Source organism: Panthera pardus, unplaced genomic scaffold, assembly GCF_024362965.1.
Source record: "Panthera pardus isolate Hobbes unplaced genomic scaffold, ASM2436296v1 HiC_scaffold_21, whole genome shotgun sequence".
Classification (NCBI taxonomy): domain Eukaryota; kingdom Metazoa; phylum Chordata; class Mammalia; order Carnivora; family Felidae; genus Panthera; species Panthera pardus.
In genome coordinates, this window is record NW_026526777.1 from 31,847,370 (window position 1) to 32,924,261 (window position 1,076,892).

The 1,076,892-nt window shown below is 37.2% G+C and overlaps 6 protein-coding genes and 2 long non-coding RNA genes across 19 annotated transcripts; 4 read left to right on the top strand and 4 right to left on the bottom strand.

Annotated features, from left to right (window-relative positions):
• Positions 1 to 2,180: 2,180 nt before the first annotated feature.
• On the bottom strand, positions 2,181 to 160,829 carry NEK7 (NIMA related kinase 7). 3 transcript variants are annotated; one of them, XM_019430626.2, is made up of 10 exons: positions 160,530 to 160,829; positions 100,517 to 100,601; positions 75,776 to 75,916; positions 61,525 to 61,587; positions 59,706 to 59,816; positions 42,840 to 42,948; positions 41,433 to 41,540; positions 27,316 to 27,410; positions 23,033 to 23,146; positions 2,181 to 5,236 (listed from the first exon to the last, which is right to left on the bottom strand). In XM_019430626.2, exons 2-10 carry the CDS (start codon positions 100,571 to 100,573, stop codon positions 5,126 to 5,128), a joined length of 909 nt encoding a protein of 302 aa, XP_019286171.1. In that variant the 5' UTR covers positions 100,574 to 100,601; positions 160,530 to 160,829; the 3' UTR covers positions 2,181 to 5,125. The 3 variants fall into 3 exon arrangements, with proteins under 3 accessions (XP_019286171.1, XP_019286161.1, XP_019286180.1); XM_019430616.2 differs by lacking the exon at positions 160,530 to 160,829 and adding an exon at positions 127,881 to 127,899; XM_019430635.2 differs by lacking the exons at positions 100,517 to 100,601; positions 160,530 to 160,829 and adding an exon at positions 80,112 to 80,162.
• A 26,713-nt stretch (positions 160,830 to 187,542) lies between these two features.
• Positions 187,543 to 193,686, top strand: LOC128778899 (uncharacterized). 2 transcript variants are annotated; one of them, XR_008424760.1, is made up of 3 exons: positions 187,543 to 187,651; positions 193,168 to 193,278; positions 193,555 to 193,686. It is a non-coding gene; the product is annotated as an uncharacterized LOC128778899 (long non-coding RNA). The 2 variants fall into 2 exon arrangements; XR_008424761.1 differs by lacking the exon at positions 187,543 to 187,651 and adding an exon at positions 192,132 to 192,197.
• Positions 193,687 to 335,306: 141,620 nt separating this feature from the next.
• Positions 335,307 to 357,633, bottom strand: LHX9 (LIM homeobox 9). 4 transcript variants are annotated; one of them, XM_019430579.2, is made up of 8 exons: positions 357,554 to 357,633; positions 356,679 to 356,788; positions 356,363 to 356,428; positions 350,956 to 351,074; positions 348,796 to 348,998; positions 347,221 to 347,576; positions 341,022 to 341,224; positions 337,192 to 339,703 (listed from the first exon to the last, which is right to left on the bottom strand). In XM_019430579.2, the coding sequence occupies exons 3-8, from the start codon at positions 356,388 to 356,390 to the stop codon at positions 339,446 to 339,448; spliced, it is 1,167 nt and encodes a 388-aa protein (XP_019286124.1). In that variant the 5' UTR covers positions 356,391 to 356,428; positions 356,679 to 356,788; positions 357,554 to 357,633; the 3' UTR covers positions 337,192 to 339,445. The 4 variants fall into 4 exon arrangements, with proteins under 4 accessions (XP_019286141.1, XP_019286124.1, XP_019286134.1 ...); XM_019430589.2 differs by lacking the exons at positions 356,363 to 356,428; positions 356,679 to 356,788; positions 357,554 to 357,633 and adding an exon at positions 351,397 to 351,653; XM_019430596.2 differs by lacking the exons at positions 337,192 to 339,703; positions 356,363 to 356,428; positions 356,679 to 356,788; positions 357,554 to 357,633 and adding an exon at positions 335,307 to 336,735 and having other exon boundaries at positions 350,956 to 351,650.
• Positions 357,634 to 361,717: 4,084 nt separating this feature from the next.
• Positions 361,718 to 469,439, bottom strand: CUNH1orf53 (chromosome unknown C1orf53 homolog). Of its 4 annotated transcripts, XM_019430557.2 has the most exons (5): positions 467,943 to 468,904; positions 466,184 to 466,311; positions 366,454 to 366,866; positions 363,465 to 363,566; positions 361,718 to 361,959 (listed from the first exon to the last, which is right to left on the bottom strand). In XM_019430557.2, the coding sequence occupies exons 3-5, from the start codon at positions 366,715 to 366,717 to the stop codon at positions 361,888 to 361,890; spliced, it is 438 nt and encodes a 145-aa protein (XP_019286102.1). In that variant the 5' UTR covers positions 366,718 to 366,866; positions 466,184 to 466,311; positions 467,943 to 468,904; the 3' UTR covers positions 361,718 to 361,887. The 4 variants fall into 4 exon arrangements, 1 of the variants encoding a protein (XP_019286102.1); XR_008424602.1 differs by lacking the exon at positions 366,454 to 366,866 and having other exon boundaries at positions 361,949 to 361,959; positions 467,943 to 469,439; XR_008424604.1 differs by lacking the exons at positions 361,718 to 361,959; positions 363,465 to 363,566 and having other exon boundaries at positions 366,790 to 366,866; positions 467,943 to 469,439.
• On the top strand, positions 469,347 to 729,571 carry DENND1B (DENN domain containing 1B). The gene is made up of 23 exons (XM_053909094.1): positions 469,347 to 469,454; positions 471,571 to 471,635; positions 538,935 to 538,978; positions 569,605 to 569,654; positions 571,626 to 571,745; positions 589,053 to 589,122; positions 598,391 to 598,471; positions 601,560 to 601,619; positions 602,870 to 602,923; positions 605,108 to 605,218; positions 622,796 to 622,896; positions 630,060 to 630,105; positions 634,995 to 635,096; positions 646,866 to 646,991; positions 659,056 to 659,157; positions 682,004 to 682,094; positions 689,393 to 689,433; positions 690,376 to 690,444; positions 694,970 to 695,026; positions 695,850 to 695,957; positions 720,889 to 720,962; positions 721,931 to 722,147; positions 723,190 to 729,571. Exons 1-23 carry the CDS (start codon positions 469,438 to 469,440, stop codon positions 723,724 to 723,726), a joined length of 2,343 nt encoding a protein of 780 aa, XP_053765069.1. The 5' UTR covers positions 469,347 to 469,437; the 3' UTR covers positions 723,727 to 729,571.
• A 9,630-nt stretch (positions 729,572 to 739,201) lies between these two features.
• Positions 739,202 to 948,013, bottom strand: CRB1 (crumbs cell polarity complex component 1). Of its 3 annotated transcripts, none has more exons than XM_019430494.2 (12): positions 947,784 to 948,013; positions 882,943 to 883,524; positions 862,669 to 862,864; positions 859,434 to 859,573; positions 852,266 to 852,448; positions 792,976 to 793,932; positions 788,570 to 789,117; positions 786,977 to 787,142; positions 781,019 to 781,925; positions 778,290 to 778,418; positions 773,833 to 773,959; positions 739,202 to 739,994 (listed from the first exon to the last, which is right to left on the bottom strand). In XM_019430494.2, exons 1-12 carry the CDS (start codon positions 947,851 to 947,853, stop codon positions 739,779 to 739,781), a joined length of 4,221 nt encoding a protein of 1,406 aa, XP_019286039.2. In that variant the 5' UTR covers positions 947,854 to 948,013; the 3' UTR covers positions 739,202 to 739,778. The 3 variants fall into 3 exon arrangements, with proteins under 3 accessions (XP_019286039.2, XP_019286045.2, XP_019286052.2); XM_019430500.2 differs by having other exon boundaries at positions 773,839 to 773,959; positions 947,784 to 948,012; XM_019430507.2 differs by lacking the exon at positions 773,833 to 773,959 and having other exon boundaries at positions 739,825 to 739,994.
• LOC109255729 (uncharacterized) lies at positions 873,320 to 890,902 on the top strand. The gene is made up of 3 exons (XR_002075333.2): positions 873,320 to 873,549; positions 875,521 to 875,611; positions 890,612 to 890,902. It is a non-coding gene; the product is annotated as an uncharacterized LOC109255729 (long non-coding RNA).
• Positions 948,014 to 1,025,927: 77,914 nt separating the features above from the next.
• Positions 1,025,928 to 1,073,152, top strand: ZBTB41 (zinc finger and BTB domain containing 41). Its single transcript, XM_019430492.2, has 11 exons — positions 1,025,928 to 1,026,038; positions 1,026,678 to 1,027,929; positions 1,036,175 to 1,036,382; positions 1,037,105 to 1,037,174; positions 1,039,250 to 1,039,397; positions 1,042,871 to 1,043,000; positions 1,047,178 to 1,047,273; positions 1,048,930 to 1,049,036; positions 1,050,716 to 1,050,821; positions 1,056,535 to 1,056,623; positions 1,068,544 to 1,073,152. Exons 2-11 carry the CDS (start codon positions 1,026,807 to 1,026,809, stop codon positions 1,069,197 to 1,069,199), a joined length of 2,733 nt encoding a protein of 910 aa, XP_019286037.1. The 5' UTR covers positions 1,025,928 to 1,026,038; positions 1,026,678 to 1,026,806; the 3' UTR covers positions 1,069,200 to 1,073,152.
• Positions 1,073,153 to 1,076,892: the final 3,740 nt, after the last annotated feature.

The window sequence follows — 1,076,892 nt, forward strand, 5'->3', positions numbered from 1 at the left end:
AAATCCTTTCCGTGGACCTCCTCCTTCTCTCTTACCACCTTCTGTACCTCCCTCCAATATCTTGTTTCTTCTCCATGTGCTACTTCTCTTAACCTTCAAACCATTTAAGTTCACTTTATCTTAAAAATTATGCTAGGACTACTTCTGGCGACCATCTAGTTTTCCTTCATGTATCATCATCATTTTTATTTTTACCCGAATTTGTTTTGCACTCCAGTCTCCTATTGAACATGGGATATTACCATGACTTCCTCATTAAGTCCAAGAGCCTCATCTCAGTCCTTATGATCTTCAACTTCTTGGTAATTTATGGCAACTTAGAACTTAACATTTTTCTTCTAGAGTTGCTTGTTTTTGCTTTTCTTACCCCCTTACTTGCCTGTGCCTCTCCTGATTTTGGTTGTTTTTGCATCTATGCACAGTCCCTTGAAGTGCTCAGCTCCACTTACAACGTGACAATCTTCATTTATTAATTCAACAAAAATAAGTTGAGTGACTACCAACAGGGCATTGTGTTAAGTGTTACACATCACACTGAGCAACACAGGAACTACTTGTCCATCTAGTGTTTATGGTCTAGCAGGGAGACTGAAAGGAAACAAAGAATCACATAAGTAATCATTTGGCTACAGTTGAGGTAGGCACCAGAAGGAAAAGTACAGGATGCAGTCTGGGTGGCTCTTGAAAAAGTGTATTTAATGTCAGCCATGAAAGATTGGTAGGATTTTTTTTTTTTTTTAATATATACATAACCAAAAGGGAAGAGCTATTTGAGTTGTACTGGTCCAAAGGCGAGAAAGAGCTTGGGGCCTTTAAGAAAACAGTGCAGTGGGACTAGAACGGATAGAACAAAGCAAAAATAGATGAAGCTATAGCCCAAGAAGTACGTGTATTCTATTCTACACTGACTGCAACACTACGCTATAATAGCTATGTTGAGCAAGCACCTGCTTGGTACCAGGCATCACATTTGGTCCTTTATAAAAGGTATTCTAACTTAATTCTCTTGTAGAGTTAGGAATTTATACTCCTACCTTACACTTGAAAAAGTAAGGACTGGAGAAATTAAATAATTTATTTATAGGATTACGTTTCTAGAAAGGAGTGGAAAAGATGATCGTTATGCATTCTACCACTCACGGTGAAAATAATTTACTTAAAAACCCCTGGTCACAAAGCCTACTTTTAAAACTTCCTTTTACTTTATTTTAAAAATTAGATTTAGAGACCCAAGTGAACAAGCAAGAAGACCAGAAACTCCTTCAAATAAACCTCTCTCAGTCAAAAGATAAAACACACATCACCAACTTTCGCGTCTTTCTCAGATAATTAATCTGACGAGTCTGTTTTAGTTCATCATTAATTGTACTAGAGACTCACATGTAAGTAAAAATAGATAACGGAACAACTCCGTGCAAGTTTTTTGATAAGGGTTTCATTGCAGATGTCATCCTTTTGCACCAATTTGGTGGTAAATATAGCTGCACCAATTAATAACACATTAAACATATATGCCCAGTACTGACTTTTCTAATTAACAAACACCCTCTTGAAATAAAATTTGTAACTAGTCAAACACTTTCTTGTGGCTAAAATCTATTACTATGCAATTACGTGCGTGTGCGCATGCACACACACACTTAATGAGACGACAGGTTCTGTAATACAAATTGCAGATTACAAAGTTAGCTGTTCTTTGCCACAGACTATTTGGAATGTGATCCTGATGTGAAAGGTAACCCATCACTGCACCGTCCGCCTGCGGATTTTACCCCGTAAAGATCTGGCCTCAACGTTTCCAGGTGTAGAAAGTAATCTTTACTTTTTATGTGAAAAGAATGTTCAAATTATCTCTAATATGGCTAGCAGCTTATTACAGTGACAGGAATGGAAACTGTGGCCTAAATTTTGGACTCGTAGTTTTATAATTTTAGAACACCTTTCCTATTCAAAGACAGAAAATGATGTACCACAGAGAGTAGGAACACGTGAAGGTGTGCCTCACTTTAATCCACTCGTACAAGAACTTCATTATTACCCTCGACTGTTTTAATTGTTAGGCTTCTCCCCAAAGGATAAAGTCTTAGAAATGATTAAGAACTGTTTTTTCTGTAGGTTAAGTGTTAAGCGACGTAAACAATAGTAGGTTTTAGGGGGAAAACATCACAGATACATAAAAATTTTATTGTACTCATTTTTTAATTTTGTATTTTTATTTATTTTAGGATATTATACAATTTTCAAAGCTAACAACAGAATCTTTTTTAGTATGTGTATTTGAAGCATAACAAAATAAAAGTATTTCACAAAAGGAGTCTGTATTACAGTACTATTGAAATATGAGACATAGGATAATTATGCTTTTGTGGGTTATGAACATAATACATTCATTTTAAAGAAAAAAACATTTAATATGAATAACATTTTGGTTAAAATAAATATGATGTCATGTAAATGTTAACAGCAACACCTGAAGTATATTGATACAAAAAAAGGTGTTTTGTAATAGGTACTACGTAGAACGGTGAAGCATTCATGAAATGGCTGTAATATCTTATTAAATTTACAATCACTGCACATTGCTGAGCACTTTATTTATATGGGGATATCCTTCTTCCACCATTCCTAAACCTCAGCATACAAAACAAAGTTACCCCACATTTTCCTCTGGGAAACTGGTACCAATGTCTAAATAAGGTTTAGAATCAGATGTACCTTTCATTTTACTCCTTCCCAATTCAACTGTTTTACTTAATCAGTACAAAATTTACCTATAAACAGAAATATAAAGAGGATATTTTATAGATGATTATAAAAATTAAAACTCCTAATCATCTTCATAATTCTTTGAAATGATCTCATTCAAAATTAAAATTTGTTTTTTACACAGTGGTTTCTTCAGGAAAAAGTATGAACACTTAGATGAAAAAAAAAAAAAAAAAAAAGATACAATACCCAAAACAAAAAGTTTCCACATGTAGAAAATAATAATGGACTTCCCTGATCATTAAATTCTTCCCAGCTACTTCCTTCTAGCAGAGAGATTCACTGAAAAGAAAAGCTTAAGTCCTTCCTTAAAAGTCACTATGAGGGGTTAAGCTAATGAATTTTAGATTCATGTATTTTTAAAGAATGCAAGAAAAAGGAGAGTGTTCCAATTACAGAAAAATTTTCTCTCAATCAATTATATTACAAGAAAATGAATAGGACACGAATGGTCAACAAAAATAATTCTACTCGTACTTCTGGAGACAAATCTGTGGATGCTCAGTGTAGAAGTTCTAAGTAGCTGGAATCTGGGAAAAACAATGTCTCCAGCCCTCATTGAAAGGACCACCCGTGTGTCCTTTGTCTCTCCCAAGGTAAAATTATCCTTCAGGAACAAGAACCGATTAGATTCTGGGGAGAAAAAAAAGTTTATGCTTTTGCCCTTTATAAACCACTTTTAAAGTTTACAAATGACCGGAAAGTATTCAAATGATTGTACAAAAACTACTTATATGAGCAAACAAAACCAGCAGTTGCATCGGCTAAAAGTAGGTGTTCTCTGAACATGAGGTTTTCACGTTGGCAGGATTATCCATCCCAGGGTTAGAAGGTGGCATGGGGTCCTTGAACAGTGACTGCCACTCGGCCTCTGGGCTTTCACAATTCTGTGAAGAACTGGTCGCCACTAACATGAAGGCATTCAGGGAAAACCGATCTCCACAACAGCATTTACTAAGCTCTGCCCCTTTCCTTCAACTAAATGAAGCGTTACCGTCTCTGTCACCTTCATGCATGAATACAGTACTTTGCTTAAAAGCTTCTTAACAGAAATGTTAATATCATAAAAATTCTGGCTGTGGTAATGGCCACTTTTCATTGCTTTAAACATATTCTAAAATTACAACCTTGTCGAATGAATCAGAACGGTGTCAACATTCACAGGTACAGTACAACATACATCCTTTCTTCTTCTCTAACAAGACAAAATTACACACATACAGGGTGGCCCAAATCTTAAAAAGTTAAAAAAAAAAAAAATAATGTTTTTCATCCAGGAAAAGTGATGGTATACCAAATATTTTTTTAAAAGGGTATTATGTTCTCAGAAAACCTGACACATAATGGATAAAATGCACATACAATATAAATAAGTAACTTGAAGAATACAAAAAAAATTTCTGAAGGGGACCAATCCGAACTTCAATAAAATCTCTGAATAAAAACATATGCTTACACCTATAGTGTACAATTATGAAGAGAGAACTTAAATTTATAAAGAACTTGAAATATAGTACTGCAAGATTATTCAAAGAAGATTTTTCAAATGTACAAACAATAATAAAAACACAAAAAGAGCCTCGGGCAATGTGCAACTTTCAAAATTACTATCACACCAGCCAAACAAATCCTTAACCACTTTTTAAATGGATTCATTTATACCACTTTAACGCAAAGAGAATATCAAAGATATTAAAACAAAACAAAATAAAGCAAAGAACTCTTCAGTGTCTGACTCACATTTTGTCCCCCAATTTTTTTCACATTTAATAGTTGCATTTTGAAAGTTATTATAAGCTAAGAATTTGAAGTGTTTCTCAGTTTATGTCTACATTTATCTTAAGAATGGTATTTGAAAACTACAACGCTAAGAACTAAAACACATACTTCAAACTTTTAAAAGTAAAATAATCACAAAAGTTCACAATCGTGTTAATCTCAGATGTTCATAAATGACACAAAAAGCAAACGAGTCACGTGTTCAGATACTTTTCCTCAGGTTACAAGTCTATCTTGATGGGTGCCGAGCCTCACCTTCAAAATTTGGCACTGTGGATCTATCTGAACACAATTTATCCGCAAAAAAACTCTAAATATTTCTAAAGACCCTTAGTCATTAAAACCCATTAAATTTCCTTTACTCTCCTAACATGCAATTCGACTCTCCAAAGTCACGTGGGGTTTGCAAGAAGGTGACTTAAACGGGTACGAAATGAAGCTTATATGAAAACTGGTTAAGGATTCAAAGCACATTAGCTCTGAAATATTAATCTTAACACCCAGACAAAAACGGGGAGGTATGGTTTGCACAAAAATACTTTAAATTATTTGGGCGATGTTCTTCATGATCTTCATGTATTCAGCTGCTTGCGGTGTACTCATGCATCCTCTTTGCTACGTCATATACGTAGACGATGTCTGGTCGCTTCTCTGGATCTGGGTTGATGCACATATTCACTAACTGTCGTAGCTACAGAGAAAGAAAATACAAGATGCTTTAGAAAACCATTGCCGTAAGTTATTAAAAATATTCTGACTAGATACAGATTGATAAGGAAAGTACATTTTCTGACTGAATATTCGTATGTGGAATTTAAAAACACAAAACAAATGAGCAAAGGAAAACAAAAAGAGACAGACAAAACAAGAAACGGACTCTTAACTATACAGAACAAACTGACGGTTACCAGAGGGGAGGTGGGTGGGAGGATGGGGGAAATAGGTGTGGAGATCAGAGTGCACTTATGATGAGCACTGAGTAAGGTAGAGAAGTGTCGAATCACTGTATTGTACACCCGAAACTAATATATTACTGTATGTTAACTATACTGGCATGGAAATTAAAAATTAAAAAAAAATAAGATATATGACTGCTGTCAATGATTTTACAATTAGTTGAAAACTCTGAGAAGTATGTATAGTCATTGGTATTAATGTCAAGCAAAATGTATTGTCTACAATCATAGGCTTTAAAATAATTTTATTATTTTTCAAAGAAGCTTAATTAGAAGATCGTAGTCATGAAGGATAACAGGTTTTTAACTCTAAGGCTCCAAATTAACTGAAGACATATACGCATTTATTTGATGTAGGATGTACTACATTAGCTGCAACTGTAAGTTTATATTTTCGCAATTATATAGTATATATCTATAGATCTAAATTTTTATGAGGCACAGAGTAGATCAGCTATCATATGCACTTATCACACACTCTTTTATATAAATATAAAATGTTTTTATTAGTTTCATATTAAAGAAAAACACTCTTCTGAACTAAGAGTAATAAATTACAAGCAAGGTGAATTATGAATAGTATACTAATCCTCATCTCCATGAAGCAGGGTTAGCATCTTCACTTTATAGATAAGAGAGCTGAAGTTTACTTATTTACATTGCTTATTTACATTACAGAAAATATGCACATTCAATAAATTTAAAAAATGTATACCCTCCTCCCATCTGGTCCTAGAGCCGCTGAGTAGAAGAATATGGGATTTCTTTCTCAATTCCAACTGCCATCAGTTTATGAGACTATGTGTCTTCATAACACTGTATAAGGTCTTTCACAGATGATAAGCCAAATCAAGAGGAAGGGCCAGTTTCATTTGCTTTGTAAGTATGTCTTGAGAAATAATTTAGGTATTTTGAAAACTTGCATTAACTCTTTCTGGCCAGTTATTACCATGTAGTAAATGGTAATGGTAATGTTACTCCCACTGAGAGAGGGTCTGAGGATTTAAATTTCTATTCCTTGCAGTGCAGCAGACAACAGAATTCAAAATCCGTAAGGGGTACAGCAATAGCAAGGCATTTTATTATGGTGATCTAAGAGAAATTTAAATCAGAATGAGGTTGGCATTTTACCCATTAAAATAAAAACAAATACATCCCATTATACACAATACAGAAAACAGTAGGAAAAGCATTTATAAGGATACATATATTTAAAAGATAATGTGTTCTAACAGGTCACCTAGTTGTCAGATATTTTGTTTAGAGATAAAAATGACAAAAAAAAAAAAAAAAAAAAAAAAGGCAGAAAAGATGACAACAAAAAAAATGTAATTGTGATACAAAAATTCATTCTATTGAACCAAAATGCAAGTAGATGTAATAGCAATTTTTGACGGAATAAAACTGGCACATCCTTCAAACCAGTCCAGAAGCCTTATATTTTCAGCTTAATACTTCAGAATTGGGTGACATTTCCAACCTACTGTAGCAAATGGTCACGTTCTCCTGTCCAGAGGAGAAGGTGCCCAAGATTAAAGATAGATGGATGTAAGTTTAGCTGAAGAGGACAGTGATTCTCTGGCTCTCCAAAGTAGAAAGATGAGAACCAGGAATAATAAAGGAGGAGAGAAGTAAAGTATAAGGTAAATGGAGAGGTAGTGGGGTTAGCAGCTGAGCAATTGCTTTTTAACCTCCCCTCCCCACTTAAGGATAGCCTTTATAAGGACAGGAGAATCAGAAACTCTGCAGTAGACAGATTGAAAGCAATACAATGTTTGCTTTTTCTTTTTCTTATGTATGTGGTTCAATCTCCATCTGAAATGTAGTTCATTTTGTCATAAAGATTTATCTTTTCCAGAGAAATGTCTAACAAGTCACATAGCATAAAATCAGATATAAAATATGCATACCTCAAATTTTTTCCTAAACTTTATCATAAATTAATAAAATATGAAAAGAAGATCCTATAACATGAAAATATGCTTTAGTAGTGATTCTCACTCGTCGGCCACCCCAATGTCTCTAGAGGCCCTACTTCGCAAGAGACAGACAATGCTGGCATTGGAGGACACTCCTGGTTAATCAGGTAAAGAACCAGTCCAGAAAGGAAGGCTTATTGTCCAGGATGGGAAATGAGAAAATGACTCATTTTTCTTCCTGACAATCTGACTCCTTTCCTTTCTGCCTCTCCCTTCATTCATTCATTCATTCATTCATTCAATAAAATCTTATTGAGCATTTATTATGTGCCAGACAGTTTATTAGGTAGTAAGGATAAAGCAATAAATGAAATATACGTGGTACCTGCTGGGGACGGCTTACAATCAATCTAGTGCAGAAAGAAAGAATGACAAAGAAATAAATGTAAGACTGAGGAAATCATATAAATACTTCTCTTATAAACTATAAAGGGATAGGTATCTCAAGAGATATATGTGAGACAGTTAGAGGCAAAAAGACTGTAAATAGCCACCCAGAAAAAACAATCATCACTTTCCTCTTTTTCTTTCCATCTATTTAATGAATTGTTCCAACCTGACTCATTGAGGACATCCAGAGGACAGTATTCTTCATCCCAAGCACTACAACGGCATCTGTGGTCACTGTCATGTCCATTTGGACCCTCTATTCAGAACACACTTCTTGTGGCACCTAGATGGCTCAGTCAGTTAAGCGTCCAACTTCAGCTTAGGTCATGTCATGGCTCATGAGTTCGAGCCCCACACTGGGCTCTGTACTGACAGCTCAGAGCCTGGAGCCTGCTTCAGATTCTGTGTCTCCCTCTCTCTGCCCCTCCCCCACTTGCATTCTGTCTCTCTCAAAAATAAATAAACATTAAACACACACACACACTCTCTCTCTCTCTCTCTTCTTGATTACCTGGCATTACTCTTCATTTTCACTCCATTTTAGTCTCTGCCTCCCAGGGGCAGAGCCTATGCCTTACAATGTCCCGTGTCACATAGAAATGTGGGTATAAGCTCCTATCCTCCCGGACCTCTCACATCTGTCCCCTGCTATGAATGCGCTTTGATTTGATTGAGACCATGTCCAGTATCTTTCCTCCTAGTTAACCTTCTGCTTCTGGACTTACGTCACTCATTTCCAGGCCAGACCTCATAGCACAATCCTTTAACCACTTACTTGGCAACACCATGAATACGTAATCCTTTGTCTTTTTGCTATACCAACCCTGGCAATTGTTATCTTCGCTTCTCTCCCAGGACGTGAAAGACTGCTGGAGAAAAATCACAGACACCATACAGTCTGGAGTCACCAGATTCATGGTCCTAGCTGCAGCTGGACCTTACAAGCTGTTCTACAATCCAAATGTTTTGACTCATAAACTCCATTTCCCCCAGTGGCTAATCTCAGTCTTCACTAATCTGTAGGCACAGCCCTCAATTCCTTCTCACCCATGACCTTGCCTCCTACCTCATAAAGAAAAAATACTGTTAGGCTTAAGTTTTCCTCAGTATCTTATCTCAACCTATCAAACATATATACATCTGATCCATATCTCTGTTCTAGTCTCAGAAGAATTCTTTTTTCTACTGTTCTCAACCCTACCACTCAATCTCTTCTAGGATCTGCACCATTAGACATCAGTATCTGGAATATAGTTGGCTATGAATGAGTATTTAATGAATGAATATTTAATGACTGTTATTCTTCTATATCTTTAGCCTCTCCTCATGTGCCGATTCCTTCATCATAGTCTATAAGTATAGTCAAGTTTCTCTTCCTAACCACTGCCTGATCTAATGTATTTGCTCTACAGCTAAATTTCTTGGGGGTGGGGAAAAAAAAAACAACAACACTATCTTACTATATCAACTTTCTTAACCTACTTATTTAAAGCCAACTACAATCACTTTTTCATCTCCTCCACCCCTAACAGTACTTCACTGAAATCGCTCTGGGGAAGGTGAACAGTTTGCTAAACCTAACAAACTCTTTTCTGTCTGCCTCTTACGACCTTTCTCCCTGTCTGCTGCTGATCGCAGCCTTGCTGGGTGTTGTGTCCTCCTCCGGCCCCATGCACCATACTGGTTCTCCTCTGACTTTTCCTTCCTTTGTAGGTTTATCTTCCTCTGGCAGTCCCTCTATTGTCAGTGTGTCCCAAGGGTCAGTTCTTCCCTTATCTCTTTTCCTTTCTCCACCATCTTAACCTACACACCTTCATTTACTCTCATGGCTTCAATAACCATCACAATATGCTAAGGAGCACACAAACATACCTATCCTCACACCAGACCTCTTTACAGGCTCTGTTAACGTATTTCCAAGCTGGCTTCTGAGCATATCTATCTACAAATACTAAATCTATCTACATATACTAAATCATATATGTTAATCATATTAATTATATTAACGTTAATCGTATTAAACATGCTCAGAACTGAGCATATTAATCATATGTTAATCATATTAAACATGCTCAGAACTGAGATTTTATTTTCTCCCCAAACCAGTTCTATCTTGGCAATGCCTCCAATTTCTCAAGCCAGAAATCTGAAATTCCTACAAGACACTTCATCACACTTCCTCCCCCTTGCCTAAGAATCATCAACAAAGTCCTACTGTTTCCTATTTTTTCTTGCCGCAGACCCCACTGTTTACACTCAAGCAATAATCTTCCAACTGACAGCTTTACCTCCAGTTTCTTCCAATCTCCTTAGCACTGCCCAAACACGAAGCTGACCACACTTCAACGTTAAGCATTTCGATGGCTCCCATTGCCCTTTAGAAAGTCTAACCATTAGCATGGTATATTATAGGCTACTAACATTTGGCTCTTGCCTACCTTTCCAGCTTTATATTTAGCCCCAAACCCCTCCTCCCTCCAGCCCCACACTACACTCTAACCATAACAAAGCACTCACAGTTCTGTGTTCATCAAACTGTTTTATGCCCTGAATCTCTGTATGTTGCTTTGCTGCTTATTATAAAGCCTCCCTCAAAATCCCCCTACTTGCTTGCCTACCACCTACTCATTCTCTGAAGCCTCCCCTAAACATACTTATTGGCATGCAGAACTTAATATTCTCTTTGTCCTCCATCATACCCTCCAAATATTTTTTCTGAGGTATAGTTGACATTAACATTACATTAGTTTCAGGTGCTCATGTGCTTTTATTAAAGCCTTTACAATCCTTTATTGTACTTCATTTAGTATCTGTGTCCTCCTATTAAACTGAAAAGACCTGGAGAATGGATATTAGATGAACAGTAAGTGCTGACATGTAAATGACAGAATGAATGGGGAACTTCTGAGTGAAGGAAAATGAAAAGGTTTTGTGGTCATGGCAACTGAGTTAAGGTGTGAAGGGTGAATGTAATTTTGATATACAAAAGGGCAGGGAAGAGTCTAAGCAGAGGGAACAGAATAAACAAAGGTGCTGAGCTAAAGAAACTGTAAGGTATATGAAAGCAATAGCAAGTACTTCTGAATGATCGGGGAGCAAGCAACAGGGATGAAATGATAAACGGAGGCTAAATAAAGGAAAGGCTTAAGGAGTTTAGAATCTATTGATATAGGCAACAGGAAGTCAGTACTTAAGCCAGGAGGGAGAGATCAATAAAGCTGTGCTTCGGTTCGTATTTTCTTGGCATAGTCAAAGAACAAAAAGAGAGCAATGCCAGCAGAATGTTCAATCGAGTTTCTCTAAGATTTCAGGCAAGAAATATTGTTCATCAGAAGTTCTCACCAGGGTATGTGAAAGGAGAGTGTCTTCACTAACGGAAGTAGGTAACAGAGAAGGAAGAGTGGCTTCGAGGGGGCAACAGGGACAGTAAATTTTGAAGGTATTACTTCTGAGATACCGACATATTGAGATTTGGGTAGAACTGTGAATTTCTGAATTCGGGGCTTAATTCTGTATCTATACCTAGATAACTGAATTATGTATACACACACACACACACACACACACACACACACACATATATAAAATATATATAAAACAATTTTATATATATATAAAATAAATATAAGTATATAAAAATATATAAAAATATAAATAAATATAATATATATAAATTTATATATAAATATATATATATATAAAACAATTTTTATGACTCTACCCATATCAGGATTATGAAGATGAAGGAGATAGCTTTAGTGAGAGGTATTAACCTATACTGAGCATAATTTTGCACTGTGTGGTTCTCTTAAATACTCATGTGTTACTTTAGCTTTATTTAAGGGCAGGTATCTTTCTGAATTTTAAAAAATCCTTTATTTATATAGGATTTACTATTTTACAAAATCTTCCATATCCTTTTAAAGTATTGTAATCTCTCATAACAATCTCAATTTACAGAGGGAAGAAACTAAGAACCAGTTAAAAAAATTAATGGTGAAACCTGAACTGGAGCCCGAGTCACGTGATTTTTAATGCAGGCCTTTGTCGCCATTGTTGAGAACTTGCTTACTTTTATCTAAGTTGGCCTTTTGGTTTGAATTCTTCATGATGCCTAATATAGCTTTGCATGCATAATGATTTCTCAGTAACACTTACCAACTGGTTAAATTTCAAATCATTAGCACTACAGAGGGATATCACTTGGTTTGAGATATTATCTGAGTTCCAATCAAGAGAGGTTAGTTACCAGGTACTGATAGGAAATACCAGTTCTATGGTGGCCACCAGTGAGCAGAGAAGGTAGAATCTCAGGTACTTTATTCAGATTCTCAGGGGTTGGTCTGACTTCCATCCAATGAACACAGTGGTGAGACACCTCAGCTATAATTGAGGGGGTCAGAGCTGACTGGCTTTTTGTTTTCCCTTAAGCAAATCAGCAGACTAGAATCCATCACTCTAGGTTCTTGGCAAAGAATATTAACGTGTATCGAATATTGAAAAACTTGAACGTTCAAAGAGTCCTGAAAGGTGTGCTACACAGCTCCTATCAGACACTTGTTAAGAAAGTGAAAATTTAGGGAAGGCCTTGAAAGGGACAAAGTCACCTTTATAACTTTGGATAAACCAAACTCTATTCCTTAATCAAATTGAGCCACCAGGAGGCTGCATCAGGAAACTCACTGGTTTATCCCAACGCCAAATCACCTTTCCAAAACCATGCTTTAATGCTTGCTTTTGGCTTTTATCAAACATCACACAGGTATTATCTGTATAATTACTACTAAAGACGCTGCCTGGTGCATTACTCATAGATCCTTATAGGAGATTCTTCTATTATAATCTAGTGGAAGAGAACATTGGTTTCTCTGGGTAACTGGTAACTTGAAAACAGAAATAATTTGCGGTTTCCCTTTGAGCCCTGACAGAAGGGAAGCAATAACTAGATGGGCAGCTCAAGCACACAACTATTGTTGGCCATTACGTTAGGTGTGTTTACATTCCCTTCCATCCTTGGTTCTGAATTTATACTTCCATTTCTATTTTAATAACTTGGTAAGTTATGTCTTTTATTGTAAGTTATCAGAAATTCTTTTTGAAAAAAAAAAGATGGTTTGTAACACAAAATGGGAGATTTACATAGGTCTGAATTCTTAACTGGGTGCAAGTTTTCCTGGATATATGTGAGATAACTACCGGTTGTTCTAAAGGCACTGGTTGTTCTGAATAGACTTGTTAACGCAGTGGAGGAAAAATCAGTGACAACAGTCTTTTGGCAATGTAATGGGAAAAAAATCCCAATGTAAAACTTACTTTCATGTGACAAATAGCCATAGACTAAGTTTTATACCTTTAATAATTTGGTTTAAAAATACAAATTTATATGGATCTATGGATTGTCTTGTCATACCAGATAACAATTCAAGTTAGATAAATAAGGACACATCTCATCCTGTCTTCTTTCAAATGTATACAAGAGTACAGTATCACTCTTAACATGGTAGAGTTATTTGTGCCTCTGCTATAATAATGGCTAGGAGGATAAAACTGTCACCTACATGTTAGAAACCAGGAAGGAATAACATTAGGAGACAACAGAAAGAGGTTAAAAGTCATTCAGTAGAGGAAGAGGAAAAACTCTTACCTTTGCCAGATAGTTTCTAATTTTAAGTTGTTCAATAACTACTCAGATCAGGTTCATTTGGTTACTCGTTGCTTCACTTTCTGCAGCCAGTCAACACATCTAGAGGTCATGTTACTGAGATAATAGATGCTCCACACAACTAGTAGTTATTTTTTCTAGGTTTTCAGTGAAAAACTGGAATATAGTTCCCTTGAACATTTTCAGATCAAAAGATCTCTATATGCCCTCCCTGGGGTTTCAACTATGTGCTATTTAGTATCAGAGTGGAGAGAAAACCATTTCCTAAAATCTGATATATATTGAGTTCCTCTCATGAATCAGGCACTATCCTATACATTTTTACAAAGCTTAACAATTCAGTCTTCATAACAACTCTATTCTCATGAATCAGGCACTATCCTATACATTTTTACAAAGCTTAACAATTCAGTCCCCATAACAACTCTGTTCTCATGAATCAGGCACTATCCTATACATTTTTACACGGCTCAACGATTCAGTCTTCCTAACAACTCCATGGGGTGGGCGCTACTATGACATTTTACAGAGGAAGGTCACAAAGGCAGTAAGGAGCACAGCCTGGATTTGAACTGAAGTAGTCTAGCTTCAGAACCCAGGCTTTTAAAGTTACTGTGTTATATATACTGCTTGAGAAAAATCTTAATGTGCAGGTTCCCTCACGGCCACCTTTGCACAAAGGCGGGAGACCTACCAGATAGACAAAGATGGTTTTAGACTATTTGATTCTCAAAAAGATGCTAGCTCTAAAACTGGCTCATTTAGTTTCTAAATCAACAGATATGTCCTCATATTTCATAGGCCAACTCTAATCAAAAAGCAACCCCCCCAATTTTTTCTAGGGCTCTAAAAACTTGCAATGAGATACAGGCCTACTTTATCCATGAGAGATACATTTAAATGATGACAAAAAGTGTTAGGATTAGTATTATGATTAGTGTGACAATTTTAATGTTCTTTTTTTTTTTTATTTTCTAGAGAGAGAGAGAGAGAGTGTGAGTGGGGGAGAGAGGCAAAGGGAGAGAAAGAGAGAATCTTAAGCAGACTCTATGCTGGGAGTGGAGCCCTATGTGGGGCTCAATCCCACGACCCTGGGATCATGACCTGAGCCAAAATCAAGAGTTGGAATGCTCAACCGAGCCACCCGGGTGCCCCTTAATGTTATTTCTAATCCTACTCATGCATTAAAGTGACAATAACTCCTTCCAAACAAACAAACAAACAAAAAAATGTACTTGAATTTTAACATGGGATTTTTTATGCCAGATTATAAATTTACATAGTAACTGATGAATTATAAAAAATCTCTCTAACAAGTTTTCTCTCAGAAAGTCAGACATTAAATAATCAAAATGAAATAATTATCTTAGAGGTTTCCCTCAATGTTAGTCTTTACACTTTTTAAAAAAGTTCCTATAAACCTCTGGAAGAAAAGAAGGTAAAAATCTTTAACATTTATCTAATATTTTGCAAAAGTCCTAAGTACAATACCATTAACCATGTTCAAGGAAACATACATTCCTACAGTAACTTTAAGAATTTTGTATATATTCTTGTGTGTCAGGCTTCAATTTCTAATAACATCATTAGGCAACTTGCTCAAAAAATTTTTGTGTTTCATCTGAGGGAGTTAGCTTTCCATTTATTCCTTTATAGAAATAATGCCAAAATCAGCAGATGTTACAACTTTGATAAAAATAAATAGGGGTAAGTAAAGAAACTTTTTGTGGTTTAGGTTATGTCAAAAATTTCTTTAGTTTGTATTAACACGTTTGTAAAAAATTGTACTTTTTAAAAAATTGTTTTATATAACACGTTAAAAATAAGGCACAAGAGAGGTCTGATTACACAAAAAGCCTTACAAAATCAGAAGGAAAACTGTTTAATTCAGATGCTTAAGGGAAATTTAAAAAGCAATACAGAAATATTTAAATGAGTAAAAGCATATAGAGCAAAAATTAAATCAATTCTCTATGACATTTCTAAAGGATTATGAAATCACAGAGTTATATGGAAATTAATGAATATTTGTTTTCAATGAAGTGGAGAAAATACCAATATATATTGATTTATATATTTCCAAAGAAATATCAAAGCATATGGGTTAGTACCAGAAATATTTAAAAGAAGAGAGTGCTAACAGTCATTGTTAGCAGGGCGATAACCCAATTACATATCAAGTTCAGTCACGTACAGGTAATAACAATAGGGCTCTTTGTGCATTATAGCTTTAGGTCACTAACACAATTCTCAATAGAATAATAAAGACTGGTGCTATTGGTACTGTTTCTTTTTCACCCCCATCTTAATCCCTCTGAGACCAATTATGTTATATCAGCCTCCCAGATATACCCAATTTCCATCTACCCAAGGACACATTTTAGCACCCCAAAGTGGGTCTAATACATTAAAGTACACTATATTTCGGAGCTTTAGATATTTATACAAAATGATTAGGCGTACCCAACTTGTACACCAAAGCGTCACCAGTGATTGACTTGGGGGTAGAGGGAGAAAGGAAAAGAAAGCAATCTTACACAGATATAAGGTAATGTAATGTCTATATTTCACAACTGAAGATCATTCAGTGTGTCTTTTGAAAACTGTGAAAGTCTTACAGAAAGTTACACGGTTTTATAGGATCCCACAGGAGATGTGAAATATAGGGCACCGTTTTGGATTCATGTCTTTAAGGAGCAAGTCCCCCGTGTCACTTCTGAAGCATAAGTGAACAAAGGGCCTACTTAAATATATTTTTTAAACAAAAATGGAACATTCAAAGCTTAAAGATCTAATCTTATATGGCAACTCTAACTAAGGTGGTCAACTGATATTATAAATGATGAGAACAGCTAACTCACTGAACCCATTTTTTAAGAAGGAAAATCAAACATTATTAACAGTGTTTGAGATAACACTGAATGTTAAGTTAATCTTAATAAATAATGGCACAGTTATATATTTATTATTATAAATAGTCTCATCTCACTTAGCATTGGATGACATGATTATAAGGAGTACAGAGATATCCGTGAAAGCAGATTTAGCTCCAAACATTTATTGTGCCATTTAATTGAATGTCTCTCATGTAAATATTCCTGGGATCGTGTATTAGGAAGTTTCCTCCAGCACAAATTTAAATAACATGGGTTAATTTTGACTAACAACTCCAGGGAATATATATAGTTCTATTAAAAGTTGTGAATCTGGCAACTATAAAATAAAACTATGTAGACTGCTCCAATGAATAAAAAAGTTTTATAAACTTAGTTTAACTTCAAAGTATGTGAAAATAATCTGTCCCTGAGACTCTCATCTTTTTTTGCCTTATATACACAAAGCAGCAGCTCTTTTATGACTAAAACAAAGGTCATGTTTTTGTTATGGACTCAAACTTCAAAATGAGCTTCTTTAAGCATATTCTGAATTTAAATATGATACAAACAGAAGTTATTTATAAATGTTAGGTGAAAAACTTCAGTTATAATTTTTAAGGCGTTCATTTAACACTCACCCTTAAAGGGTAACTCTTTGGAAAATAAACTTTCTCTTATTAGTAAAATTGTGACAAACTGTAACACTTCTTGGTTGGTAGATTATGGACTCGTATATCTGGTATCTTACATGTGTAGTTTCCACATACTCTAATATGTAAAAAGAATGCTATCCTTCCGCAAATAGCTTCCTCCTTCGTTCATTATTACATGACGCCCTGCCCCTCCCCCCACCTGGTTACCACAAGGCAGAGGAAAGGAGATTCCAGATTAATATGGTGGGTGAAAATAGAGAAAAGAAAGATGGAAAAATGGAAGGAAAACATGAAGCGCTCGCTCACACAACACCCGAGAGTTTACTTCAGGCTGCGTGACCTTGTAGCACGCGCAGTGGGATGCCATGAGGCAGAGGCACAACAGCGCCTGGTCGGGTAGTGGCTCTGGCACTACCTGGCTCTCTATTTGCTCATATGTGAAATGGGAAGAATGTCACTGCCTTTATTTCTTTAGCAGGAAAGTTCTTACATGGCTTAAAAAAAAATGGTGATTTCTCAGTTGAAAAAAAAATCACTATTCCAATTTTGTTTAAAGCCATGTAAATATATTTATACTCTGCAAGAACCTATAAATATCTGAAATCAGTTCAGTTCAACTAAATATTTTATTATTGTTATGTATACATAATCACACATAGAAAAAGCACTGTACTTTTTAATCTTTATATTTTAAATGCCCGGGAAAAATCAATGCTTGTCTCAAGAATAACAAAAATGGTGCTGGAAATTCTTCACGCATTTAAGTAAAGCGGGGTAAACTATTCCTGGGAACGCAGAAAGGCAGAGGAATACCCCCTCCTCCTACCCTGCATTTCTCTTTAAAAAAAAAAAAAAAAAAAAAAAAAGGAGGGGCACTGGAATGGAGGTTAAAGTAAAAAAGAAAGTTTGTTATTTATGAGGTAAAAGTCTATGAGCATTCATTCATTCTCCATTAATTCTCTGATTGGATGTGATCTTTTAGGTTGGTATTTTAGAAGATAATTGCATACTTGAGAAGTAGAGTCCCATTCACTGATTTTAAATAAGAACAGACACCTTTCTATCTGTGAGCTGGAGACATAAAGTGGCAAAACAAACACGTTTAATAAACAAGAGAAGCATTCAATGATCTGAAAACTGATTACAGGTTCAATAATTGCATTTCCAAAATTATATTTTGGTTTCTCCGTGTATAAAAAGAAGAGGCCCCGGGCGCCTGGGTTGCTCAGTCGGTTGAGCTTCCGACGTCAGCTCAGGTCACGGTCTTACAGTTCATGAGTTCGAGCCCCGCGTTGGGCTCTGTGCTACCACACAGCTCAGAGCCTGGAGCCTGCTTCAGACTCTGTATATCTCTCTCTCTCTCTCTGTCCCCCTCCCCTGCTCATGCTCTGCCTCTGTCTCTCAAAAATAAATAAATACTAAAAAAATAAAAATGAAAAAAAAGGAGCCCTACTGAGTTAGCAAGTTTTCAAAAATATAATTAGAAGATAACCACAGATACTGACAGATACTGTGTTCTACAAAAGTAGAACATTTTTATTTACAATGACCTTGAAATGACCAGGAAGCTGGTAAATATCTGCTCTGGCAGTCAGCACAGATGGACAAGTGCTGCTACAATACAGCTGATTTCATTCAGGAAGTTTCAACCCTCTCACCCATGCTCTATATAGGTGTTTAAATTTGTTTTTGCACAAAGCATTGTTTTTTCAAATCCTGAGTTTAATTTCTACTTTCTCAAACCAAGGTCACCTTTATTCTCCCTATTTATTTCCATTTTTCACTTTTGTCTGCAAACCCTTGACTCAACTTCCCAGAACTTCCTTCCAAACTTATCTGTTCAAACCTAAAATGATGACAAGCTTCCCAAAAGCAACTGCCAAGGTACAATTCTGTTCAGTCTTTGCCATGTCTTCTCTACTTAATTAAGAATTTTTTACAATAAAAAAAAGTATGGAAAGAGACAGAATTTCCATTCTGCATGATATTAATGCTACAGATGTTCAAAAAATGTATTGGCTAAAAAGAACTCAGCACAGACTCACATTTTACCCTTTGTAAATAACTGTCAATATAACTATTTGCTGTTGTTTTTCAACTTAAGAGTCATGAGATAACTGAGAGAACAGTGAAAATGCTTACTTTTGATGACCACTCCTGTGACTCTCAAAGAAATTAAATACTGAAATGGAAGGAAAAAAAAATCTGTTTGTCTTATTTTCCAATAAATGGACACTGGGCATTTCCAGAAATGATGCTGTTTGTTGATAAGAATGAAAAAATCATACGGTGGGTGATATCAATAAAATAAAATAATCATAGATTCTGGCCTGTCTTTTGAGTAATTGTCTGCCTCACTGGATGGAAAGAAAGTTCTTTGGAGAAGTTTTTTCATTCATCCAATTGTCAAATAATTGGTGCATTTACTTATTTTTTCATTTATTCCTTTAATCTCATTCTTTCACTTCCTCATTCCATCAATCAATGGCTGAACCTTTTTAATATGCCAAGCCCTAGAGATACAGATAAAAAGCAGTTACTGCTACTCAGGAACAGGAGCTAGACAGTCTGGGGGTGGGAGGTGGGGGCTGTGTGCAAAGAAAGGACTGCCATGCAGTGTATTGCCAAGGGAGGAGGGTATGGGGAGAGAAGAAAGGGGAGCAGGAAAACTTAGTGCGGGAGAGGATGCCCAAGCTTTGCTTCAAAGAGGTAAGTTAGCCTGGTAAAGAACAGGGGAAGGGGGATTTCAGAAAGAGGAAACGGCATCCATAAAATCATGGAAATTCATGGACCTTTGAGGATAACCTGCACTGGGACAGTTAGGGAAAGAAGAGAGTATCCTGTGATCAGTAGGTCTGGATAGATAAGCCAGGATCAGATTACAAGGGCGCTTTTGAGTCATAATTCCTTGTATATAGTAAATGTTCAATACATTTTAACTTCACGGATGTTAATTGCACAACACCAACAATCCCAAGTTTAATTAAACCTAAGAGATATCTAAGGAAAAATATCTATCTTTTCAACTCAAGATTTTTATGGTTTTAAATACAGTAGTTCCCCAGTGATACACGAATGAGACCATTACTAGAAAAAGAAAGAGCACTGAACACCAAAAGCTACTGTTTGCTATAAACAAAAATGTTTTACTAAGCTATAAAATATACACCTCCCAATATCATTCATGTACAGCTGACATATTTCAATCTATAGTCCTAATCATTTGTACATAATGATAACAGTATCATTCAAAAGGAAAGATTTGGCACCCGGGCTTATTTTTCCAAAGGACACTATTTCTCATTTTTGGTTTGTAATGCTTGAATATAAGAAATAAAAAACACCCCAAGCTTTTAAATGCTGAGTTCTTCTAACTGGAATGACTACACCTAGAAACAAATCTTATAGAGTTCCTTATTCCTATTGATCAAGGCTGGTGGTGGGCACAGCTACTATTTTCATGAAATTCTCCCTTCAAAACCTCTTTGGGCTGCAGCCTTAATAATGTAGCAGGAGCTAAAATCAATTTGATAAGCTTCCTAATAGGCATTTAGTGGGAAATTAATTTCCTTAATTTTTTTTATTTTTCAGACAGTTACAGAGCCTGCTACCGATTTAGCTGTAGAATGGACACTTAGCGAACTGGTCCTTTAATTAAGAGTTGGTCATTTAGAAACTTTATGCTTTACTTTTCGTTGTTCATGCTAAAAAATGAAATGGCAATTTGAACTTTTAAGAGATCTAAAAAGCCTACTATATAAGGAAATATTTGAGATCCCACTAAAGTATCACAGCATCAAAGCTGCTCAGGTTTTTTGCTACCATAAATCCTGAGTAATTATGTTACAAACAGAGTTCCTACTTAAGGAGAGAAAATATTTATTAGCACATCTGCATTTCAAAGCTCTTGTTCTGAGAACTTTTCCACATAACTGAAAAGATTCGATTAACATTATTAGTCTGTATTTTTCGTACCTCATTTCTTTAGTAAGAATTCGTTTCCGTGTTTACCTAGTTTAATAGCCTTCTATTTCACCACAGCATCACGACAGATTTTACCAACATAAGAAACTGTACTGTCTTCTTTGGAAAGTACCCCATACAACATGTTTCGCTTTATATCTCTTTTCGAAACTGGTGACTATATAGGGTGAGCTAAAAAGTGGAATCTGTTTTCCCTTCCCAACTCTGAGACCTTCTATCTGGGCCAGACTTTGATATCTGCCCCTTGGCTGAGAATCCGCATATCCAACTTCACACTTAGCTGCGGTGAGGTAGCCCTGCAGGCAGGCCGACTTCAACGAACCACTAGTGGTATCATCATTAAAATCCTGCTGAAGGTCACCATGGTAACCGCCTGCTGAGGCTTCACTGCTGCACTCCGCATCTCCTAATCAGCTACCATGTGAAATGCAAATTCAGACAGTCTGAAAATTAGTCAAGAAGAATAGGGGATGAGGATGCAGATATGTGAAATATTCATGCGCTTCATGGAAAAAAGAAGACAGCATGAATGACACAACAAAGAACGGCCCCTGACATTCTTGCCATCATTTTGCATTATTGTTCACACCCTACTGTATTTCCAGGCCTATCATTCTGAAGTTGGTTTTGTGAAATGCCATATTTATATTCCATACCCAAAATAGTAATTAAAAATGGCTAACATAATAGCATTAACATCAAATAAAGGTAATACTTCTAAATCATCATCCTTGCCTTATCAGAGTTTATTTTTAATTACCGCAATACAAAGGCTATGAAACAAACAAACAACAACAACAACAACAACACCAGGCATCAAGTGATTATTAGTATCAAAACCACAGGGAAAAAAGGTACTTACAGCATTCTAGGCCCTCAAATGCTTTCCACATGCTAAAAATTCTTTAGAGAGATTTATTATTCAAGTTACACTGACTCAATTTTCCTTCTATAAAACTAAAACCGATTGCTATTCATTTCAAGATAGAGTGACAAGACTACCTAATAAGTGAATGTTATAATTGTTTTATATTTTCCTTTGCTCCTTGCCATTTCCCTTGGGCAAAAAATCTGTTGCTCATGAGAGGGTGAGATGTCCTAACTCAAGACAGTGTTTTCTCTGGGTATGTTCCCCAGTAAGCTTTCCAAAAAGAGTTATGTGAACACATTTAGTTTACCCAAGATATTGCTGTTCTGCCTATCTCCTCCTTAAATACTGGCAAAATGTACTGGGCTAAAATAGGAGAGGTTTTGTTCAATAAAAAAAAAAACTATATGTTGGGTAGAGCCAAAGCAACGTACTTCGATGAACCACCAAAGCAAGACAAGGATTCAGACTCAGATTTTAATACAGTAAAGTTTCCTAAAATTTTCAATCCCACCCAATATACATTTTAACATGTCTACTAATGACAACCTCAAAACATTTCCCACAGGGATTTGATAGCGACAGTGAGGCAATGACAAGTTAGATATGGTCGAAGGAGGGAGGGTAACTCTGAAAGAACAAGGTAGAGACACGTAAAGCTAAAAGACGTATGCTTCAAATTGTGGAAAACATGGATGAGAGGAAGTTCTGCCAAAATGGAAAGTTGTAACTGTTGGTCTGAGACTGTGAGAGTGACCAATTGCCTTATGAAGAAGGCACCAGCCATGCTGGTCAACGAGAGCCGGGGTTTGAGCACAGATTCTGCCCTTTGCCGTGTTCAGTATGCTGCAAAGTCAGCTACCCTTCTCATCACACCTAAGAACTGACCAATTTCACACCACATGCTGTGCTGTGTTCTACTCCACTTTAGGAACTGCAGAGTCAACCCTTTAAACAGTAAGTCTCCAAGAGAAGGAATACAGAATGAAAAGTGCAATTTCTGCCACCATACTTGTCATTTGTGTTTCTGGATTAAAAAAAAAAATTTTTTTTCTTAATAAAATGCGAACGTTAGCGAAATGAACAACAGACAAACACATAGACCGACAAATGACTTACTTCCTCTGAATAGTGATCTGAAGGAAGAGGTGGGTAGTCACACTGTTCTATCTTCTTACACAGCGAGTACAAATTCATTTTGTCACCATAGAAAGGACTCTGTAACGCAGCCATCTGTAAAATGCTCCCAATGAAACTGATATAGTTATATGGTAACTTTTAAATGAGATTTCATCGAGTATATTACACAGGGGTAGAAACAGCTACAAATACTTTCAATAAAGTTATTTGGGGCATTTAGATTTTATGAATATTCCTTTCTGAGAATTATCGAGTAAGTTCTATAAATCTTATTACAATTTTTGGTTATTTTTGTCAACATTTAAAATCCCTTAAGGGAGAAATGGTTAGTGTATGTGTGTGTGTGGTGTGTGTGTGTGTGTACTTATACACACACACACACACCACACTCATACATACATATATGACATACCCCAGTATTAAGAAAAAAGAACATAAAGAAACTTAAAACGCTTTGTAAATATAATGCCATAAAAAACAACCAATCCATCTCATGACTAAACAGACCTCAGTGGTATATAACAACCATGCAATGGTCAAAATATCACAAAAATGAAACTGAAATTGAAAATGAATTATAATCTAAGCAATGGTTTGGGGAGTAGAATGTACAGCATTTCATCCTGCATGACAGTTTCTGTAGGGAAGGATTATTCTGAGAAGAAAAACAATGCCTTCCAATCTGAATGTTATAACTGATTCTCAAGTAGTTTACAATGAACTAGAACTTCTTTTCTTTCGATATTGTCTCAAAAATACTAAATATGTTCAAAACCTCTCTGAGTCATAGCGGTTCCTTCAAGGCATCCAAATGAGATTTCTATCCAGAAAAAAAAAAAAAAAGACTCAAAGAATGATCAACTTTGAAAAAGACATTATTGGATTTAAATTTATTTTCAGACAAGGTTCTAAGTTGACATTTAAAGTGCAAGCAAGTACTGTGGTAAGCAGGGCTACAAACTAAAAAATTCAATTTAAAATGTTCGCATCCTGTTCAAAACCTTCTAAATCTTTGAACCGCAGCAGCAAGAATACAACACGGAGTGCGAGGCTGCCCCAAAGTCAGTCACCCTTTTCTACATGTGCTAATAAGTTTGATTTTGGAAGGACAATGTGTACATTCCCCAGACAGGCAGAGTGTGTGTGAAACACGCTAGTCCATGCTGTGCTACTCAGTGAGCGTCAGTGGGGACAGGACAAGCTGAAAATGGCTCTCATCTGTCTTCTGGTGCTCCAGACAGAGCTTTAACTCCTTCGCAGCCTTAAACGAGGAGGGGACGGCACTGGAAATCAAACCTGCAAAGTAGCTTGACACAGTTTTACCCAGCCCGCATTTTATATAAAACTTACATAAACCCATATGAAACCACCTCAGGAAAGGTTGTTCCACATGAGGAGAAAAAAGTAAAAACAATACGAATGGCCCTAAACATATAAAACCCTCCATCTGAGAGGAAATTTCTCGAAGAGGCGCTATCAAGAATGATCACGTTTTCTGGTTTGGTTTAAAATGCAAGGACACTTTATAATAGAGAATTATAAATGCCACCTTAGAAAAAAATACACCGTATATATAAACTATAGTCTTTCCACGTTTGCAAAAACCCTACGTAAATGTACATATATTCATTATCCTCTGTTAGGAGTTCATTACAGCACTTTTGTCTCAATACTGCAGAGTTAAAAAAAAAAAAAAAATCTGAATGTCCCCTAAGGAGTTAAAACAGGAATAGTATATTTTCATGCATCTCCTGCTTTGACAGATGAAAAATGTCAACTGTCCTGTTTTTATTTTCAAGCTTTTGCACTATTCATCTGGTTCATTAGTGCATCTCGATGCTGCCCCTGACAGCTGCTCGCCCTCTCCTCCCAGCAGCTGAATTTTTCAGGCTAATTTGATCCTCCACACTGAGACGATCGCTAGAATGATTGACTTGCTCCCTGACCTCCAGGGTCTGACTTTCCTGATTAGTATTCTGGGGGTGTCGGAGGGACGAAAGCCCACTGTCTGTCTTCGGGGCTGGTGGCAGCTCTCTTTTTTTTTGAACTGTAAGCCACCAACCTACAACCCTAGAAGGATGCAATTGCTGCACTGAACAATAAAGGAAATGTGTAAAACCTACTTTTCCATGTAAAGGTCCATGTAGCAAAAGCACAGCATCTTGATTTTAATTAGTAAAGTCTACTTTGTTGCATATCAATTAAAACTGTACTGCTAGTTTTTTTTTTTTTTTTTGAGGTTTCAGGAATATTTGAAAGTCTAATTTTCTGAGTTTAAAATACATTTTCAAAAAAGCTTCCTGCTCCTTCATTGTTAAGAGTAAAGTCTTAGTGGGATATAATATAAAATGTCTGAGAGAGGTTGTGGCCAATTTTTGAAAGATTAATTGCTGGGTATTTCTATTAACATTATATGGAAACATAACTGGAAGGAGACAGAACATAAAGGTAAATTAAATCTTTAGAAAAATTTTAGTCCTTTCCACATGAGTTGCACAGAGGAACTGAGAAAATTTACTGAGATGAGAACTATCATTACCATGATAAATACTTTTAACTCAAAATCGTCCACAACACATAAAACTCATGGATGTAGGAGTGTCCAAAGAAATAATTTCTGTTTTGGTGATCATTTTAAAAATACATAAAAATGAGACACTGCCTCTCAAAGCAAATCCAGAATGTGAAGAATTATTTCAGTTCTGATATGTCTAGTGACCCTAAAAGAATCAGACGAACTTCTCAAAAAACCTTCATTACCTTAATTGAACTTTTTCTCTTTCATTGCTAAATTTCATCTTGTTAGTGCAAACCAATTTGTTGTTTACCTTTAGATGTTTAAAAGGAAAATGCTGCCTTGATAATATAAGATTATGACATAAAGAAATCTAACGTTACCTAAACAAATATGAAATATTTAAAAATGTACAAAGTGGTATTTAAACATTGTAGCAACTTAATATAATCAAAATCAATTCTTTTCAGCGTTGTATCAAATTAGTGAGCATAATCTCTTTTAATCTCTAGTGCATACATAAGAACATATTTTGTCATATCACTGATTCATAATTTTTCATAATAAAAATTATCCTAGGAATGTTACCTAAGAATATTTAAAAATCCATTCTTTAAAGTGGTCATTAGTCACTTTAGTTGGAAGAAAAAAATAAATAATCTCAGGTTCCTTAAATTAAGGAAATTTGAAAGTATAAACCATAATATATAATTAAAGATCATGATACACATTAAAAAAATAAACCTTCTGCTGCTTTACTTCCAAGTAATAGGTGGGCAATTAAAATACATGATCTCATCATATATTTCATTTAAATCAGGAGGACAGGAACACAAAATATAGAGTAAGAAATACAGTGGCTTCTGTCTATACACTTTAGATTTCTTTTACGTACGTTAAAACATGAAAGTGATTCCATGTATTATTTTCCTTCATTTTATTTTATTAAAATAGTTACTTAGATGTAGACTAACCTTTAATTAACAGCTCTGACTTAAAGCCTGTGTCACTAGGAAAATTATACCATTCGATTAAAACATAAATTTACAGAAGTCACTAGTCTTGAGTGCTTTTTCATACCATTACTCTATAATGTGGATGTAAAATGTGCTCATAGTATGCTTTTTTTCTATCCATCCAAATCACTGCATGGCAATATTTGCTAGAGGATCTACCTAGATGATTTCCATTTTCCTTTCATAAATTATCACCAGTAGAACAGGAGAGAATTTCACTAAGCTTTACCAATACAACTGTTTACTCATGGAAACAAAATTAAGTGATGACCTAGAAAAATTATCTATTTACCTACTATCCTTAAAGCTGAATTCCTCTCCGTAAGAGTGAAAGAGTACTGAAAAAGATATTCACCATACTTTCGTGTTTTAAATCCATTCCATTATACTTGCCCTGCTATGCATGGATAAGCAAGTTATTTTACAGATGTTCAGGTGTACATTTTCATACATAAGATATGCAGAAAAACATTACATTAACATTACAAATATTTTTCAAAATAAAATTCTCACCAGAAGGAAACAATTTAAAAATATTTAGAGGAAATAAATGTGCAAGAATGTATAATTACCGTTACAAAAACAATTACTAAGTCAATGAATTAACCTTTCGTAACCAAAAAGCTAATTCTTAAACATCATTCAGAAATAAAATAAGTGTATAAGAATGGAGGAAATATATTATAGTAACTAAAATACGTCAATATACGGAATTTATCAACATTACCTACCTCATAGAGTAGACAGCCAAGAGACCAGATGTCAGATTTGAAGTTGTATCCATTTTCATGGATTCTCTCTGGAGACATGTAATAAGGTGTACCCACTGCAAAAAGCAAACCAAACAAAACAAGGAGTCTAAAAATGAAGATGCAGCTGTGGTAAGAAATTTTAGACACAAAATTCTAGATTAGAAAATATCACCAAAATAATTCTTTAGAATCAGAAAATGGTTTTTGCGAATACTTAAAACTTTTTAACTTCCTCTACTCCCTGACCCTTATACAGCACAGCAACATCTATCCTATATTAAAAAGGGTGTGGTGAGTTGAACTTTATTTCCTTTGGATCAATTCAGGGAGGTTCTCGGGAGCATAACTAAAGTAAAACCAAGGAATTCTAACAAGAAAATCTACTCAAGTGATTCACATTGGCTTCATTTCTTTATTAAAAAAAAAAATACAGCTTGCATATCTCAAATAATCAAGCATGATGGTATAATCATGTACTTAATATAAACATTAATATATAACAATTTAGTAGAGTGTATATAAATAAATCATGCTCATTAACTTTAATAAACATTCCTTATAACACAGTTGTAGCTCTTAAAATTATGAATGATATAATCATTACCCTTCAGTACCCTACCTACTACCACTTTTGAAACATTAGAACAGACTTTTGTGCATCAAAGGTTACACAATAACATATGTGAAAGGTCACGGACATCCCTAGAAAAATATCTGAGTTATTACTACTGAGACTTTTTTAAAGACAAGATACTGTAGATAATTTTTATTTTTGTTTCTTTTGATGTGCTTATACATGTTTCCCCTTTTTATGGCCATTTTACAAAATGCTAACATTATAAATCATAATGTAATAAATTAATATTTATTAAACATTTAAAAGTAAGCAAAGGCATGTAAGTTATTTTTTGAAAGGTAAAAACAGTTAAGTGACGTTCAAAGCGACTATCTTCAATTTCAGATATAGATGGCTACTTCACAATCATTAGCCTAAGGGTTTTTTTTTTTTGCCAAATAGAGACCCAAAGTTTGAGAACGAGATTTTAGAATTTTACTCGCTTGAGGAAAACCTACCAAAAAAGATGCTGCTACTCACAGAGAGAAGGACATTTCCCTTTTTCTATTAATTTTCAAGAACTCCCCAGACAGTTAGTGTAAATCTTAATGAGACTGTAACTCACAGTCCTGAGCAGGGGTATTTAGTCAGAGACAACTGGAAGAGCCACAGCAACAAAGTGTCATTCTCAAAGGCAGGAGTCGGTTTTCCAAAAGAATAAGGTTGCAAACTAATAGTTGTGTGTGGAAACTATACTGCACTGAAGGTGAAAACGTCAGGAACTACGTATCCACAAGGAATCCTATCTGTACTGGAATCCATTTTTACTAAGAATGGAGGGTCCTAGTCACAATGGACAAAAGGGTAGTTTCTATGAAAGCGAAGAAATGAAAAAAGAACAGGACCATAGGAGGATAAAATAAATTTAAATAAAATATGAACTAGTCAAATATGAAATTAGTTAAGACAAACCTTAAGAAATAACCTACTTAATTGTAGTACTTATTTCGAGGCAAGGAAGTTTGCCAATGTCTGTCAGGGTCAGAAAAGCTAAGAAACTTTCAGAAACAGCAAGGATTAAACAATCTGAATTGTTATCGGGTAAAATAAACATGAGCTCTCCAGCTTTGGGAGCTTCAACCACCTTCACTTGTAGCTTGCATCAGCGACACTGATTATTGGAGGTATTTACACCCTCCCTCGACCTAAGGACGGGTGGTGGGTACACTTGGAATAATAAGAGGGCTCTGCACAGGCTCCTGGTTTCAGGACATAAAGCAAGTGAGTGGCAGTGAGGAATGTGCAGAGAGAGGCTTCACGGAATCCACAGGGGGCAACTGAAAACACTGAGGCTTGAAGGTTCAGAGTTTACCAAAAGCAAAGGTAATTTTAACCAGTAGCTCTGGGAAACCTGCTGATACATTAGGGGTTTGATAGGAGTGTGAAAGATTGATGATAGGGAAAAAGAACAAATGCTAGCGTTTTACAGAGATTAGCCCCAGCACAACACCTTAACTGCAACACAACTGAACTCACGGACGACCCACAAGTGAAGGAAGCAGAGAAAAAGAATGATGAGGGTATTTGACTGAGCTAAACTTATAATGTAAAACAGTTTAATGGGAAGAAAGGTCTTTTCGAGTGAGCTGCTAGCGGTCATTACAAAAAGTGACGTATTGGGTTAACACTGACACTGCACACTTAGATGCTGATTCCTCTTCATATTATAAACAACAAACTTCTTTAGGCTAAACAGGTGTATTTCGTTTTAATATTTCAGGTATACAGATCTTGAATATATTAAAATGTAAATCTAAGGATGCTACTCACCTTTTGATTGACACATTTCCAAGAGTCATTATGTAGGAAGAGGAGAAAGTGTGTATCCTGCACTACAATTATTAATTGGATAAGATCATAATTAACTGCGGAACACGGCAGAAGAGGTAATTTCCACTCGCTCCCTCTTACATGCTCCCTAAAGTGCACCTCCATCCTGGACAAGGCTCTTCTACTGACTGACACTGAGCAGAGAGGTTGCACCCCATCACATAAACAGATTCATCCTTCCTCTCTACCTAGCAGAGAGGTCAAAACATTTAAGTGCTCAGGAAAATATGAAATACATTTTCATGCAGTGATAGGTCTTCCACATTTCAAATTTAATGGATATATAATTATTTCCTAAAAGCCTTTTACAAAATCCACAACAGCTGTGTCTATTATTACTACTGCCTCAAGAATGTTGTGACTTAACAACTGTACAAGAAAAGGGAGAGTTATAGAATGATATGATTAGATACTAAAACGATCATGCAAATTACTGTGTGTTGAGGCGCATGGAGACAGCAAGTTGTGTAATTTTACTAATCTTTTGAGAATTTATGGCTGTAGATAAAATGGGAATATATCTTACCATAGCAGATATTTATTTGGACCTCCTGACATACGTGAAAGTAAGAAATGGATGATAACGTCATAAAAAAAAAGAAAAAACAGTAACAGAGAAAGGCTGATATTAGGGGAAAATTGCTAACAACTAAAAACGCTATTGGATCTTTGAAATATACTAAGATAATCATTCAAATACAAATAAGATGGGAAAAGCTTCACACTGTGTATACTCTATTAACAATAAATACGTTCTAAAATTTATCCTCAACAAAAGAAGTTCTACATTATGCTTAAGAGTCAAAAAATTCTGCTAACATTTTATTATGGAATACATGACTAAATTAATTAATAACTTCCATATTATCAGAACAAGTTAGATGCAGAATTTTTTCAACATTTAGTACTACAATTTCTGCAAAGACTTGAATTGAGAAAAAATAGAACTACTGAGGCATCTGTTTATAGGTTAGATTGGGTTGCTATTTTTTTTTCTTTTCCATTTCGTTTTGTTTGTTTGAAACAAACAAAACCATTCAAAGGGCAAAACCATTCAAAGATCAGGAAACGTATTTCACATCTTACCTCACTAGCTAGGAACACTTAGAACTAACTTCTCTTTTTATTCACTTCCCTCACCTCTAAGATGCAGTGATGAGAAAGAAGAGATGATTTGTGAGACCATTTTGCTCTGAATTCTGCAGCACTCATAAAAAAACAAAACAAAACAAAACAAAAACCTACAAAAATCCAGATGGGAAGTAAAATGGAAAAAAGTAATATAGTCCTTTTTTTCTTTAAGCTATTACATAGGAAAGTGGAGTGGAGTGTTTTAAGTCAGAGAGTACAAACAAACAAATTCAGTTTAGAAATGTTCTCTTAGAATTAAAGCAAACTGCAGAAATGAAAGCTTTGAACCTTTCTTGTTGGGAACATTAAAAGGACCCTAATCATCTTATATCTCAGTTTGATTTCAAAAAAACACACAGATAGACACAACTTCAGGGAATAAGAATTAATTTTCATTCTTTCCTTCATAATCTTAAATCAGCCCAGAAACTATGTTGGCAGACTTAACAGAGAGAGGCCAAATGTATTTAATTGTAAGTATTATCTATGGTTAATACAGAATGGCTGGGTGGTAGAGTAGTATTTCTTCTGCAAAAGAAAATTCTAAAATAAAATTTGTCATCTTTTAAGTGCAACTGATGACATTTAAGAGCTTTAATAATGCTGAGGGAGAAAAACTCAGAAAATGTTACTGTTTTTTCTTTAATTTTTTAATGTTCATTTTATTTTTGAGAGCGCGAGAGAGAGAGCGCGTGAGCAGGGGAGGGAAGAGGGAGACACAGAATCAGAAGCAGGCTCCAGGTTCTGAGCTGTCAGTGTAGAGCTGGAGGCGGGGCTCAAACTCACGAACCACAAGATGATGACCTGAGCCTAAGTCATACTCTCAACAGACTGAGCCACCCCGGGGCCCTGAAAACGTTATTGTTATTGTTACCCTGCTCTAGGGACTGTGTAAATGCATTATGTGAATTATCTGGCTGAACTTTTACCAAATGTTTAGTGGGTCCCTACTATAAGGCACACACTGTTCTAAGTGCTGGGGAGATAGAACTAAACAGACTAAATCCTGCCCTCATGGGGCTCATGCGCTGGTGACATGGGGATCATTATGAAGTGGTCTCAGGAGATATTACTACTGTTACCTCGTTTTAGAGAGGAGGCATTGGGAGGTCACATAATTTGCCAAAGATCACAAAATAGGTAAGGTGTGGATTTGGAATTCAAACCAGGTATTTCAAACTTGCTTTTAAATAAACAGTTATTCCATTAAAACTGACCACTGTGAAATATAACTTAAAAAATAAAAACAAAACAAAACAACAACAGAAAACTGTATATTTTCAAATAAAGGAGTAGAGAAGCCTTCTAAAAGTCAGTATGTACATATGAGAAGCCAGGAATCAGGGTCTGGGTTCAATGGGCTACATGTGGAAATTCCACTACTCTAACAGCTGCTCTGATTATTTCAAATACATCCTTGTTACGGTGACTGAGAGGTGAAACATGCAGTTTAAAATCAGATAGTAGCTTCTTCTTAGAGCCATTATTTAAGTCAAGAAAGGACAGAATGTTAAAAATAAATCCGTGAAAGTAGCCTATAGCACTGACTGAACATATGCTGCCTTTATGGCCCCAAACCACGTCAAACTATGAAGGGGGATAAGCCAAAGAAAATCCACAGAGAGGTGCTAGGGAAAGGTGTGGGAAAAACCAGTATGTGACCACAGGTGGCACTTGGCACCAACAATGAAACTGTTTTAATGCCTGATTCAAGAACACTAATTTTCCAAGCTGAAATCAGAAGCTATATCACACTTGGAAATAGTGTGGGGAACATGAATTGTGCACTCAAGAGACTCCAGTGTGAAAATTCTGATATCTGGCTTGAGTGATGGATGGCCATGCATTTACTCTTCTGGCAACATCACGAAATCTGAGAACTATTTATCTCCTTGTGGAAGGTAAAGAGGAATTCAAACAATCCTAACAACAACAACAACAACAAAATTCCCCCGCAATGGGTTTCAAATATTATATAGCACAAGGATCAGTATCAGAGAGTTCTAGTTACCTTTTTTTTTTTTTTTAATCTATGCCATTTTCAGGATATACAACAAACACATGTAATAGCTAAATTCACACATGTACATGCAAAAAGAAAATTCTCCATCTTTTCTCTTCTGGGGGTCATTAGTAAAGCAAGTAAAAAAGTGCCATATTGCAACATTATTAATCTAATTATTCTCATTTTTCTCCTTTGCAGCAGACAGGAAACACTTCACTGTGAATAATAAAAGCAACTCCGAAGCAAATAGATTTGCTTAAATGGTAGCTAACTAATCTTATTTACTTATACATACCTTTGGAGCAGATTGGCCTTTCTAACTAAGTTTTGTTAAAATTACTTTTTATCTCCTATATTCTAGTCTATGATGGAGTAAGCCACTCAAGAAGCAGGGCTGGTATTAAGGAGAGAAGTCCCTTGAGAATTAAATAAAATTTTGCTAAAAAACAAACAAAACAAAATTGCCAATGCACTAATAGTAATGACAGAGAGAACTTGTCTGCAAAATTTGTATTATGTCAAGTATGGTACGTTCTTCCCTAAAAGTAAAAGTACATCACAGTGCACTAAAACACCCATAACGGTCTATAATGAAAATGTGAAATTTTGATGTCAAAATATCTGCCAAAAAAGAAAGTGCTTAATTTCAACAATGCAAACTTCCATTAAACCTCTGACTTTTAAACAGCTTCATTCTATCCGTCAGTCTTTAGAGGAAGATCCAAAAGATTCTCCATGAAGTCTACTAAAATAGCGTGTGGTAAGCAGAATTCCGGCCCCCATAATCTTTGCCCTCTGGCGTCACACCTGTATATCAGATGTTACATAGCAAAAGCGACTCTGCAAACGTAAGGCTATAGATTTTAAAACAGACCGATTATCCTAAATCATCAGTAAGATATGCAAGGGAAGGGGCAGGAGAGATTCAAAGTGTGAGAGGAATTCTACCTGCCATTGTTGGCTGTAAGGATGGAGAAAGAGTGTAAACCACTAAATTTGTGGTAATTTGTTAGGGCAGAAATAGAAAACAAATACAAATGTGTTAATGATCCATGCATTGCATGGGAGACTGGAACATTCAATGTGCTGAGAACCGACTACACACCAAGAACTACACTAGGTACTGGGGGGCTAAGGAGCAAAGTATATGGTTTGAAAATTGTTCGACCCCTTAAAACTCACTGGGTTATTTTGGGATGGTATGAGGTATGTTTTCTAAGTTTTTTTAGGGAAGGCAGGGGAAGTAGGAAAAGCCAATACATTTACCTTAAGAAGACTAAAAGAATAAAATATGGTCTTTCGTAATTTAAATGAAATCTGGTTTGTTCACTAATTGATATGACTGTAATTTAGGTAATCACAACTACCTTAATGTTGAATTAGAGTAATACAAAAGAAATTAGTTCATGTGCTACATGGCACTTAATCCAAGTTGGTATCTGAAGCTTGGCAAGTAATAGTTTTTATTATAATTTTTTTAATTTGACCAAAATAAGGTCTCTATCACAAACACATCCATCAGGGATAACTATAGATTAACTGATCAAGAGAAAAGTCATGAGGGGTCAATCCTACGGTGAGCTTCATGAATTATTCCGAATTTAAAAATAATTTTTCTGAAAAAAAATCATAATCATTATAGTAATCTCTCTGCTCTTAGAGTGACGAAAATTCCCTATATATGGCTACTTCTCTATTCACCATTCCCATTGAGAGTCAATTATGCTTTAGTTGCAGTAGCAACAAATACATCACACACACCACACACACACACAAACAAGTAGAGAAAGGCTACAAAACAAACCACAGACAAAATAAACCAGGTAATTTTTGCTTTATCTCATGGCCGTGGACAATGCTCACATTCATTATGTATTATTTCTGGTTCTCCTCTTCCTGACCACACGGGAGAATTATGCTACCCGATTCCCTTGAGATAGGTAAGGCCACGAGACTTGTTTTGGGCAATAAAACAAGATTGGTTGTAATTTGTGTTACAATGAAGCAGAAGAATTTAATTAAGAGCCAGTACGTGATTGTCCATGTTCCCTTACCCTCACAAGCTGACAAAAAGCTATGTTGATAGGAAGATAACATGAGATTGAAGCTGCCTGAAATGACAAGTCACTACATGGAGGAGGGCAGCTGCCCGAGAGGGCCACACAAGGCCCACAGTGGGTGATGAGACATCATATGCTTTAGCGCCAAGCCAGCTGAGATTTTGGTATTACTCCTTACTGCAACATAATCTAACCCACATGTACTGATACATTCAATTAAATTCATCCTTTGATGTGCAGCCAGTCTCTAAGCCCATTCATCATTTAATCAATATTTAATATCTATTATGTGCAATGCCGTATTCTAGGTGTTTGGAATACATCAGGAAACCAAAAACACACAGAATGCTTTCTTAATAAAGATTAAATTTTAGCGGTAGGACAGAGACAAAAAGGACGAAGCATAACAAATAAGTTATATATCACATTAGATCGGGTGGCTGGGTGGCTCAGTTGGTTAAGCATCTGACTCATGGTTTCAGCTTAGGTCATGATCTCAAGGTTCTTGAGTTTGAGCCCCACATTGGGCTCTGCACTGGCAGCATGGAGCCTGCTTGGGATTCTCTCTCCCCCCCTCTCTCTCTGCACCTCCCCTGCTTGCTTGCTCTCTCTCAAATAAATAAACATTTAAAAAATTTTATAGGGGCTCCTGGATGGCTCAGTTGGTCAAGCATCCGACTTCGGCTCAGGTCATGATCTCATAGTTGGTGGGTTCGAGCCCTGCATCAGTCTCTGTGCTGACAGCTCAGAGCCTGGAGCCTGCTTCGGATTCTGTGTCTCCCTCTTTCTCTGCCCCTCCCCCTTCCCTGCTCACACTCTGTCTCTTTCTCTTTCTCTCTCAAAAATAAGTTAAAACGTTAATGTTTTTAAATTTATATAAAAAAATTACATAGCATATTACAAGATAATAAGTCCTAATGAGAAAAGACAAATTATATAAAGTAAGGATCAGGAATTCTAGGGTGGTATAGGAGTAGAAGTCAGGTTCAGTATTAGAGGACCTCAATTTCTTAATTTATAACAGCCATTCTACCTACTTCTAGAATATTGAGGAAAAGAGGAGAAAATGTGCTTTAAAACTGCTTGCAAATCATCAGTGCTATACACATATTCGTTGTTACTGTTGTTGCTATTTAATAACAGGAGAGGATTCCTCTGGGTCATTATTATAGGAAATAAGGGTAGTATGGTATGATTTTACTAAAAATCATATATTTGGAATACATAAAAATTATTCTGTGTATTCTGCTATGTTTTTCAATATTTAAAGGTAAAGATACTTGATCCCTTAGCAGAACATTTGCTGAAAAGAGGCTTTAGAGTAAGTTAAGAAGTTAAGTGTACCAAAAGTATATTCTGTGTTTTGTGACGTGAGAAAAACTACAACTTGACTGCCATGTTCCTATTTCACAGATTTTGGCACAACTGTAGTTTTCAGTTTAGAAGAGCCACTTCCTTAGAAATACGAGCCAAAGTTGCTGGTAGACAGAATGGTTATGAACACAGACTTCAATATCCTAGAGCTCTATTTCCTGTTTATTTCTGAATCTTGGAGCATCAAGAGCAGTGACATCCAGGAGAGAGAGCAAACTCTGCTTTCATATGTGGGTTCCTATGCAATGTACAGAGGAGACTAAGGCAATTGCAGATGGAAATAAACAACAACAAATAAGAAAACACTAATAGAGTCGGAGAAAATGCCACCAGGTACCGATACGGTGAAAAAAATAAACTGTTGGGAGAGTAAGCCCACAGTTAGGAAGCCGTAGGCCACTCACTATCTTCTAGCTATACAGTCCACTTATCTCTCTGTGCTTCCATTTCTTTGATTCTGGAATGGGAATAATCCATATCTATAGCTCACATATATGTGTAAGGATCTTAGGGAATGGAATGATTTGCAAATTGCACAGAGATACCATGCATGTTATCACCCACCTCCAGAAACACAGCGAACACTGTAAATGACTAATTCAGGAGAATATCTAAGAGTAGGTAGAAAAATTGGAATCTGTCTTTAAGTAAATGGAACACAGACCAGTGTTTTCCAAATTGCAGGTCATTACTAAGTAATAAGTTGTAAAACCAATTTAGTAGGTTGCAGCTAGCATTATTTTCAATAAAATAAAATAGGACAATATCAGAATGCATTATAGTTGTAATATAAAACACTGTCACATGAAACTTTTGCTTCAATTATATATGGTAATGTTCCTATGGGGTCACAATGTTGCTGGGGTCATTGTAAAGAAATTCTAAAGCCATTTATCTAGACTGTCAAGAAGCTTGATTCAAGGGAGAGAGATTTGTCCTCATTTAAATTTTAAGATGTAGACATATATATATAACAGATTTTCTAACACCTGTAACATTTATAAGGTCGATAATATGAAAAAAAAAAACCCGTCAAGATTCACAGGGATATATATAATCCTACAATTAGTCTCCCTAGCAACACCCTCTGTCCAAATCAATACAGAAGCACTAAATGAAGATCTGACTTCCCATAAATTCATGTACAAAACAAAAGGAGGAAGGGGACAAAAACAAAAGAATTGTCTAGATCACAGATTATAGGCAGTGACACACTTCCTGTTCTATGGGCTGATGAGCTCATGTGTATCTCATGGTATCTCTGCTCAGTTTTGGGCAGCACATCCTAAGAGGCACTCAGAGACAAAGGAAGGCAACCACCAGGACAAAGAAGAACCTGAAAACAGCAGACAATACTGGGCAAGATTATCCTGAAGACAACGAAACAAGTTCATGGTTACAGTCTTCAGGGCCCCTCATGTTACTCTCCTACTACAAAATTCCAAAAGCTTGCCACTGCACCAGGAATGAGATGTGAACTCTTCTCACATCTGGCCAAGACCCTTCCTTCACCCTCCGCCAGCAAACTTCTCCAGATTGAGCTTAGAGCGTATCCTGCCTTTGTCCCTTTGTGTAAACTGTTCTTCAGTCAGCCTGAGACCTTCTTCCCCAGGTCCCAGGTAGCTGGTTCTTCTGCATTGTGATCTCTATTCAAACACTGCCCTCGCTGAGGCTTTGTCTGACCACGTCCCTTCTAAAATAATTCCCCTCCTAGTCATGCCCTGTCACATGGCTAACAAAAAAACAAAGACATAAAATGATTATCTATTCCCTCTCACCACAAGATATGATCTATGAAGATGACTTTGTCTTGTTTAGGCTTGTTCCTGGCCCCTAGAATAGAACATGCATAAAGAAGGTACTAAAACTGTCTTTTAAATGAATCAATTCAGGTATTTTAACAGAATAATAAACTGTGCGTGAATTCCTTCTCTCTCCCTCTTCTTTCTCTACATCTTCATCACCACCACCACTGTGTTAACATAAGCAACTTAATGGCACATTACAGTGAATGAAAACACCTTTATGTTCATTGCATTATTAGGTTAGGGATTGGGTAGAGATTAGGGCACAGCATAGAATAGTTATTACCCACATTTCCAGTTTTATAAATTTGGAAACTGAGCCTTAGAAAGTTAATAGAAGGTTTGATCAAGGTCCTGCAGAACAATGGACATGTCAGTTCAGATGTCCTCTATTCTTTCCAAAACACCATGCTATTTCTTACATTCAGAACAAAGCAAGAGGAAAAACAAGGCTGGCATATAATGAGGTAGGGATGTGTAGTCAATGATAAGAATGGAAAGTTACAGAGGACACCAAACACTAAAGGACCCTGACTACTAAGCTAAGGACTTTGCATGATATTCTTTAGGCAACTGGGAACCATCAAGGATTTGGGGGACAGTGACAAAATCAGATAATCTCTTTTAGGAAGATAACTCTGCCGAGAATACACAGAGTTGTTTTTCGTTTTTTAATATTAGAAATAAGGAAGAATATTTTCCTAGTTTAAACATGAAGTCACTATGGATTAAAGAAGAGGGAATAGAAAAGAGATATTTGATTCAATGTATGTGGTGGGAGCAGTGAGGGAGTAGAAGAAAAAGTGAAAGTTTCTGAGAATTGTTTTCAATTTTGAGGATTTGAATATGGTTTGAACATCCAGCAACATGGTATTTTGTACTTGTAATTTTTAAGCCTGATCCAAGAAATTATCTATGTATATTATCCAATATTCTATGTTGACATACTTTTGATTAAAAAAAAAAAGAGTACTGAATACTGATTCAAAATGTGACTACCTATATAACTTTATCTGCCACAGAAAATGTGAGAGGGGAGCCTGGGTGGTAAAGTGACTTGGGCTCAGGTCATGATCTAGCAGTTCGTGGGTTCGAGCCCCACATCGGGCTCACTGCTGTCAGCACAGAGCTTGTTTGAGATCCTCTGTCCCTCTCTCTCTCTGCCCCTCCCCTGCTCATTCTCTTTCTCTCTCTCTCTCACAAAAATAAACATTAAAAAAATATTTTTTAAAAAAGTATTTTTTTCTCAACATGAGAAAAAATGCTTGTGAAAGAAATTCTTTTTCTTCTAATTCATTCATCAAAGAAATGATCTCATTGTTACTTCCTCACTGGCTGTACTACAGGCTGTGTCTTAGAATGTTATGTAATTATGTGCATCCCCATGTATTTTACGCATACACACATATATACCTGCATTTTTACATAAAACTACACGACCTTAAGTAAACTGATTTAGATAAAACCTGGTAATACTTTCTTAATGAATTTACTCTCCATATCACATAATCTGGACTAGCACATCGCCTACGCTTGAAGATGCATTTTGTAAGCCCTGTTTAGAACTTTTGTATGAGGCAGTGGCAGGCAAGCTAAAGACCATCTCCAAAACTGATAAGATTGGAGTTTCATATACTGGCTCCGAAGGGTCAGGTGACTACAGCATGCTCAGAGTGACAGTCTGCAAAGCAGCATTTGAAAAAGAAATGCATGTGCACGAGCATGGGTACGTACAGGTGTGTGTGTGTGTGTGTGTGTGTGTGTGTGCACGTAGCATTTCTAAGTAAACAAATGACAGAATGCTCTTAAGACATTTGTTATTCAGGTGAGTAACAAAGTGAAAACATGTTTGTTATTTTTACTAGTGAGAAAGGACATTGACATGGAATGATGTTTTCTTCACAGAAATCTATTATTTGCATTGTAAGAGTTGTAACTTCCAAATAAAACTTTATCAAAGTCCTACTCAGATTTATGCATTTCTTATAGAATTTCATATCAAATTTTCTTATCAGGAAAACCTGTAATCCTCTATAAAAATAAAAGTAAAGTGAAAGGGAACAAAACAGTATTAATATCAGTTGAAACTTTATTTTCTTAAAGTACTTGACAAAACTAAAACTCTGGGAAAAGGATAAAGTATTATCTTTCTACCACTCTTTATAGCTTAGAATCCAACATTTTGTCATTCAGCAAATAGTGACTGGGTGCCTACTTATGTGCCAGGTACTGGTCTAGACATAAAAATGTAAATAATAAGTTCAAGTTCACACAGAATCTTGCTAACAAAGCCAGAAAAACTTTAAAAGTTCTAGTCAACTAATTCAGATGCTTGTTTCAATACTGTGCTTAGTGTAACTCACTTATTCTTCATCAGGCCATTTTAAAGTTTTTATTTCATATTTACACACAATTTTATACAAAAATTTAATGGTTTTCGTTGAAATTATGACACCAAAGATGGGGTACAATTAAATTAAAGTCATCTTATTTTTATCTTAATTCTTATTTTAGTCTGGTTGTTACTATGTTATCTAAGTCTTATATTAACAAGGACAAAATGTAATTTGAAGAGTTTTAAGAGAAGCTCTGTCACTCTTTTTAGGTTATTTGGTTTAAGAATTATTTCTTAGAAATGATTTCTTCCTAGTAATTTCTATTGTTTCTAAAGTAGACAACTGTCTTTCCATTGCTACTACAATGTTGTAATAGCTACATTCATTCTATTTTAGATATAAAGGACACTGCCATATTATTAACTCTAGAATGAATAAACAGCAGATATCTTTTACTACATTATTTAGGGGAATATTTTCCTTGTTAGTAATAGACCATGTTTAGGTTTCCTCTCTGCAGTAATCACAACTATGTGTGTTATTTTAATAACTAAACATTTACAAATTATGGTATTTTTACAGTCAGGTGAAGTCCTCTTCCAAGATATGGTTAAATCATATTATTTCAATATTGTTAAATGGAGAATAAAACAAATGCTCTACGGCAATTGTTAAAACCAGGTTTGTTTATTAGCATTTTCTTTTACCAAGTGTCTACCTGGAGTCAAATCAATAGAAGTACCCAACTGTCATGTGAATGAGCACATTATACTGATAGAGAGCTGTAGGGATCTACTGAGGATCCGATGATTTTAAAAATAGTTTTATTTAGAACGTAAGAGCTGGCATATAAAAAGTATGTCCCTTATGTTGTTTTTAACCACACACACACACACACACACACACGATAACTGAATGAAATTACACTGTGTGTCTTACCTAAAGAATGTGCAGCTGTGGTTTTAGAGCTGAAAAACCGACCAAGCCCAAGATCTCCAAGTTTGACCACTCCAGTGGCTGTAATGAACACATTAGCTGGTTTTATATCTGTGAAGAGATGAAGGAATCAGGTGAAAGATGATATAAGCTTAGGTATTTTCAAGAGATTAAAATAGAATAGAATTTAGAATATAGAAATTAGATATATAGAATATGTATACATTAGATATATAGAATATAATGATATTTAGATATTTAGATAATTAGATATATAGAATATATATATATATATTAGATATATAGAATATAGAAATATAGAAAATAGAATTTAAAATCTACCTTAAAAATGAAAGTCAGTTTGAATTTTGATCCAATTACTTTATTTTCAATAATTTTGATATATCCTAATATTTCTGATATATCCTATTATTTCTGAGTTCTCTGATAGAGAAATAATCATCAATGCAGCACCATGAAGATAGCTAGTAATTTTCATTTAAAATGCATTTTTTGGGGACGCCTGGTTGGCTCAGTCGGTTAAGCGGCCGACTTTGGCTCGGGTCATGATCTCATGGTCCGTGAGTTCAAGTTCTGCGTCAGGCTCTCTGCTGACAGCTCTAAGCCTGGAGCCTGCTTCAGATGCTGTGTCTCTCCCTCTCTGCCCCTCCCCAGCTTGCACTCTGTCTCTGTTTCTCTCAAAAATAAATAAATGTTAAAGAAAAATTAAATTAAAAAATAATAAAATGCATTTTGTGTTCCATTTTCAAATCAACTTTTGTGAAATTCAAAGCACAAAATAAATTTATTTCCATTTTATATCAATGTTAAATATCTTACTAAACATTACTTTGTTAATACATTTACATACAATATAAAATTATAACTCTAATCTGAACATAACTAGATGACCTTAGAAGTCATAATTGCTTAAATAAACTACACTGAAATTTCTCATACCCCAAATCAGAGATACAATCCCTAAGTGTTGTAATCTTTACATGTTCTGTCCAACTATTAGACTGACAATCAAGAATACATTAAGAGCTAATGCTGAAAATTAAAAAATGAAGTTGGCCATAATATACATTGTTCATCTGAAAAGGGAATCTTCCTTATGCATATTCTGCTTTCCTACATCTTTTTTTTTTTTTTTTTTTTTTTTTAATTTACCAACATCATCAGTAAGATGCTCAGAAGAGGCAGGCAGAAAAATAACTAATTCTCATTCTTATTTAAAACCAAGATAGGGCTTTAGAGGTTTTTCATTCTAGTAAATAATAATTTGGAAAAAAAATTAGCCAAGAAAGCATGATGCTATGCCCATGATTGGAAGGCATTTATTCTTAAATTGCCTAATAACCTGCATCGTTTAAACAACATTAGAAGCCATTCGTGATTTTACCCTACCTCTATGCATGACGCGTCGAGAATGCATATGTTCCAATGCACTGCAGAGTTGAACAAAGTACTTCCAAACAGTCCTTTCAGGAATTAGCCTCTTTTGTTTCTTAAAATGCTTTTTAAAAAATTAAAAATAAGAATTAGAGGAATTAAAATATCTTAAGACCAGATCCTGACACACCAAATGCCTTGTCAGAAAAACACCTACTTTTATCTACCTATTACCAACTAAAAAGCATATGACTTCCCACAGTGAGATGGTTCTGAGAATTTTACCTGACATATTAGCTTAAATTTCTCACTATTATACCTAAAGTTAGCACAGGCCATATAATGCTACATCTTTATGATGTCCAATATTTCAAAAAATTAACATCTATATAAAATAATTTCCTAGCCTAAGAGGACGATGTCAAATTTCATTTTAAGAAAACCCATAACAAAACAGTCTAGAAACCTGAAGGTAATTATGTTCATTAATAGACAATTCTTCTCCTGACATTAAGTTTGACTATAGAATTCCTTTTAAATATTGAACCACCTTGGTGATTTGAAATATCAGTTAATTTATTAAAAATTAAATAAAAGAGATTTATATAAAAAGTTTTCATGAATATTTCATGACTATTGCACATTACAAGTCAAACCTGTACTTTGAATGAATGAAACTAAACTTCATGGAAGAAAAACATCATAGGAAGGTCAGGGCAAAAATGGAGCACCAACAGACTAGTTGGGAAAGAGTGGGCCATCATGCATAAGAGGGCAATAGCCAAAATAACTGCAAAATCAGAGGTAGATATTTATGCCCATTTTTTTATATTACACTTGCTAGAAGAATGTACTAATAACATACTCATTTAAAAACAAAGTTCTTCATTTCCTAAGATTCACCAAGATTCATTACATAAAAATTATATTTCTAAAACAAAAATGCAACTGGCTTCCTACTTAACAATATTTATAAATGACCAACATGAATACTACATTTAAACAAGTCTTCATGGAATTTTCTGATAATTTTAATATAGGTATTAACAGATATCAGTATTTAAATGTGTACTGTAGTGCATTTTATCTGAAAACATTTTTGGAAGTTCAACTGATTTGTTATTGAATATATCATTCAGATTAACTCTAAAACAAGTATCTTTGTCAATTTTTACCCTTGTGACCAGTTGAGGGCAGGCTGGAAGGAAAAACAATACAGGGAGATCTGCTCATATTCCTACTTCATACTTAGCAAAAGATTATTATCTACTGTCTCACATGCACTCAATATGTCAAAGGATAAATCTTTAAGGAAAAGCTAATAACTTTAGGTTAATGTTTATTATAACACATGCTAAGGAAATGAACTTAGTAATTTCAATGGCTATTAACATCAGTAGCAAAAAGCCAATAACAATTAGATGACCAGGTAATTGAAAAGCAAATCGGGGTATTACTAAAATGTTGAAAACCTCCCATATCATGTCTCAATATTAAGTATTTTTAATTGCAGGCTGTGTCAACATCACTTTTCATTCTAAGGGGGCAATGCTGCAAAATCAGTTCAATACATATAATTTTCTTTCAGATTTGGAATGAGTCCAAATAAAGCTTGTCTATGTGCTCTCCCTGATGCTGGATTAGCATATCAGAAGACTGTTTGATGTCAACAGGAAGATGGGGACCAGGTTTCTTTTCAGTCAAAAATAAATATACTGCATCATGTAAGTATCAGACCATGCAAGAAAAAATTTATGCTTTAAGATAGATTCTGAAATCATCATAACTATTAACTTGGCAGCTTACTTTTAAAGTCTCATTATTTAAAAAATGAATCAAATATATAGGAAAATCAGAATGAAAAAACTGCCCTCAAAATGTACACCAGGTAAAATGTTATCAGACCAAGATGGTCTGATCATTTTCATGTTTTTATATTGAGACTGTCTCTTTGAACAACAAATTAAAGATGAAAACAATAAATTGACATCAACATAATGCTGCCTAGACCAAATGGTCTAGCAAAACATAAGTATCCAAAGTAGAAACAGGTTTCTGAAGAATAATTTTATGAATTTGACTTGATCATAAAATAAATCAAAGGCAGTTTCATTATGTCATTGGGATTTCACAATATGTTTTATGTGCCTGTTTAACCATATGCAGTTTTCCACCATTCCTTAAGTGTAGGGGTTTTTGGTGTTTTCTTTCTTTTTTTTTTTTTTTGAGAAAACCAATACTTATGATAAGAAAAACCTGTCTGTTCTGATGGTGGCACTGTTGGCTATCTCTTATAAAAAAGGTGAACAGAAAAAATGCAATGAAAATTTGAATTTTTTTACTACTGGTAAAATGTATATTAGCCCTACAGAGCAGAAACTTACATAATGCCAAAGTATTAAAAAAAAAAAAAAACAAGAGAACAATCTCCTCTTGAAACTTACTCTAATATATACGTATCTTTTAAAAGTTAATTATTTAGTCAAATAGCATTACTGTTCAAAAATCCTCCTTTTCTTTAAAAAAGACAGCCCTATATAAATATTTAGCTCTAGATTAGAAAAAGAATCTAATGCCAACATATAGAAATTAAAAATGCACGTCAATTTGCCACATGGTAAGTTTTTAATAAAGCAAGAAATAATGCAACCAATAATGCAACGTTACTTACCAATAAACATTTATGTGAAAAGGCAGACTATACAATATGGCACTCTACTACATTTATATTATGAAATGGAATTGCAACATTTTTTAATCTGAAAATAACATATCTAAAAATTTATGAAGAGGCAGAAACTGGCACTCAGGTATACCTGATCACTTGGAATTAATTTTTATTTAGTCTTTTTTTTTTTTTTAAGTAAGCTAGTCTTTTCACTATGTAATGCTTCAAATACTTGTGATTTTAAAAATCTGTCTACTATCTCCATCAACATCATTCAAGTAAACACTGAACATCATTCAAATTAAGGAAACGTGTACCAAAATAGCCAATGTACATATAAAACATCAGATTATATTCTCACTTATGTGTAAAAAGATTACCAGCATTTCTCTTAGGTGAAATTCAGCATTCCCGGTAAAATATATTCACACTGCCACTTAAATGATATATATATATATAAAAGAGGACAGCTAAGACAAGCTGCTTCTATTCAAAGATGTTGACAAAACAGTCACACTTTTTTTTTTTTTAATTATCCAAAATCCTCCTACAAATTAAATGCCCCAAACCAAATCCAATTATATAGTGGACACTGAATATTTAAGGACCATTTTTTTGGACTCAATAGGATCACTTGGTTCCTGTACTCTAGACACTATCACTCCAAATGGAACATATACTTTACTTATTTCTAAATTTTGCAATCCTAGCATTCCTCCTCTAGAAATCTTGGGAAAAGCTTCAATGATAAGAACAACAATAAATTCAAGCATAAAGAAAAAAAACCCAGAAAATTATGTTCTTGTTTTTTTAAAAAAAAATCAATATCCATGGCATATCATATATAAGTCCACAGTTTGGTATGTTATTCATTAAAGAAGAAAGTTTCAGACAATACATCTAGAACCACCGGGCTGACTTCAGACATGGGCGACCTGTGCAGTCATGCAGGGCAGTGTATTTAGTTTAATGCTCTGTTGCTGCCATCTTGAAATTCTTAATTTTGTTATAAGGGACCCACAATCACATAGCTGGTCCTGGGAACCTTACACCCAGCATCCTTTACCAATGTATGCTGTAGTTAAAAACAAAAAGCAGCAAATGTGATCCTGGCATGCAAGGCATTCTTGCAGAACACCAGGAGAAATGATAATTAAATAATGAGAAAGAATGAATAAGAGAACTAGGTTTGACTAGCACCAGCTCCATCTCTTCCAAGTATCGAACAAGAGGAAGTAAATAATTTATGTTAAATATAAGGACAGACGTACCTCCTCCTTAGGAGTGTTGTCAGATGTTTAATGTACCACTAACATAATCCATTATGTTACCACCTTTTATATAGACCTGATTCTGAGCCTTGACGGCGACTGGCTGCATTATCTTGAGCAAACCATTTAACACTGCTAGGCCTCAGTTCCCAGAGAGTGTGGAGATGAGCTATATAGTCCCCACCACCTCTAAAAAATATATAATCTAGGGTTCCACAATCTCAGGTACAAATAAAACTTAAACAAATAAAGGCCTGCTTGGCACATTTTCACACTTAAAAATAACACATTACTGGTATGTCCTATCCTATAAGTCTCCAATTAATAAAAACGAAGCAAATAATAATAATAATAGTAATACCTCAGAGAGCCCCATAGGTCCAGTTAATACTATAAATGATCTTCACAGGAGATGACAGGTAGTTAGATAAACTTGAAATAGGTCAAACATTTACCATCAGAAGGGATGTTATGTTCCCAAACATATCTCTGTAATTATAATGCATTTTTATAAGACTACATTTTTTGGTGGTTGTTTCAAAGAAATTCAATGCACAGAGACTAGGTGTTAGAAAAGACAGGGTGCTTCTGAAAGCGTAACTGATGCCTCTAAGTGTGATTTGTATTATATATTAATGTTTCTGCAGAACATCTATCTTCTGAAGGCATAAGGAGGTCTCAACAGACTAACCCGCACAAATACTCGCTACCCACACTTTTGGGAATTATATAAATGTGTGGAATAGTTACGTCTCAGTTAGAATGTGGTATGTAATACCAGTTTGTAACACGTGAATATTTTCACTCTTGGCATTCTGAATAAAACTCAACAATCTGAAGTCACTATAGAAAGTGTGGAGTGGAATGGGCCTGGCAGCCACGAAACCACTGAAAACACTTATCACCGGCATCTCAGTTTACCTACTTTGATAAAATATTTCCCATGCAAGCTCCACTTGTCTTTTTCCTTTCGTGTAGTGTTGGAAAATCTGCTAAGAGTATTTAGTTGTTGCTAGATTATAATTTAGTAGAATATCAACATAATCTATTCATTCCTCCAGATCAAAACTGTATGGGTTATTAAGGAAGCTGAAATACATTTAATCTTAGGGTAGAAAATGTGAAACACGTAAAGATTTCTTCTGAGCCTTGGGAAAAGAAAAACCTTAAATTATTTAGCAAACAAAGAAAAAATAAAATAAAAATAAACTCTATAAAGTCATAATGTTCTTCTCCCAAAGAGGCTGCCTTCTGAACATTAGCACATTGATATCAGAGAAATTTAGGACAATAAAAAAATTAAAAAAGAACATATGAATGCATCAGAATTACAACAAGGAATGATCCCTACATTGCTGACACATGGAAAATCGTTAAGAGAAGCTCCCATGTTACTAAAACTAATAGAGAAGATATCTGGAAATACTTAAGATGTTTTGTCTACTATAGATAGAAAGAGTGAGACAAAAAAGCAGAAAATTAATCTTTTGGAAGACACAAGGTCACAAAGATAAATGGAAACATTCACCTCTTGAATAAATTCTTTCTGGTTCTGTTTCACCAAGCAATGGTAAGATAGTTGAAAAGATATCTCGATATTCTTAATGGACAAGGGAAGCAGCAGAACAATGAGACAGTAAAAGTCTCTTGGTAGAAATCTCTACTTAATTGTCTATAGCTACCAATACGACTGCTTGTGATGTTACAGGATTCTTAAAAGGCAGCTTTAGATCGATATTACCTTAAAATGTAAAGAGCAAGGCGTTCTTTGAAAATTTTCTTCTCATTCTCCCAAGTAAATGCAATTCAAAAGTTATATATCTAACCTTTTAGTTATGCTCACAGAATTATATAATGGTCATTAGGATACACAATTTTCAGTTTACTAAAGTCCTTAAGTTCTCTTCTACTTCACTATCTAACTACTTAAGTATCAAAGAAAATCCAGGTGACATTTTGTCAGTAACATTGCTTCTATACAAATAATTCTGGGGGCACCTGGGTGGCAAGGCTGATTAAGCATCCAACTTCAACTCAGGTCATGATCTCAAGGTTCAAGGATTCAAGCTCCGCGTCCAGCTCTGTGCTGACAGCTCGGAGCCTGGAGCCTGCTTTGGATTCTGTGTCTCCCTCTGTCTCTGCCCCTCCCCCGCTCATGCTGTCTCTGTCTCAAAAATAAATAAAACATTAAAAAAACTTAACAGAAACCCATGGGAGAGGGGAAGGAAAAAAAAAAAAGAGGTTAGAGTGGGAGAGAGCCAAAGCATAAGAGACTCTTAAAAACTGAGAACAAACTGAGGGTTGATGGGGGGTGGGAGGGAGGGGAGGGTGGGGGATGGGTATTGAGGAGGGCACCTTTTGGGATGAGCACTGGGTGTTGTATGGAAACCAATTTGACAATAAACTTCATATATTGAAAAAAAAATTTTTTTAATAAATAATTCTGTATAACACACCTATACATACATATCATATATAAACATAAATCTATATAGATATACACATAGTTTACATGCATTATGTGTAGGTAATTATGTGTATATATATATACATATATACACACACACACTTATACGTATATAATATTTAATTCTGCATGGATTTTTTTCAGATAGTATCACTGATTTTTAACCTTAAACTTCCAAATAACTGTAAGGTGATAAAGCAGAGATGACAATCTTATGCAATAGACTTAGAGGGAAACTGACTGTATTTGGAATCACTGGCACTTTTCATAGTTGTCTGGCCTGGGCTATACATTTTATGCCAGATGCTGAAATGGAAACTGTAGGTGTCCTGGTAAACTATAAATCTGAGTGATTAAAGATAGATGGTACTACTGGGAAGACTTTATTGCTTTAGGGACTCAAAGGTCAAAAGTGTAAGAGACATTTCAAAGTGATTTTATTTCCAGTATAGCCTCTAAATTTGGATAAGTACAAATAAAAATGTGTCTACAAATGTAAAAAAAAACAACCACACCAAGAAGGTAAATAAGATTTATAAGTTCTAAGATTTGGAGATAATAATTATTTCTAAAACACTGTTAATATTTTAGCGAATTTATCAAAGCCTGTAATATGCAGAATTCTAAGACATACTTCACCCCCCAAAATTCCCAAGTCCTGGTATGTAATTCCCTCCCTTGAATGCAGATTGGGTTGTGAATATGATGAACTGTCTTTCCTATATCATGTTATCTTATATGGCAGGAAAGATTTTGCTGATGTAATTAAGGTTCTAAATCAGCTGCTTTTGAGGTAATCAAAAAGGAGATTATCCCGGTGGATGGGCCAGCCTACTGGGTAAGCCCTTCAAAAAAGTCAGAGATTCAAAGCCAGAGAGACTCTACTGCTGGTCTGAGGGAACAAACTGACAAGCTATGGAAAGGGCCAAGTGACAAGGCACAGCAGGACACCTCTAGGACCCAAGGATGGCCCCCAGTTGATAACCACAAAGACAGTAATGACTTTAGTCATATAACTGCAAGGAACTGAATTCTTCCAACAACCAGTGAATAAGGAAGAGAACCCTGAACCTCAAATGAGATCATAGCCCCAGCTGGTACCTTGATTTCAGTCTTCTAAGATGTTGAGCAGAGAACTCACTAACTGGTGTGTGATCCACAGAAACTGTGAGGTTATAAGGTTGTGTTGTTTTAAGTTGCTAACTTTGTGATAATTAGCAATAAAAGAATAATATAAAGCAAGTTTCTAAACAGTTAAAATCAACATATAAAATTAACTTTATGTCTGTATTAAGGAAAAGAGTCTTAAGGCTTCTACCAAATTTAAAGGGAATGCCATATAAGTAGTATCAATGCAAAAGACACAAAGTTGCATAACCAAGAAGACAGCATTTATGTAAATAAATTAGGAATAAGAAAAGATAGCCTAGATTAGGAATGAGACAAAGATGCCCACTCTCACCATTCCTATTCAACATCATAGAAGTCCTTGCCAAACAATCACGCAAGAAAAAATAAATAAATAAATAAATAAATAAATAAATAAATAAATAAATGGTATAATAATTGGAAAGGAAGAAGTAAAACTGTTATCTCTTTGTAGATGACATGATTTTAGATACAGAAAATCCTAAACACTCAACCCAAAAAAACAGTTAGTTCTAATCAAAGAATTCAGTACAGTTACAGGTAACAAAATTAATGTACAAAAATCAGTGGTGTTTCCATATATTAAACTTACCTGAAAAAGAAATAAAGGAAGTGATACTATTTACAAATGCATCAAAACCAATAAAAGAGTTAGGAATAAACTCAACCAAGGAGGTGAAACTTAACCAAGGAATCTTCTAATCTGAAAACTATAAGACATTGATGAAAGAAATCAAAATCAAAAAAGACTCAAATCAATGGAAAAGTATCCTGTGTTCACGGCTGGAAGAATTTTAAATTGTTAAAATGTCAATACTACCAAAAGCCATCCAGAGATCAAGGCAATTCCTATTAGGATTCCAATGGCATTTTTTTACAATGTACAAAAACAAACAAACAAAAAACAGTTCTAAAACTTATACAGAACCACAAAAGACCCCAAAAAGCCAAAGCCAAAGCAATCCTAAGAAAGAAGAACAAAGTGTTAGGCATAACACTTCTTGATTTCAAGCTATACTATAAAGCTACAGTAATCAAAACAGTATGGTACTGGCATCAAAACAGATCAATGAAACCGAATCAAGAGCTCAGAAATAAACCCAAGCATGTATAGTCAAAACATTTGACAAGGGAGCTGAGAATACTCAGTGGAGAAAAAACAGTCTCTTCAATAACTCGTGCTGGGAAGACTGGATATTCACATGTAAAAGAATGAAACTAGACCCCTAGCTTACACCACTCACAAAAATTACCTTGAGGTGAACTAAAGACTTAAATATACAACCTGAAACCATGAAACTCCTAGAAGCAAACAGGAAAAAATCCCCTTGACATGGATCTTGGCAGTAATTTTTCAGAAAGGACACCTAAAGCATAAGCAACAACAACAACAAAATGAACAAATGTGACCAGGTGAAACTAAAATTGTCAGAAGAAACAACTGAGAAACTGAGAAGGCAACCTATGGAATGGGAAAAAAATATTTGCAAACCATATATCTGATAAGGGACTAATATCCAAAATATAGAAAGAATCAATATATCTCAGCAACAAACAGCAATCATAATCATTCAATTAAAAAATGGGCAAAGATCAAAATAGACATTTTTCCAAAGAAGATACACGAATGGCCAACAGGTACATGAAAAGATGCTCAACAACACTAGTCATTAGAGAAATGCAAATCAAAATCACAATGAGATATCACCTCATACCTGTTTGAATGGCCATCATCAAAAGACGAAAGATAGCATGCTGCCCTAGAGCCCTTGTACGGTGTTGGTGGGGCTGTAAACTGGTACAAACACTACAGAAAACAGCAGTATGGAGGATCCTTAAAAAATTACAAATGGAACTGCCATATGATCCAGCAATTCCACTTCTGGGAATGTATCCATGGGAAATGAAGACACTAACTCAAAAATATGTCTGCAGCGCTATGTTCACAGCAGCATTATTTACAATAATACCCAAGACATGGAAACCAAATAAGTGACCATCGATGGATGAACGAGAAAGAGATACATACACACACACTCACACTATACACACACACACACACACACACACACACACACACACACACACACACAATGGAATATTACTCAGCTAGAAAAAAACAAGAAAATCCTGCCATTTGCAACAACAGGATGAATGAACCCTGAGGGCATTATGCTAAGTAAAATAAGCAAGACAGAGAAAGGGAAATGCTGTATGATCTCACTTATATGTGGAATCTAAAACACACACACACACACTCACTCTCTCTGTCTCTCTCTGTCTCTTCTCTCTTCTCTCTCTCTCTCTCTCTCTCTCTCTCTCTCTCTCTCTCTCTTTCATAAAGAAAGAGCTTTGTGGTTTCCAGAGACAGAGAGTGGGCACAGGGGAAACTGAAGGAAGGAGGTCAAAGGTACAAACTTCCAGTTACGACACAAGTAAGTACCAGGATGGAATGCACAACATGATGACTACAGATAATACTGCTGACTGATATACAGAAAAGTTGTTGTGAGAGTAAATCTTAAGAATTCTCATTGTAAAGGAAAATTTTTTTTTTCTTTCTATTGTATCTACTCGAGATGACAGATCTTAACTAAACTTAGTGTGGTAATCATTACATAGTATATGTAAATCAAACCATAATGCTGTGTACCTTACACTTACACAGTGATGTATGTTAATCATATCTCAATAAAACTGGGGGAAAAAAGAAGATATAGACTTCACTAATTATTTGGAATTGTATCAAACTCTTGGCACAAAATAGATCTCCATTTAAATTAGTCATCCATATTTCGCTAAAAAATAATTCCCAAGTAAATACTGACTTTTCTTTTTTAATCTTGACTTACTTCTTAGCCAGTGTGGCATGGTATGAAAATCTCCTGGCAGATAACAGAGTTCTAAGTCCCCCCCCCCCGCCCCCCCCACCAAGAGATTTATTACATTGGGTTATATTGTGTTTTATTGATATTTTAGCAAAATAAAGGTTTTTACAAATATAATGTTAAAGATATGCACTTATATTTTCTTCTACCTCAAACTGACTTTCTAAGAGGTAATTCTAAATATAAGAAATTATAAATAGTTCAATGAATAAACTATATGTTGCAAAAATGGGCTATAAAAACTTAAGCATTTTAACAATATTTCTAGTGACAAGCTGCAATAAACACAGCTCTTGTTTATATCTTTGAGATTAGTCTCTCATCTTCTCTACACTAAGTCTCCATCACCAAATATGTCTCTTGACATTCAAAGAGTGAAATAAACAGTATTAATAAGGCATAGTACAAAATGGAGCATCTACTGGTCTGATAAAGAAAATATGCAGCATATAAATCACAACTCGATAAACTGAAATCTGAGAGCCTATTTTCCTTTAAAATTCTGATTACTGATGATAAAGAAATATATGATGAAAAAAATCCTAGATTTCCTTTTATCCTAAAACTCATCTGGGAAGTATTTCATCTGACCACAGCCTCAGGTATTCCTTTGTCACTAATTAGAGAAATACTGAATATTTCAACTATAAATTGCTTAATTATATTTGTCAGCTTGCTCTAAACCAATTAATTATTTACTTGTAAAATTCTTTGATGCAATGCTATCCAGAGGTTCATTTCTGGAATACAGACCAGGAGCTATATTTCCTCTTCTACCCCAATTAAGCTGAAGACTTGAGACAGTGAAATATATTGTTGTGATGTCCTGATTTACCGTATTACTCACTAGAAAGAAATGAATCATTTTCTTAAAATTCCAGTATCTACTGCTGTCCTTTGTAAAGCTTTAAGTCCTAGTCATGTTCTTTCGTAAAAGAAGTTCCTTATGATTTTTTTCCTAACGAAGTCTCTTCTATAAAGACAGCTTATAGCACAATTAAGTGTTTAGAAAAGAATTTCTGAATTTCTTCGGGGAAAAAAAAACAAACAAAACCAAAACCCTTCCTGTATCACATCAGGACACCGTCTTCTCTCATGACAGCATACCACTCAATAGCTTAGCAAGTCCCCTTGAGACCGGAGTGCGAAGCAGCAAGAAACGGCTGTGATTGTTGTACAACCACCCAGGTTCACCTACTGGTCCCTGGAGCAGAGAAGTGTAACACAGGTAAGAGAATCAGGAGGAAGGAAAGAGAAAGAAAATAACCACCTTTTATGTATTCATTCATTCAACATATTTATTGAGTTGCTACTATCAGCCAGGCACCTCCCCGGAAACTGAAGGTGTCTACACCTTCTACAGCAGATACTTGCTGAGCACCTACTCTGTGCAGGAAGCTGTCCTAGACACTAGGGATATGTGAGGGCACAAAACAAAGATTCCTCCCTCTCAGAGCTTGTACTCTGGATCACCCAGGTCTAGTAAATCTTGACAAGCATTTTCACCCTCAATGGGAAACACAAGAAGGATTTAAAAACAGAGGTTTTTCTTTTCTTTCTTCCCTTCTCGCTTGTCTTACAGACCGATGGAGAAACAGATTAGAGAAATGGTGCCGGAAGCTGGAAGATTAGTTAAAAAGTTGCTGCCCTACAGGTGACAGATGAAGCTACTTTATACTACAGGGAGACAAATGGAAGTAGAGCAGGGTGGAAAATTTGAAAGACGTTTAAAAGAAAAAACTGAACTTGGTGAGGGACAGAAGTGTCAAAGAAGGAAAAAAAAAAAAAAAAAAAGAAGTGTCAAAGAAGAGTCCTGGGCTCTAGCATGCACAACTGGGCAGACTGGAACCGAGTATCAAGTTAGCATTGGAGGAGGAGGGTAGTCTGTGAGGATGATCGTGAACTTCTTTACAGACGTGTTGAGTTAACGTGAGTTCAGAACTGAAAGACAGCTCCAGACTAAAGACAAAAAGTTAGAAATCAACGGTGTACAGAAAGTAACTGAATCCACAGGCACGAATGACATCAACTATGAGGAAAGTATAAAGCAGAAAGGAAAAAAAAGTCAGGACTGAAACTTTTAAAACTCCGTCATTAAAGGCCAAGAGATGAGAATGTGTCAGTTAAGAAGAATCAGAGTCTCCAGAGAGGCAGGAAGGAAACCAAGGCACTATGGGACTCAACAAGCCAGTGGGGGAGTCTTTTAAGAAGAAGCATAGGAACAACAGAGCCACGTGCAGCTGAGACATCAAGCAGAATGAGCACTGGTTGAAGTCCACTGGATTTAATGACAGAGGTCACTCAAGAGCCATTTCTTGTGGTGTTGGAAACAGGGTCAGGAGTGTCTCTCTGCAAAGGGAAAAAACAGAACCAGGGCAGTATGGAGGGAAAGGCAGGTGGAGGTGGGGGTGTAAGACTTAAGTCAGTAGTGTTTTCTTTCATCGTCTTACTTAAAATAGCAGCACCTCTCGCCTCTTTATTGTCCTTCTTTATCATAAAAAACATACATAAATGTAACCAGATATAAAAATATTCTACTCATGTGAAACTCCTTGGTCAAACTTTCTGTTATGGACATTGGAATACCATTCTAGTGTGGCCATTATGCTGAGACTATTCTAAAGATCTATAGGTTTGACAATATAACTTTCAACCTTTAGAAGGTCTCCAAGATGATCTGGGAAATCTGACCCAGAATCCTTCTACCTTGGTGAGACAGACTAATGGTACCTACAGTAAAGGATAGGGTCATTAAAGGCTTATATAATGTCTATTAGACAGGAAGGAAGAATGATATCCCAATTCTCTAGAAAACTACCTCGGTTTGGGGGCACCTGGGTGGCTCAGTCGGTTAAGCGTCCGACTTCGGCTCAGGTCACGATCTCGCGGTCCGTGAGTTCGAGCCCTGCGTCGGGTTCTGGGCTGATGGCTCAGAGCCTGGAGCCTGCTTCCGATTCTGTGTCTCCCTCTCTCTCTGCCCCTCCCCCATTCATGCTCTGTCTCTCTCTGTCTCTCTCTGTCTCAAAAATAAATAAACGTTAAAAAAAAAAAATTAAAAAAAAAAAAAAAAGAAAAAGAAAACTACCTCGGTTCTATTGAAGTACAATAAATTGCTCTATAAACTTATAACTTACTAGCAATCAGTTGGTATCTTTTATTTTTAAAAAAAGTTTCCTAAGTACTATTTTACATGATAGATACGTTCAAATTTTAGTCAGAGGCCCCAAGGATACTTCAAGAGGATAGTTATCGATTCTATAACTGTATGTTACTATTCATTACCAAACACAGAATCGATCTTACTACATTCCACTGGGTCAGCTGATAAAACAACTCTCTGAAAAAGTCAACTGAAGGCAAGATCCATTTAAGTAAGAGAACTGAGTTCATCATCACAATAAATATAAAAACACACCGGCAAATTTTTCCTCCCTCAGTGGCCTAAGAAATCTGAATCTGCTAAAGACACAGGTAACAGGGCTTCTTCTATAAGGTACTCTGATTGTGCACTAGTTTTCTCAAGTGGTGAAAGGACAGGAGAATTCTTCCAAGGTAAATGTTATGGCTCAGGCATGCCTTGGCAATGGGTCAGGGACAGCGACCTGTATGTGTGGAGTAGCAGTAGCAAAGAAAAAAAACTAAACTGAAAAAGGGCAAAAAAAATCTCTAGAGCACAATCAAAACCCCAAATCATCGATCTCTCAGCAGGGGCAAAACCTGACAACTGAAAACTGTACGTTTTTTTATCTGCCTTTGGTTGGTATTTGCCCAATAAAGATTTGCCCTCTTTGCTTCCCACTATAAATACTTAAATAACTCTTGCACTTAGAGTTTAAGCCAAGAATTTTATATTAATTGTCTCTCTTATAAGGACTATTTACATTTGCTTTTATGGGTCTCATCTTGATAGCTGTTTTGCAGATTTGGCATTTGTGTGTTTGTATTTCTTTTTAAAATTAAAACCACAATTTTTTTTAATTGTTCATTAATTTGCAAAGACAGTTTGTGCTAGTGGTGGGAAGTCCCTAAAAGAGAAAATCAGATAACCGATTAGAAGTGAGTCACTCAAACCATGGGACTTGAAACAGAGTCAGTTTGATAGCATTCTGTGATAATAAAAAATATTACCTCCCTGTTATGCAGTATTTTTATAATTTAGAAAGCAACCTCAAAACTGCCTCCATCTTATGAATGAGGAAACTAATCCTAAGAGAAGTTAAGCAAGAGGAGAGTGTAAGTGGCTGACACTGACCTTCCACTGGAGACGAGGGAGCCTAACTACTGCTAGAGAACTGGTGAGTGCCTTGATCAGAAAATCTGTGCAGGCTTTGTGATGGAATGCAGATTTTGTGTGCATTAACATCTTCTGGGGAGAAGGTCAAGGGTTTTCATCTGATTTTTCAAAGGAGTTCTGTGATACAAAAATCTCTAAGGGCCATTAAGGGAAAACACATGTAATTTTGTATCAGAAGACAAACTTAATTTCACACACTAGTCCTTCTATTTACTAGTGATGATGACTGTCTTCTCTAAGTGTCAAATTTACCTGCCAGAGTCCTTGTGAAGAGTAAATATGGTAATGCATATAAAGCAACATTGTTTTTAAGAACTCCATGTGGCAGAGATTACTAGCTGCGCTCCAATATCTGTTGACCAAATATACAGTCAATGGCCAGATCATATAAAAATAGAACTTTGAACCACAACCTTCAGCAACCTGACCAGGAAACCTTTTATCCATAACAAACAACCCAGGACGCCAGCCTTCTATGTCAGACATGCAGGAAGCCAGACTGCTGTCTCTAGTGACAATCCAGGAAGCCGAACAGTAACTCTGTAACAATCAGCCCCAAATGCCCAGGACTTGATTAATAACTGACAGCTTCCCTAATTTTTGTTCCTGCTTCCAACTTAGGACAAACCAGAGAAAGCCAGATGATATGCCTCACTTCTGAGTAGCTCACCTATAGCTCCTTCAGGCCAGCAGCCTCCAATCAGGTCATACCTAAAGGCTTATTTTTCCCATTATAAAGATTTTCTAATTCCTCTGCCTGCTTATGAATCTCTAGTAAAATGTCAGTGACAATGGTTGACTCCCTTGCGTGCTATAGCAAGCTCAGAATAAAGAGCCTTGCTTTTCTCATTTAGTTGGTCTTCATTGATTTCCACTCTGTTCAACATGTCTTCCTGAGTAGAAGTTTAGCTGGCACATGACCAGCCAAATGACGACTATATATTCCAGCCTCCCTTGACGCTACACATGTTCATAAGACCAAATTTTGGCCACTGGGATGAAGCTAAAAATGTTGTGTGGCAGTATCCAGCAATGTGCCTCAAGATACAGCTAGCAAGGGGCGCCTGGGTGGCTCAGTCGGTTAAGTGTCCGACTTTGGCTCAGGTCATGATCTTGCGGTCCGTGGGTTCGAGCCCCGCGTCGGGCTCTGTGCTGACAGCTCAGAGCCTAGAGCCTGTTTCAGATTCTGTGTCTCCCTCTTTCTCTGACCCTCCCCTGTTCATGGTCTCTCTCTGTCTCAAAAATAAATGTTTAAAAAAATTAAAAAAAAAAAAAAGATACAGCTAGCAAATATCCTATATCCCTACATGCCAGCAAAAGGGGACTTTATCAGCTATAAATAGGCTTGGTTTCTGAGAATTTGATAGATCAGAGCTGCCCTATTAGCCCCAGAATTTTATGTAACAGAAAAATATAATTAACAACAATAATAATACAGCACTAGCTCCCATTTGCATAGCCTTACTATGTGTGAGACACAGTTCTTATCTCTGAATAAATATCAATTAATCATTAACAACAATCCTATGAAGTAGGTTCTATTATTATTTTGTTTTTGAGAAACTGTGGTACACGAAAGTAACTTGCCTAAGGACAAGCAGTGTTTAGGACACTGTAATTTGAGGGTTTCTATAACTTGTAACTGAACTTAAACCAATTTATATACTCTTAGAAAAGAAAGTTAAATAAACTTTTAAGTGGTTGAATCAGGGTTTCATGTGCAAGGTCTGAATGCAAAGCCCATTTTATTCTTTGACGAATCCCTCCTAGGAACAGGTCCAGATTCTCTAGAATCCCTTTCTGTTACCCTTTGCCTGATATCTACAGATACAGGATCAAGGGTGGTCTGTTCAGAGAAATCAAGCTGCAAAATTTTAACTTCAGCTTACAGAAGACAAATCTGTTGGTCTATTTCCAAGTTGGTTTCAGAGTGTTCACACACCTCAGTTGAAGTGTAAACGTCACCAGATAAACCAGCTTCAAAATCATAATCATCACTACGATCTGTCATTCACTACATATCTATCATATGTTAAAGTATGACAATGAGGTCTTTAAAGTATCTGATATACCTGTATGTTTAACAGACAATTTTTATCAGAAAAATAAATATTTAGTTTACAAAAAACAAAACAAACCCTTACCTTTATCATTCTGGATAGATCACCAGCATCAGCTAATTCCAAAACTATGTTAAGTTCATTATCTTCAATGAATGATGCATAATATTTAATTACATTTGGATGGTTGAGTTGCTGATGGAAAAACATACAAACAAAAACAAACAAACAAACAGGCACCAGAAAAGTTTTTCAATTGTAAATTATCAAGAATCACTTATAGTTTCCTAACTGAAGAATAAACTTAGTTATTGCATTTCATTTTTAAGCTAGAAATCTTAACATGACATCATGTATATTTTTCTTTAAGCCAGTGAATTTTGAAACATGTATTGTAATTATTAAAAGTAAAAGTAGATACCAGTTTATTTTGATATTCTTTATTAGACATAATAGAAAGTTTGAAAACTTTTAGAAAGTTTGAAAGTACATATTACTATGTTCAATAAATATATAAATATAAATGAAGGGGAGGGTGGGTGATGGGTATTGAGGAGGGCACCTTTTGGGATGAGCACTGGGTGTTGTATGGAAACCAATTTGATAATAAATTTCATATATTGAAAAAAATATATAAATGAATGACATCATTAAAGCACCAATTGCTAAAAATTATATCTTCAAAATGGGAACTGTCATTACGGGTGCTCAGTGGTAAATAAAGTATCCCTACTCCGGTTTTGAAGTTGGCCTGATCCTTATGTAACTATAACCAGTGGTTTAAAACAAAACAAAATAAAAGGACATCGACTGTATCTAAATATAATTTTTACATCAAATGATATAAGTTTACCTATGGGGTTGAGTCATTAAATGATCCTAAGAAAAATTTGACGTTGCAAAAATATACACATCAGTCTATACACACGGACAATCCTTTTGTACAATCTTTTTGTTCAATCTTTAAACAAGATAACATAAGACAAATAGTTTCTCAAAGAAAATTATTCAAGAATTCTCCCAGATGGTATATACATGATTTTCTTCTCTTCTTTCTACTTACACGGTTTTCCTCCACATCTTCTATAATACTTCTCTATAACAATTTATATTTATTTTTAAAGCAGTTGCTTCATGGCCCAGGAAATAACTACAACTAACAGAACAGATGGAAAGTATGGTTCATTTTGATCTTACTCTTATCTTTTTTGATAAATCTGATTCATGTTAGGCACAAACAAAAACGTACGGCATAAAAACATCCAAGTCTTATCTAGTAGCTGAAAACAGAACACAAGCTACATCATTCCTCAAGGAAATTTCACTAGAATAAAAGCAGTTTAGAGATAACTGAAATTTCAGTTGCATTCTTTGAGTGGATAAGAAACTGAAAAGCTAATTATGACATACTCTTTATTTACATCACCCTCTCTAAATCTGGGAAAATGTTACAGAAATATTATAAAAATCATGTACCCAGTTGGATCAGTCCACATTCTCAATATATTACATCTTGAGATATACATCTGTATTATATCTTGAACTTTGGATAATACCAATACACATTTATGTTACTTAACCTTTAGAATACGTCTAATTGGGATGGTCAAGAAAAAATTTCTTCAATGTTTTATGCTCATTTTATTTCCTAGTTTGAAAAGCAGGGGGGTGGGGAGTGGGGGGAGCTAATTTTACCAAATGTCCCAATTAAATTATTTTATGATGAATCCAAAAGGTAACTACATTCTTCCATATAGTGAGATACAAATTTACATCATGTTGCTTAGAACCAATGCGGCCTAAGTCTTAAAAATCTTTTTCCTTATAAGTGCAGTATTTTTATAAATCACTTTTATCAACAGGCTCAGCTATGTTAAAAATAGTCAATAGTTCATTTATTTACCTTAAGGAGATCAATTTCTTTGATACAATCAGCACGTGCTTTGGAATCCATTAAATCAAATATCTAAAAATAGAATCCAGAATTATTTAATAAACTAATAATCTATGGTTCAAGAATAAACTAATAATCTATGGTTCAAGACACCACATAAATTCATTATAATACTTTACATATAGTTTATACACCTACTAAGAAATTTTCTTCCCGATTAGCATTTTAGGAGCTTTGAAAAACTGTAGGTATTTTATCTCATGTTACCTCCAGAGTTTACATTTTCCCTCCACAGGCAGTGAGCATTAAAACTGAGAAAAGAAGGGTGACTAGGTGGCTCAGTCAATTGAGCATCTGACTCTTGATATTGGCTCAAGTCATGATCTCATGATTCATGGAATCGAGCCCCACATTGGGCTCTGTGCTAACAGTGTGGAGTCTGCTTGGGATTCTCTCTCTCCCTCTCTCTCTGCCCACCCCCCCACCCCTGCTCAAAATAAATAACGTTTCAAACAAATTTAAAAAATAACAATGAGAAAAGAGAACCACTAGACATTTCAAGCCTTAGGTTCAAATGAAACAGAATGGATGTTGTGATCATAATAAAGTAAGAGCTAACATGTATTGAACAATTAATATGTGTTAAACATATTACATTAACTACATTAACTACCTCATTTAATTTTCGTTTAATCCTTAAGAAGACAATATTTCCATCTTATAGATGAGGGAAAGTAGGTTTAGAAAGCGTAAGAAACTGACAAAAGTTCACACAGCTAATTAACGGAGCAGCCAGAATTTACTCTCAGAGTTTTCCAACTATGTAACACCGGCTCTGAATGATTAATCTACACAATCAAATCATGTCTAAAAAGTCAAATGCACACCGTGACAGGGAAGCTATCACTCCAAACTGTTTCTTTGGAAAGAGCAGTGACAAAATCTTGCCCTTTTTAACAGTATGTCACAGATATACATACAACACGTAAACAGATCTACTCTTATCTGTGGAATTAAAATTTCCTAAGGGAGAGGAGCAATTAGGAAAAACTATCTAAAAAGGCTCCTGGGGGTAATAATGAGTAAAAGGTTGAGAAATATGGGTCTAATGTGAAAAGTATAAAAATATATAATATAATAAAATGGATATTAGGATGTGTCTGAAAACAAAGAACGCTATCAGTGCTCTAAGTGTGTGGAAAATAAATAAATAAATAAACAAATAAACAAATAAGCAATATGCTAAATATTGGAGAATATATCTGGATAAGTCATGACTACAAGCTGGTTAAAACCCTAATCATAGGGGTGCCTGGGTGGCTAAATTGGTTGAGCATCCAACTCTTGCTTTCAGCTCAGGGTCATGATATCAAGCCCCACATCCAGCTTCATGCTGAGCATGGAGCCTGCTTGAGGTTCTCTGTCTGTCTGTCTCTCTCTCTCTCTCTCTCTCTCTCTCTCTCCCCACCCCCCCTTCTCCTGCCCATCTCCCCCATTGCATGCTCTCTCTCTCTCTCTCTCTAAAGGAAAAAAAAAAAAAAAAAACCCTAGTCATATAACAAAACAACTTTAATGACATTTATAGTCATCAACTTGACCAAGTCCTCCTGATTCAGACTGCCAATATGTTCCAGGAAAAGTAGGTATATAACCTGAAAGGAGTGGCAGTCATGATCCAAGTCTTTTTGACTCCAGCAGAAATTATTGAACACCTACTAGAGGGTGTAGCCTCTTATATATGCTGCTACAATCTTTACCATGTTCCTATAAGGTAGGTAGTACTGGCTTCAATTTAGAAAAAGGACTGAGACTCAGAGAGGTTAAATATATGCTTATGGTTGTAAAATTAGTAAGTGACAGAACAAGCACTTGAATCCAGATCGTTCCAGCTCTGGAGTCTGTTTTCGTGAATAGCCTAGACTCTTGCGAAGTCCAATACATATACAACTAACTAATAAGTACTAAAATACATGTGTGTGCAAAGTGCAGTATGAGAAATCTAAAGAAAGAATCTCCAGGGCACCTGGGTGGCTCAGTTGGTTGAGCGTCCGACTTCAGCTCAGGTCATGATCTCACACTAAGTGAGTTTGAGCCCCATGTCGGGCTCTGTGCTGACAGCTCGGAGCCTGGAGCCTGCTTCAGATTCTGTGTCTCCCTCTCTCTCTGCCCCTCCCCTGCTCATGCTCTGTCTCTCTCTGTCTCAAAAATAAATAAAAACATTAAAAAAAAAATCTAAAGAAGGAATCCCCATGTGAGGAGTGGGTAACATTAAAGCTGAACTTTGAAAAAATTGTTAAGATTCTGCTAGCCAGAAATAACAGATATCTAAGGCATAAAAGAAAATACAGAATATGGGGGAATAAATACAACTTATAAGAGGAAATGTTTGCTTACTATCATTTTTAACATCCAAACATGCATGTAGTTCTAATTTTCCCTTAATTAAAAAAAATTAAGGAAAATATAAATAAAATTTTTAAACAAAAAATTGGCAAAATCACTTTCTTAAAGAATTTTAGCTTGTGCTCACTCTTCCATTTCTTGTACAAATGTATGTGTGTTTTAGATAGTGAAAACAGAGGCAGTATGCATTATATATGCTTTTTCACCTGACTTATAGCAAAATACTTCTCATATTTCTACATAGTCTTCAACTTTATTTATTTTTATTTATTTATTTTCTAATGAAAAGTTTTAATATCAAATTTATGTTTTTCAAGTTTTAATGTGAAATAGCTAAGAACTGCACTACACATAAAGACAATTAACATAAATAAATTGGCTCATTCTTGCTTTCTTTCATTCACAAAACTGTGTTGTCAACTTACTAGATTTTACCGTGGATACAAACAAGAAAACAAGTTTGCAGTCCTAAAGATGCACACTGCCAGATGCAGAATGCAACCTGGAACAAAGGAAATGAACACACAATCTACTCAGCACTACTTGTACAAAGTGATGTGAGACCCTCAAGGGGATGGAGTATGTCTGGCAGGGATTATATGTGCAGGAAAGCAGAATACTTCAGAAAGGTTTCTTATAGACAGACTTCAAGCTGTATTACAAAGCTGTAATCATCAAGACAGTATGGTACTGGCACAAGAATAGACACTCAGATCAATGGAACAGAATAGAGAACCTAGAAATGGACCCACAAACGTATGGCTAACTAATCTTTGACAAAGCAAGAAAGAATATCCAATGGAATAAAGACAGTCTCTTCAGCAAGTGGTGCTGGGAAAACTGGACAGCGACATGCAGAAAAATGAACCTGGACCACTTTCTTATACCATACACAAAAATAAACTCAAAATGGATGAAAGGCCTAAATATAAGACAGGAAGCCACCAAAATCCTCGAGGAGAAAGCAGACAAAAACCTCTTTGACCCTGGCTGCAGCAACTTCTTATTCAACACATCACCAGAAGGAAGGGAAACAAAAGCAAAAATAAACCACTGGGACCTTATCAAAATAAAAAGCTTCTGCACCACGAAGGGAACAATCAGCAAAACTAAAAGGCAACCAACGGAATGGGAGAAGATATCTGCAAACCACATATCAGATAAAGGGTTAGTATCCAAAATCTATAGAGAACTTATCAAACTCGACACCCAAAAAACAAATAATCCAGTGAAGAAATGGGCAAAAGACATGAATAGACACTTCTCCGAAGAAGACATCCAGATGGCCAACCAACACATGAAAACCAACACATATGACTTCACCATATGAGGACTTTAAGATACAAAACAGATGAACATAAGGGAAGGGAAGCAAAAATAATATAAAAACAGGGAGGGAGAGAAAATATAAGAGACTCTTAAACATGGAGAACAAACAGAGGGTTACTGGAAGGGTTGTGGCAAGGAGGGGATGGGGTAAATGGGTAAGGGGCATTAAGGAATCTACTCCTGAAATCATTGTTGCACTATATGATAACTTACTTGAATGTAAATTGAAAAAAAAAATAAATTAAATTAAAAAATAATAAAATATATTTTTTTAAAAAAAGAAAGATTTCTTATAGAAATAAGTAAAATCAAAAGTTCATTACTTTTGCTTCATTAAATTGCTTCATACTTAGCAATTTCTTCTTTTTAATTAATTTATTTTTGAGCGAGACAGAGAGAGGGAGAGCAAGCTAGTGGGGGAGGGGCAAAGAGGAAGGGAGAGAAAGAATCCTAAGCAGGCTCCAAGCTGTCAGCACAGAGCCCTACATGGGGCTCGATCCCACAAACCATGAGATCACGACCTGAGCTGAAATCAAGGGTTGGACACTTAACCAAATGAGCCACCCAAGCATCTCTACACTCAGCAATTTCATATAAAAAGGCACACATTCCTCAAATTGCCAAATGATGGCAGAAAAATTGATATTACTTATGTAGCAAGTTAAATAATAAATATTAATGTAAACAAAATTTTGAACTTGATATTAGTATAGTTATGAAATATACACAGAGAGACCATTTATGGTTAAAAATCAAAATGGCAAGAGAAATAACTGATTCTCACCAAATCATGAATGCTAATGCCATTCTTAGGACCTCCTAGTCACAATGGACTTGATATAATTGAAAGAAATGCAGGGAAATACAAAATGTTAAATGTCTTAGATTTTAAAGGAATTCCTGAAAACTTTTTTTTTTAATGAAAAAGAGAAAGGTTCATTCTGGTACTAGTAATTAAAATGAAGAAAATCATAAACTTGGAGACATGTATAAATCTAACCTCCCAATAATCAATGTATCTATGATGGGAAAAATACTTAAAAGGCAAAGCTAGTGAATGAGATGAGAAAAAGATGTGTCCAAGTGCTTTAGGAAACTCCAAATAGACACAACATAGCAAGATGGAAGTGTGCTCCACAGAAATCATGAATTTCTAATTCAAATTATAACTAATTTAGTACTACAAATTAACTTTTATTTTTAACTGAATTTTCAATAATATCAAAGTCTTTCCTTATTCACTGAGAGATAAGCATGGCTGGCACATTTGAGGCAAAACTAAAATCTGAACCAAATACATTTATAAATACATTTAATCAGAAATTCATTAGTATCTTATCTTTCTTTTTCTCTCAGCCAGCAAGTCAAGACAAAAATAAAAACTGGAGATTTAGATCAAATCATTCCCAGACATAGATTCAAGACTGTCTGATTTCATGAGCAAGAAAAGACAACACACAAGGAAAAACAAAATCTAGAGTTTGTAAAAATAGCTTTCATAGGATATTTACAAGCTTTGCTCCAGAAGCCATCTTTTTGAGCTCTACTCAAGTTTCTTTGGGTTTTTAGTACACTTGGTAAGAGCAAAGTTACTAACAGTGTTTAGGCAAGTACTGGCTAATAAATTCTCAGTACTTTCTGAATCATTTTTAAAAGTTTTCTTTTGTCATCTTCAAATTTTGCCAAAAATTACTCATGACTGATGAAACTGAAAAGGATAACACCGGATATCTTTAAGAGGAAAAAGAGGACCTTCAAGTAACTTAACAGAAATGTCCTTGAAAAGGCATATGTCAATTTGTTAGGAAAAAAAAAAAAAAAAAAAAAAAAAACAACACTTAAAATGTAGCAATGAAAGTACTTAAAAATTATATACTAAGGAAACTTGAAAAACCTGGTATATCTCACTTTAAATAGATATTACATAAATAAAAATCTTACCCAAATATTCCCTAGGCCTCCCCAGCTTTATAGAGCATGACTAAATGAACTGAACTGTCCCTAAATTGAGTCACTGTACTCCATATGACAAAACCTCAGTCACCCCTGGATTATGCCTTTCTTCATCCAGTGTTCTTGCCTTCTTTACCTGGTGCCATAGTGATGCTTCCATCCCTTATTCCAACTGACCAGTGGCTGTACAGACCATTCCCTAACCATTGTTGGAGTGAGGGGAGAGGAGCTTTAAGGAATATTTTTATTATCAGCCTGTACATTTCTGGTTCTCTTACTTGTTGACTGGTAGGCAGACTTTCCCTTCCAGAGCCGGTCTCTCTTATTTGAAGGTGTACAAAGGTACATTGGAAGCTGTGAATGAGAATGTGGCTACAGGAGAACCGAAGGATCCAAAATTATAACTGTGGAAAGTGCCCCATAAAGGGTTAGGAAAAGAAAAGCCATTGAAAGGGACAGAAAAGGGATACCTGGAGAGGGAGGAGAATCAAGATTGTGTAATCGCAGGGTGCTTGGGTAGCTCAGACTTTCCCTTCCAGAGCCTGTCTCTCTTATTTGAAGGGGTAGAGGATGAGTGGGGGGTGGGGGTGGGAGAGTAAAACAATCCACAGCACGAGGGCTGTGAACCCTCTAGATATAAACCACAATCACTGAACAAGTTAACATCCAAATAATTAAGGTCTCTACCACCAGCACTTCCCTGACTAAATACAGAGGGACTTAAAGGGTGGAGAGATTGGGATGGAGGAGGAGGGGCAAAGCATTAAGCAAGGTGAGTGCAGGAAGAGTTCTACACTGATGCCAGAAACTTGCTCTCTTTATAACACCAAGGCCTAGGATCTAGCTTCTGTCATCCTTTCTCTCTTAATGCATCAACATGTTTGAACTGCAAATTATAAGACAGGCCTCAATTTCTTTCTTGTGGATTCCTTAAGGTCCTGGCAAATGGTGGTATAGAACTAGATACCTGTGAGTGTCACTAATTACTCTTTGACTATTGAAAACTTTTGTTTCCAAAGAAATGCCTTTTAACTCAACAGGCTAGCAGTGATCCAACCTCGAGGAGTCCATCAGGAAGCCCTGTTTGATAGGTTTCCTCAAAATTAAAAACAAAAACAAAACAAAACAAAACTCTAAAAATTATCACAGGAAATTCACTTTTATTCTAATATTATTCTAAATTATTCTAAATTTATTCTGAGACTAAAGCTCAGCAAAACTTAGTCAGGGCCTGTATAGATTAAGAAGCTACCCTACGAAGGTATGTTGGAAGCTGTGAATGAGAATGTGGCTATAGAAGAACCAAAGGATCCAAAATTATAACTGTGCCCCATAAAGAGTTAGGAAAAGAAAAGCCATTGAAGGGGACAGAAAAGGGATACCCAGAGAGGGAGAAGAATCAAGAGTGTGTAATCCCAGGGGTGCCTGGGTGGCTCAGTTAAGCATCCAACTTCGGCTCAGGTCATGATCTCATGTCCATTGCTTGGTACCATGTTGACTCTTTTGAGACCATGCCTCACTCCATGGCACTCAGTCAGCCCTCTCGGTCCATCGCTTACCCTGCACTTACCTTACTCCTTCTGTAGTTAAATTCCCACTTCTCTTCCATCCCCTGTTTCCAACAAAAGTTGTTCTTTGACCTCATCTTGATTACCATGCATTCATCATTTCATTTTCTTCAGACCTCTTATTCAAGGTCTGATCTCAGTTGTTAACTCTCTTGGACCTTTGTCAGCTATTTGAGCAATACAGATGCCTCCACTTTAGAATCTCTCTCTGTCTTGCTAATTCCCAGTCATGGTTAATTTCCACTGTGTATGACTTCATTTCTCTATTCACATGTTATCATTGTTCCATGTCCCATGGCATGGAAGGGTTCAGGGTATTTCTTGGAGTTTTGCTTGGAGTTCCCCTTACTCTTGGACATGTTGTACTCTCTTACACTTCCCATTTGAATGCATTTTTTTTTTTAATTTTTTTTTTTTCCAACGTTTTTTTTTTTATTTATTTTTGGGACAGAGAGAGACAGAGCATGAACGGGGGAGGGGCAGAGAGAGAGGGAGACACAGAATCGGAAACAGGCTCCAGGCTCCGAGCCATCAGCCCAGAGCCCGACGCGGGGCTCGAACTCACGGACCGCGAGATAGTGACCTGGCTGAAGTCGGAGGCTTAACCGACTGCGCCACCCAGGTGCCCCCCCATTTGAATGCATTTTAAGCACCGTATAGGAAGAACCACAGATCAGCAGATACGCGATTACAATGCCCACAGTGGAAGTTAAAAATGACTACTCGGAAGCTGCTGCCTCTTGGTGTATGCACTTGGTGTATTTTCCACCATGCTCGATGGAAAATGCCATCTCCTGTTTGACACAAAGTCTTTGCTGTCTGCTTTGCTTTCACAAACTGCATAGCTGTTCTAATTCATCTGGTCTTAACTCTACCTGTGCGCTGGATGGATTTTTCATCTCTGCTTCCTTTGAGGCTTTTTTTTACCAGTTGCCCCATTTCTCCCCAAACAGCCTTCCTTCTCTGCCTGTAATAGCATCCTTTGACTTTCATACTGACACCTGTGTAGAATAATCTGTTGCTTCAACACCTGCAGCTTCTTAAAACTCACCTCTTGTGTTTTCTGGGAGTACACACTCTTTTATATATATATATATATATATATATATATATATATATATATATATATATATATATATTTTTTTTTTTTTTTAATGTTTGCTTATTTTTGAGAAAAACAGAGACAGAGTGCAAGTGGGGGAGGGGCAGAGAGATGGAGATACAGAATCGGAAGCAGGCTCCAGTCTCTGAGCTGTCAGCACAGAGCCTGATGCGTCATTTCCTTCTTACCTATAATTATTTGCCTTACTGTCTATCCACCCCCTCTCAACAAAAATGTTGAACTCAGCTGTATCCCACTGTCAAATCCAGTGCCTGCCATATAGTAGTCCTTGATAAATATTAAATGAGCATATCAAAAGTCTTCAACAGCATAAATAAAAAGTTACTTCAACTATATATATTCACTAGGCTTGGCCAGTAGAAGAGTTTATCATTTAAAAATTTTAAGATAAACCCATACAATCAAAACTTGGGTTAGCACAATAACAACCCTGAGACACCATAAGATGCTAAAGAAAAAACACTGTGAAACATCAAAAAAGGACAAAGAACTAAATTATTTCATCGATGTCCATTATCTCATTTAAATATTTCAATGTTGATAATCTATTTATGCCACGTATGGTAATTCATTATAACTCCAAAATGTTGTTAACTAGAATGCCTTATTCTCTAAACTTTCAAGAAAACTAAAAATCTGCTCTTTTTCTTATATGCCTTTTTCTCACTTGCAAGTACAAATAAATAAAAATAAGAAGCTTTCATTTTTAAGATAAAAGCTTGTGTCTCCTTAACAAGTAAACACATCAATTATTAAATTATTCTTCAATTTAAAAAAATATAATATATAGATTATTCTTACAAATACTTTCCAATTTTCATTTGTTCAAATAACTATTGGAAGGTTCACAGGAAATCCAAAGAGATTAAATAACGAAGCTGATAAAAGCTGCAGGAAATTCAGTAATCACAGTGAATACTGAAAGAGACTGAATATATAGTTGTAGAGATTATGAATGCATTATAATCAGTATGCATTATGGAAGAAGTTATCATTGTTCACAAATTTCTAAATGCAAGTAATCCCAACTTCTAATTACGTGAAAACATACAGAACCTAGAAACTAAAATTGACATATGTTAAAAAAAAAAAGTTATGTTCATCAATATACTTTAAAAAGTGATATTCTTGATGAATGCTTTATAATAATAATCAAATATAAATACAGCAGTAAATATCAAAGAGTATTTGTCCCTTCAAGAAGTTGTTTTGAGATCACTTGGATCAAAAGGGTAAATTTGAACAAAACATATTATCACCTTATCTTTGTAAGTACCATACAAAAGTACTTTCCATTCATTCTAATGAATGTCAATGACAATGGATGTCCCACAGAAAAACAGCGTTATCTGGACATAAAACTTAAGAGTAAGCAAAGAGAACTTAAGCACTAACAAACCAAGGATCAAAATGTTTCACCTACTATTAGAAAATTAGGGTAACAAAAAAATCAAAGGACTGAGACACAGTAAGACCCAAAATTCATACTACAGTACTATCGTAAGACTAGTAAAATAAAAATCAATTCCAATTACATAGCTCTAATCAATGAACTAAGAAGCATGATATAGAGATTTCATGTACCAGATCAAAACAATTCTTTTGATAGTCTCCCAACACAAAGAACTGAGGTTCTGAGACCCAGCTCACAGCCTCTATGAAGACTTTTCCCAACCTCCTCTCACCCATGTTCTTGGAGGCTGCTCCCATGCCGGTGCCTATCCTGTGACTTCAGATTGGTCTCTGTTGCACTTCTATTCGAATCCCATGACTCCCGTTATTTATCTTAAATTCCCAAGGCCTTCCCCCCTGTCCACCGAACACTAGGTGATCAATATATCAACAGTAGGTGGACTGAGTGAATGAGCAATAGTGAGGGAAGCGGCAAAGAAAGGAAACAGCAAGAGACGGAAGCCATCTCGGCAGATGGAATTGCAAAAAAGTCACATCAGTTAAGGCACCATCTTAATTTTGGCCAATGAATCATGATGGGATATGAGTACATTTTCAAAAAGATTGGTAAATGTTGTCATATACTGTTGGCTCTCAGATCTCTGATTTCAAAGTCACATGCATTCAGTATACTCTTCTTTCCACACACAGACAACAGGCAAACCTGTAGGAAAGTCACCAGAGGTTAGGACATTGCTTTATTTATTTTTTTTTTTTAAGGATTTTGAAAAAGTAAAACTTGGTTATGTGGGACAAAGTAAAGAAATGCTTTGAAAATGAAGGTGAGGAAGCCTGGATGGTAACTCTAACGTGTCTCCCTAACGATTTATAAGCAGAAAAGTGAATTATAAAAGCGAGCACAGTATTCAGGAAGGGTTCTAGCAGAGCTGGGAACAGTAATACAGCTCTTCAGCCAAGTAACCTCACCTCAAAATAACAAGATGCATGAGGAAAGTCAGTATTTGACTATGAAGTTTTTAAGGAGGGCCTAAGAGTCTTCAGAAAGGAAGGCAGTCTGGTTAACAATATTTTAAACATTTTCATTTCAAGCTACAGAGAATTTTTTAAGGAGGGAGCATGGGATTTACTGTTCAGCACAAGTGTAATACATCACCAAAATCAATAACATATCTGAAATGCAAATACATTTCTCCTCACAGAGGCTAAGACACTATTCCCTAATTAAGTAAGCGAGGAATATCTTCACGACATCACCTCTGTTCTATAAAGAAGTTACGTTTAAACTAGAAGATGCCACAATATCAACACTTGATAAAGCAGAGACAAACAACATAACCCAAAGGGACAAATGCTAACTCCTCACGGCAGGAGACTGTTGACTGAGGTTTATCACGGTGCAAAATGGGAACAGGTGGAGGGGGCATCTGATACTGAATGGAAATATGATTGCCCATATTAACTCACATCGTCCTTTCAAATTCCTAATCAAAAGAAAAATACAGACAAGAAACAACTCAGATGGCACTGTGAGAGAACTAGAAGAGCTTTTGTTCTTTCCTCCTCTCTCCCTCTTTTCCTCCTTTCTTCCCTCCTTGTCTAAGTATTTTTTATGACGAAATCCTGTGATTTAAAACGCAATCGTTAGAGGTGGAATGGAGCCTTGTCTGTTTTTCTACACTCAGAATCAGTGGGAAGGTGGAGAAGGAGGCCTCCAGGGACCTCCAAATGATTTCTCACTCCATCTATCCTCCGGCCTTCATGGCCTGCGGCATGTCAGCAGCTGTCTTCTTTCCAGTCCATTCTGTGTGTTAAGGTTGTAATTTTATTTTGAAAAGAATGAATTTTGAAGATTGTCCCTCGATTTGAGAATCTGTAGTGAATCCTTACTTTCCTAGTCTTCAAATTCCTGTTCAGTGCTCTCCACAATCTGCTCTCACACTGATAGCCTGGCCCAGGTTCTGATTCTACCCACCGCTCAAACGGACACCTCCATTCTGCAGACTCCTATTTAAATCAGGAATTCATGCCACAGGGTTCACATGTAATTGTTCCACAAAGACTCTTTTTCCTCTGGAGTGCAGGAATAATATGACTACCTTCTCTTTTATTTCTCTCAGTGTCTAGAGTTGCATAGTAGAAATTCAATAAATACATTTTTAAAATGGGTCAGAGTTCTTTTGTAAGGGAATAGTCCTTCCAAAGACATCTGCTTTGTGAACATTAATATCTGCATTCTATATTCTATTTTTCTTAAGCTGTAAGTGGTATATAAAAAGAAAGAACACTCTCATAAGCTACTCTCATAAGCTGCTGGTGAAAGTCAACCCATCCCACTATGGCAAATAACCCGGTATCAACTTAGAGAACCAACCACATGCATTCCCTGTGGCTCGTCATTTCCATTCCCAGGCATACACAAAAGAGAAAGACTGGCATGCGTGTACCAGGAAAGGCTCTTAAGAAAACCACAAAGTATTGTTTATAATAGTAAACAACTTATAAACAACCCAAACAGCAAGCAGCATGTAACAAGAGCAATGGAACATGACATAACAGTCACATGCATGAACAGGTGACAATAGTTATTTAAAGTTCAAAAAATGCAAAGCAAACAATAAATTTATTTAGATATTTATACAGACGTGGGGAAAACTATAAAGAAAAGCAAAGGAATGTTAAAACACAAAATTCCAGATATGGTTACCTCTGAGGGAAGGGAGTAGCAAATCTAGATCAAAAATTTTTTCTAATGTTGTATTTCTTAAGCCAGGTGATGTATACAAGGGCATTTCTATTATTTTTTTATATCTAATATGCGCCACATAACGTCTTCTATAAACATTTAACATTTCCTTAAAAATGTAAGTGAAAACTGCTCATCTCTATAATAGCTGTTGCCAAGTATACTGATCCTTTAAGAAGTTGCAAAAAAGAGGTGCCTGGGTGGCTCAGTCAGCTAAGTGTCCAACTTCAGCTCAGGTCATGATTTCACGGTTCGTGGGTTCGAGCCCCACATCAGGCTCTGTGCTGACAGCTCAGAGCCTGGAGCCTGCTTCAGATTCTGTGTCTCCCTCTCTCTCTGCCCCTCCCCCGCTCATGCTTTCTTTCTCTCTCTCTCTCTCTCTCTCTTTCTTTTTTTTTTTTTAATTTAATTTTTTTTTTTTCAACGGTTTTTTTTTTATTTATTTTTGGGACAGAGAGAGACAGAGCATGAACGGGGGAGGGGCAGAGAGAGAGGGAGACACAGAATCGGAAACAGGCTCCAGGCTCCGAGCCATCAGCCCAGAGCCTGACGCGGGGCTCGAACTCACAGACCGCGAGATCGTGACCTGGCTGAAGTCGGACGCTTAACCGACTGCGCCACCCAGGCGCCCCTCTCTCTCTCTCTTTCAAAATAAATATTTATATATACATACATATATATATATATATATATATATATATGTATGTATATACACACACACACACATATATATGTATGTATATGTAAAGAAGTTACAAAGTTACAAAAAAATAATAAGAGGAAACTTTGGTCTCACAGGTCACTACACAGAAAAGATATATCAGGGTTGTGGAATCAAATGGGAAGTCCATGGGCAAGTGTGAACAATAACTACCTTATGTGAAAAATGTGAAGCAAAGCTGAATGATGTCAAACATACTCTAAGGCAGAAAGACAAGTACTGTCTAGACCAGAGGGCAAGTGAAGTTACACTTTCTAGACTCGTTAGGACAAGTGAAACTTCTAGGGCTCTGGCAAGTACATTTCAGTGGAACTAGGACGCTAGACTTAGGGTAGGACTTGTAAGGGGTGCTGGAGCAAGAAAAACGAATCTGAGGGAAACAAGACAAAAAGTCAGGACTGAAGAGCAAAACTGCTTCCAGAATGATACAAACACAAGATGGAAAATTTCAAACAGGTTATCAATCCTCTGTTTGCATCTACTTCATTCTTTTTGTAATTTTCCAGTAAATCAAGCTCACTTCGTTTTTCTTTCATTTACTGCGACTGTGGTTCTCCACATTAATTTAACACCCCACCCTAATCCTGAATGCCACTTACTAACTTCAGGCAATACATTTTGTAAAGTCTACTTTCCTATCGTGAGGCCTATAGCCACAGCCAAGGATGTGACATCTAGTTACATGTCCGGTTAGGAGCAGGTGGTGATAACTCAAATCTGCCTCTTAAAATCTAGAGTTGTAAAAGCTTTTCTAGGATCATTCCAGTCATTACTGAACCTAGGTGAACAAAACCAGCTCAATTTTTAAAGCCTAGAAGTAATATTAAAATTAAAAATTAATTTCTACTGTGTACTACACTCAATTCAAGCTTTTAAAGTATAATTTTTATTCCTTTCTAGCATTCTCAAGACTGTCATTATCCAATCATTTAGGACATACTTTCCTGTATTTATTATTCACATAGTATAATTTTACATTGATTTACATAGAATTAAAATCATCTTACCTGCACTTTTTTTAAAGCTACTGGTACTCCATCCAAGAGACAGGCTGCTCTATAAACTTCACTAAATTGCCCGCGACCAATTTTCTTTTCTATTCGAAAGTTGGCTAATGTATTATAGCCCATATCCGGTCTTAAGGCCTTCTGTAATTAAAAAAATCGGAAAAGTTTTCAATCACACAATAGTCACACAATTATTGATTGTTTTCACATAAGTAGGTAACACCTACGGTAAGCTCGCAGACATCCATTCATTCAACCAGTATTTATTGAGCCCTTCATGCTAGGCACTGTTCTGTGTACTAGAGATACAGTAGCAGACCCAACAGATGATAATCTCTACACTCAAAGAAAAGTTCTGGCAGGGAAGAAAAGTAATAAACAGGGTAAACATAAAAAAATATATATATACAGTATGTGAGATAGGAAGGGCAAACAAAAAAAAATAAACCAAGGAAAAAGGATATGAAGTGTCAGGGAATGAAGATTTTGAAATTTTCGATAGGAACTCTATAAAATTATCTTCAGTTCATAGAATACAAACTTGTCCCACTCAATCTAGTACTCCTTTGACATTTGTTTTCTTTTTCAAAGTATCTTTAACTTGAAACAGAATGTGTACACACACACACACACACACTTATTTTGTCCAACCTGCCAACTAAATGCATGAAAATCTGCTGAGCTTCCTGAGAGTTACTGAACTTGTACAAAGAACACTTCCAGTGGCAGGGAATTTACTACCATATCATTTCTTTTTTTAAAAACTTTCATTTTTTTTTTAGAGTAGTGTTAGGTTCACAGCAATATTATAAGAAAGTTACAGAGATTTCCTCTAGAGCCCCCCTGTGCTCCCACATATGCATAGCTTTCCCTAACCCCCACCAGAGTGGTACTTTTGTTACAATTCATGAACCTACACTGACACATCGTTATCACCAAAAGTTCATTAGGGTTCACCCTTGGTGTTGTACATTCTACAGTTTTGGACAAATGTATAATGACATGTATCAAACATTACAGTATCATACAGTATATTTTATGGCCCTAAACATCCTCTCTGTTCCTCCCATTCATCCCTCCCTCCCCATTAACCCCTGGCAGCCACCGATCTTTTTATAGTCTCCACCGCTTTGCTTTTTCCAGAATGTCATACAGGTGAAGTCATTCAGACTGTAACCTTTTCAGACTAGTTTCTTTCACTTGGTACATAATTACATGTTGAAAAAAGATTTTGCTGTTGTTCATGAAAAAGGGTTCTTTTTTTTTTAACTAATGTACTAGCTGCTAGGAAAACAGAGATGAACCAGAAATGCTTTCTGCTCTGAAAGGGCTTAGCCAAATGTATGGAAGAGGCTCTGGACTGCTATGAGAGGAATAATTACAGGGTGTTGGGAGGGGAGCAAAACTGTCATCCTATTTTGAGACAAAACCCAACTCCTTATAAATTTTATCCAATGATCTAGTGCTTTTGTTCACTTGTTTATTCATGGACTCTTTCACTCATTAAATCAGTCATGGGGTAAACAGTAATTGAGCATCGATTACAGTCAGACACTGTCTGTTGCTGACGTTGTAACAGGCACCCGAGGAATACAGCCTTTTAGGCTCCTCATGACACTCGTAATCTATTTTAGCATCTCTACCTATATAACAAAATGAAGAAAATAGTCTAGTTTAACTATCAAATGCCCTATCTCTTCTCTACTTTAGCTAAATACGCATAGGCTTTTCAAGGTTCGGGGATTATTTATTTAAGTACATTCTTCAAGCCTCTACCATTCTGTTCACACTCCTCTGGAACTCCTCTACTCTCTGAGCCAACTTGGAGTACACATGACATTCTTGTGGCATAGGACTAGCGCACCATCTAACGAGACTGAACATTAAATACCTATTAAAGCAGTCAACAGCACTGGTCATAAACACACTCAACTGAACTTGAACTCCTAGTCAAGTAAAATAAACCTCTGTTCAGGTTGATGACCCCATGACGGATGCAGAAGGCTACTTTGACATATAGGCAGTGCTTTACATTAACCCCAATGCTTTTAATGTTGTAGGCTTTACTACATCTAGCGTGCTAGCAAAAACTCTAACGTTCTGCTAAAGTTTCACTGTAGTTCAAATACAATGTTTCTCAAAAACAGAAGCAATAACTCCTGTCACTGTACGCTGATTTTCTTTCTTCAGGAAGTCTAAATTATTGTCAAGAAAAATACCATTATTCCTTTAAGACATGCAAGATAACCAGAATATAAGAAATTTCACAAATTCATTTCAGAAATATAATACCATAAGTAACTTGTAATAGAATAAGAGTACTGGCTACCATAATAATAGAGGTTTCATTTTGGTACCTACAACTTAATGGGTCCTATATATTAGGACTTTATATGTCACCTAATTCAATTCTCATGACAATCCTATATATAGATGTTATCAAACCAAACCAATGTCTAGTTGATTCCCAAGTATAGCCTTTGCTATGCTACCACAGTTACTAAACAAAATCACCTCTAACAGGACCCAATATTATGGGACTCTACATGATGATTCACAAATATTTCCAATTTAAAATCTTTTGATAAAGAAAACAGGAATAGAAACACATGTCAGAAATGAAAACAAAAACATGTACCATAATAAGAAAAATAAAAGAAAAATTATCAAATAAAGGGAGACAACCAGCCATGCTGCTCATTTTTAAGATTTCTTTTTTAGTCATTGAGATTAGTCTGTAGTAAGTGTCACTGTGACAAAATGGTACCTATTTAAGAAACGAAACTAACAAAGTACCAATTGTTAGCTACAGTCCATGGATAATAACAACTTTTCTTAGTTTTTTAACTTAAATAAAAGTTTCATTTAAAGAGGAGAGGCTTTTTTAATATCCTATGCTTTTCTAAGAAATCTTTTTCTAAAAAAACTATTGACACAGTAGGACAGTCTGCAACATCAGAGAAATAGAATTCCTTCTTCCGCTATGTATGTACATACCATTTTTTTCTCCTGATGAAAACTTGTCACTCTCAACAGTAAAATACAACTCCATCATTAGGAACACTATCGCACAGTCCATATACTTTAAATTTGACTGGGAATTACATCTTCTGTCTGCACAATAACTGACAAACATTCGCGTGAACTGCTAAGACAGTGTGACAACCGCATGCTGAGAGCAAAGTCTCACTAATGTGTTTTGGCATGCAGGCTTGTAATCACACATTTACATATGCAATGACCTACATTTGCATGTCAGATCACACACTGTCTTGGTTTACTAAGACTGGGCACCTCCCTGTGCTTGGCGGCCAGAGTGGCGAGCGAGGGCCAGAGGGCGGTGTTTTTTGGCAGTTGAGGGATGAACTGCCACCAAGGATTAGGTTGATATGGCCTGAGCATTAGACACTTCATTAGACGTAATCTGTTTAACAGTGGGCAGTGTATGTAAACTTCACAGCCCATTTGCGGCACCTTTTTCCCCCTATGGCCTTTCTTCAAAGGGCAGTGTGGGTGAGTGACAGCTTGTCTCATCTGCTCCCATGTCCTGTCACCCAGTGTAGACATGGAGAGCTGACATGAGAAGGAGCATAGCTGCACATCTCCAGCTACCCCTGGGTCTCTTAGCCACACTGCAATTTGTATAAAAATAAGCTTGTGTAGTAGGAGATCTCCTTTAGGAGATCATCAGACAGGTAATACATATACTTCAGTAATGATTCTATTATACTGGATTCAAGGCCAGACTTCATTTTGATGAGTTATATCCTATTGTAGGTAGTACTGTACTAGGTACTTTAAATACAAAGATTCTATCATCAAATGAGTGCTCACTCAAGTGAAGAACTATTTTTAGAAAAGAGCTATATTTATATTCTCTTTTTGTGAACGATGTCCAATTCTCCATACACACACATATATATTTTAGTTCAGCACTTGAGTTATACTGGGAATAAATAACTCAGCAAAACAATGAGATTCAAATCAGTATGAAATACGGACCAAATAAAATCACTTAAATTGCCTTTTCCCTGTTCTCAATTTGCTGTAGAAACCGCATCCGTCTCCTGTAGTCCCTTAATGACCAGGGTATTTTTCTGAGCTGCACTAAATGGCTTTTGGATTTGACATGAGTCACTTAAAGGATCTTCAACTTCTATAAAAGTAAGAACCTACTCTATTTCTTCCACTGTGAAATGAAGATAATAATGCCTTAGCTATGACACAGGGCCGAGTCTCTTTTATACCTAGCCATGGCCCTCACCTTCTGGCCCCACCACTTGCTCCCCAAGTGCACCACGAGCTTTGGCCTCTCCACGCAAAGCCATGTGCTTACTCCCATGCCTTCTAAGTAACTTCGCTCTTCACACATGGCAAACCACAACTCATCTTTGAGATTCCATTGCCAGCCTTCTAAAGAATCATCTTCCGTTTGTGGGCAGCTTTACTGGCTTCTGACTCTGTGCTTCCACAGCAACTGACAGCAGTCACTGAACTCTGAAAACAGTTGTACAAACTCAGGCACTGAGCCAGGTTCTGGATCTCACTGGATTTAAGCGTTTGTTTACACAGACATATTTCTCCTTCCAAGTTTCTCAAACCAAGTTTTCTCTCTGTGCCTAGATTCCGTGAAGGTGGTCTGACATGGAGTATATAATAACTATTTACTAAATAAGTCAATGTAACTGAGAAAACTTAATGTAAAAGGCTTTAAACACATATAGCATGATTACAACAACTGAGAGTCATGTACAGGAGCAGTACAGTACATCGGAAAATACTTCGGCCCTACAAGGCAAGGCAACTAACTCTCTGCCTCCTACAGCTTTCCAACAGGTGAAACAGAGAATTCCCTTTAATCCTACTATTAAAGGAAACTTCAGTAATGATCCATGGTCTGGGTTAGAGTGATATGGGAAGCATTAAACACTGTGCTTCAAATCAATCTTGCTCTGAAGCCTGATCTAGGCAATGGCATTATAAAAGAATCCACTGAGTTCCAATATGGCCCATTAGAAAAGGCAGAGGCAGGTACAGGGCGCTTGGGAGGCTCAGTCGGTTAAGCATCGGACTTCAGCTCAGGTCATGATCTCTCTGTTAAGTGAGTTAGAGCCCCGCATCAGGCTCTGTGCTGACAGCTCAGAGCCTGGAGCCTATTTCAGATTCTAGGTCTCCTTCTCTCTCTCTGCCCCTCCACCACTTGTGCCGTGTGTGTGTGTGTGTGTGTGTGTGTGTGTGTGTGTGTGTGTGTGTGTGTGTGTTTCTCTCTCTCAAAAATAGACATTTAAAAAAGAAAAAGAAAAGAAAAGAAAAGAAAAGAAAAGAAAAGAAAAGAAAAGAAAAGAAAAGGCAGAGTTTCTGGAGTTAATCAGCAAGGCCTGGGCTCAAATCCCAGCTCTGATGCTTGGTATCTTTCTGAGCTGGGGAAGCTACCCAAACCTTTTTTCCTACTTCTGTAAAAGAGGGGTAAGACTACCTAAAGAATTGTGTCTGAGTGAGATAATGATTATAAACTACTTAGGACAGATCCAAACACAGGACAAGTAGTCAATATCAGTGAAGACTTTCCCTTCCCCAAGAGTGCCAGAAGGACAACTTTCCACCAATTCTCATAACAGGGCTTTATCTGTTGCTAGACTTCCCAATGTCAAGGGCACAATCCCTGGAAGTTCTTAGTATCACCCAGCCCTGGGCTCTGCCTTCCAACTGGGATACCTCGTTTATCATGAGGATTATCCTCCTGATTCACAAATGAAGATTGCCCAACCCCTTGGGTATAAGGCTACTTAGGTGACAGTACAGTGTATCTAACTATATAGTGTATTCTGCCCAATGTCCTTTCAATAATTATTGGGGGGAGGGCATTTAATACATAGAATCATGTTTGCAATTTGGTTATCTGGTTAGAACATGCTTAAAGTTTAAGATCGCAGGCACACTAAAGAGGAGAATAACTGGTTCAAAGCCCATAAATCCCAGGAGTTTAAAACTGCTTGGCTTCATGACAAAAGAAAACTCAGAAAGGGCATGGCTAATTCAGCACAAAGGATCTGCTGCAATTACTGAAATAAAGCCTGCATACCCTGAGTCGAAGTATTTTCAAACAGATTAATTGTTGGGAAGAAGTCCTAAAACATAGCTAATTAACACGGACAACATAACTATAAGCCTATATGTGTTATTTCTCAATACTATTTTCTCTCTTAATTACTAACTAAAAGACACCCATAACTCTTAAGGCATATTTAAAACTGTTCTTGGAAGCATTTATATTACACTTTTGGGGTAAATTATTGTTTAGCCTCATAACATTTCTGAATCTACATACTAACATGATATGTTATATAAAAAGTGTCCAGAAATCTCAGAAACAAAAAATAAATACTCAAAATTACAGACAACAATTAAGAGATCAAATCTGAGAATGAATGAAGCTTTATAGAACACCTTAAATGTTCTGGTTTCTTATTAATGCATCTCTTGTTGATTTGAATGCACTCTAATCACGTAACACCAGATCTTGCTAACTAATTGGGATTAACTTCTACATGTCAGTCTGTGTTTACTGCTTCCTTCACATAAAACTTTTAAAATAAAATTCATTCTGCTGTGCCAGTGGTTCTTATTCTCACAGCAGCAGACTCTTTAAACAAAGATTTCCTAAGACTAAATTGATTTAATTTGCTTTAAATTTGAAGGCAAGGACACCTTTTTAATGTTTATTTATATTTTGAGAGAGAAAGAGAGAGAGAGAGAGAGAGAGAGAGAGAGAGAGAGAGAGAGAGAGAACCAGCAGGGGACAGGCAGAGAGAGAGAGGGAGACACAGAATCTGAGGCAGGCTCCAGGGTCCAAGCTGTCAGCACAGAGTCCAACAACGGGGCTTGAACTCACAAAATGTGAGATCATGACGTGATCTGAAGTCAGATGCTTAACTGACTGAGCCATCCAGGTGCCCCTGAAGGCAAGGACATTTAATGAGCAATACGATAATTCAGGATAACATTAGAATGACAATTCTCTCTAGGGAAATTAGAAGAGTCACAGCATGAACTCAGTAAACTCCTCAGAGAGCAAATTATATCCTGATAATTCCTAATGGTATTGTTATCAATGGGCTAATATACAAGCCAGTATTAACTATATTTAACACCATTAATAAGGTTTTCATTATTATTGAAAATTTATCTCTTACTGGTGGTTTTCATATTACCAATTATTCAAATTAATAAATTACTTTATATTTTATATGAATATTACTGGATTTCTCTAAAATTTAAGAGTAACAAAACTTCAAAACCCCCTTCAATTTTATTTAGCAATAAAGTTCATGCTAGGATCTTGAAGATGATGTTACTCATCACCAAATTACTCAAACTGGAATAGCCTATTAATGATACTTAATATCATTCTTTCAAATACTATTTTCTACAAACTTTCTACAAACCTCATTGAAAACAAAAACAAAAAACAGAAAAACAACACACACAAAAATAGCACATGTGCTGGCAAAATCTAATGATTCAAAAATTATCGCCTGAAGATTTCTTGAACTATTTCAAGGGTAACCTATTCCTAAAGATACTAAGTGTTGGAGAGTTGTACCAGTTTGAACAATACACCATTAATCATTACAGCTGGCTTTTTATCAAAGGAGGAAATTCACTATAACAAAAGAAAAATGAGTGACCAAATATAACTAATTATCTAGTTAAACATTTAAAAGACCCTGGTATTTATATCATTTAATCATCATTTGTTATACTACCTAGAATAATAATTACTGTATCTAAATTATGTAACCAAAAATACTATCTTCCCCACCTTATCATGAGCAGAATAGTTAATTAATGACAAAGAGGCTCCCATCTCCCCACTCCTCCCATGAGCACCACCAGCCATACCTGGTAAAATAAAATATGGCAAGGAAAAGTCTCTCACTGAGAGAAACAGACAGAAATTGAGATAGGGATAACAGGGGAGACAAATACATAATACAAAATAATACAAATACATAATACAAAACAATAAAAAGTAAACAAATACATGATAGTATCTAATATTTATTCTGCGTACTTAAGTACTATGCAGAGAAATACAATACAGTGATAAAATGGAAAATGAGTGGATGGTTATCTTAGATTGGGTAATTTAGGGATGATCTGACTGATGAAGTGACATTTACATTGAAATTAAAAGACCAGAAGGAAAGAGCAGAAAAAACAGCTGGAGAAAATGTCTTAAGAATGATCTTGGTGTGAAAAGGGAAAAAGCCAGTGTAGCTGGAATACAGAGAACAAGGGGCACAACGGTAAGGAAAGAGGTAAGCACTGACAAAATCACATAGTGCTCTGACAGCAGGGGTGAGGTGCTTGGGGTTTACGTGGGAAGCACTGTGCTCTGATTCACTATACATTTTACAGAAATAACTCATAGTGCTGCATGGAGAAGGAACCAGAGAGGAAGGGAAGAAGTAAAGCTAGAGAGGAAGTAGGGAAAGTGGACATAGGTAATGGACTGGACCTGGGAGTTATAGTGAGATACAGACAGCAGATGGAATCAGGATATGATCTTGACGTACAAAGGAATTGCTGGTGAACTGAATATGAGAAGTGAGGGACAGAAGGAAATCAAGAATAAAGCATACATTTTTGGCATGAGTGTGTAGATGGATCTTGATGCCATTTACTGGGATAAACAAGGTGAAAGGACAGGCAATTTGGGCAGAAGGTAGGCAATAAAAATGTAATTAAGGATATAATGTGATATACAAACAAGCAATGAGTAAAGGAATGTGCGGGCCGAATAATTATTGGCAGAAATTGCCACTGTCATAGTCATGGTCATCGTCGTCACCGTCATCATCATCATAGTGCCACGTGCTAAGCACCATACTGAAAGAAAGCTCCAAATCAACTTTATGAAGTAAAATACATTATTCTTCTCATTTATTGATAAAAAGAGTAAGGTTTATAGATGTTAAATAACTTGCTCTCCATCACATAGCTAGAAAGTAGGAGATCCAAGAATTCATTTCAGGTAACTGTCTTCAGAGCTCACGCTCTCAACCACCACACTAAAGAGCCAGTCATTCTATTTCCTTCTGGCAATTCCACAGATAAATGCTGGTATTCCACAGGGTTCATTCTTGGTCCTCACTTCTCCCTTCATACATTCACTCTGGGCAATCGAATTCACTGTTCAGTCTCTCCCATTTTTGATTCTGGAAGTTCGTGTTGAAGTGATTTCGGGTATCCCCCACACCCTCCATTGGACACCCTATCATAACTCTCTGAGAAACTCCTCCTCCATCCCCTTGTTCTCCCTTGATCTACATCCCCTTGATCTATACTTAATGAGATCCAGTCAAGAAAGAAAAAAAAAAAATGATGCATAATTAAATTTATTCTATATAAATGTGGCTGATAAAAGAGGTACTTATCAAAATTTCTAAATATAATATTTGCTTTATGAATACTTACTGAGAAAGCTGTTTGAAACATAACCAGTCATATAAAAAAGTCAAAATATTCACATAATAATGATACAAAGGAAGACAAAATATAAAGATATCCTAAATGTAAATACTATGACTGAATTTTAATTCCAGTGTACTTAACAATGTTATATTCCTTTCAGATGCACAATACAGTGGTTCAACAATTTCATATATTACTCGCTTATCAAGTTCAGTGTACTCTTAATCCCTTTCACCTATTCTACCCATCCCCCACCTGCCCTCCTCTCTGATAACTATCTGTTCTCCATAGTTAAGAGTCTGCTTTTTGGTTTGTCTCTTTTTTTCCCCTTTGTTCATTTGTTTTGTTTCTTAAAAACCACATATGAGTGAAATCATTTTTTTGTTGGTTGTTTCTGTTGCTTGCAGGTTTTTATTTTGATACAGTCCCAATAGTTTATTTTTGCTTTTGTTTCCCTAGTCTCAGGAAACATATCTAGAAAAATGTTGCTACACAACTTACTGCCTATGGCCTCTTCTAGGATTTTAATAGCTTCAGGTCTCACATTTAGGCCCTTAATCCATTTTGAGTTTATTTTTATGTATGGTGTAAGAAAATTGAACAGTTTCATTCTTCTGTATGATGCTGTCAGTTTTCTCAGCACCATTTGTTGAAGACACTGTCTATTTTCAATTGCATGTTCTTGCCTCCATTGTTGAAGATCAACTGACCGTATACTTGGAGAGTTATTTCTGGGTTTTCTATTCTTTTCCATTGATCCATGTGTCTATTTTTGTGCCCATACCATACTGTTTTGATTACTACATACTTGTAATATGATTGGAAGTCTGGAACAGGAATGCTGCCAGTTTTGTTTTTCTTTTTCAAGATTTCTTTGGGTATTCAAGGTCTTTTGTGGTTCATACAAATTTTAGGATTGTTTGTGAAAACTTCTGTGAAAAACGCTATTGGTATTTTTATAGAGATTACATTAAGTCTGTAGATGTAGTATAAATATTTAAAAAAATTTTTGTTCTTCCAATCCATGAACATGGAATGCTTTTCCATTTCTTGGTGTCATCTTCAATTTCTTTCATCTATGTTTAATACTTTCACAGTACAGGTCATTCACCTCTTTGGTTAAGATTATCCATAGGTATTTTATCATTTTTAGTGCAACTGTAAATGGGATTGTTTTCTTAATTTCTTTTCTGCTGCCTCATTATAAGTGTACAGAAATGCAATGGATTTCTGCACATAGTTTTGTACCCTGAGAGCTTACTGAATTCATTTATCAGTTCTAAGAGTTTTTTGGTGGAATCTTTAGAGTTTACTATATATAATATCATGCCATCTGTATATGGTAAGCTTTACTTCTTACCAATTTGGGTGGCCTTCATTCTTTTCTCTTGCTTGACTGCTGAGCTATGACTTCCAGGACTCTGTTGAATAAAAGTGGTGGGAGTGTTGTCTTGTTCCCAACCTATGGGAAAAAGCTCTCTTTTTCACCAACGAGCATGATGTTCACTGTGGGTTTTTCATATAAGGCCTTTATTAAAGGTCTATCTGGTTTCCCTATAAATCTGCTTTGTTGAGGTTTTTTATCATGAATGGATGTTGCACCTTGTCAAATGCTTTGTCTACATCTATTGAAATCATTAGTTTTTAAACTTTCTCTTATTGATGTGATGTATCACATTGATTGATTTGCAAATGCTGAACCACCCTTGCATCCTAGGTATACATCCACTTGATGGTGGTGAATTATTTTTTTAATGTATTGTTGGATTTCGGTTTCTAATATATTGTTAAAGAATTATGCATTTATGTTTATCAGAATATTGACCTATAGTTCTGTTTTTTGTTGTGTCCTTATGTGGTTTTAGAATCAGGGTAATGCTGGCCTCATAGAATAAATTTGGAAGTTTTCCTTTACCTTCTGCTTTTTTGGAATAGTTTGAGAAGAATAGGTATTAACTCTTCTTTAAATGTTTGGTAGAATTCACCAGTGAAGCTGTTTGGTCCTGGACTTTGTTTGTTGGGAGTTTTCAATTATTGATTCAATTTCTTTGCTAGCAATCGATCTGCTTAAATTTTCTATTTCTTCCTGTTTCCTGTTTTGGTAGGTTATAAGTTCTAGGAATTTATCGATTTCTTCTAGATTGTGCGGTTTGTTGGCATAGAATTTTTCATAATATTCTCTTACAATCCTTTGTATTTGTGTGTTGTCAGTTGTTATTTCTCCCTTCCGTTTCTCATTTTGTTTGAGTCCTCTCTTGATGTTTTTTTATTTTTTGAGGAGTCTGGCTTGAGGTTTATCAATTTTGTTGATCATTTCAAGACCGGCTCTGATGGTTTCATTGATCTGTTCTACTGTTTTTTGTTTGTTTGTTTTAGTTTCTATATCATTTATAACTGCTTTATCTTTATTACTTCCTTCCTTTTACTGGATTTGGGTTTTGCTTATTCTTCTTTTTCTAGATCCTTTAGGTGTAAGGTTATTTATTTGAAATTTTTCTTGCCTTCTGAAGTAACCCTGTAATGGTATAAACTTGCCTCTGTTAACAACCACTTTTGCTGCATCCCAAACTTTTTGGACTGTTGTGTTTTCATTTTCACTTGTCTCCACGTATTTTTTTATTTCCTCCTGGATTTCTCGGTTGACCCATTCAGTTGTTAGTAGCATGTTATTTAACCTCCATGTATTTCTGCTCTTTCCAGATTTTTTCTTCTGATTGATTTCTAGTTTCATTGAACTGTGGTCAGAAAAGATGAATGGTATGGGGTGCCTGGGTGGCTCAGTCAGTTAAGTGTTCAACTTCAGCTCTTGTCATGATCTTATGGGTTCATGAGCTCGAGCCCCACATCGGGTTCTGTACTGACAGCTCAGAGCCTGAAGCGTGCTTCAGATTCTGTGTCTCCGTCTCTCTTTACCCTTCCCCTGCTCGTGCTCTCTCTCTCTCTCTCTCTCTCTCAAAACTAAACATTAAAATTTTTTTTAAAAAAAGATACATGGTATAACTTCAATCTTTTTTGAAATTGTTGAGACTTCTTTTGTGACCTAATATGTGATCTATTCTTAAGAACGTTCCAAATAGATTTGAAAAGAATGTGTATTCAGCTCTTTTAGGAGAATGTTCTGAATATATCTATTAAATATATCTGGTCCAGTGTGTCAAAGCCACTCTTTCCTTATTGATTTTCTATTTAGATGATCTGTCCATTTATGTAAGTGGTGTGTAAAAGTCCCCTACTATTATTGTATTACTAGCAATTAGTTCCTTTATATTTGTTATTAACTATTTTATCTATTTGGGTGTTCTCTTGTTGGGGGCATAAATGTTTACAATTGTTACATCTTTTTGTGATTGTCCTCTTAATGATTATATGACTGTCCTTCTTCATCTCTTGTTATAGTCTTTGTTTTAAAGTCAATTTATCTAATGTATTTCTACCCCAGCTTTCCTTTCACATCAATGTGCACGATAAATGTTTCTCCATCCCCTCATTTTCAATTTGCATGTGTCTTTAAGTCTGAAGTGAATCTCTTGTAAGGAGCATATAAATGGGTCTTATGTTGTTTTTTTGTTTGTTTGGTTTTTTATCCATTCCATCACCCTGTGTCTTTTGATTAAAGCACTTAGTCCATTTACATTCAAAGTAATTATTGACAGGTAGATATTTGTTGTCATTTTGTTCTTTGTTTTTTGTTTGTGTGTGTGTGTGTGTGCGCGCGCGCATGTATCTTCTCTGTTCCTTTCTTCCCTTCCTCTCTTCTAGTGCGGTTAAGATGGCTTTCTTTAGTGATATACTTGGATTCCTTTCTCTATTTTTTCCATATCTACTACTGGTTTTTGATCTGCGGTTACCATTCAGTTATGTATATAACATCTTGTGCATAAGAAGCCTATCTTAAGATGACAGTCACTTAAGTTTGAACCCATTCTTTATGTCTCTCCTCCCCATGTTTTAGGTATATGGGGTCATACTTTACTTTTATTTTGTGAGTCCCTTGACTAACTTTTACAGATAAACTTATTTCTACTGGTTTTGTGCTTCCTATTTTTCTTACTCTTACTTAAGGTCTTTCCTTTCCACTCAGACTCCCCTTTAATATTTCTGGTAGGGCTGGATTGGTGGTCATGAACTCCTCTAACTTTTGTTTGCCTGGGAACTCTGTATCTCTCCTTCTATTCTAAATGACAGCCTTGCTGAATAGAGAGTATTTTTGGCTGCAGATTATTGTCCTTTCAGCACTTTCAATGTGTCATGCCACTCCCTCCTGGCCTAAAAAGTTTCAGTTGAAAAATCCAATGATAGCCTTATGCAGTTTTCCTTATAAGTAACTGTTTTCTTTTTCTACTTTTAAAAATCTTTCTTTATTAGTGCTTTTTGCCATTTTAATTACTACGTGTCTTGAAGTGGACCTCTTTGGGTTGATTTCATTGGGGGATCTCTGTGCCTCCTGGATCTGAATTTCTGTTTCCTTCTCCTAATTTGGGAAGTTTTCCGCTATTATTTCTTCAAATACATTTTCTGCCCCCTTTTCTCTCTCTTCTTTTTTCTGGGATCCCTATAATATGAATGTTACCATGCTTGAAGTAGTCACTGAGTTCCCCAAGTCTATTCTCATTTTGCGTAATAATTATTCTCTCACTTGCTAGCTTGATTACTTTCCATTACTCTTTCCTCCAGGTGGCTGAATCATTCTTCTGATTCTTCTAGCCTGTTATTTACTCCATCTAGTATATTTTTAATTTCAATTATTGTGTTCTTCATCTCTGACTGGTTCTTTTTTATATCTGTGTTAAAGATCTCACTGATGTTTTCCACTCTTTTCTCAAGTCAGTGAGTAGCTTTATGATCATTATGTTAAATTCTCTATCAGGCACATTACTTATCTCCATTTTACTTAGGTCTTTTGCTGTGATTTTGTCCTGTTCTTTCATTTGGGACATATTCCTCTGTCACTTGATTTTGCCTAAACTTTTGTGTCCATTTCTGTGTTTTAGGAAGGTCAGCTGTGTCTCTTACACTTGAAAGTAGTGGGTGGGACGTGCACTTTTAAAAAGGTGGTGCTGGCCCTGGTCTTCCTCCACAGGGGAGGAGTAGCCATCAGAGACCTGGGCCACAGGGCCCTTCCACAAAGTATATGTGGGTGGGAGATGCAGTTTTAACACAGTGCCTGTGTTCCCTGTAGGAGGTCACAAGCCCCCGCTGCCGGCAATGGGACTGAGGCCCCACAAAGCTCGCAGTTGGGAGATCCAGTGTTGGCAAGGTTTGCACAGGTCATCTAGGGGAGGGAATCCCCTGCACCTTGACTGAGGCAGGTCTAGCTGAGGGGGTGGGGGAAGGTGTAAGCAAGTTAGGTTGTGAATGCTGGTGCTGCGTGCTTCCCGCAGGTAGCTGTGTGTTTATGCTGGAGGGCAGGGGAGGGACAAGGTGCCTGCCAGATCCTTTGTTCCTGGAGAAGTCCCTCAGGGAACTCTGAGTTTAGTAAATAACTCTCCCTCCCATATAAGCCAGGCATTTTTCAAACTGCTGCTTCTAGGCTGTATCTCCAAGGGCCATCTGTGGTTCAGTCTCTCTAAGGGTGGGGACTCAGCTCCCTATGCCCGCTGGGCTCTCTCAGAGCTGAGCGGGCTGATTTTTAAAGTTCTAGGCTTTAAGTTCTGCTGGTTGAAAGAGCTCACCAAATTTGGCACTCTAACTTTCAATGCCAAATGCTATGGGGATTCATCTTCGCCTTGCAGGCTCCCCAGTGTGATAGTCTGTTTCTCACCCCCTCCACCCCTGTGCTCCCTCCCTTTCCCGGCCAGACCCACTGCATCTCTGCCCTTCCTGACCTATTGGATGTGGCCTCTTCTCTACATTTAGTTGTAGAGTTTGTTCTGCCAGTCTTTGGGTTGTTTTCTGGGTATTTACACTGACCTGAGTGTTATCTAGCGGTACCAGGGGACAAGGTAGGTTTAAGGTCCTCCTACTCTGCCTCTGCCCTGGAAGTAATATGACCAAATTCTAACAAACATAATAGAATCCATACATTCAATGTTGCCCTTCAAAACAGGTGCCATGATCACATACAGACTTACTCCAGGAAGGCTTCCAATACTTTACTAGGTTTGAAATTCCTCCTTTAGAATAGTAATCAGTTTGTGAATCATATGAAAATTATTGGTCTCATTTTAGAAGATAAGATATCTCATTTTGGTCAAAAGAAGAATACCAAGACTATTTACTTTTTTCACCAAGTAAATATAAATACTTGGCTCCAAGCAATTTTGCGGTATTTCCAAATATCAAATACACCCTCAAAAATAGAATGGTTCTCATCACTATAATTATTAATCTATATTTCAGGCACTGAATGCAGTTCCAAATACATTGGGAAACTATTTTAATTAATGTTGGCTTCATCTTTGCCCACATCACTCTGAACAGACTGTTCAAACAGAAATTTCCAAGATAGCAGATGAAAGAATCTTTACTGTATTCACATTTTTTTTAAATCATCTAACTTTCCCAAGGTATTTCCTTTAAAATTTGAGGAACACTTACCTCTAAGTATGTATATGTGAACAATCGAAATTCCAAACCCAACGAAACTTTAAATATTTTGAAATGACACTTCTCATTTGACAGCTTTCTTATTATTCTCTATTACAATGTAGGTTTTTCCTAAAAGAACTCTAAAGTAACTAAAATCTATATGATATAATATTAACATAATATAGCTCGATTAATATTTAGCTCGGGGGTGCTGTTAAGGTGGTTAAGCGTCTGACTCTTGATTTCAGCTCAGGTCATGATCTCACAGTTCTTGACATGGAGCCCCGCGTTGGGCTCTGAACTGGCAGCACAGAGAATGCTTGCCTAGGATTCTCTCTCCCTCTTTCTCTGTCCCTTGCCTGCTCGTGTTTTCTCTCTCTCTCTCGCTCTCTCAAAATAAATAAACATTAAAAAAATATTTAGCTGGGGCGCCTGGGTGGCTCAGTCGGTTGAGTGTCCGACTTCGGCTCAGGTCATGATCTCACGGTCTGTGAGTTTGAGCCCCGCGTCGGGCTCTGTGCTGACGGCTCAGAGCCTGGAGCCTGCTTCGGATTCTGTGTCTCCCTCTCTTTCTCCCCCTCCCCTGCTAATGCTCCGTCTCTCTCTGTCTCAAAAATAAATAAAAACATTAAAAAAATATATATATATATTTAGCTGAAGAGGTATAAATTAAATTAACTTTCATTTAGAGATTAATTCATTTATCCAACAAACATTATTGAGTAGAAATTATCCTACTATCACTAACATAAAATATGACCCACAAATGTGAACACTGGGATGCTGAGATAATATATTCTTTTTTTTAACTGAAGTATTAACTGATATACAATGTTATATTAGTTTCAGGTTTATAAGCCATTGATTCAACAATTCTATATATTACTCAATGCTCATCACAGTAAGTATAGTCACCATCTGTCACCATACGTTATTACAATATTATTGGCTATTTTCCATATTCTGTACTTTCACCTCTGTGACTTACTTATTTTATACCTAGAAGTTAGTACTTAATCTCCTTCAACTATTTTGTCCCCCCGCCCCATCCACCTCCCCTCTGCAACCACCAGTTTGTTCTTCATATTTAAGAGTCTCTTTTTTTATTTGTCCATTTGTTTTGTTTTTTAGATTCCACATATAAGTGAAACCATACGGTATTTGTCTTCCTCTAACTTATTTCATTTAGCGTAATACCCTATAATACCCATCCACGTTGTTTTAAATGGCAAGATGATACCTTATCTTCTTTATCCATTCACCTATCAGTGAACACTTGGGTTGTTTTCATATCTTGGCTACTGTAAACAATGCTGCAATAAACACAGGGGTGCATATGTCTTTTCAAAGTATGATCTTATTTGTTGGAAGCATATTAGTGTAAGGAATTACACAATCATCATTATTTTTCTGAGAGTTATCTTTTTGTTGTCTTCCAAATTATACACTTCCTCTACTATAACACTATCTGCATTATCTCTATCATGAAATGTAGTTTATACAACATTATAATGAGCCTTTATGCTCATCATGTTCCATTAGTGACTAAATATCCTTGAATACCATTGCCTTACTATCTTATCTTAGATTTAGAGATGAAAGATAGCATAGTATAAGCAAGATATGACTGAATCTGAGTCCAAAATAAGTAAAGACACAAAATTCAGTGAGAGAAGTAAGAGACCATGTGATGCAAGACCTTCTAAGTCATATAAGGAAATGCAAAAATTCATCTAACAGCAATAAAAAAGCAGCCTTTTAAGGAGTGTGATATAAGGAAATGTACACTTTAAAAGGATAACTCATGCTGCAATGTACAGAATGAACTAGAAATGATAAAATGAAAGGTAAAGAGCTCAGTTACAAAGTTTTGGAAATAATCCAGGAAAAAGGTAAACTAGAGTAGTACAGTCAGGATGCAGAGAGTTAGCAGATCAGATAGCTTTTTAGGAAATAAAACCAAGAGAACATGGTAATTGCCTAGACATAATGTATGAGATTCCCTTGTTTGTAATTTGGGCAACTAGATGGATGGTGGTAATAATCACAACCAAAAGTGCAACCTTGGGCAGAATATAACAAAGTTCATCTTGAAGACTAGGTACTTGAGGTACCTAGAAAAATATCAAGAGTCATGGTGATTAGGATCCAACTGGCCAGGAAATGCACGAGGAGCTTTCTCCGTGAAAGCTAAAGAATCATTGGCTTGGAGTCAGACAACCCCGGGTCAAATCCTGACTCCACCACTTATTAGCTATGTTACCACGGGCAAATTAGTTCATTAGTCTGAGCCTCAGTCCCTTACTTGTAGTGTGTGAAAAACAACGTTTTGTATGTTATCTGTCAGAAATAAATGAAGCAGTGTATTCAAAAGACTTAGCACACAGTAGGTGCATTTTAAGAACTCACTAATCGGTAGATACCAACAGTAGCAGCCATACCAGCACCCCGGACAAAAGTGGGATGAAGGTGGTAAGACAGCAAGCTGGATGGTCAGGTTTTCAATCATGTGAGAGGTAATGTCCTCATCACCTGCTCTCCTGAGCAAAAGATAAGAGCTATCAGAAAGGTGACAATCCTTTAGATGGGGAGCAGAAGCCTCAGTACAGCAGGCTTCACCCTTTCCTACCCCCGAGAAAAAGGAGTAGTGATCAGAAAGAGGTACTGTGGATGGAGAAGGCTGCTGTTGCTACCTCCTAATCATTATGGTATGGTTATTAGAGAACAAGTAGCCTCCACGTGAGAGGGTGACAGGGGAAGCAGTGTCCATGGGGGAAAGAGATAACGCTCCAGTTAAAATAAGGAGGTGAAAAAAAAAGTGTTCAGTAAGAAATGAGGGGTGTAGGCGGTTACTTGTACAATGAAAGAGAAATTCTGTAGATATTTGTATATTTTAATATTCATATTCAAAAAGGTGGTGCTTAAAAAGAGAACTGATTGATTTGACACCAAGTTTATATTCTTTCAACAAACATTTACTTAATGTCGACTATGCACTCTGGGTACCATTCTGGAGACTAGGGATAAAGCTTATACTCTAAGAAAACAACGGGAACAAACAAATTAAAAAGCAGTAAGGTTATAAATTCTACGGAGAAAAATATGGCAGTGAAGGCATACTGGGTTGGCGTGAAATTTCAATTTTCATTGAATGATCAAAGAAGGTGATATTCAAATATGTACTTGAAGAAGATGAATGAACGAGCTGATGAGAAACTACTAGAAGGTTTTAAACGGACATGATTTGACTACAATGTTATATTTTATATTTAAATTCTGTATACTTTTGTAATGGCTTCTGTGTTGAGAGTACAGTGAAAGGAGGCAAGGGCAGAAGCAGAGACCAACTGGGAAGCCATTCACAATAAGGTCTGTGAAAAATTAACTTTGACCAGAGTGGTGACATAGGGTAAGAAGTATTCCGATTCTAAATATATTTAAAGCTAGAGCTTATGGGATTAGATAGAAGACAAGGCATTGGAGGGAGTCAGGAATGTCCCTAAAAGCTTTAGCCTAGCAACTGAAAGGATCGACTTGCCACTAATTGTGACAGAGAAGACTGTAGAGAACAGTTTTAGGAGGAATATTTGGAGTTCAGATTCAGACATGAATTCAGACATGCAAATTTGATGTCAAGTATGCAAGTGGATACAAAAGTTTGGAATTCAGGACAGAGGTCTGGGTTGAGATGTAAATCTGAGAGTCAACAGCATATAGATCATAGTTAGAGTCCTGATTTGTTAAGAGGTTCAGGAGGGGAGGAGAAATCAGCAAAGGAGAGACCACTAAGGCATGAGAAAAACAAAGTTCTTGGAAGCTAAGCAATGAACAGGCTTCAAAGAAGAAAGTATGGCCAACTCTATCAAATGCAGCTGGTAAGTGAGGAAGATGAGGCCGAAGAACCCACAGCTGGATCGAGCAACATGGGAAGTGCGATCCTGGCAAGGCAGTGTAGGTGGCATGGTCAGGGAGAAAGCTTAATTGGAGTACACTTCAGAGAGTGAAAGGAGAGACAAAACTACAAATAAATCTTTCTAGGAATTTTGCAATAAAAGGCAGCAGAGAAATAGGTCAACAGCTGGAGAGAGGGAGGACTTCAAATGCTGTTTTTTGAGTTTGTTTGGTTTGGTTTGTTGTTTGATGGAAAGAATAACAGCGCCTTAGTATGTAATAGAAAGGACTCAGTAGAGGAAGCTGAAATAAGCAGGGGATGGAGATGGGATCTGGTGCTCATGGGAGCACTGGCCTTTGAGAACAGTGTGGCTTCTGCATCTGAAAAGGAAAAGGCAGATCACAGGAGTACAAATTCCGGGAGGAGGATATCCATGGTAGGGGTCTGTGAGCGTTCTCTTCTGATTGTTTCCGTTTGTTTGTTTTTTTTGTTTTTTTTTTTGTTTTTTTCTAAATGAAGTAGGAAGCAAGGGCATTAGCTGAGACTGAGGATGGAGGGAAAAGTGTTGGGGGCTGAGGAAGAAAAACTAGGAAGTAGTCACTGAGGAGACTGGGAAGAAAAGGCATTAAAAGGATATGGCTGCTGATACAGAATTAAGAGTTACTTGAGGTTCATGCTCATGAACTTAAACTATGTATAGCAAGAGTCTTCTTTCCTCAAAACAGCAGCTGCTCATTCTCCTGTACCTTTATTAATAAAGTTATGCAATGAACTAAACTTGTTAAAAGAAGACCATTACATCTAAACTTGTATAAAGACTCCCCAAAATAAAAGCTCTGCTCAATGCTGTATGACAAGTACCTTGGCAAAATCGATTTATCAAAAGAAGCAAGCTAAACGATGACCCTTATTTCATAAAGAAAGTAATTCTGTAAAAATAAGTTAAAGAGAAGAGAAGAGGGGTGCCTGGGTGACTCAGTCAGTTAAGCATCCGACTCTTGAGCTCAGCTTAGGTTGTGATCTCACAGTTTATGAGTTCAGGACCCACGTGGGGCTCTGTGCAGGCTCTGTGCAGAGACTGCTTGGAATTCTCTCTCCCTCTCCCTCCACCCCTACTCTATTCATGCTCTCTGTCCTAAAATAAATGAACTTAAAAAAATTATAAAGAGAGAGAGAGAGAGAAGGGAAGGTAATACAGTTATCATGTCCAAAAATCCTATCCACGCAATAGAGTTCACTGGGGGCCGCTTCGCTCTGGCCCACAACACACCTGGGTTACTAGCCTGACATGCTACAAGGCAAACCTCACCTCTTCACACTCCTTTCACGGAGATGCGAAAGCACAAGTGGACTCCGGATTCGGCTGCAATGAAGCTTAAAGGAATGGTCAGTCTACCTTTCTGCTTGGATTGGAAAACAGCAAGGCAAGATTCTCATACCTTCCAAGCTAAATAAGGACAGTCTATTTTTCTACCTGCAGGTGTGGGATACTTTCCCTCTTTCACAAGTAGCGAAAGCGTTAACACTAGATATCTACAAATTTACAAATAATAATTATAAACTAAGCCCTGAAGATCATTACAATTAAAATGAATCTTCCTTCTGGGGTGCCTGAGTGGCTCAGTCAGTTAAGCATCCAACTTTTGGTTTCGGCTCAGGTCATGATCTCACAGTTCATGAGTTTGAGCCCCATGCTGGGGGGCATGCTGACAGTGGGGAGCCTGCTTGCGATTCTCTCCCTCTCTGCCCCTCCTCCACTAGCGTGCATGTGCAAGTGCACTGTCTCTATATCTCAAAATAAATACATTAATTAAAAAAATTAATTCTCCTTCTAATCACTACCAGAAATCGTTAGTATTACACTGATTATAATTGTTTTGTATTTAAATTTATGATAAGAATGTGAATGTACCATAGCCCTCTTCAAATAATGACGATAAATCAAAATACTCACAAAATGTTAGTTGTAAACTTCCATTGTTTAAAATTAGTCTCATAGTAGAAAATAAACATTTTATCATTTATCTGTCACCATCTTATACACAGTCTGTATTTCTTTTAATTAAGCTAAATCCATCGTTCCACAAACAACAGTTCTAAAGCAATGAGAATATATAAATTAGAATCTAGTTAAAATATCCTTGCAGTATCTTCTAGGCTTTAGTGGAAGGAATCAAAGAAGGAAAGAAGGAAGGAAATGAAGGGAAGGGAAAAAATGAAAGCTGACAGAAAAAATTTTTCTCTAAGTTCAAGAGAATCATAGTAGTGCAAAAGCACATTTTAAAAGATACATAAATCTCATAATCTAAAACTTCAACAACAACAACAAAAACTCCTATACTAAAAATGAGACCATATATTCATATTGTGGGGTTAGAGTATTCATCTCAGAACAAGGAAAGGAAAGATATGCCAGGAATATACATCACTCATCATTATAACAGGGCATAATTGGTATTTGACACTTAGAAAGCTGACTTCCCCAGATTTCTGTTTATGTCCAGACTGATATTAGCATTACAAAAGTGAAAGAAGTCACTTGGCTAACCATATGTTGCCATATCACCCCCCTTATTCAGTCCAATGGTGTGGAACAAAACAAAAGAAGGTTGTCAACCCCTAGCAGACACTGTCCTTTCCCAGCGCTTTAAAATAATGATACCAAGAGTGGGAACATTTTTCAAAGATTTAATAAGCAATAACACCTATAAGCTCTTGTCAGGTAATCTTTCTTTCATGATCTCACACCATCGGTCTGAAGGGGGGGAGGGGAGGAATCCTTCTCCCTTCCCCCACTTGCCACAAGCAGCTAGAACCTGGGATGACACTTGCCTGTTTCCAACAGGGAGAGAGGTCCACCCTCACAGGAGCAGCAGCAGGAGGCATAAGCGAAAGGAACAGTGTGAAAAGAGATGCAGAACCACATATATAATCTTGAAATTTATGCTGTGTGGCAGCTTCGTGTCTCAGAGGAAAATAATTACTTTCATTTTTGCCTCCTACTGCCACTCCGACCTTTCCCGGTCGGTGAGTCAGTGGGAGGCAAAAATGAAAGTGCTTTTTTTCTCCCCCCTTTGAAACTTAGAGCTGTTCCAAACTGTGGATTTCAGAACCGTAACAAGAACTGCCTAATTTTTAGAGGGCTCCTTTTATCATCTCCACTAGAAACAACAAGACTATGAAATAATAGTGTTCGCCTATGTGTGTAAAATCGGCGCTAACGTGTGTATGCCTGATAGTTAGAAGGTGCTAATTACAAACTTGATAATTTACCACCATAACAGAAAATACAGACGGATTTTAAAAAACAACCATCTTGAAATTAAAATACTGGACACTGTATATTAACTAGTTGGAATTTACATAAAAACTTAAAAATAAAGAAATAAAAATAGCGGCCTGACTCTAAGGTAAAGGGTCTCTTTTTTGAATACCGAGAATTCAGGTAAGTATAACAAAGAAAAGCAATGTAAACTTCTGTTAGGTAAAGGGCTGATTTAAACATCTTCATCTGAAGGAGCCCCTGATTGGCTTCAAAGACATCTTCTTATTGAGGCCCTGCTCCATATGAAGAAGTACAATACCACAGCATATCCAAAGTGAGTAAGGCATAGTTCTCTTCGAGTGTAGCCCCAGAGAGATAAGAAAATGTCCACATAAAACAATACAACGGTGTCAGAAATACCAGAAGACATACAAAGAAGGTATCATCGGGTTTTCAAGAGAAGATATTACAATCAGAAAAAGCTTCATGATAGAAATGGCATTTTAGATGGTACTTAAAAAACAGGCATGATTTGAAAAATTGGCGAGAAAAATGAGGGTGCAAAGGGAACAAAATCACAGAGGCAGAAAAGGCAGGGCTGGCAAAATTTTCTGAACTGTGTTTCACAGAAACTGGTTTCACAGACACCGATTCTGGGAGAAGTCAATAGATGCACTTAAAAATATATAATAAAAAAGTCCCATAGTTAAATAAGTGTGAAAAACACTTACACCCATGTCCTCCTCTGGGAAATTTAAAGTGCACAGCGGAATAAGAAAGGCTCTGAGGAAGGATTGTCATCAAGTAACTGTTTAACCCAAGTCCCACCAACCTATATGACTACAGAAATTTGAAAGAATATCCATCGACTCTTCCAACAATTTCAGAATGACTATCTAAGCAAAACTGAGATAAGATTAGCAGAGTAAATTTGAGACTAGACTCTAGAATCTAGAATGCCTCAAACACAAAACTGAGAAATGTAGCTTTTATGAATGACAGCAAAAGTGAGATTTGGGCCCTACAAAGAGGGGTGTATTCTTTCAAGCATATCATTACATATTGGGCTTAATGGCAAGCTTTGTATGAAACATTCTTTCACTTCATTTTATGTTACGAAAACATAAGCAACCACCTAAAAGGAGAAACGCACCACTTATCAGAGAACATGAGAAAAGGAGCAATAATGGAAGGCAGCTGTGGATAATGCAGGATCAGCCACCAAAGCAAAGACAGGCACCACATATACGGGCACCCCCACTAGCTGGGCACAGCCTCACTTGTGTTCTTTTCTCTCTAAGCTTAATAATATTAACTCACAAAGCCTACCGGTCCTTCAATTAAAGTTAAAATCTATAGTTGGGTTTTTTGTTTGTTTATTTGTTTGTCTTTTTACATGTTGGTGCATTAGAACTAAGTATTCTAAAACACTATTTAAAATATAAACAATTCTGACTAAACTTGTAAATGCATAATTAGCATTTTTGGGGCTGTTTTATTTCCTAAAGGAACTGTAATTCTGTACACACACACACACACACACACACACACACACACAGCCTTCATTAGAACAAATTACCTGTGGCTGGAACTGGGGAACAGGTGGCCCTTGCATTCCTTGTGATTGCTCATCCATTGTCTGAAGCAATAAGAACTTTAGAACTCTGCAAAAATATAAAGTTGAAATTTAAATAATGCAATCATTACCAACTCATTTTGCTTATCATATTCCTGATGCTTGCATTCAAATATTAGACTTACCTAACATTTCAGAAAGTATCCAAGAACATACCCCATACTCTTCTACCCGCCATTTGCCAAATTCAAGCTCTGTTTAGCTAACACAAGTGGCAGATTTACTGTCCCAACTAAGTCCATTTCTCCAAAGTAGTATTATGTGCTTAGAAAATTCTATATTGTGAGATGAAATGTTCTCTTCTCCATTATAGCATGTAGACCAAACAGACTTCCCCTTACCCTTGCCAATATGCAAAGATAATTACCATAATAAGCTTCCATAAATGTGGTAAATGTTATACATTCTAAAATGCACCTCATCTTCATATTCTAAAATGTTAGTGTTTTTGTTCTGTATGTCCAACTACAATTCTTACTGTAATTTTAGGTTTAAACTTAAAAGGCTAGTCCTCATGAGGTTGTTTACTCTTTTACGCATACTTTGCTTATAATTATTAAACATTCATCCATTAACTCCATAAACATAAGACTAATTCTATGTCACCTACTGCACAAGGCTCAAGTATTGAACTACAAATGAGACATGGCTGTTGGCCCATCCAACAACACTGATTCTACACACTGTCAACTATTTCTAGGTTCCTTGTGTTATTTTATATGAAAATATAACTTATATGTTAAAAAACTAGGATCCATTTAAGTGGGATTAACAGAGAAACTAAAACACATACTCACTTCATTATACTCTTTAAAAAACAATTAAAAAAATGACATGGGTCATTTGTATTGCAAATGTTTCCTTCCATTCTATAATTTGTCTTTTCTAAAACCTTTTCAATGTCATCTTTTCCTTTATAATTAATACCTTTGTATACTATTTAAGAATTATTTCTCTACTCCAGGTTTTCATACATTAGCTTCTAATGTAAGCTTTATTGTTTTATCTTTCATGTTTAGATACATAATCGACCTGTAATTAAATTTTTGTATCACATAATGTAAAGACAATATTTAGTTTTTTTTCATATGGATATCCAATTGATTCCAAATCATATACTGAAATGATTATCCTTCACCCTATTCCCCTTTACACTACAACTCTGTCATCCTTGCCATTTATTAAATGAAAGCATAATACACACACACACACACACACACACACACTGCCAACTTACTGAACTCACTTATTAGTTCAAGTAGATTTTTGGTTATTCTTGTCTCATTGCAATGGCTAAAACCTCTAGTACGATGAACCTAAGAGTAGACATCCTTTTCCTGTTCCTATCATGAGAAAGTGTTGAGAAGGAAAAACTTGCCTTAACCATTCAAGGTTCTTCTAGCTTTTCTAAGAATCAAATTGAAATGAGACAGAATAACAGGAGAAAAAATTAGTAACATGTATACCTTCTATATACATAGGAGCAACTCAGGAAAACCAAGCAACTCCCTGAAGTGGTCAAACCCACCAACTTAAATACTGTCTTTAGGCAAAGACAAAAGATGTTGGGAGTCAGTTATGAGAGGTAACCAGGAAAAGCACAGTAGACAAGGTAAGATTGTTATGCAGAATTAACTCATTACCTTCTCTATTAGTAAGTTTCCAGGAACTGGGTCAACCCTTCTTCCTGGTACAGCAAGAGAGACACCCTTACAAATGGAGATTTATATATATATATATATATATATATATATATATATATATATATATAGACAAATACCTATACAAAGGTGTAACTTCTACTTGGTTTTTGGAGCTTCTCGTGTATTTGCAGTATCTTAAAAATAACCAGCTTAAAACAATCAATAGGCCAAAGTGGCATATTTAGAAAAATATGTTCCCTTGCAAAAACATTTCGCCATTAATGTGAGATGTATATTTTTCTTAGATGTCTTAATTTATCAGGTTGAGACAGTGTCCTTCTATTCTTACTTTGCCAGAAGATTTTATATAGGGATGCCTGGGTGGCTCAGGCAGTTAAGCGTCTGACTCTTGGTTTCGGCTCAGGTCATGATCTCATGATTTTGTGAATTCAAGCCCCACATCAAGCTCTGTGCTGACAGTGAAGAGCCTGCTTGGGATTCTCTCTCTCCCCCTCTTTCTGACTCTCCCCCACTCATGCTCTCTCTCTCTCTCTCTCTCTCAAAATAAATAAATAAACTTAAAAAAACATTTTATATATATATATATATATATATATATATATATATATATATATATATTGTTCATTAAAATGTTGAAATATGGTGACTCATTTCTGAATGTTAAGCCAGTATTAACTTCTGGGATGAATCTCAGTCATGGTATATAATCATATTTATCTATTTCTGGATTGGTTTTTATTTAGTGTTGGATCCAAGGAGGGGAGGAGACTGAAGAAGAAAGAGAACCCTAGTAATGAATTAGAATATCTTTTACTGTGAAATACAAATCATTAAAATCAGCATTTCACATAGTATCCCACAGATAGTTTCACAAAACACTCCATGACAAAAAGGGTTTCCAGGTCAAAGAACTCTGTGAAATACTACTCATTATATAAATCACTCATAGAGAGTCATAATAAATACTGACATATGAAAGGATCCAAACAGGTCTGTAGTTAATAAAAAACTTAAATTCATTTAAAACTTCATTCTGTTTAACTTAGTCAAAAAATGCTTTCTTTGTGTAACATTTTCTAATATCCCACACAGCTTGACTAATGCTAAGAACACACTTGAGAAGTTTGTACTAGATTATAATAAAATGGGTTTCCTCATACCTACTAATGAGTGACAATGTCTAAATAAATAAAATTATGAAGAAAAGAAGCTAAAGGAAAACGAAATTTAAAAAAAAAAAACCAACATAAAACTCAAAGAAATCATATAAGTGATTTAACCTAACAATCTGCATAACAGGAAAATCACTTCTACAATATCCCTTGACAGAGGTCAAAAAGCCTCTGCTTGGAAAATTAACATCTGTATGAAATTCTCATATTTCATGTAAGCTTAATAAGTACAATGAATAAAGAGCAACAAAATTTTCTCTGCATAAAATCTAACGTAGTTCCATGTGTCACTAGATTCTTAATGCTATTACAGAATAAGAATATTTGGGGCGCCTGGGTGGCTCAGTCTGTTAAGCGACCGACTTTGGCTCAGGTCATGATCTCGCGGTCCGTGAGTTCGAGCCCCGTGTCGGGCTCTGTGCTCACAGCTCAGAGCCTGGAGCCTGCTTCCGATTCTGTGTCTCCCTCTCTCTCTGACCCTCTCCCATTCATGCTCTGTCTCTCTCTGTCTCAAAAATAAATAAACGTTAAAAAAAAAAAAAATTAAAAATAGACCTACCCTATGACCCAGCAGTAGCACTGCTAGGAATTTACCCAAGGGATACAGGAGTACTGATGCATAGGGGCACTTATACCCCAATGTTTATAGCAGCACTCTCAACAATAGCCAAATTGTGGAAAGAGCCTAAATGTCCATCAACTGATGAATGGATAAAGAAATTGTGGTTTATATACACAATGGAGTGCTACATGGCCATGAGAAAGAATGAAATATGGCCCTTTGTAGCAACGTGGATGGAACTGGAGAGTGTGATGCTAAGTGAAATAAGCCATACAGAGAAAGACAGATACCATAGATCCTGAGGAACTTAACAGAAACCCATGGGGGAGGGGAAGAAAAAAAAAAAAAAAAGAGGTTAGAGTGGGAGAGAGCCGGTTGATGGGGGGTGGGAGGGAGGGGAGGGGAGGTGATGGGTATTGAAGAGGGCATCTTTTGGGATGAGCACTAGGTGTTGTATGGAAACCAATCTGACAATAAATTTCATATATTAAAAAATAAATTAAATTAAATTAAATTAAAATATGTTAAATATATATTCAACCTTCTAGATTATAAATTCCATGTTGCAGGGACCTATATATGTGTCAGCCACAGTTGTATCCCCAGTGCTCAAGTCAATGCTCGGCACAAAACAGGTGCTGAATATTTAATTAATGAATGCATGTATGTCTGTCATAAAAACATCAAATAATTACTGTTACAGTTTAATAAATCTAAAGTCAATGATGAGAATAATCATTACCAAATTCAACAAATTTGGCCACCAATCTTCAATCAAAAAAAGCTGCCCAAAGAAGGTGCTATCTAAATTGGGTTTTAAATAATGAAGAGGAAAAGTTAACAAGGTTTAGATGACCAAGGAAGAGAGGAATTCTGGGAAAAGGAAAAAAAAGATATCGAAACACCCAAAAGCAGAACACAACATCTTACAAAGTAGCTTCAAATTAAAGTTGACAGGTAGTAGGAGATAGGTGGTGGAGAGTTAGTAGCAGGTTACATTAACAACACAGGTGTCAGTTCATGAAAAAACTGTTAGGGTATTTACTCTATCCAGTTGGTATCAGAGAGCTAATGTTGAGTTTCAAGCGGCTAAGAGAAAGAATTTCACTATTTTTGAAAGACAGTCTTTCTTGCCATGTGACTGAGTAGAGGGGTTCCCAACCGTAAGCAACACCAGTTAAGAAGCTACTGCAACAGTCAAGAAATGATAAGGCTGCTTGCCACATCCTCTTTCTTGACCTTGCCCAGCTTTCAACAAAATTGACCATCTCACTTTCGTAAAATGTTCTGTGATCCCATATTCTTCTGACTTTTCTCCTACACTACAGCTATTCTTTCTAAGTTCCTGTCTAACATTTATGTTGAAGTGCTCTAATATTTAAATCTTCTTTTGGAGGGGGAGGGGCACCTGGCTCAGTCAGTTGAGAGTCCCTACTCTTGATTTTGGCTCAGGTCATGATCCCAGGGTTGTGGGACAGAGTCCTGTGTCGGGCTCCACAATGGGCACAGAGCCTGATTAATAAGACTCTCTCTCTCCCTCTGCCCCTCTCCCCTGTTGGATCTCTCAAAAATAATAATAATTATTATTATTATTATAATTCTTTTTTAAAAATCTACTGTCTCTGCTGAAGTCATCCTACCCAGTACCGTGACTTTGAATACCATCTCTATATGATTACTCTGAAATCTGTATCTCTACCATAGGTGTATGTTCTGAGCTCTGAGCTACAAACACCAATATCCAATCTCCCACGTTAAATAGAGGATTCCATCTCCCATCTCCCATCTCCCAAGATATGCTTCACAATCTACTCAGTTGGTCCAGCCCCCAAATTCTCAAGCTTCTGGGTCTCTAGACCTCTATATATGAGGATCCCAAAGACCTTTGGTTCACGTTGGTCATGACTATCAATATTTCCCATTATCAAAGTTAAAACTGAAAAATGCTTAAAACACATACTAATCCATTTACAAACAACAGCAATAACACTGTTACAGGTTTCTATAAAACATATTTTCATGAAAAATAGATACATTTTAAAAAACTAGAAGAGGGGTACCTAGGTCGCTCAGTCAGTTAAGCGTCCAACATCAGTTCAGGTTATGATCTCATAGTTTGTGGGTTCCAGCCCCACATCAGGCTCTGTGCTGATAGCTCAGAGCCCGGAGCCTACTTTAGATTCTGCGTCTCCCACTTTCTCTCTCTCTCCCTCTTTCTCTCAAAAGTAAACATTAAAAAAAAAAATTAATAATACATGAGTAAATAATTAGAAGAGAGGCACTGTCTTACATTTTGCAAGTTTCTTTAATGTCTGCAGAGCAGCAGTTTCAATCTGTTCAAATATGTTGTTTTGGCAGAAGCATATTTTTAAAAATCTGGTCTTCCACAAATGTATAGTTGGAAAATAGAGGAACATTTTAATATCCAATGTGGATATCACTGTGGATATTCTCCTTTGATAATACACCAAACTTGACAGGTGGCAAATTCTTTTTTTTTAAGTATTTTATTATTTTTATTTTGAAAGAGAGTGAGTGTGTATGGGGAGCCCAAGCAGGCTCCCCACTGTTAGTGCAGAGCCAGATGCAGGGCTCAAACCCACAAACCATGAGATCATGACCTGAGCTAAAATCAAAAGTGGGACGCTTAACCAGCTGAGCCACCCAGGCACCCCAACAGGTGGCAAATTCTTACAGGTTAACTGCAATGTGGACTCTCAAATCAATATACTTCTATACTCTGTTAAAATCCAGTGGTCTCTCTTGCTCTTTGAAAAGACCTTTTACTCATGGTTGATTTTGTAATACCATGCATTGGTCATCTGGAAAATTTTACTTTACTGGGTTACTCAGATCATCGAAATGTTGACCATTTTCATTATACGAATCAAAAAAAAAAATCCATTCATTAATGACACAACTAATCTCCTTTAAATACCAGGAAGATGTCAAGGTCATAGTGATGAACATAACTTCCCCAAAATTCCAATTTTCAGTTTGAAAGTTTGATACTTATCATTAGTAACAAATAATGTCAGTTGTTTTCCTTTAAATGAATGGCACTTAATTTTCAAGAAAATGTCTACAAAACACCCATGCCTGAATAACCAAAGTTTGTCTTTCAGTCATTCTTTCAAGCAAAACTGGTGTTCCATGAAAATAGCAGCTACTCAGCTTGCTCTTCAAATAACTGCACAAATGCTTTTCCTTGATACAACTTTGATTTACTGCAGTAGTACTTTAAGTATACTTCCTGTTTCATCACACATATTAAAAGGCATGTATTCTGTGGTTAAGAAATAATAAAAAATAACACTCTAATAATAACAATCATCAGTAACATTTAAAAATGAAAGTCACATTTCTTATTATAATTACAGAAGATTCTTTCCATGTAAAGAATACAAAGACTAGTACAGTCTAGTCTGTGCACTGATTCAAGCTAAGACATCAGGGGTTTTAAAGATAATGACTTAGTATTACAAAAACTGCCCGATCTTGCAGACCACATGAGACAGCCTCTAGGACCCCACCCAACCTTTTGCCCCCGCCATCCCCAGAAGTCTATAGATCATACTTTCAGAAGAGGAGGTCTAATCAAAAACCTAAAATTCATTCTTTATTCTTTTTTTTTCCCCTCACCTCCCTGTTCCTCATATCCAACACATCAGTAGGTGCCATTTGTTCTATTTCCAAAATACATCTCAGATTTGTCCATGGTACCCTATCACCACAAATAAGACCCTACAAGGTATCGTTAGGTCTCCAACAGGGACTACTATGATAGCCTACTAATTGGTCCTCTTTTCCATCATTCTGTTCAACAGTGATATTTTGAAAACATAAATCAACAAAACATACCCGCTGCATGTAAGACTAAAATCCCAACTCCTTGCCAAATACTGCAAAAGCCTGTAAATAATCTCCTGACTACCTCTTCTATACTTGCTCATCCCAACCTCTCACTGTCTACCTTCCAGCAATGCTGAACCCCCTTCTCTTCTTTAAACCTGCTAAGGCCTCCTTCCCAGCATCAGAGCCTTGTACTTGCTGTTCTCTAGGCCTAGAATCCTTGATCTGCTGGCTCAAAATCAGGCCTACCCTAACAGCCCTCTCCAGAGTAGTACCCTCCTCTCCATTATCTTTCACATCATCACTCTTGTTTCTACTGAGCAATTACAATAATCTGTAACTATCTTGTTCATTTTTTTTTACTTGTTTATTATCTATCTCCTCTGCCATAACGCAAGTAAACACACAGGCAGGAACTTATTTTATTTCCTGCTACATTCCCCAGCAAGTACCTGGCAAAAATATGGGCACTTAATAAACATCTGCTGAATGAATGAAAAATGAATGTAAATGAGGAATACAGTATATATTTTAAAGCTGCTTATGTTTAGACTTTTAGGACTTATGACTGATCAATTGTACTTGATAATAGAAAAGGAAGTGAAAGATGACACCAAAAGTCATCTTTGTGGGGGACGGGAGGACATAGTGATAGCACCATCCAAACTAGACAGCAGAGGACAAATCAAAATAGGGTGGGTGTTAGGATGGGCAAGACGCAGGATAAGGACAATACAGGAAAAACTAATTGTGAATTATTAGGAGACAGACTATAAAGTTTGTAACAGCTAAATTTTGCCAAGTATAATCTTTGGGGAAGGGGAGTTCAATACATTGTCTTGTAATTCTCATACAGTTAGTTGTTTATTAGCTAAGGCTTTTCAATGTGTTTGAAAACAGTTCTTCTCTTAAGCATATTACATACAGGTCCCCCAAATCTTCCAAATACCACAAACATTTTTACAGATAGCCACAAACTCAGTGCACACTAAAGTCTTCCCAATTCTTGTGTATAGTTACGTATTCTGCAGGAAATAAAACTACAAAATTAGGCACCTGAATTTGAGATGTAAAAGCTAACTCAATGACAAAACTACTTAGTTTCAAAAAATTGTATGTCAGTGGGCTAAACTTCATAATTCATATAACTCGTAATAAAATTATTAAGCAAAATATAATATACTTACATATTAAAAATAATAAATAAAATAGTCTTCAGTGGCACTCAGATATAGTGAGATTATATATATCTTAATCTGCTAAAATATAATTACAGCACCATTTCCTAAATAAAAATACCTTTCCTAGTTCCCATTTTAATACACATATAATATATAAATCCCTGAGATAATTATAAGCAAATTAAACATGCTAAGTGTATACTTTTTTCCTATAATCAAGCAAGTGACATTTACATGAGACAACACAAAGAAAATTAAGTAGAAGTACCTAACATCATACATTTCTGTGTTATCATCAGTAAGTTTTTAAGAGCTACTAAGATACTATCAGATCTTTGAAGAGAACAATGAGCATTACAATCTCAACATTTATAATGAAAAACATTAAAGTAACCAAGCACTCAGTCTTGGCTTCTAAATGTCACTCTTCACTTGGAGGAGTCAGCTTTTTGGAGAAATGGTTGATTCCAGTACCGAGGCTAGGAAAGAACAAGCCAAGTCTAAACATCATGTTGTGCCACAAAATACAGTAATATGTAACGAACAATGTGGATATGTCAAAAGGACATAGAAACTAGCTTGATGATTCCTACTGGCTACACGTGGAACAATTTGAGAATAATAGATGATAATGCACTAAATAAAATAAGAATTTGTGAGCCTATAAAGATATAAATAAAGAGTGAAAAGGGGAAAGCTATTCCTTGCAAGACAATGTTACCTCATAAAGAATGATAGAATTAAAAAATCACGCTTTACCAGTCATCAGGGATACAACTGATCCAGGCAAGAGTCATCAATAGATACTATGCTAGAGGAACAAGTTATTTTCAGTGTCTGAAAGTATCTAACCCCCCACACAAACACACAATTACAAATAATAATAATAATAATAATTACAAAAGGACAGGATAATTTTATAGTAGAGAACCTTAGTTAAATGATCAAAGCTAAATCCAGTAATGGAATATAAAAAGATCACGTGCCTCTAAATATAATACACTTAGAAGAAACGTAATTTGTGTTATTTCTGCCAGAAATGCAAACTTTAAACTTAAACACAAGGAAATACCAAGTAAACCTAAATTAGGGACACCTATAAAGTAACTGGCCTCTACTCCCCAAAACTGTCAATGTCTTAAAAGGCAAAGAAGTACTGAAGAACTGTTCGAGACTCAGAGGCCAAAGAGACACAAGGAGTGCAAGCAAGGTACAATCCAGGATTTTCAATTTCTATAAAGGACACTATAGGGACAATCTGAAGGTCTCTATGTTAGTAACAATACTAAAGCAATATCAATGTCCTGACTTTTATAATTGTACAGTGGATATGTCAGCAAATGTCTTTCTTTTTAGAAAATGCACAATGAGGTACTTTGGGGTAAGAAGGGCATCAACTAATCTCAAATGTTTCATTTTTATATACATTTATACTGTTGTACATATACACAGTAAGACAAATGTGATAAAATCTTTAATTTTTTTAACGTTTATTTATATTTTGAGAAAGAGAGACAGAGCGTGAGTGGAGAGGGACAAAGAAAGAGAGGGAGACACAGAAATCCGAAGCAGGCTCCAGGCTCTGAGTTGTCAGCACAGAGCCTGATGCAGAGCTTGAACTCACAAACCATGAGACCACAAACTGAGCCGAGGTCAGACGCTCAACCACATAAGCCACCCAGATGCCCCTCAACGCGATAAAATCTTAACACTGCAGAAATCAAGATGAAGATTTTTTTTTATGTTTATTTATTTTTTACAGAGAGAGAGAGACAGAGCATGAGCGGGGGAGGGGCAGAGAGAGAGGGAGACACAGAATCCGAAGCAGGCTCCAGCCTCTGAGCTGTCAGCACAGAGCCCGACACGGGGCTCGAACTCACAGACTGTGGGATCATGACCTGAGCCGAAGTCGGATGCTCAACCGACTGAACCACCCAGGCACCCCAAGATGAAGATTATACGGAAATTCTTTGTTCGTTTTTATAATTTTTCTGTAAATCTGAAATCTATCACAATTAAAAGTTTAAAAACTAAGTTTAAAGATACAACATAAAAAAGAACATTAGGGGTTAAGTTTGAGCCCCACATTGGGCTGTATGCTGATAGCTCAGAACCTGGAGCCGGCTTTGATTTCTGTGTCTCCCTCGCTCTCTGCCCCTCCCCCACTCACACTCTGTTTCTCTCTCTCTCTCAAAAATGAATAAACATTCAAAAAAAAAATTTTAAGCACATTAAATTATCCTATATTCAGTGTCAACAAAGAAACAGATGCATACCCTTATCACAAAACTTTGCATGTCTTTTAATTAGAACTAACTACTGTGTCCCTTTACAGTCAAATCCGACCACATTTCCTGTCAAAAATTGATCTGTACTCTATCGCTATAGTTTTTCGTTTTCTAGGACAGCGTATAAATGGGAGCCAATACTGACTTTTGAGTATGGCTTCTTTCACTGAGCACAACATGTCTGAGACCCGTCTAGGTTGCTCCATGCAGCCTGTTCATTCTTACTGCTGAGTAGTACTCCACTGCATGGATGTACCACAGTTTATTTATCCACTTGCCAATTGAGATACATCACCTGCATTGTTTCCAGTTCTGGACAATTACAAACACAGCCACTATCAACATTTGCATACAGGTTCACATTAGTTTCACATTAGTTTCCATTTCACCTGGGTAAATATCTAGGAATACGATTGCTGGATACTACTAGATTTTAGTAAGTTAAGTGTGCATGCAAAATAGGTCTATTTGGTAGGCTAAGAAATAGAAAAATGAAAGTACCTCAGATCATCTTGCAACTCATGTACCTTCCTTGTGGTTTCAGTGACCTTCTCCTTACTCATTCTTTTATTGTTTACTATTCTAATAAGATTATCACAAAATACTGGATAGCATATTTGCCTACTGGACTCGTATTTTTGTCAAGTTATCAAGTGAAGAGCAAGGAAATATGACAGAGGATTTCTAATAAAAATTAAAGTAGACCAAGAAATAAGTATTAAATCTTTCAATTTTGTGAAAAAAACAGACATTACTTCCCCCGACTATTCAATGAATTAGAATAGGTCTAAAATAAATAGCTAATTGTATGCTGAAAGAATAAAAATACCATATTTTCACTGAAAAATTAAGGCCATTATGAGAACAGTTTGTTTATGAATTCCTACTCCTATTTCTGTAAAATACATATGGTTAACTGGTCAGTATGAAATTGAAATATTGAAATTGAAAATGAAATATTGAAGTTAAGTAGAATGCAGATAACGAGAGAAATACATAAACAGTTAAATACAAACTTTTTTTGATTTGGGATAATTTGTGTGAAATGTTTTTCAAGACACTAAAATGAGGAAAAGTTCATAGCACTTGGCAAACATCTTTTTCATTGAACTAAATCTTTTTAGAGCTGTTGCTATGCTTTAGACGTATTCCCCAAAACAGCTGAAAGAAGGATTCTACATTAAAGTGCATAGAAGACGTCCAATGAAATATCATTTGGAAGCTGATTTACATTGAAGCATCCCTAAAGTAACAAAGGTTGAGATAAGCAGGACTATGTTTTTATTATGGCGCTTACTGACACCTGCTGGTTCAATTTTATCTACCTCCTCAATATACATTGATATGTTAAAAGTCTCAGATGTGAAGGTTTGTATCACATGAAACAGAATCCTTAACCAATGGACCACCAATTCAAAAACTAAATGAACCAACTAATCACTTCCCATACCCACTGACTTACTGAAATCAGTGTTATGGCTTTACTGTAACTCACTTCCTAATGAACTTACTTACTTAAACTACCACCTAATATTTTGATTCTGCCTTTACTTCTGAGACTTAATTGAGATTAAAGTTAGATTTTTTTTAACTCAAACAGCAAAAGGCAGCAGATCATATTAGAAGTCAACAATGCCAAAAAGTGGATGTCTTTAAAAATATACATGATTTAATTTTTTGGTTTTTGCTAAAGCAAACTAAAAATCCTATAGTTGTAAAATAAGATAATAATACATGGCACTTACTTACTAATACCTCAAAATTTTACTCTCTCCCCACCCTCTTTCTTTCCCCTAAACTCATTATAAAATCATATGGATTTTATAAGGCACTTTCCTCTTCCCAGAAACTCATTCCTAACATTAAAAAAAAAAAAAAAAAAGGTCTCTTTAAGAAAAAGATGCTATACAATAGTAAGCCACCATGTCACTTATCTTTGTACTTGTTTTTACTCTTTCTCCAGCTTAGCAAACCTAATAAGAAATAGACTCCATATAGCAGGGAAAAGGATTAACTCAAATTCAAGAATGTACCTAAAGATATACAGATAGAGCCCAAAACAAAGTGTGCAGGGTAGGCTGAGTGAATACTTTTCCTTTATTTCTTAACTATGCATTAATATATTTCTCCCATAGCAAACAGTTATTCAAACCTAAATAAGTTATTTTCTAATATATGATTGTGAATAAAATTAATCTTGAATGCATACTCTAAATCAGTCAACCCTGGCTGGCCATCAGGATCACCAATAGAGGTTTACGGCTTTTTCATTTGGCTGCTTGGGCCACCCACATTCCCATCCTCTGATTCTAACTGGACAGGTCTTGAGTGGAACAGTATTTGAATTCAACATGTAGCAGGTTCAGGCTATTTTCAGTTTAGGTCTTTGTGTCCAGGAGCATCACTACTGCTGAAAACAATGCGATGCACGGTCAGGCTGCCGAAACTGCCACCTGTTGGCCCCACTAAGAAAGCTGTCTTGGACTCAGGCAAAGAACATGAAAGAGGCAGCTCATGCCCAACCTGTGAGTCTACACTGGATCCAAACAGAAATAAGCAACAGTGTTTTCATTCAAGGATGCTGACTGATGACTCAGTCGGGGGAGGAGGAGGAGGGGAAGCTGGAGCCAGCAACGGGGGCTCTGGGCAATCCCAATGGATTCTTGCTGTTGGCAAAACCGTCATTCTTACGGGCTATTAGCGTTTTCAAAACTAGGAAAACTGAGGAGGAACACAAACATCTCTTAGGCACATACAGAAGTCTCTTCTGAAATGTCTCCTCCTCCTTTTTTAAAACCCATCTGAAGTCCTCCGTTAGTTTCAAGGTCATATATAAACTGATTTACTCTCCAAATTACAATATTTAGAGCAGTTATTTCAGGCAATATCTGCAAATGAAATATGAGTTTATTTTTAAATTTTTTTTTCTTTTTTTCAACGTTTTTTATTTATTTTTGGGACAGAGAGAGACAGAGCATGAACGGGGGAGGGGCAGAGAGAGAGGGAGACACAGAATCGGAAACAGGCTCCAGGCTCCGAGCCATCAGCCCAGAGCCTGACGCGGGGCTCGAACTCACGAACCGCGAGATCGTGACCTGGTTGAAGTCGGATGCTTAACCGACTGCGCCACCCAGGCGCCCCATGAGTTTATTTTTAAAAACATAAATATGCAGGTCTTAGCTTCTGAACTTAAAAAAATTAAGCACCTTAGTATCTGCCAGTTCAAAGACGTGCCAAATTATGTGATAGCACAGCAAAAAATAGATGTTAGGAAATGCTCTCATCTGTAGAGTTCTGTATTGTATCATCAAAATACAAAGAATACTACTCTCTTGAAAAGGATCTATGAAAAACAATTTATAAAGAAAACAGGAAGGAAGGAAAGGAGGGAAGAAAACCAAAGTAAGCCCTTTGAATTCAACCTCTGTCACTTTGTAACCCAGTATTAAACTAACACCTCTTTTTCTGAGCTCTAGTTATTAGCAGCCCCTCCTTTAGGCATGGGAGTGGGGTTGATTCTTCTATTATTTCTGCCACTATACTACCCCTGTCATAGTATTTTACTAATCAGGAAGTGTTTTCATATACATAATGTTACTTCTTTACTCCTCTCAATTTCTACTCTAAAAACAAGAGTTCTGCCCTCAAAATCCAATAAAAGTGACCAACAACAGGATCATTTTCCCTTCTTGGGGAGAATTAGCTATGTCCCACTGACAGAAATTCTTGCTTCTCTTGGGTGCTTAAAGAAACAGAGCTCTTAAGTGTTTATCTAAAACACTGCTTCTAAAACTCTTCCGTGAGTTCTTGCTCCTGGAACTTGCGAGTGTGACGAGAAGTCCGTGTAAATGAGAAATCTCTTCAGTCTACTTTCTTTTTTTAAAAGATGAGAAAAAGTTTTCATTCTCCTCTTGATTATATAAAACACTTCCCCCGCCCCCACCCCAAAATCTGCAAGTGTAAATGATGCTCCAAGAAGATGGTTTCAAGCACCAGGCTCGCGAGGTGTTGCCCCAAGTGAAGGTGACCTGCAATAATCACTCAGTCCCAAATCTCAGCACTGCAGAATCTAAAGGGATGTGATACATCATCTATTTCAACCCCCTCCAGTTTTATAATAATTCTAATCATAAAGATTAACAGACTTCAGAAATTACTGGCAAGAGGGAGAAACGGTTATATGCCATGTGAGAGTTCATGAACGTTTCATATTAAGTATTTTATTCTAAAAGCACTTGTAATTCCAACATGCCCATTCTAGCTTTAAAAGGGGGGAGGGGGCGCTGGGTGGCTCAGTAGGTTAAGCCTGGGACTCTTGATTTCGGCTTAGGTCATGACCTCATGGGATCGAGCCCCGGCATCAGGCTCTGCACTGACAGCACGAAGCTTGCTTGGGATTCTCTCTCTCTCTTTCTCTGCCCCTCTCCCGCTCGCTCTCATGCTAAGGAAACAAATAAACTTAAAACAAAGGAAGCGGCAGGGACGGGTTTTTCCCAACAAATTTTTGTTTCTATTTTTTTGTTGAGCCTTCTCATCCCTGACTCTAGAGTCATTCTGGGTAAGGGGGAGATCAGAGGGCACAGCACCAGCTCTGCCGCTGCAGTGACTTCTGGTAAGACTGTGTGGTGGAAATGAAAGGAAGAAGATGGAAGCTGAACACCACCTGCCTGTGAGGCTATGCACGCAGCACCACAGAGGTGCTACAGTCATCTGCCTCCAACCCAAAAATAACACCTTCCAGAGTAATGAGTTTCCACACTGAGGGCTGGGCCGAGTTACTCAATGATTGACAGGGGGCTGCTAAAGAGAGGAGAGTGCCAGACCAGCCCTCTCTGGTCATCCCTGCGAACAAAGACTGGGTCACATTTTTTTCATATTCCTGACAACACCTACAGCAGCACTAAAACTCTAATAGGATGATTGATGCCTGCGAGCATTTAAATCCTCGGCCAGTGTAACTAATGTGGAACTCTAGTGCTGTTGAGGCCACGTCTGAGTTATTTCTGGTTTGGAAACAGGCTAAAGTACCTCTGACTTTTTAGGTAGAGCCAAAAAGAGTCAGCAGACTGGATGCCCGAAGATGAATGATTGTAATAAACCGTCCTCAGACATGAAATTTTAGCTTCGTGCTAAATCCAAACTACAGTGTTCTCTGTGACTGCCGCAGTTTATAAAAAGCCTTTGCTGAACAAAGGGCTCCCCAATTCTGACGGCTTTGAACCAGAGTCTGTATCTCAAAACAGTTGCAGTATATGCCATACTTTGAAATAAAGCTTAAATGTGACCTTCAAGTGTTTCTTGTTAATGGTCACTGTGTGGGAAGACACACCTCCCACCCCTTACTGCCCCCTTGACACTTACACATTTCTGGTGCAGAAACCCCTAAAGTCTTTCAATGTCACCTGTATTCTCTCAATAGACAGACCATCAACAGAGTGAGGTTCCAGAGCGAGAAGAAATGGGAGCAAAAAAGCAATCTTAAAAATCAAGTAGGGGTTGGGGGGGGCGGGGGCGGAGCACCTGGGTGGCTCAACAAGTTGAATATCTGACTCTTGGTTTCAGTTCAGGTCATGATCTCGTGTGTCGTGGGATCAAGCCTGTGTCAGATTCTGCACTGAGTGTGGAGCCAGCTTAAGATATTCTTTCTCTTTCTCTCTCTCTCTCTCTCTCTCCCTCCCTCCCTCCCTCCCCTTTTCCTTCCCCCATTCGCACTCCCTCCCTCTCTCAAAAGAAAAAAAAAAAAAGAAAAATTGTTTTAAATCAAATGAGGACAAAGAGAGGAGAGAAAATGCACTTTTAAGCTATAGCCAATTCCTTAGATTCTATAGAAAGAATTGAATCTTTAAGTTTGATCATCTGAAACAGAGATCAACCAATTTGTTCTATATAAGGCCAGATGGTAAACATCTTAAGCTTCACAGGCCATACAATCTCTGTTGCAATCACTCAACTCTAATGGCAAAGCAGCCATAGAGAATACATACAGGAAGAGGAGGGGCTGTGCTCCAATAAAACTCTATTTACAAAAATAGATAGTGCCACATTTGGCCCACAGGCCATAGTTTGCCAACCTTGGATCTGAAGTAATGTATGTTACATTTTGGCCCAGTGAAAATCTGGGACCTCAGAAATAATGTATTGGCCCTGGTTATCTGAAACTCTCTGTACTGAACTTTGAGTTTGCCCATTTCCACCACAAACTGCTGGTTTCTCAAATTGAATTAATAAAATGAGTCCATGAGATAAAACAAAAAAATGGATCTATTAAATTCATATTAAAATAGGACTAAAATATTTTTGTGGTTACCCTAAATCATAAATTTAGATATGCCCTATGGAATAATTTCTGGTGGGACTCATTAAGTTACACTTCTGTCATTCCCTCCTTACCACAATGCACACAAATACAACTATCTTCCACTAAAGTCTACAAATTAATAAAATTACACACAGATCATACTCTGTGCATCACATACCACAACCATCACTATCAAAAATTCTATGGATCTCAGTAACTCAATATGAACAAGTACAAAATCGAGGGAAGGCACCCAGTAAACCTATTATCACAAAAAAATCCAAGCAAGCAAAGTGAAAGCAGTTAGCAGGATGAAAAGCAAAGCAGAGATTCTGGCAAACCCATGGTGCTGGGGAGACAGAAGTAGAGTACAGAAGGCATGAAGGAGCAGAGGTCTGGGCAAACACTGTAGGCACTGAGTCAAGACCCTTAAGGTAGACCGGCCCCACTTTGATCAAGGTGAAAGGTGGTATGTATGTCCACCAGGAAAAAAACTGAATCCTCTTTGGAGATGGTGACATCACTCAGAGTTTCTACAAGTTTTCATATGCATCTGATAGGCAATAAAAAATCACGATGCTGGCCAAGAAATCATATAACCTAAAAAATGGGTGCGGTGGGGCGCAGACAACAGAAACAGTCCACAAAGTGAACCAGATTTGAGAACCATCAGAAACAAACTTTTAAATAATAATGACTAGTGTGTTCTACAAATTAGGTGAAAATAAGGAGAATTTCATCAGAAAAAATGAAATTTATAAAAAGACACAACTGGACTGTCCACGAAAGAAACAAGTAAAAGCCCTAATTTAACTTTGGCTCAAACAAATCAAAGATGCACTGCAATCTCTATGGTGTTCACTATTAGAACAGTGAAAAGAATATGTAACTAGCAAGGTAATGGAGCAGGGGGTAGAATAACAAGGACAAAAATGGAATGGTTAAAAAAGGACGGCAAAAAGGGAGGCAAAATAGGAACAAAGAACAACTGGAACAACAGAAAACAAATAATAAGATGACAGGCTTAAATTCAAATCTATCAAGTAATGGCATTAAATGTAAATGAAGTATATAAGCTCCAACAATTATAAGACAAAAATGATCAGACCAGATTTTTTAAAATTCTAAATGCTTATAAGATATGCCTCACATAGTTGAACACAGGAAGATATTTTAAAAGAATGAAAAAGAGATACTATGGGAACACTGGCCAAAAGAAAGCTAGGGTAACTATATATTAGACAAAGTAGATTTTAAGACAAAAGGCATATTAAAAATAAGGAGAAATATTTCATAAAAATAAAAGGTACAATGCAATAAGACACAACAATCCTACATTTGCATAACACTGCCTGAAACTATAAAGCAAACACTGATAGATCTAAAAGGAAAAAAAGACAAGTCTACAACCAAGAGTGCACGTTCTAAAATATCACTTTCTGTAACAAACAGAACCAGTAGACAGAAAAACTAAATAGCATATGTTGGAAAGAGTTAAACTGCACAATAACTAATTAATAGCATTAAGTACATGCAGTGGAAAAGAACAAAGTCTGAAAATCAATATCCAGCATCAGCAGTGGATGCTGCGGTGCACCCTCCAGATAGCTTTTCAGCACGGAAGCGCTCGTTCTCCAAGCTGCAGGAAGAATGACTGCCGAGGGCTCACAGCTGAGTCCCTCTCAAGGCAGCTGCATCCACTGAGTGGTCACTGGGAGGGTACAAAGGTCCAGACCCCTTGCATCAATCTGAGACTATCCTGAAGCTCTAGTCTAGCTCCTGAATGGCCCCACAGCATTGGCTGAAGACTTTGTTGCAACCACAGTGCAATTCAGCTCCTCCTGCCCAATCCTGCTTCCCTCCAAGGTGTTGTTCCCCAAAATACTAAACAAAAAAAATAGGCGGCGAATGCAGAGCTCTACCTCTGAGTCTGTTTCCTAGAGAATTCTGTCAATGCTGGTTGCAATAGGAGACATCCAGAAAGCAGACTCAAAGATGAGATTTTGCAGCCGGATCAGCTGGTAGGTGAAGAAGTGCAGATAGCCCTTCACATGAGTAGTAATGCAACTGCTAAAACTTTCACCAGTGGTGAAATGGGAAAGGATGCCGGCTGAAGGAAATTTACTGGCAGGTGAAATAATCTCAGGATTTTAAGAGGTTGACAGGAAGTAATAATTATAAGGTCTATGGAATCAGCTGTTGCTAGGACAGCAACAAATTGGGGAGGAAATGAAAACCTAAGAATGATCTGAGGTGACATGTGAAAAGAAGCCTTCTTTCATCTTCTGCAGCCAGAGAACAGAAAGGGCTGAGGACTGGGCCTAGGAGCTAAATATCAGGACAGCAGATCATCAAAGAAAACTGGAATACTCAATCCAGCCAAGACGCTATTCTGAGGTCAGGATCCTGCATGGGAAGAACTGAGACTCGAAGACAAGGTAGGGACAATTGTGTCAATACCTAAAAAGCCTGAAACACCAGATCACCTTAAACCTTCTGGGCCTGCAAAAGTGGCCCACCCACCCCCCACCCCTCCCCTTCATGTAACAATACTGAAGCTTCTACCTTGTAGGACACACAAGCCCTCTTCAGGATCTACTCCCACCTCCCCTCATGACCATAAGAAGGGTCAAGGGAAGGTGGCAGTGACCAGAAGGGGGCACAAGGAAGGCTTTTACAGTGCTGGTAGTGTTCAGTATCTTCACCTGGGCATTGGTCACATGAGTGTGTTCACTTTGTAAAAATTTATTGAGCTATATGCTTAAATATACTCTGTTTTTATCTGTTGCATTTCAATAAAGTTTTTTTAAAGCAATTTTAATTTACATTTTTAAAGAAAGTGATTTAAGACATTTCCACAAATAACATTTATAGTAACAATATCCTGTCATGTTAGCATTCATACATCTCTATATAGTAAGGCAGATACCATATTAATTAAGACTATTCTTTTAGAAATGTTACTCGTCAAGAAAACAATGAGCCTTCAATTACACATTAAGTGATAAAATATAACAAGATAATCAAATTGTAAAAATTTCTATTTATGCTTGTATAATAAATACACTCCATCACTGCATACACTGGAAACAAAAGTCGATCTCATTTATAGGGTACTAAATGCCAAGCACTGGACAAAGTGCCCTAAATGCATTGTTCATGTAATTCTTGTAATAATCTTCTTTTATTATTTCTGAGCAAATACATCTATAAGACATCATTCTAGATGTGAAAGATTTTAATAGTACACTAAAAGTCCAAGTCTCACATGGTGGTGTTCCTACTATTCCCAAGAGGAAACTGAGGCTTATTCAGCTTCGGTATAGCACCCATGGTCACAAGGCAGACATCGCAGACTGACCAACACCCCCATCCATTCCCAACTTCTCCCTTGTATATTTCTTCCACAGATGCTATAAAGCCACTTACTCATCTCCCGGGCTACCTTTCAGCTAAGATTGATCATGGGACCTACTTTTCCAAATATAAGCAAAAAAATCTCTTGCCCCCCCCCCCCCCAAAATATCAAAGTCACTTGTCCCAGTGAAAGTTGTTTCTGTCCTTCCCCCTTTCTCCTTGCCTGCAATGCGGATGTGATGCCTCAAGCTGAAGCAGCCGTGTTGTTTCAGGAGAAAAAGACAAAGAATCAGAGATCATCACTGAACATTACACCAAAGCCAGCAGCTGTTTCCAGATTTCTCTTCACATGAGAAAAATAAACCCCTTTTTTGTTTGTGCCGCTGCTGTTACTTGAAGCTAAATGGCATTCCTAACAGATACCACACAGCTAGTAAATAAGAAATGGAGATTCAAAACTAGGTCCATCTCCAAAGCATCAGACGGGATAATTTCTCTAGGAAAGCTTACTCCAAGCATTTTCCACATATAAATGCTATTCCAAAGCCAAACAGCTATAATTTGTAAAAAATCAAGACGATAAATCGTCCAAGAATTCTGTTCTCTTGTCATTTTTTTACTTGATCGCTACATTGAATCAGCTTGTATGACTCTTTCCTGACCTTTAAGGATAGCTTTTTACATACTACTCTGTGAACAATAATGCCCTTTTAGCTGTTCAGAAGCATTAAGCTTTAGAATAATAACATTAAACTTTTTCAAATTTTCCTAGAATATAGGGGTGCATAGGAGTCTGGATATTTTTTAATTGGCAAGTTATTAACTTTTAATCTTCACATTAATCTTCAGATTAAGACCTAAATGCCTTCTGGAAACAGAAGCAGTGACAGAAGATACATATACAGCTACCTTTTCATTAAAAGAAGTATCTCTGATAATTGAAAGGCAATTACTTGTCTTCCTTAAATCGGAAGGTTAACAAATTTCTTCAAACAAAAAATACTAGTTCAGGGCGCCTGGGTGGCTTAGTCAGTTAAGGGTCCGACTCTTGGTTTCGGCCCAGGTCATGATCTCATGGTTTGGAAGATCGAACCCCACATCAGGACTCCAGGGTGACAGCAAAGAGCCTGCTTGGAATTCTCTGTCTCCTTTTCTCTCTCTGCTCCTCCCTCTCTCTCTCTCTCTTCTCTCTCAAAATAAATAAACTTAAAAAAAAAAAAAAAAAAAACTCATATTCATGTTAAATTTAAAAATCAAGGGGCACCTGGGTGGCTCAGTCAGTTAAGTGTCCGACTTCAGCTCAGGTCATCATCTCACGGTTTGTGGGTTCAAGCCCCGCATCAGGCTCTGTGCTGACAGCTGAGTCTGGAGTCTGCTTCAGATTCTATATCTTACCTTCATCTCTGCCCCTCCCTCACTTGCACTCTGTGTGTGTCTCTCTCTCTCTAAAATAAATAAACGTTAAAAAAAATTTTAATCAAATTAAAATTTGATTTAAAAAAGTCAATCCTTGCCCTCTCTGTACATTAAGGGGGAAAAAATTCAGTTCACGGCAATGGGAGAGATATTTTTATGGGTTAAAATCGGTAATTTTCTTGAATCCTCTAGAATGAGAATCCATAATACGTTCCTATTAAATCATGTATACACAACCACACTCAAGGAGAGTCAATAGGGTTGATTCCATGCACATGTATCCAATGCTTTGACTGCTGTAGGCGGGAAGACAAGGTAAGATTCCCCATCTTGTCAGGCTAGTGAAAGATACAAACATGTCAATTACTGCAAACTATGCACAAATACTCTTGGAAGTACAGAGGCCTTTAAAAGGAAATAGGAATAGTGGCAGTATTACTGGAACCAAGAAGGCTTCCCACCGACCTACAATCACTGTGTCTTTCCTTCCTCCTACTTCTCTCCACTATCTTTATCAAATAGCAAATCATTATCTCAGCCCCAGCCTCTCCCACAAACAGCTCCACCGGGATTTCCTATAGAAATTTCCCACTCAATTTCTAAGTTATAACAATAAGGAGAAGAGTAGAAATAAGATAGAAAATAAAGACCATAAGACTCCACAAAACCAAAAGTTGGTTCTTAGGGAAAAAAAATTAAGAAAGGCAGGCAAACCTAAGGCAAGATTGATCAAGAAAAGGGAAGAACACAAAGATAAATAAAAAGAATTTCAGGGGGCATAACTACAAATCCAATAGAATAAGGAATGTTGGGGGGGGGTGAAGGAGAGAAGAATACAAATGATAATAATAATTTGTCAGTAAATCTCAAAACCTTAGATGACATGCACAACTTCCTGAAAACAATATATGTGTGTTTGTATGTCTACAAAACTAATTTTAAAAGACGAAAGAAGGGGCACCTGGGTGGCTCAGTCAGTTAAGCGTATGACTTTGGCTCAGATCATGATCTCATGGTTTTCGAGTTCAAGCCCCACATCAGGCTCTGTACTGACAGCTCAGAGCCTGGAACCTCCTTCATATTCTGTGTCTCCCTCTCTCTCTGCCCCTCCTCCACTTGTACTCGGTCTCTCTCTCTCTGTCTCATAAATAAATTAACTTTAAAAAAAAAAACGAAAGAAAATATGAAAGACAAAGAAGTCAAAAATAGCCAAGAAATTCTTGAAAAAACACCACCAAGGTAAAGGGCCTTATTCAAAGTACAACTGAAGCAGGAAAAAACAAGACCAACGGAACAGAAAAAGAGCCCAGAAACAGAACTGCTCACATATGAAAACTTTATACCTGATAGAACAGGCATTATGGATAAGAAAGTACAGACTGTTCAGAAGTGCTTCAGAGGCAAATGCTTATCAATGATTTTAAATAAAAAAATACACTTACATGCATATGTACATAAGGAATTACCACCTGGCACTATAGACAGTGGAATAAAGACCTAAATGTGAAAAGTAAAACTTTAAAAATTTTTGAAGAAAATAGACAAGTATCTTCATAGCATCAAAATAGAAAGAAATATACTTCAGGATAAAAGTTATAACTATAAGATACTGACAATCCAGTCTATTCATCAAGACAGCTGAAAACAGTGCAAAAGGAAGTCATAGACCAGAAAAAAAAATACTCATAATACATACAACCAACTTAGAATTAGCATCTAGGATTTGTGAAGAACTCAGTAAACAAAAGAACCCAATTTTTTTAAAGACTGGCAATATGAATTTTCAAAAGAGCATTTGAAAAAATCCTCAGTCTCACTACAAATCAAGAATATGCAAATTAAAATAACAACAGAATACCATGTCAGACTCATTATCAGGTTTTTAAAAACTTTAATTCTCGCAAAATAAAACCAAGCTATGGACCAACTGGAACTCTCATATTCTGTAGGCAGAGGGCAATGTCCCTGTGACCTCCCAATTCCTCTCCAAGGTAATATATTCCAGAGAAATTTACGTGCGCACAAAAGACATACACAAGAATGTTTAGAACAACAATGTTTATAATAGCAACATGTTGGAAAGAGCATTAGCTTTTGCCAGCCCCTGCCCCACAACTCCCAGAGGGGATTAACAGCCTAGGACTCCTTCATGAGTTAGTTCCCCAGTTTGAGGGTTCCTAATCCACTAAGTTAAAATAAAAGTGACTTGCAGACTTAAAAATTGATCTGTTACTGTTTCAGAACACTTTAAAATATAAAAGTGATACTGTGAGATGCATCAAAGAAAATAACAGCTAATGTACCAAAGAAAATACTACATAAAATCTATGACTACCCCTTTACTATTTATCTAATAGAAAATATAGCAAAATCCTTCTGCTGAGTTAGAAAAGTCAATACTCTGATAGATTCCACTGGTTGGAAATAAAATAAAAATTACCATCCTTCTCTTTTTAGGTCAACCTCCTAATATATGGTGGAATTAAAGAACAAAAGAAAATATTTCCAGGGGAAAAAAAAATACTAAATTTCTAAATTCGAATTCCAATGATTATTCATTTAGAATTTTTTTTTTAATTCTAACATTTCATAAAGCAGTATATTCAGTAAGTATTAGTTTTGTTAAATCATAAGCTATCTAAAAGCATTAAAGAAAAATGGCATAAAATTTCCACCTGACAGTTTGACTTCGTTTCCTTGTTTTGGGAGAAAATATCAGGGTATAGATTCTGGATCTTGGAGGCATGCTGAAATTTCAAGGAGTCTCTTAAGAGTCTACTCTTTTGTTGCAACTGACTGAAAATTGGCAAGATGTTCCCATACGACTACTCTAAAATGAACTAAATTACAGGTTTGCACAGTGGATTTTTATTACAATTGTGATCATATTAGGGATTTGGGATATTTTTTACACATTTTCAGGGAAAGGAAATAACGCTCAAGGAATATTTTCATCAGAACATTTTCATCAGAAACATTTGTTTAAAGTATAACACAAGTGCTTTCGGAAATAATATGACTAAGAGTACAGGAAAAACTTATTCATGGTATTTGGAATGGTTAATTTCATGTGTCAAGTTGACTGGGTCATGAGGTGCCCAGATACCGGTTAAGCATTATTTCCATGTGTGTCGGTGAGCATATTTCTGGAGGAGATTAGCATTTGAATTGTAGACTAGGATCAAATAGATTGTCCTTCCCAATGTGGGTGGGCCTCATCCAATCCATTGAGGACCTGAAAAAAACAAAACAGCTGAGCAAGGAAGAATTCATTCCTTCTGACTGACTGTGGAGCTGGCACACTGGTTTTCTCCCGCCCTTGGACTGGGACTTCCGCCACAGGCTCTCCTAGATCTCAAGTCTTCCAACGTACACCAGAAGTGATACCACTGGCACTCTTGGTTCTCAGGACTTCACACTTACACTAGATCTTACACCACCAGCACTCCTGTTCCTCAGTCAGACCCTCATACTTGTGCCAGCACATACAAAATGGGTTCTCCAGGTTCTCAGGCTGTTAGGACTCCAACCAGAACTACACAAGCTTCCCGGGCCTCCAGCTTAGAGATTTCAGGGCTCTCCAGCCTCCATAACCATGTGAGCCAATTCCTTATAATAAATCTGTGTGCGTGTGTGCGTGTGTGTGTGTAGAGCTAGATACATAGCTAGTTGCGTGGGTTAAGGAACCACATACAGAGAGGTGTGTGTGTGTGTGTGTGTGTGTGTGTGTGTGTGTGTGTGTGTGTGTGTGTTTCCTACTGGTTCTGTGTTTCTGGAGAGCCCCAATACAATATTGTATTCTTGAATTCACATTTGTTTACAGAGAAATACAAATCAAATAATTAAGTGAACACAAAATGATGATCCCCCACTTTTTTTAAATCATTGAAATGTAAAGTTGAGTTTTAACTTTTACAGCAGTTAGTATATAATTCTCTATTCATTCTAACAACTTCTTAAAAATCAATTAAATGCTGTTTAATCAAGTTCTTACATTTTAGAATTTTTAAAAGCTTATCAGAGCTTAGTAACTATTTTGAGTACAATTCTAAAAATATAATGCAGCCTCACAAGGAATGAATAAAATATTTTTAAGTTGTTGATTCCAAAAGAATAAATATTTTGAAATATTTTGAAACATAAAATTAGCTTTCATCATAAAAGCTCTTAACATTAATCTGAATGTTTAAAGAGGCTTGTAAGTGGGTCATGAGATATTTGCTCCCAGGCTGAAAATCTGTATACAAGTTGTTCCCTGGAAAGAATTTTCAACCAAAAGTTATAAAAACCAAAAGAAGGATTAATAATGGAAAGTCTGACCTAACATCAGCCTGACTGCTCTGATATTCTACTCAGTAGTATCTTGCCACTGTTCATTCTACTCAGAATGATCCTTAGTTCTTTTAGCTTGAGAGATGCCGGTATCTACTTTTTCTCTCAACTGTACTTTATGTATAACTAATCAAATTATAAGATGTTGGTTCATAGAATCAGGGATTTATAAGATCATAATTAACCAAAAAATAACAAAACTTTTAAGTCTATATCAAATGACATTCTTTTTCATTCTCTTTTCCAATGTGACACTAGAAACAGTAAAACCTTAATTCAGACTTATATTTAAAATATGTAATAACCACATATAAACTAAATTTTAACAGTAATGTATTTCCTAAACAAATTGTTAATTTAGGCCTTTGAAAACATACTCAACAGTAATAATTTTACTGAAATATCCACTGGCATACGAATATTATTTATAATCAACAAAAGATTATTTTCTACTCATTCAAGTAAACTTGGTTCGGGGTAGTAAAAAGAAAACATGAGAGTCAACTGACATGGATCCAAGATCTGGCTCCACTACTCACACATATAACCTGCCATGTGTCACTGAACCTCTCTCTGTAAGCATCAGTTTTCTTCTTTTTGCAAAATGGAGATGAGGACACTTCCGTGACCTACTTCACAGATGACTCGATGACATATACCGTGAATGTATTTTATCAACTCTGAAAGCAGAACTCCAAGGTAATATATTACTATGCTATTACATGTATATTATTTGAAAAATACCTATTCTTAGAATATTTTAGGTATTTACGTGAATGATGATGATGTCGGGAAAGCCAATCCGTCGTGGGTCTCAAGTGTGGTCTCACTGACGCCAAACTGCACTTGACCTGGAGCCCTTTCTATAGCTAGTGATTAAGGTAACCACAGTGTAATTGCAGGACAACTGCTCATTTCCTAGGTGAGGGTGACAGGTTTGGTTGCTACGTGCTATGAAAGATGCTGAGTCCTGGCTTCCTCGGCTGCCAACCAACTCACTGCAAGCACAGCCACCACCCGGGTGCATCACATCGCACCATGGTACTAGTGAGCAGGAGAACCAGCACTACTGCACTGGGGCTCTTGCTGTTTGTGTGTTTTAAAAACCCTTGCTCTGATCACTAAGTCTCAGTGTCTACTTTCACACCTACGATGAAGCTGTGGCAAACGAACCAGGTTGCTTACTTAGTCATTTCCTTTGGGATCTAGTTATGTCTTGCATTCTCTCTGAGGTTTGGGTTCTTCCCTAAATAACTTGGTGCACGTAGTATGCTGACATATGAGAGACAATGACTTTCTGGAATGTCTCCAAGAGGGCCCAGCTGCAAGACAACATGGATATGATTGTTAAAACAAGAGTTCCCTGAAAAGAGATGGATGGAATCAGCACCAAAGAAATTGGGTTCAGAAACTCAACTATGGGAGCCCTGAAGCAAGCAACTGGTTGAAACCAAAGTGCTTCTATAGATCCAGATTCCTCCATGGAAATCAATCCCCCACTACTGAAGGAACTACAGAGCTAAGTGGCAACTTCAGAACACATTACTCCTTCAGTACCTCTACTTCCTAACCCTGTGCCCTTGCACCCTGATTTGCCAGCCTTTAAAGAAAAGGGGGACCAGAGATGAAACCAAGATCTCTCCATCCCCAAGGGAGAGCTTCAGGGCAAGAAAGGGCAGGGTGGGGGATATAAGCTTTTATGGCTTTTTTGGACACTGATCCTCAAGTGGCTATCTCATCAGCTTCCCTTGAAGGGCAGAAGCCACACATTCAATTGCCTGTGTTTAGAAACAGAATAAAAGGAATAGAAGTTACCAGAACAATCCATGTGGGGCCATTTGGATCCCTGTTGTGCCCTGTTGCTGCTATTCCTCTCTCATCCCTGATTGTACACTTGCTATTGATGTTTGACATACTGCATGTGTACTGTGAATGCTCACTGAATCCAAGGGCCATTTTCTCAATTTGGAAGACCCGCTTGTTGCTGGTGACAGTAGGACAAATGCCAAACAGACCATCTCTTTAGGCAGTTCCCTCCTAAGTTACACAAAAACAATTCACAATTCCAGGAGAAGAAAAAGACATCACAATTTTGATTGAAGACCTAAAGGCAGCAAGAATATTGAGACATGTGATATTTCAATAGAATCGCCCAGTGTGGCCTTGTAAAAAAGGCTAAAAGGGAGCTGGCAGCCTATAGTGGATTCTTGCCAACTGAATTCAGTTGTTGCCCCTGTGGCTCTGGCTCTTCCAGACACTGAGACTGTGACTGAATCTACTGCATAAACTGATAACACAGGGCATGGCTTCTTGGCCTAGGCTAATGCCTTTCTCTCTGCCTTTCTCTCTCTCTCTCTCTCTCTCTCTCTCTCTCTCTCTCTCTCTCTCTCTCGCCTCTTTCCCAATCCCCTTGCTACCATAAGATCAAGATCAGTTTACCTTCACCTGATTACAGGTTCCAAGACTGGTTCACTAAATAGCCTTGGGGGTACTTGAATTCTCTTGTTGCGTCCACCAATGTAATGTGGAACATGCCCTTTCCCTTTAGGAATGACTTGGTTCCACTACATTAATGATATCATACTGATTGATAGGCTCAAATAAAGAGCAGGTGTCAAGGGCTCTGGAACAGAAGCTGACTCACATGAAAGCCCAGGGGTGGTTCAGGATTAATGAATTCAAGGGACTGGCAAATAATTCTTGGGAGCGATGTGGGCTACCCAGAGTCAGTAAAGGAAAAATGACTCACCCTGTAGCCCCACCTACCAAAAAGGAGGCCTGGCACTAAGTTGTACTGTTTGGATACTGGAGACAACATGTGCCCCAACCCTACCAGAGTTACAGAGACTTCAGGTTCCATAAAGCAGGGCAAGTACTATTCCCTGGCAGTAGAGTTCATGCCCTAGAGGATATATGGTCAGGAAGCTATCCTTAATTTTAGCCAATGAGACTATGCAAGTTCTAGAAGATCAATAGGTCAGTTTAAACTCTCTTGCACAAGCCATAGTGGATAATATTCCAGCCTTAAACTACATCCTGCCTGAGCAGAATATGTATGAATTAATACCACCAGACAGGTGAAACAATGCATATATCCCATAAGAACGGAAACTAAATGATTACTTGAAATAAGACCTATCAGTACTCTCTGGGGCTTAATTCAACTGGCTGAATCCAGAATCTTGGGATACCCAACTGAGATGAAAACTTTACATTGGCTTCATCCTATTGATAATCATCCTTATTAAGTGTTGCATGAGATCATCTGAATGGATTTGGCTCAGCACATCTAATCTGAATTGCTGAAGGTGTAGGATACTTATGTGAACATTTGAGTTCAGCCAATGTTTAGGGCCAACGGGTGGACTATTAGAAAAGATGATCTATTATTATGGACCCCAAGGGTCCCCCATACCTCCTCCTTACCAAATGCACCAAACTACAAGTACAGCAACCCAATCCTCTGTCCTTCAGCCATTTCTGTAACTAGCCATGTAACCACAAATGTGACTCATCCCCAGTGAGGGGGACAGGCTTCCTTACTTAAAATTTGCTTCAAAACGTTTTGAGCCCTTAGCCCTAGTCTCCTGAGCTTCAGCTGAATTCAAGGAAGGCATAACAACCATGCAGGCCAATCTTACTTCTCCATGGGACTTGCGGAAAAGGGAACCGTTGCTATTGTACTGAGGCTCCTGTTTGCTGTGCTATCGCGAATTGTTTTGCTCTAATCTCTGGTCTGGCTGTCTACTTTCAGATCTATGGCGCTGATGGCAAGCCATCCTGCTCATTTGCTTTGTCATTTACTTTAGAGTCTCAGCGCTCCTGGCTAGCCTGCATGATAGCTGGCAAATGAAGATAAAAAACAACAACCACCGTAACAACCTGTTCTGTACACAGTATCCTGGCATTTCAAACTTTTAAAAGGAATTGTAAAGGTAAGAGAAAGTTCAACAAATCAGAATATTTGCTTTGATGGATTTAATTTTTTATTCCACCAAACATCGCAATCGATATGCCTTAATGTCACCTGAATGCATTATTAAACAGAAAATTAAGTAAGCAGATAGTATTTCAGTTGCAATGGAAATAATTTCAATTATATCCTTTCACAAGTAAAAATAATTTCCATTAATCATTTTACCGTTCTAAATATATTTAGCAATAAGTTTAAATAAAATGACCACTGGAAAGGTGATCTGGTAACATAAATCTTCTAGCTGGTTAAAAAAAAATTGCAGCATAAAATGATCTCTTTCCTGCATTACACAGCTCCTTGGAGATAAGGTCATCTTCTAGGGCCAAGATACTATGTATGTGTTTTAACAAAGAAAATGATTTATAGATTTTCATTTTCACTTTCAGTATTTCAGAATGTGCCCAGTGGTACAGCCTCAGGAAACTGAAATAGAAATAATTTATTTGCAAGACGACCAGCAACCAATCACCAAACTGAGTAAGTCCTTCTTTTAACAAAACCCAGCTTAAATATTTGCATATAATTTTTTTATGCAAACTCTGCTGAAACAAGTAACAATGCTACCTTTCTCCTCCCTCTGGTCCCTTTCATCCATTGTTATTCCCTCACCAATTTGTAGTTAAGACTTCAACATCTATCACACAACGTGCAGAAAAACAACTGCAGTTCAGACTGTATGGCGAAGGTATCTGTTTTCTTACCAAATTCAACAATTTTCAGCTTTCTAAGGCTGTTTCTCCAGGTGACACTTCAGTTAGCGTGAATGTGTTGGTTTCAGTTTTTAAGAACACAAGAAAAAATATACACATAAATTAACCTATACCTCACTGTGTTTTGCTCACAGGTATGTTTTGTACTCAGTATAACGCTCTCATTAGTGTGAGAAAAATTTCGGAATAATAGTCTTTAATGTTTAAATCAGTTCGGGCACAATTAAGAAAAAGAAAAGGCACATTTAAAAACAAAAGAAAAAAATCTCTTCGAGGTATGCTCCCGTTATATCTATAGTATCAAACTTATTCCCACCGCTCAGGAGGCATCAAAAGGTCACTATACAAAGCAGTAAACAACAACAAAAATAGCTTCTAAATCCATCACACCCTGGGGGAAGGGACAGATCAATGTTTTCCAAGAAAGGAAACCTAAAAATCAGCCACAACGTTAAAGTTCTGAAGATATCCTAATCAGTAAGGCAAAGCAAAATTACACATGCTAAAAAGCCAAAAATAGTTGTTAGGAACACAATTTAGCTGTCACCTTAGCACATTTAATGCACAGATAGCCACAAACTTAGGATAAAGATAAAACAATCTCAGCTGATTTGGAGGAAGGCCCTGGTAAATTTATTTTAGGTTAAAATGCACAATGGGAAGCAAGTCAGTATGATTATAGATCAAATCTCCTAATGCAGGACGTCTTCTTTCAATTTTTGGCAATTCACTTATCACACCACCTTTTTCTTCTATTGTCTTCAGACTGACTCAATTTGTGCTTCACTCAATTTCATTGACACTGATATCATCAATGACACAGATTAAATTAAAAACTTTTAACTTAATCCATTTGAGTATTTTTATGTTTACGTCCTTACCACATTATTTTAAGGGCCTATGATATGCCAGGGACTATACTGGGTACTGGGCATACAACCTGCACAAAACTGACAGGGACTCTGTCCCCAAGGAGCTTGCAATCCAGTTAGATAGATTGACTTTGATGGGTAGTGTGATAAGTTTGACAAGTGAAAAATGCAAGGTGATAAGGGAGCATATAATACAGTTTGGAGTAAAGCCGGTGGGGGATGTCAAGGAACTCTTCCCACTTCAGAAGTAATTTTGAGCTGAGGCCTTGTGGATAGGTAGGATTTCATTCAGTAAGGGCATAAGGGAACCAGGAGAAATGGAGCAGAGAAGGCATTCCAGGCAGCACTGTCGACAGATAGGAGTTATTCTATCCTCATACTCATTATATACATAAAGGTTATATTTCATGGATGGTCAGAGGTGGCTGTTAACTTTCAATATGTCAAAACTTGATATTTCTGAAATTTCTAATGTTTTATATTAGATCACTATAACTCAAGATATGAAAGTCTTAGTTCAAGTCGGAACACCATAGATCCATCAAGAGAGCTTTACTGAGGCACATCTTGAACTGGGAGAATTCCTTCCTTCCTTCCTGGAGAAGTATAAAGTGAAAAAAAATGTATGCCTAGTTTCACAAATCTGGATCACATAAAAAAGGAGGCAATCATTGATATCTGCCAGAAAACCTGGCTTATCTTAACTAATGGACACAACTCCCATTTGGGACAGAGCAAAGTTCAAACATAGATTCACAAAGCAAAACAAAAAACAAAACAACAACAACAAAAAAAAACTTCTCTTTTGAGAAAAGAAAAAATACAGAAAATGGACAGTAACTGCTAAGTAAAAGGAAAACTTCAGGGAGGTTTATTCTTAATACAAATTTTCCTAGTACCTTTCAAAAGTGTCTTGTCCCCAGGCTTTCCTAGAACCATCACTAATATTCTATTTCGGCTTGGAATGTTTTGTCACTGCATTAATGAAGATAACGATAATCTTATTGTTATCACTGTTGCCATCATTACTGTGTTGTATATATACATGTTTTAAAGTTAGTAAAGCTACCTTTTTAATTTTAGACAGAGAGAGAGCACATGAGTGGGGGAAAGAGAGGGAGGGGCAGAGGGAGAGAAGGACAGAGGGAGAGAGGGAGGGAGGGAGGAAGAGAGAAGGAGAGGGAGAGGGAGAGGGAGAGGGAGAGGGAGAGGGAGAGGGAGAAGGAGAGGGAGAGGGGGAGGGAGAGGGGGAGGGAGAGGGGGAGGGAGAGGGGGAGGGAGAGGGGGAGGGAGAGGGGGAGGGAGAGGGGGAGGGGGAGGGAGAGGGAGGGGGGAGGGAGAGGGAGAGGGAGAGGGGGAGGGAGAGAGAGGGAGAGAGGGAGAGAGGGAGAGAGAGGGAGAGAGAGGGAGAGAGAGGGAGAGAGAGGGAGAGGGGGGGGGAGAGAGAGAGAGAGAGAGAGAGAGAGAGAGAGAGAGAGAGAGAGAGAGAGAGAATCTTAAGCAGGCTCCACACTCGGCGTGGAGCCCAACATGGGGCTTGATCCCATGACACTAGGTTCATGACCAGAGCCAAAATTAAGAGATGCTCAAACGAATGAGCCACCCAGGTGCCCCCCCACCATCACTTTTTTTTTGGTAAAGTTACTTTAAACATAAACCAAATTTAAGAATCCTTAAGTCTACCATTAGTCACAAATCTTCCATATTTTGGAATGATCTACAAAAATTAAAAAACAGCTCTATAGATATACAAGCAGTTTGACTATTTAAAATGGAAAATAAAAAAATAAATAAAAAATAAAATGGAAAATATATTCTGAATTTTCCAACAAAAGCCATGTAAAATTGGTCTCTCAGTCAAATAGGCTGACAGGAAGGAAGGAAGTCAAGCCTATCAACTGATGAAATAAAGCTCAGAACTACAGTGCTTTTTAACCACTCATTCAAAAAACACCATTTAGTTATACGGTCATAAACTAATTACTAAAGAATTCTGATGCCTAAGTAAGTGAAATACTATGCCCATTGATTTAAAATGGATCTGCCATTTGTGAAAACTGCCCAATGAGTAAAGCCAAAGCCTTGCATACTACTAGAGTACCTACTATGTTGTGGACAATCAATGAATATTAAGCAACATTTATTTTTTAAAAACTAAATTCTGGGGGCGCCTGGGTGGCTTGGTCGGTTAAGCGTCCGACTTCGGCTCAGGTCATGATCTTACGGTCCGTGAGTTCGAGCCCCGCGTCGGGCTCTGTGCTGACAGCTCAGAGCCCGGAGCCTGTTTCAGATTCTGTGTCTCCCTCTCTCTGACCCTCCCCCGTTCGTGCTCTGTCTCTCTCTGTCTCAAAAATAAATAAATGTTAAAAAAAAAAATTTAAAAAAAAAAAAAAAACTAAATTCTGGCATGTACGTATCTCACTAAAAAATCATTTAAAAAAAAAGCTGTTGTTAATTAAGCATCAAACTATTAAGTGGAACAGGTACCACCAATATACACAATGTCCAAAGTCCAGGAGAAGCCTCTAAACTCCTATATTTCTATTTGTGATGTCCTTTAGGAAAAAAAAAAACAGAACACAAGAAAGAAAAAAAACTTTTTTTTCCATTTTCTTCATATGATTTTTGAACTACTAGAGAGTTCTCGATGACACTAGACTATTTAAAAGGCCTCCTGAAGTCGTATGCTATATGAATCTCGTTAACACTGTGTCCCCAATGCTTAGAACCTGGTAGATAACACAGCAGGCACTCAAATAGTTGCTGAATGAATGAAAACCATAAGGCCTACCTAATCCTGCTTTGTCTTAGTGAACTTAAAAAACAATGATTAAAAACTGACTCTTAATGCTAATTTAGAGTAAAGAAAAAAAAATGCATCAGTAATTATAAATCTTGTTCCACGAATTGACTGCTACACATACTTAGGACATCATTAACTATAAATGCTTATTTGCTGTAAGTAAGAGGTACTTCGGAATATATTGTTTAGAAGGCTAGCATACAAAATAATCAATTCACTGCAATTAATTACCTTAGAGTATCTTTCGCTATATCTTTCACTATATCATTCTTTGGTTTAAAAATTTCTAATTGTTCTCACTATGTTTAGAATAAAGTCCAAATTCCTTAACCTGGATTGTAGGCCCCTATTTATTCGACAGGAACATGCTGACTTCCTTCTTTGAAGCTGGCAAGTATTAAGAATAAAAAGATGAACAAATGGGCCTTTCCATTAGAGAGTTTGTAACCTAGTGAAGAAGTATTCAGAAGCATCTGCCAGATATAGCCAGTAAAAATCAAGAAAAGTCTCAAGTTTCAGGCTATTAGGTACAATCTCTTAAGACTGGTTCTCATATGGGGAGTTATAGAGCTGGTTTTTCATTTTACAAATACCACCTTGGCAGCTATAAGGGGAATGAATCAGAGCCTCATGTCCCACTATTTTTGCCAAACTGGCCCATTTTGGAGCTTTAGAAATCCTAATTTCACCTACCGCAATGGCTTCCCCTCAAACCCAGTACAAATCCCCAACCTCTCAAGGGACCTTCAAGGAGTCCATTCAAATCAAAAGAGAACTCCCCTTTCTTTGATGTCCCAGTAGCAGCCTACACTAGGGCATACTTCTGAGCCTCTAAGGATCTTCCTTTATATTGTTAATGACACTATTTACTGAAACATTAGAGTGTGAAACTCTGGAAGTAGATAGTAAGCAATGAACAAAGAACAGAGTTTCAAAGTAACAGTTTCTAAAATCTGAAAACTGAAGTACTATTTCCAAAAAAATAACCCTGAAATCCCTGCATTGTTCTTTTCCAGATGGCTTACTTACTTGTAATACATATAGCAAAAGCCACAGGTCTGGTAGCAAGAATACCAACCAGAAAACCAACCTCAACTCTTAATTCATAATTATAATCTTGGGCTGTAATAAGAAAGCAGGTATACACAACTAACATTCCCTCCCTCCTTCTCTTTCTCTCTCTCTCTCTCTCTCTCCCTCTCTCACATACATTTAACACACTTACTCACACCCATTTCCTTTCTTTCATTTCAAAGCCTGAGATTAAAACAGCCATGGCCACTTAGAAATAGAGGCCAAACTGATCTACTTATTATTTAATATATGATTAAACAAAAGAGAAATATCTAGAATGGTGAAACCATTAATGTATATCCAACAACACCTCCCAAAATAAATTAGTTACCACCCAAGAGCTGAGCCTCCTAGCAATGCATGATTAATTCCTAAGAGATCCCTTAATTAAAATCTTCATAGAAGAGAGCACTATTGGAAACAGTCCATGAATGATCAATTGATTTGAAACATAAAATACCAAGAAGGAAAAAGGGTTGATTTGCTTTGAATGACATATCAAGTATATAGCTGACCACACACACACACACACACACACACCCTAAGTTAATGCTCCTGGGTTTGTTGTTTTCTGAACTATTTAAAGATGATATGATACTCTAAGATTCCAATTTATTTATCTCATCAAAGTAACATGGAAACTATCATATTTTCAAAGTTAATGGAAAACTCGGGGCACCTGGATGGCTCAGTAGGTTAAGCGACAGCCGCTCAGGTGTGATCTCGCGGTTAGTGAGTTCAAGCCCCCCATCGGGCTCTGTTCTGACAGCTCTGAGCCTGGAGCCTGCTTCGGATTCTGTGTCTCCTTCGCTCTCTGCCCCTCCCCCACTCTGTGTGTGTGTGTTTCTCTCTCTCTCAAAAATAAAAAACATTTAAAAAATTAAATAAATAAAGTTAATGGAAAACTATATAAAATAGGTGACATTCTCAGTTTCATAACTTATCCTTTTAACTTTCCCCATACAGATATTTCTCTGATATTAAAAGTCAATTATTTTATGAATGTATGTTTAAAGCATCATTACATAAAGTATTTTATACAGTTTTCCCTATCATAAATCAACATTGAAAAAGTGTGAGCTTTAAGCCCATTATTAATTCACACTTTTAGTAAACAAACTATATGAACATAAATTATTTAGTAAGCCTGAGAATTTGTTTTCTAAAAACGAAAATTATGTCCTCTTATTGTAGGTTCTCACTGTGATTCTTTAATTCGATATGCAAAAGTCACACATCATTTGACTCTCTTCCTAAAAGATTATGATAATTACCAAAAATTACTACAAGGTCATAATTATCAGCAAGAAAATGCTGTACCCAAAGGGGAAAAATGTGTTAGGTAACAACAAAAATTATGAATTCTAGCCCTGACTCTATCATCACCCAGTAAATGCAAGCTTAGGAAATCCATTTGCCTTCTCAAGGCCCTTCCTTTACCATCTGTCAAGTGAGGAAAAGCCTGCCCATTCCTCAAGCAAACTGTTACCAAAAAGAAAACTCATTCAAACCTCTTTTGTCGTATTTTCATCTAGCTGCAGAGTTAAAACAACACGTTTCAGTGTATATCCTGAATAAATTACACTTGACAATAAGTAACAAAATGTTAGCAATGTAAATACTGACTCTGAATTATTACCCAACTATAGTGTAGATTAATTTTCTCTCTGTAATGCAAAGGCTTTTAAATGTTAGTTAAAATTGCATTCTTAATTTGTAACTGAAAACCCAAAAGGAAAAAGAGGAAAAAAAAGATTTTCATGTTTCCCTATTGCCATGATTTTTAGTCTCCAACTTCTGTGTTTGCATGACTCTTCCAGCAAAATGAGTACCCATACGTTTTACTGACAGCTTAAACTTAATAGCTTTTGTACATTTAAAAAAGTTTTCACAGATATCCTCTCAGAACTTCACAATGGAGTGAATGGGAAAGAATTTCCAGATTCCGGATAAGAAAACTCAAAAGAGAAAAAAATTATATGACTTATCCAAGATTAGAAAAGAAGAAATACTAGAACTCAGATTTCCTGACTCCTATAAATCCGTATCACATTCAGGCTATTTTGTGCGTTCACACACAGACTCAGGCAGACGTGCACTCCAAGCCCAGCGTTAACTGCAGCTTCTTCCTGGAAATTGAAAGAATGCAGAAATCTGCATATGAATGAAATTTTCTCAAGCCCTGTAAAGCCAAATTCAAGGCTAGGGTTTCATGGGCTGAAAGGCACTCCTAAGACCATAGAAAAATTGTGGTTAGCTAAAAACCCAACCACATCCTGGAAAATTCTGAACCAGCCTCAGGTCCCAAATCCCTTGATTTTCCTACATGAACAAACAGTTCTGCCACTATGAGAGTCCTCCTTACACATCCTGCTTCACCAAGGATAATACTTCTGGCCAGGATAAGCCTTGGTTTTGTTTTTTGTTTTTTTGTTTTTTTCCAGTTTTATTGAGCAATAATTGACACACGTCACTGTGTAAGTTTAAGGTGCACAGTATGGCAGATTTACATATATTGTGAAATGATTCCCACAATAGTTTCAGCTAGCATCAATGATCTCATTTAGATACAATAAAAAGCAAGAAGAAGAAGAAGAAGAAGAAGAAGAAGAGAAGAAAAAATTCTCCTTGTGATGAGAATTCTAAGGATTTACTCTTTTAATATTAAATGTTCCTATATAGTGCTAACTATAGTCAAGTTGCACATTACATGCCTAACATTTATCTTGAACTGGAAGGTGGTAATAACTTCTGACCACTTTCCTCCAATTCCTCCTCCTCTGCCTCGGGTCACCACAAGTCTAATCCCTTTTTCTATGTATTTGGTTGCTTTTTGTTTTGTTTTTGTTTGTTTGTAGAGTCCACACATAACTGAGACCATACCGTATTTGTCCTTCTCTGATTTATTTCACTTAGCATAGTGCCTTCAAGGTCCATCCAAGTCGTTGCAAATGGAAATTAAAACCACAATGAGATATATCACCTCATATCTGTTAGAATGGCCATCATCAAAAAGACAAGAGCTAACAAATGCCGGCTTAGGTGTGGAGAAGCAGGATCTCTTGTGCAATGAAGTGGGGCTGTAAATTGGTACAGCCACTTTGTAAAATCCTCAAAAATTAAAATGGAGGATGGAGGAACCTCAAAAAATCAAAAACAAAACTACCATGTGATCCAGCAAATCCACTTCTGGGAATATATCCAAAGGAAACGAACCTTAACTTGAAAAGATATCTATACTCCGATGTTCATAGCACCATTTTAATTTATATAACTGGTATAATTATTACATACATATAACTATATAACGTATACAATGGAATATTATTCAGCCATAAAAAAACAGAATCCTTTTTTAAAATAGTATTTATAATACCCCTTTAATGTTCAATAATCTTTATAAATTTCCTGTTACCTGTTAACCAAATTTAAAGCCATTTGAGAATTCAAAGCTTGTTGGATAAATAAATAAAGCAAACATTAAGGCCCATACTGAAGAGTATCTATTTCAGTTTTGAAAACTCATGTTTTATGCTTAAAAACGTGTATGGCTTATACTTTCAAAAATATTTTACATTGGGGTGCCTGGGTGGCTCAGTTGGTTGAGCATCCAACTTCAGCTCAGGTCATGATCTCACAGTTCGTGGGTTCGAGACCCATGTAGGGCTCTATGCCAACAGCTCAGAGCCTGGAGCCTGCTTTGGATTCTGTGTCTGTATGTCTGTCTGTCTGTCTGTCTGTCTGTCTCTCTCTCTCTCTCTCCGCCCCTCCCCCACTCACACTCTGTCTCTCTCAAAAATAAATAAACATTAAAAAAAAGGTTTAAAACAGGAAGAAAAATATTTTTTAAACTCATTTTAATCTAAAAATTACATAAGGATATGCTTCCAAATGTTCTCAAGAAACAGTTACAGAACGCTTATAATCCAAGGTTCTGTATCAGAATGGGTGACAAAAAATATACAAAAATCAACTTATTTCCTACCCTCAAAGAACTTAAAATATAGCAAACAAGAAGTAATAAGGACAAACTTCTATGAAATTGCAGTAAACTATGATATTGACTATATTCCATACCAAATGATATTCACAATTTTCTAAGAGGCTTTTTTATATTAAAGGGGGGGGGTCAGGTATCAAATGATATCAAATGATTTTCTGCTCTACTAAGCTTTTCATACAAGTTTTCTTACTGAACCAAATGAGGTAATGAGTCATATAACTAGATCTTTTCCATTAAACCATCTTCAAATGCTCAGATAAAAATTCCTTAGTCATGATTAATGACTCTTTAACTGTTCCATTAGTCTTAATTTTATTACAGACTTGTCAGCAATACTCAAGCGTTTTCCAAACTCTGTTCCTTAAAACACCAGGATCCCATAAAGTGTTCACTGATATTCCACGACCGAAAAACAAAGAAAAAAAAATAGGAACCTGTAAAATACTGAGCTAAACTTCTCAGGGATCCTAATGTGTGTGCTACAGTGCACTATGAATCTCCAAAACAGTACCTTATGCAGATTTTTCCAAACTTGTCTAGCCACAATATTCTTCCACAGAATTTCTATTAATATCTAGGACAACTCTAGTAATCTGTTGAATAAAGTTCGGTCAATAGTTGATCTAAAGGTTCTCCTTCAGTCCGATTTTTGGTATTAAGACTATACTCAAAAGCATGAATAGGAAGATTCTCCCTGTTCATTTAATTTTAAAAAGTAAAAATGTAAAAAAAAACAGGCCTAGAAGTCTGTTATGAAGACAACTCCTAGAACTTTAATTCTCCCATAGTTATTGGTCTTTTAAGTTATTACATCTTCAGTCAATTTAAAAAACTGTTCTTGGGATGCCTGGATGGCTCAGTGGGTTAAGTATCTGACTTTGGTTCAGGTCACGATTTTGCAGTTTAAGGGTTCGAGCCCCACGTCAGGCTTTGCACTGACAGGTCAGAGCCTAGAGCCTGCTTCAGATTCTCTGCTTCAGACTCTTTGTCTCCCTCTCTCTGCCCCTCCCCCACCTGTGCTTTCTCTCAAAAATAAATAAACATTTTTTTAAAAAACCTGTTCTTTATATTATTTAAACTAAATAAAATTATTTAAATTTAAATTTATCTTCATTAAATTCTACTTTGGAATTCATACTGTTACTCGTCCGATTTTTCTGTGGTGTTTTCCCTATTAATCTTGACCTACCTTTTTTATTTTAACCCTTCCAGGTTTATTTGTTCCAAGTATACCTTTTGAAAGGGCACATAGTTGAAGACTGTCCTTTAGTCTGAGTCAGTCTTTTAAAAGAGAAATTTAATACACTATATGTAAATTGTTTTACTGACACTTGTCTTTTAAAACCTTGTTTTTTGTTTCCTTGATTTTTTTTTCATCTCTTGCCATAATCCCTAATCTTTTTTTTTTTTTTTAATTTTTTTTCAACGTTTTTTATTTATTTTTGGGACAGAGAGAGACAGAGCATGAACGGGGGAGGGGCAGAGAGAGAGGGAGACACAGAATCGGAAACAGGCTCCAGGCTCCGAGCCATCAGCCCAGAGCCTGACGCGGGGCTCGAACTCACGGACCGCGAGATCGTGACCTGGCTGAAGTCGGACGCTTAACCGACTGCGCCACCCAGGCGCCCCATAATCCCTAATCTTGTCTAGCCATTTAGAAAACAAACACAAATCCTCTCCTATTTTAAATTCTACTAACGGTGACTTCCCAGATTTTTTTTATTGCCCATCTTTAACCAGTTTTGGCCAGTTATCAAAGGAAAAAGGAAATTCATCTTAATGATACACAATCGATCCTGGTTGGCCCAGGACTGAGCATGCCGGTACACTTTCTCCTAAAGCTCCATCCCCAAGTTCTTAGATTAGAAGTCTCATAACCACAACCTACCTTTGTAAGTTATTTCTGGTACTCTGCACTATTTCCAATCTTGCAGAACAACTGTTTAGTCTTGCTTCTACATTTAATTTGTTTCCGTGCTTATTCCCAGTGCTTTTGGACAAAGATGTCCTTTTCTCAAACTCTTAATTTTGACTTTTCTCATTTGTCTTTTTCTCATTAAAAGAAATTTTTTCAAGGGCACATATGCAATACATTTTCTCTAATCCTTGAAAACCTGAAAGTACCCTTCCATTTTCATCGCACATGAACCATAATTTGGCTGCGTATACAATTTTTTGGCCACAACCCTTTGTGTTTTTTGTTCTCTGCTCCATTACTCCTTGCATTTTGTATTACTGTGTCCAAAGTGCTCAAAGAGAATACTTTGATCCTTTCCAATTTCTTGGGTAAAAATACTAGTTCCAGTGACTTTTGTCAATTGCTGGTGAAGAAGTGTGTATGTTCAATTGCTGGTGAAGAAGTGTGTATGTATTTGCTACTAATCTAGTACCACCTTGAAATAAATCAAGTTAGCAATGTGAATCACCACTATAAAGGGCACGATACGATATTCTTTCATCTGCTTTTGTCATTTCTACACAAAATGCATCTTTTGTTCTATGATCAATAAGTAATTCAGCTTATTCTCGTGCTCAGGTTTCCTTTAATGATCAGTCCCTTGATTACTTAAATCAATAGTCATGCATTTTAGCTGGCACATAACCTGCCTCCTACATACTGATGATTTATGAACCAGTAGCTCCAAAATCTCATTTCCAGCTCTACTGGATCTTTCTGCCTGATTGCCAAAACAGAAATGTCTAAGATCTTGAGCACCTCAAACCCATTCTATACTGTATTCCCTTTCTTAGTGAATGTCATTGCCATCCAGTCATCCCATATAGTTCTTACATCATGTCAGAACCTCTTACTCCCTCACTCACCTCCCTATGTCCCTTATTAATTTTACCTCCCAAATATCTCTCTGCATATCCCAGACCTTCATGATTCTTGCTACTATTATAACCTATTAACTATTTTGCCTGACTTCGGCAAAATTCCTACTCTATACACTCACCGTAATGGTCTATCTAAAATGAAAGTCTAATTATGGCATATTCCTGCTTAAAATTCTTTAATGAATGAAACACACTTTTCTTAACCATGTTTCTTATTTGCTGGTGCTTTCCTTCTTATAAATACAGTAGTCTGGTCTTAATAGCCATGTGTACTTTCTCCAAATTCTAGGCTATTTCATACCTATGTGCCTCTGACAAAGGACAGGTCATTTTACTGAAACACCATTCCCAGCTAGTCTGCCTGGCCAACCTTGCTTTGTAATCAAGTGGCCCTTTGTAAAGTACCTTAAGTATTTGTCTTAACGTATTCTAGTGAATAACTTATCTGTCCAACAGAGGTCCTAATCACTAACTCCACTAGCAACTACTACTTAAAAGCAGAATCTATTTCTTCCTCCTTTTTTTTCGACCTCCAGTACCTTCTACTATATTAAGGCCTAATAAATACTTGTTGAACGATCAAATTTAGAAAATAAGAAGCTATAAACAATACAAGTCTAACAATCAGGATGTAATTAATTCAAATTTATATGAGCATCTACTTCTGAATAATTAAAAACTAGTTATCCTCCCTAGGTCTCAGTTTACTTCCCTCTAAAGTTCATAATAAGCACACAGCATGTGATGACAGAGCAAGGTCTCAAATCCTTATCCTAGAGTAACAAATACAGGGAACTTTCTATGGTAAACAAATAGCTGGAAGAATAAAATATTAATGCTTCTCAAAAGTGTTAAGTGGTACACAAATGCAAGACAGTATTATTTTTTTCTGCTTAGCTTTAACAGAAGAATTTCCCTAAAAGGATGTAAAAGACAAGTGATCCCTACTCAGCCATTCAAAGAACTTTGCCCAAAAAACTTTTGATAGACTTTCTATTTGTTTAGTTTAACTGTAGACTAGGATGCCATTACAAATACAATTAATTTTCCCTTATATTTCTGCCACGTCATTCAGTTACTCACATAACAACAACTAAAGCCTGGCAAAAGCACATGATTACTAAGCTAACTATCCAACTACACCAGAAAAATCATGGCAACTGCACTCTACCACCCATGGCAAAACACTGACGTACATAAAGAGCTAAGAGAAATGGTTGGACCCATCTTCTCAACCTGGTTATAAAAAACATTCTGCTGAATTCCTTGTGCTAAATAATTCATACTGATGAATTCTAGCATAACAAAGCTGTTAAGGCCCTATGGAATACAGGCTAGTAGTTGGAAATGCTTCATTTGTATGAATTATTTATTGTAAGGTCATTTGTTTTAATAGACTTTGGTCTGTAACAAGGACTCACTAACCAAAAACTCATCACAAAAAAATTAAAAACACTTCTCATTGAAATAAAGGGAAATTTTAATAGAGTTTTCTGAATTAACGCACGATTTTACAATTTACCCATATTTTATAAAGCTTATTAACTGCTGTTTATTCATTTTGTTCACATACCTACTCTATTACCACTGTTCTATACACTGGTTATTCCTGAACTTCCAAAATCCTTTTTCTTTATATACTACAGTTTACAGTAACCATAAAATAGTTCTAAAAGATTTCCTATCTTTTTTTTTTTTTTTTTTTTTTGGATGCTCCTAAACACTAAACAAGTAAATTGAGGCCTAGAACTAAGTGGTAAGGTAATGACCCCTTCTCAGGTCCTCTGGTGTCATCTCCAGTGAACTTTTTCATTTAACCCTTACTTAGGGCCCCACGACATTCTTGAGATCTGAATCAGTCATAACAACAGAGTCTGTTTAATGGATAACTAGGTTTAGTGGGACATAATCAATGTCTAACAAAACAAAGCTAGCATGTTACTTTACTTCTAGGGAAATTCCCGCCTTTTCCTCCTCCTGCCCACCCTCTTCTTCCCTCAAAAAAAAAAAAAAAAAAAGAGAGAGAGAGAGAGAAAGAAGAATAACAACTGTATCTCTGGATTTGCCTGATCTCTTTTTTACTGTGCAGACTTCCAATGCAAACCAAATTAAGAGAAAATTAAGAAACGTGGAGAAAAAGCAAGCATGTAAAAGCCATTCACTCACAGGTTACACAAAACTGTCCCAACTTTTAATAAAAAGATTCTTCAGTGTACTTACTATAAGTAAGTACAAGGTTATATTTTTGTCCTTTAAAATTTACCTTCTAAGAAACTGAACTCAGTTGCTGCTATATTATTCTTGATATCACAGAACCGAACTAGTCTTTGAATGAATTATACAAAGTTAACACAGGCAGCTGCTAAGCAAACTTTCTCACCAAACTCTGCCAAGTTATTCCAATCCTGACCTGCACCATCTTGTAATCGCTCTCTTGCTCTTTTCCACAAACCACAACATCATGCCAAACTGTGTGCGTATGTCTTTTAATGTACACAAACATATACTGGAAATAAATGCACTTTTTCTGACACACTTATTAAGTGAAACTGTGATCTTTCCGGAGATATCCTCCAAAGAATAAAGACTGTTACTTTAAATTAATAGTAGGAATCACAAACATAATGGTGTTTGTTTATCAGAAGCTATCTAGAAGTTTATATGACAGACTTTAAATATAAATAACTCCCCCAAAAATTGAAAATTGAGTTAATAGTGATTATAGACTTACAAACACTAAAACAGAATTACATAATTGAGGACATCTACCTAATTTTATTTTTGGAAACCTTCTGATTCTGTGAAAATCCATTCTTCTAACTAAAGAATGATAAAATCTTAGAAAGACAGCATAGAAACAGCATTATTTGGGTTTTCACAAGAAAATACCTTACATATTATACTTAGAACTAAAGTCAGACAGCAACACGAATTGACTTTTAGTTTCTCCCAGTATTCATTGAGAATTTATTTACCTTCTAATGAAATTGCCCATTTAAGTGAACAAGGATGAACAGGACCCCCAACACACTTTCCCTAGACAGACTCACCTGCTACCACGCATAATCCACTGCCCCCTCTCTAGTGATGACGCCAAAGCTCTACCCCAGGCCAGACTTCTCTGCTGAGCTCAAGCCCCATATAACCAACTGCCTAGATATAGGGTCACCTGTATATCGCATAAACAGCCCAAACTCAACATGAGAGGCCTCCTCCTCCCACCACACTCAGTTAGCTTTGATGAATGTAGATTCAATGAGAACAGAACAAGTTATTCTCTACTCTCTGCTTCAATAACAGGACTCTGAATTCTAAGTTGATCTGGTTAAGATTTCTACTTTGTTCTTCATCAGCAGTAGGCACTATGACATCTTTATAACGAAAGCAAAACTTGTATTCCCTTATGTCTTAGAGAATTTCAACTCTCACTTTCCCTAGTCAACAAACAGGAATTTATATGATTTTGATAGCCATTTGATTTGTAGGTACTCTGCATGGAAGGACCTATATGATTATCTTAACACCAAAACGACATGTAAAGGCCAGCTGCAAGCACATTTTGTGTAATATAGGCGGGAGTTTCCCTAGAAGTAAAGTAATATATGAGAAGGCTTCTAAAACCATACTGGGACAAAGTCTGTCCTGCCTAACACTCATGATCATGTTCCAACTGCTTATTAAAGACTACAAAGACAGTCAAAATTGCAAGAGAATGAGAAAATATTCCAATAAGAAAGAAAGACTACTTCTTCATGCTCAGTGATAGCCATCTATATATACCCCCACCCTTCCTCAATGAGGCAGCAAATACCATGACATAAATAAAATGTCCTAAGAATCTTCAAGAAACTTAAGTCTCTAATTTCTTTATTTCATCTCAATAAAGTGCCACGGCTACTCAAAAGTGGGGGTGAGAGGGGTAGGGAGAAAAAGGTGCTAGAACTGACAATAAATGGCACCACCATCTACTCAGAGCCCCTGCCAAAACTGGGGACTATCCTAGACTCCTCCTCTCTCTTATCTTCTCCAACTCATGCGTTGGGTCAGCTTTTCAGCCAACTGAGGTGTCTACCAAAGCTGCTGGGAAGACAAACAGATCCCGGCAATTCAGATCCCTCAAGTTATTCCCAGGGGAGACAGAGGGAGGGAGGGAGGGAGGGAGGGAGAGAGTGAGAGAGAGAGAGAGAGAGAGAGAGAGAGAGAGAGAGAGAGAAACAGACTTTTACAGCACAAGGAGGCAAGTACTCTGACAGACACCATCCCAGGTGGCAAGAAAGATGCCAAAACAGGCTGTCAGGTCAGCAAGACGTTGAGGAGGAGACTCTGGAAGCAAGTTCTAAACAATGCATGGGAGCCAACCAGGCAACAAAGAGGGAGGACACTCCTGACTAAAGCAGGGAGTGATGAGGGAACTACAAGTAGTGAGGTAAGACAGGAGCATCAGAGGCAAGAGCCAAGGCCCAAGTCATGCTTTTAAGAGACTAGAGGATTGGAAATTATTCCAAAGATAGTAATTTTAAGCAAGAAAAAAAACCCACCTCGAAGTGGGTAGGAGGTGTTGAGGGTGGATCATAAAAAAAAAAAAAAAAAAAAAAGCATAGATTGAACAAAGATGTAAATACGTAAATAAATTTAACTCAATCCTAAATTTTAAAAGGGGAAAAAAAAAAGTATATACTACAGTAAGTTCTTTTTATAAAAAAACAAAGTAACACTTTTTCTTGGTAAATTTTTTAATTTTTTTTTTAACGTTTATTTATTTTTGAGACAGAGAGAGACAGAGCATGAACAGGGGAGGGGCAGAGAGAGAGGGAGACACAGAATCTGAAATAGGCTCCAGGCTCTGAGCTGTCAGCACAGGGCCCGATGCAGGGCTCAAATTCACGGAACGTGAGATCATGACCTGAGCCGAAGTCGGACGCTTAACCGACCAAGCCACCCAGGCGCCCCTTTCTTGGTAAATTTAAAGTATACACATACTATCACCAAAGTCTAGATTTTCAAGTCCAAACTTATTTTTTTCATACATCCCTTAATATATTTTTCTTAACACATTTTTTTAACAAATCTACCTGAAGTTGCCTTTATGGTAATCCTGAGTCAATTCTGACATTCGTTCCTGATGGATTTATGACCAACTAAGAACCAAGTAAAAAGATATCAAAGCACTATAGCTTTTATCGCTATTAAAATCAAACTCTGAAAACATAAAGGTACAAGTAACTCTTTACAATCACATTACGGGAGAGTAGAAGGCCAATCTTCTTAGTAAGTATGCAAGGCCTTTCATAATGCAGTATCTGGGTATCATTCCAGGCTCATTTTTTATGTGCTTCTTCATCAATTCATGAATACACAGTACATCTTTGGTACTCTTGGCATAGGCCTTTTTGTAAGTCCTTTATATGCTTTTAAAAATAATTATTGACATTGTGATTGTTGGGTTTTTTTTTTTAACTTTCAGCAATGAAAGCTATGAAAAGCTACTAAATAAAATGTATCTATTTTGAAGTGGAACAATTTTTCTCTATGGCAGCATCTGATGGCCTCATATCAAACAATAACCCTCATCAATTCCCACTTAGTAATTATTCTTAAGAGAGGACTAATTTCCAGTATTAAGCTAGTTATTTCTTATTTAACTCCATTCAATATTTTCTTCATGAGAGGATGGTTAGAACATCAAAACAGGATTCATCTGACAAATATGCAGTCAGCACTTTTTATGGGCAGAGAGAAGTTGCTCCCCCTTTACAAAAAGCCACACCCACTTAACTTGAACTAGGAATGGCCTTGCCCCTAAGGAAGGGAAATATAAGGATACCTAGTAAACATTTAGTAAATCAGCCTCAGATCAATTTAATCCGACTGCTGGCCCATTTTAACTTCAAGTCCTAATTCCAGGAACTCAGACCCTTCTTCCTTGTTGCCTGAGCCTCTAACTTGTGCCTAATTGCCAAACTTCCCTCTGTCTCTACTCCTTAATTCCTCCTCACTTCCATCAACCTCACGTCTGGCATACCCCTGTTTTTCCTAGTCCTGGTTCCCATGTCATCCTATTCTGAGATCTTTCAGAATGCAGAATCCAAACCCAGACTCGTGCACTAGATCACTGAACACCTCAACATTTACCACTTACAGATCAGACCTTTAATTTATATCACATAGTAAGACCTTCCTCACACTATGCCCTACAGGCCTTACAGGGACATGTGCCTGGCATCCAGCACAGACTTCCCTGAAACCAATTACTCAATTGTTCTGGACATTCTTTCATTCTAGGATCTGCCCAGACTTTCTGTCCCATATCATCACTGGGATGCAGGCATCTGCCATTCCCTGAATGGCCAGTTGTGACAAAAATGGTCCTAAGTCCTGCAGGAAACACAAATATGTACAGGACATGATTCACACCTTCCAGATACTTACATTCCAGGAAGGAAGCTAAGATAAGTAACTACAGGGAGAGTCAATAGGTACTAAAAGCTTAAAGAAGCAAAAGAAAGATTTCTTTATATCCTCTGTATAATATCAGAGCAAAGCCTTAAAGGATGAAGATTATTTTAATATACTGAGATTGAATAGCTGGAATGTAGAAAATAGACACTAAAAGAAGTGAGAAAAGCGTATTAAAGCAATAAAGCCACACAGGTACAAAATGTATCCAAAAAAAAAGGTAAATGGTCAGATGTGACCAAACTATAAAAGAGTATAAAGAAGTGAATCTAGACAGATAGGTCAGGGTCAGTCTGAAAGCGGTTCCAATGTAGAGCCATTAAAAATAGTTGAGCCAGGCAATATGATACAGTATTTGGTCACTGCCTGCTCCCATATTCTGTAATTAATAAAAACTGAAATATTTTTAAAAGCATAAAGCTAGATCTTGCTTATTTTTTTACTCACCCCCAGCTACCTACCAACAACCTCCGAATTTCTCGTTCTTCAATCAGTGAATTGGTGGGACCCAGTAGGAAAATGGGGAGAATAATAAAGGAACAAATAGAAAAAGAACCATTAAGTGAACAGAAGCATAGACTCTTTCATCTTACAAATGCTGGAGAACCCCAGAGATCAAATGGTCTGTCCCTCTGCTTTCTGACAAGTATGCCTTCCAAGTTCAGAGAAACCTCACCTCACTGTGAAACTAAGTTTAACACCAAATCCTATCCAATCAACTGGATTGTCTTCTGAACAGCATATGCAAATACCCTACAAAATTCACACAAAAAAAAAAAAGAAAAGAAAAGAAAAGAAAAGAAAAATGGGCATTCAGGTCTTACTGTAGAAACACTGGCATTCAAAAGATGACAACTCAACACATGAACAAAAATGGCCTAGGAAAGGGAGCACTGCCTGTTCAGGGACCACACACCGCGAGACATGAGTCCCAACGTATCCTAACTCAACATCGTCAGTGCCTCGTTAGAGCCCAGGCTCCATTTATATTATCTGAACCATTCAGCACACTACCAATGCTCTCTCCTAAACCAGACATTCAACTCTTAAACTGAGTTCTTTGAGTATTAATTCAGCTCACACAAAGAATCAGACTCTGTGCTTGGCATTTGAAAAGATATAAAAATGAACCTGAACTTAATCCAGGACTTCAATACCTTCTTTGTCAAGCTGCCTCTTCTTACTATATGAAAAAAGAAGGGGGCAGAAATGGTCATAAACAAAAAGGGCCTGGATTGATTGATAAACTACAAATCAAGAAAAAGGTGTTAAAGAAAAACACTGATAGAAAGTAGTTTTTAAATGACCAAGCAGGTTTTGTTGAATAAAGAACACAACTTGCATGCAAAGATCGGTATCTAATGACAAGAAGGGAAGTTAGAAGCGACTCAAGCATCAGACACTTGTTATCAATGGAAATAAGACAGTCATGGAAAAAGGAACAGGTTACTCATCATGATGTTCTTGAACACTTTCCAGCGTGGCTGGATAGGCAAGGCAGGAGAGCTCAGTGCAGCCAAGCCCAGGAACAGGACTGAAAACCACAGGAAGGACTGAGGTAGTGGTCACTGGAGGCAAAATCTCTGAGCGCAGGCAAAGGGTTTTTGCCCTGAAGCAGAAAGCAAACCATCTCAGAGGTAAGGGAAGTGGTAAGCTTTCACACCTAGCTGAGAGAAATACTGTAGAAATGCCAAAAATGGTGAGAACAGCCTACGCTATAAGCAGTACATTAACAAGGGACCATTTGTCGGGATAGAAGAACACTAGACCTGCTATGTTCTTTCACTTGCTTAAAGTGAAGTTTTCTCTCCTGCAACTAGTATACTAGTAAACTATATATTTATTTATAAATATATACTATTTATTTACAAAATATTTAGACTTTATCTAGTTGATTCTAATTGCTTTGTAAGCATCATTTTAGTAACACCCATCCACCATTTGAGCTGAGACATGGGCACCCATGCTAGAACAGCCTAATCATTAGATACAATCTGTGCCAAGCGGCTGCACACCCCAAGCCAGAAATGCTAGCGGTGGGAATGGGCTCTCATTATAAACAAAAGTTTTCTCCATTAAAAAAATATTTTTTACAAAGACCACGTGGCATTTCTCAGTGTGGCCTGAGGAACACCTGCCTTACTTATTGTAAATGTAGGTTCCCATCACAGTCTTTTTAAAGTAATCTCTACACCCAACATGGGGCTCAAACTCACAACCCCGAGAGCAAGAGTCCCATGCCCTACTGAGTGAGCCAGCCAGGTGCCCCTCAACTTGTTTTTAAATGTCAGTGCTTGTACTTATCAAATCAGAATCTCCAGACACAGACATTCTGAGGACTACAGTTTGAAAAACATAGTCATAGGACAAATGCTTTGAGAATATAACTTGTCTTGGTAGTAGCAAAAAAGTCACCCATATATTCGTAAACAACTCTAAATATTTTGTAAATTACCTTCAATATACAAATAGATGTAACTATTTCAAGAAATCATGAAATAAATCCTTTAGGATTCATTTGATTAATCTCTAATCATTCTGCTTTGTAAAGCAGAACTTTCACTGAAATAGGAAACACATATAATAAACAAATTGAGAACCAACTTCTAAGAGACAGACATGACTACAGAAATAAAGGAAACAGAACCAATCATGTTCTCTGAACCACAGCAAGAGAAGAAACTAGAGGGAGACACTGCCAGTGGCACTGCCCAACATTTTGGGCTTATATACAAGAAGCAATAGGGGCATCCAAGTTATCTTCAATATACCAAGATGACAAACAACATGAAGGCTGGCTTTTATGAATCAAGGTGTCTAATATAATGAAATACGTGTTTACGAAATATTGATCAAACAACTACTCATGAACTTTCTGGCCTTTACTCTCCTATCTACTGCCTCTAAGCGCTCCTTCCTAGGAGTAGCCTCCACATCTCTTCAGGGAGACAGCAATCCTGTTGTTCCTCACTTTAGATGCAAAAGAAATACTTCACCCCTGCACCATCAGGCAGGGGTGATTCACTCAAATATTCGCTGACTTAAATCATGGCCCTGATAGGGGCAATCAGAGGTACAATGTCATCACCCCATCAGCAAGTCTTTATTGAGCACGTACCATGAACAGAGCAATATTTTGTTAAATCAGGAGGAGTGAAAAAAAAAAAAAAAAAGAAGAAATCATGCGCCTACTATTGAAAACATTACAAAGGTAACACAAGGCAATATTGACTGTTATGGAATCAAGCACAGCATGGATTAGCAAGTTTACATCCTTAGGTTTTAGTTTATTTTCACAATAAATGAAAAGGTCAGCTTACACAATTTATAAGTTTCCTTCCAGTTCTGAGAACATCTGATGTAGTGAATCATGCACTTAAGGTCTCCTAAGGGGAAGCACAGGATGATAATGGTGAATGGAAAACCTGATTTTAGAAGAGCTGTTTAATGGCAGCACTAGGATACTAACTACAGATTACATATGTACACGATAATGTGGGTGTCTTTATCTCTTAGGTACAATTTCTTTTTTTTTTATTTATTTATTTTGAGAGAGAGAAACAGAGCACATGAGCAGGGGAGGGGCAGGGAGAGAGGGAGAGAGAGAATCCCTAGCAGGCTCTGTTCTGTTAGTACAGAGCCCAATGTGGGGCTCAAACTCACAAACTGTGATATCATGACCTAAGCTGAAGTCAAAGAGAGGATGCTCAACCAACTGGGCCACCCAGGCGCCCCAACTCTTAGGTACAATTTCTGCACAAACTTAAAATATTCTCTTCAAAACAGAAAGGTCAGAAATCTAAAAACCTGTACAGTAATGAATCTAAAAGAAAAAGTATAGATCTTGCTTATTAAACCTTAAGTGTAAGAGTAACTGGTGTCCTTAAAAGAGTACCAGAGACTCATACAGAGACACCCAGTAAGAACACCATGTGACAGAGGCAGAGATTTCAGTGATATCTGTCTAAAGCCAAGGAACTTCAAGGGATGCCGCCAACACCCAAAGCTAAGAAAAGGCATGGACCGTCTTCTCCCTAGAGCCTTCACAGACAGCATGGCCCTATGCACACCTTGATTCCTAATATCCGACCTTCAGAACTATGAAAGAATAAAATTCTGTTGTACTAAGCCACTCAGTTTGTGGTAATTTGTTGGGGCCGCCCTAGGAAACTAATATAGGTGTTAAGAGCCAGGGTCCAGAGCATACAGTTCCTGGACCACGGCAGTCACAGTATGGTTCTGGGGGCCCCCAAAACAGCAGTATCTTCCTTATTGTGGCTGTGTCTTCGTTAGGATGGCGACGGTGCGCTGTCCCACTGGCAGCCTTACGATCAGGGATGAGGCAGCAACTCCCTTGGTGGCCTGGTAATGGGAAACCTTGCTGGAAGCTCAAACTCCACCCCTAGCCCCTGCCCTGCAACCATCAAATACTATTAAATACAATGTCATGAATTCCTTCCTACTTATAAAAACAGAGAATGATTACAGGAGTGATAGGAGAACTGCCTGATAAAATACAACTCTTCATCAACAGCTGGTATTTTAAACACTCAAGGTCATAAAATGATAAAGCCATGTTGAAAACAACATGACATTTAACAATGAAAATATTTATCAAATGTAGAAACTTTATTAAAACTTTAAATGTATGTTGAAAGTTGTTAAAAATGCCAGTTTTTACTGAGTACGTTCCCTGCCATACTATTCTTAATGTGTTCTAACACCAGACTGTAAAGAAAACAAAAGTGAATTTGTACGTTGCCATAAGAAACTGAGAATAAAATATCAATTGTCTCCCATAAATTAAACCATCAATAAGCATCCTTTCTGTATATCTTTCAACTAACTTGTATTTGTTAAATAAAAAACCATGCCTATAAAGTGTTTGCAATAAGGGCATGTCATTTTCCTAAAACAAATTACCTATTGTCCAGTTCTGGTGTCCTTACAACAGTATGCAAACAGATCACATTACTTTACTGTATGGTCCACCAGTTAGATATAAAAAGCAATGGAAAGTTTGCAATCCCTTTCATTTTAGAAGTACAACAACTTTTCATAAACATATCTGTTCAATTTTCCCAATCCTAATGTAGTAGAGGATATGTGGCTTTGTTATGGTTACAACCACAACAAAAATTACAGTAATCTGCCAGGTAAATATGAGAATATGAGGAAAATATTCTCACGATAACAAAAAGCAAAACTGTAAGACTACCAGAAAGAATATTTTTAATTTTGCCATTTCCAATTAGTATTTAAGGATCGTTTTGCAACTCCCATTTTTCATTATCCAAAATATAACCCCCCCCCCCAAGCCTCTTGTGTTTTTTCCTGCCTGAGGAACCAAGGATTAATGCCTTCTCCCCATACTCCAAAAAACATAAAAACATTCTCAAACACGGGAACCAGTAAATTATGAATATGGAAATCACAGAGCAGAGAGGAAGAAGAATTCAAGCAGAGAACACAGAACAGACAGCAGACCTAAGGCACAGTGGGCAACAGGGCCTGTCATCAGAAGAAACTGAGAACAGCAGATGCGTTTCCTACCACTGAAGGTCCTAAAAACAGAAATAGGTGAAATGAAACTAACACTTAGAGCCTACTATCATACCTTTACAAAGATGTTTTCATTTATTCCTCAAAGCAATCTTACCTGAGCTGAGAAAACTGGAGTCCCAACCAATCAAGTAATTCAACCAAGGTCATAGAGTAAGAGGCAAACCCAGGCTTAGTCTTTTTCACATGACGGTAAACACAGAAAATGATCAGTATTTGTGTAGCAGGGTTGGATAAAGGGAAGAGGCTCCTTGTAGCTGGTGGCAACCAGCCTGGAAGTTCCGAATGCCCCAGGCCCTACCTGGCTACCCGGAGAGACAAATACTCTGGCACACCCAGAACTCACTCCTGGCTAGGGCTAGGAAACTCCACTGAGTGATGTCAAAGCCATTGCATTTTCCATTCCATTCTCTGGCTTCTCAGCAGCTGCACCCAGGTCAGCCTACAGCCAATTCTTAAAACAAAGGGAGGAGGTATCCCACACACAACCCAAGCCACATACACCCTGACTTCAGGCCCTCTCCAGTAATTTTTTTAAACTGGGAGAAAGTCTTTTATAAAAGACTACATCAATTTTTTCTAAACAACAACAACAACAAAAAGACGAAGAAGAAGAAATCTGCCCACTGTCTTGCTCATGCCAGAAATTCCCCCTAAAAGTAACAGAAGCAGTCATTCCAATCAGCCTAAAATAAAAACTATGAGTTAAAGAAACACACCAAAATACATTTATATTAAAGTGTTATCTGTCAATCAAGCAAAGATTAAATATATGACATCAGATTCCATCTTGGTTTAGTAAGAGAGAAGCTAGAGAGGAGCACATTCATTCAGTGTCACAGGATAGGTGTGGGGACCCCAAGAGGCAAAGAATGATAGAAAACTTTGAAAAAGCAGATAAATGTTAAAAGAGGTTCTAAGACTTATGAAGTCTGAGATGAAACACAAAATTGGGGTATGAATAACTGGGCATTATTCTGAGGAGACTGGGAAAGATCAAGAGATTGTCGCAAGCATTCAAGAACCAAAAAAGGCTATGAAATACTCCTGTGGAAAATACACATCAAGCCAAACATCAAAGGTCTAGAATCTTATTTAAATCTTTGGTATTATCTTCTAGAGCTGGGGTGGGCCTCCAGCCTATTTGTGCAAATAAAACTTTACTGGAACACAGCCAATGACAGAGACCATACAGCTCACAAAGTCAAAAACATTTACTCTCTTGTCCTTTAGAAAGTTTACAAACCCCTGTTCTATACAAAAGCAGCCTGGAATGAGAAAGTTACCCTTAACTACTCACTTACACTGATTATCAACAGAAGACCCATAGCAAGATTTACAGAAAGGTCTATCTCCATTAAGTAACAGTATTTCTAAATTTTTACAGACCAATTAAATAAGTTCCATTCACTTATACCCTGTTCTGATTAACACCGTGGATAGCTATTACAAAACAGTTCATTGTGTAAGCTCATTATATAAATAATACGGCAGAGCTGTTACTTTGACAAATGTTACAGTTTTCCTGCTCAAGAAAAATAAGAAATGTTTCTCCCCTGGGCAGCTCAGTCAGTTAAGCATTTAACTTTTGATTTCGGCTCAGGCCACGATCTCATGGTTCATGAGTTCCAGACCTTGAGTCAGGCTCTGTGCTGGCAGTGCAGAGCCTGCTTGGATTCTCTCTCTCCGTCTCTCTGCCCTTCCCATGCTCTCTCTCGTGCTTTCTCTCTCTCTCTTGCTTTCTCTCTCTCTCTCTCTCAAAATAATAAACTAAAAAAAAGAAAAAAGAAAGAAATGTTTCATGATCATCTATCTGCCATCCTTATTCTCACTGCTCACTAAAAACCATGAAACACATTCTCTGTTTTCATCAGAATGAAAAAATATTTTATGAAGATATGTAACATGCGGTGGTAATCAAATTATTACTCATCAAAAGAAGAACCAGTAGTTTGGAAGTTTTCTAAGAGTGAATTGTTATACATTAGTTTTACACACGTGAAAAAATTCTCAACTGCCATTTTATCCTGCAAATAAACATATTTCATTACAATTATATAACCAAATGTTATCGGGGAGCCTGAGTAGCTCAGTCGGTTAAGCGTTTGACTACGGCTCAGTTCATGACCTCATGGTCTGTGAGTTCGAGCCCTACATCGGGCTCTGTGTTGACAGCTCACAGCCTGGAGCCTGCTCTGATTCCGTGTCTCCCTCTCTTTCTCTGCTCTTTCCCTGCTCGCGCTCTGTCTCTCTCAAAAATGAAATAAAAACATAAACAAAAAAAATTATAACCAAATGTAATTTGCCTATATTCCCTACAAAAATGAGGGGAGGAGGAATTAAACTGAAACACTCAAAAATATGAAGAAACACTTCTTAAAGCATCTAGCAATATATTTATGAAAATGTCAATAAAGTAATTGCGGATAAAGCAGTTCAGAGAAACAATAATCACATACGTCATTTCCAAGACATCCTCAAGCATTACACTAAGTATATTACCATGTTTTATATATAATGTACTAACTAAAATTCCACCCACAAAACTCTAGAGCAAATACCTGAAAGGACAAATATTTTAATTGAAGGAAACCAGGAATGTAGACAAGAGGGCTGCTTTGTGTAACTGCAGCTACAGTGCAAATTTTTTAAATACCAAAACCTATTAAAAAAAAAAAAAAATCAAAGGAAACAAACCTGAAAGGAGTTTTGCAACTTATTATCTAATTAAACAACTTCTTTTCCAAAACTGCATTTAATCACCATTCTCTCTTTTCAGATACCCTGAATGGTGGCTACCTTAGTAACACTACAGAGATACATTTTAAAACATGAGACAGTTTGGTTCTAGAAACTCTGTAGACGTCTCTAATGATATCTCAGACCACATCTTTATGGAGGGGAAAAAAAGGAAATCTACATTTCAGTAAGGGCACACTAGTTGAGAAGAAAAGAGCACCTGAATGTTTGCAATAAATCAGAGCTCAAAACTTTCTATTGTAACCAGCAGGAAGATGAAGGGGAGGGAAGCGTGAGATTAAATACTTACATACACAAACTATAACCGCGTTTTCAGTCATTTAAAACGACAATTCTGATTTTTACAATTTGGGTACGTTATTAAGTTGGCCTTAAATCTCCCCTCCTCCACCAGTATGTTGCCATCATACCAGACGTGCTTTCCTCATTCTTGGAGTAAGTGCTGTTTTATTGCACTGGAAAAGAGCTCTTGAAATTGTCCAGCCAGGAAAATGCCTAAGTGGGAAAAGGAATGGAGGGTGCTACAGGTATGATCTTCATAAACGAGCCTGAATAGTAGTCCCGAGTATAGAATAAAACTGCACTGAAGTTACGCTCTTTCCTTTTTAAATTGATACAGATTTTTAACCGTGGAAAGATTCCAAAGTAATTGTGGAAAAGTTTAACAGTTTAGATTCTGACATTCCCTGGTTTTCGTTTACAGGTAATTTCAGAGTAAAACTCCGTGAGTCTACCTGGACATTTAGTTTGATCACCTTCGTTTCTTATCAACTATAAAGCTTCAATCGCGGTGGTGAGTCCAAGATGCAGCTCAATTATGAAACGAGACGTACACGACGGGTCAGAGAAAATTGGAACTTCCTCTCCTTTATTCTTACGTATCTATTTCTCATCCCACAGACTGGGAACCCTCCACCAGCAGACATCCTTCCAGGAGGAACTTTCTCTCCCTCCTCCGAGCCCAGGGCTGGGGTAGGAAGTACCCGCCCTCCCGAGCGGGGAACCGCGGTGTCCTCGCCGCTTATTGGCTGTGGAAGCCGTCAGTGCCGCAGAGGGCGGGGCCTCCCGGCAGAGAGCAGAATCTCAGGCCCGCACCTCTCCGAGGGTCCGTGGGCTTCCCAGCCCAGAGAAAGCAGCCAGCCTCCACTAGGGGTTCCTTCCCCTTTTTTATTTTGCGAGCCCTCCTCTCTCAACGTCCCCATACAGTTTCTGCCCGTTTGACTCCTCCACGAGGCAATTTTCTCTAAGCTCCAACATCTCTTCCCCACCCCAACAAGCTCCCAGTCTAGGACCAAACAGAAGATGCTGTGGTTTGGGGAGTTAAGCAAGCTGTGGACTGCATCTCCCGAGGATAGCAGAGAATTCCTTCCTCTGTAAATGATAACTGTTTAAGTTTTATGTTAACTGTTTTAAGTGCATTGGCCTTCGGCAAGCATTAAAGCCAAGAAAACTCGGCACCTCTTGAGTAAGAGTTGCCACTTTCAAAGTATTACAGGGTTCATTGTATCTCCTGTTTAACTATCCACCGTTTTCAGTGTTTTGTCCGGTTGTCCCTAATACTAGGTCATACCTGCAACAGCTCAAGCTCCTGTACAAAATAAGTTTATCATACATACATTCTGTACTTTATCCTATAGAGCAACCTGGCGAGAGACACAGCTATCGCCTGCAAGGAGTGTGCATACTTCTTGAAACTACAAACTCTTTGGAGGAAGAATTAGACACAGTGGTTCTGTTATGATGGATACATGATGTTCTACAAACTACACGCATTTGATTTTTTTCAACAGCATCTTTATGATCAGCAGAGGAGGAAAATCATTTCATTTTTGTAATGTGTTTCAGACTTTCAGTTCCATCACCAGAACTGCCTCATGATGGGAGCCTATCTTATTGTAAAATAAATACAGTTTTAGTATTTATCCCTAACAAGGACTACAGCTACGAGAGAACACGATTTATCTATTTGATACATCATTTCCCAAGGCCTACAGCATACAGGAAAGAGACAAGAAGGTTCTTCAGATCTCACTGCAGCATCTGCTAGGTTGTGTTGCTTCCTGACACCGTCCTTGGGTAATGTGGCCAACTCATTTTTCTTTTGGGGGGTGCCCTTCGCCTCTCTAGCCTTGGCCTCAATTCTCTATTTCTTTTCCATTACCACGATTACCAGCAAAGTTCTCTATTGCCTTGCAATCTCTCTCACATTTGCTAATCCTGACAGGGTCCCACTAAAGCCCGTTCTCCAACAGGTCCGCCGTCCTCTCTCTACTTCTCAAGCCACTTCAGCTTCTCGCTTAGCTGCACGGCTCCCACCACCCACTGCCTCCAGTGAACTTCACTCCTCTAAATCTGGCTGCTGCCGAATCCTGACAGCTGGACTTAACCAATCGGCGAGGGATAAATAACCGCCGCCGCCAATGAGCGGCAGCCGGGGGATGGGAGGCGGGACTTCGCCTAAGTTCCTCGGGTCCTGAAACCAAAGACCTGTTGCCGCCGCCGCCGTGGCCGCGGAGTTTCTTAGTTACCGCGGCGCCCACGGCGGCCGAGGCCGCCAGAGCCCCCGCCGGGCACAAAGCTCCTGCCGCCCGCTCCCGCCACTGCCAACGAACTGGACTGAAACCCCCACCCAGCCCGAACGCGGCGCGCCCCGCCCCACCTCCCCCGGCGGGGGGATCCCGGAGGCCGCCCCGCGCCCTCCCGACCTCCCCCCCACCCCTCCCGGCTCCGCAGGCGGTCCCACCCGGCCGGGGCCGCCCGAGACCCCGGCAGCCACTCACCAGGAAGTTGGGAGTTTTCCGTTCTCCTGCCCGCGAGGGACCCGGGGCGTGCGGGCGGGCGGCTCGGCCAGGCGGCGCCGCGGAAAGGCCCGCTGGGCCGGGGGCTGTAGCTGCGAGGCCGGGAGCCGATCGCCACCTCCCGCCGCGCCGCCCCCGCGGACGCTGCAGGCGCGGGCCCCCACCCTGCGCAAGGAGAGGCGCGTCCCGAGTGCGAGCCTAGCGGCGGCCCATCCTCCCGAGACTCCCGCTCCTCCTCCCGCGGCCGCCGCTGTCAGGAGTGTAAACATCCCGGCATCCCCGAGGAGAGGGGCGGGGCGGGCGCCGGCCCCTCCCCGCGCCCCGAGTCCCGCGCCGCAGGTCCCGCCGGCTGCGCGCCCCGGCCTCCCGCTCTCCTCCTCTAGGCGCCGTGCACCCCGCCGCTTCCCCGCTGGAGCCGAAGCCGTCGGAGGGGGCCCCTCTGGCGTGTGGCTCCCTGTTGTCAGGCCTGGCGGGATGGGCGGGGGGTGTCCATCTGCCCCCTCCCCCCCCCCCCCCCCCCCCCGCCCCGAGCCCCCTTCCCTTACTTGGAGCCAACTTCCCTCTGGGCCGGGTCGGCTGCTTTTTGAGAACTTGTCTTTTATCCATTTATGTTCAAATTATCCCACTTGCAAGCAGTAAGCCGAACCGGTGACGTCCCCTTTCTTCTGGATCACAGCGTTTTGATCCCATCCTCTTTCACTAGGTGGTTTAAACTGACTTTGCGCTAAGCACACCTTACATTAAAGAGGCCTAGCTTAGAGAACAATGGCTTTTAGGACATGTCTGAAAGGTGAACGAGGTGGTTTTGTATTGGGAATCTTTGGCGGGGGGCGGGGGGGGGGGGGGAAGAGTGGGGGGGGAGGATATACCAGAACCCTAGTACAGGAACTGCAAAAGGCTTTACTACTTCGATAACTGGACACGTATTACTGGGAGACGACAGCTAGGAGGCAGTATGGAGTCAACCACACTTTGATTCTAATCTCAGTTCAGGGATTATTAACTTTGTGACCTGGCCTCAAGTTATTTTACCTCTCCCGGGTATCAGTCTCTTTGTATAACGAGAATAGTAATAATACTCATCTCTAGGATTACGGTTAGAAATGAGATAAGCAAAGTGCTTAAATACAAGAGCCTAACATGTAAGTACTCATTAAGTAGTTGTTACTGCCCTTAGGTCTTTCACTAGTTGGACTTACCTACCAAAGGGTAGAGAGCCAAGAATGAGTAGATTATAGCTCAAATACTTCAAAAGTTAACGCTATGTAGTTAATATTTGGAAAGTTTATTTTTAGCAAAAAATAATAATAAAGATCTCAAGAAAAGATGTTGATTCGATTGGCTCAAGAAGTAATAATAAATATACTAGGCACTGTTCTAAGTAATGAAGATACAATACTTACCAAGATACAAAGTCCCTGCTATCATGGAGCTTATATTGTAGCAGAAAGGCAATAATAATAATCAAAAGCCAGTAAATACATACTATGTCAGATGGTGATTCACACAAAAATGAAGCAGGATAAAGACACGGACAGGGAGCATGCTGTTTGAAATATACTTATGTGGGAAGGCCTCTGACATTAGAGCAGAGACCTGATGGAAGTGAGAAAATGAGCCATGAACAGCAAATGCAAAGATCCTGGGTAGAAGTGGGCTTGGCATGTTTGAGGAATAACCCAGAGGTAAGCATAGCTAGAATCCAGTGAACCAAGGGAAAATACTAGCAGATGAGATCAGAAGAGGGGGTAGGTACAGGAAGGGGCAAAATATAGAACCTTGTGAAGTTTTAGAATTTATTCTGAATGAAGTGGAGAGCCATTGGAGGGGTGACCAAATCAGACTCAGTTTAGGAGAGAATAGCTGCACTTTGGGAATAGACTGCAGAGTCAGAACAACTAGAAGAGGAGACTATTCCAATGGCCAGGTAAAAGATATTGATGACTTAGACCATTGTAGTAATAACAATGGTCAGATTCCAGATATATTTCTAAGATGCACCGGTTATATTTATAAGATGCAGCCAACAAGACTGGCCAGTGGGTTGGATGGGGGGTAAAAAAGGAGGCAAAGATGAAGCCAATGAAGTTGGTATTTGAACCAGATCATTCTGCCACATCACACCAAATTAAAATCAGTCAAATAAGAACAGTGTCACTTGAGTCATACATAGGCAGGAAATAGTCAAACTTTTGCAGGAAAAATAATCAGATATTGCCCAGGTAAAGACACTTCAACCTTCCTACAGGAAGTAGGATTAAAGCTTGGGGGGAGGGGAGCTTTTTGTGTGTGTTTTACTATCTTTTGCACTATCTTTTAAAAAGTGTAGATAGATTGTTAGATAATAAAACATCCCACTTGAAATAAATTTCAGATTCATCTACAGACCAGATATTTCATTGGTGTGAAGAAAATGCATACACCTTATGAACACGGATAAGCAAATAAAATGAGCTCAGGAAGCCCTTGTAGTCACAAAGACTTTGTCTAGGAAATATCCTATTAGTGGCTACAAGGTGTCCAAAGTATTGAGATCATCTGTGTGTGTCCTATTCCTTCACTTGAAAAGACAATAAAGTTACAGCTATGTAGTAGTAACAACCTTTCAAAGGTTGTTAAGACTGTCAGACCTGAATCCACTGCACTTTCTCCTTGTGACTTTTTATCACCTTATGTGGAGGTATGGGAGGGCTGCCCACGCCACCCGCCCCTGGCGTGGAGCAAATGCTAATGGAAAAAAACGAGAGATCTGGCCAAGGGGGCTCCTCTAGCCCCACAGAGCAGAGTTCTGCTTCTATTCATCTCCCACGCAACCTTAATCCAAAAATTCTGTTTGGATCCACGAAACACCCTGATTGTAATCCTTTACCTAATTACCTAATGAACTATGTTTATACCTAATTACCATGTAATACATGCCATTAACTATCAGGTTAACTTTGCTGTGAATGATATTTGATTATTATACCTAAAGCCTGTCAGTTTATGCCGAGTCTTCATATTTTATTATTCGTATAGCTTTGCTGGCCCCCCATAATTAAACATAAAAATTAAAAGTAGCATTGATTACCAAAACCATTTTTATCCATAGGCTAAACCAGACCAGACGTTACATATACCAGGTTCATCGTAAATTCACCTCCTCTGTAAGGAGAGAAGCTTGTTAGAAAAAAAATGTTTTTTCTAGTGAAGGATGATGAAGTAATATTAAAAATAAGTCTCCTTTGAAAAAGATCCTAGCCACTGGGGTAGACCAGAAATGTCTAGTCTTCTGGACTCACAAACATAGGGCTGGCAACAGGTGTACTTAAAAAGCTACTAGTGATATTGGCAGCCACTGAATTTGGCAGCTAAATGGTGATGAGGCTTAGTCAAGCTGTTGAAATGTCTGGACTAAACTGGGCCAAGAGGAGGAAGTCAAAGTGCAGACTGCAGACAACCCAGGGGAGATCACTTTTCTCTAGTCCTGGCTGTGGTCACTGTACAGTGTCAGAAAATAAATCTTTATCTTTCTTTGAAAACACTCATGAAAAATATTAGAAAGCTGTTTTTTCACTTTAACAGCCCCTTGCAATTAATTTTCAATGGATCATGTAAATGAGCTTCCTATGCAAACAATAAAACCAGCTTTAATTTTATTCTCACATCAAATCCCTAGAATTCAAAATCAGAAGGGCGACTCTGCTATGTCCCCATGATCTAGTTATGGTATTCTGAGAGTACAGTTCATAGTTAAAAGTTGTGGTATGTGTGGGGCGCCTGGGTGGCTTAGTCGGTTAAGCGCCTTATTCTTGATTTTGGCTTAAGTCATGATCTCACGTTTCGTGAGATCGAGCCCTACGTTGGGCTATGCCCCGACAACGGGGAGCCTGCTTGGAATTTTCTCTATCCCTCTCTCTCTCTTTCTTTCTCTCTCTCTCAAAATAAATAAACATTTTTAAAAATTGTGGCATACTGACAGTGGCTTTTGCCTGGCTATTTTTGCAGTAGTTACAAAACTGGGGAAACATTTTAATGCACCATATACATATTTTTATAATATATACCCTTAATGTAGGGAAATGTAATATTTTATATTGGTTGCAAAACAGGAAACAATACAACTAGCAGTCATGTTCGTATTATGATTTTCTGTGGTTAACAATCCAGTTGAATTTATGCTTTTTTGTCTCCTTAATGTAAAAGCCAGAAGGCCAATATGCAATGGGCCAAAAGTCAAAGCAATGAAGGAAATACATTTAAAAACGACTTCCCTTTTCACACTTGTACACTCTATCCTTGATTTGGAGCCAGACTGTGAGGCCATTTCACAGGACACACTCTCTTCAAACAATGGTGGCCTTCTCACAGAGTGTTCACGAGCACTCCTCAATTATCTGTGTTCACAGAGATTTGTGGCGATTTGCTCATCAATCCCAAAGATAATTTTTAAAAGTACAGGTTTCTCTAGAATATTTTGTGTGCATGCATCCACCCTGAGAAAGGGATGTGACAAACATCCTGTGATTTCACAAAGCAGAATGGAAAGGTGTCCAAGAGGTCTACCTAATCTGTGCCTTTCCTCTACATCTTCTGACTCATCAAGCTCTTTTTTGTGCTTTTCTCCTAACCCTGGGATGCACCGTATCCATTCAAATCTGAACAAATGGAGCAATTTTCATTTTTCCAAATGGGAAAAAAAATGACAAATAATAAGTGTTTCTCTTTACTTTTAGTATTTCCGCATGGTTAAACTGAGAGACTACTCTCAGGCTACAGATCTGAAAGTACGTCCTAACAAAGTCAACGCAAGAGGTGAAAAGTTGCATTCACTATTGTTTTTATCTTTCTAACCCTCTTTGCTGATACTTAAGGCTTATTGCTTAAAACATACATCTCACCAATCTTTTCCTCAACTGTTCTACTTAATGCCTGAAGTGTACTTTAAAACGCTTCAGTAATTATTTCTTAAGAAGTTCAATTGTACTGTTAATGTTCAATCTATTTGGAAATACAGGATGTGAGTAAAGCCAGATTTGGAATCATGCCACGTCAAACTCAGACATTCTTAAAGCCGGCTCTTATTGTCTTTCTGACAATAAGCCTAGTTAATCATAAGCAGTCTCAATATCCTCCACAATTTTGTCACTGAATTCATTGTTGGGTAAAATTCAAATTATGGAGACATTTTATTTCTTGTTTATTATCTCTATCATATCAGCTTTTTCATCTAAAAGTTAGTATTATGTAGAGGAAGGAATACCTAAGACAACACTCTGCAGAATAAAACAGTATCATTTCCAGAGCTTGAGAATTTGGGGGCAAAAATCAGAAACGTGCTTAAAAACTTGATGAAGTGCAGGTTCTCAAAGTCAGGGCAAGAACCTTTAAATTCATAAACCATTCAAGTACTGAAGAAGGCAAGCCAATATTTACCTATAGGCTTATGGGATAATCCGTTCTTTGAAAGAGTAGGAGCAAACAGTAGACTGTCAGCATGGAAACTGCAAACAGTCCTAATTGGACAATATTGTTACATTTGCTCATCAGTGTTATTTATCACTGTATCACTAATGGATTCATTTAATCTGTGGAACTTTTAAATCATTTCCCAAAGTAATTTATATATAAATATATGATTATTATTTTTGTATATAGGCTATTTTTAAATGTTATTATAAAAGCTTATTTTGAAGTTGTATTTTAAATATACACGTAAAATTTATTTAAAGGTTTTATATATGTAAACAGCTTCAAATAATAATTTCGGGGGCCCCTGGGTGGCTCAGTCAGTTGAGCGTCTGACTCTTGGTTTCGGCTCAGGTCATGATCTCGCAGTTTGTGAGTTCAAGCCCCATGTCAGGCTCCATACTGACAGTGCAGAGCCTGCTTGGGATTCTCTCTCCCCCTCTCTCTCTGCCCCTCCCCTGTTCATGCTCTCTTTCTCTCTCTCAAAATAAATAAATAAAAATAATAATAATTTTAAAGTATATAAATACACACACACACACATACACACATACAATGCATAGTTTGGGCAACCCAAGTATGCAACTATTTAAAACTCCATTTTTTTTCTTTGTTCTTTCCTTGCTCAAATTGAGAGATAAAAATAATCACCTTTTTCTGAAGACAAATAAATAATAAAATATTACTTCTTTGTGTTCTAAATTAAGTGAAATTAAATACTTTATCAGGTCTATATCTTTAACTCTTAAATAGACAGATATGTTTTACTCTTTACAATAGGAAGTTTGTAGAAATAGCATAATGTAAATTAGAGATAACTGGGGGGAAAAACATGAAAATGAATTCTGTCATGTTTTGGTTTCATGAAACATGAATTAGTTTCAATTTCCTGTATGAATTTTTTAAAAATATATTTCTATTGTCACTACATAGCCAAGCCTTTATTTCTAATACCTAACTAACAATATTTTAGTCCACTTCCTGTCTTGAAATCTAAATATGTATAGCGATTATATTAAGTCAGAACAATCACACCATCTGAATCTTTGCGGCTGATTGTTTAGCCTCTAAAAGCTAGACATCTACTTTTATCACTTTCAGAACCTAATATTTTAATTCCCTTTGTGGATATTCTATGTATTTCCCTATTTCACAATTCTTTGAAGTTACGTGTACCTAAATGCTACAAAAATCAAAAGCAATACCCACATCTGTTTCTTAACACATGTGGAGATAATCAGCTGCTACATTAAGAGATTTTCGCACCAATAAGGTGGCAGCAGCTCATGAGCCAGTTCTGGGGCCAGTACAACTTTGGGATAGAATTCCATCAGTAGTTCACCTGTGGGGTTCTCCCTACGATGGCAGAGTATGATGTGATGCAAAGGAAAAGATGGTGGGACCAAGGTGTGGAATGTAGGTACCAACTCTAACAAAATGCGTGGAGGGTTTCCTGTTATCACCGCCCAAGATAGCAAAGGGAAAATGAAACTCCTGTATTAATAGACTTGCTCTTCTCCTTCACCAGTGAAGACAGAGTAGTAAAGTGTCCTCAGGTGAAACACGAAAAACTTCCAGAAGACGCAGCCAAGAATTAACTGCAAGAAGGAATCCCTAACTTTGCAGAACAGGCTCTCAAATACCCTTCTCTGATGAAATTTGAAATTGAATTTAGCTCATCTCTGGCCTGGTTTAAATATAACCTGTCCCAAAACAAGATGGGCTAGAATCACATAAGCTTACCTATTAGTTTATGTAAATCACAATAAGCTTACATAGTAGCTAGGTAGCAGTCCGGCTCCAGGAAAACATGCAAATAAGTCCAGTTTGTCCTTGTTTCACTTTTATTCCCCTCAGTACAGAGCTTTGTTCTTATTTGCCATCGTGGATTAACTGTACGTGTTTACTTCTGTAGTTTGAAGAGTACTAAGTGTTAGTGCGTATCACTGTGTTTATTTTTCTGGCTGAACCTTGTGATTAGTATGCAGGCTTCCGTTCCTTTGGTTCCTAAATGTTTTTTGATCTTTGATATCCTTGTCAAAGTGTATATGCTTTTGGGGGAAAGCCACAGCACCTTTGAGGAGGAGCAGACAGTCTGAAGAGAACAAAGAATGAGATGCTCTACAAAGGAATAACGAGAAGGGACCCACTTTAGATTGGACAGTCCAGGAATGCTGCACTGAGGAAATGACACTTAAAGTAGCAGCTAAAGGGTATGAAGGAGGCAGCAAGGAGAAGCAGCTGCCCTGATATGCAAAGGCAGCCACATCTGTCTTTCCTCCCTTCCACACGGAAGAAATGCAAGCAGGAGCTTACAGCCTCAGTTACAAAGATGTTAACTCAGTGGCTTCATTTTTATTAACTGAGAAATGGATTACTACTGATGTAATAAATAAAGTTTCCATCTGTGAAAAGGAAAACTGGAAAATTTTTCTACCAAGAACACCTCAGAATTATGCCAATGCTTTGGGAAGGGTATATAATTATTCTTTGCTGCTTTTTCTCTTGCTTTTCTACCTCTCTCCCTTCTCACCCCTTCCCTCCACCATCTTCTTCCCTTCTTCCTCACATACTTCTTCCTTCCTTTCTTCCTTCCTTCCCCAGACTTATTTATTAAATGTTTCCCATGAATTAAGATTCTAGTAGATTCTGCAAATACAGCATTTCATTACTTCTTTTTTTTTGTAACATTGAACCTCTGTGAGTTGGAATGCATCCCATAATTAATGATATCTTAGAATCAATGAACTTTGATACAATGGTACACAGAATGAATCTCTGTTAAAAAAAAAAGAATATTCTGATTGAAATCTGAGTCTGAAATACAAATTATAACTAAATTATTATGCAAGGATTAGTGAAGAAGGCACTAAATCAAATTTTTCCTATTTCTTTTTAAGTTCTATTTAGATTTAGTTTACAATTCAATGTTTGCTGGTTTCATTGTTTTAATAATTTTAGAAATCTGAAAATAATGGGAAAATAATTTTGAGTATATCTCGAAAAGCACATCCAGTAATTGGCCACTATGAATAAAGCATTTATCACCACCAAGTGGCTGAATAACTTAATTGCAGGAAAGAGTATAGAAGGAAGGAAGGAAGGAAGGAAGGAAGGAAGGAAGGAAGGAGAGAGGGAAGTGAGGAGGGAAAGAAAGAAAAAGAAAGAAAGAAAAGAAAAGAAAGAAAGAAAGAAAGAAAGAAAGAAAGAAAGAAAGAAAAAGGAAAGGGGAAGGGAAAGGGGGAAGGGGAATGGAAGGCAGAGAAAGGAAAGGAAAGGAGAGGAGAGGAGAGGAGAGGAGAGGAAGGAAGAGGAAGGAAGGAAGGAAGGAAGGAAGGAAGGAAGGAAGGAAGGAAGGAAAGAAAGAAAGAAGTTGCCAAGCAAACTCTTAAATGTTAAAAAAAACTCTCCTAGGTGATAGCAAGTAGAGTGTATTGAGACTGGTTATAATCTCTACATTTCCAGTAGAAAAATTGAAAAAGAATAATAAGTGCCCAGAAAAGGTGGGAGTAACAAATACTTGTGAAGAAAAAGAGAAAAAGTACTCCTTTATATATATTTGTGATTGTATTATCTTGGAAAAGAGTTCCATAAAAATGTGTGTGTGCGCACACATGCACACGTATATGCACACACGCATACACACACACATACACATAAGCCCAATCAGACGGATGTGAAATGCATGCATTTGCTAAAGTAGAGGTCCAAGGAAAGATACAGCTCAGGGGTTCTCAACCCCAGCTATACCAGACCTCATCTGCAGATATTCTGCTTCAATTAGTTTGAGGAGTCTTTGATAATTAATACTTTTAAGAAGCTCTCTAAGGGATCTTAATGGTCAGCTTAGGTTAAGAACCATGAGTAATTGCTATTTATTGAGTTCCTACTATGGCTAAAACTCCATAGTAAGTACCCTTGGGGGATATAAAGGGTTAAGGAATATAAAGTTAAATACTCTGAGGGGTGTAAAGAATAAGTTCTATAAAGAACACACAATAATATGATCCCCAACCACCATAAACTCTACCACTCTCATTGCTAAGTATTTGTGAGACTGGTATTAGATTAGTAGTGTCATCTGTTGGTATTGGCAGGATGCATGTGAACCTTCCATGTGCATACACACACACACACACACACACACACACACACACACACACACACACACACATCCCAAATAGCACATTAATAAGACACACATAAAACATCGGAAGTCTCATGATTTGTTTCATTGTGCTACACAAGCAGTACCCTCCACCAGTGTTTCTCAAAATGTGGTCTGCGTTAGAATCGTATGGAGAGCTTTTTAAAAAAATCATTGCCCTACCCCAGGACTATAGAATTTCAGAGAGTAGGCCTAGGGATTCTAGAAATCTGCATTTTTAAATAAGCTCCCCGATGATTCTAATTCACAAAAAATTTCCAAGCTACTGCTATAAACCAGTATTTTTTTCCCTCCTGGGGATAGTGTTTGCCTATGTGAATGTGATCTTGGGACTTGGGGGTAGAGAGTGATATTATATCTAGGTAGTGAAATAAGTTTTGCCTGTGGTCAAAAACATTGCCTTAAGTCTTAATTACCAAATGTGTTAATGATGTATCAGTAATGGTCATTGTCAGGTGCAGGGAAATAGATTAAGTGGGTTGTTGGCTATGTACAGTCCCTACATCCTAGCTGTTATATTCATTGCTTCCCTCTACAGAAGAAAAGTCAACAAGTAAGTCATATTATTATAAAGATAATCTTGGAGACACTCCTGTTTTTAAGAAAATGCTTGATATACCTGGTATTCTAACTATTATTGGTAACACATTATTTGCTCAAACTGTGTTCACCACAGTGAACTCATATAGGAATATTTAGGGATATTTTAAAAATTCAAGGGAATCACAACAATATCTGGCATTTGTCAGACATCTTATGAACTACTAACTCAAGGTATTTCACTGGACATTAAATAGAATTATATTCCTTTTAATGACATCATATCTTTGTCTGCAACTGAGTTCTGAGAGATCGCTGAGATTAAAAAGGAAGTATCACGAGGTAATCAATGTGGAACCAAAAATGATATGGAGATGTCCAATCTGATGCTGAGGTTTGAGAAGCTGTGCAGTGCCCAACAGACATTCACATCTTACTAGTAAGCAATTTGATTGTTCAAGAATGAAATAAAAATAGCATTTGCTGGACCACTTGGGTGGCTCAGTCAGTTGAGCATCTTGATTTCAGCTCACGTCACGGTCCCAGGGTTGTGGGATCAAGCCCCAAGTCTAGCCCTGCATCAGGCTCCATGCTAAGTGTGGAGCCTACTTGGGATTCTCTTTCTCTCCCTCTGCCCCTCTCCTCTGCTTGCTCTCTCTCTAAAAATTAAAAAAAAAAAAAAGCCTTTGTTCTTTCTAATTGTATGTATTTTTTTTTTCAAATGGCTACTAAGTTGTTAGAACATGAGTTCTAAGTTGTTTAGATTTAACTACTTGGTGAACTAAACTGCTAGGTTCTGTATGTTTGTTTCTTTGTTTTGCCAAGGATCTCTGTAAAAAAAAAAAATTACTGATACACTTCAGGGCACCATGAACTGAGAAAGTCTGGGAATCTCCGCAATCTCTGCAATCTGATTGTAGCATACCAGTGAATTGCAGCATTAGAGCTGAGAATTAGTGCTCTTGACAATCTGAATTTTAATATACCCGAATTTGGTTTGTCTCCATATAAACTCATCTATTCTACCAATATTGACTGAAAATTCGCTGTAAAGTACAAAGTACTCAGGGGCACATACTGATGAATGATACAAGACTTCCCTTCTAAGTACCCTTTATAACTTTCCTACACAACTATACTTTCTACAAAATGAACTATTTAGTTATAAGATCTTTCTTCTGTACAACACATGTAAAAATGCCCTATACCTGAAGAGAGAATTAGAGCAACCATTAATTCCATCACGTTACCATTTTCAACTTCCCCAAATTATGCAGATTTATCAATAATTCAAGAACACTTCATGTGCCATATACTTGACAATTTGAAGCTGTCAGAGCAATAGCTTTAGACAGAGTAGCAAGATGACATTTGTGGCTAAGGAACAGGCAGGCAGACTCAGCATTCACTAACATGATCATTACCCTTCAAGGGTGAAAGATTAGTCACTTCACCTTTAGAGATTCCACTGGATGTGTTGGGCAACAAGGAAGGAAAATTTTAACTTTAGAACAATCTTATCCCACAGGATAAACACTCTTGGGAAAGTTCTACTAGTCATTTTTTTTTTCCTTTTTAAACTGACTAACCCTACTAGCATTTTAAATAGGGAGACTCCCGATACCAGAGTAAAGTGATAAAAATTTAGTACTTGAAAATTTTTAAGTGCTGATCTAAAGAATTGTTTTATATTTTACCTCATAGCCAGAACGACTGTGCCATTGCCAATGCGTGCCAAGGGGGCACTGAACCAATTCAGGCCCTCAAATATTTTAAAGTTCTGCCTGACTCCCCAAATTATTATCATGTCTTTTAGTGCGACAGATTTGGACTTAGAGAAAAGCATCAGGAAAAACTTAAACTTTTAAAACATTCCTCCTGTTTCTTCAACGATTCCCTAATTAGACTTTGAATTATTGAATTATCAAGAAAATGACAAAAGAAGGAGGCGGGGAAGATGAAGGAGAAAGAGGTGGAGAAGCAGTGGAGGGGAAGAAGAGGAGGAGGAGGAGAAATACGTAAATATAACTACAAGAGACCTGGAATAAGTAAAATTTACAATAGTTCATCAAGGTGAAAACTGAACCTGGCATTACAAAACTTGCCCTTGTGCCAAAGGACTTCCACCAGTAAAAATAGCCATCCTTCTCTAGCTTAGAAGGAAACAACCTCATTTTACACAAGTCTTCTTTGTTGAAGAGATTTTTGTTGAAAACACTCACTACATCAAATGGAAGACCACCACCTATTGAAGCCACCAATACTTAAGGGTGGAAATAATAAGCAGTTTTCATCATATGTCTCCTTTGCTCCCCGTGTGTGGCCCAAATATGTTATCTCAACATTTCCACGTTTCTTTGTTCTTTCCCCGATTCGTCCATCAGGTGGAAAAGTGGTTCTTCTTTCACTAACCTTATGTGCTGGTGGATTATCTATTTTGTAGATCTGAATATAAATTAAATATGTTCATTTGCATAGGAAATTATAACTGCTAATCACTAGGATTTTTTTCTTAATTTTTTAAATGTTTATTTATTTTTGAGAGAGACAGAGCATGAGTGGGGGAGGAGCAGAGAGAGAGGGAGACACAGAATCTGAAGCAGGCTCCAGGCTCTGAGCACAGAGCCTGACAGAGGGCTCGAACCCATGAACCTTGAGATCATGACCTGAGCCTAAGTCAGATGCTTAGGAGCATCTGGGTGGAGCCACCCAGGGCCCCACCATTTAGGACTTTTATAAATGTTTTACCTATACAACCTCCGAAGGTCAATTGGTACTCTTTTCAATCTGAGTGACGTAAGTAGGTAGCGGGTAGATATTTTGGGGGGAGAGGAGCGGACATTGAGAAGGTTATTTACAAAGCTATTACTTAAATTCTGAAATACTGAGCTGGCTTGGCATTTGTTACAGGCTGAGTTGTGACCTTCCCAAAATTCATACTGTTGAAGCTCTAACCTCTAGTACCTCTGAATGTAACTGTATTTGGAAATGGGACCTTCACAGGGATGATTAAGTTACTGAGAAGATGTGAGGGTGGGCCTTAATCCAATCTAACTGGTGTCCTTAAAGGAAGAGGAAATTTGTACACACAAAGGAGACTAAGGATATGTGTGCACAGAGAAAAGATAGTGTGAAGAGGCAGCAAGAGGGCAGTCACCTATTAAGTCAGGGAGAGAGACCTCACAGGAAACCATCCCTGCTGACATCTTGATCTTGAACCTCCAGCCTCCAGAACTGTGAGGAAATACATTTCTGTTGTTCAATCCACCTAATCTGTGGTATTTTATTATGACAGTCCTAGCAAACTAATGTGGCATCTTAGGTGAATAACTAAAGTGTATTTGAAATCTTACCATGTTATTCAACCATGTTTTTGTCTGTTATACAAGCCTCCAAAAACCAGAGGAGATTGTTTTCTTAATTGAAGAACCCAAATGGAGGATGATGTTTAAATAATTGTTATAAAAATCTTCAATATTCTCCATCAGTAAGAATGCTGGTTAGAATTTTGGAAAAGAAATAAAAATGGTTCTGAGTTTACTTCTCTTTTAAAACTCCATGAGAGAAACAGTGCTCTGAAAATCCCAGTGGCACGTGATTTTCTCAACTCATTTAACAAGTATAATGTTTTTGAGATATGCCCAATTTACAGTGAAGGGTAGTTATTGCATTTGAGCTTAGCTGGCCTTTTACCTATGTCTCGTTAAATTTTTTAGTACGTTCTGATAGTTCTTTTCAATTTCATAGCTTTCTCTGAATTCCTATTTGCACAACACGTGCAAGTTCATTTAAATCTGATCGGTTTTGGTGGTTTGTTCCCATGAAAATGAGATCCATTCATTAAAACATTTCTAGAGCTCTTTGTCTGTAGAGTCTTTATATCTACCTCCACAAAAGTAATTAAGCTAATAAAGCTTGTATTTTGTAACCAACAAAAATGTAATTAAGAGGGGCACCTGGGTGGCTTGGTTGGTTAAGCATCCGACTTCGGCTCAGGTCATGATCTCACGGCCGTGAGTTCGAGCCCCGCGTGGGCTCTGTGCTGACAGCTCAGAGCCTGGAGCCTGTTTCGGATTCTGTGTCTCCCTCTCTCTCTGCCCCTCCGCTGTTCATTCTCTGTCTCTCTCTGTCTCAAAAATAAATAAATGTTAAAAAAAATGTAATTAAGAGAAGATCTTAAAAATGTTAAGGTGATATGATGATGGTTATGAAGCATTAAGGATCCATAAGAAGAAAATAAATACTTATATCTCTCTACTAAATATCGGTTCTTAATGTGAGTTTAGTAAAATTTTGAGTCAAAAACTGTAATTCCCAAGGGGTTTATGTTAATATTCTTCTGCTGAGAATTCGCTAGAGAATCTATAGGACTACTGTGCTTAGTAACTACTTTCTCTGTTCCTATAAATTCTACAATTGACAGGTAGCTTAAAACCGAGGTTGCCTCCCTGAATCATTCATTAGGAAGGACAGTAAACAAGGAGAAAGAGCTAAGTTGGTAAGGTTTTTTCTGTTAAGATTTTGAGGGTTACAGAGGTCAAAATGGTTAAGGGTGCTAATACTAATTTGTTTTCTTATTAAAATAGGTTATGCTCTTTTTCTTTTTTAACTAAACTAGGTTTCTTTCTCTAAAACATCTCTCTCAGTCATTCATCATCATGACAGCATTACCAGAACTGGGAGAATTGATCACACAGTCTCTCCTGAGGCAGGTGGTAATACAGCTCATTAATTTGGTGAGTAGGACAGATTTAAGAGTGATGTGACTTCCTTGTTCTCCAAGCCAGTCAGCTGATGCCCACTGTCCTCACTGAGTGGTAGATTATAACCAGGTAGAAGAAATGTTTTAAAAGGCCATTAAAAGAGCAATTAAAAACAATATGATATACTGGGGATAGCGTTATTATACATTTCTTACCAAAATGGCAGTATACATAACAGATTAGAGATAGAGTTGCAAATTTCAATGGAAACAACTGAGATTAACACCTATTATTATTCAGAGGATGAGTTTGGCACCCAACAATTAGATTTCTAGAGTCATAAATTTGAGTTTCAGTTATGCCCAAGAATGTATAATATCTTTATAGGGTAATTTTCAGATCCTGTTCTCCCGGTTACACACATGTCATATATTCCATACATATTTTTGCCTTTAGGATTTGACTGGTACTATTTATTAAACAAAATATTTAGAAATGTAATTCTGAACTATATTTTGTCTAGTGAAATGCAGCAGCATTATTCTACTTATAATTTATGAAATTCCTTCCAGATAACACATGTGCTATTACCTTTACTATTAAAAAAGGTGTAGAGTCATCTATCAATACTTTAGTTGCGAACCCCATACTTAGTTCATGAACTATCTATACCCATATTTGGACTCACGTCAGGCAAGTGAAAGAATAGGAACCTAAAAATAAGGGTAATGTTAGGATTTGACAAAGCTAAGAGGTGGGTGTATTCATTCTTTGCTTAAAATCTGCCTTCATAAAAATTTAAAAAAAAAAACTAGCACGATATTTTGTCCCAAAGAAAATTGTTGAAATTACTTCATTATTTTTATTATATTTATTATGGTTTTTACTTATGTTTTAGTCAGTTTAGGGTTGCTATACCAAAGTACCATAGACGATGTACCTTACAGGCAACAGAAATTTATTTCTCACAGTTCTGGAAGCTGAAAGTCTGAGAACAAGGCACCAGCATGGTCAGGGTCTGGTGAAAGCTCTCTTCCAGGTTACAGACTGCAAACTTCTTATATCCTCACATGGCTGGCAAGAGGGGACTCTGGGTTCTTCATGCCTTTTAAGGGTACCAATCCCATCATGAACTCTCTACCCTTACGACATCATCCAAATCTAATTTACTGCCCTCAAAACCCCTCCTCTAAATATCATCACATTGGGTATTGGGCTCCAATATGTGAATTTGAGGGGAGAGGAAGACACAAACATTCAGCCTGTATCAACTTCTCCTTGTAAATTCCACCTTCTACTAATAAGGAGAATGTAATGACTTTTTATTATGTACTTAGAATTTTTCTATGCCATTATAGTTCCTTTTTATTGATTATATTCAAACAGAAGTTTTTTGTCGAAATGTACATCCATGTGACTTTTAAAAATCAAAGAGTTCAGAAAGATTGCATATGAAAAGTCACAGTGCTCTGCCCTACTTCCTTCTCACCTAGTCCTGTTCTGCAAACACAACCACTTTTACATGTTTTTGCTTTTAGCAATTCTGGTAGTTACCACCATAATTCTAAATACTATATGCTTGATCCATCAGTCTTAGGATCTATCTATTGGCTTTCTGCTCTGATAAACCAGGTTTTAGGTAAAAACTCCTCCAACTCTTCCCTGGAAAGTTTTATATCAATTATTCATTCATCCGTCCATTCCTTCACTCAGCAATTGCTTATTATTTTCCTATTCTAGGGAGATTTCTAAGTGCCTGGATACATCAGCTAATAAAAGAGATAAAATTACTGCCTTTCCTGAGACAGAAGCTGCATAATCATAATTATGTAAATTATATATAATATATAGGAGGTAATTAGAGCTATAGAAAAAAGGGTAAAATGGTAAAGCAGAAAGGGTAAGTGGAGGTGAAATGGTAAAGCAGAAAGGGTAAGTGAGACTTGTCATACTTAGGGCAGGTGGGTCTCCAAGATCTAAGAGAATGGGCCATGCACATACCTGGAGAAGAGTGCTCTGGGTAGAGGAACCAACCAGTGCTAACGGCCAAAGCAGGTGCTTAGGAGCTTGTCACTCATATTTGATGAAGGAGAAGAGACCACATCGGCAAGAATAGTGAGCAAGGGCAGGAGTGCCACATGAGGTCACAGTGGGACCACAGAGGGAGAGCCACAGATCATGGAGGACCCAGCAGGCTCTTAGAAGTCCTTACGCTTTTACTCAGTCATCTGTGAATTCTTTGCATGGTTGTGAGCAGAGGCATAACAGGATCTTTCTCATATCTTGAAAGGATCTCTCTGGCTGCTGAGTTCGAATATACTGTAAAGGGACAAAGAACGAAGCAGAGGGACCAGCTGGGAAGCTATTTTAGTAATTTAGGGCAAAGACTGCAGGAGCTGGGATGAAGATATAAGCAGTAGAGGAATTAGGAGAGGTCATTTTCTTTATTTTAAAAGTAGAACTAACAGGATTTCCTAAGATTTGGGTTCAGGTTTTAGGAAAAAGAGATAAACAGATGATACTGCAGTAATTTTAGTCTCTCTTCAAATTATCTTTGTAACTTTAAACATAATATACTTAATGCTTTTATGTATGGTTTCATCAGGGTGGTAGACATCTGCCGTTACCTCCAGCCACGTTTCAAAGTCCCGTTTCTCTTGCATCTATAGCAGAATCACGGGACCCGGTTTCTCCCAACCAGATGCGTCCATTTCATGTGAACAACATGTGGGAAGAGAAACAGGCTCCTCTGGAATTTCCATTTGTGTGGGTGTGTGGATGGCAGTGTGTGGCAGATGGTGGCAGTGATAGTGGTAGTGGTTTGCCAGGGACGCATCATGGAGTTCCTGGAACAAAGTCCAACTGGTGGAGCAGCAGGAGCAGGTTCCTCTCAGTGGACAGCACCAAGGGTTACAGACCTGTTCTGCGACATACTTTTAGATACTATTCTCAGAGACAGCCTTAAGCCTGTTTTTGTTTGGTTCTGTTTTTAATTCCGCCAAAACTGAACTCTTATTGTTAGTTTTCCAATATAATTTTAATGATCTCCTTTCCGCTTAGTATAAAGTCAACGTCACCCGCCCTTGCTCGCATCTCAGTAACACCGTTGATGAATGCCAGCAACCAGAGATCTTGTCTTTTCACTCCCTGTTTTGTAAGAGGAGGGTGCTGATGGCCCTATCTTTCCCATCAGCTTACTCTCTACTTCCAAGGGCAATAATCTAAACTTGAACTTTTAGGGAATCAAGGTTGATAACATTTACATTTCGTTTTGTCGCCATACCGAAATCTTCTATGCTTTGTCTATAAGTTAATTCCAGAAGTTAAGAAACAATGAAACTTCAACTTTATGTAAATCTTGTTTGTTTCACATCCAATTAGTAGACCAACTATCCTATGTACCTTTTTTGTTTATCCTGCAGTGTCTTATTGTCTTTGGGCACTTCCTGTACTGACAACATTTATTTCATTCTTCAGACCATCCAGCTCCTTAAATCTAGGAATCTGATCAAATTTCTGGATCCTGTATTTTGTCCTAGGAACTTGTAATGTCCTCTATCCTCTGGTTCCAATCAGGACTAATTGTCATCTCAGCCATCTCTACAGCTATTTTCAGACCTTCTTTCTCTCTTCACTTTTCTTTGTTATCGTCACTAATTCTTGCATTCCCTGTCTCCACCCTACCCCCCCTTTTTTAATTCCCTCATTTTTAGTAGTACATACTCAAATAATTTCCTGAGGAAGGTAATGTGGGAGATAATTTTCTAAATCCATGCATGTCAGAAAAAAATGTTTTTACTTTGCTCTTCTAATTGGCTGGTCTTTTTTTAATTTTCTGGATACAGGAATATGGATTATGAATAATTTCCCTTCGAGATTTGAAAGGTATTATTCCATTACCTTTTTAGCATCGATGGTCCGATGTCTTGTAATTCTCATTCTTTTGAATGTGACCTTTTGCTCTAACAAGAATTCTATAAGGCAAGTATTTTTCTTGTTCCTATTTTACTGGAGAGCCAATATGAAATGAGAAAACTCAAGTAGAGCAAAGAATCTCCCTATGATTGCACAAATAGAAAAGCCAGAGCCAGACTTCAAATCCAGGTAGGCTTGCTCTCAAGTCTGTACTCTGAACCACCGTGTTATATGGCTTCTACAGTCTAGCAATTAGTACTAGTTCAGACCTGTGCGAGGACCTCGAGAGGAGAGAGAGCATTGCATGTTCCAGAACTGCAACTGAAAAGAGTCCAGTGTGGCTGCAGAGACAGGTGTCAGGAAACAAGACCCTGGCTGGAATGCGGAGTGATGGAAAAAACATGATGAGTATTTTGAACTGCATCATAAGGCCAAACATTTTAAGCAGAAGGCTCACAAGTTATGATTGGCAAATAATGGTAATAATACCTCATATCAGGATTCTCTGATGACTCTGTTGCCAGATCCATTGGGTACTCCTCTGTCCTCACTTTACTCATCCTTTGAGCAGCACTTCCCCTTTCTTAAAACACTGTCATTTTCAGCTTCTACAATACCTCCTTCTCCTGGTTTTTCTCCTATCTCTCTGACAGTTCCTTCTTGGCCTCCATTGGTGGCCACTTTACTCAAAGTGAAATTTTTTATTTCTCCCTGAAACTAATACCTTTCCCTATCTTCCATAATTTTCAATTACTCTCTTTCCTTTACTTCCCACATCCAATCTGTCAGCAAGTCTTGTCAATTAAACCTACAAAATATTTCAAGAATTCTTCCACCTCTCATCACTGCTTTTACCTCAGCCCAACCTCCCTCAACGCCCACTGCTAAAGCCTCCTCATTACTGTAGTCTCTTTGATTCCACTAGTGCTCCCTACAATCCATTTTTCCATACAGCAGTCAAAGAAACCTTGAAAAGGGTGAGTCATTGCATGTGACTTCCCCACCCCCAAAACTCTTTAATGGCTTTCCTTTTCATTTGGAATAAAATTCAAACTTCTTCTCATGGACCACCGGGTCCTTCAGATCACACAGTTAATATTTGGAAGAGCTAAATTTAGTATTTTTTAAAAAGATGATGTTGGTTAATTAGGGAAAAAAAGGTTGAAAGTGGCCAAGAGTGGATACAAGAAGACAAGTAAAGGAAATTTTTGCAAAAATCCAGGCTACCTATTATGATGGCCTGACTGAGGCATTAACAGTGAAAATGGATAGCAAAAATGGACAGATTGAGATAAATTTACTTTTTTAATGATATAAATGTACCATAATGAAAAACACGCACAATTGCAGATGAAAGAAAATTGCAGAACAATATATATGGCCTAATCCCATTATTGTATTGAGTTGGAGGTAACTGAGTTATCTAAGTGGTTATCAAGTAGCCAGTTGATTGATTACACAGGTCTGAATATATAGGTAATAACTATTTTTGAAACGTAAATGTAAAGATGGCAAATGAAGCCAGGAAGGTGGATACCATTGCTAAGGGGGAAAAGAAGCAGGATTAGGACAATGCGAGTGAATAATGCCAACGTTTCAGAGCAAGGTGTGCTTTTCTGATTCACTTTAATATATTCCACATACATGGAGTATCCTAATTGTTTTAATCTTTGCCAGTGTGGAAGAGGGGTGGGGGAAGAGGTCCTCTCATTGTTGTAATTCACAGTTCTTTGATTATCTATGCAATTATATTTTTTTTTCCATTTTTACCAATAACTGATACACATTTTCACCATAGAATCATTGGTTCCTGTCCTGGTTCTTAAATTGTTGTGTATGATTTTTATGAGTTAAGAGGGAAATATATACATGAGTGCAGTAACCCCAGTAAAGATCAATTCAATCTTAGATAGGTGAATATCTTTTATTTAGACTTACCAATCTCAAAGGTGACACATTCCACTGACAAGATTAATATGAAATGGTAAGCATGATGAATGTGAAGTGTGAAATTACACATTTGTAAAGGACAGTGGGACTATTTCTGAGACTTTCTGACCATATCTCTTAATTGAAAGATAATTAAGTGCTTTTTGGAAATGAGGAAATTTGACTAAATAAGCAATCTGAATCCTTGTAACTCAGAAATTCTGTGACCCGTTCACAATATTATGTGATCACATCACCACACAGATTCATATAATTTATAGTAAGAAAGAAACTTAGAGACCCCTGAATTCATTCATTACATTTCAAGTGCATGTTTTGTACTATAGTTTGTTCTTTATAGGTTAGGAATTCTGGTATTTGATGTTGTGTGTAATAAAGTACTTCCTATTGCCTGATGCATAATAGTCATTTGATAAAATATTAAATAAACTCTCCCCCAACATGTTCTGTTTTGTAAACATGCAAGAAAACCAAGAACCAATAAGTTCAAGCATTTTCAAAAACTCACTCAAATAACAGCCCATTGGTTGTTGGTAAATATGACCACCGGTTCAATCTGAAAAGACAGAAGTAGTTTTGGACAAAACATTCAGCCAAAAGTGACATTCTAAGAGTAGCTACCCAATACTGTTAAACTACCACAGTAAATTTTTTTCTTTTTCTTTTCTTTTTTTTTTGCCCTTTGTTGTATTGTGACTTGTCCCCCTCCCCAACTCCACCAGACAACCTCTGCCTCAAAGTAGATTAAAGGTAAAAACAAACACACACTCAATATTCAGCTTTTCAGTTCCAAAAATAGGTCTTTGAAGTCTGACAGAAACAACAGATGGGAAAGCCAGGTTATGCAATTCAAAAACAATATGATTAAACCATACAGTGAGGAAAATCTTGATGAGCGAGTGATTTATTGCCTGACAAAGGGTGGGGGGAAGACGGTTATTCCAGAGTGGGATCCTAGAGATAAAGGGAAAGGGGGGAATGGGTTGGAGGTAGAGTGTATCTAGAGATCAGAGATTCTGAAATGCCTTTTGGCCTGTGGCTGAGAATGTCGAAAGTGTATGTAATTAGAGACCACTAGATAGACTTCCTGTCCTGAGCACAGGGGTTTATTCCTACTTCCTGCCTAGAGCTCTGGGAAGAGATAACCTCAAAGTCCCACACTAATATGGAACAGACCGAGTGAAATATAGACAGTGGTATGGCAGGTCTGGGGAGAGAGAAGACGCTGAGATTGTGTTGGGGCCAAGGGCAGATTGCCCCAAGATGGATCACTTTGGCATAAAGATTATTTTGCATTAAAAGCAATCAAGACCCAGCCAATTTGGGAAAAGTCCTTTACCTCCCCTGACAACTGCCTAAAAAGAATTTAGATAAAGGACCTGCTTCAGGGAGAGAGCTCTTACCATTATACTCATCATACTCCATTATGATCTGAAGTAGGGAGAATAGTCAGGGAGGAACCTAGGGAGGCCTGTTTGATCAAAGTCCTCTTTGTCCCATTGAGGGGCTAAGTTATCTAGCAAACATTTGTTTACAGAACATTTACTCATTTTCATCTCCCTGAGGATTGTTTTCCTTCCCCTTGAAGTCCCAGACCCCCACCCACTTCTCCTTAGTTCAGGATGACATATATACCTATTTTTCGTGAGTATCTTTGGAACTTTCATGTCCATGGGATTCCCCATACATACACTATTAAATTTTATTTTCTCCTGTTAATCTGTCTCATGTCAATTTGATTCTTTGTCTGCCAAGATGGACCTTTCAGGGAAAAATTCTTGTTCCTTAGCAACTGCTACACCACGTAGGATACCACACACACCTGCCGCAAGCCACTCCACCTGAACTCCAACAGTTGGGAGACTGGAAAGTGTTGAAAGACCAGTGAGGGAAAGAGATCAGAGTCTGCATAGGGAGGCAGAGTTGCCAGAAAAAACACAGCATGCCCGATTACATTTGAATTTCAGATAAACAACACATAATATTTTAGCATAAGTATGTTATATATAATACTAAAAAAAAAAAGCTCTTCAACTGAAATTCAAATGTAATTGGGCATCCGTAATTTTATTTACTAAATCTGGCAACTCTAGTTCAAAACTAGGTGCCAGGTTGATATACTGTTATTATTCTTAAAGTCAGAAGTGACCTGAAGGTTGGTGGCTGGAAAAATTACTGTGTCTATACTGGATTGGACAAAGGATCATGTTTTGAATTAAAATTCCTGTTCACCAGCAAATTTATTATTTACCTTTCTTATGTTTTCAAATATTTAAATTTTGCAGTTATATTTTCCTGCCCCGATGACAGTAAGAGCCCATGTTTTGTATATGACAAGTGATATTAAGTGAAATGTAAGTTTATATTTACCATTAGAAAAAAAGAACGGAGAACTTTCTAACTTCACTGGTTGACCCTTTTAAATTATAAAAACATGAAATCATCTTAACAATATTTTATGAGATTTGGACTCCTAACCCTGCTAGTTACTAATTACTAGAAAATACTTGACCTGGGGGTCATTGTTATTATTGAAAGTGGCTTAAAATTCATAACATAAATATTACATAATCAATATTTTATGTGTTGAAATGTGAGAAGCTGAACGGTCACTTGCCAACAGATTCTGTTCTTCTTGTACTTCTCGTCATTTTTTAAAAAGTCATTTAAAGAGTAGCAGAGTAACCAATTGGAAAGCAAGTTTTAACTCTCAACATTCCATTAGGTTTATAATATACAATAAACCTCAAGGCTACCACTTTTCACTGGCCCTGCAAATTAGCCTGTCTACATCTAGGGTGGAAACGAAGCCAAGAATTGAGTGTTAAAAGAAGTTAACACGGTCTCTATTTAATCCATAATTCCTGCAATCCAGGCCTCACCACTGTTATGAGTAAAAAATGAGGAAGGTTTTAGCACTGACCAGTTCTAGGAGGAATTTACACTGTAAGGAATTTGACAGTGATGAGTGAGCTCTGATATCTCAGAGACTGATTTCTTTGGTAGAGTGCCAGTGTTCAAAGTCCCTGGTATTTAAAGCTCATCCTAATTGAGCCTTCTGTATTTTGTATTCTCAGTGAAGATTCGTGAAAAATTTTCACTCAGAGCTGCTTGGGGAGAGGGCGGGATTTATTATTGGAGAGTTCAGATTATTCTTAACAGAATAAAGTTGATGGAAACATTCAACTTTCTACATTTTAATTCTACTCCATCACCCATTGTAAGACACTCTGGATTTTAAGACAGCTTTTGGGCACCGAACAAGAAAGCAATATTAATTGCACATGTGATGTAATGTATATAATGTATAATTAATGACCAAAACCAAATATATATGAATTATAAGTGTTTTCTAAATTCTAAATTTAAATTTCTATATAAATCATTACTAAATTTCCACCCAAATATTACATTTCTAAATCTTTTAATTTAAACTTAAATTTATTAAATTTACTCTCTTATTCAGCTAGTATTTATTGAGTTCCTACTTTTGCCAAGTGCTGTAATAACAAGACAGGCAAGGAGCTCACATCCTACTAAATAAAAAAGAATTATCTGAGAATTGGAGACATACAGTACTTTAAGTGAATTATTTAGAATCAGTAGCCTCAGTCAGGAATTAGTGGAAATAAAGATAATTGAATTTGACTATTACATTTCTGAGAAGCGTGGCAACCTGACAGTCATCATTTTTTTTTTAACATTTTAGCAAAATTGCAACATGGAGGGGTTTTGTTTGTTTGCCAAAGTCACTGATTCTCTTGTTTTAAAAAATCTAGACTGAGCCACATGAATATAGTTTGGGATGGCAACCTTCCATTAGAAACTGCAGAGAGAATTATAGATGACACCTTAGTCCCTAGTTTAAAATTACTAAATACCGTCATCGGTTGTGTTGGCATGATCTCAGGTAGCTTCATAGAGAAAGGGAGGTATATGAGAACAGTTTGTGTATTTTGATGCAGTCCCTTAAATCTTGTTATCACCTTTTCTATTAGCTTCTCTTTGCTTGCCAGTTTCCTCATTTGAAAGGGCTTTCAAGTTGCTGATTTTGTATAAAAGGAAGAATAGTCATTGCCAGCACTATCCTTTTTTCTACAATTAGTATTTCTAATCACATTAGACATGTTTTCAGTATCTAGAGAGGATGCCTGCTCCCTACAGCTATCATGAACCATTAACTTTAATTAAAATTTACAAGTCTAATGTTGTTACATCTGCTAAATGCATTAACTTCCATGTTAATTACCAAAATGTTAATGTTGCATTAAAATAATGTTCCCTTTTGACAGTTCATCTATAGTTTAATTATTTATTTTGTTAGGGAATATGTTCTAAACATTGAAAAGAGAGTAGACTATGAAGACAAATCAGAAAAATGAGATAGAATAGAAAAACTTCCAAGGAGTGAACCTTACGGTTCAGGCAGATGTGACTGAGGAATACCTGTAGTCTTTACTCTGGATTGCAAGGCATTATGTCCTCTTGTCTTACATCTGAAATATTTTTTAAAGTAATGTTTCCTCTTGTTTTGCAGCTAGCTTATAGTGATAGCACTAATATTCATGTCTGATTCTTCAACTCCCAAGAGTTTACAAGGCTACACATTCCTTTATCCATATAAATCATTTAAAAAGAAAACTTCAGCTAAAAAAAAAAAAAAACCCAAAAGACTCTATATTTTCTATTTCAGCATTTATCTTTTCAAACAGATTTATTTCAAGAAGCTATCCAGTATACATTTGAGCAAATAAAAGTAACCAAAGGGAATTCTCAGTGATCTACATGGATCACTGCAGTGAACTAATCAGTATGAATCAGCATCTCACACTTCATTGACAGGGATTATTCTATAATAATATTAATGTTTAACAATAGCGTTTTCTTGCCATGGGTGTACTTACTGGATAAATCCTTGACATATATAAGTTTATGCGCATGAGTTACTTTTCAAAAGGGATGCATCCTTCCAAAACAGGATTACGTTTGAGGTTGAGCAAAATCTTAATCCAGTTTATAGGTTGCAGAGACCTTGCCTGTGTTTTTCATCACTGTGTGCCCCGTGCTTAGAACCCTGCCTAGTGTATGGTAGGCACTCAATAAATATTTAATAGTTGGTTGAATGCCTCTGTCATTTTTTTCCATTTTATAAAACATTATTGTATACTTTTTTTCTCTTGTGAGCTTTTCTGCGTGACCATATAATTTGTTTAAGTAAACATGCAAGCCTGCAGTAGTCTCTTTAAAAATTCTTAGTGGGCATATTATTTCTAAATACTTATCGTATACAGATCAAATTAAGCTGGTTATTTGGAAAAAATATCCATAGCATAAAGTTCTTTGTATATGAGAGCAATGAATTAGCTTCAAAAATAACACTCTATCAAAAAGAATGAGGAATCCCAATATTTCTTGAATTGCTGAGCAATGAACCCTTAATTCAAGTAGGTGCTGCCTTCAAAAGTTGCCAAAAGTCCAGATGGGGGAATTACAGGGCTCTATCTCGTTCTCCAAATTGGTAGTTCCATATCTTAGACACACAGCTGGACTGTAAGGCAGTTGTTGAAAGACTAAAGCTCTTGTATTTATCTCCTTATGTTTGTACATTTACAGTTATAGTTTAGAAAATGTTTCATATACATTATCTCTGTGTCAAATCTTGCTCTAAAATGGATTTGAAGCAACTCACTGAAAATATGTGCTAAAAAACATTTGAGCCAACAGGGGAAAAAATGGAATGGATAGCTAAGGCCCAAGAGAAAAGAACACAAAGAGATAAGCCACAAGTTCCTCATTGAGTTGGAATTTGGCCCTAAGCTTCCAGGATGACAAAGCAAAAGTTTACTGTAATAAATTATGTAGTCCTCAATGTCTGGAGGATAAAGCAAATAGATTCTAGAGTCAACAAAGCTATTCTGAACCACGGGCTCTAACCTCAGAAGAAACAGATCACGGGTGGCTATTCATAAACGGACCTAGAGAAATGAGGTACAGTGGTTTCTCCAATAATTTTGTTAAGAAAATATTTTTAATTAATTTTTTTTGAATAAAATCCACAATCCAATATGTAAAACATATTGGACACAATCCAATATGTAAAAGAGGTAAAGTCCAGCTCTCTCATTGTTCTGTGGCCCCAGGCAGAACTCATCAGCTAAGCTTCCCCATCACTTGGCCCAGAGACTCCAAGGAGGGTGGGGCCACAGTACCACCCACCAGTTAGGAGCTCCGACACTGGGTCTGACTAGCTCTTGCACCGCTGACTGTATTTGTAATCTGGTAAGCTTCTTAACTTCTCCGTTAGTTTTCACATTGTAAAATAGGAACAGGCATAGAACCTATCTCTTGCTTGAAACAGTATTGCACAAGTCTGTCGCTTGGTAAGTATTCTATAAATATTTGTTAAATATGTGAGCCAATGAAAGAAGCACGGGCGCTAATGGAGATGTGTTTGTAGATCTGATGGTGAGCTTAGATTGTATTGTTCTGAGAGTTCACATTTCACATGAAGTAGAAGTCCAAGTTCTCTGCAGAAAGGGAGGGAGGGGTTGAACGGGATTGCCAAGTGTAAGAGAGCATACCAACTCCAGAAATGGAGTGATTAGCACCCATTAGGGCAGGTGACCCTGAACTCATACTGTACCAATCCCTCCTGCTGTGCTCAGTGGCGAGAGTACAAGCACTGAAGGGTGGATCCTGGGTTGGGTATTGCTAGGCAGAAGCACAGAAGGAATAAAAGGGCAAGAAAACTGAAAATTTGGGCAAGAAAAAAAATGAGGATTAAAATGAGTGCTTACCTCATTAAGTTATTGTAAGCGTTAAAGAATTAATATAGTAAAGGACTTAGAACAGTGTCTGCCACATAGCAAATAGGAAAAATTGTTTTATTTTTACTACTTTAAAAATCTAAGCTAAAGAGAGAGGGAAGTGAAATGAAAGGGGAGCGCAGGAAGAAAAAGAATGCAAAGGGAGCGGCTGATTTGTATCGAGAGCAATTGTAATGGGAACAATGGAGAAAATGATCTAGAAGGATAGGAGATTCTGGTTACAGAATGTGATTTTGAGGCAGTTTCTGATGAAAACCAAGTTTAGCACAGTAGTTCTCAAAGTCACTTTGCCTAAGAATCACCTGGGAGGATTGTTACAATGCCAGGACCCTTTCTCAAAAACTGTGATTCAACAGGAGTGGGCAATTGGCCTTGGAATCTGTATCTTATCAAGCTTCCTAGACAATCCCGGCGCAGCCAGCCACAGGACCACACTTGGAGAAGTCTGGGCTAAGCTGTGACCCTGGCTGGTTGACGTGGAGTAGAAAGGCAGGTAATTGGAGATGAGGAGACCAACGAATAGGGAGGCCTGGGTGTGTGATGACTCAGTCCAACGGTTGCTGAGGTCACTCAGGATGGAGACCAGACAGGGTGGAGAAAAGGACTGTGAGCCAGAGGGCAAAGTCATCAATGAACAGGGGAAGGTACACTGAGGGGTAAAGAACAAAAGGCTCTTCATGACAGAGGAGCTGGGGGGCAGGGTAAGGGATATAACTTCACAGCAAGAGTCTTATAGGAGCACGAGTCTTTCCAACAGACTAGAAAGTAAAGGTCAGTATTAGCTTTGAAAAGCAAGTTAGTAAAAGAATATGTAAGGAGATACTTATGAGAGAATAATAAGAAGCTTCCATTTAAGAAGGCTATTGGAAAAGCCATGTACACAGGGGAAAACTTGGTTTTGGTTAAAGAGTAGCATACATGCTATTAAGAAACTCAGGATATGGGAGAGTCATTAAATCACGGACAAAGTTCCAGAGAGTACAATGAACAGAAATTAAGGAGTGTAAACCGAGATTACAGAACAGGAGGCACAAAGTATTAGAGGAGACTAAGAATTTGAAAAAATAAAATTGGCCAGAGAGGGTTGACATTTATGGGAGAGATAGAGGAAATAGGATGTGTAGCACACGGACTAACATACTCACAAACTCAAGCAAACAAGGAAACTGCTCTTCACTGGGTGCCATGGTGGCTGGGGAAGAGGTTTTAGAAAGGAAAGGTGGCCAAGAGTTTTTAAAATATCTTTTGTTGGGGCACCTGGGTGGCTCAGTTGATGAAGTGTCCAATGCTTGATTTTGGCTCAGGTCATGATCTCACAGTTCTGTGAGTTAAAGCTCCTCATCGGGGTTTGTGCTGACAGCATGGAGCCTGCTTGGGATTCTCTCTCCCTCTCTCTCTGCCCCTCCTCTCTCTCTCTCTCTCAAAATAAGTAAAAATAAACTTAAAAAAATAAAATATCTTTTGTTAAATTTCTGTCTCATATGTTATGTGCAAGGTTCCCAAACTTTCTCAGCTTAATGTGTCCTTAGCAACTCAGTAATTTTTTCATGGCAGTCATAGGACAAATGAAATACTTAACAGTTCTGTTTATTAAGTAATTGGTCCAAACCATTTAAGTAATCGTGTCCTAAAAACTTAACTCTTGGAAAATAAAATACATGTAAATTGAACAAAAAGTAAGCTTTTATATTATTCTTTAATAATCTAACAGATTGCACACCACCACCCTTATTTCCTATCCCACTCTTTTTTTTTTTTCTTAAGTTTACTTATTTTGAGAGGAGGGGGCAGAGAGAGAGGGAGAGAGAGAATCTCAAGCAGATGTGGGGCTCGAACTCTCAAACTGTGAGATCATGACCTGAGCCTAGATCAAGAGCTGGATGCTTAACCAAATGAGCCACCCAGGCCACCCTGGATATTATCTATATCATGAGGAGCCACCAAAGAGATTTTAACAGGAGGTAACATAGTCTTAGAAATATCAGTGTGGGGAAGAGATGGGAGGAGAGTGAGAATAGAGGCAAGGAGACAAGAGCTGCTGACCACAGTTCAGGAAATAAACTAAAAGCTAAAGCAAAGTACTGGTGGTGACTATGGAGAGAAGAAGGGTGGTGGTGTGGAAGGAAAGAGCTATGGTGGTTTCATAACTTGGCCCCTCAACCCTTTGACAATCTGCCCTTCAGAAATTGTTGTGACCCCTCTACTTGAATCTGGGTCCTGTGATTTGAATAACAGAATATGGTAGAAGCGACAGTGTGCCAGCTTCTGGGCTCAGGTCTTAAGCTACTAACAGTTTCCACTTCTTGTTTGTGGGGTGCTTGTTTTCGGAACCCACCTCTTGTCTCCTGGGGGTTCATTCCTTATACTGTGAGGAAAACTAATGGGCAGAGAGACACACATGGAGAAGAACCTAGGTGCTGGGCCAGAGCCCCAGGTGAGCTCAGCCACAGCCAGCACCAACTTGCCAACCATTTGAGTGAGCCATCTTGAAGAAGACCTTCCAGTCTGACTCCAGCCACCTCAGCAGATGCTGCACAGGGCAGTGATGAGCTGTCCTCTCCAAGCCCTAACTAATTTACAGCTTCATGAGCAAGTACATTCATGAGTTGCTTGTTTTAAGCTACGAAATTATGGGGTAGCTTGTTAAATACATCAGTCGATAACTGATACAAAAGCTAATATTTACTTAAGGCATTATATGCACCAGACACAGTTCACAGTACCTTACGTGAATGTTGCATTTAGTCTTCTAAACAAATATTACTGATATCTCTGTTTTAGTTATGAGAACACTGAAGTCTAGAGCATTTCCCCAAGGTCATGCAGCTAGTTGGGGATGAATGAGGGGTAGGAAAGAGGAGGACCGAAGGTGGAAGGGCCAAGGATGGTGACCAACTTGTAAGTTCAAGATGTTGTTGCTAGACATGATGAATATACAAACATAAGCAAATACAGGAAACATAAGAAAAGGGTAAATCAGGTTGGAGGGGGGATATGGTACTTGTGATTTGGGACATTTAGGTAAGGATGCATCCTTGACAGCATTTGGGGGTCTGAATCTAGACTTCAAAAGAGGACTTATTACACCTAGAGAGAGAAACTTGGAAACTACTAGATATAATGATCATTAAAACCTTGACGTTTGGCGAAATCATCCAGGGAAGGAATGCAGATTTCGAGAATAAGAAGAGCCTGATACTCTGATTGTGATAAGATTTACGACTTGAGGAAAGGAGAAAACAAAATGCAGAGGCACAGGAGGAAAACCAATCAAAAGTGAAATGAAGAAATTCAAGGCATAAGGTCACTTAAACCAAGGAGAGGTTGGCCAATATTTTCAAATCCTACAGAAAGGATGAGCTACATAACACCTGGCCAAGAAGAGATTAACTTAGTGACAGAACTTTTAGTGGTGTGGTGAAACTAGAAAACAGTACAGTGGGCTGAAAAATGAACAAGGGCTGCCTGGGTGACTCAGTCGGTTAAGCCTCCCAGTCTTGATTTCCACCCAGGTCATGATCTCGTGAGTTTGAGCCCCGCATCACTCTCTGTACTGACAGTGTAAAGCCTGCTTGGGATTCTCTGTCTCCCTCCCTCTCTCTCTGCCCCTCTCCCGCTTGCGTTCTTTCCCTAAGTAAATAAACTTAAAAAATATGAACGAGAAACTGGAAACAGTGAGGAGCATCACATAAGACTCTTTTTTTGCTTGAAAATGTCAAGGAAAACACAAACGAAACGACTTAGGCAAAAAAGCTATCTATTGGCTCATATAACTAAAATATCCAAGACTATTTTTGGCTTTAGTCACTGCTGCACTCAGCAGCACCGATGACGTCACCAGAATCCAGTTTCTCTCCTTTTCTCAGCTAGTCTTCCACGTCTGCTCCATTCTAGGCTGGGCTCTCTCCTCGAGTGGGCAGACAGTCTGTTGCAGCTCCAGCACTGTGTATTTCCAGGTGCTGAGTCCTCCGTAAAGAAGACGTACTTTCTCCAGGACTTGAACAAAATTACTGAACTTGAGTCTAATTGGCCTGACTTGGGTCACACGTCCATCTCCGACTCAATCAGTGTTGCTCATGCCAATCAAGACATTGTTTCGGTCAGGTTCCCATCCCTAGGGGGCAGGAGGGACGGGTTCCTCTGAAGGAAATCAGATGAAGGAAGAAGGGATGCCAGCAACAAAAATAAGTCGTCGTAGTGATTATGTTCTTTCATTTTAGGGAGTTTGGCTGCAGAGGCAAGAAGAAAGGGAGAAGTATAGATACAGTGGGGGTGAAGGAGAATTGTAACAGCTGAAACAGAGGCTTGCGGTGTCAGGAGAGGGACTTGGATGAAACCACGGAGGAGGGTAGGGGTTGATTGCATCAACAGAACAGCTGGCCAAATTAACTTTGAGCTTGGAGGAGGGTTACCACTTCCTCTGAGACCAGACAGAAGGTGGAGGAACACCACGTTGAGGCACTTATGCCTCATGACCTCCATTTGATCTGTGATTTAGCAAGAGAGGACATGGGCGGAAATTGGGAAGGGAGAGTTAGCTGGGGAAGGAACACGATGGTCTCTGTGGCAAACGGGAGAGTTTGGACATGCAGACAGGTTGCTGGGGCATAACATGAAGTTTTAAAAGAACATTAACCCCAATTTAATTTGTTTGACATTAATGCCATTAGGAATCTCAGTGAATTAAACAGAACATAGACATCAGCTCATACAGTGGAAACCTGAGATAAAATTATGCTAAACTATGAAGATACTTTTACTCACTTATTGGCTAGCATGGGGATATTTTAGTGAGAAATCTGTTGGGAAATTAATACAGTCACTTGGGGATTCTGAGACCTCTGGTGTCTTCCGTGAGGGTGGAGCTGATCTACTGAAGACAAGGACAGCAGTATTTTCTCTGTTTCTTAAGGAGAGGAAGAAAATGAGAGAGGGAAAAAAGAGCACACAGAAGACAGCACACTAAGACTGTGTTGTCTGTTCTGTGATCTTCAGATCCTTAGTGAAATTTTTGAACTTTTCAAATGGTTGCTAAAAGTAACTTTTTGTTTTGTCTTACTGTATATTAGTGGAGCTGTGTTTCTAACCTGGTCGAGGCAAGCACAATCAAGGCAATGCTGTGGACGCGGAAACATGGAAGCTGGTGGTATCTGGGACTGGCATCTCCAGGAGCGATACAGGTCTCTGGAATTGCTCTTCGGGTCATTTAAGTTTTCTTGGAGGGCATATTCACCAGCGACCATACATATTTTTCTGGTCATCCTCATACATTTATTAAAATGGTAACAGAAATGAGAAGGCATATGGGTAAAATTAAATGTAAAACAGATTTTATGTACCATGACATATCACCACTCAATTCATATAAATTATTATTGGGACTCTATTGGCAAATGTCTTTATAATGTTCAGATTTTTGTTTTCTTCCTTCAAATCTACTTGGCTTTTTCTTTCAGGGATTGGACGTATTCTACGCAACACGAGAATAATGGCTGCAATTATTACTGTATCGGGCACCCTTTCGGATGTACATTGCTTTTGTACGTTGCTTTACAAACTCCAAAGTAGTAAATTCTCTGGTGCGAGATCGATTACAATGATTCCGTAAGCAATTTGGTGCATTTGAGAAAAAAATAATGTATTCCACACATTCCAGCTTTGGATTTTGGAAGGTATCAGGTATTACCATCCAGATTTACTACCGTGTTACTTCACCCTCACAATAAACTGTGGGGAAGCAGGGAAGGGTGTTAGCCTTATTCTGATAGCTCCTGTGATCTGATCAGGGCCACATATCCAATAATCCACTCAGGGCTTCAACCCAGGTGTTCTGTAGTTAGGAGCATGATGAGATATACTGATCCCCACAGCCTTCAAGCAACAGGAAATGCTCACTAGACTGCCACCCCCCACTACACACACACACACACACACACACACACACACACACACACACACACACAGAGCAGTTTCCACTTTGTACCACAATTACCGTTTTGAACTGTGCTGTGACATAAAATTGTGATAGAAGAGCTGTGAGTCTGACTCCGAAGGTGGAATCAGTTCTCCTTCACCCCACTGCGTCTTGAGGAACACCGTGGAATTATTTTCTTGGAAATTCATTTATCATGAAACGAGTAAGGTTTTACTCATATGTGTTTTCCTAATTCAATGCATTCAATATCTATTTAGCTATTCAGCTCTACAATGGGCCAGCCACTTCCTAGGCCAGGTTGATACTTCATCACATCTAGACAGTCACAAAGAATCAGTGGGTACTGGTAGAAAATACCAATGGATCTGTTTCTCAGTCTGTTATCATCTGTCTCGTCAAAAAAGATGTCCACTCATCATGCCTGATCTGAGTACCAAATCTTACAACTCACCTGTGGTAGATCGTTGCTGCACACTAAATGTTTATGTTCCCTCCAAAATTCGTATGTTGCAAACCTAATGCCGAATGTGGTGGTAGGAGGTGGGGCCTTGGGAGATGATTAGGCTGTGAGAGCAGCACCGTCCTGAATGGGATCAGTGTCCTGATCAGAGAGGTCTGAGGAAGGTCCCTTTCTGCTTCCTCTAGATGAGGTTACAGCAAAAAGATGGCTGCCTAGGAAGCAGGTCCTCAACATACACCAGATCTGCCAGTGCCTTGATCTTGGACTTCCCAGACTCTAGAGCTGTGAAAGATACATTTCCCTTCCTAAGCTCCCCACGCTGGTATTTTGTTATAGCACCATGAATTAGTGAACACAAATTCCCCTCATCCCAGTATACACACTCCACTGCCATGTGACTTTGTCACTTCTCTTATCCAGAGGTGGAATCTCTTTCTCCACCCTCTTGGATCCAGGCTCTATTCGTGACTTGCTATGACCAAGAGAACGTGGCAAAAGGGATGCTGCCAGATTCTGGAGCCTAGACCTCTGAAAGGCTTTACAGTTTCCACCTTGAGCCTCTTGGAGTGCTCCCCTAGGCTGCCATGGCATAGAGAGTTCCAGGATGTGAGACTACTTGGAAAAAGAGGCCTGGGCACCTGGGTGGCTCAGTCGGGTTAAGCCTCTGACTTCAGCTCAGGTCATGATCTCACGGTTCATGAGTTCGAGCTCCGTGTGGGGCTCTGTGCTGACAGCTCGGAGCCTGGAGCCTGCATCAGATTCTGTGTCTCCCTCATCTCTGGCCCTCCCCCGCTCACGCTCTGTGTCTGTCTCTCAAAAATAAGTAAACGTTAAAAAAACTAAAAAACAAAAGAAAGAAAGAAAAAGAAGACCAACTGTCCCACTTTAGAACAGAAAATGGACGGAGTACAATGAGTGAACCCAGGAAAAATCAGCTAACCCACAGAATTGTGAGAAACCATTGTTACTCTTTTAAATCACTGTATTTGGAAGTGTTTATGTAGCACTAGATAACTGATAAAGAACTCTGGGGAGATGTCGGGATGTCTGTAGAGCTTCCATTCATTTTCTATGTCTAACGGAATATTTCAGATACTTGATAGACCATAAATAAGCAATGACATTTTTAGATTCTTTCTACATATCACTGGGTCCATAGATTTATTGGCCTTTCTGAAAGCCACTTTCAAAGGTGCAATCAAATATTTTTGCATTTGGAAACATTTCAATTATGTACTTTTTTTTTCCAAATGGAAAAAATGTGTATGACTTAGGATTGTGCTTTTTGGCAATGAAAAGGCTTTTGGGAAATGCACATAATTTCTGAAGGGCCAAGGAATGAATTCAGCCAATCACTACATATTCCATTTTTGTGTTACCTTCTTCCTCCTTCCAGAGGAAAGGATGCAAATCATCATAGATTCATTTCCTTTTACATAAATTTGAGCTCACTTAAGAATCATTTTACTTTATCTTTAATGCAGAACAATATTTAGAGAATCATTTTCAAGAATAGAATAAGAGAAAGGCAGTTTTTAGGGAAATCTTTTTTTCTAATAGTGCAGCAGAAGGCAGCCTTGCTCCTGGGCTTTGTTAAGTTACATAGATTTAATTGCCTGGAGCAGGTCTTCTAAAGTCAAGTTTACTAAAATGTGGGCCTTTGGGACCATACTTTCTGGAAACAAATGCTTTTCAAACATCTCATTTTATAATATAGTTATATCCGGACTCTGCAGAATGTGAATATTTTAAGAATTAGGCTGTTGATTTGAAAAGAAATCAATATCAAATATACAATTCCTGAAAGTCACTCAAATTAAGGTAATTTTTTGCACATTTAAATGTTACTACCATTCCTAACTCACCCCACCCCCACCTCCTGAGCCTTTTAGCTCTTAAAACTGTCTGGAAACCAAACCGTACTTTAAAAATTATTTTTATGGGGGAAAAATGAAAACACATTTCACTTTTCTTTATGTGCGATGGTGCACCTTCCCATGACTCCTGTGTTTTGCCAGGGACCAGGAATGGACTTCATGACTTCTTACATACAGAAAGAGACAACAGTCAGAAAGCCTTCATTTGCTAATCCCAGGGTTTTTCTTCAAGATTATCAAAATGCCTGCTCTAATGGCAACTCCAACATAACTTTGCTTTAGTCAATGGCCCCTGCTGCTCCTTTTTTTTTTTTTAACCCCACATGAGCTTAAGTATCTTTATTTAACTCTTTCACAGCACGGCTAGACCTGTTTCTCTCATCAAGAATGGGGTGGGAGCAGGGGTGGCGGGTACTTGTCAGAATAAATTACAATTTTTGGCAAGCATCTGTGTCTCTTACCCACTTAGGAACTAGAATATTGCCTTGTAAAACAGTGCAGCCCTTCTATTATTACTTAATTATAAGGCCAAAATAAGGACACTGTTTTATAGGCTCTTTTAAGGTCTATACATAGGATTTTCATCTTGGAACATATCAAAAGAGATTAGATTTTTCCTAGTCACCAGTGGTCTGGTTGTGAGGACACCAGCTTCTCAGATTGGTCAAGAACGCCAACCTCATGGCCCAAGGGGAAGTTATGCTACACACTGTCTTTGTCTACTTTCTCCTTCCCATAAATGAAAGGTTAACCACCTCAAACCTCAAACCACCTCAAACTGTTCCCATTCTTAACAACACAAGTCCCTCTGAGTCCCAAGAGAGGGGTTCACAACGATTACTCCATGATGTTGGAGGAACAAGTCTCCCCAGTTCCATGAGGCACTTCAGGTTGACGGCAAAGTGCTCGTCTCTCCTCCAAACCTTACTCAACATGACACACACGGGGAGCTCTGTCTCAGCTGGCACCAGAGTCATCTGGAATCCCTAACCTCTACCCTGCCTTCTTAACCAAACTGTGCAATATTATGCTGCAAGAAGGAGCAGATTTATAATGAAGAAGTATCATTTAGGAAAGAGCATGAGATGGTTTGATACATTTCTGTAGGTCAAGATTTGATTCTCTACTCCACTCCATCTCCAATCTTTTCCCTTTTTTTAACGTGTATTTATTTATTTTGAGAAAGAAAGAGAAAGCATGCATACACATGTGAGCTGGGGAGGAGCAGAGAGAGAGGGAGAAAGAGAATCGCAAGCAGGCTCTGCACCGCCAGCTCAGAACCCTACCCAGGGCTTGATCCCACAAACTGTGAGATCACAACTTCAGCTGAAATCAAGAGACGGATGTTTAACTGACTGAGCCACGCAGGTACCCCCATCTTCAATCTTTATAATTAATTTTCTTCAAGGATCACGAAACCCCTGGGAGAACTGGCTTTTACCACCAAAACTTAGGGTGAGACATGTAAATTGGAAAATATATTTGATATCTAAAAATAATAAATATTAATTGGCATGCTAATAGGTGTTGAGTACATTATTTTTTTACTTAAGGGTATTTATTGAGAAGACACACATTTCAGTGGCTTGGTATGAAAGTGGGGTTCCTAAACCAGGGATCAATCCATGGAATAAACCTGCCCAGGTTTTTGTCTAAGCTGCCTTAACCAGTTTTAGGATTATACCAAGAACTAATTTATTTAATATACTAAGTACGAAAAGATGTACATATACTACAGATGACAATTTTTTTTCACTTATATTTGCACTGGATCTCAAGCTTTTTGAATTTTATGGGGTATTTCATGGTCTATATGCTGGAGTAACATAGTTAGTGGTTCTTGAATGTAAAGGGAACCATATGCCTGATTTTCCATGCCCAGATTTTCCATCCAGGTCTTTAGTTAAATTAGTGTATCCGTTGTATCAGTTGAGAGGTAATGAACCAGATATTGATGAGAATAATAACAAATAATATTTATGTAAATGTTACTTTGTGCCAGGGACAGTGCTGAGCACTTTTCTGGCATTATCTTTCTACCATCATAAGTATCCTATCCAATGAAGTTTTACTGTCCATTTTACAGTTGAAAGAACAGGGGCTCCAAGAGGAACAGTCATTTGTGCAAGGTCACAGATAGAGGGGGCTGGTCTTTGCAGGTGGATGGGTATCTATACATGTAGTCTGGCTGACTAAGATCCTCAGGGTTTGAATCATAGGTTCTATTTGGTGGGCTTCTGAGGATCAACTTTTGTGACATGGGCATGGAAAGAACAACTGTAACACAGCAGAAGAGATTTACTGTGACCTAGACTCACCAAGAGACACAGTCATTTCAATAATGCTAGCAAAAGATTCAGTGATGTGGCTCGTTCACTGGGGGGGTTAAACATAAATGGCAGAAATGAAAGGACATGCAGGATGTATTAGTTTTCTTATTACCATAAATGTGGAGGCTGAAACCAATATACATTTATCTTATAGTTCTGGAGATCAACAATCAGAAAAGGATCTCACTGAACTAAAACAAGAAGTGTGCATTCCTTCTGGAAAGAATTTGTTTCCTAGCCTTCTCCAACTTCTAGAGGCTGCCCACATTTCTTAGCTCATGACCACTTTCCTCCCTCTTCAAAACCAACAATAGCCAATCCAGTCTTTCTCATTCTGCATTACTCTGATGCTAACATTTCTGCTTTCTTCTTCCACATTTAAGGGTTCTTGTGATTATACAGTTAACCTGAACAACATAGCGGTTAAGGGCATTGACACACACACACACACTCACACACACACATACACATACACACACACACACACACACACACACACACACACACAGCGGAAAATTTGAGTATAACTGTTGACTCCCCAAAACTTAACTACCGACAGTCTTCCTTTGACTGGAAGCCTTACCAATAATGTAAACAGTCAATCAACACTTATTTTGTGTGTTATATGTATTATATAGTGTATTCTTACAATAAAGTAAACTAGAGAAAATTGTTAAGACAATCATTAGGAAGAGAAAATTCATTTACAGAACTGACATGTATTTATAGAAAAAAATCCACATATAAGTGGACTTGTGCAGTTCAAACTCATAATGTCCAAGGAGCAACTGTATTGGGCTCATGTAAATAATCCAGAATAATCTTCCTAATTTAAGGTCAGTGATTGGCAACTTTAATTCCATCTGCAACCTTAATTCTACTTTGTCATGTAACTTAACATCACCGAGGGATCATTGTTCTACACAGGAATACTATAGCAACAAGTGGTCCAATGGTAGAGAACAAAAAGGTATTTTTCAAGAGGACAAAGGGCTTCAGACTCCACTGGAATTTTATGGGCAGAGAATGAAAAACTGACAAACAGAAAGCAGGGCTTCAGGTTTAGAGACAAGCTTTGAAGAAAGGGTCTTAGGTTCCAAAACATTTGACCCTGGAGCCACACCAACAGCAAGGCTGATGATGCTGAACTACCTAAGTGTTCAATACGAATGATGTACAAATCTTCTAAAGACATTTTTGTTCCAGGACCTGAAGTAAAAGTGAACTCACAAGTGCAGATCAAGTATTGGGTGTTTTGTTTACTCATTTGGGAATCATCAGCTATATGACAGAGGCACCATAACAGGAAGTAGAAGGTTTCAGAAGCCGACAGAAATAATTGGACGGTGGGTAAATTTCTTAATATATATATACATATATATATATATATATATATGTATATATATATAACCTTGGTCTCTCTCTCCTTTCTTAATTTCTTCCTATGGCATTCAAATTGTATTTTGTATTGTCAGTTTGTTTTAAAATTGTAACGGGCTCCAAGGATTTAAAAAAAAAAAGCGTGGCTTGTTGAAACTAAAAACAGAGGAGTATTCTAATGGAAATGAACACCAAGCCTGTTTCAGATGGACTTGTGGGAAGCAGATTGATTGCTGCTGGGGTCTTTTGTGCTTGTGTGTGTCACAGTCGCAGACTTGGAATGCCAAGCCAACCGGGTGACTGAACAAAAAGAGCTCTCAGAAGCCTCCACCCAATCACAGCCAATGATGATGATGGTCCCAGAATATCCAAGGAGAGACAAAGTCAAAAGAGCTACAATCTAAAAATAATTCCACTGCATTCCCATCTCTAATATCATCTCTATCTTTGAAAAGGAAGGACAGGAGAAAAGACAAAGGAGCTGAGAGTTCGAGGAGAGAAGAGAGGCAAAAAAATGCTGTGAGAAATGGGCACTTGGTGCGTTATTTTCTTAGATTTATTTTCACTTGTTTTGATATTTTACAAAGAGGTAAAAAAAAAAATCATAGTAAAGACTGTTTACTTACATAATAAACATGACTTTTGATACTATATAGACCAGCTGGTAGTTTTCCAAGTCATTAGTGGGACAGCTGCTTAAAATGAATGCATATCCTACATGGGCCTCTATCCTCACCCAAAGATAATAACACAAATAACAAACATTTGTGTGGTATTACACAGCCTACAGAGATCTATGCCCTTTCTTTAAAAAAAAAAAATCTTGGGGCGCCTGGGTGGCACAGTCGGTTAAGCGTCCGACTTCAGCCAGGTCACGATCTCACGGTCCCTGAGTTCGAGCCCCGCGTCAGGCTCTGGGCTGATGGCTCTGAGCCTGGAGCCTGCTTCCGATTCTGTGTCTCCCTCTCTCTCTGCCCCTCCCCCGTTCATGCTCTGTCTCTCTCTGTCCCAAAAATAAATAAAAAACGTTGAAAAAAAAAATCTTTCTACACTGAGATAAAACCACAGTTTAATGGTTTAGTTTCTGATTTGGTGATCTTTCTTTTTTTCATATTTCTCAACCATAAAATGGGAAGAATTCTAACACTGTATCTTTACATATGTGAAGACTACCATAAAAATATGTTGCCATGCTCTCTTTTGAGATTGCAACATAAAATACTTTTTTTTACATATCAAATGTAAAATGATATTTTCAATCTTTTCAAGGTTGTTTGTCTTTAATATTTCTACCTCTAAAGTTTTGGCTTTTTTCTTCTCATTATACAAAATGATAATAATTCCCCTGATCTTAATGAATAATTTTCAAATTCTAACAGAAAAACAAAAGAGTTATCATCACTATTATCCTTCAAACTTCTAAAGTCCAATTCATTTGCACACAATAATAAGAATATGAAAGATCTTATAGTAGTTTTCATTGGAAGTACCCAATATTCCACACAATGCGGTATGCTAGAGTAGAAGGCAGTATGATAGAGTGGAAAGAGACTTGATTTTGGAAATCAAACAGAAATGGTTTGAATTCGGCATTTTACTGCTGTGTTTTAATTTCTGCATCAGCACAATAGATAAAATGATCCTTAACTCCCAGAATTCTGGGGAAACTTAAGTAAGTTTATATATTTTGAATACCTGGAAAATTAATCGTTCTATAAGTGTTAGATCTCCTGCTACTGTCCCTTTAAGTAGGCTCCACTGCTTGGGGTTGTCATAAGTGGGGATGTTTCCATAAGAATTTTACAGGATAAGATAGAGCACAATAATCAAAGTCTCTTGGAACCTCATGGCCAGAAACAAAGGCCAGATTATGTTAAAGAGCCCCGCCTATTCCTGATTTGAAACTCACTCAGAATGCATGAGACACTGGTTTTTTATGGTAGTTTAGCAAGATTGTATTTGATCCTCTACACCTTAACACCAGGCTTGAACTGTCACTGATTAGGAGGTGCCCACTGTTAGGTTCCTCAGTATCATGGCATCTGACTTAATTTGTCCAGGCTGCTTGAGTAGTAGCCTTGCGAGAAATGGCAGAGGCAAGACTCCAATGTAGGTCCTCTAACTTTAAGCTCTACGTTGCCTCTTCATTAGTTGCGTTTTTGTTAGAGTTTTTTTTTATATTTGCCCAGCATTTAAACCGTTCTTAGAAAACCAAGGTTAAGATTGCCTTCTGTCTTCTGAAAAATGTAATCCCAATTGTCCCAGAAATTTTCCATATTCACCTCTCATTATTTACAGACTTATGGTACTTTGGCAATAAATGGCATACCTAGAGGCTGTGCCTCCATATAGTTGATATAGCATAAGAATTAAAAAATGGCTCCAGGCTATAGCTAGAAAAGCAAGATTGTATCTAGTTTTGCTTCTGTCACCATCTCTCTGATTCTGGGCTGGCTGTTTGGATCTCTGTTTTGTAATCCTTGCACCGTGCAGGTGACTATCATCCAAAGATACAACTTACAGCTTACAAACCAACGCCAAACAAAGACTTTTGTTCGACAACTGTCATTGCATCAAAATACATAAACCAAAAACTCTTTGACTCTAGGGAAAATGGACAAAAAATGTAATTTTAATAGAAAAGCCACCCCTCATTGAGTGGGAGACGTCCAACGGAGGGGGTTGGCTTTAGGAGATCTCCAAGGTTCCTCTCCACCGAGGAGCCTTTATTCTAGTTATGAGGTCAGCGTTGATACAGTCGCCTTGCTGTGTCACCACATTGCAACCTCAGCCTCACTCTGCATGTCCAGTGGCACAGAATGTGTAAGGCAGAACTTCCAGGTCCAGTTTTGTTCAAGCTCTCCTTGTAGACAAAGCTACATCTTCAACTGAAGATTTTGGAACTATCTCACGGATTTGATTGCTGATGAGCAGAACTCACGCTTATGAAGCACTGAACCTATTTTTTTATCTTTCCAGGGGAAATGTTTGTGTGTTTGATTTAGGTGAAATGCAGCATAGGCGTTTTTTTTTTGTTATCTTTCTTTTAATATCTATTTCTTTGCTACATTTAATGTTTTCAACTGCCCTCCTACTTCCTGGCTTAGGAGGAGATTCAAAGGTAGAGGAAAGTTAAAGAGTTTGAAAGTGTGGTTAAGAGTGTGCTGTGACTGCTTTCAGCTGAAGTGTTAAAACTGCCAGTAAATCAGAAAGAAAAGAGAAGACAGAGCATTTGCCCAAAGCCCAAAGCAGAATTTCACCAACATCAATAATTTTCAGGGCTTAGGAGGCTGTTAAACATTTTCTCTACACATAGTTTTAAGCTCCTTTGAGATCTCTCACTGCATTCACAGATGTTTATAATATCTTGATGAGTCAAGCAATGTTCAACCTTAGAATCAAATTGTAAGTCCCCTCCAGCTCAAAAAATCTTTAATTTTATTATCTTTACTAACAAGTCTGGCATGCAGCTTTAAGACCATAATATGAAACTGGATCAGATGGTTGGTTGAACTAGTGGCTTATGACTTAAGTCTCAAAAATTTAGGAAAGTGCTACATCTAATTACACAAATAATACATTCACCACTTTTCATTTACGTTTTATTTCAACAAACAAAAACTGAGTCACTGTTCTCCACCAGTGCCTGAGCTAGGAGAGATTACAAATATGTCATCCCTGTACTCATGGGAGATCTTAAATAGGCCCCATGTATACACTATTAGTTTACTTTATAGTTTTCATATCATAAAATTCCTTATTTCATCTTGCATGGCATCGTGCCAACTGTTCTTAAACTCTACAATCTTAGGTACAACCACCATACAATTCCTTTGGTATTACTTCAACGTAGTAACAAAACCCAAGGCTTTTCTGTGGTTCTTCCAAAGATGAATGAGGACCAATCTCTCCCCAAACACATCCAGGTGTACAAAGACCCCTAGATCCCTTTGTAATGCTGTGGGAACCACTAAATTTGAATGAGTCTAACATACTTGAAAAAGAAAAGAGAAGATCGTCACTTGCCTTGTGAAATTCTAGCCACGTGGGTAATTATCTCAGGAAAGATGCCATAAGAGGATCCTTGGGTGGCTCAGTCGGTTGAGTGTCTGACTCTTGATCTCAGCTTGGGACTTGATCTCAGGGTCTTGGTTCAAGCCCTGTATTGGGCTCCACACTGAGCAGGAAGCCTACTTTAAAAACAAAACAAAACAAAACAAAACAAAACAAAAAAACACAAAGTTTCTGTCAGTGTTTTACAACCAGAAAAGATATGATATAGAAAATAGAGACATGTCTTATAGTAACAAAATATCCTTGGTTACACTGACATGAGCTAGAATTAGTAAGTAAAGTGATTTCCAAATGGGTGCTTTCAGGACCCTTTGGATTCTTGAAGTTTTGCAGGGACCATTGGAGCAGTAGTTATACCTAGAACTCATTTGATTATTTTTTTAAACTATGTTTTGTTTTACTTTGTGTAAGCTCTTTGCAGAGCTTAAAAAAAGAAGTGGGGCAGGAGAGTATGAAAAAATAATATAACAGGAAGCTGGCAAGTGGTCTTGAAATGATGGCATTATATATTTATTTGAACTATGCTTAAGTTCCTTGGTATTCATGGATGAGCAGATTGGGAAAATACGGTGCAAATAACCTTGGCTGGAAGGTGATCTGAAGTTCAATCAAATGCTGTGGGAAACCGACAAAAAAAAAAAAAAAAAGCAAGCTTTTTATCAGATTCTGAACCCATTTCAACAGCCCTGGCTACATTTCTGAGATTACTCTTCATGCTATAGATATAGAGAAAATATGCCAGAATCTTCTAGCGTAATTACAACCAAATCTCCAGCCTCCATTGGTCCCTACCACACTGCCACAGGGTTAAAGCTAAACACTTCCTGTCATAAAGAGTCACTGTCAATTTTGTAGTCAGAAAACAGAGAAAGGTATGAAAACACTACAATCCATTCCTTCCTTTAACATTTTATGAACTAAATACAGGTCCATATAGCTTGTGTCCAAAATAATCAGGGCAGAAATAGTCAATGAGTCCAATTAGAATGGCTCTGCAGAGTTAATATACAGTTTAAACATATTCTACATGTGTTTCCATTTTATTTTCCTGGTTCTATTAATTTGTTCAAATAAATCAGTGAAAAAAATCCTTGAGTATTTGTTTTTCTGAAGGGAGAAAACAGGTAAATTTGGGGAAGACCTACAAATGCACTGAATTTCTGTGGAGAAAAACGCAGAATTTATGACATGAATAAAAAGGAGGTTCACTTACTATTGCATGTCAAATTTATTTGACCCACTAATAAACACGCTACTCAGCATATCTAAATTATCTACGTAATAGAAAATATCAAAGCTACTTTTTACCTTAAATGTTTGAAATGGAAACACTACCGATATACACTAACCTGGACTAAACCAGCTGTCTTTATTTCTGTTCCCAATTCTTTTTTTTTTTTTTTTTTAACATTTTTTTTTATTTTATTTTTGAGACAGAGAGAGACAGAGCATGAACGGGGGAGGGGCAGAGACAGAGGGAGACACAGAATCGGAAGCAGGCTCCAGGCTCTGAGCCATCAGCCCAGAGCCCGACGCGGGGCTCGAACTCACGGACCGCGAGATCCTGACCTGAGCTGAAGTCGGACGCTCAACCGACTGAGCCACCCAGGCGCCCCTCTGTTCCCAATTCTAAGCGGCTGGGGGTTACTGGATCTATTCCCATGATCTAGATGATCATGTCTCCATAATGGATAATCTTACTAAAGTGCACAGGACACTTTGATGAACCCTCAATCTGTCTCCTCTATAAGTCACCAGGCCAACTATTTCAATTTCCCTTGTTAAGCCCACAGGCTCACTCTTTTAAGATACTACTTTGTAAACTAATTCATTAATGAAATGATAAACTTCTTTCCTCGAATTTCTCCTTTTCCTTTGGTCTTGGAGGATGAAATGTCCCTCTTGTCAAGGCAAAGTTTCCACCTGTGCTTTTGAACCAATTTATTATAATCCCATCAGGGGATTGAGCAATACTTATCTACAAATTTGTGCTTAGGTCTTAAATCTTAGGTACAGTTTTAGCCACATCTCTCTCATCTAAAGATACCCTCCATCTCTTTAAACTATTCTGACCAGGTATTTATACCTCCCACTCATTACGACTGACCGGTACAATGATAAACTCAAGAGTTTGTTTTCAGCACGCATCATACTTGACCTGTCAGCAGTATTTCACACAATCACCCTGTCTTAGTATGTTCAGGATGCTGTAACAAAATACTATAGACTGGGTGGCTTAGAAACAACAGAAATGTATTCTTCATGGTTCTGGAAGATGAGAACTCCAAGATCAAGTCACCAACATGGTTGGATTTGGTGAGAACATACTTCTTGGTTCACAGATGGTCCTTGTTGCTGTGTCATCAAATGACAGAGAAAAGGAAGACGGGAGAAAGCTCTCCGGGGTCTCTTTCATAAGGACACTAATCTCATTCATGTGGGCCCCACTCCTATGATTTAATCATTTGCCAGTGGTCTCACTTCCAAATACTATCACAGTAAGGATCCGATTTCAACATATGAATTTCATGGAGACACACAACATTTAGTTTACAGCCATACTCCTTCTTCAATCATTTTCTCACTTAGATTTCAGACCACATTCTTCTGGCTTTCTTCCTTCCTTACTGAACACTCTTTCTCTGGGTTCAGTTCCACTTCTTGATCTTATGTGGTGCATGACCCAGAATTTGGTCCTAGAAGCCCTTCATTACCTCTCCCCTACTCCTCATGGGACCTCATCCAATCATTTGCTTTTAAGAACAACGTATATATTGAGGACCTAAAACATATGCGTGCGTGTGTGTGTGTGTGTGTGTGTGTGTGTGTGTATTTCTAAACTCTCTTCAAGCTTTAGATTTATTATATCTAACTGCTATTTAACATCTCCACTTAAGTGTATCATAGATATTTGAAGCAATATGTCTAAAATTGAATTATTGATTTCCTACCTAAAACCTAGTCCTCCACAAAAGCTACTTATCACTGATTCTTTCCCTTTTGTCCATTAGCTCTTCCACCTCCCCACATGTCATGTCCTATTCATGCACTGTCTTTTGGCACCAAAATTGAAACTGTGTCCAGTCAGAACCCAAACTCACTCATTACTTCTATCATTATTGCTCAGGTCTACGCCACTATTAATTCCTGCCAGGACTACAAAAGCCTTCTAACTGGTCCCATTGCTTTTTCTTTTTTTTTGACACTTATTCATTTTTGAGAGACAGAGAGAGACAGTGTGAGTGGGAGAAGGTCAGAGAGTGAGGGAGACACAGAATCTGAAGCAGCATCCAGGCTCTCACTGTCAGCACAGAGCCCAACATGGGGCTCAAATTCACAAGCCGTGTGATCATGACCTGAGCTGAAGTCAGATGCTTAACCAACTGAGCCATCTAGGTGCTCCCACATTGTTTTTATCTTACCCCCTAGGGTCCAGTCTTCACAAAGGAGCCCAAGGTCCAATTACAACAATATATATACATAATAATAAATATTTTAAGTTAATATGTAGGATAAAATCCACAGTGTTCTCTATGGCCAAGACCCTACATGATCTGGTGCCCAGCCTACCTCTCCAAACATCTCCTACCATTTTCCCATTTGCTCACTGAATTCCAGACCCACAGACTTTCTTCCTTCTCCTCAAATACTCTAAACTTGTTTCTAGCTTGTCTCTTTCCCATCACATTTACTTTGTTGAAATATTCCTCTTGTAGATCATCAATGACCCAAGAGGCCAAATTCAATTAACCTATTGCCAGATCTCAAACTATTGACTTTTCCATTGTGTTTGAAACCATTAATGAATCTGTTCATTACTGAAATTCTATCCTCCTCTGGATTTCTTGATATTGAATTCTCTTGATTTATCCATTAATTCTCCAAATATTTTATTTGCATTCTCTTGGTGGAATCCCTTTCCTCTGTCCAAACTTCAAATGTAGACTTCCAAACAAATAAACAAAAAACTATATGTAGAAAAACAGCTTGAAATAAATCACCAAAATATTTCCTCAGGGTGTTGAGTTATCTATTTTCATTTTACTACTGTATATGTTCTATTTTTCTTTAATGAGAATAATTAACTTCTGTTTGTCAAATAGTGCATTCCCATGCTTAACATTAGATAGAAATATTTATAATGAAAAGTGGTGTTTATCTTCTATCCAACCACCACCCCACACTCAATTCTACTTTTCAGAAAACAACTTGTAATCATTTCTTCTTTCTTCCTTTCTTTCCTTCTTTCTTTCTGTCTTTTATTTTTAAAGAGAGAAAAAGAGAGAGAGAGAGAGACTGAGGGAGTGGGGCAGAGAGAAAGAGAGAATTTTAAGCATGTTCCACGCTCAGAACCAAAATCAAGAACCAGATGTTCAACCAACTGAGCCACCCAGGCGCGCCTAACTTTTATCATTTCTATCTTGAGTCTTACATGCCTTTATGTCCCTAAACATTTATTTGCAGGAGTAGGATAGAGGCTGTTCTAATGTGGAAGTGAAAAATACAGTGATATAAACTCTGGCCTCCTGGTGGAGGATGTGGCTCTTTTCCACAGACTTCATTGACTTTCTGCTTTAGCTGCACTCTAGCCCAGGGAAGGTGAAGAGAAAGAAGAAGGCAAGGCATGCTTTATTTTAAGGACATGATCTAAAGATTGCACAATACTGCATCTCAGCCTACTGTTGGCTATACCTAGCTGCAAGGAAAATGTCATTTTTGGCTGGGTGGCCATGTACTCCAATTTATTTTTATTGTATAGAAAGGGAGGATGAACATTAAAGGATCAATTAGAGGCCACGTGTATACACCTCTTTTTGAATAACCAGCTTTGGATGTTATCTGTTGACTTCTGCAATGTGACATGAAGATCTAGTTCATCCATACCCCCCTTCCCTTCTTCCCCCCCTTTCTCAGTAGAGCTCTATCACTAATATCGGTCCCACTATTGGTTATCTTTATTCCCTGTTGGTAAATGGCCATGCGGCCACCTGCATCCTTCCCTCCATTTCTCCATGTGGCAACTAAATTTCACTTTTGTGTTGTCAAGGTTGATACCATTTACATTCTTTTATGGGCCCAAAAAAGTCTTTGGTGTTTGCCTGTAGGTTGATTCTATAAGCTGGAAAACCAGATACAACACTTGGTGGCATAAACATTGATCACTCTTGTGCCCAGTGGTGTGCTTCAACACATTCTCTTCTCCAAAGAGAAGAGTTCATGAACACTCTCAAAAGATGATCTTCCTGGAATCAAGTTTAAGTTGAAGCTTTCTTATATCTTTGCCATTTATTCAAAATCATGTGACATTTTAGTTTTCTCTACTTTTGAATGGTGAATTTACTACGGTGAGTTTATTACAAATGAGACCTACTGAGTAGAACCCTTAAGCCTCAACCTTTCAATTCAAATAATATAATTCCCATGGTCAGTAAAGAATCATTCATCTATTAATTCAAATACAAAAATGAGTTAGCATATTACCTACTCTTCTAATTATGCATTCTTCCAGAACTACCAGTAATTTTGATTTACTGACAGAGAGCATATGTTTTGTTTTCATGACATTTAGTAGGAACATGCCATTAATCAGCCTTTTATTTTTCCTAAATCTGAAAATTCATTCCAAAAGAGTTTCATAGAAACTCTTAATTACTGAAAGTCATAGTTCTGCTACTAAATAATGTTCTGAATAATAAATACTATACTTATGGGGATTCATTATTAAATCCAGCTAGGAAACATAGCTAGGAATCACCTTTCCTAAGGCAAATAATAATAATAATTGCATATAATAATGTCTAATTTCTATGATGGGTACTGAAAATGAGAGTGCATTAATGCTAATTCTGTATATCATAGTAAAATAATTCTAAGAACTTCTCCAAAAGTAACTATTGGTCAAGCTGATAAGCATGAAATATCTACTACCAGAAATCTGTATGTCCTTCCTGATTGATCTTTTAGGACACTGCGTCTCTTCCAATACTACCCACAGGGGGGATAAGGCCAGAACAGGACAAGGTAATATAGATAATAATATTGACTTTGTGCTGAGATGATGTTGACATTAAATTCTGGCTCCAAGTTCAACCACTCACTAGCTTTGTGATCTTGGGCCAGTTATTTACTCTCTGTGGACATTACGAAGGCAATTAGAAGCCTCACAGGAGGTAATCTTTTTTTCAGAGTCCTGAGTGATATAAAGGATTGGCATTTCTAAGAAGTACACAAAACCTCAAACTCATAAAGGAAAAAAATTTATATTTTTTTCATACAATCTGAAAAACCCAATTTGCAAGGAAAACAAGAGACCTAGAGATGGTTACCACAACTAATAAAGAGCTCACATAAATCAATAAGAGAACAACCACATAAATTTAAAATGTGTCATAGGGCACCTGGGTGGCTCAGTCAGTTAGGCATCCAACTTCTGCTCAGGTCATGATCTCACAGTTGGTGAGTTCAAGCCCTGCATTGGGCTGACAGCTCAGAGGCTGGAGCCTGCTTTGGATTTTGTGTCCCCCTCTCTCTGTGCCCTTCCCCCACTCATGTTTTGTCTCTCTCTCTCTCAAAAATAAATAAACATTAAAATAATTAAAATAAAATCAAATGTGGTAAAAAAAGAATTTTAGAAAAAAAATACCTACAGTCATTGAGTATACGAAAAAATGTCTAACTTCTTTCATAATATCGAATATTATTGATCTAAAAACTAGGAGATAGGATTTTTCATGTAGCAGAAATTTTAAAAACTAACAAAAAACTGATGCCACCCAATTTTTGAGAAGATGTAGAGGAAAGGGCACTCTCGTTCAGGTTGTTACAACCTCATCAACACTAAAAACGACCGATTGTTTGATCCAGTAATTCCGTTTCTGGCAATTTGGCCTGTGGATTTACTGTCACCATTTTTCCAACATGTGCAAGGATATTTATCGCAAAAAATGATTGGTGATAGCAAAACAAGGAACAAAGAAAGCAAAAATCAAAGGTATTATCAATAGGAATCTGAGGAAAGTGTCGTAGGGCGCAGATGGTTTGACTTAAAAAACTTGTTATAACATTACGGGGGTGCGAAAGTATTCTACTGTATTCAGCAGAATCTGTATGCTGAATTTTGAATGTTGATCTTTTCCTGGGCTAGTGATATGTGTGTGATACGCTCTCATGATGCTGGGCAGTGACAGTGACCCACAGCGCCCTGTCAGCCTCCTGATCACGTGCGTGAACCACCGGCACACTTACAACCATTCTGTACTTACACAACGCTTCGTTTTTCACTTATGGCAGAGTATTCAATAATTACATGAAATATTCGACACTTTCTTATAAAACAGATTTTGTGTTAGATGATTTTGCCTAACTGCAGGCTAATGTAAGCGGTCTAAGCACATCTAAGGCATGCGAGGCTAAGCTGTGATAGTGGGCAAGTTAGGTGTACTAAATGCATTTTTAAACTTAGAAGGTTTTCAGTTTGCGATGGATTTATTGGGCTGTAACCCCACTGCAAGTCAAGGAAGATCGACATATACATATGATATCATAATATACAGGAATTAAAAAGAATAATATAGATATTCTTTAAGTCATGTAAATACTTAAAATGGAGACTCCCTTGAATATATAATTTATTTAGGGGAATCTGATATTTTTACAAAATAGAATCTTCCTATTCAAAGCAAGGTGCTATTCTCTATTCACTTGAAATTTCTTTTATGTCCTTCTTCTCTACTGTCGTGCATATTTTTTTTAATGTTTGTTTATTTTTGAGACAGACAGAGATTATGAGGGGCGGAGGGGGAGGGGCGCAGAGAGAGAGGGAGACACAGAATCTAGAACAGGCCGCAGGCTCCAAGCCATCAGCACAGAGCCCAACCCAGGGCTTGAACTCGTGAACTGCAAGCCAAATCTGGACGCTTAACTGACTGAGCCACCCAGGGGCCCCTCAATGACTTTTCTTCATATATAGTAGAGGTCAGCAGGCTACCAACATGAACTGAATCTGGTCTACTGCCTCTTTTTTGAATAAAATTTTATTGAAACGCAGCCATGCCCTTGTGTTTTCACCTTGTCCGTAGCTTCTTTTACACTGCAACAGCAGTGTTGAGTGATTGTGATAGACTATATGACCACACGCCTAAAATATTTACTCTGTCCCTTTACAGAACAAATATGCCAGGAAAGCTACTAAATTTTATGTATTAATTTATAAGCAACTTCCCTACTGAATTTTCTTACTGTCTGAATCATTTTTATTTCTCTTGGGTTTTCTAGATTTAAAAAATCATATCATGTGCAAGTAATGATGATACTGCTTCTTCTTGGGGTGCCTGGGTGGCTTAGTTGGTTGAGCGTCCGACTTCAGCTCAGGTCATGATCTCACACTCCGTGGATTCGAGCCCGGTGTCGGGCTCCATGCTGACACCTCGGAGCCTGGAACCTGCTTCCGATTCTGTGTCTCCCCCTCTCTCTGCTAGTGCTCTGTCTCCCTCTGTCTCAAAAATAAATAAAAACATTAAAAAAAAAATTTTTTAAATACTGCTTCTTCTTCCCTTTTTTGAAAACGTTGACTCTGTCCTTGGTCTTACTGCATTGATGGAATTTCCAGAGAACTAGCACATAATTCTGGCTTCCTACCTTTAACAGAAATTGTTCCTAATATTTAATTGTAAATTGTGACACTGGATTTTAGCTTGAAATGTGTGTTTTTATCATGCTAAGAAAACATCAATCAATTCTAATTTTACTAGAGTTTTATATTAATCAGACTGGACCTTCTAACCTTTACCAAAGAAACGTTCACTATTTATGATCGGTTTTTAAACAATATGAATCCAATACTATAGTGCATTGATAAATTTCCCAACATGGTATACCCAGAGATGCACCATCCATACCTCCCTTATAGGCAGGATTTGCTTCCCAGTTGTAGGAAGTGTGGGGATAACATAGGTGCCCACTGTCAGGGTCCTCCAGGGTCTGCCTCAGCTGCAAGGAGTATTCTCCCCCATAGTCACACCCTTTATGGGCCATCATGCAGATCTGGTGACTGAACAGTGACAAGGCAGAAGCTCCTTGATGGACTGAGATTTAGTCCATCTGCCTCAATCCTTTCTCCTTCTTCCTTTCAGAGATGTTGATCCCTAATAAATATCTAATACCCCCAAACTCCATCTCAATACACACTGCCAGGGAACCCTACGTGCTGTGCCTAGGGAGTTACCAAAGGGCTGAATCTGAAGTCCTTGCTGTGGGAAACGTCTAAAACCTATATTCAATTCCTGTGATAAAAAATTTTCTAACATCCTAAGACATTTTCATATGTCACAGTAATTCTTATACTTTTGGTAGTTCTACTATTTGTGGTTTATAACTTTTATTTTAAAAGGTAATTATCTAATTGTAGCTAAAGATAGCTTTTGCTATCAATGCAAAAGATCCTTATTAAATACAGTGAAATATGGTTAAAATTTTATGAAGAGATACATTAGTTCCAGGATTATTTATTGACATAACTAAATATCGAACAAGAAGGAATTTGTAGAGTAAGTTGGGATATGTCCATGTGATGAAATATCTTGTAACCATTAAAATTATATTTACAAAGACTTTTTTTTTTTAATTTTTTTTTTCAACGTTTTTTTTTATTTATTTTTGGGACAGAGAGAGACAGAGCATGAACGGGGGAGGGGCAGAGAGAGAGGGAGACGCAGAATCGGAAACAGGCTCCAGGCTCCGAGCCATCAGCCCAGAGCCTGACGCGGGGCTCGAACTCACGGACCGTGAGAACGTGACCTGGCTGAAGTCGGACGCTTAACCAACTGCGCCACCCAGGCGCCCCTACAAAGACTTTTAATGATAAGAGAAAGGGATGCATAACTATGGAGTTTAAAAAATTTTGTGCTTAAAAGGAGAGTATGAAATGTGCTCCATTTGTAGAAAGCAATGAGTATGGAAACACCAAAGCATGTTCTCTGGGGGAAAGATATGATCAGAATGTAAAATTGTACATACAGAACGATTTCAACTTTTTAAAAAAACCTTTTCATGGAAGAAGGGCTAGAAGAAAATAATTCCACATGTCTACAGTGGTTAATTACCACTTGGTGAAGAAATTACAGATGATTTAAAATTTCTTCATCATGTTCATTTTTATAATCAGAAAAAATACTCTTAAAGTATTTCCATTAGTTTTCTGGAAACATCCAATTCAGCCATACATAGTATAATATGACTCTTTTGAACTTTATATTAATGGAATTCACAAGGACTTAAGAAAGGATGCTTAGCAAGGCAATAGCCAAGTTGTTAAATATAAGTTGGCACTTGGGTAAGAAGTTTAGAATTTGATATTTGTAAACTGTACAGTTAGAAGCATTTATTGTCTACAGTATACTTGAAGTTATTTTTTAAAACAGCTTCATGACCAATGATATTTCATGCTTATATTAATTCTTAATTCTCTTAAATAAAAGTCTACTGTTTTATTCCAAGTGTCCTCTATAAAATAAAAAATATATATTACTAGATTAGGACTAAGAAGCTAAATAGGTTTGCATTAACTACATTCTAAGCTTAAAATTTTGTTTGATAAGAAGTAAAATAAGGCCACCTGGGTGGTACCGTCATGATCCCAGCATTGTGGGATTGAGCCCCACATCAGGTTCCACACTGAGAATGAAGCCTGCTTGGGATTCTCTCTCTCTCTCTCTCTCTCTCTCTCTGTCTCTCTCTCTCTCTCTCTCTCTTTCTCTCTCTCTCTCTTTCTCTCTCTTTCTTTCTCTCTCCCTCTGCCCCTCTCCCCCACTCGTGCATGTTCTCTCTAAAATTAAAAAAAAAAAAAGGAAGTATAATTAAATATAATTCTAATCTCTATGGTTAGTTCCTCAGGTAATTAAATAGTTTATGGAATATTATCTTTGAGAAGCATTTCTCTCCCTAGCACTCCTTGGTTCTCTCCTTCTCTAGAATGGTCAAGATAGGCCACCCTCACTTCTTCAGAAGTGCTTATGATTCAAGATTACATAGGAAAATGTAATTAATGGAAAAATACATAATAGAAAAAAGTATATATATAGAGAGAGAGACTGTCTATGGTCACTGAAAATTCCAGTGAGAAAACTTGGTGTTCATTAAATGTCCCTACTCTCTCAGATGGCTGCCATGAGAAGACACTCAATTCCCCTTTGGCTTGCCCCCTCTGAAGTCTTGGCCCCTTGTGATGCTTCCAGGACTTGATATAACACTGCCAGAAACTCAAACAAGGGACCTGAGTTCAAACCATTTGTTTAGTCACCTAGGCTGGCTTGGTGTCTGTATCACCTAAGGTTTATTCTTCACCCCACAGAACACACTTAGTCAAAAGCCACTAAAAGAAAAGAAAGAAAAAGAAAGAAAGAAAACTGCTCCAGTCCTGTTGAGACTACCAAGTTTTCTCAATGTCTTTTCCTACATTGTCATTTCTCCTGAGATGCCAAGGAAAGAACAAAATTTTTGTCTGTGAAAATTGGGGCAAGTTTCAAAACCTGGCTAGGTCTCCCCCTAGTGACAAAGTCAATTCATTTCTTCTAAGATACATTAGTTTTGCTTTTGTATTTATTTCACAAAATGTAAAAGGTACACTTTTTCTGAATATAAAACCTAGATGAAATTCTATTTACTTATTTACTTATTTATTTATTATTTAAAAAATTTAAATCCAAGTGAATTAACATATAATGTAATAATAATTTCAGGAATACAATTTAGTGATTCATCAGTTACATATAATACCCAGTGCCCATCCCAACAAGTGCCCATCCCAACAAATGTCCCTCACCCCTCCAGCATTTCCCTCCCACCCAACACTCCACCAGCAACCCTCAGTTTGTTCTCAGTATTTAAGAGTCTCTTACGGTTTGATTCCCTCTCTGTTTTTATATTATTTTTGCTTCCTTTCCCTTATGTTCATCTGTTTTGTATCTTAAATTCCCCATGAGTGAAATCAAGTGATATTTGTCTTTCTCTGACTGACTTATTTTGCTTAGCATGATACACTCTAGTTGCAAATGGCAAGATTTCATTCTTTTTGGTCACCAAGTAATATTCCATTGTGTGTATATGTATCTTCTTTATCCATTCATCAGTTGGTTGACATTTAGGCTCTTTCCATACTTTGGCTATTGTTGATAGTGCCTCTATAAACATTGGGGTGTATGTGCGCTTTCAAATCAGCACTCCTGTATCCTTTGGATAAATACCTAGTAGTATAATGGCTGGGTCTCGGGGTAGGTCTAGTTTTAATTTTTTGAGTAACCTCAATACTGGTTTCCAGAGTGGCTGCACAAGTTTGCATTATAAAAATGCTATGGAATGCATATGAACAGTATTAATGTATTAATGAGAATCCTGATTACATGGTAAATAAACATCGCAATTTGAACATTCAGGCATAATTCATAATAAACTCCAAAAACAACTCAAAGGCACTCTGAATTGTTATCGGTTAGCTAGTTATTGTGGATGAAGTCATAAATTCAATAATAGCAGAATTCCAAGATTAGTTTTCCCAATGCTAGGTAGATGTTAGTATCCATTACCTATTTTACTATGTAGTATTTATTCATGATTGTTAAAGAAACTGAGGCTCAAATAAGGTTGATGTATTGAAGATAATGTAGCTAGTAAAAGTTGAACCTGTGGTTTCAAGTTTTCCTGTCTGCTTTCCCAGTCTTTGAGCTCTGTCCTGCACTGTGCTAACACCCTGTGCCTCCCTATCATATGGCCTCACATTGTAACTGTACTGAGTCCGACTTGAAAATTTAGTACAACTTCATGCTTTTGTGCATTGCTCTGTTCTAACAATTCCTGTTTATCCTTTAAGCTCATCTCAGTCTTTGCTTCTTTGGGGAAGCTTCCTTTAGTCCCTAGGCTCCCATTTATACAGCATCATGTACTGTCCAGTACCTATCATAATTCTAATCAAATAAAAATGTTGTCTGCCTCCACCCCCACCTCCTATACCCCTCAATTTGAGTCCCATAAAGGGATGGGCCTTGCACAGTCTTATAGATGTTTGCTGAATGAATGAGTGAGTGAGTGAGTGAGTAAATAAATGAATGAGCAAACCTCACTCAAAAAATCTATGTGTCTAATGTCATTTTTTCTGGCACCTCTGTGTAGTTAAAATTCTGATTACCGTGTTTCTGACACTGATCTGATTATTTCATTGTGATTTCAATTTCTGGCTACATCCTTGCTCCAGGGTTCACACTTTTTGACTGGGTTGAATCTCAAGTATCATACATGTAGCTTTTTCACCTTAACTGGAAGAAAATAAGCCCTTTCCCATGTTATGGTCAGTGTCGTTAAACTAATGGGGGAAAAAAAAAGGAACAGAGGATGCCCTCTAGATACAACTCTCCTCAAAGAAAGTATAAGAAAATATATTTACTTTATAACCCACCACTTTTTGAGAAATTCATCTTTCTGCCGATTAAGAGAAATGCAGTGAGAAGGAAGATACTTCACCTAAAATCTTCAAAGTGTAGCTCTCTTAATAGGTTAATATCTAGTAGGTTCATTGACCTTAGTGACAGACACAAAACCAGGTGTCTAAATTTTCTATTTAGAGTCAATATGCTACCAACTTCACTGTGTGGAGAAAAAGGGCACATGGTGAATCCCATCTTCTCACCAATTTATTTTAAAACTATTTTATAAATATGTAAAAGCTATAAAAACAATATTATTTATTAAACACAATACAGAATGGTTACTTTTGATCCTGTTAGCACATGCATTATTTTAAAACAAAAGATTTTCAGTATTTGCACCTGACCGAAAATACCTTGCAGATCTGTGCTTACCTTATGCATTTTACTACCTTGTAACCATAGGGTGTGATTTGCAACAATCCTTAGAATAAGCTGTTTTATTAGTTCAGTGACCCAGTAAGAGTATATATGTACAAAGCATATACATCAGAATATTTGTGATGCTGATTAATTACAGAGCACGGCACCTTAGAAGCATGTAAATGAAAAAGTGAATAACATATTCCATTATTAACATTCCTTTGTGAAGTGAGATGTTCAGAGAAAATGGAACAATGGCGTGCAGAGAAGTTGGGTCAGACAAGTGATAAATCAGTTGTGGAGAAATAGGGAAGGAATTATCATAAGCATTAAGCTATCATTCTAACACAACGAATGCAGAATGATAATACTAATATGGTAGTATTTGTAATTATAATTATGTTCCTTATAAATTATAGATCAGTTCAGAAAATAGCACTTTGATATTTTTAAGTAAACGTAGACAATATATCCACAACAATAATGAAAGGGTGCTTAGTAAGCCGCCATGATATATTAAATCTGAAAATACAGTTCTCTATATTAACTCAAAGTAGGAATTTTTAGTTATTCCTATCTCCTCCATAAGACAAAGAGCATTCAATGTCCTCAATCTGCATTAAATATTTCACTTGCTCTTCATCTCTGAATGAATGCCAGCTAGGAAGCCCTTCCAATGACACCACACACAGATTAAAACAACCAAGACTTAGGAGAAGCACCATCAGTTTCTTGTGAATGGAACAGGTAGTGTGATGATGTTTCCCATAGACTTACCATTTTCAGGTTATCCTTTATCTCCCCTACCAAATTCTAACCTCCTTAAAAGCTGGATCTTGAATGAGATTTTGCCGTTTTGCAACATGGACAGACCTGGAGGGTATTATGCTAAATGAAGTAAGTCAGAGAAAGACAAATACCATAGGATTTTACTCATACGTGGAATTTAAGAAACAAAACAAAGAACAAAATAAAAAAGAGACAAACCAAAAAACAGACTCGTCACTATAGAGAACAAACTGATGGTTACCAGAGGGGAGGTGGGTGAGGGGATGGGTAAAATAGGTGAAGGCGATCAAGAGTACACTTACCATGACGAGCACTGAGTAACATATGGAACTGTTTAATCACTATATTGTATACACCTGAAACAAATACAGTAGTGGATGTTAACTATACTGGAACTAAAAATTTTAACAATTTTTAATTTAAAAAAAATAATAAGAAATTACAAAAACCCCAACAAATAAACCAGAAACAGACCATCAATACAAAGAACACACTGGCGGTTGCCAGAATATTGGGTGACAGGATGGTGAGTAAAATGGGCAAAGGGGAGTGGACAGGGTTCCAGTCATGAAATGAATAAGTCGCAAGGATAAAAATACAGCATAGGGAACGTAATCGATGGCATTATACCAGCATTGTGTGGTGCCAAGATGGTAGCTACACCTGTGAACATAGCAAAATGTACAGGGTTGTCAAATCATTATGTTGTACACCTGAAACTAATGTAACAAAGCACGCGAACTGTATTTCAATTAAAAAAACATTGGATCTTATTTGCATTTCCAATAATGCTGTTGACGATGCCATGTACATGGTAGATATCTGGTCATTTTTTTTAAATGACCACTTTTAGAGACAAGCCTGTTCTGTAATCTAGAACAAAGGAGAGTGGGAAGAAATCAGAGTGGAAAAAGGAAAGGAAAATCCAGTAGCATGGATGGATATCAGAATACTTCTATAGTTTTAAAAATATACAGATTCCTGGACACAACATCAGACCTACTGATCTCACATCTCTGGAGTAAGGCCTAGGAATCCTTACCTTTAATGTGGACCCAAGGCGATTTCCATGTTTAGCTGAGAACAAGAACCACTGGTTAGGTACCTAACCTTTCTTTTCCTAGCTGGTGTGCTATAAATTAGTGAAAAAAAATAACACCTTCTAGCTTTACATTTCTCAAAGTGCATACATATTATTTATATGTATATGAACACATATATTCACATATACATATTTTTTATGTATCATCTAATTTGAGCAATGTTTATTCAACAAATGATTACGTTGGTAGAAAAGTGACCTGGGCAGATTCCTGCACAGTCAATCAGTTTGTGACTAAGTGGGTCCCTCCCCCAACACGGGTCCTCTTGTGTATCGTTTTGTGAGCTCACACAAGTGAAAGACATCTAATAGTCACATGCATAGGGACCAGTGTTTGAACTTTGGTCTCTGTGACACAATGAAGCAAAGAGCAGACTTTTCCTCTACTCAAAGTCTCTCTAATCTGTTCACAAAAGGAAAACAAGAAAGAGCGTCCCTCAACACAGACAAAAAATTTCAAACTTTTTCAGGCTAGGATGATTAAAATAAAACTGACCAGGTTATAGATTGTATATTCCCTAGTATTGCATAGACACAACTTCTAGTGCATAATACTGGCAAGAACTATATCTTTTTCAGTCATACAAAAACAAGCTACAATGAAGAGAGGATTGACAGATCAGAGGAGAGGTGAATTTCACTTCTGCTTCCATGTCAACTAAAACTTATTAAAAAACAATGTAAAACAAAACAAAATTTAAAAACTAAAAATTTCATTAAACGAAATGTATTTTCTGCCAACCCAGTTCCATAGACATAAAATTTGAACATTATTTAATACTAACATTTTGTTGACAATTATCTACCTCAAGTAAGAAATTTTAACTTTAAAAACTACATTACAAGTAGGAAGTTTGGGGGAACCTATTACACACAAAAACCATCCAAGTGGTCACAAGTAATCCCATATCCTACTTGATCATCTGTCTAAAAAGGTTTTGCATTTCATTTGTTAAAAAAACACTTTGGGGTTACAAAAAATGATAATTTGAAGAATAAGAAGGGTGAGATGGTGGGTGGGCAGCATTTATTAAAGATTTTAGTATATAGAAAGAAATGGAAAGGCATATCCATACCAATAGTGCTAAGTATTCAAAAGTGGTATCTGATTTGAAAAATGTTATTAATAATGCTGCAGAAAGAGACGATGTAAAATGAGGGAAAGTATATATTGTCATTGAACTCACACACAATTCCATTTTTGGCGAGATAATCATGGTGTTCACAGAATCATCCAAGAGATTTTATGAACCTAGTAATGGGAATTTCTTTTTCATTTGGCAGAAACCACAGCAATGACTAGTAATAATATAGCATAATAATGTATATATCATATTTATCATATATAATATACATGCTATTTAGGGAATGAAATACAAAACCAAATTGTTAAGATTATAACAGATGCAATGAATAAAATTATTTTGGATGATACAAAGCAATGTTAAATATTTCTCAATTATTATAGATCAAATTTTCATGTAAGCCATGCAGCATTTTTTAAAAAGTTATTATTGGGGGCACCTGGGTGGCTCAGTTGGTTGAGGGTCAGACTCTTGATTTGGGCTCAGGTCATGATCCCGGAGTCCTGAAACTGAGCCTCACATCAGGCTCTGCACTGAGTGTGGAGCCTGCTTGGGATTCTCTCTCTCTCCTGCCCCTCTTCCTCACTCATGCTCTCTCTCTTTCTCTCAAATGAAAATAAATAAACAAGTAAAGTGATTATCAGATTTGTCAGATTTCCAAAATGCAAATATTTAGCCCAATAGCACAAATGGCTCCAAAAGAATTACATACACGTTAGTGAACTGTTTAAACCACATCTAGATGAAGCTAATTTGAGAGACTAAGCATACAACAGTATCACAAGCGTGTATGGACTTCCAGCACCTAATGCTTGCAAGAATGTGGAGAAACTGGATCACTTATTTACTGCTGTAAAACAATTTGGCCATTTCTAATAAAACTAAACATGTAACTAGCATTTGCATTCAGCAATCACACTCTGGGTCATCTATTCTAGGGAAATCAAAACTGATGTTCCTACACAAACGTGTACACAAATGTTCATAGTAGCCTTAGTCATAATAGCCCCCAAATGGCAATAACCTAGACGTTTGCTCTTCCATAGGTGAACAGCTAAACTGTGATACACTGACAACTATGAATACTACTTAGCAATAAAAAGAACGAACTAATCAATGTATACAACTTGGATGAATCTTGAGGGAATTGTACTGATTGAAAAAAGCCAATACCAAAATGTTGTTCACTGTATTATTCCATCTATGTAACATTCCAGAAATGAAAAGATTATAGAAGTGGCAAATGTTATTGGTTTGGGGATTAGGGATTGGGGAGAGGTGAAGCAAGCACGTTATGAAAAGGCATCGTTAGGCACTGTTGGAAGGGAAGAACACAGAAGAATAAAGTATAAATATAATGGTTATAGGGTAATTTAAGGGGGGGAATATTACTTAAATAAAGGGATAATCTTTTAAGTTGGAAGAGGAAAAACCAACAAGTATGTATGGAAAACAGAATCGATTGCAAAAAAAATCCTCGGAAAAAGATTTAGGCATTGTATATTACGCATAGTGTCCATTATGTAAATCTGATCGTGAAAAATTCAGGTAAGTTCTTTCTTGATACCACTATATTTTAAATTATCCAAGATCAATACAACTATTTTTCAGTTACAATGAAATTTTGGAGTGTAGACACAACTTGAGATTTTTATTGACTAAGCTATGAAAAGTTTTTGCTACACTGATAAAGTCCTAAGAAACTTCTCACTCTTTTAAGGAGATACACCTGAATTTAGTAGATCCCACCAGCAATCACAGCTGGAGTATGGTGTGTGGACAGGGAATTGATGTCCTTACAGAACAGTTCCTAAATGTCTAATTTTTTCTGGGTGTGTCTTATTCCTCAGTGAAAGCCATTTAATATTCCGTTGTTGTTTGGTCCCCTGGTTCCTTGTTCAGTAGCTCTGTGGAAGTTGTAACCTTGAACATGCACTATTGAATCTAGATTTTCAATTGTGTGAAAGGTACAAAATTGAGTAGGAAAGGGAAGTGATTCAAGTGTCCAGATCCAGTTTTGCCACCAATTTATGATATCTTATTTATGTCTCTTCCTTCCCTGTGCCTTTGGGTTTTGCTCATATTTAAAAAAGAATAATAATATGACTTAGCAAATATGTGTTAAGTGCTTCCTGTGTGCCCCATATAAAATGTGCAGCATACAAAACGTGCTTTCTCTGCTAGTCACTGGTGCTACAACCTCAGGTACATCATTTTCCTTCTTTGGGTCTCAGTGTGACCATATAATATGGATTTAGGGTAGACAATCTCTAGGATTCTCTGATCATACCACAGTGTGTTATTGTAGGAGTCAAAAGAAACAGACAAGGGTTGTGAAGTTGTTTGAAAAGCATAAAGTCTTTCATAGCCCTGCTTCAGTGATGATACCAGAGGACTGGAGCAAAAGCAGAGGGCTGGCTTTTTCTTTTAAAAAGCATATTTTATTAAAAGCCCACTGATATCTAGACCTCATGGGCACTCTCTAGTTGGAAGTGAAACAAAGATGGAGTCACTTATAGTGGTCATGCTGAAATTGGATGTTCTAGGCAGGGATTGTGCCTCCCCCACCCTCACCTTTGAACTGCCTTATTACCATTTTCAAATTTGGTTCTTTAAAGAGTGGGTCTTCCATACGTCTGCTCTCTTTTTTTGTCTGTAAATCAATCTGAATTAGTTCAAACTAGCGGTTTATAATCAGGCCAATTTTTTTTCTCCTTTTCAAATTTAGAAGTTGGCTTGAAAACACTTTGAAAGGAAGAAAAAGGGTTATGGACACTGAAAATAAGATAACATAAAAAATAATTTTTACACATGTATGCATCCACAGAACCATGAAGGGAAATTATCATTCATTGAAAGCATCTTCTTGCTGACAGGTAATAATGATGGCTAATGAGACTGACATTTACACTGTTCAACAAAAAAAAAATATTTTTCTAAACATGATGTATAATTAACACAACTTGCACACAAATCATACACACGAAAAGCATCAAATTATCAAGACTTATGGGTGAATAATGTCCTCCAAAGGATTCCATTCGATCTTTTTGTGTTTTATGAGTAATTTTAAGACTGCTTTAGAATTTCTTCTTCTCCCATTCTTTGAAGGGAAGGTAAACCAGTTTACACTGATGAAAACTATCAATACTTTCATCTTGGAAGGAAGAACAAAAGGAATGCAGGGAAAGGAAAAAAGGAAGAGGGAAAAAAGAAAGGGTAACACTAGATTTTGAAGAAATGCCACTAAAAAAATGTATGTTACCTTCTATAGAGTATACATAATGTCTCATTATGTTTGGATCCTTTTTGTTTTTCTTCATAAGTTGGATTTTCTGACATTAGAAATAGTGTTCCCTCTCGGGGTGCCTGGGTGACTCAGTCGGTAAAGAGTCTGACTTCGGTGCAGGTCAGGATCTCCTGGTTTGTGAGTTCGAGCCCCGCGTCGGGTTCTGTGCTGACAGCTCAGAGCCTGAAGCCTGCTTTGGATTCTGTGTCTCCCTCTCTCTCTGCCCCTGCCCTGCTAATGCTCTGTCTCTGTCTCTGTCTCTCTCTCTCAAAAACAAATAAACATTTAAAAAAGTTAAAAAAAGAAAAGAAAAAGAAATAGTGTTCCCTTTATTTCTATTAACAATTATTTATTTTTCAAATATGATATGCTTGGATATGCATATTTTTCAAATATGATATGATATGCTTTTTACATTAGCAGCTGAGAGAAATAACGCTAGAGTAATCACAGACTTTTATATATGATGGATAAGCCTCTTACCAGTCTACGTGGAATTATAAACACCAAGTGTGACTATATAGGTAAATATAGTAAAACTGTTAAGTTAGGGGGTTTATTTTGAGAATATTGAACTTGATTATAACTTTAGAAAAGACTTTCAAACTGACGGATGCAGGGGAATAATAACATGCTGAGAAAATAAATACGAATCACGCTTTACATCAGTGAACAGGGCCAGGGAAGCTTCTAGTCATAACTGTGGCAGAGTTCTGTACGCTTTAATTCCGCCTCATGAATTTCCCAGAAGTCTCCACTGCTTCGGTTCTCACCCGAGTCAGGAGTCAACTTTTCCATCAGCACTGCCTTTCCTGCAGCTTATCAACCCCAGTTCATCAAAGTCTTTCTGCCGCTCATTTCCTCAGAACTCTACATTCCGATAAACAAACAGCATTTCAACTTAGCATACATCTGTTAGAATATAGCTTACGATGGGCATTAACACTTCTTTTTCTCCAAAATTTCTCCCCGTAGGTCTTTCTTGAACCTGACCAAATTTCAAACTAAAAATATCCCCTAAAAATTTCCTATAAGTGCTATTTCTGTTCAAAAACCTAACATCATTCAGATCAAGGGCTTCGTCAAGTGATTTTTTTTCTTTCTCAGGTCAGTGTCTCTTGGATAGTGATCTGTTGAATTCTGTCTAGTCAGGTCAGGCTTTTCAACTGTTCCTCACGTATGCTGTTCATGGCCGCACTTGTGTTTATGTAATTCTTCTGTCCTGAAATGTCTTCCTGCCCAGTCACATCAATCTTTGTTTAACATGTAGTCAGCTACAGGGCACCTGGGTGGCTCAGCCCTGTTGGGCATCTGACTTCCGCTCAGGTCATGATCTCACAGCTCGTGAGTTCAAGCCCCACGTCAGGCTTTGTGCTGACAGCTCAGAGCCTGGAGCCTGCTTTGGATGCTGTGTCTCTCTCTTTCTCTGCCCTTCTGCTCATGCTCCGACTCTCTCTCTCAAAAATAAATAAACATTAAAAAAATTAAAGAAAATATAGTCAGCTAAACATCTGCATATAACTGCATGTATTTGCTAGAATATAACTCGATTTCCATCTCCCTAATGAAGTCTCATTTCCATAGTGATCCAATTCTTATGTAATCTGCTTCACTGACTTACAATGGTACCTGTTCTTTTTATTTTTTAATCATACCTTGGTATTATTAAAACATTTCACATGAACTTGCAACTGTTTGTGCCCTTAGCAACTTAGAAAGCTTAAAACAATCTGACCCTTAGGGGTGCCTGGGTGGCTCAGTCAGTTAAGTATCTGACTCTCGGTTTTGGCTCAGCTCATGATCTCCCAGTTTCACGAGTTCAAGCCCCATGATGGGCTCTGCGCTAATAGTGTGGACCCTGCTTAGGATTCTCTCTCTCCCTCTCTGTCTGTCCCTCCCCACTTGCACTGTCTCTGTTTCTCCCAAAATAAATAAATAAACTTAATAAAAAGTAAAATAAAATAAAATAATAAAATAAAGTAAAATAAAATAAAGTAAAATAAAATAAAATAAAATAAAATAAAATAAAATAAAATAAAATAAATAAAACAATCTCATCTTGATTGAGAAGTCTATAAGGAAGCATTCAAAATTTTTGAACTATGACAGGAGCTGCAATTTTTGAAGACTCCATCTTCTCTGTATAGGATGGATAAGAATTGGAATACTGTACCATTCCCAATGTTTAAAATCCTTTGGTAGTGTCCTATAATTTTCAGTTAAATAATGGTCTAGCACTGACCTGCCTTTAGAATTTTTTCTACTACAGATTTGTGCTGGCCTTTCCCTTTGCTCTATGCCTTTCACTTCTGCAACATAGAACTGTGTCTAAATTTATGAACTCATCATGCTTCCAGGATAAAGAATAGATGAGCGGCAGAAAAGGAGAAGCCCAGAGTAGACAATTACTTCAGAACAAGACAAAATGCTTAGTCATAATCTGTATGTAAGTCATTTGCTCTAAAAGATGAGAAATAATTGTTCCTGAACCTGAAAACAATCAATAAGTCATTGATGGAATGAGCAATAAAAAGGACTTAGATGCATTTAATAGTTTAAGGAAGCAGGACTGGGTTAGATAAGAAAATCATGAAGAAATGTCCAACTAATCGGATCAACTAAACATTTGGAAAATCTCCCACATGTATCAGCAACTGTATGTAGAGCATCATGATGTTTGCAAGTTTGTATTTCAGATGAAACTTAAAATACTGTTGTATTACTACTCATCATATTCCTTTATTTAAATCTTTGTACATCTCTAAACTTCTCACATTTTTATCCTGGAAAGCTGAAACTTCTGTCACTTCTGAGCTACCTGAAAGACACACTTGGACTCATTCTGGTGAAAGTGACCAGTGTACAGACAACACATTATAAAAAAACAAAATGGCCTCCTTAGGAAATCGTCTGATATCTCCTGCGTAAGTGTGATCAGTGACTAAAGGGAAAAAATGGCCTGTGACACTTGCAACTATGCCCAATCCCCATCTCAATAAAACCAGAAGATTGAAGAACATCTAAAATGATCCTTTACTCCCTGGAAAAAGACCCCCAAAATGGCCAAGAGATAGCTGAGAGAGGCCCCTCTCCACTTGCAGCCAGTCTAATCTTTTCTGAAGACAAATCTTGTATCTTTCTTTTGTGAAAACATTTCCATGGCTTCCTACTGCTCTCAGGATAGGAAAAAATTTGTGACATGAACCAGAAGACCCTGTATCATCTAGCCATGAGATGTCCAATACAGTTACCACTAGTCATATGTGGGTATTATTTATAAATAGATTAAAATTAAATACAATTTTAAACTGTGTTCTTCAATTGTATTAGCCACATTTTAAGTGATCAATAGCCACACATGTTTGGGACCCTGGCAGGATTCCGTTTCTTGATCTAATCACATAAATGTGTTCACTTCATACAAATTCATTGAGCTGAACATTTATATTTTTACACTGTCATATTTATATGCCCTACTTAAATTATTATAAAAACTTAAAAATGAATTTACTTCTTTATCTTATTTAAATGTTTGCTTCTAAAATATTGGTAAGGGCTTTCATCTAGCTCAAGATGGCAGACTGAATATGTGCACTTACCTCTATCCTTTATGGAGGTCTTACTGAAAAGACTCAAAGAGTATTTTTAAAGGAATGGAACCATAAGAGGGCAGGTAAACTGGAAGGAGGACTACCAAAGGACCAGAAAATTTCTGATTGATGGAGAAAACAAGTCAGGAAAATTTTATCCCAAAATACCAGAAGGAAGAATTGCCCTTTCCAAAAAAAGGCTCAGACTCAGTCACCACAAAGAGAAAGAATGAACTGTGAGGACAATTAAATAGATAGTTGCCTTGGGTACAACTGAATCTTTAGGAAGTTTTCCTCCTTTCCAGCCTCTTCATATACAAAGTATATAAAGCAGAGATTTTATCCCTCAAGAATAAGACTCAAATTTGTTCCCCTATATGGGAAAGAAGTCCATATATTGTTGGAGCCTCCAAGAGAAGCAGAGCAAAACCATTAATGCTGAACCATCACATTGGTCACTAAGGAAATTAATAGAAAGAGAAGGCAGCTCCATCCAGTGGTGAAACATACTAAAACACTGCACCTTGGAGTAAAGCTCTCTTTACTTTATTAATGATAAAGGTTCCTACAGGCCTCAGAATTTGGAGAGTCTAAAAGTAACCTTCCCATTTAAGAATGTGGCATGTCAGAAAAACAAACCATACAACTATACAACTTCAGAAGAAACACACACCAAATTCCTACAATAATCAACTAAATATTTATTCAAAAATATGAACAAAAAACAAGGATTCCAGTCACATAAGTAAAACTAATAACAAAGAGGAAAAAAATGCCATCAGAGAAAACAGAGACAATTTAAGAAAAAAATAATAAATTTTAAAATACATACATAATTAGAATTTCTATTGGCAAATTGGTAGGCAGTGCAAATAAGGAGGTAAAATAACTAACAATGGTATAAATAAAAGAAGAACAAAAGAAATTAATACAAATTTGAACGTGGAGGCAAATTCCTAAGAAACAAAAACAAGACAATAAACAAAATGCTGTGGATCTAGGGGATTATCACATAAAGAAGTAAATTCAAACAACAAGGCACTTGGATGCTAATATCCATGCTGGAATAGAAGAAGAGATCTTTGGTGTATAAATGTGTAGTAATTGAAATTCAGAGGTTTATATAAAACCAGTCTGAAGAGAGACTAGAGAAATACTGTTCAACAGTTTATGTATGTGACAAGGAAATTTATCCTTGCCCAAAGCTTAGGATTAGCAAGAAAACAAAACAGTATCAGAACCATATGGGAATTCAGAGTCAGAATTTAATCTATTTGAGGAAAGTATCTCCATGCCAAAAAATAATGTAAAATTGTCCCCAGTTTGGGGTGCCTGGGTGGCTCAGTCGGTTGGGCGGCCAACTACAGCTCAGGTCATGATGTCGCGGTCTGTGAATTCGAGCCCCGCATCGGACTCTGTGCTGACAGCTCAGAGCCTGGAGTCTGCTTATGATTCTGTGTCTCCCTCTCTCTCTGCCCCTTCCCTGCTTGTTCTCTGTCTCTCTCTCAAAAATAATAAACATTAAAAAAAAAATTGTCCCCAGTCTGGTTTCACTACATCTGATATCTGGCAGAAGCAAATCTAAAACTCTTATGTGTCAACCCTCCCACGAACAGGACCCAACAACTGTCACAGAGAAACCATAATCCATTGAAGATAAACTCATGATTAAAAATTACAGAACACATGCAAAAATGATTGAGCATGAGTAAGAGTCAGAAAATACAACAAACAAAATGATTTGCATGTCAAGCACTTAAGAAAGTATGATGCTCATAAATAGATCACGAAATAATTATGTTTAAAATAATTTAAATGACAAAAGGAAGCAGAAACTACAACAGCTACAGAAAACACTACAAAAGGAATAAACATATTTGAAAATGAACCAGATATAGCAGGTAGAAATGGAAAATATAGTCACTAAATTATAAAACTAAATGGATGGACTAAACAACACACTAGATACTGTTGAAGAGATAATTAGCAAACTGGAAGATAGATTTGAGGAAAATATCCAATTATAGCACAAAGATATAAAGGGATTGAGAAGAGTAAAGAGAAGTTATAAGACATGGAAGGTAAAATATGAAGATCTAGTGCAAATCTAAGAGGAGTTTCAAGAAGAGAATTCAAATAAAAAGAGGAGAGGCAGTGTTCAAAGAGGTCATGGCTAAGGATTTTTCAAAATTGATTAAGACATGAATCCTAAAATCAGAGAAAGTCTTCAAGAAAAATAGATAAAGGTAAACTCTCATCTTGTCCTATTGTTGATAAACTCAGAACATTAAAGGCAAAGAAAATCTTAAAATCAACCAAAAAGAAAAGACAAATTACCTCCAAAAATAAATGAACAGTAAGGAGAGACATTAATTGATTTCTTCAAAATGCTAAACTATTTTTCAAGAGAAAGAGAAAAATACACATTTTTAGAACTTCAAAGACTGAATTTAGCCAAATATTCTCAGTGAAAGAACTTCTCAACAACATAGTTTGAGAAGAAGGAAATTGGACTCAAAGATACAAGTGTTTGTAAGAAGCAACAGGAAGCAAAGAAATTAGTAAGCATGTGAGTAATTAAAAAATTAATGGAAATAAAGTCAGATGAAAATAGGATTTAAGTTTAAAGTGGTTATTCAGAGTTTAATTGTTCTAAGGTTCTGATTCTCTTTGAACAAAAGATATAGTCACTGATTAACTTTAGGCTTTTATGTCAAATATGGATGTTAAAATTCCATGTTAATAATTAAGAGACTTGATATGGAATCTGTCACTTCACACCAATAGTGGGAAAAGAGGGGAATAAGATAACTCAATCTAATAAAAGTCAGGAAAAGAAAAAAAGAAGCAGTGTAATATATTTTGAAATTATTACAATTAGTAATTTTTAAGGTAAATTATAGTCATCTAAACCAGAAATCACAATAAATTTAAACTAATTAAATATATCTATGCATATGTATGTGATCCACAGAGATTAAAGATCTCATAATGTTAAAAAAAAAGGAAGGTGCTACAAAAAAATAGCAATCTGAGAAACACTTGGGAATTTAAAAAGGTGATTGTTGAAATAAAAATTCAATGAATAATGTGATTAGAAAGAAAAGCTCTCAAGTCCAAACTAGTAACTATAACATGAAATCAAAAAATTTCCCATAATGCAGAATTATTTGTAAACCTACTATAGTTCACAGAATACATATTTAACTCCTACTATAAGGCACTATTCTAAGGATGTGACATTACCAAATAATCTAATATGATATTATCACCCTCATTTTGTGGATGGGAAAACTGAAGAACAGAAAAATTAAATAATTTTCCAAAAAGACAAAGAAAATAGCAAAGTCCAGAAACACAGAGGATAGATCCCAAAGTTCAAATATATAGAAATAAGAGTTCCAGAAGCAAAAATCAGACAACAGAAGGTAGAAAATAAATAATAGACATTATTATTTTAACCAAAAAATTTCTGAGTTAAAAAAAATAGTTGCGTATTTTAATTAAAAGAGCCTACCACATACAAGCATATTAAATGGATAAAATGTCTATGCCTATAAATGGTCTAGATTTTGAAAACAAAAAGAGAAATCAAGAAAGTTTCCAGAGTGGAAAACCTGGTATCTTACAACAAAATGAAAATCACATTTCTCTTTAGCCTCAGTGCGTGCTAGAACACTGTGAAATAATTTCCTCTCACATTTTTGAAGAATATTAATAGAAACTATCAGTTATAAAGGAAGACATAAAGAGACAAAGATATAAAGATAGTTTGGGATATACAAAGCAAACGAAAAGAAAATTACCATCCATGCACTCATGTGAAAAAGTGTAAGTAGATTCCTTTCATGTTTTAAGTTTAAAGTGGTTATTCAGAGTTTAATTGTTGTAAGGTTCTGATTCTCTTTGGACAAGAAACATAAAAGGAATACCCACAAAGGATAACCGGGATACAAGAAAGAATGGTGGCAAGAAAAAGTGATCAAAAAAAAAAAAAAAAAAAAAGAATTCCATTGGACTGTGAGATTAAATTACTCATCTTAAATATTAGAGGATTGGTTATATAAAATTGCTTTCTTTTTTTATGTGTCCATTTACATCAATTATTTCTCCAGTGTATAATATTTATATCATAATTTAATGCACTTCAAGTACATTTACAGTACTGGGGAAAAAAATCCACATATAAGTGGACCTGTGTATATCAAACTCATGTTCAAGGATCAACCATACATATGAGAATATAACCACAGACAATATTCCTCATTAGCATAGATGCACAATGTCTAAACAGAATTTTACAAATCTTATTCAACAATTTATAAAGTGGATATAATACATCATGACCAGGTCTGATTTACCTCAGGAACACAATATCTATATTTCAGAAGAAGAAATAAATTTGCAAATAAATGGCAAAGTGAAATGAGCAGTGCTTTTAAAGGTTTTACATTTTCCTTTTTTAAAAAAAAAAAGTTTATGCACATAGTTGGAATTGAGTTCTTTGCACAATCCTGCAAATCCCTGAGCACTTTTGAAATAGAGGGAGAGAAATATCATAAGCATTAAAAGGTGTCACTGTGGCTAATGTAACATGAGTCTCGGCTCTGGAAGAGTTCACCTTGGGTTATTCTAGCTGAGGCAGTTAAGCACCTGGCAGTACGTACTGAGGGGACCAGGGCTCTCAACAAGCCACCCTGATGCTTCAGAGACACCTCCCATGCCACCATGAGTTCTGCATGCTGGGGACCAGAGGAAGGAATATACACCATGATTAGAAAAAACAAAGATGAGGCAGGTATTAATTGGAAAATTGAAAAGAGCTTTAACAGAAGTGCCAAAAATAATGTTTTTAATGCTTAATATACTTTTATTTTCGTAATTGTCCCTAGAACTGTAAATCATTCTCCTTTATATTTCATTCAAAAGATTTCTTAAAACTATCTTTGTGACACTCCTAGGTTAATTGACCCCCCCCATTTTACCTTGTATCGTGTTATATATTAAAGAAAATGTCATCTATTTTTTACAGTTAATGGATATTAATTAATTCTAATTCTAGAATAAAATCATAAATGGTAAGTTAGTGTCTAAAGTAAAATCATACATTGTTTTTAAAATTTATTTCCACAAACAGCTTAAAATTCAAACTAAAATTATATTATACCTTTTGGTGAAAACTAGATGGTAGGATTAATTTTTATACAACTAAAAATTCAAATAATCCATATAATCAAAAATCACTCTTTTTTCTTTTAAAAAAATCTTTTAAAACTCAATTTCATAATCACCTTGAGCCTACTGCTCTCTCTGAAGGTCTTGCATAGCCAATAGGCAAATGCAAGAAAATTCTGAAGGGTGGAACAAAAGGAACCTTTCCTGCCAAAGTCTAGAGGAAAAGAACAGTGGGTCCAAGCAACCCACTTTCCAGACAAATGTTATTGGTCTTTATATTGTAGTTCCTTTGTGCGAGCTTTTCAATTAGTTGCTTAGAGCACAGTATTAATAACGATGAAGTCATAGTGTGAGCCCTTATTGAGCAGGACAGAGGTGTAAAGAGAAAAGATCCATGACTATAAATTGCACCCAAACTCTATTCAGCTATCTTACAAACCAATATTGCCGATTATAAAGAGAACCACGCAGGAAGATAAAAATGGCTCAGGGCAAACTATCTTCATGATCAGAAAAAGAATTCAGAGAACCAATCCTACTGACTGCAAGCTTGCAGCATTGCTACATTAGAAAGAATAGTCCCCTTATGATAAGCGGTATTATCCCCTTAATAGCTCATAATACCCTGTTGTACGCATTCCCCTTATGTTTTAATGCCAACACATCATCATAACAATTATTATTTTATTTTAAAAATATACCTGAAAAAAATCTATCTGCGCTCTCTCTCTACTCTTTGGTCTCAGGGGAGAAAAAATGTTTTTCAAATACTCGTTGGCCTTGTTAATTTTTGGTCCTTCAAAAATATTATTTTATTTTAATTCCCTCTGCTGATCCTGACATTCAGTGTGCACTTGTAATGAGAAGCACAAGACATCTAATCGGTAGGTAACATTTGGTGCATTTTTCCGTCATGTTGAGACCACAGGCAAGACTTAGGATCATGCACTTTATATGTTCAAATATAGATTTAACACTAAGGCTAGAATTTTATTTATTCTATTTATTTTAGTAAAAAGAAATTATATTTGGTTATACTTTGGTTATGGTTAATTCAGATTTTTCTACATTAAAGTCCTAGGCTGGATCCTCTGAGAAGCAAGATAAAGACGAGATTAACAGTGTAAGAGTTCTATCAGATAAAATGTCTGGTGAGAGAAAATGGAAGGAGCTAAAAGAACTGTCAGACCACGATGCAAATCGGACCCCAGGGGAGAAAATGCAGAAGAAAAAAGAAGGAGGAAAAGGTTGAATGAACAGAAACATTCCAGAATACCATGCAATCTAATAAAAGTTCAGTAATAAAGTTTGCAAGTCTTGAGCCAAAGGAGGCCATCAGAGACGACCCCATGTTTTCAGTAACAGGCCTGCCTTAATATCCCTGTCACATTCAGTCACTGGCTGGAAGAGTGATGGTGATGGATCTCAGAGGGCAGCACCTGGGACCCTTGGCCTATCACAATCCCCGTAGTTGGAGATCAACAAGGCTCATTCTCAAGGCTGTCAAAACTGTCTGCCATCAAACTTTTGGAAAGTATTTTTCCAAAGTTATGAGATAACTTAATCCAGACAAAATAGTACTACAACAGCCTTTCAAAGTGACATTTTTTGGTTAGAAAAAAAACATGTGGTTCCAGGTTTTTAAAAATCTCACAAAGATTCTAATAGAGACCATTGTTGTTAATCTATAAGTGTTACAGGAATCAATTATGATATCAAATACTACAATAACAACATATTTTACTTCAAATATTTTTCATGGTGATTTTAAAGAAAACTCTTGATTTAAAACAAAATGGTGGCGATATATGAATTTAAAATAGTTTTGAAGATGGTTTTATAAAAGTAGATAAAAAGATAAATGATACAATGGGATCAAAGTTATATATCCTTGTCTTTAAAATATAGTATTTTAGGGATACCTGGGTGGCTCAGTTGGTTGAGTGCTGGACTCTTGATTTCGGCTCAGGTCATGATCCCAGGGTCATGGAATCAAGCCCCTGTCAGGCTCTATGCTAAGGGTGGAGTCTGCTTAAGATTCTCTGTCTCTCTCTCCCCTGCTCTCTCTAAAATTAAAAAAATAAATAAATGAAATAAAACAATCCTCATTAAAAAAATAAAGTAAAATACAGCATTTTAATCAGTTACCTTTCTTATTTCACTTGCTTTTCCAGAAAGCCCATGAATCTTGGTATATCTAAAAGCAAGATATGAAAACTTTAGAAAGCTTATGAAAGAAACTGAAGAAGACACCAAAAAAAAAAAAAAAAAATGGAAAAATGTTCCATGCTCCTGGATAGGAAGAACAAATATTGTTAAATGTCAATACTACCCAAAGAATCTACATATTCAATGCAATCTCTATCAAAATAACACCAGCATTATTCACAGAGCTAGAACAAAAAAATCCTAACATTTGTATAGAACCAGAAAAGACTCCAAATAGCCAAAACAATCTTGAAAAAGAAAACCAAAGCAGGAGACATCACAATCCCAAACTTCAAGCTGTATTACAAAGCTGTAATTATCAAGATAGCATGGAACTGGCATAAAAACAGACACATAGATTGATGGAGCAGAATAGAGAACCCAGAAATGGACCCACAAACGTATGGCCAACTAATTTTTGACAAAGCAGGAAAGAATATCCAATGGAATAAGACAGTCTCTTCAGCAAGTGGTGCTGGGAAAACTGCACAGCGACATGCAGAAAAATGAACCTGGACCACTTTCTTATACCATACAAAAAAATAAACTCAAAATGGATGAAAGACCTAAACATAAGACAGGAAGCCATCAAAATCCTCAAGGAGAAAGCAAGCAAAAACCTCTTTAATCTTGGCTACAGCAACTTCATACTCAACATGTCTCCAGAGGCAAGGGAAACAAAAACAAAAATGAACTATTGGGACCTCATTAAAATAAAAAGCTTCTGCACAGTGAAGGAAACAATCAGCAACACTAAAAGGCAACTGGCGGAATGGAAGAAGATATTTGCCAATGACATATTAGATAAAGGGTTAGTATACAAAATCTATAAAGAACTTATCAAATTCAACACCCAGAACCAAATAGTCCAGTGAAGAAATGGGCAAAAGACGTGAATAGACACTTCTCCAAAGAAGACATCCAGATGGCCAACTGACACATGAAAAAATGCTCCACATCACTCATCATTAGGGAAATGCAAATCAAAACCACAATGAGATGCCACCTCGCACCTGTCAGAATGGGTAACGTTAACAACTCAGGCAACAACAGGTGTTGGTGAGGATGCAGAGAAAGAGGATCTCTTTTATACTGCTGGTGGGAATGCAAACTGGTGCAGCCACTCTGGAAAACAGTACGGAGGTTCCTCAAAAAATTAAAAATAGAGCTACCCTATGACCCAGCAATCACACTAGTAGGTATTTATCCAAGGATACAGGTGTGTTGTTTCAAAGGGGCACATGCATCCCAATGTTTATAGCAGCACTATCAACAATAGCCACAGTATGGAAAGAGCCTAAATGTCAATCAACTGATGAATGGATAAAGAAGATATATATACACACAATGGAATATTGGCAACCAAAAAGAATGAAATCTTGCCATTTGCAACAACATGGATGCAACTAGAGTGTATTATGCTAAGCAAAATAAGTCAGAGAAAGACAAATATCATAAGACTTCACTCATATGAGGACCTTAAGACACAGAACAGATGAACACAAGGGAAGGGAAGCAAAAATCATATAAAAACAGGGACGGGGACAAAACATAAGAGATTTAAATATGGAGAACAAACAGAGGGTTACTGGAGGGGTTTTGGGAGGGGGGATGGGCTAAATGGGTAAGGGACATTAAGGAATCTACTCCTGAAATCATTGTTGCCCTATATGCTAACTTGGATGTAAATTAAAAAATTAAATTAAATTAAATATATATATATATGTGTATATATATATATATATATATATATATATATATATATATAAACATAAATGAATAAAAAATAAAAGCAAGACAAACTTCCTTAAATGACACAGAAATTTGTGACATCTCTAGAAAATTTCATTAAGAGGAAGGAAAGAACAGTATTAAAACATCTCACACAATCTCTTAAATGACTAACCTATGTTGAGAGTTTCCCAGTTTTAAGCAGCTAGAGAATAATAAAAAGACTTCCACATGTCTTCTATGTGTAACTAAAGTATGTGCCATACTTTCCCCCTGCATTTAATAATACACACGTATCGATTTGTGTTCACCAATTTATTGTAACCATTATTGTTTTAGGTATTTTGCCTCCAAATATGTCCTTGGATTTATCAAAATTATAAATATCAAGAGATTTGTTGTATTCTTTAAAAACATATTGAACCAGAACAGTGAAGGGAGAAGGCCAGGCCAGAAAGGGGAGCTCCAGCGCCTTCCAGAGTGTGAGACCCAGTACCCCTCTCCCTCCCCGGGAAGGAGTTGGTCCCCTCTACCACGGAGCTAATCCAGAAGAAGCTACAGGGAGACGTGGAGAAAGAGGTTGAGCTACAGCAGGATTTGAGTAAATCCATGTTAGGGAGGCAGAAGCTTGAGGCGCAACTGACAGAAAATGATACCGTGGCCCTGCTGGATGGGCCCAACGTGGTCTTTACACTTCTGGTTTCCTGCTGGTCAGGCAGGAGCTGGGAGAGGCTCCAGCCACAGTGGGGAAGAGGCTGGACTACATCACTGCGGATATTGAGCGCGGCGACCTCAGAAGGCAGTCGAGCAACAGAGGGACAGGCTGGTTCACGTGCAGCAGCCCCGGGCAGCCCTGGGCAGGGGCTTCTGGGAAGGTCTGGCTCCTTGTGGGGGGAAGGGCAGGGGACCAAATGGGGCAGCTCTGGGGTCTCTACTGTAGCTAATAAAATGTGAAAACACCTGCCTGTGTTCTGACCAGCCAAAACAAAACAAAGTAGGGAGCCAAAGTTATTCAGTACACATACACAGGGTATTTTAGGAGTCTGTTAACATTTTTTCTCAATTTGCTGTTGTAAAATATTTAATAGCACTTTAATTCTTACATATTTTAATGCATTTGCCCCAGATTTAACAATTCAAATGTCACTCAAAGGACTCTCGTGTGCTATTTTTGTTTTGAAATATTTTATGAAAACACGTAAAACATACAAACATTCACAAATTTTGTGCTTTAGTCTTACTTCTACGTGTGCAATCCTAAGGAAATAATCCGAAATGTTAGAAAATAATGAGCTCTCAGATGTTCTTCACAGAACGTGTATAATATTGATATATTAAGGGAAATTACAATATTAGGGGAAATGTACAATTATATCTACTCAATAGAATATGAGGCAAACATTTAAAATTTTGTTTAAAAATTATAAAGAAATGTGGGGGTACCTGGGTGGGTCAGTCTGTTAAGTGTCTGACTCTTGATTTTGGCTCAGGTCATGATATCACAGCTCTTGAGATCAAGCCCTGCCTCGGGCTCTGTGCTGTCACAATCTCTCTCTTTCTCTCTCTCTTTCTGGGATTCTCAATGTCTCTCTCTCTTTCAAAATGAATAAATAAACTTTCAAAAAAAATTATAAGGAAATGTGAATTCGGATTATGACATCGTATATTTAAAAATATGTTATATGTTACACATAAGTAGTTCTGTTTTTTTAAAATCTTAAAAATACCATCTGAAACAAACAACATTAGGATTGTATTTATATTGTTGTGTTTTACTTACTTAAAATCTACTTTCCCATACTTTGTAACATTACATTGCTTTTCAGAATTGAAAAATAATTTATATCTTCCAGAAAATGAAGGATGCAATACTTTCCAACTCATTCTATGAGGCCATCATTATTGTGATACCAAAACTTAACAAAGACATCACAAGAGAAAATTACTACAGACCAATATCCCTCATGAACATAGACGTAAAATGTTTAAAAAGAATCTTACAAGTATAGTTCAACAATTTATAACATGAACAATACATCATGACCAAGTGTGATTTATCCCAGGGATGCAAGGTTGGTTTAATATTAAATATCAACCAATGTAATTCAGTATAACAACAAGCTCTTAAAAAATGGAATGTGACTATCTTGGTAGACATAGCAAAAACACTTGAAAAAAAAGCCACATCCATTCTTTATAAAAACTCTTACCAATCTAGGATTAGGAAAGAATTTCCTAAATCTGATACTAGGCCTCTACAAAACACCTACAACTAATATCATATTTAATGGTGAAAGGCTGAATGCTTTGGCCCCCAGAGTGAGGAAAAACAAAACAAAACAAAAGGGATGCCCACATAAGAGATCAGCTTCTTGAATTCTTCTCTTCCCATGCTCTTGCATTCCACTCTATCCTAGTCACTAAAGCCCACGGTCATACCTTAGGCCTAGTAACTACCAATGACTGCAACCCCTCCATCAGCTCGATTTCCAAGGATATACTTTCTAATGCCTACCATATATCTTCCTAGCCCTTCCTTTTAATCAGTTAGCTACTGTTTTATAACAAACAATGCAACCTCAGAATTTGGTGGCTTGAGATAACAGCTTTTTTTCAAGTTTATTTATTTTGAGAGAGAGATAGCGGGGGCGGGGGGGGTGGGAGAGGGGCAGAGAGAGTGGAGAAGAGAGAATTCCAAGCAGGTTCCATCCTGTCAGCACAGAGCCTGAGGTGGGGCTCACACTCATGAACTGTGAGATCATGACCTGAGCTAAAATCAAGAGTCAGATGCTTACCCGACTGAGCCGCTCAGTCGGCGCTCTGAGATAACAGGCTTTTATTATTATGAGTCTATGTGTTGATTGGACGGTTCTGCTGGCCCGGGCTGGGCTGATCTCAGGGAGTCTTGCTCGTTTGTGGTCAGCTGGCCAGTAGGCTGTGTGCTAGCTAGATTCGCTTCATTTGGGGTGACTCAACTCTGCTTCACGTGATCTCCCATGTCCCAGGCTGATTCTCATGACAGAGGCAGAGATCTAAGAAAATGAGCAGATATGCTTAAGGCCTTACACCCTAAGATGACATTGGGTCGCTTGAACCACATCCTATTAAGTGAAGGAAAGTCACAAAGCCAGCCTACATTCAAGAGGAGAGGCCTGGATGCATAGGGGATTGCATATCAGGGCCATTTTCTGCAATTAGTCTGTCACATCCCCCCACAACTCTGACTTGACATCTTTCCACAGAACTACCTACAATCCATCAAAATCACCCTTCTGGTGTCACCTCATCCGCTTGTGTCCTCACTTCCCTCCTATCTGGTTTAAACTCAATCGCTGATCATTGTCATCATTTCCTTGCATTCACTTCAACTCCATGGCATTCTCTGAAGTGAGATACAGGCTGGGTGAAATCACGGCTCTTGTCAGTGCACCTTTCCGTCAGCTTCAGTCCCGCATTCCTGTTGCCCCAGCTGGCTGCAGAATAAATGCACAACGCTGACTTGTCTGACTTTAAATTCAAGACCATGAACTTCATGAACGTCTGTAATACTGCTGCCACTTCCCCGGTGCTTTCACTGTGCATCTCCCAGGGAATCGTTTCATACCCCCTCTCTCCTCCAACCTCCAACACTAGCTTCTTCTACGCTCACTGTCGGCTGGAAATATGACACAGTGGGTGTCTCTGGACTTTTCATACTTCATCTGCCACCGATCAGCATCTCTGTTTCCTTGTACTACTGGAGATGTAGAGATGTTCTACGAAAGATACATACTCCCACCTGCCTGGGGAAGCCAACCCATCTATATTAGATTCCATTCCCACTTTTTCCTTTCCACCATCATCCATTTTTCCCTCCTATACTAGGTCACTCCCACCGTCAATAAAGATCTTTAGGGAAAAAAATTAAAAACATCAAAGAATCCTACTTCCCTCTCCAGAGACCTCACAGTCTCCTCTTCTCTTTATAGCAAATTCTCACAAGTTTTATCTGGTCTTTCCAAGTCTCCAATTCTGCCCTGCCATTCTCTTTTACAATCACTCTCTTCGGGTTCCCATCTTACTTCACCTTCAAGAAACATTTGGCACAGTCATTACTTCTTTCTTGAAAGCTTCTGTTCACTTGTCTGTCTGTATACCGCTCTCTTTTTTAAAAAATACACTCATCTCCAGACCTTTGTGCTTGTTGTTCCCTCTGCCTAAAATTCCCTTCCATCAAATATCAGTATTTCTAGCCCTTCCCCCACCACCTCCTTCAAATCTTTGCTCAAATATAATCTCAGGGAGTCATTTCCTAACCTTATTTAAAACCCGTATCACATACTCACACACATTCTGGTGCTCACCATTTTCTCTTAACTAAATCATATTATTTCCATTCACTCTATGTATTTATTTTCTTCTGTCTATCTCTATAAGATGTCAGGCCTCTGAGAACAAGGATATTTTTCTATTGTATTCACTCTGGGTAACCAGCACATAGAAGAGTGCCTGATACAGAGTAAGTGCTCAGCAAATATTCATTGAACGAACTTGATGAATTTCAATTATTTCACAACTGAGGACAAGAACAAGTGTTTCACGGTGGTTATCATCATGTTCTTAATTTGAAACCTCAATTGTCATCATTCTGACAACACATGCAAATCTTAAGTCACAAATATCTTGGTTTAAAAATACCATAAAGAAGTTCAGATAAAAATATAAGACCTAGTCAACATGGTACACTCCAGAGAGTGGTTCCCACACTAGAACCCCGGGCTTCTCTTTACACTTGCTCGATCACAACCTTCAGGGGCGGTGCCAGAGAGTCAGAATTTTTATAGAAGAGTCCTAAGAAATGTTGATGACTAGCTGAATTTGGGAACTACTACCGTTTTTTTTTTCTTTGCCCATATATTTTAAAACTTGGGGAAACATGTTATTATATTTTTACAGTCAAATGAAAATATTTTCATCATTGTTTATGATACATTAATTATTTTTCCATTACCTAACACAATCACAGCTGTTGTTTTGCCATACATGTCGCTGAATAAGATCACTTTTTGTGCTGTCAGACCCTATGCTATCTGTCGAAATGTGTTGACATTTGACATCACCAAAGGAGAAGGTTGTATCTTACTGCATAGAAAACATGACACATGGGTGTATTATATTTAGGGCAAGATCTATTTTCTTTCGTGAGGGTAGTTTGCTCTAAATAGCGGTTGAGTTTTGTGATGTGTTTTCAACATTTTTAGAAGAGGAAAATAAACTCAAAATGAGCTAGGCTGTGTAAACTAATTGCCGGCACAACTCTTTTGCTTTAACCTCACCCTTCTAATCAATGGGGAGAGTTTAGCTCTGGGTCTTTCTTACGGTTTCCAAGTAGAGAATGGATGAAACCAACCCTGGGTGGAATGAAGAAAACTGGCTTTAGACTTGGGAAGGTGTGTTCACCTTGCCATGTGACCATGATGAACAGTCAGGCATCCAATCCCAGGGCCGAGATACAGACATATGCACACACATGTTCTTTAGATCTCAAAAGTAGAGCTGCATTCTCTTTAGAATTCAGCACTTATTAAAGGCAGAATCACCAACAAATTGACACACAGTGACTTTACCTTCATCTCCTTCCTTTTGGAACGTTTTTATCAGTGAAGCTCCTAGGAAATAATGGTCTCAGGGACAAAATCGATTTTAAAATACAATATAGAAATAACAAAAACAACTGGCGTTTATTGAGAGCTTACTATGTACTAAGCACAATAGTTAACGCTTTAAATACATTATCTCATTGAATCCTATGAGGTAGGTGCTATTTCATTATTGTCGGTGTCTCCATTTTCCTGTGCCAGATTAAATCGCTTGCCTGAGCTCATACAACCCATAAGCGACTGATCCAAGACTCTGCTTCAGACCCGTTTGGCTGCAAGGCTATCAATCACTTGGCTAAATTTCTTTGCTGTGCTGTAAATTTAATCAAAGACTTTGTAGGTTTCAAAATATTTCTCTTAAAGAGATATTATCCTGAAAATTGAGAAGATGAGTAATTCTTCTTTACTCAGTTTGGGTCCACTTCAAGAGAAATGCCAAGTGTCTGGGACCACAGAGAGGAAAGGGGGCTTTAAAGAAAAAACAGACCACGGCTATAAAGAGTCAGATGGCCAACATCTGGACAGCTTGTGGTCGAGCTGAATTTGCTGCTGTGTGAATTACAAAGGTATGACAAATCTTATACTCTGTTCTAATTTGGCTCAGCCTGCTTGCCTTCAGTTTTTTTGGCACAGCTTCCCACATTTGAACTAAAATGCCCTTTCATGGAGCAGTGTATTGCTGAGGATTATCATGCAGACTTTCTGTTTTGTTTTCCACCTCACTTTGTTTATGTGCTGCAGGGGAGGGATCTCATAATGTTTGATGGCTCTTTCCATCATATTCTCTACCCTGTGCATAGAATGCCCCTTTGCATAAACCTTTGCAGTTATGTGGGGATTTGTTCTTTGACTCTGGTTCTCCGGGACACCTACAGGAGTCCCCTTTTGCTTACCTCTTTGGATATCATGGACTGAGGGGCTCTCTGTGAGATTTTTTATACACATTGCTTCTTCAGCAGTAGCACCCCTTACATTCAAATGAATCGGGACAGATTTCTGTTGGCAACTTGGGGTTTCAAAGCAGATTTTAAATCTTGATCAAGGCTTTCTATTATTATTATTACTATTATTATTATTGATTTTAATCCCTACACAGGAAATAACTCATATTGTGATGTGGCAGAAACATAGCTGCTAAAACAATAATATTGAATCGCATTGGAAGGGCCAGACAATGAAGTGAGCATTTTATATGGATTACAACATGCTGTTCGCGCAACTATGAGTCAGTCCTAGAGATAAGGTAGCTCTTACCCTCTGTATCTTCCTGACATGGAAAGTGAGGTATAGAGAGCCAAATTAGTTCAGGGCACATAACTCTGGAGTGGCACAGACACAATTAAAACTCAAGTATGTCGGGGTGCCTGGGTGGCTCAGTCGGTTATGCGTCTGACTTCAGCTCAGGTCACGATTTCACAGTCCGTGAGTTCGAGCCCCGCGTGGGGCTCTGGGCTGATGGCTCAGAGCCTGGAGCCTGCTTCCGATTCTGTGTCTCCCTTTCTCTCTGCCCCTCCCCCGTTCATGCCCTGTCTCTCTCTGTCTCAAAAATAAATAAACATTAAAAACAAATTTAAAAAAAAAACTCAAGTATGTCTTATTTTAAAGTCATTATTTTTAGCTATTTATATTACATAGTCACTAGAAGAGATCAATTTGCCCTATGCTGGATCAGCGCTGGGTTAACCCTTTGGGAATTTGAAGATATGTAATAAGGAAACACAGGGAATGAAGTCATAAATGGCCCATTTCTTCCTCTATGTATGAAAAATAACACTGAAGAAAGCAACATGCTTACAGGTTCTAACCCCAACACTATCGGACAAAGCTTCAACACATGTGAATCAGGGAAATTGTTTCACTTCTCACAGGCCTGGGTCTCCTCAATCAATGGGTTTTAGTTATCCTCTCAATCTAAGATTATAACTGACTATTTAATTACTGTGATAGTATTCTGTTTATAGACATGTGACCCAAAATTCTTTTTATCCAAATGTTAAACGCTTCTCCGATATCCTCTTAAGATTCCTAACTTCCTAAAGTTATTTATAACATCATTTCCATGTTTGTACTGGAACTCTGTTCTGAATGGCACACTCTGAGTCACCATCACTGTTCCATTTTATGCTGGAAATTTTGTCTTATATGTACTTTGCTTTCAGAGCTAGTTTGCAACTTCTTTCCCAAGAGGATACTGCTTTTCCTCTCAGTGAAAGAAACTTTGGAGGAGAAAGAAAGGGCATATATGGTTTGGTCGTCTCTCACCATCTAAGTACCTTCTGCAACCGCATGTGATTATTCACCGATCGCCAGCCCTGAGTCAACCCGCTCAGGTTTGTAATGACCAGCCTGGGTTGCAGAGGTGGGCGGGTGAGCGTTTGGCAGCAGTCTTAACCTTGCTGTGGAATTCTAGAAGCCTCTCCAGGGACCTCCAAAATCCTCCTATTCCTAAATTATTTTTCAGCAAAGTACAAGAGCATTGGGGAAGCCAGCAGGGGGAGAGAGAATGAAAAAGCAAGCTGGAGGCTGATCAAGAAATCATCAGAAAGGACAGCGATTTCCCCACGCTGAGAAGAAGTAAAAGATAAACCGCTTGAGGTGTTCAACTATTGAGGTATGGAGTTATGATAAAAGCAATGAAATCCTTCCTTACAGATAATAAAAAAAAGTTTAAAGAAGGTGAAGAATCAAGTAGAGGAACAAGAAAATTACAGGCCGTTCTCATTTCCAAAGCCTTTTTAACATCCTGGCACAAAAATGGATGTGATTGTGCAAGCAATGTGGGGGGAAAAGCCCATCTCCGATATTTCAGGAGACTTCAATAAAAAAAAAAAAAAAAACTGCAGTGAGAAAAATGTGTAAGTAAAATCAACTTATATGAGGATTTTTATTAAAAACAACAAACAACCCTAAGTCTCTAATGCCCGTTAAATCTTTCTAAAATCTAAATTTTGAATCTTTCTTGAATCTTTTTGAATCTTTCTTGAATCTTATGTTCTTAATGCAAACGTTCATCTTCATTCTGCCTGCACTAAAAAACTTCAAGTGCTCAGTAAATATTATGTTTGTAATTATTTATGTCACAAAATGGACATCTGGACTTTGGTTAAAAATTTAATTCCCTATAATAACACAAAAAATTCAGGTCTGACCTCCATTATTTAGATTTAGATGCCAGTATCTAAAACCATGGTCCATTGTAACTCAAAAAAAGTGTCTATCAATAATTCCAAATAAAGGGGTGCCTGCCTGGCTGAGTCAGAAGAGTGTACAACTCTTGATCTTGGGGTTGTGAGTTCGAGCCCCACGTCAGGTATAGAGAGTATTAAACAACCACAACAAAAACCAAGAATAATAATAATAATTCAAGATGCATATGTATCAACTTTTAAAGTTGAAAATATTTTTAATATATGCATAAGTACACAAAAAATATTGTACAAGTATATTTCTATCATTCCATCTATATATACATCAAGCTATTGTAGGTTTTGTTCCTTTACGATGGTGGAATTCTTAGAAATTTATTTTCAGGGTGCCTGGGTGGCTCAGTCGGTTAAGCGTCCGACTTCAGCTCAGGTCATGATCTCACGGCTCGGGAGTTCGGCCGTGTCAGGCTCTGTGCTGACAGCTCACAGCCTGGAGCCTGCTTCAGATTCTGTGTCTCCCTTTCTCTCTGACCCTCCCGCATTCATGCTCTGTCTCTCTCGGTCTCAAAAATAAATAAACGTTAAAAAATTTTTTTAAATTTATTTTCTTCTCTCTGCTTTTGTACATTACACTAACTTTCCAAAATAGACAAATATTATTTTTGTAATGAGAAAATGGTTATTTTTGAAATATTTTAAAATTATGTTTCATTTTTCATCTTACTAAGCTCTCTTGATATTTGTTACCTAAATTATATTTTACTTATTGAAATACTATGTAAACTGGTGAAGGTGAATACATTTGCTGTCAGAATATCTAAATATCAGATACAGTTACTAAACAGAGAAAATAAAGATTAATAATATGAAACAATGCAAAGGAAGTGACATTTTTGTCATAGCTCTCTCTTGTTTTTTTACGTTTATTTAGAGAGAGAGAGAGAGAGAGAGAGCGAGCAGAGGAGAGACAGAGAGAGAAAGGTGAGAGAGAATCCCAAGTAGGCTCCACGCTCCATACTGAGCCTGACCTGGGGCTCCAACTCATTACCATCTCACTACCGTGAGATCATGATCTAAGCCCAAATTAAGAGTGAGAGGCTTAGCTGACTGAGCCACCCAGGCACCCTTGTCCTAGCTCTCTTGATGGGGATTTACTATTAATAGCTAGGCTGACAAAGATATCTGTAAACAGTGAGGCTTAAGATAATAAATGGCAAAAAAAGGTGTGCTAGAATTTTAAAATTATTCTTCCTGTAAAAATAGGGCTCAGATGACCTTTAAAGTCTTTTTCAACTTTAGTATTCTCAGTTTATGTGACCCTTGAACAATGTAGGTTTCAACTGCACGGGTCCACTTATAAGTGGATTTTTTCCAATAGATACAGTATAATACTGTAAATGTATTTTCTCTTCCCCATGATTTTCTTAATAACATTCTTTTCTCTTTTCTACTTTAAGAACACAATGGATAATACATATAACAAACAAAATATATTCATCAACTATTTCTGTTATCAGAAGGCCTCGGGTTATCAGCAGTCTATTAGTAGTTACATTTTGGGGGAATCAAAAGTTATATGCAGATTCTCGACTATATTGGTGGGGAGGGTTGGTTTTTCTAAGCCTGCACACAGTCTAAGGGTCAACTGTACACGATTTTAGATTCAAATTCAGTTTATTTTGTGGGCTGAATAGCCTAATAAGGAAGCAAGTTCTGAAAATATGCAATTGAATGCCATTAATTCATTTTTGCTGTTTACACTTCAACTTGTAAAATAAATGCAATTAGTGTTTTTAGTACTTAAGAAATCATCTGTCAAATAAAGATTTGTTAAAATGCATTTTGGGGGCAAAATAATTTTCTCTCTACTTTTCTACATTTTTTAAAAGTTTATTTATTTATTTTGAGAGAGAGAGAGAGAGAGCATGAGAGTGCGAGTGGAGAAGGGACAGAGAGAGGGAGAAAGAGAATCCCAAGCTAGCTCAGTGCTGTCAGCTAGAGCGCAACATGGGGCTCAATCCCATGAACCGTGAGATCATGACCTGAGCCAAAATCAAGAGTTGGATGCTTAACCAACTGAGCCATCCAGGTGTCCCTCTACTCGTCTAGGTTCCTGGCTGAGACACCCTTGTAATAAAAAAGCAGATTCACAGGAAAACAAACAAACAAACAGGTTTAAAACAGGTATACCTCCTGTACAGACCCAGGAAAAATTCATTAATGCTCTGAAACAGCCAAGACCATTACCTTAAATACCACCCTCAGCTAAAGACAAAATAAAAGTGTTAGGGAGACCACTTATGGGAGGTCACCAGGAAAGAATGGTGAACAAGGCTGTACAGATATGTAATGCCTTCTCCATTGGCAAATTTCTAGAGATTTGGTCATTCCCCTCTTCCTGGTACACAGAGGGAGACACCCTTACAAATGCAGATTTCCCTTATAAATGCAAGTGTCTCTTAACAAAAGACTAACTTCTGCTCAGTGTTCAGAATTTCACCTGCGTCTGTTGCTTCTTAAAAATAATTAGCCTAAAATAATCCTTTTGCCAGAGGCACATTTTGGGGCATAAATTCTGTTCTCCTTTATGCTGAGAAGCCAAAATGAAGATATCACATTCTATAACTTCATTAAAAAAAAAAAAAAAAAGGCATTGTGAGGGGCACCCTGCTGGCTCAGTCAGAGGAGCATGTGACTCAATCTCGGGCCGTAAGTTTGAGCCCCATGTTGGATGTAGAGAGTACTAAAAAAAAAATAAATAAACTTAAAAAAAATCATTATGGCAATAGTCCAGGAAAGTAACTAAAACGACCCAGTGGAGTCAGTGGCTTCCTGTGAAGATTGGTTAAAAAGGCTGTGGTCCCTCATGCTGAGATAATTAACGCTGAAGCTCAAGACTGAATAAAGAAAAATAACAAATACTTGAAATTTGAACAATATATCAAGAGACGTAAAATAAGAGAAAATTCTATTTATCTGACAGAATAAAAATGCAGTTTGTTATTCAACAGACTGTATAAGTTGAAAATTTGAATATAGTTATGCCATGTTTACAAAAGCAATGTACATAAAAAAAATATTATAAATTAAATTTTGGTAAATGGCATCATGTTAAAAGTAGTACAGGGAGCTCACTATTTAAAGTTAAATTTGCCTTACTTTTCCAAAGACTCACTCTTTTTCAAAATTTCTAATTTTTCAACTGTTAAGCTTCTGTGTATTAGTGTCTCACAGTGAGGCATTATTATAGATTTAGATTTCATGTCATAATTGGTCCTTAATAGGTTATAAAGAATAGTTACGGATAATTTTTTTAACTTTTGAATTTAGCTTTCTTAAGAGACTTTTGTGCTCTCCCAGAATATCCCCTGAGTTCTACATTATAAAAGAAACCACTGTCCTGCACCAGGATGGCATTTACAATTCTTACCGTCTAGTTTAATTCTCAGCTCTATTATTTCCATGAAAAGGAAGAAGAAGAAAAAAAAAAAAAAAACAGCCAATGGAGATGCTTACAATAAGCAGATTATCTTCTCCTCAGTTAATTTTGTAACGTAGGATGTTTTCGCATCACCACAAATATAGAAATGAAAGAACAGGTGCTCGACCCCTTGCCGTGCCAGTCCACGTGAAAGAGATTCGGCCAATTCACATCACTTCAAATGGAGGATTATTTTAGATACATACATTTATTACCTTTTCTAAAATGGCAGAACTGTAAATATCTCCAGAGATACCCTGTTCCAGACACCATGCAGTTTTTGCCACTTCAAACTTCCTAAAAGCCCCCAGGAGATAAGTCGGTATTCCTTTCCCCGGATAGAAAACCAAGACTTAGGTCCACACTGCTGAAACATGACTGAAGCGGGTTTATCGGTCTTCCGAAGTCATGCTATTTTTTTAAAATGTCGTCTTTAAACCTTCTGGATAAAAACCTCCTGATTCGCCTTAAATATTTAAAATGCAGATTCCTGCTCTCCCCTCCCTCGCCCCTACACCCTAAATTCTTAGTCTGCCTGTCTTGAGGCTCAGGAATCTACAGTTTTATACTGCACTTTCTCCTTTGATCTCTTCATAAACTCGTGTATTTGGAACGCCCCTCTTTTCTTGCATCCTCTCCCCATTCTGCTCACATTGGCTTGTGTAAGTATATCTCCCTGCCTCCCAAACAGGCAGTGCAGGTGGGGGCACTCCTGTTTTTGAGCAGACGTGAACATTGCTCCAGAGAAAAGTATGGCCACCCATCATCCTGGTATAAGCACCACCCTGGAATAGGTGACATTGACCCGGTTCCAGTATCTCAGTGAGAAAAAAATGAATTCATGTTTTGTAAGAATATGGAAAAGAAACTGCTTTTAATCCTTCTTTTGTTTTCCCATGGGCATCAAGCTTCCCTGCATTTGGCAGATTGCAGTGAGCATGACTCACACAAAGGTGAAAATCTCTTCAGCTGCTCTGTTGATCTCAGAGTGCTAAGACTGATTTTTCTTGCTTTTGTTTTTACCTCCTGGCTCTTGGTGCACTTAAAAGACTTTCTTATCCGGGAGTAGAAAATAGATAGAAGTGACACAACAACAACCAAATGTGAACCGATAATGTAGCAAATTGTCACTCTGATGCTGAGGAAGGCAAAGTAAGAAAAATCTTGGAGGCAGTAAGGTGAGCCTTGGATTGATGAATATGGCAGGCTTCTGCAGGTGGAAAGATGGCAGGGCCGTCTGAACAGGGGAAACCAGCATAAGCAAAGCCATGGGGTGGAAAGGGAGGTATGTGGTGTAGAGAGTGGATGTAAGGAAGTGAACTTGGCTGTAGAATAGCGATGTATGAGGTCAGATACATCAGCACACTTATGGAAGCGTCCATCTAGATAGCTGCTCGGAACAAGCTGTAGCTTGACCTCTTACGTGGAAAAGCTATTTGTCAAATCCTTCGGCATCTGAGATCACTGTAGGAATCCATCAAAAAGATGCTGGAAGAGTGTGGTGGAAGAGGCTACCATTCCAGAAACATTCTTTTCTCAGGCATGATTCCTCATAAATCAAAGGACCGGAGCCTGGGGAATGTGGATCCAATCGTTTTAAGGGCCTTTCAGTTGACCATGAATCATGATTTACTGGTTGATGACCACTCACTGAATGCTTATTCCTTAACAGTGTTACAGAGTGTGTCCTGATCTAAAAAACGAATGCCTTTCTAGTACTGTCAATTTCCGGTACTATTGAAACGTCTAGTAGAAGCTCGTTAGTCAGTTTTTTCATCTATGCTTAATGAAATGTTGAAAGGTCTCTCTACTGTAAAATCCATATGATTCGCTTTGTATCTTTTCTCAGAGATGTTATCACCAACAAAGAATTTGATGCATCCGTGGTAAAATAGGGTAAACTTAACTTTTTAAAACCTATTTCCAGCCTTTATAAAAAATAAAAAAGTTACATCCAACTACTAACATACTATTTTTTTTAAGTTTATTTATTTATTTTGAGAGAGCGAGAAAGAGAGCACAAGCAGGGGGAAGGGCAGGGACCCTGTCAGCACAGAGCCCAACGTGGGGCTCGAACTTATAAATGGTGCGATCAGGATCTGAGCTGAAATCAAGAATCAGACACTTAAACCAACTGAGCCACGTTATGTCCTATTCTTTCTATGGAAATCCAATATTATTATTAGTCAATGGTTAGCTATATTGCTCAGCTAACGATGACCTTCTGCAGAACCCATTTAATTCAAGCCAATGTAGCATGGTCCCAAATCACTCATCATTCTTTTTACAGAGATGATAAATTCTTACCTCCCAGTTGTCCGAAGATTTAATTAGTACCGTGCTGATTATTGATGGTATAATTTATATACCCTTTGCTCGGGTCACAACCTTTGTCTTTCAGTGAAATAACTTATTCAGTACACAAATTTGTAAGTATCCTTTTCTCAATGCTAGTGAAAGTGCCTATGGATATGTTGGAAGCCATGGAACAGGGTCCTGGGAAGGACTGCAAGGTGAGAAGGGGTTTGGGCATTGAAGTACATGACCATCATGGGATACATTAAAACAAGAATTAGCAAGCTTCCAAAACTGATTCTGTCTTATGCAAGCCAATTCTGTTGATTCTTGAAATCGTAGTGATACTGTCCTATTAGATAGAGTAGGATGAGCAGGTAAGGGTATGTATGATGGACTAGAGTGCTGGTGACCGTTTCCCCTGGGTTTCTTACATTTCTGCATGTCTTGCAAGCACAGGAACCAACTGCTTTTGTTTGAGACTACCATTTCAAGGATGTTTCATAGCAAACACCTTTGGAAGTTCTTTGGAAGGTAAAGATAATGCTTCCCTCCAGAGCAAGGGAAGACATATTTACTCCTCGTTATAAAAGATATGGGTTCCATAAGCTTAGGGCTCCTACTCCAACCCAATGAATGTGCAGGTGTCATCTGACCCTTTTCACATCTCCCTGTGGGAATGAGTGTTCGGGAGGTTCAGGGAAGGTGGAGCCAGAAAATGCTGATACTCTGGCTACTTCTAATGCTATGAGGAATAAAGTCCTTTGTCTCTGACCTACAAGTCTTGTGTTTTCTACCAGCATCCATGTAAGTGGCAGGCTAACTTATTACCATGCAAGTAGGATAATATCTTGGGGCCTTCCCAATTCTTAACGTAAAGTAGTCCTTTAACTCTCATGAGCAAAAGAAGCCCTTTGATGTGATTGTCATTTGCAAGAAAGAAAGGAGGTGTTTTGGTAGGTCGCTCAAGTGAAGACTAAATTCTGATATTTAGCAAGGGCTTTCTGTGTTTAATACCTACATGAGACTTAAAATTTAAGACCAATTCTATCTTTGATAAATAAGCCTCAGGGTGCCAAGTCTGTAACAAGAAGATCAGTTTTCATTCTAAGGCAGAATCTGGTTTCTGGCTGTTGTAGCAAGATATTGCAAACCCTTCTACTTTGCCACCTTCTCAATGGAGGATGAATACTAATTTCCTTGCTTTTCTCAAAACCAGGAGAAGTTCTGGCCAATAAGACAAAACTGTAAGTCTGCTGGAGACTTTAGAAAGTCATTTGCTTTTTTTATTCTTATTAACAGAAGCAAATATAACAATGGCTGCACTCTTTTCCTCCCTTGAACATAGACATCATGTCGGAAGCTGCTGGGGAAGCCATCTCTCGACATGGAGGAAAATCCGTGAGAATCTAAGAGATCAACAACTGACCCCTCAGCCAATAAGCCAACAGCAACATTGTAAGAACAACAGATTCTCATTTATTTAGGTCATCATAAGTTGGTTTTCTGGTACTTGCAGATGAGGGATTTCTAACTATTATTCTCGTCTCGTTCTTCTCACCTGTAAAAGAGATAAAGGACCTGCTTGCCATGCTCTGTGAGGTTTATGCTTTGTTTGGAAATCCAAAAGCTGATTCAGCAGGCATGTGCTGCAAATGAATTTCGTTTGTTCCAACATTTGTTAATAAAAGCCAGAAAAAGACCAACGAGATAAAATTTATATTTCACTGCCACTAAAATATCCCATATGATGGATAAATATTCTTAATACTTAGAAGTAGAAAGAGTTGGTAAGAGATTTAAGAAAACAAAACAAATTTGAAAAAGGACCCGCAAATATTTACAATAAGAATTCTAAGTAAAGAGGAGGGAAATCAACAAAAGCAGGAAAAGAGATAGAAAGAGAGCAAATCTCAGTAGCTTTGAGAAGTATGGTAGGCCAAAAAATACCACCGCCACTCCCCAAAGATATTCATATTAAATCCCTGGAATCTATGAAAATTACCTTCTATTATAAATGCTAGTAGGTTAAGGATCATGAGGAATGTCCTTATAAAATAGAGGCAGGAGATTGGACACGGACCCACAGAGGAGAAGTGATGTGAAGACAGAGGCAGAGATTGGAGTGATGTGGCCACAAGTCAAGGAGCACGAGGAGTGTTGGGCAGCCACTAGAAGCTACAAGAGGCAAGGGATAGACTCCTTCTAGAACCTGCAAGAGAGCGCAGCCCTGCCAATACCTCAGTCACAGACTTTTGGCCTCCAGAACTGGGAGAGAATGAATGTTTGTTGTTTCAAGCTACCAAGTTTGTGGTAATGTATCATGGCAGCTCTGAGAACTAATACAATGAATTAACTGAAGCACCAGTGTATGATAAAGGAATCTCCTGACAACACATAGAATAAATACATGATTCCATTTGTTTTAGCAAATGTTTATTGAGAAATGACTATGTGATGCCCCAGGTTAGAGGTTTTAAGGTGAATAAAAAATTCTTGCCTTTGGGAGATCTCAATATAGTGAAAGAAGACAACATTTACATAGAGAATTGTAATATGAGGCAGATATGATAAATCCTTTATTAGTAGTACAAATGAAGTCTTCTAGGGATGTGAAACAGTTTCTGTCTTTTGGCGATCCAGGAAGACTTAGTGACCATATTAGAAGATACTAGGGTTTGGAATGGACTTTGAAGAATACACACTGAAGAAGGACCCAAGGGCAAAAGACATATCTTGAGTGAAAAAAGAAAGAAAGAAAGAAAGAAAGAAAGAAAGAAAGAAAGAAAGAAAGAAAGAAAGAAAGAAAGAAAGAAAGAAAGAAAGAGAAAGAAAGAAAGAAAGAAAGAAAGAAAGAAAGAAAGAAAGAAAGAAAGAAAGAAAGAAGCCTGAAGAGAAGAGCTGTACAACTCCTCTGGCTAGAACATAAAATTGTGGGGATCTCTGAACATCATGCAAGGAATTCAGACTTTCCTCTGTGTGCAGTAGGGAATCACGGCAAGTTTTTGAGCAGGAGCACAGTATGACCACTCAGTCCTCTGTTTACAGTGACAATCCTGGTGGCAGTGTATGGGACAGACTGGGCAGAGGATATGGAGAAATAGTAGGTAGGACAGTTGAGAAGCAGGGAGATCAGTTAAGAGACTATTGTAATTCTCTGGAAAAAGGGCCAAAATTCCTGAACAAAACAGTGACACTGGTAATAGAAAGGAGAAGATAAATTCAAGGAGCATAGCAGAAGTAGAGTTCTCGGAATAATTCAGAGTGAACATGGATGGGAAGAAAGGGGAGAGTGAAACAATTTCAACCCTGAGCAGCTGGTATTCTATTGTCTGTTACTACATAACAAACCATCCCAAACCTCAATGGCTTAAGGCAAGAACCAACTAATTATGCTGTTTTGCAAAGACATTGCTACATAACAAGACATCCCAAATTCAATGTCACAAAACAATAACTATTATATTGTACTGATAGATTATGCGTACTACTAGATTATGTACTACTAGATAACTTTTCTTCATTTTTGCTCAGGGCTGTATTGAACCAAGGCCTGAACGGATAACTCATTAGAGCCTCCAAGCACAGCCCTCCACACATCCTGAGATTGGGAATCCAGGCGTGGCTCTGTCCTTGGCTTTGCTGTTTCCGTGACATTTTGTCTTGAAAATTTCCAAGCCTTAGAGTGTAAAGGTTTTGTCTGTACAGACAGGCACACATATATTCCTGCCATAGGCTGTCATGCTCACTGAAATGCTTCCACTCAGCAGTTTGTGTGTGCAGGGCATTAGGCATCCACGGCTATCCATCCATCTATCATCCATCCATTTGTCCATCTACCCATCCACAACAAGATGGCAGGATTTTAGACGGGGCACAGTGGGGATGGCTTGTCTCTGTTCTATGATGTCTGTAATGTAATGGGAAGTATCTAATGTCTAGGGGTGACTTGGACATCTAGACCCAGAGCTATTTGGAGGCTTATTTATTTATATGTCTGCCACCTGGGCTAGGATGACTCAAAGCTGGACTTAGCTGGAACGGTTGTCCATAGCACCTACATGTAGCCTCTCCATGTGGCCTGAGCTCCTCTAGCATGATGGCTGGACATTGAGAGGAAGAATCCCTGAAGGGAGCATCCAGAGAGCACAAGACCAAGGCAGAAGCCACATGGTGTTTTATAACCTAGTTTCAGAAGTCACAGAGCAGCATTTCTTCTGTACCCAGTTGATAAAGCACTTGAAAGCCTGTGCAGATTCAAGGGTAGGGGACTTATATCCCACCACTCTATAGGGGGAATGCCAGTGCAATAGAGCATCTAGAATGGGGAGTTTTGTTATAGTCATGTTTGGAAGACACAATCTGCCACACTCATGATCTGTGGGTCAAGAATTCAAACAGGGTATGGCAGGGATTACCTATCCTTACTCCACAATGTCTGGAGCTTCAGCCAAAAAGAGTTAAATGACAGGGATTGACTTGAAGCCTGGGAGCTAGAATTGTCTGGAAGTTTCTTTACTCTCAGGTCTGGCACCTAGTCTAGTGTGACTAATGGCTTGAGCTTATGGTGCCTCTCTCTGTCTCTGGCTTTCCTTGGAGACTATCCATGTGGCCTCTCCATGGTTGTCTCAGGAAAGTCAGACTTCTTACATTGCGCCTCAGGGCTCTAAGAGCAAGCGTTTCAATATAATAAGGAAGAAGTTCATGGCCTGCTATGAGCCTTGGAAGTCACATTCTGTCACTTTCACTGTACTCTATTGGTCAATGGAGATTAAGGCTATGCACGTTTACAGTGTAGGCACATAAACCCACCCCTCAATGGGAGGAGCATCACAGAATTTGAGTGTCTATTTTAAAATGGCCACACTGGAAAAATGGTGCTATCAAAGTCAAAGATATATAAGCTTAAGAGTTTAGATGATGAGATTTATTAATATAAATGTGTGATATCTAGTAGAATCTTGGCAATATGAATCTGAAGTTCAAGAGTCACTCCCAGAGAAATAATAAACTCATGAGTTAATTAAAACAATGAGAAAATTAACAGTGAGTAAATTCAAAATAAGTAAATTAAAATTCAGTGAGAAGGGGCCGAAGAACCCAGGTATAGTGGATTCTGTTGGTTATTCATCCAGTGTTCATCCCCCACTCTTTTCTTCTGACAGAATCTCCAATTTGCTCATGGGCCCCACCCTGGATCTAGGGTTATAGCCTAGCTTGTCTAAGCCAGCCCTGGGAGTCCTGTTCTCATTGTCATTGATTGGGTTTGTGACATCATTCTTGTCAGGAGACATGACATAAAGTGTGTTGGGGGTTTCTAGGAAGGACTTCCTCATCCTCTATAAAGAAGCAGGGAGAGACTGTCCTTTTTTTTTCCCCTTTGCATCTAATCATGTCTGAGGATCTGAGAGTAGGCAAAGAAAAAGCATGGCCAAGAAGATTCTGAATGATCATTTCAAAACTCCAGACTGCATGTTTTGTGGTCTTGTTATTTAAGTCAGATTGAGTTGAGGTTTTCTGATACTTTGAACTAAAATAATCCAACCTAAATATAATCCCTGCTAATATCCCCAAACTACAAAATTTCCAGGATACACCTCAACTTTGTCTCTAAAATTGAGGAATTAATGGGTCACCTGGGTGGCTCAATTGACTAAGCATCCGACTGCAGCTCAGGTCATAATCTCACGGTCTGTGGGTTCGAGCCCCACATCCAGCTCTGTGCTGATAGCTTAGAGCCTGGAGCCTGCTTCGGATTCTGTGTCTCCCTCTCTCTCTATACCTCCCTCACTCTCATTCTGTCTCTCTCTCAAAAATAAATAAACATTAAAAAAATGACAATAAAATAAAATAAAATTGAGGAGTCAAGATAATCCAGTTAAAAAGAATTTTGAAAACATTTAGCATTATTTACTTAGTATTATTTAATTACAGATATTATACCAATACCCTCTATTATATAGTATTTGACACACATTTTAACACATAATTATGTCATTTGCTCCTTACATCTTTTGGAAATGGGCAATGTGGGCATCATTTCTTTCATTTCCAAATGAGGTAAATGAACATTCTGCCTAAATATCTGTGAAAATTAGAAATGATTTAAATAATAAATCTTATTCTACTTGTCACATTTCACTTTGCTTTGTAGATAGTACCTGTTCACTGCATATTTGCATATCTTAAATTTATAGCAGCTGCTAAGATAATTTTGAAGGCAAAAAATAATGATTATCTTTAAACACTGGCCAATATAAAATACTCTGGCAAGGTTTTACCCATAGACAGGCAAAGAATTGCAAGGTTTGTTTATATTAAATGCTCAGTCAGCTTGAAAAATGGTGGCAGATTTGTTTGGTGCTTAGTAACCCTTATGCTTTATGGGAAGAGGTCAAAGAAAGAGGAGGAAGTTCAAGACATTATTCTTTGAGTCTAGCATAGTACCAGGAGCACCGGTGAGCCTATCTTATTATTTCACTGACGATAAATTTAAGTGCTGGGCTATGTCCCATGAAATGAGCATTGAGGAGCATGCTATCCATTTTAAATCATCTGTTTATGATGGCTCTTTCCTTCGCTGTTACAGATATTAATTGTAAAGGTAAACATTAGTTTTAATGGCTAGCTCTTCCTTTACCATTTTTCTTAGTCAAACTCCATCAAATTTGACAAGCAAACTTTGACAAAAACATATTGTTTTATCACGTCTGCTAAATTAGCTTGTTGCTGTGTATTAACTTAAAAGATTACTTTAACTGTTACGCCAACAGTCAGAAACAGATGGGATTGCTGCAAGACGGTGCAGAGAGAGAAGCTCTTGGGACGTAGACTGGTTTTGTTGTCTTAATGAGACCTATTTGGGAATAGTTCTGTTTTCACATCCTCGCCACAAAGGAGAACGATTTTTTTCCTGTTTACAAAAAAAGTGGAAATTCTTAAACCAAAACAATATTCTCTAGTGGAAAGGTGTTATACAAAACCTTAAAAAAAATTAATTATTTAAAGTGCGTGTTCATACTACCAGAAGTCTATGTGGATCTTGAAAGGAAAGTTGTTCTCCTTAAGCAATCCTTTTGCAAGCATTTGCAAATATTTCTTGTGTGGAAAAAAAAAAGGAATAAGAAGTTTGAGAGGCAGTAAAGATTGCAAATGAGAGAAAAAACTGGAAAGAACAGGATACAAAAAGTATCAAGTTTCCTCCCAATGCTCGATGACTTTGGGTGTTCTGTGTCTTCATACTTTTAATAACTCGGTGTTAAGGCAATGCAGAGTTTGAGACTAGGCTCCTGACTCTGGAAATCATTTATTCATTCCTCAAATATTTATGAAGCACCAACTATACGCCAGGCATTGTAGTAGGTGAGCGCAAATGAACACTGCCCCAATCTCATTGAGCTCGTATTCAAGAAACTAAACAGGCAAAATGGCATGAGTCTGCTGCGTCACATTTTGCTATAAAATTCCATGAAACTTTTGTTTTGGTTTTGGTTTTTCCTCTTTGAGCTATAATATCTACCATCTGGATTGTTTTTATAGATGTCCATTCTTTTCATTTTCCCCATTGCCCCTCATTTCTTATTTTCTACCCATAGTCAAATCTCGTAAATATATTGTTAGTATTTGTCTCATCAGGATATTCATTTTCTGCCTAGGTATCCATCTGAGAGTTATTCCTCACTTGATCTTCCAACCAGTAGACATTAGGGTAAAGATCATTCCCAAATAAAGCAGCTGAAAAACACCAGGGAATATTTCAACTTGGGATTCTGTGCCTTCCTGTTTTACAACTTTATCCCGCCCTTCATTTTATTTTAAATGTTTGAGAATAAAGGAGCAGCTATGGGTACCATCTGCTTAAATCCCTCTACCTTGTCCAGATCATTAATGAAGACAATAAAAACTAGTTCTCATGAGAAAATAAACCATTATTAAGAGGAAATCAGGATATATACACCATTTTCTACTTCCCATGAGCAACATATTTTGGATGTAATAAATATCTTATTTTCACTTAAAAATTGATATTTCATGCACACTAGACATTAAAGACTATATGTGGTGTTTCATAATAGATTCTGCTTTCAAGGACCATGGCTTTTAGTGTGGAAGTTAAGACATACACAAAACTATAACAACATGATGGAAAATGATGTGTGCATGGAGGGAAAGAGTTTTATATATTCATTTATGTGGTGCTTGTTGTGTGCCAGGCACTCTGCTAGGCACTTGGTATACAAAAGTGGATCAGACATGGTCTGTCAGAGGTCTGGGATGGCGGAAGTCTATGGGAGTTGAGTCACCTAAAGCTTATAGATGGCATTTGTCAATGCAACCCTAAATTTTTTTCTTTAATTATTTTAAATGGATCTTATTCAGTTATTTTGTTTAAGCATCAAGTATTTTTTTAATTTTTTTAAAATTTATTTTGAGAGAGAGAGAGAGTGAGTGACAAGCAGGGGAAGGGCTTAGGAGGGGGAGACAGAGAATCCCAAGCAGGCTCCATGCCACCAGTGCAGGGCCCAACAAGCGGCTCGATCGCATGAATCGTGAGATCATGACCTGAGCTGAAATCAAGAGTCAGACACTGAAACCAACTGAGCCACTGAGGTGACCCTAAGCATGAAGCATTTTAAGTAGGAGATCCCATGTAATTTCCTGTGTGGTGTGTTCAAGCCTAGGAGGCTTTACTGGATGGTACCTATACCTCTCACTTATACCTCATTCAGAGGCAAACTTGTGGGGAGAAGAGGAGGGCAGACATATTACAGATTGGGGGGGGAGGGGAAATCTATTTTAATTCATTGTTTAAAAAGGTTTACTTTAGTGTTGATGGGAAATGTTAATTGCAATATGATAGCACAAGCCCCTAGTATTTTCTCAATTTTAACAACTAGAAGTGCTTAACAAGTACCTGAACTCTAGCACATTCCACATCAAAAAGCCGGCTTTTCTGTTCACTTGCTAACCAGATGAAAGATGACAACTCTACAAACCTAACTAGCACTTCACACAAAACTGATGTTTTGTTAATGGGGGAGCTAATTACTATGCCACTTTCTTGGCTTCAATGTCTTGAATTCTTCTACTTGCTTATGCCTGGGGCACAAAGAATAACAAAACCCAACACAAGGTTTTCTGTGAGTTACATTAATGAAATAACCCAGCCATGTTTTAATGGAATAGTTTGTCATGAAATATACATGAAGGACCCGGTGCCCTACCTGACTAGACATGACAATTGAACTTGGTGTTTCCCATTGTGGCAACATGACCATAAACATATTAACAAGTCCCATAGTGTGATCAACAACAGATGTAGAATTAAAAGTGTTGACAAGTTTCATCAGGTATTTGGGCTTTATGTATTTTCCACCACGTTGAAATCCCATCGCTCCTAAAAACTGCCTAAGCAACTGTTCTCTCTGAAAAGCTGTTTGCCGTGAAAACATTCCCTTTTGTTTCATGCTTCGACTGGATAAGCAGGCATAGATTCCCTTGAACCGGCTCTGGGGGGGAAAAAATCTACTTTACAATGCCAGCTTCTTATCACAGAATGGATCCTAAACAATTCTCCAAAATTTGAAATAGGCACCCCTCAACGCATTTTTTTTTACCATACACAGTTACTGAAATACTTTTTTTTTTTTCTTTTTCCCCCACCTTGGGAAGCAGCAGTATGAAATACTTTTTAAAACAAGCCTAATGAAATAAAATCAGCGATTTGATGAATATCCATGAAAGCAAAAAAAAAAAATCGTTTAAATAATATCAAGGGTGGGTTTTTAGCGAACATCTGATGCTTTGTGTCTTCTGACATCTTTCCCTTTTGGGAATTTTCCACCAACCGCTAGTGGGGTTGTCTGTACTCTGGCCTCAGGACCTCAGAAACAAGGTTGAGCACATCCCCCCGGGTGGTTAATCAGAACCCTTCCCTCTCCAGGCCCAGAGATCCCATCCCATCAATGAGCTATAGTTCCAAGGCAGAGCCATCAGAATTTTCCTCTGGGCTTTTGCCAAAGTTCTTGGGAAATATATGCTGTCCGGGTTCACTAACCATAAGAACAATATAAGTCTAGAGCTGCTAGTGGTATATTTGCTACCACTTGGGAAGAGCATTCCTGCCAACAAAACTAACCTAGAAAAAAAGCAGAACTGAGGGATGGCAGGAAAGGAAAAGCGTGTAAGAGCAAGATTGAGAATAAGGATGACACAGAGAGAAAAATCTTGGGGACCTCGTTAGAGGTCCCAAGTCCTAGCCAGGCCTGAAAACATCCACCTCTGCAATTTTCGGTGATGTTAGCCATTTACTCCCCCCAACCCCACCTTTTTTTTTTTCTTATGCTAATTTAGATGGTCTAGTACTGGGGTTGGCAAACTTTTTCTCAAAAGGGAGTAAATAGGTTTTACTTAAGTTCTGGATACCATATGATGTCTATTGCAACTACTCTGGCTGTAGCATGAAGGCAGCTGTAGACAACATATAAACAAATGAACATAAGTGGGTTCCAATGAAACTTTTATTGTGGACACCAAAATTTAAATTTTGTACAACTTTCTTGTGTCACAAAATGTAATTTTTTTAATTTTTTAAAAACCATTCAAAAACATAAAAACCAGGGTGCCTGGTTAAGCACCGACTCAGTCGGTTAAGCGTTCGACTTTGACTTCAGTTTAGGTCACAATCTCACGGTTCATGATTTCCAGACCCACATGGGCTCTGCTTGGGATTCTCTCTCTCCCTCTCTTTCTCTCTCTCCTGCCTCTCCCAACTCGTGCTTTTGTGTGCACTCTCTCTGTCTCTAAATAAATAAATAAACTTTAAAAAAAATCTTAAAAAAAAAAAAAAAGACCTGTAAAAACCATTCTTAGCCCCCAAGGTATACTAAATAGTCAGTAGGTGACCTTTGGCCCACAGGCTATAGTCTGCCCTGTCTTGGTCTAGTGTGGATTCTTCCCCCCTACCCCCGCCCCTGCCCTTTCCACCAAGACACTTAGATTTTTCTTTAGAGATATAACTCTTTCCCCATTCTATGCTATTCAGTTAGAGTAGGATTAACGATACGTTTAGCTCTAGGAATGGGTTTGATTGGTATAAGCCAATAAGAGAACACCATCTCCCTGGCCATAGGGTTAATTCAGGAGTGGATCAAGATGGAATTTAATCCAATGAGACCTGAGGAAACAGTTGCTAGGGCTCTGAAAAATAAGTATCCTCTCTTCTCCCCCTACCCTCTCCATATTCCAAGCCATCTCTCAGAGATGTGCTTTCTTTTTTTAGTTGGTAATGCAAGGAAAGAGTATTTGAGAATCAAATTGCTACAGCCATTAAAAAACAAACAAATGGGGGCACCTGGGTGGCTCAATCAGTTGCATGTCCAACTTTGGCTCAGGTCATGATCACACGGTTCATGAGTTCGAGCCCCACATCGGGCTTGCTGCTGTCAGTGCGGAGCCTGCTTTGGATCCTCTGTCTCCCTCTCTCTTTGCCCCTCCCCTGCTTCTGCCCTTTCTCTCAAAAGTAGATAAACATTAAACAAACAAACAAACAAACAAACAAAAACAAGCTGGGTTCTAGGAAGCAACCCCATGAAGCCTGGGGGTAGAGCTGACGCAGAGCTGAGAGATCACGTGAGTTGGTCTGAGCTAGATCATTTCTGAAGCCAAGCTACCCATGGGCTCTTCCTTTATAGAAGTTGATAAATCTCTTTCTTTGCTTAGCCTTTAGGGGAAAAAATTGGCACAAATATTCTGATAGGTTTCTATGTCTTAAGATAAAAATAATCCTGATGAATCCAAAGAAAAAATCGAAAAGCAACAACCTGCCTGATCCATGAAGGGGTCACCTGGCTGAGTTTAGGATCAGGCCTTCAGACTCAAGCACTTTATTTGTGTGTGTGTATCAAAAGTTGTCTGGACTCTGTAGGAATTAATTCACATCAGACAAATACACAAAAGGCAGTATACCTATTTATAAACAGAAATTCCTGCCCACTGCACACTTAGGAAAAACTCCAAACTCCTTACCTCTGCTACAAGGCCCTGAAAGGCTTCCCTCCTCTGCCTCCTCTCTAACCTCACCTCCTACCACTGTCCTCCCTGCTCACTCCACCCCCACCAGAATGGCATCCTTACCCTTTCTCAAACATGGTAAGTGAGAAGGATATTATAATTGCTTTTCCCTTCACCTGAAGTCCGGCTGATTCAGATCTTAATATGGCTCACACTCATTTTATTTCAGTGTCTGATGGAAAATCACTCCCACAGAGGCCTTTTCCTGATGACTTTGTCTAAACTAACATGGTCTTCCTCCCCTACTTACATACCTCCAGCCCTTCTATGCCCTGATTCTACTTTAGTGTATTCATAGAAATTTCACCCAACTGAAATTATATTCCCATTGTTTTTAATAATCTGTTTTCCCCCACTAGAATACAAGTTCCATAAGGACAAGAACCTTGTCAACCCTATTCACCACTGTATTCCCAGTGTAATGTCCCAAATACTCATAAATGGTTGCTGAATGAAACAAGATAGAAAGAGAGAGACAGAGATGGGTTGGGGGGTGGGGGGTGGAGAGGGAAAGAGAGAGGGAGAGCAAGAGGGAGAGAGAAGGGAGGGAAGGAAGAAGGCAGGAAGGCAGGAAAGGAGGGAGGAAGGAAGGAAATCAGTCCATGCAGTCTTATTCCTCTAAGAAAATCCACAGAAGCAAACAACTGACTTGCAGAAAATATCTGGAAAATATAAGTCATACTGAAATTTTCTCACCTAAAGATCACAGATGGATAATTTAAAAACAGACCATTATCATGAATGTAAGTGTAAACCATCTCTAGGGTAAGATACTTGCCAAATAACATAATTTAACTGATTTACATGTATATAAGAATTTATAGCTTGCAAAGCATTTTCACCTAGATTTGCATTTAACTCTTATAAGACCTTCCTCAAGAAGATGTTGTTATATCTCTTGTATCAATGAAACTGAAGCCCAAAATTTAAATAAGGAATAGCTTATAGTTAGCAGATAATAAATGGAAAAACAAAAACAGAACTTGAACTCTAAAACCTCCGGCTTTGTTCTACTCTAATATGCTACCTCCTTTTAGCAATGACAAATCCTACCTATAATGCGTTGATTTACTTGCTTCAATTTCCAAGGGTGACCTAAACTCGTCTCCATTTTCTCAGGATCTGTGCACAAAAACTCTAGTGGAATAGGCCCCAGGAGGGCCTGAGAGTCTGTGTTAAGTTCCTTAGCTCTATCCAAGATCTATTGTGCTCTAGTGTTTCTCAGACTCGACTGTGCATATAAGTCACCCTGGGAGTCTTGTTAAAATGCAGATTCTGATTCAGCTGTTCTTGAGTGTGGCCTGAGTTACCCAATTTCTAACAAGCTTCCAAGCTATCCATCCACAGGATTATACTTAAAGGAGCATGTCTAGAGGATATTTATATGGATTTTCAAATTGCAATGTAAGTATCACAAACTGCGTATTTGTGTCCCTCCAAAATCCACATGTTGAAATCTCAGCCCCAGTGTGATAGTATTTGGAAATGGGGCCTTTAGAGGTAATTAGTACCTTTATAAAAAGAGGCCAGGGAGCTAGCGCACTCTCTTTCTACCATGTAAGGACACAAGAAGTTAGCTGTCTGCAACCTGGAAGAGGGTCTTCACCAGAATCCCCCCTTGCTGGCCCCCTGATTGCAGACTTCTGGCCTCCAGAACAGAGAAATAAACATGTTGCATATGCCACCCAGTATATAGTAATTTGTTATAGCAGCCTGAATTAAGACAAGTAATTAGCATTGCAAATAAGATCAAATATTTATTTTAATGTAATGGATGTTTGCCACAACTTTCTCCCCTCCAACTACCACCACATCTCAGTTTCCCTGATTTTTTTGGTCCTATTCTCTTCGGGCAAGATACCTGGATGACTCGAACTCATCATTTGTCACTCTGCCTCTACTGCTCCTGGTCTTCTACTTGTTCTAAGGCAAAATGTATGGGCCAAAGTAGAGCCTAAGTGATGCCAGGAACTATATTGAAAGTTACCATGTACCATTTACCAAGATCATGAGTTGCTACCCAGCTTACAGGTAGCAGCTAGCAGGCTACTGTGTACAAATTCAAAACCAGTCATTGAAGGCCACCCAGTGACCTGTTGTAGCCAAAGTATACCTATTTGATTGCCAAATAGTGTTGCAATATGTTGTTACCAAGAATATTTTTCTGCCATGTAATGAAATCCTCAGTGTAGCAATCATTAGGTGGCTCAAAAGTAGAGTGTATCTTACTCATGAGATAACCTCCAAATGTTTACCATCTGTCCTCTAGCTCTCTTTCACATTCGATTTCTGTAAAGGTGTAATTACAGAAGCTGGTTTCCCCAGAAGGTTGCTGAGTATTTTTCAGTGGAGATAAGAACCTCCTTTTTCTAGGTGCAACATAAGAGGGAGTTTGGGGTTTCTGGTTATTTAACCTGTGTGGTAGTTTCCATCTAAAGAGTCATCCAGTGGTTGAATTCATTTACCCAGGACGCCGACTGATTACTGCAAGGAACTAGAGCCAAGGGAAACTAGGTGGCCTCCTATACTAGGTAGAACAGTGCCTCCCCCCACAAATTCTAGCCCATCGGGAACGTGTATGCGTGAATTTATTTTGTAATAAGGCCTTTGAAGATGTAATCAAGTTAAGATGAAGTTATACTACACTAGAGTGGCCCCTAATCCAATGACTGGTGTCCTTACAAGGAGAAGGAGATTTGGACATGGGAAAATGCCATGTGGTGATAAAAGCAGTAATTGTTGGGATACAGCTTTGAGCCCATGGTCGCCACTAGGACAGAGAGAGAGGCAAGGGAAAAATTCTCCCTCACAGTCTTCAGAAGGAGCAGGCCAGCTGACACCTTGATATTGGACTTAGAGCCTCCAGAACTATGATACAAAAAAAAAAATGCTGTTGTTTTAAGCTGCCTGGTCTGTGGTCATGTGTTATGGCAGCCCTTGGAAACTAACACACCCCTAAATAAAAATGTGCACAAACCCAGCTGTCAGTTCACTAATGAAGCATGATACTGGGCTCTTATCAATGAGTGATTGAGGATGCAAGAAGCAGCATTAAGAATAGTGGCTTTATTCTTAATAAATCTTTATCTAATTCTTAGATAAAGGTAGCCCTAAACCAGCAAAAGAGGAAAACGGGTAGCTGGTTTACACCTAATTTACACCCACATTTATCCCAGTACCTATTTTCTGAGAAGCTGGATACAAGCATTCTATGATAGCCTCTTTCAACTTTTCCAGAGATTTAGTTAGGCTCTTAGGAAAGTCTATCTGCCTGGCTTCATGATCAATCAAGGCATTTCATTTTATTTTTTTTAGTCTCCAGGCTAGCTATAAGCACCTACTTTTGTAATAGCATGTATTTTTGTTCAAGCACTTACTTTTGTAATAGACGTCTTAGGAAGTTTTATAAGGCTCTAAAGTTCTTTAGGTTGCTGAGCATTTTTAATTGGGATTCTTAATAAGATCAGGATCCCTTTTTGTTCCAAAGCATTCCAAAACTATGTACCACCCCCAAAAGGATATCTTATCTGTATATTTATTAATCTCTAGCTAATAACACACTCTGATGTGCACAATGAGCACTGCCATCTGGTCAGGTTTTACCACTGGCAAGAAGTCATATTCTAGAAGATCTGTTACAGCATATTCTACCTGATATTTTTCTGTTTCAGACGAAAGATATGACCCACGATAGAGAAGATTAAGTTTGTTTTCTCCTCAAGTATTTCTAACAAATATATTTTGACTATATCTAGCTCATAACTAAAAGTTTGGTGTTCATGAATCTCCTCCTCTTTAAGTTATAGAAGAAGAATATAAGAATTCAAACTATTACAATGATAAATGGAAATATGTGCACAGGAAAATAATAGGATTTCATAGGTCGTCAGGCTACTTGTTAGTAAATGTGTGTGTTTCAGCAACAAAGGCTCTGCATCACAAAAGACCATCAAATTTAAAGGAAAGTCTCAGATTAAATTGGTAGAAGCCTCCACTAGTTTAGCTGCTTAGACAAGGTGAGTAGACTTTGCCACTGGATGATCAAGAAAGAGATCATTGATCTCTGATAGTTACTATGAAATTGAATCAGAAGTCCAAAGGCTTATCCATATCTCTCATATACGAACAGAAGGTCTAAAGATAGTCAAGGTCAAACCAGAGCAGGTGGTGATAGAAGGGCTAATTTTAAATCTGTTCATGTTTAGAATTCCAGAAATTACCAAGGATTTAGTTAAATCATTTGGGGGCATAACAATTTCAGAAAAGTTGCAGAATCATTGCCTAGAGTAGACAATGAGACTCAAGACATCCACTTGATTGTTTCTTAGTTACTAGCTAGGAAGAGTGTGAACAAGCCAAGGGTCTGTCGGAAATAAGGGATTCACCACCTTGGGATACCACTCTTTGGGAACCTTATGTCCTTTCTGAGCTAAAACAATAAATACCTAGAGGGACCCAGAGTTGACCTTATCTTGAGAACACAACAAACGGTCATTCACATATTAGATAAAATAAATCACAATGAAATGTATGTCCTTGAAGTCTAGATTGATTATGTAAAGTAGAATAGTGCCTCAGCAAATTCTTAGAGCAAACAGCCCAAGTATATTGTTGACTTTCCCAGGAGAAGGGAAAAAAAAACTATTGACTGTTTTGATTTAAGCTTCAGAATCTAAAGGAACATTAAAGAAATTTTCACAGAACAATAATCTACAACTGTAAAATATGTCACCTCAAGAGGCACCAGAGATGAAAAAATGTTTGGGTTTAGCCCAATAGGGAGGTAGAGAATTATTATTCTAATAATGTCCTGAGGTTGCATAGAAAGCTTTTAACCTCACCTATTGGGAATTTTAATGGGGACGATCAGAGTGTTACAAGGGCTGTGGAAGGTATGATGAATCCTTTAATTATTATTCTTTCAGCTATTAGTTTTGGTCTTTCTTTAGCTTCTAGTTTAAGAAGGTATGGTGCAAGTTGGGGTAGAGGTTTAAACGAATCAATCTGAACCTTGATATGTGCAGCCCCAATAATCCTGCCTGTATCTGTGGGACTTTGTGTCCCCCTAAAAGGCTGCATCTCCTTGAGATCTTTAGTCTGGGCTTGATTTAGACATAAAGGTGTTGATAAATCAATATCCAAATTAGATCTGATTGCATTATGAATAGGGTGGTCTTCAGGGGCATTGAGGAAAACATCATCAGAAGTATATTTAATCTGGCAATAATATTTGAACAGTAAATTCTTCCCTGTCAAGTTAGCCGGTATGGTATCACAGAGGAGGAAAGAATATTTCTCGGTAAAGGTTCAAGGGTAACAGTTAATGGCTGGGACATGGAAAATGTCTGAAGCTTCTTAGATATATCCATGATCTGAGAAGCTCGTTGACTTCAAGGGTGATGTGTAACAGTGGTAGGATTAAGATTGATAAATCTATCAGTATCAATAAAAAAATTTGCAAGTTTGTTTATATTTAGACAATTTTTTTTTCTCTTTGTGAGTTCAAGGGCAAAATGAGAAATTAAGTGCTTGATTCTCCTTCCTTCAGAGCAGGGTCCAAGGTGCCTCAGATCAGTGTGCTGATTCTCAGGTGAGGGTCCTAGACTGCAGAGGTTAGTCTCTGATGGATCCCAGGGGCCCTACGATACTGTTGAATGCCTAATGTCCAAATATCACCAAACTTCGCACCCTCAGAATTCTGCTTGTTCCACTCTCTAAAACTGTTGGAGTTCTCTCCTCAGGATGATGCTTACCGTGAGTTGTTTTTCCATGTAAAATAACATCACGGCAATATCTTTAGACAGTGACTGATGGAAACATAATCTGGTTTTAGAGGGAGAGGGCCAGGATCTGAGTAACCTGATAATCACTTTCCAAATGAGTGAACGTCAATGGGCAATGTCATATCTCTGATTTTTTTTCTCACCTGTGAAATGAAAATGCTAAAGTATAAGCTTACAGCATAACAGAAGAAACTAAACAAAGTTGCACTAAACAAATTTGTTAACTATAGATTAATAAGAAAAATAATTAATGCAAAATTATTAAAAATGATAACTAGTGAAGTTAGTGGTAGAAATTTTAGCTTCTCTAAAACTGTAATGAGAAATAGTATTTTTGTCAATAGACTGCACCACTATCTAACATCTAACACTTTATATTAATTTTTTATTAGCAGTACACAGATATTTTCAATTTCCAGTGAAGGCATAGGACCCGCCTGGTTCTAAAGTTGTCATTGGCTAATATTTTTGCATTCTTTGTACCATTTCCAGGGTTGTCATTGTTGTTTTCTCCTCTGATATGTGACGCCTTGGAAATTTAGCTATATTAGTCACCATCTTCATTAAAATGAAACTTTATAAATTATAATACTAGTCATTAATAGATATGAGATATTGACAAGTTCAGAGGAAGTATAGAAAAGAATTAAGTATTTCCTTTTAAAACGGAATAATCTCAAAATAGCTACCTAGTATCATTGGGTAGTTTTTCCTTTCCCTTACCCAAAATCCTCTGTCCCTGCCTCCTGGGTCCATCCTTCCCTCTCTTGGCCTGTAAGGCATTAGAGACTGCTTTGAAGGCAACCTCTTGGGAAGCCATGGCCCTGATTTTCCTCCGGTGAATTAAGTATTCAGGTTACCTGAGTGCCCAGTTCCTGCTCATAGTTGCTGCTGCTTTCATTTTCACCTCTGCTCGGCACTTGAAGGCTCCTAAGTGCCTTCTAACAAGCATCTTCATTCACATCCTCACTTGCTACGTGACAGTCTATTTTCCACATCGCAGCCAGCTTATCTTTAAAACACAAATCTGACCGTATCCCTCCTTGCTTAAAGCTCTTCAGTGACTTCCTGATGCAATAAGGCAGTAAAGCCAAGTATCTCTTCCCAGATTACTAATTCTGACATGATCTGGATCCTGCCTGCTTCAGATCTCAACTCCCTATTACCTGTCTCCCTGCTCAGTCTGCTCTATCACGCCCCCTTTTGCTGACTCAAACACAGCAGGTGCAGTCCAATCTGTTTTACGTTTGCTTGCCTTCTCCTGAAATGTTCCCCCAGACAAGGGGGTCTTTATTAGAATTCAAATCTCTGTTCAAGCATCACCTCTTTAAAGGAGACTCCCTGCTACCTAATTGCTATCACACTAACTACCCTGTTTGCTGCCATCTTATTACTTCCCACTCTGGCTTTTTTAAGTTTACTGATTGGTTCATATGTTTACTTTCTATCTCCTCACAAGAATATAATCCCACCTTTCTGCTTAAATCTGCCACCATTAAATCCTCAGCACCTAGAACAGTGCCTGGAACAGAGTAAGTGCTCGATAAATATTTATTAAGAGAATAAATACAACCCATATAGATAAAATTCTCAAATATTCTTGAGAGTCATAAATGCAAACTTGACTCTCTAGAGAGAGATACCATGTTTCCTCTCTAGAGGGCTTGATATTATAAAGATGTTGATTCTCCCCAAATTTAGCTTTTAAATTAACACACTCATAGTTCCAATTCTAATCAATGAAAAGATTCTAAATTTTATCGGAAAATAATTGTTAGTGAAAAATAAATTTGCTAAGTAGTCAAAATATTTTTTAAAGCAAAGCAAAATATAAAACAAAGAAACAGCAGGAAGGGGAACTTGCCCACCAGACAATAAAATATATAGATGCTTATCCTGAAAAAGAAAAACAAAACTGGAGGCATCATGAGTCCAGCTTTCAAGCTATATTACAAAGCTGTGGTCGTCAAAACAGTATGGTACTGACACAAAAACAGACAAATAGATCAATGGAACAGAGCAGAAAACCCAGAAATGGACCCACAACTATATGGTCAGCTCATCTTGGATGAAGCAGGAAAGAATATCCAATGGAAAAAAAGACAGTCTTTTCAACAATGGTGTTTGGAATACAGAAAAATGTAACTGGGCCACTTTCTTACACCATACACAAAAATAAATCCAAAATGGATGAAAGATCTAAGTGTTAGATAGGAGAGTGATGAACCACTGAATTCTACTTCTGAAACCAATATTGCACTATATATTAATTAACTAAAATTTAAATTAAAAAAAATAAAATAAAAGCCAAAACAAAACAAAACAAAACCCAAAAGTATATATATAGAGATGCTTAAAGTACTAGGGATAGAAAAAAACCAGAAATTCCAGACAGAGGCGTAAGAAATAACTATTGCCTCTATCCTGTTGAAAAAAAATCAGTAAAATTTCCCTCTTGTAGCTAATAACTTTTATATAACAACAACAACAACCCATAGAGTCAAAGTATGAAGTAGGATAACATTCACAAAATGCATCATACTTAAAAGATCACCTCCTTAATATGTCAAAAGCTTTTCAAATTATTAAGAAAAAAGATGAATGCTTTAGCAGAAAACAAGTCTAAAAATTCAAAGCAGCAACTCACTGGAGGAAAAATATAAATGTCGAAAAAATTATTCTCTCTAGCGATTTAACAAATGCACATAAGAACAAGATGAAATTTTTATTATCAGATTGACAAAGATTAAAAACAAACTACCTAGAGTTAGCGAGCATGTAGGGAAATCAGAATCCCTCATCCACAAGAAAGCATAGAAGAATGTTTTGGTATAGCTCTTAATGGAAGCCATTTTTTCCACTGTGATTCATAAACCTTTAAAATTGGCAACTTTGGACAATTCTCCTTTTAGCAACTTATTGAAAAATTTAACTGGACAAATCATAGATATGAGAACGTTTCTTGTTTAGTTGTTTAGAAGGTCAAAAAATAAAAGACAGTATAGGGACCCCTGGCTGGCCCAGTTGGTAGAACGTGCAGTTCTTGATCTCGGGATTATGAATTTGAGCCCCAGGTTGAGATTACTTAAAACTAAAATGTTTAAGAAAATTAGAGACGGTGTAAACGTGTATATCATGTGAGTCTAACTGTGGACTATTATATAGCAATAAAGAATGATTGAATAGCAGTGTGTTAACATGAAAAGATATTCATAACATATTAAGCAAAAAAAGCACATTTGCAGTTTATAGAGTTTGCATTGTAAAATGAATATATTTATGTTATATTATAAATTATACTATATTATTAGAAAAAAGTCTAAGCACTTACAGAAGGTTAACTATTGTTATCTCTAGTGATTTTTTTTTCTTTGTGCCTACCTGTATTTTCTAATTGTTATGTAATGAATGTTATTTACATAGTAGAGAAAGCTTGGGAGCTTTTGTGGAGGAGTTAATAACTGATATCTACTTGGCTGCAGATATTGTTTCCAAGCCTATATTTCATGAGCAAAATCTAGATTAAAAATCCAAGTATCTTTTGAGTTAGAAAAAGAAAAGTATGTGGCGACTGGGTGGCTCAGTTGGTTGAGCATCTGACTTCAGGTCAGGTCAAGATCAGGTCATGATCTGGCAGTTCGTGAGTTCAAGCCTCACACTGGGCTTGCTGTTCTCAGAGCATAGCCTGCTTCAGATCTTCTGTCCTCTCTCTCTCCGTCCCTCCCCTGCTTGTGTGCTCTCTCTCTCTCTCAAAAATAAATAAAACATTAAAACATTTAAAAAAAGAAAAAAAAAGGTATTACCCAACACATAATTTCAGTACTCCACCCACATAAGAAACTAGGTTTACAATTATAGCAACCCCTTTGTGTTTTCCATTACTACCAAGTAATGTAGCCAATAAAGAAGCTTTGAAAAGCAAAAATTAAGCAATAAAGTGTGACAGATAATGCGATTATTGTATGGTAATGAACTCCAGAGGCATCAAAAGTTTGATATATTGCTGAGTACAACTATTTCCCTCGGGTATAATTAAAATCTGAAAAGCTTGCACCAGAATCACTGATATAAATAGTCCTTCTTGTAGATAAATATGTTTCCAACTGTTGTATGGGTGCTTTAGTTGTATTCAATTATGCTGCACGATAAAAACATAACTAAAACTGATTCTGAACTAAGGTTTGGGAACAATCAAAGCAGCCCAAATGATTAAACCTAATTCTAATAGCATAACTACACCAGATCAGTAAAAACACCACCACAACAATTACTAACACAGCATAGCTCAGAGATACTTCGGGTTTGGGTCCAGACCACCACCATAAAGAGAATATCACAATAAAGTCAAATGAAATTTTCGGTTTTCTAGTGCACATAAAAGTTATATTTACGCTACGCTGTAGTTTGTTGAATGTGACATAACGTTGAGTCTAAAAAAAAAAAGTACATGCCTTAATTTAGAAATACTTTATTGTTAAAAATTGCTAACCATCATGTGAGCTTTCAGTGAGTCATAACCTCCGTGCTGGGATAGGGTCTTCCTTCCATGCTGATGGCTACTGATGATCAAGGTGACTGTGGCAATTTCTTAAACTAAGACAACAGTGATGTTTGCTCATTGAGCGACTCTTCCTTTCATAAACGATTTCTGTGTACAACGTGATGCTGTTTGATAACATTTTACCTGCAATAGAACTTCTTTCAAAATCAGAGTCGTCCCTCTAAATCCCTACTGCTGCTTTATCAACAAAATTTATTCTAACTATTCTACGTCTTTGGCTATTATTTCAGCCACCTTCACGGCATTTTTTTTTTTTTAAATACTTTATGTACTAAAAGTGTTTATTTTTGAGAGAGAGCAAGCAAGCAAGGGAGAGGCAGAGAGAGAGGGAGACAGAGTATCTGAAGCAGGCTCTGCGCTGACAGCAGCAAGCCTGGTGCGGGGCTCCAACTCATGAACGATGAGATCATGACCTGAGCCAAAGCTGGACGCTTAGCCAAGGGGAGCCACCAGGCACCCCTTCACAGCATCTCCACCAGGAGGAGACGCCAAGAAACCGCTTTCTTTGCTCATCCATAAGAGGCAACTGCTCATCTATTAAAGTTTTATTATGAAATTGTAGCAAGTCAGTCCCATCTTTATCAGGCTCCTCCTCTAATTCTAGTTCTCTTACTATTTCCACCACATGTGCAGTTACTTCCTCCCCTGAAGTCCTGTACCCTTCAAAGTCATCCATGAAGATTGCAATCGACTTCTTCCAAACTCCAGTTCATGTTATTTGACCTCTTCCCATGAATCACGAATGTTCTTAATGGCATCTGGAATGGCGAATTCTTTCCGAGGTTTTCACTTTACTACTTTGCCCAGATCTTTCAGAGGAACCACCATCTATGACGGCTATAGCCTTACAAAATGTATTTTGTAAATAATAAGACTTCGAAGTCTCACGAGCTGCAGAATGGATGTTGTATTAGCGGGCATGAAAACAACATTAATCTGATCGTACATCCCCATCAGAGCTCTTGGGTGACTAGGTTCATTGTCAGTGAGCAGTAATATTTTGAAAGGAATCTTTTTTTCTGAGCAGTAGGTCTCAACACTCAGCTTAAAATATGCAGTAAACCATGTTATAAACAGATGTGCTATCATCCAGGCTTTGTTGTTTCATTGAGAGAGCACAGGCAGAGCAGGTTTAGTGAAATTCTTAAGGGCCCAAGGTCTTCAGAATGGCAAATGAGCATTGGCTTCAACTTGAAGTCACCAGCTGCGTTAGCCCTGAACAGGAGAGTCAGCCTATTCTTGGAAGCTTTAAAACAGGCACTGCCTTCTCTCTAGCTGGGAAAGTCCTAGATGGCATCTTCTTCCAGTAGAAGGCTGCTTTTGTCTGCATGGAAAATGTGTTGTTTAATTATCTTAGGTGGTCGGGGTGCCTGGGTGGCCCAGTCGGTTAAGCATCCGACTTCAGCTCAGGTCATGATCTCGCAGTTCGTGAGTTTGAGCCCCGCGTCGGGCTCTGTGCTGACAGCTCAGAGCCTGGAGCCTGTTTCAGATTCTGTGTCTCCCTCTCTCTCTGCCCCTCCCCTGTTCATGCTCTGTCTCTCTCTGTATCAAAAATAAATAAACGTTAAAAAAAAATTAAAAAAACATTATCTTACGTAGACCTTCTGGATCGCTTGCTGCAACTTCTACATCAGCACTGGCTGCTTCACCTTACCCTTTTATGCTATGGAGACGGCTTCTTTCCTTAAACTTCAGAATTCAACCTCTGCTGGCTTCTGACTTTTCTTGTACAGCTTCCTCACCTCTCTCAGCCTGCATAGAATTGAAGAGAGGTAGTGCTTTGCTCCGGATTAGACTTTGGCTTAAGGGAATCTGTGGCTGGTTTGATCTTCTCTTCAGACCACTCAAACGTTCTCCATATCAGCAATAAACCTGTTTTACTTTCTTAGCATTTATGTATTCACAACTTGGCTGTTTCGTACAAAAGGCCTAGCTCTCAGCCTATCTTGGGTTTTGACATACCTTCCTCACTAAGGTTAATCATTTCCAGCTTTTGATGTAACACGAGAGATGTGTGTCTCTTCCTTTTTCTTGAACACCTGGCGGCCACTGTAGGGTTATTCATTGGCCTAATTTCAATATTGTTATGTCTCAGGGAGTAGGGAGGCCCAAGGAGAGGGAGAGAGATGGGGGAGTGGCTGGTCAGTAACGCAGTCAGAAGACGCACAACATTTATCAACTAAGTTTGCCATCTGACATCGTTTGTAGTGCCCCCAAACAATCACACTACTGACATCAAAGATCACAGCTCACCATAACAAACATAATAATAATGAAAAAGTTTGAAATATTGTGAGAATTATCAAAATGTGACACAGAGACATGCACTGAGTAAATACTGTTGGAAAAATGGTGCTAGTAGACAGACTTGATCGACAGAGTTGCCACAAACCTTCAATTTATAAACAACATAATTTTTGAGAAGCACAATAAGATGAGGTATGTCTATACAATTACAAATATCACAGTATCGATAACAGCAAAAGACTTCTAAATATCTGTCGGGACAGATAATCGCCTATGTCCTATAGACCTAGAAAATAAGCCCATTAGATATTGAACATTTCATTATTTCAAACAGAATGGATTCACCAAGCAGAAATTAAATCTGAAATTTCGAGCCTATTCAACCTTATGTGGATCCTAATTGGAATGCTCTGTTAAAAAACATCAAGACAGAATCAAGGAAAAGTAAAAACCAGGCGTTTGATATTAGCTGATTTTTAACTTTTAAAGTTGGTAAGGGAACCATGGTTGCACTTTTTCGAGTCCTTATCCTTAAGAGATATATTTTAGGGGCACCTGGGTGGCTCAGTCGGTTGAGCGTCTGACTTCAGCTCAGGTCATGATCTCACAGTTCGTGAGTTCGAGCTCCGAGTAGGGCTCTGTGCTGACAGCTCGGAGCCTGGAGCCTGCTTCGGATTCTGTGTCTCCTCCCTCTCGTCCCTCCCCCTACTCATGCTCTGACTCTCTCTCTCTCTCAAAATTAAATAAACATTAAAAAAATTAAAACAAAAACATGTTTAAGAGATACATTCTGAAACATTCAGGATAAATGATATGTCGACTGGGATTTGCTTCAAAATAATCCAGTCGGGGTGGGAGGTGACAGATGCAACAAGACTGTTGAAGCAGGTGTCAAACTCAAAAATAAAATAGTCAGTTATTTTACTTGGAAATAACAGAAATTGCAATTCGAGACAAGCAAACTATGACAAACCATAGGCAAGTCCAAAGAGACAAAAGGAAGGTCAGCTTTTTTTAGGTTAAGAAGAAATTAGGGAGGGTTGTTTTCAACAAAAGCTCATTGGAGAAGAACTACGGCTTGAGGCTGTGGCAGGTTCTCACTGGCTGCAAGGGGCAGCTGGTGCATTATTGCCAGGCAGGGAGGGACCTTCCTTCTTTTTCTTAAGAGCAGAAAGTAAATTCCTATATGAAAAATGGAGGTCCTTGGGTGGCTCAGTCAGTTAAGTATCCGACTCTTGATCTTGGCTCGGGGCATGATCTCACAGTTCGTGGGTTCAAGCCCCACATCTGTGCTGTTAGCACAGAGCCTGCTTGGGATTCTGTCTCTCCCTCTCTCTGCCCTTCCTCCACAGTCTCTCTCTGTCTCTCTCTCTCTCAAAATCAATAAACTTTTTTAAAAACTCCTATATGAAAACTGTCCTCTCTTATTAAGATAATTTGTAGCTTCCTCCTTCCTCCTGATTATCCAGAATGCAGTGAGTGGTATACGGGTGAGAGGTCCCCCTTCAGGGCATCCCAACTCCAGGTTAAATGAGTTTTTTAAATTTATTTTCACAAGTGTGATGATCACATGTGGGTTCATTATACTATTCTTTTCATCTTTTGAATGTCTGAAATTTTTCATCAGAATTGTTTTTAAAAACATATTTGCTTCAAAAAGAGTTCCTATACACTAACCATTCTGCTTTACTGTATATTGTGTACCATTTGATGAAAGAAGTCACTAGAAGGTAAAGTCATTTTTAAAAAATTAGCTTAGTTGGTGATGCATAAAATCTCATTTGGTTCAATAAGAGTTGTACATTTTTGAAAAGGGGGCAATAATGATCATCAAAATATAAAATCAAATGAGTGTAAACCATTGAGATGAAAGCAAATTAAAGTATAGAACTTTGAGTGTGAGTCAGATTTTAATATTCTGGAGTTGCGATCATCACCAAAATGGTGGATGGACAGTTGGGAAAAGCATCCTATTTGAACGGAATTGAGATAATTGCTGAAAGTAGCGATTTGTAAAAAATCAAATTTCTTGGGAAGGGCAAGTATTATGAAATAAAAGGAGTCTAGGGGCGCCTGGGTGGCGCAGTCGGTTAAGCGTCCGACTTCAGCCAGGTCACGATCTCGCGGTCTGTGAGTTCGAGCCCCGCGTCAGGCTCTGGGCTGATGGCTCGGAGCCTGGAGCCTGTTTCCGATTCTGTGTCTCCCTCTCTCTCTGCCCCTCCCCCGTTCATGCTCTGTCTTTCTCTGTCCCAAAAATAAATAAAAAACGTTGAAAAAAAAAATTAAAAAAAAAAAAAAGAAATAAAAGGAGTCTTAGCAGCTGTTTATCAATGAAGTGGAAATAATTCTATTGACCATATAAAATAAATAAAAGGGAAAGATGGAGAAATAAACAAATCAATTTGCTTTCAGATACAATTTGAAAGATTGCCAAACATCACACTTTCTCTCTTTAACTGGTAATTAGATTTTCTCAACATTCTGTTTCTCTTCTGATTTTCAGATGTCTTCTTAAGACCCCTAAATGAGTACAAACAAAATCAGTTTGTTCAATTGTCCACAGTAGGTCTATGTGTAGAGAAGGCCAAATGGAGGGTCACCTGATGACTGTTCAGCTGCAGATATTCCACCTTCATCTATGTATTCTTGCCTTTATTCTCTTAACTATTTATTGCGTTTCCTCTATGTGTATGAGCCTGTGCAAGTCACTAGGAATCTAATTGGGCAGAAAATACTGACATTTGGCAATAATATCGGAGCCTCAGGTTCCACATAAAGTCACCAAAAGCCAGTTGACTAAAGTAATCGTGCATGACCTTATTCATCAAATCTGGCAATTCACTGGTTTACTACACTTTAAAATATATATATTGTAAAGTTCACGGAAATTCACATTGGATGGCTTGGCACCCTCTTCCCTGCGCTAAAATCTCCTCTTCTCTCTAATTGTTCTTTATTCTCCACTGTCTTCTCTCTTTCACCTCCTTCTTTCTCTAAACATCTCCTCCTCTCTCTGACCTTCAGTCTCCTCTTCTCTCAGACACCCAGTTTCCCTGAATCTGCTCCTCAGTTCCTCTAGTCCCCAAGCAGGCAGCTCAGAGAGTTGTTTCTCAGCTCTTTGTCCACATTCTCCAACCTAAAGTCCCCACTGTGTCCCCAATCCTCCACATGGAGCAGTAGAAGCTGAGCAAGAGACAGATCAAATATTTAAATGTAGTTATGAAAACCTATCAACTAGAACAGTTTTTAAGTTTATTTATTTATTTCGAGAGAGAGAGAGAGAGAGAGAGCACAAGCAGGGGAGGGTCAGAGAGGGAGAGACAGAATCCCAAGCAGGCTCAGCACCATCAGCTCAGAGAGTCCCATGCGGGGCTCAAATTCACAAACTGCGAGATTGTGACCTAAGTCGACATCAAGAGTTGGTCACCTAAGTAACTGTGCCACCCAGGTGGCCCTATCAACCAGAACATTTTAAAAAATTCTCAAAAGAAACTATGTGAAAGCAATTTTATTCTACAGAAATATCTCTAAAGTTTATGAATATGTTTCTTAAAGTACAAGAAACAAGTGTTTTGAAATCAGTAAATTTAGAAAATTGGTCCTAGGGTAAAATGATTCTTTGATGAATTGGCATTTGCAAATTTGGCTTTCGTTCAAATGTCATCAGGCAAATCACATTGCCTCCAAGTTTGAGAGAGACACTCAAGAGAGCCATGCAGGTGACATAAAATACATGTCCAGAACGAGAGTCACTTGACTTTCTCCAAGGGCTCCAGGCCCACCTTAGGCTCTAGGACAAGGGTAAAATGAACCTGCTCATTCAGAGCTAAACTGACTGGCAAACCCTATGTGTGGATATAATAACCGGGTTCCTGCATGGAACCTTCTTCCTTTTCTTTTTATTGAGGTAAAGTTGACATATAACATCACATTAATTTCAGGTATATAACATAACAATTCGGTATTTGTATTTATTGAGAAATAATCACCACAATAAGTCTAGTTAACACCTATCACCATACATAGCTACGCATTTTTTATGGGTATGTTGAGAATTTTTAAGATTTATTCTCTCACCAACTTTCAAATACTGCAATATGGTATTATGAACTACAGTCTGTACATTACACACCCATGATTTATTTATTTTATAACTAGAAGTTTGTACGAATTTGTTTATAGTAAAAGCAAGGCTCGTCTCTGGAGACTGAAAAGCTTTAATCAATCAATATAGAGCAACATTTCTCAAAACATGTTCTGCTAAATATTGTCTCTATTAGATGTTCTGCCAAAAAATCAGTTTAATCTTAAATAAGTTGGGGGGAATGTCAAACACAGTGTCCTTTATTGATGATGCATAATGCACATTAGTATATTAAATTCTTACAATACACTATGAAAAAAAATGAAATCCTGTCTTATTGTGATTTTTGTTGTTGTAGTGGTTATTTGATTCCTCTCTCTTTGATTTATTTAAATAACTCATTACTTTTTAGAGGTCATTTAGGACATGCCCTGCCATTTTGACACTGTGGGGGTTAGTTTCATGCTGTTTTTTATTCTGAAGTTTCTTCAAGGAGGGCCTTTGCTTGGCAGGGTGTGGGGAAGGGAGGCATGGAGGGAATTAGCCACACAAAGCTGTGGTGAATGAGTATATCATCGAAAATAATCAGAGCTGTACTACAAACTAACAAGTGAAATCCCCCAAGTGATGTGATCAAAAATGCTGAAATTAACAAATTATAATTGATGCTGTGATAGCTGTAGGCAGCTCAGGGTAAACCATCAGCATAATAAGGTGCTAATCCCGTATGAGGCCTGAAAACCCCGATATTGAGACTTGCATTGAATAAGTTAAGCAGAATTAAGGCCAAGAAGTCATAATAAAAAAATAATGTAAGTGAGATTGTCACTTTCTCCAGGGGCCGATGAAGACCCGGAGTAAAAATAAGTTAGGTTTGATCTCCTTGCCCTGCTGTTTATACAACTCAACCCAGACAGAAATCCTGCTGACAGATTCAGGGCACACCTTCCAGCAGTTATAAGTGGCAAGTGCTCCACTAGCATTGTTCCCCGATTCATTCCAAATACTTATGACTTCCATGACCTCGCTCTGTCTACACCTTCCCAAAGAATTCCAAGACACCTATAGCAGAAAGGCAGTCCCAATCGCAGTTATTACTTCCCACTGCCTCCTGTATCTAATCAAAAGTATTCTGGATTTTCACCAAGTTTCCTTTATTACTTCCTGATTTTTTTTTTCTACCTCTACCCACTTTTTTCTGCCCTTCGGTTCTGAAAGATTTAATTCCTGTGTGGTAGTAGGTTTTACCCAAATGACTCAGAGCGATGAATAAGTAAATATATAAACACAAATAAATAAAGGAATAACTAAATAACTAAATAACATTAAACATAATGTTTAACTCTTGGCACTTCTACTGAGTATACGTTTGTCACTTTTGACTTAGTAGTCCAATTTCTCGATCCCCTATTGTGTCCATTGTTTTCAACCGTAAAACCTGAAATGAGGAAATAAAAAAGAAGCAAATGCCTTACTCTCACAACAATTCTTTCTATTGCTTTCTTAAATTCAGGCTCAAATCATATCAACATAGAGTATATCAACATTGAGCTCCACGGCATTTTATTCCCGTATTCTTTATGTTTGGGGGTTCCCAATAACCTCATATAATACATAATCACCTTATTGTTTTGCATCATGAAAATGTTTTTTACGGGTATGAAATCCTCTTATTTATGAACTCAAAAAGGAAACCTAGAAGCTATAGATGTTCAATTGTGAGAGATGCAGTCCGAGTATGTCGAAATACCCAAAGAAATCTTTAAGTGGCTCATAAATAATTGAATAAACCAACCAGCTAGCTCAATTATACCAAAAAATGATTGCTTAGTACCCTATGTTATATCATTTGTGGTAAGAAGCATTTGAAGTTAAATATAAATTTAAACTCCCTTACCACTGCTTATGGTTTCCAAAAAGGCCTGTCTGGTAAGGTGAAACTTTCCATGCTTGGTCTCAGCCCAAAGGGGAAACACTGATGGGGAGTTGAAGAAAATGCTCGACAAAGACTAATGATTTATGAAAGGTAAAAAATGTTTTTTTTTTTAATTTTACCGCAAAGAAATTATTTTGAGAATACATAGTTAATCTAAAATATGTGTGTTAAAACCTCTACACGAATTTGTTACCTGGTAAGGAAAGTTATCAAATAATTTGAGGAAATTTATTTCACTCTAAGATAAAAAATTTACATTGGTGTATACTCAGAATAAGGATATCAACTACATTTAGAAATGTATACATTTACACACCTGACAAATTCTCAAAAGCTTATACATACACAAAACTTTGCTATCAAACAGTAAAATGTATTTTTGGTTTTGCCTAAATTTGCTTGGGTTTTATTTAGCAATCTCCACCTTAGGTAGGTGGTAAGAAAGCACAACTACTTTGAGAGTGACTCTTGACATCTTATTTGTGACCCAGAGTTTGTTGTGACAATGTACCTTCAGATCTTCTAATTCCTAAGTATATCTCACCTCCTTCATGAAGTCTTCCCAGATTAACTTCACCTGAGAATGCATGCCATTCATCCTTAAATATTCTTTCATGAAGTCACCCTTAGCAATATGTTGTGTCCCTCCTTTCAGCTTTAGAACTCAAAAGCCCAGGATTTAGATCTATTATTAATTTTGTCTTCCCCAGACTCCTAGTCCAGGAGAGTGATCTTGACAGATACATGCTAAGTACATCCACTCCATCTTTCTCCTCACCGAGTTTAGAAAAAACTGCCATCCGACCACAGACAACAACCCCACATTCTACCAGCAATACTATAACTGAACTAGGAAAATGAAACAGAAAGGGAAACAAGATTTAATGATTCTATTTAGAGTGTGATAGTAGTTATCTTCAAATACATGAAATCTACTTACAAAAAGATTCAAAATTATTTAGCGTGTTCCAAAAAGTTGCATTATTTCACCTTAAAGAAGAATTTCTGAATGACTTGAGAAGTCAAGAAAAATGGAATGAGTTGCATTAAGAAAGAGTAAATTCTCTCGATACTGGAAGACTTCAAACTGAAACTGGATTCCCAATCAAGATATTGTGGAAGGAACCCAAGCCTTAGATAGAGAGTTGGACCACGTGTGTCACCTCTAGGGCAATAGACACTTCAGACACTAGGGCAACTTCAGACACTGAGGTTCTCGGCGGGTTCACTAATTTTCTAGACATCTTTGCTAATTTATTTCAGGCTTCTGGTACTGAGGCAATTGCCAACACATAAAATTCTTTTGAAGACAAAGCTAAATCGTCAACAGACCATTCTTATCTCTTCTTTAAAATGCTCTTTAAAAATGTTTTAAAAACCTTCATTGTAACGAGCCACTGAAAACCTTTTGGTGAAGAGCTTTTACTGGAAAGATAAGTACTCAGAAAGAAGATAATTGCACCAGGAAATCAGAATTTTTCCTCAGTAAGGTAACATTTTTTTAAAAATCAATCTAACATGGCCAATTAATGTGTCAGAGAATAATATGCCTTCAGAGAGATAAATACTTGAGCCTCCTTCCCCTTGAAATAAATGACATCCTAATGCTCACAGAAGATCCTTGGGAAATTTTTCTCTGACACTAAAACAAATATATGCAATTCATCATCAGAGAATTAGGAATGAGCACTCAGCTACTTGGTTTACTTCCACTGTGATGCAGCAGATTTTGGTACCCCCCGGTGGCAAGATTCTAAAACATGGAGGCTGTTCCTCTCCAGAGCCACACCCTCTATATACTCGGTTGGGAAAAGGGGAAAAGGTTCTTTCCTCTGCTCTCAGCCCCACCATCTTTTCTTCCCATCTCTCTCTTCTTTGGCTTTCTCAACTCAAAATAAATTAGTAGAATCAGCTAAGAGAATGTGATGGTACAAGAGGGGTATTTAGAAAAGGAATACCAGTTTGAAACAAGCCATTCAGCCATCAAGTTTCACCTGCATTCTCGAGATCTTCAATGCAGTAAAATGTGTGCTCCTTTTAGACCACAGCTCATGACATTTTTTTTTTTACCCGAAAACTATCCCTGATAAAGGTCACTTAATCTCCAACCTGCTAGCACTATTTTTAATACCTTTCCTTATTACTCCTCAGTGCATTCAAATAATCACATAAACATTCCATTTATCTGTGCCAGAGCTGGCTCACTTAACAGTTACAGACTAGATCTGCCAAATCTGATGCTGGTCTGGGGGCAGTGCTTTGTTAAGATATTTTTTGTGTTATTATTATTTCAATGTCTTCATTTTCACCAAACGTCCCACCAATCCCAGATGTCTTACATATGCTAACCTTCACACCTTTAGATTACCTGTCTGGCCCCTGTAGGCATTTGAATTTGCATCTCTGAATTTTATGCAAAAGTACTTCCCTAATGACCTTTAGGTTTGTATGTCTATCATACGGCAAATTGAAGGTAGGATGTGTCTCATATCTACTGCACCTTTCCTAACATCTAAAACAGTGTAGGCATTGAGTATTGTACAGATTTGGCAAACACTTAATATTTGAGAAAAAAATGATTATCAGAAAGTCTGTTTCTTAGAATTTCTTATGCGTGTGTGCAGGACGGAGTCAAAATATGACTTTATTCTGCCTCCATACTAAATAAAACTCCTGTTCCTTATTATGGCCTAATAGGTGGAAACATTTTTTTATAAACAGGTTTAAAATTTTTATTTTATTTTTTACAGAGGGCAAGGATTGGTGGAAGAAAGAATATGACTTTGTTAAGCCTAAAAAAAGCCTTTTTTTTTTTTTTTTTTTTTTTTTTTTCATCTAACTGGGTCCTGGGCTTGATTATAAACTCCCTGGAGGAGAATGCTGTGGCCATTTGACATTCTGGGCACACACAGGAAGAGATATTTTAATGAGGAGAGCTACTTTTTTTCTTTTCTCAGTGTCCAGAGAAATCTCATGGAAATAGAGTGTCTATTTAAATAAATATGATTTCAAATCTGTCATATGAATTTGGATATGCTACTCCCTGAGCAAGATCTAGCTTGAATTGAACCGTTTTTAAGTAAAATTTTGAAAATGGAAGGCTGAAGATTTAGAATAGGCCCAAGAGTCAAAACAGGGACAACATAGAAACACAAAGAGGTCTGCCAAGTATATGAGGGTGGATTTCAGACAACAAAAAAATATAATTGGAAATTTTCTTCACAAGTATAATTCCCTATTTTTGGCACATTTCCCCACTTCCTTTTTCTTCCTTTCCAGGTTTCCTGTCCCTGTTCTTTTCTATAGGCTCCTCCAACACCTCCTCACCATCCTATTGTGTCTGTGGCTCGCCTGGATGCTCCATTTTTCTAAATGACTCCACCATTCACGTCCCTGTTCTCACAAACACCCACACTGCTACCCTGCTGTCATGACTGCTTCCAGTTACAATGCACACATATCAGATACCAGTCCACAGAAACGATTTCAGGTACAGCATTCAGCCAGCACATTAAAAAAACAACAGAAACAAGCACATGGTTGGGAACTTTTATTGAAGGGTAAAACATTTGTGCAACTACGTCCCATAGAAATGAGTGGGTTTTAGAAGGCCATTTCTTCTCTCACAGAAACTCAGATGTTCTTAATTCTTTTCCTCTCAGCACATTGGATAGCATGCCTCTTTCATTTATGTACTCAACTCCCAGGCAAGAGGCTAAATCAGACTTTCAGGGCCAGGCTGTCTCCAAACTTGCTTTTCTTTTCTTTAGTCTTATCTTCCATTGGCACATGGGCATTTTTTTAGTGTTTCCGGTAACACTGCTTTTATTTAGTTGCCATGTATTTTGTAAGGTTACACACAATTCCTCTTGATAACTTCTGCAGTTTTCATTGTGAAAACTTAGCATCCACAGTCAATGACTAACTTTTTAGAGAAATGTATGGCCCATCTGTCATCACACAAAAGTGGAGTTGACCACATGTCCTTTGAGAGTTTTCAAACAACTCCCAGAGCAAGTGCCATGACCCTTTCTCTGCCTGATTGAATTCTATCAATAGCCTTTCTTGCGGCCAAGGAATGATATGGAACCTGATTAGAAATTATGAAAACAGTGTGTTTAACAATTCTTAAAACACCCTCAAAAGAGAAGCACTGTTTAATCCATTGTGTAGATAGCTGGAGACACAAAAAATCTAGTTACTCAAGTGACTGTCTTTCTTGACTTATGGTTTCCTACCATCTCATCAGTCAAATGTCTGAAGAGAGCTGATGTCATATTTTTAAGTGGCCTGAAATACCAAAATGATCATTTTTCAAAGGGCTGTTTCTTCATTTAGATACAATGTCCAGGAGTCTTTTCACGAAGGGCTCTCTCATTACTACCAGAGAGCACTCCTTTCCAAACCACTGTTAAGGAAAAGATTATTCATGAGAAACTTCTCATACTTTATTTAAAGTTTTCATGGGATTATGAATAACTTTATTTTTCTTTTTTAAAAATAGTCCCAGTATCTCTTATCATACTGCAGATTGAAGGTAGGAGGGACAGAGAAAGAGAATCCCAAGCAGGCTCCATGCTCCTTGCAGAGCCTGACACGTAGTGGAACTCACGAACCGTAAGATCATGACCTGAGCTGAAATCAAGGGTCGGTCACTTAACCAACTGAGCCACCCAGGCGCCCTGAGTTATGAATAACTTTAAAACAAGAATACTTCAAAAGAACACATTCCTGTTTAACTCTAATGAACTAGGAAGAAACTGTACTGAAATATTTCTTGCTATTTCATCCATTTTGATGTGATGAAATTTGCTGACAAGTTTATGGGTTTAGGAGTTCAAACTCAGAATCCAGCTATCTACCATGCAATCTGGGACAATTTACTTAACTTCTACAGCCTGCTTTTCTTTGTCTGTAGGCTGGAGATAATAAAACCAACTTTATAGATTGGCTAAGAAGATTAAATAAGATAATCCATGCAAAGCAGCAATCACAGTGCCTGATAGAGCATGCATTAACAGGTGGAATTAACATGACCGATTTAAATCAAAACATTGCTTAGTTATAATGATTTAGGTTGGACTTTCAAAACTGTGAGATACTTATGAGAGAATAATTTTAAGGACTCTAGATTAGGTCTATCAGTTTATTCATAGACTTCTTTATATCAATTTATTCATAGACTTCTATATATCACCATTATTATGACGTTCATGTAAAAAATGTGTAAAATAAAAACAAAACTACTTATGTAAACCTTAAATCAAATAGTTTGGTATTAGAAGGGACCATGCAGAAAAAATATATATTCAGTTATTCGACTTAAATGTCATTGTCAATCAGGTGCACCAGTAGCAGTCCCTGCCCTGAGATGAAGAATATGCAAGGGATTTATTAGGGAAGCACTCTCAGAAGGAACCAGTAACAGACAGGGGAGGCTGGATAGGAAGGAAAAGAAGTGAAGCAAGGAACCACCTCAGGCCAAATCCCAGTCTTCCTGAATCTTAGGAGAGTTCTCGAGTACAAATTGTGTACAGGGTTGGGTTTATCCTTGCTCAAGGCAAGAGAGCTGGGCTTGGCACCCTTTAGTCTTTGGCAATGGGCTGCAGACTGTGGGTTGGAAGAGTGGAGAATCTAAACTCCAAACACTTCAGACTCTGGGGCAAGTAGACCAAGCAGCTCCCGTAGGCCAAGGGCAGTGCTCCAGAGAGAGTGATAGGTGGGCTGTAAAAACCCCAACCACACAGAAGTGAGAGGGGAGTGGGGGGCTGGGGAAGGTAGGAGGAGGGAGCACACAGGAACAGTACAAGGGATAAAGGGATCTAAGAGAATCCGAGCGGAGCACTGACAGTGTCCCCTACTGTTACACATCTTACAATGCACGAATAAACCCAACTTCGTAAGAGAACCTATTTGCAAATTCATGTGATTGTTTAGAAATCAAATAACAAAATAAACTAGCATATGTTTCCTAGCTGCCTGCTTAGCAGTCTTTCAGGAGTGTCCTCACATAAAGAAAAGCCTGAGGGGCACCCGGGTGGCTCCGTCGGTTAAGCATCCAGCTCTTGATTTCAGCTCTCGTCCTGATCTCAAGATTCCTGAGTTAGAGTTCCGTATCAGGCTCTATGCTGACAGTGCAGAGCCTGTTTGGGATTCTCTCTCTCTCCCTCTCTCTGCCCCTCCCCCATATTCTCTCTCTCTCAAAATAAATAAAACTTAAAAAAAACAAAAAACAACAAAAAAAAAGGCTGATCCGTTCCTCTGGATTCCACGTTCTCACTATCTTATTCCTTTATCCCCTTCTTCCCAGCCACAGTGATATTTGTTAGAGCAGCAAAATGCAACTCTGATCATTTTGTTTCTACACTTAAAATATTAGAATTTTCAGTCACTCCCATCGTCTAATGTCCAGACACACACTGTTCTGTAAGGCCCTCATGGTTGAGCTTCTGTCTACACCTCCAGCTTCATCAGCACGGCTCCCTGTGTCCCATTTCCAGCTGTATACTACAGAAATTCCCCAAGCATACCTCTTCTCACACTGCTCCTTCTTCTGATCATACTCTCTGCCTTCCCTCATTGACCTGAATTTTTGATTTTATGACTTACTTTAAGGTAATGTCCTTAATGTATTTCTGTTATAAAGTGAATAGCAACTTTACACTTATTTCGTTTACATATCTGTGTCCTCTTTCCTCTCATCTCTCTAGTCTGTACTTTCTTCCAAGTTGGGGAATTAGTCATTTGCATTCCACATGTCTAGCACAGTGTTGACATTTCATAGATGCTCAATAAGTTTTTATTGAATTAATGAATTAGAACCAACTTAGAATGCTAGATCTGTTACACAAACCATTTGATCAACATGTGACAGATGTTACCTCCATAGACCTAGCAACCTCTAGATTCCATCCTCTTAGTTTAGAAATATCCCTGTCCTTGCCAACAGACACATTAAAAGATGCTCAGTATCATGCATCATCAGGGAAATGCAAATCAAAACTATAATGAGGTATCACTTCACACTTGTCAGAATGGCTACAATTAAAAACACAAGAAACAACAAGTGTCGGTGAGGATGTGGAGAAAAAGGAACCCTGTTGCGCTGTTGGGTGGGAATGCAAAGTGGTGCAGCCATAGTGGAAAACAATATGGATGTTCTTTAAAAATTGAAAATAGAACTACTCTTACGATCCAGTAATCACACTACTGGGAATTTACAAATAAAACCTACGAAAACACTAATTCAAAGGGATACATGCACTCATATGTTTATCGCAGTGTTGTTTACAACAGCCAGACTATGGAAGCAGCCCAAGTGTCCATCCATAGATGAATGGATAAAGATAAGGTGGTGTATGTACAATGGAATATTATTCAGGCATAGAAAACAATGAAATCTTACCATTTGTAGCAACATGGATGGAGCTGGAAAGTATAATGCTAAGTGAAATAAGTCAGAAAAACACAAATACCATAGGATCTCTCTCACTCATATGTGGAATCTAAGAAACTAAATGAACAAACGAGAGAAAGGAAAAAGAGACAAACCAAGAAACAGACTCTTAACTATAGAGAACAATCTAGTGATTACCAGAGGGGAGTTGGGTGGGGGATGGGGAAATAGGGAATGGGGATTAAAGAGTACATTTATGGATGATGAAAAAATTAATCAATTAAATGATAAAAAAACAAATAGCCATCTTTTTTTTTTTTTTTTTTTTTTTTTTTTTGAGACGGAAAGAGAGGAATGCACACAGGGAAGGGGCAGAAAGAGGGGGAGAGAGAGAGATAATCCTCAAACTCAAGAACGTCACGAACCATGAGCTCATGTCCTGAGCTGAGGTTGGATGATTAACCAACTGAGCCACCCAGGCACCCCAATATCTCTGTCCTTTTAAGGGAGGATTTCCACGCAGAGTACTATGCTAAACATTTAATATAAATTTAGCTTTCATCTCTCAATGAATGAATTCTTTCTCCAAAAGTTTCCTCAGGGGTTTTAGACGACAATTCCTGATGAGAGAACTAAGCGATTTTTGATAAACATTTCTATAGCGTGAGGTAAACAGCTCTACATAATCAATCCTTTTTTAAAAATTTTTTTAAATTATTTATTTTTGAGAGAGAGAGAGAGCGTGCGCGTGAGCTGGGAAGGGGCAAAGAGAGAGGGGGACAGAGGATCCGAAATGGGCTCTGTGCTAACAATGGCAAGCCCGATGTGGGGCTCAAACCCACAAGCCATGAAATAATGACCCAAGCTGAAGTTGGATGCTCAACTCACTGAGCCACCCAGGAGCCCCTCTCATAATTAATTCTAAGCCACAGTTTCTTCTCAGCAAACAACAAATGCTAGAACTGCCACTTTAAAAAGAATGACATGGTTCTACATTCTTTTTCTGTTATGGACATTAGTAGCCTGATTCCTCAGACACTAAATACTTATTGTGATAAAATTTATGAAAGTAGATTTCTTTTTTAAAAATCCATATAATCCATCCACCTAGTTAAACACTAAGATGTGTCTACATGTGACTTAAAGTAACTCTCATTAAAGAGTTGGGTTCCCAGATGGTTAGATCTCTGTCTTGGCCATGTGTGTCCCTGGTGCCCGGCACTGGGCTTTGACCCCAAATGCCCATTGGTTGAGTGGACAGATAAATTAATGAGAGCCATAAGAGAAAAGTCAAAAATACCAATCATAACATGTTTCTTCAATAATTTTCTTTGTTGAGAAATTAGAACAGATAGTATCTCTGTAATTCCTTTTAGTTAAGTGGTCCTAATTTTGCTGAAAATACTTTCATATTAGCAGCAGAACTCTAATGTAGTTGGGATAGAGTGGGGGGAATGAGAATCAATCTCACTCACATTATGATCCAGATCCAGGCCTGGTAATATGCTCATTTTCAAGGAAAGGAATTACTTTGTTTTAACTAAGTTTCCATTAGACCTTAACTCTTTTTTATTTCCCCCATGTTTTATTTTGAAAAGTTTCAAACCTACAAAGATGTTGAAATAGTATAATGAACACTCATATATGGTCCACCTAGAGTTACCAATTTTCAGCATATTGGTAGTTTTGCTTTATTTCTCTCTCAAATATCTGTGCAACGTATATATACATACACACACACACACACATATCTTATATATTTCAATTTTTTCTCAACCATTTGAAAACAAGTTACAAACATGATAATCCACCTTAAATACCTCAGTAATTTCCTCTCCTAAGAGCAAGGATATTCTCCTTCACAACCACAATATGATTATCACACTAAATAAATGCAAGACTACAAAATAATTTTATTTTTTTTTAACATCTTTATTTATTTTTAAGAGAGAGAGAGAGAGAGAGACAGCATGAGTGGGGGAGGGGCAGAGAGAGAGAGGAAGACACAGAATCTGAAGCCGACTCCAGTCTCTGGAGCTGTCAGCACAGAGCCAGATGCGGGACTCGAACTCATGAACCGTGGCATCATGACCTGAGCTGAAGTCAGACAACCAACTGAGCCACCCAGGCACCCCCACAATAATTCTAAAATACAAGTCCACATTCAAATTTCCCCAATTGTCATCAAAATCTTTATAGCTGTGCTGTGTGTATGTATGTACAGGCGTGTGTCAGTGGTATCCACAATCCAACCAAGGAATACACCTTACTTTTGGCTGCCAGGTCTCTTTATAGAGACTTCTTTAACCTAGGATACACCCCCCCCCCCCCGCCCCCCGCCTCGTCTAGTATGATCTTTCATGACATTGATATTTTTGAAGAATTCAACTGTCTTGCAGATGTTGAGCATTTTACAACCTGGATTTTTCTGATTCTTACCTCATGATTGTATTCAAGTCGCACATTTCTTGAAAAAGTACTACATGGGTGATGGTATCTACTTTCCATGGCATCACAGGAGACACATAAAGTGAGTTTGTCCCATCATTGGTGACTGTACATTTGATCTCTTCTTTAACATGATATCTGCCAGATTTATCCATGGTAAAGGTAACTTTTTCCTGTTTATATTTAATACATAATCTGTAGGTAATAACTCAAGACTACGTAACTACCTTGTTTGCTCACAAATGCTTACCTAACAAGTTTCATATCCATTGATAATCCTCGCCCGAGTTGGTTATACAGGGGGCTGTAGTCATTTCTTTTCAATTCTATTATTCCTTTTGCATTTATAAACCACTGCTGTTCTGTACAGAACTTTAAAAAATATCCTTATGTATTCACACATTCGTTGTTTTGTTTTGTTTTGTTTTTTATTTTTTTTTTTGTTTTGTTTTGTTTTTTGTTTTTTAATATTTGTTTATTTTTGAGACCTAGATAGACTGAGCGCGAGTGGGGGAAAGGCAGTGAGAGAGGGAGACACAGAATCCGAAAGCAGGCTCCAGGCTCCAATCTGTCAGCACAGAGCCCAATACAGGGCTTGAACTCCTGAACCTTGAGATCATGACCCAAGGCAAAGTCAGATGCCCAACCAACTGAGCCGCTCAGGCACCCCTCACACATGGGTTTTTTTATTTAGGTTTATCGTACATTTCTCCCTTTTTTTTTTTTTTTTTTTTTGGATGAGATTGCCCAGTTTGGTTTGTAGGATGTTTCTATGCAGCTCCTGTGTCCCTTTGACATACACCCATTATTCTTTGTGTATACTCTTGCTTTCTGAAACAACAGAATGTTTCAGGCTTACATTGTACTTTTCCTTGCCCCAGGCATGGAATCAGCATGGAATCTCAATGGAGCCTAATTCCTTTAAGGGTAGAATGGAATTTGGAAACCACCAAAGATTTGTTGGTGTGCTTTACTGCTACAATTTAAACTTCTTAAAAAAAAAAGGTTTCTGGTTTATCTTGTGTCACCAGTGCCTAAGCTCACGATCCCACTCAGTGTCGGTGCTCAATAAACACGTGTCGAATGTTGACATTCTATGAAATGCATACACTTATAAAAATTATTATGTGTTTTTTAAGGGTATTAGAATTTGGAATATCTTTCATCCGCAGGGTCTCCAATCACATTTTATTATGTCACATTGGCAATCACAGACTTGGACTTGGAGTGGAATCTTAAATGAACTCTTTCCCTTTACGAACGTTGATCGAGTCATAAGTGTGTTCTCATTTTTTAGAGTCCTTTTGATAATGATAACTATGTGTCTGGATATATATATATATATATGTATGCATATATATATACACATATATATATGTGTACATATATATGTATATACACATATATATATATATATATATATATATATATATATATCCATATCCATACAGAGGACCAGATACGTATGCAGCAAAAATCACATAAAAGAAATTTGGGATTCAGTGTTAAAGATTTTTTCCCAAAATTTACAAATTGTACCATTTTGAGTATCCCCATTCCTTAGTTGTTTGCTGATTTTCAGTGTATCCAGATTCAAGTGGAAGAATGGTATCCATATTCTGTCACTCTAAGAGGAGTTCTTTAAAATTATTCTATTTAAATGGCTACTGTGGATGCTGTGACTTCGACTCTATTTCTACCAAATGTTGAAAGAGTTTTGAACTAGGAATTAGGCATCTTTTTTGCTCACCCTACTTATTTTTTCCTTAACTTACATTAGTTCCAAGGGGGTGAATTAAATGGCTTACTGGGTTTTTTTTTCTTCTTTCAAAAGCTACAATTTTCCGAAATGGCAGGCTGCCATTGAAAGCAGAGTGGTAAGGCGCCTCTCTTGTGGATTTAAGCTGTGGCTGCTGGCTAAAAGCTGAAAGGGCCATTTTTCAAGCAGCACTTAGGTTTTAGGAGCCAAGAGAGTCCTAAAATCTAAAGTGTCTCTGCTTTTACTGGGGAAAAAAAAGTTAATTTTTTTTTGAAACCAGGAGAGAGTCGGTGTTTTCACTAGTTTTTCTCCTTCACAGTCATCATAATTAAGAAAACCGTTTACCCAAGAGCCTTGACTAGCATATAATTGGCATACAATATATTTTCCTGAAAGTGTCACTAGTCGAGAAGCCACCTTCAAGATTCCTATCTTAAACCTGGATAGGGATACTTCAAACGTGCATCTTTTATGATCTTGTTTATGTAAATAATATTTTATATCAATCTTCAATAAATAAATATAATGCATATTTAGTTACATGCTTAGAAGGGCCTTCATTTGTAAACCAACAAAATAGACATTGTTCATGTTATAAAAGCATTTTGTTTACATAAGGAAAGGGGCGGCACATTATGCTAAAGCAACATATTTTAAATAATGTTTTTGCTATAATTTATCACCCAAAAGACTGAAGGTGACCCCTTAGGACTTCAGCACCTAATGAAAGGAGAAAAGGAGCTTCAACTTTTTCTAAAGAAAACACAGAGAGGACTATAATTCTAGGTCAAATACCCTGATGCCATGCTATATTGGCTGAATGATTTGAAGGAATCCTTGAACAAATATGTGATTTATAAATAACAAACTTCAATAAGTCTTCCTTGACAACTTAGCTCTTCCTGGCTCTGATTCCAGGCATTGCCTTGTCGGAGATGGTTCTTGGTTAGAAATCCCTCATTCTTTTAGTTGAGGAACTTCTCTCTGGGTTCAGCTTTCTGTTATCAGAAATGGCCCCTTCTAATAGAATAATAGGACTGCTTTTTCTTGACCTCCACTCTTCACATATGCTTAAAATAATTCTAACAGCTAGTAGTCAGTACGAATTTATCACTTGCCATCAGGGTGCATATGCCCACACCAGGACACCAGGTTGCTTGTTACCTTGATGTCTTTTTTTTTTTTTTTTTTTTTTTTTTTTTTACTGCTGCCAGTGAAACTGGCCTCTGTCTTTGCTTCAGCCAAAGGCACTTTGCAACTGCTAGAGGTCACCCACCACTCGCTCATTTGCCTAAGGAAAGTTTAGTTTGTGACTTCATTATAATCTACAGCAGCATTTGACTAAAGGTGGACTTTTTCATCATGATTTGCTAAAAGTGAGATAATGTTTATTAATTATATTCAGTCCGTTTAGACCCCTAAAAACAATCTAACACATGGCATGTTTAGATGATTTGAAGAAAATTATTTAATAAAAACATGGGTGGCTTATTTTCTATGAGGCATAGAAATGATAAGAAACAAATATTCTAGGGACTAAACAGGAACACCTAGGGATCACACCAACCAAACTGCTATCATTAATGCCCAAAGATATTTGATCAGTTATTCATTTGACATTCTTTGTGAGAAAAGAGAATTGTTAATAATTAATATGTCCATCCATTGATGGTCAGTTGCTAATTGATAAATCTATTGATAAGAGATTGATTAATAGTAATGCACTACCGTGCAGCCATGTAAAAGTTGCCCTCTATAAACTGACTCAAGAGATATTCTCAAGTGAAAAATGCAATTTGTTGAATAGTATGTATCACATGATCTCACTTCTGTTATTATCTATATGCATATACATATTTTAAATATGAAATCTAATCTACCATCAGCACACATATGTATGCATACTTCACGTACATAACACATATATGCACATATAATAAGTATGTATCATTTTTACATTCAGAGGGAAAAAAAAGCAATTAGGATTTTTTTTTTTTTTTTTTAATTTTAGAGAGAGGGAGAGCATCAGCCAGGGAGAGAGGCAGAGGGAGGGAAGCAAGGAGGGAGGCAGAGGGAGGGAGAGAGGGAGAGGAAGAGAAAGGAAGAGGGAGAGGGAGAGGAAGAGAGAGAGAATGAATCTTAAGGGAGAGTGAATGCTCAGTGCTCCAAGCCCAATGTGGGGCTCAATCCTACGACCCTGGGATCATGACCTGAGCCAAAATCAAGAGTCAAACGTTCAACCGACTAAGCCACCCAGGCTCTCCCAGCAATTAAGATTTCTTAAATAAAGAGGATTTGTTAATGATATGATAAAATACTGACAATATACACAACTTAGAGGAAAAAAGTCACAAAGCAGCTGTATGGTGTGATGCCAATATTTTAAAGAAGTGTGTGTGCAGACACATGCATTCAAGTAACCACATGCAGCTGCATAGGAAAAAAAAAACTGAAATAGTCACAAAAATGTGCAAAGTGCCTATTTCTTGAAGGTAGGCTTTGTTTTCTTTTTCCTTGCTTGTCATTTTCCTCATTATCCTTTTCTTAATATTCCATGCTCTAGTAAACCTCAACTATTTTGCAAATAGCTTTTAAAGAAAAAGACTGTACATAAGAGAATTTATTGAAGCATTGTTTATAATAGTCAAAATATAGAAAGATATACATCAGATAATTAACATTGCTCACCCTGAAAATGGGTGGGGATGGGGACGGAAGGATAGGAATGGAGAAAGGTAGAGAGATTATATAATGTGTGTGTATGTAGTGTGTATTTGTGTATGTGTGTGTATATAATGTATACCTATACTATATATATGTACACATACATACACACACACACACAGATACATACATATACATAACACACGATTCAGCCAACAGTCAGATATGGTAGGATGAATATGCTTCATCCCTTTTGCCCTGCAGCCCTGACTCTTCCCCTTCCCCAGCTCAGGAGGGGGATCATGCGAGGTGAACCATCTGTCTGATTCTGGACCATCAGTCCATGAAAAGTTTTTCTGATTTTATTCATGGTGTCAACATCTCCAAGAAGCTTCCTTAACAACTCACTCCAGCCCATGTGCTATTTTTATTTCCATTTTCAGTGCTCCCACAATAACCTTTATCACTGCACTGGGAAAACTATATTTTAGGTACCAGCCTGTATTACCTTATTCTTCTTTGTACTTTGTACCTCTACTATCTACACAGTGCAGCACCTAGTAGGTGCTCATTGAAGATAGGTGTGTATTTGTTGTGTATGAGTGAATGATCAGATTCATTCATGGAGATGTCTGCCAAAAGGTTGGACCCTGCCAGTCACTCAGGAGCTGCCCTATGGCAAATTCAAATGCCAAAGTCAATCTCTGATATATTTCTAAGTCAAGACACCAATTCAGATGTTATACATGAAGACCTGAAATACTGTGTCCCCAAATGGGGAAATAATATCCCATGGGGACAAAAATCTATTCTTGGGTGTGTGTGAGAAAAATATCTAGATATTACAGTGGTTTCCAGTCTCCTAAAACTTAATTGCACCAGATAACATCTTATTCCATAATATTTAATTTCTCCCAATAGAAAGAAATTAAATTTATTTATTTTTAACTTCTTTAAGGAAATTTAATTAATTAATTTAAAATAGATTCCCATTAAGAATCACTGATTTCAAATCACTGGCACTCTGCCTGGATGAGGACCAAAACTCTACGGTAAGAGATAAAAAGTAAATTGCCTAATTAATGAGCTCCCATGTATCTTATTTTAATTAGAAGGAATCCAAGGTATATATTTGGGTCTATAAAATACTCTTGTACTTTTTGCTAATGTCCTTATCACACCTGACATAATACGTTAGCAGGATAAAGACACTGACATGGAAGAGAGAGGAGACTTGATAATGTGGAATCAGGACAAGAACACTGGCATGAGTCCATGAGAAAAGGAATAGAGCATGGGAAGAAGGAGGGTTGAGCTGTGTCTTTCCATTGAGAGATTTGTGAGCTGACAAAGTAACAGAAGACAGGTATGGCCTGCAGCCAGCCCCAGGCATTGTCTTAGATTATGCTCCAAAATATAATATTAGGAACCATGTTGTTGCCATTCTCTTGCTTCAAGGATCAACTCTGCCAGTTGTATTTCTATACCAATTACCTAGCTTGATCAATTCTCTTGGCCTTAATTCCTGCTGGTCTGGCTTCTTCCTTTTCTTCTTCTTCCTGTCACTGAGGTCTCAACAGTTCAAATCTTGGCACCAAGGGCCTTTCCAATTATGTTTATTAAGTGACAGTTTCATACCACATGGACTCTACCATCTTATAAATTATTGTGTGTTACCTATCCCACATATTTTTTTAAACAAATAAGGATTACGTTAGTCTCTAATTCATCATTTTCCAAACTGTGTTCTACAGAATGCTAGTGTACTAAGATGTGAAAGTTGTTTCTTTAATATGAATGATGAATATGTCTACTATTTACTTAACAGATAGTTGATATTTCTTCTCACACAGGAATGGAGGAAAGAGACCTGTTCTGGGATCCAACCCTAGCTTTATTATAATTTTCCAGATGGTCATTGGCAGGTCCTTCTCTCTCCTCGGCCTCAGATTGTTCACTACAAAATAACAAGAGCCTCTCTGAGGTCACATCTAACTAGGAATCCACAAACATTCAAGTAATGCCCAGGATGAGAGTCTTTAAGTTATTTTCAGATGAAGAAGCTTTTTCAAAAAGCTAGTTCTCACAAAGATACCGCAAAGTGCACTAACCATCAAATAAGAACATCTGATATTTAAAGTCCTGGCAGCTAAGTAACCAAAAGAAATCTGAAAAAGGAGTAATCAAGGCAAAATTTTGTTTTCCTTGAGATATTTAAATTATTCTATGAACTTAGACATAATACATAATAGCTGCTTGATCAAACTCTTGAATTTTCTGAGAATTATGAAGTTTTAAGATAATATTTCTTTCTTAAGCTCACATATTAATACTATCTCCAATTCTGTATCCTAAAGACCAATTTAAAAATATCTATCCAGGGGCACCTGGGTGGCTCAGTTAATTGAGCATCCCACTTTGGTTCAGGTCATGATCTCACGATCTCATGGTTGGCGAGTTTGAGCCCCACATTGGGCTCTGTGCTGATGGGGCAGAGCCTGCTTGGATCCTCTGTCTCCCTCTCTCCCTGCCCCTCCCCTGCTCTCTCTCTCTCTCTCTCTCTCTCAAAAATAAATAAATATTAAAAAAAAAAGGTCTATCCAGATCTATTCACTCATTAATTTGTTTGTGATTTAGAAATGTGAAGGCATCAGAACTGAGTCTGAATGACAAGTTCTTATACTTGGGAAACCCCATTAAATCCTCTCCACTTTAATTTCTTTATTGGAAGGGCAACAATGTCAATATCTGGCACAAAGTAGCTGAGCAGTAATTGGCACTTAAAAAAAAAAAGATGTTTCTTTAAAGAAATATGAAGAGATTCAAGGTGTACATAATTATGTAAAAGTCCCTATGAACTCTCAGAGGGCAGAATTTGTTGACCCAGCGATTTTCAAACTTATTAGTAATTACTTTTCTTTAGTGCACCACTTATTAATATCTTAAGGGACACAAATATTTATTGGATAGTCTAAATATTCCTTGAAATAAAACACCGTTATAATTTTATCACATAACTCTAATTTAATCCCTTTCAATGAGATTTTAGTCTCTTATTTTTTTTAGAGCCAATGTAGTACTGAGAATATAATAGATATTCAACAAATGCTTGTTAAATTAATCTTCAAAGAACTTGTAAGGAACATGGGCAGAGTAAGGTCTTAGCAGACAAGGTTCTCAATGTGCTGGTGGCTAAACTGGCCTAAGAATATTTCCAAAGAACCGAGAAAACGTTTCTGGGGCTGCCCAAAGCTGCCAAGGGACCCAAATTGATTGAAACTTCCTGTGTTTGCTTTTTGGTCATTAGGACATGCTGCAGGACATGGTGACTTCCCACTCAGCAGGACCAACTACCTAATTTGTGGGGCCCAGAGCAAAATGAAAATGCAGATCCTTTGCTCAAAAATTAAGAATTTCAAGACAGTAACAGCAAGGCCCTTCTTAGCATGAAGTGCAGTGTGTCTGTACAGATTACATGCCCCTGAATGCTCAAATCTGAGAGGGAAGTCAAAAGCAACAGTGGAAACTGGAAAACCGTTAAGTGAGGAAATGATAGTGTATTCATTAGGAAGAATTTGGAGAGTCCTCTGTGTAGGAACATTTTCCTTCTGAATCCTTCCTTTGGACTATGAGGCAGAAATACATGAAGACCTCATGGAAAAGGGGGAAGAGAAGCTTGGTTCCATGATTGAAAGTAGCATCCTACACTCTCCACTGACTCAAAGTGTTGCCGGATCTTTTACCTCAGTTCCCCGGGGTTTGTTATCTTGCGGCTTCGAAGAAGGAAGAGGTGGGCACAAAATAAAATGAGCAGCAGGCAAAAGTTTATCAGAGAATAAGATTAGAAAGTAAGAATAGTAGGAAAGCTCTCCTTACAGAGAGGGGGCATTCAAAAGTGATTCGAAAGTGAATGCCTGAGGACTATAGGCAGGGTTTTTGTTTTCTAAAGTTCTGGTCAGCCCCCGCTTCCCTTTCCCCTTATTCCTTCTCAGGTCCTACCCTTATGGGCTGGGTAACTCTAGGTTGTCCATTCCTGATTGTCCTACCCTTATCGGCTGGGTTGTCCATTCCTGATTGGCTCGTTTCCATCGTATGAGGGGTGGTCTATGGCCAAATCTTTCCTTGTGGGTCATAGGTTTTATGGTCTACTTATTTTTAGTCAGGTCTTTTGTAAAAATTCCTGAGGGAAACTTGAGGGGGAGTAGGTGGTGTCTATTACATTCTTAAGAGGGACCTTATGCCTGAAGGGGTTTGTAGTCAGACATTCCCAGCATTGTTACAAAATATGTGTCTTTCACTCATATGTGAATCTTGAGAAACAGAAGACCATGGGGGATGGGAAGGGGAAAAAAATAGTTACAAACAGAGAGGGAGGGAGGCAAATCCCAAGAGACTCTTAAATACAGAGACAAACTGAGGGTGGATGGGAGGGTGGGGGAGAGGGGAAAATGGGTGATGGGAATCGAGGAGGGCACTTGTTGGGATGAGCACTGGGTGTTGTATGTAAGCTAATTTGATAATAAATTATATTCATAAAAATGAATAAATAAATATGTGTCTTCTCCCCCCCTCCCCCCACCCCGCTGTCCCCAAGACTTCAGGTCCTAATCCTTTCCTTCTCTGCCTATTTTATCCTATTTTTCCCTATCATAAAAGTAGCACAGGAAGGCTAATTGACCTCATGGGTGACTGCTGCTAGCATAGGGAAGGGTAGTCAGTATAAAGAGGAAGGGAAGTGGTTTGAGATCCAAAAGGAAATTTTATATGTAGTAGCAACATACTGTGCTGTTATAGTGAAGCAGTTTCTTTTTATTATATATGGGAGCTTATAAACATATAAATGAAAGAAAAATGTTATTTTTTAAACAACACTATTATTGGAGAGGTAAGCTAACAAATGAAGATACAGTATTATTTCTAAATAACCCAAAGGAATTGTGTTTTCACTTATTCTACAATAATGACAACTGTCTAGAAATGAGTTCCACTTTTAGCATGACAATCTCAGGACTTCCAAGGACCCACTCCCAGTAAAACTAGTTAAAATTACTTAAAAAAAATTTTTTTTTAATCTTTATTGTTGAGAGAGAGAGACAGAGTGCGAGTGGAGGAGGAACAGAGAGAGGGAGACACAGAATCCCAAGCAGGCTTCAGGCTCCGAGCTGTCAGCACAGAGCCCGATTCAGGGCTCGAACTCACAAACCATGAGATCATAACGTGAGCTGAAGTCAGACGCTTAACCGACTGAGGCACCCAGTGCCCCGAAAAAAAATTTTTTTTTTTTAATTTTTAACGTTTATTTATTTTTGAGACAGAGAGAGACAGAGCATGAACGGGGGAGGGTCAGAGAGAGAGGGAGACACAGAATCTGAAACAGGCTCCAGTCTCTGAGCTGTCAGCACAGAGCCCGACGCGGGGCTCGAACTCACGGACCGCGAGATCGTGACCTGAGCCGAAGTCGGCCGCTTAACCGACTGAGCCACCCAGGCGCCCCGCGAAAATTATTTTTTAAAAAACCAAACATTTAAAGTCCCCAGAAATAGTCTTAAGGGCATACAGCAAATGAAGAAATATTTATACAAGAAAACCTACAAAAGCTCAGTAAGAAAAATGAGAAGTGAGTGGTATTTGACCAAGACTTACTTCTTTCTTCCAGCTCAGTGACTGAAACTTTACTCCAGATTGATGCAGCCAAGAACAGAGTTTGCTCTCTCCTCAGTTCCTAGTCAAAGGCCTATCCTCTTAGGAAGGGGATGGGGCAGGGGAGAAGCAGGATATCAACATTTCTCATCCTGCCCCCAGCTACCAGTTGTTGAATCTAATTTCCTGACAAGTACAACCAAAAGATAGAGGCTCCCTTCTTCCACCTGTACCCCACTCATAAGGTGGAAACTCTGTCTTGGGTTTGGCACCACTAAGAATTCTGGAGCATTAATCACTCTTGCCCAGGATTGTAAAATGGAGGTTCTGCACAGAGCACTCAGTTCCTAAAGTGAAGATGTAATTAAAAGAAAAGCATGCCATTGTCCCAACCCCCAGCTTCAGGGTCTTGGCTCAGAGATTGGGCGGGGCTATGGAAGGGAGGGAAAGCAAGTTGTAAGACAGAGAACTCCATATCTCTTTCCACAATAGGGAAGAGACTGGTAGATTCTTTGGAGATAGAGGCTACCCCGTAAAGTTTCTAGTTTCCTGAAGACATCTGGGGAATAAGACTGCGGGGTGGAGCCCTCCTGAGGTGAGAACAACTCTCAAACTCTGCTGGCAAGGATTATTCTGTCAAAGGAGCCTGCCTTTGATTGGATCCATCTGTGGAACAATTCGTGCCTGGGGGCATTGTTGAAAACAATGGAGAAGCAGCCTGCGGTGGAGTTCAACAGCTGGTGTGGTCAGGAAAAGAGTCAGAAAGAAGCTTGCCAAAACCACCATCATCCAAAGGTGACCGTGGGCATACCTAAGGCTGTACCCCTGAGGAGAAACCTCAGAAGCTTCACAATGTGGATGGAAACAGACTTCACTAAAATAATTCAGCCAGTCACTACAAATAAAAAAGTCAGTAACAAGCCCCTAGGTGAGGGGAAACCAGTACCCAGAGTTGCTATAATATATTAGCTAAAATCTCTAGTTTCCAACAAAAAAAAGATTTATTAGATGTACAAAGAATCAGGAAAGTATGACCAATACATGGTGGGGGGGGGGGGGGGGGAAGGTGGGCAGGAAGCAGGCAACAGATACTTATCAGAGTGATCAGATACCAGATTTAACAGATCAAGATCTCAAAGTAATCATTATAAATATGTTCAGTGAGGTAAATGAAACCACAATTAAAGAATTGAAGGAAAATGTAATGATACTATCACACCAAATAGAAAATATCAATAAAGAGAAATTACACAAAAGAACCAAATGGAAATTCTGGAGTTGTGTCTATGGCAACGGATTTTCTCCAAAGGTGCCAAGACCATTCAATAGAGAAAGAATCATTTTTTCTCAAAAATGGTGCTGGAACAACTGGATAGGCACATGAAGAATGGGCACTTTGTACAAAAATGAACTCAAAATGGATGAGAGACCTATAAATAAGAGCTAAAGCTATAAAACTCTGAGAAGAATACCAGGAGTAAATCTTCAAGATCTTGGATTTGGCAATTGATTCCTCGATAGGACACCCAATGTATGATCCACCAAAAAAAAAAAGATATGTTGGAATGCATCCAAATTAAAAACCTGTTGTGCTTCAAATGACATTATTAAAGAAGTGAAAAGATAATTCAGGAAAGGGAGAAAATACCTGCAAATCACATATTTGATAAGGAACTGGTATAGATCTTTACAACTCAATAATAAAAAGACATATATAACCCAACTTAAAAATAGGCAAGGACAGGGGTGCCTGGGGTGGCTCAGTCGGTTGGGCATCTGACTTCGGCTCAGGTCATGATCTCGTGGTCCATGAGTTCAAGCCCCACGTCGGGCTCTGTGCTGACAGCTCAGAGCCTGGAACCTGCTTCCGATTCTGTGTCTCCCTCTCTCTGACCTTCCCCCGCTCACACTCTGTCTCATTCTCTCTCTCACAAATAAATAAACATTAAAAAATTTTTTTTAAAAATTAAAATAGGCAAGGACATTTCTTCAAATGGATATATCAAATTGGATATACCAATATCCAATAAGTACATGAAACTATGCTTGATATCATTAGTCAACAGAAGAATGCAAACCAAAAACACAATAAAATAGCACTTCAAACCCACTAGATATTCAAAAAGTCAGATAAAAACAAGTGTTGGTGATGATGTGGGCATACTCCTATTTATAAGGATTCATCAAAGTAAGGATCCCCAAGTTCCTGGGAAGAGGAAAGTGGGTTGGCCATACAGCCTTCCCCTGGCCTGTCTCTGATCTTGCCAGGCTACCTGAATTTATGGCATATGTTAGCAGCCACCCAGCACAAGTCAAAAGCCTCTGTTCTAGCTTTCTGCTATTCATGGAATATGAAAGGACCCTTTCTAATATGTAAGCAATAGTCATCCAAATATAGTCTTTCCACCCTCAAATCCTGTGCCTGGGATCACAGGAAAGCACTATGATATCTTTTCAACAAGATGTCTTTATTCACTAAATGCTGCTTTGTTTGACTTCTGAATCAATACAGTCTGGTACAACTTTTGGGGAAAAAAAAATTACCTTAGATCGGTGTATCTGGAAATAGTTCAAAAGTCAGAAAAGAGAAGAATAAAGGAAATGCCTTTTTCTCGCTACAGAATTTTCCCTCTAGGTTCCCAAAGTCCAGTTTTTGCTATAGGTTGATCCTAGTTTGAAGAACCAGGATTAACCAAATGACCATGTGAAAAATAAATTTCTGTAGGCAAATTCTTATGTAAGATTGAAAAGAAAACCCTCTGGATAAGAAAATGATTAGTCTGAAAAAGGAGGAGTTAGTCATCTTCAAGTAGTTGGCAAGTTGTTATGATAGATGTCAGAGTCGTGTAGTCCAAAGAACATAGGAGGGACTTTGTACTTCAGGGAGTGGGATTTGAGTAGGTACTGGAGTATTCCTTCATGAACACAAGCTGACCAGAGAACCACTGAGGCTCCTGAACTGTGAACTCAGGAGCTCTACTGGGCAGCACGAAGGAGCTTCTCCTCCTCCTGCTTCCCTATCCTCTCTTTGAATTCTTCTAGCTCTCAGCGCTGGTCCCCCTTCTCAGGCGGCCACAGCTCCCTCTTGTGCCGTATGACCTAGTCATCAAACCACATGGCCTGCCTTTGTATCACCTTGAGATCCAACAGCTGTTGTAGGTCAAGTATCTACCATGTATCTTGCACACAGTACATACTCAATAAAAATCTGATTAATGAATTACCTATCATCTTCTAGAAATATTATGAGCAAAAATGAAAGATTATGTTGGAGGAAAAAAAACCCCAAAAACTAAGTCCATACAAACTAAAATTTATGCTAACAACTTAGGAATTTTCAAGAGACAATGGATGATGAAAATGATTATGTCAAAAAACAAACAAAGTAACGACAAAAACACCATTGCCAAAATGCTTCTCATCTTAAGTGGTCAATATTGGTTACGAAAATCACCATTCATTTTCTTGTCCAGGCTGGAAATCCCAACGCTATCCTCGGCTCCTTGGCTCCAGGGCTCCATCTAACCAACCACCTGTTCCAGTAGATTCTACTTTAGTGATCTCCATGTCCATCATTGCTTTTCTAGGCTTGACACTCATCCTTTATTCTTCCAAATTATTGTAAAGCTGCTCTTATAAACCATAATATTTCTTCCACTCCACCTCCCATTTTCCACACACATCTAATCATGTCACACAATGCTTAACCCCCACCCCCAACCCCCGCCATGATATCCCAACTCCATGCATAAAAGGCTCTTCAAAATCCGGTCCCATTCTGACTTCCAGTCTTGTTTCCCTGTCACCCGCCAGAAGCACCCTCTTCTGGCTTGCTCCAGCAGCTTACCTCCATTTACTCTTCTATAACAAGCCCTGTGTTTTCCTGCCTCCAGGCCTCTTCCGCTGCCTAATATGGTATTTCTCTTTCTCAGTCCTTCTCCCCTGCCTGAGTCCTACTTCGACTTTAGGACTCACCTGACTCATCACTTCTCATTTCCTACCTACAGTGCCCTCTCATCCCCCTCCCTCAGGCTGAATTAATTTCCTCCTCATCTATATTCTCATGGCCTCATATACTTCCTTACTTATCACCTTGTATTATGGTTATGTCACTTACGTGTCAATAAAATTTTTAAAGGAAAGGACTTAGTGGTATATTTTGGCACCAGGCCTGGTATAGAGTAGATACAGAGTCTGTTGAATGAAACTTCCAGTAAAAACAATTCAGGCATTATGATCTTTGGACCTGAAGTTCTAAAATTTCTATTGACCAAAGAGGCAGGGCAGTAATAGGTAAGAGGTCAAACCTGCTTAGACAGCATAGATTCAAGTCATGACTTGGGTCACCCTGAGGACTTATTTAACTTCTCTGTGACCCAGTCTCCTCAACTACACATTGTTGATGATAGTACTATCAACTTCAAAGAACTGTCGCTTGGAATAAATAAAATTACCCATGTCAAGCAGGTTCAATAATATCTAGTACATATTAACTGCTAAATGAATGTTAGCTATATAAAACTTCTGTCATATTGACAAGAAGACTCTGCATTATATATTTTATTTTCAAAATATAAAACTTCTACTATAATCAGGACTTAAGGGCATTTAAAGTTAAGATTAGGGTTATTACAAAACTTAGATATTAGTTAACGCTTGATAGTAAAAGTAGGAAGAATCAATGTTAGAGGGAATAAGTTTTGAGTCAGCCAGAACTGCTTTCACATCCCAACTCAGTCAAAGTCAAGCTATGCAACCCTTAGCAAGTCAATTAACCTGTTCTGGCTTCAGTCTCCTGACCTCTAAAATGGATGTTATAATACATAGCCTGTAACCCACAAGAGATAACATGAGCCTGGTGGTATGTAATAGGCTCAAAAAAATAATAAAATAAGAAAGACAGTGATTATTACCATGAGATCAGCCATCTGTGAAAGAAGTCCACCTTGAAATATGGTCTAAAATTAGATTGTTGAAGGAGTATCTGAGTGGCTCAGTCCACTGAGCGCCCAACTTCAGCTTAGGTCACGATCTCACATTTCATGGATCCGAGCCCCACATCAGGCTCACTGCTGTCAGCAGAGACCCCGCTTCAGATCCTCTGTCCCCCATTCTCTCTGCCCCTCCCCCACTCGTGCTTACTTGCTCTCTCTCAAAACATAGGACATAAAAAAATAAATAAAATTAGACTGTTGAGAAACATTTAGAACCCGCAGGTCAGTCAACCTTACTGGGCACTTAGCTACAGGAAAATATGATTAACTGGGAAAAAAAAAAAAAAACCAGAATGACTTATTAAAAGAATGTGTTAACAGAAGGGCTGCAATCTGCATAGAATGTAAATGCATGGAAACACAAGAGCCAAGATTTTGACAGTGTTTATCCAACTCTGAGTCAGAAAAGAGAAAAAGAGACACTGAGCATAGAAGATGAGTCACAACAGAAGTATATGCTGTGGAGCAGAGAACATTCACTAAAATTTACCATGGCATCATTAAAATATCATTCAAAGTAATTCAACTCATGGGATGCCTGGGTGGCTCGGTCAGGGGACCAGCTCTTAATTTTGGCTCAGGTTATGATCTCACGGTTCATGGGATCAAGCCCCTCATCAGGCTCTGAGCTGACAGTGTGCCAGAACCTACTTAGGATTTTCTCTCTCTCTCTCTCTCTCTCTCTCTCTCTCTCCCCGCTCTGCCCCTCCCATGCTCGCTCTTTCTCTCTTAAAATAAATTAATAAGCTTAAAATTTTAAAAAGTTATCAAACTCCTTTTGCTTTGATTCCACAGATACCAAGTGATATTCCATCTATTTATATGTCCTGCCTTGTGACTTAATTCTAGGAACTGCCATTCCTGAGGGGCAGAAACAAACACCTGGATATTAGAAGGATATGTTTTCTGGAAGTTAATAAATTTTTGCTTTTAATAAAATTAAATGTTCATTGCTGTTTTTGTTCAGACGGTTAACATGAGCCAGACTGGAAGAGGCTGGTGAAGTCTGAAGACACGGGGAAAATTTAGGATGCTTTGCTTTCAAACCAGAGGAAAAGTTCCCTGGGTCAGAAAACCCCACCACATGACTGTTTCCCTGAGAAAACCTGTCTAGCTGGCTGGCTCACTTACCTCCACGACATCCCGACTCTGACAGTATGTCTTTAACACCAACCACTGATGTGTAGTATGAATTACTCAGTTTGATGATTTTCAGCCCTGAAAAGAACATCCATTAGATACTCTTGTCTTTCTCACACATAGAACAAGAAGAATCTTGAAATTATATTAGGTATCTTGCTAAAGTCCATACATCATGTGTTAACAGAGCAGGGATAAAAATCCTTAGTCCCATCCTAGACTCTGATATTATCTCAAACCTACTTTCATACTGATGGTCATTTTCTCTTACAAAATATTATTTACTGTTGCTAACAGGCCAAGAGTAGGAAAGATTATATTAATAATGCCTATAAAGGTATATTAATCTTGGCATACTACAATAATCTTCATACGTCATAAGGTAATTTACATACTCATCAAACTTGGTTTCCAGTCTGGTCCTCACTAAGATGTTTGTAACAACTCACCCACAAAAGATGTTTTAAGGTTTAAATGAAAATGGAATCTAGAATTCTATTTTCAAAATATAGTCATATCAACACCACCAAACACAAGCTAAATGTTTTCCAAGTATGTTAAATCTAAGGATTACAGAGCATTTCACAGTTTACTTCTTGGTTAAGGGTGGCATCTCAAAATATGGACCATTGGTTTTTAAAAGCTGCTCAGCAAGACATATATGTGAATCAAAAGGCGTGCAAAACTGGGAAAAGAAAAATGAGCCCTGATTTTTATTTCCAAAATCTATTACATGAAAACATATATCCTCTTAAGAAAAGAGAGAGACACTCCCCTCCCCATTTTACTCTTAAAACGAAGGATGTGTGAAGTATTACAGCCCCCAGAGAGGAGTATTTGACTCACAACAGACTACGTGGTTTCACACCTTTGTTACTATACTAATCCAAACAGATGTAGAAATACACAGCCACTCATTCCATAAAGAGTTTCTAGGTTACTTATAAAACTTAGAAATCTTCCTTAAAGATGCAAATTTTCCTTCTGTTTATCATGTTCCTACCATGGGAATATGCTACTAAATGGGCCTGTGGTCAAATTTATTGAAAATCCTTTGAGCTGCATTTTCATCAAATATTTTTAAATGTAACAAAATAGATATATTTAATATTTACTAAATCGGTGTTAATGTGTTCAGAGATAAAAGAAAAAATGAGCTTCACCTTAGTGCCATCCATGGGTTCCAAGTCATTGCACTAAAGAGAGAGAAGGATCCAAAAGGCACCTAAACCCTTATTTAGTGGTGAATTCTACACATTGATACCATGTCACCTAAAAGGCTTGTGAATATGGCAGAACAGTGATGCACTGGAAAGGAGAGCCAGACTGAGCCATAGCAATTAACTATGATATATGATATTCCCCAAATCTACTCCAGTCTCAGGGGAGAAATTGCTCAACCTGTCAACAGGAACACAGTTGTACAAAAACCGGAACCACTATGCAAACTATGTATCTATGCAAAGTCCCATTTAAATCAACCTAGTGATATACAGTCTTTTATATTCATCACTCCTGAGGTGTTGCCCCAGACCACAGCCTTGTCAGAGAACTTCCATGGCCCACCCACGTCCAGGGAAAAATGTGGCCTTCTGGTTTGTACCATATGACCCCACCTCTCTGGCATGGCCCTGACTACATGGGACCTATCAGAATCTCTCTCCAGGAGTTTAGAATTATGAGAGGGGAAAATCAGTAGCCACTCTGATCTTTGATCTCAACATGTGCACACAGGAGCTGTGGTACAGCCATGTTTGATCCCATGTTGAGTAGCAGAGCGGCAAATGCCCAACCAGAGAGAGGGGAGGAGGAGGAGAAAGAGAAGGCAGAGGAGGAAGAAGAGGAGGAGGAAGAGGAGGAGGAAGAGGAGGAGGAGGAGGAGGAGGAGGATGGGGCCGATGCGTGTCTGAGTCAGTTGAGTGTGGACTCTTGATTTCGGCTCAGGTCATGATCTGACGGTTCATGGGTTCACACCCTGGGAGGGGCTCTGTGCCAACAGCTCGGAGTCTACTTGGGATTCTCTGTCTTCCTCTCTCTCTATGCCCCTCCCCTGCTCACGTTCGTTCTCTCTCTCTCTCTCTCTCTCTCTCTCCCTCAAAATCAATAAACTTAAAAAAAGGAGGAGGATGGGTGCCTGGGTGGCTCAGTCGGTTGAGCGTCCAACTTCAGCTCAGGTCATGATCTCACAGTTCGTGGGTTTGAGCCCCGCGTCGGGCTCTGTGCTGACAGCTGAGAGCCTGGATCCTGCTTTGGATTGTGTCTCCCTCTCTCTCTGCCCCTCCCCCACTCACGTTCTGTCTCCCTTTCTCTCAAAAATAAATAAACATCAAAAAATTTTTTGTAAAAAGAGGAGAAGGTGATAGAGGAGGAGGAGCAAAAACAGTAGAGACAAAAAACCATGTGGAGATGTGGGGCGGAAGAGGGGAGGGCAGGGAAAAAGAGACACAACCTGATTCCCAGTATCATTCCACCTCCTATTTCCAGTCCCTCAAATTTGGCTGCGTTTCTTTCCTCCAGTTCAATTTTCCCGGAGGCTGGATGGAGTGAGTTCTGCAACTTAGTCTATTATGGCTCTTCTTACCTTCCTCTTTGAGATGTCTAATCATGTCCCACCTTGAAACAGCATATTTCTTCTTCCCAACTGCTTCCTCCTCGTAATTTTCAGGCAGAATTCTCTGAAAAATATTTCTCTAGGCGTCTATTGCTGCAGCCAACGAGGCAAGTTTGAAATAATCGATCCTTGTTCTCACGTCTCTCTTGAATTTGGGACTTTTAGGCCCCTTTTTCTTAACGAGTATTCCCTTTTAAAAGCTACTTACGTTTAATCAGAACCAGAAACATACAAGCAACGGCCACCGCAACAATGCCTTTAAGAAGCAGCTGTTTTGCCTTCACTTTGATTTCCGGTTAGTCTGTCTGCCGGGCTTGTTTCCAGGCTTTACAAAGAAAGAAAAAAAGGAAGAGAAGACCTTCTATCTGGCTTTCCATATTTTTTAATGATTTAGCACACTGACCTGCCAAAAAGCCCAAGGCTCAGAAACCCTAATAAGGCCTTATAATAATAGAGTTTCTCCTCAGAGCAAACTTCTCCTCAAGAGCAACTGAGTCAGCTGGTTCACTGTGTAACAAGTCCCCTAACGAGCTGTGTGTCTACAGATCCCCGCAGAACCAGATAGGAGGACCGAGTTCCCGGGCAGCCAAGCGGGGGGATTCGGAGTCGGATTCGGGCGGATGCAAAGCCTCGGCGAAGACACGGCTCCAACCTCTGACACGATGTGGATTCTGGTCTTAAAACTGTGGGGCTCACGGTTTTTCTGGATGAGATGTCACGCTATTCTTGAGAGTTCAGATGCCGGTCGAGAAGGTCTTGTTTTGTTTTAACATGGGGGGGCGTGGGACAGTGTCATGTCAGGGCACTGTCATGAATTTGCTTACGGGCCTTTCGCCACCTCTGCCTCCCTGCCGGGTGAAAACCTTCTGCCTGGTGACACTGGGTAAACACCAAAGTCTAAGTGGAAGTTGCCTGCCTGTGTTTTAAGGGTTAATAAGCAGATGATCTGCACCTGTCCCCCCCCCCCCCCCCCCCCGCCCCTGCTAAAGGGGAAAGAAGTTGAAGTCCACAGGCTTTCAATTCAGGACAAGCATGTCACAAAACTGTGCCCTGACAAAGAGTTCTAGGGCAGATAGATGACTGACTGATTCAGTCAGCGGTGGCCATTCTCCAACGTGTGTCGAACCGGTGGGAGAAGGTGAGGTAATCTGAGCTAGGGCCTCTTGAAGTTGCTCCCAGCCATACGGTTTTATTCTTCATAACTCCCAGGAATACACTGACGCTTTTATTTGCCTGCCCCCTGTTTGTGGAAATAGTCACAAACCGAAGTCACGGCCGCGGGGCACGCGCCACCTTTATTTAACACTCACATTAATTAATGAATTTTACCTGTTAGTCAAAGGCCTTTCTGTAAATTGAATTTTGAGGACTCGGGCTCTAAGACGCAATCCCCATTTCCAGGCTCTCCACGTCTGGCCGCCTCCTCCTGTCAGGCCCGCTCATTTCCTCCGGTACCGTGACTCCAACAATGCTTGGCGGGTCCAGGGAACCTCAGTCTGTTGCTCCTGCCACCTTTGCAAGGTCCTCGGCCCCCCTCGTGTCATCGCTCGTCTCCTGGAGCGGCTCCGCTTTCCTTGTCCATCATGATAATTGCTCCCTCCGTTAGGCCTTCACTCCCAAGACCCTCTCTCACTTTGTCTTCCTTCCTTGGCAAAGCTCCAGGTCCTGCCTAATCCGCGCCTGCACCTGCTCAGCCGATTGGGGCTGCAGACAGGCTGGGCTCTGTTTAAATTCACCACCAGAACCTTAAAGGGGCCCTTCCGGCTGGCAGGCCACTCGGCCATCCGTTCCCAGTCCATTGTTTCGCATCCACTTTTCAGCAAACCTCCAGCGCCTCCTCACCTATTTTCTCGCTCAGCTGGTCACCTCGCTTCCTCTTCCACTGAGAAAATGGAAGTAATCAGTAAGGAACTCTAACCACCCCCCCCCCCCCACCCCCCCCCCCCCCCCCGCCCTGTTTTCACCATCACATTTACCCACTCCTTGCATCTGTGCTACGAACTCTTTTTTCTCCTTATTTCAAATAAACTGCCTTGCCCCTTGGGGGCACTCAATCCCTCATTCACCTCCTCCAGAAAATTCACCCTGCAGACCTCCGCCTCTATCGACACTATCAGTTTCCTATCTCGGCCACATCTTTCCCGCCAGCAAACACACATCACGTCATTTATTCCATTTTACCCAAATAATGTCAGTTAATTCCATAGTAACTGCTTATGGAGCATCTCCACTTGAATATCTAATTAGTACCTCAAACTTAACTTTTCTAAATCCAACCTCCTGATGTCCCCACCCCAGGCCTTTCCCCCTATAGCTTTCCCACCTCAGCCAATGGCATCTCCATTCTTCTGGTTGTTGAGTTGGAAGTTTTTTGAGTAGTTCTTAATTCCTTCTTTTCATGGCCCATATCCAAGCTGTCATTTTAATCTTAAAAATATATCCAAATCTGGGAGGCCTGGTGGCGCGGTTGGTTGAGCGACAGACTTTTGATTTCTGCTCAGGTCACCATCTCATGGTCGTGAGATAGAGCGCCCCCTTGGGGCTCCTCGTGGGTGTGGAGCCTGCTTAAGATTCTCTCTCTCCCCCTCCCTCCTCTACCCTGCTCCCGAGTGCATGTGCACTCTTTGTTTCTAAAAAAAAAAAAAGAAAAGAAAGAAAGAAAGAAAAAATGGGTCATCTGGATGGCTCAGTTGGTTAAGCAGCTAAGCATCCGACTTCAGCTCAGGTCACGGTCTCACAGTTCGTGAGTTCGAGCCCCGTGTTGGGTTCTGTGCTGATAGCTCAGAGCCTGGAGCCTGCTTCAGATTCTGTGCCCCGCTCTGTCTCTGCCCCTCCCCTGCTCATACTCTCTCTCTCTCTCTCTCTCTCTCTCTCAAAACAAATAGACATTAAAAAAAAAAAAAAAAAGTCCAAATCTGATTGTTTCTTGCTACCCCCATTTCCTTATCCTGCTTAAACCCGCCGTTTCTCAAAAGGTCTATCACAGTGGTCTCCTAACAAGCCTCTTAGCTCCCTTCAGGTTCTTTTCAACATAACAGCCCAAGTGATCTTCTTTAAACATTAGACATTTAGACATAGTGCATCACACCTCAGCTGCTAACCCTCCAGTGGCTTTTCCCACCTCACAGAGAATTCAAAGTAGAGTCCAGTGAACACCTGGCAAGACTCTAAAGATCCACATTGTCCCCCCCGCAGTAAGGCTCTGAGCTTATCTCCTTTGGCTTTCCCACTCCTGCCACACTGGCCTCCTTTCTGTTCTTCCAGAACATTCAGGCCACTCGGGCCAGGAATTGCCTTTCCCCAGTTAGCCGCATGGCTCCCTCCTTCCTTTTTCCTGGTCTTTATTCAACCTCAGCTGGCTCCTCATTTGAAATTCTGACCCCAGCAAGCACTCCCCTACTCTCCTGCTTTGCTCTATTCTCCATAGCAATCCATTAGCATCCAACACCATTTCCATAGGGAACCATTTGTGGTTCTGCTCTCTTTCACCACCACGGACAATGAACTGAGAATGCAGCCTTCATGAAGGCAGGGGTTTTGTCTGCCTGCTGCTTTATTCCCAGCACCTGGGGCAGTGCCTGCCACATGTATGCCCTCAAAAACTGTTTCATGAATTAAGAATTTTGTAGTGACACGACCCTAGTTTGTAGTGCACCAGTGTTTGAGGTCGTGCCCTTGTATTACCTGCAAAGCAAAAATGGTGAAAAGTCACTCTTGCCGTCTTACCTCTGGGCTGGCAAGGGGGGAGGGTTGGGGGGGACTGTTTGTTGATACAAATTAGGAGCAAAGAGAGGAAAGCTACTGGGCAGCCATAACAAAATACCATACACTGAGTAGCTTAGCCAACAAAAATTTATCTTCTCAGTTCTGGTCATAATCAGGGTTCTGGCTGATTTTGTTTCATCGTTTCAGATGGCTGCCTTCTCTCTAGGTCCTCACAGGGCCTTTTCTCAGTAGGTATGCAGGGAGCTCTCTGGTATCTCTTCTTACGACACCAAACTTAGGGCATCAGGGCCCAACCCTTACAACCTCATTTAACCTTAATTTCTTCCTTAGAAGTCCCATCTCCAATGACTGCCACTCTGGGGGTTACAGTTTCAACATATGACTTTGGAGAGGACACAAATATTCAGTCTATAACCCGGTCCCATTGAATCATCTTGCCTCAGGCCTAGCACAAACTATCTTCTATTTTTCTTTTTTAAGTTAATTTATTTTTTGAGAGAGAGAGAGAGAGTGAGAGAGCATGAGTGGGAGAGGGGCAGAGAGAGAGGGAGAGAGAGAGAGAGAATCCCAGACAGGCTCCGATGTGGGCTCGAACCCACAAACCAGGAGATCATGATCGGAGCTGAGATCCAGAGCGGTGGCTTAACCCTCTGAGCCACCCAGGTGCCCCCCCGCCTTGCTTTTCCTAATGAGTGATGGCATATATGGAATTCAATTCTTAGGATATTTTTTTGTTTGTCCTCACACACAATATCCTTTTGATGGCGATAACTATGCTTTTCCTTCCTGATATGATTATTATGGCTCTACTCACTGCTCAACTGTATTACGTCTCATTCACAAACACAAAATAAAAACACTACCTAGTATTGGAGTTTCAAGGTTCTACTCATGATCTGATTCCTTAGTAGTACACAAAGGGTCCAAGATTTGCAAGTGGTTTTTCTTACTCCAGTCATACAGCTACTAACATTTGCTATGCTCAGGCACAAAGATACAGGCCACAAAGACCACAGAAGAAACATGTAACACTGTCCCTGGGTTTAAGAAGCTTGTGCTCTTAGAGAGGAGAAAAGATTTACGCAGAGCACAGCAGTACAATTAATACAAGACATGATAGAGTGAAGCGGCAAATAACGTGTCACAGACAGTATGTGCTGTAGAATGACAGAAGCTTTCTGTGCAATTTGAACCCAATGAAGCCTCTTGATGGCATTTCTATGTATGAAAGTACTGTTGTGGTATTGTTTTTATATAAATTTTTTTTCAAGTTTATTTATTATTGAGAGGCAGAGAGACACAGAGTATGAGCAGGGGAGGGGGCAGAGAGAGGGGGAGACACAGAATCTCAAACAGGCTCCAGGCTCCGAGCTGTCAGCACAGAGCCTGATGCAGGGCTCGAACTCACAAACTGCGAGATCATGACCTGAGCCAAAGTCGGTCGCCTAACCAACTGAGCCACCCAGGTGCCCCTATTGTGGTATTTCTTAACGTTTATTTATTTTTGAGAGAGAGAGAGAGACAGAAAGAGCGTGCACATGCATGAGTCGGGAAGGGGGCAGTGGGACAGGGACAGAGGATCCCAAGGGGGCTCTGTTCTAATAGTGAGCCCACGCGGGGCTCAAACTCAGGAACCATGAGATCTCGGCCCGAGCCGAAGTTGGATGCTCAACCAGCTGAGCCACTAGTGTTGGTTTTTTTAATCTCAGTCAACTTTGATCTAATATGCTATGTGAGGATGCAGAGAAAGGGGAACCCTCTTACACTGTTGGTGAGAATGTGACTGGAGCAGCCACTTTGGAGGCTCCTCAGAAAGTTAAAAATAGAATTACCCTATAATCCAGCAATTGCACTATTAGGTATTTACCCAAAGGATACAGAAATATTGATTTGAAGCCACACATGCACCCCGATATTTACAGCAGCATTATCAACAATAGCCACGTAATGGAAAGAGCCCAGATGTCCAACAACTGACGGGTTGATAAAAAAAGATGTGGTATGCATGTACAATGGAACATTACTCAGCCATCAAAAAGAATAAAATCTCGCCATTTGCAACAACATGGATAGAGCCAGAGTGGATTATGCTAGGCTCAATAAGTCAGTCACAGAAAGACAAATATCGTATGATTTCACTTATATGTGGAATTTAAGAAACAAAACAGATGAACACAGGGGAAAGAAAAAAAAAAAGAAAGGCAAACCATAAAACAGACTCTTAACTATAGAGAACAAACCGAGGGTTGCTGGGAAGGAGGTGGGCAGGCAGATGTGCTAAATAGGTGATAGACATTAAGGAGGGCACTTGTTGTGATGAGCACTGGGTATTATATGTAACTGATGAATCACTCAATTCTACTCCTGAAACTAATACTACACGACTTGTTGACTAACTAGAATTTAAATAAAAACTTCAAAACAAAACAAAACAAAACAAAAATAATATGCCACATGAATTTCAAAAACACACCAGTAGAAAACGATCCTGATCAGGAGAGCGGAAACATGCCACAACACGACTTCCTGGTCACCAGTAGGAACAGGTAACTCCTCTTTGGACACCGTAAGTCTTTAAGGAAGGGAAGATGGCTGGGTACTGGTCAGAATGATTCCCTTTGGTTGTATACTCACTGTTTTCTACATCAGGACAAAATTGTCAGTCACCAGAGGCAATTGACACATGAGGCAAACTGTTACCTTGTAAAGTAAATGTGTGAGAGGGCAGAATGTTTCTTAAATATTGCTTTCACACTTGTGAAACGGATAGTAGAATTTTTGAGTTCTTTCGGGGAAAAAATTTTTTTCCTCCCTAATTTCTTAGAATGGATATGAATATAAAACATTTGGCAAATTTCGTAGCATAATGTTTACTGTGTAACCTGTATGAATATATGAAATGAAATGCTGAAATTTTCTGACCATGTAAAAAGAACCCGAGTCTTACTTAACTCGATTCCTTATCTATGGAGTGTTCATTGCATAAAGGAAAGAATCCAAAATTTTTGATATTTCATTATCCTGAAAAAATACCATGTGTATAAAGTGATGTATTCTGTATTCTAAAGCCAAGAGCTTCCCCTGCATATAAATCCAACAGCTGCGTTTCTAAAGATATTAATGACAACTAGCCTGTGTCAAGTTTGACACACTGTCACCTAATTGTGATTATGAGTGGAAGGCTGCCACTTTTCAAGGCACATGACTTCCTTATGACTTAAGTCCTTGTGTCCTGAGCAGGGCACATTCTACAGTAGCCCTGGGTGTTTTGCAATTTATCTCTGAAAATGGTTGGATACAACAATAGCTGTAAAATCTACTCAGACCATACTGATGTTTTTAGTACCCTTCATAAAAAAGTAGAATCTTAATGGGTTATGATAACTTCTACTAGGACGTGCTTTTATCACCTAAAAACCAAGCGTTGCAAAAATTTGGACGCTTTGGTTCCTACAATGTGTCTCTATCAACATCATACTAGAGATTGTAGTGATAGAATGGAGCACATAGTAGTTCACGGTCTCCCCACCCCCCAGCTTATAGAAGAAGCCTTTGGTTTCCCCGGGACCATTGTTCCTTTATCAATGAGGCAGGTAGTGAATGGAGAATGAGAAATCAATATAAATACAATTTGGCCCCCTACACACAAATGTTATAGTCTCCCTTTTCTTCTATTAGGCTGTTCTCACTGCTCATAAGGCTTCTTCCCTTCTTTCCACTTCCTGCCTAATTTTACAGTCTTCCTTTACGGGGATCCTAGGGCCCAGGTAAATTAGCTGCTTCTCTACACCTCCACATGCAGTATTTGCCTCCTTTTCTTGGTACTATTGTTGTAACCACTCTTCGTTCATATATTTTTTCATCCTATTCCACCCTGAGAATTCACCTCCTCAACCCTTCTTAAATTCCTGTAAAGCTGATTGTAAATCCCAAGAACTATTTCTATAATCATTTCAGTCTGAACTGATTTTTCTTTTTCATAAACACCCATAGCAATTATTGGCCACAATAACTCTGGCTCCCACCAATTTTTAAATGTTGTCGTTTTTGACTCAAATTTCTCTTATCTACTCTTTGCACCTGGGCAGAATTGTAAATCTCTTGAAGGCAGTAACCGTGTCACCATCATGTATTTAATTCCCTAAAGCAATGGTCCTCAAATTGTGGTCCCTGGGCCGGCAACATGAGCATTACCTTGGAACTTGTTAGAAATGTAAATTCTTATATGACACCCAAGACCTACTGAATCAGAAATTCTGGAGTTGAGGCCCAGCCATCTGTGCTTTAACAAGCCTTCAGGTTATTCTGATGCTAAAGTTTAAGAACAGGTGCCCTAGAGCATCTAAAACAGTGCCCTGAACATACTATTATATATTCAATCCACATTCACTCGATAAATATTTATGGAGTGCCTACTACATGCCAGGCATTTTGCTAGGGATATAGTGGAAAAGCCGAAATGTCCCTGCCCTCATGAGTTTATAGGCTACTTAGGAAGGCAGACATAATTAAGTAATCTCACAAATAAATATAAAATGGCAGCTGTCATAAGTTGTATAAAGGAAAGGCACATGAGGCTATGAAACCTTATAGTGGAGAACTGATCTTGTCTAAGCTGTGCTTCTGAAAAAGTGTCACTCAAGCTAGAAATGAAGGATGAATATGTGTCTAACAGGTGCAGAGGGACTAATGCACATTCCAGACTGAGGGAACAGCATGTGCAAAGGCCTGGGTGGAGGGGGAATGTGGCCCGTGTGGCTGGAGCATAGAAAGTCAGGAGGACCATGATGAAAGATGGGCCTTCCATCCCAAGTTAAAAACTGGTCTTTTTTTTTTTTTAAATGATGGGATGCAATTTAAGAAAGTATAAAAGCAGGAAGATGGGTGGGATTAGTGTGGTGATTAGACATGTCTCGAACAGATCGCATAGTACGGGACAGGGATTAAGGGCAGCAGGAGTGGCTGTGGCAGCAGGGATTAAAGGCAGCAGGAGGAACCAGTTAAAAGCTTTTATTTTCATCCAAAAAAGGAAAGGCACAAGGTTCGACCACAGAGGTGGCAAAGGTGGAGGCAGATTTCAAAAACATTTTGGAGTAAAAATTGACAGAAATTGATGATGGGTTGGATATTAGAGATGAAGAAAGTTAGGTGTCACAGATTGGTCCAAGGTTTCTGGCTTACATAATGGATAAATGATGGTGTCATTCCCTAAAATAAAAAAATAAATAAAATAAAAAAAACAATCAGATCGGTTGACAAACAGGACAGAGTGGAAGGAATTTCTGTGTATGGCTCCTGAAAACACTGGAGAATATGGCCACACGGGGGAAGAACTGTATATAGGAGATGTAAACCTCCTGTACTGTGACAAGGGAGAAGAGATCTGGCATCCTGATGTGGCCAGGTTGGTATGTGTTAGCAAGCATTGATACAGTCCTGTCTGATAGATGATATTTTCTGAGTCATCTGCATACGAACAGTGAGATGGTGTGGTGTCATGGAGGGATGATGTCAGAGGCTTGACAAGAGTGGAGCAGATCTGAATTGTTGCAGAGGGTGAGAGATTCGTTTATCAGAGGAATACTTGGACCACCAGGAAATCTTGAGGTAAACATTGGAAATTTATCACAAAATCCCTGTGACCTATTGTGCAAATCTCTCCAGCCATGCTCAGCTGTTTCACTGCGGTCATGGGAAAAAATGGTCAGGCTCATCCAAATCTGGATGTTTGTCAGTCAAATGTGGTGAAAGATGGAGTGAGAGAGACTAGAGTATTAGCAAAAGTGTACAGGTGAGTGAATGAATGAATGAACGAATGAGTGAGTGATGAAAGAACTCTATTCCATAAATATTTTAAATTTAGTTCCTTGAACATGATGAAAATAATCACAGCCAGACCATAGTACATGCGATTGTCTATCATATAACCTTACACTACTTCTTCTAACCTTGCTTGAAGGCAGCCCACATCTAACTATTCCAACATTTGCTTAGGATTTTGGCTGTCACCTCCCCTCTTCATATGTTCCATCTGATGAGCCAAAATTGCAGTGAGCTTGACTTTAACATCTGGGGCTGACCCTGGGGAACGGTTCCAGGATCTCATTACTGGTGACCTGATTGGGAATGAAAGGGCCGGAGTTATGCCTGTGGCATTGATAAAAGCCACCATGTCCCTTCTCATGCTGCCTGCATTCCAGCAGGGGTTGAAACCAGCCTCTATCTGCCTCGCCTATGTGATATGTATCTTCTCTGAGACAAAACAAGAATATGGCCCTGGAAAAGTTAGAAAGAAAAAAAGAACAACGGGAAGGAAGGAAGGAAGGAAGGAAGGAAGGAAGGAAGGAAGGAAGGAAAAGGAAGGAAGGAAGGAAGGAAGGAAGGAAGGAAGGAAGGAAGGGAGGGAGGGAGAGGGGAAAGGGAAGAAGGGAGGGAGGAAAGAAGGAAAGAAGGAAGGAAAGTGGGAAGGGGAGAGATCAGGAACTTAACAGGTCAGAAATCATATGAAAATTCATTAAGAATTTACATGAAAATACAAAAACTCAAGTTCTTTGTATACTCAGTTCTTCTAGGCTTTTCCTTTTTTTTTTTTTTTTTTTGATTTCTGCATTGTGAATATCCAAGCAGAAGACTATTTTTAAGAGAGAGGGAGAGAAGAATAGCCCAAGTAATGAGGCATTTCCAAGTACATGCAGAGATTTGGAAGCATCCAGCACTTACCTTACGGCTTCCAGACTCTGCAACGGTCATGACAAACTGGGCCCTAATTTCACGACCATTGGGCACTGCTAATACATATCATGCAATGACCTGGGCACATCTTGGCTCCTTCTCGGGAGTAGAAACACCATAAAGTAGGGTTATCCAGACAAAAGTGTCATTCTCCTTTTCTGTGAGCACATCTCTGCCACAGTGACCATGACACCTGCTCTCCCTACATCCTCATTTGCGGAATACAAAAGGGTGGTGGGTATTAATTCCCTTCTCCAATCTTGGATCTCTGGTATTGTTTATCAGTCTCCAGTATTCTTCTTCATCCCTACTTTTCAGTTTTATTCCCTGGAGATCTAGTAACGATCCTAACACTTTGTTGTCAGGCAGATTTCCCAAAGAATGCCCGTAATTGAAACAAAATCCAGGCAAAAATTTCCATGAGAAAGAATCATGCCAGAGCTTCAACAATCAACACATAAGAACTGAAAGAGAACTAGAGGTATTACAGGATGATTACTTTTCAAATTCCTGGTGGACCCTAATGAAACCAAATAAGGACAGAAGAGCAGGAAGTTCAAGAGAGAAACAGCAGCACGCGACCGACTTGAGAATTAAATTTTGCTATTTTGATAACCTTTTAGAACATCTGTTCTCAAACTTTTGGCCTCACTCTTAGACTCTTGATATTCGTGGAGGACCCCAAACATCTCTTGCAGGTTATTTATATCAATATTTGCTGTATTAGAAATTAAAACAGATTCTCAGAGCTGCTTCTGCTTTCAATCTGTTACAATGTGTTGTTTTGGTTACAGTGTATAAAGAAAATTTGGCCTCATTAGAATAGGTAATTGGAAAAGAGAGGACTATTTTAATTGCCTTTCAGATAATTGTGAATAGTCTGATGGCACCCAACCTTGGCAATGGTAGTTTCTTAAAGGTTAGCAGCAATATGGGATCTGGAAATATGACCATGAACTTCTCATACTCTCTGCACTCATGAGAGAATAAGAGTGAAAATGGCAAATAACATCTTCGTGTTATTAGGCAAATAATGTTGACCCTGTGGAAGCCCTGAGACCCCCCCCCCCTTGGGACTCCCAGTGGCCCTGGTACCATACTTTTGAGACAAGTTGTTTTAGAATCCCCACAAGGAGACTACATGACTCTGACACGGAGTGGATAGATTCAACTGTAGTGTAAAATACTGTGTATTATCACCTCTGTCTCTAAAAGACATGTTTTTCACTAACTAGAAACTATGATAGGATTGTGAAGCATTAAAGTTGAAAGAAACGTTGAGAGATCATCCCATTCAGTTCACTTGTTTTTAAGGTGAGGAAACTGTTAAAGAAGGCCAGGGCTAAGTTACGTGGTAAAACTGGAGCCACTCTGCTAATTTGGGAGACACAGACACATAATCTATCCCCTTTGTGGATTGTGGAAAGAATACTGGGAACCTTAACTGTGTAGAGTATTTTTACTGCCTCAGTTACTCTTCCCACACACCCCGATGAGGAAAACAACACACCCTGGTGTTACTATAATTCTTTAAATCCTAGAGGAGCAAAAATCCCTTTGTTTAAAAAAAATTTGTTTCATTTTCCAGCCATACCCATTGGTGTACATCTGATCTTAAAAGAAGCCATCTTAGAGTTCTGAATGGCAGTTAATCTAAAGGAAAACTGAGAAAAAGTTACGCCGAACACCTTTTTGTTATATAGTCTGTGAAAATACCATCCTTGAACTTGCACAGTCCACAGCCTGCGCAGCCATATGTGGCATCCCTCTGCAAACTTCCAACAATGTTAAAATGTTTATGAAAAAGCAAGACGCAAAATCAAACCTTACAGATGATCCCAATGGTGTGAAAAACATAATGCTCCTGTATGGTTTGTCCGGTAGAGATTCATTCCCAGTCTTACCACTTTGAGTCTGTTCACGCACCATGCTCGAGGGATCAACAACCTCACACCCCTGGCTCATAGTGAGTTCACCTCGAACTAAAACTGATTAAGTTTCTTTCACATTCCATGTTCAGTCCTCCTATCCCTTTCTCCCCCCGCTTTCCCCACCACCCCAGAGTCCAAGAGTTTTCAAGCTATCTCTTGCCAAAACACAGAGGCCTTAAAGAAAGGTGGGGAGGAATTGGAAGGGGGTCCCAAGTCTTCCACTCCCATCTCAACCGGAACAGGTTTTATCTTAGATATGAGAATTTGGGTAAGGCTTTATCTGATGGAAGTATTATATGGTAAAATAAATCTAAATCTCATCACCATAGCTTAAAACGGCAGGTTGATTTTAGGGCCTCCATGTAGCTTTACATTCTCTTTCTACTAAACTATCTCTTGGGTTCAAACCAGCGTTCCAACTTCTTGGTATCTTTTCAATTCTGATTTTTCCATCCGCCGTATTTTCTGTCCCTCCCAGCTTTGTGCCATATGCAAGAGTGATCAGCTTCACAGCTCTGTCCTCACACTAATCCAGTTAATATAAATGTTGAAAAGTACAGAGTCCTTGAAGAAGCCCCTAGATGCCCCCCTCAGGGTATATTAATTCATTAATTGGCACTCTCTGGGACTGGATTTGTGAAATCAGTTATCAATCTATGCAGCTAGACGTAGCGGCTCTCCCGCCTTGGGCCCAAATTGAGACTAAAACCTGTTGAATCGCGTCTGGCAAAAGGGGCAGGCCTAAGAATAGATTTGAAGGAGGTAGTTGGCTGAGGACTTTTGTCTGGGGCTGAAGAAGGAAGGGGGGTTGTGTACAGATGCCTGGGAGTGAAGTGGGGGTGATTTTAAGATGGTATTTCTCTGGGGTCTCTGGCCGGCTCAGTGGGTCAAGCATCTGACTCTTGATTTTGGCTCAGATCGTGATCTCATGGTTTGTGAGTTCGAGTTCTGCGTCAGGCTCTGCACTGACAGTGCAGGGTCTGTTTGGAATTTCCTCTCTCCCTCTCTCTCTCTGCCCCTCTCCCCCATGCTCTCCCTGTCTCTCAAAATGAATAAATAAACATTAAAAAAATAATAAGATAAAATGGTGTTTCTCCCACACATAGTCCTGTGGACTGGTATCAAGGTCTGGGGATAAAAGAGGCCATAGGCAGAAACGGAGGGAAGGAGTGTGACAAGGGGGTTCCCGCAGCACTACTCAGGTTCCAAGTGATGAAGTGCACCAGTGAGTGGGGGAGAAGGCATGTTTCTTCTTTGGGAACATTGAGGAAATAGCACCTTCGGCACAAATGTTGCATTCTCAGGGTTGGCATGGTCACATGGCTTTACAAGCAGACGACACCCAGGGAAACCAGAACAGAAGGGGGGGGCATGAGGGCTCCTATTATGTACCCAACGGACGGATACATTGGTAACTCTAAAACACCCCACGGGGATTTGCAGACGTTTCCAGAAGGGGGTGTTAAGAGAATGGTGGAGGGGTCCCTGGGTGACTCAGTCAGTTTTAAGCATCCGACTTCAGCTCAAGTCGTGATCTCACAGTTCGTGGGTGCAAGCCCCGCATCAGGCTCTGTGCTGACAGTTCAGAACCTGGAGCCTGCTTCGGATTCTGTGTCTCCCTCTCTCTCTGCCCCTCCCCCCTCTCAAAAATAAATAAAACATTAAAAAAAAAAAAGAATGGTAGGGATGTGTAAGTCCTTTAGAAGCAGAAGATGGGTAAAAATTGAGATTTGGATGTTTGAGGTTAATGTGATACCTCCATAGTCCAGCTTGATGAGGTCTGGAGAGATGCTAAACTAGGCATTTATTTACTCAGTACACATTTCACCCCAAAGGACATTTATAGCTTATTGAACCCCAAATGCAGTCTTCCAATGTATACCCTAGTTTTTGCTACTTTCTAAAAGATGCCTGACAGCTGTTTGGGTGAGTTTTCTAAGAGGAAAACACCTTTTATATAATTGCCATTCCTTCCTCATGTTGAAGTTCCTGCCTTTCAGACTTTCTATACCCTTCCCAATCTGAAGAAATGTCCCCATCACAGAAGTTATGGAGGAAATAGAGGAACTGAGTGGAATCCCAACAACGGTTGGTGATGAATGTTATTGAAGAAAATATCTAAACTTTTGTTTTCTTCCCAAACTTACCTGATCGCTTGAGAATAATTGTGATATAACAGAGTTTAGTCCTCTTGCATGGAGTAAGGGTAAGTAAGGCAAGACCCCCCGCCCCAACTTTTTTTAGCACCTAAGGTCCAGGTAAACCTTAGGATCAGGTAAATGTTAGAAAGAGGGTAACCTCTCTTTTTTACAGATGTTGAAACTCACACCAGCTCTGTTCAAGTGATTCATTCAAGGTCATACCTTCACTTTCCATCTCCCTCCCTCTGGCTGCCACAGACAATCACTTTTGTTCCTCTCTGCACTTTTGTCAAAATCTGTAACAGGTCTCAGGACTAGATGCAAAATTGTGGTTTTCAAAGCGAACACCTAAAATCCCCCCGGGCCCCAAGATGAGGCCCGGGGTTGCTGTGTTCGAAGAGGTTGGAGACAGAAAGGTGGAGCCACAATTTTCCACACACCTTTTTCTCTCCAGCAGAACAAGCCTGATTCTTACCTGTTTTTTATATTCGCTTTTGTGAAAACAGTTTGGCAAGCGAGCTTTTGTTGCTGAAAAGAATTTGAGAGAAGCTGATCTAAAATATTCCCGTCTGCAAACTTGATCATGCTTAAAGTTCACCTATCTCGAAAAAAAAAGAGCCTCTTATTTCAATGTTCATTAATCCTTGTTGCTAATAACACCTACATATATCTATCTAAAGGTCATACTTACTTTATTAATGGGAAGATGGCCATAGTATACTGATTACCATTTATCTCAAAAAGTTCATGCTTAATAAGGACTATTAACATAGATTTGGTGGAGGAAATTAATATGTTTTCTATTGTGAAGAATACCAAAACCAACAACCATCCTCGGAAAATAATAGGATCTATAAACACCAATGAGCTGTGGCCTCTTGGGAAGAAAACAGCATGCTGCCTTCTCTTAACATGGGCATTCTCGACTGAATGAGGCAGCCTGTGGAAGCGAGGCTGTGAATACCGCAAAGGTTTCATACCAAACTTTGATCTATGTGTAAAATTTGCTTTCGCTCTGCATTTATACCCTGATACGATAATGTTGTTGGTTAGGTGTTAGACACACTTGGTGCCAGCAAGAGGAGAAAATGGAGCTTAACACTAACCTGGCACCAAGAAAAAATATTTATGCTTATCGAAATGCGAAGTCTGCTTGGTGAATATACAAGTAGTCTGGTCAGGGCAATACACAATCTCACGCAAATCAAGACTCAGAACAGAAAGACAAGTGATGGGGGCAAGAAATAAATGCCTTTGTCTTCCTGTAAGACGTTATGATTCAGTAGTATGATTGTGTTTTTATCATTAGTGATGCTGCTCTTTGAGTTTTTAAATTCTTTTCAAGTGCACCTTCAAAAACTAAGAGTGGTAAGTTCTCTTAACAAAATGGATCTCTTACTATTTTGGAAACAAAATAGTAACATAACCAAAAGGCTTAGGGCAAGGAGATCCTGTGCTTCCCCGTCGAGGCACCAGGACTAGTCCCTGGAATGCTCTCCATATCAGAAATGGATAATGGTGATGGGTGTTATATGCTACATTATATGCCATGTTATATGCTTATCATTCTGGAGAGATTAACCCCAAGAAACATTTGTTGGTCTTAAAGATGGAAAGTAAGACTTGAACAAGTCCCGCTGGACCCATATCTGTAAACTTTCCCCTGACTTACATCATGAAGAATTATACGGGCCAGTAGAAATTCATAATGAAAGCTGCTCTTGAGTTCAAGTCAAACTGTCTTCTTCAGTCTATCCTATCCACTAATCTATGAAAAAGTTACTGCTTCACAATTCAATTTTTAAAAATGCTTACCAAGCAATTGTTGTTTTCCTAGCACTTTTAGAGAGACATTAGAAGTATAAGATATCATCCCTTTTCTCAAAACAGGTATAATATTTGAGGGAGACATAAGAAATAATTAGACTTGCAATGTATATATAATAAAGACCTAACATTACTCACATCAAGTGTATGGGACATACAGTGAGTTATGCCGGGGTCAGGAAGGAAGACATTGATCATCACAAATGTTGGTGGGAATGCAGACTGGTACAGTCACTGTGAAAACCAGTATAGAACTTCCTCAACAAGTTAAAAATAGAATTACCCTACAATCCAGTAAAGCCACACTACTGGGTATTTACCCCCAAAATACAAAAACACTAATTTGTAGGGATATATGCACCCCTATGTTTATGACAACATTATTTACAATAACCAAATTATGGGAGCAGCCCAAGTATCCACTGAGAGATGAATGGATAAAGATGTGATAAAGATGAATGGATAAAGATGTGATACACACACACACACAAATACACACACACACACACACACACACATATATATGAGATATATGCACACAATGGAATATTATTCAACCATAAAAACTAATGAAATCTTGTCATTTGCAATGTCATGGATGGAGCTAACAACAAGTGAAGTAAGTCAATCAGAGAAAGACAAATACTGTATAACTTCACTCGTTTGTGGAATTTAAGAAACAAAACAAATGAGCAAAGGAAAAAAAGAAAGAGACAAACCAAGAAACAGACTCTTAACTGTAGAGAATGAATGGATGGTTACCAGAGGGGAGGTGGGCAGGGCACAGGTTAAGTAGGTGATGGGGATTAAGGAAGACACTTGTGATGAACACTGGGTGCTGTATATAATTGTTGAATCACTATATTGCACATCTAAAACTAATATAACACTGTATGTTAACTATACTGGAATTAAATGTTTTTAATAAATTAAAAAAACAAGTGCTAGTGAAGACAATTTTCATAAAGATACAATCAGAATAATTTTAAGAAATGATAGTTTTGAGATTCAAATCAACTACCATTTATTATTTCTCGTGTCCCAGGTACCACTCTATGAGCTTTATCAAAATTATTGTAATTTCTTTTTTTTTTTAACATTTATTTATTTTTGAGACAGAGAGAGACAGAGCATGAACAGGGGAGGGGCAGAGAGAGAGGGAGACACAGAGTCTGAAACAGGCTCCAGGCTCTGAGCTGTCAGCACAGAGCCGGACGCGGGGCTCGAACTCACCGACCGCGAGATCGTGACCTGAGCTGAAGTCGGACGCTCAACCGACCAAGCCACCCAGGCGCCCCTGTAATTTCTTAAAAAAATACCAGAACTGGAAAAGAGCATGGAAAAAAACTACATAGAGGCTATATGACAGGTCGAAGATATTAGGTGATTTTATTTCTTCTGAAATGTTGATATATTAGTATTATGCAAGAAATAAGTAATAAAGAAAAAAAATCTACGATTTAGGCAGATAAGAAGCAATGAAAAAAATGTTATGAATAGAGAAGATGTGGTGTGCAAAATGGTGACAGTGAGAATAGCCTGTGATACTGACAAGGAAGGATTAGTGCCGGGAAGGAGTGAAAAATAAACTGAAAAGGTAAAACAGTCATACTATGAAGAACCTTAGCTTTCTCGGATAGTTTCTATTTAATCATACATACAGTGGGAATCCATTACAATTCCTGAAGAAGAAGGTGTAGCTGAAAGTCAGTATTTTGAAAGATTACCCTTGCTGCATACAGGAAGGCTTCTGAGTGGAGAGAAATGAGACATAAAGGGACCCACAAAGTTGTAGTTGCAGTATAAGGAATGCGGGCAAATCGGGGCTTCGACTAGAATCTCAGGGGAAGAGGTAGACTATGAACTCAGGTCTGTCTGTCCAAAGCCTATGATTCTTCTTCTTCGGACACCTGTCACATGGCTGGAGCCAGGAAGAGTCTTGGAGACTTCCTATACTCCAGTACTTCTCAAACTCCTCCACCTGGGTATTCCTAAGGAACTGGGGTCCACCTACATACCAAATTGTTCTTTGAACTAGAAGATTTTATGTTCCCAGTTTGAGCAACACTTACTTTCTCCGATTGTGTGTCCCATTTGTTTCAATACACAATCAATTATTTTAAAATTTTATCAAGTAAAATTAATGATAAGTATATTCTATTCCAGTTATACACGGACGGTGAAAGCTCTCCTCCACCTCCTCCAAATAAAAGGTAACAAGGCTCTTTTTAAATCTCCACCATCTTTTAGGTCACATGATTCTACATTAGTAAGAAAGCTATGTCATATAATTCGTTTAAATATAATCCAAAATACATCTGAAATACCTTATGACCTCCTACACAGAATATCTTCCCACAAGCTAGGAAAACCTAGTTCCAGTGAGTATAGTGGTAGCGGGTATGGCAAAAAGAGATCAAGAGGATTGACCAAAGATATACAAAAAAAAAAAAAAAAAAAAAAAAAAAAGATGATGGCCCCTGAGTGGCTCAGTCAGTTAAGCTTCCAGTCCCCGATTTCGGCACAGGTCATGATCTCACAGTTGGATCCCCGCATCAGGCTCCGTGGTGGTGGTGCAGAGCCTGCTTGTCATTCTCTCTCTTTCTTCCTGTCTCTTTCTGCCCTTCAGCACTCTCTCTCTCCAAAAATAAATCAATAGGGGCGCCTGGGTGGCGTAGTCGGTTAAGCGTCCGACTTCAGCCAGGTCACGATCTCGCGGTCCGTGAGTTCGAGCCCCGCATCAGGCTCTGGGCTGATGGCTCGGAGCCTGGAGCCTGTTTCCGATTCTGTGTCTCCCTCTCTCTCTGCCCCTCCCCTGTTCATGCTCTGTCTCTCTCTGTCCCAAAAATAAATAAAAAACGTTGAAAAAAAAATTAAAAAAAAAAACAAAAATAAATCAATAAACTTAAAAAAACAAAAAAAAAAAGGATAAGTAGGATTTGGTAGCAAAATGGTACAAAATAATTTTTAAAAGAAAAGGCAATGGGAAAATTGGTAACTCGATGACTCCCAGCCTGCGTGACCAGGAGAAGAGTAATCTCATTAGCAGAAATGGAAAAGTCTGGAAGGACAGTTGGCTGAAGAGAAAAAAAAAAAAATGTGTTCAATTTCATTTATGCTGCCCTTCAACTAACAGAACAGGTAGGTGGGAATATCCCAAGAAATATATCTGGGGTCATCACTAAAAAGTTGAGCCTTTAAGAAAGAATGCAGTTTGGAGAGAAGCGAGCAGAGGGGAGAGGAGACGTGGTGCTGGACTGTGATGTGCTCGCTCTGAGTCAGCAGAGCCGGGGAGGAGAAGCAGCAGGTGCACTGCCCGTGGCAAATGCCAGTCAGGGAGATCGTTTTAAAGACAGGCAAGTAATAAGGGGTGTAAAATCTGGCAGGAAAGCAAATGTGAATAAAGACAGGGAAAACGCCATGATTTTGGTAAGAAAAAGATCATTGCTAACTTAAGGGAAAATGTTTCAATAGTGCAATGGGAATAGAACTGAGATGAAAGAGAATTTTAGAGGAATGGGGGAGAGCAGCTGATGAGCTAAATAGAAACTGTGAACATTTATAGAAAATTCCATGAAGTAAAAGTCATCAACGTTTTGTAATAATTGTAAGGTTTCTTTTTTTTTTCTTTAAGTTTATTTTACTTATGTTAAGAGAGAAAGAGAGAGAGATTCCCAAGCAGGCTCCATGCTGTCAGCGTAGAGCCCAAGGCAGGGCTCAATCCCACAAACCGTGAGATCATGACGTGAGCCGAAATCAAAAGTTGGATGCTTGGGGCGCCTGGGTGGCTCAGTCGGTTAAGTGTCCAACTTTAGCTCAGGTAATGATCTTGCAGTTCATGGGTTCACGCCTTGCATCGGGCTCTGTGCTGACAGCTCAGAACCTAGAGCCTCCTTGGGATTCTGTGTCCCCCTCTCTCTGCCCCTCCCCCACTTATACTCTGTCTCTGTCTCTCTCTCTCTCTCTCAAAAATAAACATTAAAAAAATTTTTTTAAAAAAAGAGTTGGATGCTCAGCTGACTGAGCCACCCAGATGCCCCAGTTGTGATGTTTCTAAATGAAATATAAGTTGCACTAACAATTCAGTAGCTATAGATAGGAGGTATTAGTATATTGCTGCAATGATACTGCTTCAGCAATGGTTTGCTTTTTTTAAAAAAACAGATCCTCAGAGATTTAAACTGAAACTCTTGATATCCATACTTTTGTGAAGTTCACAAATGTCTGAACTAAGAACAATACATGTCTGTCTCAGTGCTTTGTTTCAACTGCAAATAATAATAATCAACAAGAATTTGAACCAGACATTCTAATAAGGCTCTTTCTAGCACCAAGAGTGATTCCATGGGTTTATCTATATCTGAGTCAAAATTCAAACAAAAACAAAACCCATAGTGGTCATTTATATTGGTAATACATTCCAGTACAAGGTACTCTAGAAAAATAGAATACCAGAATTGATACCATATGCTTCATAATCCAACACTTAAAAGTTAGGTGTTCAGGCTATTAAAGGTGCATATATGGTGAAATGTCTCTTGGGAAGCCTCAGATTCTAGCTTGGTCTATTATATAACATGCATATTTAGCATACCATAATATTTGCTTTTGTGTACATATATATGGGTGGATGAACTGATTTATACTTCTTGTTCATTAATGAACTCATTGAGGTCCGGCCACCTTAACAGACTAATAATGCTCAATCTAAACCAAAATATATCCTCTCTGAATTGTGAAAGAAACCTAGTGTGCCTCTTTTAATAGATGAAATAAATTAAACTATTCATTCCAATGAAATTCGTCCTCCTCTTTTTGTTGTTGTTATGGTTGTTTATGTTGATATATAAACATTAACCAAAACTTTGTTGAACAGAAAGTTCAAAAAAGCAACATAATTGTAGTAAAAAAACAAAGTTGTGGCCAAGCTCTCTGAAGACAGTAACCTACATAGAACCTAGAAAGATTCCTGATTTAGCAGGGACACTTCTGGAAACGTAGCTCCATGTTAGGTTAACAAAGAGTAGGTCTATTACAATATCTCCAACTAAAGGAAAATTGCCACTATTTTTCTTTTTTGTTTTGCTTTTAGTTAAAAATTGGTTTACAAAGATGAGCCTTCTTTCTTTAAAAATATATATCTTTTCATGAGTGTTAGAAAGAAAGTCTACAACACACACACAGATACACACACACACACACACACACACACACGCTGCCTGGTGATGCTTCAGAAGGAAACTGAATAAAGAACTATATTAGAACCCTTGGAAATATAAAGATGTCATTTAAAAAGGCAGAAGGAGACCGCATATCTCTGCTGAAATAATAAAGTAACTATGTAAGTGTATTTATAAAATAAGCCGTCTCAATTTACATCATAGAAAAATACCATCATTTAATTATTTACATCATAACATTTTGGAGGTTTTTATAGCTCTTTAAAATTCCTGTGGAGCATCTAGGTCAATCTGGTAGGACGCTACAAATATTATATTTAAAATAATTCTCCACTCTATTTTTCTTCTGAAAAACCACTCTTGAATTCAAACAGCTCCAGCTGCTTGAAATGGTGAAATACCTTTGTGCTTTTCAAAAATCACATCTCATAAAGGGCATTTATTCTATAGAATTAAAGTTTACTGAATAATAAATATAACTTTAAATGATGCAAGCTGTCAAAACCCTTGAATGTCAAAGTTAAAGCCGATAGCCCTGCGTGAGTTTTGCTACTTTGGAAAAGGAAAAGAAGCGGAATATGTAAAGGCAACTTCACCTTTGAATTTCTTCATCTTTGTATATTTGTCACAAATAACAATTTAAATATCCTTTGAGGTTAATATTTTCTGGTTGAGTGGGAAAGTACAGAAAAAAAATAATATATTCATGCATAATATGAGACAACAGAGACTGAAGCGTCTTATTTGTAGCAAATTTTATTTTCAAATAACCATAAAAGGTATTCAGTTACTCTTCAGATTAATTTATAAGATCATGCAAGATGTAAACAAGAAGTTCCAAAGGAAAAAATTGTTCCTGACAATTCTAATATGTGAAGAAAAAGTACACAGAAATGCACACCAGGAACTTTTGACATATGGCTAATACCTGGATCTTTATTCTCGCCCGCTTTTTGTCATTTCAGCACAAGATAAATGTAGTGCAAAGAAGCAAAAATTAGTAATCCAAGGAAAGAAAAACTTGCTAATGTGATGCATGATAAGGGAGCATTTACTATATTAATATTCACAAAGAAATGTTGGAAGTGGGAAGTGATGTTAGATTAAAAAAATACCTATTTTGCAGCACAGATGAAAAACAATTTTGTTATGGTGATTATATTGCTGCTCACATCATATTCATAGACTTTTCCTTGAATCCCATGCACAGTTCTGATTTTTTTTTTTTTTTTTTTTTTGGTTTGGAAACAGGTAAAATAAAATGAAAATCTTCCCAGAGGGCATTAAAAATAAGACATTAACTTAGAATTTATGTTGCAAGTAAGGTAAATGGTAATTTTATTCTGCTAAAATGTTGGAAGGGCAGAGTAAGTATTATAAAAATATTTCAGAATCAATGGCATATCACAAAGAAAATAACTTCCTGTTTTCACTTTGGCTGTAAAGCAAAGGACTGTGGCTTTACATTAGACGGTTTTTACTTATTTGAGTATTCAGAGTTGGTTCTCAATTGCTAAGAGTATGAAATACTTGAAAGGCCAATCCAGAGTTTATCTATGTATGGTTTCAAAGAAAGTACAATGTCATTTCACTAATTTGGACTGAGTGATAGTATCCTTATTTAATCCTTGTGTCTAGAGACCATAAAACATAAAAAGTATTGAATCACCTCGAGAGTACACAAACTCTCTACAAGTAAAGATAGCTTTGTTTAACACACAGTTGAAAATTAAAACTCCATACCAAGTTAGGGGTTTATATTTATCTTTGACAACAATGGTATCATCTTTAGTATTCTCCTGAAGAGCCTAGAATGACACGACTCCACATTTCCATTCCAGAACTTCCCACTTCCAACGCTTTTCTCCATGATGCCCTTTGCAAGCGTTCGAGCAACACAAAATGAGATGCTATGTAAATGTGGTTTATAAAATGCTTTGACTTCAAAGAAAGGTTACTGGAAAAGAGTGTGCTGTGGGTTCTACAGGGGTTTTGTTAAATAAAGCGATCTGTTTTTTAGGTGATGAAAAATCACCTTAAAAGTCTTAAAAGTGTTTGCTTTGGGTCCTTTATTATGGAGTTTTATCCTTATTTGAGGTATGAAAAACCTACTCGCTCTCTAAGTCAGCATTAAGATGGCTACTCACCCAAGGGGACAGATGCTAACTCTCTGTAAAGCTTTTTTTGCCCGAGATCAATTTGCCAGAAGTTAGACTAACCCAGGCATCCGGGAGGTAGAAACTATGAAAATTTAGTACCTTGCTCCCTTCTGAGAAGTCTACATCCCTCTCTTCCATGCCCAAGAATGAGTGTGTGGTTTGCCCAGACTCAAAAACTGCCATACATCATGGGAAAGCATGGCAGACCTTCCAACTCTACATCACATGCTTTTTTTTTTTTTTCCCTCTTCCCACTCACATAATTAGTGCTCCTTTCTTTTACTTTTTCAAAATGTGCCTGTTTCAAATTTGTATTATTTTTTTCAGATGTCTAATTGCAGTTACGTTCTTTCCCTCTTTGGTCTCCTCCCGCATTTCACATACCAGACAAATATTTAAAGGTCTGTAAAACCAGGCGAGGCTCCAAGATATTTCTAACCGAAACTGCCATAGGTGACAGCACAGGGAAAGAAAGCAAAGTTGTAGGACAAGGATTTGAATAAACGGGGTGCAAACGTATTGGAAAATCTATTTAAGTTGCTATAGCCATGGATGAGGTTTCAATGAGGCATAAACATTCAAGTTCCTGACAAAACCAACATGTTTCATGATCAGTCAAAATAGTCTACTTGTCATGATGCATTGCATTTTTTTTTATTTTTTTAAAGAGTAAGTTGCTCTCTCTTTTAATTTTTTTTTCCTTTTTTAGTATTCAGGAAGTGAAAGCATTTAAGAAAACATTCAAAGTTCTGAGAATACATGTAAGTGAAATATTTAATGTCTGTCATTCATAAAAGTTACATCATTTACATAGGGTTCATTTGTATATAATAAAAATTTCATCATAATGAAAACTTTTCTGGAAAGTTATATGTTAATTTGTTTAACATATGCTTTGGATATACAGCTAAATAGGAATCGTTAAAAAATTCTTTCTTCAAATATTCCCTTTAACAATTAAAAAAACCTCATTCCTAAATATTTGTTTTTCTTTCCACTTGCTCCTTTGTTTGTAATATCATATGTAATTTGAACTATGCAAAGATTGGATCTTTCCATAGTTCAGAATATATTTGTATACTTCAATAAATTTGCTCATTGCATAGCAAACATGTAAACTTACACAGGATCTATAAATTTTACCCTAATAATCTAAAAACGTTGCTGAAATTTTACATGATAGTTTAGTCTAAGGTTTATTTTTTGTTGTAATTTGTGTTTTCTCTGTGGGTTTTTTTTTTTTTTTTTTTGGTAATTTTTAATACATGGGCCAATTGAATACAACAAATAAAAAGTCATGAAAAGTTAAAAACCAAGTAAGTCATTTTATCCTAGACTACCAGAATTTAACCTCATTATATTGTTTGGATTTTTTTTTTTTTTTTTTTTTTACTAAGTATAACAAGTTGGAAATGTATTGTGCTGCCTCTTAAGACAGTGTTCAAAAGTAATTTCAACAGTGTGTATTTAACATAAAGTTAACTATGTTCGCGTCAAATAAAATGTTTATTAATGAAAGCTATTTATCATACAAGAAACAGCAAAGATAAGTCATCATACAGAGATGTACACTAGGAGTGACAGATGTAAAAGTGCATGCAGAGATTTCTGTTTAAAAAGGAAATAATAAACAATAATACTAAAATTACTGGGTTTTGATTCCTATACTCTCAAGTGAGTGATAGCTTTTCTTTGAATTTACAATTGGAAAATGCCATCAACAGATAGGACTAATACACATTAGCAAGCAGGTGAAATGAATGTTTTTGGACTTTATTTTACAACTACTGTGCTTGACAAATGTGTGGGATTTTTTAGCAATAATAATTTTCTTCAAATATGGGGTGGGCATATTACTGCCAGGTTGCTCTGGTTTATACACGGCTTAACTAATTTTGTTTTAAACCACATAACTTTAAGCCTCCATTTGTGTTAGACACCATAAAGAACAGAATTTTTGTTAACATTCAGTAAATGACATTTAAGTCTCTCTCTGTCTCTCTCTCTCTCTTTTTTTTTTTTTTTTTGGCTCAATAGATTTTAAAATGTATGATTATCATAACCTAATATTGTCTTTGTCTTCACTGCAGTGGATTTCCGATCAAACTTTTCCCCTTCTTTTAATACTTTAGGGAATTTTCAAACGTCGGGATGTTTGGCTGTAATGCCCCAAGATTTGTTCTCCCTGAAAAAAATCATAGTGACAATTTATTAACTACAGAGCAACTTGGCTTTTAGGGGTCTGCAATTTCTATTTTGATTTACAAATATCCATTTGTGCTCAATAGACCTAACATTAAATCTTAATCATAGTTAAGTTTCTTTTCATGCAATTACTTTGTCTGCTAATTATCTTTTTTTTTTAATTCTAAAAATTGGGCGGAGTCAAATCGGTGGGGCATTACTTTTATTATAAGAAAATATATTAAAAGGTAATTCGAGGTTGAATTACATTGCATATGCAACGGTGTGTACATTTAAAATGAATCAGAAGTTTGGAAATCTGAAAACTATTTGTATGTTTGAATATTTAAAAATTGTTTGTATTCCCACTTTAATAGCTTTTACATATAGATATTGGAAACACACTAGTACAGTTAAACCTTAAATTGATGGGAAATAAAACTCCTTAGATTCAAAATGGTTTATTCACACAAATTTAATAGGATATATCACAATTGTTTGGTCCATAAATATTTAGGGGAAATAGTTTCTATACAATGCATTTATCAATAAACAAAGAAACATGGACAATTTTGCTAGACCACTTACTGTACTATAAACACGAAGCTCAATATATAAGATTATTGAATTTATCAACTATATTTGAAAGAGTGCACAACTGCTTTCTATGACATGTCTGTCCCCTCTAACAGGATACACCATAAAAAGAGTTTCGGAAATAAGAGGTAAAACAGTACAAAACTAGTGAGGTGTCAAAAGGGCTTAAAACAGTTAATTTAACAAACAACACATATATCCTGATTTTTCACAAACTTACTTCCAAGTTATATCATAAGGCACGTAGGAGAACTGAGTTATAATTAGTCTACTTAATAAAGTAGATCTATAGTACCATACATTGTTCTGTCAAAGAACAAAATTTATAAGTATCAATATTTTACCTGTAAAAGTGTATTAATAAGATCTCAGCCTTACCAAGGTTGTTTGGTCTGGTTAGTGGTAAATGCCCAAAATGTAATAGAAATATGAAAAGTCAAGATTTAAGCTCCATATAAGATGATAACCACACTTGCTAAATATATAATGGCAATCACACCTTTCTTCTGTTACAGTGTTAACTTATCTTCCATCATCTTTTTTTTAAAAAATAAGCTACTTTCTGTGCTAATTTTCTAAAGACCCTGAGCAAAAGTTACAATAATGCACTTTAATGTGGGCAGTGAACTGTCAATATGTAACCACACATTTATACAGCCAGAAGGACACCTTTAAAATCTATTAAATAGCCACTTCGACCACCAAAGGAGATTTAAGGGGTCCAAAAAGTGGAGAATATGTGCAAAGTTATTCTTAACAATCCACTAAAGCAAGACATATATCTTGACTTCTTTTTTATTTTTTTTAGGAAATCCACAATCTAATTGGTATTTAACTACAACAGAAGCGTATAGATGAACATTCACCACTGCCCAGACCATTAAGATTTTAGCTTAAATTAAAAGAAAAATAATGCTACTGTAAACTAGGAAATATATTCAGATCAGCATCCACGAGGCTTCTGAGTTTATCTACTTTAAGACTAATAACTTTAAATCTGTAATGCCAGAAAAGTTTTTTTTTTTTCTGACAAATATATCAACCTATGCCAAAGTAAAATAAAGCAAAACAAACCAAAGAATTCTCATTGTCGATATTAGTCTACTAAGGTTTTCTTTTTTAACATAATTCATATAGAATGCCAGATACAATATCATGGTACAGCTGAAGCCAATTAATAGAGCTATTAATTAAATTATACTGATTTTTTTTAACTTCTTAAAAAATTATATTTTGCTTATTTCCATTTTCCCTAGGAAAAAAAATTAATTTAGAAAGAATGGTTTTAGAACTATCATTTTTAGCTTTAGGTTAACAGTATAGAATTTCAAGCTCTATATGGAATTTTCATAGATACACAGGGAGTTTAAATATTTTTCAAATGTTGAAAAGCAAATAACTAACAAGTGTTCCTGGGATGTACACCCCTAAAGAGAAGGAAAAGTCACATTGCTAGAACAGATTTCTCACCTAATTAATCTTTAATATTTAGAGCTGCTATAGTTAATGCTTTTTGTTTAATCATATTCCTCATTTGTAAGATGAAAGAATAATCAAAACATTTTTTCACTTTTAAAATTAAAAAAAAACAATGTGAAGTTTTCAAAATTCCATAAGTATACATACAATCGCAAGATTTAAAAAATAACGTTAATTATCTGATTCTTTATTAACCTAATCATTTAATTGGGAATATGATTATTTGCCCATTATCATACCACTTTTTTTTTTCTTCGAGATTCTGGAAATAAGTAACATACAATTTTAAGAGGCACTTATTAGAATAATTCAAAAACTCTCCTTACCAACTGAAAGCTCTAATTAATTTTTTAAAAAAAATCCAAATACACATTGTAGACAAAAACAAAAAAAAAAAAAACAAAACAAAACCAAAACAACAACAAAAAAAAAACACTTTGTAAAGGAGACAATTCTGTAAACTCATTTGCCAAGTGGCTGCAGATGCTACACACCAAGCTGTTGCTTTTATTTCCCAAATATCTTGTGGGTTAGAAAAAAAAAAAAATCTTGTAAATAATAAAATAATAATAATTAGAATAATAATAAAAAGAAGAGGAAGAATGAAAAAACAAAAACAAAAACAAAAACCAATGTTAGAAAAGGTTCGTTAAGGTAGTTTGTGAGGGGCTTCCGGATTCGTGGCTGTCCATGTTAGAGGTCACGGATGTCACTACAGTGATAGTGGGATTGGTCAGGTCTGTTAAAGTGGTCGCTGTGCCGGGTGGAGTGAGAGCGCCGCTGTCTGCTGAGGGCGGGGCCGGAAGCGACGTGCCATCAGCTTTATCAACACCCCCATTCTCCTGCCGCAAAAGGTTCCTTCTGAATTTGGCTCGTGCGTTTTGGAACCAAACCTGCAAACCAATCCCAATTGATTTCTTTACCGATGTTTATTTTAGACTTCTTTTGTTTCTCTCTCTCTTTTTCTTTCCTTTTTTTTCTTTTTTTTTTTCTTGCTTCCTTTTTTTCTTTTTTCTTTTTCTTTTTTTGAGAGTATGTTTTCTTTTTAAATATAATTGTTTTTATTTTTCTTGGGAGAGAAGGGCTGGGGTTTGTTTTGTTTTTGTTTTTGTTGTTTTTGGTTTTTGGCTTTTTTTTTTTTTTTTTTTAAACAGAGTATTTCAAGTAATACTATGGGTACTCCCTCTCAACTGCATATATCCCCCCAGCACTAACAAGTGCCACTTGGGACAACTGATGCTTAAATGGAGATACCATAGACATGAAAGCACAGAGATACAAGGGGGAAACTATATCCTGATTCCTTAAGCGATTGTTATCTTTTGAGAATGAGGAAAGGCAGGGTCATTGAAAGTTTCACAAAGTAAGAAGGACTCCTATGAAATGAACATCACTGAAACAGATTTCAGGCTGTTCTTGAGTCTGACACGTGATAACTATTCTCCACATAGGAAAAACCCAGGGCCACAGACCCCAAGCAGCCAGAAACTGGTCGGTGGAATTTTAAATGCCTGCTCTTTGTCACTGAGAAGTAGAAGAAGATCACAGGTGACCCACAGCAACCCACTATAATTTCATGAGTTGTATACTCTTACCCTTACAAGTCTAGAAAAACAATTGGACAGCAGGTCTAACTCTCAGTATTTAGTTTTGCTCTACAGTTTGTTAAAATGGGAAAATTCTTGCTACACTTGGTTGCTGAGACACATTAACCATGGCTGTGGCTTTTCCGGAGTTGAAAAAATGAAAAAAAAAAAAAGAAAAAGAAAAGGGTCGATCTGAATTTGGAAGGTCATGGCATGTGAGTGAGGCTGCCAAGAGTTTGCTGAAGTAAAACAGCACCAGCGGGTCCCCCTCAAGTCTGTGCACTGAGCCTAACGTGAATGGAAATCTCTAAAGCCACAAGTTGTACAAATAACATCACCCACATTAGCAGAGCAGTGAGGTGAGCTGTGCTGGCTTGGGTGGCCCCATCTCTCCATCGATAGGAAGGAAGAATGTGGCTGCATTTCAGAAGATCCTGGGTCTCTCTTTGGGCACCCTCCCGGAAGCCCCTGCAAAATTTCCGCACACCCTCTGGGGAGATAACTAAGGTAAACTAATGAGAAGCAGTACAGGAAATATCTGTATTGCTCTAAACAGGGAAGAGAACTGTTTTTACTGGCAAGGGTAAGGGAGATTTATACACAGCCAATGATGGAGGTTTCTTACCTGCAAAACTCTTTTGGTGAGGCCTGTTTTCTGAGCAAGCTGCTTGAGGTCCTTGGCATCCGGGTTGTGGTTGATGGCAAAGTAGGATTTCATGGTCCGGAGCTGGTGGTGCTTGAAGGAGGTGCGCATGCGCTTGGTCTTCTGTGAGGGTGGGTAAGGCTGCTGATCCCGGTCCAAGTGGTCTGCCTCGTTCTCGTTACAACCTGTTGCGGGATCAGTGAACAAACAAACAACTGCTCAGTGGGAAGTCCCGCACTTGCTGCAACGGTAGCGGTAGCGGGCTGTGCGATGCTAGGATAATAAAGCAACGGTGGGAAAGGCTGTCGACCCAATTATAAGCTGTATCGAGACAAGACAGAGGTCAATTACCAAAGTCAGCCAAAGCAGCCTCTTCACGTGGCCACAACCAAAGTTTCTGTAATGGAAAAATGTTAGACAAATCCTCTCTTTTGTATAATGGTTGCTGGAAAGCTCGAGAAGATGAAGAAGTCGCAAGTGTGAAAGAAACATCCCAGGGGTAAAAAGGATCGACTCTAATACGTTTATGCACAACCGCACCCTGCCCTACAGCGCACACAACAGTTTTTAGAGACTCCACACTTTGTCTGTGTTTGTGAAATGAGACATACTCCCTGAAGGCACTGCTCTTTGTCATGAGGGATATGCAAACCATTTCATCTCTCTCCAATCTGAGAGTTTCTGAGAACCCACCAACTAAGGAAGACTCTAAGTCAGTTCCAATTTTTAGCTTGTTCTGATATTCCTCGAGTCTTCTCAATCAGGAAAAAGGTGGAAAGTAGCTGGAGAAGGGGGAGAGTTTTACAAAATTAGAATTTGTAGATTTCTTATGTAATCCCAAGAATATTATTTTTGAGTGTTTTTAGCTATAGCTGCTTAATATAGGGCAATGCCAGGAAGAAAACAGTTTTCCCTTGGAGTTATTTTAATAAATATTTCTGAAAGAGAATGAGCCCAGACTTCTCTTCACTCAGTTCATGCCTGAAGCACTCCCCACAGCTCACAGTTCAGAGACACTGCTGGTGCCTATTTCTCAGCTCAGATCTTGGCCCTCTTTGCTGTGGATGTTTGTGAGTGGGATTTGAGCTGTGCCCCTGGCTGGTCTGGCAGAAAGAGGGTGACATCTCTCTCCCTGCAGAGCTCTGCTCAGCATTGAGGGTAAAACGACCCAGACTTTGAAACCAGCCTAAGAGTCATTATCCCCAGGATGTAAAGCTGCACATTTAAAAGGTCATTTCCAATAACCTCCTGGCTCTGTGTAGGAAATATGACTACAAAATGAAAAATGTTTTTTGCTAAATATTTACTGATTCAACCAACTTCTCAAAGGGCATGGCATTTTTTTTTTCTTTAAACCTTTACTTCAGGTATTTATACATGTATTTTCAGATCTAATCATCCTACATTTTAGCACATTATAATAGAATATCTAAAATATTTACTGATTCAACCAACTTCTCAACTTAAAGGGCATGGCAATTTTTTTTCTTTAAACCCTTACTTCAGGTATTTATACAATGTATTTTCAGATCTGATCATCCTACATTTTAGCACATTATACTAGAATATCTAAAATTAACCTGATCATGTTACTTGGTGGCATACTACTTTACTGAAGAAAGTAAAACATTTCTTAATATTAGCTCTTCTGCTTGGTAAAATATTATTTGCCTGCTATGCTCTGGTTAGAATTATGTTCTGAAACTTTCTGGTAAACCAGCATAATCAGCAGAAACAGTAGTTTGGGCCATCAACCAAGAGGTCAGGCACATCACAAAACCCATTTAACAAGAAATTTGCTCTATTGTAAGAAGACATTACATTAGGCATGAATTAATGTTTCCTTTGTTTAAATTTCCATAAGATACACAAGGAGGAGGGCACATCTGGCAAAAGAGCAGATGAGTTCATTGAGAGAAAGATTATATACTATTCACCTTTGGGTCCCCTGCGTCAAGCACAGGGCCAGGACTCAAAAGCATTCCACCAAGATTTTGAATCTTTGTTCATCAATAAAATCAAGTGACTATTAATGCAAAGCCAAGTCAACTTGAATGGATCCAAGTTGGCCATATACATACAAATGTTGAACATATCCTTCTTTTAAACTGCCCAGAAAAGTAACATACCCTCAGAGATAAGAGAAAGAATATACGCTACATTTTATCCTATTTTAGCCCAGTGGGGGATATGTTGGGTTCAAATATTCTACAGAATTGCACTTTCATATCCTCAAATGGATGAAACAGCCTCTTAAGACCTACTATAAAACTATATTTATCTCTAGTAAACTGAGCTATATTTCACAACCAGATTATAAATGTACCCACCACAAAATGGTCAAAGAGGCACACCTGGCTTTGGGGCTTCTTCAAATAAGATTTCATTCTTACCGTATGTGAGTAACATTTAACTTTTCCTGAACAGCACATCAGATTGAATATTACACTTAGAGGACTTAACTAAGTGCTTAACTAATGCCCTTAGCCACTGCCCCAACTCAAGGTATTATTTCTTAGAGATGAATGTGATTCCTAACCTCACTATGTACTCATTAGTTTTTAAAATGAAGTTTATGAAAAATAATCATAGAACAGTGTGATTAAACTGCTTTTCTAAATATGCATTCTACATTCATTATTGCTGATTAAAAATTCAGCAGATAACGTTAGTTCATTAAACACAATTATGGGACTTGTTTCCACACAGTATATGGTTCAGTGTGTAAGAAGATTGTTAGCTCTTTATTAAACAGATATTACTGTATGCTTTTCCTGTGACGGTGTTATCATATTACTCAACTTAAAAGAGCAATCTACTTCTTCCACATGGTAACTCAGTGCATTATCCTAAATTGTTTGTGTTTAACTACAGATGCATTGTATAAACTTGCAAGTGATTGTGTTTCCCCAGGGTCTACTTCAGAAGTATACTTGTTTCCCCCCACCCTCTGAATTATGAGATGGAATGACAACTCTCTTAAAACTACTTTAAATGTCCACCTATAAGTACACATCTGACACACCATAAAGTCAGTGAGAAGATCTAAATATTTTCTTTTCCAGTCACTGATGAAATAATGGTCACCTGTACTAAAGCCAGTTTCTGTTCCGAAGGTATGTAACCTTCTGAGAACTAACTGATCCCTGGGAGACCACTAGGGGTCAGTGCCAGGCTAATTTCACAACTATCAGGCGCTTTCGACTCCAAGAAAACCCAAGGAAAGCAGATTTTAAAAACTGGCAAAAATTTAGTCTCGCCACTATCTCTAAGTTACCCAAATAGGAGCTGCCTATCCTACACTAAATCTTCACTCCTGGAGGGCTGCCTTTCAATCTAGGATTCCAAATAAACTATGTCTCTTTCTAAAATATCTGCCTGGGATCTGCACCGGGAGGATTAACTAAATTGGTAATATTCTCACTAAAAGGCATTTGCCAGATGTCAAACACTAACTGATCTTTGCCACCTTTCACATCTTCTCTGGACGTCTTTGAATCATAAACATATTTTATGTATATGATTTTTTTAAATATATCAATTCATAGATTGCATTTTAGTGTCAATGCTACTGTTTCTGAAACTAGTTTACAATTAAGCAGAGATGGCAATATAAGACCCAAAGAAAGCAAAAATAATGAGTTAAAACTGTGGGTCCATCTCATTTTCTACCTTTTAACATGTTTTCAATTTGCTGAAGCTTTTCTTTTGCTAGTTTTGTAACAAACTGGCATAGATGGTTAGATGCATAACCTTTTTTTTTTTTTTTAACAGTGGGATTGATTTCTGGTCATGTATCTTTGATCCAGTTTCTCTAGATTATTTATTTCCATCTGATTTTAAAGAAGTATGTACTATTCGTTTGTATCTCTAGGAAAAGTCCAGAAAGGATGGGGTGGATACTAATTAAAAGACATCCAGTCTGAGGTCCTGTGATGTTCAAATTCCGGATAGTGAGGCCTCAGCAACCGTCTCCTCCTGCAGGAGCTAAACAGCATCACCTTTCTCGAGAAATCTTGCGGCATTAATATACAAACTAAAGGCCTAAGTGGAAGGAGATTTTCATTCTTTTTTTTTTTTTTTTGAAGATATAAATTTGTATTCTCTAGCTACCACTAAATTCTATTGTCCTTAAAGCTCCCAGCTCTTCCCACTAAAGGAAGATCCAAGGCGAAATCAAATTGAGCTAGTTAGATTAAATAAACAAGCGCAAAAAATAGGATTGCTTCCCTGTGGCTAGAAATGTCCACCTTTTTGCACACTTTCTCGGGCGGAGGGATTCCCTCTCTCCCAAGGACTCTCCGGTTATGTGGGTCCCGGCCTCTCGGTCTCTGTCTCTGTGTCTCTCTAATTAGGGCATTAGGGCCTTGGTGAGTGGCTCGAGATTCCGATGTCATCTTCTATTAATAAAGAACAATTAGTGCCCTGCCTGTCCTGCTCCGGGGACCTCGCATCAAAGGAGATGAAATGAGCGCGCTGGGCAAAGTGGCCCCGAACCAAACCCCGGCGGAAGTGCAGCAGGGACGAGCGCCAGGCCGCGACCCGCAGCCGGGGGTTGGCAAAACCCGGGGCTGCGCCCGCTGCCCCGCCACAAACCGATCCTGGTGGGGTCTGGAGCGAGCCGGCTGGCCTTTTCCCTTGCTCTAGCGACCCTGGCCTGAACCCCCTAGGGACAAACGTCGCTGCGCTGAGCTCCCTGGTCGCTAATCTCCCTGGGACGCCGCGCGCCGCGCTGGCCGGGTCGGGATTCCTTCTCCTCAGTTACATCAGCCGAGAACCCCAGGAGGCAGCCCAGCAGAAGGCTGGGGGGAGCCGCCCTTCCTGAGAGGCTTCCCCAGGAAACTCTGGGCTCCGAGCAGGCCTATTAGTTCCAAATGGTTCACGCTGGCTGTGTGACCGTGGGTAAATCACTTATCCTACTGGATAACTTTGAGCCACAATGGCTCAGACACCATACCAGGCACTGGGGACCGGAAGGCAAAAACCAGCAAGATCTGTGCTCTGGGACGTCCATGCTTTGGCTGGTACCTGGGTGCTCATGGTAACAGAGTAGGGTTGCCACAATGAGGGTCCCTCGGGTCCCTTCCGGTAGAATGGACTCCCTAGCCTGAGTCTACTGTCGGCTGAGATTCCCAGGTTTCCCAAGCATTAGCCTGGGGGCTTTCCAGACACCCCTTTTTTCCCCAGTGTCTGGAACTCCTACGAAGAGCTTCCTTCCTGCTTGGAGTTCGACGTGCTCGACAAGGTCTATCCCTATCCTCACCTGGGGGATGCAGAGCAGGGGCAAGCTACCAACCATGGGAAACGGATGATTGAGAGATATTGATAAGTGATACATGTCTTCCCAAAGCAAGGGAGAAAGTGTGCTATCAGGCCTGTTGCCTGCATTTCGTTTTTAATTAAGACAGAAGGCTGGTGGAGGATAAAAGGGTGGCCTGTCACACCACCGCGCTGCCTCAGTGGTCCTGACCTGGAGTGTCTTTCAGTTTTCCAGGGGCTCTGGAGGTCCTGGTGGCTTATCATACAGGGAATGAGCTGGCTGGACGACTGCCCTGACCTATGCAAGGGGCAGGCCAGCTCAGCTGTGGAGGGTGATTCCTACCCTTACAGCTGCTTTTTCACCAAGACCAGGGATTTGGTTTTCGACACTCTTGCCAACTGTGTTCCTGATTAACTCTGGGCTGGTGACCACAGCCTCTGCTCCCTCTAGACAGACTGGAGTTGGGCTCTGAAGATTTTTTTTTTTTCAGTATATAGGAAAACCTCCTCCAGGATCTATAATTTGGCTTCCACACAGGAATTGCCCTGGGGCTGTTTTGCTCCAACTGGGAGCCAGAAACTAATGGGCTCATTAACTAATGGGCAACAAGGATTTGGCTCTGCCTGTTTGGGGGAAGTCATTGCAGCCTCATGGTTATGGATGTGTTTTTTGCCACAACCTAAATAAAGGTCCCTCTCTCTCTCTCTCTTCCCTCTCCCCCTCTCCTTCTGTCTCTCCTCTGTTTCTCTCCTTCTTTCTCCTCCTTCTGAGCGAAAGGGTGGTGTGCTGACGAAAGGGGAGTGTTAAGCAAAACACTCTTGCCACCAGATCTCCGACGGGAAAGGAGTTCTGCGGAATCCTCCGCTGGGCAGCCAGAGGCCAGGGCTGCTGGAGGGGTGAGGGGAAAGTAGCAGGGCTCACCTGAGTTGTAATTGACGATGTCCACTCCCAGCGCTGGGCTCTTCCGCTTCCGGGGCCGCCCTTTCTGCACGGTGCCAGTGCCGTTGAAGTAAGGCAGGGCCAAGCCGCCGCTCTTGGCCGCCAGCTCGGTGTAGCTCAGCTGCGGTGTGTACTCCCCTTGCAAGAGGGTCTCGAAGTGGGCGCGGCAGTACACCAGGCTGTCCTTCATGCCAAAATGGTCGCCCGTGGTCAGGGTCTTGTTGCAAGTGGAGCAGGTGAAACAGCTCAGGTGGTAGACTGAGTCTCGGGCGCGCATGACCATCTCGGAGGCGGAGATGCCAAGGTGGCAGCGGGCACATCTCTGCACAGAGAACCTTCTGGAAAAACAAACCCGTCAAGTCAGGGCACTGCCCAGGGTTGAGGCAAAGACGGGGCCATCTCCCACCCGTGACACCTGGGGTTTGGTCAGCGGTGGCCCAAGACGGGCACGTAGGAGGGTTCCGGGAGAAGAGGACACGGGTCCGTTTGCATTTGGTCATTAATTTTGTTTACTTTTTGACCTGTTCTGGTGAACCAGGACAAAAAAAAAAAAAAAAAAAAAAAAAAAAAAAAAAAAAAAACACCTTACATTAAAATAAGAAGAATTGGGTAACATCCTCAGTTTCCTTTTCTGTAAAGATTAAAAGGAAAAAAAACACAGCAAACAAAAAGCCAAACAAAACAAAACAAAACCAAAAACCCGCACTTAGCTAACTCGAACGCTATGGAAAGAATCTTAAATTTCAACGCCGAGGGAAAGCGTTTCATCCGTTACAAAATATCCTATGAAGGGTGGTATTATTATTATTGTTATTTATGGATGTGTGAGTGCACGTGAAAGCATTCAGACAGACGCGTTCGCAGAGGAAAGCTTATTCTTTTTTAATCACCTCTCTCCTCTGATTGAGAGCAGAGCGAGGTCACTTGCACATAACTGTTCTCTTTCCCACCCCAGAAAAATAACTGGGAAGCATCACAAAAAAACATCCCCCGAGTTTACTCTCCAGGCTGACCAGCACGGTTCTAACTCGCCGTGAATGGAACTCAGAACTGAGTGGCTTAGGTTTGTTTCACCAACGGCGATTATTCCTTTTCATGGTCATTTACGCGGTTTCCCGCCACCCTTGTGAAAACATAACACCCGGATACGGCCGCCTGGGCCACCAGTTCATTTCCAAGGTGCGGATCTCGCCCCGTTCGTAGTAAACGGAAAGAGAGAGAGAGAGAGAACACCCCGCTTCGGTGTTGGTCGACAGACACGCGTGCATTCAAGATTCGGAGCTTTCCCCAGATCCCCTCTACCGAGCTGTGCGGTGTCGGGAATGGGTGTTATTCACTGGCAGCTCCAGACCTTGGGGGTTCCTCCCACCCATCCTCACTGCCCTTGGTGGGGGTGGCTCAGCTCGAACCCGTCTGCAGTGGACTTCTCTGGTCTCGGGATTGGTAACAGTACCCCGAAGGGGCGAAAGGGGGCGAACCGAGGGGAGGCTCCCCGGCTCGGGCAGGTGGCCGCGCCAGGTGTACCAGGGCGTAAGAGATCGATAGGGGCGGGAATACCTGTAGTAATCCTCCTTGCAGTAAATGCTACCGTCCTTGGCGAAGCAGGTGAGCTCCGACTCGAGGGCCAGCTTACATTCACAGCACTTCAGGCACCTCAGGTGCCACTGTTTGTCCACAGCCAGCAGGTAGTACCTGTCCGAGATCTTGCCCCCGCAGCCGGCGCAGAGAGCGGGCTTCTCGGGGCTCAGCGGGGGCATGCCCTGCAAGGCAAGCACAACGCACCGCTGAGGAGGACGTGCGGTGGGGACGCACAGCTTCGAGACCCCTCTCCGAAGCTCAAGTCGTTTGGGGAGCACCTCCAGGGGCAGGGGCCACAGTGCAAAGGCAAACGTCGGGGAAAAGTTCCCCGCCGCGACTCACTCCATTTCTGTAGTGTCTGCCTGGACCCGGCGTGCGCATCCTCCTGGGACTATTAACCTAAAGACGCGTCGGCCACCTAGAGCCTCTTTAAAATGCTAGGACCGCACTGAGCAGAGGTTGGGCGGGTGCTCCCCAATTCGCATGTACAAGCTAAAAATTGTGGCTTTCAACGCACACAAAACTAAACAACGGAAATTTTTACTGGGGAGTGGAGAGGAGATTTGGAAGAACACAGACTTTTTTAAGACATTGTATTTCTCTAAATTCCTATGGGCAGAGTTAAGTTAAAAGGAAGGAAGCGATTATTATACCCGTGCTCACAGTTTGGTCTACATTGTTTTGATCTGGATAGATTTGGCTGTTCTCTGTTTTTCAGGGATATGGGTCCCCTCCCCAGTAAGGGTATAAAGTGCCTGTTCCCAGGAAGAGTCTATTGTCTGGTCCCCTCTGCACAGTCCCTCTTTCCCCGGCATTAACATACCCAGGAGATCTGTGTCCTGAAAATCTGTTTAGTGGCCAGGTTAAGCTTCCCGCCCGCTGACCCACCGACAGGGCCGAGGATGAGGAAACCTCACCTTGACCAGCCCAGCCCCGCCACGCAATTAGAGTTTGGGTTGCTGCTTTTTGTTTTTAGACAAGATAGTCACAGCAAGGAAAAAGAAAAAGAAGGAGGTAACCGCTGGACATCTCCCTCAAGACTAGCAGGAATGGGTTGGACTTCCCCACAAAACTTTGGCGGGCCTGGAAAAGTAAAGTCCCGTCCTTTACTCAGACCAGCCCCCACCTCCTCCCCGGTACAGAATTCAGGTTGCAAATGTGGAAACACCCACGAGCTCGGCTACTTGGTGGAACCCCAAACACCACTGACCCGCTCGGGGCAGAGTACCGGGTTAGTTTGCGCTACAATCCCCGGTGTGTTGCCAAAGGATGTGCACAGCTCTGTTTGGCTGAAATCATTTCCGGAGACTTCTGCAGTTTTCCCCTCCCGGCTCGTAAGTGGGAAAGGGAAGCACATAGACTATTAATTGGTTTTCTTTATTAATCGGACATGACTTTCATTAATATGAATAGCGGTAACAGTGGTCGTTGATTACACCGCTCAAGGGCTCCGAAGCTCTCGCGCTGGGGCTAGGTGCCCGGCTCCTCCGGATTTTTATTAGGTTTCCCCCTGCACGTTCCACCCGCCCGGCCCGGAAGTTGAACGCCGTCCCGCTTCGCTAGAGGGGCCGAGCCGGGCTGCCCGAGACCCCGAAAATCGCCGGCTTAGGCAGTGCGGAGCTCCGAGCGTCCCGAGAACTGAAGGTGGCCCAGTTGAGTCCGAGTCCTCTCCAAAGGTCCGGTCACCACACCCAGAGACTAGAGCCACCTGGGCTCCTGCTTGGCCCGGACGCCCCGGCTGCGCGCGCCGTCCGCGCGTTGCCCGCGCCCAGCTCGCCCTCCCGGCCGCCACCCTCGCCGGGGAGGCGCCCGCAGTCTGGGGGGAGCGGAGACCAGAGGTTGGGGACTGCAGAAGAGGACATCCCCATCCTCTCACTCCCGGCCCTCCCTGCTCTGCCGGGAACAGCTGCGGCAGAGAGTTGCGAGCTCACGGTCTCGGTCGCGGAGACATTTCAAGCCAGAAAGGCGGCCGTTTCTTAGCCCGGCAGGCAGTGGGCGCGGAGAGAACCCACCCGACAGCCGGGAACGGACGTTCCCTGGGACCCTCCATCCTCAACTCGGCCGGCCAGCGAAGGAGACCCGGCTTCGCCGAGCGCGCAGGGGCGCCTGCCTCCCGCCGCCGAGGGGGCCCTTCCTTACCGCGTCGCGGCCGTTGAGCTGAGCGCCTTTGGCCAGGCGGGCCTCGGTCTTAGATCTGCGCTCCATCTCCTCCATGATACCTTGGATGTGGCCTCCGGAGATCCCGTGGAAGAGCATGGCTGGGGGACGGAAAGGACACGAGTTGTCTTCTGCTCGGCACCCCACTATTTCCATATACACACGCCCGCGGCTCTCAGCTCATCCGAGTGAAGGAGCAGAAGGGACCGCAGAGAGCTGCGTGTTGGAGGAGCGCAGAGGCGCTCCGGGACAGAGGGCAAGAGGGAGAGAGGGAAGAAGAAAGAGGCAGACGGAGTGGAAATTGGTCTGCTCGGAAAAGAAAAAAAGAAGGGGGGGGGAACCCCAGCGTCTCCCTGAAGGAGATGTGCAGAAAACAAACAAACAGGGGCGGAGGGGAAAGGAGACGAAGAAGGCGAATCTTACTGCTCTGAGAGATCGAATTACTAATGGGAAACAACACTGCAGCGGGGGGAGGAAAACAAAATCTGGCGAAGAAAGAAAATAGTTTCGAACACAAAGAAAGAAAAAGAAGTGCTATTTTCAGCGGTCCCTGGCTGCTTGCAAGTTCCCAGTGCCTGTAGGTTGGGTTGGGGACTGCTCCTGCCGTAGCTGTGTCCAATTTGTTAAGAGACTAAAGCCAGCCCATTTTTGATAATTTAGTAGGAGGAGTTCTCTCCCTGGAGCTGCCACGGATTTTTATTCAGACAACAAAGACCTGTCACACTCCTCTCAACCCCCTGGTGATGGGCAAGCAGGGACAAACATTACAAAGGGGAGGGGGCTGGAGGGGGGAAGTAGGAGGGGGCATTTACTTCCCCCCCAACACACACACACACACACACACACACACACACACACACACACATCCTTCCAAGAGTTCCCAGTAATCATGTTTTAAAGGGGAAAAGGAGCCCATATTGTCCCCGCCCTTGTGCAGGAGGCAGAAAGCCCATCTATTTGGTCCAAGTTCAAGATCAGACCCCAGCTCAAGGCACACAGAATGTCAGCTCCAAACTTTGGGTTTCCTCTTTGTGGACTTTCACGGTCTCTAGGTTGCAGGGGCTCCCAAATAAGTAAATGTTAAACAGAGATTCCTCTCTTCCCGTCTTCTTCAACTCACTTTTTAAAAGCAGGTCTCCTCACCTTTCCTAGAGGCCCTCCACCCTACCAGAGCCTGGAGCACCACCACCCCCCCAAAGTGAAAAACAGGCTAGGAGAACCTAAGATTCTGGCTATTGGTGGCAAAAAAGCTTTTCTTTGAAAAATGAATGTAGAGGACGAGGCATGGACTTGTAGTGGGGAGTACTCAACTGAACCATGATGTGGGGTGAGGTGTTCTCTTACCCAATTCAGGTTTGCAGGTAATCTGCTGGGGATCCCAGGGTCCCCCTTGAAACCTGTCGATGCGGGCAGCAAGTGGAGGACCCTGAAGGACTAGGTGCCTGCCCTGTTGCGTGCTGTTCCCACTGCCCTTGTCGGACGGGGACTTGTAAAACTGGATGTGCCGCAATTTTAGGAGGATGTGAAAGGGGCTCCTCGAGGTGGAGGAGGGGAAGGTGAGAGCTGACAAGCAGAATGGCAGACCTGCGCCTCACAAGAGGCGGGATTGTTCTGTCTCCCTCTGTTCCCGTTAGCGGTGGCCCCTCCTTGGCCCTATTAAAAAGTGTCCACAATACTCCGATATTGTCGATTCATGCAAGCCACCAGAAGCCCCCTAGGGGCCCGAAGTGCACAGCAGCGGCAGGAACCAGCCCAGCTTTAACCAGGGAAAGTAGGAAGCTGGGGCTGCTCTCTGCTTCTTTCCTTCCTAGTGCCTGCCTGTTTCCCACCACCCCCATTGGCTTTCCCAGGAATGGCTCACGTCCCGACACATCCTGGATACCTCAGAGGGGTATGCTGGTGGCAGACTTGCTTCCCTCTAGGGAAACTGACTTGGAACAGCGGCCCAATTTGGAAAGATGAAGGGAGACAGGGAGGGAGAGAAAGAGGAGGGAAAGATGAAAGAAAGAAAGAAAGAAAGAAAGAAAGAAAGAAAGAAAGAAAGAAAGAAGAAAGAAAGAAAGAAAGAAAGAAAGAAAGAAAGAAAGAAAGAAAGAAAGAAAGAAAGAGATGGGAAGAAATGAGAGAATGAAAATGAGAGGGAGAGGAAGGAAGGAAAGAAAGAAGGAAGGAAGGAAAAAAAGGCAGGCAGGCAGGCAGGCAGACAAGAATGGAGGGAGGAAGGGAGCTACTCTCTGCAGCAGTCTGACTTCCTGTCCCAAAGCTTCGCCTTCTGAAGCTGCTGGAGTCACCTCTTCCATGAAACCCAAGACTCCACTGCTTCCCCTTGCTCTTTTCTCAGGGTCAAAAATAATGTTATTTGCAGACTGGACGCTGTTACAGTCCTCCGGGTGCCAGAATACAGCTCATAAAACACAATTTCACACAAAAATGAAGCCAATCAAGTGAACTAAGCTGGAGACCTCCCCCCCCCCCTACTTTGGCAGCCCTACTGGACAGCAGGGCTGCTATTTACTGTAAGTAATGTAATTAGCCCCTTTGGATGGAAATCAATGAGCTTTTCAAACCCACGTGCACAAATGAAGGGCCCCAAGGAGGGGCTGGGACCAGCAACCCTTTCAGAGACAGCAGGTCCTCTCACAAAGGGGCAGATTGCCTTCCCACAAGTCAACAGCTAAATGGACTCAGACCCCAAGGAGGAGGAGGAGAAGAAGAAAGAGGAGGGGTTTCTGAGAAGAAAGTTGGTTAGTTAACCCAAGGAAGCTCCAAGGAAAAAGTAAATTTGGGACCTCAATCCAGGGACTGACTTTGTCTAGTTTCTGGATTAAACTGCCGCTCTCCCCCCCCCCCCATCACCACCTACCAAATGGGGGTGTTTGGAATTTGGCTTGGCTGTTATTCGATTTTGGTCCGGGTCAGCAAAAACGAAGAACCCAAGAATACCACCCTATTCTTGCAAGAGATGAAACTTTAGAGACTCTTTGAAGGGAAAGTTTAACCAACAACTGCAAGAAAAAGCCAGAGTTCGGTGAAGTCTCCAAGGAAGCCAATCACAGAAATGATGTAAACCATCCACACATCCATCCACCCATCCATTCATTCTTCTTTTCCACAAGTATTTGTTAATCATCTATCAGGTACTGGCAGGGCAGACTCCCTTCTACAATAGTCTTTGGGGCTGGATCCCAGCTATGCCTGCTTTTTCTTATAAACTCAGGTTATAAGTTCCTACACCCGGTGGGAGTTGCTACTTCCCATAAAGAAGCCAACTGCCAGGAGTCTTCCTTCGCAGCCAATGTAGGAAGTTTTTAGAAAGCTAGGGGTGGGGCAGGGGGTGCTGCTGGAGTTTGGGAGGTCCTTTTTAATCCTGCAGAAATTACTCCCCATCCACCCAGCTCTGCCTCCTCTCACATTTCCTTGAAGAAGAAGCCCACGGTGGGGGGGGGGGGGGAGGGGGGAGGAAATGCTCCAAGAACTGGGTGTATCCTTTTTGTCTTGGAGCCCTTGAAAGATACCTAAGAGGGCCCCCCTTACTACCCCTTATTCACAAAGGACAGCAAGCACTTTAAGGAGAGCATCTTTGTAGCTCAGACTTCTTTCACCTATGGTGAGGAGGGACTGGAGCCAGTCGTCCCTCAGAATAGCCCGAGAGTGCTCTATAAAAGTCGGAGTGTTCCCTGGTTCATTTCCTGGGGCTCTGCCTATCTAAATGGGACAGGTGCAGTGGGCTCCCCCCACCTGGGGCCCATAATAGGATGTCAACTCTCCTCTCTGAACTCAAAGCTGTATTTGGAGCAGTGGGGCAGAACCCTGGCCAGGTGCAGCCCTCCTCACAATTGGGCACACGCAGTTCACTCTTTTCAGTGCTCCAGGATCCATCCATCTGGCTACTGTTGCAGCTTTCAGAAGAGCGGGCGTTTGGTCTCTAGCAGGGCAGAGGAGTAGGGACGAAGGGTTCAGGGTCCTGGAATCTCCACGAAAGTGGCAACTTTGTCCCAGACACCTGCCTAGAAAAACTCCTCAGAGAACAAGAGACAGGAAATAAAGGGAATGCATTGCTCTGCCCTGGGAGCAACCAGAGAGGGAAAACCCCAGCAGACCCATCTCTTGATAAGATAGGCAACTCAAGTTGTCTTTATATCTGAATCTTGGAGGCCAAGATCCTGTGCCCCGGGTTTGCCCTTAAAAAGGCAGAGGTCACCTTTCCTCCTGACCCAGTTGAACTGTTTGAGGAGCCCCCTTGGTCTGAAAGGTGCAGCTCTGGAAGCAGTGTCTGGCTTTTGGCACTGTTGAGAGCGTCCCAGGGCCCGGGGAAATCAACGTCATCTGGGGTTAGGCACCGCTTACTCAGTGCTATCACCCTGGCTGCGCTGGGCGGAGGGTCAGCGGATGTCCCCGAGCCACCGGGCCTTTTCTAGTCGGTGCGCATAGGGAATCTCTACGTTCAAACAGGTCCAGACGGGCGCTGCAGCACGGGAGCATCTCTGACTCAGCCCTGCTAGGAGGGCCTCCCTCCAGACAGATGGGAGTGGGCTGAGCGGAGCTGGGCCGGGGGGAGTCCTCCTGCGCCGAGGGGAGACCCAGGGCCGCGCCCCAGCTACGCGCCATTAGAGCCCCACAGCCCTGCCCCTCTGCGCTCTCTGAACCACGCACCTCGTCGGCACCCTCAAAGCCACCTGCCCATCGTTCGCTCAGTTCAAATCTCCTTCCTCCGTGGCCCCTGGCTTCTTTTCCGGGGGGGGGGGGGGTGGACGGATGCCACGTCCGAAATCTGAAGCCCTTTTACCTGACATTTGCCGCGCCGCTGGCCCTCAGCCGCCCGAGGAATAAAGGAAGATGTCCCGCACCACGGCCTCTGAGGTCGCGCGCCGGAACCGGTGCGCGGGTTTGCATTGAACAAAAAATGTCCGGGAAGCCAGTTTCCAGTTAAGCTTTACACAGGTGAGCAGCGGTGTCAGCCCTGCCCCCCCATCCTTTCCGGTGGGGAGACGCCCCCAGCAGCATCGGGGAGGGTCGAGGGCGCATCCCTCTCGCCGCCACGGATAACTCGCGGCTCAGCACCACCGTGACCTCCACGTCCCCCTCTCCATCCTCAAAAAAGTCAAAGACATTCAAAAAAAAAAAAAAAAGGCAAAAGGAGGGAAACGCAGCTTTCAGGAATCTTGGCAGGAGACTGAACGAGACTACGTTTTAGAGTCTTCTAAACGTGGTTTAATTTCTAACACACACACACACACACACACACACACACACACACACACCTCTTTCTTCCACCCAGTGAAGGCGCTCACACGCGTGTGCGCGCACACAACACACACACTCACCGATGTGCACAGCAGCCCAAGAGAAAGGGCAGAGGACACGAGAAGGAAACTGGTGTATAACTCACCTGCCTCTAGAGTGGTGCCGTTCAGCATTCTTAGAGCCAAAGGAGTTGATCACGCTGTAATGGTGGCTGCATTGGCAGAGAAAAGCCGCGCGTCAGCCGGGCGGTGCGGCCCGGGGCCCCGGGCGCAGTCTACCACCCCGCTGGGATGGTGCGTGGGAACCGCTCCTCCCGCCGCGACCTCGGGCGTCGGGCGGCTACGAGTGAAGCCCGGCCTGCCTCCGCTAGTGCTCGGGACGCTCCTGGGGCGCCCGGCCGTCCGGGCGCACACCCAGGCCGGAGAACTGCTCCTAGGAGACAACCCCCGTGGGGATCTTACCTTGAGGTCCAGACGTTTCCCCCCAAGAACCTGATCCTCGGCGAGGGAGGGCGGTAGGCTGCGGCCAGAGGTGCGGGCTGGTCCCCAGGTCTTGGCAGAGGGTTCCTCTGCTAATCCAAATAAATAACCCGTTGGGTGGAAATCAAGCTCGCTCGCGCTCTCTGTCTGTCTGTCTCTCTCGGAATTGACCCGAATCCCTCACCTCTGACCCGCAGCTCCTTCCACCTGTCTTTTATTTTCAGTTTATGCTTCCAAATCGGGAGGAGGAGGAAGGGGTGGGCAGAGGGCAAAGACGCGGGCTGGTGCGCGGAGACGCGCTCTGAGGCTGCGTTCAGCCCTTCCAGCCTCTCAATAATCAGGGGAGGTGTTAATGGAGGACTCGGCTGTAACTGAGCCTCATAAAGCCCAGAGCATCTTGAGGCTTGGGCGCAGCGGGGGTGCTGGGGTCCCGCGGCGCGCCCTGGGCTCCCGGCCCCCCAGCAGGCCTTTGCCTTCCTGGAGCTCGTACCTAAAAGATGCTGCCGCCAGCTGGTGCCTGCATAGACCGTGAATGGGCGGTAGCTCCTGCGGGAAGCCGGGCTAAGCCATTGATTGCTCCCCCGCCGCATCCCCGCCTTCCCCTCCCGGTCCTTCTTCACTCTCGGCGCTCCCGGGCTGGGCGCCGGGGACCCAGCACTTTGAGGTGCACTCGGCGCACCACAGCGGCATTCCCAGTCGGGTCAGCGCGGGGGCTGGAGGTGTCTCTCCCACCGGCCCCGGCTAGGAGGTGCGGATGGCGATTAACCGGGAGAAAACCGACTCAAACCTTGGGGGATGAGCATTCTCGGGGTCACAGACAGACTCCCAGACCCGGGACGGGGCGGGGGCCAGGTTACCTGGTGTCAGGTTCCCGAGGGGGCTGCGTCGCCCCAGCGGCCCCGGGCGCAGTCGGGCCTCGGGGAAGCAGAGCGAGAACCGGGAAGCCGGGCCTCTGGCCAATTATTTACTCACTCCCCCACCCAGTGCGCTCCTCGCAGTCGGCGACGGGGGGGCGGGGGGCTGCTGGGAGGCTCCTGCGCGGGTGCGGGAAGGGCGTGCGAGCAGCGAGATTGGCGGCTCGGGGCTGCGGGGTCCGGGAGCCCGAGCGGCCCTCCCTCCTCCGCCCCTCCCCGCGGTGCCACCGGCGCGGATCCTGCGCGGTGCGTGGGCTGAGGGCGCCGAGGGCCGGGGCGCCCGCGCTCGCATCAGCCGCCTGAGAAACTAGTGTGGGATGGGGGCGCCTGAGGCTGTGCGGGGCGGGAGGGGGGACCACCTCTTCACCAGACCCGCAAGCTCCGCCACACGGCTTAGGGGTGGTAAGGGATCCAGCCGGAGGCACGAATCCAAGCCCGCTGGCTTTCCCTTTCCGTCCCAAATCCCGGAATGTGGCGCAGAGCACCCAGGACAGAGACCCTGGTTCCACTCGAACACTTGGCTTCGGGGGCCAGTCCCACCGGCGACTAGTTCCACTACTTTACCTTTAAGTTCCCCTCGCCCGCGACGTTTCCCTTCCCATCTTGGTCCCCTTGGCTCTCTCTCTCTCTTTCTCTCCTCCAGACCCCCACCCCCCACCCCCCGCCTTATTTCGGTCCGTTTTCTCAGCCAGGGAGGAGACGAGCCTCTCAAGTTTAGCTTCTATGCTCCCGGCGAGGCCAGCGAATGGATGGATGGTTGGCGATACCGACCAGAAACGCTTAGGTGCTTTCATTCATTCCTGTTCAAAGCAGAGGATTTTTATCCTCTTTGGGGTCACGAACCGTTTTAGATATTTGGGGGGGGGGGGAAGCATTCACTCTACACACACACACACACACACACACACACACACACACACACACATCACTAGGTGCGCGCTCACTGAAGCGCACACCGGAGCTCACGCTTTGGTACAAATTTTGAGTGGCAAGATGTGGGTCATCATGAATCTCCCAATCCCTCGAGAGCCCATGTTTCCCAGGTTTACACTGTTTTACACCTTTAGTCTCAAAAAAGGGGGGTCGTGTGTCTGGAGATTTTGCGACATGAACCCAATCTTGAAACCGTTTGTAGGGAGGAGGGTCAGTTCAGCGCTGGGGTGCCCACACACAGCAGGGCCCCCGGGGTCCCGGGTAGGCTGGGCGTCCAGGAACGACTTAACCCCTAAGTAGAGACAGCTGAGGGCTGCTCTCCAACCTTTTCTCAGAAACCAAGTTCTCCACAAAGGTGTGCAAGAGGGTGTTGACAATCCCCTCCCCACTACACGCACGCGCACACACACTTAAACATCTCACTTTTTTTTTTTTTTTTTGAGGGCAGAGGAGAGTTTTGGCACCCGGAAGTACCTTTTAATTGTTGCAGGGTAGTGAAAAATAGCACCGACTTTTAAATCTTCCCCCGCAGAGCAGACGTCCAGAAACTCAAGCCTTTGGTGGAAGATACAGAGGATGAAATGGCAGGTGTTGGTATGGAGTGGAGAGGGAGGTTCCTTCTGGGCTGGCCACAGATTGTGAGGTCTCTAAGTGCTCAGAGGAAGGCAGCACACTAAATGCCATTCGCCTGGTAGTGAGCCGGCTTCCCTAGCTTTGTCTGGAGATTAATTTAAACCCGGCTGCTTTCTGGCAGTGGAAAAGCGCATGCAGGAACAGACTTTGCAAATGCCTTGGATAAAGGGCATTGCGGTGGAACAAAGATCGGCCCAGGGCCCAGCAGCATCTATCTCCCCTTCTGGTGGACCCTTCTTTTCCAAACACACCAGGTGTGGGAACCCCAAGTTTCATTTGAAAAAAAAGGGGGGGGGGGCATTCTCTTCCTTGCCCTGCAAAATCAAATGGGCTAGCCAGACTTCTGAAGAGAGCGAAGTATGCATTGCAATTCACCTGCAGTGAAAACTACCAGGACAGGGCCCTAGAGAAAGGAGGTCCCCCTGCTTCAGGGAATTTATGCCCATCCTCCACCAAGGTAAACCCCACAAGAAGATTCCCCAGTTCCCCGGGTTCCAGCGGGTCTTTCTATGTTGGAAACAATCTAGAAATTAATTCCCCTTGACTTATAGTGACTTATGATAGGAGTCTCCAGAAACCATGAAAGTGGAGCAGTGCCAGGGTTGACTTAAACTGGGAAGTTTCTATTTCTCGGCATCCACATGTGTTTGTATACACACACCCAATAAGAAACCTGAATTTTTACTTTACAATGTGTGAATACAATATAGCTTGGAGCTCTTGCAGTGAGGCCCATTTATGTGGCCATATTGTGTTTAATGTGGGAGCAGCGCCCGCCGCCACCCCTGACGTGTGGTTCACAAGCATCTCCTCAGAACCACAGCAGAGAACTTCAGACCTTGGCTACCCGGCCCCAGATGCTGGAGAGAGTAAGAGCGCCCCCCATCCCCCAACGGCTACTCCTTCCTGGTTGCCCACAAGCTTGAAGTTCTGCCAGAAAGAGTCCCCCATGACAATCATCCCTGAGGGACATCGGAGTCCTTTTTCTTGGGCCAGTTTCCTACGGTAGGAAGAACACGGGGAGGAGGAAAGAGCTGCCTCTAGGAAGGAGACATCCCATAAGTTATTTCCGTCTGTCAAGGGGCTTTCTCAAAACACTGCCTTACACGGTGCTTTTCAAAATGAACTTCCTTTCCTCTTTCTCTTGTTTCTTCAGAAAGATGACCTTTTCAGGCTCCATTTCTTTCTCTTCTCCCTCTGGGGACTGCTGAAGAAAGCACCATCCAGCTCCCACCCAGAAGGTGGACTTGGTAATCTTCAAATCTAGTGGAAAACATTGAGCTATCCGGTTGCTTCTTGACCTGAGAATAGAAAGGAAATTGGCTCCCAGGAGTCCATAAACCTGTCCGGAAAGCCTGACTGCCTCCACAATCGTAATGCTTACCTCCTTCTCCTATTCCCCTCCTCAAAATGATTTCTATAGAGAGGACAACACCAGGCCACAGAGACTGACTTTTTACATCCCAAGAGGCTGCCAACACCTCACAAGGCCCACGGGCAGGGTTACTTAGGGCACCACAGTGGGGGCAATAGCAAAACTGGGGCACTAAAATGCCAACGTTTTGGGAAAACAGCTTAATATTTGACGTAAAAATAACAGCATAAATCACAATCAAGGGGGGAAACCAGAACTTTACTGGGCTTCCTTTTCACTTATTTTACAGTTTGGAATGTCTTTTACTTTGACTCGAAGATGTGAGAAGGCACCAGAATCTCTTGGTTGCTCCAGATCTCTAAAACTCGTATTCAGGCCATAGGCAGAGCCTAAGAAAGACCCCTGAGATGCCCGAGAGCCTTTTGGATTCTGTTGGGAGAAGAGGCTGAGGGCCAGCTCTGGGCAGAACCAGTCTTCCAATGCACAGCAGCCTCATTTTACTGAACAGCTTCCACTGGCAAGGAAAGGGCTTTCTGGGACCATTGTCCTCAGAGGGAAGCAGGGAAGAGAGTGTAGAAACAATAGTTCCTGCAAGCTCCTAACCCAGGTTGGGTCCTGATACCCCAAGCTGTCACTGCAGTGAATGGAATGGGCATAGAGCTAATACAATGTCCTAAGACAGATTTGCCTGGGAAGTGCCATGAGACATGGAGGAGGGAACTGTGGGGGGAGAGAAGAAAGAATGGTCTAATCAGAGGCATCTTAAGCAGCCCTGACCCTCAAGTCAGAATGATTTAGAGTTTTTATTGAGAGAACAGATGGAAGATGAGAGCATTTCCTGATGCAGAATGGTACTTCTTGGGCACTCATATGCTGCACAATATAGCATTATATCAATCTTCTTATAGCTCGAGATATAAATAAAATGAAGACGGTATTCAAACCCTTCTATTTGCCAGCAACCTCCCTTGGGTTGCTAACACTGAGGAGAAAACAGTAGGAGAACGGAGGCTATAAGAAAAATCGAGAGCTACTAAGGTGACCCGATTGCTACTATTTATTTAATGGAACAGTCATTATTTTCTTTCTTCAACATATGTGTCTGATAATGAAGCAAAAAGAAAGGAAAATAACTATCAATGTGCCACTTCAGAAACACACAAACATTTGCTAGCTTTTTCATTTTATTGATGTTCTTTTAATATATGTATTTATGATTAAACTAGTGCTCAAAGACTAACAGCACAGATAGCAATTCCGGATTAGAGTTGTTGTTTTTTTTTTTTTTTTTCTAAATACAGGCTCAATAAGATGGAGAACAGAGAAGAAATTGTTGTCAAACATAAAAATATGAATTGAATTTCTTCCTTTTCAATGGATCCTTAACATTGACTTGACCATATGGACACTGCAGAAGAAATAAAACAAACTATTACTGAATTATTTAACAAGCTTCTTGAAAAAGTGTAACACTTCTCATAGTGAAAAAAAGAGGCTGCTAATAATGTTATATAGATCATTTGATCTATTGGGTCCTGCCGACTAAGAGGAGAATAATGGCAACCTCTGGCAAATGGTCCTAATTAGGGTCCAAGAATCACTTCCTAAAGGCATCCTTCCAACTTTAAGAATTTTACTGTCAAAAACTCACTCTTAGAAAATTCTCAGGTCCTCAATTTATGCAAGGCTCTTATGCATTTGATTAGAAACAGCTAATGGCACAGGTAGAAACACACATAAATGGGAAGACTTAATTTTTCATTACTGGCTATAGTTAATACATGCATTTAATGTTTATTCCTTCATTGTAAAGTTGGTCAGTTAAAGGAAATAATACCTCCTTACCCCAAAACATACAGTCAAAATGGTCTGTAAATAGAGGTTGTTACCTGTTTATAATCTTAATGCTATAACAATTTACCTTACTAATGTGCTTTTTAAAAATTTTTAAAAATATTTCTTTGAAAGAGAGAGAGAGACAGAGACAGAGAGAGTGACAGTGGGGGAGCAGGCAGAGAGAAAGGGAGACAGAATCCGAAGCAGACTCCAGGCTCTGAGCTGTCCGCACAGTGCCCCAAGCGGGGCTCGAACTCACAAACTGAGATCATGGGCTCGAACTCACAAACTGTGAGATCATGACCTGAGCAGAAGTTGGACGCTTAACTGACTGAGCCACCCAGGTGCCCCAATTACTAATATGCTTTTTAAAAGTTATGGTGACACACACAATCCCATTTATTTTTTTGCTCAACATAAGGAAGGATTAGTTAGTTCACCTTAATCAGTGAGCACAGAGATATATTCACTGAAATATACGTCTTAGGAGATACACAACACTAAGTTTGGGAGAGCTATCTTCATGGTTATGAAAATAGAGTAGAAAACAGCCACGGAAAGAATGGGAGAGGGAGAGAAGGAAATGAAGAAGAATAAAAGAAAGAAAGGGAAGGAGGGAAGGAAGAAAGGAAACCACCCTCATTGAAAGGAAACCCACTTCACAATGCTGATCAGATTTCTATTTATTCAGCTAATAATGAAGACAAAAATGTTGTCTGGGATCTAGTTTGTAATATTCTGGATTTCTTTTCCTGCCCTCCTTGCCCTTGCCTAGTGAATATGACTTATTTGAAACCTCATGAAAAGTTTCCTTGTAATAACGAACTCCCATGAATCTCAAATCACAGCATCTCAAGGAACTGATGCTCACAATGAAAAGTTACAAAATTCCATTAACTTTAAAGGTCCTATGTCGGTCCTAAGGATTTCCTTGTCCTTGGCTAAAGCTGCTTGTGAAAAGTGCCCTCCAGGTCTATTAGGCTTTTTTCACTTGACTTGTTTTTCAAATACTAGGTATTTACGAAGTTACAGAAGCACCGAAAACCTGCTGGTGTAATGCGAGAATTTGCTACTCACGTGTCTGCAGGCAGACCCGCAGCATTTGCCTCTCTGCAAGTGGGCAAGCCGTGTAAGCACCAGATAGCCAGTGGCTGGATCCGTGTAGTTTAGCTGGCCAGCCTGAAGAATAATGCAATGAAACAATTCATTAATCTCAATATTCACCATATCTCCTCACCATAATTTCTACTCATAAAATACTGCAAGATTTTCTTTAAACAATATTAAACTTCTTCCCAGCAATTCTGGTGGCACTTGCAATTAAAGACTGAATGCATTCCAACATTACATACAATCCAACTTTATGTGACATAAGGAGAAAATATACAGTTTGAGAAAAATGAGAAGTTGATGGAAAAACAAGAACTCCTCTATACCCAATAACTATGTAGCCACTGCTCAGGTATTTTTCATTCAGTTTCTAGGTAACAAGTTTAATAACAGGTGATTTAGATGACTTTAAGAGCTTAAGAGGCTGAAAATGAACTTTCACTCAGAAGTTGCAGTTACAATTTTAGTACTTAAAATATGTGGATAATGATTTAAACTTACAGAAGAGGTGCTAATCAAAACCAACAGTCCTTACAGAAAAGTATTACCTTGCTATTATTGGACACTTTTCTTTACCTTCATGATGTGTTACTCCATTGCACATTTTATACTATTTTCTGTTTTTGGAGTGTTGTTAGTTCTGTTTTTAAGTGAAAAAGGTATTGTTTTAACATATTAACACGCACTGCTTTCACAAGGTTGATCAAAAGCAACTTTTACTACACCACTTCAGACGTCAAGGAAGCATACTCTACTGACATTTGAACTCAGTTTTTAAAAAGTGTCCCAAGTACATGGTATGAAGGCAAAGGACATAATGTGGCCTATCCTGTGAATTTGGGCCATGGAGATGATATTATTTATCCTTGAGATTTTGTAGAGGAACCTTCTCTTGGGCTGTTTATAATAACCCATTTAACCACAAAGTAACACTGCATCATTCATGTATAGAACCTTTTCATTAAACTATGTATGACACCTGAATGTCTTCTAACATACTTTTGTATGTGCCACAAGTTACTTCTTCTGAGTGTCTTCCTTAATGACTAGTTAATCTGGCTGAGAATTTAACCAACTGTGCTTCAAAGACAAGGCATAGAGCAAGAAGACTTAGGGTTCAAGTCTAAGTCTACTCTAAGGCATTCCAGCAAAGCCAGACCAGGACCAAAGAAACCAGCAAGCAAGTCTCAAGGCCAGTCTACAGGGCCTCTCAGATCTCTTGGGACCACAGAGGCAGATTACACGAAACCAGGAGCAGTAAACTACTTTAGAACGATCAATTGTCAAGACCTCACTTCTTTATGAAACCTGGGTTTGAAGACTTGGAAGAAAAGCCAAAAAACACCAGGAACTCTGTCAGCAGCCTTCTTTCCACTTCTCATAGTTTCTGGGAGTCTTCTGAGGGCAATCACCTAGCAACCCAGAAGCCTACCAGATTGCTCCTGCATTTGCGCCCACTCTCCTGATTTCCCTATTGATTGAGGAACTGTGAGCTTATTGGCTGCCCCCACAAACTTGATCTGTCCTCAGTAGATAAGCCTCAGGTAATGGTGGCAACAAGGATATGACAAGAATGCTGACAGTTTACAAGATGTTCCGTGATACAGATCAGCACAGGGAGAAAGAGACCCATCCGCCTTGAGGTGTGGGAAAAGGACCATGGGGGGGGGGGGGGGGGGGGTAGGGCTCTGATTTGTTGAAAAAGAAAAACAAACCTGTTATTGCATTTACTTCTGGTCTCCTTGACATTCACTTCACTTGTGTTCCTGACACTGATGAAACAAATGTGGATTTCCTAATTTTTCCTTTCCCAGGCTGACTGAACCTGTCTTTACATGCCACTGCTGTTTGCTCTAAAAAAGATGAAACTTTTGCTTATATTTACCATATTTATATGGTGATGTATGGCAACAAATTACATATGTTATTTTCAATACAGTGTAAACAAGAACACTCAAAAGCTGTCTGTCATTTCCTGATGAATCTTTATGCAGAAGTTTCAACACCTGAATGAGCCAAACAGTGGATTCCCAGGGCCTACTGTCAGCGGGGGGAGAAAAGTCAATTTTAGAAAATCTCCAAGGTTTTCTTCTCTACTTCTTTGGTACAAGCAACACCAGATATTAAGGACTGGTCACACACAGTGTGTGTGACCTACTTAATAGGTTACTTTTACATCGCGTTTGTATCTTCATGATAGAGTGCACGTGCTCTCTGAAGATAATAAAAACATAAATATGTTCCCTTTACACTTATGTGGTCTGAGGTGTTAGATACCGTGGGCGGAAATGGTAAATTGTGATATTGGTACTAATAAGGGATTGTCAAACCCCCAAACAGAGAAAAACATAGCTCAAGATTGTCTAGGAAGAATGTAAACGCCTGATTATAGTTTCTCTTACAATTGTGCTGTTAGGGTGCAGAGAAAAGACGAAAGGAGAGCAAAAATTAAATTAAAAATAAGTTTGGTTCACTTATGCATTACTAATATCATTGGATAGCGAAGTGTTTAACTGATGATGCAGATAAACACACAACTTATTTTTTCCTCTGACTTCTCAGCTCCTCTACCTCTTGCATCAATTCCTAACAACCCGCCCCCAACACACACACACACACACACACGCACACACACGCACACGCACGCGCGCGCACAAAAGCATGGTGGGTTCCAAAATGCGACCAGAGTTTAGCTCGGACGCTGGTCAGAAAGGACCCACACTTAGCACAGATATACATTAACTCGGTTCGGAATAGCAAACTGCACAGTTTTCAAGCGAAAAGGTCGGAGCAGGAAGCGCGCGTACTCGTCAGACGCCAGAGGCTGGACTGCGCGGGCTTCCAGGAACCTCTCCCGCTGCTCGGGGCGCGCAGGCGCACCGATCCCGGGCTCCCGCGGGGCCTGGGTGCGGCGGGGCGGGGTGCGGCGGGGTGGGGCGGGCAGGAGGGGCCTCACCGCGCACGCGGCGGCGTGCAGGTCTGCGATCCGCCTCTCGGCCGCCGTTAACTCTTCACTCTCCCGACTGCTCGCCGCTCCCTCTAGTCCGCCTTGCGAGCAGCGCCCGGAGCGTCCGCGGTCTTCTTTAGAAGCGGAGCAGAGGGTTAAGCAGAGGTGCCGTCGGAACCCTCCCCCGACCCAGAGAAGTTTCGGAGGCAGAGCTGCTTGCGGTTGCGTCCTGAGCGCGGCGCGTGCCCACGCCGGGATCTGTCTGGCCGCCATGGCCGCCGTCGGCCCGGAAAGGCGGGGCGCCCCGCGCTGGGGCCCGGCGGGACGGCCACGCGGGTCCGGGCTGCGCGCTGGGAGGCCGGCCTCGGGCCTCGGGCCCGCGCCGCGAGGACCCAGCTTTCGGCCTCCGCTGCTGGGTCCTGCTGCGGAAATAAAAATGGAGTTTTTAGGCGGCCGATGAAGTTCCAGCACGATGCGGGGACGGGGAAGAATGGGCCATTTCTAATCTTGGGGCCTAAATTCTAAGCGGACATTTTTTTCTCATGTCACATTAGACTTGAGATCATTCAGCATAATCGCCACACCTGTTAAGATGCAAGAAAGGGATCAAAATACCCTAGGTTTGTTTATGATCAGCTAGGGTCTGTTCAGAAAAGGCTGGGCATTTACAGGTAACATGCACTATGAATAAAGCTGGCCTCGCCTAAAAAGAGGACCAAAAGTGAAATCGCACACTGAATAAGAAAAGGCAGTATTTTCATGTTGTTAAATACTTGCAAAATCCAGACAAAATTCTATCCTTTCTGAAACGTAAAAGTTATCGAGATACCCCCACAAAATTGAATTTTGAGAACATTAGCACAAGCCCAGGAGGCAATTTCAGGTGTTAGAATTAAATTAACACCACTCCTACCCCTCTCCCTCCACCCCACCCCCTCAGCCTGCGTTTCTGCAAAGGAGGGTTGAAGAGTAGCCATTTTGTAAGTGTTCTTCAGTTTTCAAGAATTGAGGGCAGGAATCCATCCCCGAGGGCAAGATTGGATCGTTGAGTTGCACAGAAGTTTGACCAAGCCACCATAGGCCATCACTACTTTTTTTTTTTTTTTTTTTTGGTATCTGCATTTACCATGTCTGGAATTTACTTAGTAGGTGCTGATTGAACCGACCGTATTGGCCCATTAAAAATTTCATAGCGAATTAGTATTTTTGGCAACTCTGTTTCCTTTGTGTTGGAATCATCAATTAGTTATTAGTTTAAAACCAGGAAGGCTAAAGAGGGACCTAAAGAAAAAAGCAGTGCAAAGGTGGGACGAAACTTGAGAAGGGACTCCATCCACCACAAGTCAGGTGTGTTTGTGTGCTTTTTCCCTAACCAAATTCTGGAATAAGTAAATAAGTCTAGAAGTTCAGATTGATTGCGTTGTTTTTTTAAAATTGAGGATAAGGACCTATTAATAATTGGTCATGGCATTAATTCAAAGGGTGGGAACAACATTTTGCAGAGATGAAATAGTCTAGACCATGTTCAAATAGAAAATACATACTCTTACAACGGGGTTAAGTATTTTTACATGAAGCTTTTGTTCTGGTGGGTGGGGGGGGGGCGGGAAATCTTTGTGTTAATAAAATAGTTCTGTATTCTGATCATGATGGTCACACAAGTCTACACATGTGATAAGATATAGAACTCTATACACCTTGTTCCCATATAACATTCTTCGTTTTGGTATTGTACTATAAGTATGTAAGATGTAACCATTGGGGAAACCTGGGTAAAGGGAATCTATCTTTGCAACTTCTTGTGAAACCGTAATTATTTCCAAATCTAAGAACAATAGTTTTTTAAAAAAAGATGTAAAAATGGTTTCCAAATTACTTGTTAAGGTAGATCACTGAATTAGCCAGAACCTTTCTACATCTTCTCCATTCCCAGGTTTAAAAATCAGCCTTTTTGGTTAAGGCCCTTTGGGCGTTTAGGCTGAGAAAGCTGTTTTGTACTATTAACATGTTACTTGGGTGTGCATTCTTACAGATATTTATTTTTTAAATATAATAAGAGCTAGAAATCTGTGTGATTAAGAGTTTAATAAAGTAGATTATTACAAATAATTTCTAAACATTTGATAATTATCATTTAGACACTGAATAGATTATCTGCCTCCTTCAATTTTCATTTGATTTTCATACTTTAGAGTCAGTGTCATTTCACATCCAGTAAATTTCATTCATTATGTCTCTTGTTTCAAAAAGCCTCCTCAGGGCTTGACCCTTACCTTTTTTTAGCGTGTCTTCATTTCTTTTTCAATTCTCCACACTCACAGTGGACAAAACCGTATGAACGTGGGGGCACAGCGTCCTACCTTAGAATGGTAAAGTAAGTCCTCACTTTATTTGCAAAGCATTTACATCCAGATATGCTTTAGGAAGAGTTATTTTGTGTCACATATCTGCATGTAACATGAGATTGGATATATTTTATACTTCTTCCCATCATTTGAGATGCTTATGTTGATAATGAACATGATTGTTATTTTGGAGAGGAGGAGGAGAGGAGTTCAAAGAAATGCATTCCCCTAGGTTTCATCTATATTAATTTTTAAATAGATATGGTAGGCGTCTCTAGGTTTCAAGATACAGATCACACAACTTAATCTGGTTACAATAAAAGGAATTTGCTCATTTAACTATAAAGCATGACCTGATTCAGGGCTCAACAATATTATCAGGGCTCACTCTTTCCATCTTCAGCTATGCCTCTTCACTGTTAATTCCCTTTTGAGTCGGGTTCTTTTCTCATTGGTGAAAGATGGCTGCAAATGGCTCCCAGGGCTTCATCCTTTCTCACCCTTGTCCATTTAAAATGAGAATCTTGTTATGAAGCTTCTAGACAAGAAGAAGCCTTTTTGCCCCCCAAAGTCCTAACAGTATCTCTCTTCACCGCGTGTCCATTCCTGGACCAATCTTTACAAGTACATGTTATCCATCAGCCAACCAGGCCCTACCTCTGCAACCACCTATGTGCAACCCCATCTAAAGCCCTGGCTGCGAAGGGCCTGTGTTGATGCTGGGGGCACAGTTAACAAGTGTCCACTATAGTGTGATTTGCAAAGGCAAAACAAATTCTACCAGCCCACCCAGTTCTTCTAGGATTTCGTCTTTAATTGTGATTTAAAACATTCTGTCACGGTTCCTCTGGTTCTCCTCTAGATGTCCTTCTTTTGATCTCCCACAATTATCTACCTCATTTGAGCTTTCTATAGGATTCTTTTTTGCATTGTTTTCCCAACAGATCATAAGCAAGACAGTAATGTGTCATGTACATCTTCGTTTCTCCACAGCCCATCTTACAGTCCTGTGACACTTAGTGAATAATAAATAATGAATTTTTGGATGGATAAATGAGTCAGTGGTTCTTCATTCTCAAATACATATTCCTAACTACTGGGCAAAATTTCCATATGAAATTTTAAAATTAACATTCTATACACTATTTGGAAATATTTACATTATTGGTTGTAAATAAATACTTTAAAAACTAGATGGTAAAGATCCTAACTGAAATCTTATTAAATTGTATTTATTAAAGAAGATAGGGTCACTTTACTGACAAACAGGACACATGCATACATTATCAAATCATCTAAGCCCCTGAAATGCTGTCTCTAAATGATTTTACATGCTATCTTTTAATAAACTGCCCTATTAGTGTTTAATAAATTGCCCTATTAATAAATTGCCCTATATGTATGCCCTGTTAGTGGACGAATTAGTGCTGGAGTCACAGAGCTACCCACAGATTTCTTGTCCATATACTGCCTGTTTTGCACAGTTCTTTTTGGACACTGATTTATGTATTTGATGTTTTTCAAACAGCTGAATGGTGTGTTATGACATGTCATGTTCCACGTATAGTGCATTTTCACTATCAATTCTTATGATTGAGAGCAAATGTTACATGCCCCTAAGGTTGCCTATAGGGAATCTTTGTTTCATTTAATGGGACATCCAATAGCACACTTTGTTTCACAGAGCTGGTCTTAGAAAATTCTTTGGGGAATTATAAACACTTTTGTTTGCAAGCCCAGCGAATCTCTGCTGACTCCACCACGGATGCTGCCCCACCAATGCTGCATGCCCAGAGCACTACTGCACTTGGCTCTTACGTTCCTATTTTGTTTTTGTTTTCTTCGATGAGCTGTAGAAGGGCTATACAACATGAAGTAATCTAGCCATTTACCTCTTCTTTCATCCTCTCTGTCATTCTTTAATGAATAGTAGTCTACCCCAATTGCCAACTTAGTGTCAAGGATAACTTGATGGTTAAATCCAGTGTACGTAGACAGTACTTACCTGACTAAAACTGCATGCTGCTTTCACAGCAGTCCATCATCTCCCCTTCTTCAGTAGTCTTCAGCCCTTCTCACTACGAAATAACTTCCTGAGGGGGGCACCTGGGTGGCTCAGTTGGTGGAGCATCCGACTCTTGGTTTTGGCTCAGATCATCGTGATCTCACGATTCATGAGACTGAGCCCCATGTCGGTCTCCGTGTTGACAGCATGGAGCCTGCTTGGGATTCTCTCTCTCCCTCTCCCTGACCCTCCCCCACTCATTTCACACACACTGTCTCAAAATAAATAAATAAGCATTAAAAAAAAAAACCACTTCCCTGAGTTTATCCATGCTTATGTTTTTAATCTATTACATATTTGCTAATAGTCCAATCTCTGCTTCAGAATCAATGCTTATGAGAGCGACACCCCTATCTATCCATCCACCTGCTGGACACCAGCACTTAGAAAATACCCCAAACTCATCATATTCGAGATGAACTTAATCATCATTCCCTTTGAAATCATCCCTGTTTATTGTCTTTTTTTCCCCAAATGTTTATTTATTTTGAGAGAGAGAGAGAGAGAGAGCGAGCGCACGTGAGTGGGGGAAGGGCAGAGAGGAGAATCCCAAGCAGGCCCAGCGCTATCAATGCAGAGCCCAACATGGGGCTAGATCTCAGGAACCATGAGATCATGATGTGAGCCAAAATCAAAAGTTGGATGCTTAACTGACTGAGCCACCCAGGCACCCCTGTTGTCTATTTTAAAGGCACAGCCATCCAACAATTCGTCTAATTTAGAGATCTTGGAGTGATCCTTAACTCTTTCCACATCTTCCCATCCAATCACCCACAACCTACCTGTTTCAGGTTTGCTTATCTGCGTCTCAAACCGGTCCTCCTTTGCCTCAATCATTGTTCTAGTTCAGGTCATTATCATTTCTTTCCCCATGACTACAGCTAGAGCAGAATGGTTCATTGATGTAAATAATAAATAATGAGGGCATATTCTGTATCAGGGCCTTCTGCTGAATGCTGGAGACTTATTGTTCATATGTTGTGTGTGCTATTTATTCTGATAAAAAAAATGACCCTTATCTTTTTGGAGTGGTGAAGTTACACCTGTCCTTAAAGCCTCAGCCCATATGTTGTCCCCTCCAGCAAACTTTCCCTGACCATTCACTTTTCTGTTACCCCAGCTCCTCTGCAGGCTGGGCTGGGCACACCACCTCAATGCTCCCAGTGTATCCAAACCCTACACTGTACTTTCTTGTTGTGTAGTTTTATGTTTATGAGGGCTTTTTAATTGGCAGATTGTGAGACCTTTAAGGGTAAAGACTGTCTTATCTTTGTAATTATCTAGTAGCACAAGTACATAGGAAAGGCTAAAAAAGAAATGCTTGTTGAAATGTGTGGATGAATGAACAATGGGAGCAAAACCCCACATCTGAGTCACACAGCAAAGAAATGATACAAATGCCTTCCTGCTCATATTCACGGTTAAGAATCAGTATTGGGTTTTATCAACATATCAGTTGTTCTCAGGATATTGTTCTGAGACACAGTATACCAAGATAACAAGGTAACTATGATTTTATTTGGCAATCTACTTATTAAGTTCCCCCCAAACGGTCATTGAATTAATGGTAAGTGCAGTGTATGGGCTGCATTTCAAATGAAGTTAAGTTTATGTTGACAGTGAAGTCCAGCCTTGTTAACCCTGAACAATCATTCCAATTATAAACTACATGCACACAATCACTGTCACATAAAATATCAAGACTAATTACTTCTAGCCCTTTTGTTATGCAAGTATTAAAAATGAAACCTACTCTTAGGTATATTCAATATTAACAACGCAATCCCCACCAAGAATATTACTTTAAAAATCCAGCAAGAATTTAGTTCCATTTTTTACCTTATCACACACAAAAAATGGGTTAGTATCCTGCTTTTAAAATGATATGAGCAGCCACTGTTGTATAGGATTTCCCACATACCAACACAGTTGTAAAGAGATCTTGGTTAAGGCCATAAATACAACATACAAATCAGAGCATTGTTCTCTGCACTCTTGTTGCTGCCTGAGGGAGCAAAGCATGTCCACTGTTCCATGACTGGAATGAAAGGCACACTGAGTTTCAGGTCAAATATCCATGACATTGACGTGTATGACTAGTCTACTGAGTATGATGCATGTTAATATCTTCCCAGTGGTGGTGTGAGTGATATGCCTCAGTGATCAACACAGCACGCACGACCCCTTTAGTCTCTCTACAGGTGTAAAATTGATGCATCTTTGAAATCGTGTGGAATGTGAATCTTTCACGTGCAGTTAAACTGTAATATTGCTGTGTGAATTGTCATATTTGTGTAATTCTGTAAGGATGGCATCAACACCAGTTGCTCTATCTGATGATATTTTTTGATGGCACATTCCGGATGGCATTGTTGTGAGCTAAACCTGTTTGTACCACATCATGGGACCAGTAATAAAACAAAAATCAAAGCATCATGGCTGACTGAGCACAGTGACAGTGCTCTGGCCATACTGTGATTTTTTTTTGAAATGGTGGTACATTTGGAACACAACTGGGTAATTCATCCACCAGTCTAAATTCCATGATAGTAGTAACATATATATTCTGCCTGCCATTTTATTCTGCTAAGAACAACAGAATAAAACCTACTCTTATGTCTAATTCTGACCCATAATTCTGCGGATGAATAATCCTTGAATGGTAGCATGTGGAAATAGTGTTGTCTTTGAAGTCCTTGAGTTGAATCTTTATCTGTCTGCTTCCTAGTCCGGTGACATTGAGATTATTTGACTTCTCCAAGCCTGGGTTTCCTCCTCTGTAGAATGTGAAAATTATCTCAGAGCTGAATTACCGTAAACACTAAACGAGATAGTGTATATAGAACATCTGACATGGTGTCAGGCTCACGAGTTCACTATTGCTACCATTGAACAGGAAACTACTGTGTTTTCAGTCTTTCTGTATGTTAGCTCCTAGGTGCTCAGTAGTTCCGTTGCTATTTTACTATCCATCCTTTATGGCATGAGATTTAGCTTCCTTGAACAATTAATTACTTTTTACTTATAAATGATAAAAACTTGCTAGATGTTTGCATAACTAAACAGTTTTCAATTACTTAAAAGAAAAATCTACACCACACTAAAAATCTTCTGTACAGAAAAGGAAACAACAAAATGAAAAGGCAATCTACCGAATGGGAGAAAATATTTGCAAACCATATATTGATAAGGCATTAGTATCCAAAATATGTAAGAAACTCATATGACTCAATAGTAAAAAACCCAAAGACCCCATTATGAGATGGCAAAGGACCTAAATAGACATTTTTACAAATAAGACATAAAAATGGCCAACGGGTATATGAAAAGGTGCTCAACATCGCTAATCATCACAGAAATCACAATGAGATATTACCTCACACCTTTTAGGATGAATATTACCCAAAAACACAAAACAAAAAAGTAACAAGTGTTGGCGAGGGTGTGGAGGAAAGGGAACACTTGTACACTGTTAGTGGGAATGTAAATTGACACAGCCATTATAGAAAACAGTACTGAGGTTCCTCAAGTTCAATTAAAAATGGAACTAACATATGATCCACCAATCCCACTTCTTGGTATATATCCAAAGGAAATGAAATCACTATCGCGAAGATATGTCTGTGCTCCAATTTTCATTGCATGTTTATTTACCAAAGCCAACATATGGAAATAACCGCTATCAGTTATGTATGTGTTAGTCTGGTTGCCTCTTTTTAAAAACAACAGCTTTACAGAGATATTGAGGTATAACTGGTATACAATAAACTACACATATTTAATGGGCACAGTTTGATAAGATATACCCATTAAATCATCACAACAATCAAGATCATGAACATATTTATCATCTCATATTTTTCTTATGCCCTTTCATAATCCCTCCCTCCCAACCCTCCTTTTACCATATACTTGAAGAGCATGTGTATTCTGCTGTTAGGTGAAATGGTCTATAAATATCAATTAGGCCAAGCTATTAGTCAAGTCTTCTATGTCCTTGATAATTTTCTGCTTATTTATCAATTCTTAAGAGCATTTAAATATCTGACATTAAGTTTGGATTTGTCTATTCCTGCAATTTTGTCAGCTTTTGCTTTATGTGTCTTGAAGCTCTGTTATTAGATGCATAAATGTACAGGATTATTTCCTCTTGATGAATTGAGTCCATTATCATTATATTATGCCCTTCTTCATTTATGCTATTTTTCTTTGTTCTGAAATCTGTTTTGTCTGATACTAATATAACCATTCCAGCTTTCTTTTGATAAGTGTTGGTATGGTGCATCTTTTCTTATCCTTTTACTTTTAACTTACTTTTTTTTTTTTTTAAACTTAAAGTGTGTTTCTTATAGGCATCATATACTTGGGTCTTTTTTAAAATTCAATTTCACAGTCCCTGCCTTTTAATTGATATTTAGACCAGTAGTGGCCAATGGTGGCTCTCCAAAATATATGTCCATGTTCCAATCCCTGGAATCTCTAAATGTTACCTTTTTTGAGAGACAAAGAAGGTATTTTTCAAATGTAATTAAGCCAAGGATTTTAAGATGAGGAGATCATCCTGGATTATCAGGGGTTTGGGGTTTGAGAAGAGTCTAAATCGAATGATAAATGTCTTTATAACAGACATTCAGAAGAAAAGACTACGTCAAGGTGGAGGCAGAGATTGTGGTGATGCAGGGATTGACGTGATGCAGCCATAAACTCAGGAACAGTGGGACAGCCATGAGAGGATGGAAGAGGCAAGGACTGTATTTTCCCTTAGAGCCCCCAGAGGGAGTTCAGTCCTCCCGGATTTTGAACTTCTAGTCTTCCAAACTGAGAGAGAGCAAATTGTTGTTTTAAGCCTGATAAAATATTTTTGTGTCATTCAAGATCCAATAGTCCCATTTCTCCCTTCAAAAGTTTTGCATATATATACACAATGTGATCTCTCAATCTTTGTGACGCCTTGTTTGTAAAATTGATCTCAATAATTCTCCTCATCCACATATTCATATTCCCTCACGTGATTTTTGCATCTCCTCCCACTAAGGGGTGGGTTAATCTTTCCCACTTGAATTGGAACTTGGTTATACTACTGGCCAGTGTGACTTCAGCAAATGTGACACAAGCAGCTGCTTGAAAAGCACTTGTGCACTGAAGCTCCCCCTCTTTTAGTTGGAAGCATGAGATCATGATGCAAAAAAGCCCATGCTAGGCTTTTGCAGAGGTCTTGAGAAGAAAAATCGGAGCACCCTTGCTGACATCCAGCATCAATTGGCAGACATGTGAGTAAGGCCATCTTAGACAATCCAGCCCCAGGCAATCTGTCACATGAAGAGGGCCTCATGAGTGATTTCTAGAGAGGAGAGAAGGACTGCTCATCTGGACCTGCCCAAATTGCTGCCCGCAGAGTCATGACCAATTTAAATGGCTCTTGGTTTCAGACACTAAGTATTGAGGTAATTTGTATTACATCAATGGTTAACTGCAACACTCTCTTAAACTCCTTGTTCTAGTCAAAGGAGGCTAATTGCAATAACAGACAATACCAAGATCTAAGTGGATTTTACACAGTGAAAGTTTATTTCTTACATAAAACCCACTGAGGATGTTTCTGGTCAGTCAGCTCTCCTCATCAGCCCTCCTTCAAGCAGCGATCCAGGAATTATGTCTTCCTTAATCACTTGGTGTGCTATTATCTAACATATCATCTCTCAGTTCACTGAAAGGACCATCTCAGCCTGGAAGTGACTTCATTCACTAGCCATATTGCCTTACCAAGATGTAAAGATGTAAAGTAGATAGGAAACGTATCCTGACTCTGTATTTGCCATCTCTGATTTATCCACATAGCCCTTTGTTATTCATACTTTCTTAGGACATGAACAAGTGTGTGTCCCCTCTTCCCACACGGAACTGTAACCTTAAAAATAGAGTCCTATCTACTAGTTTTTCTTGCAGTACCCAATCTAAATCCTTGTATATGGTAGAGATGCCCTAGTAAAGATTTATAGTCTTATATAATTTTCAATGTACATTAAGAAACTCTATTTTATTTAATTCTCAGCAAAATTTAAGATAGTAAATATATAATTATCTCCATTTTTACAAATAACAGAGCTGATGATCAAGATTTGTAAGTAATTTGTCCAAAGTTACTACCTAGGAAATGGCAGAGCTGGAACTGAAATCGAATAACCTGAACTCTAAGTCTTTATCACACTACCAGACACATTTATTTAAGTAAACTAAATCTTTGCCTTTTTTCCCCTAATTCATCCTATACCCAATTCAGTCACTGAATTCTGTTCATTCTTCTCTCATAACATATTTCCTTTCCTTTGAATTCTTATTGCAATTTTACCTGGTTTAGGTCATTGTCACTGTATGCCTAAGTTACTGCAAAAGCCTCCTAAATTGTACCTACTGCCTCTAGTCTCCTCCTTCTCTAATTAATTCTTAATGCTGTTGTCAAAATAACAGTACTCAACACACCATTTCAATAGTCATTTTCTGGTTCAAAAAGCCTCAATGTCACAACTCTACATGTAGGAAAAAATATGGACTCATTAGCTAGGCATTTATGGTACTCCCATACTTTGACCCCTGAAATACCTTTCTAGTCTTATGTCTTGTTACACTGTAGGTCACTCTGTCCTAGTCAGACTAATCTACCCAATCTCCCCTAAATTATCCATGTTGTAGGCATGTTATTTTGTCTCCACATCAGTTATTTCTTCCCTATGCCCCCAATTTTTTTTCACTGTCCATTCCTCCCCCATGGGTCCCTGAGAATAATTCTGACTAGTCTAAGTCAATCTTGGAAATCCCATTCTTCCTGCAGTTATTGATTTATGCAAATTCCTGGCCAATGAGACATGGGGGAATTTCCGCAGAGAGGCTTCTGGGAATGGTTTTCTTACTCTTATAAGACAAAAAGCACTTTGGTTTCCAGGTATATGGCATGGAAGATATGCTTAAAAACACCCCTACAAAAAGTTTAATTGCAAACATTTTTAAAATGTATTTTTATATTTAAATGTACAATGTATTGTACATATGTATAATTGTACATATTGTACAATGTAACATGTATTTTGTATTTAAAATGTATTTCTGTATTTAAATACAGTTAAACCTGAAAAAGTAGGGGAAAAGTCCAGGCAGCAAAACCCCAAAACTGAACTTAACATTAAAGTGGTAATTAATCTCTAACACTATTGTTGCCCTGGAGAACTTTGTTAGTCTTGGTAACTATGATGCTTGAGTTTTAGTGGATGAGTGAAGTCAGGAGATATGGCCTTGGCCTGCGCCAAATGAGTAGTTTCAGCCAAGATCCTGTTATACAGCTTAGGTATTCGAAAAGCTACACTCTTAGTCAGGGCCAGGACTGGGGTGAAGTCAGTAAGGCACTTAATTCACCCTATTCACAGCCCTGCCCTTAGTGAATGGGTAGACTGTAAAACAAATCTACCTCCCAGGAGTTAGAGTAGGAAGGGAACTTGTCTGTCTCTGCCTGGACGCCCCTAAAAATTTGTAAAGAGAGGTCTACCCACCCATGAGTTAGAGACGAAAAGTTTCATTTCCTACTGTATTAACCTGCTAGAGTTGCAATAACAAAATTCCCCAGATTAGATTGCTTAACCAGCAGAAATTTATTTTCTCACAGTCTGGAAGCTAGAAATCCAAGACTAAGATATCTTTAGGTGTGGTTTTTTCTGAGGCCTCTCTCCTTGGTTTGCAAATCACTGTTTTTTCCCTTTGTCTTCACATGGTCTTCCTTTGTGCATATGCATCCCTGGTGTCTTTTCCTTTTCTTATAAGGACACTAGTTCTATTGGATTAGGGCCCCACCATTACGACCTCACTTAAACCTAATACTTCTTTAAAGGCCCTAACTACAAATAAATCATATTGGGGGTTAGGATTCGACATATGAATTTGGGAGAAGTACACAATTCAGTTCATTATACCTACTTGGTCCATTAAAATCCAGGTCAAGATAAGAACAAGAATTTGTCCTGGGGTGCCTGGGTGGCTCAGTCAGTTAAGCAGCAACTTTATTTTGGCTCAGCTCATGATCTCATAGTTCATGAGTTCGAGCCCCTATTTGGGCTCTGTGTTGACAGCATGGAGCCTGCTTGGGATTCTCTCTCTCCCTCTCTCTCTGCTTGCGCTCACACATTCTCTCTCTCTCAAAATAAATAAATAAACTTAAAAAAAAAAAAAAGAATTTGTCCTAAGTTAGTAGAACCCCTGGCTGCCTGATAAAGCAAAATGAGAGAATAAATTCTCTCTACAGAGATAAAACTTCAATCCTGGCCCCATAAGATTTCTACAGAGAAAGTCCTGCTGATAGGATTCCACAACACACAATTACAAAGGACATGAGGAATCAAGGTATCATGAACCAACAGCAAACACAAATAACAAACAGTATACTTTAACAACCAAAACAAATAATTAAATTATCAGTTATAGAATATGAAATAATGGTCTAAAATGTTTAAAGAAATAAACATTGGAATTGCAAACATGAGACAGAAACAACATAAAAGATTTTAAAAGCCAGATATATTGTAATGACAACGAATTGGAAATTCACAAATGAAAAACAGAATAATTAACGTTAAAAACTCAGTAGGGGGGAAGGTGCGAGATGGTAGCATAGGAAGATCCTAAACTCATGTCCTCCCATGGACACACCAAATCTACAACTACAGAGGCACCTGGCTGACTTGTTGGTAGAGCATACAACTTGTGATCATGGTGTTGTGAGTTCAAGCCCCACTTTAGGGGTAGAGATTACTTAAAAATAAAACCTTTAAAAATTAAAATAAAATCTTAACAAAAAAATCTACAGCTACATATTGATGATATCCCTCTGGGGAAAAAAATCTGAAAACAGAATGAACTGTTTTTCATAACAAAAGATAAAAGGACTACACTGACATGGGTAGGAGAGACAGAGACATTGTCTCACACAAAACCACCCACGTGCACCAACACACAATTGAGAAACCTTATCAGACCGGTGCTCCTCCTGCAGGAGCAAGGGGTTGTGCCCTACATTAGGCATCCTGGCCCCTGGGATCTACACCAGAATGATGAATTCCCAGAATGTCTGGCTTAGAGAACCAATGGTGCTGACATGGGGGGGGGGGGGGCCCAAAGTGATGTAAAAAAACTGAGATTCTCTTCTGGGATAGCTTTAGTATAGTCTCACCAGCTCTCAGACCCAGAGGAAAAATAGCAATTTGAAAAGTACTATGTGAGGGAGATTCATTTGCTGATCTGGGGGCATCGGTGGGAGGGGTGTGGTACAGTAGAGATGTTCCCAGGAGACAGAGGAACTGGAAGATGCTATTGTACTTTCCCCATAATCTGCTAGCCCAGACAGACAAACTCGGGGGAAGCACCATCCCATTACCTTGCTGGGATGAGTGGGGAGTAGGGAGAAGTCTTGGTACCTGCTGAGACCACAGAGCACAAGAGATTGCAATGGTCTCCAGCTACCTGGCTATGTTGGAGAAGCATAAGCATTGGAAGCATTTTCCTGCTTCCTAGCTAAAATCTGTGAGTATAGGCAGTTGAGACACTCTCCTGCCCCATGGCTGGGGCTGGTGAGCAGGAGTGGTAGCAACATTCTCCCTCTCACAGCCTAAAGCTGGTGTGCATGCTCTAGCAAGGCACTATCCCACTGACTTGCTAAAGCCAGTGGATGTAGGCAGTCAAGCCATTTTCCCACTGTTTATCTGAAGCCATTAAGTGTCCCCTGCTTCCTACACACTCCAGCTGCCTTGCTGAAGACAGTGGGCACATGTAATCCACATAGGGGATACCCCTTGATCACTTGGCCCTGGTGGCCAAAAGGGCTGGCATTCCAGAGCTTCATGGGGCTCCAAACACCAGAAAGAGCTTTTGCAGGCTGCCACTCCCAGGGCACAACAAATACAGCAGACTGAAACACAACCCTAGTCTTTCTGTGGACAGAGCCTATTCACTTAGCCTGAAGCTTCAGCCTGAGGGACAGGCTTCAGTTTCCTACACATTAGGAGACTAATGAGGTGCTCCCAGGGAATGTAAGCAGGGAGACATCGTCCTTGTGTTCCCCCTTGACATTGCTACAGCTTGACAAGACTTCCCAGAAAGGAGCTTATACACTTGTCTGGAGCCCAAATTTTTGCAACTATCATCCAGGGGACACCTGCATATCTCCTGGTCTGGAGGCCAGTAGCAAATACAATTGCAGCTTGATAGTCCATATATATTTGCATACTTTAAAAGCTGTTGCCTGAGTGTCTGGCTTCTAATCAGCCTGAAGTCGAATGCTAAATGAGACCCCTGCATCACTTACAGGTCTTGGTACAACCTCAACAATGGGGACATATCAATAATAAATCAGGCAGTTTAAACAATCACAAGGATTCCAGAGACAACCAGAGCTAGGGCAAGGTTAAATCAGAAGGGTCATCACCTACACAATACCACTCTTTCAAGACAGAGAGATAGCTGGTTTGCTTAATACATAGAAACAAATACAGAGAATCAAGCAAAATGAGGAAACAGAGAAAAATGTTCCAAATGAAAGAACAAGATAAAACTTTAGAAAAAAAAACTTTGATGATATGGAGATAAATAACCTATATGATAAAAAATTCAAAGTAGTGGTCATAAAGATGCTCACTGAACTCAAAAAAAAAAAAAAGAATGGATGAATTCAGTGAAAAATTTAAAAAAGAGAAATAAAACATAAGAAAGTACCAAACACAAGCAATAGAGCTAAAGAACACAATAACTGAACTAAAAAGTACACTAGAGGGGTTCAATAGCAGACTGGATGAAACAGAAGAATGGGTCAATGAACTGGAACATAAATCAATAAAACTCACCCAGACACAGCAGCAAAAAGAAAAAAGAATTAAAAATAATAAAGATAACTTAAGGGACCTCTAGGACAGTATCAAGCATTACATTTGCATTACAGGGCTCCAAGAAGAGAAAAGAGAGAGAAGCAGAAATTATTTGAAGAAATAATGTCTAAAACATTTCCTAGTCTACCAAAGAAAACAGTTATTGAGGTTCAGGAATCCCGAAGACTTCCATATAAGATGAACCCAAAGAGAATCACACCAAGACACATAATAGTTAAACTGTCAAAAGTTAAAAAGTAAAGAGAGAATCTTAAAAGCAGCAGGAGAAAAACAAATCGTTACATGCAAGGGAAATACCATAAGGCTTTCAGCAGATTTCTCAGCAGAAACTTTATAACACAGAAGAAAGTGGCATGACATACTCAAAGTAATGAAAGGAAAAAAAAAAAAAAAAACACCTTCCAATCAAGGATCCTGTAGCTGACAAGATTATCATTCAGTTTTAAAGCAGAGATAAAGAGTTTTCCAGACAAGCAAAGGCTAAAGGAGTTTATCACTACTACACTAACTTACAGTAAGAAATATTAGTGACTTCTTTAAGCAAAAATACCTAGCACTAATTAAAAACAAGAAAACATGAAAAGAAAATTCTCAACTGGAAAAGGTAAATATATAGTGAAGGTAGTGGATTAAGTTACTAAAAAGGTTGAAAGACAAAAGGAATACTATTACCTATAACTACAATAATTAGTTAAGGGATACATAACATTTTAAAAAAAGTGACATCAAAACATGAAACATGATGTGAGGAGTGAAAATATAGGTTTTTAGAATGTATCCAAATTTAAGTTGGTGTCAAATAAAAATAGACTATTATACACACAGGTTGAGATATTTGAACTTCATGGTAACCATGAGCAAAATTTTAAAGTAAGCACACAAGAAGAAAATGAGAAAGGAATCTAAACATAACACACACACACACACACACACACACACACACACATCATCATCATCATCATCATCATCATCAACATCATCAACATCAAACCATAGGGGAAGAGAGAAAGAGAAGAAAAGGAACAGACAGAAACTATAAAAATAGCCAGAAAACTTTTAACAGAATGTCAACAACACATATCTATCAATAATTACTTAAAGTGCAAATGGACTGAATTCTTCAACCAAAAGACTGTGGCTGAATGAATAAAAAAAGAAAGACATATATATACTGCCTATAAAAAACTCCCTTCAGAAGGACCCACACAGACTGAAAGTGAAGGGATGGAAACAGATATTCCATGCAGATGGAAACAAAAAGAAACCTGGTGTAGCTGTATTTATATCAGAGAAAAAAAAATAAACTTTAAAACAAAGACTCATATTAGACAAAGAGGGGCACTACATAATGATAAAGGGGTCAATTCAGCAAGAAGATATAACATTTACTAATATATATGCACCCAACATAGGACGACAAAATACATAAAGCAAAAATTAGTAGACCCAAAGGAAGAAATTGATAGCAATAGATAACAGTAGGGAACTTTAACACCCCATATACATAACCCAGACAGAAAATCAATAAGGAAACATCATCCTTTAATTACAAATTAGGCCAAATAGACTTAATAGATACATGTAGAACATTCCATCCAAAAGTAGTAGAATACACATTCTTCTAAAAGGCACATGGGGGCGCCTGGGTGGCTCAGTCGGTTAAGCGTCCGACTTCGGCTCAGGTCATGATCTCGCGGTTCGTGAGTTCAAGCCCCGCGTCGGGCTCTGTGCTGACAGCTCAGAGCCTGGAGCCTGTTTCAGATTCTGTGTCTCCCTCTCTCTCTCTGACCCTCCCCCGTTCATGCTCTGTCTCTCTCTGTCTCAAAAATAAATAAATGTTAAAAAAATTAAAAAAATATATCTTAAAAAAAAAAAGGCACATGGAATATTCTCCAGGATAAATCACATGCTAGGTCACCAAAAAAAAAAAAAAAAGTCTCAACAGATTTAAGAAGATTGAAATTATATCAGGCATCTTTTATAAATACAATGGTATGAAACTAGGAATCAATTACAAGAAAAAAACTGGAAAAACTACAAATACGTGATAAACAAAAATGCTACTGAACAACTATTGAGTCATAGAAGAAATCAAAGGGTAAATAAATAAACAAATATCTAGGGACACATGAAAACAGAAATACAACATACAAAAATCTGTGGTATGCAGCAAAAGTGGCTCTAAGTGGGAAGTTCATCGCAATACAGGCCTATCTCAAAGAAACAAGAGAAATATCAAATAAACAATTTAACATTACCCCTAAAGGAACTAGAAAAAGAAGCCCAAAGTTAGCAGAAGGAAGAAAATAATGAATATTAGAGCAGAAATAAATGAAGCAGTGGAAAAGATCAATGAAACTAAGAGAAACAAACTGACAAGCCTTTAGCTGGACTCACAGGGGAAAAAAACCGGGGGTTCAAATTAAAAAATCAGAAATCAAAGAGAAGCTACAACTGATACCACATAAATACAAAAGATCATAAGAGACTACTATGAACAATCATACACCAACAAACTGAGCAAAAGAAATGGATAAATTCCTAGAAATTTACAATCTTCCAAGACTGAATTATGTAGAAATAGAAAACCTGAAAAGATCTATTCCTGGTAAGAAGACTGAATCAGTATAAAAAATCTCCCCAAAAACAAAAGATGGATTCACAGGTGAATTCTGTTGAACATTCAAAGTAGATTTTATACTTATCCTTCTCAACTCTTCCAAAAAACCGGTAAGAGGGAAGGCTTCCCAACTTATTTTTACAAGGCCAGCACTATCCTGGTACCAAAACCAGACAAGGTCTCCACACAGGCAAATATCTGTGATGAACATGGAAACAAAAAATCCTCAAAAATATTAGCAAACCAAATTCAGCACTATATTCAAAGTTTGATACACCATGTTCAAGTGGGATTTACTCCTGTGATACAAAGATGGTTCAACATCTGCCAATCAATCAACATGATAGACCACATTAGCAAAATGAAAGGTAAAACTCATATTATCATCTCAATAAAGGTAGAAAAAGCATTTGACAAAATTCAACATCCATTTATGATAAAAAGTTTCAACAAAGTGGGTACAGAGGAAATGTACTTTAACATAATAAAAGCCCTATATGACAAACCCACAACTAATATTATATCCAACAGTGGAAAGCTGAAAGCTTTTCTTCCAAGATCAGGAACAATCGAGGATACCCAATATCCCCAGTTTTATTCAACATAGTATCGGAAGTTGTGGCCACGGTATTAGGCAAGAAAAAGAAACAAAAGGCATACAAATTGGAAAAGAAGAGGTAAAATGTCTTATATTCAGATGACATGATTTCTATATAAAGAAATCCCTGAAGATTCCACCAAAAAGTTGTTACAACTGATAAATGAATTCAATAAAGTTGCAGGATGCAAAGTTAATATACAAAAATCTGTGAGTTTCTATACTAATAGCAAACTATCAGAAAGGGAAATCAAGAAAACAGTTCCATTTACAATTGCATGAAAAAGAATACAATGCCTAGGAATAAGTTTTACTAAGGAGGTGAAATACAGGTACACTAAAAACTATAAGACACTGATGAAAGAAATTGAAGAAGTTACAAATAAATGGAAAAATATTCCATGTTCATAGATTGGAAGAATTAATATTGTTAAAATATCCATACTAACCAAAGCAATTTCTAGATTCAATGCCATTCCTATCAAAATTCCAATGAAATTTTTCACAAAACTGAAATAAATTCTAAAATTTGGATAGAACCATAGAAGGCCTCCAATACCCAGACCAATCTTGAGAAAGAAGAACAAAGGCAGAAGTACCATGCTCCCTGATTTCAAACTATGCTATAAAGCTATAATAATCAAAACACTATGGTAGTGGCATATAAAACAGGCATGTAGATCAATGGAACAGATTAGAGAGCTCAGAAATAAACCCACAAGTATATGGTCAACTAATCCATGACAAAATAGGCAAGAATAGACAATGAAGAAAGGACAGTCTCTTCAATAAATGGTGCTAGGAAAACTAGATAGCTATATGCAAAAGAATGACACTGGACCACTGTCTTACACCACATACAAATATTAACTCAAAATGATTGTAGGGGCACCTGGGTGGCTCAGTCGGTTAAGCGTCCAACTTCGGCTCAGGTCACGATCTCACAGTATGTGAGTTCAAGCCCCGCGTCGGGCTCTGTGCTGACTGCTCAGAGCCTGGAGCCTGTTTCAGATTCTGTGTCTCCCTCTCTCTCTGACCCTCCCCCGTTCATGCTCTGTCTCTCTCTGTCTCAAAAATAAGTAAACGTTAAAAAAAAATTTTTAAAAGACATGATTGTAATACCTGTAACCATAAAACTCCTAGAAGAAAACATACACAATAAACTCCTTGACATTGGAGGCAAGGAAAATAAAACAAAAATAAAACAAATGTGACTACATCAAACTAAAAAGCTGCTGCACAGTGAAGGAGATCACCAACAAACAGAAATGCAACATACTGAATAGGAGAAGATATTTGAAAATCATGTATCTAATAAGGGGTTAATATCCAAAACATACAAAGTACTTCTACAACTCAGTAACAAAAAAAACCCAAAGGATCCGAACAGACATTTTTCCAGAGAAGGCATACAAATCCAACAGGTACGTGAAAATCTGCTTAACCTCACTAATCATCAGGGACATGCAAAAAACCACAATGAGATATCGCTTCATACTTGCCAGAATGGCTATTATCAAGAAATAACGAGTGTTAGTGAGTATGTAAAGAAAGGGAACCTTCTTACACTGTTAGTAGGAATGTAAATTGGTGCATCCACCATGGAAAACAGTTTAGAGGTTACCCAAAAAATTAAAAATAGAACTACAGCAATTCCGCTATTGGGTATCTATATAACGAAAATGAAAACACTCATTCTAAAGGTTGGTACACCCCTATGTTCATAGCAACATTATTTATAATTGCCAAGATATGGTAACAACTTAAGTGTCCTTCAACAGATAAATGGATAATAAAGATATGACATATGATACTACTGAGTCATGAAAGAATAATAAAATCTTGCCATTTATGACAACATGTATAAACCTTGAGGGTATTATGTTAAGTGAAATAAGTCAGATAGAAAAAGACAAAAACCACATGATTTTACTTACATGTGGAATCTAAAAATTAACAAACAAAACAAAACAAAGCCCAGACTCTCAGATACAGAGAACAGATTGGTGATTGCCAGAGGGGTGAGACTGGAGGGGAGAGGTAGTGAGATGTGTGAGGGGAATTAAGAAGTACAAACTTCCAATTATAAAATAAATAAATCATGACGATGTGATATACAGCATAGGGAATAATCAATAATATTGAATTAACTTTGTACAGTGACAAATGGTAACTAGATATATTGTGGTGACCATTATACTATGTACATAAATGGCAAATTACTATATCGTACATCTGAAACTAATATAATATTATATGTCAATTATAATTCAATTAAAAAAAGAAATAACGTAAGCAAAATTCCTTAAAAAAATAAATACTGAGTGAATGAATTAAAGAGCCGATATAAGCACAACTGAGGTGAGACTTAGTTAATTGTCTAAATTGAAGTACAGAAAGACCAAGAGACAGGAGATTTGTAATAAGGGTAAAAAGACATAGAAGATAGAAGGAAGATAGAATTAGAACATCTAACATGTGCCTAACTGGAGTTCCAGAAGTCGATAATAGAGACAATGAAAAAGATTCTATAACTGATTGAAGATACAATCTGATTCTCAGATTCAGAAAGTACAATGAATACCAAGAGAATAAGTAAAAAAGCACTAACAAATATCATGGTTAATGTGCAGAACACTAAAACAAAGAAAATATTTTAAAAATAGCCAAAGAGAAAAAGGCAAGAATGTCTACTCGGGAATTACAATTAGACTTGAAGTCAGCAACGACGCAAACCAGCAGCCAGTAGCATAACAGCTTTAAAATGCTATGATAAAATCCCTGTCAACCTCGAATTGTATATCAAAGCAAGCTACTCTGTGAGAATAAGGGGAAAACAAATATGTTTTTAAACAAATATTTAAAATATTTACCATCAGTAGAAACCTAGTAAAGGAATTTCTTGATAATGTTCTGCAGAAAGAACAGACGTGAGAAGGTAAGATAAGCAATAAAAATGATAAAATGTGAGAAAAGCGAAACAAAGACTGATTATTTTAAATTACACTAATGTCTTGGTAACAAGATTTAAACAACACTATTAAATAAAGCTAAACTAATGGTGAAAAGTAAGTTGTAAGCCAAGAGAGGAATAAACAGAATGAAGGAATACAATAATCTTGTATTGTTTGGGAGGAAGAAAAAACTACAGAATAAACCTTAGGTCTAGTTAAATGTGCTTACTAAATTTCAAAGACAACCACAAAGAGTAAAAAATAGAATACATAATTTTGAAAACAAAAAAAAAGTGGCATAAGGAAAAAAATCAAACCCAAATATGGCAGTAAGAGAGAGAAAAATAAAAAAAGGGGGATGAGTAAGAATAAAATTATAAAAACAAACTCAACTATATCAGTCATCATAAATAATGAACTCACTTCCTTATTAAAAAATGAAAATTAATAGAAAGCATTTTATTTTATTTTATTTTATTTTTTTCCCCAATATATGAAATTTATTGTCAAATTGGTTTCCATACAACACCCAGTGCTCATCCCAAAAGGTGCCCTCCTCAATACCCATCACCTCCCCTCCCACTAACATGTGCCTAACTGGAGTTCCAGAAGTCGATAATAGAGACAATGAAAAAGATTCTATAACTGATTGAAGATACAATCTGATTCTCAGATTCAGAAAGTACAATGAATACCAAGAGAATAAGTAAAAAAGCACTAACAAATATCATGGTTAATGTGCAGAACACTAAAACAAAGAAAATATTTTAAAAATAGCCAAAGAGAAAAAGGCAAGAATGTCTACTCGGGAATTACAATTAGACTTGAAGTCAGCAACACCTCCCACCCCCCATCAACCCTCAGTTTGTTCTCAGTTTTTAACAGTCTCTTATGCTTTGGCTCTCTCCCACTCTAACCTCTTTTTTTTTTTTTTTTCCCTTCCCCTCCTCCATGGGTTTCTGTTAAGTTTCTCAGGATCCACATAAGAGTGAAACCATATGGTATCTGTCTTTCTCTGTATGGCTTATTTCACTTAGCATCACACTCTCCAGTTCCATCCACGTTGCTACAAAAGGCCATATTTCATTCTTTCTCATTGCCACGTAGTATTCCATTGTGTATATAAACCACAATTTCTTTATCCATTCATCAGTTGATGGACATTTAGGCTCTTTCCATAATTTGGCTATTGTTGAGAGTGCTGCTATAAACATTGGGGTACAAGTGCCCCTATGCATCAGTACTCCTGTATCCCTTGGGTAAATTCCTAGCAGTGCTATTGCTGGGTCATAGGGTAGGTCTATTTTTAATTTTCTGAGGAACCTCCACACTGCTTTCCAGAGCGGCTGCACCAATTTGCATTCCCACCAACAGTGCAAGAGGGTTCCCGTTTCTCCACATCCTCTCCAGCATCTATAGTCTCCTGATTTGTTCATTTTGGCCACTCTGACTGGTGTGAGGTGATATCTGAGTGTGGTTTTGATTTAATAGAAAGCATTTTAAAATATATATGCTGTTTAAAAGAAACACACCTACAATACGAGTACAAAAAAGTTGAAAAAGAAAAGGTGAAAAGGTATCTTGGCAAATTCTAACCAAGATGAAGCTGCTACAGTCACATTAATATCAGACAAAATAAACCCTAAGGAAAAAAAATATATAATGCAAAGCCACACTACGTAATGATAAAAAGTGTCTAAGGTAATATGCACTTGAGATTATAAAATAACTTCCTAAATGTGTTTACGTGTGGCTGTAGAAATCTACAGCAAGCATCCTAAATGATGAAACTTTCAAAGAATTTCCTTTAGAACATGACATAAGACGAAGATAACTATTATCACTTCTGTTCAACAACGTGCTGAAAGCCTTCCTGAGCATGAAGACAAGATGGAAAAGTAAAAATTGTAAACCTTAGAAAGACAAAAATAAAACATTAAAAAATTGTCACAGAGAAGCACAAAAAAGTTTAGTTATATTATTAGAACTAATAAGAGAACTTAACAGGGTTACTCTTTAAAAGGAGATCAGAATCAATGTTGAAAGATCAACTTGACCGTATGCATGTTACAAATCATTAGAAGATACAGTTTTAAGAGACAGACTTACAATGCATGAAAAAGATAAAGCTATTAACAAGAACTGTGCTAAGCCATACTGGAGAAAGTTTTAAAACATCATGGGAAGATATAAAAGATGACAAAGGCATTGAAGAAATACCAGGAATAGAGACTCCATATGATAGCAATATTGATACTTCAATTGATCCCTATAGTCAATGCATTTCCCATCATAAAAACCAACAGCGGTTTTCAATGAACATGAAAAGCAGATCTTAAGATGGAATCATTTTTTAAAAAGGAAGTATTTTTAGTGGAATTATTTTATATGGAAAAGAAACAGACTACGCAGGAAATTTTAAAAAGGAATAACAAGAGATCGGAGAGTGACTGTCATATCATTTCCAGATCGTAAAAGTAATGCAATTAGAACAGTGTGGAGTTGGAAAAGTGATTGACTATAGTCATTGGGAGAGAGCAGACATAACATAAATGGATTTGCACATATAAAGAAACGATACAGTGCAGAGATAGCATGGAAGAGCAGTGGGGAATATGTGAAGGATTCAATAAATAGTCCTAGGACATTTAGGTAAGCACGGGATTTCTATCTCACACTATATGCAAAAGTCAGTTTCTGATAAATAAAATCCTTCAAAGTAAAAAGCAAAACTTTACAGTTTTCTAAATTTTTTAAATGTTCATTTATTATTTTTTGAGAGACAGAGTGAGAGGGGGAGTGGCAGAGAGAGAGGGGGACACAGAATCTGAAGCAGGCTCCAGGCTCTGAGCTGTCAGCACAAAGCCCGACATGGGGCTCAAACCCACAAACTGGGAGATCATGACGACCCGACACTCAACCAACTGAGCCACCCAGGTGCCCCAAAACTTTACAGTTTTCTAAGGCAATATGAGGGATTACTTGATGAACTTTGAATTAGGATAATTTCTTTTTTCTTTTTTTAAAGCAAGCTCTATGGAATTTATCCAAAGGATACAGGAGTGCTGATTCATAGGGGCACATGTACCCCAATATTTATAACAGCACTTTCAACAATAGCCAAATTATGGAAAGAGCCTAAATGCCCATCAACTGATGAACGGATAAAGAAGATGTGGTTGATATATACAATGGAATACTACTTGGCAATGAGAAAGAATGAAATCCTGCCATTTGCAGCAATGTGGATGGAACCGAAGGGTATTATGCTAAGTGAAACAAGTCAGTCAGAGAAAGACAGGTATCGTATGTTTTCACTCATATGTGGAACTTGAGAAACTTAACAGAAGACCATGGGGAAAGGGAAGGGGAAAAAATAGTTACAAACAGAGAGGGAGGGAAGCAAACCATAAAAGACTCTTAAATACAGAGAACAATATGAGGGTTGATGGGGGAGGGGTGGAGGAGAGGGGGAAATGGGTCATGGGCATCGAGGAGAGAGCACTTGTTGGGATGAGCACTGGGTGTTGTATGTAAGCTCCGAATCCCGGGAATCTACCCCCAGACCAAGACCACACTGTATATATACACTGTATTTTAGCCAACTTGACAATAAATTATATTTAAAAAGTAATAATAAACAAAATCATTGTCCATATGAAAAAGAATAATTAATTAAGCTGTATGCTCAAAATGGAGCTTCAATTCATCACCGTGAGATCAAGAGTCACATGCTCTACAGACTGAGCCTGCCAGGTGTCGTCTAGGAATATTTTCTTAAACAATATATAAAAAGCACAAAATATAAAGAAATTGATGGATAAATTTGGCTACATTAAAACTAAACCTCTGTCCTTCAAAATCTACTACTGAAAGGAAAAAGACAAGTCAGAAACTGGAAGAAAATACCTGTGATATGGACAACTGACGAAAGGTTATTGTTCAGAAAATATAATAAACTTGTACGAATCAATAAAAAACAACAGAAAATAATAAAAATTTCAAAACACATGAATAGTTATTTCAAGAAGAGGAAGCAAATCGCTAAGGGAAAAAATAAAAGACGTTCAACCTAAATTCCTCAGAAGAATCCAAATTAATACCACAATTTACAATTTGGTACTATTTTATAACGAAACAGATTGTAATAAAAATGTTTAAATATGACAACATGAAGTATGTCTAGGAACTGGAACAAAGGAAATAGTTACATTCTGTGGGTGGGACTGTAAGTTGATACAACTGCTTTCAAAAACAATTTAGCACTCTGATAAACTTGGAGATATGCATGTCTCACAGCCAATAATTTCACTTTTGGCAGCATATCTGATATGTTTTTCTGTAGCCTTGCAAAAGAATGTTCCTAACGTCAGTTTGCAATAGCAAAAACCTGGAAACTATGCAAATATCTGTTGTCAAGAGAAAAAAAATATATCGATATGGTCTAGCAACGGGATACTGCACAGCAGTTAGAACAAATGAACTGCAGCTATACAAAGCAACAGGGAAGGTTCTCACAAATGTAACATTGATGAAAAACAGTTGAATATATAGAGGTAAAGCTATTTTTTTAAATGTTTTATTTATTTTTGAGACAGAGAGAGACAGAGCACAAGGGGGGAGGGGCAGAGAGAGAGCGAGACACAGAATCTGAAGCAGGCTCCAGGCCCTGAGCTCTGCCCCTAGAGGTAAAGCTATTTAAATAAAGTTTAAAAACATGCAACATCAACAATATATTATATGCAAACAGCAACAACATATATTTCAAAAACTATAAAGAAAAACATACATTTATGGTATGAGAATGTTCAGCTAAAATTCAGCAAACCCCGGGGCACCTGGGTGGCTCAGTTGGTTAAGTGGCCGACTTCAGCCTAGGTCATGATCTCATGGTTCATGAGTTCGAGCCTCGTGTCAGGCTCTGTGCTGTCAGATCAGAGCCTGGAGCCTGCTTCAGATTCTGTGTCTCCCTCTCTCTCTCTGCCCCTCCCCCACTCATGCTCTGTGTCTCTTGAAAATAAACAAATGTTTTAAAAAAATTCAGTATACCCCATTACTGGTGTTTAAAGAACTGGTAAGATGGGGCCCCTGGGTGGCTCAGTCGGTTATGCGTCTGACTTCGGCTCAGGTCATGATCTCTTGATTTATGAGGTCGAGCCCCGACTGTGCTGACACCTCTGAGCCCAGAGCCTGCTTCAGATTCTGTGTCTCCCTCTCTCTGTGCCCCTCCGCTGCTCATGCTCTGTCTCTCTCTATCTCTCAAAAATAAATAAATGTTAAAAAATATTTTTTTAGAGAACTGGTAAGATGCAACATGGAATGATTCTACAACTGTTCTTCATTTAAGCATTTCTAAAGCCAGTGTCTCTAATTTTTAGGGTTTTTATTTTATTTATTTATTTAAAAAAATTTTTTATGTATATTCGTTTTTGAAAGACAGAGACAGAGCACAAGCAGGGGTGGGGCAGAGAGAGAGGGGGACACAGAATCTGAAGCAGGCTCGAGGCTCTGAGCTGTCAGCACAGAGCCTGACGCGAGGCTTGAACTCACGAACCAAGAGATCATGACCTGAGCCGAAGTCGGTTGCTCAACCGACTGAGCCACCCAGGTGCCCCAAGATTTTTATATTTTAAAACTTCTCTGGCTTATTTTGACCAATTGTTCCAGCTTGCTGATTCTATTATGAAAATTAAGACAGAACCTAAGTTTATGACAACAGAGAATAAGATGGAATACCCTAACTGTCCAACAATTTCTGGATTACGGACATTTTGGCAGGTTTTAAAATGGTATATGTAGCCTGGCCCCATTTTTAAATAAAATAACACACACATGCGTATACACACATAAACATAAATACATAGAAAAAGATCTGAAGAGGTGCTTGGTGGCTCAGTGGGTTAAGCGTCCGACTTTGGCTCAGGTCATGATCCCACGGTCCGTGGGTTCAAGCTCCATGTCGGGCTCTGTGCTGACAGCTTGGAGCCTGGAGCCTGCTTCAGATTCTGTGCCTCCCTCTCTCTCTGCCCCTCCCCTGCTCACGTTCTCTCTCTCTCTCTCAAAAAATAAATAAACATTAAAAAAAGAATGAAAAAGATCTGAAGGTATTAAGTTTTTTCAGGGTGGATGGATTATATGAATTCATTATGTTGTTCTTCTGATAAACTTTTCTGATAATGCCTTTGTAATAATAAAAATGGTCAAAGAAATTAGAAGAGAAGATCATTGCTGAGCATTAAGTTGTTCCAGCTAAATAAGTATGCATTGCTAGCCCATAGCATTTAGCCATTGTATTCCATTACTTAACTATTGATGAAAGGATTTTTCCAACCAATCCTTCTTTGGATATGTGAATTTATTTTCCTTTTCTGTTAGGGATACTTTGGTGGAATAATTTGAAAAGCACTGCCTTCTGACGTGCTTTAGATAGTTACATATTAGTACACATATTGCTAAATCTCATTTCTAGCTATGTTCACCCGCACTTGCATAAGTAAAAGATCTGATCAGTTCACTGTCATTGATTTTTAAATTTTAACAGATGAAAACTCTTTTAAGTAATCTCATTAATTCTAGATTTTTTAAATTTCAAGCCTTTAATAAGATACACTTGACATATATGTCTTCAGAATATTTGGTCAGCAAATACTTAGCTCTCTCACTTAAACTGATGGTTAGAGATATACTCAAGTTCAGTTGCTTCAGATGGTTTGTATCTTCCTATCCAATCTCAATCTTGTTCCCCAAAGAAAAAGGGGATAATTAAGAGCAGTTCTTAGTTGGATAGACATTCATTAGTACTGTTTTTTACCTTTAAATTTTTCCAGTGCATCTTTTTTCCCCAAAATGTTTATTCATTTATTTTGAGAGAGAGAGAGAAAGAGTACATGCACGCAAGCAGGGGAAGGGCAGAGAGAGGGGGAGACAGAGAATCCCAAGCAGGCTCCCTGCTGTCAGCACAGAGCCGGATGTGGAGCTTGATCTCACGGTTCATGAGATCATGACCTGATCTGAAATCAAGAGTGGGACGCTTAACAGACTTAGCCATCCGGGCACCCCTCAAGTGCATCTTTAAGTGAAGTGTTATTTTTGAGTCTCTGAAAACTCTTATGCATTAGATATAATAGATGTTAAATAATTCTCATTTGATAGATCAGAGAACTGAATTATTATAGAGAACCTAAATCAAAGTGGTAATTTTTGTTATCAATATATTCTATTATATTTCTGTATATTTCTGTATATATCATATAACTCTCCCTGATTAATTAATGTAGGGGCCATAAAAATCTGCTGTTCAAATCTCCAGGGAGCACGAGTGACTGACAGACAGCTCCTGCCACTGCTCCTTCTTGATCCATATGGAAACCAAGGCAATGATTGAGCACCACAGGAATAGGTCCATTTTGGCAAGATGTAGAACTCTTATTGGTCCTGCCTAAACTCTTCTTAGAACTGCACTGTATGAAATTTTTCCTACCCAATCTTTTCCCCTTTCCTCTCTCCTTCCATAGGTATCAGAGCTGCAGTGGTCTTAAAGCTGTCCCTGCTTTCTCCTGCTGTCTCTTCCAATAAATATCTTCCCCATCTAATCCTGTCATGGCATTTACTTCTCAGAAGATCCAAACTAAATAGTGGTACTAACAGTGATCTGAGAAAACATATGATAAGGTGGGGATGTGTGACTGACTTGCTCACTCACTACCACAGAGCAAAGAGGTAGGTAGGTGGGTGGTGCACAGGTAGTCCTTGGCACAAGATGGTAGCCTAATTGCTAAATATTTCACCAGTAGTGACCCAGGAAAACATCCCGGCGAAGGAGAATGCCCTTGTAGGTGTAATGATTCAGGTACTTGAAAGATATTGGGGGAAATGCTTACAGACAGCAGAATCGGTTGGTTACAACTAAGCTGAGTTGGTGCTCTGCAGAGGGAAAATGAGCAACTGAGAGCCATTAATAGTCAGTTAAAGAAGTGCAGACATAGGTGAGCAACAGATTGTAGGTCTAACGGGATCCATTTGTATGCTCAGCCTATACAAGTCTGGTATATTAATGTCATTACTCTGGCTGGGAAAATCTGGAACTTTGAAACATGGGGTGGAGATATCTAAATGGGTGCCCCTGGTATTCTCTGCAGAGTGACTTGAAGCCTCAGACTCTCTAGTAAGAGCTGGCAATTCTCTTGTGCTGAAAGATGCCTTAGAAGCTTCTCTTCTACAAGGCCTTCCTCACAGCTGCCTGTGCTTCCTTTCTTGGCTGGCAGGTTAATATCTAGAGTTAAATTTTAGCATAACCCAGCTAAGGACAGCCTGATAAGTAAGGAAATAGACTATCCATCAAGGAGGTATAAGAATTGTTAATAATATGTGCCTGGAGGAGACAGTGAGCATCTCTGGGATTGCATTTTCATGGCCAAAAAGTAAGACAAGATAAATAAGAACATTTGACTTGAAGGATCACTCTTGGAACTTAACATCCTCTCAATGATCCGAGGATGTGGCCAATTCATTGCTGGGGTGGTTTTTAGAAGCCTGGAAAAAAAGTTAAGAGCAATGAATGAAGTAGAAATGCTCAATATGGCCTAGGAGAAGGAAGAAGGAATAAAAATGCTAAGGGAAGTGAATATGTTGGGAATGGACATATTTTGTGAGAAACTCTACAAGAAGAATATGTTCAGTGGGATGACCCCACAGAGATACTATTCACTGAGCCGACTGAGAATGCACTGGTGAGAGAGTTTACAAATAATCATTGATGTGTCTCCTCTATAAGCCAGGGAGATGGAAAGAATCATGGTACTGGGTTTGCCGAAACCCATGGACATGATGGAGCTTTGATGTAACAGAGAACAGGTGTGATGATATGTAAGTACCAGAAGCCAGAATTCAGAACTATCATAATGTCTGGCTAGGTTGGAGGAACAGCCAAGAGAATCTGAACTGCAGGAAGTTATGGAGATAGCATCCCGAGGAACAGGGAGCCAACAAAACTGCTTCTTAACATGTACAAACAACAAAAAATGGTAAGAGTGGAAAAACAATGCTCAGGATGGTCACCCCAATAAAATGTCCAATCAATTGCTCAGCTCCTGGATCTGATGTAATTTTGGGATCCAGAACCCATTAATGAAGAGGTTGCCAGGTTCCTAGGAAGAAGAACCACGCAACACCATGACAAGTGCATAGTGTAATAAGTCCCTTGGTTCTTCCCTAATGGGACCATTTCCCTGAGTGAGAGTACACTGGATAGAGGTGAATATTTAGACATTTTGAGGGTCTATTGGATGCAGAGTCTGAGCTGACTTTAAAACTTGAATTGAAGCACTATAGTAGCTGTCACTGGAGAGAATAACTGGCTGATGGACCCAGCTGCTGAGCCCTAAAATCTATCACCATATTTATGCTGAGGCCATGCTTTCCCTGGGTTCTTCCAGCCAATGACTAGGCATGGCAGAAATACTAAGGCAGGACCATCCCTAGGAGATGCAGGACTCCCCTGACAGGCAACTTTTGCATTGAGGATCCCCAGACAGCCTTGTAATCTTTGCTTAGAACTGCAATGTTGATACTTCACCCAACCTTCCTACCCTCTCTCCTTCACTTGGGGTCAGAACTACATCTTGATCTGTTGGTTCCTCCAGCCTGTTTTGGCTCCCTTTCCATTTTTTCTCACTAGTTCTCCCCCTAAGTACGTTTCTAGCTTACAGTGAGTCTGACCCACTGTGGACACAATGGATCTGTAGATCCATCCAGTAGTCATTTCCCCAAGCCCTGAATGTGTTATCAATACTGATCTACTTGGCAATCGGAGTAACCCCAACATAGAGTCCTAAGCCTATGGGGTAAAAGCTATCACAGTGATGAAGACCAAGTGGAAAACTGTGCAATAACCCCCCACCCACCAAAATAGTTAACCAAAACCATTATTGATCCCAGAGTTCATTGTAGAGGTTAATGCCACCATTAAAGGCCTAATGAATGCAGGGGTGACTTTCCATGTCATGTCATGTCATGTCATGTCATATTATGTCATGTCATGTCATATTATGTCATGTCATGTCGTGCCATATCAGCAGTCTGGATCCTATAGAAATGGAAGAATAACTACAGAATACTGTAAACTTAACAGGCCTCAACTATGCCGCTACACCAGATGTGGTACCAAGGCTAGAATAGATTAATAAATCACAGGTAAATGATATGTGGCAATTGAAGTAGTGCACGCACTCTTTCCTATTCTGATTAGAAAAAAAGGAGGCTGTGCATCAAATCTGGTCAGCTCTCTGCTTTATAAATAAAGTTTTACTGGAAAATAGTCATGTTTACTCATTTATCTATTGTTTGACATTGTAACTGCAGAGTTGAGTAGTTATAGCAGAGGCCAAATGGCCTGCAAAGCCTAAAATATTTACTATCTCTCTTTGTAGAAAATTTTGCTGACCCCTGGAAAAGAAGACCAGAATCAATTTAAATTGACATGGGATGAACAATAATTATAATTTGCAGTTTTGCATCAAGGCTATTTAGCCCCTTCACTTCCCATTATAATATAGTCCACAGAGATTTAGACTCCCTGAACATCCTAGATATCATTCTAATCCATTACAGGGATTATTTCATGCTGGTTGAACAAAACAAACAGGAGGCAGTTGAGAAATCTGGAGGCCTTGGTAAGGCACATATACTCCAAGAAGTGGGACAGAAATCCTAAGCAAATTCAGAGACTTGCCACTTCAGTGATGTTGCTAGAAGTCCAGTAATCAGGAAAATGTTGGGATACCCCCTCCGAAATAAATCAAATACAAATTGCCACGTTTTGCATCCCCTACCACAGAGCAGGGAGCACGACAGCTGATCGATCTCTTGGGTTTCTGGAGGCAATATATTCCACATCTAAGGACAGTTATCCAGGGATATGTTAGGTGACCTGGAAGACTACTTGATTTGAATGGGGCTCAGAGCATGAGTGTTCCATAGCAGATCCAGGCTACAGTGCAAGCAGCAGTTCTACCACTTGGGCCAGCAAAACTTATGGTATTACAGGTGTCAGTAGTGGGAAAAAGCCATGTCGTGCTAATGACAAGCCCCAGGGGAGAATCGCAACATAGGTGTCTGGGATTCTGGAACAAGGCAACATCTGCAGCAGAGCATGATATGCTTTCAAAAAATAGCTTCGTACATATTACTGGACTCTGATAGAGAAGTAATATTTGAACACAGGGCACTAAGTAGACTTGTCTACTAAGTAGACAAAATGATTTACCCAGTTAATGGAGTTGATATGATGGACAGATAAATGACATGTTGGCAGAGTCTCTCAGGGAGGCTATATACATAGGCCTAACAGGATAGACTCCTACTTACAAGACTAATCTAGCTATTGCTGCTTCTGAATGTCCATTCAGAAGAGACCAGTATGGAGTTCCTGATGTGGTGCTACACCTCAAAGAGACCAACCAGCCACTTGGTGGCCAGTCAACTCCACTAGGACCTTTCCATGCTGGAAGGTTCAGTGGTTTATCTTCACAGGGACACACACACACACACACACACACACACACACACACACACACACCTATTGTAGGTAGAAGCTTGCCTTCCTTCCCTCAGAGCCTGGGCCAGGAGGCCCAGGGGTTTATAGAATGCCAGATCCATAGGCATGAAATCCCATACAATATAGCATCCAATCTAGGGATCCACTTCACAGTGAAGGAAGTATGGGAGTAGGACCATGACCAGAAGACCTACTAGAATGCACAGTACAAAGTGAACTGTGGGCCACCAGCTGTGGCCGATAGACCAACCAACTACAACAGTGGCAGGTATAATTTGTCCCCCCTACCCTTCCTTAACTGAGTTTGCCCTCAGGAAAAGAAGCCTCCAGAAATGCTAGAATAGCTAGCTGTTTCCTAAACTTGCCTGGAGTGGTAGATGTTTGAAGCACAAAGCTGAATTGTTGCAGTCATGGAAATATGCTCCTGGGATCTCCCGCTACAAGGAGAAAAACTTGACTGATGGCCCAAGCTGATGTTCCACTGGGTCCAACCCTGTGTTTTCGTAGATGCTACATTGTCCCACAAGCCTCTCCTAACCAATGGCTAAGCACAATGAGGATACTAAAGCAGGTCCATTCCAGTGAGATAAGGAGCTCTTCCAACAGGTGACTTCAGGCAAAGACACTGCATCTGTCTGGCTGCACTTTTCCTGGAACTGAGCTGTATGTAGTCTGAGACTCTTCCCACCCATTCCCCCTTCTTTCTCTCTCCTTCCACTCAGGTCAAACCAGCATCTGCCCCTTCCCCCAATAGATCTCTTGCATGTCTAATCCTGTCTTGGCAGCTGCTTCTAGGAGCAACCTGAACTATTATGCTTGCATGCTTACAAAATACATTAAAGTTTATGTTATCACAATGTAGATGCAGATGAAGACCTGAGTTTTAAACAGATTAGATGACTTGACTGGTATCAGTCAAGCCCCAATGTACCTCGGACCTCTTTCCAACATTCTTAGTTGACATTTAAAAGAGAGGCTGTGTTGTAATATGATGAAAATACTTCTTCCTTGGGTTGTTTCTAAAAAATGGGATTCTTCCACCCCGAATATGTCAGTAATTGGAAGCCTTTTGAAATGAGAACCATGGACTTGTTCCCTTCTGTGTCTTCCAGTTCCAAGAGCTTATGATTTTTCCCTGTAGATGAAGATTATCTATCTATCTATCTATCTATCTATCTATCTATTTATTTAATTTATTTAGCTATTTAGCTATTTGAAGAAATGGGTCTCAGTGCTACAGACTAAAACCCCAGAATGATCCAGAAAAAGGAAGGTTACATTTGCAATACGTTTACATGATCTGGGGATCTGAAACTTGCCAAGCTTTCCTATCCTTTTTCTTCTTTGCTTCTTTTTGGCTACACAAATTAGTTTTCTTGCTCTTCTGACTCAAGAGGCCCTTATTTTCCAAAGTGGTTATACAAATTTATACTCCCTCTCTCAATTTATTAGAGTACAAGGGGGAAAATAACTCATGAAAATGTCTAAGGCAAATATGAACTTTGTGTGTGTGGGGGTGTGTGAGGAAGACAAGAGAAGAGGGGTGAGTGAAGGAGACAGTGGTAGTAATAGTGATAAGAGAGCTGGGCAGGCAGGATGGAGATCCTGAAGGGCTTTGTAGATCTGGGTAAGAGGATTGGGGTTCAATACTGAGATGGGAAGGCATTGAGGGGTTTTATATAAGAACATAATCTTCTTCACATTTTAAAATGAATGGAAAGTAGAAACAATCCAATTCAAAAATGGGTATAAGAGGATGATTCTGGGAAGATGGTGGAGTAGGGAACACCAGAAATCTCTTCCCTACACAGACAAGAATTTGCACTGGCAGAATCTGTCTGATAGAACTATTTTGGAACTCTATAGTCTACTGAAGCTTGAAACTTCCAGAGGGGAGTCTTGAAGACTAAACTGCAGTTAATTTTCCTCCACTTCAGATCTTAGCACAGTAGCAGCTACCCATCTCCAGCTACCCATCTCCCACTCCTCAGCACTGTGGCAGGCAGCTGTGCATGTGTTTTGGGTGCTGATTGCAGGAGCCAGGGTGGGTGAAAGAACCTTGTCTTCCAAATATTGGGGATCTGTGCTCTGCTTTCTGATGGCTGCTTCTGATCACAGAAAGGCAGGCAAAGAAGCAATGGTCATTGTGGCACCTTCCCCACTTGCTGTGAGCCCCTCCCACTTTGGCTGAAGTGGTTTCCAGGGCATTTAAAGGGCTGATGTCCTTCTCCCTTACCTCTTTCATTTTTATTTTTCTCCTTTTGGGAGCTAGACGTTGAAGACTATATTATTCAAAAGCAACTGTGTACACAGGGGAATTTAGAAAGTAACCATGCATGCCCAGGGGAAGGTGTAGTCTCACATACATCCTTGGCATGATAAAACCAAAACCAAAAATGAAAACAAAACCCAGTAAACACTGGGGAAGGAAGAGAATCTAATATCTAGTTACCATATTGTGAGATTCAAATGTCCAGTTTCCAACAACAACAACAAAATCACAAGAGATACAAAGGAAATAAGAAAGCATGCCTCATTCAAGGAAAAACAAAATAAGTCAACAGAAGTTGTCCTTGAAAGACTTGATGGTAGATGTACTAGATGATGACTTTAAGATAACTTCCTTAAAGATGCTCAAAGAACTAAAGGAAAACATAGAGGAAGTTAAGACAAAGATGTATGAACAAACTAGAAATAGCAATAAAGACATAGAAAACCTACCAGGAAACAACAAAGAAATTTTGGAGCTGAAAAGTTCAATAATTGAAATGAAAAAGTCACTAGAGGGATTCAAAGATTTGAACAGGCAGAAAAAAAGAATTCTCAAACTTAAAGATAGGATAATGGAAATTATTGAATACGAAGAACAGAAAGAAAAAAAGATTGAAGAAAAATATCTTAGGGAGATATGTGGGATACCATCAAACAGAACAACATATGCATTGTCTCAGATGGAGACAAAAGAATATTTAAAGAAATAATGGCAGAAAACTTTCCAGATGTGAAAAAAGACAGGACTATAAATGTCTGAGAAACTCAGTGAAATCCTAGTAGGATGAATTCAAAGACACCCATACTAAGACACATTATAATCAAACGTCAAAAGGGAAAGACAAAGAATTTTGAAAGCTGCAAGAGAGAAACAATTTATCACATACAAGGGGTCCTCGATAATTGTCAGAAGATTTGTCATCAGAAATTTTAGAGATCAGAAGGCCAATATACTCAAAGTACTAAAAGAACAAAATGTCAACCCCAATTCCTGTATCTGTAAAAACTATCCCTCAGAAGTGAGGGAGAAATTAAGACATTCCCAGATAAACCAAAGCTGAGGGTTGGCATTACCACTTGACTTGCCCTGCAAGATAGCAACTCGAAGCTATATGAAGAAATAAAGATTTCACGGAAGGTAAATACATGAATAATTATAAAGTTAATATTATTGTAACAATGGTGTTTACCTCCACTTTTTGTTTACTACATGATTTAAAAGACTAATACATTTTTTTAATAAAAAATTTTTTTAAGTTTATTTATTTATTTTGAGAGAGAGAGACACAGAGAGAACGAGACGGGGAAGGGCAGAGAGGGAAGAAGAGAGAGAATCCCAAGCAGGGGCTTGAACCCATGGACTGTGTATTCATGATCTGAGTTGAAACCAAGAGCCAGACGCTGAACCGACTGAGCCACTCAGGCACCCCCAAGACTAATACATTTAAAAAAAACTATTGATCTAAAAGCTAATATTACTGTAATTTTGGTTTGTAACTGCCATTTTGTTGCTTGTTTGTTCTTACATAATTTAAGAGACTTATGCATTATAAATTATTAGTTTATGTTTTGGGACACACAGTGTATGAAGATGTAATTTGTGACATCAACAACTGAAAGAGGTGAGGACAGAAGTGTTCAAGGAGCATAGTTTTTGTACATTATTGAAGTTGAGCTAATATAAATTCAAAGTGCTACAATTTTAAGATGTTAAATTTTGTCCTCAGGTAACCACAAAAAAATAGCTAAAGAATACACACAAAAGAAAATGATAAAGGAATTCAAACAGTTCACTATGATGAATTTAAATACAAAAGAAGAAAGGAAATGAGGGACAAAAAAGCTATAAAACATATGAAAACTAAGTAGGAAAATTACAGAGGTCTCTTCTTACCAGTAATTACTTTAAATGTAAATGAATTAATCTCCAATCAAAATACAGGATGGCAGGATGGATAAAAAAATGATCCAACTGTATATTGTCTATAAGAGACTCATTTTATTTTTTTAATATTTATTTATTTATTTTGAGAGAGAGAGAGAGAGAGAGAGAGAGAGAGAGAGCACATGCACATGCGAGCAGGGGAGGGGCACAGAAGGAGGAAGAGCGAGAATCCCAGGCAGGTTCCACACTGTCGATGCAGAGCCCGACACAGGGCTTGAACCCATGAACCATGAGATCATTACCCTAGCCAAAATCAACAGTTGGATGCTTAACTGACTGAGCCACCCTAGCACCCCAAGAGACTCATTTTAGATCCAAAGATACAAACAGGTTGAAAGTTAAAGTGTGGAAAAGGATATATTATGAAAATAGTAACCAAAGGAGAACAAGGATGGCTGTAGTAATATCAGACAAAACAGATTTTAATTCAAAAAAGCTTATAAGGGACAAAGAAGGACATTATATGTTAATGATATATTAAGTATATAACAATAAAGTTTCAATACAGCAATAAGATATGGCAGTTATAAATATTTATGCACCTAATAACATTATAAAATATATGAAACCAAAATTGACAGAATTAAAGGAAGCAATAGAACTAATAATAGTTGGAGACCTAGTACTTCACGCTCAATAATGGGCAGAACAACTAGATGAAAGATAAGTCAGGAAATCGAGGACTTAACACCATAAACCATTAGAACTAACATGTACAAAACACTCTATACTCAACAATAATAGAATATACATTTTCTTATGTGTATATGGGGAATTTTCCGAGACTAGACTAAATATGTTAGGCCACAAATTAAGTTTCACAACATATTAAAAGACAGATACCACATAAAGTCTCTTCTCTGGCCACAACGGGATGAAGTTAGAAATCAATACAGAGAGAAAACTGGAGAATTCACAAATTTGTGAAAAATTACCAATATAGGGCAAAATATGATCCCATAATTCCACTTCTGGGTATTTATTTGAAGGACATGAAATCACTGTCTTGAAAAGATACCTGCATCCGCATGTTCATTGCAACACTATTTACAATAGTCAAGACATAAAAACAACCTTCAGTGTCCAGTGATGGATGAATGAATAAAAAAAATGTGTTGTGCATGTAGTATACATTTGTGTGTGTATATATATATATATATATGTGTGTGTGTGTGTGTGTGTGTGTGTGTGTATACACATATATATATGTAACAGAATATCATTATAAAAATGAAGGAAATCCTGCCATTTGTGACAACATGGGAGGACCTTGAGGGCACTATGCTAGAGGAATATGTCAGGCAGAGAAAGACAAATACTATATGACTTCACTCAAATGTGGAACCTAAAACAAACAGGCAAACACCAAATTCATAGCAACAGAAAATAGATTGATGGTTGCCTCAGGTGGGGGTTGGGGGATTGGTAAAATGGGTGAAGGTAGTCAAAAGGTACGAACTTACAGTCATAAGATAAATACGTGCTGGAATGTAGTACACAGCATGGTGTAATTAGTAACACTGTATTGTATATTTTAAAAAAAGTGTTTTTAAGTTTATTTATTTACTTTGAAAGAGAGAGTGTGCATGCATGTGTGTACGACATGAGCGGGAGAGGGACAGAGAGAGAGAGAGAGAGAGAGAGAGAGAGAGAGAGAGAGAGAATCACAAGTAGGCTCTGCCCTGTCAGCGTAGAGCCTGAGGTGGGCTTGATCTCACAAACCATGAGCTCATGACCTGAGCTGAAATCAAGAGGCAGATACTCAACCAACTGAGCCACTCAGGCACCCCTCCTGTATTATATATTTGAAAGTAGCTAAGACAGTTGATCTTAAAAGTTCTCATCACAAGAAACAATTTGTACCGATATCTGGTGATGGATGTTAACTAAACTTATTGTGGTAATCATTTTGCAAAAATACATATATCAAATCATTATGTTGTATACATAGAACTAATACAATGTTAGATGTCAATTATATATCAATTAAAGAAGTGTCCAAAGCTAGCCAAATCCCCTGTATATATTCTAGAGGAATATTTGATAGAAAAAATCAAATAACTAGGTGCCCTAAGGATTATATATTTATCTATAGCACGGTGGTTCAAAAGTTTAAAATTTGTTAACTAATTTTCATTAAAGTAAAATCCACATTTTATTTATTATTATTATTATTTTAATTCCAGTATAGTCAGCATACAATGTTATGTTAGTTTCAGGTGTATGATGTAGTGGTTCAACAATTCTATACATTATTCAGTGCTTGTCAAGATAAGTGTATTCTCAATCTCCTTCACCTATTTCACCCATCCCCCACTCCCCTCCCCTCTGGTAACCATCAGTTTGTTCTTGAAGTCCACAATTTTATTTTATTTTTTTATTTTATTTTTTTTTTAAAGTCAACAATTTTAAAAAGCCCATCCTCCTCACTTAAATTTCGAAAACTGAATATTAAGTCTCCAAAGTATTAATAACTGGGGGAATTATCTTCAATCATTCAATTAATAATTAATGATCTAGTTCAAGGCTAACCAACAACAGGGATATTCAGATTGATTTAATAATAATCTTAACAGTTCATTACTTTAAAAAGTGTAGAAAATACTTATATAAGATTCCTTACAATTTGCAAATAAGAAATGGAATAAGCAAAAACCCCATAAGCACCCAATGAAGCTACATTTTCTTTATTAAGTTTTATTTTTACTGTTTGGGTGGAGTGTTTAGTGTTGGGTTCTCCATTATTTCAATGCAAGATGACACTACAGAGGTTGGTATCTTGAGTTTAAAGAAGTGGTGATGAATGCAGTGGGAAATAATCAGGGAGACAATGTCGGGGAGTCATCAGCGATAAAGGTCCATGAGCTCTTGACCTCACACGTGTGTGAATGACTTAGCAAAACAGAAGAGCTATAATGCTAATATGGCCTGGATTTCAAGAAAACAACTAATTCTATTGCCCTTTTGAAAGTGCAAAGGATAGAGAAAAAATGAGAAAAGATAATCTTCTGATACAAGAGATTATAAATGGAAATTACAAAGTAATTTACAAAGAATCATAGGTTTTCTAATCAATAAAAGGAATATAATTGAGGACCTTATATTAATACAACCTTGTTTAACCTTTGATTGACATACCAGATATTCATCATGGGCATATTTTACTTTTGTGGTACCATCTGATTTTGTTTTCCATTTGAATTTTCTTAGTTTTTAGTTAACATATTTTAAACTATTTCCTAGAAAGAATTACAGTTGGCTTGATGTGAGGTCAGTCAAATGCCATGGACACTACCATTTTCTCACTGCTGCCACTGGGTAAGTGCTGTGAGCTGATCTTAAGCTTCCATTAAATACACTCTGGTTTCTAGAACTAAAGATGAATAGAAAAAAGGGCCTCATGGCTACTTTCAGTTATCTGTAGTATTTTCATATGCAAAAGATTTTAGGAGGATTCAAGGAAATAAGAGGAGTAGAAGTAGGAGCTGTGAAACAAAAGTGCAAGAAGAAATCTTTAGGTCTGTAAAGGAAAAGGGTTGGCATTCACAGTTTTACAAGCCTGCCTCTGGGAGGCAGTAGGGTGCAGAGGTTGACTTCAAATCAACTACAATCGTTTCCTAGCTGTGTGATCTTGCCTTGGTTTAGTCTGTGAAATAGGTGTAATAGTAACGCCTCCCCATAGGGTTTTTGTAAGAATTAAATGAGATGCTTCCCGCCGAGCACTTTCAATTGTGTCCAGTACAGAGTAAGCGTTCAGTAAAAGTTAGCTTTCTTATTATGGAATAGGCTGTCTGCTTTTGTAGATTCCCTATCAGAGGAATTTAAGCGGAGATGGAATAATAAATTGGTAGGGGTCTTATAGATTAAGATTTAAGCATTGGGTGGCCCCTTCAACCCCTGAGATTTTCTGTTTCTATCATTTTGTTTCCAGTGAATACCAAGGTATCTTTCATATATGACAAAGGTAGGATTAACCTGTATGTCATGCTTTTTTCCTGGTAGTACAATTTGAATCGTACAATCTCCTGTAGGTAATCTATGACCACAGAGGAGGGAAAAGAACGTCATCACTTCAGTCTGGTCTACATGCTGACTTCATGGAGCAAACCAACTATAGATGCCAGAAACCCAAGCAAATCTACTGAATTCAATTCAGGGAAAACATTAAGAAATGGCTCTTTGGATAATTTAGAATCTTGCTTATTTGATGGGAAAATTAAAAGGGGTCATGACATTTGTTGTTGATAAGACATAAATGGGAAAATGGACACAGTATATATTGTTAGTTGCCACTAACAATAGAAACATAATCATCATTTTTCAAGGTCACATCAAACATTGTAGCATTGGTTGTGATGCCAAAAAAAATGAATACATTCTTATTGTCTATCAACAGGGCAATAACTAAATATAGTACATTTTTACTATGGAATATTATAGAATTATTTCTATATCTATTGACTTGATATGTCCATGATATATAGTTAAGTGAGTAAAGTGAGTTCTAGCACAGTATGTACAGCATTATCTAATATTTGGAACAGCAAACAAACAAGTAAAAAACTTCCAAATGCCTTTTGAATGTTTTTGTATATAAGGGGAGAGGTAAGGATGGTCACATGCCAGACAGATGACATTGGTTACCTTGGGACTAGGACTAGGGGGAATCAGATGTTTTCTATATATGTTAATGCATTGTTACATAATACATATTGCTTTTGGAATAAAAAACACTTTTTAAAAAGTGTTCTAATTAAAGAAGAACTTCAGGGCGCCTGGGTGGCTCAGTTGGTTAAGCATCTAACTCTTGATTTTGGCTCAGGTCATGATTTCACAGTTTCTTGAGTTCAAGCTCCACATCAGGCTCTGTGCTGATAGCACAGAGCCTACTTGAGATTCTCCCTCTCTCTCTCTGACCCTTCCCTGCTCACAATCTTTCTGTCTTCCTCAAAAATAAATAATAAACAAAAAACTTAAAAAAATAAAAATAATTAAAAAAGAACTTAATAATTACAAAAATGTACCCACAACGCAAATTTCTGAGGAAAAATACTCCTACTCTCCCTTCCTATCCTTATTTTTTGTTCATTTTTTTTCTTCTTTCCCCTGACCCCCCCCTTTCTTTCTCATCCCTTTTCATCCTCCACTTCCACTCAAAAAACAAAGATATTTTTGTGGAAATGGAAATATATTATAAGTCAAGTGTTTTACCAGACTGGAAGTATATATAAAGAGGCAGTTCATTTTTCCCCCTTTTCCTCTCAAGCACAAAGTATATATCACAAAACTTTTTAAGCAGAATAGACTCTCCCTTGCCCCCTTCCCCCTATAAATGGAGTTCTGCCATCTACAGTGAAATGGAATTTCCTGAGATTATGCTGTGCAGAGAGAACACAAAAACAACATGCCTAAAAATATACATATTTCAAATATATATAAAAAGATGTATATCATAAACATATAATACATACAACGTGTAATATATATATGAAGTGAAGCTTGTAGCATTTCCTCTTACGGTAAGAAATAGTGGCCAGTGCTCTAAAAGAAAAGTCAAATCTTTTGACCCTGACTTTATGCGAACAAGGGCAAAAAAGAATAAAATACATGAATTAGTCAAAATAAAGGGACAAATAAAGCTAAGATTTCAAGGTCTTTCAAGGTCTACAATGTCTGGACCCGTATATTTTATGCCCACCTGAATAATAGGATGTCACTGGGTACGCCTAACACGGTGACCAGGAAGTCGAGTAACTCTCAGTTTATAACAATAATGGCAACATGTCACCTGATATTCCAAAGCCGGACTTCCATTCTCCGTCAGGGATAGATCAAATCAAGAGCAATTCCTCAAAGAAGATTGTTATTGCTAAAAATATGTGGTTTGCTCCAAGACCTTAGAAGCCAACCTTTGAATTTTTTCCCCTGTATTTGACAAAAGTATCATAACTGATCATAGGCTCTGGAGTACAATAAAAGCTTCTAAATAGTAAGGACCCTTGCATTACATTTTTGTTAAGTTTTCATTTGCTCTGTGACCTATTAAAAGTATTAAGTCTTTTGGTAAATCTGCTAAATGGATGGGAACAGTATGCTTAAATGTGATGTATGATCCTTCCAAAATCAAAAGATGTTTATTTAGTACTGTGTCTCCTTCTTTATGGTAGACAGTGAAAAAGTATAGGAACTTCCTTTTCCCTTTGGAGAGGGTATATAGACGTGCTCAGTTTCACTGGCTCCCCAGAAATTTTACTGAAGCAGCAAATCTCTGCATTTTACTGGAACTAATATCCTATCCCTTGGCATACATATATTTTATCAGGACATCTTGCACAATAGCCACTATATGCTCTCTAGACCCTACCAGCATGTTGTCATCAATGGAGGGGACCATATGAACTCCTGTGGGATGATGAGACAATAAATATCTCTGTGGACTCAATGGTGGCCCAGAATGAGTAACTTGTCACCACTGTGGAGGAAGACAGTAAAGTGTCCTGCTGTCCTGCCAGGTGAATGTAAACTACTTCTATGCTTTCTGATTGTCAGCACAGAGCAAAAATATTTACCAGCTCAATAGCTTTGGCGTACCATGTGTTGGTGTTATCAATTTGTTCCAGGAAAAAGACACATCTCTAGCAGCTGCTATAATTGAAGGCACAAATGAATGAAAACAATGCTTTGTGTATTATATAAAACATTTCCATGTGATAGGAATTTTAGACAATTGGATACTTACATTTTTATTTCTTGACTAGTTTTTTTTTCTCTGATGCATGTGTTAATTAATTTGAAAGTTTTAAGAGTAAATCACATTTGATACAAATTAATAGCAACGGACTTTAACATACAGAAGATAAATACAATCTAGGGCACTTTTATGTCCTCTGGTTCATATTCCTGTGTGACCCTACAAGGCCATTATGAATGCCTTTTTTCGATACCCATTTTGATACGATAACAATGTGTGTAAAGAAATGGGACAGCATATAAATTAAATGGTTGTTTTTTGCTTTTAGTTATTTTCTGATTTATTTTTTAAACATGAAATTCTAAACATGAAATTAAAATGTTTTAGTTATATCAAGGAGATAACAAACTTTATCAATTTTAAGAAATTAGGATAGGGGCGCCTGGGTGGCTCAGTCGGTTGAGCGTCCGACTTCGGCTCAGGTCATGATCTCACGGTCCGTGAGCTTGAGCCGTCGTCGGGCTCTGTGCTGACCGCTCAGAGCCTGGAGCCTGTTTCAGATTCTGTGTCTCCTTCTCTCTCTGACCCTCCCCCATTCATGCTCTGTCTCTCTCTGTCTCAAAAATGAATAAAACGTTAAAAAAAAATAATAAAAAAAAGAAATTAGGATAGAGGTCATTTGTTTGTGTTGAATGATAAAAAAATCTGGTTGTTCTTTCTCTCGACATTTAACATAAAGCAATTCCATACAGATTTCTCCCCATGAAAGGTGAATGCAGTCATTTACTTGTGCAGTTTTTTTATGAAAATATACTTTAATCTGGTAACATTTTGTTATCTGATGTTATGAATGCTTCTAGTTTATTAAGAGGGCTTCTAACTAGACACAGTTGGATTACTAAATAATAATAATCATCTCACATTTTCTCTGTTTCCAGTTCCCTTGTTTTCAATTACAACCTCAGGTCATAAAAATGCAAATTTAATATACAAATTATATTCACTTAAAAATATATTCACAGCAGCTTTAGGTGAAAACACAACTGCCTTTCACATAATTCAAAAATTAAAATCATGACATTTTCCTAAAACGAATATCTATAATGTTTTTTTAGAAGAAGTATATATTCACAAATGAGTAACTCTTTGCCTGGAGATTCTGATATCTGTGAACAAAAAGGGTTCTGGGTTGAAAATTTAGATGAATCACACTATAAAACTCGTGGCTTCAGTGCATCTTTGTACAGAAATGGTATTGAGCTATGCAAGGATTAAGCAATGGCTGAACAACATTATAAAATACCTAGAACACAAAACTCTTACAAAAATGCCAAATATGTAGGCTCTGAAGCATGTCAAAAATGTCAATCATGGCTATACTAATTTTTTTTATGGCTATGCTAATTTAACAAATATTTGTTGAATGCCTACTAGGTGCTGAGCTATGTTAGATACTGGGGATTCAAGGATGAAAAAGTCAAACAGCTTACTTATCTACTTAGCAAAGCATATAACAAACAGTTTGATTCCAACATGTGGCAATAGAGTGTTTAAATATTTATGGCCTTTAGAAAAGATAGACAGATTTGCATGAAGAAGTTGGAAAGGCTCCATAGAGGATGTGGAGTTTGAGCATTAAGAGATATAAAAATACAGTAAATATACCACATGTTAGTATTCAGAAAGTTGTTTATTCAAGGTATTAGAGATGTACACATGAAGTGTACGCATTACCTATTGCTCTGTAACAAATTACCTAAAAGTCAGTGGCTTAAAACAAAAGTCATTTGTTATTATAGCTAATGTATCCATAAAGACTGGCTGAATTTCCACAGAAAGGCAATTACTTTATTTTCTATTCCATGTGAAAGCCTTACACCAGGGGCACCTGGGTGGCTCAGTCGGCTGAGTGTCCGACTTCGGCTCAGGTCATGATCTCACGGTCTGTGAGTTCGAGCCCCACATTGGGCTCTGTGCCGACAGCTCAGAGCCTGGAGCCTGCTTCGGATTCTGTGTCTCCCTCTCTTGCTGCCCCTTCCCCGCTTATGCTCTATCTCTCTCTCTCTGTCAAAAATAAATAAACATTAAACAAATTTTTTTTAAAAGAAAGCCTTACACCAGAGTTAGTTGTTTTTGTTTCTTTAGACAAGAGCTCAGCAAACTGGTCCACAGGACAAATTTGGTCAGCTGCCTGTTTTTGTAAATAAAGGTTTATTAGAACACTACCATGTCCATTTGGTTACTCATTGTCTACGGATGCTTTTACATGACAAGGGCAGAGACTGTATGATACAAAGCTGAAAACCCCTACTGGAGACTAGATGATGGGAATGTGGCTATGGTGAACTTGAAATGTAGTGCTGTTACTGAGCAGCTGCATTTTAAATTTTCTTTAATTTTAATTAATTTAAATTTAAGTAGCTACATGTACCTAGTGGCTACAATTGGGACACCCCATTTTAAGTTAAGTTCCCTGAGGCCAGTGACAATTTTTGTTTACCTTTTTTACCCCAATATGTCCTATCATTCTTAGAATACTGCTCTATACTTAGCAGACTCAATAAATGTCTCAACAAATATTTATTGAAGTAAATATGTCATGGCTGTTTTCCCTTATTTTAGGCAAACTTTAAGCAAGACAAAAAGCTCAAATATTTTTCCCAGGATAATTATTGTTGAGCTCCCCTCAAACGCACAAAAGCTTCTCTAAAATATCTCCAAATGTTCTAGTCTACTGGAATTTTTCTTTTTGAAAGAGCAGCTATTTTTGAGGGTCTGGTCCTCAGCATGAAGAATCCAACCAAAACTCTGGCCACTATCTTAGATGCTGGGGCAAGGCCCTTTGTCTCCAGGTCATTCCTTCTTGGAGGTGTTGGATGCAAATTGTTCTTTTTTTTAATATATCGAAGGGAAGGACAGCTTTACCAAACCAAAGATTCTGTTATACTTTCCTCAAGGCAGGGGCCTTTTTACAGTACATTTGCATAACTAAATCACTCAAAAGACATAAGGGTAAAGTTAGTTCAAGGCAACTTTTTTTTTTTTTTTTGGCCTATATATTATAGATGCTTTAAGGAGTGAAACTTAACTGCTTTTTATACTCAAGAAAAGGGATAGACTGATAGAAAGGAGTAAAAAAAGAAGGAAAGAAAGAAGAAAGGAAAGGAAAAAAGAAAAAAAAATTACAAATGCTTTGCTAGGTATGTTTATATATTTTTCCCACTTTGTGGATGTACTCAATTGGTTTACTCAATTCTTAATTGATGGCCCTTGACTTTGGCCCCAAACCCCATTTTCACGACTACAAATAACTATAATTCTACATATATCTTTGTGTACTTGATAGGGTTTTTCTGTAGGATACTGTTGAAACGAAAATCACAGGTCCAAAATGGCATTACTTGGGCCAGTCCAAGTTACCAAACCAGGGCTTAATACCTAACCTAACTGCAGTTTCAACCTCCTCCAGAAATATGTCTCAACCTGTCAATCAGGAATTTTTTGATAAGCACCACTGAAGTAATCTGTTGTATGGGCCCTCTCCAACCGCCAAGGGAAGGTGAGGTAATCTGCCCAATAAGACTGCCCACCTCCTGTCCTTCCCCCTAACATACATAAGGTGATCCTGCTTGCAACAATCCTTTCTTTTCCTCTGTTTACAACTTTCTTGCCCCACCCTCCTATAAAAAACCTACCATTTTGTACAACATCTCAGAGCACCCATCTACTTGTTAGATGGGATGCTGCCTGATTTTGTGAATCATTTAATAAAGCCAATCAGACTTCAAATTTACTTGATTGCAATTTTTTGTTTTGTTTTTTGTTTTGTTTTGTTTTGAGAGAGAAAGAGAAAGAGAGAGTCCCAAGCAGGCTCCACGATGTCAGTGCAGAGCCCAACACATGGCTCTATCTCATGGTTTGTGAGATCATGACCTGAGCTGAAATCAAGAGTTGGATGCTTAACCAAGTGAGCCACTCAGGTGCCCCTGAATTTTGTTTTTTAACAATACATTAAGAGTATAAATATTTTATAATGTGATAGAGTGCCAAATTGCCTTCCTATCGCCACATGAAAAAAAAAATCTATATTTTGGTTTTCTCCTGGAAAATTGGAAGTCTGGACATTCTGGGCCTATGTTCTGACCACAGTTCAATGAACTGCAATTGGACAAAAGCTTCAGGCTTTAGACTGGAGTCTCTGTGGTCCAGTTCACCATAGTCCCCATGTCCCCACTGCCTGTTTCTTTAATTTGAGATACCAACACAGCTTTTGAGACTGTGTTGAGATACCAACACAGCAGTTGGAGACTGCTGCCTTAGCACATAGGTAGGAAGTAAAGAGTTTAAAATAAATAACTATATTCAGGATAAATAGAGAAAAAGGGGGGGGGGAGATATTCTACTCCTTTCCTGCCTATACTGTAGTTTTAGAAGCTTGGAGAAATGTATAGAAGATTTTAAAAGTACATCTTGATTTTGATTTTTTTTTTATGTTTATTTATTTTTGAGAGAGAGACAGAGTATGAGCAGGGGAGGGGCAGAAAGAGAGGGAGACACAGAATCCAAAGCAGGCTCTAGGCTCTGAGCTGTCAGCACAGAGCCTGATGCAGGGCTTAAACCCATGAATTGTGAGATCATGACCTGAGCCAAAGTCAGATGCTTAACCGAGTTACCCAGAACCCTGAAAAATACATGTTGATTTTGAAAGCCAGACTATTAATCTGTAGTAGGTTACGGGGACTATGATTTGGGCATTTTGAGATGATCTACTCTGCTACCAATTTACCACTGTGTAAATAGTGAAGTGAGGATCTTTTCTCTGATATGGTCTGAGGAATGGAGGGAACAGAGTAGGACTGACTCATTTGCTTTATGAAATAAAACACTTTAGTAATTAGTTCAAAGTTAGAGCTCTCCTTTTGTAAAAAAAATTTTTTTGAGTACAGTTGACACACAATGTTATTAGTTTCAGGTGCACAACATGGTGACTCAACATCTCTATATGTTACGCGATGCTCACCACGAGTATAGCTGCTATCTGTCACCGTAAACACTATTACAATACCACTAACTATATTCCTGATGCTGTACCTTTTATCGCCTTGACTTATTCTTTCTCTAACTGGTCAGCTGGATCTCCCACCCACCTTCACCCATTCTGCCCATTTCCCACCTCCCTCCCCTCTGGCAACCTTCAGTTTGTTCTCTGTATTTACAGGTCTGATGCTGCTTTCTGTTCGTTTATTCATTTGCTTTGTTTTTTAGATTCCACATATGAGAGAAATACATGGTATTTGTCCTTCTCAGCCTATTAGTTCAAAGTTGGAGCTCTTCTTTAAAAACTGGAAAGCTAATTCAATTTATGTGGAAATGTAATTATTTTGGCGATGATGCCAACAAATACATGTGAAAAAGAAATGAGATAGTGTGGGAAATAGAAAGTATTTTTCCTCCCTACTTTGCCAGCGTGCTGGTATAAAATTGTCACATGTTAGTAGCTTGGACTACATCTTTACCAAAAGAACAATGTTAGACCATCTAACAAAATACTTTTAACCCCTAAGTAGTTCATTGTGGTACTGCTTCTGATTCTTAAGAGCCTATCTGGCTTCAATTCTTCTCAACATGTTTAGGACTGAGAGAGCATGGGAATGGGAGGGGCTGGGAGAGTCCCATCGTGGGATCTCTCTAGCAGACAGATGGCAATATTTGCAGAAGGCTGAGAGGAGTGAAAACATTGAGGTGGGTCTGGAAAGGGGATGCAAGAAAGGGAGAGGTGTGGGATCAACACTGCAGTAGTGTGGGTAGGAGAACTGTTAAGTTTTTTGTATGAGCAGTGGTCATGCTCTGCTCATACCTGTCTTTGAGAAAACAGGCAATTCAGATAAAGGGAGTGCTGTTAACTGTCAGCCTCCAGTTATAGAGTCTTCAGGATATACCTCAGTGGTTGGGCTGGGGCCATGCTCTTCCTGGGGAGCATCTAGTTAGTAGCTGAGCACTAAGTGGGTGTAAGGCCTTCCCATGTCTACCCAACACGGGGCTCCTCTAACAAGCAAATATTTTCTCCAAGCTCCCCATTGGGCTGGCCAAGACTTTGTCACATCTGCCTGCTGTTTTGAGGTTCTCCTTGCCAAATTTTCATTCCTTTCCCCCCAACCATTCACAGGTATCAGATCAGCATCATATTCTGAAAGCTGTCCTTGCTCAATTCTGTGTCCTTCTCCTTTTATTTTTCACTAGTATTATTCCCCAGTAAACTCCTTGCTTTTTATCTCCATATCAGCATCTGCTTCCCAGAGGACCCAAGAGACATAGTAATTATCAGTTGTTTGTAAAATCAGTATTGCTAAGAAAATCAGTATTGTTAAGATATATATATATATATATATATATATATATATATATATATATATATATATCTATGAGCATTCACTAAGTAAATCTGATGCAAATGCTATGAGGTGTAAGAGAGTAAATTAACTGTATGCAAATGCTATGAGAATTTCTTTCAGAATTAATCATATACTTCTAATCTACATAATATTGCTTAATTTCTTTTAATGGAAGAAAAAATAAGTATGTATTTTCCAGCCTTTTTATTGTCATTTCAGAATAACCATTTACATAATGTTTTCTTCATATTATTTCTTAACAGAATACTCTATATGTTGATGATGATCTCAAATTGTGCAGGACATTTACATGCACCTGATCTTGCTTGAGATTCTAATATTTACTAAGATGAAGGTTGTATAGATTTTAGATTCATATTCTGCTATCCTTTAACATTCATAAACCCAACATCTCCATCCTTATCACTGGATTTGAATTCTTAGGGCACTTGTTTAAAATTGTTTCCCCTCTTGTTATTATGAATTTTCTAGTTATTATTGAAAATCTTAGACATAGTCTATCACTGGCTCATTGATACACACACACCTAAATAATTGATTTGATGAAACCACAATAAGATATCACCTCACATCTGTTAAAATGGCTTTAATCGAAAAGGTAACAAATATTGGTGACGAGGTGGAGTAAAAGGAACTTTTGTTCACTGCTGGTGGGAATGTAAATTGGTGTAGTCACTATGAAAAACAGTATGGAAATTCCTCAAAAAAATTAAAAACAGAACTACCATATGATCTAGCAATTCTACTTCCGGATATTTATCTGAAGAAAATGAAATCACTGTTTCAAAAAGACATCTGTACCCCCATATTCATTGGAGCGTTGTTTACAATAGCCAAGGCATGGAAACAACCTAACAACCTAAATGACATTGATGGATAAGGAAAATGTATACATGAAATGGTGCATGGTATATCATGGAATATTGGGAATACATGGAATGGTATAATGGTATATAAGGGAATATAATTCAGACATAGACAGACCTTGAGGCATTATACTAAATGAAATGTCAGACAAATACAAATACTGCACGATCTCACTTACATGTGGAGTCTAAAAACAAAACAAAACAAAAAACTTATATAGACAACAGATTGGTGTTTGCCAGAGGTAGGGGTTGAGGGCAGGTGGGTAAAATGGATGAAGCTAGTCAAAAGGTACAAATTCCCAGTTATAAGATAATGTATGTAATATATACATTACACGGGGAGGTATAATGTACAGCATGGTGATTATAGTTAACAATAGTGTATTATATATTTGAAAGTTGCTAAGAGAGTAGATCTCAGAAGTGTTCATCAGAAGATAAAAAAATTATGATTATTTGTGCTGATGGATGCTAGCTAAACTTATTGCAGTACTCATTTTGCAATATATACATGTATCAAACCCTTATGTTGTACACGTAAAACTGATAACAGTATTATTGGTCAATTATATCTCAATAAAAATAATTTTTTAAGGGGCACCTGGGTGGCTCAGGGGGTTGAGCATCTGACTCTTGATTTTGGCTCAGGTCATGATCCCAGGTTTGTGGGATTGAACCCTGTGTCAGGCTCCATGCTGAGCGTGGAACCCAAGATTCTCTCTCCCTACCTCTGCCCCTCTCCCCCACTCACACGTTCTCTCTCTAAAATGAAAAATAAAAAAATTTAAAAAAAATAATAAAATAATTATCTTGGGGGAGACTGGGTGGCTCAGTTGGTTAAGCGTCCAACTCTTGATTTAGGCTCTGGTCATGATCTCACAATCATGAAATCAAGCCCCAGGATGGGCTCAGCGGGAGCGTGGAGGCTGTGAGGAGCACAGAGCCTGCTTGGGATTCTGTATCTCCCTCCTCCTCCCCTCCGCTGCTCATGCTTTCTCTCTCTCTCTCTCTCTCTCTCTCTCAAAATAAATAAGTAAACTTACAAAAATACTGTTTTTTAAAAAAGAATTATTTTGGGGTCCCTGGGTGGCTCAGTCGGTTAAGCGTTGACTTTCCCATTATCTCACGTTTCGTGGGTTCGAGCCCTGCATTGGGCTCTGTGCTGACAGTTCGGAACCTGGAGCCTGCTTTAGATTCAGTGTCTCCCTCTCTCTGCCCCTCCCCCACTTGACTCTCTCTATCTCTCTCTCAAAAATAAACATTAAAAAAAATTAAAAAGAATTATTTTGATGCAAAACAGTGTACATATAAAAGCAAGACTGAAAGCAAATCTCAGAAATAGATATTTTGTTTACTACATTTGTTTTCCACATTTATGCTCACTGCAATAGCCATATGCATATGTAAGTGAGGTATTAAGAAAACAAATGATTTATGTATTTATATTTAAAGAAGCTCTGGGTATAGCTTAGGTTCAGTGGGTACAGGAAGCAAATTATGGATCTAATGGGTCTATGATGCCTCTAAAGGACACATAGTATATCTTATTTTTTTTCTTTTTGCCCCAAGGCAACAAAATGTCAACAATCTAGCAAATGATTGATTAAATGATTTAAGATAATGCTCAATACATAATTTGATACAATCTTCCCTCTTAGGGTCCAAGTTATTCTTTCAATGTTTATTTATTTATGTTTTCATAATTTTTTAAAGTAAAGGTATGTAAAGCTTATGTTTTAAAAGGCATCCTTTACACAAGTTGTAAATATATATATGTATATATATATTACATATATTTTGTGTATGTAATATATATAATATATGTTTTACATATATTATATATATGTATGTGTGTGTGTGTGTATGTATATATATACACATATATATATATATACATACACATATATACATATATACATACATATATATATATATATACATACACACACACACACACACACTATGGAATCTTATTCAGCCATAAAAATTGAGGAAATCCTGCCATTTGCAACAACATGGATAAGCCTTGCAGGTATTATGCTAAGTGAAATAAACCAGACCGAAAAATACAAATACTGTATATCTCACATGTGAAATCTAAAGACAAAACAAAAAATTCAAACTCATAAAGAAAGAGACCAGTTTGTGGTTACCAGAGGTGGTGGAAGGGGGGGACTTAAAGGGACGTGGTCTAAAGGTATAAACCTCCAGTTATCAGGTAAATAAATACTAAGATGTAATGTACAACATGATGACTATAGCCAACACTGCTGTATGACATACAGGAAAGTTAGGAGAGTAAATCCTAAGAGTTCTTATTACTAGAGACATTATTTTTTCTTTCTTTGCTTTCTCTTTTCATTGTATCTATATGAGGTGATGGATCCTACGTAAACTTATTGTGGTCATCACTTCACAATACACATGAGTGAAACAATCATGTTGTACACCTTACACTTACAGAGTGATGTGTGCTAGTGATACCTCAAGAAAATGGGGAAAAAAGACACCCCCAAGTAGTTGAATACTTTCTTTCAGCAGGTTTTTTGGTCTCTAAAAAAAGTGTTGTGCCTCTGATTCCTCTCAGCATGTTTTACTTACTTGGTAAGTGGTGCGTGTTTAATACGTTAAATGCCAAATCATACTTTCTGTCATCTCTTTGCTCTTCCTGCACAATTTTATATTGGTGTGTGCATTTGTGCGTTTTAAACTATTTTGACTTCACTTCAAATGGAAACGGCTATAAACAATGTGCTAAAGAAGCATACTGTCTGCACAGAAATGATTCTGTTAAAATCATTGATCACTTATGGATGTGGTCATTGAATGAACCCAAATGTGTATATTTGTTTCCTATGGAGGCTCAAACAAGGTGCCACAGACTGGATGGCTTAAAACCACAGAAACATATCTGTTCACAGTTCTGGAGGTTAGAAGTACAAAACCCAGATGTCAGCCAGGTTGGTTCCTTTTGAAGGTTCTGAGGGAGAGTCTGCTCCATGCTTATAGCCTGTTTTTGTGAAAACCTTGGCATTCCCTGGCTTATAGATGCATCACTCCAGTTTCAGCCTGTTGTCACAGGGCGTTTTCCTCTGTGTCCATCTCTGTGACTCTTCTCTTTTTATAAGGACATTAGTCATATTGGACTTAGGATTCACCCTAATTCAGTTCAATGTCATTTAAAATTGATTACATAGGCAAAAATCCTATTTCCAAATAAGATCACATTCACAGGTATCCAGGGTGAGGACTTCTTTTTGGAAGATACGATTCAACCCCATAGCAATATGTAAAACTACATTTTTGTTATTCCTTTCAGTTTATAGATGGATTTAGCAGGTATTTTCTCATTTGATTTCAAGTTTGTTACCTCCTTCACAATGCATCTTCCTTCTCATGACTTGAAAGTAATTATTATGACTCATAACTGTTTCATGTTTAAGCCTGGAACCAGTAATACTTATTGTCAGCATATGAGATACCACTGCTTAACTCATTAAAACAATACAACATGAACTAGTTTACTATCCTGAGCATTTACATCAAGATGTTAATCATCTGATACTCTGATCTAACCTTCCAAACTTCTCCAGTATCTGACTGAAATCTCTCAATATGGGAATCTGCAAATTATATCTTACCATTTTTCAATTTCCTTACTCTGAAATATCCCTAAGTTACAAAGGTTTTAGGTTAAATTTCATGTCCTACTATAAACACGGCTTTCTTATCAACACAGGAGGTTGGTATGTCTCAGCAGCACACGAAAGACGGGGCGTGTGGTGCAAAGAACACAGGCTTTGGACAAAATCCGATTGACCCCCTGTTCTGCTGCTATGAACTTTCTAAGGTTGAACACGTCATTTAACCTCATCTGCAAAATGGTGTTAATCGTTTGGAGGATTAAATGACAATGGCTAAATGACGAGTGTTAATAGCTCCAGGAGCACTTATTATAGGCCAAGCATGTTCTAGGTGCTTTACAGATATTAACTTATGTACGTTTTACACGACATACATATGAGGTAAGTACTATTATTACCCCTATTTTAAAGAAGGGAAACTGAGACACAAGAAGGTTTAGTAGCTTTCCCAAGGTCAAGTAGCTAGTAATGATACAGCTAGAATTTGAACACAAGCAATCTGGCTTTGAAGTCCACACTTTTTTTTTTTAATTTTTTTTTTAACGTTTATTCATTTTAGAGACACAGAGAGACAGATCATGAATGGGGGAAGGTCAGAGAGGGAGGGAGACACAGAATCTGAAACAGGCTCCAGGCTCGGAGCTGTCAGCACAGAGCCCGATGCGGGGCTCGAACTCACGGACCGCGAGATCATGACCTGAGCCGAAGTCGGATGCTCAACCGACTGAGCCACCCAGGCGCCCCTTGAAGTCCACACTCTTAATAACACCATATTGCCTTTCTAGTAAGACATTTATTGGAGAGCCTGATCCAATGCTCTGTGCCTTTTGGCATTCATGTGGAAATGCATTCAGATATCTTTTTGTATCTGTGGATTGATGGAAATTCTGTTTTACTGAAAACTAGAACTAAGAAGGCACTGAAGATTCTGAGGTCAGAAAAAAGATTTACATGTAGAAAATATATCAAGCATGTCTTTGAAAGAATGTGGGAACTGTTCTCTCCCTCTGACAGTATTGTTTTATTTTTTAATTAATTTAATTTTGAAGATGCCCAACTTCTCCCGTGTTTGTGAGTCGCCACCAGGAGACTACCTTTACAGGCTTTAACTTCATGAATGTGTGTATGTGTGTGTGCGCGCATACGTGTGCATGCACGTGTGAGCAGTGGGGAGAACATACAATTTGTATGGACAGTATTTATACCATTCTCAAGATTTTGAAACTGTTCAGCAACACTTAAGTATCCTGATAACATTATAAACAAAACAGGTCATGAAAGTAGCCTCCTGACCTACATAAGAAAAAGGCATGTTGAACTCTATAAATCAAACACTGTCTTTGATGAACTAATCTTGTAACTTCAACATTCACCAAGGAACAAAGTGTAAATAATTGGAAAGGAAATTTACCTAGATGTGACAGTCTAGACGCATACAGTGTGCAACAGTAGAACTCAGGCTTGTTTGCTTGAGTGGACATGAAGAGTTAATTTCTGGCTCATGGCACTAGATAGTGGTGGTCCACTATCTGAAGAGGGGCCGAGGGAATCTGGTAGGAGGGTAAATCAAAAGTGTCTGGCACGTAAGAGCAGCAGGCTGTGGGAAGCCCCAGTCTCACTGCTGATAACTTATCTCTCTCCTTCCATTGAAGCTGGATCGTGGTATTTAAAATACAGTCAGAGTATATTTTATGTTTGTGGTACTAAGGAGGTATTTATACGAATTGAAACCTTTTAAAAATTTAAACCATGTCATATTTTAAACCTACCAAAATATACACAAAACAAAATGACACCCAGCTGAATGTTAAGCCACCCACTTAATAGGGTTTTTTTTTTTTCGTTTGCTTCCGTTTTTTCCTTCCTTTTCCCCCTCTCTACTTATATAAAATTTCAAACACATAACAGCAATCTTGTTTGTTATACCTCTGCCCACTTCCTCCAGCTCCCTAGATTATTTAGAAGCACATCCTAGCCATCACATTACTTCATCCACACTTCTTCTTAGCATTAATATCTAAAACATACAGATTATTTAGATATATTCACAATAGGATTGTCTCACCTAAATAATAGTAATTCCTTATTACCCTCGAGTATTCATTTAGTATTCAATTTTTTTGTTTTTTCCATACTTTTTAATAGTTTATATGTTCTAAGCAGAGCCAAAGCAAGCCTATACACATTGCAGTTGATGGATAGATCTCTTAACTCTCTTTTAGTCTGTAGATTCCTCACATCTCTATTTTCTTCCTTGCAATTCATTTGTTGAAGAGACATACACTCCAGATTTTGTTGATTTCAGACCACTGGCTTGACTTAATATTTTTCTTTGCTCCTCGTTTTTCCACAAATTGGAAATTGGGTGTAGAAGTTTAAGCTGATATAAGTCCTCTTTTTTAGCAAGAATGTTTCATAGGTATATTGTGTATGTCTATCAGGGGCATATAATGTTGGAATGTCTCTCCTATGATTATTGCTCAGATTATCGTTTTCTCTTTAAAGAAATAGAGTGTTAGAGATACACTTAAAGTTCCACCCCACACTCCTTTCCTTCCCCAGACGTAACTACAATCCTAAACTTTGTGTGTTTCATTTTCATAAATATTTTTATGCCTTAATTATATAGGCATATTTTTATAAACTAGATTTACAATGTGTTTGTATGCTTTAAAGTTTTACATAATTAGTATCACACTGCATGAAGGTACTCGCAGCTTTTTTGGGGAATTGATCTATGTTGATACATGAGAATCTAATTCATTTTATTTAGTACTACATTTAGAATTGCATCATACTAGGGGCATTGGGGTGGCTCAGTTGGTTAAAGGTCTGGCTCTTGACTTCGACTCAGATCATGATCTCACGGTTCATGAGTTTGAGCCCTGCATCAGTCTCTCTTCAGATCCTCTGTCCCTCTCTCTCTGCCCCTCCCCTGCTTGCACTCTCTCTCTCAAAAATAAATTTAAAATGTTTTTTAAAAATTATAAAAAAACATTGCATCATAGCAAATCCCAGTTTATTATCAATTTATCTACTTATGGACAGGTATGTCATTTTAATTTTTCCCTATCACAAACACAAGTGCAATAAATATTCTTATACCTACATCACTGAGCATATATACTCAAATTTCTCCAGGGAAGGAACCCAAAAGGGAAATTTCTAGTTTATATTGGTAAAATGGAGCTGGTTTGTGCCAGCTCACGAGAGCCTGTTAGATTTCCAAAAGTTCTGTGAACTGGTTTTTAAACACAGACATTATTAAAAATTAAATGATATAAACTTACAATTAAGCACATTATATCAAAACCAAAAGCAATAAATCCACCAAGTTCATCACTTACTAATTATTTTACCATAATTTACTACACTTTTATACATACTGCAATGATCTATGCTCTTGAGGGTATTTATACCTATTTTATGTGTATGGAGGAAACACTACCTAATAGTGTGACACTGGTTACCTCTTTCCAACTCTGCTCTGAGTGGCACCACATTGGTAGCGTGAAATCAGCCATGGTGGGAGTAGTCCCACCATAGAAATTGGACATGACTACAAATCAGGGCGTCATTTATTATTTTGTTGACGGTCTACTTAAGAAAGGAGATGGAAAAAGTTAACAAGGCAGATTAATCTTAATACACTGTGTAGACACAGTCCTTATGTTGTACATAGCCCAAAGAATGGGGAAACACTCTGAAATATTTAAAAAATTATCCAGTAACACATCCAACGTCACATTAAATGGTAACATTAAAATTCTTAGAGAAGTGATGGACTATTCAGTGAATGATTAGAGCAATTTAGAGACCCAACTCACACTGTACTTGAAAATAAATTCCTCATAAATCGAAGATCTCTTTTTTTTTCAATATATGAAATTTATTGTCAAATTGGTCTCAAAACACAGCATCTTTCTTTTGAAAGAAAACATAAGAGAATCTCTTTGTGGCCAACAAGAAAAAGCACCACCCAGATCCATTTTCAAGAAAGGTCTCATTGACTAGCTACAAGCATGTGGATAAGTGTCAGCCTTTGGCTGTCAGCTTTGTCTGCATCTACCTCAGCTTTCAGGCCAAATTCATACTGTTGTTGAGGCGGCTGCTAGCAAATGACTGAGCAAGGTGGTTATTCAAGGTTCAAGCCATTTCCACCCAATGAAGAACTGCTTGGATGGGCAATCTTAGCTCTGGGGCTCCCATTGGGCTGGTGAAGACTGTCCAATATGCAATGTGGTTTGACAGTCCCTTGCCCAATCCTGCTTTCTCTCTTTTTTCTTTTTTTCTTTTTTATGTGTTGCCCCTAATAAGACTTTCACATGCTTGACTTCATCTTGGGGTCTGCTTCTTTTTAGGGAAGCCACCTGCAACACTCTTTATGACTTTGAATTAGAAAAGGATTTTTTCCTTTAATACCTGAAGTGTTCTACAATGTGAGTCCAACATATTAGTGTTTGGAATTACTGACTGTATTATGGTAAGGCTTGGATACAATTCCATGGAGTTTGGAATTCTTACACTGAATTCAGACTGGGTGCTGAAATGTTAAGAGTACTCTTTGTCTTCTGGGATTAAACAAACATTTATTGAGAAAAATACAAGTTGCCAGGCATTGTTATGAAACAGTAGAAGAGTCAAATACAAGTAAGGTTGTCCTTGTTCCCAAGGATCATAGAAACAAGAACAAGGCAGGAGACACTTTGTAGGGATGTTCTGGCCAATGGATCATACACGATCTTAATTTGTTCTGGTCAAATTAACTTTGAGAAACTTTGGATGTTTCAGTTTCAGGTGGTAGCATCATTACATCTAGAAAACCACCCTAGATTTACTTAAAGGAAGAAATCATTCTTTTTTGGTGACAGAGTCTTTCTTATCTTATATCAAAAGGGCACTAGGATGTAACTATTGTGTAAGTGGAAAAATTTCTTACACTACTTAGCTAGTTAGCTGGCACCACCAAATGTACATCAGCCATGTCTCCATCAGATGGGGGAAGCTTATAAATGTTGTAACTATAAACAGAAAGGCTGTACAAACATGCAAGGAGTGTTCTCCTTCTACCACATATGGTCCTGTTCTGAGATCTCCGTCTTGATCTCTGATGGGTTGGCCCTTTCCTCCCAACAGTGGCCAGAAGATGAGCGCCATATGCTTAGAAATAGGAGTAGGAATGAACCCTGCAGCATCACTTGGCAATAAAATAATACACAATTTTTAAAAAGTTATTTAGACTGATATCGAGTGAAAAATGTGTACGGATGATAAGGAAACAGTTGTGTTCTAAGACTTTGAAAGAAGCAGGCCAACAATCCCTCATGACAGAGAGAAATATGTGTCTGATGAGGCCAGTGGCACTAGACTAAACTGAGTGATAGTGATGATTTAGAATCTGGCATTGCAAAGTTTTTCATTCTGTGTGTAAATTGTAACACCCCCACATCCACTGGACCTGAAATAGAAAAGATACTCTAACTCATCTCACTCAACCTTCAAAGCAAAGCTAATCAGAAGAGGAGCTGGGGGAGAGGAGAGAGGGTGAGTTTTATGTGTAACCTGTCAGGGAAGTAGTCTCTGAATTTAGTCTTTCCAAACAGAAGAGATTGCTTATTGTTTTCCTTGTAGACCTATCACACATTTGGCAATGTCCCAAAAACTCAATTTATTCTCTAGGGTCTTAGAACCAGAAAAAAAGACAAAGGAGAGATTTTTCTCATGGTCACTCAGAGGAAATGGAATGAAAATCTTGAGCAGCTGTAGTTAAAATGGAAAAGCCTTGAAGACCAAGAAAACTTCTATGCAAGTTCTGTGTTTGGGCTATTTTTAAAGTTAGAGTGAAGAGGCCTGAGAAAAGGCCATCATAAAAATATTTCATAGGCAATCTAGTTTAAGTGTAGCTGAATTTTGTTGAAATACTTATGGCTAGATATTTGAGGAAGATGGAGGAAAATAGGCAAAGTCACGAGTCACTAGTAGTCTTCTTTAGTGCTTATGGAAATTGAAATGATCTACTCTCACACACCCAGGCTTGAAGTCTAAGAATTCAACCCCTGAAGCCCCCAGCAAGCCAATGGGGCTGCCTTTATATACTTCTTCACCCTGTCTCTGCCTCCCAGACCAGGGAGCCTCCATGGGAGATGAGCTATTTTGTGATCCCTCACTCAGCAAAACTAGTATTTTTCACCTATTTAATACACATTTTTCCCCACGTCTTTATTTGAAAATCAAATATGTTGTATCTTGATAGCCCATTATTATGTAATTGGCAGTATTTCTTTACTTCTTGGTGGTAAATAAAATAATGGCATGTTTTATTCTTTTAATTTTGTTTAATATGAAATTTATTGTCAAATTGGTTTCCATACAACACCAGTGCTCATCCCAGCATGTGCCCTCCTCAATGCCCATCACCCAATTCCCCTTCCCTCCCACCAGCCAATCAACCCTCAGTTTATTCTCAGTTTTTAAGAGTCTCTTATGGTTTGCCTCCCTCCCTCTCTAACTTGTTTTTTCCCCTTCCCCTCCCCCATGGTCTACTGTTAAGTTTCTCAGGATCCACATAAGAGTGAAAACATATGGTATCTGTCTTTCTCTGTATGGCTTATTTCATTTAGCATAACATTCTCCAGTTCCATCCACATTGCTACAAAAGGCCATATTTCATTCTTTCTCATTGCCAAGTAGTATTCCATTGTATATATAAACCACATCTTCTTTATCCATTCATCAGTTGATGGACATTTAGGCTCTTTCCACAATTTGGCTATTGTTGAGAGTGCTGCTATAAACATTGGGGTACAAGTGCCCCTATGCATCAGCACTCCTGTACCCCTTGGGTGAATTCCTAGCAGTGCTATTGCTGGGTCATAGGGTAGGTCTATTTTTAATTTTCTGAGGAACCTCCACACTGTTTTCCAGAGCAGCTGCACTAGTTTGCATTCCCACCAACAGTGCAAGAGGGTTCCCGTTTCTCCACATCCTCGCCACCATCTATAGTCTCCTGATTTGTTCATTTTAGCCACTCTGACTGGCGTCAGGTGATATCTCAAGTGTGGAAGTGTGGTTTTGATTTGTATTTCCCTGATGAGGAGTGACATTGAGCATCTTTTCATGTGAATGATGGCCTGTTTTAAAATACATTAAGTGAGGGGCGCCTGGGTGGCGCAGTCGGTTAAGCGTCCGACTTCAGCCAGGTCACGATCTCGCGGTCTGTGAGTTCGAGCCCCGCGTCAGGCTCTGGGCTGATGGCTCGGAGCCTGGAGCCTGTTTCCGATTCTGTGTCTCCCTCTTTCTCTGCCCCTCCCCCGTTCGTGCTCTGTCTCTCTCTGTCCCAAAAATAAAAAAATAAAAAAACGTTGAAAAAAAAAAATAAAAAAAAATAATACATTAAGTGAAATGTAATAACGGTAATATCAGCTCCATTTTTTAAAGACCTTCTTTGTATTAGTCCCAGTGCTAAGTGAACTACAATTAGTATTTTATTTACTATAACCCTCACAAAAATGTAAGAGGATCAGTTTCATCTTATGTATTAAAAAACAGACTGGGAAATCTTACCTTGAAAGAAGGAAGACCGTCCAGAATGCAGGTCTATCTGAATCCAAACTCTATGCTCTTTCCACTATGCTACATTGCCTCTCAAGATAGCAACAGCTGCCTATTCTTACCCAGCTCTATGAATAACAACAGCATAATGGGGGAGCTTGGTTGACACAGTTGGCTGAGCATCCAACTCTTGATTTTGGCTCAGGTCATGATCCCAGGGTCGTGGGATCGAGACTTGTGTCAGGCTCCACACTGACAGTGTGGATCCTGCTTGGGATTCTCTCTCTGCTCCTTCCCCTTTTCTCTCTCTCAAAATGAATAAAATTTAAAAAAATTTTTAAAAATTAGTTATAAGCAAAATATTTAATTAAAAAAAAACACGCCAGCATAATGATACTAGCAGCAAACACTTATATGGCATTTATACACTGTGTGTGTGTATATATTCATTTAATACAACATAGCTATAAAGTAGGCACCATTTACCATTATTATCATCCTTATTTCATGGAATAGGAAACCGAACCACAGAGGCACTGCCCAAGGGCACACAACTAGTCTGTGGCAGAGCCAGTGTTGATCCAGGCAGTGTGTCTCCAGAGACTTAACTAACCCACCTTGCTCCCACACTAGGATTAGCAATCAACATTAGGGAGCTCTCCTCTCAGTGAGAGCTCACAGCTGAGTGTCCACAGGATTTGAACACAATTCATTCATCTGTTTTCACGGAGTACAGCCATTTATATTCTAGGTTCTTGTGTTTTTCCTTCAGGTCCTATATGCCTCGATAGAGAACAGGATTTTGTAAGTTGCAAAAGAAATGTATATTCCTTCAGGGGATTTTATTGAATTATAAGGGCTTAGCCACATGAACACATTGAAGTAAATTATAGGGCAAGAGAGAACGGAATGAACATATTTTATACTTAATATGAACTAAGTATTTTGCTTATGTGACACATATTATTCTCGTAACAATCTATTATTGTTCTCCTGTACAGATGAAGATGCTGAGTAAAGGTGAGACATGTGAGATAATGTGAACAAAGTCACATCAATAGTGAAGGGGGAATAGAACAGGGGGAACCTGGGTGGCTCAGTTGGTTAAGCTTCCAACTTTGGCTCAGGTCATGATCTCACAGTTCATGAGTTCAAGCCCTGTATTGTGCTCTCTGCTGTCAGCACAGAGCCCACTTTGGATCCTCTGCTTCCCTCCCTCCCGGCCCCTCCCCTGCTCTCTCTCTCTCTCTCTCTCTCTCTCTCAAAAAAAAAAAAATAGTGACAGAACAGGTCTGTCTGTAGCCAAAATCAATACACAATTACTGGTCAAAATACAAGAAGTCCATAAAGAGAAGGACAGGAAGAGAGAAAAACATGATTTGGAACAAAATATGGGCCCTAGTGGTGGCATTTCCTTTGGTCTAGAGGGCAGAGAGGGCATTCTAGAAAGCTGTAGAAATTCCATGAGAAAAGCATGAGAGTAGGAGTAACCTGCCATGTTGAGGACAGTGGCCCTGAAAGGAGTGAAGATAATTTGCAAGAGAGGGAGGAAAGCTTAGCTAACATTTTACTTCATAATACTCAGCTTTAAAAGACCATATGGAAAGTCTGAACCTGATCAGGAGCCAATGGGAGGCCATTATAAGTCCCCAAGAAATGTCCAAAGGACAATATCATAATTAATTAAATGAAATGATTATTTAGTGAACATGAGAGAGCACATCCATTAAATTACAGCTGAGATTAATGGAAATTCTAAATTAAAATTAAAAATCTGGCAAATGATATAGAAAATTCAGCCAAGCTTTTACCACAAATCTGCTGCTATAAAAAAAAATAGCCCAAGATCTTCAAAATAATGCCCAGGCAATTGAAAAAGCCAGCATGTGATTTATAATATGCCACTGATTTTGAAGAGCATTGGAAGGAGGTTTACTTAAACCTCATGAAGACAATGATTTAGAGCATGGAATGGAGCCACTAGTGTGGGCAGAAGTGAAAAAGGTTATTGCAAAAACAGCCTGTCTTCTCTTGTGTAGAAAAAAACCAGAAGTGGGGAGGATCTGTAGTCAATCAGCATGTCTAACGACAATATCACCCTAAAAAATGCAGGTCAACACCAGGCTTTTCAAAATTAAGGTGGATTTCACCTCCCCCCATCCTCCCTCCTCCACCCCCTCAATACCCCGCATCACCATCTTTTGTAATCACTACAGGATACAATCAGCAATGAGCTGGAACTGAGATTTGGAACAGAGCTCTGTCAAATCAATACACCAGCTGGAGCAGAAAGTCCAAGAAACATAAATTTCTTGGAAAATGACCCTGCATTTTGGCAATTATAACTGTGAATGAGAAAACTTCAGAATCTCAACCCTGAACAAAGTAGCAGGATCTTTTCCTTCCAACTCCTCTACAGTATGTTTTACTCATGTGTTTATTCCTGAGTCACAATTGTAGGAAAGCTTTCATAACGTTTATTCCTGAATGACTGAAGGATTCTGTGCTATAAAACAACACCAGATTTTATTGTACACTGTCTATTGAAATTGCCTACTAAAAGTTTTTGTCTCACCATGACGATTTTTCTTTCAGAGAAAGAATACTGAAAACGTATTTCTGTGGAATGCTTTAAAAATGAGAAATACAATAAACTTAGAATCTACTAATGTTTACAGTTTAAACCTTTCCATTTTTAAGTATAGAATCAGTATGCCAAGTCAGCCTGACTTGGAAGCTCCTGTAATCAGAATCCCACAGAGTGGAAAAGAGAGACAAATGATAAGTAAAATTCTTTTGAAATTTTGCTGAGTTTTTCCTTTAGGCAGTATACAGTAGGGAACCTGAATAATTTCACCTTATTCTATAGTAAATAGATTATGCAAGCGCTAGGGTGTTTCTCCTGCAGAAATTAGTGTTCCTCAGTAAAACTCTAGAAACGATTTGATTGTGATCTGGAGTTTACGCAATCAGACAGAATCAAAGACCCATTTCACATTTTTTCAATGTAGGGATTTCATTTTTTGCCTCCGTGTATTCTCGTATTCTTTCATTTGAGCTCTGAAAAGAAATGGTGTATACAGGTCCAAACTTGAAAACAGAAACTCCTCTCGGAATTAGGACCTGACTTATTTAACAGTCTGGTCCTGGACAACCTTGACCTCTGAGCCTCAGGTGTTTGTTTTTTGTTAACTCACTTATTCAAGCTATATTTACTGTGTATCTGCTGTTGTGCTAGGCCCTGGGTTAGACACTGGGGTTACGCAAATGAACACTGTATTCGCAAACTCTGTCCTCATGAAGCTTACAGCTCATGGAAAGAAACAGATATTAAACAAGACAAAACAAAAATACACATTAATAATTAGTTGATTTTTACCACAAATCTGCTGTTGTTAAAAAAAATAGCCCAAGATCTTCAAAATAATGCCCAGGCAATTGAAAAAGCCTGTTAAAAAAAAGAAAAACACAGGACCAAAATGGCATCACTTAGGTTAAAGCCCCAAATCTTACTTATACCAAGACTTACTACCTAACCCGACTGCAGCTGAGATAGGGAAACTGAAGGGCTCCATAAAAATCTGCTTTTTGCTCCTTTTTTTTTTCCATTCTTGCTAGGACCTACACCCCCACCCCACTTTACACAGACCTCATAATGTAAATACTGTAAGTCCTTGTAGGACATGGAGTTAATGATTTCTTTAGAATAGAGGACATCTAAGAAGGACCAGGTGAGAAGGACTGGAGGAAGCAGAGCATATTCCAGACCACAGGAACTAGACACCAAGGACCTGGAGCTTCAAGGAATAGTGCTTGGGGGTCTTTGCCTTGGTTCTGACTGGTCCCTGGCTGCCTGAGAAGACACATACACCCGACTACCAACCTCAGTAAAAACCCCCAGACCCCAAACATAGATGGGGGTCCTTTCTGAGTCTCTCTGAGCTCTGTACCTGCACTCTCTCTAAACCTTCAATAAATCTTGCTTTCATCTCCTCTGGCTCATGTTTGATTTCTATCCTGAGTGCATCCAGGGACCCTCTTGGCTGGTCCTACAGGATCCCCTTAGGGTCCCTGGACCTGGACTGCCTGCTGGCATCCCAGTTTCAACCCCACAGAAATGTAAGCTTTAACCAGCAACATGGGAACTTCCTGCTCAGCACTAGGAAATTGACTGATAGACCCCTCCATTCCCCTTAGGAGGGTGACCTTGACTACAACAATGGATCCTTTGCTAATTATTTTCCACTCCTTTTGTACGTTTAAAAACCTTTCTTTTTCTGTAGCCCTTTGGATATCCCCTCTACTTGCTGGACAGGACGCTGTCTAATATATGAATAAAGCCAAGTAGATCATTAAAACGCACTCAGTTGCATTTTGGTTATTTAACAGATTTCCTAAGTGTTAAGAAAGTACAGTAAGTATAGATTGACACCTCATAACGGAGATTCCTAATCTTACTTTTGTGGATCCTAAATAATAAATTGTCACTGACACATGAAAAGCTCAATAAATGGTAGCTGAATCTGAAAACATGTGCCGTTTGGCTAATGTAGACACTGGGGGAAAAGTAGGATCAAAGTTCTCTGATTCCTATTTTAGTTATGTTGCCTATCAGAAAACTGATAGCAGGGGCGCCTGGGTGGCTCAGTCGATTGAGCATTTGGACTTTTGGTTTCGGCTTAGGTCATGATCTCGCAGTTCATGAGTTCTAGCCCCACATCGGGCTCTGTGCTGATAGCGTGGAACCTGCTTGGGATTCTCTCTCTCTCTCTCTCTCTCTCTCTCTCTCTCTCTCTCTCTGTCTCTCCCCTGCTTGCACTATCTCTCTTTCTCAAAAAATAAACATTAAAAAAAAAAAAAAAGAAAAGAAAACTGATAGCAATCTTCTTACCGGGAGTCTGGCAGAGGGAAAAGAGAGAATTTCATGCAACAAATGCCTTAACTTGAGGAGAGAGAAAACATTTTAAGGAGTCAAATCTAGTATGTCTAAAGAGACATACCTTAAAGAACTCATTCATCTTTTTTCTTTTCCTTTTCTTTCTTCTTTTTTTTCATACTGCTTTGGTTTCTTTCTCAAAACTTAAATCCTTTAACAAGAGTTTTTGTTTGTTTGTTTGTTTTTAAGAAAAAAGCTTAGAACATGAAACAACAGTTCAAGTGCCGGTGGGTAAGGGATTTAACTGAAATGAATCTAATTCAATTTTGTGCAATTCACCACATTTTGATGCAGAAAAAAATAAAAGGAATCTGCCTTGCTAACTGAGTGGAGGCTTGTTCTGACCCCATTCATCACATTCAAGGACTATTCTGCTCCAAGCCAAAATAAAAATGTAATATTACACATCCCAGAGGCAGCTTAGGAAGCTTTGCAATGGCTTACCTGCCCAACTCAATGTATGAGGAAAAATATTGTTTTGTGTGTGATGATTCTGTTTTGCGTGTCATTACTTGAGATATTTAGGATATCTAGTGTTTCCTGTGGCCATCTTTAAGATCAAGAAACCAAGGCGAAGGAGGAAGTTACTTCCTCAGGGAAATGGTATTAGTCATGAGTAAAGCCAGAAATACTGTTGTCTGACTCACTCTGGTTGGATTTAGCTTCAGGGGACGGTGGTACAATGAAGGAAACTGGTAAAATGAACAGAGGGGGGAAGGGAAGAAAAAAAGATATAAAAGGGGGGGGGAATTGAAAGAGAAGTTAAAGAAAAATTTTTTTTAATGTTTATTCAGTTTTGAGAGACAGAGACAGCGTACAAGCAGGGGAGGGACAGAGGGAGAGGCAGACACAGAATCTGAAACAGGCTCCAGGCTCCGAGCTGTCAGCACGGAGCTGGACGTGGGGCTTGAACCCATGACGGGAGCCAAAGTCGGCAGCATTAATTAACCGACTAAGTCACCCAGGCGCCCCGAAAGAAAAGTTTTAAAAGGAGTGATTCTTCCATGTTAACTTAGAGTGGCTGACAATACCTCTGTAGAAATGTCAATGAAAAAAAGAAGTCCATGCAACGTCTTAGGTTACAGGTTTAAATTTGGTTCCTCTGTCACTTTGTTCTCTTAAAATTACACTATATTCTAATTGCTCATTTACTTTGTTGTTGTGGCTCAGCCTACAAATTTAGTTCAATTCAACTAATGTTAAGTTAGCCCCTATCATTCACAAAGATCTGCCCAAAGACATTCAAGAGGAAAATGTGAATAAGACATATTTTCAGCTTTTAAGTGGCTTACATACATGAAGTGATCAATTATCCCACTTTGTGGTTGTTGGGTTTTTTTTTTTAATTTTTATTTTAGTATGTTTTGGACTTATGGAAAAATTACAAAGATAGGACAAAGAGTTCCCAGGCACTTTATACCTAGTTTCCCCATCCCCATTATGAACATTTTAAACTAAGTGTGGTACATTTGTCACAACTGATGAGCCACTATTGGTACGTTATTAACTTAAACGCATACTCTTCTCAAGCTTCCTAGACCTTTGCTGTTCTAGGATTCAATCGGGGATACCACATTATATTCAGTATTCATCTCTCCTTGGGTCCTTCTTGTCTGCAACAGTTTCTCAGAGTTTCTTTGTATTTGACGACTTTGAGAGTTATAAAGAGTGCAGGTCAGGGGCGCCTGGGTGGCTCAGTCTGTTAAGCATCTGACTTCAGCACAGGTCATGATCTCATGGCTCATGAGTTCGAGCCCCAAGTGGGGCTCTGTGCTGACAGCTCAGAGCCTGGAGCCTGCTTTGGATTCTGTGTCTCCTTCTCTCTCTGCCCCTCCCTGCTCGCTCATGTGAAGATACTATCAATATGACTTACTACTATTCATACGGACTTTGATCACCTGGCTGAGGTAGTGTTTGTCAGGTCTCTCCACTATAGCTACTTTCCCCCTCCCCTTTCCATATTATTCTCTTTGGAAGGAAGTCACCACACACAAGCCACACTTAAGGAGCAGGGAGTTAAACTACACAAATTATTTGGAATTGAGTATTTTTACAAATTATTTGGAATTGAGTACACACATTATTTGAAATTCTTTTTTTAAAAAAAATATTTTATTTTTCAGTAATTTCTACACCCAACGTAGGGCTCAAACTTAAAACACTGAGATCAAGAGTCACATGCTCCACTGAATGAGCCAGCCAGGCACTCTTGAAATTCTATTGCAGGGAAATTTACCTATTCTTCCTCATTAATTTATTCAGTCATTTATTACATTGATTTGACTCATGAATATTTATTTTATTTTATTCTTCGGGTTGCAACTCAATACTACTTCATTTTGTTGCTTAAATTGCTCCAGCTATGGCCACTGGGAGCTCTTTCAGCTGGCTTTTGAATCCCTTTGACATAGCCCCATCCTGTGAGTGTGTGTGTGTGTGTGTGTGTGTGTGTGTGTGTGTGTGTGTTTTAAGGTATTTCCTTACTTTCTGATACTAATATGCTCCAGGCTTATCTTGTATATTTTCTGATCCACTTCTAGAATCTGCCATTTCTCCGAAGAGTCCTGGTTCCTTTGGTTGAAGAATGGTATGAGAAACTAAGATGTGAGCGTAGGTGTTCTTGTTACTACTAGGGAGTTGTTGCTTCTGGCCCTTCTCAGCTGGTAGAGCAAGGAAATACATGTGTGCGTGTGAACCTGTGTATATACTCAGTGACTATAAATATATCTATATGTAACCATCTGAATTTTAGGTTGAAGTTGAGTTCATGCTGTTATCTCCAACTCTACTCCGCTACCACATAGCTCATTCCAACCTTCATCTCTTCCTTATTTGTAAACTCCCACTTCGACAGTCAGGAACCTGGGTCCCGCGCACTTACTGAAGACTTCAATTGCAGTACACGTTTGTATAGTGGTTTCAGAGTTGTTAGCTTGTGTCCCTGTGGGAAACAGTGTCATCAACTAGAATACAGCTAATACTTCCTCTTGATTTTAATCCTGCAGACTCTACTCATTCACAGCCCTTTTAGTGAAGTTGTTTTATACATTTATTTTGCAGTTAGTTTTTTTCAGTCACCTGTGCATTCCCTCCTGGTTCTCCTGAACGCCTAAATGTTGTTTTTGTTGTTGTTTTGTTTCTGTTTTTTAGAGAGAGAGAGGACAAGCTGGGGGGGGGGGGGAGGGAGAGAAAGAGAGAGAGAGAGAGAGAGAGAGAGAGAGAGAGAGAGAGAGAATATCCCAAGCAAGCTCCACGCCCAGTACAGAGCCCAACATGGGGCTCAATCCCACGACCCTGGGATCATGACCTGAGCCAAAACCATGAGTCAGACGTTCAACCAAGTCATCCAGGTGACTCTTTTAAAAAAAACTTTAAATGCATTAAAGTTTGTTCTTTGTGCTGTAAAATTCTATCATTTTTGACAAATGCATAGAATCACGTATTCTACTACAGTATCATACATAATATTTTACCACCCTAAAAAAAATTCTCTTGTGTTTCACCTACTAAACTCCCTCCCACGACCCCCAACAACCACTGATCTATTTATTGTTGTGTCTTTTCCAGAATGTCATGTAAATAGAATCAAACAGTATACAGCATTTTCAGCTGGCTTCTTTCACTTAGACATATGCATTTAAGATTTAGGCCCATTATTTGGTGACTTGACAGAACTTGTCATCACTTCCTGGTTATCACTTGTGCATTTACTTGGTGGGCTTACCCATGATACTATAACTTTTATGAGGATAAAGACTCATCTTTCTTGTTCTTCATTTTATCACCAGTGCCCAGCACAGTGCCTAGTAAATAAAAAAGATCAATAGCTATTTGCTGAATAAGTAAATCCAATCAAGTCCTTTTAGATATTGTTGTGTAAAAGCTCTTTGCTCTGTTCTATTGCACAAATATTAATATTATAATAGTTCTTTGTTTTGTTTTTTAAATATTTTTTAAAAGTTTATTTCATTTTGAGAGAGAGAGAGAGAGAAAGAGAGAGAGAGGATGTGCACAAGCGGAGGAGAGGCAGAGAGAGAGAGGAGGACACAGAATCCAAAGCAGGCTCTGGGCTCTGAGTTATCAGTGCAGATCCTGGTGTGGGGCTTGAACCCATGAACCGTGAGATCATGACCTGAGCCGAAGTCAGACACTTAACTGACTGAGCCACCCAGGAGCCCCTATAATTAATTGTTAATATCTGGATTAGAACAAGAGAATTTGCTGTCCAATTTTATTTGCTAATTACTAAAAAATTTTTAGAATTCCTACAAATTTCATTTTAACATAGTATTTCAGCTGTAACCTTATCTGTGACAAATATGAAACTGCAATAGATAACTGGTTTATTTCTCTTAGGATAACGCATATAAGTTGAACATATAAAATTAGCACTGAAAAGATCCCAAATACTAACTGTTGGCATTAATTTTTACAACCTGAGAGAAGTCTCTATTTTTACTTACTTATATTTTAACAAAAAAAGAGAGTATAACTTTTTAAATTATATAAACTCTTAAATCAAAATAGAAAGTACATACAGAATAACGCATACATCAAAACGGTAGAGCGCAGTGGATTTTCCAGAGTGAACATATTCAGGTAATCTTCACCCAGATCAAGAAATAGGATGTTGCCAGAACCTCAAAAGTTCCTGTCATGTCCCCTTTTAGTCACTACCTCCTATTTAAGTTACTCACTCTTCTGACTAATTTTGTCTGTTTTTGAACTTTATATAACTGAGTCATACATTACATATTTTTTTTTAATGTTTGGCTTCTTTTGTTCAACATTGTGCTTATGAGATTTATCCATTTTTTTTTTTGTAGATTTAGATTTTTTTCATTGCTAGATAATCTTCCTTGTATGAATACACCACTACTTATTCATTCAATTTTTGGTGGGAATCTAGGTATTTTCTAGTTTGGGGTTATTATGAATAACGCTATTATAAACATTTAAGTATATGGTTTTGGTAAACATAACATGAATGTGTTGACTATATACGTAAAGGCGGAATGGTTGGATCATAGAGTATGTGTAATATTATGATATAGCCGATCTTTAAAACTATGTCAGGATTTTACTGATTGTCCTAGAAAGCTAAAGTTGAATGGTTTTAAGTTCATAGTATTTAATAAAATCATAGCGTATTGTATTTCATTTGAGAATATGACTATAAATGTAGTGGGCAAAATCATGAGCCCCCTGCCCCATTCCCAAAGATTCAAATTCTAATCCCTGGATCTGTTTAATACGTTACCTTACATAGCAGAAGGAATTTTGAAGATATGGTTAAGTTAAAGATCTTGTGATGGGGAGATTAGCCTGGATTATCCAGGTGGGGCTAATATAATCACAAGGGTCTTTGAGAGAGGAAGTAGGAAGGTCTGAGTCAGGAAGGAGGTATGTTGGCAGGAAAGAAGAGATCAGAGACAGAGAGATTTAAATATGATGCACTACTGGCTTTGAATGTGGAGGAAAAGGACCATGAGCCAAGGAATGCGGAGGACCTCTAGACAGGGAAAGGAAAGGGGACACATCCTCCACAGAAGAGTCATCAGCAAAGGAATGGGTTCTCCCTTTGAGCCTCCAGAAAGAACACAAACTTGTCAACAGTGATGTTAACTTAGATGACCCATTTCAGACTTCTGACCTGTAGAACTGTAATAGATTTGTTTTCCTTTAAGCCACTGAGTTTCTAATTTGTTACAGCAGCAGTAGGAGTAATGTAATACTGAATGTGGTCTTTTATTTCTTTCTTTCTTAAAACAATTAAAACCTTTTCTGCAGGCTCTTGAGAAATATGAAAATTGGATTATATTTCTAACACCAAGAAAAATGATTTAAAATTCTTTTTTTTTTTACTACCTGGGAATTTTATTATTTTTTCCTAAGCCTTTCATTTTAATTCCAGTACAGTTAATATACAGTGTTATATTATTTTCAAGTGTACAATACAGTGATTCAACCATTCTATACATTACTCAGTGCTCATCATGGTAAGTGTACTATTAATCCCCTTCATCTATTTCACCCATCCCCCCACCTACCTCCCCTATAGTAATGATTAATTTGTTCTCTCTAGGTAAGAGTCTGTTTCTTCGTTTGTCTCTCTGTCCTTTTTTCCTTTGGTCATTTGTTTTGTTTCTTGAATTCCACATATGGGTAAAATTATATGGTATTTGTCTTTCTTTGACTGACTTATTTTGTTTAGCATTATATATTATACTTTCTAGCTCCATCCTTTTTGTTGCCAGTGGCAACATTTCATTCTTTTTTATGGTTGAGTAATATTCCACTGTATATATATACCACATCTTCTTTATTCATTCATCTATCAACGGACACTTGGGTTGCTTCCATAATTTAGGTATTGTAAATAATGTTGCAATAAACATAGGGGTGCATGTATCCCTTTGAATTAGTGTTTTTGTGATTTTTTTGGGGGTAAAATACCTAGTAGTGCATTTATTGGATCATAGGATAGTTCCATTTTCAACTTTTTAAAGAAACTCATGCTGTTTTCCACAGTGGCTGCATAAGTTTGCATTCCCTTGAATGTAGTCTTTTAAAAATGAGCTATTTTAAGTTCTACTTACATTTTTTAAATCAAATATCTCATTCTATTTTAGTACATAGTTTAATTTTAACAATAAAGATGACTCATATTTTGTATGTTAAAATCTACTGCATAAGAATTAATAAATGTAGGTTAATTTCAACTAAGTACTTATACAGGCTGCTTTTTAAAATACTGTATTTATTTTAGTGATACCATATTTATCGTTTAGCTTGTCTTTCTTCCACAGTTTTATTTTTCCATTGGTTCCTTTTTATTTATTTTGTTTGGCCCCCATCATTTCTTAAGTTCTCTATAGAATTTCAGAGGGTAAAAATTGCTATTTCATTAGCTTCCTTGATCTTTATTTTAATTAAACCTGTTTTTGATCGAAATTTGGATAAGATTCATATAACCAACTGAATAGATGGAGGAAAAGTACAAGAATAAACAAGTGCAAGACCTATTAATGTTCTCTGGACTCCATCTTTCCCTGATTTCCCCAAATGTTCTGCGACCTTCCTTTTTCACTAGAACATAGCCCCTCTTTAACTCAGAAAAGAAACATTTACCACATGGATAAGGAACAGAAATAAAGAAAAACATGAGAATTAAATGAAAGTCCAGGAAAATTTTGATTGCCAACATATATTTCCCTAAATTAGACTATGGCCACAACCCTTGGCTAAATCCCAAACCCCAAAGCAGCAGCAGAGTAGCATCTGGGTGGGGATTATCTGATTTATCCAGGGGAAATCAAATCCACTTCAGGGACTCTGAGGCCATGTAGAAATTGTAACAAAGACTTAAATAGCAAAATTTTTAAAAATTGTAAATACGGCATTATTTTTGTACAGATTAGACAGGAAATATTTAAACTGTCTTAAAGTAGTAAGTGTACTAATACTTTGACCACTACAGTATTCCTAGTTCTAGATATACTGTGCCAGTTATACAGATGAGCCTGAAGTTGGGAAACACTACATACAAAAATTTTGTAAAGGAGTAAATTTGGGAATAATTATTTGTATGTATACGTGTGTGTGTGTGTGTGTGTCTTTCATATATCTTTGTTTTGCAGAAGGATTAATAGAAAGTGACTGATACATTTAAATTGTTATTCTTGTCTAATTGGTGAACAGTATTTATAAATCCTCTTTGTTTTTCCCCCTCCTGGGTTTGCAGTCTTGTCTCTCATTACAGGCCGGTCAGGGGTGACTATGCAATCCTCTGTTGCAGGCTAGCTTGAAGGTCTAGCCCTGGGATCTAAGCCGCTGCAAATTTCTTTCGTTCAACTGGTAGTCTTGGTCAGAAGGAGAAGTAACAGGAGAGGACAGTGTATTGGGATTAATTACTAGAAAGAGAATGTGTGATTTCAAAGGAATATAAATAGGTTACCAAGTTGGGGGAGAAACAGATAAAATCAGGAGGAGAAACTCTAGTATGTTTACTTTCTTTGAAGCACAGAGATAAGGTGAGCCAAATATCCAGGTAGGTCAAGTTTTCAGTGAAGGATGAATTGAAAATCCTCCATGCCCACTTGCCCTGACAGAGGCCCTTTCCCCATGTTAATGACATTAAAATGGCAAAAGACACAACTGCAGCATTATTCAGAATAGCCAACATAGCGGGAACAATCTAAGTGTCTGTCAACAGATAAATGGATAAAGGCATGATATGTGTATCTAGATAGATAGATAGACAGACAGACAATACAAAGATATTCTTCAGTCATGAATAGGAAGGAAATCTTGTCATATGCCATAACATGGATGAACCTTGAAGGCATTAAGCTAAGTGAGATAAGTCAGAGAAAGACAAATACTGTATGATCTCATATGTGAAATCTAAAAAATCCAAACTTATAGAAATAAAGTAAAAATGTTGGCAAAGAAGGGCTGGGAATTGGTGGAAATGGGAGATGTTGGTCAAAGGGTGCAAACTTCCAGTTATAATACGAAAATGTTCTGGGGATGTAATGTATGGCATGGTGAGTGTATATAGTTCATAATGCTGTATCATGTACTTGAGAGTTGCTAAGAGTAGATCTTAAATGTTCTTCCTACAAAAAAAGAAATGTTAATTATGTAACATGATGAAGGTGTTAGCTAAGGCTATGGTGGTAATCATTTTGCAATATATAAGGGTATCAAATCAACACACTGTACACCTTAATCTTATGCAATGTAAGATGGCAATTCTTTCTCAATAAAACTGGAAAAAAACAACAAGATACAAGAAAATGAGGGAAATAGTAATTAGAAGCAGAGCAATGCATAGTTTAGTTAGCTACATGTTGGGAGAAAGTCTTGGTAGAGGAGTCAGTCTGTGAGAGGGTGGTATTGCAGACAAAAGATGAAATCATGAAGGAAAGAATTCAAGTTATGGATCAAAAGTAAAAGGAAGCCACATACTCAAGTGCCTCTGGGATATCGGAGACTTTGGCTAAGTGGTGTTGACAATAAATCTTTGGGTTCAGTATGCATACATCTTGCCTGGTCTGGTTATCTGTATTGTTGCTTGGAAGTAACCTTGGTCTGGAAAGTTATAGAAGCTCATTTTCTTGGAAACCTCAGCAACTTGGCTAAGGACTTCAGAAATAGTCTCAGCCTGGCTAGATTTGTTCTATCAGGCCGATGTGATTGCTGTAAGAATTGTAACAACCCAGCATGGGAATAGGAGGGGAGTCAATGCTCTTCACCATTCACTGCCCTCTCCTCCACAGGCTGGAGTGAGTTTAATCCTTAAGGTAAACAATTTCAAAAAAGATACCTCTTTGAACCCTAACTGACTGCTCTGGAAATACTCTCTCATTGTCCCCCTACCTCCTACTTCATCCTTCTGTTTTGTATGAATTAAAGCTAGGCTTACAAATGGAAAACAAATTGTGTGTGTACTATGATTCAGCTTCTTATGAATGAAATCATACAGAATATATTCTTTTGTGTCTGCCTTCTTTTGCTTAACGTTGTATCTATAAAAGTGATCCATGTTGCATGTAACAATGATTTATTCTTTATATTGCTGAGTAGTACTCTGTTATATGAATATACCAAAACTGATTTATATACAGTCATATTGATTGACATTTGGATTGTTACCAGGTTTTGGCTCTAATGGATAAAGTTGCTATGAACATTCTTATACATGTCTTTTCGTGGACATGTAAACTAATTTTTCCTAGGTATATACCTAAAAGTGGAATTTCTATGTCATGGGGTTATTTTGCATGTTATACTTTAGTAGGTACTTCCAAAGAGTTTTCCAAAGTGGTTTTAGCAAGTTACATTCCCATTAACAATGTATGAGAGGTTTCGTTGTTCCAAATCCTTTCCAACACTTGGTATTATCAATCTTTTTATAATTTTAGCCTTATGATAGTTATATTGCAAAATCTTTGTGGTACTAATTTTCATTTCCTTGAAAACTAATAGCATTGAATACCTTTTCATGTGCTTATTATCTGTTTGGATACCTTCTTTTAGTGAAGTGACTATTTAAGCCTTTTGTCCATTTTTTTTTTGGATTGTTTGCTTTTAAAAAAATGATTAATGGGTGATTTTAAAACATTTTCAGTATGTTTCAATTCTCAGATACAGATATACATATATATGTCAGATATTGATTATACAACTGTCAGATATTGATGGTACATATGTCAGATATAAATGTATATATCCCTTAGGTTGGCCTGTAAGGCAATGCACCAGAATGAGCTTGAAAGGACACACTATAATCATTTTGCTTCATTTCTACAGTGTGTATAAGTTTTCTTAACACAGAAAACATTACTGCTTTGTTTAATAAAATTAACATCACTATCATAGCTCTTCAGAAGGTACCTTTCTTTCCACCTAATGGCACATCTTAAGGATAATATTAAGAATAGCACCCCCCCCCCCAATTGCTTTCATTCAAATACAGGAAATGTCAAAATTATAGAACAAAAATGTCACCACTCCCACCACTCACTCTTTCATATATTTCAATTCATAATAACACAACATGGTCCCAAATACTCTGTCTTCACATTAACAGAAATAAGTGGAGGAAAGGAAAACATACATCCAGAACTGTATGAGGCCTTTGTCATAATGGAAAGTAAAACACTCTTTTAAGATTTTGGATAGATGAGGTGCAGCTCTTTTCTTTGAAAAGCGAGAGGCTCATTCTCAAGCTGAAAGCTGAAAGCTTGAGAAATGGGTACAATTTCAGTAGAAATTGGAAACCTAGAATTGATGGTCTTATGATCATGGCTCCCTGTATACCCCTTGGAAAGCATTCACATTTGGAGACACATACCTCAGTTAGAGAAACTCTGTATTAAGACTTGTGTTAATCATTCACAATTGAAGCTGTTTAATAAGTTCTGTTACCAGAATTCTGAATTGCATTAGGGTGTACTGGATGCCTTCTGTTGGCCCCTTCATATCTCTCATCACCTTTCATCACCCTACTCTCTACTCTGGACAGCTTGGCTTTCATGGATTAACTCAAAAGTACCTCTTCCTTCTGGCTTCCAGTGGGGTTTGGACAATGGGAATTCCTGACAGGAGACTGGAGAATGAGACAGGGTGTTGTTAACCTTGACTCTTCCTCTGTGAAATTGCCTTGAGCCTACCGCATTCCTCTTCTGAAGGTCATTACTCTTTTGAGTCTCTCTCCCAGTTTCCATAACCCTTTGTCTTCATTCTTTTGGCCCTAGAGATGGAAGAGTTCTGCTGCTGGGAGCATGGTTTCCTGCACCACGCTCTGTAGCTTCCCAACATTGCCACGCCTCTGCAGTTAGTCCCTTTGTAAATAAACCCTTCTTAAACTTTATCCTAATTTGGAAGTGCCATCTGCTTCCTGTTCAGACCTTAACTGATACTCAATTTAGAGATTACTGGCTTTGCCCGAGTTCCCTTGGGAGAATAGCTCCAACTATGTTTGGAGCCAAAGGAGCTCAAGTTGGATATGGATAGGATATTCTGAGGTCTGAGAGGTGCAGACGCACAGAGCCATTCTATTGGTTTTTCTATTACATTGTTCCCTGCTATACCAGAATGAAGCAAGCATAAGAATGATCTAAACCTGGAAGACTTGGCTATTTTGGAGGCCTTGCTGGGTGGGTAGGCAGCAAAGTACCTCTGAAGGTCACAGCAGACTCTGCAGTGATGATAGAGATCCCAGAGGAATCCATCAACCTACAAAAAGCCTCCTAACAATAAAATGGACATTTACTGAAGATTAGGGAAAATAAGAGTTATAATAGCATAGGAAGGAAAAAACTTTAAAACTATTCCTTAGAAATAACTGCTTCCATGTTCAAGGGACCAAATATTCAAACACCATTTCCCATGTTCAAATACCACGTTGATCAGCTTATCTAGAGTTTCCTTGAGGATGCTCAGAATTCCTAACTTAAGTGTTTTATGTCCCTGTCCCCTGCCATTTTATTTATTTTAAATTCCTATAAAACCTCCACCTACCTTGTGAGAACCCCTAATCTTATACTTATCAGAGTTTATTATCCCAGGATCCAGAATCTTTTGTCTTGTAGTTAATATCCCTAAACCTGGGTATTCAGTTTTAGAATAACCTCAGCAGGCCAGTCCAGGGTAGGCCCTCCAAATCTCACCAAAAAGCCGGAGTGGAGAGGAGCACTCACAATAGTGTCTAGCCTTCACCTGAATGAGTATGGAAGGGTGCCCCACAAAGGGAAACCATTAAAGCAAGGCAAATGTTGACTCTGAAAGAGGATAGCCTCCTAAGGCTTTCTCCTTAAGGAGAAAGGGAATTACTTTCCAAACTGTCTCTTCCTTTGCAAAGCTATCTGTGTTAGTCTTCCGCATCATTGTGCAGAATGCTTTAAATAACTCATTTTCCTCCTTTCCCAAACTCTACCCTTTCCACATTGTTACCTCTAGCCCTAATAGTATTAAGAACCATAGTGTTTACAGAGTGAAAAACATCTTAATGTATACTTCCTTAGCCACACACACATACACGCACACACACAAAGACCTTAAAAAGTTTTCACTTCTGGCACCTGGGTGGCTCAGTCAGTTAAGCGTCCAACTCTTGATTTCTGCTCAGGTCATGAGCTCGTGAGCTGTTCATGGGACAGAGTCGTGAGTGGGGTTCTTCGCTGACAGTGCAGAGCCTGCCTGGGATTCTCTCTTTTCCTCTCTCTCTGCCCTCCCCCATGCTCTCTCTCTCTAAATATAAATAAACATTAAAAAAAAAAAAAGCTTTTCATTTCAGTGTCCTGTAGTACTTCTAGCCTTATAATGAAAAATAGCAGCACCTGCCCAGGACTCCCCACTCCTTGCTCCCATCCTTTTAAGCGCCTCTTTTTTTTTATCTTGTATATTTACCTATATCTAAAAATTATGCTTATTTGGAAATTCTGGGTTTTTCTTTTCTGATATTGCTGACTGTAAATACCGTGATGAGCTGTTCCTTTAGGAAGGAAGCAGCTGTGACGGATACTGCTGGCACACAACCCTCAGCTGTCAGCTCTCTTCAGGGGTCCCTTCTGTGCCAACATGAGGGAAGCCCACATTGTGTGAGTCATATACACAGCATATAAATTGCCAGCCCCCTCAGGGTGCCTGGGGGGCTCAGTGGTTAAGTGTCCAACTCTTGGTTTTTCCCCGGGTCACGATCTCACGTTTTTGTGAGTTCAAGCCCTGCATCAGGCTCTGCGCGGGCAGCCAGGAGCCTGCTTAAGATTCTCTCTCTCCCTCTCTCTCTCTCTGCCCCTCCCTCACTCATACTCCCTCTCTCTCTCTCAAAATAAATAAAATAAAACTTAAAAAAAATGTTTAAGAAAAATCACCAGCCCCCTCATCCTGACTTGGGTCAAACTTTGAAGAGCTATGTAGTGTCAGAGCTTCCTGGAGGGTTGGCTGAGGCCTTCCTTGAGACTCCATTATAGCCCAGCCTCTGCTCACTCTTCCTTCTTTTCCTTCCCTTTTGAAGAATGTTCCCTAGTAAACTTCCAGCTGTTGAGCCTCCTCCCTCTCAGAGGAGGCTTCCGGGGAATCGCCTGGGGTATTACCACAGTGACCGCCTGCTACAGGACATGAGGCCTTTTCTATCCTGGACAGCACTCCACTACCCTTTGCCTTGTCACAGTTTCCTTTCATTTCACTTTCTTTGTTGTTGCATTATCGTTTTTAGGTAAATTGAAACAGACATGCTAACAAACACTTGGCTTTTCTCCCCTAAGGAAACTCTGGTTAACCTGATTGATTTAATGAGTCTGTTTTGCAGAAGTTGACCAACTACTGATAAGACCAGCCGAGACTGGAGCAAACTGGAAATTGTTGCTGGTGTGAAGAAGGAACCAACAGTGAATGAGAGTAACCTCTGTAACAACACACACCCCTGGATCTGCCCCCCACTTGTCATGTTTATGCTGCCATTTGTAATGAACACCTGTCCCACGAAGACATGTGATTCTGGAATACACATGCTCAGAAAGGAGGGCATCTCCCTTTTCCCTATACCCAAACAGCATTTTCCATCCAACCTGCATACCTGGTGACATCCTGGCCCCTTGTCCTTAAATACACCCAACCCCAATCCTCCAGGGAGGAGGCAGATTTGAGGCTCCCTCTCCTGTCTCCTCGTTTGGTTGCCTTTCTAACAAACCCTTTGTCTGCTGCATCCCAGATGTCTCAGTGGTTGGCTTTGCTGTGCATCTGGCATATGAACTTGGAATCAGTTACAAAGTCAGAATGTAGTATAATGGCAAGATAGGTATTATTCACAGCTGGGTCACATCCTTTATTCTGACTATATTTTATTTCATGGACTTTTTCTTTCTCTCTTGGCTCATATTTTTACTTCCTCAGTTTTTGTACCAATTATCTCCTCATTCCATTTTTAAAACAAATTCTCCTTGGAAGATAGTCACAAATATTAGCTATTCAATGAGTCTTATATTATTCTTAGAGACCTTGCTCTTGGAGGCCTCTATTCTGTTCTAATCTGGTTGTTCTCTATGCCTGATGAAGACTGTTGTCTTGGTATTTTTGTTCACCATCATTCTGCGAATCCCTTCCACTTATCTCCCGGTTGAATTCCTTGTTCCCTGGATCCCATTTCTTCCTCTTTCTTGGTTTCCTGCCTCATTGCACTCAGGGCACATTCTCTAGTAGTTTTCTGGAAAGAGGTTTATGGCAGGTAAACTTTTAAGATCTTGCATTTCTGAAATTGCAATTCTGAAATCTTTATTTTCTCCTCACACTTAGCCAATAGTTTCACGGAGTATAAAATTTTAGATTAGGAAGCATTTTCTCAGAATCGTGAAGTCTTTGTCTTCTAACTTCCTCAGATGCTTGTGGGAGGATCCTGCCCTTTCTTTGTGATTTTTGTTTGCTGATTCCTGAAAGCTTTGACATCTTCACAGAAACCCTGGTGTTCTGAATCTTTATGACACTATGACATATGTCTCTTTGTAGTCAATGATCTGGGAGTGAGCCCTTTCAGTTTTGAACCTCATGGTCTTTAGTTCTAGGAAAATCTCTTTCACTATTCCTTTGATAATATCTTCTCCCTATTTTTTGGTTCTCTCTTTCAGGTGTTGGACCTCCTGGCTTGATAGTCTAGTTTTCTCTCTCTCTCTCTCTTTTTTTTTTTTTTGCTTTCTCTTTCCATTTGACTTTTTATGCTAATTAGGGAAAGTTTCTTAACTTTTTCTTCCAATCCTTCTGATGATTACCTTTCTACTTTATTTTTGCTAGTTTACTCCCAAAAGCAGGAGCTTTGTCCCTCCTCCTCCTCCTCCTCCCCTTCCTCCTCCTCCTTCTTCATTGGTATCTGCTTTTTACTTCAGAGACTCAATAACTTGTCTGATTATAGTAATTATAGGTTTTTTAAAAAGATTTCCCCCTCATTTCTTTCCTCCTTTCTTTTATTTATATTTTCTCTGCCTTTTATATTAGAGGTTTTTGCAGATGACAGTGACACTCTGCTATCAAATTATTATTTTCATTTTAAGTGTCAGACACTAAAAAGCTGATTAGAAGCTCTGTGTGCTCCGATGGAGCTTGTCTTCTGGTGGACTTTACCATTAGGTCATTGTGTGGGGCTCAAAAGAGTCAGTATCTGCAGTTCTTTTCTCTATTAAGCCTGAAGTCTCTCCTTCTATTCTCTTCCCCACCTCATCAGCTATGCCGATGTACTTGAGGCTTAGAGCCCTTCCGGTTCAACTGCTATAGACAGTAAATGCATCTTCTGTTTGAGAAGGCGTATTTGCTTTGTTGCATGGGTAGGGGAGACCAGGGTTAAAATCCTACTTTTTAAAAGATTTTTAAATAGGTCTCTTCAGCCTCACCCACAACCCTGTTTCCCAAGATACTTATGGCCTCTGATCCCTTCATCTTTCCACAAATCTGTCAGGAGAGTTGATTCACATCTTTTGGACTTAGATGCTTAGATTTTAGCTTTCTCTAAACTGCTAAGTCAGTTCTCTTTTCTGTCTCCAAGATTTCTTCTTTTGTATGAGGGCATATATTTTTCTAGTTGTGTGTGTGTGTGTGTGTGTGTGAGAGAGAGAGAGAGAGAGAGAGAGAGAGAGAGAGAGAGAGATTTTTCTCTTTGTGAACATTGCTGTGGGGTTTTGGAAGGGAGTGGAAATATGTTTTTATTTTTTTCTTGTATGATTAAGGCAATCTCCCGTATGTCTCCCCTTTTGTTCCATGTTTAAATGACAGTCTGAGGGAGAGTGAGAGTCTTACTCTTTCAGCTACATTCACAAGAACATTATAGAGTATCATTTCATTGAAAAGATATGAGCACAGAGTTAGTGACCAGCCTGGTACATAGTATACAATGCTGCTAATTGTTACCTAAGAAGGCCCAGAGGTGAGAAAATATAAGACAGATTGGAGGACAGCATGACATTTGACATTCTTTGGGTGATTCAAATTAAGTATGTGGGACATGAAGATACAGAAATAGGAAAGGCAAGTCTCACACTCACCGGTCTGAGGACTTGAAGAAACACAATATGAATGAGCATGTCAAGAAGACTTTTTACTTTTTATTTATTTTTTCCCTGAACATCAACCTTTATGCTGGGTGAAAAAGAAGATAAAGTTAAGTAAGACAATGTGTTGCTCCTACTTTGGTATACTTCAATGTAGAATTTAGGACTTACGACTTGTCTACTTCAAAAGGATAAGAGATGGTTTAATGTATCTATAAATACAGAATGGACTATGGGTTGAATATCTTCTGTCTGCCCTTCCAGATCACGTCTCCACCCGTCACTCTGCTATATGTCTTGGGAGGCTGACTTGGACAGGTTACATCAACTCAGCTCTTGTGTCATCTGCCTTTTTGTTGGATCCCACCAGAGGGAAGCTGCAACAGGAGATCTAGGGAAGGAAGGAGAATGAACTAAGGGTATTTCTTTCCCTGACACCTTCCTTGTATTATCTTTCTTCTCCAGCTTCCTCACCAAAGGTGACTACTCTAGTCAAGGCACCACCTCTATATGACTCTCTCCCTACTGTCTCCTCTTTTCTCATCATGCAGCTGATAACCCCTCTTACTCTGTAATTTTGGTGGGAAGTTCTGGTATAAGTATACTTGAGCTTCCAAATGATGCAAAATGTTGAACCTGAATACTTTTAAACAACTTGAGCTAAGTGCTCAACAGGGTGGTAAGGGGAGTGGGTTTCCCCCCTCGCCCACCCTCAGGCTTTTTGTTGCCTGAGGTACATGGGTACGTGACTGAAGGGTCTAAGTTGCCAATAAGTGAATTTGGCGAATATATTTTAATGACTTTTCTTTTATACCCTCATACTTACCAACTAAGCTAAATGGATATGCTTCTAGTTTGCTGGCTAAGTACTTACTATTTTGCAGAGTATTATAACTGATTGATGTGGCAGGACTAAAAGAAGAAAAACAGGTGTTTATTCTGAAAGATGTGTCATAGTCCAATAAGGAAATCTTTCCACCTATTTCTGTATTCGCCACTTTCTTAGAGGCTTAGAAGGGAGGTTGAATCAACATTGATCCACATGAACTATGTTGTACAGCCTGAGATTTTCACATGATGACAGCAAAACAAATACATCTGTGAAGTGGTCTTCAGACAAAGGCTTGGTGTAAATGTGATATTAGAACAGAGGGTCATGGAAAGGTAAGGTACAAGGTAGCTTGAAATAGATCAAAGTTAAGATTTTTATGGACTCATAAATTATTTAAATCAATTTCCAAAGTTAGCCTGTGCCTTAAATACTACTTCATGTTCTCTTTCATCTAGAAAGACTATTGAATATCATAGCTGTTTTTAAAAAATGTTTAACATTTATCAATTTTTGAGAAACAGAGCGTGAGTGGGGGAGGGACAGAGAGAGAGGGAGACACAGAATCGAAAGCAGGCTCCAGGCTCTTAGCTCCCAGCTTTCAGCACAGAGCACACTGCTGGGCTTGAACTCACGAACCACAAGATCATGACCTGAGCTGAGGTCAGCTGCTTTACCAACTAAGTCACCCAGATGCCCCATCATAGCTGGTTTTTAAAGAGTATTAATTTGTAAAAAATTTCCATGAAAATGTTTGATAATTATTAAATTCTAACAACAAACATCATTCAGGGGGAAAAAGAGTCTTAAAACTGGCAATTTTCAGGGGCTCCTGGCTGGCTCAGTCAGTAGAGTACGTATGACTCTTAATCTCAGGGTTATGAGTTCAAGCCCCACGGTGGGCATGGGAGCCTATAACAAAGAAAAAACTGATAATTCATTCTAAAAACATTGAATTTAAGCACTGATAGAAATATTGCCTTTTTAGGGGTGATGGTTAAAAGAAACACTGAAAGGAATATACCAGGAGCCCGTTGTATTGTTTTGCAAGATTAACTTATATGGTAATAAGAGATTGTATTCATCTTGTCGATACGTGAATATAAAACTCCACGGACCAGTTACATAGAAGCTGTCCAAGGGTTTTGAATTTAGATACCAAGCACCATAGGTAACAGGTGTGTTGGAAATGTGTTAATCGACGGACCTGCTTGTGTAAATGCATGGTGAGAGATCATGATTACTGTACCCTTCATGTGCTGCAAAGGGAATAACAGCTTAAAAGCACCTGCAAAGGGAGGGAAAGATCTTCTGTAGTAAAATGCTGGAGAAAGTAATCTTTTGGTCCACTAGTTAGCAAGAAAAGGATAGGCTTTTTTCTTCCTAAAGAACAGAGCGCTATCTATATCTATCTAAGTGGTTGGTCATAGTGGCCAAACTTCTGTTGAGGAATGTATCATTCACCTGAAGTCTTTTTTTTTTTTTTTTTTTTTAATGTTTATTATTTTTGAGAGACAGAGACAGAGACAGAGAAACAGAGACCAAGCAGGGAAGGGGCAGAGAGAGAGAGAGGCACAGAATCAGAGGCAGGCTCCAGGCTCTGAGCTGTCAGCACAGAGCCCGATGCGGGGCTCGAACTCACAGACCGCGAGATCATGACCTGAGCTGTAGACGGCTGCTTAACCGACTGAGCCACCCAGGTGCCCCATCACCTGAAGTCTTAAATGTCAGAGCTTAGCTCGTCTCTCCATAAACTCATGATTATCTGTGAGAAACCGTAAGGGAGAAGACGCTGCAGGTTCAGAAGACCATGTGACGGGAGACTAAATTTCATTAACAACACCCTGAGAGGAGCCAGTCAGCCGAAGGGAACAGCAGGGGGAATCCCCACCTCTTAACCCAGAAAATGCTCCTACCAGCTCCACCTCTACTTTTGCGACACCTGCTGCACAACAATTCATCAGGCGGAAACCTGTAGGTGTGACTGAGGGGCAGTACCAAGGATGATCCACAATCGTGAGGGGCTTCCAATTTGTTCACTGATTTATGGAAATGCAGAAAACACGTTTTTCAAACTACATGCAATTGTTCTCAAAAACAGACGCTAAGTCTTGTCAATATTGTCTTTCAACGCCTGCAAGCTAGAAAAAGAAGTACTCAAAATATTGTTGAATAGATGAATGAATAAAATAGTAACTAGGTTTAGTAAAATGTGAGGGAGAGGAGAAGCAGGAGAGTCTGGGAGGTACCGAGTCTTGTATTAGATAAGGTTAGATTAAATCTGATACCTCTGAGGGAAAATCTATTACTTGCTGAGGGGAGCTCCTCTTTTTTCCTTCCCTCCTTCATATTATTAGAGTAAGAAAAGTATCAAGCACTTATAATCAAAGTCATTTAAACCTTTTACAGAAAGGGGCACCTGGGTGGCTCAGGCAGTTAAGTGTCCGACTTCAGCTCAGGTCATGATCTCAAGGTTCCTGAGTTTGAGCCCCACATAGGCTCACTGCTGTCAGTGAAGAGCTTCAAATCCTCTGTCCCCCTCTCTCTGCCCCTCCCCTCATGCGCGCGCGCGCACACACACACACACACACACACACACACACACTCTCTCTCTCAAAAATGAATGAACATTAAAAAAAAAGAATCAACTTTTTACAGAAGATTCTTATTCAGTTAATATTAATGTTAGATATAGTTTTTCATTTCCTCTTTTATCTTTTTTATTCTTTTAAGCATAATTTTATATATTGAACCAATTGTCTTTTTGCACTCAAAATCTTAGGGAAACAATAAAGTTTTAGAGATGGATGCATCCTGAAAGTAGTAAAATCCAAAGTCTTAAGACTTCCAGAATAACAATAATATGCTATACAATATGCTATATATTATAACAATAATATTCTTTTCTTCTTTACATGGTGGTCACTCCATCATTGCATTAATCAATCAGTAAATACTTATTAAATACCACATGGCCCCCAAATAATGTGGGATAGTACAGAGGGGATGCACACATACACACACACACACACAAACACACACAGCAGAAATCATAGTTTCTGCTTTAAAGTATTTATAATTGGAAGAACTTAAATTATGTATGTGTTTAAAGCAAAGAGCAGTCAAACATCAAACAGCTGGAAATTATCGAAAAGTGCCTTGGAAACACAAAGGGGAAATGTTATTATGAACCAAAACCAGCAAAAGGAGTTTTTATGAAGGAGGCAGGACCTGGACTAGACCTTGAGGGACAGTTAGCAGGGAGACAAAGTGTCTCCCAGATGGGATGGATACACTGGCATAAAAGCTGGAAGGAAAAGGAGGCTGACACTTCTTACACCCCACGTTAGAAGCCAAAGTAAGGTGTGACTCTCACAGCAAGTGACAGGCTGTAAGTACCAGGCTGATATTACGGGAGGAGAAATGTTGCTTTGGGACAGTGACAGATGGCACTATTGTTTGGGAATTAATTTGAGTCTCAATGTTTTGTGCCTGCAACAGGTGTGCTGTGGATACTTTTAAAGAAGCTAATGGGGAATAGCTGAGCTGCTGGGTGTTCTGTTTAAAACATGGTTATGAAATGTAGAGTGGTGATTAGTTGGTTTTTAATTTTCATTTGAGCATAACTGACACACAATGTTACATTGGTTTCAGGTGTACAACATAGTGATTCAACCTCTCTATACCATATGCTACGCTCACCACAAGTATAGCTACCATCTGTCACCATACATCACTATTACAATATCTTTGACTATGTTGTTTGTGCCTTTTATTCCTACAACTTATTCATTCTGTTGCTGGAAGCCTGTATCTCCCACTTCCCTTCACCCATTTTGCCTGTCCCTGCACAGCCCCCCTCCTCCGTCAACCATCAGTTTCTTCTCTGTATTTATAAGTCTGATACTGCTTTTTGTTTATTGATTTCCACATATGATATTTGTCTTTCTCAGCCTGCCATATTTCACTTAGCATCATACCCTCTGGTTCCATCCATGTTGTTGAAAATGGCAAGATCTCATCCTTTTCATGGCTGAGTAATACTCTATTGTGTGTGTATGTGCGTGCGTGTGTGCATGTGTGTGTGTGTACACATCTTCTTTATTCATTCATCTGTTGATGGACATTTGGATTGCTTCCATATCTTGGCAATTATAAATGTTGTAATAAACATAGGGGTGCATATATCTTTTTGAATTAGTGTTTTCATTTTCTTTAGGTAAATATCCAGGAGTGGAATTACTGGATCATATAGTATTTCTATTTTTAACGTTACGAAGAACCTCTATACTGGTTTTCATAGTGTTTTTACCAATTTACATTCCCACTAACAGTGTATGAAGGCTCCTGTTTCTCCATATCCTCGCCAACACTTGTTATTTCTTGTCTTTTTGATTTTAGCTATTCTGACAGGTGTAGGGTAATATTTCATTGTGGTTTTGATTTGCATTTCCCTGATGATTAGTGATGGTGAGCACCTTTTCATGTGTCTGTGGGCCATCTGTAAATCTTCTTTGGAAAAATGTCTATTCAAGTCCTCTGCCCATTACTTAATCAGATTTTTTTTTTTTTTTAGTGTTGAGTTGTATAAGATTTTTATACATTTTGGATACTAACCCCTAATCAAATGTATCATTTGTAACAATTTTCTCTCAATTAATAGGTTGCCTTTTCGTTTTGTTGATGTTTTCCTTTGCTGTGCAAAAGCTTCTTATTTTGTTGTAGTCTCCATAGTTTATTTTTGCTTTTATTTCTCTTGCCTCAGAAGACCTATCTAGAAAATGTTTTCTAGACTTAGAAAATGTTTCTATGTCTGGTGTTAGAGAAATTGCTGCCTGTGTTCTTTGCTAGAATTTTTATGGGTTCGGGTCTCACATTTAAGTCTCTTATCCATTGTGAGTTTATTTTTGAGTTATGGTGTTAGACAGTGGTCCAGTTTCATTCTTTTGCATGTAGCTCTCCAGTTTTCCCAGCAGAATTTATTGAAGAAACTGTCATTTCTCCATTGTAAATTCTTGCTTCCTTTGTTGTAGATTAATTGACCGTATAAGTATGGGTTTATTTCTGGACTTTTTATTCTGTTCTATTGATCTATGTGTCTATTTTTGTGGCCGTACCATGCTGTTTTGATTACTACAGCTTTGTGGTATATCTTTGCTTTTTGTATATATATCATAGATTTTGGGTTTGTGGTTACCATGACAGGAGGTTCATATATAATACATATATATAGCAGTCTATGTTAATTTGACAGTCATTTAAGTTGAAACATATTCTTTTAAAAAAAAATCTTTCTTTTTTGTATTCCCTCTCCCACATTTCATGAATATTCTGTCATATTTTACATCTTTTTATTCATAATTTTCTTATGTCTAATTATGACTATTTCTATTCCACTTAAAGAAGTCCCATTAACATTTTTTGTAAGGTTGGTTTAGTGATGATAAACTGCTTTAATTTCTGATTGTCTGGGAAACTCTTTATCTCTCCTTTTTTAAAAAAAAAATTTTTTTTAAATATTTATTTCTTTTTGAGAGAGATAGTGTGAGCAGGGGAGGGGCAGAGATAGAGAGGGACAGAGGATCCCAAGTGAGCTCTGTGCTGACAGCAGAGTCTGGTGAGAGGCTTGAACTCAGGAACCATGAGATCATGACCTCAGCCAAAGTCATCTATTCAACCAACTGAGCCACCCAGGTGCCCCTCCTTATCTCTCCTTTAAATCTGAATGATAATCTTGCTGGGTAGAGAATACTTGGTTGTAGGGTTTTTCCTTTCAGAACTTTGAATATATCATACCACTGCCTCTGGCCTGAAAAGTTTCTGCTGAAAAATGAGCTGACAGCCTTATAGGGTTTCCCTTGTAGGTAACTTTTTGCTTCTCTCTTCCTGCTTTTAAAATTCTGTCTTTATCTTTAGCCTTTGACATTTTAATTATGTGTCATGGTGTAGACCTCCTTGGGTTTATCTTGTATGAAACTCTATGCTTCCTGAACCTGGATGTATATTTCCTTCCCTAAGTTAGGAAAGTTTTCAGCTATCATTTTTTCACAAAAGTTGTCTGCCCCTTTCTGTCTTTCTTCCTCTCCCTCTCCTTGTTGTTGTCATCTTCCTCTTCTCCTCCTCTCCTCTTCTTCTTGCCCTATAACATCAATGTTTGTTCACTTGATGTTGTCCAAGAGAGCCCTTAACCTATCCTCATTTAAAAAATTCTTTTCGTTTTGTTGTTCAGCTTGAGTGCTTTCCATTACCCTGTCTTCCAGATCACTGATCCATTCCTCTGCATTTGCTAATCTGTTGATTCCTTCTAGTGTATTTTTTATTTCAATTATTGTATTCTTCAATTCTGATTGGTTATTTTTTTCTACCTCTTTATCGAAGGTCTTACTGAGTTCTCCCACTTTTCTTTCTAGCCACGTGAGCATTACGGTCATTACTTTAAATTCTTTCTCAGCCATATTGGTTATCTTCATTTCCTTTAGTTCTTTTTCTGAACTTTTGTCTTTTCTTTCTTTTGGAACATATTCCTTTGTCTCCCCATTTTGCTTGACTTTCTGTGTTTGTTTCTATGAATTATGTGGAACAACTACTTCTAAACTTGAAGACATGGTCTTGCATATGATCATCTCTTATGTAGACTATATATAACTGGTGACTTTTGCTGGCTGTTTGGAGTTGTGGCTGTGTGGGCTAGGGGTCCTATGGCTCTCTACATAGTAGGCATCCTGGCAGGACAGCTTATAGAGAGCTGGTTAGTTTTGAGGAATGTAAGTAATTTGCTTCTTAATTTTTACTACGATCCGACTTGCTTATTTAGTCTAACTATGCTTCACCTAGTAACATCCTGTGCTTTGATGGCTGAAGATCCAGGAGACTTGGGTTTGAAGCCTACTTATATAACTTTGGGAGAGTTATCTTTCTAAGTCTAATCTGTAAGAGAGGGAGAAACACTTGGCCTCCCTCAGTGATTGTGAGGATGAATTGAAAAATGTATTCAAATATGTAATAAATCTCTTGACACATATTTTCCTCTTTCCTTTTTTTTTTTCTTTCTCAGTTCTCAAACAATAGGCAACTATACTCAAGAAGACCACAAAACTTATCATATCATATAAAACTTGTGACAGTTTTTGGACTAAAAAGGAGCACTGCTGAAAATTATACTAGGGCACAGTAGTAAATTAAAACTGACCCTTACTATATTTCTTTATGAAAAGAGAAGAAAAAATAAATGAGAAAAAAAATTAAACCCCTATAAACCGTTGAATAAAACACTTGTGTAACAAGAGATGTTCTTGTGTTTCTCTACAAGGATCTCAAAATCAAAATCAAAATCTTTTTGCAATGTGTTTGGCAGTTCTCACTAAAAGTAGCAATGAGCACAATATTAACTGTAAACTGCCACTCTTGTTCCCTCATGGCATCATATTCTTTCATATTCTTTCTTCTCAAACTTTCTGGCTGATACATTCTGGCTGGTCTGGGAAATCAGGGACACCAGTAATTGGGGCCTAAAAAGACCTGATTTATATATATTTAGATTCCAGCATGATTAAGTTTGGGAGAGAAAATTGAATTTATATCATGGCCTTTCCTGAGAGAGATTTCAAGGAGGCACTGCAGCATAATGTGGAGGTGAGGTGTGTGGGAATAGTTTAACTTGTTATTAGAGACTTTTTGACATTTCACCATTTTATTTTTATGCTTTGAATTCCCTCACTAAAAGGTGGGAACAGAGATATTGACGTTGCCATTGAAATATTGCTGCCTTCTTTCATAGGTGACTTGAGTCTTATGTAACGTGCCTTAATATTTGGTAGCAATTAATACTGTGCATATAAACTTACCATTTAAACTTGATTCTATGCTTGCCAAGCAAACTAAATAGAGAATCGTAGTCTAAGAAGCTTCAGTCCTAATACATTAATTAGCACATGTGTGAGTCTAGGACATTATGAGTAAGTCAACGGAAACTGAGCTCTAATCTACTCTGGGTTTCTTGCAGGAATTGTTTGTAACCAGGTGCATCCATTACAGTGAGGGGACTTTTAACCATATGTTCACAGGACTTCAGGTTTGATTTCAGGACATGTTGGGGTGCTCTTAAAAGTCACTTCAGTGAATCTGTGGATCCTGTTCTGGCCTCATTAGGCTGCCAGGATCCTCCTTTGGGCCCCTGAATCAGTGTCACAGATTGTGAGGTAACCAGAGAGCATCTTAATACCTTCTTGGTGACAGCAAGCATCTGGCTCTCTTCTTTTCTTGGATGAATTTTTGCATGCTTTTTCTTACTACGTGTTTTAGACTTGTTGGTACATATTACCAAAATAATAGGACTCTATAAAAATGAGAGGAAAAACCTTTGCTTAGGGACTTCTGGGGCAATGCAGCATTAAAGCAAGCCCAGAGAAGACAATGCAGCTGATAACCTGAGTCAGAAAAGTTTAACCTATCACTGGGCTCCCAGCATGCCAGTAATCTCTATTTATAGGTGGGATGAAAACATACCCCCAGAAGTGGAGTGTCTTCCTGAATATTATGATGGTAATGGTGAAGGTTCACAGGATAGGAGTTTTTGGGCAAAGAAATGGAACCTCTCCAAAGAGTAGTAAGTACTAGTTTTTATAAATAGCTAGAGGATATGTATCAGGTACTCCAACTAAGTCAGTTTGGGAGTCAAGACACAGTTTTCTGGAAATGTGGGAAAAGTATAAGCTTGAAGCAAAAGAAAAGCATCTTTGGAGGCCTTGTGCATTGAAAGGAAGAGGGCTAAATCCGGACAGGGCAATGGCAACTATACAGCAGAAGACAGCATCTCCTAGAGCCAGAGGAGGCACACAAAAGATGATAAGATTTAAACACTGGTTCAAGGGCAAGTGATTGAACCCATCATAAGGTAATTGCTAATTCAGATCTACCCAGGCAGCTGTTTCTAGCATCCATTTCTTATAACATTCAGCTTGATGATGTAGACAGTTTATGTTCATTGGTCTCTTTTTTTTTTTCTAGGCCCCCATTTGCATAGAAAATTCCTACCACATATTTTTTCCCTAATATGTAATTTTAATGTAACAGGTTAAAAATTCTAAGTCGAATGGAGATTAACTTCACAAATATGTGGCATAAGATAACAAGAATCATAAAATATCTATCTTTATGAATATTCATAGAGAATTATACTTTAGTTTGGCTTTTTCATCTTTGAGAACCAGAAAATCCGATTTCCAGACTGTCTTTCCCCAAAGATAGTTTGTCTATGGACTAATTATGTTAAAGTTTTTTTCAACTTTAGCTTTCATTATTTGTAAAATGAAGAACAATATTTTTCTAGTTTCTTTTAGTTTTATATAACAAACTGTTTTAGTTTGTTACATAAATGCTTTTATATATCCTACAACTTGTACAAAGGACTTTTCAAAAAAGATATGACTTCTAAAGCATTTAATACTGCTTGTAACTTGGGTAAAGGGTATCAATGAGGGAGATGCCACATGATAATACGTTTTAATTGAAATATAAACCTAGTTTTATTTTGCAAGTGAGTGAGAGAGAGCGAGAGAGAAAAGAGATAGACATGTGCTTTATGAAGAAAATGGCTTTTAAAAATGGCTCAGTAGTATTTTGCAGGCCAACTTTATTTCCTGGTGCCTCTGGCAAACAGGGGAAAGTGCATTCTTCCACACAGGCGTTCTTGGAATAAAATGTCTCTAGGGAGTTCACTTCCTGCTTCATCATGCATCATACCTGTTTTACCTACTAATCTATACCTCACAGGACTATTGAGAGCCCTAGCTAATAAAAAGCGATCATAAAGCACTTGGCAAAACCACAACAACTATAAAAGGATACATGCAAATGTGGTAAGGCTTGCCTTTCTGGTATGTACATGAAGTCCTTGCGTATGAAATAGTGCAGTGACTCAAATGTTAAGACATTTTTTTCTCTTTCACAAACTGGAAGTAGTTTTGCCAGCTGGCTTGCTGGAGTGAATTGTTTTGAACTCAATAGTAGGCCACTTGATTGAAAACCTTCCTCCTGATTCTAATATTAGACCTCTCCTCATGAATTTGTGCATGTATTACTTAAGAATTCATACCTGCTTATTTAAAGGGGAAGAGCAACATGTTTGTGTTAGAAAAACGTACAGAAATAAATGGGTTGCATGGTAATCAATGGTCCCGTGTCATCACTGGATAGGAATTAGTAGCACTTACTTGGTAGTCTTCTAAAGCAACCACTGTGAGAACACATTGTAATTACCATACACAGTGCACACACTAATGTTGTATGTTCCTGATCCACAATTCAACCTGGCAGGAAGTAAAGAGAAGACCCAGGGAGTGGCCGTATAGTAGATAGAAAGAGTGGTCAGTCCATCCTGATGTGAGGATTCCATTCAGTCGCAAACAGACTCTCAGGCTGAGTCATGAGTCCAGATGCCGCCATCCCACTCCAGCCAAGTGCAGCTATCCTGACTGCCAGGAGAAGACTCCTGGAATTACACATAGTGAATGAAGAATGGCAGGTGAGACTGAGTCCTTGTTACAAAGGAAGCAAATCCCCAACAAACTAAGAAGACCTTTATCAGTTTCATTCTGCTGCTCCTTCTCTCTCAGAAAAGATTACAAGCAGAGGTCTTCTTCAGAAATACTTGCCTATGTCTTGGGTGTGACATCAGAGACAATAGCAGAGAGAAAAGATGACATCCATACTTTTGAAGCCCAGGAGACTTCTCAGTCCCTGTTTATTTTTATTCTGGCTTTGCTTGAAACAATAAAAAAGGGGAGGTGGTCAAATATTTTGAAGTTTTGAATCTCTGTTTACCACTCTAAGGATCTTCTGCTGTGGAACCGTATGATTTTACCTGGTATTTGAGTTCAATGCTGGCATGTAGTGTTTTTCTTTTTCCCCCTAGAAGTGACCAGATTTAAGTGCATGTAATATTTACTTTGTTATTTTCTTATATTTTATGAAAGTGGAACTTGGCATATAGGAATTTTTTTATTACAGGAATTTATGTTGGTCATTTCTCTATTTATATCAGAATTAGAGTTGCTTATAGGGGTTATTAATTTTGTTGGACTATTAATGTCATATTAGATGCCCCTATATGTTTCTTTCCATGAAATTCTAATGCCGTGGCTCATTGGTGTGATTATGCGTTCTCCTGAGAGTATTAAATGGGTGTGAGTGGAATAGCCATATGATAAAGATGTTTTTATTTATGTGGAGTGTCTGGTAGGTGGAGTTAGGAGATTCTTTCCCAGGCATTGCCACAGCGTTACACAAACATTGCTCTGTTTCTTGTAACCCAAATGAGGCTCCTCAAAGAGTCCATGAAAAAAATCTGTCTTCTCTGATTACAGTCTGGTGGTGATACTCTGCTTCAAATATTCCTTTTTCTTAACTCCAAAGACTGTTTTAAGTTTTCCAATGTCTGGCAGATGCCAAGATAAAGATAAGGATGAACTAGCAAGAGCTGGTCAGAGGTAAGAAAATTTGATTCTATAATTTTGGGCAAATCACCTGAAGTATGGAGGAAAGAGAGTATCTTTGCTGTGTTATTTTTGAGAATTTTATTATCTTTTTCACTAATAGTTTAGCAGCAAAAGAAACAAATATCATTCCCCACTTGCATTTTATAAATATTCGGATATATTCAGATTTGGTAATAAAGATGTTAAGAATAATCTGAGCCTTTTTGTCTCCAAAACTGGAAAACAACATTTTTTTTTCTTAGAGTTGGCTTTCAAATGAACACTGAACACTAACTTTACAGGCCATGAGTTGTGAAAGCAACAGGGGAAGCATACTTTCTGGAAATCTCAAATCTTCTCTTCTACTGTCTCTCTGTTTTAAAAGTAGTATATGTCATTTTGAAAGAGAACTTCACTTTCAGATTCAAATTCATGATGTTGCTAACTATAAAAAGAGTAATATACTTGGAGAATGTTCTTCTTAACATTATCTCAGTTGATATAAAAAAGCAGTTTCTGCTAAAATATTTTCAAGATGATTTTCTAAGGACTTCAAGACATTTGACTTTGTAAATATTTTATATAAAGGACTTGTATCCCATAATAAATGAAGATGGTGATACTATTAACAAATTTCACCTAAGAACAATAATAGGAGGCAACACAGAGTTAGAGTGTAGGGAGTGTCTGACTTGGATACATGCTTATTATAACTCATGAGAGGATTGTGTCTAAAAGTTCATTTCTAAGTTAATTGTTTGGAACTCAAAACCTTGATATAAATTGGTAAAGCTCACAGTCTGCATAAGTCTAGTTAAGTTATACTGAAGTTGAAGTTCTTTAACAGTATTGTATCAAAAATACCATTCTAGAGTTTACAATATTGTTTCTCTTTCCATACTCCAAAAGGTAAGGAGCTGTCAGGGTAGAATGCAATGATCAAATGCATTCAAGAATAGTCAAGGAAGTAAGGAATACTTGGTAGTGGTGGTGGGGGGTGCAGGTTGGTAATATGTAAAAGTAGCCACCAGAGCCACTGTTCATCTTGAAGGTATTTGTTAAGCTAGATGAGCTTTGAGCACTTGTTATAGCCTCATGGAGCTTGAGCACCTTCCTAACGTGGGGAGTCCAATAGGATACCCCTCATAAACTGGCATTCCAAAGGAATTCAAGGGAAACTGATTGTCTCAAACACCGGAGCAGATGTGGAGGTAGGGTGGGGCAGAAATCCTCCTTAAAGATTCATAAATATAAGCCAGATCTCCCATGGTGGTCTGAAAAATTTCAAGTTAAGAATTTAGTATGAAAGGGTCCTGAATGGATAGTAACCCCCCAGACATATACCCAAAGATAAACAAATATTCTTTCCAGAGAACTCTTCTTTTCAGATCTCACTACATTTCCACATATAAAACTCCAAGGATCAGGTAGCATAAAAATAAATCATCACACATAGAAAAAAAAAGACACCATAAGTAACGGCTAGAAGAAAATCAGATAGTAGAATCAGACTCACAAGTGCTTCAGCAATTGGAATTATCAGAAATAGAATCTAAAATATGTATGCTAAATATATTTTAAGAAATTAAGCAAAGGCTTAAAATATGAATGAAGAGAAAGCAGAGTTAAAATAATCAAGCAGAACTTTAGAAATGAAAATAAGATACACTAAAAACTAAATAGCTTTAACAGAAGATGAGACAAAGCCAGAGAAAGAATTAATGAACAGTAGGATATTTGCAAAATTATCCAGAATTCGGCTTAGAAAGATAAGAAAAAAGAAACTATGAAAGAAATGTTAAGAGATATGGAGAGCAAATGAGAATGTGTATACAGAGTCCCAGAAGGAAAGGGGAGAAAGAATGGAGTTCAGAATTTTCCAGAACTGATGAAAGGCAGTTTTAAGGATCTTTTAAAGGTCCTTGTAGTATCTGGCAGAAGGTGGATGGATATAAACTCAGAATTTAATGAGTTAAAATTTACCTGTTAAAATTAGGATAACCACTAAGTGAACAGGAATAGAGTACATAACTTCCAAACTAGAATCTAGGAAGAGAAATAGAAGCATAAACAAAACCAAAAAACAATCAATAATCCCAAAGAAGGCAATGGTGAAAAAAAAATATAGATCAGAAAAAAATAAATGGGGAGTACATTAGATGGCAAAAGTAAATTTCAATATATCAGCAATTATAAAGCATGGAATGGTTTAAATGCTTGGTCTAAGATTCAATCATTATTAGAGTAGACTAAAAGTCAAAATTAACACGAATTAGATAAATCTGAAACATAATGGCTTAGAAAGTTTTAATATAATGGGATGAAAAGAGTTATAATAATACTAGGCAAATACTAATCAGAAGAAAGCAATTTAGGGGTATCTGGGTGGCTCAGTCAGTTCAGCATCGGACTCTTGGTTTCGGCTCAGGTTGTGATTTCACGGTTTGTAGGATCAAGCCCCGTGTCGGGTTCTGTACTGACAGCATGGAATCTGCCTGGGATTCTCTCTCTCCATCTCTCTCTCTCTGCCCTTCCCCTGCTCATGCATGTATGTGCACACTCACTCCCTCAATATAAAAACTAAAAAATAAATTTAAAAAAAAAAAAAGAAAGCCATTTAAATGCTAAGGCAAAAAGCATTACTAAAATTAAAGAAGGTCACAACGTAATGGTAAATTTACCAGGCAAATAAAATAATTATAAACCGGTTTGCATATTATAACACCCCCCCAACTATATAAAGCAAAAATTGACAGAATTATAAGCTGAGACAGACAAACCTAACAACATACTAGGAAATTTTAACTCATCTCTTCCATGAATGAATTATCGAGCAGATGCAAATATAGTAATAGAAGATACCAACAACACAATCATGGTAATAGAAGAGATCAATAATATGACCATAATACTTGATCGAGGCCTTTTGTTTGTTGGTTGGTTGGTGCTTTTTTGTTTTATTTTTTAGGAGCTGCAGCCTTCTAATTTAATTTTGAGAGAAACAAATAAGTTTGGGGAGATTGAAAATTCCCCACAATGGCTACTGAAGTTCCAAATTTCTTTCGGTTAAGTTGATCCATTTAGTCTAGAAATGCATATGAGGAAGGATCATAGTTTTTAAACATAAAACCACCAGAGTCCTAGTAGTGGGGGGAACCGCTACTGTCAAAGCATTTTGAGGACAGCGATCCCATTTCTTAGAGGTTTTTTTTTCCCTAGAGCTAAGAGAAAAATTCCTAAACAGCACAGTTTCAACAGGAACGTCCTGGTTCCAGAAGGAATCAGACCAAAGGCCAGAACAGTTCCACTACCAACAGTCTGGTTCTGAAAAGGAATTGGATTGAAAGCCAACACGCTTCCAACAGGCACAGTTCCACTAGAAACAACCTGCTTCTAAGAAGGAGTCAGACCAAAGAACAGACAAGTACTCCCAGGAAGGATAGGCCTTCAAAACAGAACCCGAGTAAAGTCGGGAGAGCACAAAGAGAGCAGAGCTCTAAATCCAGGAAAAAAAACTTACCCTCAAACTCCAGGGTTGGCAACTAAGCGGCGAACTCCATTGGCTCTGTAGCATCTGTTTGCTCACCCGCCTGAGAGTTGCTGTGGGTCTTCTCCGGATCCCACTTCTGATCACAAAGTAATATTCACCTTAAAAATAAAACTGTCAGATTTTTACCAGCAAAAATAAGTTTATTTGGGAATAACAGATATTGCAATTTGGGATAGGCAAGCTATGGCAAAACCATAGGCGAGATCTGATCAAGGAGGCACATTTTTGAAATACCCTGCCCAAGAACTGCTGAATATATACTTCTTATAAACACAGGCAAACAATTTAAAATAAGCTTAAAATAGGGGCGCCTGGGTGGCTCAGTCGGTTGGGCGGCCGACTTCGGCTCAGGTCATGATCTCTCGGTCAGTGAGTTCAAGCCCTGTGCTGACCGCTCAGAGCCTGGAGCCTGTTTCGGATTCTGTGTCTCCCTCTCTCTCTGACCCTCCCCCGTTCATGCTCTGTCTCTCTCTGTCTCAAAAATAAATAAACGTTAAAAAAAATTTTTTTTTAAATAAGCTTAAAATATTAAAAAAGACTAATAGTTTATAGACTGTGTTCTCTGGCACCAATATAGACAATGTTCTTTGACAACTGTGGTCCTGAAAAATGTTAATATCAGTTGCTAAGTAGGAAATATTATCGCTGAAATATGATCTTGTGAGGATATATCACCTTGACTCTGTCATATCAGAAGTTCCATATGAAATGAGTATTACTAAAATTATACGGCTGGCTTCAATAAACATATCACCAAAATAAGTGTATAAAACTTTTCCTTTTACTATAATTTTTAACAAATTGTGCAAATTGTGTCCATCTGTGTTTCTATCCTTTTACCTCAGTAATATCAGAATAGATAAATCGCCTCATCATGGTCAGCCTAAAAGCTGGTTTAAAAAGATTTGCTTTGTGTGTGCATATGCAGTGCCTTCCCTTCATAAACACTTAAGATAAATTGAAAAAAGATAGTAATTTTATATTATGCAGGGTTACGACTGTCACTTAAATCCCAATAAATGGATAGGGAAAACAATTGTATTAATATTTCCTTACCACTAATTAAAAACTCCTGATGTAGGCATTCCAGGTAGGGTTTGTTTGTTTGTTTGTTTGTTTTTTTGGGAAAAGAATGAATTATAATGAAAGAAGAAGTTTGAGAAATTTGGTAACATTTGGAGCAGAAGTGGTTTTCAGTTTACAGAATTTTTTTTCAAGGCTTTGGACTATGGTAACTTTTTTAGGTAGAAAAAAGCTTCATTTGGGAAAAAAATATGTGGTATAGATAGATTGTCTAATTTTGAAACTGAAATCCACAGAATAATTTCTTAAAAGATCACACAAATGTGTAATGCTTTTTAACTTGAATATCACGTTGTTCATGTGATATACAAGTAATAATTCCCATTTTACAAATGTAGGAACCGAGAAACTGAAGTGTCTCACCCCAAGTCAAGCTATGATGGTACCTCATGTTTAAATCTATTTTTTTTTGTTTCCCTTTTATGTCCTGACCTTATTTTTGACTATTAGGTCTGTAGCTATGAAATATATTTCACTTTGTTGACCAAGTAACACATATTTTGGCAAGAACATTTAAGATCTGAATAACTGTGCTTAATGTTAGGTTTTTGCTTCTGAATTAATTCCCAAAACTCATTGTATGACTTTTATGTCTCATGACTCACACCCTATTCATACCACACTTGATTTCCTCTCATCATCTTACCTTTTGCATGAATAAAGTCTGAAACAACCCCCATTTGGAAGAAAAACACTGTGGCCACGTGTAAGGTGGTAACGTTAATGGAAGAAGCCTTCTCCAGAAGATCTGTGTAGCAGTGCAATCCTGTACACTCTTTTAAGTGTGCATTAGAAAACTTTTTCTAGATCGCTTCCCAGTTGATTCTAGATATAAGGCAGAAGAACACGGAGAGCCAGTACATGGTAGCAGTAAATATCAGCATCAAGTAGACCTGTTCTGAAATCCAGCTTTGCCATTGCCCACTGGATTAGCTTGGCCTGTTTATCAACCTGCAAAATGCTGATGCAAGTTATCTATCACACAGAGTTCTGGCAAGTACTGTGGCGATGCATATAACCTGCTTAACAGGTACTTCGGTGCCCTGTAAATCTTAGTTTTTTATGTATCAGCCCCTCTCACCCTCAGTTGGGCCCTCTCTGAGCTTCCTAGACTGCAGTTCTGTGAGGCCTGCCGCTTGGAGAATGTGTCCAAAGTCAATCCTTGGTATGCTGCAGTCCTGTGGCATAAGAACGTCTGGCTTCCATATGTGCAGGCGAGTGGAGCACTACCATTTTGCTACTCGACAAGGCTATTTAGCAGGTGCACATGTCTGAACATTCCTGAATCAGGAGGGGGGCGGCTCTGGATTTCAGAGAGCAGTAACGGGACACAGCTGGAGTGAGGCAGGAGCCAGGAGCATCAACTCGAGCTCCGAACGTGCAGCCTGAAACGAAATGAAACGGCCTAAACCGACGAAGGTTCTAACAAACAATACCTATTAATTAGTGATCCAATTCCGTGTGCATGCGGTGTGGAAAATACTGCAAAATCGAGGTACTTTTTCGGTTACTTTGCTTTTGAGGTGGGTTGTAGCCCTGAAGCCTGGACTGGACCCAGAAAGGAAGTCGGCTGCTCCGGGGCTGAGGACACAAGGGACACCTTGCGTTTCTGGCTCGGTTACAGAGCGGTACGTGGGTCATCCCGGCAGACACTTGCGCTCCCCTCGACCCTCCGGCCCCTCAGGGCGCGGGGGGACCCCGCCCCGTGTCTTCCTGAGGCTCCGGCCCGCGGGCCGCGCGGCCCAGGTGAGGCCGCCCCCGCGCGCGCCCCTTCCCCCTCCCGGCGACTTCCTGGTTTGCAGAAGGTGCTGGAGCCGCTGCGGGCGGCCCCGGTCGCAGGAACTGTGAGGCCCCAGCCTCGGAGGCGGCGGGGGCGGCGGCCGGCGGAGACGGGGGCGGCGGCCGCGCCACCGCTGCCGCTGCTGCTGTCACAAAAAGGCTCCGGGGGGTGGGGTGGGAGGCGGGGAAGCGCCGGGGGCGCCGCCGACATGGGCCCGCCGCCGCCGCCGCCGCTGTGAGTTGCCTGCTTCCCCGCGGGGCGGCCGGCGTGGGCGGGGGCGGCGCGACCCTCCGAGCGCGGGGCAGGGGGCTTCCAGGCCGGCGCGGGGGCGGGACGGACAGCCCCACACCGACATGTAACCATGGACTGCAGGACCAAGTGAGTGGGGGTCGCGGGCGGGCGGGGGGCGCCCCGCGGCGGCCGGCCCCCCAGACGGCGACGTCGGCCCGGCCCCCGCGCGCGCGCGCGCGCGGCCGGCCGGCGGGACAGCGCTAGGCCGCAAAGCCTGTCCGGCCCCGCGCCCCCGGCCCGGCGGGGTCGGCGGGGCTCCTCCGTGAGCGGCCCGCAGCGCCGGGGCGACGCCCGCGTCTCTAGGTGCTGGAGGAGGCCTGGCGGCCCCTGCCGCCACCCGCTGTGGGTTTCTTGTTCCTCCCGGAGTGTGGCAGACGTGACTGTCGGTTGTCTGGTGTCCGGGAGGGCGTCAGCCTTGAGGTTAAGCGATTCATAGTCAAAGCATTTTCCTAAGGCGAAGATAACCGTTTCATTTTTAAGTGCAGTTGTCAGTTGATCTGAGAGGTTTTCCTCCGGTTTTTCTTATTCAGTTGGCCTCTGATATTTGTTTACGTAGGCACTAGGTGTATGCACGATACTTGCAAAATGGTATCCAATTAGATAGTATTTTTATGTGCATGCTAAAGTATACATCAGTGGATGTTTTTCATCTGGACACTGATTATGTAAAAAGCAATTTGAGTAAGTGTGGTGATTTGTTTTGGGTCTTAGAGGTATGAGTTTTAGGTTTTTTGTTTTTTGTTTTTCCTCCTAAAGTTACTTTGCAAAGATTTTCTTCCTCCTTTACTCCCTGTTCACACGCCTCCCCCCAATTTAAAATAATGAGTACTGTTTATATTTGTATTAGTGTGGAAGGCTTGTAAAATTTCACAGTATAATTGAATCAATATTTACTTTTTTGCACCTAAGAGCGATTGTAAAAAATATTAAGAAAAGGGGAAAATTATGTGATTTAAAGTTATTTTCTTCAGTGTTTGATATGGGTGGGGGCAGCATAAGTGATTTAAAAGGTATACTTTCTGACATCAATTGGATTATGAGGGAGGAGGTCACCTAAGTCTGTATTATTTCCATTGAAACAAGTTAATAGTGGGAGGGCTGAGGATATGTATATTTCCAAATTAATTTATATAGCTTGTCACTTCCTGTGATTTTAGATTCTTGTAATAAGTTTAGAAAAGTTCATGTTTATTTAGAAGCCAAAACTGGCATCACTTTATTGAATGAAGTGCATATTAAAAACAGCCAATGTGCAAAGACACGAAGGTCTCCTTAGCAGGAATAACAGATAGATTAACACTTCGGTCACGTGGACATTGTGGTCTCAGATTTTTGCCTAATCTTTTATCTTCTAGCAGAAAGACATTAAAACAGAACTATGTTAGAAAATGTGTCTCAGTAGATGTAAACTTGCTTTTTGAAATTAAACTAATGAATAGGTTGAGTGTATGAAAAGTTAGTAAAGAAGTGGATAACTTCAGAATGAAGCAACCTTTTGTTCCTGGTGGGAGAATCTAATATTGAGGCAGATGTGTGATTTCTCCAAAGATAGTCGACATAAAGCAAGGTTTTTGTTGTTAGCCTTGCAGTTTACGTATGGTTTGCTACTTTAAACATGGTTGGCAGTAATTACATCTCAAGAGGAGCATATGCAAAGTGTCACATTTAAGGAGCATTATGACTGTCTTGTGGTGGTCTAGAATGTGGCAGGTGGAACCAGGTATTCGTCCTTTACATTTATATTGAAAGTCTTTTTTAAAAAGCCTGAGAACCTGCTGGCCAGCTTTGTTGACAGGAAAAGGTGGAGAGATACTTAGGAGCATACTGGCTTTCCAGTTTTGATTCAATGAGATAAAGTCAGTGCTTTACATTTATACAGCACTGAATACTTTATAAAGTACTTCCATATATATAAGTTGATATATAATCCTCACAATTATTCTTCGAAGTGAACAAGGCACTTTATAGGTGAGAAAACAGGCTGAGGTTAAATGTTTGCTGCAGGTCTCAGAACTCCTAAGCCTCTAACATTACTGAAGTGGGAAAAAACTTCGGTATTTTCTACATCGCGCTCATATAGTTTAATGGAACATATTGCAACAAGACCAAGATTAGTTTTTTGAGTTAAGAAAATATAAACTCTGCAGAGATGCTTAGTTATTTGTCATAGGAAATAAATACCACAAATTTCTTCTTCTTTTAGGGAAAATCCAGAGAGAACCTTTGACTTGGTATTGAAAGTGAAATGTCATGCCTCTGAAAATGAAGGTATGTGTGTTTCGTTAATTCTTAAAATAGTTGAGTCTATCAAAACAAGTGTTAGTGTGGTAGCCTACCAGAACGGAATAGTATCAGGATAATGGTGGCACTAACTGTATGTTCTGAATGTAGCATCTCAAACTGCTGTTAATAAAATAGATGGCTAGGTCTTTGCCATGAGATTGTAGGAATCGTGAATGTTATCTGTACAGCTTAATTTTCAGGTGTACCTTAAGCCCATAGAACTCAGCTTTACCATTTGTTGGTAGAATGATGGTTAGTTTTGGCGGGAAGGCACGCTTGTCGTTTTCTTTCATTTGTCTTTTAAAAGTTAGCCCCTATTGTAAACATTAGTGGAAATTCTCCTACCAGAGCAATGGGAGCCTTGCTCCCATTTCCCTTCTAATGTTTCCAGAATGCAGAGTGCAGACTGAGTGGCCCCTTCTGTGGGATTTACCCCAGGAGCAAAGCACTTTCCAAGGGAGGTAAATAATAGTGTGACATTACTTGGAATGGTTTCAGCTGTCACTTCTAAATAATTTTGTCAGTTTTTTTCCCCAATTTGTCATATGTAATATGGGTGCATCAGGGGGAGGTGTGGTACAAAAGAGGAAGGGCTCTCTCTTCCTTTTTGACGTGCCCTTGTGTGATGCGTTTTCATGGATATCTCCAGTGTGTGATTTCACTTACAGTGTACTTAGATTGTAGATACATCATGATGATTAAGTGTGGGATCCTGTGGACTGCTTGCCCACTCTAAAGACTTGGTGGCAGGTCTGCTGACACTCTTAGCTCCAGAATCTGGCCAGCAATTATATGCTCTTAAGCAATTTGGAGCTGCACACCTTAAAATAGAGGAGCCCAACCCAGCTTGTGGTGAAATGGACCTGGCTAATTTTAGGTATGAAGTCACACATGTTCCTGACTCCACCAGCCCTGCCTGCTGTACTTCTGGCCTGTTTGAACTATAGCTGTGATCAGCTTTGTCCCCAGGCAAGGAGTGAGCCTACGTAGGTTGTAGGAAGCTTTTTCAAATAAAAAAGGTTATCTTTTGCTTTCCTACATGTATTAAAGTTGGTCTGTTTACGTTCTTTCTGGGCACAGCTAAATTCCCTTTGAAGACTGAAATGGATGCATTATTTTTTCAGCTCCAATTTAAATCTATTCTTTAGTGTATTTATGGTATGAATAAGTCTTCAGAATACCTATACCATAACATTAGCTAAGGTGGGTGATGCTCACCTGATGTGTTTGTAAAACAGGCTGAATTCCTTTGTAAAACATGAGTACTCTATAATTTTAGATGCATGCTAAAGTGATTTTGTTACAAGGATCAATCTGCCTTATATAACATCCGATCTGTATCATGTGTCGGAGACATTGTGACCTTTCCATAAGGACTTCTGAGTGTCTTCTCCTTCCTTCCTCCCTTTGCCCTTTGCCATTTTTTAGGAACTAGTTATTCCAGTTTTTCTCTTCTACTTCTGCCCTTCTTTTATTCCTTTCTTGCCTTTTTACTGTTGTTATTGTTTAAATCACTACTCATTAGAAACCTCTTCATTTGTATTTTAATAGTTTCTCCAGCCCAGTGAGTTTGGGGATATAACAAATAGCTAAAATGAACACTTTAGCCTCTCTGTAGGTTGCGATTAATCCATTCTACCCGTGTATGCCATTAAGATGACTCACGGGCAGCAAATTCTAAAGATTCTAAGAAATTTTTTTTTAACACTTTAAAAACGTTATTTAAGTACTATTTAAAAACAGAGAGAGCATGAGTGGGGAGGGGTAGAGAGAGAGAGAGAGAGAAAGAGAGGAGACACAGAATCTGAAGCAGGCTCCAGGCTCTGAGCTGTCAGCACAGAGCCCTACACGGGGCTCCACCTCATGAACCGTGAGATCATGACCTGAGTTGAAGTCGGTATGCTTAACTGACTGAGCCACCCAGGTGCCCCTCTACAGATTTTTAATAAAGCTGAAGCCAACTATATTAAAGGTATAAGTAACTGTCTTTATTTTAATTGTGGCTTAAATAGTATGAATATGACTAATATTTTTGGTTCTAACAAGTTACACTTTTTGTGCTTTAAAAAGTAATGCTACTATATAACTAAAATTTTATGTCAGACTGATGTTTCTAAATGTTTTGATTAACTTTCTACTTTATTGGTAAATAGTAAAGGGAAAATGCCCAGAAATTATTAGAGAGAGTTATTGGAATATTCCTATGTAACTGTCAATAAAATCTATTTATTTTAATGAATCTGATAGGTGCATCAGTTTGTTTAAAATAGGGTAGTTTTTGTTGTTGTTTTGTTTTTTTGCTAGTCTTCTGGTGAACATGGATGACATTCTTACACAGTAAAAAGCCTGAAAAACAAAATGTGTAAATTAGGATGTTGTGGGGCACAAATATAAAACCAATTTAAGCAATGAGTGAACTTGATAGTTCATTTAAGAGGAAGTCTGGAAGTAGGTCATCAACGATCCAGGTTCTTTCTCCATCTCAGCTCTGCCTCTCATAGTAACTGGTATCATTGGAAGATTTAAATTCCTGGTTGTAGGGTGGCTGTCAAGAGAAGTTGGAATCCTCCTTTCTCTTTTATGACCTTGGGGGGTGACAGACACTGGCTTTTCATGGCACTCTGTTTAGAGCCAGAACATTTCTTTCCCAGAAACTTCCAAAACATTGGATCCCAGTGGCCTAAGTTGGCATGGGCCCAACCATTCAGAAAATAATCATTGGTGGGGGTAGCGGTAGAGGGGTGAGTGGCAAGATTATCATGATTGATTATTACTAAACAACTGGCAAGGAGTAAATGTTGGGAAATCCATTAAAATGCTCTCTGCACTTCTCAGAATATTAGTTTATTTTTTGAAGATTATCTGTTGATCCAATAGAAAATACTATGCTCAGGGTAAACTTGTTTTATGCTAAGATTGGTAATATTACATATAGATAGTTGGCATGTTTCTCTTGTTCACTTTCTAATAGAGAGGTTTTAAATTCTCTCTTTTATTTACTTCACAAATATCTTCAGAGACAAATTACTATTTAAGTTTTAGTTGGTTACTCGAAATGGTACTAGTTGTTGGAATATAACTTAATATAGCTAGTTCTGATAAAAGGGTGATCTTCATCTGATCTATTGCTATTTGGACTTGTTTCAAAGACATGACATTGATTTTTTGACAACAACACGTTTAAAACACTGGGAAATAGTGTCATACGGAGGCCCCACCAATTAAAAAATTGTCACGAGTAGTTGGCGGTGTTTCTCTGTTGTGTTCCCTTGTGTTAGTAGAATTGGTTCTGATGGTATCTTGTGGACTGGTTGGCCCATATTTTCATGGATGTTTCCCTGGCGGGACAACTTCCCTAGTAACTTCTGTGGCAACTATCCAAGAGTGAAATGACAAAATTTAGATCTTAATACTCTTCCTGGTAGATTTCCTAGGGAATTGCTATTGTCACCCCTCTCTTTGCTGTCTTTCATGTTTCCCAGCAGCCAGCAAAGTACAGCCAGCAGTGATGGCCTCTCCTTAATTCTAATAGCAGAATTTGTTGTTACCACACTGCCCCTGAATTCCCCAAAGTGATTCAGGACTTCAGGGAACCGAAGAGTAACCCTTCCTCAATACAGAGTTGAAGATGCCTCCTCTTAGGGTTTTTCTTCCAGGCAATGGCCTTGGTACTCTAGCTTTCTCTTTTACATTTTGTTGAGAGCTCCACCTCCAGTGGTAGCAGCAACAGCAGCAGCAAGACTGCTAACACTTACATAGCACTCTGTGCTGGGCTCAATTCTGACTGTTCTGCATGTGCTAACTGTTTAAATCTCATGAACATCCTATGGGAGGGAAATGCTTATCTTCATTTTGCACATGGGGAAACCGAAGCACAGAGAAATGAAGAAACTTGCCCAAAGTAGTCTGGCTCCAGAGTGTGTGTTTTAATCTGCTTTTTAATAGATTTAAGCTAATTTAAAAAATCTGCTCTATTGCCTCTCAAATCAGGTCGGGAGAGGCTTCATTGTTACTATTCAAAGAAATCTTAGGGTATAATCTATATATGGTGCAGATATATATATATATATTTGAAACAGGAATACAGTGTCCTCCCTGAAATTAATGAATCCAGGGTAATTCCACGTAAAAAAAAATACCGAGGTCTTCCTTTGTGGTTATTGATGCTGGCTCAGGATATCCCCCTCCCCTAGAGATTTATGTCTCTGTGTTTAGTGAATTTTTTTTTAACGTTTATTTTACTTTTGAGAAACAGAAAGAGACAGAGCATGAGTGGGGGAGGGGCAGAGAGCCAGGGAGATTCAGAATCCAAAAGAGGCTCCAGGGTCTGAGCTATCAGCATAGAGCCAGACGTAGGGCTCGAAACCTCGAACTGTGAGATCATGGCCTGAGCCAAAGTGGGATGCTTAACCGACTGAGCCACCCAGCCGCCCCAGTGAATCTTTGATGTAACAGCTGTAATTATTTATTAGTAGTTTTCACACATTTCTTTAGCAAATCTTGTTTTCTTTATTTCTTTCTCCTTTGCTACAGTAATTTCTGTTAGGAACAAATCTCTCTTTGCTACTGACTTTCTATTTATAGACCCATACAACCCAGTATCAAGTTATCCACCTTTCTGATCTCTAGCTGTGTTAACAGCTTAACTGCCTCCTACTCTGTTCTTAAATGAGAACCTTAGGCCAGAGAATCCTAACTTACTAACCCCCATGCCCTGCACAAGAAAGGGTATTTCTAAGCTTGCTTTTGCATTTGATAAATTTTGTCTGTAGGGATGCTGTTTCCACAGAATCCATAGCATTTTGCTTCTGCCTGTATTTTAGCACTTACTGTTCTTAAGATATGTCTGATATAGTAGTATATAGACATACAGCTGGGTCTGAGTGTCTGTTTGCTCTGCTTAAAATAAGTTGTTTAAGAACCGGGCCATCACTTATTAATTTGTATCCTTAGAGAAAAGCCTAGCACAGTATCTGGCATGTTAAGTGAATATTTGCAGAATGAATAGAAGAAATTGGACCTAGCATGGTACCTGGCCATTGGTCAAATAAATGTGGATCAGATTAATTCACCGAGAGCTGCTTGTTGTAGAAGTGATCTTAAGCGTGTGCTGGTATGACAGAAGCAGGGACAATAGGAACATATGACCATGTATATCTTGGACCAGTGGGCTTATTTTGGGATACTCTGCTTAAGCTCTTTCCATTCAGGACCCACATCTGCTTGCTCTCTTCTCCCATCACAAGATTTATTGGGACAGTTGCTATATATGTGTGCTTTGGAGTCTACCTTAAAGCCCATTTATTCCCCATCCCACCTACCAGTGGGGATCCCCACACCTAGCATGGGGATCATTTAGAGTCATCGTGACTCGAAGTATTATTACCTTTACGTCGTAGATTGTTGAAGAAAAACTATTTTCTCATAGTTACTAACCAGGGACAAAATTTAATGTGGTTCTTTAGAACTATATCTTTGAGGTATGCCATTTTTGTTTTATTATAGAAAATTTAAGAATAGCTGTACTTTTATACTTGGCTTTGGAGCGTTGCGTGCTTCCTGGCATAGTCGCCTGCAAGTGTAAATAGCACATCAGCTTTCTGCGTTCAGTATTTGTTGCTTGATACCTTGATGGGGTGCTGCAGAGTTTGATTTTAATGGTTTGATTGTGACATATCTCATTAGGTACTTTGATATGTTCACATATTCTTTAGTTTGGCTGCTTCAATCCAAGGTCACTTCTTGGTTTTTAATGTTGACTTCCCACTGTTCTCTGTGGAGGATGGTGGCCCTCTCCTTCACAGGGGTGTGCCGTGGGACTGTTGCTTGGGCACTGCTCTGTTGCCACAGCCCCACAGGTTTGTGCAGGGTTTTTTCCTTGGAACAGTCTTGTTTCCTTGACCTGATATGTTCCTCATATTCTCTTGATACTCTCTCATTTGGAGGGTTTTCTTATGCTCAAATAATATCCCCTTTTCTTTGCCACCAAATCTTTATGTTTGATTTGCAAGGTATTGCAAGGCAATAATTTACCTTTTAAAATATACGTTTAGCAGTAGGCATTTTTGGGGTACTTTAAGCAGACAGCCAGAGTATTATTTTAAATAACAATGAAAATCAAAGGCGTTGAGTGTAAAGTATGTTCTCAATCAGTTCCAAAAGAATGTTTCTTCCTTGGAAATACTTCTTAATATTTAACATTCAGAATTTTTTCCCCCCATTTTAAAGCTCTCAGGGTTATGCTCAAGTAACATTAGAGAAACTAGGAGAGATTCTTTTTAAAGATATTTTTACTTGAGCCAGAAAGCATTAAAGATAGCTTTGAGAAACCGCTGAAACACTCTGGTGTTCCTATATTGTTAAGTTGAATGGTTTTCTTTTTGTATTTATTTTGGGTGTAGTTAGACTCTTAGTTTATATAAATCAAGGATAAGTTGATTTATTCCAGGTAGTGATTTAATTTTATCTGTAGAAAAGGGTGTCTTGTTTCATGGTTCTGTGGTGGTTCAGTCATTTTTGCTTTGTGGGAATTTGCCACAGGTGCTTGTCAATTGATTTTTGTTTTGTTTTTTTAGAAGTATTTAGGAAGTTGGTGCTACTTGGGGTCTTAGGGCATATTGCAGAAGAGAACAGTGGAATACTAACACTGGAAGTTTCCTTAAAGAGCACCTCATACCACCTAGTAGAGGAGAGTTGGCTTTGATGGTCCTTAAAATTCCTCTGCTGTCGTCTTGCGGGTGCCATTGTCATCATGCTGTCCGGTGACTGCATAAAGATGCTCGCTGTGAGCATTAAACAGGCCTACTCCATGCCAAGCACACTAGTTTTAAAGCTACCCCTCTTCTCACTACTCTTCAAATAACAATTTCTTTAAGTAGCTGGTGTTACTTTATGTATTTATCTGATTAAAGTAATTCACACTGAGGTGTGAACAACTGATAGCCCTCAAGGGAGCATTTTAATTTTAAAGAAAGCCTTATAAAGTCGAATTAATTAAAAAGATGCAGTTTGCTTATGGTGGAAAGATCTCTGAACTAAAGATCGAATGTACTTCTGTCGGTTTCTAGTTAGGTTTTAACGTCTCTTCCCCCGTCTATGTTGACACTCCATTTGTAATTTGTGATTAACAGTTTTGATAAGTGTGTAAGTAGATTTACGTCTTTGTTCAGTGAATTCCATTAAGATATTTTTTTGTTTATAAATTTTCAGGTAATAAAATAAAGCTGTATGTAGCATATGATTATAAAGCCTTATTTATTGATTTATTTTTTCTGATTAGGCTTCCATTTAAATGTTTCATAGAAATAGTAATAAAAATTACAATTTAGTGTTTATGTCAGTAAATGTGCTTAGAGCCTACATTTCTAGCTTATCTTCATGGTGACCATATGAAGTAGGGACTGTAAACCTTTTCATAAAGATGAGGAAATGGAAGGTGAGATAGCTTGCCAAGGTCACACAGCTCTAAGAGGTGGGGTTAGTATTTGAACCTGGTTTTTTTTTTATTCTAGAACAATGATATTGCGCTGCCTTTCAAATACAATAGCCATCTTTTTAAAATAGCGTCGAAATTTTCCTCAGCAATTTTGAAAAGCCACCCTTTTAGGAAATCCCCAACTAATTCTGGCTTGACCAGAGTTGTTGAGATATTAATTTTTAATAGACATCAAAAGATGACGATGAGAAGAAGAGCATAAACACCATATTAGTATTAGACATTCAGCCCTCTTTTGTTCATTCATTGAATGTTTCTGAGCGTCCAGCACAGATGAAGAGCAGTTAAAAAGATGACATTCGCGAAGTTTCAAATCAGTGATTGTAATAGCGTAGGAAGGCCTGTTTGAGAGGTTGCACGGTGTAGAGGAGTGAGCCTGAAGAGGGCACCCAACTCAGCTCTGTGTGGGGTGTGTGGGGGGACAGTGGGATAGAGGAGACAGGGGTGAGTCAAGGATAGTCCTGAGGTGATGGAGGGAGAGACAGTTAGAATCTATCGTCAGCTCTCAGTTGGGTACCAGACTTTTTCTGAAGTTGGTTGTAGTTTTACTTCGTATGTGAAATCTGAAGTGCATAACTAAGAGTAAGGAATATATTGCTTTTGGTATAAACATTTATATCTAATGAACATGACCAAGAAGCACTCTCTGTTAAGCGTAATCTGCCTTGGCAGGGGGTCGTTCGGGTTTAGTTTTGTTAACTCAGCCTAAAACAGCTCTGACCCAAGGCGTGCGTTCCGCGAATATTTGTTGAATTGTTGAAGCACTGTTTTCAAGGTACTGAAATGGCTTTTAAAGAAAAGGAATGGAAATTGTAAAAGGTATGGGGAATTTAATAATTATTGTTAAATTCATTTCTTCTCTAAAAGTATAACAACTTTGAACTGACGAAATGTGTAAAAGTGAAGCTTCAGAAGTAAAAGATATAAAAAGAAGTTGCTGAGTAATAATCCCTTTGATACCGGTCTTGTGGCAGTTATATTGTCTTGAACTTGATCTTTATCACCCTGCCTTATGCCAACCACTGGATTTTAGGTTTTTGAACATAAAGACCTCTTTGGATCTCTTGTGAATTTGCAGAAAAAGTGTCTTCTGCGTGGATGATATCCAATAATTGTGAAGTTATACTCTGCTGTTAACATGAAATTAGTAAATGGTGGTGCTGTATTTTCAATACCTATTTTAGATTTCTTAAACCTTAAAAAAAACTTTAACGTAAAAGAACTTTGAAAGACTGTAGATTTTTACATCACAAGCCATATATGCTGTATTTAAAAGTTGGGGGTTTTTTTTGATAGAACTGTGTTGATAAACCACAAACTCTGTAACTTAGTAGGCAGAACTGGTGAACATCAGATAGAGCCTTTTCCTCTTTCAGTTCCTTCTTATTTATCATTTGAATCTGAAAATAAAATGTAGAGCTATCAGTTTAGTGCATCTGATGGTCTTCTGCAAATGTGTAAGTGTCCATAAATTAGTCATTCCAAAAATAACATGTGTTGGTTTGGTAGCAGAAATGCACCAAGCATAAGGCTGTGTGTAGTATCCAAATTTATCATTCATTAAAATTAAGCTGTCCTTCAAAATTTTGTCAGCTGGGAGATTGTAAAATCTAGCCTTCTTACTAATTTGATCCGAGATTATTTGAAATCATTTAGGAATGTGTGTAGGAAACATTGGTTGAAGTGAAATCCAAATGAGTCCAGGTGTGTTTGAATACACTGGCACACGGTATGTCCTCAGGGTCTGTGCGGTCAAAGTACAGTTGCTATGAGATAAACTTGTGTGGAAGCCGTTCAGAAAGGATTCTGAAATGGCTTTTTGTTTTGAGATTCCAGTGTATTTTGGATATGATGTTTTGGAAGAGGAAGTTGTACATGTGGGTTTTTTTTTTTTTTTTTTTTTTTGAAGAGGAAGTTGTTTAATATTTGGGGAATTTTTTTTCAAGGTCTTGGTCACTGTTACTCTTTTATAGAAATTAAAATAGTATTTTCTGTTTAATACTTATAAGTGATTAATGAGGTTAATTATTTGATTTTCAGAGAATAATGTGTTACCTCTTTTTATTTTGTTTCTTATTACTACAGGGAATGTGAGAACTCAATTTTGAAATGGTAGTTTTGCTACAAAAAGTGTGATTTTCGTAATGAGTATCTACAGAATAATTATTGACGATAAGGGCATTATAGTTGCATCAAGATTATGTGTTGTGTTCACTGTGTATAGGTTTAAATGTGTTATTGAAGCAATAGTAAGCTGAGAATTTTTACGTACAAAAATACTAGTTTCCAAGTTCTTAGTGGTTACTATTGTGTTTGTGACAGTGTTTAGTCTAAAAAGTGGAAATATTAAAATTGAACACTAGTTGAAACTCAGAATCGTAATTTGTAAATATTTACTTCATTTTTAGCTTAATAGTTGAAAACAAATGAATCTTCAATACTTTACATGTGTTATGGTCCTAAATTTGGCCTTTGAGGCTGATGTACCTATCCAAAATTTTTCTTTTTTTTTTAAACTGTTTATTTATTTATTTTTTGTGTGTGGGGGGGTGAAGGGGCAGAGAGAGAGAGAATCCCAACCAAGCTCTGCACTGCCAGTCCTAAATTCTTTATAAAGCTGTTATGAAATCCATTTACTTATAGTTTACTTGATTTGGGAATTTATAAAATCTTTTGGCAATTTTTTTGACTCATTTCCCTCAGGTATTATCTAGGCAACAGTCTTTTTTTTTTTAATAGATAGATATGGAAAGAAGAGGGATGGTCCTCATATCAAATTTTCTACTTTAAAGTTATATACTACTACTTTCTTACTTGTAAAATGGTGTTCAAAGTATTGAAAATGAAATTATTGAACACTTCTGAATTGCCTTCTAAATCGTTACAGTAAGACTAAATTCTATTTAGCATGATTTATAGTTTATATTTTTATGGTATTTTCATTCTTTGAAAATATATGATTTCTATTATGTTTAATATGTATGGCAGATTTAACATACACAATTTATATTTACTTTAAAACATAATTTGGGGCGCCTGGGTGGCTCAGTCGATTAAGCGTTCGACTTCAGCTCAGGTCATGATCTCACAGTCTGTGAGTTTAAGCCCCGCGTTGGGCTCTGTGCTGACAGCTCAGAGCCTGGAGCCTGCTTCGGATTCTGTGTCTCCCTCTCTCTCTCTGCCCCTCCCCTGCTCATGCTCTGTCTGTCTCTGTCTCAAAAATAAATAAAAACATTAAAAAAACCCCATACTTTTAAATATGACTAGAATTTACCTTTTTAGATATGGCTGAATTTCATTTTATCAGAACACAAAAAATATTTATATATTGTTAATAAGGGACTTGATAATACTTATTCTGAGTTAAAACTCTACATTTAAAAGCTAGGGGTGAAGAGAATAGATGATGGGTGGCTTTTGCTTGATTTATAGGTTGGAAGGGATGACTAAACAAGAGCTCAGTGCTCTTTAAGAGGTACCTTCCTCCCACACAGATATTTTTAACCCAGAAGGACAAGAGTGTTTCATCTTCTGCAACTAAGGGAATGACTGAAGACTCCATTTTCTACTTCTGGCATCTGTAATCAACAAATTGGGGGAATGGAGGCCTGCTGTCTGTATGCAACACCTCATGCCGTCTGCATGGAGGTGTTAAATTTTGGAATTTGTATTTTTTGCCTGTTTCACTTTTACTTTTTGGTGTATTTGGTGTTTACTCTTCTTTCATTAGACGTTTAATGTTTTTATATTTTTGTAACTGTTTTAGCTTATTCTTTTACTTTTAACCATACTTTGCTTTTTTTCTTATTATTTTTACATTATTTTGTTTGGTTTTAAAAAATCTTTATTGTTTAAAAATGTTTAAGGAAATATTTCTTTGGAAAAAGTTATTATTCTGATATAGAGTGTCCTTTGAACTTTTTTTCATGTTCTTCCAAGATTTCATTTAAATTCAAGTTAGTTAACATACAGTGTAGTATTGGTTTCAGGAGTAGAATTTAGTAATTCATCACTTACATACAACACCCAGTGCTCATCACAACAAATGCCCTCCTTAATGCCCATCACCCATTTAGCCCATCCTCCCATCCACCTCCCCGGAACCTTTTTTGTTTTTCTAATGAAGAGGGAAGGCAAGCTAGAAGAGGAGGGTGAATACAGGCATACCTCAGAGATAATGTGGGTTCTGGTTACACCACCATAAAAAAGCAGCTATCACAATAAAGTAAGTCAGATGAAATTTTTGGCTTCCCAGTGGATGCAAAAGTTATGTTTACCCTGGGCTGTATTCTGATATGTGTGAAATAGCATTATGTCTAAAACACCAATGTATATGGCTTAAGTAAAAAATGTTGTTAAAACTTGCTAACCACCATTTGAGGTTGGTTTCAGGAGTCATGCTCTTTTTGCTGGTGGACAGTCTTGCTTAGATGGCTGCTGACTGATCAGAGTGGTGGTTGCTGAAGGTTGGGGTGGCTGTGGCAGTTTCTTAAAATAAAGTGACTGACATTTGCTGCACTGATTGACTCTTCCTTTCACCAGCAATTTCTCCGTAGCACGTGATGCTGTTTGATAGCACTTTACCTACAGTAGAACTTCTTTCAAAACTGGAGTGAATCCTCTTGTCACTGCTTTATCAACTAAGTTACATAATATCCTTTGTTGTCCTGATAACCTAATGTCCTAATATCCTAAATCCTTTGTTGTGATTTCCACAATCTTCACAGCATCTTTACCAGGAGTAGTTTCTACATCTCAAGAAGTCACTTTCTTTGCCTATCCGTAACAAGCAGCTCCTCGCCCATTAAAGTTTGATCATGAGATCGCAGCAGTTCAGTCCCATCTTTAATTCCAGTTCTCTTGCCGTTTCCACCACATCTGCAGTTACTTCCTCCACTGAAGTCTTGAACTCCTCAGTGTCATCCATGAGAGTTAGAATCACCTTCTTCCAGACTCCGGCTAACGTTGATATTTTGATCTCTTTTCGTGAATCATGCATGTCCTTAATGGCAACTGGAATGGTGAATCTGTTCCAGAAGATTTCCACTTTGCCCAGGTCAGAGGAATCCCTGTATGTGACATCTATAAGCCTTGTGAAATATATTTCTTAAATAATAAAACTTGAAAGTCAAAATTACTTTTTTGATTCATGGGCTGCAGAATGGATGGTGTGTTTGCAGGCATGAAAACAACACTAATCTTGTTGTACATCTTTGTCAGAGCTCTTGGGTGGCCAGGTGCATTGTCAGAGAACAGTAGTATTTTGGAAGGAATTTTTTTTTTTTTTTTCCAAGCAGTGGGGCTCAACAGTGGCTTAAAGTATTCAGCAGGCTGTGTTATAAACAGATGTGCTGTCATCCAGGCTTTGTTGTTCCATTTCTAGAGCACAGGCAGAGTAGATTTAGAATTGTTAGAATTGTTCCTAAGGGCCATAGGATTTTTGGAATGGTGAATTCTGTTGGCTTCAACTTAAAGTCACCAGCTGTATTAGCCCCTAATAAGAGAGTCAGTCTGTCTTGTGAAGTTTTGAAGGTAGACATTGATGTCTCTTCTCCAGCTATTCAAGGCATCTTTTTTCAGTAGATGGTGGTTTTGTCCACATAGAAAATCTGTTGTTTAATGTAGCCACCCTCATTAATTACCTTAGCTAGATCTTCTGGATCACTTGCTGCAGCTTCTATATCAGCACTGGCTGCTTCGCCTTGCACTCTTATGTTGTGGAGATGGCTTCTTTCCTTAAGCCTTATGAACCAGCCTCTGCTAGCTTCAGACTTTTCTTCTATAGCTTCTCACCTCTCTCAGCCTTCATAGAATTAAAGCAAGTTAGGGCCTTGCTCTGGATTAGGCTTTTGCTTCTGGGAATGTTATGGCCGGTTTGATCTAAAATTTTCTCTCTGTCAGCAATAAGGCTGTATTGCTTTATCATTTGTGTGTTCACTGGAGTAGCATCTTTAATTTCCTTTAAGAACTTCTCTTTTGCAAAAAAAAAACAAAAAAAACAAAAAAAACCCCTTCTCTTTTGCATTCACTACTTGCTGTTTGTCTCAAGAGGCCTAGCTTTCAGCCTCTCTTGGCTTTAGACATGCCTCTTCACTCAGTTTAATCATTTCTAGCTTTTGATTTAAAGTGAGAGACGTGTGACCCTCCCTTTCATTAAAAAAAAACACTTAGAGGCCACTCTGGGGTTATTGATTGACCTGATTTCAATATTGTGTCTTAGGGAATTGGGAGGCCTAAGGATAAGGAGAGAAATGGGGGAATAGCTGGTTGGCAGATCAGTCAGAACATACTCAGCATTTCTCGGTTGAGTTTGCTGTCTTATATGGCTGAGGTTTGTGGAGCCCCAACATGACGACTATGGTAACATCAAAGATCACTGATCACAGATTGCCATAACAAATATAACAGGAATGGAAAAGTTTGAAATACTATGAGAATTTCCAAAATGTGACACAAAGATATAAAGTTGTTGGAAAAAGGGCACAAATACACTTGTTTGGCACAGGGTTGCCACAGACCTTCAGTTTGTAAAAACTCAGTATCTGTGAGTGCAGTAAAGCGAAACACGATAAAACAAGGTATGCCTGTTATTACGAAAGGTAATTGTGGGGACTCTCAAAACAGACAAATGCTTACTGTTTGATTGAATGTGAATAGGTAACTCTCTCTTTCCAAGTGAACAGAAATAAATGGGTTTGATGACATGATTTTCTCAAAGCCTAAACTCTGGAATCGCCTTATGGATAAAACAGTATCTACCTTCTAAACCTCCTGGTGGAATGGAAAGATACCGGACTAAGAATTGAAACATGGCTTTCAGTCCTGGCTTTGCTGCTTATTACTTGTGTTAACTTGGTCAAGTCATTTAACTTCTATTAATTTTACTTTTCACAGTTGTAAAAAGTTTGCAATGCATAGCTCAAGAATTGTTATTAGAGTCAGATACAAAATGACACGAAATGTTTTATAAATTTTACCATAAAACACTATATAGATATAAACTTCTATTTGGTTTCTATATGGTGGTGGCGTTTAAAAAACACCCAATCACTTCAACAGAAATTCAGTGTTAGTAATGAAATTTCCTTCTGTTCTACTGTATGTGATCAATCTGGAAGAAGTGAATGCTAAAGGAAGGATACATAGTAACTTCCAAGCCCCCCATTCAATGTTGCAGAAGAAACAAGGAGAAACAAGGAGGATGGAAGAGGCCAATGCATTTTGGGCTGATGAGTTAAGTTAGTTTCACTTTGAAAAGGATGTGTAGCAGAGAATAAGAATTTGTAGCACTAAATCTGATGGTACTCAGTTAAAGGTTTGGTGGCATCTGGAGGGATTAAGCAGGATTTGCAAATTGCAATGGGACTTTTCTTTGCACTGATTTCTTCCAAATTGTTCACACGCAAAAACTTCAGCTGGGAAGTAGGAATTCCATATATGTGTGAAATTTTAAACTTTTAAGAGTTCATATTGACAAGCTAGAAGGTAATTAGAATGGAAATAAACTAAGGGTTCACATGTCTGGCAGGGTGTTGGTGAGATGAGATTAAGGGTAATGTTACGTAAGTGAAGGGTTCTCAATGGAAATGTTACCAGTTGTGAAGTATGTTGCAATTGGTTATGAGTTCTGTATAAACTAATAGTAAGTATTGTAATGTGTGAATGATTAAACATTATAACAATTTAAGGCCATCTCGTAGTGACATCACTCTTACTCGTTTGTATTCCTGTCTCTCTTAAGTGAGTGCTAAGGGAATAGTGTAGCTGTAGCTAGCACTAGAAATTGTATGCAGACCTTGGGCTATCTTTCACTGCTACAGAACAGAATAAGCCACTGATAGGATAAATAACTGATGATTAAAAGTTACTCCAGTGTTAATTACTTGAAAAATTTATTTAGGTTTTGACAAACTCTGGATTAAGTGCATTGTAAATATGAATGCTATCTTTTATATGACTGGTAATTGATAAAACTTGAGAACCACTGCACCATACTCTGAATTGCAATCAGTGGTTAACCTTGAAGCAAGATTCTGCTATATCATCGATGTAACCTTTTTTTAGTAGATAATTTTATAGTTTATGAACTTCATGTTTTCTTTAAGTTTATTTGTTTTGAGAGAGAGAGAGAGAGAGAGAGAGAGAGAGAATATGTGCGCACCATGAGCAGAGGAGCGGCAGAAAGAGAGGGAGAGAGAGAAAATATTCTCAAGCAGGAGGCTGATGCGGGGTCCCATCTCACAAACCACAAGATCATGATCTGAGCCAAAATCAAGAGTCAGACGCTTAACTGACTGAGCCACCCAGGTACCCCTGAAGTTTACATTAAAAAAATTATTTAAGACCATCCTATGTATTCCTGAGTTCTCAGTGGCAGTATTTCTCAACTTTATTTGTGTCATAACACAGAGAAATTGACAGTGTATGGACATCTGGGCAAATGGACTTCATGCAATGATAAGCGGGTAACTGGCCTGGGGGCTCCTAGGCTTGAGGGGATTCTTATATTCTCACCCTTCTTAACTATTAAAGGGACACAGACTAGGTTGTTCTCTTTATGATTTCTTTGGTAAGAAGAAAATTGCTTTTTTATTCACTGTTTTTCTTCACTGCTGTTTGATGCTAAGTAGGATGGCAGAACTCTAATGTTAGGCTGAATTTAGAAGAGTTTGGTTGGAGTTCTAGCTTTATGTTTTTGTGTTTTTTAAATTTTTTAATGTTTATTTTTGACGGGGGTGGAGGGGCAGAGAGAGAGGGAAACACAGAATCTGAAGCAGGCTCCAGGCTCTAAGCTGTCAGCACAGAGCCTGACGTAGGGCTCAAACTCATGAAACGCGAGATCGTAACCTGAACTGAAGCTGGATGCTTAACTGACTGAGCCACCTAGGAGCCCCAATGTTTTGTTTTGTTTTTTTAAAGTTTATTTATTTATTTTGAGGGAGGCAGAGATAGTGCTAGTGGGAGAGGGGCAGAGAGAGGGAGAGAGAGCTAGCTTTATGTTTTGAGTCTAACCTCTTTGAGCCTCAGTTTGTCTTTAAAATGAGAACATTAGCAACCTTTCTCTTTCTACCATAAAACTGTGATGATCTATAGAGAGAATAAAATATATGCATATGCTTTTAAACAATGTTTGTTATAATTTAAGCAAACTGTAAGTACCTCCCTTTCACAACTCACAGAGGAAGTAATTGGATGCTTTTGATACGTATGTAGTGTGTGTGTGTGTGTAGGCATATATATATATATATATATATATATATATATATATATATAACCTATAATGATATAGAGTTTGTCAGTGAGGGCTTTTGACTCCAAAGCTAGGAGAATAAATTGCAGGATTTAATGCTTCTAATAATTGTGTATTAATGAGGGATATATTACATTTATCTAAGTACTTCTTTGCATTTGAGGCTAATGCCTAGCCTGTTCTTTTCATAATTAGTTCTAATTGTGGGTTCTGATAAATATTATGAAAAACTGTCATATTCTTCTATTCTAATGATTTTTTTTTAAATAAGAAAGATAATAAGATTCAGTATTAGTAATTCACACTTACTGAAAGTCTAGATATTCATAACATTTTTTTCCTGAATCATAGTCACCACTAAATTTCTAATGGCAGCATATTCTAATTGCTGGGAAAACACATAGGAATAAATAGCTTCTGGTGTTGCAGACTAAAACCACAAGAATAGTGGATGAGTAAGTTAATTCTGTGCATCACAAATGACTAAGCAAAATATTATTCTCAATCTTGTTAGACTCTATGATTAGGATCATTCTGGGCACATTTTTTTTTAAAGTTTATGTAACTTCTTTCTTTTTACATTTTTTAGAAGTTTATTCATTTTGAGAGAGAGAGAGAGAGAGCATGAGCAGGGGAGATGCAGAGAGAGGGAGAGAGAGAATCCCAAGCAGGCTCCACACTGTCAGTGCAAAGCCCGATGTGAGGCTCGAACTCACTAACAGTGAGATCGTGACCTGAGCAAAAACCAAGAGTCAGACATTAACTGACTGAGCCACTCAGGCACCCCCATTTTTGGCACTTTTATTGAAGAACTAGGCTGATACCATGGATGAAAATGAGGTTTTCGGTTTTTACCATACGTCTGTAATGTCCTTTATGGAACCTTAACAGAGCCTCACAGTATTGCTAGAGTGGGGCTGGCCATTCTGATCGTGTGACCAGTGTATGTGGCAGTCTGTGCCTTGCCAAGGAGCTTTCAATCTGTTGTTAACTGCAGTTTTTCTCAAACTGGGGCCTCTGAAACACATTCTTATGTTTGAGAGACTCTGATCTCCGGAATAAGGTCTACATTTCGGTCTAACTCTTTAGGCCATCCATGGCCTGGGCTCACGTGACCGTTTGAGACTTGATTTTATTGGTCCACGTCACTCATGCTCAAACAAATCTTACGTGATCTTATATTGTTTGCTTTATGTCTAGAGTGCCATTACCTTACATTTCTATGTGGTCTGCCTGTACTCAGAGTTAAAGCTCGGCTTACACATGAATCTACCTTCATGATCATTATATCAGTCACCTCTAAATGCATGTCGGTGTATTAAACCTACTATAACCAGGTTATACATTTGTTATAATCCAAGTTCTTTAAAATTTGTGTTTGTCTTAATGGCAGTTATTTAAAACACCTTTCGGTAACAGTCTTTTAAATCAGAAAATAATAAACACAAATGATAAAATTTCTACTATCATTATGCAAAGGGGAATACAAAAAAAGTAAGTCTGCCCCCATGTCAAATTCAAAGTCTCTTAGCACCCCTTCCTATAGAGTACATCGTTAACCATTTCTTCTACATCTTTTTCGGAAAATGTCAGTGCATTTGCCAGCATATTTATATAAATGTTCCCTTGGATGCATTCCATGCAAACTGTTTTCTCTTTTGCTTTATTTAATTTAGTTTGCAGATTCTTCTAATTGAGCACACAGAGCCTTAGCTAACTGCAGTATCATATGTTCTCTTGGTGACTATACTGTGGGCTGGTTTAGCTTTCTAATTTCTTTCCTGAGGTTTTCTGTATATTGCTTTTCCAACTTTAAGTTAATTTAGATATAAGTCATCTTGAAGCCTTTTATTTTTACTTTTTCTCATTTGTTATTAATGCTTTCAGTTCTATAAAGTGGAAATAATTAGCTTGCTTTGAGAAATAGAAAATTTCACTTGCCTATCTGTTGTATAAAGGATATCTTTTCACCTTGGAATATGTACATGCCGTAAAGACCTTTTTCCCCTAAAATTACAATTTGAAAATATTCTTTCATTGATGGGTTTAGTTTATTATAACATTTGGAAAATCTGGTATTAAAATCCATTTGTATTGTCTACTGTATATGATTTTGGGCAAATAGCTTATCTTGTTTTATGTCTCTCTTTTCTCATCTGTAATATGGTTTAATAAAAATCCATTTCATATTATGGGAGAATGTATATGTGAAAAAATGATAAATTGCAAAATGCTATACAAATTTTATAAGAAATTAAAATCAATTTACAGCTATATAAGCTTTTTCTCAACCTCTAACTGAAACAAGTAAAAAATATTTATCATCAAATTTTTTCTTTTTCTTTTCAAATTGTGTACAATTAATTATTTTTTACCTTCATGGCTAACATAGCTCTTAATGTTTCTCTCTCTTTTGCGATGTGTCTTAGAATTCAGTTGATAAGGTTGTTTGTACTATACTGTGTTTAACCTTTTAATGTCAGTTCTCTTTTGCATTTGTGAACACAACATTCTATTTTTATTGAGAGAACCATTATTAAATCCCTAAAGTAAGATTTTTAAAAAAGCTTGTCTTCTGCCCTGAAGAGGCACAAGACCACCAATTCTGTTTAGGTTTCTCAGTATTGCTCTATTTGCTTTTAATGTCTCTTGTTTTCTCTTTGTCTGTTTCCTCCATTAATTTGCTTTTCTTTTGTTAGCTTTTCCACCTGGCCTTTGTATTATTTCCCAGTGCTCTTTTTCTTCCTGCTTTTTTGCTGCAGAGGCTATGTTGTAGTGCTCCCCGCTTCCTTGTCCCTTCTAGTCACCTTCACATTCTGTGTCATTTCTACATTCTCAGTCTGTCTTTAATAACCAGTTAGTTTCACAAACATTCGAAGTATTCTGCTCAAGCTTTAATCTCTGTGGCACACATCTTTTGTTCCATGGCTTCTTTGTCCACCTGTCCATTTATCCATCCAAATGTATAGAAAGTCAGTCTTGATGCTTAAAGGAATGTAGAGTTGATACTAGTCCCAGCCATTAAGGAATTCATGAGCTGGTAAGAGAAAGATATATTTAGGATTGATTAAATTTGTTAAATTTTGGGCTCTTTCCAAGCCCCATCTGTAACTGCTACTCTCAGTAAAACACTGAGTGCTTGAGAGTCCACTAATTATAGCCAGATCTAATAAAGTTTTACTTTGGTCTTTGGTTTTACTAAGCTTTTTTTCATTTTTTATTATTGATTGATTGATTGATTGATTGGATTGACTGACTGACTTCCTATTTTGGGAAAGCTTTCCAGGTCATTAAAAGATTACTCCTCCTCCTCCTTCTTCTTCTTCTTCTTCTTCTTCTTCTTCTTCTTCTTCTTCTTCTTCTTCTTCTTCTTCTTCTTCTTCTTCTTTTTAATAAATTAATGCATGGGTGAACTCAGTGTCACGCTGATAGAGACAGCCATTATTTCCTGCTGGTTTCCTCTTCCTGTCCGCTTTGGCAGCATTTCAGTAGGAATCCAGCTTTGACCAGGTGGTGTGCTGAATGACAACTTATTTCATGTTTAATGTATTATTACCAGTGAAGTAATGCCTGTAAGTAATTCCAGTTGCCTGGCCCAATCATGCCCAGAACAGGAGGGACTCCGCTCCATTGCTGTGTCGCATCAAGTTGTTCTTGCTGCTGATGCAGCTTAGATACAGGTGTGGTCACTCAGCATCTCTTTTATTCCTGGGTTGTAATTCCATTCTTCTACCCTTTGGCCTGTGTGTCCCAGTTCTTATAATTGAGTTTATGTTTGTGTTGGTACTGCAGATCCTTCCTCAAATAAATGGTAAGTTTTTCAGAAGCAAGGAATAATATCGCATATACCTTTGAATTTCATATGCCTAGCATAGTGCTCTGTGGTTAGTAGGCATTTAAATGAATGTATACTAATAAATGATGATAATGTTTGCTTATATTTTATAAAGTAGCAGTAAGTTCCTTTGATGGCCGGGGCCAAGTAGTCATTAAAAGTGTAAAAGATATGTTTTTAGGGGCACCTGGGTGGCTCAGTCTGTTGAGTGTCCGACTTTGGCTCAGGTCATGATCTCGTGGTCTGTGCGTTCGAGCCCTGCGTCAGGCTCTGTGCTGACTGCTAGGAGCCTGGAGCCTGCTTGGGATTCTGTGTCTGTCTCTCTCTGCCCCTCCCCAACTCACCCTCTGTCTCTCTCTCTCTCTGTCAAAAATAAATAAACATTAAAAAAAATTTTTTTTTAAAAAGATACGTTTTTAGGGAACTTATGTTTCAAATACTTTAGGTATCAACATGTGAATTATGATCAAAGTTTTTCTATATTTGGCCAAGTTATTATTTTTTACACTTATTATTATTTTTGCTTACTATTTTTCTTTGAGGCAGTCTAGTCAATGCTAGACTAGTCTAGTCATTTTTCAAAAATAGAAATTCTTATTAGTTTAAGCTCATTTTATTTCTTCAGTATCTATATTTATTTATATATTTCCCTTTTACTAATTTTCTTGCCATTTTTAAAGCTCTGATTTTTTTTCTCTCTTTTGATTGTTTTGCTGCCCTGTACCATTATATGTATTTTTGTTTTACAATATACTACAGCTGCCAATATTCATTATTTGTTAAGTATTTTAGAATACTTGAGTTATCTGTTTGACCCTCTTACCAATCCAGTGTCCAGTCATTGGGTGGATACTAATATTGTCATTGTACCTTTGAGGAAACCAAAGCACAGAAAAGTGAAGTGGCCAGGTTCAGATAATTGGTAGACTTGAACCAAGATTTCAACTCTAAAACCCACTCTGTCCAGTACAGTTTGATTTTGTATCAGGTAAGTAGAGTAAATTGAGGAACTTGCCCCAAATCACAGAATCAAGTGAATTGTTTCTTTAGGTAGAATGAACTTTGTCCTTGCTAGAAGAAATTGGAAGTTACCAATACTACAGAGTAGCCAAATACTGTCAGTGTGTTGTGTCTATGTATGTTTGTGAGTATAAATAAATACCTTTAGGTTTTAGGAAAAGAGATCCAGACCTGTTGTGAAAAGCTCAAGTAAAAGAAGAAAATCATACAAAGAGACTAAAAAACTTGAAATCTCATCACCCAGAGAATATCACGATCAATTTTGTGTTGAACAGCCTATTATATATCTCTGTCTGAATACATGTGTGTTAATATTCAGTACATATTCCTAAACTGGCTCATCTGTCCATAATATCCTATAATCTGACCTTTACCAATTGACAGTTTTTCATGAACATCTTGTGTGTAAAAATAGCAGTCTACTTCATTGGATTTAATAGCTTACCTAGAATTCCACTGTATGGGCCTATTGTGCATACATCTCATTACACTTCTATTTTTATCTACTTTGGATAAATTCTTAGAGTGTCATTGTTGGACTTTTGATATGTATTGGCATATTGTCATACCAAAAGGTATGTATTCTAATCACTAACCATTTGTGGACCACAGTTTTCAGCAAAACCAGGTATTCTCTTTTTAAAACATACTAACAATATATTGTATTTAACTCCACACATCCCAAACGTCATCATTACAGTATGGAGTCACTATTAGAACATTATTAAAATAATTCCCATTTTTTCCAAGTTAGTTAGTCTTTGAGTCTTATATGTATTTTTTTAAAAATAGACTGCTTTTTAGAGCAGTTTTAGGTTCATAGCAAAATCGAGTGGAAACTACAGAGTTCCCATATCCCCCCTACTTCCACTTTCAGCCTCGCTCACTGTCACATTACTCCCAGTGTGGTACATTAGAATCGATGAGCTTATATTGACATATCACTGCCATCCAGAGTCTATGGTTTACATTAGGGTTCTCTTCTAGGTTTGAAAATTCCATGGGTTTTGACAAATGTACAATGACATATATCTACTATTATAGTATTGTAAAGAATGCTTTCAAAATCCTAAAAATCCTTCGTGCTTGTTCATTCCATCTTCCCTCCAACTGATCTTTTTATTGTTTCTACAGTTTTGCTTTTTCCAGAGATATCTCTTCTCCTAAATTTTTGAGAACGTTTTTGCTTATCATTCTTAAATTTATATTTCTTTTGATTGATTAGGAAAATTGGCCATTATTTCATGTTGGTATTATTATTTCTTTCAGGCAGTTCCTATTTTTGTCTTTTGTACATTTGATAAAGACTTTCATTTTGTCCATATCAACCAATTATTAAAATCTTGACATTTTTCAATTTAACATTTACTTTTTAATTTGTTTATGCTGTTCTTCATTCATAACTTTAACATTTTTCCTAGTCAGATTAGTCTTTTTTTAATGGTTCTGTTTTGGGTATTTTTGCCAAAGATCTGAATCCAAGAAAGAAATTAGGAGGTAGTGTCTTAACATATTTCTGGTATAGGTCAGCTTTATTACAATTACATTCTTACTAGTATACAGAGAAAATCAAGTTAATTGAATTACACTGATATTATTCTCTTAAATGTTTGATAAGAATTCACTGGTGAAGTCACTTGGGCCTGGAATTTTCTTTTTTTTTTTTTTTAATTTTTTTTAACCTTTATTTATTTTTGAGACAGAGAGAGACAGAGCATGAACGGGGGAGGGTCAGAGAAAGGGAGACACAGAACCTGAAACAGGCTCCAGGCTCCGAGCTGTCAGCACAGAGCCCGACACGGGGCTCGAACTCACGGACCGTGAGATCATGACCTGAGCCGAAGTCAGCCACTTAACTGACTGAGCCACCCAGGCGCCCCGGGCCTGGAATTTTCTATGTGGGAAAAATTTTAATTGTGAATTCAATTTCTTTAACAGGTAAATGGCTAGTGAAGGTTTTTTGTTTTGTTTTTCTGGTGTTAGTCTTGGTAATTTTCATCTCTAAGGAATTTTCCTGTTCCATCTAATTGTAAAATATATTTGCACAAAACTGTTCATGATATTTTTCATCATCTTTTAAATTTCTATAAGATCTGTGGTAATAAGCCCCTGTTTCATCTAGTGTTGGTAATTTGTCTATTCTCTCTTGTTTTTCTGCATTATTCTAGTTAGGGGGTTACTAGTTTTATTGACATTTTCAGAGAACCAATTTGAGATTTTGTTGGTTTCTCCATTATTTGTTCATTATCTTGTATCATTATACTGATTTCTGCTATTTGTTATTTTCTTCCTTCTGCTTATGTTGGATTTAATTTTTTCTAGCTTCTTAATGTGGAAAGTTAGAACACTGATTTTTACACCTTTCTTTTCTTCCTAATCATAGATGTATAAATTTACCTTTAAGCATTGTTTTAGTTGTGTCTCACAAATTTTGACATATCATGTTTTCATTATTAGGTAGTGGACAATATTTTCTAATTTTCTTCTGATGTCTTTCTTGGTCCACAGTTTATTTTATATTTTTGTTTTCTAAATTTTTTTTTTTAAATTTATTTTTGAGACAGAGAGAGAGAGAGTGAGAGTGGGGGAGGGGCAGAGAGAGAGAGAGGGAGACACAGAATCCAAAGCAGGCTCCAGGCTGTGAGCTGTCAGCACAGAGCCGAACGTGGGACTTGAACCCATGAACCACGAGATCATGACCTGAGCCGAAGTCGGATGCTTAACCAACTGAGCCACCCAGGCGCCCAGGTCCACAGTTTATTTAGAGATGTGGTGCTTAATTTCTATATATTTGAGATTCTTTCTGATACATTGTTATTGATTTTTTTAAAGTAGCACCTTTAATGATCATTGTTTTTGTTCTCAGTTATATTGAGAATTCATTTAGAGCAGGGACTTTAAACTTCGTTTTGCCATTCCTCTTTGTGTTAGTTTTGAATGATTTTAAACTAAATCCTAGTCCCATCCTTGGCTAACACTCCGAAACAACCTTGTTCACTTCTAATTCTGTGCCTCTCAAATACCTTATAATGCAGCTGTGTTGTAGCCAGTGGCCCTTGGACTTGGGACTCAGAAATTTTGACATCTAGACTGAATTCTGTAACTTCAGTCTGGACTCTTATAAAATGAGAAAAATCCTATCATTCTCTCAAGTTTGTGGTGAAGCCAAATGAGATACCAGTAAAAGAACGTATCACAATCCCTGGCACATTGTGCACTCTCAGTAAAGGCCAGTTATGTTGAGTTCAAACAGCACTTGAACATGAAGTATGAGCAGGGGATTCCTTCCTCTAGGACTAGTATTATTTGTGGTTATAATCAGTTTTAGACCCAACAGATGCTACCCAGCTCACTTCCCTTCTAGTGTTGCTTCCAGTTCTGAATGCAGTTACACAGCTGCTGCCTTGTTGAAGCCTAGATGCTGACTGAGCACTGTATTGCACCCAGCTCCTAAAAGTGCAAACTCTACCGATTTTTAATTTATTTTAATTTAGGTCAGAGAACATAGTCTGTATGACTTTGGTATTTGAAAATACAAGGGTATTTAAAAAATTTTTTTAAGTTTCTTGATTTATTTGGGGGGGAGAGAGAGAGAGAGAGAGAGAGAGAACAGCAGGGAAGAGGCAGAGAGAGAGGGAGAGAGAGAATCCCAAGTAGGCTCACACTGTCAGTGCAGAGCCAGACGTGGGGCTCAATCTCCTGAACTGTGAGATCATGACCTGAGCCGAAATCAAGAGTCGGATGCTTGAGATCTGACTGAGTCCAATTGAGCCACCCAGGTGCCCCATAGGTTTTTTTTTTTAATGGCCCATAATATGGTCTATATTTGGTGAATATTCAGTGTGTGCTTGAACAGAGTATATATTCTGCACTTATTGGATCTATTGTATAAATGCCAGTTAGATAAAGTTGATTGATAATGCTTTTCACATCTTTCTTATCCTTATTGAATTTTTGAGTCTATTTCTTTTAGTTCCTAGGGGAAGAATTTTAACATCTCCAACTATAATTATGGATTTGTTGATTTCCCCCTTTAGTTTGGCTAGTTTTAGCTTTATGTATTTTGAAGCTCTGTTGTGAGATGCATGCATGTTTTTGATTATGTCTTCTTTATTAACTAACCTAACGTATAGAATTTCTTTCTTTGTCTCTGGTAATGCCGTATAAGGTTACTTTGTCTAAGGCATAGAACTGCTGTAATTTTCCTATGATTAGTGTTTGCATGAAATTTTTTTTCATTCTTTTTTCTAAACTATCTAATATATATATATATATATATATATATATATATATATATATATATATATTTGGATATTCCTTTTCTATCCAGTCTGACAGTTGCTGTCTTTCTTAGAGTGTTTAGTACCTTTACATTGAATGTAATTATTGGTATGTTTCAGTTTAAATCTGTCATCTTGCTATTTGTTTTCTAGTTGTAAGGATTTAAATTTTTTTCTTTTTCTTTTCTATATTTTTCTGTATTAATGAGTTTCTAAAAAGTATTTTTATACCTTCCTCTTCTATTGGCTTTGTTTTTAGTGGCTCTACATTAGACATTCAATGATTGGTCTACCATAAATTGAAAGTATACCATGTAAGAACCTTCCAACAGTAAATTATATTTACTCCCTCCCATCTTTTGTGCTATTACTGTCATACATTTGATTTCTACATAGGTTATAATCCCCACAATAAATTGTTATTATTGTTGTTTAAACAATCAATTACTTTTTAAAGAAATTAGAAAATATAAAAAGTAGCCTTTTGTATTTACTTACATATTGATTATCTCTGGCACTCTTCCTTTGTATAGATCTGAATGTGTATCTCATACTTCTTTTAGTCTGAAAAACTTATTTGAATAATCATCATTGGTCAGGCCTGCTAGTGAAATGTTTTCTGAGCTTTTGTTTATCTCAAAATGTCATTATTATTTTGAAGGATACTTTTTTTTGGAAATACACTTCCAGTTTGATAATTTTTTTTTTAGCATTTAAAAAATGTTGTTCTGTTGTCTTCTGGCTTGCAAAGTTTTTGCTGTAATCTCAGCAGAATTTTTAATCATTATCCCTCTGTATGGTAATGCATTTTTTTTCCCCTCTAGCTTCTTTTGAGATTTTTTTTCTTTTTCTTTTGGTTTTCAGAAAAATAATTATTATGTGCTTAGATTTAGTTTTCTTTACATTTACCCTCCTCGGGGCTTTGTTGAGCTCCTTGGATGTGTGTGTGTGTGTGTGTGTGTGTGTGCGCGCGCGCGTGCGTGCATGTGTATTCAGATTCAGAAATTATTGTCCATTATGTTTTTCAAACTTTTTCTGATCACCCTCCCCTCCACTCTTTTCCCCTTAGTATTACAATTTATGTATGTTAGATTGCTTCACTAATCACAGAAACTTGCTTTTAGTTTCTCAGTGTATTCTCTCTCTGTGTTTAGTTTATATAAGTTTAATTATTCTGTAATAGCCAATCTGTTAAGCCCATATAGTGAAATTTTTGTTTCAAATAATATATTTTTTGGTTCTAGATTGTCTATTTGGTTCTTTTTTAGTAGTTTGTATTTTTCCACTGAGATTTTTCCTTCTGGTCACTCATTCTGTTTTTTCCTTTGAGTCTTTATGCCTATTTTTAATAACTTGTAATAGTTTCTTTTTGCTGCTGTATCAAATTAACCACAAACATAGTGGCTTGAAACCTCACAAATTTATTCTCTTACAGTTTCTGAAATTCAGAAGTCTGAAATGGGTCTCACTGAGCTACAATCAAGATCTCAGCAGGGCTGTTTCCCTCTGGAGGCCCTAGCAGATAATGTTTTCTTGCTTTTTTTGTAGAGGCTACCTGCATTCCTTGGCTCATGGCCCCCTTTCATCTTCAATGCTGGCAATGACCAGTGAGTCTTTCTCACATTTATCTCTCTGAGGCTGACACTTAGGCTTCTCTCTTTCGCATTTAAAAATCCTTGTGATTACACTGGAACAACCTGGATAATCCAGGATCCTCTCCCTATGTTAAGGTCAACTGATTAGCACACTGAATTCCATCTGCACCATTATTTCCCCTTTGCCATATTACCTAGCAGATTGACAAATTCTGGGGATTAGGACATGAATATCTCTGAAGAGTCATCTGCCTCCTGTATAACTCTTTTAAAATTATTATCTTCTAATTCTAACACCTGGTTCATTTTGGCATTTATTTCTACACACTACCTTCTCCCCACATGATTATGGGCTACATTTTATTGCATCTGCGCATATCTCATAGCTTTTGATTATATGGTAAATATTGTGGATATCATATCATTGGCAGTTTGAAATTTATTACTTTTAGTAAATGTTTTTTGTTTATCTGGGCAGCTCTTTTTTAGTGGACCAGCTTGATCCTTTTAAGATTTGTTTTTAATCTTTGGGTGGTTTAGGATCTCTTATTTCCAAGGTATATGTTCAGAACTGTACAGGATCTGAGATTTTACCACATTTAAGTAATAATTAGTTAACTTATTAGTTTCATGGATGCTGTCAGATGACATGAGTTTCCTGGAACAGAAAGAATTTTATTGTGCGTGGCACATCCAGCAACATGAATGTCAGCTGACTTGCCTCAATTTTCCTTGCCCCTAAATTACATGGAGGTGGTGTGGATGGGCCTAGATGGATACCTGCAAATGCAGTTGGTCACATTATAGGAGAGGAACTCTGAGCTTAGGACATCCAAATAGTATGTAGTGTGCATCCAAATAGTATGCAATAGTAAGCATGTATGCACTTTGCTCCTGGAGGGGGATCCTCTATCTTCCAAGGCTGTAAATTAATGTGCACTTTGCTCTAGTTGGAGACAGCCTCTGTCTTCCAAGGCTTTTGCGTCAGTCACTTTATTTCATGTTAATAGTTTAAAACTTTTAAATTAAAACAAATTCTTTTTTTTTTTTTTTAACATTTATTCACTTTTTGAGAGACAGAGACAGAGTATGAGCAGGGGAGGGGCAGAGAGAGAAGGAGACACAGAATCCAAAGCATGCTCCAGGCTCTGAGCTGTTGGCACAGAGGCCGGATGTGGGGCTCAAACTCACAAACCATGAGATGATGATCTGAGCCGGTCGGCCACTTAACTGATTGAGCCACTCAGGTGCCCCCCCCCCCCCAATTTTTTTAATGTTTATTTATTTTTGAAGGATAGAGAGACAGAGCATGAATGGGGGAGGGACAGAGAAAGAAGGAAACACAGAATCCAAAGCAGGCTGACAGCTCAGAGCCCGATGCAGGGCTTGAATCCATGAGCCATGAGATCATGACCTGAGGCGAAGTCGGCCACCTAACCAGTTGAGTCACTCAGGTGCCCCAGTAGTTTAAAGCTTTTAATGATTATATGCCTTATTAATCAAACATCCTGGAAAAGAGTCTAGTACAAAACCTGTTCAATGCCTCTGCTCTCAAAAAGTTGAGGGACCCATAGCATTATCTCCCATAAGTGTGAGCTTTTTGGGGTAGTCTCAATTGAATTTCCTGGGTGTTCAGTGTGGTTTTATCTATGTGCTATGTCTCTCAGTATTACATGACCTCCAGAATCTCCATTCTGCTATTCATGGCCAGGTTTTGTAGATTGTCCCTCTGGGCACATACAACCTAGTGCTTGGCAAGAGACTTAATATGACCCTCATGTATATTTCTGAAGCTTTTTGCATTTGGTATTCTATCCCCCAAATTCTACCGCATCCCCCAACTTTATTCTTTCTTCTCTGCTGAGCAAAACTGCTGTACTTTGCTTGGGTGCTATAGTCTTGAAAATGCCTCCAGACAGAAAGACAGGGAGAAGTTCATGTAGTGTTCATTTCATACAGTTTTTTCCTTAGGGATCATAATCCTGTTTTGCCTGTTGCCCAACATCTAAAACCATTTGTTTCAAATATTTTTTATAGTTTTATCGTTTTACATCGTTTATGGTGGGCTTGCTAGTTTTTTCCTGTTACTGCCTCATGGCCAAAAGTGGAAGTCTCCATATCACTTTAACTGAAATATTCATGTGTGTGTGTGTGTGTGTGTGTGTGTGTGTGTGTGTATGTATGTGTGTATATATATATATATATATATATATACACATATATACATATATATGTGTGTGTGTGTGTGTATATATATATGTATATATGTATATATATAATTATGGTATCCAGACTGGTAAGTCATGGATCTTCTTTTTTCTTTTTTTTATTCTTCAGACTGTTTTATAAGTAGGTACTCAATATGTCGTGTTCCACAGAACATATAGTAGAAATATGAGACTGAAGTACAAAGTTTATTCTGAAGCACAAAAATGCTCTCCCTTGATGTTGTTATGATAATGATGAGAATGAGGATGTTACATGACAGACTGGTTTATAGCTGTGTACCTCTGTGTAAGCATATGCCTAACGTTGGTAACATTAAACTTTTTATGAACTGTTGCTGAGTTTTTTGAAAGGAAAAGAAATCACTAGGGAAATTAGTAAAAATTAGACTGCTGTGTTTGTACTTCTTTTTATTGAGACTTGAAATAGTGCCATTGTATTATATTTAATATTTCTCTATATAATTTTAATTTTTTTTAAAGTTTATTTCTGAGAGAGGGAGAGAGACAGAGTGTGAGCAGGGGAGGGGCAGACAGAGAGGGAGACAAAGAATTCAAAGCAGGCTGACAGCACAGACCCTGACCTGGGGCTCGAACTCACAAACTGTGAGTTCATGACCTGAGCCAAAGTCAGACACTTAAACTGACTGAGCCACCCAGGTGCTTCTCTATGTAATATAAATTTATATAGTAATTTACAGGTCAAAAAGAAATTTTACACACATTACTTTAGTTACTTTTGAATTTCTCACCAACTGTCTATGTTAGGTTCAATAGCTGTCTGCATTTTACTGATGAGGAAGTGAAAGCTCATTGAAATGTTCATACTAAAGGTTCCAAAGCTGTGAAGTCACAGACCTGGCACTGAAAATTGGGTGTCTGAATAAAGCTTAGTGCTCTTTCTGCACGCCATATCTGTGGGTCTCTAATTTCAATTTATTTCTTTATTTTGTGAGTGTGTGCAGTTTATGTGCATTTGATGTACTTTGATTTATTTCTACATGAGATCATGGAACTGAAAATTTAAATTCTTAATCTGGTGAGATTGTGTCAGCACTAAAGTTGTAAACTTTTTCTGTGTAACGGCTAAGTATTCGAAACTACTCTGAGAGGTTTTTGTTAATAGTAAGCTCTTTAGTAAAGGCATAAAGAGTATTTTTTAGTGTGTGTATTATTTCAGTCCATAGTTATTTATTTTAAATTGCCAATTTGATAATTAGGTTTAAGCTATTGTGTAAAAATTTGTCAAGGATTGTATACTGATACATTCTCATATTGGACTTGTTCTACTGTAGATATTAGTATTCTAACATTAGAATCTACTTTAAGGGGCGCCTGGGTGGCTCAGTCGGTTAAGCGTCCGACTTCGGCTCAGGTCATGATCTCGCAGTTGGTGAGTTCAAGCCCCGTGTCGGACTCTGTGCTGATGGCTCAGAGCCTGGAGCCTGTTTCGGATTCTGTGTCTCCCTCTCTCTCTGACCCTCCCCCATTCATGCTCTGTCTCTCTCTGTCTCAAAAATAAATAAAGGTTAAAAAAATTAAAAAAAAAAAAAAGAATCTACTTTATTTTTTTTTTTTTTTTTTTTTTTTTAAATTTTTTTTTCAACGTTTTTTATTTATTTTTGGGACAGAGAGAGACAGAGCATGAACGGGGGAGGGGCAGAGAGAGAGGGAGACACAGAATCAGAAACAGGCTCCAGGCTCCGAGCCATCAGCCCAGAGCCTGACGCGGGGCTCGAACTCACGGACCGCGAGATCATGACCTGGCTGAAGTCGGACGCTTAACCGACTGCGCCACCCAGGCGCCCCAAGAATCTACTTTAAATCATGTTAACAGTGTAAAGCTTCTTTAGTGATTATTTACTTTATTAATACCTATAAATAAGGATGGCACCATTGTAATCAACTTACATACTTACTTGGATAATATGTTCTTAGTTGTAATGCATTGGAAATGTTGACTATTTGGAATATATTCTTGAGTTACATTGGTTACTCTATCTCAGAGTATTTCAGAAGTACTACTACTTTAGTGAGAGGGCTTTTTGGCACAACATGTTATTTTCCACCAGCCAGTGAAATTTGTACTTGATTTGAGAAGAGGCTGGCTCTATCAACACATAGGATAATGATTTACTCGCCTTATTCTTTTTCTTTGTAGCCTTGAGAAATTCCAGGAAACAAAGTCTCTTTGTTAGAGGGAAAATACAGTCTTTATATGAAAAGCTTTGAATGCTTTTTTTTTTTTTTTTTTTGATCAGAATACAGAAAGCTCTTTATCTTTTGATCCGTTGGATTTACTTATCAACATAGGTATCAGCTTTGCTCTTCACTCCTTCCCTCAGTATTGTAGGGCAAATCTTTCGGGCAGGCTGAGGAGCTGGTTTCTTTGGAAATTGTAACAGCAAGTGGATGTGACAAATGTTTATCTGGTTTACAAAAGTGCTTTAGAAGTGTAGTCTTCAGCTCATCCTTCATACCATTGCTTTGCTTGACTTCGAGTCTGAGGGAACTTACTTTTAGTTCTACTTGAACCAATGACAATACAACCTTGCATAAATCATTTCCACTTTCTTGGCTCAAATTCCTTTGGTTAAACAAAAGCTATAGACTATCCTAAAGCTCCTTGCAATTTAAACATTCTATTATTTTAAGTGTATTTGTAGTAATCTAGATTATCAACTCACCAAAGACAAGGATTTTATCTTACTTTTGGGAGTTTTCACAATATATAGCATGACACATCATTTGTAGTAATAGAAATTTGCTCACAGCCTCAATTTCTAAACCTCAGCTTTTCAAGAATCAGTTTTCCCTTTGCGGTGTCCTGCTTATTGTTCTCTTTTCTCCATCCCTGACTTTTCAAATCATTCAAATAAAAATGAAAAACTTTCCAGGGATCTACCATAGCCCTATCTAATCTGGTTCAAATCCCCTCTTTTTATGTTTGTAACATCCTCTACCATTCATTGCTCTTGCTCCCTCAACTATAGCCACACTGGCCTTTTCTGTACCAGGAACACATCAAAAATGCTCTTTAAGCCTTTGCACTTTTTGTTTACTCTGCCTCTACTGCTCTTCCCTAAGATACCTGCCTGACTAATTACTTCCTTTAACTTTTTGCTCATTCTCGGTGAGACTCACCTTGGCCAACTTCATGAAAATTACACGCTTTTTTCTCCGGCACTCATGATTAAGTTATGTCCCCAGCCCTGAACCAAACACAAATTCAATTGAATGGAACTATCTACCAATACCTTAGCACTTTACACATTGTAATTTAGAAGTAAAAGTCTGATTTCCTAGAAATTGGTAGAAGCATTTGTAGACACATTTATGTTCTATTGGAATGGGAATTCCATTCCTGGAATTGAGAGTGATGTTAATTTCCTTGGGACCACATAGTTCTCCAATGGAGATCAGAATCTTTGGAAAAAATACAGAGTCTGATGAAAGGACTGTATATGTCCTCATATATCCACATATATATGATGGTTAAGGTATGCTCTTTCAGTTATGAAGTTGGATTAAATTTGAGATGCTGTTTACCTGATAATGCTATGTGTGTGTGTGTGTGTGTGTGTGTGTGTGTGTGTGTGTCCATGTACGTACATGTATACTTATATAAATATTCCTTGAGTTGTTCATGTAAAATGAAATTCGATAGTACAGATTCCTTCGGGTAATTTAATGGAATTATTAACATTATCATAGCACATTACACATTCTCATTTTCAGATAAAAGTATGATATCTTAGAAATTAGTGGAAGCATTTTGGAGACTCAGTTATGTTCTATTAGAATAAATTTATGTGCTTCTTCTCCATCTGTTTATCTTCTTTGGTGAAAGTTCTTTTCAGATCTTGTGCTTATGGAGTTTTTTTTATATAACATGCACACACACACAGGATATGGCTACTTTGTTGGATTTGCAAGTTTTTTTTTTTCCCAATTGTGTCTTGTCTTTTCCGTTTCTGAATTTAGTAGTTTCTTTTTACAGAGAAGGGTTCTTTGTTTTTTCCCATTTTTTTGTAGTTTCAGGTTTTTATTTAAATTCCAGTTAGTTAACCTATAGTGTAATATTAGTTTCAGGAGTAGAATTCAGTGATTCATCACTTACATATAACACCCAGTGCTCATCAAAGCAAGTATGCTTCTTAATACCCACCACCCACTGAGTTCTTAGTTTTGATCAAGTTCAGTTTATCAGTTTTCATATTTATTTAGTTCAATTTGTATCTAGCTTGCCTTTTGATTTCTTCTTTGACCCATCAGTTATTTAGAAAAGTAGTATTTCAGTTCCAGATATTTGGGGGATTTTCTAGGGATCTTTCTATTATATTTGATAATATAACTCCAGAGATTATACAGTGTATGATTTGGATCCTTTAAAATCTATTGAGACTTGCCTTATGACCCAGAATATGGCCACTCCTCTTAAATATTATGAATGCATTTTTATGTCCTGCTTCTTTTGGGTGATCCTTTCTCCAGCCTCATGTAGTTTCCTTATATGTATCTACCGATCCACAGTCCGCTGAAGACTTGGGCAGGATAGAGAGGTTGGAGAGCGGGTGGCCTGCTGCAGATGTCTAGAGCTCTGTTCTGTGCAGTTTTCTCTTCTCCAGTACTCTTTTCTGTGCATTCTAGCTACCTTGGCCTCTCAGTTTCCAAAATTCATCTCCTCATCTCAGGGAGATCACTAGGTTCTGACTGGGTTTTCTCTTCTTGTGCTGCATGCTGGAAACTGTCCCAGACAGTAAGCTGGGAGCAATTGCAAGGCTTACTTACTTGTTTTCTCTCTGTCAGGGATCACTGTCCTGCCCCGACTGATGTCTGAGAATTGTTTCATACTTTTTTTTCCCAGATTCTCATTTATTAAAGATGGAGAGTCAATACAGCCCTTGTTACTTTCTCTTGGCTAGAAGCAGATGTCCTGTTTATAGATTGTAAAAGTACTGTGTTAAATATTCCATAGCTTTGGTTAGAGGAAAAGACATGGTGACTTACATATGTGGGACAAATAATTTTTGGAAATATATTTAGCACAGTAGTTCTGAAGATCTTGTGCCCTCTCTCTGCCAAAAAAGGGATTCTGCATCAGCATTTCCCATTTTGTGTGCTTTGTGACTTCTCGCACTAAATTCATCTATGAAAGAGAGCCTGGCCCAGATTAGGTCATGTGTTGGCTCATTCAGTTCTGGCCTGGGGTCACATCTACCATGTATGGATGTGACTACTGGGTCCTCACTCTGGGTATGGGTTGCTGCTGCCAGTAAAGAGGGAACTGTTGTGACCTGGGTTGTCACTCCCTTTGTAGATTCAATGTTGTTGTTTTCAGTTTTGAAAGGAAAAGGTTTATTATTAAGTCCAAATGAGAAAAACGCACCTTAAACTCAGAATTCAACATTGTTTCAAAATAATTTGTCATGAAATCTCCTTCTCCAATTGTAACTATATGAGATACTCCTCTTTTTCCTGTCACAAAACAGTGGGTACTCATGCTTGCTAATTCATACTAGATCAGAGAAAAGAGAAATGTAATAAACAGGCATCAGAGAAGTTAGTATAAGAGCAGTTGAAGGGCAATGTAGAGAAAATAAATTATAGGGAAATCATCAGATCCTGCTGGAAGAGAGTGGGCTGGATTTCTTTCCCTTCTAATGGTATTTCAGCAGAATACTGGGACTTTTGCCATTAGAGCTAAGTAATGCTTTATTTCTTCAAAGACTAGGTAATTGGAAAACTCAACTGTACCTAGACTAAAGGGAGATGTGTAACAGAAGGAAGCAAGACCTTTTTTTAAAGCTGAGTTTTAAATCCTTATTTTGAAATTTACTAATTTTTATATAATTGGAATCTTGAGGCTTTGCAACCTTTAGTAAACTAGATTCTTACTACCTCTGTGAATGTCTTTGTTGTCTAGCTAAGGAAAGGTCTCCAAACCCATAAGGATCATGGCTGTACTCTCATTGTAGTAACTAAGTAGAATATCCTATAATACTTGATAGTAGGTAGAGGCAAACATATCTAACAGTAGAATGCAAACATCTCCATTTTGAGGAGATTCTGGAGTTTTGTCATGCTTCCCAGGTGGAATGTTGCTACATGGAAATCCACAAAAGTTTTAAAGTTTATTTACTTATTTTGAGAGAGACAGAGACACTGTGAGTGAGGGAGGGGCAGAGAGAATCCCCATCAGACTCCGCACAGCCCATGCAGAGCCTGTCCTGGGGCTGAACTCACGAAACCACGAGACCATGACCCAAGCTGAAACTAAGAGTCAGATACTTAACTGACTGAGCCACCCAGGAGCCCCAAGTCCACAAATTTTTAAGAGCTGCTATTCCATGTTTTTTGGAGCTACTGAATGGTTGATTGAGAAATCAGGTTCCTGGAGCACACTTTAGATAATTTTCATGGGAAGAGGGAGGTATTAGTGGAATCTCCAGTTTTCAAAAAAAAAAAAAAAAAAAAAAGCTTCCCAAGTTATTGTTATGTACCTGAAAGTATGAAGTAATTGTCATAAGGAGTAGGGCTACGGTGGTGCAGAGATCCAGCTACTTGAACATGGGGAAGTTGACTGAATCTGAATCCCACTATTTTATGGGAGAGGTTGTGGATATATTCATATGCTGCCTGATAGATGTTTGCAGGAGAGTGGTAGTGTCTCTTATTAGGCCCCTATTGCAACAACTGGAACATGATTGGGTTGGGCAAAGGCTGAGAGTATGTAATGGTATCATACAACAAAAAAGACTAAGGATGATTTGGACTGATAATAGGCCTTTCAATGTGTAAATAGACAGTCTTGGTTGGTTATCAAGAGAGGTGGCAACAGATTTTTGATGTCTCGCATGAATGCTAGTATTGACAAATCTCATTTATGAAATAAATATCAAAGAGACAGTGAAAGGAATAGGGGCTTGGGTGTATACTGAATGGTTACAAAAAAAGAGGAAGCTGTTTTCAGAATGAGTGGTACAACAAAAATATGGAAAACAGTCAGAAAAGTGTACAAAATCAGTAGAGTGTTGAAGCTAATGAATAGCCATCCCAGTGCGACAGGCATGGAGTCTGGGCTTTTGTAGAGAAGGCTTACACTATCAAATTTGTCATCAGTCATCTTAGGGATAATTTCTATGACATATATAGAATTTATCACTTCAGCTTAAAATACAAGAATTGGGCAAGCCATTTAATCTCCTTGAGTCTTAAAATGAGTGGATTAGATTACATAATACCTTTGGTTCCCTCTAACTCAAAATTTTCACTGTTTACATTCAATAAAAGTACTAATCTGTAGCTATGAACTCTAGAAGAGGGTTGTTTTACAGTTATTCCAATCTATATTTTCTAATCATATTTTTGGTAATCAAAGTCTAAATACTCATTGTACATTGATAATGAGAATAAATACACTTCTTTTGTTAAACTTGTTGGTCATGACTTCTTGAAATTATCAGGCTAATAATCATCCTCATAGGTTTCAAAAAACTCACATTTGTATTTCTCCTAAAATTTGGGAAATCAGTTGATATTGCTGTATGGGCTATTTAACAAAAATGATTTATTCCTTAGTTTTTTTATACGGTGTTTACACACCTGTCTCACATTAGTTGCTATCCATTAGTATTCTGCAGTTTCTTCTGTTTTTTAAATTATTAATGTAGTGTGTTATGGGAAATTTTGAAAAAAATAAAAAGATTACTTTTTCATACCATTAACATAAAAACATCTATTTTTGTGCATTCCCTTTTCAGATTTCAATATGAGCTTATTTAATGGGGTTTTAATCATATATAATATAGTCTGAATAATTTTCAATATTGGTTGCTGTCATGGATGTGAATTATAAGATTATGTATATTTTAAAAACTGCAATCCTCTCCACAGCCATCGTAAATATTCATGAACTCACCCATAACTTAATGTGCTTGAGAGAATTTTTCTTTTATTGCTATATGATAAAATATAAATTTGTCTGATGTACTTTATATTTACAGGTTTAAAAATATCCACAAATAGTTTTTATAAATATGGTCTGGTTCATGTACCATTGTACTTCCATTTTTAAGTTTTAATCAAATACATACTTTGTGTTTTACTTTGTCCTTTCAACATTTAAAAGTTGCACAATAGATAAATATTATGAAACATGAAAAAATATGTTTCTTTCAACTTCTGCATTTTGATCAGTTCCTTCAGTGATAAATACAGTAGTAAAATTTCTAATGAGAACTAGTGAGCATAAAAATAATAAAATAAAAACAATAAAAAGATAAAAAATAATCTATTGTAATATTTTGAATGTATCTTTTAGTTAGGCAGATTTTTAAATGCAGAAGATTAGAATGTCATAAATAAGCCTGTGTATTATTTTAAGAGAGCGTATAGAGGAAGGGGTTGTATGTTAGTAAATACATTTACTGACCCATGTGTGAATTAGTGACCAAGATTGTTAAGGCATTGAGTTCCAAAAGTTTTTCTCTTATCTTTATGTTAAACAATGGAAAGTTTTACCGTATGGTCAAATAACATCTTCATCAGGTTCTCAACAGGATACCTTAGTGAATTTTCAGCTGAGTGCCTGACAGGATTTTCTCTTCAGCTAGCTGGTTGGATGAGAGTCTAGACGCTGAGAGGCCAGGCTTTCGTGGGCCTCACAATATTGTTATTGTGCATGGGGAGTAGGAGCAGCTTCCTCTGATGTAGGGGCTCCGTGCCCACACCACGAAGACAAAGACATAGCTTTTGTTCCGGAGGAGAGGGGCTAATCCGACTGCTGCACACGGTGAAAAACCTTTTATGAGAGAGGGAAAAAAAACTTTCCTGGAAGGTGAAGGGTTAGCAGTTTAACCTCTGACCATAAAATAAAAAGCCAGTAAGGAGGAGAAAGTGTTGGGAGGGGGATAAGGTAGAAGAAAAAGAGAAGAAACAATCATCGAGGTCTGTATGTAGTGTTTATAAAAACAGGTTAAGCAGAGGTCTGTCAGAGATGGATGCTTGAGTTCTAGTAGTACGTGCCTGTTTCCAAATACATCTTTGATCTTATATTCCTAAACATAGGTGTTTAACTTTATTCGAAGTTTGAATCATGCAGACCACAGTATAAATCAGGAAACAATAGAAGTGTAATATTTTTCTTTTGCTTTTCCTCCCTAAATCAAGAAGCTCCATTACAAACTTCTGCCCGGTTCAGAATATTCATTTTCTTTCTATATGAGTGTAAGAGGCTGTTCATTCTTTTTTCTTGTTTTCCCCTAGTTTCCTTATTTAATATGAGCGTCTGTCTTTACAGACAATAGAGAAGGATAGTGCACATCTCTGGTAAATAGTAAGACTCCCTTTCATTTGAGCTGTGGCATTTTGGCACCTATTGTGCTAATACACAGGTCTTTGGGGGTCAGTGTTATTATACACCTCCAGGGAGGAGCTAGTTGCAATCCTGATGTAAAAAGAATCTGGAGACTTCTGTCTCCCAGTATTATCAATATGGGGAATTTAGTTATAATCCAATTAGAATTGATGGAAGTTAACTTGTTAATCATTGAGTCATCTGCCCTCTTAGATCAACCAGTCTGGCTATTTGCTTCCTCTTCTCTTACAATCCAGTATCAGTCTTCGGTAATAATTAAGGTCTTAAGCATCTGGGCTCACTGCTTGGCTGTACTAATGTATGTAACTTATTGAAAGTAACCATGTGTAAATGTGGGTAAACAGTAGCTTAGATTCTGTTATGTGACACGTAATCTAAAGCTGAGTCTGTCATGGTGTCATCTTTTAACTAACTTAGTATGGCTTCTGTTATTTGGATTTTCTTTGGTAACAAAAGATATGTCTTCATAGAATTACCCAGTTTCACTTTTACCCTGACAGAAAAAGAGAAAAGAGCTAGGGTGAGAAAAAGGGGAGGGGAAGAGAGTGTGTGTTGGCTAGACAGTGATGATGAGGCAAGGGAGAAGAGAGAGGGATAGAAAGTAGAAGTTGAGAGTTGAGGGAAGGGGGATGGAGGTGAAACATAGAAAATGGATAAGTTAGGTAGGAATAGGTGTTAAACTATAGTACAGTGCTATGAGTTTTCAACAAATACACAGTCGAAGCTCATAAATATGGAAATTTGATAGGAATTACCCTTTAAGACTAAAGTATGGAAGGAGGTAGGTAACATTATAAAACAAGTAACCAGACTTGGAAAGGTCCTGAATGAGGAGAGGTAGATTTATATGAAAGGAAAGAAATAGCTAAAAATAACATGTGGTTTGGGCTAATGCATCATCTGCATTCTCCAAAGCTACATTTCTACATCCCATATGTCCATGTTTGTCCCTCTTGACTTAAAATAATGAGTACTAATGATACCTGGTATTGATCTAAGGCCTCCATTGTGTTAAACACTGTTGAAAGCAGCGTGCGTATGTATGCATGCATGCATATAATCCCCACTTACTGTAACAGCATGCCACAAGGTGCGTACTATTATTGCCACTGCTTTCCAAGGAGACTGAGGTGCATTGTGTTAAGTATCTTGAGAAAGGTCACTCGTAACTAGTGAGTGGCAGTGCATGGCATGTCTGTGTGCAGTCTAACTCCAGAGCTTAAACACCTAGCCTCTTTTTTTTTTAATGTTTATTTATTTATTTTTGAGAGAGAGCATAAGCGGGGGAGGGAGGGAGAGAGAGAGAGAGAGAGAGAGAGAGAGAGAGAGACAGAATCTGAAGCAGCTCCAGGCTCTGAGCTGTCAGTGTAGAGCCCAATGCAGGGATTGAACCCATGAGCCATGAGATCATGACCTGACCTGAAGTCAGATGCTTAGCTGACTGAACCACCTGGGTGCCCCAAACACCTAGGCTCTTAACTACTATGCTGTGCTTCTCTAAAAATTCACTGAAGGTATAATTATATACTACCTAAAGTTTTAATATTTGGACAACGGTCCCCCAACTCTTTTATTGTTTTACTTTCTTAGTACTTCTTGTACAATAACCTAAACAGGAATCAATTGCTTACTTTCTGAGAGGAGAACGTGGTGTTAAAGTACACAAATATAAGGATATTTTTTATCTGTATCTCATGGATTTCAGGCTCATTTATTTTTTTCTTCTTGTCTTTCCTTCCTAATACAGTTTCTTATTTTTCTAAGTGTAATTCTGTTTGTTCTTCCAGTGACATACTTCTTCTCTTTCTGATTCCTCTATTAGTCTTTTTCATCCATTGGCTGTCCGCTTTTGTCATTAGTTCTTCCAAGTTATGACATGAATACTCTCGAGAAGTTACCAGGATAAAGTAGCATCTGCTATTCTTCAAAACTCTGCAATGGCTCACATCCGTTGAGATTTCGACTGTCCTTTACGTTGCATTATGGGGTTGTCATGTGATAGTCTCAACATTTGTGAGCTTTAGTGAGCTACTTTTTAGAGTGGTAGACTCTATTCTGAGACTGTGTTTTCTTTGATAGTATGCTATAAAATACAGACATCCCGAAAATGTTGAAATTTCTATAATGTATGTTTATACCAATTATGATTAAACAACCTATATCTGGCTTGTTTAAAAAAAGAAAAAAGTGTGGTTCTTAAGTTCAAGGCAACTGGTTTGTTAATACTATCCATTTTCGTTTATTTTAAAAAGTTACCTTAGATTCATCAGAATTAGAAGGGGATTCTGCTGCATTTAAGTGACACACTTAATGAACTTAGCTAAACAAGAACATCTTGATCCTAAAAGCCACCAGAACAGATAACAAAATTTCCACGAAATTGTTACTTTAAACATATGATCAATGTTCAAGAACTTTTTCCTTTTCTAATTTGTACTTCCTATAATAATACAGAGGTTAAAAAGTAATGGCTCCCTGACATACATTTGGCTCATATGGTATTTATGAAATGTTCAATTATTTATCCCAATTTAAAAATGAGGTAATTTTTCAGGCACCTGAGTGGCTCAGTCGTTTAAGTGTCTGACTTTGGCTCAGGTCATGATCTGACAGTTCATGAGTTCGAGCCCCACATCAGGCTCTGTACTGACAGCTGAGAGCCTGCAGCCCTCCTTTGGATTCTGTGTCTCCCTCTCTCTCTGCCCCTGCCCTGCTCTCTCTCTTTCTCTCTCTCACTCAAAAATAATAAAATAATTTTAAAGATTAATTTTTTTCATGGAAAATCTGACTTTTCTTGACAAAAATAAGAATATCTGTCAACCCCGAGTCTACATTCCACATGGCTGGAGCTAAATGACAGCTGCCTTCTGGAGAAGGAACATGGGGTCTGTCTTTTAGTACACACCCCTCCATTTTCTAAATCTCCTGTAGGCTCACTCCACTCATTTGCTTTACCTGCATATCTCTTGGAGGCATTTAACCTTGAAATACCATTTTTCTCTCTGTAAAGAGCGAATATATTTGTGTAATGAATACATAACCGTACTTTGACTTTCTTCATATTTTAAGGAAAATTTTAGGTTTTTTTGGCTTTATGCTACATTGTTTGGCACAGATATTTGATTCATTCTATTATTACCTTTTGGTGGAATTAATCAGACTTATGTTGTATTTTGGCTCTCGTCAAAATAAGCAAATTCATGAAATTTACTCTAGGAATTGATATGAGAGCCAATAATCATATGTGCGTTATATGTGTTCATTGAATGGAGAGAATGAAAAATTCAGTAAAAAGCTGAAAAAGCTACTTTTATACACTACACATTAAGAATAGAACATATGATTTTTGCCTTCAGGAGCTTTATTTAAAGGAAGAGATGCCTGAGAACAAACAGGGTTGATGGGGAGTGGGAGGGAGGGGAGGGTGGATGATGGATATTGAGGAGGGCAGCTGTTGGGATGAGCACTGGGTGTTGTATGGAAACCAATTTGACAATAAATTTCATATTTAAAAAAAATTTAAAAAATGAAGAGACGCAAATAAGATAGTTAAGTAGTAGTATAAAGCAGTGTATTTCAGAATAACTGGTTCAAATGAGATGTGTTGCGTGGAAGATGGGATGTCTGTGTGGTTGCAGTGTTTTGGGAAGGCCTCAGAGCCTGGGTCCAGGCTAATACATAGAATTTGGAAAGATGGAGAAAAGAGAACATAGGATTTCAAGAAACGGATATAGTGTAAATGAGTAAATGTTTGGATTTGGAAATTAAGTTTATATGAAAGACAGGAGGTCCAGAATGAGTAGAAAATTTGTACTTGAGTATGGTGCAAAATTCCCTAGGTTAGGTAGGATGTAATTGGGTATGAAGTGCGGAATTTTGCTACAGTGACTAGTCTTAATATATGGATTTATTTATTGTGTTAAAGTTGGGATATTTTACTTGGGGACTAAAATACATAGTGTAAAGTCTTGAGTTTTAGTGTAAGCAGTGGGGAGTCACTGAACATTTTTCTGTGAAGAGAGACATAATAAAGCACTCTTTTAAGAAGATGAATTTAGTGGCCACATGTTGAGAAGGGCGGAATGGCAGGAAGACTGATTAGGTGTTAAGAGTGGATATGGAAGAAGAGGATGGGGGAAAGCTACATTTGAAAGCAAGAACTAACATGATAGGAAGTTGATTAGCTAAAGAGAACGAAGAAGGCACATTAGGCTGGTTCTGAGATTTTGAAAAAGCTTCAGTGCCTGGATTCTGTTAATAGAACAAGAGGGATAGCATGCAGTTTCAGGAGTTCGTGTAATTAAGTCATTGGAAAAATTGGGCATGAGATACAGAATTTTACTTTATTGATGCTTCTGAGCACCTATGTTTTATATATGGCATTATACAAATATGTTCTAAGTCCAGTGTTTGAAACAGTATTTGAAACTTGAAAAAGTCTGAAAGTTTTTAAGAAGTTTTGGGAAAAAAATAATTTCTTGACAGAAAGCTTGGGGCAGTGATTCTCAGCCCCTGCCGTACATTAGAATCACCTGAGGAATTTTAAAAACTTGCAGACATCCAGGATAGTCTGGGATGTGGCCAAAGGGGTCATTTTTTTTAAGGGGGAGTTGATATCCCTTAGGTATTGAGCAGAAAGGATTAAGAATCACTCTATATTTATATAGAGGAAATAATTTGTGAGGAATGGAAAATACAGTTTCAGTAACAATTTTTGAAGTTTTGTTTTCAATTATGAATGGGAATGATCAACTTTCCCCCCAACTTTTCAACAAGAGAGAAAAGATTTAAGTTCTCTTATGAGAGATTTAGTTGGATATTAGGAAGAACTTTCAAACATTAGGTTTATTGGACCCTTCGGGAGGGGAACTAGGAGATTTGGAGTAGTTCCTGTGTATGTGCAGAATATATATAGATAGATAACTGTTTTAGTGAACGTAGAGGGGCCTGACATTCAGAGACAGGAGTCGGGGCCTCTTGAGACCACGGTAGCCTACTCTATAATATGTGGTATTTTTCATCTGTCATAAATAGCTGCATCTTCTGTATACATTTATCTGTAATCTCACGTGACAATTACCCTTGTGAAATTGCTTGCTCCTATAGTCCATTTAGAAACCAACTCGGGGTGCCTGGGTGGCTCAGTTGGTTGGGTGACCGACTTCAGCTCCGGTCATGATCTTGCAGTTTGTGGTTTCGAGCCCCACGTCGGGGTCTGTGCTGACGGCTCAGAGCCTGCAGCCTGCTTCGGATTCTACCTCTCTCTACCCCTCCCCTGCTCACGCTCTGTGTCTCTCTGTCTCTCAATAATAAATAAACATAAAAAAAAAAAAAAAAAAAAAGAAACCAACCCAATAGGCTCCCAAACTAGATTACTGTTTTCTATTCAAAATACATAACAAAATCTTTTTAATTGTATGTTTTAAGAAAAATGGGTGAAAATTACTCTAGGACTTAATTATTTGCAAGCAAGTTCTGGCTAATAGCTTTCTTCCCCTTCCAGGAAGTGTCTCTTGTTGCCAGTGTCAGTGTTACATTTACCGATCATAATACTGACTTCAGAGGTTAATGATATATACCCATTATTAAGGAAATTCAAGAAAATTCTGGATGCCATCAGAGAAGACTTTAGAAATAAAATACCATCATTCAGTTACAAACAGGAAGAAATGTCTATTCACATCTCTACTTTCATTTGTTCTTTTATGTATAGCAATATAGACCTAAAATTTATCTCTTGTAATTGAGAACTGAAATGCAGTATCTAGGTTATGTCCATTTTGTTCATCATTATGGTTTTTGTTAACAATTTTGTTAATTTTTACTGTGGGCATTTTATTTTTATTAAAAAATTTTTTTAATGTTTATTCATTTTTGAAAGACAGAGAGAGAGCACAAGCAGGGGTGGGGTGGAGAGAGAGGGGGAAACAGAATCTGAAGCACGCTCCAGGCTTTGAGCTGTCAACACAGAGCCTGATGCGGGGCTCAAACTCACAGACCGCGAGACCATGACCTGAGCCGAAGTTGGACACTCAACCGACTGAGCCACCCAGGCACCGTTTACTGTGGACATTTTAAAGGTGTTACCTGGAAGTTCTTAGATCCTTAGGCTTCTTTAGCTTCAGGGTACAGATGGCATCACATTAATATTTAGACTCAAATGTTGACTGCTTGATAACCCTTAACTAGAGTACCTTCTAGATCTCTGTCCCATTTTAATATTTCTGTAGATCCCCCAGAATTGTGTCATAGGTATTGAGGAATTGCTTGCCTCCCTCACATGCTATGCTTCATGCCTTTGCTCTTAATGCCCCACTGTAGTGATGCAGGAATTTCTCTAGACCTTCTTTTAGTGCTCCACCTGGGATGATGCACGTGACATTGATGGATGCTGACTGTCTCAGCCTGGCCTGCACATTTCATTATTGCTGCTTTTGGCCTCAGGACTGCCATTCATGATGATGCAGCCAGTCATAGCTCTTTAGACTTTAAATGTCACTTGATTCATCACAGTGTGGATTGCAGGTCTGCAAGGTGGTTAAGGAGGTGGCTCCTCATCATCTATGTTAAAGGAAATCTGCAAAACTAGAGCACATTCAGTTTTTACAAAATACTGTTTTTTCCTTCCCAGAATGCCCACATGACATCAAGGTCACTGAATCATGTCAGTTGGGATCTCTTGGGAGACTTTCCCTTTGACTCTTAGGCCCTATTACCAGGAATGGGGGATCATTTTGTAAGTTTAATTTTATCTGCTTCCTTCCCTTCTATTTTCAAATTGTCCATGTATGTCTGAATCCAATCCCAATATTATGTATGATCTCTAAGTTCTTTTACCAGGAGGTTCATTTTATATTTTATCTGTGTTCTTGCAATAGCCTTATAACTAGCTTCATTACTTTGTCATCTTTCAGTTTATACTCAGCTCAGCAGCCAGGTGATCCTGATAAAATACATCAGGGCATTTTATTTCTTCAGTCAAACTCTTGTGTGGTTGGTTCTCTTTCCTAGAATAAAAGCCAAGTTCCTTTTTATGACTTACAGAGGCCTTGTGTTCTGCCAGCTACCCCTGTCTTTCTGACCTCTTCTTGTGTACTTGTTTTTATTTAGCACCGTGTTTCAGAGATTAAAAAAAAAATTTTAACGTTTATTCATTTTTGAGAGAGCAAGAAAGAGAGAGCGTGTGCGTGCGAGTGGGGGAGGAACAGAGAGAGAGGGGGACACAGAATCTGAAGCAGCCTCCAGGCTCTGAGCTGTCAGCACAGAGCCCAGTGCAGGGCATGAACCCATGAACCGCAAGATCATGACCTGAGCCGAAGTTGGACACTTAACCCACTGAACCACCTAGGTGACCCGAGATTTTCTTTTTCCTCCTTCTTTTTTTTTTTTTTTGTATGAACAAATAACAGTTTTTTCTCAAGGCTTTATTAGTGTTTTTCAAGGCTGTATAGTATTTCATAGAATAATTATGATATAACCATTTCCATACTAATGAGCATATATGTTATTTCCAAGAATTTGTTAGTTGCACAAAGTGCTTCAGTAAATATTGTTGTATGTATAGATATGTCAGGGTACATGAAACATCATATCTTGCATTGTATATATATATTTTTTGAGAATAATCCTTTCTTCCCAATACTATAGTCTTTAGATGTTCCTTTAGCAAGACTATGTTTGATAAATCTGTTTTGTATTTCTAAAAATATCTTTATTTTCACAATTCCTATGTATACAGTTCTTAGAAGACTACTTTTTCAAAAGTTTCAAATATATTATTCCACTGTCTTCTGGATTCCATTGCTGCTAATGAGAAGTCTGCTGTCAGTATAATTTTTGATAGATAGATTGATTTTTGGAGTTATCTCTTTTTCTCTAGGATTCTTTTATAGATATTTATATCATTTTGTATTCTGTAACTTCATTATAATGCCTCTAGATGTTTCTTTCTTGAGATCTTAAGTTTGTTGCAGTTTCTAATTCTGAAGATTTATGTCTTTCACTGCTTTAGGAAAATTTAGTGATTATTTTTTCTGATACTGTGTCCATCCTTGCCTTGTTTTGTACACCTCTGTTTCTTAGGTCTGGTTTTTTAGAACTCTGAGTAGACTTCTCATTCTAGTCTTCAATTTTCTGTATCTCTTTTAGATTTCTCATTTTGGTCTCTCTGTGCCTCATTCTGTTTAATGTCTTTTGTGTTCGATTAAGTTCACTATATCTCTTTTCATTTGTATATAATCTGTTTATTCTATCTATTGAGCTTTTATTTAAATCGATTACTTATTTTATTTCTTAAAGTTCTAGTTGTTTTCAAAATTTGCCTTTTTAAAAAAGTTTTTTATTTATTTTGAGAGATAGATAGAGAGTAAGTGGGGAAGGGGCAGAGAGAGAGGGAGACAGAATCCCAAGCAGGCTCTACAGAGCCCAAGCAGAGCCCGATGTGGGGCTCAGACTCACAAACTGCGAGACCATGACCTGAGCTGAAATCAAGAGTCAAATGCTTAACCGACTGAGCCACCCAGCCACCCCAAAATTTGCATTTTTTTGAAAAAAAAAAGATGTTTCATTGCTTGCTTACGTATTAAATATTTATTCTATAATCCTTTTAAACATTCTTATTATATATGCTGTTTCAGATAATTTTAATATCTTAAGTCTTTGAGGGAGACAGGGGACTTAATTCTGTTGTTTGCTCCTGATGGTTTATAGATTTTCTATAGTACTGAATTGCAAACTCATCTTTGGCAAGACCTGGGTTCACTTTCTCTTCTTGAGGGAAGATCTGCTTGCCTGAGTATCTCTCTGGTATCATAGAATTCATTTTTAGGCTCTGGAGATACAAAGATAAACATGATAAGGAGTTATAGTAAACCCCATAGTGAATTTATTTGTTTGAGTCTTAAACTTCTTCTCTAGTTTGATCCTAACTTGAAAATTATTTTGTAAAAACAGTAGATGACATGGTTTAACGTGGTTCTTTGATATTCTGTTTTGTAAATTTTATTTTTCATTTTCAAATTATTTTAAAAATGTTTTTAGTAGTTATTCTTAATATAGCTCACACCGATTTTCATTTTAGCAAGTTTTGAGTCATTTTATAGCTAGTGTAGTCATTATCTTTGGCTTTTTTCCAAAGGATTCAAATTGTGTCTGTTATATCCATGAGTGCCAGGAATCGACTATCTATCAAACAAGAGAAGCTTTGACCCGGTTTGCACTTCCGTTTATAATTATTTTTTGGTGTAATATACAAATTATTTTAAATGTGATAAATACAGTGAAACTGCTTTATGAAGGTCAATTAATTTTACACTTCTGAGGTTTCATGTAAATGCTATATTTCTTGAAAATCTATTTTAGTTTGAAGAGTTAAATACGAGTACTGGAAACAGTCTTAAATGCTCGTCTGAGAGCTAACAAAATATGGTCTCTTGTCTGCTTTCCTCTTTAAGGGAATCATAATGAAAGCTATTGCTTTGGGATATGATTAACATCTCAGCTGTCTATAAGGTATTTGAGATTTTGTATGAAAGATTATCTTTCTATAATCAACCTATTAACTCTCCTCCTACCCCATGTTCTTATAAAAACTTTCGTGTTGGCTTTAAATGATCGGTATCTGAAAAACGTCAAAACATTGATTCTCAGTTTTAAGTTCCTTGTCATAGATTAATCAAGATTGAACATCTGTGGTACAGCATTTCTTTCCCTTTTTGTTGTTGATTTTTTTTTTTTTAACTCTCATGAAGGGCCCTTGGGACAGATGGCCCCTCACTGTTGATGGTTCGATTACTATGATCACCCACAGCTTCAGAGGAGTGCGAAGAAAAGAAATTGCTTTCTTTGTCAAGGTGTTTTCAATTCAATTCTCACCCATTAGCCCTGTTTGGTTAAGTTTGGAATTACTCTATCAGGTGATTGATGAGGGTTTTCATTTTATTATAATAGATCTTATTTAAAAGAAATGGAAGTAGCAAAATGATATATCTAACCTGCCACGGATTATATTTTCTTAAGGTTCTTTAAAGCTTCATTTTCATTATTTTAGCTAGAATTTGCTTATGTATGTATAATTAGAGCTTCATTGTTTGCAGTTGTGATGCTGATTTTAGATCATTCTGGGAAGAAACATTTGGAAAGGCTATAATTGTCAATTAAATGGCTTCTATGAGTTTCAAAAGCACCGAAATAATTTTACAGGAGGAATTGCTTGATTATCCAGATAATTCTTCAGAGTGATGATAAACACAGTGGGATCATTAGATTAGATGTTTTTTTGCACCACTGCTTATATAAATTTTTAAGAGGGTGCACATACAAATTTCCTAAACTGGGTACTTTTAAATGTGTACATTATGTAAGGCCACAGAAAGAAGTGTGATCTATGCTATTTTTATAACTGGTTATAAAATAAAACATATTCAAATAATTTCACTTCCTTGGTTTTTTTATATATGTAAATCAAACTCAAATGATTTCAGTGAAGAATGATTTTAGTTCTAGAATGGGAGTGTATTGATTTGGATCTATTAGTAATGTCCTTTTCTAAGTTTCTTCACACACATTTCTAAGTATTGTTCAGAGGAAATCAGTAAGGTTTAGGACATTACTTTACAAAAAAAATATTTAGTTTGCTGATAATATCTTCCTATAGATAGTAAGGAAATTTTCTTTCTTTTTAAAAAATTTTTAATGTTTATTTTTGAGAGAGAGCAAGCATGCATGAAAGGGGGAGGGGTAGAAAGAGAGGGAGATACAGAATCCAAAGCAGGCTCCAGGCTCTGAGCAGTTAGTATGGATCCCGACGTGGGGCTGGAACCCAAGAACCCACGAACCATGAGATCACAACCTGAGCTGAAGTCAGATGCTTAACCGACTGAGCCACCCAGGTGCCCCAGTAAGGACATTTTCTAAACTTGTGAATATGCCTTAAACTGATGTCCATTCAATGAACAATCAAATTAAAGATCAACAAAGTAGAAAAAATTCGGCTTATTTATAGTGTGCTTTTATATGCAGCAGCATATTTTAGAAAGGATGTCATATTAGAAACAAGGATATCTGGATTCTAGTCTTGGCTTCAATATACTAGTTTCAGACATGGGATACAATAGAACTTCCTGAGTATAGAGTGATAAAAAAGAATCTTTAGGGTCCTCTCCCATTCAGAAAACTCTATCATTCTATTCATACACAATGAACCTTTTTTTTTTTTTTGGAAACTCCAAAAGGGGAGGAAAAAGCAAAACAGAGACCTTAAATTAGTTTTTGCATTCACAGATACTGGCATTCATTCTTTCTGTTATTCAAGTTGGAACTAATTGCTTAAATTCTATGAAGGAAAGTATTGTAAGAAAGCACAACAAAAAGTGTTTTCTCACAGATATCTTAGATAATAAGGTACAAAAAGACATATATCTTATTTAGATATGGACTACCAGTGTTTACGTGTATGGCATGTAGTGATAAAAGGAATAATGGACAATACATCTTCATGTGAATATAACCATAGCTCCCCATCATTGTTCTGTAAATCATATGGTTCCAATGTCATAAAGCACTTAACTTTGAAATGAAATGATTTTCATTGTTCTATAGAAGTAGAATTATAGTATTAGTAATTATCAGCACAGGAATGGTTTTTTAGAGAAAATTGTTTTTTAAGATTTAGTAACACTTTTCTTGCAAATATTACCTCTTGCTATAACTGTTATGGTTAATATTTCTTCCTAGCCCTCTGAAGATATACCTTTTGCCAAACAAAATATATATGTAATAAAGGAAATTCTGAATTATTCATTGCCATATTTTAAAGAATATTTCCAATCAAGAAATATTAAATTCTTTTTAAAAAAATTTTTAATGCATATTTATTTTTAGAGAGGTAGGGTACACTCATATGAGTGGGGGCAGGACAGAGAGAGAGGGAGAGAGGGAATCCCAAGCAGGCTCCATGCTGTCAGCACAGAGCCCAATGTGGGGCTTGCTCTCATGAACCATGAGATCCTGACCTGAGCCAATATCAGGAGTCACTGATGTCAAAAGTCAAGAGTTGGATGCTTAACCAGCTGAGCCAACAGGCATCACTCCCTATATTCTTTAACATATGATACATAATGCTATACATGGTCTATGCTATTAGTTCTTTTTTTTCAATTTATGAAATTTATTGTCAAATTGGTTTCCATACAACACCCAGTGCTCATCCCAAAAGGTGCCCTCCTCAATACCCATCACCCACCCTCCCTCCCTCACACCCCCCATCAACCCTGTTTGTTCTCAGTTTTTAAGAATCTCTTATGCTTTTGGCTCTCTCCCACTCTAACCTCTTTTTTCTTTTCCTTCCCCTCCCCCCATGGGTTTCTGTTAAGTTCCTCAGGATCCACATAAGAGTGAACACATATGGTATCTGTCTTTCTCTGTATGGCTTATTTCACTTAGCATCACACTCTCCAGTTCCATCCATGTTGCTACAAAGGGCCATATTTCATTCTTTCTCATTGCCACGTAGTACTCCATTGTGTATATAAACCACAATTTCTTTATCCATTCAACAGTTGATGAACATTTAGGCTCTTTCCATAATTTGGCTATTGTTGAGAGTGCTGCTATAAACATTGGGGTACAAGTGCCCCTATGCATCAGTACTCCTGTAACCCTTGGGATTTCCTAGCAGTGCTATTGCTGGGTCATAGGGTAGATCTATTTTTAATTTTTTGAGGAACCTCCACACTGTTTTCCAGAGTGGCTGCACCAATTTTATGCTATTAGTTCTTAAGGTCAGTAGCATTGGTATCACTAGGGAACTTGTGAGAAATGCATTTTCTCAGACACAACTTTGACTATTGACTGAGCAGTTCTGGAAATGGGACCCAGAGAGCTATGTCTTAACAAGCTGTCTACACATTTTGTGTTGCATGCTAACATTTGAGAACTACTGAAGTAGACCTTTAAGAAGTTGCTAAAATTCTGTTAATCATCTGTATGTTAACTTTAAAATAATTTGTAAAAATACCTTACTATGTATATTTCATTAAGATTAAATGTAGCCTGAATTTGGCATTTTTCAGCAATGAATTTGTTTTTACATTTTTTTAAAAATTTTTTTAACATTTATTTATTTTTGAGACAGAGACAGAGCATGAATGGGGGAGGGTCAGAGAGAGAGGGAGACACAGAATCAGAAACAGGCCCCAGGCTCTGAGCTGTCAGCACAGAGCCTGACGTGGGGCTTGAACTCACGGACCGCGAGATCATGACCTGAGCCAAAGTTGGACGCTTAACCGACTGAGCCACCCAGGCGCCCCTGTTTTTACTTTTACTGTTGCTAGTAGTCTTAAAGTTTATAAAGTTATGCAATCTATGATTACTGTTTTTTTTTTTTTTTTGTGGTCGATCAGTAGAGGTGATAAGATATCTAAGAAAGTGAGATCTTTACACTGGAGTGTGTGCCAAGGAAAAATGGCAGGATATTGGTTTGGATCTATGGCTTTACCAAGGTCATCCGTGGCCCTCAATGAGACAATGAGTTGCTTTTTAAAATACTTTTATTATGGTCAGACTAGATATAACATTACAGTAATTGAATTTGCAAACTATTTTGGTAGAGGTAGTGAAAATTAAATTTTTAGGGGTGCGACATCAGCACAAGATGGCACAATCAGGGATCCCAGCCTCCATTCCCCAATAATGATTAACAATTAGATAGCTGTCACAAAACAAAAACAGTTCTCTGAGAGACCTGGAGTCCACTTAAGAAATTAACAACACAGTGTAACAGAAAACTTGAGAATAGCTACACTGGAGACAGAAAAACAGCTTTATTATGCCTGCATCACCTCATTCCCAAGCTGACATTGCTCAGTGCCAAGAGGGAACTTTCCATCTAGAAAGAGTTTCCATTCCAAGGAGGGGATAGTGGGTGAATTTCCCCACTTTTGGGGCACCACATTAAGGTCCTGGTTCAGTTTTACTCCATGCAAAGACTAGCAAAGCTGGTATATATAGTGATGGCTAGGAATGAGAAAGAAAAGCATGCTATCAATAGTAGTCACACGGTGGGAATAACCGTGTTTCCCAGTTGACCTGCTCTGTGAATTTTATTGGTTTTCACCCCACAGATATTTGTGTTCACTGATGCTAGCTGCCTGAGTTCTTTCTGCTCCTCCCACCCACCCAGCCTGTTTTGAGCCTAGGAACTACACTGGCAGCAGCCCAGGCCTCTACAGTTATATGGATGCAAGACACCATCCTAGACACCTCCATGGGTGACCCCCACAACTGTGCAAACACTCAGGGTTAGGTTTTCCAGCTGTGTACTTGCATAGTACCAGTCTGACACCTATCACCAGTCTCCACTGCTATGTGCATGCCTGGGGGAGGACTGTGTGGCCACAGGAGAGCCAGGGCCCCACAGATGCTTGTAGGCTTGGATTATGTCACTGGCCTGCACCATTGTGCTCAACTGGAGCTAGCCCTTCCAGCTCTGCCCCTGGCTGGATCCCCATCGTTAGCCTCCACTGCCATGCACTCATGGTGAGACACATGAGCAGCCACTAGTGGTTCAAGATAATACATGCTGAGAGCACATCTCTAGCACTGGCTATTACTGCTGTTTGTTCTAGTCCCTAGCCAGTGGGCCTGGAGGCACTGTTGAGGACCCTCACGGTCCTTCTAGTCTCAGTGGATGCCCTGCAGCATTTGCCAGGGATTGTATGGTTGGAAATGCTGTGGACCTCAATGGCCTGAGCCGAATGGGCCACCACATACCCCCAGACTTGATGCCACTACACATCTCTGCACTTGGTGCCTGACACCACTAGCTATGGAGTCACAGCACACTCCATTATGCCCCAACTTGCAGGTGAAAGTCAAATGTGTAGACACCTATGTAAGGCTACAGGGATCATGAAGAATCAGTGAAATATGACTCCATCAAAGGAGTACAGTGAATCTTCAGTAACTAGCCTCAAAGAAATGGAAATCTGGGTATTTCTTGATAAAGAATTGATAATAATTGTTTTAATGATGCTTAAGTGCTATAAGAGAGCACAGATAAACAATTTAAATATATCAGGAAAACAGTGTAAGAACAAATGTGAAGTGCAACAAATATATAAAATCTTAAAAAAATTTTAATGTTTATTTTTGAGAGAGAGAGAGAGAGTATGAGCAGGGGAGGGGCAGAGAGAGAGGGAGACACAAAATCTGAAGCAGGCTCGAGGCTCTGAGCTGTCAGCACAGAGCCTGACGCGGGGCTCGAACCCACAAACTGTGAGATAATGACCTGAGCTGAAGTCGGATGCCTAACCGACTGAGCCACCCAGCCTCCCTGAAAACCTTAAAAAGAGCCAAATAGAAATTTTGGAACTGAAGAATGTAGTGACTGCATCAAGGAACTCAATGGAGAGCTTCAGCTGCAAGCTAGACCAAGCAGAAGAAAGAATCCATGAGCTTGAAGACAATATGAAATTAACCACTCAGAGGAGCAAAAAATAAAAAAGAAAAAGAATGAAAGCCTTATAAGACACAATTAAGACAAACAGTCTACATACAATTGGAGTTTCAGAAGGAGAAGAGAGGCAGAAATGAGTAGAAAATTTATTTAAAGAAATACCAGCTGAGAGCTTTTCAAACCTGAGGATAGATTTGGACATCCAGTATGAAGTTGATAAGTCATTCCCAAATTTCAATCAAAATGGTCTTCTCTAATAATACATTTTAGAATACAACTGTCCATAGTGAAAGATAAAGAGAGAATTTTAAGAAGCAGCAAGAGAAAAATATTTCTCATGAAGGGTAGGAGCAGATTTTTCAACAGAGACCTTGCAGGCCAGGAGAGAGTAGAATGGTCTATTCAGAATGCTGAAAGAAAAAGACTGCCCACCAATAATACTTTATCCAGCAAAGTTGTCCTTCAGAAGTGAAGGTTGGAATAAAGACTTTTTGAAAGAAATACAAGCTGAGGTAGTTCATCAACACTATAGCTGCCTTACAAAAAATGTTGAAAGAACTTATTCAAGTTGAAATGAAAGGACATGAACCATGAAAACATATGAAAAAAAAATGACCCACTGGTAAAGGCAATTATGTTGCCAACTTCAGAATGCTTTAATACTATAATAGGTGGTATGTTAACCAGTTTACTCCAGTATCAAGGTTGGAGGACAGGGGCACCTGGGTGGCTCTGTTGGTTAAATGTCCAACTTTGGCTCAGTCCACGCATGATCTCACGGTTCGTAAATTCAAGCCCTGCATTGGGCTCTCTGCTGCCCGTTCTGGATCCTCTGTCTCCCTCTTTCCACCCCTCCCCCACTCACATGCATGTACATACGCTCTCTCTCTTTCAAAAGTAACAGTTTAAAAAAAAGGTTGAAGGACATAAGTATTACAAATAGCTATAGCCATGATAATTTGTTAATGGATGTGCAATATGAAAAAGATGTCAAGTGTGACATCAAAAACATCAAATGTGTTTATGTCGGGAACTACAGGGAAGAGTTTTTGTGTGTGATTGTAAAATTTTCCAAGTAGGCCTCAGTGAGCAGAAAACAAAATCTATAGTAGATACAAGATAAAGAGAGGAAAGGTACCACTATGGAAAATCACAAAGACAGAAGAAAGGAAGAAAGGAACTACCAAACAGCCAGAAAACAATTAACAAGATGATAATAGTATGTCCTTACCTATAAATAATTTCTTTAAATATAAGTGGACTAAATTGTTCAATCAAAGGCATACAGTGGCTGAGGAGTAAGAAAACAACACCCAGCTATATGCTTTAAGAGACTAACTTAAGGCTCAAAGAGAAGTGATGGAAAAAAGTGAGCAGAGATAACTATTTGCATTACACAAAATAGACTTAAGTCAAAAGTTGTAACAAGAGACAAAGTGCTGATATGATGATAAAGGGGTCAGTTTGTGAAGATTGTACAATTGTAAATACATATGCATCCTACATCAGAAAAGCTAAAGATATCAAGGAAATACCAAGAGATCTGAAGGGAGTAATAGATATCAGTGTGATAGTAGAGGACTTTAATACCCTGCTTTCAACAATGGATAAATCATCCAGGCAGAAAATCAATAAGGAAACATTGACTTGAACCATACTTTAGATCAAATGGCTTTAGCAGACCTATACAGAAGGCTCTGTCCAATAACAGGAGAACACACATTCTTCTCAAGAACACAGGGAAACTGTCTCTAGGATAGACTATATATTAGTTCACAAAATAAGTCTCAGTGAATTTATTTATTCAATATATGAAATTTATTGTCAAATTGGTTTCCACACAACACCCAGTGCTCATCCCAAAAGGTGCCCTCCTCAATGCCCATCACCCACCCTCCCCTCCCTCCCACTCCCCATCAACCCTCAGTTTGTTCTCAGTTTTTAAGAATCTCTTATGCTTTGGCTCTCTCCCACTCTAACCTCTTTTTTCTTTTCCTTCCCCTCCCCCCATGGGTTTCTGTTAAGTTTCTCAGGATCCACATAAGAGTGAACACATATGGTATCTGTCTTTCTCTGTATGACTTACTTCACTTAGCATAACACTCTCCAGTTCCATCCACGTTGCTACAAAGGGCCAGATTTCATTCTTTCTCATTGCCACGTAGTACTCCATTGTGTATATAAACCACAATTTCTTTATCCATTCATCAGTTGATGGACATTTAGGCACTTTCCATAATTTGGCTATTGTTGAGAGTGCTGCTGTAAACATTGGGGTACAAGTGCCCCTATGCATCAGTACTCCTGTATCCCTTGGGTAAATTCCTAGCAGTGCTACTGCTGGGTCATAGGGTAGGTCTATTTTTAATTTTTTGAGGAACCTCCACACTGCTTTCCAGAACAGCTGCACCAGTTTGCATTCCCACCAAAAGTGCAAGGGGGTTCCCGTTTTTCCACAACCTTGCCAGCATCTATAGTTTCCTGATTTGTTCATTTTAGCCACTCTGACTGGCTAAAATGAGGTGGTATCTGAGTGTGGTTTTGATGTATATTTCCTTGATGAGGAGCGATGTTGAGCCTCTTTTCATGTGCCTGTTGGCCATCTGGATGTCTTCTTTAGAGAAGTTTCTATTCATGTTTCCTGCCCATTTCTTCACTGGATTATTTGTTTTTCGGGTGTGGAGTTTGGTGAGCTCTTCATAGATTTTGGATACTAGCCTTTTGTTCGATATGTCATTTGCAAATATCTTTTCCCATTCCGTTGGTTGCCTTTTAGTTTTGTTGTTTCCTTTGCTGTGCAAGTCTCAGTGAATTTAAAAGGATTGAATTATTTTTTTCCAAACATAATGGTATCAAACTAGAAATAAATAACAAGAGGAAAAGTGGAAAATTAAAAAAATATGTGGAAAGTATTCACATACTGCTGAGCAATTGATGCATTAAAGATTACATCAAAAGAGATGTAAAAATATACTAAAATAAAAATGGAAGCATAACATAACAAAACTCATGGCATGGAGTAAGAGCAGTACAAAGGGGAAGTTTATAGCAATAAATGCCTACATTAGAGAAAAAGAAATAAACAACTTTACACCTCAAAGAACTAGAAAAAGAACAAATGAAGCTAAAAATTAGCAGAAGGTAGGAGACAAAGATTAGAGCAGATATAAATGGAGAATAGAGAAGTAATAGAAAAGATCTTCAAAACTAAGAGTTGTATTTTTTTAATAACCTTTTTAAATATTTATTTTTGACAGAGAGAGAGCAAGGGAGGGGCAGAGACAGAGAGGGAGACACAGAATCTGAAACGGGCTCTAGGCTCTGAGTTGTTAGCATAGAGCCTGATGCAGGACTCTAACTCACAAACCCTGAGATCATGACTGAGCCACCCAGGCATCTCTAAGAATTGTTTTTTTTAAAGTTAAATAAAATTCACAAAACTTTAGTTGGATTTACCAAGTAAAAAAGGAAGGACTCAAATAAATAAAATTATAAATGAAAAAGGAGATATTACAAGTGATACCATAGAAATACAAAGTATCATAAAAATAAAAGACTGCCATGAACAACTGTATGTCAACAATTAGACAACCTAGAAAAATGGATACATTCAGCCATTGAAACACATGACCTACCATGTCTGAATCAGGAAGAAATAGAAAATCTGAACAGACCAATGATAAATAAGGAGATTTAATCATTAGTTAAAAACTTCCCATTAAAGAAAAGCCTAAGACCAGATGGCTTTGTGGGTGAATTTGCCAAACATTTAAGAAGAATAAATGCCAGTTCTTATTATTCTCTTCCAAAAAATTGAAAAGGAGAGAACATTCCCAAACTCATTTTATAAGGCCAGTATTACGCTGACACCAAAAGCAAGATAAGGATAATAAAAGAAAAGAAAATTATAGGCCAATATTCCTGATGAATATAGATGCAAAAACTTTCAATGAAATGGTAGCAAACCCAAATCAGTGGCACATTAAAAGGATCATTTACCAGGGACTTCCCCTCTACTTGCTAGATGGTGTGCTGCCTAATTTATGAATCACTTAATAAAGCCAGTTAGATCTTGAAACAAACAAACAAAAAGATAAAAAACCACGAGCAAATGAGATTTATTTCTGGGATTCAAAGATGGTTCAACATGTGAAAATCCATAAATGTGATAAACCACATTAATAGAAGGAAAGATAAAAGTCGTATCATCTCAACAGATCAGGAAAAGTGTTTGATAAGTTTGATCTTTCATGATTAAAACTCTCAACAAATTAGGGGCACCTGGGTGGCTCAGTCGGTTGAACATCTGACTTTTGGTTTCGGCTCGGGTCATGATCTCACGGTTTGTGGGTTTGAATCCCACATCGGGCTCCATGCTGACACTATGGGGCCTGCTTGGGATTCTCTCTCTCCCTCTTTCTCTGCCCCTCCCCCACTTACTCTCTCTGTCTCTCTCAAAAATAAACTTAAAAAATTTTTTAAAAATTAAAAAAGCAAACCTCTCAACAAATTAGATATAGAAAGAACATACCTCAACATAATAAAGTACACTGGTGACAGCCCTACAGCTAATATTATACTTAGTGGTAAAAGGTGGAAACTTACCCTCTGAGATCACGAACAAGACAAGGAGGCCCACTCTTACCACTCTTACTTAACATAGTACTAGAAGTCTTAGCTAGAGCAGTTAGACAAGAAAAGAAATACAAGGCATCCAAATGGGAAAGAAAGAAGCAAATTTTTTGCTGATGACATGATCTTGATATAGGAAATCCTAAAGACTCCACCAAAAAATTTTTAGAACTCATAAACAAATTTAGAAACATTTCAGGATGCAGAATCAGCATACAAAAATAAGTTGCATTCCTCTACACTAACAGTGAACTATCTGAAAAAGAAATAACACAGTCCATTTATACGAGTATCAAAGACAGTAAAATGCTTAGAAATGAGTGTAATCAAGTGAAAGATAAAAACACTGAAAACTATATGACACTGAAGAAGGAAACTGAAGACACAAATAAATGGAAAGATATTTCATGATCATAGATTGTAAGAATTAATATTGTTAGCATTTTGTTCATATTAACCAAATCCATCTATAGAGTCATAGATGATTTTTATTTTGTATGTAGATACAATATTTATCAGAATCCTGATGGAATTTTTTTCATAGAACTTGAAGAACAATCCTATAAATTTATAGGGAACCACAAAAGACCCCAAATATCAAAAAACCAAAAACAAAAACAAAAAAAATATTGAGAAAGAACAAAACTAGAGGCATCACACTTCCAAATTTCAAATTGTGTTACAAACTATAATAATAAGAACAGTATGGTACTGGCATAAAAACAGACATGTGGACCAATGGAACAGAATACAGAGCCCTGAAATAAATCCACATGTACATGGTCAACAAATACTTCACAAGGGAGCCAAGAGTACTCAATGTGGAAAGGATAGTCTCTTTAAATAAATGGTGTTGGGAAAACTGGATATCCACATGCAAATGGATGAAGTTGGATCTCTGTTTTACATCAGTCACAAAAACTTGAATGGATTTTGAGGACTTAAACATGAGATCTGAACCCATTAATCTCCTAGAAGAGGGGTGCCTAAGTGGCTCAGTTCATTAAGCATCTACCTCTTGGTTTCAGCTCAGGTCATGAACTTAGTTTCATGAGGTTGAGCCCCACATTGGGCTCTGCACTGACAGTACAGAGACTGCTTGGGATTCTCTCTGTCTCTTTCTCTGCCCCTTCCCTGTTTGCATGTGCTGTTTCTCAAAATAAATAAACATTAAAAAAAACTCCTAGGAGAAAATATAGATGATAAGTTCATTGACATCAATCTTATCAATGATATTTTGGATATGACACCAGAAGCACAAGTAACAAAAGCAGAAATCATTAAATGAGACTACATCAAACTAAAAAGCTTCTGTATATCAAAAGAAACAATCAAGAAAATGAAAAGGCAACCTACAGAATGGGAGAAAATTATTTGCCAACTATGTATATATGTGTGTTTAGATTCCACATATGAGTGAGATCATACAGTTTTTGGCTTATATATCTGGTAAGGGGTTAATATCCAAAATATAAATGGAACTCAGAACTCGTACAATAACAAAACCCAAACAATTTCATTTAAAAAATAGGCAGAGGAGGGGCACCTGGGTGGCTCAGTCGGTTGAGTGTCTGACTCTTGATTTCAGCTCAGGTCATGATCTCCCAGTTGTGGGATCAAGCCCTGCTTAAGATTCTCTCTCCTCTCTCTCTCTCTCTCTTCCTCTGCTCCTCTTCTCAGCTCATGTTCTCTCTCTCTCTCAAAAAAATTTATATGTACACACACATATACATACATACATACATACATACACACACACACACCCCACTTCTGGGTATATATCTGAAGAAGATGAAATCACTATCTTGAAGAGATACTTGTACTCCCATGTTCATTGCAACATTATTCCCAACAGTCAAGATATGAAAACAACCTAAATGTCCATCAATGGATGGATGGTTAAAGGAAATGTGTTGTATATGTGTGTGTATGTGTGAGGTGAAATATTATATATATCTGCATGTATATAATGAAATATATTCAGCCCTAAATAAAAAGAACATCTTGCCATTTGCAGCAACATAGATTGATCTTGAGGGTGTTATTCTAAGTGAAATAAGTCAGAGAAAGACATATACTCTATGATCTCACTCATATGGGACTCTAAAAACATGGAACTCAAAGAAAGAGAGAGTAGAATGGTGGTTGCCAGGAGCTGAGGGAGAGATGTTGGTCAAAGGGTACAAACTTACAATAACTTACAATAACATGAATAAGTTCCAGGGATCTAATGTATAGCCTAAGGACTATAGTTAACAATACCATATTGTATTATTGAAAATTGCTCTGAGGGTAGAACTTTAATGTTCTCACTATAACAACAACAAAAACAATAAATTAGTAATTATTCAAGCATGTGTGTTATGTTAATTAGCCTTATAAAACATTTCACATAAGTGTTTATTGAATCAAATTGCACACCTTAATGTTATATGTCAATTATCAATAAAGCTGGAGAAAGTAGTTTTCACTGTCTTTACCTAATTCCATGCCTTTCAGTTTTTTTTTTACCCAATAGCATATGTAGAAAATGATACTTACATGATAAACTTGGGAGGGAAGGAGTAGGAGATAGGGAGGAGAGGAGGGAAATTGATTTTCTCTTTTTCAATACCTGCCTCTGATCAGAGACCGAAAGCATTTTTATTCATTAGTGTAAGACCAGAAGTTCAGCCACCTGATTTCATAATTACAAATGCCCCACGTATTGATTTTACCTTATTTTTCAGTCCAATTTTCTTCAGATATATGTAGCAGATTTTTTTTTTTTTACTGAAAGTATACTGTTTTAAAATGCATTAGCATGACTTGGTATAACATTTAGTAATAATGGACTTTACAGAAAAAAGAAAACCTCACTTCCCTTTTTATTGGCTTTAAATCAGCAATTCATATCTATAACTACTCTTCTGTTTAAATTTTCTTTCCATCACTCATGACTGACAGAAACCTCAACCCTGACTGAATCTACCAATTATCTCCTCTGCCTAAACTGTTGGATGATGATGGGGAAATAGCACATTGTTGCCATTAAACACTAGGTTGGATGCCTACCAAATTGAGTGCTCAACTATGCCTGAAACAGTTATTTCACACTTCCTCCTTAAACCGCCAACAACTTCTCTCTTAAGCAGAGAGCTTTGCTCCTACTTTACAGAAAATAATTGGCAATTTTTACACAAAACTTTTGCTTTTGCACCACAGATTCTAAAATCTTGTGTTCATATCTTCTCTTTTCTTATAATAATGGAAAACATTTCCAGCTTCCCTCCAAGACTCATCTCACTATCATGATCAGGATCCCGTTCTTCCTGCCTTCTCAGAGATATCATCTCTTTTCTTTTTGGCTCTCTGCTGGCTCATTAATTCCTATTATCATTTAAACATGTTCAAGTCTGCACCATACGAAAAGAAAACAACGAGACAAATCTATCTAGCTTCATCTCGCTCTCTCTCCTCCTACTTACTTTCATCTTCCTTGTACAGTCTTTGTTAAATAAGTTGTCTCCATACACTGTCTTCCTTATTCATACTCACTGCATAATCTTCCTGAATCTGCTTTCTCCTTCCTATCCTTCCATTGAATCTCATTTTATTATGGCTTTATGCTTTACATATAGTTACCATTTTTTAGTTGTCACCTTGCTTACTGTTTTGCCACATTTGTTTGAGAATTTCTTAGATACAACTTCTTCCCTTGATTTTCATAACAGCATACACTCTTGCTGTATTCTTTATTTATGTCTAGTTGCTACTTCTGATTTTGGTTTATGTCATCATCTGCTTTAATGGCTTTCCACAATACCCAGCATACATTGTAAACTCTGTAGTCTGGCCCTAACCTCTCCAGCTTCATCCCTTGACATTCTCTTCCTTCCACTCTGCATTCTAGATAGTTTACTTGTTTTTTGTTCCAGTTTCTAGAGTGCATTGTTCTTTCTCTTAACTTCCAAGACTTCCTGCATATTGTTTCTCCAGTCTGAAATGTTGTCCCCTGCCCACTTTAGAACCCAAATCATCCTTTGCTTGCTTGACATTGATTTACATGTACTTTCCTTCCTAAGTAGCTTAGTGACTCTAAATTAGATTAGATTTCCATATGTTGTCCTGTAGTATCCTGTCCTTTTAGTATAATACTCATTAAATTTTATTGCATTGTATATATTAGATGCTTTATTTTCTATAAGTTGTAGAGACCTGATTTTGTTTAGTTCACCATTATATCTTTATCAGTGGAAGAATAAAATTACATATTTTCTTTAATGAGTCTTGCTCATTTACATTCAAAAGACATCACCATTTCTTCATTAAGAATTTTTTTTTCAATTATTAAGCCAGTGAATTTTCAAGTTCAGTCCAAATGTTTCTACAGGATACCTTGTTTAAAACAATAGTTTGCACAAAAACTGGAGAGTTCCAGGTGTGCTATAGGACTTTGGAGGGCAGGGACTTTTCCTCTTTCTTTAGCACTGCATAGATTTTTGAATGGAATAAATTGAACTTAAACGGGACAGAGAAATGTGTTGATTCTAGAAATTACTTAAAATCGCTGCTCTTTACATCTCAACTAAGAAGGTTCTAGTCTCTCACATTGATTAGCCTTATAACTAAGACTCCTTGTTTTGGCCTCAGTTTCCTCATTCATAAAATTCTGATTCTGCAAGGTAGGTTAGTCAAACACTGAAAGCTATACTCCATCAAGTTACTTACTAATATTATATATTCTACCTTTCAAAAGTATTTGGTCTCTGAACTGTGATTTTATAAATACATATTTTTAAAGATACTCATCTATGAATGCCACAAAATTATGTAAATGCTATTCGTTTATGCAAATTAAAATGTTTTCTTTGCATGTTTTAATTTCATAGTTTTATTACCCTGGTATTTTAAATTATTTTAGTTATTGTTTTCAGTTAGGGGCCAGAAAATGTGAAAGACCTGATTAAAAAGGAAAAAAAAATTTGCTGAATTTATCTCACCCTTACATTAAAAAACCAAAATTGTTTGTAGTGTTTATTTAGTTTTGAAGAGAGACAGAGTGTAAACAGGGGAGGGGCAGAGAGAGAGAGAGAAAGACAGAATCCGAAGCAGGCTCCAAGCTCTGAGCTGTTGGTACAGAGTCCAACACAGGGCTCGAACCTACGAACTGTAAGATCATGACTTGAGTCAAAGTCAGATGCTTAATCGACTGAGCCACCCAGGTGCCCCTTACCCTACATTAAAAAAAAAGCCTTAGTCATGAATTTGGAATATTTGTGATGGTTTTGCACAAATAATATTTTAAATACTCTTATTCCAAATTTACTTATTTCATACAATTTTTATATTTTCCTTACTACAGTGTAAAATCTCTTATTAAAATAAAATGTTGGGGCACCTGGGTGGTTCAGTTGGTTAAGTGTCTGACTCTTGATTTTGGCTCAGGTCGTGATCTCATGGTCCATGAGTTCAATCCCCATGTCCGGCTTTGGGCATGAGCAGAGTCTGCTTGGTGTTCTCTTTCCTCCCTTTCTCTTTGCCCTTCCCCTGCTCACACACACACACACACACACACACACACACTCTCAAAAATCAATCAATCAATCAATCAATCAATAAATAAAAGATTAACTACATTTATGTACAAATCAAGTATTCTTCCTTTCATATTTATTTGTTTTCTAGATTGTAGGTAGCAAAGGTTGTTTTCACGTTAAGACACAGAGTCTCCCTTGAATTGCTGGCAGACGTGGGTAAGGAGAACAGCACAGTGTATATCGGTTCTCACCAGCAGTGGTGATTTCTGCCAGCAGTTCTCATCCTTTCACCCATAAAATAAGCATAAAATTGACCTAACATTGCCAGATCGGATCTGGTATCTGGAAAGTAATCCTTAGGGAATAGAAAATTTCAGTCTTTGTGCATAAATTTAAGATAGGTTATAATAGTTTTTATCAGAGCCATTTTTTTTCTTCCTTTGCAGTACTCGTGAAAAGTTGTTATAGAGATGTGTCAGATACGGCATAAATCTAACAACACAGGCAGTATCTAAGTTAATCCATTTCAAAATATGGATTTATGTTACAATAAATTTTTGAGTGCTGATGTGTAAATTTCATTTAGTGAAAAGAGGATATTTTCCAATAAATAATTAAACAAGTAGATGCTGTTTTCATGAATTCACTTCTTCATTCTCTCTGTGAAAGAACAGATGATACAGAAAGAAAGCAGTATAATGGGGGATGAGAAAAAGGGAGTTAGTAAAATATACTTGGGTAAATGCTGTGAACACGGGCAAACCATTATCTGTACAAGATAAATGTTCTAGTTTTAAGACATAAATGTAAAAAATTTATCAAACACATTTTCATAAATGACAGCTATAAAATTGAGATTGTTCAAAGGGATATTGTAAATACTCACATTGAAACTCTTTAACTCTGTTAATTATAAGAAAGAACTATTTTACATTTCTGTATAATTGATTTGCTTATATGACCATTAGTGTATTACATTTATCAAAGTAATAACTTAATATTTCATGAAGATTCCATCATATAACTTTCATTTTATGAGATTCAAATCCTAATAACTACCATTTTGGTAAAACTAACTCACACGTGTATATTTTCCAACATAACACTCACACATAAGTATTTTCCAACATAATCTTCCATGTCTTGAGTATTTGTAGGTGTCCTATAACGCATGTCACGTTCATTTTAGAAATGTATACACTTTGTTTTACATGAAGGCATGATCATTTAATATTACCTTTGTGAATTTATAATGCATTATTTTTATATAAGATGATTAAATCTTATGTAAGTTTTAATGATGTTAAATGATTTCTTATTTATTGACTTATGTGGAAACCTTTTATTCTTTAGTAAGTAAAAGGTTAATTATAGAAAGTATGCTTTCTTTTTAATTTAAAACAATGGAAAAAAATTCTTTTGAACTTAGTAAGTAATACAGCAAGAGGAGGTAGCTCATGCTAAAAATATTGCTAGGTAATTATTGAGTTTTAGAATTAAAACCTTGAAATTATATATTCTATAATATATAGAAATATAATATATAGAAATTCTATATAATAATATAGAAATTTGGACTATATTTTTATAAAAGCAACATGAAATAGTGGAAAAATGGAATAGAACTATAATTTTTTACTTTGAGAGCATAAAGTGATATCTTTGGTCTACTGAGTCTTTTTGCTTGGAGTGAAGTTCAAATCCTGTTGTGTCAGTGGTACTTGTTATTTACATTGTCTTGAGCTTTCAAAGGCTTTTTCAGAAGTAATATTATCCATTGTACACTATCCTTGGAAAGTACATCTATAGGTATTCAGAAGGTTTTTTTTTGACAGAATTAAAAAGCACATGACCAAAATGTTTATTAGTGCTAATTAAAAGGGCTTATTTTTAATATACTAAGTAGAAAAGAAACATTGAGAGAAACAATGGAAATGAAAAGCCAGTGGGAATATTTATCAGATAACATTGGTTTTTATATATGAATAAGTATATAAAATATATTGGAAAAACTTCTCTAAAAGCCCTGCGGATATCAATTATATTTTAAGTAAGCTTGATGCTTTATACCTACCAATTTATATTATTTTAAAAAAGACTTTATAGAGTTGCAAATATGGAATCTTAAAAGTGAATTTTGATATAAAGCATGCATTAATAGGTGTTCTTAAATATTTAGGATTTTAAATGGAAATTTAAGGTGATATATCTTGGTCTAATTTCTAAGAACTATAATATATTTGATTACATATTTAACACATTTATTTTTCTTTTCAAATTAAAGGTAATGTGTTCAGTGTAGTTAAATCTGAAAATTCATATTTCAGAATCTTAAAACTAAAGTATATAAATAAAAAAGTGAGTTATGGAAATGGTTTTTAATAATCTAACTAAGTTACCAATTTTATTTGTTCCTGTTCCTAAAGGTCATTTAAAGATCAAAATACTTTATTTTTAACCTAATCAACTGTAATATTTAAAGAAAAATTAAAAAATTCATTTTAAAAGTAGCTTTGACAACTTTAAGATAGTTTTATAAGAATGTTGGTGTAAATGTGTTCTCTGGCCTCTGTTTAATGATGTGTGTCAATTATTTACAGATCCGGTGGTATTGTGGAAATTCCCAGAGGACTTTGGCGACCAGGTTGGAACCACATAATTGTTTAAAACCGTTTAAAATTGGAGTACTATGATTATTACTACTGTTAATGCAACAACTACTCTAGCATATGAATTACTATACGTATTTTCTCTTGACCAACTGTAAGAAAAAGAAGCCATGTGTTCAGAATGTATATGGAAAATCTTCTTTTTTTTTTTAATGAAATTTATTGTCAAATTGGTTTGGGAAATCTTTTAAAGTTACCAAGTAGATGGGTGATGAAGAAGCCCTTGTATTAAAACTAATAAGAACTGAATGTTTATAATTTCAACATATTTTTACACTCTTTTGATTTCTCTATGGAATATATTTGGAAACATTTAAAATTTTTTTCTGTTAAAAAAACCTGACAATACCATACTTTGTTGAATACCCTTCTATTATTTCTGTCTACTTGAATTAAGTAGTAACGGCTATAAATCTGTGATTTAGTTCTCTGCTTGTTACAGTAATGTCTGAATCATTTACGTATATAAGTTAAATTCTTATTTTTTACTTTTACATAATTTTTATCTTTCTTAATAAAAATGACTCTTAAAAGAAAATAAGAGAATTCAGAATGAATTTAATTCATTTGTACTTAAAAATTTTTTTTAATGTTTATTTTTGAGAGAGAGAGAGAGAGAAAGAGAGAGCGAGTGAGCATGAGTCGGGGGAGGGACAGAGAGAGAAGAAAACACAGAATCTGAAGCAGGCTCCAGGCTCTGAGCTGTCCACACAGAGCCTGACATGGGGCTGGAACTCACGAACTGTGAGATCATGACTTGAGCTGAAGTTGGACACTTAACCAACTGAGCCACTCAGGTGCCCCTATTCCATTTTTATTTTAAATTACAGTCTTTTATAGTTCCTTAAGTATTTAGTCTGACCAAAATTATGCATTATTTTGACATGATCTATGTAAATAGAAATTTTTTAAAATTTATATTATAGATTTATCATTTTGAAATGAATTATATAATACATGGTTAAATACCAATTTTTTTTTTAATTTTTTTTAACGTTTATTTATTTTTGAGACAGAGAGAGACAGAGCATGAACAGGGGAGGGTCAGAGAGAGAGGGAGACACAGAATCCGAAACAGGCTCCAGGCTCTGAGCTGTCAGCACAGAGCCCGATGCGGGGTTCGAACTCACAGACCGCGAGATCATGACCTGAGCCGAAGTCGGACGCTTAACCGACTGAGCCACCCAGGCACCTCCCAATTTTAATTTTTATAGAAATCGGCACTTTCCTGGAACTCTGCTAAGCAGATTCATTTATTTATTTTTTTTGTCTGCAGAACAGTGGGATAAAACAATCTCATCACTGTTAAAATTATAAAATGATATTAGTATGAGCTAACTCCTAAGTTCACAGATATGATTCTTACAGTTCTCATAATTTATAAAAATGAAAGCTGATAAAAATATTGTTTAAAGCAATTCATCCAGAAATAAGTATACAGAAAAATATTTGTTTAGAGAAGTTTATTCAGAAATAAGTATATAGAAAGGTGATTTTGATATGTGGAAGGATAGCTTTCTGCATGTGAAATCTTTGGGTAAGACTAGGAAATTACACTGAAAAAAAATCAGTAAATGGTCATGTTAATATTAATTCAATAATGCAGCTCTTGACTATTTTCCACATAAAAAGAGGGGTATGCTCTCTTAATTTGATTTAGCTCTTTAGAGAAAGAATAGATTTATAAATATCTTAAGTATGCAGAAGTCCCAATAGTGAAGACATGATCTGGACATATGACATATAATTGGGTTTGTTCCCAAGTAATGTATAGTTAGATTAGAGCCTTCCTGACTCAGTTTAGCATTTTGAAATACTGTTCTTTTGGTCTTCTCGATTCTTTCTTGTCCACTGACCCAAGAACAGACCTCCTGTTCAGGTCACGTCTTGTTTTGTTTTTTATTTTCCCCCTCTTAAACTGCCCCTGAGAATTCCTAGGAGACCTGAAGACTCCTCACCTTGGGTTCACTTGAAGGTAGTCATGTATTTGTCGAGTTCAGCTGCAGTAAGTTGTTCAGTGAGAGCAACTGTTGCTGTCCTTCTTTGTGACTGGCTGGTGGTTAGGAATTTTTTACTTGGGGTTGAAATGTTGCTTTGTTCCCCAAGTTTGTGAGGTTAGTGGAACATTAGTAAGCCCTTGCACACTTCAAAAGCAGTTCACCAGGTAATGGTGATGAACGTGCAGAATTCCAATTCACAGCAGTTACACACTTTTTTGAAGGTTAGAGCTGAAAGGAGCTTTCGATACCATTTTGTTTAACCACTTTATATCCAAAGGAACCAAACTTTACGTAGGAATCTAGCCAAGGACCTTGAAGATTGGTTTTGTTACATGTTTTTTGGTGAATATTCTGAATACTACAGATGGTTGAGGTACTCTGTATATTTCTCATTCTTACTGCTTACTATTGTCATATACTGTCTGCTTCTTGCTAAATAGCCTTTTCACTGGATCTGAGATATGCTTCAGTAGTAATAATAATTAAAAAGCTCTTTATTTAGCTCTTAATATGTATTGGGCAGTATACAGTGTGCCTTAGGTACATAATTCATTTTATCTTCAAATTCACCTAGTACTGCTAGGAGATAGTAATCATCCTCCAAATTGAGGCTTAAGAAACTTGCTTGAGATCACACTGTTTATCAGAGGCAGAGCTAAGATTTGAAGGCAAGTTTGTCTGATTCAAAATCATGTGCTGTTAGCAATTAAACTATATTCTTTCTGTTTGGAATGCTGACCCAAATCCTACCCACCTATTTTATTTTAACTCTTTTGAAAATACTTGCGGCACAGTCGGTTAAGCCTCCGACTCTTAATCTCGGCTCAGGTCATGATCTCATGGTTCACGAGTTAAAACCCCACATCTGGCTCTGCACTGATGGTGCGGAGCCTGCTTGGGATTCTGATTCTGCTTCTCTCTGCTCCTACCCGACTTGTGCTCTCTCTCTCTTTCTCTCTCTCTCTCTCTCAAAATAAACTTAAAAAATAATTTATCATGACAGTTTCCCCCCCTCAGTATCATTATAATTTGAAATCAGGGTGTGATTGAATCTAAAGAAATAATATCAATTCATTATCCTTTGGTTCTTCTACATAGAGTTGTTGGTTCGTCAATAAACCAAAGTTGGTTTATTGCCTGCTCCTCGGGTGTATTTTCCTTCTTTAGTTGGTGGAGGAGCCAGTGGGACCTCAAAATTACATTTCAGGAGTTTTGATTTTTTTGTGGGGAGGTACAGTGCAGAATTTTGTAGAGGGAAGTAGGAGATGAAACTGTAAATGTGAATGGGGCTGGGTTTTGGTAACATCAATGGCCTTGTTAAAGAGTTGGTCCTTGAAAGGAACTTGAGGAAAGTGTAACATAACAAAATAAGTAGGTTAGGAAGATTAGTCTGGAAGAGGTTTCTGAATGGATTGGTTGTGGGAGAAACCAGAAACAGGGAAATTAGTTTAGCTATTGTAGTAGTTCAGCTGAGGGCATCTGAGGGATCTGAAAGAGTTGGTTACATTAGGCGTGGACATGAAGATGAGTGTAAGGGGGGAGAGGGAGGCTTCAGGCAGGGGTGTTCTGGGGGGCATGGGGTAGAGAGGAACAGTGACGAGAGGACGAAACTTGACTTTTGACACTCCAGGAAATGTTGAATTACCTCTAGTCTGAGTGATGGAAGGGGACTTTGGGGATTGGAGAAGAATGGAGAAGTGTTTACAGCCAGGGGCAGTACGAAGCTGTCACCAATTTGAGGATTGCTAAACGGATTGAACTGATGTCCACTTTGTGTTTTGCAAATACATTGAGGGCTCTGGCTGAGAAGATTAATGCAGGAGACGCCCATCCATGCCACTGGTACTTGCAGTGTCTCTTCATACATCTGGGAGAGGTTCAGGCTGCTGTATAAAAGGAGTAATTTTGTTTCTTTTTGCTGCTATCGAGATACTCTCTCCTTTGCCCTTAGTTCTCTGTTGTTCATTTTTATGCTTAATGGCTTGAGGCTGTTTTGCAGAATACTTAATCCCCCCTGCTCTCTGCTTGTCATTTTCAGGGTTCACATTTCTATAGCTCATACCATGCCCTCTTTGGACCATTGTTAGTCTATGTTTCTTGTAGGAGAGGAGTCAGTCTTTGTGAGAAAAATATACTTTTAGGGGAGAGTCAGAAATAAAATCTTATAAATGCTGAAATCAAACAGGTTTGTGTTTAAATAGTGGCTCTATAGATTGTGAGAAATGTTGCTTTGGGCAGGGACTTAATCTCTCTTAATTGCTCATTTGCCAGATGGGACTGATTTTACTGATCTGACAGAATTATGATAAGAATGAAATGATCTGAAGTCTGTAAAGGACTCAGCATCATGCCTGGCATGTAGAAAACATTCCGTAAGTGTGAACTAATAGTTTGTTAAAATACTGCAAAGCCACAAATGTTTATTAATTTATGATGAGGCATAGATAAACCTGCTTTATGTAGACTGTCACTTAAATTTTTTTTAACATTTATTTATTTTTAAGAGACAGAGACAGAGCACGAGCCGGGGAGGGGCAGAGAGAGAGAGGGAGACACAGAATCTAAAGCAGGCTCCAGGCTCTGCGCTGTCGGCACAGAGTTGTAAGTGGGGCTTGAACTCCCGAGCTGTGAGATCATGACCTGAGCTGAAGCGGAATGCTTAACTGACTGAGCCATCCAGGCGCTCCTGTAGACTGTGATTTTTATACGTGAATAACAAGTTTGAAAATTTCCCTGCTTTATAGACCTTTGGGAAGATTTATAGTTTAATAGCATAAAAGATACTAATATTTAAAAATTCTTCTCTGATGTGTGCTTTCTGACTTTCTGAAATTTCTGTGCCATTAGTTGATGACCACAGTGGGTATTTGCTGTTTAACTGGCAAAAGTCTGTTACCCTTTAGTTAGCTATTTTTATGAAAATCTTAAACTGTGTTTAAGATTTCCTTTTTTTTTCAGGGTGGCTATCAGCAGAAGTCATGGGACCACGGAGCCATGATCTTTTAGTAATGGCCAAGGCATCAGAAATCATTAAGACCTTTTGCTCAGTTTTTAGATAGGAAAGAAGATTAGGAAGGGTTGACCCTAGGGTCATACTTCTTACTTACCTTCAGTCTTTGCAGTACTTTTCCTATTTTCACACAAACTGCAGGTCATTATGCTCCCGGGCCCTTTCACATGCCTCAGATGACCTTTCCCTGTTTCTCTGATGTACCTTCTCCATAATGCAACTGCAGTGTATTATCTTCTGTGATATTTTGTGGCATTCCTCTTTTTGTGTTCTCGACTCAGTTTTGTATTACTGTGCCTGCTGTGTTACCTGTAATGTGAGTTACCTGGAGTACTTGTTTTTGTAGGTCTTATTTCAGTGAATGCTCTCACTTAAGCTGCTTTCCCAGGCCAGAGACTTTATGTATTTATTTTTTACTTCTCTTTCCCTCACCCAACTGCTGTTGCCAATCTGTCATCAAACCCTATTGTTTGTGGCTTGTTTATGTCTCCTAAATCTCTCCACTTCTCTTTATTTCTGGAGTCCTGTCCGTAATTCACATATTCCCAACTCTTCTTTCTGTTTTTGTCCCTATTTAATTTATTCTCCACAGTGAAGCTAGAATGATCTAAAAGACAGTGGAATGATCTCTCTAAAAAACAAATACTCTACTCCTATCGCTAACTGTCATTGGTTTCTTACAATGTGCCAGGCAGTTTCTAGGTACTTGGCCTGTATTTGCTCATTTAATCCGAATAATGTCCCTGTGAAGTGAAGGGACTACTATAATTCCCATTTTACAGATGAAGAAACAGAACTACAAAATACTTAATTTACCCAGTGAAAGCCACACAACTCTTAAGTAGTAGAGCCATTATTTCAAGCCAGACACTGATGCCAGAGCCGACTCCCCTTTGACATCTTCAAGATAAGGTTCAGCTTCTTAACACCCTCAAGTTTTCTTGTTTCGAGTCCTTTGTTTACATCTTTAGCCTCCTATATTTCTGTCTCCCTTTCCATTATCTATTTAAAAAGTGGTCTGTATTTTATATTGGACATTAGTTTCCCTTCTGTACCATTTATTTGTATTCTTTGAACATGTGAGTCTTTCTGTCTGAAATGCTAATCTCCTGCTTGTACTCTCTTTTGCCCGTCTTTCTGGTCTTGGCTTAGAGGTCGTTTCCTTCAAAGGCTTTTCTTTATGTTACAGGTCTGGATTGAATGTACCTCCTGGGACTTCCCTTGGCATTTTATGCTTTCCATATTATAGCACTTATTATATCTGTCATCTTCCTTACTTTCTACTTACCCATTAGACTAAATGTATTTGAGACTACTATTAAAGAGTAATTTTTAAAAGAAAATATAATCATGACTCTAATACAGATTTAACATTTTATTTTGAAGTTTTTTAAAACTCATTAATTGATTGAAGGTATGAACAAAATGCTGTATATTATTCAGTAGGATATAGACAAATTAGGAATGCTGTAATAAATGTACAAATAGACATAAAAGTGGCTTTATCCACATGGGGAAAGGTGAGGGAGAAGGGAAATCAGTTGTCCTTCTGTGAGACATGTCTGTGGATAAATATTTTTCTATGATACATGTCTGTGGATAAATATTATTTGTATTGCTATCATTTATTTACAATTTAGGGTTGTAAAATAGCTTCAAGACGATGAAAGGCCCAGAGCCCCTAGAAGAGTGTGTCAGGCAATGGCTTGTTTCCCATTGAAAGCAACCAGTAATCTTTTGGTCCATTTCAGTTTTTCACAAATTTTTCCTATAGTCTTCCTCTTCCTCTTGCAAGCATAATAATTTCAAAGAAAGATTATTCTAGATAACAAAATAAATCATGTCCCTAAAGGTTTGGCCTGATTATTTGCATGGGTGCAGCAAGAGTGTTAATTTAGGCTACAGGCCTCCGTGAACTTACATACTTCAAACTGTGCAGTGTAGAACAATTGCTGAGTCTACAAAGTTAACCTTTTTCCTAAAGTTTTCATACAAGATTTCAGATCAGACTTTTAAAAGCCCCTGTTACTTGCTATCCCAAAGCTAGGGAAACTAAGTCCAAGCAAATATCTTTCCCAGATTTTACATGTACTCCCTAAAAATTTGGTAAATTCTTCTCTTCTCAAGATTCGCAAAATTTGTTAAGGTTCCTGGTGTATGAGGAAGGGACTTTCTTTAACACCTGTCAATTTGGATCCGGTAGCCAGGCATTAGGACACTTTTTCTGGGAGGACTTGGTAGGCTCCATAAGTACAGGTAATCTTTGTTCCTTCAGAGTGCCTTTGCATGGCTGATTAAACAAGCATCTTTCTCAAAAATGACACTTTTAAGGTCTTGGTAGTGCAATCAATGTTCCAGTAATATACTGGTAGAAAGAAAGATTTGTTGAATTTATGAAAGAAAACAACATTGCTGTGGAAAAATGAAGGAACTTAGTAAGAAATTCTGAACTCGGGGAGGGAGAGAATCAGTGAGAATAAGATGTAACTTAAACATAATTCAGTTTGTAGTAGCAGAGTTTACTAAATTTTTGTAGGTTATAGACGGTAGGAAGAGGAGGAAGGGCTTCCTTAAGTGTCCAGAAAATAGATCATTAAACGGCATTCTTAATATTTTAAACAATAAAATTGCCCTCGTTATTATTCAGTACAATTCAATTAATTATTGTTTTGCTGGATTTTGCCTAAACGGTCTCATGGAAGTTTCTGCTTCTTGACCAAAGCAAGTCTTGGAAGTCCTGCTCCAGTCCACTGGAATAGCCTGAAAGTTACCTAATGATGTCAGCTCAAAGACCTGTATATCAGAGACTATTCTTTGAAGTGTCAGTAGTTTGAAATACCTGATACAACCTTTTTCCAAGGCTCTGAGACTGACCTATTTGTTAAAAACACAAACTCTGGCCTGTAGCTTATAGCAGAGCCTTAAGGCAAGCATCAGAAATAAAACTAAACTATCTGTAAATGATAGAGGGTTAATCATAATGTATTACTGATAATTTTCAAATGTAAAAGGTTGGGGGTGATGGGCATAAGATAGACAAGATAAAAAGTACAGCATAGGGAATATAGTTCATGATATTGTCATAACGTTGTATGGTGACACCTGCTAATTGCACTGATCATGGTGAGCAGTGCATAATATATCGAACTGTTAATTCACTGTGTTGTATACCTGAAACTAATATAACATTGTATGTCAACTCTACTTTGATTTAAGAAAAAAAAACCCAAAACAAATGTGAAAGGTCTGGTGAGATTTCATAATAAAAATAAAATATGGAAAAGAAAATTTGGTTGTTTCTATTATATGAAAATTGAAGATAATAAAGCCAATCAAAAAGGTTTTAGAGACAATGAAAGAAGAAATTAGCCTGTTTTCAAAGGAGTTAAAGTTATATCTGATGTATAAAGGTAGCTGAACAAAATTTGTGTAGAGAAAAAATCTTGAGATACAGCATACAATAATCCTGAGACATAATATAGCAAGAATGTACCAGGAATATCAAGTAAAGAGATTTAGGATGTCTGAAGTAGGGCCTAGAAAAATGTATTTTTGTAAAACTTCATGGGTAAGTCTGATGTGCATACCTAGTTGAGGACTACTGGCCTAGAAGATGCCAGTATATAGAATAAAGAAGTAAAAGTTACGGCCAAGTAAGTGTTTAAAATAATAACTGAACTTATAACTGGCAATATTATATTATTGTCTAATATAATTGAGCAAAGTATTGCCAGAACTCTAATAAGTATAGGAAAGCCTAACAGAGCTATTTCATAAGAGATTTGATTGTTTTTCTGGAGAGCAAAACACATTATGGATAGCAAGGACATTGGTGTATCTCTAGGGACTTCCCATAAAGCATATGATTTCTCAGTTACTCATATTCATAAAATTTACATATGCAAGTTCAACATAGTGCAGGCTAAGCATCTCTTCTGATTTTCCAGTGTTTTTTTGTGCAACCCTTATTGTAACCAAATTATTTCTAGCATCTCATTTTATAATATAAAAGAAAAGATCTCTGTGGTTTTCAAAGAACCTCTAGGAAGTCTCCAAATAGTTTTAGTTATAAAAACATATCCTGGAAATTTTAAAATTTTTTTCATATTCAGAGTCTGAGTTTGGGAAGGCAAAATTTAAAAAGCTGTTAGAAGATTCGAATGTTTGAATAAGATGGGATCCAAGAAGCTACACTTGGTTATTTGTTAAATCAAAGTGACAGTAAAATATTTAAAATAAATATGGTCAGGAATACTATTGAATAGCTATTTCATAAATGAACTTTTGTACTTTTTCTCCCCTTAACTAATAAAAGACATAGTAAACTCAGTATTAAGTGCAGAAAGTATTCTGTTACAACACAGAATTTTGGCTATCTTGGAGGCACAAAGAGGTGAGAATAACCTTTTACATTGTAGGCAAAGACATTAGTAATCCAAGGAAGCAAACCCATCAAGGTTGAGTGGATTTTAATAATTATCATAACTTCTTTTCAGAGTCAGGTGTTATCAAACAAGACAGACAAAAGTCACATTTTGAGTTTGATGTAATTGTGGCCTCTCATGTTTCAGAACAACTGACACTTTAAGACATATCTCAGAGATCTGCAAGGCCAAACTAATTTCATCATCATCATGACCATTACTTTTATGTTGTTTTAACATGTAGCACATCTCAGATTGCTGTCCTCAGATCAATTCCTATATCTGTTAAAAATTTATCCGCTTTAGTTTCTAATGTGGTTTCAGTATTCAATATTCAGTAATATATTATTATATAATAATATATAATAAATATTATATAGAGTAGCTCTTTACCATCCTCAATAAGTTCCAAGAATATAGGAGGTAAAAAAGCCCAAGAAGTGCTGTTTCAGGACAAAACTATTTTTGAAAACAAAAGCATATACACAGTTGTATTTATCGGACACTGTTGTTCCTAGTGTAGTCTCTTTTTTTGTTGTTAATGTTTATTTTTGAGAGAGAGAGAGAGACAGACAGAACATGAGTGGGGGAGGGGCAGAGAGAGAGAGGGAGACACAGAATCCAAAGCAGACTCCAGGCTCTGAGCTGTCAGCATAGAACCTGACCTGGGGCTCGAACCCACGAACAGCGAGGTCCTGACATGAGCTGAAATGGGACACTCAACTGACTGAGCCACCCAGGCACTCCTCTCGTGTAATCTTAAATACTCATTAATGATAACTTTTAACCTAAGTAATTTCTATTTCATAGAAAAAGAAAAACTCTGAGGGGTGGATAACTGAGAACTTTATGGCATACACAAACATGTTAGCAGACTACCAGACCTCATGAATACCCATAATACAACTTTCTGAAACCACACGCATTCCATGTACATCTTTGTAAAGTGGGGAAAATGAGCACATTTGTTAACATGGCCCAAAGCATAACTATTTTATAGCATACAAAAATGAGAAAATTACAGACTTAAATTATGCTTAGTAATCCAATATTTTTATACTCTTTCTTAGGAATTATCTGGGCATCCAATAATTATACATTAATTAACTCAATAGCAGTTTAATATTTTGGTAACCTAAAGATTTTGGAAATTCTGTTTAAGCAGATATATAACAAAATGTAATTACTGTTGAAATAAGTTTACCAAAATAATGATTCAATGTAGTTGAATAGAAATTTGCATTTTTTATAATAGAAATTTGCATGTCTATAACCTTAAACATTATATCATGTTAGCTTATTTGTTCAGTACACCTGCATGAGTTTAGGGAAGAAAAGCCCAGGGAGAATAAATGTATGCTTGTATTATATTTAACATTGATAAATAAAAGACAGCTATATGTATTAAACCAAATGATAAACCTAGATAAGTGTGCTAAAGATTGACCTTACTCATGTGAATTTGAATTCTTTAAGAATTTTTTTTGACAGCTAGCCCACTTGAAGTTTTAGAAGTTCAGTTTTCTTATTTTATAGGACTTTTGGGGATATTCACTTTATGTACATATCTCTATAAACCATTCAGAACAGAGATCCTTTATTAAAAACTTTTTAAAAAGACTTTATTTTTGAGAGGACATTATGATTCACAACAAAATTGAGAGGAAGATACAGCAATTTCCCATATGCCTCCTGCTCCCCCACATGTATAGCCTCTTCCATTATCAGCATCACTCACCAGATTGATGCCTTCTATGCCATACCAAGGATGGACATACATAGAATTATCATAATGACCCAAAGTCTGTAGTTTTCCTTAGGGTCCACTCTTGGTGTTGTACATTCTGTGGGTTTGAACAAATGTCTACTGACATGTATTCATCATTATAATATCATACAGCTATTGTCACTACCCTAAAAATTCTCTGTGCTCTGACTGTTCATCTCTTCCTGCCATCCCCACCCCTAGCAACCACTCATCTTTTTATTTTTTCCATAGTTTTGCATTTCCCAGAATGTTATATAGTTGGAATCATAAAATATGTAACCTTTTCAGATTGGCTTCTTTCACTTAGTAATTTGCATTTAAACTTCCTCCATGTCTTTTTATTGCTTGATAGCTCATTTCTTTCAAGTGTTGAATAATTTTCCATTGTCTGTATGTACCACAGTTTTCCATTCACCTACTGCAGGACATCTTGGTTGTTTCCAAGTTTTGACAATGATGAATAAAACTGCAACAAACATCTGTGCAGGAGTTTCTTTAATTTATGAGACTTTGTAATCTAGTTTATTGAAACTCCCTAGAGATAAGGATATGATTCAGTAACTTAATAAGAGGAAAAGCCTTTCTGAATTATAGGCATAATAGATTCACAAACACCAAAAATTTGGGTTTTTTTTTTTTTTAGGTATACTATATATAGTGAACAGATAATAGAGATATGTAGGAAGTTGAAGGTGAAAGTAATGCTATATTTTGCAAGGCCTTTTTAGTTGTTTTTGGGTCTACTCTTAAAAGAAATGAAAAATTTTGCCAAATACTGAATAAATGAACGTAACCTAGGTGATTAACACGTAGCAAAAGCTGTCTTGAAGTTATCTATGTAATACATTTTTGTTTGTTTTGCAAGGTACTGGTCTGGCAGCATAAGGTTGTAAACAAAAGATGTATAGTCCTTACCTTCCAGGAAGCTTTCCTTCCAGGGAAAGGAAGATCAGGCTAAGAGTCAAAAGTGAACTATCATTCTGTCTTCTACTAGACAGTAGAAGACTGACTTGAATGTGTGACTTGAAGGAAATAATTCTTTCTCTCTGAATTTCAGTTTTTCCCTGCATACATGGGGATGCAGGAGCAAATCGTTGTTTGTTGTTTTTACAGTATTCACTTCTACATATAATTGAAACAGAAGGCTAGGTGTAATAAATGCCCTGAAAATTACTAACAATGTAATGTAGAAAGTCTGTGAAGGAAGACGTTGCACACTTAAAGAAGCCAAGAGTTTAGTGGTTAGTAAGGAAGAGGAGATAGTAAGTTTAGACTAATTCTCCCAGTGGTGGCAATATGTAGTATACTTTTTGTAGCTTTTGATTAAAAGGCTTGAGGAGGGAAGACCATGTTTACATAAAATAGCAAGAAGCCATTTTAAAAGGAAAGATTAAAGATAGAAGCTAGGAGTTGATTGTTTTTATAGCAAGAATTAGCAGAGATGGCAAGATGACAGATACTACTTGCGTATACACTATGCGTTATTTTTTTCTAATACTAGACGAATAAGGATAACTATAAGAAGTTCCCAGCTCCGAAAGACCTCACAGTCCAGTAGGGGAGACAAAATTAAATTGATCATGAAACATACTGTATGTGCTAGGATACTAATACACAGGCTGTAAGTATGAGAATGCATCACAACTCCAAGTGGAAAGTTTAGCTTTGGGCAGTGGTGATAAAGTGTGCTTTCCTCTTTAAAAAAGGTGGAAAAAATGAAGGACAGATGGCAGGGGCTGGTTTGGAAGAATACAGTATTCTAGGAATACTCAGTGTCAGGAATGTTGAAAGCACCTTTGTTTCTTATATCTTCTTTACTGTTGTTCCTACCCTGACATGACTTGAGGAAAAGGGAGTAATGGGATGCGAGAAAGGGAAGTTTATCCTGTATATTTTGCATAGGTCCTGTCTACAATATTGCCTTTTGCTTTACCAAGATTTATTGTTAGCTGGAACATATAGAATAGTGACAGTTAAACTGGTATGCTGGAAGAGTGTGAATTTTCATTGATTATTTTTGGGATTGAAGGTTGTCAGAGACCAGCTTTTAGGGTACCACTGAAGAGAAGGCAGTTTACAGGTCTCTAAGCTGGCAGTAGAAGGATGTTTAGGAAGAGAATATAGTTGTGGCATCAGTTTCATGTTCTGATTGTATTCTGAGATTCCTTTCGAGATGCTGATAGTTAGGAGGAGTGCATGGTGGGTGATCTTTAAGCCTTATTCCTTGACCACTGAGTATTTTCCTTAATGTGGTCATCTTTTAAAGAATGACTGGAAGACACTGCTATATACATATATATGTGTGTGTGTATGTGTGTGTATGTGTGTGTGTGTGTGTGTATACATGTGTGTGTGTATGTATATATGTATAGTTAGGGTAACTGAGTATGGCACCATAGTATATTGGAAGACACAATAATGAATGTCATGATTTGATATTGGAGTAGAGTGATAGCATGAGACTTTAGAATTTTATTTCTTGCATTAAATTAGAAGACTTGTATATACATTTTATGGTATAGATTGGAGTTTGAATTTTGCCAGTTCTATGCCTTGTTCCATGAAACAAGTATCCTCTGCAATGAATGACATGATAGTTACTTCACAGGATTCAGTGCAGGGTTTAAGGTCTGTATGAAGCCCTTGGGTGGGCATTCAGCAAATGAGAGGACATGATCAAATTTTCTTCATACCATGTCCCTGGCTTTTCCCAGGTCCCATTTCTTATTTTTGCGTGTGGCAGTTCTGTTTTTACTGCCCATTTCCATTCTTTTTTTTCTTTCATTGTGTCCAATTTTACTTACTCTTAAATCTTAGCTTGAAAATTAATTCTTCTTTGAAGGCTCTCCTGACCTCCAAAGCAGCCTGTCCGCACATCCATAGCTTCTTGGGTATACCTCTATATTCTACAGTTATATTTCCTTTTTGAACGTGTCTATCTCCGTGTTTGTGTGTGTGCATGTGCGTGTGTGTGTGTGTGTGTGTGTGTGTATTTTAAGTTTCAAGGGGCAGAATCTTCTCATTTTTCAATTCTAACATCTAGCACAGTGGCTGGTACATAATATGAATGAATGGCTTTTGAATGACTAGATAAATGAGTGATAGACCAAGGGAAGTTGAATAATCTCATGATAGGTTATCTTAACCTTAGAAAAATAGGAACAAGATAATCTAAGAGAAATGGATTTAAGAATAGTATAGAATATTAAATTTAGACAGATTTCACACTGATGTTATATAACAGAGATTCATCAAAATATGAATGAAAAGATGTTGCTTAGCAGAGGGGTTAGTCATGAAAATTTAGCAGCTCCATGACTATTTGTTCATGATAAATACCTGACTTGTGTGCTCCTTCTCTCTTTTTTAACCTTTCTAGAGAAGGTTAAAAAAAATTAAAATTCAAAAAAAAATTTGAAATTCAGCATATGTTGACAACATAGTATGTGCTCCCATGCTAGGTGATAAAAATGCATTTAGAAATGCTTTGAGAAAAGTGCACATATTACATGATAATTCTAAATTACAACAGTAATAAAAATTCCATAAAGCAAATCTTGGGAGGAATTGTCTGGAAACAGTTTGAATGACAGTTCTAAGAGTGAAGAGTAGTGAGAAACTATATATTATACAATAACAGAAAAACATATTAAATTATAACCCTTCAGCTGTATTTTCATAGGTCTTTTACAACTGCAGGTAGCCAGCCAGTTAGCAGGTCCCAAAACAAATATACTCAGCACCATATACAATTTTCTTTTCATGTTCAGTGATGTCTCATTTTTAGTCTGCATGGTTTAGGAAGAATGCCTGTTCTTTATTAAAAAATTTTTTTACACATCTACCAAAGAAGAAACACAGCTGACCCTTGAACAACATGGGTTTGAACTGCACAGGTCCATTTATATGCAGATTATTTTCAGTAAGGTTCAGCACTGTAAATGTATTTTCTCTTTCTTCTGTTTTTTATAACATTTTCTTTTCTCTAGCTTATGTTATTGTAATATACAGTATGTACATCATAAGTAATATATAGTAATGTACATCATACACTATAAGTATAGTATATACACGTATATATTACAAGTAATATAAAGTATATAATGCATGTGACATGCAAAATATGTGTTAACTGACTGTTTATGTTGTCAGTAAGTCTTCCAGTCAATAATAGGTTATTAGTAGTTAAGTTTTGGGGGAGTAAAAAGTTATATGTGGATTTTCTACTACATGGGAGTTCAGTGCCCCTAACCGCTGCATTGTTCAAGGGTCAACTGTATTTCTTCTTTTAATGATTTTAAAAGGATTTGGTCAGAACAAATAAAGTCTTTTATGATTTGAAATTGAAGTAGATTGGTAGCTGGACATTCTATAATTTTGTTTCTTGCATCAGTTATAAAGATGTAAATTATTTGAAAATAATCTATTAGATCTGACTATATTCACAATAAATGTTTAAATGCAGATATTTAAAAATTAGAAATTGTTTTTTGCTTGTTTGGACTTGATTATGTCATTTTTAACTATTCAGTTGATCCCATCAGACACACAAGAAATAATTGCATTCTATACCAACTATTGTTTTTCTAACTGGGAAGGATGAAATGTCTTATACCAATTTTTGATGTGTGATGGCTAATTTTTAACTGCCCTTATAAGCGTATGTATTATATATGGACACATATTTCTAAGGTAAATTGATTCCTTAATTTTTAATTAAGTAAAATTTTGGAAAGAGATATGATTGATATAAGAGAATTATATAATGCTTGCATACTTTGTTTCATAGTTCAGTATTTTATCAGTGATCTAACTAACCCTGAAGTATCAATTACTTCTTATTTAATTTGTGTTTTAGATACAGCATTAGCTTTTTTGTACATTCTTTTGTCTAAAGAAGAAGCAGAATAAAACATTATAAATAACTGGCAAGCATGGAGGAAGTATCTAAAATTAAATTTAAGAAAATCACCATAATTATGTCTTTCTCTCTATCCATCTTTCTTTATATACACATGATTGTTTCTTTTGTAGATGCAGTGTTAGAATGCTTGAGGCCAAATGAGATCACATTCTTACTTTACCTGAATGTTATCTTCTATTTTCCACTGTTAAAGTTTTAAAATTTTATTGCAAACAGAGAAACTAATTTGGAAAAATGCAAGCGATATTTTAGAAATTTGCTTAATAGCTGAAGTATTTATTAGCAAGCGGCAAGCTAGCAAGCTTGCAAAGCTAGCAAACTTCTATTGAAAAGAGTATTTCTGCATACATTTTAGATAATAACATTTGAGCCCCTGAAAAAATGACTTTATTTTTCTGCTTAAAGGTGCATAAGTTTTATTTTAATGAGCTCTTTAGAGGTGAGTTTTTAGATTTATTTTTATGGCAGTGTTAATTATTATATTCTAATTATGCAAATGATTCAGACCCATTTTGGCACATCAGGCATTACTGGGCAGGCTACAGAAATGAAAAAATAATAGATGATGCAGATTGAAAAGGTAAATGTGGTTTCACAGAAAATTACTTTTTATTGTGGCAAAAGTAAATCTGGAATTAGTTCTATAAGGGGTCTTGAATCTTTGAGAGAACAGTTGAGAAATAATTTTTTCAAAGTGACATAACATAGGCTGAGGAATCAGAAGTAATTCTTCCAAAGTCAGGAGAGGAAAACAATATTTAAATATCAGATAATATTTAAATATAAAATAATTTTATTTATTATAGAAATAAATATTATAAAATAAATCATATAGAAATATAATAATATTTAAATATAAGATATAAGAAACATGAAAGTCTGCCAGTTCAAAATGTTACATTTCAAATTTTCTTAATTTTTAATTGAAAAAGAAGTTAAGATTAGTTAACTGTGAAACAAAAATGGCAACAAAAGTAACATAGTTTCAGATGTTACTTGAGGGAAAAATTAAAATTTTTCAAAATTGACATAAAGTCAATATTAATTCACATGGAATATGTTACTTTGAAATAATCTTGCTTTTTATAACTGTATACTGCTTTCAAAAATAGCTTTGGGGAAATTTCTTTTTTAGGAATTGGCGTAAGTTGAGTGAGGCTTGTAGGTTACAAGAATCTGTAACAAACCATAAGTTGCCACCTTACCTTTTTGTTCGGTTATTTCCATTTTCCCTCCCCATTTCAGTACATTATTAACAGATGATAAGCTCTTTTAAAGTAGTATTCCCAGGTTGTTTACTAATGTTTAAAATTTAAGCCTAAAATACGATTATAAGTAGATATAAAAAGCATTTTACTACTAAAATTTTGAAGTTTAAGACATTCTCTACTAGCTGAAAGTGTTGAACTTGATCAACATATGGTACTGGCTAGCCTCATCCCCACCCGTTCTTTTGTTATCTTGTTATTGTTGTAAGGCTTAATGACAGTTGTAAGCCATAGTTGTGGATGTGGGGGTTAGTCCACCCTGGGGAGAAGAGGAGGAAACAGCAGTGTGGATTATGGAAATATGGATTGATCTAAAAAGAGACCTCTTGTAAAAGAATGGGCTCAAAGAAAAGCTAGGAAAAACTGATGAAAAGATGATGGAATATGATGTGAAAATGATCATTTGAAATCTTTCCTTTCATTCCCAGCTGCTATGTTTGGGAGAAAAGGAATGCATTTGTATGTTAAGGGAGAGCTAAAAGAGGCCAGATGAATAGTATTATTTATTAGATATATTTTCATTTTGGGTAAGATAAATTATGTGCATTTTAATAGACTTTGCATATGTTAGGCTTTTTAAATCTTAAAGACATAATGTTAGGTATAATATTTCATAGAAATGTTTCAAGTAGTACACAACACTTGGTTAATGTTTGGTTTTTTAAATAGATCTAATTTCAGAAATTAACTTGATGGTTGTTAAAAATTGAATATTTTAACCAGTTGTGATATCCTATTTATATATTCTATTTAAAATATTAACTATTTTTTACTATTATAAATTATTCAAATATATAGTTACATGTTAATTCATGTACACTTTGTCTAGATAAGTGATAACATTGCAACTTATCTTATAGTAAGCTAGTACTAAGTGATAACACATATTGTTACCCTTAGCCTATTTGACCAGAAAAGACAACAATGCAGTCTAGTGGTCATTTTGGTGAATGCAGACACGAGGTCCGTGTGGTTTTAACTAGTTTCTGATGTGCTTGTGTATAGTGAATGAAAACTTGTTGCCTGATTCTAAAGTTTGGAAAAAGTTAGATTGAGAAAAAGCCTGAAAGCATAGAAATAAGGCATTAGGAGGAGGAGGAGCATATTTTGAAGGAAGGATGGGGTTTTCAATTTTGGATATGTCCCGTATTCTGGTAGCGATGTCTTCTAAGTAGTAGGAAACCTCTGACTGGAGTTTAGGAAAGGATGATGACATGGTTCTACATAGCTGTTAAGTAGATGACCTGGGTTTTGAACCTCTCATTCTGGCTAGAGAGCCCAGACTTTCATCCACTGTGTTTAGCAGTAAGGTTAGATTCCCTATCGAGACGTGAAGCCTAAAGACAGAAGAACTCTGGAGACCACTGATGGAGAAGGCTTATGGAGAAGGAGTCATGAAGCAGCTCTAAAAGAAATGGTACTCATGGGAGGAGATCTAGATAAAGTGGAAAAAAGACATCTCAGGAAGAGACTTGTAAGCAAGAGTGGTTGTGGAGAAACCTGGGCTTCCTTAGGTCAAGGGGGAGATCACTTTCATTTTATAATCCCAAGTGTTTTTTTGCTTGGTAGATACTGAGTAAATGCATGTTACATGAATAAATGAAATGTGACACACTGCAGAAAAGTCAAGTTTGATAAATACTGGGAAAAAGGTTATTAGATGAAGAAATTAGAGATCGCTGGTGGCAGCAGCTGAGAAGAATCAGCGATAAGAAGTGATGGAGGGGCGCCTGGGTGGCTCAGTCGGTTAAGCGTCTGACTTCAGCTCCGGTCATGATCTCACAGTTCGTGGGTTTGAGCCCCGCGTGGGGCTCTCTGCTGGCAGCTCAGAGCCTGGAGCCTGCTTTGGATTCTGTGTCTCCCTCCCTCTCTGCCCCTCCCCTGCTCATGCTCTATATCTGTCTCTTAAAAAATGAATAAGTGTAAAATAATTTTTAAAATGATTAAAAAAGTGATGGAGACTTGCTGAAAAGACATCACACTTTTAAGAAAATTTTCAGGGAAAGAGAGAATTATTCTAGGAGTACTTTTGAGCTGACCAAAGGTTGAATCTAACTTCACGGAATTTATTTTAGTCTAGCTTACAAATAAGCCACTCCTGTTTTTATAATTACTCTTGGTTTCCATATATTCCAATACAATAACACGTTGTAAGGAATATATAGAAGGTATGAGATAATTTATTCAAGAGAATTATTTCTTCTTAACTGAGAAAGTTTATCAAATGACTATATGTAGTGTCTGGTTTATTGAGGCAAATCCTTTACAAGAGATTCAGGAAATTGTGTTTTCTCTTTAAGGTCATTTATGCCAAAGTGGGCTAGACTAAGAGTGATCAAAACTCATTGCTATTTGGTGAGGCCTGTTTGGTGGCTTTCTGTGTGTGAAAAGAACCAGTGTTCACAGTTCAATTTCTCATAGAAAGAATTTTCTGCATTACAAGAACTAAAACCAAAATTGGCACCTTTACTTATAATCTCAGCAAGAGGCCAAAGATTACGTCAGCAGAGAGTGTGAACTACATTTTTATTCCAAGAGGTGGATGTTCTGTAATGGGTGGGGTGGAATAAGTTTGCAGAATAATAATAGCTCATAATATTTTTGTTTAGAATTTCAAGAAATATTCATTCAAAAAAAACTCCACCATGACTTCAAGTTTAATTGTAGTTTGACATATTAAAGATTATGGGCATGTACATTTTTTATAAAAGAAAAATCTTGGGTAATTTAAGATAACCTAAAATATATGGTCAGAGCTCCAGGGGTCTTGATTTATAGTCCTGCCTATTGACTATATCTGAATAAAGTTTTATTTTAATTATTAAGTACTTAGTTCTTGCTTTAGATTGAAACGGATAAAAATGTCTAGCAAACTTTATTGAACAGAATTCTTAAAGATACAACCGAGTCCAGGGTGTTTACTCTCTGAGCTACAGGTTTCCTTGTCCATCTGACCATATACAGACAGCTTTGACCTATCCACCCATTTTCATACTTGAGCCCAAGATAAATACTGTCTCAACACTGACTCCCTCTGTTACAATTAACTTTGTTTAACTTCATGCTGCTCTTGTTACTCTAGTATTATTTATTTATTCTGGTATGACCCTTGTTCTGATATTTGACAGTGATTTTGTTTCAGATTTTAAATAATAGGATTCAAATTTAATTACTTTGTATTTTACTCCTCTGGAAGGAAAAAAAAAATCAACTTAAGCCCTTATTTATAAGTCTTTTATTTGAAAGGAGTTAGATGTATGCTTTTACTGTAAATCTGGTATTCTCAGTAGTAATAAACAAGCGTAGGTAGAAACAGCATTTTCTTTTCTCTCTTTTTTTTCTTTTTTTCTCTTTTATTCTCTTTTTTGCCTCAGAACTTAATTTCAAGGGACTAGAACAAGGTAGGGCAGGAAAGACTCACATTTGTAATTACATATCATCTCATTTTCATTTCTCCCCATGATTCCTTCATGTCCTGGCCTGGCCCCCTTTATTTTTCCATACACCAGGTTGAACTTTGTTTCTGAAATATTAAGTATATAATCTTAATTCTTTATAAATATGGGAAATATCCACCATACAGAGACCAAGTGGGCATCAAATTTAGACATCTGCAGATTATATGTTGGAACCTCCATGAAAACAAAGTGGAAAAAAAATACATATGATGGAGAATACTGGTTAGAAGCTTTAGCCTGTGAGATCAAGTCCTGACTCTAGCATTCGCTAGCCATGTGAGTTTGGACAAGTTACTCCGTCTCTTGGACTTCTTTTTTTGTTTGTTTGTTTTTCCCCCACATATAAAAGGAAACAAAACAGAAGTTGTTGTAGGGATGAAATGAGGTAATATACGTAAAGTGCTTAGGTCAGAACCTGGCACAGAGTAAGCAATTATTTTATTATATTTTAATTTAGAAAAAGAATCAAATAAGAAAACACGCAGACTCTTAACTCACATTTCCTTGAACTGTCTGCCAAGGCAAATTTATTCTGATGATGCTAAAACAGTGTTACTTAACAGGAGTTCAACAAGTTTTTTTTTTTCAGATCATGAGTGGTGTGCCAGGCTCTGATTAGGCATGAGAGGAGCTCCAAGGTTGAATAAGCCCCCAAAGATTTTATAGATTCTTTTATTTCCATTGATCATGGTAATTGTAACTACTAGAACTTTCTCGTTTGCTACTGTCTTCATTTATCTCTGGTTACTGATGAGTGACATATCGTGATTATAATATTAGAAGTGGTTAAACACTCTATAACCTATATCTTGAAATAAATCTTTAGGAAAATAAAGACATGATGTGTTTTCATCATTGTATGAGAAAATTTACCTAGTTGATGGCCTGGGGATATTATATTAGAGTATTTGTTGAGAGGAGCATAAAAATATGAAGAATCATGTTGATCCTTCATAATGTTGGAAAAGAGAACAGTCACTCCTGTCTCTTATCCATATGTTTTAACCAGCGCCATTTCCTTTCTTGGTCTTTATGTAGGCTAGATGCTATTTCTAAAGCACCAGACAGTTTATCCAGTCCCCTCTTGATGTCTCCATCTTTACTCCCGTATGTATCTTAATTTTGTGCCCTTGTCTGCATTGCTGCTATAACTGTCTTATTTCGGGCTGCCACCACTCACCTTGATTATTGCAGAAGTCTTCTGATTTCCTAGTCTTCAGTTTTATCCTTTTAAAATTTATTCTACACAGTGTAGCCAGTGATCTCTCTAAAATTCAAGCCCAGTTGTGTCTCTCCCTTATTTTAAACCCTTCAAAGCTTCCCTATTTTTCTTAGGGAGAGTGAACCATGATTTACTGTCCAAACTGAGATACTTATTTATTAGGTGTTTTTGACCAATGATTTTTATATGGCATGATGCAGATCTTAAGTTTACAATGAAATGAGTTTTGGCAGATGCATACACCTGTGTAACCCACATTCCTTTAAATATATAGACTTCTTAGCACTCTAGGAAGTTCCTTGCCACTTTCTGGTTACTCATTGTATCCCCTACCCCACCCTACCCCATAGCTCCAGGCTACCACTTTTCTGATTTCTATTAAAATAAATTATAACTTGGATACCTTTGAGAGTAAAAGGGGAACCTATTGCTAATTTTCTGAGAAGATATATGTGAAGTTGTTCTGGGCAAACCAGGAGGAATGGTTTCCCTACTCTTTGCCTTAAGTCCATACTTCTTAGTTTGCCTAAAAGCATTATAAATTCAGTCCCCTGCTTATTTCTCAAGCTACATTCTCTTACTATTTGTCTAAACTTTGTCCTTGCTGTTTCTAATTTTTATTTTATTTTATTTATTTATTTTTTTTTAACGTTTATTTATTTTTGAGACAGAGAGAGACAGAGCATGAACGGGGGAGGGTCAGAAAGAAGGAGACACAGAATCTGAAACAGGCTCCAGGCTCTGAGCTGTCAGCACGGAGCCCGACGCGGGGCTCGAACTCACGGACCGTGAAATCATGACCTGAGCCGAAGTCGGATGTTTAACCGACTGAGCCACCCAGGTGCCCCATTATTTTTAGACTTTTGTTTTGTACATATTCTTTCCTATGAGGGAAGACCATTTTTACCTCTTTTCTGCCTCCCTCTTCTCATTCTATAGCCTGGCCAGTTTCTCCTTCTCCCTTCGTTTCTCTACTTAGATAGGATTTTTTCCCTTGGGACTTTAACCACACTTCTCCAGAAGCACCACTCTCAGTTTGGTTTATATGTCTGTCTTCTAGACTTCCTGGTATTTTTCACTTTTCCTGCCAATGCTCTTATTACATTATAATGTGATTGTCTGTGATTCCCATTCACACATTAAGTATTTGGTAAATGAACATATATAAACATATTGGTAATTCATATAAATAAATTCACATGGAGTTTGCCAGTATGTGAGTACTGCTTAGACTATACCCTTTTAAGTAAATGGTCTTCATAGAACAGTTTATATTTTATAATTGTGTAACGATAATTTAATTCTTCCAAACAAAGCCTCCAAATAGCTAAAGAGACAATTATGATTTTTCCATATTTTTAAAATATACCATGATTCACATTTCTGCTAGGTGATTTTACAGACTCTATGGGCTTTCAAGGGAAAAAGAAATAATAAATATACCATTGCTCCCAGGATATAATGCCCATCTAGAGGTATATTTTTCAAACATCTCAAAGTGTACAGTCCCTGATATAGGCTTTAAACTAAAGATTCTATTCTTTCTTAAAGAATCAGACAAATGACAAGATTCCCATCTGGTGTGTCACAAGATTCGCTGTCTAGGGAAAATTAGCAGTTCAGGCATAATTCTGAACTAGGTTTAAGGCAGGACCAGGAAAAAAAGATAATTAAAATTTACTGCTCTGGAATATATCCTTTTTCTGGTTGTCCTCTGTAATATAAAAATCAGTTCTCTAATGTGTGACCCTCACAGTGAATAGAGAAGATGTCATGAACATCATGACAGGAGGATTATCTGCACACGGCCTAGGTATGAAGAACCACAGAAATAATCTGAATCAAGAGTCTTGCCGGACTGAAGAAAAATATACAACCAAGATTAACGAAGAACAAAGAGAGATAGCACTATTAAAGGGCGGTGACGGAAAGAGAGGATATATTTTCTGAGGGTACCCTTAACAAAATCTTTGCCAGAAACAAACAAACAAAAACACAACACGGTGTCTTTGCCAGGGAAAGGCCTAATCTGAGGTTGTAGAAGAAAGCCGGAGCTAGTTTTATTCCTCAAGTTGGTCAGTTCCTTACCTAGAATTGTTAATTAATCTTTATTATGTGGATTGATAAATAAGTACATGAAACAGGAATTTTATTAGTAAATCCTCCTTAAATGAAAAATGTCTGTTGGCATGATTCTCTGAAGATAGTTTTAATTCAAAACAAGTACCAATGTGGCAGCCCAAAGTAGGCTCTTGTAACATGTTAAAATCATCAGATGTGCACATGGTATGACTTTGCAGGGTTAACAGAGTCTGCTTTTATTGTGGCTGGTTGTATAGAAATAGTAGAATATATTCAAATCTATATCTACATATATATACCTATCCACATGAACCTATGTTAAATACATTAAAATTTTTCAAAGGAGGCAGATCAATTATTCAGTATAATATTTGTCATCATTTTAGGTCTCAGTATGCTAATGTTTTGGCACAGGTCATTGAACACAGGACCTTAATGTTGCAGTTACTCAGTAAATATTTGTTGGAATTCATATGATGTATAAGAGTTCTTAAAACAAGTAACTAATTAATAAAAGAGCTAAGAGTTGTTAGGAGGTTTTTATATGTCTGTCATTGTCTAATCATTTATGTGGATTTCTGTTTAATCCTCACAGAATTCTCCTATAAGTCCCCAAATAAATCCTCAGTCCTACAAGATAGATAACTTCTGCCCATTTTCCAGATGAGGTAAATGGAGCACATAGCCAATATCTTGTGGAGCCAGACTTTGAATATTAACTGCTGGACTCTACAGGATGGCGCCCTTGACTGTGATTTTCCATCTAACGTGCGTGCCTGCGTGCCTATGTGTGCCTGTTTTGTAATGATCTAATCTTAAGTCTCCCTAGTTCTGAAATTCAGGAATCCTATTTCCTTTCCCTACACAACATCTAGCTGTGGATTGAAGTCATGGTAGCTTATAGGTTGACTGACATAAAACTTGTTTCTTCCTAAAGATTGAAGTCCTTTCCTACTCCTCTTAATTCTACTTATCTTGATTTAAATGACTGCTTGATATTCACTTTTAAAGGCTTTAGTATCTGTAAATGCAGATAAATATTATAGGCAATGTTCTATTTTATGTATTTCCTTTGGTCTAGAAAATGTTACTAGTTAAAATAGGGGTGAATGAACAAAGAGGTATTTATCGGAAAGGGGTGAGACATTATATGGTTATTAGAAAAGAAAGGGAGTCTTCCTAAATGTTTTATTCTTAGCGGTGTATAATTGTTATTCAAGTCCTTGATTAAAAGGTAGAGTTAATCTAGGGATAAAAATTTGAAGGCGATTTTTAGTAGTATTTTTGACAAAGAAACTTTGGAAACCCATTTTCGTATATCTAAATGTATGGTTTTCTTTCACAGCTTTTAAATGCTTCTCTTAAATTAATGAGGGAAATATATTATACTTTTTATTTGCCAGGAAAACTACCTTTCTCATTGTAAATATACATATTTTTATAACATCTCTCTGTCCTGCTTCGAATCTCGGCTTTTTCATTGGCATTGGGTTAAAACTAACATGATTGCAGACTACAGAGGTCTCTTCATCCTTCAACACTGATTGTGTTTCCATGGCACAGTTATGTTTATAGCAAAATGTATTTCCTCCTTGGCAGTTACTTAAATCTTCCAACAATAAAAATTCATTTTTAATTTTTGAAAGTGAAAAATAACTTGACCTGAGTTCCCAGCCTACGTAATTTTAGTGTCAGAATTCACAGACATACTGTGCTTTCCCTAATTTAAGGAGGAATGATGAAAGAGAAATTTATTTCTGATTGAAATACTACATAAAAGTAAATACCAAGAGAAAAATTCCACAGTGGGTTCATTTATTCTGATGGTTATTCCTTGGCTTAAAGTTTAAAATACATTCTCTAAATTTAAACAAACTTCTTTAAAAACATGAGAAGATGGTGTCTAAAGAGGCTATATGTATAACTTAACCATGTTAATATAATTTTACCTTGTAATAAAACACAATCTGGCTTGACCACCTTGTTAGTATAGCTGTATTTCCCTTGAAAATGTAAGGCATCTTGTGGTGCCCCCATGAGTTTGTGGTGGGGCCCTGAGACATCTCTGCGCACAGTGTGGGAATCTCTGTTCTGCTCTATGCAGCCTGCTTGTGACTGAACAGCTTAGTGCATGCTTCTTTTGAGAAAAAAAGCTGATTTCCCCCCATGTAAAGCACAGATTGAATTCATAGTATTAATTAATTTTCACTTATTTGGGGAAATAATATTCAAAATTAAGTAATCACCTTTTTAGAATTCTATGGCCTTGGTGAAAAATTAGAATTGACAAATAGCCCCCTTGTTGCTACAGAATGATTTTGAAAGTGTTACTGAAATGAATAAAATTATGGATATTTGAAAACTGTTCTTATATAATATTGTGTTATATTTTTCCTGAGAGCTTTGTTATAAATTTAATTACTTGATTAAAATTTTTGTAAGGAGTCTTAAGAAAGAAAATATGATACTCCAGCTTCTTTATATTAAATGACATGCCTCGTGGTTAGCAGAAAATGAGTAAGTCTGAATTTTGATTTTTTCTAACTACTCCAAGGCTAAGCTAAGCATAGACCACCATTTCCCTTGCCAGTGATTAGTTTAGGAGCGGCTCTGACCTTCTGGCTAATTAAATATAATGGGAAAGTCAGCCTGTGGGGCTTCTGGGAAAGGTTTCCTCTGATAAGAAGAGAAAACAGAAAGAAATGCTTCTTTCCCTGGACACTGCTGTGTCTTCATGTGGTGTGTTGAACTCTGGCAGCTTATTTCGTGACCATGAGTAGAGGTAGCTGAGGACAAAACCAACAAACTCAGGACAACAAAGCAGGACAGCAGATTCCTGGGTCCTCAAAGAGGATGTTGAATTAACCTGTCCTGAACAAATCGACCTTGTCATTTTTGCAGTGAAAGAATAACTATTCCTTATATATTAAGCACCCTACATTGATACAGTTAGTCTTATTTCTTAATTATGGATGGTATTCAAACTAAGTTAAAGAGTCAAGACCCTTATGGCCCTAGAGTGTGGGTGATCAAATGTATTTTGAAGGACCTTCCCGTTTGATTCTTAACACCTTATCTTCTAATTCTTACTGCCCTCCCATTGAGGACCTCTGGAAGAAGATAGTTATGAAATTCAATTAAGAGGACTTGAAGAATGACTGATTTTATTTGGGAATCGGGAAAGGGAAGGGGTCTAGACAACCACCATGTTTTGGTTTGGGTAACTGGGTAGGTGTTGCTGCTCTTCTAGGTGATAAGGACTACAACTAAAAGAATTACTTCAGTTTTGCATATTCTGAATTTGAGGTGTCAGAAATTGGTACTGCAGAGTAGTTAAATATATAATCCCTGAGTCAGAAATATCTAAACTGCAAGACGATGAGATTTGGTAGTTGTACTGGAACCTTGGGTGAAAACGAAATTGCCTTGGCAGATACACCTTATTGGTGTGGAAGAGAGGAGGTGTAGAACCTTGGAGGCAGGGGAAGAAGTAGTGGAGAAGGAAGAAAAACAATTAGTGATGTCAACAACGACATGACTCATTTCATCTTAGATTCTTCTCTGAGAAATTCCAAGACATTTGTAATTATTGAACTTTCATCAGGAGGTAGACTCTACATATTTTAGTTTTTTCAAAAAGTAGATTCTTAAATGCTTTTCCCCCTTTTATTTGATTAATTTGTAATGTTGAACAGTAGTGTTGTGGGATAAAGAGTTAATAAACCCCTCTAACACTAGCAGTTTACTCTCTTCTCCTTTATTTGACTGTACAGCTTATTAATACAAATGTGGGATACAGTACCAAAAACACCCACCCCAATGTATAAATTTTCATCAGTCCTTATTTCCAGTCATTTATAGGACAGCAGATGTGTTGTTTTTAGGGCATATGCATATATATGTGTTGTGCCCTTTGTATTTTGCTATTCATAATTGTATATTCTACTTTATTCTTTTTGTTATTACTATTTTTAACACTTAACATTTTAGTCAATGTGTTCTTTTTATATAAAAATAAAATATATTTGAGAGATTTAAGATGATCCGGAAAACTCAAATAATTTTTCTTGGCCAAGGAAATCAGGTATTGCCTGAAAACAAAGCCTGTAGAGAACAGAGAAACAAAACTTTTGAAGAGTATGATCTTAAATCTTTTACATAATCTATGGATCCCAATTCAGAACTGTGCGTGTGTGTTTGATATCAAAATCACCTTGTGATGGAAATATCAGACTTTATGAACACTTCCAATGCATATAAAAGTATAATTTCCAATTAACATTATTGCTGAAAGGATCCCCCCCAAAAAAACCCATTTGCGTGTATCTTATTCCTCCCTTCAACTCTCTCTCACTCTCTCTGTCTCTCTGTCTTTTCTTTTTTAACTTCAGTTTGAATAGCACCTGTAATTAAGGAAGAAAACCGAGCCCTGGGAGCTAGGTAGGACTTTCAGCTATTGATCTGTGTAAACCCAGCTTATACTGTCAGGGGAGAAACAGTCAACTGCTGAGTTGCTTTGTCACTGACATAAGCTGAGAGAGGATTTTTTTGTCTATACTGTTTATACACTAGTCTATAGACCTGCTGGCTGGTTGAATTTTAAAGAGTGCGGAGGTTTAAAGACTTGTCCCCTGAGGGATGCTTCTGCCAGTTGGGAAGCGAGCTGAGGCTGTTTTGCAGAAGTGTGTGCCTGTGTGTTGCGTGTAGAAGGAGGGAGGGGGAGGGTGTGAAAGATTGAGCAACTAACCGGGAAACATTCTTCTTAATTTGAGTCTTAAAAAATTGATGGGAAATATATTACTACTTTGGGTGTATTTAGAAGTAGACAGTGAGTTTGAAATATCTATATTGTTACAGAAATTATATGAACTTTGTAGGGGGGATATCAAAATAGTGTTCATAGGCGTAGTGAATACGATAAATGGCTTCACTTTTTGTAGCAAGACAAGGATTAGCAATGGTCAAGTGAACTGTTTTCAGTTTTAGTAATTTAAATTATTTAAAGTTTAGCAGCTCTTTTAATTACATGTAACAGAATGCTTTCAATAGTCAAACAGCTTTTTCTAAATATGGGGTCTGTGCTCATATTTTTAAAGGTATGTATGTGTTCATAAGCAAACCAGGGTACCCTTCCCTAAAGGTAGAAGGTTGCTTTTTTACATGATGCTTTTCTTTCTGCTTTAGCGTCGTAAGGCTCTTGAAGCTTTCATAGGTATTGCCATTGGAATTTTGCAATGTGATGTTATTAATTAATACCTCATTATAGTCTACAGGTTAAAAGAACTTAATAGATTCTACTTTAAAACACTCAGTATTATGTTTCTGCAGAGGATTTAAATATTCAGATATTAATATTTTCTCTGGACGCAAATTTTATTGGTAAAGAGGTGGTAGTTTTGATGGGGGTGACTACTGCCTGAAGATATTTGCTCTTTTTTTCTTTTTGATAGGAAACATTCTCCTCAATCTCTGCTTTGTCTTGTAAAGTTACCTGGCTTTGAACTTATATGATGTGATCTTCAATTCTAAAGTTTAAGTTTAGAATCAGAGTTAATTTTTAGTTGTTTTTCATATATGACAAAATAGATCTTTCTCAGTTTTTTGCCAAGCGTCCATTATTTGTATTTTATTATGATTGTTAACGAGTATGACTTCCAAAAGCTTTTAAAATTATTTTATAATGACTATAAAATCACTGCCGGTTTCAAAATCAATAGGTTATTTTCTGTGCTCAGTTAAAACATTGATTTTCATATGAGACAATTCATAAACAAAAATACATAGAATAGAAGGTATGTTGTTTTAAATGTAAAGGCTTATTTTTAGGTACGCATTTTTTTAAAGAATGTTATTTGAGATAAACTTGATGTTACTCTTGTTGAATTTACTGAGAGAAACATATACATGTGTTTCTTTAGCCATAGAATGTCTTTTTTTTTTTTTTTTAACCATTTTACTATGGGACATGTAGCGTTGTTTTACCTCTCAGTAATTCATTCTGCTGCCAACTTCATTCCCTTTTCTCTGCCTGCATTTTAATTGAAACAACATTTATATTTTTGAGCCAGGATCTGTCAGAAGTCCCTGTGGCTAGTCTGTGGTACAAGTAGCAGCAGACGTAGCTTACCCATATGGTGTGGTGCTTCTTGTAAAATCCATATGGCCTTGTTGAAGGGAATCCCAGCGGGGATGTGAAGGGTGTTAATACCCTTCAGGCCAGGCCTTTCCCTCCTGGGGCTTCCGTGGCATTGTCAGTGCAATCTGCCAAAGCACCAACTTAATTCCTTTTTAATAATCAATTATTTTAGTCTAGGAACCTGTGCTATTTTTCCTAAGGAAAAAAAAAAACAAACTTTTTTCCTCCCTAGAAAATGTCTCAAGAAAAGTTTTAACTGCATCTTTTAAAATATTCTAAAGCTTTTTTTTTTTTAATTTGCATTTGCAGGAAGTACTACAGAGTGTGCCCAAGTTCTGTTTCCCCTTTGACATTGAAAGGTACGGTATAAGGGTATATAAGCCATCATTCAAAGTAACTTCAACTCATCTTAGTGAGCACTTTAAAATGATGACATGTGTTTTTTAGTAAAAAGAAATGTCTTTCTCTTCACCGCTTCTAACAACAACACAAAAATTAAATAATATTTGGAGAGAAGTAGCCTTTTTACATCACTATATCTTTTGTTTTCTCCACTGTGGCCAGTTAGGAGTCTTAAGGATCCATTTCTTCCTTTTGTTCTTCAGGTACATATTGTAAGCACCTGCAGAAAAAAAATATCACTATGTCCTTAATCAGAGCCTTAGAATTGTGTCTTTTAAAATGAGATGTATATATCCTGGTTTCTATCTCACTTCACCCTAATTGAAAAGACCATCTGTGTGATATTGTAAAACCCATGACTAGTTGTCTCCCAAGAATAGCTGTATAGAAATAGTGCAATATTATGGAAGGCTGCAGGGAAACCCTCCCAGCAGTTTTGAAAATCTCATTATGTTTGTATTTTACTGAACAAATACTGAATGAATAGAGTATTACCTGTGTGTAGTTGGAATTTCACAGAGTATATGGGCCTTTGAGTGTAAAAACGGGTCACTTGTTTCTCACGTGATTTTCACACCCTATTATCAGTTTTTTTAACAGTATGATATGGGGGGTTTTAAAGGAAAATTTATTTTCAGAAAATATTTTGCTGAAGTAAAGATGAGTAAAAATCTGAAATTTACAATATTTAAGATCATGCGTTGTGAATGATGGGCTAATTGATACTAATAAGTATCGATACCCCTTGTTTTACCTCCTTTCTGGAGAGTAAATTGTGCTTGTTAAACTTGCAATTTTCAAACTAATAGCAAAGATAAAATAAACGAAGAAAAGCTCTCGAAAGTATATTGTGAACATTGAGCACTAGAGGGCACAGCAGGCACTAGAGGTTGTTTTTGAAGTTTGTGAAATTGTTTTCAAAACCGTCCACTTCAAAGTGTGTTTGGTAAATGTGCAGCACTTGAAATACAGGATTTCCTGACAATTGAAGGCAATTTGTAGTATTGGCAGGCTATAGTAGTAAAGTAACTTACTTCTTTTTACCTAATTCCTGTGGCTGTTTCAAAACCCAAATTTTCGGTGCGATGGATATCTTACCTGGGGACAAGGAAGCAGATGTTCAGTTATGGTTGTCTAAGGGCAAGATTATAGTCAGTAACAGGAAATGTATTTCTATAGTTCAAATGCTGATAAAGATTCAGTGTAATAATTTACATTGCACCTTACACTGCAGTGTGACACAGAGTATGTGTGATAGCCTGATACTCAGGTCACAGTTCACTTAAATTCTTCATAGTAAGCTTTTTCTGTAGAAATTGCACTCTTGTTTTGCGCTTGGAAATCTACTCAGTGTATGGATAGCTCTAGAAGAGAATGCTAAAAAAAATGCCAATAGTAATTTTTATGGTACTTTACTGGGTGAGAATGTCAGCAGAAGAAGCAATGAAACAGAGTTGGTAGGGGCTGCCATTGGATTCTAAAGCAACCTGATTTGCTGTCTAAGCAATTTTAAAATAAAATCATGAAAATAGAGGCAGGAGTTGAGCAGAATCAGTCATCGTGTCTTGGTTCTCACTTCCATGGTCTCAGTAAGAGTATTTTCAGATTTTTGAAATATTTTGTAAGTACTTTCAGGCATGTGCCAGCTTACGGTGAAATACCTTATGATTCCCTACTAAGGGGTGAGTCTGTATATGTTTAATTGCTCAGCCTGTAAGATGTTACAACTTACTGTGATATTCAGCTCATGATTTCGTTTACACATTTCACACTCATTTTGGTTTTAGAACCTAGTTCTAGATTTGAGAACCAACTGATTGGGAAGGTGAAACCAGTGCCTCATGTAAATATATTCTTGTTTTGTTTTTCTTTAAGAAAATTCTCACGCAAAAGACACATTAAAGTTTTATAATATTGCTGTGTTTTAGAGTATCCCAGAATCAAGTTGGACAGCACTTTACCTTTGTACTGACAGACATTGAAAGTAAACAGAGATTTGGATTCTGCAGACTCACATCAGGAGGCAAAATTTGCTTGTGCATTCTTAGGTGAGTATTTGTAGTAAAACCAAAACAAACCAAAACTGGATGTATTAATCATTAACGGTGCCTTTCTTTGGTACTTTGTTGTGCTTAGGATGCTTAAAAATAATGTGTATAATATTTTTTTGCTTATATGTTTTCTCTAGATCTAAGTAAGTTGAAAAATAATTTTATTTTCTATATATAGTATCAGTTAGGCTTAAAGATTTACCAGTAACAGTAAAATTTTTTTGGAAGAATTCACTCTTTTGCGATTAGTTTTTGTGGGTTTGTGTTTTGGAAAATTAAATATTTAGATGTGAGTTCAAATAATATATATGTCATCTGTGAAATAAGATGCAAAGAAAGGCAATGACAGTAATGCATGCTCTTTTCTACCACTGATCCAGAACTTGTATTTTTGAAAGTTAAGTTACTGCTTTAGGGCAACGGTTATAAACTGGTGATTCTGGGTCAGAAATGTTCAGAGATGTTTTATTGGTCCTGTGATGTTTTAAACATTTTGAAGATGTTTCTAACTTTATACATTGTAGTAAAATTTTGCCGAAAATTCAAGTTTCTGATTTCTTTTGCCAAATGGGAATGACTGCTAATTCTGGTCTTGCACTTCCCAGCAGCAGCAATAAGCTGGAACTAAGCAGCAGGTTTGTAGTTGTGCCATGAGTTTGCTAGTTTGTCACCAGTCCTGCCTGTCCTGCTTCAGTTGCTTACATCATCTGCTTGCCTCAATATGTAGTTAAGAATGTGTCTCCTTTTGGTAGACCTGGGGTTTTGAGATGCTGGCTGTTGACAAGGAAGGGACCTAAAAATTAGCTTCCCTTTAGTATGTCTTGATGAATCTGAAATCCAGATGTATTCCACAAAAATAAGATTCTATACTGTGGTTATAATATGGATTTTGGTCAAGCTAGATTCTATAGAAATGCTTGTAGGAAAAGAAATAACATTTAATAGTAAAATATTGCAAAGAAAGCTCTGGTGTAAATTTGATGTTCGTTTGCTGTTTAGCTACATTCATAGCATTCTTTGTGCTTTAGGTTCTAAATTCACTCAGAACATTTGTTAGAGTTGGAGAATTTTCTTCAATCTTTATTTGAAAGTAAATGCTTAACTGTTTTACAAGTAATTATGTTTTATCTGGACGAGTATTATGCTTCAAACTAGAGGTTGCGATTCTTACAATTTAAAGCTGGTTGGTTGTGCATTGAGAGTGGGGGTGACAGTGTGGAAAATGGGTTGGGAAAGCTCCTTTTATCATTGTGTTTCATGCTGAAGTTTCAAAAGGGGGGTATAACCTTATCTACTCTGTCCAAGACAGGTTTGTCCTGTCAGAGAAAGACCAAAAGCTGTATGTCCTTCTAATTTTTCTCTGTCAATCTTAAGATTTTTCGTTAAAATGTCAAATTTACAAAAGAGTTTCAAGAATACTACAGTGAACTCTTGTATATACATCAACCAGATTCACAATTGTTAACATGCTTCTCTCTCTCCTTCCTCTACGTCCCTGTCAGTACACATACACCCACAAGCAAATTCTTTTTCTCTCTCTTTCTCTTAGGGTTGTTTTTGCTGACCCACTTGAGAGTAAATTACAGACATCATTTTTCTGTAATATTTGAACCTGCATTTTTACAACTTACCGCATTGCCTCTGAAATGAGTTCCTGATATGGATAATTAAAGATTATGAACCTTTGTCTTCGTGTTGAACTGTTAAAATATTTTGAATACACTGAACCTATTCATAATTAGCAAACCGTTCTTAGATATTCAGAATAGTCCCTACAAATGTGCTTATAGAATAAACATTCTTGGAAATATCTGCTTAAGTTTAGGAAAGCCAATATCACTTCAGAATATTTACACAAAAAAGCACTATAGCTATTTGTTAAATTCGTGAATGACTGGTATAGTGTTCATGTCTCCAAACCAGGGGTCATTAATTTGGAGAAAGAAGATTCTAAAAAAGTTACAGTAATCGAGTTATTGTTGTCAAACTTGTATATGTAGAAAAACATCTGAGTGTTGTAGTACTTTTTGGATTAGGAATAGTTTGACCCGCAGAAAATAAAGTTATATTACATACATTTAATGAAAGAGTAAAATCATACATGCCAATAAAGAAAACCTTTCACAATCTGCATTACTGGGTTATTTTATGTTTAAAAAATATTCCTTTTTCATCTGTATCTGTTCATTTATTTTTGTCATGTGACAGTGCTTTCTGGTAGATAAGAAATAGGTATCAAGGCTTTATGAAAAAAAAAAATAGGGGAGAGTCTTTAATTGACAAGTTTCTATTCTCCAGCTTAGTTTTTCCTAGGCAATTTAAAAAAGACTGCCATCTCAAGATTTTAATGGCATAACAGAATCTTTGTCCTAAAAGGCAATGTGCTCTGTTGAGAATAGCCAGATTAGAGAATAGCCAGTAAATTAGAGAGCTATTTACTTTTAATAGTGAAAAAGAATTAAAACTTAGTGGAATTCAGCAGTGTATTCAGAAAGTTGTTGGGGCGCCTGGGTGGCTCAGTTGGTTGAGTGTCCAACTTTAGCTCAGGTCATGATCTCATGGCTCGTGGGTTCCAGCCCTGCGTCGGGCTCTGTGCTGACAGCTCAGAGCCTGGAGCTACTTCAGATTCTCTGTCTCCTTCTCTCTTGACCCCTTCCCCACTTGTGCTCTGTCTCTGTCTCTCTTTCTCTCTCAAAAATAAATAAACATTAAAAATTATTATAGGTAAATACCTATTTTAAGCTATTAAAATAGCTTAATAGTAATTAATGTATGTCTTTGAAAATAATTTTAACAAATCTCTTAAATGCTATAGTAAGGAGAATAATGGTGTTCTGGGTCCTGGTTTGCCTATGAATTAGACCAGGTCTCCCCCCAGTTTAGATTTAACTTTATAATTATTGAAAGGAAGGATAAAACTTTAAATGTACTAGAAGAAAATATTGTTGGTTTTTAAAAATTACTGTAGTTATGAGTGCTTTTATATCCATCCCTACTATTGAATCTTGAGGCCAAAAAGATTGGCATCTTTGTATGATGATGGAAGCTTTTGTTAGATGACAACAATAATAAGGGAATTAAAAATACCAATAATGAGTGGCACCTGGGTGGCTCAGTTGTTTAAGCATCTGACTCTTGATCTCAGCTCAGGTCTTGATTTCAGGGTCATGAGTTCAAGCCCTGCTTTGGGCTCTGCACTGAGCGTGAAGCCTACTTAAAAAAAAAAAACCCAAACCAAAAAAACAATAATGAAGTGATAAGAATATGTTTACAATCACTGTAACAGAGTTAATAGCCATGATACATAATAAATACCTACAAGTTAATGACACAGAGCCCAATAGAAGAATAAGTAAATCCTCAAAAAACTAGAAATAGAACTACCCTACGACCCAGCAATTGCCACTACTAGGCATTTATCCAAGGAATACAGATGTGCTGTTCGAAGGGACACGTGCACTCTCATGTTTATAGCAGCACTATCAACAAGAGCCAAAGTATGGAAAGAGCCCAAATGTTCATTGATGGATGAATGGATAAAGATGTGGTATATATGTATATGTGTATATAATACATACAATGGAGTATTACTTGGCGATCAAAAAGAATGAAATCTTGTCGTTTGCAACTACATGGATGGAACTGGAGGGCATTATGCTAAGTGAAATTAGTCAGTCAGAGAAAGACAAAAATCATATGACTTCACTCATATGAGGACTTTAAGAGACAAAACATATGAACATAAGGGAAGGGAAACAAAAATAATATAAAAACAGGGAGGGGGACAAGACAGAAGAGACTCATAAATATGGAGAACAAACTGAGGGTTGCTTGAGGGGTTGTGGGAGGGGGGATGGGCTAAATGGGTAAGGGGCCCTAAGGAATCTACTCCTGAAATCATTGTTTCACTACATGCTAACTAGGGATGTAAATTTTAAAAAAATTTAAAAAAAATTAAAGAAAAACCTTATATGACTTTACCACCCCCCCCCCAAAAAAAAGAATAAGTAAAGTATCTGAATAACATATTCACACAGGAAATTTAAATAGCATATACACCTATGAATGATGCTCGGCCTTGCTGAAGGTGAAAGAACTGAGCACATTAAGATTGACAGAAGTGGAATAAAAAAAACAACATGAGGGGAAACAGACATGTCATGTACTGTTTATGGGACTATAAAATGACATAACCTCAATTTAATAATACCTATCAGATTTGTAAAATCTCATGCTCCTTAACTTAATTATAGGTCCACAATTTTAAATCTCAGGAATATTGCCCGTAGTCATCAGTAAAGTGTGAGCAAAGTTACTACAGCATGGTTTATAAGCAAAAAAATGGGACATAAATGTCCCTCAGTAGGAGTCGATTAAGTATGTTATGGTACATTCCCCAGTCTCCCCTGGTGACCAACCCCCCCTTACCTGCTAGAATGTTCTCTGTGTTTTTCACTGATGTGTTACTCTCCCAGTGCCTACAATAGTGCCTGGCACATAGTGAATTCTTAATAGTTATTTGTTGAATAATTAAATTAATGTATAAATGACAGGATGGAATATTATTTATCTATTAGGGAAAATTATATATACATACAGATTCTGACTCAGAGAAATGTTTATGATATATTGTGAAATGAAAAGTTTCTTTCATGGTACGTTCTTATATTATTAAAGAACAATTTATATGTGTATATAAATTCATGTATTTTAAGAAGTAGTTAACAATGAGAAAGAGCATATATTAACATATCATTGTATATATTTATAAAAAAGACTTAGAAGGATAGATCTCTAATTTTGTTTTACTTTCCACATTTCAGCATTTATCCATTTTTTTGTGTGATGAATGAGGCATTTTAACCAGCTTTTCCTTGTTCTAAAATCTAGATATTAGAACTATAAATAGCATATGAAAATCAGTAGGAATTTAACCAGATCATCTTTTGTCAGTTAAAATATGTAGTCTCTTTGCAAGATAAGAGATTATTTTACTAGTGTGTTTTATTAAAGGCCCTTCAAAGGGAGTCACTTGATCATTGTGGTATAGCACAATTAAGAATGGAAAGGGTCGTTTCATTCTGTGCCCTTGCTTTTGAAATTTGGAGTCACAGTGTGTGAAAGAATGACCTTTGGAAGAGAAAAAAATATGGCTTGTGAAATGACTTTCCCATCCCCATCACGGAACCTGAGATTAGTGTTTTTCTATAATTTCAATTACGAGGTGGTTGGAGAAATGCTGCTATGTCTATAATTTATTTCCTATTTGTTTCCCTTCCAACACTGCTCATTTAATTTCGTTGTATCCTTAAGATGTAGAAGAACGTTTGTTTGTTTCAATATGAAACCAAGACTTAGAATTTAGTAATTTTCTGAGGTGAGTGGGGAAGGAAGGTAGAATTATCTAATAAACTATTCACAGGATTAGTTAGGGCGATCAGGCCTATTCATCTGAAGACCAGGTTTTTTTGTATGTGTGGGGGTTTTTTTTTTGTTGTTGTTGTTTTTGTTTTGTTTTAAATTATGGAACGTGGTGCTTTCAGGGTTGTATGAGAGAATCACCTATGCTGGTATTCTGAGTTTTAACTTGGGAGTAATGTTTGATTCTGTTTTGTGGTAGTGTCCTAGTTTTCTTAGAATCCCACCTTAGTTCTAAGGCTTCTTAGAGTTTAGCCTTTAACAGGGCTAAAATTTTAGAAATATGACAAAATACTTGCATAAGCAAGAGACAGACATATATGTCTTTAACCATGTTTTTCTGATAACAAAAATAATATATTTTACTAGGGAAAATGAGGAAGATCCAGAGAAGTGTAAAAAAAGAAAATAAAGGCACTTGTATGTGCAACACTTACTTAAATTTTTGTATTTCATTCTTGCCTCATTTCTGTAAGACTTGTTAAAATACATTTACAAATCTTCCTGTCAGATAGCAAACTAAATAATGAACTTAGTCTTCAGTCAAAATTTTTAAAATGAATGCATGCAAGTACAGCAGTTTATAAATTGGGAAAGTTGCAGTGGCTTTCACAGTATCCCCTGTAAGTGCTAAGAGGTTTGCACATGGTCAATCGACAGTTTTTTCTTTCCTTAAAAGTTGAGATTTAACACAAAGATGATTTCCTTTCTGATTATAGTTCTCTAAATTTTTAGTTACATGTATCTTTACCTGGAATATATTATGACTTTCAAATATGAAAACTTTTCATACCTTGTCCGTGAACCTGTTGTGCAAAATCAGCCATTTATATTGAAACATACACCATTCTTAGGTGTTCCTCTGTGAGATAATACTGGTTTTATTATTTAGGGGTTATTCTCAATATTAAATGATTTAATATCCTTAGATAGAAATTAATATTTTTCCTGTTGTCTTTGTAATATTCTGCTAAACACTTTAAATTTTCTCTATTGTGATTAAATATATATTCACAAAAAAATCTTTTCATTTGTATTGCCTTCTAGTGGTTGTATTTTAACGATCTAAATTTTAAAAGAAAAATATAAATGTCTCTTGAGTTTGTTGATATTTAACAGTTTAAAATATTTTAGGTCCTTAAAGATAGTCATAATGAGGATGAAATACATTTAAAGGTGGTTAAGATTTTTAATATGAAGTAAAATCAAGTATAAAAGTTGATGTTTACTTTTGAATTTTCAGCCATGGTTGTATACTTTAGCTCTTTCTATGGCATATCTATCCTAGCTTAACAAGATTTCCAAAATGTTCTGAGATATTACTAATTTAAATCTTGCTGTTGTTTGTATTTAGAATTGCTTTCACATGCTAACAAAAATGCAAGAAATAACTTTTTCTCCCCCTAATTTGATTAACATAATTTTAGAACGATAAAAGTGTTGCCAAGGGTTCAAAATGAAATGCCCTAATAAGGAAGACAGATTGATGTTTAGTGTTTAGGGCCTTTGTAGTCCCCTCCTGTGCCTCCCCCTGCACTTTAACTCATACCAAACTTGAAGCTTTCACACTCTTCCTCTGGGCAAATCCCTGAGAAGCAGAATGTTTCAATTTTACACATTTTGTGTCAATTTTCCAGACAGAAAAACAGCCTCTAGACATGAGACGTTTTTCTACGGAAAGGCAGTTTCCTTAGTTTTATTTGATTACTCTAAGTTAGGTTCCTGCTGATCACTTAGACTGTTAGTGGTTACCTGACTATTTGACAAAAAACATTTCCTTTCCTTTATTTAACCTTTGACTTTTGGATGTAAAAGTTTTATCAGCTCTATAGTGGAAGCACAAGTGTGGGGGAAGTCTTCTTACTGCCACAAAATGGATTCATGACTTTATACTTACTGTGTTTTGCCTTATGTCTTCACAAAAAATAAATAAATAAGAAAATCTCATGACTAAACTTGAAGAATCTCTTGCCTTTTAAGCAAATAATTGGTCTAAATGTATTTATTTTACATTTATATATGTTTGCAAGACTATGAGAGTCACAGTTATTCTTTGTTAGAGAAATTACATTTTTGGTTTTATAAGACTCAAGTAAAATATTGTCTTTATAGTGTGTTGAGTACATTTTTTTAGCTTTCTAGGATTTTTGTGGTTGGTTGTAAGAAAGCAGATTTTGACTGTCTTTGGGACTATAACATTTAGTGAAAAAATATTTTAACTTACAATTCATCAGTTTAAGGGCTTGTATATTAGTTAGAAATGGCTTTCAACATGTATTGTTTGAAAATTATCTTAAAAGCCACAAAAGTAAAAAACATGAGAATAACATTTCTTACCCAGCATCTTAAGCTTATATAATTTACAATGTTTTATAAGTTTGTAACTTTTATAATATATGTGTTATTTTTACTGTACACATTTTGTCTGTAAAGTTTGCAATGGAATCCTGTTAAAATATTTGAATTACTGATGACTTTGTGTACTCCAGAGCATTTTCTTTGTCATATGAAAGAATGAGCAGGACTTCCTGTTGAGTAGTTGCTTCATAACAAGGATTGTGAATTCAGTTACCTACCGGGACCAGGAACGGGATTCAGATGAGATACACAGGTTAAGTGTCTGACAATTAGAAGTCGGGATTAGTGTGGTGATCCAAATAGCACACACCACATCCAAAGACTGGAGTCATTACACAGCTCTAGGTACTTGTTACAGAGTGAAAAATGCGTGCCTGGTATTGCCAGTTCTTTTGATTTCTAAGAGGAGCAAGAAGTCCAGATTTTTAAGTGAATTATCTCAGGTTTAGAAGGTGGCAACTTATTTAAACAACAAGGGTGGGTTGATCACACAAAATATGCCCATTGGGCTGGAGATGGTTAGTCTGCAGGTCGCCAGTCTGTATCCTCTACTCTAGATGCTATTGTTTATTAGCAACAGAAAATGCCCAAGCTTCCCTGATGTTTCTAGGAGCATGACTGGTTGTAGAATAGCTCCACTTTGATGTGTGATGTTTTTATTAAAATGTGAATGATATTTAGTCTTTAAAAAGGAGCTATAATTATCACCAAGAATCAGTACAGTTCACAAGTGCATGTTATGTGTAACTAATCACCGTGCTTTAGATGGCGACAACTGGTGTATCAGGAAGTGCTGTAGAAATTCAAGTCTGTTTCTCTATCTCCTGTGAACAAATTATATACAGAAAAAGATATTGACTACACAATAGAGATTGAAGTTATAAGTCCTCCTATTGGTTAAAACATCGTACTTAGATTGTTGGTAAGTAGACTTACATTACTTTGAGAGGGATGTTGTTCCATGTTGTAGGCCATGTCCTTTCAAAATTTTCAAAATTTTTAAAATTTATAATTGGAAGGAATTGCCAATATGCTAGATGAAAGAATTAAACAGATCTTTATCTGCTGAGATATTTGTCTATATGAACAAAATGTAATTTAAAAGGCTCTGGGCAGTAGTTAGATAAACAAATTTTGGAAGATAGAATTTGCTTAAGCAGATAGAAATTATTAATAGACTGATTTAGGTTTAAACTGAAATATATTTTGTCATGGTTTATTTAGCTACCTGAAAATGTCTGCTCATTGGACTTGTTTATTCAAAGGTTGGATATATTATCAAACTCCATGCCTGCACTGGGTGATGGGCTATCTACCGTGGACCCCTGAGCAAGTATTGCTGTCAGATTGATCAGTGTTCTAATCCTGGTCTTGCCATTTGGTAACTTTGTGACCCTGGATAATTTGCTTTAATTTAGTTTCGTCAATTATACACTATGGCATTATTTTGATAATTAAAGGAGATAACACATACAAAGTATGTAGCATGTTTACATACATATAGTTAGTGCTTAAGAAGTTTTATTCCCTGTTCTTCCAATTATTTTGACATAGAGAGTCTCATTCTTAGACTCTGCTCTGTATTCTCTAGATGGGCATAGAACTAATAAGTCATGTTACCCAAACAGAAATAACAGAGCATGATGGACCCTTACACATGACTATGAGAATATCCCAAATGTAAACTTTGTTGCAGTGTTTTTTTAAAAAATAGCGTTAGCCTGATTTACAGATGAAATCATATTAGAGGTAGTTATAAAACATCACTGTGTCTAGCAGTGCTGTAAACATAATTAAGTTGAGTGTTGAATTTGATAATTAAGACACTGAACGTGAGAACAAAATCCAGCATGTCATGTATCAAGAACAAACATAGCTTGGTACCAGGATGAAATTCAGTAAGAGTTAGTATTCTTGGAGATCATAAAAAATAGCAGTAATTATATAGATACCAAAATACCTAACACAAATCTGATAAATCTTGAGAAGTAACCTAAATGTTAATCAGTTATTTAATTCAATTTGTTTTATTTTCAAAAACAGTCAAATAATCTTACAGATAAATTATATAAATTAGCTTCTAATGAAAAGTAGGGTTTTAGTTCATCTCCACAATTTGAAAGAAAATTGAAAGAGGAAGATAGCCAATGAAAACTAATAATGTAAAGATGAAAAATCCAGAACACTGAAAAGCATATTTGCACTGTTGGTGGGAAAACAGTATGGGGATTCCTCAAAAAGTTAAAAATAAAACTACCTTATGATCCAGCAATTGCACTACTGGGTATTTACCCAAAGAATGCAAGAACACTACTAATTCAAAGGGATAGATGAACCCCTGTGTTTATAGCAGCATTACTTACAATAGCCAAGATATGGAAGCAGTTCAAGTGTCCATTAATTGACTAACAAATAAAGAAGATGTCATATAAATATTACATAATAATAAATTACATATTTAAATATAAATATGTGTATAATGGAATGTTATTCAGCCATAAAGAGGGATGAAATCTTGCCATTTACAATGACATGGAAGGAGCTAGAGAGTATATAATGCTAAGTGAAATGAGTCAGTCAGAGAAAGACTAATACCACATGATTTCACTTATATGTGGAATTTAAGAAACCAAACAAGGGAAAAACAGAGACAGAGACAAAGCAAATTATGGAGAACAATCTGATATTATGAGAGGGGAGGGTGGGGTGGTGATGGGTTGAATAAGTGATGGGGATTAAGGAGTGCACTTGTGATGAGCACAGGGTGATGTATGGAACTGGTGACTTAACTATATCGTATACCTGAAACTAATAGAATGCTCTATGTTAACTAACTGGAATTAAAATAAAAACTTAAAAAAAAAGAAAAGCATGCAAGATGAAAAGAGCGTTAATGTATTTTGTCTAGAAAAAGATTATCTTATTTTGTAATAACTTATGATACATTTATTATAATTTTTATTTTTATAATGGACCAAGAAAGAAGAATTCGGGTTAAAATGGTTTCACATTATTTAAGTAAGGTGGAAATGACAATATAAAGATTAACAGGTAGGCATGCAACCATCTAAAATCAATAAATTTTGCTTTATCTAAAAATTCTTGAAAGCAAGATAGAAACAGAACAGCATGCTCCTTGAATAGATTAGGTCTCATCTTATGTGAACATACAGATCTGAACTACATGACATATTGAAATTTTCCTGAGGTGACACTTTCTTCAGGCCATTAAAAGTTGAAATATGAATATGAAATGCTTGCAAATGAAAGAAATGGCACTTGTATCCAAGGAGCTGTGGAAGGACATTCTCCATGAAAATTATTTCATTTGAGTTATAAAGAGTGTAGAAAACATGATGTGGTAATTTGCATGGTATTGAGTTGATAATTTAAAAATAGTGTTAGTAATCTTTTTCTTTCTTTCTTCTTTTGTGAGAGATACAGTAGAATAGCCATCTGAGCACTAGAGTTAAAGAGTTGAATAATTTAAATAAGAAAGTTGAGAATACCTATACTAACTTCTGATTTTCAGGTTTCCCAAAGGCTGTAGACCGGTTGTTCTTTAGGCCTTTGTAGTTTATTCTTCTATTTAACTGTTCTTAGTGGGATTAGATTTTTTGTGTCCTATATCCTGGTGTTCCTCCTTTTTGCTTCACTGTCTCAGTTTGTTAAAGCCATCCTTTGGTAGTCTCCCAAAAATAGTGCAAAGGAGGTAAATTTCTGAGTCTGAGCATGACTGAAAATGTTATCAGTCTAGCCCCACCTGTGATTGGTAGTTTCTCTGGGCAGAGAACTATAGTCAGGGAGATAGACACGCGCCCCCCCCCCCCCCCCCCCCCAGGTGGCACAGACCCTGGGCCTTGCCACCTGCTCCCTCCTCATTGGCTCTCTGACCTGCGTCAAACTAAATTCCAGATCCTAGGAGAGAAAGTCCCTGGGAGTGCAAACACATGGGGTGGGATGGGGAGGACTCCATGATGTCCCCTCCATTTCTGAAGAAAGCTGCCTTGCATTTTGAAGGCATTATCTTCTTACTTTCTGGAATTGCCTGTTTGAGAGGCTCAGTGGCATTTTGAATTTAATTCCTTTGTATGTTACGTGTTTTGTCTTTTTGGAAATTCTTAGGTGCTTTCTGTCCCCTGTTGTGGAATTTTTCACTGTGATATTCTAGTTTGGCTCATTGATTTTACAGTTCACTCAGTGGCTCTCTCATTCTGAACCCTCATATCTAGGAGTTTTTCCAGTTAACTTTTAAAAAAGAAATTTTTATTGCTGTTTTCCCTCTTTTCTTTCTTTTTGGAACTACTGTTAGTCAACTACATGATTGAGTCAGGTACATGATTGGTGCCCTGGTATTTTAATGTTTACTCTCCTATTATCTCTTCATTCTAGTTGCTAAGAGATATTTTTCATTTACTTTCTAACCTTTCTATTGATTTTAAGTATTTCAGATTTCATATTTTGAACATCTAAGAGTTTTTTCTGTTTTTTAAAAAATTTTCTTCACTTCTTTTTTAGATTTCATTCTAAGAGCATTCTGTTCTTTATTCAGCTCCTAAGAATATTAGTGATAACTTTTTAGAGTTCTCATCTGTTGTTTGTATTGTCTGTGTTTACTTGGAATTCCTTTTATGTTTGTATTGATGTCTGTATTTCCTCAAATGTCTGGTGGTCGGACTGCTAATTTATATTTAAGATAGAGGCACTAAACTGCATTAGAAAACTTTGTCCATGCAGTGGTGGGTTTCATTCCAAGAAAATAGGACCTCTGAGGGTTTTTTTTGTTTTTGTTTTTGTTCTTTTCTTTGAAAGATTCCTGGATCAGTGTTTCAGGATCCTGGGATGGGGGGAAGTGTGCAAATATACTAGCTACTGGTCATTTTCCCTTCTGTTGGCACCTAGATTTTGGTGTTCTTTCTTTTGCTAAGTCAGTTATCGTTCTTCATTTCCTTTTTGTCTTCACAAAACCATTCACCTGTGTTGCTGTTACTTTTTTCTCCATTTCTCTTGTCCTCATTAATTTATACCCTTTTTACTCATTTACTCATCATTTTAGTGCCATTTCCAAAGGGCACAGAGATAAATGTATGTATTCAATGTGCTACATTTAACTATAAGTTGGTAGATATTTTAAAATATAGGCATATTTTATATTATTAGTTAGTATTTACAATCATTATTTTAAAGAACTCTATAACAATTCTGCTGAATAAAGATACTATTTTAACTGTTATTCTGTTATGACTTTAGGTTACTCTTGAATGAAAAAGCATCTTTCATAGCCATTAATGAATCAGACATTATATGAAAAATACAGATAGAAAGTTGTTTTTCTAAGCCTTGTTCATTGATTTTTAAATTTTAAATTTGTTTTATATATATATATATATAGTGTGTGTGTGTGTGTGTGTGTGTGTGTGTGTGTGTGTGAATGTATACACACACACACACACACACACAACTCTTGTCAGGATACAATTATGTAGTAAGAGCATCACACTGTTTCTCTTAGAAAGTAGTCTATTGTAGTAATTCTTTGAAAAAAAAGAATATTTGTTAATTGATACTTAACTGTACTGGTGTTTTGTGGTTTACTGTTCTTCTATGTGAAAAGCATACATTTTAATAAATAGAGCTTTGAATAGATTTTATATCTACTAGTGTCTTAATTTGTTAATAAGTGCAGATTTTTTGTGCACAACTGAATTTTGGACTTAGTATATTTTGCTTTCATAAAAGTTAATTATAGTTGTATCTAGTAAAATGAATTAAAATGAATTTTCGATTATATGTGTTTTTGGTATCTAAAAGCTTTTTTTTAAGTTAAATTTTGTTTTTTATTTTTTTATTTATTTTAATATATGAAATTTATTGTCAAATTGGTTTCCATACAACACCCAGTGCTCATCCCAAAAGATGACCTCTTCAATACCCATCACCTCCCCTCCCCTCCCTCCCACCCCCCATCAACCCTCAGTTTGTTCTCAGTTTTTAAGAGTCTCTTCTGAAAAAAAAAAAAAAAAAAATTTAAGGGGCTCCTGGGTGGCGCAGTCGGTTAAGCGTCCGACTTCAGCCACGTCACGATCTCGTGGTCCGTGAGTTCGAGCCCCGCGTCAGGCTCTGGGCTGATGGCTCGGAGCCTGGAGCCTGTTTCCGATTCTGTGTCTCCCTCTCTCTCTGCCCCTCCCCCGTTCATGCTCTGTCTCTCTCTGTCCCAAAAATAAAAATAAAAAACGTTGGAAAAAAAAAAAAAAAAGAGTCTCTTCTGCTTTGGCTCTCTCCCACTCTAACCTCTTTTTTTTTTTTTCCTTCCCCTCCCCCATGGGTTTCTGTTAAGTTTCTCAGGATCCACATAAGAGTGAAAACATATGGTATCTGTCTTTCTCTGTATGGCTTATTTCACTTAGCATCACACTCTCCAGTTCCATCCACGTTGCTACAAAAGGCCAGATTTCATTCTTTCTCATTGCCACGTAGTACTCCATTGTGTATATAAACCACAATTTCTTTATTCATTCATCAGTTGATGGACATTTAGGCTCTTTCCATAATTTGGCTATTGTTGAGAGTGCTGCTATAAACATTGGGGTACAAGTGCCCCTATGCATCAGTACTCCTGTATCCCTTGGGTAAATGCCTATCAGTGCTACTGCTGGGTCTTAGGGTAGGTCTATTTTTAATTTTCTGAGGAACCTCCACACTGTTTTCCAGAGTGGCTGCACCAGTTTGCATTCCCACCAACAGTGCAAGAGGGTTCCCGTTCCTCCACATCCTCTCCAGCATCTATAGTCTCCTGATTTGTTCCTTTTGGCCACTCTGACTGGCGTGAGGTGATATCTGAGCATGGTTTTGATTTGTATTTCCCTGATGAGGAGCGATGTTGAGCACATCTTTTCATGGGCCTGTTGGCCATCTGGATGTCTTCTTTAGAGAAGTGTCTATTCATGTTTTCTGCCCATTTCTTCACTGGATTATTTGTTTTTTGGGTATGGAGTTTGGTGAGCTCTTTATACATTTTGGATACTAGCCCTTTGTTCGATATGTCATTTGCAAATATCTTTTCCCATTCCGTTGGTTGCCTTTTAGTTTTGTTGATTGTTTCCTTTGCTGTGAGGAAGTTTTTATCTTCATGAGATCCCAATAGTTCATTTTTGCTTTTAATTCCCTTGCCTTTGGGGATGTGTCAAGTAAGAAATTGCTGCGGTTTAGGTCAGAGAGGTCTTTTCCTGCTTTCTCCTCTAGTGTTTTGATGGTTTCCTGTGTCAGATTCAGGTCCTTTATCCATTTTGAGTTTATTTTTGTGAATGGTGTAAGAAAGTGGTCTAGTTTCAACCTTCTGCATGTTGCTGTCCAGTTCTCCCAGCACCATTTGTTAAAGAGACTGTCTTTTTTCCATTGGATATTCTTTCCTGCTTTGTCAAAGATTAGTTGGCCATACTTTTGTGGGTCTAGTTGTGGGGTTTCTATTCTATTCCATTGGTCTGTGTGTCTGTTTTTGTGCCAATACCATGCTGTCTTGATGATTACAGCTTTGTAGTGGAGGTTAAAGTCTGGGATTGTGATGCCTCCTGCTTTGGTCTTCTTCTTCAAAAGTACTTTGGCTATTAGGGGCCTTTTGTGGTTCCATATGAATTTTAGGATTGCTTGTTCTAGCTTCGAGAAGAATGCTGGTGCAATTTTGATTGGGATTGCATTGAATGTGTAGATAGCTTTGGGTAGTATTGACCTTTTAACAATATTTATTCTTCCAATCCATGAGCAGGGAATGTCTTTCCATTTCTTTATATCTTCTTCAATTACCTTCATAAGCTTTCTATAGTTTTCAGCATACAGATCTTGCACATCTTTGGTTAGATTTATTCCTAGGTATTTTATGGTTCTTGGTGCAGTCGTGAATGGGATCAGTTTCTTTATTTGTCTTTCTGTTGCTTCATTATTAGTGTTTAAGAATGCAACTGATTTCTGTACATTGATTTTGTATCCTGCGACTTTGATGAATTCATGTATCAGTTCTAGCAGACTTTTGGTGGAGTCTGTCAGATTTCCATGTATAATATCATGTCATCTGCAAAAAGTGAAAGCTTGACTTCATCTTTGCCAGTTTTGATGCCTTTGATTTCCTTTTGTTGTCTGATTGCTGATGCTAGCACTTCAACACTATGTTAAACAACAGCGGTGAGAGTGGACATCCCTGTCGTGTTCCTGATCTCAGGGGGAAAGCTCTCAGTTTTTCCCCATTGAGGATGATATTAGCTGTGGGCTTTTCATAAATGGCTTTTATGAAGTTTAAGTATGTTCCTTCTATCCCGACTTTCTCGAGGGTTTTTATTAAGAAAGGATGCTGAATTTTGTCAAATGCTTTTTCTGCATCGATTGACAGGATCATATGGTTCTTATCTTTTCTTTTATTAATGTGATGTATCATGTTGATTGATTTGCGAATGTTGAACCAGCCCTGCATCCCAGGAATGAATCCCACTTGATCATGGTGAATAATTCTTTTTATAAGCTGTTGAATTTGATTTGCTAGTATCTTATTGAGAATTTTTGCATCCATATACATCAGGGATATTGGCCTGTAGTTTTGTTTTTTTCTGGGTCTCTGTCTGGTTTAGGAATCAAAGTAATACTGGCTTCATAGAATGAGTCTGGAAATTTTCCTTCCCTTTCTATTTTTTGGAATAGCTTGAGAAGGATAGGTATTATCTCTGCTTTAAATGTCTGGTAGAATTCCCCAGGGAAGCCATCTGGTCCTGGGTTTTTATTTGTTGGGAGATTTTTGATAACTGATTCAATTTCTTCGCTGGTTATGGGTCTGTTCAAGCTTTCTATTTCCTCCTGTTTGAGTTTTGGAAGTGTGTGGGTGTTTAGGAATTTGTCCATTTCTTCCAGGCTGTCCAGTTTGTTGGCATATAATTTTTCATAGTATTCCCTGATAATTGCTTCCATTCTGAGGGATTGGTTGAAATAACTAAAAGCTTTTTTACAATTTTTAAAATAGGCTCCCTGTTATTTGTATTGCTGTTATTTTGAAATTTACCATCCTAATTGAACGTCAGTTTCAAAGTAATTGATTAATTAAGTGCATAATCCTGTTGTATTATGTATTCACTTCAGTAATCATTAAGAGATGACTGTATGTTTTGAAGGCTTTTGAAAATTAGTTTATTTTGCATTATGTTTTATTACAGTGGTTAAGTTTCATCCTATGAGTACTTTTGACACACTCACACCATGCATACCATGCTATAGGATTAAATAATTTTACTGCAGAGTTAAAATCGAAGTGTGGAATGAATAACTTTTATAATAGTACTTTGGGTTATTATTATTTTATACAGACTAGTAGTAGATAACAGGTAGAATTTTACTGCTACCAGTAAGGAGAACATACGTATAGTTTTTTTTCTGCCCACCAGGACTAAGCTGTTTGAAATAATGCAGATTTAATGTTTGTCATCTCTCTTTTCTTGATTCTAGATGATACATCCATATACATTTTTAAAGTTTTTTTTTTTTTTATTACAGTTACCTGCCATGGTTTGAAGTATATTACAAGCTTCTAAATACTCTGGCAGATTACTTGGCTAAGGAACTGGTAAGCTATGTTTTTTCCTTACTTTTTTTTAATGTGGTTAAATATACATAACATAAAGTTTACTATTTTAGCCATCTTTAAGTGTACAGTTCTGTGTCATTAAGCACATTCACATTATTCTGTGCAGCCATCAGCATCATCATCTCTAGAACTTTTCTGTCTTCCCAAACTGAAACTCTGCCCCATTGAACAATAACTTCCCTTTCTCTGCCCCTGAGTCCCTGGCAGCAATCATTGTATTTTCTGTCTGCATGAATTTGACTGTGTACCTCCTGCAAGTAGAATCCTACAGTATTTTTTCTTCTGTGACTGGCTTACTGGACTCAGCATGTTTTCTAGGTTCATCCATATTGTAGCGTGTGTCAGAATTTCTTGCCTTTTTGTGGCTGAATAATATTTCATTATATGTACACACCACATTTTGTTGATCTGTTCATCTGGAGATGAACACTTGGGTTGCTTCCACCTTCTGGCTCTTGTGAACAGTGCTCTTAGGAACATGAGTATACAAATATCTGTGTGAGTTGCTGTATTCAGTTCTTTTGAATATATACCCAGAATTAGAATGGCTGAAAAATATGGTTATCCTATGTTTAATTTTTGAAGGACCGTCAAAACACTTTTCACATAGTGTTACCATTTTACATTCCCACCAGCAATGCACAAGGTTCTAATTTTCCTACATTCTCCCAACACTTGCTATTTTCTGTTTTGTTTTTGTTTTATTGGAATATCATTTACACACAACCTTTTATTTCAGGTGTACATAATGAGTTTACGTTTATGTACATTGTGAAATAGCATCACAATAACTCTAAGTACCATCTGTTACTATACCGAGTTACAGATGCGTGTGTGTGTGTGTGTGTGTGTGTGTGTGTGTGTGTGTGTGTGTGTGATGGGAACTTTAAGATTTACTTTATTAGCATCTTTCAGATTTGCAGTACAATATTATTGATTATGATTACCATGCTATACATTATATGCCCTTGACTTATTTATTTTGTAAGTGAGAGTTTGTATCTGTTATTCTCTTCACCCATTTCACCCATCCCACCAACACTTTCCCCTCTAGCAACCATCAATTGAATTTGTTCTCTGTATCTATGAGTTTTATTTTTTTGTCTCTTTGCTTTGTTTCTTAGATTCTGAATATGTCAAATCATATGGTATCTGTCTTTCACTGTCAGATTAATTTCACTTAGCATAAATGCCCTCAAGGTCCATTTATGTTGTCACAAATGGAGAGATTTTGTTCTTTTTTATGGCTGAATAGTATTCCATTGTGTGAGAGTGTGTGTGTGAGTGTGTGTGTGTGTGTGTGTGTGTGTGTGTGTGCATGTGTGCCTCTTTATCCATTTATCAACTGATGGACACTTAAGCTGTTTCCATATCTCGGCTATTGTAAATAATACTGCAATGAACATAGGAGTGCATATATCTTTTCAAATTAGTGTTCTTGTGTTCTTCAGATAAATACCCAGAGATGGAGTTGCTGGATCACAGTTCTATTTTTAATTTTTTGAGGAACCTCCAAACTATTTTCCATAGTGGTTGCACCAGTTTACATTTCTATCAGTAGTGCACGAGGGTTCCCTTTTCTCCACATCCTTACCTATGCTTGTTATTTCTTGTCCTTTTTGCAATAACTGTTATGACAGGTGTGAGGTGATAACTCATTGTGCTTTTTATTTGCATTTACCTGATGATTAGTGATGTTGAGCATCTTTTCATGTATCTGTTGGCCATGTGTATGTATTCTTTGGAAAAATGTCTATTCAGATCTTCTGCCCATTTTTAAAATCATTGCTTATTTTTTTGTTATTGAGTTGTATGAGTTCTTTATATATTCTGGATATAAATCTTTATTGGATACATGATTTGCAAATATCTTCTATTCAGTATATTGCCTTTTTATTTTGTTGACGGTTTCCTTCACTGTGCTTCTAAGTTTGTTGTAGTCTCATTTATTTTCTTCCTTCCTTCCTTCCTTCCTTCCTTCCTTCCTTCCTTCCTTCTTTCATTGCCACTGACTTTGGAGTCAGATCTGAAAAAATATCGTCAAAACCAATGTCAAAGAGCTTACTGTGTTTGTTTTCTTCTAGGAGTTTTATAGTTTCTGCTCTTACATTCAAGTCTTTAACCAATTGTGAATTAATTTTTGTATGTGGTATAAGATAGTGGTCTAGTTTCATTCTTTTGCATATGACTGTCCACTTTTGCCAACACCATCTATTGAAGAGATTGTCCTTTACCATATTCTTGCCTTCTTTGTCATAAATTAGTTGACTATGTATGTGTGGGCTCTCTGTTGTGTTCCCCTGATTTTTGTGTCTAGTTTTTGGCCAGTAGCATACTGTTTTGATTACTATATCTTGGTAATATAGTTTGAAATCTGGGGGCATGATGCCTTTAGCTGTGTTGTTTTTTCTCAAGATTCCTTTGGCTATTTGGGATCTTTGTGTTCCATACAAATTTTAGGATTGTTTGTCTAATTCTGTGAAAAATGCCATTAGAATTTTGATAGAGATTATATTGACTCTTCAGATTCCTTGGGGGTAAAATGGACATTTTAATAGTGTTCTTTCAGTCCACAAGACCAGACTATTCATTTGTGTCCTTTTCAGTTTCTTTCATCAGTGCCTTACAGTTTTTAATGTATAGATCTTACACCTCCTTTATTAAATTTATTCCTAGGTATTTTATTCTTTTGATGCAATTGTATATGGGATTGTTTCCTGATTTCTCTTTCTGATAGTTAATTGTTAGTATAGAAACACAACAGATTTTTGGATATTGATTTTGTATCCTGCAACTTTACTGAACTTGTTTATCACTTCTAAGAGCTTTTGTGGTGGCATCTTTAGTGTTTTTTATGTATGTATGTATATATCAAATCATGTCACCTATAAGTAGTGACAGTTTTACTTTTTCCAGATTAGATGTCTTTTATTTCTTTTTTCTGCCTTGTTGCTCTAGCTAGGACTTTGAATACTTAGTTGAATAAAACTGGTGAAAGTGGGCATTCCTGTTTGTTCCTGATCTTGAAGGAAAAGCTTTCAGCTTTTCACTGTTGAGTATGATGTTACTTGTGGGTTTGTCATATATGGCCTCCATTATATTGAGGTACATTGTGTCTGTACCCCTTTTGTTGAAAGTTTTTGTCACAAATGGGTGTTGAATTTTGTCAAATGGCTTTTGTCTATCTGTTGAGATGATCACATGATTTTTATCCTTCATTTTGTTAATGTGGTCTATCACATTGCTTGATTTGCAGATGTTAAATCATCCTTGCATCCATATAATAAATCCCACTTGATTATGGTGGATAGTCCCTTTAATGTACTGTTGAATTTTACTTGCTTATGTTTCGTTGAAGATTTTTGCATCTCTGTTTATCAAGGATGTTGCCTTGTAATTTTCTTTTTTGTGTTGTTTTTGACTGGTTTTAGCATCAGGGTAATGTTGATCTCATAAAACGAGTTTGGGAGCATTCCCTCCTTTTCAGTTACTTGGAAGAGTTTGAGGAGGATTGATATTAAATCCTCTTTGAATGTTTGGTGGAATTCACAAGTGCAACCATCTGGTCTTGGACTTATGTTCGTTGAGAATTTTTTGATTACTGATTCAGTCTCCTTACTAGTAATCAGTCTATTTAGATTTTCCATTTCTTCATGATTCAGTCTTGGAAGATTGTAACTTTCTAGGAATTTATCCATCTCTTCTAAGTTGTAAAATTTGTTGGCGTGTAATTATTTATAGTAGTCTCTTGTAATCATTTGTATATTTCTTTGTTATCAGTTTTATCTTCTTTGATATCTGATTTTATTTATTTGAGAACTCTCTTTTTTTTCCTTGTGAGTCTAGCTAAAGGTTTGTCAAATTTGTTTCTATTTTTAAAGAATCAATTCTTTGATCTTTTCCTTTGCCATTTTAGCGCCTATTTCATTTATTTGCTCTGATCTTTATTATTTCCTTCCTTTTACTAAACTGGGTCTTCATTTGTTCTAGTTTTTTTTTTTTTAAGTTTTTTTTTTTTTTTTTTAGATTTTGTACTTGATGTTTTTCATGTTTCTTGAGGTAGGCCTACATCACTATAAATTTTAGAACTATTTTGCTGTATCCTATAAATTTTGGTGTGTTGTATTTTCATTTGTCTTAAGGTATTTTTTTATTCTGTTTTTGATATCTTTGTTGAGCCATTGGTTGTTCAGTAGCATGTTGTTCAATCTCCACATATTTGTGATTTTTCCAGTTTTCTTCTTATAATTGATATCTAGCTTCTTACAATTGTGGTTGGAAAATATGTTCGATACGATTTCCATTTTCTTGAATTTATTGAGACTTGTTTTATAGCTTAACACACGATGTATCCTGGAGATTGTTTCATGTACATTTGAAAAGAATGTATATTCTTCTGTGTTGGGATGGAATGTTCTTCATATATACATATATAGTCCATCTTCCTGCTTGGATGATCTATTCTTTGATGTAACTGGAGTATTAACATCTCCTGCTATTATTGTATTGCTATCAATTTCTCCCTTTACAAATGTTATATCTTCTTGCTGGATTGACCCCTTTGTCACTGCATAATGCCCATCTTTATCTTTTATTAGATTCTTTGTTTAAGAGTCTATTTTGTTTGACATAAGTATAACTACCACACTTTCTCTTGGTTTCCTTTTGCATGACATATCTTTTTCTATTCCTTCACTTCTAGTCCAGTCTGTGTATGTTTTTACATATGATCTGAGTCTCTTGTAGGCATCACATAGATGGACTAGTTTGTTTTTTAAATTATTTAGCCACTTTATATCTCTTGAGTGGATAATTTAGTCCATTTACATTTAATTATATATACTTATGAACTTGTTGCCATTTTATTTAATTATTTTATGGCTTTCTTATGGTTCTTTTCTTTTTCTATCTTCTCTTGCTTTCTTCCTTTTTGGTTTGATGGATTTATATAGCTGCATGCTTTGATTCCTTTCTCATTTTCTTTTTTGAATCTACTATAGGGTTTTGTTTTGCAGTTACCATGAGGCTTACATATAACAGCTTATATACATAATAGTCTAAGTTGACAGCAACTTAAGTTTGAATGCATTTTTACCCTCTCCCCATAAAAATATGTTTTATATTTTTCATATCAGGTTTAAATCTTTTTATTTTGTATATCCCATAACTAATTATTGCAGTTATAGTTATTTCTACTACTTTTGCCTTTTAACCTTCATACTAGCTTTAGAAGTATTTTGGGGCGCCTGGGTGGCGCAGTCGGTTAAGCGTCCGACTTCAGCCAGGTCACGATCTCGCGGTCCGTGAGTTCGAGCCCCGCGTCAGGCTCTGGGCTGATGGCTCGGAGCCTGGAGCTTGCTTCCGATTCTGTGTCTCCCTCTCTCTCTGCCCCTCCCCCGTTCATGCTCTGTCTCTCTCTGTCCCAAAAATAAATAAAAAACGTTGAAAAAAAAAATTAAAAAAAAAAAAAAAAAAAAAAAAGAAGTATTTAACTACTACTTTTACTGTGTATTTAATTGACCAATCAGATTTTTATTCATATTTTTTCTTATTAATTATTACCCTTTCTATTCAACTTAAATCTCTTCAACATTTCTTATAGGGCCGTTGAGTGCTGATGAATTCCTTTAGCTTTTGTTTGTGTGGAAAGCTCTTTATCTCTCCTTCAATTTTGAATGATAAACTTGCAAGGTAAAGTATTTTTGGTTGCAAGTTTTTGTTTTTGCTTTTCCCCAGCACTTTGAATGTATCATGCCATCCCCTTTGGCCTGCAGAGTTTCTGCTGAGAAATCTGCTAATAGCGTTGTGGGGGTTCCTTTGCAACAAGTTGTTTTTCTCTTGCTGCTTTTAAGAATCTCTAACTGTTGATGTTTTAATTATGTTCGTATCTCTTTAGGTTCATCTTGTTTGGAAGTCTCTGGGCTTCCTGGATCTGGATATCTGTTTTCTTTTGCAGGTTAGGGACATTTTCAGCTATATTTTTTCAAATAAGTTTTCTGCCCCCTTTTGTCTTTCTGGAACTCCTATAATGTGGATGTTATTCTGCTTGATATTGTCCACAGGTCTTGTAAGTCCTGGTCTTGTAGTGCACAGCTATCTTTACTTTTTAAAATTAGTTTTCTTTTTGCTGATTTGTTTAGGTGAGTTCTACTGCCCTGTCTTCCAGATCACTGATTTCATCTGCTGTTGAACCCCACCAGGGCATTTTTCAGTTCAGTTATTGTATCTGTGATTTCTATTTGGCACTTTCCTGTTTCCGTCTTGTTAAAGTTCTTGCTGTGTTCATCCATTCTTCTCCCAATTTCAGTGAGCGTCATATGACGCTTTATGACTAAAGACTTTGAAGTCTTTATCAGGTAAATTACTCATTGCCATTTCTTGTCAGCTTCTTTCTGATGTTTTATCTTGTTCTTTCATTTGGAGTATATTCTTTTCTCCTCATTTTGTTCAGCTTTCTATGTTAGTTTCTATCATATAGCATTAGGTTTAACAGCTATCTCTCTCATGCTAGAAAGAGTGACCTTGTGTAGATGAACCTTATCATTTAACCTTGCCCTAGCTCTTGGTTGTCTCTAGAACCTTTGTGATTGTCTAAGCAGCCTGATGTAGTATTGCTAGGTCCTGGTTGTTGAGATAGTGCCACATTCTCTGAATATTCAAGAGGGAGAGATCTAATAGCTCCTAGTTTCAGGCTGATTGGAAGCTAGACCCTCAGGCCGCAGCTTTAAAGGTATGTAAATATATAATTTTGAGGGACAACAGTCAGAAAGCCTGCTTGTCTCCAGGGCCGTCAATCTGGTGGTGTACCCTTGGCGACAAGTGGCAAAAAGTGTTTCACACAAGTGTGTAGACTCCTTTCTGTGCAGTATCAGTGAGTTGCAGCAAGTCCAAGGGAGATTGCAAAGTTGATGTCCCCTGGTCTATGTTCACGTCTACATCCCATAGCCTGTAGATGTGTGGTAATCCTGAAGTGTGCCCTCAGTTGAAGCGCCGGGATAAGTAGATTGGGAGTGTGTTTCCTTCTGCTGTCTATACAGTGCCCTGGGGGTGGTAGCCTGCCAAGAACCATCTCTTCTATGGTTTCAGACCTGTGGTACCCAGAAACACAATTCTTCCTGGCCAGGTGCTCAAGGGGCATCCTCTATGTAGGCTGTGCTTTCCCACTGACTCTGGTGGGGCTGCAAGGATGGGGAAGGGCAGGAGGTGCCCACCAGCACGAGAAAGATAGAGGGAGAATGCAAAAATGACACCCACCAACACCTCCATCCCAGCAGAGAGTTTGAATATGCTCCTCCCCCTCTGGCAGATGCTTTAAGATTAGCAGATGCTTAAAGATTAGCTCTTTATACTGCTACTTTTATGCTTGGTCCTGAGGCAGATGAATCTGTGTACAAGTTCTTTAAGAGTAGAATCTCCATGGGCACCTGGGTGGCTCAAGTCTCTGACTCTTGATTTCAGTTCAGGTCATGATCTCACCTTCAGTGAGTTTGAGCCCCTTATAGGGACTCGGAGTCTCTTGGGATTCTCAATCCCAACCCCTTCCCCCCCCCCCCCCCCACACACACACACTCACTCACTCACTCTTTCTCAAAATAAATAAACATAAAAAGAGAGTAGAATCTCCATTCTCTACAACTTTTTTTTAGTATCATTTATTCAAGTTGGCCAACATACAGTGTACATGATTTGCTCTTGGTTTTGGGGGTAGATTCCCATGATTCATTGCTCCTACAACTTTTTTTTTTTTTAACATTTATTTATTTTTGAGAGAGAGAGAAAGTGTGAATGGGGAGGGGCAGAGAGAGAGGGAGACACAGAATCCAAAGCAGGCTCCAGGCTCCGAGCTGTCAGCACAGAGCCCGATGTGGGGCTCGAACCCCAAAACTGTGACATCATGACCTGAGCCAAAGTCGGACGCTTAACCAACTGAATAATTTACTTTTAGAAACTCTTACTGTTAAATTGATACTTATGTACCTATAATATGTCCTTCTTTATGAGACCGTTGGTAATACTGAAATATATAAAAGAAAATATTGTGAGCAAATTCATATAATTTTAGTGTTCTGAGAAGAGGGAAAAAGAGAGACTGTATCTGTATTCCTTAATAGAGGAAAATACATTGTAGGTTCACAGAAGTAAAGCAGAAGTAAATCTATAACTGTTATATTTTTTCTTTTTCTTTTTAACCCAATGCCACAGGCTTTGTAGGTTGATATTTAGCTTTTATAATTGAAGTTACCCTTACCTGATCAACATCAGGCAAGTTTAAAGTATTTTTGAAAGCTAGACTTTAAAAAAACTTCATTAGCCATAGGAATTTTGTTTAGACAGGGATTAATATTATCCAGAATATTTTGTGGATATATTTCATTGTTTAAATGGTCAAGAGATAAATTCTATAGTCTCTTCTCTTAAAGTCATTCTAAAGACTCTAATAGGCAGTTTTGTATGCACACTTTACAAACACAGAAATCCAAATTCCTTAAAATTAATTATTACCTATTTTGAATAATTGGCATTTCCTTTGGTATATTGCCCCCACGTACACATTTTAAGAGAGAATAAAAAACATGTATATAAAAACTACCTTCATATATGTATTCCTGGGTTTATATGTATAATGCAGAAAAAGCGAATGTGCATATCAAAGTGCATTGTTATTGTATACATCCTATAGGGTGGATGTGTCATATATATATATTTTTAATCCCATTTATTGTGAGTCAAGTAGTGACTGACTGATTGCTGTTTAGGAAAGACCTATTTAGAGTAACCTGTACATTGTATCTTAGTACAGTGATCATGCTAAATTGTATCTATTCCTTAAAAATTAGGTGTAAGATTTTAAAATTAAAATGGAAAATGGAAGCATTCAGTAATCTGATAAAAAGTTATATTGCTATTTTTATTCAATCCCATTTTGCTTGGATTTAATGATTTAAATGATTTCCTCTATAGATAGCATCAGTATATTTTATAATAATGAAGTTTTGCCAAATACAGATTTATACTAATTAGAGATATTGCTAGTATTCTTTATGGATAAATATATTTGGTTATCTTTTCCATATTTATTAAATTTAAATATTTAAATTTCAGGTATTTGAAACATTCTTGTGGAAAGCAGTTGTGTAAAACATGTCTAATGTGAGAAGGCACAGTGCATGATTTTTTCCAGTAGTTTTAATTATATTTGCTTAGTATGTATTTCACTTATAAATTGTACTTTTTAATTTTACTCTAGGAGAATGATTTGAATGAAACTCTCAAATCACTCTATAACCACCCAGTACCAAAGGCAAACACTCCTGTCAATTTGAGTGTGGTAAGTATTCAGCTATTAATTGATTTTTTTGAGTCCTAGCAGGTTCATTTAGGAAGACATGTGCCTTTAAGAAACTCTGCTACCTGAGAACTTTAATTGTAGTAATGACATTACTATGGTGATATTGGGACTTTTCGATATGTTCCAGCTATCATAACATATGTTGGATGTGTATTTTTGTAGTTGTTAAATCACAGATTTTTAAAAATTATACACTAAAAGTAATCTGTGAGGAACATTGATTTTTGGGTGAAATCTATCCATAATAGGAAATACACACACACACACACACACACACACACACACACATATTCACAATACCCCGCATAAAATGAAAACGGTATATAAATGAGTATTGCCACTATGCTCTATAACTAACCCTATGATAAAAATACTGGGTGAAGAGTTTCTTCTTATTTCCCTGCACTGCAACCCATCTTCTAGTATAATCAGCAAACACTGAAAATGTGATTGAAGTTTGTCAAACAGGAAGCCAGTGGTGGTATAGAGTATTTACTACTGAAACTTTTAATGATCACACTAGTATTTGGGGAGATTTTGTAAATGGTCAAAGTTAATTATCACAAATGTGGATATTTTCATTAATATTTGGGATCCAAATAAAGTGTTAAAATTAACTTATATTCCTTTTAGTTCTTCCAATATGATAAACAGTGTGATTTTTAAGGAAGAAAAAAATACATAATGATGCAAGAAAAATTGAAACAAAAAGTAAATTGAAGTATGTATAAACAAATTCATAGGTCATGTGCTTTTTTGCACAATAAAGAAACTGCTATTTTCATTATATTCCTTGCTTGGTAATAACTTTCTTCTTGACTAAATTTTTCCTGTAATTTTGTTTAATAGTAGTATTCTCTGACATTATTCTGTTCTATTTTTACTGTCACCACTATAGTTCAGATGCTTAGTACTTTAAATACTTCTTAGTCTAGAGTCTCTCTTTCTAGTCCTTTGTACAAAAGTCTGTCAGATTAAACTTCCTTCAGCTATATAAAGTTTCCTGCTGAAAACCTAAAAGCTTCCCATTTTCTATAGAATTTGTCCAAACTTCCGCCAGGTTGTCAGGACCACCCACTTCTTGGCCTCAGTCTACCTTTTCATTTTTGTCTTACTTTTTGTTTTTTTTGTTTTTTGTTTTTTTTTCTAAATCGATTTTCTACTCTGGTCACATTGTTCTGTTCGTCTTCTCAAATGAACCTCGTGATTTCTCACTTGTACACCTTCCTTTTTTACTAAAGCCTCTTTGTAGATTATCCATCTTTAGTCTAGAACTAGCCACTTCCCACCTTTGTGAAACTTTCCTTTGCTGTTAACAGCTGAAAGTATTCTTTTTCCCCTGTGATCTCCACACCTTTATGTCTGCACCCTCTTTCCTCGCTCACCGCCAAAGTGGAATTGTTTAGTAGTCATTTGGAGATTGGGGGCTGGAAAGCTAAGGATAACCTGGAATTTTTAACCCAGATATGAGAGTCAAGTGCAGAGATAGTTGTAGAAATGCTTGGGCTATTCAAAGGATGGACTATAGAGAGAATAGAGCACAGGCTAAGGCCTAATTGCCCAAATAGACTGTATGGAAGAAGAAAGCAGATTGAGTGAAAGAACGAGAGAAAGCTAAGGAGAAACTCAGATTTGTAGGTCACTGAAGCCAAAGGAATACAAGATGTATGGCTAGTGGGAATGAAGTAGAAAGGCCAAAGAAAAATACCAAGAAAAAAGAAAAGCTCCAAATTATCAAAAATAAGTGTCATTATTTGAAGGAGTTATATTTATAAAATGATTCTAACACTTTGTTAAGGGGTTAAGGAAATGTAGGTTCTAAGATAATAGAGGCAGCTATTTTAGAGCATTAATGAGAGATTTTAAAAATGAACTCTTTAAATTTGAGTATCATTTGTTTAGGAGTAAATATCTTATGAAAATACATTTCAAAAATACTGGATATCGAAACACTTCACCTTTATTGGTAAGAATCGTAAATCCAAAAACTACTAGGCCTCTGAAACCTAAGAATAGAAGATACTGGTTTAAGTCCTGGTTACTAAATGTATGATGTTAAGCAAAAAAGTTGAAACTTTTTGAGGATTCTTTTTCTTCATTTGAGAAATCAAATGAGTCCATTTTTGAGAAAGTTGTTTGGGGATTTACATGAAATGACATATCTAGATACCATGAAAAGCTATACAAATATTAGTTATTAGTGAATTGAAGTTGTATTTCATATGGAGAAGATATTTTGTATTGTAGCTGAAATGATCTTTTTAGGGAACTTGAGTGTGTCCTATCCTATGTATGACAGTTATTTCTGTAATTTAAGCCTTCTTGTAAGCTTTTGAATCAGTAGTCTAGGGTAGCTTTAAAATCTTGTATACCTTTTCTCAATACAATATCTAAAGAACTGCAAAATCAGCTGGTTGATAGAATATTGCCTCAAATTCGGGTAAAGTCCATTTAGTAATTTCATTTGATTTCAACAACAGATTACTGAAGTACCAGGTCCAGTGAGTGCTATGCTCTTAATCAGTGGCAAAATCGGGGTTAAAAACACTGGTCTTCAGCTACTAGTAGAGGTTTTTGTTTTATGATGCCCGATTAAAATTGATCATCCTGAGAATTTTTGTTCCTCCACAAAGTAGAAAGAAAACTTTGTTTGTTTGTACAAATTCTGATAGAAAAATGTGAAAAGTCTTGGGAAACTGCTATACTTTCTTATAATTTCATGTTTCGTGAATGCTCCAGCACATGAATTTTTCAAGGCTTGACACTGTAGCCCCTAGAAAATCACTGAGATTGAATGAAAACTTAATACTTAATGTAAATTTTTATTTTTATGTTTCAAAATAACTAAATATCTAAAGGATTTTCTACTCTCAGTTGAGAATGAAAATACTTCTTTAAGATTTTTCTAGCATAAAATGAGCAAAGCAGCATTTAAAATAACATTTATAATTAGTGTTACTTTCAGTGGATAGTGTGGCTACATGGGTTTGTCTCAAATACACAGCAAATTGTGTAAACTTCCCCCCATGAAAGTAAAATATTCATTTTTTCTCTCATATATTATAAGAACCAAGAGATATTTATTGCCAGTGAGCAAGTTCTGAAAGATCAGCCCTTCCTAGTACCGGTGAGTTAAAAGGACAATGGGTTCTAAAAATCACTATTAAATTGAGACAATAATGACTTCTTTCACTGTGTTTTTAAGATGCACTCCAGTCCTTTGAGAAATGGTTAATTTGACTCATTTAAGAAAATTAATCATTTGGAGCATATTTTCTGTTTATACTGTCTTTTAAAGCATAGTTTTATGAAATGCAGAATTATTAACAAGCCCTCTAAATAAAAGTAGTTTATAATAAAGACCAAATGTATGCATATTCTCCATTGTCAGTAGTAGTAATGTTACAGTGCATTCACAGCATGAGATTTCTGTCACATTTTTGTCACAAGGTCTCAGGAGACCTTGTGATTTATCTCATATTGTTCTTCTACCCTGGAAAATTATACATTATGACTATGCTAACTAGCCTGTTCTGACTAGTTCAACTGTGCCCAGTATTGGCCAGAATGTTTCTTTTCCAATCTTTAATTATAAAATGGCATTAAATATGTCCTTATATGATTAAGATAGTAAAACAGTTTTGGAGATTAATATGAACAGAAAATAAAACAACTTTGGTGATTCAGTTGTGCTGATTTTGGGTGGTAAAATTTGGGAACATTCTGGGGAACATGAAGAAATATACAATATGTTTTTCATATAAGTCGATCTATGAACTGTTGTATTGCTTTATTACAGAAGCTAATTACTGTTTGTTTAGTAGGTGTATGAGGCTCATATTTTGAGATAATCACATTAAAATTTTTTAATGTTTAAAAATTATGTTCTATTACTGCTTTCTAAATAAGATAGTATTTCTAAATAATATAGTAGCTGTAACATAGTAGCTGATATGTACGAGAGAAATTTGTTGTGATTTATCATAGAAACTCAGCAATCTTAATAGATTTTGATTTATTCTTGTGTAAGCAAACCTCATTATTTTCCAGTCTCTCTAAATGTGTGTGTGTGTGTGTGTGTGTGTGTGTGTGTGTGTGTGTATACATTTTTGTCCTGATAAATTTTTTCCAGGATTATTTCAATTTTGAAATTAAATAATTTTAATGAACACTTAATTCTTTGTATGAGAAAGTTACTGCTCAGTCTCATAGACCTGCTGTCTTATTTAAGAATCTCTCAAATTCAGAAAATCCTGAATGTTAATCCTCGATGTTTATTAATTTAGTTGATATTTTTTGTTATTTTTTCTTAAATTATATGTAATGCTACCGAATTTTAATTCTGCTTTTCTTATGTGATTTATTTCTGTTTATTAGCATTCCTACTTCATTGCCCCAGATGTAACTGGACTCCCAACAATTCCTGAGAGTGTAAGTTTTCTGTTTTCTATGTTTTTTATGCTACTCATATTATGAATTTTATTTTGGCCCCGCCGTTTAAGAATTTCTGTATAGAGAAAATAATATGTTGTAACTCTCCATTTTTTATTAGAAATAATGAAGGAATAAGGAATAATGGTATTATCTCTGTTTTGTCTTTATTGTGTCTGCTACTTTACTTCCTAAATATTTGGTTGTAGGTAAGGAAATTTTTATCAGAAAAACTGTTTATACCATTGAGATAGTTTGGTAGGATCATATGTAATCAGTGAGGTCCTGAGACCCCCCCCCCCCCCCGCCCCGATCATGTAGAAGAAATATGTCAGATGACCTTACTTGGGTGGAGGGGGATGAATACTGGCAATGGGAAATATTTTCACACACATGGTTTCTTTAGTGACCTGACTGTAGCATTTTAGATTACTTGTATGATTCTATGAAAATCTTATTGTCCTGGGCTTGGTTTCTTGATTTTAATTTAAGTGATACATATTTTGTAGGTCTTGAGGGGTACTACAAGAAATTATTGCTAAATTTTACATTTTAATTAGAGCCCTAATTGTAGCCATGTTAGAAATACTTCCAGTGTTTTAGTAGTTATTACAAATTAATATTCTGTAGAAAGATTTACATGGCAGGTAGAAGTGACAAAGAGGCTTTTGGTTGCTGTGTGAAAAGGAAATTTTCTCTTATGTAATTTTTTTCAACTTCCCTTGGAAAGATACAGTGAATCAGTGGAAATAATTCTATGAACAGTAAAAGATACATCAAAAACAGGAAAAAAACATTCCAGAAATACTATTTTTTTTAGAACTCTATTGTTCTTCCCAAAATGTTTTCAGACCTACTAAGTGTTTGGTTTCCAAAAGTACGTGGGTTATGAGTGAGTGGAATCTAGGAAGACAGTTGTGAATTTTCCAGTATCAAACCAAGACTGTCAGTGGTATTTTTAGTACAGATGCGTCCAGATAAGTCCTGTGAAAAGATTAGATGAAGCTGTTTGGAATGTGGGCCTGAAATAGATTATCAACACAGCATTCTGTGTTGAGAAATATTTTTCCATCTAGAAATTACATTCTTTGATATTATAGGAAAAATACTAATGTTAAATGCCATAAAAGTAATTTTGTATATGAAGAGTTGAATTGGAAGGTAAGGTAGTTTTCAAATACACAACACAAGAAATGAATTTCTCCCCACTAAATTCAGCATCACTCACTGATATTATAGTTTTTGTTAGGTACCCTGCCATTACTAGTTGGTCCTGGTAGAATTTCTGCCTTTTGGAAATTGAAGAAAATTAGATTTCTTGTTTCCTTGCCCAACTAAAAAATTTTAGGCCTTCTAAGTCATTGTCTACCTGGTACTATGGTTTCAGTTGATTATCATATCTTCTTCAGTCTTCTTCATTACTTTATAACTTTCTGATATGCTTAAGTTTGAGTACAGAAAGTTAAAAATCAGAAAGAGTGGATCTGAATGTCAAAGTTAATGTAGATTAGCCCAATTTTGTTTGTATGTGGGGGAAATAATATGAAGTGTTATATCAAGGAATCAAATTAGGCTAACCCCCAAATTAATTTGGTTATGGTGGAATAGAGCAGGTCTGACATGGGATATAAAGGGATTTTCCTTAATAAAGGACCAAAGATCTGCTTTATGAATCCATCTCATCCTCTGGGTTCCTTGTACGTAGTACATAGTATCAGGCAATGATGCTGTCTGCTGAGTGATTGGGAAACATAAAAAGACTCAAATGTATTTTCTGGAACAGCAGTTCTCAAAGTTCAGCGTATATAAGAATTATCAGGAATACCTTTTTAAAAAACAGATTCTTGGAGCCATACTCTGAAGATTAGAATTCAGCAGGTTTACAACTGGAGCCCAGGAAATGGGCTTCTTTTATAAGTACTTGGGGAGGGAGAGTGGAAATGTGTGATCCTCTGATTGCCCTCTGAGAAACATTTTCCTGGGGTAGGATTATGTTTCAAATAATAATAGAATGTTACGTGCTTCGTGTGGCAGCAGGATAGTATCACATTTAATTATTTTAATGAATACCATTTTTAATAACAACCTCCTTTGAACCTTAAGACTTGTTGGTAAATGTATAAAATATTTTCCTTCATAATCACCATGAGCTATAACTTACACGATCACTCTTCACTTGTACAGAGAAATCTTACAGAATATTTTGTTGCCGTGGATGTGAATAATATGCTGCAACTCTACGCCAGCATGTTACATGAGAGGCGCGTCATTATTACCTCTAGCAAATTAAGCACTGTAAGTACTTCACACTTCTCCTTTTAAGTGGAACGTGTTGAGCATTTCACAAAAAGACCTACGAACCTCTGCAGACTTAGAAATGTTCTATGTGTATTAACAAGACAATATCTACATACTTTTTTGATATATGGTTTTAATCTGGCTCTTGAAGTACAAAAGTCTGATTTATAGAAGGCCTTCTCAGATGCATTAAGTCAGGTTAATTATTTTTTCTTATCAGGAGATGAGAGTTTTTTTTTTCTTTTTAACTCTCCAGAGTTCATTTTAGTGCCTTCTACCATATAAAGAATTCTTAAGAGCTATTATGAGATCTTTATTATTCACTTGTGGCTTTTTCCATTGGAACTACTTGAAAGAAATCAAGGGGCCATGATAATAGCTGCTATCCTAACCTGGTAATAGGTAGATTCATCTTTGTTGCCAAGTAGTGGTTTGGGAGTAGATTCTATAATAGTTCTGATTTGGAGGAGCTCTTCAGGCTGATAATAACTTAAAAGTCAGAGTACCATTCTGTTTTTTTTTTTAATCACAGGTTTTATGCTACTCACTGAAATGTTCTTTTGGAAGGTCTTCACTACTGTGGTAAAGGCAGTGAGAATAAGAGTTTTCTTGGGTCAGAGAAGAATATTCAAAAGTATTTTGCTAGGTGTCCTAACTTTTTTCTACAAAGTATTAAAATTGTAATATTTTTACTAAAAATTTTTAATGTAAATACAATTTTGAGTAATGAACAAGATATTTATTAAAAACATTTAGTGTTGCATGACTTTGCTTCCTTACAAATTTGGTTAATTGATAAGAATAAGATAATGTTTTTATGTTTTGCTCTCCCAGAGTAAAAATAAAAAAAACTTCATGCTGTAAAGTTTTGGTACGTTGGAAGCAGTTTTAGGAGTTCTCTAGGATATCTATGTAGTATTCAACAATGAAAAGATGTATGTTTAGAGAGACTAAATGGTCATCTGAAGGCCAAATAGCTAATTAGAGACACGTAAAGTGAAGCTGAGTGTCCTGGTCTGGTTTATTTCCATTACTCTTTATTTGAAAAAATACAATTTTGAGATTTTGAATTACAATATTGATATACCCACTTTTCCAAAAAAATTGAAAATACATTATTTTACATATTGAAAAACACATTGTGTACATTTAAAGGAGTAAGTATGGAGACATGATGTAGTACAGTCAGAGAACAAGCACAAGTCCTGACAGGTCATTTGCATTTTCTTAAAATGATATTGAGAAATGTAATCTGAATCATTTGGGACTTTTTATATATTTGCTTTTCTATTTTTAATTTACCATTGAGGTAAAACCATTCTTCCTTCTCCCTGTTCTCTTCCTCCTTATTTTTTAAACATGATTGTTTCAAGGTTATAAATAATATTTCTATATGGATATTGTCCTGAAGATTACAAAGATTGTACAAACTGTCTCAGAGGCCTAGGAACTAATTCTTATCATGAAACCTGCTATATGGTAGGCACTTTGTAGGCACTAAGGATTCAGTAGTAAGCAAAGTCCAAACACTCTTGGAACGTATATTGAACAGATGAAACAGAATTGAATGAAAATAGCTGTTGTATCTTATTATGGTGAATACCAAGGGATAAATGATAAGGAGAGTGTGTGTACAGGTTGAAAGGTGAGGGGCAGGCCTCAGTTTTATATAGGAAAGCTTCTTAAATGAGGTAATATTGAGCAGAGATCTAAATGAAGTGCAGGAGTGAGCTATGCGAATGAACATATACGCTTCCCTATTTACAAAAACATTTGAAATAAATCTGAGTATATGATTACTATAAAATAGTGGTGTTATTCTTTATTGCAATTTATAAACACATCTTAATAACTGGATAACTTATCTGTGACTCTATTTCTTCACATGTAAACTGGGAGAATGGTAGTAATAGTTATAATCTCATAGGGTTGTTGTAAAGATTGAGATATTTCTATCTCTGTATAGCTATATAAACACATATGTATATATACACACGTGTGTGTATATATGTATATATATGTATATACATGTATGTATATATATGTATATACACGTGTGTATATATACATATATGTGTAATGCTGAGAATTGTATTTGCATAACATTCAATGTTGATTCAATGATTATTAGCTATAATTTTATAACGGACTAGTTCTGCAGTTTAGAGTAAAAATTAACATGCCTACCCTTTCACTTTATTTGAATTAAATAATAAAATTATTTTAATAAAGACTTGGTATTATTCAGGGAGTTGTTTCTTATGTCTGAGGTAAACTTTTACCAATTGTTTATGACAATTCATGAAAACTCGATGGTGATGTCACTTCTAAGTTACCAGCTTCGTTTTAATTCATTCTCTGGGGCAGTAGTACTGATAAAAGAAACATAATTCATGCTTGGTTTCATGACCCCCTTACCCTTCTTGTGTGGGGGAAGCTGTTTTACTTAAATCTATCTTGAAAAATTCATGTATCTATTTCTATATCTTCTGTAAATTCCATGCATAGTAACATTTAAGGTCAAAGACTGGTACTATAACATAAATTAGAAATAAACTATATTTTAGGAAGAATTTAGTGAAATCTCTGAAACACCCAAGGAAGGAATAGTTAAGTATCAATGAATTGACTGACTCTTAAGCTTTTTACATTCTCATTCTATATGCCTTGAAGACTACACTGTATTTAGTATTAATGCAACAAATTATGTTTTACTCATTTTTCATTTTTTAAGTCTACAGCCAAAATTTTAACTATTGGAAGAGCACAAGTAACTTAAGACGTCTTTGGATCTATAATTTTATGTATAGTTTTAGGAATTTTGTTTGTTTGGGTTTACTCTTTAATAAAACTTCTATTTTATTAGAACCATATTTGTCAACCTTATAGTTGCTGGGTGTTTTAGTGAAGATACACTGGGAGAGAATCAATCAGCTTACTTAAAGGTCTTTTCTTAGGTGCTGTTTGTAGTTAAAATTATAATTTGTAATTTATAGACATTAACTTTAAAATAAAAAAATAAAATAACTTTGAAATATGTTAGCAAAAGTATCAAGAGTCATATGTTTTCACACTTTTAATGAATCCCTCTCCCCCATTAAAGTGTTGTATTTTTTGTTTGTTTTGTTTTTTCAAGTTTTTATTTAAATTCCACTTAGTTAACGTACTGTGTAATATTAACTTCAGGTGTAGACTTTAATGATTCACCACTGAAATACAACGCCCAGTGCTCATCACAAGTGCCCTCCTTAATCCCCATCATCCATGGATCCCATCTCCCTGCCCACTAAAGTGTGGTACTTTGTCAGGACCCATTATTACATTTTTCTGTGTTGAAGTTTTATGAATTGGGACATAAACAATTTAGTCTTTATTCCATTGGTATATACATTATCAACTATACACAGAAGTGTTCCTGGTAATCCTGAACAAGAACATTGATTTTATACATGCTGTAGGCAGGCCCTAGATGTTTAAGCCCCAAGAGAATCTCGAGTAGACTAGCAGAACATCATACCAAAGTCTCATGTATTCAAAGCAAAGGAATAAATCATGATATTACAAGAGTATATCAGTTGACTTATTGCTGTTTTGTGACCAGAGGTAGAGAATATTGCTGTTTAAAGTCATGTCATTGGTTCTCAAATCAGTCAGGCATGAAGTCTTGTCATATGCCTCTATAATTGTACCTCACCAGACTTTCTTTAACTAGTCAGCTGGGGCTGTGTATTTTGTCTCAAACACCCGGCTGGCCGGCGTCTGACAGGAGCTTTCTCATCATCCTGTCAGTAATATGTTAACTAGAGTGTATCTTTGTGGCCTGTAGAAGCAGGTGGAAGAAATGCTTCTCTTTAAAGCAGATGTCTAAATGTTAGCTACTATTTTGACCAATATTTAGCTGGTAAATATCACCCTCTTAAAGGCTATAAGCACATTAGTTACAGAGATTGGATTGTATAATGCATGTTCTTTCTGGAATATTGAGAGCAAGCAATATGCTGTGAGTATTGGAATTGTGTTAATAAACTGTAATATCTTCCTTTGTTCTATCTAGTTGCCCCCAGGCATTTAAGCATATGCTTTTCTCTCTTTCTCTCATTAATTCCATCAAGGGCATATGCAAAAATAAATCTTGTGGTCTCTGGAAAATCAACTATTAAAATAGATTTTAAAATTGTAGATTTTATAGGGTTAGACTGAAGGGGAATCCGGGGGATTTTAACCTCTCCATCTAGAGTTTACATATTGATTTGGCTCTTAATGGTACCACCTGTATCAGCATTTAATCTGAAATCTGAAGTTCAGAGAATCTTTCTGGAGATTAAGAATTGAACAGTTGATGGGAGAACAAAGATCATCCAGGTCTAGTTCCTAGTTAAGACTGTTGAAGTGTATTTTTTCACCCCCTGTGTTTTTAAAGCTGCAGCAGAATGGTGCTTTGTTATCAAGACCTTTCAGGGAGAGATATTCTAGGAACAATTTTTAGATTTTTAATTCTTCCCAAAGCCCTTAGCAACCAATTATGTCAGCTGAAACCGTAGGTTAAGAATTCTACTTACCAGTGTATTGTTTGATGTGTATACCGCTCCTCTGAACATCGTATTTTCACTCAGTGCTAAGTAAATGTGACCTGAGTATGGAAATAGGACCATTGTGGTAGCCCTGTAACACTCTGTTGGAAGATATGTGTGGAGGTAAGTCAGAGGAAACTTCTAAGACAGGAAAACTGGAGGTATTTGTATTGTGCAACTCTTGTGGCGATAGTTCTGTTCTTCACTGAAATGCACACATATTTCTGTTTTCTGGTTTAGTCAGTTTGTTCCCTTTAAAAGTTAACAATTGACTTTTAATGTAAAAATCAATTGTTTTAAATAACAGTTGTGTCACTAGCTAAGGGGCATATTGTCAATCACTCGGTTCTGTCAGTTTTGTTCCTACCACTACTCCCATCTCCCCACAAGCAACCTCAGAAGATTTCAGTTTACTGTAGTATTTTCAATCTGGAATGACTGAATTTTGTGCTGTTCATGATTCTCAATCTTAAATATAAGAAAAATTATATATGTATTGTTCGTTTCCTTAGTAAAACTGCTATCGAGATCAATTGGGTTATTTTTAAATGTACCTTTTATATTTATATAAATATAAGTGTAACTCACTGTGGCTACCTCACTCAGCATTTCCTGGATGGACTGCATCCCATAATCTTCTTATCCTGCTAAGGGGCTGAGGGAGGGCATCCGCCCCCCTGTCTCATCTTCCTCCCCCACCTAAGTTCTGTAGATCCTTCCTCCTCAATCCTTTCTTCTGGGACCCCTGTGCTCCATTCCAACTGCCCATTGTCTTAATTCAGGCAGTTGTCATTTCCCACAAACATTGTTTTCAGATGTCTATACTGCATGTTAGCATTCTCTGCATTTACATAAAATGATGGTGATGATTAGAGGAGTAGTTCTAGCCAGGAATTACATATGCACACTGTGAACTGCTTGCTCTTTAACTTCATCGTCACTTCCTATAAACTCGAGGCAGGACCTTCCTCCATCCAGGCACTACAGTAACTACCAGTCACTACCTACCTCTTAGGGCAGTGCTGATACATAGTAGGTTTCTAGCAATAATTTTTTGAGTCAGTGCTTTAAACTGCACTTTTATGGGTCTTCTTCAAATGTGTTTTGAATGCTTCTGTCTTCATCCCTCTGAATGTTTTCCAAAATCTGGTTTGCTCTTCAGAGGCAGAGTTTCTGTCAGTAACCGCCATTATATTCTTTCAATCTGAACTACCGTAGTACTTACCGTACACTTTCTCTCAAGTTAGAATTACTAGTGAGTTTGTGGAAGTCTTGTATTAGATATTTATCTCTTTGCAGGTTAGAACCATGGTGTGTGTGTGTATGTGTGTGCGTGTATTTAAAACTAATTTTTTAAATTGTGGATATCAGAGAAAAGTTTTTAAAATAAAATTTTTATTAATTGTATTATGAATTAGGGAGTGTCCATTTGATACTGAAAATGCCAGAGTAGAAATCTGTCTTTTTGACAAGTAAAAATGTGTCTGTTTGATTGTCCCTTTGACACTTGCGTCTTTAAATAATAGTAGTAGTAATAATAATAACAGTACAGATTTCACAACTTCTGAAGTTTATAAGTTTATAAAGAATTTAAAGCTAAGACAAGGGACTGGAGTAACAAGGGATGGGCTAGCAAGCAGTGAAGAGAATGCTAAAGAATATAGGCATAGCATATATGAAGCAGCTACTAACCTTAGAATTAGGACTGAGATAGACTACCCAAGGAAGGAGCCCCACCTGGGTCTGAGATCTAGACCCTGTTGAAGAGGCCAGAGCCGTGGCTCATTAGATGGCTTATTAGAAGTTGTTGTGGTGCGACACTGGCAGAATTTGTTGGAAACCTGCCCTTGGGATGACAGACATCATCCTTTCAAACTTGCTAGAAAAAGCCACCTTAGGAGTGCTGAGGAATCTCTTCGCAGAGAGATACCTCACTGGCAACACACTACTGTGAGCCCACCTGAAGGGAAGCTATTTATCAGGGTTGTCTCACTGGAGACACTCGCCCGAAATAGCATTGGAGTGGAGGTTGTTGCCAAGAGAAGCTGCTGGCTGCTCAGTACTGCTGACAATTGCACCCTGCAGTAACCATATGCAGAAGCTTCCTGCATTATAGCAGCTAAGATCTGGAAAGGCTGCAAGCGTTGCAGGAGCCAGAGGCACTACTGCTACAAAACTGCCCACGGTGGGGAGTGCTGGGAGAAACCTCTGGCCACTATCATTTATAGGGGTCAGGTGCTACAGGAGCTGCCTATTACATGGGGGCCTGGTAGCCACCTGAGCTACAGGACCTGGGCCCTGAGGAAGCCAGGCCCTTGACAAGCCGTAAGCTCTGCGGGAGCCTGCTGAATGAGTATCCTGGAACCAGGAAACAAAACCCTTTCTTCCTGAAATGTCTCTTCAGTGACCTTTCCTGACAAAGCTTAATATCATGCCAGCAGTTAAAAGGAATAAATGCCAAGGGGCACAGATCCATTTTCATAGATCAGACAGTAAGGAGGTAAATTAGGCAGTAAATTGATAACAGGTACAGTCCACCCCTTTAGATACTCATCTTCCATTTACACCCTTTTGTACACATTTGTCCTTCCTATGCAACAACAAATCAAATCTATATATCTTCCTTTAAGATATAGCTATCCTTTTTACCAATGTAGACATTTCCCTAAATCAGGAAAGGCACAGTCCTAAGAGCCGTTGTAATTATTCAGTTGCGATCACATTTAAATTTCTGTTAATCACCAACAACCTATATGTAAAATGAAAATGACAAGTAGAAGAAAAAAATGGTAAGCAGATAAAAATGAACACGTGCATGTGAAAGGCACATAAAAAACATGTGAAGTGACTATATCCCTTATTTGTGTAACTGATCATGAGACAGTATTGATATTTATGGCCTCCTTATTTCATTACCCATTCTGTATTTCCCTCACCCTTAGCCAGAACCTCAGATGGTTGGGTTCTTTAGCTGGTGTAGTGATATGAACTTTCACTCCCAAAAGGTCTGAATCCACAACTGTTCTGCTTTTTTTTAATGTTTATTTAAAATAATTTTTTTAACATTTGTTTATTTTTGAGAGACAGAGAGAGGCAGAGCATGAGCAGGGGAGGGGGAGAGAGAGAGAGATAGAGAATCTGAAGCAGGCTCCAGGCTCTGAGCTGTTTGTTAGCACAGAGCCCAATGCGGGGCTTGAACTCACGAATTGCAAAACCATGACCTGTAGTCAGACGCTCAACTGACTGAGCTGTAGTCAGACGCTCAACTGACTGAGCCACCCAGGCACCCCAATGTTTATTTACTTTTGAGGGAGAAAGCATGAGTGGGGGAGGGGCAGACAGAGGGGGACAGAGGATCCATGGTGCACTCTGCGCTGACAGCAGCAAGCCTGATGTGGGACTCAAACTCATGAACCAAACTGTGAGATCATGACCTGACCTGAAGCCAGACGCTCAACTGACTGAGCCACCCAGGGGTCCCCCTGCATTTTTTTTTGTGATTGCTGTAGTTTTCCATTAACCTTTATTATTAGGCATAGAAATACTAAGAGGTACTCCAGAGAATCTCCTGGTTCCACACATGGTCTTTTTTGCCTCTTTTGTGCAGAAACAAGTCAATTTCCCTTTGGTTATTGAAATCAATCACTCCAGCTGGTAGGTTAACCCCGATTTTTAGCCTGTTGGTTCCGTGATATCAGGGGCCCCAAATGGTGAGGTGGCAATCTCATCTTCCAATGCACAGGGAAGCCTTTATCTATTGGGAGGTAAGATCTCCAGACCAGAAGAGCTCTTTATAAACTGCTAGGACCGGAGCTAGAACTTACACACATGGGTTATTAAGCGTAATGATGAGACAGTCATTCTCACTTCAACCCTTTGATTCCTACTCCCATGTATTCTGGCTATTGGAGAAACAGCACCATAAAATGCTTTCTCATTTAAAGCATATCCTGCATCATGTCAAATAGAATCCTACACTTTCAGGATATCATTTCCCAACTGGCATCATGACTGAATCTTCAGGAAGCCATTCTACTATTCAATTAGGCCAGTTGGTTCTAGGTTATAAGTATTGGTAAGACTGGTTAACTTAATAGGCATGCGCCCATAGCTTTACTTTGCTATTAAATGAATACCTTGATGAGACTCAGTGCTGTGCAGAATGCCATGCTGATGGACATGTTATTCTATGCATCTAATGATTTTGGTTACTGGCAGAGACATTATAGTCAGAGAAGACCTTATCCAGATTATTTATTCCAATGAGGATGGACTTCTGCCTCTTCCATGATGGAAGAGTTTCAATGTAATTAACCTGCCACCAGATAACTAGCTGGTTGCCATGGGGAGATATCTCACCAGAAGCATTCTGCTACAAAACCTTCTGAAGAAGCTACCAGGTATTACTGGTGGGCATTACTGACTACGGTGTACTGCCAGGGCCAAGCCCTGGAGAAGCACTGGCCATGTAGGATCCTGCCTGGAGAGCACACTGGAACAGGAAGCAAAAATACTTTCCTCCTACAGTGTATCTCCAGTGCCCTGTACTGACAAAGTTCTACTTCATCTTCTACTGACTTTAGGCTATCTGGAAAAGAAGAAGTCATCAAGGGCACAGATCCATTACCACGCAGGTAAAAAAGAGTGAATTTGGAGTTAATGGGCAATATTTTAAAGGCACAGCTTCCATGAATCAGATATTTTTTGTGATTTCCTACAATGATAAAAATAGTGTTATGAAAAGAGTAAATAATAGTTAACGATCTGAGAAGAAAAGAAAGACCTTTATTTTGAAGGAAATATTTAACATTGGTAAAGTTTTCCAAAGATCAATTAAAACAGTATTGATTTATTCATTTGTACATTGATGCATATTTTTATTTGCCAGGTATTACATACTGGAAATTTTAAAGTTATTAATTAGAATCATAAATGTAAATAAATACAAATTAAAAAATAATCCTATGGTGTCAAGTGAACCAAGGCCAGCCAACGTGATAAGAACTCTAATATGCGAAATGTAAAAGGGAGAGTAGTATATTAAAGAGTGGACGTCAGTATGACACTGGTTCTTGAAAGGAATTTATGTCTTCTTGTGTAGGAAATATTTTTGTTAGTGTGTGTGTGTGTGTGTGTGTGTGTGTGTGTGTGTGTAGAGAGAGAGAGAGAGAGAGAAAGAGAGAGAGAGAGAGAGAAATGTCACGCTATATAATGTAGTTGGAGAGATAAACAGTAGCCAGATTGTGAAGAAACATGTTTGCTAAATTAAGGGGCTTAGATTTTATCCCACAGATTGTAGGGAGGCAGATGAGGTATATAGTATGATCAGTTTTATTTGGGGGAAGAGGACACTGGTGGCATTATAGAAGAAAAAAAAAATGGGGTAGAGAAATTCCTACTAACAGGAGTCTAGTTTTAAAAAAGCAAGGAATGACTAGCTCCTGAACTAGAACAGTGACCATAGAGGAAGATGAAATTGAGTTCATCTCATGAGTTTTAGGAACACTGTTAAGAAGGGGCTCCTGGGTGGCTCAGGTCATGATCTTGCAGTTCATGGGTTCAAGCCCCATGTCGGGCGGGCTCTGTGCTGACAGCTCAGAGCCTGGAGCCTGCTATAGATTCTGTGTCTCCTCTCTTCCTACCCCTCCCCTGCTCGCACTCTATCTCTCTCCCTCTCAAAAATAAGTAAACATTAAAAACTTTTAAAAAAAGAAACACTTTTAAGGAAACGTTTGTTACATATAGAGGCCTGTTTGAAAGTAGGTAAGGAAGAGGAAGTATAGAATGACCCACAAAGGACAAATCTCTTTACCAGGTATTTATTTATTTACTTGCTATATAATGGCCGTGGGCTTAATGTCATTTAGTTACCAGTACATTGTAACTTAATAAGTGTGTGTGTGCCTATAAATATTCACATGCCTGTAGATGTTTATACATTAGTTCATATATAGATACATATATTTGCATATATTTGATTTGCATGCTAAATATACATATATGTATGTTAAGTATATATGGGAATATTATATACATTTTTAATGTTAGAATATACAATATATGTATAATTATTCATCCTCATTTAATTGTATATGATTTACAAGTTAAGAGTTATTAATCTGACTTACAAAGATTTAGAACTTCATGATTGCTTTGCAATGGCAATTTTCTCTTTAATAATTGTTGATGGCTTGCAACCAGTTTTATTTTGTTCCTGGTAACATATCTTGAATTATGATTTTCAAAGATGCCTAATAGTTAAAAAAATAGCATCAACCAGTTGGATTTATTTATTAGTTATTTAAAACATTATCCCCAGATACGGTTGCTATGCAGTTATATTAGTGACATCTTCTAAATTAGAGATTTGTGCATTAGCCCTGACTACTTAAACAAAAAATTAGATTACTTTATATAAGCCATTTAACTTTTATCCTGAAGTTTCTTGTCTAAAAGCTGAGAGAATTGAACAAGAACAATCTCTAAGGTTCTTTCCAACTGTTAAATGCAGTGATTCTTTAATTGTACTGTTTATTTCCTAAATAATTGCCTAAATTATGTAGTTTTATATAATTCACATGAACATCTTAACCCATAGTCCTTTAGAATCCAGTGTCTACAAGTTTTTGAGGAGAGAAGATAGATAGATTTGAGCCATGTTGTGGTATTAGACTTAAATTTTGGTGGGAAGGTAGATGGGCCTTCTCCAGGAAAAGCAAAACTGCTGTTGAATTGACTCTGAGAGTGAGAAGTAGAAAGCAGGAAATTTGGGAATAGGAAAAGATCATGTAGGGAAGGAAATTTGTTTGAAGCCACTGACATTAATGTTTATGTGACAGTTACAGAGAATGAGAGTTGAGGAGAGGTTAGTATGACAGTAATGGTGATTTACACAGGGTAACTACAAGGCAGCCTCCTTAAAGGCAGGAATTTTTTTGTCTCTTTTGTTCATTACTATAACCCCAGTGCCAAAAATAATGCCTGGCACATGTTTGGTGTCCCACTTAGTAGTTGTGTGATCTTGAGCAATTGGTTTAACTTTGCTTCAGTTTCCCTATCTGTAAAATCATTAAAAGAATGCATACATAAAAGAACCAAGGAAGCAAGAAGAATTTAGAATTGTTTGGCTAGGAAAAGCTAATAAACCAGTGATCATTGATGAGATGATTAGAACTTTCCAAAGGACTTGGGTGTGATGGAAAGAAATTAGTCTAGATTGATTTTCTTAGTAATTAAGTAGCAGAATTTGCCATCCTAATAGGATGAAGAAAGGGAATGAAATATGAAATAATATTTTAGTATAAAAAAGCGTGAAAAGTGTATAAATACTCTTTTTTATTATAAAAATTGCTATTTTTCCAAATGTTTTCTTAAAACTATCACTTGATCTGAATTTTAGAATTTTGCTTAAGTAAGAATATTTTATAGTTGGGATAACTTCATAGTTTTCAGATACCTGCTGCTACTCTTTTTGGTCTAAACTCTTAAATGGGAATGTAAATTAAACGTGTTTAAACAGATGGTTTCTTTATGCTTTCCACTGTTTTGTTTTTTTTCATTCCGTGAGGAATTTATCACGTTCCCATCTGCAGCAATTTATTCTGTATACCTATAGTTATTTATAGTGCATAAATTTCTGAATTAAATATTGATTCAGTTAAAAATCAAATGAAGTCTCTAATCTATATTTCTTGGTTTTTGTGCATAAATACATTCTTAGGGGATATAAATCTGCCCCTCAATAATTCATATAGAACTTCAGCTGAAGCGAATAGGACTTATCCATAAGGATGAGGCACAATCTAAGAGATGTGTGAGTGGTGTTGTGTCCATATGAGATCTTTATTTACAAAGTGTGTTGAATTAAAATTATGCTGTTTTCATTGTGGTCACACACTAGATGACTTGTTTACCTGTGGTCTCCTTGCAAATCTGATAATGTGGCTTTCTCCTTAAAATATGTGTCTATTTAATTGCTTCACACATGGCTTAGTTTCAAAAGGGAAAGAACTTTAGTTTGGCTGCCAACTAAATGTTCTTGCAGATGCAAAATGAGATGATAACTGGTAGAATTTTTATCAATTGTCTTTTTAACATCTGAGAGAATCTGTTGCATTGGTTTCCTGCTGAAGTTGCCCACTGTGATGCCTAAGGAAAGTTTTGTAAATTGGGTCTCTGTCACAGACCCCAAGTTTTTCTTATAAAGGTTAGCTGTTCTTGATTGTTTAGTGCAGAGACTCATTCTCCACTGTGTAATTAAGATAGAATATTTTCAACCAGTAGATGTTATTCAAAGCCCCATAGTGTTGGGAATCCTAAATGCTTGTATGTCAAAAGGTAGTTTAAAATAATGGCTGTTGCCCTCAGGAGCCTACTTGGGTTGGTATTGTGGCTTTTATACATTCTAGGTATGTGATCTTGGGCAGTTGGCATAACTTTGCTGCAGTGTCCTGACCAGTAAAATGGGGATAATGAAGACAGAACCTATTTCATAAGGTTGTTTTGAGGATTAAATCTGAGTACGTCAAGTACTCAGAACAGTGCGTGGCACATGGTAAGCATTATGTTAACACCTGCTATTATTATTATCAATGACAGTATCTACATTAGACCTGGTAGCCTGGGGCTCAAGTTCCAAGTGCCTTTATTCTCTAAGTTCACTATTATCCACTTTTATTGTCAAGTTTCTCCCCTTGATTGTATAGGCCTTATCAGTTCTTTTCTGTTCATATGGTTTCCATGTATGCTTATTTTATAATTGTAGTGTATGGGAGATACATGTTCCTAATGATTTTATTGTGCATCAGTCAGTACTGTGGGACTGTATCCAGTCAATATATTGAGTATGCTTTGTGAAATGATATGTGCATTTAAATATTCATATTCCACTTAACAAAGATTATAAGGATTTTTAAAAAATTTTTTTAATGTTTTTATTTATTTTTGAGACAGGGAGAGACAGAGCATAAGCAGGGGAGGGGCAGAGAGAGAGGGAGACAGAATCCAAAGCAGGCTCCAGGCTCTGAGCTGTCAGCACAGAGCCCGACGTGGAGCTCGAACTCACAGACCGTGAGATCATGACCTGGGCGAAGTTGGACGCTTAACCGACTGAGCCACCCAGGTGCCCCAAGGAATTTTTTCTTAAATCTTTATTTGGCAAATTTGTTTTTCTTTGAAAGTTATAGCCTAATATATATTATTCCTTATCTATTATTTCTTTAGTTTCTAGAGCATAATGGCTGGGATATGTTCTAACTCAAACAACTGAAACTTCTTTTCCCACCCTCTTTGCTTTCATGAAGAACAACTGGGGTATTAAAGAAACAGCTGACAGAATATTAGAAAAGCAGTGTCAAGTTCTAGTTCTATCACGAACCAGATGTAGATAGGGTCTTAGGTAATTCTAGTCCAAGGAACTATGATTGTCATTTTCCTGTGTGCTTAAAGAATCAATATATTTATGATAATTAATAACTTAACAAGTAAAAAGATTCTTTTTAGTTGGCTTATAAATTGATCTCATTTCTTTATAGTACTTTATTCTGCAAACCAGATTTCTGAAATACATAGTTTATTTTCCTTAATTTGCATGGGTGTCAGAATGTTCTAGGTAAATAACTGGTTGTGACAGTTCACTCTCTCTTCAGAGGTATGGTCCCAGAAGGCCGTCCAGTTCTGACCCTGCTTGCCTCTCTGACCTCGCCTCCTGCCGTTCTCCCACTTAGTTCAATCTAATCATGTGGACCTCCCTACTCCTCTGCGAAGATGCCTAGTCTGTTCCCACCTCAGGACTTTTGAATGCATTGTTTCATCTGCCTGGAATGTGCTTCTCCCCTGAGCTGTAACAGTTGGCTCCCTTGTATCAGTCAGGTCTCAGTTCAGATGTCACCACATGAGAGTATGTCCCTAACCCTCCTGTCTAAAACAGCCCCTCTGTCACTCTCAACCCTCTTACCCTGCTGTAGGTTTCCTCATAGAACTTACCTCTGACATAATATATACTTCGTTTTATTGTTTGCTTTCCCTACTAATATGTTAAGTTCCATATTCAGTACTGTTCAGTACTGTGTCCCTACGGCCTGATAGAGATTTATGATAGCACATAGCAGGCACTCAAAAAGTTTTTTGAATTAAGCAAGTAACTTATTATGGTATTTCCAATTGCTCAGTTACTTCATGTACTTCAAAGGTTGTAGAGATGATCTTTGGATGTATTTTGAAGGTGGGTCTGATGTATAGTCTGGTTGTATTAACCACCTATATGGAAAAAATTGTTAATTATTACAAAGAATATGTCATGTTAGAATTGATCTGATCTAAGTATAAATACATCTCTCAGAGATAATGTTTACAGATCACCTAGCATATACTTCTTATTTTAAAGATTAGGGAACAGCTCTGCTTATAAATTGCAGATATGCCAGATGTTGCACAAACTTCTTAGTGGCAGAACCCTAATTTTGTCTATGATATACTTCATTCTTATTGTTTTGTACAGCTTACATATATATATAATCTGTGTTTCATTTCCTAGTAAATTTATTTCTTCTTCGTTGTGTTTTTTCACCTACTACTTTATTATCTCTTCCACAAAGTATGTGTTGCAATCGTGTTTTCTCACATAGCTATTACATGCTGCTAGGGGAGTATGGGGGGTCTTTGGCATGCCTCTGCCTCCTTTGGAAATCTCCACTTGGATATCTCACAGTTAATAGAATCAATATTTGCAAAAACAAATGCCTTATAGTTCCACCTGAACCTAACACTTTTGCTGTATTACTTGAAATAATTCATCCTAGTTGCTTAGGATAGAAACCGTGGTTATGGAGAGGTAGTATTTTTACCTCTCCCTGTCACCTATCCCCTATATCCAAAAAGTTGCCAAACCCTGTAGAACTTCCTTCTTTCCTGGAGGACCTTGGTTAGCAGAGATGACCCTTTGCCACATGCTGGCCATTGCAGGTGTTTGGCAACTCTGTTGTCACATAAAGGAATCACCCTGTATGAGGCCAAATTCATCAGATGATATTGTTGTGCCTTACTAACGAATAGTTCATAACTTCATTTAAGATGAGCATTAAGGACATAGGGAAAGTGTCTGGATAGCATTGAATAGAGTGCTTTGGACTCTGGGTGTACTCAGTAAAATAAGTTACCCTTAGTCCTCATTTTGAGAATGTACTTTTCTTCTTGTTACACTGTTATTTTCTTAACAATAAAAAAGGAAGGTTTTCCTTTTAACTTTTAAATGAGCTGTTTTAAAAGTCATCTGTGTACAAATGGAGAAATTGAGTAAAGTAGCCACCTTTCAAAGCTATGTAAGTGCTTTTGGCCCATTGGATTACACTGAAGGGATGGAAAGAGTTGGTACAGCCTTAAAGATGCCTAATTTACAAGGAGGGAGTACCTGAGAGAATTTGACTAAGTTATAAGTTACATCAACCCCATTTCATCTCCCTCTATGAGGGTTCAAATAAGACAAACCCATGGTCTGTCATTGTTAAGTGAAAGTATTTGAATGCCTCCTAGTGGCATATTCTGTGTTCTAATTAAGGAATTTTTAAAAATAATAGTTATTGAAGGAATACTGTAGATAAAGTATTAAAACTTGTAGGTGCAAAGTACTAATACAATCTTTTAATGATAGCATAGTAAATAAAAACAAAAAAATCGTTTGCCATATAAAATTAATTAAAAATCTAACTGGAAAAATACATATGATGAAGAGGGATATATTTTAATCAAAATTTTTATGTTTTTGGTTCAGATTAGATTTCTTTAATTTTTTTTTAAGTGGGACAATTTTGCACTTAAATATAGACACATGTCTCTGTTAAGATTGAATTGTTTTAATACATTTATCCTTCTAAATTAATTTGATTACTGCATATAAACTTTAATTTATTTGTATAATAAAACAGGAATAATGGTTAGAGAAAGTCTTTGGTTCATTTTCAGACGGTAGTATTTTTAAATTCCGATTTTCAAGTTGAACCAAATGATTTAATTAGTAAGCTTGAAATGCTGACTTGAGCAAAACTTTAAAATGAAGAATGCTGACTTAATTATTGCTTTAAACATTAAAAAAGGATCAGCACTTACAGAAATGTAATTTAAAATGGAAAACAAAAAGTCCCATGGAAAGAATTCTGATGAGGGTCAGTAGGAGGGAGGGAAGATAAAGTGATATCCTTTTGTTAGGCATTTAAAAATATTTAATTAACTGCTTGCCCAAACAAAACAATTAGAATGGCAATTACCTTTAAAATAGCATCGATGTATTTGCAGCTGTTGTGATATAAGGCTAGGAAACAAAATGTTAATCTGAAATGAACAGTTTAAATATGGAATTATGATATACTTGGCTTCCTGTAGCACAGCTGTCAAGCTCGGGCAGCTCGCTGGTCAATAGTGACATTCTGTGTGTCAGTGAACAGCGTCTCTTGATACCATAACCCGCAGTTCACACATTACTGAAGCTCCAACTGTCGAGCATTCAGGTCCCCTGGTATTAGCGCAGCTTCCAGACTCTCCTGACTGGCTCATGTTTCATTCTTTGGCAATTTGCCCTAATGATATCCCTCAGGAGCTTTCAGCCTCCCTTCCTTTCCATATTTAATCGTGGTATATTAATCCGAGCGAGGCGCGAAGAGTGCTGCACACGTTGTAATTTCCTACAATTTCTCCTAAGCTGCTCACCCAGTTTTTCAGTCTTACTTTTATTTATGTTCTAAGCTTTGACCCCAAATGCTATCTTTTCAGGTAGTTATCACTGTCTCCGTAAGATGCCCAGGAAGCTGCTTTTGCTGAAAGTATTCTTCAGAGGGGCTTTGGCAACATCAGATCGGTTTTTGTTCTGGCAGATTTGGTACAGACAATGCGATTTAGGTCACTAAATAAATTGTTTTATGTTTGTCATTCATCTTGGATGACTTGAGCATGTCTTTTTGTTTGGAGGATCGGCGTCTACTTACCGTTGTTATTATCCTTTTGCAAATTTTAGTTAACTGCCTGTCTCCATGGATCAGTTGCCCTGCTATACCCAATGTACTGGCAGCACATATACATCCCAGTGCTTCCGCCGCACCTGCTGGACTACTGCTGGTAAGATGACTTTTGCCAGACTCCTTTAAATCCAGGCTGTATGATTAGAAAAAAATCCGTTTATTTGTAGATTAGCGAAGGTTGGTGTATGTATAGACAAACGAAATCCCTGAAACTTGGGCTCGAGATTAGTAACCAATATTAAAAGCTGCTTTTATGAGGGCAGAGTAGTTCTGTTCAAAGCTGGCCAAAAAAAAAAAAAAATGTGTGTTTGGCAAACATAAAGTTCTTTAGATTTTGTGAGTTACTTCCGCAGTCGTGTAGATAATTGACTGCATAAAAAGAAGCGAATACAGCCTTAGTTGTGGTTAAGAAAACCTTACAGAAGTTATAGTATCAGTCCAAGAACTCCATATCCCAGGTGTCAGAATTTGTCTGCAGAGCCTGTCAGAAACCACATTGCCTCTGTCGGGGCACACTTTCATTACCTTTACCTTAGGACACACTTTGCTTCACCCCTCTTCCCTCAGTAGCACACTGAATACCAAATACCAGCAAAGGGGTTGCCTCTAATTCAGGGATTCCCTGAGTTTCTGGTTTAAATCAAAGTCTCGGCCCTAAGCCACCATGGAAAAAAGCAATGTTGAAAAGTGTTGGGACTAATTTTGAAATGCTTCCTGGCATTAGAAATAACTCCCGATGATCTCACCCAATGTGAATTCAACAACACCCCTGGAACTCTTCTGTTCTCTTCCTCTGGAAGAGTGTGTATATTCTCAGGCTGGACAAGTGTTAGACTCTGAAACAGCAGCCTTGGGATCTTCTTCTGGACCGTAGGATAGAATGTTCTCTTCGTGCATAATCATCTTCTGCAGGCATAGCTTACTTCTAAAGAATTCAGTTTTGTTTCCTCTAAACCATGCATGTGCACATACACACATAGAAGGAAATAATTTTGACTATAATAAATTTGTTTATATTATTAAAAACAAAGCTCTTTCAGAAGCAAAGTATTTAACTTTTTTGTTTCATGGAAAGCAGTTCACCTAAAGTATTTAAGGATTAGAGAGAGCCATTTAAATTCATACCTAGAGGTTTTCTGTTCAATTTTTATGACTAGCTCTCTTCAGATCAAGTGATTGTAATGATACCACATATATTTGGCCCCATATTGATGATACTAACATATTGTGTGTTTCCACAGCATGGTAATAGTATTGATAATGCTTTGAAGTAAGTTCCCAATGATCTACCACGCCATTCAGTCCTTTGAGTACTGGAAAGGAGAAAGTTTGGTTGGAGACTGTAGCTTAATTATATTGTGGAGTGTCACACACACAAGTCTGAGAGTTAAACTAGATCTATAAATAGGTTTTTAGGTATTCATTTTAGAGTGTTTTTCTGTGATCAACATAACTAGTATATATTAGCAGCCTTGAAGGCAGAAATGGCACTTGATTCACATTGACAATGCCATAGGTCTTGGCACATGGTGTTCAGTAATTGAAATTTATTCGTTTCATATAATTTTTACAAAAGTATTGGGAAACGTATTGATTTTTATTTATTATTATTGTTATTGTTATTATTATTTTAAAGTTTATTTATCTTGAGGGAAGGTGAGAGAACACGCGTGTGTACCCGTGAGCAGGGGGAAGAGCAGAGAGAGAGAGGGAGGCAGTGAATCCCAAGCAGACTCAGTGCTGTCAGCACACAGCCCACGTGGGGCTCTATCTCATGAACTGTGAGATCGTGACCTGAGCCAAAACCAAGAGTTGGACACTTAGCCAACTGAGCCACCCAAATGCCCCAATACATGATTTTTAAAAATACATGTCAAGTTAGTGGTTCAAGAACTAGCATTTCTAACGATGAAGCTTAGAATTATATTTTATCATATATAATGTTAAGCTATTTGCATTTTTCTATTAAAGTGTTCTGACCTCTGGGGTGCCTGATGGCTCAGCTGGTTGAGTGTCTGACTTTGGCTCAGGTCATGATCTCATGGTTTCTGTGTTTGTGCCCCATGTTGAGCTGTGTGCTGACAGCTCAGAGCCTGGAGCCTGCTTTGGATTCTGTGTTTCCCTCTTTCTCTGTCCCTTCCCTGCTCGCACTCTGTCTCTCTCTCTCTCTCAAAAACAAAAATTTTTTAAAAATTTAAAAAAATGTTCTGACCTCTTAGGAGGTAACTTCCCTTTAAGTTCAGTTGTCTGTAATGACTATACATTTAAGACTTTCTAAAATACAGCTATTTAGAAGCTATTCTGTGGTGTAGTTAGTTCTGTGCTATTCTTCCCAGAGATGTCTTCCCGATACTTTCTAACCCTGCATGAAGGTCTTCTGCTGCTTCCACTATGATGAAGGAAGCTTGGTCCCTGGAATTTTCTTACTAGTTTCTAACCTTGAAATAGCTTTAGGATAAGTTCTAACAGCCTCCATGCCACACAGTTCCCTGTTCCAGAGAGTACAGCAGTGATTGATAATCAAGGAGTTATCTGAAACTTCCTAAACGTTAAGGTCACAATGATAGGCTCAGCTTCCATCATAGAAACTGGGTGTTGTGATTTCTTTTTCTTCTCTTTTATTTTGTCTTTTCTTTTCTTTTCTTTTCTTTTCTTTTCTTTTCTTTTCTTTCTTTCTTTCTTTCTTTCTTTCTTTCTTTCTTTCTTTCTTTCAAATAGCTGCCTAAGACTCTAGCTCTCTTCTGTCAAAACATTTTATGGACTAAACTATTTCTTGGGGAATATGGTTTTCTTCCCCTTGCATCTTTGCAAATGATCTAGAATCATGCTGATTTGTATGCAAAAAGGGAGAAAAATATTAGAGATTACCCCTCCAATCTCATGGTTTTTGAATAAAGACTTTTTTATATTTCACTTCAAAAATAGCACCAGGAAGATTTGATGGAATAGATGTATATTTGCCACTTCTTTAAGGTGATTGGAACTTTCTGAATCCTGAGATAACCCTTTCTCCTGGAAGTCTTTTTGTTTTCCCACCTGGTATCTCTGGTGTTGACAGACTGTGGAGAGCCATAATGCCATCTTGTGACCATGCAGGTTTATAGCATGTTGGCCAACTGATGGAGCCTTGCTAACCTGTTTGTTCATTCCTTCATTTATCCATCCATTTGTACATCAAATATATAGAGAACACCTGTTTGCCTAGCAGTGCGTATAGTAAGGTAATGAGTAAAACTTCATTTCTGCCCTTGCAGTATCCACACATAGGAAAAACTTCACCCAGATGTGCATGGAGCACATACACACATGCACATGCACACACAAGAGGAACACAGAGTAATACTGTAGTACTGTAAGGCTTACATCAGAGGCATGTAAAAGAAACAGGGTTGGGGGCACCTGAGTAACTCGGTTAAGCATCCGACTCTTGATTTCAACTCAGGTCATGATCTCACAATTTGTGGGTTTGAGCCTCGCATTGGGCTCTGTGCTGGTAGTGCAGAGCCTACTTGGGATTTTCTCTCTCTTCCTCTCTCTCTGCTCCTCCCCCGCTTGCACACACTCTCTCTTTCTCTCAAAGTAAATAAATAAAATGAAAAAAGAAGCATAGATGAGGAGACACCTAGGAAGAAATGGCCCACACTGCTTGGTGGGGTAGGGAAGGAGACTGGGAGGAAATGACACCATCTACGTTTTTTCTGTTAATCTGTCAGTATAAGGGGAAAATGGGAGTTTCTATTGAACAGGTATAAGATTTCACTTATACAAGATGGTTAAGTTGTAGAGATCTGCTGCACGACATTGTGCTTAGAGTTAACAATGCTGTATTACAGAATTAAAAATTTCTTAAGGGTGCAGATCTTGTGGTACGTATTCTTACTATGTGAGATAGAGACAGAACTTTAATGTGGCAAGTTCATGATGTTGCCACACACTCTTAACCGTTCTGAGTCCTTAAACACCTAGGAGGTAGTATGACCCTAGTATCAGTAAAATTATAATCATTCATTATTTGTTCAAGAGTGGCTGAGTCACCTTTTTATTTTGGGAACCTATCTGACTCTTCTTTCCATGAAAGAGAATTGTTTCTTAAAAAATAAATGGAAAATCATGGTGTTTGGACTACCTAAGTTAATAGGCGGCTATTACAGTCTACCCATGGGTGGTCTCTGTAAGAAAACCAAAAAAGAAACAAAAAACGGTTAGAGGGTGATTACTTTTGACTAAAGATTAATTGCTACCCAACAGAAGAAGCATTCCTAATAGAGCCTTCTGTATGCTATCTTTGCAAAATGACTTCGTTGACAGAAAGATGTAGGACAGTTTTGCATGTGGATGATAAAACATCAGTGTCGCCAAGGATCTCTTCCTGAGTTATTAACACCCAAATCTAATTAGGAGATTTCAGCTAAGGGTTGCAGAATTACTTTTCATGAGATTTGGCTGATTAAATCTTAGGATGCACACAATCCAGTTTTCGTGAGAAAGAAACTATTCAGTAGAATGTGTATTTTATAAAACATAAAATCTGTCTATAAAATATGTTCTATAAAATCTATATGTAAAACATCATAATCATTTTAATAAATTATGCTCTAGATTAATAATTTTTACAGTTTTGACATCTCTGTGTTTTTTATTTTGTTAGGTATTAGTGAGATAAAAACACCTAGAGGTACCCAGTAATCTCACAGAAAAAGCTAGAAGTTACTTTATTACTAAGTTCTACATAGGAACCCTTTATTGAATTTTTATTCCAGCTTAATAATTGCTAAACATTTATTTTTTATATTTTAAGAAATAACTAACTTTCAAGAAATTTAAAAAATGTTACCTTAGATGTATTTCATAGGACTTCAATAGGTTAGCTGCTACTTTGGGCTCTGATTTTTTTTCTTGTTTATTTATTTATTTATTTTTGAGACAGAGAGAGACAGAGCATGAACAGGGGAGGGGCAGAGAGAGAGGGAGACACAGAATCTGAAACAGGCTCCAGGCTCTGAGCTGTCAGCACAGTGGGCTCTGATTTTTTGAAATCTGATCCACTCAAGTGTTCCCCTAACAACTAAAATGGAAATAATAATTGTTAATTTTAGGAGGCTTACATATTTTTTGATTAACACTCATTATATTATTATTATTTTTCCCCCCAAGAGAGAGCATGTGCTCATGTGTGTGCATAAGAGGGAGGGGCAGAGGGAGTGGAAGAGAGAGAATCCCAAGCAGGCTCCAAGCCCAACATGGAGCCCGACTCGTCCTTGGTCTCAGGACCGTGAGATCATGACTTGAGCTGAAATCAAGAGTCAGATGCTTAACTGACTGAGCCACCCAGGTGCCCCAACACTCATTATATTAAAATGTACTTAGAAATTTGAGATACCACAGACTTACTATGTTGTAAATTTTGTGGGTAGGATAACCTAACCTGGGGTAAATTGGAAGTTTGCACAGTAACTTGAATAATTTTCTACTATTTTGGATGTGGGGACAGCTTGACATATTTAAGATCTTGGGATTTGCCTATCCTGTTTTGTGAAAATGTTCTGAACCCAGTGTGGGAGCCCAGAACAGTTAGTGACATATATTTTATGTCTTCTGTGGAGTCCCAGAAGGGATTCCAGAGATGAGAACTTGAGCTAGGGAAGTAATCAGCCTTCCTTTATTTAAGCAAAAGTGGAACAGTCCACATTTTTCCTCCTGTTTCCTTTTGAAGGCAGAAAATCTGTTAGGTCTTAAGGATATCAAGGCCTGTAAATAGTTCTTAACTTTCAGTCAAATGATCCAAAATATCAGATCAATTCCAGATGGTCTGTTATATTTAATATGTATATATATATATATATATATATATATATATATATATATATATATGAAGGAACAAAGCTACAAAAGAAAATTAGAATCTAGTACAATAAGAAGTAATGAACAGGATAATGAGGAGTCAAATAAAAACTTTAACCATCCTTATTTTTTTGTGAGTTCTGGATATATGTTAGTGGTTAGCCAGCTTCAAATAAATCTGGAGCTGTTTGAGGTTCGTTTGAAAAACTGGGTCTGTCAAGGTGCCTGTTAGCTTTATCTATTACTGGTCCTCAGTAGCAAAGTGGATACACAGGAGTTTGGACTGATAGTGAAAGTGATGTTTGGAAAATTATGAAAATTCTTTTAAAAAGGCTGTTTTCATTAACATAGAAAATGTTTGCCTTAAATATAACACAAAGATGTCTATAAAAAGAAATGTCAAAGATTGTTTTAGCTATTTATTTGCATATCTTCTATCACCTTTGTAGATATCTGTCCATTCTCACGTTTTCTTGTTAAATAATATTTTGATTTTGAAATGTCAAGTTGGATAATTCCCTTCATGTATTTCATGAGAAATGTTTTTGAAGTTACTAAGTAAGCCCGATTTTATGTCACAAAGATTATTTAATGTCTGTATGCTCTGCTGGAGTATAAGATCTGCAAAGGAATCTATTCTATTTATATCACTTATTATTGTACCTAGACCCTAGCCCAGGTCCTACTGCCTGGTATGCTCCAGATTTTATCTGTAGAATTAATTAATTCAGTATCATGCTTAAACATATTTGAATATTTTTTAATTCATTAAAATTACTTTATTAATAAAAGCAAAAGTGAGATAAATAGGAATGTACAACATTTAAATGAAAGACAAGGTACATGAGCAGAAAGATAGTATGGAAAGAGAATGATAACAGTAGAGGAAGAACTTCTAGTTTCCAAACAGTGCTTGGCACATAGTAGGTCTTAATAAATATTTGGTAACTGATTCAAAAAATTTTGGTGGTGTAGTAGGTATGAAGCAATGATGATTTTTTAAGAGAATTGTAGAAATAAGAATCTAATTGAATATAAAAGGTATATAAAAGAAATGTGAAAAAATTTGCTAATTATTTAGGATATGTTTTATATGAAATATATGGAAGATTTAACTCAGGACTATGACTTAGGCTCTAATATTCTTCCTAACTAAAAAAGCTTTTTTAGGTGTTACTACTCTTTATTTAATTGTAAATGCTTTTGTGAGTTTTATGCCAAGCAACCTTAATTTGAATATATTAATGACCTCTCAGATTAAATTTGACTTTTATATATTGAATAATTTTAATTATCTGTAGTGGGCTCTATTAGAACCGCACATTTAATTAATTTAATTTTTTAAACCTTCTGAATTACTTATATTGTTTCTGTGTTAATGAACTTCATGAATATATACATTATATATTTCCAATTTAGTGCTCCGATGCCATACCTGATTGGAATACACTCCAGCCTCATAGAGGTAAGTATCTTTCAGACATGAGATACATGTGTGATAAATTAATGAATATAAATAATAGTTAAAACAGTTGTATTTTGAAAGAGAATCAATTGAATAGTACAAAGTAATGATAAGTTTCATATTTAGGGTATACTTACATGATCATTTTCAGAAATACTGTATTGGAATAATTTCATTTTAGTTAGTATACTGAATGACCATTTTCAATGGCATGAAACCCATGAAAATATGGTAAATTTGGTCAAGATCATATGGTAAATTTTAAGTACTAAAAACTTAGTCTTTGATGAACAACTTTCTATATGGCACTTGGGATCTTTTATATGTTTCTTTTTCAGACCTTATTTTGAAGGTCAGAATTTATGTAGTTATGATTCATAAAGGGAAAATGTTTTTATTTTTCACACTCCATTTTGATACATTTTGTCAGTGTGCTTTTTCAAAATGTGGTTGGAATACACTAATCATGAAGTTTTAAATTAAAATATAGACTTAAAATATTTTTTAGTTTTCAGTCCTGTTGGGGATTTAGAACGCAGTAAGTTTTTTGCAATGTTATCACTTCATTCCAAAATGACTTTTGTGACTTATCATCACTACAGTGAAAAATGTTGAACTTTAAAGACCTTGAACTTGGAATCAGTGAGATTTCAAGAGAAGACTTCTTAGAAAATTAGAAAAAAATAAAAGATTTGGATCTGAACAAAAGACTTGGGTCAATTGCATGGCATTATTATGCTATCTGATTTTCAGTTTTTTATATATATATATACACATATATATATACACACACATATATATACATATATACGTATATATATGTGTGTGTATATATATATGTGTGTATATATATATATATATATATATATATATATATAGTGTGTGTGTGTGTGTGTGTGTTTGTGCATATTGTACTTTAAGCCAGTTTCTAATCAACAATCTAAGTTAGATTTGGTTTTCTTATTAGTTGTTGTCACTGTATACACCATCAATCCTCACTCTGCTGATCAAGGAAGATCCTGCCGATTATATTATTATTATATAGGAGTGGTGAGGATCATGTCTAGAGAAATCATGTTCGGATAGTAGTCATGAATTATAGAATTCTGCATGTACTCTCGTTCTGGTCACTTTCTCCTTTTGCAAAATGCAAGGGTAACATTTTTATTTGTTAAATCATTAATAATATTGGATATATTTTAATGAACTTCTTTAGTAGACTTGTTTTAAGTTTGAAGTCTAAGTTGAATAACATGAGCCTTTATGTTTGTTAATTTTTAGACAACTTGTTTTACATGCCAAGGTACTTTCAGTGAAAGGTCACATTGTGTATGAATAAGTATTTAATCTGTTATCTGATTGTAGAATATATAACTGGTATTTTCTTCATCAGTATTTTGACTGTACAAAATCTAACCGCAGTTGGTTGGTATGGTTTCAAAGAAGTCATCATATCTGATTTTGATATTAATGCACATGTCTCTTCTTATTTAATGTATCTAATAGAATACATAATTTTTATAGTATGTTTACTTGTACAGATGAAAACTATTTAAAGTTGTTTATTGTACCTGGTGATGTTCTGTATTTTTTTACATAATGGTTCTATACCAACTTTTAAAACTAATGATTCAGCTTTTCCAAAATATTATAGAAATGGGTACATGTTTTAAAAATTCAGTCATATTTAATTGCGTATTTATTAGACACGTATAGAGAAAATCATTATTTTTTTAAAGGAGCAAATTTAAGAATTTTTTACTTCTTACAGTATTGTCTTGGAGAAACAGTCCATTCTAATTTTAAATTGAGTCAGCACTAAATGAGAAGGTTTACAGCCATGATTAGATTGGTTAACATCTCTGTATCTTTTATACTCTGGACTTACTGAACTGTCTTTTTAGTCAATTGTATTTAGTTTATTGGGTTTAATAGTCAATGAGAAGGGGTAATAGGAACTTCAAGAATGTCTTTAAACCAGTTGGGTACCATTTAGTAACTTTCTCCTTAATCTATTACAAGATACACATCCTGCCATTCCATTCTTATTATGTCATTATCAGGCAGATATTTTTAAGCAAAATTTGATCTTTCTTATTTTATATTAATGGCATTATAGTTCAAATGTGGATATATCTATTTACAAATTTTATGTGAGACTGAACTGAGTAATTTTTTACATTTTGTTTGGTTGCAATTACAATGAATTTTTTTTTTTTTAGGAAGAATCAACATATTCCCTATTCTCTCTCTTTGTCAAGACAGTTTTGACATACGTTTTAGAAAGACTTCTAAACATAATTGTTCAAAGATGTGAAACTAATATCCTTTAAATCTTTCTTTTAATTATTTTTATGTAGTCATGACTGTAAGATGGCTGGAAATCTCTTTTTTAAAATGTAAATTTGCTTCCAAAATAAAGGATAAGGACATTTTGTTCTCCCTGAAAATTCGACTTCAGGGTTGAACTCAAAGGTCTGTAAATGATGGAGGAGCAAGTCAGTAGAGGCTCCAAGTGTGAGCATTGCATTACGTGTTTTAATATACACAAAAGATTCTAAATAAAATGTTGGCTCCATTTTGCAGGAACATGTGATTGCTGACCCCGGGTCATTTCCTTGCATTATCGTACATGATACGATAGTCACATTTGTAGTCACATTGCATGGAAGGCTTATATAGAGAGGATGTGAGAGAAAGACTTAACCAACCTTAGTACCGTACTCTTGTCCTTAATAACACTTTCAGTCTCTGTCCTAATATTATTTTCTTATTTTTGAAGAAAAAGTCAAATTTTCCTTTTTCTCTTTCCTGAGCCAAGCAAGCTTACGAACATTATGAGATATAATAATCTGAGACAGAGAAAATGTTATCATTTTATATGCTGTATGAATTTTTATTCCTATTTAGAAAATAGTTAAAGCCTGACTTGGAAGGAAACAAAGATAAAAAAGTGACATTAATCCAAATAAAAAAATTTTAATTACATACTATTTTTCCCTCTTTGCTAATGTAGAATTGTTCTCATTTTAGTGCATCTCAGTGTATTGATTTATTGAAATTAATACATTTTCCATTCTTATTGAATGGTCCCTTGGACAGAATTTAATATTCAGCTATTATCAGACATTTTTAAATGAAGGGCAAGTTGGAAAAAAGTATACATTTCATGTTAATACTAATTTTCTTTATTCAGAATTTAGCATTAGTGTCATAGCAAAACACTTAGGTGCCACATAACCATTATTCCAGGCTATTTAGAGAAACTCATTTCATCCTTTAACAAATGCACTAGGTTTCTGGATTAACTTTATAGTTTCTGTTAAAGGAAACAACTTAGAATTGAAGGTGAAAATCAAAATTATGACATACTTTTTCCACTCGAACACCATTGATATAAATGTATTGTTGCTTATAAAATAGGCTATTTTTGTAGTTATGCTGTAGTTAATTTATAAATAACTACATATTTATGTATATGAGCCTTTTTTACATTTATGTATACATATGGAAAGGAAAAGAAATGAGTTTATTTATAAATGTTTTGGTGAGAGTGTCACTATTGTAGGTGGTTCTCTGTTAATTTCCAAGAAACAGCCATCCTCTGACTCTTATTTTGGAATAATTACAATGTCTTTTACAAGATAGATTTTTGCTATCATATATCCCCCTGAGAATCCATATTCTACACAGACATTATTGCTTTCTTAACACATACAAATTCCCTACTCTAGACTACCATTTCCCTAGCAAATTTAACATTCTGCCTACTATGCACAGGTTTGAAGTTCTAAATGGATCAGAGAAATTTCATTCTTGAATAACTTAAAACAAAAAAAAATTGGGTTGGCCAATTTAAAATGTAAGGTATTTAATAATTCTCAAAAATAGCTCTTATTCTATAATGTCATTTAAAAAATACTACACTGAAATTAATTGACTTATCTTTAGTTGACCTATACAATTATGGAATTCTGAGGTGATATATTTCATTAATGAACACCTAATTTTTTTGCATCAAAAAATAATGCTATATTTGCTATCATTTAAATAAGGCGAATAGAATTATATGATTTGTTTAGGTATACATAGTAGTCTAAATAGGGAAAATAAACCTTTGTATTTCCTTTCTTTAAGGATAAAAAATTTGATGAAATTCTAATTTACTGTCATTAGTCCACATATTGAGATAATTTGACCATTTAACTAAGCTGTCAAACAGATAAGACAAGTCAAATAATCTGATAGGCTATTAAATTTCATCTTTTATATTAAATTCATGTATAAATAATGCAACAATTCCTTATTACCGCTCTCTTTATCATTTTTCTTATTCAACTTACAGTCCTCATAAACAGCTTATACTGAATTGGTATGGAAGTACGGAGAAAATGTTTATTAGTTTAAAATTTAGTTTATAGTAGTCATGATTTTTGGCTTATGTTAGCCCTATAATGTGATTTTTGCTAAAAATAGGTGTAGAACTGGCCACAAGTTCCTGTATCATTGGACAGAAATTCAGTTGATAAGTTTTTAAAGGATGTAAGTTTTTCTGGTTTAACATAGCCATTCCGATTTTGTGAGTTTTTGTTACAATATCTCTTTGGTAGTTAAATTACATTTAATATCTCCAAACTAAATCAATGTGTTTAGATGACCAAACATTCTGTTCTAAGGATTTTTTTATCCAATCTTTTTGAACGGTTGTAGACAAACTTTCTTTCTTATAAGGCAAAGTTTTTTATATGTTCTTATAATATAGGATTTTTCTTTTTTATCCCCCAAGGCTAATTGTCATCGAGATAATTTTCTCTACATTTCTAAGTTCATTATAGTTTTGGAAGGAAAATATACTAAGATGTTTATTTGTACTTGTGTTTTTTAAACAGAGAGTGAAAAATAAATCATTGGAGGATGTGGTTATGTTAAATGTTGACACAAACACTTTAGAATCACCATTTAATGACTTGAACAACCTACCAAGTGATGTGGTAAGTCTGAGGTTATTTTGTGGTGAACACATTATCTGTCTATCTATCTATCTATCTATCTATCTATCTATCTATCTATCTATCTACTTTCTCCAGGACCCTTGAATTACAAAGAGTTATTTTTCCCAGGTTTTTTTTTTTTATCTGAAATAAAAGGACTGAGTATGTGCATGGGTGTGAGAGGAATCAGTGTAGATTCTATATTTAATATTTTTACCTTTTGGCAGTTGAGGAGATGTTGAATGGAACATCATATTCCTATTGTAAAAGTAGGATCATAATTAAAAAGCTAGATGCATTCATTAGGCAGAGTTTCTTTAAACGTAAGTCTCTTCATCTCATCTTAATCATTATATTACAAAGTAGGCATTTCTGTCTGCCTAGTGGCATGTCTTGCAAAAGAATGAGAGAGTTTTTGAAGGCAAGAAGAAGAAGGGGGCCAATTATCGGCTTTTGCTTCCCTGCCACCTGCCAGTGCTTTTCCTTTTAATTAATGATCTGATGGCACTGGTCAATATAATAAGAAATGCTTGTACAGTTGGGGTCAGAAAATTCTGGCTTTGATCTCCCTCAACTTTCTGAAACATTTATTTGTTTTCTCTAAATTATTTCAGTTTTATTTTAATCTTTTCTATCCTGCTGAGGGCCGCAAGAATGAAAACCTACACTGTTTGTCATTTGCTTTGGCAGAGCAAAGACTGCTTACTTAGAATTCTATTTGTAAATTAAACTGCAAACCCAGTTTGTCATAAAAGACATCTGATCCTTTTGAAATGACGAAAACTGTCTTTTGTCTGTAAAGGCTGATAAATTAAGTGCCAGTTCTCTTCTGCTCTTTGATCTTGCAGAGGGTTTGTGTGTGTGTGCATGTGTGTGTCTGCAGCTTATAATAGGATATACTCTGTATTTCATGTTAAATAGTCTCCAAAAGTGCATTTTTGGCCTGCATATTCCTTAGAACAGGGCAAAATGCAGGCTAGTGCTGTTTCTGTATATATTTTAATGGCTATTTAAAAATATCTTTATAACATAGTTCTAAGTTAAAAATAACTCTCCTTTTTAAAAAAATCCAGTTTTTTCAGGAATATTAAAATCCATAAATAAAAAAACCTTCATCATATATTTTTTCTGCAGTATTGCAAGTACTTTGAAATCCTTATTAGGGAGTTTGAAAAAGTGAATTTAAAAATTTCAAACTCAAAAAATACAGTAATGCTAGCTTTGATTGTTTTTATGGCTAGTGATAGGAAAAATGTGATTTTAAAGTTAAAATCAGATTATCTATGCCCATAAATAACCTAAAATACTTGCTGACCTTGAAGCAAATTAAATTGAACTACTTTATCTTACTGTAGTAAAATTTATGCTATGTATGAACAAATCCAAACCCAGGCCAGTAAAGAATTATATTATCTTTTTAGCTCATTATAACTAGATTGCCTCATTATAAAAATTTTGCAGAAGCTGCTAGAAATGATTAGAGTTATTCATTTAGAAATCCATCAAAGAATTCTTCATTGGATAGAAAACTAATTATGATATAAAGCCCCAACTTTTATAAATATTTTCTTTATGTGCAATGCATTTCCACTGTTAATGCCCTAAGTAGAAAGGATTGTTTATAAAAAAAAAAAAAGAAGAAAAAGAAAAATGAGAAAGAAATCAGCTTTTTTTGTGTCATAAAAATTTTTATAGTCAGTTTCAGTGGTAGCTAATTTCATCTCTTTGAGAAAAGCAATTTTTAATAGTAATTTTTTTTGGTGGGTGGTTCTTTTTTAATTGAGAAGTACTACTTTCCCAGTAGAATTAGTTTGATACCAAGACATTTATTTTAAAATATGACGAAGTTTAACAGTTCCACAAAATATAAAAGCCTAAATATGTGAAATGACAGGAGGGACCATCTCATTGCTCGTTTATAAGGAACAGTTAACTGTACGTAACTGAAGTAAAAAGAATCTTAAAAAGGAACTCTGCAAAGTGATGTAGATATAACTATACGTATACTTGAGATTAAGGGCCCGAGACTTACAGACAGATTTGAACAACGAATAAGTGGATGCAGCTCTGGGGTGGAACCAGGGCCATCTACTGAAAGTATGAGTTATTTTAAAGTTATAGTCATTTTCTACAAATACTTTAGGTGGTTGTTTGTTTAACCCCTCTCTAATAAATTTAGCTCTTTCCATCCATTTTCCAAAAGCTGTCTCTTGTAGTTTTACAGGAAATATGATAAAGTATCACATCATACTTTCTATAATTGTCAGTGTTTTAAATGAGATGTGTTAGAGTCACAAATGATCTTACTGAATTTTTTGTGTTGTGATCTGAATTAAGAGAAAATATTCTTGAATCCTGAAAAATACCCTGAAAAAATCCTGGTACTGTTTGATTATTTAATAAATTAACTCATATTTAAAAGGGGACCTTTTAAAATCATTCACCAAAGCATTTAAATTATACTTACAGGCTAGAGGACTTTCTATGCATGTGCACTCTATTACTGTGTCAGCCTGACCAGTGGTCTTGGCTGTTCAAAGGTCAGTGGTCACAGTTGTCCTGAATTACTAGTTCTTTTTTCCTGTGGACCCTCTGCTGTGTTGCATGCTGTAATCTTCTTAATGGCTTCATTCCAATATTCACACATAATATTTTAGATTTATTGACTGTTAGAAATACTACCATGCCAGTAGCAGTTCCGCTACTCTTAAGGTATTTAAAATTGGAAAAATAAATCAGGGCAAAGCTTTCAGGAATCCTTTGTTTTCCTTAAGGGAAGGGAAAAAACTCTCTTCCTGTCTTCTGACAAGAACACTTGTTTTTCGATTTCATCATTTCACTATAGATTTGGATCATTAAAAGAAAAAAAAACACAAACTTTATTGAGAGTGATTTTAACGATATTGATTATTACATGGAATATCTTAAAAGCAGTAGACCCATTAAAATATACTTTTGTAGTTTTCTGTCTGAATACATTGTGATTTTACTTTTAGTGGCTATGTCAACTGTAGATACCTTCAAACGTGTAGGTTGAGTGTCTTGAAATAAAAAATAAATTTGAGGGCTGTGTAATAATATCAATTGAATTTAGTGTTATCATGCTATGTTTTTTACTGTGGGGAAAATGAAACAGTTGAATTAAATACAACATTTGAAATTTCAAGTGATGAATTCTTTTTAATTTTAGAAAATTTACCATTGAGACTCCTTCATTCCAAATATATACACAAATTTTGTTTCAATCACGTAATAGTTTGAAATGCTGTATTCTAAGGTATTAGTGCTCATTTTAATTTTTATCATCATTAATATTTTTAAAAGTAATTTGGGGAATTCTTAACTATTTCAAAAATAAATAGGACAACTCACTTCTTAGAAAATTAAGCTAATTAGAATTATAATGAGATTTAGGAGATCTCTTTGTGAAAAAATTAAATTAAAACAATTACAAACTCTTACAGATGAAAGCAGGTTAGAACTGACATCTGAAAAAGTTACATGCACTAAAATACCCATTACTAGGAAGTGAATTTTTATCTTTGTTGCTTTATTGTCTTTAAATAATTTTAACTGATTAGGTTTTAAATACTATACTCTCAGGTCAATATACTTATCCCTATTTTAGATAAGAAAATGAAGACACAGAAAGTATACTGTTAACAGTATTTCTACAGCATTAGTTCATATTATAGGTTCATCCTTTCACACTTAGACCATGGTCCCTTTCATATAAACATTCATCCTCTCAAATACTAGACCGTGGTCCTTTCGTATAAACATGATATACAACGTAATCAGTAACTGTTCTGGAATTTACTGTAGAATCTTATTCTCTGTTCTAATCTTGCTTATGAAGTATCAGTGTGACCTATTTGATTTAAATTAGGGTTGTTAACACTTTAAAAAACTTATTTTCATCTTATATGGAACACTACTGGAAAATTATTTTTTTATTTTCTATTATGAGAGTATATAGGAAATATACACTTCAGCATTATTGTACAATTCACCATAGACCCTGGTATGTTACAGGATAGCTACATTTAGTATAAAGCGTATTTAATTACTAAAATTTTAAAAATACTTTATTATAAAATGGAGTCATCTAAAATACTGTGCATCTTATAGTGATGCTTTCAAGAATCATGTGAAGGAATAGGTTAATGGTTTTATTGTGCAATGAAAAGACACAAATTGCTCTGAATCGCCAAAAATCATTAAAAGCCTAAACTTAAGGAAATACCCCAAAACTCTAACTTTAAGAAAACATTTAAGATATCTACATTTAAGTGAGTTAATTTAGGAAAAATTTGGAAAAGAATTGGCTATTTCAGAGAATTTTTAAAATCAGCCTTTTTTTAAAAAAATGAAAGTATAGAAACCAATTTAACTCTTGTAACTGTGTGAATAGCTAATAGATATGTTTAATTTGTTGGATCTTTCCTCTAACCTAACATGAAGGTTTAATATGTTAAATTGTCATAATATATGTTAAAAAGAAAAGACCCCAGAGAATATTATATTAGTTCCAGGTTTGCCACAGCTCTGCTGTAATTCTTATCATGTTTAACAGTAAATAAATTCCCCAGCAAAATTCTAGAGTGGCAAGGTTAGAAAGATAACCCGATTTCATTCAGGTTCTAGAGTAACTTAGACACCGTTTTTGTTATTGTTGTTGTTGTTGTTTTGTTTTGTTTTTGGTTTTGTTTCTTTTTTTTAGTTTACTAGAGTAGACTTCCAGAGACAAATACTGCTTTCAGTTTCCCCCTGGAGAAATGCAGTCATACTCCCCTCAGTCTTCAGCTGTTAGAATCCAGGCACCTAGATATGCCTTGCTCCCACCACACAGCCCAGTGCAGAGCTTTGTAAATAGTAGGCATTCAGTAAATGATGGGTGAAGGGAACCATAATTGCATTTCTTTATCTTTTGTTATAAAAGTTGCTTTTAAAATCCCTGTTTAGAGTTACGCAGAACATTTTACAAGGATATTTTCATCTGACTTCCATAGTAATGAGAAGAAACGTGGGTGTATGTTTAATATACACTTTTGTGGCTATGAGCGTGAGTCAGTTTGGCTCCCGGGAAGGGGGGACCGTGTGGTGATGGCGGTCACTGTACCTGACTTTGGGTGTCGGTGGAAACTTACTATTCCTTTAAATAATTATTTTCAGAGACGTGATTTTTTTATACCAAGTTTTTTGTTGCTGTTGTTTGTAAGTAAACTACAGATTTTGCGATTTTTCCTACTGTTTTCTTGGTGTATATTTTTTTAAATCTAAAATGTAAATATGAAAGCAAAACAAAATGAAAAATAAAACTCAAAGCCTTAATTAACCACGCTTCTAAACTTGTAAAAGGCCTTTGTTATTTTCTCCCAGCTGAGTAAGAGCATCTGTCCCTCCCACTGCAGTGATCCAGGCTTTAGCAGCTCCCTCCTTATGTCTCTGTACTTTTGCCATTTTAAAGTTGATTTATAGTTTGTTACTCTTAGTGATTTTAAGTGCTCATGAAGTTCCTTGGCTTTCTCATGGGTTTTCATTTCCATCTAAATTACCTAGCTTTTCTCCAAATGTCTTTTTTTTTTCCTGTATCATCTTAATAGCATGCTTCTCTCTTTCTACTGCTAATGCGTAAATACATACATCATACATATACATATATCATATATATGTATATACACATATGTATGTATTTAAATGTAAAGGCCTTGATTTTGGCTTTAAAAATAATTTCCAATTTGTTTCTAGTTCTTTAAGTTCTTGACTTTTCCGTATACAAGACTTTTCATGTATATGACATTGTGAGTACTGTTACAAAAGCGATTCCGAAATCTTGCTGATATCATAATGACTTGGTGAACTTTTAAATGAATCATGTTCCTGGAGCCCATCACAGATCTTCTGATCCTGTTAACTAGAGATACTAATGTATAAGTGTGACAGGTGGCTAATGTATTTATTCATTCATTCAGTTAGTCATTTATTCAGATATTTATTGAGCACCTACCGTATGCCTGTATTATGCTAGGAGCTGAGTGAACAGGAAGACATAATACACGGCTCTCATGGAACTTGCATTCCATTCATCAGAACCCAACCATGTGGCCACACAAAGTCAGGAGGGATGTTGGAAAGTAGCTGGGTCAACGTAGCTAGGTTGAGCTAGCTAGCACCAGTCGAAATTTAGGATTTCTCTTACCAAAGAAAGAGACAGTGGCTGTTGGTGGACTGACCATCATCTCCACCATAAGTACACTGAACAAACTGATTTTAGCCTGAGACTTCATTCTTACCAGTCTAAACACTCAGATCAGCTGTTTGTGGTGCAGTCAAGCTCAACATGCCAAAACATCAGTTTCCAGAATTGGCCTCAGTGAGGAGTATGAGTAAGCCATGCAAAGTAGGAGGAGGAAGAATAGCATGTACAAAGGCTCTGCTGTGAGGACGAGGTTGGCAAACCCAAGAAATGGAAAGAAGTCTTGTGTAGCTGTAATGAGATGAGCAAAAAAGAGAATGAGGCAAGGTGAGGTTGTGGAGATAGGAAGTGTGATCCTAAAAGATCTGTAGTTCTTGTTAAGGACACTTGGACATTATTAGAAATTCATTGGAGATCTTTAGCAGAGGAATAGTGTGATCTGCTTCGACTTCTGAAGATATCATCTTGGGTTCTGGGGTCCTGAAGATTAATGAAACAGGAAGATCAGTTGAGGGGCCTTTTGCAGTAGTCTAGGTAGAGATGCTAGTTTCTTGAACTTGACAGTGGCAGGGACTTAGAGAAAAGTGGACGGATTTGAAGTCTCCATCAGTGGCCTAACAGGGCTTGGTGATGCATTGCATGTGGGAGATGAGAAAGGGTGAAGTGTTGAGGACGTGCAAGATTCCTTTTTGGGTAACTAGATGAGTGGAAATGGCGTTGATATTAGAGACACTGGCGTGACATTGGGCTTGATGGGGGGATAAGAGCATTTTGTCTTACTATTGTCTTACTATTGTCTTACGATTGTCTTACTTACTTACATTGTCTTACTATTATAATGGCCTCTGAAAGGAAAATAGTTCTAGCTGCCCCTTTATTAACTAAGTTTTGAGAGGTAATTTCAGCATACACAGAGACAATGTAATGATACACTCTGCAAGTGTATCCTATGCTTTTCATTTGATCAATGTTAAAAGTGACCATTTTAATCCTCGAGTAGAAGCTTGCTAGAAAATTATATTAAGAAGGTAGGTTTCCTTTTGTTTCTAAAAAAAAAAAAAACCTGCACATTAGAAAGATGAAGGAAGTGTGGGGATTTAATACCTGCTTCATATGATAACCGTAACATGTTTTAAGGGAGAATAAAACATTTTATCTTTGTAGCTTTTTTCTAAAGCAGGTAACTACTGGAAGCTCTAACTTTTCTAAATGTGTGTGGATTCTCGAGTGCAGTGTAGTTACATAAAAGGAGGTATTTAAAAACATCAGAGGCACATTTCAGAGCTGTGGAGGTTATCTAAATATTATTTCCAGACATTTGTATTTACCTTCTGTTGTTCTTTACCCTGATGTTTATCTTTGTGATCCTAAAAAGCAAAATTAAAATTTCTAGGTGTAGGGGTTAATTTCTGTTTCCTGAAAGGACACATCTAAAAGTCAAGAGAAAAATCTGTCACTTCTCTGAAAACTCAGCTCCTTTAATATGCTCTCCCTTCCTAACTCCCGGTTGGCATAATTACTTCATTACTCAGACTGTGTGCACGTGTCCTGCACTCTTTTAATTTATACCTGTTTGTTATGTTTACTCATGTAATTCCTTCCTTTTATTCACAGTCACTTTAGTGTTAAGAGGGTAAAAGTAGAGAATTGGTGGTAATATTATTCATGTGGCAGTGAACTCCCACTGTGCCAAACCCAGGTTATAATTCCTCCCGTGGATGGCTGCTTAGAAGTCTGAATTCTCACTGTATGAAAGGAATCTAAACATTTGATAAGAGCAATGAGATGCTGTTTATTCCTGAAGCTCTTTTCACTGCTTAACTTTTTTTTTTTTTTTGGTCTAATATAATACCTAATTAGACTTACAAAGATAATTTATTTACAGATTGAAGAATGTCATAAGAAAATCAGATGTCAGTTTTGAAGTAGTCTTTAGCCTTTGGAGGCTTGCTTACTCTCTTAAGAATATAAAGGGAAAATAATTGATACTTTTTCCATGTCACATAATGGGATTGTGTGATACTAGCCATGTGACTAAAGTTCTAAATGCTCTCCTGAGGTCAGAGTTCTATATGAGTATAAACTTTAGGATTTTAGGGGGAAAATGTACCTTTATTTCCCAACTAAACTTAGAAGCTTGGAAGTTAAAGCAGAAAACGTTGTTTCCCAGACCAAATATTGAAAAAGTACAGAAGAGACATCACCGTTTTTATAGATAAAAACCGCTAAAAGCTACTTAGCACTGCAGAGGGCACTGGTAACTGGTGATAATTTACTCCAGTGATCTAAAGGACAGAGAAACAGCAAGGTTGGCACAGTCATCTCATATTAGAGTCATATCTTTCTGTCTAAAACTGATTTGAAAAAGTATTTCATTTTTACAGGCTATTTTTGAGCATTTATTTGTGCATCCAGAAACCCTTAACTCACCTGCCCTCTTGGTCTCTGAAAAACAGGAACAACCTCAGATCTACTTACTGATAGACCCCTCTGAGAGCAGGTCAAGAAAAACCTCCTTATGCAGTTTGTAAAGGTTGAAATAGTGTAGAAATAGGCAAAGGAACAATGTAGTCATATTTCTGGCCAGGTAACTAGTCTCATGTGTCTATGAAATTAGATAGTATGCCCATGTAGAATAGCAATTTTCAGTAGAAATGTGAGCCACATGCACAATTTTAACTTTTCTGGTAGGCATGTTAAAAAGTAAAAAAAAAAAAAAAAAAAAAAAGAAAAATGAAATTAATTTTAATATATTTTATTTAGCCAAATATTCAAAATATTGTTTCATTCTGTAGTCAATATGAAAATTATTAATGGGGTATTTTACATTTGGGGGGATAATAAATCTTCAAAGTTAAGTTTATATTTTACACTCATAGCAAATCCCAATTTGGACTAGTCACATTTCAAGTGCTTATGTGTCTAAAAGGCTGCTATATTGGACAGAGCATTTCTAGAACAAGTGTTTCTTTTTTGTTTCCTATTTTCTACAGAGCTCCTGAGGGGGCTGAGAAAGTACACTGACTGATTTTGGAGGTGAAGACCGCATAATTATGGTTTGGTTAGGAAGGGCTTGTGGCAATGTGACAGATATTCTAACCAGCTTAAGCAGTACTGAAACAGTCAAGGACTTGGGGTCATGAAGGCTAAGTTATGGTTTGACTTGCCTCCATTCTCTGTAAGCATACATTATGATTGTCCTAAGAATACTGAATTTGTGGAGAACTGAAATGTCAATTTCATGTTTTGTAGAAAAATACACTCTGAGGAATTTTTTTGCAAAGATATAAGTAAGGCATGACATGTTAAAATGTTTTTTTTTTTATTTTTGAAAGCAGAATTTTATTTTTTTAAGTATTTATTTATTTATTTATTTATTTTGCGAGAGAGAAAGAGGGTATGCACAGGGGAGGGGCAGAGAGAGAAAGAGAGAGAATCCCAAGCAGGCTCCATGCTGTCAGTGTGGAGCCCAGTGCGTGGCTCAGACCCATGAACAATGAGATCATGACCTGAGATGAAATCAAGAGTTGGACACTTAACCAACTGAGCCACCCAGGCGCCCCTTGAAAGCAAAATTTAAAAACAACCCAACCATTTACTTTTTATAAAACATGGAAAGACATATTCCTTCCATCATAAGCCTTTGGGGGGGGGCAATTATTAAATACACGTATTTGCTAGTCATTCTCATTGGTTTTCTTTAAGGCATTTGAAGCTTAAAAAACTTACTACACACTTTAGACAAAAGACATTAAGTCATAAGATTTGTTTTTGCATTGTTTAGCTGTATTTATTGTTTGACTATGTGGGTTACCTAAAAGTGTGCATTTACTGAGTTTGGATTTTAATAATAAAAACTTCCTGATTTATGCACTTTGTGGGCTAAATGAATTAGGCTCCAAACTTTTATCTGAATCTATGGAGCTTGGATATAAATTGAGAAGATCACAGCTATGGGGAGAAGACCTATCCAGTAAAGGCCTTTCTGCATAGATTATGAACATCATAACTCAATAATTTTTTCAAAACTGTGGTTATAATTGGACCCAATGGGGGTCTCTTTCTTTGATCAGATCACAGTAACTGTGACTTTACACTGGAAAATGTCACTACTGTGAAGGTTTATCACCTGTAGAGCTGGTCTTTCCTCTGATGCTGTGTTCATTTCTCATTAGCATTATTCAAAGTTTAGTTGTTAATTAGGTTGACACTTCAATTACAGTCATCATCTACAGGAGTAGTCAGGGCTGCTTGCATAAAGAAAGAAAAAATACCCTTCCTTGCATGTGTATGTAAAGGGGAAATGACATTATTTTGTTGTCTGTTAGTTTCATAAGGGTAAGAATATGCTCTGTTAAGGGAACAATCCAACCACAATGTGTCCCATCAGTTGTTTTCTTAAGAAAACAAGAGTTTTCACATGATTTCATGTTCCCATGTAAGGCATCGATGAGGAATATATGGGCACCAATATTGTTTATGTGTAGAGAGTATAGTTTTCTAGGATGTGTGAAAGGAATTGGTTGAGTCAGATGCACAGGAACATCAAATCACTTCCCCTTAAAAAAATAAGAGTGTACATGAGGATTATGATTACACTTCTAAAATATTCATCTAAGTAAGGGCCGTTCGTAAATAGTATGTATTCTGTAAAATACACAGAACCTGAAATTAAAAGATGCAAATGTATGAACAATCATAACAAATTTAAGTGCCTTGAAAACTTAGCAAACTCCCACGTAATAAATTTTCCTTTGACTTAAAAACATTATTTTAATCCAATTACTGGTTCATAAGGCAATGACATTGGACTCAAACCCAGCATGTTGTGGTGGGAAAAACTGGACAGAACTGGGTTGAAGGCTCAGTTTTGCCATGTATTAGCCACGTATTAACTGTCTAGTGAGGGCAAACTGATTCCCATCTCTGAGTCCCTGTTTCTACTATTCACAAATGATAGTACATGTGCCTTTCTTAGAATACTGGGAGGATTAGATGAGATGGCAAATAACATTTGCAGAACCTAATTCTCTACTCATGGAGGTTCTCAATAACTTCAATTTCTCTCCCCTCTTTTTGTCTAATAATGGTGGAAACTATTCAACAAATGAGTAGGAAATTACATATGAAAATGAGGCTTCCAAAAATAAAATTAAATGGTAGGTGATCCTGGAGGACCTGTAACAAATAACCTTACATGGCAGAAATGAACGATACCCAACCGGCTTCATCTCAAAACAAGTAGACACATGTTGTAATTGCTAAAAATCTGCAGAAAAGTGGCTCACGAGCAGTTTACTGTAAAATAATTAAAGCTTATTTATGTCAAGAGGCCTTGGGAAAAAAAGAGAGCATAAACCAATTTGCATTAGCACGTTACTATCGGCCCCTGCTTTCGTTTCAATTAACAGACCAGCAGGTGCTCTCTGCAGTTAAAAAGATAAGCTATCAGGGAGGAGGATGAGTTTTTGGCTGACCTGCAGACACTGTGGTTTGCCTGCTGATTGGGTTCGTACCTCGCTGTACCAATTTCTGAGGTGTTAATTTAACTGTTCCTCTCTGTCATGCAGGTCTCGGCCCTGAAAAATAAACTGAAGAAGCAGTCTACAGCTACAGGGGATGGAGTAGCTAGGGCCTTTCTTAGGGCACAGGCTGCTTTGTTTGGATCCTACAGAGATGCACTGAGATACAAACCTGTAAGCGTTTTATTTCATCACTATTTTCATTTGCTTTTTTTATGTTTCTTTGGAGTGGGGCAGGAAAAAGAAACATTTTAATATCACACATGAAAAACGCATCATAAAGGTCTTTTAAAATCCAGAATGATGTGCTTTAAGACATTATGTTCTGTCTCCAATTCCTTGACTTTTTGGTTTTAGTTCTTTTAGTAACCTTTAGTTACTATTTCCCACGTTTTGCATATTATCTTATGTATTGTTTTAAAATTGGAATACTTAGCCTCTTAATGAGTTGTGTTAATGCGTTTTAATGGAACTACCTGATGTGAGGATTAAGAAATTAACCAGGCAGTTGGGTTTTATAGATCAATGCATGTAGAGGTGACAGTACAACGTGCAAGTTTAAAAATATTAGAACTTGCAAATTTTGCACTATTCGGAAATTTATTGTCTTCCTATTCCATAACACTTTTCTAAGTGGGCTTATCTGTTTAGCATGTGCTAGCTCATTCTGCCATTTCTTTTCTCCTTTTAATACCCTAAAAATGATTACTATGTAGAATTGTAGCCAGCCAAGGTTTCAGATGGTCCAAAAGGTATAAATCAAAATATATTTGTTTCTCTTTCTGAATTACTGGTTAAATATGTGAGTCTGATTTTATGAAAATAATTACACTGCCCTTCCACGACCAGATAAATAAGTTGTAATGGATAAAAAACGTTGAGTTAGTAATAAGTAGTGGACTTGCTATCTAATAGGAATTCGACCGTTAATTAAGTTGTGTAACCTTGACCCATTTCCTTGGTCTCTATAGACTTTGATCTTGTTATTTGGAGAATGAGAATTCTTGTACTCTCCCTGCCTACTTTTCAGAATTGGTGTGCAAACCCTGTTGTAAACTGTGAAACTAAACACATGTGAATGAGTTATATCCCTTCTAAACTGACTTCCCTATTCCCACCCAATGGCTCTTATATCTCCAAGGAGTTATTGGGTTATTAGGAGTCCTTAAATGGATAGGCAGGTCAATGGCTGTCTCTAGAGAAGTACATATATCTAATTTGCATGCTAATATTTTGGAAATATGTGTATAGTTTTTAAAGCATTGTAGAAGTCCTAGCACTGAATATGGTATACATGTGGGGGAATCACATGAGGGAGACTTTAAAAATTATTGACAGTTACATGGTCTCATTCTTTAAAAGATTGTACACCAATCATCTGTACTAATAAAAGTTTAAAATAATCTGGTTGTCAAATTTTTTAAAACAGGTTGATTTCGAGTTTACAGTACCAACAGGGATATTTAAGTATTACTTTGCTTAAATTTTGCCACATTTAAATAATTATTAATCTTTGTATGTTACATTTTTCTTTTCCTTTTTGAGTTTGTGAAGGACTTCAGATTTGAGGAAAGCAAATTGAAGAGAAAATTTTCTTAAATGATTTAAATTATCAATTGAGCAGACAGGGGTACAAGATTTCAATAATGACTTTTCTTTTTTAAATCTTTAAAGCCAGATTCCCAGTATCTGTGGGAAAATATATAATTTCATCATAGAACATCTTTCCTGTTTATTGGTCACATCTAATTATAAATTTGTTAAATTATCTACCTTTTTCCTTTTTATATTTGATGTTTTCTTTCTTTTTTAGTGCTAATTCTTTCTGGGAGTCAAAGGACAGTATTTTCCTTCTGTGTGTTTTTACATTTCTTTTGACTCCATCTTGAATGAAAGCATAATTTTTAAAGTATACTGAATATATTTAGACAGTTTTTTTAATTTTCAATAGAAATAGTTATTAAGGAAAATGACTTCTTTGTTGTGTATAAAATATTTTTGTTGCTGTTTAGGCATTGTCTTTACAAATGCCCTATATTCTAATTTATTAAACGTACATTTACTTTTTATTTTGTGAACTCTTTTGGACATTTATATAATAGGTGTATGTCTTTTATATATTTTCTGATATATGTAAAAAAAAAAAGGGGCCAAGTTCAGAAGTTACAATTATTTCATGGTTTTGTCTCTATTCAGAAGTATAGTTCAGTACTACCCTCTAGCTAGTAGAGCACAACTGGAAAAATTTACTAAGTAACCTTAAATGGATATGAATTCTTTAACCAGGTACTACTTTTTAAAATGTCATGATTTTTTATACACATATAAAAGCAAACCATTATTATTGTTATTCCCCTTACGTTGACAAAATTAAACCTATAGATTAGACCTAGGAGTGTCATTCAGGGCCTTCACAATGGGCAAGTAGTCTGTGTCTGTCTTTACTTTTTTCCTAAACTTTGACCTCAATTCAGAGAATTCTGCCTGTGGCTCCAAATGTCCCAAGCTTCTCTGGCTTCCAAACTGTTATTTATAATGTTCTTTTTTCCTGGTAGTGCTTTTATCTTTCTTGCTTTTAATGGCCATCTAGTTCCTTCCTGATCCCTTGAAGCTATAGTTTCTACTGCCCTTTTTTCTGTGAATTGATTACACTTATTTTCTTTAATACATTTCTTCTCCCTCTTTTATATGTTACTTATTATAATTCTTTTGTTATTTTTACTGAGATTCATAATTTATTAGTTGGTATTAAAATGATAATTGACCTTTAAGTACCCGTTGGGTACCAGGCATTAATAGACCTTTTAGATAGGCTATTTATTTAATCTTGATAAGCCTTCAAATATTACCCTTTTCATTTAAAAATTTTTTTAACATTCACTTCTGAGAGAGACAGAGTGTGAGTCAGGGAGGGGCAGAGAGAGAAGGAGACACAGAATCTGAAGCAGGCTCCAGGCTCTGAGCTGTCAGCACAGAACCCAATGGAGGGCTCCAACCCATGAACCATGAGATTGTGACCTAAGCTAAAGTTGGCGGCTTAACCAACTGAGCCACCCAGGCGCCCCGTAACCTTTTCATTTTAAAGATGAGGAAAATGATATTCATGGAGTGTAAATAACCTCACTAAGGCTCTCCAGCTAGTAAATAGTGGGGCCTACATTTGAATCTATTCTTTTCACAGTCCTGCTCTTGCTTCAGTGTGACAGGTTTCTGCTCTCTGGCCTCCATTCTTGTATCATACTCTCCTTGAGATCAATTTCCTGAACTTAACATTTCTTCTAAATGCAAGTACATGGAAGGCATTCAGTACATACTTAAAGAGAGACAGAACAAACGGTACAGTCTTAGGACTTTCCTGAAAAGGAGCACATGCCCATAGGCATACCATGGTGTGTATATAAATTGGGGGAATAATTTGTTATTTGTGCTACATATTCCCATTTGTGATTTTATCAACCTAGAGTAACTGCCCCTTCCTCCTCCCTCCAGTCTTCTGCAGCCTGGCTGGGGAACCAGTTAGGGGAAGTCCCCAGGATGATTTAAATGTCCATTTTCAAATGCAAATACCTGAATACATTCGCTAAATGCCGCCAAAGAGGAGCTCATATTTATAAATTACACTTAGAATGTCTGAGTGACAGTTCTAAATATGTTGTTACTTTTCTCATAGTTCCTTCTTATTTATACCTTCTAAATGACACCCTAGCACAATTGACAAATAAATTGTGCCGGCTCTTATTACAGAGAGAAATATGCAACTCTGTAAAGTTGTTGGAAAGTGATTTAAATAAACAATGGCTATTTTGCTTTCTTTGGATTTTAACCAGCAAGTTAGCTACTTTTTAAGATTTAGAAAACATGAGATCAAAGTAATGTGCTAAATAAGTTGAAGAAAAGTGATAACACAGACTCCAGAACCAGGCTACCTGGGTTCAGAACCTCCTTCTGGGAGTTACCAGTTGTATGAGTTTGGGCAAAGTAACTTCTTAGCGCTTTAGTTTCCTCATGTGTTTTTTTTAAAAAAAAAAAAAAAAACAAAACAAACAAAAAAAAACACAACTAATAATTCTTCTTGGGTAGTTTAGAGGATAAAATGAGTTCCTAAATGTAGGTTACCTAGAACAGTGTCTAACATAAAATCAGTGCTATTATTACTAAAAATGACATTTTAGAAGTAGTAAATTTGGGGAGGAAAATCCCTTTAACAAAACTAAAATAAAGTACCCTCCTCTGATTCCCCAAAAGAAAAACACTGTTATAAACATCAGAATGCTTTTAAGAGATTGAATTAAATAACTAATAAAGGGTCATCAGTTGTACCTGTTTTATTTGTGTCACAGGCTATTAAAAATAAAAGGTTAAGTTTTGACCAACAGCTAATGCTAAGGAAATGTTTGCCTGAGTTAAAATATTGCTTATACGTTCAAAGGCATATACTTGATTATCCTGTCCAAGAGCATAGAAGTAACACTCAGATCTAGTCCTTTGAATAGTTAGGGTGCTGTCCTTTGTTCCAATCACTCAAGCTTTTCTGGGCGGCTGTGAACCTTGCTAATGGATAAAAAGTAAATTCCTTTTAAAATAAAGATTGGTTAGTAATCTGGCCCTCTGGCAAGTTGAAAGATTTGTCCTTCAGACATTTTTTGGATTATATTCCTTTAAACGTTATCAGCAAATAATGTTATATTTTGTGATTAAACTTTAACAATTTAAGCACAGGATTGGCATCCATAATTTAAGTGGCCATTCACTAAATCTTTGCCTTCCAGTTTCCATTTAACACATTTGTAACTGTCAACTTGTTAGAGATTTAAAAATCTGAGTTGAAAAGTACACTTGCTCACCCCCCTTGGTTTTATGGTTACTAAAACATTTTAGACCTCCATTTGTCTCATTACCCAAGTTTGAGCCTGGACCTTTGGCTTTAAAGATGGTTGCAACCAAATAAATATTTGTTGTATATTTGGCTTTCTGATAGAATATGGTTGCTTTTATGATACTTTCTGTTCTATTATTATTATTATTATTATTGTTATTGTTATTAACAGAGAAGGTGTTTTGCTTATCTGCTTTAGCAAAACTATAAAAATTCTGTACCACCACTATGGGATAGGTAGAGCTAGGGACTCTGATAGTAAGCGTTCATTTTTATATCCCTGATAATGTGTTTCATGAGAATAGAGAGTGTTTTTCTTTAAATAGTGGGAAAGAAAATATATATTGTTCATAGCATGTATAAAATTAATACGTAGCTCTATTAATCTTTTTTAGTGTTCAAATTTAACTAGAGTGCTAGAAACAACTGTATCTGATTTAGAAAAATGAATTTCTTTTCCCATCTTAACTTGCTGAATCAAAGGCAAATGGAACATTGATAGCTATTTTTATTCTAGACAGATCTAATAACTTTAGGGCAAGCTCATATGTACTCATATGTACAGAAAGAAGCTTTAGCTGTAAATAATGATTAAAGTTTATGATTTAAATATAAGGATTTTTTTTCATCAATAATTTTCAGTAATAGAAAAATTATTGTTTTCCTGGTTAAAAAACTCTGAGAGTAGACTGTGGTCCCTTACATAATAACAACAACATTGGGACACTTGGAAGAAGAATGTTGTATCACCTGAAAAATCTTTTAAAATTATTTTCTGTCAGAACCTGAATATATTTGACTATTACCTTGGAAAACTGGTAACAGAGTGTTTAAGAGATTTAAAATTTTAAATAAACTATCGTTATGCAGACATTTTTGCTTGTTTATATTTGTTATATAACAGTGACTTTACATATTAAGCCCAAGTGTATTAGGGAACTGAATAAGCATTATGTGGATGCTTTGATTATATTTCATATCTTTACACAGTATCATTCTTTCTGACACCTTTATTCCTTTCAATATGAATTGTTACTAAGTTTTATATATATATATATATATATATATCCGCAAAACATAAACAGAGATCTAGTCTATGTTTTAAGTATTTTCTTGTTCTTGCCAAGTTTCCTACTCCAGAAGACAACATAGAACTGGAAAGATGCCCATCCTAAAAAACACACTAAGCAAAAATATTGTATTAATTCAGTGATGATAATCACTTTGAAACTGAACATACAGTAGGGTAGGAAAAACAGCCCCATCTCTTCCATATCTTATCTGTGCCTTAATTATCCTGTAAAAATACTTCAAATATTAGCTAGTGGATATTTACTGAACACTCAAAGTGCAAAGTACTATGTTGAGTATTATAATAGGGAATGTAGAAATGTATAAGGATATAGTCCCAGACCTCAAAAATACACAAATAAAATGTATAAAAATAACCTTTAATTCAACTTAGAAAATCAGTGCTAAAAGAAAGATACATATTTTTAAGGCTCTGGGTTTCAGAGGAGGGAGAATTTACTTCTTTATGTTGAAGATGGAATCTAAGACTTGGCAAGGTAAATCGTGTGTTCCATAAGGGCCAGATTTATGGCACTGGAGGGCATTTCTTCCGCCATTTCTTAATCCATTCTTCTGCCACAACTAATTGATGGGTCTTATTTAAATACCATCAGGTACAAACAACATGTAGTTTCTAGCACACTGGTTTTAATGGTACCTCTTCCCTTCCCATTATACAAGGGACTGAATGTGACGTTTGTTATTTTGTGGACAATTTGAACTTGAATCTGCTCTGATTTATATGTTTTAACAGGTAAATCAAGTATGAACTTTGGTATTTTTACTATTTATTAATAACAAACTATCTAGCAAACCTCATCATAGAATGCTGAGTATGTTGTTGATTCATTCTTAGTCTATATTTGTTGACTGACATAATACTTTAATGGTAAGTAATGTTGGTGGTTCCTTTCTGGAAAGTCTGGTTCTCCTCTCTGTAATAAGAACTTCACTGCCAGCCTAGTATTGAATGGTAGTTTTTCTTTACCTCTTTTCATGCTCCTTTGTGTGACATTTTATCGAAATGATTTCAGTTTTGGTTCCTTTCTGTTGCCTCATCACTGTTCCATGAAGCAAAAGATTCAATTGCTTTACCATCACATCAGATTTTTACCATGGATAGTTTTTCATTTCCCCATTTATATGTTTCTACACAATTAATTCTGTGTCTCCACAGAGCTATATACTTCCTTACTTGGTTTTTCTGTCAACGAACAATATAACGTTTAAAAAATAAATTGGATTATAGGTAGGTATTTTTCAGTTACATCAATCTTTTTCCGTAAGTAGAGTGATCAGCTTAATTTCAGTGCTTAGTTCTGTGCAGATAATTCCTAAATATACATTAAACAACAAGTTTTCCAAACCTGAGTCTCTAACTATGTGCTACGTCCATGCATCTTCAGAAACCTTACTTACCTTTACCATGCCTTTGGTAAAGGACTTTACTGGTGCCCTGACCAGATCCCCTCTACTGGCTGGCACCCTTTTCAGAGAAAAATTGCCCATGGCTAAGTAGGAAGTGCCTCCCTAGGCACCTCCACTCTCCCCCCCGCCCCTGCAGGGAAGGCCTCATTGGCCTGACTGGCTGATAAAGGGTTTATACTGCCCTTGCTTCAAGATGGGAATAACTCTGCCAGTACATTTAGTGTTTTCCATAGGTTTAGGCTGAGGCTGATTTTCAACTGAAAACACATTGTTGCTTGGCTTTTTTCTTCTGCCCTATTTTGTTTCCCATATTTCCTAGTTCCTGAGAGTTCTCCATCAACAAATCATTTAAACAAGAATCCTTGTCTCAGGCTCAGCTTGGAATCTGACCAAAAACATGTGCAAGAATTGATTTTATCACCTTCTTAAATCTGGTTGTTTTTTTTTTTCTGTATTTCTCTTCTTTAGTAAATGGTATCCTCTTTTGATCCTCAAGCTTGAAATCTGGAAGTCATCTTTGACCCCTCCTTGTCCTGTTTCTGTATATTAGTGGTTCTTAAACCCTTTGTTGCTGAATGTCTTCATACTCTAAAATAATTATCAAGAGCTTTAAAGAACTTTTGTTTCTGTGGGGTATATCTTTTACTATTTATCATATTAGAAATTAAAACTGAAAATATTTTAAATATTATTTAAAAATAATACAATACTATACATAAACATAAACCATATTTTTATGAGAAATAATTGTTTCTAAACAAAAAAGCCAATAGAAGAATGCCTTGTTGTACAGTTTTTCGAAAGTATGGGGCTTAAGGGAAGTTAGCTGGATTCTCATATTTGGTTCTGCTTTTGCTCTGTTGCAATATCACCAGTCGTGTAACCTCTGATCAACTCCATTGGATCCCATGAGAAAATAAAAGTGGAAGGGGCAAATAATGTTTCAGCATTGTTACAAAAATAGTTTTGATGTTGCAGACCCTGTGAAAAGGTCTGAATCCCTGGACCATTCTTTGAGAACCACTGCTGTATATCAGTTGATATACAGCCCAGTTGATTTTACGATGAAATTGTACTTTTACAGATTGCATGATATGGAATAAATAAAACATTCCACATAGTCTTGAATGCCCATAACTGGGATAATTTGAAAGCATAGACTGAGTCTGAATCCAGCTCCTACCACTTACATGCTGTGTGATCTTGAGCAAGTTGCTTAACCGTTCCCCATATTTTAGTTTACTCATATATGAAGTAAGACAATAGTCAATTTGAGGCTTATGTAAGTTAATATGTATGAAGTGCTTACAACAGTACCTGGCCCATAATAAGCATTACGTAAACATTAGCTATTATTATTACTCTCGGTAATAGTAAATAAGTCTCCTATAAGTGTTAGCTAATGGTTGTCATCACTTTTCCTTTCTGCTGCCTCGTTCGTCTTTTCTTGGCTGATTTATATCACACTGTTAATTGGTCTGCCTGTTTCCATTATTTCCTCTTGCCTATTAATTTATTTTTTAAAAAATACAGTCTTGTCACTTTATTGAGTAGATATATTTGTGAGCTTCTTGATGTCTTTAAGAAAATAACTTCCGAATATATCGTAGACCTTTTTCAGTATGGCTTAATCTACCTTTTGTTTCTGTCTGGTACTTTGTGTAGTTCATATCCATTAGCCACTATGCCTCAACCAGTCATTTATTATCATCATCTGGTACTGTCTCTAATTCACACCCATCCCAAACACACTACCCACTTTTTGTCTGCCTCTCTCAAGACTATATTTTGCATCTTTGTTTCATAAAGCGTCCATTAGTTTTCCAAACCAGCTCAGATTTCCTCTGGGAAGCCACAGGAACTTCTAAATTAAATCTCTTATACTTCAGTAAACTGGGAATTAACTGGGAAAATCCAGACATAGTCACTCTACTTAGAACAAGAAAGGTTTTAAAACACTCAATCCTAATCCTGATTTTTAATCAGATAAAAAATAAATCAGAAGATCCTAAGCAGAGTTCCTTATCATGCCACCACTCAACCTGACCTGGATTTAAAAGAACTCCTACTGGGGAGTTATTTATAATCTGTTTGATAGCATACATCCCAGTAGGACAATAATTGAGACTCCTGTGTATTAATATTGCAAAAATTTAGAGCATTGTTAATCAAGACTTATTTTTCTTTCTCCTGAGAGAAAATTCTAATATGCATCAGGGCTTTTCTTCTTTGTTGTTATCAGAGATTCTTAGTGAACAGGCTGTGTTCATCATTTGAAGGTTAAGTTCAAAGCTTTTACCATGATTGGTGTTATCAAAAATGGATGGACAGCACATCTGAACTTTCTCTTGAAAGATGGAAAGCAGTTGCTAGAAGATTAATAAGGACAGGGTTCTTCCCGAATAATTCACATTGGCTAAAGACCATGTTATGCCCAATTCTTGAGAAAGCTCAGGTAGACTTTGCTCACATCCATTTTCCCTTACCTTGAGATTCTCCATCCCCCTGCCCTCCATTCTTTCCAATCAAAAGAAATGCTTGATTGTAACATCAGAAGTCTAAACTGTTCAGTTAGAGATAGAATTTTATTTTTAAATTGACAAGTATTTCAATTGAAGATAGACCTTTGTATTTGAATTGAAGGCTGTTCTGCAGTGTTAATGACAACTTTTGGACACATTGTAGATACTAATAAAATATAGCTCACATGTTTGGGGGGAAATCTGTGCAATAAAAACTAACGTTATCAATAGTACTGATCACTTTGTAATGATAGTGTTGTAGTTGGCATTGCCATTAAGAAATGATTTGATTTTTTGTAATTTGTATTTACTTTTGAAAAGAAAATAAGTCCTATGAAGCAAAGTTTAGCTCACTTGCTATTTTGTTTATTGACTTATAGAAACATTTGTCTCCCAGTATAACTAGATATGATGCTGATACCAGGGAAGCAAAAACAATAGACCTTTATCTTTAACAGGATTGCCTGTTTGTTGTTTTCCCCCCCTCTGTTAGATTCTAAGTGGTGAGTTCTGTGATAGTGGCAAATACAGTGATTTTTGATTATCCAAAGTATATTTATATAAGTTAACCAAGTTTTTAAAGTATATCATTTAAAATCTTCCCATAGCACTTAAGGCTGGCAGTAGTCAGTATCAAAATGCATAATTGCAGTTTTATTATGAGGTGTTGGCTGGCAGCTGATGGTGGATGACAACAATTAATAGATTATTAAATTGTCTTCTTTAATAATTTGTTTGAATTTTATATATTGTCTTCTGTAGCAGTGCTGTGTCAGAAGACTTGTTGTGATCGGTGTTCTGTATTTGTGCTACCTAAGAGGATCCACAGAACACTCATGACAGTTGAACATTTCAGATGTGGCCAGTGTGATTGAGGAACTGAATTTTTAGTTTTGTTTAATTTTAGTAATTTAAATTTAAATAGCTACATGTGACTAGTGGCTAGTGTATTGAACAGTGCCAATCTATAGTGTCATTAGTTTCCATCAGACAGTGGTAACAGTTGAATTACTGTTAGATTATTAGTTTCATTATTTTGTTCATACAGGAGCCAATTTTCAGAATTTTACTTACAGATACCTATAATCAAGGCATTGAGTTGTCCTTAAAGTTAAATTATAATTAATCTTTTTTCTAAGGTCTGTTAGAAGGTGAACAGGCTCACTTTTTTTTTTTTTTTTTTATTGCAACATAGAGATTGCTACAGGACTCATTATAATGAGTGGATCATTGTATTAACATTGATAATGGATTATCTCTGTTTTCATTTGGGTCATATAATTTAGCCACTTATCTTCACACGTATTGAACTGGCAAGAAGACCATTCAGGCTACTGAGGAAGTAGCAGGTGGTAGGGATCAGCCAGTAAGTGACAGTTTTCGAGGTCATGCATGGGAATAGATGGAATGAGTGGAATCTGTATTGAGAATTTAAGTTCTTGATAATTTGGAGGAGGAGCAGCTAATGGAGCATAAGCTACCACAAGACACTTGCAAAGTTACAATTACTTTAAAAAATATGGTAAATTGAGGCAGGTACAAAGTGAGACTTATTCTAGAAAGTATTCAATCAGAATTGTGTTTGCAATCACTAAGAGAATGTTACTGTAAGAACTTGTAATTAATTTAAAAAGAAATTAATGATCAAATATAAATGGCAAAAATCATGCAGTAATTTTTATAGCAAGAGTGTTTTCTTTTTCTCTTTTTCTCCATGTTTATTTATTTTAGAGACAGAGAGAGAGAGAGAGAGAGAGAGAGAGAGAGAGAGAGAGACCATGAGTTGGGGAGGGGCAGAGAGAGAGAGGGAAACACAGAATCTGAAACAGACTCCAGGCTCTGAGCTGTCAGCACACAGCCTCATGCGGGGCTCAAACTCAAGAACTGTGAGATCATGACCTGAGCCAAAATTGGACGCTTAACTGACTGAACCACCCAGGCCCCCCGAAGGTGTTTTCTAATAAGGATAAAATTGCAATTGCATACTCTTTTCAGCTATGCATGCTATTTTTAATACTCATAATTCAATCTAATAATATTAAACCTTTGTTTTTAGGTGATTCATTCTTACTCTGAGGAAGTGAAACTGAGCAATTTTAAGACCCCAGGGATCCTTGATTAGGAAGCTCTCGTAGAAGCTTATCAGTAGAGGAATATTTTTATGAGGCTGAAATTCAGCTATTATGTCTAAGGGTCTGTTTGACTCCCTTTAGACTTTCAGCACCTTGAGGTTGATTCTGTGTCTTACATTTCCTCTGTGACTCTCCATCTACCTCTTTAGAGAGACTGGTTCTCTCTGCTGACTTTCTTTTGACACCAAAAAATCTTTATTTCTTTGTAGGGGGAGCCCATCACTTTCTGTGAGGAGAGTTTTGTAAAGCATCGTTCAAGTCTGATGAAACAGTTCTTGGAAACTGCAGTTAACCTCCAACTTTTCAAGCAGGTAAGAGTGGGCCTCCATATTTCCTTCTGTAACAGAAGATTACAGAAATGTAACAAATGCGTGGCACGTTTTTATCACTTTTATCAAAAGTTTGTCAAAACTCTGAATAATACTGTTCTAGAATTACAAGAAATTTTTCTTTCTTTTGTTAACTCTACAGTTACCTATGGCATGGCACTCTAGAAAGTTAAGTAATAGTAACTTTGTTATTAAAAAAAAATCTCCTCTAAAGTACTAATCTGATGGTCTGTGAAAGAGATTCATTCACAGTTATAAAACCAGCACGACTAGTTTCATGTGAGCATCTAGGAGTTGGTTTGGTATGGTAGATTGATGATGGTAAGCAAACTATTTTTTGTAGGACAGTCCGAATGTAACTCAGCTTAGAAAAACAGACTTCATAATTATAAATTCAAAAATTCAGAAAAAAAAGGTCATCATCATACTGTGTATCCCGATTTTTGGCTCAGAAAATGTAGTCACAATTTTCAAAAAGCAGTAGCTTAACATCAGAATTGAGAACGTTTAGATGTACTCATTCTTTCATTCCTGTGTGTGATCATAGCAAGTCTCTCAGTTGAGGCTCCTCTCAATTTCTGTTTACATAATTTAAATTAGGTTCTAAACACTTTATTTTCTTATTCCACATGATAATTTAAATGTCAAGTTACCTGTGTGAATTCATCGTTTAATGAAGACCAATAAAGTGCCATAAACTGCTCAGGACCAGGATACAAGCATGAGTAAAAATTCAATAGCTGAAACTGAAAATCTAATAGAATCCTTTGGACTGTTAAGAGAAAAGATCCCATGTAATTTGAGATAAGATTCAAATTAAGTAAGTGATTTAATTTGATGGTGACAAAACCAATACTATTATCCACATTCTGAGGAAGTTTTAAACAATAATTAGAAAATACTCTGGAGAGGGGGGTGGGGGCTATAACTATCTTCTCATATGTGAAGGTTTACCTTAAAGAAAGGGTTACGTTTACCCAATACCTAAAAGAGGCAGAAGCAGCTTTGATAGCTTTTAGGATCAAAGACGTCTTACGAATTTCTGAAGATGGAGTGGGTTACTTTTGGTGCTCTGTCACTAGAGGGCTCCAATATAGATTGAATTACTTCCCAAGGTTGTAGAAGGATCAAGTGATGGTCTTTCTAAATGCTGAAGCGTACAGCACAATGCTGTCCTAAACCAGTCATCCAGTGCGTGTTTGTGGAGTTAAATAGTGATACCCTTTTTGTAGTTTCATCTGTCAAGGAGAGATAGTACTACTTCCCATTGTCAACTCTGAATTGTGAAGATCAATTCATATGGGGGTCAAGAATTGAACGGGTAGATAGAATATCTAACTTATGATGTAACCTTTGGCCATAAGACTGTAACCAAAATCTTTTCATTAGTTATAATTCACATAGAGTAATTTTTGTATACTTACAATAAGCTCATATTTTTAGGAATCAGGTAGAGTTGGGTTAAATCTTGGCTTTCTCATGTAATAGCTGTTTGCGCATAAGTATCTGTCTCTTTTTCTTTAAAATAGAAATACCCCGTATCTCACAGGGTTGTGGTAAAGTTTATGTGAACTGATACATGTATACTCCCAGCAAAGTGCACAACACTTTGTAGAAGCTTATTAAATCTTAGTGTCTGCCTCATTTTAGAGCCATTACATTAATAAAGTATAAATCTATGCAGGATTATTTTTAAATATAACTTGGTCAAAAAGGCTAAATGTAGAATACTAAAGTGGTCAATTAAAATAGAACCCATTATATAGACAACTTAGATAGTTTACATGCACCAATTGACCATGTTCTCAAACTTGATACCCTTTTATGACCCTTGAGAAAATGATACTTGAAGTTTGGGGATTTAAAAGATGGCTATTGACAGTTTCACAAACTTCTAAAGATGAATAAGTTCCAGAGATTCACTGTACAACATAGTGCCTAATTCTAGTCTATTAAAAGTCTATCTCATGGTAGTGTTCTTACACACACACACACACACACACACACACCCAAAGGAACGCAAGGAAACTTTCGGAACTGTTGGATATTTTTATTACCTTGATTGTGGTGATTGTAGCAAAGTGTATACATATGTCCAAACTTAACACATTGTCTCCATTAGTTATGTTCAGTTTTTTGATTACCAATTACACTTTACTAAAACTTGGGGGGAAAGAAAAGAAACAAAAATAGGAATCAATTGGTAAAAAATTACCAACATAGATGAAGCCACAAAGAGACTATTGCTCTTTTTGAAAGAATATAAAAATATTCATTAGGTATAAATGATTGCTATTCATTATTATGAATTTGTGATCCATCATATGTCAAGGACTCCTCCGGCTCTCTATTTAGCAATGCTTATGCATCAAAATTGAGAGAACATGGGTCCAGGAGAGCAGCATATAATTTTAAGTTAAGGGTTAAAGTAGACTATTATTTCAGATAATACGGCCGGGAAGGATTCGGAGGTAACTTACGTACTGAAACAATTTTAAATGCAGTATTTAAAAAACTTTTGTGGTGTGGAACAGGAGACAAAGCCTAGTGCTTACTTCCCAAGTTGAAAAGTGTAATAGGAGACCCTACTCCCACAAATCTGGGATGACTGAGTGTAAAAGTAAACAAGAAATCAAACTGCTCCTTCCCTTTATTCATTTCCTGGTGATTGTACCTCCAAAGCACTGGTACTGAGTGGAGGGGAGGAAAAGGTGCTGCTGAAAAGTAAACACACCAGCCTGTACAGAAATTTGAAGTCTGAATTAATAATTTCTGATTTGGTCTGATACAACTCAAGCCAAGTTTACAGTGATCCTAAATTGTTAGCACTGTCAGGCCCTAGGCAGAAGCAAACACACATCTTCTCTTGAGGAACCCAGGTATCAAAGAATTCTCCCAGCTAAAATTCCAAAGATAAATTTCACCGTTAGAAATTATAAACATACAAGGAAAAAAAATCATGAGCAAGAACTAGCAGAAACAGAGGACCAAAATTGACTTACAAAGATTTTAAATATTGGAATTATCAAAATTAGAATGTAAAATAACTATGCTTAAAATGTTCAAAGGAATTAGGGGTGCCTTGGTGGGTCAGTTGGTTAAGTGTCTGATTTTGGCTCAGGTCATGATCTTGTGGTACATGAGTTTGAGCCCCACATTGGGCTCTGTGCTGACAGCTCAGAGCCTGGAGTCTGCTTTGGATTCTCTGTCCCTCCCCCACTCATGCTCTTTCTCTCAAAATAAATAAATAAATAAATAAATAAATAAATAAATAAATAAATAAATAAATAAACAAACAAACATTAAAAAGTAAAAAAAAAAAAAAGATGTTCAGAGGAATAGAAGACAAGCTTAGAAATGTTCAGTATATAGGGGCTCCTGGGTGATTCAATTAAGCGACCAACTTTGGCTTAGGTCATGATCTCATGGTTCATGAGTTCAAGCCCCATGTCAGGCTCTATGCTGACAGCTCAGAGCCTCGAGCCTGCTTTGGATTCTGTGTTTCTGTTTCTCTCTGCCCCTCCAGCACTCATGCTCTGTCTCTCTCTCTCTCTCAAAAATAAACAAACACTAAAAAAATGTTCAGGATATAAAAATATTAATGTGAAGCCAGTTTTTAAGACTGTAGCTTATAGGGGAGCCTGGGTGGCTCAGTTGGTTAAGCATCCGACTTCAGCTCAGGTCAGTATCTCACAATCTGTGAGTTTGAGCTCTGCATTGGGCTCTGTGCTGACAGCTCAGATCCTGGAGCCTGCTTTGTATTCTGTATCTCCCTCTCTCTGTGCCCCTCCCCTGCTCATGCTCTGTCTCTCTCTGTCCCTCAAAAATAAAATAAAAACATGAAAAAGACTGTAGCTAATAAAATTCTGGTAGGAAGTATGTAACTGAAATTGATGGAAATTGATGGGTTGAACAGCAGATCAGATCTAACTGAAGAGAGATTTACTAACCTGGAAGATATATCTGAAAAAGAAATTATCCAGAAGATAATGCAGAAGAATGAAGAAATAGAAAATATGAGAGGTTAATAGGCATGAAGGGTAGAATGAAAGTGTCTAAAAGCCATTGGAATAAACTATAAAAGGAGAGGACAGAAAATGGAGGAGAGCGAGTAGTTCAAAGGACAATGTCCATACCAATAAAATATACCGTTGTATAAATTTAAGAAGTCCAGCATATCCAAACTGAATAAATAAAAATAAATCTATAACTACACCATATATTCAGCTCTAAAACATTAAGTAAAAATGGAAAATTTTTAAAATAACAAGATGGGCAAGATAGATTACCTTCAGGGAGCAACATAGTGACAGCTGAGTTCACATTAGTAATCCAGAAGATACTACCGTATCTTCAGCATGTGGAGAAAAAATACCTAGAATCCTATGCTGACTAAAATACATCTTGGGGCACCTGGGTGGCTCAGTCGGTTAAGTGTCCGACTTCGGCCCAGGTCAGATCTCACGATTCATGGGTTTGAGCCCGGCATCAGGCTCTGTGCTGATAGCTCAGAGCCTGGAGCCTGCTTCTGATTCTGTGTCTCCCTGTCTCTCTCTTCCCGTCCCCTGCTCACACTGTCTCTCTCTCTCTCTCTCAAAAATAAATAAATGTAAAAAAAATTAAAAAAAATATATCTTAATTATAAGAGTGATATAAAAACATTCCCCACCCCACCTGACCCTGACCCTCCCCCCCAAAAACCTGAGTTTGTTCCTTGTGTTGACTTTATTGATGTGTCTTCTTTGTTCCGCTAAAATCCCCACTTACTTAATCAAGTGCAAATGCCAATCTTGGTGTTGCCGTGAAGGTGTATATATATATATATATGTATATATATATACACATATATATATATATATACACACACACACACACATATATATACATATATGTATATATATATATATACACACACGTATATAAATATGTATATATATGTATATAATTAAAACTCCTTATCATTTGACTTTAAATAAGGAAGATTATTCTAGATAATTTAGGTAGGTCTGTCTGAATCAATTGGAAGACCTTAAACTCAGAACTGAGGTTTCCCTGGGACAGAGAAGAAATCCTATCCGTGGATGAGAGCTTTGGCTTCTATGGGTTTAGCCTGCTCATGATTTTTCCTTCCTGATGCTTGTCTTATGAATTTCAGACTTGCTTAGCTAGCCCCTATTATCATGTAAACCAATTCCCGGTAATAAATCTCACCTGTGTATGTGTATTTGTGTTTGTCTATTTATCATTATATCTCCTGTATATCTCCTACTGGTTCTGCTTCTCTGATTGAACTCTGACTGCTATACCAGACAGCAGAAAGAAATCTTTAAGGGAATACTTTAAGAAAGTACTTCAGGGAGAAAGAAAGTTTTCTCAGATCCAAGATGGAAGGTCTGAGATGCAAGAAGAAAGGAAGAACAAAATAAATGGTAAATAATGTGGATTAAATTAAAACGATGTTAAGTGTATAACACAGGCAAATTCTTCCACATGTTCAAGAATCAAATGGTTTCAATTCAGATTCCAAAAATTTCCCATTTTGATTATGGAAAAAGGGAGATTCTCTTCAATTTATTTTGTGTGGCTAAGATCATCCTGATTCCAGATCCTAAAACAGCATGAGAAAAGAACCTTATAGGTGAGCCTCACTCACAATCACAAATGGAAACATTTAAGCAAAATATTTGCAGCCAATTCTAGCAATGTATTAAAAGGATACTACTTTATGAGCAGCTTTCATTTATTCCAGAAATTAAACGGCCATTGCATATTAGGAAATCTATGAATGTAATTTCCTACATTAGCCTATTATTAGAAAAATCATTAGATCATCTCAACAGATGCAGAAATTTTTCATAAAATTCCTGATAAAAACTAAAAAAGAGTCATGATTGAAAGCAATTTCAACAAACTTCATACTTAATATTAAATACTACCTCTGAAAAAGGTGTTAGCTATTACCTTTGGAATCCCTAGCATATATAATTTAGCCAAAAAAAAAAAAAGACTTAGAAGACACTAAACTGACATTACTTTTATTTCTTTGAAGAGAGAGACAGGTTTCTTAAGACATGAAGGAATAGCTTAATAAGTTTGACTTTATCAAAATGAAAAACTTTGATTACCAAAAGACACCATATTTGTAATAAATACAAACCACACAAGGACATAGAATCTAGAATTCAAGACAAAACAAAATAAGCAGGAACAGACATATTCATCCAATAGAGTTGTACAGAAGACTTGAGTTAGCACATGCATATGGAGACACCTGAATGGCCGGTAAAAGTGTGCAAGGTATCCAGCCTCATTTGGGGTCAGAGAACATCACATAAGAAAACACAATGAAATTTCACCATATACTCACCAGATTGGCCAAATTTAACAAAAACAAAAAACAAAAACAGAATCACAAAATTGGGCAAAGGCACAGAGCAAGGGACCAAGTTTTAACTGTTCATGGGGGTATAAATTTGCGCAAATAATTTAGAAAACACTGTGGCACTACCATTTAAAGTTAAACGTGCAAATTTCTTAGAAATTTCACTCTAAGTCGTGCACCAGAAATCATTTACTGACATTGCTTGTAAAAAGCAAAACACTGGCAGTAATCTCAGATGTTCATCAGTGTTAAAATGAACAAATCGTACAAACATTGTACAGTAGGAAAATTAAGCTGCAGCAAAACTGAAAATGAGTTAAATGAAAAAATCACTAAAGAATTACTATGATGAGTCTTTTTATGTAATATTTAACAGGAAGAAAAATTACATAGTATATTATTTAGGGAGACATTTGTGTGGTAAAACTATAAAGGCAGACAAGGAGAGGACAACCTGAAGCAATTGTGGTCTTTTCTGTGGAGAGAGAGGGGCACTCAAGGAAGGACCTTCTAAGGAAGGGAATGTTCTGGTGGTTTGCTTTATTATTTAAACTTAATTATTTAAGGCACTATTATTTGAATTATCTAAGTACTGTATAAAAACATTTATATATATATACATACACATATATATGTGTATGTATATATATATATATACGTGTGTATATATATATACGTATATATGTGTATATATACATATATATGCGTGTGTGTGTGTATATATATATATATATATATATATATATATATACATATATATATTTGTTTCCAGATCAGCTTGTTTCTGTTGGGCTGTTTTCATTGACAGTTGACTTCTTAACCTTTTGAGACCTCAGTTTCTGCATCTGTAAGATGAGTTAGAGTAAAAGGTCACTAAGTTTGAGATACCTTTCGACTCTAACATTCCTTGATATTATGAAATAAACATAGCTTAGACGGATGATAGTAGGTTCCATTTGGATAAATTCCTCTTTAGATAATGGATTTGGAAGGAATCCCAGAAACAGCTTCTTAAATCCACCATTCTGACATCACCATGTTTCTGTAGCTAACAGCTTTTACCGAGATTTAAGCCATTATTTTTAGGACTCTTACCTTTATCTCATATTATACTAACACAGTAAAGGAAATTATTTTCTTGTGTATATTGTTCGTTATAAAGGTCACTGGAACTAAAGTTTTTTCTGCTCATTTTATTATACACTTTTCCTGGCTAAAGACCATGACTGAATTTGGTGTGTTGACCCAAGAGCCTAGTATACAGCCACAGACTTATGGGATCTCCATGATATAGGCCCTTTTTTAGATGGCAACCTATATTTCTGTTAAGAAATGTATACAATAAGTAAGGAGCTCAAGCATAGATATATTTTTTTTCCTAAAATAATCTTGCTTGCTTATATTCTACCTTTATCAGAGAGGAAAATGAGAGGAAAGATTCAAATTGGAAAAGGCTCTTTTGGTGTTCTTCCAAAACCCTTTCCTGCCTTTCATAGGACAATACAAATGTGTCTTTTTTAAACTTTTCCATCCAACAAAGTGCCCCTTGTGGTAGAAGAGAACACATGTTTTTGAAAAGAATAGGAATGTGACTATCAGAGACCATTGAAAAAGCACATTTAATAAAGCCATTTTGTATTTTTCAGAGACGTTTATATACATTGTGCATTCTATACCACAGTATAGCTGTGTTTATTTTAAAGTGAAAATGTTTTAAATAAATTACTGCTTAAAGTACCCTTCTCCTCCCTTCATCTTCAATTAAACTCAAGTTTTCAGGTAAATACATTGCATTCATTCTTTGGCTCTGAGTTCCTGGTCTCACCACCATGTGTAATGACATGCCTACCCCATTGTTAATAGCATTGGCTCTGGAATGCTCTGGAATGCAGTAGATCTGGGTTTGTACCCTGGTGTGCCACTTTCTCAGAGTATCACACATGGTAAGGTGCTTGGTCTCTCTCTAAGCTTTAAATCCTTCCCCAGTTTCTTATACTAATGGACTATCCAAATACCTTGAATATCCCTTCAAATACACCTTTCACGAAGTAAGGTTTTGTATATGCTGTACCATACAGCCAGTATTAATCCATTGTCATTCTTCCATAGTCTTCTCAAACATCAGCCCTTATCCAAATCAACATTTACCCTTACATCCGTTCTGTTCCCTTAGAGCTTTTGTTCATACCAGAGTTACAGCATTTAGTCTATGTTACTGTAATTTCCCTCTTACTGTGTTTTCCTTCACCTCTTTAAAGCTTTCCCTGATTTTCCTCCAGCTCACTAGGTCTGCACTCCTTTCTCTGTGCCTGTATTACTTTGAAAACATTTTGTTTGTTTATTCACTTTAACAGTTAAGTACTGAGCATCTTTTGTTGTTGTTGTTGTTCTTGTTGTTGGGTCCTGCTCCTCCAAGCACTTGAGATTCAGAGCTGTGTAACCCGCTTTCATGGAGTTGTGATTTCTAGTGAAGGGAATGGGTTAACATACAACAAATAAAAAGGAAAAATGTCAGCAAGTGGTAAGTTTAGAGGGTATGAGATATTGATTGGGTGCCTAATTTTAGACCAGAGGTTCAGGAAAGGCTTTACTGAAAAGGCGATACTTAAGAGAAATCTGAAGAAGGGAATTAGTTTTGAGAATATCAAAAGAGGAACATCATTTCGGGTAGAGGAAATTGCTATTGCAAAGACCCCAAGGAGGGAAAAGAACTCGGCATTTCCTAGGATCATAATTAAATCAACTGTGGGCAAGAAAGAAAGTTGCATCAGCTTAGGTTAGAAGAGCAGAAAGGGGACACAGATCTTGTAGGACTTTAAAGGCATGAGTTACATTATATTCTTTTTAAAAAACATTTTTAAATGTTTATTCTTTTTTGAGAGAGACATAGTCTGAGTGGGGGAGGAGCAGAGAGAGAGAGAGAGAGAGAGAGAGAGAGAGAGAGAGAGACAGAATCCGAAGCAGGATCCAGGCTCTGAGCTGTCAGCACAGAGCCTGACAGGGGGTTCAAACCCACAAATGGTGAGATCATAACCTGAGCTGAAGTCAGAACATCCAACTGACTAAGCCACCTAGGCATCCCTTGTTACATTATATTCTAAACAAAGCAATATGCTGTTGGAAAGCTTTAGCTGGGGTGTGACTGGATCTGATTTGTATTTTATAAAGATTGCCCAGATTGTGCTGTAATGGATTAGAGGAGAGAGAGGTGGGTCTCTACATGGGTCTGTTGCAATTGTTCAGGAGAGAAGTGATGGTGGATTGGATGAGGAAGGTAGTAGAAAAGACAAAGCAAAACAGAGCAGGGTTTGGTTGTGTTTGGGAGGTGGAATTGCCAGTTCTTGCTGATGGGCTGACAAGAGTAGAGGGAAATGCAAAATCAAAGATAATACTTGTATGTATATTTTTATATTGGTATTTCTAATAATTCTCTTTTTAGTTTACATATCAATTTTCTGTATAGCTTGTGAGGTACTCCAGTACTAGGACCATATGGGACTCAATTCTGTATGTGTAGTTGCTTGCATAGGATCTTGTTAATGCTGGTGCTAAATAAATATTAATAAAATTTCTCTGTACAGTGTTTCAAAGTTACTACTTATAAAAAGTGATTTTGAAGACTAAGATATTTACATACTACAGTGATTAACAGCCATACATTATATTATAAGGACTCTAAGATTAGGGAGATGGATTTCTGCTTCATGAAAGTAAACTTTTCCTTATGACCGAAGAATACAATAACAAGTGTATATTTAATATATAAATAATAACATTAGTGTAAAAATCCTCAAGATCAATCCATTTCTGATGAGATCACTATTTCATGTCATTTGTAACCTATTTCATGTTATTGGTAAACATGTCAACCAATTCCATCAAATTTTCCTTATATAAGGAACATACTTTTGTGGGTATAAGTAGAAAATTCTCATACCAGTTCATTAAGAGAATACTTATCAGAAAATTAAATTAAAAATCATTTAAAAAGTTTTTGATGGACCTTGAACAACTGTAGGGTCTAACACATCTATTGTTGTGAGGGAAAACCTGAAAATTTATGATTTGATAAAATATATCCTTTGTAGTTGGGATGGGGGAGGGGGTTCGTGCTCAACTAATCTTGAGAAGTACTGTGAAGATGTACTACCATGATACATAAGGAAAATTCAGTACCTATTATATAGCTTGATATTTATTTTTCTAAAAGCATTTGACAAAGTGCTACTTCAAAGATTGATAAGTAGATTACAGTGTTGGAATATGAGGTAAAATAAGATGATGTTTAAAGAGCTGATTTGGGCCCATAAAAATAACTTTCTGTATACTCAGTACTTAATTTCAGATACTAATTTATAACACGTATTTCAAAATTCATTGTGTAATAATTCTAAAAATTTAAATTAGAAATTTATCATGTAATGGCAAAACACTAGATGGTTATGTAGTTATTTATTTATTCAACCAACATTTATTTGGTAAGTACTATTTGAAAGTCCACTTGCCATGTGATGGTTAGTTTTTTCATATTTGTTATAGATTTTAAAACAATTGACACATTTCCCTAAGGTATTATTGTACACAGAAAAATTGTAACTTTATGGTGGAGAAGCCCAGCAGACCCCACCTTAACCAGATGATCAAGGTTAATGTCACCAGCAGTAGTAACATAAATTGACATTATGAACTCCCTGATGAGAGTCACTGTGGATACAATCACCCCTATGGTATTCTTGCCAAAATATATAACCTCCATCTAATAATAAGTGTACATCAGATAAGCCCACATTGAGGAGCATTCTACAGTATGATTGGGCAGTACTCTCCAAAAGTGTCTAGATCCAAAGAAAGACTGATGAACCACAACTGGAAAAGACTGGATTAGATCCTGGAATAAAAAGAAGACCGTTGTAGAAAAACCACTGTAACCTAAGTATAGTCTGTAGATTATTTAGTAGTATTATAACTACTGTAACTATGTCAATTTCTTGCTTTTGATAAATGTGCCATGGTAATATAAGATGTTATCATTAGGGGAAGTTGAGTGAAGTTTATGTGGGAACTCTCCATTCTGTTTTTGCATTCCTGTAAACCTAAAACTATTTCAAAATAAAAATTTTAAACAGATTCTTAAAAAAAAATGCCAATAGGACACTCACATTAAGGTATCTTAATATTTTCTTAACAGAGTCTCTTTCATGTCACTTTTATTATCCTTTGTGTTACGGTTTCTCCTGAAAGGATAGCTTTTGTTACAGGTATAATGAAAAGAATCCTTGCTCTATTCCTCTTTAATGTACCTTTCTTGTATACGTATTTTTGTATTTGTGATATACTTTCTATTTTTTCCCTCCTTTTTTTCTAGGCTATTTCTTCAGTGTCCTTTAGAGTCACAGTTATCTCCCACCTCTCCCCTAATGTTATAGTCCCCTCTTTATCCTTAGACATCTCAGATATCTCCCTGGGGGTTCTTATGTAAGACCACACTGATTAATTACCTTTATGTGATAAGTCCCCAGCACATCTTTATCACAGAGTCACTGTGTGTAGTCACATAAATGTAAATACATGTGTGTGTTTGCCTAGTATATATCTTCATGATTATGTGTATATACATATACATACTCACACCCATACATACACATACCTCACCCATATACATACTTACATCTGTACATGTACACACATACATGTCCCTCCTGCATCCTTTCTTCTGGGAACTAGTGCTACCGTGTTGCCTAAACCAGATAATGAGGAGTGTTCTTTTCCCATGTGTTCACTGCTGACCTTTCTTGCATCCAGTTTCCAGTTGTTTACTATGTTCCATTGATTGATCTTTCTAAATATTGCTTAGATTGTTTTATTCTCTCATTTCAATGTCAATGACTTATGTTGGATAACTGATAACTGTTTTTAGCCACCGTAAGCTATCCTCCATTCTATATTAACAATTGTTCTTTCTGAAAAGCAAATCTTGTCTTTTTCCTATTATATTTAGGATAAAGTTCAAACCCCTAGCCTGGCACACAAAATCCTTCTTCCCCTTTTGTCTGGAATACCTGTCCAGATGCCTTTGCTACAGCCATTCTAAGTGATTTACTATTAGGTCTCTGAAAACGATTTCATGTCTTCATGAACAGCCCACATTGAGGGGCATTCTACAATACGATTGAGCACTACTCTCCAGAAGTGTATAGATCACCAGCGGCAAGGAAAGACTGATGAGTTACAAATGGAAAAGATAAGATTAGAGCCTGGGAATAAAACAAGACATTAGTAGAAAAACCAGTGTAACCTGAATACAGTCTGCGGATTATTTAATAGCACTATATCTATGTTAATTTCTTACTTCTGAAAAAAAAATAACTTGGATTGTAATAGATGCTTAACAAAGAGCGGGAGAGTAAAGGACAGTAATTATGAAGAAATGAAAATAACATTTGTTGAACCTGATCTATGAACTTAGATTGTAATCCAGGTTAATTTGTTTGGCTTTCTCGAGTTGTAAGCTCTGTAAAGACAAGGATCATTGTTTTTATCCTAATATTTAATACATGATAGACATTAATATTGTCAAATAAATAAAAACTGTTGAGTGACTCCTTGTTATAAGGGATATGAAAATGTCTTGACAGTTTTGATGGAAGAGCTTATAAAATTGATTGTAATGACGCTAATTTAGGGATAATACAAAACTTGTAGGAGTCAAGTGTTACTGTCAAATAACTGTCAAGTTACTGTCAAGTGTTACCGAATGGTGTCTGTAACTTAAACGTGGAGTCACATAACGGTGTAGGGTGTAGAAATGAAAATTCAGTGACATCCAGTGTACTCTGTATACTTTGTGTTATGGCCCACTTTCTCTGACTTACAAGATGTTGAATAAAAGGAGTGAGTCAAAGGGTGCCTGGGTGCTCAGTGGGTTAAGCGTCTGACTTTGGCTCAGGTCATGATCTCATGGTTTGTGAGTTCAAGCCCCACGTCGGGCTCTGTGCTGACAGCTCAGAGCCTGGAGCCTGCTTCAGATTGTGTGTCTCCCTCTCTCTCTCTGCCTCTCCCCCACTCACGTTCTGTCTCTCACTCTCTCAAAAATAAATAAACATTAAAAAATTTTTAAAAAGGAGTGAGTCAAAAGCCATGTCTTCCTTTTATGTCACCTAGCGATTTTGGAAGATTTTAGAAAGCTTTTAATGTAAGTAATAGAATCCTATGAATTTCTACATCCTTAAAGGAAGCATGAAGGTACTTATGTATGGTATGTAATCTATAGCTAAGATCAACATATGCATTACTACTAAAGATTCAATAGGTTTGGAGTATTTGGAAACATTTGATATGTGAATTGTTGGGAGATGGTAATTGTATGATGCACTTATTTCATAACATGAAAAAATAATAAAACAATGTGGCATAGGAAAGATATGGAGACTTACTATCGGGAGGAAGAAATACACAAGGGGAGATAGCTTATCAGGACAAGGTATATATATATACCTTTTTTTTTTTAGCATCCTTTGCTAACTTATTTCAATTAGTATTTTAAAAAGTGTTTCTCTAAATGGGGTCTCAAATGATCAGCATCAGTTTACCAATACAAATGGATATTCTTGAGTCTCATCTTCAAAATGTCTGGTTCAAGATGCCTGGATTAAAACCCAGGAATCTACATTATTAATGAGGTGCCATAACAATATATACACTAAAGTTTTGGAAACAGTCATCTAATTATTCTGTATTCTCTCAAGTCAGCAGTATAACTTGAGTGTCTACTATATTTGAGGTAGTGTTCTGGGTGTTAAGATATATTGGAGAACAAGGAAAAATAGAATTATCTGACTTTGTGAATCTTTTATTTTTAGTAGGTAGAGGACAAACAATAGATAAATTATGTGGAGTGTTCAAAGATGATTAAGTACTATGGAAAAGTAAATAGAACAGGAAGGGGGGTCCTATTGGGGGTTAGGGTGGAATTTAAAATAGTGTAGATTTTCATGGAATATGTGGCATTTGAACAACTACCTGAAAGGTGGTCAAAGATAGAAGCCGAGAGGAAGATTTGGAAAGCTGTTGCTGTAATCTTGGTGAGAAGTGATGGCATTTAAGAACTGGCTCAGGAAAGAGGATAACAGCTGAAGTCAGATTATGGATCCACTTTGAAGATAAAGTCAGTGGATATTCTGAAAGATTTAATATGAAATGCGAGAAAGAAGACTCCCAGGTGTTTCCATGATTTCTTGTCTAAGAAACTGGTAGAATAGCTGTCATTCTACTGAAATGGGGAAGATTATGGGCAGGAAATATTTTGGTTAGAAGAATGAGTTGAGTTTGGGCCATATTAAGCTTGAGATGTCTATTAGACATCCAACTAGGATATTGGTTAGCAAATGGATAAGTAAGGCAGAGGAGAAAATTATACTAGAGATAGAAATTTGGGCGTCATCAGCATGGAGAGAACTTAAAGTCATTAGACTGGAGACCAAGTGAAATTATCAAAAGAGTGGCTATAAAGAGAAATGGCAAGAGGCCCATGGACTGGAAAATAGCAGAAGGCAATGGTGAAGGAGGCCAAGGGAGAGTGAGTGATCAGTGATGTAGGAGAGAATTCAGAGCAGTAGAGAAAGAATACCAAAGAAGAAGGGATCAACATTGTCAAAGTCTTGTGACAAGTGAATAAAAATAAGGATCTGGAATTGACCAGTGAATTCAGTAATGTGGAGACCGGATGACCTCAGCAAGCGCAAGTTTGTTGAAATGGTGAGGCAGAAATTGTGGCTGAAGTATGGGAGAAGAAGTGAAGATAAAAATACTCACAGCTCTTTTGAGATTTACTGTAAAGCACAATGCAGAAATGGGCATGGCTAGAGAAGTAAATGGGGTCAAGAGGAGAAATAACGTGTGTGGAGCCTGGTGGGATGATCTGGTAGATACAGAAAGCTATATTCGGGAAAACGGAAAAATTGTTGGTGGAGTTGGTCGTTGTGAGGAGCAGTTACTTCATGCACAGCAGGACAGAAGGCACAGACAGGGAGAGGACGAGACGAAGGGGCTGGGCACATGTGCTGCTTGGAGCTTGCAGAATTTCTCTCTTAATGGCTTCAGTTTGTTTGTTTGTTTTTCTTACAGGTAATTAGGAAGCACGATCAGCTGAGAGGGAATGGGAGAAGTGGTTGGGTATTTAAGGAGGGAGAAAATACGAAGTCAGAGAGTGAATGGACTCGAGAAAAAACATAATTGTCTGGCATCATTCAGAGCACGTTGGAAATGGCAGGTTGTGACTTTAAAATGAGAGTGGTCATCATGGTTGTCTGGATTTTCTCTTAATACCCAGAGCTTCCTACAGACCTACTGATTACATGCGTGCTCCTGCACCAGGCGTTATTTATGCCGGTGGCTCCCTTTTCCTGGGATCGTCTTCTCCCATAAACTATGTGGCCTACTTCCTCACTGCTTTCAAGTCTTGACTCAGATGTCACCTTCATCATAATATCTGCCCTGACCACACTGTTTAAAATTGGAAGTTCCTTGCCCCAAACTCCCCAACCTTCCTTATGCAATTCTATCTTACTGTCCGACATTCATCACCTTCTAACACGCTACGTAATGTATTACCTTTTTTTATTTCATGCTTTCACTCCCCTTCTCCCCCACTAAATATTTAAGCATCACAAAAGATTTTTTTGTTATTGAATTATAATTGACATACAATATTAGTTGCAGATGTGCAAGATAGAGATTCAGTATTTTTATATATTATGAAATGATAATGATAGGTCTAGTCCCCATCTGTCCCCATACAGAGTCATTACAATACTATTGACTATATTCTCTATGCTGTTCTTTACATCCTTGTGACTTATTTGATTACTGGAAGTTTGTACTGAATCCCTTTACCTGTCTCACCCATGCTCCCACCCCCTTTTCCTCTGGCAGCAAGCAGTTTGTTCTCTGTATCTGTGAGTCTGTGTCTGTTTTGCTTTGTTTTGTTCATCTGTTTTGCTTTTTTAGATTCCGCATATAAGTGAAATCATACAGCACTTGTCTTTCTCTTATTTCACCTAGCACAATACCCTCTAGGTCTATCCGTGTTGCAACAAATAGCCATATTTCATACATTTTATGGCTGAGTAATATTCTGTTGTATATATACACACTACATCTTCTTTATCCATTCATCTATCAATGGACACCTAGGTCGCTTTCATATCTTGGCTGTTGTCATAATGAATATAGGGGTACATACATCTTTTTGAATTAGTGTTTTCATTTTCTTTGAATAAATACCCAAAAATATTTCTTTCAGTAAATATCCAGAATTGCTGGACAGTGTGGTAGTTCTGTTGTTAATTTTTTTAAGGAACCTCCATACTGTTAGCGGCTGTACCAATTTGTATTCCCACCCACAGAGCACAAGGGTTTCCTTTCATCCACATCCTCACCGACACTTCTTGTTTCTTGGGTTTTTTTTTTTTTTTTTTGATAATAGACATTTTGACAGTTTTGAAATATCTTGTTTTGATGTTCATTTCCCTGATGATTCATAATACTGAGCATCTTTTCAAATACCTATTGTCCGTCTGCATTTCTTCTTTGTAAAAATGTCTATTCCGGTCCTCTGCCCATTTTATTTTATTTTATTTTTTTAAATTTTTTTTTTCAACGTTTATTTATTTTTGAGACAGAGAGAGACAGAGCATGAACAGGGGAGGGGCAGACAGAGAGGGAGACACAGAATCTGAAACAGGCTGCAGGCTCTGAGCGGTCAGCACAGAGCCCGACGCGGGGCTCGAACTCACGGGCCGTGAGATCATGACCTGAGCCGAAGTCGGACGCTCAACCGACCAAGCCACCCAGGTGCCCCTCCTCTGCCCATTTTAAAAAACATTTTTTTTTTGTTATTGAGTTGTATGAGATCTTTATATAATTTGGGTATCAGTCTTTTATCTGTTAATATCATATGCTAATATCTTCTTCCATTCCATAGGTTGTCTTTCAATTTGTTGATGGTTTCCTTCACTGTGCAAAAGATTCTTGGTTTGACATAGTCCTGTTTGTTGATTTTTGCTTTTATTGCCCTTGCCTGAGGAGACATACAGGCCTATCTCAAGAAACCAGAAAGTCTCAAATTAAACAATCTAAGTTTAAAGGAACTAGAAAAAAGAACAAAATCCAAAGTTAGTAGAGGGAAGGAAATAATAAAGATCAGAGAGGAAATAAATGAAAATAAAGACTTTAAAAAAAACATTAGAAAAGATCAATGAAACTAAGACCTGGTTCTTTGAAAGGATAAATGAAATACTAACCTTCAGTAGGCTCATCAAGAAAAAAAGAGAGCTCACGAGGGCTTGAATTTTTGTCTTTTTTTTTTTCATTTCTGTATTTCAGGCATCTAGAAAAGTACCTGGCCTGTAGTAAACATTGAATTATATTGAATTAATGATTGAATTAATTAATGGTATTGAATGATATTGAATTAATTATATTGAATTGAATGATTAAATTAATTAATTCTATGGTCTGGTGGTCATGAAGTTTAACTGACTTCATTTTGTTGCAAATTATTTAAAGCCTATCCGTTGATATATCCTGGAGGATACTGTTGTTCCATCAATGTTGTTTTAAATTATCAGTTCTAATAATAAATTGCACTGAATGGGTTTTTTATACTCTTCAAAGTGTTTTCCTGTTCATTATACCATGGTAGTGTAATTTAGTATTTTTACAGTTTTATTTACCTAATATTTGAAATGGAATAAAAATAACAGTTTATTTCTATTTCCTCATGTGCTTAATTCTCTAGGTTTAGCTCTAAACTGACCCACCTTATTCCCATTTGTTGTCGCAGTTTGTGTTTATATATAGCTACTAACCGAATGCCTTGCATCTAGCAGGTGTCTATAGATATCTGTTGACTTAATTTATTGTAACACTTTAGTGTAGTTTTCACTAACCTGTCAAGGTTTACTGAGCATTTATAAGAAGAAATATTTAAATTAGACTACTTATTCTTTTTTAGCCCTAAAGCATTATATAGAAGAGAGATTTTAAAGATCCGCTAGAAATGAATGTATTTGAAGCATAATGTTTTACTGTATGTAAATGTTTTCTCTAAATTGCTAAAGATTTCTGACTCATTAAAAATGTATTTTTCTCTAGCTCTCAAGCCTTTATTATGCTGGTTATCTTACATTTGTGCCCAAGAAGAGTTTCTAATATGAGATAAATTTTGAAATATGTTAATTTTTCCTCCAGGCTGAAAAAGGAATTGGGGAGTATAGATTTGTTTACTGGGATGCTCCAGTGCCTCTGCTGCTTTGCTTCAGTAACAAGACTGTCACGTTAGCACAAAAAACAGCACTTCATTCCCACTTCCCCAGCTTGGTAAAGAATTGCACCACCGACCCTCTCTCCCCAGAACAGTGGTTTTTTTGAGCTCCTTTAAAGTCAAAATCTTTAAAAATCATATAAGAATATTAAAATTTAATTATTGTCATCCTCAGAGTGTTGATGGATTGATGGCAATTAAATATTTATGTAACATATGTCTAGACCACTAAAGGCATTTAGAACACTGACCGATTAATAGCATAACTTGTTTTGGATTTTTAGATTAAATGCCAGAAATGCACGGACTGGTGAAGAATTAAAGACCTGTGAAAAGCATACAATTTGTCTCATAGAGGAAAGATACATTGTCTACTGGCCATATATTTAAGTTTACTCTGTGAATCTGATCAGAACATATTCTTTATATATACATCAGATTCACAGACTATATATATAGTTATATATATTTGTATATACAAACATAAATATATATATATATATATATATATATATATATATATATATATATATATTTGTAAAGAAGCTTACCACTAAGTCTACTCTTTATATTTTGTTGCATTTTTTTAACGTTTATTTATTTTTGAGACAGAGACAGAGCATGAACGGGGGAGGGCAGAGAGAGAGGGAGACACAGAATCGGAAGCAGGCTCCAGGCTCTGAGCCATCAGCTCAGAGCCTGACGCGGGGCTCGAACTCATGGACCACGAGATCGTGACCTGAACTGAAGTCGGCCGCTTAACCGACTGACCACCCAGGCGCCCCTATTTTGTTGCATTTTTAAAACCTTTATTTTATATTGAATTGTATTTTAAAAATCAATGTGGTGAATGTCCATTTTCATTTAACAATATTATTCACTGAAGCCCACTTAAGACAATAGATAATTTCTTTAAATGGACTTGATTTCATATTAAGATGGTTATTTGAAGGTCAGAACACTTTGAAAAAGCTTAGCAATTACAGTATCACAAAGAGTATCAGGAAGTAGTTTTGCTACTTAAAACATTTATCTTATAACCTGTCACACTACTTTAAGATTGGGTCGTAAGGGGACACCCGGGTGGTTCAGTTAAGTGTCGGACTCTTGATTCGGCTCAGGTCATGATCTGAGTTGAGCTCAGATCATTGGGCTCTCTGCTGTCAGCATGGAACCTGCTTCGGATCCTTTCTGTCTCTCACTCTGCCCTTTCCCTGATCTCTCTCTCTCTCTCCCTCTCTCTCTCTCTCTCAAAAATAAACATTAAAAAAAAAAGATTGTGTCCTAAGGACTAATAAAATTCTTGCAATTATTGATGATTTGGAGGGAATATTATTACTGATCTTGATAATTATGTATATCCTTATTTTAATAAATTTTATCTACTTATAATTTATAAGAAAATTGTGGAATCTGTGCTATGGAATTATGTCTATGATTTTTTTGAGATTTCCAATTATGTTATTTATGATTTGGTGTGATTATTTAGCATGTTTAGTTTCAGGTTTTAATTTTCACTTCTGGAATGAAAAGCAAAATATTAAGATTTATGTAAAAAGCATCATCTTAATGCAAACTCTTAAATTCCTTTAAAAATCTACTTGCAACCTAATGTTATGTTTTATCTGTGGCACTTTCATTGTTATTAACAGTGTTACTTGTCATTACTTGCAATTCCAAACCAATTCTTCCAAAACTAACAATTACAAAGATACGTGTTTACTATTATATGGGTAACTACTAGCCAAGCGACAGTTTACAGCACATTATAGAGTCATAACTTTCCAACAGATAATATTTTTTAGTTCAAAATTACTTCTCTGCAAAGTAGCTAAAAATGCTCTTATCATTTTTTACTTACTATGAAATCCTCCAGAGTTACTAGAACGGAGTGACCATGGACCCACTCCACTTGAGAAAAAAGAAAAAAGGTGTTATTGGTTATTGAATTAAAAATAGAAAAAGGAATTTAGAGAACTGTTGCCTTCAGCATTTTTCTCCATTAATACCACTTCTCAGCTTACTCCTCGGTGTCTGCATTTGGGTGTACATATATAGAATATATACTACAAAATCCATCTATTTTAAAAACAAACATTTTCATGAAAGATAAGTGTCTGTCACTGACAGGATTGTTTGCAGAGTCAGTGATAACACGTGGCATTTTACCAAGTGATTAATTTTTATTGGCTCGATTCACGAGTTCAGTAACACGAAGTAGTTACTCATGCTCGAAAATGCATAATCAGTAAATAGTTTGGGGATTTATCTCTTTTTAGACGATGAACTGTTCCACTCAAACTGAAATGGATGGATTATTTCTAGTAAACATAAAAATGAAAACCTTTTAAAAAGTCTTGTAGTCTTAATCTTTTAAAGCAAATTAAGTCCCTTAAAAGGATGTCTTACTTTGTGCCATTCGTCAGTAATGTATTACTTAAAATTTATCATTTTGCTTCACCTTATTTTTTTCACAACGATACTTAGTCCATCAAATTAGACCACTATAGTTTGATTTATAATGTTATGTTGAAAATCTGTGAAAGTCAAATTTTGCAAGCATTTTAAACCACTTTATTTTCAAATTAACCATTTATTATATGTAGCCGTACATTGTTACCACCTTTTATCTCAAGATAGAATGAAATGCATGATTCTATATGTTGTAATTAGTTACCTTTAAAATCGTGTAAATATAGGACTGTTCACAATGTTTCGGTATACTTCAGTCTTTCAGCAGACATTCATTTCAAGCTATATGTTAAGCATTTGGCAGATATTAAAGATACACACATGAGACAGACAGTGATCCTGTACTCAGGAAACTCAGAAATTAATAGTGATTGAAAGGTGATGGTGGTCGTGGGAAACATGGATTTTAGTATTTAACATTTATTCTGTGCCTGCAGTCTGGGTACTTCGTATCGTTTCATTTAACCCTTACAAAACACTAGAAGATATTTATTATTATTCCCATTTTATAGAGGGGAAACAGAGACTCAGAGACAAGTTTCCCAAGATCATAAAGCTAGTAAGTGGCAGAGATGTGATGTAAGCTTTTCATTCTCCAAACTCCATGTTCATATTTGTTTATACTATCGGAAATTTTTTGAACGCCAAGCATAACGAGACTAAAAATGGGTAATCTGTGGTACCTAGCTCTCAAAATTTTCCAATTTTTATGAAAGCAATTTATACTAAAAAAAAAAAAAGCTATGACTATATATCCTTTTAGGCTATGTCTATTTAAACCCATCTTGCCACCTCTTGGGTCAAAATTAATCTGTAATAATATAAAAGTAGTTAAACCACATTTTGAACTGGAAACTGTTGATTCATTTGTGTCTTAATTTTGGTCTGTAAGAGATTTCTGTTCCAAAGTCTTTTAACTGGTGTAACTTACTGCTATTAAATAGTTAAACCATTAAATGTTAAATTGCTGCCTGAGGAAAACTGTATTGCTCTATAGAACTCCATTAGTTTTGTTCATTTAAATAGAAAACTGTATTTTTTTTTAAACTAGAACAGAGTGTGAGAATTTTTTAAACGTCAAGGTACTTTATTTTAATTTGACTAAATTTGAAATTTTCAGGATAAAAAAAAATTGTAGCCAGGATTAATTCCAGCATGAAAACGAACATTTTATATCAGTCTCCAAATCTTCAAGTCTACGCTTCAGACATCATTTAAATCTTTCTTATGGTTACCCTTTGTGTCTTATGCAAGGGAGGCTTAAAGATACTTTACCTTCATTATGAATGGAGAAACCTCAAAACATTTGTAATATTTTTTTATAATCCAAGAAAGAGAAATTTCAGATGCCATAGATCAACAAAATAGAAAGTAACCAAATGCCAGTAAATAGTACATTCTTTTTCTTATTAATGAAGTAAGAGTCTGTACTGTACATTTTTTATTTAATAAATTAGCTGTTATTTATTAAGTGCCTGCTATTTCAATGTTTGAGAGTTTTCTTGTCACGTACATGTAGATGTGTGTATACATGTACATATATGTGCATATTTTATATTTATGAGTGTCTGATATGAATCTTTTGATATAAGTGAAAATTTAATCCTATGAAGAAAGTGAAAATTAACATATTTGACACTTTTTAATTTCAGTTTATTGATGGTCGACTGGCAAAATTAAATGCAGGACGGGGTTTCTCTGATGTATTTGAAGAGGAAATCACTTCAGGTGGCTTTTGTGGAGGTAAAGACTAGTTTCAGTATGATTATCCATTTTCTGAGTAGCGATTGCCTTGACTTTTGCTCCTGTATCTGATACAATCTACTTCCTAAACAGTTGTATTTTCTTAAACATATAATGTTTTAGATACATTTTTTTCATCTTATAAGAGCTGTGGTATTAACTTATTTCATTATTCAAGGTGTTAAGATGGTCTCATGAATTGGTAGTTGTTTTCTTGGATAATCTCTTAATAGTAGTAGAACGAAATGTCACTGAAATGCAATTAGTTTATATCTTCCTTTAGTATTCTCCGCTAAAAAACCCACAGTGCTGGCTAATACTAAGTAAGAATTAAAGACCTGAGATCATAGTTGAAATATTAGATTGTAATATAATAGAAAACAAAAGATTTGAATACCACAGCTGCTTTTACATTTTAAGTGAGTGTGTTGTTATAGAAGCCTTTACCTTTTTTTTGCTTTGCAGAACACTGCAGCATGAGGAAAAGACTTTTCAGTTTACCATCCCATGTGCTTACACTTGTCACTGTAAAAAGTGCTCACTAACAAATGGAAGGCGTCGTATTATTTTGTATGTGTGAAACATAAGTTAGGTGATATTGCATTTTTATTTAATATAATGAAACTTAATATAATTAGTTACACTATTTGATATGTAAGTATTCAAACAACGTTGTAATTTCTAGGCAGTTAATGACTTACGAACTGGTACTTTGTACGTGATTGCTCCGGTATATAGTCCTGACTCTGGCAGAGAATTTTGCTGGAGTCCTTGAAATGTCGTATGCATTCATTCAGCCAGTATTTGTGCTAAGTATTTACTATGTGCTAGGCACTGTTCTAGATAACAGGGTGAACCAAACAAACAACGATCTCTGGTGTGTTCATTTTCAGCTGGCATAATAGTAATTTTTTCTATTTATTTGTACAAGGTTTAATTTGGGAAAAAAATGTCTTTATGTGTGAATAAATAGTTGCTAGAATTGAGAAATAAAACATGAAAAGACATAGTAATAAGTACTCATCTACACATTTGCCAAAATGTGATTTTATTCTCAAATAAGATTTATTTTTGCTCCATAAAAATACACAAAACATTGAGATAACTTGTTCGTGAAGAGAGGTCCAAATGAACTAAGCATATGGATCCTCCTCTGGTGTAAGTACAGCATTTCATTGAAAGCATTTAGCTTTGGGAAAAACTTAGTTTACTTGACTCAGCAAGTCAACCAAGTGTGGAATCATTCAGCTCCTTGCTTTCCTCAGCTCATGGGTAAAAATTTAGCTTCAATGGAACTTTTGTGTTAAAATAAGGCTTTTTTACTTTTCAACTCAGACAAGCAAAATATTGTCAGCTCATGGACAAATTGCTTGAGGCATCTATTCAGTATTTATATAACTGCTGTCTCATTATTTTTATGACCCGTGGGGCTAGTATCTTCTATGGAATTGAAGATGACATCTTGTGACAGTAATGGGTAGAACTATGATCGTTTTGTATAGTTAAATTCTGTAGTCTTAACCATTGGTCCAGATTCCTCTGTAATAGAATAGAATAGAAGGTAGATGGGTTTTCTGGTGTGAGAGGGGTTACTAACATTGTTCAATAAAGGGCTTATGGTTTAAAAAGAATGGAACATTGATCGCCAGCTGGCATCTGACTTAGAGACTGCTATATTTTCAGTACAATTTCATGCCAACCACTTTATTGTCCCTCCTTAAAATTAAAAAGGTTTTGAACACTTACTTTAGTTTGGTGGGAGGGTGGGCAATACTGATTCAAAAGGAAAGCGTAGTTCAACAAATATTAATTTCAATGTGTACAGCAAGAAAGTATATTAAAAATTGTGCCTAGCTATTAAGTATTATTTTTAATTATTATATTTTAGGTTATTATTTTAGAGATACAGAGAGCTTATTTTTAGTATAAAATAAAGCACAATTTATTAGGACTTGAAATAAAAATGTGAATAATCTAATAAAAATTAGTAATGTTCTTATAAACGATGATATATATATGAAAGAACATTAGACATTTGTCATGTAGACTGCATTTGTAAGAAATAAGATGTCTTTATCATGATATTGAACTATTTTTCAAAGAAGTAAATGGTTATAACTGCCGCTTCTCTCATAGTAATAATTATAATTGTTCCTACTTACTGAATATTAATATGTGACAGAATCTCTTACAAGAGCTCTACAAACTTGATCTCATTTAATCCTCACAGCACCTACGAAATAGTTTGATTACCTATCCCTGTTTTTATGAGGGCACTTATCTCAGTAATTTGCTCAAGGTCACACAGCTAGTAGTGCTAGGATCTGAACTCAACATGTATCTGTCTGGCTTCCAAGCTCTTGCTTTAATAACTATAATATATTGCTTTCTTATGATAGGAGATCTTCTTAATTAGAAGACACTCAGTAAACAAGAGTAGTAGTCAAGACTTCTCTACTGTGATTGGATAAAAGTAAAATTCCTGTCTCTTGATTATCTGTTGAAGATTTTTGAAACATAAAGCCCTAAGAAAGATCACCGTAAGAGAAATCGACATTCATTAAAGCTGAAGAAAAAATTATGTTCCTTTAAGCAAAAATAGTTAGGGAATTTCAGAGAAGCATCTAATTTCTCCCCTTTCTGTGTCATTGCAACGGCTAGTTGCATGCTAGCATATGTGGTTGTGATAAAGTTAATATGAGCGTGGTGGAACCGTGTAATTATTGAATTACACATTCAATCTAGATTCACATTGAATCTAGAACTGTGGTTAAAGACTGAAATGCACACAGATTTCCAAAATCTGTTTGCTATCCTGTGAGTCCCTGTGGTCAGGACTGTGAAGAAATCCCCGTTACTCCCAATTGTTTTTCATGAGACCTTTGTAGAACACTCAACCTTAAGAGGAAAGTAATGTAAATATCAGGAAGTATGTAAAGGGAAGAGTATCCATGGAGGCTAAAAGGTAATAAAAGGGGACATAAGTAGAGCAGAGGATGCAGTAAACACAGATATTGGTCTATGAAAGAGTAGCTAAGGAATACTGAGTAGTTAAGAACATGGAGGTGGTTTTTTGTTTTTTTTTTTTTCATTTAAAATAAGGCTAGTTTTGGGGCGCCTGAGTGGCTCAGTCGGTTGAGCGTCCGACTTCGGCTCAGGTCACGATCTCGCGGTCCGTGAGTTCGAGCCCCGCGTCGGGCTCTGGGCTGATGGCTCAGAGCCTGGAGCCTGCTTCAGATTCTGTGTCTCCCTCTCTCTCTGCCCCTCCCCCGTTCATGCTCTGTCTCTGTCTGTCCCAAAAATAAATAAAAGTTAAAAAAAAAAATTTTTTTTAAATAAATAAATAAAATAAGGCTAGTTTTTAAATCCCCTTCCAAATATTTAAACTTAAAAAAATAGAAATATTTTCAGATTGATTTTATATAGAAGCATGTAGTTATTCTTCATTAGTAGCATTTGTCTCTTAATTACTTTCTGATATATTTCTGATCAGTCTTTTATTTGTATAGTAGTATTTCTTTTTCTTTTCTTTTCTTTTTTTTTTTTTTTTTTTACTGACTAAGGCATCAGAGGAATTTGAAGAGATGGTAGGTGATCTTCAGTTTTAGTGACATTTTCCAGGCTTCACTGAACAATTTAGGTCAATTTATATACTTTTTGAACAGTAACTACAAATTACTAGAATTCAAACAAATACATTTGAAGATGAAGTCTTTGCACAAGGGGGAAACAAAGATATTTTGTCCTTGAGTGTGAGAAAATCACTTGTATGATGAATGAGAACAATGTTAAGAATTTCCTCAATAACACTTATTATTTCCATAATCCATTTACTTTAATGGAAAGACTCAGAGAGTTTTCTGGCATTCACATTAATTTTTTTGAGAAGAAAAACAGCCTCAAAAACATTTTTAAAGAATAATGTGTCTGTCTCATAAATTTTGTAGAAATAGAAGCTTTCAATCTGAAAGGCACTAAATTTAAAGAAACAAATATCATAATTTTTTTTAATGTTTTATTTATTTATTTTTGGGAGAGAGGGCAACAGACACGCAAGAAGGGGAGGAGTAGAGAGAGAATCCAAAGCAGCCTCCAGGTTCTGAGAAGAGCCCAACATCAGGCTTGAACTCATAAACCATGAGATCGTGACGTGAGCCGAAGTCAGACACTTAAGTGACTGAGCCACCCAGGCGCCCCTCTTTTTAAAAATTTTAAATAGGAGTACCTAAATTGTACCACATGTTTCCCTACCATTTTAAGTAGTTTATTTGGGGACTTACTGTTTTCCCCATGCATATAATTCTGGATTATTATTGGTGATTCTGTCAACTGTTTCTTTTCAAAGTATCAGCTTTGAGCAGCCCCTTTTCCTTTCTAGTGTAATTACTTTGAACTGATACAGAAGAAATCTCATATATCTTAAGTTTTATCATATTTTATTTAGCAGTCTAAGAGGTAGAATTTCTGGGCTGAAGGACTATTTAACCAGGAATTCAAATACCCGGATTCTTATTATTCCTCAGTTGCTATCTTTGTGACCTAGGGCCACCTCAGAACCTTCAGTTTCCTCATTTGGCGAGTTATTGCAATAAAACTTGTATGTATGGTGTGTCTGTGATATGCTAGGTACTATACTAAGTAACATTGTAGCAACCAGGTTAAGGACTGGTCCCAAATAGCATAGTTTACAAAGATACAGTGGACTTGAGCCCCCTGATCTATTGGACTCCTCATTGAACTGTGCTTGGAATGTGCTGCTTAAGACACTACCTGCTTTGCCTATTTTAGAGTACAAAAACACAGCTCAAATAAGGTAATGTACGTAAAAACATTTAGTGGCCTGTGAAGAGCTGAATATGAGCTATTTTTATTCCTCACAACTCTAAATAAGATACTCTTCTCTAACTGCGCTGAAGTTTTCTGCTAGCTATTTTCTTTGTAGTTTGGAGCCTTTAAAAAATTGTTTTCTGGATGACAAGTATTCCAAAATGCTAAATAGTTATCACATAGAAGTTAGTGTTTTCTTTCCACTTTCTTAAATTCATTTTGGGAAGAGAATGAAAATAAAACTCTTCCCAGAATACTATAAGTGATAACCAGCCCTTAAATGTGTGATTTCTACCCAACCATTTATAGTAGAGAAGTTAAAAATATATGAACTGATGAGAACTTTGAATAGGTAAGCGTATATGAACAATCTGGATATAGTTATATTGTTTACTTTTTTTGTTAATAAAATCTCCTTAGAAATAAATACAATACAAATACAATAACTTGAATTTTTGTCATTTTGCAAGTGAAATATGATTTCAGAAAAATTGTTCAGGCCAAATACCACCTGGAACTCATAGGTTTTGAACAGTGCACATTTCACTTACACAGGCTATTTTAAGTAGACACTTTTTGCTATAATCATTTCACAAAATTAGAAAAAAAATATTTTGCCATATGTTTTCTTCCAGTTAAGTGCTGTGCTGAGTCGTAAGCGATGTTTTTAGCAATGGGGGTTGTTTCTTGATTTTTTTTTTTAAAGTAGAGAAAGATTTTTAATTACAGGAGTAATTTTAGAGCTGAACACATTTTGCCTGATGTTGGTTAGGAATGCAAAGAGAACAGCTGGAAATAAATTCTTGGGCTGGAATCATTCTGCCTCTGTTTTATGACAGCAAGGTAATGAATTTTTTGAAAGGACACAACTATACACAAGTGGAGAACATGTATGGTGACAGATTTAACTAGATTGATTGTGGTGATCATTTCCCAATGTATCGAATCATTATGCTCTATATCTGAAGCTGATATAATGTTATATCTAAATTATACCTCCATTAAAAAAAAGAAGAGACCTTAATCTGTTTTAGGGATTCTTTGTACCAGATAGTCTTTGAATAGCCATGTTTTTTAAGCATTTAAATGAAGAAGGTACATGAAATCTAAGCCTTGATATATATAAACATTACTTGAGATTGTGTTCTTTTTTTTGCCTTCTAATACCATTTTATTGATTAAATTACTGTACTTGGAACCAAATATATGATTACTAGGTTTTTAGAACTGGTTTTAAGGAGTCCACCTGTGATGAGCACCAAGTGTTGTACAGAAGTGTTGAATCACTATATTGTACACCTGAAACTACTATTACACTGTATGTTAACTAACTGGAATTTGAATAAAAATTTTTGAAAAAAGAATTGGTCAGCATTTGAACTTTCTAATAACCACAATGCCCTGTAGACTAAAACCTTCGTTTGTTTTATATTTCCTTGGATACTATATTTTCAACCTTGGATTTACAACTAGAGAGTATCTACAGAACTATGACTGTAGTTTAATTGCATTAAAGTAAAATTTGCTATCAATTAATGTTGATATTTAAAAACTATAGAATATTTTGTCTTCAAGGTTCTTTGCATTTTTAAAAACAATGTTTATTTATTTATTCTGAGAGACAAAGAGAGGGAGAAAGATTAAGAATCCCAAGCAGGCTCTGTGCTGTCAGCACAGAACTCAACGTGGGGCTTGAACTCCTGAACCATGAGATCATGACATGAGCTGAAACCAAGAGTTGGATGCTCAACCAACTGAGCCACCCAGTCACCCCTGGTTTTTTGCATTTTTTTTTTTAATTTTTTTTTTTAACGTTTATTTATTTTTGAGACAGAGAGAGACAGAGTATGAACAGGGGAGGGGCAGAGAGAGAGGGAGACACAGAATCTGAAACAGGCTCCAGGCTCTGAGCTGTCGGCACAGGGCCCGACACGGGGCTCGAACTCACGGACCGTGAGATCATGACCTGAGCCGAAGTCGGAGGCTTAACCGACCAAGCCACCCAGGCGCCCCGTTTTTTGCATTTTTTAATTCCTTTTTAGTTTTTTCTTTCTCTGTGCACTTGCAATATTATTTTTAAGTGAACCTAATTGCATAAAAGAGGCAAACTTTTTAAAGACAACATAGACATAACACACAAAATATGGTATAAAAGACATAGGAACCTTGGATTTTAAAAGAGACAGCATATTTTTCCTCTCTGAATGCAGCATTAAAACGAAAGAAGATAGAGTGTTTTGACATATTACCTTCATATGTGACTAAAGAAAACTGGGTCTATTCTTGGAAATGCTAATTACCGTGTTTCTAAGAATTAGAGCAGTTTATTCTACAATACTATTGCCTTTTTCACAACATTGCAGATAAACAAAATTTGTTAAAATCCTGGACGTATTAGTTCTTGATGAATTTTAGTTGATGGATATATTTTAGATCAAATAGTCCTGACATCTTATTTTTATATATTCCAGGGAACCCGAGGTCATATCAACAGTGGGTGCATACAGTCAAGGTAATGATAACCCTCCACCACTACTTCTTCCTTCACTCAAAATATATGGAGAAATGTTCACTAAAAGGATGCTGCTTATACTTATGCTATTTATTAGCAATACTTAAAATGTTTGTGTATTTTGTCACATTTTAAATATTTTTATTTTACGCTATTATAGTTTGATATTCATAATTTTAAAATGGAAAGCTTTTGTTCAGAGATAAATGGCTTGATTTGAAAATCAAGATGTTTTTGTCACTTTATATTATATCCTAGAACAAAGGAATTAGAAGGAGAAATAGGATTTGAGAGGAGTTTTATCATTTCTGGTAATGTGTTTTGTTAATACGATTTTATTAAATGTAAAACTCACCTCCAGAGATTTAGACTGTATTGCCCAACCTTAAAACAGTTGATAAACTGTTTGAGTGTATTTCTTTTTTTTTTTAATGTTTATTTATTCTTGATGGAGAGAGACAGATAGACAGACAGACAGAATTTGAATCGGGCTCCAGGCTCTGAGCTGTCAGCACAGAGCCTGATGCGCTCGAACTCATGAACCGCGAGATCATGACCTGAACCAAAGTCGGATGCTTAACAGACTGAGCCACCCTGGTGCCCAGATTATATTTCTTTCTTATCAAGTTTTAACTACATACCTATGATGGGTCCTATTGCTCTAGTCTGCCTAAACTGCAAAGATGAAATGATTTTTAAATCATGTATTATACCAACTAAAGGAATGGAGTAGAGGGTTTACATTTTATCTGAAATGACCATATATGGTATATGAAAGCTTGAAAAGACTAAATCTGAAGTAACTTCTATAGGTCTGTGTTTAATTTGTAAGTAAACCTCTTTTTCTGTGCTATTAATAATGCTTTGTTTTCAGGTTAATCTGGTTTTAAAAATTTTGGAAATACGTCTTTTTGTTTTGTTTGTTTGTTTGTTTGTTTGCAGAGAGGAGGTGCACTGTTTAACACAGCAATGACCAAAGCAACTCCAGCTGTACGGACAGCATATAAATTTGTAAGTTTTCTTATTGATAAAATTTTACATTTTCCTAGCTAACAGACACGTAAATCTAGAATACCTCCCATTTTTTTTCTTTCTTTAAAAAAAATGTTTTTTTAGTGTTTATTTGATTTTGAGAGAGAGAGAGAGAGAGACAGAGCATGAGTGGGGGCGGGGGGGAGGGCAGAGATATTGGGAGACACAGAATCCGAAGCAGGTTCCAGGCTCTGAGCAGTCAGACCAGAGCCTGACGCGGGGCTCAAACCCACAAACTGTGAAATCGTGACCTGAGCCGAAGTCAGACACTTAACCAACTGAGCCACTGAGGGACCCCCCCATTTTTTCTCTAAAAAAAACTTTTTAAAAAATTTGTGGAGTTAATATTGATCAAAGTGAATTCAGTTATTGAAATTATTGTGTAGAAAGGATATTCCCTTCATGTAATTTAAAACCAATTCTTCATTTTATTTCAAAGCAATCAGGAAAATTGTGCACTCAAATTGCAACAGTCCCTAATGAAGTGCCATTTTTAGAGATTTGACTTTTTAATTTATTGACATATTTTAAATTCTCATTGTATACTGAGGTTCAAATAGAAAAAAAAAACAGAAAATTAGGGTAAGTTCTTTTCCCTCAAAGATGCTTGACTCTCCATAATTAAAATTCTTCAGTGATTCTCCATGGCTTATAATAAAATAAAAACAGCTGTATCAATAGCAATAACAATAAACAATTAATAAAATTAAAATCTCTTTAATGTGTTAACTAAGACCCTCAAGACCTAACCCCTTTTGTGTCCTGTTTCAATTCACCCCAATTCCCCGAGCTTACCCTCTCTCTCCAGATCCTGAGTGCTCCTCGTTTCATGAATGCAAGATTTTCTCTTCTGCCTCTGTTCTTACACAATCCATTTCCACTACTTGGGACATTTATTTCTGGGTTTTGTCCACCGAGGAAACACTAATTCATCCTATAAGACTTAGTTTAGGCATTAGTTGTTTCCCTGAGAAAACATTTTCCAACCCCACATTCACAGGGTTTATATACCTCCCAGGTCCTCATAAGACCTTCAGACATACCTCTGTTTCAGCACAGGTTTTCCTGTGGGCATCTTCATCTCTAATATTAGACTAGAGCTACTTGAGGTAGGAGCTAGTAGATTCGTATTCAATGAAGTAATTTTTTAAATGCCACAGGTCATGTATATTTCATATTTCTAAAAAATATTCAGGGCAGTAGTTTTGATTTTATAAGAATTTATCTTCAAATGCTTTCTCAGTAAAGGAAATGATATGATTGAATTAGTAATGGAATAATGTATTTTAATAAGCGTAGAACTTATATTCTTGCTGTGATGTACAATTATGACAAATATGTGTAGCCACCATTATTGTTGAAAAAAAGTCAATTTCAAAGATTACATTTTATAGTAGCACAGCTAATCTACAGAGTTGATTCAAAAATATGGTGCCAAGATTCTGAACTCTTTGAAGCCTTATCATAAAAATAAAAGTAGGAAGGTTTCATCATTTTACCTTGGAAACATCAGCCTCTGCCTTTTGGTTGATTGTTTCATGGCTTTTCTGGAAAACCTCTCTGTGTATATCACTCTATTTCACTATAATACTGGTGGTTTGATTTATATACAGTTTTGAAGAGATTTTAATTTTTTACAATGAAGTAACACTTGGCTGCCATGTGAAACATCAGACTAGCCTTGTTTTTCACATTCATTTAAGATTCTAAAAAAGGTTTCCCAGTCAAGTGCCCTTCATTTAATTCCTTGAGCAAACACTTGAAGTTTTTCCTCAGGCTCAGAGAAAATGTATTGTATTATTTTGCTAAGTATGTGTTTCTTTCCTTAATTTCACTCATATTTTCCCACAAAAACCCAGAAATAAAGCAAACATATTTAAAACTTCATTCATTATTCATATTTCTATCTTTCTAATCAGTATTTTATTTTTTTGCTGAGAACGCTCTTCTGCAGAAGAGTCAAATGTTTCCAGATTAAAAATTGTGCTCTCTGAAAGATTATTCCCTAAATTGATTTCAGGCAATTTAAGGTCTTTAGAATATACCTAATCACTTTCCTTTATTTATCTTATGATCTTGTGATCATGTTGTACATGAATCAAGAAGTCAAAGAGATTTGGGACAAGAAAGCCAATTTGTGACTTTCATAGTTGTATCTAAAACTCATCTTTCCAGGCTGCTCATATTCTGAAATATGAACTCTTGAAATTCCTCTTTTGACCAGAAATTACTATGAACAAAACTCCCAATCTCTGTTGTATGGGTTTAACATAATTTATTTTCTTGTGTTTCTATAGATAGTAAAGTTTTAAAAAAGGAACCGTGTTTTAAACTTTCATTCATTCAGTAAATTGTTTGAGTACCTCCCATGAAGAAGGCCTTATGCTGGTTATTTGAGTTAGAGCAGTGAGTGTGGCAGGTACTGGGAGGGGGAGAGGTACTGTTCCTGCTAATTTCATGTTTGTATCACTGTTACTTTGCTCTGTACTTTGCATGTACTACAAAGGAGCTGAATATATTTTGTTGAAGGAGATAATGACTTTGTCCTATACTTAGAACAGTTTTTCTGTACTTGAAACATTTTTTTCTATGTGTTTTATACTTTTATTTTTCTGTGCTTAGAGGGGCCATAAAGAAAGCTAGAATTAACAGATACACTTTCTTAGAAATCTAAAAAATAACAGTAAAGTGAATACATAATTGATTTGGCTAAAAGCGTTTCTGAGTCAACTTTCTTGTTAGGTTTTTGTATCTTAAATTATTAGCCAAAGCCATTTGCTGGGTGCTTCTCTGTAAAGAATACTTGTTTATTGGTAAATTTCAACTTGGTAGATTGAAAAGGATAGAGCCTGTACCCCATCTTCCAGATCATCTGAAAGAGGTCAGTGGAGGAGGGTAGGACAAGAGATGCGTAAGGGAATCAGTCCATGAATTACAGAACCATGACTGACACTAGATTCAACTCTGTATACTGAAGAGCTTCTGAAAAGATTAGTGTGAATCAAGTGGATTTTGAAAGGTTAGAGAATATTTAGGTAAATTAGAATATGACAAAATGTGAGCAAATATGGATAAAAATTCTAGAAGATAGAGACAGGCACATTTTCTTGGTAATTTTTCATTTTTACCTAATGAGAATGTAGGGATTAATACAGGACCCTTTAAATAGATTCAGAGGCTTTAACAATAAAACAATGTGAAAATGCTTTATTAATTCCAAAGAACCATGGGAATATAATTTAGTGTTATTGGCGTTTTAGGTTATCTTTTGCTATGTGTAGCATGTTTTGATTTTGCCTCATATACAATGAAGAAATAATTGTTTAGTTGAGTTCAAGACATTTCTTGAGCAGTTACTATATGCCAAATATTATATTAGGTACTACAGATATTATCCGGAAAGAAATGAGAGCCTTCCCCTAAATGAACTTGGGAAGACATGTATTCACTCTTCCTAGAAGTAATTCAGGAAGCAGGACGGTTTGGTAGGAGCAAGAATATTGGAATTGGAAAGTCTTCAGTCTGTATGACCTCAGTTTCCATGTCTGTAGAATGAGACTTGTAATGCCTTTTCTTGCGTGAGGCTTAGATTCAGTAGATACATTTTAAAAACTTTAGTTCTTCCTTCTCCTCTCTGATGGGGAGAAGTTGGACTCAGGAATTAAATAGACCCAGATCTGGAATGAGGCTATGCAGACCGATCTCCTCTGAGTCACTTTCCTTATCTGTAAAAATGTCATAATAATTGTCCTAACTTCATAGATTTGTAATGATTAAATGAGCTGATACATGTTAGGTACCCAGCACGTGATCAAATACTGAGGAAACACAGCATAAATGTGAATTTCCTTTCTTTTCGTCCGTGGCCACTCTGAGTGGGAATTTCCAATGGAACAAAGGCCAAGGCCAGTTGTCTTTAGTTAAGTTATATCCCACAGGAATCACATCAGGACCTGAGACGCTCAAATACTGGAGCCAGATTCCCTATGGAACATGAAGATAGCATCTTTTGTTAAGTGGCTTTTAATTTATGCCGGAAAAACTGCACATGAAATAGCCATAACTTTAAAATATCTCTGCTAATAAAAACGTGTGTCTGCCTGTAAAAGCACTTCAGTAAAGCTTTGTAAAGTTGCCCGTTTCTTTAAAGTCCAAACATTTGCCCAAATAACCTGCTGCTGTGCTTTCTCCTTTCACCACCAGTTAATCACAATTGCAAATTAAGACTGGGCTGTGTTTTCTATAGCTTAGGAGGCAAAATAGGCTAAATGTTAGCCTTTGTATGGTACTAGTATGCAAATAGAGACTAATCGCGTTTTCACTAATTTAGATATAATAGTAAGTGGTGTGGTTTCCCTGAAGAATTAAGAGTTTTAGATTATAATTTGTTCTTTTTCTAAATAATATGAAGTTAGCAAGTTTCATGGAGTGTGATCTCATCTACTAACTCTTTAAGTGGTAATAGAACCATGCTGAGCCAGACACTTGCGTTACCTTTTTCTAGGCAAAAAATCATGCAAAGCAGGGAATAAAGGAAGTGAAGAGTAAGCTAAAACATAAGGTACGTCATATTCTTTTCATTCTTCCTTGATTCTTGCATTAGTTTGAAGCTCATACTTTACAAATCACATGAGATTTATGTTTTTAATGATGTTTGAAATATGCTTAGCCCTTTGTTCAAGAATGTATTTTTCATAACAAGCCCTCTGGCAACTATCTGCCATTCTGTATGCATCCACTGAATAATCTCTTTATTGTTTGCATATTTTATCACAGAACAACGGAGATCTTCAAAGATGCTTTAACAGGATGTATGTTTTCATAAAGTTGATTGCCTTGATATCACAATTGAAATTCTTGCTTCAAGCTGAGAATTTCTTTAAAAAGATGATCTTTGGTGCAGAATCAAGCCAGGAATGCCATCATTTGGCTTTATAGGAACTTTCTAACTGTAGCTACTTTAATTTGAAGCATGTTCTTAATTTATAAAAGATTGTGTTTGAAGATATGTATTTGAATCTATGAATATTGCATGTATATGAATATTTATGTGTATGTATATGTGTTTTCAATTTGATTACATATTATATCTTTACAGATTTTGTCAGTTGTTTTGAATATCTACCTTTGAAGAACAAATACTACTTGAAACTTCCATTTTTGTGATGGAGAGTAAATAATAGCTTTTATTCATGTTATTCAAAAGAGATTAATTTAGAAATCATTAATGCATAATATATAAAAGTGCATTTTCTTCTGAAATAGAGTTTTTAAACTTACATTTGAAGCATTATTTTGGTATTTGCATCTGTATCGGATAGTTTGTCTAAAAGTAATAAAAGGAGTATTTTAAAATAATTCCTTGTATATTTCTTCATGTGTAGGAAAATGAAGAAGATTATGGGACCTGTTCTGGTTCTGTACAATATACACCAGTTTACACATTACACAATGAAAAGGGAGGAAATCTAGAAAAGCGTAAGCTTGCCCAGGTAAGGTTATTTACCCTTATGTCTCCAAATTCTAAAAGTATGTAATTCTGATTAATTCTTTAAGAACGATTTTGGACCCATTATTTTTTTTTTTATCATGTGATATGAAAACCTGCATTTACAGTCAAAATGAGTAGGTGGCATCTGGGCAGGCTGCAAGAGTATTAGGAATCAGTTGTTCCAGATACCAGTCTCTACCTACTTTATTATGTTCTCATAGAGCTCTCCAGTAAGGGGACAGAGGCAAGCATGTGATTGTCTTAGAGTGTGAACAGTTTGATGAGGAGGAGGAAAGCACAGATTTCTACTATAGAAGTAAAATGAAACTCATACATGGGGATTTTACCATTAAAATAATCTATATAAATTAGAATGTAAAGTAATGTGTCTGGTTTTTCTAAAGTCAGATAATTTGTTTGCTATAAATATTTAAAGCTTCTGCTTATATGCTGATATTATGTAAAGTACCATCCTGAAGAGGGAAAGTGTTCAGAATTAAAGCTATGCATGTCTCTGATTTTGCCTCATAAGTGTGTTTCTGAAGGTTTAAATGATACAAAATTTGTATACACCAAATCATATTTTAAGTGGCCTTAGAAAACTAGCTTTTAAAAAGAATCCTCAACTGGATTATAGTTCATTTATTCCGGTCACTGACGTTTACAGACAAGAGAGCTGATAGCCAGAATGGTCACGTCACTTACCCTAAGACTCATAACAAGTTAGTGGCAGAGTGCGATGAGAACCCATCTCCAGTAGTCACTTAGCTTTCCTGGATCTGCGGACGCTGTAGGAGTAGAGATGGCCTTCAAGTGCTTCTACGTGTCATTAGGGATGGAGAAACAGTCAGTGAAACTGTGTGGAAACTTTTGCCTTTGTAAAGAAAACCTATCCGTGTGATCATTCAGCACCTACTGTGTACCAGTCACTATTCTAGGTGTTCTAGGAGAAACAAAACACATCTCTGCCTTTGTGGGTCCTTTTTTATACCATTCTAAGTGCCTTCTCTATGCTGTATCCATTTATAAGCTTATATTTTTATATATCAGTATTGCTTAATTGCAGCGTATTGATAGTAAATGCTGATCGTATGACTTAAAATAAGCCCTTCAATGAAGTAATAATTCCACAAGCATGGAGACCTTCTCTGGATACTACTGTTAACTGGAAAACATGTATTGACCTGTAAACTAATGATAGATTTGCAATCAGTAGCTCTATTTTTCTTCCATCACTAGTATGTTCAATCCCTATTGGTTCTCAAGCTTCAGCATCTTAAAAACTTCTGCAAAATGTTTATATTGCCTTAACATTGGAGCATTTAGGTTATATTTACTATGGTGGATAGATTTTTGTGTGAAAACCAGTGGGATCTTTGTTACTTATAGGATGCTTTACGATAGAAAGAAAACACTTGAATTAGAGAAACGTCTGTCCTAAATGTTAGTTTTAAGTTAGGAAAACTATCTGTAGCTCCTCATTAAAAATTTTAAATCTTCCTTTCTTTAACATGGCAGCATATTTCTATGATAATTAAATTATAAAATATAATACATATGTGTGGTTTTCTGTTTTTTCTGTTAATTCCTAGACAGACAATTTCTGATAGAGAAAACTGTATTAAGGAAGCCTTACAGGATAATAGGTTACATTCATCGCATACTTATCCTGAATTGTCATGGCCATCATTTATTATAAAATCATTAACTCAACTGTCTGTATTCATCAATAAGCATTTTGTGGTTTTCAGGTGAATATGCTAAATGATGACTCTAACAGGAATTAAGAGAAGTAGGGCTTATTGTTTTAAGAATTATAATATACTTTTCTTACTTGGTTAACAGAAATTTGTTAAACCAAAATGTTTAGATGGATTATGCAGGTGCTGCTAATGTCTGAATAACAATCTTTACTTTTCAAGTGGTCTGAGTTTTAGTCAGTGTGTATTCTCCATATATATACGTGTGTTCCATTATGTAAATAGGTGTATATATCCGTGTATATATATTTTAGCAGCCGAATTTATTAAGAGTCCATACTCCCAATCATTTGTACCCAGTAATACTTATCATAATTTAATGTTTTGTCTTTGCTTGTATCCAGGTATAGGAATGTATGTAGCCCTCTGGTAGGACTGGAGCTAGAAAATGGAAAAATCAAGGAAGAATATCAGCCCTCCCTACCCTTTACCTCCTAACCTGCTTCTCTCTATCTCTCCCTGGCTTGTTCTTCTCTCTGCATAGCTGTTCTTTGTGCATTCTGTAGATTGTCTTTCTCAGCTCCTCCATGAGCCTGACATTGAGCTTGCAAGGCCCTTGGTTCAAACAGCTGCTAGGAATGGGCCACAATTCCCACAGCCAATTCCTTTTGGAAGACTGTCAACAGCCCTCTTGGATCCAGCATTAATCCTTGGTTCAGTAACCTTTCGTCAGAAAAGCAAGGAGAATACCATGTTACCAAGGACAGTGGCGAGTAGTAGGGGCAAACAGGAAAAGCAGTTCTCAGAGAAGGGTTTTAAGGACTGTGACAAAATCTCAGAAGAGTTTTGCTATCTCTAGTTGCCGTGTCATCATTTGCCCAAGAGTCCTCTTTGCAAAAAAAGAAATAAAATCTATACTTTTAAGTACCTAGAGGCTGGATCTTTGTATCATAAACCTGCAGCTTAGTAAGTTTAAGGTCAGCCTATGCTAGTGGGTTGCTGTTGCCTCAGCTCTCACATGAGAGTCGAGCCACTTACACAAATGAAAAGACTACAGAGAAAATGAGCTTAGAATACATTGTTTGCATTTGGGGCAAGGAAGTCAGTAGGGACCAGGCATAGTCTACCGCCTTTTCTTTGCGGTCTGATACCACAGAAGGTTCCTTGGTTTACTTTTCAGTAGTAATCCAGTCTCATTGATTTAATAGAAGATATGATCTAGTATATTGTGCAAGAGATAGAAGCTGATACTACAACCATGAAGATACTGTTTTATGATGATTTCCAAATCAGTAAGTAGTCTTAACTCCTGTCTCTCCAAGCACAATAATATTAGGATCTGAGCACATTGAGATTTTCAATTAAATACGTAAGCATTTCTAAGAATAGGCAAATATGGTTAAAGGCAGAATCTAGGTATCAATCAATACGTCAGAGACATTATGTTTATTTATGTATGTTCTACTTATTTCCAAAAATAAATGGATATTTTACCAAGAATCCTAGAACAAAAGATTAAAATTGTTTAATTTATTTTAAATTTTTTAAAATGTTTATTTATTTTTGAGAGAGAGACTGATTGAGAGTGGGGAAGGGACAGAGAGAGAGAGGGAGACACAGAATCTGAAGCAGGCTCCAGGCTCCCAGCTGTCAGCACAAAGCCCAATGTGGGGCTCGAACTCACAGACCAGACCATGAGATCATGACCTGAGCCAAAGTCGGATGCTGGACCGACTGAGCCACCAGGTGCCCCTAAAATATATTTAATTTAGGTAAGACTTGAGGCAGAGAGAAAGTTAGTGCAGTAAGAAGCTAAGTCCCATTCCCTTGCTTAGCAGCCAAAATGAAGAGACAAACACACCTACCATGATTCATAATGTACAAGGATTAAAAAAAATTGTTCAGGAGGTATGCAGCCGTTCCAGGAAATGGGACTAGATACTGCAGGTCCACAGATGAAGTCAGTGTCCCGAGAGCTCGCCTCCAGTGGACGTACCCAGGAGAGGTATGTAGGGACAGAAATCTAGTTTTCTTTCTTTGTTCTCTTCTGTGCAGTGTCTATCATTTGGAATACTCAGGCTTAGTAATACCTCTCTCAAAGACAGCTTGGTTTCCTAAGAAAATATTTTTAAAAATAAAGGCTACGAGTAGAAATAAACTTAGAATGCACTTTTTTTTTTCTTTCTCTCAGGCTCACTGAGCTAGAAGAGTAGCGTCCCTTTCTCATGTTGGAAATGGCCTCTCACTGAGGAACCGGTGTCTCTGGGCCCCATCTTACCTTTGATTATTCAAATCACCATCCTCTCTTAAAAGACTTGCCATGTGGTGAATTCAGTTACCTACAGAAATGTGATTCAGTGGGACTTCTGGGGTTTGGTGATCTAGATAGCTCTGAGGTCCTTCCTACTGTTTTCCAAACTTTGGTTTTTAGAGTTGAGTAACACCAAAGCACACTAGACTAGACTTGGAAAACATGAGGAAGAGACAGATCCTTGATGAACAGTGAGGCCATCTGCATGTTTGTGTGAATGATGTGATTACTTTAAAACTCCCAACAATCCAAGCACACTGGGAACCGTTAACCCCATTTTTCAGATTTAGTAACAGCAAAGGGATGAAGACATGTGGCCAAAGTTCTACCAGGTAATAAAGAGCAGAGTAGGGATTGAAAAGCAGACAGACTGATTCTGGAATTTAAGTACCTAACCACTACAGGCCTGCCTTTGTGTTGGGTGGAATGTTTGTGGAGGAGGGGCCCTTAGAGACAAAGGTATGGTGTTGAGAGCCAGAGAGACTTGACTTTGAAACAACTACTAGCATTTAGCTTTGAGCAAAACACAGTGTCCCTAAGCCTTACTTTCTACATTTGTGCAATAGTAATAACGATACGTGTCATTTTGCTAGAATGCTATAGGCATTATTATAGATAATATATATAAAATACCTGCCACATGACAAGCACTTAATAATTGGCCTCTACCCATTCATGCATATACATATATCTTGAACATCAGGTCTCTTATCGCAATGGCACTGACTTTCTTCTCTCTTGGTAGTAACTGTCCAAAGTCACTAACAATCCTCTAGTTCACTAACTAGACTAGTGGGGACCCTAAATTTGTCCGTCTTCATTCTAAGTAGGGATAACTTCAGATCCTGGTTTATGATTTGAGAAGAAATATATAGCTTATTTTATTGAGAAATCTCTTGATTTCTAAGTTTATAAGACCTCCAGTATCTCATTTTCTTGTCAGTAAAATTATCAAAATAAAGAATGTGAGCTTTATTTATCCTATTCCTTATCTTTTTGAGAAGTTGATCTCAGCTATGTAAAGAACTTTACATTTCCAGTTTCCAGCTGGACATGTATAAATGACACACTTTATTTTCATCTGTTTTTCAAAAGATGAAAATGGGATTATGGTCATTTAAATTCAAGAATGTATTTAAATAAGTGAAAAAATAACGTTTCATAATTTGGGTACTATAGAAAAGAACAAAATCAAAATGTATGTTGTTTTAAGCCTATATGCCATTACTTAGCTTATGTTGGGAATAGATTATGAATCTGCATCTACACCCCAACAAATAGTAATTTGTGTGCTGGTCTGCTAATTAGTACGGTTACTTCCTGTTTTGTTGATGAGGCTTAAATAAATGTCAAGGGTACAGCCATGAAGATCTCCCAATTAGGCTTCACATTTGTAAAACCCAACCCTTTTCCCTTTTGTGTGAACATGACAGTTCCAACAGCAGCCCCAGCCTAACAGGACTCCAGGGAAAGGATCCTCCTCGGGTTTTATTGAAAACAGGGCCAGTTGGGTCCATGGAGAATACTGCCACCGGTCATGGTGCAGAACAGTTTTCATCTTGACTGCACACTTACCTTCTTTCATCAATTCTATTTTAGAACAAATACTGTACTCTTAGTGAACAACATTTAGACTAATTCTGTCACTGAAAATTATGTTTTAAAACACTTATTTGTAAAAATGTACTGGAATTTTCTAAGAAGGAGAAATTCCTTTAATGTGCAAAATTTATATGAATCTAAGATACTGCTCCATTTTAAATAATATTAGCCATTCTTAACTTACTCTGACAATTGTAATGTGTACGTATCTGAGTGTCTGTATAGGACACACACATGCGCGCCCGTGCGTGCACACACACACACACACACACACACACCCCAACTAGACTAGTGTACTGCAAGCAGGAGCTTAGCTATATTACAAGTCAACATTAACAGATGGATGGCCCTAAGCAAGCAAAACCACGGCAACAAAATCTAGTGAAAGTGGAGGATTGAAGCTTTTTGTTGTTAAGCCCTATTAAAACCCTGGCACACATACCACTCTTAACTATTTCAAGTCTGAGACAAATAGCAATGCACTCAGATTTATTTTCAACCTGTCCAGTTAACTGTGTAAAAGCAGCGTGAGGAATATGAATGGAAAATTATTTTTTTCAGTTGTAATATAATGTAAAGTAGTGTGCCTGTTGGTAAATACAACGTGGAACATAGTCAACACTTGAACCTAAATATAGTGATTAGAAATAGAGTTATGTTTAATAGTCATAATTTCTACTAATAAACCAAGTACTATTAAACTAGTGATCATTTATTCTGTTTTTAAAATATATTCACATACAGACCAATAGTTTATGGTATGAAGAGCTACCTTCAGAATGCATAAATAAGGAAGATATTTACACCGTAAAATGTGCTCTATGTGATTTTCCATTTTACCCATTATAGAAGGTGATAATGCACACTTCAAAAGAAACTATGCGATCATTTTGAGTCCTTAGGTATTTAATGGTTTATCAATCATCCTAATGGATTTATGGAACATAGCATGACTGCCATGAGTTCATTTTATAATTACAAGTAATACACATTTATATTTAAGGAATGTACATAGAAGTTGTATATACCTTTTTGGCATGTGGAGACTTGCAGGTAAGATATTTCAAAACCACATTTTGGTTGAATGGGGACTTAAAAGAAATTCTAGTATATAAGCATGTTTTAAAATACGAGCGATCAGGTGGTTTACACTTTACAGATAATTCCATATTTTGAAATGTTGCAGATGAAATTACAGTTGCTGTGAAATTTATAAGATTAAAAACTCAGATTCTCTAAATTTAGTTCCTAAGCATAATCAATGATGGGATCATCATACCTAGTGGGATGTGGTGTATAGTATTGTGTTTCTGACACTCTTTTCTTCATTGGAATTCAGTGGACTCTGGGAATAAAATGAATGTAATTAAAGATAGCATTTGTTGCTCAGGTGACATAATAGATTGCAGAAAATGGCACACTTGTTGGGATCTTTGGAAGAATACAGTCCATTCAGTAGCTTTGCTTTATTGGTCAAGAAAGAAATGGCATAGTCATTGTTTGCAGAGGAAAGACACCACTTGCTTCTTCTGACCAAGAAAAAGGTAATTGCAAATCACAGTGAGAAAGATAATTGTGACCTGGGGGGACAGGGAAGAAATGGGTATATGAAGGAGGAGGCCCAGATAATTGGAAAGAATATTTAATGTAAATTTAAAAAAATAATAAAAGTAAGCTTAACCAAATTGTGGTAAACAGAAACCCCTTATTTATTTTTTTTTTTTAACATTTTCTGTGATTTAGCTCAGGATTGAGCATATTATGATGATCAAACTAAATTGTTGAATTAAAGTGATTAGGGAAATCTATTAGAAAGTTCCAAATGACAAAAATATTTTGAAATAAGTAAATGTGTTTCTATTAAAATATGCCCACCAAAAATACTGCCTAAATGAAAACACATTCTCGTAGTCTGTCCCAAAGTCACTCCGACATAGCATGTATTTAGTCTAAGCTATACTAATATCACTAATTTATAAAATTAATCTGTTAAGTCAAGTTGGAAAAATAAGGGTACTATATCTTTAATTTTAAATTAAGTTATTTTTTCCTCTGTTGTTTTCTGTTGAAATAATGTTAATTTCCAACATATCCAATTTGATTATAGTTTAAAATCTGTACCCCACCTCCACCCCCCCCCCCATTCAGTTATGGATTACAAGAATGCCCTCTAGTGGGCATTATATAATACTTTGATATGTATAATGATAGTTATAGACAAAAAATTTATAAAATTTGCCTTTCAGAATACTCTCTTTTAGAAACACAATAGAATACACATTGAAACATTTGTATTGTCATAAAATTGTTAGGGAACATCATTTTTTCAAAGAAATAATCCAAAGCCAGTTCCTTTCAGTAACTGGCTAGGACTTCATTTTTTAAACATTTAGCACTGCTGAATAATATCAAGTATATTAAAAAGAAGTAGTGGAAGATAATTTCACTTATGTGAATATGTTCAGTATGTATTATGAGGTAATCCTAGATTGAAATGTACCTTTTTAATATTATAATTTTACTCTTCAAATTTATTGCCACAATTGACTATGTCATTTATTAGAAAGTCTTGAAATAAAAACAAAGCTACTTGGTTTTCCCTTTAGCAAATATAATGAATATTACCATTTTAGACTTTACATCAACAATCATGTCACTAATATTTTTCCTCCCTATTTTCTGTTCTATTTAACTTACAGTCCCCTCCCCCCATTACTTCTTTAATTGTTTTATGGGCTTTTGGTAAAAATAACAATAGCTCTCTCAAAAGTACCCCATTTTTAATGGACTAATTCTTATGTTCTCCCAGACACCCTGGGATAAAGAAATGATGATGTTCTTCCTGTTTTATATCTAGAACTGCTTTTAAGGTTGGTCAGAGATCAATGTTAGTGTTGATGAAAAGGGAAGCCAGTCTTTTCTTTGTAGGGGTTACTGCTGCTGCCTATTAATGTCCCTCAAGAGAGAAAAATTTCCGGGAATGTCAGTAGATTATAACTACCAGAGTATAATAGACTCTTATTATAATTTGAACTGGATTTGTGTCTACTACACATTATTATATTTCCTGATACAGAACACAAAATATTAGAGCAATACATAAATATCTTAACAAGTTAGCCTGTGCCCTCATGCCAGTTTCAAAATAAGACTACTGTGTTGGACCCTTCTCTGGAAGTTCTTTATGGTGTTTCTAATGTTTGAGAATAAGACTGCCATTTCACAGAAGCCTGTTCCCTCTTTGTGTTTATTGATGTCTTTGATATTTGTAAGATAATGCTTTTGAAACCGAAATACATATAGAGTAATTACAATTTCTGTTAAGATTCTTGCTTCTTGCTGGATTCACACAGAAATGTTTCTGTGTTAAGCCTCTCTCCATAGATTTGCATATTTATGCTTATGACATAGTGATATGATAATCTGAAAAATAAAATCAGCTGTAATTATTTTACAATAAAATATTTTAATCTTGGTTATGTACTTTTTACAAACATAGTTTATTGAAGTGGTTGGAAATAATATTATTTTGTTAGTCATTACTGACTTTTTAATTGTTTATGCCAGCTAGAAAAATCATCTGCACATCATTTAGTGAAAATAACCACATTCTGTTTTACCGAAAATACAGTGGACTTGTCGTGCATTAAGAAACCTTTTTAAATGTTGAAATATTGAAACCCTGTCAGCAAAAGTGAAATTACAAATAGTTTGCCATATATCAAAAATGTATTTATCTGTTTTGCTTTGGGAATAATTTTTAATAGCTGTATACAACTTGTATTTATGCCGATCAACAGTTTCTCAGTACTGAAAAGTTACTGCAAGAGCTTTGTTAAATTTTGCATTTGCAAATATTAAAGAACAGGAAAAATAATAAAACAACATTTTAAATATTTACAGTTAACATAATTACTTTGCATATGTACTGTCCTAAAAAATTGGCTTAAAAGTATTAACAATTCACAATCGTATTGCTTGTAACCACAGATGAGTAATGAGTACTGGTCTTCTCTCCTTCTTTCCATTCATTAACATACTTCAATGAGAGAGAGAGTCCTTTAGAATAGCTGGTACAATGCTGCCATTGGGTAGGTTGTATATAATCTCTAACAATTGAGAAATGATTTCTAAAGTACTGTGTTTCTAGGAAGATTTTGATCCAGCATTTTGCCAAACTAAACTAAAGGGAGTCAAAACTTCCTGAAACTCCCTAACATCAGTAACACGAGTCTGTAAAGGATCAGTTCTGATTTCAAATATTCTATCTCTAAAATCTAATATGGAGATTTCTAGTTGAATTCTAGAATAGTCCCCAACTTAATATTAATTCAAATAAGCTTCCACTAATGTAATTAATGGTGCAATATGAACCCAATGGACAGTACCATAATGGAGAGACAATCTACCTCAATTCAACAAAAACTACCTAAATATCTGCTGTGTGCTAGTTTACAGTTTTCAAGGTCATGTACCTCCTCTGAACATTACTAGGTGCAAGGACTACTTTCAAGATCATTTACTTTGTCTTACTGAATTTACAAACTCAGACTTTCCTTCCTTGACCTTTGTATCTATTCTTCCTTTTCACTTCTTAACATCACATTCATGACTAGGTAGAAAGACCCCATGTGGAAGGAAAGATCTTGGGCTTTGGAGTTTAACAAACCTGGACCAGAATACCAGCTTTGCTACTTGCTTGGTATTGGAACTTGAGCAACTTGCCTAACCTCTCTAATCCTCTTAAGCTTTAAATCTATAAAAGGATGATAACTATGTCCACTCCCATAGAGTTACTGTGGAGATTGGAGTTAGTGATAGAATTTGTTTTTCCAACACTCACTAGAAGTTTAATAAATATTAGGTAATATTGTTTCTATTCTGTCTACAACAAGAACTTTCACAAAAATTTAATGAACACCTACTATGTGTTGGGAACAGAAAGAATTAGACCCATGGATAGTATTCCTTAGCTCTTGGATGCCCTATTCTGGTTTTTCTTGTGGTTGTTGTTGCTGCCGCCACTGTTGTTTTTCTTGTTCTCTTTTCTCTTTGTGTTTCAGTTTGGATACTTATTTTAAGTTTGGTAAATGTATAGTGAAATATTTAGCACAGTAAAATTAGTTAACATTTTTCATCTTACAGAATTACCACTTACTTGTTTTTCTCTAGCAACTTTCAACTATTCACTACAATGTTGGTAACTATAGTCACCATGCTGTTCATCACATTCCCAGAAATTATTCATCTCAAAACTGGCAGTTTGTACCTTTTTGACCAACATCTCATTTCCCCCACTTCCAACCCTTGGCAACTACCCCATCCACTTTCTGTTTCTATGAGCTTGGCTTTTTGAGGTTACACAGGTAAGTGGCAGAGTATTTACCTTTCTTCGTCTGACTTATTTCACTTAGCTTAATGTTCTCAAGGTTTATCAGTGTCACAAATAGCAGGTTTTCCTTTTTACTTATGACTCAATAATATCCTATTGTACACATACCACATTTTCTTTATGCATTTATCCATCGATAGACATTTAGGTTGTTTCCATGTCTTGGCTATTGTGATTAATGCTTCAGTGACCATTGAGGCCAGATATCTGAATGAGACAGTGATTTCATTTCCTCCTGATAAATCACCAGAAATGGGATTGCTAAACATGGTAGTTTTATTTTTAATTTCTTGAGGGATCTTCATACGGTTTTCCATAGTGATTACGTCGATTTACAGTCTCACCAACAGTGCACAACATTCTCCACATCCTTGCCAACATTTATTATCTCTTGTCTTTTTCATAATAGCCATTCTAACAGGTGTGAGGTGGTATTTCATTGTGGTTTTGATTTCTATTTCCCTGATGATTAGTGATATTGAGCACATGTTCATGTACTTGATGGCTATCTTTATGTCTTCTTTGTAAAAATGTCTATTCAAGTTTCTGCTCATTTTAATTGGATTATTTGTGGTGTTTCTTTGACTACTGTAGGAATTGCATGAGTTCCTTATGTATTATGCATATTAACCCCTTGTCAGATATATGATTTGCAAATGTTTTCTCACATTCCATGAGAATGGAAGAAATTTTCATTTTGTTGATTGTTCTCATTTTGTTGATTGTTTCTTTTGCTGTGCAGAAGCTTTTTAGTTTGATGTAGCTCCACTCGATTTTTGTTTTTGTTGCACATTTTCTGTGCTTTTGATGTCATATCTAAAAAGTCATTACCAAGACTAATGTTACGGAGCTTTTTCTTGTAGGAGTTTTATGATTTCAGGTCTTATATTTAAGTCCTTAATTCATTTTGAGTTAATTTTTGTTTAAGATGAAATTTTTGCCGTTTTGTTATTTTGCCTGTGAATATCCGATTTTCCCAGCACCCGTTATTGAAGAGACCATCCTTCCACCATTCAGTGTTCTTACCATCCTTATCAAAAATAGTTGACTATATATGTATGGGTTTATTTCTGGACTCTTGATTCTGTTTCATTAGCCTTTATGTCTGCTTTTATACCAGTGCCATACTGGGTTTTTTTAGAGAGTTCACTGTTAGCATATAGAAATGCCAGATTGGTCAATAGAATTGACCTGTTTTAAAGTTCATTCATTTTATTTTCTTCAGTCTGCTGATGAGCTGATCAAAAGAATTTCTCTCTTATGGTTTTTTTTTTTCTGTCATTTCAATTTGACTCTTTTATATGGATTTCATCTTGCTACTGTCATCTCATCCATTTATGCATCCATCTTTTTCTCCCCTTACCTTTTATGTCTGGTAGTTCTTGAGTACTGGGCCCCATGTGTGCATCACAAATTGAACTGCCTTGGATTTTGTTGTTGATATCATTACCTGCAGTTGGCTGCTATTATCTTGCGCTTAGAGTGGACTACTACCAGTGAAGTTTCTGGCAGGTTTTTCTTGGTGTTTCTCCATCACCCTTAGCTACATTAGAGCCACATAGGGGATCTCTCTCAATGTTTTTGCCCCTCCTCCAGCAATTAACTTCTGTTGCTGGTTACTTAGTCCTAGCCTTATGGGTTTTATGTGCTCTGGTCCAGCTTCAGCCTTAGCAGGTCTTGTGCCACTGTGCCTCAGATTTGGGGCTTTCTCAACATCCCTCCACTTCCTTTCATGGCAGATAAACTTTCTTATTTCTGCGACTGGTCATGGGCAGTTTGAGGGCTGCCTGCCCCTCCCCACTGGTGATAGATTTCCACTTGTTAACAGAGTAGAGTCCTGTGCCTCTGAGTGTTTCTTGCTCTTCCCTAAAGGAGTTTCTGTTTTTTTCCTTCCCCCAGAATTTTGGGATTGAGTTTGCTGACTGTATGCCATGACTGTATGACTTTTCTTATACATAAATGAATGTTCTTATAAAGTAAGTAGGGCTTCATACATGCCTCCCTGCAGCAGCTTATCACCTCCTGCTTGCCTGTACCCCCAAGGGGAGCTCTTTTCAGTCTCCTGTCTTGCCCCTAGCCTTTCCCTGTAGCACCAGGTAATAGGGTTGCCTGATTTAGCAAACACACGATTTTATCTGTGGAAGAGGGCTTGCGAGTACAATCTCCCCTTGCCTTTGAGACTCCTAACTATTCCAAACTGACATCTTAGCTCATACTTGGTCTTTAAGGCTATTATCTTAGCAGATTTCTTCTCCCCTGCTTATATGCCAGCTACCTCTCTCCTCGTGCTTTGCCTGGAGGAAATAGGTCTTGTGTCTCATCTCTCCTCAGAAGGGCTTGTAACCCTTTGGAATTTGGTTTGCTTGGTTGCCTTACAATTCAGCTCTCTGATAGGTCCAAGAAGAATTAGGATTTGTGGGACTTTTTTTTTTAAATAACCCAGCTTTTTGTCATTGTTAAGATGGGAGTTGACATTCTTTTGCTATTCTTTACATTCTAAATGGAAGTGGAATTAGAGGCAAAATGAATTAAAGGGTATGATTCTTGGTTTCAAGGACTTAGTAAGACAGGAATGTACTTAAAATGAAATATTACTTTTATAAGAGATCATCTGTCAGGTGATACCTGAATCATAGAGAATTAAGTGAATAAAGCTAACCAAAAAGACCAGATCGTGGCGAACTGGAAGAACTGGTAAAGGGCTCTTGGATGTGTCTGGACCACTTTAAAAAAATTTTTTTTAGTGTTTCTATTTGTTTTTGAGAGAGAGAGAGAGAGAGAGAGAGAGACTGAGCACAAGCAGGGGAGGGACAGAGAGAGAGAGGGAGACACAGAACCCGAAGCAGGCTCCAGGCTCTGAGCTGTCAGCACAGAGCCCGATGCGGGGCTGGAACTCATAAACCACAAGGTCATGACCTGAGCCGAAGTTGGATGCTTAACCAACTGAGCCACCCAGGGGCCCCATGGACCACTTCAAAGTCATCCTCCTCAACTAGTCTCACATAGCACTCAACTGCTCAGAAGTGTAATTTTAATGCTTCTATAAAATCTTATTTCCTTAGTCTAATAACAGCCCTCATCAGCTGAATTCATCAGACTTCACCAAATACATATCTTGTTAATCCTTCCAATGTACTCTTTTGCCCTGACAGGAATATGTCTTCAGTGTCTTTGGAAAAGTGTATTAATCTTTTGTCTCTTCACTGTGCCATTTCACCTACCAAGAATATTAAGACTCATGGTCATTCTGTAACTGTCCGCTTTAAAAATGAGGTTAAAACTTGCCATTTTAAGAAAGTCTTTCTCGGGTTAATTCTCAGACAGTTATTTCTTCTGAGTCTCTGAGAACTTATGTGTCTAATGTAATTTTAACAAAAGGAGTTCTGTTCAGGGAACTGGAACACCTGGGTTGGAATCTTAGGTTTGTCACTAGTCTAATCTTCCCCAAGACACTTCACTTTGTTAAGCTTTTGGTTCCCTAATTTGTAAAAAAAGAAAAAAAAATAGGGAAAATGTTGACCAAAATTTGTGATAAATTAGGTATTTAATGAAAAACAGTCCAGTATGTAAAATATCAAACACGCTGAAGCAAATCAGTCATAGATAAGTCAATTCACTCTGCTTTAGCCACTACCAATAAATTGCAACATGTGTTTTAAAACCCTTCAGTAAAATGCCATGAATTCTTAAGGTATTGCCATTATAATTACATATGGTAGAGTTTCATTTTTTTCATATTATTTCATGCATGTATACTTAATTTTTATTTATTTTGTCTTAAGCTTGGGGGTTTGCTATGGACTTTGGGTAAGCAAGGTAACACTTCTGGACCTCAGTTACTTCAACCCTAAAATGGGGACAGTAGCACAGAGAGTACCAATTTTTAAAAAATTCATATATTAAAAGCATCTTAATTTTATGAAGTCTAAAAAAGTGTGTTTTCCCATTCATTTACATATATCCCTTACTTTTCCCCCTTCTCCCAACCCCCCGTCAATTTAGACTTACTCAACATTTTGCCTTATTAGGATCTGTCTGCCATCTAGTGACAAAAATGGTAACTGCAAGATCACCTGGTCATTGTGCACCAGGGGAATGTTTCTCACCATTCAAACTGTCAGAAGTGCTATCCGGAAACCATTGTGGTGAAAAGAAAGGAAACATTGATCTTGCTTATTGTAGCTGAACCAAACTTATTTCTTGAAGTCTCTTTCAAAGTTAAGTTTGATGGTTTCATGACTTGGACCCTCTGCCCCTGTCACTTTCTGCGTACATTTGCTTGTGGTTTTTCCTTCATAAGAAATGCTTTTCCTCCTTGTTTTTACCAGTCCATTTTTTTTTGTTTTGTTTTATTCAATGTCTAGCTAGATTCTCTAGTAAGATATCTTCTTGAATAAATTTTATACCATGCTGAAAACTTTCCTTTTGCTTTAGTGTAGTATTTTCTCACATGCTTAATAAGCATCCCTTGCTATACAAGTGTTTACTTCCAAAATTTTATGAATCTTTATGCTAGATGTGAATTTTACACTTCACATCTCCATGTGAGCAAATTTTTCTTTTCCAATTGTATGTGGGTAGAACCTAGCCGGAGTCTGATGGAGGACCTATGATATCCAGTGCCCCATCTTATTTTTAATTCCTCGTACTAGAATGATGTCAAATTCTCCAAAACTCTATTTTGTTTCTTCTGATGTCTTTTTGCATTCAAAAGATGTACCTTCTTCTCATGTAGTACTGGCTCCCACAAAAGCTGCAAATGCTAAGTTACTTGCTAATTTGTACAGCCTGTGAGTGCAGTTGTGAAACAGTGAAATGACCATTGCATTGTGAAATGACCATACAGCAACTTTGAAACCTCTTTATTTGATCCCAGAATTTGCCATTATTTATAGTATGTAATTACAGTCCTATATTGTTACTGTTGTTAGTATGTTGACTGAACCTACTTATTGTAAATATTATAATTTGACATCAATCATGACTGGTATTAATGGTCATTTAAATAAGTTTTCATCTATGATCAAAAAGTTTGAGTTCAGTTATATTCCTACAATGAAGGATAGTTCGTATTTATAACTACTGTATTATATTCAATAATTTTGCATTTTTACCACATATTTATTGAAAATCTTGAAAGGAGGGATATCTTTTTATTTTGTATGCCTCACAGCATGGAAGACAGTAGTGTGGGTAACAGGTGTTTAATGGATCTTTGTGGAAGGAAGAAATGCTAAGAATTTTTGAAAACTGAGATGTGGTTACTACCTTATTTTAAGGAATGCACAATAGCAGCTTTCAGTAGGTTCTCAAATATTTGTTGAAAGAAAATAAAACAATAACTGGCTTTCTGTTACTCTCCATTATCAGATCTTGCAAGTTTGGGGTGTGTCGTTTGCCTGTGCCCCCACCCCAACCAATTTTTCATCTCCCACTTTTTCTTGCTAGATTTTCTGATCTCCCCCACTTCCTTAAAACCCTCCATAAATTTAAATTTAGTCAGCTTTTTGCCACCTTAGTATATCTCTGCCATCTAGTGATCAAAAAGCTAATTGCAAAATAATGCACCCTTAAACAACCCTGTGCACAGGCACAGGTTATAGCCCCCTCTGATAGCGGTCTTTCATTCCATTATATATTCTATGATCATCCCACCACAGGACCTTTGCACATTTTGTTCTGTCTTGTCATCATCTACTTAATACCTACTGACCTTTCAAGGCTCGATCCAAACCTCATTTATATTTTATATTTATTTTATGATTATTCAACTTATGTCCAACTTATTAGAATTTAATTTACATGAGGGCAGGGAGCCTTGTTCTCAGTCATCATTGTACCCTAACCTAGCCCATTGAAGGCATTTCTGTGATCTTTGTTGAGTGAACAAATGAATATAGTGCTTTTCTGTACCTCCTGGACACTGAAAATACTTATGTCACATAAGCAATTAAGATAGCATTTACTTCTTTATGTCACATAGTTTATCAGTTTTTTAATTCACTTAAATACTCAACAGAAACGACCTATTGTGTATGGAGGTATTCATTTATTCAGGAAACATTAAATGCCTACTTTAAGGAATAATTTTATACAACTCCATTGTTTTATTTTTTTCATTAACTAATGAGGGAAATAGTAAAATGTTACAGTAACAGTAAAATGTTACTGATACAACAGATAATCCAACAAACAAATACTTAAGACAGGAATACTGAAGCATATATGTTAACAGATACCAAAACCACCAAAATCCACACCATAATAATTACATCTATGCTGGACACAATTCATCTCTACGAACACAAAACTTTCGTATTGCCACCAGACCTCCATAGGTTAACTTCTGTCCCTGTAGGGTTACAAATAGTCAGAGACTATGAATGGTACGGATCTCTATAGTATCAGATAATCCTGGAAAGAAATGCTAGACAATTCCCAACAGTCCTTTGACAGGACACAAGTAGTTGTTTGCCCATTTCAAAATCTTTTATTACAGTTTTTCCTGTAATAATAATCTCAAGGGTTATTTGTGATCAAAAAAAAAAGAAGAAGAAGAAGGCTATTCTCATTAGGTTTGTCCTGATTATTTATATTGGAACAGCAAGAATGATAATTAACTAACCATATAAGTCTTCTTGACTTTTCTTGATAAATCTTGAGCCATGCAGTATTGACCAGCACAAGGCCACAGAATTTACTTCTTTCTGAAAGTTTTCATAAGAAATCTTGGTTTGGGCTTATAAAAGTCTGTTCTTTCCTATCTTGAGGCTAGGAAACTAAGCCAAGACATCTTCTAAGTTCTGTCTAAAATACCTATAAACTAGGGTGAATTTGTGTTGAAAAGTTCTCCCAATTTGCTGGTCCCTGTCCTGATGGAAGGGTACCTGTAAGGTTAGACTCTGTCAAGCAGGCACCAGGCAGGTTTTCCTGGGAAGGCATTGTTGCCATTGGCTCCACAAATATCGCCAGCCTTTGTTCCATAATAACTACTACTTGGTTGTTGGATTTGTGTCCAGTTGTGTCCTTGCAAGGCAGATAAAGGCAATGAAAGATGCAGAGTACGGTGGAATCAGATAACCCCACAAAGGCTTCTAAACACCATCCAGAATTCCACTGATAGGACATTCCATACTCTTGTTCCTTTCAAAGTTTTTTACAGTTTTTCTGACATGAATATGTATCACACAGGTGCTTGGTTCTGAGGGTATGAGAGGTAAATTAGCAAGATACCTGCCATCAAGAATCTACCACTGTACAGTGGGAGAGAGAGAATTTAACCATGACCACAGTACAGCGGGATGGACAAGTCCCATGAGAAACACGTGTACAGGTATTCTAGGAACACACAAGATGACTGAGAAAGTATTTCCTGAAAGGGGAACTCGTGAGCCAGGGCACGAAGGATAATTAGAAAAAGAGGGGAAACACCACGGAGAGGGACGTTCTGGTACACACATCAACACATGTGTCGGACAGAGGCAGAAAACACGGGAAACCTACAAGCAAGGAAGAGGGTGTGGTGGTAATGGAGCAGACATCTGTATGGCAAGTGAAGGCTTCAGAGGCTAATTGAGCCAGATCCCTCTAGGCAAAGGTAAGAGGTACAATATTTATTCTGAAAACTGTAAGGAACCACTGGAGGATTTACTTAAAGAGGAGTGTAGCATTGTTAAGTTTAAAAAGATCTCTCTGTTAGCAGGTTAGAGGCCGTAGCATTCTACAGGGCGGAGACTTAGATTTTCAAATGAGAATCGATGGGTACAGACAGAGATAGTGGGGATGGGAAGGGGAATAAATGTAAGAGAAGAGCTGTTCAGGGAGAGGCATCAGCGGATGCAAAGGTCCTGTAGTGGAATAAGTCAAGGCAACCATAAGGGACTGAAAGAAGGCCGTGGTGATGCCTTGTGGGTTAGAACAAAGTGACCAAAGTGGGCAGGGCAGGCAGAGCCTGGTCTTGCAAGACCTGACAGATGAAGAGCAACACAAAGGCATTTATCTTTTCTGTTTGTTTCCTTCAACAAATATTTACTGAAAACCACCTAAAAGCTGCTTCTCTGCACTCCTTAAAAATAAGGCAGCAGCTGCATTTCATTTTCCTCTGACTTGTTGGCATCTCTTTATCCCGCTGACATCCAGGAAGCACCTATTATATACGTACTAGTGTTTTCCGTGCTGAGAAGGCATACAAAAGAGCTCAGAGGTCACAAAGAACATGAGGTGGATCACACTTCTCGAGAGCTCAGAGTACAGCCACGCAGGCGGCCACACAAACAAGTAACGCAGTGCAATTGATACATTGGCCAGACGTTTGGCCAATACGTGGCTACACAGAGGGCAGGTGAAGAGAAGGCTTTGTAGCATAAGTAGGAGTTTTTCCAGTAAAGAAGAAGAGAGGGTTTTTTTTTTCTTTCCTTCATTTTTTTTTTTGTACCATGTCATCTCTTAATCACTTTATAATCATTCTTAAAAAAAAAAATCTGTTCCCAGCTATAGGCCATATTATGAGTGTCTTGGTGCTTATTTCAGGAACTTGTAGATAATAATTTATAATGAAAGTGTTTATTGACCCTTGGAAACTTTCCTGTTATGCACTTCTTACTGTGAGATTTCTATCCAGGTCGGAAATAGATTTTTTTCTCTGAATCCATATAATACACAAAATTCATTCCACCAGCATTTGCATCTCCTTATTATCATTCTAGTTAGAAAAATAAACATGCATACCTCTTCCCAAAAGTCAGTTGTATTAAGAAAAAGAGCATATATTTTACATTATAAATATATTTAGATTTTATTTTTATTTTGTGTATTGAGATTATTTTTCTCTTTCTTAGCCATTTATATTTCAGTTTCTGTCTAGTTTCATAGGCCGGTTTTCAATAATGATATATCTGTGATTTATGAATCCAGGTAAAGATGTGCTGTTATTGGCTATGTATTAGATCCTAAAGAATACGTAATATATTTTCTGCAGTCTAAGCTTATTTGCTACCTATTATCCATAAAAGCTTTCTATTTACAAAATTGTGACCGGGTCTTTTTGCCCAGTGTTGTATGTTCTGGGCATAGTGGAAAAAATCCTTTATTTCCCCCGAAAGTACAATCCCTGAGTCCCAGTCTACCAGAAACAGTAATATAGGGATAAACTGGGTTCATAAAAGCTCAGAAACTGATAATGCTTTTGCTAAATAAGCTGCCATTTTTCTCTATCTTGCATATGAATCAAACTGGAGCTTTTTTCTCCTTTTGTTTTTCTTTTGTGGGTGTGTGACCTTAACAAATTACATAATTTGATGTCATCAAGCAGTTGACATATTCACTATGTGTCTCTGGACGTTGTCATTTCATATGCAGAGGCTGCAGTCCCTACTGCTTGATACATAGTCAGCAACTGCTAATTAGAAGCTTATTTAAGACAGACAAACTGGCGCCTGGGTGGCTCAGTCGGTTGAGCGTCCGACTTCGGCTCAGGTCATGATCTCACAGTTCGTGGGTTTGAGCCCCGCGTCGGGCTCTGTGCTGACAGCTCAGAACCTGGAGCCTGTTTCAGATTCTGTGTCTCCCTCTCTCTCTGCCCCTCCCCTGTTCACACTCTGTCTCTGTCTCAAGAATAAACATTAGAAAAAAAATTAAAAGAAAAAAAGACAAACAATTTGTAAGAAAGTGTACTCAGAATATGCGCAGTACAAAGCTTAACGCTCACAGGAAAGAAAACATTAATCAGTTGTAATTCTAATTTTAACTAACTCTGTTGTGAAAATTCATCACAAGATACACCATTTAACGGCATCCCTATGTAGAAATTGATAGAACTGTCACCTAGCTAGGACATATAAAACCAAATTCAAACGTATGAGTTTCACAAATAGGTGAAGTAGCTTCATAAAAAAAAAAAAGTTGTCATTAACAAAACAAACAAAAACCGAGAATCTAGGCAGACGTAGATAGAATATAAAAGTAACTTGTGGGAGAAAATGAACAAGGGATTGGCAACACAGGAGAGAAAGACCTATCCTGTTCTCGATAAGTGGTATGAGCTTGGGCAAATTATGGAGCTTCTGTGGCGTACTTCTGAATTTATCATGGGTTTTATTAGACTCTGAGCTACTCAATGACAGAGACTCAGCCTAACTCAGCTCTGTATTCCCAGAACCTAGCCCCACTGTGTGTGTATATGAGAGTGCTTGGCAATGTACTCTACGAACGTAAATATTAAGCTATGTATTTATTATCTTATTTTGTATTAGTTCTTTCTCTTAGTTTTTTTTTTTTTTAGTTTACTTTTTGAGAGAGCGAGAGTGAGCAGAGGAGAGGCAGAGAGGGCGGGGAGGCGGGGGGAGAGAATCCCAAACAGGCTCCACACTGTCAATGCAGAGTCCGAAGCGGGGCTCAGACTCACAAACTGTGAGATCATGACCTCAGCCAAAATCAAGAATTGGACACTTAACCACCTGAGCCACCCAGGTGCCCCATTTTGTATTAGTTCTTAAATAGTCAATATTTTTTTATTTTTTAAATAGCAGCATGAAGTCTCAGCTCCCTCATAGTTTTGTTTGGTTTTAGTTCTGATTTGTTTTGTTTTTCAGAAAGAATTGAATGCAAGGCCCCTAGCTGGCATAATGTTAAGCCTATACGGAGGTCAGTGTTATAATGATGACTGATTTTTAGAAACAAAGAATTGTATTATATTTTGTGAGTTTTGGATGGAGGGGAAAGAAATGTATTTTTCCTACAGAAATAATATTGTAAGTGGTAGTTGTGTTCCTAGGCCATTCCTCAAATTACTTTTCCTCATATACTTTAAACTTGTAGTCATAAAATGATATTATAGTTACAGGCCCCAAATACATAGCTAGTAACCAAACTTGTGGAGAAGCTCACTACACATTCTGAGCAGGGGCTACAAGATCATATTTCTCTATACATTCTTTCCTTTCTTCTACTCTCAGCACTGGCATAGAGGAGGGAGATGAGTAGGGATCCACTCCTGAATTATGAATTCCAGAAATTTGCTTACTCTTTATGTCTGCAACAGAAGAAAACAGCTATCATGGGTGCCTGGGTGGCTTAGTCAGTTGAGCATCTGACTCTTGATTTTGGCTCAGTTTGTGATCCTAGGGTTATGGGATCGAGCCCCACATCCCACTCTGCGCTGAGCATGGAGCCACTTGAGATTTTCTCTCTCTCTTGCTCTCCCTCTGCCTCTCTCCCCTGCTTGTGCTGTCTCTGTCTCTCTCTCTCAAAATTAAAAAGAAGAAGGAGGAGGAGGAGGAGGAAGAGGAGAAGGAAAAGAAGAAAACAATTATCTAGATTGGGAGATCAGAATTAGAAGACAGAAACTTCTCTGGTGATGTCATGGTTAAAGTCTACGAATTTCAGTTTTGCTGCCATCCATTCAAAAGGATGCTTTGCAGCCATGGACACCTATAGCACTCAGACTCTGGCCATTTCCTGGGGTGCCTGCATGGCTCAGTCAGTTTAGCGTCCAACTTTGGCTCAGGTCATGATTTCATGGTTCATGAGTTCGAGCTCCACGTCGGGCTCTGCTGACAGCTCAGAGCCTGGAGCCTGCTTCAGATTCTCTGTCTCCCTCTCTCTCTGCTTCTCCCCTACTTATTCTCTCTCTCCCTCTCTCAAAATTAAACATTAAAAAAAACTTCTTTAAAAAAAATTAAATAAAGATGTGCCATTTCCTACTTACAGAAACCAAAACTCTTACAGGAAGTGACTGATTCCAGGTCTGATGCAGAAAATGTATAAGTTGAAATGAGACATTATGTTGGGCCAAAAGCAAGAAGCTTACTAAAGAACCTCTGAGGTCACTTGTGTTTAAAGGACACAAGAGCCAACCTGAGTGGACTAACACTGGATCAAAGATAGGACCATTTAAAAAAAACTTAAATTATTTCATTGTGGAAAGAACACTTAACATAATTGAAACATGTTAAAGTAAAGAAAAGCTTATAAGAATTCTTGGATACCTTTCATACAGCTTCAACAATTATCAACGTGTGGTCAATCTTATTTCAGTGCCAGCTCCACCCATGATCCCTCTCCACCACTGGATTATTGTGAAGTAAATACCCAATAGCACATCACACATCATTTAACCTGCAAGTATTCAAGCTATATCTCTAAACGTTAAGAGCCATTTTTAAAATGTAATCATGGTATAGTTTAATAATGGGACATCAAACATCAAGAAGAATCTACTGTGACAGGCTGAGCCATATGAGATATGTACAAATGATGATGCCTTTTTAAAAACCCTCACAGCTCACTTTTAGAGATCATTAGGTATAAACTCATTACTCTGGAAATTGTTAAGCAAAAGAAAGAATCAAGGATTTATCCTACCTCTCCTGTACACATTGAATTTCAAAATAGTTAATAGGACAAAATTCTTGGTAGAATGCCAACAAGTAAAGATAGAAGAAATGCTTTTGAAAAGCATAATTTTGAAGCCCCTAATGCATAATTAACTTACCCAAGGATTATCACGGGATGCTAAAACCATCAAGTGAACAAAAATTCATAGTGGATGGTATCAGCCAACCTGAATCCTGGAGCCATTAATCAATCTTAGTGCCACCGAAAGTGAGACAACTTAACATTATGTGCCTCCTGGTCTGAATGATCTGGTGCAGTAAAAAACACATCAACACCTATAACATGTTCTTGCCAAAAACAGAAAAACAAAAACCCAGCAACTGAGTCTATCCAAGCTTCCAGATGTAACTGCCAGTTTACAGGAAGAGGATCAAACCACATGTCTAGGGACACAAATGGCATAAAGGGTGGAGAAAGTGGAACTGATAGTCTCTGAAGGAGACTTGACAGACACATCAACCAAATACAGTGTTAACCTTGTTGAGATTCTGGTCCAGATAAACAAACTAAAATATTTTGGGGGTAATAAGGGAATATGAAAACGGCCTGAGAATAGAGGATGTTAAAGAATAATTGTTAATTTGTATGGTATGATAATGATATTTTGGTTGTGTCTAAAGAGCACTTATCTGTTAAAGATACACAATGAAGTGTTTCCAGGTGAAATGATGGGTTGTCCAGCTTTGGTTCAAAGCCTTGCTATTCAGCAAATAACGTGCAGATCAGGCAGCACTAACTTCATCGGAGAGCCTATTAGAAATGCAGAAACTCCGGCCTCATCCTTAGAACCACTGTAGAGTCAGAATCTACGTTTTCACCATGATCTCCAAGAGATTTGTATGCATACTCAGTTTGGAGGAGCACGGCTTTAAAATAATTGGAGAGATGGGATAAAAGAAAGAAGATTGGCAAATATTGAAGCTTATTGAAACTGGGGGATAAGTACATGGGGATATGATTGATTATAAGTCAAGTAGTTTTAAACCAGGGACTGACAGACCGGATCTGTGTGTGTGTGTGTGTGTGTGTGTGTGTGTGTGTGTGTGTCCAATCCAGTGATTTGTTCTTGTTTACTAGTTTGAGCTGTAAATGTTGACATAAATATTGCCTGATTCCCTCCCCTTATAACTGAACAGCTAGTCAAGTTGTTGGGTAATATTCAAAAACCTTTAATGCATATTTCTTTTGAAAGTGTTCTTGTCATGGGGCACCTGGATGCCTCAGTTAAGCGGCGGACTTCGGCTCAGGTCATGATCTTACATCTCATGGGTTTGAGCCCCGCACCAGGCTCTGTGTTGACAGCTCAGAGCCAGGAGCTTGCTTTGGATTCTGTGTCTCCCTCTCTCTGTGCCTCCCCCGCTCGCACTCTCTCTCTTTCTCTCTCAAAAAAATAAATACACATTAAAAATAAAATTTAAAAAAAGGAGTCATACAATAAAAGTGTTCCTTGCCAAATAAAATTCTTCCTTTAAAATTTATGAAAAAGACTTATTTAAACTACTAATGCCACTTTATTGTCAATTCCCCTCTCTAGGGACGCTTGAAAAGACCTCTTAAGAGCCTTGATAGTGCTCTGTATGATGACGACCATGACGAGAGAGCAAGCAAGTAAGTCGTGATGGATTTTAGAATCCTACTAAGTGTTGTGGCCGAAAGGCAGGAGTTCTAGGATTTCAAAAGATAGTTGAAAGAATGTACAGTCCTAGAGATCAGATTTTGCTGCCTTACGGTGTTCTTCAGCAAAAAGAGCCAGTGCTCAGTGGAGTCTCATGGGGGATGAATCTTGAGATAGGAAGAAAGATAGACTTGAAATATCTTATTCTTGGAAAACGATGATGCCTACAGAAATATCTGGAATAGTGTTAAAGGAGAGATAGAAGCCCACCCAAGTTAGGCTCCTACCCACCTAGTAAAGAGGGGCAGGTTAAATGGCAGGAACAGTGATAATAGTCAATTAAAATAAATTGAGTCACGGGGATAGGAGGGGTTTAAGTCCATGGTGATATCAGAAGGTGAAATTCTAATACAAAATGTTAAAAATAATTTTACTATAAATAAGGAAAATAATAATAGTAGGTGTTTAATTTTTTTAAACAAGTTTGACATAGGGAATGACTCTTTTTTCTCTGTTAAGTGTATCTTTGTCTATATAAAGGAATATGCATTCTTCTCTAAAATAAATGAATAAATAAAGAGAAAACCACATACCAATATTGAGAGTTAACTTGGCTATAGCGAATCCTCCAAATGTTCCGTCTACTATTTCTAAGGCTAATGTCCCAAATCCCACAGAATTAGACTGTGTGAAAAGCCCTGCTTCTGCTTCCAGATTAAGGACCCATAGCTATTTGTTTGTTTTTTCTTTGTGCATGTACCCAAAATTTCCCATATTTGAATTGGTATATACACATCTCTATGAAGAATTTGACCATGAACCAGTTAGCCATTTCGCTGTTGTTCCACTGAAAAGCACTTTGGTCTTAAGACTCTCTCACTGCTTGAATGTAGCCGGGGGAAGGTTCTCGTATGCCTTGTGCGTGACTGTAACTACTAGGATGTGCTTCATTTTCCTCCAGGTTATCCTCTGAAGATGGAGAAGAAGCTTCTGCTGATTTTTATGAAAGCGATGACTCCGTTGAAGCAAGAGTAAAGACTCCTTACTCAGGTGAAATGGACCTACTAGGAGAGATCTTAGATACACTGAGCACACACAGCTCTGACCAAGGAAAGCTGGCAGCAGCGAAGAGCTTGGATTTCTTCAGATCAATGGATGATATTGATTACAAACCTACGGTTAGTTGATTTTTCAGCCTTAAAATTAAATGAAAACATACTTACCGTTTGCTATGAATTGCTTCATGTTATATATAGTCCTAGTTGGTCAAAGCGTTTAACCTCAAACAGGTAAGTAGTCAAATCTTCAAAAATATAAAATTTAACCACGAAAAATTCCAGTATTTTCCAATTTTGTGTCCGATTCTAGTGGTTATTGTCATTAATTGAAAAAAAAATTATTTTGGGGTTCCTGGTGGCTTAGTAGGTTAAGTGTCAAACTTTGGCTCAGGTCATGATCTCACAGTTTGTGAGTTCAAGCCCCACATCAGGCTGTGTGCTGACAGCTCAGAGCTTGGAGCCTGCTTCGGATTCTGTGTCTCCCTCTCTCTCTGCCCCTCCTCTGCTCACACTCTGTCTGTCTGTCTCTTTCTCTCTCAAAAATAAATAAACATCAAAGAATTTAAAAAGAAAAATCAAAAAAAGAAAAAATGTTCTTTTATCAAGCATAATAGTCTCTTACGATCTGATTTTATAGTTGTCTTTTTTGGGCACTTTTTTAGATCTGAAATGTTTCTACTTTTTTTTCTATATTTCCTGGATCTTCAAAAAAGTGTTTAATAAATGTATCAATTCAAGTAATTTTTTTATTATATTACTTTAAAAATGAGCAGTGTTTTAAACAAATTGAACTGAATGTTTGAAAAAACAAGAGATGGAAGTATGAGTGATGGCAACCATGTTGTGACTGTAAGTAATTCCAGAACTTGGCATTGACTATACGAGGTAGCTGGTCTGTTTGGGTTCTTGGGGGGTAGGGGACTTGGCAAGTTCTTTTTATTTAATTTTTCATCTTTATTGACATATATTTATATGTTTTCTTGTTAATAGAGCCATTTGCAGGTGTTCAGAATTCACTATTGATGCTATATTTCTTCTACGAGGAACTTCAAGTTCCCAGCCATGAAAGATACTAATATTTATTTCAAACTGGAAAATAATTTGCTGAAGTAATACTACAGACTCATTAAAATTTTTCTGAATTTGTGGTTTCTGCTTTCAGAATAAATCCAATGCACCTAGTGAGAATAATCTGACCCTACTTTGCAGTGGTTCTGGTGACCAAGTAGAGTGGCATCTCGGGCAAGATGATAGTGCCCTTCATGGCAAACACCTTCCTCCATCTCCCCGGAAGCGAGTTCCCTCTAGTGGTTGGACAGATTCTCTGTTTATCCTGAAAGAGGAAAACAATGAAAAACACCTCAGTGTTGACAATGTGAGGGGGCCCGCGGTCACAGAAAAGGCAGCTTCTGCTTCAGAACTGGATTTCCAGTTAGCTTCGCCTGAAGTTTCCGAAGATGAAAAGTGTAAAACAGAAAGGAAGGAAACACTAAGCCAGATTTCAGATGATCTGCTTATACCCAGCCTTGGGCGACATTCATCTACTTTTGTCCCTTGGGAGAAAGAAGGGAAAGAAGCCAAAGAGACTTCAGAAGATAGTGGACTGCTTCATGAAGTGGTGTCGTTATGTCACATAACATCTGCCTTCCAGCAAGACTTAAACATTTCAGAGGAAAACACAAGTGGAAACCAAACTTAAATCAACAGTTAAGAGTCACTCACGTGCATCTAAGCTTCTATGGAGACATTTTAGGATTCCATGTAATCTCTATGGTAAACAGAATTATATGTAGGAATGACAGTTGTTGGACTGTCTAAAAAATTATTGTTCATTTGGAGCATACATTTTTCCCACTCATTCATCTCGTGAGTGTGATTATATATTGATTGATTTTTTTAAATGTAAAGCTAATTCTCCTACTGTGCTCTTAAATCAGGTACTAGTTTGTATGTATGTTGGAAGTATATGTTGAACATATGATTTCCCAGTATTTGGTGCTTAATGCCATTCATTTGTTTAAACTAAGTATGCATATATAACCCTTGCACATAACCAGTAGCTACTATTCTAATCTGGTTGAGCATGAACTGATCAGGATATCAAAACTTCTCAAAACTAGCCTGAAACTACTGAAACTGTTGACCCACTAACTGCCTTAATCTTAAGCCTATATTTAGCATACTTTAATAATTTATGGAATTACCTGTAAATTTTGAAGGATAAGTTATAAGTGTTCTGCAGAGCAATAATGCCTTTTTCTATTCATTGAATCAAGGACAAAATTAATTTTTCAAAGTTAAAAAGCTCTCTTCTGGACACTGCAGCCATGTTTTCCAAAACGTATAAAGGTACACATTTACCTTTCACTCAGTGAAATACATGAAGTGCTGAATTACAATGTGAAATTGATGACTTCTGTTTACAAATGAGACACTTTAAATTTTTTTCCCAGTCTCTCTGTATGCCTTTGCTATCTAGGAATCCAGTCCCAGAAAGCCAAACATAACATGAACTATCCTGATAAAGAAATATTCCTATCTTTTTTTTTCTTAACTAATAATTCTACATTAAATATTTTTATCATCTCAAATTTACTTTTTAAAATAATTGACTTTATAGCTTAGAAGTTTTTGATTTATAGACAAATTATGAAGAAAGTACAGAGAGTTCCCATATAACCCTATACACAATTTCCCCTATTATTAATATCTTACATCGGTATGGTACATTTGCCACAATCAGTGAACCAGTATCGATAGTCCATGCTTTATTCAGATTTCCTTAGTTTTTCCCTAATGTCTTTTTTGTGTTCTAGAATCCCATCCAAGATACCACATTACATTTGGTTGTCATGTGTCTTTAGATGCCTCTTGGCTGTGACATTTTCTCCGACTTTCCTTGTTGCTGATGACCTTGACAGTTTTGAAGAGTACTGATCTGGTCCGATAAATTGTAAAATGTCCCTCTAATAGAATTTGTCTGCTATTTTCCTCATGACTACACTGTGATTATGGGTTTGGGGGGAGGAAGATTCCAGAAGTGAAGTGTCACTTTCATTACATCATATCCAAGGTACATAATGTCAGCATGATTTATCGTGAATGTTCATGTTGACGTTGATAGCCTAGCTTAGGTGGTGTGTGTTAGATTTCTCCACTACACTTTCTCCCCTCCCTTCCTATACGGTAGTGTTTGTTTGGAAGGAAGTCACTGTGTACAGCCCACTCTTAAGGAGTAGAGCTTATGCTTCCTCTCCCAGAGGGTGGAGTAGCTACATAAATTATTTGGAATTCTTCTGCATAGGAGATTCGTCTCTTCTCCCTCAAATTCACTGTTAAATGTTGAAATTCATCTCACAAGGAATCATGCATTGACTGCTTCATGATAAGCTAGTTTGTCAGGAAAAAAAATCAGGAAACAAAAGCAGTGATGTTACGGTTAATTTGGTATTTGTGTATTCAGTATACACTCTGTACATCCCCAATCATGATTAGTTTTATAAAATTGTCACTTTAGAAAAGATGTTTGAGAAACCATTCAAGAACCTCATCAGGACTGTACCCTAGAACATTTGCTGAAAGAATTTACTTGCGAGTTAAAAAAGGAATCTTGGAAGGGGTGTTGTTAAAAACATTGCTTAAAAATATTTATTCAGGTCAGTCTTTAAATAATTTAAAGAAATGACAAAGTTTTTTTCTTTTTACAACCACATCCCAAAATCTTAAGTGGATATGTTTTACTGAGGACAATTATTCATTCATGTTTATAAAGGAAGACAAGTCTTATTTTCCTTATAAGGATGGACTCAGTATACATTAAGGAAAAAAGTGTTTAATCCTTATTAAGACAAAAGTTAAGACTCAAGGTTCTTGTCAAATTTTGCCTTTATATACTCATTACAAAATTCCGTTTTACTTTGTTGAAGCGTACAGTAAAAGAAGTCAACTTATCAGAAGAGCTATTTTAAATGAGAAGGAAAAAAAGGTCATTCTGGTTGTGAATCTGCTTGGCAAATATTTCTTCATAATTTTTGAAAAGAAAAGCCTTTTTTAACACGACTGTTCGAATGAGGCATGGGAATGGGAATATTGTGAGTGTAGCATAGGTAAAGCTGGGGTTTTAGTCCATTTGCTTAATAGACATCATGGCTTCAGAAATGTAAGTTCTTCTGTCGTCCAGTCCCCTCATGAGATGTTTGACTACAAAACTGTGTTGTGAGGGTATTTAGCCACTCACAAGCAAGTTTGCATGAAGGTATTTTAAACTGGATTTGTGCCTTATTTTAACATGCAAAGTCAGCTTTTATATTCTGTGTTAAAAAAAAACAACAACAGCAAAAACAAAATCTGTACATGTTGTTCTTGGAAAGAATCCAAAAGACTAGTATCCAAGAGACTACTAATCTGAAAGTATTAGTATTTCAAATCACTAATATTTTGAGTATTCAAAGTCTTCTCTTAAACTAGACTTCCCAGTGCTGCGGTGGATGTAGGGAGAGTGAAGTGAAGTGAAGATGAATTCTGAAATAAACAAAAGTATTATCTTATTTTCTGCTATGCTTATATTTTCTATTATAACTAAATGAAATATTTGTGAACTCCCCTGCTATTTGAATTTTTTTTTCCAAGAAGCTACATCTGTTCCACAACAGAGTTGTATAAATGAATAGGACGTTTGGCTTTGGTAAATAGTCTTTCATATGGCCTCTAAACCATCATAATTCTCCCTGAATCCCACCATGGCTTTTATCCTCTTTGCCCTTAAATATTGTATTTGTGGTGTTTCAGGAGGGGATGGAAGAGTAGTGTGTGAATTTAGAAGCTGTCGTTTTGTTAAGTCAGTATGTTGTTAAGTCGCAGATTTTGATGGTTACCCACTTTAGCATATTTTAGAAAGGCACCAAAATATAGCAGGATTATTTTCCTGATTAAAAATGGATAACTCATCACTTAGGAAGTATTTATTGACTTTTATCAGTCGTATGCAAGGTACAGTATCTGAGGATTTTAGGAAATAAAATAATTAACCTAGTCTCTGCTCTGAAGGAACCAATTAAAACATTTGAATTTAAAAGGAAAAGAAATTATAAATCTCATTAATAATAATAATAATAATAATAATATATTTTGCTTAGAAGTTATTAGCCCAAGATTCTAACATCAAAAAAAGTCTTTTAAGGCTGCTTAATCAGAAAACGCTCTAAGTACAGAACCACAGTACTATTTCCAATTTCATTAACTTTATTATTATAATGAAGTATAATAATGCTGCTATTTTAAGATATCTATTTCTAAAGGACAGACTTAGAGGCTCTTAGAAACTAAATGTCCTTGTTTATCTGATTGTCTGTCACCACTATGCTCAATCCTTTCACCAGGCAGCACAGGGCTCTATAATGGAATGATGCTTCTTTGTAATACTGAGGGCCACTTTACTTACCTTAGGGCTAACTGAGGGTGTGGGTGCATGTTGATGGAAACTAATTTTTACTGTCTTTATCTTGATAATAGCATTCTCTAGAAACGGTCTCTGCTGTCCCTGCCTCTTAAATTAAAACTGTGTCAGTGCTGTTGTTAGGATTCTGTGCTAAGATCCTGATGGTAGAATTCAGGTATGTTCATGAACTAGTTGTTTCTTAAATAGCATGAAGTAGACTCATGATCGAGAGGAGAAAACTGTGAATGTTCTCATAATCAGCACTAGATCTCCCTTCTCATGCAGAAAATCTGGATTTTCAGGAAAAGATTATTTTCATGAATAAATTTTCTGATGCAAATTCCATTTTGTTTAGCGGAACAGACCCTGATTCTGGGTAGATATTTGTAAATGAGAATGTAAGTTTCAGAAAGTAAAACGAATACCCAAATCTCATCCCCCAAAGCACTTCTTATAAGGAAATAGCTTTCACAGAGTCTCTGTCAGTACTCACATCTTTCCTGTGTCGCGCCCAGTACTTTGCTCATGTCTGTTTCTTAAAGCTTACTTAAGAGGCAGAATTGTTTTTGAGCAAACCGCTTCGCATTTTCATTTGGTCATGATAGGGAATTATGTGTATTTAGAAAGATGCACATTTTATTTTGAAAATAATAGGATTTTGTGCAATATTTTTCCTGCATAATTTAGTTCATATAAATATGCACATCTGCTTTTCTAGCAGATGCCTTAAGGTCATGTTTTTCAGTATTTGTGTAAAATTGTATGTAGCAATGTTCTATGTGATTTTAGAAAAAAAAAATCCTTTATATTGTTGGCAGGAGAAATGTTTTTGTTTATTTAAAGTAATTATGGATATTGCATTATTGTATCATAACTAACTGCCTCAGCAACAATAAATATGCAATAAGGAAATCCTGAACCTTAGGTTAGTATTGACAATACTATTACTTTAAAAGAAATGTATACAGTGCAAAATGCTGATTTTACATGTGTACATGTAACAGATATTCAGTTCCACCACATAAATCTAAATGGCATTTGTATGGTGATGACCACATATGTAGATTGTAATATCCTTTGTGATGAATCTTTGGTAAGATTTATAAAGGGCATTGCCAATACTCCTTGACTGTCTATAAATTAAGTTAATTTTTGTATGGTGTACAGTTTGTTTAACCTTAGAGCTTCTATAGATTTCTACTTTTATTATACTTGAACGAGGCAGAAAAGCACTGTGGAATATCTGTAGCTCTGGATGCGATCTGCAAACATACCAAAAAATTAAACAAGGTACTGAACAGCAATATTAGCTGGATGCTTTCTATCCAGAAAGCTGTGTTTTCCTTCAAACCATCCTTTAATTAAGTAATTTAAAACATGCAATCTTTTATCTTAAAAGATTGCAAAGTCACAAATGATTACCTCTTTGATACGATAAATGTCCAGGTCTCTTTTGTCTCTGTGTTATTTCACTTCTCAGATGAGAGCCTTAATGAGGTACCTTAACAAATCCACCCTCTGGTTGGTTATGTGATGTTTAGGAAAGGACAGAATTAGAACCCTGTGCATGCTAAATGCACCACAGGCATCAAGTATAACTTCCATGTGGTAATTTTGAGAACCATCTAATGATCATATACCAAAAACAAGACTTCTTGACTCTGTTACGATTTAGTACTTACAGCAATGCCTAAAACAGCAAGCAAGTATGAACTGCATGAAGTCCACAACTTAATATGCATAAAGGTTTTTTTTTTCTATAAAAGGTACATGAGGGGTTCAAAATGGAACTTTTCCAAAGGTTATTTCTTTTGCTTTAAATGACTAACTGTTTAAAAGTACTGAACATCTTGAGCTTTTTTGCTAGACATGGTGACAGATATCTGTAAACACCTACCCAGCATTGAGATTTGTTTCAGTGTTCTTGCATCCTTGAGGCTACAGTATAAATCATCTCTAAAGTTGACTACTATTGGGAGGACATTGTGCATAAAAGTGTTGTTTGGGGATTTTTAAAAAAATATGCAAACGCAAATATTGGATGAACTACATACTACCATAAAGTGCCCAACAATGCAGTTATGAAATAAAATTGGTCATAATTAAACTTTTGCATGGTGGTGACTCTTCTTTTATAACTAGCCAGTTATTCCCTCGGTGTTCTAGGTGACCTGCTGTCGGACCCAACTGTCTTCATCCCTGAGCTTTGTGACTGTTGCAGTGTAACTTCAAGCCTGAATCTTTCTGACAGGTCTGTTCGAGAGGTATCCATTCCTTCATGTATGGTCAACTAATTATATTCGGTTCTAAAATCATAGAATAGGTAAGTAGAATGTCACCAAATGTACCAGAGCAGGACCATCCAAGCCAAACGACTGTATTTATTGACTTTCGTTTACAAGTCGAGGACAGAGGTGAAATACAGTAAAGTATATGAACAATGCTCTAGAGACTGGAAGGGTGAATGTCTCATCCAAGAGCTATGATAGTTGCACCTAGGGCAAAAGTCAAATTCCTACTGAAATGAACATGAAATTTCCCTTCAGTTGCAGAATTTTGGGGGGTAATATGCTGAGATTGTCTTGTTTCCATAGAAGCAGCTATGGTCTGACAACAAGAAAAGAGAGATTATCCTTGTACACGTAAAGTTTAGCTAACTTTTATTGATTTAAAAAAAGTTAACTTTTTTTAAATCAAAGTATAGTCGACATGCAATGTTATATTAGTTTCAGGTATATATTGATTTGAATTTTTTACATTTTGCCTACCACGTTCACAAGGGTTAGTTTCAATACCTCTCAGTGTCTGTGTATGAGAGGTGGTCATATCTTTATTTTATTAATGCAGAAACAAAAAACACAATTGGATTTCCTTATGTATAAGTGAAAGAAAATATCCTCTTTGGAGTATTATTATGTAGTGAGTCTGAGAATTTTCTTGCCTAGAAGTAACAGAATGAGTTACAGCACACATAAAAAATTTGCACATACATGAAAAATATAGTATGAATAGCATAAAAATAAAATAGTGTACTGTGGATGTTTCCAGGTGAATTAAAACCTTCCCCCAAGTTCTGCCATTGATTTGAGTCTGTTACTTAATTTCCCTGAAGCTTTCCATCTCTTTATTTAAAATAGAAGTTATCTGTTCTTAGAATGAATTATTACTGAGAAACTGTTGTGTAGATGTTTGAACTCATGGTATTTTGGAGTATGAAACTGTAACATAAAGCTATATGAATCTTATATTTATCTAATCCGGTAGCTCTCAAACCTAGCTCTTTATTAGAACTAGCTGCACAACTTTAAAAAGAAGAAAAAAAGAAAGCACCTAGACCGTGCCCTTAAGAGTTGCTGGCGTAGATACTGTAATTACTCCCATGTAGACCTGAAGAAACTGAGGAATAAAATAGATTGGTAATATACTTAATGCCCCATACCAACAAATGACCAAGCTGGGGTATGAACCTGACAGTTTGGTTTCAGCCTCCATTCTGTTAGGCAGAAATGCAGGACAGAAATTAAATGGCATGCCCAACGTGGATTCCCCGTATGATTTTCTTTTCTATCGACTTTCCCCTTTATTGGACAAGACTTTTTTTTTTTTTTTTTCACAAAATGTACTATGCAAGATTTTAATTTTTTGAGTACAGAATTTCCTGGTAACATTTGGTAAGATCGTGTTAATGTACAGATTCTTCATTTCTCTGTTTTTTTCCCCCATACTCTCCAGCTCAGTTAATTCAATCCCACCTAACCTTTGTATTATATATACATGTTCTCTGTAGTATCTCTTCCCTTTCTTTCATCCCTTTTAATTTTAGGTGCAGTTGTTGGATAGCAGGTCAGGGAGCCCCATTTTGACTATGCATGGTAACTGTAAGAGAATGCTTGGTGAGACCAATTTTGAGAAAAAGGAAAGGTATAACTTAAGAATTTTTTAATGTGGAGCCACTGTTACACAAAGCTGTTCAGAGCATCTGAACACCCTTTCAACATCTTCACAGATGTTATCTACAACGTTTTTATTTTTCCCTGTTCAAGAAGCAGCATTGGTGACAAACGTCTTACTCTTCAGTTTGGTTTTGTTACTTTAGAATCACACTTATTCTTTTTTAATGTTTATTACTTTTGAGAGAGAGAGACAGCAGGAGTGGGGGATGGGCAGAGAGAGAGGGAGACACAGAATTCGAAGCAGGCTCCTGGCTCTGAGCTGATAGCCCCCAACACGAGGCTCGAACCCATGAACTGCAAGATCATGACCTGAGCTGAAGTTGGACACTTAACCTACTGAGCCACCCAAATGTCCCTGAATCAAACTTACTTCAAATATGGAGACTGTTTCTTGTTGATGGTGTTTTCTAGTAACTGGCTTTAATTTTAAAGAATGTATTGAAAATGCACAAATTCCTTTTTAGAACTCCAGTTTCTAATTTGAGGTCTCACTTTGAGATACCGAAATAAACTGATGGTATTCGTTTAGAATTTAACTCAATTTTCTCCCAAATGTAAACTTAAAAAGGCATATTGAAGCAATAGCTAAGTTTTCAGAGATTTGATAAATGTCCGAATTAGATACAACCCATTAGGCAAAACTCCCAACTTGTGAGACAGACGTGAGGAGGAAATGCTCTGTTTTATACTATTGGCTCCTTATATATGGGACATGCTTATTGACAGACTGTTAGAAAACCTCTTGAGTTTCTAAACAAATGACAGTTGAGAGGCACTTGAAATTAGTCTTTTCAAAACTTCCTGCTAGAAAAATGTAAGCAGTGATTTCTCATCAAAATTATATTTACAAACCGGGTGATCACATTATAGCAAAATAACATTCTGTACAACTACCAAGGAATACTATTGGGGGGGATTGTTGCAGAGTTTTTGTACTGATATGTATTTGATATTGATATATTGATATGTATTGATATTGACATTGATATGTATTGATACAACCTGCCGTTGTAAGGTGAACTAAAAGTCTCTGGAGATTTTGATTTCAAGATTTTAAAAGGATTTTCAAGTGGCTTTGCTAACACTATTTTATTACAAGGTGTAGGTTAGTCTGGGCTAACGGTGTTAACAGTAGAGACCATTATGTATTTTTTAACGTTTAAAGTGAATAATGTATACAACAAGCAACTGACATTCAGTTTGTTCCAGTGATTTCTCTACACGTTTGTTTAATGATTTTGAAAATGTTAACATAGCAGGGAAGAATTTAGAGGTCATTTAAGACTTATTTGTATTTAAATTATTTGATAGAATCTGCATCACATTCGACCCTTGGCACATTGTAAGGCAGGTCATGATCTCCTTTTGACATCACGGGTATTTTGAATGACATACTCAGCAATGTGGAAATTTCAGCCTAATTAGCTGCCTCGTATTCTGTGATTTGTCTTGGGTATCCTTGCTTATGGGTTGAACTTTTTTTTTTTAACCTTTCTCATCCTATTACATTTTAAATGTCACCAGACCAGTGTTTATATAGTTGGCTTCTCCCTTCCCTCTCTTTTCTATCCTTTACTACCTCTTCTGCATAGGAGCATTTCTTTCCGAGCTCTGCTACTTTTTCTGCCCTGGGCAGCAAAACAACCTCCTTTCAGGATAATTGACTCCTTTCAGAAATTTCTTGGCCGTTTTGTGCAATCTTTTCTACCACCACTGTTTCTCATCCCAGGTAAGATTTCAGAAAGGTATGTTTGATTTCAATTAATTATGTTGTACTTGGCACCAAATGCAAGACATTTGGTGATTTTTTTTTCATGATGTGAATGAACTGGATCATTTCTCTATCAAATGTGAGAGAAGTATTAATACATGTACTGGTTTTAAAATCAGATTTGTATGTTCCAGATATGTTTGAATAATTCAAAACATGCATTCTGATAACCTCACGTGGGCTGGGAAGTTCTGGAAGCCCTAGAGGTCTGGGCATCTGTGAAACTGTCAGCAAAAGAATGAGTTGGGGAGTTGAGGCAGGAGGAGGGGACCCTCAGATCCCTGGGCTCTGAGAGAGCTCAGATCCCTGGATTTAATTAACTTCAGTGTTCGGACACCCAGAAGGTGAGAGTTGCAGAAATGTAGGGAGATGCCTAGGAGTCACCAGCTAGCTCAGTTTGCTCCCTTGTCTTAGATGGAAGAGGTAGCAGAAATTGATTAAGGGGTAGACTTTAAATCAGAATAGAATAATCTGTGCTGAAAAGTAAATAGTATTGAACAAAGTTAGATTTCCTTCCATGGGTCATAAAGGGCGATTATGCGGATACACAAGAAAGTTTAGTGGGTCACAACACTGATGGGGGAAAAATAGCTAAATCTATTTTACACTCACATGGCAGTTTGTTGCTATAATTATTAGATTGTCCTCACTTCTCTTCAGTTTGAGACACTTAAGTCTTATTACTACAGATTCAATATTTGAACTACATTAGTACTTGGCCAGAGAGGGAAGTTGGATTGAAATCCACGTACTATTCCGATCATCAGTCAAGAGGACCTCCTGGCTTCCCTTCTGTCTGTCAGAAAATGAAATACCAATGCGTTAGAGAAGTAACAAAGACTTTTAGGAGAATTTGATCCTGGGTTCCTGTGAAGATGTCTGTATTCTGGACCTCAGGGACCTAGTAATTTTAAGATCTCCATAACAGAAAAACCTTAAGAGTAAGGCTTAACCGAATTTTCTGTACAACAAAATGTTATCAAATTAAACCTACTCTTGGTGGTTAGTGTTTAGTTGTTTATCCTTTTGCAAAATTAAGCATTCCCAAATTGTTCAAATGGAGAGCAATGAGCTGGTAAAGTAAGTTTTCTGAATTACCTCTGTTATGGGGAAGCTAACCCAGAAGTTACCTTGTGGATAACTGCCCCAAGCAGAAAAAGGTTTTTGGATGCTGAGCAGGCTACTGAACGAATTGACCTATGAACTGACATATTCAAACCCATGACAGAAAGGGCTGAGTCACAAAAGGGTTCTCGAGCACCTATACTCTGGGGACTTTTAACAACATACACTTGTTTCCATTCAGGGTTTGCTTTGTTTCAGCCCCGAATGAGCTCTGATTTTGAGGCCTCAGCCTGCAAACCATGAGTACCTCCAAGAGGTGCTCCACTTAGAGCTGGACGATGGATTTGGGAGCAGTTTTCAAGGGGATGTTGTCACCTTGTCACCCACCGTATCAGGAGGCTCTGGGACTGGTTCTTAAAGCAGCTTTCCTTAGGCCAGTGCTGCCAAATATATTTGATGGATGTCGTTCCCAGGTTTCTGGAACCATGTAAAGTGAAGCCTGGGGACCAAATCACAGAAGAATGGGCCTAAATTGGAAACATGAATTTTTTCAGCGCTATTCGATGCAATGCACAATAGTAAAGTTGCACTTTTGCTGGAAGCAGATTGAAATGTGAAAGGTCATATTCACTCCAGAATTAAGGAAAGTTTCAAGGTTTGAATCATAACCCCATAGAGCATAAAGCCAGGTGAAGCTGGCTAGCTAATCATCATTAAAAGGATGATTTACATCAAAATACATGGGTCAATCTTTCTTGCTCTTGATGTTCTAGATGATTGTGATTTCTTAACAAAAGAGGCTTAAGAAGTAATCCCTCAAAGCCTGGGGGGAAAAATCATGTCTGTTAAAGCAAAACTTTTTTTAAAAAATTATTCTTATCGTCAGTTGTTTGGGGGACTGAGAAACCTGAGACCTTTTGATTTATTTTCTGACATTTTATTGAGAGCCTATAAGTAGTATGTACAATTCATGTCAGTCTTAACAGACGAAGTGATTTCTTTGGGAGAGCCATCACGGGGCAATTGTGACTTATGGGAATGATGTGAAAAAATAATCTCTCTCTGCACAAAACCTGCTTATTTTACAAATACATCACAGGGTGATGTTAAGGAGGGGAAGAAGAGTGGTTACTCGTATGGTTTGCTTAGCAGACAGAGTGGAAGGTGGAAGAAACTGTTACCTGTGCTAGCCACTAGCCCTCCTGACATCTTATCTGAATGCTAATAATGAATGCTACACATTGTGTGCTTACAGCTAAGTGTTCGACACTAATAAGCATTATAATATGCCTAGGAGAGACAGAAGTGTTTTGTTCCCATTTTCCGGGCAGGTCGCATCACTTGGATGGGGCAGGTCAGAAACTCAAACCTTAGTCTCTAGAGGCTCTTAAAAGGAGGACGAAAGTTTCTCTTTCAAAGAGCTGTCGTAAGGTTTTCAATGAGACACGCTGCGTGTAGTGCAGCAAGGGAAATACAGCCTGGGCCCTTAGCTGGAGCTCCCTCTAGGATCCCTCATTATCATTCTAATAATCAAAATTATCATTACAATGATGTCTTCTAGTTCTACCTCTACAATTACTGCCACTAATACTAATGGGTAATGGTAATAATCATGGCTACCCGGGGCGAGAGGACCTGTGAGGCGGTGATTATTTTAGGAAGTAGAATAGGGGCAGGTTTGACAGCTGATTTAAGTTACAATCATTTGTCGCTTCCTGCTTCTCTTTGCACTCACTGTGACTACACGAGCCCTGTGAGAGGCCGCTTGAAGGAGCCTTCCCATCACTCCTCGTAAACACACACCAGATGTGCTTTATCCATCGGCTGCCTTCCGCCAGCGTTCACCCAGGGCAGGAAGTAGGACGACTGTGTCCACTTTCCACCCCTGTCCCAAGCCTGTGAGCAGCTGCCCTGGAAGGACCGTGACCCTTAGCGCCACCCAGAGCTGTGCTTGCATTTAATGGATCCTCACCTAACTTTCCACTCTGAGAGAAATCAGGCATACATTTGTCATATTTTATTAGTAATGTACTAATTATTATTATGCAGATGGATATTGCATAGTCTACTCGTTCGTTCCTAGGGCAACAGTTTTGGAACGAAAGAAATGAGAATCAGAGAAGTACAGCCTATTGCCATATTCCTTAGTTGACCTCCTTGGTGTGAATAATTGTATCTCTGGAACCAGTTGCTGTATAACAAACCGCCCTAAACCCTTGTGGCTTCAAACGATGACTTATTATTTCTCCTTGTGGATTGATTGGGGTTTTGTGTTTGTGTTTGTTTGTTTTTTTTTTTTCTGGTCTCACGTGGGTCACTATGTGGCTGCATCCAGCAGGCACGGTGGCTGCAAGCGGGCTCTGCCGGGAAGGCTGGCACAGCTGGGCCTCTCTCTCCACGTGGTTTTTTCATTCTATCCAGGAGTGGAGGAAAAAAAGCTGCAAGCCTTTTGCACCTGGCACCATTTCCATGACATTCTCTTGGTCATTCCAGCCCTGACGCAGGCGGAGGTCAAACAGACTCCACCTCCTGATGGGAGGGCTGGCAATGTCGCAGTGCGAATGAGCCTGAGTGCTAGAGAAATGGTTTGGGCCATCTTTGAAAACAAGTTAACACAAACTGCAAAAATATGTATCAAGCGAAAGTTGCACCAACCCTGGTGATGCTGGATTTTTCTACTAAAGGTGAGGTTTATCTTGTTAAAGATACTTCAGAATAAATACTCCTTGGGGCTAATTTTGAAGCATTCCTGCATAAGCTTGTTCAAAGATGTAGAGATTTGGCTTGCAGGGCCAGCCTGTAAATTACCTCCTGTGTTTGGAGCATCCACAAGGAACAATTCACTTATTCATGCCTGCATGCATTCATTCATGCATATATTTGAATGTGTTTTCCTGCCCAAATCCCTAAACTGGACACGGTAAGAGGGTGAATAGCCAGATTAACTAGACGTCTTTTTTAAACTTAAAATATTACCATTGACTGTGATCTTTTTCTTCTTACCTGTGTTAATCCCAATAGGACCAACTTCTACTCTGATTTTTTTTTTTTTTTAGTTGGTAGTTTTTTAAACTCAACTACTTTTTTTTCCTTTAAGCAAGAACTCTTTTTATCCTTCCCATGTAAACCTCTATTAAGAAGTTGTTCAATTGTCTTTAATGTTTATTTATTTTCGAGAGAGACAGAGACAGAATGTGAGTGGGTTAGGGACAGAGAGAGAGGGAGACACAGAATCCGAAGCAGATTCCAGGCTCTGAGCTGTCACAGCCCGACGCGGGCTTGAACTCATGAGCTGTGAGATCATGACCTGAGCCAAAGTCAGATGCTCAACCGACTGAGCCACTCTGGGATTTTCTGGTACCAGGTACAAATTTGTACACCAGTCATTCATTATTTGTTCATTTATGCAGAAAATATTTATGGTGTTCTAGGCCTGTTCTAGGTAGAGTATGCTGCAGTGAAATTAAAAAAAAAAACAAAAAACAAAACTTTTTGTCATCATGTAATTTAAATTCTAGTCAGGGGAAATAGCAAAAAAATATGTGATTTGTTGTGATAAAGCAGAGGTCAGGGAGATGAGGGGAAATGATCAAAAGAGACAGGGGTGCCTGGGGGCTCTGTCGGTTAAGTGCCTGACTCTTGGTTTTAGCTCAGATCATGATCTCACGGTCATAAGATCGAGTCCTGAATCAAGCCCCATATCAGGCTCTGCACTGGATGTCAAGCCTGCCTAAGATTCTCTCTCTCCCTCTCCCTCTTCCCCTTCCCTGCTTGAGAGCAGGCACATGCTCTCTCGAAAGAAAGAAAGAAAGAAAGAGAAAAAAGAGAAAAGCTGGACAGTGAGGTAAGAGGCAAATCAAGAAGAAATGGTGTCTTGTTGGGTGGAAAGTACTTGAAGACAATGACAATTGTTTCAAAGGTTGCTGAGAGCTCAGGTGAGCGAGGACTAAGGAGGGGCCACCGTATTTGGCAATGTGGCCGTCATCAGTGGCCCCCCTGACGTGAACTATTTCATGGAGGGGGGTGCAGGCAAAAGCCAAATTAGTCTGAGTTCAAGAGAGAATGAGGCGAAAGGAAGGAGAGGCAGAGAGTATAGAAAACTCTTTTGGGGATATTTTGCTAAAAGAAATGGGGAGGAATAGGATGGTAACTGAAGTGGGCTGCAGGAGAGAATTTTATATAATAGGAAATATGACAGCATGTTTGGTGCTACAGGAATGATCCAGCTCAGTGGAAAAACATGACGTGGAAGAGAGAGGGGCAATTTCTGGAATGATGCCCTTCAGTGGTTGAGAAGGATGGATTGCTCTAGAGCAGATTTTAAAGTATTCATGTTATTAAATTTTTTGAGCATATACCATACCCCAGATAAATATATATATATGGAAATAAACATGTTTACTATAACTTTTATTTATATGCTATTTTACTACATACAAACTGTTATCTATATGCTACTTTAATGTTTTAATTTCAAAACATACATAAAATTCTAACCAAATCGTCGGGGAAAAATATATAGAGAAATAAAAGGCCTGGTATTTTCCCTCCATACCCCACAGATAGTCTTACACACGTACCCCTTAAAGTGCATACACCTCACTTTGGGGTTCTTTCTTATCTGTAGACAATGTCACTATTTGACGCTGACTCTGACTTATCAAAGAACAGTTGGAAGGAAAAAGCTTGATCTTTTAGGTTTGAGAATTCGTGTTTTCCTCTTGTTTTCTGTCTAGGGAAGTGTGTTGACCTTCAGCTATCCCTTATAGAGAGCCATGACTTCAAAAGTAATGCTTGATATGATCTAGTTAAAAGATCTAATTCACAAGAGGATTCTTCAAATGCACCTTGAGGCTACTTTGTGTCACATGTATGTCACAAAATGCAAAAAAAAAAAAAAAAAAAAAAACCAACAACAACCCAAAAAACAAACAAACAACTCAGAAAGGAGATTAGCCACATTTCCATTTTTATTAGCTGATGTTGGGTCACTTTTTAAACATAGGTTATTCCCATGGCTTTCTTGAACCCATGATTAAAGGGGAAAAGTATACATCTCATCGTAGGTATACATACAACTAAAATCTTTCACCATAGGATAGGAAGATTGACAAATGTATTTTGTAGTTTTCGTGTTAAAAAAAATGCGGTTTCCAGCTAATGAGCAAACTAAGGAAGGTGTCCCCAGGATGTAAGGGGTAAAAAGTTTAAGTGATAGGCACTTAACTATCCAGACACTGACTGGAGCTTTTCCCAGAAGACACTGCTCTGGAAGAAACTTTTGCTAATTATGAGGCTGAGATCACTGGCACGAAAACATTGCTCTGTCACTGGCTAATATAATAAAACAATGATGTCAGGTTGAGCCACCATGAAAGGCTTTAAGGAGGCCAGAGGAATCTTCCCCACTGTTTCAATGAGACCCCAGTTGTAAATTGATATGTTCAGGTATGTCGGAAAGACACTCAGATACAGTCATCACGTTCACGAGTGTGTAGGTCTCTTTCTCGAGAAGACAGATGCTCCTAAATCAGCCTCTCCACTGCAGGGGGTGGCATCATGCTCCACATTTCCACTCGAGAGCCTTCCTTTTCCTGACGGCTGGGGCTGTAGGTTCCCTGAGTTGCCCTTTTGTTGGAGGCAATAACGGAAGCGACCACCGCCAGAAAGAGGATCAACAACAAGGCTGACGTCACTGAGCCGACAGCGGTGAAAATGTCCGAGACCAGGTCATCTGCCAACTGGAAGGATTGAAATAATTGTGATGTGAATGATAGAGAAGAGGTAAGTGTTCAGAGTGATGGAACCACCCTGGAATGAAAACCAACCAGAATGCTGGTGCCACTCAGTTCTGTAAAAAGACCAAGGTACTAAAGGGAAGTCAGATTTTCTTATTCCCAGGTCCTGTGAAAATGACTATATATGTAACACCTAAGGTCTAGAGTCAGAAAGTGTGGCATGAAATACCTCCTCTATTTATTCTGCTTCTTAATGTCTGTGACTGAGATCATTCGTAGGACATCAAAGGCAAAAGATACCCACACGTATATTTGTAGTCATTCTATAGCTATACAAACATTCATAGTATCTTCCCTCCCTTGCCAGAAGCTCTGGTTTTGGATCGAAGGAATAGTTGTTTCACAGCCTTTTTGGGGAAAAGAAGCAAATTAAATCAGTTGGGTCTCATGGGAAAGACCCGAGACAGAGGAGGAACTGCGATGTGCTAGTCTTGCAGGCAGTTACCAGTCGTCACTTTGATTTGGATTCGATGTGACAATTGAATGGTTGTAAAAACACATGAGCTCGATGTGGAACCAAACACCTAGAAACAGAAAACTGCGCGTAGAGCCCTGTCAGGAGGAGCTGGGTCCGGGGCTCTCGGGGGTGTTACTTGTACACAGGGGTGTGTTTAATGTTCATTCCACTGTGTTTGCCAAACACTTTTTAGCAGTCGGTAACCCGAGGCTGTGATTTAGTTACAGAGCAATATGACGGGTAGGAAGCAGTCACTAGATGAATTTTTTAACTGATTTTCAAAGAAATATGCCTGTCAGTAAAAGCAGCGTTACACAAGTTTAGCTTTTCATTTAGCTTTCTCTGTGACCCACTGCCCCCCACCCCCCACCCCGTTACCAGACCAAGCTACTGTTATATATGGAGCCTTTGTTTATTTGAACCTCCTGGGGAATTTTAAATATCTTCAGTCTTCTTAGCCTTTTTTGGTTCACTGTGCCTGAGTTTCAACTATCATACAACTAATATAATATTGTACATCTTCACAGTGTTGTCTTAGCTGTACTGAATGTCATTCCTGCTCAAATGGGGTTCACTAGCCCGTTTGTTCATTCAACAATATTTATGGACCATCTACTGTGAACCTTTTATTGAGCTAGGAAATAAAAATACAAAGAGAATTCGAAGTTTGGGATCTGGAGCTCAGGTTCTGGTGATGGGAGAAGGCAAGGGGACACACACACACACACACACATATGCACAAATGCTCAACAAATGCTCATAATACAATATAAATACAGATTATGATAGTGTCATAAATGAACTCTATTGGGGTGTAGTTGGAGGAATATTGGAATGAAGCATGTGATTATGCTTTGAAAGGTGAGAAGGCATTCAAATATTTGAAGCAGGAAATTCTGCTTGGACAAAACAATTTGAAATAAGAAGGGCAAAGGGACATAAAAGTCCTTAGAGTTTGGGGCAAGGGTAAGAAATCCCATGTGACCAAAGATATTGTCCAAGAATGTGTGTTTGAATTGGGAAAAGATTTTAAAGTTGGTAAGAGATAGAACTATAAGGTAGGTTAATCTTACAAGAAACTTAAGTTTCTTGTCAGTGGGGGGTGGGGGGCCACCGAAGGAGTTTAAGCAGTAGAATGATGTGATCCGATCCGTGTTTTATTAATCTGGTTCTGGTTACAGGGTGATGGATGGTCACGGTGACGGTGGGGGAGAAGATGGAGATAGACAAAATAGGAGTGTATCTTATAAGTCATGACAAGCCATGACCTAGGTCTAAATTTACCAACGGAATGAGAATTGAAGGAGAAGAATGGTTGAGGGAGACTTTCGAGGTAGAGTGGCTCCCTCTTAGATTGTGCAAGGCCAGGCAGCAGCAGAGGAGTGATAAGGATGGCTGAGGATTCCACATTGGATGGTTGCGTGGATGGGAGATCCTCAACTGTGACGGGGTACACAGGAGGAGAGAACAGTTTTGTGCAGGAAGACTATGAGTTCAGTTTGAAAAAGCTAGTTTTGGTGCCTGGCAAACATTCAGGCATGTGGTGCTAACAGATACAAACAATCCCTCTCCTCTTTCCACTTTTCACATTGCTCCAGAAAAAACTCTGGGTTATAAGAGCTTAGGAGTAAAGTCTAAAGAGAATTCAAAACCACAGACGTCTAGTTTTGTTATGGTTGTTTTTAAATTCTTTTTTTAACATTTATTTATTTTTGAGAGACAGAGTGTGAGCGGGGGAGGGGCAGAAAGAGAGGGAGACACAGAATCCGAAGCAGGCTCCAGGCTCCAGGCTCCCAGTTGTCAGCACAGAGCCCGCATGGGGCATAGAACCCACAAACTGGGAGACCTGAGCCGATGTGACGCTTAACACCGGAGCCACCCAAGCACCCCCAGAAGCCTAGTTTTTGAGCAAAATAGTTTACCTCCACTACAGGGCAAGTTCTCCTGCCATACTGTGTGGCCATCCTTTTGTGAGTCCTTACAGCTTGTGTCTGCAAAGATAACCATGTGCTGGGAAACATGACTAGAGCCATAGACTTGGCCTTGAAAGGTCAAAAGTCTGAGAAAGACAGAACCCAACCAGCAAAAACCCTTGGTATTATGTAGGGAACTTGAGATAATGTCCACTCTTGTTCCTAGATGTTGGCTTAATCTTAATCTGTCCGGTAAATTGTGTCATCTTCAGGAGGAAATGACTGCGCTCCTGCACAAGTGAGTTGGGAGTGTCTACACCCAAGCAGAGAAGAGACAAGGCTTTTGGTTTGCTTCTCTTGTATGAACTTTTCTGGGCCCTTCTCATTCACCCCAAGTCTGATTACACTGGGGAAGCGAAAGCAACCGAGATCCTCTCATCTGCTGCCTTGCAGGGAAAGAGGGGGAGGGAATTATGGGGCGTAGCCTGAGGCCTTGTGAGAACCACAGTTCTAGCTGAACCAGAGGGCTGATCTACCTCACATACCTTGTGACCCACAAGGAAGCAAAGACCCTTGTCCACAGTGGCTTCACTGTTCTCAGAAATGTAAGAACGCAAGCACAAATTCAAGGCTTGAGATGCCTGTCACCACCTGCTACGGGACGCATGGTTAAGGCTCCAGCTTAGAGAGGCATGTCCCGCGCTTAAGGCTCAGTGTGTGTGAACACTCGCCAGTCACTTCGCCTCTCAGAGACTCATCTGCACCACCTATAAAATTGGAGATTATATGTCAAAGGGTGGGAATAAGGAAAGAAACTGAATGCGAAAGACACAAAGCATGGCCTATGGTAAGTTCTCAACACATAAAAATAAGAGTGGCCTTTCCTATGTCATTTATCAACCTCGCCGGTTCTATGTACTTGTCAAAGGTAAACCAGCACTCCGCAGTACCTTGCAGTACGGCCAAGGGAGCCAACCTACAAACCTAATATTGCAATTCCAAGCTCCGGATAAAGGTTTTGATGAAACAGTTCGCCTAACTATATCAAATAGAGCATGTCATTAAGCTTTGGAATAAAGCTGAATGAGTAGGGTTTTGAAATTGCCTCTTGAGGGCCCTTTGCTTTTGAATTCCCATGGTTGAAAGGCCCTTTTTTGCCCAGCTATTCTTCAACTGTGCTTAAAATATACAGCCCTGCAATGGATCTTTTGATAACTGAGGCTGCTGTGACTGACACACGAGCTGACGGGGGCCTCCAGGTGCCGGCCTGTCCTGAAAAGCAGCACGGATGTCAGGCCAGACCTGCCCCGGTGGGCTGTGCTCTCACACCGCACCTGTGAAAAACCTTGTTCTGAAAAGACCTGCCCCTAATTAATTACACATTTCATGGAAGGTTCTTTGGTTAATGACATGATGCAATCTGTATTCAGTGATCATGTTAATATCCTTTTTAAATGTATATTTGTGATAATTTAAACTGGAATTACTTTATATTCTGTATTTGCAGAATCAAATAAAGAAGTGTTCTTTTTTTTTCTTTTTCTTCCCCCAAAGAGGATTCATTCTGAAACACTGACTGGTTGTGGCCTACATATGACCCAAGGCAAGGTGACACTCTGGAATTCTAAGGTGAAACTGCCAAACCTTATTTTGATTCTTCCCACTGGAGAGTATGCTGGAATATGCTGGAACCATACGTTTTTGGCTTTTGTGTGTGTGTTTTTTTTAATTCTTGAAAAGGAATTTAATACTGTGTTTCTTCTGAAGACCAGACGCAACAGGAAATTGCTAACAAACCAAAATGGGTTTAAATGCAGTGTGGCCACTGGTGTGGCATACACCTATATGCTAAGTGTCCCCACCTGTAGAGTGGGGACAGGAATTACCAGGTCTCCGAATTGTTTTGTACTGTAGCATTCAGGCACGCAGAGAGCTGCTCACAGGGCGTGGATGCAGAAGGAGAACTCATTCTTTGTGGGGAATCTTGTTTATTTATTACCCAGACTGACCCTTCCCAGGCTGGTTTTCCTGGTCCTGCTCGGGTTTCAGGACTTCTCCCGTCCACAAACCGTTGTGAAATGTCGGCACCCAGGCCGAGCTCCGGGGTGCTGATGGGGAGCCGGCAGAAGGCTGTGCGATCTGGCCCATCGGGATCCACTGGGCCCTCACTGATTGCTGAACAGCTCACCTAATTTTGAAAACACAAAATGAGCTGGCCTGCCTGGAAAGAGTAAGAAATGAGACCATTTCTGTCCTCAGCCTCAGGATCTGCCTGTCACAATATTTAGGGCTGGTGAGAGCATTTGGAAGAATGTGAGAACAATACACACATTGGAAGGAGCCTGGGAAAAAGATGAAGCATTCTAGAATTTCCCAGAGAAACTCAACCTCACATTTCCAAGCGAAAACATTAAAGCTTTGACTTCAAGTGAGGACAGTCAAGGACCTATGTGACAGTTACCACCTGTTCGAACTTCTTTCTCTCAGGCCTGGGTTTCATAAAAATCAGCAAAAGTAGGTTTGTGGTTAAACAGTGGTGATGCTTGCGGCTTAAAACTGGCTCCTGGAAAACACTATAGGGGTGCGAACTGCTTCAAATCCTTCCTGGAACTCGATTATATAGATTATGTAAACATACATGGAGACAATTTAAGATAGGAAATTAAAATGTTTGAACGTGCCTGTTGGATCATGGGTTACATTCCAGCTTCGATATGTGAGTTTTTGAAACTGGTTTGTGGTGTGTGTTACATGAGTAGCCAAGTAAGACCATTATGTAGTATTATGAGAATCTGTGATTAATGTAAAAATTACTTTAATGATGTGTTTTTTTTTAAAGCCAGTTATAATAGTTATCTCCTATCTATATAGCCAAAGCAAAGTGAGGACATGTCTTTAACTCTCATCCCACAAATTCACACACACACAAAAGAGAGAGAGAGAGAGAGAGAGAAGAACATTCCATATGTAAGACTGAGGAGAGCAGTTCCTATTAAATATTATTGCAACAAGTAGGTCTTCAATTTGGTGGATGTGAGAAACCTCCCACACAGACTTGAGTCCTTGAACTTTATCACTTATCAGGGAAATGCTAGAAACAGTCATTTCCATAGTAATATTGAATATATGCCAGAACTCTGTTTTTAAAATTAAACTCGCTACAGCAGCCAATTTTCAACCATAAATACACGCACTGTCCACTTTACAGTTGTAAGGGGGGAAATAGGGTCCTGGAAAAGCCAAAAGAGGACTTAGAAAGTGTCCTGGAACAATGAGGGGGTGATTCAGTCAGACGCTCCTTTCCCTGAATAAAAGGCTTAGTGATTGAAGAAAGTGTAGACATCACAGAGTGACTGACCTTTCCCTCAAAGTGGCAAGCAGGCAGGTGGCAGGGCACCGAGGAGGGGCAGAGTGTCCAAACTGCAAGCCGAGTAGCATTTTTCCCCTTGGCATTGCCCTGTCTGCTCTGCTGCTCCCAGAAACACTCATGTTCTCCCTGGGATTGCTGGGGACAGAACAATGGTGAGCCCCAGCTCCCTCCGAGGACTGTGGAAGATTGCACTTGGCGTGGGAAGCCCCTCACTAGAGAAAGGAATCCTGTATAAGGTCTTTCTCATTAATTCTCAGCAAGTAATCACACTCCTTTTGGACCATACTGATTGGAGGTGTCACCAGAGTCTGGGGATGGAAAAACCAGGCTGAGAGGAGAGTTCAGCCAACCACAGCACTGGAAGGTGCTATCCTGGGAACCTTCCCAAGTGATTTCCATACCCAGTCCGTTGAAAAGTCTGGAGTAGCTACTGTGGAAATTCGGTGTGGATACAGGGGAGATAAATGAGAAACCGGAACTGGATCCAGCATAAGGCTGCACGTTCGATGTTCTAGCTCTACCTGAAACCATCAACGTCTTTTATGCCTTAGCCCAAGCACGGCACGGGTCCTCCTGTGGACGTTTAGAGAAAGAGCTCAATTTTTCTGAGCTGTGAAATGCGCTGTGACATTGATCACAAAAGGACATATTTGTTCCTGCATTCAACAAATAATTATCAAGCACGTACTCTGTACAAACACAATGCCAGTGAGAAATACACAGGTGGATGAAACTCTGGCCTTGCTGGTTGAGGCACGGGGTCTCTAATTCTTGCTCTGATGTCTCAAACCTCTTTCTTGCTTAAGATGTCAGATTTTAGGCAGGGGCAGAGAGGCAGTTGTAAGTTTGGAGACATTGCTTTCATATTTTTCTCTCCTTAGGCGGGTGGCATAAGTAATAGAATTGTTTTTCTAGGAACACAGGCTTTAAGAATAACACTTCTCTCTCCCTCCCTCTCTCTCTCTCTCTCTCTCTCTCTCTCTGTCTCATACAAGAACTAAATCCCAACAGCCCAAAGTCAAGGTTTTATTGTGTTTTTTTGTAAGTTTATTGTTTACAGATAACAGCTACCATTTCTGCCGGCCCTGGGTCAGGGGTTTCCCAGATGTGCACACAGAAACCATTTTAATTCTCTTAACAGCCCAACTTGTGTGTGTGTGGGTGGGGGGAGGTGATCATTTCCCGTCACTTTCTCAGGGAGGCCTTCCCCATCACCCTCTATTTGCAATCGGCTTTATTTCTCTCCATCACATAATGCCTTGTGACATCTAGGTAGTTCATGCGTGTCTCCCTCACTAGAGTGGAAGCTCCATCAAGGTGCACGTGCTTGTCTTCTTTGCTCCCATCTGTCTCCCTAGTGCCTGGAACAGAGTGTGTCCCACAGAGACACTGCAATGAGTGCCATTTGACAGAAGGGAGTTAAAAGCTGAAGAGCTTGTCCAGCTGCACGCAGTGAGCTGGATATTTCGTCTGCACAGAACTTCTCCCTCTTGGGGTTCTTACCAAATGCAAACCTTAGCATGTGTCTGACTGAGGAACTGAAGGGGCCCGCTCTCACACTCCCGCTAGAGGGTAGGTACCATCCCTGGGGTGCTAGTGGCCAACACTGGTGGGGCAGATAAGGAGTGACAGAACCCAGGAGCCAGGTGGGCATGAAGCCAGATATTGGACACCATTCCTTTTTGTGAAATTAGCCACAAATAATGTTTTTACCTTTTCCTGCCTCTTAGAGCCAGGATGAAATTATCATCCGGGGGCACAAGCAGGGGCCGTTACAGAGGATTTAAAATAAAAATCCAACCAGCAGCCAGTTATCCTTTTGGACACATGAAACGTTCTTTTTGTCTCTGTCACGTGAACCACTGGACTTTATCCTGGCCTATTTTTGGTCTCAGTCAAACTGAGTGGACAGTCACATTCGCCTTCCCTTTTTCTTCTGTTTCTTTCTTCATTCCAGAAAGCAGTGGCTGTTAACTACGGACTCAGCATGTAAATCACACAGTGTCATGAGCTGCTAACATTTACAGTTTTTCAGTCCCGATGCACTTGAGTGCTGCGTCAGTCCACACCCAGACCTGCTCAGAACCAAGTCCCCTACTGCTCTATTTCTCTTTTCTGCATCCCCAGTCACAGCTTGGTTAATACCCTAATTTTCTTTTACCTGGGCAATTAAACTGTCCTCTAGCCATGGCGTTCCCCCCCCCCCCCCACCTACAATCTACATCATCCAGCCAGCCCTATAAACAATAAATAATCAATCAATCAATCAATCAATCACCTTGCTTAGCTGCCTTGGAAACCGATGGAAGTTTACTGCAGCAAACCTAGCCAGTGTCAAACCTAAGTGGCTAAGTTTTAAGTCAAAGTCCTTTATTAACTTCCCCTGTCTCCTCGTGAAGGACATCATCAGTTACAGCCTAGCTAGCACCCTGCATTCTGCCCAGCAACGCTCTCTACCCCTTCGCAACTAGGAATCGTCTGCTCCTGCCAATGCCACATCTTCATGTTGAGACGTGCCATCTATCCAATCCCACTTCTCCTCTTTTTATTTTATTCACTTATTTTCAAAGTTTACTTATTTATTTTGAGAAAGAGAGAGTGAGAGAGAGAGCAGGTGCACGAGCGGGGGAGGGGCAGAGAGAGGGGGAGAATTCCAAACGGGCTCCATGCTGTCAGCGAGGAGCCCGAGGCTGGTCTCGGTCTCAAGAACCACACAGTGAGATCATGACCTGAGCCACAATCAAGAGTCGGATGCTCAACTGACTGAGCCACCCCGGTGCCCCCCACTTCTCTTTTTAGAACACCACTGGAACTTTCTCTGCGAGTTGCAAAGCCTCCCCAGGAAGCCCATGTGTCTCTACTCCCAGAGGCTCTTACATAGCAACACCCAGGCTCACCATACATGTGAGGAGAGCTGTACCTGGGCCCACACGGCATGTAGCATGCACTTGAATGTGCTATCGCTCGTGGTGGGTTAGGCCACATTCCACACCTCCCCTTAGGACTGTAAGGAATGAGTATCTATTTCCTCAGCAACTTTTCAATAATACAAAGTACAATGCTTTGCACAAAGGGGCTGATCAATTGTTACTGACTCCCACACTTGTAAGCTTATTGCTCTGTTTAACGCATTATTAAATTCTTTTCAGTCATAGGAAGAGTTCTATATAACAGCCCAGAAAGTTTACTGGTAGTGAAATTCATTCCCTCATTTTTTCATGCATTCATTCACTCACTCAAATAAGTTTTACTGAATGCTTTCAAAGTTTCAGGACCTTAGGTCCTGGACATAAGGGATTCAAAGGCGTAGTTATTGTCTTTAAAAACCCACTATTTAGTGGTAGTGCCTGGGGCTTGGGGTAGCTATATAAGCAACCACAGTTCCATAAGAGAGGTGTTATGTTACGGGTGAGTACAGGGAAAAGAAAACGGGGAAGGAAGTAGACTCCATGATGTCCCTCAAGTTTCTCAAAGGAAGTCAACGGGAGAATAAGGTAAAGAAAGTGTTTAAGGCAGAAGGAAACGCCATGATCCAGTGGTAGGGAGAACAAGAAGCATGGCTGGGGAGCTAGGACATTTCCTGCTTCCCTGGGGAGATTTAGGGAGGGCTAAGTGCTTATGCAGAGCCACACATGGGAGCAAAATAGAATGAGGAGTAGCAGCTCATTTGTCAGGAAAGTCTTTACCCAACCTGGGCATGGAACCCCCCCTACACACCATTCCACGAAACTGTATTTCCTCTCCCTCTGTGGAGTTAGGAGCCAGAATCACATTAGCAGTGTCATGTATTTTCTCTGCTGGTTCTTCCCTAGCACATATGACTTGTACCCCCTTATTAAAAATGTATCAGCTTCAGGGCACCTGGGTGGCTCAGTCGGTTAAGTGACCAACTTCGGGTCAAGGCATGATCTCACGGTTGGTGAGTTCGAAACCCACAATCAGGCTCGCTGCTGTCTGCCTGTCAGTGCAAAGCCCACTTCCGATCCTCTGTCCCCCTCTCTCTGCCCCTCCCCCACTTGCGCTCTCCCAAAAATACATACATATTTTTAAAAACTATCAGCTTCAAATGTCTAATTCTCTATTTTTATGCCAAGAGACCTTTACCAACCTGGGGTTTGTAAGGCAGAAAAATATTTCAGTTTCTTTATACCCCATCTCTGCCATCGTGCAGTTTTTATTTATTTATTTTTAATTTTTTAACATTTATTTATTATTGAGAGACAGAGAGAGACAGAGCAGATCGTGCATAGTTTTTAGAAGGTGATCGATAAATATGCTAATTAATTTTATACGTCATTTCAAAAGCAAGAGAATAGCAAATGAGTTAAATGGCAGATGGACTTTTGAGGCTCCAAGATACTAAAAAGACATGACAACTAGCAACTAAAGGCAATTGTTTGCGTCCTGAATTTAAAAAAAAAAAAAAAAAGTCTATAGAAGACTTTATTGAGACAATTGGAGAAACCTGAACATGGGATGATAACTTTCTTGGATGTGATACCAGGATTGTGGTTGTAGAAGGAAGTCTTTTTCTTTGGAGATAGTTGCCGAAATATTTAGTGATAGTGTATTACAACCTATCTTTCTAAAGTCTGCAACCTACTTTCTAAATAGACAGAAAAAAAAAATGTGTGTGTATACGCAGAGAGGTAAACAAAGATAGCCAAATGTCAAAAAAAAAAAAAAAACAACTGGTGAAGCTGGGTGAAGGGTATACATGTGCTCATTATACTATTTTTTTTCTGATTTTCTCCTACCCCCTCCCTCCCAAAAAAAAACCCCTCTCGGAACAAGAATATTTTAAAGTCATTCCTCCAAACCCCAAATTTGTAGATCTTGCTTCTTCCACTGTCCCTTCCTCTCCTGTTCCAGATCTTGATCTCTCTCTTCTCTATGCATTTATTACCCAGTAAATCTTGCTCCCAGTGATGGTCTTATCTCCCCTACTAGACACTAAGATATTCATGGATTACATCAAATGTTAGTTTCCTCATACATCTGGCCCTAGCCCTGCTTCCAGTACCTCGCACAGTGCCAGGCACACGGTGGGTGTTCATGGACCTCCCCACGATCCCCTGGCGTCCTCCTTCCTGACCTAAAAGCTGTATTTTGGCTCTTTTCTCTATCAGAGTTCTTCCTTCTTTCCAACTGTCTTCAGTTGGTCAGAAAGCTGCTATTAACTCACTCACATTCACATTATGCAGGAAAAAGAGTGCCGAATCCCTGACATCCTTCTGGCTTATCACATCCCCTGTTGGCAAAGGTAATCGAGTCCGTGTCATCGTATTTATAGCCCCCAAATCAAAACCAGTTGCCAAAGTAATGAAGGCCTATTGGTTTGTGTTGACTTAATCCATGTCATAGGAGCTGTAGGAGCATATAAGGATAATTTGACCAGCAAAAGGAAAGCCATAAAAATGATCAAAAAGCCAACAGATATGCTGAGAACACCAAGCTTATTTTACTGAGGATTTATGGCCAACTTATCAGAAAATTATTTGGCCCAAGTCTACATTCAAGTAAGTCCCTCAGTAATTCAGCAAAGATTCCAGCCTCAGGAAAAAAAAATCGCCTCCTATAATGAGATGCCCCAGTCACCCCTAACTGGCAGCACATGTAGTTTAATTTTCAACAGTTGTGAGACTGCAGTAAATCCAGCTTTGGAATACCTAGTTCCACTTACGCCTCGGACCTGCACCGAATTAGCAGAGCAGGAAGGCCCGGCTGCACCATCCCTCCTGACATACCTGCACGAGTGTTTATTAGTCAAATAGAACCGAAATGTCCGACATCCCCCAGATGGGCAGCCGGGCCAGCTCCTGCTGTGTCCCGGCAGAAGTGGATGCCAAATCACCAGGCTCTGCCACACTGTCAGCTGTGTCCCAGGCCCGACTCTGGAGGTTGTATTTTATTGACCAAACTAAAATTGGCTTCCCCTCGTGTAGGTGATAAAGTGTGGCTTGAAGTCACCCATGGAAAATATATTACTTTAACTTGGACAGCTTGTCATTGAGGTCCTTGTTTATATAATCTATTGTGCCATTTACTCTATTCTTATTTTAAAAAGCAAACGCAGAAATAAAAACCCTTTCTTCCAGTGTTTCATTGATGGATGTCTACACCCTGCACCTTCTCTTAAATAATCTCAGAAGTAGCAATTTCGATTGTCATTGTCTGTTTACATCAAATTATTGGACTTTCAGTTTCAAAGTCTGTCTTGTGTAAGATGAAAAACACAGAGCATGCTTTAATGGGAGTCCTTTCACTGCACGGCCTTCTCTGTCCAAAATAGTTTGAGACTTGGTATGTCTAAATAGAGACAGATCCTGCAAAACCAAGATTGGTCAGATCCCAAGTGAACATTACTAAAATTTATGAGCTGGTGGCAACTTAAAACACCAAGGTATCTTACAACCAGCAAAGATAGGAATCTTCAAAGTGTGAGGATGTATGTTAAAACAGTTATTTAGTTTCAGAAATAAAGAATCCTTTCAGGAGTCAGGCTTTCAAATTCCAAATAAGCCATTTGGTAAAAGTCTATAGGTTTTTAAATTGGCAAGATTAAAACACACACACACACACACACACACACACACACACAGAGAAAAACCTTATGTTTCACTTTGTTAACAGTTCACCTAAATGTCCAAGAACACAACACAACTGGGGAAAAGGATATGTTTACATTAGTATGAGGAATATAAAGCAATCTTTTTTGGAGGGACAGAAATAAGGTCTAACGCCATTTTCCTATTAGTTTAAAAATATCGCCAAACTAAAATTACCCTATCTCCAGGTGTAAATTTAGCACAGAATTTAACAGCTTATTATAAAATTAGATCAGACAATGTAGCTGAGATGGTTATATTATGTCTTTGGATCTCTAAGTATATACATAATTATAATATTAATAATGTCTGCATTATCTTTTGAAATAATAGTTTAGGAGATCCTTGCCGAGAAAAGACAGGACTTAGAAGTATTCTGTTCCTTTCCTACAAAAGGTTCAAACAACAAATCACATGAAGATTCTTCTCCTTTTGCCACTGACTGATTTTTAGTGATTTTTTTTAGTATTTTAGTAAAAAAAGATCAGATTTTCTGTGTCCTACCCAGTTCATAGGCCTCTTTAAGAAGAAATGACATAACCATAACCCAGTTAAAGCGTTTGATTATATTTTACTTCCATAATTTGCTATTAATATTCTAAAACTGTAAAGGTTTTTTTTTCCAGGATAATCTTTGCAGATTACTGCATTTTTCTCATATTCTGTGACATATGGACACTGGAATTACATACATTTTTTTCCCTGGGTTTTGAAGTAATTGCTAAAAGAATATTCCTCTTATTAACTCAAATAATCTGAATCAAAGGGAAATTTTGTTTTCTAAACTCCCAAAGAGACTTAGAACTGAGAATTCAAACTATAAATGAAGCTTCTTCAACCTTGTGATGCAGTGCATCTCTTTCTTCTTTTTCCCATACCCCAGAATAGCACTTCTCTCCCCCTTTACAAAAAAAAAAAAAATATTTCCCTTGGGTCTGTAACTTTTCTATTCAATCTACCATTTAGATTAGTTGTCCTCAGGGATGTGACTGTGTGAAGAGCCTCAGGAAGAAAACCGTGATTAGTCACTAGGCTTGAAGAACCCTCCCCAATTCTGTTTACAAGAACGGATGCCAATTCTCCAAACGTGCTCAGTACTCATGTTCTTTTCTGGGTCATTCTGCTTGCACAGCACAGATTAAACACACAGCCTCGGTATTTTCAGTGTTGTAAGGAGACGCATTTACATTCCACTGACAGCGCCCGGTGTAAAAGGAAGCCATCTGCTGCGATTTTTAACAACACGAGGAGGAGCAGCCACAAGTTGGGGAAGAGAAAAGGAGTCACAACATAGCTCCACTCAGCAAGCACTCCTCCTCGTGTGGGAGACCCGAAGACAAGCCACCTCCATGTTAGAAGGTGTCTTTATTCTTAAGTGGGTCATAGAAGTCGGTCCTCTATCAAATGGTTTCATTGTATCTTTTACTGACATTTGTTTGCTACTATTTTTTAGGGCTCTTTTCCTAGTTCCAGGAACCTAGAATAAATACATAATTCTACCGCGTGGATAGCAACCAGGTCTTGGATTATTTGTGCGTTCCACCCGAGCAATCGATCTTCTCGATACCTAGTTCATTTTCCACAATGGGATTACCTATAAAATACTTGGGATCTAGAATGTGGTACATGGAGGGGGGGGGGAGGGTGAGGGGGAAGGAAAAGTAATTAAAATCAGAGGATTTAATATGTTCCTGGCATTTTACATGCATCTCATCTTAAATCTTCACAGAAATCTAACAATGCCGAGATGATTTCCCTTATTTAAATTTTTTAATGTTTATTTCTGAGAGAGAGAGACAACGCATGAGCAGGGGAGGGGCAGAGAGAGAGGGAGACGCAGAATCTGAAGCAGGCTCCAGGCTCTGAGCTGTCAGCACAGAGCCCGACGTGGGGCTCAAACTCACGAACCATGGGATCATGACCTGAACCGAAGCCGGACACTCAACCGACTGAGCCACCCAGGTGCCCCGATGATTTCCCTCATTCAAAAGATGATTTAAGCAATTTGTCCAAAGTCACACAGCTAGCAAGCAGTGGATCTGGCATCCAAACTGTCAGACCTTGTTCAGGGATGCACAGATGCATCCTAGGTCGAGTGCTGTACAGATGCAACCTCCAATCTACCCTCAATTTCCACTGTGGTACCTTTAGTTGGCATATTTACACACAGAGAGTAGAATAATAATGGTTATTTTATCTTCCAGGTCTCTTACTATGTATAATGCATATATAAGCAGCCATGCGCCCCTGCTTTTCAAAGTTTAATTTTGCTTTTCTTTGAAGACTTTGCATGTGAAAATAAGCCTCAACAGGTGGAGGACTTTGTTTGTGAGCTCTAGGAAGGGGCCTAGCACACAGTAGGTGTCTGGGAGGTAAGCTGTATCTATAAACAGTGCCTGCACAGACCCTGAAAAAATCAGCAGGAGAACAAAGAAAAGGACCCATAATTCACAACTCTCAGTCCTATGCTTTTAACACCCCAGCATGTCCATGAAGAAGTAAACTAACGAAACAATACAGAAAATCTCCCAGGGTTGCGGCTTGTATAAAGCAGCCATGTGCTACCCTCCAGTTCCAACACAATGTTATCAGGCGATGATTGAGAAGGTAGCTGTTTCAGTGCTTCACAGGGTCAGGAATCAAGGTATCAAGCCAACAACTCCCTTTTAGGGGCAGCACTTAGATTGCAGCCATGTATTGCTTCCAACTGTAAATATTAACGGTTGGGAAAAGAAAAAGATCTTCATTGGCTCTGGGCTGCCTGAGCTCAGCATATTACACGGCATTATCTGCTGAGATGTAGATAATTGTACTTCTTGTTAACAAGTTTCCATGTATTTTCAACTCCATCAGCAGGTTCTTGAATCAATGCCTAGATTAGGTTTGACTAACATCAGCACAATTTGACTTTGATAGAAAGTTTGAAATTTATGCATAATTAAAAATTATACATCCATTTGCTAACTTCCAAGTAAAAGCAGCTAATCCTTCTGGATGCCACAACATTTATACTTGGTTCTCAAAACACGTTGGTCCCCTTGCCTCTGACTGAATGAAGGAGTCCATAATGTTTTTAAGACACTGCGGAACATTCAGCAGCAGAGTAAGGGAACCTTTCACATTTCACCCATTGCCTAAGGATTTAAGGTTCCCACAAGCATGGGAGAACTGGAGAGTTGTTTTTACACTGCTTCTGAGACACTAAGTTTCAAAACTATTTTATGGGAGTTCTTATTTTTTGTAGATATAAAAATGGCCTCAACATTATTTATATGAAAACATGCCCACATATTTCACTATATATAAAGCATTATTTATAGTCCCTGAATTCAATAAATGCCAGTCGATGAAGATGGTGAAACACTAGTCCCTGAAATGCACTTAAGCTGTCTCATTGCAATGGCAACATTACCACCCATATAAAAAGTCTGATGCAAAAAGGTTATCCAACACCATCACTAGAAAATCAAGGAAGGCAGAGTTGTATATGTATAAAATGTTACAAAATCTAACTACTTTTATTTGTAAGAACACACTTTTATTTTGGATAGAAAGATTCTAATTGGCATATTCTCTGCCATGGATGTCTACAATTCATGGCATACTATACTTCTGCTTTAATGTATAATTTCAAGATCAATACCGTTCTATATTTGGAAAAGTATATGCAAACAGAATATATTGTCTTTCTCTCCTCTGTCAACTTCAAGGGTCATGACATATCATATGTGCTCAAATTTTTTTGAGCCAACCCGATAAATTAAATGGTATAAAATAAATAAATGTGACACGAATGCAAAACAAATGCAAAAACAGACCCCTCAACACAAACGATGAGCGGCTCGTGATCTATCCAGGTGATAATCGGTATATTCGCCAGGCAGAGAGGAGAGCTCTATCTAGATCCATGCATTAAGCCCAATCTGGCTCACGCTTGGAACTAAAATGGTAGTAGCAACTTGTGATTCTGATTCCAATCTGTGTTCCCGGGAATGAATAAATCAGTGAACAAATCCTTAAAAGAGAATTGAACCAAGGCTGGTGTCCTTGGGATGTCCTGCTCTGGTCAACTGCGTTCTGTAAGTCAGTATGCAACACACAGCCTACGCTTCTCTCACAGAGTATTTTCTCCTAACAGGTAGCCACTCAGACGTTTTGCCCTCATGTATATGCACCTTCATGGTTCTCATAATGCATCCGGGTTCTTCACATGGCAGAATGCCTCTTTACAAAGGTGCACATTTTCTCGCTCCAAGGAGCAGTGGCCTGTAGTCCCCAGCCATGGCAGGGATTCTGTGAAATACACCACCATTTCTGTCTCAAGGCAGAGGACAAATTAGACACAGTTCTACAGAACCTGTACCTCTTCAGCTCACCCCACCAGGTTGAATGTGAAGCTCTCTGCTATTACTTAAAGTTTGCAAATAAATATTTAATTCAAGGTGCTTATGTTGGTTTCTGTAATTCAAGAGCATTTATAATGGTGATTAAGTGGCAATGGAGCTATATCGGCCCAAATGCACACAACCTTTCACCTCAAGAAGCAGCAAATTAGTATAATTTACATACTGCCAGCTGTTAATATCTTTAGCATCCACAGGACTTAATGGCAAAAATAAATAGATACCGGATCCTACTGGGGGCACAGAGCAGATTTATAGTCTCTTTCCTCATTTGCTCCCCAAGAACTATTCTTCAAAAGATTCCACAGAGTTCCCTGGGTATAACTGGTTTCATGAAAAACTTGTGTGTTTGTAAATCATTTGTAGTGGTCCTTATTTTAACACTCATTTTATGATTAAGAAATATTAACATTTCTAAAATTTTCAGGTAGGGCAGTCTGCTCGAAAAAGGTCTCTTAAGTGTTTAGATTTTATAGATTAGGAAAGGAAATAAGATTGTGTATTAGAGAGAAAGATGAGGCTTTGGGTTTAGGAAACTGCATGACTCCTCTTTAGTTAATGATTCATTAATTTGTTTAGGCCTTAGTTTTTGTATCTGTGAATTGGAAATTACACCACTACCAGTGGTTAGGATTCAATGAGGCATCGCGCGCTGGGTACTTTTGGTCACTCTGAGAGAAGGCACAACAGGTAGCAGAAGAATCCTGGTCACCTGAGGCCTGAGCAGGGGGTTTCCCGTGCACTCGGCTGCTGACTCCCCGTGGGCAGTGAATGGGTCACTTTCAGTCTTCCGGCTTCCTTACCTTTAAAAATGGATTGCCTTAGTCGCAAAAATGTTCAGTCCACCTACTGCTAGGTATAGCGTGCATCTTCTGTGGATCTGCTCAGTGAGGCAGTGCTTTAGGTGAGTAAATGTATTTCTTGATTTTATATACTTAAAGACAATGAAAAAAATAACAGCATCAATATATTGCCCCAAAGACTCCTTTTCAGTGCTGTTGGACTAGGGAATCGGCTCCATTTTCAGTGAAGGGAGACTTAATCTGATTATACTTGAACCTCCTCAGACCAAAACATCACAGGCCTGAAAATCCTCAATTAATAAATAAGAACTTTAGAAAGATTCAAATGAAGTTGGGAGGAAAAAAAGGCGCTTTAAAGCAAGACTTAGGAAAAAAACTATGCCTACAGAAAACTTTTAATAAGCAGAAACACAAAATTGGGCTAAAGCATATCTGTCTTTTTATAAACTAGTTTGAAAAAACAACCTCCACCACTGCCCCCCAAAATCTGCTCAAGGAAAACTCCCTGTCTGTACAGCATTATAAAGAAAAAAGAATTTCTAGAACAAGGAATAATTCGTATCCAATAGGGAAGAGTAAGTCTAAGAGAGCTTTCTTAGGGGAAAGCTTTCATTAATTAAGTAAAACCATCACTGAAGAAAGCTGCTTTTTTTTATGGTGCAAGGTCCCTTCTGGTGAGAAGGTGAGTGCCGACTCACATGCAATCCCAAATGATAGGAAATAGCTCAGAGGAAACCATGGTGCAGGCCGAACTCACAGGATTATGGGATGACTCTTCCTTTTCTGGCTGGATTTTAGCAGACACCTGGGTGATTTAATCTACAATCTAGCCCTACCCTTCATTCATCCAGTTTTATATCCCATTATTTCCCAGCACTGTCTCCCTGTTCTAGGCAGGCCTCTCTACTCTCTGTACTTCATGTAATCCAAGCTTTTTCCCACTAGCACATCTTTACTCATGACCTTTGTCTCTCTTGAATGCTCTCCCATTTTCTGTCCTCCAAATAATCTGTCCCATATTTCATGGGCTCTCTTCATTCCCATATGTTCCAGGAAAACTTCCCCTCTTATAACAGCTCATAGTCACCAAAATTATGTGAATTCCTACTGTGCTTTTCACTCAGGAACGACATTAGGGATTAATGGTCTCCACTATGTCTTATTTTTCCCTCTGAAACTAGATTGTAGTTTCCTTGAAATGATTACAGTTGGGATTATATATTACATTGACCTGATTCCCTGCTCTGGCCCTCTCTCCCTGTGCCCTACCCATTGTCAGACACGTTGTTGAAACAAATGTGTGGGCGGAGTGGTTACTTTGGGAAGATATTCTCCTTCTTACAGTTGCAGGGGATGGGTGGAAGGCGTTGACTCAGGCAGCTCTAGGCACCACCATGGGACTTGTGAAGACCGAACACTGCATTTCCTGTGGAGAGGCCCAGAATGTGGGCTCATCCCACAGGACAGTTAGTGCAGGGAAGGTGGCTTAGCAGGAGGGTGAATTGGCAAGGAGGAGGTGGGAGTGGACAGCACAAATCCTTCAGGCTCGATTGAATTTCGAAAAGGGAGAACATTTGGAGATGTCTTTGTAAGGCTTTTCTTTTTTTTTTTTTAATTTTTTTTTTAACGTTTATTTATTTTTGAGACAGAGAGAGAGACAGAGCTTGAGCGGGGGAGGGTCAGAGAGAGAGGGAGACACAGAATCTGAAACAGGTTCCAGGCTCTGAGCAGTCAGCACAGAGCCCGACGCGGGGCTCGAACTCACGGACCTCGAGATCGTGACCTGAGCCAAAGTCGGCTGCTCAACCGACTGAGCCACCCAGGAGCCCCTGTAAGGCTTTTCTGACAAGTGGTTTTATAAAAAAAAAAAAAAAAAAAAAAAAAAAAGGTACGTTTTGGTCTCATTGATGGTGCTCTTGGGGTAAATACCATTTAATTCTGTCTACCTCCCTATGCTCCTGTGGCTGCCGCAGGGCTCTTTCTACTTATAAATTCTTCTAGCTCTTTCCTGGATCCTCCTTTTTCTCCTGGCACCACCTATTTTTCCTAAGCATATTTTCGTCTCTCATTGCTTAGGGCCTCTTCAACAATCTGGGTGATGTTGATTATCTTTTTGAGGCCAGTGCCATCAATTTCCTCCCATCTCTCCTATCTCCAAGCCTTGCTCACTGGTCCCTATGGAAGTGTATGTCCTGACAGTGATTTTCCAGGTTTCCTTTTCAAATATAAAAACTCAGTTGTGTAAAGAACGAATAATCAACCAAAGCAGTGGACAATTATATACGTACTGTGATATTTATAGTAGGAATAAGAACCTGGGCATTCAGAGCTCTCTTTGCTAACAGGCACACAACTTTATCTGTGACTTAATTTCTTCAGTGAAAATCAATATAATTAACAATTTGGTAACAAACAATCAATACAAAACACAACAAAAACACATCAAGGGAAAATGTGTGTTTGTTTTGCCAAGAAAATTGCTGCTTATTCTTTAAGACTTGGATCATGTATACTTTTTTAATGTTTATTTATTTATTTTGGGGGGGGAACGAACAGGAAAGGGGCAGAGAGAGAGAGAGAGAGGGAGAGAGAGAATCCCAAGCAAGCTCCACGCTGAGCCTGGCTCAGGGCTGGATCTCACGAGAGCAAGATCACATCTTGTGACGATATCAAGAGTTGGAGGCTTAACTGACTGAGCTACCCAGGAGCCCCTGAGGATCATATATCTTCTGTGTGAAACTTCTTTTCTCCCCACCTCTGGCAACACCAGAGTTTCTCTGTTTGTGCACACTACATACCGTTCATCCATCCATTTACTCCTTCAGTAAATACTGAAGCATCTGCTCTATCAGGCACTGAAATTACAAAGTTAAACGAGACATTCTGTCCACCTTTCTGTAGCTCCCAGGATGGAGGACAAGGTGACAAGTAAATAAAGACTTTTGCCATATTGCTTACTGGTAAGACGTACACATACCCCACTAATGTGAATTCGTGTCCTTCAACTTCTGAACTGGATATTCTTGGGAAACGTGCTTGACTGCTCCCTGACTCTGTGCTCTCATCAGTAACATGGAAAATACGATTTCCTGTCTTGGGACTTTTGTGAATGATAAAGAAGACAATGTGTGTAATGACTTTAGCATAATGCCTGGCTCAGAGTGAGCCCTCCACAAGTATGAAGCGTTATGATAGAGGTGTACTTAGCATGGTGTAGAAACATGAAGACACTCCCAGCACTGACTGGGTAGGGGAGAGAAGCAAGGAATGCTTCCCTGGCGAGTTTTCAGAACATATACATTTGACCAGGCAAAGAGGAATGAAATAAGGATTTAAGGCTCCAAAAGAAATGAGCAACATATCCTTTAAAATGTCTTTTTTTCGGGGCTTCTGAACGGCTCAGTCGGTGAAGCATGTGACTCTGGATTTCAGCTCAGGTCACGATCTCATGGGTATGTGAGTTTCAGCCCCGCATCAGGCTTCATGTTGACAGTGCTGAGCTGCTTACTTAGGATTCTCTCTCTCTTCCTCTCTCCTTGCGTCCCCCTCCTCTTCTTCTCTCTCTTAATAAACTTAAGGAAAATAAATAAAATGTCATTTTTTCAAAATTCCAACAGTGGTGGGCTCTTACTTGCTTTAGAGAAGATGAATTAACAGGACATGATTTTAATAATTCAACTGCATCTATCTTTGAAGCGAAATGATGCTTCTCTTCTCAGTCGCTTAGATCTTGAGGTGCTCTGTCCATCTGATAGAATGTAATGCTTTTCTAAATGCAAAAAGGAAGTCAAATTAAATATATCCCTGCGGGCTGCTCTGAGAGCGTCCTTGGGTGTCCAGATGATTATGTTACAGGTGTGAGCCCGTGTCTTTATGGATCTAAACTTCCTCGGGGCGCCTGGGTGGCTCAGTCGGTTGAGCGGCCGACTTCAGCTCAGGTCATGATCTCGCGGTCTGTGAGTTCGAGTCCCATGTCGGGCTCTGTGCTGGCAGCTCAGCACACTGTTTCGGATTCTGTGTCTCCCTCTCTCTGACCCTCCCCCATACGTGCTCTGTCTCTCTCTGTCTCAAAAACAAATAAACGTTAAAAAAAAATTAAAAAAAAAAACTTCCTCTGGGATCGGCTCAGGATAGGGGCGATCTGTATCAAATTCCACTTCAGCATAAATAATAGGGCTTCTGCGCATTTGATTCTTGGATGGAAATGTTCCCCTAATGGAGAGTGTGGCTCACTTATCCTTAAGACAATCTCATTACCAAAGTTCTTACTAATGACCAAGACTTGCCTTTTTCATTTTGCAAAATTGGTTGGAAAAAATGGGCCAACTTTCTGTATGTACCATGTACTATCACTTTCATTAATTTCAATAACTATGGGAGAGGTTGAATATATACCCACACACACAATTCTCTAAGTGAGAAATTGCCACTTTGAACTTACCTCAAAAGCACTTTGCTCATTATATCGGTAAGTTAGTGAATATTTATTTAGTATCTATTATATATATAACATGGTGCTGGCTGTTAAAAAATTCAAAGAAACATTTTAGTTTTAAAACATAACTTTTGGGGCACTTGGGTGGCTCAGTTGGTTAAGCATCTGACTTTGGCTCAGGTCATGATTTCCCAGTTCATGGGTTCGGGCCCCACATCGGGGTCTGTGCTGACAGCTCAGAGCCTAGAGCCTTCTTTGAGTTCTGTGTCTCCCTCTCTCTCTGTCCCTCCCTCGTTCACACTCTGTCTCTCTCTCTCTCTCTCAAAATAAACATTAAAAATTTTTTTAATTAAAAAAATGTAATTTTTCCTGTTAGATATCAACTAGTGATTTCAGTCATTTATCAGGCATTAAGATGTATTTTGCAACTTTGAATAACAAATATACTGGTACCTCGGTTTTCTTTTACAACATAATCTTGCTATCTGCATAGGATTATCAAAGAAATATTACAGGAAATGGGTATAAGGAATATATATTCAGAGCCACATGTGGAACTAAATTACACTCAGGGAGACAATGAGACAATCATGAATGTGCTTTCCAAATGATCAAATATACTTTACTGTAAATAGCCTATTTGTTTTTGGATGAGTTGTATTTAATATATTGCTTCTTTTCTGTATGTGATTAGTTTCTGATAGATTTCTACAGTTTACATGAAACACTCTGTGATTCAGAAATTATCACTGTGAGTAAAAGATAACTTTATGCCCTTTAGAAATAAAGAATTCTTCTTGTCTTCATGAAAGTTAAGAAAATAATCTGCATATATCCATAAATATATATTATGAGTCATGAAAGTTTTAAGTAGAAATAATATATTAAAAAATTACTAATTTTAACTCAGTTATCTTGATATTTAAATTTCTTCATATATTAAATTCCCCAGAGTGTACCTAGTTTTCTACAAGTCATTCCATTTAGTCTTACAAAAAAGATCAGCAATGGATTCAATGAGCCGAAGTCTCATTTCCTAATGACAATATAAGTCATTCAAGAAGAAAAGCCATATTATATAAGAATATACACGCCCCATTAATGAAAATGAAAAAATAGGAAAAATTAAATTTGTGCCACGTTCAACTAGACAACAGCATGGTATTCAATTGCATACCAGAAATTTTCAGTTTGGTTGATCACTACTCTTTTTTTTTTTTTTTTAACTTTTTTTAATGTTTATTTTTGAGACAGAGCGTGAGCTGGGAGGGGCAGAGAGAGGGAGACACAGAATCCGTTGCAGGTTCTGAGCTGTCAGCACAGAGCCCGACGCAGGGCTCAAACTTACAAACCACGAGATCATGACCTGAGCCAAGGACGCTCAACTGACTGAGCCACCCAGGCGCCCCACTCTTTTCTTAATATATCGAGCCAATGCCAGAGTTCTTCTTGAGTATAGAACAATGGAGAATATTCAAGAAAATGATAACTAACAAGATGCAATTGACTTCATTGTTTGCTTTGAGTCACTTGGCCAACTAATTGGTTGTATCATGTACACGTAATTTCTGAAATTACCTATCATAAATTTCAACTACATTTTGAAGAGAATGGAAATGTATCCAGTGAAACATAATGCATTCCCCATTGGGCAATAACTAGGATATAACTCAGTTTGCACAGAACAATATCAGTTTAGGTTGTTGTCCCAGCATGATTATTAATAGTTCTTGCTTTCACTCTCATAATACTCCAGTCAAATAATAAATAATGCAGTCACCCTTGTCATAACCAACATACATCATTAAAGGAACATGTCAAGTATCTTCATGATCTACAAAATTATAAAACTCTATGGGCGGGGCTACACACGGAAGTCAGTTCTCCTGCCTAAGCTCTTGGAGAGCAAGAACACAACTTTTGTGTACATTTTGGTTGCTCCCCATGCTCGGCTCAGAGCCTTGCCTAGAGCAGATTCTTGATAAATAGTGGACAAATGGATAAATAAATATTTTAAACACCAGTTTCCACAAAGTCCAGTATTATAGCAATGCAGTGATCCCATCAGGGAGATTTAAAAGATGATGAGATTAATTTGACAGGTACCTAAAAAAGCTGTTTGATTTGGTTAGCTAGTCAATTCGGTGACAAACTTCAGCCTGGTTGTTTCTCGCAGTTGTCTGTGGCTTAACACCAACCAATCCAGTTGTACCTCTCATCCCGGAGCCCCACTCTCCATCACCTGTTTCTGTTTTATTTTGGACACATGAAGAAATGTGCACTGAAGGTGAAAGTCTATGTTACATGAATTCTGTGAAGCTAGTGGTGATGACCTCACATTAAGAAATGAAGAGCATTAATTATACTTGGTGAAGCAGAAGTCTTAATAATGTGTGAAAAGATGAAAGGAAAACAGATGAGTGAACTGAATCAGACCTGATTTCAGTGATTGAAATACATCAAAATAACATTCCAGAACCGTTTTTTATGTTAATGCTATATTTACTCCTTCCTGAATGCTAATTAGTGGAAACTCAGCGATAAGTGACAGTGCTTTTTAAAATAATAATTTGTAGAGAATGTCATTCTGGGTACCTCTTTCCTGAAGGCCAAATTGAGAGCACAAAGAAACTGCCAGAGAGAGGAAGCCTCCCGTGCCACTGGCCAGTGCTCTGTTCTTACAGAAGCCTGAGGATGTGGGCCAGTTGGCATCATCCTTGACATCAGCCTTTATGATCAAGCACGGCTCTCACCCTCTCAGAAACCATCTGTGACTCTGTCATTCACAAATGACTCCAAATCCCTACTGAGTTTATTTTTACTTTCTGCTTTCCTCTCTTAGTTTAATGAGTTCTATAAATTTTGTAGTGTGAAGGGGAATTTCCTATTACTTGCTAGACTTACAAGGTCTCAATGAATACTTCCCACCCCGGAATTCTGGGACTTTTTGAACAGGTTCCTTCAGTCAGGCCCTCCATCAGTTTGCACGTATGTTCAGACCCTTCACTTAGCCGAGATAAAGATTAACTTTAACGATTAGACATGTCTGCTCGCTCCTCAAATCTTCTCTCTCCGGGTATTCTAGTTATTCTCGCTATTGTCTCTATTTGTGACAGTTCCTTCGAGAGATGTGGCAACAAGCTATAGGCACCACAAATTTAGGGTTGTATTGGAAAGGAGTTGTTACTTGGTTTTCCAAACCATTCTTGATGACGGCTAACATATTTTTTTTGACCAGTTTGGACCACAATAACAGGGAAATTCCTGCTAATTGCCTCAACATCCCTTTCTTGGCTCCTCACTCAGAGACCTCAAGCCTTTCTTTAGCATTAGACTTGGAAACAAATGGTGTGGATACACCCTAGTTCTGATGCTTCTCGGATACTTGGTCCAGACAAATTCAGGTGACCACTTTAAATCTCTATTCATTTATCTTTAAAGTAAAGATAATAATGCCTCTCAGAGTTATCATGAGGGGGAGAAACTGGACTTACAAATATGAGAGCCTCTAAAATTGAAAGCTGTGCAAGTGCGTCTCATTATTAACAATTTCAACAGTATCATCTATTCCTTTTCTACCTTTCACAACAATTATTGGGGTGGTAGAAATGTGGTAACTTAACCTCCCAACAAAGAAAGCCCAGGACCAGATGGCCTCCCTGGTAAATTCTACCAAACATTTTTTTTAATATGAAATTTATTGTCAAATTGGTTTCCATACAACACCCAGTGCGCATCCCAATAGGCGCCCTCCTCAATGCCTATCACCCACTTTCCTCTCCCTCTCACCCCCCATCAACCCTTAGTTTATTCTCAGTTTTTAAGAGTCTCTTATGGTTTGGCTCCCTCCCTCTCTAACTTTTTTTTTCCTTCCCCTCTCCCATGGTCTTCTGTTAGGTTTCTCAGGATCCACATAAGAGTGAAAACATATGTATTCTAACAAACGTTTAAAGAAAAATTAACTGCAATCCTTCTCAAACATTTCAAAAAAAATTGAAGTGGAGACAAATATCCAAACTCGTTTTATAAGGTCAACATTACCCTGACACAAAAGCCAAAGACATCCCAAGAAAAGAGAACCATAGGCCAATATCCTTGATGAACATAGATGCAAAAATCTTAGAAAAATACTAGAAAAGAAAATTAATAGCATACTGAGAGGATTATATACCACGATCCAGTGGGACTTACCCTTGGGATGCAAAGACAGTTCAACATATAAAAATTAATCAATGTAGGATGTATGGACGCCTGGGTGGCTCAGTCATTTTAAGTGTCCAACTCTTGATTTCGGCTTAGATCATGATTTCATGATTGGTGAGATCAAGCATGAACTGGGCTCTCTAAATGGATAACCGGTGTAATACATCACATTAGCAGACTGAAAGATAAAGGCACTCAATTGATTGTTTCTTTTGCTGTGCAGAAAATATGAAGTTTGAGGTAGTTCTAGATATCTATTCTTGCTTTTGTTATCTGTACTTTTGGTGCCATACCCATGAAATCATTGCCAAGACCAATATTATAAAACTCTTTCCTTATGTTTACTTCTAGGGGTTTACAACATACAAAAAGCAGCTGTGCTTCTATACACCAATAACAAACTATCCAAAATTAATAAATAATCCTATTTACAATAATATCAAAAGTAATAAAACACTTAGGGATAAATTTAACCAAGGAGGTAAAAGACCTGTACACTAAACACTATGAAATATGAATGAAAAAAAGTGAAGAAGATACAAATAATGGGAAGATATTCTGTGCTCATGAATTGGGAGAATTTATTTTGTTCAAATGTCAAGCCTAAAGCAATCTACAGATTCAATGCAATCCCTATCAAAATTTCAATGGCATTTTTCGTAGAAATAGAACAAACAATCCTAAAGTTTATATGGAACCACAAAAGACCCTGAACAGCCAAAGCAATCTTGAGAAGAGAGAACAAAGCTGGAGGAGGCATGCTTCCTGATGTCAAACACGATGGGCTTGGCATAAAAACAGACACATAGACACATGAAAAAGAATCCAGGGCCCAGAAATAAATCCACCCTTCTATGGCCAATTAATTTCTGACAAAGAAGCCAAAAATAAGGATTATTTTTTCAATAAATGGTGTCGGGAAAACTGGATAGCCACACACCAAAGTATAAAACTGGATTCCTTTCACACACCATATAGAAAAATCAACTCGAAATGGATCAAGACTTGAGTGTAAGACCTGACACTGTGAAATTCCTTGACAAAAACTTATGGTGTAAGTTCCTTGATATTGGTTTTGGCAATGATTTTTTTGGATTTGATATCAAAAGTAAAGGCAATAAAAGCAAAAGTATTCAAGTAGGACTACATGAAGCTAAAAAGCTTCCACACAGCACAAGAAACCGCCCATGAAATGAAAGTCAACCTATGGAATGGAAGAGAATAGTTGCAAATCATATCTGATTGGGGGTTAATATCCAAAATGTATAAAGAACTCATACAACTCAATGGCAAAATACCCCTGATCTGAGTTAAAAATGGGCAGAGAAACAGAATGGACATTTTCCCAAAGAAGACACATTGATGGCTAACAGGCACATGAAAAGGTGTTCAACATCACTAATCATCATGGAAATATAAATCAAAACTATAGTGACAATGTCACCCGTCACAATGGCTGTCATCAAAAAGACAAGACATAACAAGTGTTGGGGAGGAGGTAGAGAAAGGGTGACCCTGATGCATGCTGGTGGGAATGTACATTGGTGCAGACACTATGGAAACTAGTATGGAGATTCTTTAAAAAATTAAAAATAGAACTACCGTATGATTCAGCTATTCCATTTCTGGGTATATATATCCAAAGGAAATGAAACCCTTATCTCAAAGACATAGCTGCACTCCCATGTTTATTGCAGAATTATTTGCAATAGCCAAGGTATGAAAACAACCTATATGTTTACTAACAGATGAATGAATAAAGAAGATCTGGTATGTAAGTGTAATAGAACACTATTCCACACAAGAAATAATTAAATCCTGCCATTTGGATCTTGAGGGTATTGGGCTAAGTGAAATAAGTCAGACAAAAAATAAAAAGTGCTGTATGATCCCACTAGTATGTACAATCTAAAAACACCGAACAAAACATAGAAGCAGAGAGTAGAATGGTGGCTAGGTGCTGAGGGTGAGGAATGGGGAGATGCTGGTCAAAGGGTACAAACTTTCAGTTATACGATGAGTGACTTCTGGGAATCTAATATTCAGCATGGCATCTAATAGTGCATAATACTACTGTACTGCATACTTAAAAGTTGCTAAGAGGGGCATCTGGGTGGCTCTGTCAGTTAAGTGTCCGACTCTTGATTTTGGCTCAGGTCATAGTCTCATGGTTTGCGGGATCCAGCCCCTCATGGGGCTCTGTGCTGACAGCGCAGAGCCTGTTTGGGACTCTCTCTCTCTCTCTCTCTCTCTCTCTCTCTCCCTTTCTCTCTGTCCCTTCCCTGCTCACACATAAGCTCTCTCTCTCAAAATACATAAATAAACTTTAAAAAGTTGCTAATAGATGGTAAATGTTCTCACCACACACACACACACACACACAAACACACAAAAGAAAGAAATGGTAATTATGTGATGAGATGGAGGTGTTAGCAAAGGCTATGGTGGTAGTCATTTTGCAACATGTAAGTGTGTCAAATTGGCAACTTGCACATTCTAAACTTACACATGTTCTATGTCATTTATATCTCAGTAAAACTGGAAAAAATACTAAGAAAAAAATGCAAGTGCATTATAGATATGGAGAATGGAATACAAAAGGTCAACAGATCTATAATATGACTCCCAAATCTATACACCCAACTCAGCTATATCTCTTGAACTCCAGACTGGAATATTCACACTGATTAATAACTGTACTTGGATATCCCACTGAACCTTATACATATTCATTTATTAAATTAACAAATATTTTTACTTTTTTATTTTTTTAAAAAGTGTATTTATTTTTGAGACAGAAAGAGAGACAGAGTGTAAGTGGGGGAGGGGCAGAGAGGGAAGGACACAGAATCCGAAGCAGGCTCCAGGCTCTGCGCTGTCAGCACAGAGCCCGATGCGGGGCTCGAATCCACGAACCATGAGATCATAACTTGGGCCAAAGACAGACACTTAACTGACTGAGCCACCCAGGGGTCCCTTAAGTCAACAAATATTTTTAAATAATATTCACAAAATTTAACTGGAGTATCCCCTCAGAACTACACCTTCTCCGAACAATCATGAGGTAGGTCTTATAGATTCAAATTTTGTTAATTTACCCCTCTTCTACATTGCCTTTGTGTTTACTGTAACAGCCTCCTAAATGTGTCTTTTTGGGCCCAGTCTTGCATTTCTTTTAACTCATCTACACAGAAGCCCGGCTGATGTTTCTAAAGTGAAAGTATGATCATGCTACTTTTCTGATCGAACCCCATTAAGGACTCCCCATTAATTTTAGAGAAATGCCACGGTGAGTGATTTGACTTCCAAGGACTCACTTCTTCTACAGCCTCGGTTTTACTGTGTTCCCACTGCACTTCAGGCTCCAGCCACCCTACGCCCTCTGCAGCCCCCTCTGCCAGAAACAAGTCTCTACTGTTCCATCCCTCCTGCCACACCTTGACACTTGTTTACCTTTGAATCCCAGCTTAGGTTTTAGGCTTTCTTTGACCTTCCACATCCACCTTTAAGACTGGGCAAAAAAGCCCCTCCTAAGTGCTCCTTTACAGCTGGTGCTTAGTTTCAGCCCAACGCTGATGCAGGAACTCTCCTTCACTGTTTGTCCACAAGCTCAACCAGACCTTCAATTCGTTGTGAGCAAGCACTGTGTCTAATTTACACGTGTATTCTCAGTACCTAATCCAGAGCATTACACATGGGAGGTATTTGTTAAGTTATTGTTGCATCGATTAAAAAAATAGAGAAGTGAAATAGTCCATATTAGTAGTAATTTTGGTAGTTGAACAACACAGATTTGTTTTCTTCACTGGTTTCCCATCTACATCACTAAACTCAAGTGTTATGTCTCACCATTTCCAAAAAAGACTCCATTTTCGTTCTGCAAAATTAAGCTGAATAACTTCGATTTTAAAACTCAGAAATGGCAAAAGGATCTTTAAACACGATTTGGTGAAGATTTTGGAAGGTGGGAGATTTTGATTGTCCTCAGTGTTACCTGAATTTAATTATTTCTTCATGTTGCCAAAATGCTAATTTCTGCAAACGTTCCTATTTTCCCTACTTCCCTACACCCTAAAAAGGAGGGTAATAAAAACCATTCTTCAGGCACACACACACACAAAGAAGGAAGAGGCACGGCCAAAAACAGAGACAGAGCCTTGTTTAGTTCCGATATCAAATCTTAAAAATAAGCAAAAAGAAATTATCTGGTATTCAACTAAATACAGGTTCTGTTTCAGAAACTTGTTGTAGAGGAGTTTGTGTGAATTTCTATCATTTAGGTGAGATAGCCCCTCCTGGGACCCAGGTTGAACCAAGTCTACTATGGGGGCAAAGTAAACCAATAGTAAAAATAAGTAGGGATATGATCAATTCTAGAATGTCAACTAGAGGAATACTAACCAGACAGGGAAAGTACACGGGACCTTGATTTTGATGGCTGAAGGTATTTACTTGCAGGGACACGTGTGGGGGAGGAGACCTCAATTCTGTGTTCATTATGTGATGTGTGTGTGTGTGTGTGCGCGCGTGTGTGTGCGCATGTGCGTGTGTGTGCGTGCACACACATATGCGCATGCCTGGCTTGTGGACATCTTTGCATGCAAGACACAGTCAAGGAAAATGAAGACAGTTGTCAGAGGATGAGAAGTAGAGATACAGGAACCAGTTTTATTTTTCTGTGTAAATATGTAAAAGCCATAATCACACACAATGCAATTAAAAACACAAAAGAATGACAAGAAAAAGGAAGGTATTTTTGTTTTAAGTCAGAAATCTCATGACAAGACATTTGGAAAACAGAAAAGCAATTGACAGTTACAGTGACAACAGAGATCAGAATTTTACAGAGAAAGAGTTTGTGAATGACTCAAATATACTTGGAAGGTAACAAATCACATTGTAATGGCCTGTAAATACATCCTTACAGGAATGTCCAAAAGGAGTCAATGTGAAAACTGTATGTATGAGTTTTGGCCATAATCTACTTTATGTTTACTTCAAATATTTGGGAATGCAAATATTGATGAAGGTTTTCCCCAAGTCTCTTGTCACAAAGTCTAACTTTGGAACAGACCCATCTGAGACAGCAGTCTGCATGCTGCCTGAATGTGAGGGAAAGGCATAGGGATTAAGGAAAGACTTCAAAATCAATTGCTTCTAGTTTGAAATGACTGCCAGTATTCTACAGGATAGGAATTTTCTGCATAAAACGTTTTATTGCTATTGAAAAATAAAATTGAACACATCTCATTTGCTTTTAGAGTATACCATTTTGTCTTTTTGTTTTGATTTGTTTTGAGTAGTATATTTAGGTTTTCCTTGGTCATTTCCACAGAAAAACAAGTTTTTAAAAAAAAAAAAACAACAATTGGGAATAAATGAGTATTGGCTATCACCTGATGGCTAAATCACCCTCATGTTTTCAAACCAGGGCAGCTCCTAAAGACATAGACACATTTACACAATTATATTTGTCTGGTCACTGTTACTGTAGTCGCTTTCTAAATTAATTCATAGGGTCAAACCACTTTCCCTTTAAATGAACACAATGTCTCCTTTGAAAGGGGGCATCCATACAAAGATATTTAGCAGAAATGCTAACATGCCAGTGGAAGCAATTAAAAATATCAAATAAAGCATTTTCTAAATTACTATTTTATTTACTCTATGAAAGCTAATAAATAAATAATTTTTGCATATCTCATTAGTTAATATACTAACTTAGTAGACTTAGTAGATCCATCATTTCAGGTATATATTTACAAAACATAATGCCAAATATATTCTAATTATGGAAGGTACTTTCCGCACCTTCCATATGCTTTTATTATTTTTTCAGAAAGATACTCAAAGATGACGCATTTACTTGTAAATTTTAGAAAAACATGCCTCCAAGAAATCAAGTTTTATAATATATATTTTTGGTGTATGGATATACGATAGTACTTTTTAAAATTAAATATGCCTTGAAAAACAATTCGAGTCAGTCCATTTGATAGAAATGTCAGCAAGCTCATAGATTTATAAGCAATTAGCAGAAAGTTACTCTATTTGAATAGAAAGTATTGTAGGAAAAAGAAATGGAAATAGTGCTTATGCGTCATTCTATTGGAGGAGAGGTTTTGGGGAATCAGAAATCATACTGGTGAGCTATCACTTGAGTTTTGATACCAATTATACCAGAAAATTTTATTTCTATATTTTAGGGATTTCGTGTGATTTCCTTCTTTCTCTTTATATATATGTATATGTATATATATATATACGTACATATATATACATACATATATATATATACATATACATGTGTATATATATATGTATGTATATATATGTATATATATATATACATATACAAATATATATATATACATATATATATTTTTTTTTTAAATTTTTTTCAACGTTTTTTATTTATTTTTGGGACAGAGAGAGACAGAGCATGAAAAGGGGAGGGGCAGAGAGAGAGGGAGACACAGAATCGGAAACAGGCTCCAGGCTCCGAGCCATCAGCCCAGAGCCTGATGCGGGGCTCGAACTCACGGACCGCGAGATCGTGACCTGGCTGAAGTCGGACGCTTAACCGACTGCGCCACCCAGGCGCCCCAATACATATATATATTTTTTTAACTTACCAGAGGGTTGGCAACATTTCATTAAAAAAATTTTTTTTTCATGTTTATTTTTCAGAGGGAGAGAGGCAGGGAGTGAGTGGGGGAGGGGGCAGAGAGAGAGAGAGGGAGACACAGCATCCGAAGCAGTATTTGAATAACAACATATTAAAACATAGACGGGTATGAAAAACAGTTTAATCGGTAATTTTAAAACTGTCAGGTCATGAATAATAGATGGGAATGAAAGAATATAAATGACTTAGGATCAGGGTGAATGAGGCAACTAACATTACAGAAGTCCACACAGCAGTGGAATGGGGGAGAAAATGTGATCTTAGCATAGTGGTCATTCACATATGGAAGCACTCAGAATGATAACGTATCTTACTGAGTACACTCAATGATGAGATGTTTCTGGTTATGTTAAGAACAATATTTTTGGGGCGCCTGGGTGGCCCAGTCAGTTAAGAGCCCAACTCTTGGTTTTGGCTCAGGTCATGATCTCACAATTTATGGGTTCAAGCCCTGAGTTAGGCTCTACACTGACAGCGCAGAGCCTGCTTGGGATTCTCTCTCTCCCTTTCTCTCTGCCCCTCCCTTCCCAACACTCTCTCTCTCTCTCAAAATGAATAAAATAAACTTTAAAAAAAGAAAAATTTTTACATGTATAGCTGAAATAGGTAAATACTTGCTATTCTCATATTATGCTCGTGATCGCTTAATTAGCCCTTGAATTTATTTTGATTTTCAAGGTAGTTAGTTTTTTATTTTCTTTTTCAGAATCTAAAACAAGTCAAGGCATTTCTTGAAATTCAACGGCTTTTAAGTTTGGGAATGTCCAAATGAATGTTAATAATCTTCCGGTTCACCCCACTCAATAACTGCCTCATCATTCATGCGCAGAATGAGGTAAGAAAGAAGCTGAAAGAGATTCTGCCAGAGTAAGAGAGAGACGTAAAAGGAGAGTCCGCTCACATCTACCTCACAGCGTTCACCAGCAAAGGCGACATCACAGAGGCACTGGAACTTGTTGACCCGGTCCTGGCACAGACCTCCATTGAAGCAGGGATCAGAGGCACACTCATCGATGTCCTTTTCACACCTTGAAAATAAACAGAACCAGCAGAAGCCTTGGTCTTTGTTGAGCAAACTGGCTGTGAAATGGGGAAAGGAAAAAACTCACCTCACCTACTTGGAACAGTGCAGTCTCATTTACCAGTTGCCACGCAACTTACATATTCCTAATAACGGGGGAGAGATTCCTTAAAATTCCCGTAACAAATTTTGTTTTTAAGGGAAACGATTTGTAGACACACACACACACACACACACACACACACACACACACAATTAGAATGAGAAAACAGGTGCAAATAGTGAGAAACCAAGAAAAACCTGAAGAAACCAGTTTGTTCCTGAAGAGCATTAGGGTCTTTGCCACTTGTGGGTCAGTTTATTGGGGGCACATAGGAACCATGGGTGAGGCTGAATTTGCCAACCTGAAGGATACAGAGCAGGCCCAGGCTCCGGCTGCGAGGCTGCTAATGAATCCAGGCCTTCAGGCTGTGGGGGGAAAGAAAGTCCTTCAAAACTAGGGGGGGGAATTGGTTTATTCTGGGAGATTTGGGATTATTTTCCTTTGGAATCCCATTGTTTTTTTTAACAAAAAGCAAAAGTAGATATTTAGAAAATTTCAGTTGCTAATAAATATGTTTCATAGCTAAGTGTCATTTTTAAATAGTCAGAACGACTTTCAAAAGCCAAGTTTTCCCAAACAAGTGATATAGCAACTCTAAAAAGTGTATTGAAATTTTCCTCTTCCCTGGGATGCTGTCATCTTTCACCTACTCTTGTTATTTATGGAACAACTTGTTCTTCCGTATATTCACCGATTAATTCGCCAGCCACTCATGCAGTCATTCAGTAGATATGTATTTAGCATTTGCCATTCGCCAAACACGCTGTTAGGTCTCAGGATAGAGCAGTAACTAAGGCATCTCTTTTACTTTGGGAAATTCATATCAAATGTTAGCTTCAAGAATCCCTAAAGAGAAGCTTACAATGTCGAAGCGTAACGTCAACAATTTTTCATTCCCCACCTCCCAAAAGGTACCACTTGCATGCATGAATCATCAGCTAATCACTAGGCTTAAAATGAAGAGAAATGAAGGGGTGAGTGGGGAGGCCCAACCCAAGGTATAAAGGAAAAAAGAAAAAGATTTCTTCCCAGAAAAACAGCTCCTTATCCCCTTGGATACCAAGCATAGCTGAGACATTCTGTTTTCCCTTTTTGGCTCCGGCTTCTGGCCTGGAAGGAGACTTCTCCGATTAGATCTGAACAAAAGCTGACAACTTGCGAGAGCCTGCCAAGCACTCCGTCCTGGGTGGACCAGAGTGTCCACACCATTCATCATTTACAACCTGCCAGGATGACACTATAAAGTTGGGGGGTTAGCCAGGCAGAAGAGGAGGCAATTTGCAGGAAGACAGCTTTTCAATATCTTTTGGCGTTATGGAAGTCACATTCCCCTAGGCCTTCAGAGATTATCTAGTATTTTCCAGGCCTCTTCCAGCTACTCTTTCTCCATTTCTTATCTATTTCTCTTTGGAACTAAATGGTGTGTCACACATGCATATTCCTTATAAACATTATTGGAGCTTTCATTAGAGGTTAATTAATACATGGAAAATCAAAATAAATAAATCCATTAACATGCAACGAATTAACTAACGATGCCTAAGGACTTTGAAAAGTACAGAAGCTATTGAGCACGTGTTCACTCTTTTAGAAATCCATTTGCCACAGAGAAGTTTATCCAGATGAAAGAGTCTTGGGAGAGGAAAGAAAACTTGGGAGCTTCCTTTTCTTACCACATTTTAAACAAATACTTTGCATTTATTTATTTATTTACTTACTTACTTACTTACAGAGACAGTGTGCACGTGTGTGTGTGAGCAGGAGAGGGGTAGAGGGAGAGGGAGAGAGAGAGTCTTGGATAGCCCAACACAAGAGTTTGATCTCATGACCATGAGACATGACGAGAGCCGAAATCAAGAATTGGATGCTGAACCGACTGAGCCACCCAGGCACCCCAATAATTTGCATTTAAATGCAATATTTTTTTTTAATTTTCTAACGTTTATTTTTAAGAGAGAGAGACAGAGCATGAGCAGGGGAGGGGGAGGGGAAGAGAGAGAAGGAGACAGAATCTGAAGCAGGCTCCAGGCTCTGAGCTGTCAGCACAGAGCCTGATGTGGGGTTCAAACCCACAATTTGTGAGACCATGACCTGAGCCGAAGTCAGATGCTTAACCGACTGAGTCACCCAGGTGCCCCATTATTATTTTTTAATGTTTATTTATTTATTTTGAGAGAAAGAGAGCATGAGTAGGGGAGGGGCAGAGACAGAGGAGAGAGAGAATCCCAAGCAGGCTCCATGCTGGCAGTGCAGAGTTCAATGTGGGGCTCGATCCCACGGCCCTGGGATCATGACCTGAGTCAAAATCAACACTTGGATACTTAGCTGACTGAGCCACTCAGGTGTTCTCTCCCCACCCCATTTTTAAAGATTATTTTTTTAAACAAATGTGGGAGGAAAAGGAAATGTTTGTTGTAAATAGGCATAATGTATGAATAGCAGAGGAAAATCATCCAAGGCTTTGGATGAGTCTATGCATTGTGCCATTGAACATTAATGTGACATTAAGTTGTGACACTGAGGCAGGGAATAACCAGCACTTAAATATAGTGAAAGAATTCTTCAAAATTTAGGATAAGGAAATATTTGCACTATTTCAGAGGTGTATGGAATTGGAGGCCAATTGAATGGTCTCTGTGTTAGCAATATGTGGCATGGTAAAAATTGGTACCATAAAAAGTAGAATATGATCCAAGGTTATGTCTTTCGATGCACATATATGCTTGGACTGCCCGTGCCATCTAGAGCCAACCACTGGAAGCAGACTGTAAAGGCAGGAACTCGATTTGTCATTGAACGTTGAAAGGGCAAAATGTAAGTATATCCTAGACTGCCTGCTGTTTTGTAAAAAGGCAAAAGAGCTGAATCTGTGTAGTGCCCAAAGAGCCAGCTGGAAAAAAGAAAATTCAAAACTGTAATTGTCACGGAGCACAAATATATCTATTATTTTATTAACTACTCTTTTGAGAAAAATTAATCAGTCAAAATCTCATTGTCAAGTGCTTTGTATTCTAATTTATGCAATCTGTTCAATGCAGGAATTCTGGTCAGAAATTACTATCTTATCCTGAATGGCATATGAGATGAAGGAGCACTTTTTCCATTTTCTGTTAATTGTTGCAAACATAGATTTATTCATTTAGGTGAGCACATTCAAAAGATGAGCACAGGCTTTGAAGGCAGCTCAACCCTTCTGCAGCATATACCTGGATACATCTGACCTGTAACTTAATCCCTCAGCCTCAGTTTATGTAAAGGAAAAGTGGAAATAATAACACCTAGAGATAGAAGTGCTTAGGTGGCTCAGTCAGTTGAGCATCTGACTCTTGATTTTGGCTAAGGTGATGATCCCAGGGTTGTGGGATTGAGTCCTGCATTGGGCTCTGTGCTGTGCATGGAGGCTGCTTAAGATTCTCTCTCTCTCTCTCTCTCTGCCCCTCTACCCCACTCACGTGCTCTCTCTTTCTCTAAAATAAAAATAAATAAATAACAAGTAGGGATAACACTTATAAGATGCACGACTTAGTGCTCAACAAATGGTTAATTATTATCTGCTTCTATAGAGGTCTGCATCTATATCCTATAGAGCCCTGGTTTATAATCATTTTGGGGACACTGATCCTTTTGAGAATCTGATAAAAGCTGTGAAGTATGTCCCTTTTTCTTATCTTTGACCTCATCTTCAGCTAGTCAAACACATATCTAAATTTGCCTACATTTTCAGCCAGCCACAGACTGTCTAAAGCCATTGTCCAACTCCGTATCACCAATCCTTGTATTATGTGAAGAACTGTTGAAGGGTTTCTCTGGGAAAGACAGACTCTTATGGGTAAGGTATATATACTTGTAGGGTTCTAGGTAATTCTATGAGGCAATCTTTCAGGTATATTTTTACTTTACTTCAACAACAACTATATTTGCATCATGTATGAGAGGTAGTGGGAAAGAAACATGAATCCAGAAGTACTTATCAGAAAGAAAAATACCACATTTTTTCAAAGACATATTTTCCTATTTGAAGTCGTGGCTAATAAAGTGTTCTTTACTTTGACCTAAACTGTAATTTTTCTTTTTTTTTTTTTTTAATTATTTGACTCTGGTTGGAGTCAAATTTCATATTTCAGCATGGATTTTCCTATGGGAACTGAGATGAAAAATTAGAGAAATCAACTTTGAATAATCCCCCTGTTCTTCAGCCCAGAATTTTCTTCTATGAAGTTCTAATGTGACTCACCATTCCCCAGTAAAACCTGGCGGGCACAGACATTTTAATTCGCCCTGGAACTCTGAGCAGTTGCCTCCGCTGTAGCAAGTGAGATTTGTCTTCTCATTCCCACAGACTGTTGAGGGTAATCTGGTGTGTCTAGAGAGATAAAAGTAACAGCCACAGCTGTTCATCTTGTTCATTTCATTCAAGAAAACTTTTTGGAAAAGTTCATATATGGAGTCAATGCCAAACTAATTAAGTACTCAGGCTGGCTGAGCTACAGATGCTTAATGGTGCTACATTATACCCAAATCTCTTTCTTTTAGTAAACAGCTCCTGCTGGAGGGTGCTAGAACAAGCATAGCTATATATCTTCCATTTCTACACAGTTTTCATTGGTGAGATAAGATCTGTGCTGTGGGGTGGCAATAAATTTAGGGGTGGGAAGAAACTTGCTCTAGCTTGTTTTGCTGCTGCTTTGCTAATAAATCAACACAGGCCAAAGGAAAACTGCATCTCTGTAAAGGCCAGGAAAGCCAGGACAGCGGTCTGGTACCCACGCACTCATGCGATTTCTCTGTAGGCTTTCAGAGCTGAACTCCTGTTGCCCTGCCAACACTTGCTGTTCCCTATATCATGATTCATAGCTTAGTGGAACGCAAGCCAAATCCATCTGGGAGGATTGTGTATGGCACTCAGTGGCAACTACATGCGAATGCAGAGTGTGGCTCTTTTGTATAACCACAAAGCTGTACCTGTTAAGGAATCCTTATGAAAGGCAGAACAAATTGTTAGAAGCTAAGCAGAACTTGACTGCAAGGCACAAGATCCACGGGTGTGAAGGGATTGATTAAAAAGATTTTAAGGGTATTGTGCTGGTCCTTTGACCCACTGTGCATGGTATCTGATACATAATTAATGTTCAGGAGATATAAGATGAATTTAATTTTGTCGTGTTGTGTGTGCGGCAGCTAATATGGAGAAATTAGCCTGTATGACGGTAAGTGTGTCTCTTCCCATAAGAGCTAATCAATTCGACTTTAAAAAGAAAATATCATAAGGACTTTTCAAAAGAACCAAAAATGTCAACCAGCTTTGAAAGAGGTCAATTAGCAATGCAAATGTGAAGCTTTGTATACATCTTACGTTTAATAAACAAGGTTTGAATCTCATTAGAAGGTACTTTTGAGAACTTTAATCTTTGAGAACTTGACTTCGATAAATTAGGCAGGAAAAATGTACTGGAGAACTAGTTACTGGGGCATATATGTTTACTTTACTTATCCGAAGTCACTGTGGCAATACTATTAATTTTGATCCTGAATGTCTTTTGCTTTTAAGCAGGCAGTTTGCCTGTTGGCAAATGAGTCCTTGTTAACTCATGGGAAGTGACACATAACTGGAATGTCAACACTTAACACCTAATACGGTACCTTGCCTTCACAGGTTCTGAACAACAATAAATGTTGTGGAGATAAATACATTTTCTTACAGGTACGGCTACGTGTTCTGTCTGCTAGGAGATTCATCCCATTAGGGTACCACCTCTGAGTTAGTGTAATGCCTACAGGCTGCCAACCCACTCCAGGTGTTCTTGCCAAAGTCTGGGAATGTATTACTTGTTATTAACAACCTTCTCACCTCCCCATAATGACTCAATTGTTTAGTGAATTTAAAAGCAGTATGAGTTAGAAAAACAATAATGAAGTCTACTTACGTGGAAATATTGAAGCAATGTGACTTAGCTGGAAAATATTGATTCTTATTTCTATTTATGTAACATGAAATGGAGGTAGTTACTAGAATTAAAACACCGCTTTTGTAGTTTTAGAAAAAATTGTGAAATACATCGAAATGGGCAAAAGATATTACTGAGTATTCTTTCAGTGGAGTGTTGGGTGTTATAGAAAGGACCCTCTTTCTTTGATTTTATAGTCTATATGTCTTAGATTTTCTTTACTAAACTATTTTACAGCTCTGTAAGCTGCAGAAAATGACATTAGTACAAATGGATCTTGGTCATTGAAATGCAAATGAATTTGTCTGTAGTGCTACAATTGTCCAATATAGAAAAGATAGTTTCAAATATTAATTGTATTGCCCTATAGGAGATTAAATAGTTTTGCATTTATTAGTAACTTCATTTCCTCCTCTCTATTTATATACATATTTATGTTTATGTGGATTATAATAATATATATAATTATTATATATGTAAATAATTAGGTTGTCATTTGACCCAGTTTTTATATCTTACTGGTTCTCCTTATTAATTAATGACTTAAAAACACGAAGACATGTTCATTTACATTTGAGAGTCATGATTTCACCTTCTCGAAATGATAATTTAGCATAGTCTTTTCAAGATCATACAAGGTTTTCCTGCCTGAAACAGCCAAGGGCATTGTTTCAGGGGTAGGAGTCCTGCTTCCTCAAATAATACTAAAACTGAACTTTTGGATTTATTGTAAAAAATATTTGCTCCTTGAGGCCTTAAGGCAGCCAAACTCTGAGGCTGCAGTTCATGAAACATATTCTAACAAAGAGGTCTGGTCAAAACACTACCATGCTTCCTCGTAGAACATCCCAGCGTGTGAGATCCTGTCTACATGACCAAATTGTGATGGAAAGGACTCATGTCACTCCTGCTCAGCACAGCCTACATATGCACAGCTGAGGAGAGAGCTTTCCAATTTGACGAGGAAAATGTAGAGCATAGCTCCGAAGGCCAAGCCTTATGTGAACTTCATGCTCACCTGCAAAATTTTCCTGTGAAGTTTCCAAAACAACGGCAAGAATAGCCATTGGTGTCGCTGATGCAGGTGGCCCCATTTGCACACTGGTGACTCTGGCAATTGTCTATATCCATTTCACAGTTCACACCGGTGAATCCAGGCTCACACCTGCAGTGATAGGCTGCCACTCTGTCGGAGCAGTTGCCATGGATACAGGGGTTTGAAAAGCATTCATCGATGTTGAGTTCACAGCGTGTCCCTGACCATCCCAAGGGACATAAGCAGTGATAAGAGCTGTAGATGTCTTCACAACTTCCTCCATGCAAACAGGGGTTGGAGTTGCAGGCATTTAACTGCAAACAGCCAGTAACCACTGAATTTATAGAGATTTTGAGAAACTGCTCTTCTTGGGGTTTATTAGTGAAACCATGAACATTTTCAAAGTAAGAGAGATAAATGCCACTGATTTCTATTGTACTGAGACACCCTTTCGGGCCCTGTGTATTGCCAACAGCTCGGTCACCCACATAAATGTCTGTATCATCCTTCAGGAAGTTGAGGCTTCCAGTAGCAACTGCACTGATCACAAAAGGTGCTTGGTTATCCACTTCCATTTGCCACCTGGAGGCCTGGGCCAGTGGGTCTGTCATGGAAAGAGTCACTTGGTGCCATATGCCATCATTCACGGACTGCACACTTGTAAGACTCAACATATAAAAACTGTTGTCACTTTGCAATTGAAATAACAATCTGGAATCTTGAATGCTAATATTAAGAAATCCAGGCTCCTTCTCTGCGTGCAATATGACCACATTTGCATCCCTTGTTCTGAAACCAAATGTGATATTGGTGAGTTCTCTGGTAATATTCCCATTGCTCCTGAATAATATTTCACTGCTTTGTGCATTAAAAACAGCATTTGCAATACCTAAAGAGAGAAGGCAACACCAATCAGCAACTTTATAAAATCTGTCATGTTGGCTTCATTACCTTTATTAATATTAATGATCATCCTGTTACTACCATCATGTATTGATTGCTTGATATGTGCTAGGCACTGTGCTGGTTCTTTTTATATTATTTCTAATACAGAATTCTGGAGCAAAAGTTTATTATTATTATCATCATCATCATCACCCTCATTTTATAAAAGGAGATATTGAGACTCATAGAAGTTAAATAATCTTCTCATAGTCATGTGGCTAATAAATAATAAGACCAGAACGCCAGAACTGGATGGTTTGATACCAAAACCCAAAACTACATTTCTTTTCCATCGAAAAGAGGCTACATGTTGAAACAATGTCTAAGAAAGGTGACAATGAGTGGGACCCAATGCACAACGAGAAGTGGACCTTGGATGGGGTGTTGGAAAAACCTACCCTTGTTCACTTGAGTAGAGAAAACCCAGTTCTCCACCTCCTGGGTGGTCTCCTTTCCTCTCACATGACCTCCACATTCACAGCACTTCTGACATCAGATGTGTGGGGCTTTCCCCCCACCAAGCAATTCTGTGCCTCATCATTTTCCCTCCCTTTTGGTTGTTTCCCATCAGCATGGAAATATACTGTAACTGCTCCAATCTTACAAAATAAAAAATTATGCAAGACCCAAAAGCACTACTCACCTCCCCCTCACCCCACTGTTTCTTTAATTCCCTATCCTTTTCCCAGCACATCTTCTCCAGATAGTTCTATACTCTCATTGTCTCCATTTTCTCATCTCCTGTTTTCTTTTTAGTTACATGCCACTTGGCTTTTGGTGCCAGTCACTTCACTGAAGCCACTCTTGTCAAAGTCACAATGACCTCTGGGTTACTCAATGTAGTGGTCAATTCTTGATTCTCACTTTCTGGCACTCTTTGGTAAAGATTGACCTTAAAATGCTATCTTTGCCTCAATTGTGGGGCACCACAGGCAACTGCCAACTTTTTTGATATAGACTATTCCGTTTGTTTGTTTGTTTGTTTGTTTGTTTGTTTATTGAGACAGAGAGAGAGGGAGAGAGAGAAACCTTGAGCGAAAAATGGGCCTCGATCTTGATCTCACAAACTGTGAGATTACGACCTGAAACGAAGTCTAGAGTTGGATGCTTAATCGACTGAGCCATCCAGGAACCCCAGATTTAGGCTATTCGAATTACTTCTCTGTGTGTCTGCTTCTATCATTCTGCAGATCAATAGAGCAATCACTCCTTAGCTCAAGACCTCCTTTGGTTACCATCGCATCTAGAAAGACATCCTAAATCCTAAACGTGGCCTGCAAGAGTGTCTGCGATCTGACTCTTGATTAACTATTCAATTCCATTTGCTAGCACCCTCTTCCTTATTCACATGCTACAGCCACAAAAACTTCTTGCCATTCTTTGAAGACATCAAACTTGTTCCCAAATCAGGCTTTTTACTTGCTGTTACATATACTTGGAGTATTCCTTCCCCAGATCTTCCCACACGTGGCTTTTCCTCAACATATGTGTTCAAATTTCACCTCCTCTGGGAAGCTTTCCCTGACTGTCCACCTTAAAATAGTTCCTTCCCTGTAGTCACTCTGTTCCATTAACTCCTACTTTATTTTCTTCACAGCATTTATAACTATTTGAAATTATGTTGTTCATTTGCCTACTTGTTCTTTGACTGTCTTTCTTTCGGAACTAGAATATGAGCTTTATGAGATCAGGGACTTTCTCTGTTTAGATTATCACTAAATCTCAATGCCTAGAACATCGCCAGATATGTAGTAGGTAAATTTTACCAAATAAATAATCTGTAAAAATAACTCCTTCATCCTCCATTCTATAAAGTGAGATAATGATTAGAAATGACTGCAGGAGAAAATTCAAGTGTTACCATTCGAGTGTACAATTCAAATGTATTATTTGGATTAAAATTTCACTTGGTTTTATAACTTTTGACTGTTGTGTTTTTCCCACCAACCAAGTTTGGGGTTGGGATTAGGGAGTAAAGGAGCAACAAGCGTCTTATTCCATGTTTTTAAATAAATATTAAACTAACAAATCTCATTAGCTCTCCAACTCCTACAGGACGAATACTGTCTACAATGCTAAAGAAATTCATTTTACTAACACTGTGGAGCACACTGAAATCACTCCTCAGCTGGGTGAAATCACAATACACATAACAATATTTGTATTTCACGTTTTCTTTTTGGGAACTTTATCATAAGAACACACACCTGTATATAAGATGGGTTGTAAATTTTTGAGTCTTGGTTTTCTGATAGGATGCCCTACAGGCAAACTCAGGGTGATGCAGGAGCTATGCACTCCAGAGTATGTTATTCTATTAGGCCTAATCTTCTCAATATACCTTACTTGAAAGAAAATACAATAGGGTCATAAGATCACATAAAATTAAAATTACATAAAGTAGCAGAAGCATGTTCTAGGGTTCACACCTGTCAATTAGTAAAAACTCACCCCTCCTATTGATTTACATTTTCTTCCTTCATTAAGATAAGTCATGCTTTTAAAACATGTTGAGACTTTTTGGGAGATCAGAGGCAAACTTTCTACTCTTTCTGTAGTGGGCATGCAGTAGCAATGAAGATTCACTTCACTCCTTTCTGATGCAGCGTGTCCAAATCCTAAACTGCTTTACATCAAAATGAAGACAATATACACCAGGGGTATGGTTCTTGGTCTGCACTATTTTTAGCAATCCTATTCTTTTTTCCCTGTGAAAATACTCCAAATGATTCAAACCCTTTTGTAGAACATAACTGGGTCCAAGACCTTTAATATTTCTATCAAACGATTAACAATAAAATTCATAATACATTATTTTAAATAAGCAGTTCAGAGATAGAACAATGGAAAGGTTGCATTTAAACTTTGGTGTCATGGGGCACCTGGGTGGCTCAGTCGGTTGAGCGTCCGACTTCGGCTCAGGTCATGATCTCACAGTTTGTGGGTTTGAGCCCCGCGTCGGGCTCCGTGCCAATAGCCTGGAGCCTGCTTCGGATTCTGTGTCTCCCTGTCTTTCTGCCCCTCCCCTGCTCATGCTCTGTCTCTGTCTCAAAAATAAATAAAACATTAAAAAAAATTAAAAAGAAATAAATAAACTTTGGTGTCATATTAGAAACCAAATAGCATTCTTTATGCCAACTCATCATACTTTATATAGCATATATATCTGCCTTACTATACCATAATTCAGTTATGTATATTTAAAATATGAAACATGTAACTATATTTATTCTAGAAAACTTTCCCAAGTATATACATATAGTATAACACATTTCATATATTCTTTAAATATGTCTTGACAATACAGAAACAGGGGTGCCTGGGTGGCTCAGTTGGCTGAGCGTTGGGCTCTTGACTTTGGCTCAGGTCGTGATCCCATGGTTGTGGGATAAACCCCGTGTTGGGACTAAAGGTTCTCTCTCTCCCTCTGCTCCTCTCCCCTGCTCATGCTCTCTCTCTCTAAAATAAAAAATGATAAAAAAAGAAAGAAAGAAAATACAGAAACAGAAAAGTAAACATATTCTCTTTTCCTCAGTCGCTGCAGCTCAGTCTAAACAGACTGTTGTTGAAATAAATTTGAGGTCAAACTATTCTCTGGTTCCAGTCCATTATTTTAGTGCAATGTTTTCCAAGGTGATATATATCACTTAAAGTCTGGAGCATTTAAGTGAAATACTGAGTCCCTTGAAGAAAAATAATGTCCTTTTATTCATTTAGCAAATGCTTATTGACAACATCCTATATGTTTGGCACTCTTCTAAGTGCTGAGAATAATGTGAGAAGCCAGATAGGAAATTTCCTTCCCTTTTGAAATGTATATTCCAGTGAGGAAAGGGATGATGAACAAGTAAACAAGTACATATACAACAGAACATGAAAGAATCATAAGAGATATGAAGAAAAATAAAGCCAGATAGGAGGACATTTGGGTTGGAACCTGACTAAAATGATGAAGACCACCTGCCCAAGCTGAGTTGAGCAAGTTCAAGACACAGGTAGGGTGTGATGGCCCCTGATGGAATGGGGTAGAAGAATAAACGGGGTAAGACATCAGAGGCAGATTGAGGACAACTCTTTCAAGAGTTTATCATGTTATAAAAGGAAGCAAAAAATGGGATGGTAGCTGGTGGTGATGGAGGGTGGCCAAGGGAAATTTGTTGTAATGAGGAAATTTGGCAGTGTGTTTATACGCTGACAGAGATGTTAATGGTGCTGAAGAGCAAGGGAAAAATTCCAGAAGCAAAATCTTCAGATAAAGGGAAGAGACTAGAATTCAGTGCAAACACGAAGATTTGCTGTTATTGATTAGACCACATTATTTGAAGTAGGAAAGGAGAGAAAATATAAATAATAGTGTGGTGAGTATGTAGAAATGTCAAAATCGTGAATATAGTATTCAAATTCGCTAACATTTGGAAAACCATGGTCTTTAGTACTGAAGATGGTCAAGAAAACATTTCAGATTGAGGAAAATACTCAGAAAACAACAGAATGCCTAATGTGTTTCATTGTTTACACTTCAGGTTAAAAATCATCACATACACACACACACACACAAATTTTTAGATGTTTTATCCCCATTTTACAGAGAAAGCTTTAGATTATGGAGATCGGGTCAACTGCCTGAGGCCTCATAGTTAACAAAAGTCCATGAGCTTGCACTAGGACTTTATTCTGTATTCCCAATAAGGAAAGGAGAGCCAAATATTACTTGGTTAATTTCTTCAGAAATTAGCTTTAAATCATCAAGTACCTAGGTTTGGTGTTGCTCTGACCTCCATTTACTCCCCACCCCTCCCCTCCGTGCCCTCAGGGGCAGGATGGGGCATGAAGCCAATCTGGATATTATTATTATATTAGGTTTATTGTACTACTCAAGTCAGGGAGAAAGAGCCACAGGTTTCCTTGAGAAGCAGGTTCTGTATTCTTTTCCTGGGTTGCCTCGTGGAAGTGAAATACCCAATTGGATGGATGATAACTTTAAGCTCTACCTACATTCAAATCCTCGAGGCACCAACTGGCACTGGGCTTTGGGAGGACACGGGCTGAGCTGACACCACTGAACTTCCTCGCAGGCTTTCCCAGCTGTGTTCGCAGGGCAGGAACATGAGAAGTCATCCCACAGGGAATAGCAAACACCTCCATTGTGACAGGGGTTGGACTGAGGAGACAAGAAATCAAAGGTATAAAAAGCTCTGGCAACTAAATATGGAAACGGTAAAGGCAAGACCCCATAGCTGTTATTTTTACATCTTTACATCGTGAATTTTTTATATTCATTGGGTTATCAAATGGAATAAAACTTACTGCTACCCTTGCCAACTCTTTTCTGAAAGAGAAACGGGGAGAGAAACAAACAGAAGGAGATGAAATGAGAACTAGAAACGACATGGCACTGGTTTTCTACAACACAAAGAGGATTTTAAAAGGTATAATAACATTCTATGGAATTTCCAAATTACCAGGCATTTTCAATCACACCAATTACCATTTGAGGTAGAGGTTATTACTTCTCTTTTTAATAATGAGGAAAACACCTTCTTGTTACTCAAGATTTTAGTAAGAAGTGAAACTTGGTACCTAGATCCTCTGGGTCCAGATACAGTGACCTCTTCAGTTGCCCTGCCTCTCAATCAAAAACATACTATTATTATTCGAGTTCTTAAACGATTTCTCATAAAATACTCAAAGTTGAAGAATTTAAGAGAGAATTTCTAAGAGCTGAGACTATATTTATCCCATTCCCACTATTAAGATGTGATTTCGGCTAGTTACATAGCCTATCTAAACTTCAGTTTCCTTATCTGTAAATAACATAAATGGGGCTAACACAGCAGTCCTTCCACAGAATTGAATGGGTTCATCTATGTAAAATAGTACCTGGCATTTTGGAAGTGCTCGTCTAGTAATGTTAAGATGATTCATTTTTTTACATTTAGAAGTAAGCCCAGTGCATGGCAATAGTCAAGCTCAATAAATGTTCAACAGATATAAATGTGTTTCCTTCTTTTTCTTTGAAAGGTCATGTAGACCTGACAAGTTCATATATTTAAATAGCTTTTGGAAGAGCATACAAAATACAAAGGAAGTAAAACATAGGTTCTGGGAAAATGGATTTCAGAGAATTTCAAATCCAACTACCAGAAGGAAACTACCTACCACTCAGGGTTTTTGTTGTTGTTGCTGTTGACTTAATAGTAGTTCCAAACAATGGTTGTTGGGCATTTAATATAAAGTTAATGATCTCTTCCACAATGAGTTATTCCAGTTAAACTTCTGGGATGCCATTAAGAGTTTGGGAATTAAAATACTGTTATCCTTAGGTAGTTTGGTTGTTGTGGTAGTAGAAGCACGTGTCTAGAGTTATCTTGGATGATTAAATAGACCATGATGCCAACAAGGTCAAGGTGATTTTTTTAATGGCTCAACATAAATCCCCCAGTCTTGCTGAAAAAATATTTATGAAGTTTTATTCTGTGGGTGGTGAGTCAGTAACATTATCTTCACATGCAAAGAATGGTTATAATAAATTATTTAATGAAACAATTTAGCACACAATATAGACATAGTTGGTTTGAATAATCCTACCTTGCACATGTTGTCTCCAGGACAGCCTTGGGTCACATTGACAAGAACTGGATTGTGGGATGCATTGTTTGTTGAATTTGGGAAGAATTCAAGATTTTGGTTGTTTAATCTTATATCTTGGATACAGCCTTTGAAGAAACCACCTTTAGCTTCAGTCTCTTGTATGTCAGGCAGGCCACCAATGTAGATGACATCTCCTTTTTGGATTTTCCATGTAGGGGCAGAAATAAATCCTAGGTTTTGTGAAGACTGGTATAGTTCAATTTTATTTGGCTTGATTTTCAAAGATATCAAGTGGGCATTTCCATCACTAAGAACAAATTTTACTACTAATTTGGAAGAACCTGGATGTAGCATTGCTAGTCTGCCATGCTCTAGCCAAACACGGATGTATTGATAAGTCCTGTTTTCCAAAGCTAGAAGTAAGCCTGATGGTCGATGTGTTCGAACAAACATGGAGATGGTGAAGTTGTCTCCATAACTCTTGTCAAGATTAAAAACAGCATATCCAGTGGAATCATCCTGGCCAAATCTGCCTGCTACATACTCTTCAGTGTCAAAATAGAGGAGGAGAAACAAAGAAGAAACATTTTAAGACTCACAAGAAGGCCCAGAAGATGAAAATACACACACACAAACACATACATATTTTTTACAATTTGACCCCTTTTCTGGAAACTTCCAAGTTTACTGAAATTTACTCAGTTTACTGAGTTTTCTAAAAACAACTACATTTTGGTTTGGAGTTTATAGCCAAGGCCCATTGATTACAGAAGAGAAAGATCTCTGTGCCAATAAACTTAAGAACCTCTCCTTTACTGCCTTAAAATGCTGGGGCTTAATGGTAGAATTTCAGATACTACTATCTCCCAACTTGGTGGAAGAAATTCGGAGAAAATGAGCTCTTCCTGTAACATCTCTAAGCAGACTGTTCAGGAGGCTATCATTGCTATTTGAGGACATACTGAAGCAAATGTCATTAAATCGAATCAATCTTTCTAAAGAAAGAAATCAAGAATTAGATTCACAAATCCTCTTTGGGGATCATACTCCAAATAATAATAAAAGGCAAAGGAGTTGAACACAGAAGTCTTCCTTCTATGGTCCTGGTTGGGAGAGGCATGGGAGATAGAAAAGTAGGGGGCAAAGCTGAGCACTGAACTCACCAAGAATTTCATGTGGTCAAAGAAGTTAGTAATGCACGAATGTGTCAATATTATTGGTGTACATCAAATGAAGCAAACTCTTGAGATGTATAAAAATGAACGCTTACCTTCCAAAATATTGATATTTAGGCACTAAAGTCCCTGTCTTCTTAAAGCATAGTTGGCAGTTGCAGACCAGACACAGATAAAGAAACAAACTATATGGTATGTCAGGTAAATAAATAAATATAAATCAGGTAAGGACAGGGAATAGGGAGTGCTGGGGGTAGGAGCAGAATTGGAATTTTTTAATAGAGTAGTCAGAGAAGTACTCTTTTAGAAGATAACATTTGAACAAAACCTCCAAGAATGTAGAGATATTTTTGCAGAAATTCAAGAGAGAATTAATGGTGGCTTGGGTCAGTGGTAATGGTGAAGGTGATGAGAAGTAGTCGGATTTTGGAAATATTTTGAAGGTAGAATCAACCTGATTTTCTAAGGTAAGTTCATCTCCAAGGTTTTTTTGCCTAACCAACTAGAAGCATTAAATTTCCATTCGCGCAATGAAAAGAAAACAGGAGGAGGGCACCTGTATGGCTTAGTTGAGTGGCCAACTCTTGATTTCGGCTCAGGTCATGATCCCAGGGTCGTGGGACTGAGCCCTGCATCAGACTCTGCGTGGAGCATGGAGCCTGCTTAAGTTTCTCTCTGTCTTTCTCTCTCCCTCTGCCCCTCTCCCCAGCTCATGCTCTCTCTTTCTCAAATAAATTTTTTTTTTTAAAAAAAGGAAAAAAGAAAACAGGAGGAACATATTTGGGAGGAGAGTGGGAGTCTATATTAAATTTGAGATGTCCTATTGATATCCAGGTGAAAATGTCTACTAAGCAGTTAGATATAGAGGTGCAAGGGAGACATTCTGGGGTAACTATAATAATTTTTGGATTTGTCAGTGTAATTAATGCTATTTTAAGCCACAGGACTAGATGAGATCACCAAGAAACAGTAAGAAACAACTTGGGGCAGTTTCTGGCAAGATGGAGTAAATGAGTTCTTCATTCCTAAACATGTGTAAGCAGGAGTTAGACCACTACCCTTGGCAGACACAAAAATTTAAAATACAGTCACTGAATAAAGTCCCTTCTATATCTAAGAAATTGTAATTCTAACAGGAGAAGATATTCAAAGTCCAGATGTATGGCTGAAGACACAACATATGTACATTGCCTCTACAAATCAAATATTCTGTAGAAGGCAAGAGGCCTTCGTTCCGAACAATATCTTGGAAGCTCCATGTTCTTATACACAGCCAGCACAAGATATATGCTGAGGCAACCTTCTAGACAGTTCTGAGAACTAAGCTTTGAGAAACCTTTTCCAGAACTTCCCTTAGTGAGACATTTAATTATTTTTAAAAGATCAATATGAAAATATTGGAAATCTCCATGTCATTCATGTTTAGTCAGCCGATTAAATCTATCCATTTCTGCTTGTTCATTGCAATGTGTACCATGATCGGGAAACATGGAAACAAGATCACGAACTGAATGAAGTTTGCCTTTGTAATTTTTAGTACCTCTCCTCCCTCTTGTACATATATACACGATGATAGAAAGACTCCATGTTCTCATTACAGCTTGTAAGCCTCTTTTGTAACAAGAATAAGCTCCCCAGCAAATATCACAGATAACAGCAAATACAGAATATTTTAGTTTTATGACTGAGGTGATATGAAAAATATAACTTTTCTTAAAACTTATACCAAGAATCTTCAGAAAGAGAAGATTTTACAGAATTCCCTCCTTACGAAGACAATTTTTGAAGCCAAGCATTTTCATGAGGGTTAAACAGTTTCAAATAATGTAGGGGAATCAGGAAGCTGGGAGAGGTGGGGCAGGTAACCAATTCAGAAATTTGGTTTAAAAACATCATAACTTTCCAAGTTGGAAAAAATAAACTAAAGAAAACCAGAACCCACTGGCTTGGCATCCCTTGAAACTATTTACCAGGACAGTTAGCATCACCATGGTCAGTAGTAACCTCATGGGTCGCTGCATTTGGAAGCCAGTCAAAACGAGTCAGCATCTGTTTGTTATTTTGTATATGTAGTAAAAATATTGCCTTGGGTCAATTAATTTTTTCTTCAAAAAGTGAACATTGCCTCAGCATAATATCTCCTTTTCTCCTTAAAAAAAATCACAAAACAACTTGCCATTCTACTTAAAATATTACATCGAGCTAGTAGATGCCATACCTCATTGTCAAACAGGTCCATGATTTGTAATGAATATTGTGGTTAGGGGGGAGACCCATGAATAGTTTCTAATAACTCTTAGCCATTCATACATGGAATAGGGTAGAGGCTAAGACTGGTTTTAATTTTACTTCATATAAAGCAGAGAAGACTATTTACCAGATGTTGTCCTATTTCAAGCTGCTCTACAATCTTAGGGTAAATTACAGCTAAACTTCAAAGCAGTCTGTTGCAATTACCTCTCAGACATTTTCAAGGCATGATAATAATAATAAAAAGAAACAGGTATGTATTGATCACTATCAACAGCAGTCTTTGGAACGATGTTGGAAGTTAAGGAGTTTGAAATAATTTCAAGGTGTGATTTGGTAGAAAATTTAGATCAATTAGTGTATGGTCTCTCTAAAATTTCACTGTTGTTACCATCCACATCCACATTTTTTTCCCCTTAGGATGCCTAGGCAGAATATCAGTTTTCTCCAATGCAGCCCTGGAAAATACGCCTCTGAAAAAAACTGGTGGTCTATAAAAATGCTAAGTGGTAGCATTATTTTGGAGCAAGTGTGAATCAAACAGAAAGGATAGTAAGGGAGTAAATATTTCCTAAGAGTCTACTATGCACAAGACATTGACTAGTTCCATGTCTAATGGTTTTTTTCCCCAAAAAAGATTATTTCTCTTTCAAATAGGTTTATAATAAATTTCTGACATGTAGCAAATGGTAAAATTGTAATAGCACTTTGTAAACTCATCAAGATGAAAACTCATTTAGATAGGAGCTCTCAGCTTATTTTTTTTTACTTCTCTGCATGAGTGCCCTGGCATCTAAAGAATTCACTCAACATTAATTAATGCACATTACTAGCCTCTTCTTTTTTTTCATCAGTAGGCAACCAGAAGCAGAAGGACTGAGGGGTCATTATGTTTCCTAACAGGAGAAGCAGGCTGGGTATTTTTGTTACTGCTCTGCTCTCAGGCATAGCATTCCTGGGTGCCCAGCCATCTCTCACCTCTCAGGCAATTCAGGCCTTTGTAGGGCCGGTAGCAATCACATTGGTAATTAAGCCACAAGTTGATGCAGCGTCCTCTATTTTGACAAGGTTGTCTTTCACACCAATCCTTTCTCACGCAGCCTGCCTTGACATTTAATGATGAGCCAGATGAAATGTTCCCTGGAGTAATATGATTTGAATCAATTTTAATGTCTTGGAGACAGCCTACAAATGAAGGTGTGGATGGTATATTATAGATGTTAAGCAGAGCAAGGCCATTGCTGCTCGTTTCCACCGGTAAACCACCCAAAAAGGAGTTTTGAAAAGCACATGTTGATTGATCGTTTTCAAATGGAGAAGGAGCTTTACTGATGCACTTCTCCTTACAAGAGTTGTCAAGTAAAGTAAGGGTCACAGCCTCTGCAAACATCACCTCCACTGAGTGCCATTCTCCATCACTGGTGTTATGGGAAATGTACAGGAGCACCTTTGACTGATTATTGGCTTGAATTGACAAGTGAACGTAGCCACTTAGCAACTCCAGCATTATAAACATGTCCCCGTTGCCTCGGAAAAGTAGAAGTGCCATTGGCTGAACAGTCTGAAACTTGAGGGCTATGTTACAAATGAAGCCCTTGGCTGTAACTGGGCCACTTGTGATCCACAGGAAGCCATTGCCCTCAAAAGAAAGTGTGGTGACAATTTCACACAGCGATCCGGTAAAGCCAGAAGGACATAGGCAGCTGAATCCATGCTGGCCATTTTGGAAGTGAGGGATACATATTCCATTATTTAGACATTGGTGATGGGTACAGCCCAGGAAAAGATCAGAACAGTTCCTTCCTCCGTAAAATGTTCCCGACTGGTTATCAAATGGGCAATGGCAAGTATAATCGCCAGGCAAATTCTCACAAGTACCACCATTTTGGCAAGGGTTTGAAGAGCATTCATCAATGTCTTCTTCACAGTGGATTCCTGTTAAATAACAAAGAATACGTTGAAATTCCATATATTCAGATCAGAAATAGAAGTTTCACATAATGTTCATGTATAATCTCTGGAAGTGGAGAGCTAGTTTAGGCTTTTGACGTTAATGGAATAAAATGTGAATAGTTATCGAGGAAGCTAAAACTGATTATATCGTTCTGTGTACATTGTGCAGAGAAGTGCAGTCATGGGAGACCTTGAATTCTTCCTCCAGAAATAAGTTATTTGCCAAGTATAGTGGTTGACTCAAACCATTATTGCCAGACATTTTTGTGGAACTCAATATCATAAAAAATGATAAAAGAGGAAAAGGTTGTTCTTGGCAGTGATGCTTGGTTCATACTATTTATTTGGGGACTCTATTCTCTGATATTGTTTACCCTGTCCTAGGCTGCTGATTTTACTCTATTGTACTCGAAATTGGTGATTTTGCCTTTTATCTTGTTTTTACCTCTTCATAATCCCTAAAACTAAAGTTTGCCAGGTATATAAAAAGTCTAGACAACTCTCACCATGGATAGTTTCTAAGGTGAACAGAAGACCCTGTTTCCTCCTTTCCATAAGTCTAGTATAAACCATGAAATACTTCCCATAACACTGTCTTATAGTTTTAACTTCACTTTCTTTTACTTTTTTCTGGTTCCAAGTCAAAGAAAGATAATTAGAGAATTCTTAGAATTCATGTAATCAAAGTAACAAGAAGAAATACACCTTTCAAGAGTGATGGCTATTGCTTTTCCTGTGAGGTTCAAATGAACAAATAGGTTAACAAAAATTGACGTGTGTATAGCACAGTATGGTTTCCCCAACACCTTCATCCACATAACGTATCTGTGCCTACCACGGTCTTCTGAGGTTTTCAGTGCAGATATTCTTAGCTCTCTTTCACGGAGGATACTAAGGCTTAGAAAGACTGAAGTCTAAACTCCAAAGCACCCCCAAATCTGGTTTCTGGGTTTTTAAAATCTAATCTGACACACTCCATTCTTTCACTGATAATTTAGTGTATTCTCGTTTACTGTTATTACTAATGTGTGTTCTTATTTTCCCATTTAATTCCATGCCTAAATGTATGTGTTAAGAGTACAAAAATGTAAGATAACTTAAAATATTAAATATTAAAATTAAATTATAAAAATTTAATCAAAGACTCCGTATTGACAGGGTTAAACATCTGAATCCCAGCTATGCTGTAAACAGGTTACATTTACTTTTGTGTCTCCATTTTCTCATCTACAAAATGGTGTTAATAGTAGTACCTCAGAGGGCTTTTAAATGATTGAATACATCTCACATCATATAGGATGATCATATAACATGATCATAAGATGATCATAATATCGCTTGATATATAAGATGATTATAACATTCCTTGATATATAATACATTCTCAATAAGTGTTGGTTGTTATTAGAAAGTAATAAACAAAAGAAATACCCTCTAATGACAAAATTCAAAGGGCACTATGGTCACTGAGAGAGACTGTTTGGAAGGTGTGGGTGTATGGAACGACCCACAAATTGCATAACTTTCCATAATGAGCATATTAGGCTAGAATCTCATTATATTGTGTTCTTCACAAAGGAAGGGATAATGTCTGTTTTATTCACCAAAATACATCTAAACCACAGCATGGTGCCTTGTTCACATTTGATACCTGGTACTTAATATTTGAATTATTTGATTAACGATGACCTTTGTAGGGTGATTAAAGTATTTATAATGCATTTAATCTAATCCAATCCAAAACCTAAGGTGTTTTTTGGGGGGCATATTTTCAGATGAATATATCCAATGTTTATCTTTGCCCACCGCCATTATGTATGCAATTTAGACCCTTGAAGGGATCCTATTGTACTTACATGTTACACTACTTGGATTGCTTTCACACAATCTTTGTTAATCCAAATATATTTCAAGCTCCATAAAAAGAGTGAATGTCTTATAAACTCAATTAGAACCAGCCACTGCACTTTACAGTGCTGAGCACATATGCGTTATGAAAAGCTTGATGAGCAGAAAAAATAAAACCAAATTGAACTGATTTGTTATGTCCTCATCCTTAGAGGTAAAAAAAAAAACTGATATAGGACATACATCCTAAAAGAGTGTTCCGATGCAAATTTAATTTAACTGAATTTATGAAGAGTCTAAACTTTTATATTAGAAGATATTTGACTTAAATTTGATTTTCACAGGATTTTGAGAACAAAAAAAAAAATTCATCAGTAATCATTAATTAAGGAGACTATTGAACAAGTCATGGGTTATAATCAAAGCAAAATACTTTGGGTTTTTTTCCCCCACAGTGCCTTTAAACATTTAATTGAGGGAAGACTTTTCCTCCTTTGTTCTGTTCCTCCACCTGACGCACCAGAGACTCTGGGGGAAGCAGGCATTACCTCTCCTTTGACCAGCTGCTCCCACACTACCGGTCCCCAACCCCGTCACTCTTGGTTTACTGAGACTCACTCTTTTACCAACTCTCTCCATTGGGGTTCCTTCACCTTCTGACAGAAGCCTATAGACAGGATCTCTTTCACACTGACCACTGACTGATATTCCTACCATGATTTCCACGTGGGCCTTACAATTTGTGTGCCTTTGACTGGTTGGAGGCGGGCACATTTACTTTCCAGTACAACAGGGCAGAACTTCTTTCTTTCTCTTTCCTGCTGCCTTAGGTGAAGAGTCACACCCTTTCTTCTGTAGATTCCTCAGAGAGCTGGAGAATCCAGTCTAAGTTGACCATGCTTGTGACCCCTTCTCCACATTTAGGTGAGACCAGATTTCTTCTTGAAGCGCCTCACTCTGCTTGGGGTTAAAATATAGCTTCCAACCCCCAAAACTGAGTGGTGGGGTACAAGTCACAGCACAGCAGCAAGACTCTCCAAAAAAGTCTCTTCACAGACTCATTCCTTTAAACTACCTCTCAAGAACTTTCACATATGCTTAAAATGCATAAGCATTTCAAAGCCTGAAGACTAGTATTTATTTTGACATTCTGCATTAGAGTCTTTCTCATAATTCACTTCGGTACCTCACAGAGACCGTATCTTGACCTCTTATTTGAAACTTCAATTTGTTGTTTTGTCAAATTTACAAATATCTACTCCGTGCCCTATCCTCACATAGGACTGCAAAGTAGAAGAGACAGACATGGCCTCGATATGCCTACAATGATAATATTACATTATAATTACATTATAATAGCAGTACACATTTATGAAAATACATTGTACATAGTAGGTTCCCAATGAATGGTTAACATGTGAGGCTCAAATTCAGGCGACAGCAGAGAAAATCTATAAAGTTTTAGGGGAAATGCACTGAATCAGAAATAATCATAAATCTTTAGCTATGAAAACTCAACATTGAACATAGTGATTACATATCTACCATATGTAAAATACTGTAGATAACATGAGGTAGTAACTGGTCCCTGTCCTCAATGAGTTTACTGAAGAAAACTTTGTAAAAAATGAAATGATAGTGTAAGACATCACTGAAGGGATTTCACTAAACAGTATATGATGAATTCCAAGTGAATTGTGTAAGCAGTAACTTAACAGTGATGAATCTCCCGAGGGAGATTTCTCCTCAGGCTAGGCTGGGCTAGGCAGGCTTGAAGGAGAAAGGATTTAATACAAGTTTTCAAGTATGGATCAGACTGACAAAAAGGTATGTGGAAATAACTGAATAAACAATAATTTAACATTGGAAAAGTATAAGACATTTAGAGGTGATGGTGGATTTGTCAATCTAGTTGGCATGGAGAATTTATGTATAAAAAATTAAGTCAGAAAGATTAAAGATAGACTAGAGAAGCCCTGGGGATATATCATTTTTATTGTTTTGCTTTATTTATTTATGTGCTTGTTCATTTATTTTCTAAATGCAGTGGAGAAAAATGGGGAATTGTTGAATGAAACACCAACATGGTTTCTCATAAAAATCAGTGACACAAGGATTTGTCACAGAGTAAAACAAGAAGAAACCAGATACAAGAAGACACATAGACAGCTACTAAATTTGTCCACACCTAAGATTATTAGTGTCTGCTACAAGACATTTCAGTTCTTACAATTTACCATCTTACCTCTTCATTTATCCTTGGTTAGCAAGTAAGTACAAATGTTAGTCCTTTCTTTTGTTGCTTATTGTACTTCTTTTTATGAGTCCTAAAGTTTACGCATTTGATCTTCCGTACAATAACTACCAATAACATTTTTTCCTTTAAATACAAGCAAAGAAGCTAGTTTCACATTTTACTATCATGAAAAATCCCCAAAAACAAGATAGGAGAGAAAACTTGTGTTAAGGTCAATAGTCTAAAGAAAATAAACAGAATTAGATATTAAAAGCAGAATAATGAGCAGTAGTCTATGCTTTTTGCCTTGTTTAAAATCAGTTCTATTAACATCTCCAATGTAAAATAAGATCGGGCATATTTATTGGATGAGCCCAACAGAGTGAAAGTGGAAAAAAGATGGAAGCTTCTTTTATTGGCTACTGGACCACTGGTAAAGAACAAGATCTGCTGTCAATCAAGATAAAAGGATTAGGGATTACCTGTGTCATTCAGTCTTCCTAATTGGGTTTTAGTTGACAATGAATTGGTTATTTATGTCCATGTATTTATAGTATGAGGTGGCTTGCTTGAAGTTTACTGTTATTTTGTTTATGTGAAGGCAGTTTATTTAATTAACTAAAACCTGTCACTTCATTTTATTTTTCTAAAGTCCTTTTAGTTTAGTGTCTAGTTCTATGATAAGACTGTATTTCAATGATATTCATGATAGGGAAACATTTTACTACCTGGTATATCCCATATTTTCATCAGAACATATAATATTAATGGATCAAAGAGACACAGAGCTTGTTTAAGAAAAATATCTTTGACTATTAAAATGACTTTCGCTTTCATTCCCCTTTATTGAAAGTCACAGATAACGAAATATCTAATGAAAAATTATTTCTACAAAAAGTATAGACAAATAAGTAAGTTTCATCTTTCTCCATTGTAATTGACTTAGATTTTTTAATTTTAATAAATAGAAATCCAAGAAAAAATTAAGTATAAAGACAAAGGGCTCAGTGCATAAACATTCCCTTTACTCATTGTTTTAAGTAACTTTCTCTTACTCAAAAGTTCTAATTTTCATTTGATAGTAATATCTGTTATAGCATTAACATAAGTTTTTAAATAAACACCTTAAAGACTCTAACAATGACACCAATTAGCTCATACAAGTAACAAGAAAAGAGGGGTTACCTATGAGCATCGCCATTAAAACGTGAAAGCCTTGTGTCTTGGATCCAAACATTTTTCCGGACCAAAAGAGAGATCCATCCAAACACCTACTGGGTTGACAAAGCCAGTTCCTGAAGATCTCATACCATTTGCAAAAGTGGGGGCTTGTGTTTCAATGTCACCTTCTTTCTCTCAGGTGGAGTGTGAGGACTGAATCTTGACTCATTTCCTCCCCAAGCTGGATCAGCGGGGCTTAGTGTAAGACCCATTTGTGCTGCTCACCAAGTAGATTTGCTGTATTTTTAGAGATTCTTTCTACTCAACACATGGCACCTCCCCTTTTTAAGTCACACTAGTGAATGTTAATATGTTCCTCCACTGAATATTGACACTATTATCATGGAAAAATTAGTTTTGGGGAATCTAAATACAGATGGGTGTTTTTGGTGACTTATTATTATGGAAACTTAGAGCTTGATTTCAGTTTTCTTTACAACAATGGAAATGCTGGTGGGTTTTTGGTTGTTTTTTTTTTTAGTTTTTCCTCTCGTGCTTTTAAATGAGTAGTTAAGAAATTTATGGCAACTTCAAATCTATTGAATATCTATGCAGGGAATGGAAAAGAAAAATTAAGAGAACAGCAGGAGTTTTCAGTAGACTTCACTGATATTGTGCCAAGAGTTATTTGTGTGGTGCTCTCCAACTTCAATTCCACCCCCTATGAAAGAATAACTAGTTTCTATTAGTCCTAAATATAACGGTATTCGATTTTAATAAAGCAGGATAATTTGAATAGGTAAGGTGTTTGGGACATAGTTAGAGTAACTGGCTGTTGACTTTTTTTATTTTTTTTATTTTTATTTTTTACATTTTCTGAGAGGGGAACCTGAGGACTGCCAGAAGTTTCACCTGGGCAGTATAGGCTGAGAGGTCACTGAGTCCCACAGACTACCACAGTGCCTGAACGTTTTACCATTAGAGCAATTTCTTTAGGTTGAGACCTCATCTTTCGGAAGCCTTAGAAAAGATGCGAGTACTACCTGAGAGGGGTGGTGACTATATCATGAGGCAGTCACTGGTGCTTTGTCGTGGACTAGCATCTCAGCTTAAACATCTGCCCTGCAACTGAGGTCAGGTAAGTTGTGATGGAAACCAGATGATAAGGCAGGAAAGATGTAAAGCAGAAGGCACTGCGACAGTGTGTTTCTTCATTCGTGTATTACTCATTCATCCTTGTAACAGGTGCTGGAGCTGCAGATAGGATGGGGAGTGAAACTACACATAGTCCTGCTTCATGCGGCCTGCCGTTTTGCAAGTGTACGGTCATAGGGGATCTTGGGCCAACAGGGACCTTGGGGACTGAAGGAGGAAGTTAATCCACGGGGAGGCCAGCTGTTGAGGGTGGGGTAGGGAGGAGAGGAAACATATTCAGAGCTCTTATTAATAGATCATCTTGCAGAGAGTTTCTAGTAGTTCTCAGGAAGCCAGAATGAAGTAGAATAAACATGGACCAAGGGTCACACACACAAAATAATGTGTTTCAAATCCCAGCTTTAATGCTCACAAGGCTATGAGAATTTGGGCAAATAGCTTTCTTTAAGCTGCAGTTTCTTCATAAGTGCACTGCACTTACGAAGTGGACATAATAAAGCACATTTTTTAGCGTGTATTTAGTTTTGAAACAGAAAGAGAGAGAGAGAAAGAGAGAGCATGAGCAGGGGAGGTGCAGAGAGAGAGAGGGAGACAGACAATCCGAAGCAGGCTCTGCACTGTCAGTGCAAAGCCCGACATGGAGCTCAAACCCACAAACCGTGAGATCATGACCTAAGCCTAAGTAGGACACTCAACTGACTGAGCTACCTAGGTGCTCCAAAAGCACATTAAACAGTTATTTTTATGTAAATGTATTTTATGGAATGCTTGCAGCATAGTAGTCACTCCAAATAATTTCAACAGTTTGTTTGTTTGTTTGTTTGTTTGTTTGGGAGTGAGCGTGAATACAAGCTATTTGGATCAAAATATAAAAGGCTTGCTTACCAAATTTGTAGGCAACATGAACTTGTTAAAGATCATGACTACTCTGAGGCAGAAATGATGGTTACCTACCCAGCAGTCTTTTCCCCAACACATCCTACCTCCCTTCCTTATGGGCAGAACATGCCTCCTACTACAAAGGGTGAAAATGACAAATATGTGTTTTCATAACCTCCTTTACCAGCTGGGCCATGGGCACGTGATTCAGTTCTGGTCAATAGGATCCTAGGGGAGTTCTGTTAGGGGAGTCTGGGAAAAGCTTTATTCTTAATATAAAAAAGATATGCACTTTTAGCCTGATATTGTCTTGTACAGATGTGTTCCTGGAACTGCATTAGCTATGCTACAGCCCTAGGGGTATAAGTTTAAAAACCATGCAAGATACTGAGAATGGGATCTTTGTTAAGTAAGATAATAGATTTTCCTACTATGTAAGCTAGTTTCAGGTGCGGATTTTCTTTGTGACCCAGAAGCATCCTAACTGATGGTGTTATGGTTATCAGGATCAAGAAAGGTCTTTATAGGCTTAACTGATGCACTCTTAAAGGAATTTTATCAAAGAAAAAATTTAAATTTGTACATTTTGTCCTTAAATTTTATTAGAATTTAAGCAAACTTGGAGAGAGTACATAAAAATTGGGTAGGACATGAGGGCATGGATTAAAAAAAAAAAAAAAGGTAGGATGTACAACCTGGAAATGTATACTGCAATTAGAAACAGACAGGGGCACCTGGGTGGCTCATTCGGTTGAGCATCTGACTTTGGCTCAGGTCAGGATCTCATGGCTTGTGGTTTGAGCCCCGCATTAGGCTCTGTGCTGACAGCTCAAAGCCTGGAGCCTGCTTCAGATTCCGTGCCTCCCTCTCTCTCTGCCCCTCCCCCACTCACGCTCTGTCTCTGTCTCTCAAAAATAATAAATAAACATTAAAAAAATAAAAAAGCGAAAGAAAAAAACAAACAGATGTATACCCAGCACCACGGATAGAGCTAAATAACATGACGCCAAATGAAAAACAGAAGAAAATGAGAACTTTAACACAATACATATGTATTAACAACACAATAATTTATATGAATACATGCATATTGAAGTATATATATTTAATATATTTCTGAGGTTTCCAAAAAGAGGAGAAAATATGAATGGGGGATTAAGGAAATGAATAGAATAGAATAGAAATAAACAGGTAAGCCAAAATTTTCACTTGAACTAAACAAGACAGTTTTCCATAACCTGAGAAGACTTAATGTTTTTCACTTGAGATGAAGCAACCACAAAACTGGATGGAGGAGACAGTTTATCAGTTAAAGGCACATAAGTTTCAATTGACAATAAACTTAATTAACAACCAATAATAATTAGCATTAACATTTGTAGAATGTATTAGTTTATAGGTTACTTTCATGTCTATTATCCCAATTTACCTTTGAAGTGTGGATCCATGTTGATGTGGCTTCCAAAATTTTACGCGGCTCTGGGGCTGTCATGGGGAATAATGGCATCAAGGGTAAAGGAAATGATAATCCCTCTGTTACTCTAGTCTTGATCTCAAGATATTCTTATTAAGTTTTGAGTCCTTTAAGAGGACAAGATGCACACTCCAATAAGGAAAGCTAATATTATACTAACCTTACTGAAATCATGTCATTAGAGAAATTCTTGAAGAAAATGAAGAGGTTTAACCTGGAGAAAAGCAAATACCAGAGCACATCAGAGGGGTCTTCATGTAGCTGAAAGCCCATCCCATGACATCTCATGTTTTATTTGGTCCCGCCAGGGAAAACAAGCATCAATGGTAAGATGCCATAGGATGTTATATTTATGCTCACTTGGCAGAATCTTCTCTTAATTGATGCTGATCAAGCATAGAATCAGGTGTCTTGGGAGACAGGAAGTTTCTTGCCATTGAAGATGTGCAAATTCAGAAAGGATGTTACAGACAACATTTAAGAAAGGGTGGTTTGTAGAGTTCAATGACCTCTACTGATTCTTGCAGTCCTGAGATTCGGTCATCATTTCTAAGTAAAGAATATGCTGTATGCATCATTTCTAAGTAGATAATAGAAGCAGAGACTTTCTAAGTGGAGAATATGCAGAATATAATAAGCTCCACCATCTTCCTAACTTTGTCACAGTTTTAGAAATCTATGAAAAGGGGAAGGCACTAAGCTCCTCCAAGGACTGCTGTAAGGTTTCAATGAGAAGACTGTTCAAAGCATGTAGTTTCGGGTCTCTGTAAATGCTTATCAAACACCACCTATCTTGCCATAATTTCCTACCTCCATTTTTAATTGCTTAAGAGGACAGTTAGGTTTCATGACACTCCTAAAGTTTCTCCATGTTGATTACAGTTAAATTTCACTTTTTTCCAGAGGTCAATGTTAGTGATCTCAACTATCCAGAACATAATCAAGAATAAAGATAAATCCTAAAAGTTTCTGTGTTTAAAAATAGAAATTGCAGGGTGCCTGGGTAGCTCAGTCAGTTAAGCTTTGGACTTGGGCTCAGGTCATGATCTCATGGTTCATGAACTCGAGCCCCGTGTTGGGCTCTGTGTTGACATCTCAGAGCCTGGAGCCTGCTTTGGATTCTGTGTCTCTGTCTCTCTCTGCTCCTCCCCTGCTCACACTCTGTCTCTCTGTCTCTCAAAAATAAACAAACCTTAAAAAATTAGAGATTGCAAAATCTATTAACTACTTCTTCAGGCCCTAGTTCATCATTTGTTATTATTTTAGACACAACTAATATAAGCTTGATTACCAAATATCAGAGCTTGCAATGAAATAGAATCAGTAAAGGAAAGGGAAAAGGGGGAGCGACCATGTATATTTTCAAGCAACAGGAAATGATGGTTGAAAGATAGTTGAAAGTGAATGAGAGTAGATGGAACTAACACTTACTGAGTCCTAAATCTGTGTCGAGCACTATGTTAAGGACTTCATCCTTGTGGTCATTTAATCACTTCAATAAATGATAAAGAGTATGTTGCTACCTTCATTTCACAGATGATGAAACTGAGCCAAGTTGCAATCGGTGCCCCAGTCTATTAACTCCTGCGATGAGCCATTGTATTTTTCCTACAACACACTGTCTCCAAGGGAAACAATAGCTGGCATAAAATAATATTAGAAAGTATAACAGTTTGGAGATATTGACAAGAGAAGCAAATCAATGTCTATTTTACAGCCCCATTGCAAAACAACATAGGACAACGACATAAGTTAATAATGTAAGTCATCAATTAAATACAAATTGCATGTAATATTTTTTAATCCAGAAACGCAAGAAAATTTGTGACATATTTCTGAAGTATTTTAATACAAAATTATTAAAAGAAAACAAATTTTCCCACAAGAATTATAAAAATGTACTATTTCAAAAGCTCTTTTATGTGGGCCACTCCCAACCTGAATGATATCAGAAAAATGTGGTATGATTGGTGATTTGTTTTGTTTATTAAGATTGTGTATGTGTGCAGCATAGGCAAGAGATTGTTTCTTCCATATCCAGTCTTTTGTTCTATTTTGTTATTACACTGTTTTAAAGTTATGATTGCAGAGACACATACACATACTCTCCAGACCTGACATTTGTTCAGAACCATATGGTAGCTCAGATAAAAAATTCTGAGCCCAGAGGAAGATTTGATTCAGTCTATTGTGTGAAAAGTATTCTGAGATCTTCAAACGAAAGACAAAATAGCTGCAACAAAGCTTTGCATTTCAGTTCTACGTTGTACTTGATTTTGCACTTCAAACGTCGCACTTTGAAGCTCAGTGTATATAGGTAAGTGATTTTTAGCTTTTTTTTTTTTTTTTTTTTTTTTTTCCGCACTAACAAGTAGAAAATACAGCACGGCACAGGCTCACTCTTGTTGTCTTTACTTTGAAAAGTAATTTCAGAGAAACTCAATCCAGTTCAACCAGAGCTATCCTAATTGGCTTTGATCAGTAAATCATCAGAAACGGCTCTGCTCTTGCTTGGTCCTTTTTTTCCCTCTTCTTGTCAAAAGTGAATGATTAAACACTGGAGTTATGGTGAATTACAAAAACCTGCTTTGTATTGGGTTGGATGTGTTGCTGTTCCACGCAATGTTTGCTTTCTCTCTGCCACGGTAAGAACTGGCTTTACATTCTTTAGCAGAACTGACTGTCATTTCTCACAAATTTATTAATATTTTTGCTCTGCACAGCCACAAAAATAATGTCAAAGGCCAAGTAAATTACTGACCTGGTAAGACCTGACGTTCAAGGCTCTCTACAATCTGGCTTTTATTTATTCCCCTTCCCCACCCCGCTCCCGGCCCCTACCAGCACTATTTCCCCCACTGTTCACTACATAAATGGTCTGTATTAAAATACTTTTAGAAAAGTAAAAATTAAAGCACTTTCAAAGTTCTCTCCCTCTCTTGACTTATTCAAAACCCAACTTTCTTTCAGGGTTCAGCGTGGTTGGCACTTAACTCTGTGGAATGCCTTCCCTGATAACTGTCAGACACACTCTGTCCTCAAACATCTGAGGCTTGTCCAAATGGAACTCAGCATAGACTACATTGTATTGCTATTTATTGTTTAATATTTGTGATGTGCTTTTCTTTAACAGTATTATAAGGTTTGTAAGTGTAAATGCCTCTTTCTAGCTTTACTTTCTAATATACTTATTATTGAATACAACACTGCATACTATAAACTGTACTGTAGAATAGTACAATGTGTATATGTTTGAAGTGTAGGCAATACTGTCATGGGTTTCCAAAATTCAAGCGAATATGCATCCAGTCTCCTCCTGCACAGAAGTAGAGTCTAAGGCATTAGAAGACAATTCTAGTTTATGAGTAAGGGTTTTGGACCTGACATTCATAGATGCCGAAAGCATCCACAAATGGACATTACAGATCTATTAATCCCTTGAAAGTATATGAAATATTTTGTGATTTGTTGTTACTGTATTTTCCATATTTTCTGGGTAGAGAATTTATAGTATTGACTCTCTAATAAGAAATGCTTAGTGGAGATATGTTAAAAAATGTGGATTCCTAAACTACATCTCCAGAAACTGATTCTATAAATCGGGATTAAGCCTATGTGATAAATCACCCGGTATGTGAATTATCAGGTAATTCTGATAATGATGCTCCTCAGACATGGTCTAAAATTCCAACAAAATTTCAAAGGGATATTTTATCCCCAAAAGGCCCAAGAAACTCTGTTTAAAAGAAACAAATTGTATCTACCCATTAAAATGTATCAATTTGGGTAAACTGGCTTTGAGTTGACATTTTATTTATTTATTTATTTACTTACTTACTTACTTACTTACTTACTTATTGGGGGATTGACATTTTAAACTGTCCTTAACCAATGACAGTGATTTTCAGAACAAATAAGTTGATAAAGGTTTCTTGTTAAAAAATCTAAAACTACTTCACCAAAATATTTCTTTAAAATTACTATTTAGCCAAAATTCGAAGTCTTTAACATTCCATGGACCATCCATATGCTGCTTGTTAACTGATTACATCTCATTACATCCTTCATACAATAAACAGAACATATTCAATATGCACCAGGGCATTTCCCTCCACATTTTGTCTTTTTCCTCTAATCCTTTTTCCATTTCATCCTTAGGACATTCTTAAAATTAAAAAAAAAAAAAAAAAGTTTTTGTCAAAAAAGCTATTCGTACAAGCGGACATAATTTCTTAACTGTTTTACATATATTAATGACTAGACTATTCAGTAAATAAAGAAGAGGAAGGAGGTGTTTGGGGCCAAGTGTTTTAGTAATGGCTCTATTTAATGTGCATTCTACAGGAGATCATTTAGTTGCTTTGAGTCTCAGCTTTGTCAATAGCAAAGGGGAAGTGAGCTCATTGTACTGCTTACCTCTACATGTTGTTGTGAGAATCAAATGAGCAACTAATACGTAAATATTTTGGAAAATATAAAGTACCATACAACTGCAGGGTAACGTGTTTCTCTAAATGCTTTAAATTTGTTGCTTGGTTAAAAAAACAGAAATCCCATTTTTTTAATGGTTTTTTTTTTTGTTTTGTTTTTGAAGGAGAGAGAGAGATAGAGCGTGAGTGGGGGAGGGGCAGAGAGAGAGGGAGACACAGAATCTGAAGCAGGTTCCAGGCTCTGAGTTGTTAGCACAAAGCCTGACGCGGGGCTGGAACTCACAAGCCATGAGATCACGACCTGAGCTGAAGTTTTGGATGCTTAACCGACTGAGCTGCCCAGGCGCCCCAGAAATCTCATTATTTTAAAAATTAAACTAACAAAATAACTATTTGAAATGTTAAACTTATGTTAGAAATAGGTTTTATAAATATAAATTCTAAAAGCTATTTAATTAAAATATGCAGAATACTGAACACACTATTAGCAATGCCTACTATACTATGTTCAGATCATTGTGCTCAGTGTTTAAAGATTACTTATTTATAAGAAAAAAACACTGGCTATTTCTCACAACCTCATAGTGAGATAAGTATTATGAAGCTGCATAAACTGCATATGAAACTGAGCTTATACATTTTTCAAGATCACTGAATTAGCGAGGGGCAGAGCCAGAATTTAAAGTCAGATCTGGCAGTGTCCAAAGACCATCTCATTAACTAGGATGCAATTTTGTCTCTCAAAGTTTTCTTTCTTTACACTTTCCATATATCTGTCATACATTTAACTGTATATTGATCGCAAGAAGTTAGTTTTAAAACTGTAAACACCCATGACAGTAATCAACAATAATAGCAATTTGGCGTTTTTTTAGCAGGTGTACCATCTGTATATCATCTGTCTAATAGCTCCTATCCCTGTCCCACTAAAATATATATGAAGACATGAAACATATGGGGACTAACAAATTACTAAAAAATAAAATTAAAAGATAACCTACTTTCTGAACTGGGAAGAATTCCTAACTACAAAACAAAGGAGTGGAATTCAACAAGGCCAATATAATATATAAATATAAAACAAAACAGAAAAGTAGCAACCGAACTGATAACTGGCCTTATTTCATAAACCCCATCACCCGAAGGGACAGTGAGAAGACACAGTTCTCCTCTGTGGTCTGTCCTAATGAGAAAACCAGGCAAACGCCACCCAGCTGCTTTTTCGAGGTAGCCGGAGGACTATTTCCCTCTTCCAGTCTTGTATTCTGTCTTCCTACGTGCCGTCAGAAATTACAACTTGCAGAGAAGATAAGGCAACAGTAAAGACAGACAACCGTACTTTATGTATGCCTCCCACAAGCGCCATTGGTATGCCCGCCTGAGAGAGAAAAACTCTGGCTGGAATTGGAACTTTGCCTATATTCCACTGGTCTAAGGGATCTCTGTCAGGTACGTAAAAATCCCTCTTGAGCAGTCTCGCAACAGAGGAGTACCAGCTACCTGAAATTGAGCAGGATCTGTCTTCCTACTGCCATCTGAGGTGGAGCTTTGACTGTTACCCAAGGTAGTCAATGACCATGTGCCATGATGGCTCACAAATTTATTCTGTAGGCAAACACTGGGTGTAGCTGTTGCTAGCCCTTGTTATCTATCCTTGCTAGGGAGAGAGGAGGGGAGAGGAGGGGGAGTGGAGGTAGGCGGGGAAACCACTACCAATGTCATATTGAGGTCATGTATAGTTAGGATGATCTGGCATCAAACAGTATAAAACCTAAATGAAACTTGCTTATGTTTGTTAGCTCATGAAAGAGGAAGTGCAAGAAAAGACACCATCGTGGTTGCTTGACCCCAAAACTCAACAAAGTTAGGGATTCAGTTATCTACCAGCTCTGTCCTATGCTGGGTAAAGGTTCAGCTTCATCCCAGAGCTATTCTCAGTTATAGGATGGATGAGAGGGGCACTCTATCTACATGCTTCCTCATTCACATCTTTCCCATAGCTCTTCCTTAAGAACAAATAAGAGCTCTCCTAGAAACCATCAGTAAATCCTGACTCATACCCATTACTAAAGGAACTAGTGTCAGGTAGGGAGAGGAAATAGGATTACCCTTTGGAACTGAGAGTGGAGTCAGCTTCCCTGAGATAGCTAGCTGCTAGGAAAAGAGGGCTATTAAATAAATTAATGCTCTTTTAGGAAGGAGTAAAGAAAAAAGGAATGCCTGGTGCTCAGGATATATCATATATCCATCACATATCCCTCGTGCTCCACAAAAGAAAGAAAACATCACTCTAAAAAGTCAAATAACTTCTCTTTTTAAATTTTGATTTATAAAGGGATATGAAGAAAATTTTAGGAGATTGCACTATTTTTGTGATAATATGCATGAGAACTGGTTGTTATGTGTGACATAATAAGAAAGATGTATTTGGTCTCTAACCCCAGTTTCTACACAGAGCTCCTAAAATCCTTGTAATTTCCTGAGTGAAATTGGAGATAGTAGCGTCCTACACAGAGCTCCTAAATCCCTTGGAATTTCCTGGGTGATAAGAAGGTCTTTTGTTCTGAGGCAACTTTGGTGGGCTCCTGGATGGCTTCCAGAAGGGAGCCGGTCACCTGTGAGACCAAGCCAACCTTGGAAGTTTGGAACTTTCGTCCCCACCCCACACCCTTCAGGAAGGGGAGAGAGGGCGGAAATGGTCAGTAGTTAATCATATCTATGTGATACAGCTTCCATAGCAATCCCCAAACCATGGGGCACAGAGAACTTGCAGGCTGGTGAATATATCAAAGTTCAGGTTGAGTGGCGTGTGTTCAGAGAGGGGAGGGAAGGTCCACACGCCACCACCTTGCCTTATGCCTCTCTTCCATTTTGCTGTTCCTGAGCTGTGTTCTTTATATATATACGTATATGTATGTATAAATGAAAAGGAAATATATATATGTATAAATGAAAATGAAAATACAACAAAATCCAACATATATATAAATAAATGAAAATGAAATATATATATAAATGAAAATGAAATATATATATAAATGAAAATGAAATACATATATAAATGAAAAGGAAAATACAACAAAATACAACATATATATATATAAATAAATGAAAATAAATATATATATATAAATGAAAATGAAAATACAACAAAATACAACATATATATAAATGAAAATGAAATATATATATATAATGAAAATAAAAATACAACAAAATACAACATATATATAAATAAATGAAAGTGAAATATATATATATAAATGAAAATGAAAATACAACAAAATACAACATATATATAAATGAAAATGAAAATGAAATGTGTATATATATATATATATACATATATATATAAATGAAAATGAAAATACAACAAAATACAACATATATAAATGAAAATGAAAATGAAATGTGTATATATATATATATATATATATATATATATATATACGTATATATATATACGTATATATATATAAATGAAAATGAAAATACAACATTCCAAAACTTATGGGATCAGCAAAAGCAAGATTAAGAGGGTAGTTTACAGTGATAAATGCCTACATAAAAGTTAGAAGAAAGATTTCAAGTAAATAACCTAACACTTCAAGAAACTGGAAAACAAACACACTAAGCACAAAGTTAGCAGAAGGAAGGAAATTACGAAGATTAGAGTAGAAGTACGTATAATGGAGAATAAAAACAAAAAAATTTATGAAACTAAGAGTTGGTTTCTTAAAAAGATAAATAAAACTGACAAACTCTTAGCTAGACTAGCTAAGGGAAAACACAGAAGACTCAAATAAATAAAATTAGAAATGAAAGAGAAGCCATTACACTCAATGCCACAGCCTTAAGGGAGAAGGAAATCCTATACCAAATGGGACAACTTGGATGAACCTGGAGGACATGATGCTAAGTGCTAAATGAAATAAGCCAGAAAGAGAAGGACAAATACTGCATGATCTCATTTGTATGTGGAATCTAAAATAGTCAACCTCACTGAAGCAGAGAAAAAAATGGTTGTTGTCAGGGGCAGGGGTGAGGGAGAAATGGGAAGATGGCAGTCAAAAGGCACAAAATTTCAATTATGAAAACCGAGTATGTCCTAGAGAGCTACTCTAGAGCATTATGCCCATAGTCTATGATACTATATTCTACTTAAAAATTTGCTAACAGGGTACATCTTAGGTTAAGTGTTATTACCACACACACACACACACACACACACACACACACAAAGTAAATAGTAAAATATGTGAAAACATTTAAAATAGTTAAACCTGTTTTCAAAAGCAAGTCATAAACACATAATAAAAATAACTACTGTTCTAATTTTAAGCTTTGGAAACAGAAAATAATAAAAACATCAGCCTAAGTGGTAAATCATATAAGGGCAGAGATTAATGAAGGAGAACGCAGAATATGCAGTGGAATTGAAAGATTCAAGAGCTATGGGTTTATATTTCCATGGAGGGAAAATGATAGACATAAAAATAAACAACATATAAATACACAAATAAGTAAGTAACATAAATTTTCTCAAGAAAAAAAATTTAAATCAAGAAGAACAAATACAAATTTCCTGTGAAATCAGATACGAAGGAAATGGAAATATATGGAGAAATACAATTTGGAATTTGGAGTCAGATATTTAAAATCTGAAAATACTGTAAAGAGAGTATATGAGTGATATAATAGCTAGGAGAAATATTGCAAGAGGTTTCTATCGACAAAAGTTTCAGGCACTAAACAGTTTTTATAAATTAATAATAATGCCCACGCTCAATAGTCTCTTTGGGAAACAGACAGAAAGGTATTCAGTGCACTATAAACCTAGCATACAGCCAGTATCTAAACTTAGTTTTACCCAAAAGAAGATTATAAACCAATCATATTTATGTATACTGATCAAAAGTACTAAACAAGATATTAACAAACTAAATTAGAGGTGCATTTTTAAAAATCCTGGCAAACATTATCTTTAGGACACAACCTTTAAGATATGTGATCAAGGTTAACATCAACTTGATAAGTTCTATTGATAGCATGTTCCCTTGACATGATGTGATGAAATGGCACTTTACCTCTGTGGTCTTCATTCCAAAAGGAAGGAAGTTTAATTAAGAGAATAGCATCAGCCAAATCCTAATTGAGGGACATCCTACAAAATACCTGAGCAGTACTCTGCAAAACATCAAGGTCATCAGAAACAAGGAGTCTGAGAAACTGTCAACAGCCACGAAGAGCTTAAGGAGGCGTGCCAACTAAATGTAATATGTATCTTAGCTAGAGTTCTGCAACAGAAAAAATACAACAGGGACAACTAAGGAAATATGAACAAAATATGGACTTTATTTAGTTAATAATAATACTGTATTAATATTGGGTCATTAATTGTGAAGGTAGCAAGCTAATGTAAAAGGTCAGTAATAGGGAAAATGGGGTGTATGGTATAGGGGAACTCTGTACTGTCTTTGAAATAATTCTGAAAATGTAACACTATTCCAAATAAAAAGTTTATTTAAGATGCATTAAAGGAAATGTAAGTAAAAACCATGTGACATAACACCCATTAAGATGGCTATTACCAAAAAAAAAAAAAAAAAAAAAGAACATACCGCATAAAATAGCAAGTGTTGGGGCACTTGGGTGGCTCAGTCAGTTGAGCATCTGACTCTTAATTTCAGCTCAGGTAATGATCTCAGGGTCATGGGATGGAACCCTGCATCAGGCTCTGTGCTAAGCGTGGAGCCTGCTTGGGAGTCTCTCTCTCTCTCTCTCTCTCTCTCTCTCTCTCTCTCCCTCCCTCTTCCGCTCTCCCCTGCTTTCTCTCTCTCTCTTTCTCTCTCAAATAAAAAATAAAATAAAATAAAACAAAATAAAATAAAATAAAATAAAATAAAGTAGCAAGGTTGGTGAAGATGTGGAAAAATTGGAACACTTGTCACCATTGGTGAGAATGTACAGTGGTGCAACCACTATGAAAAAGAGTACAGTGGTTCCTCAAAAGCTTAAAAACAGAATTACCATATGATCCAACAATCCCACATTGGGTGTATACCAGAAAGACCTAAAATCAGGGTCTCAAAAAGATATTTGTGCATCCGTAACATAGCAGCATTATTTATAATAGCTAAATTAAGGAAGCAAGCCAAGTGTTTGCCTTTGGGTGACTGGATAAACAAAATGTAATATATATACACAATGGAATATTATTTAACCTTTAAAAAGAAGGAAACTTGGACACATGCTACAACATGGCTGAAATGTGATATATGCTAAATGAAATAAGCCAGTCAGAAGAAAAATACTGTATGATTCCACTTATGTGAGTTGCCAAGAAGAGTCAAATTGATACAAAGTAGAATGCTGGTTGCCAGGGGCTGGGCAGAAGGGGGAAATGGGAGTTGTTTCATGGATACAGAGTTTCAGTTTTCCAAGATGAAAAGAGTTCTGGAGAATGCACAATAATACGAGTGCACGTAACACTATTGAAGTGTCTATTTAAAAATGGTGAGGAAGGAAAGTTTTTTGTGTGTATTTTATCATAATGAAAAATGTAAAAAATGAGAATAAGAAAATGTTTTTTTAAAAAAACACATTATAGGAAGCAATTCAAAATTATGATCATTCCAGAAATACAGATACTGCTTAAAACTGGAAAATTTGTCAGTGGCATACATCAATATGTATAATAACAAAAACATGATACTTTCAATAGGTACTAAAAATCAATAACATACAACCCCATATCTAGAAAATACCATTCTGCTGGAATAGTGAAATGGAAGGAAGCAAGATCGACATGATAAAGTGCATCCTTTACCAAATGCGCAAATAATGGTAACTGAGTAAAGTAAAATTATGAATCTAATGAGTTAATATTTAATTATACTTAATTATAATCAGCTACACATTAATCTGAGCACATAATTACATTTAAATATACCTTTTGAGATTTGTCATCAGGTTTGGTCATCTTAGTAAGAGATAAAACAAAAATTGTAGCTATTGGAAAGAAACTATTTGCAAACAAAATATAATACATTTCATGCAATATTTAAAATTGAGGCACACGGCACCAGGGTGGCTTAGTCATTAAGCCTCTGACTCTTGATTTCAGCTCAGGGAATGTTCTCACAGTTTGTGAGTTCAAGCCCTGTGTCGGGCCCTGTGTCGAGCCTGCTTGAGATTCTCTGTCTCTGTCTCTGTCTCTCTGCCCCTCCCCTGCTTGCATTCTCTCTGTTTCTCTCTCTCTCTCAAAATAAATATATAAACTTCAAAAAAATTAAAAAAAATAAAATTGAGACCTGTACTAGGTCCTGAACATTAGCTCATTTTATCCTTTTAATAACTCTAGAAAATAGACATATTCACATATTTGGAAACTTGAGTCTTAAAAAGGTTAAGTTCACACAAAGAGCAACTGGACCCAGTTCTCACTTAAATCTCTGTCCATCAAATCCTAAAGGCCTTTTTCTTTTCCTTCTTCCTGCTTTTTCATTTAAATTTTAGCTCTGATTTACAAAACCAGAGATTTTTCTACAGAACTACATAGTTTACCAAAATTACAGTTTTAGAAAATATTCCAGAGGACAGAGACAGAGAGGAAGGCAGAAGAAACACACAAAAATATTTTTGGGTGAGATTAGAATTATTTTTAATTTTCCTTGTTCTTTTTTGGATTTTCCCAGTTTTCTACAATGATCATATTTTACTTTGATTTAGAAAAATGTAATAGACATTATGTCTGAAAACAGACCCACAAAAGCTTCCAAGTCTCTGAAAGCGCAAGTAAATGAAAGCCCAAGCCCAATGAAAATTTAAAGCAGGGCTGGATGAGTATCTGAATGAGAAATCTATCAAAATGAAGCTGAATGGGATTTTTGTTTATTTTGTTTGCATAGTTTATGGTTTACTCTAGAAGAAAAAGGCATGATAGGTTTTGGAAGAGCACTAGAGATTCAAGAGTCTTCATTGGGTGTTTAACATCTTTGTTTTAAAAATGTATCTTTGTTGATTTCATTGTTTGTAAATGTCCTTTTACTTCTGGTTCAGCTGTTGGCTCCTGCCCTCAAAATCGCTGACCCCACTTTAATGACACAATGCTACGAAGGTTGTACCACCATCTAGTGGTGACTCAGGCTAACTGCAGAACCATTCATTCATTCATTAGTTCCATTTGTCTGTGAGATAAAAACAGCTGCTTGTGTACTTGCTATATATTAGACATTTTGCTAGACCTTTTGGTTTTATTGATTCAGCATTCACACATGGTAGGCAGACTTCTAATATGGCCCCCAATGATCCCTATCTCCTGGCTCTTTTGATGACTTTGATCAAATTATCATTGTTAGAGGGTCCATCGCCATCAAGGAACTGAGGCTCTCTGTCCAACCACCCTCAAGGAATTGAATCCCACCAACAAGTACATGAGTGAATTTGGAAGTGGATTACTTCTCAACTGAACCTTCAGCTGAGACCCAAACTCTGGCTGGCACCTCGATTGCAGCCATAGGAGAGACTGAATTAGAGGGCCCAGCTAAAGGTATCACACATAAGCTATGAAGTAATAAATGAGTGTTATTTTAAGCTGCAGAGTTTTGGAGACGACTTGTTAAGCAGTAGTAGATAATTAACACGTCATAATAACTCTCTGAGGGAAGTGGCAGTACAATCCTTGTTTATAGGAACTTAAATCTCAAAAGAGATTAAATAATTTAACCAGGCATGCATACTAGTAGATACAACATGTGGAATTCAAAATAAGATGTTTGATTTACTAAACCATGTTCTCACCCAGTCTTTAATATCTGCCATCCTGTTTAAACATTTCCCACAAGCCAGGCACTGTACAAGGGACTGGGGACGCAGCGAGGAAAGATATCAAGAAGCTCACAATCTTACTGTGGAAAAGTGACAACTAAAGTAATCAACACTTGGATTAGAGTAACTTAAATGTTACACCCATTAGAGTGTTTAAATGTGAAATTGTAATGCACAAAAGATGTGCATCTGACCGCATGAGAACGGGATGAAGGTGCACCTTAAGGCATGAGGTAAATCAAGGAAAGTTTCTTCAAGATGACACCTGAATTAATAATCATGGAGGATGAATTAGAAATAACATTGCAAATGGAAAAAAAAAACGTATGTGGAACTACATAGATAATTGAATATTTCCTGACTCCTGGAAAAAAATATATATTTTTATTGTATATATGCACATATATGTTATACATAGTGCATATACGTGTCTGTATTTTATAGGAATGTATGTATATACTATATATATTACACATATAATATATATGTAATGACTTGATTCCTTTCCTAAAATGTAGACCTATTTTTTTAACTACCTTTTCTCCACTTACTTGCTTTTATATGTTTGTCTAAAATGAATTGATCATATATCTGTGTTTTTATTTCTGGACTCCATTTTGTTCCATTTACCTACATCTATCCTTTATCAATAGTACAATGTCTTGATTCTTGTGCTTCTACAGTAGATCTTGAAGTCAGGTACTGTGACTTCTTCAACTTTGTTCTATTCCAAATTTGTTTTGGGTATTCTATTTCCTTTGGTTTTCTATTAAATTTCAGGCTCTCTTTGTCAATTTGTACCAAATACCAAAATCCTCCTGGTATTTTGATTTGTATTACATTATATGCATACATCAAATTTCGGAAAATAGATATCTAACCAGTATTGAGTTTTCCAATCAATGAACATTTCACGTGCGTTTATTTGGGTGTCTATGATTTCTTGCATCTGTGTTTTATAGGTTTCAACATGCTAATCTTGCAAATGTTGTGTTAGATTAATACCTAAGTATTTCATTATTTTTGTGCTATTGTAAATGATACTTTAAAAAAATGTTTCCATTTCAAATTCATATTCAATACTAGTATATAGGAACACAATTTTGTATATTTACTTTGTATTCTGCAACCATATTAAACTCATTAGTTCTAGCTTCTTTGTGGCAAATTCTTTGAGATTTTCTACTTAAATAATCACGTCTATTAATAGAAAGGATTTTTCATTATATTTTACAAGCGGTATAACTGGGCTTTTGTTTTGTTTTATCATAGAGCACTGGCCAAAGCCAGAGATACAATATAGAATAGAAATGGTTGAGAGTGGACACCTCTGTGTTATTCTCCATCTTAGAAAATATTCCGTCTTCCAAAATTACATGATGCTAGTAGCTAACTCTAGGTTTTTTGTAGATGGCCATTATCAGATTGAAGAAGTTTCCTTTATTCCCACTTTGCTGAAAGTCTTTATTTTTATTTATTTTTTTAACGTTTATTTATTTTTGAGAGAGAGAGAGAAAGAGAGAGAGAGAGGTAGGGACAGAGAGAGAGGAAGACACAGAATCAGAAGCAGGTTCTAGCCTCTGGGCTGTCAGCACAGAGCCAGACATGGGGCTCAAACTATAAACTGCGAGATCATGACTTGAGCCGAAGTCGGACGCTGAACCGACTGAGCCACCCAGGTGCCCCTGAAAGCTTTTATAATGAATGAATGTTGAATCTTATTAAATATGTTTTCTGGACTTATTGGAGTGATCACATGAATTTTCACCCTCATTTTGTTATAGTCAATTATCTTAACTGAATTTTGAATTCTGAGTGAACCTTACATTCCCAGACTAATTCCACTTGGTCTTAATGTATTATCCTTTATAAATATTGCTGGATTTGAATTATTCATATTTTGTGTAGACATTTTATGTCTGTGTACATGAGGGATATTGCTTGATAGTTGGGTTCTTTTTTTCATGTACTGTCTTTATTTGGTTTGGGTATCAGGCTAATGCCAGAATTATAAAATTAGTTAGAAAAGGGGCCCCTGGGTGGCTTAGTTGGTTAAGCGTCTGACTTTGGCTCAGGTCATGATCTCACAGTTCATTGAGTTCGAGCCCCTTGTCGGGCTCTGTGCTGACAGTTCAGAGCCTGGAGCCTTCCTCAGATTCTGTGTCTCCCTCTCTCTGCTCCTCCCCCACTCATACTCTATCTCTCTCTCAAAAATAAATAAAAACGTTAAAAAATTAGTTAGAAAAAATTCCCTCTCTTCTAATGTCTATAAGTTTGTATAGAATTGGTATTAATTCTTCCGTAAATAATTTATAGATATCACCTGCGAAGTAATCCCAGCCTTGGATTTCTTTATTGGCAGAGTCTAACAATGAATTTGGTTTCTTTAATGAATATTCAAATTATCTATTTCTTCTGGAAAATTTTTGACATTTATGTTTTTCAGGGAATTTGTGCATTTCATCCTGGTTGTCCTAAATATACTTTTTATTACACTTTTTTCTTTTTTCTTTCTTTTTTTTAACGTTTATTTATTTTTGAGACAGAGAGAGAGCATGAATGAGGGAGGGTCAGAGAGAGAGAGGGAGACACAGAATCTGAAACAGGCTCCAGGCTCTGAGCTGTCAGCACAGAGCCTGACGCAGGGCTCAAACTCACGGACCGCGAGATCATGACCTGAGCTGAAGTCGGACGCTTCACCGACTGAGCCACCCAGGCGCCCCTATTACACTTTTAATGTCTGTAGAATTTATAGTGTTTTTTCCTCTTTCATTCCTGTTACCGGTAATTTGTGTCTTCTCTTTTTCTTTTTTTTTTTTTTTCTTTTTTTTTTTAATTTTTTTTTTTCCAACGTTTTTTATTTATTTTTGGGACAGAGAGAGACAGAGCATGAACGGGGGAGGGGCAGAGAGAGAGGGAGACACAGAATCGGAAACAGGCTCCAGGCTCCGAGCCATCAGCCCAGAGCCTGACGCGGGGCTCGAACTCACGGACCGCGAGATCGTGAGATCGTGACCTGGCTGAAGTCGGACGCTTAACCGACTGCGCCACCCAGGCGCCCCGTGTCTTCTCTTTTTCTTGATCAATTTGGTGTGATATTTATCAATTTTATCTTTCTTTTCAAAAAGCATCGTTTGGTTTCATTTGGTTTTCCTCCTATTGATTTTCTGATTTCAAATTCATTGATTTTCATTTTATTACACATTATATTATTATGTCCTTCTTTCTGCTTGCTTTGGGTTTAATTTGCTCTTCTTTTTCTAGTATCTTACAGTAGGAGCTTAGTATCAATTTTATCTTTCTTTTCAAAAAGCATCGTTTGGTTTCATTTGGTTTTCCTCCTATTGATTTTCTGATTTCAAATTCATTGATTTTCATTTTATTACACATTATATTATTATGTCCTTCTTTCTGCTTGCTTTGGGTTTAATTTGCTCTTCTTTTTCTAGTATCTTACAGTAGGAGCTTAGTTTATTAATTTGGAATCTTTTCACCTTTCTTTGTTTTTTAATTTTTTTTAACATTTATTTATTTTTGAGACAGAGAGAGACAGAGCATGAATGGGGGGAGGGTCAGAGAGAGAGGGAGACACAGAATCGGAAGCAGGCTCCAGGCTCTGAGCTATCAGCACAGAGCCTGACGCGGGGCTCGAACTCACGGACCACGAGATCACGACCTGAGCCGAAGATGGACGCTTAACCGACTGAGCCACCCAGGCGCCCCTCTTTTTACCTTTCTAATATAAGCATTTACTTGGATAAATTAGGGATCGTTAAACTTTTTCTGTAAGGGCCTGACAGTAAACATTTTAGGCTTTGTGATCCATGTGGCCTCGTGGTGTGAAAGCAGCTATAGACAATAAATGAATAGGTATGTTTCAGGAGAACCTTATTTACAAAAATAAACAGTGGTATGAATTTGACCAGTGCGCTACAGTTCACCAATCCCTGCTATAAATTTTTGAGATCAGGTTATAAAAAGACAGTGGCTTCTATCTTGAGCACACTGTGTTGCTCTCTCTCGGACTGCCTGCTGTAGGGAATCAGCTGCCACGTGATGAAGCAGTCCTGTGGAGAGGCTCACATAAATGACATTGGTAGCAGATCACTGCAGACTTGCCAAAGGCCATGTGAGTGAGTTTGGATTCTCACCCATTGGAGCCTTGAGATAATTGTAGTCCTATCGAATACGTTGATTGAAGCCTAAGGAGAGACTCTAAACCAAAAAACTCAGATGAGTTGAGCTTTGATTCATGGCTCACAGAAAACATCAAATAAAAAAAAAATTATTGGTATAAGCTGCTAAATGTTGGGTTGTTACACAGCAAATTAAATAACTGATACAAATGGATAGTGTAACTACCTAACAGCATGCTTCTAATTGCCCCCTCCTTTGTGCCGTTGTTATTATGCATTTTACTTTTATATATATTATAGTATCCCCATATATCATTACTATATTAGCTTTAAGCAATTAGTTGTCTTTTAGAACGGTTAGAATTACGAACAAAGTGTCTTTTACACTTACCTTGCTTGAATCTACATTTTTAATGCTATTTGTCAAGATCTTCATCTCCTTGTATTGATCCAAATTTCTCTCTGGTATTCTATTCCTTCCACATGAAAGACTTCACATAATAGTTAGGCTACTGGTAATGCATTCTCTTAGCCTTTGTTGTCTAGAAATAGTCTTTGTTTTGCCTTCATTTTTGAAAGACATTTTCACTGGGCATAAAATCTCTGAGCTGACTTTCTTTTAAAGTATTTTAAAGATGTCACATTGACATAGTGCCTGATAGTCTGCTAAAATTCCTATCTTTGCTCCTCTGTATGTAATATATCTCTCTTCTTTGGCTACTGGTAATATTTTTTTCCAAAAAATAACGATACAAATGATGTATCAAGGAGTGTGTGTGTGTGCGTGCGTGCGTGTGTGTGAATTTCTTCTTAGGGTTCTCTGAGATTCCTTAGTTTGGGATACAATGTCTTTCATTATCATTACTTTTAGAGAATTTTTAGCTATTTCTCTTTGTCTATTTCATTTGTTTCATCTCCTTTCTTGCTGCTACTTCAATTACAGATATGTTAAACTGGTAATATCCCAGAGCTCTTGGATGAGGTTTTTTTTTCCCTCTTCATTTTCAGTTTGGTTAATTTCTATTTACTTACCTTCAAGTTCACTGACTCTTTCCTCAGTTGAAGCTGAAATAATTCTTCATTTCTGATACTGTATTTTTTAAATATTTCAATTCAGTTACATTTGACACTTACTGGAATTTTTATCTCATTGTTGGAATTAACAATCTATGTATGTATATTGTCTCTTTTTTTCTCTAGATATTTTGACATATTGATCATAGTTATTTTAAAGACCTTGTCCACTAGCCCCAACATCTGGAACATCTCTGGGCCTTAGTTTTTAGCTGTTCCTGTATGCCTGCAGCACAGAAGTCATTTCTCTGTTCTTGTGGTGGTAAACTATTGTTTGTCATTAGGTGCTTGCTAGGGTGGTAGTAAGGGGCAAGTGTATTCTCTGTTGTGCTGGTAAACCTCAGTTTTAGGTAGGCTTCATGTGCTTAGCTCTTGGAATTGGAACTTTTCAGCTCTCCTGTCCCTCTTCCCCATGGCAGCCCAATTCTGGCTTGTGTCTGCAGCTGATCTTGTGCAGAAAAGAGTTTCTGATCTCTCTTCCAGTGATGGAAGCTTCCAATGGTGTAGGAAACTGAATACAGGGTTCTTTTCTGCCTGTCCCACAAGAAAGAAGGTTTTCTTCTATTCTTCTCCCAGGAGCAATGGGTCTTTCCTGTGCTCTGAAAGTGACAAAGTCTGCTGTCTCTTCCCCACTGGCTTAAGATTTTTGCTCCCTATGAGAGAAGGGTCTGAGTAGATGGGTAGGTTTTTTTTCCTTCTCCGCAGTGGTTTCCGATCACTTCCTGCAGGCCTGAAACAAGAAGGCAGTTCTCTCTGGTCTGCAGCCCTGCTTCCTCCAGTCTTTCTAGGGAGTTCTTATTGAAGGTCTGTGGAAAGGGACTGCAAATGAGTGCAAATTCCCACTGTGTCACTTCTATATTGTCACAGAAGCCTACACTTGGCCATTAGTGACTTAACAAATTTGATTCCTTCTTACTCTTTTGCATGATGACTGGTGTCTCTTCCTTCCATGCTCTGCCATAGTTGAGCCAATATGGGTGATCCTCCTTAACCTGTCCCTCCTTTGAACTCAATCTGTTTGGTTGTCTTTTACCTCAATTCTGTGATGAGTCCAAGAAGAGTTATGATTTTATATTTTCTTCGTGTTTGTCTCATAGATTGGGTAAAAGTGATATTCTTTCCAGAATTCTACATTCTAGACAAAAGCACAGCCACTTTTAACTTATGAAATTCCTATTATATTATAAAATGAAGAACTACAAAAACAGAGCTGAAGAACTGGATTATGAATTAAGTGTTTATATTAATCAAATTAACAGTTTAAGACCAACCAATACACGCAGGAGACTCTTGGTGGTAACTTTAAAAATCTAAATTTAAAGCTTTCTTGAAAGTGAGGCCAGGTCTCGGCTGTGATGTCACCAGAAACCCAAAATGTGGGAAATTGGAAAGGAGAGAAAGAGGGAGAGTAGCCAGGAGAACTGCACACTTGATAAAGTTTTGTTTGTAAGGTTGTTGCTTTGCAGCATGAGAGATGGGAAAAAGAGAGGAAGTGAATGATAATGAGACTTTTGGAGATGAAACTATAATCAAAGCCGTTGTGGAAATTAGAGAAGAAAGGCAGATTTTTCAAATGCTGGTCTATGAATGAGTGCCTAACACAGATTTTTTCTTTCCTTTATCACAGGTCGTCCCTGATTACCCCAGTATAAGGTAACATTTCATGCCCTAGAACACTTCTCTTGTAGCATACCACATATTACCACTGGCTGTGCATGGCTAGCATTTTGTTTACATGAGCCTTATTATTTTAATTAGAATAAAGTTTTTATGAGAGGAGAAGACAAGTCCCATTATTATTTATATACTCCTTAGAACTTAGCATAGTATGATTATACTAAGTAAATTTTTAATTGACAAAAGGCAATTGATTTTCTCTTCAGGGATATTAACCATTTATTTAGTTTGTCTAGGTATATCATGGTACTGGTCTCTTGATGTTCTCTGACCAAACTCTATCAGGGACTCTGATAGAAATGGATGAGCCCAGAAAACACCGTTGTCTCTGAAGTTTTCTTGAGACCACAGAAATTCTGCTTATAGGCTAAGGGGGCAGGAGACATAGATGTTCCTAAGACACACCTCTGGTCCCATGTTATCTATTTATTCACCCATCTACCTGTATATAACTTCATAGCTTATCATTACGAGTTTCAGAAATTGCTCTTTTCCATTTGTTTGAAATAATATTTTGGTGTCTCTCAAATTTTTGTCTGATTTGGTTTTCTTTCTGGAATTTCCTTACATGGCGAACTACCTTTGGGTTGTTGACTACATGTCAAAAACTGGTAACATCTCCTTCAGATCCCTGAACTAGAACATAAAGGCAAACAACATCCATGGTCTTTTGTCTCCTGTTCAGTTCTGCATTTCCCAGTGAGGAGGAAGCAGGCACACAGGATCCTTTTACCTAGTCTTTGGACCATTAGCAATATCCTGTTTTACTCCACGCAGTTATCTGGCATCAATCAAAGAACACAAAATTCACACAAGCTGTGAGTGTGTGCCTGTGTGTGTGTGTGTGTGTGTGTGTGTGTGTGTGTGTACAGCATGGAGGGTTGATGCCAACAGAGAGAGGGTGCTAGTTAGAGGGGGTAAGGAAGGAGGATCAGAATACAGGGAAGATCTAGGGGTTCTATAAGGATGAAAAAAGAGGGGGGTGTAGAAACAGAACCTGATTTATTTTACACAGAATTTCTCTCATGTTCCAACTTGGGGCTTTATTTGAGGTAGTCATTTTTGTTTTTACAGTATGCAATCTCCTAAGCAACTCACCAAAGGTGTGCACCTAAGGTGGGAAAATATTTCTGGCTTATGAATAAGTGTTTCTTGTTTCCATTTACAGAAAATTTCAGAGTGTCAAATAGTTTCAGCTATAATGTATCTTTGTTAAGGTCAGAAGAAACCTTTTTAGAAAGTTATTTCATTCAACTATCACCCTAAATAATGTTGGATTATAACAAAGTTATTAGATCATTTTCATTTATGAAGTAGGAATAGTTATTTCTTTTTAATAATTTTTTTCAATGTTTTTATTTTACTTTTGAGAGACAGAGCATGAGCAGAGAAGGGGCAGAGAAAGGAGAGACACAGAATCTGAAGCAGGCTCCAGGCTTTGAGCTGTCAGCATAGAGTCTGACACAGGGTTTGAACCCCCAAACTGTGACATCATGACCTGAGCCAAAGTCAGACGCTTAACTGAATGAGCCACCCAGGTGCCCCAGGAATAGCTATTTCTTTTAAATAGTTCTGCTGCATAAGCTCTGGAGACATCCATTAGTATAGTTCTCTTCAAATTCTAGCTTTTCATGGAAACTCTAACCTCAAGAAAGTCACTAAACCACTGAGGCCCAAACTTTCTTCTCTCTACAAGGCTGATAATAATAAACACACTCCAGGTTTCATATGAAAACAAAATGGTGTAAACAATGTTCCTTGATAACTTGGAGATACTCCGTTCTCATCTGACCACAACCTAATATAGATGCTTTTCTGGTATGAAATAGGGATTCTGTGAATGGTTTAGATAACCTACTGAATAAAACTGTTGTTACCAAATCTATAGAAATAGTGACAACTACTCCTATCACTGACCAGAACGACGACCCTGCATTAAAAGTGACTTTAATAAAACTGAAATAAGAAAGATTCCTTGAAAGGAAATAGCAAAAAGCAAATTGAAGATTAAGGTTATTAGGATTTTTTAATTACCTAAATTATAATTTATAATTATAATAAATTAATAAATATAATTATAGTTTGTTTTAATTAGTATGAAGTAAGTACTTTTATATTATCTACATTATATAGATATTAGATATATATAATACCACTCAAAACTTCATCAATTTTGTAGGAAATTTTTTTTTAATTTTTTTTTTTTTACGTTTATTTATTTTGAGACAGAGAGAGACAGAGCATGAACAGGGGAGGGGCAGAGAGAGAGGGAGACACAGAACCTGAAACAGGCTCCAGGCTCTGAGCCATCAGCCCAGAGCCCGACGCGGGGCTCGAACTCACGGACCGCGAGATGGTGACCTGAGCTGAAGTCGGACGCTCAACCTGACTGAGCCACCCAGGCGCCCCTGTAGGAAATTTTTTAAAGGATGCATGAACACTCTTCATATGTAGTGAAGATTTTAAAATTGGTCTTAAGACCTTAATTGTAGTTTTGAAAGAAAACTATTTTAACAGAAGCACCTTTTATTACCATATATTCACCTTCCTTTATTCTGTTTTCCAAAGTACATTTTTTAGAAGTAAGTAGTTTGGAAAAAAATAAAGTGAAAAAACACACCAATGTGATTTAATCTTCATAAAAATTCCATTCTTGCTAATGGAAGTAGAGTTTATAAAGGGCTATGATTAGAATAATATGTCATAACCCAAACATTTTAAATTCCATTGGGTGAAACATGATCTGTAGTACTAGTCTGAACTGTTTGGGCAATACTTTCTTGTAAGAGTTTGATTACTAAAATCCCTAAATCCTTAGACATGTTTAAAGTAAAATAATACGATTTTTCCCATTCATTTCACCTTTTAAATAATGAATTTTTATCCTTCGAAAAAAAATGAGCACTTTTTAAGCAATTAGTAGTGCTGAGGGTACCTGGTACATTCATCTAGATTTTGCACAAGAAAATTGAAAACAGCCCAGCTATTTAACTGAGAATATTAGCTACTGAGCAATGTTAGCCACTCCTTCTCTTGCTATGCTATTGCGAGGGTCCCATGCTCTTTCCTATGGATTCTCTACCTAGCACATTGCAGAAGTTGAGATCCTATTAATTTAGCAACAGCAAGCCTAGCTTTTAAGAAACAATGGTTTCTATTAGTTCCCATGACTCTTTCTAGAAAGGATGATAAAATGTTGAGAGAGCAATCCTATTTGGGGTGGGGGGAGGGGGTCTTGTGTTGAGTCCTGTGCTTCTTTTGCATGTACTTCCAAATTTTAATCTGTTTTTTAATTGTATTTGTAATGCTTTGAAAGAACTTTAACTTGATTTACAGTCTTAATTGTATTTATGTTGTAACAATTAATTAGCTGTTGTATGTTGGATACTGCTACACAGCGTTTATGCATATATTGTCTGAGATACAAGAAGTACTTTCTCCCCGTGCCTTTTTCATCTGGTGCCAAGTTTAAAGACTACCTGCATTTGTAACTCAATTCCCTGCTTGGCCACTGTGGTGGCAGCTCCAGAAAATGAAATTTCCAAATATGCAGTTGCACTTTCTCATTTCTAACAGGACCTCATTTCCTTGTGAGAGAGCAATTTCCCTGGTCCACTGAAGATCTGTCGAATTTCTATCCAGTTGCACATCTTATAGCTGACCCACAGCACTTTTTAAAGTTATATTTTATTACAAGCATTCTGTAGTCATATTGATTCATTTAAGTGAGGATTTTGAGCTCTGCTCTTCCACTTTTTATGAAGCAGTAGTTGCACTGGAAACAGTTCATCCTATTTCTCTCTCCCCTTTTAGCTCCTTTGGTCCTTTCTTGGCATTCAACAATATTGCTAGCAGAGTTTGGAAAATGAACATCTACTAATAGTACCAGGAGAAATCATTAGTATAACGAAGAGAAGCTAACAGTCCAAATATCAGTGTGAAGTGTATTTTTGCTGATTGGGACTATTTTCCAAATAAGAAAAAAAAAAACTATATATATACATGTATATATATATGTGTATATATATATACACCCACATATATATGTATATATATATACACATATATATATATATATAATCACATATACATATATACACTTTTCAATCTGGCCAACTCCCAAGCTGGTATTATTTTTACATTGTGCTTAAACAAATAATTCTGTATATTTTCTATATAATCTATTTCTTTACTGCCTAGAGTCTGTTCAAGTGGAAAGTCTGAAATATGGAAATTGTGAAAGCAAATTATTTGAACCATCTTCATAGCTTCATTCCCTATCCAACCCAAGGCTTCTTCCAACTGTCTGTAATTAGGATCCTGTTAACCTGCAGGGCCCCTCACCCAGCTATGCAGTCTCTGTGGTCTTACCTAGAGCAAGATATTAGGTGCCATCTTCCTCACTTGCAAGTGGGAAACCTATATACGTATAATATATAAATTGAAATATACAACCTCAAAATATATTTTATATTAAACTTTATATTAAATTTAAATACGTGTAATTGTATGCATGTATTTTTGGTTTCTTGCCTTGTCATCAGAGAGAAAAATTAGAACCACAGGTGTAGAGTAAGAGTAGAGGAAGGCCCTCAGGTGTTGGTCACACCGTCCTGGTACCATCCTGGTTAACTGAATGTGATGAAGTGTCAGCAGGATTCCTGAGTTCCTTACTCCCTGGGATTTGGGCACTACAAGATGCCGTACCATGTACTAGCCTTGGAAGCCCTCCCCTGGCTCATCCCTAACTTCTTGAATACACTCCTCAGAATAAATTGTGCCTTTGCACGGGGACTCCCAAATTTCAGCAGCAAACTCTATAAGCAGAGGCCCCGGCATACGCAGACTTGGACTCTCTCAGATACTACTCTATCCAAGACTTGAACTTGACTTATCACCCTGCTAGGAAGGAGGGTCTACTGCTTCCTTCTTCACATTTTTCATAATTCTTGTTTTTGTCATCCACAATCGGACTCAGCAGCACCTCATGGAAAAACTTCCATTACGGCAATACACTTCTGGGAACTGGTTAAGTTCAACTGTAATAAACAAGAAGGCAGCCACTCAGATGTGCAAAACCCAAGAGTGGAATTTATTATAAAGTTTCAGGATGCAACGATCAGAAGTAAAGATACTTGCTAGTCTGTGGAGTTACACATGATGCTCACTTCGCTTGTTAACAGGAAACTACAAGGCAACTACAAACATTCTTTACCATTTGAACTTCCTCTGATGTAATCATCCTCCATTACAGTGACAACTTCACAGCAGAAACTTGGTTTGCTTTTTTATTCTCTCCGAAATGATATCATTAAACCACTCTTCTGAAGGGATCAGAAGAAACTACAAGAAATTTATGAGACTCTGTCCAGCTGTAGACCCTTTGCCCCTCTATCAAAGTTGGGTGAAATTAGCCTATGGGATCAATAGTTATTATAGGAGGTGGACAGGCCAACAAGGCAGATGATTTTCTAAGGTTTCTTTCCTGAGGATACCACACTAAAAACAAATTTGTTTTCACTCCAACAACCTCTGAAGGGGATTTCAGAACGTTAGCTGTTTGATGAATGCTACTATTGAAACAGATTGGGATGTTTCTAATATGCCATAAAAGGGATTGTGTTTCTGGTCTCTAGGTGAATTCTCTTGCTCCTTCTAATTGCAATTGGCATGTAATCCCTTGTGCTGTCTACCACAGAACTGTTTCTGCCTTCAACTCTTGCCTGGGGAAATAGTTTCTTGGGAAAGTATTTCAACAATTTCTAGGGTTTTTTTTTTTTCTAATTTCACTCTAAAATATATGAATCTGCAATGGATAAATGACTATGTTTTCATAACCTTATTATTAAATCCTATCACAGAATATTCTTAAAGACCTCAGGCTAGAAAATGATGGTTTTAACAGGAAATGTCTGTCTAAAAAGACATGTGATCACTGAGAATCATGAAGAGACTCTCCTGGGTTGTCTTTTTCATGAGAAAAAAAAAAAAAAGGAAACTTAAATATTTTAATTAGCTTTTTTCTTTTTTTTTTCCCCAGCTTTACTGAGATATAAAGAACATATAACTTTGTATAAGTTTAGGGTATACAACATGATGGTTTGATACACGAATATATAGTGAAATGATTACCACAAGAAGGTTAGTTAACACATCCAGCTCCTCACATAGTCACTTTTCTGTGGCGAGAACTTTTAATATCTACTCTCTTAGCAACCTTCAAGTATTCAATACACTATTGTTAAGCACAGTCACCATGCTGTACATTAGATGGTCAGAACTTATTCATCTTATAACTGAAAGTTTGTGCCCTTTGACCACTTTCACCCAATACAAGAGAATTAAAAGTTGCCTAAAAATTATAATAGAATAATAAAACTAATGGTATCACTGGTTATAACAGCATATAATTAATAATTAACATTATACTTAATAATGTTATAATTAATATAATCGATATAATTAATGCCATGAATTAATGTTAACAAATATTAATACTAATACGTTATGTAGAGAATATATATTATTACAGTATAATACCTTCTCATACGTGATTGCTATCACTATTATAAATAACCTGTTGAACTTGATACCGTGAAGAGTTGGGGTGATATGAGGAAAAAAAACTAAAGAAAGGAGAGGAACCTGAAAACTTACTTCCTATTTCCCAATTTTATCGCCTACGTTATAGTCATATACCTTCTTGAGAGAATATCAAAGAGAATAACAAAGATCAATTTCAAGAAATGCCTCCTTTATCTACTTGCAATTAAAAAAAACATTATTTTGGGAAAAACAATTCTCAATTGCTTTTTTATTTAAATTACAATTTGGGAATCAGGAACACGATTTTAATGATAAAGTACAAATGATAAAGTACAATTGTACAACTAACTCAACTAATTAACAACAGTGGTTTGTCTCAGGGGCTGGAAGTTGTGATATAGAGAGAGGAAAAAAAAAGGTCCGCAATAGCAGCATTTCAGAGGAAAATTCCCTTTTTAGAAACAAGTTACCTGAATTAATGAGCTTAGCTGACTCGCTGACTAAATCATATCCTTTCCTCCCTGGAAACTCCTCAGACAGAAAATCCTTCAAAGGTTTCTGCTTATCCTCTGAAGTGCAGAGCAAGTCCCATTTTATTAAAAGTCTCTCCACCTTTAATGAAGGAGATTAGTTTCACTTTCACTTTTTTCCATCCAAGAATCTTTACCACAGAGAAAAGATAACTGACAGAGAACAGGTGGTATACAAATCCTTCTAAAGCAGTGACTACTGCAAACAGGGCAAATGAGCAATATAAATATGCAAATGTGGTCATTCATGTCCTTATTATCCATAAACGCGAAACAATTAAGTGTGAAATGCTTTGGGGAATAATTGAGGTGAAATGGCTTGTATGTGCTGTGCGACAGTGAAATGCATTTTGGTTCTCAGTTGCCCACTTCGTTGTCATCCTTGAGGGTTTCACAGAAAGCTCTCCAGGCCTGTGGGACTCATGAATGTTAATTAACCCCAGCAAAGACAACACCTACGAATGTAGAAAATGCATTTAAGATGCAGCTCCCCTCTCAAGCCTATATGCTCTAAACTTAGAATTAAGGCAAGGGTCATAAAACTAAAATGCCTACAAACACCAGGGGATCATCTGAAGAGGCAAGGCTGTTTTCAGTTCTGGCTACTGATGCCAGGTCGTCAAGTGGGAACGTGGGTCCAGGCCTTTGGATCTCTCTTTTCAGGTAACATATCTGGGAGGGTTTGGAGCCTGGTGGTCCGTGTTCAGGTCCCAGCTGGGCTGTTAGCTGTTGTGATCCTACTGAATCTCTCTGTGCCTTAATTTCTTCATTTGTGAAATTTAGCTAATAATATCAGTAGTATTTCAGAGGACTTTTTAGAAGATTAAATATTAGAACAGCATCTGGCACAGAGAGAATGTAATTACTGTAAGCCATTAGTATCATTTAAGACAAGTCAGAAATCCAATTTTGCATTTGGGACTCTTCTAACTCTTAAATGCTAGCGACTTGTTTTTCTTTTAAAATTATTGGATCTGCTGTAAATCAACCCCATCCAAAGTGAAAATCTGGACCAAGGCCCTCAGTTTGTGACTTCTGCATGAAACTTATTTGAGCCCGTTGAAAAGCTCTTATGAATTTCTGCTGGTTTTAAGGCTTCATGGCCATTATTAGGAATTATTTATTTGCTTGTATATTCTCTTTCCATTTGCAAAAGAACTTATACTTTTGATAGCTTACATTAAAAGCCACAGTCTCAACTATCCTGGTTGTCAGTACAGCAAAAAATACACAGGTCATTTTAATAGCATGAAAATGTAGAAGGAGGAGAATAAGTGTCCTAGACAACTAAAGCTTGGAAACCTTATTGACACTGAAGAGAAAATGAACCCTGAGCTTCATGACAGCCAACACAAAAAGGGAAGCATCATGAGTTTGTAGCGATCACATGATCCAACAGAAGGAGATAGCATATCACGCTGTCAAAAGAGATTTCTTTCAACTCTGAACTCTAAAATTTCTTAAAAGGGTCTTTGTAAAAGGAACATTGGGCAATTTAGCAAAGAGTGACTTAAGTAGCAGTTGTATTGAAAAAGTAGAGAATTTCTGTATGTAGCAGCTCCTTAAGCCAGCCCTCTGGGCATGCTTATTCATAGCCATGTAAAACTGTTTCCAAGAGGCAGAAAGAGAGGATAACCTGCCCAGATATATCTGGACCACACAGAAATGAAGCTTAGAAAATCTTGAGGTAAAAGTTGTTAATATGATCCCTATTTTTTAGCTTTCCCAAGTATCAACAATTTTAGTGTGGGTCCATATGGAAATGTTACAGCAATATAGACATTTATGTGTTGACTAAAAGAAGATCCACAAGCCAGGGATTTGTATGGATTGGGGGGAGGGGTAAGCAAGTAGGAGTGGAGAATCGCACAGAAGGGCCAGGAATTCTCAAACTGTAACTGTGGGCCCATTCAAGTCCTTGAAGGATTCTGGAATAGAGCTCCAGAATTCTGCAGCAAAAACAGCAGGGAAATAACCTCAGCCTAGGAGATTTTTGAGAGCAGTTACCAATTTTCTACTTCTATTATAGAAGAACTTTAGAAGAACTTTAATCTAACTCCTATAGAGTGGCTGGTGTGGAACAGGCCTGCATCCTGACAGGTCGGCAAGGTTTAAAAAAGCAGCAAAATAGACTCTGAAAATGAGTTCTAGTAAACGCACCTTTATTGTCTTTTCTCCCTCCCGAGAATATAAGCTACGTGATGGCAGAGATCATCATCTGTTTAGTATTTTCTGGGCATGCAACGATGCCTGGTACAAAATCTGCTCTTAATAAATACTGGTTGAGTGTATGATCAGAGTTGTTTGTTAGTGTACATTCAGAAACATACACGCATAATTTTTTTTAATGACGATATTCGCTTTGGCAGATTTTCTACTTCATAGCTTCTGCTGGATACAACTGAGAAACAGGATCATGTGCAACTGAAAATAGGCTGCTTTATACACAGAGCGTTCTTTAGAAAATGTTTTACCATCCTAGAATGATCATTGTAGTATCTTCTCTGAGATTTACTTTCTTATACTAATACGTACATAAAGTATTTGACTAGATTAACAAATTTGAAATGTCTATATATCCTTAAAAGAAGTAAGACTTTTTCAATTCATTTATCCATTCTTTCACCAGTCACTTATCACATACTTTTGGTGATCATTAAGTCTGCACCAGGCATGGTGCAAGGTATTGGAAAGAAAATTGTGAGTCCACAAACCCCTGGGCTCAAGGGGGATACGTCATGATGGAAAATACTTATATTGGGCTTTCGGTACACTAGAGGCTGTTCTAGGCTTTTTGTTTATATTATCATTTATTCCTTACAACCACTCTGTAAATTAGGTTACTATTATTATCTATATTTTGTGAGGAAATAGAAGGACACAGAGAATAGTCTTCCTTTACACCAAGGAAGTCTGGCTCCACAGCCCATGCTGCCAACCACGGTCACAGTTCACTTCATCTTGCCCGATAAGGAATGCCTAGCATAGTGCCAGGCACACCGTGTGTATCTGAACATGGCATATTGAATCAAACCTCTTATGGTCTAAAGGAGGAAAGCTTGTTTGGAAAGCATCAAACACATCTGAAGAAAAGAGTTTACTCCTCAAAGCCCATCAGTTATTTGGCTCCCTCACAACAGAGAGCGCAGAACATTTTTAAGAAGTTCAACTATTCCAGTGGTTGGTATGTATTTGACTTTCCTAATCGGTATGTAAATTTCTAAAATTTTTCATATGAATTAAGTGGCTGTGGAAAGTTTTTCTGTTAATTTCAGACACTGATAATGCTCATTATTACTATTGCAATGAGTTGTACTATCATCTGAAAAATCAAAGGCTCTATGCACAACCTCTTGTGGCTTTAATCATTTTCTATGGGCTCTTGGTTTGACCAAATCAATTTAATACATGACAGCTAGAGGATTTATGACAAAGGACAAAATATAATTATGCTCATTAGTTGCACATATACAAATTAAATTTATGTCTAAATTTTCCATAGAGAAAATCTTTGGAAGACATCACTGTATTTCCTAAAGAAAATAATTACAGTTCACCCTTGAACAACATAGTTCTGAACTGTACAGGTCCATTTACATGAGGATTTTTTTCAACAAATGAAACACAGCACTGTAAATGTAATTTCTCTTCCTTGTAGTATCCTTAATAATGTTTTCTTTTCTCTAGCTTAGTTTATTGTAAGAAGACGGTATGTAATACATATAACATAGAAAATATGTGTTAATCTACTATTTATGTTATAGATAAGGCTTCTAGTCAATAGTAGGCTATTTAGTAGTTAAGCTTTGGGAGTGGGAGGACTTAAAAATTTTATACAGGTTTTCAACTGCATGTGGGGTTGGTGCTCAGCCCTACAGTATGGAAGGGTTTTAACCGTATTTATTCTGTGCAGCTGAAAGAATACTGTATTTTTATTTTTCTCGGCATGCTTTCTGCAATCTACACTTGCCTGTGAAATATGGATTAAATGGGGATTATGCAATCTAAGTGACTCAAGCATAATCATAGTCTAAGATCCTCTCATTTCTCTATTACAATATAGTCTTTAAAATCACTGAAAAATCCACTGCTTTCTCCAATGTACATTGCTTAAATAGGCTAAAATATTAAAAGAGGGAGAATGACAATAGACCAGAGCAAGGAACCATTTAATGGAAATTGACTAAAGGTCCTAGTAAGGCATTGCTTAGATGAAGACTCATAAAGCTGATATTAATTAATGATCTTTCAGGATCTAAGAGTAATAATTCACACAGGAATGGTTCTCAGATGAGACAGTGGGGTCATGAAAGGAAATATATCCTTCACTAGAAATAGGGAGGAGCCGAGGAATCTCTTCCCTTTTCCTACTGCTTTTAGGTGCATGATCTGCATGCTAAAAACCCTCACCAACGAGGACAGTTCAACTAGGAGAGATGCGCCAGACGCGCACTTGCGCTGGCTCCTGGGCCTTGTCAGTCCTGCTGGGCTGCTTTGTGTAACTTGGCATGGTGATGTGTTCAGACAGGATGGATCAAAGCGCCCAAGAGCCAACTGTGAGAATTCAAAGGCAAAAGGCTTCAGATGATCTGGAATGTATCTTGGTGTAAAGCTTCCCGGTGTTTTAATTTCTTGTAACATTTTACCTTTTGGGGCTTTGCAGAATTTAACTACGGTTGAAGTTAAGTGCTCAGCTGGGTGCCTGCTCCTATCATTTTTCCTAATGAATGCACTATGAGCAATTGGATTATCTTCCTTGGATTTTCTTACCTATTTGTCTAAGCTGTTCAAATCTTTTCACTGGAACAAATTCACTGAGCTTCTTCCTGCTTCTGTGGGGGAATGTGAGATACAAGGATGCCCTTAACTGCTAGATAAATCTAGCTACTTAAGTGAAAAACCACAGCTGGATGGCTGCTCTAAGCAATATTATGAAAGTGGGTTAAGACAAGAAATATAGGGCCTTATTAAAATTTCAAGGTCGATCGAGACAGGCAAGATATAATGAATGGTATTGGAGTTCGGCCAGGTCAATGGTGTTAAAACTCACTCAAAGACATAGATAAATTTGAGGCCCAGGCCTTTGTTTAACCTCCCATCCAAAAAATGATTCTTCTTTGCCAAAACTTTTGACGATATTCCAGAATATTTGTCTAATAGGTGACTTAAAAGCAATGCTGCTTTCAATTTAATCACCTTGGGCTCTGCAGAACCCAGGTGTTAAGAAGAAAATCAGTCAATTCTTATCTTTATTTCCCTCTTTTCCTGTTTATTAAATCATTGAAACAAAATAACATACTAAAACATTTAAAACACAAAATGAAATGGTCACATACGGAAGAATATTAAAGAAACAAATGTCTTCATCATGGAAAAGTACACAAGAATGAAATCTTAATTCTATTGTTGAATTTGGGATGCATAGTTACGAAAAAGTTTTATAGTCATCACCTAGGTACCATCTTTGTGTTAAAATTATGTTAGCTTTAATAAGAAGAGACATACAAATTTCACTATTGGTCAAAATTCACCCAGAAAACAGGATTAGATATACATCTCCCACCTTATGAAACTTACACTAACCTTTAGCCCCAGATCTCATTGTTAGTATTCTTTTTTTAAGTTTATTTTTACTTATTTTTGAGAGAGAGATAGAGAGAAAGCAGGGGAGAGGCAGAAAGAGGGGGCAGAGAGAGAATCCCAAGCAGGCTCTACACCACCAGCACAGAGCCCAATGCGGTGCTCAAACTCACAAACCATGAGATCATGACCTGAGCCAAAACCAAGAGTCAGACGCTTAACCAACTGAGCTACCTAAGTGCCCCCATTGTTAGTATTCTTAGCTTACAATAAAATATTCTATGAATATGGAAAAAAAACCCATCCCACTATTCTTTCAATGCACTTACTAAATGGGACTTAAAAAGTCATTTTTAAGGATCTTCTAACTATCGTCTTCAATGATACTTAGAAACTAGAATTTCATTATGAATATTTACAATTGCCTTGATGCTACTTACTTCTAGGACACTGATCTTCAGTTTGTTTTTATATACATTCTTAGAGTTGGAAAGAATCAAAGAGGTCATCTAGTCCTTTCTATCACAGTCAATGGAAGACCTCATCTTTCCTACTCATGAAAAAAAATTCAATCACGTGCAACCTTGCTTCCTTACAAGGATGCCTGTCCATTTGTAGATAGCTTTAGTTATTTGAAAGCCATTCCTTTTATTGAGCTGAACTTTGCGTCTGTTATGACCTACACAGGTTTTAGTTGCCTTCTTCAGAAGAAGGTAGCTAACAAATTTATTGAGCTATGAATGGATGAAGCATACACTTTTCTGCCTGTGTGTTATACTTCAATAAATTATTTACATGAACCAAATAAGGGAGGTGAAATCACCATAATTGAATTATCACGGTTTTTCAATAGAAAGTAAACCACAATTTTGAGAGAGATGCTTTTAAAGAAAACCCATTGAGGAAAGAAAAGAACAGAGATAGCTTTTAACAGTTGAGTATCTGTGACACTTTTAATAAATGGTTCATTCAGATCTTCCTTTTTGGAGCCAGACTACCATCAGAGAAGTTAAAAACAAGTCTTAAACTTACATAGGTGCATCTCCAATGCATCAAAAGTGAGTCTAGTTCCTCTTTTCTCAAGAAGTTGTGACAGAGTTTTGGATTGGGGAATCCTTCATATAAAATTTTAGTGAATTTATTAAGAGCAATCATAAATGAGAGAAAGAGAGAGATGTGAGGAAGAATGAGCAAGAGAGAGAAAGATTAAGAATGGAGAAAGACGACAGTAAAACAGGCTAATCTCTACAAAACAGCTATATAATAACTACCTGGAAAAGTTCAAATAATAAAGCTATCTTGATCTACACTGTGAATCCAATTTAAACAAAAATTTACTTCTTTGTAGAGAGCAGACTATTTTGCTTGGTTAGATTTTTAAACTCTTAAACAGTTGGCTAGCACCTACACCATTGTGTGATACTTGGAAAGTACTAGAAGTTTCATATGTGCCAAAAAGGGCCTATCCACACACAGCCTTATCATATCGTTCCCCCACCCACACACACACGCTATGAGAAATAAACCAGGGAAGTCAAAATGGAAAAAAAGAATCCAAAAACATTGTTATATGTGAACAAAACCTTGTGCTCCTCCCTTGAGAAGCCAACTCAACCAGAGTAGCTATATGATAACATCTAACCACTAAAGTTACTTTTGTCATAAACCAATGAACTAAAAATACTCATTTCACCCAATGATAATGCCAAGGGAAACAGTAGGCACAGAGATAGAGCAACCTTGCCTTAAGCTATGAAGTGCTTATAATCACATTTCCAATAACTCGTACAGAATTGGCATGATCCATTAAAAAAAGATCATGAAATCATAAAAAAATAATTTAAATTTTAAAAGATTTAATTTTTATTTTTTTGATTTTATTTTTGATTTTATTTTATTTTTGAGAGAGAGAGACAGAGAGAGCACACGCACATGAGTGGGAGAGGAGCAGAGGGAGAGAGAGACAGGATCCTAAGCAGGCTCCATACCCAGTGCAGAACCCCAAGTGGGGCTTGATCTCACAACCTTGAGATCATGACCTGAGATGAAATCAAGACTCAGACGCTTAACTGACTGGGCCACCCAGGTGCCCCAAGACTTCATTTTTAATAAAAGTATTTCTCACTAAAGTACAAACTCTTATAACACATTTGAGTTTTTCTTTTTTTTAATTTTTTTTTAACGTTTATTTATTTTTGAGACAGAGAGAGACAGAGCATGAACAGGGGAGGGGCAGAGAGAGAGGGAGACACAGAATCTGAAACAGGATCCAGGCTCTGAGCTGTCAGCCCAGAGCCCGACGCGGGGCTTGAACTCCCGGACTGCGAGATCATGACCTGAGCTGAAGTCAGACACTTAACCGACCGAGCCACCCAGGTGCCCCGACATTTGAGTTTTTCTTTGCAAATCTTTAAATTCCTGATACGAAGAAAGTTGGAACTGTGAAACTTAACAATGTTAGATGCTCCTAAAATTGAAGATCAATCAGAAATCTACAGAACACATTTTTCAAATTACGATATATCGACTTGCATGGAAAACTTAATTTATCAAAATTGGCATAGACCATAATTGGGGCAAGAATTCTGAACCTCAACTAATTATATTTGGTTAAGGAGAATGAAGGAATCCTCCTAGGATTCCTTAATGTTTTTAGCTGCTGAGAACAAAACTTTAACTGATAGGTGGACTGATGAGCAATACTTGCTGCTGAGAGTCCTGCGATTTGACTGAAGCTTCCACTGAATGGTGTTAGCTTTTATATTTGACAGACATTTGTTGGGCCTCCTATTATGGGTTAGGCACTGGACTAGGTCCTGGAGCTATATAATCAGCAAGACATTCAAAGCCTCTTTCATGGGACAATTCCAGTCAGGGCTGGGAGGGGAGAGCTAAAAAATAAACAGAAGTGTATGTGTGTGTGTATGTGTGTGTGTGTGTGTGTGTGTGTGTCTTTGTGCGTGTGTGTGCGCGCATGTACGTGCGCACGCACATGCATACACATGCATGTGTGCATTAATCATGTAGTAATTAATAATAAGAAGAAGTTAATGAAGGTAAGGAAATAGAGTATGTATATGTATATGGTGGGGTCTAGAGTCAGGGCATCTCATTTACTGAAATCCAAAAAGACCTCTCTGGAGAAGTGGTATTTGAACTAATATCTAAAAGAGTAAATGAGGGGTGCCTGGGTGGCTCAGTCGGTTGAGCGTCCGACTTTGGCTCAGGTCGTGATCTCGAGGTTTGTGAGTTCAAGCCCCGCGTCGGGCTCTGTGCTGACAGTGCAGAGCCTGGAGCCTGTTCCCGATTCTGTGTCTCCCTCTCTCTCTGACCCTCCCCCCATTCATGCTCTGTCTCTCTCTGTCTCAAAAATAAATAAACGTTAAAAAAAAATAAAAATAAAAGAGTAAATGAAACACCATTATGGTGTCCTGGAATCTTCGAAGAAGAGAGGCAAAACCTAGAAACAGAATGGCAGTGAGTAGGAAGAAAAGGAGACAGATGTAAAATAAAGAAATTAGACCCAGAAGATGGAAGAGAACACTGGTAAAATGGTACCGAGAGGTCAAGCAAGTAACATGAGGACTGAAAGCTAAGCTTTGAATTGGCACAATGGGAATTATTGACAAGAAAGTTTTCACTGAAGCTATGGGAGCAGCTTGACATTAGAGGGTTAGGGAGAGTAAGAAAGTAGAGTACGTATAGACATCTCTCTGGAAGAGGTTGGCCTAGAGAAGTGGGATGACACCTGGAGATGCATTCTAGAGACCATTTTGATTTCAGATGGGAGACAGCCAAGTTGATGAGAGTGATTTAGAATACAGTGGACATCAATGATGCAAGATACAGAAGAAATGATTGGTAAATGAAATTCCTTGAGTCACTGAGGACCCAATGCATGAGTGGAGGGCCTTGGGTGAGAGTGTAATATGGAAGGTAGTCCAAACATGGGCAGGTACTGGGATGTGGTGAGTAATGAAAAACAGGTAAATTGGCAGGTGTCAGAGTGTCAGTCTGCCTTGAACATTCAGGATCCCGGCAAATTCTTGCTGGCTGTGCCAAGAATGCAAGACCTGACCATTCTTCACCTGAGCCAACATTCGGGATTTTTTCTTTTCCACCAAGCAACTTTGAGGTGACATCTCTCTCTGGGACCAAAAGCAGACTGACTTACTGCTTGCTATGAAAACAGCTCTTAGGCTATGGATAATGACCTAGGCATCTGGTCTGCCACTTGGAAGACAACAGACTACAGATTAAAGATCCCTCTTTTTTTTTTTTTAAATGTTTATTTAATTTGAGAGAGAGAGAGAGCACACAAGCAAGGGAGGGGCTGAGAGAGAGAGAGAAAGAAAGAATCCCAAGCAGGCTCCACGCTGTCGGCACAGAGCCCAACACAGGGTTCCATCTCACGAAGTGTGAGATCATGACCTGAGTTGCAATCAAGAGTCAGGAGCTTAACTGACTGAGCTACCCAGGCACCCCTAAAGATATCCCTCTTTAGGGCCTTGAACTATGGAAGCAAATTTCAACTGTCAATCGGACAGTCTGGTTCAATCACACAGATGACTATAGTAAGAGCCCATTGTCTAATGAGACTGACTAGAATCAAGCTGCTCATCAAATCTAAACCACCCAGATCACTGCTATTACCACCATCACTGCTGGACTCCATTCTCATACTGGACAAAACAATACATTCACCATCATGGGCAACAGCAAAAAACTGTATGTTTGTGATCTAGAAGCCACCAATGCCTGTGACTCCTGCCAAAATTGGTCTGTCTTTCAGTGAAGGGGGCCACATTCCATGGAGCATTTCCTCTGCCTTCTATTTTTCTAGAAAATTGAGTACATTGGACCTCTGAGAGTCTCTTTCAATCTCTCTTTTTTTAAATATGAAATTTATTGTCAAATTGGTTTCCATACAACACCCAGTGCTCCTCCCAACAGGTGCCCTCCTCAATGCCCATCACCCACCCCACCTCCCTCCCACCCCTCATCAACCCTCAGTTTGTTGTCAGCTTTTAAGAGTCTCCTATGGTTTGGCTCTCTCCCTCTCTAACTTTTTTTTCCCTCTCATTCCCCCATGGTCTTCTGTTAAGTTTCTTAGTTTCCACATAAGAGTGAAAACATATGGTATCTGTCTTTCTCTGTATGACTTATTTCACTTAGCATAACACTCTCTAGTTCCATCCACGTTGCTACAAAAGGCCATATTTCATTCTTTCTCATTGCCAAGTAGTACTCCATTGTGTATATAAACCACAATTTCTTTAACCATTCATCACTTGATGGACATTTAGGCTCTTTCCATAATTTGACTATTGTTGAAAGTGCTGCTATAAACATTGGGGTACAAGTGCCCCTATCCATCAGCACTCCTGTATCCCTTGGGTAAATTCCTAGCAGTGCTATTGCTGGGTCATAGGGTATGCAAACTGGTGCAGCCACTCTGGAAAACAGTGTGGAGGTTCCTCAAAAAATTAAAAATAGATCTATCCTATGAGAGTCTCTCTCTTAAGCACATGCATGACTAACATTGGTATTTTGCCACTATAGACATATTTTAAGGTTATATTGTTGCTGTTCCAGTGTGATCAGCTGACTCTTATTTTCAGTTTTCCAGGCTATCTACAACCAGACAAGAGTGTGTTGTTTTTCTCATAAAGGCCAACCAACAATTGGCAGATATCCAAGAAATTCAACAGCTATTCCATATCTGCTTATCATTCATTCTCTGGTAAGACTTCTGGCACCACTGAGATGTGAGGCAGACTTTTGGAAAATCAAGCCCAGAAGATTTTTTACTATATCTCCTTTACCTCTTCCTGGTCCACATACTTTATTGAGGCAGGCCACAAAACATAGCCATCACCAGAAAAGAATTATCTCGTGTAGGCCACCTCCTAGGCAACGATCAGAATGAAAAGGGTGAAAGGTCATATAGATTACTTTGAAAATTCATGATTCTGCCCCTACCATTAATAACCAGGCCACCTTGGTTTGTATATACTCTGAGTGGCAGCTCACCTAAAGGGGAGACTAAGGAATTGAGACTTTGATTCAGCTACCTGGATTCTTTTATTGAGCTAACATGGTCCTAGATCATAAAGAGAATGTCCACTTGGTTGAAAATACTGGCCACCAATTTTTACAGTGGCCCACTTGGACCAATTTGGAAAATATAATGTACCACTGCAAATTTTTTAAATGACCTTTTCATATTTATACTTGACTCCTTTCACTGAAAGGTACTGGTTCAAGCAGATATTTGGAGAAAAGGTAATGACATAGCTAGAGGATGGAACACATCAGTTACATAGCCATGGAAGGGAGAACAACAATCAGAACTTGAGGGCAGGACACTTTAGACTCTAGGTGGTTCAGGCGAAGGTGGAAATTTATACTCTCCTTGTCCCTTAGACCCAGCATTGCCGACTGGAAAACAATAACATGGTCTAACTGAATCCAGCAGCATCTGTAGTTGACAATTTATTTCACTACTGGATTTGTCTACATGCTATAAAAACTCTGTAGTCCTGGAGATCCTAAACTACTCTGCCATGCCTGACACCACCGATGGCATTCCTAAACCTGTCCCCTTCTCAACCTTGGATGTGTACAAACAGATGGACACGTATAATATTGTATCAATCCTAATAATGCAAATTTATATGCTCCTCCTGATGCCCAAGCAGCTTTGAGTTGTCATACATAGTAACCAAGGCTGCAACTACTCAGTGACACTGCCCAATGTACCACATTAACCAAACCAACATAACCATGATCTAAATCAAGTTTAGCAACAATTTCCAAACTGGAGTGAAGTGTGTTCATCTGTATTATATATTTGTATGTGAAAGAATGCCTTTCCTTTGAGGGTGAGGGTTACTCATCTATTACCCCAGAGGTTATTAGTAATGATGTCAAAGAATTGCCAGGTGGGTCTAAACACCCTTGCATAAGTCACAGACTGGCTTTAGACTATATCTTGGCTATCTGAAATAATGGCTTCCCTGGGGTTTACTCCATTTGCTGAGTTCAGGACTTTGGGGAGTAGAACTCAAGTCAATATTACATGCTAACCTTATCCTATTGCTTAGAGTCTTGTTGACAGTATCCTTTTTAAAAAAAATTTTTTTTAATGTTTTATTTATTTTTGAGACAGAGAGAGAGACAGAGCATGAGCAGGGGAGGGGCAGAGAGAGAGGGAGGCACAGAATCAGAAACAGGCTCCAGGCTCTAAGCTGTCAGCACAGAGCCCAACGCGGGGCTTGAACTCACGAACTGTGAGATCATGACCTGAGCCGAAGTCGGATGCTCAACCAACTGAGCCATCCAGGCGCCCCGACAGTATCTGTTGTATGAGGCAAATAAAACAGATTTGGTCCCAATCTCTGACAGTCAGAGTAATCAGGGTGGCTAACAGAGTGGCATATTCATATGAAAAATCAAGTTTAAACAAGAACACGCATGGCAATGGGATGGTTTGCTGGAAGAAGCAATCCATCATGGGCTTGTGTATCCTAGCAGGCTCTTGCTAAGAATGCCAAGAATGCATGGGCCTGACTGCATGGCCCCAGGCCATTCCTTGGGGTTGGTTTGACTGCAAGTTAATGTGAAGGATGAAGTAATGTCTCGCTCTCAAAGAGTAGGCTCCATACTGCTTTCTATAAAAACAGTGGATTCCCCATCTCAGTGTTCTTCAGTTGTGCCTCTGTCATACTCATCTGGTCCATATATATAGTGTCAACTCTGTGGGACTTGTGTGCAAGAGCAATTGAGGTAAATCTGATGCTCATGCTGTTTGTTGTGTGGGCCTTTTTTTTTGTGACTCAAAAGTCTTATGTCTTCTGCCAGCATCCATGAAGCATTCACATACTAAGTTACGAGCTTGTAATTAGGATGAAATCAAATCTCAGATCCAACAATAGGTTTAGTGGAGAGAAGATCAGGTAGTTCTTCTTTGACTGAAATCAGAAATCTGAAAATCAACTTAGAGTAACAAAGAAGGGAGTATTGGAAGTTTGAAGGAAAAGAAAGTATAAAAGGTCATCTTGGGAAGTGGAACTCCCAAAGGATTGTTTTCTAGTGCTAAGGGCCTCCTTGAGATGTGGGTCATAAATTTAAAGTGATACTCATCAGTGCAGTGGGTGACTTGTGAGATTTTCTCCAGCCACATTCAAATTGCTTGTAGATGTGGAGAAGGTAGAGTGTTAGGTCTAATCATAAGTGTACTTTTGCCAGGTAAGTGCAATGGAGAGAGACAGGGTCAGGGTTGCTGACAGTATATGCAAGAGAATAATTATAGGATTAGACTATGAAATCCAAGCTGGGATAAGGAATGAGGTAATTAGTAAAGAAAAGAAATATTAGAACAATTGACTAGGAACAATGAAAAAAGTCTTGGAGTTAAGAGAACTGGAAAAAATAGAGGTTATGGTTAGAGAATAGAATGATTGAAAGTGAGGGTTTTTTGGTTTTTGTTTGTTTTTTAGTGAGGTTACTGGTGATGAAAAAACTGTGATCATAGGGTAAGTAGAAGTTGTGGGGTGGCAGTCATGGTGTTTAGAAATAAGTAGGCCAATGGGACATAATGGGTGCATGGACTTTCTGCATGGCTGTTGAAGCCTCTGAGAATGATAAAAGTACCATACTAAGATCTTCAGTGATAGAGGGGAAGGCACCAGGAGGAAGGAAGAAGGTTGCAGTGAGGACAGGAAGTAGGTGGCATCCTCCAAAGACGCAGGCTTTAAAATAAGTTGAGCGTTTGAATGAAGAGAGAGGAACGACTGCCTAGAAGTAACAATGAAATGACAGGGACATGTAGCTTATTTTCAGGACCAGTTAACTGGGATTTGGGAGAACAGAAAACTGCCTCCATGTGAGAGGGCTGCAGAAGAAATAATATCCTGAGAAGATAGCTGGATTTCAGCTAAAGCAAGTAGGTGAAAGAAATGTTTGGACAAGAGCTTAAGGTTATTGGTAACTGAGCTTAATAATAACGCTTGGGACCTTTAGCACATAGTGGGCAGTCCAGAAAAGGGTGGGAAATTGGGTGAAATTAGGCAATGCACAGAGCATTTTGGCATAAGAGACCAAGGCTCAGTGGACCTGGCATGAAGGGACTTGGGTGCTGGGGCATCTAGAGGGGACTGAGTTATGCTCACCTGTAGGTCATGGTGAGATTACTTCTAAGAGACTTTAGAGGAAGTTATAGTCAATTATGATTATATACTTTTCAGGAATTCTTATGTAACGTCTAGGAGGAGGTGAATAGGATCACTGCAGAAGTAGGATTGGTTTTTACCAAGAGCAGGTATAATAATCTCCTTTGGGTAAAAAGAGATCCGACTCTTCTGTAAGAGATTTGGTTGATCTAAGGTTTTGAATACTTTCCCTAGGACTGGGACCTGAGCTGCTCAGGGCTCAAGTAAAATTCCAGGTGAATGTAATTTGAAGATGGTTGGGGAGAAGGAAGCGGGGGTGGGGGAGAAAGGTCTTTCTTAAGTGTCTTCTGCGTTACTGTCAGAAGGCAGACTCTAAACAACTACAGCAGTGAACTTCGGTATAAGGGTTGTAACCATTGATTAGGTCAGGTGAAGGTCACTAATATTGTTCTTCCCAATGATTACCATGCTCAAAGAAACTTTTGGGGATCTTGGGCAGCTAGAAAATGACATGTGGTGTCAATATGGCCACCCTCACAGGAAGCAAACATGCAGTTGATGACGTCATATGAGGGTTTGCATATGATGGTCCACTGCAAGCACATATCCTACCATCTTCGCCCTCTTCTCTGAACATTTTGTTCAATTTCTTGCACTAACAAACACCTTTATATGATTAGAACATGTTACTGCCCTTACAGCTTTTTTAAATGGTGGTAGCCCATACCTCTCACAGGAAAATAGGATTTCAACATGAAAATGTACCATTCAGGTCCTTGAAGTTGCAAGGACAGCACCTATAACCTATAACAATGTGAATTATTGAGAATTGAATTACGAATTTCCTAGTGAAGAATTTATAATGGTGTTATTCCTTTGTTTTAGAAAATTAATCTTTTTCTGATACATGGCCAGAATATTTGATTTGGAGAGTTGGCATCTGTCTACTGATTATTCATTTGAGAGCTTTTCCTTAGGTCATTTGACTTCAAGTCAACAAAATGATGCTTACCTGTAAAGTAGCCAAGACCCTTGATGGCATGGTTATCTATCTATGTCATTAGGGTACCACAGATATGCCCATTCTCTGTATTTGTTCTAAGTTTGGTTTACCAAATCATAGCCGTTACATTTTCCTACTAGCTATAATATCTTAGTAGAGCGCGGGTAGTAAGTACCAAACATGATTTTCAAAATTAATCTATGTACAAGGAGGTGGCACACTTTTCCTAATTATTGTAGTTACCATAGCAAAACCAAAAGTAGTTCAAGCAAAAATGTGCTCATACACAATACAAACAGTTTTGTGTATAGAGGTTAATATGCATAACAAAGGCAGAGGAAGTGAATTAGATGAATCTATTGGAAATATTAATACACATTTTATTAAGTAAGTAAAAACTGAAGCAACACTTGATCTTTTAGAATAATAGTCTTATATGTGTATCAAATATATTTAAGTTATTTAGGACCTGAACTCTCAAAATTAAAATTGTAAGTAAGAAAAACAATGAATCTCTCAGAACAACTATAAGCCTAAAACATAAAGTCAGCAAATGAACAAATCCTATTGAAAAATCTCTCTTTAGACAGGAGATATCAACTGTCCCATATACCTCAATACTTTATGAATATGTGACACTTTCAATGCTACATGTTTGGCTCTATATGCCGATTTCAGTTGGATTTAGGTAAAGTGACAGGTTTTAATTTTTAAGGAAAAGTGAATGCTTCATTTTTAGTAACATTGTGCTTGAAGCAGATGAACCTGAGAATTGAGAGCTCCTGTAGACAGTCACTTTGCCAGGTGGCTCTCATCGGGGTGTTTATTGTTAAAAACCCCGCTATTTCTGCCTGAGGTTTGAAGCCAGGACTTCACAAGATCCCCTGCTGCACTCCTCAATTCTTTCCACGCAGAGAGCAGATGGGTGAAGCAGAATAAATCCCAGCCTCAGAGGCAATAATGTAGCATTCCAGAGACCAGTGATGGTGTTGCTTTTAGTTGGGAGTAAATGCTAATTGGAGTTGGGAGTGAAATTTAGAATGGAAAATTGGACTTGCTTTATGAGACAGTTGGGAAACTTGTTAAGGGTATTATCACTACCATATTTTGATAAACAGAAACAAAATGTTAACATTACAAACTTTAGTCAATTGTTTCCAATTTAGCTTGGTTGGTTAGAACAGGATGCTTCAAGGATAAGCACACAGGTCGTGGGATCCTGTCCTAATCTTTAAACTAACATGGTCCTTTGTATTAAAAAATGCTAACGTACCAAGTCATTTGGATTCTTGTAACTTCTAATAAATTCTATGTCACAAAAATAGCATAAATAGGTCATCTCTTCTGATCTGTCTGTATCTTTTTATGGTTTCGCTGAGGCAGTTATGACACTGCCTTGTATTTTTGTGCATCTTTTTCATCATGGTTTTTCCGCTTTTGGGGGGAAGAGATCATGTATTTTCATTATTATATCCCTAGAACTGAGTCCATTGCCCCAAACTGGAAAGCTAAAACATAATAGAAAGAAGCAGCCAACATTCCTTCCAGTAACGGTCAAGGATGGTCATACAAAATAAAGTTAATTTACTGATTTTGGAATGGACTGAACAGTGTTATGCAACGACAGGCTTTCTTTGATTATAGGTTTATTTAACTTACCACTAAAATTATGTGACTATGTGGGTTTAAATAAACGCATCGACCTGTAAATCAAGTGTTTATGCACCATTATTATTTCAATTTGAGTGCTGCAGCTATGGGGACAAAACAGTCATGACAGTATGTGAAGACATTTTGCCAAGGAAATTTTATTTAATGATTTTGGGGAATTAGAGGATAGTAACCACTATTGCAACCAGACCCATGAGTTTCCAAGTCATTAAAATACCTAAATGGATCTTCATATTTTTCTCAATTATAACATTGAATGAGACTTTTGGTCTCTCTGGGCCATGATAACTTGCTGTACTTGGAATTCCCAGAGAAGCCACAGATAAAAGCTAGTCTTCCTTCAGAGGGGCTTGATCTTGTCACCAGAATTCTCTGCCTCCTTGTTTTCACTATTTCTCACTTTCCATAACCGCAAGCTCTCTTTATTTCTATCTCCCTGCATATTGTCTTCTGGGGCTCTGAGTTAACTTCTACTCTAGTATATTTCACTTTTTAATTATAAAAAAGTTAGAAAATTACATTGCATATGCAACCATAACCATTTTCAACACAGAAGGTAACTCTATACATAGTGAAGAGTAACAAACACATCCTTAATTATAATAAAAAAGAATAGTTTGTAGCTATATTTAACAACTCCAGTGGTTTCTTTGAATGGTGATCTGTCACTAAATGTATTATATAAAGAGTTGCATTTCTTACCATGATAGAAAAAAATGTTTTAATCTAATAAGTGATAGAACTGTAAACTTTTACAGCTGTATAAAAAATAAATTTGTGTCATTTATATCCTTAGCAGAGGCCAGTGGGAGCCCTGTGGCACCACAAGAACAAAATAGACCAAAATAATAACAATGTAACAGCTCTGAAATTTAACTTATCATTGGACCCATAGCCCACCAAAGTAGGTCAGAACTATTTTCCAAAACTAAGCAGATCACTGCCTGCTAATTTTTTTTTTTTAATTCTGATAGGACTCAGAATCTCCTAACGTAACATCCAAAATGTCAAGGATTCAACTGAAAATCATCCATCATTCCAAGAACCAGAAAAACCACTAACTGAATGAGAAAAGAAAATAAACTGGCATCAACACTGAGTTGCATCAGATGTTGAAATTATTTGACAAGGATTTTAAATAAATCATCACAAAATGATTTAATAAGCAATTAAAAATTCTCTTGAAATAAAGACTGCCTAAATTTGGCAAAAGATATAAATCCACAGATTTGAAAAGCTGAATGAAACCCAAATAGAACAAACTCAAATAAACTGACACCAACACATCATAAATAAAATTCTGAAAGCTAAAGACAAAGTTGAAGGTATTATCACTACCATGTATTTTCTCTTCAAGCATCCAGAGAAATGATGCATTACCTATATGGCAACACCAATTTCAGTGACACCAGATTTCTGATTTTAAACCATGGTGTGTAGAATGAAATGGTGTATATTTTTTCAAATGCTGAAAGAAAAGAACTGTCAATTCTCTTCACGAGTTTTCTAAATTATATGTAGTGATTAAAACAAGAACTATAATACCATCTGATCTTCAAGACAATGATATTCTGAAATGGGAAAGATAAAGAAATCTAAATGGAAATAAAGTCCCTCTATTTCAGTCAAAGTGTTAATGTTAATACCAATAGGCTGTAATACCCAGAACCACCACCATGAAACTACACAAAACAATATACCCAAAAGTGCTATAAATAAATCAAGATGAAATCCTGAAAAACGGTCAAGTAACCCACAGGAAGGCAAGGAAAGAAAAACAAGGGAATCCAGAAGAAAACAAAATAAGAAAATGAGACACTTCAACATGAACATATCAATGATTACTTACACTAATTAAAAAGGCAGAAATTGACAAGATAAATTTTTTAAAGAGCTGACCCTACAATATGTGTTTAATATACTGTTTATAAGAAATTCATTTCAAAATCAATTACAAGTATAGGTTGAAAGTAAAAGGATGGAAAAAGATATACCATGCAAACATGAATTTTTTAAAAGGCAGGAGCAGTAAATTTCATATAAAAAAAAAAAAGAAAATCTGAAAGAACTGACAAAAAAAAAATTCCTAGAACTAACAAGCCCATATAGCAAAGTTGCAGGGGATAAGGTTAATATACAAAAGTTGATTGCTTTCCTGTATAACAGCAATGAACAAGTGGAATTCAAAATTAACAACACATTTACATTAGCACCTCAAAAATGGAATACTTAGGTATAAATCTAACAAAATATGTACCAAATCTATATGAGGAAAATGACAAATCTCTGGTACAGGATATCAAAAAAGAAATAAATAAGTGGAGAAATGTCCCATGTTCATGGATACGAAGATTAAATATTTTCAAGATTATTAGTTCACCCCAACTTGATGCAATCCCAACCAAAATTCCAGCATATAACCTCATAAATATGAACAAACTGATTCTAAAGTTTATGTGAATGGGCAAAGGACCCAGAATACAACACACAATACTGAAAGAGAAAAAAATTGGAGAACTGACGTTACCCAAGTTCAAGACTTCCAGACAGTAATCACATGTGGTATTGGCAAAATATACACAAATAAATAAATAGAACAGAACAGATAGCCTGCAAATAAACGTATGTAAATACAGTCGATTGATCACATACAAAGAGCAAAGCAATAGTCTTTTCAGTGCATGGAGGAACAAAAGATAGTCTTTTCAATACGTGGCAGGGGAACAACTGGACATTTACATACGGAAAAGTGAATTTAGATAAAAACCTTACACCCTTCACAAATATTAACTCAAAATGGACTGCAAACCTAAATCTAAAATGCAAAACTATAAAATGTCTGGAAGATAACATGGGAGAAAACCTAGATACCCTTAGGTAAGTTGATGACTTTCTAGATACAATACTAAAGACATGATCCATGAAAGAAATAACTGATAAACTGAATCTTATTAAAATTTAAAACTTCTGCTTTAGGAAAGGCATTATCAAGAGAATGAGAAGACAAAGTGGATAATTCCTCACGAAATCTGTCTTCAAGTACACAAAAAAACTAGGTTTTTTCAGTCTGTGCTGTAGTTAAATGTGGTCATATGACTAAATCTGACCAATGAAATATGAATAGAAGAGATAGCCACTACATTTGGTATTGGTCCATAAAAACCTAGATGCCATGCTCCATTTTCTTTCCTCCTGCAGTGGCTTGCTGCAGAAGAGCATGAGAAACTTGGACACCATTTTTGAAGATGGAAAAAAAGAGAGAAGAGCTTGTGACCCTGAATCACCATTTAGAGGACAACTGATCATGAGAACCCATTTTTGGAATTTACATCCGTGAAAAATAACTGATTTCATTAAGCCATAGAGATTTGGGACAGCCACGACTTCTTTATTCATATAGTCATTCTTGGAAGCTTGTCAAAAATTGAGGCCAACACACTTTTCCAGAACATTCAAGTGCCTCTCCTGTTTGGATCTGCAGATTCATTGGTCAATTATGTCCTTTTGTCTAATGAGGCAATATTTACAATGGCCTCTAACTTCGATATAATTTCCTCTTTATAGCCCTAAATGTAACATTTAAAAAATTTATAACTCCCCTAACCTGTTTCAAGAAGAATTTAAAATAGCTGACAAAAATACACATACTATACCAAGATCAAATATTTTTTTAAAAAATAAGAAAAAAAAAGGCATCTATAAGAAATAGGAAACTTAAATAATCCCAGGTAAGGTAAGTACATAAATATATTCCAGAAAAAAACTGTATGCTTATAGAACTCACATTAGCTGATAAGATTTCTAGCAGACTGTATGATCGGCAAATATGATGCATTCCACAATTTATTTCATGCTTTTTATCATTTATCAAGATTTTTTTTTGCATGCTTTTTACTAAGGGAAAAATCATGCAAGCTAGAAGTTGTTCAGGAAAAATATTACTTCTCCTGACATTGACACTGGGGAGATTTTTCTCCTATGTGTTCTCATAGAGGGGACAGTGATTAAGGAAATGTCTTCTATAGCAAACTTACAACAAACAGTGCCATGAATCAAAGATCATTAAACTTCTCAACTGAAACTCTAAAAAGGAACAGTAAGTGAAAATAATAAGTGAAAATTTTCCCTTGTTTTCTTATTCCTTATTTACTTTTTTCAGAAATCTTCAATAACAACCTAAATGTTTTCCTCAGGTATCAATTACTCTATTGAAAAAGGAGTAAGATGGAAAAGTTAGATTGTAATTAGTTTTCTCAGTGGTGTCTATACAGTAGTAGGTCAGCCGCTACTCATTACCAAATGTGGGGACTGCCTCCAAACTTCTGAAAATGTTCAGAACACGGAAGCAGACACAAACACAAGTGATCATTGGGAAACACACACGCAAACCTCCTCTGGGTTTCAGCGTAAGAATGTTCCGCATAAGAGAAAGATAAAATCGTTTACGTTTGACATACATGAACAATGTTAGCTATAAAGTAGGGGAGGAATATTCCTTGAGACTAGATCATTGTTCTCAGTGTAAATATAAATAAGTGCATTAACCTTTTACAGGCAAATATGAATAACACAAAAAGTTAGCATCATTATAAAATTTAGTAACATAAAAATTTCAACATTTTCTGCTTATAAAGTAAAGGATTTGAGTCAGGCTCCGATTCTCAGTATAATGCATAAAAAATATTTCCCCTTTATACACTTCTTTTATCCTTATTTTTAACATTTTCCTCATGATTTGAAGAATTATGATTTATGAAATACGCTGTTTTTCATGCCCACAAGGGGGACCCTTTGCACCATAGCAGCAGAGTTTCTACAGCACGGATCTTACTGCTATTACACCATTTGGTTAAATGCATGATCTGCCATAAAGTGCTAAAAAGTCAAGGCATCTCCCCTCCCCTTGCCCTCACCTGTGAGTCCAGGGGGACACATACAAACATAACCTGAGGCTTCAGGGTAGCTGAATGAAGAAGGCAGCTGAGCAATGTGTCCGTATTGTTTCTCTGAGGACAGCTCCACACACGACCCACCAGAGTGGCAGGGGTTACTGTTGCATTCATTGATGTGAGTCTCACACTGGGCACCTGTGTATCCTGCAGGATAAAAGTTCAGAGAAGCTGCTAAGTCAAAGATCCTCAACCGTAGAGTTTAATGCCTGAAAGGAGGCCGATCACTGTGCTGCCACCAATTCACAAGACGATGTGCTGCCCTCAAGGAGCTAGCAAGAAGAAAATGGTAAAGGAAGCCTTCTTTTTTTTTTTTTTTAATTTTGCAAGTCCAATTTTTAAAATTTTATTTATGTATTTTTTAACATAATTTATTGTCAAGTTTGCTAACATACAGTATATACAGCGTACTCTTGGCTTCAGGAGTAGATTCCCATGGTTCATCACTTACACCAACACCCCATGCTCATCCCACCAAGTGTCCTCCTTAATGCCCATCACTCATGTTTCCTGCTCCCAGCCCCCCACCCCTATCAACCCTCAATTTGTTCTCTGTGTTTAAGAGTCTCTTATGGTTTGTCTCCCTCTCTGTTTGAACTATTTTTTTTCCTTCTTTTCCCCTACGATCTTGTTAAGTTTCTCAAATTCCATATATGAATGAAAACATGGTATCTGTCTTTCTCTTATTTCACTTAGCATAATACCCACCAGTTCCATCCACGTTATTGCAAATGGCAACATTTCATTCTTTTTCATCACCAAGTAGTATTCCATTGTGTGTGTGTGTGTGTGTGTGTGTGTGTATACCACATCTTCTTTATTCATCAGTTGATGGACATTTGGGCTCTTTCCATAATTTAGCTATTGTTGATAGCACTGTTATAAACATTGGGGGTGCATGTGCCTCTATGAATCAGCGCTCCTATATCCCTTGGATAAATTCCTAGTAGTGTTATTGCTGGGCCACAGGGTAGTTCTATTTTCATTTTTTGAGGAACCTCCACACTGTTTTCCAGAGTGGCTGCACAAGTCTGCATTCCCACCAACAGTGCAAGAGGGTTCCCATTTATCCACATCCTTGCCAACATCTGTTGTTTCCTGAGTTGTTAATTTTAGCCCCTCTGACTGGTGTGAGGTGGTATCTCAATGCAGTTTTGATTTGTATTTCTCTGATAATGAACAACGTTGAACATCTTGTCATGTGTCTGTTAGCCATCTGGATGTCTTCTTGGGAAAAGTGGTTATTCATACCTTCTGACCGTTTCTCCACTGGATTATTTGTTTTTAGGGTGTTGAGTTTGTTAAGTTCTTTATAGAGTTTGGATACTAACCCTTTACCCGATATGTCATTTGCAAATATCTTTTCTCATTCCGTGGTTGCCTTTTAGTTTTGTTGATTGTTTCCTTTGCTCTGTAGAAGTTTTTTATCTTGATGAGGTTCCAATAGTTCATTTTTGCTTTTATTTCCCTTGTCTTTGGAGATGTGTACAGTAAGAAGTTTCTGTGGCTGAGGTCAAAGAGGTTGGTTAAGGCCTCTTTGAAAATAGCAGTAGCAAAGGAATCGCTTGTATAATAGTGATGAATATTTTTAAAAGACTTGATTAATAAGGCTTGAAATAAAAATAGGACTTCAGGATAACCCTGATTCCCCAATTATCTTAAAGACTCCAATTCCTCAAATAATGAATTTTTAGCAAGAAAAAAATATGTAAGAAAATAGCCAAAAAGTCAGCAGTATGCACATAGCCAACCCTAAATTCTTTTCTTAAAACTCAAAGTACAGGTAAATGATTACTTCTGCACACTAAGACAGAATAAAAAATTATTTTCTATTTGAATGGATTTAGCTGACTCATTTTATTACAGACAAGAATAAAAACAATAGAACATTAATTATTTAGTACTTTATAAAAATATTATATATAATATATATATATATTAAGTATTATATATAAAAGACAGTTCATGCCAGAACTCTTTCTTTGGTTTTACATACATGTGCACCTGTTTAAAAAAACTACATATATTCACATACATAAATATACATATACATATACATATACATATACATATACATATAATTTGTGTGTGTGTGTTGACATAAGTGCAATTCCACTATATACCTGCTTCTGGAGCTTACTTTTTTCACTCCTTTGAACAATCTATCCATGTTAGTAATATATATCTAACATAATTTTTAACTATTGCCAAGTATTCTGTAACATCAAAGTACCATAATTTAAACATGCACTTAGTGGACTGATACATGTTTTGCTAGTACAAACAATGTCGCAGTGGATACTATCACTATATATTCATGCTTGAGCAAATATCTGAGTATAACACTGGGGTCTATGCCTAGAGGTGGAATTTCTGGGTTATAGGTCATATACATTTATTTTAATAGATACTGATAAAAACCTGGAGTAGTTTTACCATCTATGTACTTACTAGCACTGGATGACTATGCATATAGCTCCAAGTCCTTGCCAACATTTGCTATTACCAAATAAAATTTTTTAACAGTTGGTTAGATAAAAAAATAATACTTCATTGCTATTTGGGTTTACATTTTCCCCAGTTACTACTGAATTTAACTTTTCTGCAAATTTAAAAAAAATCATTTCATGACTTTTTCTTGTTTTTCCCATTAGACTGTCTTTCCTATTGATTTATAAGATTATTTATATAGCACTATACATATATAAGCTGATATACGAAGTTCTTAAAGGAACATAATTTGATCTATAATACAAGTGACTTCACAGTCAACTAAAGATCTTTGTAATGCCACTTAACTCCTCTGAGAAATATGTTTTTAAATTTACAATCCAAAATTAAAAAACTTATAAGTCTGATCATGGTATTTCTTTATTTTAAAATCATCCACTGGCTTCTGCTTTCACACAAAATAAAATTCAAAATCCCTAACCTAAAATGCCTTTTATTATCTGGCCTCCATCCCATCTCTAAATTCCTTCCCTAGAATGTCTTCTCCCCCAGGGCCTTTATGACACAGTTCCCTCTACTAGAATATCCTCCTCCAAGACCATGGTTGGCTAATGCTTAGTTTTGAGACTTAATCTTGTATGACTTTTCTCAGAATGACTTTTCCTCATGAACAGACCTAAGTATGATCCCTTCGTTTTCTCATATCACCCAGTTATTTCTTTCATTGCTCGTATAATAATTTTTATTATTTTTTGTTATTTTTATGTATAGTTGCTTCCCTCAATAGACTTTAAGCTCCACAAAAGCAGGGACTGCTTTTTATTTATTGACCCTTCCAAAACTGAGCAATGCATAAATAGTTGCCTTGCAATCAACGACTGAATGAGAGTCAAATAGCAATAACTATTTAAATTATAATTCTAGTTTTGCATGTAAATTAGAGAATTGACTATTAATAAGTAAATAATGAAAACATGATATAATTGCTCATTTTGTAATTTTAATAAAAAACCTGAATGGGTTCATATGTCAAATCATAACCACAACATAAATTCTGTTGCTCAACAGTATAATACATATGTCACATATGACCCTTGGGGTCTGTCTCAGTCATCTGAAGAAGACACTTAGATGAAAAAGGAAACTAAAAGCACATGTCAGATCACAATCCTTTGTGGTGACCTCCCCCCAAGAACCCTATGTCTCTTAAACCTGAATATCTACTTTTTTACAAGTTTTTGTAAACTGGTATTTGTTGTGCTACAGTGAACTTATTGAAGAACGTTCCAACTATTTTCAATTTTCTTCTCGGAGTAAGTCTCAAGACTCATGTGCAGGCCAGGTTAGGAAGTAATTTAAAGCCTTCATAAATCCTTTTTTGCTTTCTGACTCATATATTATCCTATTCCTACAGTGAACATTAGGAAGGTTCTGATTTACGGTCTTCCCAGCCCTGTCCCCACCACTGGGGCCCTGTGGGAATTCTGTCTGCTGCTCCCTTTAACTATGTATATAAATAGATTCCTTCAGCCAAGGCTATATTCAATAGTTTTCACAAGTTTCTCCATAAACTTTGTATGAAGAAACAATATGATATTGAGTCAAGTCCCCAGGGTTCTTATGTTTTTCTTTTTTTAAACAAATCCGATCTTACCTGGGTAACATGAAAACTTTTAAGATAAGCATTTAAAATGAATGACACTTCTTGTAATTAATTACTTTTGACATGAGGACCCCAGGCAATTACAGTGGTGGGTTCTTGCCATTGCCTTCAGTTGTGGTGGTCTTGTCTCTTAGATACAGGGTGGCTTGTAGCATCAAACCTTCTCTTTATATGTAACAGTAAGAATAGGGTATAAGGAAATTCTGAATTTTCTATCTGGGCAAAATCACCATTGTTCCACTCACCCAAGAAAGAAACTCAGAAGCAGACCCGCCCTAAGTCTGTGCCCCTTTCTTAATTTCCACATCATGTCTCTCTTGACATGAAGTTGTAGTTCTGGCAAATAGCCTTATCTCTTGTTTAAAATAGTGCACAACATTTTTTAAGCTAGACTCTCTGCCTTTCATTTTATTTCTCTCAATCATCTTCCACTAAAGTTCCAAAGAGTTCTTTTTAAATCAACAGGTCAGGTTATGGTATCTCTCTGCCCCACAGTGTGCAGGGCAGACAAACAGTATGTGATCTGGCTTGAGCCCTGTCTTGCCCCCCAGCCCCAGCTCTCTACCACCAGCCAGCCCTATGTAGTCCAGCATTTTGGAACAATCATTTAAAGTTCTACAATTGGATATGCTCCTTTCCATGTGTGCCTGCAGCCCTTTCTTCCTTCTGTCCTCCTTTTCCTTCTTCTCTTCTTTCCCTAGACAAATAATGGGCTGCTATGTGCTAGCCATGGGGGTCTAGAACACTCAGTCTCCTAATTTTGGTACCTAGTTAACACTTACTGAGTGCTTACTATGGTCTAGGCTGAGCTAGGAACTTTATATATATTACTGGATTTATCTCTAAAGCAACTCTGTGAAGTGGATGTTATTATCATCTTTGCTTTGCAGATGGGGAAACTGAAGCTCAGAGAAGTAAAGTTTCTTGTCCAATATCACACAGCCAGTGAGTACATTTCTGGAATATGCTTAGTGATCTTTCAAATTTTCTAAAATGCTGCCTATTGGGTCAGGCCATCTCTGTACCTCTCCCTTTATTCCCTGTTATAGAATTTATTATAGCTTTTTATTGTACCAAAAATCATACTATACACATTTTTTCACACTGTCTCCCAACTAGAATTTAAATTCCTCGGAAGAAGGGACCATGTCTTTTTGATTCCAGACCCCTGATATATATAAATTATACTGAACTCCATGTAAATGATTGAATCCATGAATGAGTGGAACACATATTGATTTGTCTTTTTTAAGGTAGGTCTTCTTAACTGCCTGACTTCATTACAAACCCTCTAGAGAACAGAAAATATTCTCAAATGTAATTCCTACCTCCTGTTGTAGAACCTGGTACGTAATAATAGTTGCTTTTTTTTTTCTGAGTACCTAATATATTCCAGGCTCTACTTTCATAATTTTATTCTTCTTAATACTACAAGTCATTTTTCATCCCTCATTTACAGATGAGGAGCTGAAGAATGAAGAGGTGACCAACTAGGTCACTCAGTTAAGAAGTGATGGATCTGTTCTATTCCCAAACTGTCCACTCTACCTCTGCTTCCAGATAGAGATCCTTTACAGGGCGTTGTGTGAATGTTGAGTGCTGATTGATGACAAGAATGTGAAAAGCACATTTTGGAATATTTTCAGTATGTAAATCAAGCCAAGGACCAAAGGATAACAAAACATGCCCCGTTCATTACCTGGAAGTGGGCAGACAACCTACAAAGATTTCCGAGCCACAGAATTCCAAACTTCCTTTTACACTTTCACGTTTACTTGTTTGTTTTACCTACGAAATACATTTAGCCAAAGCATATTAAATGTCCCTTAGGTAGTGAGATGCCTTTCGATAGGAAGCTACTAACAACTTGACCCCAGTCTCCATGCTTCCTCCCCAACCACAGGATTACTTTTTCCTTAGACAGTAAAATGAAAGGCAGAAGGGGATAGATGATTAGTAAGCTTGTAACAACAAGATTTTACATAATCATATGTTTATCATTATTTTCCAGTGGATCAAGAAGACATGAAATGCTCTCTTATTTCTATCAGTGAAATCCCAGTGAGAATTAGGTTAAAAATATGTTAAGCAGTTTTTTTTGATAAAACTAACAGCAATATTTACAGGTGACTTGCTGGCTCAAGTGTTATATAATGTTTTCTACTGATTCTGGTATTACCTCTACATTCTAGCCTAATTACCCTTTATGTGTAATTTTCAGTTATGGCTTATGTATATTAAACTAATAATCTCAATTATATTATAAATGCTGAGGAGAATACACCTATTTCTGGAACAATCATTCTATACCCTCTATGGGACCATTGTAATTATGTTGACTATGAAATATAATACAGTCTCCTAGGGTTTTAATATTGTTTCATGGGTTTCAATATATTCTAGGTATCAGTGAAAATATCTTGGAAGAAAAGGAAGCATCTTCAAGTGAATTTTTCTCCATGAAGACCATGCTAAAATTGATTCTTCTATTCATTTTTTTCCTCTCTGTTTCCTCTAGATGGTTCTAATGATTAGGCGCATGGTAACCTACTTTAGACAATGCATAGTGTAGCAGTAGGTATGTGTGAGCAATGAAGAATTCAGTTGAACAATGATAACTAGTGGGGTGCCTGGGTGGCTCACTCGGTTAAGTGTCCGACTTCAGCTCAGGTCATGATCTCGTGGTCCGTGGGTTTGAGCCCCACATTGGGCTCTGTGCTGACAGCTCAGAGCTTGGAGCCTGCTTCAGATTCTGGAGCCTGCTTCAGATTCTGTGTCTCCCTCTCTCTCTCTCTCTCTCTGCCCCTCCCCTGTTCACACTCTCTTTCTCTCTCTCAAAAATAAATAAACAATAAAAAATAACTTAATAAAAAACAGAATCTAGAAGAAAGAGTTGGTTTTAAACCTTTAACAGTAAGATTTTTTAGTTTACATTTGCCATAAGTGGTTTGTTTCTACTCTAAGCAAAAAAAAAAAAAAAAAAAAAAAAAAGTTGGTGGAAGATATTTTGTCACTTACCAGGCCAGCAGTGACAAGTGTAATTGTCATCACTGTCCTCACATGTAGCATTATTGTGACAGGGTTTTGACCAACATAGAGGCATCAGGGTCTCACAATGTGTCCCTGTGAATCCACTATCCATGCAGTTACAGCTATAGCTGGAGAGTAAAATGAAATTTTCACATCAACTCTTGGTCATATTGAGATCAAGTACCTTTATCCTGTCTCTTCCCCTGTCCATCAGTCTGAGACCCCGGGCATGGCTTTAACACTTGTCTCAAAAACTCTGGGGAATTATCTCTACAAACCTGAACACGTTATGTATTTCCATACTGGTACCTGATTATCTTTTGAAATTTATGATTATCTTTAAAAATTTCATGCAAAATTATTTGGAAACCATGATTATTTACTTCAGTTTCCTCATCCATAAATTGAAGACAATAGTACCTATGTCACAGGGTTATTGTGATAATTGAATGTGCATAGAAAGAATAGACATGGTATCTGAAACATCAGAAAACACTGAATAAATTATTACTAAGTAGTACTAAATAAAGTTGTTAATATTTGTGAAGGCAGTAGAGAATGATTTATACCACTGTGGTGCTCTTTTATATTTACAGCCCATTAATAAGGTCCCTTATGAAAAATGAAACAATAAATTATTTAAAAAAACAGGAAAAGCCCTCATTATATAAATTGTGACTTATGTTCTCTTATTTTTAGATTACAGGAATATTTTAGTCTTGCTATTTCTATCCATTCATTGGTTGAGTGAGATTATCTGAGAGACTCAAAACACAAATCTGATGGGGATACTTGTCGACTTTATCAAGAGGAGCTTTTAATTTATATGGGATCTCCTCAAGGATTTAGTATTATAAAAACACGGGGTTGCACACTCGGCTTTGATGAAATGAAGGTCTAGGGGAAAGAACACCTATGAACTCATAAAGACTTAGAGTTCTGTTCGCTATGGCTTGTGTGAATGTTTACCGCCAAACACAGATAAGAAGATTTCACTAAGGAAACTGAAATATTAGCAAATGTAATAAGTCACTATAATTTGTATATGTATTGCTAGTGAGAAATCCTCTTACTAATTAAAATACTTACTAAAAATCTACTATATATAAGACATTAGAGACAAGAGCCCTGTACTAGATGCTGGCTAGTGGGCCCCAATTCCTGGAAACTCTATTTGCATATCCCTTTGGTCTACAAGAAACTTGTTTGTTTTTTGTTTCTTTGGTGTATGGTTTCTGACCTTCCCATAAACCTCTTAGAAAATGTGTTCATTTTTGTTGTGGGAAACTAAAGTCAGGTTGTATTTGTTGACCTTGTACTCATCTTCCCAAAATTTAGGTACTAAGAGAGAGAAGGGTAAAACAGAAAAATTATCCACGGCACATTACACAAAGAATTGAAAGGTGGCAAGGTTCAGTAGCCTTGTTTTGTTTGCATCTCCATAGGAAGCAAAAGCTTTGTGTATTTTCTGTCCTGATGTTTTCTGGAGGCAGTAAAGTATGGATGGGGGGACCTCCTGCTCTTCCTCTGCAGTACATGTGTGGAAACTTCCATTCTGGTCAGTCTACATGTTGGTCAGTAATCTGCCTTGAGGAATATAGATTCTTGTCACTGGAGAATGATTTGGGTAAAACTGAAAGTCACAGTCAAGACGTGAAATGTGATTAAAAGTTATACTTTAGAGTTTACAAAAGAAACACACAACTACATTGTTCTATTTAAAATCACATTATTTTGCTGGATATATTTGAAGTACATGTGCCTTTTACTCCTCCCCTTTCGAGTCTGATTCTCTTTGAAACTTAGATTTGGGATAAATTGGATCTTACTTATTAAATAAAGAAGAATTGGATTCCAGTCTTTCTTCTACAAAAAATTAACTGTGTGAACTTGTGGAGTCACCTAACTTCCCTGAACTTTGGGCATCTAATGTAATGTGAGAATATGAATGCTCAGCTTGCCTTCCACTGAGCTGCTGAAGGATCCAACAAAACATTAAGTACTAATGTTCAAATTGCCATGCATTTGGTAATTCGCTATTCGTGGTTTAAATAGGTATCAGAAAGTTCTTTTTAAACTATTTTCTATAGGGGCACCTGAGTGACTCAGTCGGTTAAGATTCTGACTTTGGCTCAGGTCATGATCTCACGGTTTCTAAGTTCAAGCCCCGCATCAGACTCTGTGCTGACAGCTCAGAGCCTAGAGCCTGCTTCAGATTCTGTGTCTCCCTCTCTTTCTGCGCCTCCCCACTAGCTGTCTCTGTCTCTGTCTCTCTCTCCCTCTCCTTCAAAAATAAACATTTAAAAAAAATAAAATATTTTATATATAATCAATTACCATCACCTACATTTATTATATATATTGTATTAAGGTTTATTTATTTATTATTTTAAATAATAAAAAGCCAATGATAGAATCGGCTGAAAAGCCAATGATAGAATCGACTTCGGAGCAGATTCACATAGCTACTTCTCGCCATTCTACTCTCTCAAAAGTATTCACCCAAGTCTCCAAATACCTGGACATTCAAGATACAATCAATTTAATATCACTGCCTTTTCCAACACTGTTTATATACAATTTCTAAAGGAGTTATTTTTCATCACTTGATTTATATGCTTGTAATTATGTAAATACCACCTTATATTCACATATAGAATAATCTATAGCTTTGCTTTTGCACTTTCCCTATCTATAACAAGTTTAGTGGAATTGAAAAGTTGGCATTTTTTTTGTAATATAAACAGTCCTAGATGATGACCAGAGTGACTTGGAAAATTCTCACTCTTGGGACAAATGACCTCTAAAGGATGAATTTTTTAGTAAAATCTGAATGTTACAACTTTTTGTCATTTAAAGTGCAAAGCAGGGATTCCTGGATGGCTCAGTTGGTTCTGACTTCGGCCCAGGCCACCATCTCACAGTTCATGGGTTTGAGCCCCCTATCGGGCCCTGTGCTGACAGCTCGGAGCCTGGAGCCTGGAGCCTGCTTCAGATTCTGTGTCTCCCTCTCTCTCTGCCCCTCCCCTGCTCACGTTCTGTCTCTTTCTCTCTCTCAAAAATAAACATTAAAAAATAAAAATAAAAAAATAAAGTGGAAAGCAGTGTGAACATCTTCAGCTGAGGACACGAGCTCTCTAAAATCCCCAGAGAGGTACAGTAGTGGTTGGTTGGTCAGTGAGTTCTCTCTAAACCAATCGCCCAAACACAGGAGAAAACGTACCTATTGTGTCCATCTAGGCACAGCCCTCCATGGAGACACGGCTGACTGGCACATTCATCAGTACTGAGTTCGCAGTGATCACCAAGGAATCCAGTGGGACAGTCACAGAAATAAGCCCCCAGAGCATCATGACAGGTTGCACCATTTAGGCAGGGCTGGGACCAACATTCATCAACTTCCATTTCACAGTTCACACCTTTTAAGAAAGTCAGCACAGAAAAAAGGAAAAGTTTTAGCACAGCGTTAATATTTTAGCTCTTTGCCAGTGCTTTATTTACCAAGGCTTTTTGTCAAATGTTATATTACCCAAAATAATTTTCCTCTTTAATCGTAATTGATATTAACTTTCTGGCATGCTTGTGGGAAGTTGCACAATGCAGAGCAGCTGTTACTTACAAAGAACTATTGGATACAACAGCTTGTGGCTTTTTAATCTGTTGAAACAAGTCATTTTTAGAATAAAGTTATTGTTAACTGTACTTTTGTTGGAAGCTTTATAGGGACTGGTCAATTTTCTTCATTATTTTTAAGCAGTTAGTTAGGCATCGTAAGGGGAGTGGGTGCAAGCTCAGACTCCAAAGCCAAATGACCCAGTTTGGAATCCTGGCACAGCCACTTACTGGCTGTGTGATCTTTGGCAATTCCTTAATCTTTCCGTATCTCAGTCTCTGCACCTGAAAAATGGGACCACTATTTGTAATTACCTCATAGGATTATTATTACAATTACAATGTGTTCTGAAATGCTTATGATAGTAGGTGGTACTAAATGTTGCTAGAGGGAAAAAAAACAATACTTGGTCCTTCTATATTTATTGTACAAATATGATGTGCAATTATTTCCTTAAGTGCTCCTTCTGCATAAACATATTTTAAATTTAAAATTTCCATAGTGTTGTAAAATACTACTTTTAAATAGGAAATCAGTTTGTGACATAATATAATTAGTATAAGCTACTTCATTCTGGGGCACCTGGTTGGCTCAGTCAGTTAAGCGTCCGACCTCAGCTCAGGTACTGATCTCACAGTTGGTGAGTTCGAGTCCCGCATCGGGCTTTGTGCTGATAGCTCAGAGCCCAGAGCCTGCTTCAGATTCTGTGTCTCCCTCTCTCTCTGCCCTTCCCCTGCTCGCACACTGTCTCTATCTCAAAAATAATAAACAAACATTAAAAAAAATTTTTTAAAGAAGCTACTTAATTTTAAGGTAATTTACATGAAAAATCTCTATTTATTCTCCCCAAAATTGTAAATTAATATTTACTATGCAAAATATGTTTAAGACTTACAAAAGTAGTCACATGGAGATAACAAACCACCTTACTGGCTCTATCAAAATAATATTTGATATACCATAATCAAATTTGCATACATGTTTTAAAAGACACAAAAGGGCAAATATCCATATTTACCTATCTTTATTTCTATTCCTACAACCCAGGATAATAGATTATGTATTAAAATGATATTGAGGGATTTTCAAATGACTCAGAAGTTGCTAGTAGTCTGAGAATGTTCCCTCTTTCCTGACAGAAAAAGCAGTAGCATATCCTAACACTGCTGACCGTTTACAACAGTGACTAGGTTCTATAAATACCTAAGCTGAAAGGGATCCCAGCATATTAAATTTGATTGTTTTTTGAGAAGAAAAAAACTTAAAAATTAAATTTTATATTGATAAAAATATAAAGCTGTGGAACAGTATTTGTTGCTAGGTAAACCGCTTGCCATTTGAGGCCAGGCTATTTCTTACCCAATCTGGGATTGAGATCAATCGTAACTATTTTACTTGGCATAACTAAGGTCAAGGGAACGAACACTGAACTGGCCAGTGGAACACGTGTATTTTCATTCTCATTCTCTCTCTGAAATGGCTTTTCAGCAATGTTTTAGTATCTTCATTTCTGCCATGTAAAATAATACAATAACAACTATCTCTGTTTTCCAAAAACGTTAAGACAAAAATAATAAATTTGTTAAAATATTTTTTCTTACAATTATTTTTTAGACATATATAGCAACTAAAATGATAATGGGTTAGTCCTCAGTAACTACAAGGCACAAAATTACCTCCCCTGAAATGACAACGATCAATCATAACCTTTTTAAAAAAATTTTTTTTTTAATTTATTTTTGAAAGAGAGACAGTGTGAGCAGGGGAGGAGCAGAGAGAGAGGGAGACAAAGAATCTGAAACAGGCTCCAGGCTCCAAGCTGTCCACACAGAATCAATCATAACTTTAAGCAAAGTGAACTATGCCCACCCAGGAATGTTTGGTCGATGTGGATTTCCATAGTGCTCTGTGAGCAGAGGGCAACTGCTACTTACTCGATACCTGCCATATGCGGTGTCAAGGCAAGGTGATTTTACATACATTCTTGTGCTTCATTCTAACTCCTTTAAGGTACATTGACTTGTCTGTGTCCCATAGCTCTTCAATGACTGTGTTTCTTTGATTCCTATCGCCACCTATTCCCGTTCTTTTGCCAATCCACTTTTCCATAGTGCCTTTGCCTACATGACATTAGACTAATACCTTTGGTATCTTAGTCATCTATATTTGCTGCAAAGGATTAACATACAAAGCCAAACCAGTGGTTTAAAACTTGCTAAAACTTTTCCAAATTTTATTTCATAACTCAAATCAAATTCATATATTCATCTGCAATACACCCGGATTACTTCCTCGTGCTTAAGAAATACATTATAAGCCATTATTTTAAATTCTGAAGCTCCTCTTATAAATTGTAGCCCAAATAAAGAAATCGTGATGTACATACAAGAATGTGTTTCAATAGTTTAGATATAATTTCAAATTCAACTAGTTACTTTAGGGTGATTTGTTTGTATTACCTTAATATTACTTAACAACATGATTTTTATTGCAGTTTATCACTGCTCCTGATATAGACAAACATGATTTGGTCTACGTCTGCATGTTGCCAAAGTAGCCGGATGAAATGTGGTAAATACAGCCAGTCGTCCAGATGTTTTTGTATTTCCAGATGCTGGCTTCATAGATAAAACATCTGGATAACTATGATTTTGATTTTTCACTTGGATGCTTACTGTCACATGCTTATAGTCTTTCAATATACAATTAATCAACATTCAAAACATACCTGTACTTGTAGTCCATTCCACCTGAAAACATTCATTTTATGCCTAGTGTTTTTAAGTAGTGCACCATGTTATTATAACTATATGTAGCAACAGCAATTGAATACAGTTACAGTGAGTAGCACTTCTATGGCTGATTGTCTAAGAAATAGAAAATTCATAATTATAAAATTCTTTCACAAAAATTCATCCAGGAACCAAACCAACGGTTGCAGTTCATTAATAGTTAGTAATATGAAACATAAGAAAATAGAAAGGGTACGAAAAAAAAAAAAAAAACAGGGTAAGGAGAACTCGCACCCAAAGAAGAAAAAGTATAAGACAGGAAAAAAAAATCCCCTGATGTCATTAGCTTTGGTGACTCACCAAAACTAATACTGTGCTAAAATCCAGAGGCTTCCCTACATAAATACAGGTGACCTAAGGTGTCATTAATTCCTGACAGTCAGGGACAGTTTCACTCTGAACTACTCAATCTGCACAAATTGTCAAAAGTTCAGAAAAACCAAGTATTTAACTAATATTGGCAACAACAGCAGTATCTGTTTTCAAATAAGATCACATTCTGAGGTACTTCAACATAGGGTGTAGAACTTCAACAGAGGAATTTGTGTGTTGGGAGAGGTCACAATTCAAACCTAACAGACTCCTTCTTGGTTTGCTTTTCTGTCACCATCTCGAAGTTCTTAATGACTTTTGAACTAGAGGCCCCACATTTTTATTTTACAGCAGAACCCACGAACTATGTAGCCTTTCTGCATATAAGCCCTTAATTCCCATTTAAACTTTTTATAACTGATATACGTAGAATGAGTTCTTTTTTTCCTGACCAAAACCCAATTGATACACATACCCGAGAGAGGAAAGATTTGAGTAGAATATTCAAACAAGCAGACTGTTCAGTTTTGGGTCCAGCCCTCAGGCACATAGTTAAAGATATAGCAAAAATGGGGGCGCCTGGGTGGCTCAGTCGGTTGAGCGTCCAACTTCGGCTCAGTTCATGACCTCACTGTCAGTGAGCGCGAACCCCACATCAGGCTCTGTGCTGACAGCTCAGAGCCTGGAGCCTGCTTCGGGTTCTATGTCTCCCTCTCTCTCTGCCCCTCCCCCACACTCTCTCTCTCTCTCTCAAAAATAAAATAAAAACATTAAAAAAAAAAGATGTAGCAAAAATGAAGCTGGTGCAGAAGTTCCACACTCTTCAGTCTTGCCGTAGGCGAGCTGGGAATTTGATATCACCCCAGATAGGTGTTGGGATCCCAGGAGAGAAGCTGGCTCCACTTCCCTTATAGAACTTTGGAAAGACATCAGGACACACATAATTCCCAAGCCACTGTTGTACAGGATGGTAGAACAGAGAAAACTACACAGGACCTGGGTAGATGGAAATTAAATGGCTTTAAAGAGAATACTTATTGAAGCAAACAAGGCAGCCAAATGCGCTCTCCAATTAGTCCAACACACACTCTTTGTATCATGTTGAGTTAGGGAATTATAAAAATTGTACCTGCTATTATTACTTCCCTTCTTCCTCTTTTCCTTTGCCATTCATCATGGAAGAGTAGAAAGAACATGGATTTTGTAGACAGACCACTTAGGACTAAGCTCTGCTCTGCCACGGCTAGTACCAAGGTTGGATTATAGTAAATGCTCAATGAATGGTAGGTATTACCTATAATCTATTTGTTCTTTCCTATTACTTCTTCAATTCCTCTGGGTAGACAGAATTGTAAACGTTTTGAAGTCTTTGGAAACAAACATATCCCTGGAAGGGAATTTGGAATAGCTTCAGACTCAGTTAAAACAAATACAGATGGCATACTGAGAGTATAGGAGCTAGAGATGCACAAATTTGGAGCAGTCACTATACTAAATACGATTTTAAAAGGGGTGGGGGGTACAATGGACATATAAGTAGCTAGTGAGCAATAGTAAATATATAGCCTGAATTTGGTAGTAAATATTGGGATGGATCAATAGAGTATAAATTAGGACAAAAGAAAGTAGGCAATAGGGGGGTTTTCCGGGACTGGAAAACTGCAACATAACATTTGCAGGTCAAGCACGAGAAGGTTTAGAGAACAATACAGGCACATCAGTAGAAGAGCTCTCCACAAAGTCTAGGCCTATAAGGAGATATCGAGATAGAGAAGGAGATTTTGGACAGGAGGAGTATGGAGAAGCCAGATGGCTAATATTCTGCTAAAGATGAGGTAAGAATCCAACCGAAGCAAAGACATCAGAAGCGCAGGTTGTAGCGAGAACTTTGGTGGTAAAGTAGTTTTGGATGATGAGAGGGACTATCTTGAAGCTGCATCGGCATGTAGCTGTGGCAGAATAGATGGAGGTCATTGAAAACAGGAAGCTCAAGAAATTCTAAAAGCATGTGGGCCATCAAATACTCCAGTAGCTCCTAATTGGATTTGGATAAACTGAAAACTTCTCATCGTGGCATCAAAAAATCTTTGTAATACTTACAGTTTCATTTCCTATCACGAATCTGTCATCACTCTATGTGCCAGTCTTATCAGATCATTTTCTTTTTCTCAAACCCACCATATCCCCCTACCCTCTAAGAGTTTAACATACTGATCCTTTCTCTCTCTCTCTCCCTCTCCCTCTCTCTCTCTTAGGTTCTTTCTTATTTGTCCATCTGATGAAGTCATCCTTTAAGACTTATGTTAAATGTCCCACCTTCAGTGAAGTCTCCCCTGATTTCCTTACTGGTTCCACCTTCTTGTGTTTTCATAGCACTTACAGCATTATATTTTATTATTTGTTACTTTCTTATCTCCAACAACTGCTTTAAAGACAAGGATCCTTGCTTTGATATTCATAGTAATAACTGACATTTTTTGAGAGCTTATTTCACATCAGGTACTGTGCTCAGCATTTTATGTACCTTATTTTATTTTGTGTGATCTTCAAAAAATTATCCATGAGGTACTACCTTTATGCTCATTTTCTTCAGGATGAAACTGAAGCACAGAGAAGTTAAGAAACTGATGCAGACCAACAGGCTAGAGAGTGGTAGGGCCAGGATTAGATTACAGGCAGTCTGAATTCAGAACCTGTGCTATTGGCCATGAGGCTACACCACAGCCCCGTACATTATGTTCTTCAAGGATGTACATCCTCTGTGTGTAGCAAACACCTGCCCCGTGACAGGTGTTTGGCACAGTTTGCTGAATTGAACTGAATGTGAAGAAGTTGTCTGGGAAAGAGAAGTCACTGAGAATACTGCGAGTGTCCTGGAGGAGGTAATAGCTTACAAAGAAAAGAAAAGAGAAGCGTAAGTGGTAAGTGAATGATGAGCCAGTGGTCTTTCAGAAGCAGGGGGTTAGTGAGAAAGCCAACCCTTCCTTCCTTGAGAATCAAGGAGAAGAAAAATCCTTTAATAAGGGTCTCATAGAAAGTGGTTTCATCAGATAAATGCCAAGTTCAAGTAAAGGCCAAGGAATTAAAGACACATTGGGAAAAAAAAATAAAATGTTGTGTTTACTTGTGTTTAAGAAAAGACTATGGATGCAGCGCCTGGGTGGCTCAGCTGGTTGAACGCCTGACTTCGGCTCAAGTCATGATCTCATAGTTTGTGAGTTCAAACTCCACATCGGGCTCTGTGCGGACAGCTCAGATCCTGGAGCCTGCTTTGGATTCTGTATCTCCCTCTCTCTGCCCCTCCCCTGCTCATGCTCTGTTTCTCTCTCTCTCCCCAAAGTAAATAAACATTAAAAAAAATAATAATAATAAAGACTATGGAAGCAGGGGCCATTCTAATGAATTTCAGGAAGCTTTTCCTGTGACATTTTCACATAAACTATACATTAGCAGTCTAACCCTAGGCCAGATTGCTCTTCTGAACCCAACTATCTATAGGTTGTCTTCTCCACATATCCCAACAGACATCATCCTACAATTCCAAATACAAACTCTCTCTCCTCAATCCACCCTCTCTCATCCCTGCCAAACTTCTTCTCTCAGTGAATGATATTATCTCCAAATAACCCAAGCCAGATTTCTAGGAGTTACCATTATCTTGGTATTATTCCCCACATTAGTCGCCAAATCCTGTCATTTCTCCCTGGGAAACGGATCTAAAAGGCCATTGCTATTGCTACAACCTTATTCAGACCCTCAACATCTCTCTTCTTATCTTATTGCTTACTGGCCTCTCTCTTTCCAGGCATTCTCTACAGTTCTGAGAGTGGTCATTATAAAATACAAATCTGATTATATCATTGCCTGTGCAAAGTTTGCAAATAGCTCCTCTTGTCTCCAGGATAAAGCCTTGGAATGTGGCAGAAGATTCAGAAAGATGAGGACTCTCCTGGTACCACCTACAATGACTCTCTTGCAGCTCCACTGTCTCACGTCTTTAGGCTGCACATAGGTGCCCCCCTTGCTTATAAGGCCCCATTCCTCATTCCTACTTCCTCCAGCTAATTCTAATTAGTTCTGAAAAACTGAATTTGAGCATCATGATGCCAGAAACTATACTTAACCACTTCCATCTGCCTTGGGTGCCACTCCACAGTTCTTTCATAATTCCCTGTTACATAAAAGTATGTATTATATATTTGACTGCAAATGCTTATTTGTTTATATTATCTACAAAACTGCCAAAGTGATTTTTTTTGTCCTTTAACACTAAGGTCTGTAGCACACAGCACATACTCTTGAATATAGAAAATGCTCGATGAATTTTAAATGAATCGTCCGGTCCTAGGTATAGATTAATTCACCCTCTCTCCCGAAAGGCAATCTGGTCTGCCAGGACAGAGGTCCTCAATGCTTCTGCGAGCCTGGGCCCACTCTCAATCAAAAACCGTAAAGGCAAATTCATGGCTTTGGCAAGCGTTTAAAACAAAACGTTGTTTCTGAATGACTGTGCCCTAAACTTCTGATCAGTGTTTAGAGACTGTGCCCCTCAATATGCATCTTTCAGCAATTACAAATCAATGTTAACATTCTGTGCCACGAGATAACGCACATCGTATGTTATCAGCCTGGAGCAGGTCTTGTCACTGATGTTGTCCTCGTCACTCATTACAGTGGGGAGAGAGTGCACAACACGTGCCTTGTGGCCCTGATAGACTGCTCTGAACACCTTTCTCATTATCTTCAGAGCCCAGTCTTCAGAAATAATTGTACTCTCATTTTTGGTTAGCATGCTAAGTTTCAAAGTCTCCCGAATATATTTAATATCTAACAGGCCTCTATGCATAATATTTCCTTTTGAATAAGAATTATGTACACTGTACCTGAGTCTTTAAAGAATGATGCATTCTTACAGTTGTATCAATTACAACAATGATCAGTGCAAAGAGGTGCACTAACATTAGTTTCTATTACACGTATAGATTTATGCTACACTTTCTCCTGTATATCACATTCACATATTTAACATCCTAAAGCAAAGAACGGAGGCCAAAGACTTCATTCTCTGATTAACAGTGTCAAACAAGCATTATATTGATTAGCAAGCTGCTAATCAATGGGAAATTAAAGGCAGATTTCTTATTTTCAGTGGGAACATCTTTGGGTTTTTATCCAGTAAGATTTCTGGCTTGTGCATTTAGATAGACCTTTTCTAAGGAAACCAAAAAGTAACAAATACTTTTCACAAGACACTCACTTGAAGTAGACTTTACAAGCCTAGGATTTGCCTCTGAAAGACACCTGAATTTTTTCAATTTGAGGACTGCTCTTTTCTCCGTCATAAATTTACCATCTAGGAATTATGATGCACTTTATAATCAAGAATGTCTTGGTGTTGTACTATATTTTAGTTGCAGAAGTTTTCTTTCTTGGCCTACATGAAATCAGTGTAATTATCAGTGATGAATTCTGATGAAATATGAAAACAGTTTCGTATTTTTACATTATTGTTTTACAATATTTATTTACTATATCTATTTTATTACTATTATTTATAAATATTATTAATAATTTATTATTACCAAAAGAGTCTCCTCCAGCGTCCTGGCCTCCCTCTACCCAGGGACCAGGGCTCCCTGGTCTCTCACTGAAGGATCCCCCACACCGGCCCACCCACCTGGCCAAGGCAAGGCAGTCATATTCCCAACAGATGTGCCTTCTGGGGAACAGACGCTTATAGCTAGGTTAGGGATGGAATCCCACGCTTTGTTCCCTAAAGAGCCCACTCCGAGGAACTGGCATCTCTCCACGGTGGTCTTTCTGCAATTCTCTGGCTACCCAGAACTGCACTGCACCAGTATGTGTAACGTGGCCTTCTCTCCAGGCCTTGGGCACCTGGAGGCCTTCAGGCCTGAGGTCTATGGCCCAGTCTCACATCTGGATAACTTCGTGCGTGGAGGGGGACGCTCCTCCCACAAGACAATCTGATACTATGGCTACAGAGAAGAAATAATCATTCCCCATTTGGAAGTGCTGCCCGATGGGGACCCAGGCCTCTCCAGGAATGAGGGATCCCAGATATCTCTCATTCCAAGGCACCAAGGCTTCAGAATTCCCCATGTGTCTGACTTCGGGGTGATAGGGTTCCTTTGTGAAGGTGCAGCCTTTGGACGTTGGCAGACGCCTGGTTTTTCCCATAGAACACCATAGGGATCCAGCCTCTCCTGAACCTGGTCCTGGCCGGGTTCTGACCAGGGCTGGACGGGATTCCTGCTTGCTCCAGACAGCTGAAGTGAACCAATGTGCCCGATTATCTCTCTGGCACCAAAGCCCCAGCAGCCAGGCCTATCCAGGTAGTAGGACCTCCTGGTACCTCTTGCTGGAGAACCAAGTATTAGTGCAATGAGGTGCATTAGCACTAGTTTCTATTACAGCTATAGATTTACGCTACATTTATGTCTCTTGTTGGAGGACCCCCAAGCAAGCCTGCCCCGCCTGGTCCTGGCAAGGCAGTCAAACTCCCCCAGATCTGCCTTCAAGGGGAACAGTCATCATTAGGTCGTTTAGGACGCGGAATTAGGCAGATGCCTATTTCCTACAAGAACCCGCTCTGGTGACCCGGCCTCTCCAGACCCAGGATGGCTTTCAGATCCCTGACTTCCCTGAACCGCACCCTTGGCAAGCCCAGTACATACCCTTTCAGCAAGTCTTGAACAGCCAGGACCCTCCAGGCCTGTGCAGCTAGGGCCTGGCGCCAACCACCTGCACATCCCCGGGGGGCAGGGTTGCCCAAACCCTGTGAGTCACTCTGAGGCGGGGAGCTGCATATTGGCGACAGTCCTCATTGGGACGTGATAGGGACCCACGCCCTTCCAAGAACCAGAGATCCCAGACGTCTTTCATCCCAGGGTATACTGGTGCCACCAAGCACGGCTTCAGAGCTCGCGACATAACTGGCTTTCGGATGTCAGGGTTCTTTCTGAAGGTGCAGGCTTGAACACTGGCAGATGCCTGGCTTTCCCCCAACGTCCCAGGGTAGGGACCCGGCCTCTCCTGATCCGGGTCCTGGCCCGGAACGGAAACCGGGATGGGCGGGATTCCCGCTTGCCCGGAGCGCGGAGCAGGTCCCGCATGCGCAGTTGGCTCTCCTTCGGAGACCCCAGCGGCCACGCCGGCAGCCCTCGCTTCCGGGGTCTCCTTGGGGGGAATCCCCAGGCCTGCGCGCCCCGCCCGGCAAGGCAGTGGGGTCCCCCCACGTCTGCCTTTGGGGAAATAGGGCATCACTGTGGATGGCGGGGCTTGCAACTGGGCAGTTGCCTTGCGTCTCCACGACCCTCGAACTCTCCCGTCTGTGGGCGCTGCTAATGGCAAGACACCCTGGTGCACAGTATGTAGTGTTTCTTTATGAATTAGTTTTATTAACTTGCCATTAGAGACCTGGAAATCAATCTCTTCCGTTTCTACGGGCTTAACTTTCCCAGAGAGACCTCCCTGGAATAACCTCTGCCTTCAGACTTGTTTTTTGCTGCTTTTCTTAATTCCTGTCTTATTTGTCCTCTTGTCTGCTTCTATCAGCCGTGCAAATTGAAGAATGTTCTTGGCACCATTTTAGCATTCCGATCTTTCTAGAAAAATCTTAGAGGCTAGAACTAGTTCTAGGACTAGAAAGACTGGCTCTTGTTTGTCAGTCCTAAGAGCAGAGAGCGGGGAGTGCATTCTTGTGCTTTTTGGTAGCAGTGATAATTTCAGGGGTACGGTTGTCTGCGGAAATACTCTGCTTCCCCACGCCTGCTGCTTCTCCCAGCACTAACTCACCCTTCCTTCTTCTCTACACATTTTTTTTTTTTTTCTAAATCCACCTGGATGCTCTTCCTCCCACTTTACTCCTATCATAAATCTCAGAACATGTCAAAAGACATCATTTTATTTTAAAACACATCCCTGGGGTGCCTGGGTGGCTCAGTCGGTTGGGTATCCTACTTAGGGTCTCGCGGTTCATGAGTTGGAGCCCCATATGGATGAACTTGAGCCCTGCCCAGGATTCTCTCGGTCTCCCTCTCTCTCTGCCCCTCATGTGATTCTCTCTCTTTCTGCCCCTCGCTCACTCACGCGTGTGCTCTCTCTCAAAAGCAAATAAATAAATAAAATATATTCCTAGTTAATATGCATGACTTCCTCAATAGTAGCCTATATTTAATATGTATGTATCTGTGTATTTTTAGTATGTAACATTGGTAAGATATATATAAAGCTTAATTCGGAGTAACTCATTTCAAAGTCTCCAAGATGCTATGTTTGAGAAACACTCTACTTTTATAAATGGTTTCTATCTCGCTTAATTTTGAAGTTCCTTGGGATCATAATAGGAAAATCGTAATAGTTGCATTTTGTGCTAAATATGCCAATGTTCTACATTTCACACTTCTGTCATTATAATGTTTTAATCATAACAAATATCTTTCTTGTGTTTTTATTAGGATAATTGTCATTCCTGAATATTTGAAATGTTATAGTATTAATACATTCTTAACTCCTTGGTTTTTTGATATGGTGGCTTCAGAAATTAAATCCTTGCCTACACATATGGCAACTTTCCCATTTAAACATGTAAATAGAGCACAGAGATTATGATCTCAGTTAATCTGTTACTGAGTATGGTTCTAATATATTCCAAAAAGAAAGCAATTCAGTATAAGAAAAGGATACCTATGAAAAGTATAGGTAAAGATTGTTAAACGCTAGCATTTATACTAGCAGCAATATTTGAAGATATTAAAATAGTGACAGCCAGCATTTTCATGGCTTCATAGTTTATGGGAAAACTTTCAGTAAATCATTTCATTGCCACCGTGACCCTGAGAGTTAGTTGATATTATGCCTGTATGTTAGAGTGAGGACCCAGAAGCTCAGAACTATTTATCAATATCAAAGCACTTTCTTAGAAACCACTAGAACACATCAAAGCTGGGACTGGGAGCCCTGTCTTCTGCTCTCAAATTCCACAGCCTTTCCACTACACCCATTCTTCATATTACTACATATATTTTGGCTCATCCCCTCCTCACTCAGACCTGCACACCCACCCTGCTGATGGCTAGGAAATCACTAAGAGCAGTAGTCAGACAGAGGGGGTTTAAAATGGAGCACGCCATTCACAGCTACTCGCTAAACCACAAACCAGCCGTCAAAGCAAAGATGACAGAAGAGACATTCACCCCTCGCTAAACCCTCTGCAGTCCTTCTCCCTTGCTCTTCAGCTCGTTCTTATTCATACAATAAAAGTACTAATAAATGTAGTCAGAGGGCAGAAGTTTCAGTTGAACATCCTGAACGAAATGCATTGCTGCTCTGCTCGTAGGCCACCTTTTCTGTGAAGATTTTCCTGATCCGAAGCAGTGTCATTGGCTCCTTTCTTTGTGCTGCGTCAGCATTCTGGTCAGAGAGCGATTGTAAGTTTTGTTTGCCTGCCTTCTCCCAGGGTAAACTGTGAGTATTTCGTCAGGGATAAATTTTGTCCTCGTCATTTTTATGTCTCCATGGTCTGGCACAATGTCCAGTGCCATGGAAGCATGTCCTGAATATTTGCTGAGTGAATAGTATCTGTTACTTTGTGCGCTCATTCAACAAACGCTTGTCAAAAGCCAGAAACTTCATTTCTTCATAAAACTGTTTCAGATGGCTCTAGTTCTGAGCAAAAGCCTGAATACGTGCATAATTTTTTTTTTATATGACGCTACAGAAATGATCAGTTTCATCATTAAGAGCATATAGAAAACCAGTCATTTTCCTTTGATAACATGAAGGTACAACCCATGAAATCCAAATGTTTTCTTTTGCCTGCTACCCATTATTTGCCTTTTGGGTGTGAAAGATATTTGTTATGAATATGTATATTATGTGGGGAGTAAAATGTGAGGTATTTAGATAGATGCTCACAGAAACAATATTTAAGTGTTCTTTAAACTCATGTCTTACAGCGGGGGAGCCTGGGTAGCTCAGCTGGTTAAGTGTCCGACTTCAGTTCAGGTCATGATCTCATGGTCTGTGAGTTCGAGCCCTGTGTCGGGCTCTGTGTTGACAGCTCAGAGCCTGGAGCCTGCTTCGGATTCTGTGTCTCCCTCTTTCTGCCCCTTCCTGGCTTGCTCTCTGTCTCTTTCTTTCTCTCTCAAAAATAAACATTAAAAAGATTTAAAAAAACTCATGTCTTACATATTGTATATCTTTATATAAATATGGACTGTTAATAATTATTCCCAATAAATTGACTTAAGTTCATCAAATGGTTTATTTGTTAACTTTGTAATCAGCAAAAACTTTCAATAATAATGGTAATCATAATGATAATAACAATTTTTCTCATGAAAAAGCTTATATTTTATGATACACAATACTTTTATTTCCCCCAAATTATTTTCATCACCGTTATCTATATGAATTTTCATAGAAAAATGGTATTAAAAAAGTATTTAATTGATCAAAAATATATTTAGAGAAGATGGAACAGTAAGCCTAGATTCAAATCTCCTCATTGCCTGAAATTCAAATTGTGCTTTTGATAAATGCTACTGCAATGGCAGGGTTAGTGCCAATGGCTGTCAGAGTTAGTGACATCATACCTGTTAGTCTGGCAGAATGGATGAGGAATATTGGAGAAGGCACAGAGAAGAACATAAAAAATTATTAATAGAAGAAGGTCTGATAAGAAATCATAAATGAGTAATTTATATGTAATTCAAAGGCGTAGAATAAGTTTCAAGTGTGCCTGTGAAAGACTGTATGAAAATATGGTTGATATAAACTACTGAGGAACACTGTTGTTGGAACTATTCTGAATAGACCTGTCCTGAATAATCTAGACCTCCCACCAGAGGGCAATAGAGAGCAGGTCAGGGAAGGTATGCTCACGTTTTCTTTGCGTGATCCATGATCCTTCTGTGTTCGTTCCTATCTTAGTTAAACGTTAAAGGGGGAAAGGTGTTAACACTTGATACTTTTATTTTGTTCTTTCCCATGTAATGATAGTCCATTCACTTGGACTGTTGTATTATTGGGCGCTCTGATTCTACCCTAACAACCCTCTTCAGTATATACTCAACATAACAAGGAGAGTGATTTTCTTAAAATGTAAATCAAATCATTCCAGTCCTCTCCTCAAAACTATCCAACAACTTCCCATCTTATTAAGAGCAAGAGAGAAAGTCCTTCCAGCCGCCCACAAGCCCCAATAGTCTGACCCTATTATGTCTTCTCCTTGCTCCCTCCATTCCTGTCACATCAGCTTCATTGCTGCTTCTCAGACTTTCCAGTACTCTTTACCTAAGGGCCTTCACATCTGCTGTTCCTCTGCCTGGATGCTATTCCACAAGACATTTGCTAACTCCCTTCCTTACCTATCTAGAATTTTATTCATGTGTAACCTTCTTAGTAGCGCCTTCCCTGGTCATTCTACCTGAAGTTCAGTTCCTAATTCCCCTTATTTGTTTTACTTTTCTCCACTGTGCTTATCACCACCTAACCTACTATGTATTTTATTTATTACTATTTTATACATGTCTGTCTCTTCCCTCTAAGATGGAAGAGGACTTTTTCATCACCTCTTTATTCTTATATTTACAGAGCCTGTAACAATGCTTGGCACATTGCAGGAACTCAATCTATATACACACCTGAGTGTGTACGGGTGTTTGTGTGTTTTGACAACATTAATGGCTGGGTGAATTCAACAGATACTTATTTATTTTTTATTTTTTTAATATTTATTTATTTTTGAGAGGGAGAGAGACAGAGTGTAAGCCAGGGAGGGGCAGAGAGAGAGGGAGACACAGAATCCAAAGCAGACTCCAGGCTCTGAGCCCAAAGCAGGGCTCGAAAACACGAACTGTGAGATCATGACCTGATCCGAAGTCAGATGCTCAATCTACTAAGCCGCCCAGGTGCCCCTGAGCAGATACTTATTTTTATCCATATCATCTATCCAGGACTGTTACTAGCAAAAAATACTACACACATACACACACACAGACACCTTTGTGTTGTCCCATGAAAATCCACATAATTGTCTACATCAGTGGTTTCTCAAAGTGTGGTCCCCAAACCAGCAGATCAGCATCAATATTGCATGGGAACTTGTTAAAAATGCACAGACCCCACCACAAATCTACTGAATCAGAAACTGTATTTTTAAACTTTATTTATTTATTTTTGATGGGGGTGGGCAGTGAGAGGGGCAGAGAGAAAGGGAGAGAGAATCCCAAGAAGGCTCTGCACTGTCCACCTGGTGTGGGGCTCAATCCCAAGAACTGTGAGACCATGACCTGAGTTGAAATCAAGAGTCAGACGCTTAACTGACTGAACCACCCAGGTGCCCCAGAACCTGTATTATAATAAGCTCTCTGGGTGAGTCTGATGCATGCTAAAGTTTGAGAACCACTGATAGAAATAAGTTTATTGAGCTGGAATAGGCAATTGGACTTTTAATGCATTCTTATTTTTCATGTTAGAGATTTCAAGTTTTGCTTGGATAAAATAAGCTTGGAAATATTCTGGCTTTAATAAATGCCAAGTGAGCCGTCTTCTTAGTGAGCCCTACACCTACCTTCCCATTCATCCCTGCAGTCACTCTTCCTGGCCAGGTCCTAATGTCTTATCCCTGGTCTGGATGGCTTTCTAACTGAGTAGTCTCTCCATGTGCTAACTAGTCTTCTAACTAGTCTCCATACACTAACACATTTTCGTGAATATAAAATGAATTTTTCGAATGTTGTCATCCTTGAAATAAAGATGCATCTTGCAATCAATAAGTAAATTTAATGGTGTTTCTTTTCTTAGTTTCCAAAAGATTATTTTTGTGCCAAAGACCTATTTTTTAATGAAGGAAGTAAGATATTTTCCCACACTGTTTTGCTTCATCATGCATCAGATTGGCCTGGTCCTGCCCTCTTGTAGCCCCATTTTTCTCATGCTTCAGGCACCTTAACATGAAAACTGTTCATTTGTCAATCTGCTAATTTTAAGAAAGCCCTCAGTGAAAGAACGGTACACTGCATAAACTTGAACTAAAAGCAGCTACGAGCTCATGTATTCTTTCCATTCAAAAAGTCTGCAGCTGCTTCCTTTCTGCTTAAGTTGGAGTTTTTGCTTATGCCTGGCATTTTCTCACCAGCTCTGCCTCTCTCTGAGCCTATTTCTGCAGTTCATGAATCACCACGTAGGAAGCACAGTGGCGTGCACAGAGAAGGATTCCCGCAGTGTGAACCCCCTCTCCGCGGGCTACTGCTCTTTTCCCTCTTCTCCCTCTCTCTGTCTTTTAAAATTTATTATGTTTTCTTACTTTGCTGCACTGAGGAGCACAGGCTTTTTCCTGTAAGCCAGGTTCTTTATGATCCTCTAAATTTGGATGTAGCACACGGCAGCTGGGTTATTATAGTAGTTTCCAGGATTCATTGGGAGGTCTGGGTTCAGGCAGAGCATCTATGCATCCATGCTGATTACTAATAGTCTTCTTCCCTTCCCAACTCCAGCTTTTCCCTTGGTCCTAGAGACCTTCTTTGGGTTTCTCATTAATTGGCCTTGGTCCTATAGACCTTCTTTGGGTTCCTCATTCATTACCACAAACACTGGTCGCCATGGGATAGCGCTGAAGCAAAGCAAGCCTCCTTGTGGGTCTAAATGATGGGATATTGCAAGAAAAGTTTCTAAATTAAGTTCACAAAAACCAAACTCCTGGCTCCCAGCCCTACCTATACATTAGATTCGTCAATTAAATTTGACTCTCTGAAGGTGGAATCTGAGCATCTTTGTTTCAGATCTCCCTGGGTAATGGCTAATGCCTAGTCAGGGCTGGGAACCACTGATGAGCTCCCAGAATGCAGGCTGTTTTACTTGTGGAGATTGGTGATCAAGACGAAAATCATACCTTTGTGTCCGAATAAGCCTAACCAGCTAATATCAGACATAATTCTTACTGCCTGATGAGTCTGTCACTTAAACTCTGCAAGCAAGTTATATTTATGTCAACAGAGCTAAAATAATAAAAGTTAGTTGATTTCTTAGAGGGCAAGAGAAGAACATAGTCAAATAGGGAACAACTCTATTATACCAGGGTTTGGACAAGGGAGGTGACCTCATTGTGGGCTTTGAGCTAACGTTATGGTGAGAAAAAGGCATTGATTTTCGTTGGGCCCAGCAGGGATACGATTTATCCACAGTATAAATTAATTCGTTGTAGAGTAAAATGTCTTATAATGGAATTTTACTGTATTTCCCATTTGGAATATACTCTTGACATCTTTTATGCCTAAATTTATGCCACTGAAAGGATTCATTACAATCCAATTAATTGAAATGTAAAAAATAAAAACATACCTTGTAAAACATCATTTCTCAAGCTGTGTTTTGCCATTATGAGACTATTTAAGAACACTGTAGCTAAAATGGCTGAAACATTTCTTTGATCTCATGTCTGTTTCTTTCAGTCACCATTCGCAATATTGTACTAGCAGCAGGAAATAGAAGATACTATCTTAATTAAACCATAGTGGGTTTTAAATGTGTCCATTATAAACAAAAGCAATCCCACACCAGCCCCACAAAAGTTTATTTTTTTTTAATAAAAAATTTTAAACATTGAAATTCAATTGCTGTAACTCAGTTTTAAAAAAATAGACACGATCATTTGGCATATAAATAAGGAGCTTTTCACGTATGAGTACTGTTTTATAACCCCCTTTACTGTTCCTCATAACTTTTAGCTTAGTACTGTAATTAAAGGCAATCAATAAAATAATTTTCCACTTAACACAGCATTCTACCAACACAAAGCATAGAGAAGGTAAACTATTAATATGTTTACCTCAGTTTCATTACCACAAAGGGTGTCCAGAAATATATGGAAAAATTTAGAAAATTAAAACAATTCAGTAACAGTTTATTAAGCAGCCATTATTGGCTATGCTGGGCACTTTGGGAATAGTGCCTTCTCATAATACAATGACTGACATATAATAAATACCCAAAAAGGACTGATGAGTTAAAGCCTAAACATAATACATGACTTCTGTCCTTTAGGAAGTAATACTTCAGTGGGACGAGACAAAAACACAGATCTCTGAAGAACAGGACAAAGTTCACGAATAGAGGCGCAAACCACTACGGAAGTAATAAATAATTACTGTTGCAGTTGAAAGTGTTATTTCAGCAGATGGTAAATCAGAAATGCTTCTTGAGTTAGGCGAGAGTTGAATGAAGTACTGAACGTACAGAACGTCACAGAGTAGACAGTGAATTGAGGGAGGGAGGGAAACCATTTGAACAGAAGATGAAGACAATTCAGGAAATGGAATGCTCTGGTGGAAGGAGGTGGGGAGATACGATTACAATGTAAGGGACAAATTGTGGAGGGTTTTTAATGAGACGTGAAAATTATTCTCGTGTGGTGGGAAGCTCTCAAGTTTCTTCAGAAGGGAATGGCACACTCAGATCTATTTTAGAAGGATGATTTCAGGGGCACTGTTCAGAACAACCTGGAGAAGGCAGAGGCCGGAAATAGAATCTAGGAGGTTGTATAGTAAGTATACACAAGATGATGAGGACATGAGCCAAGGTACTGGTAACAGAGTGGATAAGCTCAATTTGGAAGACATGTTGGATGTCCAGATAGATTTTGAATATTCGTTTTAGGTGAGGATTGAGGGAAAGGGAGCAAATTTCATGTCAGAGCAACTAGGGAAATGGCTATTTTATAAGAGATGTTTCCAGAATGTGTAATATTAGAAAAATGACATGCTGGGATACATTTTGAAGAGAAATACTTTACAAATAATTATATTGCTTAACATACACGGAAAAAGAATGACAGGAAAAAGAAGTAAGCGTGAAAGCGTTGCGAGAAGGCAAGTTGAAATTCAAGTACCACGGGAGGTTATAAAAGTGGCAAGCGATAAGGGAAATGTGGCATTAAAATGTGAAAAATGTCACAGCGAGGTGAGTCAGGAAGCACAGGAAAGTGGCGAGCAGAAGTCAGAATGAATGAATGGGGGAAAGCATGGATTAGTGTAGAGAATCCAGAGAGTGAAACAGTGCATCAGAGATGGTCACCATGAAGAAATGACCTAAATGGGTAACCGGTTCTGGAGGATAGGGAGCAGAGAAGGTAATAAATAACATGTAACCTTTTAGTGAATGAATGGTCAACTCGTTACTCTGTACTGAAATACCACCTCAACAGAAACTTGGTGAATAGCTATGAGGTACTATTATTTACTGTTTCCAAGAAATTAAACAAGAAGTGACTTCTTTATTAATAAAATTGTGGTTTAACTCATTTACCATATTACATCAGCCTTGCCATCACTGATCCGTTGATCCCACCTTAGAACCCACTAACATGTATTCGTTCCATGGCCTGCTTTCCCGGTTGGCTGCAATGTCAGGCTTTGGACATTAGCTGATAGGCACACTTCAGCTAAGACAAAAGGAATCTTCTCTTGACGAAACTTGAAGTGCCCTGACCTGGAAAGCTAGGCCTCATAGGGCCCACTACTTCTAGACTGAACTTCAGATTTAAATAATGTAAGGGCTCTATTTAAAACGACAACCGTGACATCTGGCAAATGTTTAAGCCCAGTGGATTTTTAGTAGTCTCGGATGCTTTCTAATTCCTGCCAAGACCATATTCATAAACAAGCGCCTAAGACAGTAAGTCACCTCTGCTTCTGTCATATTAAAGAAAGGGAAAGCTGATTACGTCCTCTGGTATTCAAACGTGATAGATAGCACTTACCAGAATAATCACGGGGGCAGATACAAGTGTATCTTCCTATCTCATTGAGGCATGTAGCTTCATTCTTGCAGGGATCTGAGACACATTCATCCACTTCCAGCTCACAGTGCCTGCCCTGATATCCTGGGACACAGAAGCAGGAATAGCCATTCATCCCGTCCTGGCACACGGCTCCGTTGTGGCAAGGGCTGGAAGCACACGGATCATGACCCTTTTCACAGAATCTTCCAGCATATCCTTCTGGGCAGATGCAGACGGGGTGAACAGGGTGCTGATGGCAAACACCTCCGTGTTGGCAGGAGCTTGTGCCACAGAAAACAATGGCAGTTTCACAGGTGGTCCCACTAAAACCAGGGGGACATTTGCAGAGAAAGCTCCTTTCTCCTGGGGTATTCACACACGTGGCATTTCCTTGACAGGGATTGGAGAAGCATGGGTCTTTCGTGCTGTCACAGTCTTTGTCCAAATCAATCGCTGTGTCCGAACAGTGGCAACTGTTGTCCTTTGAAGTATTACTGCATGTAGAATTGTTTCGGCAAGAACTTGCGAGGCACCTGGTGTCATTTTTATTGCCAGAGGAATCTAGAAGGAAATAAGAGATGTCAAGATGTTTACAAATAAATGGCTGAGGGTAAAAATAAAGATCTTCTTTCTGCTTCCACGCATCTCAAAGAAACTCATTAATGAAATACAGTTGGCTGCATTCTAATGATGAGTTTTAGCAAATGATGTCCAATGATGAGGTCTTTCATTAATGATGGTTTGTCATATAGTTGGTAATGAGAAACAAAAGTAGCTGGTTTCAGATTCTTTGCTTTTCCTCCACTTCCCTTTCTCGGGGCCAAGTGAGCAATGGAACGCATTGAAGCAACTGTTAAGTTGTCTCACACACACACATTTTTGAAATTCACATTCTCCCGTGGAGGATCCTGGAATATACTGGGAAATGACGTACAAAATTGTCTCTGAATATATTGCCTAACTAAAACTAATATTCAAATGAATGACTCAGTTTATGACTGCTTTGTCACAGTTAACCCTTTGTATTCTAAAAAGAAAAGCATAGGAAGATGAAAATAACTAAAACAGGATAGAGTGCCAACTATTTATTGAAGGCTTGCCAGGTACTTCACATATATTATTCTAACCCTCATAGCAACACAGTGTTACTATGTACAGTTTACAGATGACAGATTAAATAAATCCCTCTGCAAGGAAACAGATGTAGTCAAGTTCATGCACTTTTATTTTCCTGTGGACTTGTGTTTTTATATGCGTCTCTGTTCTAGGGATACATTTTTTTGAAATTCTAATTGGAATAATAACCAACAGAAAAACAATAATTCTTTAATTTGTTGACAAACTCATTAGCTATGTATATGCATATAGGTTGTCCCCAAATATGCATAGATTATGATCACAGCATAGTTATTTTCTCAATCGTGTATACTGAGAAGCCTTATGATTTCTCAACTCAATTGTATTTTCCCATGAAACACTGTCTTTCATGTGGATTCATCTACTATATCATTCTCTTATTTTTACTTTCTTTCTCTCAGTATTACTCACAAATATAAGAGTGGGCAACAGTACAGGCTTGTAATAAAAAAAGTTACAAAACGGGGAGTTTGCTCTTAGGATATGAGACATAAATCAACTGTTGTTGGGAGAAAATAGTGTGCAAACTTTGAGAAATATGTAATGACAAATCTTTTCCCTCTCTTCCTGCAAAAGAAGAGGTGATTCGTGTAACCTGGTGTGGCCACAAGCAGGGTGATGAGAAGATACTTAAAAGAAATGATGGACTGGTGTGTCATACAAGAGTGAGAATATTTTCATAATTATCTTCTATGGAGTCTTTCTGGCAGCCAACAATTTTCCTCCAGTGCCTACACATAGAAAGTTAACATATGCTTATAAGGGCACCTGGGTGGCTCAGTCAGTTGAGCGTCTGACTTCAGCTCAGGTCATGATCTCACCGTTCGTGAGTTTGAGCCCCACATTGGGCTCTGTGCAGACAGTTCAGAGCCTGGGGGCTTACTTCACATTCTGTGTCTCCCTGTCTCTCTGCCCTCCCCTGCTCGCACTCTGTCTCCCTCTCTCTCTCTCAAAAATAAATAAGCAGTAAAGAAGAAGAAGAGGAAGAGGAAGAGGAAGAAGAAGAAGAAGAAGAAGAAGAAGAAGAAGAAGAAGAAAAGAAAGAAAGAAAGAAAGAAAGAAAGAAAGAAAGAAAGAGAAATTAACATATGCTTATATATTATCAGGAGGGTTGATCAGAGAGCCAACATTTTCTACTCCCTATGAGAAAACTCAACTAACCATCCTTTTACTTTAGTTTTAGTCTTTTTGTTTTTTTCAGATGCTGGCTTTCCTATCACATCTTCAAATGCGATGTCTTAGCTGCAGTGTCACTTCCTGAGAGCTTTCTCTGAACTCCTTTTCTAAATTTTGTTGTTTTATTTGCTATGTTACATATGCTGTTATTTTTTTCTGTATATGTTTTCTATTTTCTTCATTAGAATGTTAGTTCTTTGGAGGAAAGGAAGAAACCTTGTCTGTATTTCCTGGGTCTGCAATATTACTCATCACGTAACAGGTGTCCATACATATTGGAAGGAAGGGGGAACATGTCACAACCGAAACATGGAAGGGTGCTGTGAAATCACATGTGTCAGGGAAAGCATACCAGGAAAAGCCTCACTGAAGAAAAGGTACTTGAGATTATTTTTTTTTTTTTAATGAATGCAAGGGGAGGAAAGATATTATTTGCACACAAAAGAACTAACGCATGAGGGGTATTGGCATTCTTGGCAATACTAAGAAAATTGTGAGAGAGTGTGGGGCAGGAAATGGGGAAGGATATGAAGAAATATTTAATAAGTTCAAACTTTTGGAAGCATTTAAAGTTCTTGTGTCCAAGCTGAGAAAACTCAGTTGAATACTCCAGCTGTCCTCTTAACTGCACCAGCAAGGGAGGGCATTGATGAAATTTGGTTTTCCATTTATTTTTGTTTTGTTTATTTTGTTAGTGGTGATGGTGATGCTGTTGGTTGTTTCCTTCATTAATCATCGATCATTATCACTGAAGCCATGAAATAAAGAATTAGTGTGGGAAGACAGACAGCGAAGGAAATTGGCATTTATACCCAACGCCTTTCCATGCAACTTTTAAAATAGATTTCTAACAATATTTGTGTAAAGCGTTTTACAGATGGAAAGCTAAGCTTTGTAAGGACTAAGTCATTTGAATGGTGTCAAAGAAAGGAAGGATTTGAATCTCTGATTTGTTTGATTCTAAAGTCCATTTCTTTTTGCTGTATTATTTTGAAAGTTAGGATACTTACTGGGTAGGGTTTCTGATGTAAACATGATGATATTTGCATTAAGTGTTTTATTCTGTTCCTTTCCAAAATTCATGAAAGACGTGAAGGGATAACAAATAAGCACATTGAAAAATACTCAACATTATTTGCCATCAGGGAAACATAAATTAAAAACAGTGTCACTACTTACCCACTAGAAAGAGCAAATGACAAAAATTGGCATTACTAGGTGCTCACAGGGTGTGGAAAAAATGGAAGTCTTATTCAAGTCCTCTCTGTCTCTCTGTCTCTGTCTCTGTCTCTGTCTCTCAGTAACTAATCATTCTTGCCTGTGTGTTACCAGTTATATTAGTGTTTTCAAATATTGGCCTTTGACTTTGTATAGTTTCTCCAGAAGATCTTTGTTTTCTGTCCTAGATTTCTGCTTTTACATTTTTATTTTCTTAATTCTACTAAGATTTAAGCAGTTTAGCTTCTTACTTACTTTTTCAGGCATTCTTTCTAATTTATTAATTTAAGAGAAAATTTCTGTGTAAGCACCGCTTTACTGCATTTTGTGTGATTTCTTTTCAATGTTATTCAAATAAAAATATTTTCCGATTTTCATGGTGATTTCTTTCTTCTTTGAACTATGGAAAATCTGTAAAACTCAATTATATCAAATTGCTAACTGTGTTATTCAGAACTTCTATAACATTGGGGCTTTTTCTGCTTCTCTTCGTTGAGATTGATGCATTGAAATCTCTGACAGTGAATATGAATTTTTCTATTTCTCATTTTAGTTCTGACAGTTTTCACTTCTATATTCTGAAACTATATTCCTGTGTCACAGAAATTTAACATGGTTACATTGTCCTGCTGGCTTGACCCTCATAGGCATAAAATATCCTTTTTATCTTTAGTAATGCATCATACCTTAAAAGACTACTTTTACTGTTGTTGTACTGCTCTATCAGTCACATATCTCATACGTGGCTGGAGGGAATACAAAATGGCATAGCCACTTTGGAAAAAAGTTTCAAAGTGTCTTATTAATTTAAACATACACTTATTCAGGAATCCCACACCTAGATATTTCCCCCAAGAAAATGAACACATAATATCCACACAAAACCTTGCTTGCAAAATTCATAGCAGCTTTATTCATAATGACTGACACTGGAAAAACCCCAAATGTTCATCAGGTGGTAAGTAAATTTTAATATCTCACACATTGGGCTACTACTCAGGAATAAAATGGGCAAATTACTGACCCAGTGAACAACAAGGGGGAATCTCTAAAGTATTACGTTAATTAAGAGAAACCAGACACAAAGACTATCCGCTGGATGATTCAATTTTATGAGACATTTAGACATTTTAGAGAAGGCAAAGTTACAATGATGGAAAGCAGCTCAGTGGTCACCAGGGAATGGAGGTGGGTGAAGGAAACTAACTGTAGAGTTTCTGCGGAAACATTCTATGTCATGATTGTAGTAATAGCTATTGACCATATGTGTTTGCCACTGAAATTGGGTTAATTTTATTGTATGTAAATTATACCTCAATAAATAACACATAGAAACAGTCCTAGGGGAGAAAAAAAAGGACAAGAAGGAATGAAATCGTCATACTCACAAGATCCAGAAGGAAGGTTGAGGGGACAGCAATAAATACACATATACATACACTCGTACATATAAGTGGAAGCTTGTCTGTAGATGGATGAGTCGGAATAGACTTAGTATACCAGAATAAGCAAATCCCAGGTGAGAGAATCCCAGAAGCAAGCCAGTTGATGCTGCGGAACCCCAGAAAGTTTCAGGAATTAGGGGTTCCAGGTACTCAAGTGGTGCTGAAAATGGGAAGGTTGTTTGGAAAACTTACCAAAAGTACAGTTAGATTCCCATGTTCCATCTTTCATCCCAGGAAACTACATGACTGCCCTTCCCCCATGAAGGCGATTCAAAGCCAAAGGCACAAGTGCTGGTGATGTGGGAGTGGCTGGCTCTGGTCTGATAAAAAGGGGGGAAGTGAATATCTACATACAGAATTGTGAGACCCTCCCCATCCTCATTTCTAATTCAGTTCTAAAAATGCCAGCAGCCAGATTTACTCCCTAAGCAGGAAATAATTATTTCTCTTGATGAGCCCAAAAGAAAATACGTACAGATATTGGTATTGGGTATCCCCATTGAAATGACCCAGGCCAATCACTCTAGAATAAATTTAATAAGCTAGAAAGTCCTGTAACATGAAATAAAAGAACTTTCCAATAGCTCTTTTTAAACAAATACATATATGAGTATATGTAAAGTGTATATATGCATATAGGGAATTGCTATCCTTTAATTATACTTTAAATGTTATTACAATTATACTTTAAATAATAATGATAAACAAACATCCTTGTATCCACTAATCAGCTTAAGAAACAGTAGTACCTCTTTATTTAATATAAACATATTTTTATGAGATTACCAGATGGAGAAAACCCTTTAAGATAAAACACTAAGAACAGAACACACACACAAAAAAATATTTTTTAAGTAATTTGGATGAGACAAAGACAATTTAGGGAGTGGACAAAAAATTATGAAACTTTGAGGTTTAACATATTCAAAGAGTTAAGGGAGGATATTGCAGCAATGAAATAAGTGTAGGAAGTTATTACAATAAACTTCTAGATAACAAAAGAGGTCTTTACAATTAAAAATACAGTAGTAGAAATGAAAACTCCAGTTGAGTTACTTGAAAGGTAATTTTGAGGAAAATCTACCAGATGCTAAAAAAAAATACTAACAGATTGGAAATGGGAGGTAGAAGCAACAGGGAACCAGAGAGTGACTCAAGGAGGACTTTCAAAATAAGAGAACAGGGGTGCCTGGGTGGCTCAGTCGGCTGAGCATCCGACTTCGGCACAGGCCATGATCTCACAGTTCGTGGGTTCGAGCTCAGAGCCTGGAGCCTGCTTCAGATTCTGTCTCCCTCTCTCTCTGCCTTCCCCTGCTTGTGCCTTATCTCTCTATCTCTCAAAAATAAACATTAGAAATATTAAAAAAGAAAAACAAAATCAGAGAAGAAAGGAAATGGGGTGGGAGGGGGAAGGAGGCAAGGAGAGGAGAGAGAAGGAATTTAAAATTATGACAGAAATACAGAAATTGTTACCATAATTAAAAACAAGTGTATAGATTTAAAGTTTCTACTAAGTGCTGTAGGAAAATAATTTTTAAAAAATCCACAGCAAACCTCATCATTTTTATGAGGTGGAACAGAGAATAACTCATTTACAAAGCATCAGAATAACATCTGATTTATCAGCAGAATAACAGAATCAGAATAACATCTGATTTATCAGAAATCAGATAACAGAATCAGAATAACATCTGATTTATTAGCAGAAACATTGGAAGCCAGGGGACATTAGAAACATGCCTTAAAAATCCTGAAAGAAAATAATTTCTAAATTAGAATTCTATGCCCAGCTAAACTGTCAATCAAATGTTAAGGGAGAAGAAAAATATTTACAGAGATTCAGAAATTCAAATTTTCACCTCACACACTCGCTTTTCAGGAAGATTCTAGAAGATAGGTTCCGTGAAAGTGGGAGTGTAAATCGAGAAAGAGACATGGAATCTAGCATACAAGCGTTCTAATAAAGAAACAGAACATTTTACTGAAAATTGCCTGCTGTACTACAGGTATGCTACCAGCATAGAGATTAACCAGTGCTGAAAGAGAAAGCAGAGCTCCAAGAAGGAAAATGCAGAGTACCATATAGAGAAGTAATGGAAAACTAAACTCTTTTTTAAAATCTTCCTAGTATTAATTCTAGGGAAAAGGTTGCACATAATGGGAAATGAAATCATAATATACTGTGTAACTGCAGAGAGTTCTTTGTAATACCAATAATGCTAATAATACATGATTTAACCAAAGCAGCAGAGCTGTGGGGTGTGTGTGTGTGTGTGTGTGTGTGTGTGTGTGTGTGTGTGTGTGTAGTTGAAAACTACGGGAAAATTAAATCTACTTTTAGCATAGTAGGATTCCAATAGATTATACCAGTATCAAAAGCAAGGGAAAATCTCAGCCTAGTATTTACAAGTATATAAATAAAAACCGTAAGAAAGAACTGAAAGAGTTTTAAGGAGTTGCTTCTGGAGAATGCACATTAGGAGTAAGAAGCAGGAATGGGGATGGCAAAAAGTGGACTAGTGTTTCCCTTACAACGCTTAGAGACTTTTAAAGTATTACAGAATACATCTGATAAAGATATTTTTAAAAGCAAAAATGGATATTTATAATTTGGTCATGCACACTGACCCCCATCGCTTTGTTCACACATACACTTTGAATTATGTTTTCAGTACTCGTTCTGGACAAGATCATCTATCAAGCACATGCTTTTCCTGGGTCTCATCCAGGATGAATGGGAATATTGGCACCGTTTGCACACTTGCTTCCTGGGTTTATGGTGTGTCCATAGGTAAGATGCTAATGGGACCTCTTGGAAATGCCCCCTATGACCCAGGCGTTATTAACTGACACTTGAGCGGACTGTAGTAAACAAGCAAAGACAACTGCCTCTCAAAAAGAAACTTATAATTTTTCAAACTTACAAAGGACTTGCAATTTACTGCCTTATTAAAAATAGCTAAATAGCCAATTAAAGAAATAAGAATAAACTATGCATAGCCCAATGAAGTCATGAGGTAAGGGTTATAATTATTCCAGTTTTGTGCACCTAATTGAAAAAAATCTGTCATCTGTATATATTATTGTATTGTGCCTAGTATATTGTGCGAACACTTAGTCAACAATGAAGTAATTTTCGTTGTAATAATACCTTAAGAACAAAACTTATAGGGGCACCTGGGTGGCTCAGTCGGTTAAGTGTTCGACTTCGGCTCAGGTCACGATCTCGCGGTCTGCGAGTTCGAGCCCCGCGTCGGGGCTCTGGGCTGATGGCCCAGAGCCTGGAACCTGCTTCCGATTCTGTGTTTCCCTCTCTCTCTGCCCCTCCCCCGTTCATGCTGTGTCTCTCTCTGTCTCAAAAATAAATAAACGTTAAAAAAAAAAATTTAAAAAAAAAAAAAAGAACAAAACTTATAAAAATACTTAAAACTATAATTGGAGGAGTTTAATTCCCAGGGAAATGGCCATTGAGAATTTTGTTCCCCACTTTCATATAAAATTTAAATCCAGAGCCAGAAACTACTGGATATGAAGTGCAATTGGTATTTTCAGACCAATTTAGATAGTCTGCCAAACTGTTTCCTTGCAGTAAAGTTTGCCATCTACTGGCTGTTGTAAGAAGTTCTAGAATTGTGGGTTTCAGACTTTTCTTTCTGTAAGCACAACAGTACTCCTTCAAGGAAAATATGAGTAATCCCAGTATACAAAATCGTAATGTGGACCAGCTCAAGTTGAAGGAGACCTTGTGGCCCAGTCACATAGCCTCCTGCCCTTTCTAAAGACAACTCCAAGGAGCCCTAGGGGCTGAGAATAGCAATTTGAAAATCTCTGTTCAGGAGAAAACAAGAAAATTTGTATGGTTACCATAATTCTTATTGTATTTGCTATTTTGGTATTGTGTATATCTATACATATATATGTGTGTATATACTTATATATATATATATATATATATACACTCTATTATTATATATAAATTTACATGTTTATATACATATAAATATTTTTCAGAGAAGTAAAAACTAATTTGACCAGTTTCAAAGGAGATGAATGCCCAAGCATTAAATGTATTGTGTATGTGTGTGTGTATGTGTGGGTGTATTTTCTAATAATTCAATGTACTTGGAAAGCAGCCATTTTGGTAAGTTAGCTTAATTATAGGGAAGAATATATTTATTCAGAACAAAGAAACAGTACAAGGTGATTTCGGGGAAGAGCATTTTAGTTTCCCAGAGATTACTATAAATAATATTTGTTCCTTTGTTTTTGATGATTTTAATGCACTTACCTATGAAACAGGCAAGTGTTTCTCTAATTTAAAAATCATCATCAAGAATCTGAAATTTTTGTCAAGTGTTTGGGTTTTTTTTTATCAATATGTTTGGCAACTTTTGTATTAGCCAACCATAGAAGATTTGTCACAAAGAGGACAGCGTAGTGGTGAGGAACAAAGTCCCTGAAGTAAGACACACCTACACTAAGTCTAGCTCACAGCCTGTTTCCTCAGCTGCAAAAAAAAAAAAAAAAAAAAAAAAAAAGGAGAAAAGAGTAAAATTTACTTCTTAAAGTTTTTGTTTTCGTGAGGATTCACTAGCTTAAATGGTTGATGGACATATCATAAGTGCTCAATAAATGTTAGCTCTTATTGTTATGTTTAGAGATAGTTTTGCATTCCTAATAGAAAATTCACTACATTAGTACAAAATATAGCAATAGCAATAACAAAAAAAAAAAGGCGGGGGGAGGTGGGGAGTATCATCCACAAACATATTTTCACTGCAGGAATTTTATTTTGGAAAACAAACAAACCCAAGCATATCCTTATAGGGAGAGCTTGTCGATGAACTAATTCAACATGCCAGAGACATTTTTTCCCATAAAGTACGCAGACTTGCTTAGGATCAAATGAAGATAAACATCAGTTAGACTTAGAAAAGATCTTTTCTCCAGGGTTAGGTTTTCACAAGAAGATATTTAACATCTCCCTATATATTTTGAGTACCACAAAATTTTGGCTCAGGGAAATACCTCGCAAAGTAAGCATTGCACGAGGCTTTCCCTGTTCATAAGACCTGCTCTCCTCAGTGCCTGTTTATGCACAACAAATGCTCAATGGATATTTCTTGGGGATTAATTGTCAAAGCCAAATCCTTACCTTAAAGATTTCCCTTGCTGTGTAAACTTTGTGTATGTATATATATACACACACACACACAGAGGCATGCATGAGTAATGACTGACACATTTTTTTTCTTTTTTTTTTTAATTTTAAATACCTTCTTACCACAACTATACTTAGTCTTTTCTTAGGATTTACTAACATAATTCTCCCCATTTGCTCTCTAACCACCTCTGTCTCTAGTTCTCATTTTTACTGACACTAACTTTAAAGTCAATGTCAGCAGAAGGGAAGGAACAATTGTTAATGCTGAAATCGAATTAAAATGGCAATTTTTAATATGCCTCATATGAGTCAGATCAAAACACTCCCCAATGTACTCCCAACAGTACAAAAACAGCTGCTTGCTCTCATTGCTCTGGGGCATATATTTTACTGCATTTTCCCCTGAAACTACTGAGAGATGGGCAGGGATTTGAGGAAGCAGAAGCCTGGGATGGGGAAAAGGATATGCTAGCTGTGGTACAGAATGATGTTTCAAACATACAAAGTCATAGGGTTTTTCTATTTTAAGTCTGATTTTTTAAGTTTATTTATTTATTTTGAGGGAGAGAGAGAGAGAGTGAGCAGGAGAGTGGCAGGGAGAGGGAGAGAGAGGATCCCAAGCAGTCTCCGCACTGTCAGCACAGAGCCGGACATGGGGCTTGAACTCACAAACTGCAAGATCATGACCTGAGGAAAAACCAAGAGTTGGATGCCTAACCGACTGAGTCACCCAGGTGCCCCTATTTTAATTCTATTTTTAATATATGTTTAACCTAATTTCATTTAAAAATGAGACAGGAAAAGAGGAATTGTAAACATAAAATTTGATATTTCCAGCAGCAACTACTGAGTGGTTTCTGATATTGTTCCATATAAAAGATCTTTTCCTACAGATGAATTAATAGACATTTGCTAATGAGTTATTTTATTGTATTTTATATTCACTTTGGATTTGCTTTTATTAAAACAACAACAAACTCGTGCCTTTACATAGGCTTTTTGTTTATATCCTCGGTATTTTTAGAAAACAGTTTTTTATATTTTATGAAGCTACCTTTCAAATGCCACAGTTGATTTCTGTAAATTGAAACACATTGACTTAATAAAGAGGACTTAATGAAGCTGTCAAAGAAAAATTTATTCTTTATTCAAAGTTTACTGTATCCTCAATTCCATTCAAAAATTTGATAGGTTGCATGGCTCTTAACATTTTGGTGAACCACCTAACACTTTCAATCATAGTTTAGATTTTAAACAGCAAATATTTGGGGTGTGCCAAGTTTTATTTTATTTTTTTGTGTGTGTTATTCATTTATTCTTTAATTCTTTTTGTTTCTTCTTTATTTTCCTAGTACCTTATTTTAAAGGAAGAAATCTGATGTTCAAAGACAAGTCTTTTCCAAAAGCTTCATCTTTCTTCCTTTTCTACTTTTTCATGAATCAAAAATTTATTTACATCCATAATGACTTGCTAAGGCAGAGGGTGTAAACGATGCTACTGGCGATAGAACAGAAATTTCCAGATCTGAGAATTTCAATTTCTAAGAGGAAAGTGGCCTGTTGAATTTTCTTTAGCCAGGCTTTCTGCAGAGAACAATATTTCATTCCAGGGATGGGGCCAGATCGCAGGAGAAGTGAGTGCAGGAGACATACATCTTTATTCAGGGTGTAACCAAAATGGCTTACCCGTGGTAGGTAGTCAATAAAACTCGTTGAATAATGAATGAGTGAGCAAGAAAACCTGAATTTTCATTTAAGCCTTGCTGTGAAGTTCTTACTTTGACCCCTTTTGATAAAATCAAGCAAATCTTTGGGTAAATCACTGACTTTGATGTACGGTGTGATAGGATCCACGTGGAACAGTTAAAATAAGAAGTAGATGAACTCTATAAGGCCATTCCTTTTCTTTGCTTTCCTATGGCCTCAAAAACTAGGCAATCATTGTTTTATACGTGGTCTTCAACACCAAACTAAGGCCAATTTTATGTAATGTCAAGAGTATAATTTTATGGTCGCATAGATAGAGATTTAAATTTTAGTTCTGCTATTTGCCGTATCTGTGGTTTTAGCAGAATCAGTGTCACTGAGCCTCAGTGTTCTCATTTCAGAAGGAGATGCATGGTGCTTAAGAGCATGAACTTTGGAGGGAGGTTTAAATCTAGGCTCTGCCACTTTCTAACTCTATGGATTTTATTAAGATAGTTAACATTTCTGTGCCTTAGTTTCCATTTCTGTAAAAATTATAACCACCCCAAGGTTTACTCTGGAGATTAAATCAGTTAATGTACATAACATGCCTCATAGTGCTTGGCACAAAGTGCATATTAGCAGCCATTACTATTGTGATCATTATTGTTATTATAGTGAGGGGTAAAAAATATATATAGCATACATAAATTTCCCTTGTAAAAACCTGCAATAAAGGAATTATTTAGTCAATATTATTTCCTTTCAATGCAAAGTCCAAAGTGTATGTAGCTTGGGACCGTCCTCTTGACGAGCAAAGTACCATGTACATAGTTGGTGCTTTGTAAAAGCATGTCTAATAAAGGAATAAATCCAAGAGAAGGGAGGCTACACAATATTGTAAAGACAGTCTCTAGTTTTTGTAGTTCCAGGAAGTACAAGTTTATTGTCAGCACACATCCTCTGAGAATCTTGTGTCATAATCCTGGTAGGAACCCAATATTGCCAACTATGTATTTACCTCAATTAACTCACATGCAAAGGCTGAAACACGCCTTCCCTGCTCCGGTTGAGAAGACTATGGCCAAATCTCATTGGTGTCACCTGTATCTCAACAGGTGTCACCTGTATCTCAACATCCTTCACTATTATCTCCTCTACAGAGTCAATGGAATCAGTGAGAAACTTTTCCACAAAGAGATTTTAAATGCACTGTACATGACTGACATTCGGCTGGGTGCTTTTACATAAAACTTCTGATCATCAATATCATCACTGATGAAATCAGGGGGCTCCTTCTCTAAAGATTTCTTTTACTCTCAACACTTTCTCATGAGAATCAAACCTTCTGGGTCCTCATCTACACAGCCCACATACCTAAGCACAGGGTCTAGACTGGATCTGGTCTCCGTCCTTAGGGTTAGAGTGCTGGACCAAATGCACACTGCAATCACATACAACTCAGAGAAGATGCCCTGCCCTTTGTCGTCCTTACAACATAACTGAACAATGCAAACCGTGAAGGCCATTTTTACTGAACGTCAATCATTGAAAATGTTAATGAGGATCTAATCATGTTCCTTTGATTTAAACTCATTTAAAGCTAATCAGGCCTAGACTCTTTATTATAATCCATGTATACTGTAATAATGACTGGATTTTCAATGACCTCTTCTACTTATAGAATAGACTTAAATTTTACTAGTTCCTTTGCCTCTAGCAAATTGACAATCCCACAGTAGAGTTAAAAGTATTCTTTTAAAAAAAATTTTTTAATGTTTATTTTTGACAGAGAGAGAGAGAGAGAGCAGAGCACAGCGGGAGAGGGTCAGAGAAAGAGGGAGACACAGAATCCGAAGGAGGCTCCAGGCTCCCAGCTGTCAGCCCAGAGCCCCACGCGGGGCTCGAACTCATGAACCACGAGATCATGACCTGAGCTGAAGTTGGACACTTAACCGATGGAGCCATCCAGGCACACCAGAGTTAAAAATATTCTAAATAAAAAGATTTTTCCCACTTTATAAAGCCATCACTTTTTTCAGTGCTCAATGATTAACAAATATAATAATTTCAACATTAATTATAAAACCAGTCAGGATAATTTAGCTATATCACATTTTAATTCTAAAAAGTCAGCCTGAAAGTTCTAATATTTTCCTTTAGATTTGTACCAGAACATTAAGTAAGTATATTATACACAGTTAGGGTTAAAGAAAAAAAAACACACAAAATTGGCAAAATAAATGAAAAAAGCCCTTCAATCTTTAGCCCATTGCACAGTGTACCAAAATATAAGAATGAAAAAAATTGAATAATTTTTCAATTTTATTATTGATATTATACAAATGTCTCCAATTTATTGGTTCCTAGGGATAAATGTATCACCCTTGGTGTCTCATTTAACCCCTATAGAAAAATTGTGGGGCTGGAGGTATTACATCCATTTTATAAAAATTGAGGCTCAGGAATGTTAAATAACTTCTCTAGGTTATGCAGTTAATATATGGTAGATTAGTGTGCCAAAAAGACTTCAAACATCTATTTGAAAAAATAAAATAAAAAAAATAGAATCCAGAAAAAGAAACACCTTAAAAGTATCTAGATCAGCACTTCCTAAACTCTTATCATTCATAAGAACCACTGAGGATCTCATTAAATTGCCGATTCTGATTCAGCAGGTCTGGGATGGAGGCCTGAGATTAGGTATTTCCAATAAGCTCCCAGGGGATGTTGAGGCTGCTGCTGTTGTTCATAGGCTACATTTTAAATAGCAAGTTGTGTCTAATAGAAATGTAATGTGCGTGTAATGTTAGGTATTAACACCTATATTGTTAAGTCTTCTAGTAAAAAAGTATAATGAAAAATTACTTTAAAAAGTAAAGATAAACAGGTAAAATTAACTTGAATAATCTAGTTTTAACTAAACATGACTAAAACAGTATCATTTCAGTATGTAATTCATGTTAAAAATTCATGAGACGTTTACTTTCTTTTTCATACTAAGTCTTTGAAATCCTGTGTGTGTTTTACCCTTGTAGCACATCTCATTTCCAACTATTCACATTTCAAATACTTAAAGCCACACAGGATGGTGGCTGCTATATCGGACAATGTAGATCTCAACAGATTTTTGTGCAGGAAACTGAGGCCTAGAAAAACAATGTGTGGTTACAACTATGAGTAAGACATTAGTCTTGAGGATTTAAATTACCTTCTTTTATGACATGGTTATAGTAATAGCCACAAATAAGGACATTTCAAAGTACTTTATAAGAGTTTATTAATTATGATGTATATTCGAATTGTGATATCCTTGGAAGTCTACTTTTTCCATGAATCTTTTCCATAACTTTGTATTCTTTGGATCTCTTGGCCTGAGATATAACTTTATGTTTAGCTGTGTACCTCCTTAATTTTTCTCTGTTAGTAAATGAACTCTTTAAGCACAGGAACTGTAATATACGCTTCTTTAGTTTGTCTGCATATACAGCTCTGTATATTGGGTCTCGATCCCACTTTCAATACTAGCTCCCGAGTGGTGTAATAAATATGTGCTGATTGTTTGCTGATTAATTGGTTTTACCCCAACGAAATTTATTCTGCTCACTTTATGGCTCACTACACTTGAACAGAGAGGGAATGATTTATTTCTGCCAGGTCACTCTACGTTGTGGACTAGATTTGGGGAAAACCCAGGTTACTGTGGTTACTGGATAACTTGGAAGACATTGTGAATATATTTCATTTTCTTTTTATTCAGCTAAAAACCCCGTGGTACTGAGCGCGGCAAGTACAATGCCGCTGTGCCTTTGGTCTGGATAAGATTTCGAAGAGTTTATGAATGGCTCCCTGCCCAGTATGTTCTGGCACATGCTGTACTGAGCAGGGCCTTGGTGTATATAGACGTGCCCCAGCTCATCTGCACAGCCCCATGACACGCATGGAGAATGGGTCTTGATCTCCCAGGGACCTATTTGGCAGACTCTACCCCAGAAGGCTATGGCAAGTGCATATGTAATGAATTCTGAGGCTTCATTACTGAGCACAGAACACCGGGGAAATGAGAATACCGCAGCATTGTTTGAAAACTCAGAGGGAGACGCATGGTTGCTGACATCTTTCTGAGAGTTGAAATAGAATATGTCATATTTGGAGTTGGTAGCCTAACTAAATAGAAAATAATAAAAGTGTAAGGATGGCTCTATTGTAGAAAGTGCACGCAAGTATCATCCCTTAGATGAAATCACCCTTGCTCATATATGCCAATAGTCGTCTCTTTCAGGAAGGCATGGATATGCCTTTGCACTTAAAATATTTGGGGGTAAGTGGGGAAAGAAGAAAGATGAATCCAAGCAAATAATTCATTAATTTCAAATCAATAAATTTAAAAAGTCAATCAATATCTTGTTTAATAATACAAAGTGTCTTTACTTGATATGATAGTTTAGTTTTAAACAAAAATACCATATTTATTCATCATTATGTATACCTTCAGTGTCCAGCTTAGAGTAGATCATCAATAATTCATTACTGAACTGAACCAAGCAAGTTTAATCCCCATATCCCTAAATTTAACTGATCGTGTGACTAAACTGAAAGCTTCCGTATCTTTTCTCTTAAAACGTTAAATCCAGCGTTCCACCATTCCTTTTTGTATGGTGTGTTTGTCATACATCCCCAGTAATCTTTCACTAGCAAAGGGCTCCTGAATGACATTTATGTATGAAATGTGGGTCTTCATTTTTTCCATGTTATATTTTACTATGTTAAAAGTTAATAAACTCAGAAAAATTCCATAACCTTCCTGTTATAATACTTAGTGAATTATAAGTTAGAGAGGAAACATGTCTAATGTGAAGTACACTGGATAGCATAACAAAGGAGTCATCGGGCTCCATTTGTTAGAGCAGAAAGATCACCACCAATCAGGGAACCTACCAGGTATAATAATAGTGTATACAAGATTTCGCTAAAACAAGAGCCTGCAGATAATCTGTGAGAGAATTAATACATGTTATAATGAGAAATATTTTACCGCTTTCCACATTTGAGGTCAATACAATGAAAGAAATAGCTTTAAGATTGTTTCAATGTCATCATGTAGAAATAAAGTAAGAATGCTATCAATCATTTTCTGAAACGAAGGAGCCTAAGATCCTATCAGCTAAAGCCAGGTCTTTAAAAAAAATGTAAATGTTTAATCTTTACAAAATAAAAGCAGTATTTTGAAGGCCTCCATCAAATAAGCCAACTAATATTTATCCTTCAAGAGGATGCTAATCTTATGGAATAAAAGGGGTTAAGAGACCCTTAAAGAATCTATTTACCTCGGGACTATTTCTAAAGCACCCTATCATGTTGTTATAGAAACCACTTGCAGCTCAAAATCTCCCATCATGATTATTGCTATAGTAACCACCAAAGACAAGAAGCTAGTTTTTCATCCATTTGCTATCATCCCCCTCCCCAAGATAGTTTTGCTTTTAGATGCTCCTATGTTGCTAGAAACAAAGCAGAAAAAAAAAAAAAGGAGTAAATAAATTTATGGGGGGAAGAAAAAGAGAAACAGAGACAGAGACAGAGGGAGAGAGAGAAATGAGGGCAACAGTCCAAGCAATAAGGAGATCCAAGTTATTTCATTTATACTTTATAGAAAAAAGATATTATTAATTAGACAACCAAATCAACCTTTAAGCTGGTGACCAAATCTCTCTAGTTTCATCTTTTGAAACTCAAAGTAGTGAAAACTAGATGCAAAATATTGGTGTTCTCAATATTTTAAAGCCATCATTGAGAATTTCCCGATTGAATATATGCCTTTGCCTAGTGTTGTCTCTCTTAATATAAATCAAATTAAATATATAAAATAAACTTCTTGTAATAGTTTCTTATATTATTAGTTTCTAATATGCCATATCATGTTTAAAAAGTCATGTGTTGATAACAATAATTTATCTCTTTCTCCCCAAGCGTGAAATGAATTTTAAAATTCTAAGGTGATACTAACTTTTGGCATGGTTTTATGAAATACTGCTCTAAATAAATAAAACCAAACTAAAGGATTTCTTTACTTTCTTGCCTCAGACTTCATCTTATCATATTGAATTGCCTTGTCTGCTAATAAGTAGCAAGTCTCAGTTGGATTTTATGGTTTATAGTTTTTAAAATTCTAGCAGACACATACATAAAACTGACTTTGAAATAGTTTGAAATCAGAGTTTTTTGGAACAAAACTCCTGTGTTGAGAAAGTGACACAACAATGATGGCGATAATGTTTAAAATCTGTCACCCCAGTGAAGGTCTTAGAAATTAGTATCCCTGGGGCACCTGGGTGGCTCAGTTGGTTAAGCAGCCGACTCTTGATCTCGGCTCAGGTCACGATCTCACAGTTTGTGAGTTCAAGCCCTGCATCGGGCTCTACACTGACAGTGCGGAGCCTGCTTGGGATTCTCTCTCCTTCTCTCTTTGGCCCTCCCCTGCTCACGTTCCCCCACCCTGTCTCTCTCTCTCAAAATAAATAAATAAACTTTAAAAAAGAGAGAAATTAGCATTCCTTCTGAGACCAAAACCCGAAGCAATGATGTATTCAGTAGGAAATGATTGTTGCCAAATTCGAGTACATGAAGTCAGGATAAACATTGTATACTATTAAATCAATGTACTGCTATTAACCTCAGTCCATAATCTAAGATTGTCCGTTTAGAATGTCTAGGACAAGAAACAATTGCTATCATTTTCTAAACATTTTATATGGAAATGAATAATTTCAATCATTCAAAGGAGTGTTGGCCGTCTTCACTCTATCAGAGTATACATATAACACACATAAAACTGCATCTAATTAATCTCTCAGATAAGAGCAAGGTACTTTGTACAAACCAAACAACCTAACTCATTGTACTGAGAGTTGATTCAAATGTGTCATTGATTCAGCTGGTTGTCTTTGTTTGGGTATTCACGAAGTATAATTGAACTCTTAGAGAGTCCATATGAATGGAAAAAATAAATGTCACTTATGATACTTTTCTTCACACTTGCATATTTTTGTAACCCTCAGCAGTATTTGTTTCACATCTGTTTATTTTAGCTTTGTTCAGGCATAGCCTTGGAGACGAAAGCAGAAAATTCTCTGAAACCCTGTCTGGCTGAGTTGTGTTGACATGGTACTTAAAATCAACTCCAGGCTTTTTCCAAAGTAGTTACAATATGATAATCAACAGTGTATATGTGTCAAATAATAGGTAACACACAGACACACAGGAAACATTTAATACCACTTTGCGTGTGATCAAAGACTACTTTAACCATTTTGATTGAGTCAGTTAGGTACCAAATGCTTTTCTAGGATTATTCAAACTGACCTAAAAAATCATACCCACTGTGATCATAGTGCATATATATCTTTCTTATCTGGTCTTGAATTACATTCTTCTTACACCTGAACATATCATTAAACCAATTAGGTTTTGTTGTTGTTGTTGTTGTTGTTGATTAAGCTGCTATGGAATATCTAATAATTTCAAGAAATAGCTGCCTTTCACCAACATCCACTTCTGCCCAACACAGAGTAGCTGGCATATGACCTATCCTCCCGGTATGAACAACTAAAAAAAGGGAGAAATATATGAGCTAACTATTTTCAGGCACTGAGCACAGTGTAAAACCATAATTTTTGTTAGAAATGAAATAAAGGTACCTATGATCACCTGGGATTTATATTTAGAATCACTTTAATGCTGGGGCAGGAGTATAATCAGACAAGGAGCAGGGTTTCTGAGCTGTGGAGGATGAGATCAGAGTCATGGGCTGTAGAAGCAATTAGAGTTTGCAGGTCAGAGCACCAGAGAACAAAAGGACACTCGTGATGAGCCAAAAGATTCATTAATCATCACAGGTTTTTGGGAGTCTTACCAGAAATCATCTGCTGAGAGACTGAGATAAATTGAAACACCAAAAATTGTGCGGCTGGAGTTCCATTCCAGCCAGAGTACAAATATTTCACTGAACATCTCAAGCATTGAGAAACCAGAAAGCCCTTGCTTTAGGAGTAAGGACTATACCATGAGGGAAGAAGATGTTATAGGATAAGGCAGCTATTCAGAACCAAAATAGAGCCGCAAAGAATAAAAGCAGGATTTATAAGAAAAACCCCTTTTTAACTGCCTGCCAGAACAAAATTCCAAATCGTTCAGAGGAAGCTCACATAATCAGGAATCCCTACACTTATTATGTGAATATACAGCATCTGATAAAAAAAATTAGCAGACATGTGAAAAACAGGAAAATGTGACCTATAATCATGAAAAAGTAATCATTAGAAATAGACGTTGAGATGACTCAAATGTGAAAATTCATAGACAATAACTTAATATTTTCAAGGGCTTACAGAAAAGGGTGAATGTGAGTAAACAAATAAGAATATCAGCAGAGAAAGAAAACTATGAAAGCCAAATGGAACTTCTTCTTTATTATTTTTTAAAACTTTTTAAAAATGTTTATTTATTTTTGAGAGAGAGAGAGACAGAGACAGAGGGCGAGCAGAGAGGAGGGGCATAATGTAATTAACAGAATCTGAAGCAGGCTCCAGGCTCTGAGCTAGCACAGAGCCCCACATGGGGCTCGAATCCATGAACTGCGAGATTATGACCTGAGCTGAAGTCAGACGCTCAACAGACTAAGCCACCCAGGGGCCCCCCCAAATGGAATTTCTAAACAGAGAAGTGTATTATCTGAAGTGATGAATATTATTGATGGTCTGAATAGCATCCTGGGCCAGAGAAGGAAGGATCCATGAATCTGAAGATAATTAACAGAAGTTATACAATCTGGAAAATAGAAAAAAATATTTTTAAAAATGAACAGAGTTGCAGAAAACTATGAGGTAAGTCCAACAGGCTCTCATATATGTGGTTGGAGTCCCAGAGGGACAAGAAAAAGAATAGGGAAAAAATATCTGAATTAATAATAAGCAAAATTTCCCCATATTTGGTGGAAAAAAAACTACTTAGAGATCCAAGAATTTTAGCAAACCCTAATCAAAGTAAATACAAGGAAAATCATGCCTAAGCACATTATATTAAAACTAATTAGAAAAATATAAAGTGAAACTCTTACAAGATGCCTAAGGATTGAGGAGAGGAGAACTACATTGCATGCAGATGAATGGTTTGATGACTAATTTCTCATTAGAAACATACGGAGGTCAGCAGGCGATGGAATGGAATTTTTGACATTAAAGGAAAAGAGCTGTCAGGCTAGATTTCTATACTAGTGAAAATATCCTTTAAAAGGGAGGATGAAGTAAAAACACTTTCAGGTAAGCAAAAGCTGAAAGAATTCATCAGTCACCAGTGTATCTCATTCCTCAGGCTGAGGAACTGACATCAGAAGAAAACTTGCATCTACAGGAAGGAATGAAGAGACTGCAATTCAAATACATTTCAGTAAATGCAAAAGGTTTCATATGCTTTTCTCTTGATTTTTTGGAAACAAAATTTACTGTTTAAAACAAAATTGATTAAACTGTGTTGTGGGGTTGACACATACATAAATGTAAAATGCATGTCAGAAATAGTGCAAAAGACAGAGAAGCCAAATAGAATTTTACTGTTGTAAAGTTATCACATTTTATGTGAAGTGGAACAATATTAACTCTTAAGTTGAGAGGGATAAGTTAAGGACACATGCTGTTATTATGAGAGCAGCAATTCTCAAAGTGTGGTATATGGACCTCTGAGGTCTTGAAATCTTTTTTAGGGAATTTGCGAAGTAAAAATTATTTTCACAATGTAATTAACATGTTAATTTCCTTTTGCCCTGCATTATTATTTGTCCTGAAAGTTTACAACCAGACAAAACTGATCAGAACAATGATCACCTTTGGATGTAGGGACTGACTAGAAGGTGGTATATGGGATATTTTTGGAGTGATAGAAACATCTATTTTCTTTGTTGTGTTGTTGCTTATCTAAAGGTATATAGTTGTAAAAATTCATCAAGTTATACACTTAAAAGTTGGGTTTTTCACTGTAAGTAAATTTTATCTTACTAAAAGAATATGAATATTTCAATACATCTAAATATAGGCCAAGGAATACAGAAGCAATTTTTTAAATGCTATTAATTTACTGTATTTCTGCTTAACATTCAATAGTAAGTTAAAATACAACATTGTCTTTTCTAAATGATTTCATGTTCTCAGTTTAAGCTATAGTTGACAAATAGCTTCCAGAGTCTATAAAAGAATGGTCTCAATGTTAGTGGGCATTTTTTAAAAAATGCTTAGTGTTTTAGAGTCAAGTAAGATCTCTATTTCAAGACCTTTTTCATACAATATGATTCTTTTATTTTTATGCAAAAATTTTTATAGTATTGGAGATGAAAGCAAATATAAAATTTAGGGTTTTATTTTCGTATAATATTTGATATAAAAATAATAATATGCACAGGGGCGCCTGGGTGGTTCAGTCGGGTAAGGGTCAGACTTTGGCTCAGGTCAGGATCTCGCAGTTTGTGGGTGCAAGCCTCGCGTCCAGCCCTGTGCTGACAGCTCAGAGCCTGGAGCCTGCTTCGGATTCTGTGCCTCCCTCTCTCTCTGCCCCTCCCCCGCTTGTGCTCTGTCTCTCTCTGTCTCAAAACTAAATAAAAAATTTAAAAAATAATAGTAATATGCATATAGGATATATAAATATGATGCTAAAACATTTGTGTCCCTATTCTCATTTTAAGAAATAAGAGTTTTGGTCCGAGATGGTGACATAAGAGGCTCCTGAACAGCCCTCCTCCAATGGACTCGCTAAGTGTACAGGTGCACATGAGGCAATTCCTTGATTCCATTAATATATTAAAGAAAATGAAAAATACAAGAATGTTAAATGTGGCTATGTGTAATTTTTGAAGAAGTCCAGTATAAAAGCACTTTCTTTTCTTTTATTTGAATGGATAATGACCCCTATTTTGTAGCCATACTGTGTTTTCCCCACCCGCATAGTGTGTCATGAATGACAAAGGCTACATACTTTGTTTGGTGTCTGTAGAGGTTTTTTTGTGTTTTCTTGAACAGTAACTAATAAACAGTATGTAGTTATCCTTCCATCCTAAAGTTTATTTTTATCATTTTGTAGTTTTTTTCAGGGAAGTTAAATTTTTTTTTTATCTTATCAAATCTGAAGCAACATGCCTAAGTTATATTGTTTATGGGAATGCTAGGACATGATCATTCAACTATCTTTAATTATCTGTAATTGCAGATGATAACTATTAATTAATAATTATTCTTATAATTAATTGATGATAATTCTTATTAATTAATTAGAATCAATAATTATATAATTGCTATAAAGAAGAGCAGCCAGTATGAGAAAATCCTTAGCTTTTACTCAGACTTGCATTGAACATCACTACATAAATAAATTTAAGCTTATTTTTTAAAACTTTCAGTGGGAAAGCACTTACAATATCTGACAGAATTAACGCCAACAACAAAATACCTCTAAAGCTTCCAGTCATTAAAACAACTTCATCTAAAATAATCATGCCCTGAGCCAAAGTCTGACACTTAACTAACTGAGCCACTCTGGTGCCCCTGTCTCATAACTATTTTAAAAGAAGGAAAGACACATTTGTTCCTTATCTGAAATTAGCCAAGGCAGTACACTGGATATCATGTGAATTATTTCATCGATGTTTGCTTAGTTGAACAGCCAATAATCAAATGCTAGATTGCATAGGAAAGACATAGTCTAGGGAGTTAAGAGAGATCTGCATTTGAACCCCTATCTCTGCACATGGCCCTGACATGTGACCCCTGAGCCTTCCCATTTGTGGATGCGAAAACTGAAAGTTTTAAGTTACTTAATTAAGTAGATTGCCCAAGGTCTTATTGCCAGCAGCCAGTTCATAATTTCCTCCTCCCAAGCGTGTTGTTCTACCACTACAACCAACAGATCCCTTGGCCTCTAACTCCACTTTAGCCATGACAGCAACAGGGATGTATTGCCCTCTAACATACGGGACTCTCCACACAGTGCTCTGCATATAACATGAACTCCAAATACTAAATGCTGCTATATTTCTCCCAACCTTAGTTGTTGTGTTGTTTTGTTTTTTTGTCTAAGCCTTTAAAATCAAACTTCTGGAATTTATGAAATTTTGCTGAATTAGCACTTGCCAGAGGAAATGTGTAAGCCACAGATTCAGGGAAATAATTTTAACAAAGCTAACAATTTTGTCAAACATTAAAATGTATGTGTGAATCTAAACAACAATAATGATAATTCATTCAACAAATGTAACAAGGAATAGCTTTCACTTATTGAATATTCCTGGTTTGATAGGCACTGGACTAAACACTTCCCGTACGTTCACTCTTTCAAACTTTCCAATAATCCTTGGAGATCAATGCAGTTATAATTTTCACTCTACAGATGGAGAAACTGGATGAAAGCTGAAAGTGGTAGAGCGAGGACTCAAAAGGGCTACCTGACTTAGAAATGTGATTATTTCCTCAAGCCACAGCGCTTCTTACGGTCTGGATTTTGCTGATTATTCCTAGGTAGTGTCATTTAGTATGTTCTCTGTTCCTTCTAATTCTGAAATTACTGTTAAGCTAACAATTAACTAAGTAGTTAACCAAAATAACTGTTCTGTCAAACTGAGAAAACTCATTTGATACAGGTTTGATTTTGAGGGGGTGGCAAGGCCACTTCGTAAGTGGTATTTTATACTTTCGATAGGAGACACATCATTTCTGGCGGCCACTCTTTTCATGTTGTTGTTTCATGTTTCATGCCATGTTGTTAGCAGCCATTAATTCCTTAGAAGTTGCATAATCTTGCTACTTCAGTCCCACCGCTTCTTTCTTATTTATTGGTTGGAATACTGACATATACTGAGAAACTTTCCTCGTTATCTATTATCGGCTACCCTGAAGTACACCTTGCATAAAAAAGAAGACATGCTTTGTTTTTTCCTTTATTCACCCCTTTTCGAAATGAATTGATTCCCTAGTATCCTCCAAATTTGGCCAACATATCGTTTGTTTCTTTTCGTAGGAATGTCCCTAATTACCAAATGCTTATCTCTTTCTTATTGGTCTGTAGGAACTCTTTACCTGTTATAGATGCTGCCCTCTTTTGCTTGGTTTTCAATTTCTGAATGATGTCTCTTTTTTTCTACAGAAGTCCTTACACTAACATAGTCGAAACTTGCTGTTATTTTGACTGCTCACAACTGCTCTGGAAGCCTCATTCCTTTTTTTTCTATATAATCTTATTAAATTTTTTTTTAACATTTATTTATTTTTGAGACAGGGAGAGACAGAGCATGAACAGGGGAGGGTCAGAGAGAGGGAGACACAGAATCTGAAACAGGCTCCAGGCTCTGAGCTGTCAGCACAGAGCCCGACGCGGGGCTCGAACTCACGGACCGCGAGATCATGACCTGAGGTGAAGTCGGCCGCTTAACCGACTGAGCCACCCAGGCGCCCCCATACAATCTTATTTAATAAGTATTGGTCCTGGTCCAAAGGACAATTACATGACTACTGCCTAGCTAGTGTACCACGCACCCAGAGAGTGCAGAAAGGAATACATACCCCGTGCAGACCGGTCACAGACCTCTTGAAAAGAAATTTATATTTAATACCCCCTACTGCAGTTGAGAGTGATAAGGACCCCAAGTCTTTAAGAACAAGTAGCTCCCCTTGCTGCCATGTGGAGGATGCCAACCATCACTGTTCTGTCCATTTCAACAAAGGCCCACTATGCCGTTCAAATATCTTCATACAAGTCCAAACTATTCTAACGAATGAACAATAAAATGTGAATACCAATGGGAACAGAATAATCTGTCCTGTTTATCTCTGTGATATTATGAACATCAGTGAGTATGCATCTGTACCTTATAACATAAATATAACATATTTATTTATACATATTTACATGTTTTCAAATTTATTATATATAAAAACATTTGGTGTATTATGACATGCTAAAGAGATGTGGGGAATTATTTCTCTTAATAATCACTATCATCACAACAGCTCACATTTATTGAGAACCTATCATATCGAGCACTTTGAAGTTTCATCTTTATAACACCAGTAAGAGGTAAATCTTACCATTCTCCCTATTTTATAAACAAATATGCCAAAGATATCATCACCATTAAAGATAGCATTAGCAAGGCTAAATAACTTTTATTGAGCCCAAACTATTTGCCAATATTTTTTAAAGCAGTTTACATAGATTATCTCATTTAAACTTAGCAATAATCTTATGATGTAGAATCTGTTGTTATTCTCATTTTATAGATAAGAAATAGCAGAATGGAGAGTTTAAGTAAATTGCTCAAGATTATGTAGCTGGTCAATGGAAGGGGCCAGGTAAAGAGGATCAGAAATATTCCCCAGGCCATGTAGTTAAGGGAGGATAGGCCAGGGCCTGACATAAAGCTGGGGGCTCTTGCCTGCTGCACCATAAAGCTTATAGTACTATTAGATTAATGAATAACCTGGGGCACCTGGGTGTCTCAGTCAGTTAAGCATCTGGATCAGGTCACTATCTCACGGTTCGTGGGTTTGAGCCCCACATCGGACTCTGCTCTGGCAGTGCGGAGCCTGCTTGGGATTCTCTCTCTCTGTCCCTCTCTCCCTGCCCCTTCCCTGCTCACATGCTCTCTCTCTCTCAAAATAAATAAATTAACTTTTGAAAAATAGATTCATGAGTAACCCATCATCTATTAGCATAAACCAACTACCCATCATCAGTGATCATTTTTGGATATTTCTATTTATTGTTTTTAAATTTTAAAACAAGTTTTACAAACAAAAAAGAATCAGCATGTATTGAGCACCAACTGTGGTCTAGGTATGGGCATTATTTAGTCACCCTCATGCAAGTCTTCTCCTCTCTGCCCTCGTAATCCCTGCTGCTTTCTCTAATGTTATTGAGGTATATTGGTCTCCTTCACACTCAAGATCTCAATGAAAGAAATCATAGTTTATTCTCCTTAGTACTCCCAGGGACTTGCATGCTGTTTGGTACACTTTATTTTGTTAATAAACATTCATTAAACTGAGCTGCACATATAAAACCCTTTTATCCTATCAATTTTGTAAAACAGCTTTCATAATCCTCAAGTAGCATTGTGAACACCGGTGACTGGGGAAGGAATTTGCTTGAGGTTTCTGCCACTTAGAAATAGGTCCGAAACTTGAACCCTCAATTCTGACAGTGAGTCTAAAACTCACTACTACTCAGTTCTATGAGCACTTGCTGAGTTCTGTGAAGACTTCTGCATTAAATATTGTATGTAAAGTCCAAGGCAAATAAAAAGTGCTTAATAAATATTAGTTATTTTTCTGGCCTCTGGGTACCACATGGATTCAAAAGAAATTGGAGCCAAACAAATAAAATCAAGGTAAGTGGTCCTTCATTTTTACATTTCACAGTTACAGGGAAAAAATAGGCTGCACAAATCAAGTTTCTTTTGTTAGTGTAATGCTAGGGAGCAAAACTGACAACATGATGCGTCTAGAATACAGAACATTCTATTGAGTTGTAATGGTTAATTCCATTTGCCCTGCTTTAGAAATGATCATCTGTGAGCTTTGGTGAGCAGTGAAAATGATTGCAGATGGCAAGAAAACATAGAACAGGATCTCTATCTGCTTGACTTTGGGTGTTTACATCCTTTTGGTGTCAGGGAATTTTCAGCAATGGACCCATTTCTTTCTTCCTTGACACCGTGCCTTGAGACTTCGTGCCCAAGCCCTGCTCTCAGCACAGAATTCTCTTCCTGCAATCTGAATGCCCCACATAACACCCCATCAAAACTTTCACTTGCCACCCACTGGATGTGCCAGCCCCTTTGCCTCGAGACATATATTCAGTTTCTCAGCAGAGTGCTTTCAATTTTCTGGTTAGCCTGGACTGTCCACTATGGGATACGTTCTTCCCTAGGCTTTAGAAAAACCCTAAATCTCAGACAGGAAATCTACCTTAATTGTCAACATAATTCTCTTTCCTGACACTTCAAGTATGCTCTCTGCTGTCTTCTAGTTTCTCCTGATTATTGGTTGGAATTTTTTCACAACTTCCCTTCTTTGACCATTTAATTTCCCTCAGGCAACCCGGGACCTAAATGTATTGTCCTACATTTTGAACTCTACACCAATTTGAACCTCCTTGTTTTGGAGCATCCTGGCCAAATTCTTCCTCTGAAACACGTTCTTGCACATGCCCAGCCCAGTTGTTTTCCTGGGTCTGACCTAGTCCTCTGCTTACATTCCCAGATGCTGTTCATTTTCAGACACTCTTTATTAATATTGAGACTGAATACTGTTCTTCTTTTTTTTTGCCCCTAACCATCTTTGGTTTCATTCCCCATAATTAAGTAACAAAAATATTCCCAGAATTGAGCCAAAGACTTGCTCAGTTTTTGTCTTGTTTACTTGATTAGATCCCAAAGATCAGTTTCTAAAATGAATGATTCATCACCTGCATTATGTAGATCTTAAAATATAAACCTTGCAACTTAGAGGAAATATTCAGAAAGATTGACAGTATTTGAGTGTTTTTAAGCTCAAGAAGAATGTAAAGTGTTCAGGTACTGGTTATCAAAGACATTAAGAAGCTGATTGCAAAAGGCAAATAATTCTTCAGGTGCCATGATAGTTAATCCAAGGTAAAAAGTTGTAAAAGGACCCTGGTGAAAATTTGCAGATTATTAGCAGACATTCATGTAATCATTATTTCTCTTCTCTCTCTCTGTATACACACACACGCACACACACACACACACACACACACACAGATTTTAATAAATATTTTGTATTTATATATACATATATATAATTTATTTACATAGACATATACATATTTTATATGTATTTATATATGTATATATATAAATATTGTCATTATTGTAACCACCAAATTTGTTTTGAAAAAAAAATTAACTTACATATTTTAAAATCTGCTTCAGACATTTTAACTGACTGTAGTATAACCCACAATTTTTTTTTCAAATACATGCCTACGCTTTTTATTTTCAATTACACCACATAGTTACCCACTCTCTTTACTTTAAAGGCTATTGATTCATTACCAAACAGGTTTATACATTTGACACCTGTATACTCAAAACCAACAATTACATTACAGGTAGACTCCACACAGAGAGAAACGGAAATGATTTAAGAAACTTACCAAAAAATTTTAGAGACTGTGTGTTAGAAACATGAGGAAAGTGAAGATAATAGACTCAAAGAACATTAGAGCACAAAGAAAATTTAGATATTGCATCAGGGTTCAGTAGAAGATACAAAAATCTGCTCTGAATATCTTTAGTACAAATAGGTTTAATATAGAGGATTAGAAGCAAACATCGTTGGAAGGAGTCCAGAGTGGGCTCCAGCTGGGCTTCCAGGAACATCTTCCAGAACACTAGAGAACTACCGTTGAGGCTGCCACTGGAATTGGAATTTGTTGAGTTTAAAATGCAGGGCCATGACTATGATCTAGGGATTAGGATGGCCTGGTTGTCACTGTCACCACTGTCATGGTTTTCGGACAGCCAAAAAGCAGGTAGAGAAACACTAGATGTGGAGGGTTGTCACTGCTTTGCCACAACTGTCTCTCGACATCGAAGCAGCTGGAGCGTGAATGATGGAATGCTATTGCCAAAATCCCTATGTCTTCATGGCTGCGTGAGCCTGTAGACGTAGCCAAAAAAGGGAAGATGGCTTTCACTTCACTTCTGCCTTCCAAGTGCTTTTAGCTGGTGGAATCTAATTCACCTGTAGAACCCCACCGGCATGGAAACAGAAATGTAGATTTTTTTTAGCTTCCCAGCCTCTGCAATACAGAAAGACACATAGAAGGAGGATAATATAAAGGATGAGCAGGTCAAGACACAGTATCCACCACAGAGGTCACCTATATGAACTACCCTAATTTATAAGCAGTGAATATGAGAATTATAGAAGTTAAGCAAGAATATGGCTCGGCCAAGACATAAATTTGCCTTTACTGACTAAACCCAATATTCTTTTTCACTACACCCCACTGTCACTTGCACAGATCAGTCTCTCCCAAATGTTTAAACATTTAATGCCATTTGAAATTAATATCAATATTTTTAATATGGCCATTAGAAAAGCAAAGGCCAAATCAAACTTGAATTTTAAAAATTAGATAGAATTATTAAAGATCATATTATATTCCATTTTTTAGAGCTGTGCTTTGAGAATTTTAGGACAGGATTGTCTTAGTTGGTACTACTATATATCAGAAACTGGAGTTCCTAGTATTTCCTAATCCACCAATAGCACTAACACATATCAACACATAACATCTAGTTTTTAAAGGCATGCTGAAGATTTGCTGAAAGATCTCTAGACTACTGCCTTTCTCTTTTTCTAAAACACAACGTCTAATTTTAAATATTTTTAAACAGTGTTTTCCTGAAATATATGATGTTCCTTTTTTAATGTTACAATAAAAATAAATTTACCTATTAGATAAAGGTAAATAGACAGGGGAAATTTAAAGTGACTTATTTAGATTTTATCCAAGGAGGGTATGAATCAAAAGGTCTAAATTTTAGTTTGGTTGCTACCATTAACCTCACCAGGAAAAGTCACTTATTTTCTCAGGGTCTGAATTTCTTCAGTTTCAACCTTGAGATGATTTGCCAGTTAGTAGAGGGGTTGAGAAAATACAGCTAGCGAATAACTACTTTTAAACCACACCCAGAGCTGTATATAAGTATAAGATGGCACTCTTATTTGTGAGGAGTCATAATTCTTTTACTTCAGAGTAAAAAGAAACAGAAAAAAATGAACAAGTTTTTTTCTTCGTTAGGAATAATTGACCTAGACATTTGGATTTGGGAATAATTTGGGAGTCATAATTCTTTTAGTTCAGAGTAAAAAGAAACAGAAAAAAATGAACAAGTTTTTTTCTTCGTTAGGAATAATTGACCTAGACATTTGGATTTGGGAATAACTGATAATGAGAAAGTAGGAGGCTGGAGACCAAGTTAATAACATACAAAATGCTTGTATTTAGTGCAGCCTCATTAAAGATGAGAAATTTAGAAAATGTGCATGATTTAGGTATGCCTTGAGAATGTATCTTTAGCCATGAAGAACTTCACACACCTTCCTACTTTGCTCATGTTGCTCAGAGGGGCACTTAATTTCACTAACACATTCGGTGCTTCTGATTTTAATTTGATGTGGTTTCTAATACTGACAGATTTTAGTTCAAGCTGACCTAAAGAGCCTTCTATGCCCCAAGTTCATATCCTTCACTTTCTATCATGAGATCTTGTCTTAGACATTTTTACTGTGGCCTATGACATGTGTAACCTTCTCTGACTTCTCCTGGATTTTTAATTTTTCTGTCAATTATTCAGAGACAGACCAGCAGACTCAGACTTTGCTCTTGACGTTTAACTCAACGTTGGCCACTTCTGTCCTCAACTTGTGTGCTTCAGACCCTTCTTAGTCCTTTATTTTGCGTACTTTTTTGGTTAATTTTGAGCTTTGTAACTATATCATCTTATAGTTATTGGCATCATGCTTCTTGTATTCAATTTGAGATTTAAAAAAAAATTTTTTTAACATTTATTCATTTTTGAGACAGAGAGAGACAGAGCATGAACAGGGGAGGGGCAGAGAGAGAGGGAGACACAGAATCGGAAGCAGGCTCCAGGCTCTGAGCCATCTGCCCGGAGCCTGACTCGGGGCTCGCACTCAGGGACCGCGAGATCATGACCTGAGCTGAAGTCGGACGCTCAACCGACTGAGCCACCCAGGCGCCCCCAATTTGAGATATTTATAATTCAGGCAGGTAGTTGCCTGTGGTGTTCGTTCACTTTCAATATTACTTAATCAGTTATATAAATATATCATAGTTTATTATTTCTCTTCCGGTCAACACATTTTCTTTTCAAGATCTTTGCTATGAGGAACAACACTGCATGAACATTTTTACACACATTTCCCATTACACATACACATGGAAGATTTTTCCTTTGGCCTGTGTTCCTAGTAGTGGAATTACTAGACCATAGATTATATTATGTTCAAATTTGCAAACTAATGTCACACTGCTTTCCAGAAAGGTAGTTTTTCACTTCACCAAGAAGTAAAATATGTAATATAATCCTCTTAATCTATCCTTCGTTTCCCCGTAGCTACTACAGTATGTCTGTCCTTCAACCTCTCAAAAACAGTTGTCTATGCTCACCGTCAATTCTTACTCAGCTTTTACTCAGTACTCAGTCGACTGAGTACTCAGTACTCAACTCAGACAACTGCCATCTGTCTACTGTCCTCACCACTCCATGAAGCTACTGAAGTCAGTGTCACAGGTAATGCACTTGGAGTCATGTTCTTACTTGAATTCTTGGCATTTGAATTCTCTGGCCTCTCCTTCTTGAAAGTTCCCCCTCGAGTATTTTGTAATTCCACACTTGTCTGACTTCTCTCTTAACCCCTATAAACACTGAAGGCTCTTTTGCAAAATTTTTCCCCTCGATCTACCACTTAAAATGAATATTTCTCGATGGTCCTCTTCTCTTCTCCCACACACTCTCTCTGCCTATGCAATCCTGAACCATCATGACTTTACTTGTTAAGTATAGTTTGATGTCTCCCAAATCTGAATCTCCAGGGCACTTGTCCTTCTTCAGCTTGAGGCTTTTGGATCTAACATCCTATTCAGTTTACAAACATGAGAACACCCCTCACCATTATTTCTCCCTGCACTTCCCACCCAACACTTCTCCTGCTATAATCCAAGATCTCAGTTACCAAGTTGATGGAAGCACTGACCGCACAATTGACTAAGCCAGATCCTGAGTGCCACGTTTGACTCTCCTCTCTTTTACCAACACATTCAATTAATCATCAAATCTTGTAGACTCTAACTCCCAAAGACGTCTCATACCCCAATCAGTATTCTCTTAGTCTAGGAAGGGACACAGGATCAGATGGTAAACATTAACGAACTAATTTAAAAGAGAAAAAGGACACTTTGAATAGCAGGACTGTTGGGCAAGGTCCAAATAAAGAACATAGTTGAGATCATTGTAACTGGTGATGTTTCAAATGGTCCAAGTGCTTATGGTAGAGAATCATGCCACAGGATTCAGTGATCCAATCACAGAGAAACTCGATATTAAAATGAGAAAATCCTGATGCTGGGGAGACCAAGTTAATGGAATTAAACTCATCTATCGGGAGTGAAGAACAAAGAGTATAAATCATTCAATGGAGAGAGTCTTGCTTACTGGGAGAAACCAGTTCCTGAAAGCCTGGGGTTCCAATGTCAGCTAAATGGGGTCTCAGTAGTAAATCATTTGGATTACTAAGTGCCAGGCACTGTTCAGCACTGTCGTAAATCACTTACTCTAATGATGTCAATTAAACTTTATAAAAACAGGTTAGTGTAAGTATAATTATTATTCCTATTTTACAGATGAAGAAGCTGAGGCTTAGAAGGGTAATTTTCTCAAGCCAAACGTCTGATAAGGGGTGGAGCCAGGACTCAGCCCCAGCAATCTGGCTCCAAAGACTCTGCTCATGTCTTCTATGAAAAAATATTTCTTTTTATTACAGGTATGGGCATTACTTACACCTCTATTTTGCATAGGGAAAAACAATCCCAGAAGATTAAGCAATTTGTATTTTATAGTTTAGACAGTTCTAGAACTTAGATCTCCGAGTCTGATGTTCATAATTGTCATAAAATGCATTCATGAAGGAATATATTTTGTCTTGTCTGAAGGGAAAACCAAAAATCTCAAAAGGGTTTAGATGCCACCTCTCTTAGAGCCAGCAGGCAGAAACAAAAGAAGCTCCCTTCCAGCTACATGATGCCACACTTTATGATATGCCTGGCTTTTGTCTTTATGAAGACACAGTATGTTATTAGGGTCATCTTAGGTACACCAGGTCTCAGACAGAAATGAGATTAGTCCCTCAGCCATGTGTCACACTTAAAAGAAAATCTAATTCACAGTCTTATACGGTCCGACAAATACCTCCATTAACAAATCTTAATCATGTGGGTAGAAGAGGGAGGGTGACTAAAATAAAGCTACTGAAATACATAACAAGTAGTAGATGTAGCTGTGCCACAGATATGAAGGCTGGAGATTGAGCCATTCCGTTATCACTGAAATGCAACCTACAAAACGTAACATGCTGAGACACAAAGCCAATGAGATAGTAAAGTCCTTGAGTGACTGGTGCCAGGCTTTGGCTCAAAAAATCTGTATCCTTAGATATCTGTGTCCTATAACAAGACACTCCCTCCAGCCCCAAGTGACTTCTCCAGGTTTAGCTGCTCTAACCTGGATATCCCAAGCTGCTCTCAGTTGTCCCTACTTTTACATCCGGCCCATGTTCTTACCTGCCTTTTGGGATTTAATACATTACTTTGACATCCAGCTTTGGTCCTATAGTAATGAGATATTCCGTACCCAGATGACACCGTCCGGTGCCACATTCACGCAAACCTTGGACCGACTGGAAGCTAGAGGGCAAGAGAACAGCATCTACAGACCACTGAAAAAGATTACAATCAAGGATCCTATACCTGCTAGTAGGCTGAAAGATGTTTGTAGTTTTGTAAGAATTAAGAGGATGTCTCTCATATCACTTACGAAAAATTACTCCCCTCCCAAATACTCAAAATAATCTGAGGTCTTGATCTAGCACGCACCTCCCAGGAGAAGATAGATTAGAAAGAAAAGAGTGATACATGATGAAACTTGCAATATTACATACGCATACATGTATTTATATTTGTATGAATTAAATATAATATCTATATAATGTAATATACGTAATCTAAAATTTAAATGAATAAAGACCAGCTGTCTGGGAATTTAGCGCTGAAGAATCTGGGAATAGGAAAGACCAATAAATGAGCCCTCTTGAAATGGATATAAAATCCCTGGCTAATCCAGTTTTTACTATACAAATATAACAGCATGAACTAATATCCCACAATGTTGCATATTTTTAATAGTTGAACTGATATAAAATCAATTCAATGGGATTTTACCATATAATTTGAGGTTATTTTGAGTGTGGGATGTTTGCAATAACCAAGAACATTAATTAAAAAACAACATAAAATCAAGTATTGCAAAAATAAGGTAGTAGTACAATATTAAATTCTCTAATATAATGAAAAGCTACAGTAAACTACTTGGAAAGTGTCTTATGATCATTAGCCCATAGTGAAAGAAAAGTAAAACTCATTTCATTAGAATGGAAGAAAAAGACATACATGTCCGTTCTCTTGCATATTTTAATTTTTTAATTAATAACCCCATTAAAATGGAGTTTTAAACAGTATGTTGTTCAAGAAATGAATTATCTTGTACAGATACTTAAATATTAAAGATTAACATCTAAGATGTTAAGTGATTCTAGTTCTTGAATGACTACCTTTACTTAGAACCTAAATGCAAACGTACGGAAGTAGCCAATTTTGAGATTGGCCCATGTGAAAAAATAGAGATGGTTAATGTTCATGGTGTATTTAGTTTCATCTCTTCTTTTGAAAGGTATTTATTTTTAAATGCCTTCTTTCTTTTTTTGTTTAAATGTTTATTTATTTATTTAGAGAGAGATGGAGAGTGAGCAGGGGAGGGGCAGAGAGAGACGGAGAGAGAGAATCCCAAGCAGATTCCACACTGTCAGTGCAGAGCTGGTTGCGGGTCTTGAACCCACAAACTGAGATCATGACCTGAGCCGACATCAAGAGTCAGACGCTTAACTGACTAAGCCACCCAGGAGCCCCCAAAAGCCTTCTTTCTTAATAAGAGTCCATTACAATTAAAAATGCATTTACAGGGGCGCCTGGGTGGCTCGGTCGGTTAAGCATCCAACTTCGGCTCAGGTCATGTTCTCACAGTTTGTGAGTTCGAGCCCTGCGTCGGGCTCTGTGCTGACAGCTCAGAGCCTGAAGTCTGCTTCAGATTCTGTGTCTCAATCTCTCTCCCCCCTCCCCCACTCGCACTCTGTCTTTCTCTCTCTCTCTCTCTCTCAAAATAAATACAATAAACATTTAAAATTTAAAAAAAAATGCATTTACATCTACTACTAGGAGCCCAGCACAAGAAACAGTTCCCTGTAACAGCCTGCCATTTCAGCAGATACTTGTACATTTTTTTTCAAGTTTATTTATTTATTTTGAGAGAGAGAGAGAGCAAGAGAGGGGCAGAGAGAGAGGGAGAGAGAGAATCCCAAGCAGGCTCCACACTGTCAGCACAGAGCCTGATGCTGAGCTCAAGCTCACAAACTGTGAGATCATGACCTGAGTTGGAACCAAGAGTCGGACACTTAGCCAACTGAGCCACCCAGGCGCCCCAGATATTTTTACTCTAATAAATGGATAATTAGCATTTATTTTTAGCAGGATGGCAATGAATATAAACTTAATATTCTCCCACTACAAATACTCAGGAAAACGAAATCAAATAAAACAAATGTGTAGGTGAAGGAAAGAGAGATCACTGAGTTACCCAAAGAAAGAGTTGAAAATCAGCAGGATAATTATGTATAGCAACTTGTGTGGGTGTTCATCAACAGCGGGGAGAAGTGAAGAGGGGAGTATTGATCTTGTGTATCAGGAGCTTGTTTTTTTTTTTTTTAATGTTTATTTATTTTTAAGACAGAGAAAGACAGAGCGCAAACGGGGGAGGGTCAGAGAGAGGGAGACACAGAATCTGAAGCAGGCCCCAGGCTCTGAGCTGTCAGCACAGAGCTCAATGCGGGGCTTGAACTCACGGACTGTGAGATCACCACCTGAGCCAAAGTTGGACACCTAACCGACCGAGCCACCCAGGCACCCCCAGGAGCTTGTTTTTTAATGCCCATGGAAAGCAACTGGGGGATTTGCAACCAAGGGTTCAGTGAAAAGAAGGCCTGACAAATAATCTTCCCACTGTTGAGGGTTTGAGGGGGCAACAGTGAAGATAATGGCTGTCTAGCCTTTGCATATCAGATCTCCAAGGAATCAAGGCTCTGAGATTTTGCGTCTATTCCATTTACAGTATGCATTTGACCTGACGTCACCCTCCCCTAAGTGTGTGTGTGGCGGGGGGGGGGGGGAGGGAGGGGGTTGATGCACATACACACAAACACTAGCAAGGGAACATAGAAGCTATTCCTGAATCAATGGCACACTTGGCCTCTTGGCAAAAGCAAATAAAAAAGTATTCAGAGGGAAGCTCCCATAATTCTGATCACAAAATGTTCTCATAGAATAAATACAAAATATTTTTTAAAGTAACCTCTCAAAGAAAATATCACAATAAAAAATCATAAGTCATGGAAGAAAACAAAAAGCAATGAGTTAACAGAAGCAATAAACAGGAGACTAGGGGTACCTGGGTGGCTTGGTCGGTTAAGCAACTGACTCCAGCTCAGGTCATGATCTCACAGACTGTGAGTTGGGGCGCTGCACTGAGCTCTGTGCTCACAGCTCAGAGCCTGGAGCCTGTTTCAGATTTTGTGTCTCTGTCTCTTTCTGCCCCTCCAACCCCCCCCCTCAAAAATAAATAAACATTTTTTAAAAACCTGAATATTAAACAGGAAACTAAACCCCAATCCTTGAGATAATAGACTGACAAATATGACTTTCATATAACTGGATAAAAATAATTATATATATAGCCATTTAAAATTCAATGAATTAGGGACGCCTGGGTGGCTCAGTCAGTTAAGCATCCAGCTTCAGCTCAGGTCTTGATCTCATAGTTCGTGAGTTCGAGTCCAGCATCAGGCTCTGTGCTGACAGCTCATAGACTGGAGCTTGCTTCATATTCTGAGTCTTCCTCACTCTCTGCCCCTCCCCCACTCATGCTCTGTCTCTCTCTGTCTCTCAAAAATAAACATTAAAAAAGTTAAAAATAAATAAAACTGGATGAATTAAACACAGCTGAAAAGAGAAAGAGAAAATATGTTAGCAAGGTTAACAGATAAGAATAGAAGAAAAAGTTCCCTAATCATTTAAAAAGGTTACACAGACAGAATAGAAACAATGGGAAAGAGATAGTACCCAGGTGATAAAAGGCTCGATTCCTCAAAACCCATGAGAGTTGTGAAGCTTCAGATTCAAAAAGCTCAAAAAGTCTTGAGTGTGCTAAACAAAATGAAATAAAATAAAATAAATAAAAATCAATAAATTCCCAACCAAGGCACATCACAGCCTACAGAGGATGAAGAGAATGTGTTAAGCAACCAGAGTGAAAATAGAGACACCACAAAGGAACCAAAATTAGGGTAAGATCACAAGTCTCTACAGAAATAATAGTGACCTGAAGACAAAGACATAATACCTTCAAAGATAAGATAGCATTCAAAAGTTAAGGAGAAAATAATGATTTTTCAGAAGGACGTTTCCCACCGATTGACAGTACTATGGAATACTAACACATATACTTAAGAACGAGAAAAACAAATTGGATAGAAAAGATAATATGTTAAAAGCTTACAGTCAAAGAAATTATTAATATATAAACACTAACTGGGTAAAAATAAATTTATGTGTATAAAACAAGGAGATACAAGGAAAATACACAGCACAATAAATATATTTCAAATGAAATATAAAAACAAAATTTAGCTATAGTTCATGTGCAAGAAATTACCCTAAAACATGATGATACAGAAAGGATGAAATGAAACAATAAAAACATCACTCTAGGAAAATTATAAACCAAAATAAAACTGATATACCTAACTTAATACCAACCATCCTTTACAGAAAAAAAATGTTACTAGGAGTAAAAAGGAATAATTTCAAGTGGGACAATTTACCACACAGATACAATAATCACGAACTCGTATGCACATAAAATAAAGCTTAGAAACCCAAAAGTAGATGAAATTAGAAAGATAATTTTCTTTATTCTTTGCCAACCCGTGTGAAAGATTTTTAGTTCAGTAATCTCATAAACTGATAGGTAAGGTATTTTAAAAATCTCTAATAATTAATATGATGTGTTACTGGTACGGGGGTAGACAAAAGACGAGTGGAACCAGAAAACTTAGAACCACCTATATATGCAGAAGTATAACGACAAGTCACTGGGAAAATAATGGACCATTCAATAAGTTATAATCTCTCAGAAAAATGATTTTAGTTGCCAACCACAGAATCCTCTCTGTGTTAAATATAAAAGAATTTTATGAAAGAACTTTGGATAGCCCAGAGCCTCTCTTGAAAGTCAAACATCTTGGCTCTGAAGGGTGCAGCCAAGAAAAATGGCAGCCCTACCACAAGGATTTCTCTAAGGGAAACTCCGTTGCTACTGCCTCTTGGCCTCACTATTTTTCAGTACCAGATGCCAGAATTCCACCAACTTGCCTTTGAAGGAAAACAAACAGTTCTATCATCATGCTTGCCGAATATTGTTATGCCAAGGTCTACCGGGCAGAGCTGTCACTTCATCTGCCTACTTCAAAGTCCAAGTGTCATGCATGTCTATCTGATTGATGGAATGTAGGTCTCATACCTGTGTTCTAGCTACCAAGGAGTCTGACTTTCACCTTGAGAAGATAATACAAAATGGGAAATTGTGTAACTGTAATAACGGTGTTCAAAAATTGTTGAGTAGAACAATCATGTATTTCTGTGCATGCCTACTAGTCATCAACAGGCACCGTTGTTCCATCTGTAAACTTCAAAAATAAAACAATAGACTCCCACCTAATATAATAAAACTCTTCATCTTCAAAAAGAAAACACCAGGACCCTTTCTCCTCATATGCTCATTATTATAGATGTTAAATACAAAATGGAGACCAGACTTGGAAATTCCCTGGCTGAGAAAACCACACAAGTGAAACTTAATTTAACTCATTCTGCAAAACAAGTGAAACTTAGGTTATTTCTTGTAAATGTCTCTGATAATCATACAAGAAAATTAAGTCATCTTCCTAAATATCGTGCAAGATAATAATTTTTAACCAATCCCCTGCAATCTGGAAACCCCCATTGAAATAATCAGTCATTGTCAAGGTTAAACAACGTGCTCATTTTCACTTTATAAGCCTTCCTGTAAGCCTTGAGATTCATATCAGTATTTAAATTTAAAAGCTTCCAGTCCGTGAGCTTTCCTATGTGTACCATAAACTCTTACTAAATACTATTTATTGATTTGGCTCTTTTAATTTTTCTATTTCAGAATTTTTGACACATCATTCTCCAACTCTAGGATCTCTGAATGTAGTAGTTATCTATTGTCATATAATAAATCACCTTCCAAACTTAGTAACTTAAAACAACAAACATTTATTAACATGTAGTTTCTGTGTCAGTAATCTAGGCACAGTTTAACTGGAAATTTCTGTCTCAAGGTCCTTCATGTGGTCACAGCCATCCTGTTGGCTCGGGTTGCACTGCAGTCTCATCTGGAGGCTTAACAAGGGGACAATCTGCTTCCAAAGTCACCGGTGTAGTTTTGGACAGGTTAGTTCCTTGCATCTTTGGATTCAGGGCCTCAGTTCAGCACTGGCTGTTAGCCCTAGGCAACTCTTTGCCATAAGACCCCTCCATAGGGAAGATCACAATATGACAGCTGGCTTCCCTCAGAGCAAGCAAACAAGTGAACAAGAGTAAGCACGCCAGGTGGAAGCTACTGTTTTTTATAATCTAATATCAAAAGTGACATCCCATTACTTTTATATTATTTATAATAGGAACTAGGTTCAGCCATAGTCAAAGAGAAGGGGTTTCACAAGGGCATGGATACCATGGGTGGGGTAGGGGAGATCATTGTGGGCCATCTTAAGGATGCCTACTATACTGGGCATTTCTTTCCACATCTAGTCAAAATTTTATCCTGACATTTTATACCCTATGAAATAACTATAATATTAAACATCAATAACAGTCCCAATATAAGATTGGATAGCAATAAGGAAAAACAGAAACAATTTTGTATGGAGTAACATGATATGATTATAGCATTTAGTAGTGTATGGATTGTGTTGTTTTGATAACTATGGTGGGTAGGAGAAACAAATCCAAATGTAGAACAATTGTCCAATTCAGTTGGAATAAATCACATCCCCTCCATATTAAAAGTGGTATAATATAATCAACCTGCTACGAGATGCCTTGCTAGTTATGTATTTACCCAAGGGGAAATGCTCTCATTCTTGTCATTGTTCCTCTGTATGTCATATGTCTTTTTTTTTCCTCTGGCTTCCTTTAAGATTGTCTCTGTACCATTTATTTTGAGCAATTTGATTATGATGTGTTTTGGGGTAGTTTTCTTTACGCTTGGCATACATATGTTTTTGGTGTTTTGTTTTGTTTTTGTTTTTGTTTTTGCAAAGGAGAAGGCTTGGGGTGCTTTGAAGGTTGTTTTTTTGTTGTTGTTCTCTGTTTTGTTTTCCTTTGTTCGATTTGTGGGTTTGTAGATTTTATCCCCTTGGGAAGTTTGCCCGTTATTCCTTCAAATATCTTTTCTCCACATCCCCTTGTTCAAGGACTCCAATTGCATGTATACTAGACCTCTTGAAGTTGTTCCACATCTCACTATTGCTCTGTTTTTAGGTGTGTTTTTTTGCTTGTTTGTTTTACTTTGTTTTGTTTTTAATCCTCACTTCTCTGTGTAGTTTAAGTTTTGGATAGTCTCTATTGCTATGTGTTCATTTCGCCCATCTTTCCTTCAATGTCTAATTTCTCATTAATCCTATACAATGTACTTTTCATTTAGTATATTGTTGTTTTAATCTAAGTTTGATTTGAATCTTTTGTTTTATATCAACTATGTGCCTATTTAACTTTTTAAAACATCTGTAATACAGTTATAATAATTGTTTTAATGTCCTTACCTGATAATTCTAATTTCTGTGTCAGTTTGTGATCACTTTTGACAGACTGATTTTTATCCTCATGTGGGTCTTATTTTCCTATTTCTTTGCATGCCTTTTCCATTTGATTATGAATTTTACATTCTTAGGTGCTGGTTATTTTTATATTCCTATAAATATTCTTAAAGTTTGTTCTGGGATGCAGCTAAGTTATTTGGAAATATTTGATCTCTTTCATATTTGCTTTTAAGATTTGTTAAGTAACACAAGAGTAGGCTGAGTCTAGAACTGGTTATTCACCAATACTGAGCAAGACCCTCTGTTTACTCTATCCAATGTCTTGTAAATCATGAGGTTATCTAGTCTGGCCAGTGGAAATAGGTACTGCTCTCAGCCCTCTGTGAGTGCTGGCCACTACAATCTCTAATCATTTCAGGGCATATCCTTTCCCAGGCCTTGGGCAGTTTCATCACATGTATGAGCTGATCAGCACTCAGCTTAATACTCAAAGGAAGCTTCTGCAGATCTCTGGTATTCTGTCTCTGTGCAGAAATCTCCTCCAGTACTCTGTACTGTGAATTCTTTGGATCTCCTCAAAATTCGACTTTGCCCCTTCAAGTCAGTGATTTACTGAGCTCAACCCAGGTGCATCCTTCCTATGCTGTTACCTGGAAACTTTCTCAACATAGTAAACTCAGACAATTGTAAGGCTCACTTTGTTTGTTTCCCAGTCCTTGGGGATAACTGTCCTTCATTACCTAGTAGTCCACACCTTGAAAACCATCATTTCATATATTTTGTCAATTTTTTTTTATGCTTCAGACTGGAGAGTAATTCCAGTCCTTGTTATTCCATTTGCTCAAGAAGTGGAAGTGTCCTTCAGATATGACCTTTAAGTGCAATGGATTGCTTTTCATTTTTACCTAAATTTATATAGCTAAGAAGGAAGGCAATTCCAGGTAGATAATTTGATTAGTTAGTTGTATTCCTTATTCCTTCTTGAGAAGAATGATTCTTTCTTTTTCTTTTTCTTTCTTTTTCTTTTTTTTTTTCAGGTAAGCCATAGGTAAACTGAGCATGAGTGAATGTTGCATTGTTACTACCTCCAACAGCTTTCTTCAATACTCTGTCCTTATGGTAAGAAGTCAGTGTACCCATTCTGCATTAGGGTCAGTGAGAATCCCCATCACAGGGTCCACTATAACCAATTTTGCATGCTTAAAATGTTTTCCAAACTCTTCCACAGTTGATCTATTTAGGTCTTCTTGCTTCAAGTGTCTGAATTAGTGAACTGAAAGTAAATCTATGTTGATGAGTTGATGGATTAATGTAGAATTTTCTTTTAATAAGTGAACCTTCTGTACAGTCTTAACTAACAAAAGCAACAAACTCTGAGGAGAAAATTTTAGGTACTGCGGTAGACTATTTGGATTTATTAGGCTAGTTACAGTAGCATGAAGGTATTCAGTAGTTCAAAGGGCTAGAACCACCTATGTTGTCCTCCCAATTTAGGGTTTATCAAATTCAGTCTCTTTATTATCAAGTTCTGCCTTTCTGCTTCTAAAATAGAACTACTTTATATTTAATTATATTTTAATTATGTTTCTTAATTAACTCCTACTTATTTGGACTATATTCCAGAAATTCATTTTACCCCTCCTGTGACCTATGAATGTGTGAATACAATGCAACACAATGTGAATTTTTGGAATTCCAGAAGCACATAAATATTACATAATAAACTAATCTACCAACCTAAGTTTACTTTGAGAATTCTCTGATATTTATGAATTTTTATTCATAAATGTCCAATGATCCATGAGGAAGACAATTAATAGAATTCAAAGTAGTGTTCCTTTACCCTTGAACCAGAAACAAAATGATCCAAATGTTTAAATAACCAAAGCAAATTTTAATTATTCCTGTTGACCATATGACTTTGCTTGAAATTACAGATACAAACAATGTGTTTATAAAATTACAATGCAAAAAATGAGAACTGTGTCAGTAATCTCTTTTTTTAATTTTTTTAATGTTTTTATTTATTTTTGAGAATGAGAGAGACAGAACGCAAGCAGAGGAGGGGCAGAGAGAGAGGGAGACACAGAATCCAAAGCAGGTTCCAGGTCTGAGCTGTCAGACCAGACCCCAAAGCAAGACTCGAACTCACAAACTGTGAGATCATGATCTGAGCCGAAATCGGAGGCTTAACCTACTGAGCCATCCAGGTGCCCCAAGTGATTTCTTCTTAAAGCTGGATGGTGCATTAGGAGGTCATCCAAGATATCCAGTGGTCTTCAGGCACAAATAACCTGTGATAACACTGAAGATTAATTGTAACAAACAATGACTTTACAGTGCTGGCTAAGAAGTCCAAGAAGTACACATAGACCCAAGAAAACATGTGTGTGTGTGTGTGTGTGTGTGTGTGTGTGTGTGTGTGTGTAATATTCTCCTCTAATTCAGAAAATAAGCAAAACTAAATTGGTAAGAAAAATGATAATTTATTGAAAAAGTTTCAGTTCTATCTAGATGATTCTTCTCATTACTTAATCGGCATGTGTCTCTCCCCTGGCATAGGAGGAACTTTGGGGTGCCTGGGTGGCTCAGTCAGTTAAGCATCTGATTCTTGGTTTCGGCTCAGGTGATGATCTCACAGTTCCTGGGTTTGAGCCCCACATCTAGCTCTGTACTGACTGTGTGGATCCTGCTTGGGATCCTCTCTCTGTCTCTCTCTTCTCTCTCTCTCTGCCCCTCCCATGCATGCACACACTCTCTCTCTCTCAAAATAAATAAGTAAACTTAAAAAAAAAGAAAGAAAGAAAACGGGAGGAGCTTTGTCTCCTGAGTCACGCACCTGTGCTCCACCTCCGCACAGAATGTTTCACCACACCAAGGGCTACTTCTCATTTTGCAGTCAGTCACCACCTCAACTTCTGGACTGTGATCTCTCAGAAATCTCCTGAGCCCATCACATTGGCCTCAGCAGAGAGGCAAACTTGAGTCACACTATATCTACATAGAGCTCAAGTTCACCATTATTCACCATTCCACTCCCCAAGGCTATTAAAGTAATAAAATCTCACAGAAGTTTTGGAGAAACAGAGAGACTTTAAAATACGGTAATACAGATGAGTTAAAGTTGAGGATTTGACATTTTTGTCTAGTCCTTTGTACATCCCTCAGCGAGGAATGTTTCACTGGTGATTTTCTCTGGAGGTATCAACTTTTTGCCAAGTTGACCTATCTCTTCCCTCACCCTCTTATTTCCCACGGTCTCTTTATTTACTCTCTGACCCCCCAAATTCATGGTCATTTATTATTAAAAGTAATTTAGCTATCATTTTCTTGCACAATCTCCTTAGAAGCCATGCCCTTGGGGGACAAGGAGCTTTGCCTTTTCACTCCCTCCAAACAATTATCCCAACTACCATCTAGTAACTTCCTACTCCAGGGGGACTTCAGTGTGGATAGGAACAATCCTTCACAGTTTAATGACTACCTCACACTTCAATAGCCTTCATCTCCAACCTATTTCAATAACCAGCTCTCCAGACCACAATTTGTCACCATCCCTCAATCCCTGACATTTTTAGTCTCCTATGATAATCATTAACCTGCATCACAATATGATTTGGAGGGCAGAATAGGTTTAAATTTTATTATATGTGAAAGCATTGAGACGGAGACATAGTGAGAACCACTGATTTTAGCAATGATCATTTCAAAAAGTTGTCAATGAGGAAAAGATTCCAACCAAGCAGCAGATCCCCTTGTTCTCTTTCTAAAACAATTATAGTATTATAATGAACACTTGATCTCTCAGCTTTTAAAAGACAAGTGCAACGATTGTAAGATTTTTATTTGTTTACTATGTGTCTCAGCCTTTTACATACTGGAAAAGAAGGGTTAACTCCTGTTTCTTTCATCTTTTCTCTAGAGTCAGGCATGCCTGAAGATGTGACCTTAGTCTTGCAGCAGCAACTCAGGAATAGTTATAAATTACCCCTGTCAGATACAAGATAAATGAAAGGCCTGTGTACTGGACTAAGCACGAAACTCATTGTCAAGTTTGTTTAATGAGTGATTGGAAACTAATGAAATGGAGCTGCCCTGGAAAGTGGGGGTTAGTCACATAGACCTGAGGAGATTAGACTAAACAGTTATGTTCATATGGCTTGATATAAAAGCTGAAGGGACCTCAGCAACTTCCCTAAGCTGAAGTTGTTTGTATCCAGTCAACTTTGTTCCTCGTGACTACACACACCCAGTGTGCAGAATGATTGGGACATCCAAAGCTGTACTTAGGGATCATGAGACCACTGCTATGTTGTTGTTATTTGTGCCATGATGCTTGACCTGTAAACTTTCTTAAAGATAACCAACCTTCGCGCTTGATGAAGCCTACTGTGAATCCTGAGTTTCACTGTCGATCTGAAATTAAGACCACAATTTTTGGTAAAGCAGAGAGGATGTCACACATACATTATTTTATTTAATCCTCACAATACTCCAAAGAAGTTAGAAATATTCACCATTTCCATTTTGCAGATGAGAAAATACAGAGTTTGAGTGAAATGGGTCAGGGTCATATAGCTTACAATTGAAATGAACTATTTCTCATTTCTTACATATTTTCAAAACTGATTTCTCTCTAAGAAGCATATATTTTCAGCATCTTAGAAACAGAAAATATTTACTTAATATTTTTGTCAATAAATAGCTCCTTCTCTTAGCAGGAGCTCTGTGACTTAAAATTTGTTAGAATCACCTATATTATTTTTAAATAAAATTTAGTATCAATAATATTCTATTTTATGATTATTAAAGATTTTTGCCTACTTTTTTTCCTACATCACATATATGTTATACCTGACATACAATTTGACATTCTGTATGTTTTTTTTTTTTCACTTATATTTTGGGGGAGACAAAATTTAACTTTTTTTGAGAAAGAGAGAGAGTGTGTGTGCACGCGTGTGCACGTGCAAACCAGAGAGGGGTGGAGAAGAAGGGAGACAAAGAGTCCCAAGCAGACTCTATGCCCAGTGTGAGCCCATTGCCAGGTCTTCAGGACCTCAAGATTGTGACCTGAGCCAAAATCAAGAGTCAGACACGTAACCGACTGAGCCACACAGGCACCCCAAAAGTTACCTTTTGAATAAGTTGTTGACATCCTTTCCCCCTTTCCTTGCCATCTAGAGTAAATTTGGTTTTATTTGCTCATCTCTCCTACTCCTCCCCCAACCTCTGTGACTCGTTTTATCCATTCCAGCTTTATTCCTGGGTTTTTCCTGATGCAAAATTAATATAATGGGGAAAGAGAGAAATGAGATTTGAGAATCCAAGACAGGAGACTTTTATTGAGATTTTTTTCAAAGAGGAAGAAAAGGGAGGAAACTATGAGGCTTTTAGGAGGAAGGATATTTGGGAAGGCTGAGAGATTGGACCTGGGGAAGTGGGGAGAGATGGTGAGAACATAAACATGGAGAAAGAGGTTTTTTGAAGGTTTTTCTATGCATTATATTCTGTATTTCTATGTGTTTCTTAAGAGGCACCACAAAATATTTAAATTGCTTTAATTTTGGTTACTGGATTGTGTTTCTATCTTTGAAAGTGACCCTAGATACTGGAGCGTAAAGCAAAACTATTTATGTTTCAAATATTTTCTTAGTACAAATGCTGAAGTACAAATGTATCCATGTGTTTGATTGATTTCATTAGTACAATTAGGACAAATGCTGAAGTACAAATGTACCCGTATTTTTTATTGATTTCGTTAAGGCTATTTCTAATTTCTCAGTATATACAAATGTTATTTATGGCTACTTTGGCATGTTAATCCTTGCCCTCGTTTTCAGTTATTATTTTCCTAGTAGAGTTACTGAGTCATTAGGTATGTACATTCATATTTAAGGCTTTGATCCATAAGGTAAAAATTTTTTATAGACTTTCTCTCTAGACTTTTTCTGTTTCCTGTTCCTATCATAGTAAATAGTAAGTAGTCCACAGTAAATAGTCCATAGTATGGGCTCAGTGATAGTTATTAGCAAGTGAGAACTCAACTCTTCCTCTCCTAATTGGGTGTTTCCCTTGAACTTTGGAAGGGTATCTCCAACTGCCTCATGGACATCTTCACCTGAATGTCCCCCTTATATTTCAAAATCAAAATTTCAATTTCTAAGTATTCATCCTGCATCCTTTACTGCATTTACCATTTGAGATGATGTCATACCATGTAAGATTTAGAAGCCTAGAAATCATCATCCACTATACACCCTTTCCCTCTCACTCATTTCTTATCAAATGCTAATCTGATTTTCCCCTAAATATTCTATGTCCACCCCTGTTTCTTCCTGTTTACTCTGGCCACAATGTTTCAGGTCCCCATCACTTTATACGAAGTCTTTCTACCTACAGCCTTGCCCCTACTTAGTACATCCTCGTTGTGGCCAAGGCTGAACATTCAGTGCTCCTTTTTAAAGTCCTTCAGTGTCTTCCCATCATCTTCAGTGGCACTCCCCAGTATGTGTGCAGAGAGTAGGTTATAGGACTTCCAGGGCTGCAGGAGGCATCACATGGTCATCTTTGGTTGTCAACCATCCTGACAATGTGAGCAAGTGTGGCAGTCATGTATTATCCTTTCTCTGTGGGCCATGATGGGAAAACACCTGGACAACTCTAACAAGAGGATGACTTTTCATGATCACATTTAAAGCCTTTTCTTACATGGACCCCACCCATACCCCCTCATCTCACATCAATTCCCCACTGGTGCATTTTTCTGTTAATGGGTCCCAAATGCACTGTGCCTTGGTGGCTTCTTGCTTTTTCTTACCCGTCACTCCCCTACTCTCCTCACTTCTTCCCTCATACCACTCTTTGCCATACTTTGAGAAGCAATAATCTTCCAACTCCTGTTTTGTTAAACTATGAATTAGCTATTCCTGGGGGGGACCCGGGAATAACTGAATCATAACATTTGGACTTGGAACCCATAAAAAACCCACCACTTAAATCACCCCCATGTGTTTATTTTACACATTGTATAAAACATTACCGTACACAAAACCTCACTGATTGATATAGTTTGCAAAACATGACTGGGGCGCCTGGGTGGCGCAGTCGGTTAAGCGTCCGACTTCAGCCAGGTCACGATCTCGCAGTCTGTGAGTTCGAGCCCCGCGTCAGGCTCTGGGCTGATGGCTCGGAGCCTGGAGCCTGTTTCCGATTCTGTGTCTCCCTCTCTCTCTGCCCCTCCCCCATTCATGCTCTGTCTCTCTCTGTCCCAAAAATAAATAAAAAACGTTGAAAAAAAAATTAAAAAAAAAACAACACATGACTAATATGTGCCATAAAATAGCAAAATCAAATAGAGTTAAATAAAAACTTCATTAAAATATTTGCAAGAAAAAGAATAAGAACGCTACTCTTCATTTAAAAAAATAAACAGCTATGTTGATGGTAGGGATTATAATTGACCCTAAGAATTAATGAGATGTATCTTTGTGATAACCTGTACTGTAAGCAATTCCAATTTTAGAGTAAAAAATGATTACATTTTAGATTACCTATTAGAGTAAATAAAAATGCCTTAGAGACAATGAGAAAGAAGGAAATCATGCCATTTGCAGCAACATGGATGGAACTGGAAGGTATTATACTGAGTGAAATAAGTTAGTCAGAGAAGGACAGATATCATATGTTTTCACTCATATGTGGAACTTGAGAAATTTAACAGACCATGGGGAAGGGAAGGGGAAAAAATAGTTACAAACAGAGAGGGAGGGAAGCAAACCATAAGAGACTCTTAAATACAGAGAACAAACTGAGGGTGGATGGGAGGGTGGGGGAGAGAGGAAAATGGGTGAAAGGCATTGATGGGTGTTGTATGCAAGCCAATTTGACAATAAGTTATACTTAAAAAAATGCCTTAGAGAAATGGGCCTGATAGCATACATGGTCAGTATGATATTTGGATTTTGTAAAGCCAGTTTATTCCTCAAGTTTATGGTTCCTTGAAATTCTATCATCATCTCACAACAAATTCCCTTTGAAGATATACAATATGTTGATATTTGAAATTATACTTGTAGCACATGCTCTGGTGATGAATGATGTGGAGAACAAAGGCAAAAGAAATGTAGAAAAAACATTGAATTTCCTTACAACTTACAGCCTATTGACAAGTCCTTGAGATAGGCAGGATGACCTTCCTTCAGGAACTCAACTTCCTCATTGTTAATATTTTGCTAAAGGCAAAAGACAACCTTAGCTTGACATTAGCTCGACCTCCAGGATCCTGTGAGTCTTCTTTAACATATAAAAATCCCTTTGGAAACTTCCTTTATCTCTATCCCCCAAGATATATGTTAGCAATCATCCTCTAAACACATGGCCCTCTGATACACATCTGAAGGGTCTCATGACTAAAGTTTTATGAGACAGCAGAAAATGTCCCTTCAAGGTCCTGGAACCTTGCTTCCAAATTCCTTAGAGACTTGCACTATTCCTAACCCCCTCCCAACTTGAAAGTATGTAATCAATCGCTCCTCACAAACCCAGTGCAGCTCTTTCTGTCCATGGGTTCTGTCCCCATGCTTTAATAAAACCGCTTTTTTTGCATCAAAGACGTCTCAATAATTCTTTCTTGACCATTCATTCCCAGACCCCAACATTTTACATCAATGGATACATGATATATAATTTTTATTTAATACCTTTTTAAAAAAATTTTAATGTTTATTTATTTGAGAGAGAGAGAGAGAGACAGAGTGTCAGCAGGGGAGGGGCAGAGACAGAGAGAGAGAGAGAGAGAGAGAGAGAGAGACAGAATCTGAAGCAAGCTCCAGGCTCTGGGCTGTCAGCACAGAGCCCGATGTGGGGCTTGAACCCATATTTGCATTAATGTTTTCCTTCACAAAGCCAAAAGTCTGGATGCAGAGCTCTCATGCTATATCTATATAAAAGCTATGTAATTCTGGGGGGACCAAAATTTTTAAATTGCCCAATGTTGAAAAGGTCTCATGAATACTGGAATCAGTATTTCCAAATTCTGACTGTGTGATGTGGTATATTGAAAAGTACATTAAACAAACAAACAAACAAAATAGATGTTTGAGTGAGCTATTCAGTGAATGGCTTTACTTTTCCTCTCTAAGCCTTAGATTTCTATGCAAAATGGAATAATTGTCTTTTTTGCAAGCTTTTTTGCAAGTATTAAATGAGATAAACTGTGTAAACTACTCAGTGTAAGGCCTGACAAAGACCGGTAACTAAGTTTAGTTGTACCTGACATCCAAGGAAAGTAGGATTCATAGAATCCCGTGATTTAAAAATAAGTAAGATTCTAGAGATTTATTCGATCCAAACACAAGCAATAGGACAATAAATGGGTAGAACTTAATGGGTTCCTTCTGCTTTTGACACTGAGTCCCTCAATACGGACACGTTTGCATCTCTTTTTTTTTTTCTTCCAAGCCTAGAGAAACAGCAAGTTCATGCAAACTTGCCTTAGTTGGAGGGCTTAGTTCAACACCTCAAGTGGTCCCAGCAGCTAGTTAGCTGGCTCCTGCAGCTGAGCAGAAAATTAAATAGCGTATATATGCCCTGGTTTCAGTGCTCCATAGAGGGTTGCATAAAGGGAGCCAGAAGACAAAATAAATTAGATATAATGAGGCTAGTTAGGAGAAGAAAATTTCTACTTATTCCTACAATTATTTAGGTTAACAAACAGGGAAAATAATTCTTTAATTATTTTACAATTATCTTAGGAGAAAATGTAGAGATATAGTCCGTAATGTAATAGGCAGATTGCAGCAGCTTCTCTTTATTTATTTATTTATTTATTTTCCAATATATGAAATTTATTGTCAAATTGGTTTCCATACAACACCCAGTGCTCATCCCAAAAGGTGCCCTCCTCAATACCCATCCCCCACCCTCCCCTCCCTCCCACCCCCCATCAACCCTCAGTTTGTTCTCAGTTTTTAAGTCTCTTATGCTTTGGCTCTCTCCCACTCTAACCTCTTTTTTTTTTTTTTTCCTTCCCCTCCTCCATGGGTTTCTGTTAAGTTTCTCAGGATCCACATAAGAGTGAAACCATATGGTATCTGTCTTTCTCTGTATGGCTTATTTCACTTAGCATCACACTCTCCAGTTCCATCCATGTTGCTACAAAAGGCCATATTTCATTCTTTCTCATTGCCACGTAGTATTCCATTGTGTATATAAACCACAATTTCTTTATCCATTCATCAGTTGATGGACATTTAGGCTCTTTCCATAATTTGGCTATTGTTGAGAGTGTGCAGCAGCTTCTCTTAAGGCTTTTCATCCATAAAGTATTAAACATGAAGGCCCCTGCTGAGGTAGCCCAATGCCTTAGCAAGCCTCCATAAGCAAACCAAAACCTACATCTGTAACGCCTTAAAGTTAAGAAATCAAAACCTGGGTGGCTCAGTCGCTTAAGCACCGATTTCAGCTTAGGTCATGATCTCGCAGTTCATGAGTTCAAGCCCCACATCCTGCTCTCTGCTGTCAGCATGGAGCCTGCTTTGGATTCTCTGTCTCCCTCTTTCTCTGACTGTTCCACCATGTTCTCTCTCTCTCTCTTTCTCTCTTAAAAATAAATAAACCTTAAAAAAAAGAGAGAGAAATCAAAACCTGAGGACCACCAATCACAGTCAACTGGGTTTTCCCAAATAAAGGCAACAGCTTAAAGTATTAGCCAATCAAACAATTTCCTTACTTTGCTTCCACCTGCTGTCTATAAAAGTCCTTCCCCTAGCTCTTGTCAGGGAAATGCTCCTGTTTCCCATTTGGCACGGCCTGATTCAAATGGATTTTCCTAAAATAAAATTTTTATTTGTCTCAGTTCTTGTTTTAACAACACTTCTTATAATAGTGTGTTTGTTGCAGTTTTTAGGCATTGATACCTAAAATGTAAAGCCTTGCATTTTTATTTCTCTTCTCTTTTGCTACCCAACCTCTGGTAGAGATGTGTGATTTTGTGATATGCCTTCGTCCATAGTTCCCGGCACATAGCTCCTAAAACTCTTGTAATTTCCCAAGAGGCATCGGAGCATTGTTTTTACAATATTTGGGCTTTTGTCCTTGGTTCCTGAAATCGTTTCAAAGCAATAAAGTTGAAAGGAGTGGCTTGTTAAATCATAGTAAGCCCTCTAAACACACCAGTGGTTGTTAAGTAGGTGATTTTTGGAAAACCCCTAGATAACCACAGGATGGGGGCTGGTTGCCTGGGGAACCAACTGTGTAATTAGGTGGTTGGAACTTTCAGCCCCATCACCTGATCCCTGGGGAAGGGAAAAGAACTGGAGGTTGATTTAATCAGCAATGGTCAATGATTTAATTGTCCTGACTATACAATGAAGCCTCAATAAAAAACCCTAACTGGAGGAGTTTGGAGAGCTTCCGGGTTACTAAACACGTGGAGGTTCCTGGAGAGGGCACAAAACCTCTGCATCCTTTTCCACCTTCCATGTCTTGCCCTAGGCCTCTCTTCCATCTGTGCCAGAGTCGTATCCTTGTAGAGTAAATCAGAATCTGGTAAGTAAACTGTTTTGTTTTTGGGTTTTTTTCCCTGAGTTCCGTAAGCCACTCTAGCAAATTACCAAACCTGAGAAAGTAGACGTGGGAACTTCTGATTCACAGCCAGTCTGTCAGAAGCACAAGTGACAACTGGACTTGCAATTGGTGTGTGAAGTGGGGGTGGTGGGGGTGGGTGGGCTTGGGAGACGGAGACCTTAACCTGTGCAGTTGGCACCGATCGCAGGTACATAGTATCAGAACTGAACTGAATTATGGGACGCCCAGCTGGTATCCACAGAGAATTGGAGAATCACTTGGTGAGGGAAAACACACACAATTTGTGGACAGAAGGGTTGACGTATTGGGTGTGAGTAAAGTAGTGAGTACAGAGGGAAACAGCTTTTCCTTTCAAGGTTCTAGTGATAAATCAAGATGAAGACACATAGGAATTTATAACATACAAACCGGGTGTGCCATTCCCCAAATTTGAATTGAAATTAACATCAAACCATAATTTTATTAGGGCCAATTATTTCAGAGCAAGCTGGATTGTATTCCCTTTCAGAAAACATTTCTTTATATCACAAGACTAGTTTGACCTTTTGACCTGAATTTTCTATCTGTACATCTGGAAAGAATGCCCAGATCAATGCTTAGACATCTGACAATATCTCAAAGTGTGATTATTCTCTTAGACCACAATGTGTACCTTTATACCTCTGTCCACTCCACTGTAGTATGGATATTCTTGGAGAATAAAGGTCTTTTCTATAGTCAATACCTAACTCATATTTAATTGCTTAAAAAAATATTTGTTGAAATGTTTGTCAATGTCATTTAAATCGTATGATTCATTATTCATTCACTTTAAATAACCATCCCCAATGGTTATTTAAATAAAGTTGTTTAGAAATATCTTCCTGTAGCCACTGGGTGGCTCAGTTGGTTGAGTGCCTGACTCAGTTTCCGCTCCGTTCATGATTTCATGGTTCATGAGCTTGAACCCAGCATCAGGCTCTGCACTGACAGTGTGGAGCTTGCTTAGGATTCTCTCTCCTCTTTCTCTACCTCACCCCTACTCACATGCACATGCTCTCTCTCTTTCCCTCAAAATAAATAAATTAATTAAAAATATATGTATTGAAAAAAAAGAAAAGAAATATCTTCCTGGAAGTTGGAAACAAGAGAAACATGAAGTAGACTATATTATTTGCTTCAAATATTTTCTGCCATAATACATCCCTGGTCCAATGACATCAGGCTTAGCCACACAACCTGCTTTGGACAGTGAAATGTGAGCCAAAGTGACGTAAGCCACCTACAAGCTAAAGGTTTGAGAGACTTTACATGGTTCTACCATCGCTGTTTTCCCTCTGCCATGAAAACGCCACTTTCTGGAAAGGAATTTCCCCTTCCACTTGTGTGCCCAGATGAAAAAGACACATGAGGTTGCAATCAAACTGTACTGTGGAAACAAAATATAAATCTTTTTTGTTGTAAACCACTGAAATGTTGGGTCTGTTTGTTACTGTAGTGTAACCTAGCGAAAGCTAGCTCATAGGGGATGAGATTACTAAAAATACTCTTCTAAAACTCTAAGATTCAACCATTTAAAATAATCATGGAATCATCAAATGTAGATCTCAAAGAAAACTTGGTCATTATATAACCTACCCCCCCCCCTCACTTTACAAATGAGCAATTAGAGACCTGTCGGCCTCAATGATGCATTCATGGACAGGCAACTGACTGTTGGACCAGGGCCTGAATCTGAATGTTCTGACCCTCCTTATTTAAAAATTGATGCTGACTGTAAATAATTACCCTTCAACTACATTTACGAGGAAGGATAACTAAAGTTATAGAGATAGATGAAATCACAATGATTCGTTTACTGTGTGAAAAAGTTATTGCCGCTAACTCACAGTTGATTTTTCCAACAATGATACTTGATTTGCTAAGAACTATTTTCATTCTTTCTCCTTGTGCTCAACACTACAAATCTGAGGCCAGCTGACCAGGCCATTACTTGTTGAATAGACTTGGTCTCTGTGTGACGCAGACTGACCCGTACTGAGACTGAACCATAAACGCAACCTCATTAGCCGCCTGCTCTCACCAATTTGCCTAAAGTAGACTTATTTTAAAGGGTCACAGAATTTTGAATTTAGAGAAAAGAATTATTCAATAGGAATTATCAGGACAATTATGTAAAGTACCAAAAAGACTCCAGTGAGATTAACCTAGGTTACGTAGGAGCAATTCCTGCCTCTGCAGAAATTAGTCACAAGAGTGGGCTAGCAGTTGAAACTGTAAACATGTTTAATTTGGAAAAGCTTTAAAGGTGAAATGGATACTTAGTTATCTAGGAATAATTTAAAAAAAAATAAAAAGCTTCTGACTTGTAACATTTGCCAAAATCCCTGTGATGCGATTACTTCCGCCATTACTCATTGCCGGCTAGAGTGGTTTAGTAGAGGACTTGCAAAATCCTAAACGTTTGTTTACCTTGTGGCTATTGTGAGCTAGGATGAGTAATAGAACCTGAAAGACCTGAGTTTAAATCTTTGTTTATCACCTCATAACTGTGTTTTAAATATTTCACATAAGCTTTCTTGGCCTTCAGTGTCCTAACTGGCTTAATAATAACTTACTGTGTAGGGTCACTGTAAGAACAGACGCAGATAATAAACTGCTGACGCCTCTCCTGGTACTTTGCTCTATTTTGCTTAATCCACTCCAGCGGTGTTGAACACTTTGCAATAGCTCAGACACTATAAGCACATTCCTGCCTCAGGACCTTTGTACTTGGCTGTTTCTTTGCCAAAATATTATTCACCTACATATCCTTATGGCTTGCCTGCTCTCTGTCTCTCATCCTTTGCCTTTCTCCAAAGCACTTACTGCTAGCTCACAATGGCACATTGTGCTTGTTTATTTCGTCTCTCTTATTCCATTAAAATATAAACTTTACAATAGCATGGATTTTGGTCTCTTTGTTGACATCCTCAGAGCCTAAAACAGTATCAGCCATGTAGACTTAAAAATATTTGTTGAATAAATGAAGTCATTGGATAAAAAAAAAAAAAAAACCTTTTAATATTTATTAATTATCCCATCTTGAGGCTAGGGACAACTAATCTTACCTTGAATTCCCTCTAGAACCAGTAAACTTGCTGTTGCACCCAGCCAAAACCATTCAGTTCTAGTCATGCCCATTCCTACCACAGTGTCCTTTCTCATTCTGTGCCCCTTTTATTGTTATCATTGGCTTGAATTTTCCATTTAATAGAGAACAAAGGAAAAGCTAGGGAGTATATGAAAACCTACCTAACACATTGCTGTAAAACTTTGGAGAAGTTGCTTCATTTTATTAAATTGGGAAAGAAATTCTAGAAGATTGATTTAAAAGCATTAACATTGTCAACAAATAGGATCTAGGGGCACCTGGGTGGCTCTGTCGGTGAAACGTCTGGCTCTTGGTTTCGGCTCAGGTAATGGTCTCACAGTTTTGTGGGTTTGAGCCTTGTGTCGGGCTCTGCACTGACAGTGTGAAGTCTATTTGGGATTCTCTCTCTCCCCCTCTCTCTCTCTGCCCCTCCCCCACTTGCACTGTCTGTGTCTCAAAATAAATAAACTTAAAAACAATAGGATCTAGAGCTAGATGACTGAGTTGCTTTCCTTCTCTAATTTCACTGTTATGCAAAAACATAAGAGGAAAATAAAGAAAGGCATGTTCATAAACACAACAAATAATGTGTGCAGAGTAAAGTAATGTATAACTAGTGTTTTAAGCCAATAATGGTAATATTTTGGTGCCCCAAATAACAAATACAGTTTCTGAAAGAGAAGCAGGTTAAAGTAACAAACATTTATTTAGGTAAAAGAGCTAGGCTATTTGTCTCAAGAAAATATGGAAACACATTTATGCCCAATCCTAGTGCCACTCTCTATATTAGTCAGACTCTAACTTAATTTCATAGGGCAAATCCATGTAGGAGAAAATTTCTTTTTTTTTCTTTTTTTTAAACTGTTTGTTTATGAGAGAGAGCGAGCAAGAGAGAGAGACAGAGTGCAAGCAGGGGAGGGGCAGAGAGAGACAGGGAGACACAGAATCTGAAGCAGGCTCCAGGCTTTGAGCCATCAGCACAGAGCCTGACACGGGGATTGAAATCTCGAACTGTGAGATCATGACCTGAGCCGGTCAGAGGCTTAACTGACTGAGCCATCCAGGTGCCCCCTGTGGGAGAAAATTTCTGAGCACTCAATTTAAACCAAAAAGTTGACCATGTAGAAGGTGGGGATACTGTCAAGAAAGATGAAAAAAAGAGCAAAATATGACCATACTGTATTGACCACTTGCCATGTTTTAAAAATCCTTTTATAACTCAATTCACATATATGAAGTTACTTTCACCCAATAAAAGTGGAATTAAGCAAGTTCATCATATATCAGAGTTTTACTCATAGTAGATACTATGGGATGAATTGTGTCTCCTGAGAAGGTATGTTGAAGCCCTAACTCCTAGGACCTGTAGTTGTGACTTTATTTGTAAATAAGGTCTTTGTAGATATAATCAAGGTAATGTTATTAGGATGGGTCCTGATCCAATATGACTGATGCCATTATAAGAAGAATAAAAGAGATACATATAGACAAAGGGAGAACAGCAAGTACTTAGAGATTGGAGTGATCAGCTGTAAAACCAAGGGATGCCAAGGACTAAAGACCACCACCAGATGCTAGGAAGAGGCAAGGAAGGATTTTACACAAGAGTCTGGGAGGAAGCATGGCCCTGCTGACACCTTGATTTCAGACTTCTGGCCTCCAAAACCATGAGAAAATACATTTCTGTTGGTTAAGCCACCAGGGTTATGGTACTTTGCTACAGCTGCCCAAGGAAATGAATACCCTAGCCCAAAACTGGAAGAACCCAAGATAACTTTCACTAGGTGGCTGAATAAACAAACTGGTACATCTATACAATGATAAAAAAAAAAAAAAAAAGAAATGAGTCGAGTCACAAAAAGACATGCAGGGCCTTAACTGAATATTGCAACTTGAAAGAAGCTAGTCTGATTTTATGATTCCAGTTATATGGCATCCTGTAAAAGACAAAACTACAGACGATAAAATAATCAGTAGTTGCCTGGGGGTTGGGGCAGGAAGGAAGGGTCAAAAAAAGTAAAGCACGGGGAGTTTTAGAGTAGTAAAACTATTCATATAACACTGTAATGAATTGTCAAAACCTACAGAACTTAAGAGCACAATGGGAGAACCTTACTGCATGCAAATTTTAGAAATCATTTGGAAGGTCAGGGGATTCCAGGAAGGAATGTAGAGTGTGACACAACAATCTAGCTATACTACAAATGTATGAAACAATCACACAGAAGGAGGTGAGGGAAAGGGCGCTGACGTAAGTAGCATTGGAAACAAGTAGAGTGTTAAGATTAAAGACAAAAGGAAATGTACATAAGTACTGTGCTCAAATTGATAGTTATTTCTACAGGATTGTGGGCTAAGAATCTGATGCTGCCATATACTTTATATACTTCTTAAACTGTATTTCCTGAATTTAAATAAGTAAATGGATGGCAGATGGTAGAAACCAAATTTCTCACTGTTAGAGTGGGAATTTACAGATAAGCAAGGTGAGGAAGCTAGAATAATCCATGTGATAATAAAGTTAGCGGCATTAGTATTAACTCATATCTAACTTATGTACCAATGTACATAAAAGTATATTTATAAATAAATTGTATATAAATATATACGCAAATGTGTATATATGTGTATACATCTGTACACATGTGTTAATATATACACAGTTACTTCTATGCTCTGTCAGCTAAGGTGGTCTAAACAAATGATACCCCAGTGACAACAAGCATACCTTACATTTAGGTCTTGGTTTGTATTGTCATTCTCTAGTACAAAGGAACCAGGGCCTGTTGGAATAAGGGCTTAGGCTAGGGCTGCCACAGGAAATATATAAGATAAGTCTGAAACATCCTGTAAAGCCAGAAAAGTAAGGTAGTTTTCAAAAAGCATATCGACAGAGGTTAAGTTAAAAGAGGACAAGAACCGACGGAAAGAACTCTGAGTGGACAAAGCTGGGACATTTCAATAACAAAGTAGTATCAGATTATAGCCCAGAATATGTAGTTAATAAGCATGGGTCCATGCTGATATCAATAAATCTTTGAGGGGCACCTGGGTGGCTCAGTCAGTTGAGTGTCCGACTTTTGGTTTCAGCTCAGGTCGTGATCTCACGGTTTGTGAGTTCAAGTCCCGTGTTGGAATTCACACTGGTGGTGGCATAGAACCTGCTTGGGATTCTCTCTCTTTCCTTCTTTCTCTGCCTATCCCCTGCTCTCTCTCTCAAAATAAATAAATTTAAAAATAAATATTTGAATAAATGTTTGGATAAATAAATGGAGAAAAAGAATCAAATCTCCCACGCAAAGGAATCCCAAATAATTTATGTAGATATTCTGCCCTCCAAGATGGGGAGCAGAATTCCCCACTCATTAGGTGTGGGCTCTGCATAGTGATGTCCTTCCTAAGAGTACGGACAAATACCACCTCCCAGGTGATGAAGGTCAATATCGACAGTCAGAAATCATGTTGATTGTACATATCCTTGATATGATGTAATGAGAATGATGCTTTAACTCTGTGGTCTTCCTCTCAATGACCAATAATTCCAGTCTTACCATGAGAAAAACATCAAGTAAATTCCAATACTGGAGGATCCTATAAAATACCTAATGCCTTAAGAATTGTCAAGGTCATCAGAAATAAGTAAGGCCCAAGGAACTGCCGCTGCCTGGAGGAACCTAAGGATACAGGACAACTAAATGAAACTAGTATTTTGGATGGGATACCAGAATAAAAACAAAAGATATCAGATAAAATCTAAGGAAATCTGAATCAACCATGGACTTTAGTTAATAATATGAATACTGGTTTATCAATTGCTGCAAATCAACCATACAGAGATAAGAAATTAAGGAGAGTTTGGGAAACTAGGTGTGGGATACAGGGGACCCCTCTGTATCATCCCTTCAATATTTCTGTGAACTTAAAATTATCCTAAAATAATGGAATCAAAAAAATAATAAAGTCTATTATAAAAAAGTTAAACAACGTAAGAATTTTAAAAACCAGGCAAAAGTGTCACGAAAACGGAAGCTATTCAACTCTTATAGCAAATGTTATAAAAATTCCATCATTAACTTACTTATTTAATGACTATTCCATGAGTGACTACCCTGAGTTGACTCAGTTGCCTCCCACTGATTTAGGATAGATAGTTTGCAAAACACCCATGATTCCTAGAGTCATGTATCACAATCTCATAACTAAAAAAGAAATAAATCAACACAAAAATGATAATTCCAAACTTTGATACCATACAAGACAAATACAAAGTTCAATGTAAGTACAGATCACAAAGCTTAAGCGAGTATGAGCAAAGATGGTGTGAATGGGGAAGAGTTACACTCTTAATTTCATTTTCTAAAAGGAGAAAACTGGGCTTCTTGGATTTCCTATAAATTAGCAGTGAAATTTAAAGGAGACCTAAGAACTGGGGCACCCGGGTGGCTCAGTTGGTTGGGTGCCGACTTCAGCTCAGGTCATGATCTCCCGGTTCCTGAGCCCATGAATTCGAGCCCCGGATCGGGCTCTGTGCTGACAGCTCAGGGCCTGGAGCCTGCTTCAAGTTCTGTGTCTCCCTCTCCCTCTGCACCTCCCCCACTCACACTCTGTCTCTCTCTCTCTCTCAAAAATAAATACACATTTTAAAAAAATAAAGGAGGACTAAGAACTGATTTTTCTTGTCCACTTGAATTTCAAAATATGATATTGTAATACCATTAATAATTTTTGAAAATCACCAAAAATGAAAAAAGAATGCAATTCTCCCCAAAAATATGATTCCCCTAGAAGCTAAAATTAATTCTGCTGTATTATTTAGGGAACAGTGAGTAATCTTCATGAAGTATTGACTATTTTATTATAAGCTGACAAGATAATAAGTTTATGAAGAAGAAGATATATCTTTTTCTCTAATAATTATGTAGGCAATTTATAACATGTTGTTGCAAAGCTGTTAACTAGCACAGTGAATACCAAACTTTTAAATGTCTCTACACATGCAGAATTTAAAGAAGAGTAGGCAATTACTCCCTAATGAATAATACCAACCTCTGACCTCAAGTATTTCATGATAATGACATTAAGATTGGATAAATCAGACCATATCTTTATAGATTCTATTTGTTCTTTATACTTGAGATAGATTGAAAGGAAAATATTCTTTAAAATAACTCTATTCAGAGGTGCCTGGGTGGCTTAGTCAGTTAAGCGTCTAGCTGCAGCTCATGTCTGATCTTGCAGTTCATGAGTTCAAGCCCTGCGACGGGCTCTGTGCTGACAGCTCAGTTTTGGATTCTGTCTCCTTCTCTCTCTGCTCCTCCCCACTCACGCTCTGTCTTTCTCTCCTTCAAAAATAAATAAACATTAAAATAACTCTATTCAAATTCAGTTACTTAATAATTGCTGAGGGGTTCTAGAAGACTGGATAGCACCCCCAAAGTCATTGAAGCTATTTAAATAGCTTTAATAATAGTTCTGTCAAACCACATTTTATTTACATTCTTGACCGCGCTTTGAAGTTGGGTTAAAACAATTACTTTTAAATTAATCTAAATGTGGCATTTGCATAGGAAATATCCAATTTGCCTCAAAATATATAAAAGATTAGTGAAATATTGCTATAAGTGACTTTTCTGATTCATAGTTTCTTCATTGTAGTTTCTTTAAAGCCCTTCATAACAGATTCATATATCAAGGTTGCACAGAGAATTATTACAAGGTGCTCTCATTATTTAAAGCAACCCCCAATAATGGACTATAGAAAAGTCTCCCTCCAATAAAATTCTCTCTTGACACATCAGAAGCAAAAAATAATAGCTCTTTGTAAATTATTATGGTTCAGTTGATTCCATACATGAGAACCAGTTTTGCAAATTGTGGAACATATAAGAAAACAACCGGGAAAATAATAGGAAATTCATTGCAACTCCATGTATAGGGGAATATCTACATGCTCAGGAAAAGGAGGTGAATGTCACTTCTGGAACTCTGCACTAATACTCTTCATGTCCCACTTGCTCCTCCAGAAGGAGATAAAGAGCATTGGACACTGGACAAACAATATAAATGGCATGCCCCTGGTAGGCAAGCAAGGTACCACTTTTATAAAATATACATATATAATATAACATATTATATTATATATAAATATATATGATATATAATATTATATATAATATAATATAATATAATATAATATAATATAATTTAATATATGTGTGTGTGTGTATATATATATATATATATATATATATATACACACATATATATATAGTTTGGAGCCAAAGGTGACTTTTCTCTCAAACTCAAGAGAATATATTTCAAAACTCAAAAGGAGGAATCATTGATTCATTCAACAAATATGAACCTAATAACTACGATTTTCTGTGTGCTTATTATGTTGTGGGTGTTAAGCCTCTTTCACATTATCCTTTCAAGGGAATCCCTAAATTTAAGCTAAGAGCACAGAAGGCAGAGCCAGACCATTGGATTCTAGTTCAATGTTCGCCATTCACTAGCACTCGCCTTGGGCAAGTAAATAAACTTGAATGTGCCTCAGGTGCTTCAGCTATGAAAAGGAATCAATGACAAATTCTACTTGATAGCTACGTTAAGTATATTAAATGGGAATAATTCTTGGAAGGCTTATATTGCTTACCTTCTCTCCTAAAGAACCCTTTGAGGAGAGAGAGATGTTTATATTTTTACAATTTTAAGGATTCCTAGCATCATGATGTTCTCAGTAAAGTTTTCAAGAAAGATTTATTGGGTCGTGCAGAACTGGTGAACACCTGGATTTGAAATAGGGAGCTTGATCAATTACAGGCTCCTAGGATCCACCCAGACATACTAAATGTCTGGGGCTGTTCTCGAGACTGCATCTTCAACAAACATTTCAGCTCTCTGATGTGCACCAAAGGCTGAGATATACTGCTATAGCCATCTGAGGCTCGCTCTCTTATTCTATAAAATGTGGATGATTATAATAGTATCTGTTTGTATAGTTGTAAGAAATAAATGGAATATAGCACATATAAAATGCCAGCACATTAGACACTTCTAATAGAAGGTAGTGTTTTGTTCATTTGGCTGAAATATTTTCAAGAGTACCAAGAGATGCTATAAAATGTACTGTAAACTCACTTCACCTTGCATTTTATGTCTTATTTCTTTTGCTCCCTTTCTTCTCCCACCTGTACATCTCACCACACCATTTCTCTTCCTCACTTGCTATTGTATGGAGCCCATTTGAAGTCTCAAGAAGGATGAATAACTATTTAAATAACAACTCTTTTCAACAAATACATTGCCAAAAAAACAAAAACAAAAACAATCCGTGTGTGTGTGTGTGTGTGTGTGTGCGCGCGCTCACGTGCGTGCTGTGTATTGCAATCAGGTAAATTTTACTGTTTATTTATTAAAGTTTGACTTGGATTTTCTGTAATTACCCTCAGCTACCTACCTATAGAATCTACTCCTACTTTCACCCAACCTCTCATATATGCTCAGATGGAAACAGTGTAAGTAACAATCTCACGGGCGCAGCTACGGAAGGTGACCCAGATTACACAACGCTGGGCATTAATGCCAAGTCGTTTTGTTCAGTGGCAGCTGCTCTATGCTTTGCCTTATTGATATTCAGATTCAACAGACACAAATCACACAGCCCTTTTGACAAGCACACACTCTGCCTGTCTTCATTTGAAATGTATTCAGTAGCTACTGTCCTCTATAAACACACAGCTGAGGCCATTCAGTCTCCTTTGATTTGCCATACTGTGATACATCTGACAAGATTACCCCAGAAACATTACTTCTGTTTTTATTTGGGGAATGTCTGTGGAATATAATATCTTCATTTATAGAACAGAAGCACACACAATAGAAAGGAAGCCCATTTCTCTTGGCAAGAGATGCTTTGAACCATTATCCTTTGGGAAAAATTGAGATGATCCCCTTGATTAGGAGAGCAAATGTGTCAATACAAAGTTCTTTGAAAGTGAACATAAATACAGAGTATCGGGAATTAACTGCAATATAGCTTATGATGAACTTCGTTTTAAAGTATATCAATCATAAAGTGCCAAATCTATTTTGTAAAAAGTCTAACCGTAACAAAATATCTTCTTTGCTGTAAAGCCATTTCAGCCCCCTGCTTGCCACCACTCAAAGGGTTAACTCAAAGGGTTAAAAAAGAACATTTTCTGTATCTAGTTATTAGAAATCATAGAATCAGGATATTACTCACACTGACTGGTGCCAATGACTCATTTAACACAGGACACCTGCTTACGTCAAATTCTTTGTGCTTCTTTTTTAAGTGTTGTATTCTGTAGAACATGCAACATTAACAACTATTTGCTAGAGATATTTAAGAGTCAGGAAAAGTGCCAAAAGTTTGATAAATGGAAAAGTCTTACTTTTTATGTAGGTGAGCAGTGAGAAACTGAGGTAGAAGATGAGCAGGTAGTTAATTTTCTCAAGTGCCATGGTCTTATTCAGAGGGCATGCTCTGATGTGTTGCTGGTGATCTGTCCGAGTCCGCTGGTGACCCCTGTTTGACTCAGAAAGGAGCGGGGGCCCCAGAGTCTCCTGATGCCATCCCTGCCTCTGCCTCTCTTATAGCTACTTCCCGGGAAACACAGGGACTTCAATTCAAAAAGCTGTTGTGCTTCTAAGCATCTTACACTGGAGGATGGGGTGAGATTTCAAACCTGGTGCAGAGTTTTTTCATGCTGGACTGGATTCATCTACCCCTCAGGTCTTTTCTCATGGTTTTCTTCCATTGTTTTTGTTTTGGAAGATTGCTTTAGACCATTCTAGAGTATAGTTTGATAGATATTCAGATGATAGATGACAGACACATGTAAAAATTATTTTTCTTCTCATTTTCTTTCTTTTTAAATAATGATATCATACTGTGTATATCATCACGCGGCTTGCTTTTCTCACTCAGCAATATGTCTCAGATGTTTTGACACATTATAAAATCTATTTAGTTCACACTTTTTAATGCCACGTGGCATTCCATACTATGGATGTACCAAACCATAGTTGTTTTTGTTTTTTTCTTAACATATATGCTACCACAGCTTATTTATCCTTTTACGGGCATCAGTGATGTCTCCAATTTTCTTCATACAAATAATAGTTCAATAAGAATCATTTTACACACTTACTTGTACAAATGCAGAAGAGTTTAAAAAAAAGAATTTCTCTAGAGCAAATGCCAAAAAAGTAGAAATTGGTGGTTTTACATTATGTTCATTTTTTAGTTTAGCAGATACTTCACAAAATTTCAACCCTTCTCAGCTGTGTGTGCAGGAAGCTATTTCTCCATACTTTCCTCAACATTTGGTAATAGCAAAGGGCAAAAGATATGTCTACATTTCAATGGAAAGGGGAGCACATATATAGACAAGATCGGCCATTTGTTAATCATTTTTGAAGCTGGCTATTGGGTACGTAGAGGTTCATCACACTATTTATTCTGCTTTTGTGCAGATTTTTAGAATTAATAGTAAAAATTGGCGTTTTTAATTTGCATATTTTTCATATTAGAAAGATTGAGCATCTTTTTGACCTTTGTATTTTCAGTGACTTGCAGCTCATGTTGTTCACTTTCCTATTAGTTTTGTTTTTCATTTTATTGATAGAGTTGTAGCATTTCTTTATAAATGTTGGATCTTGATTCTTGGTCAGCAGTAAGGATGGAAAATACTTGCTCCCAATAGGCTCATTGTCTTTTAAATTTTTTATAGGTTTTCTTCATAAAGTTTTAACTTTTTATTTAAAAATGTAGTGTCTTATACACATTTACTTATTTTATGACTGTGCTTTTTATCTTATTGAAGAAAGCTTTTCTGCCGAAGACTTACTAACATAGGATCTGGTGTTTTATTCCAAGTTATCTCAATTTTTAAAGTAAGTTTATTAAAAAAATTTTTAAGCTTTGTAACTTTAATCCATATGGGGCATATTTTGATGAATTGTGTAACTTGTGGGTCTAAATTTATTTCCAAATGGATAGCCAGTGGTCAAAAACAATTCCCTGTGGATTTCAAATCTGAAATCCTGTATAAAATTCCCAGCTATATATGAATCTATTTTGGTTCATTAATTTTTTTTTGTATATTTCTTTGCAAGTGAATGTAGTTGAAGTTTAAGTTGGGTATCTGGTATGGTAAGCCTAATTGAATCTTCCTTTTTCAACTTTTGCCTTCTCTTACACAGTTTCTCTTCCAGATTAACTTTATAAGCAATTTGTCAATCTCCACTGAATAACTCCTATTTGGATTTTAATGAGGATTGCATTCATTATATAACTTAATTTGGGGATAACATATTTACAATGTTGAATCTTCCCATACCTGAATAATCACACAATATGTAATACATATTGAGTCACTATTCTAGGTCAGACCCTTTCTAAGGCCTTTGTATGCATTCTCTCATTTAATCTCCACCATAACACTATGAGGTAGGTTCTGATTTTTTCTAGTATGCAGATGATAAAAACACAAACACTCAGTTATTTGTCTCAGATGTCAGAGCCTGATGAAGGGTGTCCCTTTGCAAGGGAAGAGAATAAAATAAGAAAGGGAGAAAACCAACAGCCACACTCTAGAGAACACCAATACTCCAGTACTTAATGATAAGAGGATAATAAGTCAGAGGTTGAAGAGGAAGAATGAGAAGAATGTGTTATAAGGGCAACAAAGAGGACAGTGGCGGGGGGGGGGGGGGGTGGCGCCTTGGTGGTTCAGTTAAGTGTCCAACTCTTTGGCTTGGGTCTTGATCTCACAGTTAGTGAGTTTGAGCCCCTCATCAGGTTCTGTGCTGACAGCTCAGAGCCTGGAGCCTTCTTTGGATTCTGTCTCTCTCTCTCTCTCTCTCTGCCCCCTGCACCCCGCTCACACTCTCTATCTCTCAAAAATAAGTAAACTAAAAAAAAAAAATAAAAAAAAAAAGAGAGGACAGAGGATCAGGAAGGAGAGTCATAGACAATGAAAATGCTGCTGGAAAGTTGTTTGATAAGTGTCAAAAATTGTCAGTTGGATTCGGCAGTAAGATTTGTGAGAAGACTGTCAATGAAGCATTGGAACAGAATTCAAATTTCAGGGGCACCTGGGTGGCTCAGTCAATTAAGCATGTGACACTTGACTCAGCTCCAGTCATGATCTCATGGTTTGTGAGTTTGGGCCCCACATTGGGCTCTGTGCTGACAGCATGGTACCTGCTTGGGATTCTCTGTCTCCCTTTCTCTCTGCCCCTCCTCCATTTGTGCATGCTCTCTCTCTCTCTCTCAAAATAAAGAGATAAAAAATAAAAAGCTTAAAAAAGGGATTCAAATTTCAGTTATTTTTATGAATGCTTTGAGGGTTAGAAAATAGACACAGTGAATGCAAACTACACTTTCCAAAAAACTTAGTTGTGAGGAAAACATAGGGTGGGAGAGGCAAAGTTAAAAACAGATGCACGTAGGGCAAAAGTTTTTTTCTTTTTAATACTGAAATGCATGAGACATATGGGAAGAACCAGTGAAGTTAAAGATATGGAAAAGATGAGGGATACTTAATGGAGCAAGCTTCCTGAGGAGGTGGGGAAAAGAGATTTCAAATGAGAGTAGCAAGCCTCAAACAGAAGAAAATACGACATTAAGTACTTAAGGAGAAAGAATTGAAGACTCCCTGAAAATAGAAAGGCAGTAAGTCATCTACCAGGTATAATAACAGGGAAGCAAGGGAAGGGTGTCACTGAATTGCAGTCTCATTCATCGGTAATGCTGCTAATAAATGCACGGGCATGATCTTCCCAGCAGAAAAAGGAGTGCCAGTGGAGAAGCATCGCTGGCCAACCATGGGATTACCCTAGGGATCGGAGTTTTCAGAGTGGAAGGGTAAGTGAGGGAGGGACTCACAAGTGGTTGTGAGAGACAATGGGTACCGAACTGTGTAATGAGGAAAGTGATTAACAGACAGGAAGGAAATAAGGTCCCCTTGGACTGGTGGTGTTGATATGATAGAGGAACAGATGATACGGAACTTGAGGTTGAATTTAGGCAACGGGACATTGATGTCTGTAACTATAAAACAGAATGCTGATCAGACTTGATCTAGGTTATATTGGAAACAATTGGTAGAAATTATAAGAAAATAGATTTGGGGTTAGCCTAAGAAAACTGTAAAACAGTCAGCTGTTTAGTAAAGTTCACCTTGACATGCAGGTATTCAAGCAGCTTATGACCAACTGGGAGGGGAACCAAGTACAGCTTTCTCCACAAAGACTTCCGACAGGCCTCCCAAATCTTTTTAATTCTATTTCTGTGACCTGTGAGGAAGTAGAATAGAGAGAGTGAGAAAAGTAGTTTTCTCTTGCTTACAGAAAATAAAAAATTATATATTAAAAATTTCCTCAGGGCGCCTGGGTTGCTCAGTCGGTTACACGTCTGACTCTTAATTTTGGCTCAGGTTATGATCTCATGGTTCATGAGTTCCAGCCCTGCATCAGGCTCTGTGCTGACAGTGCAGAGCCTGCTTAGGATTCTCTCTCCTCCTCTCCCCCTGCTCCTCCCCCACTTAAAATAAATAAACATTAAAAAAAAATTCCTCAAAAGCATTACAATCTCTTTCTAGTTAGCTTTACACTACCGGAGCACTTTTGTTTCTAGATTTCATTTGTATATCCTTAACAAAATATAACAATTCTTAAATTTTGGAATCAATGGACATTTCCTGGTACATATATTTCTGCTATGTATGAATTCCCTTTTCCTGGATCTGATAAGATCTTGTCATTTGAAAATAACGTTGAATATAGGTCTCAACTAACATAAATATTTTTAAATGGCCAATATTTCTTCCAGATGGTTGATAAACATGCCAAATGGCCTAGGACAATTTTAGATGTAATATCTAATTCTATAAATAATTTTAATGTCATAAATTGTAAAAAGATAAATAGAGTTTGATGATTATCTTAACACTGGGTTTTGATAAAATACCGACAGGAGATTTTTGTACTCGCTTCATTTTAACCCTATTGTTATTATTCTATTTTGGATTCCTACAATCTAATATTTTCATTTCGCATTCTTTTTGTTTATGCAAATGATCTCTGTTATATTTGGGTTGATGAAGATTTCAGTAATATTCTTCCCAAAAAATCAATTATTTTCGTAAGTGAAGGTTATTGGTAAACATCATCCAAAAATAAATTTCAATCAAGAGTTTAAAATCTGTTTATTCAAAGAGGTGGAGCTACATTTTAATCCAGAGAAATCTTTTAACCTTGACTCTTCCATTCATTTTATTTTCTGATTATATACTACCAATGTTTATAATGTCATTTTCCAATAGTGTTGACTTAAAGACTGTTCCATTTGTTTTTAAACTTTGTTTCAGATTTGGAAAAGTTGTAGACTATAAAAACAAAAAAGAAAGCTAGATTTCATGAACAGATTTTAGTTGCTGGTTCATTTTCTTCTTCAACTAAATAAAATAAGCATTAATTAATATAGGCATTATTTATAGTCCATATAAGTAGATATCTGTTTCCTTACAAGTATAAGAGAAATAATATAAAGGGAAATGAGACACTCTATTATAAATACTGAACCAGGAGTACCTAGTACAAATGCTAGGGCTTTCTCTCTTACACCATCATAACCCCACAGGGAGTCAAGGACCCCACCCTCTGTTTGGGGAAGCCTTCCAAGCAACCTGGTCTTTTAACACCAAGGATTTGAGGATACATGGGGCAATTAGGACAAGTGTAGACCAGGCCTGCATCAGGGCCTGTGATCCACAGTCCCTAAGCAATTGTAAGAGAAAGGTCTTCTATAATAACCAGGAAAAACAGCTGGCCACTTCTTTCACACAAATGATGATATATGTTCAGAAAAATGGAGAAGGATGATTTCAGGCATTGGTTCAACATCCCAGATCTCTCTGGTGCTTAGCCATAGTCTTCCCAAGCCAACTCATCTATTTCTAATCTACCCCCACCTCTCCCACCCTCAACCAGGTCCAACTTACTCTTTTGTCTCCTGTCACTGACTTCTCCAGAGTCAAGCTCTATTACCCTCTCTCTATTACTCCAGATCAGTTGACCCTCATCTAATAATCCCCTAAGGTGGATGCTGAGTCCCATATTTTACAAAGCCAAACATACTACAAATACAAAAATATATATATTGATCCAGGAAAGGAACAAAAAGCACAAAAAACAAAATTATAAATGAAAAGAGAGATTTAATGATTAAAAGAGAGGAAAGGTGTTAAATTGTAAGAGATTGCTTTTTTATAATTCTATGTCAATAAATCTGGAAATCTAGATTCAGTGCATAATTTTGTAGAAAGATACATATTACCAAGTCTGAACCCAACACAACAAACACAACAAAATAACTGAACAAAATACTGAACACAACAAAACAATGCTTTTAGTGTGTGACTTAGGAAGCAAGGGACAATTAAGGAAAATACCACTTTATATATTGTCCCATCCTTTTCTGTCTCTCATGTACCTCTTTCCTCACTTCTTCTGCTCTGGGATTAAACCTGCAATAAAACATTGTCACTTAAGCCTTGCGTCATTGTAGGAAATCCAAGCAAAGACACACAAACACATAACATGTTTAAAAGACACTGTTTTAAAATGTAAGTTTTATTATTATTCAGGTATGATGAGGCCAAAAGATTAGTAGATAATTGCCCCTGAAAAGATAGTTTGTTATTCACAGTGCCCAAGAGGAAGGGAATACCAGGCTATGCAGAGACACACGGGGAAACACCATGGTCAGTCAAGAGGCAGAAGGAGAGGGAGGAAAATGTGGGCAAAAGCCTTTATTGTGATTTCTGCAGGAAGGAATAGGTGAGAAAAGTGTTAATGTGAATAATTTTTGCAGGCTCTAGGCTTTAGAGGCTGTCTCTAGTCTGATACCTAGCCCAGGTTGTCTGATACCTGATACCTGATTTGGGCAAAAGAATAGTGGTCTGGAGTATGAGTCTGATAAAGGAAGTGGTGGGGGTGTGTGCTCTGAATTAATTGGTTCACATGGGAGAGGCATGCTTGCAGGGGAGTCTCATGTCTCTAGGAATTGGATAGTCCTGGGAAGGATAGTCTCTCAGTCTCTCCAAGGTCAGAAAAAGGTCCCAGACGTCAAAGCATTGGATATACAGAAAATAAAAAGGTGTGATTAATTGAGGCACTCAGTAACATCCAAAATACTGGACAAAGTTGAAATTTCAAAATGTCATGTAGAATGTTTATAAAGAATATATTTCCTGTAGAATATATAACCATAATTTAAATAATAGTTATAGTTGATAGGTGATAGATAGATAGATAGATAGATAGAAGATAGCAATTCAGCTTCTATGCTTTAAAAAGACCATTATGAACTTTTATGAACTTCAAGAATGCACTGCATCAATACACTAGTTATCACAATCACACGTTAAATATGGAAGACAAATGGTTCATGCAATAGTTTGGGAAGAGTAAATGCCTTTAGTTCATCCTAGTTACAATCTCGTTTTTAGTTCATGATGAAGTCCTTGTTTGCACTGACATTAATCTGGACTTGATTTATACAAAACAGTCTCCTTATTACTAACCTGATCCTTTTCACTAATCCAACAGATTTGCTTTAAATAAAATTGAACATTGACTACCTGGCTCAAAATTACTGCTCTCATAGAAGTAGGAAAAAATAATAAAAATAAATAAATACATGATAAATATATTTCAGGTGGTAAGCCCTACTAGACAAAAATTAACTGGGATATGAGGAACAGCATGTGCTAGGGAGGTAGAGGATTACTATTTTATGGAAAGTGGTCAAAGAAAACCTGCTGATAGGTGGGATGAGCAGAAACCTGAGGAAATAGAGGAATAAGCCATGTGGCTTGCTTTGGGAAGTAATCCTATCCCTAACCCTAACGCTTTAGGAGGAAAATTCCAGGTAGGGATATCAACAAGGGCATCTGAGTTGAGAGCATGTTTGATGGGTTTGAGAAACAGCAAGGAGGTCACTTGGTTCCTGAATGAGAAGGGTTGAAGATGTCGGAAAGGGAAGAAGAAACTGGTTCTTGGAAGACGTTTAAGCCATGGTAAATGTTTGGCTTTGACTCTGAGTGAAATGTGGAGTTGTTTCAGGGTTTTGAACAAAACAGTAGTAACAGGATCAGACATTTAATTTAAAAGATTACTCTGGCAGCCATGTGGATAACAGGCGATAGGGCAGGATGGACGCTGGGTGACCAGTTAGTGAGTTATTGAATAACCCAGGCAAGAACTGGTGGTGGTGACCAAGGTGGTGACCAAGGTGATAATGGTGGTGGTGAAAACTGGTCAGATTCTGAATATACTTTGAAGGCAATGCCAATATGATTTTTTTGATGAATAGAATGTGGTGTAAAAGAAAGAATGAATAAACATAACTCGAAGATGTTTGGCTTGTGTAACTTAAAGATGAAGTTCTTTTCTTTTCTTTTTTTTTTTTTTGAGGAGGAGGAGGATATAAAAAATGAGAATTTGATGAGGAGGAAGAAGCAAGGATACAGACTTAGGCATGTTAATTTTTGAGAAGTCTGTTAGACATACAAATAGGTATGTCAAATGTATACTTACATAGGTAAGTCTGGAGCCCATGAGAGAAGTCTGCATAATGATTGCTCAGACGCTAGTTGGAGAGATGATGACATTTAGGGAGTAAAGAGTAAACCACAAGAAAAGTGACTAGGACTAACCCATCAGGCTCACCTATATTGGTGGATCTGGGAGAAGAAGATCAAAAAGAACCAGCCAGTGGGTAGAAGAAGAATCCAGAGAAGATGTTTTCTAAGAAGGCCAATAAACTATTTTGCCAAAAACAGAGTGATTAATTGGGTAATCTACTACTGATAAGTGAAATAAAAGGACAACTGAAAGCTGTTAGTTTAGTGACATGCAAGTCATCGACAACTTTAACATGAGAAATTGCAGTGCATTCAAGAGAAAATGCAAGGAGAGAAAATGCAAATAGTTTTGTTGGGAGGAGAACAAAAAATTGATGTATAGCTGTGGTGTAAGAGATAGATGCATCCATATACACTCATACAATACACACATATTACTGAGTATATATGAACACTAAGGGAATGATCCAGCAGACTGTGAAATTGCTGACATCTTCCCACTCTCCTTCTACTACCCAGAACAACCAAAGAAAAGGAGATTTTTCATGATCTGTATTTTTAGGGCTTAGTCAAAACCTGTGCTAGATACTCATGCAGTATTAGACTGAATCACCCAGTAAACCTGCTTTATCAACTCCATTCCAATCTTTCAGATGTGGGTGTGGCTTTGTTTTGAAAGGGAAAGTATGCATTAAGTACAGGCCTCTCCATTTTCTTTGTACACTTGGGAGGTTCTGCCCTGTGTATAGAATCCTTCCTGGCTTTTTAATTCTTTTAAGCACAAATGGTTTAATAGTTAATATTCTATGCTAATATGCTTGGAGGTCTCTGGACGGAAAGGTTTATTGAAACCAAATACCATTACAGGGACAGCATTAAGCTCTTTGCCACATGCTCATAGCGCTTTTTATGTTTGCCATATTTTGGCTTTTCTATAAAATTGTTATTTTAATGTTCAGTATTTCAAACAATAACATATAGTACCAAACAAAATAGAAATGAAAATGAGATTGTCTTTTATACATTGACAGTAACTGAATTAAAGGAATGTTGATTTTAGGCAGTTAATGATGACAATTTGATAATAAGTATTTATCAAATACTTATTAAGTTCGTGCTTACTATATGGCAGATTTTGTGCTACCTGCAAGATTCAAAGATTAATTTTAAAAATAGCCTCTGCCTTTGTTTAGTGAGAAAGATGAGTAAACAAAAGCATTTAATACAATAACTTTAATTTATTGGTTACTTCATAAGTTCCAGTGACTATTGTAAATGTGTTCAAGAATTTATTTAATCTTTACAATAACCTTAAAGTACAGGTACAACTGGTACTTTTATTTAATCAAGGATAAAAATGAAACACTGAGAGTTTAGGGACACCTGGGTGGCCCAGTCAGTTGAGCCACCAACTTTTGATTTTGGCTCATGTCACGATCTCACCTTTGAGAGATCTCACTGTTGAGAGATTGAGCGCCTAGTCAGCTTCACACTGGGTGTGGAGCCTGCTTAAGGTTCTCTCTCTCCCTCTTCCTCTGCCCCTCCCCCACTCGTGTGTGTGTATGTGTGTGTGTGTGTGTGTGTGTGTGTCCGTGTGCGCGCATGCACTCTCTCAAAAAAATAAAATAAAACATAGTTTAAATAACTTGCACAAGTCCACACAACTCACAAGGGGTGGAGCTCTTACTCCCATTAAAGAGGCAGGTATAGCCTTGTGGCCCATGCTGCCTCCAGTATAATGTGTTACATATCAAATAAAAGAGGTACAGAAGAACACAGTAGGTATAGAGAAAATGCCCCTAACCTCGCTTGGGAAAGGGCCCCTAAGATAAATCTTAAAGTATGAACCACAATTACTGATCTGAATAAGGAAGTGGAAGAGAGGTGGGGATGTCCTAGATCAAGAAAATATCATAACGCGAGATGTAGTGTTCTAATGAGTGTAGCGATCTACAGTTAACCTTATTGTAGAATGAAAGTGGGAGGATGAGAGGGAATAAAGCTGAGCCGGAATATAGTAGTCAAGTCTCAAAAAGCTAAGTTAATCAGGTTGGACACCACGAAATGGAGCAGCTGTCTCCAACTGGCTGTTCTGTATTAGGTTTTCTGGGGTAGGGCCAGGAATCTGCATTTTCAATGCTTCCTAATAGATTCTGATGCAACCCATTTACTTCAGGGAGTCTCAAGATCTAAGAATTTTTCAAGCAGGGAGCCAAATATTGTATATAAATTGGTCACTGCTTAGGAGGAGGATAGCTTTGCAAGGGGACAACTGAAGGCAGAAAGTCAAGGTACGAGGCCAGCACATTTTTTTCTGTCTGAGATACCAGGGTCTGAACTGGGGTACTAGGCACTCTCAAAGAGGAAAAGTCAATTCAAGAAATACTGGCAGGACTTAGTTATTGATGGAGAGTGAAGAGTATGGGAGAAGGAGGCACCAAGGATGATGCCCAGGCTTCCGGCCTTGCAAACTGGGGTATTTAATGAAGACAGTAAAGCCAAAGAAATATGGAATTATTTTGAGTCTCAATGCTAGGCAATGTGGAAATGTGAAATAATCTAAAAATATAAATTAATTGTCATATACGTAAAAATATTTTGCTACAGAAAGCATAGGCACATGCACATCTATAGGGAGGGAATGGATTGGATACAAATAAAATACAAAGCAGAGCATATGTTCCCACAGACTTATGTGGTGGATTGCATGGTGCAACCGCAGTGCTAAATAAAAAAATCATGCCCAGAGTCAGGCGGTTTCAAGTTGGTCCATTTAGAACAGAAGTACAGCCAGCGGTCAAGCTCTAAGGCACTGGTCTAGATAATGGTGGAGAGAATATAGACATGATGTACTTAGGGTATTCAGGACTCCAGGCCCATGGGCTGTATTCATAACAGAGACTCAGGCCCGGAGGGAGAAAGATAAACAGATCAGCAAGCTCAGGCAGAAATTCAAATGTGCTGAAAAAAGTATGATGTGAATTAAAGTGCAAGAACAGTTTCGTAATCATGTGAGAGAATGTTCCAAGGACAAACCAGACTAATTCCAGTTCTAATGCTAATTCCAGCGTCTAATGCTTTGACAAAAATGTCAGCAGCTCTATAAGGCTGGGTCTACAGTCTGAAGTTCCCTTGTGACTATAGCTGAGCAAACTGGAATAAAGCAATTAATGGACAGGTACGAGAGTCTTTGTTTCTCCAAAACAGGCATATGTGACAGTAACTGAAATACATTCAATTTATGGGCTTTTTCTTACAGTAACTAATGCTCGTTTCTGATCAGGATGTGAACATTGAAAGGTATTGACTCCTTAAATATTTTCCTTGGCTAGATTCATATCTAAGAAAGAGTTCTTAGATTATGAGTAACAGATTACCTTAAGAAACAAAGAATTTATTAGCAGAGTACTTAATGCCCGAAAGATATTTTCTGAGCCTGGGTGGCTCTTGAGTTCAAGCCCCACATTGGGCTCTGTGCTGACAGCTTGGAGCCTGGAGCCCATTTCAGATTTTGTCTGCCTCTCTCCCTGCCCCTCCCCCTGCTCACATTCTGTCTCTCTCTCTCAAAAATAAATAAACATTTAAAAAAGTAAAAAGAAAAGATAAGAACTCAAGAGAACAGTTTTGAGTAGAGTGGAGCCATGGTAGTGTAGAATCGAGACAATAAAAACCACATAATTTTATCAGGGTACTGTCACTCAAATGGATGAATTTCATTTTCTAGTCTGTCAAAGTCCAGGGAGAGAGAATCAGAGTAGCATCCCTAAGGTAGGTCAGTGCACATTGATTTGCTGTGAAGTACCACCAAACTACACCAAATGGAAGGGATAAGTTATCCAAAGGAATTTAGAATGTTGCTATCGAAAGAAGAGGAAGTAGGGGTGCCTGGGTGGCTCAGTTGACTTGGGCTCAGGTCATGATCTCCTGGTTAGTAGGTTCGGGCCCTGCATCTGACTCTCTGCTGCCAGTGTGGAACCGGCTTTGGATCCTCTGTCCCGCTCTCTCTCTGCACCTCCACCGCTTGCTCTCTCTCTATCTCTCTCAAAAACAAATAAACATTAAAAAAAAAGAAAAGGAACTGGATTCAGGCAGCCAAGAGGAGCAAATGCCCATTATGAGCCTAAAGAGAAAAATTAATTAAGAATCCATGACAAGCTTGAGTATCCTTAAGAGGCTTTTAAATTTGAACAACGAAATCCCAATGAACAAATCATTGTACGTTACGACATGTAAAAAAATCCGTCCACACTGAAGAAAATTCTCACTGCAAATGTATTGGGGATTTTTAAAATGTACTTATTTGTGTTACTCAGAGTTCTGCAAAAGTTTAATTGAGAGACATTTTTTAGAATTGTAGGGAGAGCACAAATATTATAAATTTGAAAAGTCACATAATAAGAAAAGGCAATTATTTGATTAATTTATCGGCTATATGAACTTACCTTTGAAAAACTCTTATCATTGCCTTTGGAAATTATTATATTTCATTTAAAGATATGTGAAGACACATTTTTAAAAACTGATTTACTGAGTTCAGGTGGCGTTCCTGGTTCTAGTTAATCTATGTCCCTACTCAGAAATTAAAACAGATGAGGCCTTTTTGTTCTCTCTCTTCATTCAATTATCACCACTACAGAGGAGCAGAAATAGCAACAGAGCCTGGGACTCAGGTAGGAGAGATAAAACAGAAAAAAAAAATTCTGTTCACATCATAAATCATCATGACATTATTAAGAATATGAGCAGCTCTGAGTAGCTGTCCTTAATGATTAAATATTAATTTCTAAAATCCTTATGGGCTGAAAACTTGAGCACCCTATAGTAATTTTTTTCATCTATCTTGATATGAATAATGATTGCATAGAGTTTTGTGTGCATTGCTCAGGACAAAGGGAGGCAAAGGGATACAGAAGGATTCATGTGCTGATCCTGGTCTCTGAGGACCCTGGGTTGCCATCCTGGGTGAATAATCACAAGGTGTTTGAGCCTGCAGAATCTCCAGGAAGCTTTTTACCAAACGTGTGTGTTGTGGCTTTCTTCCCTTGAATGATGCTTATATCTATAAATAAACTTATCTAGCCTCTTTGCGGAGGAGAAGAGGGGATGTATGAATTGAAAGCTGAAGAGAGTAGAAAGGAAGCTCAGAATTTGGATCAATAGCCACCTGAAGCTTTTTCATCATTAGTAGCCCTAGGACATTTGGGATGAGCTCTGAGATTTTTCTGGGCCCAAGAACTTATTACTAAAAAAACTCCCCAAATTTCAGATTTCGAAGTTTGATCTCACCAGGTTTCCCTAAAAGTGGTAGGAGAAGCCATCAGCACAAACAGCTGTTATTTCTTTAAAACCTTGATTATTTTAGCAAATGAAAGTAGAGCCTTAAAGATTCAAACCCACTAAGAAAAAATTCAAAAAAAAAAACCCCAAATTTTAGAGTGAATTTAATTTACCATGTGATTCTTTGCTTTGCAAAATGACAAACCCATATGGTACTTTCCTTCCAAAATGTTCTGTGTATCTTTATGTTTCTTCACTATAAAATGAATTTTGTGTGAAGTATGATAGATGTGGACATTCACATCTAATTCTTTTGTGGTAGCATTCAAAGTCATTCATCAAGTGCCAAATATATACCAGGTTTAGAGAAAATAAAAATTAATTAATCTCTTACATTAAGAGCTCGTACTAAAATTGTTGTAGGTAATCATGACTGCAATGCATTATAACCGAATGAGATAAATGTTTTAAAACATGTTCAAAGTGCTATGAAAGCATGAATGCAAAAGTGATTAATTCTGCCTGAATATTTATTTTTTTGTCTTTTTAAATGTTTATTTTTAAGAGAGAGAGAAAGAGAGACAAAGGATAAGCAGGGGAGGGGCAGAGAGAGAGGGAGACACAGAATCCAAAGCAGGCTCCAGGCTCTGAACTATCAGCACAGAACCCGACGCAGGGCTCAAACTTGTGAATCGCCAGATCATAACCTGAGCCAAGTCAGATGCTTAACTGACTGAGCCATGCTGGCACCCCATGCCTAAATATTTAGAAACAACTTCATGAAAGAGATGCCATTTTATTTATTTATTTATTTATTTATTTATTTATTTATTTAATTAATTTTTGAGATGCCATTTTAAATAGTCTTTTAAAGAATAAGTAAAAATATGCCAAGTAGCAAAGTGTGATAAAGGTATTCAAAGCTCAGGAGAGAGTAGAATATCTTCACGTGTTTGTGGAATTGGCAAATAACTGGGATTGGCTCGTCCAAGCAATGCTAAGAGGAAAATATTAAGATATGTCTAAAAGAAGTAGACTAACAGCAGATTTTGTGACCTCGAGTGCCGTGCCAAGGACTCTGCAGAATCAATTCCTTATGATACTTTGAAGCACCATAAAGAAGGAAATGACTAGTATTTTAAACTGGTATGATGGATAAAGTGAGCTCATCCAGATGATAGGAGTTGTAGTCATCTAGGGCAGGAGGACGAGTACAAACCATGGTCTGTAGACCAACTCTAAAGTGCTGCCTGTTTTTATGTAACCTGCAAGCTAAGAATGGGTTTTTATATTTTTAAATAGTTAAAAAGTTTTTGAGTAGAATAATGTTTCATGATGTGTAAAATGCAGAAGTGATATGAAATTCAAATTTCTGTGTCCGTAAATAAAGTTTTATTAGAGCTCAGCCATGTTCATTTACATTCCGTATAGTCTACAGCTATGTTCACATTACAATGACAGAGTTGAGTATTTTGTGACTGAGACCATATGATCCACAAAGCCTAAAATATTTCTTACCTAGCCATTTACCAGAAAAGTTTGCTGACCCTTGATCTAGGATATAAACAAACTGGATGGCTAAGTCCAATATGAGTTACATTCAGAGAGATTCTACCACAATTGGTAAAATAGCAGCATCACCTAAAAATATTAATTGCTCTAAATATTAACGTAGTTCAAGTTCTGGTAGCTGATAAAAATCTTGAATAGAGAAAAATATTACTACAGTAGAATATTGAGAAACTGGTAACAAGCAGATAACCTCACTCTCCTTTTTCTTTTTAATACCACAATACCAACTGAAATGATTTTTTAGAAAAGAACATTAAAATATTGGAAAATCTCATATTGCACTGAAAACTTGAGGAGGAAGCTAGCTCTATGGGACACATTTTGAGGAATTTCTGACAGAATGTTTTGCGAACAAGACTAAAGGAAGCGAGAGAGAGTCATCGTGCAACAGCTTTGGGAGAAAGTAATATTCATTGGCAGGAAGTAAGTAGGAGAGACCTTTAGAGGAATAACGATTAAAGCCACAAGCTTTGATGTCAGCTGCATCTTCACAATATACCTCTATCTCTGTAACTTCACTCATTAAATATAGATGTATGTATTTATATATGTATGTGTGTGTGTGTGTATATATATGTGTGTGTGTGTATATATATATATATATATATATATATATATATATATATATATACACACACCAACTGTATACCAGGCTATTACATATTTTACAAGCTTAACATCCCTGAGCCTGTTTAAACCAGTACCCTATACTATAAAAATCAAATAACTACCACCACCACTCTGCAAACAGAAAAATAGATGCTTCGCTGCCACACAGTGCTTGCTTTGTGCTTAACATCTTTCTAAGCACCTTGTATAAAGTTGTCTCCTCTTATCTGCAGGAGATACATTCTAGTGGATGCCTGAAACCACAGAGAGTACCTAACCCTATATATCCTATGTTCTTTCGTATACATACATACCCATGCTAAAGTTTAACTTATAAATTAGGCACAGGAAGAGATTAACAACCACAATAATAAGTAGAACAATTATGACACTACGCTGTAATCAAAGTTATGCATATGTGGTCTCTCTCTATCTTAAAATATCTTACTGTATTATACTCACTGTTCTTATGATGATGCAAGATGATAAAATGCCTTCACCCTGAGATGAAATGAGGTGAATGATGTAGGCACTGTGATGCAATGTTAGGCTACTGCTGACCTTCTGATGATTCACTAGAAAGAGGATCCTCTGCTTCCAGACTGTGGTTGACCCCAGGGAAAGAGAAACCATGGATAAGGGAGGACTGCTGTACGGATTCATTTCAGTCTTCATGACATCATTTTATGGATGAGAAGATCAAAGAACAGAGAGGTTAAACAAATTGCACAAGTGTCCACAGCTTGTGACTGCAGAGCTGTGGCCAGAAATCAGTCTGTATACAGTCCTGCTCTTAACTACTTCACTGTACTATTTCTCCAAATAAAATAAAATATGTAAAGCAGCATGATGTCTATGTTTTGTTTGTTCAATAAATGGTGGCTATAACTATAGTCTCTGGAAATCATCTCAATATAGAAGTTATATATAACATATATAATATATATTATAATATATAATAACTATTACATTGCTGAATTGATATAATTTACCTCAAACAACGTTCCAAAGTAAAATCTGAAAGGGGTAATTAACACAATGTAGGTGGACAGTAAGGGAATCTGAACAGAACGTAACCATGGAGCCTTTTGGAGAATGCTGGTCTGCATATTCAAAAATGAATAAAGAGGAGAAAAGAGCCTTGTATCATCTTTGAAATTAAAGAAAACATTTACTTTATTGAATAAGAGCTAACAGATTAGAGGAATTGACTGAATAAAGGGGACAGCGTAAGGAAATGCCACAGGAGAATTGAAAATACTTTTCAAAAGATTTTTCCCTGTTTAACACTATGCATCAAGATAAATTTCTAATGGAAGAGTGATTTAAGTGAAAAAGGTAAAACAATAAATAATGCATAATAGAATATACATGCAACAACATCATTTTGGAATGGGGAAAACTTTCTGTAACTAATACCAAAACAAACACTATAAAGAAACATTTTATATTTGAACCAATTGAAAAACAAATGAAAACCTGAGAAAAATAATGGTAATCTATATGGAAAAAGATAAGTCACATAGGCTGCTTTCTACCACAGGGCCTATGCATATGCTGTTCTCTCTGCATGTTACTGCTTCTTTATATCATCCTTTAATCCTTAGCTGAATTTTCCACCATTTATTTTAACATCAATTTCAGAAAACTTCCAATGTAAGATAATAATAATTTTATTAGTATATGAAATAGAGGCTTTTAAAGGCCCAGCCCCAGTCTTGACTCCAGTAGGCCCATATTTCTCATCTCATTGATCTCTTTTTTTCTCTTTTGGTGTTTTTCTGTACAGACACACCTTGGAGATATTGCACGTTTAATTTCAGACCACTGCAGTAAAGTGAATATCACAATAAAGTGAGTCACAATAATTTTTTGGTATCTCAGTGTACATAAAAGTTATGTATACACAGTACTGTAGCCTATCAAGTGCACAGTAGGAACATGTCTTTAAAAAACAATGCATATACCTTCATTTTTAAAATGCTTTATTGCTAAAAAATGCTAATCATCTGAGCCTTCAGCAAGTCATAGCCTTTTTGCTGGTAGAGATCTTGACTCAATGCTGATGGCTGCTGACTGATCAGGGTGGTGGTTGCTGAAGGCTGGAGTGGCTCTGGCAATTTCTGAAAATTAGACAACAGTGAAGTTTGCCACATCAATTGACTCCTCTCATGAATGATTTCTCTGTAGCATGCAACGTTGGATGGCATTTTACCCACGGAAGAACTTCTTTCAAATTGGAGTCAACCTACCCAAACCCTGCTGCTGCTTTATCAACGAAGTTTGTGTGATATTTAAAACCTTTCTTGTCATTTCGACAATCTTCATAGCATCTTCACCAGGAGGAGTTTCTATCTCAAGAAACCGCTTTCTTCACTCATCCATAGCAAGCAACTCCTCATCTGTTAAATTGTTACCATGAGAATGCACCAATTCAGTCACACCTTTGGGCTCTACTTCCAGTTCCCTTGCTATTTCTACATCTGCAGTGACTTCCTCCACTGCAGCCTTGAACGCCTCAAAGTCATCCATGAGGGTCAGGATTCAATGTTTCCAAAACGCCTGCTCATGTTGACATTTGGACCCCTTCTCATGAATCACAGATGTTCTTTCTTAACAGCATCTAGAATGGTGAATTCTTTCCAGAAATTTTTCACTTTACTACTCTGCCCAGATCCATTAGAAGAATCACTATCTATAACAGCTATAGCCTTGTGAAATGTATTTCTTAAATAATAGGACTAGGACTTAAAAGTCAACATTTTACTCCTTGATCCATGGGTTGCAGACTGGATGTTGTGCCAGCAGGCATGAAAACAGCGTTAATTTCATTGTACATCTCCAGCACCGCTTTTGGGTGACCAGATGCAGTCATTGTCAATGAGCAGTGATCTTTTAAAAGAAATTTTGTTCTGAGCAGCCGGTCTCAATGGTGGGCCTAACATATTCAGTAATTCATTAGAGTAGATTAGGCATAATTCTCAAGGGTCCCAGGATTTTCAGAATGGTAAATGAGCATTGGCTTCAACTTAAAGTTACCAGCTGCATTATCCCTAACAAGAGAGTCAGCCTATCGTTTGAAGGTTTAAAGCCAGGCATTTCTCTAACCATGAAATTTCTAGATGGTGTCTTCTTCCAAAATAAGACTGTTCTGCATTGGAAATCTGTCGCTTAGGGTAGTGACTTTCATTGACTTTCTTATCTAGAACTTCTGTATCACCTCCTGCAGCTTCTACCTTAGCACTGGCTGCTTCACCTTGCAACTTTATGTTATGGAGATGGCTTCTTTCCTTAAACCTCATGACCCTACCTCTGTTAGCTTCAAACTTTTCTTCTGAAGCTTCTTCAACTCTTTCAGTCATCACAGATTTGAAGAGAGGTAGGAGCTTGCTCTGTACCGGGCTTTGGCTGAAGACAATGCGTAACTGGTTGGATCCTCTACCCGGACCACTAAAACTTTGTCCATATCAGCGGTAAGACTGTTTCCCTTTCTTGCCATTCATGTGTTTGCTGAAGCAGCACTTTTAATTTCCTTCAAGAACTTTTCCTTTTTCACTTACAACTGAATCTGTTTTCTGCAAGAGACCTAGCTTTCAGCCTATCTCTGCTTTTGACATGGCTTCCTCACTAAGCTTAATTATACCAAGCTTGTGATTTAAAGTGAAAGATGTGTGACTCTCCTTTTCACTTGAACACTTAGAGACCTTTGTAGGGTTATTAATTGACCTAATTCAATTTTGTTATGTCTCAGGGGAATAGGGATGCCTGTGGAGAGGGGAAGAAATGGAGAAATACCAGTGGAGAAGTCAGAACACACACATTTGTTAAGTTCACCATCTTATATGGGTGTGATTTGTGACACCCTAAAATAATTCTAATAGTAACATTAAAGATCACTAATCCCAGGGGTGCCTGGGTGGCTCATTTGGTTGAACGTCCAACTTCGGCCCAGATCATGATCTCATAGTTAGTGAGTTTGAGCCCCGTGTCAGGATCTGTGCTGACAGCATGGAGCCTGCTTCGGATTCTGTGTCTCCCTCTCTCTCTGCCCCTCTCCAGCTCATGCTCGCGCTCTATTAAAATATATTAAAAATATATATATTAAAAATACATATATTAAAAAAAAATCTCTAATCCCAGACCAAAGCAGGGCTGCCACAAACCTTCAATTAAAAAAATATATAATAAAGCACAATAAACTAAAGTGAAATAAAATGAGGCATGTCCATGTTTGAAATATTTACTACATTATTTGGAGTTCGTTACAGCAATTACCATTTACCTAACATATGTTCCAACCCTGTATGTTAGGTAATAATGTCTCATTTTACAGATAAGGAAACTGAGGCCCAGAGGAGTCAGGTAATTATAAAAGGTTCAAAAGCACCAGAGCTTGGGTACTTCCCACTCAATTATATTTTGTTTTGTATAATTTCTAGTTAGTTCATCTACTAATTTTATGACAAATTAGGAGTGAGCCCTTTGTAGATGGAAATCTTAGCAGTGCTCAGTTTTGTCCTTCATAGCACCAAGCACAGCTGTGAGAACTTAATCATTATTCATAAAATGCTCTTACATGGTAAGGACATATTTTGTTGAAAGTTTGACATTTGGGAAAGGAGCCACTAAATATACATTTATAATTAAAATATGAAAATATACTTTCAGGCTTAAAATATGCAATTTTGATTGATATTAGTGTAGTAATCTTTCTGGTGTCACAATACTTTAAAGGGGAAATATTTACAAGAGTTTATAACATGTATCATTACTACCGAGTTAAATGCAGAGTATACTCCTGTGCTTATAGATTTAATATTGACTGAAGTACCTACTCGTGGTCAATTAGATTATCTAAGGTACAGATTCATGGGATGGTTGTTTGTCCAGAGTTCCAAAGTTCAAACTGTTTTCCTTTAAGATGCAAACTTCCCCTGAGCACTTTGCATTTTACAGACCGAACAAACCGACTCAGATAAGATGTTGGCTGCTCTCTAGGGAGTTCCTGAAAGCAATGGTGTGTGATACAGCTCTGCTTACTTTTGATGAATTCCTCCACGAAGAACATGTTTTCTCCGCCTTGCCTGTGGCTGATACCACCAGGGAGCAATTCCACTGTCACTGATGAATGCTAGCTAGGTCAGACCTTGTCAGTGCAGATGAAAGTCTTGTGATTAGTATTCTGTACCTTCTTACTAATGAACCTTCTAATCATGAAATCTGTCTGTACTTATAATGTTCTCCTAACTGCTAAGTGCCCTTGAAAGGTTAAATAAGTGGGAAATAGTACCATTGTTTTTCTTTACTTCCAAATTAGTTTCGGACTTACTGTTTATGACTCGTAGGGTAAGAACTGGTCATCACTATGACAGTGGTTATACAATTACAGCATGAAAACAGAAGTTACAAATACACAAAAACATGTGCAATCATAATTAAAAAAATGTTTTTGGAAACATCCACGCTTCTTGGAGAACATTGTGACAGTAGAAAAAATATAGAAGAATATTTGTGCCAGATTTTGCTAAAAAAGCATTTAATTGGAAAAATATATAGGTGCAAAATGTTTTGCACCGACAAGAATTTAAAAAGTGACTTCGAGGTCAACGTTTAAGGAAAAATCATTCAATATAACCTGAGTAGCTTTTGCCTTAAACTCAAAAAGGTATATATTCTTAACTGCACAAGGATTTATTTGTAACTGCTGGAGATCATTTGCATATTTCAGTAAATCTAAGACATCATCAGTTGTAAGGTATATCATTATTTTATACATGACTAAGAAAGAAAAAAGAGTGCCAATTAAAATATGACAAGATACTGATTGTAAGTCACATCAGAGATGTTCAAATGTAAAAAAAAAAATACTTCTTAGAATTGATGAAATGAGAATAACTGGAAAAAAACACATGGATACTAGATGGTGCAGAAAACCTTCTATGGTAGCATCATCTTTCCTGACCAACATTTCAACCAAAACTTGTACATCCAAGGCATAAAACTGAGTAGATTCTATCTGAATTTCCACATCCTTCTTTCTATTAGTTTTGTTTGAGGAGTTACTCTACTCAGTTCTGTTAATAAAATGCTAGTAATTCATTCCATTAGGTGATTCAAGGGTCTGTAAATTTCTATAAAAAAAATCAGATGGTAAATATTTTATGGTTTGTGAACCACACAGTCTCTGATGCAACTACCCGTATTTAGCCAGTGTGGCACAAGACCAGCCATAGACCATTATTTACAGGGGCGCCTGGGTGGCTCAGTCAGTTGAGCGTCTGACCTCAGCTCAGGTCATGATTTCACAGTTCATGGGTTCGAGCTCTGCATCAGGCTCTGTGCTGACTGCTTGCTCAGAGCCTGGAGCCTCCTTCTCTCTCTGCCCCTCCCCTGCTCACGCATTGTCTCACTCTGTTTCTCAAAATTAAATAAATGTAAAAAAAAAATTAAAAAAAAACTTTATTTACAGACATTAAAATTTCAATTTCATATAAGTCTTGTATCAAAAAAAATTATTCTTCTATTATTTTTAAAAAATCTCTTAAAAATATAAAAATATTCCTGGGGCCTCTTCGGGGAAAATGGAGGAGACGTACTTTCCCCTATTCCTTCGGCTGCTAATTACAACTTAAAACCTTGGGCACTGTATGTAAAGCAAACATAAAGTGACTCTGAAAGATAGAGGGAAGAAAGCAGACTGACAAGCTTACTCAAGCCTTAAGAAATGACACAATGATTAAGTTTCTTGGGTACTTTTGTTTTGTTCTGTTTTGTTTGGCATGATATATCCCAGACTTGGAACTGAAAAAGCCAGCAACTCAGAAATGCCAATGGATGCAAAAAACCTGTGGTCCCACTTCTATCTGTTCCAGCAAAGGGCAAATGGGAGCCTGGCCTTCCATTCCATCAGGCTGTAACAAGTCACCCCAACTCTTCTGCTGCAGTTGTCAGAGAAGGCTAAACAGGGAAAGAGGGTGTATACCCACTGCGTGGTAACAGACCCTTCCCCATATTGCCAATGGAGACTGTGTGGGGAGCCTGGATTTCCAACCACATTCAGCAGTTATGAAGCATCCCTCCCCGCTGGGGTGGTGTCATAGGAACCTTACAGAAAAGTTAGAACACTTGCCACTGCCCAGAAGTAATGAGACCACTCCCACTGCTCTGGTGTTAGTGAAGGCCACATGAGAGCAATAAGACATTTCTTCCTCTCTCAGCCAAAAAGGTACAACACTCTTGGATGTCAACGGAGACTGAATGAGTAACCTAGACTTCTACCCACCTGACATTAATTACAGTATACCCAACCCTTTCCCATGCAGTAGTGTTAGAGGAAGTCAGCTAGCACAGGTTTGTTTGTTTTTTTTAAGTTTATTTGTTTATTTTGAGAAAGAGAGTGTGAGCTGGGGAGGGTCAGAGAGAGAGAGAGAGAGGGAGAGAGAGAATCCCAAACAGGCTCAGTGCTGTTTATGCAGGGCCTGACGTGGGGCTCCATCTCACAAACTGTGTGATCATGACCTGAGCCTAAATCAAGAGTCGGATGCTTAACTGACTGAGCCACCCAGGCGTCCCACTGACACAGAAGTTTTAAGTAAGACCCAGAATCTTTTAATTTTTTTTTAAATTTAAAAATAAATGAATAAGACCCAGAATCTCTTAACATAATGTGCAAATTTTGGGGTTTCAATAAAAAAAAATTACTCACTATAGTGGGAACCAGAAAGATCTCAAACTGAATGAAATAATAATAATAATCTGTGAATGCCAACACCAAGATGAAAGCAATGTTAGAATTACCTGACAAATATGTTAAAGTAGTCATCATAGCAATGCTTCATTGAGTAATTACAAATATCCTTGAAGCAAATAAAAGAATAAGAGTCCTCAGGAAAGAAGTAAAAAGTCTTAGTAAAGAAATAGAAAATATAAAGAAGAACTGAATAGAAATTTTAGAACTAAATATACCATAACCCAACAAAAACACTACAGATAAATCAAAATGGAATTACAAAAAGTGACCTACACCAAGACAGAAAAAAAGGAAAAAGAGAAATAACAAACAGAAAACAAAAAGTATAATGGCAAATCCTAATGTATCAATGATTATATTAAATATAAATAGACAAAATACACCAACTAAAAGACAGAAATTCACAAAATGAATCTAAAATCATGACTTAATTATATGCTCTCTCTCTATAATAATACAGGCAGATTGAAAGCAAAAGATATAAAATGATATATAATGCAAACATTACTTAAAGGAAAGCAGAAATGACTATATTAATTTTATTTAAAATTGACTTCACTGGGACACTTGGGTAGCTCCGTTGGTCAAGCATCCGACTTCAGCTCAGGTTATGATCTCATAGTTTGTGAGTTCAAGCTTTGTGTCGGGCTCTATGCTGAGAGGTCAGAGCCTGGAGCCTGCTTCAGATTCTATATCTCCTTCTCTCTCTGCCCTTCCCCCCACTTGTTCTCTCTCTCTCTCTCTCTCTCTCTTTCTCTCAAATAAATAAATATTAAAATAAAAGTAAGATTGACTTCAAAGCAAATTACCTGAAAGAGGAACATAATATATACCAAAAATAAAAATACAGGCAATCCTAAATGTATATATACCAAAAATCAGAGTTGCAAAATATGTAAAGCAAAAACTGATAAAGCTGAAAAGACAAATAAACAAGCGTATAATTATAGTTGGGGACTTCAACACCCCTTTATTAAAAATTGTTACAAAAATATACACAGAAAATCAACAAAGATACAGAAAAACTCAACAACATCATAAACCAGGGTGATCTAAGTTACAGATTTACAGAACACTTCACTGAACAGCAGAACACACATTCTTCTCAAGCTCATATGGAATACATATCAAGATAGACCATAATGTAGGCCATCAACAACCTCAATAAATTGAAAATAATTAATATCATATACCTTATTCTCTAACCATAAACCAAAAAAAAAAAAAATCAAACTGAAAAAAAAAATCAGTAACAGAAAGTAACAGTAAAGTCTCTATACTTGGACACCGTAAAACATCTAATGTTGCCGTCTTGCCAACTGGTTGGTTTCCTCATAGCATGTTTCAGTGTCGTTCTCCATTGCTGTCAGTTGGGACTTGCAGGAGTGGCAGTAACTGGAGAGATAAACTTTGGTGAATGGGAGCTCATGTTGCTGGGACGGTGAATTGTTTTCATCCCTGTAACCAAGGCTTCCCTATTCCTGCAACCATTTTACTAGCGCTGGCGAGGCTGATGACAGAGGCTGATTGATGACAAGTGGGTTGTCATTTTATCTATTCAGTGTTTCTTCAATAGTGGATCCTTTTAGATCGTGATTTACAAATATATTGATAACCTATTGCTATGTCACAAAGTCCTTTAATACTTAGCAGCTTGACACAACACACATTAATTGTCTTGCCTCATCTTATGTTTGGAAATCCAAAAGCAACTGCTTCTGGTTAAGTGTCCCTCAAGAGATTGCAGGAAATTTGTTGCCTAGGGTTGCAGTCTGGGTACTACATTCACATGGCTGTTGGCAGAAAGCCTTTTTTCCTCACCACATGGAATTTCCACTGTTTCCTGTTTCTTCATGATAAGGCATCTGGCTTCCTCCAGAGAGAGTGGTACAAGACAGAAGAAGCAGAAATCTATAGTGCCTTCTATAAACTAGTCTCCAAAGTTTTACATCATGACTTTTCCTTTTTTCTATTCATTTCTTCTATTCATTTGAAGTGAATCCAGCCCAAACTCAAGGACAGGGGAACAAGGTTCTACTTCTTGAAAGAGAAGAATCAAAGAATTTTTGGATACTTGAAACCACTCTCACAAGTGGTACAAAGATCTTTTTATCATGAGCCCACTTTCACAGGCGCTCATTCTCTAACCTACCCTACCTCTTTGTTCAAGTCTGTCAGGTTCTCTGGGAAGCAGACGCAAAGCTGGAGTTAGGAGGGAAAAAAAAATGTTGAGGGAGGAGAGATAACATCTGTGAAAAACAAAAGGGAAAGACAAAATTTGGCAGAGACAAAAATCATGATGCAGGACTGACAAATTGTCTGCCAACTCAATGAGGAGTTCTGGAACAAAAAACTCATTAAAAGAACCCATAAGAGTGATCTTACTTGGGCAGAAATGGCCAGATCTATTTTACTCAGTCATTAGCTTCCCTGAGAAGAGTGTAACTTTGGCTCAAAAGTTGAGGCAGAGGGGCATCTGGGTAGCTCGGTCAGTTAGGCGTCTGACTCTTGATTTTGTCAGGTCATGATCCTAGGGTTATGGGATTGGGCCCCGTGTCAGGTTCCATGCTTAGTGTGGAGATTCTCTCTCTCTCTCTCTCTCTCTCTCTCTCTCTCTCTCTCTCTCTCTCTCTCCCTCTGTCCCCCTCTCTCATATATATATGATATATATATATATGTAAATTGAGGCAGAGATTGAATAAGTAAGCAGCTATAGATTGTCAGCTAACCATATCCTAGTAGCATCAGGAGGAACATGTTTTACTCCCACCTGGGTGGCTCTTGATAATACCTTGACCTATCTTGATGGTTAATGGGCAAGTGTAACAGCTATGCCCTAAGAAGGGCATGGTGAGCCAAGGGCTCAGAGCCTTTATAGATGAGGATCTGGGTCTTACCAGCATTAATCCATCTAGAAGAGCTGAGGGTGAGGGTCATCTAAAATTCATAGTAGAGGAGAGAAATTATGAAGATCGGCTCTATCCCTGTGATTAGCTGTAGTGGAAAGTGCTCTGGTTAGTGCCACTCTTTTCTCCTTAAGGATTCCTCCAGAAGAGGCCCCCTAGGAACCTGGAGAAGCTGTTCCTGGAACTTATATAAAGATGTGGATCATACCATTCCCAATGCTATGAAAGATGAATTATAAATGACATGGGGTATCTGTGCCCTCTGGCCCTGCTTGTATCTAATCCACAAGGTAACATTTCCGTTTCAAAAGTACTGCTGCCCCCCCAGACCTTGTAAGTTGGTGTTTCTGATGGAATCTTGTTCATGATGAGCAGCCCTGGCAGCATGATCATTTAATGATTCACAGCCAGATACAACCTCTCTATCAGGCCCAGTAGCCCATCAGGATTTATTTTCCAGGAGTTGTGTAATTCTCCACTGCAGATGGCCTGACCTTGCTCCAGAACTCCAAAGGCTTGCATTGTGATTCTTTTTCTTCCTTTTCTTCCTCCCTTCCTTTTCCTTTCCTTTCCTTTTTTCTTCTTTCTTTCACTTTCTTTCCTTCCTTCTTTCTTTCCTTCCTTCCTCCCTCCCTCCCTCTCTCTCTTTCTTTATTTTTTAATGTTTATTTTTGAGAGAGAGAGAGAAAGAGAGCAGGGCAGGGACAGAGAGAGAGAGGGAGACAGAGGATCCAAAGCAGGCCCTGTGCTGATAGCAGAGATCCCCACGTGGGGCTCAAACTCACAAACAGTGAGATCATGACCTGAGCTGAAGTCAGACGCTTAACCAACAGAGTGGCCCGAACGCCCCTGTGATGCTTAAACCAGAATTTGGCCAGAGAGTCTTTTCCCCATTGTGTATCCCACAGATACATCCAAAATAACATGTTTTGCTGAATTGTTTGGCCCAAGCTGCAGAGTTAGTTGCATCATTTCCTCGGCTTGCTTCAGAACACTTTTCTGCTCTGGGCCCCACTCAGAAGTGTCAGTCTTTTACGTCACTTAATATATAGGCTGGAGCCATATTGCCATTTGTCAAATAGTCTGTCCTCAGAAGCCGGGGAGGTCTCCCATGCATTGTACTTTATTCTTCATAATGGAAGATACAAGATGCAGGAATTTGTTCTTTACCATGGAGAGGATATATTGACATGCCTCAGATGACTGGAACTCTAAAAATATTACTTATGTAGCAGATCCCTTAAATCTCGTAGCATTTGTCTACCTCTTAAGTAAATGTATCTTATCAACGCATCTAAAGTACTGGCCATTTCTTGCTCATCCAATATGATTAGACTGGTGTCCTCTATTTAGTGTACCAGTCAACAGTGTTGACACAGTTCAGATCTTTTGGGATTTAAATTATGATAGATGATAAGAGAGTTAATCTAGTCCTCAGTCAAAATTGTTAATGCATACTTTTGTCCATTCCAAGTGAATATCTGATCCACTTTTTTTTTTTTAATTTTTAAATATTTATTTATTTTTGAGAGAGAGACAGAGTGTGAGGTGGGGAGGAGCAGAGAGAGAGGGAGACACAGAATCCTAAGCAGGCTCCAGGCTCTGAGCTGTCAGCCCAGAGCCGACGCGGGGCTCGAACTCACGAACCGCGAGATCATGACCTGAGCTGATGTCAGACGCTTAACTGACTGAGCCACCCAGGCGCCCCTGATCCACTTTTCTACTAAGGATGCAAAAAATTTGTTTGTCTAATAAATCTACCTAAGTTCTTTTTTTCCCCTGTCAAACATTTTTTTTTAATTTCTTTTCTATTATCATGTTTTATTTCATGTATAGTGTACAGTTAACATACATACAGTGTTATATTAGTTTCAGGTGTACAATATAATGATTCAATACTTGTAACAGTCCTTAGTACTCATCACAAGTGTACTTTTAATCCCCTTTATCTATTTTACTCATCCCCACCCCCACCCCCCAATCTCACCTCACTAGTTTGTTCTCTGTATTTAAGTTTCAGAATTTTTTGTCTCTTTTTTTTCTTTGTTCATTTGTCTTGTTTCTTAAAGTGCACATATGCATGAAATAATATGGTATTTGCCTTTCTCTGGTTGACTTATTTCACTTAGCATTATAACCTCTAGATCCATCCATGTTGTTGCAAATGACAAGATTTCATTCCTTTTTATGGCTAACTACTCTTCTTTATCTTCTTCTTTATCCATTCATCTTTCACTCAATGGACATTTCATATCGTGGTTGAAATAAACATGGAGTGCATATATCTTATTGAATTAGTGTTTTTCTTTCTTGTGATAAAAACCCAGAAGTGGAATTACCACATCATATGGTATTTCTATTTTTAAATTTTTGAGGACAATACTCCATACTGTCTTCCTCAGAGGCTACACCAACTTGAACTCCTACCAACAGTGCGTGAGAGTTCCTTTTTGTCTACATCCTTACCAGCACTTATTATTTCTTGTGTTTTTGAATATAGCCATTCTGACAGGTGTGAAGTGATATCTCACTGTGGTTTTGATTTGCATTTTCCTGATAATGAGTGATGTTGGGCATCTTTTTATGTGTCAATTGTCCATCTGGATTTCTTCTTTGAAACAATGTCTAGTCATGTGTCCTGCCCATTTTTCAAATTGGACCATTTGGTTTTCTGGTGTTGAGTTATAGAAGTTCTTTATATATTTTGGATACTAGCCCCTTATCACATATGTCATTGGCAAATATCTTCTTCCACTGCATAGTTGTCTTTTTGTTTTGTTAATGGTTTCTTTCATGCACAAAAGCTTTTTATTTTGGTGTACTACCTCTAGTTTAATTTTTATTTCCTTTGCCAAGAGAGACATATCTTGAAAAATATTGTTATGGCTAATGTCAGAGATACTATGGTCTATGCTCTCTTCTTGGAATTTTGTGGTTTCAGGTCCTACATTTAGGTCTCTAATCCATTTTGACTTTATTTTTGTGTATGATGTAAGAAAGTGGTTGAGTTTCATTCTTTTTCATGTACATACCCAGTTTTGCAAGCACCATTTCCTGTTACCCATTGTATATTCTTGCCTTCTTTGTCATAGAGTAATTGATCATACTCTTGATTACTATGGTTTTGTAATATATCCTAAAATATGGGATTGTGATCCTCCAGTTTGGTTCTTTTTCAAGATTGCTTTGGCTATTCAAGGTCTTTTTTTGGTTCCATACAAACTTTAGGATTATTTGTTCTAATTCCATTAAAATGCTCTTGGTATTAAATCTGTAAATTGCTTTGGTTAGTATGGCCATTTTAGCAATATTTGTTCTCCCAGTCAATGAGCATGGAATGTTCTTCCATATGTATGTGTCATCTTCAATTTATTCCATCATTATTTTCTAGTTTTCAGAGTACAGATCTTTCACCTCTTTAGTTAGGTTTATTCCTAGGTATCTTGTTATTTTTGGTGCAGTTGTAAATGACATTGTTTTCTTCATTTCTCTTTCTGCTACTTTATTGTTAGTGAATAGAAAAGTAACAGATTTCTGTATATTGGTTTTGTATCCTACAACATTATTGAACTAATTTGTCAGTTCTAGTAGTTTTGTGGTGGAGTCTTTAGGTGGAGACATAGTATCATGTCATCTGCAAATAGTGAAAGTTTTACTTCTTCTTTACCAATATAGGCACCTTTTGTTTCTTTTTCTTATCTAATTGCTGTGCCTCAGACTTCCAGTACTATAGTGAATAAAAGTGATGAGAGTGGATATCCTTGTCTCGTTCCTGATATTAGGGGGAAAGCTCTTAGGTTTTCACCTAAGGGGATAACATTAGCTGCGGGTTTTTCATATGTTATATGTTATGTTATATCCTTATGTTAAGATATTCTCCTTCTGAACCTACTTTGTTGAGGGTTTTTATCATAAATGGATGTTATACTTTGTCATATGCTTTTTCAGCATCTATTCAAATCATCATATGGTTTTTACCCTTTCTCTTGATGTGATGTGGCATGTTATTTGATTTGTGAATATTGAACCACCCTGCATCCCAGGACTAAACCCTACTTGATCAAGGTGAATGATTTTTTAATGTATTGTGGTATGTGGTTTGCTAATATTTTGTTGAGGATCTTTGCATCTGTGTTCATGAGAGACACTGATCTGTAGTGTGTGTGTGTGTGTGTGTGTGTGTGTGTGTGTGTGTGTGTGTGGTATCTTTCTTTGCTTTTGGTGTTAGAGTAATTCTGTCCTCATAGAATGAATTTGGAAGCTTACTTTCCTCTTCTATTTTATTTGAATATTTTGAGAAGAATAGATATTAACCCTTCTTAAATTGTTTGGTAGAATTTACCTGTGAAGTCATCTTGCCCTGGACTTTTTGTTGTTTTCCCAAACAACAGTTTTGAGATTACTGATTGAATTTGAAAGCTAGTAGTACATCTGCTCAAATTCTTTATGCTTCCTGATTCAGTTTTGGAGGATTACTTGTCTCTAGAAATTTATACATTTCTTCTAGATTGTTCAATTCGTTGGCTTAAAATTTTTCATAATATTCTCTTATAATCCTTTGTATTTATATGGTGTTAATTGTTATTTCTCCTATTTCTGATTTTATTTATTTGAGTTCTATCTATCTATCTAATCTATCTACCTACCTTTGTGTGTATGTGTGTGAGTCTAGCTAAAAGTTTATTAATCTTGTTCATCTTTTCAAAGAACCAGCTAGTGGTTTCATTGATTTGTCCTATTTTTTAAATGTCTATTTCATTATTTCCTCACCAATTTTTATTATTTCCTTTTACCTACTGGCTTTGTGCTTTATTTGTTCTTCTTTTTCTACCTCCTTTAGGCATAATGTTAGGTTGTTTATTTGAATTTGTTTTTTGTTTTGCTTTATTTTACTTCTAAGGTAGGCCTATATTGATATGATCTTCCTTCTTAGAACAGCTTTTGATGCATCCCAAAGATTTTGGTTCATTGTGTTTTCATTTTCATTTTCATTTTTCTCCTGGTATATTTTTTAATTTTCTCTTTGATTTCTTGGTCGACCCATTCATTGTTTAGTAGCATGTTATTTAACCTGAATGTATCTGTGTTCTTTCCAGATTTTTTTCCTGAGGTTCATTTCTAGTTTCATATCATTGTAGTAAGAAAAGATGCATAAGATGATTTCAATCTGTCTCAGTTTGTTGAGATTTGTTTTGTGGTCTAACATGTGATCTATGCTAGAGAATGTTCCATGTGCACCATGTGTTCTGGTGTTTTTGGATAGAATGTTCTGAATATATCTGTTAGATCCATCTGGTCCAATGTGTCATTCAAGCTACTGTTTCCTTGCTGATTTTCTGTTTGGATGATCTATCCATTGATGTAAGTGGGGTGTTAAAGTGCCTTACTAATATTGTATTACTGTTAATTTATTCCTCTATGTCTGTTAATAGTTGCTTTATGTTTGGGTCCTCCCATGTTGGGTGCATGAATATTTACAACTGTTATATCTTCTTGTTGGAATATTCCCTTTATCATTATGTACCTTCTTCTTAGTCTCTTATTACAGTCTTTAATTTTTTTGCAGTCTTTGTTTTAAAGTCTAATTTGTTCAATATAGGTATTACTACCCCAATGTTCTTTTCATTTCCATTTGCATGATACATGTTTTTCCATCTGCTCATTTTCAATCTCCATGTGTCTTTAGGTCTGAAGTGTGTCTCTTGTAGGTAGCCTATAGATGTATCTTGCTTTTCTATCCATTCAGTCACCCTATGTCTTCTCATTGGAGCATTTAGTTCATTTGTACTCAATTAATTATTTATGGGTATGTATTTATTGCCATATTGTTGCTTGTTTTATTGTTGTTTTTGTAGTTCTATGTTCCTTTTTTCTCCTGCTCTCTTCCCTTAGTGATATGCTTGGATTCCTTTCTCTTTATTTCTGCATATTTATTACAGGTTTTTGACTTGTGGGTTCCATATAGTTTATATATAACATTCTATGCATATAGTAGTCCATATTAAGATGATTGTGGCTTAAGTTTGAATGCATTCTAAAAGCATTAAATTTTAACTCCACCCACCACACACATTTTGTATATATAATGCCATACTTTACATTCTTTAATTTTGTCAATCCCTCAACTGATCTTTGAAGATCAGTGGATTTTACTGCATTTGTGCTTTAATCTCTTTATTGGTTTTGTAACTGATCAGTCTGCTTTTATTATGTTTGTATTTACTTGTGTTTTTTTTTTCCTTTCCTAATTTTCTTACTCTTCATTATGACCTTTTCCTTCCATTCAAAGAATTCCTGTTAACAATTCTTGTAAGGCTGACTTAGTGGTGATAAGCTTCTTCAACTTTTATTTGTCTGGGAAGCTCTTTCTCTCTCCTATTCTGAATGACAGTCTTGCTGGATAGAGTATTTTTCTTTGCAGGTTGTTTTCTTTCAGTACTTTTAGTATATCATGCCACTCTCTTCTGGTTTACAAAGCTTCTGCTGAAAAAACAGCTGATAGCCTTACATTGTTTCCTTTGTATGTAACTATATCTTTTCCTCTTGCTTCTTTTAAAATTCTCTCTTAATCACCATTTTTCACCATTTTAATTATTAGGTATCTTGACATCAACTTCCTTGGGCTGATTTTGTTAGGGGCTCTCCGTGCCTCTTAGAACTGGATTTCTGTTTCCTTCCCCAGATTTTAGAAGTTGTCAGCTATTATTTGCTCAAATAAATTTTATGCTCCTCTTTCTCTCTTCTTCTGGAATTCCTATAACATGAATGTTATTACATTTGATGATATCACAGAGTTTCCCTAACCTATTCTCACTTTGTATTATCCTTTTTTTCTTTTTGCTGTTCAGCTTGAGTGATTTCTATTACTTTCTTCCAGCTCACTGATCCATTCTTCTGCTTCCTTCAGTCTACTATTCATTCCCTCTAGTACATTTTTAATTTCAGTTATTGAGTTCTTCATCTCTGATTTATTCTTTTTTTACATATTCCATCTCTTTGTCGAAGCTCTCACCAAGATCTTCCACTCTTATCAAGTCCAATAAGTACATTTATAACCAGTATTTTAAATTCTCTATCAAGCATATTTCTTGCCTCTGTTTCATTTAGCTCTTTTACTCTTTTGCTGTGATTTGTCTTGTTACCTCATTTGGACATATTCCCCTGTCTGCTCATTTTGTCTAACTCTTCATGTTTGTTTTTCTATATTAGGAAAGTGAACTATGTCTCCTGATCTGGAAAGTAGTAGCCTTATGAGGAGGAGGTCCTATAGTGTTCTGTAGTGCAATGTCCCCTGTTCTCCAGAATCTGGTACTTCAGGGGTATGTCCTATGTGTGTTGTGTGCACCCTACTGTTGTGTTTGAGCTGAATTTGCCTCCATTCCAGTCTAGTAGCCTGCAATGGCCCCTATTTTCCTGTTGTGGACAGGGTTTGGTCCTTTTAAGGAGCCTGTCTGGGCTGCCTTGGGCTTGCAGTTAGGTCAGACCTGATTCTTGCACTAAGGCCATTTGCTGGGGCTGCTGTCAACTGCATGGCACTCTCCCTGAGAAGCTTTGGGATGTTGCCTGGATCAGATCAGATGTCTGCCTCCATTCCATTTGCTTGGGTTGCGGTGACACTGACCTACTGGGATGTCTCTTTGAGCTGCCATCCATGAAGTTTTTATTGGTAGGTCAGGCCAGCATCAGTTCATATGTCTGCCCCCAGCCTGCTGCTAAGGCTGCTGTCAAACTGGTGTGTATTTACCTCCCTCTCTTTCGATGGCAGGAGTCACTTGGGGTGGTGCTGGCCACTGTTGGAGCTACTTGAGGAACGAAATTCATCAGGCACTGCTTTGTAGAGACTCTTGCTGAGTGGGTGGGTTGGATGGGGCAAATCTGCAGGAAAATGCAGGGCAGAGTGCAAGGTGTTAGCAAGCTATGTGGAAAGTGTTTGTGGTGGTTCCCACAGATATCTAGTTATCTAGGTTTGGAGAAGGTGTAGAGAAATAGTGCCTACCAGCCCTTTTGTTCTTGGAGTTGTCACATAAAGATCCCTGACCCCCAGCACATATTTTAAGATTAGCAAATACATCTTAATGTGTACCCCAGGCACTTTTCTAGTGGCTGCCTCTATGCTGTGTCTTGGTAGGGGTGTTTGTTATGTTGTCCCTTTAAATGCAGGTACTAGTTTCTCTCACCCTCCAGCTGTCCCAGAGCTGAGACTGCTTGCTGATTTATAAAGTACCTGGAGTTAAGCCCCACTGATTATAAAAAGTCAAGAAGTTAAACTCCTGGTTTTCAAAACCAAATGTTATGGGGACTCATCTTCCCAGTGTAGGTCTCCCATGACTGAAGTGTCTAGTGTGAGGTCTGTTCCTCCCCCTTTTCTGTGTTTATGTGTCCATCCCACTTTTGGTTAGTCTCCCCAGGAGTTTGGTTACCAGAGGGTCTCTTCCCCTCCTACCCTCCTACTCTTTTTGATGGGGCCTCCTCTCTACAATTAACTGTGTAAAGTCTATTCCACTAGTCTTTGGGTCATTTTCTGGGTTAGGTGCACTGATGTGACTGGTATCTAGGTGTATCCATGGAGGAGGTAAGCTTAAGATCCTCCTACTCCACCATTTTCCCAGGTTCCTCCACCTAAGTTTTTTTTAATTGGCTCAAGAAAAGGCACGTTATATCACATGGAAACTACAATTGGGACAACTACTTCACAGAATTTGTAGTATCTCCTGAAATTCTTCAGGTACCATCTCTCCTTTATAGAAATCAAACTGGTAGATTAAATGAAAACAGGGGGAAACACCATCTCTGTATCCCTTAAGGAAGGTACTAATTTCTGCCATTCCTCCTGACGTGGAATTTTGGTTTTTTATTTACACTCTTGGTTATGGGGGAAGCAGTTTCAAAATCTTCCACTTAGCTTTCCTCATTATGATTATTTCCTCACCTGCCCACCCCAGGCCAAAGAATCAAACTGAGGGTTGTGGTAACTATCAAGTATGTTCATGTCAATTATACTTTCAAGGACTAAGGTAATAAACAGTAGGTATATCTGTGGAACTAGTGGACCCCCTATGACCTGGATCTGAGCCAGGATTCTTTATTGCTTGGTCTTCATATGTCCTCAATATAGTACGGGTGCTGTGGCAAGATTTGGGTCTTCTGAGTAACAATGTCAATTCATATTCTGAGTTTAAGCAATACTTAAAATGTTTGGTTATTCACCTTTTCCTAGAGTATGGTCACACAAATAGCTGGCCATAGGTCCTATTATGGTAGTAACAAAGAAATTATTCCCATATACACTTTTTAAGAGTTTTTCCTATTGGTGATCTGACCTCTCCTTTAGGCAATAGATTTAAAAAGTAATTTAAATCCAAAAATTGCACACAGAATTATGAATGATTATTGAAGCATCCAGCTTCAACCTTCTGGTCATCCATCCTTGATTTCTTTTCATTGTATAAACTGAATAGTATCCCAGTGGGTTACCCATCTATCTTGCCACTAAAAGAGACCATGTTCTAGGAGCCACAGACTCTCTATGAGTCAGGTATCTTGACTGCCACCCAAACCTTGTTCTTATTTAGCATAACTTCACCCACCTGACTCTTTACTGTTAAGCATGGCCATTAGCCTCCACAGTATTAGGGTCAATTGCCCCAGTTCTTTAGAAGTGTGGTAGTTTCCTATTGCTGTTGTAACAAATTACCAAAAATGATGGCTTAACATTATGCACATTTATTTTCTTGCAGATCTGGAAGTCAAAGTCCAAAATATGTCTCACTAGGCTAAAATCAAAGTGTTGGCTCAGCTGTATTCCTTCTGGAGACTCGAGGGTATAATCCATTTGCTTGCTTGTTCCAGCTTCTATAGACTGCCTACATTCCAAGGATGTGGCTCATGGCCACATCATTTCAAGGCTGCTTCCAAAGTCACCTTCCTTTCTGTCTCTGACCCTCCTGCTTTTCTCCTTTAAGGACCTCAGTAATTACAGTAGACTTATTTGCAAAATATAGGATAATCTGCTCATATCAAAATCCTTAACTTAATCAAACCAATAAAATAATTTTTGACATGAAGGTTACATATTCTCAGGTTCTGGGAACTAATACATGGACATTTTGGGGAGGTCATTATTCTGCCTACCACAAATAATAACCCTAACTATCTGGCCTATACAGAAGAGCTACTACTGTGATTCTTTCTGATGCTGGTGCCTCTCTTACCAACTCACTCCTCACTGTACCATAAATCATCTAGGCCTTCCATGGAACTTAAGTATTAGGTTAACTTTTCAGTCTTACATGGTATACCCACCCTAGCAGGCTCACTTTGCCTAGTCTTTTAGTCCCTTCTTTCACCATCTGAGATGTCAATTCTGACGTTTCTACCTTGTTTATGATGGCTTACTTTCTCTATGTTACTAATGCCATTATTTAAACATGTTTGCGTTGTTTTCCAGGGTTCTTTCCAGGGTATTAAATTCTATATCCTCAGAGAGTGCTCCCATACTGAAGTTTGTCTGATGTTATGGTACATCCCTTGATTCCAGCACCCTTGGAATTCAGTCCCATGCCTTCTCTCCTGGCAACAGGCAAGTGGAATGCTGCATAAGAGAAGTCTGGCAGACTTCTCTTAAATTTGAAACACAGATTGTGAAAAACATTGAAAATGAGATGGGGCATTGGGCAAGAGCAATGTCTTCCTTGACACAAAGCTCTAAAAGACATTCGTTTTTTATTTTAATTTTTTTTAAGGCTCTGACTTCTGTTAAAGCCTATCCCAAAGTGCTGTTATTCAGGTAAGACCTCCAACTGAACACATAAAGCATATCTAGTGCTTCATTTATTTTATGGTTGTATTTATGTTTATGTTTATATGTGTAAACTCTGTTAAATCTTCTTAACAAGTATATAAGAAAGTTCCCCTGAACTTTCTTGAGTACCTGTAAATATCTTTAACACCCCTTCTTGTTAAGTGCATGTTTTTCTACTTTCCATACAAAATGTCCCATCCATTCCCTTCTTCATTCTTATTTTTAAATCTTGACTATAAAACAATTTCATTTTAAATGTGGCTACACTAGAACTAGTTTCTTATTGCCCATTCTAATTTATTTAAGTCCTGTATTGTAGGTGACACAGACTCACTTATCATCAGAGTCAGGTTGCTGAGAAATGAGGACAAAAGCCAGGGAGGAGAAAATTCATCTTTCCTACCTTTATTTCACACATAAATTTTTAATATTCATTCCCAGTATGTTTTTACCTAAGCATCTTCAATACTTGTTAGGCCTCTCACCTTTTCTGGATCTATCGATTCTCCTTGCAGTTTAGCCCATTTTGAAAGGAGTTGATCTGAGAAGATGGGAGAGAAGGGCAGAAGAGCAGACTGGAGGCTCTTTTTTTTTATTTCTCTCTTGGGGACAACACTGCAAATAGGCTGAACTCTTGTGGTAAGAGATGAAGTGAGGGAGGATGTCAGAAACGAAAACAGAGACCCTGAACTCATCTTCCCTTTGATGTGAGGCTGGCTGCTGTGGGCCCTGGAGAATTTGACTGATAAAATATTCAGAGCTCTTAAGCTTTGTGGTGAAGGATTTCCCCTTCTCACAGAATAAAAGCAGGGTCTACCGTGGCACATGAATATATATTTATAGGTATTATATATAACTTAGTGACTTTGCTTTAGATCTGAGTAATACTTGAACACTGTGGTCACAGCACTGCCTAGAAAGACTAGATCTCATATTTATTTTGTAGTTAGCTCACAGGAGTGTTAAATGTAATATTTGTATTGTTTTATACCTAAGAAATCTATTTCAGAGATAAATATCTGAAAGAAGGTCGAAGATTCTTCTGCCAGTGAATTTACATCATAGTCTCTCGTCTGCTAGTATGGAAATGGTACTGTCTCTTTTCATTTCCCGAAAGCTATTAAAGAATTTAAAAACTGAGATTGGATTTATAGATTAAAATTTTTTAATTAGAAATCATAATTTCACTACAAATATTTGGAAAGACTTTCTGTGAAAAATCCTTTTGTCATTTTTTTAGAAGACTAAAACAAGATAACCATAAAAATGTTTTTATGAGATTGTATAAAAATGATAAACCAGGAATTTAATCTAATTATTATTTGAGGTAATGTCTAAATCTTTGTTCTTGAATTTTTGTGTTTTATTCCAGTTGTAAGTCTTTTTTTTTTTTAATTTTAATTCCAGTATAATTAACATACATCCGTTTTAGGCGTAGAATATAGTGATTCAGCATTTCTCTACATTACTTAGTCTTCATCCAAATAAATGTGCTCCTAATCCCCTTGACCTGTCTCACCCATTCCCCCCAGCACACTCCTCCCCTCTGGTAACTATCACTTTTTTCTCTATAGTTAAGAGTTTGTTTTTTGGTCTTGTCTCTTTCTTTCTTTGTTCATTTGTTTAGTTTCTTAAATTCCACATATGAGTGAAATCATATGGTATTTGTCTTTCTCTGACTTATGTCACTTAGCATTATACCCTCTAGATTCATCCATATTGTTGCAAATGGCAAGATTTCATGATTTTTTATGGCTGAGTAGTATCCCATTGTATATACATACCATTCTTCTTTACCCATTCATCTATAGATGGACACAAGCTGCTTCCAAAATTTGGGAGCTGCAAATAATGCTTCAATAAACATAGCGGTGTGTGTTTTGGAATTGATGTTTTCATTTTCTTGGGCGTAAATACCCAGTAATGGAATTATTGGATCATAAGATATTTCCATTTTTTTTTTTTATTTTTGAGGAAACTTTATGCTGTTTTCCATGGTGGCTGCACCAGCTTGAACTCCTACCAAAAATATACAAGTCTTCCTTTGTCTCCTCATCCTTGCCAACACTTGTTGTTTCTTGTGTTTTGACGTTAGTCATTCTGATGAGTGTGAAGTGATATCTCATTGTACTTTTGATTTGCGTTTCCCTGATGATGAGTGATGTTGAACATTTTTTCATGTGTCTGTTGGCCATCTGGATATCTTCTTTGGAGAAATGTCTGTACTTATGTTCTTCCCATTTTTTAAATTAGATTATTTGGGTTTTTGGTGTTGAGTTGTGTAAGTTCTTTATAAATTTTGGGTATTAACCCTTTCTTGGAATTGTCACTTGCAAATAGCTTCTTCCATTTGTAGGTTGTCTTTTAGTTTTGTTCATTGTTTCCTTTGCTGTGCAGAAGCTTTTTATTTTGATGCAGTCTGAATATTTTTGCTTTTGTTTCCCTTGCCTCAGAAGACATATCTAGAAAAATGTTGCTATAGCCAATGTCAGAGAAATTACTGCCTATGTACTCTTCTATGATTTTCATGGTTTAATGTCTTACATTTAGGTCCTTACTCCATTTTGAGTTTAATTTGTGTATGGTGTAAGAAAGTAGTCTAATTTCAGTTTTTTTACATGTAGTGCTCCAATTTTTCCAGCAGCATTTTTTTTTTTTTTGCCATTGAGTATTCTTTCCTGCTTTGTTGAAGAGTAATTGATTATATTTTATGGGTTTATTTCTAGGCTCTCCATTCTGTTCTATTGATCTATGTGTCGTGTGTGTGTGTGTGTGTGTGTGTGTGTGTGCCAATATTATACTGTTTTGATTACTGCAGTTTTGTAGTATCTCTTAAAATCTGGAATTGCAATACCTCCAGTTTTGTTCTTCTTTTTCAAGACTGCTGTGGCTATTCAAGGTTGTAGTGATTCCATACAAATTTTAGGATTATTTGTTCTAGTTCTGTGAAAAATATTGTATTTTGATAGGGATTGCATTAAATCTGTAGATTGCTTTGTATAGTATGGGCATTTTAACAATATTTGTTCTCCCAGTCAATAAGTATGGAATACCTTTCCATTTCTTTATGACTTCATCAATTTCTTCCATCAATATTTTATAGTTTTTAGAGCACAGGTCATTCACTTCCTTTGCTAAGTTTATGCCTAGGTATTTTATTCTTTTTGATGCAATTGCAAATGGGATTATTTTCTTCATTTCTCTCTCTGCTATGTGGGAAATAAATTTAAGAATTCTGTATACTTGCATCAAAGGGTTAACAAGGCTTAGGGCGGAAAACTGCTACCTGGCGAAAGCACCCAAGGTTAGATTATAAGTAAAACAAGGCTTGAGGTGGAAAGCTGCCTCCACAGGACGAAAGCATCTGAGAACAGTTAGAGGCGGAAAGCTGCTATGGGGCAAAAGCGTCCAAGGTTAGCTAGTGAAAAGGGTGCCTTGTTAGCCTTGAGGTAACATGCTCTGGCAATCTTAAATTTTGGTGATAACAGATTTTTAACTGTATTGCCCACAGAAAAATACTGTCCATCTGGTGTCTGGCACCAATATATCATTGTGCTTTAATCCCAACTTCTAATGCCACTCGCCCCTCCAAACCCTTTACTTCTTACACACACACGCTAATGGTAACTATCCTATTGTTTTCTTCTGCACATTCAGCACATATGTAAAATTTTGAGAGCTCAAGAAATACAGAGACAAAACCCCTGTTCAGGGTTCTTGTCTCCTCCCGGACTAACCTCTCTTGTATTCAATTCTGTGTCCGCTCTCCTGCTGGACAAAAGAGAACTCCAGACTCAAAGTCTGCAACACTGTGACTTCATTATTAGTGTATAGAAATACAACTGATTTCTGCATATTAATTTTGTATCCTGCAACTTTATTGAATTCATTTATCAATTCTGGTAGTGTTTTGCTGGAGTCTTTAAGGTTTTCTACACATAGTGTTACGTCATCTGCAAACAGTGAAAGTTTCACTTCTTCCTTACCAATTTAGATGCCTTTTATTTCTTTCTCTTATCTAATTGCTGTGCCTCAGACTTCTAGTACTATGTTGAATAAAAGCGGTGAGGGGGGATATCTTTGCCTTGTTCCTGATCTTAGTGGGAAAGCTGTTTTTCACCATTGAGGATAACATTAGCTGTGAGTTTTTCATCTATGGCCTCTATTATGTTGAGATATGCTCCCCTCTAAACATACTTTGTTGTAGGTTTTTATCATGAATGGATGTTTGACTTTGTCATATGATTTTTCTGCATCTATTCAAATCATCATATAGTTTTCATCCTTTCTCTTTTTGATGTGATGAAGCACTCTGATTGATTTGTGAAAATTGAACAACACTTGCATCCCAGGAATAAATCCCACTTGATTAAGGTGATTGATTTTTTAACGTATTGTGGTATGTGGTTTGCTAATATTTGTTGAAGATCTTTGCATCTATCTTCATCAGAGATACTGATCTGTAGTTTTCTTTTTTTGTAGTGTCTTTATCTGCTTTTGTTATCAGGGTAATGTTGGCTTCATAGAATGAATTTGGAAGCTGACTTTCCTCTTCTATTTTTTTGAATAGTTTGAGAAAAATAAGGTTTAAGTCTTCTTTAAATGTTTGGTAGAATTTATTTATGAAGCCATCTGGTCCTGGACTTGTTGTTTGAGAATTTTTTGATTAGCAGTTCAATTTCAAAGCTAATAATCAGTCTGTTCAAGTTTTCTATTTTTTTTATTCAGTTTTGGAAGGTTATTTGTTTCTAGGAATTTATCTATTTCTCCGATGTTGTCCATTTTGTTAACTTATAATTTTTCATAATATTCTCTTATAATCCTTTGTATTTCTGTGGAGTTGGTTTTTATTTTTCTTCTTCCATTTCTCATTTTATTTATTTGAGTCTTCTCTCTCTCTTTTTTAATGAGTCTGACTAAAGGTTTGTAAATTTGGGTGATATTTTCAAAAAAACCAGTCTCCTGGTTTCACTGACCTGTTCTATTGTTTTTTTGGTTTGTTTTTTTTTTTAACTTTTTTTAATGTTTATTTATTTCTGAGAGAGACAGAGACAGAATGTGAGTGGGTTAGGGGCAGAGAGAGAGAAGGAAACACAGAATCCGAAGCAGGCTCCAGGCTCTGAGCTGTGAGCACAGAGCCCAACTCACAGCTCGAACCCACGAACTGTGAGATCATGACCTGAGCCCAAGTTGGACGCTCAACCGACTGAGCCACCCAGGCGCCCCTATTTTTTGGTTTGTTTTTTTCTTTCTATTTCACTTACTTCTGCTCTAATCTTTATTATTTCCTGCCTTCTGTTGGTTTGGAGTTTGTTTGTTCTTCTTTTTCTAGTTCCTTTAGCTATAAGATTAGTTTGCTTATTTGATATTTTTCTTGTTTTGTGATGTATGCTTGTATTGCTATAAACTTCCCTCTTAGAATAGCTTTTGCTGCATCTCAAAGATTTTGGACCATTGTGTGTTCATTTCATTCATCTCCATATATTTTTCTTAATTTCCTCTTTGACTTCTTGGTTGAGTTCTAGTTTCATTAGCATTTAGTAGCATTTTATTTAACCTACATGTATTTGTGTTCTTTCCAGATTTTTCCTGTGGTTGATTACTATTTTCATACCATTGTAGTCAGAAAGGAAGCAAGTTATGACTTCAATCATTTGGAATTTGTGGAGATTTGTTTTATGGCCTAATAAGTGACCTATGCTGGAGAATATTCTATGTGCACTTTTAAAAAAAGGTATATTCTACTCTTTTGGGATGGAATGTTCTGAATATATCTGTTAGATTCATCTGGTCCAATGTTTCATTCAAAACCACTGTTTCCTTATTGGTTTTCTATTTGAATGATATTTCCATTGATAGGGTGTTAAAGTGTGCTACTGTTATTTTATTAATATCTATTACTTCCTTTATGTTTGCATTAGCTACTATATATATATATATATATATATATATATATATATATATATATATATATGAGTGCTCCATGTTGGGTGCATAAATATTTTCGCTTGTTATATCTTCTTGTTAGATTGTTCCCTTTATAATGTCCTTTTGTGTCTGGTTACAGTCTTTGTTTTAAAGTCTATTTTGTTCAGTATAAGTATTGCTACCCCGCCTTTTTTTTCACTTCCATTTGCATGATAAATACTTTTCCATTCTTTCACTTTTTTTCACTTTCACTTTTAATCTACATTTGTCTTTAGGTGTGAAATGAGTCTCTTGTAGGCAGTATGTCAATTGGTCTTGCTTTTTTATCCATTCCATCACCCTAAGTCTTTTGGTTGGAGCATTTAGTACATTTACATTCATTTATGGATAGATATGTACTTATTCCCATTTTGTTATTTGTTTTGTGGTGTTTTTGTAGTTTTTTTTTTTTCTGTTCCTTTCTTCTCTTGTTCTCTAGTCTCATAGTTTTCTGGCTTTAGTGACATACTTAGATTTCTTGCTGTTTATTTTTTGCATATTTGTTACTGGTCTTTGATTTGTGTTGCCATTAGGTTTGTATATAACATCCTATGTATATGACAGTCTATATTAAGTTGATGATTGTTTAAATTTGAACCCTTTATTTACTCCTCACCCCTCCACAACACTTTACGTATCATACTTTACATGGTGTCATATTTTACGACCTTTTATTGTGTGAATTCCTTGACTGATTTTGAGAGATGTCCTTATTTTTTACAACTTTTGTTCTTCCTTCTTTTCGTATTCCTACACATATTCTTTTTTTTCCACTCAAAAAGCCCCCTTTAACATTTCTTGTAGGGCTTATTTAGTGGTCATGAATTCCTTTCACTTCTGTTTGTCTGGGAGACTCTTTATCTTCCATTCCATTCTGAATGATAGCCTTGCTGGATAGAATATTCTAGGCTGCAGATTTTTTTTTCTCTCAGCACTTTGAATATATTCTGCCACTCCCTCTGGCCTACAAGTTTTTGCTGAAAAAAATCAGCTGATAGCCTTGTTTTCTTTTCCCTTGTGTTTTTAAAATTCTCTCTTTATCACGACTTTTGACATTTTAATTATTATGTGTCTTGACCTCCTTGGGTTCATTTTGTTTGGCAGTCTCTCTGCCTCTTGGATCTAGATTTCTGTTTCCTTCTTAAGATTTTGGAAGTGTTCAGCTATTATTTATTCAAATAAATTTTCTTCCTCCTTTTCTGTCTTCTTCTGGGATCCCTATAATGTAAATGCTATCATGCTTGAGGGTGTCACTAAATTCCCTAAGTGTATTTTCATTTTTTATTTTTTTTCTCTCTCATGTTCAGCTTGATTGCTTTCCAATACTCTGTCCTCCAGGTCTCTGAACTTTCTTCTGCTTCCTCTAGTCTACTATCTATTCCATCAAGTGCATTTGTTTTGAGTCCTTCATCTCCGGTTCTTTTTTATGTTTACTATCTCTTTATTAAGGGTCTCATTGAAGTCTTCCACTCTTTTCTCAAGTCCATTGAGTAAGTTTATGACGATTAATCTAAGTTCTCTATGAGGCATATTACTTATTTTAGTTTTATTTACTCTCTTGCTGTGATTCTGTCCTGTTCTTTTATTTGGGACATATTCCTCTGTCTCCTCATTTTATTTAACTCTCTGGGTCTGTTTCTATGTGTTAGGAAAGTCAGTATGTCTCCTGCTCTTGAAAGTAGTGGCCTTATGAAGAAGAGGTCCTATGGTGCGCTATAGTGCAATGTCCCCTGCTCACCAGAACCTGGCACTTCAGGAGTGTCTCCTATGTGTGTTGTGTGCATTCTACTGTTGTGGCTAAGCCACTTCTGCCTTCAGCCTAGTCATTTGCAATGGCTCTCTTTGCCCGTTGTGGACAGAGTTTGGTCCCTGTGTTGTTAGTGGGCTAGTCTGTAACTACCTTGGGCTTGAGTTGAGTCAAACCAGGCATTTTCCAGGTATTCAGTAGCACTGAAGTGCCATGTACTTTCCCTATATTGTCCCCTGAGAAGCTTTTGTTGGTGGGCAGGACCTGAAGTCATACCAGATATCTGCCTCTAGCTCACTGCTGGGGAAGCAGTGGAACTAGTGTATATGTGGTTATCTTCCCCTCTCCCCAAGGCAGGAGTCATTTTGGAGTAGTGCTGGCCCTTGTATGGGTTGCTTGCACACTGCCAGGCTTCTGGTAGCTCTTTGGATGGGCTCTGTCCAAAGGTGTATTGGAGAGGGTACATCCACAGGGGAACACAGGGTCAAGGGGTATGATATTAGCTAAGTTTGAGCAGGTCTCTTTCTGTGGGATGGGTTCTGGAGTTGCTTTAGAAACTCCTTTATCAAGGCTGGACGGGGAAAGTCTACAGAAAAGCATGGTGGGCAGGCAGTACCAACAAGTTTAGTGTAGATCTGCTGTGGGAAGGGACATGCTGCTGCCCAAACTCCTGCCAAGGCTAGCCAGGTTGGAGGAGGTGCAAACCCAGAATAGTGCTGGGGGTGAGGTGTTAGCAAGGTTTGTGTGAGTATGCTGTTGGAGAATAACTAGATGTGAGGCCTGGCTGGAGGTACATGTCCATAGGGAACACAGGGGTGGGGGCAGGGTACACTGTTAGCAATCTAGGTAGAGAATGTTGCCATCATGCTCATTTCTGCAGGTATCTGTGTGTCTAGGCTGGGGGATGAAGGGGGAAAATGGTACCCACCAACTCCTTTGTTCCTGGAGAAGTCTCCCAATAATAACTGCCCCTACTGCACGTACTCTGGGATTAGTAAACAAATCATCCTCTGTATCTCCCCGGATGTTTTAAAATTACTGCTTCTATGCTGTATCCCCACAGGGCTGTTTGTTATGCTGTGTCTTCAAGGGCATGGACTCAGTTTCCTCTTTTCCTTCTAGCTGTCCCAGAGTTGAGCCTGCTGATTTTTAAATTTCCAGATGTTAAAACCCACCAATTGTAAGAATTTGTGAAATTATACTACTTTGGTTTTCAAAGTCAAATGTTCTGAGGATTTGTCTTCCTGTGTGGGTCCCTTGTGTCTGGGGTGCCTGTTGCAGGGTCTGGTCCTTTCCCCTCTGAATGTCTGAAGTGTCCCTCCCTCAGACAGTCCTGTGAGTCCATTTAGCTCCAGATTGTGTCTCCATCCTTCCTGTCCTCTTCAATGTAGCCTCCTGTCTACATTTAGCTGTGAAGAGTCCGCTCTGCTAGTCTTCTGGTCACTTCCTGGGTTATTTACACTGATGTGGGTGTTATCTAGTTGTACCTGTGAGACAAGGTGAGCTTAGGATATTTCTACTCTGCCATCTTCCCCAAAAATCTAATGTCTAAAACTTTTACAAAGTGTTTATAACAGTTAGTAGTTTGCAAAACACTGTCATTTATATCTTATCATTTGACCCTCATGACAGTTTTATAGATGATATTATCATTAGCTAATTCCACTAGTTAAAAACTTGATCCCTCCCAGAAGTTCAGCAACATGTCCAAGTTTTCTTGATTAATGAATTGCAGAACCAAGATTTGACCTATATCTCCTGAAACTAGAGTGTGTGCTCTTTATATGCTATTTACATTTGCTACCTTTTGCTTGAGTAAATTATCTTGATCAAGTTTTTTGATGAGTCTGGATCTTATTTCCCTCTACAAAATACAGGAACTATTTTATTTATTTTAAAGGATTTTTCCAGCTCTACATATCATTTCCTTTTGTATATTCTTAGTAGACATGAAAGATAATTTTATTTACCTACTGAGCCAACTATAAGGAAAGAGAACCAGACATAATCAACACCTTATAAAACTGAGTAATCTGCCACCTGATGATTCTTTCCCAAGACTGAATGTAAACCTGAGTTATAACATTTATCCTAATACCTATATATGGTAAGGTCATAAAAAATAGAAAAAATATGAAGAATTTAAATGAATGCTATAATTGTTTCCTTTGGAAATTATTTAATTTAGTAAAAAAATAAATTAACAATCTTAAACTATTAATGTAATAAATATTCAAAAGGTGATGTATGTAAATTTACATTTCAGTACCAAGAAAGAGGATCTGAAAAGCCTAGATCATGAAACTATATTTAATATAGTTTTTTATATTTCTCTAATTGTATTTTTGATTTAGCTAATTTAATGCAATAATTATAACGATTCTCTGAATGTATTAATACTTTATAATAATATTGGAAGGTCAAAAAGCACGGGTTCAAGTCTCGATATTTTCATCTTAGCTGAGTGACTTTGAGCATATTATTTAAAATCATTTTGATTCAGTTCCCTCAGCTATAAAATATTAGTACCTCTATTAGATATTGTGAAGATTAATTGGCATTCCATACAAATCACTTAGTACTGTGCCAAATACATAAGTGATACATAAGTATATGATGGTATTATTAACAAGCACACTATACAGCCACTGTTATTGTTGCATGTGGCAAAATCTTACAACTGTATGATCTTCTTAACTCCCATAGACCTTTGGTCATCTATTCTAGAGTGAAGTTATGGGTTTTCCCCCCCAGATTTGATTAAACCACAAGGAAAGGGTCTTAAGACAAACCTCATTATTCTTTTCCCATAAGATAAGAGACAGGCAACAAGTTTAAGGAGAGGACAGCAGGGGCTCCTGGGTGGCTCAGTCTGACTTTGGCTCAGGTCATGACCTCAGAGTTTGTGAGTTCGAGCTGGCATTGGGCTCTGTGCTGACAGCTCAGAGCTTGGATCCTGCTTCAGATTCTGTGTGTGTCTCTCTCTCCACCCACCCCCCAACCCCCGTCCTCTACTTGCACTCTGTCTGTCTTTCTCTCTCTCAAAAATAAATAAACATTAGGGGCGCCTGGGTGGCTCAGTCGGTTGAGCGCCGACTTCGGCTCAGGTCACGATCTCGCGGTCCCTGAGTTCGAGCCCCGCATCGGGCCCTTGTGCTGACAGCTCAGAGCCCGGAGCCTGTTTCGGATTCTGTGTCTCCCTCTCTCTGACCCTCCCCCATTCATGCTCTGTCTCTCTCTGTCTCAAAAATAAATAAACGTTAAAAATTTAAAAAATAAATAAATAAATAAATAAATAAACATTAAAATAATAATAACAATAATAAATAAAGGGAGGATAGCAGAATCTAGGCTTGTGTCTAAGCAAAGAGGAAATGCCAAGATGAAGTTTATGAGCTCCATTATAGAAAATGACTATGTCATACTTATTCTTTATTGCCAAACCAGGTTACTGATCTCAAAGAATAATTATTTGACCTCAAGAAAAGTACACCATAGTATTCTTCCTGGTTACAGAAAGGAAAATGTATTATAATTATAATATATATTAAAATATTCGAAATGAGCAACAACTTAAAAGCAAGTCACAAACTGTTAACCTGAGTAGAACAATTTTTATAATTAATTTTTAACTACAGGTAGAAATGATCTTTAAGGAAATAATGGTATAAAAATAAAATAAGTAAACCTATAATACTAGTTTAATAACATATGAAAAATTGATGTAGCATGAAGAGATAGTTGATCACTTCATGGTAGAGTCTCATCTAATGAGTAGGTCAGGGGTCTGATGTTGACAAGATGAAAAGATACATAAAATGGGCTCTTAAATCATATCAAAATCTGTAACTGTTAATACAATTAAATACACCTGCATATAACAGAAAAATTCAAAATAGAGGCTCAAAGAATTCCTTCCCTCTTCTGTCATCCTGTTGTTCATCTTGCCTCAATGTCCAAAATGGCTGCTTAAGCTCTAGCTGCTCTTCATGCTGGTGCTGCAGATACTGGGAAAGAGTAAGGAGGAGTATTGTAGGACTCAGACCTCATTTTTCAAGGAGACTGCCTGGAAATCCTACACAACACTTATACAACATGTCATTGCACACTTAGTTATGCAGCCATGCATCTCTGAGACTGCGTGAGATTGGACAATGCAGTCTTTGACTCTAAGTGACATGCACCAACAAAATATTGCTCTTCTGTTAACTGACAGGAGAGATGGGCTGCTGAGGTAGGCAGTTAAGAGTCTGTACCACAAGATCAATTATCTAAATCAGAATCAGAACTGGAGTTCTAACAGTTGAGGCCAAGCAAAAAACACAATATTTGGTGGATATTTTTGAGACATTAACCCCACAATGGGAAGTGCCTATCTGCGAGTGTCTAAAATAAAATCAAAACATTACTGAGTAGCAGTGGTTGACATCAACAGGTTTAACATAGTTATTAAACAGTGATTAAGTCTGAGCCACTGCTCCAAGTCACCTATGTTTAGTCCTGGTATTAATTGTATCAGCTTGGGCAAGTTGCTTGATACCTTAGGTTCCTCATCTATGAAATGGGGGAAATGGTACCTATTTCTTATAAGAATTAAGTGAATTAAAAATGGAAACTTAGGGGTGCCTGGGTGGTTTTGTCAGTTAGGTGTACACCCTTGATTTTGGCTCAGGTCATGATCTCACGGTTTGTGAGGTTGAGCCCCGTGTTGGGTTCTGGGCTGGCAGGGTGGAGCCTGCTTGGGATTCTCTCTCTCTTTCTCTCTCTTCCCCTTCCCCCCACTCTCTCTCTCAAACAAATAAATAAACATTACAAAAAAAATAAATATTGGCTATTATTATTTTCATACTTTATTAACATCATATCTAAGGCATACATTATCTAGTAACCTTCATACTATGTGAGATATACAATAAAAACAAAAACATTTTCAATTAAATGTATATGTTAGTATCGTGCTTATTAAATTTACATCTAATTTTAGACCACACGTTATTACTGTGTGTAAAATCTAAAAATGGGAAAGTGATTTATATTTTATAGAGAATTTTAATGAATACGTAGACTTCTGGGGACAACAACTGCAGAACTTTGCAATAATATTGGTAGGATTATATTTTTCTTCATTACGAATTATTAACATACATTTTTCCAATATTAATAATAAGAAAGTCACATATAGTATCCAGAAAAGAGAATAAAAGAATAAAATACACTCAGCTTATAAACCATTTGATTCTAGTTAAATCATAACTATGTTGTAGAATAGAGTCCAGATTCGTATTAGTGGCATTTCATTTTATTTAAAGTTTTATGAAATCTACTCAGCATTCTACATTAGTTCTTGGAAATAATCAGCTCTCCCATATTATTTGTAAAGTACACTCATTTAAGAAACTGCGGAAATCTTGATACACTGACAAATTGCACCCTCCAGTGGAAAAAAAAAATCTGTTTTATCCATTAAAATTGAGTGTGTTTCTGCATTGCGGGTTTGTATATTCAAATGTGTTTGTGCCTAAAAATTTTTCATGCAATTATGTTTTATTGTTTTCATGCAATAATGTATATCAACCACTATTCATTTTCTCTGCATCCCCAGGAAGTTGCTCTGAGTTTCGGAGTCTGTTATGTAAATAGTACATTAAATGTTGGGAAAGCAAAAAAGTTTTGAAAGACAAATTTTAAAAGAAAAGTAAAAGATAAAATTGGGCCATATATTAAATATCTTCTAGAAGAATAGTTTTGACTGTTTATTTAGAACAGTAGTACTTTAGATACACCTTATCATCAGGTAAATCTTTCTTTCTATGTCAAAATGTACATTATTTTGTCAATGTAGAAAATGTAAAATACTGTTAGTAAAATTATTAGTATTTGGAAAAAACTAAAAGACTGATCATATCTGTATGTTTTTCACTCTAGTCTAGGAAGCATAAAAGCTGACACTAACAGGATGTGACAAGAAGCATGTTTTGAACACAGATCAGTTTGACTCCAAGACTAAACTCATTCCACTATATTCTATGCCGATTCTGTGGTTATTGTCCTCTTGTGTTACCTTCTGTTGCTTATGAATTGGTGGCATATGATCAAAATCAGCCATAGGTATCACCTAAAACTGAGGTTCTTTTCTTAACTGTCATCTCTCCTTGAAATCCCTTCCCTCTTTGGGGTGAGTGGGTGGGGGATGGGCAAAATGGGAGAAGGGGAGTGGGAGATACAGGCTTCCAGTTATTGGAATGAATAAGTCATAGGGACAAAAGGCATAGCATAGGGAATATAGTCAATGGTATTGTAATAGGGTAGTGTGACGATGGTAGCTACACTTGTGAGCATAGCATAACTTATAAACGTATCCCATCACTGTGTTGTACATCTGAAACTAATGTAACATTGTGTGTCCACTGTACTTCAATTAAAAAACAATTCCTGCCTCGTTGGCTTTCCTCTGTACTGCGACATGGCCTCTGAAAATCTCTTCTATTTCCATAATTCTTCTTTAGCTTTCATCTTACACACTCCAAGCAAAACAAAAGCCTGATAATCCAGGTGTGGCTACTTTTAACCTCAACATGCTCTTTAGAGGACTTACAGATCTCTTTCTTGGAGAGAAGTATGCTAAGAAATAACATTTTCCTTCGGTGTTACCACTTTGCCCAACATTTGGTGTCCTTCACAAATCAACTTAAATCTTTCTCTGAAAAGAAAGCAAACACAATATTTATCTCTGTTACCCAACACTCTTTTAGCCTCTGGACTAATTCTGACCCCTCCCCTTCTTCTTTCTTCTCCTTTGATCTCGTCTCACCTCCGAAGTCCCTGTTTGGAACCAACCTAGGCATTACCTGTCAGAGAAGGTTCCTTCTCACTCCTCCTGAACACCTTCCTTATCCTAATTCAATGTTTTGATGTTACTTGCTCCAGGTCTTATTTCCACTTTTTCTAAGTCCTTTATTTACTTCACTGTTCTACCTATTTATAAATGTATCCACTTTATTATACTTAGATCTCACTTTTTGTTCATCTATTTTAAAAAGGTACCCCCTACTTCCTAAACTTTTGTCTTACTGATTTTATTCTTTAACCTATTACTATCTCCCTTTTTCTCTTTTCTATTCTTTACCCATTCCAATTCAGGTTTTTTTTTTCCCCTTTTCTTTTCTTTCCTTTTCTTTTTTTCCTATCAACCCCTCCATGTTAGATAGCAGGGTAGGACCACAGTGGAGACCAAAGAAAGAAGACAGTCTCTTATGTCTAGAGGAGGAACCTATTGATCAAAAAACACACAAATAAACTTAAAATTACAGCTGTGTTAAATGCTGCACAGGAGAGGTATGTGGTTTTATGAGAGTATGTGACTAGGTTATTAGCCTAGTCAGAGAAATTAACAGAAGCTTCTGTAGAGAAGAGATGAAGTAAAGTCTCATGAAAAGATGAATATGTGTAAGACAGTGAGTGCCACAGACAGGCGGCAGGACAAAAACCCAGCAAGGGGAGAGAACATGCAAGTTGATTTGCAAGAAGTAAAACAAGGCTGTGTTGACTGGAGCACAGACAGAGTGAAGCATGGTATGAGATTTAAACACAAGTGGGTTTGAATTATTGCAGGTGTTGTTCAGAATTTTGGTGTGTATCTTAAAACCAAAGGGATGGCATTCAAATATTTTAGCAGAGATCAGAGGAGTGGTGTGAAGAGATTCCACGTGAAATCTTATGTCTTATGTATTTGCCACGTGACATGACTTGGGGCAAGTTTCTCAACTTCTTCTAGCCCCATCTTTGAAATGTCAATAAAATGGGCCTTACAGTAGCAGTAGCATAAACAGCAGTAATGGTAATGATGGTTCAGCTTTATGGAACATCCATCTTGCACTAGACGCCATTCTCAGTGTCGCAGGCATTGATCCTTTAGGTCCTATTACTACCATCCCTGTTTTTCAAATGAGGAAAGGGAGGAACAGAAATGAAGTGGAACAAAACAGCTAGTAAATGGTGGATTACCTACATCATAGGATTTTGCGAAGATTGAAAGAATTGATATATTTCAAGCTGTGGCCACAGGATCCAGTACATGGTAATCATTTGGCAACTATTTAATCTTGTATTGGAGATCCAGTTTCAAATTAAAATGAACAAGATTTTTAAAACGCTAGGTTGAAGTCTAGTCAATGACAGTCTCTCTCTTTTTTTGGCTGCTTTTGGCATACTTACTTTTAATACTTTTCTCTTTTTTTAAATTTTTTAACGTTTATTTATTTTTGAGAGAGAGAGACACAAAGCGCGAGCAGAGGAGGGTCAGAGAAAGAGAGAGAGACAGAATCGGAAGCAGGCTCCAGGCTCTGAGATGTCAGCACAGAGCCTGACGCAGGGCTCGAACTCACGAACCATGAGATCATGACCTGAGCCGAAGCCGGATGCTTAACCGACTGAGCCACTAAGGTGCCCCAATACTTTTCAAAACCTTTATTTTTTCCTTTTCTCCACCAGGACTTTCAGCTCGCTTGGACCTCTATAGTGTCATTAGCTACATGGATTTTAATCTTCTTATTGTCTATGTCAACTATACTGTACTACTCTGCATATCAAAACTTTCCACTGGGCTTTCCCCTACGTAAATACGCTTCTCTAACTTCTTCACTGAATACTCACTCCAACTTCTTTTGTTGTTATTGTTGAAGTGTATTTGGTGAACAACATTATTGGTCTCAGGTTTACAACATAGTGAGCCAACATTTATAAACATTATCAATTGATCACCATGATAAATCTGGCTATCATCTCTCACCACACAAAATTGTTACAATATTATTAACTATATTTCAAACGCTGTACATTATATCCCTGTGACTTATTTATTTCACAACTAGAAGTTTGTACTTTAACCCCTTCTCGGGTTTCACCTCTTTCCCTGTTCTTCTCCCCTCTGGCTTCTCTGTATCTATGCATCTGTTTCTGTTTTGTTCACTTGTTTTGTTTTTTAAGATTCCACATATAAGTGAAATCAGGTGGTATTTGTCTTTCTCTGTCTGACTTATTTTACTTAGCATAATACCCTTTAGGTATATTCATGTCGTTCCAAGAGAGGACATCATCCTTTTTATAGCTGAGTAATATTCCATTATATATATCCCACATCTTCTTTATTCATTCATCTTTTGATGGGCACTTAAGTTACTTCTATATGTTGGCTACTATAAATAAGGTTACAATGAGCAATAGGAGTACACATATATTTTCAAATTAGTGTTTTCATTTACTCCTATTCAAAAGCGGAATTGCTAGATTGTATGGTATTTCTATTTTCAATTTTTCAAAGAAACCCCATAGTGTTTTACATATGGCTCACCAATTTATGTTCCCACGAACAGTGCACAAGGATGCCCTTTTTTACACGTCTTCATCAATACTTGTTATTTTTTTCCTTTTTGGTAATAGCCATTCTGACAAGTGTGAGGTGTATCTCATTGTAGTTTGGCTTTGCATTTCTCTGATGATTACAGATGTTGAGCATCTCTTTGTGTGTCTGTTGTTCATCTGCATGTCTTCTTTGGAGAAATGTCTATTCATGTCCTCTGATTATTATTGTTTTGTAAATTTTCTCTCTTTAATACCCATCATCCACTTAGCCCACCCCCACCCACTTCCCTTCCAAATCTTCCATTTGTTCTCTGTAGTTGAGTCTGTTTTATGGTTTGCCTCCTCTCTTCTTTTCCCTCTACGTTAATCTGTTTTGTTTCTTAAATTCCACATATAAACAGAATCCTATGGCATTTGTCTTCCTCTGACTGACTCACATCACTTAGCATAATATATTTTAGCTCCATCCATGTCATTGCAAATGGCAAGATTTCATTCTTTTTGATGGCTGAGTAATATTCCATCGTGTGCGTGTGTGTGTGTGTGTGTGTGTGTGTGTGTGTGTGTATACCACTTCTTTTTACATTTATCAGTCAATGGAAATTTCGGCTCTTTACATAATTTGGCTAGTGCTGCTGTAAACATTGGGGTGCATGTGCCCCTTCAAATCAGTATTTTTGTATCCTTTGGGCAAATACCTAGTAGTGCAATTGCTGGGATGTACGGTAGTTGTATTTGTAACTTTTTGAAGAAACTCCATACTGTTTTCCAGAGTGGCTGCCCCAGTTTGCATTCCCACCACTAGTATAAGAGGGTTCCTCTTTCTCTACATGCTGCCCAACATCTGTTGTTTCCTGTGTTATTAATTTTAGCCATTCTGACAGGTGTGAGGTAATATCTCATTGGAATTTTGATTTGCATTTCCATGATGAGTGATACTGAGCAAATTTCCATGTGTCTGTTAACCATCTGGATGTCTTCTTTGGAAAATGCCTACTCATGTCTTTTGCCCATTTGTTAACTAGATTTCTTGTTTGGGGGTGTTAAATTGGATAAATTCCTTATAGATTTTGGATACTAACCCTTTATCAGATATATCATTTGCAAATGTCTTCTCCATTCCATAAGCTGTCTTTTAGTTTTGATGATGGTTTTCTTCAGCATGCAGAAGTTTTTTATCTTGATGAAGTCCCAAAGTTCATGTTTGCTTTTGTTTCCTTTGCCTTCGGCAATGTGTCAAGAAGTTGTTCTGGCCAAAATCAAAGAGGTTGCTGCCTGTGTTCTCCTCTAGGATTTTGATGGTTTCCTGTCTCACATTTAGGTCTTTCATCCATTTTGAATTTATTTTTGTGTATGATGTAAGAAATTGGTCCAGGTTCATTCTTCTGCATGTCACTCTCCAGTTTTCCCAGCACCATTTGTTGAAGAGACTGGTTTTTTTTTTCCACTGGATATTCTTTTGTGCTTTGTTAAAGATTGATTGACCATATAGTTGTGGGTTCATTTCTGGGTTTTCTATTCTGTTCCACTGATCTATGTGTCTGTTTTTGTACCAGTATCATATTGTCTTGATGACTTCAACTTTGTAATACAGCTTGTTTAGAATTGTGATGCTCCCAGATTTGCTTTTCTAAGATTGCTTTGGCTATTCAGGGTCTTTTGTGGTTCCATACAAATTTTAGATTGTTAATTCTAGCTCTGTGAAAAATGCTGGTGGTATTTCATGAAGATTGCATTAAATGTGTAAATATTTTTGGGTAGTATAGACATTTTAACAATATTCTTCCAATCCATTAATATGGAATGTTTTTCAACTTCTTTGTGTCATCTTTAATTTCTTTCATAAGTATTTTATAGTTGTCAGAGTACAAATATTTTAACCCTTTGGTTAGGTTTATTCCTAGGTATCTTATGGGTTTTAGTGCCTTTATAAATGGTATCAATTCCTTGATTTCTCTTTCTGCTTCTTCATTACTGATGTATAGAAATGCAACAGATTTATGTACATTGATTTTTTATCTTGTACTTAACTGAATTTGTGTATCAGTTCTAGCAATTTTTTGGTGAAGTCTTTTGGGTTTTCTACATAGAGTATCTTGTTGTCTGTAAATTGTAAAAGCTTGACTTCCTCTTTGCCTATTTCTTTTTGTTTCTAATTGCTGAGGGCAAGACTTCAAGTTCTATGTTAAATAATGATAGTAAGAGTAAACATCCTTGTCTTGTTCCTGACCATAGAGGAATATCTCTTTTTTTTCCCCATTGAAGATGATATTAACTGTGCATCTTTCATATATGGCCTTTATGGAATCACTGAGTTCCTTAAGTCTACATTATGCTTCAACATTTTTCCCCTCTTCTATTCAGCTTCACTATTTGCCATACTTTTATCTTCTATAGTACTTATTTGTTGCTCTGTTTCTTCTATCCTTGTGGTCATTACCTCCAGTGGATTTTGCATCTCAGTTATAGCACTTTTTATTTTGGCCTGACTAGTTTTTTTGTCTTTTATCTCTATAGTAAGGGATTCCCTGATGTCTTCTGTGCTTTTCTCAAGCCCAGCTAGTATCCTTATGATTGTTGTTTTAAATTCAGGATCAGGCGTAGTACTTATATTTTTTTCAATTAGATCCCTGGCCATGACCTTTTCTTGTTCTTTTTTTGGGATAAATTCCTCCAACTTGGAATTTTGTCTAGGTCTCTGTCTTCTCTGTGTTAGGAAAGCCTGTTATATTTTCTGCTCCTGAAAGTAATGGCTTTATTATGAAGAGGTCATATATTGTCCAGGGCCTGGTGCTTCCAGAAATGTTTCTGGTGTATGCTGTGTGTACTTTAATGTTGTGTCTTGGCTGCTCTTTCCCTTAGGTCAGTCCTCTGCAGAGTTTCTCCTGCAGTGGGAAGTGTTTGGACTTTATCCAGATTGTTACAATTTTAACTAGGTGTGCCCTGGTTTGCTTGTTAAAAGAGGCCTGATGGTATTTCCACTAAGAGTTGAAGTTTTGCAGCATTCTATGGTCAGTGGACTTGGTGTATGTGAGGGGTTTGTGCTGGTCTTCTGAAAGAGGGGTCTGCTGCTCTGGTTCTCAGGTACATTTGCCCTAATAAAGAAGCACCCATAGAGTACAAGTGGCCGGACTTGGTGTCAGTGGCCCAGGCCTCTGCTATTCGTGCTCTGCTGCTCACTGAAGTCAGTCGATGCTGATGAATGGGAGAGAAAACTGGTGCCAGCCCTCTCCCTTGTCCTTAGAGAGGGGAGTTTGCACCTGCTGCTATTTGGGAAGCCCTCACAGAAGAGCTAATAATCTCCTCTGTTGTGTCCCAGGTATCCCTCAGATCCCTGACTTCATCCTGTGTCCAGGCCATCTGCCCACACAGAAGCATAGTGCACCTGTGTTCTATCCTAGACAGGCTGCCAAACTCTAGGGACCCAGATCCATGCTGGTTGTCTGGAGTAGGGTCTCACTGTGCTGAGGCTGGTGTAGGTTTGTCTGAGAAGGGCAGTCACACCAACGTGCAGAAGCTTGGAGTTTAGAATAAAGCACAGAAAAAAAAAAGACCTCTGATTATTTTTTAATAGGCTTTTTAATATTGACTTGTCTGAATTCTTTACATATTTTAGATATTTAACCCCTATTGGTTATATCATTTGCAAATATCTTCTCCATTAAGTAGGTTGACTTTTTGTCTTATTGATGATTTCCTTTGCTGTGCAAAAGCTTTTTGGTATGATGTAGTTCCATTTATTTATTTTTGCTTTGGTTGTCATTGCCTGAGGAGCAGATTCAAAAAAATATTGCTATGATTGATACCAAAGGGCTTATTGCTTATGTTTTCTTCTAGGAGTTTTATGTTTTCCAGTCTTACATTTAAGTCTTTAATCCATTTCCACTTTATTTTTGTATATGGGGTAAAATAATAGTCCTGTTTTATTCTTTTGCATGTAAATATCCAGGTTTCCAGTACCATTTATCAGGGAGACTGTCTTTTCCCCCATTGTATATTCTTGTATCCTTTGTCAAAGATTGACCATAAAGATGTGGGTTTATTTCTGGACTTCCTATACTGTTCTATTATTTTCTGTGTCTGTTTTCGTACCACACCCATAATGTTTTGATTACTATAGCTTTGTAGTATAATTTGAAATCAGGGAGTGTGATACCTCCAGCTATGTTCTTCTTTCTCATGATTTCTTTGGCTATTCTGTGTCTTTGTGGTTCCATACAAATGTTAGGATTATTTGTTCTAGTTCTGTGAAAAATGCCATTGGTATTTTTTATAGGAATTGCATAGAATTTGTAAATATTTTTGGTGATTATGCAACTTTAAACACTATTAATTCTTTGAGTCCATGAGCACAGTATATCTTTCTATTTATTGGTGTCAACACCAATTTCTTTCACCAATGTCTGTAGTTTTCAATGTCTAGGTCTTTCACTTTGTTGGTTAAATATATTTCTAGGTATTTTATTCTTTTTCATGCAACTGTAAATGGGATTGCTTCCTTCAGTGCTCTTTTTGATTGTTTATTATTACTGTATAGAAATGCAACAGATGTTTGTATATTAATTTTGTATCTGACAACCTTACTGAATTTATTTATTAGTTCCAATAGTTTTTTGGTGGAATCATTAGGGTTTTCTACGTATAATATTGTGTCACCTGGAAATGGGAAGAATTTTACTTCTTTTTTTCCAATTTGGATGGCTTTAATGTATGTATGTATGTATGTATGTATGTATATATGTACAATTTTGGTCTTATTGCGATGGCTAGAACTTCCAATACTGTGTTGAACAAAAGTGGTGAGAGTGAGCATTCATGTCTTTTTCCTGATCATAGAGAAAAAGCTTTAGGCTTTTTACTGTTGAGTATGATATTAGTTAGGGGTTTGTTCTATATAACCTTTATTATGTTAACATACTTTCCTCTACTCCCACTTTTTGAGAGTTTTTAACATAAATGGATGTTGAATTTTATTGAGTGCTTTTTCTTCATCTACTGAGGTGATCTTTTGATTTTTATCCTTTTTGCTAGTGTGATATATCACATTGATTTGTGGATATTGAACCAAACTTGCATACCTAGAATAAATATCACTTGATTGTGATATATGATCCTTTTAATGTGCTGTTAAATTAGGTTTGCCAATATTTTGTTGAGGATTTTTGCATCATCTATATTCATCAAGGATATTGGCCTGTATTTTCTTTTTTGTGGTGTCTTTATCTGGTTTTGGTATCAGGGTAATGCCAGCTACAAAGAAATGAGTTTGAAAATATTCCTTCCTCTTCAATTTTTTAATAGCTTGAGAAGAATAAGTATTAATTCTTATTTAACTATTTGGTATATTTTATTTGTGAAGCCATTTGGTCCTGGGCTTTTGTTTATGGGTAATTTTTTGATTGCTGATTCAATTTCATTACTAGTAATCAATTTAATTACTAGTAACAAAACTGTTCAGATTTTCTACTTCTTCCTTTCTCAGTCTTGGAAGAGTGTATGTTTCTAGGAATTTATCCGTTTTTTCTAGATTGTGCCATTTGTTGACACATAATTATCTGTAGTAGCCTCTTACAGTACTTTGTATTTCTGTGGTATTGCTTGTCATTTCTGATTTTATTTGGGCCCTCTCTCCTTTTTCACTTGATGTGTCTTGCCAAAGATTTCTCAATTTTGTTTCTCTTTTCAAAGTACTGGCTCTTTGAAGTTCCATTGATCTTTGTTTTTTTGTATATGTGTGGTTGTTTTGTTTTTTTTTTTAATTTTTATTTTTTTAGTGTTCATTTTTGAGAGACCAGTGCAAGCAGGGAAGGGGCAAAGAGAGAGGGAGACACAGAATCCGAAGCAGGCTCCAGGCTCTGAGCTGTCAGCACAGAGCCCAATGCAGGGCTTGAACCCACGAACTGCAAGATCATGACCTGAGCCAAAGTCGGATGCTCAACCCACTTAGCCACCCTGGCGCTCCTGTGTATGTGTTTTTTAAGGCTCCAGTTCATTTATTTCCACTCTGATGTTTCATATTCCCTTCCTTCTACTATATTTGGGCTCTGTAGCTCTTTTTCTTGTTCCTTTAGATGTAAAGTTACATTGTTTATTTGAGAATTGTTTGTTTGTTTTATGAAGTAGGCCGACATTGCTATAAATTCTTCTCAAACAACTGCTTTTGCTACATCCCATAGATTTTGGAATATTGCATTCTCATTTTCATTTGTCTCGGGTATTTTTAAAATTTCTCTTTAATTTCTTTGTTGACTTATTGGTCATTTAGCAACATGTTTAGCCTCCATGTGTTTGTGGGTTTTATTTTTATTTTTTTCGATTTTTTCCTTGTAATTGATTTCTAGTTTCATACTGTGGTAATTGGAAAAGATGCTTGATACGAGTTCGGTCTTCTTAAATTTATTGAGACTTGTTTTGTTGAATCTATCCTGGAGAATGTTCCATGTGTACTAGAGAAGAACGTGTATTCTGCTGTTGGACAGACTGTTCTGTATTTATCTGTTAGGCTCATCTGATTTAATATATAGTTTAAGTCTAATGTTTCCCTGATCAACTCAGATGCAAAAATTCTCAACAACATATTGGAAAACTAAATTCAACAGTGCATTAAGTGGGCCATACACCATGATCCAGTGGGGTGTATTCCAGGAATATAAGGGTAGTAGAACATCTGCAAATCAGTAAATGTGAAATATCACATTAACAAAATGAAGGTTAAAAATCATATGACTACTTCAATAAATGAAGAAAGGCACTTGAAAAAATTTGATATCCTTTCGTGAATAAAACTCTCAACAAACTGGGTATATAGGGAATGTACCTCAACATAATAAGGAAAGACCACATCTAACATGACAAACCCACAGCTAACATAGTTAATGTGAAAAGCCAAAGCTTTTTGTCTAAGACCAGGAACAAGACAAGAATGTTCCATTCTCACCACTTTTAGTACGGGAGGATTTAGAGTAATGAGGCAAGTAAAAGAAATGAAATGCATCCAAATCAGAAAGAAACAAGTAAAATTGTCTTTATTTGCAAATGTCATGTCATTAAATACAGAAAATCTTAAAGCCTCCACCAAAAAACTTTTAGAACCTACTAAACTAAGTCAGTAAATTATAGGATACAAAATCAACATACAAAAATCAGTTGCACTTCTATGCACCAACAACAAACTATCAAAAGAAATAAATTATTAAAACAATTTGATTTATAATAGCATCAAAAGAATAAAATACTTAAACATAAATTTAACCAAGTAGGGGAAATATCTGTGCATTGAAGATTATAAGACTTTGATGAAAGAAATTAAAGAGTATACAAATAAATGGAAATATATTCTGTGTTCATGGGCTGGAAAAATTAATATTGTTAAAATATTCATGCTATGCAAAGCGATAGATCGTATCAGCAGTATAATAGCATTCTCCATAGAAATTTTTTTTAAAAAGTCCTAAAATTTGCATGGAGCCACCAGAACCCCAAGTAACCAAAGCAATCTTGAGAAAAAAAACGAAGCTGGAAGCATCAAACTTACTGATTTCAAGCTATGTTACAAAACTATAGCAATCAAAATAGTATAGAATTGGCATAAAAACAGACACAATGCTAAATGGAACAGAATAGAAAACCCAGAAATAAACCCATGCATATATGGTCAGTTAATTTTTTACAAAAAAGCTAAGTATATACAATGCAGAAAAAATTGTCTCTTCAATAATGATTTTGGGAAAACTGGACAACCACGTGCAAAAGAATGAAACTGGACCCTGATATTCCACTATACACAAAAAACTAACTCAAATTGGATTAAAGATTTGAATGTAAGACCTGAAACCATAAAACTTCTAGAAGAAAACAGAGAGTAAGCTCTTTAACATTGGTCATGGCAATGACTTTTTTGCATTTGACAACAAAAATAAAAATTAACAAGTGGGACTACATCAAACTAGAAAACTTCTGCACAGCAAACATTCAGCAAAAATGAAAAGCAATCTTCAAAGGGAGAAAATATTTGCAAACCACATATCCAAAAAGGAGTTCATATCCAAAATATTCAAGAAACGAATACAACTCAATAGCAAAAACAAACAAACAAACCCTCCGAATAACCCAATTTAAAAATGGACAAAAGATCTAAATATACATTTTTCCAAAGAAGACATACAAATAGCCAATGAGTACATGAAAACGTGTTCAAAATCACTCATCCTCAGGGAAATGCATACCAAATTTATAAGATATTACCTCATACTTGCTAGGATGTTTATTATCAAAAGACAAGAGATAAATGCTGGTGAGGATATGCGCAGTGGTGGTGGAAATGAATATAGCTACTATAGAAAACAGTATGGAGGTTCCTCAAGAAATTCACAACAGAACTATCATATGATTGAACAATCCCAATTCTGGGAATATATCCAAAGGAAATAAACCTATTGTTTCAAAAAAATATATGCACTCCCATGTTTATTACAGCATTATTCACAATAGCAAATGTTTGAAAACAACTTGATGAATGTAGACACATGAAAGGATAAAGAACATTTTATATGTTATGTATATATTGATATATATGATATATAATGCATTTATATAATATTAATATATTATATATAAATAATATCTATTATATATAAAATATATACATAATGTATATGTTATATATACATTATGTGTATATATGATATATATACATTATATATATACATATATATGTGTGTGTGTGTGTGTGTATATATATATATATATATATATATATATATATATATATATATAATAGAACATTACTCAGCCTAAAAAAAGAAAGTCCTGTCCTTTGCAAAACCATGGAGGACATTATGCTAAATGAAGTAAGTCAGAAAAAGACAAATACTGCATGGTATCACTAACATGTGGAATCTGAAAACCAAACAAATAAGCAAACAAAACCCTTGAAGTCATAGAAACAGAGAGTAGTAAAGTGGTTGCCAGGGACTCAGAAGCAGGGGAAATAGGGAGAGATTAGTAAAAGGCACAAACTTTCAGTTAACAGATCAATATGGTCTGAGAATCTAATATATAGCATGGTGACGATAGTTGGTAACTCTGTACTATGTAACTGACATTTCCTTAAAGGATAGAACTTAAATATTCTTACAAAAAAAATAAAAGTAAGTAAATACATGAAGTGATGTATGTGTTTATTAACTCAATGGTTGGAATCCTTCCACAATGTATGTGTGGATCAAATCATCATGTTGTACAGTAAATCTTACAATTTAATTGTCAATTATACCTCAATAAAGTTGGACACGAAAATGTTTTCCCTCTAGTTAGCAGCGGAATCCCTAAGACCACTTGAAGTTTTTATAGTCATGATGTTTTCATAATAAGGTGACAAACCTTTCTTATTCCTTGCCCAGCATGTGTGACAAAGCTCTGACTTTGGAGTCCATAGTCTATATGAGCCTGCAAGTACTATGACCTTATCTGACACTTTTTCTTTATGGTATTTTTTAAATTTATTTTTTGTTATAAAAGTCCATGTTTACAATAGAAAAGTTGACATTTTTTTAATTAAAAGAAAGAAAATCTTACATCACCCTACCACCTAGAGAGAATTTCTGTTAATATTTTGGTGCAGGGCCTTCTAGTCTTCATTCAGTAAATTTTTTTTCTACACACGTGACCTTACCATACAAATAACAATTATTCTTTTTTACACATAAAAATTATTACACGCTATTACAATTACAAACATGAGTATATCATTTTTATTGAAATATAATTCATATACCATAAAGTTTACCCTTTTAGAGTATACAGTCCAATGGGTCTCAGGATATTTGTACAGCTGTACAACAATTACTGCAATCTAGTTTTAGAAGAGTTTCATCAGCCCCAAAAGAAACCTGTACCTATTAGCGGTCACTCCCCATTTGCCCCTCTCCCTAGCACCTAACAACTAACTAATCATTGTCTTTGTGAATTCCCCTATATAATTCATAGAAACAGAATCATAGAATATGTGGTCGTCTGTGTTTCACTTCTTACACTTAGCATTATTTTTCAATGTTTAGGCATGCTGTAGCATGTGTGAGTTATTCCTTTCTGTAACAGAATATTTAATGCATGAATATACCACATTTTGTTTATCCATTCATCAGATGATGGACATTGGGTGTTTACCACTTTTTGACTATTATGAATAATGCTTCTATGAATATTCATGCACAAGTTTTTATGTGAACATGAGTTTTCAGTTCTCCTATGGGTGGAACTGTTGAGTCACCTGGTAACTTCATGATTAACTTTTTGAGGAACTGACCTTTGAGAATGTTTTCCAAAGCAGGTGCCCCATTTTATGTTTCCACCAGCAATGTTTGAGTGTTCGAACTTTTCCACATCCGTGCCAATGCTTGTTGTTATCAGTCTTTTTTAATTAAGACCAGCCTGGTGGAGGTGAAGTGGTAGGTACCTAATTGTGGTTTTGATTTGCATTTCCATAAAGACTATGATGTTGATCATCTTTTTATGTTTCTTGGCCTTTATATATTTTCTTTATAGAAATGTCTATTCAAATCCAATGTTCATTTTTAAACTTGAATTATGTTTTATTTTTGATTCATAAGTTTTATAAAATATATTCTGTATACTAGATCCTTATCAAATTTATCATATAAAATATTTTCTTCTCTTCTAGAGAGTGGCCTTTTTACTTTCTTGAGAGTGTCCTTTGGAGGGCTTGAATGTCACTTTCCAACTCTGCTTTTCTTATATCCTCTAAATCTCATCTATTGTTTTCTATTGGTAGAGACTAAAGGGAGCCAGCCTGCAAAGCTGAGTTCCAGCCCCAGCATCACAATGCAGAGTATTGAAGGGTGGACTTGAAGTCAGTAGACAATAGCTTAATAAATAGCACGTAAGAAAGTCAATCTTCCTGTGGGGTTAGCAATTGTACGATATTTTGTTGTTCACAAAAAACCCCACAAGCTTTTAATATTGTTGAGCCTTTCTATTAAATGGTTGTTTTCCATTTCATTGATATCTGTTCTTTGGTGTTTCCAATCTTATAATTTCTTTGAAATTTGTGGGGGGGTTTTCTTTTTGTACTTTCTTGAAATAAATGCATAAGTCAAGAATTTTCCATTTTTTTATTTCTAGTGTATGCGTTTAAAATGAAAATAGCAAAAAAAAAAAAGGTAAAATTGCCCTCTAAATATGATTTTAGCTGTATCTCACTTGTTTTGATATGTATTTTTTATTATTATTCAGTTCAAAATATTTTCTAATATTCATTTTGATTATTTTCTTTTATCTATGACCTTTTCACCTGTGGGCTACCCATGTATTAATGCATTTCCAAATATTTGGGGTTTTTAAGTTTCCTTTTTGCCATTAATACATTTATAATGTTATATATAATAATTAATATATAAAATATTATATAAGAGTATACTTATCTTTTTATGTCAGTATATATGAAGTAATTATATATACACATGAGGATAGAGAAATAAAAATGAATGAATATATAAAATATATAGATAATTTCATACAGGCATACATATTTGGAATTGCTATGTCTTCTCTGTGGATTGTAAATTGTATGATTATGAAATGTCCTGTCTCAAGTAACTCATCTTGTGTTAAAGTTTACTCTGTCTGATATTAATATTTTATATTAATATAGTATATTAATGTATGTACACTTAATATGTTAGTCTGTCTTGGTTAGTAGTTTCATACATAACAAAATTTTCATTTTCCAAATATTTATTTTTAACTTTTCTTTAAATTTATATTTAAATTTGTCTCTAGTAATCATCATGTAGCAAGGTTTGGTCTTTTTAAATTCAGTCTGTCAATCATTGTCTTTTTAAATATGATGATTTGGTCATTACACAGTTAAATAATTAATTATAACATTTGGTTTGAAATCTATCACCTTACTATATTTCTCTATTTTTCCACATGCTCTGTTTCTTTTTCTCTCCTTTCTTTTCTTCTTCTGAATTCTTTTTTCAGTGTTCAATTTCCCTCCTCTATTAGCTTGTTTATCAAATATTCTTTTAATTTTGATTTTAGTAGTTACCCCAGAGATTACAACAAACATCCTTGAGTTATTAAAGTTGTATATAAATTAGAACTTTTAATATATGCTGGACAACTCAGAACTTGAGAAACTCTTAATTTCATTCAATGTATCTTGCCTTTTATGTTATTATTTTGTTAATCCCAAATTATTATTATTGTCATTATTGTTTTCAGAGTCAATATTAATTTACATTTACTCATGTTGTTCTTTATTCTTTCTTTTATTACATTGTCTCCTCTGTTATCATTGTTTTCTTTGCCTAAAAGTCTCCATTTGGTATTTCTGTAACTATAAGTGTGCAGCTAACAAATTCAAGATTGGTGTACTCTAACCAGTTTTTGGTTCACTTCTTATACGAAGGATTTGTTCACTGGATATCTAATTCTAACTTGACAGTTATTTCATTTTAGCATCATTAAGATATTATGAAGATGTCTTTTGTTATTTTTTTTTTCAATGTTTTTTTATTTATTTTTGGGACAGAGAGAGACAGAGCATGAACGGGGGAGGGGCAGAGAGAGAGGGAGACACAGAATCGGAAACAGGCTCCAGGCTCCGAGCCATCAGCCCAGAGCCTGACGCGGGGCTCGAACTCATGGACCACGAGATCGTGACCTGGCTGAAGTCGGACGCTTAACCGACTGCGCCACCCAGGCGCCCCTGAAGATGTCTTTTGGATTCTAAGGTTTCCATTGAGAAGTCAGCTCTTGGTCTAATTTTGTTCCTATAATGCCAACATCTTTTTTCGTGGTTGTTCTGGATGCTCTCAAGATTTTTTTTCTTATTTCTGATTTTCAGCATTTTTAGTGTGACACATCCAATTTGATTTTTTTTTATCCTGCATGAGTCCAAGTGTTACTTGAATCTCTAGCTTGATCTCTTCCATCAGTGGGAAATTCTCAGCCATTATCTTTTAATGCCTCTTCTTCATTCTTATTTTCCTCTCCTTCTGCAGTTCTATTCGGATTTACATTAGTCTTTTCATGTGTTTCACGTTCTTTTCTCTTTTCTGTATTATTCATTCTTGGTGTCTGTGTTTTATTTTGGAGATTTCTTCTGATTTATCTTTTAGTTCAGTGGTTTCTCTTTAGCTCTTTCTATCTCAGGTTAAATCCATCCATTGTTTTTAATTTCATCACGTGTATTTTCCTGTTTTAGAATTTCTAGTTAATTTCCTTCTCTTTGTTGAAATCTTCAACATTCTCTACCAATTTCTTGAACATATTACTCATAGTTTCTTTGTTGTTGTTGTCTTTCCAATAAGTCCATTTTCTTGATCTCTTGTGGAACTGTTTTGTCTACTTGTCTGTTTTGTCTCTCCCTTTTTTGGAAACATCCTTTTGTGTGTATGTGTTTGATTTGATGCTGGATATTGTGTATTAAAAATTGACAAATTAAGAGTCTGGATGATGTCATCTCAACTGAAATAGAATTTAGTTTTGCTTCTGGCCAACAGCTAAGCTGAGAGAAGAAGAAATTCCAGATTGCCTTTCTTAAATAAGGAATTTAAAAATATTAAGGTCTTTAGTCCTGTGATTTAGTCTATCTCTGGTACAGTTTTACTCCTAGGTTGGGCCTTTTAGGGGCCCAGTTGAAAACCTGGGGTGTTTACTAGGGCACTTGTTTTTTTAGTGATCCTTAAATTTCAATTTTTATCCCTTGCTTCATGAGTCTGTCAAGTTCTGCTCAGCATATCAACTTTTCAGTCAGTAACTGCTTTGAGGGAGAAGCTCCCACAAACGACAGGATCATCTCTTTGAGCTTTTTCTGCAGATCGTGACCTCACAGTTCCTCACACACAACTTTGATAGTTATCCCATGCATTCAAAACAGAAGCTTTGGTTAAAACTGTTTTGTCCTAGCTGTTCATGGTGAGAGAATTGGTTTGAGCTACTTAATACACCATTATTAATACTAGAACAACTCCATTCAAGTTTTTTAAAGTTTACATAGTTTATTTAAAAGTTTTATCCCCGAATTGCTTCTGAATTCTGATTCATGGTTAGAGTGACCTTCCCCATTTTACTGTTAATAGAAGTTTATGTGTGTTTTGTTATGGTATTTTTATGGTTTCAATCTTTATGTTGAAAATTTTTATCTGTTTGGAATTTATCTTGATCTGCTGAGAGGTTTATATGCAACGTACTTTTAGTTTTGATGCTCATCTCTTTACCTATTCTAATTTACTTAACAGTCTATCTTTTTTCACAGACTTGAATTTTATTTTTCTACATACTAAACTCATCTTTGAATTGAATCCCTGGGCTTTCTGTTTTCCTGTTGTTTATGTGTATGTCTCTATTCATGTGTCTGTGTGACATTTTTTTTAATGACTTTATTTTGGATTAACTATCATGCAATATCCTGCTTGCATTTAAAGTGTATAATTTGATTAGTTATAACATATGTATCCACCAGTGAAACCATCACTACAATCAAAAGAATGAACAAAAGTTTTCTTTCGTGTCCTATTTTAATCTATCATAAACTGACCCCCACCTGCTGTAACCAAGCAACAAACCGATTGGCTTTCTGTCTTTATAATGTGCATTTTCTAGGATTTTGATAAAAGAATTAGTTAGAATATACTCATTTTGTCTTTTATTCAGTATAATTGTTTTCAGACTCATCTATATTATTGCCTTTATCATTAGTTTGTTCTTTTTTATTGTCAAGTAATAGTATTCTATATTTTGATTTACAATTTGTTTATGAAGTCACCTGTTGTTGGACCTTTGGGTTAATTCCAGGTTTTTTTTTTAATTTTTAATTCCACTATAGTTAACATATAGTGTTATATTAGTTTTAGGTAATTCAACAATTATATGTACTACTCTGTGCCCATCATAAGTATACTCTAAATCTCCTTCATGTATTTCACCCCACTTCCCGCCCACCTCGCTTCTGGTAACCATCAGTTTAAGATGGTTCTTTTATTTGTTTGTCTCTTTTTTCTTTGTACATTTGTTTCTTAAATTCCACATATGAGTGAAATCAGTCTTTCTCTGACTGACTTATTTCACTTAGCATTATACTTTCTAGATCTACCCATGTTGTTGTGAATAGCAAGATCTCATTCTTTTTATGGTTGAGAAATATTCCATTGTATATACACACCATTCTTCTTTATCCATTCATCTATTGATGTGTATTTGGGCTGCTTCCATAATTTGGAAATTGTAAATAATACTGCACTAAACTTAGAGGGCATATATCTTGTGGAATTAATGTTTTCACTTTCTTGGGGTAAATACCTAGTAGTAGAATTACTAGATCATATGGTAGTTCTGTTTTTAATTTTTTGAGAAACATTCATACTGTTTTACACAGTAGCTGAATCAGTTTACATTCCCACCAACAGCATATGAGGGTTCCTTTTTCTCCACATCCTCATCAACACTTGCTGTTTCTTGTGTTTTTGATTTTAGCCATTCTGACTGGTGAGGTGATATCTCATTGTGGCTTTGATTTGTGTTTTCCTGATGATGAGTGATATTGAGTATTTTTTCATGTGTCTGTTGGCCCTCTGGATGCTTCTTTGGAGAAATGTCTGTACATATGCTCTGCTCATTTTTTAAAATTGGATTTATTTGGTTTTCCTGGTGTTGAGTTGTAGACGTTCTTTCTATATTTTGGGTATTAATCCTTTATTGGATATGTCATTTGCAAATATCTTCTCCCATTCAGTAGGCTGTCTTTTATTTTGTTCATTGTTTCCTTTGCTGTGCAGAAGCTTTTTACTTTGATGCAGTCTGAATAGTTTATTTTTGCTTTTGTTTCCCTTGCCTCAGGAGACATTTCTAGAAAAAGGTTGCTACAGCCAGTGTCAGAGAAATGACTGCCTATATTCTCTTCTATTATTTTTATGGTTTCATGTCTCACATTTACGTCCTTAATCTATTTTGAGTTTAATTTTGTGTATGATGTAAGAAGGTGGTCCAGTTTCATTCTTTTGCATTCAGCTGTCCAATTTTTCCAGCACCATTTGTTGAAGAGACTTTTTCCATTGCATATTCTCGCCTTCTTTGTCAAAGATTTACTGACCATATAAGTGAGGATTTATCTCTGTGTGCTCTCTTCTGTTCTATTGATCTAGGTGTCTTTTTTGTGTGCCAGTATCATACTGTTTTGATGACTATAGCTTTGCACTGTGTCTTGATACCTGGGATCCTGATCCTCCAGTTTTGTTCTTTTTCAAGATTGTTTTAGCTGTTCAAGGTCTTTTTTGGTTCCATACAAATTTTAGGATTATTTGTTCTGATTTTGTGAAAAGCGCTGTTGGTATTTTAATAGGGATTGCATTGAATATGTAAATTGTTTTTGGTAGTATGGCCATTTTAACAATATTTGTTCTTTCAATCCATGAGTGTGAAATGTTTTTCCATTTCTTTGTGTCATCTTCAATTTCTTTCACCAATGTTTTATAGTTTTCAGAGTACAGATCTTTCACCTCTTTGGTTAAGTTTATTCCTAGATATTTCATTATTTGGGGTCTATTTGTAAATGAGATTCTTTACTTAATTTCTCTTCCTTCTACTTCATTTTTTTGTGTATAAAGATGTAACAGATTTCTCTATGTTGATTTTGTTTCCTGTGACCTTACTAAATTCTTTTATCAATTCTAGCAGTTTTTTCATGGAGTCTTTAGGGTTTTTCATATACAGTATCATGTCGTCTGCAAATAGTGAAAGTTTTACTTCTTCCTTACCAATTTCGATCCTTTATTTCTTTTTCTTGTCTGATTGTTGTGGTTACGAGTTCCAGTACTATGTTAAATAAAAGTGGTGAGAATGGACATCCTTGTCTTGTTTCTGATCTTTGGCAAAAATCTCTCAGTTTTTCCCAATTGAGTATGATGTTCCTGTGGGTTTTTCACATATGACCTTTATTATGTGGAGGTATGTTCCCTCGAAACCTACTTTGTTTAGGGTTTTATCTTGAATGGATGTTATACTATGTCCATTGCTTTTTATGCATCTATTGAAATGATCATGTGGGTTTTATCCTTTTTCTCATTGATATAATCTATCACATTGATTGATTTGTGAATATTGAACCACCCTTGCTTCTCACAAATAAATCCCACTTGATAGTGGTAAAGGATTTTTTTAAATGTATTGTTGGATGAGTCCCATTTTTACTATTATAAAGTTGCCATGAAATTTTGTATATTAGACTTTGTGGATATAATGCTTTGTTTCCCTTGGATAAAGATGGAATGGTCAGCTTGTATGGTGTGTGTAAGTTTAACATTTTTTGAAATTGCTCAACAGTTTTCCAGAAGGGTAGGATATTTCTGATTGATCCATATCATAACCAACACTTGGTATCAATAGTCTTTATAAGGTTAGTTATTCTAATGGATATATAGTGGGATTTCACTGTGATTTTAATTAGATCTTCTTTGAGATGCAATATAAAGATAATAAAGATCTTTCATGTGCATATTTTCTTTCATGAAGTGTCCAAATGTTTTGCTCACTTGCTCATTTTATGTATATTTTTCCTTCTCATTGGTTATAGAAGTTATTTTTATATTTTGGATATAAGTCTTAGCCAGGTGTATGTTTTTAAATATCTTCCCCTAATCTTTGAATTGCCTTTTTACTTTCTTATCTTTTGAAAAAAAAGCATTTAATATTAATGGAAACCAGTTTAATGATGTCTTTAAATCTATAGATCAATTTTTGGAAAATTGATATCTTTACAATATTGATTCTTCCAATCTATGGATAAGACATCTTTCTTCAATTATTAGGTCTTTAACTTCTCTGAGGTGTGTTTTAGGAGAAGGGATCAGAAAACAATGGCCAATAGGTTAAAACCAGCCCATGGCTTGTTTTTGTACATCCAGGGGATAAGATTAAATTTTACATTTTATTTTATTTTATTTTATTAAGTTTATTTATTTATTTTGAGAGAGAAAAAGCATGAGCAAGCAGGGGAGGGGCAGAGAGAGAAAGAGAGAGAATCACAAGGAGGCTTCATGCTATCAGCGCAGAGCCTGATGCAGGGCTCGATCCCATGAACTGTGAGATCATGACCTGAGGTGAAATAAAAAATTGGACGCTTAACCAACTGAGCCACCTAGGCACCCCTAAATTTTACATTTTAAAGGGTTGTCAAGAAAATGGAGAATAAAATGGGATAGAGACTATCTGTAGCTCAGAAGCCTAAAATATTTAATATGTGGCCTATACAGAAGAAAGTGTGTCAGCCCTGTTGTAGAGAATTGTGTATAAACGTCTTGAACATCTCATTAGATTAGTTCACAGGTATTTTATATTTTTTTAATTAATTTATTTATTTTGAGAGAAAAAGAGAGAGAGCAAGCAGGGGAAGGACAGAGAGAGAGGGGGAGAGACAGAGAATCCCAAGCAGGCTGCACACTGTCAGTGCAGAGCCTGACATGGGGCTCAATCTCATGAACCATGAGAGCAAGGCCTGAGCTTATATCAAGAGTCATACACTTAACTGACTGAACCACCCAGGTGCCTTGATATTTTACATTTTTAATGCTGTTGAAAAACTTCTTTTTATGATTAAGTTTATTTAAAATGTTACATTCTTGGTACATATTTGTTGTTCAATGGATATTCAATGAATAAATGAAGAACAACACGTTCACTTTCTCAAAAAATTTGTGAAAACAGTCTGCTAAAGGATGTTGATTTAAGACCATGACAGATCAGCAAAAGGAAAACACTGGAAAGAGATTCTGGAGAGGGTAGGTTTCGTTTCTTCTGTGGCTTTCTGTCTCTGCTCTTTCCTCATGGGCCCTTGCCCCACCAGATACTTCCTCTGGCAAAAACTTCTGACATCTTGGAGAGATGGCAGTTGATGCTATATAAGTGAGGAAATTTAAAAGGCATTATTTTTAATTTTTTAATCCCTTATTGTTCATTGCTGGTATATTAGTCAGAGTCCTCCAGAGAAACAGAACCAATAAGGTGGATAGATAGAAATATAGATGTTTTAAGAAATTGGTTTACATGTTTGATTGCGGGGGCTGGTAAGTCTGAAATCCATAGGGCAGGCCTGTAGACTAGAAAGTCAGGTAATAGTTGATGTTCCAGTCTTGAGTCCAAATACCTCAGGGCAGTAGGCTGGAAAATCAGGCAGAATTTCTATGTTGAAGTCTTAGGGAGAATTGCTTCTTTAGGAAAGCCCGGTCTGTGCCTAAGGCCTTCAACTGATTACATGAGGTCTAACAAAGATTCCCTTTTTGACCAAACTTTAATCGGACTCCTCTAAGCTCTTTCTCAACTAGGTCCTGACTTTTGAGCTTCTGTGTCTGTCTTCTCTTTGTTCAATTTTAACAAGAACCCACAAACTCAGTTTAGCCAGAATCTCCCAACCTTACTATCTAATATCTTGTTCCACATCCTTCATCAAACCCTAGACAATGACTAAACATGATGGCTTGCCTTTAGCAAGAATCCTATTAGGTCAGGTTAGCCAGAATCCCCCACTTAACCCTGATGTTTCCTTTTAATAATTTCCCATCTACTGACACGCCTCCTCCCCTAGTCTGCTCCTGGGCTATAAATTCCCACTTTTCCTTGTATTTGGAATTGAGGACAATCTCTCTCCCTACCACAAAACCTCTTTGTGGTAGACGCCCTGAATACAGTCAGCCTTACCATTCTTTAACAAATGTGAGGAATAATTTTTCTTTGACAGTTTCATCCATATTATGGAGGATATTTACTTTACTTAAAGACTACAGATAGGAATGTTAATCACATCTAAAAAATACCCGCACAGCAACATCTAGAGGGTTGATCAACATTTGACCATGTTGACTGATACAATCATCCATCACAATGGTGTAGTATTTGATTTGCATGTTAACTTTGTGTTCTACAGTCTTATTGTATGAACTAACAGTGTATCCATAGTTTTTTCCCGTAAATGTCTAATCATGTCTTCAGCAAACAATAATTTTATTCTTCCATTCCAAGCCTTATACCTTTTATTTTTTATCCATGATAATGGTCTCCGTTAACATAGCAAGTTAAAGTAATGACAAATGGCGTTCTTCATGCATTCTCAATCTCCGTGGAAATCTTCAGCAGTTTTTGGTCAAGTACGGTATTTGCTGTTTGTTTGGGGTTTTTTTGTTTGTTTTTTGTGTTTTGGTTTTTTTTGTAGATTCCCTTTATCTTACTAAGAAGATATTTTCATTTTCAGGTTAAGAGTTTTTATTTTTTTGTTAGTATTAGTATTAGTATTAGTATTAGTATTACACATATTTTTTTAGGGGAATGGGGCAGAGAGAGAGGGAAAGAGAGAATCCCAAGCAGGCTCTGTGCCCACAACCCAGGGCTCAATCCCAGGACCATGAGATCATGACTTAGCTGAAATTAAGAGTTAGATGCTTAACTGACTAAGCCACCCAGGCACCCCAAGATTTTTTTTAGGTCATGACTATGTGTTAAATTTATCAAATATATTTCCGCAGCTATTGAGATGGCCAATAGTTTTTATCTTTTATTATTAATAAGAATTACATTAGTTCATTTCCAAAGTTAAACGATTCTTGCATTCCTGTATTAAATCCAATTTGGTTGCATTATAACCCTTTCTCCCTCCCTCACTCTCACAACACACATACATACAACACACATAATACACACACATATACACACAACACACATACACAACACTTGGATTTGGTTTTAAGATATTTGCACCTAAGTTTTTGAGTGAATTTGACCTGTAATTATCATTTCCTGCAATGTCATTCTCAGGTTTTGATATTATGATCATGCTGGCCTCATAATACAAGGTAGAAATTATTCCCTTCCTCTTTTTAAATACATTTTTTTGGAAGAATTGTATAAAATTGGTAATTTTTCTTCCTTAAATGATGGAATTCACTATCTAGGTTCTTATCTGTAGGAAGACTTTTTAAATGAATTTACTAAGAATAAGACTGTTAAACCTTTTATTCAATTGTGATAATTTATGATTTCCTAGGAATTTGTCTATTTTATGTCAATTTTGAAATTTATTGTTATAATTGCTTATAGTACCTTCTTCTTATCTTTTTAGTGTGACTAGAAGAATCTGTAATAATCCCTTTCTTTATACCTCATGTTATTTGTTCCTTCCTTTGTTGTTTATATTCTTGCTGGTGACATATCAATTTCATTTCTGTTAAAATAATTAAGTTTTGGTTTTTGAATAGTTTGTCCATTTTATATTATTGGATTTATTGGAATAAGATTGTCCTATCAACTTTTAATAATTGTAGAATGTGTAATGTCTTCCTTCTTTTTGATATAGGTCTATATTTTTTCTTAGTCATTTTTGCTACAGGCTTATCAATGTTGTTTTTTCCCTGAAAGAGCCAACATTTGGTTTTGCTGATCTGTAAATATGCTTCTTTTCTATTTCATTAATTCCTATCGTACCCTTTTTCTTGCTTTTCTTTATTTTCAATTTACTCTTCTAACTTCTTGAGAATTTAGATGCTCATTCATTTTTAGCTTTTTTTTTTTTTTTGGTATCATGTGAACTTAAAGATATAAACTACCCTTAATACATGTCTTTAGATATATATATCTCACAATTTTGCTATGCTGCATTTTTAATACCATTCAGTTCAAATTATGTGGTAATTTCCATTGTGATTCCTTCTTTGAACCATAGGTTACTTGGAATTTATATTAGTTTCCACCATATGGAAAATTTTAAATTATTATTATTGTTGCTATTCACTGATAGTCTTGTTACATTTCTTTGAAATACGTTGATATTGCTTTATGGTGTAATATCTGATCAACTTTTTTAACCTGATCAATTTTTTTTAGCCTGATCAATTTTTATAAGTGCTCCATATGTATACTGTAGCTGTTAGATGCACTATTTCATGTGGGTCATTTATGTCAATTTTTAAAGAAATGGTATACTTCTGAGTAACTATCTTCTGATCTAATCAGTTACTGTAAGTTACTATGTGAATCTAGATTTGTCTTTCTCATTTCAGTTTTGTCAATTTTTAAAGTGCAGGTTTGTATTATTTTGTTAGAAGATTATATCCATCCTTTTAATCACTATAGCATTCAGTTATATTTTCTACATTTCTAAGATTTGACAGTCCATCAGACAGATTTACTTACCACTCATTCAATTAAGCATGCAGGGAAGACTAGCAAATTCCATTAGAACAACTAAACTGTTTTGTGTATACAGACATTATTAATGGTGGAATGTTTTTGGAAATTTTTAAGGTAAATTCTAAAGAACTCATCTGAATGTCACCCTGTTAACAGTAACAGCATATGCATTCAACAGGATTTAGAAAACTGTTAAGAAAATAAACTCTTGGGTTTATATTTGCATTTTCTCTTTTTCTTGCCAGAAATTTCTCAACTTTTTAAGTATTCTAATATACAGATTTTTGCTCTATTGTTTCTCTTACGTTTCACTTTTCTTTTTCCATTTCTTTGGATATATTCATTTTCTATCTTGTTTTAACCTTTCTTCTGTTTTAATAAAAGAATTCATATCTATACATTTCAATCTATATTCAGGGTACTAAGTACTAATATAATAACTTTCATCTGTAAATTACTAATCTGCTTGGATATTTTTAATAATTTCTTGTTTTTTCATTTTCCTTTCAATTCTTTCATTTAAAAAGTATTTTTAATATATTTATTTTATTTTCTGTTTTTGAGGAATCCCGTATCTTCAGGCTTCGTGCATCCAAAGCCTACAGATACTGTTTTTATAGTTCTTTTACTCTTTTATAGTTTACTCTTTATAGTTCTTTTACTCATTTTAGATGACTGGTTTTTGTGGGATGAGTCACCCAGGTGATAGGAATCCTTATCCATAATTCACGTGTGTTTTTGCTAGGAATTTTCATTAAAAGTTTTAACTATTTTCAAATCACAAGACAATTTGAGTCGGTCGGTTTCCTCACAGTTTCTGTCTTTTCGTAGGAGAAACTCCCCTCCACTTCCCTCAGTTCTTCCACTGACAGCGGTGGCCCTTCTAGGTTCCAGCTATGCTCTGTGGTGGGGTGATAGGTAGAGTGGGGTCACCAATCTGGTTATCCCACTTAGCCTCAGCCTCTGCCTTATTTTCCTTGCGTCTGTAAAATCACATGATCTAGGACTTTGCTACTAAAAATGTGGCCCTCCGACCACAAATATCAGCATCACTCTGTTAGAAATGCAAAATCTTAGGTACTGGTTTCAAAAAGTTGTTAAGTATTTTTCTATTTTGGCTTCGTTGCCTGCCCTAACAGCCGTACACTTATATGTACATTTTTCAATGCTTTCTGTGTTCATTAAGAAGTTGCATAATAATTTTAGGATCAACAGCGTTAGCTGTTTAAAGCAGAAAAAAAAAAAAAAAAAACCCACGAAATCGCAACGTCTGTTCTTTAGTGTGTTTGCTAAGACTAGCTTCTGTCCGTTGCTGCGTGAGCGATCGCACACTATTAAAGCTATTAGCGAAGATTTGTGCTATGGTGCCTCTGCCAATTTCTACTAAACTCATCAGTGTCCCCCCACACCCCCTACTCCCCAGCGAGGCTTCCCGCAAAGCTTCGACTGGTTCAATCACAGTAGGCCACCAAACCACCGCGAAAACCCGGAGTAACGGATTTGGGGCGTAGCTAGGGTCCTCCGGGGAGCAAGGAGAATTTACGGAGCCTGCGCAAAGACGGGAGCGCGCACATGCGCAGTGGTCGGTGCTGGGCCGCGCGCCGGTCGCTCCGGGAGGCTTGGAGGCTGCGCGCGCGGTTGACGTGTTCCGTGGCTGCGGAGGCGGCGAGGCTCTGGGAGGGGAAGGAGCGGAGGGAGGGAGGGTGAGGTGGGGGCTGAACCCGGAAGTGGGTAGGCGCTGGAGCGAGCGCGCCGAGAGTGGAGCTCAGCGGCTGGGAGCCAGCGGGGGAGCCCTGGGTTCCCGGTAATGGATCTGTGGGGATTTTGCCCAGGGAAACTGGGGTGGGAAGGGTAGCGGGTTCGCCGTCGGCGAGCGCAGTCCCCTCCTGGGCAGGGCCTGGGAAGGCTCTTCTGTTTCCTTTAGTCCCTCTGGTTGACCCTACTCCTCCTGCTCTGCGCCCCTCCTGGGGCCGTCTCCTGCCGGGTGATTTTGGCCGCGGGACGCTGTCTGTCCCCGAGGAGGTGTGCCTTGCCCGCCCTGGGAAAAGGCATGTTAATGGAGAGACCTGGATTTCGCGGCCGCGACGGCCTTATTGTCACCCACCCAGCGTCCCTAAAACCATGAATGTAGCGCGCCTCAACCTGCACCCTCAGTGTTCTTGGAAGGATCGTTCCCTTTTCGCCCTCCTTGTCTCCACCCTGTTCGTGAATTTAGGCACGAAAGGTGTGCTCTGGCTTCCTTTAAAATTATTCTTTTGTTGGCTGTCTTTTATAACCCGGCCCTCCTTGTTCTCCACCCTAAAACCTTAGCCTCGAATGAGTGGAAGCTGTGACTTTATCATAATTTAGTTCTGATTTGGAAACGATTAGTAGACGAATGCCTTGAACGATTTAGGATTGCTTTGCCATAGAGTTATTTTACGTGGTTCTTACTCTTTTGCAGACCATGAAACCCTCGGGCACGCCCCTCCAGAAGCTATTAACCAAGACAATCTAGTTTTTTTTTTTTTTTTTTTTAATAAATCCCTTAAGACACTTATGAAGTTTCTTGTTCTGAAATTGTTGTACTGCAATGAAGAAAAGGAGAAAGGTTACTTCAAATCTTGACGAGAAGATCCACCTAGGCTACCATAAAGATTCTTCAGAAGGAGATGTTGCAGTGGAGTGTGACGAAGTAACCTACACTCATTCCACAGAAAGACCGACTCCTGAAGCTCTTCACTGTTACCAGGAACTTCCTCCCTCGCCAGATCAGAGAAAACTTCTGAGTTCTTTGCAGTATAACAAGAATTTGCTGAAGTATTTAAATGATGACAGGCAGAAGCAACCATCTTTCTGTGACTTACTTATCATAGTAGAAGGAAAAGAATTTAGTGCACATAAAGTTGTTGTTGCTGTTGGCAGTAGTTACTTTCATGCGTGTTTGAGCAAAAATCCAAGCACTGATGTTGTCACCCTGGATCACGTAACACACTCAGTTTTTCAGCATTTGCTTGAATTTCTTTACACATCAGAATTTTTTGTGTACAAATACGAAATACCTCTTGTTTTAGAGGCAGCAAAATTTCTGGACATTATAGATGCAGTTAAATTGCTAAATAATGAAAATGTTGCCACTTTTCAGTCTGAGCTGTCTGAAAAGTCATCACCAGAAGAAACACTAAGTGAATTAACTGGAAGACTATCAAATAATCATCAGTGTAAATTCTGTAGTAGACATTTTTGTTACAAAAAGTCTTTAGAGAATCATTTGGCTAAAACCCATAGGTCCCTTTTATTAGGGAAAAAACATGGGTTAAAAATGCTGGAGAGAAGTTTTTCCACGAGAAGATCAAAAAGGAATCGGAAGTGTCCTGTTAAGTTTGACGACACCAGTGATGATGAACAAGAAAGTGGCGATGGGTCAGACAATTTGAATCCAGAACATTTTGATAAGGAAAAGTCCGATAGAAATGATTCTGAGGACCCTGGAAGTGAATATAATGCTGAAGAAGATGAGCTAGAGGAGGAAATGTCAGATGAATACTCTGACATTGAAGAACACAGTGAAAAAGATCAGAATGATGCAGAAGAGGAACCTGAGGCTGGTGATTCTGTAGGAAATATTCATGAGGGGTTAACTCCTGTAGTCATTCAGAACAGTAACAAAAAAATACTGCAGTGTCCTAAATGTGATAAGACATTTGACCGCATAGGTAAGGAAACTTTTTTCTGTCTCTAATAACTTACTTTTCTGGATATTTTAAAGGTGATAGTTAAAAATAAACTTTGAAGGTAACTTTTAAAAGGAATATTTAATGAAGATGGGTATTTGATAGGCATTACATATTTTATCCTGTTTTAAATTTCTTTCGATTCAGGAATTTAAGGTTTTGGGGGTTTTTTGGGGGGTTTGTTTGAAGGAATTTAAGTCTTTTTAGCCTTTATTTTCTCTTCCTCATGCCCCACTAAAAGGTGACAGATCATTAGTTCAAGTATTTGGTATGGAAAAACTCCACAGAGTATTAATAATTATGAATGTGGTGCTTTGATTTATATGTTAATTTCATAGCTAAGTGCTGTTTTCAAGTCATAGAAAATTGAATTAGATTATATTAGAGTAAATTTAGTAGTTTGTCTGCTATTTCCCCTTGAACATGGCAATATCTGAATTAGAAATGTAGTCCCTTCTCAGTGTAGGCTTATAGTTAAGAATAAAACTGAACTGGATATAATTTAATTCTGTTGGTAGAGACTTTTGGAAATGTCTTGATTAGTAGTAGTCTTTGGTTATTACAATAACAAATCAACTTTTCCTTTATTTGAAAAGTATATGCAGGAAATGTGATCTCTAACCTTAAGTTAAAAATACGTCCATGAACATTTAATTTCAAGAGGTCTAATATTTGGAGATATCGTACAGGAACTGTTCAAATGTGAACTTTTAAAGTGCAACAATTATTTCTGTATAAATCATAGTTATGAAATTGTGAAATATATTCCACCACATACAATGATAAAAGGAACATTTAAGTTCAGTTTGACCTTGTAAAATTACTTCTACGGTTTAGTATATCCCCATGTATCTTGCAGTTTTGAGTACTTATGTTATTGGGTTAGGTGGAAATTGATTTTATAAGGTATTAGTAATCATTTGCTCTCAAAATATGGGACAGTACACACCGTGGCATAAGTGGTAACCTTTTTTGGCTTTTTATTATGCCTTTGAATCTCCAAATCAGAATATTTTTGACAATCCAGTTTAATAATTAGTTATTACTGTTTTTACTGTGTTTGAGGCTCTGTATAAAGGTGGATAAAATAACTTTTCTTGGGTAACTCTATTGGAAGAGCATAGGAATATAAGGAACTTGCTAAACTCAGCCTGGATAAATGTTCTCTTAGGGTTATAAACAAGTGCTATGAAGAGTATAGAGAAGAGAATAATTTTTGATTGGGACACTAAGAACATGTTATCTTTTCAATGGATTCTACTTCTTGGACTTTGTATTCTTAGTGCATGCCTCCCTCTGTTCTGCCTTAATTTGACCTGATTTGACTTGAGATGAGTAAGCAGGGGTCAGTTCCCAAATGGCATTGTAGGCCCAATACTTACATCTCAAACACAGCACTGTGAGATTCTTTAAGAGAGAGGAGTTCTATGTTCAAGTAAGATTGAAAAAAACTGTATTGTATAATTCATGGTCAGTATTAACTCCGTCAAATTCTCTGGTAAAGAAACCTGGTAATTTTATTTAGCCTGGCATTTCCTCAAATTTTACTGTAAGACACTTTTGTGGTACTTCTTGTAATTTCCAAAAAACAAACAAACAACAAAAAAAACCCCTACAGTTCTTTGCACACGGTTTGGGAAAACACTGCTCAGGATTAAGTTGCTGATGTCCTAAGAGGAGGATGTTTTGCAGCTTTTTTTACCAAGGGCAGCCTAGATAACTGTGAGAATCAATAGGTCACATTGTAGACTTACTTGTAGCCTCCTTTTCTGAACGTATTGGACCTTATACTCCTCTTTTATCCACACTTCTCTTTTGCTTAAGCCTCCTTGGGGCTGCTTGCCTTTCCCCAAGATTAAGAGAGAGAGAAAGATTGGGATTGAAATTCTGTCATACTAGTTAAAAAAGCAGGAGTTATATGGATGTCAAACTGCCTGCACTTTTGAGTCCAGGTCTTGGGCAAGTTACTTAACCTGTCTGCATTCTTGTTTCCTCATAGTGGAGTGGGATGGTGCTAATATAATGCAAATAGTACCTTCTCGTGGAGAGTATTATGAGGATTAAATGAGATAGTCTTGAATCATTCAGAATACTGTGTGAAATTTAGGTGTTCAAGGAATACTAGCTACTCTTATTGTTCATTAGTTTAATATAGTTATTGAGTATGTCTAATGTGCCTACTACTGCTAAACAGCTATGAAATGATGTACTCTGTGTTCTCAAGAAGGTTAAAGTAATGAATACATGCAAAAACACAGTCATACTGTAGTGAAGATAATCTCATCAGGAAAAATTCAGAAGACTAAAGGAAACAGGGAAGATTTCATAGAGCAGGTGGCATTTGAGCTGAGAACTAGAGAATAGGGAAGGATTTATAGGGCAGAAGGACCAACATATGTGAATACGTTGAGGTATATTGTGTTCTGGAAATTGCTGAAGGGTGGGTGATCTCACGGTGGGTGAGGAGGCATATTGTAAATGACAAGAGATGAAGATTGGCACATAAGCAGAGGTTAAATTTTGCATGGTTTTTATGCTGTAACAGAAGAGTTTAGATTTTATCCAGTGAGCGACTGAAACTTGAAAAAACTTTGACAAAGGAAATGAGAGCCTGTTGAAGTTTTAGGAAGGTCTTGCTGGCTTCAGTACAGGGAATGAAATTTGAAAGGACCAGAAGTATATTGTGGGCTTGGACTAGGAAGATGAGTAGCGTTGAGAATGGGCTGTTGGATGAGGGTAGATCAGAGAGTTGCACTGAAAATAGATTAAGTGGACTGGGTGATGGATAGAATTTAATTGTGAATTAGGAGAAGACTTGTGTTTCTTAAATGTCCTCCCTCCATTCTCATGTCCACCAGAAATCCCGTTTATTCTTAAAAACAAAAACAAAAAGAAAAAAACAGTTCAAGGACTGTTGAAGCCTGGTGTCATCCACATTCCTATCATATGATTTAAAGATGTCTACCTCGATTTTTGGTTGTTATTTATTTCTCATGAGATTTTGAGCCTGAAATTTTTGTATCTTTTGGTTATTGCCCTTTCTTGATACCCAGGGTCGTTTCAAATAACAAGTTTTCAGTAAGCTCCTATTTAGCTGAACTGAATTGAAAGGTGAGTGTCTGACTTAACTTTGGACTTGGAAGAAGCCAGTTGGGCTTCTTTATCAGGTTCTGACTTTGCTGTCTTGGAGTGGGTTATGATAATTAATGAATAAGCTGTGGGACCTGCTGGAACCATTAGCTCCACAATATGTAGTCCACTAATTTGATTCCATTACTTTGGATCTTTTATCCTTTCTGATGCATTTAATAGTTGCTTGGAGTGGGACTTCTGATCCAGTTATATTTTTCCTTAGGCTACCAGCTGTCTTCCTCAGTCTATTCTCATGCAAATAAGAGTCCTTTGACCTTTCCCCCTTAAGGTTAAAGTGGGTGAAAAAACCTAGTGGGTGAAAAGGCAAAAATAGGGAAAAGATGACAGATGGGATGAGAGAGAAAATTTGGATAATTTATCTTTTTTATTGTTCCTAGTGGGAACTAAAATCTTTCCTTGGATTAAATTTACAATCTCTTCTAGAGGTAGAAAATGTTTTATAGCTTTTTAAAAAATGTGACTCTCTAGACCATCCTGACAGAGATTCCAATTTGTTCTTAATAGAGAAGAGTTATAACAGTGACACAATACTTTAAGGTTAAATATCTTAGTTATGTATTCTTTAGAGTACGCCATATGAATAAATTCAAAGAATAATAGAAGATTTAGCAATATCAGATATATAATGAGCTAATTTGGCGATGTTTCTCTTTGTAAAAACTGCTCACAAAACCTGACAAAGGTAATTTTGCATGACCTATATGGGGGAATAATAAATTCTTAAGCACAAGGTCAAGTTTTTCATGTGAAAATTTCTTTAGAAGTGTCTTTTCTTTCAGAAAAAATTCTGTGGATGAAATTTGTTAATGTTATGTGTTTTGGTAATCAAGAATGGTCGACATAGTAGATTATTCTCTGAAGGAATACAATGTTTTATTGAAAATTTATTTGAAATGCACACTTTGATTTATTGTTGAATTTTCCCCACCCCATAAAAAAAGAAGTGGATATAGATGACTATATTTATGCTGAGTGCCTCCCACACTGCTACCAATTTTCTTAAATATGCAATTTAATATCTAATTAAAATTTTTCCCCACTGGCCCCTGGAGATCTACCTGACTCTCATGGGGTCAGTGTTTCCTCAGAAGTTATGTCTTTCTATTGTTCAGAAATGCAAATCCATAGAGATAACTGGCCTTGCAATGCCAATATGCATAAAATTGAATTAATAACTTAACAAAAAAGTTTTTTCACTTTAGATATTCTTAATGTCATAATGAATCATTCAAGTTTATATATTTTCATTGGTCTCCTTGGACTCATGAATTTATTTAAATGAATTTTTTAAAATTTTGGCTCTTTTGGTTTAAATTTTTTTTTTCTTGGTTAAATCTTACTGGTCTGTAGAAAAATGGAAGTTTAATAGTTAAAGGTGCTTTTGATTTTTAAGTTAACTGTCATTTTGATGGTTTTAATATTCAACTACATGTAACTTAATCATTAAATTAATCGTTTAAAAATTACACAGTATACTCTTGATTTGTTTACATTTTTTCCATAAGTATGTGTCATTTATATAATTTTAAAAAGCAAGTTTAATAAAAATGAAATGTGAAAACTTTCATAGTCAAGGAAAACTTTTTAATTCCATGCAATGACCTCAATCTTTTCAAAATTAAAATTGTGGGATTTTAGTACATATTGATAATGTTTGGATTCTGTACTTTTTATCTAATTGATGTGTAATAAAGGTTAAGGATCTAATCATGCATGCCATATTATGATAGAAAAAGAATAAGATCAACTCAGAAGACATTTTCCCAAAGATATTATAGCAGTAATGGTCTGATTATACCCTGAAAAAAACAATATAAATCTGTGTTTGGGATAGTTCAAGGTCAGAGATACGTATATTATTATACAATATGCATATTTACACATGTGCTTATACATAAATTGAAGCAAAAAAAATGCACAAAACTAGTGTTAGTACACTCTGATATTTTCTACTCTATTCCTTTTTCTCCCCATTGCTAGTCACAACTCAAGTAATTTATTTCATGAACACTAATGAACTTTAGTTTGTAAAACGCTGACTTAAACCATAACATAGTTCAACTCTTGTTCTATAAAACCTACTTATCTGTAACATTTATCAAAAGTCATTTCAGATTTCACCTTGTGGCACACAAGAACATTTCCCCCAATAAATTCCAGTATTAAATCTCATCCCTTGAACACAGCAGAAGTATTCGTGGTAGAGTGTGTATATGCGTGTGTAAATGGAGACTACGTCCTAGAGGTGGCAGACAGAGAACAGAGGTGATAGGCCATTTTAACAATGGCAGGGGGAAAAAGTCAAGTTCTTCCAGTGTTCTCAGAGAGCTGAAACCCCACTTTGATCGGTTATAATGTATATTCATATGTCAGCTCTATCCGTATTTATATTTGAGGTATACCTACATGTCTGCACTGTGACTAGTAATCCATATAATAATAGTAATAAATGACTGATTTTTATTAGTGCTCACTATGTGCAGGAATGTTTTAAGCATTGTGTCTATATTAACTCATGTACTTCTCAGAGCCCCATGCAGTATTAATAAACGCAGGTACAGAGAAGTTAAATATTAGCCTAATTAAGATCACACAGCTAATTTAGCAGATGACCAAACACTAAATTTTCTAACTATGTATATGTAAAAAATGCATCAACCATTATCTATATGGTCTATATATAAATACCTAATGGATTTTTCATCATACTTTTGTTTTTCTTGGCCCATAATTGTCAGCCTTCCCTCTCAACCTCGAGGAAAATACTTTGGTTCCCTTCCCTGGGTATTTTTATGTAAGTGCAATGTAATTAATTTTTAGGTAATATACTATGTGTTTATTAAACTTAATCATACATAAATATATATAATAGATTGGTGAACTCATTTATTTTATTAAGTAGAAAAATAATTATGATTGGGGTGCCTGGGTGGCTCAATCTGTTAAGTCCGCCTTCGGCTCAGGTCATGATCTTGCGGTTCATGAGTTTGAGCCCTGCATCCGGCTCTCTGCTGTCAGCACAGAGCCCACTTCAGCTCCTCTGTCCACCTCTCTCTCTCTGCCCCTCCTCTGCTCTCTCTCTCAAAATAAATAAACTTAAAAAAATAATAATTATGATTTTCTTTTTTCCTCAGTGTCATAGAATATTTTGGGTTTTTTCTAATTTCTGTGATCTACATAGAATATTTTTTAAGTATATGACTGAAATACCATACTTTTACATTAGCTTTGGCCTGAAGAAAAATTTACACATTTATTTTGCAGGACAAAGCAAAGCTAGCTTTTAATTGAAAACTGCTTCTCTTACTAATAGTGTTTTTTCTTATTTTTATTGCTTTTTGCTCAAAAGAATCCTTGAAATTTCTATTTTAAGCTACTAGATGTGCACATTCACAACTTCTATTACAGAATAATAATAGCCAACGTTAATTGATAACTTAGACACCGTTAGAAGTGCTTTAATGTGTATTCATTTATGCCTGTGACAGTCGTTTGAGGTAAATACTTTCATTCCATTTTTTTCAGCTGAGCAAGATTTGAGGCATAGAGACGTTATTTGTTCAAGGTCACATAGTCTGCTATTTAAAGAGCCAGCATTCATATCTAGGTACATGTATCCAGGATCTGTGCCCTTACCTGTGATGCTGTTCCGTCTCTGGACTTTAGAAATTTCTGTTCTAAATAACGATGTGAAAAAATTTTAGTCTAAGTAGGAATATAAATAAACATTAAGCCAAAAAATATCTTTGTATTTCATTTTTTATTGTAACTTTTTCTCCTGGAAAGTCTATGTTAAAATTTCTTGATTTTTTTTTTTTTTCCCCTGTTGGAGAAACCTATAACATTGTACAGAATTTAGGTGTGTATTCAGATAATACAAATCTCACGTTAGTATGATTCCTGGTATCTGTGCATTGATACCAGTTTATTTTTTCCTTTTCCTCCTTTCCCTGATACTGCCCATATACGTTGGCTTCAGCACTTTAGTGTTACACATGCATCAAAGTACAGGTGATTTACTTGTTTTCTAATATCTTAGGAGTTGGAGAGATATTATATGAATATGTTGTAGTGAAGTATAAGTTTTGTTGAGAATTCTAGATTTGTCATACCCTTTCCAGATTACCTTCTGTGGGAAGAGAGATAAAACTATCATATATTATAAGATACATAAGCATATTATTTTTCCTTTTTAAGATGTTTTTAAAAGGACTATCAAATCTGAAAATTTCAGTTCATGGATATACATAGTAAAAGTAAAATATAAAAACACTAAGTGTTAAATGAAGAATAGATCTTTGCTGAAGGTCAATTTTAAATGAAAAAAATATGTATATTTTATGGGGCGCCTGGGTGGCTCGGTTGGTTAAGGGTCCGACTCTTGGTTTTGACTCAGTTCATGGTCTCACAGTTCACGAGATCAAGACCTGCACTGGGCTCTGCGCTGGCAGTGTGGAGTCTGCTTGGGATTCTCTCTCTCCCTCTCTCTGCCCCTCCCCTGCTCATGCTCACTCTCCCTCTCTTTCAAAATAAATAACATTTAAAATATATCTATATATTTTAAAGTTTTAAGTTCCGACAATTTGCCAACAGAATGTTAAGCAAATTTACCCAAAGTCTTGTTTTTTAAAATGTGTAAACACGAGGGGCACCTGAGTAGCTCAGGCAGTTGAGCATCCGACTTTGGCTCAGGTCATGATCTCAGGTTCCAGCCCGGCATCGGGCTCTGTGTTGACAACTCAGAGCCTGGAGCCTGCTTTGCATTCTGTCTCCCTCTCTCTGCCCCTCCCCTGCTCACACTGTGTGTGTGTCTCTCTCTCAAAAATAAATAAGCATTAAAAAAATTGTAAACATGAATAATTTTTTCTAATGACCCAAGTTTTCAAGGAAGGCAGTGAGGTCAAAGTAATAAGTGTTGAGGTTTATCAGAGATATATACCGTATTTTAGGTATAAACGTGTGTAGGTGTGTGTGTATTAAATGTTACTAGTCATGAGATTTTATTGCGCTGTCAAATTTCAGTCACTTTGTACCAAATACAATGAATTTAATTTTAGTTTCTCTCTTCTTATAGGGAAATATGAGAGCCACACACGTGTTCACACAGGTGAGAAGCCCTTTGAGTGTGATATTTGTCACCAGCGCTATTCGACAAAGTCTAATCTAACTGTTCACAGAAAGAAGCACAGTAATGAAACAGAATTTCATAAGAAGGAGCACAAGTGCCCTTATTGTAATAAACTTCATGCAAGCAAGAAGACTTTAGCCAAGCATGTTAAGAGGCAAGTATTATCTTGCTTCCATAATATACTTTATTGTGCCTTCTAATTTAAATATGGAGTAAGCTAAAAACATTTATGGAGTGCTTGTCTCCAATTCTTTCGTTGCTTAGTATTTTGCAAACATTTTTGATTGCAAATATATTTGATTACAGATATATTAAGAGCAGCAAATGTTTATATTTTTTATTGATGCTATTGAGATGAAGTTTTTTAATGTTGAAACAAGAACTATAGAAGTTTAAGATAGCATTTTGGTCATCCTGTTTTTTATTTTGGGTTTTGGCAAGTATATTTTCAAAATCTATGTTTTTAGACCTAGGAAACTTATTCCTCATGCTCAACTTTGTCTTTAGTGTGTAAAAATTTGTGAGAGAAAGCATGTTTAGTCAGTGTTCCATATTTAACTTTAAGAAAGGAAATTTACTGAAATTTGGACTAAAAAAAATCAAGTGAATTACCTTGAAGATTATCTGTGAATAGCTAGGTTTCTGAATGTATTTAAAATATGATTACATTGTCTTTGACTATTTCTGCATAAATTTAGGCATATACATTCATTTATTAAATGTTAATGATACCTATATTCTTAAGGTATTTACATGTGTCTGTCTCTTAATGAAAGAAATCAGTGCCTGATTCTTACAGTCACTGTTGACAGATCATATGGAATACTGACTTAACTAATGTAATCTTTTCCTAACAGTCTTTTTTTTTCCTTATAGATTTCATCCTGAAAATGCACAAGAATTTATCTCCATTAAGAAGACTAAGAGTGAAAGTTGGAAATGTGATGTAAGACCTTTTAATTTGTAGTAAAAAACCAAAATAAATATAATGTTACCTTTGGGGAAAGTAATTAGATGTTAAAAAAATATAAACTTAGCTTATCTCACTTTTAGAATCTTACACAAAGTTATCTTAATATTTATAAATTAAACCCCATAAGGGTTAGTGTTTAGATGGTGGACCTGATGGGAATCTTAGTTTTTATTTCTTATTTAAAAAAAATTTTTTTTTCTTATTTATTTTGAGAGAGAGACAGAGGGAGAGAGAGCAGGGGAGGGGCAGAGAGAGCAGGGGAGAGAGAATCCCAAGCAGGCTCTGCACTGTCAGTATGGAGCCGGAGCCCTATGCAGGGCTCCAACTCATGAACTGTGAGATCATGACCTGAGCCAAAACCAAGAGTCAAACGGCTCAACCGACTGAGCCACCCAGCGGCCCCAGTTTTTTAGTGAAACTACCATACCGTGTACTTATGTTGTGTATATAAACTGACATTATTATACTAACAGGAGTGTAAAGTGTTTAGAATTTTCCCTCCATTTCTAGTTATCTGTCTCAAAACTCAGGGGCCTTTAACAACTGTCTTATTATATTCCACCATTTTGTGGGTCAGTCATCTAAATTTGGAGGACAGCTTTGCTAGGTAATTCGGTTCCACATGTTGTCATCTGAAGTCACTCAGTTGTTTTCAGCTGACACAGATGGTCTGGTGTGTTTTGGGGCCACTCATGGCTGGAACTTGATGTTGGCTGACAGCGAGGAGCTTAGCAAGGACAGTTGGCTGGGGACCTTGGTTCTTTTCCCCTTTGGTCTTTTCATGAGGCTACTTGATCTTTTTTCTAGCATGGCAGCTAAACTCTAAGAAGCCTAGGTAAAAATGATAGGAGTTTTTAAGGCCTAGGCCTCAGAAGTCACTGAGCATCACTTTTAACACATTCTGTTGGTCAAACAAGTCCCTACAGTCAGGTCAGATTTAAGGGGAAGGGAATTCGTTTCTGTTTTTCCAGTAGTAGCAAAGAATTTTTAGATACCTGTTGTACCACATTCACTAACATCTTTTTCATTATTTAGGTAAATATTGTTTAAAGGAATCACAAGCTGTCACTTGTCTTCCTTATTTTCAGGCTTCAATGTATTTATACAGCAAAATTTTCACTGTCTCTCTGATTTCAGCTTGCAGGAATTGAAGTTAGTTATTAATTATTTGGGTCTACATAAGTTGGTTTCTTCTCCTTAATAAACTTAATTATACTCAGCTGTAAAATGGTGATAATAATTATATCTACCTCGTAGGATTATTGTGAGAATTAAGTAAAATAAACCATGAATTATTTAGCATGTGCCTGGTATATAGTACATGCTATATTATTATTGTTGTTGTTACTGTTGTCATTGTTAACAGCCCCCGCCTTTTTTTAATAAAAGAAAATTGAGACTTTATTTTTCAGAGCAGTTTAAGTTTTACAATATAATTGAGAGGAAAGTATATTGATTTCCCATACCCCACTGCCCCCACAAATGCCTGTTCTCCCCCATTAACAGCATCCCCCTGAAGTGGTATATCTGTTACAGTGATGAACCTTCATTGACCTCCCCCTTTTTAAATCTTGTGTCTGCCAGATTTCTCTAAAAAGCTGTATCTCTTCCTTTTGACTACTTTAAGAGATAAATTCTAAAATTATTTTTCTGCAGTTTCTTGCTCCTATTCCTAATTAAGTATATGGCAACAATAATAAAACCTACTTATGATATATAAGTGATTTAAAAATATAAATTTAATGGATTTTAGAAATCTTGGCTAGAATTAAGGTATTAAGGTTACTGTGTAATCCTAGAAATTAGCCTATTAGAAATGTAAGGAGTGGAAATTCAGCAACCTTTAGTATGAATTTAAAAGAATTCCTTACTATAATTCCTCCAAGGCTTTTTTCTGCATAATTAAAATTTGATTCTATTTTGGGTAACTTTTCTGTTGGGAGAAATTTTCCTTTAACTGCTTGAATTCATGAGTTTATTTCTCATCATGAGCTTTGTATTTTATTTTTAATTCAGGTTTCCTTATGTTTTGCATACATTTCTCTTAGATTTGTAAGAAATCTTTTACTCGAAGACCACACTTGGAGGAACATATGATTCTGCATTCTCAAGATAAACCTTTTAAGTGTACCTATTGCGAAGAACATTTCAAATCACGATTTGCACGGTTAAAGCATCAAGAAAAGTTCCATCTGGGTAAGCAGATTACTTTTTCTAAAAGCAGTCATAGTAATTATTGATTATCACATCATGCTAGAGGAGCCTGCTGCTGTTGAACCACTTAGGGGAAGGAAGTCAGATAAATTGGGAGGAATACTGGATTTGCTGCTGTTCCTAGAGATGAGTAAATATGTTGATGTTTTGTTTTGGTGGCAGATGTGTCTGTAGTCATAAACAGCATTTGTTCATAGTTAATTGGTGGATAGATCTCTGAGTGCTTGAATAAGGCATTTTTGTTGGAAAAAACTCTTTTTTTAAGGGAATAAAATTAACTTAGTATATGTGGAATTTAGCATTGTATTTGACGAATCCTCTGTCTAATGCTTACGGCCAAGGTGGAAACCTGTGTGCCAGATGGTAGTACAGTTAGGTACATTTATGACAGTCAATACTGCTAGGGAATTGTCGTCATCCATAGTAGAGGCCGTTTGCTGTGCAGCATTGGTGGTGTAGTGGTGAGTATGGCTGCCTTCCAAATTATAGGCGTGTGTAGCTAATACACCAGAAAATAAAGATTAAAAAAAAAAAAAATCTTTGTGCTATACAAAAGGTTAAAATAAATGAAGTTAAAAGTAATTGAGAGTAAATACAAAGTCATAAACATGGGAATTATCTGACCTTTGGTCATTGGGGATTACAGAACTATAAAATGGTATAGAATCCAAACTCCTTTATTTATAGATGGGCTTAAAAGCAGAAGCTTTTTAGGCACAATCTGAACCAGTAATGTCATATGACTGACAAAAACTACTGTAGTTTTAAACTGTATTAATAAAAATGTATTGTTCAGAATCAGGGAGGTAATTATCTCACTGATTTTAAATTCATCTGGAATACTGAATTCATTTCTGGGTACTGCATTCAAGATAGATATTGACAAGTACATTCTCAAGAGGTGGGTAATTATGGTGACATAAGGTCTTAAAATTATGTCATGTGAAACACTTTTGAAGGACTTTGAAATTTTGTTTGGGAAAGGTAGAGCACCTATCTTCAAAAACTTTTGAGACTTTATTGTTCAATAAGGAACACTTAAATCTTTATAATTGTATATAAGACTAGTGTATGCTGGAAGATTATTTTTTAGCTTAGTCCTTTTTTGAATTGTCCTTAGTAAGTTGATCTATCATAGGATTTCATCTTGGCATTTCTAAGATACCATCATATGAAGCAAGTTTTATAATTATCAGAAATATAGTTGGAGACACGTTCATGATTGCATGTTGCATGTGAGAAGTTTCTTTATACATTAGTTCCAGGAAAAAGAGTTTCTCTTGGGGAATTGGTGGGCTTCTTCCTTTTTGAGGTGAAAATCATAGGTAATCCTTTTTTGTCCCATGTTATAGAAACATCACAGCAAAATATAATAATTTTTATAGTGAACATATTTGTTTCCACTTCCTTTTTCTGTTCCTGATTTTCTATTTCAGCTTTTGTTAAGTATATCATTTAGTAAATAAATAGGTATTCTAAGAACATTGAGTGGAAATCCTAAGGTATAGATTTAGTTTCAATTTAGAAATCTTTTAAAGTATTGGAACTTATACATTGAAGTAAGTTGTCTTGCACAATAGTTATTTTTCTATCAGTAAAAGTGTACAAGCAGATTCTTGAACTGACAACAGAGTTGTTAAAGAAAGCATTCTTGAAAAGATGGTTGAATTAGAACCATGTGTGCATATGTTTTATATATGTACATGTATATATTGCATATGTAAATATATATGACATATGTATGTTTTGTATACACACACACACAAATTCTTTTGCATCCCATCTCTGTTTCTGTTTACTTGAATCACTGTATGTTAGGTTAGTGGTTCAGGTCTGAGGTGTGGCCCAAGAATTTGTATTTCTAACAAGTTCCTAGGTGATGCTGATGCTGATGGTCCAGATACCACACACATGAGTATTACTGCTTTAGGCTATTCTGGGTCATATTCACACCGCCTACATTAGGATTATATATTCTGTAAATCAGAGGGGGTGATATCTAAGGAATACAATCTGAACAGTTAGGGCAGAAGAATTTTTTTAATGTTTATTTATTTATTTTCGAGAGAAGATGCAAGCAAGAGAGGGACAGAGAGACAGGGAGGTAGAGAATCCCAAGCAGGCTCTGCCCTGCCAGCACAGAGCACGACATGGAGCTCAGTCTCGTGAACTGCCAGATCATGACCTGAGCCGAAATAAAGAGTCGGAAGCTTAACCAAGTGAGCCACCCAGGCGCCCCAGGGTAGAAGAATTTTTAATGCATCTCCATGTATAAGTGTAAAAGTTACAGTAGGCTTTAAAGTCAAATCTTCTAATTTTATCCTATGTAGAGAGTTGGAATGAAAATCTGCTTTACTAACTTCCCAGCGTAGCTTCATAAATAGAAGTTCAAGTAAGTTTAACTGTATGCAAAACTGGATATCTAATAGAGGGGAAAGAATGTAGGTATTTCATTTGAAAAACTCTGATAAGTAACTGAGCATGAAAGAGAAAGCTGCTTTCTTTCTTCCCCCAACTGGAGCCTTCAGTAGCACATAAAGTTATTTCACTCTCTGCCTAACTTACTCTTGCTGTAATCTGCTCATCTTAGCACTTTACTTACTTCATTTCTTTATCTTTGTGTTTATGCTGAATCTTTTTTTCCCACCTTCTTGGAGCCTTTTTTGGTGAAGAGGGATGTAAGAGGAGGCAAAGATTTTCCATAGCACTGCTTTGCTTAACCCAGTGCTAAATATGAATTAAGAATCAATAAATACTTGTTGAATGAGTTAATAAATGAATAAAAGACTCGGATCTCATGGAAGATGAAACAAAAATATGTTGAAGATACTTAATACATTTTGAGGTCGTCTCTCAAAAACGTGTTGAAATTCCCCCCAAAACTACTGTGGCTACTGAACTGTTTTGCTTATAGATGTTTCTGAATTCCAGTGTCCAAATGCCATTTTCTTTCCATTGTTCTGCCATGATTAATTTCTCATTAGAGGTCACAGTAGAGTCCACAGTATTTTCAGTCTAGGCAACGTCGTTAAAAATGTGTGGTTTTGAGGAACGACAATATATTTCCAGATTATGAACTCTTTGAAGTCCTTTGTTTATTCGACCAGAGTTTCTCAGTACCTCTTCTCTCCAGAAATCTGGTATATAACATTTTTTACTTTATTCTAGTCTGATTTCAAACTAGGAATTGGCCATTTCAATTTATTAACCCATTACACTATTCAACATTTATTATGTTAGATGCCACACCCTAAACTCAGCTCTAACCATATAGAGGTGATTGTAACTTGCCTTCTAGGAATGAACAGTCCAGAAGAGAAAACTATAAATAAATAACTTTATTGTGTTATAATATATGTACTTATAGTGGTAGGTATACATTGACAACATGCCCATTAAATTTAACTTAGTATTGATTCTTTAAACTTTAAATGTACACTTTCTTTCCTTTGTAGGTCCTTTTCCATGTGATATATGCGGTCGCCAGTTTAATGACACTGGAAATTTGAAACGCCATATAGAATGTACCCACGGTGGAAAGAGAAAATGGACTTGCTTTATCTGTGGAAAATCAGTACGAGAAAGGTGAGGAATTATCTACACACCCAGAAAAACCCTGGTGCTGTTATATACAAATAATTAACAAATATAGTTTAGAAGGATTAGGGTAATGCCAGATGTGAGATATTTGAATTTATGCTTTAATTTGAAATTTAAGGATATGCAAAGAAATTGTATAAAATGTTATAGAAGATGATATGAAATCAGGATTTTCAGGTTTAGATAGTGAATTTAACACAGGTCACATTTTATTTCTTTCTGGAACTCTAATAAAACTACATGAAAAGTTATTGATTGACTGATTTAAAAGATAGTAAGCTACAGAGACAGGGAGAACAGAAAGATGACAAGAACAACACAGATTTGGAAACTGGAAAGCAGATGAATCAGTGGTAACTGACTTAGCAGGTCTAAGAAACACAAATCCCAAGGTGGTGATGGAGAAATTGAGAACATAGTTTACATCAGAGAATCCACAGAAGGAATAGGAGTAGGCAGTATCAGATGCCTCTGGAACTAGAGTGAAGGGGAGGCAGAACAAGGAGCACTGGAGTAAAAACTTCTTTAGAAGTTCTATTCTTTGGATTTTCTTCTGGCACCCACACAGGTCATTGCTGGTGGGCACCGACCCCTCTCCCAATTCAGCAGATATCTGGACTGGACTATACCATGTTGTCCTATGATGAATGCTTTCTGAATTCTGGAAGCAGTGAGCCCCAGGCCTTATCCCTTCTGACCTCTTGGGTTTTAGATTTTATTCCCCCAGCAGTAGTTAGAAAACAATTCTCTGAAAATCTGAACAGCCAAAGTGCAAATATATTCCCTAACAAATAGTACACCTAGATCACCTGCTGTGAAGTCATCAGGGCCCCCTCATGCTCTTTGACCATCCCATCCACTTTTTAGTCTATCACACTTAATCATGGATAGATAGAAGAATTAAAAAACAGAGAAAGAAAACCTTTAATGTGAAAGCTAGATTCCAACACAATCAGGAAGGGGAAAAAAAAACTTGAAGGAAACAGATTATCCAGAAAGATGAAAACTTCCAAAAAAAAGAAGATAAACAACTGTTATGGATATTCCATTGAAGATAAAGTTGAAGGTAAAGAATCCATTACACGGGGCGCCTGGGTGGCTCAGTCGGTTAAGCGTCCGACTTCAGCTCAGGTCACGATCTCACGGTCTGTGAGTTCGAGCCCTGCGTCAGGCTCTGGGCTGATGGCTCGGAGCCTGGAGCCTGCTTCCGATTCTGTGTCTCCCTCTCTCTCTGCCCCTCCCCTGTTCACGCTCTGTCTCTCTCTGTCTCAAAAATAAATAAACGTTAAAAAAAAATAAAAGTTAAAAAAAAAAGAATCCATTACACAAGAACAGGATGCTATATAAAAGAGTCACATAACAAATCACATTCAAAGTATGATAGTCAAAGTAAACAGCCTAATGGAAGGATTGAAGAATGAAGTTGAGGGAATCTCCCAAAAGGTAGAGCAAAAAGATACAGAAATGTAAAATAAGGATTAGAGCATTAGGGAACCAGTCAAGAGGTCTAGAAAGAAAGAACGAACAGCGAAAATAGCAAGGGAAAAAAAATCATCACTGAATAATTCAAAATAATTTCCCAGAACTGAAGCACATGAGTTGCCAGACTGAAATTACTCATCAAATGCTTAGGACATTAGATGAAAATAAACCTACTCCAAGATATATTGCTGTGATATTTCAGAACACTGGGGACAAAGAGAAGCTTCTATATGCTTCTAATTTTCAGGGAAAAAATGTTACATATGCTGAATTATGAATTAGAAGTACTTGGACATCTTTCTGAACGGCAACACTAGAAATAAGATGATGCAGTTGTACTTTCAAAATTCTGAAAGAAAAGTATTTCCAGCTTAGAATTCAGTTCTTAGTTAAACTAACAATCAGACCTAAGGATCATAAAGACATTTTTCATGATACCGAAAAGGTAGTCTTTGATGTACTCTTTCTCATGAAGCAACTAAAAGGTATGCTTCACCAGAATGAGAAGGTAAACTGATGAAGAGGAAGATGAGGGCTACGGGAAATAGGAATTCTAATACTGGGGGGAGGCAACAGGAATTCATAGGAGGATGGTGAATGAGGTTTCCAAGTTGTCAGTTGTGCAACATGCGTGTGCAATGGGTAGTTAGCCCACACTAGTGGTAGTAGTGACCCATGACACGTTGGGGCTGGTCATTGCTGAGATCCCTGCTAGCATGTTTCCTCCCTTAAGAACTGGGAGTCAGAATGCTAGAGCAGGTCCGACCCAAAATATTTTTCTTTTAATTTAATGTGGTAAGAACTTTTAACATGAGATCTACCCTCTTAATAAGTGTTTAAGTGCATGATACAGTATTGTTAACTGTAGGCACGATGTTGTGCGGCAGACCTCTAGAATTTACTCATCTTGCATAACTGAAACTTCATACCTATTGAGTAGCAACTCCCCATCTCCTTCTCCCTGATTCTGATTCAAATTCTTATCTATACTCTGCCACTGTATGGCACGTGTATGCCAGTGAAGTTCCTATGATTATACTTACACCTTGCTGCTTGATTTGACTGAGGATATTTGTTTGATTTCACAGAAATGTTTTTTGACCTGTCCATGGGAATTAGAGACAGTTCATAGTAAGTTTGGAAGCAAAGTGTATACAATAGCCTATTTACTTTGACTGTATGTATTTCTGTCAGACTTCTCGTACTTGATCCACTCTAAATTGTCAGATGCTCTGATTGTGGTGAACCTTACGTTTTCCAGTATTTATTCATGACTTTACCCACTGACATGCTGGAAAGGGCTTTTGCTAGTGCTCAAGCAAGCTACAGCCAGACTTTGATACAGAGACCCTATTCATTTTATCTCATGGGCCCTTTAACTAATAGTGGCAATATTACTAGATTTGTACTTGCTACTCAGTTTTTCAAAAATATACAGTATATTGTTTAGTGATATATACTACTAGGTAGTAAAACAAAGAAGAGGGGGAATGGTTGACATACGTGGTTATCCCTGAGAGAACAGAGTAACGTGGAGGCATTCTAAGGTATAGCAATATTCTATGTCTTACTCTGCATGTAAATGTAATAATACTGTTCTTTAAACACTATTCATATTTTATATCCTTCAGCATATAAAAGTTCCATAATTTAAAAACATTAGAAATGCCACTTTCTTAAAATAACAAACTGATATCATGGTAAAATAGGAAAATCAGTATGCTATATTTATATGAAAACTTATATTTATAGACTGGTAAATTATACTTTATTTTATGCCTTATAAATTATTTTTATCTTAAAGGTCTTTCTATAAAAACAAAAAGCAGACAAACCAAAAACTAAAACAACCTTCCATCTTTTTACTTTTAATTACTTAATACATAGGGGTGCGAGGATAGTTTTAGGAATGTTTTCCCCAAAGCTGGGTACACCTGCAAGCCCCGGGGTCAAGTGTTGCTGGGCCTTGTAGAAGAGCACCATCTACTGGCATAGATGAGGCATTAACAAATGAGCCAGGTCAAGTTATCCTTGCAAAATAAGCTACATTAGGCTTTGTTTTTATGACTAAACTAGTTTTGTCTGCTCAGGGAATTTTCAAGGCTGGTCTCTGTTTTTTATTTTAACAAACCCATATCGTGTCAGTAGGGCTGGAGGCTTTAGAAATGGCAATAATTGTCTTCTTTATATTATTTCCCTTCTTCACATTGGCATCTGGAAGTCACAAACACCTGTGAAGATTTCCTTGGCTTAAAACATTCTTTTAATAGATACTGAGCACAATTTGAAAGGAATAGTACTGATAAACTGGATTCCTTCTATATTATTAAATTCTCTCCACTAAAATTCACATCAGTTTTACTTAATTTAGTAGTGACAGTTGAGCATTTTCCATTCTACTTCTTGAAAGTTGCTTAAGCTATATAGTTAAATCTTTGAGCAAACCAATGGCAAAGGAAGGCAAAGTTAATTTTTTTTTTTAAAGAAGAGAGACAAAACAAGCATGATCATGTGTTTGTGAGGCTAATTCAATAAAAAGCAAAAATACTGTTGGAGAAAGGGAGAATTGCCATATATCTTTAGCTTGAACACCTTTCTAGTAAGCTTTCTAGAAATCTATGTTTAATATAAATATTGGTATTAAAAAAACTTAAGACAAATGTGTATTTTTAAAATACAGGACTACTTTGAAAGAACATTTGAGAATCCATAGTGGAGAAAAACCTCATCTTTGTAGTATTTGTGGACAAAGTTTTCGTCATGGAAGTTCATACAGGTAAGTCAAGCCATTTTTTCTCTGTATTAAGTAAGATAAATTATGTCTCTTTTAATTCTCTATTTTCTTATCACTGCATTAGTTCATTGGTGAATTAAAACATTTTCTAGTACTCGTGGTAAACAAAATTATGCAAAAAACTCTGCTTACAAACTTTTCCCTCTACATTACAGCTTTTAATACTGTTTTCATTCTGTAGTACAAAATATTAAATAATTTCTTCATCACCAAGTTTGCTAGATGCTTTACTGAGTCGCTGTCATTTAAATGTTTATTTCATTACTTAATCTTTGAATTAAATTCATTAAAGCTCTGATGTTCTAATCTCAATGCATTTTGTCACTCTTGGCTATCAAAGAAATGGTGTGAAATATGGCAAAATTGAAAACTGTAGGATTATCAGTTTTGGAAAGTCTTTTGTGTATTATTTGTAACCTGTATAATTGTTTTTATAGCTGAATTCCTGACCACATTTGCAGTTTGTGAAAAGTTGGCTTTTTCCTGAATAAATAATAGGTGACTACCTACTGTGAGATATATGTACATTTTAAATTTTTATTAATGCTCCTAAGATTTTTAATCATAAGGCTTTAATTTTTATACTTCCATTTATTATTTACCTCTTTTTCATTTTAAACAGAATGTGCCCCCTTTAGATGTAGTTCAGTCAATTTTGCTGGTTATAGTTATGGAATCAACACCTGTTTTGGCAACTTGAGAGCTTGTTTGGAGGTTCTAGCAGGGGAGCGCAGCTACTTGTATACCCTTGACCGAAGAACAGTCCTCCTCTATCGGGGAAGGTCGCCCTCTTCAACTGATCGTGCAGCTTCGGGAGAGACGCACATGGAGCAGTGAGGGAGAAAGGGGACACCCGCCTAGCCAGGCATTCAGCCGAATCAACCCTGGCGATCAATGGGGTGACAGATGTCGCAGCCAGATCGCCCTCACATCGTGTTTCGGCAACTTGAATGGGAAAGCTATTCATTTCACTAGGGTATATATAGATGGAGGATTATGGGGATACGAATAATTCAAGTTAAATGAATTTGAATAGTTTAAACCTTTATAATCTGTCTTTGGGTGATTATAAAACGAACCGGACTTTGGTTAGTGTGAAGAAAAGTAGCAAATGTAACTGTCAGCAAGTTGATTACTTATAAAATTTACTTAATTCTCATACATCAATTTAGAAGTGGTATCCATCATCCAGGACAGGATTCTTAATTATTTGCTGTATCATATGTTTTTTTCTTTTTTTTTTTCATGAAATTTATTGTCAAATTGGTTTCCATACATGTATCATATGTTTAAGTCACTTACCTTATTTGTCTAATTCCTTCCGACTCATTCCTACTTTTGCTATCTCTGAAACTCCACCAGCAGACAGATAACAACTCTAGACATTTAGTACATTCTAAAAAGTCAGGAAGGAATGCCATCCAGACATAGTGTATATGCACACGTTGAAGTGCTTTTGTGAAAGAGGTGAGTAGCAACCCTGGAGTAAGGTAGTGAAAAGAGTGGGAAAGACGGAACGTCATAGATGTAGAGCACATAATGTATGAGGGTGGCTGAGTAAACAGCCCAATTTCCCTTAATCAAGATTTTCCCTTTGGTGGCACCAGCTTTTATGCTCTTCAATTTTTTTCTTTATAGACTTCATTTACGAGTACATCATGATGATAAACGATATGAGTGTGACGAATGTGGGAAAACATTTATTCGTCATGACCACCTTACAAAGCACAAAAAAATACATTCGGGTAAGGTGTATTTTGTAATGATGGTTACAAAATCCTTTAAAAAAGCACCTGAATAGGACATACTACATCACGTTTATGTTGGCTATAATTTTAATAGTTTTAGTAATATATATACTGGTCACCCCATCAATAATGCTGGTTCTGAAAACTTTCTTTTAAAACATCTGAAAGGGATATAATTTTATGACATGTTTTTGTTCACTGCAATTTTAATAATCCGGTTGCCTTTTATGCCTACAGACTATATTTTGAAGTTTGTTTTAATCAAGTTCTCAAAATTTGCACTATGCATATTATGTGGATATGTGCAATAATTGGTATTGGCATTTCTATAAAGAGAGATGCCAAGATAACATTTTTCATTTTTATTGGATTTGAAAGAAGTTAGCAAAACAGATGGTTGAAGAGAAATGATTATAATTGGGTGTTAACATTAATGTAATAGTGAATTTTTGAAACCCTGTCTTTGGAAAAGAGTACCTTAATAGTCCTGATCAATTTCAGATCTTTATACTGTATTTATAACTTTTATATTCTGGGGCTTTCTTTCATATTTTCTTCTCTGATTGATGTTCAGAAAGAGCTAAGAGAGCCAACTCTGTGAGTACAATAATTGGAAAGAGCCATCTCTATAAGCACAGTAGAACAGGTGCTTATTATTATTTTAAACAATCTAAATATGAAGTATGCAACACATGTAATTACTTTCTTAAATGATCCCAATCAGGGGCACCTGGGTGGCTCGGTCTGTTAAACGTCTGACTTCGGCTCAGGTCATGATCTACTGCTCGTGAGTTCGAGCCCCGCGTCGGGCTCTGTGCTGACAGCTCAGAGCCTGGAGCCTGTTTCAGATTCTGTGTCTCCCTCTGTCTCTGATCCTCCCCCATTCATGCTCTGTCTCTCTGTCTCAAAAATAAACGTTAAAAAAAAAAATTAAAAAAAAAATCCCAATGAGGTTACAAGTTGCAGTTGTTATCAACTGTTATCAACTTTTAAGAGATGCTAACAGTCTGATGACTTTTTCACTGGAATTATGCATTTTCATTTTTAGGAGGAAGATTCTAACTCCTAATTCTAGAGATCACATGCCTTAATTGCATACTGGATTAAGTTAAGAGTGATTTTTAAAGTGCAAGCCTTTATAACTGAATATTAGAGATGAGAAATGGGACTCATCTAGAATTTTCCTTCATATTTGCATTTTAGCTCATTGCAAATGTGTGAAATCCCCAGAGATGAAAAATATTTTTTTAAAAAAGTACGAAAATCTGAAAATGTTCAGGTCCTTTTTATAAACAGTAAAACAGCCTTATCTTGATTCAGTGTGTTTTCATTTGAAGTGTTTGACATCTAGACTTATATATTCCTAAAAAATTCCTGAGTTTTGAAGTCATTTCATTTATCTTGCTCTGTTACATTGAGAGGTAAGATTTGAAGTCTTCAGCAAAAAGGCTATTCATTCCTTCTCCAGGTCGGGAAAAGGGTTCACATCCGTGAAAAAAAGCATAGATTCATTGAAGAAAGGTACTTTAGTAAGGAATATAAAGCAGATAGCCCAGAATAAAGGGTGGCTTTACTTTTCTGGTTGATTTCCTATCATATTATCCTGTTGTTTGATCATCTATTTCTGGGGGGAACACTGAAGTGCATATTATAATCAAACTATTTGGGTCTTTAAGGTGAGAAGGCTCATCAGTGTGAAGAATGTGGAAAATGTTTTGGTCGTAGGGATCATCTCACTGTTCATTACAAAAGTGTACACCTGGGAGAGAAAGTGTGGCAAAAGTAAGTGAAAAAGCAATTTCTCATAAAATTACTGCATTGGATAAGTGTAGTTTGGGTGAGAGTTATAACTGGTCTCATAGTTTATTTTGTTTAATTGAGGATAGGTTAACTAGCTCTTTTTTTCTAGCTTCTGTAGCTTCTCTGTTGACCCAAAGAAATTGAAGGAAATATTGTTGTTTACTTGTTTTCAGTTGACTCAAGGCTAGGAGGTAGTAGATATTGAAGTTAATAACTAATACAGTCTTGGCATTCTTTGGGCATTTCATTTATCTTTGGTTGCTGTGGCTCTTAGCAAAAAATAGAAATGTGCTGCCTATATACTATACTTAAAAAGAGTTACTGCTGGAAATGTTTCTAGTCAGAATTTAGATTTCTAATCACACTAAGCAGTTAAAATGGTATTTTCTTTGGGGGGGGTGCCTGGGTGGCTCAGTCAGTTGAACTTCCGACTCTAGGTTTTGGCTCAGGTCATGATTTCACGGTTCGTGGGATTGAGCCCCGTGTTGGACTCTGTGCTGGCTGTGTGAAGTCTGCTTGGGATTCTTTCTCTCCTTCTCTCTCTACCTGTCCCCCTCCTCTCAAAGAAATTTTAAAAATAAATAAATTAAATTAAATGGTATTTTATTTGAAGGAGGCATGTGCCGTCCTGAACACCAACTTTTAAAAAAAATTTCAATATACTTAACATACAGTATTATAGTAGTTTCAGATGTATTCAACAATTCTGTACATTACTCAATGCTCATCACAATAACTGTACTCTTAAATCCCTTCATCTATTTTACCTACCCCCTGCCCACTTCTCTCAGGTAACTTAGTTTATTTCCTAAAAGTCTTTTTTCGCTTGTCTCCTTTTTTCTTTAGAACACCAGCTTTTTAAGCAATTTAGATATTCAGGGTTAACTGAGATTAGTTGTTGAGTGTGTTATGTTCAGAGAATCCATGTTCTTGGACTAGGTGTTTGACACAAATGCTAAATAATGCACATGGTCTAAGGTGCCAAGAAACTGTAGTTGTAGTTTAATAGCACTGATCGTGATCAGCAAAATATATATAGTACCTTTAAATGTAGTAAGTGACAGAACACTTTGAAGAAAAGTAGGAAGTGTTGATTTCTGTCCATTTTCTTACATTTTCATATACTGGTTTATTGTTTCTTTCACTGATTTTGTTCAGTGATTCACTCACTGAATCAATGTATTCATGGTAGTCATTGAATTCTTGTATTCATTAGATAATAGGAATGCTGCCAAGGGCTGGGATAGAAAGATATACATGATTCTGTATAGAAAAGAAAATAAGAATTTCAACATATTGTTTGAATAGGTAGAAAGTAGACTGAACTGCATACTCACTTGCTCCAGAAATTCTGTTAACTTTTTCTCAACCCCTTTATACCCTTAAAAATTATTCAGTATCTCAGGAGCTCTTGTTATAGAAATAATAATATAAAAAATTATTATTGTTTAAGTAAACTCTACAAATCATATTAGAAATTCAGTTGATAAAAATGAAGACCTTGTTCATTAATTCACTTGAAAATCGTAATATACCCATCACATGCTCACATAAAAAGCAATTCTGTGAAAAATAGCAACTTTACAAAACAAATTAAAAATATTAAAGGAGGGGCATGTTTGGCATTTTTGTGTATCTCTCTAATGCTTTAATAGAAGATAGCTGGAGTATTGTATCTGCTGCCATGTGTTATTTTGTTTGAAGTAAATGAAGAAAATCTAACCTCACTCTATACATCGTTGGTAAAAGGAGGAGTACTGTGATAGCAGTAATCTTAGATAATTGTGGATATTAGTCTTTGCTACTATACCCAAACTAAGCAAGTGGTAGTTTCTTAAAGGTAGTTGCAAGGTGAAATCTGAAACAAAATTAATGAAGTTTTTGTACTCTGTTACACTCAGCCTATTGGTCTTGTACTTGAATGATTTTTTTGTACCTATGCACAAATTGTAATACATTTGTCCTTTGGAAAACATGGGTTCACTAAATTATGGCAATTTTCTAAATGTAAGCACATTTCACAGGACAGGATCAACAAATCACATGTGTTAATATTGCCTCCAATCTCTCAGAAAGGAGTATTGGGAAGCTGTCAAGATCACAAGGGCAGGTGCAAGTTTTCCAAAATTTTTATACTAGCTTGAAAGCTCAGACTTTATCATTGCTGACAAATATTGTCATTTTTTCCCTTGATGTGACAGGTTTCCTTCCTTTAATTTTCATGAAAATATCTGGCAAAAACTCAAGTCTGTAACTGTGGTTTGTCTTTCATTCTTTCAAGTAAAATGGTATTTCATGAAGAAAGTGGCTACTTCAGCTCACAACTCGGATTCACAAGTGCTTTGCTTTGAGACAACCATTATGCTTTGGTATGCCGTAGAAGTGCTTCTTGTGTCCTTCCCATTTCATCACAAAAAACATTAAAAAGGCCACACTCAGAAAGGTTGAAAGTTAGTAAAATTATAATTTAGCCCCTTTCCCACTTTTTTTTTTTTTTTTCCTGTGATCGCATGGTGGTAAAGAGCACAATGACTGTTAGTACATTTTGGTACCACTCCCTTGTTTGGAACTGAGGTACCAGCACTTTTATCCACCATTTCTTTTGTATGTGTCATTAGTGTAAATGTCTACATAATGAGAAAGGAACATAAATGTTAAGGTATTATTTTGAAAATAACTTTGATCTTATAAACCCTATGAAAGAGTTTTGGGATTCCCTCCCTGCCACAAGAGCCTGCGGACCTGTCTGCTGGCCTAGATAATTATGGAACCAGAACCTGTAGGCTCCACTTTCTACGAGGGCTGGCTAATGGTGGATCTAGAATACGGAGCCTTACATATCATTTTATGGAACCAATACTTATTCCTATGTGATAAAAAGCCATTGAAAATTTTAAATGAGGGGCACCTGGGTGGCTCAGTCGATTGAGTGTTCGACTTCAACTCAGGTCATGATCTCATTGGTTCATGGGTTCGAGCCCTACCTCGGGCTCTGTGCTGACAGCTCAGAGCCTGGAGCCTGCTTTGGAGTCTGTGTCTCCTCTCTCTGACCCTCCACTGCTCGTGCTCTGTTTTTCCCTCTCTCTCTCAAAAATAAATACACATTAAAAAAAAACTTTTTTAAATAAAGGAAAATTTTAAACAGGAAGGTGACACAGTTGGATTTCTTTTGGGGTAGATTACTCTTATTGATGGGTGGAGGCTGGATTTGTGGTGGATAAATTAAGACAAGTAAATCAGCCAGTTAGAAGGCTGTTAGAATTTAGGAAAAAGATGGTGAGGGCCTAAACTAGGGAATAGAATTAGTAATAAACAGTAGCAGATACTTATTTGAAAAATACTTAGTTTTTTTAATTGAAAGAATGGTAGCAGTCATGGATAATTCCTGTTTTCAAGGAATTCCTGTTTTCAAGTGGGTGGTTGATAAACCAGCCATTGAGATAGAGAATACAGAAGTTGGACTAAATTTACAGAAGGAGACAATGAATTGTTTGGTGTGTATTGAGTTTGAGATGCCTAATAGAAACTCAAACATAAAATGTGACAGGTAAATAGAAGTCTAAATCTCAGAAGTGAAGTCTGAGCGTTTATCAAGATTTATATGTGAATATGTAAAAGCAGATTATCCAAGGAAAGAATGTGGGGAGTGATGAAGGTTAGCACCCCTCCTCCCACCCATTATTTTATAATGTTTCTTCTTCCCTTTTATAGATCTAAATTTCTTAGCCACAACACTATAGGCATTTGGGGCCAGATAATTATCTTTGTTGGGGAGCTGCCCTGTGTAGTGTAGGTTTATTCATCAGTATTCCTGGCTTCTATCCACTAGATGGCAGTAGCACCGACTTACCTCCAGTTGTGAAAAAACGAAAATGTCTTCCGACATTACTAAATGCCCCACGGGGACAAAATTGCCCCAGGTTGGGTACCACTGCTTCTTTCTGTATGTGCCTATGGTGATCCTGTTTATATCTCTATTTGTATTTGCCAGGGATATGAATGGAATAGGACAAACCAAGTATGTTGATTACAGGTCTTTTGCTAAGTTTATCAGTGACACTGTTATCTTTAAAAAAAAAAATTTTTTTTAAACTTTTTGTGTTGTTTTGTTTTTGTTTTTTGGGACACACAGAGAGACAAAGTGTGAGCAGGGGTGGGGGCAGAGAGAGAGGGAGACACAGAATCCAAAGCAGGCTCCAGGCTCTGAGCTGTCAGTACAGAGCCCAGTGCAGGGCTCGAACCCATGAACGCGAGATCGTGACCTGAGCCAAAGTTGGATGTTCAACTGACTGAGCCACCCAGGCACCCCTCCCATTATCTTTCTAAATGTTTGTTTCATCAGGTAGAAGTAAGTTTCTAGAAGACAGGACCTTGCATAGAGTTTTTGTAGCCACTCTTTAAATGTTGAGTTGAATGAATTGAAAAGTGTGAATAGCATTTGAAATGTTAGGCATACTATTGCTATTGAATATTGTAACAATATGCTAAATATTCCAGTAAAACCCAGATGTTAAGAGCAAACTGTCTTACAGAACATTATAGTAGCCTCTGTTTGAGTTAATTATTTTGCCATGTGTTCAATTAGATATAAATTACTTCCAGGGTGAGATGATAGACTTTTAATAACTATAACTTAAATGCTAATCATTTTACACATATCTTAATCCTCACAATTAAATTGGAGTCTAGGATTGTTTAACTCACAAAGCGTATTCTTAGGCACTACACTTTACTGCCTGATAAGTTAGGTTTTGAGTAATTTGCAGCTTTTTATGTCTATTAATTCGTAATAAAAATAAAAGGACTGGTATCTCATTCTTTTTTGATTTAGGTATAAAATTTATTTTTAAGTTCAAGTTTATGATACTTATTATATTTGTTATAAAGTGAACCAGTTTGGAGCAGTGTCACCTTTTTGATGAATGAACATTTTTGAGAGTACTGCAGTTTTTTTTCAGTCAGACTTAGCGTCTATTTTTTAAATTAAGGTATGCTTTACAGACAGAAAAATGTTTTTTTTTAGTCTGTAGTTTTGCACATTTTGATAAATGCATGCAGTCATGTAATCATTACCACAGTCAAGATATGGAATAGTTCTATCACCCCTAAATTACCACTACACCGCTTTGTTCAACTCCTTTTTTCTTCCTTTAGCTCATCATTGATCTGTTTCTGTCCTAGTAATTTTTCCTTTGATATTTTTAATAGCAAATAATAATAATACAGAAGTTCAGTGATTTAAATCTTAAAGGGGTTTAAAGTTAAAAGTCGAAGGACCTCTTTGTATAGATTCGTTCACTGAATATAACTGGAGGAGGAAGAACCAGAGGTAAGGTTGGTACATTTTTTTTTAAATTTAATTTTAATGTTTACTTATTTTTGAGAAAGAGAAAATGAACGAGTGGGGAGGGGCAGAGAAAGAGGGAGACAGGATCTGAGCAGGCTCTGCACTGACCGCACGGAGCCCAATGTGGGGCTCAAACTCACGGACCCTGAGATCATGACCTGAGCCGAAGTCAGACGCTTAACTGACTGAGCCACCAGTTTGGTACTTTAAAAGTAATTCCACATTCCTTTGGAGTTCTATGCTTTATTAATGTGAGAATTCTATGTATAATTTTTGTACATGATGTAACATATTTTTATTGTGTTATTAAAGTTATATTGAAAACTCAACCCTTTTTATTTTTCTTAGATACAAAGCAACGTTTCATCAATGTGATGTTTGTAAGAAAATTTTTAAAGGCAAATCAAGTCTGGAAATGCATTTTCGGACGCATTCAGGTAAAAGTTAATAGGTACTTTACATATATCTTTGTGTAATTATTCAGGATAAAATATGGACATTTAAATTTTGTTGTTCTTGGTTAAATTTTTTGCCTTTTCCCCGTACGATTTTTATTTATTATGTTAAAGGTGATGTCATGAATGAACAATATTCTGCACTTTGATTCTCTGTAAGCTTCAGTACTTTTGAATATTATTTTGTAGAATTTGGGAAAATTTTTTCCCATAGGGAATTTACTCAACTTCTAGCTCTAATTTTCCCCTTTTCTGGAGGTTTTTGGTTCTTCTATATCTGTGTAACTCTCAGAAGACATTTCTTTTTTTTTGTCTTTTAAAACAAAAAATCGGTATGATTTGATTGTCTTGCTTACCAAGTTACTGTTGTATACTTTCCTTTTCACTTAGTGAGTTGTGATTTATAGGTAGTTATAGTAGAATGATTTGCTTCAGCTGCTTCCCAGAAGATATCATTTCCTAAATCTTTTTTCCCCCTTGGTAATGCTACCATATTTTGCAATACAGACTATGTTGGATTCTTTCTTATACGTTGTCTTACTCCTTGTTTGACTTCCCACATAAATTGACAATTTTTAAAGCTTTCCTTTTTAAAAAAGGAACTTACTTATGCATTTATGGCTGCTTTGTTTTATATTTATTTGGATTTTGTCAAGCTACTGTTGTAGAAGAGAAAAATAACTGATTTCATAAATATCAGAATGAGAAATAACAATTTGGGCAATTTCAATAGCAAAGAATTGTAGTAAAGAATTTATTACTTATAAAGTGCTGCTGTTAAAAAAATTTACGGCTCCCTACAAAAGAAAAAGTCACAATTTGGGGATACATAAGTAGGACAAAATGAGGAAACTATACTAATGATATCTTCCATATTAGTTATTAATAACAAACTTAATAAACTCATGATTTAAAAGAAATGATGAACTTACAGAAAGTTAATTCAACCATTGATGATTTAAGAATTATAAAACTGCAGGAATTATTTTAGAGGAGAAACTTATATAATAAGGACTGGCTTTATAATTGCATGAAGTTTTTTGAAAACATTCACTTATAGTAATTTGTCGATGACCAATGATAATGTAGAATTTCCATTTCTGAATATCTTGGTTGGAATTTTGGACAAGTCGTTCTCACGTTGAAAACTGAGGATGTGAGGGGCGCCTGGGTGGTTCAGTCGGTTAAGCGTCAACTTCGCCTCAGGTCATGATCTCACAGTTTTGTGAGTTTGAGCCCCGCGTCGGGCTCTGTGCTGACAGCTCAGAGCCTGGAGCCTGTTTCAGAGTCTGTGTCTGCCTCTGTCTCTCTGCCCCTACTCTGCTCGCGCTGTCTCTCTTTCAAAAATAGTATGAAGACTGCTTGGAATTTTCACTTTTTAAATAGAGTATGAGCTCTATTATAGAATAAGACAAAGATTATGGCAGTTATGAAATGAGAATGAGAAATCACCTAAAGCAGAGGTCAGCAAACTTTTTTGGTAGAGGGCTAGATAATAAATATTTAAGGCTTTGTGGGCCAGACAGCCTCTCTCATAACCACTCAACTGTGCTTTTGTTGCATGGAAGCAACTATAGCCATGTAGGTTCAAATTAACATGACCGCATTCCAATAAAATTTTATTTGCAGAAACAGGCAAGAGGCTATGTGTGGCTTTTGGGCTGTAGTTTGCCAGCTCTTAATCTAAAGTGATCAGAAGGCTACCCAGACAGGACTTCACAGTGTGGCTGTTCCATGAACTGGTTGCCATGTTCCCAAGTCCATTCCTGAGATTTATAGGTCCAGAAAATCATTTTTACATCTGTACACAAAGATTATAAGTATTCTTAGGAGTTCTTCATAATTACCATTGGAAATAGATTCACCAGAATGTCAGCTTATTATTCACCCTGTAGAAAATGAAGAGTGTACTGGCCAAGGTATCCTTTTTCTCTAATCAAGGAAGTAGAGTTGCTAAATTTGTTGATTAGAAAAACTACTAAATGTAGTTCTAGACTAAGGTAGTAACTTTATGGAATAGTTTCTCAAGGAAATGGTGAGGGATACTGAGTCATCTTTACCCATGTAAAGATGGGTGTCTCTTTTGGGACCAGAATAATTTTGCTCCCCAGATTATTTTTCCCTAGCCGGGATGCCTTTAGTACATTATCTAAATTGCTAAATTCTTATTTTTCGAATCCCCTTAACTAGACTCCATGTAGACATTTTTGTATTAGTATATTCTTTCTCTAGACAAGGTGTAACTAAGGGATTGGTTCCAGTTTTCGACAGGTCAGTACACTTAATTGGTTCAAATGAGTAGATATGATTAGTGCCTATTCCCAAACTTGCAAATAGTAGATGCTTAATAAATATTTGTTGAATGAATTAGAGAAATTGGTTGGAATACAGATGTAAGATTTTCTTCTGTAAAGGGCTTATTCTCATCCATTATGTGTTTTGTTTGTTGTAATTCTCAGAGTAGTGATAACATCTGTTCTTCAGCAGTAGGCTTGTTGAAATGTAGTGCATTTATTTTAAACAGGCATTAAGGCTGATAAATTTAGGACTTGACTTTAGAGTTGGCAGAATTTTTTTTTTTAATGTTCATTTTTGAGAGAGAGAGTGTGAGCATGGGAGGGACAGAGGTGGGGGGGATACAGAATCTGAAGCAGGCTCCAGACTCCAGCTGTCAGCACAAAGCCCAACACGGGGCTTGAGCCCATGAACCGTGAGATCAGGACCTGAGCCAAAGTTGGGACACTTAACCGACTGAGCCACCCAGGTGCCCCTAGACTTGGCAGAATTGTTTATGCTGTATGTAAAGTATCCAAAATTTAATGAACTGCTCAATGAATTTTTGTAAATGAATACATCCACGTAACCACCACTCAGATTGGTATATAGGACAGTACCAGAATTGCAGAAGTATCCTCTCTGGCTGCAAGGAGTAACCTCCTTGCAAAATAATCATTATTGTGACTTATATCACCACTAATTAGTTTTGCCTGTTTGAACTTCATATGAATGGAATCATATAGTATGTACTCTTTTTTGTCTGGTTTATTTCACTCAGTATGATGTCCATGAGATTCATCCATGGAAGTGGTTTGTTTCTTTTCATTTTCATATGAATATACCACACAATTTATTTATCCCTTGAACTTTAATGGACATTTGGTTTGTATTTACTTGGATCTATTATGAATAAAGCTGCTTTGGAAATTCCTGTTCATGATTTTTCATACACAAATGCATTTATTTCTCTTGTGTATATGCCCGGCCATGGGATTGTTAGCCGATAGGATGCGTATGTTCTACTTAGTAGACACTACCGAACAGTTTTCCAAGGTAATTGTGCCAACTTGCAGTCCTACCAGTAAGTATATGACTTATGAGAATTCCAGTTGCTCCAGGTTTTCACCAACACTTGATACTGCCTTTTTTTAAAAGTTATTCTGATGAATATGTAGCACTATCTCAATGTGGCTTTAATTTAATTTGCATCTTTGTGGTAAGTAATGATATTAAGCACCTTCCCATATACTTATTGGTCATTTGAATATCCTCTTTCATGGAGCACCTGATTAATTATTTTGCTGATTTTCTTAAACTGGATTGTCTGTCTTTTTTTTTTAATGTTTGTTTATTTTTGAGAGAGAGACACAGAGCGTGAGCAGGGAAGGAGCAGAGAGAGAGGGAGTTACAGAATCTGAAGCAGGCTCCAGTCTCTGAGCTGTCAGCACAGAGCCCGACACAGGGCTTGAACTCACAAACTGTGAGATCATGACCTGAGACAAAGTCGGACATTTAACTGACTGAGCCATCCAGGCGCTCCTGTCTTTTTCTAATTGATTTATTATAAGAGTTCTAGCTATATTCTGGAGATGAGTCCGTTGTTGGATATCTAAATTTCAGATATATTACGCTCTGTGACTTGCCTCTGAGCTCTAGTAATGGTGTCTTTCAGTGACTGAAGTTTCTGAGTTTTATGTAAGTCACATATCAGGTTGTTTTTGTTTTTCGTTTTTGGGTTTTTTTTTCCTTCTGGTTAGGTTCTTGCTATATCCTTTTTAAGAAACTTTTGCCTATTCCCAGGTCGTTAATATTTCTGTTGCCTTCTATTTTAACTTACATATTTAGATTATGAACCTTCTCTAATTTACTTGTTTCTTCTTAGGTTGTTAGGTAAAGATCAAAGTTCTTTTTTCACTTGTTTTCCTTTTATTTATTTTTTTCTTTTTACATGTGGCTTTCTATAACCAAGAACCATTTATTGGAAAGATTATCCATTCTTTATAGCATTTCATTGGCATATTTGTTTTAAATTAAATGATGCTGTGTGTGTGGTTTGTCTCTGGGCTCTGTTCTTTATACTGCATTGTCTGTATATCCTTGCTCCATTGTTGCTGTACCACTTAAATTGTTATGGCTTTTGATATCTGGTGATGTAACTTACCCAACTTTGTTCTGTTTTGGTGTCTTTGTTAGTCTTGTTCCTTTATGTTTTTAGATAGATTTTGAAACAACTTAATTAATTTCTAAACATAAAAATCTGCTGGGAATTTTATTGGAATGTCAGTGAATACATAGTCAGTTTTTTCCTAATTGATTATCTCTATTATATTGAATCATCAATCCATGAACAATCCCTACCCTAACTTAAGTCCTTTTACTTTTCTTGATATTGTAGTTTTGGGGGGTACCTGGCTGGCTCAGCCGGTGGAGCATCAACTCTTGATCTCGGGGTCATGACTTCAAGCCCCACATTGAGCGTGGAGCCTACTTAAAAAAAAAAAAAAAAAAAAAAAAAAAAAAAAAAAGATGTTACAGTTTTTAGTGCAGATATCTTAAACATCTTCATGAGATTTATATATAGATGTTTGATGTTTTTGTACAAAATTATAAATTGTATTTATTTGTATTTGTTTTTGATGTATAGAAATGCAGTTGAGTTGGTATATTGACTTTTTATGCAATGACTTTGCTATAGTTTAAGTTCTTTGGATTTTCCAAGGATACAAGCTGGCCATCTGTGAATAGTGACAATTTAATTTCTCCCTTTCTGAATCCTTTTCTCTCCCTCTCTGCCTTATTGCTTTGGTTGACATCATCAGTGGTGTATGAATAGAAATACTGATAGTGGACGTCCTTGTCTTATTCTCAATCTCCAGGGAAAAGCTTTCAGTATTTCATAATTAAATATGATGTTTTCTGTATATTTTGTAGATACTGTTTAACAGGTAAACAAATTACCATCTATCCACGGGCACCAGGGTGGCTCAGTCGGTTAAGGGTCCGACTGGCTCAGGTCATGATCTTGGGGTTCATGAATTTGAGCCCCACATCGGGCTCACTGCTGTCAGCCTGTCAGTGCAGAGCCCACTTTGGATCCACTGTCCCCTTCTCTGTGCCTCTCCCCTGTGTAGGCTTTCCCCCAAATAGATAAATGTTAAAAAAAGAAATTACCATCTATTCCTGATTTATTTACAGTGTCATGGATAGGTGTTAGATTTTTTCCTATATTTATTGAGGTGATCAGATCTTTTTCCTTTGTTAATGTGACAAATTACATTGATTTTTTTAATATTAAATCTTACATTCCTGAAATAAACACAGATTGGTCGTGTATTATCCTGTTACTATATAGTTGAATTTAATTTGCTTATATTTTGTTTCTTTTTTTCTTTTTGGCTATGTTGTTTAGACATACTCCTTTTTTTCCCCTCATAATATCGCTGACAGGTTTCGTTATTATGACTCTGCTGGCATTAAAAAAATAATTTGAGAAATAATACATCTTTTTAAATGAAGTGGATGAGTTTATGTAAAGTTGGCATTATTTCCTCATTAGTATTTGGAGGAATTCACTGATAAATCCCTCTGAACTTATTTTCTATGAAGAGATTTAAGTCAGAGATTCTTGGGGTGCCTGGGTGGCTCAGTTGGTTAAGCGTTCGACTCTTGATTTCAGCTCAGATCATGATCTCATGATTCATGAGGTCAAGTCCGCATTGGGCTCCACACTGATGGTATGAAGCCTGCTTGGGATTTTCTGTCTCCCTCTTTTTCTGCCCCTCCCCTGCTCTCACTCTGTCTCTTAAAATAAATAAAACTAAAAAAAAAAAAAAAAAAAAAAAAAAAAAAGATTCTTTAATAGTTACAGAGCTGTCATTTTTTTTTTTTATTTTTAAAGAACTCTATTTAATCTAAAATATGAAATCTATCCACCGAATTCAAGGTATCATATTATGTATCTTTTCAATGACTATAGGATTTTTTGATATTTCCTTTGTTTAGACATGTTTTTTATTTCATTTCTGCTTTTTTTGTATTTCTATTTTATTTGGGTTAAATTGCTCTTTCCCTAGTTTTTTTATATCGATGCCTAACTTATTAAATTGTAGCATTTCTTTTTTTTATTTATGTACTTTAATGTCCTAAGTTGCCTTCCAAACATTGCTTTCAGTCCCACACTTTATGTTTCATGTTTCCATTATAAATAAGTTAAAAATATTTCCTAATGTCTGTTCAGATTAATTCTCTCATTTATGGCTTATTTCAAATTGTATTGCTGAATTCCTAAATATTCGAGGGTTTTCTAACTATTTGTATGTTACTCATGTCTAGCTTAATTCTACTTTTGCCAGAGAACATGTTTTATTATTCGAATATTCTACATTCTTACTGATTTTTTTTGTGTGTGCTTATTCTATAAGTTACTGAGAGATCTATGTTAAAATCTATTAACGTATTGATTGAAAATTATACTTTTTCATCTTGAGTTCTTTAATTTTTTGCTGTATATATTTTGAGGCTGTGTTATTAGATATGTACGGATTGTCGTATCTTTCTGTCCCGTGGTCAAAATATTCCTCTTTATGTTGGGATAAAGATTTACCAGGTCTCTTTTGGATAATGTTTATATATGTTTTTTCTATCTTTTTACTTTCAGTCCTTCCGTGGACTTGTATTTAAGATGTATGTCTTTGGAGCATCATTTTATCATCTATTATGATAATCTCTTTTAACTGAGATACTTAGTCATTTAAATTTTACGTGATATCTCATTTATTTGGATTTAAATCTATCATCATGCTATTCGTCCCATCTCTTCCTTGATGCTTTCTTTCTCTTGTCTTCAATTCCTTGAAATCACAAAGGATTTTTATTACACATTTTCACCTCGGTGCTTGTCAGTTGTATGTTCTTTCATTGTTCGTTAGTAATCACCCTAAAGATTGCTATGTGTATCCATAAATTATTAGTCTACCTTAAGTTAATTCTTTATCAATTTCTAGACAACGCAAAAAAACCTTACAACACCCTTACCTCTCACCTTTTATGCATTGTATGTATTTTAATTTTACATATACTTTAAACCACATAAGACATTATTTTTTGGTTTGTTTTAAATAACCCATATTATTAGGGCACCTGGGTGGCTCAGTCGGTTAAGTGGCCAACTTTGGCTCAGGTCATGATCTCACAGTTCGTGAGTTCGAGCCCTGCATCGGGCTCTGTGCTGACAGCTCAGAGCCTGGAGCCTGTTTCGGATTCTGTGTCTCCCTCTCTCTGACCCTCCCCCATTCATGCTCTGTCTCCCTCTGTCTCAAAAATAAATAAACGTTAAAAAAAAAAAATTAAAAAAAACCCCATATTATTTATTTTTAACCATATATGTGCCCTTTACTGTTTACTGCTTCCTGCATTCACATTGTTCCTCCTGGAATCATTTTCCTTCCACTTGCGGACTCCTTTCGAGCGTATCTGCAAGCACCAGGTTCTCTTAGGTTTCGACTGTCTGAAAATGTTTTTATTTTACTTTATGGAGAATATTTTTCCTGACTATGTAATTTATATTAGCAGCTAATTTTCTTTCAACATTGTAAATATGTGATTTTTTTCCTCCTTGAACCTCTTTTGTTGTTGAAAAGTATACTGTTAGTCTTATTGTTGCTCATTTAAATGAAATGTCTCTTTTTAATTGGCTGCTTTTTTCTCTTTAATTTTTAGTAGTTTTATTATAGTGTGCACAGATGTGTGTTTTTTTTGCTTTGTTTTTTTTGTATTTTGTGAGGTTTGTAGAACTTACTGGGTCTGTGACTTGAGATGTCTTTTCTTTTGTATAGGGTAAATCTTAAAACTCTCCTCTTTCTAGGATTCCAGTTTATTTATGTTAGATATGTTACTTTGTCATATATATATGTGTCTGTGTGTGTATATATATATGTATATATATATATATATATACACATATATATATATACATATGAATATCATGCTTTTGTATATTTTCAATCTATTTCTCTTTGTGCTTCTACATAGATAATTCCTATTAATCTATTTTCCATTGTACTAATTATTTCTTCTGTGGTGTCTAATATGCTATTAAATCAATCTACTGAATTATTCAGTTATCTGTTCCAGAATTTTCTTTTTCCCATAGTTCCAATTCCATGGTGAAATTCTCTTTTCCTGTGTTTTCTTGAATATATTAATCATATTCATGTTAATATTTCAGTCTTATGTAATTTCTCTTCACCTTTAGGGCTATCTATTATCTTTTTTCCCCCCATCTCTCAACATTTGGTCATTTGGTTCTGTTTCTTGACATGCCTGATCGTTTTGAAATGAACCTTCGATTTTGTGAATGAAAAATTGTAGAGGTTCTTGAAGTTGTATTCTTTCTCAGATGTATTTAATTTTCTTCTCACAAGCAGATAGAATGAGATGGCATGGGTCACCTCTTATCTATTTCTGATCTACCTTTCTCCTAGTTCATCATTATTGTGGTGAGACTTAAACTCTAATCTTCATCTCCCCAGTATCCTTGGGTTTGCTAAAATATCTTTTCATCCCTTCAGTATCCAGCCTCTGGTTTCTAGCTGTCTTATCCAGCAGATGTTCATCTTGAGAGCTGGCAAATGTCAGTATTTTTGTTCATTTCTCTGTTGTTCTTTCCTTTCCAGGCTCTTGACCCCTTAAATCCTGGGTAGTCCCAAACTCTAGCTTTTATCTTCCCATTCCAGTGGAATGCCATCAGGCCCTCGGCTGCCACTTGACCTCTTATTTCCCCTACCCAGGGAATTTATTTTATTTATTTTTCCCCATACCCAGAGAATTTCTTTATTTATTAATTGTCACTAAATCTGAAAGTACACTGAGGAAAGAGCACATGTCCATACCTTCCTGTGCCTCCAGAATCTTGGCCCCTTATGTCCTGGCTGCCTTGTTTGTGCTTCAGTGCCTCCAAAGAGTAGATTCTTTGAATTTTAAAAAATCTTTTATCTTTTCCTCTTCACTAGCAAGAGACATAGTTATGATATAAACTACTCCATCAAATTTGAATGCAAGTTCTCGTTATATTTTCATATACTAATTTTTAATATCTAAACATAACTCATCTATTGGAAGACATTTTTTAATTCTAAAGACTCATAGGTTACTATGATTTTAGCTGAGAAAGAGATTACATTTCTTTGAGCATTGTTTTATCTATTTCCACTCTTAAAAAATAGACTCCTTTCTGTGCATCTTGCAGGAGACCTTTCCTTTGTTTCCTTAGGTCTCTGATTTGTGATCCTGAGATTCACCCAACTTGAGTTCATTGTTATCAAATAGATAATTTTGCTACAGAAAGCCTTGCCTTGCTGTAGAATGTTTCTTCAATAAGTATTCCTCTTTTCATTAAGTCCACAGTATTGACCCTTCTCACTGTGTATCTATAAGCACCCCATATTTACTTTTTAAATATAATAATATCAACATTTCCTTTGTGGATCTTTGTCTTATAAATATAAATTGATTTTTTCTGTGGAAAAATGAAATTTGTTTAAAATGATCACAGAAACTTCTCAGAGAAATATGCCTGAGTCCCAGCTTCCTAACAGTATTTGTGGGACACTGGAACTGATTGACTATGACTTTACATCATCTATAAAAGCTTTTAATGAATGTGCTTAAGAAACTATCATGGCTAATACTGTGCCAAAGGAGAATACTTAAAACCAATACTTTTATCTTTAAAACTAAATTCTGTGCTTGTTGGTGGTGTTCGTAATGCTATGCTAGAGTTTCATTTTTTTTTTTTTTTTTTTTTTTTTTTTAATTATAGAACACTCCTGGCATGACTGGTCTTAATGCCAGGAATTATAGAAAGTTCTTGCATTTTAGAAGTGTAATTTTTTTTCAGAACATTCTTTTATAACCTTTTTCATATTGTCCCTCATTGTAGGCATTTCAGGTGAAATCAAATGTTGGATACAGTGTGTTCTACACACAGTTGCAAATACTATCTTTTCAAGAATTTTAACCCTTTATAAATGTTTTACTTCATGTTTTACTTCCTCTTTAGTGACATCAGTCATGATACTAGTTCAAAAACAAGTAGAAATGTAATAGTCCAGGAACCAGCATCCCCGCCTGTATACATTTTCTGTACTGGGATTTGAAAGTTCCTGTGGGCCACAAAATAACAATTAATAATATTTAATGAATAGTTAATTGTTTGGTATTAGTGGCTCAACTTGAAGGTGCAATTCTCTTAATTTTCTAGGAGAACTGGCTTTCTTTTAAATGGAAAGATAAAACAGTGATATCAACAAACCCATGTAACAATATAAAATCTTTCCATTTAGTTTTAAAATATATGCCTTGTGTTGTGCAATTGTATGTCTGGGTTTGTTTTCTCTTGCTGCTGTAGTAAATTACCATAACCTTAGTGGCTTAAGTAATACAATTGTGTATGATCTTAGATCTCTGTTCGTGAGAAATCTGACATGGGCTAAAATCTAGATGTTGGTAGGGCTGCGTTTCTTTCTGGAGGTTCTATAGAAGAATCTCTTTCCTGCTCAGTTGGGTTATGATAAAACCGTCTTTGAGCTGTAGGACCAGGACCCAGGTTCTAGTTTTATTACTTGTGGTAAGCTGAGAGCCTTTCCCAGCTTCTAGAGGCCACCACATTTCTTGGGTCCTGGCGCCTTTTCCCATTTTCAAAGCCAACAGTGAAGGGGTTGAGTTCTTCTCTTGTTGCATCTCTCTGATGCATTCTTCTTCCGTTATCTTCTGCTTTTGAAGACTCCTGTGTTTAAATTGGGCCATGCTGGATAATCCAGCTAATCTCCCCATTTCTAGATCTTTAATCTGCAAAGTCCCTGTTGCTATGGAAAGTAACATATTTACAGCTTCCTAGACTTCCTCTTTGGGAGGTCATTATTCTGCCTACCACACTGGCTAACCTAGGAATTTATGATGTTTCATATTAAAAACAAAAAGGAAAACAACAAAACTACAGCGTAGAAACCTGATCAGGAGGGACTGAAAACTAGTTCGGGTTCCTTGTTCTTTATCCTGATCAACTCTCCTTACGTTGACCTCAGGCCAGACATTAAGTATCACTACTTCTTAGTTTGATTCTAAGAACTCAGTTAATCAGAGTTGCTGTTTTAATTTTAATCCTTCTTGGGTGGGAGGAAATCGGATGTTTCTGTTTTATACCTTTTTTAGGGGCTATAGTGGGAATAAAAACAAGCAATAATAATAGTCTGTGAGTCCATCATGTACTTATCTTATGCCAGCTACAGTTCTCAGCACTATTTGTTTTCTTGTTCAATCCATTCACCATCTCTGAGGTAGGCACTATTGTTGCATATTACTGGTGAAGAAACTATGCTTAGAAGTTGGGTGTCTTGCTCAAGGTTTGGCTGGTAAGTGGTACAGCTAGAATTCAAACCTGGATCTTTTTAATGTTTGAGCCCATTGTCTTTACTGGCTTCCTGTACTGTCTCCATTTTGTGATAGCATATAATATCACTGCTTTTGTTAAGTTCTTGTAAGTATTCGTGTGGAAAATTTGCTACTTTAAATCATTGTCTTCCCAACTGAATGCATTTTACCTTAATTTCATTTTTGTTCATAACAGGTGAAAAACCATACAAGTGTCAAATTTGCAATCAATCTTTTAGAATTAAGAAAACTTTAACAAAACACCTGGTTATCCATTCTGATGCCCGACCTTTCAACTGTCAGCACTGTAATGCAACATTTAAGCGGAAAGACAAGCTGAAATACCACATTGACCATGTTCATGGCATAAAATCTCCAGACGATCCTCTAAGTACTTCTGAGGAAAAACTTGTATCCTTGCCAGTAGAGTACTCATCTGATGATAAAATCTTTCAAACAGAAACAAAACAATATATGGACCAGCCCAAAGTTTATCAGTCAGAAGCCAAGACTATGTTACAGAATGTGTCTGCTGAAGTGTGTGTTCCAGTAACATTGGTTCCAGTTCAGATGCCTGACACTCAGAGTGATCTGGTGCGTCATACAACCACGCTCCCACCATCTTCTCATGAGATCTTGTCACCACAGCCACAATCAACTGATTATCCCCGAGCAGCTGATTTAGCTTTTCTGGAAAAATATACTCTTACTCCTCAACCTGCAAATATCGTTCATCCAGTACGACCTGAACAAATGCTAGACCCTAGAGAACAGTCTTATCTTGGAACACTACTAGGCCTTGATAATGCTACTGCTGTACAAAGTATTTCTAATAATGAGCATCATTCATGAGTAAATCTAAACATTCCACAGACTTTCTTGATTGTTGTGTGCTAATGGTAGCCTAGACTGATGGCTTTTAAATTAGTAAGGCTGCTATTTTTTCATTTTTCTCTAGTTTCTCAAGTCCTCAGAACCATTTCAAATCAAGAAAAATATGTATTTCTGTTTACTGAACATACGAATATTTGGACACATTTTGAGGTATAATATTTGAAATGAACATTTTTGTGATTTTTAAAGATAACTTAGTGCTTAATTTTTAATGGTTCCTCAAACTTTTCAATATTACTAGCTGTTGACTTTATGGTTTTGTTTTTGTTTTTGTTTTTGTTTTTAATCATCAGTGGACGTTTTTATTCTTCTTTAGTTTCAATCCTCTTTTCTCCCTTCCACATCTTCCAGAGAAGCTTAAGGACCATGTAGCCTTTCAGAAAGACTATAAGAGTACACTGATAATTGCAACTCTTCTTATCCTAACTTAAGATTCATTATCATTTCTTCTGCATTTTTAAAATTTGAAGTTAGATCTAAATTTGTAGGGAAATCTTGGATATTTTTGTGTTGTTTTTTTATCTGGCCGTAATTTCAGGTTATTATTAATCCTTTGGTCTTTTGATAAACTCAAAGCCAGAAAGCTAACTTAATGTAAGATTAGCTTGTTAAATGAAACGCAGAATTGAAATAATTATTCAAAGGATTGGTTTTTGCCAGTGCTTCAGTTACCATGAATACAAAATGCAAAACATATGTGCAGGTGTTAAATTATACAAAGTTGAAAAGGTATTGAAAGCAAATTATGACCGTTTTAACTAGATAACTTTCAAGGTAAGTTCACCTTTTATATTTTGTCATTTATTTAGAAACAATAACAGCACATAATAGCATATATCTTCATTTCACTAAAGGAGGGGCAATTATAACTAATCAGTGAAATTTAATTTATAAGCTACTTTTGGTCTCATTTACTTTGGCTAAGTGAAATTCTGGGAAACAGAACCTACGTATTACGTACATAACTGTTAGGAAAGGTGCCAAATTATAAAATTTATGTCCCAACTAAACTCCATGTTTACTTTAATTAAAGGGAACCACTACTTGTATACAGATTTACATGTAATCTAGATCTTTATTTTGCTTTTCAATAAGCCTAAGGCCTGTAATTATCCTTGATTTTTATTTTTGTAGGAGACAAAAGTTGAGGACTTGGTGAGAGGAAATAGCAGTTAGAGCAAAAACCTCACTGATAAAAATTGAGGAAAAAGTCAGTCAAAATTACAAAATACCTTTCAAGATGTGCACTTTCCATATTTTCAAGTCCATTTAAACTTAAACTAGGATGATATTTCCTAGGAGCTGCTTGAATGATTAGAATAGGCAGGGTTGATTTATTATTAGCATGTCATTTGTATGTAAACTACTGGAAAATAGCAATTTTAAGATTTTTCTATTTCAGTTTTGTTTACACTCCTAATTGCTTTAAGCACTTTTTTTGTGTAAACTGTAAAGTCTGGCCCAGCCCTTGTGAAAAAAATCACAAATAAAATAATGAAGTTTTAATGAATAAAATTTAACCACTTACTAATGGGGAAACTTGTTTGCTGAAGCACTTAAGAAATGAAGGTACTTTACAGGAACATTCACATCATATTAGTGGAAATAAAAGAAAAAAATGTTGAGATTGAGGCAGTTAACCAAAGTAGCTCATATAAGTAACAAAACCAACCCGAGTTTTGCCTCAGTTATCAAGGTTTGGTTGTAATTAGTCTAGGACCAGTAGATATAATTAATGTATTCTTTTCAAAACACTTTTACTTTTGTGTGAAAATGTTATATCTGGGGTACTTATGTGATAAAACTTGACTGTATGAGGTACTATTAGTCTGTTAGTCTTTCAAATTGACTTTTAAAAATATGTCTTTATGTTTTTTGATTCCTCTCATGAAAACAAGACCTTCAACTCAAAAACTTACTATAATGAAATGAAGTAATACCTAAAAGTATACCCTGCCTTACATATAAACCGTTGTAGAAAAGTTTGGACTTCTAAAAAGGCAATGGTATATATGTGTCTGTGTATGGTATATTATATGCTTGGTAGCAAGAAAGAAATAGGGTGTTGCATTTTCACATTGAAAAGAATACTTTGCTTTTTTAAAGGTATTTAGGATTCTTTTAATAATAATTTCCTAATTCTATAAATACATAATTTGATCATAGGAGTTGGTTTACAGAACGAAACTTTTCTGGAATACATCTCTTACATAAAATGAAATAGAACTATATTTAGTTATTATTGTAGATAAACTTGAATACTGGTTTACTCTTTTATAAAATGCTTTCACAGTTCTCTTGTTTAACCTCATAACCAAATCTGAAAGAGAAAAGACATGCTGAGTTCCCATTTTAGAGATAAAGAATCCGAGGTTAAGATAAAGGACTCACTTAAGCTCTCAGCATTAAAAATGGCAGAGCTACTAATAGGGAAAGAAAGCTAGCATTAATAAATGCTTACTGTGTGCCAGGCACTACATTTTCTCATGTAATTTTAAACAGTCTGAGAAGTAGATAGTATAATTCTTGTGAAGAAATTATCTCAGTGGGTGGACAAACAAATCTGCTGCCTCTAATTTCCAAAATTAGAATATAGAACATTTTAAATTGTGAAAACCTCATGGATTTGGGCAAACTGAATGTATATAAGTTGTTGAAGTTGGCACAAAAAATATGAAATGAGGCCTACTCTTTTCAGTTAAACTTTTGTAATATTTAATTTGGAGTATTTGGACAAGTGTTCCATTAACTCTAAAATCCATTAATTTTGTAACTGTACTTAAATTTTTGAATCTTGCAACTAAGTTTAGCCTCATTCAGAATTTTTTATTTTATGAGCATAATTTATTGTTTTAAATTAATTTTTTAGCTGATAGCAGTTAGCACTTAATATGTAAATTGAATAATTTATCAAGTGTAGAAATGTGTTAACCTAATCAGTTTTTCCTTAAATGCACCAAAGATTTTTAGTAGGTATTAAAATAGTTTAAAAGAATTAAAATTCTTTGTTGTTCGAATAAATATTTGTCCAAAGAAGCACAGTTGAAGTCCTAGGATTATGGATTTAAAAAGAAAAATCATTAGTTTGAATACTAAGATTAAGTGTTTGTGTTTATATGTATAAAAATAAAAACAGAAGAAAATACTCTGGGAATAGTCATACTGACAAACCAATTACAAGTAAGAATACTCAGTTTTCCTCAGTTCAGTTAATTGAATGTTATGTTTTAAGTGGACACTATTAAATGCTAAATAATAAGCTTATTTTTTACACTACACTATTAAAATAATTTTGCCTTAGAATTTTTTTTTAAGACAAGTTGAAGTTATTTTTATAAGAAACCCCACCTATATTTTGCAGCCTAAAATACCATTTAAGGTTAGGGTTTGTTCTTCATGCCAGCAAGATTTAACCAACAAACTGTAAAGGTAATGATCTTTGCATACTTTTAAGTAATTTAGTTGTTTTTGCTGGGAGAAAAAGAGTAGCAAAAATAGGGTTTTAAACTGGTGCTTTATTAAGTGACTTCCTTTTAAGTGATTGTAGGTCATGATATAGGTACACTAATTTCTGTCAACTTTAAAAGTGTCAAACATCTTTGCAGAGTGACTTTAACTGTTAAGGGCTAATAAGTAATTAAATATCATTCATTGCTTTTCAGTCTTTAATCGCAAACAAAAACACAGTTAAACTGGTATGTTTATAAGTTTGAGTTCTCTTCCTACCAGATCATTCTAACATATCGTTGATGAAAAGTCAGATTTAAAGCTTAGCTCTTCGACAGTGTCCTTTTTATACCCAGTCTTTTCTGAATTGAATACTTTGTGCCTTTTCAATGTGTTGTAGTTGCTTAAAATTGATTCTGCTGGCTAGATTGTACTGGTTAATAAATGATTTTGATTTTGTTGTTGTTGTTGTTGTTGTTGTTGTTATGGGTTTTATGTTTGTGCTGCCTGCTGGTCAGGCAATACTTTTTTTAGATTACTTTATGATTAGGAAAATGGCACTAAGTAATAGTGTGAACATTTATTTTTGTTTTTGTTTTTGTTTTTTTAACTCTTTTGTGGCCTTTATAGTTACTGTGAAGCCACTCCAGGGCCTGTCTCTAGATGCTTATTAGAGGAATCTGACAAATAAAATAAAATGATTAGTGTGTCTGCCTCTCTGTCTTCTCCTCCCCCCCCCACCTTCCTTTTTAAAAATAATCAGTTCCCCATATCCACACAGCTCTCTACATTGAATGGCTTCTCATTTCAGTTTGCCTAAAACTGAACTAGAGGTGATGGTTCGAGATGAGTTTCTCATTAGGAGCAGCAACATCCCAACCAACATATGATTTGAGTTGATGGACTCAGGAAAACTTAGGACTTTTAAAGTCATACTTGTATAATTCTAAGATTCAGTGTCAAATTTAAAATGACTAAAAATACATTCTTTAATAAGGAACAGGTAACATTTCTAAAACTTTAAATAGTATTATGGTAAATGTTACTTGCGATTAGGGTGAATAATGGATAATGTGAGAACAATTTTCTAAATAATTTCTAGGAACTATAGGCACTTCTTCCTTAGATTTCCGCCCTCCCTTTCTTTCTCACATTCCTCTCTTCGCAAAGTCTGTAGTGTTCTTTTGGGGGGATCACCCCTTTGTTTCCTCTAATGTTATTTCAACTTAAAGATACTTTTATCTAGAATATTAGCATGCTTTCTGCTCTTCTCTTTGGAAGTAACATTAATAAGATAGAAGAAATAGGATTAGGTTGTGTGGAAGATGAGAGAAAGAAGGTCTTGGTAGAGAGAGTGACTATGTTTTGTTTCCTCTTCATGTTTCATTCAACTTGCTATGTATTGATCTTAAATCTATGACTATTAAAAAATCCCAAGAGAGTTTAAATTTAGTCTCTGCAGCCATTTATATAAAAAGAAATTAAGAATTATATCAGAATAGAGGTTCTACAAAGACGGACATATCTTTTTTTAATTCTTAAGTACAAAAATAATTTAGTGCTTGCATTGTTGGAGATTCTAAAACATTTCTTGAATGAAGAGCATGTACACTTTTCATTGTTATTTCGCCTCTTTGCTTGGTATTCCTGCTTGCGTTAAAGTTGGACAGTGTACTGTGGTGTAATACAGAATTTTTTGTTTCTTCCAACAATTGGACTTTTCTTATCCCTATAGACACAACTGTATTACAATTGATGAGTGTGGCTGCCAAAAATAATAATAATAATGAGTACAGAGGTGGGCATTTAGCTGCTCCATGTTGTGTAGTAAATATTCTGATTAAGGGGATTTATGATGTACATTAAAGTGGAAATGCTTTTGAACTTAGTCTTCAGTCTCAAATCATAAGTTTTGTTTTTAATCATTAAAGGACACTTAAAAGCAATTACAAAGAAAAATCTAAAATATCAAAATTCATTATTTTGTCAACTGTGTGTGAAGTATCTTGTGAGTTACATATTTTAGCTGTCTCATGTTTCATAAATACAAATGTCTTTATAGAAAAATTCAGTTCTCTGTGAAGACTAGGAAGTGTATTGTATATTGAACTAGTTTGTTGTGTTATTTTGATATTTAAAATAAATATAAAGTTCTTTGGTCCTACCTAATACAGCATATCTAGGTTTTATTGAACATATTTTAACAGCATGGGAATGCAGAACATATTCTGCATGTCTCCTTAAAAAATTGAATGCAAAGACCATAGACAAATAGAACAAATAGAACATCTGGCTTACCATACAGTTCCAACCATAACCAGGCTTTTTCTTCCTATATGAAATGGTCACAAGGAAATTTGCAATTTTCCCAAGTTGTAGATTGAGACAGAGGCTGCAAAAGACAGTTGACCCTTGAACAATGTGGGTGTTGGGGGAACTGACCCCTGGCACAGTTGAAAGTCTGTATAACTTTTTGACTCCCCAAAGGCTTACTGCTAATAGCCTATTGACTGGAAGTCTTACCAGTAACATAAACATTAACATTTTCTCATGTAATTTTAAACAGTCTGAGAAGTAGATAGTATAATTCTTGTGAAGAAATTATCTCAGTGGGTGGACAAACAAATCTGCTGCCTCTAATTTCCAAAATTAGAATATAGGACATTTTAAATTGTGAAAACCTCAGGAACACATTTTAGCTGTCTCATGTTTCATTTGCATGTTATATGTATTATATGCTGTATTCCTAACAATATAGTAAGCTAGAGAAAGTGTTACAAAGAAAATCATAAGAGGAAAATACACTTACAGTACTGTAACAAGTCCTGTAAGTGAACCAGTGCAGTTCAAACCTATGTTGTTCTAGGCTCAGCTGTATTTGCAAAGATGAATGTAGGGTAACAAGCAATAATGCAATACTCTGGAACTATTAACAACTGTGATACTCCCACCCCCAGATCTAAAGGGATGAGGGGAGAACACCCATGTTGAGAGGCCACCTGTTCAACTATGAGTTGCTTTTAATGTTGAGATGTAGTGAGTCCAAGGCAGGAGAGGAGTGGAGGAAGTAAGTACCTTTAGTGACCTCCCTCTTTGAAGCAAAACAGAAGCCATGGAGTAAGAAAAACTATTAATGTAGCATATATAGAATGCAGATCAGAATCCCACAGCAAAGAGCAGCCTGGAAAATAGTGGAGAGTGGAAAGGAGAGGCAAATAAAAAAATATCCAGTACAGTTCATTCTGCTTTTTTAAAAAAATTGTGAGTTAACAGCATGTATGAAAAACCGTGAAGGAAGAACACATATAAACAAAATGTGCTATCAACATGTTAAAAAAAGGTGAATCAAACCTTTCAGTGACCTAAGCTTTAGAGGGCTTGTATGTTCAATGTTAATTTGATGAATAACATTCACAATATGAAATAAGTGCAATTGAAAATAATTGCAATTCATATTAACATTTTTTTTTGCTTAAAAAAACTAGTAGTGTTCTCATTGTGCATCAGTCCTAAAGGATTCCACAAACAAACAAACAAACAATATTCTTTAAAAATTGTTAACAGGATTCAACTTTAGGTCCTGTTGAGTGTCAGTGAATATAATTTAGTATAAACCTCACCTTTTTCCTTTTGTTTTCTACTCAGAGACTTTGCTTTGTGTCCCCATACACACATCCCCATACACACATCCATATATTATTTTTTAATTTCTTACTATCTTTAGAGGCAGTATGGTATAGTGGGTAAGAGCAAGAATATGGACCAACTGCCTGTGTACATATCCTAGCTTTGCAAGCTTGCTGTCTTGTATAGTCTATTGCTCATCTGTAAAATACAAATAGTAGCTATCTCACAGGGTTGAAGTAAAAGTTGAGATAAACGTGTAAAGGACTTTAAACAATCCCTGGCATATAGTAACAGTAATATGCAGGCTATAATCATTATTATGAGATACCTACAATTAAGATAAAAACCAAGAAGTTATTTGTCAAGGGCACTGCCTGTCAAAACCATTACTTATAAATTATTGGGAACCTCGGTTCTCTTTTGTTTATGTAGTTTTGCTACCAGTATCCCGGGGTAAGAACCAGCACGTAACAGAATTACTGAGCACCTGTTATGGTCAGTGACTGAAATGAGCACGTTGATACAATTATAAATTTAATTTTCTTCATTTTTCTCCCTTTCGTCCCCAGGAAACCGC

Coding starts and splice junctions, on each gene's coding strand:
- NEK7 (XM_019430616.2), bottom strand. Junction 75,917..100,516: donor TTCCCCAGTTCCAGCCACAG/GTAATTTGTTCT, acceptor TTTTAATTACAG/AAGGCCTTAAGACCGGATAT. Junction 5,237..23,032: donor CAGATCACTATTCAGAGGAA/GTAAGTCATTTG, acceptor CTTTCTCTGTAG/CTACGACAGTTAGTGAATAT.
- CRB1 (XM_019430494.2), bottom strand. CDS start 947,853: ATGGCACTTGAGAAAATTAACTACCTGCTCATCTTCTACCTCAGTTTC. Junction 859,574..862,668: donor TGCCTAGATGGACACAATAG/GTACGTTTTCTC, acceptor TTTACTCTCCAG/CTATAGCTGTAACTGCATGG. Junction 789,118..792,975: donor AGGCCTGAATTGCCTGAGAG/GTGAGAGATGGC, acceptor TTGACACTGAAG/AGTATGTAGCAGGCAGATTT.
- LHX9 (XM_019430571.2), bottom strand. CDS start 351,129: ATGGAAATAGTGGGGTGCCGAGCAGAAGACAACTCGTGTCCTTTCCGT. Junction 347,577..348,795: donor TGCAAGGAGGATTACTACAG/GTATTCCCGCCC, acceptor TTGTTTTTCCAG/AAGGTTCTCTGTGCAGAGAT. Junction 339,704..341,021: donor TCACCAAAAGAGTTTTGCAG/GTAAGAAACCTC, acceptor ATTGGTTTGCAG/GTTTGGTTCCAAAACGCACG.
- CUNH1orf53 (XM_019430557.2), bottom strand. CDS start 366,717: ATGGCGGCCAGACAGATCCCGGCGTGGGCACGCGCCGCGCTCAGGACG. Junction 363,567..366,453: donor TGCACGCCGCCGCGTGCGCG/GTGAGGCCCCTC, acceptor ATTATTCTTCAG/GCTGGCCAGCTAAACTACAC. Junction 361,960..363,464: donor GCGGGTCTGCCTGCAGACAC/GTGAGTAGCAAA, acceptor TTTCTTCTGCAG/TGTCCATATGGTCAAGTCAA.
- DENND1B (XM_053909094.1), top strand. Junction 598,472..601,559: donor CTCCTGTCAATTTGAGTGTG/GTAAGTATTCAG, acceptor ATATATTATAAG/AACCAAGAGATATTTATTGC. Junction 682,095..689,392: donor TTCAGGTGGCTTTTGTGGAG/GTAAAGACTAGT, acceptor TATATATTCCAG/GGAACCCGAGGTCATATCAA.
- ZBTB41 (XM_019430492.2), top strand. CDS start 1,026,807: ATGAAGAAAAGGAGAAAGGTTACTTCAAATCTTGACGAGAAGATCCAC. Junction 1,037,175..1,039,249: donor GTGAAAGTTGGAAATGTGAT/GTAAGACCTTTT, acceptor CATTTCTCTTAG/ATTTGTAAGAAATCTTTTAC. Junction 1,049,037..1,050,715: donor GCACAAAAAAATACATTCGG/GTAAGGTGTATT, acceptor TGGGTCTTTAAG/GTGAGAAGGCTCATCAGTGT.